Below are 1,124,765 nucleotides of genomic sequence, written 5' to 3' on the forward strand. Positions count from 1 at the left end.
TGATCATATCATTTTTATTTTCCACTGGAATTTGGCCACCATGGAGACTGGCCATGAAGAGCTCTTAGATTTATCCCAGGATGCCCCTGTGGTGAGCTTACCAGAAGTCCTTCCCTAACAGCCCCTCTGTAGCCCCCTCAAGTCAAGAGTCTCTTGGCCACTTGCCTTAGCCCTTTCTTTCTCCTTGGCTAGACTCTTTCATGGCTGAGAGAATCAGGAGAAAGGATGGATAGAGACACATGGTGAGATCAACACTTTGCTTAAAACGTCAATCTGAAGTGATGGTTCTCCAGGGTACCTGGCTGGCTCAGTCAGTGGAGCATGAGACTCTTGATCTCTGGGTCATAAGTTTAAGTTCAAGCCCCCAAGTTGGGCATAGAGCTTACAACAAACAAACAAATAAATAAAATAAAGTGGTGGCCCTCCAAGTATTCTCAAATCAGCAACTTGAGTATCACCTGGCACTTGTTAGAAATGCAAATTATCAGGCTCTACCCCAGACCAACTGATTCAGAAATTCTATAAGTGCAACCAAACAATCTGTGTTTTAAGAAGCCCTGCAGGTGATTCTGTTACATACTCAAGTACCAGAATCACTGATTTAAGGCATTGATTCTCAGACTTCAGCATGAACCAAAACCTCCTGGGGAGCTTGTTAACCATAATCTGGTTAAACAAGACTGGATTGGTGTCTGAGAAACTATTTTTAGCAAGGTCCCTAGGTGATTCTGATATTCATCAAAGATTGAGAATCATTGATCTAAGGAATTCATCTTATCAATTAGCTGAGTCTTTTGGGGAAGGAGCAGACAGAAGGCTGTGGAAATGTCTCTCCAAGTTCCAAATGCCACCTGCATCTGACCCTCTGAGGAGCTTGTTAGAAGAGTAGGATATAAGTATCTAATGTATTGAACCAGACTCTCTAGGCCTTAGCCCGTGGCGTTTGCATTCAGAGTTCTCTAGGTAGTTCTTATGCATGTGAAAGTTTGATAACCCTGGAGCAACATGTAGACAGGTGTTCTCAATGACAGTATGCACAGTAGAATCACTTGGGGGAACTTTAATAATGACATACCTGAGAGCCTGCTTTAATAGGTATGGGCTGGGGCTTCAACATTTTTTACGAGTCTTCCCCCTCCCCCACTCCCATCCTCACGCCACCTACCACACACAAGTGATTTTAATGTATAGTTAGGGTTAAACCAAAGGCTAATGCAGACCTGGGAAGGGTCAGGAAACAGGAGAAAGCGATGGAATGCCAAGGAAACAGTTGGTGGAAGCCTGTGGGGGGAATTAGTTATAAATGTCAAGTTGGAAATCTACAGGAGATAGAAAGGGGGAAGCAGCCTCAGGTGGAAGATTGAGTAGGTTGGCTTGAGTGGTATGGAGCTTGGTGAATGAAAAGGGTTAGCTTATGAGTTTCCTATTGCTGCTGCAACAAATCACCACAATTTAGTGATTTAAAATACCACAAGAGCACCTGGGTGGCTCACTTGGTTAAGTGTCCAACTCTTGATTTCAGCTCAGGTCATGATCTCAGTTCGTGTGGGGCTCTGTGCTGACAGTGAGGAGCCCGCTTAGGATTCTCTCTCTCCCTATCTCTCTGCCCTTCCCCTGCTTGTGTGCACACACTTGTGCTCTCTCTTTATCTCTCAAAATAAATAAACATTAACAAACATAAAATAACACAAATGTATTATTTTTATAGCTCTTGAGGTCAGAAATCCAAAATGGATCAGCAGGGCTGCATTCCTTCTGGACGCTCTGGGGAGTAGAATCCACTTCTTTGCCTTATCTAGCTTCTAGAGGCTGCCTACATTCCCTGGCTCATGAATCCACATCATCACATCTCCTTTAAGTCTGACCCTCCTGTTTCCCTCTTATAAGGATCCCCTTGTAAGAGATCCAGATCTCTTAAAAATCTAGAATAATCTCTCCATCTCAAAATCCTTAACTTAATCACATCTGTGAAGTTCCTTTTTCCGTGTAATTAACATATTCACAGATTCCAGGGATTAAGATGTGGATATATTTTTTAAAATGTTTATTTATTTATTTTGAGAGAGGGGGGTACAGACAGAGAGGGAGAGAGAGAGAATCCAAAGCCGGAACCAAGGTCAGCACAGAGCCTGATGTGGGACTCGATCTCATGTACCATGAGATCATGACCTGAGCTGAAATCAAGAGTCAGATGCTTAACCAACTGAGCTACCCAGACCCCTCAAGAGGTGGATACTCTTGAGGGTCATTATTCAGCCTACTACAGTCTGCCCTCCAGACCCCAAAGATTCACATTTATCTCATATACAAAATATACTCACATACCTATTCCAACATCCCTCAAAATCTCAACCCATTAGAGCATCGACTCAGTCTAAAATATCATCTAAATCTCATCAGCCCAAAATCCTCAAATCTCATCATCTAAATATTCTAAATAAGACATGGGTGAGACATTGGATACAATCCATCCTGAGGACAATTTTCTCTCCATCTGTGAACCTACGAAATTCAAGAAACAAGTTATCTGCTTCCCAGGATGGGCACTGAATACTAGTTATAGATATTCTCACTCAAAAAAAAAAAAAAAAAAAAAGGGAGAAAATGGAATAAAAAGGAAGTCACTGGTCCTAAGAAATTTCAAAATGTAGCTGGGCAAACTCCTTTAGGTTTCAAGGCCTGAGAATAATCCTGTGGCTTGAGACTCTGACATCTGGGCTTGCCCCTCCTCTCTCAGTTGTTCTTCCTTTTTCTTGAATAATTTTATTTTATCATCTTGTTTCTTGCCTGTAGAATGTTGAGAGTCTGGCAACCTTCTTTCATTTTGTTTTTCTCTATCCCTTTTAATCCAAGTTGACAGTGTTTCTGCCAGTATAAAATTCACAAGAAACTTGTGGGTCTCCCATACATGTCATAGGCATTCACTCCATTAGACAAAAGTCTCCTCCATAGATTTTTTCCTAGATGACCCAACCTCTATTTCTGGATTCTTTTTTTTTAATGTTTGTTTATTATTTTGAGAGAGACAGAGCATGAGTGGAGGAGAGGCAGAAGAGAGGGAGACACAGAATCCAAAGCAGGCTCCAGGCTCTGAGCTGTCAGCACAGAGCCTGATGCAGGGCTAAAACTCACGGACTGCAAGATCATGACCTGAGCCAAAATCGGATGCTTAAATGACTGAGCCACATAGGCACCCCTATTTCTGGATTCTGCTGAGATGGTTGTGGGAATACATGAGTCACATGCCTAATATTTTCTAAGAATCCACTGAGAAAATGAATACTCTGACCTTTTGATCTTTCCAAGGCATTAACAAAAGGTTATCTAGTCACACCTTTGGCTTTCTTTCCAGAGAATTCTTTCCTGACAGTGAATCTCCTAATTTTAGCATCCTTTCCAATCTGGATAGGCTGAGAATTTCCCAAATCATTACTCCTGCTTCCTTTCTTTTTCTTTCATTTTTATTTATTGGGGGGTGGGGAGAGGAGCAGAGGAGAGAGAGAGAAAGAGAGAGAGAGAGAGAGAGAGAGAGAGAGAGAGAGAGAGAGAATCCCAAGCAGGCTCCACATTCAGTGTGGAGCCTGACATGGGGCTTGATCCCACAACCCTAGGATCATGACCTGAGCTGAAATCAAGAGTCAGGCACTCAACTGACTGAGCCACCCAGGCACCTCCCTTTTTGTTTATAGTGCTTCTCTCAACTTATCTCCTTCCTCTCACATGTTACTATAAAGACAAAAATAAGCCAGGTTGCACCTTCGATACTTTGCTTGGAAATATCCTAAGCTAAATATCCAAGTTCACTCCTCACAAGTTCTGCTTTCTATATAACTAAAGGATGCAATTCAGGTAAGTTTTCCATCACTATATAACAAAGACCCCTCCCCTCCTTCCTCCAGTTTTCAATAAAATATTACTACCTTCTAACCCCTACCAGCATCACCTTTAATGTCCATATTATTACTAATATTCTGTTTATGATGATTTAGATATTCTCTAAAACTATATAGGTTTTCTCTATTGTGCTCCTCACTTAATTCTCATTCCTCATTAGCAGAATTTTCACCTTCTATAGTTCTACTAACAAGTCTGTTCAAGGGAACCTAGATTTTTTTCTATCACACTTAAAATTCTTCCATCCACTGCCTACCGCCCAATTCCAAAAGCCATTTGGCTTTTAAGGTATTTGTTACATCAGCACCCTTCTCCTAGTATCAGAATCTGTATTAGTTTCCTACTGTTGCTGTAACAGAGGACCACCAACTTAATGGCTTAAAAGAAAACAGATGTATTATTTTATTGTTCTAGAGGTCAAAAGTCCAAAATGAGCCAGCAAGACTGGAGGTTGTGGGCAGAATCTGTTTCCTTGCCTTTTCCAGCTTCTGAGGCTGACTATATTCCTTGGCTCATGGTCCCATATCACTCTGACCTCTCTTTCCATCAAGACCTCCCCCCTTTTCACTCTGGTTCCTCATTTCCCTTTTGTAAGGACCTTTGTGATGACACTGGGCCCACCTGAATAATCTAGGATAATCTCCCCATCTCAAGATCCTTAACTCAATCACATCTGCAAAGTCTCCTTTGCTATGTAAGGTAGAAATATAAGTCCTAGGGATTAGGATGTGGACATCTTTGGGAAGCCATTATTTAGCCTACTACAGTTAGTGCAGCTTAATAGGAGTGGAAATAGTTGTCAAGGCACAGTGAAAGTCATGCCAAGGTGAAGATTTCCAGTATAGAGTCCAGCTTCTCCCAGGGTTTGGTTGGTCACCTCTGGCCAGCTCCAGGAGGCCCCTGGCATGGTTGAAATGTTGGTCAGGCGCTGAGGCTACTTGTTGGGATCAGTATGCTCATTGGTGCTCCTCATGTCCTGGACTTTCTCCTCAACTCAAAGAGGAGAAGGGAAATAACATTTTTGAAGGCCCATAACGTGCCTGGGACTTACCTCTGTCCTCTCAGGGAGGTTGTGGCTTTGCCTACTAAGGTACTAGGAGCTGAAGGCCAGGTTGGCTAACCAGCCATGGGTTCCCCATGGGTGGAGGGGAATGAGAGGGAGAAAGGAAAAGGTGTTAGATAAGGAAAGGAGCCTTAATTCTCTACCCTAAGTTCGTGCCCTTGGCCTGGAACTCCAAAGTCCTTCACAGAATAGTATGGGTTCTTAGCATCTAGGGTCAGATTGGTCCCCACAACCCCCAGTAGCTAATGTCCTTCCTGGGCAAGCAGATGTGTCATATCGGACAGCACCTCCCCCTTGCTGGCACCTGTATGGTGACTCAGACCCCCAGGTAAAGCCCTACCCCATGGGAAATGACTAAGCATTGAAGTTTGCTTCCTCTTAATGGGGAGGGAGGAGGAAGCTGGAAGCTGGGCCTGACCTTCCCCCTCCCTCAGATTTCTCAAGGTAGCAAGAAAGGGGGTGGGGCTTTGCAGGCGACAGTGCTCCTGGGGATGTCCACTAGAGCGTCCAACTTCTGCTTTTATTCTGGGTATGTGTACGTATGTGTGTGCGTGTGTAGACAGTTTAGGAGACATGGAGGTGGTGACCATGCTGGGATCTACCAGATTTCTCCCTTGCTGTCATCTCTGTCATCTGCCATCTCCTGTCTTGCTGCCTTTGAAGAGGGTCAAAAGTTTGTTTCCTGTCCCATTGCATCCATTTTCTTGAATATGGAAAGTAGGATTTGCAGAATGGGGAAGACTCATGCTGGTTGCCTGGACTGGAGTCCTAACAGTGGGATAGCACTTAAGAAAGCCCAGTACTAGATTACAAAGGCTCCATTTAAAGTGCATAGTTGGACATCAATGAAAGGCTGCATGGTACTATAGTGGCCTCTAGGAAGGAAGGCTAGGTAGCTGGAGGATGGGAAAGGAAGACTTACTCTTCTCCATATCTATATATATATCTATATATCTACATCTATATCTATCTATCTTTTTAAAAAATAGGTAATACCTTTATTTTTTTAAAAGTAAGCTCTATACCCAATGTGGAACTTGAACTCATGACCCAGAGATTAAGAGCTGTATGCTGTACTGACTGGGTCAGCCAGGTGCCCCATTCTCCATATACCTTTTGATAACTCAAATTTTGTTCCATTTTCAAATATTACCTATTCAAATGAAAAGAATAGTACATGGTTATCTGGAAAGGAGGAGAAAAAGAGAGGGTTTTTTTTTTCCATATTAGTGCTGAAGCAGTTCATAAAGTTAGTTATTGATTGCGCAAACATTACAAAGTCCCTTTTGGACGTCAGGCACTGAGCTAGGTTCTGGATACTCTGCATAGGGCAACGTACTATCCCTTGCCTCATAGATTTCTGAGTCAGGGGAGCAATTCAGATATCCAGCCAATGATCATGCAAGTGTCAGAAGCATGATGACAGGTAAGTAGAGAAACCAGGGAGTGCAAAGGAGGCTCTTCTGCCCTGACTTGGGAGGTGAAGCCTTCCTGGGCTTGGGGCTGCCCACATGGAGATTTGAAGTGTATGTAGCAAGTTAGCCAGGGGAAAGGAAGAAGGTACCAGGCAAAAGGAACAACATATGTGCACAAAGACCACAGGGGCCATAAAAATCTTGGCTGCTTACCTGGAATTGCAAGGAGTCAGTAGGTCTGGAGTGTTGAGTTTGGGGTGATGTTGAAGAAATGAAGTTTGAGAGGGAAGGTCAAACATCAAGATGTTTTATAAGGCGGTTTAAGGTCAGTTAGCAGTCACTTTGAAACAGGTATAGAGCCCTGAGGGACAGGGGTAAATAATAACCCACAGGTATTGGAATGTTCTTTTGTGCCAAGCACTGTGATCTTTTTACATAAATTATCTCATTTAATCCTCCCAGCAAGCCTGTGAACTATGTATTATCATTTTTCTCTATTTTATGAGGAAATTGAGGATCAGAGAGGTTAAATTCAGCCAGAAATATTATAGGGTCCTATCGGAAATAACATAGATTCTAGGCATCCAGCTAGCCTAGGGCAGAACTGGAGTCTAACCCAGACATTCAGTTTGCCATGCTACCTCCTCATTCATATAGAGAAGTGGTTCTCAACAGAGGGAGGTGATTTTGCCCCTCTGGAAACATTTGGCAGTTTTGATTGTCACAACTGGGGGGATGCTACTGGCATCTAGTAGGTAACTAACATCTTTCAATGCATAGGACAGGTACACCCAGCAAAGAATTATCCGGCCCCAAATGTCAATAGTGCCAGGATCAAGAAATCCTGAGATTGAGAATAATCCATAGAGGGCAGGCACAGGGAGGTAGCCAGAAGGTGAGTGTGAGACTTTTGGAAGAGACATTTTTAAAAAGGCCTTGAACATACTGCACTCACAGCAGCAAGAGGCAGGGGTCAGCCACAACAAAGCCTGCAATGGATTTGGCACATCCTTTTCCCAGTGTGCTCCTGCTTACTCCCAAGCACCAGCCTTAAAGCTCAGAGAAAGCCATTAATGAGTTATCCTAGAGTTACTCACTAACTCTGAAGAGTTTCCTGACACCTAACAGACCCAGGACTGCTAAGAGGTACTAGCCAAGATGGCCATTCCTCGCTAGCATATTGTGACAGGCCAGAGTCCTAGCTCTGGCCCTATTGACACGTGGTACCTGAGCCCAATGTTTTTTTTACCAATGTGTAATTTCAACGAATGATAACATTCAGCAGCCAGAGACAGGAGATACAAGAAGTATATTGGAAGTCCTTACTGCCTGAATCTGCTATTCTTATAAACCCCTTAGTATCCCTTCCACCTGGGTCAAGAGAGGACATTAGGTGGGTTAACTGCCTATTCACTGATTTAACACACCAGCCAGGAGTTTCACTTATCTTTATACCTTTATACTTTTATACCTTTATACTTTATACTCTAGAATGGGTGAATCTTTATAGGAGGCATATAAAAACTCATAGGATGAGGCAAAAGTTGCCTTAGTTTCCAGGATGTGTGTGTGTGTGTGTGTGTGTGTGTGTGTACTTGGATTCCTGAGTGCTTTAAATTTTGCATGTGTCTTGGTATCTGATCTCTAGCTGAACTTTTACCTGTTTCCCTCCTGGTTCTTGTCTGGTTCTCTGGTTTGACTCTTGACATAGGTGTTTCTCCTAATTGGGTTTTCTAGCAGGCCCTGTCCCTGTCCCAGGCCCACATGAGTCATCAGAGTCTTGCCTCAGTCTTCCTTATTCTAGTTTTTTGTCTTGCCCATAGTGTTATCCCTGAGAATAAGGAAAAACTATCCCTAGGACCTAGGCTCTAAAAGCTTTCAGGAAGATCCACCTTTTCCTATGTCTGAGAATCCACTGTTAGAGAGTTAAATTCTTATGAATATCCCATGTTTCCTAGTGTCCACATGGAAATTCTTTGAGGTATTAATAGATATCAAGTGGAACAAAGAGTTTTGTAGCCAAACATGTTTTGGGAGTACTCTTTATGGTTCGTTTCTTGTCTACAATCTTTCCAGAGCCTTGAAATGCTATAGATAGGATAAATTAGGGGATTTATACAGTTCACAATCCAGGACCCAAAACCCTTGGGGCCAGATGTATTCAGAATTCAGAATTGTGCATATTTTAATAAGATATTATAATGAATGTACTACTTATTCCATAGCATCCCCAGCAGAGTGGATCACATACTTATCACCTATAATCACATACTTCTGCAGATAGTCACACTAAGTAGGTTAAATAAAGAATCTGAAAAGAATCAGGACTTTGTTTTTACTTTAACATTGTGGATAAAGGATTGTAGATCTGTATATGATGTCCCCTAAACATATTTGACCACGAACCCCATTTTCCTGGAGCATCCAACAGAACTAGTGTTGCAGAGGCTCTTTAGGATACCCCGAGCTATTAGTCTATAATATAACCTTCTCAGGAGAGGGAGCAAACTGGGGGCCTTGCCGGTCATTCACATTTGCCTTATCATCTCCCATGACAACCAGAGAAGATGGGGATTCTGACAGCTGAACAAGGAGGAAGAGGTTGAAAATGTTGAGCACCAGAGCAGAAACCACAGATCTTGGGGAGATGGGGAGGGGGGTCCATGGTGCTCAGCCTCCAGGTCCCAAGTGAGAAAAGAGACATGAAGACAAGCAGCATTGTGGAAATATGGGTTGTTATTTTCTCTTCATTGGCAAGAAGTTGTTGTTCTGACTGTTGCTGAGGAGAAGGTGCCCAGGGCACTCGGAGGGCAAGTGCTAGGTCCCTGGGAAGATAATTTCCTGTTGTTTGGGCCTCTTGGCCCAGCCCAGAGAGGAGGTGGGGTGGGCGGGGTGGGCTGCACGCCTGAGGCTAGTGTCCCCTGGGTAAGGAGGAGGATGTTGGATTCCTGGAGAATTTCCAGGAAGATTTCCTGCTCTGAGAAAAACAGCACAACCACAGGAAAAGGCTCTGGGACCTATGGGGTGGGAGTAATGGCCCAGGGTAGAGACTTGTACAGAAAACAGCTGGGAGCAGAGAAGCTTCACTCTTGCCATCCATCTATGTTTCTCAAGCCTGCTGGGTGCATTTTTCCACCTAAGGGTGACGGATTGGGAGCTGGAAGAGGGGGACCAGTAACTTTCACAGCTCCCTCTTCTCCATTCTGTACTTAGTGTAATATTTCACTGTGGCCTGGTCCATGGAGGGTAGGGATGGATAGTAGGCAGTGGACTAGAAGGGCCATTTGGCTAGGGTCTCACATTTATGATGGGCCTTAAGTACGGATCTGAAATGTGGGGGTTATGTACGCATCACAGAGCTGCACTCAGTCTCACTCACTGGATGCAGAAAACATGCATCCCAAACCTGTCCCATTACCAGATCATGCCAACTGTAGTGTGCTATAAAGTATTTTCATACAGATTGTGAATTGTACTATTATGTTGCAGTGTGTATGGGTGGGGGAGGATATCATGAAGTTTAATTTTCTAAGTATAAACTTTTTAAATAAACCACAATTTTAGTAATTTTGGGGGGGGGTTAAAAATATATCAGGAGCCATACAAATGGAAATACTAAACATATTTCTTAAAATAATAAAATGGAAGTACTCTGGCCCTGTCTTCACTTCTGAGAGGGATGAGGGGAGCTCTGAGCAGGAGGCTCAGAGTGCCTGTCCCAGCTAGGTGCTTGGACTGAGAGCTTCTGAAGTATAGGCTATTATGCCAGCCCCTGGGCCCTGTTGGCAGCCCTTCTTTTACCATTCCCGCCAACTCTGGCTCCATCTGCATTACTCTAGCGGCCTCTGCTGGGCTGGGGGTGAAAGCGACCAAGGATGGGGAGGCGCCCAGAACTCTGGCTGTGAAGAAAGGCTGGGAGGGATGGTCTGACGGGCAGCGTGTGGACCTTGCTGTCAAAGGAGGCTCAGAGAAAATAAACTCTGACTACCTCAAGGTTGTTTATGCCATGCTCTGGGTTTTAGAAATTGTTCTGATATTGGGGCTGAGGAAAGAGGCAAGTCTAGGTCTGAGGGCAAGATGGCTTAGCCCAGGGAGACAAATGGTCTGTTGCTGCATGGGGATTAATGACTCCATTTTTTTCTCTTCCGATTCCTGCCTCCATATGGACCATAAAGGGCCTGGCCTCTCTGAGAAGGGCAGACATCCTCTGTGCAGCTGGTTGGGTCATGAACTCTCTGATTCAGACAAAGGGAACAGGAAGGCTTGCTGAGGCCTTTTGGTTACAGCTGAGTTCTCTGACCCAGCTTTTACTAAAGAACCTTGTTCCAAGGGCATGCAGAAGCCTTACCCAGCCAGTTACTAAAAATGCTTCTTCTTGCCATGGGGCATTCATCCCTGTGAGGTAGATGGAAGCATTCAGGCTCCCAAACACTTCTGTGCACATACTGGTGACCAAGTGGGTACTAGTGAGTATTTGGGTTAAAAATAACACATGGGAGCCCACAGCTTAGTGCAGCTGCTGTGGCGTGTGACAGAAGCTGGTATCAAGTTATTGAGAAAATAGACCCTTTTAGGTTTAGCAAAGGTTCACTTCAAACAGACAGAGGTTTTAGTCATCATGAATAAAGCAGTTTATGCCACCTCAGCTTGCTTTCCCCCCTTCACCCTGTTTCTCATCCAATATTGCAGATGGAAACTTTAAAGAAAAAATAGCTTAGTTTCATATGGATTAAGAACACTTATGTGTGAAGTTTGGGGCCATTAGGTTGCTAGTGGTAGAAGCCTCCCCCAATTCTGTCCTCCTTCTCATTTTGTGTATATTTTTAAAGTTTTTTTAATATCCATTTTTGAAAGAGAAAGAGTGCAAGTAAGGGAGGTGCAGAGAGAGAGGGGGACAGAAGATCTGAAGCAGTCTGACTTCAGGAATCAAATTTGCTCAGACTCAGGATTAGTATCTGGAATATGCAGAAAACTCCTGCAGATAAACACGAAAAAGACCAGAAACCCAATGGAAAAGTGAATGATAGATAGATCAGGAAATCACAGAAGGGAAATCAGAATGGCTTGCCAGTGTGTGAAGAGATGCTCAACCTTAGAAGCGTTCTAAGCAATGCAAATTAAAACTTGTTATCACTTTGTGTTAATTAGACTGGCAAAAGTTAGACAAGTCATCTATTACCTAACAAGTGTTGGCAAGGATGTGGGAAAGAGGGAACCATGGGTAGAAGTATAAACTTATAGAACCATTCTAGAAGCCACCTGACTCTATTTCACGAATTTAAATATACTCTACCCAAAGAGCCAGCAACCCCACATCTGGGTATACTGCCCTGGAAAAAACTCAAACAGGTCCCTAATGGAACATAAACAAGCATATTTGTCAGAAGATTGTGTGCAGAGGTAACTTAGGTGTTCATCACTAGAGAAATGATGAAATGAAATGTGTGGATGCATGCTTTGCAGTACTGTGCAGAAGTCAGACGCAATGAACCAGATGTACTTAGAGCCACACAACAATATTAAATTATATGTCATGTAAGGAAGAAATACACTAAAAGTTTTGGTATAATACCATTGATGGAGGCTAACATCACATCTATCCACAAAAGAACACTATGTATACCGAAGGATATGTATTAAATGCATTATAGAGATTTCCCCTTATGAGGTGGGAAGAAAGATGAATGAGTAGGGAGATGAAGCGGGGGTGGGGGGGGATAAAAGAAGGCACCTACCTATTGATGATGAAATAATGTACCATGAACTGAAGAGATTTGTCCAACTTTCTGTACCAGAGACAAAAAAAAAAAAAAAAAAAAAAAAAAGCTACCACCCCAAAGTTGGTCAACAATAAGGGCATCTGGAGCTTAATGATTAGAATAGTTGGTGGCTATATAAAATTTAGATAGACATTTTAAAGGAAGACCCATTACATTACAAAATGTTTCAGGCATCTTGGAGGCATTTTAAAGTGACATAGGGATTGTACGAGTGAGAAAGCAGGTAAAGGCTTAGGCTCCCAGGTGACATACTCAGGGAAGTCATGGGGTGGGAATTACAATGGAAGGCATAGGGAAGATGCACACTGAGAGAAGCCAGAACACAGTGGATCCAGGCCAGTCCTGGGTGAGATGCCTCCTAACAGGCAAACCTCCTGGCTGGACTTACCCTACTCAGAGAAAAGGCAGTGAGCAGGATTAGTCCGACCAAAGGAGTCTTCAGAGAGACGTTATAACTATGGGGTCCTCCAAAGGCAGTCTATGGAGAAGCACATGAGAAAAGTAAATAACCTGAAAGCAAGGAGATAAAAAAAATGAAGGAAGGCACTCTGACCTGATGTTAGTACTACATGTAGTAGTAAAAGAAGAGGAGTAATTTAAGAAGCAGGTGGAATTTATGAAAACTTATTTGTCTCAATGCATTGTGGTACCCTGGAACACAAAAAGGACATAAGTGGAAAAACTGGTAAAATCGGAACAATGTCTAAATTTAGGTTAATAGTACTATACTGGCATTAATTTCTTAGTTTTGACCATGGACCACCTTTATTTTTTTTAATGTTTTTATTTATTTATTTATTTATTTATTTATTTATTTATTTATTTATTTATTTTTGAGAGAGAGAGAGACAGAGCATGAGCTGGGAAGGGTCAGAGAGAGAAGGAGACACAGAATCCGAAGCAAGCTGAAGGCTCTGAAATGTCAGCACAGAGCCTGACATGGGGCTCAAACCCACAAACAATGAGATCACGACCTGAGCCAAAGTCGGACACTTAACTGACTGAGCCACCCAGGCACCCCGACCGTGGACCACCTTTAGGTGTATGTAAGGTGTTAATATTAGGGCAAGCTGGGTGAAGGTTATACAGGAATTCTCTGACTCTCTTTGCAACTTTTCTGTAAATCTAAAATTATTCCAGGGGCACCTAGAGGGCTCAGTCAGTTAAGCATCTGACTCTTGACTTTGGTTCAGGTCATGACCTCACAGTTTGTGAGTTCAAGCCCCACATCAGGCTCTGTGCTGACAGTGTAGAGAATGCTTGGGATTCTCTCTCTCTCTTCTGTCTCTCTCTCTCTGCTCCTCCCCACTCTCAAAATAAATAAATAAACTTAAAAAAATTATTCCAAAATGAAATGTTTCTTTGAAAAAATGAAAGTCAGTTCCAGTCCAAAGGCATATAAAAAGAAACAAAAATAGGTAAATATATCAATCAAATATGTATTGTATATATTTGCATACATATGTGTTTATAGATGTGCAAATTATAAAGTTTAGAAAAATGTATACCAGAATGTTATCTCTATACCATATTATTACAAAGATGTGAGCTATAGGTTATTGGTTCATTTCTTTGTACCTTTTTGTATTGTCTAAATTTTACAATAAAAATATGTAAATGTTATAATTATGAGAAAAAAAACCTTGTTTGGGCCTCCCTAAGAGAACAGGGTGCCAGGCTCACAGGACACCCTCCCTGGATGTCTTACACAGATTCCAACCTTCACTGGGTCCCAGGTTCATCCTCTCCCAGGGTCAGGTTTGAGTAAATCTCCTAGAGATGAACAGCGTTCTTCTCCCTCTGCAAGGTCCACCCTGAATGAAAATGTGTGGCCCTGTGGATGTTCAGGAGAAAGCGTGGATACTATTATTGGTGGTTAGAGAGCTCCGAGCATGTTTGCATGCCTGGTTGTTACTGTGCATGTATGCAATTGCACAGTATGGACTGTATATATAGACTGACAGTATTTATTCTTCCTTTCTTTTTTATCTTTAGTATTTCTCAATTACCAAGATGGTTAATATATACGTGCAGTGTAAAAAATTTGGAAAACATAAATGTGTAAATAAAAAGTTAGAAATCCTTCATATATGGCTCAAGGACGTTTTTTAAAATAGGCTTTTAAAAAGAATATTTTTAAGCTCACAGCAAAACTGAATGGAAGGTACAAAGATTTCCCATATACTCCCTACACCCATCCATATACAGCCTCCCCCACTATCAACATGCCCTGCCAGAGTGGTATATTTGTTACAATTAATGAATCTACATTGATACACCATTGTCACCTAAAGCCCATAGTTTATGTTAAGGTTGACTCTTGGTGTTGTACATTTTATGGGTTTCAACAAATATGTAATGGCATGTGTCCATCATTTTTGTGTCATATAGAGTAATTTCATTGCCCTAAAAATCCTTTGTGCTTCATTTAGTCATCCCTCCCTTTACATTTTTCATATCAGTAATAGATACATATTTGTTATTCCTTTGAATGGTTACATAATATTCCATTGAATGATGTACCACATCAGGCATTTTCTAAACCTCTGCAATACAAATGATGCATCCACAGACACACTTTGCACCTATGTCTTAGTGCAGTTTTGCTATTTCTGTAGGATAGACTCTTTCAGTAGGATGGCTGAGTCACACAGTATCACATTTACAATTTTTATAGAGACTCTAAAAGCATTCACTTATTCAACACATATATATATTGGGTGCAATTTTGTGTCAGACATTTATGAGACCCTAGGAACTCGGTTATGAACAAAATGACACAGATTCATCCTATGTCACTGAATGGACATTATCACTAAACAAATAATTACATGAATTAATATATTACTGCGATTAGGGTTACTTCTTTGAAGAAAAAGAACAGGGTTGTCAGAGAATGTAGACAGGGGAACCTAATTTATACTAGGGGTTTAGAGACAGCCTCCCTGAAACTGAGAATTAACAGATGAATAGGAAGATTAGAGAGACTGAGGGTCAGGAGAATGCCTGGGGAAGAAGGATCTTTCCAGACAAGGTAGACCTGTGTAGAGGTCCTCAGGTGGACAGTAGGCTGAGCTGGAGGAATACCAGGGCCAGTGCCAGGGAGAAAATCTGGAGTTGAGGCTAAAGAGGAAGGCTGGGCCAGGCCACACTTGGCCCTCTAGGCTGCCTGATTTACAGTCTCCCCAGCAGAGCATGAAGGGTTCCATTTCCTGCACCTCTGATACCAGCAATACTTTGAAGTGTTCTCTTCCCTCCATTCTATTACTGTATGAACATTCCCTGATTGCTGTCCTTGCTTGATTTTCAGTAAAAGTCTTTTTGAGAAGTGAGGAACAGCTCACGTTGAGATTGTCAGATTCAAAATGCACATCAAATTTACTTCACAATGTTAACCAAGTCCCCTGATTCCCTGTGCATCCCAGCATATTTCTTCTATTTTAGGACTTGAAGTATGAGAGAAATTTCCTGTGTCTGCAAAATCAATTTGTTCATCTAACGCAAACTCTGCTTGCTCTATTCAGCTCATGTTCTGGAAGCTCCCTCTGGGGGTCCTGGATCCTGCCTTGTTCTAGCCAATGAGATGCAAGGCCTGGGTGGGAGGGAGAGTGCTGGGAAGCTGAGCTTTTAGATTCATACTTGCTAGTAAATCCTTGATGCTACTAGGTGCAGTCAAATACGTGCCTCCCAGCCTATGCATCTCCTCTAGGCTCTCGCAGCATCCTGGGATAAACCTGCCATTGTGAGCTCAACACTGCTATTTATTTTTTCCTATTAGTGCTCAGTAAGTATTTTTTCAATGGATATATTGTATCAATAAAGGGTTAGGAAACATCTAAATCATGGCACACCATTCAATGGAATACTATGCAAGCATAAAAAGAATGAGGTTGGGGCTCCTGGGTGGCTCAGTGAGTTAAGGGGCCGACTTCAGTTCAGGTCATGATCTCACAGTCTGTGAGTTCGAGCCCCGCATCGGGCTCTGTGTTGACAGCTCAGAGCCTGGACCCTGCTTTGGATTCTGTGTCTCCCTCTCTCTCTCTGCCCCTCCCCCACTCACACTCTGTCTCTCTCAAAAATTAATAAACATTCAAAAAGAATGAGGCTGATATATACTTATTGATCAAGTTGTCCATGAGCTACTAAGTGAAAAAACCAACACTTTTTTGTGTAGCTATGGATGTACAGTACAGTCTTCTTTTTCTTCCTAAAAATTGTGAATACACATACACACATACATATGTGGAAGATATCTACCTATTTATTTATACATTTCTGTATTGTATGAATTTGTTACAGTGCACATGTGTTACTTTTGTAATTAAAAGAACACAGGAATGAATGAATAAAGGACTTTTTAGGTTTCCCAGAAGGGTGGATGGAGAAGGAAACTCTGTCCTTAAGTTTCTATCCCTGACCTATTTACTGAGTCTGAGACTTGTGCTTCCAACTTATATTTCAATAATAATGGGAAAAAAGAGATATTTCTAAAGGGTGTTCACGATGTAATAAATAAAAAACAGGTTCTGAACTACATGACCCCATTTTTGGGAAAAGAAATTGTATACATATAGAAAAAGGTCTGAAAGCAAATTGCTGATAGGGCTGTCCCTGGGTGTGTCATAGACTGGGGGAAACTTCTGCGTCTGTTGCTTGAATAGTTCATCATATGCATGTATTTCTTTAACTAATGGAGACAGTGCTGAAGGTTTGCTTTCCTTTTTGTTTTTTACTATTAACGTATTTCCTTTTCTTTCAAGATTTATTCATTAATTCAGTATATGTTTATTGAGCAACTGCTATCCCATGACTGCCTGACACAGTGCTAAGAGGTTTTCTCCTTAAGGAACCCACAGTCTGATGGGGAAGACTCACAAGAAAACAATGTGATGTGAGTGGATGTATAACACCAAGTGTTATGAGGCCATCCATCTGGCTAGGAGAGTCAAGGAATGATCAGAGAAGACTTCACAAAGGAGGTGTTGCTCATGCTGAGTGTCAGAGAATGAAGAGAAGTCTGCTAGTTGGACTAGGTGAGAAAGGGTATTCTAGAGAAAAGGAATACCTACATAAAAGCACCTTGTATAAAAATGTGGAGGAGTAAAAGAAGACATCCTGCTCATGAACTTCAAATAGGTCAGTGTGGTGGAAGCATAGGGGTCATGGGGGAAAGATGAGCTGGAAAAAGAGACACTCTAAGAACAGTAGGAAGCCTTTGAAGAACCCTGTGCAAGATAGAGTGCAGGCATTGCTGCCCCATTAAATAGTTTACAAGACTGAGTCACAGAAGGTTAAATAACCTGCTCAAAGGCCACATTAGGGGATGAAGTCAAACTACAAAATAGTTCTAAGATTTTTATGCTTCGGGCTACAGTGCTTCCTGGGCCAGGACATCCTTGAGAGCCTTCTGATGTTCTGGCTTGAACCACTCCAAGTTGTTAGCAGCAATGAACAGGCCCAGCCTCACAGTAGGCTCTGACCACATTGGCCACACACTTGGCACACCCTTGTACCAGAAGCCACAGGAGAGCTTTCTCTAAAGGAGCTTTTCCTAGAAAATGGCATGTGCACACTCAATCTTGACTTTGATGGGCACACCTCAGAAATGATGGAGGAGGCAGATGTCCTGGCACGTAGCTGTCCTGGAAAGCCACTTTCCATTCTTGCTGCCAGCATGTAAGTGGTACTTAAGTGGCTTTTTCCTACCCAAGACCGAGAGCTATGGATGTAGCAGGAGCTCTATGATACTGCATAGGCTTTGGGGTAGGAAAGGGCTGATTCTCACACTCATTTTAATGGCTAAAATGAAGACCAACAATTCCATGTATTAGCAAGGATGTGGAACAACTCAACTGTTTGGAAGTATTTAATACTGTATTAAACATTGGCAGTATTTAATAAAGTTAAACTCACTACTACCTAAGAAAAATGTTCATGGCAGTGTTATTCGAAAGGGCCTAAAACTGGAAACGACCTAAATATTCAGCAACAAGAGGATAGATAAAAGTAAATTGGGTGGTATATTCATAAAATCAAATACTGTTCAGCAGTAAGGAAAGGAAAAAACTGCTGATACATACAACAAGGTAGACAAACCCTAGACACACTCTACTGGGCAAAAGAAGCCAGATATGAATATGATTTCATTCATATGAAGTTCAAATGAATCTGTGAGGATAGAAGTCAGAACATTGGTTACCTTGGAAGTTAGGGGGAATGGGCATGGGGGAACTTTTACAAGTTATGTAAATGTTCTAATTTTGATCTGAGTGGTGGCCACATGGCTATATACATATTAAGTGTATGTAAGTGACAGTTCAATAAAGTACTGAGAGAGAGAGAGAGAGAGAGAGAGAGAGAGAGAGAGAAGCAAGTCTTGATTCTAATTCCCAGTTCTACCACTGTGACCCCTGGGCAAATTAACATTTATGATCCCCTTACCTCATCTATAAAATGGGGATAATAATAGTACTGTTCTCAAAGGGTGGTTTTTATTTTTTTATTAAAAGTTTTTTTTAATGTTTATTTTTGAGAGAGAGAGACAGAGCATGAGCGGGGGAGGAGCAGAGAGAGTGGGAGACACAGAATTTGAAGCAGGCTCCAGGCTCTGAGCTGTCAGCACAGAGCCCAAAGCTGGCTCAAACCCGCTGACCCCAGGATCATGACCTGAGTCGAAGTCAGATGCTTAACCAATTGAGCCACCCTGGTGCCCCTCAAAGTGTGGTTTTTAAATTTTTTATTTTATTTTATTTTTGAGACAGAGAGAGACAGAGCATGAGCAGGGGAGGGGCAGAGAGAGAGGGAGACACAGAGTCTGAAGTAGGCTCCAGGCTCTGAGCTGTCAGCACAAAGCCCGATGCGGGGCTTGAACTCAGAGCGTGAGATCATGACCTGAGCTGAAGTTGGATGCTCATCCGACTGAGCCACCCAGGCACCCCTAAAGTGTGGTTTTTAAATTAAATTTGTATTTTTGTTTTACTGTAGTAATAACACTTAACATGATATCTATTCTTAACAGATTAAATAATTTTTTAATGTTTATTTTTGAAGGAGAGAGAGAGAGAGAGAGAGAGACAGAGCATGAGCGGGGGAGGGGCAGAGAGAGAGGGAGACACAGAATCCAAAGCAGGCTCCAGGTTCCATGCTGTCAGCACAGAGCCCAATGTGGGGCTCAAACTCATGAACCATGAGATCATGACCTGAACCGAAATCAGACACTTAACCGACTGAGCTATCCAAGCGTCCCTAAAAAATTTTTTAACGTTTATTTATTTTTTGAGAGACAGAGTGAAGCAGGGGAGGGGCAGAGAGAGGGAGACACAGAATCTAAAGCAGGCTCCAGGGTCTAAGCTGTCAGCACAGAGCGCGACGTGGGGCTTGAACCCACAAACCATGAGATCATGACCTGAGCTGAAATCGGATGCTTAACCGACTGAGTCACCCAGGCGCCCCTGTACTTAACAGATTTCTGTGTACAACACAGTATTGTAAGTTATAGACACAATGTTGTACAGCAGATCTCTAGAACTTATTCCTTTTGCATGACTGAAACTTTAAACCTATTGATTAGCAACTCCCCAGGCTTCTCCTGGCAACCACTATTCTATTTTCTGCTTCTATGAGTTTGACTGTTTTTGATACCCCATATAAGTACAATCATATAGTATTTGTCCTGTGACTGGTTTCTTTCACTTAGCATAATGTCCTAATGTCCTCAAGACTCAATCATGCTGTCACATATTTTTAAGGTTTCCTTCTTTTTAAAGGCTGAATAATATTTCATTGTATGTATCTATACATTTTCTTTATCCATTCATCCTTCAATTGACATTTAGGTTGTTTTTACATCTTGACTATTGTGAAACGTGTTGCAGTAGACATAGAAGTTCCAATATTGATTTGTGATCCTGACTTCAATTATTTTGGATCAATACCCAGAAGTGGGTTTGCTCGATGACACAACACTTCTATTTTCAATTATTAAAAATTTTTTATATAAATTCCAGGGGTGCCTGGGTGGCTCAGTCAGTTAAGTGTCTGACTTTGGCTCAGGTCATGATCTCACAGTTCGTGGGTTTGAGCTCTGCATGAGGGTCTGTGCTGACAGCTCAGAGCCTGGAGCTTGCTTTGGTTTCTGTGTCTCCCTGTCTCTCAACCCCTCTCTGACTTGCACTGTCTCTGTCTCTCAAAAAATAAAAAAATTAAAATAAATAAATAAATTCCAGTTAGTTAACATACAGTGTAATGCTAGTTTCAGGTGTACAGTATAGTTATTCAACACTTCCATACAACACCTGGTGTGGTCACAACAAGCACACTCCTCAGTCTCCATCACCTATGTGACCCATCTTCCCACGCCTTCTCCTCTGCTAACCGTCAGTTGTTCTCTATAGTTAAGAGTCTGTTTCTTGGTTTCTCTCTCTTTTCCCCCTTTGTTTGTTTCATTCTTAAATTCTACATATGAGTGGAATCATATGGTGTTTGTCTTTCTCTGGCCGATTTATTTTGGTTAGTATAATTCTCTCTAGCTTCGTGGCCAAAATGAACAAATCAGGAGACTATAGATGCTGGAGAGGATGTGGAGAAACGGGAACCCTCTTGCACTGTTGGTGGGAATGCAAACTGGTGCAGCCACTCTGGAAAACAGTGTGGAGGTTCCTCAAAAAATTAAAAATAGACCTACCCTATGACCCAGCAATAGCACTGCTAGGAATTTACCCAAGGGATACAGGAGTACTTATGCATAGGGGCACTTGTACCCCAATGTTCATAGCAGCACTCTCAACAATAGCCAAATTATGGAAAGAGCCTAAATGTCCATCAACTGATGAATGGATAAAGAAATTGTGGTTTATATACACAATGGAGTACTACAGGGCAATGAGAAAGAACGAAATATGGCCCTTTGTAGCAACGTGGATGGAACTGGAGAGTGTGATGCTAAGTGAAATAAGCCATACAGAGAAAGACAGATACCATATGGTTTCACTCTTATGTGGATCCTGAGAAACTTAACAGAAACCCATGGGGGAGGGGAAGGGAAAAAAAAAAAAGAGGTTAGAGTGGGAGAGAGTCAAAGCATAAGAGACTCTTAAAAACTGAGAACAAACTGAGGGTTGATGAGGGGTGGGAGGGAGGGGAGGGTGGGTGATGGGTATTGAGGAGGGCACCTGTTGGGATGAGCACTGGGTGTTGTATGGAAACCAATTTGACAATAAATTTCATATATTGAAAAAATAAATAAATAAATAAATTCTCTCTAGCTTCATTCACATCATTGTAAATGGCAAGATTTTTCTTTTTTATCGCTGAGTAATATTCCATTATATATATATATATATATGCACATACATATACATATAATATATACATACCATGTCTTCTTTATCCATTCGTCAGTTGATGGACACTTTTCTGCATTCCCACCAACAGTGTACAAGGGTTCCAGTTTCTCCACATCCTCACTATCACTTGTCTTTTGCATAGCACTTGTTTTAAGAGTCAAATAAGATAGTGCACAAAAATCGTAGTCTAAAAGCCTGAAAAATACCAAGAGTCTGGCAAAAATTATTCTCACTCATGGTTCCTCACTCACCACCTACAAGGAACAGGCCCCTGAAGACTCACCCCCGCCTCCCAAAAAACAGTTCCACCTCTGGTTAGCAGCACTTCCAAGCCCCACATCACAAAATGCTGTCATGCTTGCAGAATCCATGAGGCTCCAGTGACTAGAAAGAAGTTGCATTGAATTCTGAACAGGAAGTAGCAATGGCAGCTGATAATCTGTGACCTGAACATAGCTATCCATTATCTCACTGTGGTTTCTTGTTTCTCTGACAGAGGAAACACCCACGACTTTCTTGAAGTTATTCTAAACACTCAGTTCCTTGTTTAGCTCTGGCAGGATAATGTTACCCCTGGGCACTCCTGTGCTTTGGGCTGTGGCCTCCCTGCCAGCCTGCGGCTCCCAGCTCAGCAACCAACCTGTAGAGTAACTATCCCCTCTACTTGGGGGGCAGTGATAGGAACAAACCAGGAATGAGGCCAACAGTATCTATAGCTGTTGGAAGGGGAAAACAAACAAAGCAAGAAACCTTAACTACAACATCCACTTTTTTTCTTTTTCAAGAAGCCAGTCAGGCATAACTGACATGCTGGAAGAGTATGTGTTACCAGCTTCTTCTCATCATCACTAGTTTCTAGAGCAGATTTTTTTTTTTTAATCTTTTAATGTATTTTGCTTTTTAAATGTATGTTAAGTAGGCTCCATGCCCTACTTGGACTTGGGGTTTGAACTCATGACTGTGAGATTGAGAGTCACATGCTCTACTGACTGAGCCAGCCAGGCACTCCAAAGGTCATTAGTTTCTAAATTGCTCTCCATCTCTGGATGCTTCTCTCTGGTTCTGTTCTCAGGGAAGCGAATCTGTCCTAGAGGGTCCACCCTCTTGGCGAGGAGCAGAGCTCAAGCCCAAGTCTCAGGTTTGAGCAGAAAAGTGTTGTTGACTCTTGGTTTTATAAAACTCAGAGTCCTGGAGACTCTTGGTCAAATCGTATAGTAGGGAGTTTGTCTTTGACATCACCTCCTTCTGTCTCCTGTCCAGCCTGCTCTCTTACCAAAGCTTTTGTCACTTACTACTACATCTGGGAAATCATTCATTCTGAAGAATTATGTCATGTGTTGCCTCTCTCAAGAGTACTTCTATTTTAAAAAAGAACTCTCAAGACAGTAATGCTTAAATCAAAGTACTTCATCTCTAGACTTCAGGGGAGCAGTGTTTGGCAGGGCAGGGAAGACCTTAGGACTCTCTTTGGCCCCCTGGTGGCCATCACTTCTTAGACAGTTCTCCGGATGTAGATGACACAGCATGACTCTCATTTTAAAAGACTTTTCTTTTTCTGAAGAGGAACAGAAAGGTGGAACTCCTGTAATTTGGTCAGAACAGAATGGGGAAGCTGTAAAAGCAGGTGGCTGAAAAGCCCAGGAAAATGTGTTCAAAAGCTGTTCTCACAGGCCCAGAGCTCATGCTCAGAGTTGGAGGGCCCCCAGAAAGCTGGAGGAGTAAAGGGTCACTCAGGGATTCTGAGACACAGTGGAAGCAACACCACACTGGCGTGAATGAAACCAGATTTCTGATGGCTGGGCTCTGCCACCTACCAGTTGAGCCCTGAGCAGTCCTTAACCTCACCAGAACTCATTCTCTTCAATGAAAATACTCCAGGCAGGAAAAATACAGACTGAGATGTTGACAGTGGTCCACTCGGGGTGTGGGATTACAGGTGAAGTCTGTTTCTTCTTATTGCCTGTATCAGAGTTTAATTAGAGATGCATAACTACTAAGAATGACCTAGAATCAGTGGTTTATTATAAGGGATTTGAAGTTATGTAATTGTGGGCGCTGGTTAAATAGCTTATGTGCACTTGCTGCTTATGTTTCTCACACTGGGCCTGAAGTCAGGAGGGTAGCAGCTAGGAAGAATGAAGAGACATGAAGTATGGGAGAATGAGGGCAAACTGGAACTTGCAAGAAAAATGTGGCACCCTGAAGGGTGAAGTGGAACCTGCATCTGTCTCCCACTGCCTCCACAACCTCCAACCTCAGTGATGTCAGTGACCTGCAAAAGGAGCTGGGACCTTTGGCATGGAGCTAAACACACATTTGGACCAGGAGTTGAACAAGTTGAAGGACAAGATGTGGTGGGAACTATGAGTCCAGTTGCCTTCCCATGCCAACAGGTAAACCAGCAGATCTGAGACATGTATGAGTTGCAATGGTGCCTGCCTTTATGCAGACCTTCTGAACATAAACATGGCTGCTTCACTTCTGCAAGTCTTATGCAAACTTACTTTTTTTTAAAGTTTACTTATTTATTTTGAGAGAGAAAGAGAGAAAAGAGAGAGACAGCATGAATGGGGGAGGGTCAGAGAAAGAGGGAGATAGAGACTCTCAAGCAGGCTCTGCACTGCCAGCACAGTGGGGCTCCAACTCATGAAACCACTAGATCATGACCTGAGCCCAAACCAAGAGTCAGTCGCTTAATGGACTCAGCCACCCAGGCACCCTTTATGCAAATTTTCTTGTGGCTAAATCTAGCCTGGAATCAGATAGGGAAAAAAAATTCTGAAAAACGTAGTTCCAATTTAACTAAATTGACGTGTACAAAGCCACCACGATTCCTTTCTGTATTTGACATACCTTCTTCAATTAGCATGTATTACTTTAATAACCAGGAAAGCAAAACCTTAAAAAAATTCCTAGAATATCCAAATGGTTAATAAATATATGAAAAATACTCCATTCACTAATCAACAGGAAAATGCAAATTAAGAGCACAACAGGATGTCTGTTCACATCACACCAGAATGGCTAAAATAAAGAAGACAGACAACACCAAGTGTTGGTGAGGATATGGAGCAAACAGAACTCTCACACATTGCTTGTGGGAGTGTAAATTGGTTACAACCACCTTGGAAAAATGTCTGACAATATCTATCCAAGCTGAACATGTGCATACCCTATGACAGCAATTGCATTTCTAGAAAAACATGTTCACTAAAACATATATACAAGAATGCTCATGGTGACACTATTTGTAATAGCTAAAAACCAGAAACAATTCAAATGTCCACCAACAATAGAATGGATAAATAAATCATGGTGAATTCATATAAAGGAGTATTAGATAACAATGGGAATAAATAGTCTATAACTCTATACAATAGTAAAGATGAATATCATAAATATAATGTTAAGTGGAAGAAGCCAGACAAAAAAAGAATATATACTTACAATTCCATTTATGTCAAGTTCAAAAACAGGAGAAGTTAATATATGTTTTTAATTTATGAATAGGAATTACCCTTGAGAAACTAGTGACTGGAAGGTGTGCTAGTGACATTCTGTTTCTTCATTTAGGTTTTGGTTATATGAAGGTGTTTGCCATTTGAAAATTTATAGAACTGTATATTTATGATTTGTGCACTTTTCAGTGTATATGTTATACTTCCACAAAAAGCAGAAAGAAAAAGAAAAAATTAGTAATCCCTCATTTAGGAAACTCACAAATTATATCACAAATTGAGGTGATTCAAATGCAATAATGTGGATTACAGTGCTTGGATTACAGTTCTGAGGAATACATAGACATAGGAATAAGGACAGAGAATAGAATATTTAACCTAGGTTGGCTAAATATGATTCTTTTTAATCATAGTAAAATACGTATAACATAAAATTTACCCCTTTATGCCTTGGGGTATTTTTTAAGAGAATATGTGTGGTTGTATGTGTGGCAGGGGGAGGTAGTGGTTAGTGAGAAGTAAGAAGGAAAGACAGGTTTCCTGAGTCCCTGATTAGCTTCTGTCATACTTGCCTCAATTTGTTCTGCTTGCTCAGCTGAGGTCTCATGACCAAGCAGGGTAATTCACCGCCCCTTGAAGTCAGTCCCTTCATTGGCTGTGGGGGATTCTCCAGCCCCCTGAAGTCAGGCTAGAACTGATGACAGGAGCTCCTATGAACTCCAGAAGAGCCACTGAATCCCACTCTGTTCTCCTCACTACCCCCAACACACACATTCACCTCACCTGTGACTATCTCTACCCCTGAAGCTCTTCTCTTCATCAGCAGTCATGAGAAAGACCAGGAGTACAAATTCAGCAAAGGTTTTAAAGGGCAGTCCCAGAACAGTAGTCATGGTGTCAATTTTGCTCTCCAGAGAGATGACATGTATGTATTTCCAGGCTCACTTGGGCAGTTGGTTCTTTATCTGGCTCCAGCACCAGCACCAGCACCATCTAGAGAGGGAAGGAATTCACAGCTCTTTTTTTTTTTTTTTAAGAGGTGGGGAGGGTCAGAGAGAGAGAGAGAGAGAGGAAGAGAGAGAATCCCAAGCAATCTCTGCACTGTCGTCGCAGAGCCCAAAGTGGGGCTTGATCTCATGAACTGCAAGATCATGACCTGAGCTGAAATCAAGTGCCAGATGCTTAACTAACCGAGCCATCCAGGTGCCCTGAAACTCACAGCTCTAAAATGCTTACACTGGAGTAGAGGCCAAGAATAACAGAAAATCCTGTTCCTGATAATACCACTGGAGAGAAACAACTGAGTGCCTACTGTGTGCTTGGCATGATGCTTCCAGCAAGATACCCATGCCTCTTGGAAACCAGCAGAGGGCTCAGGACTCATCCAAGTGCAGGTTGTTTGAGCTAGAGCTTTTTAAGGGGAAGAGAAATCTGGATAAATTACAGTGGGTGACTCATTCTCCCTCTTCCTGGAAGCCCAATCAACCCAGATTTTATTCTACTAAAATCAGATTAAAATAAACACCACACACACTTATGTAAAGAGAGGTCTGGAAAGATAACACAGTAGTTACCTTTGAGTGGTGGACGAGGGTTGATATTTCCCTCTTCCTTGTACTTTTAAGGAAGCCTGTGCAATATTTAAGCACATGGCCTTAGGACAGAAAGCACTTGGGTTCAAATCTCAGCCATGTGACTTTGGGCAAGTTACTTCACCTGTATGAACTTTAATCTTATTATCTGTAAATGGGGATGATAATAAACCTACCTGAATAAAATGATGCACATTAAGTGTTTTTGTATAGTGTCTTACACAAAGAAAACACTCCATAAATGGGAGCTGTTATTGTTATATTTCCATATTTTTTGACATTTTTTTATCAAACACATTTTAAAAATTAAAAAAATAAAGATTTTTTTTTTTTTTTAAAGAAGAACAAGGACAGTCCTGAAAAGGAAGAGAGTTTGTAAGAAGACATGTGGAGACTTAGGAGGTGTGGGCAAAAGGAGGGAGTGGCTCAGCCATGGAGTGGGGGGTAGGGGTTGAATTGGACTATGAGCCTTTCTTTTTTGGCTTCCAGCTGAGGATCTATGTCTTTCTGCCCTGGGTTACTGCTCCCTGCACCCTAAGCTCAGACACAAGAGCAATTGCCCCAGTTAGCTCTACTCTGGAAACATCTCTGATACTAGAGAATCCTGGGGCACACTGGCTACTAGAGAGTTTCTTGCCATGATCTGGATACAGAGTGACCTGACCAGCTCAGCACAAGGCTCCTATCATTTCATTTCTTGTTCTCACATGCTGTGTCTGTGAGTACTGCTTTAAAAACCTCTAAAGGTTAGCCCTTTGAAATCACACCTCTTAGTCCCTGAGGCTGGCAAGGATTTTACTGGTTTTTAAGTGCTTATTTATTTATTTTGAGAGAGAAAGAGAGATAGTGAGTGCGACAGCACAGGTGAGTGCACGAGAAGGGAGGAGGGGAGGGGAGAGAGAGAGAGAGAGAGAGAGAGAGAGAGAGAGAGAGAGAGGAGAGAGACAATCACAAGCAGACTCCTCAAGGTCAGCGTGGGCTCAAACTCACGAACTGTGAGATAATGACCTGAGCTGAAATCAAGAGTTGGACGCATAACTGACTGAGCCACCTAGGCACTCCTACTTTACTTTTGATAAGACATTCACTGCTATGACATCATCAAAATAACTCTAGGAAAGGGACACAGTCCTTAGAGGAGGCATCCTCCCACCACTTTTCTGGGGTTGTTCCTTTTCCTTTAAGTGAATACTTGCTCTGCCTCTCCACGCCTGGCCTGGCATTCAGCACACACTGTGGGTTTTGCCTTTTGTCACACTGAGCATGCCTCCTGCAACCGTGGCTGGGGCACACATTCTCCCATATTTGGGAGTAAGCTGGAGACTTGGCGGCATGTGGGTTTCTGTTTAAAATTCCAAAGCCAGCGGGGCGTATATTATCCATTTCCTCAAATCCAACATGCTGTAAAGCATGAGTCAGAGTCGGATAAGCTTCTTCCCAGGGGAAGTTGTGTCAGTTGGTTAGTGAATGTAATTAAACAAGGATAATGTTCACTGGCATTAGCTGCAGATTAATGCAGAGAAAAACAAAATCTCCATCTTGAGTTTACAATCTTCCTGCCAAGATAGGACAACTTCCCCAAGTGTCACTGATCAGGGAAGGCAATCCAATCTTAATGTAATTTCAGGGGCATAGGAAGACCCCTCCATCAATGGTCTCCTTCCACATAAATAAATAATGTAGATATTAGGAACTTTTGGGCACTTGGGTGGCTCAGTCGGGTGAGCGTCTGACTCTTGATTTTGGCTCAGGTCATGGTCTCATGGTCATGGGATCAGGCCCACTTGGGGCACTGCAATAACATCTCAGAGGCTGCTTGGGATTCTCTCTCTCTCTCTCTCTCTCTCTCTCTCTCTTCCCTCCCCTGCTTGTGCGCTTGCATGTGCATGTGCACGCTCTCTCTCTCCCTTTCTCTCTCAAAGTAAATAAACTAAAAAAAAGATATGAGGAACTTTGGAAGAGGGATGTATATTCGGATTATTTTTAAGTTATTTTGTGAGGAGGGTTACATGTTAGGAAATCTCAGTGAGGGTTATTTTATCTGATTTAATCCATCATCACGCAGAGCCAGGTGGTTGAAAGCAGACTCTGAGAGAATGGAATATAGGACAGATAAAATTTGATAAGCACTGGGAATGATATTCAGCTTATTGTGCTTTGCATACTAATGGGTCTTCTGGGAGGTCCCTCCAGGAAGCCAGGAAGCAACACCAAGGCCCTGGGCTCCAGAAGGGCTGAGGGTTTAAAGGTACCAGGAGGGAAGTTAGGGAACGAGGGGTGTGTCTAGAGGTCATTGGAAACCCATGGTTTCTGTTGCACGCTTTAGCCTCGACAAGCCCTTTCCACAATCATGGAAATCACAAAACAGAAAGTCAATTCTGGAAAGGTTATTGGAGGTCATTTAGTCCAACTCCTCTTCAAAGAAGAGCAAAATGAGGTCCACCCAGAGAGGTTAAGTAATTTGCCCAAGTTCACCCAGCAGCAGGGTTGAGACTTTAGTCTCCTCTTTTCATCTTTCTACCAAGCTGCTCCAGGAACAGCAAGAGCTAACACTCAGGCCGACCTCATTGGCCCATCCTGAAAATATCCACTTAGTCCCACCTTTTCAAATATAACCTCTGCGTAGGAGAGAAGCAATGCTAAACCCCATCTGAGAAACTATAGTCTCCTGCCATTCAGCTCCCTCCTGGCTTCAACAGCAGTTTCAAAATGTATTTTTTCTTCATTCCAGTAAAAAGTGTGCTAAATTTCATATAACTGAGATACAAAGCTTATTGCTAACTAGAAGAGCTTCTGGGGTTAAAGCAAAAGGGTTTTGTGAATGTTCTTTCTTTTAACTATCTGATGAAGCATTCCCCACCCCATCCACATTCCCCCACCTTCCACTTGAGCAAAGTATTTAGAAATATACTTGATCTTTTTGTCATTTCTCTGTGTTTTAGTGTTTTCAAGTGCCCCTTCTGATGTAGGTCAAAGCATTTTGTTTTTTTTTAAATGTGAGATTGTATTCTTTCTGCCCAGATAGGATGGAAAGGACTTTTCCAAATAAGGAAGTTTTGCTGGAGTGTGTGGCTCAGGCAGCAGCAGTTGTTACCATCCTAACTTAGTCAGATACAGTAGGTCCTCTAAGCCAGGAAGACGGAGCATTTAAGGACTCATTAGCATTTTTGCACCATTGGGGGTCAGGGGGTGCTGCCAGCAGGTGGTTGTGGCAACCGGGGACGTGAAAAAAATTTGTAGAGAAGGCAAAGTTTGGTTTCGGCACACCTCTACTCTCCACATTCCCTACTTCCCAGCCCCAGAGTTCTGCAAGTATTTGTTCTCTCTTCAGGACAGAGAGTGGATGCTCTGGTTTTTTGGAATCAGATAGATATGAGTTAAAGTTCTCACATATAATTTGTGTGATTTTCAGTAAGTTACTTAACTTTTTTTTTTTTTAGCCCTTTTCCTTTCTTTTAAAGTAAAAATGGGGGCAACTGGGTAGCTCAGTCGGTTAACCGTCTGACTTCGGCTCAGGTCATGATCTCCTGGTTCCTGAGTTCGAGCCCCGTGTCGGTCTCTGTGTTGATGGCTTGGAGTCTGGAGCCTGTTTGGGATTTTGTGTCTCCCTCTCTCTCTGCCCTTCTCCCACTCATGCTCTTACTCTCTCTCTCTCTCAAAAGTAAATAAACATTAAAAATTTTTAAAGGAAAATGATAGTACTTATCTCATGGCATTTTTATGAGCAGTAAATAACCTACTAAATGTAATATATGTAGTGTGTCCCAATTCCCCTTTTTAGGCTCTAAAATTACTTGTTTTCTACCTTTTTTAAAGTACCTCCTCTACTACCAGAACATCTTAGTCTGTACTTAACCAGGGGTTAAGAGGAAAGTGTGATTATTAAAGTAATTTGTGCTAAGGTGTGAGTGACTACAATAAAAAATTTATTAGCCCATATGAATTTCTGACTTCCGAAACAAGATATGTTGTTGTAAGCGAAATGAAGAATTTCCTTGCAATAATGAAGACATATTTTCTTTTGTAATGCTCCTGAATTTATGCAACTATGCCTTGCTCCACGTGCCCCTAAAGTCTACTCAGCCTTTTAGGGTGAGAAGAGTCAAGTGCTCCTTAAGAGTCTATATGGTTCTGGAAACTTCATAAACAGGATCTTTTTTTTTTTCCCTAGAGAGAAGAATGCTAATCATCGTATTTTCAAAAATGTTGAAAAGCACATACTTTTTTAGATTGTTAAGTTCAGATCATAATGTAGTGAAAGTCTTTGACAGAAGTTTCTTATCTGAACAGCAAGGGCCTGTTTCCAGGACCATACCCAAATGGAACAACAATTAACCCAAGACCAAGTAGATCTTAAGAGAGCCTTGATGTAAATCTGGCAGTTTCTCAAAAGGTTAAACACATGGACCAGTAATTCCACTCTTACGCATACACCCAAGAGAAATGAAGACATATGTTTACACTAAAACTTGCACATGAATGTGCATAGCAACATTATTCATGATAGCTAAGAAGTAGAAACAACTCAAATGCTCATTAATTAATGAATGGATAAAGAAAACGTGGCACATCCATACAATGGAGTATTATTCAGCCATTAAAAGAAAGGAAGTACTGATACACACTGCAACATGAACTTTGAAAACATTATGATAAATGAAAAAGTCTGACACAAAAGGCCACATATTATATGCTGCCATTTATGTGAAATTTCCAGAATAGGCAAATTCAAGGTGACAGAAAGTAGATTAGTAGTTGCCTAGGGCTGGGGTGAATAGGGGAATGTTTGTTTGTTTGTTTTGTTTCTGTGATTCTTTTAATTATTTTAACAGTTTTAATGTTTATTTATTTTTGAGAGAGACCTAGAGACAGAGCATTAGCAGGGGAAGCAGAGCGGTAGAGAGAGAGGAAGACAGAGAATCCAAAGCAGGCTCCAGGCTCTGAGCTGTCAACACAGAGCCCAACGCGGGGCTTGAACTCATGAACCACGAGATCATGACCTGAGCTGAAGTAGATGCCTAACCGACTGAGCCACCCAGGCACCCCAATTTTCACGATTTTAGATGCTGGAAAATTCTATATCTTCTCAATTTCAATCCTTTTTGTTATAAAATATAAATTTCCCAAATTAAAAAATAGGAGTCCTTAAAAATATTCTTTGCACAATTTGAGATAGGACAAAACACAATTATAGAATTTAAAAATTAGAACACTGCACAGTTTGAGCTTTCCTTTTAATCTGTCCTTTTTGCTTTAGTAGGATAAATTTAAATACTTTTTTTGGTGAGCTTTGTTGTCACTATGTGGAAAGGGGAGTTTTGTTACTGGGCATGGGGTTTATATTTGGGGTGATGAAAGTGTTCTAAAATTCATTTTGGTGATAATTGCACAACTCTGTGAATATATTAAAAATCAATGAGGGGTGCTGGGTGGCTCAGTTGGTTAAGCATTGACTCTTGATTTCGGGTCAGGTCATGATCTCAGGGTCATGAGATCAAGCCCCACGTTGGGCTCTGCACTGGGTGTGGAGTCTGCTTAAGATTCTCTCTGTTCCTTTCCCTCTCACAAGCCCCTCCCCAGCTTATGCACACACACACACACACACTCAAAAAACCCAAAACAAACCAATAAGTTTTACACTTTAAATGGGTAAATTGTGTAGTATATAAACTATACCTCAATAAAGCTGTTACACACACACACACACACACACACACACACACACACACACACAGAAAGATAGCCTTGAGAAAAGTACTTGTTATCTTGTAGGTACTTACAGCTTGGCTGGTGAAAGGCTATAGGACTCCTGAGGTCTGGAAAATGGCTCTGGTATCCATTTGGATATGCTAGTGAGTGGCCACTTGTTTGAATCCAAGCATGGGTGGGAGGAGCCAGGGTGAGAACCTCATAAGCTCCTCATTCTGCATTCCAGTTCTTCTGACCAGAAACACAAATAAAGCAATAAAAAACAGGACAGAAAATGGCTTCTAGAATACATTTTAACAGTTATTTGTAGTATTGCTGCTGTTTTCTCTTAAAAATCAAATTTCTCTTTAAGGCCTATAAATAGAACAAAGCTTATTAAAGGGATATCATTATTTAAGATTGGAGTCACAAGAGAAATCATATAATTACTAATTCCACAGGCAATGAATTAAAATGGAATGCTCCAATCTACCAAAGGGAGATGAGACAGGATCTTGGAAAAGATGCTAGATTATTAACAGAGTTCTTTCACTCTAAAACAAAAAGCCTTAGGGGTCAACATGAAATTTAGTTGGAATTGCTTTGCTTCAAAGATCCGAATGACCAATAGAATACTAAGGAACTCCTTGTAGATTAGGAAATTCAATGTCATTAGTAGTTGTTTTAGGAACAATTTTGGTAAAAAAGGTACCACAACTTCATGAATTTTTGTGCCCGGGAAAGTGCCCCTCCTTGATTTATAGAATGGAAAAGAATAACTAAAGCACAATTCAGACCTTAAGTGAGCAGTCTCCGTTTCCTCTGAAACACCAAGAAAGCAGGGCAAAATTCCTATTTTGCAGCTTAACGCATGACTTGATAATTTAAGAATGCATTTGTATTAGTAAACGCTCAAAATTAAGGTTGACTTCACACATTTAAAAATTGTTTTTACAATTTCAAAAATGGGGTTGTTCTGTTGGTTAAGTGTCTGACTTCAGCTCAGGTCATGATCTCACGGTTCGTGAATTTGAGCCCCACGTTGGGCTTTGCGCTGACAGCTCAGAGCCTAGAGCCTGCTTCGGATTCTGGGTCTCCTTCTCTCTCTGCCCCTCCCCCGTTCCTTCATGCTGTCTCTCTCTCTCAAAAATAAATAAATATTTTAAGAAGTTAAAAATAAATAAATAAAAAATTTCAAAAGCAATGCATTTTCACTATAAAAATGTAACTATGCAGGGTTGCCTGGGTGGCTCAGTTGGTTAAGCATCCCACTTTTGGTTTCAGGTCATGACTTATTGGTTGGTGGGTTGGAGCCCTGTGTCTGATGCCACAGCACAGAACCTGCTTGGGATTCTCCCTCCCTCTCTCTGCCCCTCTGTTGCTTGCCCACACACCCGTGCACATACACACACACAAGCACACGGGTGCACTCTCTCTCTCTCTCTCTGTCTCAAAATAAATAAATAAATAAATTTTAAAGGTAATAATGCAGCAGTATATAAATTATTATTAATAATTACTAACAATTAATACATATTTACAAAGTGTCTAGCGTTAGGTTTGGAGGCATCTGATTTAATCATCACAATCATCTAATAAGATAGTTATTATTATATTTTCCTCCACTTTGCAGATAAAAAAGCTGAAGCTCACAGAAGTTAAGTAACTTGCCTAAGGTCATACATCTTGTGAATGGTAGAATCAGGATTTTAAACAACGCAGTTACGTTTCAACATCTAAGCTCTTAAATGGGTGGCTCAGTTGGTTGAGCATCTGACTCTTTTTTTTTTTTCCTTAACGTTTATTTATTTTTGAGACAGAGAGAGACAGAGCATGAACGGAGGAGGGTCAGAGAGAGAGGGAGATACGGAATCTGAAACAGGCTCCAGGCTCTGAGCTGTCAGTGCAGAGCCCGACACGGGGCTCCAACTCACAGACTGCGAGATCATGACCGAGCTAAAGTAGGACTCCCAACCGACTGAGCCACCTAGGTGCCCCGAGCATCTGACTTGATTTGGGCTCAGGTCATGATCCCAGGATTGTGGGATCATGTGTTACATGCTCAGTGTGGAGCTTGTTGAAGATTTTCCTTTTCCCTCTGCCACTCTCCCCCACTGGTGCACACAAGTGCTCTCTCTTGCTCGCTCTCTCTCTCTCAAAAACAAACAGAAAAATCAAATTCATTTACCCTTTTTTTATTTCTAAAATAGTTTTTTATTTATTTTATTTTTTAAATTTAAGTTAATATTTATTTATTTACTTATTTTCGTATTTATTTATTTAATTAATTTACATCCAAGTTAGTTAGCATATAGTGCAACAATGATTTCAGGAGTAGATTCCTTAATGTCCCTTACCCATTTAGCCCATCTCCCCTCCCACAACCCCTCCAGCAACCCTCAGTTTATTCTCCATGTTTAAGAGTCTCATATTTTGTCCCCCTTCTTGTTTTGTATTATTTTTGCTTCCCTTCCCTTATGTTCATCTGTTTCATCTCTTAAAGTCCTCATATGAGTGAAGTCATATGATTTTTGTCTTTCTCTGACTCATTAATTTCACTTAGTATAACACCCTCCAGTTCCATCCACGTAGTTGCAAATGGCAAGATTTCATTCTTTTTGATTGCTGAGTAATACTCCATTGTATATACACACCACATCTTCTTTATCCATTCATCCATTGGTGGACATTTGGGCTCTTTCCATACTTTGGCTATTGTGGATAGTGCTGCCATAAACATGGGGGTGCATGTGTCCCTTCGAAACAGCACACCTGTATCCCTTGTATAAATACCTAGTAGTGCAATTGCTGGGTCGTAAGGTAGTTCTATTTTTAGTTTTTTGAGGAACCTCCATACTGTTTTCCAGAGTGGCTGCACCAGTTTGCATTCCCACAAGCAGCGCAAAAGGGTTCCTCTTTTTCCGCATCCTCACCAACATCTGTTGTTGCCTTAGTTGTTAATGTTAGCCATTCTGACATGTGTGAGGTGGTATCTCATTGTGGTTTTGATTTGTATTTCCCTGATAATGAGTGATGTTGAGCATTTTTTCATGTGTTGGTTGGCCATCTGGATGTCTTCTTTGGAGAGGTGTCTATTCATGTCTTTTGCCCATTTCTTCACTGGATTGTTTTTTGGGTGTTGTGTTTGCTAAGTTCCTCATAGATTTTGGATACTAACCCTTTATCTGATATGTTGTTTGCAAATATCTTCTCCCATTCCGTCAGTTGGCTTTTAGTTTTACTGATTGTTTCCTTCACTCTGCAGAAGATTTTTATTTTGTTGAGGTCCCAATAGTTCATTTTTGCTTTTATTTCCCTTGCCTCCAGGGATGTGTTGAGTAAGAAGTTACTTAGGCCGAGGTCAAAGAGGTTTTTGTCTGCTTTCTCCTTGAGGATTTTGATGGCTTCCTGTCTTATGTTTAGGTCTTTCATCCATTTTGAGTTTTTTTTTATTTAAAAAAATTTTTTTTAAACGTTTTATTTATTTTTGAGACAGGGAGAGACAGAGCATGAACAGGGGAGGATCAGAGAGAGGGAGACACAGAATCTGAAACAGGCTCCAGGCTCTGAGCTGTCAGCACAGAGCCCAACGCGGGGCTCAAACTCACGGACCGAGAGATCATGACCTGAGCTGAAGTTGGCCGCTTAACCCACTGAGCCACCCAGGCGCCCCATTTTGAGTTTATTTTTGTGCATGGTGTGAGAAAGTGGTCCAGGTTCATTTTTCTGCATGTCTCTGTCCAGTTTTCCCAACAGCATTTGCTGAAGAGACTGTCTTTGTTTCATTGGATATTCTTTCCTGCTTTGTCAAAGATTAGTTGGCCATTATGTTTGTAGGTCCATTTCAGGGTTTTCTATTCTGTTCCATTGATCTATGTGTCTGTTTTTGTGCCAGTACCATACTGTCTAGATGATTACAGCTTTGTAATACATCTTGAAGTCCAGAATTGTGATGCTTCCATATTTGGTTTTCTTTTTCAAGATTTCTTTGACTATTTGGGGGTCTTTTGGGGTTCCATACAAATTTTAGGATTGTTTGTTCTAGCTCTCTGAAGAATGCTGGTGATATTTTGACAGGGATTGCAAATTCCTTTACCCTTAAAGTAAAGGTCCCATCAACTTCTCTAATCATCTTCTTCCAAATTAACTATTATTTACTGTTAACTGGGGATTAGAAAGATAAAGTTTAATAACTGGAAAATAACCTTTAGCTTTCTCATAAAAATATCAATGAATCAGATATATTATAGAATACATAAAATTAATTAAATGTAGAAATGTAATTAAATATAATTAATTATACAAAATTAATAAATATATAGAATTAATATATTATAAAATATATTTAAATATTCATGGACCAGATATCAACCCAAGAGAAATGAATACTCATGTCCATATAAAAGCATGTATTTGAAGGGCGCTTGCCACTTTTAGTCAACTAACTTGAACAATGGAAACCTGAGTATGGTAGAAGGGCCCACAGAGACTCCCTACTGAATACAAACAGGACCATTAGGCCACCCACCTCACAATATCCATAAGGCCTAGCTGACCAATGAGTTACTTATACCTGGACATAGGTTCCAAAAAAGGAAAATTCCCATACCTTCTCACCTTCCCCCTTAAATACAGCTTCCCCACCCCCCACCTGCTGCCTCCTGGCAGGCATCTCTCCTTTGCTGTCCTGCCCATTGCTCCCTTGTGGTATAGTCAATAAACTTCTCTCTCTTTTGTTCTGCATTGGGGGAATTCTTTCACCGGCCTCTGATCAGGTCATCCCACAGAGATCATATGGAGAAGTGACTTAGAGACCAGGTAGAAAGGGAGAGACCCTGAGACTGCATGGGCAAAGAGGCCCCAGCCATCTCAGTGGCCTATTTCAGCCCTCTCCCTCTTCTAACCAACCTCAGCAAAGTTCCAAACATGTGAGTGTGCCATCTTGGATGTTCAGCCTAGGGGACACCCAAATGACTGCAGCTTCATCTGCCATCACAAGGAGCAGAACTCCCAACTGAGGCCAATCAATCCACAGAATCATGACAGATAATACAATAAAGCCACTGAATTTTGGAGTGGTTTTATTATGCAGCCATAAATAATTGAAATGAAACATTTTGTTTTCTATTCCTCCAATCTTTTGGAGGTGTTGATGGGCTTTGCTATTCTTAGAGTTATTTGGGGGAAGAAAATGCCATTGTCTGTTTTTCTTTCTTTCTTTCTTTCTTTCTTTCTTTCTTTCTTTCTTTCTTTCAAAGCATGCGTGCAAGTGGAGGGGGGGGGCAGAGAGAGAGAGAGAATCCCAAGCAGGCTCTGCACTGTCACCACGGAGCCTGATGTGGGGCCTGAACTCACGAACCTTGAGGTCATGACCCGAGCCGAAATCAAGAGTTGGGTGCTTAACCAACTGAGTCACCCAGGTGTCCCTATTGTTTTTCATTTTTAATTTTTTTAAGTTTATCTATTTATTTTGAGAGAGAGAGAGAGAGCAGGGAGGGGCAGAGAGAGAGAGAGAGAGAGAGAGAGAATCCCAAGCAGACTCTGCACCATCACCACAGAGCCTGATGTGGGGCTTGAACTCATGAACCTTCAGGTCATGACCTGAGCTGAAATCAAGAGTCGGACGCTTAACCAACTGAGCCACCCAGGTGCCCTTTGTTTTTAATTTTTAAAACTTTATTTGGCAATAATTTCAAATCTACAAAAAAAGTTGCAAAGTAGTACACAGAGCTTCCGTATACCTTCCATCTTGATCCTCTACTTATTTCTCAATTATTTGAGAGTAAGTTGTAGACACAATGCCCCATTACCTTTAATATTCTAATTTGTATTTCTTGAGTGCAAGGATTCAGTATAACAATCAAAATCAGGAAATTAATGTTGATCCAATAATATCCAATCTATATACCCTACTCAAATCTTATGGTCTCAATAATGTCCCTTTTAGGTTCAGGATTCAGTTTACAATCATATATTGCATTTAGTTGTGTCTCTTTAGTCTTCTTCAGTCTGGAACAGTTTCTCAATGTTTAATGATCTTTCATGATCTTGATAGTTTTGGAGAGCCCAAACCAATTGCTTTTGAGAATGTTTCTCAATTATGGGGAGTTGTCTGATGTTTCTTTATAATTTATGCATTTTGGCAGGAATCTTACAGAAGTGATGCTGTGCTAGTCTCCAGGAATCATACGAGGAGGCACATGATGTCAATTTGTTCCATTAATGATAATGTCAACTTTTATTACTTAGTTAAGATTATGTCTGCCAAGTTCTCTATTATAACATAATAAATTATTATTTTGTAGCAAGACTCTTTGAGATCATTTGACTATCTTGTTTCTTAGCAAATTTTTACCAGTTTACCATCAGTTAATGATTCTAGCTTGAATAAATTATTATTCTGATGATTATGAAATGGGAGTTTTCTAATCTTGTCATTCATTCTAGATTAGGTAGGATAGAGCTTTCCTTTCTCTCCAATTAATTAATCAATTAATTAATGTCAGTATGAACTTAGGATTTGTCTTTTACTCACAGGGTTACAATCTGTTATTATTATTTATTTTGATACTCAATTTGTCCCAGACTTACCAGCGGAAGCCACCTCAAGCTGGTTACTGTGTATTATACACATGCCCCCATAATTTTTCAAGCATTTGTTTTTAACCTTCTGGTGTCATAAAATGTTCCAAATACATACATCTTATATTTTCCTTGCTCTAGTCCTAGAGTCATATTGTGGCAAGGAGACCTGGTTCTTTTTAGCAGATAATGTTATCTAGAAAAAAAAAGATCTAAATCGGTTCATTGTTATCAGAATGCCATTGCTTCTAGACCCTCTTAGTGAACAGAGCTAGAACACACACACACACACACACACACACGCTTATATTTGTCTATCTAATCAGGCCATAAGACTGATATCTCCAGTTCCTTTGCAGCACTCCAGGATATATTCTGGACTTCCTAACTTCCATAGTTGTAACTCCTTTCTCTGATAGTGAGAAATCTGTATTTATTTATTTGTCTAACCCTGGACATGCCAACTTCCATCCTTTACTGGGTACCAGTGGAAAGCTCAGCCCTAATGAAGGGAAAGAGGAAGAGAAAAGAAAAGTCCTTTTTTTTTTTTTTCTATGTGTCAGAAACTTGAGCAACATATAGCAGACATTTATGTATATTTAACTTTTGACCAAGCAGTACACAGACCATTCACGTTTTTAAATAACACAAAGGACAAGCAGGTTTGCTTAAAGATCCATATATTATCATTAGCAAAGATTTTGGCAAACTAGATTTTCAGTGGCATCTCAAAAAGCAACAAAAGATACTAGATTGTGAACCAGAAGGAACTTGGTTTAATTTCTGTCTATAAGAGTCAGTGAAGCAACCGTTGGTAAATTTCTTAATTTCTCTGAAATGCAGTTTCCTCTTCTTAAAATGGAGATAAATGAAAGACATTATTCTGTTTAGGATAAATGAGATAAAATATATGCAGTGGCTTGCCTTGGTAGAAACTGGATCTTGAGCTTTTTTTTTTTAAGCCAAATAAAAACTGTTACTTAAAAATTATAAGCAGTTCCTTCTTGCTAACAAGTGAAGATTTGGATACATATTGAAAGTTGGCCCCCCCCTCTGTTCTGGAAAAGCCGTGACTGATTTAAAATTATGCAAACAAGTACACAGTATCCACCCTTTGTTCTTAGGAGAATATTGAATAAAATGTAGTGGTTTTCAATCAGGAAGTTATGTGTTTGATCATGTAAATTGGGTGTATCTTTAGTGTCCTTGAAGGGGAAACTGTTCTTTCTTCCATGAATCTAGGCTGCCCTATGCCTATAAGTGTTACTCATTCTTGGGTAGTAGTGTAAAACTTTTTATTTGTTTGTTTGTTTTTTAGGAAGGAACGCTGAGGACTGCAGGAGAGACCACAGACATGAACTTCACCTCACGTTGGAGGAATGACTGTACACAATGATAGCTCTGGGCTATTATTGCCCTTCACATTATAATTTTTAAGACTGAATAAACCAGAATATATTGATACTGATCTGTTAGTTCAGGTCCATTGAAAAGCAAATCAAGATGCTATTAAATGTGCAACAAATTTATTAGGGAAAATGCTTGTGAGACAAATGGAGAGACAACAAAGAGAGTTTGGACAGTTATTTTCCAGACTATGGATGAAAAAGTAAAGTAATTCAGACTACAGAGGGTGGAGAATGAAGCAGATGCCCAGGAGACCAAGGGGCTCCAGAAGAAGGCACAGAGAAGATACCTGCTATTGTACTTGACTACTCCTGGATCCCTTTTGTTCTGTGTCTTATGAGGCTGGGCTGCACATCTTATCCTTGGATTGTGTCAGATACTCTACTATCTATGCAAAACATGGCTTTTTTGTTCAAGTCTTTTAAAAATATTTTTAAAGTTTATTTATTTTGAGAGAGGGAGAGAGCACAAGTGGGGGGGGGGTAGAGAGATTAGAGAGAGAGAATCACAAGCAGGATTCACACTGTCAGCGTAGAGCTGGGCACAGGGCTTGAATTCACGACCATGAGATCATGACCTGAGACGAAATGAGGAGTCAGCCACTTAACCGACTGAGCCACCCAGGCATCCCTGTTCAAGTTTTGATTCACACTGACCTGCCTGTACTCCTAGCAAAACTTTTCCAACTCTGGGACACTATGGATTCTGGGTTCCTCCTCCCTGGCAATGAGCCAGAGCAATTGTAAAGCTCCCACTGCTTGTTTCTCTTCTTTCAGGTGTTACTACCATGCACTGCCTATTGGCTAATGTTTGAAAATGATTGTTTCAAATGTTTTGTGTGGTTTTTCTTTAGTTTTTAGGTAAGAGGGTAAATCTGGTCCCTGTTACTCTGTCTTGGTCAAACTTGGAAGTTAACTTCCTATTTGTTTATGCCAGTCTTAGGGTTCTATTATTTGTAGCTAAAAGCATTCTTAATGGATACATGCCTCATTGAAATCATTCAGGTGACTAATTTATATTCTGACGAAAATATAATCTTTACTGTATATCAAACAAAGAGTAAAATGATATTAAGTGGTGACATACTAAGGTAATTATCATTAAAAAAGAGATGACTATCAACATCACTAAATTGATATATTGAAGGTTGTAGCTAATGCAATAAGATAAGAAAATAAGATGGAAATGCAAGCTGGTGCAGCCACTCTGGAAAACAGTATGGAGGTTCCTCAAAAAACTAAAAATAGAACTACCTTACGACCCAGCAATTGCACTACTAGGTATTTATCCAAGGGATACAGGCGTGCTGTTTCGAAGGGACACTTTCACCCCCATGTTTATGGCAGCACTATCAACAATAGCCAAAGTATGGAAAGAGCCCAAATGTCCATCGATGGATGAATGGATAAAGGAGATGTGGTGTGTATATATACAATGAAGTATTACTTGGCAATCAAAAAGAATGAAATCTTGCCATTTGCACCTATGTGGATAGAACTAGAGGGTATTATGCTAAGTGAAATTAGCCAGTCAGAGATAGACAAATAGCATATGACTTCACTCATATGAGGAATTTAAGAGACAAAACAGATGAACATAAGGGAAGGGAAGCAAAAATCATATAAAAACAAGGACGGGGACAAAACATAAGAGACTCATAAATATGGAAAACAAACAGAGGGTTACTGGAGGGGGTGTGGAAGGGGGGATGGGCTAAATGGGTAAGGGGCGTTAAGGAATATACTCCTGAAATCATTGTTGCACTATATGCTAACTAATTCGGATGTAAATTTAAAAAAACATAAAATTTTTAAAAAGATAAGAAAATAAGATATACAGGAATAAATATTGCAAATAAAGTGGCAACATGAATTTGATTTTTCAGATGACATGATTACATAACAGGAAAACCCAAGAGACTATCAAAAATACATCTTATTCACAGCCAATAAGAGAATTTATCTTATGGTAAATTTAAAAATAGCCTTTCTTTAAATTATAAATAATTTCCTAGAAAGGGTAATTTCAAAAGCTGTTCCAGTTATCAACATACTACGAATACCTAGAAATAAATTTAGTAAGATAATACCTCTTTGTGTGAAAAAAGCAATACATTTTATTGAAGGAATACAACACAAAACTTTCATAATTATCATATACAAAATCCTTATTTGCAAATACCATTTCCAAACATTTCTGAGGGTGGGGACTTGAAGATTTTCTCTCAAAGTCTTCCCTACCATTTTAGATCAGCTAAAGTTTGATAATGATCAAATAATTAGAAACTTCTGCCTGAGTTTCCTAGATTTTGCTTTGGTGCCCAGCCTAATGGTGTTCAAGCTGCTGTCCTTATTAGTGGCTTTTTGCACGTTTGAATGATGTCTGTTATTGATTGGCAAAATGCTGAATTGCCAAATACTGTACAGTGTTATATATTATGTGTGTATGTTAATACATACAGTTAACAGCTTAGTTGGTAAAGATGTGGATAAGATAGAAATTTGAAGAAGATAGCAAAGAACTCTTAAATGGTCTTAGCTGAAAGGGGATGGGAAGTGCATGGGTGCCATGCTTTGTGTGAATATTTTACCTAATTTATAAATTCCAGGATTTCTCTTAAGTGAATTTCTGAAAATCATGGCATTCCTGTACTAGCCAAAGAAGTTTTATTTATAGAAGCATAGAAATCCATACTGTATATTGTTCTTACAGATGGAATCGATAGTTTTCTAGATTAGTGTTTATCAAATGCCAGATCTTGTACTGATTGTGTCAGAATCACCAAGGGACCTTACTAATAATACATATTCTTTGGCTCCATCAACTGAGTCAGAGTATTTTGGGCAGGGTCTAGAAGTTTGTATTTTGAAAAAGCTCCCTTAGTTGATTCTGAGGTGTACCCACATTTTAGAAATAAATATCTGGAAGACTCCATACCACCTAAATGTTTTGCCTGTTGTCCTACCACAATGTCTGAAATTCTCATGTTATATTTAAATGTTGAAGGCTGTGATTGATGCATAAATGTTATCAATGTGTATTAAGCAGTGTTCCTTCACTTGTCAGGGACAAAGACCAAACTTTAGCAAACTGGCTAACACAACTGAGAAGAGGGAGGAGAGATTTTTTCAGTCCTGGCTTGTTCCAATAATTCAAATGATGTCATCAGGGATTGGGGCTTTTCATTTCTTAGAAGGCTGCCTCCACTTAATGGGGAAGAAAGTTGTTTTTAGGCTTTCCTAAAACATGATTTGCAACCTGGAGGTAGAGAGGGAAGACAGGGAGTGAGTGACAGAAAGAGAGAGACAGGGGGAGAGAGAGAGAGAGAGGGAGAGAAATAATTTTCTAATAGCTCAGCATGAGAGTTCCCAAGAAGCTCTAGGCAATCATGCATCACATGCATATCACTGGGTGAGAAAGGGGTGTGGTCAACTTCATCTCAACCATCTTGAATAGGTTCTCTTTAGGAAATAAGGGTTTTGTCACCAAATAAAGATGAATGTGATGCTGAGAAGTCAAAATAAAAGATGGTTTATACAAAGTGATATGATAGGGGCAAAGAATGCATCAGCACAGACCAGTGGTTCTCGTAGCATAGTCCAGGGACTGCTTTGAGTGTCTGAGATACTTTCAGGAGGTCCACATTATTTTTCATAAAAATATATTATTCTGGGGTGCCTGGGTGGCTTAGTTGGTTGAGTGACTGACTCTTGATTTTGGCTCAGGTCATGATCCTAGGGTCATGGAATCAAGTCCCACATTGGGCTCCATGCTGAGTATGGAACCTGCCTGGGGTTCTTTCACTCCCTCTGTCCCTTTACCCTGCTTGCAGCTCTCTCTCTCTCTCAAATAAAAACAATTAAAATATGTTATTTATGTTAATGCATGATGGGTTTATCATTATTTTAAAAAATTAATTAATAAATATATAAAAGTTTTATCAATTTCTTTAAAGCAGTAAATACTGATAAGTATAATCACATAAACAAAAGATATTTGGAGTCCTCAATAATTTTTAGAAATATACAGAGGTCCTAGAGATGCCTGGAAGGCTCAGTCGGTTAAGCATCCAACTTCAGCTCAGGTCATGATCTCGTGGTCGGTGAGTCTGAGCCCCGCGACGGGCTCTGTGCTGACAGCTTGGAGCCTGAAGCCTGCCTCAGATTCTGTGTCTCCCTCTCTCTCTGCTCCTCCTCTGCTCGTGCTCTATCTCTCTCTGTCTCTCAAAAATAAATAAACAACAACAACAAAAAGAAATATACAGAGATCTTAAAAAAGAAAAAAGTATATGGAGATCCTGAGACCAAAAAGTTTGAGAATTGCTGGCATATGCAAAAATTAGCCATTCATCAATTTTGTTATGTAGTAGTTTTACTCACAGCGCAATTCTTGGATCTGCAAAAATATTGCTGAAAGAAGTTCTCTGTACATAAGAATCTAGGAGGACTGAAAGTTCTTTTTTGATGGATTACAAAAACCCATGGGAATGAGGGAGATAGGAGGAACCCTTTCTCCACACAGCTAAGAAAACAATGTCCTCTGATTATTCCTTTGCCATTATAAGTAGTTAAAATTTACAAATTAAATGTTGTTTGGAGGGGCATCTGGATGGCTCAGTTGATTGAACATCTGACTCTTGGTTTCAGCTCAGGTCATGATCTCAAGGTTCATGGATTTAGGCCCCATGTTGGGCTCTGCACTGATAGCATGGAGCCTGCTTGGGATTCTCTCTTTCTGCCCCTCCTGTGCTTGTGTGCACACGTGTGCTCTTTCTCTCTCTCTCAAAATAAATAAATAAACTTAAAAAAAAATAAAGATTGTTTGGAAATGTTTAAAAGATAAGGTTGAGTTTTCAGTCATTTTCAAAAGAACAGCAGGAGAGGCTAATAAGTAAAATATCAGAGTAAGCAGTAGTATAGGAAAGTTGGAAGCAAGAAATATTACTTTAAAAAAATTTTTAAAACATTTATTTATTTTTGAAAGAGACACACACACACACACACACACACACACACACACACACACAGAGTGTGAGTGGGGGAGGGGCAGAGAGAGAGGGAGACACAATCTGAAGCAGGCTCCAGGCTCTGAGCTGTCAGCACAGAGTCCAATATGGGGCTCTTGGATGCTTAACCGACTGAGCCACCCAGGCATCCCAGAAATGTTACATTTTAAAAATGGCTTCCACGGGGCACCTGGGTAGCTAAGTGGGTTAAGCATCCAACTTTGACTCAGGTCATGATCTCATGGTTCCTGAGTTCGAGCCCCACATGGGGTTCTCGGCTGTTACCACAGAGCTTGCTCCAATCCTCTGTTCCCCCCTCTCTCTCTGCCCCTCCCTCACTTGCATGTGCTGGCGCTTTCTTTCTCTCTCAAAAATAAACATTAAAACAGTTTTTCAAGTGGCTTTCAAGAAAAATGAGTATATATGTGTCCAACCAAAAGACATATATGATTGTTCATAGAAGTTTTATTTATATAGTCAAAATGTGGGAAAAAATTAAATTTCCACTAACAGTAGAAAAGATATATTTTGGTATATTTATGAAATAAAATACTATACAACAATAACAAAGAACAGACTATTTCTAGATGTAAGCATATGGTGAATCTCACAGATATAACAGTGAGTGGAAGAAGCCAGGAACAAATGAGTGTATCCTGTATGAATTCAATTACATAAATTTCAAGAACAGGTAAAGCTAACTTATGATGATGATAAAGGTCAGATTAGTGGATATGTTTGTGGAAGGGGCCTAGTACACATCTATTCCTGTGTAAAAAAATACCTGAAATCTTAATGCTGTGAAACAACAAAAATGGTTACTATATCAGATAAATATCTGTGGGTCAAGGACTTAGGAGTAGCTTATCCAGGTAGTTCTGGTTCAGGGTCTCTCCTCTTATGAGGTTGTAGTCAAGATGTCAACCAACTTGGCGGTCATCCGAATGTTATCTTTTAATACCATTTTTACAAAAAAACACAACGGTTTGGAGGCAATTGGCTGGGTTAGTCGGTGGAATGTGTGACTCTTGATCTCAGGGTTGTGTGAGTTTGAGCCCCACTTTTGGCATAAAGATTACTTAAAGAAATTTAAAAAAAGCAGTGGTCTTCCTACATATGTTGCTAGACTGGAAGGTCTGTCTTGCTGTTTTGGTGAACTTGGCACAGTCTGGCACAGAGTAGATTCCCTATATCAATGTAGCCTTTTTGGTTGCAAGTGAAAGAAAACCCAAATCAAACTGTTTTAAACCACAAGAGGGATTAATTTGCTCAGTGTGCTGGTTAAATTGGTGTCAACTAGCCTGGGCCATGGGGTGCCTGGATATTTGGTCAAATGTTATTCAGAGTGTTTCTGTGAGAGTATTCTTGGATGAAACTAACATTTAAATTGGTAGACTCGGTAAAGCAGATTGCCCTCTAATGTGAGTGGGCCTCATCCAATCAATTGAAGGCCTGAATGAAGCAAAAAGAGTGACCCTCCCCCAAGTAAGAGAGAATTCTTTCTTTCCTCACTAATTCCAACAGGGACATTAGCTTGTTTCCTGCCTTTGGACTAAAAGTGAAACAGGTTTTTTTTTCTGGGCCTTGAGCCTGTCACCCTTTGACAGGAATTACACCATCAACCCTCCTGGTTCTCAGCCCTTCAGACTTAGACTAGAACTAAAACATTCCTCTCCTGGGTCTCCAGATTGCCAATCATCCTGCAGATCTTAGGACTTGTCTTCCTCTATAATGGCATGAGCCAATTCCTTATAATAAATCTCTTTGGTTCCTACTTGCTCTGTTTCTCAAGAGAACCCTGACCAATATATTCGGTAAATGAAAAATCCTGAGGTCAGTCTGGCTTTAGGTGAGGATTGAGTCCAAAATAAAAATTTCACTGAAGACAAATTTCTCTGTCTCTCTCTCACTTCTTGGTGTTGCCTTCAAATTCAAGCTCCTGTGGTGTTCCCCAGAGCTCCAAACTTTTTCCTAATGAAATAAAAATGATGCAGATGCTTCCTGCTTTCATATCATGCCTTGAAGGAAAAAGAAAGCATGTCTTTGGTAGCTCCTACACCTGAGACCTGAGAGTCACTCTTTCTCATGTTGGGCCAAATTGAGTCAAATACTTATTCCTGAACCAAACACTACGAGCAGGTGGATAGACAGTATTGATTGGCCCATGCCTGTCAAGAACTATCCCTGGAGCTATATTCTTGTGTATCAGAAAGGGGCAAGGACTTACATTAGGAAAATGGAAGCTTTACTAGATCTCTTAGCTTCGTTTCATTAAGGCAGAATTTATCACTTGGCTATCCTAGCTGCAGGAAAGCTTGGGTAATTTAGTATGTTTAGCTGGGTTCTGATAGGAGGAAGGATAAATACATTTTAGGTGGACAGCTAGCAGTGTCTTTTATACTAACAATAAAGAGTGGGATTACCATAATTGGTTTAGACAAAGCATAGTTCATCCCTTAGGTTTGGGTAGGGTTCCACCTTCTCTGAGCATTTTTGCTTTTCTGGCAGGTTAGATTTTCCAAATGTCTCCTTAAATGTGACTGATACTTTTACATCAAGGAAGAAATGAGGTCCATGTTCCCTTTCTGAAATCTGGGTGGGCCTATCTATGTATGATTCAGGTGGGAGATGATATTTGTGATTTGCACGACTAAGTTAGAAAAGGTGATACAGCTTCTGCCTAGCTCTTGATCTCTTGAGAGATGTGCTTTTTGAAGTACTGAGTCCTATATAAGAAGTCTGGCTACCCTGAAGTAAGCGTGTTTGAGAGATAATGGTGAGGGGACCACATAGATATAGAAAGAGATTCTCTCTCTTTTCTTTCTTTCTTTCTTTCTTTTTTTAATTTAATTTTGTCTTAAATTTATTTTTGAAGGAGAGAGAAAGACAGAGCATGAGCGGGGGAGGAGCAGAGAGAGAGGGAGACACAGAATTCGAAGCAGGCTCCAGGCTCTAAGCTGTCAGCACAGAGCCCGTTGCAGGGCTCGACCTCACAAACTGTGAGATCATGACCTGAGCCGAAGTCGGAAGTCGGACGCTCAACTGACTGAGCCACCCAGGCACCCCTCTTTTCTTTCTTTCTTTCTTTCTTTCTTTCTTTCTTTCTTTCTTTCTTTCTTTCTTTCTTTCTTTCTTTCTTTCTTTTTTTGAGAGAGAAGATAGAGCATGAGTGGGAGATGGGTCTAGGGAGGCAGAGAGAGAGAATCTTAAGCAGGCTCTACACCCAGCACAGAGCTTGATGCGGGGCTTGATCTCATGATGAGATCATGACCTGAGCCAAAATGAAGAATCCTATGCTTAACCAACTAAGCCACCCAGGTGCCTCGAAATAGAAAGGGATTTTTGAAAGGCTCTACCATGTAAGACCCCAGTTTTTCTAATCTTCCCAGTCCAGGCATCAAACGTGTGACTGAAGGAGCTTGGAGATGACCCCAGCTGACTGCAACATTATGAGAGACTCTAAGCTAGAACTTCCCAGCCAAGCCACTTCCAAATTCCTGAGCCATAGAAAACATGAGAGAGAATAAAGGATTATTTTGGAGTAATTTATAATGTTTATTTCTTTTTGAAGGAGAGAAAGACAGAGCATGACTGGGGGAGGGGCAGAGAGAGAGGGAGACACCGAATCTGAAATAGGCTTCAGGCTCTCAGCTGTCAGCACAGAGCCCAACATGGGGCTGGAACTCATGAGCCATGAGATCATGACTTGAGCCAAAGCCCGACTCTTAACTGACTGAGCCACCCAGGTGCTCCTGTTTCGGAGTAGTTTATAGACAGCAATAGATAACTAATACACCTCTCCAAACTATGAGATTCTACAAACTAAGGATGAAGGAGAGAATGTCTATTGGGTAGGCAAACAGTAGCATTTGCCCCTCTCATAAGTAAAAATGTGTTAAAACAATAATTCTATGTCTATAAAAATAAAAATACAAGACTATTTTTCAAAGGATTATTTACAATAATGAAAAGTTGGAGACAACTTAAATGTCCAATAAGATGTTTAAATAAATTATGATTCTTGCATACTTTAAAATGGCTATAAACTCTAAAAAATAAAGTTTTGGAGAATATTCAATGTCATGAGCACATGTTCTTGATATAATAATGTTGAGGTGAAAATAGCAGGAATAAAAATTGAACACTATACTTTAAAAGGGTAAATTTTATGGTGTGTAAATTATCTCAGTAAAAAATTTGTGTGAGAAAAAAATGAACACACACATAAAAATATATATGGGCAGAGAAAAGCCTGAAAGGTAATATATTAAAATGTTATTAGTAGCTATCTCTGGGAGCCGAAATTTTACGTAATTTTTAATAACCTTCTTTGTAGCTTTCTCACAGAGTAGAAGGTTGAAGTGCAATAAAAAAGTGAGAACACTGGAAAAATGTGAAGCTGAAAATGATTTAAATCCATACTGAATTTTTAAAAAATTGGTGAATAAAGGAAAAGATCAGGATAAGATAGTTCTATTTTTTATTTTTTGAAGAGCCTCCCTCCTGTTTTCCATAATGCCTGTACCAATTTACATTTCCAACAGGGAATAAAGATTCACTTTTCTCCACATCCTTGCCAACACTTACTATTTTTTGGCTTTTTGATAATAAACATCCTAACAGATGTGAAGTGATATTTCAACGTGGTTTTGATTTGCATTTCCCTGATGATTAGTGATGTTGAGTGCCTTTCCATATACCTGTTGTCCGCTTAGATATCTTCTTTGGATAATGCAATCCCACTTCTGGTTATAAATCCAAAAGACATGAAATCTACATCTTGAAGAGATATTTGTACTCCAATTTTTTAAAAAAAGTAAAAAAAAAAAAAGAAAAAGAAAAGAAAGAAGCGTGATTACCAGGGGGTGGGGGGTAGTGGGAGAAATGGGGAGATGTTTGTCAAGGGTACAAACTTCCAGTTATAAAATGAATAAGTTTTAGAGATCTAACATACAGCATGATAACTATAGTTAATAATAATGTATTGTATATTTATAAAGGGTAGATTTTAAGTATTCTCACAAGAAAAAATGTTAACTATGTGAATGTGTGAAATAGCTTGATTGTAGTAATCATTTCACAGTATGAATATATATCAAAACACTACATTGTATAGCATATATATGTGTGTGTGTGTGTGTGTGTGTGTGTGTGTGTGTGTATGTGTGTATGTTTTGTTAATTATACCTCAATAAAGTTAAGGGTAACAAAGAAGAAAAGAGAAGAGCCCTGCTGTTTTCAAAGTGATGGGGGAAGTGGTTGTGGTTTTGGGTGGGGGTGGAGGGAGGAGTGTGGTGTACATGTAGCATTTGGGGAAGAAAGAAAGAACTACTGATTGAGCCACTGTGTGGTTCTGATGTGGGGACAGTGTGGGGAAGAGGTTGGTGAGATGGTATAAACAGAGAAGGTACATCTGTGTGAGTTGGGGGATGCAGTGTGTGTGTGTAAATTGTAGATTTACCAAAGTGGGCGTGAAGTATACTAGAGAGTATTGAGAAGGTATAAGCCAATCCTCAGGCCCATAACTGACATAGAGCAGTCCGAAAACTAATTAGGAGAGCATAGAAACTAAACTAAACAACTAAATACAGAAGACTTAGATTTTATACCCAGCTCTCTCCCTGATTAAAATTTCCACATATTGTATTCATACTGACAGTTGCTACTATGTCTCAATTTCCCAGTCTGTGTAATAAAAGAGAGCTGTATTTCCTGTTTTTCACGTAACCTGGAGAACTGCTACGGACTTAGAAGAATTTAAAGCTTCCCATGCTATGGGGCACTGTGTGAAATAATTGCCATCATCAAAAACTCTTCCCCTGGGGCACCAGGATGGCTCAGTTAAGCGTCCGAGTCTTGATTTTGGCTCAGGTCATGATCTCACAATTCGTGAGTTCAAGCCTCGTGTCCAGCTCTGCACTGACAGTGTGAAGCCTGCTTATGATTCTCTGTCACCCTGTCTCTGCCTCTCCCCCACCCTCTCTTTCAAGATAAATAAATAAACATTAAAAATAAAACTCTTCCTCAATTATTTTTTACCGAGAAATGCTAAATTTTTACATATCTTACAATGTACCCTGTCATTAGTGGCCTTCAGACTAATTATATGGCAGAGCGATGTTGAGCCAGCTGCAACCACGAGCAAATGTCACACAGTCCTTAACCTCTGCAGGTTATAATCTTGTGGAAATTTATCTTTTCATTCTTATCTTTGAGCCATGTGAACATTCACTTTAGTCTGATGACACTAGTCCCCCTCATCCAAAGCTTCAACTTGGGGGCTTTCAGTGACCTACAGTCCACCGTGGCCCCGAAGCAGCTGCTCTTCCTTCTGACAGACATCAGAAGGGCAATAGCAGCCTACACTTCCTCACAGCACCTATGTCCTTCACCTCATTTGTCCCATCATGCAGGCATTTTATCATCTTAGAGCATCACAAGAAGAAAGGTGAATATCGCATGGCAAGATATTTTGAGAGAAAGACCATAGTCACCAACTTTTATTATAGTATATTGTTGTAATTGTCCTCTTTTATTATTAGTTATTGTTGTTAATCTCGTACTGTGCTTAATTTATAAATCAAACTTTATCATAGGAAAAAAACCAGTGTATATAGGGTTCGATACCATCTGCAGTTTCAGATATCCACTGAGGGTCTTAGAATGTACTCTCCTGTGCATAAGGGTAGACTACTATAATTTAATCATGTCCCAGAACATGCTGCCACCTCTAGGTGCCTTCCTAACCAAACATTCTTCCTTTGCAGCTACACTGATTTCACTGTCCCATCAACTCTTTTTTATCCTTGGGTCCTTATCGTGATCTCTTCCTGCTTGGTACATGACAACATGGTCTTCACCACATTATTTGTGACTTAGTTTCTTAGTCTAGTGTAGGCTGTGAATTGACCTTTGTTAATGTTTTCCTCGTGCTGACTTTGTGCTAAGCCCTTTCCATTAAAAAAGGTCCAAAAGATTACTATCCCTATTTTAGAGATGAGAAAACCAAAGCTTTGTAACTTGCCATGTGTCAAATTGGAACAGTGTGGCTAAGTGCCCAGCTATAAATCTGGGGTTCTATTACTGTGGAGAAAGAGCAGAACAAGTATGGGGGACATTTAGCAGTCTCTGTAATAGGAGAGAAATGTAAAGTGGTCATGTAATAAAAGGGCAATTGTGATAAGTTTTAAGAAGGAAAAAGGGTTTGTATAAATAGTTCATGCCAGGGTTTTGTGGTAGGAAGTCATATAGAAAGGACTAGTAGACCTTGGGGGCGCCTGGGTGGCTCAGTCGGTTGAGTGTCCTACTTTGGCTCAGGTCATGATCTCGCAGTTCATGGGTTCGAGCCCTGTGTTGGGCTCTGTGCTGACAGTTCAGAGCCTGGAGCCTGCTTCAGATTCTGTGTCTCCCTCTCTCTCAGCCCCTCCCCTGCTCACATTCTGTCTCTCTCTCTCTCTCTCTCAAAAATAAACATTAAAAAAAAAAAAAAAAGAAGTAGACCTTGAAGGTAGGTGCATTAGTATTCTATTGCTATGTAACAAGTTACCTCACAACACTCATGTTCATCTCACAGTTGTAAAGGTCAGATGTTTGTCCTTTATGGTGTGGCTGGGTTCAGTGTTCATTATCACATTCTGAAATCAAGGTATCCAATGGACTGAGTTCTCATCTGGGGGCTCTGTGGGAAAATCTGTTTCCGAGATCACTCTTCTCCTTCTCCTCCTCCTCCTCCTCCTCCTCCTCCTCCTCCTCCTCCTTCTCCTTCTCCTTCTCCAGAGAGAGAAAGAGCATGAGCACGTGAACAGGGCAGGGGCAGAGAGAGAGAGAGAGAGAGAGAGAGAGAGAGAGAAAGAGAGAGAGAAAGAGAGAATCTTAATCTTAAACAGGCTTCACACTGGGTGTGGAGGAGGGGCTCAATCCCATGAGCCTGGGATCACGACCTGAGCTGAAGTCAACACTTGGATGCTCAACCAGCTGAGCCACCCAGGCACTCCCCCAAGATCATTCTACCTGTCAGAATTTAGTTCCTTGTAGCTGTGGGAATGAGGTCTACGTTTTCCTGTTGTCAGCCAGGGTCTACTTGCAGTTCCTAGAGGCAGCCTGCATTCCTTGACATGTGACTTCCTGCATCTTTAATCTATCGACAGCTTGTTAAATCCTTCCTGTGGTTCTAATCTTTAACTACCTCATGACCAGCTGAAGAAAACTCTTTGCTTTAAAGAGGCTAATATAGGCACCTGGGAGGATCAGTTGGTTAAGCGTCCAACCCTTTTTTTTTTAATGTTTATTTATTTATTTATTTTTTTTTAAATTTTTTTTTTTTCAACGTTTTTTATTTATTTTTGGGACAGAGAGAGACAGAGCATGAACGGGGGAGGGGCAGAGAGAGAGGGAGACACAGAATCGGAAACAGGCTCCAGGCTCCGAGCCATCAGCCCAGAGCCTGACGCGGGGCTCGAACTCACGGACCGCAAGATCGTGACCTGGCTGAAGTCGGACGCTTAACCGACTGCGCCACCCAGGCGCCCCAATGTTTATTTATTTTTGAGACAGAGAGAGACAGAGCATGAACGGGGGAGGAGCAGAGAGAGAGGGAGACACAGAATCGGAAGCAGGCTCCAGGCTCTGAGCTGTCAGCACAGAGCCCGACGCGGAGCTTGAACTCACGGACCGAGAGATCATGACCTGAGCTGAAGTCGGACGCTTAACTGACTGAGCCACCCAGGCGCCCCAAGCGTCCAACTCTTGATTTCAGCTCAGGTCATGATCATGGTTTGTGGGATCAAGCCCCAAATTGGGCTCTGCACTGACAGAGCAGAACCTGCTTGGCATTCTCTCTCTTTCCCTCTCTCTGCCCCTCCCCTTCTCGTTTTCTCTCTCTCTCTCAAAATAAATAAATAAACTTAGAAAAAAAGGACTGATGTGATTAGGCCAGACTTGCCTGGATAATCTCCTTATTTTAAGGTCAACTGTGCTATATAACATCACCATGTGTAGATAAAGTCCATTACATTTGCAGTTCTGAGGATTATACCAGGGATAGGAAATCTAGACAGACATCTTAGAATTTTACCTACCACAGTAGATAAGACTTAGACAACCAGAGAGAGGTTTTAGTTGGAAAAGAAATATAGGCAAAAGCTGAAAAGAAAAATTCCACCGGCAATTTTGTGACTGTTGTGACTGCTGTAATCATAGTAACAGCTCCCTTTTCCTGAGGGTCTCCTAGGTGCTTTACACAAATTCATTTAACAATCCTTACATCAGCTCTATAAGGGTGGTATCATTCTACTTTTACAAAGACAGAAATTCAGGGAGAGAGAAGAAAAGCTACTTGTCAGAGTTCTATCCCAATCGAATTGTGAAGCTGGGATTATGGCTTGAACTCTAGATGACTCCAGCTCTTTGCACTATTTAACCCACCTTTCTGTGGGTCTGGATGAGGAAGGAGAAGGCAAGGAGGTTGGTCTGAACACAGACTGTGGAGGACGTTGACGTTAACATAGGTTAAAAGTTGCCATGGAAGATTTTGGATGGTGTGCATGAGTGTGGGGGAGGAGGTGGACAGACGTGGACACGGATGTGGATGGAGGGGAGCATGTGGCTTGGACATCCCATGTGGTATTTTAGGGAGGTTAATATGGTTAGTCTGGAGTAGCCGGGAGTATAAAATTGGAGGCAGGGATGATATATTACAGTTAGAAGTCTATTGCATGATTAAGTCTCTGAGTCTTGCTGCTGATTTGCAGGAAATACATGGGCCAGAAGAAAGTGTTAAACTACACTTAAGTATATAATTATTAAAGTGGGGGCAGAGTAAGGATTACAGAAAAAAGATCATATGTAATTCCATTGCCCATATATTACTATTACTACGTGAGATAAGCAGAGAAAACAGCTTTGGTAGCTGTGGTAGACTAGACAAAAATGTTATTAGTTTTGAAGAGAGGATCCATCAGGCAAGGGATTTCCTGCGAGCTGTTTAGTAATCAAGAGTTAGTCATGGTCAGACTAACATGGTTACTAGCTGTGTAACTAGGGTGAGGTTCACAGGCCGGGGTGGTTGCACAGGGCCCTGCACTCATAAGAGCTTCACATTTGAGGTGTAATGCTCGTGGGTTATTGTCTTAGTTTTTATAGTTTTATCTTTGAGGGGCCTCTGGGTGGCTCAGTCAGTTAAGAGTCTGACTTCGGCTCAGGTCATGATCTCATGGTTCGTGAATTCAAGCCCCATATCGGTCGTCAGCACAGAGCCCGCTTCTGATCCTCTTTCCTCTTCTTTCTCTGCCCCTCCCCCACTCGTTCTCTCTTTCTTTCTCTCTCTTTCTCAAAAAATAAAAAAAAATAAAAAAAAAACCCCAACTTTATCTTTGAGTTTGTATTTTAGAAGTCCAATGAGACAATGGAGCATACATCGGGGGTTTGGAATCTCCACTTTTGCACGGTCCTGTCTCTCACCACCTCCTGTGGATGGGTTTTAGGTAGCCTGCTCCCCCAGCCTCTTGGTCCCCTGCCCCCACTAACCTTTTCTTTCCCACTCCTGTCCAGTGACCACAGCTGGTTTCTGTTCTGCCTTCTGCCTTAGGCAGGATTCCATGTGGGCTCCTCATAGCATCTAGAGGTGAGGGATTATGGTGGCCATTCCCAACTCAAGCTATCAGGGCCACAGCATGTTTGAGAGCTGTTAGGTGGCCATGGGTCTCTTTCCCTCCCTTGATGCAGTTACTTAGTGAGTCTCAGTGTTCAGGTAAGCATGTCTTTTGAGGTCACCCATCTGCTGAGGGTTGTGGAAGAAGGCCTATTGGAAGGGAAGATGCCTGGCTTGGTTTCCTTACCTTTAGCCGGTCCTAGGTGAAACTTTAGATGAACGACAGAGCTTCAGTTTCCTTATCTGTAAAATGGGGGAGAATAAAGTAGTATAAACTGCATATACCTCAGTTTGAATAAGGGTTTACACAGTGCCTAGAACTTATAAAGTATAAATAAATGTTAGCTTAAAATAGATATAGAATTCTGTTACCTATAAGGATATGGAAGTAGTAGCCAAACAGTGACGATATTATGAGAAGAAAAAAATGCAGGATTTGGCAACATGCAGAGTAGAAATAGGGGATATATATTACCAGACAAAAATAGCTTCAAAAATTGCACAGGAAAACACACATAGTTTAGCCTCTTGGAAAATGTGGGACCTTGAGAAATAGTTTCATTTGACTTGAGGAATGTCAGCTTGGTGGTATTAGTGAAAGTGTTACCTTGGAATGGGAAAGTTTGGGTGAAAGAGAATCAGAGATATATTCACAAGATGTCTTTAATATAAAGTGTGCTGTGAGAGGAATAGGTAATTTGGTTGTATCAAAATGTAAAACTTTTGATAAAACCTTTTCATTTTTACTTCCTTTCTAGGTTTCTGTCCTAGATATTTACACACGTGCACAACACAATGCTGGTCATGCAGAATTGTTTTTTGATACTGACAAACAGAATTTAATCTAAATGTCCACTAGTAGGAAATTGGTTATATAAATTGTTTGATTTAATGCAATGGAATACCATGCAGCCATTAAAAAAGAATGAAGTTAGACCTATATTTATCAATGATGAAAGATAACCAGGGGGTTTTAATTAAGGGGGAAAATATCAAATTCCAGGAAAATGTTTAATCCCACTTACTTAGAAAATATACATGTACAAGAAAATGAATACCCAAAAGTCTAGAAGGCTACACATTAAACTATTAACAGTGAAAATCTCTGAGGAAGGGAGTGGGTGGAGTGTGTGTGTGTGAATGAATGGGACACTCATGTTACATGTGCATTCCTGTTATATGAATGTTTTACCAAAAATATTTCCACGTATTACTGAGAGGAAATGGAAAGAGTATTTTGAGGGAATTGTGCGAAGGGAAAAGTTGAGGAGGGGGCGGGGAGACCCTGATCTCTTGAGACTCCCGAGCCGCGGGAGGTGAGGAGACCCCGCCCCGCTGAGGTGATTCTGCAGAGGGGCGGAGCTCTGCAGAGCCCTGGCGGGAGGTGGCTCCTGGGGGCGGGGCTGCTGATTCCAGCCGCACGCTCCGCTCCCACCATGCCCTTATAAGGAGCGCCCCGCGTTAGGTCTCCGGAATCCGGTCGCAATCCCTGCGGCGCAGCCCCAATCCCAGGCCCCTCCCTTGGGAATGGGGGCGGGGCGGGTTCTTGGCGGCGCGGTAGCGAGGGCGGAGCATCTTGAAGTGGGACCAATAGGAGTGGCGGACCCGGTCTAAATGGTGCTGCCATTGGGCGCGGCTACATGAGAGGGCGGGGCGCCCGCGGGGCTGGTTACGCCGAGGGAAGCCCCGACTCCGTAGTTGCTGCTCGCAGTCGGTCTTTTTGCCGGTTCCCGGCCCAGCCGTTCCCAATTCTCTGTAGCCAGCGGTTCGCCGCCTCCTGCTTGCCGCCGCGATGCCGGTGTTTCATACGCGCACGATCGAGAGCATTTTGGAGCCGGTGGCGCAGCAAATCTCCCACCTGGTGATCATGCACGAGGAAGGCGAGGTGGACGGCAAAGCCATCCCTGACCTCACCGCGCCGGTGGCCGCTGTGCAGGCGGCAGTCAGCAACCTTGTCCGGGTGAGCGCGCTAGGCCTGGAGTGGGGAGCGGGGTGAGGAGACATTCCAATGGCTCCCCTTTGCCGGCTTGATGCCTGTGGCTTTGCGCGTGGGTTCTGCAGCCAGATGGCCGTGGGTTCGAATCCCAATTCCCCCCACTCTGTGACCTTGAGCGAGCCCCTATGCTTCTCTGGGCCTCAGTTTCTTCATCCATAAAATGGGGGCAATCATAATAATGCCTGCCTTGCGGGTTTGTTGTGAAGATTCAGCGAGGTGGTATTTGTAAAGTGCCTAGCGCAGCTTGTGACCCACAGTAGGCGCTCAGTAAAGGATAGTTGTTAGGGTGTCTGATGGCCCCTTTCACTCAGCAGGCTGTCGCCCCTCGCGTTGACAGTCTTGCTCTCAGTTCCTTCTTAGGCCTCCCCAGTCTGGCCTATGTGCGGGCGCGCTCCCCTGCCTTTCCTTCGAGGGATTCTTATTTGAGCGGCCTTGTTCACCTTTCTAATACTTTTGCCCCTCACCCGGAGACCTCCCTCACCCACCACCCTTCCCCCCCGCGCTCCCCGAGTCGGGCTCTTTTGTCTACTTGTCTTACTTGCCACTCGTCTCTCGGTCTCCTCCTTCCTTCCTAGGCATTTCTACTTCTGCTCACACCTCTGGCACTCTCAAACACCGGGTAATTTCTTTATATTTCTTTATGCAATAATTCATGACCCCGAGTCCCTTTTCCACTTTTGCTTCACCCTGCGGCCTTTCATTTTATTCCCTCCCGTGGAGATTTCCACCTGGCTTTACCTGCTGTCAAACGGGTTCCTCCTTCTGGGGCCTTTCTAGACTTGGGGGCCCTCCTCCTCCGCCCCTCCTCCGGGCAGGAAGCAAGATGGAGTGTTGGGAGAGGCCTGTGGAATCTGGGATCTGCGGCCCCTGCCGGAGAGAGGCCCCTGCCGGAGAGGAGAACGGGGCGTCTCCTCCCCAACCCACAACTTTGCTGGGTGGCTGAGTGGCTCTGCAGACCTCTGTAGCCCACAGCTGTGACTAATAACAGAGGTGGTTCTTAGGGGAGGCGGAGCTCACTTCTGAAATGGGAAAAGAGGTGCTGTGACCAGTCTCCTAACACTTCCCTGACTAATATCACACTTCTTTCCCACCCTGGGTGGGTGACTCACTCAGACCCCTGCTGCCTCTAAGGGACAACTTTGGAAAAAGTTCATACTGTTCCCCCACTGAGCTGTGTAAATAGTGTATGTCAGGGTAGTTGGCAGCTTGGGAGGCAACTGTGGGTCTGGGTGGGGCTTGGTTTACTTGTCTGATTAGAGCACTGTAATGCACTAGTGGCACTTTAGCAGCTGAAAGTCTACCTCAGTCTTTAGGGGTCCTTCTCAGCCAGTTCAAGAGACTGATAATTAGGAAGGGGGGGGGGGACCCCACCGACTAAATTCCTCAATTTCGTTCTGTATAGATTTAGTAAGAATCTATTCAGTAAGAATGCAGTATTCATTCAGAATATCTAGTTCTATATTGTTCTTGTTCTTTTTGTAACTAATTTTAATCTAAGACTCCAGAGTACATTCTTAAGTAGTGTTGTCTAACATGGCTGCATTCCAGACCTCCATTTTTCAACAAATAGGAAACAATGTAAAGAGGCAGAGTAATAGTGTCCCCCCATGGAATACTTCAGGAAATGAAATCTTAAAACCACATGTTGCACTTGGAACAGAGCTAGTTTAGTCTAGGGGTTGATATCTGGTTAGGCTATTTAGAGAAAAGTTATTTATGAGCTTCATTGCATGAATTAATAAGAAGTGAATGCTGCCTAGGGAGCATTGTAATAAATCAGTGGTTCTCAGGTTGGTGTGCATCAGAATCACCAGAGGGGTTTTTAGGAATAAAGTTGTCCAGCTCCCATCTCAGACTTAACTGAGGAGCCTTTCATGGGGTAGTCTCAAGGCCTTTGTATTTTTCAGAAGCTTCATAGGTGGTTGTGATACACCCTTAGTTAGGAAACACTGCAAAAGTATCGTGAGACAAATACAAAAGAAATAAGGCCAGTCATGAGCTGAAAAAAAAAAAACAACAAAACATATAGTTGCATCCCAATACATACAAAGAAAGGGACTTGAGGTTGGTGGTACATCTGAATTAGCGAAGAGAAAGTTGGGAGGATTGTGCTGATAGTTAAAATGAACAAAGGTACTGGTAAGTCATTTCCAGGTTACAACAAGCATATTGTCTGGACTAGCTCAGGAAGTAAGTTGGAGAGAAATTAGAGACGAAGTCAGTGTATGACATATGGCAGTTAAACAGAAGGCCTTATCCAATCATCTTATCCAAGATGAACAAAGACAGTGGGAGGGAGGAGTGGATGAGAATAGTTTTTGAGGGAGACTGTATAGGTTGTGTTCTCTGGAGGCCAGGGGACCTACCCATTGCGTGGAATTCTCAATGCCAACTGTGGCCCTTATATATATGCTACTGAGTGTTGTGATGAATCGTGTACATGTGTCAAGTTCTCAACTAGGTTGTGTCTGGAGAATAGGCCTCACAGGATGGCCCAATAAGTATTGCTGTGAAGGAAAGAAGGAACTGTAGGAGAGGAGATAAATTAGGAGAACTTTTAAGTTGGCTGGTCATGAAAAAATTGAGGACCTGGACTTTGAGTGTGGCAGCGAAAATGGAGAAGGAGTTAACTAGAAATACAGTAGAGGAAAGTTAGTGGAACTTGATACTAGTGCCCTCAGGTTTTGCTAGGAAAAAACGTTGTGTTATTATAAAATAATGAAACTGATTTTTGAACAAATATTCTGGAATCGATATAATTCAGGCTTCTTTCAGTTACCTTGGGAAGTTATATCTTTATTCCAGTGCTTCTGTTTGAGAATTTCTCTCAGATTATTTACATATATGTGTCAAATTAGTCCAGAAAATTTTATCTGTGGTGGGCATTCCTTAGCCCTACTATTTTATGTGTCGTTCTTGAGTCCAAGTGCCTTTTGGACATTTCCACAATGAAAGTTTACCAGATGAAGATGAACTTCTTGATTGTTAAGCATAGTCACTCACTTATCAAACAGGTGTTTATGGAGACTCCCTTTTAATGTCAAAGCAGTAAGTATGATTCTGGGCAGAATAAGTATAATACTAGATTGAAAGTCCCAAGTGACACTAAGGAAGTGAAGTACTGTGGAAGTTCAGAGGAAGGTGAGGTTACTTTCGGTGGGAGAATCGGGAAGGCTTCAAGGAGGATGTAGCATTTGAGACAGCTGGAATTTGAACATTTAAACATGTGGTAAGAAAGCATCCTAAGTGGAAAGAATGACCCAAACAGAGGCATAGAATTATTGAGAATCTGAGGACCAAGTTTAGACTTAGGGCATCATTAAGGTGACTACTTTTGGAGGGGTAAGACTCATTTGGAGTTGTAATTTCAAGTATATTTGTTAAACAGAAGTAGTCCGGTCACTTTTTATACATATCTTATTGCAACTGAGTTATCATTTTTACTCCACACTTAGGGAGGGGTAAGATGGGAGTATTTATTTGCATGTCCTTTTTTTCAGGATCCTGAGGAGGACCATGTTTTAAAAACAGTTTTGTTGAGATGTAATTCACATACCATACAATTCCCCCATTTAAAGTGTACAATTAGGTGTTTTTTAAATATATTGGCAGAGTTGTGTAACCATCACTGCAATCTAATTTTAGAAAGTTTCTATCCCGTCAAAAAGAAACCTCGTACCCATCAGCAGTCACTCATTCTCTCGATCCCCCACTTTCTCAGGCCTAGACAACCACCAGTCTACTTTCTGTCTCTGTGGATTTGCCTATTTGGACATTTTGTGTTAACGGAATCATAAAATATATAGTCTTTTGTCTTTGACTTCTTTGACTTTGCATAATGTTTTCAAGGTTCATCCACAGTGTAGCATAGTATGTATCAGAACTTCATTCCTTTTTGCTGCTGAATAATATTCCATTGTATAGAATAAGGCCATTTTAAACATAGAGAGTGATTCTAATGTAATAAACAAAACAAGGAAGAGGTGCTGAGACAAAGAAGGGTGGGAAACGAAAAACAGAGGAGGGGTAAGAATTTCCAAGGGTGGGATTCAATGAGCAGTGTGAAAAAGTCAGAAGTCTTAGACTGCCTGTTTTGTAGCATGGCATATAAATTTTTCTTTTTTTCCCACTGAAGTGGCCCATAGAAATCTGTCAGTCTTTGTGATCATACGGTCATGGTAGTTTTATTAATGGGACTTCAGACACTTTGCCTTCTCCATTGCATCTGAGGGCATGTGTTGTAACTCCTCCTTGGGCTCATGAAATATTTATTTTGGGAGTTTTTGTGGCCTTGACTTTTATGAGCCTCACCCATATATTATACCCTGTTGAGACCAGCTGTGGTACAAATAGCAGGATTGTCTTTACTTTAAACTGATACATGGGAAAGGCCGTTCTGCTCTTAAAAAAAGATCAGCAATTAATTTTGTCATTTATAAATTATCATTAACATCCGAAATTATTTTTGCTCTAATTTTTTTTTGGTTGATGTTAGATTTATTTCAGTTAAGATAAATAACGGGGGTGCCTAGCTGGCTCAGTTGGAAGAACATGCAACTCTTGATCTCAAGGTTGTGAGTTTGAGCCCCACATTAGGTGTAGAGATTACTTGAAAAAAACAAAATCTTAAAAAACAACAACAATAATGGTGATAGGCCTGTGGGTGATTTTTTTCTTCTTCATATTTTCCTGTATTTTCCAATTTTTAAAATGAGCATATAATTCCTATATTAAGGAAAAAATAAAGTGAATAATAACATTTGTGTAATCCTTCATAGTTAATAAAATACTTTTTTTTTAATGTTTATTTATTTATTTATTTTAATTTTTTTAACGTTTATCTATTTCTGAGACAGAGAGAGACAGAGCATGAACAGGGGAGGGGCAGAGAGAGAGGGAGACACAGAATCTGAAACAGGCTCCAGGCTCTGAGCTGTCAGCACAGAGCCCGATGCGGGGCTCAAACTCACGGACCGCGAGATCATGACCTGAGCCGAAGTCAGAAGCTCAACCCACCGAGCCACGCAGGCGCCCCTTAATGTTTATTTTTGAGAGAGAGTGAGTGGGGGAGTGGCAGAGAGAGGGGGAGACAGAGGCTCTGAAGTGGGCTCCGCGCTGACAACAGAGTGCCTGATGTGGGGCTCGAACTTACAAACTGCAAGATCATGACCTGAGCTGAAGTTGGACGCTTAACCGACTGAGCCACTCAGGTGCCCCAATAAAATACTTTCATATGCGGTATCATAGTAAATCCATTAAGGTAGGTATTGCGATGGTCCTGGTTTTATAGATGAGGATACTATATAGATCAGAGAAATTAAGTAACCTGCCCACAGTGGCACAGCTAGTTAGTGGTATAGCTTGAACCCAAACTCTATTTTTCTTCCTCTGTATCCTTTGCTTTCTCTACTCCACTATTCTGTGTCCACTTAGAGCAAAGTTGTTAAATATCAGTGGAAGTTTTCCACCTAGAGTCTGAAACAATGAGAATGCTGTTAGTCATAGAGTTTCCGTTTGTCCTGGGCCTGGCAAGGTTATCTGTTTAAAACCTTTCTTTGGCATGGCCTGCATGACGGGCCTATGTGGAAAGAATGATGTGAAGGTATGGTTCTGTTTCACAGTAACATTTGATTTTGTAGCATTTCTTTAAAAAAAAAAAAAAAAAAGAGTAGATATAGATCAGCACAGAAGTATTTATGCCTGCAAAACAGATAAAGGCTTTTTATAGTATATATGCCTGCTCAGATTGAAAGCCTATTACAACTAATAGTATTTAAAGTAGTTTTGTAGGATTTCTGTATTTAAATAGTATTTGAAGTAGTTTGTGGACTCTTTGGGGAATCATGAACTTTCATTTGAAAAATGAAGGGGCGTCTGGGTGACCTAGTCAGTTAAGCGACTGACTCTTGATTTTGGCTCAGATCATGATGTCACAGTTCATGAGTCTGCACTGGGCATGGAGCCTGCTTAAGATTCTGTTTCCCTCTATTGCTCATACTTTCTCTCTCTCTTTCTGGAAAAAAAAAAAAAAGAAAAATGAAAAACTATGGATCAAAAGAGATAAATGGATGGGACAGGTTGTGAACTTGGTTCCAATAATACTTTTTTTTTTTTTTTAATTTTTTTTTTCAACGTTTTTTATTTATTTTTGGGACAGAGAGAGACAGAGCATGAACGGGAGAGGGGCAGAGAGAGAGGGAGACACAGAATCGGAAACAGGCTCCAGGCTCCGAGCCATCAGCCCAGAGCCTGACGCGGGGCTCGAACTCACGGACCGCGAGATCGTGACCTGGCTGAAGTCGGACGCTTAACCGACTGCGCCACCCAGGCGCCCCTGTTCCAATAATACTTAACATTTACTCATGTGATTGAGAGAACTGGAGAGTTTTGAAGATTATAATGTTTCTACAACTATGGTTTTAATTTTAATAGGGCCTGAATTTAAATATTTGTGTATCTATGTAGTAGAAAGTTGGGCCTTTTTTTTTTTTTTTTTAAGTTTATTTGTTTATTTTGAGGGAAAGAGAGAACATGAGCAGGGGAGGGGCAGAGAGAGAGAGAGAGAGAGAGAGAGAGAGAGAGAGAGAATCCCAAGCAGGCTCCACTGTCAGCGCAGAGCCCCTTGCGGGCTCCATCTCACAAACCACGAGATCATGACCTGAGGCAAAATCAAGAGTCTGCCGCTTAACCAATTGAGCCACCCAGGTGCCCTGAAAGTTGGGTTTTTCTAAAGCTTTTGTATAAATAGCACTGGTATAACTCTAAGTGGACAGAATAAAGGTTAGAGTAAAAGTCCTATGGTATTAACCACAGTGTCTTAAGTTGGCTTCTTCTGTTACAGACCAGGAATAAGGGCAGCATTAAGGCAACTACTTTAATGGGGATGGGACTTATTTGGATTTTAATATTTCTTGTATATTTGTTAAAAAAGTGGTTTCATCATTTTATATACTTATTTAATTATTAGCCACTTATACACATATAAAATGCTTATGCTTCATATGTATCAAAACTGAGAAGGTCATTTTTATTCCTGGTCTTCTCCAGTTCAGCATGGCATGTGTATACTCTCCTGTGACATTCATCATACTTAGTCAGTGTTTGTTTTCTCCACTAGATTATAGGTTCTCCAATGGCAGGGACCATGTCTGTTGTGTTCATTACTTTATTTCTAGTGTCAAGCTGTGACATAGGTGTGCAATATAATTTTCTTTTAACTAAGTGAACATGTACATAGCATTTCTTTTTTATGTGAAAAATATTGTAATAAAAATTTTGTGCAATGTATATTTTTCATCCCCAGCTTTGAAGCATCTGATGTAGCCAAATTTGAACAGTTGCAGTGAATTTATAGTGGGCTTTGTCTGAAACAAGTAGAATATGTATAAGAGGAAGGAACGAATGGCTAGCTGCCCATTGGTTGAGATAACAAAAGTGTTCAGGCTATTTTGGGTTGTGGTTCTCTGTTTCAGAGTCATTTCAAGTACGCAGGCCACTTATTAAATTCATAATGTGAGAACATGTTCCTAACTGAAAATGGCATTGGGATCTTGCATTCTTTTTAAACTGCAATGTCTTTTTAAAATTTAACAATTTAGACCAGGTATTGATATATTATTTGGAGGCCTGCAGGTTACAGCATAGTATCATACTATGAGTCATGAATTCCTCTGTCTTTTCTCTCTACTTCAAACCAATTTGCGTTTCCCTGGATATAAATACAAATTAAACTATATATAGATGCACCAGTTCTTATTGTTTTTCACCATTAAAAGACAAACAAACAAACAATACCTCAACTCCTTTAATTCACTTTCCTGTTTAAGAATTTGCGAGGAAAGGGGTGCCTGGGTGGCTCAGTCGGTTAAGCGTCCACCTTTGGCTCAGGTCATGATCTCACAGTTCATGGGTTCCAGCCTTGCATTGGGCTCTGTGCTGACAGCTTAGAGCCTGGAGCCTACTTCAGATTCTATGTCTTCCTCTCTCTGCCCATTTCCCGCTCATGATCTATCTCTCAAAAATAAATAAATGTTTAAAAAAACTTTGCAAAGAAAAGTGAGGAGACCTAGTCTGTTACAATATCCCAAGACTTTGTCATGTACCATTGAAGAGCCATGATGTACTTTACTGCTTGTTTCAGTAAGTGTGGAATGAGATGACTTTAAAATAATGGGCTAGATCCTGAAAGAACTAATCTTGACATACTATTTAAAGATATGGGGGCTTTAGTCTGATTAAATCTATTTAGGTATGAGCAATATGTGCAGACAAAGAGATAGGTAGGGTATGAGAGAGTAATGGATAAAAGGGAACTTGTATAATTAGACATAGGAAATTGGGGATTTGTTGCTTTCTTTCCAGTCGCTTGGTAGATTTTGTGTCCTTGTATATTGGGTCATCAGTCTGATGATTGATTTGTGGTTTTTCTTATCCCTCCCACCTGCCCCGCCCCTTCCCTTAGGGTATTTCCTTTAGATTGTTGGTTTCTGGAGGGCAAGAATGGGGCTATATTCTTGGTATTTCTGGTGCTGTTCTTATCCTAGTCCCTTGCTCATGGCATTCCTTCCACAAGTGTGTTGTGCTTTGATAGTTGCTATCCCAGCTAGTCATTCTAATGAGGATAGCTCACTATCTTTTGCCTCCCTTGGAAGGCATGGTGATCCTCTTTTCTTGCCTTCAAATGTTGCTATGTACAAATGGCTATGTAATCAAAGAGAAAAACAAAGGTTCATAAATGATATTATATTCTGTTGTTACGTATTTGGACTTTTAGATTTCAAAAAATTTTGTTACTTCTACTAGAAGTCAGCTTATTGGATTGGTATGAGTGTGGGATTTTTATGTGTATAGAGGATGAGAGGTAGTGAATCTTAGAACTAAAAATGTTTTACAAATATTGTCAAGTTGCAGAAAATAGAATCTTTGGCCCCTAGAGAATTTCCCACCGATAAGATTTCCAGTCAAATGACTTTTAAGAGGAGAGTGGCTGAATTTCATTGCAGCTGGCCACAATCCAAGTAAAAGTCATTCCTTCTTTTGAAATAAGTTTACCTTATTCCCACAAGTAAGCTTTCTGTGAAGAAAGAGAAATAGCACATTTGTTCTTAGAGTTGAGAGGTGAGGGACCTCTATTACCTAGCTCCCTATATTTTAAGCCCTCTTTCTTTGTTCAATGCATCTCTGAAGAATTGGTTTTATCTGTAAGGTAGACAACCTGTTTTTATTCATACAGTTAAAGTGGATAAGGATATATGAATGGCGGCATAATTCTTACACAGAAAAAAATCAAGACTACTAACACTTAAATATCTTATCTTTGCTCTTCTCCCCAAAGAGCAAAATTATTTATCAGACCCTTGCTATGCACCTTGCTAGGTGTTCTGAGTGATAGTAGGATATGTAAGATATGGTCTCTGGCTTCAAGTTGTTGAAATACAGATGAAATTTATAATCTTAGAAAATATTTATCTTATCCATGTCCTCTCCACCAGTAAAATTGTTTGCAGAATTTAAGTTACCCATTTTAAGGGGTTGTGCTCTAGTACTGTAAATGCTTTATTTCTTGGAGCCACAGAGAAAATATGAGTGGACCAGCAGCAGAGTGAGCAGGTGGTGGGCCTCATAGTGAGGAAAAGACCTTTGAGCATTGGCCTCAGCTGTTGTCTTCTTGTGGTACTCCGGACACACTGGGTTTTCATTTCCTCCAAAGCACAGTGCTGTTCCTCTGCTTGAACTACTTTTCAGTGCTTCTTTATTTGGGCAATTTCTACCAATCCTCAACTTCCATATTAAATGTCAGTGTTTTAGGGACACCCTCCCTGACTTTATCTCCAGAACTAAGTTAGGTCTGTCTATCATATGATTTCTATACTTTTTTCCTTATTTTGCTTATCACAATTGTAAGTAATTATCTGTGTGATGCTTAACATCTTTCTCCCCACTAGAGCCTTAAGGAGCAAATACTGGTTCTACTGTGTTTGCCCCAGAATTTTCAGCACCCATCATAGTGCTTGCACATAGTAGAGTCTTGAAGAATACTTGTGGAATGAACAAATGGGAAGACCATGTGCTGCTTCCCTACCAAAACTGTTTTATGTTTTTTTGGAAAAATATATATCATGCTGTGGGTGAATCTTGGTGAGGTTTAGCTGCCAATTAGGGAAGTAGCTGTAAATTTCTGCTTAGCACACAGCATTGTATGTAGTAGGACCATCTAATTCCTGTTTCCTGAATGAATCAATTCCAGGCATAAAGTCCTGGGGTGAGGTGGGAATAATCCTGTCCAACATAGGAAGATGCAGAATTTGTTAAGTGTAAATAAAACTATAACATGGATTTGAAATTCTCTATTAGTTTTGATGCTTTGCAAATAAACAGAATAGACAAGTTTGGCAAAATGCATCTAGTATGAGTTAGCAAATACCAAAGTCAGACTTTAGATAAAGATACAAGGTAAATCAGGATACAAACTTGACAAGAATCTTGGAAAGCAGTAGGGTATAATGGTTAAGAGTAAAGACTCCAGAGCTAAACTCCTTGGTTCAAATCCCACTATTGATCGATACCTCTGAGGTATGTAAATTGGGGAAATTATTTAATCTCTATTTCTCATGGTCCTCCTCTGTAAAATAAAGCTAATCATAATACTACCTGACTCATCATGTGTTATTGTGAGGATTAATGAATTCATAAAAATGTTTAGAACTATGCCTGTCATATAGTTAAGAGCTCAATGAGTGTTAGATATATTAAGATATTTTCCATAATTTTTAAGTCATATTTTAAAATGTTAGTCTAATGAAAAGGCAGTGTTGATTCTTTTTTTTTAATGTCTAAGCATAACTTCTAACTTTTGCTTAACAAGGCAAAGTGCCAGTGAAAGCTTTCAGTAGAATTCCATATGTTGTGGAATATACAGTTTTACCAACTGTGGGGAAAATATCACTCACAGTTTAGGTGCCTGAGCTTTGATTGCCATTTCCTCATGATTGAATCAAACATCTAAATTTTTGATTGATAACTCCTTTGGAGCAATAGCGAAGGGAAAAGTAAAGTATCCCCCCCTCTATATTTGTCCCCCCAATTTAGAATCAAGAAATGGAGCTTAGGATTTGGGATTTTATCCCAAGCATTCATTGTCCCATTTTCTAAAAAAGAAAAAAGATGAAGGGATAGTCAGGCCACTCACTAAAATAAGTAAGATGGGATCAGCCTTCCAGGTAGAGTTGAGAAGTGTAATGCATTTGTAAAATAGAATTCATTTTATTCTGGAACAGCCAAATTAATGTAACAAATATATAATGACTACATACTATGGTAGGTACTGGGTGGGCTTAGTATCTCTTATCTGAAAGGAGGGCTAGAATCTCTTTCAGATGTCCTATCAACATGGGGGTAATAGAGTCAAAGAATATGATGGCCACACTACTAGTTTAGAAGGTATACTGTTATTTCTAGTCTTATGGTGGTTTTCTGGAAATTTTTTTAACATGTGTATTTAATGTCAATGTCTTAAATTAGATAGCATTTTTACTATCTTCCTGAGTAATATAAAGATTGTAAAATACTTCTAGTTCCATGATCCCTTTACTTATGGTTGTGTAAAATTTTGTTTCTGTCTTCTTTTTTCACCCCATAAGTTAGATAGTATTGTTGTCTTATACTGTTGCTTTTTTTCCCCATTTACCCACATTTATTATTTTTTTGAGATGTAAGAGAAGTGATGAACAGACCTTCCTTCTAGGTATATTTCTCTACTTCCTGAAGTACACCCTACACTAGTATCTTTTTTTTTAAATGTTTATTTTTATTTTTGACAGAGAGAGAGAGAAAAAACACACACGTGGGGGAGAGGCAGAGAGCGAGAGGGAGAGCCACAATCTGAAACAGGCTCCAGACTCTGAGCTGTCAGCACAGAGCCCAACGTAGGGCTCAAACTCACGAACTGTGAAATCATGACTTGAGCTGAAGTCAGACGCTCAACCAACTGAGCTACCCAGGGGCCCCTATGCTAGTATTATCTTTAATGGGGTCTTTGGGCAGTATACATTCTAAGTTTTTATTTGGCTGAAAATGTCTTTCTTTTGTCTTCTTTTTTGGAAGATAATTTCATTAGATATGCTAATCAGGGCTGATAGTAATTTTTTTCCAGCACTTTGAAAATATTATTCCAGTGTTTCTGTATTCACATCAGCCAATTGTTGTTTTGCTGCAGGTTACGACTTTTCTCCCAGGGGTTTTTAAGACCTTGTTTATCTTTCTTGAGATTTTTTTTGGGCTCCCTGATTTTTGAGGATTGATTTCTTTTATCAATCCTAGATAATTCTTAGCCATTATCTTTTTGAATTTTTACCTCTTTCCTCATTTTATTTTGTCCCTTGGGAACTCTAATTAGAAAAATGTTGTACTTTATCACTCTGTGCTTCATATTTCTTAGTAGTTTGTGTTTTACCTTTAGTAATTTCTTCATTTCTTCCAGTTTGCTAATTCTCATGCAGCTGTGTCTGTCATTTAGTTCATCTACTGAGTTTTTAATTTAAATGACAGTATTTTTTACTTCTAGAATTCTGTTTGTATCTTTTTCAAAATCTGCCTGTCAGTTTTTTTTTTTTTTTTTTTTTAATTTTTTTTTTTTCAACGTTTTTTTTTTTTTTTTATTTATTTTTGGGACAGAGAGAGACAGAGCATGAACGGGGGAGGGGCAGAGAGAGAGGGAGACACAGAATCGGAAACAGGCTCCAGGCTCCGAGCCATCAGCCCAGAGCCCGACGCGGGGCTCGAACTCACGGACCGCGAGATCGTGACCTGGCCGAAGTCGGCCGCCCAACCGACTGCGCCACCCAGGCGCCCCTGCCTGTCAGTTTTAATAGTCTCTTGTTCTTTCATCAGACCTTTTAAAAAAGATTATATTCTCTCTCTCCCTTTCTTTTTTTTTTTTTTGGTTTGATAAAAAACATCTTGGAGTGTAGAAACTATAAGAGCTTAATACCAGGATGAGAATAGAAAGGTACTTTTGAAATCTGAAGGAATTCTAGGATAATATTACTGTCATGAGACCGTGGAAGTCTCTGATTCTTTTCTTTCTTTCTTTAAAAAAAATTTTTTTTTATTATTGCAGGAAGATACATGTAACATAAAAGCTACCATTGTAGAGGCCCCTGGGTGGCTCAGCTGAGCGTCTGACTCTTGATTTTGGTTCAGGTCATGATCCCAGGATTGTGGGATTGAGCCCTGTGAAGGGCTCTGTGCTGAGTGTGGAGCCTACTTAGGATTCTCTCTCTCTCCCTTTGTCCTTTTTAAATTTTTTTTTTTTTAACGTTTATTTATTTTTGAGACAGAGAGAGACAGAGCATGAACGGGGGAGGGTCGGAGAGAGGGAGACAAAGAATCTGAAACAGGTTCCAGGCTCTGAGCTGTCAGCACAGAGCCCGACGCAGGGCTCGAACTCACGGACCGCGAGATCATGACCTGAGCCGAAGTCGGCTGCCCAACCGACTGAGCCACCCAGGTGCCCCACCCTTTGTCCTTTTTACCCCACTTGCACTCTCTGTCTTCAAAAAATAAAAAATAAAAATAATAATAAAAAGGTGTCATTTTAACTATTTTTTTTTTAATTTTTTTTTTTTAATGTTTATTTATTTTTGAGACAGAGACAGAGCATGAACGGGGGAGGGTCAGAGAGAGAGGGAGACACAGAATCGGAAGCAGGCTCCAGGCTCTGAGCCATCAGCCCAGAGCCCGACGCGGGGCTCGAACTCACGGACTGCTAGATCGTGACCTGAGCCGAAGTCGGACGCTTAACCGACTGAGCCACCTAGGCGCCCCAATTTTAACTATTTTTAAGTGTACAATTCTGTGACAATAAGTACATTCACATTGTTGTGTTACCATGATCACCTTCTACCTCTAGAACCTTTTCATTGCCCCTAGCTGAAACTCTGTACCCATTACACACAACTTCCCATTTCTTATTCCACTGAGTTCCTGACAGCTATAATTCTACTCTCTGTCTCTTTGAGTTTGACTTCTCTAGGCAACTCATATAAAGTAGAATCATATAGTATTTTTCCTTTGGTGACTGGCTTATTTTACGTAACATAATGTCTTCAAGGTTCATCCATGTATCTTATGTCAGAATTTCCTTCCTTTTTAAGGCTAATAATAATACTCCATTGCGAGTATGTACTGCATTTTGTTTATTCATCTATTGATAGCCACTTAGGTTCCTTCCTTTTGGCTCGTGTGAATAGTGCTGCTGTGTCATCACTCTTTTTATTGCCTTCTGAGGTCTGGACTTTGCATCTGAGGGGTAGAAGCTTCTGATGGATTCAGGTAGGACTGTGAACCCAGCCATGTTTGCCAGGGATCAAACATGTAATCAAATTAGGCCAAAGGCCCTTTTGCAGAATATGGCAGGAAGACAGGAGGGGAAGTTCATTCCATCCCAGGGAGCCAGTATTTGAAGCACAAGCAAGTTTGTCAGCCAGAGAAAAATGGAAAAGCCTTCTGTGCAAATGCAAAGATACAAGAGTGTAAATGTGCAGTTAGGGAGTAGGGAAGCTTTAGTAATGAGACTACCAAGGTAGATTGTGCTAGTTTGGGAAGGGACTTATATGCCATATTAACCAATCAAAAAAACCCAACCAAAAAATATTATATGCCATATTAACCAATCAAAAAATCCTTTAATTTTTGAATAAGTAAAAAATTCACCTGGTTTGAAATTTGAAAGGTTTGGGATTTAGTAAACAGTCTCAATCCCACCCTTGAACATCAGTCACAGTTTCAATAGGAAACCAATAGGGTTCCTCCTCATAGGAAACCAATGGACACAGGAAACCCAATGTCTTGGGTATGCTTCTAGAGATAGTTTATGCATATTCAGGCAATATATGTTCACCTTTTATATAAGTGGTTACCTATCATTACTGTCCTGTTCCTCGATTTTTTTCCCTTGAAATACTTTGAGAACATTTCTTAATACATATTGAACCTTTTGACAGTTACATAGTAATCCATTGATGACTGTAACATAGTTTATGTAACTAGGCCCTTATGGAGGGACCTCAGGTTATTTGTGATCTTTTGCTATTTCAGACTGTGGCAATGAATGACACAGTTAAGTCATTTTATGCCTGTGCAAGTACATTTATAGGATAATTTCTAGAAGGGGACCATTCTAAGCACTGGATGTGAGGCAGTGGAAGGATTTTAAACTGAGGTATAACATGGACAGTTTTGGGTTTGGGTAGGATAACCCTGGTAGTGGTGAGGAACATAGACTGGAGAGTGAGACACACATTGTTGGAAAGCCATCCATCCAAGAGACAGGGAAGGCTGCCTTCAAGCACTGGGGGAGTGCAGATAGAGAAAGATGGGGCAAATTCTAGAGAGTTCTTTATTACTTCATTTACATTTGGAGTCACAGTATTCTCAATTTCAGAAATGCACCAGTGAAACAAAGTGGTTTTAAAAATTACTAATTATTTTATTTATCCTTAGGGCAACACTATGTGGTTGTTACTCCTATTTTATAGATGAGGAAATTAAGGCTCATAGAGCCCGGGGCTAATAAGTGGCAGGGCCAGAACTTCAGTATTTTATTTATGCAAATGAGCTCACTTTGAAATGCAGGACCAAAAACCTAAAAGGTGTCAACAATGGCTATATTGAAGTTGTATGTTAAATAAGTCATACCATACATACCTTTTTGATTTCATGTGGAAAAAAGAAAAATTAAATACAGTGGCTAGTAGCATGGATCTACCTATAGAGATCTTGGAAGGAAAGAGAAAAGAACAAGTTGAAGTGGGAGCTCTAAGGAAAGAGCTATACTTGGCCTTCAAGTCAGGTAGGCCTGTGGTTTTTAATCACTCCAGTAAGATGTTATGCAAAAACCAGTAGGGAGATATGTTTAGAATGATCCCGTTTTATATTATCCTATATGTGGAAGAGCATAGACTAAAATGTGGTGGGATTGAGTGGTGGGATTTCAGGTTAAACTTTTTTTTTCTTACCAAAATTCATGTTTTTCTCCTAAAAATGAAAATGTACCACTTTCGAAGTAAAAAAGATACATCCAGTATTTTCTCATATATTTTTCTTGTTATTGTTTGTGCTATTTTCAATGCTTGGAATCACCCTTCCAAGAGTTAAAATGGGCCCGATGTTGATCTCACTTTCTCCCTGAAGCTTCTTTCCAGGCGGCTCAGTTGAAATTAATCTTTCCATAAGGCTTGCCTATGTTTCTTAGAAGATACTGTCATGAATTAGAGCTACTTGAGTATACGTGTTTGTACTCTGTCCTCCGACCTCACCCACCTTACAAGTTTGAGTTCTGGAAGGCTTGTAGTGCTCTCGTAGAGTGGGATTGCTTGCACTTGGTAGATACTGTAATGCTGAATCAGTTGTATTTGCAGCACTGCAGTTTTCTCTCTGTCAGAGGAAGAAGAAATAGAGATAAATTCCAAGTCACAGTCAGCAGAGTGATTTTAAAATTCTAAGCGCAATGATATTATCTGTGTACACCAGATGAATACTCTTTCCTAATTTGCGAAGGCTGCTGAAAAGTCCCTGGAGAAAAAGGAGCCGTAAATAAATAAACATCGTCTCTAAAACTGCCATATCTATTGCGTCTCTAACACCTAAACACGAATGCTACATTTTACCTAATATACCAGGAAACTATTATCTTTGAACTGGAAGCTCCAAATTGGCTGCTTGTTCTAGAGTTTCCAGAAACAGGCAAATTCCTCAGTCTCCTGTAGTCGTATACTGATGGCACTGAGGAATGGGAGTGCAGAATCCCCTTCTTCCCCCTTCTTGTCCAGAAATTGACCCCTTTTATTATGTTTGCCAGATAAACCTTTTCCTCTTCTTTTTTTTAAGTAGTGTTCTGTTGATCTTTCCTTCCATATCTTTTTTCTTCTTCTCCTTCTTCAAAGCTACCAGTCTAGATTTAGACTTTAATAATGTCCCTCCTTGGGGCGCCTGGGTGGCTCAGTCGGTTAAGTGTCCATCTTGGCTCTAGTCATGAACTCACCATTGGTGCGTTGAGCCCCACATCGGGCTCTATGCTGGCAGCTTGGAGCATGGAGCCTGCTTTGGATTCTGTGTCTCCCTCTCTGCCCCTCCCCTGCTCACGCTCTGGCTCTCAAAAATGAATAAACATTAAAAAAATTAAAAAAAAAAGAATAATGTCCCTCCTTGATAGTTACCTATTAGCCTCTCACTCCCATCCATTACTGCCAATTTACTTATTAGTAAATCTAAGTACAGTTCTGATCTCAACACTTGTCTTGCTCAGAAGTCTGTACCTCCTCCTATTGTCTTTTAAATTAATCTAAACTCCTTATTTTAGCTCTTGAGGGCTATTACACTTCACGCCCCCCCCCCCTTTGTTTTTATTTCTCTATGGAGTGGAGAAGTCAGCAAACTATATATATAGCCTGTGGGCCAAAATTTATACTGCCCAGGAGCTGAAATAGTGTTTATATTTTTAAATGTTTGAAAAAAAAATCAAAAGAAGATTCCATGGTGCATGAAGTTATATAAAATTGAAGTTTCAATATCCATAAATACAGCTTTCTTGGAACAGCCCTGCCCACTCATTAACATATTTTCTATGACTGCTTTCAGCTTACAACAGTGTTGAGAAGTTGTGACAGAGGCTATATGGTCCATAAAGCCTAAAATATTTACTATCTGGCCCTTTATAGAAAAAGTTTGCCAATCCCTGACCCAGAGTCTTAAGATTTATAAAGTTGGGAATAGACCTCAGAGATGTTCTAATCCAACTCTCATTTTTTTTTTTTTTTTTTTTTTTTTTTAAGTAAACTGTATGCCCAATGTAGGGCTCAAACTCACAACCCCAAGATCAAGAGTCGCATGCTTTACTGACTGAGCCAGCCAGATGGCCCCAACTCTCTCATTTTAAAAATGAGAAAGTGGGGGCACCTGGGTGGCTCGGTTGAGGGTCCGACTCTTGATTCGGCTCAGGTCATGATCTCATAGTTTGCAGGATCAAGCCCTGCGCTATCAGCACAGAGCCTGCTTGGGATCTCTCTTCTCTGCCCCTTCCCTGCTTGCACATGCTCTCTCTCAAAATAAATAAACTTAAAAAATAAATAAATAAAAATGAGAAAATGTATTCTCAGACATGATCAATAGAGTCTCTGAGGCAGGTACCTTTGACAGTGGAAAAGCCAAAATCAGAATCTACTGCTGGTCCTACCCCAGAGTAGGGCCCCTCCCTCAAAGCCTGCACTTAGACCCCATGAGACTGCTTGGCATTTCATGAACACATTCCAGTCCTTCTCAGTTCTGTTTCTTTGCATATGCTGTATTTCCTTCCATCTAAGATACCTTCTTCCCTCCAGAAATTATATCCATGCTTTAAGGCTTAGCTCAAATACTGAAGACTGTCTTAATCTCAACAGCTGGTTGCACTCTGTGTCCACCTACCCCCAGTAGTGCTAAGTTCTACTTCCCTGTTGGCCTATACACAGCAGGCATTTATGTAGTTCTGATCTTTTCCAAGCCTAACTAACTATAAACTGCCTAATTGCATCTTTGTATCACTTGCACACTGCCTTACAAATGGAATTCCTAGGACATAATTTAAAGAATAAATTAACTAAAAACATCAGGATACAAAAGATACCTTCAACATCTCTAGTTTATGTCTTATTAAAAAAAGGGGGTGCCTGGGTGGCTCAATCGGTTAAGTGTCCAACTCTTGATTTGGCTCAGGTAATGAGCTCACCATTGTGAGATTGAGCCCGTGTCGGGCGGGCAGGCTCTACTCCCAGCGTCCTCAAGATTCTCTCTCACCCTTTCCCTCTGCTCCTCCCCCACTCGTGCTCGTACTCCCTCTCTCTCTCAAAAAAAAAAAAAAAAAAAAAAAAAGACAGAAAGAAAGAAAAAAGAAACTACAACACCACTGAATAATATTTTTGATGGTATTAGCTATATAGAAGAATCTACCTCACAGTCGATGAAGTGTGTATACCCTAGGGAGAACTTGGATATGTCCCAAGGAGGATCATCTAATTATGTGATTATTATTTAAGACTTGAGTATATTTATTGATTACTAGGCTTATAGAAACTTCCCTGCTAAGGTAGGAATTCACACTCTAAATTCAAATTCAACAGTGATAATCTTATACATTCTCTATCTACAGGGATTCTCTGTTGTTATATCTTCCATGTAAATTCAATTCGGGAAGGTTTCCATTTATGAACCAAATACAGACTTGTGTTGTTCTGTAATGAATCATTAGGAGTGAACTTGATATTTAGGGCTGACTGAAGATAAAAGGATTGTAGTTTAGTGTATAGGTGCTTTGCCAGCATTGACTTTTGATACTTTGCTTGAAACAACGTCAACAATTAAAAAAAAAACAACAAAAAAACTAGATAGATGAATAGACCCTCATGATAATGTAATCCTCTCAGTTCTAATTCTCTTTCTTTTCCCCAACTGGGAATAAGTTGTGTAAGATGGTAGAGCCAGAACTTAACTGATGGGTTTGGTTATCTGTGGCAGCTCTTCAACATCTAGGCTTGTGGTACTTTGTAGTAGTAAGCAGGTGAAACAAAAGGAAATAATGTCCCTGTGAAAGTCTTCTAATTAAACCAAGGTTGTGTCTGATCTATTAATGTTACATGAAGAGCAGTGATGAAATATAATCGGCAAAAGGCACAAACACAAATAGTATAGCTGGGGATGGTTGACAACAGCTTTTTTTCTGTCTGTACATCTCGGCCAGTTTGGTCTGGATGTGCTGCAGCTGTTCTCTTATTTCACTTTTCAGCAAGTTTAGAATTGAGTCTTGCTTAGCCCATGTGTAGTCGCACTAAATATGTTTGTAGTCATTAAGAAGAAAAGGTAAAAACGTTAAAAACAAAAGCCTAAAGGTAAAACTTGGGGGTTTTATTTAGTTTAGGTACCATTAAACAAATCTTTTTTATGGGCGTTTGAAGTGAGCAGCCTTAACCATTTGTCATATTAGTATTCCCAAACATTGGATTTCTGGTTCTGGCTGTTTATAAGAAATGTGTTTGTAGCTTGAGCTGAAATAGAGTAATTCTGCTTCTGGCCCTAATTTAATGGGTCAGAGTGTCTGTTACAGCCTGGAGCCAAATTTAATTACTAAACTGTAAAAGTGACTCTGAATGATCTCCAGTTAGCAAGCAGGATGATTCCCAACATTAGTAAAGACACTCAAAGACATTTGTCTTTGGGTTACTATTTCAAATTTTGACCACACCTGTAATTAAAAAAAAAAAAAAAAAGTAAAAGGCTACATTATTGGTCAATCCTGGTTCAATTTTAAAAGCTAATTGAGGCCAGGTTGACTCAGCTGATCATTCCTAAGCAAGTAACAGTTATGGAGCTGAAGCAGCTTTATCCCTAGTGAGCCTGACCTGTCCTGGCTGTGGAAACCTTCCAGCTTCTGGGAAGGAAAATCAGAACAATTGGATATGAGTTGATTAGACTGCAGCCTGGTGGTTTATATATACCCATTGTGGGCTTGAAGTCTTTCTTATCCTTGCCGTCTGATAGCTCCATAGAATTATAGAATCATGTGATGTAACAGCAGAAAACAATCCATATCATTGAATCCTTTTCCCTCATTACACACACACATACACGCATGCACACACACACCCACACACACATACACACACAAACACAGTAGAGTGGCTTATTTTATTTGTATTTTTTAAGATTTTGTTTTTAGGCAATCTCTACACCCAACATGGAGGTTCAAACTTACAACCCCTAAGTCAAGAGTCACATTCTCTACTGACTGAGCCAGCCAGGCACCCCTGGGAGTGGTTTAGAATTAGAGCATGGGTGTGCTGAAGTCAACACCAGTATCTGAGTAATTTTAGGCAGATCAAGGAACCTATCTTTGCCTCTGTCATCTGTAAAATGAGATTGTAATGGTACCTACCTCATAGGTATATTGTTATAAAGATTTAATGAAGTAATAAAGAGCTCCTGATTTACAGCATGTGCGCAGTTAACAAAAAAAAAAAAAAAAAACTTTTTTAAAAGGAGAAAACAGAAGTCACAGATGAATACCACAATGGCAGAGGGAAAGAAAAAAGGACTAATGTTTATTTAGCACCTGTTATCTTCCAGGCCCTGGAAGATACAGATGTATTAGGTGATTTACATATGTATTACATTCTTTAGCCTTGAGAGAGATTTTACTTTTCCCATTTTGCTGGTTAGAAGAGTGAGAAAGAGATTAAGTTACTTGCCCAAGGACACGGTATTAATAATAGCAGAGTGGAAGGAGAGATTCATTCCAAAGCCCCAGTTCTTTTCCACTACCCTGTTACCTTCCATGAGGTCCCCAGTTTTCCCCACATAAAAATGGGTTGCATTTCAAAAATTCATTTACAAATTCATTTGAAGTTATTTTTCCATAAGGACAAAGTTACAAATGGTGGTTATAGACCCAGACTTATCTGCAAGAGCTGCATTGTTACTGAAATTATGCACATTTGTGAACTAAAACTGTCAGGAAAAAAATGCATTTGCAATTTTGGCTATTAAACAGAAAAAGTGTATTTTAAATTCTGTGGAATAATAGTTCTTTGAGAAAAGCAGATTGGTTAGAGAACAGTAAGAAGATGGAGACTGTTTTGATGCTGGTGGGGCCTTTGGAATACTTTAAGGGACTTAACATTTATAGCACGGAAACAGTCTATGTTTGATGACACTTTGATGATGTACAAAGCACATTCTTATTCATTACAATCATGTATGAGACACGTAGGATAGGTAGTAGAGTTGACCTAATTTTCCTTGGCAATAGTTAGCTTTTTTTCCCCCATCATTTCATCCATGATTTTTGTTTTTTAAAGGAGCCCAGCTAGTCACTTTAATACTGAAAGGATTAGTTTATAGGTATATTGAAGAATGAATGAAAATAAAAGAATGAAGGTCTTTGATGTAGAAATGTTGGGGCTTGGAGCAAGCGGTCAAGAAAGAATTCTTGAGGCCTCTTTGGTGCAAAAAGGTGGCTTTATTAAAGCATGAAGACTGGACCCATGGTCAGAAAGGGCTGCACTGGGATTGTGAGAACAATTGATTACATACTTTCAAGTTGGGAGGGGTTAGGGATAGTATAAGTCTCTAAGGAATTTGGAAGCAAAGTTTCCAGGACCTTGAGGGGCTAGCTGTTGTTAGGATAGGTCATTTACTACTGTCTAGTAAAACCTTAGTCATAAGACCCTTCAGATGTATATCAGTGGGCCATATGCTTGGAGGATGATTGCTAACATATATCTTGCGCGGGGCGGGGCGGGGCGGGCGGGTAGAGATAAAGGAAGTTTCCAAAGGAATTTTTATATGTTAATGGAGACTTAACAGGGCCCTGGAGGTTGGGATGTTAAGCCCTTAGCAAAGTATTAACATCCAGGCAGTTGAGTTCCTAGAGGAAGGTCACTCTGCCTGTTTCAAGGACTTGTCACTGGGCTCTAAGTTGTAAGGAAATTTAATTTTTTTCTGTTGCTTTTGTTCCCCATGTCAGTCTTCCTGAGTTAATTGTGCCGAAATAGAAGGAATTAGAATGGAGTAAAGGGTATATGTGGGCAGATAAGAAAATGGTAGAATTAAATGTTAACTGTTTTTTTTTTTACTGTCTTTAATATTTTCTTATTTTAGTTGGCACTGTTTTCTGAGCACATTATCAGTCATTGTGTGTCAAACCTGACCCCAGTGGAATCTGTTCTTTACTTGAAGCATCTGCTAAAGATTATATTCAGATCATGCAATGATCTTTTCCTCCCCATCAGTATTTATGAATATGCGATAGTTATTTAATTATAAGACTAGTGGGACTAGTACGGAGTTCCTGTTTAAGTAATCTTTTTAATAACTAAAAAAAATTAGAAAAAGTAAAGCAGATTGAATGAAAAACCATCCTTTTATTTTCCTGTAATTATTGCTTGTTCTCCTCTTACTAAAGACAGGACTAAAGGGTGAGAATTGGGGGAACTTAATGTGATGTAGTATTTGCTTATGCATGTTTCAAAACAAAAGGGAAATCCCTTTAAGTAGGATTTGATATGCTGTAAACGAGTGTAGGAATATTTGTCACTTAATGTCTGGCTTGCAAGTTAGGAAGTATACCTGAAAACACAGGAAATGGAGCCAAGATGCTTGGATTTACATTCATGTTCTGCAACTTCTTTAGAGAAATTACCTCCCTGACCCTCCTTTTTAAAGTGATGCATTTAGGGTAGATTGCCAAAGTCTTTTTTACTCTGAAATTCTCTGTGAAATGGAAGGAGAATATTTTGTGTTTATTTGAGACGGCTGGGAGAAAGTGGGTGGTGGCGAGAAGTTCACTGTGCTGGAGACCTGCTTTGTTGTTAAATTAGTGGCCATCCAGAGTGCAAGTGTAAGTATTTGTGACATGTACAGAAGAGTACTGAGTTGAGGGAGGGAATCTAGTATTTGCCAATTGGAAGCCTGCCCACAGCATCTTCATAAATATGAATCTGGTGAGCAGGCTGCTCTGTTAACATTTATCTAACCTTAACCGATACAGTCAATCTTAAATTGGGTTAGAATAAAAGGCTGCTGCCGAGGCAGCTTAACACTAGTTCTAAGGAACGTATGTTGCATCAAATAAGCCTGCTTGACGTTAGAACTTGCCACTGACATGGTTCATCTACTATTTATCCCATGTGATTGTGTTATCATTGGTGTACATTTAAATTCAATTTTCGGCAGTTGGTCAAAATATGAACCTTTTAGGCACTGGTGGTTTCTCATTACTTTATGGATTATTACTTGCCAGGAATATTTTTTTAAATTTTATTTATTTATTTTTAGAGAGAGAGTGTGCGGGCAGGGGAAGAATAGAGAAAGAGAGAGAGAGAATCACAACCAGGCTCCACAATGTCAGCACAGAGCCTGATGCAGGGCTCCACCTCACAAATGGCGAGATTATGACCTGAGCCAAAATCTAGACATGGATGCTTAACTGACTGAGCCACCCAGGCGCCCCCTTACCAAGAATATTGTTGACACTTTTCATTTTATTTTTAAATGTTTTATTTATTTTTGAGAGAGAGAGTGCAAGCGGGGGAGGGGAAGAGAGAGAGGGGGACAGAGGATCCGAAGTGGGCTCTGCACTGACAGCAGTTAGCCCAATGGGTGCTTGAACTCATGAACTGTGAGATCATGACCTGAGCTGCAGGTGGATGCTCAACTAACTGAGCCACCCAGGTGCCCCTGTTGACACATTTTAGAAATTTAGTTTGTTTTTCTGATTATAGAGGTAATGCATAGTCATTTTTTAAAAATCTGAAAAGTACAGGAAAAGATTAAGAAGAAAAGAGAAATCACCTGAAATTCTACTTTCCATGCTGTTTCCTTCTAGTCATTTTTTTCTTTTTTTTTGAGGTAGCTATGTGTTTGGGGGAGAGGGGGATATTTCTTTAGTGAAACAGCTGAGGCATAAGTAGAATTTCCCATGACACTCATGATGTTGGGAATCTTGCCTTGTGTACTGTGCTAATTAAGAACTGAATGATTTTGTCTGGGGCACCTGGGTGGCTCGGTCAGTTGAGCATCCTGACTTTGGCTGTGGTCATAATCTCACAGTTTGTGAGTTCAAGCCCTCTCCTGTCAGCGCAGATCCTGCTTCAGATCCTCTGTCCCCCCGCCCCACCCCCATCCCTCCCTCACCGATACTTTCTCTCAAAAATAAATAAATACTAAAAAAATACAAGAACTGAATGATTTTATTAAACCAGGTGGCACAAACTCAGATGCCTGCACAACCAAATGTGTAAATGTGTGAATCAGACCAGTTAGAGGACACTGGGGAGTGGTAGGGACTGTGGTAAATTGAAAAATGTAGGACCTGATTGAAGAAGACTGCTACTATCTCCAGCTTATTGTTGCCATATGGAAACAGAGTCTTGTGTTACCAGATCTTCCTGATATCCAATAAAATCTGGACATCTGTATTTCTTTTTAATGTGAAGTTTTCCGTTTTAAAAAAATACCGTGCCTGTCAAATAGGTCTGTAGATTACACCTGGCCCATACACTGCCGTTTTGTCATTCCTGACATAAATACTTCCCTCAGTCTTTCTCACAGCTCTCATAAGAAGAGCACTTTTATAACAAAATATTTAGAGGGGACTTGCATAAGGAATTTCTAAGAGTGGCTTCAGGAATTTTCACTCTGTGTAGACACTGAGAGGGTTGCCTAATGTGGGAATGATAAACCTAGATATCCACAGAGACCAGGAACTGACATAAATGAGTGAAATGGTCTGGATATTAAGATTATAGGGAATGGTACAGAGAGTATATTCCCTGTATAGGATATTTGGGTTCTAGCAAATTGTTTCTTTGCTGAAATGCAGATCTGATGTGGCCAATCTTCTAGTATGTCAAGAGTTTCATAAATTTGTATCTTTATGAAATTTCTTGACTTAAAAACAATGTGGATGAAACATAAATTACCGTTGGTCCAAATCTGCACAAAGAGTTACTAATTTGTAACTCGTGGCCTAGATGACTGTTTTCCTAAGTATATCCTACAAATCCCAATTCCATCATAGGTTGGTAGGTATTAAGAAATTGGAAAGTGGTGGATTAAATTAAATTAAACAGATTTCCTGACTGAAAGTTATCTTAGATCCTTAAATAAACTGTTTGTAAATTCCTAAGAAGATATAGGTCATAGGCCCCACAGTTACAGTTAATGTCTCTGTCTTCACTCACCATCCGTCTTGTCTCTGAGGAAGAGATGATTTCCTCCTGGTAAATGTTAGTGTCTCTACCTGTTCTCCAGATTCTGTCCCTGCCTCTTTAGAGACCTTGCTTTATAATCAACGTCTTGTTTCCTGCCTCCTTTCCTTCAGCCTATCAACATGCTTGGTTTCTTTAAAGAAAATAATAACCATTTTCTTAGCATACACAAAAATTAACTTCAAATGGATTGTGGACCTAAAATGTAAGAGCTAAAACTATAAAATTCTTAGAATAAAACATAGGAATAAATCCTCATGACCTTGGTCATGCAAAGCCTTCTTAGATACTATACTAAAAGCACAAGCCACAAAAGAACAAATAGATAACTTGAATTTCATCAGAATTAAAAACTTTTGTGCTACAAAGGACACCATCAAAAAAGTAAAAACAAGTCACAGACTGGGAGAAAATATGTGGTATAACCATATAATGGAATATTATTTGACAATAAAAAGCAATGAAATACCGCTATATGCTCCAACAGGAAAGAAGCCAGTCACTAAAGGTTGTATCCTGGGGCGCCTGGGTGGCTCAGTCAGTTAAGTGTCCGACTTCGGCTCAGGTCATGATCTCATGGTTCGTGGATTCGAGCCCTGCATCGGGCTCTGTGCTGACAGCTCAGAGCCTGGAGCCTGCTTCAGATTCTGTGTCTCCCTCTCTCTCTGCCCCTCCCCCACTCGTGCTCTGTCTCCCTCTGTCTCAAAAATAAATAAACATTAAAAATTTTTTTTTAAATGTTGTACACTGTGTGATTCCATTTGTATCAAATATAGGCAAATCTGTAGAGACAGGAAGTAAATTACTGATTGCCTATGGCTGGACGGGGTGGAGAAGGTTTGGGGATAAATACAAGGAGTGACTGCAGATGGTTTCTGTATGGGATGATGATGATGTTCAGAAAATGATTATGGTGATGGTTGCACAACTCTCTGAATATACTGAAGCCATTAACTATGGCAGTAGACACTATTGATTCTTCTTTCACATTCTTGGAACTCTGTATTTCTTTAGCTTTCATGGCATAGTTCTACCATTCCACACATCCTGTTTTCAGACATTTCCTTCTCAGCTCTTTTCACCAGCTTGCTTTTCTACCAGCTCTGCTCTGTTTCTTCAGCCTAGGCATGTAAACTGAGGAACCATCTCTTCAGTTGCTTATTGAGCAAGTGCTTATCTCCATCTCAACATCCCATAGGTAGTCATGATTTTCTTTCTCAGATCTGGTTTTCTCTTCCTATATTACCTATACTACCAAGTCCATTTGAGTCAGGAGCCTGAGAGTCATTCCAGACTTCTCCCTTACCCTCCACATGGAATGTCACATAGATGCACCTCTTAAATCTGCCTTCATAGCCATATCCATACTGCTGCTGCTTTTAGTTTATCTTTACTTTCACTAAGACTCTAAGCTCTGTGTGATTAGGGGCCACATGTGTTTTCTTCATTACTGTCTATAATACCTGGCACATGGTATGTTATATAAATATTTGATTGAGTAAATGAACTAACAAATGAACTGATCATTCTAGTTTTTTTGTTTTGTTTTATTTTATTTTATTTTTTTTACCTTTGTTTTATTTTTGCTGCTGAATTTTTCTTACTGAAATGCAAACCTAATAATGTCTTTTGCTTAGGACCATTAAATAATTTCCCATTGGTTAGAGAATAAAGTCTAAGTCCACTGCACACAAGGCCCTCCCTAATGTGGTCCCTTTCTGCTTCTCCAATTTCCTATCTTCTTTATATCTCCTCCTTGTGGACCTTAAACTGGCCATACCTTCACATAGCTGCTCCACTGCTGGAAAGCTCTTTCTTCCCCAAATCCCATTACTCCTGGAGAAGAGCTCTTATCAGCCTTTCTAGAGTTTCTTTTCCTCTGTGAAACCTCTCCTACATCACTGATGCAGAGCTGAAGCTTGGATGTGACTCCGTTAGAGCATGCATTACACTGTGTAACAATGATTAGTTTAAGCATTTGTCTTGTCTTTCTGTGAAGGGCAAGGACTGAATCCCACTTATTTTTATATTGCCATCGCACACAATGTTGTGCACAGTGCCTACCACATAGGAAGTACTCAATGAGTGGTTGATTAAATGAGTGAGTTGGAAATCAGAGTAGGTTAGAGAGTCCTTGTTTTTCTGGATATATGGCTTTTTAAACACCTGACTCTAGTATATCATCTGTGAATAATGCAAAAGGTACAGTGAGGGGTGGGTGGATCATAAATCCATCACCACTGCAGGAAAATAAGCAAAAGTGTTGCTGATGGTGGGCATATACATTATTATTGTTTTATGACATAGACATGGTACTGGACACAGCTGCATATCAGAATGGCCCTTCAGTATAATGGATTGATCAGCCTAATAGCTATACTACAGAAACAGAGATTTGAGCCAAACTAAGTACAGGCAGAATTGTGCACATTCCCTTGTCTGGTCACAATCAGTTGGTTTCCATCAGTTGGCTCCATGGCTGGCCTACTGTAGCTTTAAGTGTACATTTGGCTTACATTTTCATTGCATTTTCTTGTCTAAATACATTAGGGGAGCATCTGGGTAGCTCAGTCGGTGAAGCATCTGACACGATTTCAGCTCAGGTCATGGATCTCACGGTTTGTGGGTTTGAGCCCCGATCCAGCTCTGCGCTGACAAGGTGGAGCCTGCTTGGGATTCTCTGTCCCTCTCTCTCTCTGCCCCTCCCTCTTAGCTCTCTCTCAAATAAAAAAAATAAATAAAATAAAAATAAAAATAAAATACATTAAGGACTTCTGTTGATTACCATCTCCCTGCACCCTTTAAATCTGATGTTCTATGGCTACCACTTATACTGTGTAAATCTCTAACACAAATTCTCTTATGTGTTTTGTCTTTCTGTTTTCTTATATTTAGGCTAGCTAAGGGAGACCTCTACATTAACATACTTTTAGTCTGGGTAATGACTTGAACCAGCCAAGTTGTTTTTTTTTTTTCTTTTTCCCTTTCTTTCTTTCTTTCTTTCTTTCTTTCTTTCTTTCTTTCTTTCTTTCTTTCTTTCGCTGGAAAGAAACCAAATCTCTGTACATTACTGAACCAAATTGAGTGGGTCGTGATGAAAGGAGTAATAATAACAACAGCAGAAGACAAAAGGCCTCTCACATAGAATTTTGAACTAAAGTCACATATTGAACAAAAGATATTTAAATTAACTACTGAACAAAGTAAGAGCTCTTCAAAAGAAACAGGGCTTCCCGCCAAGCCCCCTGAAAATGCCCCCAGGCCTCTTACTCATTCACTACCCTTATTTCATTTTATCTAAGGATGCTTTATTTCTTATCTCATTCTCTTCCTACCACCTAGCGGACACATAGTTGGCACTTACTGCCTGTTTATTGAATTGAGGGAATTGGGCCTCAAGAGTTAGAGGCAATTCTCTGAAGAAGAAAATAAAAGAGAAATAGTTTTAGCAGTGAATAGAACCAACAAGTCTGAATTTCAGCAATGGAACAAAGCTTGGAAGTAATAAAATGTATTTACTATAAAGTTAGATTACTTTGAAAGGGTTGTTTTTAAATGCTCACCTGGAAAACCTCAGAACTTATAATTAAGACCTATTTGGCATTCTGGCATTCTTTTCTCTGCTTTTTTTTTTTTTTTTTTTTAAGTACCCTTCATGCCCAGCATGAGGCCTGAACTCACGGCCCTGAGATCAAGACCCAAGATGAGATCAAGAGTCCGATGCTCAACTGACTGAGCATCCAGGTGCCCGTCCCCCGCTTTGTACCCTTTAACTATGGGCATTTATTTTTCAGAGAGAATATGATTTATTTTAAGGTTAAAAAATCAGACATCAACTTTAACCTCACAATCATAAAATGTATAGATAAAATATACAGGAAGTGAGAGCTTTTAAATTTTGCATTTATTAATCATTTCATACCTTGCCTTGTTCCTAAAAAGAATTTGAAGTGGTAAATGAAGACTGAAGGTAGAAAAGATAAACTTAAAGGTAAATTTCCTTTATCAGAGAGCTAAAAGGTAATTGGGTCAACTACAGTAGACAAGGAAGGAAAGAGATCACATAGTTGAGAAGAAATATTTGAGTAATTATATGATTCATTTCAGGTCACATACATGACCATATATTTATTTATTTGTTTATTTTTAATGTTTATTTTTGAGAGGGAGAGAGACAGAGTACAAGCAGGGGAGGGGCAGAGAGAGAGGGAGACAGAATCCAAAGCAGGCTCCAGGCTCCAAGCTGTCAGCATGGAGCCCAACGCGGGTCTTGAAGTCACGAACCCTGAGATGACCCGAGCTGAAGTCGAACCCTTAACAGACTGAGCCACCCAGGTGCCCCCATACATGGCTATTTATTAGCTAAGCTGTAACTAGAAACCAAGTCACTAAATTCCTGTGCATGTGCTCTTAACATGTATGTAGTAAAAACATTTGGCTTAACTAAAGTAGTTAAGTGTTTTGATGACTGGTGCTGCACAGGTTCGAGAAGCATTTGTCCAAATTATTACTGACCTGCTTGTTTGTAAAGTGTAGCTTGTATTAGGAATCATGTGCTTCCCCACAGTAAGGCTGAGGCCTCCAGGAGAAATGTTTTCCACAAGCCATGAAGATTCCTGCTAGTTAACAAAGAGCATTTTGTGAATTAATCCCTTTCTTAATTGTTCTACTCTTTTTGTTTGGAAAAGATGGATGCTAAAAAAGCTGTTTTGTTTTGATAGTGTGGGGAAAGAGAAGGAAAGTACATTTCCTGGTTGATGGCCTAAAAAATGTGAAGCTTTATCTTGGCTCTCCTAGATAGACTTTGCCAGCTGTTCACAAATAGAAGATGCTTTTCTGATCCTGCATATCTTTAGAAACTGGCTTCTTTGGAACTTCTTGACTTGATACTTCAGTGATACAACACTGAATTGGAAAGATCTAGAACAGAGGATGACAACCTTTGAATAAATGGGCAAGTTAAGTTACATAATCTTCTCTGTCTTTGCTTGGCATACAAAGCCCTTCCCAAGGTGACTGGAGCTTCCCTTTCTAGCCTCATTTCTTTTGCTGAGGCCACACCAACCTGTTTTTCTTGTCTACTCAACCATATGCTCAAACACATCGGAGCCTTTGCCTGTTCTTTCCTTTCTGCTTGGACTGTCTGATCCTTCTCTTCTCCATCTAGCAACTGTCTTTGCAGACCCAGCTCCTTTGTTTTGTGAAGAAGACCATGCAGCAAAGGCAAAAATGAAGGTTAATCTAGCAGCTGTGTGAAGAGTGAATTAGAAGATGGAAGTCTAGAGTCAGGAAGACCAGTTTTAGGAGACAGTGAAAGTCCCATAGACCTGAGCTGTGCAATATAGTAGCCACTAGCCACATGTGGCAATTACAATTAAAATTAATTGAAAGAAGCCAATCGATAAAGGTTACATACAGGATGATTCTGTACGACATTTTAGAAAAGGTAAAACTATGGAGACAGTGACATGATTAGTGGTTGCCAGGAGTGAGTTGTCATGTTGACTATGAGTTTTGGGTGATTATGATGTAGTCAATGGTAGGTTTATGGGTAGTAACAAATGTACTCTCTGGTGTGGGTTGTTGATAATGGGGGAGGCTGTTGTATGGAGCGGGGAGTGTATGGGAAATCTCTGTTATCTTCCCCTTAGTTTTGCTGTGAACTTAAAATGCTATAAATGAAAAATAAAATCTTAATTAAAAAAATTAAGATTAATTAAAATTAAATAAAAAGTAATAAGTTACTTCTTCAGTTGCACAAGCCATACTGCTCAATAGGCATATGTGGCTCTTGGCTACTGTATTGGGTAGGACAGTTCAAAAAGAACATTTCTATCATAACAGAAAGTTCTATTGGACAGGATTGCTAAAAATCAATTCCTCAAGTGAAAATGACATTTATTCTACACAGTCATGCTTTATGTGTTTTGCCTTAAAAATGGGAGCATTTATTTATTGTACCTAATTTAATTCTGGATTGAGTATATTGAAGATTGGAGTGACTGTGGATACTGTCACCACAAGTATGAATGCAGCTTAGAATAGTAAATTAAGGGGTGCTTGGGTGACTCAGTCAGTTGAGTATCTGACTATTTCAGCTCAGGTAATGATCTCAGGGTGGTGGGATTGAGCCCCGCATTGGACTCTGTGCTGGGTGTGGAGCCTGCTTAAGATTCTCTCTCTCCCTCTGCCCTTCCACGCCATCTCCCTGCCACCAAAAAAGAAGAGCACAGGCTCTGGAACCACATGCCTTTTTTTAAAAAAAAAATAGCTTCTGGATAAGTAGGCTTTGAGTATATTTTTATTATCTACTTTTCTTTCCCCACTTACCCCTACCCTTAGAAAAGAGAAATAAAATATTTAAGTAAAATTCATTCATTCTTTAGTAATTACCTTCACCAGGGTCAGATTATTGGCTGTTCGTAAAACTGTTTTAATGGTTTTGCTGGGTGTACTCATGATTGCTTTATTTTTAATTTTAAGTTTTATTTATTTTTTTAAAAACAGATTATCTTAATTTTTAAAAAAAAATTTTTTTTTTCAACGTTTTTTATTTATTTTTGGGACAGAGAGAGACAGAGCATGAACGGGGGAGGGGCAGAGAGAGAGAGGGAGACACAGAATCGGAAACAGGCTCCAGGCTCCGAGCCATCAGCCCGGAGCCTGACGCGGGGCTCGATCTCACGGACCGCGAGATCGTGACCTGGCTGAAGTCGGACGCTTAACCGACTGGGCCACCCAGGCGCCCCCAGATTATCTTAATTTTTAAATTTAATTTTTTTTGAGAGAGACAGAGAAAGCATGAGTGGGGGAGGGGCAGAGAGAGAGAGGGAGAGAGAGGATCCCAAGCAGGCTCCCTGCTGCGTGGGGCTCAAACTCCCGAAACTGTGAGATCATGACCTGAGCCAGAACGAAGAGTTGGACAATTAACTGACTGAGCCATCTGGGTGCCCCATGATTGTTTTATTTTTTGAGGGTAAATCTTTGCCATATATCAGCCTTCCAGCATTGCTGCCTTCAAAGACCTCTCACCTAATTGATCAGAAGTCATTTCTGATTTTTCCCCCCCTCGGTCTACTCCCCATCCCCCACTCCTTGCAGTCCAAGAGCAAGTCCTATTAGTTCTTCCTCCAAAAGAGCTAATTCGCCATTTCCACTTTCATGTCTTATTTTAAGTTACTGTCTTCTCTCTGCTGGATGACTGCAGTAGCCTCCTAACTGGTCAGCCTGCTTCCCCTTACCCACTAAGATCACTTGGCCACATCACAGACAAAAATGTCTTTTTAAAAAGAAAATCAGGTCATTTCAATCTCCTGTTTAGCAGTCCTTCTTCTTACTGTATTTAGAAAAGATTCCACACATCTTAACCTAGCCTAAAAGGCTCTTTGCCATCTGGCCCTTGCCTTCTTATCCAGCCCTATCACCACCACACCTTCTCCCCTCACTGAACTTCAGCCACTCTGGCCTCCTTAAGCTTCCTTGGATATACTCAAATTTTCCTGCCATAGGGTCTTTGTCTTGTTTCTCCCTATGGAGTGTTCTTTCCCAGTTCTTCCATGAGGCTTCCTTCTCAGCTTCAGAGTCTCAACTCCAGTGTTACTTCCTCAGGGAAGTCTTCTTTATCCACTCTTTAAAGTAGGAACCCTCTACTCCTACCCTATAGTCTATATAGTATCATCCTTACCATTATCTGGGGTGATTTTGTTTGTGTATTTATGTACTTGTGCACTTTCTGTCTACTCCTACTAGAATATAAGTTCCATGAGGGCAGGAGGCTTATTTTTACTCTCTGCTCTAGCCCCAATACCTAGAACAGTGCCTGGCTTATGTAGTTGTACTCAATAAATGTTTCATAATGCTGAATAACAGCTGAATAACTGAATGTTTTCTAAAGGAGATATAAGAGGAACTCACTCCTCTTCTTCCCTTGCTGTGTCTCTGTGTGTGTAAAATAAAAGAAATCTCCATGTGTCTAAATATGAATATCCTTCTAGGCCCTTATACTCAGTATGAACTAGTGACTTTGTTGCTGAACTTCATTTTTTATTTCATGAAATCATGGCCCACAGCTTTTTGAATGGTTGATTTTAGTTGGAAAATATAGTGAACAATACATCTGGAAATATTCTGTCATGTTTTGATCTGAGAAACTCTAGAGAACCAGCTGCTGATTTGAAAGGCTTTTATTATGATACAGGCAGTCTATTGTCTACAAAAGCACTGGCTATTACACAGTGGTATATGTGTTTTTGCTTTTTTCTGAGCTATTAACTTGAGAGAAAAAACTTGTATTCATTAACTTATGCATGACTTGTATTCCCTGAGAATAGTTTATTGTATTATTTTCTTTAGCTGATTTACTGTGCACTAAGGGATTTTTCTTACTTGTTTTTTTTCTTTAAACTCAATCAAAAGTTAAACAGTTAAATGGTAGGATTGAGATACTTTCCATTCTGGATTTAAAAAAAAATTACAGATTTCTGCATTAAACTGTGGTTTATATTTATGATTTAGCACTTTTATGTAGCTTTATATTGGTAAAATGGGTGGGTTTCACCATTTACTATATTCAAGTTTACCTTTCTTTAGAGTACTTTAGAGTATGTGATATAGCTGTAGTGAAAGAAAAATTGACATCCAAGCCCTACAGAGGAATAATTTTGAAGAAAGTGAGTATGTGTACCATTTGTGATATAATAAATATGTGTGCACATAATCTGGTTAGTGTGGCTTTTAATATTTTGATATATTTTGATATTTTTAGATATTACTATTTGGAAGATTTATATGAAATGACATAATTACTACAGTTATTAGGTAGGAAATAATTGCATCTAAATAACCCAGAATAACATTTTAATATTACTTTTTAAATTATAAAAATTGTATATTCACATTTCAGAAGATTAGAAAAGAGGAAATACAGATACAGAATTTCCTAAGCATCATTATAATCACTGTTAACATTTTGTTTTGTATTCTTTCAGTGTTTTGCTTCATACATATGGATTTTTCTGGTTTGTTGTAATCATAGTGTATTTATTATTTTTATTCTTCCTTTTAAATGAAATATAATGTCAGAAAAATTTTTATGTAGTGCTGAGTCTTTATAACCATTGTTTTAATGGCTCTGTAGTACTCTATCTTTATCCTAATTTACTTAGCTGTTCCTTGTTGTTGGATAAGTTATTTAAAAAATGTTTTGGCTTTTATAACTACCATGATAGTGAATATTTTTGTGAATCTTGTTATTACTACATTTGGTATTATTGCTTATAGTGTATATTCTCTTTAAGTGGAATTCCTAGATATGACTTTTCATATCTCTTAACACATACTAGTAAATGCTTTTCCAAATGGAGTATGCCAGTTTACATTGCCATTAGAAGGGTATAAAACTATTCTATTGTAGCATTAAGCATTATATATTATTTTTTAAAAAGTTGATCTATAATTAGGGGAAAAATCGTGTTGCTTTAGTTTGAATTTATTTATTTATTTTTAATTAAAAAAATTTTTTTTTTAGTTTAGAGAGAGCATGAGCAAGGGAGAGGGGCAGGCTCCATGCCCAATGCAGAGCCCGAGATGGTGCTTGATCCCAGGACGCTGGGATCGTGACCTGAGTGAGCTGACATCAAGAGTCAGATGCTCAACTGACTAAGCCACCCAGGCACCCCTGGTGTGAATTTATTTGATTAATGGTGAAGTTGTGTATTTTCATATGTTTGGTTTCTAGTTTCAGCATCATAATTGCTTTATACTTTTTTTCAGTTCCAGTAATATGTTCCCCCCCCCCCCCCCCCCCCCGTATAGACATTTAGCTTACTTATCTTGATTCATTGTACTTCATGTACTGTATTAGAGATATAGGGGTACGTGACTAGCTCCGTTGGTGGAGCATGTGACTCTTGATCTTGGGGCTGTGGGTTTGAGCTCCACATTGGGTATAGAGATTACTTAAATATAAAATCTTAAAAAAAAAGATAAAGTAGTTTGTCAATTAAACATATATACATATATCTCAGAGATGAGTTTATCTCTTTTTTTTACTGTGCTCCGCGGTGCCTTCAAATGAATTACTCTGAACAAGGGGTGGTACATTGTTTGTATCCCATATTGTTATCCAAGTATATTGTGGAAGGATATATGGGAACTGTCTTGATAATTTCAAAAATCCAGAAATTTTCTTTGAATCCAGAAACTTCAATGATAAAGTATGTGTTTCAATATGTTTAAGTATAAGTTTTTAAAAGTCTGAGAATTTATTATTGAATTGTGAATCTTTTTCTCCTGTAGGTTGGAAAAGAGACTGTTCAAACCACTGAAGATCAGATTTTGAAGAGAGATATGCCACCAGCATTTATTAAGTGAGTAAAACATTCTTCTCTTGCTAAGCAGAATAATCCTCTTGGTAGGAAAGAAAATTGATTCCAGGAGCAACTTTTTTTTTTTTTTTTTTTAATATAAAAGTGTTTACAATTGAGATTTTGACTTTTCATCTTATAACACTGTAGTTCCTACTGTTGATTGTATTCATTGCTATTAAGCATTTTTGACATAGTGATTTTTAATGAAAGTTTGACTTCTGAGTTTCATTATTTGGAATGGAAAAGATTCAGAAACATTCTGACCTTAGCAGGCATGAATCTGAGTTATATGCTAAACACCTTTGCTTGGAGATGAGGGAATAACAGTAGATACAAACTTAAAAATTTATTGCAGTGTTTTTTCAGTAACATTTTAAATTTAAATTATATTTACTTATCACCCAAATTCCTACAAATAATTTGCAGGTGTTTTGGCCTATCCTGAGTAAAAGCGGAGATATTAACTTTTGATTAGTTAAAACTTTGTCAAGTTTGTCTTTGCTCAGTGATTTTGTTCTATGGCAGTCAAGACCTAAGTAAATGTAAAGGTTGGTGCATAGGACAGAAAAAAAGTGGAATCTTTACTTTTCAAAAGTCAAAAGTAAGGTAAGGCTATTCAGTTACAAAAAAAAAGTGGCAAAGGATTTGAATAGTCACCTCAAAAGAGGAAATCTAAATGGCCAATAAATTATGAACAGGTACTCTATCTCATTACTCATCAGAGCTGTGCAAATTACTCCATTATAAACCCTAAATTAAGAAGTGTGATAATATTAGTTGTTGATAAAGATGTGGAGCAATTGGAACTCTCATACACTCCTACTGGGAATGTAAATTGGTGCGGCCACTTTGGAAAACAGTTTGGTGTTAGTAAAGTAGAGGACAGACAATTCTCAGAGAAACTTATGCCCATGTACACTAGGATCCATATATGAAAACATTGATATCAACATTGTTCATGATGACTCCACTGGTCTGTTTATTGTAGAATGGATAAAAACAATTATGGTATAGTCATAAATTGGAATACCAATCAATAATGAAAGAGAATTTTTCACTTCAAAATGGTTGATTTTATATTATGTGAATTTTACTTCAATTAAAAAAATGAATGAATCTCAAAAATAAATGAGAGAAATGAATGATAGATACATAGGTAGTCTCCATTTATTTAAACTTCAGAAACATGTAGAAGTAAACTGCCTTAAAAAGATGAAGATAAGTAAGGAAATAATGATTACAAAAGTCAGGGTAATGGTACCTCTGGGAGGAAGGAAGAGGGTTATACTCAGGGTGAGGCCACACAGGGGCTTCTGAAATGGTAATAATATCAAAATAAACAAATAAACGGTAATGTATTTCTTGATGTAAGTGTTGAGTTATATGGGTGATTGTTTTATAACTATTCATTATATGTATGTTTTATACAAATTTCTCTATGTATGTTATATATCACAATTTTAAATAAAGTGAGAAGTATTCTTTTATTTTTAACCTCCTTATGTTCTATTTTCATTGAACAGATGCAAAATTTCACCCATGTTGATGTCTTTTTATTTCTAACTTGAGTGGGTGCTTCTACATAATGGTGTTTCTGTTAATTCTGCAAAATGTTCATGTGTCAGGAAGTAAGGGGCCAGAAGCATCTGTTTTTTGTAGAGCCTGTTTTGTGGGAGTATCTTTTCTGATTTGCCTCACTGGACTTGATAACCTCCAAGGTTTCTTCCAGCTCTAACCAATATGAGCCTACTTTGTTTATGTGCCATTTCATCAGCATGGTAATATTAAGAGGAGTCCTATGCTGTCAGTTAAACATTATAATTAAACTTATATTTACCTTACATTAAAAACACAGATCTTGGGAATGCAAGCTGGTGCAGCCACTCTGGAAAACAGTATGGAGATTCCTCAAAAAACTAAAAATAGAACTACCCTACGACCCAGCAATTGCACTACTAGGGATTTATCCACGGTGTGCTGTTTCGAAGGGACACGTGCACCCCCATGTTTATAGCAGCACTATCCACAATAGCCAAAGTATGGAAAGAGCCCAAATGTCCATCGATGGATGAATGGATAAAGAAGATGTGGTGTGTATATACAATGGAGTATTACTCGGCAATCAAAAAGAATGAAATCTTGCCATTTGCAACTACGTGGATGGAACTGGAGGATGTTATGCTAAGTGAAATTAGTCAGAGAAAGACAAAAATCGTATGACTTCACTCATATGAGGACTTTAAGAGACAAAACAGATGAACATAAGGGAAGGGAAACAAAAATAATATAAAAACAGGGAAGGGGACAAAACAGAAGAGACTCAAATATGGAGAACAAACTGAAGGTTACGGGAAGGGGTGTGTGGGGGGGATGGGCTAAATGGGTAAGGGGCACTAAGGAATCTACTCCTGAAATCATTGTTGGACTATATGCTAACCAATTTGGATGTAAATTAAAAAAAATAAAAAATAAAACAAGTTAATACAAAAAGACATTAAAAAATCATTTATAGATTCACAAAACAGATTGGTAGTTGCTAGAGATGAGGCAGAGTGGAGTGGGGGGCCAAAATGGTGTAGTGGGTCAAACGTACAAGCTTCAGTTACAAAATAAATGAGTCTTGGGGGTTTAATATAAAATTGTTAAGAACATGAATTTTAAAAGTTATCATATGAAAAAATTAAAACTATGGATGGCAACTAGTCTTAATTTGGTGATTCTTTCACAATATATACACATTTAAAATCATTTATACATCTGAAACTAATATAATGTTATATGTCCATTATACCTCAATAAAAAATAAAAAGAGAAAAAAAACCACATAGATCTAGCTCATACCTGTTTGCCCCTCACTCCCTGGAAAGTATAGAGCATGGTGAGATAATGCACAAGGGGTTTTCAACATCAGGTGGGTATTTGAACTAGGTGACCCTACAGAAATTTCCTTTCAACCCTGACATTCAAGTCTATGAAGATCATTTGACTGATTAATGATTTTTTTTTCAGGAAACTAATTTCTGCTCATCCCCAGAAATATATCCTTGAAGTATGCTATGTGCTCTCACAGGCTTCCTTGGGGACTTAGACAAATTAAGGAGTGTGTCCTAGTGATATTTTCCAAAAAAATAGGTAACTTTAAACCAAAACAAAACTTTAGGGGTACCTGTGTGGCTCAGTGGGTTAAGCATCTGACTCTTGATTTCAGCTCAGGTCATGATCTCACTTTTGTGAGTCTGAGCCCTGCGTTGGGCTCCATTGGGCTTCTTCTCCCTGAGTGTGGAGCCTGCTTGGAATTCTCTCTCTTCTTCTTTCTCTGCCCCTCCCCTGCATGCTTATATGCTCTCTCACTCAAAATAAATAAAATAAACCTTAAAAAAAAAAACACCAAAACAAAACTTCATTGATTATCCTTAGTGGTAAGTAGTACACCAGTTCCCTACTCTAGTAGGTTATTTATTTGTTTATTTATTTATTGGTAATTGGCGATTTAAAGAAAAAAATTAAGATTTACCTTGCCTTTCCAGAGGTTCTTCAAAAAAATTAAAAGTAGAACTACCCTATGATCCACAGTTCCACTTCTGGGTATTTATACAAAGGAAACAAAATCACTACCTCGGAAAGGTATCTGCACACCCATATTCTCTGCAACCTTACTTACAAAAGCCAAGACACGGAAACAACCTAAGTGTCCATCAGAGAATGAATGGATAAAGAAAATGTGGTCTGTTTGTATGTGTGTATGTATACAGACACACACACACTGGAATATGGGGGAAATGAGTGAAGGTGGTTGAAAGGTACAAACTTGCAGTTATAAGGTACATAAGTCCTAGAGATGTAATGTACAGCATGGTGGCTATAGTTAACAATATTGTATATTTGAAAATTGCTAAGAGAATAGATCTTAAATGTTGTCTTCACCCACACACAAAAAATTGTAACTATCTTGCCTTCCCTGTACAGACTTTATCTCCGAGTAACCGAATAGTCCTAGTTGATGAGGGGAATTTTAGCCAACAAATGTGAAATTAATGACAGAATTAGGAAGTCGTAATTATGCAATTTTAATTAGGAAGCAATTGATTTAGGTAAAGATCATTAATGGATTTAGGTAAACCATTCATAGGTTTTAACCTTTATTGCATCATGGGGAAAAATCCTGGTCTCCATGGGGAATAAAGGAAAAACACTACGTTATGATCAACTGAAAAACTTACTGAACAGTGTTTTTTTTTTCTTAATGTTTGTTAATTTTTGAGAGAGCGAGCAAGCGCATGAGTGCGGGAGGGGCAGAGAGAGGGAGACACAGAATCTGAAGCAGGCTCCAGGTTCTGAGCTGTCAGCATAGAGCCTGACCCGGGGCTCGAACTCACAAACTGTGAGATCATGACCTGATCTCAAGATCAGGAGTCAGTCACTTAGCCAATTGAGCCACCCAGGTGCCCCCTGGGTGGCAGTTTTTTATTGGGACATTGTTTAGGCCAGTAGCCAGGCTTACCAGAAGTGTGACAAGCTCTTGGAGGGGGCTTGGAGAATGTTTAGGTTGAGCCAGCAGGGTAAGACTGAATAGCTCCAGTAAGGGCAGTAGCCTAGTAAGCATGAGATCGTTTTTGATCTCTTTGTCTCATTTCCTCTTTGATTCCTCCTGTCTGTTGTTAAAGACCCTGAAGGCCAGGTCCAGTAGTTCATATTGAGGGGTTTGAGGGCCTTTATCCAACTTTTGAGGTTTCTTTCTAATGTCTGAGGCTGACTGGGAGATGAAATGCATAGATAGGCAGGATCGATTTTCCTTTGTGAAAGAGAGAGAGAGGGTGCAAGTAAGTGAGGGGCAGAGAGAGAGAGAGAGAGAGAGAGAGAGAGAGAGAATATCCCAGGGAGGCAGAGAGAGACAGAGACAGAGAAGCAGAGCTCACCTGATGTGGGGCTCGAGGTCATGAGTTTGTGAATTTTTAAAGAGCTTCAGTGAGGTGGGTGAGAAAAAGGGCAGAGTTTTCATCTGATCTGTGCATGCTTTTTCTTAACCTTTCATAATTGACCTGTGTAGAAGCTGCCCGCTACATGCCTCTTATGAAGCCGGTGGTCCTGTGGTTGCATTTGGCTTTGTCTCCAGAGGAGGGCTGGTAATTCCATTTGGGCTCAGCTAAGGGAACTGCTGCATTGCTGGGATCATGTTGTACAGGCTCTCTGCAGTTTAGATCATCGGCATATTCAGTAGCCTTGGACCAAATTCTGTTTTTCTCTTCTGGGGTGGTACAGGTGGAGAGAATAACATATAGGTCCCTCCACAATAAATCACAGGAAAGAGTGAGATATTCAAATTCTTTAGTGAACCTGGAAGAATCAGTTGAGAAAGAGCTAAGCTTAAATTCCATATGAGAAAGATCTGGCATGAAGGGAACGTGGACCCAAACAATGCCCCCTGCTGTAGCCACTTTGCGAAGAGGGAATTGGGTGGTGAGAGCATCAGGAGGTTGTTAAGAGTGATCAGAGCGAGAGTGGGCAGGAGAAGGATTGAGAAGTGGAGGCAAGGGCTTAAGGGGGGAAGGAGGGTGCTGGAGGGCCTTGAGGGGAAGGAGGGTACTGGGGTGTGTGTGGAGGTGCCAGAGGATCAACTATGGGTAAGTGGAAAGGTGGAGGTTGGTCAGCAGGGTCAAATCCAAGTTGGTAGAACTGGGGAGATAGAAGGAGCATACGACAGGCAGTGCGAAAGTCAGGATGACCAGCGAGTTCAAAGAAAGCTTGGACATAAGGAACCTCACCTCATTTACCCAGGCCATGACAATATAAACTCAATTGGAGGAGAGAATTGTGGTTAAGAGAGCTGTTCTCTGGCCAGCCCTTCTGGTCATCTAATTAATATTGGGGCCAGGCTGCATTACAGTAGAAAATTAAGACGTTTGGGCCAAATACCTTGTTTCAATTGGAGGTTTTTGAGATTTTTGTAAAAATGGTTTTTATCTATTTATTTTGAGAGAAAGAGCACGTGAGCAGGGGAGTGGTGGAGAGAGAGGAAGAGAGAGTCCCCAGCAGGCTGCAGAGCCAGACATAGGGCTTGATCTCACGAATGGAACTGTGAGATCATGACTTGAGCCGAGATCAAGAGTCATATGCTTAACTGACTGAGCCACCCACGCACCTGGAGGTTTTTGATATTTTTTTAAGGAGGCATCCCAGAGGGGAGTCCTTGGGAGGGGTGGACAAGGTATTGCCCATCTGGAAATCTAGGAGGAGAAAGGAGATTTTGAGGACCAGGAACAAAGGGAAAAACTGTGAAGGGAGACATCTTGACTCAGCGTTCCAGGAAGATGAAACCCTGACCAGTGTGGAGCCTGAGAAAGGGGCATCCCCCCAAACTCAAGGGTCTGTGTGAAGGGAAGGGATTGAGGATCCCAAGACTGCAGAAAGACCCAGAGGAGGTGTCGCTCCAGTGGTGAACTGTTGATTGTTGACTGAGCCCAGTACTGGGGCTTGAACCTTGCCGTGGGGGAATTGGCCAACACCTGGTGGGTGATTGCTGTCAGTGCTCAAGATCTCAAAGCGCCCTCCTGAAAATGAAAATTTGACTCACCTGAGATAAGTTGAGAAGGCGATCTGGTTGAGATGGATTCTGGTCAGTAGGTAATGGCCAGTCTTCTTACGGGCCACCAAAGCTGTTAGGGAATTGCACAAAGCATGTCCAGACAAGCAGGACAGAGTTTATTCACTCTCTAAGGGAGGAGAGGGGCCAGACATCAAGAGAGATGTCGGCCACAAGTTTCTGTCAGGCTGAGCCTTGTAAGGAGTTTTAAAGGATGTTGAGAGGGGACACAGTGTGTGGAGAGAGGGTCGACTCTCGGCCAGGTAGAGTAGAAGATGGTGTGTTTTTCAAGCTGCTCTGTCTGGGGCTCCTCCAGGATGTGGGTTGTGGTCCGACTAGAGAAGAGTATGTTCTGTAGTTGGGGTCTGTTTTCTGAGAATATAGGCCCTGTGACCTAAAAAAGCAGAGTTAGGACCAAGTGCAGACACCTGTGAGTTTTACCTGTAAGCTTGGCTGGGAGGTTGGGGGGACTTTGAATAGATTCCTTTCAATTAACTTAATATGTTACTTGAAAATAGCACAGGGTACAAACAACAATATGGCTGTGGCTGTCAAACAGATTTGGGGGGGCAAATATTCCACAGTTTAAAACATTATAGCTCTTTATGCTTTTCTTGCTTTTCTTTAGAATGCAAATGCAAAATGAAGCAGAAAATTTTTGTAGATGCCTTGACTTGAAGGGGGAGGGGACAGAGAGAAGCAGATGGAAGCAATTAATGACATCCTTGGAACTGTTGAGTAGGACATTCTTTTGGGCTGTTTGGTTGATGTTTGGAGGTTTCCAGGGCATGACAGAGCTTCCTCTGTCATCTACTTTTACAAGCACTTCTAATAGTGTCTGCTTAGGCAATACTAAAGAATAAAAGTTTCAAAAATTTATTCTTGGATCTATTTCTACTCCTAGAATGGTAGAATGTCAGTACTAGAGAAAACAGAATGCTCTTGGTCTGTAGATAGATTTATATCTAAGCAGTCTGAAATATGTTTAGAGATTTTTTTCGGGGCAAGATACGATATTTTCAGGATTTTTGGCATTTTTAGGATTTGGGGGTGTCAAAATCAAATCATGGTCTTATTTGTGTGACTGGCAATTAAGAGCATGTTGACATGTTGGAGAAAATATTTCATATCAGTTAAAATTATATGTCTGAGTTATAATTCTCAGTGAGGGACTTCCATTGCTTGAGCAATTCCTTACTGTAAAAGCAAGAACATTTTAATACGGAGCAAGATTTGCATTGTTACAGGAAGTCTTTCTCTTGGGTGGAGTAAGAGTTATCTGATCTTTAACTGCACTAGCAGAGTTTACAGTTTACTAATTTTACCCAAGATTGAAGTAATAGCCACACTGTTGCACAGGACGTGTGGGATTGCACGAGGATTGCCATAGAAACTGTCTCAATCTTCATAACTTCAGGGGTATAATGTCCCTGCTGTACTGTTATAATATTGGTTAGATTTGCCCTGTAAGAAGTCATGTGTTCCTGTAGAGACTGTCAGGAGAAGAGTATTTTGCATCATCGTCAATCATCATCCTTATCAGGCAGCAGCAGCAGTAATATTTATGTGTAATTGATTGATTAATGGGCTGGACACACTAATTGGTTAATTAAGTATTTATTGATCACCTTCTATTATGTGTAGCACACTAATCACTTGTATGATGTATTGTAAGTTATTTCTTAGTAGTAATAAAATAGCCACATTTGCAAATGCTTTACTTGGGGGTATGTCATACATGTGGGTTTTATTCTTCTGTGTTATCATGGAGGAACAAAGGTGGAAAGCTGCTGCAGAGAAATTTTTAAAAAATGCTTTAAGAAGGGGGCACCTGGCTGGCTCAATTTGTGGAGCATGTGACTCTTGATCTTGGGGTTGTGAGTTTAAGCCCCATGCTGGGTGTAGAGATTGCTTGAAAACAATCTTAAAAAAAAAAAAAAAAAAAAAAAAAAAGAAGTAAAAAGATGCTTTAAAAAGTTTGAAATTAAAGAGCTGTAATGCAGACTGACTTTCACTATATAATAGGAATTCAGAGAAAGTGCTATTGTTGTAAGTAGGAATAGTAGAAAGAAGCTTCCTGTGGGAAATGGAACTTGGTAGGATGGATGTGGGGAAAAGGAAAATACTCTGGGTGGAATGAATTGCATGAGCAAGTCATGGGGCCTGTGAGGAGAGGGACAGTCATGTTGGGAGTAGTAGGGGCTGAGCTAAGTTCTGCCAGGTGATAAAGGCCCTTGAAAGCCAGGCAGAGGAACTTGGAATTGAGTAGCAGAGAAGCTTTCCAGTTCTTGAGCAGTAAGATGACAAGCTGGAAGTGGTTTTCCAGAGTTCATAGCCAAACACTGGATGAATAATAGGTGCTAGTGGAGGAAAGAAAGTAAGCTATGTGAACCTACCAGATCCATTTTCTGTCAGTGTGGATTTACTTCAGATGGATTCCTTATAGGTAAATGTTTATGGCAAACTATTTTATTTGCCTTGGAAAAATTGCTGTTGTAGTGTGCATGGAATTTCATTCTTATTTCTGCAATGGAACAGAAATGAAAAGGAGGGGCGCCTGGGTGGCTTAGTCGGTTAAGCGTCCGACTTCGGCTCAGGTCATGAACTCGCAGTTTGTGAGTTCAAGCCCTGCGTCAGGCTCTGTGCAGAGCCTGGAGCCTACTTTGGATTCTGTGTCTCCCTGTCTGTCTGCCCCTCCTCTGCTCGTGCTCTATCTCTCTGTGTGTCTCAATAATAAATAAATGTTAAAAAAATAAAAAATAAATAAATGAAAAGGAAGGCAGTTTATGGACCCTGTATAAGAGTGTTCAGTATCTGAATGTATCAAAATGTGTCACTTGTGAGGTGGTCTAGTGCTATGAACTCCTTAAAAAGGGCATCAGTGGCTTTGTTTGTTGGCAGGCAAATGATAGTTTCATGTAGAACTGTAAAGTGTTGCCAGTTTCTGTCTCAGTGCTGCTCTGAACAGTCTGCTTGAAATCATTCACCAGCTTGGATTATTTTTGAAACATATTGTGATGTCTAGGCCTATTGAATAAAAGAATGTTTCTAAAATACTGTGTGAAAGGGCTTATGTACTGTTGACAATCTGCATGATTAGCATTAATCATATTTCCTAGAAAATTGCCTTGTTTTAACTCTTAAAAACTTTATTAGTTAAGCACAATTTTACCTTGGTTGATACTCATGTCCTACAAAGAAGACGTTTGAAAAGGATTGAAACATGCTTACATTTAATTTAGATCTCTTTGACCTAAAGTAGTAGTGTCATATTTTTAGATCACCAGCCTGTATATTTAGCTTTTTCTTTGCTTATGATCTTGAACACTCAAAATAATCTGTGATGAAATTTGTATTTTTAAACGTTCTTCTCAATGAACGTGCCCTGAATATCTCTTTTTAGAATTAATTCTTTGATTATACCACTCAATGCACTTTGCTTATCTGGGCCTAATGTGCGATTCTAATGCTTTATTTTTTTAACTTGAGTTTTTGTGTGTGTGTGTGTGTGTGATTATTTCCATTGCTATTTAAGAGAAGATTTGTGTTTCAACATAGATGACCAAAGTTCTGTGAGACTATTCACATCTGCCAGCTGACTTGCTTCATTTTTGACCTAGAGCAAACACCCAAACTTTAAATAGTTCACCTTTGAACTTGCCATATTAAACATATTTGGGTACTACTGTTTTTCAGGGACTTTTTTTAAAAAAAATGTTTTTTAATGTTTATTTATTTTTGAGACAGAGACAGAGCATGAACAGGGGAGGGGCAGAGAGAGAAGGAGACATAGAATCTGAAGCAGGCTCCAGGCCCTGAGCTGTCAGCACAGAGCCTGACATGGGGCTCGAACTCATCAACTGATGAGATCATGACCTGAGCTGAAGTCAGATGCTCAACTGACTGAGCCCACCCAGGTGCCCCTTCAGGGACCTTCTTAAACAAAAATGGTTTAACTTTTGAGTCTTGTCAATGATGAACTCTGAGTCAGTATTATTGATTTGCAGAAGAGTTCTAAACAGTTTGGCAAAGATTTGATCCTTGGTTTACTTTGTATACCCTTTATGATTAAGAAATCATACACAATTTTAATGTGTAATTCTTTGACTTCGATTTCTAGAGAGTAATCAAAATCATATGATTGAAAGGAACTCAAGGGACCAAGGGAACTCACCTTTTTGAAAAGCATATTATTGGGCCAGGTACTTATGTATTTTCATTTTCTTATGTAATTCTGAGAACATCAACTTCAGGATATTAATAAAATAATTCTACAGGTAAAAAACTGAGGCTTGACGAACTTTAACTCACCCAAGGTTGGCTCAGCTTGTATGTGGCAGGACATGTTTCCTATTGGTGGTTTCATGGCTTCTTCTGAATCCACGGTCTTTCCACAATCTGACCTTCCATGAGGGTCATGTAGTCCATCGTCCTCTCCAAGGCAGTGCTACTTTTATGCCACTCTTAGAAGATAACAGTTTACACTTTTCCTAAGTATTTCCAGAGAAGGAATATTACACGTGTAATTTGTGATGTATTGTGATGTCTTGCAACTCTTAAGCTATAAAGAAGTTAAATTCATAACATTTTAAAGTTAAAAGGAATCCTAGAGATTATTTAATCCAGCTGCTTTATTTTATAGATGAATTGAGGTCATTGTCTATGTCAGCCCTACTGCCCCAAGCCAAACAAACACTATAAATAATTAGACACAGATATTCCCTTAATTATTACCTTGACTGTCCATATATAGGTCAAGTCCCAAATCAAGAAGTTCTCAAGATTGAAAATTTTTTTCCCACATCTGTTTAAAATCTTTATTGCTCTTTCCTTAGTACAGCAAAATAACCTTATAAAAATAGCTCCATTTCTTGAGCACCTTTTGTGAACTGGATACTTTAAGTTGTACTATTATGATTTTTTAATGTTTATTTTTGAGAGAGAGAGAGTGAGGGAGAGAGTGCATGTTCATGTGGAAGGGGAGGGGGGAACAGCAGAGAGAGGGAGAGAGAGAATCCCAAGCAGGCTACAGAGCTTGACCTGAGCTGAAATCAAGAGTCAGATGCTTACTGACTGAGCCATCTAGGTGGCCCTAAGTTGTATTATTTAATTCATCTCATCTTGCAGTTGAGGAAGCTACGACTCGGAGAAGCTCAGTAACTTGTTGCAAAGTCACTCAATACATCAATGTCAGAGGTAGGATTCAAACCCTGGACTGACTCCCAGGCTGTGCTCATTCCGATATGCTAAGACTCTTTTTCTGTCTTTATTATAAGAACTTCTTATAACATAATTACTGTGATGCTTAAATGTATGAGATAATGAATGTGAAAATACGTGGGGGAGGGGGGAAAGACATTAATGATTATTACCCTCCTTCCTTGGCTTCTCAATCTTTTTTTCTTACTCATTTTCTTCAAATAAAGTTAGTTGCTTTTTAAACTTTACTCAGAGAAAAATTTCCCCTCATTTATTGTTGCCTGTAGTAAGGTCTTTTAAAAAAAACCCAAAAAACTAAAAACATGATTGCTTGTTTTTATTTAAAGTTTTTTCTGTATCTATTGAGATGATAATGCAATTTTTATCCATTACTTGATAAGATAGTCTCTGGTCTACTGCATGAATATCAATTTTCTGCGATAAACCCTGCTTGGTTGTGATTTAAAAAAGAAAATGCAGTGCTAAATTCAATTTGCTAATATTTTTGAAAGATATTGCTTCTTTGTTCATGGGGTGTCTTGATCTATAATTTTCTTGTTCTGTTCTTATCTGGTTCTGGTGTCAAGGTTATTTTAACTTCATGATATAAGAGCTTTTTCTAGTCTTTGAAACAGTTTACAGAAAATAAAGATTATCTGTTTTTTGAAAGTTTGGCCAAACTTACATGCAAAACTCTGGGTCTAGTGTCTTTGAGAGAAAGAAACTTGATTATTCATTGTCTCTTTTTTTTTTTTTTTTTTTTTTGTAACTCAGGTTTTAAATTCATTTTGAGTCAACTTTGGGCTTTTTTTTGTTTTGAGTCAACTTTGATAATCTGATACTTTTCTAAGAAATTATCCATTCACCTAAGCTCACAAGTTTATTAGTATGAAGTTCATAATAACCTATTATTATTTTTCATCTGAGTTACATCTCTAGTTATATCACTTTTTTTGTTCAATATTATTTAGTTCTGCCTTTTTTCTTTATTTATCACTCATTTAGAAATTTATGTTTTATTATATCCCCCCAGAATTCTTCTTTCATGTTTATTATTTACTTTAAGATTATTTTTTATTTTTTATTTAATTGAAGTATAGTTGACATATGATGTTATATTAGTTTCAGGTGTACAACATAGAGATTTGACAAGTTTATCCTTTGTGCTTGCTCATAAGTGTAGGTGCCATTTGTCACCATACAACACCATTGACTTTATTTCTTATACTATAACTTTTATTCCTGTGACTTATTCATTCCATATTGTTTATTATTTAAATGCCTTATTTTCAATATTTCAGTCTTTATGTTCAGTCTTCTTGTTTTTAAATAAATATAGTTTAGATTCTTAATTTTGTTCTAAGTTCTACTACAAGTTTGGAAGCAGCTATAGGTACTTTTTGTTATTCAATGTATTTAAACTAAAGAAAAAGATAAAAGCAGTTCACCCATTTCTCTCACTCCCAAACCCTGCCTCTGGCAACCACCAATCTCTTCTCTGTATCTATGAGCTTGGCCGGTCAGTCGGTTGGTTGGTTGGTTGGTTGGTTGGTTGGTTATTCCTCCGTCCATCCATCCGTCCATCCATCCGTCCATCTATTTGATTTATTGCTTTCACATGTAAGAGAGGTGATGTGGTATTTGTCTTTGTCTGACTTATTTCACTTACCATAATTCTCTCAAGGTCCATCCATGTTGTTGCAAATAGCAAGATTTCACTCTTCATGTATATTTCATTTCATATCTATATTTCACTCACACACACACCACAGTTTCTTTATCCATTCATCCATCAATGGATACTTAAGTTGTTTCCATATCTTGGCTATTGTAATAAGTAATACTGCAGTGAACATGGTGCATATATCTTTTCAAGTTAGTGTTTTCATTTTCTTTGGGTAAATACCCAGAAGAAGAGTTGCTGGATCATATGATAGTTATATTTTTAATTTTTTGAGAAACCTCCATAATGTTTTCCAGAGTGGCTGCACCTGTTTACATTCCCACCAACAATGTACAAGAGTTCCCTTTTCTTTACATCTTTGCCAGCATTTGTTATTTCTAGTTTTTTTGATAATAGCCGTTCTGTCTAGGTGAGGTGATCTCTCCTTGTGGTTTTGATTTGCATTTTCTTAATGATCATTGATACAGAGCATCCTTTCATGTGCCTGTTCGCCATTTGTATGGCTTCTTTGGAAAAATGTCCATTCATATTTTCTGCTCATTTTTATTTGATTTTATTTTTTATTTTTTTCTTCAGCCCATTAAAAAATTTTTTTTAATGTTTATTTATTTTTGAGAGAGATAGCACGCATGGGGGAGGGGCAGAGAGAGAGACACACAGAATCTGCAGCAGGCTCCAGGCTCTGAGCTGTCAGCACAGAGCCCGATGCGGGGCTTGAACCTCACAGGCTGTGAGATTATGACCTGAGCCAAAGTTGAACACTTAACCAACTGAGCCACTCAGGTGCCCCTCTTCTGCCCATTTTTAAATTGGATTGTTCGTTTTTTTGTTCTTGAGTTGTAGGAGTTCTTCATGTATTTTGGATATTAGCCCCTTATCAGATATATGATTTGCAGATATTTTCTCCTGTTCAGTAGGTTGCCTTTTCATTTGGCTGATGGCTTCCTTTGCTGTGCAGATTTTTAGTATGATGTAGTTCCACTTATTTTTGGTTTTGTTGCTTTTGCATTTGTTGTTCAGATTAGAAAAATCATTGCCAAGACCAGTGTCAAGGAGCTTTACCACTTATGTTATCTGCTAGGAGTTTCATGGTTTCAGGTTTTATATACAAGTCTTTGATCCATTTTGAGTTAATTTTTGTGAGTGATAGAAGATAGAGGTCCAGTTTTGTTCTTTGGCCTGTGGCTGTCCAATTTTACCAACACCATTTATTGAAGAGACTGTCCTTTCACCACTGTATATTCTTTACTTCTTTGTCATATTGACCATATATGTGTGGGTTTATTCTGGGCTCTCCTGTTGCATTGATCTGTGTGTGTGTTTTTATGCCAGTGCCATACTGTTTTAATTACTGTAGCTTTGTAACATAGTTTGAAACCAGGGAGCGTGATGCCTCCAGCATTGTTCTTCTTTCTCAAGATAGCTTTGTGTACTTGGGGTCTTTTATGGTTCCATACAAAGTTTAGGATTGTTTGTTCTATTTCTGTGAAAAATGCCACTGGAATTTTGAGAGGGATTGCATTGAATCTGTAATTGGTTTGGGTAGGATGGACATTTTAACAATAATAGTTCTTTTAATCCATGAGCATGGAACACCTTTCTGTTTGTGTCTTCTGTTTATTTCATTGATGTCTTGTTTTCAATATATATATAGGTCGTTCACCTTCTTGGTTAACTTAATTACTAGGTATGTTATTCTTTTTGATGCATTTGTAAATGGGATTGTGAATTTTCCAGCTATAGACATTTAATAGTTGTAATTTTGGTTGTGAATTCATCCTTCATAATATGCTTTATTCAGGAGTATATTTAAAAAATTTCAAAAGTCTTTTTACTATCTTTTTATTGTTCTATTTCTAATTTAAATTGCATTTGCCCAAAACATGAATGACATAATATCAATTCTTGGAAATTCTCTTGTGATATAATATGCGGTCAGTTTTGTGTGCTATGTGTGCTTGAAAAGAAAGTATATTCTCAGGGAGCCTGGGTGGCTCAGTCGGTTAAGCATCCGGCTTTGACTCAGGTCAATATCTCACAGTTTGTGCATTCAACCCCCATGTCCAGTGTTGTGCTGGCAGCTCAGAGCCTGGAGTCTGCTTCAGATTCTATATCTCCGTCGCGCTGTCTCTCTCTCTCTCTCTCTCAAAAATAAACAAACATTAAAAATTTTTAAAAAAGAAAGTATATTCTCTTTTGCTTGGGTTAGGGTTTTCTTTATATCAGTTAGGTCAGTGTATAAAATATTATTATTATTTTAAGGTTTTATTTTTAAGTAATCACTACACCCGAAGTGGGGTTTGAACCCACAACCCTGAGATCAAGAGTCGTGTGCTCTACTGACTGAGCCAGCCAGTCACCCCTAAATATTATTGATCAAACTGTTTATAGCCTTACTATTTTGTTTGTCTGAATTATCAGCTTATGATGATGTATCTTGAAATCTATAGTAATTGTGGGTTTGTCAGTTTTTCTCATAATTGTCAGTTTTAGCTTTATATATTTCAAAGCAATAGAAGTAAGTGGTTATAGGTTATAAGGTTATATGTAGTAAGTGGTTATAAGGTTATGATTCTCCTGGGTCCTAAATTCTGTCAATTATTTTGTTATTTATAGTCCTTTTTTGAGAATGACTTTTGGCTGATGTTAGTCTACTGTTGACTTGTTATCTCAAGATTTTTAAAGACCATATCTTAGTATTTGGCAGTTTTTTTCATAAGTAAAAATATTCTCTTATTGTGTCTATTCCACCTCATTTTGTGTTTAGGCATTTATACCTCTAACTCATTCATTACATTGTGCTGTAGAACAGTGACTGTCAACTTTTTCAGTGTAAGGACCATCAAATAATAATAGACTTTTGTTATTATTTGATAAGGAGTGAATAAGAACAAAAGGTGAAGTGATTTTATAATGTTTTCTGTATTTATTTTCCCCCAAACTCCAGCTGTTTAATAACAAATGCTTCCCCACCCTCACCCCATCACAGCAGCAGGAAAATCACCCATCCAGTTGTGGGGGGGGAGGGGTGCACTGCAGAAAGCAGGGAACAGGGAGCAGCTGGTGAAGGGCTGGTCAGGCTCCTGCCCCCCATGTCACTGACTCTTGGGAGCATCAAGTTGGGCTGGCACAGAAGCCTTTCCTCTGCCCAGCCACCAGCAGGGAGCTCCATCTAAGGGAGGCTGGGTCTCCAGCCAGAGAGCTTGAGAGGAAGCCAGGGCCGGCAGCGGGAGCAAGGGGATGAAAAGGGAAGAGACTCTGGTCTGCCACCAAGTCTGGGTCTTCTGGCTTGCCTGTGCCAAGTCCAGCTGCCAGGGGCGGGCCTTGCCCATCAAGAGGCTGCTGCCACTCACATGGACCTGGCCTCCCTGGCCTTCCTCTGAGACCTCACAGCCTCGTTGTGGGCTTTATGCTTCTCTGCCAATTTGGTGTCCTCTTGGATTTTGTGCCTCTTGCCAAATATGATCTTGTTATAAAGGTACTTCTCCTGCTTCATCATCCTGATGGCCAGGCACTTGGCTTAATTCTCCTCCTCTTGGGCCAGCCGCTGCCTGTCCTCCAGCTTCACAGTGCGTGCCATCACTCTGGGCTTCTTCCCCTCCATCCTCTGCTCCTCCAGGGCTATCAGTCAGGCCTCTAATGTTTTAAAATAAAGTTTTGTTTTAGTCATCACAACAGCCTTAAGATACATTAAAAATCTACTGGTATCTGTAAGACACGCTTACTTCTATGTTCATCTGTTTCTGCTGTAATCCTAACATGAGAGAGAGGAAGAGCCATAGGAGCCAAAGGACCTACAGGTAGCAGATTTCTTGCCTGAACTTTGCAGGCTTGGAATCTCCTCTCCCTTATCAGATGTCAGATTTGAACAGGGGGTGAAGGCAGTGGGGAGAAAGACTATGACTAGTCATTCAGGCTTTAAAGGATTCAGAGGGTATGACTCATACTCTACCTTTCAAATAAGTGGCCTACCAAAACTTGAAGAGCATGTGGCTTGGACAGAGGTGACACTTCTCATCCGCCTTGCCCACGTGCCACTTCCTTTTCAGTTATCTGTTGGCTCTGGCAGAATCTGTTTTGTTTGAAGGCGAAGTGAAAACTGGTCGCATACTCTCCTACTCTCATCTGAAATAAAAGAATTTAGTGAGCCTGTGGTGTTGGTATCTCAATGTACATATTCTAGCAAAAAGAGGTTGGTGTGGCCCTTGAAAGGCTTTGAATGTTTTAAGTATGATTCACTGTGGTTTTTAATTTTAGTTTTGGGTGTATACATGCAGTGTCCTGTGCTATCACTGAGTTAGGAAAGGGATAGGAATAATTCATGGATGAGGCCTGTAGGATCTTTAAATCTGGGAGCACAGGGTTGGAACAGCCTGTTTTAGTGTTATCACACAGTGTACACGTGGGTGAGTGGCTGCTGTGTACTTGCTACATGAACTAGATTAAAGTTTGTCATTGTACTCTGTGTTCCTGACTCCCTCCTAAAAACCGTAACTATTCTTGTGGCCTTCACTCAGGTTTCTAGATGACTAATGGCTGAGGATCCTTGACCTTTCTCAAAATGGTAACACTGGGACCAAAGCATATTGGCTAGTCCTAGCTCTGGGATGCCACAGGATGAATCTACTTTTGCTATTTCAAAGTAAAATTTATGCCAAATGGCCAGTATATAAAAGAAAAGTTTATTTTCACACAACTCCCTGAGTCTTTTGTGATCTTCACATTATTTTTATTATTACTTTTTAATCCTATGTATATAAGATCTGAGGATGAAATGAATGGATTATAGAGGCAGTACTTCCTATTGGAGGGATACTAGAAAGGCTTGAACTGCCAGTTGCTGATGCCTGGAATTTCACTGGAGCTTGTTCCTCAGGTTAACAATTTAAACCCTTAAATGCCTGGTGAAGGGAGAATTTTTGACGCCTCAGCAGTCATTTTCACTCATCATACTTGTGGCTGAGACTACGCTCTAAATATGGGAAAGCAGAGAGAGTTTGAGAGCCTGACCCTTACCCTACCCCCTGGCATCTCTCTCAGGCCTGGACTTTAATATTCCTTTCAAATGAGACCATATATATAGTCATAGAGAAAAAGGAGCCTTAAAAGGTGTTTTTCATGCAATTAAAATTATTAAATGTAAACACTTAAGTCTATGCCAACCATTTTTATGACCCTGTTTTGGCATTTCTTCATTTTTAAATATGATGGACTTCTCAAACTTGGAAGTGATCTGGGCCTTTCTTGACCTCTGAGAGACACTACCTAGATGGCAAGGAAAGGAAAGCCTCAACAGGGATTAAGATGAGAGAAGGAATAGTCTTGACAGGCCGTTTTGCCTGCCAAATACTTATGTCAAGGCTAACCTGGTTGGTAATGGCAGTGATGGAGGTGCTGGGCGCAGTGGCCACAGTAGGGAAAGCCTCACTGACCAGTTGATTGTGTTTTCTTTCTTTTGTCTGTTACCTTCCCATTTTCCAAATGTTGTTTTGTGCGATTGGACATGCTTGTGGCCTAACCATCTCTCTCTCTTGAAAGGATAAGACCCAAAATGTATGCTTCTTTGGGTGTGCTCCAGGGTAATCCGACTTCCATGAAATCAAATTTTCAGGTGTTCTTCTCCATAGCACTTCAGTCTTTGGCAAACAGAATGCATTTGTGTGTGTGTGTGTGTATGTGTGTGTGTGTGATAGTATGTATAACCTAAACCTAAATGGCTGTACTTACTAAGTTCAGATTAAAAAATTTTATTTTAAATATTTATTTATTTTGGCGGGGGGGGGACAGAGAGAGAGGGAGACACAGAATTCGAAGCAAGCTCCAAGCTCTGAGCTGTCAGCACAGAGCCCGACGCGGGGCTCAAAGTCATGGACCGCGAGATTATGACCTGAGCTGTAGTCGGACACCTAACCCACTGAGACACCCAGGCACCCCAGTTCAGATTTTATCAGTGGATTTGATATAGGATTGTTCCCCCCCACACCTGACCACCCCAACATGTTTTTTTGAGGTGAGGTATAGTTTCACTTGTTGAATGTTTCAGAGAGGTTTTCAGTTAAAAAAATTTTTTTTAATGTTTATTTATTTTTGAAGGAGAGAGAGACAGAGTGTGAATGGGGGCGGGGCAGAGCGAGAGGGAGACACAGAATCCAAAGCAGGCTCCAGGCTCCGAGCTGTCAACACAGAGCCCAAGGCAGGGCTTGAACTCATGAGCTGTGAGATCAGGACCTGAGCCAAAGACGGACACCCAACTGACTGAGCCACCCAGGCACCCCATTTAGTTTTATATTATGGAGCGGTATATGTCTAAATAGGCCTATCAGACTGTCTCCCTGACATTATTTTGTTCCAGGGCACTCTCTTTTTCCCTCTGCTGAATCAATGAGCTGGGATTTGCTGGTTGATTTTTTTTTTTTTTTTTTTTTTACAGAAGCAGATGGGAGATTGTTTGGTTTCAGAGTGAATGAGTTACTTGTACTTAGTGATAGTAGGCTGCCCTCTCTGGTCAAACCACACTTATGGCAAATGCATGGTATTTTTCACAGAAAGAACTGTGTGTGTGTGTGTGTGTGTGTGTGTGTGTGTGTGTGTGAGAGAGAGAGAGAGAGAGAGAGAGAGAGAGAGAGAGAGAGAGAGAAAGAGAGAGAGAGAGGAAGGGAGGGTAAGAGAGAGAGGGAATATTATCCCATTGGAAAAACAACTCCCAAGATGCTGTGAAGAGGATCATCTTTATAAGTAGTGCTGAGCTTCTGAGGCAGGAGCAATGTTGTCTCCACCTTCTCTATCACCACTTTCCTAATTTCCCAAGTAAAAAGGACTACTTCTACTTTTATGTCCCCTTATCCTCTGCTGGAGGTACTTCTAAATACTAATTTATATTTGTTTGTTTACATGTATGTCTCCTCCTACCAAAGTTGTAACCCCTTAAAAGCAGGGACTTAAAAATACTTTCTTTTTTAAAAAAAATTTTTTTTTAATGTTTATTTTTGAGAAGAGAGAGACAGAGCATGAGTTGGGGAAGAGAGAGAAGAAAGAGGGAGACACAGAGTCTGAAACTGGCTCCAGGCTCTGAGCTGTCAGCACAGAGCCCGACGCCCGAACTAACGGACTGCAAGATCATGACCTGAGTTGAAGTCAGACGCTCAACCGACTGAGCCACCCAGGCACCCCTTAAAAATACTTTCTATTCCTGGGTATCTTATAGCATGTAGTAGGTCCTCAATATGTTAGATGAACAGATGGATGAAGAATTAAATTCAAGTAATTTAAGAGTGGATGCATTCTGGTAGAAGCTTTAAAAATGACTTAAGGTAATCTTTATAATTTCTGGATCTGTTTTTCTCATATTTCTTAAATTAAAAATTCAGCATAAACTTAAGCTTGATAAAGTGATCACTGAAATCACATGGAACTGAGTAGTTTGGGATCTTTATATATCTTAAATTGTATCAAGTTATATCATGTGTAATTCTGGAGAGAATGGATTTAGTAGGTTATGAGTGAACATATTTTGGGTCCTGTGAGGCTGTCATTAGTCCATTGATCTAAAGCATAAGAATTTTCTATGCTTTAATTTTCTTTCAATTTATGTTGAAGACTCAAAGGCAGAGAGAAGTTTTAACTTGTGATACACTTGATTGATTTAAAGTATCTAAGTCAATATTATTAGGATAGAGTCAAGAAATATAATTATTTAGGAAACAGACCTTTTTCCTATTGTCATTCTCTGAAATGCTTTTTAAAAATTTTGGATTTGTGTTAAAAAGGAGATTGGGGCACCTGGGTGGCTCAGTCGGTTGAGCATCCGACTTCAGCTCAGGTCATGATCTTGTGTTTTGTGAGGTCAAGCTCTACGTGGAGTTTTGTGCTGACTGCTTTGGAGCCTGAAGCCTGCTTCCTAATTCTGTGTCTCCCTCTTTCTCGGCCCCTCCCCCACTTGCTCTCTGTCTCTCAAAAATAAAGAAACATTTTTTAAAAATTAAAAATAAAAGACTTAAAAAAAGTAGGAGATCACTTTAAGAAGTGAGGCAGCTTGAATGTTTAAAATCTCATTTTCCGCAGACGAAACAGACTTCTGTCTGTTTCTGACTACTGGTTAGTCATGGTGGGATTTGTTTGGCTTTTATGAATGCCATTAAATTTTAATGTACAGATCAGATGTCTTATTGTAGAAAAATGGTACAGTGTCTGTTTTAGACCTATCAGTTTACCACACAAGGGAACCATTAGTGGAGAATCAAATTGATTCCTGCAAAGCCTTTTGATTTCATCATCTTTTTTCTGTTTCTTTTCTCCATGATGGTTATTCCTTTCATTTATTTATTTTTCTTTTATTTTTTTCCAAATTTGAAACACTTAGGCAGTAATCGAATCCTTGCAAGTAGGCGTAGTACAACAGTTGCATTCTGTGATTCTTGTTTGTTTGCTTTAATTTCATCAGGGTTCATGTCACCTGGGAACAAAACCAAGTTTTGTGACTTTTTAAAGTTAATGATCTCTATGGGTGAAAATTCCTGACTGCCTATACTGGGTGAAAATTCATTTATTTACTCATTCAGCAAATATTTACTGAACATTTGTTATGTGTTGGGCATTCTCTGAAGACATTAATGAACAAGATAGACAAGGTTCTTAGCCTTGTTGAACTTAAAGTCTTGTGGGAAATAGAGAAAACTAAACTGAGAGGGTGTGAGCAGTCTCATGGGAGCACATAGGAGGTGTACTTGTAGATTTGGGATGGTTTCCTGATAGAAGAGTCATTTAAAGGCAGGGTCTAAGAGAGTAAGTAGTGGTTAGGGGGAGAGAGGGGGGAGAGAGAGGTGTTTGAATTCGAGGGAATGGATATGAAATATCTTGAAGCAAGATGCCAGTGCTCTTTAACTAAATGTCTTCAATGAGTGGTTGGCTGTCCTTAAAGGTCTTTTGAAATATTTCTCTTGAATATTTTAAAGTTTTCATTGAAACATTTTTATTTATTTTAATTCCAGTGTAAACATACAGTGCTATGTTAGTTTCAGGTGTGCAATGTAATAATTCAACACTTCCATACATTACCCAGTGCTCCTCATCACAAGTGCACTCCTTAATCCCCATCACTTATTTCACCCATCCCCCAACCCACTTCCCCTCTGGTAATCATCAGTTTGTACTTAACAGTTAAGAGTCTGTTTCTTGGCTTCTCTCTCTCACTCTTTTTCCCCTTGCTCGTTAGTTTTGTTTCTTAAATTCCATAAACATTTAAAAATAAGTGTAACTAGTTTTACAGCATGTATTTTCTGCCATATTGTGTATTATATACCTGTCTTAAATGTTTCCATGTAATTTGGCTCATTTGATTTATGGAAAGCATCTGCCGTTAATCATTGGCAAAGCCAGTTCTCACTGTCTATCTAGCCAGCTGGATCAAATTTACCTTTTTCAACTTCACTTTTAAAATAGTTCTTGCTTTAGTCAATTGTCTTTTAAACATATTTAAATAATACAATTTTTAATATTTACTCAGTACTTAACATTTTGTTATTTATAACCTCTTGTCTTTTGTTAGTTGTCATTTTTTTCTGTGAGTCCAAATTTCCATCTGGTATAATTTTCCTTCTTCCTGAAGGATTTCCTTTAACATATCCTATAGTTCAGGTTTGCTGATGATGAGTTCTTTCAGCTTTTATATACCTGAAAAAATCTTTATTTCACCTTAATTTTTGAAATGTGTTTTTTTTGGGGTGTAGATTTTTAGATTGATGGTTTTTTTTTTCTTTCAGTACTTTGCTTCACTGTCTTATGGCTTGCATTGTTTCTAGCAAGAAGTCTGTTGTTATTCTTTGTCTTTTTGTATATAAAGTGTCATTTTTCTCTGACTACTTTAAATATTTTCTTTTCAACCTTGGTTTTGAGCAATTTCCTTATGATGTGTGTAGTTCTCTTCATGCTTTTTGTGTTTGGCCTTTATTGAGCTTCTTGGACCTGCAGCTTTATAGTGTTCATTAAAAAAATTTTTTTTATGTCATCCTCTCTTCAAATACTGTTTTCTCTTTCCCCCTTTTCTCTCCTTTGGAGACTCAAATTGCACATGTATTAGGCTGCTTTGAGTTGTACCACATCTCACTGATGATCTGTTAATTTTTTCAAGTCTTTTTTTTCTGTTTAATTTTGGGTAATTTTACTTGCTATGACTTGAATTTCACTGATCTTTTTTTCATGCAATATCTTATCTGTTAGTAATTTATAAAGTCTGTTTTTGTATCTGAGACACATCTCCAGTTATTGAGTCTTGTTCTTATATCTTTTATTTATCTATTTAATGTACTCAATCTTTCCTTTAGCTTTTGAGCATATGGAATACTGTTATAATAATGGTTTTAACGTTCTTGTCTATTAATTTTGTCATATGTGTCATTTCTGGGTTGTTTTTGAATGATTTCTTTTCATTGTGGGTGGTGTTTTCATGCCTATTTGTATGCCTGGTAAATTTCAGTTGGAGGACAGTGTCATATTACTGTTGTAACAGACACAACATTATCTTCCAGTTCTGGAGGTCAGAAGTCCAAAATGGGTTAATAGAGTTGTGTTGCTTCTGAAGATTCTAGGAAATAATCCATTTCTTTGCCTTTTCCAGCTTCTGGAAGCTGCCCCAATTTTTTGGCTTATAGCCCTGCATCTCTCTTACTTCTTCTGTCATTATATCTTTCTGCTTCTGCTGTTACATCATTGTGAAATAATACCTTCAATGTGCGATAAAATAGCTGTCAACCTAGAAATCTGTACTACAGAAATAGTCTTTGAAGTAGGAGGACAAAATAGATATTTTCAAACAAACAAAAATGGATACATATTGTTATCAGCATTCTCTTAGTAGAGAAAATTCTAAAGAATGCAATTCAGACAAAGTCAGATGATTCTAGATGTAAGGCCTGAGATATAAGAGGGAATGATTAACCAAAATATGGGACAATTTGTTGGTAAATATAAACAAACTTTGACTTACATAGTATAACAATGTAATATCTAATGAGATATAAAGGTTAAGATGAAAGATAGGACATATTATACATGAAAACAACATAAACATAAAACAAAACTTGGAAACAGTAGCATAAAGGTCAGAAAGGGATGATTGGGAATTAAACATGCTAAGATCATTCTTTGGGAAGGAGGTAGAAATATTGACTCATTTTAGATTTTCACGAGACTGATGCACTGCCAACTGTGCTAAGAGGACAGCTTTTATTTTAGGTTAAAAAAAATATTTTGGGGGGGCACCTGGGTGGCTCAGTCGGTTGAGCGTCCAACTTTGGCTCAGGTCATGATCTCATGGTCTGTGAGTTCGAGCCCCGCGTCGGGCTGTGTGTCGACAGCTTGGAGCCTGGAGCCTGTTTCGGATTCTGTGTCTCCCTCTCTCTCTGACCCACCCCCGTTCATGCTCTGTCTCTGTCTCGAAAAAATAAATAAACATTAAAAAAAAAAATTAAAAAAAAAATTTTTTTAACGTTTATTTTTTGAGAGACAGAGTGTGAGTGGGAAAGGGAGAGAGAGAGAGAGAGAGAGAGAGAGAGAGAGAGAGAGTCACAGATTCTGAAGCAAGCTCCAGGCTCTGAGCTGTCAGCACAGAGCCCGAGGCAGGGCTTGAACTCATTAACCGCGAGATCATGACCTGAGCCGAAGTTGGATGCTTAACCAACTGAGCCACCCAGGCGCCCCTGTTTTAGATTTTTAATGTGCCAAGTATGCATGCTAAAATATTTAAGGTGACCACAAAAAGGACAGAGTATATAACCTTTAAGGGAATAAGAAAAAGATAGAAATAGCTAGCAACCCCCCCCACCCCCGCCAACAAAAGATAAAATAAGGAAAAAAGAAAAAAAATGAATTAAAATTACAGGCCATATAGAAAATAAGTAATAAGATATGAAAATAATCCTAAGTTATCAGTAATATTAATGAATTTAAGTGGGCTGAATTACTAAGTTAAAAGTTCCTAGCTGGATAAAAAATCTGTAGCTATATGATATTTATAAAAGACATCTAAAACATAATGACAGTGGGGTGCCTGTGTGGCTCAGCTGGTTGAGTGTCCGACTCTTGATTTTGGCTCAGGTCATGATCCCAGGGTCATGGGATCGAGCCCTGAGTGGGGCTCCATGTTGGGTATGGAGCCTGCTTGTGATTCTTTCTCTCTTTCCCTCTGCCCCTGCCCCGCTTGCACTCCTTTTCTCAAAAAAAGAAAAAAAAGAAAAAAGAAATTTGTACATGAATGTTAGCATTATTCATAATTCCCAAAAGATGGAAACAACCCAGATGTCCATCAACACATGGATGGATAATCAGATTTTCAAAGCTGAATAAAATAGTATTCAGCTATGAAAAAGAGCAGACTAGTAACGCATATACTATGACCTGGGTGAACTTTGAAAACATTTATGCTAAGTGAAAGAAGCCAGACACAGAAGGTCGCATAGTACATGATTCTTTTTATATATCCAGAATAGGTAAATTCATGGAGATAGAAGGCAGATTAGGGGTTACCAGGGGATGGGGAAAGAGGGAAATGGGGAGTGATTACATAATGAGTTCAGGCTGCATTTCTGAGGTGATAAAAGTTTTGACCCAAGAGAGGGGTGGTAGTTGCTCGGCATTGTGAATATACTAAATGCCATTGAATGGTACTGTTTAGAGTGACTGATTGTATGTTATGTGACTTACACCTTAATAAAAAACTATGTTGTGATCTAATTTTGGTCTTTCATATTGATGAAGATAAACTTAAGTTTGATTATATACCAAGTTGTTGAGACTGTGAGGAAATAGGTACTCTCATCTATTGTGTTAGGAATGTAAGTAACTTCTGTGATTGGCAATATGGCAACATTTGTCAAAATTTTAAGTGTCTGTACCTTTGACTCAGCAATTCCATTTCTGGATTGTGTCTTACAGATACATACATTTTAAAATGATATTTTTCAAGGTGATTTATTGTAGCAGGCTAATGAATTATGGACTAGTTGTATAGTTATATTAAAGAATGAGGAGGCTCTTTATGTACTTTTATTAGAACATTTCTCAGGTAAATTAGGTGGAAAAAGCAGAATGCAGAGAGTATGAATAGTATGATCCTATTTGTATAAAAAAGTAGAAGCCTGTCTTTGTTTCTAGATGCATAAATGTTTTATTTTAAAGAATACAGAGGAAACTTGTAACATTAATTGCAAGTAGATGGAATTTGAATGTCTGGGAGATAGTGGAAAGAAGGTGATTTTTCACTGTCTTTCATATATAGGACTATACATATTCTATATAACTTAAAGTTAAATTAAAGATTTAATTTAAAAGTTAAAAAGGAACAGTAAACAACCAGGCCTCTAAGAGTGATCCAAAGCCACATCAATGAGGCTCTGTTCTTTATTGATTTCATTCATTCATTCATTCATTCATTCATTTATTCTGTATGATCAGGTTGTCTATGTTATTGAACTGTTTTAATATTAAACTATCAATAAATGGTTCGGTTATTAATGCTAGTGGCCTTTTAATTAACAACATAGTGTTAGAGGGCTCTTTTCAAACAGTCCAGTGGATTTGTCAAATCCTTTTAGCTAGATGAATGAGAATTTATGCATTACTTCATACTTTTTGTTTCCTCCTAATCCTTTGTGTTATCTGATTATTAAATTTCATTTAACACAGTGCTTTGGCATTTTAATTTACTTTCAGATATTAAATCTGAAACTGTTGTTAAGGATTTTCGTTCTTTGTGTGGTGTCTTTTAACGGCAGTGTCTATGGGGCGAGGAAGAAGGAAACAAAGGAGTTGCAGAGATATATAGCAACCTAAACTGAAAGGTCTAAAACATTTTGTCATCATTTTTTGTTGCCAGGAAATAACAAAGAACAAGGGCTTAGTGAAGTGAATGAGTGAATGTGTGAATGAATGAATGGATGGATGGATGTACCCCCTTAATTGTAGATTTTAAAAGTTAAAATCTTAAAATCCTATTGTAAATTGGTCTTGGCAATTTTCCATGCAGTAAAAAAATGTGGATATGTCCCTTCATTCTTTGCATTCCACGTGATATTCTTCTGTTTGGTTCTGCCAGTGAATTAACTCCAAGTTCCTCCCCGCAGGGTGGAGAATGCTTGTACCAAGCTTGTTCAGGCAGCCCAGATGCTTCAATCAGATCCTTACTCGGTGCCTGCTCGAGATTATCTTATCGATGGGTCAAGGGGCATCCTTTCAGGCACATCAGACCTGCTCCTCACCTTCGATGAGGCTGAGGTAGGCAATCTGAGGCCCATGCAGACCTCTTCCAGGCAAAAGTCTTAAAGATAGTCTTAAAGGTAATAATGGAGGATTGATGATTGTTGAGGATGGGAAGATGTCGAAGAGCTGCACATCTGAATTAGCATGTTTTCTACTTATTGTTCACTCATTTGACTAAAATATGAAATCTATTTTCAGGTTCGTAAAATTATTAGAGTTTGCAAAGGAATTTTGGAATATCTTACAGTGGCAGAGGTGGTGGAAACTATGGAAGATTTGGTCACTTACACAAAGAATCTTGGACCAGGTTAGTCATGTCCAGTTTTTATAATAAAGAGTTTTGAGAGATTGTCCAGTTTGATCAAGGTGAAAGGAGTACTCCCTCCTGCTTTTTGCCCAAGATTAGTCATGACACGTTGGGTTTTGAGGTATCTGTACTCTGCTGATGGAGCTGACACTGTGTTTCTACTGAGGAGATATCATTGTCTCTGAAAGCTGAATCTGCTTTCTACAAATCCTGGCCCTGCCTAATGAATTAAACTAGACATTGTAAATGTTGCTGGAGAATATAGGAAATACTTTTCTATTACTGTAATGCTTAAGGCCACCCTGAATTCTGACCCCTCCATTCCATATTATACAGCATTCCTTCACTGTCTGCCAGCTGGCCTGTAGCTCTTAATGACCTCGTATCTTGTTAATTAGCCTGCCTACTATTATGGATTCATGCCCTAGCCCGAGGCTGCATAATATAATCAGACCTGGAAGAAGAGAAGAGCTACTGTGACTAAGTCTCATTTTGAAATGATTGTTTAGTCACCTGAGAATTGAATATTCAAAATACATGAACAGATACCAGCTTTTTCTGTTATAGGCATATAACATGAAGTTGAGGGTCCTTAAAGTATGATTGAGACCAATGACAGGACAACCTCAGATGTTCAACTTATCAGTAGTAAAGATCACATACCACCTCATAAGAGTCTTTTGCCTTAGGTGAAATGATTTTTAATTCACAGTGTGTTCATGAGGTTCCGATATAGTCATTCTGTAAACTTATGGCAGTTAAGACTTTCTCTGAGCCATCTTTGAAGATCACCAGGAAATGCCTTTAGAGCAGTATTCTTTAAACTTTCCCATAGCACTGGGAAAATAAAGTTTATTTCTTCAAATAAAATATTACATGGAATCCCAACATATAAAAGACAAAAATGGAACTATTCTGAATGAGGCAGGGGCAACCCCTCCTTTCCTACCCCTCTTTGGTATCCTTTGATGATCTGTGAAACTACTTAAGAAATCTTAAGAGCAGTTTGAAAACCAAAGCTTGAGAGAATCACATAGCACCTTTGAATAATAACCAAAGTAAACAAAAAGTGCTAGCAGGCCAGTTCCAAAACACCAGATGCTTTTGATTGCTGTCCTTAGTATAATTATTTTTATAATATTTCTATTTGTTTCTAATTATAAAAATAGTACATGCTTATTTTGGACAAATCGGAAAGTACAGAAAATATAAAGATGAAAACAAAACACATTATTGTAATTCTTAAGATTTTTTCAGCCACTAGATTCTCAGTACTAAGCTCGCGTGAGATTTTTTTTTTTTTTACTATTTTTTTTTTTTTTTAATGTTTTTACTTTTGAGAGAGAGAGAGAGAGAGCATGAGCAGGGGAGGGGCAGAGAGAGGGAGAATCCAGAAGCAGGCTCCAGACCTTGAGCTGTCAGCACAGAGCCTGATGTGGGGCTCGAACTCACTAACTGCGGGGTCATGACCTGAGCCAAAGTCATACGCTCAGCTGACTGAGCCACCCAGGTGCCTCAGCTTGCATGTCATTCTTACATACGTGCAGTGGCCAGATACATTATGTGAACCTGGTATGTGTAGTAACCAGGCAAAATATTTTTATTCATTTTTTGCAAATACATATTTGTTTTTCACAAATACGTTTTTATATTTTATATACATATAATATATTATTTATGTTATAATTATACATTATATTATATATTATTTATATTATTTATAATATATATTATTTATATTATTTATAATATATAGATATAATATATTTTATATGTCAACCATGTGAAAATTATGTCATAGTTTGGATTTACATTTAACAAATTACTTTTAATGAAATGAATAAAGTTGCATTGTTACAGCTGCCCTGAAAAATTTTTATCAAAAATGCTACAGTTCAGTGACAGTATCTGTTGTTTAAATAAGCCGACAATCAGTTTGGACTTTTGTAGTCATTCGTAATGGATCTAGGCTCAGAAAGTGAATCTGGATCGTTTCATGACTCACCCTGCACAATTTATTCCTTATGCCCCAGGAATGACAAAGATGGCCAAGATGATTGATGAAAGGCAGCAGGAACTGACTCACCAGGAGCACCGAGTGATGTTGGTGAACTCCATGAACACTGTGAAAGAGTTGCTGCCAGTTCTCATTTCAGGTATTTTCTGCCTATACATTATCTTACAGGAAAAAAAAGTCACTATATTCTAAACTCCTGAAGCTCATTTTCTTTTGCTGCTTGGTTGCATGTCCTTCAGGCTGGGTAAAAATGAGACCTGATAGATTGGGTGTTACTTGATGGCTGTAGCTGATTGGCTAAGAACCAGTATTCATCTTCTGTAATGTCCTCCTTCTTCTACTCTTTGTTTGAAGCTGCCTTTCCTGTTGCCCAGCTCTGTTCTCATAGTTCTACTAGGCTCCTTTTCTAGGAGGTAGAATGTCTAGAAACTATAGTTATGGGCATATGAATATTGACACTTTTATTTGTGTTATGAAAAAAGAATTAGCTGGAATGGATATTATAGAGTACTATATGACAAAGAAGTGAACCCAAAGTCCACAGTTTTTCCTAAAATAAATTGAACTGTACAGAGCTAGTGTACCAGATGGGACTTCTTTTCCACTGGGTAGAGCCCAGAAATGCAAACATGGTGGCTGCTGTCTCAGCTAGCAAGAGGGAGCTACACTCATTGGGTGTGTAGTATGTACCAGATACCTCATGGTTCACATAAGTTATCTTAGTCAAGTTAAGGGTTAGTTTAACTGTCAGAGGGCAGCTCTATAGTCTGTCTTTTTTTTTTGTTTGTTTTGTTTCCTATTTTCAAAATCTTGTAGGGCATGTCCTGGCACCCCCAGATCCTGCCTTCCTGCTTTGGCATTTCAGGTAGTAGCTAAAAAAGGAGAGGTGAATGTAAGAGCTCAGAAAGCCCTTATATGAACCAGAAAACAAAACATTTGTGAGTAGAGTCTTACTATCTCCATGGGAAATGTTTTTGAGGCCAGCTGTTCCATGTGATAGAAGAGTTTTGGGAGCAAGATTTCTTTCTGATCTGGGTAACTCAGTAAAGTGTTGGTTAGTCTTTGTCTTCACAATTTTAGTTATTTTATGGGAAGATATTCTCTTTCTCTAGTGCTTCAAATTATCAGTACTTTCTTGTACTTTCGGGGGTTAAAAGGTTCCTACTACATGTTGAGAGAAACTCTGAAAGATAAACTCAGTATTTTGGGATCTTCATTAGGATTGGGTGCAGGAGCATACTCCAGTTACAGTTGTACTGACTGTTTTTGTCTTGTCCTATTGGGTGTGCATTAGATGGGGCACAGTGTTAGGGCTGTGATGATAACTGATTTAGAAGGATATTGGACATTTTGGGATTATAGGTCATCTATATATGCATGTCAGATTAGCTCCCTGATCATTTGTAGTGATGTCTTGTACCTTAAGGTTGCTGATCTTGGAACTTCATTGGCAGCCTTCAGTGTTTTGTTTGTTTTGTTTTGTTTTGTTTTTAATGTATTCTTTTTTTTAAGATTTTATTTTTTTAAGGTATGTCTACGCCTAATGTAAGCCTCAAACACACAACCCGAGATCAAGAGTCTCACGTTCCATCAACTGAGCCAAACTAATATATTCTTTTTAAGATCTTAGAAACCCAAAACATGTACTAAAATATGGAATATCTTGTGTGAATGTTGTCATACAGCAAGATTAAATTCTAAGCTTAGTTTCTGATCATTTATTTTTACAGCTATGAAGATTTTTGTAACAACTAAAAATTCAAAAAACCAAGGAATAGAAGAAGCTTTGAAAAATCGCAATTTTACTGTAGAAAAGATGAGTGCTGAAATTAATGAGATCATCCGTGTATTACAACTCACTTCTTGGGATGAAGATGCCTGGGCCAGCAAGGTGTGTGTTCTCAGAGGGGAAATAAGAAAACTCCTGAATTCTCCCCTCACATTTTATCTTGTAATTGTGGGTGGCGTAAGAGTACTCAGATTTTATGAAATAATTTCTACTTCACTCTTCATGGGTTTCATGGGTTACTTGCTGCTTTTGCAAATTTACTTTGCCCCAGACTAGAACAAAGAAATGGGTATGTGGGGTGAATGGCCAGTTGAAGGCTCAGATGTGTAGCTTTTTCTTTAAGCTGGACCCTCGCTGGTCTGGTGGAGGAATTCTGATGTGGTGTCTACTCCCCTGGGTGGGAACCCTCCCTTTTTATGTGGGTGGTTGTTGCTAGGTGACTAAGTAAGATACAGAATATGCCTGTGACTGAATTTTATGGAAACTTTTCCTTAACCAACCTTTGAACTAAGAAATCTACAGAGGAAACTGTTGGCATTTCTAGGTGTGTCCCTTCAGCATACCATTTTCCTTAAGGAAAGCTTAATTAAAATATTAGTTTGCACATTCGTGAAAACCTCTTTTGAGGGTCCTATTCACCCTTTATCTAGAATTTCTTCCTGGACTCCAAAAGAGTTGGTGGATTTCTTCTAGAGCCTAGTCGCGGTGGTCTTGTGTTGCTGCTACTGTGGTCTGCTTCTCCCTGTCTAGTGACTCTCTGGGAGAATAGGGGCACTTGGGTTTACGCTTTCCTGGGTAGAGCCCAAGATACAAGCAGTGGAGGAAACACACTCCAGGATCCAGTTTCCCCACGTGTGACTCAGATGGTGTTTCCAGAGCCCCCAGCAGGCTAGTAGCAAAGAGGGGATTTGTAATATGACTTCCACTGGGTGTGCAGTAGGGCTGTGTTTATCCTCCAGGACACCTATAAGGTAAGGTCAAAGCTGCGGTCTTAAAATCACCAGCCCTCTCTCTTGTTGCCCAGAAAGTGAATCTAAATATGCAGAAGGAAATTAGCTTATCTTAACTATGGATTTGTTTACAGAGGCACAAAGCTCTTGAACAAGTTCTAAGACTGTATTTTAAATCTATATGGTGAAATCATTTTAAGTCTTTGATATTTTACTTAATTTTGCTTTTGCATATTTGACAACTTTCACTTCCCTGTTATGACTTCTTTATGCATCTTTTTTTTTGTTCTCTTGTTTGTTTTATTCTTTTTCTCACATTTAGAAGGTAAGCTTTCTCTTGCCCTCTAGTTTCTTTTTCGCTTAAAAAGAGAAAAAGCATGTCTGTGAGGTTTTCTCGTGCTGTGTGCCGTGCCTTATTCCGTGTGCCGGTGTGTAACACTGTGTCCGAATGTGCGTCAGAATGTGGTTTAATCTGGGACTTGGGGCTGTGTCTGGCAGACTGACTCTGGCTCGTATTGAGCTATTTCTTTGGGGAAGGCAAAAGAAAATACATTACTATGGGATATCAGACTTTCTGTGTTTGGTGGGTGCTTTCATCTTTTTGAACAGGCTCCTGAGAACTGTTTTGGCCTGGTCATTCCTACTGACTTCATTTGAGGGGCAAGTTTCTCCAAGTAGCCGGGTGACCTCCAAGTTACCTGTGGACCCTGCTCTTAGGAAAGGAAACTTCTAGCAGATGCCATCACTGTATTTGCATTTGCTACCAGTCTTCTTTGCAGGCTCCGGAATTTTGCTTTAGGAGATGTGTCGCTGAGATTTTAACCATAATGGAAATGGGTAGGCTAAGGAGTTTAGATGGGGCACCTGCCCTTCACAATAATCCTAGCCTTCAAAATCTAAAGGGAAAAAGTTAAGTGTATCTAAAGTTTTTCCTAACTTCAGTTCGTGGTTCACTGCATGTCCTGCTAAGCTGTGAATCAGCCATAGTTCTCCATCACCTCATGGTCCCCTAATCTAATCTCTTTCCTTATTCTCTCTCCTTTGCTTCTAGCAGATGAGAAATAGCAAAAAAGAGGAGCAGGCATTACGACTTTAATGGTTTTCTATTTTTGGAAGGGAAAAGTTATCCATCATTTAGTTAATAAGTGTTATTAAGCTTTATTTTGTGCAAGTTCCATTGAGAGATGCTTCTTTTTTTTTTTTTAAATGTGGTCAGTGGAGTTTTTCAGGACAAGGATTAGGCACTTGGGGAAATATACAAGGGAAACAGACCTGGTCCCCACTGTGTACATTCTTGTAGATGTTTTAGTCTTATGCTGATCTGGAAGGAACCAGACTGTTAGGGTACTATACAACTATCAGAATGAAAGAAAGTAAATAAAATTAGTTCACCTGAAAGAAGCTCAAGTATATAATCACATCAGAATGAACAAGAAATGTTTATTTTTAAATCTCATTTTGCTTTTGTTATACATTTACCTGGTTCAAAAATCAAAATGCTATAAAAAGATGTACATGACAAATCTTACTTCCAACCCCATCCCCATTCACTCTACTTCACCCTACCCCTTAAGTTTGATTGTTTCTATTAGTTGCAAGAACGCTTAGAAAAAAAAATTTCACCTTGAGAATGGAAATTGGTAACTAGGATTTTGGTTATTTTTTTAGTTTGGTAGCATTATGCATCTTTCATTGCTCAGCTGTAAGCAGTGAGTTAATCAGACCTTATGTCTGTCTTTGACCACTGGCTCCTCATTCTATTTACATATATCTTTTACCTCCTCTCGACCCTGCCAATAAAGAATTAACTTTGTCTTACCATACTTGTTTCATGCTTCCCCATTGGTGCAGTTTTCTCCTGGAAAGTGATGGTTCCTCTAGAAAAGTGGGGGAAGAAAGTAAGTGGAAAAAATTCTTGGTAAAAGTGCGTCTTGCCAAATAAGTTTTTAAAGAGGCAATGCGATAGCTAATTATTTTACCTTTTATACCTACCTTCAAATTACAGATTTACAAATTTAAAAGTACTTTCACTTTAAACACTTTATTTTATTTTGAAAGTAAAAATTTTCCCCTCCTGAAATCAACAGTCATAGTGATCATTAAAAATTAATTTAGTATACATTGTGAAGCAAAAGAATTTGTGAATTAAACACAATCATAATCCTACCCTTTGTAAATTTAGCAGTTTATACCTAATCTCTTTTTTTTTTTTGTATTTATGTTACTTGTTTGTTGATGCATGCTGAGAATCAAAAGGAAGTGAGAAAAATTTTAAAAGCTAAGAGTTTTTGAGCCCTACATAGGCACTCCCACAACTGCTCCTTGAGTCATTAGATGCTATTATTCAGAACTAGTTCTTGTAGTGGATCTCCTTCTGTGGGTCTAGGCTGGTCGTGAGTAAATGTAGTGACTGACTCAGATGTCTTACACCGAAGATTACTTTATCCTACCAAAGAAGGAAATAGTGGTTAGAACATGTGATCCTATAATACTTGCTGTTAAATACAGACCATTGAGATTTAAGGGTTGATTTTTATATCATTTTTGAAAAAATAAGGTTGTATGTGAGGATTTTTTATATTATTATTAGAATGTCTACTATGAAAATGAAACATGATTTAAGATTGAATCAGTTAATTAAAATGATTCCATTATAGGTGTTTTATTTTTATTACTGAGATATAGTTGACATATAATGGTATATTAGTTTCAGGTGTACAATATGATGGAGCTTCTTAAGGAATCTTAGAGTGTTTTATGTTAGCAGCAAATACAATAAAAGACTTATCTCTTGGAGTTTGAGATAAATAGTTAATTAGGCATTTATGATATTTTAGCCCCTCCCCTCTAAAAGGAGAAAAGCCCAAAATGTTAAAGCAATTGAGATTTCCCTTCTGATCCAAGTGATCTTGTAGTTGCTACCTCTGATTGTGTGCACATAGGGTGGCATAGAATTTTAGAGCTGGGAAGCTATTCTTTTTTATTTTGGTGATAGGGAGGTATTCTCAAAGATGGGGAACTGAAGTCTGGGAGAGTAACTTCTCTGAAATTTCAGGGGTAGACAACTTTCTCCCACCACTTAAATGTAGTTTGTAAAATTTTGTTCTGCTCAGTCTATGCTTTCCAGAAACATCTTTGTTTAAAACACTAATTTAAGGGTGGGGGAGGGGAATGCCACCAGGAATGGAACAGAGTGGGAAGGGAAAGGTGGGGAGGGAAAGTGTCAGTGGGAAAAGGGAGAGTAGGTTGGGCAGTGAACAAGAGGGGGTCCTTAGTCCCATACTGCAAATTTTCTGGAACATGGCATTGTAGGACCTCCCTTTTTCTACTACAGTTCCTCTTGATTATTTGTAGGAGGAGCTCTGGTTCTCAGTTCTAGTCAGTGTTCTTTAGATCTCACTTTGTATTACATTTCAGGAGCGTTTCAGTTCCTGGGAGGGTGTGTAGAAAGGAGTTCTTTTAAGGTTGTCCCTCTGCTTTCTGGTGTGTGACAGTGCCCAGCCACCGTGGTTTTTTCATTTAAAAGTTGAACTCAGAAGAGTTTTACTGTAGAAGGGACCATAGCGGGAGGTGACATGCCAGCTGTCCCCAGAGTTGCACACTTAGATCTGGTCTTTTTAAAAAACAGTCACTCTTTAAAAAAAGAGAGAGAGAGAACAGGGGACCTGCGTGGATCAGTTAGTTGAGCTTCTGACTTTGGCTCAGGTCATGATCTTAACAGCCCAATGTCATGATCTTGCAGTTCGTGAGTTTGAGCCCCACGTTAGGCTTTGTGCTGACAGCTCAGAGCCTGGAGCCTGCTTTGGGTTCTGTGTTTTCCTCTCTCTTTGCCCCTCCTGCTCACGCTCTGTCTCTCTCTCTCTCTCTCTCTCAAAAATAAACAAACATTAAAAAAAAAAGAACAACAAAAAAAACAGAGAAGAAATTGGTGGAGACTTCTCTCTTTCCCAAATTTGAGATTTTGCAGAGAAAATATTCAAATGAGGTGTGTTTTTTTTGTTTGTTTTTGTTTTTGTTTTCCCTTCTATTTAATATCCAGATTGTACTTGGTATTTAGGCTTCACATGGCTTAATGAAAACTCTGTGGTACATAGTACGGTTGACCACAGGGTTATGGTTATTTTCCCCCTTTATAAATATATCTCAAAATTGACTTCTGGTCCTAGTTGTTCAGTCACTTGGTTTATATCATATTTGATATTAATATACTTCTTATGTTGCTTATGACAATTCTTTTAATTCCATAATAAATACTGCCCTTCAAAAGAAATATATATGGGTTTCTTAGAAGACCAAAATATTTGTTCCCATGGACATTTTTTATTTTAATAGATGTGACATTAAAATGTAATATGTTTAAATGTTTATTCAAAACTTGCTCTGTTCCAGAAAGAATTTAAGGTGGTCCTTTCAGTTATTGTCTTAAACACCAAAATTATCTAAAATTCAGGCTATTAAAAACTTTGGTAACTAATTGAAATTCCCAGTTTAAAATTGCAGCTTCATTTCAACTTTGCTGTAGATGCTTTTTAGGGGAAAACCAGCACCTCTGAATTTTAATTTATTGATGCCACATCATCTTCCACTCAGGAGTCAATTACTCACTTCCTGAGAATTAGATTCTCTCCTTCAAGAGTGGTGGTCATTGATGCTTTATTAGGGAGGAAAAAAACAATTAGTTTTGAGGGTACTGAGTAGAGCAAAGCCACTTTTTTGTCATTATGTTTCAAATCTTTTTTGGGCAATGGGGAATAAAATAACTCCTTTAGGTTAGTGAGGATTATGATTTTGATTTCTAGAGCTTATTTTCTGGGCACTATTAACCCAAGCCAACATCAACAAGGCAAGGACCTGCATAACATAAGATTAGTAGAATCTTTGGCAGCTCTTTTTGGTAAAAGGAAAAAGTTCATGGGTTTGATGTCAGCAAACCTGAGATCAGTTGGGTTTGTAGGACTGAGCCCTTGTTTCTTAATTTGTAAAATTAAATTATATTTATTTATTTTTTAAATGTTTATTTATTTTTGACAGAAAGACACACGCAGAGTGTGAGTGGGGGAGGGTCAGAAAGCGAGGGAGACACAGAATCTGAAGCAGGCTTCAGGCTCTGAGCTGTCAGCACAGAGTCTGACACGGGGCTTGAACCTACCAGTGGTGAGATCAGACCTGAGCCAAAGTTGGACGCTTAACTGCCTGAGCCACACAGGCGCCTCATGTAAAATTAAATTATATTTAAATTTGAGGTTCAATAAAGAAATGAAGGGAAGAAATACCTAAAACAACTTGACTTGCAAGAAATCCTCAAAGTTAGTTTCCAAATTAATCTTTTTAATCTTTTGTTTTTTAATCTTTTTTTAAGTAGTCTTCATTCCCAACGTGGGCTCAAACTCACAACCCTGAGATCAAGAGTTGCATGCTCTACTGACTGAGCCAGCCAGGGAGCCCCAAACTAGTAGCCATTAATGCTAGAGTAGACACACACAAAATGTGATCTTTGTTCCTGTGAATTTAGGTTTTTGAAATGCAATAAATCTCTGATTTTATTTCACTAAAAACATAGTGTGTTAGGGAAATGGTTATGAAGTATTTTTACGTGGATATGATTTCTCTTCAGAGTGTGTGCATATTGCCTCGGTCAGAGATCGTGATTTTTTTTTTCTGTATCCAGATGAAGTCCTATAACTTATATTAGACACTAACGGCTATCTAATTCTCTGAGGTTGGGAGTTGCCCGAGCCTCTCTAAACAGGTATTGATTTGGGCCTTGCTAATTTGGAATCATGCTAATGCTGACTTTTAAAGGCAGGCTTTGCCGTAGAACAAGATGGAGGAGGAGCAGATATTTAAGCCATTGAGAACGAAAGCACTTAAAAAATGCCATTTGTCTGCTTGTACTAATTACAAATGGATTTCGAAATACTGTCATGACACTCTCTGCCTTCTGTTGATAGATAGCCCCATAATTCCAAATAACTTAGAAATAGAAAATATTTTCTTTACATTTTTTCAGTAATTTAGTTCACTTCTCATTCATTGCTGTGGCTGAGAATTTGCTATTCAGAGTCTTTGATAGCCAGGGTTAAAACGGAGAGCAGTCATTATCTGTTTAAATGGGGAAGGAAGAAATCCTAAAGCCGAGAGTCCTTATAATGTGAGTAGGTACTTTGGAAAAACTGTGGTCAGGCTGCTGACCTTAGGCCTGTGAGCGTTGTCAGCACTTACTCTGTATTAGTATACTGTACTAATTCTTGTTTGAATTAAAAGTTGGGGGGGGGGGGGAATGCTCCTTGTGCCCCCGTGTGGAAACATGGTGATACAACACTTTTAAGAACCCCAGTTTTGCAGGATTGGAAAGTGAAAAAAAGTTAAGGATTCAGGGCATTGCCCAGAGCTTCAGAGGTTAAATCCATGCTTTGATGGATGAACTCTCTAAGAGCCAGTTCCCTAGAGTAAAACTTTGATGAAATTTTAAAAACTTCATCAAACTATAGGTATAGTTTTAGTCTGTTTCAGCTTCTCATGCCATATCCTGGGAGATTTTATGGTAGTTTCATGCTAGCCATTTTGAATCCTGATTGTAAGCAATAAATTGAGACACGCTTTATTTTATTCTGCCTCTCCTTCCAGGTTAGGATGGTAAAGGAACGAAGAATGAGGAGGGTGAGGAGGATGGCAGGGAAGGCCAGAAAAACACTTTTTTCTTACATTACATTCAGTGGTTTATTTGTGGAATTAAAACTAAATTGCTAGATTAAAATTTTCAGTTTTTTTCCAACCAGTAATTCCAAGTTTTTCAGATTAATTAAGTATAGTGAAGCATCATCCAGTGTTTGTGTATTTCAAAATAAGATGTAAAAGAACTGTGATTTGTGGCGCTACATGCTAATGAGGCTTCCCTGATGCAGGGAGGGCTTTGCCAGGGTTGCGCTAGATGAGTGGAAAGGCTGATAATGAGGCATGTGACAACAGGGCTTTTTCCTGCTGCAGACATTAAGCATCTTTTGGCTTGAGTGATTTTACCAGTTTTCACAGTCTAGCAATAGAGAAACCAGAAAACAAAATAGAATTAACTGAAGATTTGCATGCACAATGCTGCATTTTGACAGAAATAAGCACTCTGGTGTGATGAGAGTATTTTTAAGGCTGTTTTAGGACTACATTAGCTATTGTATGTTAAGTGCTGTAACTTTTTCTCTGTCTTACTTTGTATCATAGTATCTCAGTTTTTGCAAAGAAAATAATTGTGGTGTTTCTCTTCAAAAGGACACTGAAGCCATGAAGAGAGCATTGGCCTCCATAGACTCCAAACTGAACCAGGCCAAGGGTTGGCTCCGTGATCCCAGTGCCTCTCCAGGTAACCCACTGGTTCTACTTTTCTGACAGATACAGTAAAAAGCGAAAAGTCAAGCAAACAAACAAATAAAGAAAGAGGGTCTTTCCATAATCTCATAATTCTGAGATAACTACTGCAACATTTAGGGGCATACTCCATTCTCTGATAGTTTTGACTAATTGAAGCATTACTGGTCCTTAAAAAGATGAACGGCATAGACTAATCACCTCTCATCATGGAGGAATAAACCAAGCTGAAGTGGGCATTCTCTGCCAGAATACTGGCTCACTTCTTCCCTGAATCAGAAAGGTAATTATTCTGAATAAAAACTCTTGTCTTGGGGCATCTGGGTAGCTCAGTTGGTTAAGTGCCCAAATCTTGGTCTCAGCTCAGGTCATGATCTCATGGATCGTGAGATTGAGCCCCAGATTGGGCTCTGTGCTGACAGTGCAGAGTGTGCTTGGGATTCTCTCTCTCCTTCTCTCTCTGCCCCTCCCCCATTTGCTTTGTCTTTCTCAAAATAAATAAACTTAAAAAAATTATTTAAAAAAAAAACACCTGTTGTCTTTAGGGGAGTCTGGGTGGCTCAGTCGGTTAAGCACCCAACTACAGCTTGGGTCAGGATCTCGTGGTCCGTGAGTTCAAACCCCACGTCAGGCTCTGTGCTGACAGCTCAGAGCCTGGAGCCTGCTTCGATTTGGTGTCTCCCTCTCTCTCTGCCCCTCCCCCACTCATGCTTGCTCTCTGTCTCTCAAAAATGAATAAATATTAAAAAAAAAAAAACCCAAACTCTTCTCTTTCTAGTTCCCATTGGGCAGATTTCCATTTATGTCAAAAAAGTATTTAATTAAGCAGATTAAATGATGCCAATAAGAATTGGAAAGAAAATTTGACTTACGTAAAGACCCAAATGGGTTATTGAGCTGGGTTTTATGGATTTTCTAATCTAATATTCAGTTTTAGATTAATATTTGAATGAATGTGAAAAGCCTAATGGAGGTTAGAGGTGCTAAGTAGTATTAAATTAGTAGAGCTTATTTTCATCATCTGTATTCTTACCACAAGCTGCTTATCATCTCCAGATGGATATGGTTCCAAGTATTTTTTTTTAGAAGTATCTGTGGTTAAAACCTCACCCTCTGCTTATAAGGGCACTGCTTGGCTGTTAGCTATCGGATGTATTGCCTTCTATTCACTTGTCTTCAAAAAATCACCCATTCCTTCATGAATGAAATGACTTGTAAAGTATCCTTTCTAAATAATTAATATGTCAACAGTGAGGATATTGAGTATCTCTTTATTTTAGGGGATGCTGGTGAGCAGGCCATCAGACAGATCTTAGATGAAGCTGGAAAAGTTGGTGAACTCTGTGCAGGCAAAGAACGCAGAGAGATCCTGGGAACCTGTAAAATGCTGGGGCAGATGACTGATCAAGTGGCTGAACTCCGAGCCCGGTAAAATTGCTCTACTCTTACCCAAGTTAGGTAACAGATCGTATCTCACTCCTGACAAAGTAATTCAGAGACCAAGTCTCTGCTAATTTCCCTGTGTTATTTTTGACTAATGGACAACACAGATTTTATACTCTATTAATTCTTTCAAGATTGAAGTGAACTTCTCCTTTGATAAACTTTCAAAGTAGCAGATGCTTTGTAGCAAGGTTGAAATAGAAATAGAAATATGGTATCTTAGTTTCTAGCCATAGGCTTAGAAAGAATAAGGGACAGTGGTGAAGTCTGGCATGGGTAGCCATATCTTTTATGAAGGATGGGTAAAAAGAAACAAAGAGTGAAAACACTAGAATTATTTCATGTTATTCTAAAATCCAGTTAAATAGGTTATCCTGTAAGTTGGTTATTTGTAGACTTTTGAGTCTCTATTTCGTCATTATTCATTTGGTTTCATAATTCTTTTACTTCCTTTAAGACTTGACTGTTAGAACTTTTCCCCCTGTAAACTAAATCTATATAGTTTACTGTTAAGAAAACTCAGTATAATATAGGCTTCTTTGAAACTCAGCCATAGAGTTAATGCAGCTCTAAAAGATTATCCTCATTTTTATGGACTTTTATAATATCAGCATTGAGGAAAAATTGAAATATGAAATACTAGTGTAGATGAAGTTTAATTTGGCTTCAAGAAAGTCATGAAACATCTTGAGATAATTGGAATATATAGGGTCTCCATACAAACAGGCCTCAGAAATAACCCCTTGACATGTTGTACACCATTACACTTGGTTTCAAATGTATTAACAGAATAAACTTAAGAATACAGTTTTTTGGGGGTGCCTGTGTGGCTCAGTAGGTTAAGCAGCCGATTTCGGCCCAGGTCATGATCTCACTGTAAATTCAAGCCCCACGTCGGGCTCTGTGCTGACAGCTCAGAGCCTAGAGCCCGTCTTGGATTCTGTGTCTCCCTCTCTCTCTGCCACTCCCTCACTCATACTCTGTCTCTGTCTGCCTCTCAAAAATAAACATTAAAAAAAATTAAAAAAAAAAGAATACAGTTTTTTTAAAGTTTATTTATTTTTTGTAATCTCTGCACGCACGCAACATGAGACTTGAACCTGTGACCCTGAGTTGAAGAGTCACACCCTTTTCCGACTGAGCTAGCCAGGTGCCCCAAGAATACAGCTCTTAAAGGAGTGCTTCTTAACCTTTTTTGGATCAAAATAATTTTTATAATCTCATGAGAGCCATTAATCTTTATGTAAAAAGTTGCACATAAACTTGCCCCTATAGTATTATGTATAATTTCCCGAGGATCGTGGATTCACTGCAGTCCTGGGAACTCCAGAGGTTTCAGGTTTAGGATCTCTACCTTGTAGGGGAGAAGGAACTGCATAAATAAATGTGATCTCATTGAACCCAGTGAGCCTTTTTCTTCTGCTGTGGAGCAGTCTCCCCTGTCATGAGCATGACAGGAACTTTACAGAAAGGACAAAAAGAAGTTCTGTTCCCATTCGGAGAAATGCCAATGCAGTTTGACAAGATTCTTGGCTCTTCTAATTTCTCACTGCTGGCTCTTTTGTCTGCAGCCTTTTCACAGTGTGGTAGACAGTTTTCACTTGGAATTCTCAAATACACAGTTGTATGTGTTCAGAGAAAGATGAATTTGAGCAAGAGAACAAGGTGGCTGCTGTATGGGATCGGCCATAAATCTGTAAAGAGAAAAGGCTAGAACAGGGAAGGGAGCTCTGGGCCTTCTTCACACTGGAGTCTGCAATATCCTTTCCTGATGAAAGATTAGAAAGCTATCCCCCTGTTAGCTTTTCTTAAATATGCCTAGCTATTTAACATTTTAGTGGCTGAAACTCAGTAACAATTTCCTCATTGATACTCTTCTTTTCACCTAGGGTTTCTAGGTTGTAAGGATATATTTTTCCTCTCATGGGGCTCAGTAAACTTTTTATTTTGAATGAAAAATTATGTAGCCCATCAATATTTTTACATTTTCACAATTGGACTTTTATACTAACATGGTTTCTCATCATGAATTACTAGATATGAAGGAAAAAAGCAAATTAAATCCCCAAAGTCTTCCACTCCTCTGCACATAAAAGGGAAGCCTCAAGTACAAATAAAAGGTATATATATCTTTTATATACCTGGCAATAAATAGTATTTGAGTTCATTACTTCACATATTGGTTTAGATGAAAAATAAGGATGAATTTATTTTTTTAAGTTTATTTTATTTATTTTGAGAGAGAGAGTGTGTGTGAGTGGGGTGGGGCAGAGGGAGGGAGAGAGAGAGAGAGAGAGAGAGAGAGAGAGAGAGAGAGAGAGAGAGAGAGAGAGAATCCCAAGCGGGCTTTGCACTATCAGTGGGGCTTGATCTCACGAATCATAAGAACATGACCTGAGTCGAAATCAAGAGTTGGGCACTTAACTGACTGAGCCACCCAGGTGCCCCAATAAGGATGAATTTGAAAAGATAGATAAATGAATGACAGATCCATGCTACTTTAAAGGGGAGCAAAGATGTTTTGGAGTTCATCCTAAAATCAGAAGCTCAGGTTAAGAGGATAAGCCATGCCATTATACCAACTGATAAAGTTGCCACCCCATCATTGAGTTTACCAGACCGAGTGGATTAAAAATACCTGAGGGGTGACTGGGTGGCTCAGTCGGTTAAGTGCCCAACTCTTGATTTTGGCTCAGGTCATGATCTCACGGTTTGTGGGTTCGAGCCCTGTGTCGGGCTCTGTGCTGACAGACAGAGCCTGCTTTGGATTCTGTGTCTCCCTCTCTCTCTCTCTGCCCCTCCCTTGCTTGGGCTCTCTGTGTCTCTCTCAAAACTAAAAAAACATTAAAAAATTTAAAAAATATATGAGCTTATAAAAATGTGGCAAATCGTATTTTGTTATGACTTGGAAAGTCTCTTACAAAAAGAAAACAAGTTTCTAATAATGCTCATCATTTTTAGAAGTGTATCACTTTTGGGAGAGGAAAATAGTAAAATTAGTTCTTTAAGAATGTGATGGAAAACAACAGTTTCTTGTCACCTCAGTGACAACTGGTTTTGATATTTATAGATTGCATAGGAGTAGAAGGTAGACTTGAAGATTATTATTAGGTTCATTTTAATAATCATGACAATTTAATAACAGTAGTAATTATATGTTCGTACTTTATTGACATAGTGTTTTCAAGGTTTTTTTTTTTTTTTTTTTTTTTTTTTGCTTGAAGCCACTCTGTTAGGTAAGCAGGGCAAGTATTGTTACCTGCACACCCCTCATTTTATAAGTTACAAAGCTGAAGCCCATTGTAAACAAGGTTCACAGGTCCCAGGAGCCAGGATTTGAACACAGATCTACTTGGTCCTAGTGTCATGTGCTTTCAGTAATACTGTGCTTGCTGCTTCCTGAAACATTTTCAATGTATACTTGCCCATAAATAAGACAATCTAATGGGATTTTTTTTTCTAAAGCACACATTACTATGGTAACAAAACCCTTGTAGCAAGAAGATCACAAGCACATTTTCCCCCTGAAGTTCAGACTTGATTATGTAATCACCATCAAAAGGAGAATCATTATTATTGAAATTTGCAGGCTGGTCTCTAAAGTGGTTATGCTGTTCCAGGAAGCTAATGCATATTTTTAAAAGCCAAAGGAGAAAGTGGATGGTTTGGGTGTTTTGCTTTATCTCTTCTGTTTTCTTGTGCTATCCCAGATGTAGTAGGGGAAAGGAAAAAGACAAGCATGTTAACAAAAATGACATATTAGTGCTTCTCATGATATTTTGCCAGTAAGTATTTGAGAGAGTACAATGACAACATCTGTTTTGAGCAGAGGACAAGGAGCCTCGCCAGTGGCCATGCAGAAGGCCCAGCAGGTATCTCAGGGTCTGGATGTGCTAACAGCCAAAGTGGAAAATGCAGCTCGCAAGCTGGAAGCTATGACCAACTCAAAGCAGAGCATTGCCAAGAAGATCGATGCTGCTCAGGTAGTAATGATGGTTTTAAGGAGGGATGGGAAATAAAAGAGAAATGTTCCATAATTATTCTGCATCTCTCTCTCTCCCTCCCCCCCCCCCCATATATATAGATGGGTAGATAATGGGTGTTTCTAAGTGATGACTGATTCCCAGCAATTACCAATGTTAACACTTCCTCTACTACCACAGGTTTAGACTCATGTTAACTCTATTTTGAAATAGAGATCTTAATTTTGAATACTTTGATTAAAGGAAGTACTCTGGGGGGACCTGGGGGGCTCAGTCGGTTGAGTGTCTGACTCTTGATTTTGGCTCAGGTGATGATCCCAGGGGTGTGGGATTGAGCCCTGTATTGGGCTCTGCGCTGAGTGTGGAGCCCGCCTGGGTTTCTTTCTCTCTCTCTCTCTCTCTCTCTCTCTTCCTCCCTCTGCCCCTGTACCCTGCTTGTGCATGTGTGCTCTCTCTCTCTCTAAAATGAAAGAATTAAAAAAAAAAAAAAAAAGAGAAAGTACTCTGAGCACTAAGAAAATTCTAGTTCCTGGTATATATCACAGTATATAAAAGCTTTTCTTCATCTTAGAATTCACAACTGTATTTGGTCATAGCAATGTTAAAGGGTTAAAGTTTTCTGATGCCACTCTCCTGTAAAATGATTTTCAAGCAGTTCACAGAGAAACAAATGTTTGAGAAATTGAAGAATTAGTAAGGTGTGATTAAAGCAAAGATACGCTTGTGAAGATTCTCTTTTTTAAAATTTATTTTTATTAAAAATTTTAACGTTTATTTTTGAGAGACAGAGACAGAGTGAGAGAGAGGGAGGGGCAGAGAGAGAGAGGGAGACACAGAATCTGAAGCAGGTTCCAGGCCCTGAGCTTTCAGCACAAAGCTGAAATGTGGGGCTCAAACCCATGAACCATGAGATCATGACCTGAGCCAAAGTTGGATGCTTAACTGACTGAGCCACCCAGTCGCCGCTGAAGATACTTATTCTGATGGGGAAGGAAAAAAATCACTTTTAAGAAGATGGAGGATTGATTTGATTTTGCCCAAGCTAAGAACCTGTTTAAAACAGTAAGAATCAACATTGTAAAAGCGATCACTGGTGTGCCTTGTGATTACTTTTGAAATATTTCTGATGGCCTTGTCAGTTGAATGAAATGTGGTTTATGAGGAGATCACAGTGTGCTTTTTTTCCATTTTTATGTGTTTAGAATTGGCTTGCAGATCCAAATGGTGGACCAGAAGGAGAAGAACAGATTCGAGGGGCTTTGGCTGAAGCTCGGAAAATAGCAGAATTATGTGATGATCCTAAAGAGAGAGATGACATTCTACGTTCTCTTGGGGAAATATCTGCTCTGACTTCTAAATTAGCAGATCTACGAAGACAGTATGTATTTAACTTCTGACATTGCCTTTTAATCTCTGTCTTTTTTCCCCCAAGTGCATATATAGTTGAATGCTATAGGTTAAATGCACATGTGATGCTCTTTCACTGTATTCTTGTTGATTCTGTGTGACATGGCTAGGTCAGGTATTACTTCTGTTTTATTATTTACATAACTGAGGTTTAATGATTTATTGCTGATCGCATGGTTTTAAATTAATGTATTTAGGATGCTAAGAACTCCTTTTTTGAGATCCACTTTTTATTTCTAAGCTAGGACTTTTCCTGCTATATCATGTTTGTGGCATAACTGTTTCCCAGGCACAAGAGGGAAATATTTGTGGCTATCTAAGAAAAGATACTGTGGACTGTGGACAGGGGGGAGGGGGAGGAGGCATAAGAAGATGCTTTCTTCTCTCCCCAGCAATGTTATTTCTTATGTAACAGTTATAAAACATCCTTAAATACAATGTCCTCACCACAGCGACTGCTTTTAAAGGCTTTCATGGCTTCTACTTTGATTATATAAAGAGGTGTTGCTTTGTTCCTTTGATCAGTATTTTTCTCTCTTAAATAAACTGCTAAAAGAACATTAAAAAAGAGGACAAAAGTCGCTTCTTCTCCACCTCAGGCCTCCAGCCACTTCTTCAGGGATAACCATAGTCAAGTATCTTGTGAGGTTTGGCTTTTCATTTAACTTGCATGTTTCATTTCCTGTTCTTCCGTGGGAGAGTACCTAACCTTGTCTCAGTGACTTGTACTTTAGAATTCTTTCAACTCTTGTATTGACCAAGAGGACAATACTGGCTAAGAAAGCACACTCCTGCCTACCATGAATAGGAGATGGGTGGGAGCAGGGTAAACATACTTTAGGCAGGAGGTTGTGATAGAGACCAACTTAGCAGCTCAAGTTTGATTATATATCAAGGTTGATCATTTGGGAATCACTGTTTTATACCCCAAATCTTGAGTTGTTTAGGTAGAGAAAATAATTTCATCATTGTAAAATATAATGTCTATACAGTTAGGTCTATGTTTGTTAATATTAACCCATTAATATAATCTGTTTACATTATCACTAGTTTAAAATACTCAAAGGAGAAACTGTTTTAAGGACCAGAACACGATTCCATATACATATCAGGCACTCATTAATGTTTCTTAATGATGAAGAGAGAATTGATGCTAATGGTGAGAACAGCAAACCTTCCTGTGTGGTCATATGCCATCATTACTTATTAGTATAACATATACATATCCATAGCTTCCTGACAGTGGGAGTAGCCACGATCAGAACCAAAGTAAATACCTTCTTTGTCCAGCTTTGTAATGGAGAAGGTACTGAAATTTAAAATCACAAAGAAGTTCTTCAGAGAATATCTAAATTAGTTGTTCTGGCTGGTAGGCTAACATTTTCATTTTTACAGGTGAGGCAGATAAGATTAACCTGAAGTTTTCTCTAGGTGGACTTGAGAAATAAAATGTGTCATATTTTTTATATGTTCATAATGGTTAGAATCTGAAGTCTTTGGAGTAGGGTTTTGGGGGCAGAAATCTCCCTTTGTGATACATAATTGTGATTCTGTTTTTATTTCTGTATTTGGTTACAAGAAACTCAAGAAAAAGTGGAGGTCAGAAATGTGTAGTGGCATCTAATGTCTAATGGAACTTAATAGTTTGAAGTATGGCCAGGTCTGGTGGCAACTGGAAACTACTCCCTCTGTTTATTAGTAGCTGTATGGCATGCTGTCTGCTTCAGTCTGTGTGTTGATTTTGTTTATTTGGGTTCTTTGTCTAGCTTTGCCCTACCATGGCCCAGGCTTTCTAGTTCCAGACCCACCACTAGTTGACTATGCAGTGTTTTTGAAGCATGGGCCAAGGACAACATACCTCAGAACCAGCTGGGAATCTTGTGAAAAATGTATAGCCTGGACCCCACTGTGTTTGCAGTGGGGTGTACTTAATCATAATCTCTTCTGGTGGTGCATTTAAAACTAAGATCCCAGATGACTTTTATGCACACTGGAATTAGGTTCCTTGCTTGACTGTGTTCATGTTGTCTTTGAGTTAGATAACCAGTTCAATCGGTTATGGCAAGAATTGGAGAATTATTTTGATACCAATGTAAGTAGCTAAGAGTGAGGACTCTGAAGTCATAGTGCCTGGGTTTGAATCCCTAGTCCACCAAAGTAAGTGATAGGATCTTGGGTAAGTTATCCAACCTTTTGGTACCTCACTTTTGCTTTTTGAATAATGGGGATAATACTGGTATCTACCTCTTAGGTTTGTCATGAGGATTAAATAACATGAGAGTGCTATTTACTATCAGAGTTGGGACTCAAAAAATTGTACTACTTACTACTAGTTCTATAACTAGTACTGTAACTGCTTCAACTACTGCTATACAACATACATGGCTACTTGGGCCCACCTAATCCCTGAGGGAACTAGTGTTTTCCTTGATGGTCAACTGAGGGGTCAGCCAATGTAGTGATTTTTTTTTTTTAATGTTTATTTTTGAGAGAGAGAACGAGCGTGCGCGCGTGCGTGAGCACGAGTGGGGAGGGGCAGAGGGAGAGAGAGACACACAGAATTCAAAGCAGGCTCCAGGCTCTGAGCTGTCAGCACAGAGCCTGACACAGGGCTTGAACTCACAGACCATGAGATCATGACCCGAGCCGAAGTCGGATCCTCAACCTACTGAGCCATCCAGGTGCCCCACCCCCCCAACTTAGTGATGTTTGATTGAGCTCAGCTAACCAAATGGTTGAGCTTGATTGAGGTAGATTGACTCAAACTCATATTTAATGTTTTAACTGGGATAATGCAATCTGAATTTAAATGATCAATTTCTTACTTTAGTGCCAAATAAATAAACCACTCTCCTTCCAAACTAAGCTAATAATAATCATTAGCAATTTGGCATCTCATTAGCATTTGTGTAGCAATTAAAATCCTCTCACTGTAAATAGTGTCTATGACAGGATGGCTTTTTTTTTTTTTTCCTTTTCAGGGGGAAAGGAGATTCCCCAGAGGCTCGAGCATTGGCCAAACAGGTGGCCACGGCCCTACAGAACTTGCAGACCAAAACCAATAGGGCTGTGGCCAACAGCAGACCCGCCAAGGCAGCTGTCCACCTGGAGGGCAAGATTGAACAAGCACAGCGGTGGATTGATAATCCCACAGTGGATGACCGGGGCGTTGGTAAGGCCATGAGTGCACTTAACCCTCCATAAACTGGTCTTAGTGAAAATAAGCAAGTTGTTGGTAGAGATCCTGTTCATCTGAAATTAGGTGCAGAAGGGGTTCTTCAGCTACTGGTGAGTAAATCATCCTACAGTGTGACTCCATTTCCAAATATAGCCCATAAATGATACCTGTGGCTTATTCAAAAAGAATTTGTGAGTAAATGATTTTGCTGTGGGCAAATAGAAAGGTCCTCAGGTTGGAATCGAAACTTTGAACTAATTATTTCCAGTCTATGTGTACTTCCATTCTGTTGTATTTCTATTACACTCATTGGAAAATACCCAGCTAAATGTAGTTTTTGAAAATAAGTAAGAAGCACTTAGCTACCAAGGTTATTTTCATTTTTGAGGGCTCCTGCATTACACAGTCACCAGTAGAACTGAAAACCTAAAATTTTGATTTTGGGGAGTTTTTAGGGATGAATCTATAAGAAGTTAGGTCATATTATGATAGCAAATCTGCTGAAGCTGAAAGATCTGTTTACTTCATTTACTATTTTTGTTGAATAAAAAGATTAATTTTTAAATTGGTGATTCCCAGTTTTGGGAAGTCAGACAGATGTATAATTTACTGCGGGAGGAATAAACTGGTATAAACGTTCTGAATGGCAATTGAGTATTACATATTAAAAGCTTTAAAAAAGTTCATACTCATTGACTTAGCAATTTGACTTAGAGGAATTTATTATAAGAAATAATTAGACATGTTTCTATACAGAGTTACATATGAGAATGTATATAAACAGTATAAATGTTTAATAATAAATGATCAATAATTATGGTTAATATGATAAAATATTACATAGATGTGTAGATCATGATTTTTTAAGAATACTCAATGATGCGGAAAAATGCTCCCATTAAATAAAAAGAGGCAAGGAATAAAAGTTAATGTAAAGTACGATTTCAGTTTTGTAAAAGAGAAATGTGTATTTGTATAGGGACATGTAGTGCATTAAAAAAACACTGAAAGATTTGCAATAACATGGATGGATCTAGAGGGTATAATGCTAAGCAAAATATGTCAGTCAGAGAAAGAGAAATTCATATTTAGAATTTAAGAAATAAAACAAATGGGCAAAGAAAATAAGAAAAAACAAAAAAATAGAGAACTTAGAGAACAAATTATGGTTGCCAGAGGGGAGAGGGGTGGGAGATGGCTGAAACAGGTGAAGGGGATTAAGAGTACACTTATGGTGATGAGCACTGAGTAATGTATAGAACTATGGAATCACTACATTGTACACCTGAAGCTAATATAACACTGTGAACTATACTGGAACTAAAATAAATAAATAAATAAATAAATAAATAAATAAATAAATATTAGTAGAATAATTTTTAAAAAGACTGGTAGGAAATGTTCAACTGTATCAGTCTCTGAGGATTATGGGTGGATTATCTATTCTTATTTATACTTTCCTGTATTTCCTAATTTTTTTTCTATTGTTAGGGGAAAAAAACCCCACTAAATGTTTTTATTTAAAAAAAACAACAGGCATAGCTGGGTGGCTCAGTCACTTAAGTGTCAGACTCTTGGTTTCAGCTTGGGTCGTGATCCCAGGGTCAATGGGATCGAGCCCCGAGTTGGGGCTGACTTGTACGGAGCCTGCTTGGGATTCTCTTTCTCTTTCCCTCTCCTCTCCTCCCCTCCCTTCCCCTCCCCTCCCCTCCCCTCCCCTCCCCTCTCCTCTCCTCTCTCTTTCCCTGTCTCTCTGCTTCTCCCCTATGCATGCGCACATGTGTCTCTCTCTCTCTTTCAAAAATAAGTAAACTTTAAAATAAAACAAACAACAACAACAGCACAATAGTTTACCACAATGGTACTGCAGTTGCCTTCTCTGGGTCTCTGTAAGTTACAGTGCTTTCCTCTTGATCCAGGTCAGGCTGCCATCCGGGGTCTTGTGGCCGAAGGGCATCGTCTGGCTAATGTCATGATGGGGCCGTATCGCCAAGATCTTCTTGCAAAGTGTGACCGTGTGGACCAGCTGACAGCCCAGCTGGCTGACCTTGCTGCCAGAGGGGAAGGAGAGAGTCCTCAGGCGAGAGCACTTGCATCTCAGCTCCAAGACTCCTTAAAGGTAGAACTTTGGAGCACACATTATTACATTTCTATGCTTACTATTATTGAAAAATGGGAGGGGAGAGATTTTTAAAATATACAATTTCTTGAATCCAGGGAAAGTGAAGAGTGTGATCAAGGAGCATATAATGAAGTCTAGAACTTACTAGGAAAAAGCTCACCTGTGTTTGACTGCAGCTGAAGTTGTTTTCCAAGTCTCAGTCAAGCAAGACCTCTTTTGTGATATTTGTTCTACCATATGTCCTCTGTGTTTATTTATTTGGTCAATATTTTTCTTAAAATGGACTCCCTTTTTAAATTTAGGTGGATTTATTTAAAAGACAACTTTATAATAATCATGAAAGCATGAGCTTGATGTGCTAGTTACATTTTTCCTAATATTCTTTAGAAGAAAACACATAATTATCAAAATGAAAACACTGTTCTATCTAACACCTAACATCATTTCAGGTATCGTGAGTGTCACCCACTTTGAGAAGCAGTGGGAGTGACTGAGACTTCTTTCTATAAATCCAGAAAACTTAGATTGGACTAAGTGTGATAACTATGAAAAGGAACCTTTTCCGTGACTTATAAGAATCGTCTTTAGATTATGTTAAGAAATGGGTACATATATTGGTTATCAAGTTTTTCTAGAAACTTAACTGAAAAAACATGTGTCAGAAAAATTTCCCGTTCTTAATTTCTTTACTCTTAATGTAAGAAAATGCTTAGAAATATGGCACTGCATCTGCCAAACAATCCTTACAGCTTCTGTGGCCATGATTAGGCTCCTCCAACATTGGGAGTGGCGAGGAACTCTGTTTACATTTCAGGGTCTTCTATTCTACCCCATGAACCTCAGTACCATTTCTTAGAAGCCACCAAGAAAGGAAGTAAGATTTCTTGTTTGGGTGGAGAATGTGGGTGCTGTCTTACCTCTCCTACTAGACATGAATCTCTTAGAGGGTAGGATTCATATCTTAGACCTGTTCCATGCTGGTTCAGTGCTTTGTACATAGTTATAGTAAATACTTAATGAAAGATTAAATGAAGGAATGAATGAATGTGTCACTAAAGTAAGGATATTGGCAGATGTACCTTTTGGACATTTTTGGTAATTTTTATTTGTGAACAATGTTTTTAAGGATCTGAAAGCCCGGATGCAGGAGGCGATGACTCAGGAAGTATCAGATGTTTTCAGCGACACCACAACTCCCATCAAGCTGTTGGCGGTGGCGGCCACTGCACCTCCTGATGCTCCCAGTAGGGAAGAAGTGGGTATCTGGAGTCTTCCTTTTCTTCTGTTGGCCAGCCACACACACACACACACACACACACACACACACACACACACACGCATGCATATTTATATATATTTGGATATTTGTAAAGGTAAAATTTGATTTCAGTGTGCATCAGAGGCAGTGGTTGGGAAATTGTGGGTGAAGGGTGGAAGGGCAGAAGAGGAAAGGCCTTGCTAACTCTTCTTTTAGTTATCAGGTGTGTCAGTTAGTAATGTCTTTAGGACATTTCTTGAGTTGTAAGCTGTAGAAGACCTGACTATCAGAGAAGAAAACAAGTGGGTTTTGTTTTTATGGTGTAACAAGAAACACGGACATAGGTAGCCCTGGCATTGGTTCAGCAGCTTGACACTGTGACAGCTGGCATTTCTGTGATTTTTTTTTGGTCTTTTCCTAATGGTGTGAGATGGCTCTTGTAACCCTATGCATCATGTTCAAGGCAGGAAGAAATGAGGGAAAGGGCACTCCAGTCACAACTGTCCCTTTTATTAGGGCATTTTATTCTCAACGCAAAAGTCAAGGTAGTCCTTTTAAATGATTTGGTGTCATTCTTCTACTCACCCCCTTCCGATGACTCCCTCCTGTCCCAGAGGGAAGCCAGGATCCTTACAATAACAGTAAGACCAGTGATGTGCTGGTAGACTGGCACTCTAGGAAAGAAAGCCTAAAAACCAAAAAGCCCTGATTTGTAATGTTTGTTTGTTTCCATGATGTAAATATTCCCGTTGTGGCTGTTTCGGTGTGGAGTCACTGAAAGCGGTTGGGAAGAAATGGGTGCATTTGCCTCTTATGAGCTGGTGTGAGTGGTTACGGTGACTTCACACCACTGCATCTGGTTCCCCTCTACCTCTCTGACATCATGTTGTACCACTCTTACCCTGCAGGCTGCTCTGTCTACACTGACTTCCTTGTGTTGTGTTCCCAGCATGCCATGTTTATATTTTCCATGTTTGAACCTTGGGGCTGTTGCACTTGTTCTCTCTGTTCCTCCCATAGATAATTACATGTATTATTTATTCTCTTCCTTGAGCTTCTACTGAAATACCACTTTTGGGTCACTGCCCAAGATAGCATCCCTACCCCGCCCCCAGTGATTTCCTAATCTCCATATCCTATTTTTCTCCTCAGCATTTATCAACATTTGACATGTTTGCCTCATTTTTTGTTTGTCTGTCTCCCTCACATTAGCATGAAAGGCCGTGTAGGCAAGGAATTTGTTTTGTCATACTTTATTCCCAGTTCTTAAAACAATGCCTGGGACATTGTTGGTATTGAATGAATGAAAGTAAAGGTTTTCCCAGAAATCCTCCAGGTGGCTTGCTTATGTTTCATTGACTCCATCATATGGCTGCTCCAGCTGTAGAGGCATCTAGGAAAGCAAATATTGGCAGCAAAGAAGAAGGGGTTATTGGGTCAGGCACCCAAGACCAGGTAGCATTGGTGGGTTGGAGGTGTGTGTTATTCTTACTTGCTGATGACCCCCATTTTCTTTCTCTGGCCTGGGTGTAGTTCGTTCATGGTCCCCTTAGGCTAAGATGATTTGCTATGTTTTTCAGTCCAGACTTCTCTGAGTTTTGACGAGTAGATCAAGTCTCTCCTGGTTATCCCCAATTTGATGCTTCGTTGGGACATCAGCATGTGTTGTCCTTTTCCTATTCTCTCTCTCTTGGAAATTTGGGAGTTGCCATTGACTCTTCTCATACCAATAAATAACTTAAGGCAAGCTAATTTGATCTCACAAATATTTCTTGAATCCTTTACGTTTTCCATTCACACATTGCTGCAGCTCTAGCTCTGATCCTTGTCCCCTGCTGCCTAAATGACTGCACAGCTGTGACTCGTCTTCTTTGAACCTGTCACCAGGCCACCAATAAAATAAAAACAGAGATTTGACCTTCTTATCCTACCCCTTCAGTGAGTCTTTCCTTTCACATAGGATAAAGTAGCACTGGGATCTACTTCTAATACTCTCTCTAAACCTGTTTCCCACAAACCTCTGCCTCTCAGTTCATGCCCCAGCAGTACTTAATTTCTTATGGTTTTCGGCATACTCTCCCCGTTCTCCATTCTATGTCTTTGTTCTTTTTGTCTCTGCCTAATTATCTTCCCCTTTTTCTTTTTTGGCTAATTCCTATATATCTTTTATCCTTTAATCTTTTACTTCCTGGATAAGGTTAAGTGCCTTTCCTTTTGCTTGCATGGTATCTGCTTAGTTTTATGATTGTACATAGCACACTCTATATAAGTATCTGTTTACGGGCCCTTTTTACATCTGAAGGATTTGAGCTTCTGAGATGCAGAAATTGTGTCTTAATCATTTTTGTATCTTTAGCACCTACTCCAGGGTCTGGCACATAGTAGGTGCTTAGTAAATTTTGATTGAGTGATACAAAAAGCAGGCTAAGTGGCCAGTTAAGTCAGAGGGAGCAGCAGACAAGGCTGGAATTGAAATGACTGACTAGGGTAAGCAAAAGCCCTGTAGATCCAGATTATGGGAGACCAGCCAAGATAAAAGGACTGAGGCCAGGAGAAGGGGACTAGGAAATCAGAGATTTAGACAAAGATTCTGAGCATTAAATGGCAAGAACCAGGTGGCTGAACCCACAAGAGGCCATTATGGGGAAGAGACTTGTGTGGGTCAAGACAGCACCCTGGCAAGGAGACTGGAGTCTGCTGTTGAACCAGGAGGGCTTGAGGGCTTTACAGGTGGTCTGCCCTGGTCCCTGTGTATGGGCAAGTAGACCCTCAGGAGGAGGCAAAGGAGAGGATGGATTCTGTCAGGCAGTTTCTGATATGCTCTGTGTGGAGTGTAAACCTGACCCAGCACTGCTTGGTATGCCTTGCTTCTTCTCAAAGCATTGTTATCTAAGCAAGTGACAGAAGAGCTTTTGTTATTTTATCTAAGTTAAATAGTCTACTTCATTGTATGCAACTTTGCATAATATCCATGTCAACAGAAAAGCTAACTTTTTTCAAATTTGAGAGCTGAATGGACAATTCAGTAGATAGGTTTTTTATTTGGGATAATAAAAATCAACCTTCCCTGCCCTAGTGTTAGGCCCCATTGTGAGCACCAGCTATCATTTTTCTCATGGAGGTCAGGGGCAGAGTTTTTACAACATTAATGGTAATGGATATGTGAGCGAATCTGCCTTGAGGAGGCTGGAGTTCGGGTTAGGACTGTGGATATTCTTGGCTCTTAATGCACCCAGCCACCTGCACTGGAGCCTCGAGTGGGTTTGTCTCTCTTCTTCAAACTCCAGGATAAGACTTTTGGGAACAGGGATTTTTGGTCTTCACCTTCTGTGAAGTCCTTGTTGTAGACTTCACAGTGCTGTGTGTTCTGTCTGCACTTGGTAAGCATTGGTTGAGCTGAAATTCAAGGGTGTGTGGGTGTGCGGGTGTGCGCATGCACGCACATGATGCCTGTGGCCAAACCTCTGAGGAGATAGAGCAAGGCCAAGACCTGGCGATTGATTGTTGTCTTATTAACTAGGGTTTGATGTCATCTGTGAAGTCTTTGCTTGAGTGGTTGCTGCCTCTGCTTAAAGTGAGAATTTTTCTTAGGCTTCCTGACCCATTTGATTGAAATAAAGTTTCCTAATGTTTTTGTTTTTTTCTCAAGGTATTTGATGAGAGGGCGGCAAACTTTGAGCACCATTCGGGAAGGCTTGGTGCCACGGCGGAGAAGGCGGCTGCTGTTGGAACTGCTAATAAATCCACAGTGGAAGGCATTCAGGCATCAGTAAAGACAGCTCGAGAACTCACACCCCAGGTAAAATTATGCTTGCTTTTTATTGTTTCAATATTCACCCTACAGTGTTCAGTAAAGGTCAATTATAGAACAGTTTCTATACATTTTTGAACACTTATTGTAAATTGTCGTGAAAGAAACACACTCATAGTCTCAAAATCATTTTTATATTGTTGTAGTTTTCTGTAATGATCATAGATTACTTCTGAAAGTAGAAAACTAATAAAGTGACCCCTCACCCACACTCATAATTAGGGAAATATTTGGATAATCTTCAGAGGTTAGTCTTTGAATTTTAGAGCTTTTGCCTTTCCCTGCATCTCTTTGAGGATATTTTTTAAAAATTCGGTTGTGTTCATAACTTGTTTTCTTTTTTCTACTTCATTATATAACCAAGTTATAGCCAGTATGCTGTGAATAATATAGTAATCAAATTATAGGAAACTCATCTTTTTAAAATTGATTTATTCAGCAGATATTTATTGTGTACCTGTAGTATATTAGGAACCATGCTAGGCTTTACACATCTGTGATACTGGCTTTGGTGGGAACATGCAGGGAGAGATTTAAAAAAAAAAAGCACACCTTTATATTGTTTATCTTTTGCCCACATGGCATGTTAACAAGTTAGATTCTCTTGAAAATCATACATGTCCAACTTCTAAAAAACACTTCCATAAAATATGAACATGAGTAACTTTCTTTAAAAACTTCCATAAAACATGGAACATAAAACAGGATTTCTGCATAAAAGTGAGATTTCTAAAAAAGAGAAACAGAAAACTAAAGATACCAATGATGGAAAGAGTAAGGATTTTGGAGACAGATCTGGACTTGAATCTTCTGTGACCTTGAGTTTCCTCATCTGTAAAATGGGGAGAATTCCTTCCTAGTGTATCATTTGGAGGATTAAAAGGATATGCGTACAGCCTGTAACTAACCAAATACTCAGGAAATGTTAGTTCCTTCCCCAACTGCTATACCTGATTAACTGGGAGCTCTTGAGCAAGTCATTTACATTTTGCATCTGTAAAGTGGAGAAATTACCTGACCTGTCTCATAGGGTTGTTGTGAGGATTCAGTAAGATAATAGATGTGAAAGTACTTCTTTAACTGTATATAGTTACTTTTTAAAAAAAAAAAAAAAAAAAAAAAAAATTTTAACGTTTTTTTTTTTAAATTTATTTTTGAGACAGAGAGAGACAGAGCATGAATGGGGGAGGGTCAGAGAGAGAGGGAGACACAGAATCTGAAACAGGCTCCAGGCTCTGAGCTGTCAGCACAGAGCCCGACGCGGGGCTCGAACTCACAGACCGTGAGATCATGACCTGAGCCGAAGTCGGACGCTTAACCGACTGAGCCACCCAGGCGCCCCTATAGTTACTTTTTTAAAAATAAATATTCATAATCAGTTTTAAGTAATTTTTAGTATCTTTCTTGGTGATGATTTTTAAGGTGGAAGAGTCTTCCCAAGGGCTTAAACATAGGTCAGTTTGGTATATGTTTGGAAGTACCAAGTGAATGCCATTTACTTTGTCATTTTATTACCTTCCCCACATCAGGCTGTGACTGTAAAATCTTCTGCAGGGGCCCATTTGGGTGAGATGTTTATGAGACCAAATCTAATGTGTTCAGCCTGAAAAGAGACTTACCCATTTTTGGCTTTCTAGCGCCATCTGTAGGTAGAGAGGGGAAAGCTTTGCTGAAAGTTTGTATTCCAGCGGGAGGGTGCCCTGAGGTTTAAAGGTTGTTTTGTCATTGACAGGTCGTCTCAGCTGCTCGCATCTTACTTAGAAATCCTGGAAATCAAGCTGCTTATGAACATTTTGAGACCATGAAGAACCAGTGGATTGATAATGTAGAAAAAATGACAGGTAGAGCTGTGTGCAGAGTTCTTACTGTCTAATCCTTGAGGAATGAGTTCTGAGAAACTCGAGTAGGACTGGTTATATTACTTAGCTGTAATTGGATGAAGGGACGGTCATGTGCCCGACAGTGTACTTGGCCCTGATTAAGGCTGCTGAGCAGCGGCGGCTTCTCATTCAAGCCTTGCAATTTTGTTTGAAGAGAGGCTCTTTGAGTCTATTTTAATGCTGCCCTCCCTGTGTGATGTTTATTGTTACAGCTCCTATCTTCTCTTTGAATAGTGCCTTTGCTCAGTCTGAACCAGAGTTTGGTTTCAGAGGCTGGGAGGCAGTGTTTGTGGATACAGTAAGTGTCCCTGTCATTTTCAGTGGGTTCACATTTCAAGGAACCACAATAGCTACCATTTAATTCAACTTGTCTCAGAGTTTCCTCCAACTTATCAAGTACGTAGTTTTAAAAAAAGGAGAAACCAACCGCCAACAAACCTGTGTCTGTGCAATTGAAGTGGCACCTCTGAATCTTCATTCTCTGTGGAGGGAGGGATGGGAGAGGAGGGAAGAAATGAGGAAGGCAGGCTCTTCGGCTTCCCTGCAGAACTTGCTGGGACAGGGTCCGTAGCAGCCAGAGATGAAAGTGGAGCTCCTGAGGTATCGTAAGAGAGGCAACGGAAACAAGAAACAGGTGGTTAAGGTTATTAGACTCCTCTGAGTGGCTCATCTTGGGCACTACAAGCTGCCAACAAGCAACAGATGGCTGGGGAGTGAGGCAGAAAGGGAGAAAATGTTATTAACACAACGTGGAGATGCGGTAAAGGCTTGGGACGCAATCCTTGTTTCCTCCTGATGTCGTTGCAATTCTGGTTGTCTGTTGTAGCCACAGGAAGGCCAGTGACCACGGTGGTACGAATGCTATGACTCTATATGGCCCTCCCGGTCTCCATCTTCACTTTTTTTTTTTGAACTAAGGTATTCACCTGGAAGCTTCTGATTGTAGAGGAAGGGCTTAGAGCTGAAGGAGAGAATTCTGGGTGTTAGACTTTCACGTGAGAAACTTGAGTGGACAACAGGGTTTTTGAGTCTCTCTTCTAAAATAGAAACTAAATTACATTCCTTTTCTCCTGACAGGGCTGGTGGACGAAGCTATTGATACCAAATCTCTGTTGGATGCTTCTGAAGAAGCAATTAAAAAAGATCTGGACAAGTGTAAAGTGGCCATGGCCAATATTCAGCCACAGATGTTGGTCGCTGGGGCAACCAGCATTGCTCGCCGGGCCAACCGTATCCTGCTGGTGGCTAAGAGGGAGGTGGAGAACTCTGAGGATCCCAAGTTCCGTGAGGCTGTGAAAGCCGCCTCTGATGAATTGAGCAAAACCATCTCTCCAATGGTGATGGATGCAAAGGCTGTGGCCGGAAACATTTCTGACCCTGGTAAGCAATTCATGGTGTGGTTCACCTCACTTGAGAGGTTAACTCAGGAAGCCAACAGAGTGGTAAGACGATATGCACCCACCCGCAACCACCGCATACAATATCTGGGAGCCGAAACTGCAGATACTTAGTTTGAGAGTGCTAGATTAATCTTTTCATGTCCAAAAAAAAAATATTGCACAGACTAATTTCTGCAATATTGCAGGTTTGTTGCAAGTTAGTTTCTCTGGACCAACTTTTCTGTGCTTGTCTGATTAGATACCCCCTGGTCCTGTTTACTTGTTGTTTTGGAAATTGCCCAAAAGATGCATGATAACCAATGCATAACTTCTTTTCTGCTTTTCTTAAAATGCTTTTACTCTGTTAAACATTTTCTGTTTCTGTCAAATTGGGAGGGCTTAAGTTGACGTGTAGATCTCCTAGGTGAGTGTCCTCATCCTCTACCAAAGAGTCTGGACTTTCTTTAGCTGAACTTTGAGCACGTTTTCAGTATTACTGAAGATGTTACCACTCCTTTGGTTAGAAACATCGAATTCCTTCCTGTTCTGAGCATCCAGTGTGTCTAGCCTTGTCTGTGAGTAGAATGCAGTCAGTGTAAGGGAGTGGGTAGGAAGGGCTGCCCTATTCATCCCTAGCCCAGGCAGGATCTTTCTGGTATCTCGAACCCACCATCACTAAGGACACGCTCAGGTTCCTAATTGGAGTTTCTAGTAGTTTGAGGAGAATTCTTGAATTCCCGGTGACTGGACACTGTAGCAGCAGCAGCTCAACAGAGAGGGTTAATACACTTAATGCCAAGGTGAGCAAAGGAGTAGTGAGAAAGATGAGACAGACTCCAGGGAATGTATGCCCAATCTGAAACTGACATCTCCCCTGTTCTGAGTTAGGCAGGCATATCTCTTGACTGGTTCATCATAAAAGAGGTGATGAGCACCACCTGAGCCCAAAGTGATCACGCCCAGGAGTGTCTTGAGTACTTGTTAATTGTACAGGCAAGAAGGCACCCTGCACCACTGGGAATAGCTGGCTGTGACCCTTCTGACTCTTTGTATGCCTCGCGGCTTCTGCCCTGCCCTTACCTCCTTTCCCCTTCAATCACTGCCTGTGATGCTTCCTGGCAGCTTCACATCCAGCTTTTGTTAATAGAAACCAGTTCTTCTGCTGGACAGACAGTGCTCCAGGGTGCTGACCTGCCCAGCTGAAAGTGAGGGCTTCTTATGTTTAGGCCTGCAAAAGAGCTTCCTGGACTCAGGATATCGGATCCTGGGAGCTGTGGCCAAGGTCAGAGAAGCCTTCCAACCTCAGGAGCCTGACTTCCCGCCTCCTCCGCCAGACCTTGAACAGCTCCGTGTAAGTAAATTCAGAGTGATGGGGAGAATTGAGCAGAGGGTGTTGGGACTCTAACAAGGGGGAGGTTGGCTGTGTTCTGGAGCCTCAGTTGCCAGCGGTCTTTTTTTAACTTCTGCTTAAAGCCTAGTTGGATGCACAAGTTGACTTTCATCTTTCATTCTGAAATTAGTGGAGTCCTAACCCCATGGTTCTGCATGGGGCGTGCTGGGTAGGTGGGGGTCTGTGGGGTTGGCCTGCTGTGTTGGGGACTGATTGGAGCAGAGGAACTGGCTTTGGTAAGTGTGCATGTGATGAGTGATGAGGTAGTAGTAAGTTAATGAAGAGTGGGAAAATAATCTTGCGGTGAGATTTTCTTGTGTTCCCAGTTGACAATGGCAAACTGAAGTGGGTACACTCTTGTGTGCATTCTTTGTTCCTTTACTTGACTTTTTTTTTTAGTAACAAAGTAATACAGTCTCTTTGTTTTCAAGTTTATTTTCCCCCCAACTATCATGTAAACTCTTTTGACGCACCCCAAAGTACCATAAATTTATTCTTCCATAAATCAGTGGTTTAGAAAGAGGCTTAGCTGGGCAATATCTTATAGATACAAATCCTAGAATAGGAAATAGTGATTATTCTAACCAAGTATTAGAAATAGCTGGACTTTGGGAATAGTTTATCAAGGCAATACTTTGATTTACTCTCCTTGACTTACTTTGCCATGTTTAATGTCGATAAAAGATGTAAATTTCTAAGTTGTTTGAGGATACAACTGGGTCATTTTGCCCAAACTAAGACACAGTGCTTCCCTAGCCTCCAGTGCCTCAGCCTCATTTGATTCTTTATAGCTGGACTGTTGGTGGGTTGTTAGGGCCAGGGTGGGTGGGGGCTATTCTGGCAAATGGCTTTTTATGGGATCAACAGATTTATGACACGCAGAATCAAGATCTTCGAGGCTTGTCTAGCTACCCCTTATTGACAGAGGAGGAACCTGAGGCCCAGGGGAGAAATTATTTGCCTGTGCACCTTCCCTTCAACATAGTCAGGGCCACAAATTAGATCTTCTTTGGGAATCCTTGGTCCAGTAGTGCGTGCGTGCCTCCCTGGAATATGTCCAAAACTGTAGCTGCTGGCTTTTTGTGGAGAACAAGGAAGAAAATATGCATCTGTTGAGATTGAAGCAGGTGGTCCTTGTGCTCAGTGTGGGTGGTCTTATATGGAATGAATGTGGGTGGCTTTTCTGGGGATGCTTTTTAGAGGAAAGGAAAGAATTCTAGAGGGGAGTAGTTCCTAGGGTTTTACTTACAACCCAGTAATTCTTTCTTAGCTGACAGATGAGCTTGCTCCTCCCAAACCACCGCTGCCTGAGGGTGAGGTCCCTCCACCCAGGCCCCCACCACCAGAGGAGAAGGATGAAGAGTTCCCTGAGCAGAAAGCCGGGGAGGTGATTAACCAGCCAATGATGATGGCTGCCAGGCAGCTCCATGATGAAGCTCGCAAGTGGTCCAGCAAGGTAAGTAATGAAGCTTTTCTTGTGGAAAAAGGATGAAGAACTGTACACACAGCCCAGGAAGAAGAGTCTGTTTGGAAAGTTACCCTCTGTCTGCTTTGGTTCCTGTTGTTGTCAATAGCATGTTCCTCTTCTTACTTGTGGTTTAGTAAGATGCTTCTGGCGCCTGATGGCTTCTCCTTCTATTGTCATCTAGGCTGCCTGTGATTTAAGAGGAGGGTTCCTGTCCTCTGTCCATGCAAGGGTCAGCTGCTGTGACCCTGGACATTTGGGGTCTTTGAGAAACTGCTTCTCTTTCTTAAGATTGCTGAATGTTTTTAGATGCTTTCTTGCTAATTATCAGCACTCCAAACATGAAATAGTCTTCTGTGGGCTCTGCTAGAGCTAGGTGAAGTGTTTGCATTTTCCTTCTGTTTTGCATAAAGGCAGTTAGATTGGTGTCTTAAAAGCCATGTGCTTTGTCCTTTCCTTAGAATCATCTTACGCCTTGGTTCAAGACAGCTCCAGGCTAACTCCACCTCGACAAATCTGAAAGTGTAACTATTAGTGTGGTTGGTGAAAATTTAGATGCTGGCAGCAGTCATGCCCTGGGAATAACTTTTGCCTATTTTCCCCTAAATGATGGAAAGTGAGTGGAAGCTTTTCTAGATATAAGCTAAATGTTATTGCTAACCTTGCAATGAAATATAGTTCTAAACTGTTCGTGATATGACCCTTTCTTCTAGATCTTTATTCCCACCATTTATTTGCCTTTTTACACCCTCAACTGTCTCAAGCTCTTGTATTAAATGTAGTTCCCCAGGGACCTTCTGCACGCAGCTGATCTTGGGTTTTTCCAGCCTGGGAAATTGACCTTGGGTTTTTAATTCTGTATTTTTCTGTGCTGTTAGCTGTGAGCCTAGGTTCTAAGAAGGAATGAATAGTGTGACCTTGCTGGTGTTGGGCCTGACCATGGAATTATTTATAATTGTATCTTTCTAACTAGGGCATGCACACCTCCAGGACCTTAGCAGAGTCCCACTGCATGTGGAGAGTGGGATGGAGGTGACGATGAAGGTTGGTTTTACTTAAAGATTTTAAAGGAAATTTAAGCTTTATTACAGTAAACCCAGATATACTGTGCAGCAGGACACAAAACATACATGAATTATAAACAAACTTAAGGGGCAGAGAGCATCAGCCTACATATTTTTCCGACTCTGCCATTTGTGGCCAGAAGTCTTTAGGTCTGACTATCCCGGGAGATTTGGAACATTAGGAGATTGCCAACTTTGAGCTGTGTGAAGTCAGGAGCTGTTTGAACCGTGTGTATCTGGGGGATGGGTGTGTTATGTGTTTGTGTATCTGTCAGTCTGTTTTTGTACATTTTGAGACTCTGAACCCCAGTAGCAGTGAGCTGGCTTCTCTTCTAAGGAATGGGGATGAGTCCTACTTGAGACAGAGTTTAGGGAAAGAGTTTAGAATGTACCTGAACCCCTTGTTTTCCCTGAATTCTCCAACTCTGTCATCAACATTTGGAGACATGTTTCCTGTACAGGATAAGAATTTTAGGAGTGATAGCAACCTCAGTTAAACTTCCATGTAAACTCTTACTTCCTCTTGGTTAGCAATTTTTTTTTTTTTTTTTTTAAGTAGGCCCCATGACCAGTGTGGAGTCCAATGGAGCTTGAATTCATGACCCTGAGATCAAGACCTAAGCTGAGGTCAAGAGTCGGACACTTAACTGACTGAGCCACTCAGGTGCCCCACTGATGTTTGATATAAAAAAACCCGTGTTCAGGAGCACCTGGCTGGCTCAGTTGGTAGAGCATGTGACTCTGTATCTTGGGGTTGTGATTTCGAGCCCCACAAAATTCTTAAAAACAAAACAAAACAAAAAAACCTGTGTTCACCATTCTTCATATACATGGTTTGCCTTCCTTGAGGCAGTTCCTTTTATTTTCTTTCCCCTCAACCTATTTCAGCATCTGATCACACTGCTTCTTGCCCTGGCCTTTCAGAATCCCCATCCCTGTTATTAAATTCATTCTTTCCCCTCATGGGGCCTGTTCTCTCGTGGGCCCACATTTGGGCTTCTCTGAACCCAGCCTTGATCAGTTGCCACGTTCATGTGTTATCTGTGAAGTATGTAAATTAAGCTTGGGATGAGAACCCTAGTTTGCAACAGGAGAGATTTAGTTTGTACCCAAGGAACAGCTTTCTGAGTCAGTACTAGCAAGGGATGCAATATGAGATTGTAGAAGTGTTGGCCCTGAAGATCTTGAGAGAGAGAGAGAGAGAGAGAGAGAGAGAGAGAGAGAGGTGGTCTGAAGTGTGGGTTTTCCCTAAGATGGGAAGCTGGATGAGGCATCTTCTGGAGACTTCTTTCAGCTGGGTGGTTGTGGGGTATTTGATAAGTCCTCTTCAATCACCATTGTGTTTGGTTTTTTTGCCTCTTTCCTGGTTTCATTATCAGTTGCCTCTGATGTATCATTTTAAACTCTGGGACTTTTTAATTCCTGAAGGAAATAATGATCTGTGTCTGGTTACTGCAGAGCTGACCCAACTCACTTCCTGTGTCCAGGAAGATATAGAATAGTGTCCTTATGAGCCAGCAGGGAGTACTCACTTTCTTCTGTTCAAAGCAAGTTGTGTGGCTGAATTTACTTTTTCCCTCTGGATTCCTTTTAAAGGTAATCAGCTACTATTGTTTGGTTGTTTGGCTCCTCAAAACTATTCTGAGAATTACTCTTGGCAGGTTTACCTTTGGTGGTGAGTGTATGTAAAAGGAATTGCACTTGCTTCCTTGGTATGACTTTTTCTCTGGAAACCCTTCGCCACTGGAGTGAGGCTCTTTCTTTTACTCACTATGAACAGGGCGGCTGGGATTGGTGCTGGAGGCTGAGAATTCCCTTTCTGTGAGTTTGGTTCATCTGGCTTCTGGAGAGTCTGCCGTTTTCTTTCCCATCCTAGGCAAGCTTTGGTTACTAAACCAGCTGATGCTCAGCTTCCCCAGTCCTACTGCTCTTACTAACACTGTCCCTGTTTCTCATCCTTCCTGCCATCGACAAAGCGGGGTAACCCAGCCGCTGAGGTGGGTATAGGTGTTGTAGCTGAGGCAGATGCGGCCGATGCTGTTGGGTTCCCTGTCCCCCCTGACATGGAAGACGATTACGAACCTGAGCTGCTGTTAATGCCATCCAGTCAGCCGGTCAACCAGCCCATTCTGGCCGCGGCTCAGTCATTGCATCGGGAAGCTACCAAGTGGTCTAGTAAGGTACTGATTAGCACCCCCGGTTGGGGCTGCTCCATATGCATCCGGCCATGTGCAGCCTTGACACATTGCATCACTCATGATCTGTGCGAGTCCTGTGAGTCTGAGCAGGGCGGGCATCTGTCTGTCTGCACCTTGTTGTTAGGACTGGCTTCACAAGTTTGATAGGTCTGCTAATGCCAGATTAATTGGATTGCATTTATGTTTGGGGGTAGAGATGGGGTCACTTTTTGAAAGGATTTCTTTTCTTACCTCGGGGCCACAATTGGAACCTTAAAGCCCTTGGGAAGCCGTGGATATGTCTCTCAATGACTTGCAGGTCTGGAACCACTGTAGACCATTAAGAGGTCACCTGGCCTGACCATTGAGCTTTGCCTGCCACCCCCTTCTCTGCTGACCTGTCACTGATGGCTCAGGCAGAGTTGATCAGGGTGAGAAGCAGCTTTATACGGCAGGGTCTCTGGGGCGGACTGCTTGTGGCCCTGCACTTGGCTGCCTGGCAGATGCTGGCTTCAATGGGAACCCACAGGGAAGGGGGCTTTACTGACTGCTTGTCCAGGTATTTCAGTGGGAGGGGCTGGGAGTGGGGAACAGTGGGTGCTTCAAGGCTGTAGGACAGGCAGCCACAGAGCTTTGACCTTGGGACTGAACCAACGCTAGTTTGGGGAGTAGGGAAGAGGGTGATTATTCTTTTTTCCTTTTGAAGGTAGCATGTTGCAAGAAGAAAGGGTTTGAAGACTGATGGGTAATAACTAACCCTGGCACTACACTGTCTTCTAATCAAGGTCATAAAATCCTGGAATGATACCAGGTCTACACTGGAAGAGATGGGCCCAGACAGCCTTGTCTAACATGCCCCTATTCTCCTGACTACTTCCCATACCTGCATTCTCTCTGGCCTCAATTACTGCCTGAGATGTTCCACGCCTCCCCCCATAGTGATCAGCCACTTCGTGATGCCTGTGGGGGTGTCTCACATGGTGCCCTGCAGTGGCATGGTTTGTGTATGCTTCACTGCCTTGTATAGAAATTGAAAAGCATGAGGGGAAAAATGAGTAGGGCCTGACCTTTTAGGTAGTTTTGAACATTGCAGTTGTTATTTTTGGTTTTTATCAGTCAAAAGAGAAACCTTTTGAAGGCATAAATTACTTGTACATTTCTTTATTGTGACCCATGGGGTTTTAATGAACCCAGATGCCAAATCTCAGATAAACTGCTATTTGTTGGAGTGGGGGTTCCATTTATAGCTTTGACTCATGATTTTTATTTTTCTGGTGCCTCCGCGGCATCCTCTTAGCTGAAGGTTTCTTTAATTGAAGCCACTTAGCTGAGGGGACAGAAAAATTGATTCTTGGCCTTTTAAAAAGTGATAAATTAAAATACCGTGTTCCTTTAGGCTGACAGGACAAATAAGAGGCAGTAGAGGGAGGGCAGGAGCAGTCTAGGTGAGAAAATACATCTTGTCTCACCAATGCTGATAACAGTTACTTGGTTTAAATTCCAGTTCAGCAGCAATGGTCCTTGGCTGCTATTTGTAACAAGGGTTAGGATGAAGAGGATTTCAGCATCTGGAAAGGCTCCTCTGTATTTTTCCCCTCAGGCCAGCTTACTGCTTTCCCCCTATGGAAAGGAAAATGCCTGTTTAACTAACTTCTTGACCTCATCCTCATTTTTATTGCCATGATTAACTTGGAGATGCTGAAGTGCTGTGTTCAGTGCTATGCCAGGGGTGCACATGTTGCCCTTCCAGACTAATATTTTACCTGGTCTTCCTTTTTTTCAGTTGGATAATCTCTTTCCCTCTCTGTCTCTCTCATTCAGTCCTGGGAGGAGTGCCTTGGATCACTCTTCTCTCTGTTCTCCTGTACCATCCATGTCACTCAAGAGTAGTCCTTTTATCTTCTTCCCACCCTTCCAGAGGGCCACTGGAGCAGCAGGCTCCCTCCTTTCTTCTCTGTGCTTCTCCTTCCTTCCCTAACTTGGCCAGAGTTGGGGCTGAGCTCACATTATGTCTTTGCTTCTCTCTAGGGCAATGACATCATTGCAGCAGCCAAGCGCATGGCCCTGCTGATGGCTGAGATGTCTCGGCTGGTAAGAGGGGGCAGTGGTACCAAGCGGGCACTGATTCAGTGTGCCAAGGACATTGCCAAGGCCTCAGATGAGGTAACGCGGTTGGCCAAGGAGGTTGCCAAGCAGTGCACCGATAAGCGGATCAGAACCAACCTCTTACAGGTATTCAAGAAAAGTGTGCGTGTGTGTTGGAGTGGGGAGGATGGGAGGGAGAAAGCAAGAGAGAGAAAACTGGATGAGCAAGGAGGAGGAGGAGCTTTCGGAGTGGAAAGAAATGGCAGAAAGGGAAATACTTATATGTACATTTGGGAAAGGCAGAGTCAGGAAAATTTATTCCCTGATCAAATGAAAAATGTTAATGCTTCCTTTCTGAACAAAGGGACTATATTGGTCCTAGGGAGAAAGCAAGTGGAATCCTGCTGGTAATTTATTGAATGCCTTCTGTATTCCAGCCCCTAGGAATACAGAGGTGGACAAGTCTTGCCCTCAAGGAACTCGTGGGTAAGAAAAACATTAGAAACATACTAAATTTTCTTTATAGGTATGTGAGCGAATCCCAACCATAAGCACCCAGCTCAAGATCCTGTCCACCGTGAAGGCTACCATGCTGGGTCGGACCAACATCAGTGATGAAGAATCTGAGCAGGTATGTGTCTGCTGCTGCTGATGTCGTGCCAGCAGCTTCTTTGCCAATTATAGCAACTTAATTCAGCTTTGGGTAAGTTTTACCCATGATTTGAGTATTCAGTATGTGGAATGGAGTTTCTCCGAAGGGCATCTGGTTGGAGAGATGCATCAAAAACTTCGAAGGGGAAGTAAAAGTCTTATGCAACTTTGGTCACTTTACAGATGGGAAGTTGAGGCCTAGGGTTAAGCGTTGGTAGCAGTTGGGACTCTGCTCAGTTCTTCATGGAATAGGTTTGGCGATCTTGAGGCCTCTAGTCTGTTCACTCCTGCCCATTTTGACCTTTTTGACTGGAGAGACTTTCTCCTTCCTAGCTCACTGGGTGATAAGTACCCTGGGGAGGTTGAATAATGTAGGCTTTTCAGGGGCGTGTGATGAGGCTGAAATGACAGCTCAAAGGAGGTGCTTCTCTCAGTTTCTTTGACAGCAATTGAAATAAGGATGATGGGAGGAGGGTTCTCTTAAGCGATGGCAACCACTTTTTGGAGTTTGTCCTCTTTCACTGCCTCCTGGAAATGTGGCCCACGACTATTCACAAAGTCTTCATCTGAGCACCTGTTTCTCTCCTTACCTCCTCTCTAGTAGGCCCTGCTGTAAGCCAGACTTCCAGTGTCATCTTACAGTAGGTAGCACAGCTTTTGTTGAACTGCTCAGACAGGCTCATCGTACATGGGCATGCATGTGGCACTCACTGTATTAGGCACTATGAAGGGGGTTTGAAAAAGTCAGACACAGTCCCTCTCCTTGGGGAACTCCGTCCTTGATCTCTGGGCCAGGAGACAGAGAACCTACTCCCCTAGTGCCAGTGGTGCTTTCACTACCATATTTCAATCCAACAGCTCTCACCCTGGCCTTCCTTGTGCACCAGAGGAATTGGATCTTCTCCCCTAACTTCCATGTAATCTGGGCAGGGTTTGGGTACTGGGTTGTTTCCTGTCATGTGATCTCATCTGCCCCCAAGAAAAGGAAGTAAAGAAAACAGGGAAGGAAGAATAGGACTCATAGTTTCAGACCATATCATTTAACCAACAAAAACATATTCTGGGAATATCTACTATGTTCCACCTAATATCCCAAATAAAAAAGGTAGAAAGTGACAGGGTGGTAGAATGAAAAAAAACACAGGACTGCCAGGTTAGAAGTTTTGAGTCCTCATCCTGATTATTGTGTGAGTTTGGTTGGCAAATCTCTGAGCCTCTCTGGGCCTTGGCCTCTTTGTTGACAGGCATGAAAAGATCAGCTGACCAGGAATTTAAGCCCATAGTTCTGCCTCTCAGAGCCGATGAACCCTCAGAAATTGCATGCACAAATTTTATACACACGGGCATTTTTCGGGGAAAAATCTTTAGACTTCATGAACTCCTCAAAGGGTCTGTGGCTCAAAAATAGTTTTGTGGTTTTGTGTGTGTGTGTGTGTGTGTGTGTGTGTGTGTGTGTGTGTGTGTCTCAAATAACAATTAAGAAGTAAATTACTGAGCTAATAGATTGTTAGTTCTCTGAGTTTCTATGGTGGAGTACTAGTGTTATCCCAGTCCTGTAAGTTTGTGTTTAGATTTACTGATTTAGATTTTCATCGATTTATATGATGATGGGTTTGTTCATTTGGTTTTTTCACTCCTTATTAGAATTAAATATTTATGAAATATCTCTTGTGCCAGGCACTGTCCTGAGACATAGCAGCGAACAAAACTGAAAAATATCACGGTCCTTATGGAACTTAAATTTTAAATCAGGGAAAATATCAGATAAAATGAACAACTTAGGTAAAACATACAGTTTATCAGTTAGTAATGATGGGTTCTGTGGAGAAAAATGAAGAATTGGAGGATGAAATGCTGTCAGTGGGAAGGTCTTTGTGATTTAAAGTAAAGTGAGCAGGGAATGCCTTACCAAAGATCAGAGCAAAGATCTGGAGGTGAGGGGTGAACCATGAGGGAAAAGCATTCCAGGTAGAGGGAACAGCAGGAGCATGAGGCAGGAGCTTGTTTGAAGACCAGGAAAAGAGTATGTGCTAGAATCTATCTGCTGGTATAGTACACAGTGATGGCCTTTTTTGGGTTGTTTTTGGTGATTCCCCTACACCACCAGTGATATGACAAGTGGGGGGACGCCAGCTGCAGGCGGGGTAAACTGCAGTCCACTCCTAGCTTAAGCCAGTCTTGGAGGTTGGACTGCGTCAGGGACTGTGAGTAATGGAGAATTCTTGCTTTCCTTGCAGGCCACCGAGATGCTGGTTCACAATGCCCAGAACCTCATGCAGTCAGTGAAGGAGACTGTTAGAGAAGCTGAAGCTGCTTCAATCAAAATTCGAACAGATGCTGGATTTACATTGCGCTGGGTTAGAAAGACTCCCTGGTACCAGTAGGCACTTGGTCAAACTTGGCTGGCACAGAAACCCCTACTAAACAGAATGAAATGATTGGAGTCCCAGAAGATGATGAAAATTGCTTAGGGGTTAAAAGCCACATCCTGGCCTGACGTAACAGAAAGGAATGAGGCCTCTTCACTTTAGAAATCATTTATACTCTTGTCATGGACACTTTGAAATATGTCTCCGTATAAAGCCTGTATTCTCAAACACAGTTAATACTTGTGCACACTCTATCCCAATAGGAAGACTGGGTTTATAGCCCATGGACTTCACATAAGCTCAGAATCCAAGACTGAACACTAGCCAGACACCTGCTCTGCCCTCATTCCCTAGGGGACAGTTCCTTCTTTGCTTCATTCTCCTTGTTCCCCTACCCCCTTCTACCTGCTAGGCTCCCAAGACCCAGGGCCCAGACAGCTTAGTTAAGAAGGAAATCACTGTGCCTCCAAAATTTGTTTTGGGCTTTCTATATTGCTCCTGACCCTGGCTGTGTACTATCTGGGTCCTTTTCAGAGTGAGCTTCGCTGCTACAAGGGAAGATGGCCTCTGGGAAGCCCCAGTAGGTGGAGCCTGGATTTACTTCTTGCCCTTCCCCAATTTAATCCTTCTAATTTCCCACAGTACAAAACCAAATTTCACTCTCAGGAGGAAATCACAGAATCACATGATTCTGTCTTTACCTTGCCCCTGAGCAGTGTCTGTGCTAGGGAAAATTCCTGTCCTATATCCGGCCTCGGCCTGTCAAGGTAGCCACCCCACAAACACACTGTGTGTCCTGGTGCTTTCTGCTACTGGAGGGGCAGAGTAGCCGGGGTGTGGCCCTGCCCATCTTCCCAGCAGGGTCACTCCCAGGAGCTTCATGCTTTGTCACTGCCTGCAGAGGTCTGTGCTGAGGCCTTATCATTCATTCGTATCTCTTGTTCTGAGCTGAAATGCTGCATTTAATTTTTAACCAAATCATGTCTCCTGTCCTGGCTTTTGTATTCTACCCTCACCCCCTTCCTAAACAGGATTTTAAAGATATGTGTTTGTTCATTGTAATTTTGAAAGAGCCTTTTTATCCTTTTGAAATTGTCCTAAGAATTGGTGCTTGCCTCCGGGATTGTTTAAGAGAAAGGCAGTCCTGTCTGAAGGGCACTTCCTAAGGGAGATTGGTACTTGCAGACTGGAATTCTGGCACTGTTGGGAATGAATCAATGAGAAATAGTCCTCAGTATGTTCCTACCTCCCGTAACCAAGACCCTGTATCCTCTCCTCCCTCCCAAGTATGAGTGTCCAAGAGAAAAATGGGTATAATATTTAATTATCACCATAAATTTCCTATTAGCAAAGTGAGAGAAGAACTTTTCCTTTTTTGCACTTATCACTGCTGTCTAAGCATTGCCCAGCACATGAAATCTTATTTCTTCCCAAAGCCAGAACTGGATGAGTAAAGGAGTAAGAACCCTTGCCTGAATGTCCTTTCTTCTCACCTCCAATATATGTTAAATCTCAACATCGAATGTGTAAAACTTAAGTTGGTACTGTACACTCAGGCTTCCTCTATTTTCTTTTAACTGATGAATATTATTTTTAAGGCCCTCAGCATATTTGTAGTTGCTTACCTGATATAAATGCAATATTAATGCCTTTAAAGTATGAATCTATGCCAAAGATCACCTTTTGTTTTACGAAAGATTACTTAGAGGAAATAAGAAAAATTATGTTTGCTCTCCAAGTTCTTCCAGTGTTTTGAGACACTGGTTTACACTTTACGCCAATGTGCTTTTCTCTTAATATCAGCGCTCAAGACACAGTGAAGCAAGTTAAAAAAAAAAAAAAAAAAATCCCTGAAGACTGATTAGAGACATCACCACTAAAAAACTACATTTATAAGCTAGGATTTGTTATATGCAAATATTTTCTGCCTCTTCTTTTGTTCTGTTTAAAACAATAAAGTGCATTTGTATAAATAATGATTTAAATGATGGATATATTATTTTAGCAAAAACGTTTAGACCAGCTTTCTCCTTTGTTTTGAAAAATAGCCAATGAAACTAATCTTCAGGATTTGGCAACTAAAGACTTTTATTTAATCCAAATGTACTGGATGAACAACATACTACTGTATAGCAGTAGTATATTTACTTAAAGATCTGCATAATAAAGGGCAGGTTTGGGATTATACACTAGGAGGTGACAAAGGTTAACAATAGAAAGAAAGCAGCCAGTTGATGTGGATCATCCTATAGTCTGTCTTCATCTAGCAAGCTGTGGAGACCATTGCCTCTAAGAAGCTGAAGCTTTTACATGTGCAGGAATATCACATGCCTATTTTTTGAATTTCAAAGCCCAATACAGAACAACAGGGCTGTCAGGGATCCACCAGGGCTATAAGGCAGATAGCTAGCTTTTGGGGACATTCTCCTTTTGTTTGAGGAAGCACTGACTAAAAGTAGGAACAGGTACTTGGGAGCAGAGTGGGCACATCACTGTTTTTGCCTGGTTTTCTAGATCTGAAAGGGGAGTGTGAAAGGGGGATAGTGCTGCAGACTACACCTATTGCCGATTTAGAAGTGTTGCTGACTAGGGAGGCAGATTCCAGACTCCTGGAGTTGAAGAGAAATATCCAAGGCTACAGAATTAGCTCAGCATCTGAAAACAGTATTCATGGTCTAATTTTTGTTACTCACCATATGTTCACTGGTGCTGCCTTCCTGCTGCATCATATTTTAGTTGTTTTCTCAAATCAGAGGACTCTAAGGACAGTAAGACCAGCATCTTCCAAAGGTTCTTCTGTAGCACCACTTTAGGAATGAACCCATCACGTGAATACTCTTTGAATAAATGATAGTAACTTCCTTATACAGAGAATGAGCATCTAACTTCATTTGCTCTTAGGATGGCTCCTTTAAGAATTTATAAAATGGGGCAATTCTGGGATTAGCTGGATTTCTGTATTTGAAAAATATTCCACTAAGTATTCATGGATCTTTGTTATTTATTAGTAGTTGGTGCTGGTGGTGGTGGTAGGGAGAGTAGCTTTGATCACTTACTGCTCAGTCTCTGGCCATAGGGTGATGCTTAGAGAAAGTACACACATGGCTGTTAACATACTGAGGTTAAGAGACGAGCACCTGGAAGTGCTCTGCAGCAACCCTTACACCTTATGTGATGATACAGAACAAAATCTGATCATGTTTAGCCTCCTCTGATACTGAGGCATGCCCATCTGAGAATGCTCAATCAACAGTCAAGTTAAAAAAAAATCAATTTGTTGCTTCGTCTTTTTATTGACAGTAAAGCCAGGTTAGATAAAGGACTTACTGGATTCAAATTAATAAATACAATAATTTAATTATAAAAGGAAACTGTCTACTTGGAAGTTTTAGCAGAAATTGCTAAAGACAAGGGACTCTTGGCATATAATCTGTTTATATATGAGAAGATAGCACAGAAAGAAAACTGGACATTCGCGATATGGATGGTTGAGATTAGGGATTCTGCAGAAAGAAAAGCCAAGGTACTGACTGCTCTTTTAAGATAGGGCATTAAAAGACATTAAAAATGAAAAGCAACTGAACTGGGTAATTAACCTCAGGCAAAGGGAATAAATATTTGGCAACGCCCTGATTTTAGCTGCCAAACTGATATCGGTTACCCAGGAAATTCCAAATTTGCAAAAAGTGCCATTTCCTATTAGATGAAAGGCAGGCTGGGTACCCTAGGCAGGCAAAGGTAAGAATGCTGCTGTATGGTGGGCTCTGTGTACCAGCATCAACCACTAGCCCTTGATAGCACAATGTGATGAATTTAAGGGTCATTCTTAGCATGATACAGAAAAGGGAGTTATAAGCAGAGACGAATGAAGAGAATGGAGTCACAAGGAGAAGAAAACTAATACCATAAGCAAGAACATGTGGGAACCATGATGAACAAGCACTTACATCTTTCAGCCTATCTCCATTCTTCGTATCTCATGAGGCAAAACAACTGGGCAAGGACTTCAAAGCCAATGAAGTTGAGTGAAGTGATACAACTACAGACTGACTTGCCAACCATGAGGATCAATATGGTTTCATCAGTGTTGGTGAAGGTTTTGTTTCTGCCTCAATATAATGCACATCCAAGTATTTTGTCAGTACAGTAGACACATTCAAGTAATAATTCTGAACAGCTTCAGGAAGGAACCTACTACCATAACCTTGGGAAGCACACAATATGAAAAGGGGGTTCCCCTTGAAGACAAGGGATGCAGGTAAATTCAAGACCTTAAGAACAATAAAAAAGATAAAAGGTTTAAAAGACTGACGATAGTGAAGCAGGCACATTTTCTTCCTTTTGCTGAACTAGGGCTTGAGGCCTTTAGGCTAACTATGGTTTAAGTGGTGTTGACAAGTTTTATAGAACACGAAGGTGGCAAAAGTTCACTGAAGTTTCTCTTTTACTGCTTAAATTTGCTTCAAATCTCAAATGCTTGTGCTTGCAATAACTTCCTAAAAGCAGAAGTAGTGTTCCCTTTTATGACCTTAATAAAGCATTTGCCCCTTTGATACAAATCATTTTTACTATGCTATCTAAATGGCTGAACCAGTGGCACAAAACTGAGATGGTACATACTGCAGCAAGGTCCCTGTAAATCAAAATCTGAGCTTTACATAAAAATCTTATTTATAAAAAATACAATACCAAGTATAGTGAGAATGAAGCATGGAGCAGTAGTGCCCCCTGCCAGGGCCATGTGGAAGTGGCTTCTGCTACAGTGCTTGCTTAATGGCACAAGTGAAAAGCTGAATAAGGCAAACACTTGAAGAGGCAGTTTTCTGTAAACTTCTTGGGGGTGGGGAGATTTCCTCTGTTGGGACAGTTGCTGATTTGGGATGGCTAAAATCAGGTGTGACATTTGGCTGCACTTGATGCATCACATTACAGATTAAGACAGCTCCTGCTGGCTGAGACCAGTTCACTTGTTTTAGGAAACAGGTGATCACTGTAGACTTTTGCCTTTACTGTTACAACGTGCAGCCTCCAGCTGATGCCCCCCATGAAGGAAATCACCTCCAGAATCTTCCTAACTGAAACGATACAAAATAAGCTAAGTAATTCAAAGTTTCCTTAGCTTAAAGCTCCTTAAGAACCCTACATTGATTACTAAGCAACTTCGTTAGCGGTGTGTAGCTCAACAGGGATGCTTTAACTAGAATATGTATTCCCACCCACTTGGTACCTAACAGTAATAAACTATAATGACACTAGGAAAACAAACAGATCTTGAGGAATTTTGGCTTCTTCTCATGTCCTCACTTGGAACTTTCCAGCTTTCGTGACATATTTGACTCCTTTAAATGGCTTGTATTTCTCCCCATACATGTCCAAACGGTTTACTTTTAAGCCTGTGTCAAAAAGAATAGGTAAGGAAAGGAACAAATTATTATCCTGGTCACACCAACCAACAATATTTGTTTAGCAATGAATACTACACAGTAAATCTGACATTAACCAAGAGTCCCTTTTATCATTTGGAAGCAATCTCCTTTCTACTGCTCATAAATTATAGCACTGTGGAAGGATGGTTTTAGTTTAGATTCCCATGTGGGCAAGGGATGTCTTTTCAAGATGATTCTTTCTGTGAGTATGAATGACTCCTTCTTTTGTGCTGGGAAGGGGGTCTGGTGAAGGAAGTTAAAGTGCTCTCCAAAATCACTGTACCTGAGAGGAGGCCCCATAGCACAGTGTGAAAGGCAGGCTGGAGTTAGTTCTTTTTAAAGAGGGAATGTTAGTAGCCTTCTAAGCAAAATTCAGTTAACCCTTAAACACAAAACTTATCCTTACCAGAAATAGCAAGCTGCTGGATCTTGAATTGTATGTTGAGACTTGGATTCTCTTCTGGCTTGGGTGCTCCAGACTGTAAATTTACCAGTCCTTTAAGACTTGGGAGCTTTTGTGGAGTAATTTTTCCCACATCCCATGTTAGTACCTTAAAAGACATAACAACCAAATACAACCTGAACTATTTACTAAAGACAAATGTTTAGAGACAAGGTTCAAAGACACCATAAATTTCTGTACAGAATGGAGCACAGTGTCTTGGAAACAAGAGACCTGGGATCTTCGGTGACTCTGAATGGTGAGCACAGAGAACCAACATTTGTAGACCATCTACTTTTGGATACAGTATTGTGCTTAGCACTATTCACACATTATCTCAAAGAAGCCTGGGGGCGCCTGGGTGGTTCAGGTGGTTAAGCATCCAACTTCAGCTCAGGTCATGATCTCATGGTTTGTGGGTTTGAGCCTTGTGTAGGGCTCTGTGCTGACAGCTCAGAGCCTGGAGCCTACTTCCAATTCTGTGTCTCCCTCTCTCTCTATCCCTCCCCCACTGGCTCTTGCTCTCAAAAATAAACATTAAAAAAAAAAAGCCTGTGATGCAGATTTTATCTTCTTTTTATCAATAAGGAAACTGAGGCTCAGGGGTCAAATGACTCGCTCAGGGTCACATAGCTAGTTTAGAGGCAAAATTGGGATTTGAAGGGGCGCCTGGGTGGCTCAGTCGGTTGAGCGGCTGACTTCGGCTCAGGTCATGATCTCACGGTCCGTGAGTTCGAGCCCCGCGTCGGGCTCTGCTGACAGCTCAGAGCCTGGAGCCTGTTTCAGATTCTGTGTCTCCCTCCCTCCCTCTCTCTCTGACCCTCCCCCGTTCATGCTCTGTGTCTCTCTGTCTCAAAAATAAATGTTTAAAAAAAAAAATTGGGATTTGAACCTAAGACTGATTTCAAATGTTGTTTCTACTATATTGCCTTCACTGTGTCTCTGGGCCTCAGTTTACTTTTCTTGTAAAATGAGAAAATGGACCTAAACTGGTGTTTTTTAAACTTTTAGCTTTCTTTGTTCAAATGAAATCTTTTTTTTTGGGATTTTTTTTTTATTTTTTATTTTTTTAATATATGAAATTTACTGTCAAATTGGTTTCCATACAACACCCAGTGCTCATCCCAAAAGGTGCCCTCCTCAATACCCATCACCCACCCTGCCCTCCCTCCCACCCCCCATCAACCCTCAGTTTGTTCTCAGTTTTTTAACAGTCTCTTATGCTTTGGCTCTCTCCCACTCTAACTTTTTTTTTTTTCCTTCCCCTCCCCCATGGGTTTCTGTTATGTTTCTCAGGATCCACATAAGAGTGAAACCATATGGTATCTGTCTTTCTCTGTATGGCTTATTTCACTTAGCATCACACTCTCCAGTTCCATCCACGTTGCTACAAAAGGCCATATTTCATTTTTTCTCATTGCCACGTAGTATTCCATTGTGTATATAAACCACAATTTCTTTATCCATTCATCAGTTGATGGACATTTAGGCTCTTTCCATAATTTGGCTATTGTTGAGAGTGCCGCTATAAACATTGGGGTACAGGTGCCCCTATGCATCAGTACTCCTGTATCCCTTGGATAAATTCCTAGCAGTGCTATTGCTGGGTCATAGGGTAGGTCTATTTTTAATTTTCTGAGGAACCTCCACACTGCTTTCCAGAGCGGCTGCACCAATTTGCATTCCCACCAACAGTGCAAGAGGGTTCCTGTTTCTCCACATCCTCTCCAGCATCTATAGTCTCCTGATTTCTTCATTTTGGCCACTCTGACTGGCGTGAGGTGGTATCTGAGTGTGGTTTTGATTTGTATTTCCCTGATAAGGAGCGACGTTGAACATCTTTTCATGTGCCTGTTGGCCATCCGGATGTCTTCTTTAGAGAAGTGTCTATTCATGTTTTCTGCCCATTTCTTCACTGGGTTATTTGTTTTTCGGGTGTGGAGTTTGATGAGCTCTTTATAGATTTTGGATACTAGCCCTTTGTCCGATGTGTCATTTGCAAATATCTTTTCCCATTCCGTTGGTTGCCTTTTAGTTTTGTTGGTTGTTTCCTTTGCTGTGCAGAAGCTTTTTATCTTCATCAGGTCCCAGTAATTCACTTTTGCTTTTAATTCCCTTGCCTTTGGGGATGTGCCGAGTAAGAGATTGCTACGGCTGAGGTCAGAGAGGTCTTTTCCTGCTTTCTCCTCTAAGGTTTTGATGGTTTCCTGTCTCACATTCAGGTCCTTTATCCATTTTGAGTTTATTTTTGTGAATGGTGTGAGAAAGTGGTCTAGTCAACCTTCTGCATGTTGCTGTCCAGTTCTCCCAGCACCATTTGTTAAAGAGACTGCCTTTTTTCCATTGGATGTTCTTTCCTGCTTTGTCAAAGATGAGTTGGCCATACGTTTGTGGGTCTAGTTCTGGGGTTTCTATTCTATTCCATTGGTCTATGTGTCTGTTTTTATGCCAATACCATGCTGTCTTGATGATGACAGCTTTGTAGTAGAGGCTAAAGTCTGGGATTGTGATGCCTCCTGCTTTGGTCTTCTTCTTCAAAATTACTTTGGCTATTCGGGGCCTTTTGTGGTTCCATATGAATTTTAGGATTGCTTGTTCTAGTTTCGAGAAGAATGCTGGTGCAATTTTGATTGGGATTGCATTGAATGTGTAGATAGCTTTGGGTAGTATTGACATTTTGACAATATTTATTCTTCCAATCCATGAGCAGGGAATGTCTTTCCATTTCTTTATATCTTCTTCAATTACCTGCATAAGCTTTCTATAGTTTTCAGCATACAGATCTTTTACATCTTTGGTTAGATTTATTCCTAGGTATTTTATGCTTCTTGGTGCAATTGTGAATGGGATCAGTTTCTTCATTTGTCTTTCTGTTGCTTCATTGTTAGTGTATAAGAATGCAACTGATTTCTGCACATTGATTTTGTATCCTGCAACTTTGCTGAATTCATGTATCAGTTCTAGCAGACTTTTGGTGGAGTCTATCGGATTTTCAAATGAAATCTTTAGTGTGGAAGCTCAGTAACAGTCAAGAAAGTGAAGCTGTTACGACTGAAGCCAAGGTGAAGGGCCAGGGATCTGGAGCTCCCCCTTCATTGCTCAGCCCTGTGTAGTATCCGGGGAGGTTCTTCAAATCCTTAGGACTGGATTGGATGATGATTTCATTCAAAAATATGCCTTTTCACTTATCAGGCAGTACAATAACTGCCACTGAAAAGAATCATATTTTTTACCCAAGAAGGAAGCTGACAGAAAATCATCTTTTATAGTTTCTCTGAAAACCCTCTGCTAGAGGCACATTTACGTATAGTGAGGAAGCAGCTTTCCTAGCCAGTACCCACTGTGGAAAAGTGTGAAACAGTGCTTTTAAATGAAAAAGAAAGGTCTTACTGATCAATTTCTACAGAAAATTTAACAATAGACTACAATACTATCTTCTTATATCCAGGTAATGCTTCTCTCTTTTTAAAAAGCTTTTTATATCTTCTTCCTCATTAGCGAGTGGGTCTCTAGATGATCAGTGGATGAGAAAAAGACACACTCTGAGGGAGAACAGAATGAGTCTCAGTTTTCTGTTCATCTCCTCAGCAGCAGATGTGGGTTCCCTCCACAGCCAGGGGCAGGCGCATAGCACAGTATGCTCTCTAGGTTTTGTTAGGAACTTTAGTTTTAACCAAGACATTAAACCCTTCCTTCTGCCCTCCCTGCCATCACAAAATAAAGACTGCAGAAACACTTGCTTACTCTTGATGAGAGGTGGCCATACCTTGGTAACTGGATCAAATGTATAGCTGCCTTGTGTTGGTGTCAGGTTCATATTCAGTACAACTTTTGGCATGTGAACTGTTACTGTGATTCCTTCAATAGTTTTCCCCATATTCTGCTTTGGTCCAATTGTAATATCGAATCTTCCACAAGAACTGTTCTCCTTAAAGCTGATGCAATGTTTCACATACACTGGTATTGCCACTAGACTGAAAAGAGAAAGACAGACTCAACCACAAACATGATTAATAGTGTGAGACAGTTCTAGAGGTAGCCTAAAAACCTCAGTCCAGAGTGTCCTACCCTGCCTTTGACTCCACTGTGGGACCATATACCCCCAGAAGTGGAGATTCAGCATCTGTACCAGGGGGTTTGAGTACATCAGGGTTCCAGCATCACTGCACTAAGACTCATACAATTTCTGAGCAATACATATACAAGTCAAGATAGTATAAACAATTGGGGCAAATAGCCCTAGTTTAAAGAAATGAATTAAGATACCATAGAAAAGATAATTTAAAATTATACTAAATAAAATAGTCTCTATGTGGTAAGAGCCAAGAAACAACTCCTCTGCTTTTAAGTCCCGTCTAATATTACCCGAATACCTTCTGACATTTTCCAGGGACAAACCAGGTACAACCCATAATGCTAATTCATTCATTTGAACCTCAGTACACAAAAGAGTGTCCTGAAGCCAGTTAGTTGGGAGATACCCTGGGAAGCTGGAGATATGTGTGTCCTTTAGTTATGAAGCCTAAAGACCACAGTAAAATTATGGCATGGATTCAAGGTTTTGCCCAGGTTACACAATTCCAAAATGCTTGTTCTCAGGTATATATCTTACTACTCTCATTTACTACTATTTTATACTTTCAGATTCAAGGTACACTGATTATATTAGATACATATTTTCACCAGTTCTTCCTGAGTCTCCTGCTGGGCCATGGCTAAAGGGAGCAGTGATGAATTCAAGTATTCAACTGTCAAAATGGAAAAGGTAAAGCGAATTCTACCCATCACACTGATCTACGATGGTAGATTTCTGGTTGATGCACCGACATACTTTTGTGAGCTGACACGATATGATATGAGTCGGAAATTTCCATCTGGAGGAATAAATGACAAAACTCTTTCAGATTCCCAACGCTTGAACCGGATGCAGGGGTGGAAGCTGACATCATCTAGAAGCCGTGGGTTCTGCCAGGAAAACAAGATAGCAATACTCATAGAGTGCAGTGAATATGGCAACTCTACTCAGATATGAGAAATTAATAGACTCCCTAAAGATAAGAGAGTCATGTTAAGAGTTGGTTACTATGACCACATTAACACAATCTTAATGGATATTATTTTATTTGAATTTCAATAACTATTAAGTAGAAAATACAAGTAGTATCATGTCCATTTTATAAATGAAAAAACTGAGGTTTGAAGAAGTCAAGGTCAGGACAAGACAGCATCAGAACTCTGTTCTCTTGATTTTCTTAGTAGTGTATCATGCTGAGTCTAAAATGATGAAAAAGATCAATGCCCTTTCATCAGCAAAACAAATAATTCGGTTAAGTGAGACTACACATTTGCAGAAGGCAGCCAGCCACTTAAGCCACTTCTGGCAAACTCAGGAAAAGACCTCAGCCTTTTCATAAAGGCCATGCTCATCAAAACACTGTCTTGGGAAGCTGTACTAAGATATTACTGAGATAATCCTTATAATCTAAGATACAAACGTCTCTCAGTATTTATCATTTCATTTAGTACTTCATATGTATTAGGCATGCAAAGAACTACAGGGCAGGAGAACTTACCATGAAAGAAAGAGAAAGGTCAGGCATTCCAGATAGCTTAATGCAAGCATCAATGACCCCCTGAATTTCTGCAAAGACTGTAGATCCTGAGGAAAGAAATAAAGTGATAACATCACTGGAATCTTAGTCTTTACTAGAGCTATCACTGTATCTGAAGTAATGGAGACACCTCCTGAGTGTCAGACATAATGAAACTTGCACATCTTCTAACAAGTTTAGTGGACAAAGGATCTATTACACCAGTTACAACAGCTTCTTCACTAAGTGCCATGGCCCACATCTAACTCTGGTAGGTAATTCTAAGGAATATCAAACCTGACTCTATCTTGATAGTGAACCTTGAAAGACTGCTGGATATGAAGTTAAAAATTAAAAAAAAATTTTTTTTCACGTTTATTCATTTTTGAGAGACAGAGCACGAGTGGGGGAGGGGCAGAGAGAGAGAGGGAGACACAGGATCTGAAGCAGACTCTAGGCTCCGAGCTGTCAGCACAGAGCCCAATGTGGGGCTCGAATCAACGAACCGCGAGATCATGACCTGAGCGAAGTCGGATGCTTAACCAACTAAGCCATTCAGGTGCCCCTGAAATTAAATATTTTTAATGGAATTTACAAATGAGGCAAGTTTCTCATGAAATGGACTAAACTGTTAACTTTAAGAAATAGGCATTATTCTGTAATAATACAGTTATTATTCTGTAGGATAGAATTTTATAATGAAAAAGAGCACTCACTAAAGAAAAGATATTGGTTGTAATTCGTAATAACTCATTTTCACACGGCAACTAGCTGTGTGACCTTAAGCAGATTACTAAGCTCTTCTGAGCCTCAGTCTCCGTATGTATAAAATGTGAGGGTTGGACTAGATGTTTTAAATAAAACTTTATGATTCTAAGACAGTACTGCTGTTTTTTGGGGGGTTGTTATTAGAAGTACTGCATATAGGGGCAGCTGGGTGGCTTAGTCAGTTAAGTGTTTGCCTTTGGCCCAGGTCATGATCTCACGGCTCAAGAGTTCAAGCCCCGTGTTGGGCTCTGTGCTGACAGCTCAGAGCCTGAACCTGCTACGGATTCTGTGTCTCTCTTTCTCTCTGCCCCTCCCCGGCTGGTGCTCTGTTGCTCCCTCTCAAAAATGAATAAACATTAAAAAAAATTCTACATAAAAAAAAGAAGTACTGCATATTAAAGTGGTAGCAAAAGTATGATGTATGGTAGATATACAATAAATGTTTAAATGAATAAACGGCAAAAGGCAGAGGCATACAGGGTAATAACTGGCTTAACAAGGCAGCATGAGATCTGATTTATAAGGTTTGGCAGACCTAAACTAGTGGTTATGAAAATTATATGTAACCTCTGGGCAAAATAAACAGATTTTTAAGCTATTAGAAAGTGAATGCCTTTCCACTGAAGCCATACTGCCAAAGGGTTTCAATTTTCTGTTCAGCTTATGTCAGCTCAACTGTTACTTCCCAAATAAGATTACATGCACACAATTACCTGATTTATCTATAATTGCATCTATTTCTTCAACGACATCAAAATAGGCTTCATTGTTTGTGTACTTTACCCCTGCCCGTCGCCATGGGATGTTGGACAGCTGCCCAGTGGGGAGTGTGTCCCCAACATTACTGCTGCCTAGAAACCGGAAAAGGAGAAAGCAAAGGTAATGCATTAAATAGTCATCAGAAAAGCTATTTACAAGGGCACCTGGCTGGCTCAGTTGGTAGAGTGTGCGACTCTTGACCTTGGGGTTGTGAGTTCAAGCTCCAAGTTGGGTGTACAGCTAACTTGAAAGGAAGGAAGAAAGAAAGAAAGAAAGGAGAGAAAGAAAGAAAAGAGAAAAAGAAAAAAGAAAGAGAGAGAAAGAAAAGAGAGAAAGAAAAAGAGAGAAAGAAAGAAAGAAAGAAAGAAAGAAAGAAAGAAAGAAAGAAAGAAGAAGCTATTAACCAACAAAACAAAACCAAAAAACAAAAGAATGCTTTATTTGCTTCTTTACTGTTTGGGTTTTACTTCATTGAAGTATTTGAAGAACCACTTGTGGATGGTTTCCAGAATTGTCGGAGATATATTCATACCAACATGATCAAATTTCTAGAAGACAGAAGTAGACCATGTGGTCCTCTATGTGCCAAACCAGGTTAAATTCACTTACTTATCTTTTGCTTTCTTCATGTTAACAGTAACCTAACCTGATTCCAGTGGCTCAACAACGGAATCTCATCCTGCTGCCACTGATGAAGAAAAGAGGCTAGTTGTTTTAAAACCTTCTGCTGATAAAATGTCTCCACTGAGAATACAAAGTGATTAGTAGGCCCTTTGGTATTCAGCTTAAATTCTACATGAGATGCTGCCAAGCAGGCCTCAGTGGAGTAACTGGATGAAGAACACACTCTAGCCTTCTCCCATTTTAAGGTCAGACACCCATATGGCTGCAATATCGCTCATGTTTAATGTTTGGCTTTTTTACTGATAAACTGACATATGTCTGAAGAAAGTCTGGTTGTCCAAAACATATCCTTGAGCTGTGACATATTTAACATTTTGGTTAATTTACATTTCCAACATACAAGTAGTACATGCTTAATAACAACAACAACACATGTGAAGTTCAGAAAAGTGGCTAAAAATATCTATCTTCCTTTTACCAAAATACAACTACCATTAACATTTTGGTATATTTCTTTAAACATTTCCCTCATAAGTAGGTTCCACTTATTATTATTTTTTTTTTGTATTTTTATAATTTTGTTTTTTTTACATATAATTTTACAGTCTCATTTGATTGGTGTTAGTGTCTCCAAACTTTTGCCTTCCAAAATTTTTGAAAAACACTGCCTTAATCTTCCTGTTCAAAACTTTCAATGTTTCCACACTGGCTTTGTGGGGAAAAAAAAAAAAAAACCCAAAAAACCCCCCAAAACAAATTTAGCCTAGCATTCAAGAATTTCCTCAACTTAACTCTTTAATTTTATCTCTCACTACTCAGCTAAAAAACAGCTCTGCTTCTGCTAAACAAATTAATACAATTCAAGGCTTTTCACTTTGTGTGTGTTTTCTCATATCATTGCATCTATAGAATGCTCTTATTCTTCCCTCTCTCCCTAAATTCTGTTGCTTCTCTAGGGCTCTGCCCTAGGGCCAACCAGTATAATTCAGGAGGAATTATTTCATCCACTGAACCATTCTCTTGAATTTTATAAAGCACTGCCTTAATAGCCTATATACTGTCATTCTATTATTTTAGTAATTATAAAATACATGTTCATTTTGGAAATTAGAAAGTATAAGGCAAAAATAAGGATAGTATGTAGTTCCTTAGTTGGAGATGGTCATTGAAAACATTTTAGAGCTTTTTTGTCTGTATGAATGTTTATGTATAATTAAGATAATTAAATAATTTTTATGGTTTTGTGTTTTTTTTTCCATTTAATATTATATCCTGTGTACCTTCCAGTGTCACTGCATTATCTATAAAGTATGGAATTGCCTTTTACAATCTTACTATTATTTATGTACTTTATTTTTTTTTTCCCAATCTCTCATCCAGAGTTTAAATTTTAGGCACACAGACACTCCATCTTATCTTTCCTTGAATTTCTCCTAACACTCAGCCTTGTATAGAGGATGAATAAAGCTTTCTTGCAAGCCTCCCTTGCCCCATTTTTTAGGTCAGTACATTTGGAGAGGGGTTTATAATGGTAGACATTATAGCTGGTGTGGCATGTAACATTTCACAGAAATCTTTCTCTAGAAGACTTCAATGCTCTCAAAAAAAAAAAAAAAAAAAAAAAAAGCCATCATCTGGATGTACCTAATTTCTAGCTACACTCAAGAAATAAACCAAAATTAGAAACTTACAAAACAAGTACAAGGCCCACATTGCATGAGATCTCACAAATAGACTAATTTCCTATCTTTTTGTTTTAATAAATCTTCTGCATGTATAAAACAAAGACTTGGAAGAGACAATATGTACTCTGTGGTGAGGATCTTAAATTTTCTATAGTCTAGTAATTTGGGTTTTATATATTTTATATATAACATAATGCCAGTTTTATAATGCTATTTTTGCCAGCTTTTATTGAGATACAATTGACATATAATATTGTGTTAAGTTTAAGTGTATAACATGGTTTGATATACTTATACACTACAAAATGACTATGAGTATAGTATTAGTTTATATATTCATCACATCACATAAAATAATGCTATTTTAAATACTACAATGCCAGTCTGTACATAGATTGAATGCTCTTCTACGTAGCCTTCCCTTTTCTATTGGCTTCTTTAGGATTAACTGGGAAGTTATTCAGTCTTATTATTTAGTGTTAAGTAACAGTAATAATGTTATTGTGGTCTTACAGAAAAATCTATAATAAAAGAATAAAAACCAAAAGTTTTCTTTTTCATTTAAGACCTAGCCTCTTCCCATGAAAAGAAATACACATCTATTTTCGCAACAGCACTAACTTTAACTCTGGGCAAGCTGTACTACCTTTATAATCTGTCAGATCATAAACAAGATTATAAACAACTTGTTTACAAAGTTTTATTTGCTCAGTTCCTACGTTTTCACCTTACCTGTAATAGAGTTGACGACAGAACGTAGAATTGTTGGTGGTTTAATCAGTTCTTTCAAAATATTAGATTCAGTAGCCAGTGGAAATCCATTGTCTAACATTTCTTCCAAGAGCTCATATACAATGACCACATTATCCTTAATTGCAGCTTCCGAACACTCACCAAAGTAGTCCTTAACAAAATGTACATAATATTGCACAATGGAAGACATGAAGAAAGGCTTGCTAGATACTCTTTGTTCAGCAGGATAAACTTATAGTAGCATAATTCATTGTTTAATATGTTGAAAATACATAAATCAGAAGGAAAAAAACCCTTTGTAGTTCTCTACATTATTCTTGAATAATTTTCTTAATATTTTTAGATTGAACTGAATTCCTATTACATATTAAGCCAGAGAGTACACTGAAACATTAAACTAGAATGTGAACTATAAACTTCACTTGCCTACCTCCAAAACACAGGTAAGTTTTCAATTATTTGGTACATTTAGCAAGATAATAAAATGTAAATATTAGAAGACTGCATAACCAATAAAAATCCTGGGACCATTCAGAGAACTGTATGTAGAGGACATTACTGTTTCCTGATGACATAATTTGTAATACATATAAAAAAATAACCTTCTTAAGTGATATTGTTTTTTGGGGGTGCCTGGGTGGCTTCCATGACCATGAGATTACTGTGTTCTACTGAAACAATGAATACAACAGCCATGTATACTGCTACACAGCCTACAAAAAAGGGTTTATGAATTTATTCTTAGTTGAAAAGGAGAGAGAGAGATAGAATACACATACAAAGCTGGATAATTAAAGAATATCATCATGTGTCCTACCCCTAACTTGAGTAATTTAAGTTCAAAAGATTTGATGAATAACCAACCTGAAAAGTGTCAGCAACTCGATGTAGAAACTCAATTACAAATAGAGGTGGCACTTCAGTCTGTATGACAGACACAAAGAAGAGCTTATCCCGGTAGATACTGATGAGGTAGTGATGAGGTGTTGAAATGACAGGTGGTACATTTTCAACATCAGCAGCTTTCTCTTGAGCTTCAAAGAAATAATCACAGACAGACTGGCTCACAACACTCTTCCAGTGCTTCTCTAGAAATATGTCACCGGAACAGTTTATGAGAAATAGACTGTGAATCATTTTCTGGAGGGAAAAAAGTTTAAACAATTTAGTGTACATCAAAAAGTACCCTTGTATTATCCTGACAAAACCAGACAAAGGCAATACAAGAAAATACAGACCAATATCACTTAAGAATAGATGTAAAAATCCTCAACAAAATGCTAGCAAATTGAATCTAGCAATATATACAGAAGATTATACACCTCAGCCAATAGGATTTATTCCAAGAATGGAAGATTGGTTCAACATATGAAAATCAATCAATGTAACACACAACATACATAAAATAAAAGACAATAAAACCATATAATCATTTCAAAACGTGCAGGAAAATAATTTGACAAAATCTAGCACCTGTTTATAATAAAAACACTTAAAATAGAAAAAGAAACTTCCTAACATTGATGGGGCATCTATGAAAATCCCATAGCTAACATTATATTTAATGATTACAGATTAAAACCTTTTTCCTTAATATCAAGAATAAACAATGATGTCCACTCTCACCATTTTTTTAAAATATATTTTTTAATGTTTTTATTTTTGAGACAGAGAGAGACAGAGCATGAGCAGGGGAGGGGCAGAGAGAGAGGGAGACACAGAATCCAAAGCAGGCTCCAGGCTCTGAGCTGTCAGCACAGAGCCCGACGCAGGGCTCGAACTCACGGACCGTGAGATCATGACCTGAGCTGAAGTCGGATGCTTAACTGACTGAGCCACCCAGGCGCCCCAACTCTCACCATTTTTATTCAGTATGTACTGGAGATTCTAGCCAGGGCAATTAGAAAAATGAAACCAAAGGCCTCCAAAGTGGAAAGGAAGAAAAAAACTACCTCTATTTGCAGATGACACAATTTTATATATGTAAAGTCCTAAGGAACACAGACGTACACACACACAAAATCATAGTTCAGCAAGCTCGCAGAATACAAGATTAATATAAAAAATTATATTTCCTTTTTATTAAAAAATTTGTTTTAATGTTTATTTTTGAGAGAGACAGACAGAGTGCGAGCAGGGGAGGGGCAGAGAGAGAGCAAGACACAGAATCTGAAGCAGGCTCCAGGCTCTGAGTTGTCAGCACAGAGCCCAATGTGGGGCTCGAACTCACAAACCATGAGATCATGACCAGAGCCAAAGTCGGACGCTTTAACCAACTGAGCCACACAGGCACCCCTAGAAAACACTTCTATTTTTACACATTAGCATTGAATAACCTGAAAATGAAATTGAGAAAACAATCCATTTACAAGAGCATCAAGAAGATCAAAATACTTAGGACTAAATTTAACAAAAGTACAAGACTTGTACATTGAATAGTACAGAACATCACTGAAAGAAATTAGAAATTAAAAATATCTAAAACTTGGGAAGGTATTTCATGTTCATGGATTAGAAAACTTAATATTGTTAAGATAGCAATACTCGCCAAATTGGCCTAAGATTCAAAGCAATCTCTACTATAATGCCAGCTGTCTTTTTTGTGGATACTGACAGGATCATCCTAAAATTCATACAGAAATGAAAGAGAGATAAGGATAGCCAAAACAATCTTGAAAAAGAAGAACAAATTTGGAGGACTCACACTTCCTGATTTTAAAAACCTACTACAAATGTACCATGCGGTACTGGCAAAGGGATAGACATATAGATCAATGGAATAGAACTGAGAGTTTTGAAATTAACCCTTACATATACAGTCAATTGATTTCTGATAAGAATGCCAAAACCATTCACTGGGAGAGAGAAGAGTCATTTCAACAAATGGTGCTGGGACAACTAGATTTCCACATGCAAAAGAATGAATATGGACCTCTACCTCATGTCATATACAAAAATCAACTCAAAATGTATCAAAGACCTAAATCTAAGAGCTAAAACTATTTAAAAACTCTTATAAAAAACCATATATGCATTAAGTTGTCAGTACCCTGGGTTAGATAATTTTTTTAGATATGACACCAAAAGCACAAGCAACAAAAGAAAAAACAGATAATCTGGACTTATATCAGAATTAAGAATTTTTGTACTTTGAAGGACATTATCAAGAAAGTAAAAAGAGAACTCACAGAATGAGAGAATAATTGCAAACCATATATTTTATAAGGGACTACTATCCAGAATATATGAACACTTAGCAACTCAATAATAAAAGGACAACACAATAAAAAAAATGGGTAAAGAATTTGAAGACATTACTCCAAAGAAGACAGACATACAAATGGCAAATAAGCGGAGGTAAATGTGCTCAATGCCTTCTCAGAATGTAAATCAAAATCACAATGATGTATTATTTCATATCCATTATAGTAGATATAATCAAAATGCAGACAATAACAAGTATTGACAAGAAAGTGGAGAAACTGGAACCCTCATCAATTGCTGATAGGGATTTAAAATGGTATAGCTGCTGTGGAAAACAGTGTGAATTCTTGCAAAAGTTAAAGACAGAGTTATCAAATGACTCAGAAATTCTACTCCTAGGTATACAACCAAGAAAACTAGGAATGGATGTCCATACAAAAATTTGCATACAAATGTTCCTAGCAGCATTATTCATAATATTCAAAAAGTGGAGACAACTCAAATGTCTATCAACTGATGAATGGGTAAATAACAAATTTTCAAACAATGGAATATTATTCAGCCATAAAAAGGAATGAAGTGATACATGCTATTAAATGGCTGACCATGAAAACATTATGCTTAGAAGCCAGACACAAAGGTCACATATTGTATGATTCCATTTGTATAAAATGTCCAGAATAGGCAAATCTACACAGACTGAAAGTAGATTAGTGGTTGCCAGAGGCTGGGTGGAAGGGGAAGAATGTGGAGTTAGTGGTTATGGGCTTCTCATGTCTTAAGGTGATAAAAACCATCTGGGATTAGAGATAATGATTGTACAACTTTGTGAATATACTAAAACCTACTAACTTGTATACTTTAAAATGTGAATTTTATAGTATGTGAATTATATTTCATTTAAAAAATATTCTTAATAACTGTGACACACAAATCTCCTTCCAGGTGGATTAAAATGTGTACAAATGTGCATCCAAAATATGTATAAAAATATATTGTTATGGTGAAAACCTGCAACAACTCAAATGTTTATTAATAGTGGAATGGAAAAATAAATTACACAATATTACTAAAATGAAAAATTGCACAGCAATGAAAATAAACTTGTTACACGAAGCAAAATCTTAAAATCTGTTTGTAAGATTTGTTTGTTTATTGAACAAAGCCAGAAGCAAAAGGATACATACAGTATGATTCTATTTATGTGAAGTTCTAGAACAGACCAAAATAATCTATGGTTTGATAAAAATGCTTTTATGGAGGAGAGTGAGGGTAGTGACTAAGAGGAGCATGGGGGTGGTTTAGGGTACTTGTAACATTTTATTTTTTGATATAGTTACAAGTTGTATTCATTTTGTGATAATTCATTGGGCTTTATGACATATAATTTTCTGAGTGTTAATTATGCTTCAAATAAAAACTGTATTATCCTTGCAAATAGGGGATGGTGGAAAAATATCTAATTACCTTAACATGTTCCCTTCTTTTATATGGATAACATCAGTTATCAGGTGTTTAGTCTGGTGGTCCATTAATTCAAAATTATACTACTGTAGAAGTGTAGCCCAACTGTAAAAAATTTAAAATGAATAGTTTCTCTGCATGAAGATAAATCCCAAAGAGGAAAGGAAAACTTTCCAGAATGGATACATTCATTCAATTCTGTTGACACACAAAACAATGACATAAACCTGAGCAGTTCTTTTAAGATTAAGTAATTAATTTTATGAAAGCATCTGACATTTAAGGACTAATTGGTAATGATTTCCCCTTCCCGTCTGGCACGTTTAGAAGTTTTTAAGTAAATTACTAATTACTAAGATGTGTTTTAATAATTACTGTATTAATTATTATGCATAAAATAAATACTGTTAACAGTTCCTGTATTAGAAACAAATACGTTTCTTTGTTCAAAGCCATCTCTACTTAGCAAGCAACCAACAGGACAATAAACCCTGACACTTCAGGCATTGGACCTACTAAATTTTTCTAGATTAATAATACTGCAACCTGCTCATTTTTATACTTTATCTAATCAGATGCTTTAATAGGTTTGTTTCATGTCAGCTTTATATTTCTATTTGGGTGTTAAATAGTGTCATTAGGGGCACCTGGGTGGCTCAGTCGGTTAAGCATCTGACTTTTCGTTTTGGCTCAGGTCATAATCTCATGGTTTGTGAGTTCGAGCCCCACGTTGGGCTCTGCACTGACTGTGAAGCATGCTTGGGATTCTCTCTCTCTGCCCCTCACCTGTTCCCACTCTTTCACTCAAAACAAATAAACTTAAAAAAAAAAAAATTAGTGTCATTGGAATACAGACTTGCTATATAGAACCTACTGACTTTTAACTATCATCTGGGCTAATACACTTAAAAAAAACCAAACAAACAGGAATATCCAATGAGAAGATCTGCAACTAAACTTGTATTATGATACATTTCTTGGAATAAAATCTTCATCTGAAATATAAAATGTAGCTTAAAGGAGAACACTGTAATTCCCTCAATGAAGACTCCAATTTGAGCACTTCAACCGAGCCAACTTTGGAAAATGGTACCCTTTGCAAAACTAAATTTTCAGCTCCAATTTTTCAGCTCCATTTTTCAAATTTTATTTGAAAAAATAAATTTTCAAAGCGTTTTATTCATTAAGGGTAAATAAACTAATAATACCTAAAATGTATTCAGTTACTAACTGTGGGCCAGGCACTATGCTAGGCACTTATCTACATTATCTCACTGAATCTTCACAACTCAATGTTATAAATATCGTGCTTATCCCCTTTTTACAGATGATAAAGTCTTAGAAATGTTAAGTCAGATCCTACAATAAGTATAAGAGCTAAGATTCAAACCCAGGTCCATGAATCTTGGGCTCCCTTTCTCACCTGGCTCCTAGAGACTAGTTATTAGGAACATTCTCTAAGGCAGCACTGTCCAATAGGATTTCTTGCAATGATGGACTAGTATCCATTGGTCACACGTGGCCATTGAGTACTTGAAATACAGCTAATGTAACTGATGTACTGAAGTTTTAATTTTAACTTAATTTAAATTCATATAACTACATGTAGTTAGTGGTTGCCATACTGGACTAGGCAGCAAATGGATAGCAAATGTGCTCTTTGAGCTTATAATTTAAGAAAAAGAACTGAAGGATGTGCTTCTTACTTAGAAGCCAAAATGTGTTCTAATAAATTATTTTGAGCAAAAATTATATTTAAAAGATCTGACAGTAAGTTATATTCTTAAACCAGTCACCCTATAGAAGGTATAGGTCTGTGGCACTTTGTTGTCACAGTACACCCCAGAAGAGCTGCTTGTTCTCAAAGCAAGTGACTTCATAGTTCCTTTATTTTAGAGGCCACATTCCTATTCATTCTCTTAAACTGGTGAAAAATTCTTTCCAGGAAAAGTTTCCACCAAAGTTGTTTTCACTGGCAATAGTTCAAATCTCTGGAGAATACTGTAAGTTAAACCAGCCATCTGGATTTATTGTTATCTTTAATGCTGAGATGAAAGCATAACACTTGTGGCTCTCATCAGTGCTTAGCTTTAAAACCCACCTTACCCTTCTATTATAAAAGAAGAGAGCTTATTTCTTCTATTCATATTATGAACAAAAGCCTAATACATATAACAATTAAATAAATGCCACACATAGCAGTGTAAGTTGTCTCTTTAAAAAATTTTTTTAAATGTTTATTTTTGAGAGAGACAGACAGAGACAGAGAGAGACAGAGAGAGACAGAGAGAGAGAGAGAGAGAGAAACAGAGCATGAACCGGGGAGGGACAGAGAGAGAGAGCAGACACAGAATCCGAAGTAGGCTCCAGGCTGTCAGCACAGAGCCCGACATGGGGCTCGAACTCACGAACTGTGAGATCATGACCTGAGCCGAAGTGGGACCCTTAATGGACTGAGCCACCCAGGCGCCCCTAGCCTGTTTCTTTAGCTACTTATTCTTTTAGCAGCTGCAGTTACTTCTTTCATCATTTTAACAAACTTTCTGGGAAATTTATACACGTACCGCAACTATAGCCATCTTTTTGTTATTAGTGACTTTTGAATCAGAAAACAGAATGCTACCAGCTTATTTTAAAGCCACATGAGAAACTGTTCAGAAACAGTTCTATCAGAGCTTTGACTGCAGCTTACATACTTCATAAATCCTCTTTACCAAATGAACACTCAACCTGATGAGTCACAAACAATGCAAATATAAAACACACAGTTCCTGACTTAGGATGGTTTGACTTAAGATTTTTCTAATTTACAATCATGCAAAAGTGATATGTATCCATTAGAATCCGTATTTTGAATTTTGATCTTTTTCCAGTAGAGTGATACCATACTCTTGTGGGATGCTGGCCAGAGGCAGTGAGCCACAGCTCCCAATCATCCACATGATCACCAAAGTAAACAAGAAATACACTTACTACTATTCTGTTCTTCACTTCAGTATTCAATAAATTACATGAGATAGTCAACACTTAATTATAAAATACGCTTTGTTTAGATAGTTTTGCCTAACTGTGGGCTACTGTTGAGTGTTCTAAGCACATTTAAGGTTGGCTAGGCTAAGCTATGATGTTCAGTAAATTTAGGTATATTAAATGCATCTTTGACTTAAAATATTTTCAACTTACAATGGGTTTATCAGGACATAACCTCATCATAAATAAGTCAGATGTGGTGACTTAAATAAGTCATAAATAAGGAAGATGTGTAGCCAAATTTCTATTCTTGGAATAGTGTCTAAAAAAGAAAATGTATTCCTTCTACATATAACAGAATGGGGGCATAGAAGGGCCTATATGCAAGGTAAGAGAGTGAGATCAGAAAAGAATCTAGCTCCTCTGATTCTCAGATAATACTTAGACCATTTATTCATTCAACAGATAGTTCGGAATATGTTTTATATACAGCATGCAATGGAGATAAAAGGGTGAACTAAATAAGTCCTTGAACTTAAGAGTGTTTAGACTTCAGCAAAGAAGGCAAACAAAACAGTAAGATGTAATTTCTATGACAGAAGTCCTTCAGAATTTCACCAATCTTTAAGGTGACAGAGAACACAAGTAAAGAAAACCAGCACAGATTTAGCAACTTTAGGAGGTGAGGTGATGTGGTGAGATGTGACGGGGAAGGAGATAAGCAGAGACTGGTTCACTTAGTTTTTAGTGCAATGTAAAGTCATTTTTTATGGTTTTAAGCAGGGAATTCATGAAATCCAATTTATAGTTTTAAGAAAAACCACACTGTGGAAACTTAGGCAACTGGATATTGTGACACCGGCTGAGAGATGAATTATGGTGGTGGCCTGGACTAACAGAGTTGACAGCAGGGACAGAGTATAATGAAAAGATAGGAGAAATGCTTAGGCTTGAGCAAAGATTAGGTGGATTTGGGGGGTGGAGATGAGAGGAAAAATGAGGCAGTTAGCCCTGGTCCTGTATACTGACCCAATTCTGGATATATTTGACCTAAATGGATATATTCACAAGACCACTGCGTGTGTAGGTTTGGTGCTTCAGCGAGAAGCTGAGTTGGAGACATGCTTATGAGTAAACACGACTTTTTGTTAATGGGGATTATAGCTATAAGAAGAAAAAACAACAACAACAAAGAGAGAATGTGCATAGTAAGAAAGAACCTATGGATAGAACTCCAACATCTGAGTAGGGCCAAGGAAATGGGCCTAAAAGAAGACTGAGAAGATGTGGCTGGAGAGCAGTGTGTAAAAAAAGTAGGAGGGAGGGTAACAATTTTTAGTAAATAGAGTGTTAGTGTGTATCCAGAAGAATATATATAGTACAACTATATAAAGTATAATATATAAAGTATATATAAAGTATTATGGTTTTTTTTGTCCCTATTGAGAATTTATGATTTAACACATAGAGGGCATTGGTGACTTTAGTAAAAGTAGTTTTTGTGGTAGTTCAGTGGAATGCTGGAAACAAGACACGATGAAATAGGCTGAGAAATAGCTCAAAGTGGAAAAAACAGAGAAAGGAAAGTAGATGATATACTCAAGAACTCTAGCTGTGAGGATGAAAAGACACAAAAATAAATGGGACTATATCAAAATACAGTTAAGGAAGAATATTTCTAAATGCTTAAGGGAAGGTATGAGTAGAAGGCAAAAGGCAGATGATGTAGGAGAGAGGAAATAACTGGGGGAAAAAAAAAAAAGAGGATCCTGATTAGGAAGGAGAGGATGGTACTGGGAGACTTCAGAGATTTGTTTTCCTTAAGGGACACTTTTCCAAAAATCACATGACTTCACTCATATGAGGACTTTAAGAAACAAAACAGATGAACATGGGAAACAAAAATCATATAAAAACAGGGAGGGGAACAAAACGGAAGAGACTCATAAATATGGAGAACAAACTGAGGGTTGCTGGAGGGGTTGTGGGAGGGGGGATGGGCTAAATGGGTAAGGCGCACTAAGGAATCTACTCCTGAAATCATTGTTGCACTATATGCTAATTTGGATGTAAATTTTAAAAAATAAAAAAGAAAATTTAAAAAAAAAAGAAAAAAGAAGGGACACTTTGTCTCTTTAAACAAAAGGGAAGAAGGTTTGTACCTTTGGTTGTAGCAACATGATCGCTTCTGTTTTCTGTGTAACAGAAGAGATCATTTGTTGAGGGAGAGAGAATTCTTCTCTACAAATGTCATTTGCTACTCAAGCATTTACATATTACTGAGCTACTTAAACATATCTAATCTAGAGGGAACTCCAACAGTATAGTATGTTGAATGTTTAGAAATACCATAAAAATCCTAAGATTCAGGTAAGAAAAACTAACCTTACTGCAGAGAACTTTCCTACCAAAGATATGTAAATTTCAGGTAATTCCTCACTCAACTCATTCCCCCACTTTTCCTATATTCTTAAAGAGTCCTCCTTTCTCTCCATAACTGATCGTTCCATTTGTAATTTTGAACCCATTTCCTTCTCTCTTTTCTTAGATTTGTATCATACACATTGGTTACTTGCTTTCTGCCCCAAAATATGATGTGTCTTGTATTTTTTAAATCAACCCCCAGAGGCGCCTGGGTGGTTCAGTGGTTAAACGACCAACTCTTGATTTTTGGCTCAGGCCGTGATCTCACAGTTTTGTGAATTCCAGCCCCAGGTCGGGCTCTGTACAGAGCTTGCTTGGGATTCTCTCTCTCTCTCTCTCTCTCTCTCTCTCTCTCTGCCCCTCCCCTGCTCGCGCTCTGTCTCTCTCAAAATAAATAAACTTAAAAAAAAATTTTTTTTAATAAAATAAAAATAAACCCCAATCCTTACAGGGACTGACACCCGCTCAATAAACTTTTGCTTCATGCTCCAAACGATGAAGGTTTGATTAGTCTACACTTGCAATCTCTCCTCTCAGTAATTGACTGTATTCAAGCAGATCTTTTAACTGGTCTAATGACTTCCTAATCATCAAATCCAGCTACCTAGTCTCAGACTTCAAATTCCTCCTTTGAACCTTGCAGCATTTCATGTCATTGATAACTTTCTCCAAACCAAAACAAAGACTTCTTATTACATGAAACTTCACCTGTTTGGTTATCACCTTGAAAGTTTCTTTTCGGCTTACTTCCCAGCCTTTTCTTTTTCCCCCTTTTAATCTTTCTACCATCCACACCTAAGCCCCTGTTTCAAACTCGGTATATCCCAAGCTCCACAAAATTCCTTCTCCTCACGTATGGGCTCCTAATTTTAGTGGCACCACCTTCATAATCATACAGGTTATAAACTTTAGCTTTAGGTACAAGCCAAACCCAACAAATCCAACCAGCCACAGTGCTCATCACTTTTCCATACTCAGTTTAGATTCCCGTCACCTCTCTCCTGAAGAACTGCAACACCTTCCTCACTGTATTCGCCACCCCAGGTTCATCCAGGCGCCACCCTCTAACAGGACGTCCGTTCAGGTTAGTCAGGGGGATTGCCTTCCAAAGCAGAAGGCTACGGCTGAGGTCCGAGTTGTTGCTACTTCAGCTCACCGTGGGTGACAAAATCTTTTTCCCGCGCTGAAGCACGGAGAGGGACCCCAATGAGCCTGAACCTCTTGGGCGTGGGACCCGAGAAGGCCGGGCTGCAGGTGCACCTCTCCCTTCCGGCCCTGCCGGCAAGAAAGCCTGGAAGGCCGAGAGGGAGGCCTGGTCAGCATCAGAAATTCTCCCGAAGCCCAGGCTGGAGTCCGGACCCCCAGCTATTCAGCCTGCCCCCCAGTTTTCGAGCTGTTCCCTGTCCGCAGACTCCCCGCCCCTCACACTCACCCCGACACCTGGGCCAGCCAGTGATTCGGCGCCAGGTCCACTCCGGACCTAGGCTGTGGCAGCTGAGAAGGCCCCGAGGACCCCGCAGGTGGGGTGCCCAATAGATTGCCTGACTAACAGCTTCAAAGAAACCAACTGGGTCTACAGTATTGAGAAGATTAAATAAGAAGAAAGACGTTGAATGAGAAGAAGGACGTCTCTTGGGGTTTAGGATCTAAATCTTCTAGATCACCCAGAACCTAGAAGAAAGTGGGTTTCACACCATGTGGACTCAGGCGCTCATACGCAGCCCAACTCAGTCTGGGGTCCCCCTACAACCGGGGGGCGGGACCAGAAGGGAGCTGAGCCAATGGCTGTGGAAGGAAGAGACACCGAGTGGAAAGAGTCAGGAGAGGCGGGGTTCGGGGAGAAAGGGGCGGTGATGAGATAAGGGAGGTGGGGCCAGAGAGCAGAAGGGGTGGGAGTTCGAAGATGGCTGCGACCGAGGAGGAGCCGAAGCCCAAAAAGCTGAAGGTGGAGGCGCCGCGAGCGCTGAGGTGAGCGCTCCTCGACATAGGGTGGAGGGTGACGGCGTCTGCAGCTAACCAGGGCCCACGTAGGGTTTCACGGCCCTGGAGCCGAATGGTGTCCTCGCTGTCGGCTTGGGGCCAAAGCACACGATCGGCAGTTTACGGAGCTGCCCGCCAGGCTGCGACCCTTTGCCCCGCGCCCGCCCAGTTTGGCCGAGTCGCCGCCTGCTCCGGAGCGGCTCCGGCTGCTCTTGGCCAATCAGGACACTGGCCGAGGAGAACCTATCTGGCGAGGTGCACGCTGCGGGCGCCACGTGGGAGCTCCCCCCGGCTGGGCTAGTGGGACTTTGGATGACCTGACTCGTCCAGAGCAGAGTCCAACCCTGCCACCTCCTATTTTCTGGGTGATAACGAGGAGGAGGTCCAGCGACTGCTCTACCCTTGGGCAAAGACAGAATTCTTAGGGATTTTTAGTAGTGTCGCGGAAGGGCGCCTTGACCTTTCTTTTTTGTGCGCACTCTGAAAGTTGACATCTTTGAAGACCTTTTGCAGGCTTGGCGGGACGGTATTGGGCTGAATAGATAGGAAATACTGATTTTTCTTTTTACTTTTTGGCAGCAGTGGAGATAGTTTTGCCCCTAACACCTGCCTCACATGATGTTGTAATTTACTTGTAAAATGTTGTTTGTTAAAATATTCCTTCCTGATAAGTATAAAGTGTAACATGCACAGTCCTTGATGATTTTGAAATGTTTATTGGAAGACATTGATTTTTATATGTAAGTATAGACAAATTGTTTTAAAACTATTGGGATATTCCTTGATTATACAAGACAAGTCTCATTTTTTCCAAAATCATCCTTCACCTCCAAAAGAATGAAGCATTTGTAAATGAAAGGAGAAGGTCAGTTAGAGGCCTGATACTGTTTTCACGCTGTTTTGGATGGATGGTGGCCATATCTCTGCCAGTGCTTTAAAAAAAATTTTTTTTTAATGTTTATTTTTGAGACAGAGAGAGACAGAATGCGAGCAGGGGAGGGGCAGAGAGAGGGAGACACAGAATCTGAAACAGGCTCCAGGCTCTGAGCTGTCAGCCCAGAGCCGGACACCGCGGGGCTCGAACCCAAAAACGGCGAGATCATGACCTGAGTGGAAGTCTGATGTTTAACCCAGTGAGCTACCCACGCATCCCTCTGCCAGTGCTTTTAATGTATTCCTACTACCCCCAAAGGATTAGTTTGCAAAGAAATAAACTTATTTTTTCTTTTGACAACTCAGGATGTTCTCAATTAAAAAAAAAAAAAATGTTTATTTATTTTGAGAGAGAGAGAGAGTGAGAGACAATCCCAAGCAGGCTCTGCGCTAATAGCACAGAGCCTGACCCCTGAGTGATCCCACTAACAGTGAGATCATGATCTGAGTGGAAAGCAAGAGTCGGATGCCCAATTTACTAAGTTACCCAGGTGCCCTAGGATGTTCTCTTTTTATGTTAAGCTTTCAATCCATAGATTGAAAAAAGCATCGGCTTTTTGAATCAGACCTACCTGGGTTCAAGGGCATGTGCTTTCCCTACTCTATCCATTACTAGAGTATTTTTTTAAAAGGTACCTCCTTCACAAAGTTTCCTCTACCAAATTGGAAGACAGATGCAACTTTTCCTTTCTATCCTACTAAACATATGGTCCTTAGATTTTTCTGTTATGCTGACACATTTTCAAGGCATTTGCCTATTTTGCAGGTGAGGAGATTGAAGCCCAAATGAAATAATTAGTTAAGGAACTGAAATATGAATCCAGAGCATCTGGATGCAAGTCCATTGTTTGATTCCATTGTCAACTTTTTTTTTAATTAATTTTTTAAAATATTTGAGAGAGAGAGAGAGAGCAAGAGTGAGTGGGGCAGGGGCAGAGAGAGAGGGAGTCACAGAATCTGAAGCAGGCTTCATGCTCTGAGCTGTCAGCACAGAGCTGATGTGGGGCTCGAACTTATAAACAGTGAGATCATGACATGAGCCAAAGTCAGATGCTTAACAGACTGAGCCACCCAGGCGCCCCCAGTGTCAACTTTTATATAGCCACCCAAGAAACACTACTGTCTGCTATGCAGCCTTAAAAACAATGATAAATAATAATATTTAACATTTAGTATATATGTATCAGGCACTGTTTCAGTAGTTTACCTGTTTTAACTCATTCAATCCCACAACAGCCTTACAGGGTAGATACTATAATTCCTTTACTGAGGAAGAAACAGGCCTAGAGAAATTAAGTAAGTTGATCAAGGTCACCTATCTAATAAGAGATGGGGTTGGGATTTTAATCCAGGTAGTCTGATTCCAGGCTTGTGCTCTTAATTACCATGCTGTATACTTATAACTTCAAGCAATTATCCAAAAACCCTTGAGAACTGTTAACTCAGTTTTTGTTTCTCTATTTTTGCTTATTTTTTTTTTGTTAATGTACATAACTTTTTATGTTGTTGCAATATATAGGTGTCTCCTACTTAATTCTTTTTTTTTTAATTTTTAAAAAAAATTTTACATGCAAGTTAGTTAGCATATAGTGCAATAATGATTTCAGGAGTAGAATCCAGTGATTCATCCCCTACATATAACACCCAGTCCTCAACCCCACAAGTATCTTCCTTAATGCCTCTTGCCCACTTAGCCCATCCCCCCCATCCTACTTAATTCTTAAATATATTGAATGTATCTTATATGTCATTGTGTTTATTTAAAACTTGTGAAAGTACTTGGGCTCCTAGCTGGCTTAGTTGGTACAGCATGTGACTTTTGATCTCAGCGTCATGAGTACAAACCCCATGTTGGGCATAGTGCTTACTTTAAAAAACAAACAAACAAAAAAACCCACCCCCAAATTGTACAAGTCCTTAGGCAACTAAAAACTCACTTTATATAATAACCTATTTAGTGCCACTTGTAGACATGAAGTTAAAAGATTAGACACTTGAGTACTTGGATAAATCTCTTAATTTTGTGTGAAGACCTTTGGGGATTGGCTATTCCTACTTATATTAATTTGGTTTTAAGGGTTGCAGTGTGATAATGCACTGATTGGTTGGATTGCATGCATTATCTATGATGACTGGTTTGACAGTTAAGAGGCTAGCTACCCATTTTGGTTAATTTTTCAGGAGAGTGGCTTATAAAGCCTAAGCACAATTTAATGTGTGGAATTAGTGAGGAACGAATGTATGATATATGTTTGTAGGTGTCAGGGAGAAGAGTTAGAACTTTGAGAATTTCAGTTAGCTCTGGGGTAGTAGTTCTCAACCAGGGGAAATTTTGCCTCTTAGGGACATTTGGCAATGTCTGGAAACATTTTTGGTATGGAGTGCTACTGACACCTAGTTAAGTAGAGTTCAAGGATGCTGCTAAACATCCTACAATGTACATGAAGCCCCCTACAACAAAAAAGAATTATCTAGATAACATTAACAATAGTGTTGAGACTGAAAAGACTACTCTAAGGGAGAGTATTTGACAAGTCTAGCCTCACTTTTTCAAATATCCATTATTTTTCTAGGTTGGATTGCTTGTCAGGTTGTAGCAGTTACTAAAGCTGCAGAGAAATAAGCAGGCTTTAACATGTTTTCATGTGGGGTTGGGGAACAGAAGGGAATATTAATTGAGTGCCAGATATTATACTGGGTGCTTTATGTATGCTATCTCCTTTAATCTTCCCAGCAGCCTGTGAGGTAGGTAATACTCCTTGTGTCACCGATGAGGTATTTGGGGCTGAAGGAAGTTGAGAACCATTTTTGGGAACTGATCCCTAGTTGAATATATTCCACGATGAATACCTATATTTAGGACCACTCATTTTCTTTCCTCTCCTTTGGAAATCTCATCCAAGTTCATTTCTTTAGTGGTCATCTCTAAGAGGATCCTGTTATTTTGAAAGCTTATTGAACATGTGCCAAGTCTGGTTTTTTCCAATCAGTCTTTAAGTGGCTGCTATTTTAGGAATGGTACTAAATATTAGGTGCTAATATGTAGAGAGGTAAGACGCAGGCACCATCCTCCTGGTGGGAAATGAGTAAGGGTTGGGAAAATGATACCTGAGCATTCTGAAAGATGACAAGGAGTTAACCAGGTATGAAGTAGGCTTGGCTTTATAGGAAGGTTTGTTTGGAGGTAGAGATGGGAGAGAGCTGCCTCTGTAGGGGAACTACAGATGGTTTGGTCTGACTGGAGCAGAAGGTAGAGGGCATCCATACTTTGTAGTGGACAGGTACTGGATCATATTGCTATTGCTAAGTCCTTAAGTTGTCAGACCCTAATTTTAACTATCTGCTGAATATCTTCTGAGTGTCTTGCTGGCTCTTCAAAGTCATGTATATCAAGCTAAATCTGTGTCTTGTCCTAAATGTGCACCTTCTTAACATGGCTCCTACATCTGTTAATGGCATTACTAATTCTTTCTCCACAGTTTGGAACCTAGGTATTTGCTTCATTTTCCATCCACATATGATTATCAAAGTTGATCTTTTCTTCTTCAGTAATGTCTCATAAACACCTTTCCTTTTCCATTCCTGCTGCCACAACTCAAGTGTAGACTTTATCTTGCTTACATTTGTTGGCTTCCTAACTAGTCTCTCCACCTCCGGTGTCAAGTTCTTCCTAATCTTCTTGAGACATAGCTGTACTTATTCATCATAGCAAATATTTGTAATTTCTGAAGTTGATGTTAGGAAGGGTTGAATCCTAAGAGCCAACATCATAATTCGCTGACATTAGCAATTAAAGATTGTTCCAGGTCATGACTTTTAGTAACATTAAAAAGAAAACAAACTGCAATTCTCCAATCAGCAAATATTGAGCTTTTCTCAAATAATTGCTTCCTAACCATTTCACTTCCATGGATTCCTTTTATTCTTTCCCTCTGTGTCCTGCCTTACTAAGGACCCTGTGTTTTAAAAATTGGATAGTAAATATAGGGAGAAAAGGCTAAGTATCTTAGGTGACCAAGTAATAGTTTTAATAACCCTTCTTCTAAAACACATTTTTTTCTCTTTCAGAAAATTCTCTGGAAGATTAGTTTACAAACTGAGCACACTGTTCTAGGAGCGTTCTGTTGTGAGGATTAAATGAGGAAAATATATGCAGACTGGCAAAGAGAAAGGGTGATTTGTACGTCCTTAGTGTGTTGCACAGTGCCTAGTCCTTAGGAGTGATTCAATTAATGTTTGTTGAATGAATTATTAGCACAGTATAGAGTGGCACTGATAACCTTCACTTTTTTAGACTTTATATTTTTAATAATGCAGCCTAAAATTGAAGATGGCTCTTTTTTGGATTATACTGCATGCTGTTCACTTATATTCACAAATGTAATCCTTTAAGATTAAGGCTTTGGGCTATGAAGGAAAATGGAAAACAAATGTCTTCTGAGGTACTTTGTATGAATGTCCTAATAAGGTGCTTTCCTGGGCATTATATACTAGGACAGAGTGAGGGAGGTGGAGAGAGAGCAGGGGCAAGCCTGCATGGATGGTCCTGGCTGTCTAGGGGCAGGTACATGGGAAATGCTTAGAGCTCAGGGAAAGTGGGAAGGGCTCTATGAAAAAAGATAGGCATTGAAAACCGTGTTTCTGATTTTAGGTATAGGCCTAGACTGAATAACACTAAATAAAATATAAGGCTGATATACTACTTTCTACCTGGAATACAGCTCCACTTCCCTTCCGTCACTTAAGATGCTGCCTGTGTGCAAAATGTTCACAGTTAGGTGGAATGAGAGAGGGAGAGAGAGAGAGAGAAAGAGAGAATCAGAATTATAAAGTGCATTTTGATCGGGATGGAAGGCAGTATAGTGATTAAGAGCATGGTCTCTGGAATCTGATATCTGGTTTGACTCTTGGTCCTTATTAGCTGGTGATCTTGGAACAGTTGCTAACTGGCCTTGTGCCTGTTTTCTCACCTATGAAATGGGTATAATAATAGTACCTACTTCAAAACATTGTTAAGAGGATTATATGAGAAAATAAATATAAAATTGGCAGTCCATAAGTATACAATAAATGTTAGCTGTTATGGTATTGTTTATCCTACTGTTGACTCTCTGCTCCAAATGCAGCAATTACAAAATTTAAAAAGAAAACAGATACAGCTATATTCAAGAGCAAGATAAACATATGCAGGGACTAAAATGGGAAGGAAGTATACAATTAGACTCTGGGTTCATGAGCTGGTGGAAATAATTGTGTAGGGGAAGTGGTGTCATAAAGTGGATGAAACTGGGAGCTGGGCTGGGCCTGGACGAAAAGAAGGCTGAGTGCCTTTACTCCTGGCTGTTGCTTTAAAAAGCTGTGGACCTAAAGTGGCGGCACAGAGACGGCTGAGCTGCCAGATGGCTCAGAATTGGGAATTGTAATTTCCCCACTATCAAAAACATGTTATGAGTCAAAAATTAATAGATATGAAATAAATAGCTATGTAAAAGAATAAATGGAGTTATTGAAGTTAAAACAAAAAATAGGTTGATCAAACTCTAGACCAAACATATTTGAAGGGAAAATTAGTGAATTGGAAGATAGTACTGAGTAATTCACTCAGATGTAAAATAGAGAAATAAAAAGGAATTAAGAGATACAAATATCAATTGAGAGGCAACAACTTAACATCTAACTGGGTTTTCCAGAAAGAGGAAATAGTGTGAATGGTGGAGAAGATATATTAGAAGAAATGATGGCTGACAATTTTCCAGACTTTAGGACCAGCATCCTCAGGTTGAAAGGGTATTCCAGGTCCATAGTAAGATAAAAACAAAAATCCGCACTAAAATTATGGGGATTTGATCCTAATTATTAATGTGTATAGAAAGAATCAGACAATTTAGACAACATCCCCAATTTTTTTTAATGTTCATTTATTTTTGAGAGTGAGAGAGACAGAGCTCGAGTGGGGGAGGGGCAGAGAGAGAGAGGGAGACACAGAATCTGAAGCAGGCTCCAGGCTCAGAGCTGTCAGCACAGAGCCCGAAATGGGGTTTGAACTCATGAACTGCAAGATCATGACCTGAGCTGAAGTTGGACACTCAACCAAACTGAGTCACCCAGGCACCCCAACAACATCTAAAATTTAATAGCTGTTATCTCTGTGGAAACATTGTGGGTTATTTTCGTGTATTTATTTATTTTTTTTGTATTTCCAACTTTTTTACACTGCACGTGTATATTAGGACTCTGCATTTTAAGCTGGAGAAACTTGATGTGCACTGAATACATATTTTGGGTGGGTGCTGAGTAGCTAGATATCCCCATTACAGAATGGAACTCTGAGATACTAAGTAAATCTGAAACTTTATAAAATAAGTAGTATAATGGTTTTATTACAGGTTGTAATCTTTTTGTCTATATTTCTGAAATCCCAAAAGCTCTGAAAACTGGAAGTTTTAACTTTTTTTAAAAAGTTAATTTTTTTAAAAGTTAATTTGGCAGCACAACTTGTTATGAGGCTCTCTGTAATATTTATCTGCCTTATACAACTGTATATGTTTTGTTGTAGAAATATTAAGTTTGTTAATGACATGCTTGATGAAACTGTGGGTGGTTTACAAAGTACATAGTACATACAGTATATTATCTTCCTAAAAGCCGTAAAATTTAGAATCTCATAAAATTGTGGCCCCAAAACATATCTTGCCCAAAAAATTCAACAAAAGGATTGTGGACCTTTATTAAAATTTTAAATTGGTTTTAAAACTTTGCTATTGTGCAGAAACATGAATTTCTTATCAGTTGCTGCATTTTTCCTGAGGTTCCCATTCAACACATCTATGACTTTAAGTATTTCAAAGATCTCTTTTGTTTAGCCCTACCACAATACTGGTCATGTATGTCATGGGGCGCCTGGGTGGCTCAGTCGGTTGAGCGTCTGACTCCAGCTCAGGTCATGATCTTGCAGTTCGTGAGTTGGAGCCCGGCGTCGAGCTCTGTGCTGACTGTTCAGAGCCTGGAGCCTGCTTCGGATTCTGTGTCTCCCTCTCTCTCTGCCCCTTCCCTGCTCATGCTCTGTCTCTCTCTGTCTCTCAAAAATGAATAAACGTTATAAAAAAAAAAAATACTGGTCATGTCATTAAGTTATTAGTCTTTTCTTCCTGTAAAATACTGACTAAAGTAAAGATTTTTCTTCAACTTTTGGATCTCAAGATTTAGAAGGCTTATTTCACTGAAGTGGTCTTTACACACCGAAGTTTCACATGCCACTTGAAAAGATACTTTTTGAATATTTTCCAAAGCAGATTTAAAGTTGTTACTTTCGCTTACATGTTTTATTTCTGATGTTTTTGCTTGAATTGTTTGTACTTGTGGCCTCCTATGATTTGTGTTCATTTAGAAAGCAATGTAATTAGCTTTCAGCATAAGAACATCTGAACATGTGAGTTTCCATTTGCATTTTGGCTTTCATTGCATGCATGCTGATTTCAGTGTCTTTTCTAGAATAGAATAAGAAAATATGTACAGCATTTGTCTATGGGGAAAATTCCTTCAGAAGTAAATATACTTCTACGTAAACATTTTATTAAGGCCCTGTGGTCAGTGTTTTCTTTTTTATTAAAAAAAAATTTTTTTTTTTTTAACGTTTATTCATTTTTGAGACAGAGAGAGACAGAGCATGAACAGGGGAGGAGCAGAGAGAGAGGGAGACACAGAATCTGAAACAGGCTCCAGGCTCTGAGCTGTCAGCACAGAGCCTGACGCGGGGCTTGGACTCACGGACCGTGAGATCATGACCTGAGCCGAAGTTGGACGCTTAACCGACCAAGCCGCCCAGGCGCCCCCAGTGTTTTGTTTTTTAAATATAAAATTGCTTATCTGGTGGAGGAATACATTTTCTGAAAGAGTGCATTTACAAAAAAGATCTCAGTGACCTATCAGAATGATTAATCTTTTTCCTGTGGGTTAGCAAGTCCTTAATTAGTGACCCTATTTGCAATGTAATTAGACCTCTAAAAACATTGAGGATTAGCAATACTGTTCTTAATTTTGTAGGGTACTGTGTAACATAATATGCTGTGTAACCAATGGATAATACCACAAAATGGTCTTTTAAAGGAATCTGTCTCTGTTGACTCATCCAAGAGGGGTCACTTGGAAACAAAATATAGCTGAAGAATCAAATTCAGATGTCTTGGTTTTCTCAAATTCCTTTAGGCTTGATATAGCAATAAACTGTTTTACTCTTTGAGCCCTAGAGCTGAAGTCTGAAAAACCATGTAAGTTTTTGAGTAAACAAGTTGAAATACAAGAAAATTATTTCCTTTAAAAATAAACAGTTCAAATGTGTTGTCTTTGAAGTTAATCACATGAGAAATTTGAACATTTTCTTGTTTTGTAGGCGTGACTGAGGGTAGTCTTAGGTTCCTCCTAAAATAGAGTTTTTCAGAAATTGTTTTTCCTAAATGGAGATGAAACCATAGTTATCATTTTTAGTTTAGTTTTGTTGAAGATTAAAGCTGTTAAGCTGTAGAAGTGATGCAGGCTTACACCCTGGGTTATGTCTCTGTTCTTACACACTCAAGATGAAGTGACTCTAGTACAGATGGCTTGTTGATGCACATGAAAGTATACTGACAAAATTCTACTTGTTTGTTTTACTTAGCCGTTGCTTACCCAAATGTATAGAACTGGGTGGTTTAGATTTGAAATAGTACAATAAAAACAATTACAATTACATTATTTAAAGTTTTTTAATTTTTTACTTTTTGTGTTTTGAGAGAGTGATCAGAGGAAGTGCGGAGAGAGAGGGGAGAGAGGGAGGATCCCAAGCAGGCTCTGCACTGTCAGCTCAGAGCCGACTATGGGTCTAGAACTCCAGAACTGCAAAATCATTATCTGAGCTGAAATCAAGAGTCTGATTGAGACTGACTGAGCCACCCAGCTGCCCCCATAGTTACATTGTTTTATTCAGTAAGTAATATTCAATGTTTAGTATTAAAAATAGTATTTTAGTAAAAAAAGAAAGGAAAAGATTTGTCTTTTTTTGGGGTGGGGAATACAAACCTGTGTTTGAATGTTGTAAGGGTGCTGTATAGAGAAATACATACATTTCTAGACTTAAACTCACACATCTTTAGTTATCTTGGTCTACCCTCCTCCATTAGGCAGCAATTCCTTCTTTAGCACCCATTTCCCCTGTGTGTGCACCATTCCTCCCCTAGGTTCAGCACAAATAAGGGAAGAGGAGTACATTTTTCTACTAATGGAAACACTCGCGGGCGCGCGCGCGCGCACACACACACACACACACACACACACACACACACACAGACGAGACCTTTGACTTATGTGAAGCTTGAATAAACTACATTCCTGAGAAGATTTGTTAATATCCGGTAGATATCAAGTCCAAGCCAGAGCTCCTTAAATGATTTGTTGGCCTAGATGTTGAATCTTTACACTTATAAAACAGATCTGTATACTCATAAGCAAGCTGTCTAGCCATTCCTTTTGAGCAGTTTTTCCAAAGACTGCCGGGAAATGCTGGCGGGAGTGGGGGTAGGAACAGGGGTGGGAGGAGATGACTGGGTGTGAATTCTCTGGTGGGGTGGGACCTCACAGAGCTGAGGTTTTCTGCAAATTGTGGAGTTGGGGTGTGAAAACAATAGCATATTTCAGCCAAGATGTGCCTTTGAAATTGTAATTTACAATTTCATGTGATTTTTAGAAACTTTTGAACATATTTTAGAACCGTTAGATTGTTAGTGCCTTAAAATCAGTCTAATATTTACATAGTAGAGGAGAGAATTGAAGCCCAAAGAGATTAAGTGGTATCAGTCAGGTAACACAGCTAGTTACTTAAAGCAATTAAGTATTTGAGTTGAGATTTGATCCCAAGTCCTATAACTTCCCATTGTATTTACCCTCCGGAACAAGAAACGAAGTGCCTGTTTTCTTTGAAGTTTGTTCCTTTTGAGATAAAATAACATATTTAAGGATTATATCATGTGCTCTCACTTACCTTTTCTTACAGATCCTCACAGGAAGGGCACCAGATAATTGACTTCAACTGAGGAAATAGACCCAGAGAGGTTAAGACTCCCTAATTAGTGAGCTCTCAGTTCACACCCAGGACCTACAACTCACATTTCCTGCTGTTTATATTACATTTATGAAGATACAAATTGAGAACTTGTCAAAGTGAATTCTGTGTGTCCTAGATAATCACACTATTTAAAGAAATTCGGTGGCACTGTGTTTAGTAATCTTGTTTAATTTTTGTCTTTCAAGTTCTCTTATTAACAAAACATGTAGCCCTTCCCCCCAAGCCCCAAGAGTAAATAATACTGTATTCCCTTGTGGAATATACTTCAGTTGGTTAACTCATTGAACTTGACTTTTGAGCAGATTTCCAATTAAAAAGCCTTGAGCAAACCCAATTTTGCTTATGTTTAAGAATTAAACTGTTCCAGGGGCGCCTGGGTGGCGCAGTCGGTTAAGCGTCCGACTTCAGCCAGGTCACAATCTCGCGGTCCGTGAGTTCGAGCCCCGCGTCAGGCTCTGGGCTGATGACTCGGAGCCTGGAGCCTGTTTCCGATCCTGTGTCTCCCTCTCTCTCTGCCCCTCCCCCGTTCACGCTCTGTCTCTCTCTGTCCCAAAAATAAATAAAAAAAAACGTTGAAAAAAAAAAAAAAAAAAAGAATTAAACTGTTCCAGTTAAGAGAACAATTTCTAGTAAGTTTTAATTTACTTTGCAGATTTTAGACTTTCCCCTGATATTAATAATTTGAATCTTATGTCCCAAATGTTATTAATTATTATAATAATATGAAGTAACTTATTGTTTAGAAAGTGTAATATATGCCCAAGATTACACAGTGAGTGTCAGAGATAGGATTCAAACCTGAATCTGTCTTATTAAAGATTTTTAATAATTAGCTATAATATTCAGATACTATATAAACAACAACAACAGGAATCAACAGTGATTTGTATGACTAAAAAATTAAGCACACCCTTTGTTTCAAAAAGTATTCCTATATTATAAATGAAACAATTACTAGTAATCGTCTGAAAAGCTGTTAATCTTTTAATACTATTAGTAATTTCAAATCCTGTGAAAATGTTCTACCAGATCTGAGATGGCAATGATGAGAATTTTTTTTCATTAAATATCACCTATAGTCATAATTAGCCTTGGATCTCATACAAATAATAATAATAAAAAGCAACCTTTTAATAGAAATGATGAAATGTTCAGTTAACCTACTTTTAAGAATAGGACTACAACATTTCATTAAATTCATATAATATTTAAAACCTCAATTCCATAATGCTTGATAATCATAGAAAAAAGTGGGGGAGGGAAATAATAGCTCTGTGAATAGGAAGGGGGAGGTAAAAGGAAGTGATAAAAAAGAGAAAGGCTCAATTCCTCTTAGCTATTTCTGATTTCTGTATAATCTCCAGCCTCAGACACCTCATCTTTTCAGCTTTTCACTCAGCCCTGAACTGTGTGAGTTTGTGAGAAACTTCTTGTTATGAACTGGGTCCTAATAAGGTTTTTGTTTAGCTTTGTGTATGTACCTGTGAAGCTAGAAGTATAAATTAAAAATGCTTTTCAAACTACATCATGAATCAATTTAGTTGTAGCATAACTGGTATTTTATAAAAGGAAAACAGAATAGAAAGTATCAGTGCATTGAATATGGTAAGTGTTAAGTATTGCTTTGTGAAACATTGTTCATTTAGGTATAAGTATAGTATATTAGGTTGCAATGCAAAATGTATTTTTCACAGTGAGTGTGGCTTTCTATCCCAAAATTTAGTGGCTTAAAATAACAACCATTTTATGAGTTCATGATTTTGTGGGTTGGGAATTCAGACGTGGTTTGACTGGTTGACTCTTCTGCTCCATGTGGTACTGACTAGGATCACTTGGAGGTATTTAGCTGACCACAGGTCTGGTCTGGAGTGTTCAGTTTGTCCTTACATGCTTGATGCTTCATTGAAGATGGCTGGAAAGCTTGGCTCAACTTGCTTCTCTACCTCTCTGTGTAGTTTGTGATCCTCTCCATGTGGTTTCTTCAACCTCTTTGTTGGGCTTCTTACCTGGCAGTTCAGGGCTTTAAGAGACCAAGACAGGAACTGGCAGTCCTCTTAAGGCTAGTCTGGAATCTGTTATAGCATCACTTCATATACCCTATTGGTCAAAAAGTTCTAGGGTAAAATTCAAGGGGAGGGGGCATAGACTTTTGTCTCCAAGAAATTGAGGCCATTTTTAATCTGCTACAATTATGGTAAAGTAATTTTGAAAAACATGACTGAATTATATTTCCAAGCTTTTAATCTGTTATTGCCCTTTGAAAGATGATTACTCTAATAGTCTTCTCCTCCCCATTGGGAAATATTATGTCTATTTTTGTTTCAAAGTTCAGAATTTATGTATATTATTTTTCCACGGAATACTGATTATTTTAGGTTTTTGGAGAAATGATTTAGGGGCGCCTGGGTGGCTCAGTCGGTTAAGTGTCCGACTTTGACTCAGGTCGTGATCTCATGGTTTGTGAGTTCGAGTCCCACATTGGGCTCTGTGCTGACAGCTTGGAGCCTGGAGCCTGGAGCCTGGAGCCTGGAGCCTGCTTCAGATTCTGTGTCTCCTCCTCCCTCTGCCCCTCCCCTGCTCACTCGCTCTCTCTGTCTCTCAATAATAAACATTAAAAAAATTAAAAAAAAAAAAAGAAATGATTTAAGGTTCAAAAATTTCTGTGAAGTCTTAATTTTGCTACCTAATACTTCCTAAAATGTCTGTTTGGCATGCAAAAGGAGCTGCCTTCTTACAATGCCTAAAGATTACATTTGGATTTAATAACTCCCTTCACATACAGGCAGTTTGAGGTTCTTATGTTTTTGTTGAAACCAGAATGAGTGAGAAATCTGCTTCTGTTTCCCACCCCCCTTCAGTAAAGAAAACAAAAACGTTGAATAAAAGAAAAGGTTAGAGGGGCACCTGGGTGACTCAGTCAGTTAAGCGTTAGACTTCAGCTCAAGTCATGATCTCACGCTTAGTGAGTTCGAGTCCCACGCTGGGCTCTGTGCTGACAGCTCAGAGCCTGGAGCCTGCTTCAGATTCTGTGTCTCCCTTTCTCTCTGCCCCTCCCATGCTCACGTTCTCTCTCTCTCTCTCTCTCTCTCAAAACTAAATAAACAAACAAACAAACAAAAACTTAAAAAGAAAACATTACAAATTCGTTCCATTATTTATAAAACAACCAAATAGAAATGATTATTTCTTAGGATATTTTTCAGATAAAACTGCATATTCAATTTGAGACTACATTTATTTTTACTGTTGTAAAGAAAATGGTAGGGACTAGGACTTAGAAAAAGAATGTACTAAGGGCTATCTAAGTTAATTTATTTTTACATTGGAACCTTTTGTGAACATTTGTGTTTTCAACTCCTGAGTCTTGAAAGATTTTGATAAGCAAGGCCTCAATAAGGCCTAAATTAGATTCATACAGCTGAATGTCTAGGATGGGGGATTTACTTAGCTTGGTAGTAAATTTAGCCACTTGCTACTCCTTGTGTACCCCTAAGTTCTTGCAGAGTGGTTAAAAATGTTTTTGTCAAAAACCACTCTTGTGATTTTGACAGAAATGAAATTTTGAAAAATGAAGAGGTCTAAGAAATGATTCTTGGCTTTAATTAGTCTTGGTTAAATTAAAGATTAAAATGGCAATTCATTGGCTGCTCAATCTATTTAAGCATATATAGGAACAAAGGAAGCAATTTCTGAAAATATTTCATATGGTGCTCTAGCTAATCAGAAAACTCACTGAATCACTGCATCTTGTGGGTGAAATCATGGTGTGGTGTTCTAAAATTTGGATATTTGTAAAAGTCTCAGACTTTTGGGTTTACTCTAGTGACACTGTGTATAGTGGTAATGAGCCCCAGTTCTGCAGTCAAACTACTAGAATTTTGATTTCTGTTTTGTAATGTGTGACTTTGGGCAAGTTATTTAACTCTTTGAGCTTCAATTTCTTATCTGTAAAATGACAATAATAAAATATCTCCTGCTATTTGAGAGGTAAAATGGGATAGTACTTGAAAGATAGATAGCATGGTGTCTGCCACTAACTATGCACTCAGGAAGTTTTACTTCTTATTCTACTTATGTGTATACCTATGGCTGCTAGCATTTGACTCCAAGGATGGTTTCTTGTGGTGGTGTTCAAATGAAACTGCATATACAATTCTGGACATTTATTTTTAGTCTATCAATAGAAAACAGTAGGCACCATGGAGTAAGAAAGACTAGAAGGAAAAATATGTTTCACAAGTCTCTATCTCCAACCCTGACCTCTCCAAGAGCTCCAGTCTTCTGAGCTTATCTTGTGCTTTCTCCATTTATCTCAATAAACAGCACCATTTACCCAGTTTAGTCCAAATTTGCCCAATGTGATCTAAAATCTAGGAGTTGCTCTAGATTCCTTCTTTTTCCTTAGTCTCTCATGTCTAGTCCACCAGCAAGCCCTGTCATTCTGTCTTGAAAATGCCCATCTTCTTTTATGTCCGCCACTATTGTTTGTCATCTATATTACTATAATAGGCTTCTAATTTGGTCTTTCTGCTTTCATGTAATCCATTCTCTACACAATAACCAAGGGTGATTTTTGAAAACAAAATCAGATCATGTTATTCATCCATTTAAAACTTAATTACTCCTCCTGTAGTCCATTCTCTACACAATAACCAAGGGTGATTTTTGAAAACAAAATCAGATCATGTTACTCATCTATTTGAAACTTAATTATAGTGGTTTCCTGTCATGCTTATAACAAAATCAAAACTTCTTAGGCTCATAAAAGCTAAGATGATCTGCTTCTTGCTCTGACCACAAACATTTCTTCTCTCCCTTGCCTTTTTTCACACTGGTCTAGGCATCATTTTACTGCTATCAGTAATGGCCTGCCTCCACCTGTCTTTGTCTTGTCATTCATTTCTCTCCTGCTGGAAGCTTTCCCTGACCATCTAAAGGAGCCTGTCTCTACATTGAACTGCTGGTTTTAATTCTCTGCATAGCACTTATGATCATTTGATGTTCTTACTTGTTTGATTATTCATCCATATCCCCTCGCTGGAATATAAGGGCAGTTCACGTTCTTAATTGTGGCTGAATTTCTAGTGTCTTGAGCAGTTGAGTAGGTACTCAGTAGATATTTGTTGAGTTAATGATGAATAATTCCGAGGCACTTGGCTGGCTCAGTCAGTGGAGCATAGGACTCTTGGTCTCAGGGTTGTGAGTTCAAGCCCTATGTTGTGCAGAGAGATTACTTAAAAATAAAATCTTTTTAAAAAAATGTTTATTTATTTTTGAGAGAGACTGAGGGACAGAGAGAGGGAGACACAGAATCAGAAGCAGACTCCAGGCTTAGACTCCAGGCTCTGAGTGCTCAGCACAGAGCCCGACGTGGGGCTTGAACTCATGAACCGTGAGATCTGACCCGAGCTGGAGTTGGACGCTTAACTGACTGAGCCACTCAAGCGCCCCAAAAGTAAAATCTTAAAAAAAAAAAAAAAAAAGCTTGTTTGTAAGTACCGTATACCAGATCTATAGTGAAATAAAAATGAGAAAAATTTGGTGTTTTTTGTTTTTTTGTTTTTTTGAGAAATAGAGCACGAATGGGGAGGGGCAGGGGGGAGAGCGAGAGAGAGAATCTTAAGCAGGTTCCACACTCAGCGCATATCCAGACAGACAGACTTGGGGCTGTGTCTCACAACCCTGAGATCATGACCTGAGCTGAAACCAAGAGTCAGTTTCTTAACTGCCTGAGCCACCCAGGTGCCTGAGACTAATCTATTCTATAGAAACTATACTGTATAAGATTCTAACAGTACTTTGGGAAGAGCTGTTCTTTATTTTGTGATGTGTTTCATAATTTTTATGTTAAGATGCCCTTTCTTTAATGAAATGATAGTGATACTCAATTGCATAATTTAAAAATGTGTTCTTGTCAGCATAAATAATTGGGTAGCACTGTTGCCCTCTACCTTTAGATTGGAAGTTTTCTTTGAGTTTCAGAGATTTGTAGTTCACTGGAAATAAAGAAGCACTGTGTAGGTGTTCCTGGGAGGGAGGTTTGCTAAGAATTCTTACTAAATAAAGTTCAGTCAATCAAATGTTATTATATTCTTCAAATTCTCTTGGGAAATAAATCATCAGGTTCCATTTAAAGATTATATTGTTTGAATATGTAATGTTAAAGTGAAATGTGACATGATGTACAGATAGTCATTAAAAGAAAATAAAAATAATAGGCCTTTTTTATATAATGTCTTTTGGGGAAAAGAGTAAATACATTTAGCAGTGTTTCTGGGAATAATCTTGTCCATAATGAAAGATGACTAAAATTGCCTTAAATTGATCAACTCTTTAAAAAACAACCGAAGTTGTATTGAGACACAAGTGAACTTTTTTTTGTTTGTTGATCAATAAAAACTGAAAGGGATTTGAGATGTCACCTATAACAACCTCCCTTGTGTTTCAGGTAAGAAAACTGATAGGGTTATACTGTTTTTTGTTAGGTCCAGGATTAGAATTCCCATCTCTTTTTTCCCAGGCTCCTGAAACTTAGGCTATAGCATACTACTTATTTTTAGGAGAAAGTCTTTGGAGTAGGATATAGATTGTTTTAGAAATATTACTTTATTAGCATTTTCATTTATATTAAATGAAGAGATGTGTTTTTAAGTAATATGCAGGGAAGGCATTCCACATTCAGTGTTGTGATAGCTGGCCTCATAAGGGCTATGTAGAACTCTAAAAGTGGTATTAATGCTTTTAACTTTTGTCAAGGTAAGATTTAAAATTAACCAAGAAAATCACACAGACATTTTTGTTATTCCTGTTTTAAAGAATAAAAATGAGAATAAAATAAGCCCAGTTCCTCTAAAAATAAGGGTATTTTTGATGAGTTGTGATTTAAAAAATACATTTTAAAAAATGGAAAGAATAAGTTGTGAATTTTTAAACCATTTCAGAAAGATAATTAAAATTTAACAATAATTACAAAAATTTTACTTTAGTAAAACCAATATATAATAGAAAGTTTATAATCAGATCAGTATGAAAAAGAAAGATTACACATAATCCCACTCTCCAGAGAAACCCATAATGACATATTGGTATTTCTTTCCAATCTTTTTTCTTTGCATAATGGCATGTATTTTTTTTTTTTTTAACATGGTCAAGATCACACTTGACATTCCTTTTTTTATTTTGCTTTTTCATTTAATATATGATAAATATTTTCGTACATCCTTAAAAAGCCTGTGAGGGGCGCCTTGGTGGCTCATTCGGTTGTGTCTGACTCTCGATTTTAGCTCAGGTCACGATCTCCATGGTTTGTGAGTTCGAGCCCCACGTCAGGCTCTGCACTCATAGCATGGAGCCTGCTTGGGATTCTCTTCCTCTCTCTCTGCTCCTGTTTCGCTTAAGGGTGTGCACACACACACTCTTTCTGTCTCTCAAATAAATTATAAAAGTGTCTGAAAACATTTTGCAATAGCTCTATAACATTCTTCTGTAATTTATTTAACCATTACCCTATTTTTTGTTATTTAGAATATCATAAATTTTTTTCTATTAATGCTGAAATGAATAACTGGGTGTACAAATCTTTGTTCACATTGTTCTATTTTATTTATGGTAGTTGCCTAAAAAAGGAATTGGTGACATATACTGCCAAAAAGCTTTCTAGAAATGTATTAATTTATACTCCCACTAACAATGTATGAAAGTGCTTGTTTTATTGCACCCTCAACAACAAACTGGTTGTGTTTGACGAGAACTTTGCTATTATTTTGAGGTTTGAAGCATTTGTTGAAAAAATTTCGGAGGGTGGGTCTACATACTGTATTTGTTTTTACAGTGGCTGACTAACCACATGGTTAAATAAAATAGAGTATTTACTTACCTATCTTTCCAAAAGCAAACTATTCTGACCCACTTATCTTGATGCAACTATTTATTTATTGATGCAACAATTTAAATTGTAAGGTTAGTGAAGGTTAGAAATTTCAGTTGGCCATTTTTTTCCCTAAAGTGAAAAGAATACAGTTGAAATAAGTTACTTAAAAAATTGATCAGGGGGCACCTGGGTGGCTCAGTCAGCTAAGTATCTGACTCTTGATCTCGTCTAGGGTCTCCATCTCAGGGTTGTGAGTTCAAGCCCTGCATTGGGCTGCATGCTGGGCTTGAAGCCTACTTAAAAAAAAAATTAATCAAAGAAGTTTAAATAATAGTTACTCAGTAGCTGCATGTAAAGTGTGTGTGTGTGGGGGGGGGTGCCGGGGGGTGTGGGGAGATGGGGGGAGAGATGGGGGTGGGGGAGATCGGAAAGGTTGGGTGGAAGGGAGGGTAGGGAAAGATTAGAAAAAGAGTGAAAGAAAGGCCTAGGAGAGAAAGAATAAAGAGAACTTCTGCTTTTGCCTGGAAAAACTTGTCTTTACTTTTGTCCCTACCTTTTTGACTCAATCACACAGGAGCCCTTTTGCTCTAATAACATTTTTATGCCTATACCTGCTGAAATGAACTGGTACCTAAATATGTTTCAAAAGAAATTTTTTGAAAGTTGTGTAGACTGATTATGAGTAAAAAACATTTAAAGTTTTGATTGTTAGATGAGAATGTGATGTAGCTTTATTTTGGTGAAAGATTTGGATAGCACAGACCCTTATCTTTCCTTAATGGCACAGAATTTAGTATATTTTTGTTAAGTAAAATTTCGAATCTAGAAGCTTAAGAAAATTAATATTTTAAAAAACTTTATTGTTAAAAATCAAGAGCGGGAATCACTGAGTATTTTAGGCATGAGGAAAAGTGCATTTTGTTTTTCACAGGGCTACGTTCATGTTAGCTTTCATATAATGCTTCCCAGAGATGTAATTTTAACCAGTGTGATTATAACAAAGTAGTACTTACCCATGTACCAAGGACTCTAATAGATACTTTACTAGAATTAAGTTTTAATTTTCACAATGCCCTGAAAAACATGAGTGGGTAAACTGAGGGACCGATAGGTTAAGAACCAGTCCAAGGTCATGCAGCTAGTAGGGAGTCAAGCAGGGGCTCCAAATCTTAACTGTCTTGCTACCTTTACAACCTTACTACTTAACATGGCCCACAGACCACAAGCACTTGATGAAATCTGAATGCATAAAGAACTGGCAAAATGTTGGCCACAAGACCTATTGAGTCAAACTCTTTATTTTAATAAGATCTGTCAAGTGATGTGTATGCATAATAAAGTAGCACTATACTACATCCCATATAAAAATTACATTGAGGTTTTGAAATCCTTTCCAAGGATTATTCCTGATTTAACTTTAGTTCATGTGGGCTGTCAACATTTTCCACTTCAAATTGCTATTCTGTTGCCTCTTTGATTCAGATCTTGTTTAATCCAGAGGAACAATTGATTTGTTCTGCTTGTGGACATTTGGTCAAAGTCTGAATCAGCCAAGCATAGTTCTGGTTTTAACAGCCTTTAGTCCTGGACTGAACGCACCAGATTTATAGTCCATGGGTTCATTCTGGATATGCATTTCCCAAATTAAAGAGAACAATGCTTTAAAAAAGCATTTTAGAATGAACCTTGAAGTCTTTTGAAATATTTGATGTTTTAGATGGTTACCAAGGAACCACAGATCTGAATAAACTGGTCTGCCTACTAATTTCATTTTGTGAACGTAATTATTCTGTCAGAGGGGCAATGATAGGTAAGAGAAGAAGGAAGCCTAACTTAGAATATCAACGTCCAGTAGAAATATAATGCAAGACGCATGTAATTTTAAGTTTTCTAGTTGCCACGTTAAGAACGTGAAAAGAAACAGCTGGTATTAATCTTAATATATTTTAGCTCAGTAAAGCAAAATATTAATGCAACATGCAATCAGTATAAAAATTATTACTGAAATATTTAATATATTTCTTTGTACCAAGTCTTGAAAAATTTGGTATGTATTTTATATTTACAGTGTCGCGATTTGGGTGCTAAATTTTCAACAGTTAAAAAGTGAAATGTAGTCCAATGAAAACAAAATTGTGTTTAATGGAAAATATTTTACATTGCTCTGCTTTTAAAATTTAAGCTAATTAAAATTAAATAAAATTAAAAATTCAGTTCTTTCGGATACATTAGGCACATTTCAGTATCACATGTTGGGTTGTGTTTCTAATATAACTAATTTCAGACCTATGGCATTGATCACACCCTGTATGGTCAGTAGTGAATGCCACACTGGAGGCTGTAGTGAGTTAATATAAATATTACTTTACAGAGAATAAAGAGGGAATAAAGAAATGCTGTTTAGGTCATAAAGCCTGTATTGATATTACTCCCTCCTATCCTTACCGCAGTTGAAATTTACCTTTTATTAGTGGTTCAGAATCAGTTTCTTAACCCTTTAGCCCCACTAAATTGTAAGGTTAGGGCCCTGAGTTAGGGTCCTTCCAATTCCCGCCCTCCCCACCCCCCCCACCCCCCCCGCCTCGTGGCATTAGTTGCTTGCTTCATAGCTCTGAATACTTTTCAGAAAATTGTGGTAATCCGACAGTTAAGTGTGGCAAGCAGTATAGTATGAGTAGGTTAATTTGACCAGAGGCTTTATAACTATATATGTACCTGGATTACCTGCGACTTGCTAAAAATACTAGTATCTGGACTCCACCCTTCTAGATTCTGATGCACAAAGTTTAAAGTGGGCCCTGGAAACTTCTATATTAAATAAGTTCTAAGTGTTTCTGAAGTCCGAGAACGTTTGGGGACTGCTGGACTCAGCAAATGATTCTTAAAGGCTGCGAGTTCGAATTTAACACATCATGCTGCTGTTGCCACACATTCGAGTTGCCACGCATTCGATTTTCCCCGGGCTGAGGTTTCCCAGGAGGTTGCTGCTTTTCTTCTGCACATGGGTTTTCCAGGCTGTTAAATCCCATCCCCGAAGATTGCCCTGACAGCGTCCGTGTCCCAAGTCCTGTTAAAGCGACCTGAGCTTGTAGAGGTAGACCGGGGCCATGTGACTGACAAACCAGTTGCCAGTTTCGGGCGGCCATTTTTGAGGCGGGCACCCAACCTCATGCCCCATAAACCGGGTATAGGGGGAACGCTGTTACCAAGACTCAAGATGGCCACCGCTCCCACTAGCCACTCGGCTAGCCAGTGGGCCAGGCAGCCGGCACGAGACGGCGCGGGCGGCTCGCCTTGGCCGGAGGCGCCCCCGGCTCATCTCCGGCCACCGGCCGTGGGCGGAGTGCCCGCCTCCTCCCGGCGCGGCCAATCAGCGCGTGGGGCCGTCTCGGCTGGGGCCGCCGGCGTGCGGGGTGTGTGAGGACGCGCTCCCGGTCGCCGAGTGCCTGAGCAGAGGAGCAGTTGCCGTGGTACCTGCTGCTGCTGCTGCTGCTGCTGCCGCCGCTGCTGCCGCCGGTGCGGACACAGAGCTTCGGACGCGAGCGCTGGTGCGTGGGGCAGGAAGGTGAAGCCATGACGTCCGTCAGGTAATGAAAGAGGGCGGCAGTCTAAAGTGCTCGCCTGCTGGGCATTAGCCTCCCGACTGCCGAGAAGTGTCTCCCCTTCTCTTGAGTGGTCTGGAGCCTCCCCGTGGCACGGGTCTCCCACACGTTGCAGCTTCTCTGCACTTTTCAATTTGGTCATTTCTGCTCTCAGAAGTTTTTGGGTTTTTGGCACATGGAGGAGCCCTGTAACTAGCCGCACCGCTGAGGTGACCCTCGTCCAGATGCCGGGGTCTGAAGCTTGCTTATGTGTGTAGGATTTCTCATGAAAAAAATGTAGCTATCTTTCCCCCCTAGGGGTGACCCAGCGCCTGAGGAAGTGTGACGTGCACGGTGTGTAGCTATGCCTGCATGTCATGCATTCTGACAACTTCGTTTGTGGCCATGAGCAGACCTGTATATTTGGCCCTTCTCTGATGCAATTAGATCGCCTCCCGGGCTGTGAAATTGTGTGCCCCTAAAATGTTTGCTTATGACTGGAATTAGTACTCTGGCCAGGTACCATATGTTTACTTACTTTTTTCCGAAATTCACAAGTGAAATGACTTTTGTGAGATAGTAGATATATAATGAGAGCGCTGAACAGATTAACCCCCAGTTGCTCTTCCAAAGTTGTGATGGTTTCTTGCTTTCCCTTCTTCTTCTTCTTCTTCTTCTTTTTTTTTTTTGGTTAATGGTGACGGATTAATGGGCCACTCCACTTTCTGCAAGTAGCATTCTCTGAATGTTTAACTATGCTAATGCGACTACTTATAAAAAGAGATAAATTGCCGTATTTACCCAGTGTTCTGAACTGCCTCTTTTAAAGTAGACCTTGGCAAAAAAACCCAAAAAACATCAAAAAAACAATAAACAAAAAACCTTGGCGATCGTTGTCCCAGAGAAAGGGAGGCCCTAGCACAAATATGAAGAGAATAAAATAAATTAATGTTTGGTCTTTGAGCTTCCGGCAGCCTAAGCCCTGGTGATTTAACGGTTTCTCAGTGATAATTTTGAACTACACGATATTTAAGAGATGACTTGAGAACCTCCTTCAGGTAAGATAAGGTAAGATGCAACTGTGCTGAACTCGGATACAGTTTCTTTAATTGTATAATTTTATACCAACATAGACAAAGAGTAATTACCTCATTACGCAGAAGAGGAAATTCAGGTGCTAAAACTTGGAGACCCACATGGGAAGGTTTCACAGTAAGTTATACTGTGACATGAGAATCTAGCTTTTAATGTTAGTATTTTAGGATGTATTAACATTATGCTGTCAAACCAAGTTAGTCCCCCCCTCACCCACTTCCTTTCCCATCCTGGCAGCCTGCTGCTAATTAGGAGTGTGGGTCAGATACTTTTATGTTAAGCATCAGTTCTTATGTGGACTTAATTTTAATTGACCGTTGTCTTCTGGCTACTCTTGAGTGGAGAAACACAAATCTAAAGCTTCTGTTGGCAAGTGACAACAGGATGCATGTTTTAATGTAGAGGTTGAAAGGTTGTTCTGTTCACAAGACTGAATTAAAGGTTGACATCAGCCTTATTTGACTTATGGAAGGATTGATAACTGCTAATAGTTAAATTTATGCTTGTTTCTTCAGATGTTAGTTGCATTTTATATAGCCTTGAATTATAGTGGTGACGCAAAAAAAATTTTTTTTAGGTGTTATCTAAACCAGATACCACATTTACACCTGAGGAAACAGACCAAGAAAAGTCGAGTGCCTTGTACCAAATCATTTAGTGGCAGTTAGGAATTGAATCCAGACATCCATGATCTAGTGCACTGCGTGATGCTTTTATAGGAACAATATACTACTTAAATTTCCCGAAAAAGCTGCTTCTGTGAACAAAAATTGTCAAGTATTATGAGAGACAATTATAGCAACTCTTGCTCTGCTCTAGTCCTTTGAGGAACTTGATAACTTAGAATGTAGGTTTAGAAGTAGGCAGGGAGCCTACTGAAGTTGAAGCAAGTCTGTGTAAGTGATGGCAGTTTTACATGAGTTGGTAATCCTACAGATGCCAGCCACTTTCCACTGAGGACTGCATTCAGTGCAATTTTGTCAGCCTTAGTTTTCACAAACATGGTATTAGGCTTGTTCCCATTTTGTGCCTAGTCTAACAGTAGCCCAAAGGATAGGTGTTACTGACTGGCTTTTACTGGTGAGGAGAGTGATTGAGATCACAAATTATCTAAATCTGAGTTTATGTCCAATGTTGTTTTTTATACCACACTTAAAATGATCAATGCTAAATGTAGTAATATGTAGCTTTTTGCAATGACAGAATACAAGATTAGAAACCAATGAGGACCAATGATCAACATACCTGGGTTCCGGGAGTCATTTTTTTTTTTTTTAGTTAACTGATTTCCCTCTTTTCTTCTCTGAATGTTTGTTTAATGAAATACTCAGTGACGACGATACTAATAGGTATCCCACAGTGTTGTTGGGTAGGTATGAAAGTGCTTTTAAATTTTATGGCATTTTATAAATGCAGTGTTCTCTCATTAAAGCAATTTGAACCCCCTAGAGAATAGTGTTATCTGAGAATAATTGTTTAAACTTTAAAAATTTTAAATAGAAAGCAAACTAACCTATTTAATTCCCTCATTTTACATTTCAAGAAACGAAAGCTAAGAGATGTTGGGATTTGTGTAAGCTCACACAAATAGTTGCAGATCTTGAACTAGAATCCAGATCTCTAGACACTTGGTTCAATGCCCTTTATAGTGTAGCATTCAACTATTAGGAATTCATAAACAGTGATTTAAATTAAAAAAAAATTATTTATGAGAGAGAGACAGAGTGCGAGTAGGGGAGGGGCAGAGAGAGAGGAAGGCACAGAATCTGAAGCAGGTTTCAGGCTCTGAACTCTCAGCACGGAGCCTGATGAGGGGCTCGAACTCATGAACTGCGAAATCATGACCTGAGCTGAAGTTGGACACTCAACTGACTGAGTTGGCAAGTGACAACAGGATGCGCGCCAACAATGATTTAAATTAAAAGCATTTTTAAAGTTTATTTATTTTGAGAGAGAAAGACAATGTGAGTGGGGGTTGGGCAGAGAGAGAGGGAGATAGAGAATCCCAAGCAGGCTCCGTGAGGTCAGCATGGAGCCCGATGTGGGGCTTGATCCCATAAACCGTGAGATTATGACCTGAGCTGAAATCAAGAGTCAGTCGCTCAATTTACTGAGCAACCCAGGAACCCCAAATTAAAAGCATTTTTTAAAAAAACCTTAGATCTTTGAATGAATTTGGTGGAGATACTGTTTCTTTGGCTTACCATTTGCATTCTGCTCTGCTACATCATTACTGATGGAGAGTCTAAATTTATAGCCTCTAAAACCAGTTATCCTTGAAGAATAATGTTTGTCTTTTGTTATATATATCAGATTCCAGCTGGGCTTTATTTGGAAAATGATAGAACATATCTGATAAATTGATGCTTTTGTCATTTTTAATTGGCCCAATAGGAAAGTTGATGCTTGAGTTAAATTCAGGAGACAGGAAAATGTGCAGTGTCAGGACTAGATGAGAATCTTAGAGGGCATTTTACCTTTTCCTTTCTCTATACTGGACCTTGAGGCCCAAAGTGAAGGGTATGTCCTAGTTAGACAGTGGTAGAGCTTAGGATCGAACTTAGGTTTTCTGACTCCCACTTTATGTACTTTTCACTGAGCAATACTGTTTCGAAATACTGCTATGAATATTGCTTTGTTTTCCTAACATCAGTGTCTAGTCTGGTTTTGGGCATTGCTTAGAGCTGGATTTTGTCCCAGGGAAGACTAGGAAAATGAGGTAGGGAGATAGGGAGAGTGTTTGCTGTAGAGCTGAGGAACCCTATTCTTTGGCCTGCCCAGACAGGTCAGATTTGGTTTATTCTGGGACTTGACATGACTGTGCCCTACATGATGATTATGGAACCACTTTTGTGGGTTAGGCCTACATTGGAAAATTTATGTGGGTTGTGGGTTGGGTCCTATGGTGTTTTTCTCCTAACACTCAAGTCTTTTGAGATGCGTCCAGTAATATCTGCCAAGCCACTCAGATGGCGAACATTCATTTGGAGACTAAAATCTGGCTAAGAATGAAACTGCCTTACTTTGTTGAGTTGGTTTCTTTGGAGCCTTTAAATAGAATTTTCAAACTCATTGCAGGACTTGTGTCTTTTATAAGAATTATAAATTTCAGATTTACATAAACTTTTTTATGCTATGGGACTTCTTAGTGAGACAAGTGAGCTTTTAAATTAAAATGAAATTGTTTCATTTATGAAATATTCTGAAGAACTAAAACAGAAACCCTTCTGTTACAGAACTGTGCAGTGTTGTCAGTTGTTAATGCTCATATTTGTAAATAGGTCATCTTTCCTTGAAAAAGCATACAAGGTTTTCTAACTACAAATCTTTCCAGCCACAGTATTGCTACATTAAGAAATGTCAAAGATAAAAGGGAACCAAAATGATTGCCTAGACTGTTTGAATGTTAACCCTTTCCTGTAACATTGTTAACATTCATATTTCTTTATCTCTTCATACCTACTCAGTTTTAAATTATTTCAAAAACGTTATAATAAAACATAAGTATGGATTTTTATTTTCAAAAAGCAAAGCTAACTTATAAATAGGGTGACCATATGTTCCAGTTTGCCCAGGACATTCCTGGATCATACAGTTATCCTGGCATAATTATTAATAGCTCTTCCTTTATTCTCAAAGGTGTCCTGTTTGGGTGATAAATTATCTGGTCACCTACTTATACACTGTAATAATTTTGTTGTAGTAGATTTTGGTCATTGAAGTGTTACTTGAAATAGGACCATACAAGAATGGAATATTAGCCTTTGGGGGGGGGGTATATTTGGATGTTTTTCATTGGTCAGGTATTTTTATTGTGCTGAGAGTTCTGGATGTCTAAATCTAGTATTTTAAACATGAAAGCATATGATTTGAAGTTGGGAATCATTTATTTGTTGTCTGACTTTTGGCAGGTTTTAAAACGTTTTAAACCTTGTGTTCTTGTTAAACAGAGGTAATTGCAATACCTATCCTATGGGGTTATTGTGAAGATTTAAAGACAGTAACATAAAAAAATAAAGACAACATATAAAAATGCTCAAGCTCTAAATAACTGTGTTAGCCTTGTCACATATGTGCTTCTGAAAACTGAATTTAAAACGAACAATTTTGGGGTGCCTGGCTGCCTTACTTGGAAGAGCATGCCGCTCTTGATCTTGCGGTTGTGAGTTCAAGACTCACATTAGGTGTAGAGATTACTAAAAAAATAAATAAAATGAACAATTTTATCTAGATTAAGGGAATTTACTATTTAATAGAGCACTTCTGTAGAAGTGTTTTACTGTAACAGGAACAGGGACTTAATAGCAGTTGAAGATATATGTGTGGGTTTTTTGGAAGGAAAGGGCTGAAATTTCAACATATTTGTATGCTGAAAAGAATGATGCCATAGGAAGCAAAAACACAGATGATGCTGGAAAGAGGGAATAGATCATTTCTTTCTTTTTTTTTTTTTTTGTCAAAAAGAGATTTATGAAATAAGTGTATCATTAGGGAAGTCTATAAACTTTATTTTTTATTTTTTTTGTCAAAAAGGAAGAGCTTTATTAAATAAGTTACTGTATCAGAGATCATTTTCTTGAGAATGCAAGGAAGTGTATTCAAAATACAAATGCAAGGATTGGCCTTACAGAGCCCAAGGGACACAAATATTTCCTTATTTGTCTATTCACTTGGCTAGTGAAAAAAAAAATGCCAACAAAATAATTTATATACAGTAAAATCAATGATCATAAGTTCACTGAATTTTGAATATGAATGTCTATATTCATATTCATATTCATATAAATACAACTCAGGTCAATATATAAAACATCTTCATCTCCCCTGCCTCTTTTCAGTCAATCCTGTTATTTCCTGTTGCATCCAGGCAACCATTTTCTATCAGTAGTTACTGGTTTGCCTGTTGTAGAACTTCATATAAATGGAATTATACAGTAAGTACTATTTGTGTCTCTTTACTTTTATCTGTTTACTTTTGTTCAATAATAATTTTGAGATTTATCCATTTTGATGTGTATATCAGTAGTTTGTTCCTTTTCATTGCTGAGTAATATTCCATTATATGGAACTGTTGGTGGACTTTGGGTTGTTTCTAGTTTTTGATTACTCTAAATAAAGTTGCTGTGAACATTTTTGTTTAAGCCTTTGTCTAGACTTGTGTAAATACCTGGGTGTGGAATTGCTGTGTCCTAGGATAAATGTCTATTTAACTTCAGAAACCACCAAACCACTTTTAAACCACTTTTTTAAAATGGAAAGCTAAACACATTTGACATTCCCACCAGTGGTGTTATAAGACTTCCAGTTATTCTATATTCTTAACAATGTTTGGCATTTTTTATTTTAGTCATTCTGGTGGGTGTGTAGTTACATTTCATTGTGGTTTTAGTTTGCAGTTCCTTGATGGCTAATGGTGTTGTGATTATACACTGTTTGCTTATCTTTTGTTTTGAACTGCCAGTCATTTCAAGTCTTTTACCTATATTTTGACTCAGTTGTCTTTTTATTGCTGATTTGTAGTTTTTATATTCTGGATACAAGTTATTTGTCAGATTATATATACACACACTCTTAAACACACTTTGATATGTAGCAGATGTTTTCTCCCCATTTTGAGCCATGCCTTTCCATCTTTTGGGAGCAGAAGTTTTAAATTTTGATGAAGTCAAATTAATTGATTTGATTTATTTGTTAGTTATTACCTATTGTGTTCTTAGAAATCTTTCCTTATCCCTGTCACAAAATTGTGAAACTATTCTGTTATGTTTTCTTCTAGAAGCTTTATAGTTTTAGTTTTCACATTTAGGTCTATGATCCATCTAAAACTAAATTCTTGCTATGGTGTAAGAGTTTCTCAAAAAAGTCCTCAGTCAATTGATTAAATTGGTGTATGTTTTTCCTAGGACTTACTATTCTGATCCATTGAACTATTTGTATATTGCTCTGCTGGTGCCCCCTGTCTTAATTATTGTAATTTTGTAAGATTGATATGGTTTCTTTAAATTTTTTTATTGAATTCAGTAATGAAGCTATCTGGGTCTGAAATATTTTTTTGGGTAAAACAGAAAATTTTAAATTACAAATTCACTTTCTTTAACTGATACATAATTAGTCAGATTTTCAATTTTTTCCTGTGTCAGTTTTGGAAAGTTGCATTTTTAAGGAAATCTGTTCTAATTTATTGAGTTATTACACAGTTGCTCATAATATTTCCCTAGTATTCTTTTTTTTTTTTTAATGTTTTATTTATTTTTGAGACAGAAAGAGACAGAGCACGAGCAGGGGAGGGGCAGAGAGAGAGGGAGACACAGATTCTGAAGCAGGCTTCAGGCTCTGAGCTGTCAGCACAGAGCCCAACGTGGGGCTTGAACCCACAAACCGTGAGATCATGACCTGAGCCGAAGTTGGACGCTTAACCACCTGAGCCACCCAGGCACCCCCCTAATATTCTATTATTGCGTGTAGTGGGGGAGATCAGTCTTATAAGGGTTTACCAATCATATTAATCTTTTTAAAGACCCAGATTTTGGTTTTGTTAAATTTAAATTTCTGTTTTGGTAATATGCTTTCTATTTCATTTATCTTTGGTCTCATCTTTTCCCTTCTACTCTTTTGGAGTTAATTTGCTCTTTTGCTAGGTTTTTTTTGTTTTGTTTTGAGTCAGAAGTTTAGATTATTGATTTTAAACCTTTCCTGTTTTCTAATATATGTACTTCATATATGAAATTTCTCCCACTAAGTACTTCTTTGATTACATCATACAAATTTTTTTTTTTTTAACATTTATTTATTTTTGAGACAGAGAGAGACAGAGCATGAACGGGGGAGGGGCAGAGAGAGAGGGAGACACAGAATCCGAAACCGGCTCCAGGCTCTGAGCCATCAGCCCAAAGCCTGACGCGGGGCTCGAACTCACGGACCCTGAGATCGTGACCTGAGCTGAAGTCGGACGCTTAACCAACTGAGCCACCCAGGCGCCCCAACATCATACAGATTTTTATATGTGTGTTCAATTCAAATTATTTTCTAATTTTTATTGAGATTTCTTGAATCCATGGGTCATTTAGAAGTTAGTTTCATGGCCTAGCTTATAGTCTGTTTTGCTGAATGTTACATGTGTTTTCAGTCTTTAATTTCAGTCAGCAGTATTTTGAGGTTTTCAGTGTAGATGTTGTGCACATTTTTCATTAAGTAAATAAATATTATGGTAACTGGGTATAGTGTCCTATAAATACCAGTTAGGTCAAGTTTAATTCGTTTACTTAATTGTTATTAACTGTTATTTAATTGAGATATAATTCACATACCATAAAATCTACCATTTTAAACTAACTGTACAGCTCTTCGGGGTGCCTGCGTGGCTCAGTCGGTTGAGAGTCTGACTTCAGCTCAGGTCATGATCTCACAGTTTGTGGGTTCGAGCCCCGCATCAGGCTCTGTGCTGACTGCTTGCTCACAGCTTGGAGCCTGCTTCAGATTCTGTGTCTCCTTGTCTCTCTGCCCCTCCCACCTCACGCTTTGTCTCACTCTGTTTCTCAAAAATAAATAAATGTAAACTGTACAGCTCAGTGTTTTTTAATATATTTACAAGGTTGTATGACTATTACCACTATCTAATTCCAGAACATTGTCATCACCCCAAAACTAAACCTCATACTTGTTAGCAGTCACTCACCATTTTTTCTGTCCATCCCCTGGCAATTCACTAATCTACTTTGTCTTTGTGGTTTGCCATATTCTGGACATTTCGTAAGTGAAATCATAATATTTGGCCTTTTGTGTCTGGCTTCTTTCATTGAGTATAATGTTTTCAAAGTTCATTTATGTTGTTGCATGTATCAGTATTTCATTCCTTCTTGTGGCTGAGTAATCGATAGTATGTATATCCTACATTTTATCCATCTTTTGATGGATATTTGTATTTCCACTTGAGTATTACGAATAACGTTGCTATAACCATTCATGTATAAGTTTTTGTATTGTCACATGTTTTTATTTCCCATACTTAGAAGTGGAATTGCTGGGTCATATGCTAAGTTAATGTTTACTTTTTCAAGAAACTGTCCAACTCTTTTTCAAGCTAGCTGCTCATTTCCAACAACAATGCACGAGGATTCCGCTTTCTCCACTTGTTGCCAATACTTGTTATTGTCTCCCAATCTTTGCTGAGAGGCTCTGTGTGCTTGTTGAGGCATACCTTTTAACATTCAGGCAGGCTTACAACTCTGCCATAATCTTTATTTCCTGCTTGTGCAGAGACTCATGGCTCAGAGATGATTGCTTAGGACCTTTTCAGGTCTTGAGCACGCCACAGCTCTGGGCACATGTGCATAGCTTTCTAGGTCCTCAGGAATATTCAGAACTTTTCAGAGCCTTTTGTGGATGTCTCCTGCCTCCATTTTTCCTTTTAAGTTTTTTGGTTAGCTTCTTGTGTGTGCCAACTGCTTCAGACAGCTGGGAGGTTAAACAATTGCAGCTGATTGTTTTTGACAAATGCTCCTGGGGAAAAGGGTGTTAGAGCTGGGCAAGCTCGGAGTCAGGTCAAATAATGAGAAGCCTCAGGAGTGGGGTTTTTCAGGGAACTGCCAGTAAGCTTAAATAATAGCAGTTCTCTGAAGATAGGGCTTTGAAAGAGCTCCAGTCCTGTTTGGACCTGTCTAGCAGCTGCTAGGCTCCTGGTTTTCACTGTGTGTGTGGGCTTTTGCTTTTTAAGGCTACCATGGAGCTGGGAAGAGGGGAATGGGAATAGAGCAAGTTAAAATGGCACAAAACTTGCTGTTTAAAAAAAATTTTTTTTAAATGTTTTATTTATTCTTGAGAGAGAGAGACAGACAGACAGACAGAGACAGAGCATGAGTGGGGGTGGAGCAGAGCAAGAAAGGGACACAGAATCTGAAGCAGGCTCCAGGCTCCGAGCTGTCAGCACAGAGCCCGACGCGAGGCTAAAACTCACAAGCCGTGAGATCATGACCTGAGCTGAAGTCGGATGCTCAACTGACTGAGCCACCCAGGCGCCCCCAAAACTTGCTGTTTTAAATGAGATTTGGCCTTTTTTAGAAAATGCCCCCCAGATTATTGTAAGCCTTTGGTTAGTATTTAAGATTCTGATGAAAAAGTTGATTTTGACATTTTTTTTTTGCCAGTGTTCTTGTTGCTTTTATGGAGAGACAATTTTTGGAGGCTCTTATTTTGCTATTCCTCATGATGTCATGATGAGGACATTTTAAGCTTTTTTGTTATTGTAACTTTTTAAATATACTTTTCCTTTTTGTTATTTTAAACTTTTTAAACATACTTTTTCTTTCTTTTGAAATACTTTAAAACTCGCAAGAAGTTACAAAAATAGTACAGAGAGATCCTGTGCACTCTTCACCCAACTTCCCTTAATGATACAGGATAAGTTGACCACAGATATTACTAGAATGTTATCAGTTTTCACACATACTGTTTTTTTATTGGTGTGGTGGTGGTGGTGTATAGATCTGCGAAGTTTTATCATGTCCAGATTAGTGTAACCATTAACATAGTTAAGGTACTAAACTGTTGTATCATCACAAAAAACCTGTTTTGTGTTATCCCTTTATGGTCACCTCCCCTCAACCTTAGCCCCGGCAGCTACGAATCTATTCTTTAACAATGTAATTTTTCTCACTTTGAGAGTGTTATATAAATGGAATCATACAGTATGTAACACATAAATAAGGCTTTTATATTCACTCAGCATATGTCTTCGAAATCCATCCAAATTGTATCCTAGTTCATTTCTTTTTATTACTGAGTGTTAGTCCATTGTATGGGTGTACCACAGTTTACCTGCTCACTTGTTTGAAGGACATTTGGTTGTTTCTAATTTTTTTTTACTATTACAGATAAAGCTGTTATGAACATTTGTGTACAGGTTTCTGTGTGAACTAAGTTCTCATTTTTCTAGGATAAATATCTCATAGTGTGATTCCTTTCTTATTTTTGTGTTTTACCAATTACTGAAAGAGGGGTGTTAAGATTGTGTATTTATCTAATTTGTTTCTGTCAAGTTCCCCCCCCCCCCCCGCCAAGTATTTGAAGCCATTTCTTTTCTTGATGAAATGATTTATTTATTTGAAATCCTTTTTATATGGTGATACTCCTTGTTTTAAAGTCTACCTAGTCTATACAGCATAGGGAGTAAAGTTAATGGTATTGTAGTAGCATTGTATGTAGACAGATGGTAGCTACACTTGTGAACATAACGTACAGAGTTGTCAAATCATTATGTTGTACACCTGAAACTAATGTAATGTTGCATGTCTACTATACTTTAATAAAAAAATAAAATCTACCTTTGCTGATATTAATATAGCCACTGAAGTTTTCTTATAGTGTTTGCATAGTATATCTTTCTATTCAGTCTTTAATTTTCAAACTCTCTGTGCCTTTATATTTAAAGTGTATCTCTAGTAAATAACATTTAATTTGCTTTTAATCCAGTGTGATTATCTTTTAGTTGGAGTATTTGATCCATTGACATTTAATATAATTACTAATATGGTTGGTATTAATAATGTTTTCCAATTATCCTTTATGTTGTTTTGTCTTTCATGCCTTTTTTTTCTAAGTTGAGTATTTTATAGTTTTTCATTTTATATCCTCTATTGGATTTTGTTGTATTATCATTTAGCGATTGCTCTAGGGAACACAACATTCCTTTTTAACTTATTAAACCTATCTTGAATTAATGATCTGTCATTTCACCTTTAAAATCTAAATTTACTCTAGACTCAGTCTTGATCTTTGGGAGCCTGAGAAAAGCAGCAGTCTATTGATAGAAAAGGTCAGAACGTAGAATTGCAAAATTGCTCAAAGCCCTTGTGATTATCATACACTAGCCGTTGAGAAGACAAATATAATTAAGATTTAAAAAATTATTTCACCTTTTATGTCTCGCTGATTGGGATCAATTAAGATAAAATACAAAGTAACCCCTAAAATCAGTTAAAAGTTTATCAAAGAACTTATAGAACCTAGGGGGAGAGAATGAATAAAACTTTGGGAGGAAGGGCAGCAGTACTTAACACAGAACTCCAGAAGCTCTCATCCATACTGTGAACATCAACTTGTGCAGCTTTCCATGAGAACCTTTTGGTAGGAGTTAGGTAGAGAAGATTTTCTAAAAGGTTGCATATGAGAAAATTTTAAAAAGATGAATGGGAATTTGCTAGGCAAAAGAAGTAGGGGAAGGACTTTTAGTCTTTCTTGGGGAACAAGGGAAGTGTTATGATCAGCAAATAGATTGTGTGTATTAGAATGGTAAGTGATAAAGTGAAAGACGCACTGTATTTCAGTGCTTTTTTTTAAATTTTAATTTATTTTTTTATTAGAGAACACATGTGAGCAGGGGAGGGACAGAGGGAGAGGAAGAGAGAGAATCCCAAGTAGGCTCCATACTGAGACAATGTGGGGCTCCATCCTGTGACCCTGGGATCACAACCTGAGCCAAAACCAGAAGTTGTGTTTCTATTTAAGAAACTAGCCATTTTAAAGAATTAGTGTTTTTAGCAAAGTTTTAATTTGTCATATTGGAATGAAGTCATATTAGTTATATGATGATGGAGAGTAGTTTAAATTATTTGCTTTTGGAAATAACTGTATAATTTTTGTTAAGTAATCTCTATTCCAAACATGGGGCTCAGACTTACAACCCAAGATCAACAGTTGCATGCCTTGCTGACTTGAGCCAGACCAGGTGCCCCAAGAAATAATTGTTTAATTTTAACTTACTCTATGAAGACTTCTCTTTTTTTTTTTTTTTTTTTGAGGGTTTTCTAGCTCTTATGAAGACTTCTCTTATGTACTATTTTAAATTTTGTTGCTACCTCTTACACTAGCCACTGTTGCAGCAACAGGTTCCACGTGGGTTTCGGACAATTACAACCTAATAGCATTTCTCATCAGGGCCATGCTGCATACTTTTTTTAAGGGGAGATAGTAGTCACCATATAAATTCTCTCTCTTTTGTCCTTTAGACAGGGATCTCTGAGTTACATTTCAACTTTTCCTGAAAAGTTTGAGCCACAATCACCTATAGTGATGGGATTGAGTGATATCATCTGTAATCATGGCCAGCTCAGTAACACATCTTCATAGGCTTTTCCTCCTTTCCTGTTTCAGTCTCTCATCTCTTGCCTCTGCTTCCTGGAATCACTTTTCAAATAAGTGCCCTGTTTATAAGTCTTTGTTTCAGACTTGCTTTTGGGAGAACCTATCCCAAGACACCATCTTTTTTTTTTTTTTTTTTTTTAATGTTTGCCTATTTATTGTATTTTTAATGTTTACCTGTGAATGTATACTTGTTTATCGTTACCTGTTTATCATAAAGCATACAGACAAATGGAAAAGATGCATAGGGCAAGTGCTATGTGTGGGTTTTCCAACACCACCAAGCAATTAACTCAATTCTGACACTATCTACATGGAGATAGTGTTAGATGCCACAAGTTAAGAGCTCAGTTCCACAAGATTGTCCCTTCCCACACTTCAGATTCTGGATTCCATCTGTACTTTTTTTTTTTTTTTTAATGTTTATTTATTTTTGAGAGAGAGACACAGCATGAGTGGGGGAGGAGCAGAGAGTGAAGGAGACAGAATCCAAAGCAGGCTCCAGGCTCTGAGCTGTCAGCACAGAGCCCGATGCGGGGCTCGAACCCATGAATCGTGAGATCATGACCTGAGCCAAAGTCGGATGCTTAACTGACTGAGCCACCCAGGTGCCCCTCCACCTGTACTTCTGACCAACCAGTTCGAGATCAGAGATTCCCATGACCCCCTACTTGGGTTCATTTAATTTTTTGGAGTGGTTCATAGAACTCAGAGAAGCATTTTACTTACTAGATTATGGTTTATAATTGTCAGATGACAAAACAAACAATTTAGTGATGAGTTTCATGTCCTTTATTCAAGGGAAAAACTGTGTGGATTTGGGGTGTACAGTGCCTTAGAAGCAGTGGAATACTCCTCCCAAGGGATTTTGGGCAAGCATGTATTTTGTAGAGTGTTAGAAGGGGCAACGTGGAAATGGCATGATTGGCTAGGATTGCATATCTGACTTTATTTAGAGACATCAAGGAACAAGCAAATAAGTATAGAGTTGTCTGGTGTTAGGGGAGTAGCTGACTGGATATACCACATTTCTGGTCATTCTGACCATTTACAGGAACACAAAAGTTAAAAAAAATTTTTTTTAATGTTTATTTATTTTTGAGACAGAGACAGAGCATGAAAGGGGGAGGGTCAGAGAGAGAGGGAGACATAGAATCCGAAGCAGGCTCCAGGCTCTCAACTGTCAGCACAGAGCCTGACGCGGGGCTTGACTCACGACTTGACTCACGACTCATGGACTGTGAGATCATGACCTGAGTGGAAGTTGGATGCTTAACCGACTGGGCCACCCAGACGCCCCGGAACACAAAAGTTTAGTTTGCTGATGATGCACCCTGGGCTGGAGATGGCTCCATCTTAGGCTTAGAAATTTATTTTAACGTTATAAAAGGATATAACTGAGGAACAGCTGGAAGGAAGAGATGCATAAGCCAAGGTATGTGAGAAAGGACAGGAACTTCATGCTCTGTGAGCCCCTTTCCCCAAATCTCCAGATATGTTCACCAGTCTGGAAGCTCTCTGAAACTCATCCTTTTGGATTTATATGGAGGCTTCATTACATAGGCATAGTTGATTAAATCACTCCCTGGAGGTGGGGGGACTACTAATCCTCTAGTCCCCTGAGGTTCCCCTTGGAATCACCCCCATCCTTAGGTTACCTAGGAGTTTTCCAAAAGTAACCTCATTAATATAACAAAAGATACCTTTATCCCACTCCTCAGAAATGCCAAGGTTTTTAGGAGCTCTTTGCCAGGGATCCAGAAGAAGGCCAAACGTGCATTTCTTATTCTAAATCACAATATCACAGAAAGGTATGGGAGTGGGGGGATTGAACTTCTGTGCACTCTGGGCGGTACCACCTTCCCAGCAGTTGTGTTCACCAACCCAGAAGCTTCTACACCATCTTAATTTATTATGTTTTTAAGATTTATGTTAAAATTTTGATTGGTATCTGCTAGTATATTTATTGAGTTACTCTTGGGGAGGTAGTTTAGGTGTATAGTTCGAGAATTAGAAATAACTTAATAAGACACGAGGCAGCCTATATATGTGAATAAGTGGAATTTGTTTAAATGCATAAATCTATTACCGTCTGTTGGAGATATACAAAGAAAATCTCAAATCTTGGTTGAACATATTTTTTCAAGCTCCATGTTTCTGTGACAGTAAAAGTAAAATCCATATAACCTGTCTCACAAAGGCAAGGGAAAGAAATCCAAGAGATCTGCTGAGAATTAATTAAGACTTTAGCCTCAGAGGAACTTAAATTAATGAACATGGATTCATAATGCCAATACTAACAATCTTGTCTATATTACAGCTTTATAATAAAAATGAATTATAAAATATAACAAGTTTACAAAATGAAATATGACAATTTATGTCTATTAGTAACAGAAAATGAGTCTGAAATTGTAATCAACAAAATAATTAACTTACATGTAATCAAAAGTCCAAAGAGGATATAGGTTTCAAGCGAAGCTTAATAGGTCCAACAATTTCATCAAATGACCCAGTTTCTCTGTGTCATGACTTAGTTTCCATTCTGCCCTCTGTGATGTCAGATTTACCTCAAGGCAGCCACCTGGGAACCTTGAGGTACTTAAATCTTCCAACACCTTCTGCATTTATACTCTGGAGGAAGATGTTTTATATATGAGCATTCCTAGAAAGGAAACCTTGGCGTCCTTTTTGATTTGACTGGTTTAGGTTACATGCCTATCTCTCAACTGATAAGTATGGGTAGAGAAATGCATTGTGCTGATTGGTTTAGACTTTGCTGTTCCTCCAGGTTAAGCCAGTCAGACTCACTCTCTCCATGAACTGGAGTAGGTCAGTTCCACCCAGATCTCTTTAGCATGTACCTTTGGAGTGAAAGTAGGAGGATGACAAGGAACAGATGACAAGCACACAATTCTGGTTTGTTAGAGAATGTCTTCAAATGACCTTAACTGAATTGTAATATTATTTGGCAATAACAAGGCAAATATTATGGTTATCTAGTTTATTAACAATAAATAATAAAAGAAAAAATTTCCAGTTAAATTTTTTCCTGATCACATTTCCCCTCCTCCTCCTCCTCCTTCTTCTTCTTTTTAAATTTTATAGAGAAGAGAGAGAGCAAGAGTGCAAGTGGGGGAAGAGGGCAGAGAGAGAGAGAGAGAGAGAGAGAGAGAGAGAGAATCTTAAGCAGGCTCCATGCTCAGCATGGATTCCAACTTGGGGCTCGATCCCACGACACTGGAATCATGACCTGAGCCATAATCAAAGTCAGATGCTAAACCAACTGAGCCACCCAGGCGCCCCAACAATCATCATTAATGATATATAAAAAATTTCTTCCAGTATTACATTTGACCAATTCAGTTCCAGTATATTCTTGCTCTGTGTGTAAATGTATTCGTGTCCATTTGCATTCAGGAAAAAAAAGTCTTGCTAGACAGATAAGTTTAGGAATATAAGTTTAAACAGGGTTCTGTGATTCATTCTGCTCATCTTTTTCCCCATATTTCTTAGAGTATAGAAACCTTAGGCCCAGAGAGGGTGCATTGGTTTATTAATACTATACTAAGTTTTCAAATGGAGTGCAATGAACTGTTTTGGGAATGCATGAGATGTTCAAAGCTTTGGCTTCTGAAAAAGAAATATCACAATTATTGTCCTAAAACTAAGAGGGGACAAGTTGGGGTGGAGCAATTGATACGAGGGTAGCAGAATATTTTGTGGTGTTAGAAATGTTACATATTTTGATTCTGGTGGTGGATTCATGACTGTATGCATTAAACCAAACACTAAAAAAGGGTGAGTAAAAAGAAACAGCTAAGCAGCCCAGTAACATCCCATGCTTTTTTTTTTTTTTTTTTTTTTTTTAAAAGCAAGTTCTAGGAGTTTTTATTGTTTGAATAACAATACAAAAATCAGGCAGAGAAGTTTCTAATAAAATGATGGCCAAGTTTTAATGTATCTGCCTGTTGATCCTTTATCTTCTAAGTACTTAAGATATTTTCTTTTTATATTAGATTTTTTTTTCTGATTATAAATGCAACTTAAGTCTGAATAGATAATTGTATTTTCTTTTAACTCTCCCTCGTTCAGCTTTCTTTAAACAGAAAAAAGGGGGGGCTGGCGCCCGTGTGACTCAGTCAGTTAAGTGTCTGACTTCATCTCAGGTAATGATCTTGCGATCTGTGGTTTTGAGCCCTGCATTGGGCTCTGTGCTGAGAGCCTGGAGCCTGCTTTGGATTCTGTGTCTCCTTCTCTCTCTGCCCCTCCTCTGCTCATGCTCTCTCTCTCTCAAAAATGAATAAACGTTAAAAAAAATTAAATTTATAAAATAAAAAGAGAAAGGGGAGAGAAAAAAGAACAAAGGGACAAATACCTCTTTGTTACGTATTCAGCCATAGTTGCCCGAACTGTGGTTTTAATGTGATACTGCAATTCAGTCTTCTAAATCATTATAGATTATAAGTGTAGGCTATATTTCATTCTCTTAAAGAAACTCTGGGGTACCAGTAGTATTGATATTACTGATAGTCTCCGTGTGATGAAGATAGAAACTGGTTTGGAGGCAACTGGAAGAGGTCTTCAGCAAACTGGAGACCAACGGGAGATTACACAGAGGCAAATTTCATTGAAAAACCTAGAAGAATGCTTCCCACTGAGGCTGACCCAACCATGGCCACTGGTCCATTTCTTGCTGTTAGTTGGGCTTCTGTTTAAGGCATCTCTTGTGGTGGAGTTGTAGCTTTCTCTTGGTTTTGAGCTACACTGGGATCATTGTGGAACATAGACTTCTTTGAAGTCTGTTAAACGTAATTGAAAATTTCACTATCTGTGATACTCATTGTGTGGGTCTCACCACATTCAGTTTGTCCAAGGTGGGGCTTTTGGCTGGACTCCTGGAGGACTTGCTGTAACCTCCCTAATCACTTTTGGTAGTTGGGTATTTTACTAGCTAGATAAAGTTAATTATCTGTCATGTTTGTTGGGTATAGAACTTTTGTTATGATAGAACTTAAAAAAACAGTCTAATTAGCTTTGGTCATTAGCTGTTGAATATTATGAAAAAAGATCACATGATCTGGTTTCTTCTATTTGATCCAATTTGAAAGTCATCCTCCTTTCTAAATAGCTTATGCTACCTCTAAAATGTTGTCTGAAATGTAAAAAGCAAATCAAAGGTTTAATAAACTAGCATGTTAGGTTTATTTTTGAGGTAAAGTGAAGATACATATTTTTATATTTGTGTGCATTTTATACATCAGCTTACTTTTAGAAGTATTTCTAACTTGTGCTTGCATTTTTGTGTGTTTTTTTCTAGTGAAAATATTCTCTTTGGGATGGGAAATCCTCTTCTTGACATCACTGCTGTAGTGGATAAGGATTTCCTTGATAAGTGAGTATTAAATTCTTCGTATGTACTATGTGAAACTTATATCAAAAGAAAAACTGTTGAAGACTTTGGACTCTAATACTTTCAATTGGAGGAAAACTCAGGAAATTTAATGTCATTAATAGTAAGTTGCATTATAATTATTTATGAATTGACCACAGTTTTCTCTGGGAAAACTTTAGGTACATTTGTTCAATCCTGTTGCTAGTTTCACTTGAAATTAATTAATTAATTCAAGTTTATTTTTGAGAGAGAGAGAGAGAGAGAAACTGCATGCACGTGCATGGGTGCGGGGCAGAGAGAGAGGGGGTGGCTAGAGGATCCGAAGCGGGCTCTGTGCTGACAGCAGAGAGCCTGATGTCTGGCTTGAACTCACGAACTGTGAGATCATGACCTGAGCCGAAGTCACACACTTAACTTGATTGGGCAACGCAGGTGTCCCTGAAATTTATTTTTTATTCTGTGCAAGGAAGAAGTATATATGATTTACCTAATGATTTAGTTCCTAAATTTTTAAATTGTTATCAGTGAACTACATCTGTCATGGTGCTATAACATAAATGGGAGAAGAAATAGGATTAGAGAGGACAAGAAGAATATGCAGGACATAATTCAGAGGTGATCATTCTATATTAATTCTCCCTTAATAGTAACTTCTGATGTTTTAAATTTAGCTGAGAAATCAGTTTGTGTTTATTTTTCTGGCTGTTTGACACCATTTGGTACAAAGAAAAAATTAAGTAGTAAAAAAGGGATTTATAATGAGGAAGCAAGTTCTGTCTGTGCCCAAGGGCAGCCACTTTTTTTTTTAACTGAGGTAAAGTTCACTTAAAATTTATAATTTTAACACTTGTAAAGTGTGTAATTCAATGACTGCCAATACATTTTTAGGGTTGTACAACCATCACTGCTATCTAATTCCAGAACATTTTCATCACCCTAAAAACAAAACTGTACCCAATGGGTAATCATTTCACTATCCCTGCCTGCCCTTTCCCCACCTCTGCTCCATGCTCTGATCTCTTGGGACCTACCATTCTGCTTTCTGTTTCTATGGATTTGCTTATTTTGGCCATTGTATTTCATATAAATGGAAACAGTTTGTGGCCTTTTGTGTCTGTCTTATTTCACTTAGCATGATGTTTTTCAAGGTTCATCCAAGTTGTAGCATGTATTAGTAACTCATTCCTTTTTGTGGCAAAATAATATTCCATTGTGTACACACACACACACACACACACACACAACACACACTGTATTGGTTGATGAGCACTTAGGTTGTTTCCTTTTTTGGCTGTTGTGAATCAAGCTACTATGAACATTTGTGTACGAGTTTTTGTGTGGACATGTATTTTCATTAATCTATGGTATTGGTATCTATTGGAGTGGGATTACTGAGTCATGGTAATTCTGTGTTTAACTTTTTGAGGAACTACCTAACTTTTCTACATGGTTGCACCCTTTGATATTCCTACCAGTAATGTATGAGGATTCCATTTTCTTGCCAAAACTTGTTCTTTTCCCTTATTAATTAATTAATTAATACTTATAATTTTTTTTATTTTTGATAGAGAGAGACAGCATAAGCAGAGGAGAGTGGCAGAGGGCGGGGGCGGGGGGAGAGAGAGAGAGAGAGAAAGAAAGAAAGAAGAAAGAAAGAAAGAAAGAAAGAAAGAAAGAAAGAAAGAAAGAAAGAATCTTAAGCAGGCTCCATGCTCAGCATAGAGCTGGATGCATTACTCAGTCCCACGACCCTTGCATCATTACCTGAGCCAAAGTCAAGAGTCAGATGCTCAACCAACTGAGCCACCCAGGCACCCCATTTTATTATTTTTAAATATTTTATTTTTTAAGTAATCTCTGCACCCAACATGGGGCTTGAACTCATAATACCGAGATTAAGAGTCACATGTTCCACTGACTGAGCCAGCCAGGCACCCCTTCCTTTGTTTAAATTATAGCCATCTTAGTGGGTGTAAAGTGATATTTCATTGTGGGTTTTGATTTGCATTTTTCTAATGACTAAAGATGTTAAACATCTTTTTCATGTGCTATTCATGTATATTAAAGTCCTTCACCCATTAAAGTCCTTCACCCATTTCTGAATTTAGTTGTTTGTCTTTTGTTGTTGAATTGTAAGTGCTCTTTATATATTCTGGATAATAGACCCCCTTATCAGATAAATGATTTGTAAACATTTTCTCCCTTTCTTTGGGTTATTTTTGCTTTCTTTATAGTTTCCTTTGATGCACAAAGATATTTAATTTTGATGAAGTTCAGTTTATCTATTTTTTCATTTGTTGCTTGTGCTCTTGCTGTCGTATCTGAGAATTCATTGCTAAATCCAGAATCACAATGTGTATGTGTTCTTTTAAGATTTGTTTTAGCACTTAAATTTAGGTGTTTGATTTGTTTTTAGTTAATTGTTTTATTAGTTATGTGTTAAGGGTTTAGTTCATTCTTTTGCATGTGGAAATCTGGTTATTTCAGCATCATTTATTGAAAAGACTATTCTTTTTCCCATTGAATGCTCTTGGTACTTCTTATGAAAATCAATTGCTTATAGACTTGAGGTTTAATTTCTGGATTCTCAATTCTTTCCACTGATCTTTATGTCTGTCCTTTTGCCATTACCACACTGTTTTGATTATTGCAGCTGATTATTTCAGTAGTAAGTTTTGAAGTAATGTGAGGAAGTGTGAGTCCTCCAACTTTGTTGTTTTCTAATTTAAGCTTGTTTTGTCTATTTAGGGGGTGCCTGGGTAGCTTACTCGGTTAAGTGTCCCACTTTGGCTTAGGTCATGATCTTGTGCTTTGTGATTTCGAGCCCCTCATTCGGCTCTTTGCTGACAGCTCAGAGCCTGAAGCCTGCTTCAGATTCTGTGTCTCCTCTCTCTTTGCCCCTCTCTGCTCATACTCTGTCTCTTTCTCTCAAAAATAAACATTAAAAAAAAAAAAGATGTCCATTTGGAATCTTTTGAAATTCCATATGAATTTTAGAATCAGCTTATCTATTTCTGCAAAAACGGCACTTGGCATTTTGTATGGGACTGTACTGAATTTGTAGATCAGTTTTGTAAGTACTGCCATTTTAACAATACTAAGTCTTTCAGTTCATGAACAGGGGATGTCTTTCCCTTTATTTAGGTTGTCTTTAAGTTGTTTCAAAAGTGTTTAGTAGTTCTCAGTGTGTAAGTCATATTTTCTTGGTTAAGTTTAATCCTAAGTATTTCATTATTTTTGATGTTACTGTAAATAGAATTGTTTTATTAAGTTTATTTTTCCTTGTTTGTTTTTTTCCACAGTACTTGTTAGTTGTTTATTTATCAAGAGAAACTATTCCATAGTCCAATATTCATGTTTCATAGTTCAGGAATACAGGTCAGTGACCAACTTCCGTGGAACCAACCGAAAGAAAGTCACTTTGCTCTCTGAAAGATACCATCCTTCATCATTTCCTCAAAATCTTTTCCGGGAATCATAATTTCTGTAGAAATCTATATAAACCTTCTTTCTGGTTTGTCCACAGCAAACTTTTAGGAAGCTGGAACCCCCAGGGTTATAATGAATGTTGCAACAATACGAAATTACAGATGCTTGGCCAGAAGGCCTTGCATCTGAAGTTTTAGCAAAGCACTGGAAGTCACGGTATTTATTCTCCTCAACACCATCTTCAAACCCAAACTTAATTTTACTTTTGGATTATTCATTGCTAGTACATAAAAATACAACTGATTTGGTGGGGGGACAACCATTGTTAACAAATTGTATTTTTTAATGCCCTGGAAACTACCCCTATAACTCTTTTAGGTAAACTTGTATGTCAAAGGATCAGGCAAGAATTTATAAATGTGTAAATTTGGCCTATTGTAATATAATAAGAAATGGCTCAGATCATGATCCCAGGGTCATGGGATCCAGCCCTGTGAAGGACTCTGTGCTGAGCATGGAGCCTGCTTAAAATTCTCTCTTTCCCCTGCTTGCTCTCTCTCTCTGTCTCTCTCTCTCACATTCAAATTTATTTATTTATTTTTAAATGTTTATTTTTGAGAGAGAGAGAACACGTGCAAGCAGGGGAATGGCAGAGAGAGAGGGAGATAGAAGATACAAAGTGGGCTCTGCGCTGACAACAGAGAGCCTGATGTACGGCCCAAACTCATATTTATGTCTCTATATAGACTGATGTCTTGCCTATAGACTTGTGGGTTAATTTCTGGATTCTCAATTCTTTCCCATTGATCTTTATGTCTTTCCTTTTGCCACTACCACACTGTTTTGATATTGCAGCTGATTATTGCAGAAGTAAGTTTTGAAGTAATGTGACAGAGTGTGAGCCCTCTAACTTTGTTGTCTTTTAAGATTGTTTTGTCTATTTAGGGGGTGCCTGGGTAGCTCAGTCGGTTGAGTCCCACTTTGGTTGTGAGATCATGACCTGAGCCGAAATCAAGAGTCACATGCTCAACTGACTAGGCTACCCAGGAGCCGCTAAGATTTTTTATTTTTTAGGTAATCTCTACACCCAACATATGATTAGAACTCACTACCCTGAGATCACACGCTCCACTGACTGAGCCAGCCAGGCCACCCTGCATTTATTTATTAAAAAAATTTTTTTTAATGTTTATTTATTTTTGAGAGACAGAGAGACCAAACATGAGCAGGGGAGGGGCAGGGAGAGAGGGAGACACAGAATCCGAAGCACCCTCCAGGCTCTGAGCTGTCAGCGCAGAGCCTGACGCAGGGCTCGAACTCACAAACCGTGAAATCATGACCTGAGCCCAAGTTGGAAGCTTAACTGACTGAGCCACCCAGGCGCCCCAGGATATTTGTTTTTAAAAGTTCATGCAAATGTGATCAGAATGGTTGTGATCTGACAGCTGTGTGCTGATACTACAGAGAGCTCAAGTCACTTCTTTGTTTCATTAGCAGCTCATCCTAAATAAGCTGAAACTTAGTATTTTTGTTTTGAGTTTTAATTTTTAAACTTGATTTTTGACGTCAGTACTTGGAGATAAAAAGCAAGGTTTTGGATCCTAATCGTAAATGTAGAGACTTTCCTATTCTTATGTTCCAGAACATTTTTTTCCAAAATACACTTTGAAAGCATTCCTTATTATTTCACTAGACTGTGTTTAATTTACATTTCAGACCATATTTAGTTAAGTGTTTTTTATATTTGAACTGTGTAAAAATAAATTTTCTGGGAATAGTTGGGTACTAACCAAATGAATAAATATATATTTATTAGTCTCTTACACTGTGAAAACGAGTTAACTATCAAAATTTTTTGGATAGAATTTGTTTTCTGATTCTGATTTTTTAAAAAAATATCTGGCCTTGGGGCATCTGGGTGGCTTAGTCAGTTAAGTGTCCTGCTCTTGATTTCGGCTCAGGTCATGATCTCATGGTTTGGGAGTTTGATCCCCAAGTAGGTCTCTGCGCTGACAGTGTGGAGCCTGCTTGGAATTCTCTGTCTCTCTCTGCTCTTCCCTTGTGCTCTCTTTCTCTCAAAATAAATAAATAAACTTAAAAAAAGGTATCTGGGGGGTGCCTGGGTAGCTCAGTTGGTTGAGCATCCAACTTTGGCTCAGGTCATCATCTCACAGTTTGTGAGTTGGAGCCCCACGTCAGGCTGTGTGCTGATGGCTCAGAGCCTGGAGCCCACTTTGTGTCTCCCTGTCTCTCTGCCCTTCCCCTGCTCATGCTCTGTATCTCTCTCTTACAAAAATAAGTAAACATTAAAAAGAGAAAAAGTATCTGGCCTTTTGAATAAAAAATACTTATCAATGTACAACTACTGCTAGTTAAAAAGTAAACTAGTCTAAAGGTTTATTGTTTTTAAGTTCATTTATTTATTTTGAGAGAGAGAGAGAGAGAGAGAGAGAGAGAGAGTGCAAGCAGAGGAGGGACGGAGAGGGAGGGAGAGAGAGAATCCCAAGCAGGTTCTGTGCTTTCAGCATGGAGCCCAACGAGGGACTTGGTCCCATGAACTGAGACCATGACCCAAGCCCAAATCCAGAGTTGGACACTCAACCGACTGAGCCACCCAAATGCCCTAGTACTGAAAATTTTTAAGGAATAATGTTAGTCCTTTGCTGCATCTTCCACCTCTCCCCTTGCTTTTACCCTATATCCCAAAAGTGCTATTTTTCCAAAAGAAACCATTTCTAATTCTTAGCTGTTCTTTCCTGGTATCCAATTGTTTCTAAATAATACACTAATATTGCTGTATGTGATTTTTATAAGGCTGGTTGATTGGAGAGGCAAAGAATAAATGTTCCTTTAGTGTAGGGAAAGGATACAAGAACACGATTGCATTAGGAGGGTTTCCTGAACAGAGGACACAACACTCCGTGTGGAGGGGCACATTTGATCTTCAAGTTCCTGTGGGAGGATATAACCTAATCATGTTCATGAATGTTAGTGGAAAGGATTTCCTCTGGCCTTCTGAGAACTTTGCTTTTGCCATTTTTTACCAGGAATTTTTATAATTTCTTGGTGTTTAATTGTTGAAGAGTCTCTGGTTACTTATCTCATTGTTGTCCAGGTTCTAGTAACTGTTAAAAACTGCTGTACATTCCTGAATGTTTACTGTGAGAGTAGGCGAATTGAAGGTTAATTTCTCATGCATACAATCTGACTAGCAATCCCAAGCTTAGGGTCTGTTTGAGGTCTGTATTACTAGGTATTTCTTAGGTTTCTCAGTTTTTATTTATTTATTAAAAATTTTTTTTAAAATTTTATTTATTCTTAAGCACTACCCCCCACCGTAGGCTTGAACTCATGACCGCAAGATCAAGATTCACATGCTCCATCTACCAGCAGAGTCAGCCAGGAGCTCTTTGGGTTTGCCAGTTTTAGATATGTATTGACTCCCTATTGTGATAGCTAAGGATTTAGCTCCTTTCACCTGTTACCGTTTCCTCTTCATCTTCCCCATGTTATTAAATTATGTTAAAAGCCAATAATCATTGTGAACAAAATTGTGGACTATGGTTACTTATAAAACTTTTTGTTTTTCTTCCAGTGACTTATTATATCCTGTATTCATTTGTACCATTTTCTATACACTTACTGAAAATTTCAAACCACTGTTAGATTTAAATCTGTCATATGCCTACTAACCTCTTCCCTTCTCCTCCCCCTCTGCCTCCTCATTTCTTAAAAATCAGTAAGGGGATGCCTAGGTGGCTCAGTCAGTTAAGTGTCTGACTTCAGCTCAGGTCATGATCTCATGGCTTGTGAGTTTGAGCCCCGTGTCGGGCTCTGTCTCTCTCTCTCTCAAAAAATAAATAAACATTAAAAAAAAATTAAAAAAAAAATCTAAGTCTGTCAACATCTTTTTCTCTGGTGACCTCCTTTCTAGAGTTCTCCATCTTTGTGCTCAAAATGAACAGGTTGTGCTATTAGACTTTTTTTTGTTTTTAAGTTTATTTATTTATTTTCAGAGAGAGGGAGAAAGCGAGAATGAGCAGGGGAGGGGCAGAGAGAGACAGAGGGAGAAAGCGAGAATGAGCAGGGGAGGGGCAGAGAGAGACAGAGGGAGAGAGAGAATCCCAAGTAGGCTCCATGCTGTCATGCCAGATCCTGATGCGGGGCTCAACCTCAGGAACCTTGAGATTAGCTCAGGAACCTGAGCTGAAACCAAGAGTTTCCATTTACTCAGAGTCAGGCACTCCACTGACTGAGCCATTCAGGCGTGCCCCCACCCTTTAAAACAGCAGTTTGCCTTGAACTTCCCTCTGACTTTCTCCTGTTTCAGATTTCTTGTTTCCCATACCTTATATATGCTTAGTTGGTTTTGTGTGTGTTTGTGTGTGTGTGTGTGTATATAGCATAGCCTCAGTAGCTTCCTAAGAGAAAGAGTGCATGAGTACATGTAATTTTAATCCTTGCATATGTGTGACGATCTTTAAAAATTTTTTTCCTTTGCACCTATTGGTTGGTTAATAGGGTGTTTTTGTTTTTTTTTTTTTTTTGCAAATTTGAAGGCATGTGCCATTGTCTGCCATACATCAAATGCATCTCCTTCCTTTGTAGATCACTAGTCTTTTTCTCTGTGAAAGCTTTTAGTGTTTTTGTTGTTGTTGTTCCTGCTGTTAGTAAATTATTATTATGTAACATTCTGTTGTGTTATGGATGTAGTCTTTTTCTCCTGTCTAAACATATTAATTAGAGATGGTTTTGTTTGTTTTATGAAGGTTTCTCTTCTGTTTCCTGCTTTATCTCTGTTTTCTGTGGATTACTCTTATTGTTTACTGTGGCCTTCACAATGGAGACTTTCTTTCAATATTAGTTGATTTTTGGCTCTCTGTTCATATTAAATGGTAAGACATTAAAAACCTCATTCCATTGATTTGTATAGGAAGAAGAAAAAATACAAAAGGATATGTTCTAAGCTCTAACAGTTGTGGGAGGGTAGGTTGGCTAGGGTAGGTACCTTTTTTTCAACATTCTATACAGTTTAAGATTTTTATAACAATTTTGAATTGCTTTTATAATTTTTTAAAAAAGCTTTGATAAAATTATCTATTGCTATGTAACATGTTACCCCCAAACTTGGTTGCTTAAAGTAACAAACAAGTTTAGCATCTATCATGGTTTATGAGGGTCAGGAATTTGAGAGTGTGGCATAGCTGAGTCATTCTAGCTTAGGGTCTCTGGTCAAGTTGTAGTCAGTCTCTTGGCCATGGTGGTATTCATTTCAGAGCTCAACTATGGCTGGAAGATTTGATTCCCAGATGACTCATTATTGGCTGTCCTCACTTTCTTAAAACCTTTTTTTTTCTTAAAGTTTATTTATTTTGACAGAGAGAGAGAGAGAGAGTTAGTGAGTGAGCATGAGTGGAGGAGGGGGTTGGTGCAGAGAGAGAGGGAGAGAGAATATCAAGCAGGTCCCATGCTATTAGCAAGGAGCCAGTGTGGAGTCCTACCTGGGCTCGAACCCATGAACTGTGAGATTGTGACCTGAGCTGAAACCAAGAATTGGATGCTCAACCAACTGAGCCACCCAGATGGCCCTCTTAAAAGCTTTTGAACTGAGGATATCAGTTTCTCATCTCATGGACCAACACATGGTAGCTGTTTGCTCTCTTACTAGTGATTTGAGAGAGGCAATCATTTTCCCTAGATGGAAACTGTAGTCTTTTTTTATAACTTAATCTTAGAAAGTGACATGCTATCATTTTTGCCATATACTGTTGATCATACACACCAAGCCTGGTATAATGAGGGAGGGCACTACACGTGGATGTAAAAAACAGGAGGCAGGGATTACTGGTGGGGGACCAGAGTGTACACTTTGGTAGCTTCCAAGATGGCTCCCAGTGATCCCTTCCTCCTGGTATTCCATTGAGTAGTCTCATCCCAACTGTACTAGGACTGATCTATATAAGGAATGGCATACAGTAGGAGTGTTGGTATGCTACAGATTAGGTTGTAAAAGACTGTGGTTTCCATATTGAGTGTTCTCTCACTTGTTTGTACACACACCTCTTTCTTTCTTTTGGATTACTAATTCTGGGGGGGAGCTAGCTGCCATCTCTTGATATTCAGGCACCCTATGGAGTGGGAGATAAGAGGCCTCTGCTCTACAGCCTTTGAGGAACCGAGACTTGCCAGCAACCATGTACATGAGCTTAGAAGTGGATTCTCCATCCTCTGTTGAACCCTGAGTTTACTGCAGCTTTGGCTGACAGCTTGATTGTAACCTCATGAGAGACCTTGAGCCAGAATCAGTTAGCTAAGCCACTCCTGGGTTCCTGACCCTTAAAACCTGTGTGGGATAATGAGTGTTGTTTTAATCTGACAAGTTTTGGGTGAATTTGTTACATAGCTGAAGAACACTAATAAGTTAAGCAAAAAAAAATTTTTCACACACACACACACACACACACACACACACACACACACCATACACATTCAAAACCTCATTGGAAGGTTGGTATGCATAGGTTGGGCTTGTTGAGTAATGGAACTTTATTGTGGCTTGATTATATTAAAAGCCTGTTTTTATGGGCTGACTCCTAATATTGGTATCTGGAAGTCTATTCTCTGAGTCTGTTTAGTTTCTTTACAGAAAAGTCTTTGAAGCCTGGTTGCTTTATTCTTAGAGCTGGACAGGGTAAGGGGGCTAAAGTTACCATAATTAAGTAGGTGGTTTGATCTGTCCCTTCCTATTTGTCCTGTTTTGCCTGTTGTCTCTCATTTCAGAGATGCTTCTGTTTGGTTTCTTCAGACAATAAATCTCTAATTTATTTTAGGAATTGTAACTTGTCATGGTGAGATGGTAGTCAGTTTCCCTACTTTTAGCTCCATGCCTTATCCATTTCCTCTGAGACTTAGGGCTTCTGCTAGTAGCCTTGGCTTGCTTATCATAATGTAGCCTTTTTCTGTTGCAGTTGAGATTTGTTTTTCCAGCTCTGGTAAGTTCTTCATTTGCTCTTCTTTCTTTCTTTCTTTCTTTCTTTCTCTTTCTTTCTTTCTTTCTCTTTCTTTCCTTCCTTCTTTCTTTCTTTCTTTCTTTCTTTCTTTCTTTCTTTCTTTCTTTCTTTCTTTCTTTCTTTCTGATTTTATTTTTTTAAGTAATCTCTATAACCAACCTGGGGCTTGAACTCACAGCCCTGAGATCGAGTTACATGCTCTATTTACTGAGCCAGCCAGGTGTCTCTCCCTCTCCTTTAAAAAAAAAAAAAATTATCATTTTTTTTTTAAGATTTTAATTTTATTTATTTATTTTTAAAGTTTATTTTGAGAGAAAAAGAGAGTACTTGTGCACAAATGGGAAAGGGGCAGAAAGAGAGGTAGAGAGGGAATCCCAAGCAGGCTCTGTGCTGTTAGTGCAGAGCTCCAACTCAGCGCTCAGACTCTCTACCTGTCAGATCATGACCTGAGCCCAAATCAATATTTGGATGCTTAACCAGTTGAGCCACCCAGCAATTGGTGGGTAAATAAATGATTATCTTACTTTTTTCTAGGTTCAAATCTTTTGTTGATTCCTGGCTTTATTTTTTAAGTATTTAATAATTTATATAATTTATGTGATGATCTTATAATTTCTCAAACAAGCAGTGTTTAGAATAAAAGAGAGGGTTTTTTTTCTTTAATTTATAATTTCCTTTGATTTTCTTGGCTCTCATTTATTTATTCTCTTCCGCTTTTTAATCTCTTACTTGAAAGGATGCTAATTTTTTTTTTTTTTTGTACTAGGTTTATAATTAAATATACATAGTATAAACCTTGCATGCAGGGTTTATAAACATTGATGGAGAGAGACAATTCGGAAAAGTATCTTTGTAAATCTGTTATATATACAGTAAACTCTTTGTATAAAGGAACTACATTATGTTTTTGCTATATGATAGTATAGCGATGGATACATGTTAGGTACTTGGGAGATAGCATCTGACTGAAAAATTTTTTTTTATGGAAAGTCCTTTTTAAAGTGGGATTTTAGGGGCCCCTGGATAGCTCAGTTGGTTGAGCATCTGCCTCTTGATTTCGGCTCATGTTATGATCCCAGGGTCATAGGATTGTGCTCTGAGTTGGGCTCCACAGCTGAGCATGGAGCCTGCTTAAGATTCTCTCTCTATATATAAAATAAAAAAATTGAATTAAATTAAAAAATAAAGTGAGATTTTAAGTGTTCAGTGTTTAAAATGTGAGAATTGATACTTTCCTTTTTTGTCTTTAGATACATATTTTTTCTTTTTTTTTAAGTTTATTTATTTATTTTGGGGGGGGTTAGGGGCAGAGAGAGAGAGAGAGAGAGAGAGAGAATCTTTGGGGGGGGGGTTAGGGGCAGAGAGAGAGAGAGAGAGAGAGAGAGAGAGAGAGAGAATCCCAAGCAGGCTCCTTGCTGTCAGCACAGAGCCCAATGTGGGGATTGATCTCACGAATTGTGAGATCATGACCTAAGTCAAAATCAAGTCTTTTGCTCAAACAACTGAGTCGCCACTGAGACGACTGGGTGCCACTCAGAACAGGTTTTTAAAGAATCAGAGCCATCATATGCTAATAGTCTTGACACACTGGACTGATGCACCACAAAGAGTGGAATGTAAAGAAGGGCCATGGAAGATCCATCTGAAAAACATTCAAGAATATATGAGAAAAAAGAATATAATAAATTTTAAGAATTGTTATCTGATAAAGATAACATTTATTCAGCATGTATTAGATGTATACAGTATCAGTTTAGTCCTCTTGGCAACTTTATGAGGTAGGTATCTCATAAAGAATAAGTTAGATCTTAAGAAATTTGTTGATGTCCAAAAAGCATCAATCATTGAGCAGAGATTTGAAATACAGATTTGTTTTAATTGTAACATTTGTATTATTTATTTTCTGCGAACTTACTATGGAAGTATTAATTTGAAATTAATTATATGTCCAGACTTTGGCGTAAATTATGGTAGATATGTAAAGGTTTATAAACTTAGTGAAATTGTGTTTTCCTTCAATTATAGGTATAGTGTAGGTGAGAAAAAAATGTGTGTAATTTGCTCTAAAAATTGTTAATATTTAGTTTTAATTGGTACATTAGTAGATGAATAAATCCTGTATGAGAGATTGAAACACTCAACAGTTCTTCTTGACTAAGTTTTCAAAACAATACACTTCTTGTATTGACAGTTTCCAGGATAGAACAAGCATTGCCACTATTCAGAAGTGTCAATTAGATAATTATTTGATATTTAAAAATTAAACTTCTTCTAGAATATACTAGTTTGTTTAAAGATTGTGAAAGCCAGGGGCGCCTGGGTGGCTCAGTTGGTTAAGTGGCCGACTTCGGCTCAGGTCATGATCTCACGGTCCGCGAGTTCGAGCCCCGCGTCGGGCTCTGTGCTGACAGCTCAGAGCCTGGAGCCCGTTTCAGATTCTGTGTCTCCCTCTCTCTCTGCCCCTCCCCTGTTCATGCTCTCTCTATGTCTCAAACATAAATAAACATTAAAAAAAAAAAAAAAAAGATTGTGAAAGCCAGTTTTTTCCTGGAGTAAGAAAAATGTAGGATCTTTATCTAATTGAAAGAATTAAGTTAGTCAATTTTGATGTGTCCAATTTGTCAAAATGTAGTAACTGAAAATACGTAGGAAAACTTGAAACAAAGTAGGCTGTTGAAAATAATCTTTTCTAGCATATTGAAGAGTTACAGTGGGTATGAGGAGAGATAAAATGTGGAATGTATAATAACTGCCAGATGAGTGTTGATCTAATTATGGAGAGTAAAGGAAGAGGTTTATACAAAACAAAGTGGAGGAATATATGACAGGTTTGTTTTGATTTTTCCTGACATTAGGTAAATACTATAGAAGTAAAGGTATGAAGAGAATTAATGTCATGGTAATTGGGAAGTAAAAATCCTCATTAGAAATGAAAATAGTTTTAAGAAAGGAAGCTAGAGTAGTTGAGGAAATATATTTTTCTTATGAATCCAAATCTATAATAATGTAATCATACAAACCTTAGGTAAGTCTTGATTAACGTAAGCATGCATGAAAGACATTACTTAATGTTTACTCCAAAAATTCTCAAAGTAATAATAGTTGGTTGTAAATTTCAGTGCTGATTATTCAATGCCAAAAATTTACAGCTGGATTATTTGTATAAATCAAGATGAATTATTTCTGTAAATAAATATATATTAGTTTGAAGTAAAACAATATTTGGAGTATCAAGTGATACTCCATATATAAGGTTAAAAGGCTATAATTGTTTTGTTTCATTATTAATTTTTTAAAAAAATTTTAAAAATGTTTATTTTTGAGAGAGAGAGAGAGAGAGGGAAACACAGAATCTGAAACAGACTCCAGCTGAAATTGCACACTAAACTGACTGAACCACCCAGGTGCCCCTATAGTTAATTCTTTATAAAGCTATTTTTCAATATTTTCTTCTCCATGTTTTAATATTATGGTTTGTATATTTAGGTCTTCAATTGACTTGAATAGATTTCTGTATATGATGTGAAGTGGGGATCCAGTTAAATTTTTTTTTTTCCTCAAGTGAAATCAAGTATTCTATCACTGTATTGTGATAGTCCCAATCTTTACCCATTGATCTGCAATGCCAATTTTTATTTGTCTGTAGCTTGGTTTCTAGGTTTTCCATCCTTTTCTGCTTGTCTGTTTGTCCTTGAACTAATGCAGCTTTATTTTTATTTTGTTACAAAACTTTATAATAAATCTTGATGTTTGATAGGACAAGTCCCTACACTTTGTTCTTATTCAAGAATTTTCTTAATCTTGGCTCTTTCCTTTTGTGCATAAATTTTAGAATGAGTTTGTCAAGTACTTAAAAAATTCTTTTTGGGGTTTTTGTTTAGGATTGCATTGCATTTTTAGATTAATTTGGAAAAATGAGATCTTTACCATATAAGTTTTTCTATTTATGCATATATATTTCTATTTTTCTTCTAGCTATTTTGTATATTTTAGTAACATGTAGTCTGTAAGTACATTAAATACAGGATTGCAAAATGGTTAGGTTTTTTTTTGTTTTGTTTAAAAATTTTTTTTTTAATTTTTTAAATGTTTTTATTTATTTTTGAGACAGAGAGAGGACACAGAACATGAGCAGGAGAGAGAGGGAGACACAGAATCCGAAGCAGGCTCCAGGCTCTGAGCTGTCAGCACAGAGCCTGATGCGGGGCTTGAACTCACAGACTGTGAGATCATGACCTGAATTGAAGTCGGTTGCTTAACCAACTGAGCTACCCAGGTGCCCCTGTTTTGTTTTAGACTTCCACATCTTATGGTAGTGATCATTGCTAAGTTTGTTAGGTTCAAAAATTATAAAAATAATTGTGTTTGGGGAAAAATGCAAACCATGCAGAAGTGATTAAAAGAAAAATCTGGGGCAAATTATTATCTCTAGAGCAATACTGTCCATTAGAATTTTCTGTGATGATGGAAATGTTGTATGTCTGTACTGTTCAATATGGTAACCATTAGTCACATTTAGTTTTGAACATTTGAAGTGTGGTTAGTGCAACTGATGAATTGAATTTTAAAATTTTATTTGATTTTAACTAAGTTTTTAAAAATTTATTTGTTGTTTTTAGTAATCTGTACACCCAACGTGGGAGTCGAGCCCACGATCCCGAGATCAAGAGTCATACTCTCTTCTGATATAGTCAGCCAGGCACCTCTAATTAATTAAATTCAAATAGTGATATGTGGTTAGTTGTTACAATATTAGTGCAGCTTAGGTCTTACTGCAGTATTGTACGGTTTTCTTCTAGGTGTACATTTTTGGTGAGGTTTATCCTGGGTATTTTATTTTATTTTATTTTTATTAAAAAAAATTTTTTTTAACATTTATTTATTTTTGAGAGGGTGGGAGACACAATCCGAAGCAGGCTCCAGGCTCTGAGCTGTCAGCACAGAGCCTGACTCAGGGCTCGAACTCACGGACTGTGAGATCATGACCTGAGCCGAAGTCAGACTCTTAACTGACTGAGCCACCCGGGTGACTCCCTAGGTATTTTAAAAGTAAAGTTATTGCTATTGTGAGTAGAATATTTTTTCAGTAACATTTTTTCGATTATTGCTGGTATTTGGAAATGCTCCTGAATTTTGTGTATTTTCTTTAACTTGGTTACCTTGTTACCTGCATTAAAAGAAAGATGGTCCTTGGCTCTTCTGATTCTCTCTTTCAGAATTCCAGATTCTTAGATTTTGGGATAAAGCAGCATTAGGGATGTTGTTGAGGGATGGTGGTGTTGAGGGATGGTGACTTGATTATGCAGTTTGGAGAAAGTTCAATAATATTTTACTGTTATAAAAGGTAAGTTTAATGATTGATTAATGAAGGGGGCAAAGGAGTCAGGGATGACATTCCAACTTTTGGTTTTGGTGGTATTTACGATTGAGTTAGGGAGTATGAGAGAATGACATGTTAGAGGGAGTGGATAGATTGAGTTCAGTTTTGTTCATGCATGAGATGCATATGTGATATTCAGGTGGATTCGATTTATGTTTCTGGTGGGTAGAGGATTCATGGCTGGAGGGAAGTATAATAAATAAGCATTATACTTAATTTTACCTTGATATAATGCCATTCAATGAAGGTTAGCTGTTATTATACTATTATCAACATCATCATCATCATCATCATCACCACCAAAATTATTAAATAGGTGGTATTTAAAGCAACCAATGGGGCACCTGGCTGGCTCAGTCAAAAGAGTGTATGACTCTTGATTTGGGGGTCATGAGTTTGAGTCCCACATTGGGCATAGAGATTATATATGTATGTAGGTACATACATATGTATAAATAAAAAATAAAAGCAACCAATAGATAAGCCTTTCAGAGAAAGGGTAAAAGTGAAGGCAGCGGGTTGGAAGATAGAACACTGAATAAATGGATAATGAAGAAGAATTGATTATGGAAGGGGCTGAAGAAGAAATAGTGAGTTTTTAGCAGAACTAAAACAGGGTCTCATGAAGTACAGTGAGTTTGTATGACAGAGTGGTTAATAGTATCACACGTAAGAGAGATGCCTAGTAACATAAAACCTACAAGAATTTAGTGGATTTGATAATAGGATGTCAGCAGTGACCTCAGGTAGGTAAATCACGGTGGAATGATAAGGGCCAGAAGTCAAATCGAAGAGTGTAAGAAATAAATGACAGGTGTGATGTAAAGTGGCCCAATTTTGTTGATATGGCCCAGTGGCCAGGCAGTAACATCTTCCAAGTCAAATTTTAAATTTCCTTTAATGAAAATACGTGGCTAGTCATTTTGAATAATTATCAGTGATTTTTAAAAATAAAAACATAAGTGGGGTGCCTAGGTGGCTCAGTCAGTTAAGTGTCTGACTTTGGCTCAGGTCGTGATCTCATGGCTGGTGAGTTCGAGTCCCGTGTTAGGCTCTGTGCTGGCAGCTGCTTTAGATTCTGTCTCCTTCTCTCTCTGCCCCTTGCTGCTGTACTCACTCTCTCTCTCTTTCTCTCTTTCAAAAATAAACAAACATTAAACAAAATTAAAAATAAATAAAAATAAAAACTTAAGCAAAGAAAATTTAATAATATAAAGAGTGTAGTTCTATTTAAGTGTAAATCTAGTTTCTTTTTCTTCAGCCTTCTGTAATTGAGTTTTAATCCTCATTTAGTTTACTAGTGAGAATTTAAAATGTTATTTTCATAAATCTTGTAACTTTTTGCTATTATTTTCATTCTAATCCAGTGGTTTACTTTTTAATCTGTTTCTTGGTAAGCCTCTTAAAACATTGCTGTGGTGATTAACACTTTTGGCCTCTCTTTTTCCTTTCCAACATGTTTTGATATGTTTATTTTTTAATTGCTAGGGGTAATTAAACATGTTTAAAATCTTACCATACCCATACTATCTGATTGATTCTACCAATTCTATAAAATTTTGCATACTACTATTAGGATTCTTTGGACCATGTGGTAGTATTTATAGATTTCTTCAAATTTTACTTAATTCTTAGAAGGCAATCTTAGTTGCAGGCATTTATGGAATATTTTATTGTTATACTGCTGTGTAAGCAAGTCTTAGTTTGGTGTTACCTATTTGTGTGATATTGAGTTGGCCATTTCATTTATGACTGGGCTGTCTCTGGACTTGACAGTGTTTTTAAGGACCTTTGTAGGTCTGAAATTTTATGTTATGCTTATCTTCAGGGAAAGCACATTTGAATAAACAATGTTTGTTTCAATCTTAAGGCCCTACCTGTGTTTCATTACTGTTAGTTGCACACTGCTGCTGATCTAGCATATCTTAATAGTTATCTATCATGTATTAATACATTTTATTTATGTGTTCTGATATTTAATTATAAACCTAAATAACAGTGCCATTTTCCCATTGCCCATGATGGGAATGCCATGATGGGATTTTATTCTTTTGTGCTTCCTTTAATAGCTCGGATAGGGTTGAAGGAAAGTACTCCCCCTTGTCCTCTCCTACTTCTTGCCCTCCTCCCTTCTTTCTCTCTTTTCCCTCTTCCTCCTTTCCTTCCTTCTCTCTTTTTTCCTATCCACTTGTCACCTGTTGCTGTCAATATTTATACAATACAAATATTTAAAACAAATTTATTTTAAAAATTTTACACAAGAAAAGTTTGAACTAATCTTCGGAGGCTTAAATGTTCATTGGTTGAAAAATTTAAGTGAAAACTACATCCAGAAGAATATTATGACCCCATTCTAAAGTATTATATCTATTTGTTTTTAATGTGATTTTTCTAGTTTCAAAAGTAAAACATGCTAATTATTTACATTTCGAAAAAGCACAAAGAAGAGAATAAAAATAATCTGTAATGCTATATAACATTTTGGTGTTATGTTTCCAATTCTTTTTGGGAGTATATTGCCATTTTTCCTTTTTTTTCAACTTAATGCTGACCTGCTCCCAGTGGTGTTATAACTTACTCATTATAAATCTACTTTCTGGATAATATTTGCTTACACTTTTCCTTAAATAATGCTCGCATTGACATCCTTGTACCCAACTGTCTGATGTCTTAATGGAAATTTGTAGTTATGCAACTGTTTCAAAATGTGAACAGTTTCAACTGCTTTCCTTCTCTATTTAAGCTAGATGAATTAGTCATTTTATTGAGGGTGCAAGCATTACAGGAAAGGGAAGAGAGGTGAGTATTGCATGTAAATGTGTCGGCACCTCTCATGTATTATCTTATTTGATCCACATAGCAACATGAGATAGGTAGTTTTATCCTTCTTAGAGAAATTAAATGGCTTGTGTACTTCCAAAAGCTAATTAATGGCTGAATCAGGACAGTAACACAGGTCTTAGACTTGCAATCTAATGTTCTTTCACTTAGAGGTTCTCTGCAGAGGCTAGAGGCAGGATAAAGTCTGTGCTTGCGTGTATTGTCTCCACCTTCCTTATCTTCTGATAGGAGTAGGCACTTGTCTTTATCCTCTGGCAAATTCAGACAGAAAAAAGGTTGAGAACTACCAGTATACCATTTTGCTGTCTCTGACTTTCTAGGGACCATGTTTATGTTTGAATTTAAGAAATGAATATAAAAACAGAACATCTATCTAATCATGTCTTTTGGAAACAAAATCCAACTAAAAAATAGGCTGTACTTAGTATCATTTTAGGAAAGATATGGTAGAAAGTAGAGGTATGTACATTTTAGTGAGAACTAGCTCTATTTCATTAGTAGGGGTTATGGTCCTGATGGTATATTTACCTTTATATTTATAATTTATACTTTGCCTACTTTCAAAATGAATGTGAGGCATTTGTTAGTTAACACATAATTTTTACAATTATAGGTTTGTACTATTTTTTTGTGTACATTTTAAAGGTGTTTTGGAAAGTTTTTGTTTCCTTAAAAATAACCATCTATATAGAGTTTGGTTGTAGTTTATGAGCTTTGGAAATATATTTAAATTGCGTGGAGGAACAAATAATCTTTATTAGTGCCTTTTTTCTAATTTGCAAATTAAATCAGTGTTCCATTTTAAAAATTAGAATAATTTTCAACATAATTATATATGTATATATATATATATATATTTACTGTTTATTTATTTTTGAGAGAGAGGGAGAGAGACAGACAGAGTGCAAGTGATGGAGGAGCAGAGAGAAAGAGAGACACAGAATCCGAAGCAGGCTCCAGGCTCTGAGCTGTCAGCACAGAGCCCGATGTGGGGCTCGAACTTAGGAACCATGAGATCATGACCTGAGTCGAAGTTGGTTGCTTAACCAACTAAGCCACCCAGGCGCCACATAAAATTAGAATAATTTTCTTTTGGGCGGGTAGATAATTAATAACAATAGGTTATTCTGGTGACTTTTCATATAGTTTATTAACCTAACTAAAATTAGGTAAAGTGAGTATAAGGGAGAGTTCTATGAAAAATGCAGATCTAGATGGAAGTTTATGAATATACACATCAGTATATTTATGGACATATGTAAATAAATAAACACATACATAGGCATATGCGTAGTAAAGAATTTGGCCTTGTCCAAAGAGATGTCTGACCTTTGGCCCCAGCTTCTGAGAGGTAATCTACATCATACCTGATAGAAGTGTCATTTTGTTTAGGACAGGGCTGGCCACACCCTACAGAGTGACCAGTTACGTGATTTAGGGTTAAACTTTGGGTCATATGATATCAGTTGACCTGAAGACTGAGTTAACCATTGAGGCAGTCAGTTGATCAATCATGCCTATGTAGTGAAGCCCCAATAAAAAATATGGATATTGAAGCTTGGGTGAGCTTCCCTTGTTGGCAGTACTGCATACCTTATAGTCACATATCAACAATGGTCTATATGGTCAACATACCGATATCAGGACAGACTTTCCATTTGGAACCCTCCCAGACACTGCTCTATATGTCTTTTCCCTTGGACTTTGACCTGTATCCTTTTCTTATAATCCATAACTGTGAGTGTAATAGTTTTCAGGGTGTTCTGTGAATCCTTCTAGTGAATTATTGAGCCAGAGGGTGGTTTTGGGAACTTCTAGAACTTGCAGTTGGTGTCAGAAGTGATGATAGCCTTTTTTTTTTTTTTTTTAATATTATTTTGAGAGAGTGAAAGCAGGGGAGGGACAGAGAAGATCCCATGCAGGCTCCATGCTCAGTGTGGAGACCTCCACAGGGCTTGATCTCATGACTATGAGATCATGACCTGAGCCAAAATCAAGAGTTGATTGCTCAACTGACTGAACCACCTGGGAACCCCAGAAGTGAGGATGATCTTGGGTACTGTTTCCTCAAACCTTGCATTTTGGCTAACTCTAAAATGCAGTGTGTAAGAGTCAAGGAAGAGATAAGGAAGAGAAAATTGAATTAAAAAAAACCTAGCCTGGGTGGCTCTCTTGTTTAAGCATCTGACTTTTGATTTTGGCTTAGGTCATGATCTCACAGTCATGAGATCGAGCCCCATGCTGGGCTCCATGCTGAAGCTGAAAAATTAAGGCTTTTGAGATATGATAAAAGTTACCTGGTTTGGGGTAGGAAGGAAATCAGATGAGAGAAAGAAATGATACGGGAAGAGTAACTACTTTGAAGTTTGTTTGGAATTAGAGAACTCATTTGCTTGGAGAATAGTTCAAAATGAATCTTGTACATTTATTCTTGAGGATCTGGAGATGTACTCAGTCCATTGAGAGAGTAAAATTTTGTTTGCTGATTTAATCAAAATCAGGTCTATCCTTCCTTGCCTGCTTCTTGCCTATTTGGACTCCATTTTTTTTTTTTTTTTTTTCTGGCCTCCACCATTTCCTTTAAATTCTTATCCTGAGACTTTAGAAGAGAAGGTTTTGTTGTTTTGTTTTGTTTTTTAATAGGAAAGGAACAGAGAAGAGAGATGAAATGGGGAAGGAAGAGAAAACAGATAAAAGCTCTCCCTTTTTTTTGACTTTCTTAGGAAGGAGACTTTCTACTATTTTGTTTGAACACTGTACATAGCTTTATCATAACCTTATCACACCACATTTATTTTTATTCTTACTCATTTACTGCATTGTGAGGTCCTTAAGTGCAAAAAATATTTGTTATTCTCTATCACTAGCCAGCTGGAGAAGGAAAATAACATTAATTGATTTGCTATTATCTATGTACAAAACACTTTGTTGAGACATAGATATCATCAAATCCACTAGTTTCAAACTTTTTAACTTTCATAAAAATGTTTTAATAAACATTAATAAGTTTCCTTACTCATTAAGTTAATATTTATGATTTATAATGCTAAATAAAACTGATAAATCACTCTTAGTGGACTCTAAATACCATACGGCTTTGATACCTACCATAATCCATTTATTTAAAAAAATTTTTTTACCATCATTCATTTATAAAAAGACACAAACAAGCTCTTTTATTTTTTTTTTAAACATTTATTCAGCTTTTGAGAGACAGAAAGAGACAGAGAGTGAGTGGGAGAGGGGCAGAGGAAGAGGGAGACACAGAATCCAAAGCAGGCTCCTCTGAGCTGTCAGCACAGAGCCTGATGTGGGGCTCAAACTCACAAACTGTGACATCATGACCTGAGGTGAAGTTGGCTGCTTAACGGACTGAGCCACCCAGGTGCCCCCAAACTGTTTTCTTAACATTGAAAAATTTTATATTCCTTTCTCTATTTAAATTTATATTTGTATTATACTTTTTCCTGCCAGATTTTATCCTTATGTAATGTATTTTTGTGCATGAATTATATTTTTATGTAATATGCATATATTAGGAAGGTAATACATTTTTATACATTAAAGTCTTTTGTGCATATTAATCATCCTATCAGGTCTCTGCCACAAATATATGCCTGTAAATTGAATTTAAAGATATCTCCTAGGGGGCTCCTGAGTGATTGAATTGGTTAAGCGTCCTACTCTTGATTTCTGCTCAGGTTGTGATCTTGCCATTTATGAGATGGAACCCTGTGTTGGTCTCCATACTGACATTGCGGAGCCTGCTTGGGAGTCCCTCTCTCCTTCTCTCTATGCCCCTCTCCTGCTCACGTGCATGTGTACACTCCTTCTCAAAAAATAAATTAAAAAACTTAAAAAAAAAATCTATTCATTAAATTGTAATTAACATATAGTTAGTAAAATAACGTAAATGTATTAAAATGTTGAGTAATTATTAAACAAGAAAAAATCTTATTGGAAATGCATCTTTTAATGAGGTGGATGAAGCTAATCTAATTTTTTTCTTTTAGTTCAGCCTTTCTTGGATAAATAATGCTCATTGCTGCAGTTAGACAATGTTCAGCATCAATTTTATTTTCCTTTTTTCTTTTAGAGATGTGAAGAGGTTCAGGATAGGCCCCCCTCAGAATGTGCCACTTTGGCATGTGGATTATTTTGAGCTGAAGACACTTAAAACCCAGTGGGCTCAAGAGGAAGTAGTGTCCTTCCCTAACCACATGGAAGAATCTACACTGAGAGTCTTTCCAAGAATAAGGGTTATTAACAGAGATAAATTTTATCTAAGTGACCCATCTATATGGTAGGGCACACATCTAATTACCAAACATCTCTTATCACCCTTTGAAGTACATTCCTTTCCTTAAAATCCCAGACCCTTACTCCCTCTCCTTAGTTCAGAATGACAGGTATACCTCATTTTGTCTGACCGACTTTGGAATTTCCATGTCTGTGTGGATTCCCCGTACATATACCTATTAAAGTTGATATTCTCCTGTTAATCTGTCAATTTGATTCTTAGTCTGGCTAGAAGGACCTTCAAGGGCACACAGGTTCTTGCTCCCTGAGAAGGGAATGAGGAATTTTTGCTTCCTGACAGGTAGAAGTGCTGAGAAATGTGTTCACATAATTAATTGGATGGAAGTAGACAGAGCTTTGTTTCACCAGCATCACTTAATTGTTTGAGCATCTCTGTCATCAAATGGTCTATCATCAAAAATTATTTTTATTTGTCTATCAGCTGATAATTTGATTAGGTCCTTCAGTTTTTTTGAAAGCAAAGAATTAGAAACCACCTGACTTCCAGTTATTAGAGTCACTAGAGACATGCAGTTCTGGGAAATGCACCAAAAAAGACTTTAGTACGTCTTCTTAAATAGCTAGTAATCATATCTATTAGTGTTTTACTTATAGGTGTATGTTTACCTAAACAGTTTAGGACATGCTGGGGAAAGTTAAATATTGTTAATTTCAATATACCTATGTCAAAAGGATTTAAAAATATTTTTTTAATGTTTATTTATTTTTGAAGGAGAGAGAGTGTGAGTGGGGGGGGGGCAGAGAGAGAGGGAGACACAGAATCTGAAGCAGGTTCCAGGCTCTGAGCTGTCAGCACAGAGCCTGACGTGGGGCTTGAACCCACAAATCGCAAGGTCATGACCTGAGGCCGAAGTTGGATGCTCAACCGACTGAGACACCTAGGTGCCCCAAAAGGATTTTTTTTTTTTAATAGAATGTTTTTATTGAGTGCTTTAAACATGTTTTAGTCAAAATCATTCATTCAGTTGAAGGCCACTGTCTGCCGTGGAACGATTGGTAAAACTGTTCTTCATTGTCAAACAAATCAGATTTGCTTTCATGATAGAAAAAGTCTGGCTTCAGTTTTCAGTTCGAATAAATGATTTGATTTTTGTTTCTTTGACAACCATGTTCTGATAGTTAATCCTCAGTAGATAAATGGAAGGCAAGGAACCTTGTTTAAAATTATTGCTTGGAAGAAGTAAGTTGACTCTTGTTTGTTTTTTTTTTAAATTTATTTTAATGTTTATTCGTGTGTGTGTGTGTGTGTGCGCGTGCGCGCGCGTGTGTGTGTGTATGTGTGAGAGAGAGAGAGAGAGAGCATGGGGGGTGGGGGGAATGAGTGGGGGAGGGGCAGAGCGAAAGAAAGACACAGAATCCGAAGGAGGCTCCAGGCTCCAAGCTGTCAGCACAGAGCCCAATGCAGGGCTCGAACCCACAAGTCGTGAGATCATGACTTGAGCCTAAGTTGGATGCTTAACTGACTGAGCCACCCAGGCGCCCGAAAAGATAAACTTTTTAAAGAAAACTGTAATCAACTTGTGTCCTATTCTATAATATACCTGAAAATAGAACATCCTACGACAGATAGTTCCCCATTGATAATTTGTGGCTTCATTCTTTACAGAAATAATGTATAAAACAGGAATTCCTGTGGGCAGTTTATGGTACTTTACTTACAGAGGCTTTGAAGATAAAAATATTATGAACCATTTCTTGTTTAGCACTTCAGAGGTTTTTATACCCCAGCCAATGTAGTACAGTTCTATTTAGGATGTGTGAGAGGTTTGCCATTCTTTTCATAAAGTGGGTAAAGGGACTTGTGAAAGGGGAGGCAAGAAAGGAGACTCTACATGCATGACCTTTCCACTTAAACCCCTGACCCATTGTCAGGCAGCTTAGTTTTAGGAAAGAATTGAACGCAAGTGGGAATTGAAGACCTGGGAAATGCCATCCAATGTTTATTTTTTTCTGTATACTCCTCAGAAACAGTTACCTTTAGCAGTACAAATTATATGGTAATTTGAAAGATAAATGTTCTAATATTTATCGCAACTTCTGTTTTATAGACAGGGAAAGTGAGACTTAAATAAATGAAATGATTGCCTATGGTCATTAAGCTAATAAATAACAATTTATTTTTCCTCCTGTGTCATGCCACCTAGGACATAGTCTGGTGCATAGATGTTTACTGTATATTTAATGAATGAATAACTGCTTATTGTTTTGTGAACTTCTAAATACTTATTGTAGTAATTTCTTGAATTTTGAACTACTAGAGGCATGTAACATTGCAGATTATTCACTACAGAAGAATATTGAAGATACCTTGTGTTGTCAAAGGTCAGGTTGATCCTACTTCAGTTCTTTGGATGGTGTCTGTGGCAGTGACTGATAGAACAACAAAGAACTTAGGTATTTTTCAATGTTTTATCAATGAAGACAGAGGACTGTAACAGTGTAGTAGTGCTTATTTGATAGGAGTTAACTCATTGTATGTTGATACCACAGTCAGATGTCCATGAGGCAAAGGTACTTATATGTTTATATGGTGTATTTTTTTGTTTCTGTGTTACAGGTATTCTCTTAAACCAAATGACCAAATCTTGGCTGAAGACAAACACAAGGAATTGTAAGTACATTAAACCCTAGGTGGTACATAGTTTATTCCTCTATGGAGGTGTATGTAAACAATCTGAGTTTTCAAATGATATAAAATATAAAGATGTAATTAACACTATTACCTTAATACTAGTAAGATTAGGATAATTTACATTACATAAGATTAACATAGGAAATAATTGTTTCTGCATGCGTGTTAAAACATGTAGTATTGCATCATCTAGACTAAGGGCATATTGGGAAATATATAATTTCATTTTCTTTCCCCAGATAAAATATTAAAGTGTTGTAAATTTTACTCAATTGACTTCCCCAACCTCATTATTAAGATGACAAAATGTAATTTTGTTTCTTTTGTTTCCTTATGAAAAGGTAAGTGGCTAGTATTGATTGGCATAAGGAAAAACACTTTAAAGTTTGGTATATGAACAAAATTTTGTTCCTTTTTAAAATTTTAATGTTCTTAGGGTTCTTTCAGGTAAAAATAACTTGAACATATGATTCTGGGATATCTCCATTGCTATTTTTCTGCTCTGTTATAGTATAGTATAGTATAGTATAGTATAGTATAGTATAGAATAGTATAGTATAGTATAGTATAGTTCCTCACAGGAACTTTGAGGTTTTTAGTTAAAAATGATAGGTTTGGGAATTTTAAAATTTCATCTTAATCTTTTTAGTGTCATTGTCCAAAGGAGACAGCTATAAAATAATTTATATGCTTCTATTTTCTACTTAGTCTACTTTATTTTTCCCATTGTACCATAAGAAAGTTCTGGTAGCCTTAATTATTATGCAAACACTTAATGTCAAATAATACTGTGGAATTAAAAATTCGAGGAATCTGTGGCTGGCTATACACCTTCAGGTCGGACTACACTTATTCTAGATATCCTTATTAAGGTTCTATCCTTTAATAAATATACTCATGAATTTTACAAACTTCCATCAGGATTTTCCTGATGTTTGACACTCCCTAATGTTAAAGATATTTTAACTTCTAACTCAGGTCCCTTATGGTTTAATTTAATGCAATCTTCAATTTGTATATATCTGTATGAGGAATAATTTTTTGTAGATAGAGTCCTTCAAGACTATTATTTTTAGACTCAGCATCAGGAATATATTGATACTGTAATAGCTTTATGTGGTGACAGATGGTAGTTACACTTGTGAGCATAGCATAGCATGTAGAGATACCATAGCTATACTATGTCGTATAGCTGAAACTAATGTGAAGCTTTGTGTCACCTATATGCAGATAAAAAGTACACACACAAAATATTTTTTTCTCAAGGTTATATAGTGATTTTTCAAAACAATTTTATTGTATTTTTTAATGTTTGTTTTTGAGAGACAGAGACACAGAGTATGAGTGGAGAAGGGGCAGAGAGAGAGAGAGGGAGACACAGAATCCAAAGCAGTCTCCAGGCTCTGAGCTGTCAGCACAGAGGCTGATTCGGGCCTGACTCACCAACTGACTGAGCCCCCCAACCACCCCAAGGTATAGCATTTTAAATATCATGGGTATTTTTATGGCCCCTTAATCAGGGGCCATTTTCTTTCATGTCTTTGAAATTATAGAACTTTGATTCTAGAAATGAGCCCTAGAACTAATATCCATTTTTTTTTTATAATGAATTAGGAGGGATTTATATGATAAATGACTTGCTGATAAATGACTTATACTGCTACTTACTGACAATACTGGACCAGAATCTGTTTCCTGATTCCCATTTAGGTGCTTTTTCTGTGCACCAAGCCATTCCCTAAGTATATAGTGATTTTTTTAAAACAGTGATTTTTTTTTTTAAATTAAAAGGGTCAATATCCATTGCAGTACTCAATAACTGTTTATAATGACTGTTTAATTTTATAGTATTATATTATGGTTTTAGAAACCAGCTCAGACCAATAGCCACTTATTGAGTGTGTTAAAGAAAACTTAGTCAAATATTATGTATGCCTGATTCAAAATGCAAAGCTCTTCTCATTCTTCCAAGGAAAGGGTGTAATACAAAGCTTTTGATCAACTTGGTCCTAAAAGTTTTGAGAGATGTTTATGAAATAAGTCAATTTTATAGTTATATATAATTTAGTTTATTTACACCATACATTTACAACCATATACTATGTGAAGTAATTAATTTTTTTTCTTTTTTACTTCTCAGTTCTTTGAACATTCACAATCTAACTACATTTTATGTGAAATAATTTTAAAGTACTTTTTTCTTTTTTTACTCTTTCTTTGAACATTCAGCATCTTTGTCATCGACATCTTTGTCACCACTAGAACCTTTTTCTCTAGAACACATTAGTCTTCTTTGACCTAAATTGTTTGATTCCATGTATGATACTTTCATTGGGCATTTCATCCTAAGGTATAAATGCCTCTTACATGAGAAAAGTATTTTTTTTTAATTGATTTTGATATGTGGTCATTATCTTTATAAGCTGTTTACTATATTGATTTTTAATTAATTAATTTTTAAAATTTAAATCCAAGTTAGTTACATATACTGTAATAATGATTTCAGTAATAGAATTTTGTGATTCATCACTTACATATAACACTCAGTGTTCCTCCCAACAAGTGCCCTCCTTAATGTCCATTGCCCCTTTAGTTCATCCCTCCACCTGACACCCTGTCAGTAACCCCCAGTTTGTTCTCTGTATTTAAGAGTCTCTTATGGTTTGTCACCCTCCCTGTTTTTATATTATTTTTGTTTCCCTTCCCCTGTTCATCTGTTTTGTTTCTTAAATTCCACATATGAGTAAATCTTACGATATTTGTCTTTCTCTGACTGACTTATTTAGTATAATACACTTCAGTTCCATCCATATTGTAAATGGCAAGATTTCATTCTTTTTGATTGCCGAGTATTATTCCATCATATGTATATATATATATATATATATATATATATATATATATATATATATTCCATCACATATATATATACACACATACACACACACACACACACACACACACACATACACATACACATACATATACAGACACACACCACATCTTCTTTATCCATTCATCAGTCGATGGACGTTTGGGCTCTTTCCATACTTTGGCTATTGTTGATAGTATTGCTATAAACATGGGGTTCATGTGCCACTTAGAATTAGCATTTTTGTATTCTTTGGATAAATACCTAGTAGTACAACTGCTGGGTCATAGGATAGTTCTATTTTTAATTTTTTGAGGAACCTCCATACTGTTTTCCAGAGGGGCTACACCAGTTTGCATTCCCAGCAACAGTGCAAAAGGGTTCCCCTTTGTCTGCATCCTTGCTAACATCTGTTGTCTGGGTTGTTAATTTTAGCCATTCATCATGATGGGTGTGAGTTGGTATCTCCTTGTGGTTTTGATTTGTATTTTCCAGATGATGAGTGATGTTGAGCATCTTTCTGTGTGTCTTTTAGCTATCTGGATGTCTTCTTTGGAAAAATGTCTATTCATGTCTTCTGCCCATTTCTTCACTAGATTATTTGTTTTTTGGCTGTTGAGTTTGATAAGTTCTTTATAGATTTTTGATACTAAGTTTTTATCTGATATATCATTTGCGAACATCTCCCATTCCATTGGTTGCCTTTTAGTTTTGCTGATTATTTCCTTTGCTGTGCAGTAGTTTTTTATCTTGATGAGGTTCCAATAGTTCATTTTTGCTTTTGTTTCCCTTGGTTCTGGAGATATGTCAAATAAGAAGTTGCTGCAGCTGAGGTCAGAGAGATTGTGGCCTGTTTTCTTCTCCAGAATTTTGATGGCTTTCTGTCTTACATTTAGGTCTTTGATCCATTTTGAGTTTATTTTTTATGTATGGTGTAAGAAAGTGATCCAGGTTCATTCTTCTGCATGTTGCTGTCCAGTTTTCCCAGCACCACTTGCTGAAGAGACTGTCTTTATTCCATTGGATATTCTTTCCTGCTTTGTCAAAGATTAGTTGGCCATATGTTTGTGGGTCCATTTCTGGGTTCTCTATTCTGTTCCATTTTTCTGTGTACTTGTTTTTTTTTTTTTGCCAGTACCATATTGTCTTGATGATTACAGCTTTGTAATACATCTTGAAGGCCAGAAATGTGATGCCTCCAGCTTTGGATTTTCTTTCAACATTACTTTGACTATTCGGGGCCTTTTCTGGTTCCATACAAATTTTGGAATTGTTTGTTATTTTGTTAGGATTGCACTGGATATGTAGATTTTTTTGGGTAGTATCGACATTTTAACAATATTTGTTTTTCCAACCCAAGAGCATGGAACGTTTTTCCATTTTTTTGTGTCATCTTCAAAAAGCTTTTTTTTTTTCATAAGCCTTCTATAGTTTTCAGTGTATAGATTTTTCACTACTTTGGTTAGGTTTATTATTAGGTATTTTATGGTTTGGTGCAATTGTAAATGAGATCAATTCCTTGATTTCTCTTTCTGCTGCTTCATTATTGGTGTATAGAAATGTGACCAATTTCTGTACATTGATTTTATATCCTGCGACTTTGCTGAATTCATGTATCAGTTCTAGCAGTTTTTTGGTAGAGTCTTTTGGGTTTTCCACACAGGAGTATCATGTCGTCTACAAAGAGTGAAGGTTTGACTTCCTTCTTGCTGATTTGGATGCCTTTTATTTCTTTCTGTTGTCTGATTGCTGAGGCTAGGACTTTAAATCCTATGTTGAATAACAGTGGAGAGAGTGGACATCCCTGTCATGTTCCTGACCTTAGGGAGAAAGTTCTCAGTTTTTCCCCATTGAGGAGGATATTAGCTGTGAGTCTTTTGTATATGGCCTTTATATGAGGTCTAAAATGAGTCTCTTGTAAGCAGCATGTAGATGGGTCTTATTTTCTTATCCATGCTGATACACCCTGTGTCTTTTGATTGGAGCGTTTAGTCCATTGACATTTAGAGTGAGTACTGAAGGATATGAATTTAACACCATGTTGCCTGTTGAATTGGTGTTTCTGGTGATGTTCTCTGGTCCTTTCTATTCTTTGTTGTTTTTGGTCTTTTTATTTTTGTTTTGTCTTTTCTCTGCTCAAAGAATTTAAGAATTTAAGTATCCTCCTTAAAATTTCTTGCAGAGCTGGTTTAGTTTTTGTTTGGGAAACTGTCTTTCCCTTCTATTTTGAATGACAGCCTTGTTGGATAAAGAATTCTTGGCTATGTATTTTTCTGATTCAGCACATTGAATATATCCTGCCACTCCTTTCTGGCCTGCCAAGTTCTGTGGATAGGTCTACTGTGAACCTGATCTGTCTTCCATTATAGGTTAAGGACTTTTTTCCTTTGCTGCTTTCCTAATTTTTTCCTTTTCTGTGTATTTTGTGAATTTTACTATGGTATGCCTTGGTGATGGTCAGTTTTTGTTGAATCTAATGGGGTTCTCTGTAATTCTTGGATTTTGATATCTGTGCCATTCCCCAGATTAGTAAAGTTTTCCACTAAAATTTGCTCACATAAACCTTCTGCGCCTTTTTATTTCTCTTCATATTCTGGGGCTTCTATGATTCAGATGTTATTCCTTTTTAATAAGTCTCTGAGTTCTCTAAGTCTTGTATCATGATCTTTTGCCTTTATTTCCCTCTTTTTTTCTGCTTTGTTATTCTCCATAATTTTATCTTCTGTATTGCTGACTCGCTGGTCTGCTTTGTCCATCCTTGCTGTCATGGCATGCGTTTGAGATTGCATCTTGGTTATAGCATTTTTAATTTCAGCCTAAATTTTATTTCTTTTATCTCTGCAAAAAGGGGTTCTCTGGTTTCTTCTATGCCTTTTTCAAGTCCACCTGGTATTCTTATTATCGTGTTTCTAAATTCTGGTTCAGACATCTTACTTATATCTGTGTTAAGTCCCTGGCTTTCATTTTTTCCTATTCTTCTTTTGGGGTGAATTCCTTTGTTTGTCATTTTGGAGGAAGAAAAAAATTAATAACATTAAAAATAAAAATTAAAAACAAAACAAAAAATCAAATAAAGGAAGCTAGATTCTAGGTATGTTTTGGTCTGCTTGTTGAAAGAAGCTTGATAGAGAAATAAGGGAAAGGTAGGAAAAAATTTAAAACTTAAAAAAATTATATAATAAAATAGAAAAATTAAATAAACAAAATAAAATAGAATAAAGAAGTAAAGAAATAAAAAATAAAGTAAAAAATAAATTTTTCCTATTCTGTATCCAAGAAAGGAAAAAAAAGAAAGATAAAAGAAAACAATTTAAGCAAAAACAGAAGCAAAGAAAATGAACAAATAAATGAACCAGAAAACAGAATGAAACTCAAATGAAGTTACCTCCAGTTTCCCCTAGAACTCAAGCTATGAAGCACTCTATAGTTTGAACACTAAGCAGATGGAGTGACTTGTGCTGGTATTCCTGTAGGATGTGCTTGGAGGGTGGAGTTGGGCAGGGCTTGGTGTAATGGCTCTGTTCTCCATTAGGTGGCGCTGTTTAGCTTACTGGGGTGGATCAGTGTGCATGCATGCATTCATGGGAGATGTGGAAATGAATGGCTTCACCCAGCTCTGTAGTCTGGCGCAGAAACTTCATACTCTCACCGACCTACGATCAAGCTCCTTTGTCTGAGCCCTCCATCCACTCCCTGCCTGTATCCTGCCTGTGTCCAAGCTGTCTGTCTGCCAGGCAGCACTTCCTTCCAGAATTTTATCTCAGATGGTGTTGTTTGAAAACCCCACACTTCAGGGGCGCCTAGGTGACTCAGTCGGTTAAGCGTCTGACTTCAGCTCAGGTCATGATCTCCCGGTTCATGAGTTTGAGCCCTGCATTGGGCTCTGTGCTGACAGCTCAGAGCCTGGAGCCTGCTTCAGATTCTGTGTCTCCCTCTCTCTCTGCCCCTCCCCTGCTCACACTCTGTCTCTCTCTCTCAAAAATGAATAAACTTGGGGCGCCTGGGTGGCTCAGTCGGCTCAGGCTCAGGTCATGATCTCACAGTCTGTGGGTTCGAGCCCTGCGTCAGGCCCTGTGCTGACAGCTCAGATCCTGGAGCCTGTTTCCAATCCTGTGTCTCCCTCTCTCTCTGCCCCTCCCCCAGTCTCACTTTGTCTCACTCTGTCTCTCAAAAATAAATAAATATTTAAAAAAAAAATGAATAAACTTAAAAAAAAAAAAAAAAAAGCAAACCCCACACTTCAGAGACCCATGCCAGCTCTCTTGGGGAGGGTCTTGCTGAGCAATGGCTGGGTGCTAGTTTGCCCCAGATAACGTTTGTGTGATTGCGCAGTGGCAGAGGTTCAGAGATTATGGCAAATCACAACACACATCTGGCACCAGGTTTTGCTGAACTGTGGTGTCTTTGTTCCCGAACCAGTAAATGTGGCTGCTTTCTGGGGTCTGCTGGGACCTTTGCCTGTGGGGAGGCCATATGGTCTCTACCAAATGCATTCCAAGCAGGGAAACCACTTCTCCCAATGTAGCACACAGACCCCTCATACCGTGCTGCCTGCTCCTGGGGATTTGACCTACTTCCTCACCAGAACACTATCGGGCACTAAGCTCTGAAACTTCGGACTCTGTGCTCCACTGTTTATAGAATCCTGGTGGTACTGAAACCCTCTCCTTTCTCGCTGTCAATGGTTTTGGGGAACAGATTTCTTGTTCAGTTCCGTGCAACTGTTTTCACTTTCTCTTTCTCCAGTTGCTTTGAGGGGGAGTGCTTTTCTTGCACGATCCGGATGTGCAGTTCTCTTCCCCTTCCTTTTTCTCTCTGTCCTCCCTCTATGAAAATGGCTCCCTACCCTCCACGGCTTTTCTCTCCCCTGTTCACCTCTCCACACCACGTACCTGCTGAGTTCTCTGGCTCAAGTTAATGCAGATCATTGTGTTGTTCCTCAGATCAATTTCTTTATGTGTTCAAAATGGTTTTGTGCAGATCTAGCTGCGTTTCAGGGATGAGACAAGCTCAGGACTCCATGTTGCTCTGCCATCTTAACTCTTCCCCCTACACTATTGCTTTTTAAAATTGATCTTTAAAAAAGCTGTAACATATACCATTTGTGCTTGCAAAGCTGTGCCTCCAGGAGTACCTTGTAAATGTATGTTAGATTTATTTTGCTCATTTTTTAAACCAATACCATCAGGTGACTTCTGTGAGAATCTCAAATGAACATTGATCGAATTTATTTCAGGCAACCACAAATGGTTCTCACCTTCTCTGTGACCAGAGTTTATCCTGTTTGGTGAACTTTTGACTGTGCTCTCACTTTAAAATTCTAGGATTTCATAGTTTCTTCACATCTGTTGTTATACCTGGATCATGAAACTTCTGGAATATTTGCTTAAATATTTTACTATTTCAAAGAAAATTATTAACCCTGACATAAAGAAGAACTCATTACAAGAGATAATTTTGGGATTAAACTTGGATTTATATTCATGTATGTATGATGGATGAATGAAAAATATATGTCATTATTGGTAAAATCTTAAAACCTTTAAAGGATTAATCCTGGGCTCCTGGGTGGCTCAGTCGGTTAAGTGTCTGACTTCAGCTCAGGTCATGATCTCCTGGTCCTCACGGTCCATGGGTTCAAGTCCTGCACCAGGCTCTGTGCTGACAGTTCAGAGCCTGGAGCTGCTTCAGATTCTGTGTTTCCTTCTGTCTCTCTGCCCCTCCCCCTGCTCGTGCTCTCTCCCTCTCTCTCAAAAATAAATAAACATTAAAAAGAAAATTAAACTAACTTGCAATTTTCTGCTTTTGAAGAAATGTGTACTGCCTTGGACTTAGCATTAGAAGAAATTTATGTATGAATTTTGTCATAGATTACAACCTTGGTGTATCAGTTCCACTATGAGTGTTAAGAAATAAAGGAATTTACTGTAGGAATTAAACCTTGTTCAGTTGTGGAAGAAACTAGGGAAGTAAAGGCTCACAAAGAATCAGAGAAAAGTCCAGTCCTGGTTCAGTTTCATGAGTTGAAGCTTTCAAAAATCCACCGCTGGAGTAAACTGTAAAGGAGGCTGGTAGGTTGTTGGCTCTTTGCAGCTACCACCTCTCAAGTTTCAGTGGAGCATCTGGTTTTAGTGCTGGTACTGTTTGGGAGGGTGAGCTGGGGTGGTATGGGGATAAATAAGGGCAAATTGGAATTCTACCCATACTTCTCTGTCTTTCACTACCTGTGACCAATAACTACCTTTGGAATAAAATGGCTGCTGCTTCGCTTGCACCCTCCACATTGTACACAGAATTGTTTTGTGGTTCGTCCTAATCTGAAACCATATAGGAAAGGAAATTCTGGGAAATATAGTTCTAGTTAGCACAAGTATAAAACCTATCACACTTGGATTAATCATTTAATCTTCTGAATTTAATGTCTTTATAAAATGGTGAAAATTTCATGTTTGAATAAGTTTAAGGATGGTTAAATGAAATTATGTGAAAAAGTTTCGAGCTATGGAAAGGTTATATAAAAGTTACTTGTGATGTAGGTTTTTGTGAGTCTGATGATGTTTATGAAAACTCTCTCAACTGGCTTCTGCTCTTGGAGTAGTTGTCTCTCAAATATCCTTGTGGGATTAGATCAGTACTCTGCTATTTTATAATTATCCATTAAGCAAATGATTTGTTTAGTTACCTACTTCTCTTTTAGTCTATTCAGTAATCCTATTGGGTATAGTTTCTAAGTTTCTAGCCTGAAATTCTTCAGGCAAAAAATGCTAATGGACTTCTTTGTTCTCTCTTTGTTGTTTTAAATTGACTATTATTATTATTAGTAGTAGTAGTATATTGTTATTATTATTTTGCTTTCTCTCTCTTTGATTTTTCACCCTGGGTGGAAGGGTGAGGTGTTTTCTGAAGTTTTATTCAGTGCTTTTCAGTCCCAGTGTAGTTCATCAATCCTTTGTTACAAATTTACTTGACAGTATTGCAGTATGTGCTATCAATGGGAATATTCATCAGGGTCAACATGGAATAAAGAGAGCAGAAACTTCTGATTGTTGAATTCTTTTTTCCCTTGGCCTACAACAAACAGGAATATTTTGAGAATGAAGCTATGACAGATTTCTGCCTGAAAAACACTGTAAGGGTTATGCCAACACTATCTATATCCCCTTGAGGACTGAGTCGGAAATTTTGGGAGTAATATGGATTTGGGAGTTTTGGGGAACTTTTAGCATCTATTAGCAACTAATCTAATCCTTGAAAACATGTTCTTTACTAACTGTAATTATTGATTTTTTTAAAAATTTATTGAAATTTTTTTAGAAAAAAAATTTATTAAAGAATTAAATAATACTTATGTATTAAAAAACAAGGAAGGAGATCTTTATGTCAGTTACTTTTGTGCTCTAATTTAATTCTCATAGCAACACTAGAATGTAAAAATTATAATCATTCCCATTTTATGGGAAATAGGCTTGGAGCGATTACATAACTTATCTTCTATTAGAAAAGAAATAGATTGTGATTTGATTTCAGATTTCTATTTATTGCTTTGTACTTTTCCTAAATTCAGTGACTTACAGAAAGACTATGTTTTACTTTTTTTGGGAGGGATAATAATATTTATTTATTTTATTTATTTTTTTTCCTATAGTTTTTTAAAATCTTTATTTATTTATTTTTAGAGAAACAGGGATAGAGAGCGAGCAGGGGAGTGGCAGAGAGGGAGAGAGGGAGAGAGAGAATCCTATGCAGGCTCTGTGCTTGAACCCACCAACTGTGAGATCATGACCTCAGCCAAAATCAAGAGTTGGATGCTTAACTGACTGACTGAGCCACCCAGGTACCCCAGGAGAAATAATATTTAAAATGAATGTACCTACTTCACAAACTGTTTAAAGGTACTCATGGTAGATATTACCTTTAATAAGTTTTAACATGGTTTAATAGAAATATGCCATAATATGTAGGTAATACTGTATTTTTGGGGGATTGTTAATATCTAGGGTAAAATCTTAGAAGATAAACTGAACTCATGTTGGTGAATGGAAATCCAATTATTTCTAATAGACTAGGTCGTTTCTTGAAGTCCAGTGTAGTATAAATTTGTTCTTTGTGATGCTAGCTCCCTCTGTGGAACTTCATTGAGATTACAACTTGACTTTTTCGATTATTTAGCTAAACGATTGAACATTTAGACTAGATTTTGAAATTTTCTGTAAATTTTACTTTGTATGCTAATAATTTCAATTGTTTTTCTTGTGAAAATGTTATTTTATAAAAATGTCTCACTTTGTAGATACTGAATTTTAATAGCTTGTGTGAAATGAAACCCACTTCCTCAAACATTGCAACAACTTTTATGCTTTTTTGTTTGGGAAGGCCAGAGATACCAATTCCTAGGTCTGCAACACTGTGTTAGGTTAGACATAAGGAGATAGATAAAGCCTAATGGAAGATTTGGGGGGAAAAAAAAGGTTTTGGAATTATGGTGTTTTTTTTTTTTTTTGAGTTTTTTAATGTTGAATTGGGTGGGAAAATGTTCATTGAAGGATTTTTTTTGTTTGTTTTATTGAAACAGACAAAATTTCTGCTTGACAGAAAGAGGAGAGAGAAATATCTTAGCAGGATCCCAAAATTCAACAAAGAAATGTAGAAAATGTCTTTTACACGTATAATTTCCATAAATTTATGCTCTTGTAAAGAAAATTCTTTGTTATCAAATCCTACTACTGATTTCCCTTTTACAGAATGTGTATATTTTTTTCACCCCCACTTTTTTTCTCCTTTGTCTCCCAAACTAGTTTATATTTAAATATTAAATTGTGTAATTAGTTTTTAAAAATATTTTCCATTCTAGAATGAGGGCAGAGGGAACGTGACTGGCTTCCACGATAGAATTTAGCAAAATGTGCAAACCGATGTCAACCATAAAGCTAGGGACTAAAACATAAAAGATGAAGATAGGAAAGAGCTAAAGTGTATATGCTCTTTGAATTTATAAAAATTTGATTTTAGTAGGTCATTGTTAAGATCATACATGAATAAGCTTTTAAACAATTTTGTAAGATAATTATTTTGAGCCCTTTGTTAATACTAAACATATATTATTCCCTTAAAATATAATTTACACAAATACAGGCATGCATTATGGTGGCACAAAGAAATTTGTTTTAATATTTTTTAACCTTGACTAAATTTAGATTAGGTAATTCTTTAAAAGAATAGAATTGAACTAGTTTTATTTATGTAACAATCCTATTCTTTGTTATCTTTAAAACATATTATATCCTTGATATAGTAATAATGTTTTCTTATATGAGTAAAAACTTTGAATCAATATATAAATATTTTCCTGGGGTTCTTATAGTTTTTATCTTTTAGTCAGTTATTTTCTCACAATCTTTAAGGATAATTAACCCATCTCCCATTAGTCTTTGAAGAAATCTAGAGTGGACTTCCTTTATATTATTGGCTACTTAAGTTCATGTCATTTTGAATTTGATTTAACCTATGTGTCACATGTATAGTAGTGCTTTCCAATGTTAGTACTTCATGTATTATTTAAAGTTTTCTCAAAAACTGTGGAACCTCTTTTATTCTCCTTGACTAACTCCTCTTCACCTTTTGAGGCTTAACTCAGATATTCTTTCTGGTAGTCTTCTCTATTGTACACTCTTCCTGTACTCTGGGGTTAGTTTGGTACAAACCAACAGGCAGACCAGAATTAAAATCCTGGTTTTGATAATTCCTACTTGTGAGACTTGGGGTTACTTATCCTTTTAAATATTTCCTCATCTAAATTATGAGAGTGATAATCCTTAACGTTACAGGATTATTATGAGCATTACGTATATTTAATGTACATGTAGAGAATTCCATGATGCCTGGCATGCAAATAACTACTTCTGCTTTTATTTATTTATTTATTTTTTGTTAATATTCTTTCTAGACTCAGTACTTTGAGCACAAGGTTCATATTTTATTCATCTTTGTATCCCCAGTGGCTGGCACATGGTAGAAACTTAGTAAATATTTGTGAATACTTAAAGACTGCTTTAGTCCGCAGAGTATCTATGATGGTTTCAGTTCATATGTTTATTCGTGTATTTTATCATTAAGTGGGTTTATTCACAATAATTTTGGTTATTCTTGGTTTCACTACAAGGTTGATGATTAATTAAACAGCTTTGTTATCCAAGTTTTGTTTTCATGAATGTAATCAATTTTAACAGCAGGCTCCTTATGAAAATCAGAATCCTGAGTTAAAATTAAGTGCCTCTCTCATTATTCCTCAAATATTATCAACCTAAGTTTCCTTAGTAGAGAGCAAACAAGCTTTCTTTTTTCTTCAACATTTGGATTGACTTTGTATATAAGTGCCTCTAATTCTAGTAGGCAGCTGGTGTTGGTGATTAAGTTTGGAATGATTTGTGTGACTGCCCCCTTAGGTTTGGATTCTGAGAGAATTTTTTTAATGCCAAATTTAGTTTTTTTTAATTAGAATTTTTTTCTTTAAATATGTGACAGATGAGAGTATAAACTTTTCCAGAACTAATTGTCTCCAAAGTCAGGATATTTGCATACTATTTGTAGGTATACAGACACCCAAACAAAGTAACAGACACCCAAAACAAAATGACTTAATCTATAAATACGATAAATTTGGAGGTAAAGACTGGTTAATTCAGTGCTTCAGGAACATCATCAGAAGCCCTTTCTGGATGTAATTTGCAGACTTTTTCTCAATTTGATCCTCAGCAACCCAGCAGGACAACTTTAAAAATAAACAAAACAATTTACTGTCTCTAAACCAGAGAAGGTAGAAAAATGTATTCAGAAGAATGGTATACAGTATAAGCTGTTGCTTTGGTGAGTGCTTTATATTTGAAAAGAGATGCTGCATATTTTTAAAGGATCACAGTGGGGAAGCTGATCACATTTCTGCTGCCTCCTGAAAACCTGATTTATGGTATAGTTTTTCGGTGGGGGGGCAGAGTTTAAAGTCTTAGTACTTTGGGGGATTTTATTCTAGACTAGTATAAATCATTACTTAGTAACTTGTTTAGAATTGTTTTACTGAGTCATTTAACAAAGGTAGGATTAGATCTTCTCCATAAGAATATTAACTCACATGCAAAGAGGTATAGATTAGTCATTGATGAAAGCAATGACTTTGGGTTCAGTCCACCTTGAAGAAAGAATAAAAGTAGAATCAAATCTCTGGAAAAAGCAAGATGGTCTGTCATATTCTAGTACTTACTATATGTAAGAATGTTTAATATTAGTAGGTGATTGTATAATTAAAATATTCTAATTTATGTATCTTTAAATCAGTTTGTAATAGCCAAACCACAAAAATTCAATTTCCCTTGCATGTGAAGAACTTTTTAAGTAGAAAGCTCTGCCTTAATTTTCATGTCTGTATATATTTATGCTTTTCATTTCTCTGCAATGCTTTTTTTTTTGTTAAAGTGAGACTTGGAAAATAACAGTAATAATGTTTCAATTCCTGAGATGTGGGTAATTTTCATCCCCTCTTCAAGACTTTCATATTATCTTTATAATGTTTTTATTTTTATTTTTTTATTTTTGAGAGAGAGAGAGAGACAGAGTGCGAGCAGGGGAGGGACACAGAGAGAGAGGGAGAGCGAGAATCCCACGCAGGCTCCAAGCTCAGCGCAGAGCTTGATGCAGGGCTCAGTCTCACGATGGTGAGATCACAACCTGAGCCAAAATCAAGAGTTGTACGCTTAAGTGACTGAGCCACCCAGGTGCCCAAGACTTTCAGGTTATTTTTAAGTGTATTGTTATCATTTGCATGTTTCTTATTTCCTTTGTTGATTCTAATTATGCCCTCAGGAGTTATCATAGTATAAATTTATTTATTTATTTAGAGTATAGCTGGCACACAATGTTACATTAGTTTCAGGTGTATAACATAGTAATTGGACAACTCTATATGTTATACTGTGCTCACCACTAGTGCCACGGCCATCTGTCACCATATAACATTATTATGGTACCATTGAGTATATTCCCTCTGCTGTACCTTTTATTCCCATGACTTATTTATTCCAAAACTGGAAGCCTGCAAGCATATTATAAATTTATTATGTTTTCTATATGACATGTCATCAGATATTTAAAAGTGATTAAATATTTTTTAGGGGTAGAAACTTTCATTTGTGTTTCCAAGACTCAATAAGCCATTATATTTGTTGACTGACCTGACTGAGAACTTAATGTTTATCAATATTTCATTGTGTTCCAACAGTTTGTGTAATGAGAGAATTTTTTTTTGTTCTTACCTTAGATTTGTAGTCCATAAAGTATACTCTAATAAAGTTACGTATTTATTTTCATAATTATTTTACCTGGGCCTGCATAAATGAAATATTTTTTTAATTGTAATCATTTAACCTTGTAAATCCATTGTTAAGGATTTGGAAAAACCAATATTGTATGAGATGAAACACTTTTTTTTTTCAAAGATTAGTAGAGGAAGCACTTCTTTTTTTGTTCATTTCAGATTACACTGGGAAACCCCTATGTGAAAGTTCTAATAACTATCCCATTCTCTTTGGAATGAGTTATTGATATTTGTAAAACAAAATTTATCAGTAAGACTGTAAGATTCTGTTGGATTCTGGGGATCATGTCATTGACTTTGTTACTGGTATTGTTGACAGCATTATCATTGTTATTAGCCATTAGCCATTGATGTCCACATTTGTATGGCAGAGTAAATAAAGCTATTATGTAGGTTGATTACAGGAATGACTTAGCATACAGTTTACTGTCAATCTTTAGGAATTTTATTTAGAAATTTAAAAAAAAATTTTTTTTTTAATGTTTATTTATTTTTGAGACAGAGAGAGAGCATGAACAGGGGAGGAGCAGAGAGAGAGGGAGACACAGAATCTGAAACAGGCTCCAGACTCTGAGCTGTCAGCACAGAGCCCGACACGGGACTCGAACTCACGGACCGTGAGATCATGACCTGAGCTGAAGTCGGACGATTAACCGACCAAGCCACCCAGGCGCCCCTAGAAATTTTTTTGTTAAAGACTTAGGGTGTTATGGCTCTAAGCCTCTCTGCTTATGGCCATTTTTATGTACAAAAAACTTTAGGGTGGTAAAATTGTGTTTTATCATGAATGATTGATTTAAAATGAATGATTCCATTTCCCACCCACAAAGTTTTTCATAAGGTATTACTTAATGTTTAAGTTATGCCATTCTCTTACAGCAGTAATGAAAATGTCCTCAGGTTCTTGAATATTTTCAGCTATAGAAAACATTTAGTGTACGATTCCTTTATTTTTGGTAAAGAATAAACTGAGGCATAGAAATCATAATTGGTAGGGAAGACTGGTACTCAGGTCTTCTTTTTTAGTCCATTGTTCTTAGCATTTTACCAAATTGTAGTCAATTTTCCAGTATATACATATGGAAACATTGGGTGTTGAATTGATGCCCTTTCAGAAAGCAGCAGATTTGTTCTTTATTTTTGGACTGTTGATTTTTAGTTTGAATACAGGTTACATAGTTCCATAGTTATTAAGTGATGTATCCCTTATTGTTATGACCTCTTTTGAAGTTATGGTAGTATTTCATCCTATGAAGAATAGGCGACTAGAAATTTTTTTTTTAATTTTTTTTTTAACGTTTATTTATTTTTGAGACAGAGACAGAGCATGAATGGGGGAGGGTCAGAGAGAGGGAGACACAGAATCTGAAACAGGCTCCAGGCTCTGAACTGTCAGCACAGAGTCTGACGCAGGGCTCGAACTCACAGACCGCGAGATCATGACCTGAGCCGAAGTCGGCCACTTAACCCACTGAGCCACCCAGGCACCCCTAGGCGACAAGAAATTTAACATACTTCTTCAAGGTCACAGTGTAAGTGTTGAATCAAGAGTACTCTGAAATCAATTGTAGCTCTTTGGCTTTTTTGTCACCCTTACTTTGTATTGTTAATTTAAGATAATTCGTGTGAATCATCTAACTCTTTCTCGTGTGTGGGGACACTCAAATATGCACATTATTTATATTTGGCCTATTATAATTTTTATAAATGGAAATCTGATCTTGTTTCTTCCAGGTTTAAAACCTTTCAATGACTTCTCTTTGCATGATGAAACCTAAAGAACTTTCTTTGCTTTTTAATCCCTAATTCTAGCATCTGTTTGCAATTCATTGAACATGTCCCTCTTGTCCATATAATTGCACATGCTGCTCCCTCTAAAAACCTCCTCCTTGTAGGTCTCCTCTCACTACCTCAAATCCTTTTCAAGATTCAGAATTTTATCTGGGAAACTTTGATCTCTGTTAAAAAGCAAAATTGATCTAAGTAAATTTGAAGATCAAATTAGCTTTGTTTGCTCATTTATGAATCTGGTAGCATTCCATCTGATGAAGGCTGGCTGGGTCCAAGGACTCAGAGGAGGGCCTGTAGGACCACCCAAGAGAGTCCTTGGCTTTGTGCAAGGTAGAGATCAAAGGTGAGCCAAGAGGAAGTGAGAGCAGAGTTTATTGAAGATATAGAGTGTAGATATGAACAGAGCATCAGGGAGATTCAGAAAAGAAAGAAGAGTGATTCTTGTCTTTGCTGGGGTCATGGGGTTTTTACTGAGGAAGGTTGTTGGGTGGTCTCCATAATCCAGGAATAAAGAGTGTTTAGGTGTCTTGATGAGTCCATGGTCTTGGAAAGTTCATGACAACCCTGCCTGGTCACTCCTTAGATTATCTGTTGTGTTTGTTGGGAGACTCCAAAGAAATCATTGTCCTCTCCAAGGAGGACATACATTGTCTGTTCTATAACATGTGTGTATGTCCTAGCAAAAGTAGAGGTGGGAAAGAAGTGGGAAAAAGAAACAAAGGAACAAACAAACAGCTGTTCATGGTGTTCCTTTAGTTCCCCTATCTCATATGTGACAATAGAAGGGTGTCCCGTTGAGCTGCAGGAAAGGAAAGGTTTTTAAGGATAGATAGGGAATGGAAAGAAGGAAATTATTAGCAAAGAATCCTGATCAGCACTACAAGGTAATCCAGTGATAGACCTTCTGTTCCCCTTACAAGTGTTGCTGGATCGTGGAGTGCAACAGCCAAGAAAGAACTCTTGAGAAGTTGTATGGTGCAACTTAGTTTAGTTTATTTAAGTAGCACAGGGACAGGACTTGTGGGCAAAGGCTGCACTTTTGCTTTATGAAGCTTGTGGTTATATGCTTAGAGTTTCAGGGGGGAGGGACACGCAGGGAGTATTAGATTATAAATGTTTTCTTCGAATTTCTACTTGTAAAACTATTTTTGTAAGATTTCTCTGGTGCTTATCATTCAGTTCCGTATTAACTATTGATGAAATGTACAGGCAGTCATGAGACCCTTTAAGAATGTAGCAACCAGCACTTATTTGATCCTTATCAAAATTATGCAGGCTATAGGTCAGCCTTCTGGGTTAAAGGTGAACATTTTTCTGCTTCTATCCTTCATCAGGAGGACAACTTTGCCTAAAACAATGCAAACTACAGGTTAGCTGGCTAAAGGTCACATTCTTGGCCTGGTGGAGGGGGCAAGGAAGGATGTTGTTAAAACTCTAGTTAGGTTCTGTATTAAGTCTTGGTTTGCTAATGTGGTGGCTTAACATAAGTGACTCCATTTTGGGCTCATGGTTTTGTTTTTAGCATTTCAGTGATTCATGAACTGGATAGCATCCAGTCTAACAGATGGAAAGAAGATTCGAAGGGCACCTGGGTGGCTCTGTCAGTGGAGTGTCCGACTCTTGATTTTAGCTCAGGTCATGATCGCAGGGTTGTGGGATCAAACCTCACATTGGGCTCCATTTTGAGCATGGAGCCTGCTTGGGATTCTCTCTCCTTCTGCCCTTTTACCCTCCTTGTGCATGCACAGTCTCCCTCTCTCTGTCTTAAAAAAAACAAAAGGCTATCCAAGGAGCTGTACAAAATGAAAGATTTTTATAGGCAGGAGGGAGTAGGAACAAGACAATTTTACTAGGCAAAAAGACAGGTTGGTTTTTGCAACCAATGGCAGGGGTCTAATCAGGCAGATTTGCTAAACTACTGCTGATCAGGCTGTTCCTGATGGGGTTAAATATTTCATTTCTGGGAAAGCTAAAACTGTAATTAAATCTTGCTTTGGTGATGTCACTTAACATAAGTGACTCCAGGTTAGGCTTGTTGTCTGTTTTTAACACCTAAATCTAGGTTTTCTGCAGATTTTATGTCAGAGGAATTATTAGATCATTTTGTAATTCCCTGTTTTCTTTTGTCTTTTCTAGATTATGAGCTAAAGGCAAGCGTACTTTTATCTCTCTATCAGGGCTTGGCACTATACCAAACGTATTCTAGAAACTCAGTACATTTTAATGAATATATATTATGTTTAAATGTCTCCAATTCTAGGGGCACCTGGGTGGCTTATTCAGTTGAGCATCCAATTTTGGCTCAGGTCGTGATCTCACAGTTTGTGAGTTCAGGCTCCGCATCAGGCTCTGTGCTGACAGCTCAGAGCCTGGAGCCTGCTTCAGATTCTGTGTCTCCCCTTCTCTCTGCCCCTCCCCTGCTCTCGCTCTCAAAAATAAATAAACATTAAAAAAATGTATCTCTCTCTCTTAAATGAATATTAAAAAAAATATTTTTTTAAATATCTCCAACTCTATCTGTTCTTTTTTTTTTCATAGTTCTCGCCCGGGATGTTACAGTAGCACCTCATATAACTGTGCCTCCAGTCTCACCCCTTCTCCTGTCCTTACTTTACATTCTTCTTTTAATGCTTTTTGTACTTTTGTTTGTTTCTGTCCTACTGATTGTCCATCTTTCTAAAACACTAATTTGTCCCATCACTTGACCATGTTATTAAAACACTTTAATAGGGGCACCTGAGTGGCTCAGTCGGTTAAGTGTCTGACTTCGGCTCAGGTCACGATCTCGCGGTGCGTGAGTTCGAGCCCCGCGTCGGGCTCTGGGCTGATGGCTCAGAGCCTGGAGCCTGCTTCCGATTCTGTGTCTCCCTCTCTCTCTGCCCCTCCCCTGTTCATGCTCTGTCTCTCTCTGTCTCAAAAATAATAAAAAACATTAAAAAAAAATTAAAAAAAAAACAACAAAAAAAACAAAAAACACTTTAATAGTTCTCCCATTGCCTACAGGATGAATTTTAAGTTATTAAGCATGACTTTGGAAGCAGATCTGAATCTTGCTTTCCCCTTTGGCACTATTCCTACCAATAGCCTTCTACCTTTAGCCCTAGTAAGAATTAATTGCTTATTTTTGTATCTGTGCTTTTGCACGTGCTGGTCTACCCTTCTCGAGTATTAGCTGCCTGATAATTTCAAAACTTAGCTGCTTCCTCTTCACCTCTGATAAATTTGTTTCTGTTATACTATAATTTGTCTGTGTTATCTTTTGTATTAGACTAAACTTCTTGAGGCCTGTGGCTATTTCATATTCAGTTCTTCTTGTGTGTAGTACATAGAACACTGCTTGTTGAATGCTGTTGAAGTGAATTAAATGCCTGTGGATTATAGAATAAGTATTACTTGAATTAAGAAGGTGGTGCTTCATGGGGTGCCTGGGTGGCTCAGTCGGTTGAGCATCCGACTTTGGCTCAGGTCATGATCTCTCTGTCCGTGAGTTCAAGCCCCGCATCGGGCTCTGTGCTGATGGCTCAGAGCCTGGAGCCTGTTTCAGATTCTGTGTCTCCCTCTCTCACTGCCCCTCCCTGGCTTACACTCTGTTTCTGTCTCTCTCTCTCTCTCAAAAATAAACAAACAAAAAAAATTACCAAAATTAAAAACACAACCTTTTTTCTGATTTTGTCTTCTGTTTGTTTGTATTCCTTTCCATAGTTGTTACATGTTTATTTGGCTCACTAAAATTGGGAGTTAATTTATGTTTTGACACTTATCCAGCATATTGTTAGTACTCAGAAAGCTGTTATTGTTAATAAACCTTTAGATCAGCCTTATTAATTTCAGCTGATAATTTAGACACACCCACACTTTTGAGGATGAGCACTGGGTGTCATATGTAAAAGATGAATCACTGGGTTTTACTCCTGAAGCCAAGACACTGCATGTTAACTAACTTGAATATAAATAAAAACAAAATTAACCCTAAAAATAAACAAATAACAGACAATTCTACTTTTTGTGAGGATTATTATGTTCGCATCTCATCCTTTTCTTTGAATAGTATAGATGTATTATATGAAAAATATAAATTATTTTTATATTAAAAATGTCTTTTTTATATTAGTCTTTTTTAAACTAAGACCACAAGGTTAAGTTCTGAGGAGATTTTATCCTAAATGGCATCATAGAAAGTTAACTTCTTAATAATTAAGAAACAGTGCTGCAAAGTTGGCTCGATTTTAAAGTGTACTTTTGATTGCTAATTAAGCTACTTTTCATCATTAATTCATAGTACTTTAAAATGATTCCCTATTGTTATGCAGTTTTTTCAAAGAAGCGTTAGTAAGGTAAATGTAGAAAATTATTTTAAAACTAAAGTGATACCCACCAGATGGTGCTATTTTGCCTGTTTTGTTTGTGCAGATCAGAGGATGAATGAATACAGAACTTTTAAAAAGAGTATGGGAGATCTTCTAATATTTTTAGGGCATAATATTTTGGGGGTGGAGGAGCTCAGTGGAAAATATTCAAATGTAAACTTATATTCAGTACTGAATTTTATCTTAAAGGTAGAAACTATTGCTGGTTACATGCCAGAGAAACTTCTATATAGTCTAAAATTCAGTAGATATTTTTAAGTTTGACATAATGTAAATCCTATTGACTGTCATAATTCCACATGCATGAAAAATGTAGTTATTTCTAAAAGGAATTGTGTATTACTAAAATTTATGTTTTAGTTTTCTTTACATTTTCAAGTAAACAATATTACTGAGTTACATACTTATAAATTAAGGGAAACATTTTAATTATTTTATGTGTTCTTGAATATTTCCCAAATAAAGGAGAGAAAATTAGGCTTAAATTCATTATTTTTACAAATGAAAAGGATGCTCATTCTAAATTAATTTATGTATTAAATTAATTACATAATTAAATTAATTATGTATTAGAAAGTAGTATGTGGTGCACTGTTCGTTTAGATGCTGAAATTGAATGTTCATTATAGTTAAAAATGGCTAGCTAATGAAATACATTTTTCAGTGAAGTATGAAAGATTCAGCCAGTATTTCTAGGATTTTAATTTACTTAAAAATTTATTTATTTATTTTGAGAGAGAGAGAGAGAGTGCATGCACACACGTGAGTGGGATGGGGCAGAGAGAGAGGAAGAGAGAAAATCCCAAGCAGGCTCCATGCTGATACAGGGCTTGATCTCATGACTCTGAGATCATGACCTAAGCTGAAATCAGGAGTCCAATGCTTAACTGACTGAGCCACCCAGGTACCCCTTACTTTATTTACTTTTTCTGATCTTATTATCACTTGTTTTTATTTGTGTCTGGCCATGAGATTGAAGCATGAAAGTATGTAGGTGTCATTGTAACTATTTCCCAAAGTCATTGTTGATTATACCAACAATTACTTTTTTGCGATGTGTGAAATTAGAGATTGAAGTTGCTTTTATTTCTTTTTAATTTTTTTCATGTGTATTTATTTTTGAGAGAGAGAGACAGAGTGTGAGTGGGGCAGGTTCAGAGAGAGAGAGGGGGAAACACAGAATCCAAAGCAGGCTCCAGGCTCCAAGCTGTCAGCACAGAACTGTGCTGTTCTGTCCATGAAGACAGAACTGTTTTCAAAGTGATACTTAGACATTGTTTGCCCTTTCCATTCTCATTTTCTCACTAATGTAAGTATTTTTCCAGAGGTTCCATGATATGTGATATTGATCAAATGCATAAGAGAATCTAGCTATCTTCTATTAAGCCAGACATTAATTATAAAACAATATTACTCTTCTCACTCAATTTTTAAAATTTGGAAATAGTTATTTTTCATAACATGTTATGTATGTTAACATTTAATGGTTCTGTTTAAAAAAATTAATAAACATTTAGAAATTTTGTTTTAATTTTAATATGGTCACCAGGGATAGATATAAAAGCTCTTTGAAGTACTCAATACTTTTTTTAAGTATAAAGAGGTCCTGAGATCAAAGCATATGAGATCTTCTGATCCTAATTCTTTATCTTCATTTTACCAGTGAGGGTACTCTGAGACTCAGAGGGGGTTAAATGGTTTAATCATGTATATTCAACCATTTTTGGCTTAGCTGATAACTTCCATCACTGACTTCTGACTCCTTTGATTTAACTGTTTCACGATTTAGATATTTCCAACCTTGCACCAACTCTGAGCTCCTTCAACTATTTTTTTCGTGTGATATTTTAACTAACTTTATTAAGTGCATGAGCAAGTTGGGAACATTCACCTGATTCTTCAGCTACAATAAAATGGTGTCTTTTTTTTTTAACGCATAAAATATCTAGTATAACTTTGCTATAAAGTGTGAACTTTCTAGCAGGAAAAGGGAATTGATACATGAAATAGTGTAGCCTTAGTGTCAAAAAAAAAAAATAAAGTTGAGGGCAAAGAGGTAGCCTCTCATATTTTAGAGACTCTTTTATTATCTTCTTTACTTCCCTCCTACACTGGCCCCCCATCAACAATAAAACATTGGATACAAGCTTCCCTGGACATTTATGGCAGTCCACTCATAGAAGAACAAAGTATTCTATCCTTAGGTTTCAAACAGTAAGAGGATAATAATTCTATATTGCTCTTTTGTTAGCCGTATATTATTTCCCATGTTGAAACTCATGATTGAGAGGATAGATTCTAAAACCATCCCCCCTTTTTTTAATTGTTGAAGGAATTTAAAATCATGTCATGAAAATGGATTGAAAACCATTGGTAGTTTTAACTTAGAAGAAAGAAAACCAGGATATATATGATAAGCCTCCTTCTTCATTTGAAGCACCTTCTTTATGTGCAAATGAGATTAGATCTATTGATTTATTTGTGAAACCTCAAGGATAGAACAACTAATGAGTGGATGGTATAGACTGAATCATTTTAGCTCAATAAAAGAAAACTTTCTAGTAGTAAAGAAATGCAAAAATTGAATAAACTTGTTTTGGAGGTAATGAATTCCCTTTCTCAGGAGGTGTTATAGACTGGATTACTTGGTAGGAATTACTTGGTTGTCACACGAATCAAGAAGGTATAGTTAATTGGATTAAATGACCTTTTAAGATTCTTTGTTTTTATATGCTTGGTATATTTGTTGAAAATAACTTTTAATTATAAGAATTTTATTTACTTTTTAAATAAGAGTTAATTTTAAAAGGACAATTGGTTTAGTAGATATATTCCACCCTTATATCAACTAGTCAATAGACCTGAAGACTTTATGGATCTGTGGTCTTGCCATGAGCATTAAAATTGATTTTCTTGAGTGTGTGTTTTATTTATTCCTTTCATTGCAAGCCATTTGAAGAGATGATTGATTGGTAGCAAAAATTTGGAAGAGGAAAGGATGATAAGCATTAGAAAGGAAAATAAAAGCCATTTTGAAGATGTACATTGATTTGATATTTTGGGGTTTATTTTCTAATTTGCTTATGATCATAAATATTTTCTGCCTCTTATTACCACTCTTTTCTGTTTCTTTTCCATATATTCCAAACTATCCATAACCAATATTTGTGTGAAATTGTCCTTAATTGTAGGTGGTTTTATAAGTAGTAGAGTCCGTTGTAATATAATCACTAAAATGACGACTGCATTAAAACATGTTGTATAACTTCCTAATTTAGCAGAGTATTTTGGGAGAAGAGGAGAAATGGGTCTACCCTAATGTTTCTAACTCTTTTTTTCTTGGGGTACTAGAGGGAAATACATACTCTTACTATTACTAGAAATAAATGGATAATCACAAAATATTTGGCTTTATTTTCATTTGGGAGTAGGTATTTGTATTTCTGTATATAAGCATGTATCTTTATATATCACATATATTTTTAATACTTCCAAAAAGAATTTGAGATCTTATAATGTGTTATTTTGTACACACACACACACACATGTGCACACTGAGTTTTATTTGTTCATCAGAGAAGGCCTGGCATAGGATTTAAGTTAAATTAGCTATAGGGTTCAGGTATCAAGTGAGTGAGTAAAATGAGCCAGTTTGAAGCAATAGATATTGATTGATTGATACATTATAACCTCTTTTCAAAGGAAGATCCATGGCACTGTAGAATCTTGCCTTCAGTTATACAGTGTAAATAAGATTGCCCTATGTGATATTTAAATAGTTAAGAAATTAGACCAGAACTGAAAGAAAGGGTTTCCTGTATAATCTGCTGTCATTAGACAAATTAAGTGATTGTTCCATTCTGCAGGTATAGTAAGGTTGTGTTTAATTAATTAATTAATTTAATATTTATTCATCTTAACTATGTGTAAAGCTTGACTTTAGACATTGGATACAGAGCATCAGACAGTTTTCCTTCACTTATAGAGTTCACAGTCTAAGACAGATTTGAATATTAAATTTCTTATTCAGTAAGTATTTCTAGTAAAAAGCTTATAATATGGAGTCTAATGACTTAAGTTCTTATTCTGCTACTTTTTATTTATTCATTCAGTTAACATTAGTTATAAATGCTTATTATATATCCCAGAAATGTAGAGATTAGTAAGATATAACCTTGCCTTAAAAATTCATTCTCGGGGCGCCTGGGTGGCGCAGTCGGTTAAGCGTCCGACTTCAGCCAGGTCACGATCTCGCGGTCCCTGAGTTCGAGCCCCGCGTCAGGCTCTGGGCTGATGGCTCGGAGCCTGGAGCCTGTTTCCGATTCTGTGTCTCCCTCTCTCTCTGCCCCTCCCCCGTTCATGCTCTGTCTCTCTCTGTCCCAAAAATAAATAAAAAACGTTGAAAAAAAAATTAAAAAAAAAAAAAATTCATTCTCTTCAGGGGTGCCTGAGAAGCTCAGTTGGTTGAGTGTCCGACTTCGGCTTAGGTCATGATCTTGCAGTTTGTGGGTTTGAGCCCCACGTTGGGCTCTGTGCTGGAGAACTCAGAGCCTGGAGCCTGCTTCAGTGTCTCCCTCTCTATCTGCCCCTCCCTCGCTTGCTCTCTCTCTCTCTCTCTCTCTTTCAAAATAATAAACATTAAAAAAATTCATTCTCTTCAGGAGTATTAAACAGGCAATAACTAGCTATCATACAGTGTGATAGATAACTGCTATGATTAAATTATGTGTCAAATCCTATAAGAGAAGTAGATTCCTCTAGCTGTGCAGGATGCAAGAAGCTATCTCAAAGAGCTGATATTTGAGCTGGGACTTGAAGAATGAGTAGAAATTAGTTGGGAACAGAGGAATCAACATGAACAGAGGATTAGTTAATCTATGTTAATAGGTTCTGCATGAACCCACAGTATAGAGTGATCTGCATGAAAACACAGAAACATGAGTGAGTAGTGTATTTGGAGAATGATGAAGTATTTTTTAGTTTGGTTAAAACACTAGGTATGTTGTGGAAGGAGTGGAAAGAGAAAAAGCTACACATGTAGGTTGGGGCAGATTGTGAGAGGTCTTATATACTGGGCAAAGGTTTTAGGTTTATATATGAGAGGTATTTGGGACCTGTGGAAGGTTTTTAAGCAAGCAAACATGCTTAATTTGCATTTTACAAAGACAGTTGATAGAAAATAGGATGAGGTAGAAATTGAGGCTGGAGGTGCGTATACTAATTTGAAAACTGTTCGTAATAGAAATGAGTAAGATAATGAGGATCTGTTATAGGGAGGTAGTAGTGACTTTAGAACAACACAGGGGATGGATTCAAAATATAGTTCAGAGGTTTGACTCTTGATTTTGGCTCAGGTTGTGATGTCACAGTTCATGAGATCGAGCCTTGCATCAGACTCTGCGCTGACACTGCAGAGTCTGCTTGGGATTTTTCTCTCTCCCTCTCTTTGCCTCTCTCTCTCTCTGTCTCAAAATAAATCAAATAAACATTAAAAAATGCCAGTCTTTCTTGAATTTATGATGTTTGTGGTATTTTGTTACCTTTTAAAAATTTGTAATTTATATTTGCAAACTGAATCTAACAATACATTGAAAGAATTACCGCCACAATCAAGTGGGATTTATTCCTGGGCCGCAGGGGTGGTTCAATATCCAAAAATCAATGTGACTGATCACATTAATAAAAGAAAGGATAAGAGCCACATGATCCTCTCAATTAGATGTAGAAAAAGCATTTGACAAAATACAGCATGTTTTCTTGATAAAAATTCTTGGGAAAGTAGAGATAGAAGGAACATACCTCAAGATCATAGAGGCCATATATGAAAGACCCAGAGCTAATATCCTCAATGGGGAAAAACTGAGACCTTTCCCCCTAAGATCAGGAGCATGGCAAGGATGTCCACTCTCACCACTGTTGCTCAACGTAGTATTGGAAGTCCTAGCCTCAGCAGTCAGACAACAGAAAGGAATAGAAGGCATCCGAATTATCAAGGAAGAAGTCAAACTTTCACTCTTTGCAGGCAACATGATACTCTACGTGGAAAATGCAAAAGACTCCAACAAAAAACTACTAAAACTGATACATGAATTCAGCAAAGTCACAACATATATAATCAACATACAGAAATCAGTTGCATTTCTATACACCAATAATGAAGCAGCAGAGAAATCAAGGAATTGATCCCACTTACAATCATAGTGAAAACCATAAGATACCCAGGAATAAACCTAACCAAAGAGGTAAAAGATCTGTATGCTGAAAACTATAGAAAGCTTATGAAAGAAATGGAAGAAGACACAAAGAAATGGAAAAACATTCCATACTCATGGATTGGAAGAACAAATATTGTTAAAATGTCAATACTACCCAAAACAATCTACACATTCAATGCAATCCCTATCAAAATAACACCAGCATTCCTCACAGAACTAGAACAAACATTTCTAAAATTTGTATGGAACCAGAAAAAAACCCTGAGTAGCCAAGTAATGTTGAAAAAGAAAACCAAAACTGGAGGCATCACAATTCGGGACTTCTGGCTGTATTACAAAGCTGTAATGATCAAGACGGTATGGTACTGGCAGAAAAACAGGTACATAGATCAATAGAACAGATTAGAGAACCCAGAAATGGACCCACAAATATATGGCCAACTAATCTTCAACAAAGCAGGAAAGAATATCCAATGGAAAAAAGACAGTCTCTTCAGCACATGGTGTTGGGAAAACTGGACAGCGACATGCAGAAGAATGAACCTGGACCACTTTATTACACCATACACAAAAATAAACTCAAAATGGATGAGAGGCCTAAATGTAAGACAGGAAACCATCAAATCCTGGAGGAAAAAACAGGCAATAACCTCTTTGACCTCGGCTGCAGCAACTTCTTGACATGTCTCCAAAGGCAGAGGAAACAAAAGCAAGAATGAACTATTAGGACCTCATCAATATAAAAAGCTACTGCACAGCAAAGGAAACAGTCAACAAAACTAAAAGACAACCAACGGAATGGGAGAAGATGTTTGCAAATGACGTATCAGATAAAGGGTTAGTATCCAAAATCTATAAACTTATCAAACTCAGCAACCTAAAACAAATAATCCAGCAAAGAAATGGGCAGAAGATATGAACAGACATTTTTCCAAAGAAGACATCCAGGTGGCTAACAGACACAAGGAAAGATGCTCAACATCATTCATCATCTGGGAAATACAAATCAAAACCACAATGAGATACCACCTCACACCCATCAGAATGGCTAAAATTAACAACTCAGGCAACAATAGATGTTGGCGAGGATGCAGAGAAAGGGGAACCCTTTTGCACTGTTGTTGGGAATGCAAACTGGTGCAGCCACTCTGGAAAACAGTATGGAGGTTCCTCGAGAAATTAAAAATAGAACTATCCTATGACCCAGCAATTGCCCTACTAGGTATTTATCCAAAGAATACAAAAATGCTGATTCAGAGAGGCACATGTACTCCGGTGTTTATAGCAGTGCTATCAGCAATAGCCAAAGTATGGGAACAGCCCAAATGTCCATCAATTGATGAATGGATAAAGAAGATGTGGTATATATATATATACAATGGAATATTACTTGATGATCAAAATGACTTAAATCCTGTTTGCAACAAAATGGATGGATGGAACTAGAGTGTATTATGGTAAGAGAAATAAATCCACAAAAGTTAAATATTGTATGATTTACTCATGTGGAATTTAAGAAACAAAACAGATGAACCTAGGGGAAGGGAAGGAAAAATAAAATAAAAACAGAGAGAGGCAAACCATAGGAGACTTTTAAATACAGAGAACAAATTGAGGGTTGCTGGTGGGTTGTTGGGTGAGAGGATGGGCTGAATGGGTGATGGGCATTAAAGAGGGCACTTGTTGGGATGAGCACTGAATGTTATATGTAAGTAGTGAATCACTAAATTCTACTCCTGAAACCTTTATTACACTATATGTTAACTAACTTGGATCTAAATAGAATAAAAAAAATTTAAATAGAAATTTGTAATTTAACGAGGCTTATTTTCATATTTTAAATACATATTTCACATCTAATTTGTGTCCTTTTCCTTAAAAAGAGTTCCCCAAGTTGTAGAAGTTACTGGTCCATAAAACCTGGATCCACTCTTCAAAGGAAACACAAGCTAAGATTTATTTTGTGGGGGGCACCTTGGTGGCTCAAAGTCGGTTAAGCATCTTACTCTTGATATTGGCTCAAGTCATGATCTCACAGTTTGTGAGATTGAGCCCTGCATAGAGTTTTGCACTGGTAGTGCAGAGCCTGCTTGGGATTCTCTCTCCCCTCTCTTTCTCTGCCCCTCCCCTGTTCATGCAACCTCTCTCTCTGTCTGTCTCTCTCTCTGTCTCAAAATAAGATTTGTTTTGTGTAAGTGTTGAAATAGGTACTTCAAGTGACAGTTAAGGGAGTCTCATGTTTTAGTATTATGATAGATAATAAAGGTAAAAATTTTGAAAGATTTGGGGTAGAATGGAATGTAGCTGTTTAAACATCTACAGTGGGTTAGAGTGATAATATCTTCCCTTAAGTTTTGTCAGATTTTTCTAGTACATGGTTATGGCAGCTTTGATGATATTTTCTTCATTAATATTTTTCAGAAATTAGAATGGGGGAGATTTGATGAGGGGAAAGAAGGCCTTTACTGTGTGCCAGCTAATGAAAACAGACAGAATCACTCCCTGTTGTATAATAAAGAATTTGGTTTTTACCCTGGGTTCCTGGTACAGAGCAACTAAAACCCATGGAATATCCCAAGTGACAGAGTGTCTTTGCTATTTATGAGCTACTAGGATTGCTGTGCTATCACTGTCATTATTCTAATGAAGTGACTCATGGTGGGCCCCTAGCTCACTTCTGGAGGGGGGCTGATCAACCAGGAAGATCAAATCATGTGATTATTTAGAGGGTTTGGACTTAGAGCTAGCCCACCTCTGGGAAGGGGGTTTGGAGATTGAATTCATTCATGTGGCCAATGATCCAATCATTGTAATGACATCCCAGTAAAAACTCTGGACAGTGAAGCTCAGTGAAACTTCCTTCTTAAAGAACAAAATACTTTGCAGAAATGTGTTGCGCTCTGATTCCATGAGGCGAGGGCATGGAAGGTCTGTGTTTGGGACTCTTCTAGACCTCGCCTTATTTGTCTCTTCATTTGGTTGTTCTTGAGTTGTATTATTTACAATAAAACTGTAATTGTAAATACAATTGACCCATGAACAATATGAGGATTTAGGGGTGCCGATTGCCCATGCAATTTAAAATCCATATATAACTTTTGATTACCCCAAAACTTAACTACTAATAGCCAACTATTGTTGATTTACACATATTTTGTATGCTATACGTAATATATACTATATTCTTACAATAAAGTAAGCCAGAGAAAAGAAAATGCTGTTAAAACTATATGGAGGAGAAAATACGGTACTGTAAAAAATCTACTTGTAAGCGGACCTGCACAATTCAAACCTGTGTTTTCAAAGGTCAAACTGTATAGCACTTTCCTCAGTTATGTGAGTCATTCTAGTAAATTATTGAACCTGTGGGAGGGTAATAGAAAACTCCAAATTTGTATGTAGTCAGAAGTGTGGGTGGTCTGATGTGAGGGAAACATGCTGTGAACTGTGTCCATTAACTTGTGGGATCTGTGCTAACTCTGGGTGATTAGTACCAGAATTGAATTGCAGTACACTAGTTGAGGTTGAAAGAGAATACCTACAGGAAGACAGATTCTAAAATTAATTGCCAAAATACTGAATCCAATTTAGGACTTGGTAGTGTGTAGCACTAAACAAAATACATGAACAAATTTCATATGAAGATGTTCAACTTCATTCATAGAAGGTAGAACATTTTAATTTTTGGCCTCTACTGTGTTCCAGTGTTTCATTGTCATGTTAATTCACATGTTGTATCAATTAGGATTGAATTTGCATATGAGAAAGTCCAAAATTACAGCAACAGAAGCAAGATAGAATTTAATTTTTCTTTCATGTAATAGAAGTCTAAGTTGGTAGCCCAGGTTGGCTTGACAGCTTTACAGTCAACAGGAACTGAAGCCCTATCTTTACTATGCTGGCTTCCATTTTTAGGGTCCTCTTATAGTGACTATTACTTTAAGACATGTTAGGTATTATACTAGGTGTTGTCCTTAGTCTATAAAACAGACCCAGTCCCCAACCTCATGGAGTTTTTAATGTGTGAAGAAGCATCCTGTAAAACAATGTGTAGTAGGCTTCAAATAGTAGCTTCTCCTTGGGAAGGATAGAGGTGATTTCCGAATAGGATAGATTAGTAGCAAAAATAACAATTATGATGATATAATCAGAAAACTGTGAGTGAATCTGTTAACCTTAAAAATAAAACTGCCAGTTATTTTATCAGCAAAAGTGGGTTTGTTTGGGAATAGTAGAGAATTGCAATTAGGGACAAGCAAGCTGTGGCAAAACCATAGACAAGTCCAGCAAATAAAGAAAGTTATGCTCTTTTATAGGGGAAAGTGGAAATTAGGAAGACTTTTATAAACAAAAAATCCATTGGAGTAAAGTGGGAGTTCAAGTACAGTGACTTTCATTGGGTGAGTTGTGACAGTCTCTCATTGGCTAGGCTGTTGCCTGGGGACGAGGAGAACCTTTCTTCCTTCTGCTGAGTTAGTAAAGCAGTAGCTAAAATAGTATGGATTTGCAAGATTCATCTCTTCTGCTGGGTCTGCATTTGACCACCAGTGGTAGGGTGCTCCCCATCTGTACTCCTGGCTCCATTTTAATGAGGTTTCTCTTTGTGAATTTTTACAAAATAAGTGGTAAGATAATCATATAGTATGCTAAAGGAAATAATAAAAGAATCTGTATAAGATACAGAGGTAGGTGCGCCTGGGTGGCTTAGTTGGTTAAGTGTCTGGCTCTTGATTTCGGCTCAGGTTATGATCTCACACGGTTTGTGGGTTTGAGCCCTGCATTGGGTTCCCACAAACCACGCCCCCCAGCCACCCAACCGCACCACCCCTGCTCCACAACAGCTCAGAGCCTGCTTGGGATTTTCTCTCCCTCTCTCTCTGCCTCTTCCCTGATTGCACTCTCTCCCTCTCTCAAAATAGATAATAAAATAAACTTTTAAAAAACCTTAATAAAAAAAAGATACAGAGCTAGAGGTAATGATTAACTTCCAGTAGTATCAGTATTGAAAATCAACAGGATAGTCTTTCAAATGAGTTGAAAACCCCTATCTGGTTTCCCTCTGAGCCTCCTTTTTATTCACACTTTAGTTTTCTGGTTAGCCCCAGAATTTCTTGGTTGTGTCCTGCCTTCAGTGCTTACATAATTTTCTCTCTGGAAGTTTTTGCTCTCCACAAGAAGCTAACTTTGGTTTGCTTTGAAAATTCAAGATTCCTTAAAAGGTTATCTGAGAGCCTTCTTGATCTCCATCATGCTAATCTTTCCGTTGCTCACATTAGTACTTTTTGCACTTTACTGAAATTATTTTTGGTTTGCCATTTCCTTTAAATTGTATATTATTTGAAGATAGAAACTGTGTTTTAATTCTTTCAGCGCTAATGAAAATAAAATATTTACATGAAAAAATTTTTTTAGTGTAGTGTGCTTAACCGCATATGTGTTGTGGGATTGTTGAGTGTAATGGTCAAGAAAGAATTCTTGAGACATTTTATGGTGCAACTTAGTAAGTTTATTTAAGTAGCATGGGGTCAGGACCTGTGGGCAGAAAGGGCTGCACTTTTGCTGTATGAAGCTGGTGTTATATGCTTAGTGCTCAGGGGAGCTGAGGACATGCAAGGAGTATTAGATCATAAATGTTTTGAGTTTCTACTTGTAAAACTACTTTCACAAGATTTTTCTGGTGTTTATTATTCAGTTTGATATTAACTATTGATGAGATATACAGGCAGTCATGAGACCCTTTCAGAATGTAGCAACCAGTGGGTGGTGCTGCCCTCCTGCCCCACAGCCACCTGCTGCTTGGCCACATCCGCACCTGCGCAGTGCTCAGAATGGCTGGCAAAGCACAGAGGCTAAGTGATGAGGAGAGGAACCAGCTGCTGCCAAACCTGAGAGCTCTAGGGTGGAACGAGCTGGAAGGCAGAGATGCTATCTTCAAGCAGTTCCATTTCAAAGACTTCATTTGGGCCTTTGGCTTCATGATGAGGGTGGCCCTGCAGGCTCAGAAACTAGACCACCATCCCGAATGGCTTAACATGTACAGTAAGGCCCACATCACCCTGAGCACCCGTGAATGTGCAGGCCTTTTAGAATGGGACATAAACCTGGCCAGCTTCATTGAACAATTAGCAGTGTCCATGACATAGGCTCTGCCCTTCTTCTTTGAAATCTTTGGGGGAAGTGGAGGGACTGATTTGGGAATCCAGGGAGGGAACTGGGGAGCCCTGAGATGTTCTACAGCCAGAATTGCCAAGTGGACTCCGCTGCCTCTGTTTAGGGGAGAGTCCTTGCTGTGGTAAGAGGAGATGCCAGCCTCACTGCTGACCACTCTTTATCCCCAGCGCTCTGGCACATGTATGCTAATCGAGTACTATCTTCCCCTTCTGTGGGACTTCCCAACAACAGTAATGGTCTTCTTGCCAGGCTGTGTCTTGCTCCTTTTCTAATTCATTTCCCAAGAAGCTGTGTCTAAGATGCACAGTCTTATCTTAGAAACCAGGACCCTAAAGTCAACCCCCTGGTATGTGACAGAAACACGTGTGCTTTTATGTCTCAAATAAAACTATTGTTTCAATTGGGGGAAAAAAAAAGAATGTAGCAACCAGTGCTTACTTGATCCTTATCTAAACCATGCAGGCCTTCTGGGTTAAAAGTGAATGTTTTTCTTTTCTGTTTCTATCACTATCACTCTTTGGGCCTAAATATATAAAAAACTGTAATTTTTAAATGTTTGGAAGCATTATTTTCCTTTAAAAATCTGGGGTTTGGGTCATTTGTTCCACTTAACTCTGTTATATACTTTTATAAATTTTATTTTTTAAGGATCTTATTTTTAAGTAATTTCTATACCCAACATGGGGCTTGAACTCACAACCCCAAGATTCAGAGTTGCATGCTCTACTGACTGAGCCAGCCTGGCACAGCACCCCCACACGCCTTTTTTTCTCCAAAATTTATTTTAAGTGCATTTGTACTGAACATGTACGTGAAAGTTTTGTTATATCTTTGAAAAATACTAATATAACTAATAAAGTTACTAATACAGGGGTGTCTGGGTGGCTCAGTTGGTTAAGCAAACGACTCTTGATCTCAGCTCAGACCTTGATCTCAGGGTTGTGAATTCAAGCTCCACATTGGGCTCCACCCTGGATGTGAAGCCTACTTAGAAAATGAATGAGTGAATGAATGAATAAGTGAATGAATGAATGAATGAATAAATAAATAATAAGATAACTAATATAAACTCTTAACAGCTTTTTTTCCTGGAGGCTGTAACTTTAGTAAACTCTTAGTCTATTTCCTATTTTTTAGTTACTATAAATTATAATTTCAAAATTATAAAATTCACCCTTTTTTGGTTCCATGTTCCTTTTTGGTTCATGGTCCTTATGAAAGACCAAAGTGACTTATAAATATATAGAAAGCAAAAGTTCCCCACATATGTTTTCCAACATTTTCTTTAAAGAGTATTTGATATAGACAAAAGAATATGTATCATGTTTTGAAGCATACCAATGAAACTAAACCTCATGAACCTATCACCCAATTGAAGAAATGTGATATTATTAATAGCTTCAAGACTCCTTTCATACTCTGCCTAGAGTCATTCTCCCAAATCCTCCACAGAAGTAACCATACTCTTGAATATAGGTTTGGTATTTTTTTTTTTAACATAATTCATTTTCTTTATAATTTAATTGTGATTATGTATTCCTGAACAGTATGTTTTTTAGTTTTGTTTTTAAACTGTATAAAATTAATACATTTTTGTATATATCTGTGATTTATCCTTGTTGATACATATAGCTATAGTTCATTGATTTTCATTATTCAATAACTAGTATTCCACTGCATGAATATGTATCATTTTATTTGTTTATTTTATTCATTTATTTTTTTAACATTTATTTTTGAGAGACAGAGCATGAGTGGGGGAGGGGCAGGAGCAGAGGGGGGACACAGAATCTGAAGCAGGCTCCAGGCTCTGAGCTGTCAGCAGAGCCCGACACAGGGCTCGATATCACGGACCGCGAGATCATGACCTGAGCCAAAGTTGGACGCTTAACCAACTGAGCCACCTAAGCGCCCCTGTTTGTTTGTTTGTTTATAATTTATTTATTTTGAGAGAGAGAGAGAGAAAGGCAGACAGAGAGGGAGAAAGAGAACTCCAAGCAGGTCCCACACTGTCAGCGCAGAGCCCGATGTGCAGCTCATTCTCATTGAACTGAGAGATCGTGACCTGAGCTGAAATCAAGAGTTGGATGCTTAACCGACAGAGCCACCCAGCCCCCCTCATTTTATTTTTCCATTCACCTGTTGATGGACATTTATGTCATTTCCAGTTGTTTTGTGACTATGAACATTCTTATATTTGCCTCTTGTACATACGCAAGAATTTATTTAAGGTAGTAGTTATCAAAATACTGTCAACTGAAACTAACAGCAAGACTTCATTTACATTGAAGTGGGCATATAGACACACACACATATACATACACATGCTCCTCTGATTGAAACATTTCAGGAAATAGTCCTTTTACTAAACATTATATAAATGTAAGAAAGTTAATAACAAATACAGTTCAACAATCTCTAAAATGAGCAATACAGACATGAATATTTAGAAATGTTTTGGAAATATTTATACAGTTTTGGAAATTTTTATGAAGTGTATTCTTGTCTACTCATAAATTCATTTTAGTTCACAGCATACAAGAATAATGCCGTATGTTTATTTGGTACACTGTTGAGCCTGTTGCTTTTCTGTTTTTCATTAATCACAGTTAAAATCCAGTTTATACTAGTAGGTTGTTGCCTATAGTAATATACTCTTTCTATTTAGCAATAGAAAGTTTTAAACCTTAAATAATTCATTATGTTTGGGCACCAAATTTAATATTATTATTAATTCATGGTCTAAAAACTGGATCTTTTATCCAAATATTTTTCTTTAATGTTTCACATTTGTCTTTCAGAAATTGTGAAATGTTTTGCAAAGGGAAGTTAGAAGTTACATATTGTATTTATCATTTAGTTCAAAACTATATTTATTAATAATGTTCTCTTCATTAAGCTTGGGAACATAGAGTAGAGTTTTTAATTTTAAGTCTTACTGACTATAATGATGTTTTTTGGTATCCTTGGGTATCTCTGATGTATTAAAATAAATCATTATTGCCTGTAGTTTCACATTTATTTCTTTTAGAGTGTTTAAAATAATCAGTTAAATATGCCTATTTTATCCCCCAATTTTTCAATATTTGCCAGTTGAGATTTTTATTCACTTGAATACAAAAGTATCCTATTCCTGCATTTCATACCATCTCTGCTTAGCATTCTTTTTCCTCAACAACCAATAAATGTACTTCAATATTGTATTATAAATGAGTATGGTTAGTTCCAGTGTCTGAACAAAATACTTTAGAAAGTCAGCTATTCAGTGAGCTTCCTTTCATTACATTAACAGTTTTTATTACATTTTACCCATGAGATCTGGTAGAATTTCTATGCTAAAGCTTTATTATATAAAACAATGATTCTAACCAACTTTAGTAATCTCCTAATTTTTAAGAATGATTCTGCTCTTTCCCAATCATATTTGCTGCTCTATAACTTATAATTCTTGTAAATTTTTAGTTGAATTTATATTGATCAGCAGTGTACTTCATAATTCTATAAATAAATGTAAGCCAGTTATATGAGAGGTTAAAATTTCTACAATCAGAAAATCTTATATTAAATGGTCTTCCCACATGTATCTGACATAAATTGTAAAGTTCCTATCAAGTTAGGTTATGAAATTTATACCAGGCTACAATGAGAAATAAATATTTTCTTGTTATTTCTGCAGTAGTACAGATTTTATGTAATAGTATATCACCAAAAGATACAGCTTTTAATTTATTAGTTCTTTTATTAAAACAAATGTGCTCTTAAAAAATACATTCTCTGCACAATGCTAAACACAAAAAAATGTTCAGTGGCTATGTGAGTCACTTTGTTTTGCCAGTGTGTTAGGCAACTAAATGGTGATAACAAGAATGACTAAGTATTAGGCTGATAACTTTGCCTTTTTTGTTTCTCTGAAAATATTTCAGGAATGTAGAGCATGCTGTTTTTCCAAGTGTCTTGTTACTTTTAAAGATTCTCATCTTTCATTTATAAGGTATCATTACAAATAATACTTGGTTTATAATTTTTATTAATGTTTTTGTGCAGCATTTTCATTATTTACGCTTTCAGATCCAGCAACTAAATTTGAGCATGCCTTCATATTTTTTACTTACTCATTTTGCTTCTAAAAGTAAAGTCATCTATTTTAATGTCAATTTGCTCTTGTTTAAGTAAAGTCTTTAATATGAACTTGAATGACATTCTTCTATAATATACTTCAAAAAAAGATTTTTAAGCTAAACATAGTTGATACTCTTGTGATCAGTGGATGATATTTGTTCCAAACATTTTTTTTTTTAATGTTTATTTATTTTTGAGACAGAGAGAGACAGAGCATGAACGGGGGAGGGTCAGAGACAGGGAGACACAGAATCCGAAACAGGCTCCAGGCTCTGAGCTGTCAGCACAGAGCCCGACGCGGGGCTCGAACTCACGGACCGTGAGATCATGACCTGAGCCGAAGTCAGACGCTTAACCGACCAAGCCACCCAGGCACCCCTGTTCCAAACATTTTCATAACTATAGTGAATTTTGTTAATATAAAATTACATTGTGAAGTCTTAACCCTCCTCGTACAGTGATGGTGAAGTGAACTGTCAAAAAATTAGATGAGACATCAGTGAGCAAAATATTGAACTGACCTATTTAAAAAAATTTTTTTTAATCTTTATTTTGAGAGAAAGAGAGAGAGACTCAGTGCGAGCAGGGGAGGGGCAGAAAGAGAGGGAGACACAGAATCCGAAGCAGGCTCCAGGTTCTGAGCTGTCCTCACAGAGCCTGACGCAGGGCTTGTACTCATGAAAGCAAATTCATGACATGAGCCGAAGTCAGATATTTAACCAGCTGAGCCACCCAGGCGCCCCTGAACTGACCTGTTTTTGTCTGATATTGATGACAGTGTCTCAGCTGACCCTTAATTAATGCCATCTCTAGAACCTCTACAGTTGGCATTCAGTAAATACTAGTTGAATAAAGTAAAGACTGGGGAACGATGAAGGAAAAATGAACTGAGTGTCACGCAGCTTTAGGTTAATTTTATCAGAATTGCCCCCAACAAACTGACTCTGTGTACTAAAAGGAACTCATTGAGCAAACTTATTTTCGTAATTATATCTTCATGAACTGATAGGACAGTTATTCTTCATCAAAGCAGGTTGCTTTCCTTTAAGATCATTCATTTGAGACTATGGGCTTTTAGGTATTTTTCTAGACATTTATTTGTTGATTAGCCAGTAAATGTCAGGTGCTGGGGATTCAGAGGTAAATACAATAGTGTCTGTTTTCAAGGAGTTCATAATCTAGTGTGTAGCCAATGAACAATCATAGTGGAGATGTGGAATCAGTGTTAGAGTACAGTACTGGGTGTTGGGATCAGACTCAGGTGAAGCTTCACTGTGGAGATGGCCTAAGCTTAGTTAGAGGAAAAGTAAGATTTCATCAAGTGGAGGTGGCAGAGAAAGCATTCTCACATGGGCAGCATGTAAAAAGATTTAGTACAGTATATTTATTAGATTTGTCTTCCTGGAGCATTCTGTACATTGTATTGAATATTCTGAGAAGACAGAAAAACAGGCCAGGATCATTTCATGGAGGGTGATGGTAAGAAGGTCAGAGGATGTTAGGTAGGTGGTCTGTTCAAATGCAGTTTTGAAAGTGTGCTTGATATTAGCCTGGTTATACTTTTGGCAGATTTGGCAAGAACAGATTGTTGTGATATGGTAGCAAAGTAATACAAAAAGGAATTTGATATGCTATTTGTATTCAGAGTCCTTTATGAACATTATCTAACCTATCTTCATAACTGACTTTGTGAAGTTGATGTCTTTGAAAAATTTTTTTTTCAAGTTTTTATTTAAATTCCAGTCAACACACAATGTAATATTAGTTTCAGGTGTAGAATTGAGTGATTTGTCACTTATATACAACACCCAGTGCTCATCCCAAGAGAAGTTGTTTTTTTGTTTTTTTTTAATTTTAGAGGCATGTGCCTGGCATAGTTGGTAGAACATGTGACTCTTGATCTCAGTGTTGTAAATTGGAGCCCTGCAGTGGGTATAGAGATTACCTAAAAATAAAATATTAAAAAATTTTTCAATATTTAAACTTTTTCAGGGTTTTACTTTCCCAGATAGTTAATTGGGTAATGAATTATGAGAAGTGAAATTGTTTTTCTGGGTTGGAGCGTTTAATGACCAGTGCAAGACTGTCCAGAGCTCTCTTTCCATCTGCTATGATGACTGGTAGAATTTGAGGTGATGACTGCTCCATTATCTTGGGTATTGAAATGAAAAGACATGGAGTAGAACCCTTAGATGATGCCCATGGGCATCTAGTGTAAATGAGAAAAAGACCTTATTGTTTAAGCCACTGAGATTTTGTAGTTGTTACGTGATAAATATTGCCTGAACTATACCTGACCTGTCTTCATTGATACGACTTGCATGTTAAAAGTCTTAGCTTAGAAATCAAGTTATTTTAGAAGGAATCAATGTATAAGTATAAAAATTATAGAAAAATTTTTACCTAATTTGATTTTGAGATATTGAAACCACAATAGTTCATGTATATAGTACCAAAATGAGTAAGTTATTGCAAGTATCTATAAGAAGGTCATTTTGAAAGAGATTAAAATTACCTTTAATTTGTTGACATAAATACAGCAAGTGTGATATGAATCCATTCCCAAACTGGGTAAAAATTGAAGACAATTGCAATTGTATAGGTCCCTGAATTTAATCTTACACTTGATATTATTTTACAGTAAGTATTTACATGGTAAGAAACCTAAGTGGTTCATTTGCACTTTGATATTCACACTCTAAAATAATCTATATGTACATTTTTTATAAGGAATGTGGTGATAATACTGTTTATTTGAAAATATGAATTACTAAAGTAATTTAAAATTTATTGACATCAGCTAAGTGTTTTGGGCAATCATCATTATCCAATATCATTAGAATAATCATCTATATAGATACAAGTACCTTAATCTTTCTATAAGATATTCTTTTGATGTTTTGATTATTATCTTAACTAATTACGAATAATGAGTAAGAAATCACACTACAAATATACAAACCAATGTATGCTTAAGATTGTTACCGTTTACTGATAGTAAATTAGATTTCCATACTAAATGATTCCTGTTTATCTAGGCAATAAATTTAAACTATAGAAAAAATGCAGTGTAACTTGTACTGTAAATAAACTATTAGCGATGAGCATCGCAGTGAGAGCTGGTAGTATATGAATTATTCACTGCAAACTTATTATCTCTGTGTCATTAGCATGTAAGATAATGAACCTAATTACCATGGCTTTAAACTCGGGGGAGTTAGCAATTTATGTGTGGAACTTTCTGGGTTGCAGTTACCACCCACAAGGGTATTGAGAGAACTGCACACATTATTTCTGTGTTTTGTTGCTGAGATGCTCTTTCTCCTTACTTGCTTCTTTGTTGGTAAATTAGTTTTTATTTATTTTTAGGGTAAGACTTATAGGATTTTTCTCTTGCTTGAATACCTTTTAAAGGAGTTATGGGAAATATTCAAGTATTTTAGTATGTGTTCTTTTTAGTCTATTTTAGTGTTGTAGGTAGACAAAATATTATTCGTATGCTTTTATTCACTCACATAAATTAGCATCACCTGTTATAATAGATTACCATAAATAGTGTAATACCTTGAAAAATCTAAGCTAAAAGGTTAATAATCAATTTTCCTCTGTTAAAGGATTTTGGACTAAAATGATTTACTTTCAAAGTGCTTGGTATTAGCATATTGCCCTTTCTAATCTATAATATTGTATCTCTGATCTTAATTTAAGGTTTTGATGAACTTCTTCATTCTATTTTCTCTCTTAGAGTGTAAATTATCTGTAATAAGCCATCCTAATTAAAGTTGGTAAATCTACAACTGCTTCAATTATACACTAATCAATTATACACTAATTTAATTCTACTTATCCGGATGCAGTGCGTCATTAATTGGTTTCAGCCTTAATACAACAGATTTAGAAGTGATCAAAATTTGAAGCATTTTATTTAGCTGGGAAGAGTATAGGATCAAAATGTCAAGTAATTCTTAAATCAACTCTGATAAACTAAGAAATTCATTTTTTTTAAAAATGAAGTTGTGTGTCTGCCATTTATGTTCATTGTTGAGTGCTGTGGGATGAGGTGGTGATTGTACAATATCTTTAGATATTAATAATATAATTTTTATTCTACCTTTTCCCTAAATTTTTACTTTTTAAAAAAAATGTTACCGGGGCACCTGGGTGGCTCAGTCGGTTAAGCATCCGACTTCAGCTCAGGTCACGATCTCGCGGTCCGTGAGTTCGAGCCCCGCGTCGGGCTCTGGGCTTGATGGCTCAGGGCCTGGAGCCTGCTTCCAATTCTGTGTCTCCCTCTCTCTCTGCCCCTCCCCTGTTCATGCTCTGTCTCTCTCTGTCCCAAAAATAAATAAACGTTAAAAAAAAAAGTAAAAAAAAAATGTTACCAAATATATTTTCTAAAGCATGGTTGTATATATAATATCATATGGATATATACCTTCATTCATTGCTTTTCAGCCTTTTCCTTGTCATGGCTCATGCAGAATATTAGTAGTTTGTTTTGAACATGTAAACACGTGCTCAGGTGTATTTTTTTCAGAATTATAAAAGGTGATTAGATACAATTAACTTAAAAATCTTTAGCAAAGTGATCTGTTGTTAAAGTTTTATTCTTGTTGAGATGTGGTGACTTAAGTGTGTTTCAGAATTCTTAGGAATGAGTTACGAACTCAATGTGACAATATTTCTGCAGTAACTGCTCATTGAATTAAATGGTTCAGATTAAATTTCATTACTCATTCTTTCTCTGCACATTCATATTATTGGGAATACTCCTTGCCTTGCCGAGCTTTCTTCCCAATAAAATAGTATTCCTTTGTTAACCTGTCTTATATTTTTTTTCAGAAGGAATTTCTTTTTAAGTTTATTTATCTATTTTTCACACACACACACACACACACACACACACACGGAGTGCACAGGGGAGGGGCAGAGAAAGACTGACAGCATGGAGCCTGACATGGGGCTTGATCCCACAAATGCAATATCATGACCTGAGCCAAAATCAAGAGTCGGACACTTAACCGACTGAACAACACAGGTGCCCCTTGTATTTCTTTATAAGAATATTCTATATAGAGTTTTTCTAGATTGTGTGAAGACTATGTTAAATGCATTTCACCCTTTTGAGAAAGTTATTCTTGATAATAAGTTTTGGGGAACCCCATGGACTTTTGATCCATTATATCTCAGGGCCACTTTTTAAAAACTCAAAGGTGATATATGTATATCATTAGAAATCAAATAGAATAGATGTATAATAAAAAACAAAAGAAATCCTGTTCCATGTTCCCCTGCCACTCCCCTAAGGCAGCCACTTTTAACTAACTCTGTTTTGAGTGCTTATTGTGGTTATTTCTACGTATAGTAGGATTATATAATACTTCTTGATATTTCTTCTTTGTTGTGTTCCTTTTTGATTAGGTGCATCTTCATCTCACACCATTTTTACCTTTTCTTTACCTTGCTTCCATCATTGTTTCAGTTCCTAAGTTGGTTATTTTACATGTCCAAATAATATATTTCATGTTTTATTAACTGTTTTGCCTGTTTTCTGTCTCTCAGAGTCTTTTAATTTTAACATCATCAAAGTTGATTATACTAGGAACATTTTTTTTTCCATGCAGCCCCAAAGGGGCACAAGAATTTTTTTAGTTAAAGTAATTCTTGCATATGGGTAAAAATTTGATTATTGCCAAAAAGTTTACAACAAAATATAGCAGTCTCCTGCCCTTTTGTTAGTGAGCCCTCTTATTCAACAATAGACCTCAACAGCTAAAACCAGAAATAGATAAGACTGCTTAACTCATGCTCCAACTAAAACCTTTTGTTCTTATTTCTTACCTCATTTTCTTGAGGCACTGATGAAGATGTTTTGCAATGACTGGAACATTCCAACCACCAGAAAAGCCCCAATAGTAACAGAATGTCTAGAAGACCACACCTGCATATCCCCTGCCCTGCCCATAGTCTTGGGCTGAACAAATACCAACCCCCACCCAGGATCATGTGCCCTCTGCCTGCTTTCTTGCATGTAACCCTCAACGTCTCCTCATAAAACTCTGGGTGTCCATCTTGCCAGCAGAGAGGTTGGTTGGTAAGGCTTGAGCCTGCTGGCACCTGAACTAAATTTCTCCCTTTCTCTCTTACAAACTTTTGTCTCTTGAGTTATTGGCTTTTCTTGAAATGAGTTTATCCTTTGTTTGGCAACAGTGTTGGCAGACCCAGCCAGGAGCTGTGCTTTCAATGTGTCCATCCCCCTTGAGATTCCCCAGGATGGAGCAGTTGGCCATGCCAGCATTCTAGGGCTTTATCTGGCTTTACCTGAGTTAGGGGCTGTCATGGATCGTTCAGTAACACTCTCAGTTCTCTAGAAACAACCACTTTTAATCCTATTAGGTTATTCTTTCTGATACTACCTTATGTCTAATAATATGCTTATTCAGCTTTCCTTGAACCAATTTTAGATGTTATCTATTGACCTTTTTATGGCGATTTGGGATTTAGATCATATTGTATACCTACTCCTGCTAAAATTTTGGGAAGTTATATGATAATTTTGCTTAAATCTATAAACAACCTATACTCAATATTTACATTATAATGACCATGTAAGTATTGAATAACATAATGCATTATATTACACTTACTTACTTAAATACATTTTTTTGTCCTTTTCCCCATCCCATATTATTTGTCTTGCTTATTCAGTTGCTTAGTTTCCTATGGGCTAAATTACTGCTTTCCCTCTTTGTTTCAGCAACTCTCTCAGGCATCGCTCATTAATTTTTTTTTCAAATGCTTAAATATAGGTCCCAAAGTTCCATTAATATTTTTATGTCAACTTCTTTCCTCACCTTCAATTCTGCTTCAGTCAGGTTTTATTTTGTTTTGTTTTATGTTTGTTTTTTACTCTCCACAGTTTCCCTTTGTTGCTCTTGTGTTGGAGAAATTGCTTTTTTTCCCCCCTCTTAGTAGTTTATTCCCTCGTTTTGCTGAAGCATAGCATCCTCCAGATATTGCTGAAAAAAGAAAGGGTGGAAAATAAAACTTTTGAGTACTTGCAAGCCTACAAAATGTCTTTATTCTACCTTCACATTAGATTGGTATTTCAACGAGGTATAGAATTGTAGGTTGCAAATGATTTTCTCTTAGAAATTTAAAGGTCTTTCTCCATTAGTAGCCAGCAGTGCCCATGAGAAGACTAATTTCTGAACTTTTATATGTGATGTTTTTTGTCTTTGGAATCTCTTAGACAGAATCTTTTTTTCCCTTGGTATTTTAAGATACCTTTATGTGATTTTTCTTAGTATGGCTCTTCTTTTTTTCACTGTGCTGAGCATGTGATTGGCCCTTACAATCTGGAAACTTGATTGTCCTTCCTGCCATTTTTGTTACTCATTTTAGATAATTTCCACTTCACCATTTTCTCTGTTCTTTCTCTCTAGAACTGTGAATTATTTTTATTAATTAGTCCCGACTAATGAATACTTTGGGTTTTTCTAGTTTTTCACTACCAAAAACTACTCACATTTATAATCTTTTTGTATATACTTTTACAAAATTCTGCCAGTTTTGTGGGGGGGGGGGTTTCTGCTAGTGTTTTTAATAAGATATAACTAAAAGGAGTATACATTTAACTTTTGAGAGATACCAAATTTCATAAAAGTTGTATCAATTACTTATGATAGAGTACAATAGTATTTATTTATTCCTGCTACCAATGTGATAGGTGCAAATGTGACATTTAATAGTTCTAGTAAGCTTTGTTTTCTCTGATTATTGGTGAGGTTGAAAGCATTTTATTGGCCGTTTGTAATATATTTTGCAAAGATCCTTTTGTATTCATTCTGCAAACAGAACTATTTGGCCATTTTCTCCTACATTCATATCCTGATACTCGTTTTTCTAATCTGAGCATTCTAATGGGGAAGACATAGCATGAGAGAATCAATTCAAGGAATAATGTGTCAAGAAAAAGATCTCTTTTCCTTTAGGCTGACAGTGATTGGCTTAAACTATGCACTCCACACCTTTTTCCTGGCTTTGTCATTTTGTAGACAGAGCCAGCCAAATGGAACACTGAGAGAAGGCCTTGCCATAAGACACCAGGTTTTAAACTTAAAATTGGGATTTAGCCTTCATCCCGTTTATCAGTATTTCCTCTGAGAGATGGAAAGTGGAATTGCATTTAAGGCAGAGGGAGAGAGAAGCTTTGAGGTTTTCCTGCCTGAACTTCAAATTCTGGTGTGAAGCTCCAACATTTAGAATTGCTTTTTTATGCAAGTTTATTTCCAGTTTTTCATTTTACTTTGTCTTACTAAGTCATGATGTACAACAAACCAACATGGAACATATTCGATACTGATGATAAATGTAAATAGGTGGTTTTATTCATTGATTCTTCACTTATTCATCCATATGATGTTAATCTTTGAGGATATGGTGTATACTATACTTGCTCTCATGGAACTTACAGTCCCAGGGATTGGTAGAAGTCTAATTGATAAAACATATTTTTTGTACTTCTCAACAACAGGATTGAGTAATTCAAGAAAACTTTTGAATCCAGAGACAGGCTTTCTTTAAAGGGAATGCAATGTTTATTTTTGTTTTCATGAACACGTTTATTAGCTTTTGATTTTTAAAACTAGAAGAGAGCAGAATGTTTTGGCAGAAGGACCTAATATGTGATCCTTATGAGTTCTTCAATTGTTGCAAAACATAAACTTTCAATAAGGGGTTGAGCAAAGTAGATTAAATGTTATTTAAAACATATGTTCTAGTTGACCTCATGGCTAAATGGCCTGGTTCAGGAATCCATGAATTATCCCAAGGGTATTTCTTATATAGCAAAGTTTTTTGTTTTGCTTTTTGCTTTTTGTTTTTTCATGCTTAAATACTTGATTTCCACAAATACTACACAAGGGAATTGAATAAGAAGTCAAAAAGTCAAGGAAAAGAGAAACCTTGCATTTTTTCTGCTTTTACTACTAGGAAGCAGAAAACATTTCTGGTGACAAGCTATGCTTCATCATGAAAATACAGTTGGGTATTTTAGGCCTTCACAAATTTGATTTCATTGTGTTTAGTAGTGGATCTTAGTTAACTGAGATGGGGAGAAATTAAAGAATAAACTGGAACTCTAAAACTTCAGGTGGTTGTGTTCTACAGTTTGGAGCATGGATTTTCTTGTTTTTAGTCTTTCCTTATGAAATATTTTAAGTATACAGTAAAATTTAACAATACCAAGACACTCACTTACCCAAAGTTTTAACACTGTGCTATAGTTGAAGGTTTGAGTGTGGTTCTGGGAGGGAATAAAACATTACAGATACAGTTAGGGCCCTCCAGATTCTTCTTTGCAGTCTGCAATCCCATTCTCCTTCCTGTCCCAAAGGTGACTGTTATTTTTAGCTGTTTTTGATGTTTTTAACTATAATACTTTTATTAGTGCTTAAACTGTATTTATGTGTATCTATAAACAATATGAGGGATTGATTTGTAGGTTATGTATGTTATGTAAATGCTTTTTACTCTGTCTATCCTTCACGTTTTTTATGCAGTATTGTATTTTTGAGATTTATGTATGTTAACAAATTATTTGTGTATATAATTTATTTTTCCCATATATTACTTATGAGTATACCAATTTATTCTGTTGAGGACTTACAAGTATTTCAGTATTAGGAACACTGTTGCAATTAAGATACTTGTATTTATTTCTGTATGCATATGTGAATGATTTTCTAGGGCTGTATTGTCCAATATAGTAGCCACTAGCCACATGTGGGTTTTTTTAACTTAAGTTAATTAAAATGTAATACAATTAATTTTGTTTCTTGGTTGCACTAGTCACATTTGCAGTGCTTAATAACCACATGTAACTAACAGCTAATGTATTGGGTATTGTATAGATAAAGGACATTTCTGTTATTCCAGAAAGCTCTATAGGACATTGCTGCCTGGGATTTTTATGTGCCTATGGAATTGTTTGCCCCACATCTCTTACATCACTAGATTGCTAAATTGTTCTTGCCAGCAATATCTGGGCATTCCCTTTCTCAATTGTTTTGCTAAGAATTGGTATCAGTAGAAATTTTAATTTATTTCTAATTTGGTACATGTGAAATGTATCTCACTGTTTAACTTGCACTTTAAAAATGTGATGTTGAGGGGCACCTGGGTGGCTCAGTCGGTTGGGTGACCAACTTCAGCTTGGGTCATGAACTCACTGTTGGTGAGTTCGAGCCCCACCCCCCACCTCAGGCTCTGTACTGACAACTTCAGAGCCTGGAGTCTGCTTCAGATTCTTTGTCTCCCTCTCTCTCTCTGCTCCTCCCCCACTTGCACACTCTGTCTCTCAAAAATAAATAAGCGTTAAAAAAATTCTTTTTAAATGTGAGGTTGAGCATATTTCCTATGTTTGCCTAAAGGTTCCTGCCTCATGTCTTTGCTAAAATTTTTTTCTGTTGGAATATTTAAAATAACTAATTTATAGAAGTTCTTTATATTTTATGGATACTAATTATTTGATTGTGTTTGTTACATGTATCTATGCCCTCTGTGTGACTTGCCTTTAACTTTGTGGTATCTTTTGTTTCAAGTTTTACAATTTGATGTAATAAAATTTATCAATCTTTTTCTTTTATGCTTTTTATGCTTTTATGCCTTAGAAATTCCTTCCTACCCCTAGAGTCAAGGAATTTTTCTGTATGTGCTCTGCAGAGTTTGATCTTTCATTCAGCTGAGTATAATTTTTGTGTAGAGATAGAGTTTTGAGACTGAAATTCTTTGCATATGGATAACCAAATATCCTGGCATTTTTTTTGAACAGTCCACTGTGATATGTTGAGATTTCTATATGTGTATGAGTCTGCTTCTGGGCTGTAATTCTGTTCCATTGGTCTATTTACCACTATTCCATTATTTCATTTGAATTTTCTTAGAAGGAACAGTAGTGGTTAGGTCTAAGTCCTCCCCCCCAGATTGATTTAACTGACGATAAGCTGGAAGATGAAAATTCATAATACAACATATTACAAAATGATATTAGTGTAACTAGCAGATGTGAACAAGAACATTGATGGTATTTGAGGAAAGCTTGGCTTAACTTTGAAAGAGTGAAAAAAATGGATATTTACTTTTTAAAACCAGGGCTTTTAATTTTATTTTACTTTATTTTTGTCTGTGCCCAAGGACAGAGGAATTTGTTCCTGGTCCCTCAGGACCATCCTTCCCCACTGCTGTTTGCAGCATTGGGTATGGGGGTTCCTGGAGACTGTGTCTCCATCTCTCTTGCTGTTCTCTTGCCATTCTATCTTTGGTTGTTGAGAAGCTGTTCAATCTGGTCTCATTTTTTCTTCCTGAGAAATTATTCTATAAACAGATGTAATTTCATATGTTCCTTGAGGGAGATGAGTTAATGGTCTTCCTATGTCACCATATTGGACCAGAATTGAATGATTACTTTTTGGGAAAAAAAAAAAAAAGTGTTTTGGCCACAGTAAAAAATGAAGAACTAAGAAAAAGCAGCATGAGCCTTATGAGTAGTAATTAAGAAAATGAGTTTTATTTTTTTATTTTTTTTTTTTAAATTGTATGAAACTTTATTTGGTCCATGAGTCAAAGAATTTTTTTTTTTCAACATTTATTTATTTTTTTGGGACAGAGAGAGACAGAGCATGAACGGGGGAGGGGCAGAGAGAGAGGGAGACACAGAATCGGAAACAGGCTCCAGGCTCTGAGCCATCAGTCCAGAGCCTGACGCGGGGCTCGAACTCACGGACCGCGAGATCGTGACCTGGCTGAAGTTGGACGCCCAACCGACTGCGCCACCCAGGCGCCCCAAGAAAATGAGTTTTAAAATCACATTGCCTATCCAGTGATCTGTGAGCTTTTGTATGTGAATGGGATACTACTTATAGTAGTAACTTCAGAAAGTGCTTGTAATAACTTACGTTAAGCACCAATTATCTGGCAAAGATCAAGGCCAGACTAATGAGTTGTTTCTAAAGTAACTGGACAGTTGAGAGAGGCATTAGAGGAGACAGGACAGTGTGTATGTACAAATGAATAAGAAAGACATGGATTTGGGGGAAGAATTATTCATGAGAACAACAGTGAGAGACTAGCTTGTGTTCCTTCACCAGTCAGTAAAAGGAAGTGGAAGACAGTGAGTCTGATAGTGACCAGTACAGGACACTAGGTGGTGCCATTAGCTTAGGCTGCTTATTTGATATGGCTGAATAGCCTCAGGGTAGATAGAAAGGCAGTCAGAAATTACGGGGTTAGTCAAGAATTGCTGATACATTAAAGATGTGAATTGTATTATTATTTCAAAATAATATGATAGTTTTTCATATTTTCCTCTCCAGTGATCATTTTGAAAAATTTCCTGTCTTAAAGCAGTTTATCCATCAAATAAAACAGTATTTTAAAATAACAATGTTTCTAATTTAAAAATAAAGATTATGTATAAAAAACGATTTCTATTTAGAACTTATTAAAACAAGATAACTGAAGTTTTCATATTGAAAAATGATTGAAATGATGTAGTCAGAAAGAACTTAGTGTTTTATTAAGCTTTAGAGGCTTTATTCCAGGTCTGTGTACAACTCCATTAAACTTGTGAAATACTGAAAATAGTTCCTTGATTCCTGTTAAAAATGTTTTTCAGGTTCTAGATTGAGAGTAATTAAGTACAGCATTTGATTTCTGCAGATGATTTATACCATTAAATTTTTATTAATAGGTACATTGAACAAGTGACAGAAATCCTCCAAATAAGCAAATGGAAATTTATTGGGGCACGTAATTTAAAAGATCATGATATGGCCAATTTCAGGTGAAGCTTGATCCAGTGGCTCAAATAATGTTTTTGGACCCTCTTCAACTGTTCGCTCAGTTTATCTTGGTTTGGCTCCTTTTGCAAATAGGCTGTCCTTTTCTGGACATAGGGTAGCTGCCAGCAGCTATAGGTTTACATCCTTCTTACTTTTTTTGTATTTGTTCTAGTGGCTTCAAGAAAAGTTGTGGTATTAGATCATGTATTAGGTCTGTTTAGCTTGGCTTGAGCTACATACTCACTTCTGCAGTTGGAGATAGAATTAGCACTGCTGGAAATATATGGATCAAGAATGTTGGACAGAAAATCTCTTAACAGAAGGAAAAAAAAGAATGTTGGAGAGATGGTTCCCTAAAAACAAATTTGGAGTCTTGCTTTGGGAATAAAGAATGGTTGTAAAATGACAACCAGTTATTTAAGAAAGTTATCTTAAAACTATTTTCATTCTTTTGATTTTATGTCACTAGAATTTATGTTTACTTTGATCCCATTCCTACTACTTACTAGTTATTTGACTTCTCATAGTCTACTTCATTATTGACTAATTGGGGCTATAGTTATTGTGACGATGAAATAAGATAATGTATGTGAAATACCTAGCCTAGTGCCTGGCACCTATTAGATCTTCTAGAAATGTTAATTTACTTCTGAGCATGATTATGAGCCAGCTGTTTTTGGGTTTTTATCGACACTGCTATGTTGTATATTTGTCTATAATCTGTCAATATTTCAAATGTAGTTTTTTTAATAATTAAAATAATTTTTGATTCCCTTTCAGTGCTTAAATGATAGTTGAAAGATACTGTTCTATTCATGACTTACTTGTATTTTTTACTTATATTGAATGTGTAGATTTCATTCATACAAGATTTTTGTAATAAATCTATGTTGAGAAATATAAATTGTCTTTAAAAACAGCAATAAATACAGTGAAATTATGATAAATGGTTTTATTGTTTGGGGAAATAATATAAACAGCTTCATGTATTTGAGGAATAGAAGGAAGTTGGCAGCAAGAGAGAAAGATGAATGATTAAATATTGTTTAAATTTGTTTTTTAATTAAGGTACTTCATTGCTGTGTACATATTCAGAAATATATTTTAAATGTAACATTAATTTTTCACTTACCATTTATCTTTATTAGAAAATACTGCTTATATTTATCATAATTTTTTCACCAATTATAAAGCTTTTATAATCCATTTAAGTTAACTGGTATGAAGTCTCAAGGAAAGAACCCCTATAATGGTTTTTAAACTATTTGAATGTTAGATATTTGGTAACCCACATCTCCAATAACTAGCAATACACATGAAACTGTTGATAGTGATGGAATAGAACTATTAATTTTACTTATAAAATAACATAGTACATCATTATTTGACTTACAGCATATTTAAATGTGTTTAGCTACAAGCTGTGTTATACTGGTATCTTTCATTTATAATTGATAAATGTAAATGTAAAGTGTAAAAAGTTCTTTTTACCAGATTTCTTTTTTTAAATTTTTTTTTTTTCAACTTTTTAAATTTATTTTTGGGACACAGAGAGACAGAGCATGAACGGGGGAGGGGCAGAGAGAGAGGGAGACACAGAATCGGAAACAGGCTCCAGGCTCCGAGCCATCAGCCCAGAGCCTGACGCGGGGCTCGAACTCACAGACCGCGAGATCGTGACCTGGCTGAAGTCGGACGCTTAACCGACTGCACCACCCAGGCGCCCCTCCAGATTTCAACATATAAACATTTGTAAACAAAATAAAGCCACATCAGACCAAAGGATGTCATAAACAGCTGTGGCCCTGTGATTTTATTGTTGGTTATTGTGTTTTTTATTTTGTACTATGTTTGCTTTGTGTTTTAATTGCAATTTATTTTTAATTTTTTTTAACGTTTATTCATTTTTTGAGAGACAGAGCAAGGGTGGGGAAGGGGCAAAGAGAGAGGGAGACACAGAATCCAAAGCAAGCTCCAGGCTCTGAACTGACAGCACAGAGCCCGACGCAGGGCCCAAACTCACAATCCATGAGATCATGACCTGAGCTGAAGTTGGATGCTGACTGAGCTGACCGACTGAGCCACCCAGGCACCCTAATTGCAGTTTATTTTTACTAATATTGTATTTGTGGGAAAGCAGTAGGAATATGAAATATTAATAAGGAGAGAGGTATCAATCTGATGGTAATTAAAAGCAGAAATTTTTTTAAAAATTGCAAATGGTGAATAATTGGCTTATGCAATAACAGGAATTATTTTGAAGACAAAACCAATGATTAAAACATGTGTAAAGTAGTGTGCCTATGCTCCAGAGGTATTGCTTAATGGCTTATATATTTTGATATTTACCATATCAGAAATTTAAAAAGGGGTGCCTGGCCGTTTCAGTTGGTGACGACTCTTGATCTCACGGTCATGAGTTCAAAATCCATGTTGGATGTAGAGTTTAGGATGTAGACTTTACTTAAAAATCTAAAAAAATTTAAACATTTAAATGGAGACATTTGAAAATATTTATTAATACATTTAAATATAATTGTAATAAACCCATTATATGTTAACATAAGTAACATTTTTGTGAAAAATATCTATATTTTCCAAAACTAAAAATATTGTAAGAAGAGTGGTATTGTTTTACATTTTTGTAAATTTTTTTAATGCCTGACTTAATTGAAAGCAGATGGAGTCTCATTTGCTTCTGCATTCAGTCTGTTGCAATATATTGATTGAAAGATATGATATAAACGTATATGTTGAAATATATGAATGAAATATTTCCTCACACAGATACTTATGTATTTTTTTATTAAAATTTTTTTTCTTAATGTTTATTTTTGAGACAGAGAGAGAGCATGAGCCAGGGAGGGGCAGAGAGAGAGGGAGACACAGAATCCGAAACAAGCTCCAGGCTCTGAGCTGTCAGCACAGAGCCCGACACGGGGTTCAAACTCATGGACCATGAGATCATGACCTGACCTGAGCCACCCAGGTGCCCCAGATACTTATATTATAGCACATATAGCTAGTAAGAGGACAGTAGAAGTTCAGAGAACAAATTTAATTAATCTCTGAAAACACTCATATTAATACCCTAGATATATTGCCTGAAAAATTTTTCAAAACAGAACAAAAAAATACACAAGAATCCATTCCATTAGCCACCAGAATGTTGTTATTATGTTACGTAGCTTCTGGAAAACTTCACTGGAGAGTAGTACAAGAATGACATTGAAAAAAAGGCAGTTTTAACCTGTGGATTCCCTGCAAGAAATTTAGAGACCCATGTGATTTATGGACCATGCTCTGAGAGCTGCTAGTCTGTGCAATTGAAAATAATCAGTAAGAAACATTGGTAGAAATTCTTTTGAATTTACAGGAGAGTCTGAGAATCATTGTCAGATGTCTATTGACTTTATGTTAAAAGACAAAGCATTTGAGAGTTTAAAGTTTAAAGCAGTGTGTAGATGCTGGTGATCAAACTTATCACAGCCAGAGATAGTTCTATGGGGCTAAGGCCCTTCAAATCCATCAATAACCAAGTAAGTGTCAGGGGAGCAACTGCGGATATGATAGCTGCTAAAATTTTCTTATGACACTTCTGCAGAGATCATCAAGAAGAGAGATTATCTCTCACTGTCAATTTTTAGTGTAGACAAAACTTTAATATTTTGGAGAAAGAAGCCTGGAAGACACATGTACATTCAAGTTAGAAGAGAGGATAACGTTGTAATCTTCCATTTGATAGGACTATAGGTAGGGACTGGTTATGTTAGGTTAAGGAACAAATGAGACTTATTAGCATACTTATAAATAGGGCTTCTGTATTGGGAATTTTTCATAGTATAACATCTATTCACCCTGACATCAAGTTGTGGGTTTTCTTGGTACCTCCACCCTGGCAGTTGTTAATAAGAAGCATGGAGACAGTATACAGTATCTTGTAGTAATTGTCCTTTCTCATGCTGGAAATTTTAGGTCTTACACTATTGATATCATACTTGAGCCATTTACGTTTTCATGTTTAGAGATTAAAAAGTGTTTGTTTTAGGTGCGCCTGGGTGGCTCAGTCGGTTAGGCGTCCGACTTCGGCTCAGGTCGTGATCTCGCAGTCCGTGAGTTCGAGCCCCGCGTCAGGCTCTGTGCTGACAGCTCAGAGCCTGGAGCCTGTTTCAGATTCTGTGTCTCCCTCTCTCTGACCCTCCCTCATTCATGCTCTGTCTCTTTCTGTCTCAAAAATAAATAAAGGTTAAAAAAATTTTTTTAAAAAGTGTTTTATACTTTCATTCAGGTATATTTGAAGACAGTTTTGTTTTAAATATATCATTTATTTGTTCTGATAGTGTTTATCAAAATTGTAATTATTTGGTATGACAGAGCCACTTGGTATTGTCATATTTAGCTTAACCTTCTCTTTGATAAGTCCAGCAAACAAATAAACAAATGCTTGTTTTATTTTTTTTGTGTAGAAACCAGTGAGACTGCAAATCCATTGATATTACATTATTTGCAGAGATTTAACTTGTAGGTAAAGCTTAATTATTCAGAATATACTTATGCTATGTAAATGTTTACTGTTTTTAATGTGACTCGATCAAAATCTATGTAGATAATTTGCATCAGGGGGAAGTGTTGCTAATATCTTTTGCATTATTGAATGTTACATGTGAAGGTACTTTTCCTTGTAAGGGATATATGATATTTTTCATTCTTTCATTCCGTTTCTTCAATTTCTGTGAAAATGTAGACTTATCTTTTTATAATATAAGGGAGTAGAACAAATGATTGGAAGCAAGATCTGAAAGTGTTTGCTTATAAGCTCTCAGTCACAAGCATTTTCATAATTCCCTAACGATAAACAGCAATAAACAGATTAGGTAGGAAGAAGGGTTATTGATGCTGACATTGAAATTTTGAGTAGAACTCTTACCTCCTGTAAGAGTACCCTTGTTCAAAATGTTTCAGTGACACCAATCTTTGTTTTGTTACTTCCTTCAACAGATACTCATTCCTACCTTGAGACCTTTGCATATGTTGTTTCCTCTTTTTGGAATGCTCTTCATTATGGTTCTTTTGGACTTCTTTTAGTTCTCAGTTTAAATGACACATCTCATAGCACTTACTCATATATGAAATGACTTTATTTCCTTGTTTTAAATATCCATGCTGTCATCACAGAATCGGATGTGGGGCTCAATCTCACGAACTGTGATATCATGACCGGAGATGAAATCAAGAGTCTGATGCTCAATCGACTGAGCCACCCAGGTGCCCCTGTTTCCTTGTTATTATCAGACTCCTCTAACTAGAATGTAGATGCTCCTTGAAGGCAGGAGCTTTGTCCTGTTGACTTCTGTATCTCACTCCTAAGAAGCAGTTGTCTCACAGTATGAACTTAAATGTTGTATGAAGGAAGGTTGTGATTAAATGCAATGTATGATGAAAACATTAAAAATGTGCCTTATTTTCTAATTCTGATTATAATTAAAAAGATAGTATTATAAATGCTTAATTTTATAGCCCCCAAATAGTGATCTTTTACTGCTCCTTATTGTGATGGGTAAATTACAAGCCATCCCATGTTTAATTCCAGTTTGGTTTGGTGGAAAAGTCATCTACTTTGTTTGCTGTTGGACCATTTTGTGAGTTACTCCTATCTAATTATTTCATTAGCAGCCTTAGTCAGCAATTTACAAATAAACTCAGAGTTCCTCAGAGTAGGGCCTAAATCTATATCCAGCTCAGTATGACCATGGTTTGTAGTATACCTCTCGGCGAGGTCTTTGCAGTGCACATACTTAGCTACAAATGCTTGGGTTTCTGCCTTACCAAAGCACACTGGTATAATAAGAAGTAGAAAAGAGTAGAAGTAGAAAGTACAAGAGAGGAGAGGATTTTTAAAATGGAGAAAACAGGTTCCTATGTAAAAGTGTGGTAGACATGGAATTGCACAGCCCCGATCCTCCTTCAAAGAGGAATTGCAGCCCGGCTGTGGGGAGGAAAGTAATCACAAAGCTTTCATCTGTCAGCTTCTTCAAGGTCTGCCTCTGCTACAGAAAGCCTCCTTGCCTAAACCCCAGCCTTCCCAGGGCAGCTCTTGTCCTGCAGCTGATCAAGATGGAGTTATAAGGGCCCAGCCATTTTGTTCATACCTGAGACAACTCTGACAAGTAATATATTTCCAGAGATCCCTGCCAGGTTGCCTGAGGCTTTGTGAGGTACTGTAATTTGACTTCCTGCTTTCCAAACCTACCCCCCCCCTTCTTTTCACAGGGGTTGATCCTTAATAAATATTTTGCACCCCAAACTATCTCAGTGTCTGTTGTTAGACAATCCAGATTGCAATAGGGGAGTATATGGGCTACATGTTTTTCTTGAAACTTTTGTAAAATTCTGTGCAATTTTTTTTTCTTTCCTGTGGATGTGCATTATTCTGAGAAGGTCTATAGCTTTCACAATATTCTTAAGGATAGATTGAAAATGACAGGTCTTTCTCATCAAGGACTTAAAGAAGGAAAGGCTTTTGATTTTTTGTTTTGATGCAGGGTCAAACTAAATATTGTAAAATTTTGATTTTGGTTAGCATTCAAGCCAAAGCTCTGTTGATATGGGAGCATTCTTCAATGACACAGCAATTAACTTCCTGGCAAAGGCCACTGGAGCTGGTTCTAATATGCTGCTGTGATGGCTCTTGGAAGTTTGGAAAAAGTGATGGCCCATATATATTAAATGAAGTACAGGTATCAAGGCTGCTTGGCAGATAGTAGAGCAAGGGATCAAAAGGCTCAAAGAAGTGAGCATGCCCGGAATGGATCTAGTATATTAAGATGAGAAAGACACTTTGTTTGTCAATAATGCAATAAGGAAATGCAGAGCGAAGGGAGCACCAGCATCATAGAGAAGCCTCAAGAGTGGCTGTTTACTGTAGACGGAGGCTGATGGTAGAAGATGCCTTTACAGAACTAGAGTCTCTAAATAGTGGTGTTTCAGCCTATGTCTAATTTGTATTTTTTAACAAGTGAAGTTGAAGATCTTATTTAAAAACCATTTGCTTTTCTCTTTTTATGAAATGTTTGTTCATATCTCCTGCACTGCATTGACTTTTTTAGGGGAATTGTTGGTCTTTTTAGTGTTTCTGGGAGCTTTTTGTATGTTAGGAATGTAAGTCCTTTTGTGATATGAGTTGCAAACATTTTTATGTGATTATAATTTGGATTTTCTTTTGCTAATTTCATTTTTATTATATAATGGAATTTATTAATTATTTTAAGACTTCTTTACTCTTAATTATTTGATCCATCTATAATTTGTCTTCACACACAGTATGGGGTATGGATCCTGTTTTAATTTATTAAAAAAATTTTTTTTAACTTTATTTATTTTTGAGAGAGAGAGAGCGTGAGCGGGGAAGGGACAGAGAGAGAGGGAGACACAGAATCCAAAGCAGGTTCCAGGTTCTGAGCTGTCAGCACTGAGCCCGATGTAGGGCTCAAACTCACAGACCCCGTGAGATTGTGCCCTGAGTTGAATGAAGTCAGACACTCAACCAACTGAGCCACCCAGGCGCCCCTTGTTTTATTTTATTTTGAAGATTTAATTTTTTAAGTTTATTCGTTTATTTCTGAGAGAGAGAGAGAGAGCGAGAGAGCGAGAGCAGGCACACAAGCGGGAGGGGCAGAAAGAGAAAGGGAGACACAGAATACGAAGGAGGCTCTAGGCTCTTGAGTTGTCAGCACAGAGCCTCACACAGGGCTTGAACTCACAAACTGAGATTGTGACCTGAGCTGAAGTCAGATGCTTAACCTACTGAGCCACCGAGGCACCTCCAAAAGATTTAATTTTTAAGTAACTATCTAACATGGGGCTCAGACTTAACAACCCTGAGATCAAGAGCCACATGCTCTACCAACTGAGCCAGTCATGTGCCCCTATTTTATCTTTTATTGTAGGTAATTTGGTTGTCCCATACTGTTTATTGACTACTCCATCTCTTTCTCATTATTTTGAGATATCACTTTAAGTATATGTTACTGTTATATCTCAATTTACATGTTTATAGAGTTTGTTTACTTTTTCTCATGTTCCATGGATATGGCTCATTATTGTGTGCCAGTTTAATTGTTGAAACATGAAAGTTTTGTTCTCAATTGGGCTATTGTCTCTCACTTCATTATTTTTTTAGAGCATCCTTATTTATACTTACTTTATCAACATTTTATCACGTCTCATATGTACCATTCTTCACACAAAACCAAATAAAAACCCCCAAAAACCTGAAACCTGTTGCTCTTGATATGGTTATTATGTTAAAATTAGAAATTATGTTGGCATCTTAATATTGAGTCTTCCTAAGCCAGAGCATGGTTTGTACTTTTATTGCTTCAGGTCTTCTGTTAATGACTTCAGGAGTGTTTTAAATTTATTTTCTTACATGCATTATATATCTTTAAAGTTTATCTCATTGTTTTTGTGAATCAAGATCTTTTTAAAGTGGTTTTGGTTTATATAAATGAAAGTTACTGACTTTTTTGCATTATTTTTCTTACCCATATACCTTACCCAACTTCTCTTACTGTTTGTAAGTTTTCTGTTCATTTTTATTGAGAATTTTTTAAGGTGTGTAACAATAACAGTTTTAAGTAGTAATAGATTTATTTCTTGATTCCCAGTATTTATACCTTTAATTTCTTTCATTTTGTTTAATAGTGTTCACTAGTATTCCAGTAGGATAATAAATGGTGGTGATAGTGGAGGTTCTTGTCTTATTTCTAACTTGGCAAATTAGTGGTATAGTTATTCATTTCATGGTAGTCCCCTCACTTTCAAAAAGTATGATTTCATAGGCTCTTTTTAGTGAATTTCTACCACTGGACCGTCGTGCCACTTTTTACTTTACTTGCTACTGCATGGCAGCACTTTTGACAAGCCATCATTGATTATTCCATCTTTCCCTCATTAATTTGCAATACCTCCTAACTATGTCTCCTAATTTTACTGAAAATAAAGTGCTATTTTAATTTTCCTTGATTTTACATGATTTCCAGTACAAGGAAATATTCCATGAACATATTAGATGTTCTCAGAAATTTCAAACTTAAAGTTGGAGCATCCTGAATTGAACTACGACTCCATTTTTCTTTTTCTCTGTGTACAAATGAAATATTTAGAGTTGCTCAGATTTGAGTGATCATATTCCTCTCTTAGGGTTCTGACTACTGTAAAACCAACTTATTTATTACTTAAAGCAGACATTTTTTGTGCAAGCCTATTTTAAGTCTCAGTAGTTAGTTTCATTTTTGCTTTATTGTCAAAATTGTGTTTGTATTTCAAGGCAGTGCTCCATTATCTGCTAGCTTTCAGTGTTGCTGTGGTGAAATCTGATGCCCTTCTGTTTCTTGATCCTTTGTTTGAAACATTTGTTTTATTCTACAAAAAGCCTTTAGGCTCTTTGTACTGATAATGTCTTTGTAGGGGTTTCTTTTCATCCATTTTGCTGGACACTTTGGTGATGAATTCTTTTGACATGGATCATGTCCATTAATTCAGAGAAATTTTCTTGAATTATTTATTTGATTTCTTCTTCTTTTCTTTGTCCTCTCTCTCTCTCCTGTTTTTTGAACTCTAATTATTTGGTTTTTGGACATCTTGGACTGGTCCTCTAAATTAATCTTTTCTAATTTTATATTGATTTTTGAGAAATTTTGATTTTTACTGTCATTTTTATTTCAAAGTGTTATTTATTTTAATAGTTTTTTTTTTTTTTTTTTTAGTAGCATCTGTTCTTGTCTCATGGATGCAGTATCTCCTGGCATCTCTCTGAGGATATTAATAATAAGATAACATTTTTCTCAAGCTTTTCCCCTATCATATGTATCCCTTTCCTCCAAGCTGTCATTTACAATTTTTGTTTATTTTGGCTTCAATCTTTCACAGTAGAGATTTTCTTTTTCTTTCTTTCTTTCTTTTTTTAAATGTTTTATTTATTTTTGAGAGAGAGAGAGAGAGAGACACACACACACACAGAGTGTAATCTGGGAAGGGGCAGGGAGAGAAAGAGACATAGAATCTAAAGCCGGCTCCAGGCTCTGAGCTGTCAACACAGAGCCCGATGCGGGGCTCAACCACAAGCCATGAGATCATGACCTGAGCTGAATTAGGACACTTAACCAACTGAGCCATTCAAGTGCCCCATAGAGTAGTTTTCTAGTGAGATATGCAATTGATCAGTATTGAGATATTAATGGTTACAAAAAGAATTTGCCACATTGGTATATATAATGTTCATTTGAAGCATGTAAAAGAAATGATTATTATGTATTATTATAAACAGTGTATGAAAATAACATTGATTTGATTCTTCACTTTTAATACAGTTAATTTGAAATTTCAGCTTTTACCACTCACCAGATACCAATATGCTTTATGGGAAGCTGGTTCTTCTTTACCCTCAGGGGCTGAATCTGAATTAATCTAAGCCAATCATGGTTATTTCGTTCCCTTTGTGCCAGTGATTGATTTAGTAACAAGTGGGCAGCAACAGTTGAGAAGTTTAATGGGAAAGTTTTCCTTTTATTTATTTATTTTTTTGCTAGACATACAGAAGGGGCAGTCTTTCTTCAGAACTTTGGACATTAGGTAAAGTGATACTTGGAACTATGGTAGCTGTTTTTGAACCATTAAGGAAGAAAAGCCATCACACTAAGGATGACACAGGGAAAACATGATAGAACTGAGGCCTCAAGTGATATTGAGTTGTAAATTAATCCCAGAGCTGTTGTAGCCCTGCATGTTTTGTTATATGAGGTAATAATTCCTCTGATTGTCTTTAAAAAAACAATGAAAATAAGTATTACTTATATCTAGCTAAAAAATATTCCTAGTAAACATTCTAAAGTTCAAATTATATAAATATTAAAGCTTAAAACTGCAGTTTTCTGAGAAGTTAGTGATTATTGTTTTTGCTAAAATAAGCTGAATTGGATATTTATATCATGTTCTTTCATTATTGTTATCTTTGTCCATAACTTATGTGGATCTGACATTTTAGCTGTTTGGTAAAGCTGATGATTTTAATCTTTTGTTTTGGTATGATTCAGGTTGACCTGACATTTTAATAAGTCTGGCCCTTAGGACTGATTAAAGAAACATCTTATTTGTTGAAGTATGTACATTTTCTTCATGAAATTGGTTTTTCTTTTTATCTGTGACTTGTCTTGCCAAAACTTTGAAGCATATGTTTTTGATACTGGCATTACATTTTTAATTAATATTTTAGATGCAAAAGGTGACAGTTTAAAAGATTGTTTTGTTAGTGGTTTATCCTTAAAAGCAAGTGGCATTTGGTTTTATTTTACAATAGAATTTAATCTTATATGTTTTTTGTTAAAGTAATGTTAACCAAAAAATCTCTTATTGAACTATTTGTGGTGAGCTTTTTAAGGATGTTTAAGATTTCACATGGAGTTTAACTGATCACAGATGAAGTTGTAAATTAATACCTCATGAGCGTATTTGACTGCAGGGCATTGTTTGTGAATCAAAACTGCTTTGTTCCTGTAAACTGTGAAAGAGGTTTAAGCATATGGATTAAAATTGCATGGTGATTCCAGTGTACTTATGAAAAGACACTGTAGTTGGATCATATAAAATGTACTAAAATATTATCAGTGGCTATAAATTGTAATAATTCCCTTAAGCTTTTAAGGGTTTTAAGATTTAGTTTTATTCCTTTGTTGGATTTAACCACCTTAATAAGAAATTGTTTTGTTGTTTTAAAGCTGTACATAGCAATAAGAGTAATCATTAATGTATAATTGTAACACAGTGAAGTTTCCCAGAAAACATGTATTTTTATGTAAGTGTTCACAACTATATCAAATATATACATGGTTTTTTTCTTGTTTTCATTTAAATCATTCTCTTACCAGAAACTGTGGAATGAATAATTGTTCATTGATAGCTTCTATTATAAGATTATTAATGTGTTGTTTAGTGTCAAATCAGACTTCTTTTGCTGTTATTTTTGTTTTACAATATATGAAAGTCACTGTATTGTAGAAAGTACTCTCTGGCCATGACAAATTGAAGTTTCTATTGAAAAAAATAGCAGAAAAGTAGGGAAGCCTTGTTCTGGAAGACAGTGATAAGTTAGAGGAAATAGGATTGTGCTTTAATTAACTTCTTAGGTCAATAAGGCAAACACTAGATCATACTTAGCAAAGGTTTGAGTGTCATCCTTTTAGACCTCTTCACATTCTTTGAGAACTTTGGTACCTGTTTTACAAATACTCTTTTTTCTTGTATCTTCTTAACTTTCCTGTGGATATTTCCAGCACCAGTTATCACACTTCCTTAAACTCCTCTATTATAACTACCCTTATCTCCATTCCACTTGAGCAACCCTCTTTCCACATTCTGAACCTATTCCCTGCCTCAACTGCTTTAAAAAATTTTGTATCAGCTTCCTGTTTAGTTCCTTTGTATTTTTACTTTATTCTCTTTATTTAGCCTGAGTGGCATGGTCAGTTGCTTCAACTACATTTTGCCATTGCCTTCAATTCTCTCTCCCTTTTGACCTTGTCAGTTTCTAAACCTGGGTCAGTTTAATTGCGTGCCTTGCTTCTTGACTTTTTGTCACAATTTATTTTGCCATACTAGAGGCTTTCAGTCATCTTTGATCCTATTCCCTAAACAAGCGGATTGTTTGCTAGCTCTTATTTACCATTTGAAATGTCTTTCAAATCTCACCCCTTTTTGCTACTCTCCTGTTTATTGCCCCTGTCACCATCTCTTGCATTGAATCTTGTAGCCCTTTCTTCTCTGGCTGCATTTCTCCAGTATTTCTTTCTTTTTTGCCTTTTCTGTCCCATCAACACATGAGAGATTGGATTCCCATCCAACCACTTCATCCCCATCTTAATTAAGAGAAGCTTCTTTAAGTAGTAATTCTCAGTTGAAGCACCAAATATTGTGAGTCTCTGTGTAGTGTGTATTTATTTAATTTTCAGAATACCTTAAAAGTGATTTTCTTCCTTCTTCCTGAGGTCCTGAAGGATCTGTTGCGGGACTTCTCAATTCCACCTTCTATAGTGCTACAGGAGTCATCCTTCTGAAATGTGGATTTGTTCACTTTACAAATGTATAGCAACTTACTTTTTGCCAAGTACTGGAATAGCTGCTAGAGTACAGAAGATGAATGCTAAGGTGTTTGCCTTTGAGAAAAGTATTAATGACATAGTACATCTGTCATTTACTAGAACTTTTATTAAGTGTTAGGCACTTCCTAGATATGTTCCCCCCTCCCCTTGGATTTATTCTTATAAAAGTCCTTCAGTGTAGATAATATTAGTAACTGTACAGGTGAGTGAACTGAATCACATAGAATTCTGAGCAATCACACAGCAAGTAATTCTATAAACAAGTGATAAGTGTTATGACAATTACTTGAAAAGGGACCTTTGAGAACATATAGGAGAGATACCTAGTTTAGGGTTGGAATATTAACAAGGTAGGCTTCACAGAGAAGATGATGCCTTAAGCTGAGTCTTTGAAGACAAGTATGATGCTTATGAGAAGAAAATGATACACAGATAGGAAGGTATGTATGTGGCATGGTTGTGCTTGTGAACAGGCTTTGCAAAAGACATGCAGACATGAGAAAGCATTTTGTGGGAACACCTCAATATGACTGAATCATAGTGCCTGAGTTGGGGAACTGAGAGTGGTTTTAGCAGATGTAAACACATTAAACCAGGTTGTATTACGTGTATGCACTGATAAGAAGTTTAGATTTGTTTTTAGTGGGTGATAGGGATGATGTTAAATAGGAGAGTTAACTGATTAGACATTGTGAAAAATGGATTAGAGCAAAGCCTTTCTGGAATCATAAAGGCCTATCTATTAGTCTGTTGGAATAGCCCAATAAGAAATAGGAGGTTCTGAAATGTGTCAGTAAAACTGAAAACAACAACAACAACAACAACAACAACAACACAGGTGCAACACAGGCTCTTTGGGAGGTAGAATCAACAGACTTAGTGGTGTAAAAAGTGAGTGAGAGGAATGATTTCTCAGGGTATCCTCAGCTTGGGAGAGTAGTTATGCCAATCCAAGATATTTTATGCTTGTATGTATGTATGTATTTAGAAATATGTTCTTTAAACACCTTGGCCAACTGTGAGCTTTGAGACCTTTTCATTTATCAAGGCTTCCTTAAAAGCCCAACAGCTCAGTTATATCCTGCGTCCTGGGAGGGGGCACAGTGGAAGTTCTAGGACTTGCCCATCTAGTAGAATCTCTTGAGTTTAAATAGTTTTCAAACTTTCAGTTTCCATATTTTCCAGTACAGAAAACAAACTTTGCTAGGGGTCATGTAAATCAGTATTGTGGTTTAAAAAACAAGTGACCATAGTATATGGAAGTAAACTTTAAAAACTTGGCTATAGAATTCTTCACCTAAATATCATTGTTTTTTGTTTTTTGTTTTTTGCCTATTTATCAACTATTAAAATATTATAGTGAGTTTGAGTTACTGGAGGTATCTCTTTACATACCTTTGGTATGGAACCTTGATAACTAATACAGTGGAAAATGAGATCAAAACAGGGTAACATTGTCATCTCACTTTTCTTTCTTAATATCCATGGAAGTTATTTTTTCTTAAATTATTTAAGAACTTATTTATATGAAAAGTAAGTAATGTTTTTTAACCCTGTATTGTAGTTGAATGGGGGGAGGATGGTTAGTTTGAAAATTATGTCATCTAGGAAATGAAAATATCATAATGAAATAGTTTATACTTCTTTGTTGAATTGAACCATGATGTTGTGTAATAAAGCCTGGATTAAACTTTATTGCAACTTAAAAGATATAAAAAATAATAAAAATAGAATAAACTTTATTGCAGCTCCGACACCCCTCACACACACACACACACACACACACACACACACGCTCAAATACACACATACCTATACTATATAAAGACTGAAGTTTGTGGCTTCTTTCATGAACTGCGTATCATTTTGTTATGATACTTAGCTTTACACATAGTAGATATTTGATAAATATTTGTTGAAGTGGACTGAATAAACATTTCACTCTCAAAACTATGTGAAGATGAAGCCTAAGTAAATATGTGCTTTGAGCCATAATGAGAGTTAAAATTACTTAAAATGTAGTCTTATTACAAAATAGCATATTTCTTTCTGATTGGTAAGAATTTGGAAAACATGTAAAATAGAATGAAAAATATGAAGATCATCAGTAATTCTAATGAGAATAAAATACTCCTATTGCCTATTCCTTTGTAACTAATTTTTCTATCAAAAACAGTACTGCATTTTTTAGAGAGGGGAGTACTTCAGGAAAGTTGCTATCAGTTTACTTTCTTAAATTGGTGCTTTTCAAAAAAATTGGCTCTAAAGCGGTCTCCTGTAGTGAATCTTCTCTTGATGATTTTTAAAAGACCTTCACCTCCTAAAATAAAGGGGAAAAAATTCTCCTTTATGGAAAAAGGAGAGAAGATGAAATGTATGGTGTCATAATACACCTGAAAATTGATATATTTCTGTAGATACGTGGACAATTAGTAGTTTACTTGTTCTTAAAATAATATTTCTAAACTCTATTAGGATTCTTGGCTACATGTGACAAGAAACCTAACTAGCACTAGCTTTGGCTAACAAAGGAATTTAGTAACTCAAGTCACTGAGGTGCACTCACACAAAAATATGGTTACAGTTGGGCCTTAGGGATGACTAAACTTCTAAGGACTCAAAAGCTGTCAGATTTTTCTTTCTTCAGTTCTTCTTCCCTTTGTCTGTCTCAGAGTTATCTTCAATTTGTCAGACTGCCTTTTTTTACTTCCATCTTTTTTTTTTTTTTTTTTTTTTACTTACTGTGTTTTCTTGGTTTTGTGCTAGGTTTTTTTTTTATTGCTTTTTTGAAAAATTAAACAGTAGTATTTATTAGTAATTTCAGATACCGTTTTCACATTTTAAACTTATATGCAAGATAAATATCTAGAAAAAATAGTTTGGTTTAATATTTTTGTAAGATTTACAATGTATATCACTGTTCTTTGTCAAAAGAGTAATCTCAAATGAAATATCTATGATAGGATTCTCATTTGTTTAATGGCTGAAAAAGCCTTTCAGTTTACACTAGGGACGAGTAGATACATTTTAATATTTGTGACCAGTGGTCATATTCTAAGGTATTAAATGCTTTTATGATAGAAATGTGTTTTTACTTATAGTAGGAGAAAAAATTCATTTTTTTGTGATTTACAAAGTTTTCCCCATTTTTGCTGAATGCTTTTTTTAAAAAAAATTATACATCATTCCAGGCTTTTCTTCTTGCTGATCACCTAAAGTGCTAAATGTGTTTTGTTAAGGTGACCCTTGAAGATTGCTCTTATAGACTAAAGAGAGGCACTGCATTTTCTAATGTTGTGAAAGAGGTTATATTTAGCTATTGGTATTTCAAGTTGGAACACTTCATTCTACTGTGACTTTTGTTAATGAGTCATCTGGAGAAAATGGGCTGCCTCTTGCTTTTAGGAAGAGTCTGCAGCAAATAATAATAATAAGTTAAACACTGTGGGAGATTTTCTGCCAAATAACGAACTTAAAATGGAAACTGTTTTGTAATACATTTTATTGCCCGTATGTAAAATATATGCTCAAGGATATAGAAATATTTTGCTCATTATTATCTTCAGCTGATAAAAACAAATAATAATCCTGACATCACATATAACAAAAAGAAAGCATTTTCTACCAAAGCATTGTGTAGGTTGTTATGAGTTATAGGCAAGTGGGAAGCTAGCATATTTTTTTAAATTAATTTATTTAAAAATTTTAATTCCAGTATAGTTAACATACAGTGTTTTATTAGTTGCAGGTGTACAATATAGTGATTCAACAATTCTATACATTATTCACTGCTCATCAGTTTAATAACTGTACTCCTAATCCCCTTCATCTATTTTACCTACCCATCCACTCATTACCCCCTGGTAACCATCAGTTTGTTCTCTACATTTAAGAGTCCATTGTTTTTTTTGGTTTGTCTCTTTTTTTCTTTGTTCATTTGTTTTGTTTCTTAAATTCCACATATAAGTGAAATCATATGGTATTTCTCTTTCTCTGACTGACTTATTATTCACTTAGCATTATACCCACTAGATCCATCCACGTTGTTACCAATGGCAAGATTTCATTCTTTTTATCACTGAACAATATTCCATTATATATAATCACATCTTCTGTGGTCGTTCATCTGTCAGTGGACATTGGGTTGCTTCCATAATTTGGCTATTGTAGACAATGCTACAATAAACATAAGGGTGCATATATCTTTTCAAATTAGTGTTTTTGTGTTCTTTGGATAAATACCCAGTAGTGGAATTACTGGATTATATGATAATTCTATTTTTTATTTTTTGAAGAACCTAGCAATGGTCAAATCTTAATGATAATTTTTAGTAACTGGGGAAAGTATTGCGATTATTAAAGTATTGATTTTTTAAAAACGTATTTTTATATTTGTTTAACTTTTCCCATTTTTTAATTTTGGTAAAATACACATAACATAAAATTTACCATCTTAACTATTTTAAGTGTAGGTTTAGTGGTATTAAATACATTCATACTCTTGTGCAGCTATTACCACCACCCATCTCATAACTCTTTTAAATAGCTGAATCTCCATACCCATTAAATTATCTCTCTTCTTCCCCTCTTTCCTCTATCCCCTGGCAACCACCATTCTACTTGCTTTTTCTATGATTTCGACTATAAATGGGATTATATAGTATTTGTCTTTTTGGTGCCTGGTTTAGTTTACTTAGTATAATATTCTTAAAGTTCATCCCTGTTGTAGCCTATGTCAGCATTTCCTTCCTTTTTAAGGCTGAATAATATTGCATTGTACATAAACACCATATTTTGCTTATCTGTTTATCCATCAGTGAACACCTGAGTGGCTTCCATGTTTTAGCTTTTGTGAATAATACTGCTATGAATGTGGATGTACAAATATCTCTTTGAGACCTTGCTTTCAGTTTTTTGGTGTATATACCCAAAAGTGAAATTGCTGGATCATATGATAATTCTATTTTTAATTTTTGAGGGAACCACTGTACCTTTTTTCACAGTGGCTATACCAGTTTACATTCCCACCAACTGTGCATAAGGGTTCTAATGTCTCCATTTCCTTGCCAACACTTGTTATTTCTAGTTTTTCAATAGTAGGCTTCCTAATGGGTGTGAGGTACTATCTAATAATTTTGATTTGCATTTTCCTGATGATTAGTGATGTTGAACATCTATCCTTGTGCTTATTGGCTATTTGTATATGTTCTTTGGAGACATGTTTATTCAAGTCCTTTGCCCAATTTTGAATCAGGCTGTTTGTTTATTGTTGTTGAATTTTAGGAGTTCTCTATATATTCTGGATATTATTTCCTTATTAGATAAATGATTCATAAAGATTTTTTCCCATCCTGTGGGTTGCCTTTTTATTCTGTTGATGCTGTCTTTGATATACAAAGGTTTTTAATTTTCATGAAGTCCAATTTGTCTATTTTTGTTATTGCCTATGCTTTTGGTGTCATATCCAAGAAATCATTGCCAAATCCAAAAAGCTTTTTGCCTTACGTTTTTTTTTCTAAGAGTTTCATCGTTTTAGCTCTTAAAATTTAGATTTTTAATCCATTTTGAATTAATTTTTTCTATATGGTGTTAGATATGGATCCACTTTCATTCTTTTGCATGTAAATATCCAGTTTTCCCAGCACCAATTGTTGAAAAACCCTATTTTCCCACTGAATGGTCTTTGCATTGTTGTCAAAAATCATTTAACCATGTATGTGAGGGTTTATTTCTGGATTCTCTGTACCATCCCATTGGTCTATATGTCTTTTTGCCAGTACACACTGTTTTGATTATTGTAGCTTTATAGTAAGTTTTGAAATCAGGACGTGTGAGTCCTCTCACTTTGTTCTTCTTTTTGAAGCTTATTTTGGCTATTTGGGGGTCCCTTGAGATTCCGTATGCATTTTAAGGTGGCTATTTCTTGAGATTCCATATGAATTTTAAGGTAGATTTTTCTTTTCTGCAGAACAGATCACTGGGATTTTGATAATGTGCTAAATTTTTCATAGGTTTTGTTGTTGTTACCACCTCACATTTAATTTAGTATTACACCTTTACAAAATTAGAAATTCTTTGCGAGTGGATAGTTGGCAAGGGGTATGAGAGATACGAGTTCTAATATTAGCTACCTTTATACATGTCACACTGATTGCATACTTCATTTTTCTTATCTATACAATAGTTTTTTCCTCATGACTTTTCTTGCAGGAATGAAAGGAGACAGTGTGGAATAATTAAAAATATATCATACTGATACTCTGTTTTTTCTTCAGATCATATAAATGTTTTGCCTTTTACTAAAGATTTCCTTGGAGAGGAACGATTCTTAGTGTTTACCCAATTTTTTGAGGCCTTGCGCTTGCAGGGCTTACTAATAATAATAATAAGAGATATATATATATATATATATATATATATATCATACTGAAAAATATGAAGATCTTAGAATTTGTATTTTTGATGCAAGTTGTCTTTTTTGAGGTGAATTTGCCAAGTCTTTCTTAGGCACTGAATGACTATATCACTAGTCATGAACTATAATAGCACCATGAACTATGGGATTTTTTTTTCCTTTTTCTCAGATTTATTTATTTATTAAATATTTATTTATTTATTTATTTAACATTTAACATCTATCTGTCTGTCTGCCTCTCTCTCTGCACTTTCTTTGTCTCTGTCTAGAACTCTTATGAGCTTAGTGTTGCCTGCTATACCAAGAATACCAGTTCTTTACTCTTTTTTTTTTTTTTTTAACAAAGATCATGTGTAATATACTGGAGGGGAATTTGGGCCTTTGGTTCTGCCTTAGGAAAGCCTGCATTTTCGTTCTTTTTATACATGGCAGTCAGGCTATATAGGCCAGTTCCTGCCATGGAAGGATAGTTTCTTTTGTGAAGTTTTTCCTTTTTGTGGGTCTCACAGAATCATTTCTTTGTAGTGAAGTAGAGTGTATGTTATGGCATAATTCTTTGTGTCCTTACTCATCGCAGTTTTGGAGTATTGGGGAATCAGTAGTGTTTGAAAGATTGACTGATTTGTTCTTCCAGCATTTATTTAATGAATGCACTTGGATTTTTTATAGTCTAAACTCAACAAATCCAAGCTGAACTCCTAATTTTCCCCACTGCCCCAAACCTGTTCCACCTACAGCCTTCTCTGTTTCACTTAATGGCAACTCTGTCCTGGTTGTTTAGACTAAAAACCTTAAAGGTATTCTTGGTACTTCTCTTTTTCTTATAGCACATATCCTGTCCTTCACACATTTTACTGAACCACCTTTGAACTATATCGTGAATCTAATCATTTCTTACCATCTACACTGCTGTAGTCATCTGTCCTATGCTTTGTGCCACCATTATCCTTTGCCTGAATTATTACAATGGCCTCTTAACCTAGTTTCTCTCCTTCCACCCTTGGCTGCTTTCCTCATATTCTCAGCCCAGCAGACAAGGTTGACTTTTTAAAAACAAAAGTCAGACCATAATACTCTGATAAAAATACGTTAGGTATAAAAATGGTAAAGAAAGGAAATGCTATTTGCAGATGAAAGTACTGTATTTTTGTAAAACGAAGAAGTGAAAAATAATTAGAAACCAACATTTACTTGGTGGGTAATTACAAAATTAATACACAAACATACATTTTTAATACTTTACCAGATACAAAGAGCCACAAATGATAAATTAAGAGCAATATAAACTAAATACAGTGATATATCAAGAGACTAGTAGTACAAGTAGGGTTTATTCCAAAATGAAAGGATAATTCAGAATTAGGGAATCTATTAATATGATTTTACCCTGCTCTCCAACTGCTTCTCAGAGGGTTTCTGTTGTTTGCTTAGTAACCCCAGACCAACTAAACCAATGAACTCTACTATCTGGTGGCTGACCCACACTTTCTCAAAAGAGGTCTGATCCTTCATAAATTTTTCCTTCCTTGGGTACTTTTCATTCAGCCCTAGAATACCATATGGACCTTTCTTTTTTTATCATAGTTAATAATTCTTTATGTTAAAATTCCGTTTAACTTACTATGTGGTTTTAATCTTTTGATTGGACCCAGATTTGATTTTACCATTTAATTTTTAGAGAGATTTTAAATGATTATTTTCATAGATGCTAAAAATGCATTTGCAAAACTCAACATTCATTCTTCTTTTATTAACTTTTTATGAATTGAAGTATAACACACGTAAAAGAAGTATACAAATCATAAGTGTACAGCTGAAAGAATTACCTCAAAGTAAACATACTTGTTTAACTACCAACCAGTTCTAGAAATAGAACTTGGCCAGAAGCCCAGAAGCACCCTTGGCCCCTCTCCTTCCCCAAAGGTATCCACTCTCTTGACTTACAACACCAGAGATTAGCTTTGCTGTTTTGAACTTTAAATAAATGAAATCATATAGTGTATATTTTTTTGTTTATGGCTTCTCTGGCTCATCTTGGTTTGTGTGATTTATCCACATTGTTGCATATAGTAGTGCTTTCTTCATTTTCTTTTCTCTATCCAATTCCACTGTACAAATCTGTCTCAATTTAATTTTATACTCTACTGTTGATGGGTATTTGGGTTGTTTTGGGTTTGGCTTTGTTACAAACAATGCTAGTAATGAACATTTTTGTATGTGTCTTTTGGTGTTCATGTACACACATTTCTGTTGGAATTATAAATAGGAATGGAAATATTGGGTCACTGGGTGTGCTTGTCTTAAACTTTACTAGATACTACCAAAAGAGATTTCCAAAGTTTTATATTCCCATCAACAGGACTGAAGTTTCCATTTGTTCCACTGGTATTTTCAGTCTTTAAAATTTTTGTTTTAGCCACACTGGTTGGTGAGTGACTAGAGGTATCTTATTATAGTTTTAATTGTATTTCCTTGACCAGACCACTAATAAGGTTAAGCATATTCTTATTTGTATATTGACTATTTAGATACACTTGCTTTGTGAATTGCAAGTTTAAGTTCTTTTTTCCAGTTTTCTATTAATAATTTTTAGCAGTTAATAGAAATTCTCTGTATATTCAGGTTATGACTTATTTTAGTTGGTAAATGCCAGCTCTGACTTGGCCTTTTCACTATCCTCATGATATCATTTCATGAATAGATATCTTCATTTTAATGGGGATACTCTTTGGTGTTCCTGTCCTTTTTTACTCTTTGTACAATTGTGCCTATGGTTTGCCTATGCCTTAAATATTTGGCACAACTCACTGATAATGTGATTGAGACCTTGAGTTTTCTTTGTTGGGAATATTGCATTAAAAAAGTGAAAGACTGGGGCGATTGGGTGGTTCATTCAGTTAAGAGTCTGACTCTTGATTTTGGCTCAGGTCATGATCTCATGATGCTGATACTGAGTCCTACATTGGACTCTGCGCTGAGCATGGAGCCTGCTTAAGATTCTCTCTCTCTACCCCCCTGCCCCCCTCCCACACTCGTGCTCTCTCTCTTCCTGTCTCTCCTCTTTAAAAAAAAAAAAAAAGATTCTCTCCTTCTCTCCTTGCCCCTCCCCTGCTCGCATGCACCTTCTCTCTTTTCTCTAAATAAACAAAGTGAAGGACTTTTTAGATTTTTTCACTTATTCTTATGTCAGCCTTGATTAAGTATTTGTACATTTTTGTCTGAATGTTAAAATGCATTGGCATACTCTTGTTCATAATATCTTTCTATGACCTTTTAATATTTATATAGTCTATGGAGAAAAGTATCCTTTTGCATTTCTGTAATGGTTATTTGTTCCTTCTTTGCAAGGGGAGTGGCTCATTAATTTTGTTAGCCTTTTCAAAGAACCAACTTTGGCTTTGTTGTTTCCCTATAGAGCATGTTTGTTTTCTCTTTCTACATATTCAGCTCTTTCTTATTTTCTTCTTTCTACAGTCTTTAGGTTTAATTTCCAATTCCTTTTTGGTTTTACATTCTTGCAGTGGATGAATGCCTATATTAAAAATATTTTTTAATACATGGCAAAAAGTTTGCATAAAGTCAGAAGCCAGTTTACCAACTGATAAAAATAATTGCCAACTACATCACAGTCCAAGATATTTCTATGTAAAGAGCTTCTAGAAATCCATGAGAACAACAATTATATATTAATAATGAGCAATGTCTGTGAACTGTTGCTGGGTAGAAAAGTTAATAAAATGGTGTGTAAACATATGAAAGTATGTTCACCCTCAATCATAGGAGGAATGAAAATAAACCTGTTATGATAATTCTTACATGGCAAGGATTATAGGGAATAAGCAGTTTCATATTATGGTGGGACTATAAGTCACCACAGCCTTTTTGAAGGAATCATTTTATTTATCAAATTTATCAAATCGTATCAATATTTATCAAATCAATATTATTTATCAAAATCTTATGTCTTAAATGCTCTTGGATCTATGAACTGTATATGTGTAAGGATGTTTGTTTTTAATTTTTTTTCTTTTATTCATTATTGTTGAGAGAGAGAGACCAGGCTTGAATGAGGGAAGAGCAGAGAGAGAGGGAGACACAAAATCCAAAGCAGGCTCTAGGTTCTGAACTGTCGGCACAGAGCCCGACACGGGGCTCGAACCCACAAACTATGAGATCATGACCTAAACTGAAGTCAGACGCTTAACCGACTGAGCCACTCAGGCACCCCTGTTTTTATATTACCTGTAAAAGCAAACAAAATTAGACAAAACCTAAATGTTTATTGTAGAGATTAAGTTGTAGCTATACAATGGAAAACTATGAAGCTACCAAAAAGAGATAGAATGTACTTGCTGGCTGTATGGAGGAAGTCCCAAATAAGCTGGTTGCTGAAATAAAACATTAAAAGAGTTTGTGGGTAAAGTGTTTTTTTTTGTATCCATAGTGACTTTCTGAAGTGCTTGTTTGTTTTGCAGGTAAATGCTTAGTGTTTGTTTTTTATCTTTATGGAATTGGATTGACTGCCTGCATAAGTACATTGAATGTTGTGCAATCAATGTTTTGTGAATGCAAAATAGAATTAGTTGATACTCATTGTTTTATAGTTTTAGAACCTGTTCACGTATGTTTGATGATCCTTTTCATTTTCCTCTGTGGTAGATAGGTACAACAATCATATTATTTGCATGTGACAGAAGAGTGAGCTGAGCCCAAGAGAATAAGTAACTTATTTAAAGCAGGGATGGGCCAGATTTGTCCCACCACTTGTTTTTGTGGTCTGTAAGCTAAGAATGGTTTTTATATATTTTTAATGACTGGTAAAAAGAAGAATAATATTTTATGATGTGAAAGTTATATGAAATTTAAATTTCACTGTCCATAATTAAAGTTATATCTTACTAGAAGATACTCATGCTCATTCATTTATGTATTGTCTATGGCTGCTTTCCCACCCCTACGGCAGGGATGAATAGTTACAGCAAAGATTTGATGTGGCATTCTCATTGTTTCACACTGCTGCTTGGCATACTAACATCCCAGTGATAAAGTAATTCAACACTGTTTTAAGTGTCACATTTGTTACTGTGGCATAACACTTTATTTTTTATTCCTAGTACATACCTATCATGTCAAAACAAGAAAAAGAGAAAAGGGGACTTTGAATCCCATTTTTACAGGATAGTGAACTATGGGTTATTTTATTAAATTAGATGATGAGACATTGTGTTTATTAAGCTCTATTAAAAGACTATTGTATACATTGCCATTATCAGGCTAAGCACTTACAGTATTCCAAACTCAAGGAAAGCAATTCTTATACAAGTTAGAATATTTAAAGTATAATAGCTTATCACAGCAGAGGTTTTTCACACATACAAACAAAAAATCAAAATGAGGTTGCACCCAAAGTAAGGTTTGGGAGTATATAATTTCTTAGCTAAACAGTGAGAGCCATTTACCAGTGTTGAGTGAATTAAACTGTGTTTTGTTGTATTAGCCAAAGAAATGTGTTTAGAGAAAATAAATTTAAGACTGTCAGTTTTTTGGTGGCAATAGTTGCTTTAACAGTTGAGGACATTGGTAGCAACATCAGTAGTCAATTAAAGAAAAAGAATGATTTTGAGTGGTTTTCCTTAGTTTTTGGTGAGTCATCAGATATTTACTGACAGTAATCAGTTGTTTTTTTTTTTAATTCACAGAAGTGATACTGAGTTTCAAGTGACTGGACAATTAATTAGCCTTCATGAAAAGTCTATCAAACAACTGTAGGCAAGAATATTTTCAAAAAAATTAAGAAAACACTATTTCAGTATGTCTGAAAGTATAATCTGTTAAGATGTGTGACATATGAAACAAAATACGTATGGAACAAAAAAAAAGAGTTAAGATATTTATAAAGTTTGTGAAAATGTAAGGTTTTTAAAGCCTGTGGTTATTCATTATATTATTGTAATCACAAAATTTTGTAAAATATTTGAATCTCTCATTTATTATTGAACTAGTAGTATTAACAGTGAACTTCATTTGATCTCATGAAGAGATAGTTCCATAAATTTCTGCCTGAAATTTGAGCTATTTGACTTGCCCTGCCATTTGATTACTACAGTTATTTTGAGTTAAGAATATAGATTCATAGTTTTCTAGATAAGACGCTCCATTAACTAATTATTGTAGCACATGGAATGGCTTTGAAAATTAACTTTTATTTCAGTCTTTATATTGTTTCTTAATGATACTGATATTGTTTCTTAATTGTGAGGCCTATATAGCACTTACATTTGAAACTTAACCATGGTAGTCATTTGACAGCAACTACTGTAGTTTGAATTGTGACAAATGTCAAGCTACTTTATGTATGTCTCATTCTGTCAGAAGTTAAAACAAGAAGTAGTATCTCTATTCTTACACCCTTTATAGCAGATATATTTTTCAGGCTGAAACAATAGTTCCAGGAGTATTTTTCAGACCTTGATGGCAGTGCAACGGATGCTTCCTTATTTTAAATCCTTTAACAACGCAGTTGACGACCCTTCGTCTAATTTTGAGTTGGAAGTGATTAATCTATAAGGTAGTGACATTCTAAAAGACAAATATCAAGAGACTCCTGCAATAGAATTTTATAAATGCCTTCTATGTGATGAATATATTCAATAAAAATCATATGCTTGTGGATTGGTATCAATATTTGGCAGAATCTATTTATGTGAAAAGACTTCTTCAAAGTTGAAATATGTAAAATCTCATAATAGATCAATGTTAACAGATGAACATTTGCAGTCATTTTTGATGATAGGGAACAGTAACTTTGAACACCAATTAAATGAAATGTTATTCTCCCCAAAAGAATTATATTCTTTTTATTAGTAGACTGAATTACAAAACAAACTGACAAGCAAAAAACAAAACACTACTCAATTATATTTTTAATTTTATTAGCAAACGTACTTTTGGAAATTTGCTAATCTCTTGTTTTCCAACCACCTAAAAAATATCCTTGAGTTTTTCTTTTTACCCACAAAGTCTAAAATATTTACTACCTGGCCTTTTATAGAGAAAGCTTTCTGACCTCCCCTCTTGTCCAGAAAGAATATTATGTCTAATTAGATATCAGTTCTACATTAGATTAATTGTCCTTTATTTTCATTTTAGAGTTCTTGCATTTATAAAATACTAAAAATGTTCAAATCTGGTTTATTATCAATATAATATATATTTAAATTGCATACTTTGAAATTGGGAAACAGATTTACCTATAAATTATATATCAGTATAGCCTGTAGGATATACTGTAACACTCTTTCTGTAGTAGCTAAATAACTGTGGAACCCAGGGCTTTGTCATTTCACCTTGCTTTTGTTTGCTTTTGCTTCCAAATTGGTGGATGTTCGAAGTTTTTACTTTTGAAATTCAGTATGTACTGAAAAGAATATATTCCACATTGTATTGAGTCCAGTGTTAGTGGTTGTTTTAAAAATAGTCTGAATACCCTCTTCAGTTAATAAGCTTTATGGACAGTTTTATTGTAAATTCTGTAAAAAAAATTATGAGTTTTAGGGGCACCTGACTGGCTTAGTTGGTAGAACATACAACTCTTGATCTTGGGGTCACGAGTTCAAGTCCCATGGTGGGTGTAGAGCTTACTTTAAAAAAAATATATATGAGTTTTAGGATCTCATGTATCATGTCTTGATACATTCTATATCGTGTATTTGTAAATGCAAAGTTTATGAAATAACTTTTGCATTAATATTAACTTGATGTAAAAGAAAGATACATCTTCAGTTTTTAAAAATATAAATTATCCCATTTATTTCTTACATTAGCTTTCTGAGAGTTTATTGTTATCATATGAGAATTCATAGCTGGAGAAACATCTTTACAAAAGAATGTTTGTAATCTGAACCCATCACCCAGTATTCTTCAGTTAGCAATTACAAAGGTTTATTGACAGTTACTTTCTGGTTGCTAATATCCTAAAATCATTATATTCTCAAGATTATTTAATAATTAAGTTCTTTTTGTTTTATAATTGAGCTCTAGTGTTTATTTTTAAAGTTTCCTTTTATGGAGCATTTTTGTCTCTTGGCACATTGCTTTAGAATTAGAGTTCTTTTTTCTTTTTCTTTTTTTTTAAGAGTCTGTTTATATTCAGTGGGATTAAAAACACACTTCCACTTTTAGAGCAGATTTATCATCTACCCTTCAGGCTGTTCTTTAACATGGAGCTCTTAAGAATGAATATCTCAAGATACTCCCCAGATGTTTTAAACTTCAGCAAAGTTGTGGTTTTCTTTATTGGAATCTCTGTTTGTAGTGTTCGAAGATGAAAGAAAACATCTCTTTAGTATCTAAACACTTTTCATATTGGTTTTAATGTCTTTTGCTACAAAGGCATGCATAAGATAAAACTTCTATATTGATAAATTTTCAAAACTTTACTTTTAAAAAGTAATACCAAATTGAGAATTTCATTTACAGTAATGTAAAAAGTAGTATTGTGTGCTTTATGTGCTTTTGAAACAACATTGATGTTATGTGGTTAGTATGTAAACTTTGGATATGCAATAGATTTTATTTTTCATTATTTAATGAAGTAGGGATTGAGACTGTTATGCATCAGATATTTTCCAGGATGTTGAGAAGTTTGAATTTAAAATTGTAAAGATGTCAATTATTTGTGTTTTTTAGATGGTATCCAAATTGAACATTCTCTTCAAAATCAGCAAGTTATTCCTCCCCAGTTACATAGATAGTTGGTATCATTTATTAACTGTTTACTATGTTTAAGGCACTGATATAGTCTTCACAACAGAGTGGTAATGTTTTATATTAATTGAAAGAAAGATAAGGAGTTATTAAATGACATGAAAGAGTGAAATAGTACACTGCACGTGCATACACAGACACACACATGGACACACACACTTTTTTTTCATTCTGAGCCTGGTGTAGCAGGAGCAACTCAGAACACCCTAATCTAATCTCAGTTCAGAAATAATTTGATTTTGTTTTTTCTCACTAGATAACATAATGTCTACTTATTAATCTAAAATCTGTCTTATAGTTAAATGTTTCCCTAATAACAATTTTCTACATTCTTATTTTTTTTAAGTTCTTTTGCCATAAGTTTTTATTTAGTGTCCAGTAGGTATCTGAGATAGAGGGAAAATTCAAATCAATGTCAAAGTTTTTTAAAAATGCTCAAGAAAAACTTAATTTTGTTAAAATGTGTACAGATTGATCGTCTGTACTTTCATAAAAATCCAATAGCAACAGCAATAGTAAGAAGACGGTCATTTAATCCTTCCGTAGTTCTTCTATCCAGCCAAACATTCTTTTGTTTATCAACTTTTTTGGCATGTATGTACCTAATATCTGTTAGGTACTATACTTAAATATGGTAGAATGCAAAGACAGATATGGTCTTCAATACCATGTTTTACAAATGAGGAAACCTAATCTCAGGGAATTTAGGTTACTTGTGCTATGTCATAATTAGATGAACATGAAATTAAAGCCAGGTCTGTCTGACACCAGAACCTTTGCTCTAAACCAGTAAGGAATGCTGCCTACCCTGATGACTTGAAATATGAAATCCTTTTTTGGATCATATTGTTATCAGATTTGCCTTTAATGTTCTTTAGTAAGGAATTTGACTCTGCTGGATACTTCTTCCTTCCTTCTAGATATCTTTCTCTCTCTGGGCACTCCCTCTGCCCCCTTTGGTAGGTCAGTGCTTCCCTTCCTCTCTGTTGGTCCTTTTCCTCTTAAATATTGATATTCCACCCAGTTCCACTCTGGATTCTTCTCATTTGTCTGGGCATGGATTTCCATGAGTTTATACTGTTTGGGCTTTCTGAACTTTTTGAGCCTGTAGGAGTGTTTCTTTAATCAAATTTGGAAAGTTGTAGACTCTTATATTTTTGAAAATTTTCTTCTACACTGTATTTTTTTCTCTTCATCTGGTACTCTGCTGACATAAACTTTAGATGTTTTAATAATATCTCATAGATGTCTGGGTCTTTAATCATTTTTTAAAAATAAATTTTCTCTCTGTTGTTCAGACTGGAATATGTTTATTAATCTGTCTTCAAGTGTACTGAGTCTTAATTCTGTCTTCTTCATTTTGCTATTGAGCCCATCTAGTGAGCTTTAAAATTTCAATTACTGAAATTTTCCTTAGTTTTTTTTTTTATATCTTCTATTTCTTTGATTAGTCTTTTGTATTTTCCAGATGTGTTAAGAGCCCTAGTTCTTCGTGGTTCCCTGGAATTCTCATTTTGGTTCTCTAGCCAGAGAACCGGGGCTTTATTTTCCCAGTTGTTCCACATCCTTCTGTGACTGATAACATGTCTGTGGCTAAGTAGGAGGAAGATTCAGAGAGAATAGTTTAAATTTAAACTTATTCATGAATTCTGTCTTTTTAAAGTTTTAATTACAGTTAACATGCAGTGTTATATTAGTTTCAGGTCTACAATATACTGTTTCAACAATTCCATACATCACCCAGTGCTCATTATGACAAGTGCATTCCTTAATCCCTATCATCTGTTTCACCCATCCCCCCTTACCCACGCCCTTGTGGTAACCATCAGTTTGTTCTCTATAATTAAGAGTCTGTTTCTTGGTTTGTTTCTCTCCCTTTCCCCTTTGCTCATTTGTTTTGTTTCTTAAATTCCACATATGAGTGAAATCGTAAGAATTTGTCTTTCTCTGATTTATTTGTTTAGCATTATACTCTTTAGCTCCATTCATGTCATTGCAAATGTCAAGATTTCATTCTTTTTTATAACTCAATAATATTCCATTGAATACGTATGTGTGTGTGTACACACACACATACATAGATATGTACCACATCTTTATCCATTCATCAATTGATGGACCTGTGGACTGCCGCCATGATTTGGCTGTTGTAGATAATGCTGCTATAAACATAGGGGTGCATGTCTCATTTGGAATTAATGTCTTTGTATTCTTTGGGTAGTGCATTTTCTGGATCATATGGTAGTTCTATTTTTAATTTTTTGAGGAATTTCCATACTGTTTTCCAGAGTGGCTGCATCAGTTTGCATTCCCACCAGCAGTACAAGAGGGTTCCTTTCTCTCCACATCCTTGCCAACACCTGTTGTTTCTTGTGTTTTTGATTTTAGCCATTCTCACAGGTGTGAGGTGATACCTCATTGTAGTTTTGATTTGCACTTTCCTGATGGTGACAGTGAGCGTCTTTTCACGTGTCTGTTGGCCATTTGTATATCTTCTTTGGAGAAATCTCTGTTCATGTCTTCTGCCCATTTTTTCATTGGATTAATCGTTTTTTGGGTGTTGAGTTTTTCTTTTTTAATTTTTATTTCTGAGAGAGAGCGTGTGTGCATCAGTGCAAGTGGGAGAGAAGGAGAGAGAGAGAGAGAGAGAGAGAGAGAGAGAGAGAGAGAGAGAGATTTCCCAAGCAGGCTCCATGCTGTCAGCACAGTGCCCAACATGGAGACCTGACCCCACAAACTGTGAGATATGATCTGAGCCAAAAACAAGAATCGGATGTTCAACCAACTGAGCCACCCAGTGCCTTGGGTGTTGAGTTTTATAAGTTCTTTATGTATGTTAGATATTATTGGATAAGTCATTTGCAAATATCTTCTCCCATTCTGTAGGTTGCCTTTTAGTTTTGTTGATTGTTTCCTTTGCTGTGAAGAATATTTTTATTTTGATATAGTCTCAATAGTTTATTTTTGCTTTTATTTCCCTTGCTTCAGGAGACATATCTAAAAAGAAGTTGCTACAGCTGATGTCAAAAGAGATTATTGCCTGTGTTCTCCTCTAGGATTTTTATGGATTCAGATCTCACATTTCGGTCTTTCACCCATTTTGAATTTATTTTTGTATTTGGTGTAAGAAAGTGGTCCAGCTTCATTCTTTTGCATGTTGCTGTACAGTTTCCCAACACCAGTTGTTGAAGAGAATGTCTTTTTTTCATTGGTTATTCTTTCCTGCTTTGTCAAATATTAATTGACCATATAGTTGTGGGTTCATTTCTGGGTTTTCTATTGTTTCTTTGCCCTGTGTGTCTATTTTTGTGCCAATACCATATAGTTTTGATTACTACAGCTTTGTAATACAGCTTGAAGTCCAGAATTGTGATGCCTCCAGATTTGGTTTTCTTTTTCAAGATTGCTTTGGCTATTCAGGGTCTTTTGTGGTTCCATACAAATTTTAAGATTGTTTATTCTAGTTCTGTGAAAAATGCTGTTTGGTATTTTGATAGGGATTGCATTAAATGTTAAACTTATTCAATGAATTTTTAAACTATATCAAATTAAGTTCTAGATGTTTATTGTATTGTTTTCTTTATATATTTAATTCTCTGTTGTAATTCTCTATTCTTTTATCTAGTTTATCAAGTTTTATCAAGTTCTTTCCTTGTTTCCTTGAAAGTACTAATCATAGTTATTTTGAAGTCCTTTTATTTCCAGTGTCTGTATTATTTCTGAAACTTTTCTCTTGCTGTTTCCTTTTGTTTTTAGGCAAATTATTTTGCCTCTTTGCATAACTATTAGTTGTTTATTATTTATGTAAGAAATGTAGATCCTTTAGATTGTATTATCTACCAGTGTTTGCCCTTTCCTCTTTGGGACTGATATGGAGTGATGGGAGAGCTGATTGCCTTAACAAAATCAAGGATTAAGCTAGATCAAAGTTGATTTTCAGTTTTGATAGGGTTCAGTCTACCTTGTTTACCTCTGTTTCTAGAGCTTGATCCTCTTGGACTTTTAATTGAGGCCACTGGGTCTTTGTCTCATCAGCTCTGAAACATAGCATCAGAAGTGCTCTCAGAGATTTCCAGCTTCTTTATCCTCCAGCCTGATCCACTTCAGTGTTTGGCAAATATCTCAAGTGGCAAGCTGACCTTTTATTTTAGGTCCTCAATTTCCAATTTTATCACTTTAGTACTAATAGTGTCTGAAATCCCTATCTTTTTTTACTCCCTTGCTCTCCACCCCCATCCTAGTGTTCTGTTAAGCCCACAGTCTGAATTTTCAGCCTTTAGATATAACCAGTATAGATAGATGTCCTCTCCCAGTCCCGAGGGAAAAAGTGTCTGTGTTATCTTTAGATTTTATTCTCCATGCCTTCTAGGATTTCATTTTTGCCTGTTATGTTTTTAGTTCCTTTTCTGTTCCTGTCTTTGTTTTTTAAGCCCTGCCAGGCTGAGAGATCTTTCTGCTTTTCAAGTGATTTTGGTTAACCTTCTTAGCTTACCATTCAGTTTCAGAATTCAGCAAATGTGTTATGGGACAAACCAGCTGTGTGTTTGAGGTCCCCAAAATGTCAAATTTTCTCTCTCTAGCCCCATGCTACTGACTACAAATTTAGCCAGGTCGGATAATCATCTGCCAGTTCTAGCCTACCCTCTGAACAGTCCCCACTTCCTTGGAAATTTATTCATTTGATCCTTCTATAGCTCTTTGGTACCTTTAATGATTTATAATTTATATGACTTTTCAGATTGTTGTCAGTCTGAATGTTGGCTGTGACCTGCTATATGCTATTCAGAATCAGAAGTTCCATATGTTCTGTTTTGATAAGAGATTTAAGTGTTTGAGTGTTCCTGATGAGTGATATTTTTCTAAAGTTTGATAGAGAAAAATGATTAATTATTGCTTGAATACTTTCCCTTTGTATCTGTTACATATGTTTCTAGAATTTTTCTATGATCAGCGAAACTAAGGCCCCCTTATAAACCATGGATTCTGTGATAGAAATAACAGATGAACCAAACCAATACAGGAGGTAAAAAGTATAATTTGTATTTTGGAACTGCCTGTGGGCATATGGCTGGCACTATAGGTTTACCAGGAAGCTGCATGTTTCGTTTTGAGAACCACTGTCCTGCACTATTTCTCATTTTCTCATATGGCTTTTTTTGGTATGGTTTAAAACTGTCAAACAGTTTTACTATTTAATGGAAATTGTAAATTGGTTTAGTCAAATTTTGTTGTGTTTTTATAATGGGTAGAAACCAAATACACATATCATGCATCTGAATTTAGGAATAATTCATTTTATTGTAATTATACAAAGTGCTTTCAAAGGTATATTTGATTATCTTACATGCAAAAAAAAACCTTTCAGACCTATAAATGAACAGAATTAAACCTTTAAACCTTTAAACTTTTTAGTATTGAATAAAGGTTTACCTAAGCAACACATGGTTAAAAGTGTTTTCTTATCAAAGAAAATAAAATTAGAGCTTGGAGAAATACCTTTATTTTTTTATTTTTTTTTATTTTTTTATTTTTATTTTTGGGACAGAGAGAGACAGAGCATGAACGGGGGAGGGGCAGAGAGAGAGGGAGACACAGAATCGGAAACAGGCTCCAGGCTCCGAGCCATCAGCCCAGAGCCTGACGCGGGGCTCGAACTCACGGACCGCAAGATCGTGACCTGGCTGAAGTCGGACGCTTAACCGACTGCGCCACCCAGGCGCCCCGGAGAAATACCTTTAAATTACAATTCATATGAACTAATAGCTTAACCCTAGTTTTGAATGACTGTTATTTTTCCATCTTTAAAAATATGGTTAAATATAAACACATGTGGGAAATGTCCCTTTGGCTTTTATCAAACTGACATTTAAGCAAATTTTTTTCAACCTTACTAAACATTTGTGGTAAAAGGTTTCAAAGCTTTGAATCTTACAGTTTGCCTATGGATTTCCCTCCTTGCATTATTCTATTAACATTTGGTCTTAATAAGTATAATCTGTTTAGAATTACTGATTTTTTTTTCATTTATTATTTGTTTAGATGAGAAGTTTAGGAAAGAACATCAAAAACCCTAGTTGGAAGTTATGAATGCTTTCTTAAGGAAGTTAAACTTTTTTGAGTTTTGCCGTAAAGATTTTACTTGTCTTACTTTACTTTCTCTATGAAATGTTCAAAACTGTTGATGTTTGTTTCTATGCAATGGTGATACTAACACATTGTGAGATCTTTACCTCCTGATGTATGCCGATTTCTCTTTTTTTTTCTCCCAGGGGAAGGTAAAAAGAAGCTTTAGTTACTGTGAAAGTGGGAAGCAGTTACACTAAGTTAGAACTAGAAGTTGTAAAGGGTGCTTTTGTGAACATTTTCTTACCATATCTTATCATATCTTACCAATTCTTACTATATCTTATTTATAAGGACAGTTTTTTCCATATAAGAATGACTGGTACAAGTTACAGGGTATAGTAATGAATTCTTTCACATTTCACCTTCATATCAGATAGCTAGAAAACAATTGCACATCAAAATTTAAAGAGCTATTTCTGTTAATTTCTCTCTCCCTTTTTCCTTTGTCATCATTTTCATTTTCTTTTGTTTTTCTGGCTTTATAGAATGCTTCTTTTGGATGCATCTTAAAAATAATTAAACCATGGGCACTTGGGTGACTCATTTGTTTAGGTGTCTAACTCTTGATTTTGGCTAAGGTCATCATCTCACTGTTGGTAAGTTCAAGCCCTGCCTTGTGCTCTGTGCTGACAGCACAGAGCCTGCTAGGGATTCTTACTCTCAAAATAAATAAATAAACAAACATTTTTTTAAAAGGAAAAAAGTAAGCCACAGCTACCTTTAATTAAAAAGAAATTCATTCAGTTTTGGGCCATAAGGAGTTTTATTCTAAATATTCTTATTTTTATCGTATGTGATTGTATTATTTTCTTAATTATATTGGATGGATCTCCTAATCCTGCATGCACCACTTAACAATTGTGAGAAATCCATCAAAAGCCACTTAAAATAGGCTTGGAGGATAATGACTCTGAATTTCTTCATCCTTAAAAGAAAGGATACAAATAGAATCACATATAACCTGCACCTTCAGAATTGCTGAGAGACAGAATATACTAGAAATCTAATTTCTTATAAGTAGAGGAAGAAACATCATATTTCAGTAGAGCTCTTATTGCTTCTATAGGTGTGCACCTTTGGAGAGCAGGGATTTGGGGAGGGGGTGCTTAAGAGACTGTGAAACAGAAGAGAGGGATGTGGAGAATGTAGTTCAAAACAGACACAATCACTCCTGAAAAGAAAAAGCCCAGACACAGGTCCCAGACTGTTGTTGCTTTGGACTTAGAGCGGCATCAAGCAGGCCCTCTTACCAGTGCACCATCCCCAGTCCTTTCCAGTTAGATTTCTCTTTTTAATTTTTAATGCTTATTTTTGAGAGAGAGACACAGAGTGTGAGTTGGGGAGGGGCAGAGAGAGAAGGAGACACAGAATCTGAAGCATGCTCCAGGCTCTGAGCTGTCAGCACAGAGCCTGATGCAATGTTTGAACCCACAGACCACGAGATCATGACCTGAGCCTAAGATGGACGCTGAACCAACTGAGCCACCCAGGTGCTTCTAGATTTCTATTTTTTGCCCTTTAAGGGGCTTGTCCAGTATAAGTACTGAATTCTATCCTGGACCTCAGAGCCAAGGATCTAACTGGAGAAGAAGAGAGATACATAATGAGAAAAAGATAACAAAGAATGGGAGAAGACCATGGCTTTGAACTGTGTTAGATTGGAATTGGAGATATCCATATGAACGCATAAAATCAAATGATTTCACAGATACAAACTTCAACTTCTTAGGAGGTTTTCACTGAGATATTATAAATAATAAAAGTGCATTTTATACAATCTTTTTAAATGATTTGTGAAAACTAAATATGTATCTATAGAGAAAAAGAAAAATGTTAAAAATGTTAAAAATTGATGAATCTTGGTAAAAGGTATATAGGTATTCTCTGTATTATGCTTTAGTGTTTCCATAGTTTGAAGTTATTTCCAAATCAAAAGTTTAAAAAGCAAGTCACTAAGAGTCTAAATCTGAGTCTTAGAAAATTGGGATATTTGAATTCATCTTACTTGTCTCATAGGCTTGTTTTGAGTTTCAGATGTGTTTCACATGTATCTATGAGTGTCCCTGTGTATGTCTTTCTGTGTAGGTATGTGATATGTATATATGCGTATACATACATGCAGAAAGAGAGAGACTTTTGGAATTTCCTCTTTCTTTTTTTCTAGATAGTATATTTTTCTTATTTAAATTGCCTATATATTTGCCATATCCAGAATGTCAAATAAATGGAATCATACTGTATTGTAGCCCTTTTATGCCTGGCTTCTTTCACATAGCATATTTTGAGATTCATCTATGTTCTTGAATGTATTATTTGTTTTTATTACTTGATGAGCTTGCCTTACATGGATATACCACAATTTGTCCATTCACTACTTGATAGGCATTTGGGTTGTTTTAAGTGTTTGGTGATTATAAATAAATAAAGCTATTCTAAATAGTCATGTATCTGAGTTGTCTGGTGACTGTATGTGTAATTTCCTAAGAAATTTCCAAATTGTTTCCTAAGGAGGGTGTGTCGTTTTTTATTTCCATCAGCAATTTATGAAAGTTTCAGTTGCTGTACATCCTCATCAGCATTTAATATTGCCACTTTTTTTTAAGTCATTCTAATAGATGTATTTCCTTATGGTTTTAAGTTGGATTTTCTTTAGTGACCAATGATATTAAAATCTATGCTTATTTGTCATCTGTATCTTTTCTTTGGAAATGTTGCTATTAATTTTTTGCCATTTTATTGGATTTTTTTCCTCATTAATGAGTTTTGAAAGTTTTTAATATATATTTGGGATATTATATCCTTTGGAAAGTTAATATTTATAATAAATATTGAAAAGTCTTCTATAACAATAAGTATATTTTGAAATATTGGTCAATCATATTTAAGTCAGAAATTATGAACAATGCTTTGGTACCCTTATTTGCTAGACTCACTATGCAAGACTCACTATTCAGACTAAACTAGGTTGTCAGACTTGTCAGGAATTAATGTTATATAATATGAAGAATATAATAGCTTAGTAACAAAAGTCACCTTTTCAGGAATGTCAGAAAATAAAAAATTTATATTTCAAAAATTTCCTATTAAGTTTCTCACATTTATATAATTTTGCCATTGTTCTTGCCAACTTACAGTATTGTCTGGGTTATTTGATTAGGCTTAAAAAAAAGTTATTTGAAAGAAGTTTCTTAACCTAAAAACTGAATGAAGAAGATAGGAATTCAAAATACCCTAGATTTTGAAGCTTTTTTTGAATCTTCCAAATTGAACTGGAGCATTTTGATCCTTAGGTTACGGGAGTAAGGCTTTTTCATTAGATTTTTTTTTTTTTAACATTTAATTTTGAGAGAGAGAGACAGAGTGCAAGTGGGGGAGGGGCAGAGAGAGAAAGGGAGGCACAGAATCCAAAGCAGGCTCGTTTCTGAGCTGTCGGCACAGAGCCTGACGCGGGGCTTGAACTCACGAAAGAGAATTCATGACCTGAACCAAAGTCAGATACTTAAGCAACTGAGCCACCCATGCGCCCCTCATTAGATTTTAAATGTATGGATCATAGTGGTATTAAGAGTCCTGGGATTGTTTTTCTAAGGTATAGTGAATATACACTGTTTCATTATCACCTTCTAAAAAAGATTGTCCTCCTTACCTTTCACACCCCTGATTTTCTTTACTCTTGTGTAGTGGGTATTCTTTAGTTGTGAGCGCTAAATTTTCTAAGCAGAGCGGGGTTATTGCATTGTATATATTGTGTGAGACTTTGTATGTATTTATGCTGTTATTAATCTACCTCTTAAAATGCATTGAAACATCAGTTACTGTTTGTTCCTCATTTTACAAAGTGGAAACTAGTTGGGGTGCCTGGGTGGTTCAGTCAGTTAAATGTCAGACTTCGGCTTAGGTCATGATATCACGGTTCATGAATTCGAGCCCTGCATCAGGCTCTGTTGTCCAGCTCAGAACCTGGAGCCTGCTTCAGATTCTATGTCTCTCTCTGTCTCTGCCCCTCCCCCGTTTGCACTCTGTCTTTCTCTGTCTCAAAAATGAGTAAACATTAAAAAACTTTTTAAAAAAGTGCAAACTAGTTGGAAGTCTTAGGAAACAATGAGTACACGTTAATAATCAGCAAAACTAGCTGCTCTCTTTTCAGTTATAGCATCAGTTAATTTTGTTCCACTAAAATTTTCAGTTACTGACCTTCCCGTAACTTATCTGCTCATGTTGTACTTAGTACAATTACTGTTTCTGAAAAGGTGAATCTCTTTGTAATATACCTTCCCACATTTATTTCTATTAATAGTTGTACCTTGATACCAGTGCTAAAGGGATTTATTCTAATGGCAGATTATGTTACTTTGTTTAAGTTAGTCATTGAGTCACTTCCCAGCTTTCTACATTTACAAGCTGTTTTCTGCTGCTAGTAGCACGCTTATGATCTTCAATATTATTTTTATTTTTACAGGAAGTCAGTGCTATCTTTTAGTAGACTTTAAATTCCATATGTGATCATTTCTTTTAATTTTTTTTTTTCTTTTGGGCAGAGAGAGTGATCATGATCGGGGGAGAGGGGCACAGGGAGGAAGGGAGAGAGAGAGAGACAGAGAGACAGAGAGAATCTTAAGCAGGCTCCTCACTGAGTGTGGAGCAGGGCTCTATCCCACAACCCTGGGATCATGGCTTGAGCCAACACCAAAAGTTGGATGCTCAACCAATTCAGCCATCCAAGTGCCCCACCATATATGATTGTATCATTTGATATCTTTTCTTGTGTATAGTACCATGCTGAGGTGGTCTTGTATCTCAGAAGATTTAGTATTAAACCCAGCATCAGAAGACTAGTGGTCACAGCTTTGCCTACCAAACATTAGTGTTTGAAAGTTTCTCCACTTCCTTGTATGTTACTTTTCTTCTCAAATAGCAAAACATATAGATAGCTATCGTATTAATTGTCAGGAATTATCAGAGTTTATAAAGTAATAATATGTGATATGAGAGTGGAAAGCATTATTTAGAATTTCAGTTCTATTCATTATCAGAACAAGTACAAAAACTTCTTTAGGAGTATATGGCATATTGCTTTTTTTTTTTTTTCTTGAGGTTAGTCCACAAGAAATTCTGAATTACATTCCAGTGACATTAATTTATATTTAAAAGTTTTCTTTAATAAAACCACTTTCATTATAAAATGAATATAAGCACATGAGTAAATGGTAGGAAATATAAAAAAGGAGAAAGCTTATATAAAAAATACCTTTGGCATGTTAATGTATTTTCTTGTCATTTTTGTTAATAATTTCATTAAAAAATAATGAACATATGAAATGCATCTCTGATTGTTCTGAACATCCATTCTTTTGTTTTTTGTTAATTTGTCCATTTATCTGAGCCTTAATATTTTCATTTCTCTTCCCTATGAGAGTATTAAATTAACATTTTAAAAATTGAATTAATTTATTAAATTAATACCAAAATACATAATAATATCTTAAGATATTTTTTAAATTATATAAAGTAAATGTAATAACCATTTTTCATATTGTAAAATTTCTTTATATTTAATTTGCTTGGATTTGTTTAATTTTGCTTTTATAGAGAAAAATTTTAAATATTTTTACATTATCAAATTTGTTTTTATTCATTTTTTACTTCCATTGTATAGAAACTCTCATCTAGAAGTTGGAGAAGCACTGAATCCAGTTTTTCTGTAGCATTTTATTTAAGTAACATTCTCTCTGGAAGTTTTAAACATTATGAAAGCTGTATATATTTTATTAATTTGGGTTTCACAAATAGGCTGCTAGTAGGAAAATGGATCAGCTATTGTTCTTTCACTTCTGTCAGTCATTTGATTGAAGTGTTAGATATGCCCACTCCATTTAGACAAAGAAGCTTAACCAAAAGGAGAAAGTAAGAATGAATCTATCATGTACTAAAATTGCCACTTTACTCCCTGTAGAAAAAAATCACATAATAGAAATATGTTGAAGTTTCCCATAAAATATAAAGCTTTTAAACAATTTCATCTCTAAACAACATAGGAAATACTTAATATTTTCACATAATTGATTAGATTATTTACCTATCAAATTATAATCATAGTTTGAAGTTCATTAATGTTTCAGCCTGAATTTATGGTTTTATTCATTAAAGATACATAGTCCTTCATCTTTTCATGGTATTTTCCATTGACTACATTGATAGTTTTGACACAAAGTAGACCATTTACTGACAGACAAAATTTTGTGTCAGCTAGAAAAGTATAGAGAGAAAATCTGGTTGTAATTTATGTTCCTAATCCCTGCAAGAGATAAAAAGAAACAAATCTTGCCTCCTTAGAATCACTTCCCTAAATAGAAATGTTTCTTGGTTTGTTTGTTACTATATAGGAATTCCCTTTGTTCCATACAATTTATTTTCTCTCTTGTATTTACCTTCTCAACATCATCCACTTGGTCATCCAAACTAGAAATCTCAGAATTGTCATCCCTCTACCACATCTTCTGCTTCCAGCTATTTATCACGTGTTATGTCTTCAACTTCAGAAATGCTTCCTTAGTTTAATAATTTCTCTCTAGCATCTTAGCTCAACATCTGATCTTTGGTATGAACTATTTGAAAAGTGGCAATCTGCCTGTCTTTATTCTACACTGTCCTCCAAACAGCGCTGACTTCATTAAACAACAACAAAACAAGTCTGTTTTTCACACTGTTGGCAAACAGAGTTTAGTAATTTCTCCTTGCGTACTGAATAATGTCTACATTTATTAGCGTGGCAGAGAGAGTTATGTTTGTCAGTTTTTACTACTTTGATTTTGACCTATATTTTAGTCTGTGTTTAAATTGTTTCCTGAATATGTCATATTTTTGTTTTACCCTCAGTCCTGAATATTTTTTCTCCCTTATCTGTCAAATTCAGTTCAAGTGTTAAATTTTTCCTGCCTCTTTCATTCAGAATCACTCACTTCTCTGCTCTATGTTTTATTCTGCTTTGTCCTATATGTAGTTCTTTTTAGATACTTATGTAGAAAATTGTTATGTTCTTCCACTATAAAATGAAGTAGAGTAAAAAGTGTCTTCATTACAAAGCAGTTTATTATGCTTATTACACAGTCGAAATAAATGTATACAAGATCCATAATTCCTCCTACTTTGGAGCTAACCAGTGTTAACCCCTTGGTTGTACTTTTCTAGATCCTTTATATATATTACATATTATTATTATAATCATATATTTTATATATTATTTATATATGTATATATACACACATATGTATATATTGGGTAATTTTGTTTGTAATATACACAGGTATATTTTAATTCTATTGGGTTGTGTTATACATTTGAAATATATGGAAAATATCAGTAGATAGAGGTCTAACATTTTAAAATATTTAACTCTTTAGTAGAAGCAGTGCATACATACAGTAAAAATGAAGTGAAAGATTAAATACTTCCCTCTAAGACTTAGCCATTCACCAGGATTCATTAGGATTTATTAGGTCAAAGTTTGGAATAAGCCTAAGTTTGCCCATTACTATCCACTGTTATCTGTGCATGTTATGCTGGAGGTCCTCAGTCTTTGCACTAAGGCAAGAAAAATAGAGAAAAAATTGTCACTGTTCACAAAAGTTATGTCCGGCAAAAACAGATAATTATTGGAATTAGAGATATTAGCAACTTGGGTAGGTAAAAATTGTTATATAAAGAATTATATTTCTGAACACCAGCAACAAATAAAAACTAGGTTTAAACAAATATTACTTCTAGTAGTATTAAAGCAGGAAATAATAGTGACTTGAATAGAAGATGCACAAGACTTATGGCAAAAATTATGAAACTAATTGAGAAGTACTAAAGACCTAAATAAATATATTGTGATACACACTGTGATCAGGTATTAGTCAGTTTAATATTAGAAAGGTTATAACTTCCATATATATCTTTAATACAGTCCTAGTCAAAATCACTACAAGTTGTTATTTGGAAATTGACATCTAGTTGTACATTTATATAGAAGTACAAAGGACCAAGAATAATATTCAATGCTCTCATGACGAAGAACAAGATGAAGGTACTTGCTTTTCATTAAGACTTACAAGGCAATAGTAATTAAGACAAAATGCAGATTGTGCAGGGGTAGAAATGTACATCAGTGAATCAATTAAGAGCCCAGAGATGGTCAAGCGTACATATATCATTATGTCTGCCTGCCTTTCGATCTTCTATTTATTTATGGTGATGATGCCTCTGGCCATCACACAAAAAGCCCAACAATGTAACTTCCCTTCTTCTGCACTCCAGAGCTACAAATACTAACAGTTAATGTTTTTAGTTTATCATTATAAAATTTATATAATGTAGTTATATTCCTTAATTAACAAATTTACATGTCTATGGACTCTTCCTCTGGAAGATGAACAATATAGTGCACTTATACTATTTTTCTCTTTTTCCTTCCTCATTGCTTTCTTTATGCTATTTCATACATTTTAATCTTCCTACTGATTGATTTTATGACTTTAAACAGTGTACTTAAAATCCTTTTTGAAAATTTGATTATGAACATTTGAGATACTTATGAACTCTAACTGAAGGAGAGAAAATGAGAAAACTTTTTCTTTCATCTTTCCCTTCTTCCATTCAAAATGTCCATGTATATACAATGTTTTTATATTTTGTAAATGTTATTAAGTATTACAAATGTTTGCAATTGTAATTAAATGTTACATGTTTTATCTCAGCATAGTTTCTAAAATTGAAAACCAGACAAAAGGCCTTCATAACCAAATAACTAGGTAACTATTATTCTTTGTAGAACCACGTACTGTAGTGTATGTATGGATTCATAGAAGAGAAATACATTACTTTGTTATTAAAATATTTGCTACTTAAGGAAGAATTTTACATGTAATAAAATTTATTACATGTAATAATTTTACATGTAATGGTTCCTCCTTTAATTTCTTTTTGGACTCCTTTACTTTTTCAAAGTTATACACAGTTATCACTTTTTTCCCTTTTTTTTTGTTGTTGTTGTAAACCCATGCTATCTCCTTTCTTATGTTTTGTTTTGATTGTTACACCTCCTCCTTAGTAACTTTTCTCTTCATAATTGCCAGTACTTACATGTGAAGCTTGTATTTTCCCTTATCATGAGTTGATAATCTGAGTGGATATTGAATTCTATTTTGAAAATCTTTTTTTTTCTTCTAGCATAGAATATAATGTGGGTTTTTTTTGTTTGTTTGTTTTTTTGCTTTTTTTTAGCATCCTCTGTTCTTTAAGAAATCTGATGTACTCTGATTCTTACTCCTTTTCAGATAATCTGTTATTTTTCACTCTAGAAGTTCTTAAGGTTTTCTCTTGATATGAAGAATTCTGAAATTGAATAAGGTATTGTCCAAATATGGATCCTAGTCCCCTCCCTAATGGAATTGCTTCACATTTGAACAAATCTGAAGATTATATATTTTTTCTCTTTCGAAAACATTTTTTTCTAGAATTTCTTTCTTACCCTTCATTATCTCTAGTCTCCCCATCATTCTTCTTAAATGGATCTTGGGCTACCTGATCCATTCTCTGTGCTTCTTAATTTTTCTTTCATACTCTTCATCTCTTATATTTCCTACGGATTTTGGGTATTTTCCTGGGTATTTTCAGCTTTCTTACCTTCATCTTATTTTTTATCCAAAGCCGTTTTTATCGCTCAGGTCCTTCACTCAACTATTGATATTTTTTAAAATTCAGAAGTGGTAAAACTAATTTATAGAAACTCTGTTATTTTTTAGTTGCTTCTTTTTCATATAATTAGGCAGGCAGGTTTTTCTGCATTTTCTCTGAGAAAAAAATTAAAAAGGAATGGAAAATAGTGCAGCAGTTCTTCAAAAAGTTCAAAAGTTAAAGTTAATAGTTAAAAGTTAAATTGACCTAGTAGTTCCACTCCTAGGCATATGCCCAAGAGAAATGAAAATATTATGTCCACACAAAACCTTGTATGTGAATGTTTATTATGGTATTATCCATAACAAATCAAAAGATGAAAGCAATCTAAGTATCTGGGATGGATGAATGGATAAACAAAATGTGGTATATCCATATAACACAATGTTATTCAGCTAAAAAAAGGAATAAAGTACTAATAGATGCTGCAGCATGTATGAACACTGATAACATTATTCTAAGTGAAAGAACCCAGTCAACAAAATCATTCACATATTTATATGAAATGGCTAGAATAGACAAAAATACAGACATAGAAAGTGGAATAGCAGTTATTTAGGGTGGGGAAGGATGATGGGGATATTCGGTTTTGGTAACTAAAGGTTTGTGTGTTTCTTTATGAGTTAATGAATATATTCTTGATAGTGGTGATGGTTGCACAATTATGGATATATTTAAAATGATTGGATTGTAGACTTCAAATGAGTGAATTGTATCTCAATAAAGCTGCTACCAAAAAAAAGTTAAAAAAAAATTTTTTTAACATTTATTTATTTTTGAGACAGAGAGAGAGCATGAACAGGGAGGGTCAGAGAAAGAGGGAGACACAGAATCTGAAACAGGCTTCAGGCTCTGAGCTGTCAGCACAGAGCCTGACGCGGGGCTCGAACCTACAGACCGCGAGATCATGACCTGAGCCGAAGTCAGACGCTCAACTGAGCCACCCAGGCACCCCAAAAAAAGTTTTTTAAAGAAAAAAAAATTTTCAGGTAGGCTAGGAAGCTACACAATTATTTGGGATATGGAGGACTTTCAACAACAAATTGGAACACGTAAACAAATTGTACTCTTGTGGGTAAGGTAGGAGAGGCTGGACAGTGTTCCAAATGGAGTGTTTAAAGGAATTACTTTTTTATGTCTCCTATCACTGCTTTGTCAATTCTATTACGTTTTCTTTCTGTAAAGTTAGTATTTATTATTTCTTCAATTTGTGGTCTGTGTTTGGCCTCTTTGCTTGCTTTGTGGTATTGTTATACGTTTTTTCATATATAGGTAAATATATAAATATATATGTATAAATATATATAAAACATGTTTTTTGACATCTGGTAAGTCTTGGGAAAGTATGCAAACATATGCATCATCATCCATCTTGAAATACGAGGTCCTATAATTTTTATACTTGAACTAATTCCAAAAGTAATATTAATAAACAAAATTTTGGTTTTTATAGAAAACTCTCTTTACTGACTGAAATGATAAAAAATATACCCTGATTTGTGTGTATTTGTAATTAATTAACAAGTAATTTTGACACTGCAGTTCTGATTTTGACTCACCAGTGTGCCATATGTGACCTCTGGCAATCTACTCAAACTTTATGTCTAACTTTTCCCATTTTTTTTAAATTTTTTATCTTTTGAGAGAGGGAGAGAGAGAGAGAGCGAGGGAGACAGACAGAGACAGGCAGACAGAGAGAGAAGGAGATGATCCCAAGCAGGTTTGACACTGTGAGCACAGAGTCCGATATGGGGCTTGAACTCATGAACTGCGAGATCATGACCTGAAATGAAATCAAGACTCTGACGCTTAGCCAACTGAGCCACCCAGGTGCCCCATTTCCCATTTCTTAAATGAAGGTGTTCTTTTAGGTCCATTTCAGCTCTAGAATTGATTATGTTTACTCTGTTTATTTTGTTATTGAACTTTTCCAGCACCTCCAACAGTACTTTTTTGTAATAAAGGGATATTCTTTATTTGTGTATGACTTTGATAGCCACTATTCACACGTGGCTGCTGAGCACTTGAAGTATGGCTAGTGTGCCTGAAGAACTGAATTTTAATGAGTTAGTTTTTTAATTTAATTTTTTTTTCTTTTATTATTATTATTTTTAATGTTTATTCATTTTTGAGAGACAAAGAGAGACAGAGTGCAAGCAGGGGTGGGGCAGAGAGAGAGGAAGACACAGAATCTAAAGCAGGTTCCAGGCTCTGAGCTGTCAGCCCAGAGCCCGACACAGGGCTCAAACCCACAAACTGTGAGATAGATCGTGACCTGAGCTGAAGTCAGACTCCTAGCTGACTGAACCACCCAGGTGCCCCAAGTTAGTTTTTTATTTTAGAGAGCATGCAAGTAGGGCAGAGGGAGAGAGAGAGAGAGAGAATATCTTAAGCAGGTTCCACACTCAGTGCGAGCCCAATGCTGGGCTCTGTCCACAACCCTGGGATCATGACCTGAGCCAAAATCAAGAGTCAGGTACTCAACCAACTGAGCCACCCAGGAGCCCCTGAAGAACTGAATTTTAAATTTTATTTAACTTTATTAGTTTAAATTTGAATGTCTGTAGCCTTCCTTGCCTCTTCCAGCTTTTGGTGGGTGTTGGCGTTCCTTGGCTCCTTATCACTCTAGTCTTTGCCTCCATCTTCACATGGTCTTCTCCTTTGTGTCTTTTCTTCTGTCCATTATGAGAAGACTTCTTACTGAACTTAGGCCCCTCCTGGGTAATGTAGGAGGGAAGATCTTATCTCAAGCTCCTTAACTTACTTGTATCTCCAAAGCCTTCTTTTCTAAATAAGGTTACATTCACTGGTTATGGGGGAACATATCTTTATGGAGGCCACAATTCAACCCACTACAAATACGATCCAAAACCTTTGGAGGAATTGGCTTTTGACAGTGGAGGGACCTCAAATGAACCTAGCAATTGATCACTGTATATTTACTTTATCCATTCACTCTCCCTTTCTTCTCCAATCTCTAACATCACGCTTAGCTGATATCTGTCTAGTTCAGAAAGTAAGTAGAAGAGGGGCACCTGGGTGGTCAGTTGGTTCAGCATCGACTTCAGCTCAGGTCATGATCTCATGGTTTGTGGATTCGGGCCCTGTATCAGCCTCTGTGCAGACAGTGTGGAGCCTGCAGCCTGCTTCAGATTCTGTGTCTCCCTCTCTCTCTGCTGTCCTCTGCTCGTGCTCTTTCTCTTTCTCTCTCTCAAAAATAAATAAGCATTAAAAAAAAAAAAGTACCTAAGTAGAAGGGAACTTCCCTTGAGCTACTGCAGCTACCTACCTCTGCATCTGTGCCTATATATTTTGCCTTTTCTTCTGTTATTATTACATTGGTATTATTAGTGTCATACGAATTCTGCTGTCAAAATTCTGGGCAGGTTTGCTAGTTGTGTTTATTGTCATCTCAGTGTTTTACAGATGGAATCCCAAGGTAGTTGGATGTATGGGAGTGGGTATAACTCCATTTTTCCTATTCCTAATATAACCATATCTGTATTTGTCTTTTTGGTATTTTGAGGTTCTGTGAAATGTTTCATTTTAGTGAAAGGATCTACTTCTGTATTTGGTTTTTAAAGTTTTGAAAATACTTGTCAATACTGAAACCTTCCTTGAATATTCTATTCATATCCCAATCTCCCTTTTTTGACCAACCTCCTCTAGCACTTGCTGTCTACATTGCATATATTCTGTTTTTTGATAATTTGGTGGTTTCTAATTTTCTGTATTTTCTCATGTGTATTCATCCTTGTCTCCCTCCAAATCTTCTTAGTCCTTTGAAATTAAAGTACATACTTACGCCCCTTGGATATCTCTAACATGCTAAAGACATGCAGTAAGGAATATTGATTTGAAATCCAGATTAATAAAGGCCATCTAATTTGAGATTTATTCAAATCAGTGTCCGTAGTTTTTTGCCTGGTACATGAAAGTTTCATGTATAGTGGATGTATGTATTTTCCTGGAGAGAAGTTCTATAGCTTTTATCAGATGCCAAAATAATGGCTTTAGATATTTAGATATTTAGATAAAGCTTTAGATCACTACTGTCTGTGTCTTTATATGGCAGATACAGAAATTATGTCACCAAGCAGCTTGCCTAGAATCATACCCCAATGTGTGGTTTCCCAGTTCTTTACATTTTAAACTAATTGTCTTTATGATATCTAAAACTTTTTAAACTTACTAGAATTTACATTTGTAAGGATTCTAGAGGTCAACATTTAATATGGGAAAATATGCATTGCTTATAAGTAATAATTTATGAATTTGTATTTTTACCTTTTTAGTATAGTGGTTAATTATGGACAGTTTATATATTTTAAATTCTTATTATTGTACATTTGTAGAAAAATTTTCATAAGTACAAATTCAGCATGCTTGTTTTTCATATATATTTTAATTCATTTACTCAACATAATTATATAATTGAAAATATTTTACTAATGGTGATTCAGTGTGCTTCTAATCAGAAAAATTTGCATTGTGACAACTGACAGATGCTAACTTACTTTTTTCTACTATGATTTTCTTGTAGGTTTGATGAACTTGTAAAAAAATTCAAAGTCGAATATCATGCTGGTGGTTCTACCCAGAATTCTATTAAAGTGGCACAGGTTGGTTAATTATTTTAAAAGTTACAAAGAAATGGATTCGAAATGATTCTAGATTTATGGTCATTGTACATAATTGTTCCAATCTATATTTTATTGCTACAGAATAGTTTTGTTGGTTTTGAGTTGGAATTTTAGCAATCATTGTCCATCTAATCAGCAAAAATTATCTTACTTTAATTGGGATTCCTTTGATTATTGGTAAGCTTAAACATGCTTTAATATGTTTATTGTTCACTTATATTTCTTCTTAATTACTTATTGAATTAATTCACTGTTTATTTTATAATTTTTAATGTGTTAATGACTTATGGAAATACTTTATATTTTATGGAAATTATCTGTTGAAAGTAATTATTATTCATACTTAAAATCTGCTTGTGGTGTATTTTACTGTGCCAAAGTTCTTAGTTTTTTAAATATAATTAAACTTTATGGCTTTTCTGAATTTTCCTTATCTTAACAAAACTTAAATTTACCCATTTATGGACAGGAATTGTGGCTCTCCTCTACTTAAAAATACTAATTTCAATCTAGCCCTCAGTTGAAGATTTTGTTTACTTTTCAGTTCCCCTAATATTTTGAGAGTACTTTTTCTTTCCATCTGACTGATAATCCAAATACATAATTACCAAATTATAATTTGTGTCTAGGATAACCACAGTTTTCAAAAACAGCACTTTAGAAGTACTTGCCTTTAGAAGGACAATTTCTCAGATTTTCCTTGGAAGTCAGTAATAGGAGGAACTGATTCATTTGTACATAAAGCACACATTTATTGAGCTTCTGGTATATGTGCTAGTCATTGTGCTAGGTAACTTAAGTTCTCTTGTCTAAATTTTAAGAAAAATCTGAAAATACATTTAGAACCTTAGAGTGGCTGATCCTGATATGGTCTTAGTTATATCTAATTCTGATATGGTCTTGTTGAATGAGGACATTGAGGTTTAGTTTAGAGTGGTCTAAAAAGTATAGGCAAATACACTAGAAAGGAGTTGACAGGGATACCCACCAGGGAAAGTACTGGGTTTTGGTTTGTATTAATGTGTTTGATTGGTTGGTTCGGGATTTTTCTTTCCATTCGAGTTCTCCTTCACCCACAAAACAACTTGATTATTGATTTCCATTTTTTCTATCACTCTACATTATTAAAGAAGCATGTACTGGGCAGCAACTATAAGCCCCATAGACCTATGCTCACAATGTCTGCCAGATTCTGTGAACTGGAGATCTAAAATAGGATAAAATATATGATATGGTAAGAATTCAGGGATCATCTATTCACAGACCACTTAATTCTACATATTTTTTGATGGTATATACCATGTGAAATATATATTTTCTGTATCTATGTGTTTTATATAATACATATTTTGAAATATTCAGTTTTTCCATTGAAATAAGAAAAACAGGGTGGATAGGATTCATAGATAATAAACTGGTAGCTTATAAGATTGAGACAAAAGTCATGGGATTTTTTTTTAAGTATAGATAGTAAATAATCAAGTAGTTTGGGAAATAGGTGAACATTCAGCTAGTTGAGGTCCTTTATAACTTGATTGCATCCTAAGGTGTTATACCGTGAGTGTTAACTTAACCCCAGCTTTTCCCCTTGCTTCCTGCTGTTTGTTTTAAATGAATAAATGTGTAACGTAAGCATCATGATTTAGTTGGTAGGCCCTTTTTGTTCTTTGCCCTCTGGAATAGCTGGCGTATTTATGTACGTGGAGGTACATAGTGCTTCAAGGTAACTTCCCCACACAATACCAAGGTTAGGTGAATTTCTCCTTGTTCTGTGGTTTAATAATACTTTACATGGTAGCTGTGGAAAAATATGTCAAAGGGAAATATAATGAAAGGGAGCATTAATTTGCAAAGATCAAAACTCCTATGAAAGAAGAACTAAAAGTCATACAGGGAATAAAGTTTAACATTTCACAATCAATATAGAGCTCATTTTGATGGATCTAAGCAACAACCACACTTCGACATATCCATCGATATGGCAAATCATATCAACAAGAAAATGTTCCGTTTAGTTCTTAGATACTTTGATTTGTTAAGTCCATTAAATCATATTCTTAAAGATTTTAGTGAAACCACAGGCAACATAAAACAAGATTGTTGAGATGTCCAAATATAATTCTAGACTTTACTCATCTGTGTATTTGACAGACAGTGCAAATTTAAATTTTGGACAATTTCATTCAGTGTAATTTTTTTAAGAAATAAAATAAAAGATCTTATCTGCAAAGTGTTTTGCGCCCTTTGTATATAGCACTGCTAAAATGTGATGTGATTTGCTTACTTCTGATATTGAAGCTTTCATAGTGAACATTTTAGGGCACTTTTCAATGTTCTCAATATGTACAGGTACACTTAATGTGATTTTTGACTTTAAAGAAATGGAAGGAGATAGCCTCCTTGGACATGTGCCTAAAGAATGGCTATAATTATTGTTGGACTTAGAAAAGATATCCTGCAGTAAAATATTTTTAAAGTGTGAGACAGGAAGAATGTCCTTGTCTAATTTGGCAATACATTGAGGATGAGAACGGAGAAAAAGATTATACTAAAACAGAAATTTTTATGCCATTTCTCCAAAAATGTTTGATGATATTTGAAGAAGCCATAAGGAGACTAGAAAAAACTTATACAACAAACAAATGTCTCATTTTTTGTGTAACATGACTGCTTCCTAACTCAAGGTGGAGAAAAAAAGTCACCACAAAAGGACAGCCAAGTTAAATAAGATCCTCTCAATGTCTTTACTAAAACTGTAACTCATTTGGAATGCAACTTTGATAGCATAAATTGAAATTACTAGTGTGCTTCTGAAATGATATTTATTTTACACATGGAAAGCAAAGATAATTAATCTATCAATGCAAAAGACATGATTGATTAACAGTTGGAATACCAAAACAAGCATTTAGATTCAAAATAGATGGATGTTTTGCGGAGTTTGAAACAATTTCTTACATATCTAAGTACCTGCCATTACTAGTAATTATAATCCTAAGTATTCTGTGCTTATTGAGAGGGTATTTAGCTTGATATCATCACAGGACTGACACCAAGAATATGGACTTGATACAAGCAGAGTGGTCAAAGTGAAATTTACATTTAACGATACTCAATTTTACCACACTAAAAAGAAGGGTTCTACTCGGTACAGGGAAGTGTTATTATTGGAAAGGAGACACAAAGCATAAAACTATTTTATTTCATGGGACAAAAAGAAACATGTCGTTGTTATTTTTTCTAAATACTGGTAATATTTGTTTAATCCCACTTTTTTTTCTCTTCTTTTAAAAAATCTTAGGGGGCACCTGGGTGGCCTCAGTCGGTTAAGCGTCCGACTTCGGCTCAGGTCATGATCTCGCAGTCCGTGAGTTTGAGCCCCATGTTGGGCTCTGTGCTGACAGCTCAGAGCCGGGAGCCTGTTTCAGATTCAGTGTCTCCCTCTCTCTCTCTGACCCTCCTCTGTTCATGCTCTGTCTCTCTCTGTCTCAAAAGTAAATAAACGTTAAAAAAAATTTTTTTTAATCTTAGTTACATTTATATATATTAAGAATATAAAATGTGGCCTATAAAATTTAAATTCCAATAGAGTTAAAAAAAATAAGTTGCTGAATTTATCAAAAGAAACATAATAATGATTATTATATTTTCTCACACATATTTTTTGATTAGTCCTACTTTTAATTTTTACTGATTGCCACTGTTAATTGTTCCTGTTGTTTCATTTAAATAGCACTCATGTTACAGAAAAGTAAATAATGCAGAATAATATGTTCTTTCAAATAGGTACTGTATTGGTTTACTCAGGCTGCCATAACAGTACCACAGACTGAGTGGTTATCCAAGAGATATTTATTTTCTAATAGTTCTGGAGGTGAGAAGTCCAAGACTGAGATGTCAGCAGCTTTAATTTCTTCTGACTCCTCTCTCCTGTTGCTACCTCTTCACATAATTGTAATTCTGTGCATACCCCTGGTGTCTATTTGTTTGTATCTAACTTTATAAGGACAATGGTCAAATTGGATTAGGATCCATCATAAGGGCCACATGTTAACTTTTTTATCACTTTAAAGGCCCTTTCTCTAAATACAGTGCATTCTTAAATTCTGGGGCTTAGGGCTTCAACATATGAATTTGGGGAGGACACAATTCAGTCCATGTCAAGTACTCATTTGTATGTTTTTTATTTTTGGTAGTGTACCATTTTGACTTTCTTATTTTCTTTTGTGTATGTGTTTTAGTTATTTTCTTAGTGGCTACTTTGGGGATTGCAATTAACATACTAAACTTATAACAACCTAGTTTAATTACTACCAACTTAGTTTCAGTGGCATACAAACAGTCCCTTCCTTTGAAAAGTCCCTTTCCATCCTCCCCCTTTATATTGTTATTGTCAGTAATTACATCTTTATACATTGCCCATTAATATAGATTTATAATTATTTTATTCATTTGCCTTTTAATTCCTACAGGAATAAAACAGGAGTTGCAAACCAAAAGTGTGGTAATACTGGCTTTTATATTTACCTATACAGTTACCTTTACCAGTGTTCTTTATCTTTTGTTATGTCTTCAGTTTACTATCTAGTGTCCTTTCATTTCAGTCTCAAGGACTCCTTTTAAGCATTTCTTGCAAGACAAGTCTACTATTAACAAACTCCTTTAGCTTTGTTTATCTGGGAATGTCTCAATTTCTCCTTTATTCTTAAAGAATAGTTTTGCTGGATATAGAATTGTTGGTTTACATTTCTTTTAGCATTTTAAATATCATCTCACTGCTTTCTGGCCTCCGTGGTTACCGATAGTCAGCTTTTAATCTTATTTATCCACTTCTGTCTCTGTTTTTAAGATTCTTTCTTTGTCTTTGATAGTTTGGTCAAGTCTTAGTATGGATCTCTTTGAATTCATATTCCTTGGAGTTCATTGGGCTTCTGGATGTGTAAATTCATGTATTTCCTCAAAATTGGGAAGTTTTAGGCCATTTTATTTTTAAATATTTTGTATTTGCCTGTCTCTTTCTCCTTGGATTTCCATAATACGTATGCTGGTCTGCTTGATGGTGGTGGTTGTCGTCTTCTTCTTCTTCTTCTTCTTCTTCTTCTTCTTCTTCTTGATGTTTCTGTAGAACAGGTTTTGAGCTGTCTACCAGTTTCTTCCACAGTTATTTATCATATTAAAAATTTTTTTTTGTCTGGTATGTTCATTCTTGGATTAGCATTCTAAAAACTTGCTTACTCTACCTTAAGACCAGTGGCTTATTGTTTCATATTCCCACACTGGAGCTATTGGTTTTCTTAAACCTGGACTACTTACCTCTTTGCAATCCTTATTTTATGCTACTGTGTACTCTCTCAAAACCTAGATCCTCACAACAACTTAGGTGATAGACCAGATGATGTCTTCGTTTTAGTGATAAGGAAGGATTCTGATTAAATAAGATAGACAAAAATATGCCACGATAAGTAACTAGGTAAAGCAGAATTTAAAACCAGGTGTTTTAACTGGAACTTCTGATTTCTCTCCTTACTGGAGATTTTTCTCTCTTCCTTAGAAGACTTCAGTTTTGACTCGTCTATATGTGTGAGGTTTTGAGTGTTTTCATAAACCCTCTCCACTTCTTCCAGTCAGCTTTAATTTTGAAAGAATTGGAGGTTGTCAGGGAAAATCAAGTATCCATCATTTTAAATGTAGTTCTGAGTAAACCAACTTGTTCTTTCATGCTTCTTAGAGACAGCAATTTTTCTTGATGTTTAGATACCTTTTTGATCCTTGGACATTTATGCTTTTTTCTGAATAATTAAATTTTTTAGAAGCCTGATGACCAGGTATATGAGGTATTCCAAAGTATTTCTATGTTGTTTTAAGTTATGTAGGTTCACTTGTTTTTATGTTTCTTGGAAGTTAATTTACTGATTTTTCTAATGTTCTGTAGTCGTTAAAAGTTTGTTATTGTTCTGGGCATCTAATCAAATATTTTAAGTTTCTTCTTATCCTTTGTTAACTGAACTATAAGCAGATCATCATTAGAATTGTTGAACAACAAAACTCAACCAAGTAAATTTGAAGCTCTAATTGGCTTCTTTAAATGATTTGTGAGTTAGGCAGCATCCTATCTCACAAGTAGAGGAGAGCTCTGTTGAGCTGCAGGAAAGGAACAGTTTTTATTTTATTTTAATTTTATTTTATTTCATTTAATTTTTTAATTTTTTTAATGTTTATTTTTGAGAAACAATGCAAGTGGGGGGGTGGGCAGAGAGAGAGGGGGACAGAAGATCTGAAGCAGTCTCTGTGTTGACAGCAAAGAGCCAGATGCAAGGCTTAAATTCCTGAGTTGTGAGATCATGGCCTGAGCTGAAGTCGGATGCTTAACCAACTGAGCCACCCAGGTTCCCCAGGATCAGTTTTTAAAGGCAGAAAAGGAATAGAAAAAAAGGAAACTATTAGGAAAGAATGTTGCCCTCCTAAGGGGAATGAAAAGGGTCTATCAGTACATTTCCCAGTGCTGACCAGGAAATTTCATATTGACTGGTTAAATGTTACATTTTTGGGGGTACGGAAACTGCAGTTAGGTTAGGTATTAAGTCTTGATTTGCTCACGTGGGGCTCTTAACATAAGTGACTTCATTTGGGCTTGTGGTTTTTCTTTTTAACAGAGTAAATTATTGTTTCTCTCTGTTATCCCCCAAAATGTTGAGGCTATATGAATTTTTATGACTCTATTCAATAATTAAGAGTAACCATTTTTCTATTATTTTAGTACCTGCCATCTTTGTAAATAAAGCATATTTTTCTCTCATTTGAAGCAGAGATCTTTGGGATGAGTGTAATGCCCCTGATTTCAAATCCGAGAGACCACCAAGGAGCCGATACCGATGCAAACGCACGAGGGTTTATTTGCAAGCTCGAGCTTGGGCCCAAGTATACCCGACACAGCGGAGCAGGGACTTGGTCCCCTAGGTTATGAGGTGTAGCAGTTTTATGGGGGCCAGTGGCCAATGAGATTGTAACACACACAGAAAGTTGTACGTTCATGTCAGTCCACACGCAGGTGGCCAACTGAATTACAATTTACCCTATAGTAACTGTTTGAACTAGCCTATCACTCTGGTCAGAATTGGCGCGCAAGTTTGGTGAGCAAAAGGCGGGGTTTACATTCTTTGGCGGTTAGAGGTTCTGCATTCCTAAATGAGCCAGTTTCCAGTAAGGGTGTGCTCAGCGGCTTGACTAGGGTGGGGGAGTGTCTTAAGCAATAAGTAGGTCATGTGGGGGTTATACATGAGATGGTGGGTGTAGCACAAAATGGAGTTAGTCTTGCTCTGCTTGTCCAGGGGCAGGGGATTTTTGTAAAATTCCTTGGGTCCCACATGAGATAATACTTCTTTATTTTCTGTAGTCTAAATCATTTCATGGAAACTACTAAAATTGTATATGTTCCTTACCCCTCTTTCTATTTGTCTTTAGTTAGTAGCAATGACACCTCTCGTTACAGATGTTGTTCCTTGATCACATGTATAAAACTATCAGTAATAAATCTGAATTTTTTCTTCACATAAGCATTAAACATTTAACTTGGTCTCTTCTTGAATTCTTATATCCTTACCTCTGTCTTTTAAGTCCTAACCTGGTTCTCTGATCATCAACTTTCTGGTTTTCCAGTTTCTCCTCTCGTTCCCAGTTAGATAAGCTTCCGTATTTTTATTTAGCTACTAATGAAAATTTCACCAAGTTTTGTTTAACCAAGTTTTTGTTTGTTTTTAATTAAATTTTGAGAGAACTAAGTACCAGGATGTTTATATTTTTATACAGGATTTTACCTGGAGGAGAGAGGAGGAGTGCTTTGTTTTTTTTTCTTTGATGCAATGTCATGTAATGAACCAGCTTTCAGAATTATGTTTTAAAGCCCAGACTACGTACATTGAGTTCCTAAAAACATTTTTTTTAAGTTTCAAAAATTACATTTGAATAAACAGAAACATGTTGGGCCAAAAATTGTAGAGCTGGTATTTCAAGAACCGTGTCGCATCTCCAACTAAGTCCCATAGTATTTAGAAATTAAAAGTGATGAAAATCAAGAGCTTCATACTTCTCTTCTTCTTAAAAAAAAGCAGTTAATCTGTGTGTTTTTTTGTTTTAATATATATTTCTGATTATCTCTTTTTCTTGTGACCTATTTCACCTGAACAAACCAGTTAGAGATTAAAAGGCTTTTTACTAGACATACCTCTGGGAACCTGAGAACAGTCCAGACTGCTTGTATTTAAAAAGAAGAAATGACTTTGGAGTGATCAAAGAGAATTCTCTATTCTAATGTCTTACACCTGGAACAGTTGTAGAACCATCAATAGCACAACTGTATTTATAAATATCAGAGCAGGATGTGGCAGATGGTGATGCAACACAGAGGCTTGTCAAGCCTTATGTCATTAAAAAGGAGGTTTTTGTTGGTGCCAATTTTAAGATAAATGAATAATTTTAAGTAATTTGGTTCTTACAAAGTAAAGTTGACTATGCAAAGCGTGATTTCTCCTTGCAGTTGAAAAAACTTGAAATGTGAATTAACACCTTTTGTTGTTGAATTAGATTGTGAGAGACTTTAGTAGCTAAAATAAAGTGAAGAAAGCAGTGTTTTGTTTTCTGAAATGATATTTTTAATGGGTTTGTGACATTTTTCTAAGTTACGTGAGGTTATTTATTTATCTATTTTTAATTTTTTTAAAATTTATTTAGCAAAAATTTGTTTATTGGGATAGTTTCCCACTCATCTTGATTCAGGGTGGTTTTAGTGCTGCTTCCGTCTGAAGGAGCATCCTTCTGTAAGCCTTGCTTTTCCTCCTGTAGGCTGGCAGAGGACAGTGGAGCAGCCAACACACAAAACTACCGTTTGTGCATAGCTAAAGATGGTGGTGATTTTGTAGAGTCCTGGGCACCTCACGTCCATGAAGTAGGAGGTGGGGATCTGCAGCAGTCGCTGCTTCTTATGCTTCCTCTTTTCTTCCAGGAATGGGTACAGGAGGTCCTTTTTGAGGGGCACGTTCTCTTGGGGAGGTGGTTACCACAAGAAAAGATGTCAGGTTTTTTTAATGTGAAGCAAAACGTGTACATCTTCTTCCTTCCTCTCTTCCGTACCCACTCAATCCTTCCCTTTCTTCTTTATTCTTCCTTTCTTCCTTTTTTTCTTTCAGATTTTTTTGTCCCTTAATTATACCTTCTATTAAGAGATTCTGTTACCACTATATACCTTATAACCTTTAATGTGGTACATTATTCTATGGTATGACATTAAACATGGGTACAATTTGAGATTGTGTTTCTGCTGCTGCCTAAGAGCAAAACAGAGAGAACTTCAGTAAGAAATACTACAAATGACAGTATCTAATTTCATCTAGGGGATAAAACTCTTGCCTTGGTTTCATTCCTTTTCATTCTTTTTTTGGAATTAGAATTCAGAAACTATTAAAATAAATGTCTTATGGATAATGTATTCATTTATTTGAACTGAAAAATAAAGTCAGAGCTCTCTGGGGAGAAAAAAGTCTCATTTGTTTAGTTGGTTGGACAATCAGGATGGTCTTTGCCAATTAAATTATCTAGTGGAAATGTCAACTGCCATCTTTTTTAAAGAACAGGTTTTCTAGGGGGCGCCTGGGTGGTTCAGTCAGTTAAGCGTCTGACTTCGGCTCAGGTCACAATCTCACAGCTTGTGGGTTCGAGCCCCGCATCAGGCTCTGTGCTGACAGCTCAGAGCCTGGAGCCTGCTTTGGATTCTGTGTCTTCCTCTCTCTTTGCCCCTCCCCTGCTCACACTCTGTCTCTCTCTCTCAAAAAATAAATGAACATTAAAAAAAAATTAAAGAACAGCTTTTCTAGAGTATTTCTTTGATCTTTGGTACTTTTGATGGTGAGATACTTGAGATAATGAAGTAAAAAGCAAAATAGTCTAAATTTTAGCAAGGCATAGTAATTAGGGGTGTTGAGGATGTGCTGTGGAGTTAAGCAAAGCTGGGCAAGCAAAAACTTGGACAAGTCAGCTAACTTCTTCAAGTTTCAGTTTTTTTGTTTGTTTGTTTGTTTTGAAAAATGGGAATAATACTAGTAATTTACAGCCTAAAAATTTTAAAAGAATAAAATTATGACTCTCATAGAAAATGAACAACTGTCAACAATTTTAACTCATAATTAATGAGTGAACAGGTAAGTATAGTTGACTTAAAAGAAAATTCAAAGTCCAGAGACATGTTTGGTCTGTGAAATCAAACTACAAGTATTACAAAACTGACTTTTTGTTGGGGTGGCAGGTTTCACTTCTCTCTGTAGGATCACATTTTATTTACTGATTTAGAGACAAGAGTTATTACTAAGTAATATATAATTTATGTACTTATAAAATAGCTCAAAGGTGATAAAATGTATCAACCCCATAGAATCAGATAATCTAGAAGGCTATGCTCTAAAAAAAAAAAAAAAAAAAAAAATGCATAGGCTTCTATTAATACCTGCAATCTTTTTGATCCATTTCAAAATCTTTCACAATTTTTTTCTTTGGTGGTGCTTAACTCAATATAGTGTGTTGTTAGAATTAAATTATAAAATATGAACAATATAACTCAGTACTTATACATAATGAGAGCTCAATAAATTGTAGTTATTATTACATTCTGAAAAATGTATATGGTGGGCATTTTCCATTAATTGAATTAAACTTAAGCTGTAATTCCAGCAATTTGATAAGACTGTATTTAAAGCAATAAAATATACCAGATATTCATTCCTTCACACCTATTTATCTCACAACAACTTATTTCAAAAATAGAAAATAATGCAATGGGGCCTAAAACTGGTTAGTGGATTGGTTCTTACAAGGATTAAGAAGTTGAATAAAATTTGAACTTGTTCTAAGCTCCTGAATGTTTACTTGGTTAGCTAGATTGTTTTGGTTACTGACTTGGAAATTCTTTGTTTACAGCTTGGAAGATTTGTTGGTTGATTAAAATTGATATAAGGATTGTTAATCGATAGTTAATTGAATGCAAAAGAAAAGAAATGTTAGTCTCTTGGTATTTGAGCATGGTACTTAAATAAAGACGTAGTTTAAATTCATTTTATGTTAAATATAAACACTCTAAGTTTTTATTTAAGGAAATTAATAATAAATCCCTTTGTAAAACAATTTTTTAAAGAATGAGATAATAGTCTCTAATTATTGCACCTAAGTCAGTTTCATAAATGTTTATCTTCCATACCACATTCCTAATTCCACAGTCTTTATTCAGTAATTTTCCTCACATTTTCTTAGGTTTCCATGTCTGTATTTAAGCTAAGTAAACATCACAGAAAGCTCAGAGCATGTTGTCAAAACCAGTTTTTTATTACAATCAGCCCTTTTTGTCCCATGGCCTAGGCCACTACACTCTTTATATACATAAAGAGTGCCTTGATGCTTCTGGATGCCAGTGAATCAAGAATCACTGCAAACACCACTTTTTATCAAGTCCTGTGAACCTGTTTGTTCTGTTTAGTCTTAGATATTTGTTAGTCTTCACCTTCCCATGTGTACTTTCCTTTGCCTAAAATGCTTTTTACCATGCCATTTTTTCTCTCATCCCTTCTAAATATACCTGTCATTTCCAGAAATAAATGCTTTTTCTGACTTTTCATTTCCCTATGTTAGAAGTTCTTATAGGAACATATATATCTCTTTATATAGCTTAACCCAGCTAAGTCTGTACATTTGCTTGTGATATCCTGTCATTAATTTCATCTTTCCCTTTAACACCATGCAAATCATTGGTCATGGTTTTTCCCCCATTTATTCATTAATGGAATAATATAACCCAATCAGTACTTACCATATAATGGGGCAAATGAATGAATCTCTGTTCCCTTTTGTGTTATTTATTTGACCTTCTGATCATGAACACTTACACCTCTAGTCAAGTAGATCCTAGATTATCCTTACTTTTACACTTTATTGTCTAAATCAGAATTAGAAGTGGCACCTGGGTGCTCAGTTGGTTAAGCGCCTGACGTCGGCTCAGATTATGATCTCATGGTTCATGAGTACAAGCCTTGCATCAGTCTCTGTGCTGACAGCTCAGAGCCTGGAGCCTGCTTCAGATTCTGTGTCTCCCTCTTTCTCTGCCCCTGCCCTGCTATTGCTAAATCAGAATTAGAGCCTTTTGCTAAATAAAAACAAATCCAGAATCCTGTAAAGGAAGAGTTTATTCATAAGGATTATTTCAAGAATGGAGAAAGGAACCTTTGCAATAGGGGAATGGGAACTATTCCAATAAGGAAAATGCTACCATTGTAAGAATCTGTAAGTGTCTTAAAAGTCAGGTAGAAAAGGGGTGCTTGGGTGGCGCAGTTGGTTAAGCATCTGACTTCAGCTCAGATCGTGATCTCTAGGTCCATGGGTTCATCCCTACTTGGGACTCTGTGCTGACAGCTTGGAGCCTAGAATCTCCTTTGGATACTGTGTCTCCCTCTCTCTCTCTGCCCCTGCCCTGCTACTGCTAAATCAGAATTAGAGCCTTTTGCTAAATAAAAACCAGATCCAGAATCCTGTTAAGGAAGAGTTTATTCACAAAGGTTATTGTAAGAATGGGGAAATGGACCTTTGCAATAGCGGAATGGGGACTATTGCAATAAGGAAAATGCTACCATTCTGAGAATCTCTAAGTGTCTTAAAAGTCAGGTGGAAAAGGGGCACCTGGGTGGCTCAGTTGGTTAAGTGTCTGACTTCAGCTCAGGTCGTGATCTCTAGGTCCATGGGTTTGGCCCCACTTCAGGCTCTGTGCTGAGAGCTAGGAGCCTAGACCCTGCTTTGGATGCTGTGTCTTTCTCTCTCTCTCTCTGCCCCTCCAGCTCCCATTCTCTCTCTGTCTCTCTCAAAAATAAATGAGCACTGAAAAAATTTAAAAAAGAAAGGCAGAAAAGGTTTTTCTTGTAGAAGGAAGAGGGAATATTTAGAAAGAACCTGTTGTATGGAAGTGGAATGAATAGATATAGGTGGGTAGAGGTGGAGTGATTGGATAGTACAGAGAATGTTTTACTTTGAGATCAGTCTGTTCTTAGGAGGGGCTGTTAGGTTGTATGCTGGTTAAGAGTGGGGGTGGGTCAAAGTTCAGGGGTCTCAGGGAAGTAGAGAAGCTTTGTAACTAACCTTTGGTTAAGTCCCAGTAACAGATATTTTGTTGAGATCATTGGGTACAAATAGTTCAAGTAATCATTTTTGAGCAAAGAATGGGAATTTGGAACGTCTGTGTCTAGCCTTGTCATAAGGGAAACAAGGGAGTTATCTGTGAATCTTTTCTAGTCACATGAGGAAGAATGATTCCTTATAGTAAACTATTTCAGGAACACAAAGGGGTGGGGGATTTCTTTAACTGTCTCTGGTTACTAGGATTGTAGGGCTTGAGGTAATTAACATTGAGAGAGGAAATTGGAAACATGTTTTTAATACAGTTATCTTGGTCACTTCCTCCTCCTCTTTATCTTCAGCCCTGCGCCCCCCCCCCCCCCCGCGCCTTGCCCCCCCAGGGAAGAATTAGTAATCCGTATCTCTCAGATTCAGAAACCTTTAAATTATTGCTAAAATATTTAGTCCACGTAGTTGTACATTATCTTTTCCACAAAATTTTATTTTCTATTTTTAGTCTTTCCTCAGAATGATCTTTAGAATAATTTTATCTGTATTTTGAAAAAATCCTCCTGTGGTTTGATGGGAATTTTGTACATGTTCTAAATTAATTTGGGGGTAACAGACATTTTTATGTTGTGTTTTGATCTAGTCAAATGACATTAGAATGACGTATCTCTACTCAGTCAAATGTTTTTTTAATCACCCAATAGTTTTATAATTTTTTAAAAAGATCCTCGTACGTTCATATATGTTGTAAATATCATGCAGTGTGATATCATTCTTATTCTTGTTGTTATTCCTACAACTTTAAAATGACATCCTTTTTTTTTTTTTTTTTTTTTTACCATGCTTTCCAGGTGATTATTGCTGGTATAGGAAGAGATATAGTTATTTTATACTCAGATACAACATTCCTTTACTGATTCTGTTACTTTTTTGGCTAATATCTTCCTTTGAGTTTCTAGATAATTATTCATGTTCCCTGAAAATTGCGTTTGTTTTTTCTTCCTTTCTTTTGTTTATCCCTTTTTCATATGCTATTGCAGTAACAAGAATTTGAAAACTCTTTGGAGAATTGTAATTTTGATTTCTGAAGGTATGTGCTCTGTGTCAGGGAAGAATTATTCTAATCCTGGTATTTTTACAACTTAGATTAAATGGCTGTTGAGGGGCACCTGGGTGGCTCAGTTGGTTAAGTGTCTGACTTTAGCTCAGGTCATGATCTTGCTGTTGTCAAGTTCCAGTCCTGCGTTGGGTTCTGTGCTGACAGTTCAGAGCCTGGAACCTGTTTCAGATTCTGTGACTCCTTTCTCTCTCTGTGTCCCTCCCCTACTCACACTCTGTCTCTCTCTCTCAAAAATAAATAAACATTTTAAAAAAAGTGACTGTTAAGTTGATTACATAATTTATTTTTAGTTTTAGCTTATTGTTAAAATATAAGCATTATGATGTCAGGCGCTTTGTCAGTTTTGTTCTCTGTTGTTTACCCTCAGCATTTCCAACAATCTCTGTCACTTAGAAGACATTCATTGAACATTTTTTGAGTGATTTAGTGAATTAATAGACATAACCCTGTATAAACAAGCTGTATTTTTCTTTACTGTTTGATTATGTGGTTTGTATTAATTTTATTTAATTTTTTGACGAGTCGAAACATAGCTTTTTGTTTAAACATGAATATTTCCTTTAATCTACTTATTGATATTTTTTATTTGAATGCCATGCATTATACATTTTGACAGGCAGTATAAACAAAGCAATAAAGAGTATAGACTTTAGAAGCAAAGACCTGGATTCCAGTCCTGGTTCTTCACTTACATACTGAGTGATCTGAAACTCTTTGACTAATAGTTTATTCACAAGTAAAATGAGAGAACTCATAACAAAGCCAGCTGTGTAGTTTAAGGGAGTTAAATATGATAATACCATAGATTACTTAGAATAGTACCTGGCACATAGTCAATGATCAAAAAAGCTTAGCTGCGTTGTTGTGCTATCATTGCTTTAGTTGTGTTTGATTTTGGTTGTGTTGTATCATAGAGTTGTAAAATCTTATTTTCTTTATGTAAAAGCAGTTGTTTCAATGATATCTAAAAAATGTGTGTGAAATCATCATTTCTGAGTTGTTAGACTCATCCCTAATTAATAGATATGTAAAGTAAAATGTTGGGCTGTCATGAATACCCTTTTATAAGTTGGTATTTGAGATGTTCACAGAACAGAAAATCAGTATACAAAAATCTGTTGCATTTCTATACACTAATAATGAACAATCAACAAGAGAAGTTAAAACAATCTCTTTTACAATTGCATCAACAAGAATAAAATACTGAGGCACCTGGGTGGCTCAGTCAGTTGAGCATCATGTCATGAGTTCGGCTCAGGTCATGATCTCATGGTTTGTGAGTTCGAGTCCCGCATCAGGCTCATTGCTGTCAGCTTTGGAGCCCACTTCGGATCCTCTATCCCCACCTCTCTGCGCCCCTCCCCCAACTCTCAAAAATAAGTAAACATTAAAAAAAATTTTTTTTAAGAATAAAATAGCTAGGAATAAACTTAACCAAGGAGGTGAAAGACCTATATACTGAAAAATATAAGACATTAATGAAAAAAATTGAAGAAGACACAAATGAAAGATATTCTGTGATCATGGATTGGAAAAATGAGTATTATTAACATGTCCAAACTACCTAAAGGGATCCACAGATTCAGTGCAATCCCTATCAAAATCTCAATGACATTTTTTACAGAAATAGAACAAATCATCCTGAAATTTATATGGAATCACAGAGACTCTAGGTACCCAAAGCAGTCTTGAAAACGAAAAATGAAGTTGGAGTCACCATACTCCCTGATTTCAAACTAAAATTACAAAGCTATGAAATCATAACAATATGCTGACGAAAACAGACACATAGGTAAATGAAACAGGATAAGAGCCCAGAAGAAGTTTATGCATATATGGTCAGTTAGTTTACAACAAAGAAGCCAATATACAATGAGGAAAGGACAGTCTCTTCAGTAAATAGTGCTGGGAAAACTTGACAGGCACATGCAAAAGAATAAAACTTGATGAGTATTTCATACCATACACAAAAATCAACTCAAAGTGTGTTAAAGACTTGAACATAGGATTTGTAACCACAAAACTCCTAGAGGAGAATATAGGCAGTAAGCTCCTTGACTTTAGTCTTGATAATGATTTTTTGAATCTGACAGCAAAAGCAACAAAAGCAAAAATGAATGAGTGGGACTATATCAAGCCAAAAATCTTTTGCAAAGTGAAGATAGTTATTAAAATGAAAAGCAACCTACTGAATGGGAAAAAATACTTGGAAATCATATATCTGATAAGACGTTAATATCCAGAGCACATAAAGAACCCATACAACTCGGTAGCAAAAATAAAAACAAAACAACAACAAAAAAAACCCAGTTTGATTTAAAAAGGGTAGAAGATTGCAGGAGACATTTTTCCAAAGTAGATATACAAATGTCCAATAAATGCATGAAAAGGTACTTAACACCACTAATCTGAGGGAAATGCAAATCAAAACCACGCTTCGCATATCACCTCCCACCTGTTAAGAGTGGCTATTATCAAAAATACTAGAAATAACAAGTGTTGGTGAGGATGTAGAGAAAAGGGAACGTTGTGCACTGTTGGCAGAAATGTAAAATAGTGCCCCCTATGAAAAACAGTATGGAGATTATCCCAAAAATAAAAAATAGAACTAGCTACATGATCCACCAATTCCACTTCTGGATATTTATCCAAAGAAGATGAAAACACTCCTTTGAAAAGTTACATAGAACCTTCATGTTCTTTGCAGCATTATTTATAAAATAGCTAAGATGTGTATACAACCTAAGTGTCCACTGATGGATGAATGGATAAATTAGACCTGTTGTATTATTCAGCCATAAAAAAGAATGAATGTTGCTTTGTGAACAACACTGATGGACTTCCAGGGCATTATGCTAAGTGAAGTAAGTCAGAGGGAGAAAGACAAATAATATGTTCTCATGTGTGGAGTCTAAAACATACACATACACAAAACCAAGCTCAATAGATACAGTAAACAAATTGGTGGTTGCCAGAGGCTGGTTAGGGGAAATGCATAAAGGGGATCAAAGTATGGAAGTCTTATGACAGACTTCCAGTCATAAAATAAGTCATAGGGATGTAAAATACAGCTTGGTAAGTATAGGTAATAATAATATATTGCGTATTTGAAATCACTGAGTCAATTTTAAAAGTTCTAATCACAAGAAAAAATTTTGTAACTATGTATACTTATAGACATATACTGATAGATACTAGACTTACCGTGATGATCATTTCCCAATATATACAAATTTTGAATCATTATGTTATGCAGTTAAAGCTAATAATAGTGTTGTATGTCAATGATACCTCAGTTGAAAAAAAATTCTGCCTCTTACAACTTGCACTATGTCTTACTATTTCATATTTTAAATACAAAAACTCCAAATGGTCACACAAACAAAAAAAGATTTTTATGTTTTATTGATCATGTGCTATCATAAGATATTCACCATACCTAGGAAAATAATGTCCTGAATTATTTTGTTACCTAGGACAGTGGACAAATTAGCTCATTTCTGAGGTTTAAGCCAAAGGTTTGAATTTTGCTTAACACATTCTGTGATAATGAAGTAGAAATTTAAAAACATTTCTAGGATATACTCACTTAAGGTCATCATTAAGCCATAGAATTCACATGATAGTATCCATGACAAACTGTATAGGAAAATTGCAAAATTTTCCTGTGATTCCACTGAAGGAGAAATTCTAAGTATATATTTTAACAAGTCCTTACAGCAGAGCTTTTTTTTTTTTTTGTAACTGTACTTTTGATTAGGTTTGAATGTAATAGCTTATTGATAAAAATCTTGACTAGTGAATGAATTGTGCATCTTTTAAAGTATTTAGGGTTTGTCTTAAATGTTGGGAAATTGCTCTTCATTCTTCATCGATACAGCCTGGGTTTTATAGTATAATATCAAATTTTGTAATCTATAATAATGAATTATCTTATTCAGAGTGTGTGATATTACTTTTCCAAGTTCTAGTATTTGCCTTGCACTCATCTTTAACTGTGAGAAGGTGAGGTAAAATATTAGCTTCCTATCCACTACCCTGTGCATTGCTGCCCAGAGGTGACCAAATACTCAAAACCCCCATCTCCCTTTTCTTGTCTCTCCTTTTCCCCCTCAGAGGCATTGTTGCCTTCTATTAGAGTCAGTGACTTCCTATTTTCTAGTTTTACTCCTTTAGCAGTCAAGAGTCCCATTCCATCATTGGCATGTTTAAGAGAATGTATTCACATTGATTTTTAAACTTATTTAAATATGTACCTGTTTAATATTTATATTATTATGAAATGAAAGGCCTGGTTGTTAATAGAATTTGAAATAATTGCAAATGTAAAGTAGGCTAAGATACTTATCTCTGGTTTTGAAATTAAACTCTGGGCATGTTTGGACCTAAAGATAAATATGTGCACATGTACATATAGTACGTTGTAAGGCGAAGTGAAGAATTGGCCTAAGGAACCCTATTACATTCTTTGCTTCTTTTTGAATCCCTCACATAAAAAGCAATATGCATATTTACAATATGTATATAGTGATATAATTTTTGGCCCATTTTCATAGGTTTTACCTGGTAGTAATTGTTTTTCATTCCATCATGGACCAGAATTTTCTTCTTTCTTTAGAAGTCTCTACATGAAAATTAGCAGCTATGCAGCAGACTTGAAATAAGGGAAAGGAGATTGGCTGAATGGGTGGATGTTAGCTAACCATTGAGAAACTCTATTCTTGGTAGGAGTAGCAGGTGGGTTGTAGATGGTGTGTAGTTAAGTTAAAAAAACTTTGCCATTTACTATTTCTGTATTTAGAAGTGATTTAACAACATGTAATAGAAACTGAAAATATTGAGAATTTTAGAAATTAGAGGTCTGACAAAATAAGAGAAACTTAGATTTGATTTTATAAAAGCAATGACAATTCAGTCATTTATGAATATGGCATACCATTTATGCAGATATGAAGAATTACAATAATATATTTTATTAAATAGATCAGATTACTTTTCAGTTCTGTTAAAAATAGTAATTATTCATATTTATTGACCACTAGGGGTTTGTGCTTTGTGTAATAGTTGTTACCTATTCTATATTAAAAATCAAATGAAATATTCTTTAGGTAGATTAGCATAAGTAACATAGGAAACTAATATTTGAAATGTGTGAGTTATTTAAAAATACTGGGGAAATGAAAAGTAATATCTCTGTGAAGCATTTATATAAATGTGTCATGTGCCTTAAATGATGAAAAATTTTAACTTTAAATATGTAGAGCACTTCTTTAAATTATTTAAAATGGGTCATTTTCCCATCCCAAAACTTACAGATTTAATCCTAGCCTGAGGAAAATTTTACTAAATGTGAAAGATCATAGTCAGTAATAATGTAGTTAGTGTTGCAATTTTTTTAAAGCAGGAACTGTCAATTCTTAACCATCTCCTTTAGGTCCGTGAGAGATGAATCTTAATTTTGTAGTCATATTGGCTGTGAGTAATGTATAGAACTTGGGACATGTACAAAGCTTCTGACTTCATGGGACTTTTATATTTTAGAGAAGCTGTGTAGTAGGAAGCTGTTGGGCTCATTTATAGGAAATTAAACCTGGCATCTCAGAAGTTGTGGCAAAAAAAAAAAAAAAAAAGAAGAAGTTGTGGCAGATTTGCATTTTATCCTTACACCATCATATATGTAGGAGTTCTTAAATTTTTAACTGGTTTTAATTGTTAAACTTATAACATGTTAGAACATTGAAAGTAAAGAAAGGAAAAAATGGCAATAATCACTTTTTTTGTTTTCTTCAGTTGTATCTGAGACAGTGTGTGTATTTGTGTAGTTCCACAATTTTATATTTGGCGGAGAAAACATGTTGCTTTTTTTTTTTTTTTTAAGTAAATTTAATTCACGGCATATAGTTTTACAGAGCCATCAAAACACAATCTTAGGGAAAATAATGTAAAGACTAAGTACAATATATTTCTTGACTCTGGTGCTTAGTTCTGGGAAGCATATAATTAAAATATATGACAGATTTCTTACTTGCTACATATGACCTTGGACAAGTTTACATAGCCTTCCTGTGCTTCACTTTGCTCATTTGTACACTGTAAAATGTATACTGTACATTTGGGGCAGTGTGGGTAAAGTATAAAATAAGGGTATGAATAGTAGGTACTTGTAGGTAAAGTACTAGCACATAAAAACTTTGTCATGATAGATGTTGATGTTATTAGATTTCAGTGTTGTCATCATCAAAGATTATATGATTTAATTCCTGAATATTTTCACAAAATATTTATATGAAGTAGGTAGTGTATATTGATAAATTGTACTGGACAAAGCCAGTTTCAAAATAGTCCTGTATTCATATTTCCAGAGACTTCTAAAGTTATTTTTAGTTGTATATTTATTAAATTGCTGCTCTGCCTACTGTGACTTCTCAGAAGCACATATTATGGGTTGAATTTTAGATGTCAACATATGTTCATCTTGGATTGAAATGTGTGTTATCATTTCTTAAAAGTCAAAATTCTCAGTCCTCTCCATCATCCTTTTAATTAGTGGTAAAAGCTTGTCTTCAAGAATATTAAGTAAATATTTTTACTTAATTTCATAAAACTATTGTATTTGTATTTTCCAAAATGTGATATATACGTTTTGGTTATTTAAACTATGTTCACACATTCTTCTACATTCTTTCATTTAGAAGGTGGAGCCTAATTTCCCTTCTTTTGAATATGGGCCAGATTTAGTGACTTGCTTCTAACAGATAGAAAGTGTAGCTATGATGGTGTGCTATTTCTGAGGTTGGATCATGAAGGGCATTGTTACTTTCATAGTATTTTCTTTTGGAACGCCCATAGAGTCAACCACCATGTTATGAAGCCTATGGAAAGGCCCATGGAGGGAGGAGCTAAAGTTTCCCACCTCCAACCAGCACCAAATGCTAGTCCTATGAAAGAGCCAACCCTAGTCAAATTTTCAGATGATTGGAATTCTGTCCAATTTATTCACTGCAGCCTAATGAGATACACTGAGCCAGCACTGCTCTGCTAAACCACTCTCAAAATCCTGAGCCATAAAAGCTATGTAAGATTATATATCTACTATGTTTGGCAGCAACAGATAGCTAATAGGCACAAAATGCAAAATTTTAAGTGAGTGTATAGTGAAAAGTAGAGGTTTTTTCCTTTGTCCATACTCTACTTGCCCAGTTCATTTCATAATACATGATTCCTGTAACAAGCTTTTTGTATATGCTTCCAAAAATATTCTGTTCCTTTACATCTATGTGTGTCTCTATTAATGTGTGTTTTATGCATATATTAAGCTACATAAATAGTTTTATATCTTGTGGGGTTTTTTCTTACTATGTATTAGAGATTGCTCCATATCAGTACAAAATAGATCTGGCTAATTCTTTTTAATGGCTATAATGGTCCATTCTGTGACAGCATTATCATTTGTTTAATGAATCCCCTATGTTTGGACATTTAGATGGCTTACAAAGATGCTTCAGTGAGTACTTTAATACACATGTCATTTTCCATTTGTGTAAGTATAGCTTTATCATCAATTCTTAGAAATAGAATGGAAATAGAATTACTGCCTGAAGTTGCTAACTTTATCCATGTAAAAATTTTACCAATTACTATTCCACTAGAACTAAATGAAAAAAAAAAAAAAACATTTAATACATCCTTACAAATTCAGAATATTTTTCAGAATGTTCTTTATCAGTGATATGTGAAAAATAATATCCCATTGAAACTTTACATTTACATTTCTATGGATGAAATGAAGTACTTGGATGGAGTGAACTATTGTCCAAGAGAAATAAATTGCCAAAACCAACTCTAAAAAGAGATGAAAAATCTGAATGGAATATACCCATACAAGAAACAGAGCAGGCTATAAAAGAACTTTCTCTCTACAAGAGTTATAGTCCTAGTTAGTTTCATTGGAAAAAATTCTGACAGATAATTCTGAGACAATTCTAAATAATTTGAATTATTAAATAAATGAATAGAAAGAAAAATAAGTGAGCATAAAATTAAAAGTATGGATTAATTCTATTTGTGAGTATTGTAAAAATTTCAAAATATTTGGAAAGGGAATCTAGTACTGCATTAACAATAGTGACCCATTTGGGAAGTAGGGCTAATTCTGGAATGCAAGGATGGTTCAGTAATACAAAATCTATTATTTTGGCCATATATCAATAAACATAGGACAAATGGAATCTTAGGATGCTAAAATAGCATCTGTTGATGATAGTAGATCTAGGATTCTTTAACATGATAGAATTTATCTCTCTTAATTCCAATGCCAGCATTATATTTTACAAATAAAATGGGGAAATAAATTAATACTATCTTTGTTGATTCTTTGGTGGAAAACCCCAGTGGAATGAAATGAAAAGTTATAAACAGAGAATCAATAAGTTAGTTGGATTTAAAATTAAAGTATTGAGGCACTGAAGTTAATAGATTGTATATACAAACTGTAAACCTCATTCACAATAGCAAACAAAAGATAAAATACCTTTTGGATAGCTATTATTATTTTTATCCCTGTTGTCTGCAATCTCTGCCCACCCCCTCCCACTTAAATTTCCTATTTAAACTTAATTGTTCTTGCCTTTTGTTTTATTTCTTTGTTTTTTCTATGTAATTTTATATATTTGTTGTTTTGAGCTATAAGAATAATTTAATACCAGAAACATCACAGATTATATAGTACAGCGAATATAGAAAATACAGCTTATATTGTACATTAGTAGTGTAGCTTAAATCAACAAGTACAAATTAACTAACTTTTGGCTCTATGGCTAACTTTATTTTTTTACAGATGCATGGAAGTGCCTAAAATTTAATTCTATATACCACAATGTGTTTTAAAATTTTTGAATCATACTTCTAGTTTTGCAAACAACTATTGGTTTTTATTTCTCACAAACATTGTATTCTTAAATAACTGGACTGATAACTGATTATACAAGATGTTTTACTTCAATTGAAATAGCATGGGCAGAGTAATTTAATTAAGTTTTCCAGAAGAATAACAAAATAAAAGTCAATGATAATTCTATATTAACATTAGCTTATATATGTATTTCTATTTCTTTAACTTCAAATCATTTGTTGCTGTTAGCTGGATCATATTTCTTGAGTTTAACTTTAATAGTAATTTTGCTAATGTAAATATCATATAATAATGTGTTAGTAATATCATAACTCTCTCAAGCTGATGCTTTCTTAAAAATTGTTGATGATAACAATGTAAGATGAGGGGCATATAGTTATGAAAGACCCTAACATGATTGTATATCTTTTTATTTAAGTACAAAGTATAGTCATATTGTTTCTATCACCAGTATTTTTTTTTAATGACATTGCACAAAGAACTGTATTATGGTGGGGAGACTATGAAAAGGTAAATTTATGGTTAGCTTCCAGATCTGCTCTAGAGTTTATTACCATCTGGTCTCTTTGGAGACTATTATAATTATTCATGGGAATGTTTTCAACACAAAAAAAAAGCATGATTTGTGTATTGGCAGAAAGTAAAAAATACCAGTGGTTTAAACCATATGTAGTTTTCTTAGAGTTAGGCAAGGGAAATGAACTGAAGAACTAATTGAGAATCATCAGTAGTGATGTGGTTTGCCTCAATTTTGTCAGAATCTATTCATAGTCAACAAAATATTGCAAAACAAGAAAAGCTAATGGTACTGTAAATACAATAATAACTCCATTTGGTCTATTATTTTTCCTTCATTTTAATCAGTGAAATGTAAGATAGACTCCAATAAATCTTTGTGTAAATCTTAGAAACAAAATGAGGAATATATACTAAATTTTGAGAACTTTTAAAAATGAAAACAAAAACATTCAAGTTAAAATAATTTTAGGGTTGAACACTGGAACAATGCTTCTGTGAAAGGTATTTGTTATAAATTTAATGCAAACATTATTTTAAATAATTTTACATGTGTCATGGACTAGTTTAAAATTTTTCTGAAGCTTAAGTTGATTTAATAGTAAAAGCATAAAAACAAATATCTTTTCACTTTTGCATTCTGAGAGTTGGAGAGAGGTCTATAAAAAATGAGATGACAAATCAAAAAATAGAAATCATCTATTTTTATTCAGCTGTTTTAAAACAAAATGCCTGGTGGGCTGGGAATATACAGGAAATTTAAATTTGTGATTGAGAATAAGAAACGCATTTGTGGTTTAAAAAAGAAATACCAGCATGTCACATTAAAGTTATGATATCCATGGTATTGTGCAGTTAGCAGGAAAATGTATTACATCAGGGGGTATGTTGCACTTTAGAGAGCTAGTGTGGGGCTGCTGAATGAAGAGAATAACTCCATAGAAAGCATGAACATTAATAATCCAGTCAGAGAGGAAGAATTTTGCTGTCTCTCATGTAACATAAAACAGATGTTACATTCTATTAAAAACCTTCTTAACTAAAATGAATGTTTAGATCATTGGTCAATAGGAGAAACATGAACAATGGCAATTTAATGATTTTCAAATTTATTCTGTTTGTCAGTTAATATTGGTGGTAGGAAGGATGAAGGGAAGCTTGCCAAATGTTACTGTATTTTGTATATCTTCATTTAAAAAGTTGAAAGGCAACAGTAAACTATATTACTACTTTATTTTGTTTTACAAATCTAAGCTATTTTCTTTGTCACGAATTGTTGTAAAAACAAGAGATTTAGAAACTGTGTCCTGATTCAATAAGTTTGAATAGGTGGTTTAACTATATCTAAAAGTATATAATTAACTTTAAATGAACATTGGAAACATTAAGCAGTTGGCAATTAAAAGACATACAGAAAGGGCTGCTTGAGGATGTTAACACAAGTTATTAAGTATCTTTTCCTTTTTTAATTTTTTTATATTTACTTTTTTTGTATTTTTTCCATGTAAAAACTTAGGTATAATTTACATACAGTTAAATTGACCTTTTTAATGCACAGTTCCATAATGTTATGATACATGCACGCAGTCATGTAGCCACTACCAGAAATAAGATACAGATTAGTTCCATCACCACAGAATTTCAACATGCCCCTTTGTAGTCAACCTTTCCCCCACCTCAGCTCCTAGCAATCACTACTCTGTTTTTGTTGATAGAGATAGTGCTCCTTGGTTGGTGTGCCAAGACTAAGGCTCTAAGTGTTCTTTTTCCTGGAGGATTTCTGAGCATTGTTGATACAGCTGGTGGACTTAAGATATGGGGTAACAGACTTCATTACTGTTTGCTGTTAAATTGGTGGATTCCCCAAGCTTGATGTTCCTCACCTGCCAGTGCAGACCTACTGCATACATAACATCTATCTGAACCTTATCATCTCACCCCCAAAGGACTTAGGGGAAGCGTAATTGGTGCAAATATGCTTATGTTCTTATGCATTGCCATGAGTAGTAATGTCTTTTGTGTTTGACTCAGGAGTCTCGTGTCTTTTGCCTTCATCTATGAATTTAGTAACAGACTTTTTTGTTAGCTTTTAAACAGGGTCAAATCAAATCCCGTATCTCATATGTTTTTGTCCCTATGGTTCTGCCTTTTTCAGTGTTTCATACTGAGGAATCTAGCTCCTGGCCAAAAACCTTTGTGTGATTTTTCAGGTCCAATTATAGGCATTTACAAAGGTTTCACCTAGCCTTTTTTTATTTTTTAATTTACATCCAAATTAGTTAGCATATAGTGCAACAATGATTTCAGGAGTAGATTCCTTAGTGCCCCTTACCCATTTAGCCCATTCCCCCTCCCACAACCCCTCCAGTAACCCTCAGTTTGTTCTCCATGTTTATGAGTCCTTTCTGTTTTGTCCCCCTCCCTGTTTTTATATTATTTTTGTTTCCCTTACCTAGCCGGTTTTAATCGGAAAGCTTGGTATAAAGCCAGTGCTTTGCAGTTTCTGAAGGTAGTTTCAGTCAAGGACTAATCTTCCCTGGCCAGCTATGTTCTTGCATATATCTGCACTCCTAGCCCATGCATCTTCGTTTGGGGGCCTTTTTTATCTGGGACTTTCAGTGAGGCTTGCCTCTGTCAACACCTTCTCATTGGGGAAGTGTGGGGGACTTTGAAGACACTTTTCTCTGGTGACTCTGTACTCAGGACTTCCTCTCCTAGCTTTTCCCTCTCTATCTTCCATGGGATCTAGTATCAAAAAATTGCAGGAGCCTTTTATTGGGGTCTCCCTGGACAAAGAGGCAACCCTTATATCTGTGCTGGTCCTTGAGGGAAAAATGGAACAGTGGAGAGTTGGCACTTCTTCTGGGTTATCTTGTTGTTGTATCACAGTAAGTGATACATTTTGTCTTGTCTAAATTGACTACTACAGAATCTGGCAGCTCAGCTCTCTCCAGCTCACCTGAGTTCCTAACGCATATAAATGGAGTCATACAGTGTATAGTTTTTGAATCTGGCTTCTTTCACTTTGCGTAAGTGCATCTGAGATTCATCCATTTGTTATGTGTCAGTAGTTTGTTTCTTTTATAGCTAACTAGTATTCTATCATATAGATGTGCTGCAGGTTGTATATTCATCTCCAGTAGAGGAATATTTGGAATGTTTTCCAGTTTCGGTGATTGTGAATAAAGCTCCTATAAAAGTGTTAACACTGTGTTATTTTCATTATTACTGAGTTCTCAGAGTTCTTTATGTATTCTGAATACAAGTCTTTCATTAGATATGTGATTTGCAAATACTTTCTCCCATCTGTTCTTACTTTTTCATTTTCTAAACAGTGTCATTTAATGAGCAAAATTTCTTAACAATTATCAGTTTGGTTTTTATTAATTATGCTTTTATGTGATAGTTAAGAACTCTTTGCCTAATCCGGGGTCAGAAAGATTTTCTTCTATATTTTCTAATAAAAAATTTATAGTTATACTTTTTATATTTATGTCTCTGATCAATTTTGAGTTAATTTTTGTGTGTGTAAGATGAGATATGGAACAAGGCTCCTCTTTTTCTCACACTTTGGCATATAGATATCCAATTGTTCTGATCCATTCCCTTTCCTGAAGTTTTTAAAAATTGTTTTAATTGCCTTTGTGCTTTTTCTCAAAAATCAATTATATGGTTGTATTTCTGTACTCTGTATTCTGTTCCATTGATCTGTATGTTTATTCTTTCTCCAATATCATGCTGTACTGATTTCTGCAGCTTTATAGTAACCTTTGATGTGTTTGGTTTTGTGTTTGGTCTCTATAATCATGTTAAAATGAGCCTGAAAGTTGAAATTAATACATTTTAAAAGTTGAAAATATATTTATAGTTATCTATAATTTTTCACTTTGGATTTTGATGTAATATGCATGTTAGAAAATATGTCTTCAATATGCATAGGAAAGTAATGTCAACTTAGTTGACGGGAGCTTTGAAATAATAGGACTAATAAGAAAAGGTAAATAAGGAATAAAAATACTAATAAAAAGGTAAAAGGAGAGCTTATACACCTTAATTGTCACTACCTTTTATAGTGACAAACCTACCTTTTATACACCTTAATTGTCACTACCTTTTTGTTTTAGGTATTTATCTTAAAAGGAGACGTATTTTGTTCTGGTGAGTTGTTTGAGTTTTATAGGTATTTCCAGCAACAGAACCTTGGACACAGATTTTAGAACAAAGGGTCTATATGAGAGATGTAGGTAACACTGGCAGGGGTGGCAGGAAGACAATGTAACTAATAAAAAGCAATTAAGCCAGATACCATGATAGGTTGCTGGAGCTTTATTCTGTGTGGAAATTTGGAGGACAACCAGTGTCAAAATTGCTTTCGGAATTAACTGACAGAAAGTGTGAGTGTATCTCCTATTAATAGCTGTTGAGTGCAGTCCAGAGAATTGTTCACCTGCCTAGCACTCAGCTTTCACCAGTTCAAGAGAAAAGCCCTTAGGCATAGAGAGGAAGATACTAACTGTTACCTGGAGCAAGGGCAAGTGTTTAGGTCCAAAGGATATGAGATGGTTATTGACAGCATTAGGTGCATATCCTTATGACTTTTAAGTGGCTTTCCTGGATTATTATAATAAATAATGTTATTCACATTATCCTTGTAATGGTATTTTGTAAATAAATTAGATTATTTTTTCTATACTTATGCTTGTCTCCCCCTTTTATTCATACAGCTTCATTAACTTTTTGTATAGTTATCCCTGTTGTCATACTATTTAATTACCTAGAAGAGCTTCCTAACTGCACATTTAGAGATACTAAGACATAGTCCCTCTTCAGATCATGTATTTTAAAATGTTAAATGATAAGAGGATATATAACATCGCAGATAAGCATATAAAATGTTTTCAATATCTTCAGCCATCAGAAAAGTATAAGTTAAAACTACAAGGGGTGCCCAGGTGGCTCAGTTGGTTAAGTGTCCAACTCTTGGTTTCGGCTCAGATCTTGATTTCATGGTTCATGAGTTCAAGCCCTGCATTGGGCTCCACACTGACAGCATGGAGCCTGCTTGGGATTCTCTCTCTCCCCCTCCCCCTCTGTCCTCTACCTTTCGCTCTCTTTCTGTTTCTCTCAAAATAAATAAACTTACAAAAATATTTTAAAAACTATAAGAAATCCTTGCATATATATTTGAATAACTAAAAATTTAAAATGCTGACAATAAGACATCCTGGTGAGCATGTAGAATGACTGAATCTCTCATACATTGCTGGTGGGAATGTAAAATGACATAGCTACTCTGGGAAACAGTTTGGCACTTCTTATAAAATTAAACATACATTCCATATGACTCAGAATTCTTGAGTATTTATCAGAGGGAAATGAAAACTTATGTTCACACAAAAAACTTGGTACACAAATATTTATATCAGCTTTATATGTAATTGCTCCAAATTAGAAACAATGCAAATAACCTTCAACAGGTGAGTGGATAAACAAACTGATACATCTATACGATAAAATACTACTCCGTTTTAAAAAGAAAGAAAGTGCTGATACAGGCAATAATTTGCATGGATATTAAGGGCATCACTAAGTAAAAAAAAAAAAAGCTGAAAGGGTTGCACTCTATATGATTTAAATTATAAGTGTTCTTAAAATTTTTTTAATATGTATACAGTTTCGGAAAACAGAACAATGATTACCAGAGACTAAGTATGAAAGGGAAAGGAGGTTAGTGTGACTATAAAGTAGTTGTATGAGAACAGTTCTGTATCTTGATTGTGATAGTGATTTCACAAATCTATATGGCTGATAAGATTTCATGGACTGTGAACACACACAAGCAAGAATGCATATAAAATCTAGTAAAATCTGAATGCATTCAGTAATTGAGTATTGTACCAATCCAGGCTTCTGCATTTGAAAATGGGCAATGGTCATATGTATGTTATTAGGGCAAGTTGGGAGAAGGTGAGATGGGAGCTCTCTGTATTATTTTTGCAACTTCTTGTGAATCTGAAATAATTGAGTAAGTCCTATTTATTCATATCCTTTGCATCTTATATCTAAGCTAATTCTTTTTTTAAAAAATTTTTTAATGTTTATTTATTTTTGAGTGAGAGAGAGTAAAAGAGTGCAAGTGGGGGAGGGACAGAGGGAGAGAGGAAGACATAATCTGAAGCAGGCTCCAAGCTCTGAGTTGTCAGCACAGAGCCCGACATGGGACTCAAACTCACAAACTGTGAGATCATGATCTGATCCAAAGTGAGACGCTTAACCAACTGAGCCACCCAGGTGCCCCTAAGCTAATTCTCTCTCTCTCCATGACAGAATAACTACATGATGTGTGTATTTAAAACAAAACAAAACAAAACAAAACAACAACAGCAAGGGCTTGAAAGACTACAAAACTAACTGCATGAAAATAAATTTTGTAAACTGTTTTTCCTTTGTATATTTCTTGACTTCCTTCATAGAATTCCAGAGTTACAAATGTAAAGAAAATGATCTACTTTATATACTAATCTAGAAGACCTCCCGATTTCTAAGGAATTCTACACTTAGATAAATTGAAACTTTTGGTGGTCACCTATCTCATTGGCATAAACATAAAATCTCCTCTGCTTATAAAATTATTTTCCTTCATTTGACCAATTTGTACCCATTTAATATGTCTCAAGCTTAAACATCACTTTCTTGTGGAGGTCTTACCATTGACACTCCTCTTTCCTTCAAATCTATGTTTAGTGTCACTCATGCTCTTATACAAGGCTGGATTCATTTTACAGATGTACAAAAATGACTAAATAATGGGCAAGTTAATCACCCAACTGAAACAGTGGCATTCAGTGTAAAACTTGAGAGTACATCCTAAATCTTAAATATACAAATAAATTATTCAAAACATGAGGCCACCCAACCCATTCTAGTGATATTTAACAGAGATATATTTGTAACTGGTAGAAGAAGAATCACTCCCTAGGTACAAGATCAATTGCTGTTCATTTTATTCACCTGAATATAAATCACTTTCACAGATTTTGCAGACTTCTCCTTTTCCTGAAAAAAATGATTTATTAAAGTGGAGGTTTCCTTCTTATATCAATGCTGGCTTACCCTTCCCTTTATAATACTTCTGTATTGACGGAAGCCAGAGGCCAATAGTAGTCTTCTCTGTTCTGATCTTTATTTCATTGTTATTTAAAAACTCATTGATGAAACTCTTTTCCATTTTGAAGGGCTATTTTTCTCCTACAAATGAGAGAATTTTAAATATTTGAGCTGATATTAATGTATTCTACTACTATAAATTGTGTTTAGTTTGATTTTGAAAATACCTACTGATTTATATTCATTTAGCATAATTTTAGGATTCAACTCTTTTGACCAGAAAAATAGTGCTTTTTGGGTGAGTGTGAGGGGAAGGAAAAGGTATAGAATACTGGTTAAAAGTCTAAGGAAATGTTTTCAGTGTTTCATCATGTATCTACATTTTGCATTGTTTATATTTTTATATGAGAAGAACTCACTTGTTTCCCTGTATTCCCATATACTGTTTGACAGTTTGGGTAATGTAACAGTTTTCATTTTTGCACCTAGTGACTTTTCATTCTTTTTTTTTTTTTTTTTAATGTTTATTTGTCAGAGAGAGAGAGAGAGAGAGAGAGAGAGACAAAGCTCAAACAGGGGAGGGGCAGAGAGAGAGGGTGACAAAGAATCCGAAGCAGGCTCCAGGCTCTGAGCTGTCAGCACAGAGCCCTTTGGGGGGCTCAAACCCATGAACTGTGAGATCATGACCTGAGCCGAAGTCGGATGCTTAACCGACTGAGCCACCCAGGCGCCCAATGACTTTTCATTCTTAAAATATTTTCTAAACTAGATTTCAGATCATATACTTTGATTTCTAGTTTGGGAAATTTTTTTTAAGTTTATTTATTTATTTATTTATTGAGATAGAGAGGGAGGGAGAGAGAGAGAGAGAGAGAGAGAGAGAGAGAGAGAAAACAAGTCTGGAGAGAGAGAAAACAAGTCTGGAGAGAGAGGCAGAGAGAGAATCGCACCAGGCTTCATACTGACACTGTGGAGCCTGATGTGGGACTTGAACTCACAAGCTATGAGATCATAACCTCAGTAGAAACCAAGAGTCAGATGCTTAACCAGCTGAGCCACCCAGGCGCCCCTCTAGTTTGGGAACTCTTAATGTTACTATTCAAAATCAGAAACCAGTAGATGTTTTGTGAAAATGGGGGGATAGTACTGTATGCTTTGATAAAGTGAATAGAAGTTTGGACTGTTCTGGAACATTTAGGATATGTTTTAATGTGTATATATCATCTGGGCATACAGATTGACAGATTAGGGGATCATAGTAGAGTCAGGAAATAAACATGAATAGAAATGGAAATTCAGTAAGAATATACGAAAACTGGCAACCGGTGTACAAAAACTGAGGAAATGCTATTTGTAGGAAAATTATTTTCTACTCAATGTGCTTTCTTACTGTTTTAATCATTTTTATAACATGCTGTGTATTATCAATTTAAATAAATACATGATTTTGAAAAATTGAAATGGCTGATATATTTATACAGGAGCAGTTTGTTTAATCAATCTTTAATCATTGTCAATTTGCAAAATGTACTGGTAATCATACAATAGTAGAACATTGGGTAGTGCCTTTTAAATACTTTTAAAGAAAAAACCATAGACTTCTTCCCTAACAAATATTTTTGAAAATTTTTTTTAAAAGTTTGTTTATTTTGAGAGAGAGGGAGGGGAGGAAAGGGAGAGAGAGAGAATTCCAAGCAGGCACAGAGCCTGATGTGGGGCTTGAACTCACAGACCATGAGGTCATGATCTGAGCCAAAAACCAAGAGTCTGACGCTTAACCAACTGAGCCACCCAATTATACCCTTAACAAATATTTCTTAGTTGATTAACATTAACTCTTGGTCATTCAGCAAGTCCTATCTTTCACACTCTTTGCATCATATAACTAAGTTAATTCAGACATACACCATTTTCCTTTATGTCAGAAATTTAGAGCAAGACAAATTTTATGCTTGCCCTTATTTATGAACACTTGTCATTTTCTTGTGCTATATATAGCCTTGTGATATCAAAACTTAGTTTCCTATTTAGAGTTATATTTCTTCTCCTTGATATGCACTACCACAAGTATATCCAGTGATGTCCTGGATTTGTTCCTTTCACCTTTAAATTCATTTTTACTATGATTTCACTAAAATTTCTTATACTTACCAAGATATATTGTATACATTGAATGGACTTTTATAATCATTACCCTTGTTTCTTGCTGTCTCTGTTTCGTTTTCCTTTGCTATCTACTGAATAGCTTCTTCAAAGGTTTTTGTTTTTGTTTTGTTTGGTGTGTGAGAGCAGGAGGGGCAGCGAGGTGAGAGAGAGAATTCCAAGCAGGCTCTGCAGTTTTAGTCCATCACAGAGCCTGATGCAGGGCTCGATCTCACAAACTGTGAGATTGTGATCTGAGCCAAGATCAAGAGTCAGACGCTTAACCGACTGAGCCACCCAGGCATCACTTCAAAGTTTTTTATGTTTGGATGACTTCAATCTAAAATCCACCATGTGCTGGCTCTCATGTAGTTGCTTACATAATACAAATAACTATTTTTGGAGTTTGTATATTTATTTGGCTGTCTTTGTACTGAAAATTGTTTTGACAGTTGTTCATTTTTTAACTTTCTTAGTGCAGAAATATGCAATGCAAGAGCAGCATGCGCAGGCTTGTGCTGTTGTGGTTAATTGTTGCTATATGTGTATTTTCAAATTTTTAAAGATTTTAAAAATGTAAAGCATATACTTAGCAGAAATGTCACCACTCCTTGGTACCTTCTATAAATGTCCTTCCCCTACAGGAGATTAAACTGCTGTTTCAGTTAGCAGAAACACTTTCTAAAATAGGTCTTTCATAAAAGTGAAGTGGTGTAACACAAACTTATATATCTTTTTCTATCCTTTTACTTTCCATCTATTTGTAACTTTTTAATCTAAAGTATGTCTTCTGTAGACAAACATGTATGTCTTTTAGGTATAATTATCATAGCTATTAATATCTTCTGGCATGGAGATATAAGTATTAAATATAACATTTTAGTTAAATTTATGTGCCATTAGATTTATCTCTGTTAGATTAAATTCTTGTATTGATAGTTTATTGCCAATTTATCAACTGTAAATTGTTACATATTAGAACTGTATGCTGCTAATGATATTGATAAGTGCTTTACAGTTATAATGTAATTATAATATGGGTGGGCCTCATCCACTTTAGTAATTAATTAGCATATAGTTAATGCAAACTCGTCTAAATTTATACTGATTTCTAGTTTCTAATCAATCTGACTTGAAGTAATATTTTTTTTTATTTTTGAAAGAGGGCGCTTGAGCAGGGAAGGGGCCGAGAGAGCAGGAGGGGGCAGGGGATACGAAGCAGGATCCCCACTGACAGCAGAGAGCCTGATGCGAGGCTTAAACTCACAAACTGTGAGATCATGACCTGAGCCAAAGTCAGACACTCAACTAAGTCACCCAGGTACCCCATGAAGTAATATCTTTTGTATTTTGTTTTCCCTTTAAAAAATCTCTTAAAAGTAGAAAAGAAAATACTAAAATTATTCAAATGAAAAGTTAAAAGTATTCCATAATGTAAAAAAAAAAGTAATCATATTTTTGAAATGTTCAGTTTATTTGATTTTGTGTATAAGAGTTCCTTAGGGATTAAAAAAAAATACTTTTCTGAATTTAGAAAAAAAAAGGGAAGAACAGAAATAAAGCTTTACAAATGCTCTAAATTCTCTTGCATTAAAAAAGGTTTTCATATTTTAAAAAAGCATCACTTTAAAACAGCACTTAAAAATATGTATTCAACAAATTGGTGTATGGATTATAATATAGGCAACTAAATCTCTGGCTTTAGTTTCTCTGCTGATTACTGCTGTTGAGTAGAAGTTTCATATGGGAATAGGAAAAAGTGAACTCATCATTCCCTTGAGCATCTGGAATAAGTTTCTGCCAGAGGCAAGATAGTAATTTTTATCTTCTTATCAGTATAGCAAACCCTGTGTTGCCCTGAAATGAATTACATGCACAGACTCATTGACTCTGAAATATTTCAGTGTTTGTATGATTACTTTTGCATGTCTTGACTCCTACACAATTCCTTTATAAATAGTAAAAATTTCCCCATGACACAGTTTTTTCAATTTTAACATTCTTTGATAATTATTCATGAAGTCCTTCAATATTATTATTATGTTACTATTATTAAAACATTTATTGTTTTGAATTAAAATTACCTCTAGAATTCTTATAATGTAAAAACATGAAGTTTACTTCAACTCTTTTGTGGCTATTTAGATGAAGACATCTTTTTTGCATAGTCTTAACGAAACCTTTATAAGCCTAAATGATAGAAGCAGTCATAGCAAGTGACAGGTATGGTGGGAGCTCACAAGGTAGAAGGTCTTCTCCATGCTCTGACATCAGGTAGGTGAGTGATCTTGTGCAAGCTTTTCAACTTCTTAATCTAGTCACTGATTATTATAGTCTTTTATAACGACTAAGGCTCATGATAGTTCCAAAATTTCATGGCATCTCTCCATTTTTAATTACACTGTTTTATTATCTAAGTAAAAAAATGCATATTGGATTCAAAGGGAAAGTTCTTTTTTTTTTAATTTTTTTTTTTTAACGTTTATTTATTTTTGAGACAGAGAGAGACAGAGCATGAACAGGGGAGGGGCAGAGAGAGAGGGAGACACAGAATCCGAAACAGGCTCCAGGCTCCGAGCTGTCAGCACAGAGCCCAATGCGGGGCTCAAACTCACGGACCGTGAGATCATGACCTGAGCCGAAGTCGGACGCTCAACCGACCAAGCCACCCAGGCTCCCAGGGAAAGTTCTATTAGTACTTAAATTAAATTTGAGTTGTGAGATAATCTTACTGCATCTCACTTTTCACTCACTGCTTCCACTATGTGTGATTATGATTATTTAAGCCATATGCACTTTATAGTGCATTAAATCCAAGCAGAGGACTGTAGTAAATCACTAAAACTTCATTACAAATCTTTATTCATTCTGTGGATTTGGTTGTACTGCGGTCAGACTTTTTTCTAATTTTATATGCATATCTTAAGAGTTTGTTACTTGGCTGAGCTCACATGGCTAGTTACTGTGATAAGTAAGGCTACTTGTTCAAGCTCAGCTTTCCTGACTAAACTTATTCTTACAGGTTAAACCACCTATTAGTTAAGGTAGTTGCTTTTTCATCATTTTGCTTCTTAGAATTGTTAACAAAGTATGTATATGTCAGCTTTTTAAAAACTGTGTCACCTGAAGTAATAGCAAAATGACCTAAAGGAAAGAAGAAAAACATTTCAATAATATATGAAGTATATACTCAGTCCTGTGCAATCGAGAATTAATGATATAATGTCTATGAACTAGGCTTAATTTGTTTTATTATAAGCCCCTTCATGGTAGTGGTTGTTTAATACGGCTTTTATTTTATTTTATTTTATTTTATTTTATTTTTTTAGTGTTTATTTATTTATTTTGAGAGAGACAGAGGGAGCACGAGTGGGGGAGAGGCAGAGAGAAAGAAAGGGACAAAGAATCCCAAGCAAGAAGGCTCCATGCTTAGCATGAAGCCAAATGCAAGGCTCAGTCTCACAACCTTGAGATATGTCCTGAACAGAAATCTAGAGTCAGATGCTTAACCAACTGAGCCATCCAGGCACCCCGGCTTTTTGTTTGTTTGTTTGTTTGTTCATCTATCCATCTATCTATTTATTGCTTGCTTCCTTGCTAGAAATGTAGGGTGTGGGGCCAGTTGAGTTGGGGAAGATTTTTAGATAGAACCTTCAGAAGCTGAACAGAAAAGCATATTGTCCTTAGAATTATTAGAATTAATGTTATTCAAAATTTTCAGTAAGATATTTAGCTCTTCTCACTCAAGACCATCTAATTTTTTTTTCTTTTGCAAGTTAGTTCCTTTTATCTTGTCCTCAGTTCAAATTGGACAATTGGCCTTTAGCCTTTCTAATTTTCATTATGTTTAAAACTGAGATTTCCTCAATTTTATTTTCTTAAGCATTTATTTGTTGGTAATGTGAAGCACTATTTATAAATTCCCAATTCTTGATTATAGTGCTACTTATTTAGCTTACCATATAACTAAATACATATGTCTGCCAGTCCACACTAAAATATCCAGTTTTCATCACTTGTAAGGATGCCTGTGTGTATATATTTAATTGAAATTTTTCATTAAATAATTTTACCCTTAATACCTTCCAGGCACTTTGATTTTTATTTCGTTCTGTTCTGTTAGATATAGAAATGATGACTGGGACCAATTACAATTATCATCATCTATTAATGCATCACAGACCACTGCTTGAAAAATCACTGAAAGAGGTTGATTAGTATAAAGGGAGGTATCTTCTCCTTGTTTGCATAGTAGATACTAGTGGGTTATTTTATAAAATACTCATTTCATAGGATGGTTTGTTATCTTATTGTAAATACTAGGGTTTTTCCATTTTTTCATTTTGTATCAAGTGAATCAAGAACCCTACTGTTCAGTATATCTTTAGCAAGGCTATTTCAAGTCTTTCTGTCTCAAATACTTACTCTATATGCTGGTCACTTTATTAGGCACCTTACGTCTAAACCTTATAATACGTCAGGGGCTCCTGGGTTGCTCAGTTGGTTAAGTGTTGACTCTTGATTTCATCACGATCTCAGGGTTTGTGGCAGTGCAGATCCTGCTTGAGATCCTCTCTCTCCCTCTCTCTCTGCTCCTCCTCCGCTCTGTGAAAAATAAATATATAGGGGCACCTGGGTGGCTCACTCGGTTGAGCATCCAGCTTCAGCTCTGGTCATCATCTCGGATTCGTGGGTTCGAGCCGAACATCAGGCTCTTTTCTGACAGTGCAGAGCCTGGAGCCTGCTTCAGATTCTGCGTTTCCCTCTCTCTCTGCTCCTCCCCTGCTTGCTTACATTCTCTCTCTCTCTCTCTCTCAAAAATAAACATTAAAAACAAATAAATAAACTGAAAAAATACCTTATAATACTTCAATATAACTTCATTGTATCTGTTATTATCCCCATTTAGAGATGGGAAACTGAGTGTTGGGAGATAGTTCATGGATTTTCCACGTGCCTGCACAGTCTCAGCCTTCTAAACAAAGACATTTACTGTGCCAGTGTTTTCTATAAGGGAAATTCCTGGATAGTTAAACTAGTAACATGTCCCTCCTTGGAGACATCCCAAAATTTAAAAGCCCTCATCTTTCCCTTCCTGTAGGAGATATGCTTATCTACTAGCGTAATGTGTAATCTTTCTTTCTGGAGCAGAGCAGAAACCCATAGAAGATCAGAATTTCTTAGTTTTGGGATTACTCTCCTTTGCTGTTCTCCACTGCATGTGCCAGTAAAATCTAGCCTTCACTGCATTGCCCCATGAGGATTGGAACTCAGGGAAATAGCACTAAGTTACTGCTCTGGCTGCTGTATTTGCCATGAGCAATAAATTGTCTTTGTCTCTGAGCCAGAGGTCTCATGTCCTCCTGTCACTGCCTGTGTGCATGTGTGTGCACATGTGCATGTAGGGAAAAAAGAGAAAAGAGACAGGTAGACATTGGCTAATTTGCTAATGTAAGTAGGATTAAGTATCAGACCCTTGATGGTTTCTGAATTAATACTTATTTATAGGATATGCAGGGCTACACAGTAAGTAGCAGAACTGCAGTTTGGCTTTAAGCTTTACTTCGGTGGATAACATAACTAGAAAATAATAGTCCTAATGACTAGAATTTGGCATAAGCAGATAACATATTCCTATCACATTTGCATGTTTATGATCTATGACTCTGAATATTTTTCTCTCTACCCCTATATGTTAAACTAAAGAAGTAGTGGTGAGATTAGAATATCTATTCATGAAATTCTATTTACATGGATAAATTTTGTATAAATATGTACCTATATTTCATAATATATTGAAAAACAAAAGTATAATCACCTTTAATACTAAAATAAATTATTCATTAAAATAATCTACTTAATGCCCAGAGAATAAAAATACTTCTAGAATTTTTTAAATTAACATTTTTCTCAGTAGTTAGAATTAAAATGTAAACTAAAACCTAGACTTAATTTACCATTTATTAATAATAAAAGAATCGTGATAACTAATTTATCACAATTGTGACAGATGCAAAATTAGAATATATCTTTATACTTGTTATGGAATTGCCTCATATCCATAAATATTGACTTCAAGTGACAGTACTTATATAATATTTTGGTATTGTTAATACTGTGTTTTAAGGAGTAATCATAATGTAAGTTAACCTTGTGGAACATTTAAAAGAAAGTCCTTCAGAATTCATCACCACTAAACCAGCCCTACTAGAGATCCTAAGGGGGATCTTGTGAGACAAAGTACCAGAGACATCGCTACAAGCATGAAACCTACAGACATCACAATGACTCTAAACTCATATCTTTTTATAATAACACTGAATGTAAATGGACTAAATGCGCCAACCAAAAGACATAGGGTATCAGAATGGATAAAAAAACAAGACCCATCTATTTGCTGTCTACAAGAGACTCATTTTAGACCTGAGGACACCTTCAGATTGAAAGTGAGAGGATGGAGAACTATTCATCATGCTACTGGAAGTCAAAAGAGAGCTGGAGTAGCCATACTTATATCAGACAAAGTAGACTTTAAATTAAAGGCTGTAACAAGAGATGAAGGAGGGCATTATATAATAATTACAGGGTCTATCCATCAGGAAGAGCTAACAATTATAAATGTCTATGTGCCGAATACGGGAGCCCCCAAATATATAAAACAATTACTCACAAACATAAGCAACCTTACTGATAAGAATGTGGTAATTGCAGGGGACTTTAACACCCCACTCACAGCAATGGGTAGATCACCTAGACACACGGTCAATAAAGAAACAAGGGCCCTGAATGATACATTGGATCAGATGGACTTGACAGATATATTTAGAACTCTGCATCCCAAAGCAACAGAATATACTTTCTTCTTGAGTGCACATGGAACATTCTCCAAGATAGATCACATACCGGATCACAAAACAGCCCTTCATAAGTATACAAGAATTGAAATCATACCATGCATACTTTCAGACCACAATGCTATGAAGCTTGAAATCAACCACAGGAAAAAGTCTGGAAAACCCCTAAAAGCATGGAGGTTAAAGAACACCCTACTAACGAATGAGTGGGTCAACCAGGCAATTAGAGAAGAAATTAAAAAATACATGGAGGGGCGCCTGGGTGGCGCAGTCGGTTAAGCGTCCGACTTCAGCCAGGTCACGATCTCGCGGTCCGTGAGTTCGAGCCCCGCATCAGGCTCTGGGCTGATGGCTCGGAGCCTGGAGCCTGTTTCCGATTCTGTGTCTCCCTCTCTCTCTGCCCCTCCCCTGTTCATGCTCTGTCTCTCTCTGTCCCAAAAATAAATAAAAAACGTTTAAAAAAAATTTTAATAAAAAATACATGGAAATAAACGAAAATGAAAATACAACAATCTAAACAATTTGGGATGCAGTGAAGGTGGTCCTGAGAGGAAAATACATTGCAATCCAGGCCTATCTCAAGAAACAAGAAAAATCACAAATACAAAATCTAACAGCACACCTAAAGGAAATAGAAGCAGAACAGCAAAGACACCCCAAAGCCAGCAGAAGAAGAGAAATAATAAAGATCAGAGCAGAAATAAACAATATAGAGTCTTAAAAAACTGTAGAGCAGATCAATGAAACCAAGAGTTGGTTTTTTGAAAAAATAAACAAAATTGATAAACCTCTAGCCAGGGTTCTCAAAAAGAAAAGGGAGATGACCCAAATAGATAAAATCATGAATGAAAATGGAATTATTACAACCAATCCCTCAGAGATACAAGCAACTATCAGGAAATACTATGAAAAATTATATGCCAACAAACTGGACAACCTGGAAGAAATGGAGAAATTCCTAAACACCAACACACTTCTAAAACTCAATCAGGAGGAAATAGAAAGCTTGAACAGACCCATAACCAGTGAAGAAATTGAATCAGTTATCAAAAATCTCCCAACAAATAAGAGTCCAGGACCAGATGGCTTCCCAGGGGGGTTCTACCAGACGTTTAAAGCAGAGATAATACCTATCCTTCTCAAGCTATTCCAAAAAATAGAAAGGTAAGGAAAACTTCCAGACTCATTCTATGAAGCCAGTATTACTTTGATTCCTAAACCAGACAGAGACCCAGTAAAAAAAGAGAACTACAGGCCAATATCCCTGATGAATATGGATGCAAAAATTCTCAGTAAGATACTAGCAAATCGAATTCAACAGCATATAAAAAGAATTATTCACCATGATCAAGTGTGATTCATTCCTGGGATGCAGGGCTGGTTCAATATTCTCAAATCAATCAACGTGATACATCACATTAATAAAAGAAAAGGTAAGAGCCATATGATCCTGTAAGTTGATGCAGAAAAAGCATTTGACAAAATTCAGCATAAGCTCACCAAACTCCACACCAGAAAAACAAATAATCCAGTGAAGAAATGGGCAGAAAACATGAACAGACACTTCTCTGAAGAAGACATCTGGATGACCAACAGGCACATGAACAGATGCTCAATGTCGCTCTTCATCAGGGAAATACAAATCAAAACCACACTCAGATATCACTTCACACTACTCAGAGTGGCCAAAATGAACAAACCAGGAGACTATAGATGCTGGAGAGGATGTGGAGAAACAGGAACCCTCTTGCACTGTTGGTGGGAATGCAAACTGGTGCAGCCACTCTGGAAAACATGTGGAGGTTCCTCAAAAAAATTAAAAATAGACCTACCCTATGACCCAGCAATAGCACTGCTAGGAATTTACCCAAGGGATACAGGAGTACTGATGCATAGGGGCACTTGTACCCCAATGTTTATAGCAGCACTCTCAACAATAGCCAAATTATGGAAAGAGCCTAAATGTCCATCAGTGGATGAATGGATAAAGAAATTGTGGTTATATACACAATGGAGTACTATGTGGCAATGAGAAAGAATGAAATATGGCCCTTTGTAGCAATGTGGACCGAACTGGAGAGTGTTATGCTAAGTGAAATAAGCCATACAGAGAAAGACAGATAACCATATGTTTTCACTCTTATGTGGATCCTGAGAAACTTAACAGAACCCATGGGGGAGGGGAAGGAAAAAAAAAAAAGAGAGAGGTTAGAGTGGGAGAGAGCCAAAGCATAAGAGACTCTTAAAAAATGAGAACAAACTGAGGGCTGATGGGGGTGGGAGGGAGGGGAGAGTGGGTGATGGGTATTGAAGAGGGGATCTTTTGGGATGATCACTGGGTGTTGTATGGAAACCAATTTGACAATAAATTTCATATATTTAAAAAAATAAAAGAAAGCCCTTCATTCAGTATTAACATAGGTTTCAAAGTGATGTATAGAACGATTGATTTAATATTAACATTTGTGTCTAATAAAAACCTATTGTGCATTTACTTCAGATTTATATATATACATAGAATATAAAATGGTTTATTTAAAAGCATATGAATTACTTCTTTATTAACATAATTTTATATTAAAAACCCCTTCACACTCACTTAAATGTATATATAATTTTTGTTATATATTTTTCATAGTAGGAGACAAAAAACAAGACTAAACTTTCTATTCTCAGACTTAGGAATTCTTTATCCTATGTTTGACTACATGGGGAAGATGATGGTATTTTTGTTTTGCATAAGCAATCATCAGCAAACACATTACAGATATATCAACAGATACTTATGACATCTCTACAGATTCATTCATAAATATAGCCACATTTCCTGAAGTATAGCTAGAACTGTCTAACATGGTTAATTATGAAAAAATTTAGCAACATACATAAATATTGACTAGTTACTTATGATATTTTGAATCATAGTTATTCTAAATTGCATATCATGCCAGAAGAAATCCAGATGATAACGGAATAAGTGGTTGGTACAGACTTGCATAAAATCATGCTGTTCATACAGAGGCAAAGTAACGCGGTTTTCCAGACTGAGTTGGGCCCTCGACCTTTTTTTTCAATTCTTTTTACTTTCAGTCATCTTTCTCATTTCCTTCAGAACTTGCTTGAATGACTTATTCCTGTCCCCAAATTGCTGCCCAATTTCCTATCCTTTTATCAGGAGGCAACTTCTCATCTTCCACTAACAATTATTTTAGCCATTAAGAAATGTTCTCAATGTCTGAACCCTCTGTTCTTTAAATGCAGTTAGTTTTTAATCTTTGTACTAAATATCCAGTACCTTTTGAAATTTTTCGTATAGAACATTTCGCTTAGCAGTTTGTCATACCCTAATATGTAATTATAGAAAGGGTGTAATTTCCTTTGTCGATTAACTAATAACTGTTATTGGTTAATGCTGAAGTAATGATGAAAACAAGTTTCTCTGTAGTTGTTCTCTTTTTAAAAAATACCACTCACTTTCTTGTTAGTACTTTACAAACATTTACCAAGTTAATGTGTCAGTTGTAAAACAGACATAAAATAGTTTTTGAAAAAAAGAAAAAGAAGACAATGTTAAATGAAAGTTTTTGGCAGTCAAACTTTTTCTTTGAGAGTAAAGGGATACTAGATTACAATCAACATTTTTAGATATTTCATATGTAGAGAACCAAAGAAATTTAAAAAGTTGATATAAATATCAATGTGCTATGAAACTTCACACTTTATATGTTCACGCCCCCAAGTTCGAGTGTTTTAAGAAACATGAAGCCTCTCCAATTTAGTTTATGTATTGCTTTTCTGGTTATGCTTTATAGATTTTTAAAAATAATAACTCTGCAACAAAGGCAAGGAGAATTTGCTTTGAAAGAGTGAAAACTGCAAATGCATTTTGTACTCTGACACTGTTTATTATATCTAGCTGGTGAGCTGTAATCATTGTTGTACTAGGCCTTCAGAAAATGTAAGCCAATAGGTACAGCGATGGCTTTTTGTAAATATGAAGACTTAAACATTAGTTGAAATCTAAAATAGTTATCAACAGATGCCTTAAAAATTTGCCTATAGCCTTTAAAGCTGGTGTTTACAAAATTTTTTCTTTACATTTATTTGTTTTTGAGAGACAGAGCACAAGCGGGGAGTAGCAGAGAGAGACACACACACACACAGAATCCAAAGCAGGCTCCGGGCTCTGAGCTGTCAGCACAGAGCCCGACATGGGGCTCTAACCCACGAACCGTGAGATCGTGACCTGAGCCGAAGTCGGATGCTTACCCGACTGAGCCACCCAGGCACCTCATAAAGCTGGTTCATGGATTATGAGTTGGAACAAATATCTGTTTATGGACCTATAGAAGGTCCATACATCCACTAAAATTATAATTTTTATTTTATTTTTTATTTTCAATAGAGAGCACACAAGCGAGAGAGAGGAGCAGAGGAAGAGAGAGAGAATCTTTTTTTTTTTCTAAGTTTATTTATTTTTGAGAGAGAGAGCATGTGACAGAGAGAGAAGGAGACAGAGAATCCCAAGCAGGCTCCACACTGACTTCATCTCAGGCTGGTAAATCCTCAGCCTGATAGCATCTATGAAGAACCAGTGGTAACATTTTATTTGTTGTTGAAAGACTGAATGCTTTCCCACTAAGATTAGGAACAATACAAGAATGTGTGCTTTCATCACTTCTATTTAACATTGTAGTGGAGGTTCTAGCCAGAGTCATTAGGCAATAAAAAGAAAAGCATCTAGATTAGGAAAGCAGAAGTAAATCTGTCATTATTCATCAATGATATGATCATCTATGTACATTACCCTATAGAATCTACAAAAAGGTCCTAGAGGTAATAATTGAGTTACGCACATTTATAGGATTGAAGATCAGTGTTTTCAATTGAGTATATTTTTCTCTGGCAATAAAAATTTGAAATTTAACAAAAAGCAGTGTTTACCATAACATCAATAATATAAAATAGGGACAAATCTGGCAAAAAAAATGTATAAGACTTGTATTCTTAAAACTATAAAACTTTACTTAATGAAATTAAGTGGACAGATTTCTGAGATATGTCAACAGTAGAAGGATCCAAAAAGAAAAAAATTGATTAATTGTACATTGGGTATATACCTGGCTCAAAACTTACATTATTTTGTATCTTAAATTTGCACAAATAATTTTGCATCATCTAAATGTCTGTAAAGCTATTAAAACAAATCTACAAATAGAAAAACTAAAAGAACTTGAGACTACATAACACTAAATGAGTTGTCTAAAATCAACTCAAATTTTTAATCACAAAATGATCTCTAAAAATGACTGAACATCATGGAACAAAAATTATGAGTGTGATATAGATTATTAGATATCAGTTAACATTATTTCTTTGAAAACCAGAACTAGCTTAAGTATTCATAGGCTTGACCAATTTGCTTACTTGTTGACTATATTTGCCTACCACAATGTTTGGATTAGCACTCCAAAATCTGAGCAACATCTTTTGAACTATATTCTACAATTTCTTCTGATAAATAATCAGTCCAGTAGATCATGGTTACAAGTGAGTATGGGTTATGTGTGTTTAGGGTAGAAAATATTTAAGAATTATTTATTATTAAGAATCTTTTATTAATATTTATAAAAGTCATGTAGAGTAATTTTGAGGTATTACTAAATATTCTTGTAATTTTTATTGGCGAGCTGAGTTAAACTGTTAGTTTCAGGGTAGCATTACTGATCATCTAGTACATTTTTAATCATAATGTTTCCTTTTCAAATAATATATGATGATAAATAATAAATTCACAGTGAAATGTATGTATTAGCAGTTGCAAATTTGGGGTTTGGAAAAAAAAGTAAAAACAGCCATGTTTACATATTAGAAAAATTATAATCTAAATGTTGATGCCCTACCCACACCAAAAGATAAAGTCAGTTCCCCTCAATTTTCTGAAATTGTTTAGATTTCTAACGTATGTATTTTGAAAGGATGTATATTTATTTTTTACTTATATTCAGGAAATACTGGGAGTTTTAGCCATAATACTAGCCTATCCATTGGTAATCAATGTATGAAAGAGATTGTTTTTTTGCAAGAGAGAATTTATACATTCGATTATATGTTTTAATTATGTACACCTCTTGGCTATCAGGGAATTTCTATTGTGTAGCAATTATTTCCTAGAAATGAGTAGTTATCCTGGAATTGAAATATTCCATTTTTTTTAAGTTTATGTATTTTGAGAGAGAGAGTCAGAGAGAGAGAGCACAAGTGGGGAAGGGACAGAGAGAGAGAGGATTCCAAGCAGGCTCCACGCTGTCAGTACAGAGCCTGATGCAGGGCTCTATCCCACAAATTGTGAGATCATGACCTGAGCCAAAATCAAGAGCTTGACCAACTGAGTCACCCAGGCATCCCTGAAATATTCTAGTTTTTTGTCTGTCTTACAAAGTAGTAGTTTCTCTCAATAATAGACTTTTTGTGTCTCTGTTTTTTTTTTTTTCCCCCCAATGTTACTTATTTTTGAGAGAGAGAGAGAGAGAGAGAGCGAGCAGGGGAGGAGCAGAGAGAGAGGGAGACATAGAATCAGAAGCAGGCTCCAGGATCTGAGCTGTCAGCACAGAGCCCAATGCGGGGTTCAAAACCATGAAGCAGGAGACCATGACCTGAGCTGAAGTTGGATGCTTAACTGAGTGAACCACCCAGGCTCCCTTTTGTGTATCTATTAATAACTTGTAACTTTTGGGGTGCTTGGGTGGCTCAGTCAGTTAGGCTTCTGACTTCAGCTCAGGTCATGATCTTATGGTTCATGGATTCAAGCCCCACGTCAGGCTCTGTGCTGACAGCTCAGAGCCTGGAGCCTGTTTCAGATTCTGTGTGTGTGTCTCTCTCTGCCCCTTCCCCGCTTGCACTCTGTCTCTCTCAAAAATAAATAAACATTAAAAAAATAAAAATAACTTCTAACTTTTGATACCAGTTGACTCCTGGAGGTCCATATATTGTTTACAGCTCTAAAAGTGAACCAAATGAGGGGCTTCTGGGTGGCTCAGTCGGTTAAGCTTCAAATCTTGATTTTCTCATAATAAGTCAACTTAAAAAAAAGTGAACCTACAAACAGTGGACAGTGAACAAAACTAAAAGGCAACTGATGGAATGGGAAAAGATATTTGCAAATGACGTATTGGAAACAGGGCTAGTATCCAAAATCTATGAAGAACTTATTGAACTCAACACCCGAAAAAACACAATGAAGAAATGGGCAGAGTTCATAAATACACATTTTCCAAAGAAGACATCCTGATCTCCAACAGACACATGAAAAGATGCTCAATGTCATTCTTCATCAGGGAAATACAAATCAAAGCCACACTGAGATACCACCTCACACCAGTCAGAGTTGCTAAAATGAACAAATCAGGAAACTACAGATGCTGGCAAGGATGTGGAGAAACGGGAACCCTCTTGCATTGCTGGTGGGAATGCAGACTGGTGCAGCCTCCCTGGAAAACAGTGTGAAGGTTCCTCAAAAAATTCAAAATAGAGCAACCCTATGACCCAGCAATAGCACTACTAGGAATTTACCCAAGGGATACAGGAGTGCTGATGCATAGGGGCACTTGTGCCAAGTTTATAACAGAGCTTTCAACAATAGCCAAATTATGGCAAGAGCCCAGATGTTCATCAACTGACGAATGGATAAAGAAGACGTGGTTTATATATTCGATGGAATACTACTTGGCAATGAGAAAGAATGAAATCATGCCATTTGCAGCAACGTGAATGGAACTGGAAGGTATTATGCTAAGTGAAATAAGTCAGTCAGAGAAAGACAGATATCTTATGTTTTCACTCATATGTGGTTCTTGAGAAATGTAACATAAGATCATAGGGGGAGGGGAAAGGGGAAAAATTTTACATGGAGAGAGAGAGAGAGAGAGAGAGAGAGAGAGAGAGAGAGGCAAACCATAAGAGACTCTTAAATACTGAGAACAAAATGAAGGTTGATAGGGGGTAGGGGAGAGGGGAAAGTGGGTGATGGGCATTGAGGAGGGCAGTTGTTGGGATGAGCACTGGGTGTTGTATGGAAACCAATCTGACAATAAATCATAATAAATAAGTAAATAAATAAGTCAAACTTAAAGGATAAAAATAATCTTTATTTCCTATATCATCTTACCCTACTCTCTCAGAAAAAGACTTCATATCCTAATCTATAAATATAGTAGAAATCATTAGGTTTCAACTTCTTCACCTTCTCTTCCCATTATCTTCAAACTTGTTTATATACTTTTGTCTTGTTAACTCTCTTCTGTTGTCTTTTTCATTCTCTAGAACCTCAAAATGTTATCCTCTTATCTCCCATTTCCTGGAATTTTTTTATAGTTTTAGATTTCACATTTAGATTTTGATCCATCTTGAGGTATTTTCATTTATATTATGAAGAATGGGTTGAATATTTTTTTTTGTATATGACTATCCAGTAATTCTAGCATCATCTGTTGGAAAAGTGATTCTTTCTCCAGTGAATTAGTTTTGTTCCTTTGTCAAATTTAGTTGTCATAGATTTAAGGGTCTAGAAATTCATCCATTCATGGTCAGTTGATTTTTGACAAGGATATCAAGACAGTTCAATAAGGAAAAAAAATGGGCTTTTCAACAAATGATACTGAGAAAACGAGGTATTTACATACAAAAGAGGTGAGTTATACCCCTCTCACCATACACAAAAATTTTGGTGAGAATGTAAAAAATTGTGCCGGTAGGATTTAAAATAGTGCAACTGCTTTGGGATATAGTCTGGCAATTCTTCAAAAGGCTAAATAAAGATACAGTTACTATAAGACTCAGTAATTCTGGTATATACCCAAGAGAAATGAAACATGTGTACATAAAATCTTACACATGAATGTCAATAGCATTATTTGTCATGATAGCAAAAAAGTAGAAACAACCCAAATGCCCATTAACTGATGAATGGATAAATAGAATGTCAAGTATCTATCTGATAGAATAGTGGCTGTAAAAGAAATGAAGCCCTGATTCATGCCACAATATGGATGAACCCTGAAAACATTATACTAAGTGAAAGAAGCCATTCATAAAAGTTCACATATTTTATGATTCCATCTCTGTGAAATGTCCTGAATATGCATATTTTATGCATATACTGACAAAAAATACATTAGTGGTTGCCCAGGGCTTCTGGGGACAGGGGTTTGGGTGTGATGACTAAATGATAAGGGGTTCTTTTGAGAGTGTTGAAAATATTCTGAAATTAATTTAGTGATGCTTGAACAACTTTGAATATACTAAACGCCGTTGACTTGTATGCTTTACATATGAATTATGTTGTATGTGGACTGTATCTCAACAAATCTGTATGTTGAAAAAAATCTTTTAGTCTATATTTAACTCTTTTGTCCATACATAACTTTTGCTGCGATGCCTTTGGTCATTTGCGAAGTTTTTGTCTATTATGCAGATCTTACAAACGTTGTAAAATGTCTCATTTGTCAATATCACTACCAATCTCAAGAAAATGGTCTTTTTTGTATTGGGAATTGGTGTATGTGAGTTTTCCACAATTATAATTTTTAGTTGAAAGCTCAAATTTTATTATTAGCAGTATTCCTGACAGTTATTTTTTTAAGTGACAGTCTTGCTTTTTTTCATTTTCAAGAAAATGTCTGCCAAATACCCAAGTCTGAATAACTATCATTTGCCTGTCAATCATTGTTTCAAATAAAGAGTTTTTTTTATAAAAAGAGCAGTTCATGTAGAAAGTCAACTGCACAAGTGCTTTTCCTCAAGAAATCATTGTACTTCGTTCATACTAACCATTTCCATACATAGAGAATTAGAAAGATGAGTACTTAAGTCATTGTTTAATAAAATTTAGTGATTTTTTTCTGCTTCCTCAAAAAAATTCTTAAAATCAATTGGTATCTTTTTAATATGAACACAGGGTTGTGATAAACTCAGTGACTACTAGTACAAGTTGGTTCTATTGCCATTTTTTGTTCTTAGGTACCAGCAGTTTCATACACCATTGAATTTGTGGTATAAAAGCAAATGTCAACATTGTAAAAATGCAAATAACATCTCAATATTTTGAAAATTTACAAAAATTTAAATTAAAAAAGTTGACTTTGTGGATACCCTGACAAGTTCTCAGGGCTACCAGGGGTCTGCTGACCCTTTTTTGGTAGCTGATTCTCAATGATTTTTCTCCATTCCTGACCTCTTTCTGGAACTACAAACCTAATTTGCAATAATCCAGTAGGTATCTCTACACTAATATACTTTTAATTCTATATGTTCAAACTTTATTCACAGCTCTCTGGCTTTTAACATTGCACTTGCTCCTTTGTTCTTATATTTTCTTTTCCTGTTAATGACATAACCATTCATCAGTCATCCAGTGAGAGACATTATAGTCATACTCAACCTATATTCTTCCACACCTCCCACATTTAGTCAGTCCCAAGTCTTTTCATTTTTGCCTCTAAAAAATGTTTCTTGCATCTTTTCCTTCTTTCCTTATAATTCTTAAAGTTGAAATCTTTGTTTCTTTTCCTGATACCGTATGACTTGTTAATTGGTCTTCCTATGTCCTGCTCTGGTCTCCTCTTGTTTGTCTACAACAGTGAAATGTCTTAGTTTTTACCCTGTTTGCAAGCTAACAAATTAGTCTTCCACAGTTTCATAGATGTTGACAGAAGACAAGAGCCTACTGTGTCAGAGACAAATGAATTTTTCTCAAGGCACAGCAGGCAGCATGAGTTTCAGATTCCCATTGGTTCTGCTTGTCTCCCCAGTCACTCAGGGGCAGTGTGGAGACTCCCCAGTCACTCAGGGGCAGTGTGGAGACTGACCCAGGTGGAAGCTGTATTCACCGTTTATATCACAGTTGAGTAATCTTGAATTTAGGAAACCTCAATCTTTAAAGGTGCTTTTTGGAAACTTGCCCTACCTTTACCCTGTGACAAAGTCACTATCTTTATCTTTTAAGGCTGTTTGCTATTTAAAAAAAAAAAAAAAGCAAAATTTGATAAAGACCTATAGAGACATGATAGACCCATGGAGAATGTCTCCCAGCATTTTTTTGGTTAGTTCTCTGAACACTGTTACAAAAATTATCTACCTGAAATACATTTTTATTATGTAACTCTGATCCCAGCCTGCTTTTCAGTGTTATGGATAACTAGTCTATCATAAAATATGCTATTAATGCACCCTGTGTTTTACTAATTCCCTGAGTAAGCTTTGAACATAGTATCCCTCTTTTTTTACACATATTTTTTTCTGTGTGTAATTTACTTTTCTTTTACTTGTTCTCAGCCTGGTCAGATCTTCAACCTTCAGCAACCAGCTTGTTATTTTCTCTTTGACGTTTTCATTACTCTCAAACTTCTTGGTGCTCACAGAATATTTTGTGCATGTCTCTCTTGTAATGCTTATTGTATTTTAATTGTTTCCATGCTGCCTCTTCCAATAGACTGTGAACTCCTCAAGGTCTTATTTGAGCTTGTATTCCCTCATAGAGTACTTTAGATATAATAAGAGCTTAATAGAAGTTTATTGGATAATAAGTATGTAATTCCATGGTGTGTGCCCAGTAACATTTTTATTCTGATGATGTTATAATTGAGCTACTGATACGATTCTCCTTGAATTCTTCACATGTAAATCTTTTTCCTAAAAGAACTCTATACATTTTAATTGTCTGATGTTACGTGTAATTATCTGATATTACCGTGCAAAAAAATACATATGAGTATTGTCCATTGCTTTTTGTTTTATTGTAAGAATAGATATAGGCAGGCTGAAGTGTGGGCCCACCAGAGATATTGTCCTTTGATTCATCTGGCCTCACAAATTAACACTTGGCATTATGGTTATTACCACTTATTTACTCTTGGTGGCCAGGCAGGCTCAAAACTAAAGTCTCTTAGATTCAATCAGGACAGGACAGAATGGCATAGACACCTTAGCAGTTAGATGAGAAAGGCAAAGGGAGCTTCTTGAGAGACCTATGGCATCCTCACTCTGAACGGGAGGAAAACACATCGACAAATCCTTAATACACATTTGAAAGCCAGTGACTTGGCTTTTGTATTTGTAAAGTGCTGCAGTTTTTCTATGTATAGCTCTTTCTCGGTATTTTAAATGCTTCTATTCTTTACCTAAATTAAAGGAGTATGTATATTATTGCCTGTGTCTATGGTCTGTACTTTCCCAAGCACTGCCATCCTTGTGACAAACTTCTGGATCTTTTTCTTAATGATTTCTCAGAGTGTTCCATACATTAAGGATACTGACCTCTTCCTTTGCTCCCCATACTCCCTGCCACATACACAACCTTCTTTTTCCTGAGCAGTGATCTTAAGTCTATATCTAGTCATAACTGACAGTATTTTCCTTTATATTATTTGGCACACATTTCTGTTTTTTTTACATTTTTGTTTAACAGGTGACGGGGAAGGATTTCCCCCCCTCCAAATGACTGTATACTTATCCTAGCTCGATGTATTAAATAATTTGCTCTTTTACCATCTCTTTGAAATGTTATTTGTATCCTATACTGTATTGCCATAGGTAATTGCCATTGGGTCTGTGTTTGAATTCTGTTTTTTCTTATTGTTTTCTTTCTCTGTCAGTACTAAATTCTTTTAATTATAGTTGCCAAATAATACATTTTATTTTTATTTATTTATTTTTTTAGCACAGCAGGGATTTATTATGCATGAACCAATTCCATTTTTTCAAATAATACATTTTAATACCTGGTAGTAAATTCTTCCCTGCCCTCTCTACTATATATTTTTTTTTTTTTTTTTTGTAAAGTAAACTCTACACCCAACGTGGGGCTTGAACTCCCAACCTCAAGATCAAGACTCACATGTTCTACTGACTGAGCCAGCCAGGTGCCCCTCCAATAGAATTTTTACTTATTCTTTCCAGAATGTACTTTCTTATTATCCCCTCAGGTGAATTTAAGGATCATATTGATGTTTTCAAAATATCACATTGGTATTTATAGGTTCAATGGAGAGAAATAACATTTTTATAATAAACTTTTTAGAGTAAATGTTTGTCTTTTTTTTTGTACTACATCAAGATTTTCATGTTAATTTCCTACTTTGTCTATATATATAATACATATATATAATCTTCCTCTATGTATATATTACTTTGTATTATAGAAAATTTCAAACCTACTCAGTAGTAGAATAGTATAATGAACGCCATGTACCCATTATGTAGCTACAATAAGTATCAGCATTTGGCCAAACTTATTTTTTCTCATATGAGGTAAATCCCAGTTATCTTGTCATTTCATCTATAAGGTTTCAGATTGCCTTTCCAAAAATGACACTTTAAAGAAACCATTTTACCTTAAAATGTTAACTTCTTAATGTTATTTAATACTCATTTCAGATTCAAATTTTCATAATTGTTTCAAAAATATACATTTGTGATAGGTTTATTTGAATCAGGATCTAAATAAGATTTCAAACATTGCATTTATACTTTGTATAATTCAGTTAGTAATCCTGCTTCCCCCATAAAAAAAATTTTTTTTAATGTTTATTTTTGAGATAGAGAGAGAGACAGAGCATGAGCAGGGGACGGGCAGAGAGAGAGGGAGACACAGAACTCGAAGTGGACTCCAGGCTCTGCACTGTCAGCAGAGTCCCAACGCGGGGATTGAACCCAGAAACTGGTATCATGACTTGAGCCAAAGTCAGATGCTTAACCAACTGAGCCACCCAGGTGCCCCTTTTCAATTTTTTTAAAGAGAAACTGGGTTATTTGTAAAATATCTCACTCTTTGGATTGCATCAGTTGTTTCATATTTAGTATTTGCTTATAGTTAGAGTTGCAGGTTTGTTTAGATGCACCTTTGTTTCTTTAGGCAAAAATCTTAAAACTTGTACTCTATTATTTTTATTATATCTCATTTGTAACACATCACATCTTTTTGTTCTGCTTTTAGTGATAGAGTAATATTGATCAGTGGGTTCAGTGTGGTTTCCAATAGGTCATTAATGGTATGTGAGAAGGTTTTCAAATATACATTTTAGTAACTAAACATCTTACTAAACTCTCTTCGCTATTTCTAATAATTTTTTAGTGGATCCTATTCAGGGGTTATTATAGAATAGGGGTTTAAACTTGGGCTTTGTTTGTAAAATGTCTGGATTCAGTCCTCAGGAGGTTATTTACACTTTCTGTGCCTGTTTCTTCATCTGTAAAAGGGAGGTTATAAGTTTACTTACCTCATATGGTTTATAATGAAGAGTGGGTTTGTTTTCCATAATATACAGAAATTAAGTGGTTTGTAAATTTTCCTTTTCTTTTGCAGATTGTGACATTACCCTTTACCTTTTCAGTGTTTTTATTGCTTTATTTAATTTTATGATATAATCATAGTGGTTATAAACCTTAAATAATTGCAGTGATAACATGCATCCTTCAATAATATTAATAGGTGATGTTTTTGGAAGCATTATTTTATTCTTGTTTTAAATATGCTGTTGATCTCTCTTTTGCTATCTCTTGATTTGTTATTAAGATCCAGTTCATCAAATCCTATTGAGTATCTACTGGGAATGCATTGGTGAGCAAAACATGAAAATTGCTGCCTTCATGGAGCTTATATTCTAGTGGAAGGGAGAAATATAATGTATGTAATACATAAAGAAATTAGAAGGTGATAATGAATAGGGATAAAAAGTAGAATGTGGTATTGGGAATGTTGGAACAAAAGAAGCATTTTACAATATTAAATGGGGTGTGTGGGAACAGTTTCCTTTAGAAGATGAGATTTGACTATAGACTTTCAAGATGAGGGAAGAGCCATCTGGCTAGCTAGGGATATCCAGTCTATTAGAGATGTCAGCAGTTGCTAAGGGAGAGCATGCTTGGCATGTTTCAAAATCCTCAGGAATTGAGTTTGTTTGGAGCAAATATGACAAGTGCAGGGAGTTGAGCTTAAAGAGGCAGCAGGAGATAAAAGAGAGTGACTTGATCCTATAGGGCCTCATAGACTAAGAATTTTTGCTTTTTTTTGTTTGTTTATTTTGAGAGAGAGAGAGAGAGAGAGAGAGCGAGCACAAGCAGGGAGGGCAGAGAGAGAAGGAGCAAGAGAGAATCCCAAGCAGGCTCCACAATCTGCGCTGAGCCCAATGTAGGGCTTGATCTCACAACCATGAAATCATGACCTGAGCCAAAATCAAGAGTCAGATGCTTAACCGACTGAACACCCAGGAACCTTATTTTTGCTTCTTAATGGGTGATATGGAGGGTATGGCAGGATTTGAGCAAAGAAATGGCATTCACTGACATTTTAAAAGGAAAATGTCAAGGATGGAAGCAAGGAGATTAGGAAACTATTGAAACAATCCAGACAGGAGACTATGATAACTTAGATGGTTGGTAGCAGTAGAATTAATGAAAAGTGGTTGGAAAAAAAGTAGTTAAAAACTGGAAATAATACAAGGATAGAACCAATAAGCTCTTTAAAAGGACTGGATGTGGGATGTGAATAATACCTTTCCTTTACTTTTATATGTAATATAAAATCCTTCTGTATATAGTAGCAAAAGTGATCCTTAAATTAAAAATTTTGCTTTTTTGTTTAAAACCCTTCAATGACATCCTGTTGCACCCTGAATAAAATTTATTCTCCTCCCCATAGCCAATAAGGTGTGCATGATCTAAGCCTGCATATTTTTCCAAACTTAGCTACTCTCCATCTCCCTCACTGAGCTTTAGCCACACTGCTTTTCAATTTTTTGAATATGCCAACCTCTTTCTTGCCTCAGAAGATTTTGCACTTGTTATTTCTGTTTGAAAAATTCTTCAGCCCCTAAGCTCACTTTATCTGATTAACTCATTTGCATATTTTATGTCTCAATTTAAATGTCCTTAGACAGGTCTATTTAAAGTAGATACCTTCCCTTGCTTCTCTCTCTCACCCATTGTACTTCTCAGTCATTTGTTTTTTCCTTCATAGCATTTCTTACAATTATTTTTCTGTTTAATGTTTTTGTTTTACGTTTTGCTTTGTGTGGAATCTCCATGACAGGGACATGTCTGACTTGTTTAATTTTGTGTTCTAGTGCCCGAATGGTGCCTGGCCCATAGACCCATTCAAAATAGCTTTAGATCTATTAACTGATGGCATTAATGAACAAATGAATAAAGAATATATTTACATTATATGCTAGGGTAGCAGCCCTTGACATTACACCTAACATTTCAGTTCAGTCTTGTTATTTTGATATTGTCCATCTTTAATAAGCAATAAGCAATACTGCTTATTGTAAGGTTTCTTTATCGCTAGAATGTTTCCTTATTGAAATTCATTTGGTTATTTTCTATGTAAATTCTTGTATTTCAGAAGACAACTCTACTCAGACAGTTATGCTACTTGTGAGGGAGATGTATCAAAGGAAATCTGAAACAGTAGCTTCAAAGATGTCCCCTACCCTCACCCTGTTTTTTCCTTATCCTAAAGTAAGAAAGGGAAAAAGAGAAATCTATGGTGTGAGTTCAGGTTTACTACCATAAGTGTTTAAGAAAGGGCCCTGTTACCATGACAACAAATGCATGAATTTCAAGAGGAAAATTTTCAGCATATGGTACTGACAAAATTGTAGCATTCCTATTCTCTTAGTATAGAATTGCTCTTTGTCAAGTTAAAAAATATATTCTGAAAACCCCTATTAAAATTTTTAAATGTTTCTGATACTGTTTTCAAGTCATGTATTGTGTACTTAAAATTATACCAAAAGAACATACTTTCATAGTTCTGCCATGCAGAAGATTAAGTATATGATTTGACATTAAAAATTATTTTTTAATCTGTACTAGATCTTTGCTTAAATGATAAATAAAATGGTAAACAGTTTAATGTATTGAGACTTTTTGACAATAGAAAATGACCTGCCACTTTATAGATTCCTTTGCCTTAAATGCTTTCTAACTCCAGTGGAGGAAAGCTGTTAAGCTTTAAGTGCTCTGTCATATTTGCAGGCTTTTATAGTAGAAGAGAACAGCAGTGAGCAATGATGATGGAAAACGATGGCAGGTAGACTTAAAACACCATAAAGCACAGACGATTGTGTGTAATGCCTTGAATTGAATCCTTTTTGAATGAAATGATCAGCCATATGTGCCACCCTTATGGACCCTGTAAGAAGAGGAGAAGAAATGTGCCCTAATGCTAACTGTGCATGAAATTGCAGTGTTAGGAGATATTGACCAGATGTTTCAATCTCAACAAATAGCTTGTTATGTGACTGAGTGAAAATATCTTTGCTGCTTTGATCACATACACCTTGAAGGAAGGGGTAATTTAATAGAGGCTGTCATAGTTCATCATTGTCAATAAACTTTGACTTGACCTTTGCCTTATGTTTTTGATGTTGCTGCTGATAGGTGTTGATGGGCAGATGTTTACTGCCTTGAGGGATTTTGCTTTTTACAACGTGTATGTTAGAAAATAAAGGAAAAGGATTTTTCTCAATTCTCTTTTTGCTCTTTGGTTGTTGGCATGCTTCTCTGTGGATTTTGTAGAATTTCTGGGCAAATATATCTCATTGACATTCTTACTTCTAAAGACCACTGTGCTTTCTCTCTACAGGTTTCTTACTCTCCTCACCTCTCTGTTCCAGTTTTAATTGGCCATGATAAAGTTCTGTTTAGATTTTTTCTTGATGTATATACAATATATTCTTCAGTTCTTTTCATAGCTTAATGTGATGGATCTTTTAGAGGATCACTATAATTTTCTGACTTTTACAATTAAGGACAATAATAATCAGACCTTCTGCAAGGTCATGCAGTTAACTCTTTTTCAACCCGGTTCTCTGTCTGAGGTCTGATGACAACACCCATTCCATGATTTTCTTCTCTTTCCTTTCTTTCCTCATATCTAAAACCATGCAGACTTGAGTTTTGCCACTGACCTATCATCTCTGCTTCCTCACCTGTGAATTGGAATAGTATTTACTTCATGTGTGTTCGTTAAGATTAACTGAGAGATAACTTAGTAAGTAAAGAAGTAGCTTAATGGCAGAAATTAGTAAGTACTCGCTAATTTAGCTCTTGACTATATTGTTTTTTCTAATTCACCTTTGGCTAACTATAGTTTTTTAAATTAATTTTTGGGTTATATTTGGTTTCAGTGCAGTTTTTCCTAAGTTGCTGGGGGAAATATTTGGAATATATGCAAGAAATTATAATATGATTTTAGAAATTAATTTTAAGTTATAATAAATATATGGGTGAAAAAAATGTCCTTTAAACTCCACAGCACCTACTCTTACAGTCTCCTTTAATTTGAAGTTGCTTCAGGGTTAAGGGAGGAAAATGTATTCCTGGACCCTTTTAGGGTCCCTGGCTGGGTCTGAAAATTAAACTAATAAAGGATACAGATTTATTTAATATAAGTTTGATGTGACACAGAGCCTTCATTAGGAAATGAAGAACCGAGGAAACACTTTGACCTGAGTGTTTTTATGCTACGCTTGATGAATAATGGGAAATTTTGTAGAAATATGATAGGTCAGAGAGAATGAGGCGAATGTAGTAAAACTGGGACAAATTTAGCAAGGCCTTTTTGTTGAGAATCTTCTGGTATCTTTGTATTTGGAGATGAAGATGTTCTTTTCCTGCAGGTATAGGGAGAGCATCTCTCACGTGAGGGTTTTATGACTTGTTTCAGGGAAGAAGGAGAGGAAAGTCAGAGTGACCGTCCTGCTTCTGCTATTTTTTTAAATTCCTTCAACCAGAGTGCCATAGCTTGGAGTAGTGTGTCCTAAACCCCATCATCATATTGCCATATACATTTACAATATCATTTCATTATATAAGGGTATTTAGTAATTTCACTTAATGTTGTGGAAGTGCTATATTGAGTTCTGTTTTTAAAGACATTTTCCAGGTTTTTTTTTTAAAGATCTGATTATTCCTTAAGAGATCTCTTTATTCTTATATAAAAGAAAGATATTATTGTGTATAAGCAAGAATTCAAAGGAAAAATACACATGATTTGTAAAATCTTAGGAGAACATAGGTTAGAATGTATACTATCCATTTGTTAGAAATCTTGTTGCTTAAAGGCTTTTGGTGAAGGTCAGATTGAATAAAAACCTGAAGCCTTTTATAACATCATATTGCAGGCACTGTTATTTTTTTATCACCTAGTTTTGAAGACCTTTGGAAATAAATCTAGGCTACTTATTTTTGATTGTTAAATTAAATGAGTTACAGTTTCAGGTAATATGTTATTTTTAAAAAAATCATAATGTATACAGTATTTTTTATTCTAGATTAATAGCTTTGGATTAAATGGTTTTCTTGGTTAATTTGGTACAATTTTATAAATGTGTTACTCTTCTGCTTAAAAAGAAAAAGACTTCCTCTCTGTAGTTGTGTTTTCCCTGTATCTTCCCCCCATACCCTCCCTGTTAGCGTGAGTGGCCTCGTCCCTTTTCGGAATCTTATGAAATCTGTGAATCCTTTCCTCTGAAAAATACATCAAAGTTTCCTTACAGTTTCTGGAAGTTCATAGATTACCCCTTCCTCCCACACATGCCTTCACCTGATAGGGGCCCATGAACCTCAGGGAGGCTGCAAATCTCTTTAAAAAGTAAAATTCAAACTCCTTAGTATTCTAAATATTTAACAATTTGTCTTAGAAATAACCGTAACAATAGTGTTATGTCAATATAATAATTTCAATAGTAGTTATTGTAATAATAGTCAAAATTCATTCTGTGCCAAATTTGTCAGGCCCTATGCTGAACCTTTAACCTAGATTAATGGTTATATTAGTAATGATATCTCTGTGGAATCTATTAAGTATGCATTTATTACGTGGTTTAGAAAATACTGTATCTTTAGAATACAGATTTAAGGAGGAGATTATATGCATTTTGATTCTAAGATCTTTTTTTATTCATCTTCATTCATTTTATAAGGTACCCAAATCTTTTTGGAAAACTGAATTTACTTTCAGTTCTCTACTGCCAACAGTCTCCTTTTTGCTTCTGTCATATTTATTTTTGTAAAAATTAGCTAATCTTCCCCAAGACCTACCACATCCCTTAATTCGTACAAGTTTCAGCCTGGACATAGTTTCTTGTATTTCCCTTAGGAAATCTTTGGCCACTTCCCAAAGTCAAAGTAGGTGCTACTTCCATGTGCTAAGTAGCGTCCACGCACACTCTATCATATTAAATAGTGATATAGTTTTCTTATTGAAGTATAATTGACATAGAATATTGTATTAGTTTCAGGTATACAACATACTGATTCAACAATTCTGTATACGGCTCGGTGCTTACCACAAGAAGTGTGATCACCATCTGTCACCATACAGTGTTGTATCAATATTATTGCCTCTTTTCCTTTTTCTGTACTTTTCATCTCCATGACTTCTTTATTTTTATACTGGAAATTTGTACTTCTTAATTACTTTTATCCATTTCACTCATCCCTTCACCCTCCTCACCTCTGGCAACCACCAGTTCTCTGTATTTAAGAGTTTTGTTTTTTGGAGCACCTGGGTGGCTCAGTCCAGTTGAGCTTCTAACTCTTGGTTTCAGCTCAGGTCATGATCTCATGGTTTGTGAGATCTAGCACCGTGTCAGGCTCTGCGCTGACAGTGTGGAGCCTACTTGGGATTCTCTTTCCTCCTCTCTCTCTTGGTCCCTCCCCTGCTTGCTCTCTCCCTCTCTCTCTCTCAAAATAAATTAATTAAAAAAAAAAAGAGTTTTGTTTTTTCCTTTGTCCATTCATTTGTTTTGCTTTTTAGATTCTACATATAAGTGAAATCATATGGTATTTGTCTTACCCTGTCTGACTTACTCACTTAGCATAATACTCTCTGGATCTATTCATGTTACTGCAAATGGCATGATCTCATTTGTTTTATGGCTGATTAATACTCCATTCTGTGTATTTATATCCATTCATCTATTGATGGGCATTGGGTTACTTCCATATCTTGGCTATTGTAAATAATGCTGCAATAAACCTAGGAGTGTATATATATTTTTGAATTAATCTTTGGATAAATACCCAGTAGTGGAATTACTGGGTCATATGATATTTCTATTTTCAACATTTTTAGGAACTGCCATACTGGTTTTCACAGTGGTTGCACCAGCTTACATTCCCTTTTCTCCACATCCTTGCATGAGGATTCCCTTTTCTCCACATCCTTGCCAATTCTTCTTGTCTTTTTAATACCAGCCATTCTGACTTGTGTGAGGTGTTACCTCATGTGGTTTTGATTTGCATTTCCCTACTTAGTGATGTTGCACATCTTTTTGTGTGTCTGTTGGCCATCTGTGTATGTCTTCCTTGGGAAAATGTCTGTTCAGGTCCTCTGCCCATGTTTTAATTGGATTGTCTAGGTTTTTTTGGTGTTGAGTTGTATAAATTCCTTATATATTTTATATATTTTACATACATCATCAGATATATCATGTGTAGATATATTCTGCCATTCAGTAGGTTGTTCTTCTTGTTTTGTTGATGGTTTCTTTTGTTGTGCAGAAGCTTTTTATTTTGGCATAGTCCCAAGAGTTTGTTTTTCCTTTTGTTTTTCTTGCCTGAGGAGCCATATCCATAAATATGTTGCTAAGGCAAATGTACAAGAAATTACTGCACTGTAGGGCAGGGCTTGCTCCCTGTACATAGGCTAATAGGCTCAGTTGCAGAAAGTGTGGGTGCAGTGTTGTGTGGGCTTATCTTTTCCCCTCTTCAGGCCAGGAGACACTTTGGAGTGGGGCCTATCCTTGCTGGGGTGTCCTGCAGTGTGTCGTGGGGCAAGAGCCACCCTGGAAGGACTAGCTCCACAGGAGCATGCTGGATTGGGCACCAAGGCTAGTCAGGTAGATGGAGGGTGTTGGCTCTGGCTTCTCTGGGCACCCAGCCATCCAGGCTGAGGGGAGGAGATGAGACATGGTGCCTGGGAGAAACCTGCAGATCCCTATCTCTGAGGCACACATTCTAACATTAGTCAATGTATCTCCTTCAAGGTGCTTTTTAGACTGCTTCTTCTGTGCTGTGTCTTGGGCTGAGTTATTCAATATACTGGCTCTTCAAGGGTGCGGACTCAGTTTCCTATTGCCCTCTAACTTTCCTGGAGTTAAGGCCCACTGGTTTTCAAAGCCAGGCGTTATGAGGAGTTGTCTTCCCAGTATAAGTCCCCAGTGCCAGGGGTGCCTGGTGTGAGGTTTGATTCGCTTACCTTTCTGTGTTTGTAATGTCCCTCTCATTTATGGCTAGTCACACAGGAGATTTGGTAACCAACATGTCTCCACCTCTCCTGCCCTTTTCAGTGTGGCCTTCTCTCTGGTATCCTTAGGATCTTCCTATTCCACCATCTTCCCCCAAACTCCTCAATGATAATGTACTTTTTTGGGTAATTTTTGTATAACCCTAAACTATAAGCTAGAAGAAGACGGATTATACCTTCATTCCTTTGTTTATGTGACAGATATTTAAGTATACAGAATGTGGAGGCACTCTTCTGGATGTAGAAATGTACTCTATAGGCCTTTCAAAGAAGGCAGGGAAACAAATGTGTTGAACAGGAAATTATTATTAAGTGGCATTGATTTTATGATGGGATTGATACACTTTACTGTAACAACATAAAACATGGGCTTACCCAAGAAAGTGAGACTTGTAACCTAAGCTAGAAAGAACAAGAAACAAAATATGAATGGGATGAGAATATGAATGGAGTGGTACTGGAACATTGCATTCCAGAGAGTGAATACCATTACATGAACCTGGAGAGGCAGTTGATGGTTCATTCATAAAATTGTTTATGCTTGAACTCTGTTCAAGAGAAATGGGTAACTATTGAAGGACATTTTTGAAAGAGAACTCAAAATGTAGTGAATTGGAGGGAAGCAGTACTGAAGGCACTTATATTTTACCCATGAAACTAACATTAACACTATTAACTGAAATTAAAATAAAACGTAAAAGAAATAATAAAATAAATATAAACACACACACAAAAGAACTGAAGGCAGGGAGATGAGTTAAGGAGCTTTTGCAAATGGTTGTGAGAGTTGGGGTGGGGAGAAGAATGAGGCATGATTGCTAATGGAAATAGGTTTTCTTTTGGATTGATGAAATGTCCTGGAGTTAGATAGTGGTGGTGGTTGCACAAACTTGTGAATATATAGGAAACAACTGAACTATACTCTTTAAAGTGGTAGCTTTTATGGTATGTGAATGTATTTCAACAACAAAAAAATTTTTAGAGAAGTTTTCACAGTAGTCTAATTGACTTTAGACGATGGGCTTGCACTAAGGTGGTGGTAATGGAGATAGAAGTAGAAATGTGTAGATTTAGTGGCATAGACATTTGGATATTCAGGTCAGTAATCTGAAGACAGGTCTAAACTAAAAATAGAGGTGAGGAGTCTCAGCATATAGATGGAACTTTAAACCGTGGGGATAGATTAGATCAAATTCAGAAAAAGTGTACGGTGGACAGAGCAGGTAATCCTTGGATCCAGCCCTGCAGAACACCAAGGGTTAGGGAGAAGAAAAGAAGCCTATAAAAGAGAGAGAAATGCTGCTTTATCCATTATTTACTATAATAATGTCCAACAACTGGTAGGTGATCACAAATATTTATGGAATGAGTTGTATGAAAGTAGACTAAGAGTTTTTTTGTTTTTTTGTTTTTTTGTTTTATCATTCTCAGTGCCTGCCCTGTTATTACCATCATCATCAATACTGCTTAACAGGCACTACTGTACGCAGTTTGCTTACATTATCTTATTCAATTCTCACAATAATTCTGTAAAAAATAAAATCTCTGATAGAGTATGTAATTTACTGTCACACAACTGGATGAATTTATATGTATCTGAGTCTAAAGTTTATGCTTTTTTCTTATGTAGGCCAAAGTTTCCTAAAATCTCTTCTGAGAAATAAATGTTAACAGGTATTTAACGAGAAAAACAACTAAATATTGTGGGGGATAATAGTAGGACTCTCGTGAATCAATTTTTATTAATAGAACACCTACCAACAAAGGAAATGGCACAGTTTTGTCAGGGAAGGTGTATAACATACTAGTTATTGAGGGAGAATGGATTCTTTAATAATATTTATGAAAATTTTGAGGCACCTGGGTGCCTTAGTCAGTTAAGTGTCCAACTTCAGCTCAAGTCATGATCTCGCAGTTCGTGAGTTCAAGCCCCACGTCAGGCTCTGTGCTGAAAGCTTGGAACCTGGAGCCTGCTTCGGATTCTGTGTCTCTCTGCCCCTAACCCACTTGCATTCTGTCTCTGTGTCTCTCAAAAATAAATAAATATTTAAAAAAATTTTTTTAATATTTATGAAAGTTTTGTGTATCACTGTGTCACTTGGTAGCATGCCAGTGATCTGAGACAGTCAATCCTTTAAGCTCTGTGACATATGCTGTGTTCCTAACCAACTACTTCAATTTTGATTTCCTCATAAACTTTGCAATCTACTTGTTAACAGTTCCTTCCCAGTTTGACATTTAAATTCTTTTCGTTTCCTGAAATTCCTCATTGGGTTTTCTGATATAAAATTGCTTATCTTTGGTTTGTCCTGCAACTATTTTAGTATCATTATTTGAGTGTCAGTCTTCATTATTCTGTTATGAATTGAATTAAAGTGTATAGCATTATCTTAGACTGACCCTTGAACATCATTGTCAGTTATATTGTCCTAAATACTGCATTAGGTGGCAAAGAGGAAATTCATCTGGAAGGTGACATTAACAATACTAGAAATCTTTCTATATGTTGTTAAAGACACTTGATATGAAACTTAATGCATCATTTTTCAGCACCTATTTAAATTCAGTTGTAAATTTTCTCCTCCTGCTTCCTTACCTTAATGAGACATCATCTCTTATCATCTCATTCCTTTGTTTAAAAACCCTCATGTGCACCCTTCTACCTATAGAATGCTGCCTCAACTTCTTAAAGTGACATTTAATGATCTGGCCTGGATCATCATTTCTCATTAGTCTTCCCTCCCACATAGCACTCTGTCATTATACTCCTAATAGTCCTTCATTTCTCTTTTTCATTGTTTTTGTTAACACTGTACTCTTGTTTCCCCATCTGTGTGCTAAGGCCTCTTGGGTGCTTTAACAAACCCACATTGGGTCCAGAAGATATTTTAAATTTTCTAGCAAAACAGTGACATCTATCAGAACATGAACTGCTAGCTTCAGATATTTCTGTTTTAACATCAGATTGCTGCATTTCTTTGGTGGTATCATATACTTTATAACACTGGGTTTTTGATGGTGAAAAAAACAAAAACAAAACAAAAACAAAACAAAAAAACCTAAGTACTGCACAAGAATCAGTGTGAAACAAGAAATGGGGTTGGTGGCAATCAGTCTGATTCCATGGTTTGAGAATTTTATAGTGCATGACATGTGCTAAATTGTTAGGAAATAAATAACTTACTAAGTTTTTTGGAATGAACTACTTAATAAACAGAATTTCTTTTGCCTTAGGGACACCATGATAAAATTCCTAAGATAGGAAAGGAGGCATGTGGTCTATGTCTCTACTTTCTTTCCAGTTTATAATCATTTTTGAATAATATACCCATTCTTCACAGACTAATTGATTATGTCACCTGATTCTAGATGCCTTTTCTGATCCCCTCATCTACAATTAATCTCCCTCCTGGGTCTTTTCTGTTGACATTCTGCCTTTACTATTGCTTTTAAAATTGAACTCAACTAATTCACATATTTATTTAAAGTTACCAAATAGGGGGGCGCCGGGGTGGCTCAGTCGGTTAAGTGTCCATCTTCGGCTCAGGTCATGATCTCACCATCCGTGAATTTGAGCCCTGCATCGGGCTCTGTGCTGTCAGTCCCGAGCCTGGAGCTTGCTTCGGATTCTGTCTCCCTCGCTCTCTGCCCCTCCTCCACTCATACTCTGTCTCTGTCTCTCAAAATAAATGAATAAACGTTTAAAAAAATATTTATTTATTTTTATTTTTGAGACAGAGAGAGACCTAGCATGAACAGGGAGGGGCAGAGAGAGAGGGAGACACAGAATCGGAAACAGGCTCCAGGCTCTGAGCCATCAGCCCAGAGCCCGACGCGGGGCTCCAACTCACGGACCGCGAGATCATGACCTGAGCTGAAGTCGGACGCTTAACCGACTGAGCCACCCAGGCGCCCCCCAAAAAATTTAAAGTTACCAATTAGGGCCATGTCTTTCTTTACTTTTGAGAGAGAGACAGAGACAAGAGTGCAAGTGGGGGAGGTGCAGAGAGAGAGGGAGACAAAGAATCTGAAGCAGGCTCCAGGCTCCGAGCTATCAGCACAGAGCCCAACCCGGGGCTTGAATCCACAGACTGCAAGACCATGACCTAAGCCAAATTCAGACACCCAACCAACTGAGCCACCCAGGTGCCCCAGGGCCACGGCTTTCTTGATCTCCAATTAAGTGTACTTATTTAGAGCATAGTGTGAGCCCTTTCATTCTTTGTATAAAAGAGATCTAACTGGGGCGCCTGGGTGGCTCAGTCGGTTGGGCGGCCGACTTCGGCTCAGGTCATGATCTCGCGGTCCGTGAGTTCGAGCCCCGCGTCAGGCTCTGACAGCTCGGAGCCCGGAGCCTGTTTCAGATTCTGTGTCTCCCTCTCTCTGACCCTCCCCCGTTCATGCTCTGTCTCTCTCTGTCTCAAAAATAAATAAACGTTAAAATTAAAAAAAAAAAAAAAGATCTAACTATAATAGTATCAATTACTGAACTAAATTGCATGTTTTGTTAGTCTGTTTCTAATTCTTGAAATATACTTACAAGATCATAGATTATATTATCTACATTTTAGATTTGAAAAAATTGGGATTTAGCAATGTTGGCTTACTTCACACTGACATACCTCCCAACCATTGGCTATTCTTGTTCCCTTTCCTTTACTGCTGATTTATAGAATTAGCTTTTTGTTATCTTTCAGAAATCCTATTGAGATACTGGTTGGAGTTGCAACAAATCTAAGAATCAGTTTGGGGAGAATTGCTATTTTAAGAATATTACGTTTTGTAATCCATGCATATAGTAAAGTTCTCCATTTATATAGGTTTTCTTCCCTCCCTCAGCAAACTTTATGGTGTTTTATGTATAGGTCTTGCACACATTTTCTTAAATTTTGTCCCAGTATTGTTTCATTTTTTGATTCAATTGTAAGTGACAGTGTTTTCCTAACTTTAATTTTCAACTGTTCCTTGATAGTATGTAGAATTACATTAGATTTTTGTATATTGATACTGAAGCCTGAGACCTTGATAAACTCACTTTTTAAATCTAATGCATTTATGTAGGTTCCGTGTGATCTCATATATTCCTTAAACATGCACAGATTGGAATTCAGCCAGAGCCTCAAGAGTTAACGACTTTAGCACAGTACTCTGAAACTCTTTTTCACAGTTTCTAATCTCTAGGCTTTCCTTGAACACTTATCTCTGTACCCTCATTTCACTGAGAATACCTTGCTCTGTTTGGTTTCTTTCTCCCTGCTCCACAGTCTAGAAATTGCCTACTGGCAGAGAACCTACATGATGTAAGGGCTCACCTTGTTTCTTTTCTATCAGAGATCACAGTCCTGCTCTGCCTGTTGTCCAGTGTCTGTAAATTCTGTAGTTGTTTCCTTCTGGTTTTGTTTTGTAGTTATTCACAACACACACGTAATTCTAGACCCTGTTACTCTTTCAGGGAGGTAAAGATAGGTGTTTAAGGATGTACTATACATACGTAAACAAAGAGAAGCTGGGCAATTTGTTTTAGCTAAAAGGAACAGCATAATAAGAGGTTATAAAAAGGGTTGAATGTCTTTTCTGGAGAATCTGAAAATGTAGTGGTTGTGACTATTAGGGACACTATAATTTTCATCTTATCCTCTAGTAGATATGCATTAAATGTTTTTGACTGGATGTCAGAATGGTAAGAAACCGTTTGGTTAGGTATTGGTAATACATTGTATTTGAGATAAAGTTAGAGAAGTACTAAAATATTAACAAAACTCTTAACAAATTAAAACTTTTAAAAATTATTTTTTATCTATTTCAGCTTTCTGATGATAGCATCTTTAATTACTCAGCTAGGTTATTAAGTGCTTTGAAACAGTGAACCTGGCTTCTATTTGTTCTGTGTGTCTACTTCAGCCTAGTAAACTCTCACTTTGGATTGATGGGTTTAAATGGAAATCACTGATCAAGAGTAAAGCTCTCACATTTTGTCAGTATCCTGATATACTAATATCATAAATAGTCAAATGTCCGCTAGTTTCCTGTGATGAAATATTCAGTAATAGAACTATACCAAAATTGCTGAATATTTTATTATTTTTCATTTTTGTCTTGCAGGTTTAAGTAATATTGATTGGTAATGGAGACATTTCAATTCTTCTAAGTCCTGATTATGAAAGAATTATAAGTCAGATTTAAGCCTGGTCGTTAGTTGATTTTACCCCTTTTTCAGACTATAGTTTGAACATGTAAACTTTGATTTAATTAGGCTTAATTACATTATAATGGTTTCATTTTCAATGAATGAAGTTTGCTATTATTTTGATGGCACATCAAGTTATTTAATCTTACTAAAATTTGTTATTGGCTTTGTTTTTGTATTTTACTGCATAAAAGAGGCATCGTTGACTATTTAACCGTGCTTTCTACATGAATGAAAGTAATGTATATATCAATTCAACCACTAATGGTTGCTTCTATATATTAGCTATTGTAAATAATCCTGCTATGAACATGACACTGCAGATATCTTTTAGAGTTACTGTTTTCATTTCTGCTGGATATGTTCCCAGAATAGAATTGCTAGATCATAAGGTAGTTATATTTTTAATATTTTTTTTACTTTCCTTTTTTTTTTTTCTTTTTTTTTAAAGTAATCTCTACACCCAATGTAGACCTGGAACTCATGAGAAATCAAGAGTCGCATGTTCTCCCAACTAAGCCAGCCAGGTGCCCCCTATTTTTAATTTTTTGAAGAACTCTGAACTGTTTTCCGTAGTAACTGTACCAATTTACATTCCCACCATTGGTGCATAAGGGTTTCCTTTTCTCCACATCCATACCATTATTGTTTTATCTTGTCTTTTTGATGGTGGCCATTCTAACAGGCATGAGGTGATATCTCATTTTGGTTTTAATTTGCATTTCTTTAATGATTAATGATGTTGAGCATTATTTCATGTACCTATTGACCATTCATATATTTTCTTCTGAAAAATATCTATTTAGGTTCTTTGCCCATTTTATTTTTTTTTTTAAGATTTTTTTTTTTAAAGTTTATTTTTGAGAGAGAGAGCAAGCGCACAAGTGAGGCATGGGCAGAGACAGAAGGAGAGAGGGAATCCCAAGCAGACTCCATGCTGTAAGCACAGAGCCTGACGTGGGGCTCAATCCTGCAACTGTGAGTGAGATCATGACTTGAGCCAAAATCAAGAGTTGGATGCTCAACCCACTGAGCCACCCAGGTGCCCATGTCCTTTACCCATTTTAAATTTGATTATTTGAGGGCACCTGGGTGGCTCAGTCAGTTAAGCGTCTGACTTCGGCTCAGGTCATGATCTCACAGTTCATGGGTTTGAGCCCCTCATTGAGCTCTGTGCTGACAGCTCAGAGCATGGAGCCTACTTGGAATTCTGTGTCCCTCTCTCTCTCTTTCTGCCCCGCCCCCACTCACATTCTGTCTCTCTCTGTCTCTCAAAAATATTTTTAAAAAATTTTTAATAAATAAAAAATAAATTTGATTATTTGTTTTTCTGCTGTTTTGTGGGTTCTTTATATAGTTTAGATGTTAAGCCCTTATCAGATATATGGTTTGCAGATATTCTTTTCCTATTCCATAGGTTGTTTTTTCATTTTGTTGATTGTTTCTTTGCAATGCACAAAATTTTTAGTTTGATGCACTCCCACTTGTTTGTGTTTGATTTTGTTGCTTGTGCTTTAGTTGTGATTTAAAAAAAAAATTACCAAGACCTATGTCAAGGAGGTTTTTTCCTATGTTTTCTTCAGAGTTTCATGATTTCAGGTCATACATTTAAGTGTTTAATCCATTTCAAGTTAATTTTTTGAATCTTGTAAGATAGGGGTCAAGTTTCATTCTTTTTACATGTGAGTATCGTATTTTCCCAGTACCATGTATTGAAGACACTTTTTTTCCCTTGAGTGTTTTAGCTTCCTTGTCAAATATTAGTTGGCCATGTATGCTTGGGTTTATTCCTGGGTTCTTGATTCTGTTCCATTGGTCTGTGTCTGTTTTCATGCCAGTACCATGCTGTTTTAGTCCATATAACATGAAATCAGAAAATGTGATGCCTCCTGCTTTGACCTTCTTTCTCAGGATATCTTTGGATCATTTGTTCCGTATATATTTTAGGATTGTTTATTTCTGTAGAAAAGGACATTGGAATCTTGATAGGGATTACACTGAATCTATAGATGGCTTTGGTAGTATAGACGTTTTAACAATATTAATTGTCCCAATCCATGAACATAGGATATGTTTCCATTTATTTGTGTCATGTTGATTTCTTTCATGAATGTCTTGTAGTTTTAAGAGTAGAGATCTTTAACCTCCTGGATTAACTTTATTCCTAAGTATTTTATTGTTTATTTGATACTGTTATAAATGGAATTCAGTTTTTTTAAATTTTTTTTAATGTTTATTTATTTTTGAGAGAGACAGAGCATGAGCGGGGGGGCGGGGCAGAGAGAGAGAGAGAGAGAGACAGAATATGAAGCAGGCTTCAGGCTCTGAGCTGCCAGCACAGAGCCCAACGCAGGGCTTGAACCCACAGACCGCAAGATCATGACCTGAGCCGAAATTGGTCACCTAACCGACTGAGCCACCCAGGCACCCCTGGAATTCAGTTTTAAAATTCTTTTCCAGGAAATTTGTTGGTTGTTAGTGTATAAAAATTTTACTGATATTCTATCTTGTATCTTGCAACTTTACTGAATTGATTGATTAGTTCTAGCTTTTTTTTCTTTGGTTATTATTTTCTATATGTACAAAATCACATCATTTACAAATAGAGATGATTCTACTTCTTCCTTTCCAAATATGATGCCTTTATTTTTCTTGCTTGACTGCTCTAGCTAGGATTTTCAGTACTGTGTTAAAAGGAGTGGTAAGACTGGGCACTCTTGTGTTGTTCCTGATCATAGAGAAAAGCTTTCAGTCTTTCACTGTTGAGTGTATTGTTAGCTTTGGGCTTGTTATATATGGCCTTTATATTGTTGAGATGTTTTTTTATGTTTAATTTTTTAAGTGCTTTTATCATGCACAGATGTTGAATTTTGTCAAATGCTTTTTCTGTGTCTATAAAGATGATCATGGGGCGCTTGGGTGGCGCAGTCGGTTAAGCGTCCGACTTCAGCCAGGTCACGATCTCGCGGTCCGTGAGTTCGAGCCCCGCGTCAGGCTCTGGGCTGATGGCTCAGAGCCTGGAGCCTGTTTCCGATTCTGTGTCTCCCTCTCTCTCTGCCCCTCCCCCGTTCATGCTCTGTCTCTCTCTGTCCCAAAAATAAATTAAAAAAACGTTGAAAAAAAAATTAAAAAAAAAAAAAAGATGATCATGATTTGTTTCTTTCATTTTGTTACTGTGATGTATCACATTGATTCACTTGTGTATGTTGAACCCTCCTTGCATCTCACTTGATCATGATGAATGATTCTTTAAACGAGGTGCTGAATTTGATTTTTTAGTATTGGTTGAGAATTTTTGCATCTGCATTCATCAGGGATATTGGCCTGCCATTTTTTGTTTTGTTCTGTTTTGGTCTTTTTTTTTCCTAGTAGATTCCTTATTTGGCTTTGTATCAGGATAATGCTTGCCTCATAAGAATAATTTGGAAGTGTTCCCTCCTCTTCAAAGTTTTGGAAGAGTTTGAGGGGGATTAATGTTAATTTTTACTTAAATCTTTGGTAAAATTCATCATTGAAATCATCTGGCCCTGGGCTTTTCTTTATTTAGATAGTTATTGTTACTGATCAGTCTCCTGGTACCTGGTGGAATTGATTTATTCAGATTTTTTATTTCTTTCCAATTCAGTCTTGGTAGGTTTTATGTTTATAAGAATTTTTTCCATTTCTTTTAGGTTGTCCAGTTGGCATATAATTGTTCATAGTAGCCTTTTATGATTCTTTTTATTTCTGTGGTATCAGTTGTAACGCCCTCTTTTTTGTTTATAATTTTGATGATTTGTGTTCTCTCTTTTTCTCCCCCCTTTGGTTAGTCTGGCTAAGAATTGTGAATTTTCCTTATCTTTTCAAAGAATCAGCTTTAGTGTGGTTAATCTTTTCTATTATTTTCTGTTCTGTATTTCATTTATGTTAGTTCTAATCTGTGTTATTTCCTTCATCTACCTTTGGGATGTTTGTTCTTTTTCTAGTTTCATAAGGTGTAGTATTAGATTGTTTATTTAGGATCTTTCTTATTCATTAATACAAGCAGTTATTAGTATAAACTTACCTGTTAGAATTGCTTTGCTGCATCCCCTAAGTTCTGGTATGTTGTTTTTCCATTTTCATTTGGCTCAAGAAAAAATTTTTTTATTCCCCCTTTAATTTCTTCTTTTATCCATTGTATTTTCAAGAGAGTGTCATTTAATTTCCAGATATTCATGAATTTCCAGATTTCCTCTTGTTATTGATTTCTAGTTTCATGCCATTTTGGTCAAAGAAGATACTTGGTATGATTTCAGTCTTGTTGAATTTGCTAAGACTTGTTTTGTGGTCTAACATATGAACTATCCTAGAAAACACTGTATATACCCTTGAAAAGCATGTGTATTCTGCTGTTTCTTCAATATAATGTTCTATATATGTCTGTTAGATCCATTTGTTCTATGGTTTTATTGTAATCTGCTGCTTCCTTATTGATTCTCTGGATGGTCTATCCATTGTTGAAAGTGGGGTATTAAAATCCCCAACTATTATTGTATTGCTTGTCATTTCTCCATTTAGCTGTTGTTGTTTTTTTCTCATATATTTAGGTGCTGCAATGTTGGGTCCATAAATATTTACAATTGTTAAAACTTATGGATGGATTGACTACTTTTTTATTATATAATGACTTTCTTTGCCTTTTTTTTTTTTTTACGATTGCTAGTTTAAAATCTGTTTTGTCTGATATCAGCATAGCTACCCCTGCTTTACCGTTTCCTTGAATGTCTTTTTCCATCCCTTCACTCACTATAGGAAGTGAGTCTCCCATAGTCAGCATCTTAGATGGATCTTTTTTTTTTTTTTTTTTTCAGACATCCTGTGTCCTTAGATGGGAGAATTTAATCTGTTTATGTTTAAAGTACATTAGTATTCCCCTCACCCCTAGTCCACAGTTTCAGTTACCTGTGGTCAACCATGTTCTGGAAGCAAATAATCCTCCTCCTGTCATATCATCAAGATATCAACAGTAACATAATTCCATGTGTCACAGTGCCTGTTATTCACCTTACTTAATCTCATGTAGGCATTTTATCATCTTTCATCATCCCAAGAAGAAGAATGAGTAAAATGCAATAATATATTTTGAGAGAGAGATATTCACATAACTATTGCTACAGTATATTGTTATAATTTTTCTATTTCATTGTTAGTTACTGTTAATCTCTTGCTGAGTCTAATTTATAAATTAGTGTTTATCATGGATATGTATGTATAGGAAAAATCATAATATATGTAGGGATCAGTACTATCTGCAGTTTTGGGCATCCACCAGGGATCTGGGAACATACACTCTGCAGATAAGGGGAGACTACTATAATTATTTATAGTTAAGGACTTACTGTTGGCATTTTTGTTCATTGTTCCTTGATTGTTTTGTAGATATGTTGTCCCTTATTTCTTACCCTGCTGTCTTTTTTCATGTTTTGATGTCTTTCGGTAACAGTATACTTTTGCTTTTTTATCATGTTATTTTGTGTAGTTGCTACAAGTTTTCCCCTTGTGGTTACAAAGAGGCTTATATAAAATATGTTAAAATTATAATGCCCTATTTTAAGCTGATAACAACTTCACTTCATTAGAATTGCTAAATTGTACACTTCTCCTCCCTGCACACTTTAGGTTATTGCTACACAATTTACATATCTTTATATTGTGTAAGTAATAACAGATTATTGTGTTTATGGTTATTTTTACTACATTCATTTTTTTAAACTTAAACTGAAGTTGAAGTTGTAAGTAAATTATGCACCACAATTACCATATTACAGAATCTAACTTTGATGGCATAGCTACCATTTCCAGTGAGTTTTATGCTACCTCCTTATGTTATTATGATGTTAATTAGCATCCTTTCCACTCAATGAACTCCATTTAGCATTTCTTATAAGCTAGGTCTAGTGGTAATGAACTTCTTCAGCTTTTGTTTCTTTGGGGGAAAAGTCTTTATCCCTCCATTTCTGATGCACAGCTTTGCTGGATACAGAAATCTTGGTCAACAGGTTTTTTTTTTCTTTTAATATTTTGGAGGTTTCATCTCATTTTCTCCTGGCCTGCAAAGTTTCTGTTGAGAAATCCACCCATAATCATATGCGTTTTTTCTTGTATATAACTTGTCTCTTTTGCAGCTTTTAAAATTCTTTATTTGTCTTTTGACAACTTAATTATAACTTAATTATAATGTGTCTCAGTATAGCCCTATTTGGATTCAGCCTGTTTGGGTCTTTTTGGGCCTCGTGGATCTGAATATCTATTTCTATATCTAGGGTCAGGAAGTTTTCAGCCATTTATTGCTTGAAGTATACTTTCTGTCCTTTTCCTGTTCTCCTTCTGGAATTCCCATAATTCAAATATTTTTTTTTCATTGTGTCCCATAAGTTCTGTAAGCTCTCTTCACTCTTTTTCATTCTTTTTTTTTCTTTTTGCTCCTCTGAGTGAATAATTTCAAATGGTCTGTTCTCCAATATTTTTGGTTTTTGTTCCTTTATATTAGTACATTGAAAAGTAATAGTATGTTGAAAGTTATTTGCGTTTTTCCTATGGGGTTATGTTACAATTTGATATTTTCTTTAATTTCTTTGATTCTGTTGTATTCAACTTTATCATTTTTTTCCAAATGAATTTCAAATTCAAATTGAATTACATTTTCAAGAATGTATAATTTTAACATTTCAAAAGGCCACTCTATGTATAGTGTCACATTCAGAAGAGTCTTTCTTCTGTTTCTATTTCTTTTTTCCATTCCCACTCACCCTGATAGAAAACCATTTTCTTTAGTTTATGGTTTGTTCTTCCTGGTTTTCTTTTTCACAAAATAAGCAAACTTAAAATTATATGTAAATTCTAAAAGAGTATGTGTATATACTAAAAGGATATGCAGTAAAATCTTGGTTTTAGAGCATAATTCATTCTGGAAATATGCTTGTAATCCAAAGCACTTGTATATCAAAGGAAGTTTCCCCATAGGAAATAATGGAAACTCAGATGATTCGTTCCACAACCCCAAAATATTCATATAAAAATGATTACAGTACTGTAATATAATACAAAATGATAGAATACATAACGTAAAAAATAAACAAATTAACTTGCCCTTACTTTTGAAAACCTTCGTGGCTGGTGTGAGGGAGACAAGAGAGAGGAGGGTTATCGTGCAGGATGACTTTCACTATCGCTAACAGAATCACTGCTGTCTATTGGCTCAATGGAATCGATTTCTTTTCATGCAACTTTAACAAGGAACCTATCCAATGACACTTGCTTTTGCCTCCTTTTAAGGATTTCATGGAAATGTGACATTGCATTGTTGTTAAACAGATTCATTGCTTGCACTGCTACAGCTTTATTCAGGTGGTTCTTTCCTACAAAATTTTGCAGTTTCCCACATTTTACACATCTCCCTAATCTCATTTGAAGTAAGGGATTCCTCTGCCTTTTTCTCCTCTTCCTCTGTAGATGAGATCTCCTCCATAACCTCTTGCTGTTCTTTGCGATTCAGATCCGTCAGTTCGTACTTCTCAATGATTTCCTTCTTAATTTCCACCATAATCATCTCCTTCTTCTTACTGCCTTTCTTTTCAACCTTCTTGTGCATGGGGGCCATTGTATACATTTGCACGGATGTTGACTACAGTACAGTATCAATAGACTCTTGTGATATCCTATATTTAGTGTAACTAGCAATAAGGCAGCAGAGGAAAGCATTCCTAAGCATTCAAAGCATTCCTAAGCTTAGTCTTGTATGGAAAAGCAAAGGACTGTCTGTAGGTGCTTTGAAGTGACAAAAAGAGTGTGAGTTGCGAGCACCTTCCATCGTCCTGAAAGGTCACTGATTTCTGCCACACTCCATGGCCTGAAACTGAGCATCCGAATCTGGGAGACAGTCACCCACAATCCCACAGTGAAGGAGAGAGAGAGAGAGAGAGAGAGAGAGAGAGAGAGAGAGAGAGAGGGAAAAGAACCATTGGCTCAGTTGTGATCATGTGAGGTTTGGCATCACATACTGTTCATCTTGCAGAACACTCACAGAACAAGTTATTCACAATCCAAGGTTTTCACTGTATATGATTTTAGTTCTCACTGTCTCTTAAAACATACATATACACATACAGACCCACACTTTTGAACTCTGCTCTTTTTTTTTTAATGTTTATTTTCAAGAGAGAGAGAATGTGTGTGAATGGGGGGTGGGGGGGAGGGGTAGAGACAGAGAATGACAACCGCAAACAGGCTCTGCATTGTCAGCACAGAGCCTGGCATGGGGCTGGAACTCATGAACCATGAGATTATGACCTGTGTTGAAGTTGGGCACTTAACTGACTGAGCCACCTAGCTGCCCCTGAACTCTGCTCTTTTTTTTTTAAATATTTACAAAATATCCTGGCAGTTACTCCATATAGATGGATTACTCTGCATAGCTTTTCCTTGTCTGGTTATTTTTTAAGTTGCTGTATGGTGTTCCATTGAGAGGATTTATCAGTTTATTTAACCAGTTTTGTATGGATGGGCATTTAGCTTATTTCTCACATCTTGGCATTACAAGTGATGTCTGAAAGAGTACTTATGCGTATGTTGTTTCATATTATACATGCATTTGTTTTATACTTCAAATATTTGGCAATGTGTAAAATTTTACTGTCTTGACTTTGTACATGGGATTTTTTGTTTATATTGGTGTTAGAAACAAAATAGATGGCAGTGTTAAAATAGATACTATAAGTATTAGAAAAATCAGGAATTTGAGCTAATTATGAAAGATGACAGTTCATATCAGTGGAAAACATATATTTTAAAAGCAATCCATTGTCATTTTATGGCAAGGAAATTAAAGTTAGAGACTACTGAAACTGAGATATTAGAATTTTTAACACTAGTTTTGAATTTTTAAAACAATTAGACTTAATCATAGTTTAGCTTAATTTATATATGAATTAAGTATGAAAATAATAGTGACCGCAGCTAATATATATCTTTTACTATGTACTGGGTAATGTGCTCAACAATGCATAAACTTAAGTTGTTTATTTGTCATGAGGTGTACCTATAATTATTTTTCCATTTATAGGTGAGGAAAATGAGGTAAAGAAATGCTAAGTGACGTGCTCTTACTTAGACAGGTAGTAAATAGCAGAAGCAAGATTTGAATCCAGATAGTCTTCATTATAGGGCCTGGGCTTTTAATGACAATGCTACTATACTTCTATTGGGACTCACTATTACTTTTCTATATCAAGTTAGCACTGACCGAAAATCTTTATGACTTTAGATTCTGAGTTCTTAACTACTGTGTTCTATTTTTTCCCTAAAAGTAGTATAAGATATTATGTGGTTGTTACATCACATTTATCATAAGCATTAGTACAGGATTGGAATTCCATTCATAACAGCCACAGCATCTAACAGAGCATCCCTTCTATGCCACCATTCTATGTGTACCATATTTTTGAGCCATTAAAATTATTTATGTTCCTGTTTTTCAGTGGATGATTCAGCAGCCACACAAAGCAGCAACATTTTTTGGATGCATTGGGATAGATAGATTTGGAGAGATCTTGAAGAAGAAAGCTGCTGAAGCCCATGTGGATGCTCATTACTATGAGCAAAATGAGCAAACAACAGGAACTTGTGCTGTGTGCATCACTGGTGACAACAGGTCAGTGTAATTCCAAGGGAAGGTTTGTACTAATTAGATATTTAAACAATAGTAAAATCTGAATTCCAATCTGAATTTGGAATTTAGATCTCATGAAACTTGAATGTTTTAATAACTCTTCTTCCTTGGGGCACCTGGGTGGCTCAGTCGGTTAAGCCTCCAACTTCAGCTCAGGTCATGATCTTGCGGTTTGTGAGTTTGAGCCCCGCATTGGGTTCTGTGCTGACAGGTCAGAGCCTGGAGCCTGCTTCACTTTTGTCTCCCTCTCTCTCTCTGCCCTTCCCCCGCTCACGCTCTGACTCTCTCTCAAAAATAAATAAACATTAAAAAAAAAAAACAACTGTTCTTCCTTATATCATTTTCTTTAAAAAAAAATGATCCTTATTGTACCTGCTTTTGTATTCACGAGGAATATAGAATGAAAAATTTTTTAAGTTTATTTATTTATTTTGAAAGAGAGAGCATGAGCAGGGGAGGGGCAGAGAGGGAGGAGCAGAGAGAGAGAGAACCCCAAGCAGGCCATACACTGCCAGCATAGAGCCTAATGCAGGGCTTGAACCCACAAACTGTGAGATCATGACCTGAGTGGAAGTCAAGAGTCTGAAGCTCAACCCAGTGAGCCACCCAGGCACCCCCGGAATGAAATTTTTGAGACTATCAATTTCAGTCTCTAATTTTTATAATTAAGATCAGAAAAGGAAAATAAGGAAAACATTTCATTTAATGTCTTGTAGCTAGTTTCTTGCTGAAACTGGGATGAAAAGAATGAATGATCTTTTCACCATATCCTTAGATTGGAATATTCAGATACATAGACATATAGACACATGTATTTTGCAACATATATAAAATACTCCATTATATCCAGTGTCCTACGAACTAGGTCATCTAAAGCATTTCTGGCAAACAGTCATCTATCCATATCAAACAACTTCAGTCATGGATAACGCACCACTCAGAAAACAATCCATTACATTTTTATGCAACTTTTTAGAAAATTCTTCTTTCTATGAACTTGAAATAGATCTCTCAGGAACTTCCCATACATTAGTTGTATTCCTGCCTTTTGCAGCTACACAGAGGCTTTTCTTCAGTATATCCTTGCATTATTACCATATTGCTCATCAGCATCTTTTCTCTCCTTTGCAAGGGAAAAGCAAAATAACTTCTCTAGCTGTTATATTCTTAAAATCAGCAACAATGATCTCTTTTTAAATAATGATTTACTAGAAATTTTACTTTCCTTATACCTAGAAATATTTAGTGTGTCCTCCTACATTCCCTGTCTCCTTTCCTACCCTTCTTTCCCTCCTTTCTTATTTGCTGCCTGTCTTCCTATATTTCCTCCCTTCTCTCTTCTCTTTGCTCCCTTCTTCCACTTTCTTACCTTTGGTTGTTTTCTGTTTGTTTGTTTGTTTGTTTGTTGTTTGTGTATTCCTTGATCTTTAGCAAATGTATGTGAAGGACCTGGCAGTTTTATGTCCAGTAGTTATTGAATAACTAAAAATATAACTTTTTAAAAACAATTAGGGTCCCAAAGCCATGTTTAAACTTTTCCTATAATTTTATTTTTTGTGTGTAGGAGAACTTGATCATTTTAAGGTTTTAAGAAATAAAACCATTTATTGTTCAAACATTGAAATATACTTATTTATACTTTTTCCCTTTTCAGTTTTCCTAAAGACAACTTTAATATGCAGATACAGTTTTCTCATTAGTGAAAAATAGGTCATATTTTGCCTTTGATACCACTTGGGGTAGTATAAAATTGCTGAATTGTTTTTGTATGCTAAATTGGTATTTTAAAGAGCAGTTATGATCATATTAGCTCTCCCAGATGTCAAAAGCTTAATTAATATACTAATATTATGGTTATGGTGATCAGTAATGTTCAGATGATGTTAGAAGTGAAAAACTAGGGGGAAACTCTCACTATCAAACTTATTATCAACTAAATTGTAGAACCTAATATGTTTAGATAAATTGTTTTAGATAGGGCTGGTCACTCTTAATATCACTATCCAAAACCCAGGAACCAAAGAATTTGGATAATGCAATATTCTTCTTTATTCATGTTCTCATTCTCCAAACTCTGAACCATAGTCACTTGGATAGTGAGAGTACTTATATTTTAGAGAAATAGTGTAGTTTACTATCAAAGAGTAATTTTATTATCAAAATAGAAGTTAGTAACTGGTACCACAAGTGTTTGCTTTTTATTTTTATGTATAATTATTTCTGTCAAAATTTTGCTAAAGTCATGACTACTAGAATATGTTTTAGGAGTGCCTGGGTGGTTAGTTAAGCAGTCAGTTAAGTGTCCGACCCTTGGCTTCAACTCAGGTAATGATCTCACAGTTTGTGAGATCAAGCCTGGTGTTAGACTCTGCATTGACAGTACAGAACCTGCTTGGGATTCTCTTTCTCCCTCTCTCTCTGCCCTCCTGCTTATGTGAGTGCATGCTCTCTCCCTGTTGAATAAACTTAAAAAAATAAGTTTATTATTTTAGAGAGAGAGTGAGAGAGAGACAATGCAAGCAGGGAAGAGGCAGAGAGAGAGGGAGAGAGAGAGGATACCAAGCAGGCTTCACACTGTCAGCGCAGAGCCTGACATGGGCTCGAACCCATGAACCGTAAGATCATGACCTGAGCCGAAACCAAGAGTCAGATGCTTAACTGACTGAGCCACCCAGGTGCCTCTAAAATAAAATATTTTTTATAAATTGGGCCTAATTATTCTTAACTTTGTAATATAGTAATATTTGCATATAAATATATTGATTCATACTGTTATTGTTTTTAATCATTTAATCGGGCATAAATTAGAATTGTGTATCCTGAAGTAGTCAATTGGCATATGGATGAGTAGAAATATGTTTTGGATGGGAATTAGTTTTTTTTTCCTTAGCAGAAGAACCAACCATTTTATAAAAATCTCAAGTGATGAAATGATATGTCTATTTTTTTTAACCATAACTGTTCCCTTGTGAGAGTGAAAAAAATGGCAAGTTATTTTCTAATTCCAGAGTCAGAATGAGGAAGAAAATATTTTTATTGATTTGTATTTAACATAAATAATTATTTTATTAACTGTATTTGTTGTACAATAACCAAAATTACTCTCTGGCACTTGTAGCAAGATTTTAAATGCAGTGTCCTGCTTAGATTCTTCAGCTGCAAAACTGGACCAGTATAGGGAGTTTTCGTCTAGAGAAATTAATTTGAATTTACTCCAATCTTTAAAATGTATTGGTTTGCAAATTAATATGTCATAGTAAATAGGGCCTACATTTATATGTGTGTTTTGTGAAATTAATCCCATACCTGGCTTTTAAAGCATTAGGTTAAACAATGTATATAACATGTTGATAGTTAAAAACTGAAGTTTTTGTATATATGTACATATGTTCATATGTCTTTTTTTGCATAACAACATAGTTTAATTTCCTAACTGCATTTTAAACCATTAAAATATAGGAAATGGATAATGTTATCATTTCAGTACCAAAGGAAACAAATTCCAGTTTTTCAAAATAGGTGGTATTAAAACAAGGATCAGTATCTCTATTTATCTCAAAGGTAACAGAGAAGTCTCAAAAAGTGCTCAAAACTAATTTTATTTACATTTATAAAATCAATGTGTAGCAATTAAAAAATTAAGAATTATGGGAATGCAAGCTGGTGCAGCCACTCTTGAAAGCAGTATGGAGGTTCCTCAAAAAACTAAAAACAGAACTACCCTACGACCCAGCAATTGCACTACTAGGCATTTGTCCAAGGGATACAGGTGTGCTGTTTCAAAGGGACACATGCACCCCAATGTTTATAGCAGCACTATCTACAATAGCCAAAGTATGGAAAGAGCCCAAATGTCCATCGATGGATGAATGGATAAAGAAGATGTGGCGTATATTTATATACACACACACACACACAATGGAGTATTACTCAGCAATCAAAAACAATGAAATCTTGCCATTTGCAACTACGTGGATGGAGCTGGAAGGTATTATGCTGAGTGAAATTAGGCAGAGAAAGACAAAAATCATATGACTTCATTCATATGAGGACCTTTAAGAGACAAAACAGATGAACATAAGGGAAGGGAAACAAAAATAATATAAAAACGGAGGGGGACAAAACAGAAAGGACTCATAAACATGGAGAACAAACTGAGGGTTACTGGGACGGTTGTGGGAGGGGGGATGAGCTAAATGGATAAGGGGCACTAAGGAATCTACTCCTGAAATCATTGTTGCACTATATGCTAGCTAATTTGGGATGTAAATTAAAAAAAAAAATTTAAAAAAAATTAAAAAAATTAACAATTAAAATGTAAACCAAAATTTGCAAAATGTGTTGTTAATTAATTTTATAGAAGTACATGACAACTTTAACTATCGTATTACAGCCTAATTGCTTTTTGTTGTTGTCTTAGGTCCCTTGTAGCTAATCTTGCTGCTGCCAATTGTTATAAAAAGGAAAAACATCTTGATATGGAGAAAAACTGGACATTGGTACAAAAAGCAAGAGTTTATTATATAGCAGTAAGTATTTACCTAATTCAAATTTCTGGTACATATTTACACTGTTAAGTATAGTTTTTTAGTGGATATACGTTTTTAAATAATTGTCTTTTACTTATCCTGCAAATTATTAGCCCATGTCAATGCATATATCGGAATCATTACTATAAATACAGAATAGAAACATGATCATTCCATGGTAACATTATTTGTATTACTTACATTCAAGTCTACCTCCTTTTGGATACATTATACATAGATGTGTCTTAGGTAAGTATCAAATTCCATATTAAATCAGTTTCTTAAGATCTTTTGAAGTAATTCTAAAAATTTACATTTTATATTTTCAGGCTGCTTGTTGCGAACGATGCATGCATTGTGTGGGAAAATAGTAGTAGTATAAATATTCACTGCAAACAGCTTATTTGCCTAAAAAAATCTTAATTGCTGTTTATTCCATAGTAATTACTATGACATGTTTTAATTTAATATTTCAGAAACATTGATCGTGACAAATCTCTTAAATCTGGGAATAAGGGCAGCATGTAATTGGAATTATTAAATATTCTGACATAAAAATAATTGGTTAAGAGTTCATTTCTAAAATAAGATGGTACTAAAATTTCCCTGAATTAATCACCCCATGAATACCTTGTTTTTATTTAATATGAGTTAAATGTGCCTGATCACAAATAAGTAGATACCTACGAGAAATTAGAAGTACCTCATATGCATATAATATATGGTTTTGGTATAACAGCTGCTGCCATTCACTACCTGAGCTGTGAAACAGCTGCAAAGACGTGTAAAAAATTGATTATCCAGTAGTAACATGTTTATTGAAAATATAATTATTTCTTTCAGTCTAGTGTTAATGTCTCCTACAACATGTTTATGTTCACTGCTTTAGGCTTTACAAGGTTATTATTGATTCCTCTATAAGGCAAATCGTACCCCTTTATAATGTCAAGTAAATTCTTACATTGAGAGGATTATATACAGGATGTTAGCTCTTTTGACAGTGTGTGAGAAAACATTTCAAAAATTAAGAAATTTTCCCTCTTCATTATCTTCTATTTTATTTTTCTAAAGGGCCTCATTTTTTTGTTACTATCTTGGGTGCCTGTTTTGTAGTGTGGTTCTTTAAGGGGAATTTATATGCTATTTCAAACCATCATGCATTTGAAAATCTGATTTTCATAGAACACCTGGTTTAAAATTTGGCATTATTTATGTTATTTATATTGGCTATTAAGTATGATAATACATTATGGTGGAAAACTACATTTAGCAAATAATTATAATTCTATTTTGATATAAGCAATTGGACTCCAAATTATGAGTGGAAACACTCAGTCTTAAACAGTTATGTATATTTAACATAGGCCAAGCTTGGATGAATGGAATTTTTATGGTAGTATAGACCCAACTTGCAAACAACTTAGAGTTTTTAATAATTATGTACCATAGTGCATGTAGCCAACTTTGGGCAAATTCAAATTTTTATAATATTAACAATTTATATAAGTCCAAGTTTATATAAAATGTAGGGCGCTCAGTTTGGGTCAAATTAATAAAGAAGATTGAATTATTTTTAAAACTTGTTAAAAATAAACAGCCAGAAACAAATACCAAAAATGGATTCCGGTTGATATCTCTGAGCTGTTAGCCCTTAGTTTCTATTTCAGCAATTTTGTAAAAGGAATGCTGTTTTACATTGCCAGGCAAGTTGATAGTTTGCTGAGAGTTTGGCTATTTTAAAATAGTTCTGAAAATATAAGAGTCATAAGGGATACCTGGGATGCTGTATATTCTACAACTATTTTGTTTTTTACTGTTTGTTTATAAATGTTTATTTTTAAGAAAGATAGCATGAGTGGGGGAGGAGCAGAGAGAGAAGGGGCACAAAGGATCCAAAGCAGGCTCCACGCTGACAGCAGAGAGCCCGATGTGGGGCTTGAATTCACAAACCGTGAGATCATGACCCAAGCCAAAGTCAGATGCTTGACTGAGCCATCCAGGTGCCCCTGTTTATTTATTTTTGAGGGGGTGGCAGAGAGGGAGACAGAATCCCAAGCCTGCTCCATGCCGCTATTGCAGAGCCCGACACAGGGCTTGAACTCCCAAATGGTGAGGTCATGACCTGAGCTGAAACCAAGAGTCAGACACTGAACCTACAGAGCCATCCAGGCGCCCCTCTACAACTATTTATTTTGATATTAACTAAGTACATAATGCTTATTCATTAAAATCTGTGAAATCTCTTCTGAAATGTAATGTTATGTGTACAAAGACATTCTGCATTTCTTTTATTATTTTTTAAATTAATTAATTTTTTAAGTTTCAGTTATTATTTAAATCCTAGTTAGTTAACATACGGTGTAATATTAGTTTCAGGAGTAGAATTTAGTGATTCATCACTTAAATATAACACCTCTGCAGTTCTTTTAATCCTTTAGTTTCCTTCAAGGTCCAGACATCCAGGATAGTCTTTTCCTAGCATATCCTCAAACCACAAGTTTAGATTGAGTAGATACATCTATACTTATTTCAACAAATTAGGTGGGCTCCTCCATATTGGTTCTGTAGGGTCAGCAGTCTTCTCACATTGTCATTATAAATAGCTGAGGTTTAACAAGTTGAAATTCTGGGAACTCTTTCATTTCAAAATTTCTTGGCCTGAGGAAGCAGCTCAGTGTATCTATTCAACAAATTTCCATAATTAAGACATCTATGTGCATTATGTAAAATAAACCAGATCTACATACTCGGCTCTTCTTTCCACTATTCCATAAATAAATAATGCTCATGAGCATTAAGAAAACCCAAAACCTTGATTGTCTTTTTTGTCACATAATTCAGTGAACTTAACAATGCAGAGTTCACATCAGAAACTTCACTGATAAAAGCTAAAATGGAATACGCATATACCAACATTTTCTTTTGGTTTAAGTAAGTGTTTACATCTTTTTTTTTAACCTTCGTAGGAAGTGTTCCATTTATGGCATGTAAACTCAGTTTTTCCATGTTTAAACCAAATTCCTCAGTTCTTTCCTAGTATGTGATAAGGGATTACAGTTATGGTGACAGTTAATTATATTTTTGAAAATGTAAATTCCAGGTGCTGTTCACCTTAACATCATATTCTCTTGCAAGAAATACTTCTTACAATAGCCTTTTTAAGGCTATGATATTTAGGAAAGATTTATGAAAAAAATTAGGAAATTGGAGCTATTCATTTTTCTAAACTATGGATTTCCTTTTTAAAACAATATTAATGTTATGAAAAATGAGAAAATTAGCCCACAGCATTTTATCCTGTTCTTGATTTTTTATACTTATATTTTTATTTTATTTTTGCATTTTTAGTGTTTTAATATTTGCATTCTATTCTATAGCCATAATACTTACAGTCTTGTTTCTATATTTAAATGAGTTAAATGCTCAACCACCACCAAGTATTTTACTCCATCCTCCTATTTCTTTATTGTTTATTTTGATATCCCTCATTTGGCTGCATTTTGTCATTTTTATCCCAAGGAAGGACTCAGAGCTTCTCTCTCTCCTTGAGATTTTATTTACTTCTTACTGCTTTATATAAAAATGACAACTTATTTGGTGTAATACAAAGTACTTCTTTGTAGATATTGCTTTATTTCCTAGCACTTTCTATGGGAAACCTGAGTCCAGGTTGGTTTTTATTTCTGTTCTTTATTATTTCCTTATTTTTGCTTACTTTAGATTTAATTTGCTCCTCTTCTACTCTTCATCCTTCATCCTCACCCCCCATTCGTACTCCATCTTTGCTTTCTTTCTCAAGGTGGAAGCATAATTTATTGATTTGAGACTTTTTGCTTTAGACCTTTAGTGCTATAAAATTTCTCTGTGAGTATTGATTTGGCTGCCTCCCACAAATTTTGATATGTCATGTTTTCATTTTCATTCAGCTTGTAAAACTTTCTACTTTCTCTTTTACTTTCTTCCTTGACTTGAATTATTTAGAAGCATATTGTTTATTTTCTAAATATGGATATTTCCCAGAGATCTTCCTTTTACTACTATTATGGATTTGTATATTCCTCTTTGCATTTCTATCAGATTTTTCTTCAATGTGTTTGAAGCTCTGTTATTAGGTCCATAAGGATGTAGGGTTAATTATATAACCCATTTATTATTTGAAACATTTAATCCTGGTATTATACTTTGTCCCCACTAATTATTCTGTCTGATACTCTGATATTAATATAGCCAATTCAACTTTTTTTTTACTATTAATATCTTGGTATATCTTTTTCTACCCTTTTGCTAATAATCTATTTTGTGTCTTTATTTTTTAAGTGCATCTTTTGCGGTGCCTGGGTGGCTCAATTGGTTAAATGCCCGGCTCTTCATCTTGGTTCAGGTTATGATCTCACAGTTCCTGAGTTCAAGCCCCATGTCGAATTCTCTTTCCCTCTCTCTCTACCCCTCCCCTGCTCACACCCTCTCTTACTCTCTCTCAAAATAAATAAATAAACTTAAAAAAAATAAAGTGCATCTCTTGTAGACAAGATTTTGTTGGATCCTATTTTTTTATCCAGCCTAAAAATGTCTGTCTTTTAATTGGGATGTTTATACCATTCCCATGTAATATGATTATTGATATGATTAGATTTAAGTTCATCATCTTGGTGTTTGTCTTCTGTTTGTCTACTTTGTCCTTCATTCTATTTTTTTTCTGTCCTGCTTTCTTTTAGGTTAATCCAGTAGTTTTATTTCCATCATTGGGTTAATATCTCTTACTCTTTATTTATTTATTTTTTATTTTAGTGACTGCATTAGGGCTGATAGTATACATCTTCAACTCATTACTATCTGTGTTCATTTTTTTTTTTTTTTAATTAAGTAAGCTTTGTGTCCAGTGTGGGGCTTGCACTCACGACACTGGGATCAAGAGTCAAATGCTCTCCTGACTGAGCCGTGTCTTCCTTCAAATAATACTATATCCTGTCACATATAGTATAAAAACCTTACAATAGTAGACTTCAGTTTCACCTCTCCAAGTCTTTATGTTATCACTGTCATGCATTTTCCTTTTTTAATATTTTAATTGTTTTTTTAACATAGCTTTACTAATATATAATTGACATACCATGAACAGACAAATTTATTTTTATTCATGTTATAAACAGTGTAACATTATTTTTGTTTAAATTGTCAAATATCTTTTAAAGAGATTTCAATAATTTAAAAAACCTATTTATTCATTTAATTACCACTTCCAGTTCTCTTTATTCTTTTGCTTAGAATTAGATTTCCATCTGGTATAATTTTCCTTCTGCCTAAAGAACATTTTTAGCATTTCATATATTTGGGTCTGTTGGTGATGAATGTTTTCAGTTTTTGTATGTTTGAAAACTTCTTTTTTTCACCTTTATTTTTAAAAGAGATTTTTGCCAATTCTACTTTGACAGTTTTTTTGTCTTTCAGTACTTGAAAAATGTTGCTTTACTATCTTCTCTCTGAATTGTTTTTTTTAATAAGAAATCTGACATCCATACCTTTGTTCCTTTGGATGTAACATTCCACATACCCACAACCTTGGCTGCTGTTAAGATATTTTATTTATTACTGGGTTTGATCAGCTTGATTATATTGTGCCTTAGTGTATTCTTTTTTATATTTCTTGTGCATGGGGTTTGTTTAACTTCTTGCAGCTGTGGATTTATAATTTTTATTATTTTTGGAATGTTTTCAGCCATTATTTTAAATATATTTTCTGCCCAGCTGCCTTCACCTTTGGGTCTCAAATTACCCATGAAGTTGTCTCCGTAGCTCAGTGATGCGACCCTTTTCGTTTTTTTGGATACTTTTTTTTCACTGTGTGTTTCACTTTGGATTGTTTCTTTTGCTATGCCTTCTAGTTCACTAATATTATCTCCTATATCTGAATTGTCATTAATCCCATCCAGAGTATTTTTCATCTTATTTGTTGTTTTCATATCTAGAAGATTGAATTGAGTCTTTTATCTCTTCTTCGCCTCTACTTTGGACACATAAAATACAGTTAAAAGAACTATTTTGATATCTTTCTCTATTAGTCTTTACATCTTTGTCAATTCTGGGATAGTTTTGAGTGGTTAGTTATCCTCCTTATTAAGAATTGTGTTTTCCTTTCTCTTTATGTGTTTAGTTATCATTAGTTTTCATTGGTAAATTTTATTGAGGTTTATTCTGGGATGCAGTTATGTTACTTGGAGCAAATTCCCAATATATATACTTGGACCCAATATATTTGGGTCTTGCTTTTATGATTGGTTAGGTGAGTCCGGAGTAGTACTCTTTTAATGGCAATGGTTTCTTAACCAGGGACAATTTTCCCCCTTCAGGACATTTGGTAAAATTTGGACATATTTATTATTGTGATGAGTGAATGTTCCTACTAGTAAATATAAGACAGGAATGTTGCCAAGCATCCTGTACTGTATGAGACAGCACTCCACAATAAAGGATTATCCATTTCTAAATATCAGTACAGCCAAGGTTAAGAGACCCTGGTCTAAAGCTAAACATTCCCTACTCATGAAGTGAGACCTTCCTGTGCTCTATGCAGTGCCACATTAATTATGTTGTAGATGGTGGAAACAGGCACTATTCCCAGAATTATGTGTGCCCCAAGTACTGTTTCCTCTAATCCTTTTCCCTCTAATTCTTTTGAATGACTCATTCCCAGGCTCTGATCTGATGAATGTTGATAGAGGAATCCACTGTAGGTTTCCAGTATTCTCCGTCAAGTTTTCTCTTCTCTGCTATTCTTGCCTCTGAACTCTAACTACCCAGTTCTTCCCACCCTCCACTCTATCTCCTTAACTCCCTGGGCTCTCTGTCCTTTCCAGTTTCTGCTTATTGTGCTGTAGCCTGGGAACTCTCTCAAGGCAGTAAGCCCATTCTGTGTTAGGGCTTGCCTAGATTGTTTTGCAACTCTCAAAGATCACTGTTTTTCATCCTTGATGTTCATGGTCTTAAAAACTATTGTTGAATGCATCATGTTTGTTTTTGTTGTTGTTTCATGCTTGAGGATATATCCAGTTCCTGTTTCTCCACTGTCTTCTGCCTTGAATTTTTTTTTTTAGAAAGGAAGTCATTCTTACCATTGTTTCTCCTTATCTATCTTTTTTCTTCTAACTGCTTTTAAGATTTTCTCTCTATCACTGGTTTAAGCAATTTTATTATGATGTACCTTGGTATAGTTTTCTTTATGTTTCTTGTGAATGTGGTTTGTTCAATTTAGAAAATTTTCTGTAAATATTTTCTCTTCCCACCTCCATCCACTTTTGGAAAGTCCATTTAATATTAAGCCACTTGAAATGTCCCTTACCTTAGTGATACTCATTTCATTTTTTCTCTCTATTCTTCATTTTATATAATTACTATTGCTATGTCTTAAAATCATTTCTGTTACAATATGCCATGAATCACATCCAGTGCATTTTTTATCTCAGGCATGATAGTTTTCATCCCTGGAAGTTTGATTTGGACCTTCTTCACTCCTGCCATGAGTATATTACATACTCATGTTGCCATCTGTCATTTTTAACTTAGGTAATGTAGTTATAACAACTGTTTTAAAATCCTTGTCTATTGGGGTGCCTGGGTGGCTCAGTTGGTTGAGTGTCTGACTCTTGATTTAGGTTCATGTCATGATCTCACTGTTTGTGGGTTCAAGCCCTGTGTGGGAATTTCTCTCCCTTTCTCTCTGCCTGTCCTCTGCTCGTGTTCTATCGCTCTCAAAATCAATAAATAAACATTAAAAAAAAAAAACTGCGGAACACCTGAATGACTCTGTTGGTTGAGCTTCCAACTTCAGCTCAGGTCATGATCTCATGGTTCATGAGTTCGATCCCCGTGTTGGGCTCTCTGCTGACAGTTCAGAGCATGGAGTTTGCTTCAGATTCTGTGTCTCTGTCTCTCTTTGCCCCTCCCCTGCTTGCTCTCTCTCTCTCTCTCTCTCTCTCTCTCAAAAATGAACATTAAAAAAAATATTCTTGTCTATTAATTTTATTGCATGTGTTTTTTTTTTTCTGGTTCTTACTTTGATATTGGGTTGTTTCCTTATGCACATGGGAAACCCCTACAGATCTCCAGAGTTCTCATTTCATACCTATTCCTTCTAGCAGCTCTGGTCTGTCCAGTATCTGTCCTTGCATTTGCTGGCCACCTTGGCCTCCCCAAATGGAGACGAATGACTCTCCATAAGGCTCTCTCTGTCTGAATTGCAGTTTGGAAACTCTCTTCAGGGAGTAAGTTTGAACAGTTGTAGAAGTCACGTGATTTTTGTCCCCTTTTTGATTATTATTCAGTGTCTGAAAATTGTTTCATATGTTTTTTTTTAAACCATTTTTATAATTGTTTAAGATAGGAGTATAAATCTGTTCCCCCATTTCTCCATCTTGGTTGGAAGCTGCAATTCCCAGGATGATTTTTCTTTTACCTTTTTTAGATTACTCTTTTTTTCTATAAGAAGCCCTAACTTTCTCTTTGAATTTGAACTTGTTAATAACTTAACCAGGATTTATCTCTGTGTCCATTGTTATATACTGACTTTTGTGGAACATGTTATTTATTTCAAACTGCAGATTTAGTTCTCAGTTAACCCATTAATTTTTTTCTTTCCCTGTCTCCTAATTTCATTTTTCCTTCCTTGAACTATTTGAAAGCCAGAATGACAAAGCCATCATTATAAGGAGTAATCAAGTAACAGCAAAAATTTCAAGTTTTGCTGAGAAATAAGTTTTAAATTGGGTTTGAGGTTGATTCAGCCTAATAAGCTTCTCAGACTATTATTCTAGATTCTATAAAATTCTTCAGTTATCATTTTATCAATTAAAAATAATTTTTAAAGTTCTCAGCTAATAAAATAAAGCTGTTCAACTGTGTATAATTACTAATGTTGTAGTAATTTTTTTCTATTTTCAGTCAGCCCTTTATAGTGTTTTAAACTATATTGTTAATACAGTGTGATTTTGCATAGAAATCATGCATTATTTCTAATAACATTTTTTTTTTGAGGAAAGGTTCCAAGTTTCAGATACTAATCAGCTTGCAAATTTAGGCTTATCATGGGAAAACTTTTAAATTCAGAGATTAACAGATATTTAAGAAATAGGTTTAACAAAAGGTTTCAGTACCTTTTCTAACTTACTCTATATAAATTTAGCTAGATGTGTGCCCCTTTTTACTGACTGAAAATTAAGCACTTTAAATGAAAGAATAGTGAATCATACTTTGTCAATCATTAAGAATATAGAACTTGTAGTTTCAATTTTCTTTTGGCAACTATGTTTATTTCCTTCTTTCTGTGATTTTTCCACTTCCCATGGCTGATTACAAATCTTTCTTTTTTCCTCTTTATGTTTATTTTATAACTCTGTCTTGACCACTTGTATCTCTTTTCAGCCTAGAATCATACCATTTTGGGAAACAGGGTTTTTGTGAGAGTAGGGTGTTAAAAGGAAGTGTTACTAATGTTTGCTTCTGGAATAAAAGGAGGTCTGATTAGAGATGAGTGGAAGAATCCTGGTTTGGAGAAGTGTACAACCATGGAAGAAAGAGAGTTCATATTTGGAAAGAAATAGGAGTATTTGTATATAAAATACAAATAATAATCAGTAACAGTTATTTGGGTTTTATGTCTCTCATTTTGTTTGGCCTGATTCAATTTTTTACTAAAATTTTTAGTGATGCCATGAGTAATAATTTATCTTAGTGGAACTGTAATTTAGACTCAGTTACAATTAAATATCTTTGTCAGTTACTTGAAAGCAATAACTAATGTTCTTAAAATGAGTTATTGTGATAATTTGTAAAAAATCTAGTCGAAGAGATCATATATTTGCAATTTTTCATATTAGAAGTATTTCTATGAATGTTGGTTGACAAATTAGAATGAATGTATAATAAAACATAATTGTTATTTTTTTAAGATTTTGTTATCCTTTGGTAATATTTACCAAAAGATATGCTTACAAGTCAAAATTGGTTGAAATTTTTAAATTTATTTTGATTATGCTCAAAATGTAGTGTGTATCATCTGATATTCATAGCTCTGTTGTGAAAAGATTTGAAAAAAGTTCTAGTGAAAGTGAATGAATTTTTCTTATAATGGTAACCTAATAGAAACTGGAGTAATGTAAAAAGAAATGAAAGATAACTATTACTTTAAATATATGTTTGAGATTTATACTCTCCCAACCCCCCCCCCCCCCCACCACCAAAAAATCTGGACAGTTGAAGATAGAAAAGTTTTACTAACTTATGGACAGTAACTTAAACTCATTGCCTTAAATCTTACTATACCATGGAAAAAGGCTTTGTAATGTTATCTTTTGAAAGTTGTACTGTTATAATGAATATATTTTGGCAGAGTAAGTAAACTAATGGAATTAAAAAAAAATTGAAGCTATTTTGTAAATGACAACTGATTTAATAAGTCACAATTCTTAACGAAACACTTAGAATTTAAAACACTTTTTTGGAATTTATTAATCTTTACAATATTCTTCTGAGATTATTACATAAGAAGATAGGATGGTTGAACTACCATAGACTTTTCATTTTATCTGTGTTCTAAATGCAGTTTTTCAACTCTTATGTATTGGAATTCTCATTATATTGGTCAAGTCAGTGATCATCATTTGGATTTGTTCCTGTATTTTTAACCATCCTGTTCTGTACTTCTTCATTAACTTCATTAGAGGTTACTATGAATTGTTAAGTCTTTATTTGAAAACAGCTTTGCAGGTGACCTAAAGTATTATATTTATAAATTCAAAAATAAAGCAAAGAAATATGTGGAGGTTTATTTTCCCTCTTTTGAGCATTTCATGTTTGTGTATAATTCCCTGACATTTAGTATACCCAAATCTTTATCATTACGTGGTTTAAAATTTTATGTGCCAAATTGTATACTTTCGAGTAAAGTCCAAAACTGTGTGGTAAATAAACACATTTTTCTTTAGCTCAGATATAGTGTAGAGAGATGCAAGAAAAAGACTTATGTTGCTTCTTAGGTGTTAGCATTAGAATTTAGTTTTTAACTTTATAAAGAATTCTTCATATATCTATTGTTCAGGGAGCTGCCCAAATGATTAATGTTTTTACTTCTTCCTTAATAGGGATAGTCTTTGATTCTTGATAGAAAATTTTTCAAATGAGAGTGTGATTATAGAAATTCTATTTGTATTCATTTCTGATTTCTCTAGAATTTTTTTGAGGGGGTATGTTAAATGCTAAAAACAGTATGAGATTTTTAGACTAATGCTTTGTGATTTTTATAGATAACTATATTCTCCAAGTTGTACGATTTACTCTTTTATTCCTGTTATTTTTGTCAAGTCTTATTTTGGCAAGTTATCAAATGTAAAACTCAAGGAAAGGGAATCTATAGGATATTAAACTAAGATTATTTTGGGGGCTTCTGGGTGGCTCAATCAGTTAAGCATCTGACTCTTGTTTTTGGCTCAAGTCATGATCCTGTGGTTAGTGAGTTTGAGCCCTTCATCAGGCTCCATGCTGCACACCTGTGCAGAGCCTGCTTGGGATTCTCTGTCTCTCTGCCCCTCCCCCACACTTGCTCCCCGCTCCCCAAAATAAATAAACTTAAAAAAAATTAAAGTAAGATTAATTTTAGTGAAGTAGAATAATCTTTTCACTTTGTAGAACTAAGATAGTATTGGTTAAAGAAGTTTTGAGCTCTAAAGATAAATATTAGACATTTTTGTGTTTTGGACTTGTGGTGTTATAATGAAGCCCTGGAGTTTTATGTGAAGTTGGAAACCACACTATGTGCTAATTGCCTTAGAATGGTAAGAAAATAAACATGTGTATAGCACTTAGTTGTTAAGACAGTAGACCCTTACACAGAGCCCCAAATGAATTAACAAACCATCTACTGAAATGTTTCCACTTCCATTTACTTTATTTATATATTTCAGACCAGTCAGCAATTGCTTGGGAAGATGGAATATTTACTAAATCTCTTTAATAAACATGATTAAGAGAGGGAAAATTTATAGACATTATGATGGCAGTGTACATTTTTATGTGTTGTCATACCATTGGAATTGTGTATAACCTGGACATAAACAGTCTAGTATCTGTATGTATAAGTGTAAATGTTTTTCAACATACTTTCTGTACACATAGAGGCTTTATAGCTTATATGACTTAACCCATATGTTCTGTTGTCACTATTCTAGATAAATAAAATTGGCCTTAATCTTTTTATAATAACTTTATGAGATATTTATATACCATAAAGTTCATCTGTTTAAAATGTACAATTTGATGATTGTTAGTATATTTACAGAATTCTGCAACCATCACCATAATCTAATTTTAGAGCATTCACATCACCACAGAAAGAAAGAAACTTTGTACCCATTAACAGTTATTCTCCATGGCCCTTGGATTCTGTCTTATTTCTACATCTGTCATAATAATTTCAATGATATTCAGGTATTATGATTATAAATGATACAGTTGTTCCTAATTAGACAAATAATTTAGGTCTTTGTTTTTTGATATATGTAATGGAAGTCATAATAAGTCTATTTTGATTTCTTGCTGCTACCTATTTCTCTTTTGCAGACACTTTAAAGAGGGTCTTTCAAGCTTTTGTTCTTACTTATTTGTTCTAGATACAATATAACTATGTTTTGGGGCCAGTTCTTTAAAATACCAATTTTTTGTTTGAGTGGATGACATATAGTAGATGAAGTTTTTTAAAAACTTAAAAATGTGGTAAAGTGGGATGAAAAAGAAAAAAACAGTTTTCTTCCTTCCAGTACTTATTCAGGAAGGCAAGTTCATATATAAATTTATATTGCTGTTACTCAAGTTCAGACCATACAGGTTTCACAGCTCTTTAATATGGCTCATTTTACTCTAACATCTTGTGTCCATCATGTGTTTTCTCTCTACCCCTTGGAAATAGCTTCTAGAAGCTGGAGGGAATCCTCTAGACTTCTAGGATATATCCAGACTGTCTTTTTCTCTGACATTGTCCTGACAGTAGCAAATCCCAGATAGTTGAAGATGTTATGAATGATAGATTGCTGCTTTTCCAAATTGCATTCTTCTTCTCTATACAGATGAATGGCACAAATTTTTCTAGTCATTTTTTATATTCCTTTTTGAAAGTATTTCTTTCTTCATTCTATAAAGAATTTAAGACCACACTGTATTATTATAGTATTGTTAAGTTTAAAGGATATGAAGAAAGTCACAATCAAATAAAATATAAAATGTAAAATAACACACCAAAAATTTCCTGGTTCAACTTTTCCAGGAAAATACACATATAGTAAAGTAAAAGAATGCCATATATTTCATTATTCATTCCTCAAAAATATTTTTACACATACATGGTTTCTTACAAGGTTAACATTTATTTTATTTGACAGCTATAATAAACTAAATTCAAATTTAAAACAATATTTTACTTGTGAATATAGCTAGCATTTCTCTGGTGGCTTGATATTCTTAGAGTAGTGGTTTTTAATCTTTTCTTAGTTTTGAACTCTCCCAGAAAAAATTATTTACTCACAAATCTTTCATTTAATTTTTGAAAGTTTATAGATTTCAAAAGACTTTTTGCTAATTCTTGGAGCCCAAGTCAAGAAACTCTGTCATAGTAAATAGTGAATTAAATTGATATTTATTCTAGTTACAGTTCCATAATTTAAAATGTCCACTCTGAATTTCTAAAACTTTTCTGATTGTGAATATATATTTACTTTCTTATTTCAACTAAGAATTGATTTTTGTAAAAATATATTAAAGTGGAGAGTCAGACTCAGTAGTGAGATGATGTGGTTTCAGGCCAGTAATAAACAGAATTCTGTAACATCATTTAAATATCTGTAATTTGTTTTCTGTCTTCTAAAAATGTGTGTATATTTTAACTACCTTAATATAACAAAGACCTTTTAATTTTATTGCTCCTTTATAAATATTCCCTACTGTCATTTTTATTTTAGTCTGTCATGGTGGTCAGTGTGATATTTTCATGTAGACTAGCATTTTCTCTTCCTCATGTGAGCTGAATTGGGACTGTACTTTGTGGGAAGTTTTTTATAAAGTGTGTAGACATTGGTAAGAATCGGAATGTCCACTGACTTATTAGTTTCACAGATGCTTCCATAATACTTAGTGTACTCTTGGGTATATTAAATTATCATATCCTGACAGCAATCCTGAAACATGCCATTCTTATATAGCCATTTTTCTGAGAACTAAAGCAAGGTATCAGCGAACCATATCTGACATGCCATGTTAATTTCCATAACTATTATTACTGCAGTTGGTAGTATTTCTAAGGCATAAAAAAATCTTAATAAACCTACCAAGTAAAAAATGGTAAAATACCTACCTTATCATTAGGTTTCCAATTATGACTTCCTTCAAGCTCAATTGACTCATTTCAAACATAATTGTAAATATCTATATCCTGCTATCATTTTTCTAAAATAGTTATTTAGGTATACAGTATATCAAAACACAGTGTTTTGAATATTCTGTTTTATGTGTAGTGTTCATATTGTGAATGAAAACTTCATTCTGCCATCTCATATTTACATATACACATGATTTTTGCCTTAAGTAGAAAAGAAACAGCTGACAGATACATAGGTTAATTTGCTTTTTAAAATTACAGCAAGTTGTTCTGTGATTCTTTTGTGTGTTTGGGGCTATTTTGTAAAGAAAGAATTTGTCAAGTAACATTTAAGGGATGTTAGCCTTTTCCACCCCTTTCTAAATAAACTTAAACAGAAATCTGTCAACTCAAGAATAAAATATTTCTTTATAAATTCTCACCTGTAAATTATTGATAATGCAAGGAGCACCTTTTTAATCCTTATATCCCCCTTCCCCTCAACACAGCCTTTAGATTGTAGATAAACTTCCCAGCTCAGTAATTAACTGAGCTCAGTCATTGCACCCCATATCATGTGATTTTTTTTTTTCCAGTGGAATACATTATTAGAGCACTTACACAGCCAGTCTAGCTGCAGCAGCCCAGGCGGCAACAGCAGTGCCATTTTTCACAAAGAAAATGTTGAACAGGAGCCAAATGTTTGGTGGCAGTCTGTTGCTAGGAAATCAAGGTCCTGAGGCGATTAATGACAAAGCAAGCAATAACAAGAAGGCAGAATTACAGATTTAAAAGAGAAAAAAGTGGTTGGTGTTATAATTACCCAAAGAAATCCGCACTCATTAAATTGGCTGTTTTTATGATTGACTTTAATTGGAGGTTAGCTCAGATATTTAGCTCCTTTCCCACCCCTTTAAACACACACAGGCACATAATCTGTAGAACTGCAGACTTGTTTTTCTAAGCATTGAGAGGAGCTTGCCCTGTAATTTGATCCCCACTGACAGATGCATTTTCTATGCTGCCATTTTGAATTAACCTATTGTAGAACAATTTTCTTCAGCCCTGTTGAATAAAACATCCAGTCTGATTACCTCCGATGGATTTGATAGAGTAAAAGAATGTACTTCTCATTGAAGTAGATTGTTTTCATGGACTCTACTGATTTTGAACTTTGCCAATAAGCACAATCATTTGTAATAAATTTTCAAAGAAATTTGTGGGGAAAAGGTAATGAGAGTCACCGTTTTATAGTTTAATGTTTGGGCACCTGCATTAAAACAATACTTTTTTTTTACAAGATTGTTTTTTTTCCAATAAGATGTTCAGAGGCACTGAAAATTTTTTTCTGAATCTCCATTTAAACTGTTGATATTTTTAGGAATAGAATCTTCTATTTATGTGCTCTAAAATGATCATTTCCTCCCCACCAACAGTATTTTAATTACAGGACTCAATGTGATTCAAAGCACTCAATTGTAAAAATATTTTTCTTACATAAAATATTTAAAATGATATTAAGATCTGCCTATTTCAGTCAGTCTTTGATTTGTTAAAAAAAATAATTCCTTTATTTAAATTTTCTGGGATTTGATAAAGCATATTACCAGAAAAGCATGATTCGTTTTCATGTACAATACCAGAAGAAGCATCACAATTTATTTACCTTTCAGAAGCCTTAAGAATAGTTACATGATGCCACTGCTTTCCAGATTTCTAATCAAACCCTGGAACAAAAGAGCCAAGCACATTCTATCTGACAATACACACACTGCTAATCAGATGCCAATGCCAAGCTGTCTGCTTTGTTAAATACTTAGCTTCCTAGAGGCAGGAAGACAGCTGCTATAAGTATGATGAAATTTGGTAGTTCAATCTATTTTTACTACCCTTGGGCTACTAAGATAGTGTTAATTTAGACCACCCCAATTGGTACACTTTAGGGAGTTTTTTAAAGAGTTTGTAATTAAAATGATAAAACATCATTATTACATTGAAGACCTTCTGTAAGTTTTACATTTGGCAGTTACCTACTGAGATAACCCCAGCATGTAATTTACAATGATGTAATGGTTGTAATTGCATTTTGGAAAAAAAGGGAACTATAGGAGACAAGTACTTCCTTCAGAAGTGTTTTGATATGGGATTCGATTTCATTTAAATCTACTTCTGTCCCAAAATTGCTTACCTATAATTGGCTGGAGCAGCCATAAACATTAAGGTACTATACAAATATTTTTTTTAATGTTATCAACACAGACACTACCACCAGGGGGAGAAAGCTAAACTTAAAGTCCTTAACTGATGTTACTGCTAGCAAGTAGATTGTGCTGCTTAGACCTATATAGTTAACCATCTTACCAGATGACACTGCCTTTGGGGACATGATTCTAAAATTGGACATGAAATCTATACAAACTTACCACACTCTGTAAGTGTAAATAAGATGGAAACTTTCATACCTCGTGTTTTTGTTTGTTTTTTTACCAGAGAGAGTACAAATAAGCAGTCTGAAGATTTTTATTGTTCTTGTATTATCTGTCAATCTATTTGAGGAAATGCCTTTCTGAAATTGAATGCTTTAGATCTGTGATACTGGGCAGCTATCAGAGCATATCTATTAAGATAAAATAATCACAGAACTGATATATCACCACTGAATAGGTGGTAACATAGTTTTCTAGTTTATTATCATTTCCATATAATTTTGCATTTTAATATTTCTCTAGTAAACCATTTAACATTTCAATCCTAAACATATGAACATACGTGTGAACAAACATTATGGCTTTTTCCCTTAGAGAACATTTTATAAATGCAGAAAATACTTGCTTGGGATTAGAACCCAAGTCTCAGCCATGAACAATGTCAAAATTGATCTCATAGTCTTACATGTTATAGCAACAGCATGAAAAAGCTAATTAAAGAACTTAGGTGACAAATGACTACCTCTATTGCAAATACATGACATTACCTCCCTGAAAGGATGGGAGGAAAAAAAGGAGCTGACCTGAGTAACTTTGGAAAATGGTGTTCTGACTGGAAAATGTTAAGCTGAAGATAAAAGAATGTTACAGAAGCACTATATTTTAGTTGGCAAATTTGTTTCTTGTAAGGATGTGGATTAATAATTTTGAACCTGTTTTGCATGTATACTAGGGTTGAACAAATATCTAAAAATGATGAATATTATTATTTAGGTTTCTGTCAGAGAGGGAAATTACAGATAAACAAGATAAGCAAAAGGGAGAGCTAGAATAAAACCCTGTGGTACTGGATTAGAGTTGGAGTACTCTTAGGAACTTATGTATAAAATGGGTAAATGCAGATATAATTACAGATATATGTTTATACATGGATTATGTACATAAACATATTTCCTAGTTCTGTCCACTGAGAAGGCTTGGAAGCAGTGATTCCCCAGTAGTGACAAACATACACCCAGATCTGGGTTGTTAATTCCATTCTCCAGTAAAAGGATCTAGGGTTCTTTAGAGAAATGTCTAATTCTAGGCCTGGGGTAGGGAAAATGCAACATGAACATGGAGTATTCTTCCCCCAAACCCATCGCCCTAATCAGACAAATCCAAGCAGATGGACATTGTACAAAATACCTAAAGAATATTCCTCAAAACTGTCAAGATCATAAAAAAACAAGGAAAGACTAAGAACTTATCACTGACAATAGAAGACTAAGGAGACATGACAGCTAAATACAAAGAGGTTTTCATGGATTGGATCCAGAAAAACAAAAGGGATATTAAAGTAAAAACTAGTGAAATCTGAGTTGTCTAGACTTCAGCTAGTAGTAACTCAACAAAGTTGTTTTCTTAGTTTAGACAAATGTACCATGGTCATATAAGGTGTTAATGTAGGGCAAACTGGTGTATGGGATCTCTGTTTATTATGTTTGGAGTTTTTCTGTAAATCTAAAATTACTCCCAAATAAAACTTTATTTTTTTTTTAAGTTTATTTTTTGAGAGAAGGAGAGAGAGCGTGAGCAGGGGAGAGGCAGAGAGAGAGAGAGAGAGAGAGAGAGGGAGAGAGAATTCTAAACAGGCTCCACACTACAGTGTGAGTCAGACTGTCATCGAGAGTAGGACACTTAACCCAGTGAACCACCTAGGCACCACAAAACTTTTATTTTAAATATATTTTAAAACATATTAAACATATGTTTTAAACATTTAAAACATATTAAAAAACATATATTTTAAAATGAAAAATATATGAGGGGTGTTTGGGTGGCTGATTCACTAAGCTTCCAACTTTGGCTCAGGTCATGATAATTGGGTTCATGAGTTGGAGTGCCACATTGGGCTGTCTGCTATCAGCATAGAGCCTGCTTCCGATCCTCTGTCCCCCTCTATCTGCCCCTTTCCCACTCGCGAAATTGCACACACATGCACTTTCTGTCTCAAAAATAAACAGTAAAAAAATTAAAATAAATGAAAAATATGTCTACCTACCACCTGTCTTAAGAAACAGAACATTTATTGGTATCTTTGATCTCAGTGTGTTCCTTGTGATCCCATCTGTTTCTCCACCCCAAAGATAACCATTATCTTGAATTTTATGATTCTTATTCCCATACATTTCTTTATAGCTTAACCACATATGTATCCCTAATCATTCTGTCACTTCACCTCTTCACCTCTTACATAGTTACCATATCTTTGTCACATTCTTGATACTTCCTCCAGATCTACTTTATCATGTTTCTGTCTGTCTTTAGTGGTGTCTAATGTTCTGTTTTATCTGCCCATTGAGTTTTAATATACATTTCTTTTTTTTTTCATTTTCATTTCTTTCTCTCAAACCTGCTTCTTTCATTTTGATAAACTCTTCATTGCTTTCTCCCATTTATAATCCTTTTGTTTTTTTAAGTATATTAAACATTTTCTATTTTGTGCCTAACCTTATGCTTAAAACTTTTGCAGCTCTGATTTTGTTGTCGTTTCTGCTACCTCATATTCAAGCTGCCTGTTTTGTGTGTGTGTGTGTGTGTGTGTGTGTGTGTGTGTGTGTGTGTGAGCTCACGTTCATTATTTGTGGTAATTTCCGAGGCTGACATGAAGATATGTTTCCAAAGAGAGGATTTGCATTTGAATCTGCCAAAAGCCTGGGGATACTGTCAACCTGGGAACACGCTGAAATAAATTTCAAGCTTAAAGTTTTGTGGGCTGCATGGGTAGCATGAGTTCCAGATCCATAAACTTTCATGAGGGTGGGCTTCTGGTTAAATTTTCAGGGAAGATATTTTTACCTCCACCCAGCAGCAAGTTTGAAACAGGCAAATTTCCTTGCTGATTCTTTCTGTGGGGTAAACATTGTTCTACTAAGTTCTACTAAGCATGCAGCTTTATATGGAGATCTCCAATTAGACTCTCTATGTTCAGTATACCTAGGATTTCTTTCCTCAACCTTGGGCTCAGTAGATGCTGATAAATATTTTAAAACTAGTTCTCCAGAGGAAAAAAAATCCTGATTTGTTATATTTTTCAATTTTATATCATGGCTGATTTCAAGCTACCAGTGTGAAGCCACTGAACATGAATTTGGGGAAAAATATGTATACTTAGCTTCACAAGCTGGCTCCAGCATACCACTGCCAGCTCTCTGTACATGGCTGTGAAAACTGAAGCTCAGTTCATGGGTTTGGCATATCCTCTGAATGAAAGACATTAGAGTGTTTGCTTACCTCCCTGGATTTCCATTTTTACTTTGTTTTAGCTTTCTGAGTATTCTGTGTCAACCAAGCAATATATTTAAAACAAGAAAGATTCTTTTGTTTTCTATTTTAACTTATCATTTGTTGTTGTTTTTAGCAAAAGGGCTGTGTTATACTACCTAAGTCAGCTTTACTGTCAGAAATAGAATTCCTCCTTCTTGTTTACAAGTACAATTTATTATTTTTATTTTTTAATTGTAAACATAATACATGATGATTACATTAAGCTTGAAAAATATAAAAAAAGAATATTAAAATCCCTCACATCCCATCATACATGTTTATATTTTGCAAATACATGTGTCTTTTTGAGTTTTTACACAATTTGCATTATACTATATCTATTTCATAATACGATTTTCTTTTCTTAATATTTAATGAATATTGGCTCATGTCATTAAATATTCCTCCACAATATCCCCCACACCAATTACACAGGACAGTAAAAACAAGTCTGCACAGATGAGAATTAATTTAATCCAGGAGTCCAATCTTTTCAGAATATAAAAATAATTTTCCTAAGATTATATATTGTAGCATATTAATAATTGCAAAACACTAGAAACTATATAAGTGACCAATCATAGGAGACTGGTTGAATAAACTATGGTACTACATACAATAAAGTACTGTGGAGTGGTTTCCAGGAAATACTACATGCAGAGGAAAGCACAAAAGAGTATATATAGCATATACCTTTTGTGTAAGAAAAAGGAAAAATAAAACATGCATATATGCAGGAAGGATAAAGCAGAAAACAATAAAATCAGTAATTTCATGTGGTGGAAAAGAAAGTGTAGTGACAGAGATACAGGAGGGCATGACACTTCCTAGAGTATATTTTTTGGTAATTTTGGTAGCATATTAATAACCTACCTATTCAAAGGTTAAATAAAAATGTTATCAGTAAGATATGGGACCTAAAAGTGTAAGCAGACTGAAACAAATGAACTTAATTAGCAAAAGTGAAATGAATACTATACTCATAATGAAGATAAAAAAGACAGGAAGGAAGAAGGGAAGACTAATGCAAATAATTTATGAGCACGGTATTGAACTACATATATCTTCAGTTTGGGGCAGAGTAGCAGAAGAGGAAAGTATTACAAAAAAAAAATCCTGAACTCTTTTTAGTACATTTGTTTATTTTAGTGGTATGGCCAAACTAATTCTGAAACTATTTTGAGCACATGAGTAGATGAGTTAATATCATTAGGAACTTGTGTTCTCACTATGGAAAAGGAAAAAAAAAAGGCATGCAATGTGGAGTGGGAGAAGACAGGGAAGAACCCTGGGAATGGATTATATTAGGGTATCTGTGTAAATATATACATTCATGTTTATATGTGTGCATATTTGTATCCGTATGTATGTGTGTATATGTAAATAAATTTACATATACATACATACATTTCCTGACTCTATTGTCAAGTGAACCAAGTAGCAAAGTCACTCAAGTATTAATGATACAGCTAGCACCATTCCACTCTGTTAGTTTTCTAGGGCTGCCATAACAAATTGCCACAAACCTAGAAAAACAGAAAATTTTTCTCACAGTTCAAGAGTCCAGAAGTTCAAAATCAAGGTATTGATAGAGTTGGTTAATTCTTGGAAGGGCAGAGGGAGAGTCTGTCCCATTCCTCTTTTCTAACATCTGGTTGTTGCCTACAGTCTTTGGTATTGCTTGGCTTGTGGCAGCAAAACTCTGGTCTCTGCTTCCATTGACACATGGCATTCTCTGTGTGTTTCTGTGTCTACATTTTCTTTTTCTTATAAGGATGCTAGTCATTGGATTAGTACCACCCCAATGCAGTCTTGATTATATCTGCAAAAGCCTCATTTCCAAATAAGCCTACATTCACAGTTATCTTGAGTTAGGCCTTAAACATACCTTTTTTGTGGGACACAATCAACACACAACACCAGAACTCCTCATTGAAATGGCTGGCTCCAGGTCTAAGGCCAACTAGATAGAAGATGAACATCTTGAAATAATAATTCAAAAAGATATGCAGCCCTATGTTTATTGCAGCAGCATTTACAATAACCAAATTATGGAAACGGCCCAACTGTCTATTGATAGATGAATGGGTAAAGAAAACGTGGTATATATACATGGGAATATTATTCAGCCATAAAAAAGAATCAAATCCATTTGCAGCACAATGTATGGATCTAGAGAATATAACGCTAAGTGAAATACGTCAGTCAAAGACAAATAGCTTATGATTTCACTTATATGTGTAATTTAAGAAACAAAACCAACAAACAAAGGAAAAAAGAGACAAACCAAAAAACACTCAACTATAGAGAAAACAGAAAGATAAACATCTTGTGTACAAAGAGAAGTGCTTAAAACAATGATGGGAAGTTTATCGTAACTATATGGGAGCTACCTTGAAGAATCTCCCACTGGCCAAATCTGGGACAATTTGAGCATGAAAATAATTGAAAAAGTAATGAAATATAGACCACTGGGAAAAAAAAGTTATATGCGGCTGTAACAATGATAGATGGGAGAAGAAAGGAAGGGGAAGGAAGATATCTTGCTCACAATAGAATGCTGATGTTTAATTGGCAAATGTGGAGTGTGTGCTTGAGTTGGAAAAACAAAACAAAATATTATTTTGGAGTCATTAGGGTGAAGATTAAATCAGGCAAAAATCATTAATGGATGCAATTTTTAAGAGGACATGTTGATGAAAAGCAAGATATTTGTATAGCCTTAAAATATCTTTCTATAAAATGTTTATTACTTGTAAGGGAGCAGAAAAAACAGCAATAATGCAGTGGAGAAGTCAGGAAACACTGACCTGGTGATCAAAATTAACATCACCAGTGAGAGTGAGATGGCCCAGGTGTGCCTCCTGATAAGGTTTCCTGAGAAGGATACATCACCCATACAGTATTCCGACTCAGAATGCATAATCTCAACCTAATAAAAATATTGGAATACACATATATATAAAGAAAGAATGCTAGCAAACACAAATAATAAAGCAAGTGAGGTAAAAAAATATTGTGTTCCCTGTACTATTTTTATTTTTTGAAACATTTTCTACATTTGAAATAATTTCCAATTCGAAATTTAGATAAATTGTCCTTTAGTTGCAGAGGAGAAATTGAGAAAAATAGGTTAAAGTGGACTCAAAATGGAGAGTCCCAAATGACATCTAGCCAGTCTTTTGAGGAGAGAATAGGGGGCAGAATTACTCCTTTAAATGCTTTCCAGTAACTAGAATTTTAATGGCATTTTTATTTTGCCTCCTATTCCATTATTTTTTTTTTCTTGAGGTACAGTTGACATACATTATGTTAGTTTCAGGTGTACAATGTAATGATTTGAGACTTGTATGCACTGAAGTGATCACCTTGATAACTCTAGTCACCATCTGCCACCGTAAAAAGTAACAAAAATACATCTTTCCTTGCATAAGAACATCCAAGATCCAATCTCCTGGCAACCTTCAGATACGTGCCTTAATACCATTGACTTTAGTCACTATGCTGCACACTATATCCCCATGACCTAGTCACAATTGAAAGACTTTATCCCTGCCATCTTTTCATTTATTTGTGTCTTCAGTTTCTTTCATCAGTGTTGTCTTAGTAGTTCAAGTGTACAGGCATTTCATCTCCTTGGTTTAATTTATTCCTAGGTATTTTAGTGTTCTTGATGCAATTGTAAATAAGATTGTTTTCTTAATTTTTCTTTTTCATAGTTTGTTATCATTGTATAGAAATGAAACAGATTTTTGTATGTTGATATTCTATCCTCCAACTTTACTGAATTTTCCTTAGAGTTTTTTTAGTAGAATCTTTAGGGTTTCAATATATAATACCATGTTACCTGTAAATAGTAACAGTTTTACTTCTTACTTTTGGATTTGGATGCCTTTTATTTCTTTTTCTTCCTAATATCTCTGGCTAGGATTTTCAACACTGTTGAACAAAAGTGTTGAGAGTGGATATCCTTGTTTTGTTTCTGATCTTAGAGGAAAAGCTTTCAGCTGTTATATATGGCCTTTATTGTGTAGATGTACATTCTCTCTATACCCACTGTTGTGAGAGTTTTTATCATAACTGGATGTTGAGTCATGTCACATGTTTTTTCTGCATCTATTGAGGTGATCATGTGATTTTTAACCTTCATTTTATTAATATGTGTCATGTTAAATGATTTGTAGATGTTGAATCATATTTGCATCCCCAGAATAAAACCCACTTAATCATGATGTATGATCCTTTGAATGCCATGTGGAATTTCATTTGCTAATATTTCAGTGAGGATTTTTGCATCTATGTTCATCAAGAATATTGGCCCATAATTCTTTTTTTGTGGTGTTCTTGTCTGGGTTTGGTGTCAGGGTAATGCTTGCCCCATAAAATGAGTTTTGAAGCATTTCCTTCCCTTTAATTTTCTTTCTTTCATTTTTTTAAGTTTGAGAAGGTTAGGTATTAAATCTTCCTTAAATGTTTGGTAAAAGTTACCATTGAAGTCATCTGGCTATAGACTTTTATTTGATTGATTGCTGATTCAATCTCCTTACTAGTAATTGGTCTATTTATATGTTCCATTTCTTCATGACTCAGTCTTGTAAAATTATATATTCTAAGAATTTATCTGTTTTTTTCTAGGTCCAGTTTGTTATCTTATAATTGTTCATAGTAGTTTTTCATAATCCTTTTGATAACCTATGGTTTCAGTTGGAATCTCTTTAATTTCTGCTTTTATTTATTACAGTCCTATAGCTAAAGGTTAGTCAGTCTTTTTTATATTTTCCAAAAACTAGCTCTTAGTTTCATTGATATTTTCTATTATCTTTTTCATCCATTTCATTATTTTTAAGTAATCTCTATGCCTAACATGGGGCTCAAGCCTACGACCCCAAGATCAAGAGTCACATGCTCTACCAACTGAGCAAGCCAGCCAGACACCCCTCATCTGTTTCATTTATTTCCACTTTGATCTTTGTTATTTCCTTCCTTCTATGAACTTTGAGCTCATTTGTCTTTTTCTATTTTTTTGAGTGTGAAGTTAGATTATGTGATGTTTTTGTTGATCAAGAGGTAGGCCTGTATTGCTATGAAGTTTCCTCTAAGAACTGCTTTTCCTTCATCCCATAGATTTTGGAAGTTGTATTTCTATTTTCATTTGTCTGAAGGTATTTTTTTTAATTTATCCTTTGATTTCTTTGTTGACCTATTGTTTATTCAGTAGTGTATTATTTAATCTCCATGTATTTGTGATTTTTTTCAATTTTTTTCTTGTAACTGATTTCTCCTCTCACATCATGGTGATCAAAAAGATGCATGATATGATATCAGTGTTCTTAAATTTATTTTTTTTAATTTTGTTTAATGTTTGTTTATTTTTGAGACAGAGAGAGACAGAGCATGAACGGGAGAGGGTCAGAGAGAGAGGGAAACACAGGCTCCAGGCTCTGAGCTGTCAGCACAGAGCCCGACGTGGGGCTTGAACTCATGGACCACGAAATCATGACCTGAGCCAAAGTCGGACGTTTAACCGACTGAGCCTCCCAGGCACCCCAGTGTTCTTAAATTTATTGAGACTTGTATGGTGGCCTAACATATGATCTATCCTGGAGAATGTTGCATGTGCACTTGAGAGAAATGTGTATGCTACTTTTGGATGAAATGTTCTGTGTATACCTGTTATGCCCTTCTGGTGTTATGTGTCATTTAAAGCCGATGTTTCCTTATTGATTTTTTGTCTGAAAGATCTATCCATTGATTTAAGTGAAGTGTTGAAGTTCCTCATTATAGTATCCCTGCCAATTTCTACCTATAGGTTGTTAATATTTGCTTTTTATATTCAGGTTCTCCTATATTGGGTGCATAAATATTTAAAAATGTTAAAAATGAGTCACTGGGTGACTCAGTCAGTTAAGGGTCTGACTTCAGCTCAGGTCATGATCTCATGGCTCATGTGTTTGAGCCCTGCATCAGGCTCTGTACTGACAGCTCAGCCTGCTTCGGATTCTCTCTCTCTCTCTCTCTCTCTGTCTCTCTCTCTGCCCCACCCCCACTCATGCTCTGTCTCTCTCTCTCTCCCCCTCAAAAATAAACACTAAAAAAATAAATAAAAATGTTATATCCTCTTTATAGTTATGTAATGCCCTTCTTTGTCTTTTATTATAGTCTTTGTTTTAAAGCCTATTTTGTCTGATATAAGTATATATAGCTACTCTAGCTATCTTTTGGTTTCCATTGACATGGAACACCTGTTTCCATCCCTTTACTTTCAGTTTGTGTGTGTTCTTACATTTTAAGTAAGTGTCTTGTAGGCACCAAAAAATGGAGTTTTATTAATCCATTCAGCCACTCGTTGTCTTCTAATTAGTGTATTTAGTCCATTTACCTTTAAAGGTATATTCTTACTGCCATTTTGTTTATTGTTTTCTGGGTGTTTTATCATTCCTCTGTGTTCCTTTCTTCTCTTGCTATCTTCCATTCTAGTGATGACTTTCTTCAGTGTTATGCTTAGATTCCATTATATTATGCTTTGTGTCTCCACTGTAGGTTTTTGCTTTGTGGTTACCATGAGGCTCACCTATAACAGCCTATATACATAATAAGTTATTTTAATTTGATAGCAGGTTAAGTTTGAATGTATTCTCAAACTCTACATTTTTATTTTATGATTCTGGTGTCATGTTTTACGTATCTTTATTTTGTGTATCCTTTAACTGATTATTATAGTTATGGTTATTTTTACTGCTTTTGTATTTTTACCTTCATAATAGCTTTATAAATGATTAATCCCCTACCTTACTATGTATTTACACTTACCAGTTAGATTTATACTTTTATATATTTTCTTATTACTAATTAATGCTTTTCATTCACCTTAAGAAAGTCCTTTTATCATTTCTTGTAACGCCAGTTTAGGGGTAATGAACTCTTTTAGCTTTTGCTTGTTTGGAAAACTCTTTATCTTACCTTTAATTCTGAGTGATAACCTTGCAGGGTAAAGTATTCTGGGTTGGAAACTTTTTCCCTTCAGCACTATGAATATATCTTGCCACTCGCCCTAGTCTGCAGTATTTCTGCTGAAAAATTTGCATATAGTCTTCTGGGGGTTTCCTTGTATGTAACAAGTTATTTTTCTCTTGTTGTTTTTTAGATTCTCTCTTTATCTGTAAATTTTGACATTTCAATTACAAAGTGTCTTGGCATGGGTTTCTTTGGGTTCTTATTTGGACTTCTCTGGACTTCCTGGGTCTGGACATCTGTTTCCTGCCCTGGTTAGGGAAGTTTTCAACTATTATTTTTTCAAATAAGTTTTCTGCTCCTTTTTCTCTCTTCTCCTTCTGGGACCTCTATAATGCAAATGTTACTCCACTTGATATTTTCCTTAAACTTTCCTCACTTTTTTAAAATTCTGTTTTCTTTTTGATATTCTGAGTAAGTTCTACTGCCATGTCTTCTAGATCACTGATCTTTTCTTTTGTTCCATATAGTTGATTTTTCAGCTCAATTATTGTATTCTTCAGCTCTGGTGAATTCTATTTGGTACTTTCTTATATTTTCTGTCTCTTTGTTGAAGTGCTTACTCTGTCCATTCATGCTTCTCCCAAGTTCACCGAGCATCTTTAAGACCATTACTTTCAACTCTTTGTTGGTAAATTACTTATCTCCATATCATTAGGGGTTTTTTTTTGTTTTGTCTTGTTTTTTGGTGTTTGTTTTTTTTTTTTCTCTAAAGTTTTATGTATTTCTGTTGTGTGGAACATAGTGCTTTGTTTCCTCACTTACTTGACTTTCTGTGTTTGTTTTTATGTATTAGCTAAAATAAGCTACCTCTCCCAGTCTTGGAGGAGTGACTTTGTATAGGAAATAAAACTTATCTTTGAACCTTTCCGTAGCTCATAGTTGTCTCTCCAGCCTCTATGATGGTGTAAGCAACCTGATTTATTCTTGATAAGTTCCACTTGTTGAGGATGTGCCAAGACCTGTCAGTGTTCAGAAGGGAGGATCTCAGTCAGGTCCTAGACTGGAAGCCAAACCCTCAGGCAGCAGCTGTGAATGTATGCAATTAAATACAGTCCTTTGGGACCACAGTTATAAACTCTGTTGGCCTCCAAAACAGGGTCATCTAGAGGTGTCCCCTGGGTGACAGTTGCAAAAACTGTGGCTTTAGACAAGTGTATAAATTCCTTTTGGTGAGATACCAGCAAGCCAAGGGAGAGTGAAAAGATGGGGACCCCTGGCCTGTATTCTCTGAGAGTACCTCCATAACATCTAGATGTGTGGCAAACCTGAAGCCTGCCCCTCAGGCTAAAACTCCATGGCAAGTAAATAAGCCTGTTTCACAGAAAGATTGTGGATGTGTTTCAGTCTGTGTAGTGCCTGTGTGTGGTAGCCTGCCAAGAACTGTCTCTCTGATTGTTATAGTCCTGTGGAACCCAGGAATACAGGTGCCCACCCTCCCACCCCTGCCCCAACCACAAGACCAGGTGTTCAAGGAGTGTTCTGTGTGGTCTGCTCGTGCCTGCTAGTTTTAGTGAGACAGCAGTAAAGTGCAGGGCTTAGACTCACCTGCTGGCTTTCTCAGTGCTGCAGGAGAATGCAGGGCCAGGATGCACTTGCTGATGCTATCTTATAGAAGAGCACAAAAATGGCACCTGCCAGAGCCTCCATCCCAGAGAGAATCCCAACAGGCCCCTGCCCTTCCAACAGACACTCTGAGATTAGCAAATGAATCTCCTTTATATATAATCTACTTACTTTGAAACTAGTGCTTTGCAGTGGTCACAGGAGCAGGTCAGTCTGTAGGAGAGCCCATTAAGAGAAGTATCTAAGTTCCTTATAGCCCTTCCTTATATGTCTCCTGGACATGAATACCATTGGTTTTCAAGGCAGGTATTTTGGAGACTCACCTCTCCTTTGTAGGTTGCAGGCATTGGGATACCTGATATGGGGCACAAATCCATAGATCCTCACAAAAAATCTATATTTTTGATACTCCTCTCAATAATTGGTTGCCACACCAGGGGTAGGATTTTTGGTGAGACTGCATCTCTCCCTTTCCTACCTGTCCCAATGTGTCCCTTTACCATTTGTCGCAAAGAAGTTATACAGCTAGTTTTCAGGTCTTTTTCACGGGATTGTCTATATGCAGCACCACATGCACATTCCATATGTAGTTCCATATGTAGATTCAGTGTGTCCATAGAAAAAGGTGAGTTTAGAATCTAATTATGCCACCATTTTGGTACACTCCCCTCCAGCCACTTCTCTAAGAGAATATTATTCGTGCTGTTCAGTTAGGAAACTGATAATTGTGAAATGTCTTTTTATATTGACTATATGTTTCTTATAGTACCAAATTATGTTACCTAGAATTACCTTCAGAATTAAAACATGGTAGTAGTTTAATATGTGGTTGTATATATAGTTCATATGCATATTATATATGTATGTGTTTGTGTATGTATATATATGTTCATATGTGTGTGTGTGTATATATATATATGGTTACATAGTGGTTTATACATAGTTTTATTTATATAATTGTATCTTCCAATAAAATATGCGTTTTCTTTACATTAATTCTGAACTCTTTTTTATATGGATGCAAAATAATGTTAGAATTACTTGAAGTTACCAGCAAATTCTTCAGACAAGTTGCTTGATTAGCATAATTCATATCTGTAGGTAGAAGTAGGGAAGGAAAAGATTAAAAGTATATCTGTCAGCTCTTTTAGTCATGTTGAGTTTAATACTAATGTATTTTAAGCCAAGAAAGTTTTCATGAGAAGGGAGGAAAGAAGGAAGAACTCTTTAATACAGAGGGAAATTTTTGTTTTCAACTATAATCAATTTTACAAATATAAAAAATTTTATCTATAGGTGTTCTTAAACTTGGAGATTAAGAAGAGTGATTTTGTCAATATACTAAAGGCAAATACGTCTCAAGAGCATTCATTTGTTTGTTCCACAAATATTTATCAAGTGCTTATTATGTACCAGGTAGTTTTAGGCAGTAAGAATACAGCTGTGAATAAAGATCATATATTTTAATGGACAATATAACAGACATCATTTTCTAAAGAATTGTTAATAGTAGATATTTATATAACACCTACTCTGTGCTACATACAATTCTAATATTTTTAAATATATTGATTTACTTCAAAATAACCTTATTAAGGTAGGAAATACTATTGCCTCCATTTTATAGATGAATAAACAGAGCCATAGAGATGTTCATTAACTCGTTCCAGATCTCACAGCTGGTAAGCTGCCAACCCAAGATTTGAACCCATTCAGTTGGCTCCTGTGTTCAATCTTTTTTTTTTAACTAAATTTTTATTTTGAGATAATTGAAGATTCACATGCAATTGTAACAAATAATACAGAAAAATATCATATGCCCTTTACACAGGTTTTCCCAAAGGTAACCTGTACAAAACTATAGTACACTATCACAACTCTTATATTGACATTGATATAATCCAAATACCAAACATATCCCTTACAAGGATCCCTCATTGTCTTAGTTCAGGCTACTGTAACAAAATACTGTAAGTTATGTGGCTTAAACAATAGAAGTTTGTTTCTAACAGTTCTCAAGTTTGCAAAGTCCCAAGATCAGGGTGACAGTGTGGTTGAGTTCTGATAAGGGTTTTCTTCCTCACTTGCCAAGGAGTATCTTTTTACTATAGCCCTACATGGTAGAGAGAAAGTATCATCTCTCTTGTCTTTTCTTACAAGGGCACTAATCCCATTCATGAGGGCTCTATTCTTAGGACCTGATTACTTTCAAAGACCCCTCCTTAAAAAACATAATGTTGGAGATTGGGACTTCACTATATGAATTTGGAGAGACACAAATATTCAGTCCATAATACTCATGTTGTCCCTTTATACCCACTTCCCTTCTGCCCCAGTCCTCCCGCCCCCCAACTTAATCCCTGGCAACCTCTAATCCTGGCACTTCTCATCCTATTTTGTTGTTTTATGGTTGACTAAAAGACAGTATTAATCTCCCTTATTTCCATTTTTTTGAGGGATGTCTCACATTGCATCCTTGTACTGGCAATAGTAATAAATACCTATAGACAATTTTTTTTAATTGGGGTAAATTTAACACTGCTATTAGTGTTATTGAAACATTGTTTAGTGATATTCATTCCGAATTGTCAAGGACATTAGTGAATCTTAAACAAAATATTGAGTGGAACCTTCTCTACATTCTGTTCTTTTGGATATAGATGTAGCTGTAAATGTTTCAAATTCATTGTCTTCTTTCATCAATTCTGTGAATATAATCAGTTTTATTCATGTCTAAAGATCATCATTTACAGTATCTGTTATTTATTGGGCATTTATATGGTCTATTCTATGGTACATTTCTTTCCTTTTATTTTAGTTGACTCCAAACTGCTCTGTCTTTTGAATGCATATAGATATTTTGTAATAATTTTACCACTTCTAGAGCTGGTATGTATCATCACTAACAACCTTCTTTTTTTATTATTTCTAATTGTGTAGGATATGAAAAATCTTATTAGATAGGTATCATTTTTAGAAAAGAGTAAGTAAGTCAAGTACTAAATATTTAAGTGTTTGACTACCCTGCAACCTTTTCTGCTTCCTGAGCCTCATTTGTTCTCTGCCTTCCTGAGGTTTCCTTTCATTAACTGTAAGGCTTTATTCAACAAGGTGACGACTCATCAGCAGTTGTTCCATGTATTTTTTACTTGGAAGTCCTTTGGTTCAATGCAAGCAAACACTGCCCATTAATTAGCAATCCAACATAGAATTATTCTGTTGATGAGAAAATTAGCAAAATAGATCATCCATAAGTGTTTATACTGCAAACAGTGAATCGAAATGTCATAATCTCATTTCATTAAGAAATTTACATACACATCAGATTTTTGAGTGCTCATTCATGATGAAAGTCTACTTCCACACTGTTTGTGTTTGGAAACATTCAATAGCCAGTCTTGAATTTAAAAATTTAATTGAATGCTTAAAGAATTACAAGTGTTCCTTTCCTTAGCTCTAATGCTAACCAGAGTGCTTTTCTAAACTGCTGAGAATGGACTGAAGATTCTGCTGAGGGCTGTAGATACTTATCTGCCTAATTGAGCCATCATTTGTTGACATGAGAAAAACCACGTGACCTGCTTTAATGCATTTCTCAGTAACAGCAGGAGGCTAGAATGTAGTTCATCCAAAAGTAAAACCAGCAGCAATATTATTAGACATGTGAAACTAGCATTGATTATGGATGGTTTTAGTAAAAGAATAGTAATATAAAAGCATATAGTTATATAAACGGTATAGAGAGTGATTTTTATTCTCAATTATTTTGAATCTAAATATTTTAATCATTTAAGTTAGTCATTTATTCAATAACTATGTACTAATGTTTATAGTTGCTTGATATATTAAGGAAATTTTTGGCTTGTCAAAATTAATTTGTATAAGTTAGTGATAAAACTTGAAATTAGTGATGTGTCATGGAGTACTAAAGCAATGAAGTATTTTTTAAAGTTTTTGAGTAGGTAGGGAAATAATAAAATCAAAATTGTGCTGGCTACATTAACCTGTCCTGGGATGAGACAGATTATTTACAGGAACGTTATTACAGTAACACTAAAGTGCTTTAATCTACTTAAAGGTAAGAGAGAGAAGGATCTTAACTAAGATACCAGTAAAAAAGGAAACAATGCAAGAGCTTTTGGAAAGGAATGTGTGTGGCAGACTAAAATAAGTTAAAAGTTATGGTCTTGGATAAGTTGAGAAAATATGACTCCATTAGTAACTCCAGAGGAAGAAATGATTATCTAGATATATGAGTTTGGTTTAGGATATGTTGAAATAGAAATGCCAATCAGGGGTGCCCCGGTGACTCAGTTAAACATCCAACTTTGGCTCAGGTCTTGATTTGGCAATTCACGAGTTTGAGCCACCCATCAGGCTCTGTGCCGATAGCTCAGAACCTGGAGCCTGCTTCAGATTCTGTTTCTCCCCTCTCTCTCTCTGCCCCTCCTCTGCTCATGCTCTCTCTCTCTCTCAAAAAAATAAATAAACATTAAAAAAAAGAAAAAAGAAAGAAAGAAATGCCAGTGAGATACCCAGAGGTAATCTAAAATGTAACCCTTGGGTTCTTGGGAAAGGAGTCAGAGTTAAAGGCTCAGATTTGGAAATGTGCTATAATGATGGATTTTGTAAAGCTTTGAAAGTATTGAGATTATCAAGAGAAAGAAAATAGAAAGAAAAATACCAAGAGCAACACCTTGAGGGATGTTTTCTAAATGGCGAAGAAAGAAATTAAAACCAACAGAGGAGGTAGAGAAGGATGGCTATGAAAGAGAAGTTAATTACTCAGTGGTAATTACTCAGTGGTTAATTACTAAGTAGTAGACCTTGCTTATACCAGTATTGACAGTTAAAAAAAAAAAAATCACTAGACCAAAGTGCACTCTGGGAAAGATTTGATCCCAGTCTACAGTGAGTTAAATACAGAAATTGGGAGTAGTTAGAAACTTTTTAGCAAGTTGACATTGCCCCCACATCCAGGTGCATGATCACTGGATTCTTTATTGAACAGGAAATGGACAACTTCAAATGATAGATAACACCTGTGATGAGCTTCTTGCGGTATAATCTATAAATGAGTCATGAACAGAAGCACCATATATGGGTCCAGGTTGGACTGAGTTAAAATAACCAAATTGTCCTTCACCACAGAGAAGCACTACATCAGAGAGATGACCATAGTAGACAGATTACATAGAGCTAATTACTGTTGGTGAGAGGGAAGTTTTGCTTAAAGACATAAGAGATTGGAGTTTGTATATTGGCTGAAAAAGATATGATAGAACAGAGGAGTATGATGATACAATATAGAATGTGATGATTAATGGATGAAAGTAGACCAAAGGCATATAGGTAAAGGTTTCATCCTTGAGGGAAAAAAATGTGCACTTATTCAACATTTTGTGTGTTATAGATATCATTTAGTTTGATCTTCACAGGAATCCAGTGAATTACATGAAGTATAATTGGTATAATTTATCCCCCTTTGCATGTAAAGCAATTAAAACAACAAATTGTAAGTGTTTTATCCATGATCACATGGTTAGAGGATGGAAATATTTTATGCATAGTTCTATACTGTATCTACTATGATGTCTGGTAATAAGGACAGAAAAATATTTGAGGAAATAATGACTGAAGACTTCTCAAACTTATTGAAAAACATTAATCTACACATCTCAGAAGCTCAATGAATGCCAAGTAGGATAAGTACAAAGGCATATAATAATCAAATTTTTGAAAGACAACAGAGGGAATCATGAAAGCAGAAAGGAAAAAAAGCCATCACATTAAAGGGAACACCAGTAAGATTTTTAGCTGACATCTCATCAGAATCAATGCAGACTAGAAGGCAGTGAGATGACATATTTAAAGTGCAAAAAGAAAAAAAATCATCAACAAATAACCTTCTGTCCAGCAGAAAGATCTAAAAACTGAAGACAAAATACTTCCCTTGATAAGCAAATCCAAGAGCATTTGTTACTAGCAGATCTGCCTTACAAGAAATGCTGGAGAGTTTTTCAAGCTGAAAGGGAAAATAGCGATTCACATTTATACACAGTAAAACAAAGAGTACCGACAAAGGTAATTATGTAAATAATTATAAAAGATAGTTTCATGCATATTTTTTCTCTTAACTCATTTAAAAGCAAGTCATACAAATATATATTTATAAATTAAAATATATAAACATAAAATTGTCTTCTTATCTCTATAATATATCAGAATGTAATATATATAACAATAACAGCACAAAGGGGGTAGGTGGCAACAAAGCTGTATTGAAGTAAGAAAATGACATTAGATGGTAACTTAAATCCATAGGAAGAAATGAAGAGAACCAGAATGATAAATAAGAAGGTTGGTGTAACAAACTCTGTAAATACATATTTACAGAGCCCTCTTTTCTTCTCTAAAAGACATAAAATTATATAAAATAATTTAAAAGGAGTCTGCACATACACTTTTTTTAATTAAGGTTTTAAATATTAATTCCAGTGTAGTTAACCTGCAGTGTTCTATTAGTTTCAGGTGTACCATCTTGTGATTCAACAATTCTGTATGTTACTCAGTGCCCATCATGATTAGCATACTCTTTAATCCCCATCACCTATTATTTTACCCATCCCCCCACCACCTTCTCTCTGTTAACCATCAGTTTGTTCACTATAGTTAAAAGTCTGTTTCTTGGTTTGCCTCTCTTTTTTCCCTTTACTCATTTGTTTTGTTTCTTAAATTCCACATGTGTGTGAAATCATATGGTATTTGTCTTTGATTAATGTATTTCATTTAGCATTATACTCTCTAGCTGTGTCCATGTTATTGCAAAAGACAAGATTTCATTCTTTTGTAGGGCTGAATAACATTCCATTATATATATGTATATATATAATGTGTATTATTATTATTATTATGTATAATGTGCATAATGTGCATATGCTGAGTAACATTCCATTATATATATCATATGCATATATATGAATATATATAATGTACATAATTTGCCTATTGTAAATAACGCGGCAATAAACATTCGGGTGCATGTATCCCTTTGAATTAGAGTTTTCGTATTTTGGGGGGTAAAGGCCCAGTAGTGTGATTATTGGGCCGTATGGGAGTTCTATTTTTTATTTTTTGGGGAACCTCCATGCTGTTTTTCATAGTGGCTGCAGCCGTTTGCATTCCCAGCAACAGTGCAAGAGGGTTTCTTTTCTCCACATCCTCATCAACACTTGTTTCTTGTGCTTTTGATTTTAGCCATTCTGACAGGAGTGAGATGATATCTCATTGTAGTTTTGATTTGCAATTCCCTGATGATGACTGATGGTGAGCATCTTTTCATGTGTCTGTTGGCCATCTGTATGTCTTTGGATAAATGTCTGTTCATGACTTCTTACTTTTTAATGGAATTGTTTGGGGGTTTTTTTTGGTGTTGAGTTGTATCAGTTCTTTATATATTTTGGATACTAACCCCTTATTAGATATGTCATTTGCAAATATCTTCTCCCATTCAGTACATTCCCTTTTAATTTTGTTAATGGTTTCCTTTGCTATGCAGAAGCTTTTAATTTTGATATAGCCCAAATAATCTATTTTTGCTTTTATTCCCTTGCCTCAGGAGACATATCTACAAAGATGTTGCTATGGCCAGTGTCAGAGAAATTACTTATTGTGCTCTCTTCTAGGATTTTATGGTTTCCTGTTTCACATTTATGTCTTTAATCCATTTTATTTTTGTGTATGATGCAGGAAAGTAGTCCAGTTTCATTCTTTTGCATGTTGCTGTCCAGTTTTCCCAACACCATTTGTTGAAGAGACTTTTTCCCATTGCATATTCTTGCATTCTTTCTTGATGATCAATAGACCGTGTAATTGTGGCTTTATTTCTGGGTTTTGTATTCTGTCCTATTAATCTGTGTGTCTGTTTTTATGCCAATCCCATACTGTTTTGATCAGTACAGCTTTGTAATATAACTTGAAGTCTGGAATTTGATACCTCTAGTTTTCTTTTTCTTCTTTTTCATGATTGCTTTGGCTGTTCAGGGTCTTTTGTGGCTCTACACAAATTTTAGAATTGTTTGTTTTACTTCTGTGAAAAATGTTGGTAATTGCATAGGGATCACATTAAATCTGTAGATTGCTTTGGGTAAAATAGATGTTTTAACAATATTTGTTTTTCCAGTCCGTGAGCATGGAATGTCTTTCAATTCTTTGTATCATCTTCAATTTCTTTCATCAGTGTTTTATAGTTTTCAGAGTACAGGTCTTTCACCTCTTTGTTTATTTCTAGGGATTTTGTTATTTTTTGGTGCAATTGTAAATGGGATTGTTTTCTTAATTTCTCCTTCTGTTGCTTCATTATTAGTGTTTAAAAATGCAACATATTGCTGTACATTGATTTTGTATCCTGCAAGTTTACTGAATTCATTTATTCCAGTAGTTTTTGGGTAGAGTCTTTTGGGTTTTCTATATGTGGTATCATGTCATCTGCAAATAGTGCAAGTTTTACTTTTTCCTCACCAATTTGGATGTTTTTTTTTTTCTTTTTGTTGTCTGATTACTGTGGCTAGTACTGTGTTGAATAAAGGTAGTGAGAGTTGACATCCTTGTCTTGTTCCTGACATTAGGGGGAACGCTCTCAGTTTTCCTCCCATCAAGTATGATGTTCGCTGTGAGTTTTTTATATAAGGCCTTTATTATGTTAGTTATGTTCCCTCTAACCCTACTTTGTTGAGGATTTTTATCATGAATACTGTACTTTGTAAAATGCTTTTTCTGCATCTATGAAATGATAATATGGTTTTTATCTTTCTCTTATTGATGTGATGTATCGCGTTGACTGATTTGTGAATATTAAACTACCTTGCATCCTGGAAATAAATCCCACTTTATCTTGTTGAATGATTTTTTTAAATGTATAGATGGGTTCAGTTTGGTAGTATTTTGATAAGGATTTTTGCATCTATATTCATCAGAGATATTAGCCTGTGGTTCTCCTTTTTAGTGGAATCTATCTGGTTTTGATGTAGAATAAATTTGGAAGTTTTCCTTCCTCTTCTGTTTTTTGGAACAGTTTTACACAAATATGAATTAAATCTTCTCTAAATGTTTGGTAGCATTTATCCATGAAGCTGTCTGGTCCTGGACTTTTGTTTGTTGGGAGTTTTTTGATTACTGATTCAATTCCATTGGTAATCAATCTGTTCAAATTTTCTATTCCTTCCTGCTTCAGTTGTGGTAAGTTATATGTTTCTCAGAATTTATCCAATTCACCTAGGTTTTCTGATTTGTTGGCATATAATTTTTCATAATATTCTTTTACAATTGCTTGTATTTCTGTGGTATTTGTTTTTATTTCTCACTTTCATTTGTGATTTTGTTTGCGTTTTCCTTTTTTTTTTTTATTTTATAAGTCTGGTTAGAGATTTGTCAATTTTGTTGATCTTTTCAAAGGACTTAGTTCCTGGTTTCAGTGATTTGTTCTATTATTTTTTTTTTAGTTTCTATATCCTGTATTTCTGCTCTAATATTATTATTTCCTTTCTTTGGTTAGTTTTGAGTTTTGTTTGTTCTTCTTTTTCTAAATCCTTTAGGTGAAGGTTAGGTTGTTTATTTGAGTTTTTTCTTGATTCTTGAAGTAGACCTGTATTGCTATAAACTTAAGTCTTAGAATTACTTTTGCTGCATCCCAAAGATTTTTGAACTGTTGTGTTTTCATTTTCATTTGTTTCCATTGTAACATTTTATTTCTTCTTTGATTTCTTGGTTGACCCATTCATTGTTTAGTAGCATATTATTGTGATGTTCACTCTTGATGCTGGTTCTGTTTCATATCTAATACATCTCTGTCTATGGTATCACTGTAGGGCTTGGGGCTCTCTGGTCAAACCCTAGTAGTCCTTCTTGATTATTCTTTTTCCTTCAGGAAGTCTTGATCTTTAAAGTATATCTGGAATGTATTTTTTCTTTTTTTTAAATCAACAATTATTATTCTATTATGAGACATTACTATTTTATTCCTGGCCTACTGAATTAACTGGTCTCCTTTCTTCTATTTTTTAACTCTTCCATACCATTCTCTGCAGAATAATTGGAGTGATGTTTTAAAAATGCAAATCACCATAAGATACTTTGGTGTTAAAATCTCTTGCATAGCTACCAGTTGCTCACAGAATAAAGTCTATGTTTCATGCAATGATGTATAAGACCCTAAATGTCTTAGGTCTTTTTCTTACAAGTCATATCATCTTATTTCGCTACTTCTGTCATTGACAGTTCTTAAATATCCAAGATCTTTTCCTACTTAAGTCCTTCACTCTTATTCCTTCTTCCTAGAATGAACTTGAACCAAGTTTTCTAAGGGATGACTCATTGAAACCCTTAGGCTTTCAACTCAAATATCCTCTCAGCAAGACTTTTTCTGGTCACCTATCTAAAATTGCTTATCCTGCTTTCTGTGAACTGTTGTCATTGTTCACTTTAAACCCACACCACCTATCACATAATCATGCAAGTTGCCATTATTGAGTTATCTCATTTGGTATTACTTTGTCTAGTCCTTCCTCAAATACTAGCTAGATGAGAAGGTAAAGTAAGTCCTTTCCTGTCTTAAAGACCACATAGCCTGTAGCACTTACTATAGTGCCCAGTATTTAAAGTACATTCAATATGCATCTGTAGATGCTTTTCTTTTTGTATACTCCACAGTGCTGAATGTATATATGCTCATGTTCAGGTACATACCAATAGCCAGTATTCTTTTCTCCCTAATTGTATGTCTTCTATATAAAATTTTCCTCTTCATATCACAATCACTTCTTTAAAAGCCATTTTATATGTTCCACATAATGCCCCCCTTTTTTTTTATGTTAAGTTAGACTGCCCAATAAGTGTTGACTGGATTTGCTACCTTTGATACATGTTCTAAACCAAAATTTAATTCTAGACCTTGGGGGTCAGCATTTTTCCAAGTGTGTTGAACTGTAATCCTTTATAAAATGTTGTATGTAAAATAGTGAGCAATTTTTTATGTACTAAAAGCTGAGAAAGTTATTACTTCAGCTTTCACCATGATGACTTTAAGAAAGTTTATCAAAAGGATTATAGAAAGAACAGATTTATAACAACTGTCTGATATATAACCAGAATCCCCATGTTCAACTAAAACAGACTTGCCCTAGGCTTTCTAGAGCATAATGCCTTTAGCAAGTAGCTTTCAACAGCTTTTTCAGGAAGCAATATTTTCCTTCAGTAAAAGGGTCACTGTACTGTTTTTCTTTTTCCTTCTCCTGTCTTATCTTTTGAATTCAGGAAGTACTTTAAATTTACAGGCAGCTTTGAAGGCATGAAGCAAGTTCAGCCCCAGAAGTATTTCCTGTTATGGCATTAATCTAATTCCATGAAAGTAGAGCTGATTTTTCATCTGTAAAGTAGATAAAGTGCCTAGAGCAGCCGACCATTATTCTGGGTTATCATGATAAAGAGGCTTAGTTTTGACATGAAAGAGTTTATCAGCCTAACCAGTGGAAGATTTCATCCTTTTTGTTGAAAGATATATTAATGGATTATAATCTATCTTGGCTTCCAAAAGAAAGTTTGTCTTTATTTTAAAAATGTTTACTTAAATCAGTAAATGTGGTTTTCATGTTTATAAAATGTGTAACATACAATGAATCAAACAAACATACTAAGGGCATCATATAAAATTAAATCTCTAATGTTGAACCATTTTATGTTCATTTAACATTCAAATTAATGTCCCAATTTGAAATAATCACAAATATGCTTTACAAATCAACATGGCTAAATTTCAATATATAGACACATGTTATTTTCTATAAGCATATATGTTTGGTATTAGTGACCCATGTTATTAGGTCATATAATATACAAATAGCTTTTTCATAACATGATATTTCTTTTAATAATTAAAGCTGGGGTGCCTGGGTGGCTCAGTTGGTTAAGCGTCTTACTTTGGCTCAGGTCATGATCTTACCATCCATGAGTTTAAGCCCTGCATCAGGCTCTGTGCTGACAGCTCAGAGCCTGGAGCCTGTTCAGATTCTGTGTCTTCCCCTCTCTCTGCCCCTCCCCTGCTCATTCTCTGCCTCAAAAATGAACAAAAACATTAAGCAAAAAATTTTAATAATTAATTAAACCTATTTGTTTTGTTGACTAACTTCAATATATAATATATGCAAATAATATGTAATTGAAATAGTAGGGCTTTATCTCTTTCCCATATCTGTCACCTAGTTCACCACCAAGCTAAGATATTTAGATTAACCCTACTGACTTAGTATAGGTTAAAGAATTTTTTAATTTGGAAATGGATTCCATATTCGACATATAGACACTATTTTCTTGATTAATAACAGTTTATTTCAGTACATGCTTACTATATACTAGTACATTACATATTTAGTCCCTTCAGTAGCCCTCTGAGTTAAATTCTGTTTTCCAGTTTAAAAATGCAGAAACTAAAGTTCAGAGAGGTTAAATAATTTGCTCAAGGTCACTCAACTCATAAGTTATAGGTTTGGGACTAAAATTCAGGTCCTCATTATAGGTTCACTGAAGTAAACCAGAATTCCCCAATTTTGCCTTTATACTTGCAAGGAACAAAAGACTCTATTGATCACTTATTTCACAATAATAAGAAAATTAAGTTTATCATATTTTAATGAGATGGTATTTTTCATTTTTTTAATATATCTGAACTACTGATTCATGTTCGTAAACCAAGATAAAGACATTGCTGTATCATAGATATGAATATTTTAAAAGTTAGATCATCTGAACATGGAGAGTCTCTTGCCTAATCAAAAGCATATGGAGTACTAAATTTAGGATTAGGAAATTTGGAGTTTTATAATGGTCTCACTAGTTGAAAGCATAATCATTTATGATCATTATTTTCTAAAGGGGATAGACTACTACCAGTCCATTCTATCATAGGGATTTATAAAAATAATATGAGATCAGATATTAAATGTATTAGTTTAAACATCATTCATTGAGTCTGCCTACTCTGTGTATCCTGTTAGGTAATGTGGCAGATGCAAACATTAAGGAAACATGGGTTCTGTCTGTATTGAGCTACCAGTTTTTTTAGGAAGGATAAGCTCTATTACAATATAAATTAGAATGGTAAGTGCTTACTTAGTATATGTGAGGGTCTCTAAGCTAAGCTGTCACAGGTGACAACTATAATTTCATCACCTTTGTACTAATTTTATAGCCTTAGAAACTCAAGACCTTACATCTGCTTTCTGAAACACACATGTATACACACATATAAAACAGAAGTGTTAGTAAGCACATGAGAAGATGCTCAAAATCATTAGTTATCAGAGAAAAGCAAATCAAAACTGGAATGTGATTCAAGTTCACCCTTACGGATGGCTATAAACAAAAAGATAATAACAGGTGCTGACAAGGATGTAGAGAAAGTAGAACCCTCATGTACTGCTGGTAGGAATGTTTACAGTTCCTCAAAAGGCTAAATATAGAGTTACCATATGACCCAGCAATTTCACTCCTAGGTGAAATGAAAGCCTGTACCTACACAAAAAATTTGTACATGAATGTTCATAACAGCATTATTCATAATATCCGAAAAATAGAAATGTAAAAGGATGACTGCACATTTCTGTGAATATACTAAAAACCACTGAATTGAGCACTTCAAATGTGTGTGTTGTATGGTATATGAATTAGATCTCAATTAAGTTGTTATTTCAAAAAAAGGTGGTATTACAGAACTTTTAGACTACTTAGACTGCTTGGCATCCATAAAAACAAAGCATTCTAGAATTTAATATTCTGATATTTATCTGTAGTCTTATAATGCATGAGTTTAGAGAGGGATACCTTGATGATATTTATAGTGTAAAAGTATTATACGGCTGTTCTGTTATCTTTATCAAACATCATGGAGTTAACTTATTCATGTCACCATGGTCCTTATTGGTTAAATATATTCTAATAGTTAGGATGAAACTCAAATGTTGGTAATCCAGTGAAGAAGAACTGATATTAGAAATTTATACATCCTCTATCACTTGCCTCTCCATTTCAGGTATATGCAACTGACCTAACAGTTAACATGATTATTTCTTTAGCACTTCATCAGACCATCCAGTGTGAACAAATGAGCAACATGCCCAAATTAATTTGTAATCTAGTTATCTGAGCTTAAAATTCATTTCCCCACAGAAATTAACCCCATGTACAAATGTGGGTTAATTTCCCACAATACTCTGTAAACGCTTAACACTTAAACGTAGCTAAATTGATGCATTAATTAGGTAGGAAGCAGTGGATCTGTAGTCAAAGCAGAGAAGGAGAAGTCTCTTTCTTGATGGTAAATCCCGGTCTAAGGTTTTGCACTTTTAATGGGGCGTATTTGTCCATTTTGTGATAAACACATATTTGGGAGTTAGTAGACTCACTAATCTTCTCTTTGATCATGATCATATAACTGATAGGAACATTTAAGGAGTAAAGATCTTTAAGTTATTCTTTACCCTTCCCTGGTAAAAATAAAGAGGTTCTTACTTTCTGGAGTAGTTTGAAGTGTTTATTAAAGTGAGTAGACATGGAAAGCAGTGAGGGATGGAGGGAGTATCTTTTAGGCAGCTTCTCCTCTGGCAACATCTCTCCTATGACTATAATGTAAACATATAATTTATAACGTAGGAAAATGAAGATTTTTGTCTTTTAAAGAACCATTCCTTTTTAATTCAGCCTTAAGGCTGAAGGGGTTTAGATTCTTTTTCTTCAGCATCCAGCAATGAGTTTAGGGGTGGTGGTCATTAATATCTTGATCTATTACTTTCTGTAAAAAATACAATTTTTTCCTCTAGTGGTTCATTTGTCTGATTGCTTTATTTCTTGCGAGAAATCACAAAATCCATTTCCTGTGACAGTATAATAATTTTCTCAACATCTGATTATACTGCACATACACTCAGAAGATTAAAGATTTAGGCTAGAAAAGGATAAGAAGACACTGAGAGTAAACATTCTGGTAGAATTTATATTTTAATGTCATAATCACTAATTTAGAAAAATAAATATAAATAATGGACCATAGTTTGTTCAATATTTTCATAAAGAATTAATTCATTATATGCACAATTAGTTTTTATACACATTACCAGTAATTTTTTTCAAAAAATTCTTTTCTCTCCCTATTCTCACATGAAATTTACTGATGGTTATACACAGCCTCTGTTGAAAAGATACGCTGTTAAAATCAGCTACCCCTAGACTGACAAATCTTGAGTACTTAGTTGGTTAACATGTTAATAACAGGTGTGACTGTCATTAATGTAGATACAATTTCATTATTAACACCTTATGTTTCTTTAATGTTTATTTATTTTTTAGAGAGAGAGAGAGTGTGAGGTGGGGGCAGGGCGGGGTGGTGGAGGGCAGAGACACAGAATCCGAAGCAGGCTCCAGGCTCTTAGCTGTCAGCACAAAGCCTGATGCAGGGCTCAGACTCATGGACCGTGAGATCATGACCTGAGCCAAAATCAGAGCTTAACGGACTGAGCCATCCAGGCGCCCCAGGGAAATGCATTTTAAACTTTATTTATTTTTGAGAGAGACAGAAACAGTGTGAGTGGAGGAGGGGCAGAGTGAGAGAATCCCAAGCAGGCTCTGCACTGTGAGCACAGAGCCCCATGTGGGGCTCAAACTCATGAAACTGTGAGATCATGACCTGAGTCGAAACCAAGAGTTGGTGGCTTAACTGACTGAGCCACATAGGCGCCCCAACACCTTAAAGTTTCTTATTCTTTCCTTAATGGAGAATTTTCTAGTTAACTAAGCAATTATTATGTAATTTTTATTTAATAAAGAATAAAGTGCTGCTGACAGTAATAATAATTCCTATATTTGTTTATAACTTGCTTTCATATCTATTCTTTTATATATTTTTCTATTATTAATACAACACTTTTTAAGTGCCTTTGAGTGAAAGAAAGTGGTTGAAATGTAAAAGAAGCTTCTTGGAATGTCAGTAGTATCACATGTCTTAGTATGTTTACACCTGCTTGAAGGAAAGAGTAAATTATTTCCTGAGAACCCCACAGCTATATAGCTAGTTCCACCTCTGATCTGCTCTGAGGCATTTAACCTCTCTTAACCCTGGTTTCCTTATTTAGAGGAAGTGGCTGTTGAGCCTTACCTAAATCATAAAGTGAGTGCAAGTAATTGTTTACTGAGAATTCTAAGAAAGGGTAATGGAAAATGTCAAGTATAAATGAAAGAGTTATAACTGCTCTTGTCTATCAAAGGAATTGCAATTCACTCAATGAACTTTTATCATTTTTAAAACTTATACCTTTTTAAAAAAAGAACTGTTTAAATATGAATACATAAATGAATAAATATAGGATTTTGGTTTGTTGCTTCAGTAGTGACTTTAAATTAATTAAAGCATACATCTTAAGTGTATTTTTTATTACAGTTTAAATAGTAAGTTATCCAAAACTCAGTAAATAATTTGGCAATAGATCTGCCAGGTGAATGCTAAAATAGTTGGTATGTACTTTAAAGGGCTTTAACTTTTTCTTTTGTGCTGAATTAAGACTGATAATTTACCTCCTAGTAATTGCTTGAACTTTGGCAGGGGGAGGGGGTGGTCTGCCACTAATTGTATAACCCTTGTGTAATTTACTTATTTTCTCAGAAATCCTTCCAACCTGCCCCCTCCCCTTAATAGGCTGATGTTCATTTTTAATTTCCCAGAAAGAGATATGATATGCAGTTTTAAAAATCTATTTGCCACTCAAGTTTTTTTTTCAGAGAACTTATGGAACAGATTGTGAAATACTAAGGCTAGGTTGCATGTGGAAAAATGGTAGCAGATGGTGGTAGAAAAGTAAAAAAGTCAGAATGACCTTATACTCCATGCTTAGAAGTATAAACTCTATACTTTAAGCAGTTGGGAACCATAAAATCCTCTTAAGAAAGAGTGTGATGTGAGACTGTAATTTGGAAGAATAGGAGTGAGAGGATGGGTAATTGTACATTTGCATTTAATCCTTTATGCCAGTGGTTCCCAGGTGAATGAAATATGGAAGACTAAGATCTTCATATAATCTTCAGTTTTTTGTTACTTTTGGTATTTTGAAATATGTTGAGACAATTGTAAACTTGTTTCATCAACTGTATTTGCTCTAGTTTACAAATTACACTGATTTTAAGCAAATGTCTACATTGATTTTTGAAAGTCAAAATATATATGATTAGTCTTAAAGTAACCCATGTTCCTCACTCACTGATTTTTATTGAGGAAGCTTTGGGTTTTGGGTTTTGTTTCTATAATGGTTTACTGAAAGACTTCAAAGTCTTCTACCATTCCATTCATAATTTCAAACATCTTTTATTATGTTCATACTGATTGTTAAATTAGCAGCTATAATATTTGCTATAGTTACTTAAATATCCTTCCACTATCCTATTCCCCCAGAAGAAGGTAAATTGGCTATGGCCTACTCTCAGATACCAGGGCACTGAATTGAGATAACTCTTAAGTTTTGGCTAATATCCTACAATTCTGTGTCAATTTCCTACCTCAGTTCCCTCATCTATAAAAAATAGAGGTTATGATAGTATTTGCCCCAAAAGGTTGTAAAATGTCAACAAAAAGTGCAACTTAAATGCTTAATAAAATGGTCTAACATCATCAGTGCTCAAGGAATGATTCCTTATATTGTTAGGGAATCATTTCCTTCTAAGAGTCTATGATGCAGATGAAAAAATTGGAGCTTTGGAGTTAGATAGGCTTGTATTCAAGTGCTGACTTGGCTACCTATTAGCTATGTGACCCTGGACAACTCTAAGCCTCAGCTTTCCCAGCTAGAAATAGAAATAATGTTTGCTTCACTTAATTATGAGGATTAAATAAGGCAGCGTATATATAGTACCTGGCATATAATAAGTATTACTTATATGTCACCTCCTCCTCCATATAGACTTGCTTGCCCTCTTGCCTTGGCCCAGGAGGTTAAACAACTTTTACATAAAACCATGTCCTCTTTGTTTTTGACACCAGCACAAAGATCTTGAAGATCACCAGCAGGCTTGAACTCCATAGGCAGAGGCCAAAACTGTCTTATGTGGGTAGAATATATTCTAACAGGGAAACCTTGGCTATGATTTTAAGGCCTTCCAACTGATCAGTTTGTCCTTCCAGATTATGAAGGATACTCCTTTACTAGATGTCAACTAATTAGGGGTTTTAACTACAGCTGAAAAATACATTCAGAGTAACTGCTAGATTAGAGTTTGATTGAATAACTGGAAGTTTGTAGCCTAGCCAAGATACAACATCAAAAACATCATTACAGAGGATAAATTTCTGCGAAATAAAGTAGTAAGTTCAGTGTATTTGGTCTTTATTTTTATGTATTATGCATGTTACATCATGTTGGATTTTTTTCTAACTCCTAATTTTTTAAGAATCTAGAAAACTATATAGCAAGTTTTTTGCTAAAAGTTTAAAAGGAAACAGAAGGCATCTTAAGTTTTTTCCAAATCTTAAATCTTAGTTCATTCAAACACTGCCAAAATCATTGTAAGGATTGATAGAAGAGGTAAAACTTGAATCATAAATATAGTTGGATTGACAGAAATGGAGTGATCTGTTCCAGTGTGTGATTAAGCATACATTGAGGCGGGGAATATGTTGGTGACTAAGAGGATAAAAAGATGATAATATCAAGACTACAACTAGAAAGCTGGTGTTGTGTGTTTTTTATCTTTGTATTCCCCTCACTTGGCACAGTACCCAGAAAAGAGTGTACAACAATTGTTTGTTGTTTAAGTGGATTAAATAAAGAATAAAAGCATAACTTAAAACCTGTCTGTGTTATAATGTGAACCATCATATGCATTCAGAGGTGATTGTACTTGAAATCAAAGCCCCGTATTTAAGTTAGTTAAGAATCAATACAGTCCCATTTCCTAAATTGGAGAAAGCCATTTTCTAGCGTATCCTCCCTCACAAGAATGTGAACCATCTGAGGACAAGAATTATTATGCTGTTTGGGATCTCTTCTTAGTGCTTTATTGCTTTGCATTTAAAAGATACTTAATAAATATTGCTTGTTGAATTCACTAAAAATTACATACAGAAGAAATCCAAACTTAGTTTTGTAATACATCTCCTTTGAGCTGAGAGAAACCAGAATATTTGAAATGTATCATGTAATCGAATAAAGAATAGTAAGCTGATTTTTTAGTGTTCCTGTTTTTATATATTTAAAGTTTATGTTCAATTATTTTGCCTTAAAGAATTATAAAATTTCTCTGAAATTTTCCACAGTCTTTCTGTGGAACAAGACAAAGAATATAAAGGAAAGTTGTAGTTTTATCCTGCTGAGTACAAATATTTGTTTGGGGATTAAAGGCTTATGAGATAAATGGTGTAAAGATTAATTAACTGTGCTATCTTTTTACCTTCCTGTCTTATTTGTAGGTCAGTGGTCTGTTAATACACATAAATTGCTTTATTTCCCATTGTGTTTCCACTTCTAAGTATTAGAAAAATGTCAAGGAACAACTGGATATCCTTTCTCTTTTTTTGTGCTTTTAAAATTTGTAAGAATTATGGCTCTACTGCTTTTTTCCCTAGTTAAATTAATTTTTCCTGGTATTTTATCAAAAAGTTAAAATAATAGTTCTACTTGTTTTATGATTTTTTTTCAATTGATCCTAATTTTGTAATACCAGCCCAGTAATGTACAGACATTTCCTTGTGTGGAATGGGAGGGAGCAAAGAATATCTTACTCTGATGGCTTCTTAGTGATTTTATTACTAGAAAGATAAACACTGCTTTATTGTCTATTTTCACCAGTAAAGTTATCTGCAAACTAGGTAACAAAATGCAGAGCAGTGTATATACTTTCTCACTTTTTCCCAAAGAGACGATAAAAGCAGTGTTCCTGTGGAACAATTGGGTAACTGTACTTTTTCTTGGTGAGTACTGGTAGCTTTTATCACATGGTTATAGATAGAGTGAAAAATGCTAATGATGAAAGATGAGTATAATATCTATTCCTTGAAATGTGACTAAAAATTTAGAAGTGAAATCTATTTTTCTGAGGTGACATCTAGATTAGCAGTTCATTTTCATTAGATGCCCTGATTCATTTTTCCCAGCATTTCAGTAAAAAAGATGGGGGCGGGGGGTAGAAGGGCTAATGTATAGCAAAGCTACTAAAGTGACTATTTGGGTATTTTATTCCATCTGTCATTAGCTTCACTGGGAATAAGAATTTGGCACAAACGGATGTAATTCATTCTCTTTTTATAAAGAAGCGAATGATAAAACAAAACTATCCTAAAATGAAGGAGTAAAATGAGAGAAAGAGTGAAAGGAAAAAAAATACAGGATTCTTTGGAAAAATATTAACATAATTCTTAATGTAAAATAATGATTATATTAATGATTATTTACTTTTTTCTGTATTTGGTATTTAGGGGAAAGAGACATGAAAGAACTTGATCAGAGCCAGTATGTTGATTAAATATCTCAATTGCCTGTTTTGCTTGTTCATGATGGACCAGCCATAATTAATTTTTCATAGTGTAGACATGGTGTGTTCCACAAAAATTAAGTTACATATAATCATGTGTGATTAAAAAATGATATACCTTATTTGAACAAAAATATTTTAGTGAGTTTGCAACTAAGACAATAGATTTGGTTGACAAGAAAACATGATAGATACATTTTAGATACATGAATTTAAAATTTTGAGATTAACCTTTTATCTGCATTTGGATTATCTCATTAGCTAGAATATAGAAATAGACATTCTTTCTACTTATAGACTGCATCTGAAGTACTTACTTATGGTAAAAAGCTTTGTGGTTCTGCCTTCTTTAGAACTGTTAATGATTTGCTATTTCTTACAGAATTTTTAAAATCAGTTTGTAATTGATCAATACACATGAATGTGGGAAGAAATGAAATTAGATATACAAGCTTTGTATTTAAAACCATGTTATAAAACCATGAATTTATAAATATAGAAACACAATCCTTTGATATTTATCAGGAAATTTATAAATGAGAGCTTCATATTACCATGGAACAGAAATAAGAATTTTATTCTGGTGTTTTTGAGAACAGTCTTTCATGGCAAGTTGATTCTGGTTGAACATTTTCCTTCTAGTTTATGTCATGATTGACCACAAATTCTTAATATAGATATTTGATTTTAACTGCCTTATATGCATAGTGGTTATAATTAGAATAGCTCTTAAATGAAGAAATTCATTTGGAACAAGTAATAGACAAATTTCTGGTTTGCCTCTTGCCATAGACTGTTAAGAATTTTTTCTCTTTTTTGGGTTATGATAACCACTGAAATTTTCAACAGTGATAGTGGTAATATACTCATAAAAAAAGAAATGTCTAGGTTTTATTATAATAAAAATTAGAAAAACTTACATCAGCTTCATAACTTTATAGGTGCTTATACACAGACACTTAATCAGATGTATTAATTTTAAATTGTCTTCATTTTGCTGTTATTTTACTTTCTGGTTATTTACACAAATCATGGCTTAACATATGGGCAAGTCATTAGTCTCATGGTAACAGAGATAAAATTCCAGCAGATCTTATAAATCTTTCTGAAAATCACCCAAACAAGATGATTTCTTAAAAGGTCAAGAAGTTATTAAATTTTAAAAGTATGAACACCTGGTACCATGCAGATGTTTTATTGAAATTTTTTAAAAGAAAAATCCAACTGGTGAACAGCTAATTTGCTCATTTAGGATGCATTTCTTAGGAGCAAGAACATGCATCCCATCCCCTTGACTATGGCTCTAATTACCTCAGCTTGGGCTGATCAATATTTGATCTTTTTCCCACCGTGCAAACATGTTACTTTGACTGTCTCTTTCTCTTCCTTTTGGATAATTTGCAGCCATGTGAGAATGGTTCGTTTTGTTTGTTCTCTCTGGCTAGAGGCCAGGGGTCTCTTATTAGTATAATGCAGTTCATTGATGTGAATTTGTTGATCTCCTGGGTAGTTTTTCACAAATTTAAGGCAATTAAAAGCTTTTATATGGCATTTTACTTGAAGTTATTAGTGGTCTTTCAGTGATTTTGCTTTTAAAAATTACTTCATCATTTTATGATTATTTCCTTTCCTTCTCATTTCTCTCCCCTCCCCAGCCTATAAAATTCTAGAAAAAAGGACTGAAACAACCATTTCATTGATTGATTTCATAAAAAGTAACAACTCATGAACTTGTAATTTAATAACTTAATAATATTTTAATTAACACAGTTTTAAAATAACTAATGAAATTTTTGGCTTTGTTTTATAAGACCTGTTATATTCATGATAGAAGCCATAATGAATTTGGAAAACAATGACAAGAATTGAATCTAAAAATTATTTAGTAACTGCCAAAAAACTTTAAAATCATATATATATATATCATGTATATATATGATTATATATATATACACATATATATGTATATAATTTTTCTTTTAGTGAGGCAGAACACTTTGGAGGCAGAAAAATTGGAGTTTTACTAAAATCTTAAAATTTTCTCATAGGTAGCAGATGTCCATGTTTCTTTCCTTAACTTTTGCAGTGAATGGACCTTTCTTTAGCACATCAGAAGTAAGAATGTTAAATGAAGACCACCTAAGTCTTTGGGGCTGCTGCAACACTGATTAGATAAAAATTGTTTGGCTTTATTTATACATAGTAAGAATCATTGGTGCCATTTCTTTATTTTTTCCCTATAAAAAATTGATTATTACAATTGTTTTCTTGGTGTTTGTTAATGGCATAGGTTCAATTACAGTACTTGATTCAGTTTGTTTCATTAGTATACTTGATTATTTTGAAAAAACCATCAGTAGAGTACATTTGAAATAACTCGGTAAAATTTTTAAGTTATTACAATGAGTATATGAAATGTAAATTACTTATGGAAATATTCTTGATCTTTAAGATATATGTCAATATAATAAATATTTATTAGGATTTATTAATATTTATTTATGCTATATTAAGATAATATTGTATTGGTTAAGAGGGTATACCTTGGAGTTAAACTATCAGGATATAAAATCAAGTTTCAGTATACTACCTGTATAACTGGGAAATTAACTTCTGAACCTCACTTTTTTCATCTGAATAAAGAAGATAATAATACCTACCTTGTAACGATAAAATGAGATAACATGTTCATATTGTCAGAACAGTGCATGGCCTACAAGAAACACCAAATGTTTTCTATGAAGATATTTTTGTTATTTGCCAGACTCTGTGTTAAATTTTATATATATTTATTCCAAAGTTAAGTAAAAGGAATGCCAAAGAGAAAAGTTGGATCCCAATAAAAAGAAAATCTATATATAAAAGAAATAACACATTTGAGTAGTAACTTTTTTGGTATAATAAAGACAGTTCTTTATAGTTCACTGGAACAGAACAATGTACAAAGCAACCTCACAGTTTAGAAGAGGTGGTTAACTTTTGCATTTATGGTTAGAGTTCTATTGAGTAAATAGCATCTGTCAATTCCTTGGCTGTTTAGGAATACCTTAGAGAACTAACATTCTCATTTATACCAGAAGTAGAGTGATTTATTAATTCAAGTGATATGATCAGAAGCTCTAGTTTTGATTTTGTGATTCTTAAGTGACTTTTGTTTGTGTAATATAGGGAATATTTAACTTTCTTTTCGAAAAACATTGCTTCATCTAAATTATGTGAATATTTCTGTAATGATTTTTATTATCATACATTGCAATGGCGTGGCTTTAGGACATGCAAAACTATTCGCTGCCTCTTCCTCTAAGCACACCTTTAAGGGAGAATTTAATTTAAAATATTTTGGGCGTTCAATGGGTTAAGCAGTTAAGCATACGACTTAAGCTCAGGTCGTGATCTCAAGTTCGTGGGTTCGAGCCAGCATCGGGCTGTGCTGATGGCTCAGAGGCTGGATCCTGCTTCAGATTCTTTCTCCCTCTCTCTACCCTTCCCCCACTCACACTCTGTCTCTCAAAAATAAATAAATGTTAAAATAAATAAAATAAAATCTTTTGACTTCCAAAAAAAACCTTTCTTTGTCTGGTTTCTACCTGCCTGCCTTCATACAGTGTTCTCCCAGCTCTAGTCACACTGGACTTCTAGATTTCATTCTTCTCTGCTAGAACAACTCTCATATTCCCACCTTCCTTTACCTAGTTAACTCTACAGTTCCCTCAGATTTTGTCTCAATCATCACTTCCATACTGGCTCACTTCCATTTAATACACTCTCTCTCCAAATCCATGTGGCATTCACAGTTTCAACAACAAATATTAAGTGAGTCCATATTACTTGTGGATACCAAGTATACTGCAGAAACAAAAATCCTTGCTTCCAGGGACCTTTCATTCTAGAGAGGCAGAGGAAAGGAAAGGAGTAGGGTGTAACAAATAATTATATAGTATATATTTAGGTGGTAGTAAGTATTTTGTAGAAGAATAAACCAGGGAAATTAGAACTAAATTTTTTTTAATGTTTATTTTTGAGAGAGAGAGAGAGCACACGAGTGAACATGGGGGAGGGGCAGAGAGAGAGGGAGACACAGAATCAGAAGCAGGCTACAGGCTCTGAGCTGCCAGCACAGAGCCTGACGTAGGGCTCAAACTCATGAACTGTGAGATCATGACCTGAGCTGAAGTCGGATGCCCAACCAACTAATCCACCCAGGCACCCCATAAATCAGCTAGAATTTAAGTGGCAGGGAATAGGGGTGCTCTCTTCTAAACAATGTTCTTGGAAGATCTCTTCAAAGAAAGGACTTCTGGCAGAGATAGAAGTTATTTGAGGGGCAAGGCATGTGTGTGTCTAAAATACCAATATTCACCCAGGCAAATGTAACAGAAAGTAAACAATGTTTGATATTTTTGAGGACCAAGAACTGTTTGTGATGAGAGGAGAGAGAATGTTTTGTGGCCCTAAAAACAATGGTTAACATATAACATGTGATCAAGTACATTTTTATTGAATGACAGACTGATAACTTGAAATATTGGCCCAGATCGTTGTTATTCTCTTGGCAGAACAAACAAACTGTTTATTTTTTAACCATTTTCTTAATCGGCCTAAACCCCTGCCTTTCAAACCGGCTGGAAAAATATCAGGGGTATACCACATTTTCTTGAATATAAAATAAAAGTAAGTAATTTTTAAATTTTGCATGAAAACATTTTAATGCAGTATTTCCATGACTTTTAAAAATTAAAATTTATTCCTCAGATCCATCATGTTCCCACCACAGCCCAATTTGAAGTTACTGCTCTTTTCCGTCATCCAGATGTGGGTACTCTGAGACTATTCCAAAGAAAAATTGTATATTCTCATTCGGTTTGGCTTTGGAAATCTTTTTATTGCTCCATACTTCTAGTAAGGTGGAGACCCAGTTTGGTATAGACATTGTATACATGACCACCTGTACTACCAGCTCCCACTTGTCTCAGTTCCCCAAACAAGTAATAATAAATAGCTTTCTTTGCCATACTGCTTTTGGAAATACTCCTCTATCTTACCTTTAGGACCATTTAGTGGTTCTTCCCTAACCATAGGGTTCTTTTTTTTTTTAATTAATTTTTTTTGAAGTTTATTTCTTTCTTTTGGGGAGGTGGCGGGGGGAGAGAGAGTCCCAGGCAGGCTCCATGCTGTCAGCACAGAACCCGGTGCAGGGCTGAATCCCATGAACCATGAGATCATGACCTGAGCCGAAATCAAGAGTCAAACACTTAACCAACTGAACCACCCAGGCACCCCTAACCACAGAGTTAGAGTCTTTTGATCAGATAAAGTTTAATATGGGATAGAATGAGAAATTATTAAAACTTGATTATTTTCTTTAAATATATACATGTATATACTCTACCTTAACATATGGTTTAAAGTAATTTTTTTCCATATAAAGTAATATATTCCATGAGAAAAGAATTTCATTTCCAAATTAGCTGGCAAATACAAGGTCAAAAATTGAACAGATTTCTTTACTGGAGGACAAAACCCTTTTTTTCATAGAATATCTTTTTGCATCTCAGGGGAGACTAGAGGTTAGCAGGACACCATTTGGAACATACTCATACAAAAAGTCAGCTTTTGTAGTCAGGAGTCAAACATTTTCACTGCTAAAAAATAAGGCCGCTATATTTTTTTTCTCCTTGCTTAATTGCTATGCCAACCTTTATTGGTTATTTCTTGTCTCCCAGTGATTTAAAAAGAAAAAAATATCTAAATATGTTCCCACCCCCAACACCACCCCCATGATCATTTTTTTTGGTTATAGCATCCCTCTAAGAATATTTCTCCTCATAATTACACCTAACACTTTAAGAAATACAAGACAGTCTGTTTTGTTTTTAAATTTCAAATTAGAAAGAGATTTGGGTTTGGAAGCTTGTTTCTCTCTATGGCTACCTAACTGTTCCTCTACTCCAAGGGGAAAATACTGTGAAAGAACACCTGCTATTGAGCACTCTTTGAACATTATTCTCTCAAACTTACCCCAGATAAAGCAGTTTTTGATAGAAAAACAAAAAAGTCCTTGTGATACCTCTATGTACCAAAAGGTCCTTTTGACATAAGCTATGTGATACTAACACACACACACACACACACACACACACACACACACACACACACACACCAAACTCATTTCGGTTGCTGGGGGTAGTGGGGAGGTGGTGCTTATTTCATTTATTGTGCTTATGCGTCTGCTGTTTTGCAATTGTGAAATTCCAGACATCAGTATATCCAATTTGTCAGTTGTATTTTTATTTCTTGTCTCACATGTATAGTATTTTTGCTTTAAAAAAATTACATGAATATAAAAAGATTGTAGTTGTTTCATATGTTTGTTAATTACATTTGATTTTTTATAATACAAATAATGGAGAGATTCCTGTTCAAAGTTGCTTAGTTTTTCCTGAAATTTCAGTTAGGATTTTATGTTCATGTAACGGTTTCCATCTTACACAGAGTGCCAGGTTATCCTGTTTCTCTTATCCGTACTATGTACAATTTATATACTTTGTTGCAAACACTATAGGATAAGCGCAATTGTCCCTAAAAACATGAAATCTGCAGAATTTTTGTTTATTGTGCCTTTTCCTCTGTGAAGTTATTCCTTCAGGGTGACATGATGTGACGTAGATCTTCTAGTGAAGTGTTCCTTTTATTCCATTAATTACAAACAGCTTAAGATAATATTTAAAATAAAACTATAATGATTAGTCGTTGTAGTCTCTATTTTATGAGAATGCCTTTGTCAGAAATTATGTCATCACAATGGACTGTTAGCCAGGAAGTTCTGTCTAGCAGATGAATGAATTAGGAGTACTGAGTTTCTAATAAAAGACACTATTGTAATATTGAAATACTGCTGATGTGGGTTGCCAATTTTCTGTCTTTAAATTTACAGAACATCTTCTGTGATTAAACTGAGGAATACTTAGAGTAAGTCCTTAGAGTAAACCAACTATAAACTTGAGAAGCCAGAAATAGAAAATGATATTTCCTTTTAACAATGCCATTTAAGTTCCTAACTTTTCTTGGTTCAGCTGCCAGACACTTGTTCCTTTGTCTCAAAAACTGTTAGCAAAAACCCGTAAATATACTTCTTCCTTTACCCAGTTAATATCTGATTTTATCTGCACATTGATTATATTTTAAAACTTCTCACCTTCCTAATCTGAATGGCTTATATAGCCCTCTGTTGTCATAATTGTCAGAAAAAAGACTTTGATTCTTTATTTTGGAAAAGAGAAAAGTCCTAACAATACTGTTTGCACTTGTTTTAATTATTTCCTTCCAATTTAAAATGTGGAAAATTTAAATATCTCTCTAAAATCTATTCTGTATGTCAATGCTAATTTTTTTCGTAATTACCACTGCAGTGGTCTTACAAATATGCATTCCCTTTATGACTGACATAGAGCTTTACATATAGTAGGTATTCGGTATAATGGATGATGTATGGAACACATACATTTTCAAGGCAAATATAACTCTGCTGTTGTTTCATCAACTTTCTTAGCTGGATTTATTTTAACAGTGCCTAGACTTCATGACTTTTTACAATTAATGGTAAATTCAGTATGCATTATCTGTAGTAAACATAGAAAAATGTTTCTGAAACATTGCTCCCCAAGTCTTAGCTTCCTTACTAATAAAATATCTTATCTGTACTAGGGTTTTATTGTACAATAATTATAGTATTTTCATGTGCTGTATCATAACCTGTTAACTAAAAATAAATGGGTACTTAAAATGGAAAATGAAATTATCCTGTTGCTTGAAATATCTTAACTCAGGTTTTATTACAGGTTGCATATGGTATCTGTTAGAACTTTGAACCTATCTTGGTTGTTGAATTATTATGTGGATTAACTGTTGTATTTGAGAGTTCTTGACTTTAAAAACATGTCTGTTTTAAATCTTATACAAATGCCTTACAGGTTTTGAGAACAGTCTAATCTCTTTGTTGTGTGTCTTTTTTGTTTGTTTGTTTTGTTTTTATACCAGAACTCCAAATTCTAAGCACCAGCCAATTTGTAACATTACTTTGGATAGTTTTATGATATCATTAATATATTTTTAAAATTAGATAAAATCTATCTAAGTTATTGACCTATTGTAAGGAACATGAAAATGTTTTTAACAATTTGGAAAACTTAGAAGCATATTAAGAAAAAACTCACTTATTATGGTACTCCCACAAAGAATACAACCCTTTTTGAAGAGTACATTTGAAGAGCTTTTCTAAAATTCTGTAGATCAATCTGTAAGAAAAAAATATAGGAAGAAAAGTTTTAAAAAATGTAGAGAGACCACGTTTTCTCCTAAAACCAACTATTGAAGTTTGGGGAAATAATTCAATAACTAATGTATGTTTCATATCTAATTTTAAAAATCCACATAAATTTTGTGTTTTCACCATCAGGTAGAGTCTTACAATTTAGCCTTAGCTGAGTCATCCACTTCAAAATGAAAGAACAAGATAGTTCATTGCCATTCACAAATTTAACTTTTCATAGCTTGGCTCACATTTGCCATGATCTTAAGTAATGAATGAATCTAATCAACTGTTTAGCATCCAGTGTGATGCTTATCAAATAACCATAGCTCTTCTGAAATGTTAAGAACTTGGATTCTTCCTGAAAAATAACCTTTGAATAAGAAGAGAAAGTTGTAGGGGGGATTAAAAAAAACTGAATAGCTTTATATATAAAGGAAAGAGGACTCTCACATAGGATAAAAACAGAAGTTTTAATTAGCATATCCACAATTCATGGATGTAAAGTTGTGATATTTCTCAAAGCTTTCTTCTGGAATTCCAAGATAGTGATGACTCAGATATCATCAGTAAACGTGGGAAGAAAAAAAAATTAAACAACTAAACAACAATGAAAGTTCTTGAGGAATTTCTAGCTAATGCAATTATTTTATCTTTGTATATTTTTTAAGCAAAGAACCTCCATGTACTGTTTTACTCTTTACCCAAATGCCAGTCTTTCGTACATTTTCAGTTGTATCTCTGTGTTTTTCCTTTTTCCCACAGTTAATAGAAGGCTAAAATAAAATCTCTGTTGTGTAGCTTATGGCACGCATTTAAGGTTTTATTCTGTTTTCTTCTTTAACTTTTAGTCATGGTGTTATCTTTTTTACATCCTTCTAAATCAACTTTATCCTCAAGGAATTAGGCAAACTGTAAATAAAATACTAGTAAAACTCAAGGAAATGTTCCTAGATTGTTATTTGAGAACACATAGATCCTAAATGTATTATAAGAGAAAAATCATAAGTGAACTTCATAAAGTGGTGTTTACTGAATTAGAAAGGACTGTTGCTTTTATGATTGATCTGAATTGTGTATTCTTGGACACCCAAGGATTCCTGTACATATGTGTTACTTATGCTTCCAAATTTCTACACATAAAGCATTTGTATTCTTGAACAAGACTATGAAGAAAAACTTTGGGAATATACATAAGATATGTTTTATACACAGCAATCAACTTTTCCTCTCTCTGGAAATTTTTACCTTTATGAAAAAGGGTAAGAGTGTGCTGTTAGTTAAAATAAGAATCTATAAATACATGAAATAATGATATTTACTGTATATTTGTTTCTGTCATACCCTGAAAGAATATTTCATGAGTTTTTAATCACTTTTACTTAAGAGATACAGATGAAGAATTCAAAAGATAACCTTTAGAAATGTACTTAAATTTAAATGTTGTTTTGTATGCCTAATTGATTTCTGTTAAAGGTTTACTATGTGCCTTGTGCTTTTCTAGATGCTGAAAATATAGGAGTAACCAAAAACATTACAAATTGCTACCCCCAAGGAACTAACATTTTAGTGGGTAAAGACTTTAAATAAAATATCTAGTATATTATATGATAGTAAGAACTATGGAGAAAAATGAAACAGAAAAGGAGGCTAAGGAGTCCTGGGGCTTGGAGAGAGGGGTTGCGCTTCTGAATATGACTGTGAGGGGAAAAATCTCACCCAAAAAGCTAACATTCAAATAAAAATTTGAAGAAGTACAGGGTGCCTGGGGCTCATTCAGTTAAGCGACCGACTCTTGGTTTCAGCTCAGGTCATGATCTTATGGTTTGTGGGTTCCAGCACCACATCTGCCGGTGCAGAGCCTGCTTGCAGGCTCTTTCCCTCCCCTGCCCATGCTTCCTCTCTCTCTTTCTCTCAAAATAAATAAAACTGAGAAAAAAAATTTTTGAAGAAGTTAAAGGAACCAGTCATGGACATATGAGGGAGAAAAACAATCTAGACACAGAGAATAAAATAGCAAGTACAAAGGCTCTATGCCAGAAGCATAACATATTTAAAAAACAAGGAGGCTTCCTAAAGCCATTAATACACTATATGTTAACTAACTGGAATTTAAATAAAAACCTTGAAACAAACCAAACAAACAGACAAAAAGAAACAAGGAGGCTAATATGGCTAGAGTGGAGAGAGCAATGGGAAAAGTAGCAGGAGATGTAGTTATGGAGGGAAAGAGTTGAGGGGCATGTTGAATAAGACTTTATAGGTCATTGTAAAGACTTTATTTTTTTTATTCTGAATGAAATAAAAAGCCTTTAGAGGGTTTTGTGTAGAGAAGAAACATAACCTGACTTATATTTTAGTAGGGTGATTCTGGCTTCTTTGTGGACAAGGGATTGAATGGGGAAAATATAGAAATAGGGGGATCAATTTGGAAGCCATTGCAATAATCCAAGTGAGAGAGATGGTGGATGGATTAGGTCATTAGCAATAGAAGTGGTGAGAAAGAGTGATTAGGTTCTGAATATAGTTTGCAGCTAGGTATAAAAGAATATCTTATTGGATTGGAAGTAAGGTATTCGAGAAAGAAAGAAGTAAAGATGGGACTTCCATGAACTGAAATGAGGGAAATGGGGAGAATTTGGTCTAGTTTTATATAAATTATGGAAACTTTTAGTCTCATAACCCAGTATCCTGTGGCTAATGTATACTCCCTGTCCATAGTGAGTGATAGGTTTGACTAATTTAATATTTCTCTTTGCCTCAGACTTGATTTGGACTTATACATTGATACACTTCTATGTTTATGATGAGTGAATTGATTTTTTTAAATTCACTGATTTCATTATTTATATTTTATAATGGATTATGAAGCACATTAATGGGAATACAGCTTGAAGTTCTTTTCTTTCCTTGCTAACATTTTTAAAAAGCATATATAATGTTTTTGTCTCACTAGCATATTTATACACCCTCCCCCTTCTTGGCAAACTTGTTTGAAAGTATAGTGTTACACGTTATGTCATGGGTATACTGGAGCACATGTGTTCAATGCAGTTCATAAATGGAAGCAGCTGGTTTCCTGTGCAGTTAAGAGAAGGCATGCACACAGCTGAGATCCTCAAACTTCAGAATTCATTGGATTCAGTTTCTATCCTGTGTAATCATGCTGTGATTTCAATTAATACAAATGTGTAACAAGCTACCTTAATGGCTTAAAAAAATTATTTTGTTTCAATAGTTGAACTGCTAAACCTGGTTAATGTTCTTTCCCTCTGCCTTGTCTGGACTCACCCATCCTACCTCTTAAAAGAACATTACACCTATAGTCTTAGTTTTATACTCAATTCTGAAAAGACCTTGGCAAGGGAAAAAAAAAGAAAGTTATCATCTCAAAGGGAAAAGCTGAATTCATACACAGGAACTGCAGGATTACTTTGGCGTTTTACTAGTCCCTTGTAACACTAGCAAGTCCCATAAATACCTAATGGAAAAACAGCAGAAAATGAGATCTGCAGCAGCCTTTTGAGATCGAATTTATGTTACTGAACATTTTTTTTGAGGTTGAGTGTAAAGGTCAGAAGAAAGTGGATAGATTAAAGTTGCTGATTTTTGCAAACTTAAGGCCACATTTAAAGGTTTCTCTTTCCATAGCAAGAAAATTTCAAGATAAATGGCTTTGCTTCATTAGCTGAAATGTCATATCTTCATTTAATATGTTACATGAGACATTTAGTGATTTAGTAGTATTTACATGCAACAAATAAAATCCTCAATCCAATTTAACAAATCTAGATAAAAAAATTAATTTATGAAATTGCAGATCTTTCCAAGAAGAGTAAAATAATAAATGAATATATATGGTTGTATTACTCTGTATGTATGCATTTTAAGATAATTAATTTTAGATACTTTTGGAAAATATAGAAGGAAATATATAGATCGAAATTTTGTCTTTGTAAGTATGGATTATTGATTGATCCAGCAATGTAATTACCCACCTCTTTTTTTTTCATTTGTCTTATCTATTAAACTATTTCAGTGAATGTAAATGACCTCAAAGAAGGAACAATGGCTATCTTTTAGCATTAAAGTGAAATTCATGGGTACTTTTATTGGTGCCTTTCCCTTCTGAATAACTCAGCACTATATCAAAGAAACTGAGTCACTAGGGTGCTTGAGACTTGCACTGTGATAAACAATGAACTGCCATTTCAGGACACCTGTATCTTGAGTTGATAGTACATAAAATCATAGCAAGTGTTAACCTGAAGTTATAGATTATTTATATCTCAGGGCTTTCCTTGTGTCTTTGATTTCACAGTCCAGATTGCCAGTTAGTACTACTTAGAATCCAAAAGAATGAGGTAGTCTTTTTTACTTACTACATTCAGTGCTGCACTAAAGTAAATGGAAATTATCCAGATAATTTCATAGTAGAATAATAATATACTAAATCTTTTCTTTTATATGATACTTAACAGTCAGTAGTAAAACTATTCATTTTTATCTCTAGGAATTAGGCTTATAGATAACTCTTCATTTTGTTTTTCTCTATTTGAATTTTTCATAACAATTGTTTCATAAGGACAATGTTAATTTTCATTATTCATTTTTTGTTTACAACTGTTAAACATTTTCTCTTATAGTGCCTCAGAATCATAATTTATATGAAAAGTTATTTTTGCATGATAGGTGAGTTTGCAATATCAGTTTATTTCAATTAAATAAGGTAACTGTCTCTTTATGAAACTAGACAGAGGTCATGTACCTCATTAGTCTCTGACAGCCAGTTTCAAGCTCAGGTACTACCCCATCTTTTTCCCCATATACCACATTTCCTCATTAGTTCTCACTACACTGTATAGGCAATTTCCTCCTCTTAACTTTTTGTATTTTATTACACTGTTAAAGTACAACTATACTTCTCTTCTCAAGTGCCCTTTTCCATTCAGTACTGTTTCTATTCAAGGGTCCCAGGTGGTCAATGATTCTGACTGGGGAGAGGGAGAAGGTGGTATTATAGCTAGTGGTATTAAAAGGCCCTTAGGAAAGTAGATGGATGTACAGTTATGACTCTTAAAGAGAGCCTCCCCTCACCTTCTCAGACTAAGGCTGTGCCTTAACTGGCCTATTGCCATTCTTATTTTTGAGGCCACCCAATAGTGATGTCTTTGGAGTATTTTTTATTTTATTAAGGTGAGGAACTCAAAAATGAACCAAAAGATCCTTTAGTTGTTTTCTTCTTTATTGACGGCCTTAATTTACTTTTATTTTTAGTTTTTTAGTTTTTTAGTTTTTATTTAAATTCCAGTTAACATACATATAATATTTTTTTTAAGTTTCTTTGTTTTGAGAGAGAAAGAGAGAGAGAGAGAGCAAGCGGGGGAGGGACAGGACAGAGGGGGAGAGAGAGAGAGAGAGAGAGAGAGAGAGAGAGAATCCCAAGCAGACCCCATGCCATCAGTGCAGAGCCTGATATGGGCTTGAACTCACTAACCATGAGATCATGACCTGAACTGATCATGATGCTTAAATTGTCTGAGCCACCCAGGCACCCCAACATACAGTGTTATATTAGTTTCAGGTGTACAGTATAGTAATTCATCACGATTTTAATAAACTTATGTTTCCCAAACCTTCATAAGTAGTAATATCTAGTGATTCTTTCAAATCTGACATTGCTGTCATGTGATTTTTAATGATAATTGTTAACGGGATGGTTTTTAATATTTAGCTATAGAGGCAGTCAGTAAAATTTATGATATGTATTCTATGTTCATTGATAGAGCTTTCATGAGGAGTCTGTATTATGTATTAGAGCACTAGATAGGAAGTAAGGTTTCAAATATTAATTATAGTTTTGCTGCTAATGTTCAAATTTAATAAACTTTCTGGACTTACATGTCTCCTCCTAAAATTGGAAGATGAATAAGGTTATTTTTATTATTTTTTAATTAATTAATTAATTTTAAAATTTACAACCAAGTTATCATATAGTGCAACAATGATTTCAGGAGTAGATTCCAGTGAGAATAAGATTATTTTTAAAGTCTCTTCCAACTCTAGGGGCACCTGGGTGGCTCAGTCAGTTAAGCGTCCAACTTTGGCTCAGGTCATAATCTCATGGCTCATGAGTTTGAGCCCGCCATCAGGCTCTGTGCTGACAGCTCAGAGCCTGGAGCCTGATTCAGAGTCTATGTCTCCTTCTCTCTCTGCCCCTGCCCCACTCACACTCTGTCTCTCTCTCAAAAATAAACATTAAAAAAAATTAAAGTTTCTTCCATCTCTAAAAATCTGTAATTTTTTGAACAATTATGGAAAATATGAAATAATAAAAATACATAGAATAGCATATTGAACCCCTGTGTACCCATTACCCACCTTTATATATATTACCACATTAAAAACAGGTAACTGTGAGGTGACATATATATTAACTAACTTTATAGTAATCATTTCATAATATATATGTAAAATCACATCATGCACCTTAAACTTCCCCAATGTTATATATCAATTATATCTCAATAAAGCTGGAAAAATTATTTATATCAATATGGATAATAGATATTTATCTCGTTTGGGAGTTAAAATCCAATACTCCATTAATTTTATTGCTCAGATATTGGCTTTGACTATTAGGAGCTTTTTCAGGCCAGCTTCTGTATCCTTCTGACAGACCTCCTACCTTTTTTACCTTCTGGTGCTTCTTTACCTTCTGGTACTTGCCGTACCCCAGCCTATTTATTTCTCCAATGAACTCTGGTTCCATTTATTGAAGAATGGTATTTAAAAACCGACATCTGGACATTAGATGTGCTCATTGCTACTAGCTGTCATTGCTTCTGGGGTCCCTTAGCAAATATAGCTAGGAAATATATATGTACTGGCTCATGCATTCACACACAGAATATTTATTCCTGTGTGTGTGTGTGTGTGTGTGTGTGTGTGTGTGTGTGTGTGGCATTTCTTTCTGTTTATTTGTGACTTTTTTCTTTGATAGTGAAAAAGCTGGTACTCATTATTTGACATGCATTTACTTACTTGCTCAACCCTGGTGTACCTGCAAAGTAGTTTCAAAATTGCTAAATCATACTCCCCTGATAAACAAATTTACAAAAAGTACACTGTTTATATATAGTTCTTTTTGTCTTTAGCCAGATGGTATCTAAACAAAGTACTTTTTTGTACAATTTAACTCCTTTCTTCCCTACCACCTTCAGTAAGATTGTATCATACAAATGTAATATGGTTGGACTAATTTGTCACAGTTGGCATTCCAGCCTAGGTTTTCCCAGCATCATAACTGATATTTTAACATTTGCATTCCCTAAAAGTAACTCATTTTGGCATACATTTCTCTACATTTTAATAAATAGTTATGGATGCACCAGTGCAGAACCATACAAAGTAATTCTTCTATCACCCTAAAAATTCAAGGGTATGGCTCTTTTATAAATAAAGTCTACCCGCATCCACAGTCCCTGGGAAACAATTAGTTTTTCATCCCTATAGTTTTGTATTCTCTAGAATGTCATTTAAATGGAATCATCATACGATATAGCCTATTGGATCTGTCTTCTTTCACTTAGAAAAATGCATTTAAGGGGCGCCTGGGTGGCTCGGTCGGTTAAGCGCCGACTTCGGCTCAGGTCATGATCTCGCGGTCCGTGAGTTCGAGCCCCGCGTCGGGCTCCGTGCTGAAAGCTCAGAGCCTGGAGCCCGTTTCAGATTCTGTGTCTCCCTCTCTCTGACCCTCCCCCGTTCATGCTCTGTCTCTCTCTGTCTCAAAAACAAATAAATGTCAAAAAAAAAATTAAAAAAAAAAGAAAAAGAAAAATGCATTTAAGATTCATGGTGTACAAATCAAGAGTTCATGTTTATTATGTGAAATATATATTTCGGGGCTGAATTCTGTCATTTTTTATTATGTTTTCTGTTTTATAAGGGATTTCTGTTTCTGTCTTTCACAGTGCTCTCCCTTTGGTTTATGTATGTGTTTCTTCCAGTAATTTATAAGGCTTGCATTTTTATTCTAATGACTACCTTTAGATCTGTAACTTTATATAAAATAAAGTTATTTTTAAGATAATAACTAATGATTCTTGCGAGGAATTCTTCATTCCTTTTTCTTGCAAAATATTTCTTTCCGTTTGTACTTTTGAGTATACTTAGACTGCAATTATATGATTTATCACCTTTTCAGAATCTCTTTGACCCCTGGCTATAAAAGATAAATCTCATACTCTCTCACCTTCCTCTCTCAGCTACTGTATTTTATATATGTCTTTATTGCCCTGGTTTATAACATTTACACTCTATTCTATAACCATAGCACTCTCATCTACCCACACTTTTTTATCTAATTCCTAACAGTTAAAAACCTTGATTGCCAAGCTTTTTATGATAATTAAGTCACTTCATCTCTGTTTTGCTAAAGTTTATTCTCAATGATTTCTTCAGAAAGCCACATAAAAACTGTATACCCCAAGTTCTTTTATGTCCAAAAGTTTTATTTAATTTATACTTCTATGATACTTTAGTCAGATATAAAATTCTTAGCTAGACTTCCTTGAGATGACCAACTGCTTCATTGTCTTGTGGCTTTACGTGATGCTTTGAATAGTCTGAGTACTCACGTATGTTTCTTCTCTCCTCGTTAGTAACTCTGTTCTCTTATCTAGCTTTACTTTTCTACCATGTGATATATATATTCCTTGTTTTATTTCTTTGTTATCTGTTTCTGTCTAGCCAAATGTCAAATCAATAATAATAAAGGGATTTGGTCTGATTTGTTTACTGCTGAATCCCAAGAGTCTGGGTTAGCGCTCAAACTTCTACAAAGTTTTCTCAAAGTGTATCTTTACATCAGGATTTCAACTTCTGGGTGGTTTTTTTTGTTTGTTTGTTTGTTTGCTTGCTTGCTTGCTTGTTTGTTTTTTGTTTTTACCATTGGCCTGGTTTATCTTAATCCATTTTAGCTACTTTGAGTCATTCTGTTTCAATGTGTCTTTGCTATATAGCAGAAAGCTGAGTTTATCTTTCTGAGGCAATTTGAAAATTGTTTTCTTTTAATAGGCCACTGATGTGCTTAGCCTCAACTCTGTCAAGTTGGGTTTTTTTAAATTTTTTTAATGTATATTTTTGAGAGAGAGAGAGAGAGAGTGCACGAGCAGGGGAGGGGCAGAAAGAGAGGGAGACAGTCTGAAGCAGGCTTCAGGCTCTGAGCTGTCAGCACAGAGCCCGATGCAGGGTTCAAACTCACAAACTGTGAGATCATGACCTGAGCCAAATTCAGACACTTAACCAACTGAGCCACCCAGGCATCCCTCAATTCTCTCATGTTACTCTGTGTGATAATTACTGAACGTTTGATGTGTACTGTTTTTCTATGTGGTGTGTTGTCTTTGCTGTTTTTATTTTGTAAGGTTTGTGTATCTTTTCTAGTGTGAACTTTTATTTATACATTTTATAGTACCCTTATTCCTCTTTTTTCATAACATTTTACTATCTAGTCTACCTGTTTTAAATGGTATCCCTTGATCACCTATACAGTAATCATTGATGTAATTTGACTTCTTTCCCCCTTCTCTCATCTTTTAAATTACATTATTTCTACTTTATCAGAGTATATAAAACTTATAGTCAATTCTTCCTTCCATCCTTTTAATTTGTAATTATAGTTCTGTAATTACATATAGTGAATCCTTATCAACAGTCCTTAGAGTTTTCCCCAGTTGTCTCTTGCCTGATTGAAGCTTATCTTTTAATAGATTACTCAGGAAGGGGCACATCTATATACTACATATTCCTATTTTTTTTTTCTATAACTTTTATATTTGAAGGACAGCTTGGCTGGATACAGAATCTTTGACTTTATCTCTTCAAAGTATTATTCTTGAGAAGTCTAATACCAGTCTAATTTATGAATCATTTTATATTTTTGCTTGGAAACTCTGCAAATATTTTATCATTAAAATCTAGTCATTTTACCACGATATGTCTTACATTTTATTTTTTGTGGTCAGTTTTCCCAGGTGCACAGTAAGTCTTTTAAATATGTAGATAATTGTCTTTAACTTTGGAAATTATTCTCATATTTGAAATGTTATTTTTATCCAGTTGTTTTATATTTCTTGGGGCTATAATTGTGCATATGTTGGATCATCTTTTCCTGTCTTCCATTTCATCCACTTATCTCTGGTCCTTTTTCTTTCTTATCTTATTTTTATTCTCTTTGTTGTTTGCTTTAATTTCTTCAGTGTTCCATATTATATTTTTCATTTGAATGTAATCTCTCTTGGACATTTTGTAATTTATTTCTAGAATAGTTTTATCCTTTTTTTTTTTTCATGTCTTCCCAGAATTCTTCACCTTACTAAAGCTGAAGAAATGGTCATATGTTGTTTTATTTGCTCTCCTCATTGTTATTGTTGCTTATTGGAAGGATATGAATAGAAATTTAGGTGAATGCTGTTATCTCCAAATACATTTTTGACTATTTTTATGTTTTATTTTATTACTCTAAGAATATCATTACGTTACCAAGGATTTACTTGGTTTTTGTATCCATAGTTTTTCATAAATTCTGCACTTATTTATTTGGAAGATTTTTCTTTTTTTAAAGCAGTTTTAGGGGTGCCTGAGTGGCTCAGTTGGTTAAGTGTCCAACATTTGATTTCAATTCAGGTCACAATCTCACAGTTTATGGGACTGATCCCCACCATGGGCTCCACATTGACAGCACAGAGCCTGCTTGGAATTCTCTTCTCTCTCTCTGTCCCTCTTCCCTCTCACACTCTTTCTCTCAAAATAAATAAATAGACATTTTAAAAAATACAAAATGAATGCAGTTTTAGGTTCACAGAAAATTGAGAGGAAACTACAGAGATTTTCTATAACCCCTTGCCTTCACACCCGTATAGTCTTCTTTTATCCACATCTCCTAGCAGAATGGTTCATTTGTCACAATTGATGCACCTACATTGACAAATCATAATAACCAAAATTCCATACTTTACATTAGGGTTCACTCTTGGCGTTATATATTCAGCGGATTTGGACAAATGTATAATGGCATGCATTCATCATTATAGATCATACATAGTATTTTCACTGCCCTAAATATCCTCTTTGTTTTCTGTCATTTTCTTAGTAACTTATTTTATTACTTTCATTAATTCCCAAATCATTTTGCTTACTCTACCCAATCCTGCCTCTATTTCATTTATCACATTGTTGCCAATGTCTTTTGTCTGTTTCTATTCTGTCTTTATTTCTTTTACATATCTCTTTGAACACTTGTTAATATCTTTAATTATGTCTTTTGCATGCTTTCCTTTCTCTGATTAATAGGGATCTTTGCTTCATGAAATTTATCTATATGTATTCAGTTATGAATTCTTATATGTTCCATTGCTATATATATCTGTTAAATGCTTTCATGTGTCATTTATTTGGAGAGTTTACTTTTTCTTTTATCTGTGTACAGGCTGGTCGGCTTTTGATTTTTCTATATTTGGAGAAGGTATGTTTTTCTAAGCCATTTTACAGGAAGTTCATATAAGGAAGGAGTTAGGAATATGTTCCATTCTAGCAGGAATTTTCCTTATCATACATATGCATCAGTTTACTTAATGGCCTGAATGCAATAGCATACAAATACAAAGTACCTTTATGTTTTCTTGTCACTATCCTCAACCACATTATATCACATTTCCTTTTCATTAAGCTTTGGTGACATCTAAGGAAAATTTGCCATAGTTTCTAGTGACTTTCAGCTATTAATGACATGCTGTTATTTTTGTTTATTAAGTTTTAGTTCCAATATCAAAAATATCATTCTTATCACATTCATAAAGTGAAAATTACAATGTCATTAAAAGTGTCAATTCTCCCTACACTTAGCCATAAAGTGGCATTGGAATGCCATTCCAATGAACATGCAAAATAAGATTCTTGGGAACTTTACCATAAGTTTCCATGGAATGGCAAAAAGTCAAATAATTAAGATACTCCTGAAGAAGTACAATAAGGGGAGGTAGGACATATCCTACCATATGTGCAAATATTTTACAATTGTGTTATTTAGACAATGTGCTTTTGACACAGTGGTAGACTACTGGAGTAGATAGGACAAAGAGACACCCCTTATACATAGTAACTTGGTTTATGAAAGAGCTAGTATTGCAAGCTCAGTGGTACTGTATAATTATTTTTTTTATAAAGAAATAAAACAAAACTGAATTCCTGTTGTTATATCATACATAAATCGCAATTTCAAGTGGACTGTAGATCTAAATCTTAAAAGTAGCAGAGCTTCTAGAAGGTAGCAGTAAGGAAAAGACTGTTTTAAGGCTTAACACTTCCAAATCCTGCCCAGGATTAAGTTTAGTAACTCTTATATACTTTGGAAAACACTATTTGATTATTTGTTAAAGTTGAAGATATGAATTCCCTACAGCCCAGTGAATTTTGTTACTTTTGGACACTAATTGTATCTGATATCTGGAACTTTATCTCATGAGTCATATACAAGAGCTCTGTACAAAAAATTATATACATAATGAAAAATTTTAAACGCAAAACTTAAAGAAAACTTAAATAAACAAAGGTACATTTTTAAGATGTTCGTGGATTAGAAATCCCAATCTTGTAAAGATTCAGTATGGGGCGCCTGGGTGGCGCAGTCGGTTAAGCCTCCGACTTCAGCCAGGTCACGATCTCGCGGTCTGTGAGTTCGAGCCCCGCGTCAGGCTCCGGGCTGATGGCTCGGAGCCTGGAGCCTGTTTCCAATTCTGTGTCTCCCTCTCTCTCTGCCCCTCCCCCGTTCATACTCTGTCTCTCTCTGTCCCAAAAATAAATAAAAAACGTTGAAAAAAAAAAAAAAAAAAAAAAAAAAGATTCAGTATCAGTTCTCAAAGTGATCTGCAGATTCAATGGAATTCTGATAAAAACCCTGACAAGTAGCACTGTGTATATGTAAATTGACAAATGGATTCTTAAATATTTTTGGAAATTCAAAGGATCAGTAGTATCCAAGACCCTCTTAAAGACAAACAAAATGGAAGAAGTTAATTTCCTGTATCTAAATAGTAATAAAATTCAAGTAATAAAGTAATAATAAAAGTAATAAAGATATTGTGATAATGGTGCTACAGTAAATAGTGGAAAAGAGTAGAGAATCAGAAACATACCCACACATAATTGTCTTCCATTTTGATTAGTGTGTTGAAGCTAATGATACACATTTTAAACATAGCTGCTTTCAATAAATTTTTCAAACTTTATCATAAATATATATATATATATATGTATATACATATATATGTATATATATATGTATATACGTATATATGTATATACGTATATACATATATATATATATATAGTTTTTTTTTAATCAAAATCTATTGCCTTGAGAGACAAAGTGATATGGATTATGGCCTTTGAAGGTTAGATCTGAGTTTAGGTCCCAGTTCAGTCATGCACTTACTAGCTACAGAAGGCAGTTATTTAACCACACTGGTTCTTAGTTTATCTGTAACATGAAATAATAAATTTTCCTCTCAGGACTTTGATGACAATTAGAAGTAACAAATGTAATCCTGCCAGCACATGCTATGCCCTTGTTAATGCATACTTGTTAATATGTTTCTCAGGAAAAATAAACACTTTTTATTCCTGATAAGAATTCACATTTCATAAATCTGTGATACATTATTATATATAAGCTTATCAAATTGTGTCTTATGTCATGGTTGCCATTGGTACTTTTTTGTTTTATTATTATTACGTGGAACTCTTTGTTCAGAATGCTTCCTTATCAGGAATAGTTTTTGCAGTTTTAGAAGAGCCCTACTTTTGCCTTGTATTCTTTTTTTTATACTTTTTAAATTAATTTTTTTTTTAGTATTGTTGACCTACAATGTTGTATTAATTTCAGGTGTACAACATAGTGACTTAACAACTTTATATTGTGTAATGCCCAAGTGTAGCTACCGTCTGTCATCACACAACACTATGACAGTCTCACTGACTATATTCTTTGTGCTGAGCCTTTTATTCCCATGACTTATCCAGTCCATAACTGGAAGCCTGTATCTCCCACTCCTCTTCACCCATTTGGCCCATCACCCCAAGCCCCTCCTCTCTGGCAACCATTAGTTCACTGTATTTACAGATCTGATTCTACTTTTTGTTTGTTTATTCATTTGTTTTTGTTTTTTTTTTTATAGATTTCACATATGAGTGAAATCATACAGTATTTGTCTTTCTCAGTCTAACATATTTCTTCAGCATAATATCCTGCAGGTCCATCCATGTGTCCCAAAGTTTTGCCTTGTATTCTTGAAGTGGTTTTGTAAACATCACTTATCATAGCATGATGAAAAATTAAAAGCCCTCAAAATTATTAATATTCTTTAAAATAATTCAGTTAAGTGTAGAAAAGGGCTAGGTATAAATATTTATAGTAAGCCTCTTTTTTATAGTATTTTATATTAATTAAACTGGAACTTAATTTTTGGACATGCTAAAGGTATATTTGCTATTAAGAATTTTTTCTTGTGTGAATTATGCTTCAGTTTAGGAATGAATAACTGCTAGAAAAATAACAATGTGACTAATCTTATAGGCTGAGATTGTCCAGATTTATACCCTGATCCCACCACTTAGCAACTGTGTGATTTTGGATGAGTCATTTGACATATCTGAGCCTTACTCCCTAAATATCAAATGGTTTATTCTTCTAGGAGTGTTATGGTTTTAAGCCTCACATTTAGGTCTTTAATTTTATTCTGAGTTTATTTTTATGTATGGTACAAGAAAATGTTCCAGTTTCATTCTTTTGCATGTAGCTGTCAAGTTTTCTGAGCACCATTTGTAAACTGTCTTTTCCCATTGTATTTTCTTGTCTCTTGTTGTGGATGAATTGACCATGTAAGCAGGGGTTTATTGATGGGCTCTCTATTCTGTTCTGTTGATCTATATATCATTTTTGTGCTGGTACCATACTGTTTTGATTACTGTAGCTTTGTATTACATATTGAAATCTGAGATTGTGCTACCTTCAGCTTTGTTCTTCTTTCTCAAGATTGCTTTGGCTATTCAGGGTCTTTTGTGGTTCCATACAAATTTTTGTATTATTTGTTCTAGTTCTGTGAAAAATATTGTTGGGATTTTGATAGGGTTTGCATTAAGTCTGTAGATTGCTTTGAGTATTATGGTCATTGCAACAATACTGGTTCTTCTAATCCACGATCATGGAATTATCTTTCCATTTGTTTGTGTCATCTTCAATTTCTTGCATCAGTATTTTATAGTTTTTGGAATATAGGCCTTTCACCACCTTGGTCAAGTTTATTACTAGATATTTTATTAATTTTGGTGTAATTGTAAACAAGATTATTTTCTTAACTTCTCTTTCTACTGCTTCATTATTAGGGTATAGAAATGCAACACATTTGTGTATATTAATTTTCTATCTCGTGACTTTACTAAATTCACTTATGAGTTCTAGTAGTTTTTTTGGTGGAGTCTTTTAGGTTTTTCTATATAAAGTATTATGTCATCTTCAAATAGTGAAAATTTTACTTCTTCCTTACCAATCGTATGTCTGTTGTTTCTTTTTCTTGTCTGATTGCTGTGGCTAGGACTTCCAGTACTGTTTTGAATAAAAGTAGTGAGAGTGGACATCCCTATCTTGTTCCTAATCTTATATGAAAAGTTCTCTGTTATTCACCATTTAGTATGATTTTAGTTGTGAGTTTTTCTTATATGGACTTTATTGTGTTGGGGTATGTTCCCTCTAAACCTACTTGATTAAGAGTTTTTATGATGAATGGCTGTATTTTGTCAAATGCTTTTTCTGCATCTATTGAAGTGATCATATGGTTTTTATCCTTTCTTTTGTTAATGTGACATACCACATTGATTGATTTGCAAATATTGAATCACAGTTGTATTCATGGAATAAATCCAACTTGATATTCGTGAATGATTTCTTTTTTCAGTTTATTTATTTTGAGAATGGGAGAGAGAGAGAGAGAGAGAGAGAGAGAGAGAGAGAGAATCCCAAGCAGGCTTTGTGCTGTCAGCAGAACCTGATGTGGGGCTCAAACTCAGGAACCATGAGATCATGACCTGAGCTGAAACCAAGAGTCAGACGTTTAACCAACTGAGCCACCCAGGTGCCTGGTCAGTGATTTTTTTAATGTACTTTTGAGTTCAGTTTGCTAACATTTTTGACGATTTTTGTATCCGTGTTCATCAGAGATGTTGGCCTGTAATTTTCTTTTTTTGTAGTGTCTTTATCTGGTTTTGGTATAGGGTAATGCTGGCCTTATAGAATGAATTTGGAGTTTTCCTTACTCTTCTATGTTTTGAAATAGTTTGACACAAATAGGTATTAACTCTTCTTTAAATGTTTTGTAGAATTCACCTGTGAAGCCATTTGGTCCTGGACTTTTGTTTGTTGGGAGTTTTTTGATTACCAATTCAATGTCATTGCTAATAATTGTTCTGTTCAAATTTTCTATTTCTTCCTGATCCAGTTTTGGAATGTTATAGGTTTCTAGGAATTTATCTATTTCTTCTAGGTTGCCCAATTGGCATATAATTGTTTATAATATTCTCTTATAATCCTTTGTATTTCTGTGGTGTTGGTTGTTATTTCTCCTTCACTTCTTTTTTTTGTTTGTTTTCAAGTTTTTTTTTTTTTAATTTTTTTTTTTTTTACGTTTATTTATTTTTGAGACAGAGAGAGACAGAGCATGAATGGGGGAGGGGCAGAGAGAGAGGGAGACACAGAATCGGAAACAGGCTCCAGGCTCCGAGCCATCAGCCCAGAGCCTGACGCGGGGCTCGAACTCACGGAGTGCGAGATCGTGACCTGAGCTGAAGTCGGACGCTCAACCGACTGAGCCACCCAGGCGCCCCTCAAGTTTATTTTTGAGAGAGAGAGAGAGAGAAGGGGAGAGGCCAAGAAAGAGGGGGAGAGAGAATACCAAGCAGGATCCATGCTCAGTGTAGAGCCCAACACAGGGCTCAATCCCACAAACCATGAGACTACCACCTAAGCTGAAATCAAGAGTCAGACACTGAAACCAATCGAGCCACCCAGGTGCCACTCTCCTCCTAAATTTCTGATTTTATTTACTTGAGTTCTCTTTCTCTCTCTCTCTCTCTCTCTCTCTGTCTCTCTCAATCTCTCAGTCTCTCAATGAGACTGGCTAAAGTTTATCAATTTTGTTGATTTTTTTTTTTCAAAGAACCAGTTCCTGGTTTCACTGATTTGTTCTGTTGTGGTTTTGGTCTCTGTTTCATTTATTTCCACTCTAAACGTTATTTTTTTCTTCCTTCCAGTGAAGCTTGGGGCTTTATTTATTCTTTTTCTATCCTTTAGGTGTAAGGTTAGGTTGTTTGAAATTTTTCTTGTTTCTTGAGGTAGGACTGTATTGCTATAATCTTCACTCTTTGAACATTCTTTGCTGCATCCCAAAGATTTTGGAACATTGTGTTTTCATACTCATTTGTCTCCATGTATGTATTTCGTCTTTGATTTCTTCATTGACCCATTCATTGTTTAGTAATATGTTATTTAACCTCCAGGTATTTGTGTTTTTTCCAGATATTTCCTTGTGATTGATTTCTGATTTCATACCATTGTGGTCGTAAAATATGTATAATATGATTTCAGTCTTTTTTAAAATTTATTGAGACTCATTTTGTGATCTAACATTTGATCTGTTCTAGAGAAGGTTCCATATGCACTAGAAAAGAATGTGTATTCTGCTGGTTTTGGATGAAATTTTCTGAAACTATCTATTAGGTTAGAAAATAAGCAGTGATTTCTTTGACATCAGCTGTAGAAACATTTTTCTAGATAGGTCTCTTCAGGTGAGGGAAACAAAAGCAAAATTAAACTATTGTGACTATACCAAAAGAAAAAGCTTTTGCACAGCAAAGGAAACCATCAAAACAACAAGAAGATAACCTACTGAATAGAAGATATTTATAAATGATGTGTTTAGTAAGAGGTTAATGTCCAAATTTTTTTTCTTTTCAAATTGATTTTATTTTTTTTTTTGATATATGAAATTTATTGTCAGATTGGTTTCCATACAATACCCAGTGCTCATCCCAAAAGATGCCCTCTTCAATACCCATCACCCACCCACCCCCTCTCTCCACCCCCCCCCCCCATCAGCCCTCAGTTTGTTCTCATTTTTTAAGAGTCTCTTATGCTTTGGCTCTCTCCCACTCTAACCTCTCTTTTTTTTTTCTTACCCTCCCCCATGGGTTCCCAAAATATTTAAGAACTTACACAACTCAACTCCAAAATGGGCAGAGGACCTAAATAGGCACTTTTTCAAAAGAAGATATACAGATGTCCAACAGACACATGAAAAGATGCTCAACATCACACATCATCAGAGAAATGCAAATCAAAACTACAATGAGATATCCTTTCACACCTGTCAGAATGGCTAAAATCAAAAACACAAGAAACAATAAGTGTTGACAAGGATATGGAGAGAAGTTGCACTGTTGCACTGTTGCACTGTTGGTGGGAATGCAAACTGGTGCAGCCACTGTGGAAAACAGTATGGAAGTTCCTCAAAAAATTAAAAACAGAACCACTGTATAATCCAATAATTTCACTACTGGATATTTACCCAAAGAATACAAAAATACTAATTCAAAACTATATATGCACCCCTGTGTTTATCACATTATTTACAGTAGTTGAGATATGGAAACAACCCAAGTATCCATCCATAGATGAATGGATAAAGAAGATGTGGTGTGTATATATACAATGGGATATTACTTGACTACAAAAAAGAATGAGATATTGCCATTTGCAACAACATGAACAGACCTAGAGGTATAATGTTAAGTGAAATAAGTAAGTGAAAGATATATCCTATATGTATTCACTTGTGGAATTTAAGAAACAAAGAAAAAAGAGAAACAAAAAAACACTCAAATACAAAGAACAAAACTGATGGATGCTAAATGGGAGGTGGGTATCAAGAATATACTAACCTTAATGAATACTTTGTAATATATAGAATTTTGTAATATATAGAATAATATATATAGAGAGAGAGAATTTCATAATATATAGAATAAAGGGTATCTAGAGTATACTAATCTTAATGACTATTTTGTAATATATAGAATTGGTGAATCATTATACTGTCCACCTGAAACTAATAAGTACTGTATGTTAATCATACTTTAATTTTAAAATTATCAAATAGGGTAATAATAGTACCTATCTCTTAGAGTTTTAGTAATGATTAAATGAGGTAATATATTTGGAACACTTAAGAAAGAGCCTGGCACATATAATATTCTAAAAAGCATAACTGCTGCTATTGTTATAGTTCTCGTTCTTGTTCTTGTTACCTGGATCTTTGCTAAGTGAGTAACAATGTAAGACTGAAATGCCTCTTGAGTTCACAACATAATAGTTTGACTCACAGAGAATGTAATGACACATTTTATAATAAAAGAGTTCACATAGAACACCTTGCTTACATGCTTAGTCATCTTTTCAATCAGATATTGAGTTCTACAATATAAAAGGTTGGGGCACCTGGGTAGCTCAGTCGGTTGAGCATCAGACTTTGGCTCAGGTCATGATCTCATGGTTCATGGGTTCGAGCCCCACACCGGGCTCTCTGATGTCAGCAAAGCCTGCTTCAGATCCTCTGTTTCCCTCTCTCTGCCCTCCTACTGCTCATGCATGCACTCTCTCACTCTAAAAAATAAACATTAAAAAATTTTTAAGGTAGATTTGAAGTCAAAAGATACATTAGCATATACTTAGCAGAAAGTTTATATGATAAGCATCAAAAGAAAATACTACTCAGATAAATTCAGCAAATTTGTATCAGTAAAAGAAGGTCATCAATTTTGGGAAGAGATTAGAGAAATGAGGAAAGGAGACTTATTCCCAGTTGGGACAATGACTTGAGGAGGGGTACAGATACCTTTAGTGTACATGTAGTATATAGACTAAACTGTGTGTTTGTACATATATGAAAAAATCTTTGGCACGTTTAAATTTTAATTAAATTGTGATTTTAAGAAACCATTTTCCCTCTGCACCCTGTTTTTGACAGTATTCTTTGAAACAGGGATATATCTGGTTCTAAAAATACTGCCCTTATTGTGCCAGACTCAGAGCAGGATGGGATAATTTTCTGATTATTTTTCAATTGGATCACAGTGTGATGGCTCACCCTGAGTTCTGTGCATAACTACTAAAGGCTAACTCACAGAGTTAAACCAATTTCCATTTTATCCAGTTAAAATGGAATGCACAGAACTTTTTTAGACCTAAGATACAATATTATATCTAATTTACTGAAACCATTAAAATCAGGTAGAGAAAAGTCTTGTGTAAGTAGGAATAAAATAGTAGGGTTTGAAATGCTCTTTTAAGAAATTCTTTAAAATCATATAAAATGATTTCAGCTTTATAACTTTGTTAAATCACAAATAGCCCACATCAATTTTAGCTTAATGTAATAATATTTGAACCCATATTTTAACTGGTAATTCTGAAAATAAATCATTTTTCCAATCCTAATCTATATACTTAAAAAAATTCCTTCCCTTTATTCTTTCTTTTCATATCTATTCTTTTTTCTGAATTTGGAAAATATTTCAGCAAATAAAAAAATAAACATGTTTTAGAAAAGACTTTCCAAATTAGATAAAAATGTTTGAGGAAATAAAAACCTCTTTATGCATTCATTACAATATTGATTTTATCAGTATGTTTCTTTAAAGATATTTATATACTAACTCTGCATAGGTTCAACATATGGTATATATTATGTAATTAATGATAACATAGAACTATGGTAGCCCACAAAATATTGCCAGGGATTTACCAACAGCCACAAATTCAATTATACAAAAGAAAATTGCAGTTGAAAATGTAGTCTTTTGTCTTTTTATATTCTCTCTTTATAACTAGATGGTACCATATTATATCCCAAGGTAGCATATGATACCCAGAATGCATTGCCATAATTAAAACAAAGCTTCAGAACCTAACTTAAGCCTTCATGGTTACAGTAATTTCCATAATGCTAGAGAAAAATAAATCTTTGATCTAGTGTCCTACCTTCAATCTCCTATTTCAAATGGGAAGTTTTGATCCAAAGGCTAAAGATTTCAATACCTTTCATCTCTGTCTTATCACAAAGTTCTTTGTTTTTGTTTTTGATCCTTGGGCAAGTCAGTTGGTTGATGTTTGTCTTAGTTTTCTCCTGGTAGGATTCAAGAAGATGATCCCAAAAGTTTCTTCTAGCTTGAAACTTCTGTTGATTTTTCTCTTAGTAACTTACAGATTGTGCCTCAGGGTGGAAATAGTGTTGTACACACTCCGGCATTAGACATTAGATTAGGTTTTTATCCATATATCTGTGATTATTTTAATTTTTATTTTTTTATTTATAAGAAGAATTATATATATTTCTCAGTGGAGAAATGTGGATGGAATGTGGTCTTTTTATTTCAAAAATGTGATACATTGAGTCACCTAAAATAATGACCCTATGAAATTCTAATAGTAAAAATTTGATAATGTATAAGTATTTCTCAATTAAATATTAAATACTGTATCAGCTCAAAATGGACACAAGAAAAATCTGTTACTACTTAAGCTATTTATAAAAGTCTTGTTGGTTTTAATTTAAGATAAAAATCATACAGTGCCTTTTTTCACTATCATCCTGAAATTTGCTTCATCTCTGATCTGTGTTGACTACTTGTTTCCAGAATCCCATGGATTCTTCCCTAGTTAAATTCTTGTTTTGAAGATACACATCCTCTGTTAACTTTCTGAGAGAGAATACAAGAGAGATAAATGTTTAGAGACCTAAATTTTCAGAATATCACCGTCATTTTCTCTCATTCTAGATGAATAGTTTGGCTGCATAGGGAATTCTAGGAAGAAAAATTCATTTAGAATTGGGGAATGGCTCAGTCGGTTAGGCTCCCGACTTCAGCCCCGGTCATGATCTCGCGGTTCGTGAGTTTGAGCCCCGCATTGGGCTCTGTGCTGACAGTTCAGAGCCTGGGGCCTGCTTTGGATTCTGTGTCTGCCTCTTTCTCTGCCCTCTCCCCACTCACACTCTGTCTCTCTCTCAAAAATAAATAAACATTCAAAAAATTTAAAAAAGTTGGTGAATGATTGTTGTATTATATTGTAACCTCAAATGTTGCTTTTGAAAAGTCTCTTTTTTTCCTAAGCCTTTGTATGTGATCTGATTTTTTTCTGAACTCATTTTATAATCTTTATCTCTGATTTTCTAAATTTTCCTTACCAATAATGTCTTTTCATTTGTTGCATTAACTACCAGTTCCTATAAATCTAGACAATAAGGAAGTTCTGGAGGATTTTTAAACGTTTCTTTTCTAATTTCTGTCCTACAACTTTTCTGTTCTTTCTTTTTATAACTTTTGTTAGTAATTTGATTTCTTGGATCAATCCTCTACTTATATTTCTTTTCATCATTTTCTCTGTTTTCTGTCTCATTGGGATTCCTTTTCTGTATCTTCACTTTTTGTTAGACACTCTTCTTAAATACATGGTAATGCTAGTTGTCTGTTTATATTTTGGAGTGATGCACTGAATACCTGGTTAGACCAGGCACAGCTTGAGACATTTGGACCTCCTTGGAGTATTCAAGTAAAAGACAGCTTTTTCATAGGAGAGATAACTTGATTTTCTTCTTCAGGACTAGTTTCTCCAGAGAAGATTGGATTCTCCAGTACTCTACTCAACTGAACTTAAGCCAGAGTGCTAGTCAGGAAAAGGGGTGGGCTGACTCTTGGCATCAGAAATGCCATCTTAAAACCAGCTCTACATCTTTTAATTATTTCTCATTAAAATCTATCAATAGTTTAATAAGTTTTCCTTAATATCTGACTTTTAAATAATTGAATGCATTTAAATAAATATTGAAGAATCAATAATATTTTATGGTATGAGATAGGTCCTATTCTATTTGATTAGAGCAAAAGTGTGGCATTTCTTTGAGCAGCATTTCTAAATAAAAATAGGATACTGGCAGCATCTGGCCAGAAATAAAGATTCATCTCATTTCATATACATTTTTTAGTCACCTACTATTTGCCAGAAACAATAATACTTGTTGCTCATTGAGCATCTATAGTCCTTAAAGAGAAATGACTTTTTGAGTGTTACCACTCAGTTCACTCATCAAGTTTGCTTGTGAAAAACACAGTTTTGGTTTTAAATTTTAAAAAAGTGTTTTGTTTATGTTTATTGAGGACAGTTTATATTTTTGTTTTAGTGGTTACCATTATGCTTACACTTTTTAAAATGATCTTTTCTAAGTCCCCTGTTATTTTATTTAACCTTTTACCATCTGGTTTTTCTGTTTGGGTTAGTATACTTTAACTCTCATCTGTTGTGTATATAACAGCCCTTCATCTTACTCTGTTTCCTTCTCTGTCCATCATTTTTAGTTTTGTTTACGTACATTATTTCTGCTTTTCCCAACATGTAAAATTTGTACGTTACTGTTTTACCCTTGTCTCTATTTTTATTTTAGCAATAGATGTACATGTATATATTTTTAAATGTTTACCATCATATCAAAACTCCTCCTCTAATAGACTCTTCAAAACAATTCATGGGGACAGAATTACCTAAAATCTATGTATTAATATTTAAAGGAAAGTTCATCTGGATATAAAAATAATTGGTTTACTCTTTCAGTGAATTTTTAAAATTTTGCTGCTCATTTGTTGCCTTGTTTTGTATGTTGGTTTTGGAAAAGTCTGATACCAGTCAAATTATTTTGACTTTATAAAATATTTGGTTGTTGGACCTGGAGGTCTAGAGGATTTTGTTTTTATTCTTGAAATATAATAGTTTCACCCTGATACATCTACAGGTTGCTCATTTGGGGATTATTTCCCTAGGTACCCAGTGGGCCATTTCATTGTCAGGCTTATTCTTATTGTTAAAAAGTTTTCTGGGATATTAGTTTTAAATATTAACTTTGTTCCCTTGTATTTTGGGAGAAGAGAGGGATTCAAACAAATATTATTCCTCCCTTCTCTGTCTACTGTTTCCATTATTCTTCTCTGACTTTTTACCTCCTAATTATTTTCATTTTCATTCTCTTTTAGTTTCCTGCCTTTATTCAGTGTCCCTTATTACATTTGAATTTCTCCTTCCCTGAGCACCCTATAGTTTATTCTTCATTTCTGAGTTGATTTTATCTTTGTCTTCCTTTCTTGTTGCTGAATTCAGACCATTCAGTTTTTGTGGTTTTCGTTTATTTCTGTTCTTGGTTTTGGAATTTTAGATTCATGATGGGTTTTCATATCTTCAAATGTTTGTTTGAATATTTTGAATTCCATTTGTGGCATTGCCTTGTTACTTTCTTTTGTATTGGGTTGATTTTCCTTTGGAGTTTTCCTCAGTTAATATGTATTAATTCTCATTTCTGATGTTTGTTAGCTATCTGCTACTCTTTCTCTTGTTCGGTGTGGGAGGGCGTGTGTGTGTGTGTGTGTGTGTGTGTGTGTGTGTGTGTGTGGAGGGGGGTGGTATTATATTGTTTTAAATGATTCCTAGTAAAAACAACATGCTCTCCCATCAGTGAATCAAAATGCAGATTTGTAAAAAAAAAATTTAAGTTTATTTATTTTTGTGTGAGAGAGAGAGAGAGAGAGAGAGAGCAAGTGGTGGGAGATGGGCAGAGAGCTAGGAAGAGAGAGATCCCAAGCAGGCTTCCCACTGTCAACTCAGAGCCCACTGTGGGGTTCAAATTAACAAACCACGAGATCATGACCTAAGCCGAAACCAAGAGTCAGACACTTAATTGAGCCACCCAAGTGCCCCTCAAAGTGCAGATTCTTCAGTGGATTTGTTTTGTGGAGAGGGATAGGAATTGTTTTCAGTATATTTTTCTTCTGGGATAGGTTAAGGATTGTGAGTTCTCCAACTTTGTGCTCTCTTTCAAAACGCAAAAATTGCCCCTTTGCTTTTTTTATCTTCATTTCCTTCTTTTTTATCTTCAAGCCAAAGGGGCTGCTTTTGTACCTTTTTACTCTCCCTCGGGAAATGTACATTTCAAAGAATGCTCCTTTAAATTTGTGTACTTTTAATGTCTTCCTCTGATCTGCTTGGATACTTGTTTCATATTTTTCATGTTTAGGATGGATATCATCTTTCTGACAGTAGTTGTAGATTATTTTAGGCCCAGTTACCAACTTCTCTTTACCCAACAGATTTTCTTAAACTACCTTTGCTCTCCACAGGGCCTTAGGATAGAGTCAGGGTGAGGCATGAATGTAAGAGATCTAACTATGGACGTTGATGGTTTTTCTCTTTTTAATTATAGGTATTTTGCTCTTGGGCATTCTTTTTATCACCAGGTTATGCTGAGGACATGGTGTTCGTATTATTTTTCCATCCTTGTTCTGTATTGTCTTGGAGAGAGATAAGACTTAGGTGGCAACCATTGCTTCAGCTACCTGGTATTTTTATTAATGTGTTTTAACATTATACCATCTCTTTTTCTGCTCCTCTGTCCAGTCTAAGTAAATTCATTCATTCAAAAAATATTTAAAATTTTTTTCTAACTACATGCCAGACTTTGCTCTGGGGATGCAATAATGAATAAAACAGATGTTCTTGCCCTGCTAGATATTAAATTCCAATAGTACAGAGAATAAATAAAATAAATATGTGAATGTATAATATAGTATTAGGTAGTGATGAATGCTATGTTTAAAAATAAATAAAGCCAAATCAAAATGACAAGTACACTGAGTACTTGAGTACACTGTAGTACTACCTAGAATTGTTGGTGAAGATCTCTTTGAGCAAGTGCTTTTTGAGCAAATTGTGTTATAGAATAGTGATGTAATTTCTTATAGTAAATCATAAAGATTTTACCACTGAGCAGATTTCCATGACAAATAAATTGATTATTCTTCATGTAATAGAGTGGGTGGCATGGTATTATGGAACATGTACCAAATAAGAAAACTCTTAGAGAGTACAACCTCAAATTGTACTCTCTGTAAATATTTTCTCATCCTGTTTTAGAGAATTGATAATGATAGAGGATTATTTGAGGAACAGATAGTCTATCCTTTTCTCTAAAAACTCCCAAGTTTTATGTTTGGATATCAGAGAACTATTTACTTGGCTTTTTACTCCCACTTGCATTGCTTTCACTGAGTTGTTTTGATATCAGGGCCATAGTCTTTCACTGAAGAATGGCACAATAAAGACTGAACTTGCTAATGAGAAGTTGTTAGAGATAACATAATCTTCTGTATCAATCAGTGTTCAATATGTCAAGCATAATATGAGAAGTATGTTTTAGAACCAAATGTTCCTCATACAAAAGTGTTACTTTCTCTTCAAGAATGAAAGTCAGGTAACTGGATGTTTTACTTTTTGCTTTGACAGTCAAGAAACTTAGAACCAGATTCAGAGTTAATCCAAGACCCCTGTGCTATGTATTTCATTTTATCCCCTAAATTAACCTAATCTGAGTTATATTCTCCCTGGTAGTTTTTTGTTTTTTTAAGTTGTCTTATTATTTATGGAACATGGCAGGGGTGTATATAAACAAGTAAGCAGATATATGAGACAGTAGATTGGAATTCTAGTGCCTCCTCAAATCATTAGTTGCGTGACCTTGGACAAGTAGAGCAACCGCTCTGAGGTTTTTTGTTTTTTGTTTTTTAATTTTATTTGTTTGTTTGTTTGTTTTTAAGTAGGCTTCATGCCCAGTGCAAAGCCCAACACAGGATTTGATCTCACGACTGTGAGATCAAAACCTGTGCTGAGATTAAGAGTCAGTGGCTTAACAGACTAAGCGACCCAGGCGCCCCCTGAGGTTCAATTTTAAATATTTTAACTGCAGAACCCTTGTTTCACGGGAGATAACTTGGATGCCCATATATGAACCAAATAATAGCAGAATGGCTGTGTTCAGGCCAATGTCATAGTTACAGGCAAACTAATCCTATTTTTTAAAAATTTTTTAAATTTGTACTTTAATTACAGTATAGTTAACATAGAGTGTTATATTAGTTTCAAGGTGTACAATACAGTGATCCCAGAATTCTATATATTACTCAATGCTCATCAAGATAACTGTACTCCTAATCCCCTTCACCTGTTTCACCCATTTCCTACCTCCTCCCCTCTGGTGACCATCTGTTTGTTCTCTATAATTAAGAGTCTGAGGTTTGTTTTTTTTTTGGGGGGGGGGGGGTTGTCTCTTTTTTTTCCCCATTGTTTGTTTGTTTTGTTTCTGAAATTTCACATATGAGTAAAATCGTATGGTATTTGTCTTTGTCCGACTGACTTCTTTTGCTTAGCATTATACTCTTTACGTCCATCCATGTTGTTGCAAATGGCAAGATTTCAGTCTTTTTAATGGCTGAATAATATTCCATTGTGTATATGTACAACATCTTCTTTATCCATTCATCTATCAATAGACACTTGGGCTGCTTCCATAATTTGCCTATTTTAAATAATGCTGGTATAAACATAAGAGTGCATGTATCATTTTGAATTAGTTTTTTCATATTTGGGGGGCAAATACCCAGTACTGTGATTATTGGATCATACAGTAGTTCTATTTTTAATTTTTTGAGGGACCCCCATACTCTTTTCCACAGTGGCCACACAAGTTTGCATTCCCACCAAGAGTGCATGAGGGTTCCCTTTTCTCCACATCCTTGTCAACACTTGTTGTTTCTTGTCTTTTTGATTTTAGCTATGCTGACAGGTGTGAGGTGATATCTCACTGTGGTTTTGATTTGTATTTTCCTGATGATGAGTGATGTTGAGCATCTTTTCATGTGTCTCTTGGCCATCTGTATGTCTTCTTTGGAGAAATGTCTGTTCGTATCTTCTGCCTATTTTTGAATGGCATCATTTGTTTGTTTTTTTGGTGTTGAGTTGTATCAGTTCTTTATATATTTTAGATTCTAACCTTTTATTAGATACGGCACTTGCAAATATCTTCTCCTATTAAGTAGGCTGCCTTTTAGTTTTATTAATTATTTTCATTGCTGTGCAGAAGTTTTTTATTTTTATGTTGTCCCCAGTAGTTTATTTTTGTTTTTGCTTCCCTTGCTACAGGAGACATATCTAGAATTAATTCTAATTTTTTATCTAGATAATGTTAGAGCTACTTCTTGGAACAAAAAGTCACAGTCTGTTTTTCCTTCACTACAGACAGTTTTTATATTTTGTAGTGGGTCTCTTTTTTGCCATCTTCATGAAGATTTTTAGTTTCTCTATGCTGGATAGGGTCTTAAGGATAATGAATGGATCTTTCATTATTATAGACCAGTGGTTTTCATACTTCTAACATATGTCAAAATCACCTGGAGGGCTTGTGAAAACAAATTGCTATGTCTCACCCACAGTTTCTGATTCATTAGGTCTGGGGTGGGACCTAAATTTTTCATTTTTACCAAGTTACCAGTGATACTATAGCTGCTGATTCAGGAGTTACACTTTTAGAACCACTGTCCTAATATCAGTAATAAAAATACATGTTAGTCATTCTTATCTTAAAAATTATATCAAATCGTATAACTTACTAATAGCCAGAAGACAATGTCTAAGTAATATATGGTCTGAAAAATAATATTTCATTTAACATGCAAACTTTCAGTGTCATACGGTTTTCATAGCTAGTGTCTCAAGATAACTCTTGAGTGCAAGATAACTCAAGGTAACTCTTTAGCTCTTGCCTGTGTTTAAAGTGCACTTTTGACATGTACATGTGTATTATTTATTGCTTCTAAAAATATTATGGGGGCGCCTGGGTGGCTCAGTCAATTAAGCAGCCGACTTCGGCTAAGGTCATGATCTCGCGGTCTGTGAGTTCGAGCCCCGCGTCGGGCTCTGTGCTGACAGCTCAGAGCCTGGAGCCTGTTTCAGATTCTGTGTCTCCCTCTCTCTGACCCTCCCCCATTCATGCTCTGTCTCTCTCTGTCTCAAAAATAAATAAACGTTAAAAAAAATTTAAAAAAAAATAATAATATTATGAAAAAAATGAATTATGGAAATAAGCTAAATATCCCTAACCAGATAGATGGATAAACACATTGTGAGATGTGTTTGGAATGGAATATTTCTCAGCCATAAAAAGGAATAAATATACAACATACTACAACATGAATGAACTTGAGAAGTTTTATGCTAAGTGAAAGAAGCCAGACATAAAAGATCATATAATGCATGATTCCGTTTATTTGAAATACCCATAATAGGTAAATTCATAGAAACAAAAAACAGATTAGTGTTGCCAATGGCTAGGAGCAAATTTTTAATGAGTAGAGGGTTTCTTTTTTGGCGTGATGAAAATGTTTTGAAACTAGAGGTGATGGTTGTACAACATTCTTAATGTACTAAATTACACTGTATTCTTCACTTTAAAATGGTTAATTTTATGTTCTATGAATTTCACCTCAATTAACAGTTAATTTTAAACCTGTGTTCTACTTTTGTTAATGCCTCCTTCATTTATTTTTTCAAGTAAGCTCTTTACCCAATGTGGGGCTCAAACTCACAACCCCAAGATCAATAAATAGTTATATATTCTATCAACTGAGACAGCCAGGCATCCCTGAATTCTATTATTTTTGAGATGGAGGGCCTCTGAATATTATCCACCCAATCTTTTGTCTATTTTTTGTAAATGAAAAAACCAAAGCTCATCAAGATTAAATATATTTATCAAATGTTTGAAAGTAGCCTGTCTAAAACTTAGACCAGAATTTCTAGTCCAGTTGCTTCTTTAACTATCACATGCTACTCTATTATCTGTTACTATTTTTTGTATTTTAAGGGGACATACTACTCCAGTTTTTACTTCTACGTAAAAATAAAGACAAAAAAAACATAGCTCATTTGTGCCACTCGCTTTTTTAAAATGTGGGAATAGCAGTGTTTATTTCAGTAATTTGCCAAAAAGTAGGCCAAAGTTTGAATTAGAAGAGCACTTCTCTCTGTAATACCTTGACAATCAAAGAAGCCACCATATATTTTAATTGTAGTCTACAGTTGCCTGGTTTGTAAACCTCAAACTTCTATCATGATTATGATTTTTTTAAAAGCAACCTCTGTGCTCATTGTGGGACTTAAACTCACAACCCCAAGATCAAGAGTCACTTGCTCTACTACCTGAGCCAGCCAGGCACCCCAATTATCATTTGTTTTTAAAAATTCAAAACTTGTCATTGCAAACATTTGTTAGCTTGATTAACACATTCCACCACTTCCTCTACTAGGGAGAAGCACTGAGGGGGATTGAGGGGTAGGGATGGGGAGCAACAACAACTAAAATAAGATAAAACAGTATCCTATGGAAATTGGATGTGATAGTCAAATGTAAGTGAATTGTGTTGTCTTGGTGCTAGCTAGAAAATAGATGTTCTCATTTCAAGATAGGACGTTAGGAAATGTAATTATAGTTTTATTCTCTCTCTAAATACACCTTCAATTTCTTCATGCTCTTTATTATTAAGAGGAAGCTAACTCTCATTACTGCCCTACATTGGATTTCCTGTCAATGTTCTCTTCAACATTCTTTTTATCTGAGTAGTTGTTTTCATTTCCACTTAGTAGTGTATATTTCTTTTTTTTCCTTTAGTTCAGGAGTAAGCAAAGTATGTCTCTTGGGCTGGATTTTGCCCACTGCCTATTCTTGTGAATAAAGTTTTATTCAAACACAGCCATGCTCATTCTTTTATGTATTGTCTATAACTGCATTCGTGCTACAACAGCAGAGTTTAACAGTTGCAATAGAAATCATCCGACCCACAAACCTAAAATATTTTCTTTTGGGCCTTCAACAGAAAACACTTACAAACCTTGCTTTTGTTGACCAAGTGGAAGGTAAAGAACAGATTCTAGTGAGTGAATAAATATCACCAGCAAATGAAAGTATATAGGAAAGTATAGGATTTCTACTTAGGCTAGCTGGAAGACCTATGTGGTCAGATATTATATATCCATAATATAGGTAATACCTCTATATTAATCATCAGAGGTAATGTAGGAAAGATAGATTACTTTAGAGGATTTTTAATGCCATGTCAAGAGCTTAAATGTCTTGTTAGGAAATGAGCCATTTAAGGTCTTGGAGCAAAGAAAGGAAACTGTTCCAGTAGTGTTTACAAAGTAATGAGGGCATATTAATGGGAAATTCATACTAATGTTGTATTAATGAGAAAGATGGCATAGTTGGAAGAGTTACTAAAGAGTTAAAAATTGATAGGGCATTAAACATTGGATTTGGGGACAAAGATAATAATAATTCTTAAATTTACACTTTATTGAGCATAAAAATGAAAAATTATTTACACATATTTGGAAGGTGAAGAGCTAATTTTTATAGAAGGGTTAGGTTAGGACAGAGGGATTATAACATTACATAGGATAGAAAACAAATGAAAATTGATGACTAGGTATCACCATTACCAAAGTTATTGGGGCATCCCAGCCACAGGCAAGTTTTCATTGGCTGTGTTGTACTTTCAGGATATCCCGCTGCCATCATCTAGTCAGGGGCCATCTCCGTAAAATCCTCTTAGCTCTGCTCCCCAGAATGCCACCTGTACTCAGATTTACTTCTATTGTCTCATGCATAGTAAATTATTTCCATTTTCTAAATACTCTGAATCATACCCAAGAAGGACTTTAGCTCGTTCAAGTAAAAATGTTTATCACATTATTTTCTTCAACTAGAGCCATAGTTCCCAAGCTGTACACTGAGAGACCCTAGGGTACTGCAGCAAATTCACAAGAGTTCTGTACTATATTTATCTCAGAGTAATGCACAGTTTCAACATTAGATAGCGATACATTCCTTTGGGATGATATCCTATCTTTGGGATTGGTTACCATGATTAAAAAACAGCAAGTACCTCCTGAAAATCAGTGCAGAACAGGAAATGAGGATTACACTATTCAATTCAAATCCAAGGCTTAAAGAGTTGTGCAATGCCCATAAGCACCATATCATATCCCATTAATAAGTCTTACGGTTTTTTTGAAGTAAAAAGTATTTTTTAAATTTATATGTATGATTTTCTCAAGCCAGCTATTAAGTTGTTTCTTCTCAGTACTTATTAGGTTATTTGGACCTGTTTAAAAAAAAAAAAAAAAAAAAAAAAAACCAAAATAAATAAAAATAGAAACTAGAACTGTTAGGCATGTCTTAGAGCACCATAGGGAAAAAAAAATCACTTATAACTTAAGGGTGCTGGGAGCTGAGGAAGTTTCAGATCCTCTGAACTAGAGAGTTGTCCAACTCTAAAATGAATATAATCTTCTCTTAGGATATGAAAATGCAGCTGTCCTTTTTCCTTTTCTTTTTTTCAAAATAGCATCTCAGTTACATGGGAATCTAGGTAGAGTCTCAGTAAAAATTTAATCACATATTTTTAAATTATTTGTACACCATACACACTGCTTTGTACTGGAGCCAATATTTTAAAGTATACTTGCACTTAAGGTTACAGTCGGGCAAGGGAGGCTAGGCAAATGTAAGTTGTTTAAAGATAAACAAAATAAAATTGTCTTATTTATTTCATAATATTACATATTATGGACGTTCAAAGAGGAATGACTACATCTGTTGTTGAACAAAGACTTTGGGATGAAATTTAGATTTACACAGACCTTGATGAAGGAGTAAAATTCAAACAGGTAGAGGTAGTGGATATTTCAGATAGAGGGAACAACATAAAGATTCAGAAGACTTATTTCAGGAGAAGGAAATCATTCTGTATGATTGAAGCAAGGACATATGTTGTGGAGTAATAGAGGTTACAGCTGGTTTACTGTGTAAGTTGGAGTATTTTGTGGAGAGTTTTGAATGCTGGGGTGTGAGGCATTTGGATTTAATTTGCTAGGAAAAGAAGAGTGATTAGGGTGATTAGTCTGTCAGCAGGATATAGGATGATTAAATCAAGGAAAGAGAGGAGGCAGACAGAGCTTTTGGAAAGGCAGTGATGGATTTTGTTTTATGTATTTGTATTTCAAAGGAAATACCAAACTGTATAAGGATGTTTAAGAGCATACTTCTTGTTTAGCATTGTAACTAACAGCTATAAGGTAGAATTCACCATTTGTGCAAAAACAAAATAAAACTTTCTAATGTTCTTCATAGTACTACAGAAATAATAATAATAAAATGGAAATATATGTGAAACACATACAACATGCCGAACATTGTATTAAACATTCATTTAATTCTTACAACGACCTTGATAGGTGTTACTATTCCCATTTTTCAGATGAGAACAGTGAGGCCTCAGGAAGTTAGATAACCCCAAATCACAGTTAAATAATAGTCTGATGGACAAAACTGTTAAAAATAAGTATACTGTTGGGGTGTCTGGCCAGCCTAGCCTGTAGAGCACACAACTCTTGTTGATCTCAGGATCGTGAGTTCAAGCCCCATGTTGAGTGTAGAGTTAGTATACTGGTTTGTTTAAACTCGCTCGTGCTGAGAATTGAGTGGATCCTGTCAGATTATTTTCATTTGGCTTAGACATGTCTCCTCTCTTATTATTTTATTTTTCATATTATTCCTTATCCCTAATCCCATTCCTCTTCTCACCATGGGATCTCTAACGTGTTTGATATGAACTTTATATCCTTGAAAATGTATCATTTTTTAGATGCATGTTTACAATATACACAATATATAAAAGTATGAACTATATAGCTTGTTCAATCTGATGTATATATTTCTAGTTTATTGCTTTTAATCTCTATATAATAGCGTGCATTTACCACATTTTCCTTATCTTTTCCCCTAGAAATGGACTTGCAGGATGCCTAACACTGCCTTTCACTTTCAGCAAAGCTGTGATTAATATCCTATGTATGTCCCCCTAAAACCTATCTTCTTTCCACTATGTCTTGCTGCCTCCTATTACATGCTTTTTCAGGGGATTATTTCAGATAGAAGAAAAGCTAACTTCTAGGCTCATGGAATAGTTAAGATTGCAGGTATTCTAATCCCTAAAAAGATTAAAATATATGTGGAATGAGTGATCTCATTGATGCTTCCAAAAGGAACCACATAGGCAGGAAGACCTAGGTAAATTATTTTGTTCCTTGGAAGCATTACATTGTCAGTGCTAACAAGTATTTGCTAGTGTATTTGTTCTGTCTTTTTCTTTTACTGATTCCACTGCTGTCATTGGTAGGAAGTAGTATACATCATAACTCTGTAATTGTAAACAATTTACACATTGTCTTAATGGTTGTCAAAGTCAACATTTTCCTTAAAAGCACATAGGAACTGTGCTTTGTCATAATTCATATTTGATCTTCCCACCCCTATAAGGAGATACATTTTACACTCTGGGAGATTGATAAAACATGTAGATCCTTTGAAGAAGAAGAAAACATACTATGTGGTTGGGGTGTGTGTGTGTGTGTGTGTGTGTGTGTGTACACTTTTTTTTTTTTTTTTACTTCTCATTTATTCATTCTTTCAACCTCATTCTCTGACAAGTGTTACTATGGCACCTCCATCCTGCTATGGAAAACAGACTAAATATGTTCTTTAGAACAGACAACAGTTATATGTCTTGAGAAACAGCATCTGGACTCTGAGCCCTCTCTTATCATTGGTAGTCTAGGTTGGGGGCACTCTTTTGGTTGTCTAAATATTTTTCTGTTACCACACATCCTTCTTACTTTCTCTTTTGCTGTTATGAATAGTGATTTATATTTACCAAAGTCACTAATCTCATATTTAGTTTTTTTTTCCTTTTTCCAGCCATCTACTTGAAGAAATAAAATGGACTTACTTCTAGCTATTTATCTGCACTCATTCTTATTTATTGAATTAAGCTTCTCACCATCTATAAACAACTCTTGTTTGTGTAGCAATTTACTTCAAATGACAAAATATTTTGTATTTTAAGTAGTTTTTATCAGAAGAGAATTGAACAGCATCACCAAAATTTGAAAAATAAAAAAGTATTAAAATTATCCATAATTTTTTCTGCTCACATTTAACCATTTTTACTGTGGGTGTATTCTCTTCTAGTTTTGTCCTTTTGATTTAGTGTAGTTTATAACCATATTTTGTACACACTATTTGTATGTCTTATGTTTCATTTAACATTTATCTGATGTAAACATTTTCCACTTTTCTACTTAGTTTTCATAATCATAATTTAAAAATTTTTTCATATTATTCTCTGGAGGAGCATTGTCCAATGGAAATAGAACAAGTCACATATAGTTGAAAATTTTCTAGGAGCAAATCGAAAATGTAGAAAGAAACAGGTAAAAATAACATTAATAATGTATTTTATTTAACTTAACATATCTAAAATATCTTTCATTTCAACATGCAATTATATAAAATTATTATATTTTTGACATTCTTTTGTTCATGCTAAGCCTTTGAAATTGTTGTCTATCTTAAATTTACAGCAATCAATTCAGTCACTAAATTGTCAATAATCAAAATGAAATGTAGCCCTACCAAAACAATAAAATTGCTTAGCAGAAAAATATTTTCCACTGCTTCTATTTCTAAACTTCAATATATTAAATTAAAATTTAATTTCCACAGTTGGACTAGCCACATTGCATATGCTCATTAGCTACATGTGGCTTCTTACATTTAAATTAAAATTGAATAAAATTTGAAATTCAGGTCTCCAATTTTACTAGCCACATTTTTTCCTGAACTAGCCACATTCTAAATGATTAACAGCCAGGTTTAACATAGGTATATATGCCAATTCTTTCTTGGCTATTTGTTCCTCTATCATTAAGCATTTACATTATTTCCAGGTTTTCAGTAAAATAAATAGTATGCTGATACGTTCATAAATGTGTATTTTCCCATATTTTGGATTGTTTCCATAATGTAGACTCTCATAAATAAAATTATTGGGTCAAAAAGTATGAATTTGTTTATGGTTCCTCATGTGTATTCAAATTATTTTCTGAAAAACAGTGTCAGTTGTCCTTCCACCAGCAGTATTAGTACATTAATTTCACCAACCTTTCTTCATCATTGAAGAACCTTTTTTCACCATGTTATTTCTTTAATTGCTAGCGAGGAATACTTGTCTATGTATTTATTTACTAGCATATTTATTTTAATGGAATGCTTTTTGATGTTCTTGGCTCATATTTATTGGTGTCCTAATGTTTGTTTAATTTTTAATCTATTTTTAAACTTCTTTATGGACTAAAGATATTAACTCTTTGTCATACTTACTCTAGACATTTTTCCTGGTCTTTTGTCTGATTTTTTTTTTAACCCCTCCAAGGATTGGAAGAGAATCAACTGAAAGTCTTAATTTTTCTCTAGCAAATCTTTAGATAATCTTCTCTTTTTAGGCTCAAAAGTCAGTCGTTCCCACTCCAGAAGTTTGATATTTACTTCTGTTTTATTGTAGATTGTCTATGTTTTTTAAGAAAGTAAAAGAAAACTCTTTGATCAAACTAGAATTTATATAGTTCTGTATTTGCAAGAAAGGAAACTAAATTACACGTTTTTAACCTTTAGTCAAAATCCAGTGTTTACTCATTATTTATAGATCAAACTCTGACCTACATCTACTACTACTACTACTACTGTGTTTGAAATTTTATGCATATATATATGTAGATAGGTTCGAATAGATTGTTTTGAGTGTTTCAAAATAATATGATCTATTTCTGCCCTGTTCTATTCTAATTAGAGTATTTTTCTAAACAAAGGGTCTTTTTTTCTCCCTGTATTCACAATTGATAATTATAAGGCATGGTTACTCTGTGTAACTTTAGTCCATTTTTAATCAATATTTTTGTATTTCCAAGAGTTACACATCCTTAAATTTTACAATGTACATGCATACGTGTGCACACACACACACACACACACACACACATCTATTCCTCAGGTAATTGTTAATGGAAATAATAAAAATAAATTTGTGCACTTAGGTAAGGACAATTAAAAAGAGCCCCAAATGATTGTCCTGAATTAAGGTATGTACTGGCAAAGAGCAAGAAGAGCAATTCCTTTCCTTATCTTTTAGTATATTAAACAGCTTAATTTCTTACGCTCTCTTTTGTAGTAGTTAAACTACACAGAGAAATTCTTAAGAGTAGTTGGATGACAAATTTATGTACAAATGATTCTTGAAGAACGCAGGAGCTGGGGGGTGTCAACCCCCGATACAGTCAAAAATTTGTGTATGATTTTGACTCACCTAAAACTTAAGAACTAATAGTAGTTAACTACTGTTGACTAAAAGCCTTACTTATAACATAAACAGTCTATTAATATATATTACAATAAAGTAAGCTAAGAAAAGAAAATGCATTAAGAAAATTATACTGGGCACTTGGGGGGCTCAGAACATCTGACTCTTGACTTTGGTTCGGGTCATGATGTCACGATTTGTGAGTTTGAGCCCCAATTCAGGCTCTGTGTTGACAGCATGGAGCCTGCTTTGGATTCCCCCTCTCTCCCTCTGTCTCTCCCCCTCCTCTGCTGGCTCTCTCTCTCTCTCTCTCTCTCTCTCTCAAAATAAATAAATAAACTTAAAAAAAAAGAAAATTATAAGGAAGAGAAACTACATTTATAGGACTATACTGTATTTATCAAAAAAATCCACGCGTTAGTGGACCCACACTGTTCAGTCACACGTATTTGAGATTTCTAAGCATTAAGTTTGGCTATGCTAAAATGATTCTTTGGCTCCACCTTTGTCTTTTGCCATCCCTCTCACTCCTGCCTGTTTGTTCTGTTTTCTTTTCCATTTTAATGGATAAAATCATCTTGCTTCACTCTCAATACTGATTAATATTATCAGATTTCTTAAGTGTTATAATCTGCTTTGCTTTTGGTTGCTCATAGGGACAAAGAGTAATAGGATTAACTTGTATAAACTGAAATGCCTAATTAGAAAAATCATAAGATTTTATTGATTATACAGAGTATTTTTCTAAACTCTAGCCATATAAACTATTGGCCTGTTTTTATTACAAATCTGACACCTGAAAAAAAATTTTTTATAATGGCACTGTTTTTATATTTGGTGATAATACAGTCTAGAACATATGGCCTAGCAAAGGATATAAATCAAGGAAGAAAAATTATGGTTGGCATCAGTTTTAAGTCTTTGCACTATAACAGAACACAAATCCTAAATTGTTTAAATACTAAATATTTACTTAAAGTAAAACAAGAGACTATTCAAAAATGGAATTAATTTAAATTGTGAATTTTCCTCACTTACAAACTGATAGTTTTTTGTATATTCTTTATAAAATTAACAAAATGTAAGTTATATTGTCCACATCACAATAATCTTGTGTTGCATTTTAAAGTAAAACACACATACAACATACACACTTTTGGAATGAGGCCAAATTTAGACTCCAGGGACATACTGTTCAGTACCTTAAATTACAATCAGATGTATTTTAGCACAGATCAAATTTTCAGTCTGAAGTTGGTGAGAAGCCTAATTATTTGACCAGGTTACTATTTGTGTAGACCATTCTATGGCTGTCTGTGGTTAATCCACAGCTGGCAGAATGCTAGCTCTGGGAGGTTTTTATTTCATGCTGGAACAGTTTGGGGAGAAATGGGAGGGGGGTTAGCTTTAAACATTCCTCATTAAATGAAAGACTAAAAAGCAAGTACATACATATTACTATGGAGACAAGATGCTATATAAACTGTTCATTTTAATTCTCCAAGTGACAAAAATAGCAAAGGAAACAGCTTGGATGTTCATAGATTGCAAGTGACATGGTGGTTGGTTAAAAAAGTAAAGTGAAAACATTCAAAAAACAATGTTACCTAAGACTAAGATTTGTTATCTTTTAGAATAGTTGAATATTGGTAAAGAATTAATGAAATGGGATTTTTAAATAATATAAAAATATGTTATAATAGGGAAACATTTTTATTAGAATTTCATTAGCAATACTTTAATAACAGACAATTATACTATAAAATTCTCTCAATACCTCTGAGTTTATCAGGGCAATAAACCCTTCAAATTCAAGTATACATGACTCCTGCCTCAAAATTAATTTTTTAATATTCTTTTAAAATTCTAATTTTTAATTAATAGAAAAGTGTTTTTTTCGTTTTAAAGTATTTAAAGTTTGCATGATGGAAATGGTTAGTCCTTCAGTTGTAGTTGAGTATTTCAGTAGCCTTTTTGTAAGTTTGCATGATGGAAATGGTTAGTCCTTCAGTTGTAGTTGAGTATTTCAGTAGCCTTTTTGTAATTTTAAAAGAAGTTTCCGTTACATTTTCAAGGTTATTTCTTCCATTTACAAGCTAGCTCTTCTTTCCTTCTTGTTCCCATTGCCCTTACTTCCTCTGGTTTCTTGTTCCTTTTAATCATCCTCCCTATCTTGCTTCTTCATCCTTCTGTTTCTCCCATAGATCCTTCTTGTTGAAGAGCAAAAATGCTCAAACTTTCCCTATTCTTAAGAGCAACTCTTCCAGTCTTCTTCCCCCCACTAAAATGTCTTTCTGCTCTTTTCTTTTCTATTACCTATTCAAACTAGGGATATTATCTCTGGTCATTTGAATCTAAGTACCATCAAATATAAGCTGTCCTGGGGGACATTAATTTTGCTTACCTATTTTGCCTGTGTTTCAGATGAATCTATTATTTTTCATTGATAAACCTTCCAAAATAATTTATAGCCTTAACCCCTGCTTTCTTATCATTCTTTCTTTAATAGCTTTTTTTTTTTTACACCATAAGCACTTAATCATCAAATCCAGTGACTTTTGCTCATACTTTCTTTCTCTACCCACTGATAGCTTTAGCTACCTTAAAGTATCTTCTTGAAATTTTCCTTGTTGGATTTCTCTGTCATCACTTCTGCTGACCTCATTTGCCTTCCTCTTGTTCTCTCCTTTACGATTTTCTGTTTGTCTTAACTGTTGTTGTCCAGATTAACTTTCCTTTAAATTTTTGTACAGGCTTGTTATTCCTTTCTTTCAAGGAAAACATCATTACCCATCATCTGTCCCCATGCCATCTAATAGACTCCTGACCTGCCACTGAAGGCCTTTTGTGTTCTTAACTCAGCTGGCCTTTCCGACTTTATCTTCTGTTGCTCTTTGTGTATTCCTTCACTCAGTTGTGCATCATTCAAACCAATTTCCTATGTAAGCATCCATGTCTGTGCTTATACTTCCTTTTATGTAGAAAGCATGACTGTATTTTTTAATTAAAATATTTTTCTGTTATTACTGAATTATTTTCTCATTACTTGAAAATTCTAATTCAGAATCTTCCTAAAAAAAAAAACCCTGTAGGTGTTTCATAAGCTAACAAGCTATGATCTTAGGAAACTAATTTTATTTTTTAATAAATATAATGTCACTTATAAGAATCCAAATTGTTTCTAAGAAGCTACAAGGATCCAGTCTGCCTTCATTACTATTTTTCTATTTTAAATGTAATTATTATATTGAATAAGGGCTTTGAAATATTTTTTTCTTATGTGGATTCCCAGGATTCTTTCCATATTTAGTATACAAATCTAGTATGCAATAAGTTATGTGTTATACTCTGACATAATGGCACATATTAAGCATATTGTACTCATATGATAGTTTTTTTTCTTCTAATCAGATGTTGCTGTTTTCTGCCTTGCATTTTATAACTGCAGTTTAAAGTTTGTATTATGTAGACTTTTGCATTTTTTATAGATTTCTATTATTCTGACTGAGAATGACTCTGGAGATGACATTTTTAATTTCCCCTCCTTTTTTTCTTTATCCAGGGCTTTTTTCTTACAGTTTCCCCAGAGTCGGTATTAAAAGTGGCTAACCACGCTTCTGAAAACAACAGAATTTTTACTTTGAATCTGTCTGCACCATTTATTAGTCAGTTCTACAAGGAATCATTGATGAAAGTTATGCCTTACGTTGACATACTTTTTGGAAATGAGACGGTGAGTTACTTTTTTAAAAAAAGAAGTACCTGGTGGTTTTTCGGGGTTTTTGTGCAGGTGGTTTTTTTCTCTTTTTTTTCTCTTTTTGGTTTGTGTATAAGTTTAGAAATATATCAATAAAAACTGAAGTATTTGCATAAATAGAATTGAAAATTGCACACCAAAATGTCTTGAGTTTGTAATTCAGGATTTTTAGTATTTCCTCTGGTATATATTAATTTCTATCATAATAAAAAATTGTCTCTTAATGGGTTAGATTATTGAGGTTTATAATTTACATATAGTAAAATTAAATTTTACTGTACATTTGTATGAGCTTTTGAAATGCATGCCTGACATGTAGCCATGACCACAATCCAGATAAAAATCATTTTCATCACTCCTTTCGGTCATCAACTTACTTGTTTCTGACCAGTAAAATAATGTTTTCCTCTGAAATTTTCATGGATTAAGGTAAGGGGCATTTGGCCTAAAATTAATATTTTATGAATTTAAGTATTTATTCAAAGTGTGAGTCTATTTAATAGATTATGGGTAAATGTTGGTATAATTTGTATTAAATTTTTATTAATAATATTATTTTTGCTAATATTTGTATGTTGTATTTGAAGGTAATAAAATGGGGTTTAATTTAAACTTTTACAGCTCTTTTGTTTACTAAAATTATACTTTCTTTCATTCTAAATTAGTAGAAAATAGGTTTTTTTGCTCATTTAGTACTTACAGATTTTGTTTAACCTGTAGACTTTAAACATCCATAAAACAGGGGGGAAAAAAGAGAGAGAGAGACCTTCAGTATATCTTCTTGTGACCTGGGCAGTATCACTTAACTTTCATGAACCTCAGGTTTTTATGTGTAAAGTGAACATGTTGTACTAACTAGTCCATTTGGATTTGAATTCTATAGTTGTAATGTAGTTTGATTATATTCACTGATTTTGTACCTAAATAAGATAACTGTTGTCTGTGTAGAATAAAATAAATTTGATGTGGAAATAATTTATGAGATCCCCTTGGTGGTTTACAGAAAATGATATGGTATGAATATCTTCAAAGACACTTTGAAGGGAACTACTGCATTCTTTTTTTTTTTTTTTAATGTTTATTTATTTTTGAGACAGAGAGAGACAGAGCATGAACGGGGGAGGGTCAGAGAGAGAGGGAGATACAGAATCTGAAACAGGCTCCAGGCTCTGAGCCATCAGCACAGAGCCCGACGAGGGGCTCGAACTCACGGACCATGAGATCATGACCTGAGCCGAAGTCGGCCGCTTAACCGACTGAGCCACCCAGGCGCCCCTGGAAACTACTACATTCTTGATGATTCACAAACTGATATAATGGCAAGAAATAGTGGTAATAGCCTTGAATGGTGTATCTGCTAGAAGTTTCACTTGGTTAAAATCTACATTTCACATTTCCTTTATGGCTGATTTTATTTTCTGAAGGATTAAAGGAAGTAATTAGGAAAAGTGTTAATCTGGCCTTTTAAATTAACATGGAAGAATTGGTCATCAGTATGGTTGAGAATCCTTGGGAGAAATTGATATTTGAACTCAGAGTTCTTTGTAGTCAGAAAGATGAGACTGGCAATTTTTAAATATATGCTCTGTATTTTAAGAAGAAAAATTTCTTAAACTTTTTAAAAAAATAAATATCATTGCAAAGAATGAGATTTTAGAATCAAAGACAACCTGAGATGATTGAATACCATCAAAAATTCAGTTCTGATTTTATAATATCAAATGACCATAATTAGGAAGAAAATGGGGAGGAGCCTTAAAAACAAACATTGCAGAGCACAGAAAATTCTTTAATAAGAGCTCACATTTGTTAAACACGTGTAAAAAAGATGGAAAGCATTTATAGAACCAGAGAACAATGCCAAACGTTTGGCATAGACATAGAAGAATAGAAAAGAACAGAGGCCCAAGATTATTAGGTTTGCAGAAAATGCTGATGATATCAAAATGGCCTTCACTTAAAAAAAGAAAAGTCTCCAAATGTTCAGCAAGAACAAGACAAAATAATTGGACTTCATCAAAATTAAAAACTTTTGTGCATCAAAGGACAGTATCAAGAAAGTGAAGTCTAAAGCCAGCAAAAGGAAGGAAATAATAAAGATTAGAGCAGAAATAAATGATACAGAAACTAAAACAAAATAATAATAGAACAGATCAACGATCTGGTTCTTTGAAAAAATAACTAAAATTGATAAACCTCTAGCCAGACTTATCAAAAAGAAAATAAAAAGGACCCAAATAAATAAAATCACAGACAACAGAGGAGAAATAACAACCAATACCACAGAAATACAAACAATTAGAGTATGATGAAAAACTATATGCCAATAATAATTGGACAACCTGCAAGAAATGGATAAATTCCTGGAAATGTACAAACTACCAAAACTGAAACAGGAAGAAAGAGAAAACTTGAACAGACCGGTAACCAGCAAAGAAATTGCATCAGTAATATAAATAAATAAATAAATAAATAAATAAATAAATAAATAAATAACCAACCAACCAACCAACCAACCAACCAACCAACCAAAATCCAGGGCCACATAAAATGGAATACTATTCAGCCTTAAAAAGAAATGAAACTCTGATACGTGATACAACATGAATAGATCTTGAAAATGTTATGTCAAGGGAAATAAGCCATACATAGACAACTGGATTTTCCTATAAAGACTCCACTTATATGAGGTACTTAGTCAAATTCTAGAGACAGTAGAATATTGGTTGCCAGGCACTGGAGGAAAGGGGGAATTGGGAGGGGTTTTTTAAATTTTTTTTAATGTTTATTTTTTAGAGAGAGAGGGAAACAGAGTGCAAGCAGGGGAGGGGCAGAGAGCAAGAGAGAGAGAGAGACAGAATCCAAAGCAGGCTCCAGGCTCCTAGCTGTCAGCACAGAGCCCGATGCAGGGCTTGAACTCACGAACCGTGAGATCACAACCTGAGCTGAAGTTGGACACTCAACCGACTAAGCCATCCAGGCGCCCCAAGGGAGTTATTTTTAATGGTTGCAAAGCTTCTATGTGAAATAACAAAAAAGGTCTGGAAATGGATAAATGGTAATGGTTGCACAGCATTATGAATGTACTTAAGGTCACTGAATTGAACACTTAAAATAGAATGGTGAAATTTTATCTTACATATATTTTCCCACCTTGTTTAAATAATTAATGCTACCAACTAGTAAAGTTAGACTAGGACTTATAGACTAGTAGAGACATTATACTGTTATAATCTATATATAGTATAGATTATTAAAAGAATCATTTTTCCCTACCTAGAAGAGGAAGTTGTAAAATGACAAGCTACAAGTCGTGTCTGGATAAATTTTTACTTTTTTTTTATGTTTATTTTTGAGAGAGAGAGTGTATGCATGTGCACAGGGGAGGAGCAGAGAGAGGAAGACAGAGTATCTGCAGCAGGCTCTGCACTGACAGCAGAGAGCCTGATGCGGGGCTCAAATTCACAAACCATGAGATCACGACCTGAGCCGAAATGCTTAAGCAACTGAGCCACCGAGGAAAATAAATATTGGATATGAGGCAATTAGACATATTTGGTGTTTTCTTGAACCAGTCTCAAAAAGTCTGCTGATAAATAAATAGATTTCTGGTGATAACACTTCAGTGTTTACTCTGAGCTTTGCTCAGCTATCAACTATTCAGATAAAGCTGTATTTGCAGAGAATGCAAATGCAGAGAATGCAGATAATGCAATACTTTAACAAATATCAAGTAAGTTGAATGTCAAAATGAGACTTTTGAAAACTTTAATAAACTGGAGATACCAGTTGAGTGATGAAAGTTAAGGATAAGATTCCATATTTGATTATAAAAAACAAGTGTGGCATTGTTTGTTTTTTCCTTTAATCTCATCTCTCTTTTTTCTCCTTGAATACTTTAGTAATAAACTCTCTTTAAGTTTCCAGGGGAAAAAAGGGACATTGTATTTCTATTTTTTTTTAATGTTATTTTTGAGAGGTGGGGGGAGGGGCAGGGGGAGAGAAAGGATCCAAAGCAGGCTCCACGCTGTCTGTGCAGAGCCTGATGCAGGGCTTGAACTCATGAACCGCAAGATCTTGATCTGAGCCAAAGTCGAAAGTTTAACTGACTGAACCATCGAGGTGCCCCAGGACAAAATGCAATGAAGTGTAAAATAGATTTCTCAGGGCATGCAAGTAGGTTTGTTTTATCTTTCTTTCTCCCTCTTACCCCAGAAACAACAATCAAATCTGTGCTTACTGTAAATTTTCAAAATGTCAACTGTTAGTGGCAATCAAAAGAATGAAATCTTGCCGTTTGCAACAATGTGGATATAACTAGAATGTATTATGCTAACCGAAATTAGTCAGAGAAAGACAAATATCATGAGTTCACTCATATGTGAAATTTAAGGTACAAAACAGGTGAACATAAGGGAAGGGAAGCAAAAATAATATAAAAACAGGGAGGGGGGACAAAACAAGACACTCTTAAACACAGAGAACAATCTGAGGGTTGCTGGAGTGGCTGTGGGGGGGATGGGCTAAATGGGTAAGGAACATTAAGGAAGACACTTGTTGGGATGAGCACTTGGTGTTATACAAAGGGGATGAATCACTGGATTCTAGTCCTGAAATTATGATTGCACTATATGCTAAGTAACTTGGATGTATATTAAAAAAAAAAAAAATTAAAAATAAATAAATAAGTTCTAGTTCTTGAGTAAGTAAAAAAAAAAAACGTCAACAGCAAAAACAAAACACGCTTGGCTCTCATTTTCAGAAGGTTATACACTATTAATGATGCTTTAAAGCTTTTCTGATAACTTTAGTATTAAAAATTTTTAAATGCCTTGTCCACCAAGGTTCTCTCTTCACATTGATCCTTGTGAGACCAGAAATAAATGAGGTGATCCCTATGATTACTTAAGCTTACTGCTTGGGGAGAATTTCCAGGCCACTATATGACCTAGCTATTCCACTCATAGGTATTTGCCCAAGAGAAATGAAAGGATATGTTCATATAAAGAATACACAGGGGAGACTGGGTGGCTCAGTCGGTTGGACATCTGACTCAGGTCACGATGTCACGGTTTGTGACTTGGAGCCCTGTGTCAGGCTCTGTGCTGACAGCTCAAAGCCTGGAGCCTGCTTCAAATTCTATGCCTCCCTCTCTCTGTGCTCCTCTCCTACTCAGACTTTGTCTGTCTGTCTGTCAAAAATAAACATTAAAAATTAAAAGAAAAAGAAGACGTACGCAAATGCTTATAGCCATTTTATCTGTAATACCCAAAGTCAGGAAACAACCCAAATGTCCATCAGCTGGTGACTGGATAAACAAATTATTATCTATCCATACTGTAAAATACTACTCACCGTTAGAGGTGAATTATTTATACATGCACCAACATGGATAAATCTCAGAATATATATGCTGAGTGAAAGAGGAGATGCCAGACAAAAGTACACTATATATGATTCAATCTAAATTAAATTCTAGCAAATTCAAAGTAATTTGTAGTGACAGAGTAGATCCATGGTTGCTAGGGATAGAGATGTACTGTGAGGCAAAGATCACAAACGGATGTGAGGAAACTGTTGGAAATAATGGATGTGTTCATTATCTTGATTGTAGTTATAATTTCAGGACTTGATACATGTGTCAACACTTACCTAATTATTAACTTTTTGTTTGTACAGATTATTAAATGACAATTATATCTCATAAAGCTATTTTAAAATAATGTATACTGTGTGATTCCATTTATAGAAATTTAAAAATAGGAAAAATTAATCTAGAGTCACTCAAATAAAAGTCACTCCAAAGAACCAATGTTAAAATGAATAAATATCAACTTATTTTTTTAACTATGTATCAAATTTCTATTATTTCCATGAAAGATTTCCTTATATTTCAATAGTATTATCAAGCCAAAGGAGGAGTACTTGATAGTCCTGCATTTTAATCCTGACAGACTATTAAATATTATCATACACCACCATTAAATAATGCTTTAGAATTAAAAGTGTTTTACACAAAAACCATTTCATCTACACAATCTGCGGCTGATTTTCTAATGCATGTACGGTTTCAGCTTTACTCATAGAGATTACTCCATTTTTGTTAGGTGGCATTGGTAGTGTTACTAGGACTGTTGATCCTATTCCTCTCTTAATTAAGTTTTACTTAACTAACTTGCTTAGATAACATGCAATCCTCATTCTTTTGAAAAAACTTAACAAGCAGTCTATGAAAACGAAAAAACAAAACAAAACTTAACAAGTAGTTCCAAGTAAATGAGGGAGAATTCGTGGATATTAGGCTCTTCTCTGGTATACCACCTTACTTCTTTCCCCACAAACTTCTTTGTTTACCAGGACTCACTTTATTTGTTCCTAAACCTTTTTAATGCAGTTTATCTTCATCATATAATTATTATATAATCTCACAAAATGAGAATGCAAATAGAATAAGAATTAGCTTAATGAATTAAAAAGTTGCTCTTGAATTAAATGTGGGCATGAAAATGATAAAATATTAAAAGAAGCAAAAGCTATAAATATCTACACTCAGGAATGGCTTGATAAATGTCTATGAGTTTTCATTCTGCTTTAAAGAACTGAAACTGAAATCATAAACTATGAATTATGGATCTGGTTCTATAAGAAAGACTCTAGAATATCAGCAGACACACACTCAAAATTTTGACCCTACTTTAAATATTAGCAAATGATATATATTTATATATTAATAAAATGCTTAGATTTTTTTCTTAATATAATCAATTTGCTGATTTATTAGGCAACTACTATTCCTTTAATTTCCTCATTTTAAAGTGATGGATTTGTGTGGAAATACTAAAGGATCCTTTAAATTTTTTCTTACAGCTTAAAATTTAAAAAAAACAACTAAGGATTCATTTTCTCACACATTCTAATATTCAGTAAAACTGACCTAATTTATTCTAAACCAGCAAAGTCTTTGTTCTGAAATCTAAAATAAAATGCCTACCGTATTTTAAATAGTTATTCTTTTTCATTATTCATTTCACAGACTCGACTGTAGCACCTTTTAAACTAGACTTTTCCCATTTCTCATCCCCACTATTTCTTTTCTCAGATTTGCCCAGGGAAAACAATATTCTTCTCCAAGGAATATTTGCAAATATTTGGTTGGGCAAATCCAGATACAAAATAGAAGTGTCCACAGGAATAACATTGCTGCATTAATGTGTTAAAAACAAGGTATAATTATTAAGTGATATAATTTACTTTTTTCTATTTTTTCTTTTATTGTGGTAAAAAAAAAACAACAGAAAATTTACCATTTTGAAGTGTACAATTCAGTGGCATTAAATAAGCCCTCAATATTGTGCAGCCATCACCACTGTCCACTTACAGAACGTTTCCATCATCCAAACAGAAGCTGTATACACATTAAACAATAACTCCCCATATCTCTAATTACCACTATTCTATGAATTTGCCTATTCTAATTTCCTCATCTAAGTAGGATCACCAAATAGTTGTCTGCGTATGACTTATTTCGCTTAACGTAATGTTTTCAAGGTTTATCCATGTATCAGAGTTTTGTCTTTATTTAGTCATCTGTTGATGGACATTCAATTTGGTTTTGCCTTTTGGTTTTTGTGGATAATGCTGCTATGAACGGGTACAAGTATCTGTTTGAATACCTGTTTTCAGGACCTTTATTCTATACCTAGAAGGGGAATTTGCTGGATTGTCTGATAACAATTTTATGTTTAACTTTTTGAGGAACCATCAAATGGTTTTCCATAGCAGCTGCACTATTTATATTCCCTCCAGCAAAACTCGGTAGTTAACAATTTCTCTATATCCTTACTAACATTTATTTCCCCTTTTTTTGACAGTAGCCATCTTAATGGATGTGAAGTAACATCTTTTTGTGATTTTGATTTGCATGGCTTTTAACAGATTCAGAAATGCACAGAATCAAATTTCTCTGTTACCTCAAAATTTTTGGTGTCCTGTTACAGTGCATGTTGTACTTTTAAACCTCACATCTGAATTTGGCAATTTCTTCTTAGGGTAGTTTTGAAACTACTCTAATATATAAGGCCTTTAAATATGACATTGTATTTTTTTGTTTCTGACATCCTCAAAGTTTAAAATACTTCCCGTCAGCAACAACCATTTGTTAGCTGGAATCACGTGTAATCAGCTCAATAAAGGACATTTTCCATGCAGGTAATTATATCCATTGATGCCTGCTAATGCTAGCTGCTTTGTGGTCATTATCTAGCAATACATGACTAAAGAATTTGATTATTCTTCTTGTTTTTCATTTTTATTAAATTAAGAAGTTTTTTTGAATAGTGTCATTTTTGCAAATGGTTCTTAGGAGTAATACCTTTCAAGGCTCCATAATCACTAGATAATTAACCTGCCAGGATTAAGTACACTCAACTTTGCCTCAGGATGCTTAACTCTCAAATAAGGTCAGTTATCTCATGATAATAACTGCTTTGTCAATAATTAACACTTAATTCCACAGTAAAACATCACATCACCCATAGAATGCACTTTAAGATAGTTTAAATAATAAAATACAGCTTGAAAATTGGGCAGAAGATTTCAGTTTAATTATTTCAGACAGATTAAGGATGATAATGTTTTAGATAAAACTCCCTCACATACCTAGTGTTTTGAATCTCACAGATGATTTCTATTTAAAGGTTATTTGCTACTCTGTTTCATCATTTTGTTGGCAGTATGCACATACTGTACATTATCTTGCAGGGAGATCTATTTTAAACCTCTTGACCCTACAGAGAGGATTCACTATATTAAAAATCTCTAGTATAGATCAGGAAAACTGAAATTACGCTTTCCTGAGTGATGGTTTAACTTTTTAAAAATGTATCTATTTTGTCAATGAGTGAGTTACAAAACAGTGAATGAAATTCCACAGTTTGTTGATGTGGTTGTTTGTTATTGCTGAGTAGCTCTTCAATCATGTTTAGCACAGTGATATGCAGCCGAACACAGGAATCTATTTGCAAGAATACATCAGGACATTTTTAAGGAAATGTAAAATTGGCTTTAGGTATTTGAATCCATGTTTTCTAAACCTGAATAATGGCTGCATCTCCTTATATATAAACCCTTATAATCTTTTTACCAAACCAGATGGAATAAGTTAGGTTTTTCTTCTCTGTCTACCTATTGAAGGGTGGAGGCAGGGAGGTGATTTTATTGGTATTTATTGTTTACATGGTTAAATCCATTTTAATAGCCATTGATTTTTTTTTAATGACAAAAATCATTTGAAAACAATGGTGCTTTTAAGTATAAATAAACTTTGATTAACTCTATCTTATCTGAAGTATTTTGTCAGGTTTTGTATATCTGTAAAATGGAACTTATTTGCTATTTCAATATGAAAATCTGTATAAATATAAATTAGATGTGCCACATATGGTAAGTGGTATACATGAATATATCTTCATTCAGATGATTTCTTTGTTTAGGAAAACTTCTGTTCTTTGTAAAGGTATTATTTTTAATTTTTGGAAGTTCTGTGTCTCTTCAGTCTATGCATATTTTATTCTAAGAGGATTTTTTTAAATTTTTATATCTTTTTGTCAAATTGAAGTCCTGAAGATACATGATTTCCAAACATTTTCAGAGAGCCAGCCTGTCACCAGATCCATATTCTGACAGAAGAGATGGGTTTTTCTTTTCCTCATATCAAGGTATTCCCATCATGTATGTGGGTAATAGGACTGTATCTAAAAGTAGAATTCTTCCTTGTTGAAGAATTGCCTTGTTTCTTTCAAGAAAAAATGGTCATTACCTTCTTGAGACTGTTCATACAGATCTTTCCATTCCTCTTTCTTTGCTATAAGCAGTGAGAGGAGCCTTTGATATAGACAAAATCTAAGGTTATTATAAGATCAGTCAAGGGGCACCTGGTTGGCTGAGTCCATTAAGTGTCCCACTCTTGGTTTCAGCTCAGGTCATGATCTCAAGGTTTCATGCATTCAAGACCCCCATCGGGCTCTGCTCTGGCAGCAGGGAGCCTGCTTGGGATTCTCTCTCTCTCCCTCTCTCTCTGTCCCTCTCCCACTTGTGCTGTCTGTATCTCTCTCAAAATAAATGAATAAACTTAATGCAAATTTTTTTTAATGTAAAAAGTAAATGTTTAAAAAAAACAAAAGATCAGTCAAGGAAGGTGGAAAGAGCGTCCAACTTCAGCTCAGGTCATGATCTCACAGTTTGTGAGTTTGACCCTCACATCAGGCTTGGGGCTGTCAGCACAGACCCACTTTGGATCCTCTGTACCCCCTCTCTCTGCCCTTCCCCTGCTTGTGTGCACTCTCTCTCTCTCTCTCAAAAATAAATAAACATTAAAATAAATAAATAAATACTTATGGTGCTCTTATAAAATTCTGACATATTTACATTTCCTGCTAAGGATAATGAAGTTTCAATTAAGACAAGGGTATGGCACCATAAGATTGCTATTTAGCTTCTGGATTTGACTTTCTCCTTAGGGTCTTTCTAATAAATATATCTGGTCTGGGAAAAAAAAAAAAATGAGATTCACTGTAGCACAAGGGAGGTTCCTAACATCAGTGGTATGTTGTAAAGATGTGCTATGGGAAGGATTCAGAAAGAGCCAAAGGCTATGTAACTATGTGATTTGCATCTCTCTTCCTTCCTTTCTACTTAACTCCTTTACTCCTTTTCTGTTTGGATCCCCACCGATATATCCTTCCTTTCTTACCCTCTTTCTCTCCCTCCCTTACCAACTACATTGCCTATCCAAAGAGGAAGTTTTTTAAATCCTTCCCAGACTACCATCCATTATTGATAAAAAAGCCCAATAACTTGAGAGAGCTTGAATTGCTTTGGAGACAATCATATTTTATGCAATAATGCCATACATACCATGTTACTTAGTATTTCAATTAATCTTTTTATTTGCTTGTTTCAGTTACTGTACTACAAATTTGTGACTCTTATAATATTACCTATCTAGTATGACATGATATAAAAGTAATGAGTTACTATTTAAAGTTCTTATTTAATACATTTTAAATGTCATATTAAAATTATTAAATAAAATCGACGTATCCCTGTACATAAAAACTGTAGATTTAGGGATGCCTGGGTGGCTCAGTCAGTTAACCATCTGACTCTTGGTTTCGGCTCAGGTCACGATCTCATGGTTTCATGGGTTCGAGCCCTGTGTTGGGCTCTGCACTAGCAGCACAGAGCTTGCTTGCGATTCTTTCTCTCTCCCTCTACCTCTCCCCCATCTGTGCTGTCTCTGTCTCTCTCAAATAAATAAATAAACTTAAAAAATATTTTTAAAAATTTAACAAACAACTAAATTTATATGACAGTGGAAGGAACACTGGACTTTATTCAGAAAATCTGGTTTTTGGCTCAGCTTGAATTTTTTCTGTGCCTTTCTTCTTTGACATTAGGAGCCTGATTAGCAAAATTTAAATAGGTTCTGTAGATTAGTAATAGTGTTTTATCAACAGTTATTTCTGAACTTTGATGATTCTATAATGGTTATGTAAAATCTTCACCTTTGGAAAATTCCTAATATCTTTTGTCTGATTCACACCCAAGCTAGGTTCCTACATTGCATTCAGTTTTCATGTTTCCGTAGTCTCTTTAATCTGGAACAACTTCTCGGTTTTTCTTTGACTTTTAGGAATGTGACTCTTTTGAAGAGTACTGGCCTGTTATTTTGTAGGATGTCCTACAGTGTAGGATGGGCTAATAGTTCCTCTAATTAGTGAAAATTTTGGCTAGAATACCTCAGAAATGCTGTTTTGTCTTTTTGCATACTGTATATCAAGATTTCAACATTTCTCATTACTGGTCATATTAATTTTGATCACTTGGTTAAAGAGATATTGACCCAGTTTATGCACTTTAAACTTTTGTAATTTAACTAGTAAGTATCTGGTGGGGAAATACAAGAGACTATGTAAATATTTTGTTCTTTCATTATATTTTCACTCACTACTTTTAGCATCTATTTGATGGTTCTTGCTTCCAGTAATTATTGTGGTATTTGCCAAATGATGATTTTTTTTCATGTAAGGTAATTTTTTTGTGCTTCATCTTCTCCTCCAATTATTAATTTATTAACTTCTTTTCTTCAGTATAATTTATGGATATTTATTTTATTCCATGAGTTCCAATCCATTGCAGTCATTGTGTTGTTTTTCCAATTGTCCTGACTTTGGTCATCCAGAACTTCTTCATGTTGGCTCCTTTGTTCTTTTGATGTGCCCTCATTAATTTTGAGCCCTCTACTTTCTGGTGCCACAAGTTGTTCCAAGTTCATCTTATATTTTCTTTCTCTTAACACTGGCGTCATCCTATCTGCCTATATCTCTATTTATATTTAAAAATGTGACACCAGGGGCTCCTGAGTGGCTGTCAGTTAAGCACCTGACTCTTGATTTCAGCTCAGGTTGTAGTCTCACGATTAGTGAGATTGAGTCCTGTGTTGGGCTTCACCCTGACAGCCCAGACCCTGCTTAGGATTCTCTATCTCCCTTTCTCTCTGTCCCTCTCCTGCTCATGTGCATTCTCTCTCTCTCTCATAATAAGTAAATAAATTTATAATAAAAAACATGACACCGTAATAATACCTCAGATTGCAATCCAACACCACAGGGTTAAAGCTAACCTTCCTTTTTTCCTTATTCATATTTCCTTTCTTCAGTAAGAAACCTGGCTTTCATTATCTGCAATTTAATGACTTATTTGCTCACATCTAAAGTATATATAAAGTAGTTTCAGAATTGCAAACCCACCCTTAGGAGAAGGTGAGCATTATTTGCAGGTAGGAGGGATATGAATTGTGGGCTAGAAGACAGACTGTGATAGGCAGTCTATAAAATGTCCCTCATTGATTCCCTTCCTTCCTCCTAGTGTTCACTATCTTATGTAGTCCCCTCTCCTTGACTGCGGAGCTGGGTATAGTGACTTGTAACAAAATGACTATGACAAAAGTGATAAAAGTCATTTCCAAAATTACATTACAAGAGTACTGTGATTTCTGTCTCACTTTCCCTCTCTTGTTCTCTCCCTGGGAGCCCTCACTTTGGGGAAAGCAAGCTGCCATGTTTTGAGTAACCCTAAAGAGAGACTCACATAGCAAGGAACTCTGGTCAGTAGCCAAAGAGGGCCTGAGGGCTACCAACAGCCATATGAATGAGCTCCCTTAAACATGAGATAACTGCAGCCCTGGCCTATATTGTGGTTGCAGCCTTTGGAAAGACCATGATTAAGAGACACCTAGCAGGGCGCCGGGGTGGCTCATTCAGTTGAGAGTCCAACTCTGGATTTTGGCTCAGGTCATGATTTGATAGTTCTTGAGATCCAACCCCATGTGGGGCTCTGCACTGACAGTGCCTAGCCAGCTTGGGATTCTCTCTCTTCCTCTCTCATTCTCCCTCTCTCTCTCTCTCTCTCTCTCTGCTCCTCCCCAACTAGTGCTCTCTCTTTCTTAAAATAAATCAAATAAACTTTAAAAAAAAAAAATAGAGGCACCTAGCTAAGCCATCCCTGGATTCCTTACCTATAGAATCTATGCGATAAGTGTTTGTTGTTTTAAGCCACTAAATTTTGGACTAATTTCTCATGCCATAATGGATATCTAATGCTTGCTATGCAAAAGAGATTTATGAACTAGATATTACTATTTGTGTAAAGTTTTCTTGTCTTTAGCTTTCATTACTCAATACTTTTTTTTGAGGTGACTTAGATTAGTTCTTTTTTTTTTTTCCACAGTCCCTCAGGGTGGTTATGTCATTTAATTACAGTTGTATCATTTATTGCTATTTGCATTCTATTAAGATTTCCCAACATTTTGAATTACTTTAATTTTTTTTAAGTATGTGAAACATTTACATGGTTTTAAATGCCAGAACTACGCAAAAGAAGCTTACTTATAAGTGTCGTTCCCAAGACCTCATTTCTCATCTGCTTCTTTCCTCCTTCTCTCATTCTTCCTACTGTGTTTCTTCCCACCTACCCTCTGTCCTGTAGGTAATTTTTAATTAGTTTCTGGCTCACATCCTAAATTTCTTTTAGCATAAATTAGTGGCAACATGTATATTTTCTTATTTTCACATATCCCTTTTTTGTTACATGAAATGTATTACACTGCAGGTTCTCTGCATTTAGCTTTTATTTGCTGTTGTTAATTTTATCTTGGAAATCATTCCATAAAAGCTCAGAGAGATCTTCCTCACTTTTTTTAATAGCTGCATTGTACCTCATTGTGTGAATGTACCAGAGTTTATTCAATCACTCTCTTTTATGTGGGCATTTAGGTTGTTTCCAGTATCTCGCAGTTAAAAGCAATCTTTAATGAATAACTTTATGCACTCATATTTTTATGTTGTTAGAGATATTTTTTCATGGTAAATTCCTACAAGTGGGATTGTTGGGTCAAAGGGTAAGTGCATATGTGGTTTTGTTAGATGTTACCAAATTGCTCTCCAAAAGAGTTATAACTGCTTTCATTCCCAATAGCAATGCATGTGAATGCCTGTTTCTCATGTAGTTATTTTAATGTTTGGTTATCAGCTGTTTGTAAGACTTAGCCATCAAATAGAATTCACTAAAAGGGTAAAATTCTAGTCTTATGTCAAAGGGGCACTTGGCTCGCTCAGTCGGTAGAGCATGTGACCCTTTATCTCAGGGTTATGAGTTCAAGTCCATGTTGGGCACAAAGCTTACTTAAAAAAATTATTTTTAGTTGCTGCAAGAATTAAACTGAGCTAAGACTAGTATGATTTAGCCCTACTAGCCAATTCATTTTAGCACCGTAAAAATAATCCAAGAATTAAAAAGTGAGCATCCTTTAAGGTACAGACTTTAAAGACTTATTCATTCATTTTTGCTTGTTTGTTTAAAAACATTAAATGAATATGAATGAATCCCTATTATACAGTTTAGTTTCATTTTCTGGCCCTTTATCTATATGTATCCCTTAAGCTCCTCTTTTCTCCTGTACTATTTAACTATTTTCCAGAATGCACTGTGGTCACTTTTGTTTTCATGTCCTTTCATCTTTTTTTAATGTTTGTTTATTTTTGAGAGAGAGAAAGAGAAAGAGAGAGCATGAGTGGGGGAACGGCAGAGAGAAAGGGGGACAGAGGACCTGAAGCAGGCACCTTGCTGACAGGAGAGAGCCTGGTGCAGGGCTGGAACTCACAAACCTTGTGATCATGACCTGAGCTGAAGTCGGGTGCTTAACCTACTGAGCCATCTAAGTGCCCCTTCATGTCCTTTCATATGCCACTCCTTTTGTCATTATCCTCACTCCTTTCCAATTCTCTCTGGTAAACTTCTACTTATCCATTAACACTCAGTTCATATATTGGACCGTCTGGCTGACTCAGTCACTAAAGCATGTGACTCTTGATCTTGGGGTTGTGAGTTCAAGCTCCCCATTGGGTATAGCGATTACTTAAAAATAAAATCTTGAAAAAAAGAAAAAAAGAAAGAAAGAAAAAAACTCAGTTCAGTTATTGAGCCCCACGTCTTAGAATTCTCTCTCTCTCCCTCTATCTGTCCCTCCCCTGCACACACACTCTCTCAAATAAATACTACCTCACTCACACCTTCCCCCTCCTTCTCTACCCCCTCCACTACTGCTCACCTAGTCATTTTTAAAATGTGATCTGTAATATTTTGTTTGTCATTATAATACTTGCATTGTTTAGTAACAATATGTTAATTGGTTTTTTTACACAAGAATGTGTTCCTTCACAGCAAATTTTCATTCTTCATTACAGCCCTCCTGCCTAACAAATATGTATTTATTAAATATTTAGTAAATGAGTGAATGAATTTTTTCCTTTGTAGGGAGAGTTTGAATCTTTGCAAATTATAGACAATAGTTATCTTTATAAATATTTATACTCCAGGGGCACCTGGGTGGGTGGCTCAGTCAGTTGAACTTCCAATTCTTGATTTCAGCTCAGGTCATGATCCCAGGGTTGTGGGATTGAGCCCCGCATCAAGCTCCATGCTGAGCGTAAGATTCATTCTTTCTGAAGATTAAGATTCTTTCTTAAGATTCTTTCTTTCTCTCCCTCTGCCCTTCTGTGCTTGTGTGTGCATTCTCTCTCTCTCTCTCTAAAATAATAAAAAAAAAGTATATTCCTATTTAATCACTACTTTCAATCTTAGATCTAAGATTGATCTTACCAAAGTGAAATTTATAACTACTTTATATTATATTTGACAACAGTTAAAATATTTTCAGAATAAAATATTGACCTTAGTTTTTGATAGTTTTATGTATGCTACGTAACATAATAATGCAAAATTCAAATTAACCAGTACCTAAATAAACCAAATGTTCTCTTCACTGCTGACTCATACTTTTCTTTTCCCTTCATAAGATATAAAGTTGTACATTACATGGACTATTTGGTTGGCTCTTGAATTTGAATGACAACCCTAAAATTTATAACTCTTGGAACAGTGTGAAGAAATATTTTGTAGATATGTATAAAGTAAAACTGAAAAATACTGAGCCCTATTATTTCTATAGTTTAATAATGCATAAGGATGCCTGGGTGGCTCAGTCAGTTAAGTGTCCAACTTTGGTTCGGGTCATGATCTCACGTTTCGTGAGTTCAATCCCCCCATCAGGCTCTCCGCCCCTCCCCTGCTTGCTCTCTCTCTCTTTCTCTTTCTCTCTCTCAAAAATAAACATTAAAAAATAAATAAAATTTTTAAAGATAAAAATGCATAAATTTTTCTTGCCCTCTAGGCACTAGCACTGGGTGACAACATGCGCAATGTATACTTGCATACTTTGCTTTTCCTTGATCATTACTCTTTACCTTAGTTTTGTTTCCACAGCAACTGGGTAGAAGGCAGTTGAATTCTGACAGTAACTACCCAGATTTAGCATCAGACTGTACAGGTTTAAGGGTTCAATTCTCTAAGTCTGCCCTTACTTAAGGCTCCAGCTGAACTTCGGCCACCTACATTTCTGACTAACTTGGCTACGAGTTCAGGGATTCCCAAAACCCTCTCAGGTTTGATAATTAATCTAGATGACTCACAGAACCCAAGAAAGCACCATACCTACAATTACAGCTTTATTATAAAGATACAACCCAGGAATAGCTAAATGCAAAGGTACTTAGGGAAGGGTATGGGAGGATTTTAGATGCAGAGCTTCCATGACTCTCCCCTTAGACTCCAAGCCTAGCACCCTCTTACCACATCAATGTATTTTGCCCACCAGGAAGCTCCACTAAGCTTCAGTGCCCAGAATTTTTATGACGGCTTCGTTATATAGGTATGGTTGATTACCTCATTTGCCATGTGATTTAACTCAGTCTCAAGTCCCCCATCTTTGGGGGATGGGTGGACCCAAAGTTACAACCCAATCTTGAAGCTGTCTATGGACCCACAATGTGTCACTTTATAAGAAAGACACTCCTATCAGCCAGAAAATTCCAAGGTTTTCTGAAGCTCTGTGCCAGGAACCTAGGACAAGGACCAGATACATTCCTTATTATACAACATTAAGGGTATGATGAATAGATTATTATTTGCACAAGCTTTATAACTGGGGTAGGGGAGTACAGGATCATATGATCTAATCAATAAAAAATGAGATAAAGTACAAATACACAAAATTTGAAATGACAGAGGGAAATAATGAAAACTGAGAAATTTCTAAGAAAGTTTATTTTGAGACCACAACCTTGGTGCTAGGGATGCTCATTGCTACAAGATTGCTTCTTTATTGAAATAAGAAAACAATCTCATTTATAATTGCACCAGAAATAATAAAATACCTAGGAATAAACCTAATCAAAGAGGTGAAAGACTTGGACTCTGAAAAGTATAAAACATTGATGAAAGAAATTGAAGATGACACAAAGAAATGGAAGGATATTCCATACTCATAGATTGGGAGAACAAATATTGCTCAAATGTTCATACTACCCAAAGCAATCTACAGACTTAATGCAATCCCTGTCAGATTACCAACAACATTTTTCATAGGACTAGAACAAATGATCCTAAAATTTGTATGGAACCACAAAAGACTCCAAATAGCCAAAGCAGTCTTGAAAAAGAAGAACAATGGGGCACCTGGGTGGCTCAGTCAGTTAAGCATCTGACTTTGGCTCAAGTCATGATCTCATGGTTTGTGGATTTGAGCCCAATGTTGGGCTCTGCGCTGACAGTGTGGATCTTGCTTGGGATTCTCTCTCTCTCTCTCCTTCTCTCTGCCCTTCCCCAACTCGCACTTTCTTTCTCTCTCAAAATAAATAAATAAACTGGAAAAAAGAAAAAAAGGACAAAACTAGAGGTATCACAATCCCTAATTTCAAGATATACTACAAAGCTGTAATAATCAAAACAATATGGAACTGACACAAAAATAGACACATAGATCAATGAAACAGAATAGAAAGCCCAAAAATAAATCCACAATTATGTGGTCAATTAATCTACAGTAAAGGATACAAAAATATGCAGTGAGAAAAAGTCTCTTCAACAAATGGTGTTGGGGAAACTGGACAGCTACATGCAAGAGTGAAAGTGACCACATTTATACAAAAATAAACTCAAAATGGATTAAAGACCTAAATAGGAGATCTGAAACTGTAAAAATCCCAGAAAAGAACAGAGGCATTAATTCCTTTGACATTGGCTGTGGCAACATTGTTCTAGATATGTCTTCTGTGGCAAGGGAAACAAAAGCAAAAATAAAACTGTTGGGACTACATCAAAATAAAAATCTTCTGCATAGAAGAAGACACAATGAACAAAACTAAAAGGCAGCCTATGGAATGGGAGAAGAAATTTGCAAATGACATACCCAGTAAGGGGTTAATATCCAAAATATGGAAAGAACTGATACAAAAACCAAAAAAGAAAACAAATAATGTGATTAATAAATGGGCAGAAGACATGAGTAGACATTTCTCTAGAGAAGATATACAGATGACCAACAGACACATGAAAAGATGCTCAACATCACTCATCATCAGAAAAATGCAAATCAAAACTACAATGAGATATCACCTCACACCTGTTGGAATAGATAAATCAAAAACACAAGAAACAAGTGTTGGCAAAGATGTAGAGAAAAAGGAACCCTCTTGCACTGTTGGTGGGAATGCAAACTGGTGTAGCCACTCTGGAAAAAAAGTATGGATGTTCCTCAAAAAATTAAAATAGAACTACTAGGGCACCTGGATGGCTCAGTTGGTTAAGCATCTGATTCTTGGTTTCATATCAGGTCATGATCTCACAGTTCATGGGATCAAGCCCTGTATGGGACTGTGTGCCGAGAGCATGGAGCCTGCTTGGGATTCTCTCTCTCCCTCTCTCTCTGCCCCTCCCTTGCTCTCTAGCTCTCTTGCTCTCTCGCTCTCTTGCTCTCTCTCAAAATAAATAAACTTTTTAAAAAATAAAGGGGCTAATGTGATTGGGTCAGACTTGCCTAGATAATCTAAATTCTCAGGAACATAGTATGCACACTTTTTCAGTACATAGTTCTAAATCTTTTTTCCCCAGGAATATTTTCTTAAAATGTAGCTTTTGTTATTTGTTGTTTTCTTGGCTTCAGTTTTCTTTTTTCAGGCACTCTTTTTATCCACATGCTGGATCTTCTTTGCCTGCTTCAATATTTGTTTCTTTAACTCAGTTTTTATGTGCTTCATATATTTTTGTTTTTAAATTTCCTCTTTTTGTCTTCTTTTTCCGTTAAGACAAAAATTGTTGTATTTAATTCTGTCCATTCTAGTTTACTCTTCATTTCTGAAAATTTTTTAATTGTAATTCTTTCCTAAATTCTGTTACTTTATTTCTGCATTTTTATCATTCTAAAACATTTTTGTTTTATGGTTTATATAATTTTCTTAATCTCATTTAGCTTGTTTTGAAATAGCAAATTACAATTTTACTCTATTTTGTGAAGTCTTTATGGCATGCTTTCTGTATACATAGAGATTCTATTCTATTCAGTCATGATGCATCTTCTGATGAAATTATACTACCACTTATGTAAGTCTTGGGATAAACAAAAACAGACTTGAACCTTGATCTATAAATTCACCAACTCTAACTACCATGGTAAATATAAGAGGCAGAGAAGCATGTTAAATGAGCACACAGAGGTGTATTCAACACAGTTTAGACAGAGACATTCTACAGGACAAATAACTCATTTTAAAAGAGAAAATGTGTAGGTTATAAGAAAACTAACAGATATATCAACCAATGACAAGGCATAGACTTTGTGTCCTGATTCCAGTTGAAGCAAACTGAAAAAAACACACAAACATACAATACAATGAGGGAAGTATTTGTATTATTTGTTGTTACTAAGGAAATATTGTTAAATTTTTTAGGTGGGTAGTGGTATTGGTTTTAAGTAACCTTTATTTTAGACACGAAAAATGTATCTAAAAACATATATTTATATGTGTAGGATGATCAAAGCACATCTCACTGAAAAAGTAATGTTTGAGCAGAGATCTGGAGGACATATATCTGAGGGAAGAGCATTCCAGGCAAATGGAATCAGTGAAACCAGAGTGGCTTGAAAGGGAAAGTAGTACGAGATGAGGTCAGACTGTATGGGGTGCTAGAGTATTCAGGGTCATGGAAGCCATTTAAAGGCCTTTAACTTTGGGGCACCTGGGTGGCTCAGTAGGTTAAGTGTCCAACTCTTGGTTTTGGCTCAGGTCATGATACCATGGTTCGTGAGTTCGAGCCCCGCATTGGGCTTTGCACTGACAGCATGGAGCCTACTTGGAATTCTCTCTCTCTCCCTCTCTCTGCCCCTCCCTCACTTGTGCTGTCTCTGTCTCTCAAAGTAAATAAATAAATTTTAAAAAGGACTTCAACTTTTATCTAGATAGGAGGGAAATGGGTATGGTTTTAAACAAAGGAGTGAAATGGTAAGATTTACCTTTTTTTTTTTTAACTTCAAATTAGGTACCATAAACTGTAATAATGGTTTCAGGAGTAGTATTTAGTGATTCATCACTTACATATATCACCCAGTGCTCATCCCAACAAGTGCCCTCCTTAATGTCCATCACCCATTTAGCCCATCCCCACCCAGCACCCCTCCAGCCACCCTGAGTTTGTTCTCTGTAATTAAGAGCTTCTTATGGTTTGCCTCCTTCTCTTTTTATCTTATTTTTCCTTCCCTTCTATGTTTATCTGTTTTGTTTCTTAAATTCCACACATGAGTGAAATCATATGATATTTGTCTTTGGCTGATTTATTTCACTTGGCATAATACATTCTAGTTCCATCCACGTTGTTGCATATGACAAGATTTCATTCTTTTGATTGCTGAATAATATTCTGGGGTGTGTGTGTGTGTGTGTGTGTGTGTGTGTGTGTGTACACACCACGTCTTCTTTATCCATTCATCAGTCAATGGACATTTGGGCTCTTTGCATAATTTGGCTATTGTTGATAGTGCTGCTATAAACATTGGGGTTTGCTATAAACATTGCATGTGCCACTTTAAATGAGCATTCTTTTTTTTTTTTTTTTTTTGTATCCTTTGGATACAAAGTTTTTTATCCTTTATATAAATACCTAGTAGTGTGATTGCTGGTGGTAGGGTAGTTCTATTTTTAATTTTTTGAGGACCCTCCATACTGTTTTCCAGAGTAGCTGCACCAGTTTGCATTCCTATTAGCAGTGCCAAAGTGTTCCCCTTTCTCTGTATCCTCACCAACATCTGTTGTTAGCTGAGTTGTTAATTTCTGGCCATTCTGACAGGTGTGAGGTGGTATCTCATTGTGGTTTTGATTTGTATTTCCCTGATGATGAGTGATGTTGAGCAGGTAAGATTTACTGCTTAAAGGGATTACTCTGGCTGCTGTGTTTATTAATTAAACAAATACTTTTTTGAATGACTATTAGTAAGTGCTAAATTCTGAGAATCAAAACACAAAAATATTCACCTTCCTACACTGATACTTCAGTAAGAAAGAATATACTAGAAAGGCGGCAAAAGCAAAGAGACTCATTATTATTAGGCTATACCACTAATCTAAGCAAAAAGGATGGAGGTTTAGACCAAGATAGTCGTGGCAACAGTAATGAGAAGTGTTTAAGTCTGGATATATTTTGAAGATGGAACCAACAGGATTTACTAATAGATTGAAAGTGAGATTGGAAGAAAAAAGTTAAAGATGACTACATTTTCTTATTAAAATGTCATATAAGGTAATTAATATCTGTGACTAGGATTTTTATATTATTTTCAGTTGTCACCTTTTCAAAGTTAGAAGGATATCATGAAGTATGGTATGGGGCTTGCTCATCTGCATTGGACTTGAGTTCAACTACAGACAATAGATTTTCCAGTTTTTATCATTTTCATTTACCCTCTTCCTCAAGAGCTAATGGTATAGATGCACATACTGATGCTTTATCTCTTTGCTAGATGTACTCTCCAGTACGATAGGGTTAGTAGAGTGCTTACCTGGGAGTCATGGAATCTCTAATCTGTTAGCAGAGTAAGCTGTCTGGCAATGACAAGTCCATGTAACTTTTCTAGGCCTTTATTTTCTCACCTGAAAAATGGTAATAAGCATACTCCAGTTTTGTCAGTATTAAGCATACTACAGTTTTGTCAGTAAAATGTTAATATGATTTCAGAAATACATGAGGAAATACACATTTTCTTTCTCTCAGCCTGGTATTAATTAAAAAATGACCTCTTCAGAGGCGCCTGGGTGACTCAGTTGGTTAAGCATCCAGCTCTTGACTTCAACTCAGATCATAATCTTAAGTTCATGGGTTCGAGTCCCAAATTGGGCTCTGCGCTGGCAGTGCAGAGTCTGCTTGGGATTCTCTCTCTGCCCTTCCCCTGCTCGTGAGTTCTGTTTGTCTCTTAAAAACAAAACAAAGGGGCGCCTGGGTGGCGCAGTCGGTTAAGCGTCCGACTTCAGCCAGGTCACGATCTCGCGGTCTGTGAGTTCGAGCCCCGCGTCAGGCTCTGAGCTGATGGCTCGGAGCCTGGAGCCTGTTTCCGATTCTGTGTCTCCATCTCTCTCTGCCCCTCCCCCGTTCATGCTCTGTCTCTCTCTGTCCCAAAAATAAATAAAAAATGTTGAAAAAAAAAAAATTAAAAAAAAAAAAACAAAACAAAAAAATTTTTTTTTTAATTAAAAAAAAATTGAACTCTTCTAGGAGGAAAATTCTGCTTACTTCCTTCATAATCAAACCACCTTTGTTATGCTAAAATCAGAGTTTATATTTCTTGTTATATAGATATAGAAATGCACCACAAGGAATACTGCAAAATAAATTAGCAGAATTTTTGCTTATTGTTGAAGACATATCAACAACTATAAAATGGGTTTTAAAAAAGCTGTAAATTCACCAAACAACATTTTCACAACTGAATGGTACTTAGTACTATTTTTCAAATAACAAATAGAAGAAATTGAAGATTTATGAGATCTTTAAACATGTGATTTTATGGGGCACCTGGGTGGCTCAGTCGGCTAAGTGTCCAACTTCGGCTCAGGTCATGATCTAAGTTTGTGGGTTCAAGCCCCATGTCAGGTTATGTGCTGACAGCTCAGAGCCTGCAGCTTGCTCCAGATTCTGTGTCTCCCTCTCTCTCTACCCCTCCCCCCCCTCAAAAATAAACATTAAACAAAAACATTTTTTAATGTGATTTTATGCATTAATTCCTATCTGGCAAGGGCATAAGAGAGGTAGGCCTTTTCTAAAAATATTCTCATCTCCATTTTTTGTGTATACTCTCAGATTCATATTAACTGACCTCAGGATTTTTTTTTTTTCTAAGCAATCAGGAAAATATTCCCAGGACATTGCTGCTTTTAGTTACCAGATTTACTGTGTCTCTGTGTAAGATTAGTAAAATGAGTACAGGGAATATTTTGGGGAAGGTTGCTTATACCTAGACCAATTTCAAGTTAGAGCCTTTTAAAATTGCCTGTATTGTAAGACAGTAGAATGTTCTGGATACTGGGGTAGGAGACTTATTTCAGTAGATGGACAAGCTTTTGACACTTACTTTTTGGTACCTCTAGTTCTTAGGAAAGCAATTGAAAATACATTCAATCTTCTAATGTAATTTATGTTATCATTCATTTGGGTTTTTTTATTTTTTTAATGTTTACTTATATTTGAGAGAGAGAAAGAGAGCATGAGTGGGGTGGGGGCAGGGAGAGAGGGAGACACAGTATCTGAAGCAGGCTTCAGGCTCTGAGCTGTTAGCACAGAGGCTGACACGGGGCTCGAACTCGTGAACTGCAAGGTCATAACCTGAGCCAAAGTCAAGAGTTGGGCACTTAACCAACGGAACCACCCAGGCGCCCAGCATTTTTTAGTATCCTTAATTGTTCTTTCAAGTGTCATCTTGGGTGGCTATGTATTATTTATTTTCATTAGTTTTGTATTGGGCATTTTTACAGTTTCTGACTTTTTTTTAGCATTACAAATACAGTTAGGAAGAATGTCTTATAAATAAATCATTGTAATTTAAATTTCTGAATACATCTATCAAGTGTTTGTTAAGTGCTTACAACATGGAGCAACAAAACAAAAATCCTACAGAAGACAATAATTAAATGTTAATCTCTATGATTCTGAATATAATTAGAATGGAAATTTGGAAACGGGGGAAATTACCAGCTAATGAGGTTGCCTGATTTAGCAAATAGAAATACAGGATATCCATTTAATTTTGAATTTCAGATGGGACACACAATATTTGGGACATCCACTAAAAAATTATTCGTTGCATATCTGAAATTCAAATTTAGCTAACTAAGCATTTTATATTTTATCTGTCAACCCTACTGGAGGATTGACTTTCAGAAAAACTTCATGGTAGAGGTGATGGAGGGGAGTAAAGACAATGTTTCATAGAATGAATGGCTTGATATTGCCACTGAAGCAAGAGTGAGTGTAGTTTATATGAAGTATAGTCTATAAGGATAAAGACTTTGTGTCTCATTCACTGCCATATCCCCAACCCTTTAAACAGTGCCTGCACACGTAAATATTTTCTGAATGAATAAATGAATTTGTATTCTGAATAAAACCAGGCCTTTTGGAACAAAAGTTACCTTTGTTGCAACTAAGTTGTGAAGAATCAAGTTTCCTTGAGTCTAGAATACCTAGCAGAAGAATTTGGACTTCCTACCTTCCTTTATTCATCTGAAATAGAAATGTGAAATATAATGATTTTTTTAAAAAGAAATATAATTTATTAAGTGTCTACTATGTATCAGATGCTGGGGATACTTCCATGAATAAGAATAGACATGACTTCTACCCTCATGGAGTTTACCGTCTAGTGGAAATGACAGACATTATTTAAATAAACCAATCATTAATTTATAATTACAAACAGATGCATGTTCTGAAATCACATAAAATGAGAGTGTATTCTTAAAAACCTAAGTTGAGGTTGGGGGTTGTGTTGCGTCCTTAAGAATAAATCCAGTTTCCTATGAAATTTTCATTCATTCGCTGATTTTCCCCCCTGAGTTTATAGAATACTCTTTAGGCTATCACACTTGGTTCTCATACAGCTTTGGTTTTTTATCTTAATAGATGGGTGATTTAGTAGATTATATATTTTTTGAGAAAGGACAGGTTAGCATAGGCAAAAAGGTGGTTAGATTTATCTTTATCACCTGTAGTTTTATGTATATGATAGGGTAAGTTATTTGTATATTGACTCATTAGAATTGTGTTCGAGCTTTTGATAGCTGTAGATATGCCATGTACATCTAAGAGATTATTTCTTGATTCTTTGAGCATCTCAAAGCAATTTATGGTGTCTAAATGTCATTCTTAGTTTATAGTCCCTCAGTGGCAATTTTAATTCAGGGATAGATGTCCAGTAATTTGCAGTCAGGGAACTCGGACAACCATTTTCACATATTAACTTTAATCAAAGCGGTTGCTTTTGAATCTACCTACCTTCAATATATATTGAAAATCTGACTTCTTACCACCTCTGTTGCCTTTCTTCTGGCTCCTGACGCTGTTACCACTTACCTGGATTATTGCAGTATACTCATAATTGCTCTGCCCCAGTCTTGTCCCCCTTGTAGCAACAAAAGGAGGTTTTTAAGCAGTGGTGGTAGCATTACAAGCTCTGTGCTTTGACATAGGCACATTGTGTTTAATAGATTGGAATAGAAGCATGGTAAATGTGTGTTGATTTGCTGTACCAGTAGGAATCAGGATAGTATGTATAATCAATTCTTAAAGACTTCATGTTCTTGCTACTGCTTATCGGTATAAGTACAGTAGACCCTTGAACAACATGGGGTTACAGGCACTAACCTCCCTCATACTGTACTTTTGTAAAATGTAAATAATACCTTAATAAAGCTACTTTTTTTTAAAGGACAGTATTGACATAACAAATAAGATTAAGAGAAAACATTTACAGTCCATGTATCTGACAAAGGACTGTATATAGAATATATAAAGAACTCCTACAAATCAGTAAAACAACAAACAACACGATAAAAAAATTGGGGAAGGGGTGCCTGGGTGGCTCAGTCAGTAAAGTATCTGACTCTTGATTTGGGCTCAGGTCATTATCTCAAGCCTGTCGTCAGGCTCTATATTGACAGCACGGAGCCTGCTTGGGATTCTCTCTCTCCCTCTCTCGCGGCCCCTCCCCTGCTTGCTTGTTCTCTCTCTCAAAATAAGTAAATAAATTTTATTTTAAAAATTGGGTAAAATATTTGGACATGTCACAAAGAGAACTAATATAATGTCCAATGAGCACATGAAAGGAGGCTCAACATCATTAAGCATGAGGGAAATACAAATTAACACCACAGTGAAGATACCATTGCCTACCCACTTCAATCATTAAAGTAAATAGGGCTACCAAGTGTTGGCAAGGGTATGGAACAACTGGAGTTCTCTCTTTGCTGATGGGATCACAAATTTGGAAAACTATTGGGAGTTATTTTGTTTGTTTTATAAAGTTAACCATACATCTGCCTTATGACTCAGCAAGTCATTTACCCAAGAGGAGCAAAAACATGTCCACAACATGTGTCCACAAAGACGTACATAAAAATGTTCATAGCAGGAAACAGGATTGTCCATCAACAGGACAATTTTTCAGCAAATTATAGTATATTCATATTATAGTACACTAGACAATAAAAAGAAATGAACTACTGATAGCCCAACCACAATGATAGATCTCAAAGACATTATGTTGAGCAAAAAAAGAGTCAGACGCAAAAGAATCTTTGTGTTCTGGGGTGCCTGGTTTGCTCAGTCAGTTTGGCATTTGACTCTTGGTTTCAGCTCAGGTCGTGATCTCACAGTTTCGTGAGTTCAAGCCCCACATCAGGCTCTGTGCTGGCAGCACAGAGCTTGCTTAGATTCTCTCTCTCTCTCCCTCTGTCTCTGCCCCTCCCTAACTTGCACTGTCTGTTTCTCTCTCAAGATAAATAAACTTAAAAAAGAAAAGAATATCTGTGTTCTATATTTCATTTAAACATATGAAACAATCTATGATGGAAGTCAGAAAGTAGTTTCTTCTTTGTTAAGGAGGAATAGAGATTGACTGGTGATGAATAGTGGAGAACTTTCTGGAATGATAGAAATATCCTGTATCTTGTCTGGATGAACATTTAAGGTCTCTGCATCATATTGTACATATATTATACCTCAATAATAAGAAGATACAAAATATTATAAATAATAGCTAGTTGCAAGCCAACCAAGCATCTCTGTTCATGTCTCACCATTTTTTGTAAGAAAAATAAATCCTGCTTCTCTGTTTCCAGAAAAAGAAAAGAGAGTTTTATTTAATGCTATTTTTATATACTTCTATGTAGCATACAAATTATGAAAAGATTATCTAAACAGACTAACTAAAGATCACCTGTGGAAAAGGGTGAATATTTTGCCTTACTGCATACGCGTTTATATTGAGGAAAAAAGGTGATTTCCCATGATAGGCTGTTGTACTCTATTCTCTTGCCATTTCTTTTGGTAAGATGTGAACTATGATGTTCTGACCATGGAAAACACTATACAGTGATGAACTCTTTTTCTTTTCTCTTGTATTTTTTCTTTTTATAATGAAATATTTATATGGAAGAATATATGTAACGCTTACATGTTACAAAGCAGATGCCTTTGCCTCCCTCTTCATTTGAAGTATTTAAAGCTCTTACCAATCCATTGCAGAGCTAATGCCTATTCTGACTTTTGTATTTTCATTTCCTTGTGTATGTATGTGTATCCCTTGCATATGTACATATATTTATGTGTGTCTACATGTATGTGTATATATATACATATATATTCTATACAATATATTATGTGCTTCTTTTTTAGCTTTATAGAAATGGTGTATTATGGTATTGCTCTTTTTATTCAATAATAGGTTTTGGTGATTCACCCGTGTTGCTGTATGTAGCTGAATTTACATTGCTATATAATTTTCTATTGTTGAAATATTTTTTGGTCCCATTTCCTTTCTCATCCTTTGACCCCACCGGTTGCAGTAGTTAACTCAGCAAAATCATCAGTGACTTCACAAGTATGGAATGTTTCTAACAAAGAGTTGTAATTATGACTTTGAAATATAGATACCATTAGAAATTCCTTCTATTCCTACAAGCATAGTAAGCTATATGATTTGCATTTTTATAGTGGGGTATGAATTATATAGTTATAATGACAGCTGCAGGATAGAAAGTTTTAACACACTGGAATAAAATGTATCTTGGAGACATTTTTGGTATCTGAAGATCAACATGCCCCATATGGTGCCACTGAACCAATGAGTTTCAAGAAAATATTCTTACTGCTGAAACAGCACAAAGTACGAATTACTCTTTTTTTGTACAATTTTATTGTCTTTCCAGCTGAATGTCTGTATGAATAATTATATGTATAAGATATATTGATTGTAATTATAATGTGCTTTATTTAACATGTGATTTTCCTCCACATTTCCAATAAAATAATACTATATTTTCTAAATTCAAAAGCTGTAACAAAAAAAAAGTTGCAGGTCAAAGTTGATATCAAGTTATAAGATATGGTAAAGCTTAGAACATTGTCATTCACTATAAAGAATAACCATAATTCTGATGGGTTTTTAAATAAAACAGTTTTATTTAAAAACTGTTGTAGTAAAACAGTGTTTTATTTCTCACAGAATATGGTCCTTTATAAAAAAAACCTCAAAGTATTTATGTAAAAAACATAATTTTGTGTACATGCAGATATAGCTTATTTTATACATAACCATAGTGTTATAGTCATTGTGGTAAGCCATTTTATTAATGTGACCACCGGCTTAAGATAATATGAAATTTGGTATAAATTTAACTTCTAATATAATTTGTTTTAAGGGCTGACTTTTCATTACATTTTTAACACTTTGTTTTAAGTCATTGATGTGAAATCCCTTTAGCTATTCCACAGATCAGAATCCTGGATCAAAAGAGAGGGAACAGTGGGCGGGATTGGAAGAGAGAGAGAGTATTGTCAGAGAAACTTGTTATGATTTCTGTTCCTAAATGGCAGCATACAAAAAGTTTAAAATTAAATATATAGTATTATAAGTATCTCATTAAAATGCAGTACAATCAGAGACTGATCTAAAAGTAATCAAAGATAATCAAGTCTTAGGAGGATCTTCTTTCTAGATTGCGCTGGTGAGCAAGCACATAGAAGTGAAATAACTCTGATGCCAAATTAGAGACTTTTCCCCCCTAAATCAACTTAAAAACCTGACTGAGTTGGTCCAAACAATAGACTCAAACCCCTAGAGAAGATAGAGCATTTTTCCTGTTGACCAAAGCTGAGACTCCATTCATCGTTATATAGTACATTGCACATACATTTTTGGAAGCCTAGATCTCCACTAACAATAACAATAGTTTCCTATGAAGCAATTGAAACCCTGTATGAAAGACATCATGTATTTATTTTTTTAATGGGGAAGGCGTTATAGGGAGTGAAGGCTTATTAACCTCATTAAAAAAAATAGAAGGGGTAGAATTTTATTTTAATAAGTCATACAACAAGGAAATTTAAGTTATTGCAGCTCTGGGGTGGCAATTACTTATATATTGACAACTTATACATGTTTTACATGCCCGTTTGCTCTCCTGTTCACTACTGAAATGTAGTTACCATAGCAATGAACACATCACATGGTTCCTGTGCTAGTTCTAAAATAGAGAACAGCAATACGCCATATGAGCCATGCTTATTTTCTACATAAGGACTGCATATACAACTTGAGGCTATTCCATACCCTTCTCAGTACAGATAGCTTGTCATTGATTTAGAAAGCTTTTAAAGTAAAAAGCAATTGGCAAGAGTACATATCAAGTCTCCAACCTTTCTTCTACTATATGATATATATTCTTTGCTACTGAGCTAAAAGAACAGCTTTACTAGCTTTGACCAGCAGGGACTCTACTATTATATATTTAACCAGTATCTTCTACTAGAATATCAGTACCACTCAGGAGATTAGAAGGGAGGGGCATATATAGCATTCATGGAAACATTTTCTCAGTCTTATTGACCAATCCTTAACCAATCTTAGCTTTTCCCCTACTGTTTCCTTTTATGTATCAAGTTTTAAAAAATAGGATTCTTTTGAGAATTTGAGGAAAGGAGGATGCCAGGCACAGTTGGAGACATGCTATTAGTTCCCTTTTAGGACCATTATTGCGCTGTAAGATTTTAAGCATAGGTTACACAGCAGTGTATCTATAGAAAAGGACTTCAGATTTCTCTGAGTGGTGTGTGGGTCCCCACTTCTGCCTTACTGTTACATTCTTTCAGAGTATGTAGTAGACTGTCAGACCTCAAGAAATACAACAGGAGCATACCCCTATTACTGTGGATCTTACATATTTACTTGAAATTGTCCAAATGCTATGACATATTAGACAATGATGCTACTCTGTAGCTATTTCTAGCATGTATAAAATAAGGAAAATAAATTTCAATTTGAACTGCCAGTTATACTATACCAATTGTCACTAGAACTACAAAATAAAAATTTTAAATATTGTTTATTGAAACTACTAGAAACAGCTATGCTATAGATAGTGGAGGACTCCGGTGCTTTATTTCCTCATTACCTTCTATTCTTGACTGAATTTTGTAAGAGGTGAATCACAGGTCTTCAAACACAAATCAGTAAATTTAAGAAACTAAATAGGCATATATATTTGACTACTACTGATGAGGGATATATGTTGATTGTTTAATATTTGTGTTTGCTTTTTTACCCCCTTTATAATTTAAAAAACATATGATTTAGTATTACATGAACTATGTAAGATGCATACTTTTATACCCAGATAATTTACAACAAAGATCAAATGAACAGAGATGTCATTATAATCTTGTACTGGAAGCTTATTTTTTTCTTGGTCATTGTTTAAAAATTGTACACTACAGGGACGCCTGGGTGGCTCCGTCAGTTAAGCGTCTGACTTTGGCTCAGGTCATGATCTCACGGCTTGTGGGTTCCAGCCCCGCATTGAGCTCTGTGCTGGCAACTCAGAGCCTGGAGCCTGCTTTGGATTCTGTCTCCCTCTCTCTCTACCCCTCTCCTGCTCACATTCTCTCTCTCTCTCTCTCTCTCTCTCTCTCTCTCTCTCTCTCTCAAAAATAAACACTAAAAAAAAATTTTTTTAAGTTGTACACTACAGAGGGACACCTGGGTGGTTCAGTTGGTTGAGCATCTGACTCTTGGTTTTGGCTCAGTTCATGATCCCAGAGTCATGGGATCGAGCCCCATGTCAGGCTTTGTGCTGAGTGTGGAGCCTGTTTAAGATTCTCTCTCTTTCTCTCTCCCTCCCTCCCTCTCCCCCACTCATGTTTGTGCTCTCTCTCTAAAAAATAAAAATAAAAAATAAAAGCTCCTTAAAAAATTGTAGACTACAGAAATAGGTAATGCAGAAAGGAAACTTGTAATCCCACATCTCATAGTGAGATAATCTCTATTATCACTTTTGGTTGCGCCCTTCCAGATTATTTTGTATTGTAAAAAGTATTGAAAACATTTATTTTAATGAGAGCATATTATACTTATGCTTTGCAACTTTTTTTCCCCAAAGTTTATTTATTTTATTTTGAGAGAGAGTGAGGGAGAGAGAGTGTGAGTGGGGAAGGGACAGAGAGAGAAAGGGAGAGAGAATCCCAGGCAGGCTCCACCCTGTCAGCACAGGGCCCTGCTCAAGGCTGGAGCCCACGAACCATGAGATCAACTGACTGAGCCACCCAGGCGTCCCTACAGCTTTTTTCCAAATAAAATACCTAGATCACTTTTCTTGTTAAAATAGACTTTGTCTTCCTTATTTTTATAATAGTCATATGATTATACCATATACTATTATATGATTGTACCATATAGTTTGTTCTCCTATTGAAGGCTGTTGGGATGTTTTCTGGGTTTTGTTATTGTAAAATAGTGCTGTGTTCTTTGTATAATTTTTCTATAGGCTCAGTCTCTAGAAGTATAACTGCTGATTCTTAGGAAATGAATATTGTAAATTTGATAAATTTTGCCTATTGTCCTGAGAGTTTCTACCAAATTTATCTCCAATATAAATGTGTTTTTAAGCTTTGCTAAAATTTTAAATTTTGAATGACATCTCATTGTTTTAATTTGCACTTCTAGAGTTGTTGAAGTTCCACATCTTTTCATATTTCCAAGCCATTTGTATTTTCATCTTCTGTTATCTCCTTAATTCTTCATCCATCTTTCTTTTGGATGGTTTGTTTTTTTTCCTAACTTTTTTCTTGTGTGTTTCCTTTTCTTTGTTCATTAGAAAAAATTCCTAGTTGACTTGTAAATATTTTTCCCAGTTGTCTTTTCTCTTTATTTTTGGTGCTTTTTGGTATGTGAAAGTTTTATATATTTATATATACATTCCTTATATATTTTATATATATATATATGTATTTATATATATATATATATATAATTTACATATAGTCAGATTTGTTAGTCTTGTTTTTTTAGCTTCTAACTTTCATGTATTAATATTGAATTGTACACTTCTTATGAGTCTCATTTACATATTCATTCACGTGTTACAGAATCTAACCATCTGAGTCCTATAGTATATCAGATGTCTCTTAGATGATGGGTCACTATTGCACATACAATCTAAGGATGTAATCCTGTTTGCAACACTGTTTTGCATAGCAACAGATCAAATTCTCTAGAATGGTTAGCAAATACTTCTGAATATTACTATAAAGCAAATTAACATAGAATATGACCAAATTCTCTAGAATTATTAACATCTACCTCTGAATATTACTATAAAGTAAAAGTAACATGTAACATATAAGGCAAAAGTAAAAAGCTACATATGACAAACAGGTAGTCCTTTTTTGAAATTTACTCTTTTATGTGTCTTAATATTTACTGTAAGTTTTATGGCTAATATGTCTACACCTTCCCTAGTATTATTATAAAAGGCATGGCCACTGGCATTTCACACAGAACAGAAAAAAAATTCCTTTACATAAAAGCCAATAATCCTCATTCTACATACTTTTCTCCATATTATTAAATCAATAAATATTTATTCGGTGCCTGTTTTATTGGGTGCTCTTACAAGAAAAAGAGGTGGTGGAACTTTTTTTTTTTTTTATGTAATCTCTATCCCAAATGTGGGGCTTGAACTCACAACCCTGAGATCAAGAATCATATGCTCCACTGACTGAGCCAGCCAGGTGCCCTGGAAGTTTATTATTATTATTTTTTTAATTGTTAATTTGTTTATCTTAGAGTTCAAGCTGGAGAGGGGCAATGAGAGAGGGAGACAGAGACTCCAAAGCAGGCTCCACTACTGTCAGTGCCAAGCCCGACATAGGGCTCAAACTCACAAAACGTGAAATCATGACCTAAGCCAAAGTCAGACACTCAACCAACTGAGCCACCCAGACACCACCCCCCCCCTTTTTTTAATGTATTAGTTATGAACCTATCTTCAAAGAGCTCATGATCTAGTTTGGAATACATAGATAAGTATTTTAATTCTTTTTTTATTTGAGAGAAAGCGTGAGTAAAGGAAAGGGGGAGGGAGAGAGCAAGAGAATCTTTTTTTTTATGGTATTATGTATTTTTATTTTTTTAATATAATTTATTGTCAAATTGGCTTACATATAATACCCAGTGCTCATCCCAACAAGTGCCCTCCTCAATGCCCATCACCTACTTTCCCCTCTCCGCCACCCCAATAAACCCTCAGTTTGTTCTCCATATTTATGAGAGAACCCTCATATTGTTCTCTTATGGTTTGCCTTCCTCCCTCTTTGTTTGTAACTATTTTTTTCCCCTTCCCTTCGAGAGAGAGAGAATCTTAAGCAGACCCCCACATCAGCTCAAGTTCAACATGGGGCTCAATCCCACAACCCTGGGATCATGACCTGAGTCGAAATCAAGAGTGGACACTCAACCAACTGAGCCACCCAGGCGCTCCCATAGCATAAGTATTTTAAAAGTTAAATGATAAAATAAATTATAATTACCCAATGATGTATAAAGACCCTTTCCCAAAGCCAAAATAAAACAACAACAACAAAAATGTCTCTCCTGGAGCAGTATTATCTGTTAAGAAAAAGTTACTGGTGTGGAAGATTTGGCTATAGTCATTTCCAGAATGTAAAATGAAGAAATCCTAGGGGCACCTGGGTGACTCAGTTGGTTAAGCCTTGGACTTCGGCTCAGGTTATGAGCTCATGGTTTGTGGGTTCAAGCCCTGCGTTAGGCTCTGTGCTGACAGCTGAGAGTCTGGAGCCTGCTTCGGATTCTGTGTCTCCTTCTCTCTCTGCTTCTCTCTCTCTCTCTCTCTCTCTCTCTCTCTCTCTGTCAAAAATAAACATTAACAAAAATTTTTTTAAATGAAGGAATCCTAAAAAGCCTGTATCTCCCACTCCCCTTAACCCATTTTGCTCATCCCTACCCCTCTCCCCTCTGGCAACCATCACTTCTCTATATTTATGGGTCTGTTTCTGCTTTTTGTTTTTTCATTTGTTTTGTTTTTAGATTCCACAAATAAGTGAAATATGGAATAAAAGGTACAGCATAGGGAATGTAATCAATGATATTATGATAGCATTGTGTGGTAACAGATGGTAGGTCCACTTGTAGTAAGCATAGCATAAAGTATAGACTTGTTGAATCACTGTGTTGTACATGTGAAACTAGCGTAACATTGTGTGTCAACCAGCACACGGTACTTATACTTTCATTTTAATAAAATGGTATTTTAAAAGAAGAAATCATAAAAAAAACTGAACATGGCCAATTTACAAGGAGACAGAATATGTGGTCACCTGAGAGTTTGTGAATTTAAGTCGCTAATTCTACCACTTTCAGTTACTCTTTTGTGTTAAAGCTTCTTTTTTTTTTTAAATGTTTGTTTATTTGAGAGAGAGAGAGAGAGAGAGCTTGAGCAGGGGAGGGACAGAGAGAGAGAGGGAGACAGAGACTCTCAAGCAGGTTCCATGCCATCGTCAGGGAGCCCAACACAGGGCTCAAACCCATAAACCGTGAGATCATGACCTGAGCCAAAGTCAAGAGTTGGACACTCAACCAACTGAACTAGCCAGGCACCCCAGAGCTTCTGCCTTTACTGAAGTAGAAGTACCTTCTGGAAATTTTAGCATACTAAATGTTGTCAAGTATTAATACCACAGTGTAAATAACTTTAAGATCCTTTCCTTATCTCAATTTTGGATAGGGAAGGAAAGAGACAATGAGAAGACTAGTAGTCTGAGGTAAGGGGAGAAAATGAACAGTGTGAATCTGGGGATAGGGCATCAAAGGTAACCTTTGAATACCTCAAAGTTGCCTCTGAACATAGACTTCATCTGCCCAGTATACATGTGTCCACTCCTCAGATCCATTCATTTTATTGAATTTGACTGAATTGTTAAAATATTTTAAGATGTCCCTTGTCTATAGTTTATATAGCATCAATATATGAGTCAGAGTTAAAACAGAGAAGCAGAACCAGTAGACATAGATATAGAAATTTGTTACTAGGAATTGGCCTGTACAGTTTTGGAGACTAGCAAAGCAAACCCAAAATCCAGTCAGGAAGGGAAAATCATAAATAAGTGGAAACCCAATGGGCATACACTGGTTGGTCTCTCAGCTCGGGGAAAGCCTAAGTTCTCTATAGCAGGGCTCACCTAATTAAGTTAGGCCCACCTGGGATAATCTCCCTTTGATTAACTTACAGTCAACTGATTAGGGATTATAATTACATTTGCAAAATTCCATCACAGCAGCAATTAGATTAGTGCTTGATTGAATAACTGGGGAAGATAGTTCAGCCTAACCAAGTTGACACATTTTTTAAAAGCCATCATAATCTTTTAGACATCATTTAAACAATAATTCTTTTCTTGATAATTCACAAAATTATGATCCCTACAACTTCCCCTACAAGTAGTAACCCCACAGATCATTTTCATTTAATATAATCATACTGTAGCAATCCCAGTCACACTCAGAAAATAAGCTTTGTCACTGACCATAAAACAAGGCTTAGAATTAGAACAGTTCCCTTAAGAGGCCATCCAAATCTATCCCTTCATTTTACAGTTATAAAATCTAAAGCCCATAAAGGCTGTCAAATTTATTTTTGTTTTTTAATGCCATAAAAGGAAATACCTCATTCCAGAATATATTTTAGCTGCCTTAGTCTTTCATTGAGGCCCTATAAAAATTACATGAGAAAAACAGGTGGAACACTGAAAGTACTCCATTTTCAGTTCATTTACATTAGTTGCCACTTTTTTTTCATGTTTATTTCTATTTTTGAGACAGAGAGTGAGAGAGAGAGGGAACGAGCGAGGGAGGGGCAGAGAGAGAGGGAGACACAGAATCCAAAGCAGGCTCCAGTCTCTGAGCTGTCAGCACAAAGCCCGACGCGAGGCTCCAACCCTCGAGCTGTGAGATCATAATCTGAGCCAAAGTCAGATGTTTAACCCACTGAGACAACTAGGCACCCTGCCACTTTTTTTCAATGTTTATTTATTTATTTTTGAGAGAGAGAGAATGCAAGTGGAGGAAGGGCAGAGAGAGAGGGAGACAGAATCCCAATCAGGCTCCGTGCTTTCAGCACAGAGCCCGACATGGGGCTGAAACTCATGAACCATGAGATCATGGCCCGAGCTGAAATCAAGAGTCGGACACTTAAACGACTCACCCACCCAGACGCCCCAAACCAGTTGCCACTTTAAATGGCTGTTATATATGAGAAATCTCGGTATGTAGAAATATGTCTCTTAGGTACAAAACTGAAAATCCAGATATTTAATGAATTTTGTAGAGATGGCTTTTATTAGAATGAATTTTGTACCCTTTGGAGGGTTCAAAGCATGTTCTGTGAGATCTCGTAAGGATTAGTGACACAGTTTTAGTATTTTTCCATTGCCTTGCTTCTGAACTTTACCTTATAATTTTTTACAATGGATCCCTAAAGTTTGCCCTTTGATACTGTAGTCTAAAGTTAAGTTCAGCTGACATTTGGAGGTGAGGTTTTTTTGGTGCTTAGTCGTTTATATCTGGTGTTCTTGAGCACTTGCACAAACTTCTCGCTACTAAAGGTCCCTAAAAACCATTTATTAATTCAAAAAATATTTAAATGCCTGCTATGTGCCAAGAATTTCTCCTGATAAAACAGTGAGCAAGATAGTCTAGTAGGAAATTGAGACAGGGAAACACCAACATTAATTGTGGAAAATATTACAGAAGTATAAGGATATGATTCATGTTTCTTCTTTATGGCCCACTGCCTGACACATAGCACATACTTAATAAGTGCTTTTTTAATAAATAAGGCCTATATGACATTTTTAAAGGAATATATACTTTTAAAAAATATGTCTATAGGGTACTTTATACAGAACTAGGTTAACTTGAGCAGGTAGAAAAGCAATGAAAAGTTCTGATTTGGGGATGGATTTGGGGATGATTTGGGGATGGATTTGGGGACTAGAGTATATCTCAATGGGTGCAAATACATCTCTACTGATTAACAATTTGTTTCATTTTCTTTAGAGATAGTCTTATTCTCCTTGTTCCTGACCTTTAACCTTTGTTTGAAATTAGTGCATCAGTTTGTACTAATTGGAATCGCCAGTGACCAAGTGAATATGACATATCTATAAAAGAGAAGAGAAAATTAGGTCCTTATTATGTTACTGCATCACTAATCCAGGCTTCCAGAGAAATGCCAGAATATAAATTAGATCCCTTATCAAATGTGGCACATAAAAATTTAGGATCCTTTTTAGTGTAGTACATGTGCTTTCAATAAATGCCTGCTTTGGCAAGAAATTAAATCAGTGTTCTTTGTGTCAAGTATACTTGCATTATGTTTTATGCTCTATAACTTTAAAACTGTCCTTGCAAACCAGGTCAAGGGCACAATTAAATTTGATTTCTGGATTTAGTTTTACATTCAACCAATACCATTTTTTCTTTGGTTATATTGTGTTATGGGTATTTGCTTTATTTTGTTTTTTTCACTTAGAAGAAAATCAGAATCCATAACACTGTGTCTCCACTAACTAGTCTCCTGCCACACTGGCCTAATTTCAGTTTTAAAAACCATTGAACTCTTTTTTCTGTCCTTTCAGACTCTTTGCAAATGCTCCTCTTCTGCCTTGACCTATTTTTACTCCATTATTCAGTATTATTCACCCAGTTAACTCTTACTCATTCTTTAAGCCTCAACTATCTTCTCTTAGAGATTCCTTCTTCATCTATACCATCTATCAGTTAGATCCCCTTTAATAGTCCCTCTATATTACTAGTCCTTAACAGTCCCTGGCACATAGTGGGTGCCTGTTAAGTGAAAGGATAGATTAATATATTGAGTACTTACTATGTTCTAGTCACTATAAAATCTCTTCAAGGAACTTTCTGAAGTCTGAGTTCCAAAAGCCCATGTTATTTTGTAAATGATATACTTACTTAGTTTCACTTTAGGGGACTAAATTAACAATTCTGAATGAAAGATCTAAGGATATACATTTATGTAAGTGCATGTGTACCTGTTTGTGTGTAGCAAGTTGCAAAGTAAAGTGAATATTCTATGTGGTTACTGTCAGGAAACCTTAAATACTATTACTTTAGTGAATATTATTGTATAATAATTTCCTTACAAGTATGTCTAGAAAAACAACCTGTTTCACATAACAGCTTCTCCAAGCATCTCTCTGCTGTCTACATCTTTGACTTCTTACAATTCATTGCTTAGGGTCAAAAGTCAGAATCTCGACATCTCCCAGAAAAAACCATTTAAATTAAATGAGTCCATCAAGATTTTGGAGGAAGGCCACTTGAAAAAAAAGAAAATATATTACATTTTACTTTTAATTTTCGAAACCTGAAAACTAATGGTATTTCATCTATTCTTTTTGATGGCCCATGTGCTCCAGTCCTGTGATTTCCTTAGCATTCTGTAATAGTTTTTACTTTTATGCTTTCTACTTTTATGTATTTCTTCCCAAGATGCTCTTTGAAGCTCCAACACAGAATTCCTTTTTCTCTAACAAACTTTTCCTGACTAACCCTATTCCATTTTTTCTGAACTCTGAATTTTTTCACCATGTTAGTATATATATATTTCTCAACTTTTATACACTGTACTATCATGTACTTGGTCATATGTACATTAGGTTTTCATTGTGAATAGCCTGTGTGTGTGTGTGTGTGTGTGTGTGTGTGTGTGTGTGCGCTGTGTTCTTGCTCCTTGATTTCACATGACCCCCACACACAGCCCAGGTCACTTTCATCTTATTTTCCTTGAATTAAGTGAAATACGGTTTTAAATCCCTTACCTGGAAAATGAAATATAAGTCATTACAGGGGTACTTTCCTTCACCTCCTCAGGGTTCTCACACAAACTAAAATATTCAGGGAATTATGCCCCCCACACCCCATCTTCTGTCCCCATTGGTTCTACTGAGACACCACTGTTCATCCTTAAAGTCCAGTGGCTCTGCCTCTTATTAGGGCATAAGAATCTTGGCCAAAGCTGGTAGCTGTAGTAGCTTAGATCTAACTTCCTATGTTGGGTATTTTCTGTTGGCCCTTCAAGACTGACATTTTACTCTTCCTTTCCTATTCTGCCCTTGAGCGCCCGAAGAAATCTTCTTAGTAGCATGGAGAAAAAAGGTATATAGACCTTTTGGGGCCCTAAATTATTTAAAATACGGTTTTAAAGCCCTGGAAGCCTGAAGGTTGGGTGAAAGTAAAAGGATTAAGAAAGGGGGAGTTAGAGCCTGGAAAGTCAAGTCACAGGTCTTAGAATTCATCCTCTCCCCAATCATGCTCCAGGAAAATTACTGTACCTTAACACGTGCTTGTTGAGTTGATGAAACAATATTTGCATAACTATTCCCTAACAACTGAATTAAAAGAGTTAAAGACTTTAACAATTCAAGATTGCTGCCTGTACTGCTGGGAATTTTTTAAACAAGTGGTCATATCAAAAATAAAACATAAACCTTGCTTTTAGTAAGAGGAACAATAGTATAAGAACCCACTTGCCGTTCTAGTTTTCAAATCAATGAATATGATAAAACTAAGATGGGATAAAAATTTTAGAAGACAGTTAAATAAAATCCAAATTGGATGTGGAATAAAGGCCAAATTGTTATTTTCAGTCATGTGGTACATATTTCCATATGTTCTGAAAATCCTTAAGAACTTGGCACAAAGTTCTGCTGAAATAATTTCTGTTTCTTAAATGACAGGTGCCTCATTTTTTATTGTAGTATTAATTCAGAATCCCAACAAGTAAGAAAATGCATAACATAAAAGATAAATTTATAAGCATTTGCCTAACTTTAGCCATGGAATCATTACTTTCATTCACTTTCAGTGTATTTCTGTTTCCTTCCTCTCTTTCACCTTCTGGCCTCCTTATGTCTTCATTTTCTCCTTTTCATTTTAACCACAATCATTTGTTTATCAGATGGTTCTTGTTTCTACTTCTGAATACACTTAAATGCCATTTATAAAATCATAAATACTTATTGAATTTGTTTAAAAACCTAATGGGATTCAACAATAGTTTGAAACTGCAACATAATTATTAAATGTGGGTTTTAACACCAGTGATGATTCACATTTTCCAGGCTCTATGTTTTACAATTTGTTTTTCTTGGCAAGGGTTTAAGTATCCATGAATAAGGCAAAAGGTTTCTTGAATTTTGGCTTTTAAAGAAGGAATACATCTTTTCCTGTCTTCTAAAAAGTTACTTTACCTTTTACCAAAAGACATCAGCCGTAGAAATGATAGATATTTAAATCTACTCACTGATTTAGGCTAGTCATTTCTTGATAAAGTCACTGGGTTTTTTGTTTATGAAACCTTCCCTAATAGGAGACTGTCTGTGGTTGTTAGGGACCTTCCAAAAAATCATTTTTATGGTCACTGAATTTTATAATTAGAAGGACTTCAGGAAAGGGTTAGAAACCTCTCATTTTTGAGATGAGGAATCTGAGAAAGAGAGTTTGTGTCTTGCCCAAAGTCACATGATAGGTAAAGTAAGAGGCAAAGTACGAGTCAGAATACAAGTTTCTTGATTCCAAGTCTAGGACCATTTTTATACCATTGTTTCATGAGCATGGAAAGCAAGCTGATTGTTCACCTAAAATTCATTATATTGTGTGTACCTTAGAACTTGTCGTTTCTATACTTTATTCTTTGAGTTAAAATATTTTGTATTTATCATCTGTTTTCTGATTTGCCATCTAAGAATCTTCATTTGTCTTCCCTTTTATATCCAGTCTGCATAATGCTACTAGGTAAGCTAGTCTTTTAAAATGCAGTTCTAATTATGCCACCTACTTGCTCAAAAACCTTAATATCTCTCACCTTCTCCATCTACCTACCACATAGTTAAATGAACTAAATCCACTGTCCTAACTCATGAAAGACTAACTCTACCTTTCAAATCTTAGTGCTTTCTGCTTCTCTACTCATCCCTTATGATCCAGCCAAATTGAACCATGTGCTATTTTCAGGATACACATTTCATTGTCCATACCTCTGTGTCCTTCCTTATTATATCTTCACCTAAATTTTTACCTATCTTTCTAGATTTATATCAAATTCTGGGACACCTGGCTGCTCAGTTGGTAGAGCATGCTTGATCTTGGGGTTGTGAGTTCAAGCCCCACATTGGGGATAAGGTTTACTTTAAAATTTTTTTTTAATTATTCTTATTTTTGGTTAATCAGATGAGTTTAGCAGAATGCCATATAACTATGGAAATAAGTGATCTCTAATATGTTCTTTGGTTGCTAAAATTCTTGAAACAGATGGAAGATAGTTATTACCTTTTATTCCTACAACAGATAATAAAAAATCTGCCCAGGCCATCACAACCAAGAGATGCCCTACAACTACCATGCCTATCTAGCACTCAATGGTATCTGAGTAACATTATCACAGTAGTTACATGGAATCATTAGAATTCAACTAGATCTATTAAATGCCTGCTCTGAATCTATTACGGTTACCATATCTTTCAATTTAGTCAGTACCTGTAGATTATACAATGTATATTTTTTACTTTGGGGCTACTAATGAAAGTGCATATTTTTTTAAACAAGTACACAGAAAATTATGCCATTTTTAGATGTTGCACCTGATAACACACTCAATAATTTAGGATGCTTTTGAAAAATCTTGGATAGACCTTGACACTGTTGGCATTTTTTCATATACACAATTTATATAGCTTTCTTCTCAAGAATGCGCCATTGCTTTCTTGACCCTTCACTTTCCTCGCCATCCTTTCAAAATAAGAAAGTAAATTACCATCACCTGTTGATTAGTGATGAGGGCTAATGTGAAAGTAGCAGAGCAGAAAGAAAAGTTACTGATAATTGAAAATCTCTATAATAACAAAACCACTGCCAAGAGTTGATTGTCCATGGTAAAGTTATAGTGACTTACTCTGTTTGAAGTAGAGTTGGAAGACAAAGTGCCCTCCCCACAGCAATCCATTCCTAAATCCAGGCTCCTTGCCTTCACCTCTGCTACTGCTAATCCAATACTGACTAATTACCAAGCTCTACTGAGTTGGTGAATACATCTCCGGCCCCTGTTGTGTCTAAACCATCTCTAATCTACTCTAGCTAGTCAAGAATTGACTTTCCTTGTTTGTGGGGTGCAGTGCACGTTAAGTAGAGATGTAACTCACATCATTCCTTTCACCCCAAGGTTTTTAGGATTGTTATCATTGCTCCTGGCTTCTATTTCCAAGGGGTTCGCTCTGAATCAGATCTCATTATTGAAATACTTGACATAAGATCAACTTCTTATATATAATATTTTCTTTTGAAAGAAGAAAATTTAGCAGTGGGTCTTGAGCTACACATGTGGTAGTGTCTATAATGATATGTGCATTGGCAGTGAAAAAAAAATGACATAGATTACACTGGGTATGTATTAGCATTTATTTGCTAGAGGGAAAAAAAGGCTTCATTTTAAAGTTGTGAAGGGTACCATTCACTTCAACCAGTGACTTATTGCTGGTTATAAGTTCATTTAGACTTCTGTTTTTATCCCACATGCTATAAATCTTTTAATTTATCTTGCATGTCAGCAAAGCAAAATAGTTGCTTGTCATAAAATTGCTTAGTTGGTAACTTACCAAGTACTCAAACTGAATTCGGTTTACTCTTTACCCCTGTTATTTAATCTGTATGTAAGGTGTTTTGTGATTTTTGTTTAGTTAATCTGTTGGTTTGTTTTTTGCTATTCTTGCTACTTCTATCGTAAATATTTTGGCACTTATTCTTATATTGTATTCTTTGATACCCAGTTTCTGCCAGTGATGTCTGGACGCTATATCCTTGAAAATATAATTTTACAATTCAGAATAAAATATTCTTTTAGGAAAAACTATCACCCTGATTATTTGTGTAATATTTGGAAATGAGGCAAATGCCAATATCTTTTATGGTAACTTTCCAGGGCAGGACAGCTGCAGATTTGGCCAAGGTATAGATTGCATAAATACTCTCACAGAACACAGCAGACCAGCAGTTTATTAAATATTTAGACAAATCTTAGATCTCATTCTTGAAAATCTCAATACAGATGGGTACAAGGATCTTTTGCCTTTTTTAATAACATTCTTTTAATCAGTTTAACGCATTCAGTGCACATTTATGTATGAGGCACAGTTCTAGGATAAGATATAAAAACCAGGTCTCAAGAAGTTCATAAACTAGGGAAGAAAATAGGCCACGTAAATAAATTATAATGCAATGCAAGAAATAGTGTAATAGAGGCATATACACAGCACTAAGTCAGTGAACTCTGATCCAAAAAATAAAGTATAAACCGCAAGAAATCAAGTCAATATAAATCTCCCAAGGAAGTATTTCTTCTTTGCTTAATGTTGGCAAGTGCTTTGTCTTTATCATTTGGTAAATCAACAAGGATTTATAATCTATTCTGTGCAGAGGAATATGTTAGATGCTTTGAGGATACAAAGTGAGAAAGAGTTTCTGCACTAAGAATTTATAATCTAGTAGGAGAGATAAACTGTCTGTACAAATAAACTGTGTTTCCAGTCTGCACATAATTGTCATAAGAGAAACCTTTATAAATTGAGCAAAACTCTTCTGCAATGCACAAAGCCACTTCTGGAGATAGGGAAAAGAGAGACCATGAACAATTCAAGAAGGCTTCCATTAAGCAGAAGATGGCTGAACTAACCCTGGAGGGATTAGTAAGATTTTGACAAGGGTGGTTGAAGGGTATTCTAATTCATTTAGTGCCTACATGTGCAAGGTAGCATGAAGGCAAAAGAGCCTGGGGCATGTTCAGAGAATAGCAAGTATTCTAGTTTGAGTGGCATCTGGTACATGTATAAGGGAATAGTAAAAGATCAGGCTAGAAAGGAAAAGTAGAGGCACTTTATGGAGGACCTTTGAAAGTCAGGCTATGGAACTAGGACTTTTATCAGGAAGCAGTAGGTAGTTTTTTGAGCAAAGACTAATTGAAGTTGATATTTAGGAAGGTGACTCTAATGGTCACGTGCAAGGATGGATTCAAGCTGAGTGTGATTGTTACCAAAGACTGGTTAGGTGACTATATAGGCAATAGGTAGTACAGGCCTGACCTAGGGTTGTGTTGGTAGGAATGGGAACAAGGTTACAGATATTACAGGCCTCATGTTTATAAAAGGTACTTGGCAGAACTTGGAAGCTGTCTGATGCAAAGGGAAAGTGTCAAAGGGACTCTGGAAGTGAGGCAGGATATCTGGTGATGATATCAAATAAAAGGAGTATAGGAAACTACCCCCAAAAAAATGTAAAGAGAAAACAGATCAGAAAATTGGAAACTGAATTCTAGAGAAAGACTGTCCTTAGAGAATTTAACAAATGAGAAAGAAGCTAAGCAACAGAAAAGTGGGAGAGAGAGGGAAAGAAGATACTCAACACAAAAGTAGGGAGGGGAGTTTCTAGGAGAGGTGAGAACATTCAAACTCAAAGTATCAGTTAAGTCTCACTTATTAAATTATCCATTGGAATTGGGAAATCCAAACAAAGGAGCTTGAATGTACAGGGAGTTGAATGTACAACTTTGGGGGAAATTGCCCAAAGGCCCAAAGGAGGGAAAATATTTACTCAAGAAATGAAGAGTAATTTACGATGCAAAGAAATTTGGAGAGAGATTGAACCTAAACCTCTAAAAGAATAGAAGGAAATGAGTACTCATTTTATTTCTTAAAATAATTATTCCTAAATTTTATACTATGCAGAAATCCTTCTTCCCTCAAGAAAAGCAATTAAGTCCTATTCAAAAAAGTCAAGAGGAAAGGCTAAGATTGGTGAGAACACACTCTCTGAGATGGATGTAGGTAGACTCCAACTTGTAATACAATGTACAATAAGTCAAAATTGCTGTTAACGAAATCCCATCTGTTAGCCCAGTCACATTATACTGTTCAGTAGAATAAAAATGCCAGTATTTTTGCTACTAGCTCTCTGCTGTATTACCTTCGGTTACCAATGTGCTGTTGATATCTAATGAAAATTCATCCTTTGTCATGGAGACTCCAAAACTCCACAGGTAAGCACTAGGATTGGATAATGTGTTCAATCCGATTCTGATTCAAGGTTTGTGAGGTAGAAAGATAGACATTTCTTTAATTCTAGTTTTTAGACTAAAATGATTGGCTCCCTGGCTCCCATTTCATTGTCAAATGCAATATGAACTTCTCAGAAATAGTATCTTTTCAAACCTGTTTCTTCTTCATACAGCAAGGGTAGGTGAAATCACACTTTCCATCTAACATTTATTGAGTACCCTACTACATGCTCTGTTGGGTGTTTTCTACTATTTTTCTGTTATTTTTTTAATAGCCTGACTTGTTCATTTGGCTAATTTCTTTTTTTTTTTTTAATATAATTTATTGAGCTAATTTCTTTATCATGCATGTCGGATTTTTTTTCTTTGACTTCTTTGTAGTTTTGTTTTTTGCCTGAAGAGACCTGTGTTGATCATTACTTTCATGGCTATTCTTGCTACTTCCCACTGGCCATTGTGAAAATTTTAAGTTTGTTTCTATAATGAGACTTGTTTCTAAAAGCAGCATTATAGGAGCACCTGGGTGGCTCAGCCAGTTCAGGCTTTTGATCAAATGCCATGTCAGGCTCTATGCTGACAGTGTGGAGCCTGCTTGGGATTCTCTCTCTTCCTCTGTCTCTGCCCCTCCCCTGCTCACTCACACATGCTCTCTCTCTAAAAATAAATAAATAGGGGCACCTGGGTGGCTCAGTTGGTTAAGTGGCCAACTTCGGCTCAGGTCATGATCTCCCAGTTTGTGAGTTTGAGTCCTGCATCGGGCCCTGTGCTCATAGCTCAGAACTTGAAGCCTACTTCAGATTCTGTGTCTCCCTGTCTCTCTGCCCCTCCCCAGCTCACACTCTGTCTCTGTCTCTGTCTCTCTCAAAAATAAACGTTAAAAAAATTTTTAAATAAATATAAATAAATAAACTTAAAAAAATAAAAGCAGCATTACAATACACTCTGTACATAATTATTATTAACCAGCTAGTAAGAAGGAAGGAAATAATACAGGTTATTGGTGATATTTGAATGTGATGTGTTATATACATATCTATAGGTTAAAATTCACACCTGGGGAGAAATTACCTTTTTATTGTTTGGGTTTTTTTCTACTAGAGATAGGAGACTAGATGCTTTTCTGTTTTTACTACATTTTGTTATGTTATTAAATCACAATGTCCTATAAATTCTTTTCTTTATTTAGTACAGTAATATTTTAGACTGAATATTACTGGGATTTCCAATTCTATTTCCTCTTCTCCCTCAGAAGACCAAGAGATCTAAAGAATAGGGGAGCTTTTGTGAAAGGTCTGAAGTTAAAAGTCAAAACAGCTAGAAATTGGTGATCTCTGTAACATCCACTTTCCTCTGCCATATTTCACACCTTACCCTTCTCCCTTTGCTCACAGGTAGAGTTGTGCTCTTGTCCATCTCTGAATTTTATATACAGTTTTCATTTTATTTTTATCTTATTTTTTAAAAGTTAATTTTGTAAAACTTCCAGGCTAGAATAGGGTCATTAGAGTGGCCCTAAGGGGCAGGCTTCATATTGGCAGTAGTATCACACATTGACAACTTGGGAAGGATCATGCATGAATATGGAAAATATAAAGGACATTGGTGTACCTTTGAACTGAGAGAAAGGAATCATTAGGTAGTTAATAAGAATCTCTCTCCATCTGAGATCTTCCCTTTCTCTAATGCTTAGCAGTGGTCCATAATGCCTTTCTGGTTGTCCTGCATACAAATGGATCTAAATTCATAAGAATTGGTTATTTATCTTTACTGTCTTTTTTTTTTAATATAAGTGATTTGGTTTTTAGATTTTTTTTTTTTATTTGTGTGTGTGTGTATGTGTGTACGCTCCAGTGAATGAAAGAAATAAGATCTGTCAAAAGATACACATTTTACCTATCTTAAGGCTAACAGGCTGGAGCCTGCTCTCCATAAGGGCTTCAGAAAACAATCTGTTTTAAAATTTATAAATATCCTACTAATATCATACTTCAGGGGTTGGCAAACTTTTTCTGTACAAGTACAGTTAGTATAATCTCTGTTGAGCTAGTTAACTCTGCTGTGGTAACATGAGCAACGATAGGCAGTATGTAAATGAGTGAGCATTGCTATGTTCCAGTTAAACTTTATTTATAAAAACAGGCAGTGGGCTAAATTTGTCTTGCAAGCCACTGACCCTGGGCATAATGTATTGATCATACATTGTAGTAGAGCCCTCTGTTGGTTGAAAGAGATGCCCAGGGAAAATTTTTTATCTAAAAAGGAAAGGTGTTACTACTTATCTGGAGGTTTCTAGTTGGTAGGACAAAAAGCAAGAAAATGACAAGTATATAGGATATGCAAAGTAAAAAAGGGTTTAGAACTAATTAGAGTTATTCTTCATAGGGTTTCAAATGTAATTATTGATAGAGTGTTTATGATTTAGTGCATCAGCTACAGGAATAGGAACTGTATCCATTGTATAATAAAATGTAAAAAGCAGTGTATGAGATGCTTAAGATAAACGATCAATCTGTTTTGTCTTTGGCTTGATCATAAATGTTTTTAACCAATAAATAGGGAACTACAGAATTGTTGAATGTGCCAGGATATTTTAGGATCTGTACTTCATGATGGACCCACATTGAACTTCTGCTGGAAGTAATGAAGTAAAAGAGACCAGATTTATCTTCCCTCCTTAAACAATATAAAACCAGAGAAAATATATAAAACAATAGTCTCCAGGCATTAAACAACAGGCAGTACAGGATGGTGATCCCTGAGAGAAGATGAACAAATGAGAGAATCCCTGCAACTGCCATAGCACTCTGTTTAAACAAAGTTTCCAGTCTACATTGTAGGAAGGGGAGTCCCAGACCCCTTTCATTAACTGAAACAGAGTTAAGAACTGAAGAAGGCCAAGATAGGTAGACTTTACAAGAGGGGGTACCAGAGAAGAAAGAGCTGCACAGAGACAAAGTGCACATACTAAATATCTGCAGGGGGTTCCCTGGAGTCTTCAGCTTTTCAATACTGACCAGCATATGTGTATGAGGAAAGTATTCAAGGTAAAGGATGAAACTATTGTAAAGACGCAAACACAACATTCCCCAACTTCACACAGGTTGATAGCAGTTTATGTCCCCAATAGCCAGAGTGGAGAAACGTATAATAAAAAGGCTTTTTTATTTAGTACTCAAAAAGATAATTACATCAGTAGGATTCCATATTTGCTCTAGATTAAAGGCTGCTCTTATTTCACCTACCAAAGCTTAAAAATAAGCCTAGAAAAGATCAAAATGTTTCCTGGTAACCTAACTGAATTTCAGAATAAACCTCAAAAATGTGTAAAGTAATACAAAAAAATCCAGCACCTAAAACATACAATTCATAATATCTGGCATCCAGTCAAAATTATTGAGCATGCAATGATGCAGGAAAATACAACCCAAAAAAGAGGGGGAAAAAATCAGTCAGTAGAAATGGATTTAGAAATGGCACAGATGTTAGAATTATTTGACAAGGATTAACATTTCTAAATATATTCTGTATTTCAAGAAGGTAGAGGAAAGCTTAAGCCTGTTAAGAAGAGATATAAAAAATATAAAAAAGATTGAACTTCTAGAGAGGAAAAATGTACTGGATGAGAACAGACATTGCAGAAGAAAAAATAAGAATTAGTGATCTTTAAGACACAGCAGCAGAGGCTATTCAAAATTAAACACTGAGAGGAAAAAATAGACTTTGAAAAACAATAAACCGTGCATCAGTGAGCTTTGGGACAATGTCAGGTGATCTAACATACATATTTGGAGTACTGGGGAAGAGGAGAGGAAATGGAAAATATTTGAAATAATAATGGTTGGAAATGTTCCAAATCTGATGAAAACTATAAACCCACAAATCCAAGAAGCTCAACAAATCACTAGTAGAAGAAACAAGGGGAAAAAAAACAAACCAAGAAGCATCATAATGAAAATGCATAAAATCAGTGATAAAAATCTTGAAAGCAGCCAGGTTTTTTTTTTAAAGCCACATTATATACAGAGGAACAAAGATTAGAATGACAGCAGTCTTAGCATCTGAAACAATGCAAGCTAGTCCATAGAGCACTGAAAGAAAAAAAATCATCAATCTAGAATTCTATACCCAGCAAAAGTATCTTTCAAAACACCCAAAAATGAAACAAAGATTTTTCAGACATAAAAACTGAAAGTTTATCAGTAGGAGACCAGCACAAACCATTTAGGAAGACTCAGGTCCAAATGCTACCTATATCAATTACTGCTATGTGCTCTTGGTCATACTTTAATCTCTTTGAACCTTCAGATACTCATCTGTGAAATGAGAAACCTATTTTATGGGATTTTTATGAGGATCAAATGAGATAAGGAAAATAATAGACATTTGTTGAGTGTTTCCTTTGTGCCAAGCATATGTTATCTCATTAAAAATGAAATAAAATACCCAATAAGATGCACTGGTCTGAGAATTTTCTTATGCTACCATCTCTCCTCTTTCTTCACTAACTGAAAACCTCAGGTTATTCTAGAAGTTAGCCCACATAGCTAATCAGTCAAATTTTGTTGAAATACTTTTCCTAACTTTGTTTTCTTTTAGTTACCACCATTAAATATGCTCAAAGGTGGGAATGAACAACTCTCCTTGCTATAATAGATTCATTAGCTAATAAATCACTTTTGTGAAAGGATTAGATATGTCCTAAGCTAAACCTAATATTTTGGCTTGTGTTTTCTCTGCCTAATGTTTTTTTCAGTCCAGTTTATTGAGGTCTAATTTATATACTGTCTATGTAACTTTTATTATAAACCTATTGGATAGGGGCCACAAATATCTTTATAGCTTATACTTTGCCCCACTGAGTTTTTGGCACTCAATAAACATTAAATAATATTTCTATTCAGCATTCTGCAGACAGGAAGCATATGGTAATAAATGTCAGAGCACAGGTTGAAAGTCCCCAAAAAGTTATGTGTTATACTCCTTGGAAAAGCCAGTACAGATATTTTTTCTGAATAAAATCTATTTTAAAAAGCAGTTCCCAGGCACATATTTTACCTAATGATTTTTCTCTACCCTTCCTTCACTTTATTTTCAAATTAAAGCTTTTCCTCAGGGACACCTGGGTGGCTCAGTCAGTTAAGCATCCAACTCTTGATTTTGGCTCAGGTCACTCACAGTTTGTGAGTTTGAGCCCCACAGCATCAGGCTCTGCACTGACAGCACAGAACCTGCTTAGGATCTTCTCTCTCTGCCCTGCTCTGCTCATGCTCACCCTCCCTCTCTCCCTTTCAAAATAGACAAAGTTAAAAAAAATTTCCTCATAAGAACTAATATAATATTAAAAATAATATTAATACAGTGTCATAAAAACTATATAAGTGATCTTTTTAAATAGCATAAAGAAATTCTTAGTCTGAAGGACAGCATGAGGAAATATTTAGAAGCTTAAGCAACATAAGTTTATGATGTATTGTATGAAAGGAAATAAACAGCAGTTAGTTCTTTATCATTAAATATCAGTATGACTTAGAAGTGTATCACTGCTATAGCTGCCGCAGACCTTATAATGGTATTAGACTTTGGCTCAATAATATTTTTCTCATCTGAGGATTCTGGCACTACTTAAATATCTTACTCTATTCTCAGTAAGGTAATCATTACTTCCAAATAATGAAAGACATTTTAAATTGAAGCTAGATGCCAAAAACAAATTTTATGCAAAAGATAATATATCCCAGTTTATCTGTATTGAAGAAATGGTTAACCATAATCAGTTAAACAAAACCATTTAGATAGCATGTATCTAAATTATCTTTCCATAATTTGCTCACCCTGTGATTGACCTGTTGACCACACTTAATTTGATTTGATTTTTGTGAGGATTTTTCTAAAGATTAACATAATCTGAGTGAGAAAATATCTTAATTGGGCCATGTTACATAACCTAAGGCTTAGGATTCTCATATATAAAATGTGGATAAGGATTCCAGACACAGCTTAACGTGATGCCTCTAACTCAGAGTCTCTCAAAAGGCTGTAATCAAGATGTCAGCCATGGCTGTAATCATATTACTACTGGGGGAGAATCTACTTGCAAAATCACTCATATATCTGTTGCCAAACCTCAGATCCTCACCAGTTGTTAGCCATGGGCCTCTCCATAAGTGTACTTGTAACATGGCAGCTTTCCTCTAGGGCAGGAGCTGAGAGCATGTGAGCAAGAGAATAAACAAGGCATCCCTTCACTTTTGTCATATATTTTTAGAAGCAAATCACTAGGTCCAGCACACACTCAAGGAGAGAGAATTATACAAAAATTTGAATACCAGCAGTCAAGGATCATTGGAAGCCAGTTTGGAGGCTGTCTACTACACATATGATCCACAGATAGGACAAATCATTGAATCCTCTGGAGGCTCTGGAACTTGTTTAAACTATCCTAAGATCTAATTAAGAACCTGAATTCAATAGGCAAAATGATTTTAATTTCACATTAAATATTCCATTGATTCCTAGCAACAGTCTAATGAAACAGGTATTATTGGCATCAATTTTATTGATATAAACTGATACACTGAGTGTCTTGCTCAAAATTACATAGCAAATGAACTATAAAATTGCACCCTTAGTGTAGGTCTTATGATTCTAAGCCCTGTACTCTTTCCATTTAGCTGTAACTGCTTCCTGACCAGTACTACCTTGCACTTAAAGCCATTCAAAAAGAACATTATGCATCTAAATGTATACATAAATATGTGAATTTTTTATATACAGAGAAAAATATATAACATTCTTAGACTCTCTACACCATAGCATTTAAGATTCACAGTATTGTTTCAAATATTATTGAGTCCAAGTCCAATACCATCTAAGGTTTGCAACAGCTATAGCAGTGATACATCTCTAGGTTAATAGTATCTGTTAGTCTGAAAGTACACATGGGAGGACAGGGCGCCTGGGTGGTTCAGTCAGTTAAGCGTTTGACTCTGGATTTCAGCTCAGGTCATGATCTCATGGTTTGTAAGATCAAGACCTGTGTCGGGCTCTGTACTGACACAGTGTGGAGCCTGCTTAGGATTCTTTCTCTCTCCTTCTTTCTGCCCTTTCACCTCTCTCCTTTCTTTCTGCCCTTTCACCACTTACACACGTGTGAGCACTCTCTCGCTCAAATAAACATTATAAAACTATATATAGGCAGTAAATACTTATTGAATGGAGAGATGAACAAAGTAAAAACAACAACTGGTTTGGTGGCTCCATTCACCCTTGGCTTTTCTAAAAGCTCTAGACTCCTGTGACTTGAGTGAGGACCATGGGGGAAAGCTTCAGTGAATTTTCTTCTTCCTCCTTGCACTGGAGCAACAAAGTAGTTTGTTTTGGATGGATAAGCAGCTTTCTGTGGATAGTGAGAAATTACCTTTCTTTGGTCCTGAGTTTGATATTCTTCCTTTTTGTTTCATTCCATGAAGTTTCAGCCTATACCACGACCCCTCATATCCGAGATCAAAAATAGAGTGGTAACATTAGCAAGCAGTTAATAGTTCTAACTGGGTTTGCAGCCTTCAAGTGCAGAGCAGGAAGTGTGAGGGCAAGGGTTATGAACTCTGGTGGGGGTGGTAGTCATACCCTTCAGATCACCCTGGAGAAAAGAGAGGTGAATTTTGTTTTTAAAGGTCTTTGCCCACTTCTCAAAATAACTTTGTGGTATGTTTAATAAGAATGTAGAAAATTACCTTTCTTGGGGCACCTGGGTGGCTCAGTCGGTTGAGCATCTGACTTCGGCTCAGGTCATGATCTTGCAGTTTGTGAGTTCGAGTCCCGCGTCCAGCTCTGTGCTGACAGCTCAGAGCCTGGAACCTGCCCCATATTCTGGGTCTCCCTCTCTCTCTGCCCCACCCCCAGTAACTCTCTCTCTCTCTCTTTCTCTCTCTCTCTCCTTCAAAAATAAATAAACATTTTTTAAAAAATTTTTAATGAAAATTACCTTTCTTTATAGAAGCAAAACAATAGTTCTTACAACAAAGAAGTAAATTTCACAAATCAGAGGATACAAGGTCAATATACAGAAATCATTTGCATTTCCTATATAGCTAGTAACCAATAACTTCAATAACCATAATTGAAATAAGAATATGGACAAGTTACCATTTTAATTTAATATTGATTACAGGTCATTCTACTTTATAAATTAAAACTGGGGTGTTATCAAACTATAAAGAAAACAGTTTTTTTCCTCAATTGAATAAAAAGGAAATAACTCTTTGATACACACAAACATGCTCTTGAGTTTCTTCTTCCTTTCCTGTATAATCTGAGGATTGTGCTTTTTAATAGTGGCTTGCTAATCCTTTTTAATAGCTCATAAAGTAAGTATTCCATAGTTTTCATTAACCTTGAATTTCAGCCTCTTTTTTTCTTAAACCTCAAAACCTACATATTTGGTTGCTGTTTGACTAGCACCCTTTTAGCCTGGTCGATGAAGCAGCAAGCCTACTGCAAATCCTAAATAACGTGGTGTAGATGAGAGCCTGAGACTTTAATTACATGTCATTTTACTCACAACACTCAATTCCAGGAAGGAAAAAATGACTTTGCTGTTGTAAAAGACATATTATGTGAGTATCATTCATTGTAAACCAAAAATGATACTGTATTAGAGCATAGACAACAATGGGAACTAATTCTGAAAATGTGACCTGTCTGGGAAACTGAATAATAGTGAAAGTTATCAAAATGGAAAGAAGTGTTAATGTGAAATCCAGCCTTCTCAGAAATACTCTTTCCTGGCCTGTTTGGTTTTGCTTTTGTTGCTTGTCATGCATGAATGAAAGTGCTACATACACTCTCAGGGGAGTAGGAAAGCCTCTGTCGGTTGTTTATTTCCTTAATCCCTCCTCCTTTGTGATTTTTGATGTCAGATCTAAAATGGAAAGCCTGTAAATATAATGATTATCACATGGATAATCACCTGCATTAGGAACCGCCCTGCTTCTCTATTCTAACCCTAGCTGTTCTCCACACGTCACATCCACTCTGCGGTTGGATTTTAACCTGACTGCTTCATTAGATTTGTGAAACTCAGTGCGTGGCGCCCTGGGGCAGCACAGATGGGGACATGCTTGTTTTCTTTTCTCACTTTCACTGCAAAGACACACTAAAAAGTCCTTTTCAATTTAGTGTGATCAGTTCACTTGGAATTAACCCTGATATTTGGAACCTGCCTTACTCTTCTGCCCACTGTCTATACCCCTTTTTCCTTCCCTACTTTCAGACCTACTGCCTTTTCTTTTTGTCCTTCCATGCAGTGAATCTGAGGACTAAAATTCTGGTTAAATTCTGACTGGGTCAAACTGTTCCCCTGTGTTGTTTTATTTGTTTTGCTGGGAGGGAAAAATAAATGTTGTTCCATCATTGTATCTGCAAACACCTTCAAATCAGAGGTTAGCTGTGGGAAAAGTCTGCAGTGATGTGAGCCAGCTGCCTTCTCTAATGGACTGACTGGGGGCACCAGCTCAAGATCAAAAGAAGGTGGGAGGAAGTCAGGAGATAAGATCTTTTTAAGCCATAGAACAAGTGCTTAGCTTTTCAGTGATAGGGCACAGCTCTGCAAACCTGTATGAGGGGGTGCTAAGATAAAAAATTGAGTTGACTTTTTTTCAGCATGTCCTTCCTCAATCAGAATATGTTGGCGCTTTGAATAGTTTACAGATGTGGAAGTGTCCTAGGGCCTTGTTTCCTTAAAGAATAATGATCTGACATTTATATATGTGTCTTCTTGCAATTAGTTCTACTATACCATAACAGATCATAGTTAATTTCTTCTTATATCTGTGTGAGCAAAACTGGACATTAAAAAAGCAATTTAACTACTATATGTTGAATTTTGAGTTTTATGCCTTAGTGCAGTTTTAGTCATACGGATCCTTTTATTATTATTTTAGAGAAAGAGAGCACGCACACACATGAGCTGAGGAGAAAAGCAGAGGGAGAGAGAGAATCTCAAGCAGGCTCCACACTCAGCACAGAGCCCAACGTGGGTCTCAATCCCACGACCCTGGGATCATGACCTGAGCTGAAATCAAGAGTCAAATGCACAACTGACTGAGCTACCTAAGCACCCCCATACAGATTCTTCATATTAATTTTGTCTTATAGTTCTCTGGGCTTCTTTCATGCCTCTGATGAAGATCTATATAAATGAGTCGTTGTAGCAGAGCTTTCAGTTGTCTTTTTGATAAAAGAATTATCTTGGTTAATTCTTGGATTGGACAGCTTGGAAAAATATTACGTTGATATCATTTGAAACTTCTCCTTTTCCTTGACAGGCCAGCAAATATTATCGACTGTGTGGTGTATAAGTACTATTATAAGTAAATTGTCAAAGAGGCTTGCTTGGACCAATTGTTAAGTTCATAATTCAGTTTTTTTAATCTACCTCACTAAGGCTAACTCAATCAGCTTTATGCTTCCCTAGCGAACAGCCTAAGGAATTGTACTTTCAGCCTATCACTTTCTGTTAACTTAAGTGTTTAGCTTGTAGTCATCTATTTCAACCTTTTCAAACCCTCAAAATGGGTCTTCAAATCTATATGTCATTAGTACCTCGGACCATAAGAGTGCATACATACTTCTTTTCCCAGTGTTTTCCTTAACATGTAGATAGTACCCAGATTTGTGCTAGAGACACTGACTTACTTTCTGCCTTACATGGTTTGGTGCGGCAGTCGCTTCAGTTGAGTTGGATCTGCTCACTACTCAGGCTCAAATCCCATCCTTCTATTAATATCTTTTGGCAAAGATAATTTTGGAGGAATGTAAGTTAAGATGTAGAGGCTCTTGACAGTTGTCTGCAGTTTTTTTTTTTTTTTTTCATTTTCAAGAGGGAAGTTAAGTTGAAAAGTAATATTGCTTCTATTTTCTGTATCAGTCCTAAAATTAAAATATATGCAGAGTACAGAAAGAGAAAGGGTTTGGTTACACAGATGTGTTTTTGTAATTTGATAGCCTGTTTTAAGAGCATTAGTGGTTATAGTAATGTTCATCAGATTATGCCCTTAAGATATTCAGGAATCAAGAAAAACATTGTGAATTTAAAATTTTTAACTATTTTTTTTAATGTTCAACTTCTGTCACCCTGTCATCTATATAAAAGAGAAATTGGGGAGGAGGTAGACTGTTTGCTATAAAAGTTTTTAAACAGACAAAGTAAAAATACTGAATACATCTAGATTTAATCATTGTTAACATTTTGCCATTTTTACTTCACTTTAATTTTTTAAAGTGTTATTAAGTAAATTACACATATCATGTCATTTTATTTCTAAATGCTTCAGAATAAACCTCTAAAATTAAGGACATTTACCTTATCAAATTAATAATTCCTATCATTATCGCCATCCTGTTTCATTATCAAATTTCTCTAATTGTCCCCAAAATGCCTTTCCTGGATGGTTTGTTCAAAACAGGATTCAGTTAAGGTCTGTACATTGCTCTTGGTCATTTTTCCCCTCCCCAGGTTATCATAAGATTGATTTATTGAAGAGACCAAGCTATTTGTCTTATAGAATGTCCTACTTTATGGATTTTTCCATTTGCTTTCTCATTGTATCATTTAACTTGTTCTCCTATCCTCTGTATTTTCTGTAGACTGCTAGTTATTGAATTAAAGTTTTGAGTAATTAATGTCACAAATGAGGTCAGAAAACTTTATAGGTGATGCTGTGTCCTTTATACTGCATCGTAACAGAAGGCACAGAATATTTGGTGATTCCACTATTAATGGCAAAAACTGATAGGATTGATCACTGGGATAAAGTGATGACAGCTTGATCCTCTCATTATAAAGTTATACTTTGCTCCCCGTGACCAGCATATAATCTGTGATATTTTGGTTGCATGAAACACCCAGCTTCCTGTCATCCTTTCACCTAATGAATTTAGCATCTATTGATGATCCTTGCCTGAATAAATTTCATTAGGGATTGCAAAAAGATGATTTTATGAATCTATACATTTATTAGTAGACATTCTTCTCTACAGAAGAGCTTTCTGAAAGGTATTGTTTCAATTAAAAACACAACCACCAGTATGTTCCTTAGGTTTCAAATGATTGTCTTTCTTTGCTGGGGTCAAAACACCTGAACTCACTGTGACAGCTACAGTAAAAACACGCACTACATCTTCTTTATTCCAACTTGTGAAGTGTGTTGACATTATGCTGCCTTTTTTTTTTTTCATGCCAAGGGAAAAAGAAATCTTTTTTGGCGTAAGAATAAAAATTGAACTATGTGGGTATATTGAGATAATTGTGTAAAAAGAAGACTGTATGAATGAGTTTCAAAATGGATTATTTCTTCATTACCTAGCACTTTATAATTAACTGTTCTTTTTTTTTTTATTTCAGGAAGCTGCCACTTTTGCTAGAGAGCAAGGCTTTGAGGTGAGTTAACCCACAATTGCACACTAAACAGATCCTAAAGGTTTTTTCTAGCTGATAATGAAGTTCTTTTGGACAGTGATTGATGTGCTATTATACTCTCAGAGCCTCGCAGCAGTTGCCATGGAAACTTGGCAGTCGTCATGGTTTCTTTGTTCTGCCAGCACAGTGTTATGACGCACTCTGCTAGGTCTGCACCCAACATCGCCTACAGATGTTATTTATTGAATTTTGAAAAGCCTCTTGGGAAGCCAAGAGGTTGGGCACGGTTTCAAGCTGCCTCTGCAGATATGGGGCCTGTCAGTTTGTTCAGTTAAAAAGCTACCTCATTAGCTGTATTACATTTCATAAGGATTCACTGCTAAAGCAGTGGTGGAGCAAGACTAAATAGTGAAATATAATGTCATTTAAATAATTTCACCCCTACCACATGTAGATTATCATTATGCAAATTAATTTCCAAAGGTTGTACTTAACAGTTGTTAGGGACTGATTAATTTAAATCCCACTCATATAAACTTCCTGTTTTAATCTTTTTTCTTCTCTCACTCTCTCTCTCTTTTTTTCTTGCATAAATGTATATAAATTTTCTGAAACCAAATATCAATAATTGGTTTTAATTTCTAGGTCCTAATTTTGTTTTCCTAGTAGAAGTATTAGCTGTCAAGATTCAAAACTCCATGTGGTTGTTGTTGGCAAAATTAAGACAGATAACACCATGTTTTTATCTATATAATATCTATCTTCCAGTTGATTATTAGAAAACATTGACTTTAATCTGAACCCAGGTTAACTGACAGAGAATTAATAAACTGAGTTTATAAGTTTTATGACTCTCCTATGTATTGAGCCAGAACTATGTAGAATGCTGTGTTCTGTACAGCAACTTGGAATGTTGCATGGTAGTAATTTTAAAAAATTAAACTAACTATTTACATGCTCAGTATTGTTGACCATCTAGAAAACCTGTGAGCATTGATTGGATGTATCAGTAATCTCACTTTGGACTGTTCAGAGAAAAATGTTGTATGAATTTGTGATGGAACAGTTACTTAAATGTACTAAAGGAAGATTCATTATCGAGCAACAGAGTAATACACATGCATGTTATCCATGTCATACATAGGACTTGACAGCCAGACATAAAGCTTCCTCTTCTTGGAGGAAGACATTGAATTTGTGGTATAAGTATTCTATGAAAAAACTAGATCCTATGCAAACTAACTTTTTCTGTTTTCTACTAACTGGCATCATATTAACCTTTGCATTAATTCTTATTTACTGATTCTAGAATTGTTTCTTTTTCCCATAAATCTGCCATAATTGATTACAGCATATAAACCAAGTGATGATGTTTATAATAGTATATCTTACTACCTTCTAACATAGCAAAACTGCTCTGTTGGTAATGTTGACAGTAATATGTTAGATTAGATAAAGCACACCATGTCTTGATGTGTCCCTTCATGAGTTTCCTAAAATACTCCAAGCATTGTAGAATATATAAGAGCCATGAGTAGAATATTTTTGTTAATAAATATAACCCATATATGGAATCCTATCTAGAGGAATTCAGTGATTTTAAAATGTCATTAAATTTTCCTTAGTCCATTAGACAGTAATAGGAAAGCATAAGTTTGAAGCTTGGTGTTTTTAAAGAATCAAAAAAGAATAAATCACTTTATCTTAACACTTTAATATCTATAGAATTGCTTCTCAGCCTTTTGGCTAAGATCAAGTGTAATACCTATAGAAATGTGTCAGTGCTCTCAGGTCTACTGTGACAAACTAGACAAAATCTGCATTTTATCCCTCTCAACTTTAATTTTACCTCTAAACTGGGGCACGAGTGAGGAAAGAAATGAAAAGATTAAAAAGAAAGGTGAGCATTTTTTTTTCTACTGGCTCTGCTGTTCTACCATCATTTCTATTATAAATCCCAATCAGTTCCCAAAGCCACTGAATATTGCGACTAGTGATATGTCTGTTAACAGACCAGTCCAAAAGCCTCTAAAAATAACCAGTATTTATTCATCAGGAAATATCTTCTGTAGCATTGTTTATGATATTCTGGTTAGCTTCTCTGCAAATTTTAGATAATCTTTCTTTTTTAAAAAATCTTTAATCTTTAAAATGAATTGGGCAATTTTCAGTAAGAAGAGGCAGCTTAGGAGGGCACTGGAGAATGAGATAAAAACTGGAGCTGGGCAAAGCACAAAGCAGAAGAGAGAGAATATATATATATATATATATATATATATATATATATATATATGATGGAAAATTGCATAGTGCCTGATTCAAATGACAGACCTGCTAAGAATTTAAAATGACAATTCTTGAGGTAAAAAGTTTCATGAGGCCTTTTATTATTCTGGGAAATCAGTTCAGACTGCAATGTGTTTTTAAATCTACTTTATCTTGAACTGAACCAATTAAAGGTTTATATTTTTAGAACCCAAATAAAAATAAGATACTTAAAAATATGTTTCATTATCAAACCTTTTAAAAGCAGTATTGAAAATTGATTTAAATTAAATAAAGAAAATATCTCCAAAACTTAAATATAATATTCTTTGTATTTTCATCCTTTGTGCAATAGACTATGTGCCAAATGATGAAAATAATACATACCTTCTCTGCTGAGTCATTTATTCAGTTTTACTCCAAGCAATGAATTTTAGTTTTATTTTAGATCTCTAAGATACATTACTTCTGACCATAGAGAAAACAAAGCAATCGTTTTCCCTTTTCCAACTTCCCTACAGCCCCTGACTCTATCCAGAGGATCCTAGGCTTGTAATCTGTATCTGACCATTGATGACTGTATGATCTTATACCACTGAGACAGGAAAGTTTTGAATTGTGCTATCCAATACAGCATCTGTTAGCCACAAAATTAATTAAAATTAACTAAAATTTAAAATTCAGTTCCTAAATCTCAGTAGACAGATTTCAAGTGCTCTCTATAGCCTTTGTAGCTTGGGACTGCCATATTAGTACAGATATAGATCATATCTACCATCACAGAAAATTCCATTGATCGGCATTGGATAGAAAGTCCATAGAGTATTCAGGAGGTATTGATTCCCAAAGAATTCTCCAAAATTTTTCTGAGGTTCTTGTGTTTCTCACAAATGCAAAGGATACAATGAATGATCACCTAGAGTTTCTGAAAATAAGACACTAAGTTAGGTCCTGCTGGCTAAGAGAGTACAATGCAGTTTTTCTAGGTGACTAAGTCCCCAAAGAGGACAGTTTTTTTTTATTATTAAATATATTTTATTGTCAAATTGGGTTCCATACAACACCCAGTGCTCATCCCAACAGGTGCCCTCAAAGAGGACAGTTTTATTTTTTTTTTAATTTTTTTTTAACGTTTTTATTTATTTTTGAGACAGAGAGAGAGCATGAACAGGAGAGAGGCAGAGACAGAGGGAGACACAGAATCAGAAGCAGGCTCCAGGCTCTGAGCCATCAGCCCAGAGCCCGATGCGGGGCTCGAACTCACGGACTGTGAGATCGTGACCTGAGCTGAAGTCGGACGCTTAACCGACTGAGCCACCCAGGCGCCCCAAAGAGGACAGTTTTAAAACAGTAGATTAACAGAAAGAGATAAGATAGTCTTTTAATTATCTTCATTTAATCATTTATTCATTCAGTAAATAGTTACTGAGCACTAACTCTGGGCCTAACACTCCGATAGACCCTAAACACAAGATAGAAGTGACCAGAGAGTATACTGTGAAGGAGAACATGGGAGGGGTTCTTATTTTAGATATGATAGACATAGAATGACTCTCTGAGGAAAGTAAAACTTGAAAAATATGAATATCTAGCATTGACAGAAAAAAAACAAAACAAAGAAACAACAGGGAAACAAATTTCAAACAGAGGGAACAAGAGTACACAGGCCCCCAAAGGAGAAGGAGCATAATGTACTGTGTAGTCCAAGAGCTGAGAGAAGGCCAATGTGCCTGGAATGAAGAGAGGAGAAAGAGGTAGTAGGAGATAAGACTGGACACTGACACATCATGTGAGCACCATAATTATTATAGGAGTTTCTATTTGGAAAACAAAAGAATGTGATATGGTTAAGTGAGGCACTGTGGGAACCCCACAATTGGTATTCTCTAGGAGTAGGTAGATTGTGACAGTATTAACATGTGTATCATCAGCTTGTTAAAAATGGAATGAAGAGGGTATATTCTTTAATTTGGAAGACAATGATAAATTTAAGGTGTGCGATCACCAGTGACAATAAAAGCATAATTTAGCATTTATAAAATGCTTCACAGTTTATGAAACCTTTTCCAACATATAATTAATACATTTAATATTCACACAAGCCTTTTGGGGTTAAGTGGGGCATGTATTGCCCTATCAGTTCAACAGATGGAAAATAGGTTACATGATTTGTGCAGGATCACACATAGCTAATATATAATGGAGCCAGAACCAGAGCCAGCTCTTTAAGTCTTGTACTCTTTACTGTACAAACTACACTTCTTTCTTTCTCACATCCTAACATATTGGAGGAGGAGATTAGATTTCCAAATGACCTTAGAAAATGAAAAGTGTCTTGAAAGTTAAAAACTGAAAATCACTAGGGTAAAATACAAGCCAGGATAATTAAGAGGAAAAAAAATAGCAAACTTAAATACAGGATCATCAGTGACTTGTGCATGTGACAGAAAAATGATTTCAATTGAACATGCTATCATTTTGTGATAACAACAGAAAACACATTGCCAGAATTCAAAGAAGCAGTATAATCTGTGGAGCATGGAATCTTGGTTAAGGGTATAATTTCTGGAGTCAGGCTTTGTAGGTGCTAGCCCTGGTTGTACCACTTAGAATATTTATGACCTTAAGAAGCTTCTTAACTTCCCCATGACTCAATTTCTTCACCTACAAAATGAGGATATAGTAATAATACCTACTGCCATAGAAGTTAAGATTTAATGAGCACTTTAGAGCTACATACATGGCTCATAACTAAATTGTATGAGCTTTCTTCTACTCTTCCCCCTTTTTCCTTTTTCTCCTCCCTTATTAGATACTGTAATTGAATTCCCAATACTCAAAACTCTTGAGGTCCTTTCTAGAGATTTTGGGGCAACCGCAGGATATGAGTTTTGGAGAGTATTAAAGATGGTTATTAGAGGAAAGAAATGAACATTTATTAAGTACTTAGCACTTGTTAAATATGGCATTAAGCTCTTTCACTTACCTTCTTTCATCCTCACAACAATTATTTTCAACTTTTTATTTTGAAATAATTCTAGAAATAATTATAGACTTAGAAAATTTGCAAAACTAGTACACTCAGCTTTCCCTAATGTAACATCTTACACAGGTGAAGGTATATTGATCAAAACCAGAAAATTAACATTAGTGTGATACTGGTAACTGAACTACAGTCCTTATTCTGATTTCACCAGTTTCTTCTTAATTTCTTTTCTCTGTTCAAGAATCTAATCCAGGAAAACAAATTGCATTTGTCATGTCTCCTTTGTCTCTTCCTATCTGTGACAGTTTCTCATTCTTTTCTTGTTCATGATCTTGATCCTTTTGAAGAATACTTGTCAATCATTTTATAGAATATCCCTCAATTTGAGTTTCTCTGATATTTTCTGTTAATTAAGATGAGGGTATGCAATTTTGCCAGAAATACCACAGAGGTGATTTGCCCTTCTCAGTGCATCATTATCAGGAATATGTGATGTCCCCTTGTCTTACTTATTTGTCTTACTTATTGTTGGTGACATTAACTTTCGTCACTGGGTTAAGGTGGTATTTGTCAGTTTATTTTTTGTAAAGTTACTATTTTATCACTGTATTTAATAAACATCTTGATGATATTTGGGGACTGTACAAAAATCTTGTTTCACCTACTAATGAAAATTTGTAATAAGTATCTTAGGGGAAATACTTTGAGACTATGCACATATCCTGATTCTCTTCAAATTTTTGCCCACTAATTCTAAGCATATTTCTTTCTTTTTTAAAATGTTTATTTATTTATTTTGAGAGAGAAAGAGCAAAGGAGAGACAGAGAGAGAAGGAGAGAGAGAGAATCCCAAGCACTCTGCATGGTATCAGCACAGATATCAGAACTCGAACCCACAAACTGCAAGATGAGCTGGAACCAGGAATTGGACACTTAACTGTCTGAGCCACCCAGGCACCCCACTTCCCAACATCTTTTAGCATAAATATTTTCTTAGTTTTATAGATGAGGAAGTGCAGCCTCACAGAGGTTTATTTACCTACTCAAAGTACACAGATCTAGGTGTGTCACACTCTCAAGTCCTTGTAATTTCATAATTCTGTTAAGATGCTAGCGCAAGTATAAAAGAGAAGAATCTATGGGGAGGTGGGGGTGGCTGCAGAACTAGGAATATATAACTTTAAGAAAACAAAATTGAGGTTTTAAGAAAAGTTTCCATCCTAGATTGGGCTCAACTATGGAAGCCAAAGCAGTGGCTCTTCGAGGCACAGTAAGAAATTTAGATCTGGTATTACTGACAGTGATTCCAGAGTGACAGAAGGATTTTGTATGAACCGTGGACATGGATACAATTAGAATAAAGTTTAACCATTCTGTAAAGATTTGTGTTTTATATATGGGAAATTTATTTCAATCTTGAATTGCCAGTTTTATAAAATTTAATTTGAGACATAAGAAAGGTTTCTTTGATTAAGTTACTCAAACTCCCATAAAATATATATATCTTCCCATTGGCCAGAAGACAACTGTGGAATCTCATTCTTAATTTATTCCTTATACCACATTGAAGAAAGACCTCTATTTAAAAAACATCTACTACATACATCGGATTCTGATGATGATTGATTGATTGAATGTGGCTCTGGGCTTTGCCCCTTTATCTTTATTAAATATGAACTGTACCCAATCAAGCAAAAATCCGACAGTAGTAAAACTTAAGTGTGCTAAGGAGATTGGGAAAATATATGTCAGTCATTTTAATTAATGTATACATTTATTTGAGAGAGTGAAAATGTCATTATGTGGCTTTTGTTTTTCTTTTTTTAGTCCTTTCAGCTGTTACTAGTCATTTCTGATAGTCTTTCCCTAAAACTGAGGGAATTCCTTTTCTCAGATATCAGAGTTCAGGCTTAGTTTTGTTCTAAAATAAGCAACCCAAAGTGAAACAGTCAGCATGTTTGAAAGGTCAGCAGCATTGTCTTACCATACGTGGCTGTTCTTTTCAAAGACAGCAGTCGTCCGGAATCGTCATGTTAGGTGCAGGAGAAGCTTGGATTCATGTATTATCTGGAATTTCTTAAGTATGTAGTGAACAAACAACATAGAATATTTCACTAAAGATTTTCATACCTTTAAAAATGTCATAGTTGCTGATGTTCTTTGTAACCATTATGACTTGTCTACCTTGATTACCTAAATTTTTCTGTCCTGTATATTCTAATTCACTTCCTTGATACCACTCATATATTTCTCCTCTAGTATGTGTTTCTCTCTCCATAACTGTTTGAAACTACACACAAGAGAGTACCAAAAAGGCCAAACCATGCATGGTTTAGAGGGCCACTGAATTTAGACATGGATTTTTTAATTATTTTAAAATTGCTGAAAACATGATTCTAAGAATCCTACTGATAATAGCTCAAGAGTTAGATTTCAAGTCAAAACAGTTAAGATGTAAAACTTCATGGCCTATGTGATGTGAAAAATAGCATCAGTTTTCTAGAATTAATTTGTTATTTTTTTAACTTTATCTTCTTTAAATAAAATTAAGTCTATAGGAAATAGCATCTCTTTCATTTTTCTTTGAAAATGTTGGCATTTTAGCAACATTATTTCCAGAGTCAGCATAATTCTGTAAACCTCTAAAATAATTCAATATTCCTTTTTTATTTTTTACAAATCTCTCTTTAATTTGAAATTTGAATATTGGCTATTTGCTGCTATTAAGAAATTATTAATTTAAAAAAATATACTAGTATGTGGTTATGTTTAAATCATTACCTCTCAGGGATACATAATAAAACATTTATGGATAACATTGTTTTGTATCTGGGATTTGCTTGAGAATAATATGAAAGGCAAGTGGGTAAAACTATAGATAAAAATTATCACAAATTTAAAATTGTTGGGGCCACCTGGGTGGCTAGGTTGTTTAAGGGGCTGACTCTTGATTTCAGCTCAGGTCATGATCTCACAGTTTGTAGAATTGGGCCTAGCATCAGCTTGGGATTCTCTCTCTCCCTGTCTCTCTGCCCCTCCCCTGCTCATGGTCACGCTCTTTCTTTCTTTCAAAATAAATGAATAAACTTTTTAAAAAAATAAATAAAATGTTTTCAACTTGATGGTAGGTTCCTTGGAGGTTATTGTACTATTCTATTTACTTTTGTATGTAGTTAAAATTCTTATAGTAGGGGTACATATCTCTCCTATTTTGAGCATGAGAAGCTAAATCCTTAAACTACTAGTAAGTTTTGCTTTATTGTACTGGTTATGAGAACTTTTTCCTCTTCTCTATTAATAGACTGAAGACATTAAAGAAATAGCCAAAAAGACACAAGCTCTGCCAAAGGTGAATCCGAAGAGGCAGCGAATCGTGATTTTCACCCAAGGAAGAGAGGATACTATAATGGCTACAGGTACATGTGGAAATTGTATGAGAAACCCAGTATTATGAAGATTAATTGTAACAAAATTCTATATTCTTGATATTATAATTTATTTGAAAATAGCATACTTTCTTTTCTGTTTTTTTACCACCTTCATGCATTTCACTGACCCCATCCCCACCCCTGCCTTTGGCAAACACCTATCTGTTCTCTGTATTTATGAGTTCAGTTTTGGGGTTTTTTTATTTTTTGTTTGTTTCTTTGTTTTAGATTCCACATACAAGTGAGGTAATACAGTATTTTCTTTCTTTCTCTGAGTGATTTCGCTTTGTATAATGCCCTCAAGGTTCATTCATATTGTTTAAATGGCAGGATTTTCTTCTTTTTTTTTATGGCTGACTGATATTCCATTGTGTCTGTGTCCATTGGATACTTAGCTATTGTCTTAGCTATTATAAATAATGCTGCAATGAACATGGGGGCATAGATTTCTTTTTGAGTTAGTGTTTTTGTTTCTTTTGGATAAATACCCAGAAATGGAATTGCAGATCATATGGTAGTTCTATTTTTAATTTTTTGAGGAACGTTCATACTGTTTTTCTATGGCGACTGCACCAATTTACAGTCCCACCAACAGTACATAAGTGTTTCTTTTTCTCCGTGTCCTCACCAACATTTATTTCTTATCTTTTTGATAATAAGCATCCTAATAGGATGAGGTGATATCTCATTGTGGTTTTGATTTGCATTTCCCTGATGATTGCTGATGTTGAGCATCTTTTTGTGTACCTGTTGGCCATCAATAATAATGATCTAGTTTCATTCTTTTGCATGTGGCTGTACAATTTTCCCAGCACCATCCATTGAAGACTGTCCCTTGCCCATTGTATATTTTTTACTTTTTTGTCATAAATTAATTAATCATTTAGGGATGGGTTTATTTCTGGACTCTCTGTTATGTTCCATTGATACATGTGTCTGTCTGTTTTTATGTAAGTACCATACTGATTTGATTACTAGATCTAATATAGTTTGAAATCAGGAAGTGTGATGCCTCCAGCCTTGTTCTTCTTTCTCAAGATTGCTTTGACTATATAGGGTCTTTTGTATTTCTTTTGATGGTTAGTTGGTTGGGGTTCTTTTTTACTATTTTTACCCTCCCCTCCCCCCGCCCAGACTCTTTTTGTGGTTCTGTATAAATTTTAAGGTTGTTTGTTCTATTTCTGTGAAAATGTACCTTTTGTAGTGTTTTTATTTTAATTTATTTTAAGTTTACTTATTTATTTTGAGAGAGAGAGAAAGCAGGAGAGGGGCAGAGAAAGAGAGGGAGAGAGAGAATCTCAAGCAGGCTCTACACCATCAGCATGGAGCACATGCGGGGCTTGAACTCACAAACTGTAATATCATGACCTGAGCCGAAGTTGGACACTTAACCTACTGAGCCACCCAGATGCCTCTGTTCTTATTTTAATAAGTAAACCTACCTTCTATCTCAGTAGAAAAGATTTCATTTTCAAGAAGGTAATTTATTAAAATTCAGTTGAGTAAATCCACTTTGATTTAGTTTATTTACTTTAATATTTTGGGAATATTGTCAGTCTAATAATGTCTTTCCTAAAAAAAAAGTTTTACTTAGTAAATTCCTGTGCTTGCTTAAATGAATTTATCCAATTATGAACAAATAAAATCCACAGATAAGTTACTTCCTCAGTTTTAAACTTCAAGAAGAAAACCTCACTTATCTTACAGATATAGGAGTTTCATCTAGTAAACAAATATTTTATTGGTTAAAATGATTAATATCATCAGTGTGATGAAAACTATTAAAGCCAAATATAAACCTGTTAATTCTGTGTGAACCAGTAAGATTAAAACTTGTCAGTTAACTAATAATTATTATAAACAGTAGCAATTATTACCTTTGTGTTTTTTCAATATACTGCTAAACAGAAATTCAAGATATAAGCCTTAAACATCTAACTAGGAAATAAAATTAATACACATAAAAATATAAATACAAAGAAGTAAAATCACACTTATTCATTATTGGTACAGACTATATGGGTTGTATTGACTCAGAAAGGAGACTGATCAATAAAGCCAAAAGAAAGATGTTATAGTGAATTTTTCTTGAATTTAATATTTAAGCCTGAAAAGGGTCAAAAAAAGAAATGAGTGTCAATTTTGGGTAAGAAGGGGCCTTAGAATTAATTCATTCCAACTTTCTTACTTTAGAATTGTCAAAAACAAGATTCAAACACTTACTTAAAAAATATTTATTTCAGGGGTGCCTGGGTGGCTTAGTCAGTTGAGCATCCAACTCTGATCTCGGCTCAGGTCATGATCTCACAGTTCATGAGTTCAAGACCCACGTGGAGGTTTGTGCTGACAGCACGGAGCCTGCTTGGGATTCTGTCTCACTCTCTCTGCTCCTCCCCTGTTCACACATGCTCTTTCTCTAAAATAAATAAATAAACAAACAAACTTAAAAAATATATTTATTTCAAAATAATCCAGTGAGTGACAAATAGTGGAGTTATAAATGAAATGGTGATGGGTATATGTGGGGTGGTCATTATGTTATATTACTTCCACTTGTGTATATATTTACAATTTTTCCGTGATTAAAAGTATAAAAAACAGAAAGACAGAAAAATAAAAACTAATTTTCAATCAAGATCAAAGATACTAAGTAATTTTCCTAAGATACATTGATATCCTTGCTAAGCCTTGAATTCTAGGAAGGATTTAAAGCAAGGAGAGCAATCTAGTCATATGAGTGAAGAGGACCATATGAGCAAAGGCATCAGGTACCATATAATCTTTAATTGTTGTGACAGAAAAAGCCACGCTGTTAATTTGTGCAAGAGAGAAAAGAAATAAATCATGAAAAGATACCCCTGCATTGATAATAACCATCTGGATTGTCTTCATGTAGTAGGTGGCCTGTTCCTGTCTTAGCAATGAACACTGCTTGGAAAAGTGAAAAACATGGAGACTTCTTATCTTACAGGACTGTAGTACTGCCTTCAGATTCATAAAATGCTACTTGGTTGCTCTTTCTGGAGATATTTATTTTAAGGCTTTATATATTCTAGATATACATAGTGTACAAGTGTCTTCCTCATTGTGAATTTATACAATTTCCCCAAAACTGAAATCTTTAAAATTAGTCCCCCCTTCCTGTGACTCAATTTCTTTGTCAACTCATTTTGTTCTTTATGAAATCTATTAAACCATTCTTAGGAATACTTACTGGCAAGAATTTATTTGAGGAAAGACATTGGCTAATCTTTACTCTTCATACTATATGAAAATGAACTTAAATTAGAGGATGCACTATATCTGCAATGCATGATAAATACAAGATGGATAGAGAATCTGTTCAGCGGTGTCAGCTACAAAAGCAAACATGATAAATGTTAATGCAGTTTTGAGCCCTGGGATAAGCTATTCAGTGCACAAGCATAGCTGAATCTCTTTGCTATGTTGTTATTCATGGCAGCCAAATAAATGTCAATAATAAAAGAGAATTAAAGATTTTCATTTCCCAGAGGCAATCCTCTAATACGGCTTGATCTTTCATTTCATTTGTAATTCGTTCTCATGTCAGGATGCAATCATTCGCCAGGCTCTGGGTGTCATGTTAAGTCATTTAATAATGATTAAGAACATAAAAATGCTTGGCCTGTGGGGCAATTCACAGAAGAGATGCCAATTTGTTATTGTTTTTCCTCCTTTGCTCTTGAATATGGATCAGCTTTTTCCCACCTCCTAGCATTAAAATACTAATGGAGAATGGGGAGGGAAAGTATCCCTTAATTTACCATAAGTGACATTCCAGAATGGCACAAGGCAGTGCTAACACACTTATTAAAACACTAATTAGGAATCATTGTTCCTTAAACCTCACAATGTGGAGTATTTTTAAATGATCACTGCTAAGTTTGTGTCATTTAGCAATTATGTAACAAAGTCAGTTTTCTTGGTATTTAATTCTAGAGACGTTTTCTCCTTTTGAGATATATATGGTGTCTATAAGCCACTTCTGTTATTTTATACATGTAGTTCTTTGAATTCCTCTTTGCTAAATTGTCTGTGAATCTAAAGTCTTTAACATCCTGTTTGGTCACCTCTATTTCAGTTGAGTCTCCATTTTGTATATCCATCTGCCGAGAAGTTTTGTCGCATATCAACCATTGTATCATTGCTTGCAGGCTAATTGAGTTCCAACCTTTTTTGGGGGAGTGCTGGGGTGGGGGTGGCAGGGAGCACTGGAAAGTAATAAGAGTAAGAAGCCAGGAATGACAGGCAGAAAAGAAAATATGATTCTATACACTTTGAACCTTTTAATAAATGTTGAATGAACCTGTTAGGTAGCACAAAAGTCAGGTCAAGGAAGTCATTCCTGTGTCTATAAACTGTAGAAAAACTAAGACTATAGATTTTTATTTCCTACTGGACAGCAATTACTAACGAGATCTTCATATATCAATACCTTATTATATTAACAATTGTAGTAAAAATAAATATTTTATATACATGCATATATACAGAATACATACACATATACAGACATATATTTCTCCAGGTTTCTGTACTACATATATCACTAAAAATTGGAAAAAGCAATAGGATTTTTATTCTAAATTGAAAATAATGCATTTCACACTTTTGCTCTTATGTGACACAATGAAATAGGTCCACTCCAGAATAAATTGTAGACTTTTCTGAATACTTTCAGAATTCTTTCTGGTCTGTTTGAATTTTGATTTTTGCCAAATGGAAGAAAATAGATTAGGTCAAAAGTTTCATGTGGAAGACAGGGGCTGCCATGTCAGAATGACCTGGTGGGCTTTTGATAAATATAGCCCTGCCTTCATAGAAGTATGTTCACTTCAACTTGATACATCCGTATGAAGAGTAGTAGAATATACATCCTTGAGAAGATGTATGAGAATGGGGTTTGTAGAGTGTGAGGGAAGTGGAGTATAGGGTTGTGTATTGTTGTAAAGATCCTTTAGGTAATACAGCAATGCTGTCTGTCCTTCATCTCTCACTTTGAAACCTTTGGATTAGGTGATTTGATAATGTTGCCCAAGTTTATGATTTTGTAGGATGATAGAAACAGAACCTTTTAGTAGCTAAACATCTAGTATTTGAATAAGTCAAGCCTTGGTGAATGCTTCTTTCTCTTGATAATTCACAAAGTGTCATGTACTCATCTACTATTACTAGCAATCTACATATATTATTTTAAATAGCCAAATTCATTTGATTAGTTTATAATTTAAGGTAGTCTCATCATAGTGCCCTTTGTCATTTCCTTATAAGTAAGTGAGGTTACTGAAGCTGCTTGTCTTCATGTTCCTGAGACCTTAAAGAAGCTTGTCACCCCATTTGCTAGTTAAGTTTTCATGTTCTTTAAAAATACTCAGTGCTATACATTATAAGAAAAGGTCAATGTGTTTTACAATTCTTGTAGACATAAAGTACAGAAAGTGTGCAATAGAAAATGCAGACTCTAAAGAAAACAACTTTAGCAGCTGGAAGGATAATAATGTCAGCACATCATCACAACTCCTACTCCTACAAAATATTGTCATAAATCATTTTGGAAATGTTATCTATACTACAGCCAAACCAGTTTTAAATGATGATCTTGTTGGCATACATTGCTGATGTTGTGAATAGAACAAATTAAGTGGCATTCTTTCAGAGTGTCTATATGTGATATTCATGAAAAAAAAAGTTCTTTATTTTTAAGAATATCCTTTTTTGAGCATTATATTACTTTTTGACAACATAAGATGCTCTAGTTTCTTGTATTTTCCCTGGTTCCGTCCTGGAATCAACTACTTTTTCAAGTATCCCTCTTTCCTTTAATTAGCAAATGATATTTAGAAACCCAGATCTGGATGCAAGATATGCTCATTGCTAATTGAGAATCATTGCTTTGGGACCCTTTTAGCAAACAGATTGGCAATATATGTATGTGTATTAACTCATGCATACATATCCTTCTATATTTATTTCTATATTTATCTACTTAAATTACATGGTTTGAACCTGCTGGTAACTTTGATTCCAGTCTAACAACAGAATTCATTCTAGCCTTCACCCTTTCATTCCTTTTAACTTCCTCTGACATTGGAAGTTCTGGCTCTTATTATCCAAAATATATTTACTTATTGTTCCATCCTAAAGTACTTTCAAATTACCCATACCCTTGTGAGAAAAGAACATATTTACTTCCTAAAGTGTTTGTTTACAGTTCTTTTTATCTGTAGCCCTCTACAGTCTAGTCAAAATACTGTTATCTAAAGTCACTTTGGGTTAGTTCTTTTATTCCATCTACTTCAATGTGGTTACATTACTTATTTGTAATACAATTAGGTTTATTTCTAAGAGTTTGTATTCCACCTTGGTTTCCTTTCATATCTAGGCTGGTTTTTTTAATAAGTACAATTCATTCCTCATGGTGTCAAGGTTCTGTGTGTGCTTTGACAAATGCATACGATCATGCAACCACTTCTATGGTTATAATACAGAAGAGTTCCATTTTTCACTTCTAGTTTTCTAAAATGGTGTTACCAATTTATATGCCCACCACCAGTATATAGAATGGCTTTTATTTTTCTGTATTTTCATCAGTATATTCTACTGTCCATTTTTTATTTTAGCCATTCTGGTGAGTGTGCTCTAGTTTCTCATTGTGTTTTTTATTGGAATTTCCTTAATTTAGTGAGGTGGGGCACCTCTTCGTTTGCTTATTAGTATTTAGATATCTTCTTTTGTAAAGTTGCTATTGGAGTCTTTCGCCCACATTAGATTGTCTTATTGATTTATAATTCCTTTTGCAGTCTGCATACAAGTCTTTTGTTAGATAAATGTATTGTAAATATATTCTCCCACTTTGTGACTTGCCTTTTTATTCTCTTCATGGTATCTTTTGATAAGTAAAGCTCTTAATTTTAATTTAGTCCAGTTAATAATGTTTTCCCCTTATGGGTAGTATTTTTCATATTCTTTTAAAGAAAATCTTTGTGTATCCCTAGCTCATTTTTATTTGTTACTCTTTATTTGTCACAGTCTGTCTAGAATTAGAATTAATTTTTATATATGATATGGGTTAGAGGAAAAATTCATGTCTTTTGCCTATATGAATAACCAGTTGGCCCACCATCATTTATTAAAAGAAACATCCTTTCCCTTACTGCAATAAATTAACACCTTTGTCACATTTCATATTACCTGATATCTGTGAGTCTTCTTCTAGACTATTCTATTCCATTGTTTTCTTTATCCTTGTAACCAGTTTACACTCTCTTGATTACTTATAATTAGTCTTTTTATTTCATAATGTCAGAATTCCAACTTTGTTCTTCAAGCTTGTCCTGGTGTTTCTTGACCCTTTGCATTTCCACACAAATTTTAGAATCAAATTGTTAACCCCCTGAAATTTTTAATTCTTACTAGAATTTTTTTGAATTGAATTATATATTGGATCCAGAAATCAATTTGGAAAGAATTAACATATTTACAATATTGTGTTTTCTAATCCATAAGAGTATCTGTCTCTATTAATTTAGGTGGTCTTTAATTTTTCTCAAACTGTTAGTTTTTTCAGTGTAATGGTCTCACATATATAACTTTTATAAGATACCTAGATTTTATAAGATTCCTATTATTTGTTTTTTGTATTTTTTTTAAGTAAGCTCTACACTCAACATGGGGCTTGAACTCACAACCCCAAGATCAAGAGTCACATGCTCTCCTGACTGAGCCAGCCTGGCACCCCTCTTATTATTTTTGATGCTATCCTTTTTTTTAATTAATTCTGAGCTGAGATCAAGTGTAAAAACACTCATAATTATAGAAGTCAGTAGTAAAACCTTTTCATCATTGCTGAGAACTGACTAGTCTTTCATACACACACATATCTACTTCCAATCTCATTCCTCCATCAATAAGTCCTCAGTTATCCACTGTCACTTTTTTTTTTTAATTTACTTTGAGAGAGACAGAGACTGTGTGAGTAGGGGAAGGACAGAGAGAGAGAGAGAGAGAGAGAGAGAGAATTCTAAGCAGGCTCTGCACTGTCAGCACAGAGCCCAATGCAGAGCTCAAACTCACAAAACCGTGAGATCATGACCTGAGCCAAAACCTAGAGTCGGAAGCTTAACCAACTGAGCCACCCAGGAGCCCCTCTACTGTTCATCTTTATACACACAGATCCACACACACCCTCACAACTCCAGACACAAGCCCTTATTGTTTTAAATTACTTTTGCTCCTCAGAACTACAGAGATCAGGGGCACCTGGGTGGCTCAGTAGGTTAAGCATCCAACTTTTGATTTCAGCTCAGGTAGCACAGAGCCTGCTTGGGATTCTCCCTCTCCCTCTCTCTCTGCCCTTTCCCCTCTTGCGAGCACTCTTTCTCAAACATAAATAAACTTAAAAAAAGAGAGAGAAATACAGAGATCACGCATCAGAGACACTGGAAAGTCTTCTGATGCTTCGATTTATCTATTCTCATCATTGATCCATTTCGGTAAAGAGCAGATCTCGGAATGATGCTATCCATTTGTAAATGGCATCTTTTTAGATTTCAGTTTCTGTTTGTATTTTACTGGTATATAAATTTTTTATAATGACGTTTTCATTTATTAATTGTAATAATAAGTCTGTTGATTCTTTTGGATTTTCTATGTATATAATGATATCATTTGTGAATAATGACAATTTCACTTCTTTCCCAATCTTGGTATTTATTTTATTAATTTTTCTTACTGCACTATCAGCACAGTGAAGCACAATGAATATGAGTACAGTTGAAATGGTTGTAGTGAGTACCTTTGTCTTATTCCAGTCTCCTGTGGGAAGCCTTCAGTATTTCATCAAAAAGGATGCAGTTTGTGGTAGTCTCTTTACAAATACTCTTTAACAGATTAAGGAAGTTTCCTTTCATTAATAGTTTGCAAAGAGTTTTGTTTTTGATGATGGTAAGATATTTTTAGTCATGAAAGGATGTTGAATTTTATCAAATAACTTTTCTGCATCTCTTAAATATTACTGTATAATTTTTCTTCCCCTCCCACCCCCTTTTTAATGTGTGAATCATAGCTTGATTTTGGAATGGTAAACCATCTTTGCATTCTTGGGATAATCCCAATATAGTCATGGTGTTCCTTTAATATATCATCAGATTTGATCTGATTATATTTTTCTTAGATTTTTGCAGTGTTGTTATGAAAGAGTTTGTTTCATATTTTCCTTTCTTGTAACATCATTGTTAGTTTAGGTATGAACATTATGATGACCTTATTAAGTGAATTAGGAAGTACCCTTTTTCTGTTCTGGGAGAGTTTTATAAGCTTGAGGTTGTTTTTATGTAAAAATTTAAACAAGCTCACCCATCAAAATATCAGGGAATATCAAGAGAATAGTTCATTGGATGGTTTTTCATTACAGATTCTTTTAATTGAATAGGAATGTTCATTTTTTTTCTTTTTCTTTCTATGTCAGGTTTTTTAAAAAAAAATTTTTTTTTAATGTTTTTATTTATTTTTGAGAGAGAGACAGGACATGAGTGGGAGAGAGGGAGACACAGAATCTGAAACAGGCTCTGGGCTCTGAGTTGTCAGCACAGAGCCCCATGCAGGGCTCAAACTTGTTCAACGCAAGATCATGATCTGAGCCAAAGTCAGACGCTTAACAGACTGAGCCACCCAGTCATCCTATGTTAGTTTTGTAAAGTTGTATTTTTCTTGGAATTTGTCTCTTTCATCCAACATAAAATTATTTATAATATTCTCTCATCTTCTTAAATACTGGCAGATCTATAGTGATATTCCCTTTTTAATTCTTAATCTTGGAATTAAATTTATGCTCTTTCTCTTTTCCTTGATCACTCTCCCTAGAAGTTTATTTTAATTTTAATTTTCAAAGAAGTTAATGCCTAGATGATGTTAGATTATCAAGAGATTTATTGAAGGAAACACCTGTAAGGCAAGATAAGTTATGGGCCAGAGGAAGCAGGGAGACCTGTCAAATTGTGGTACAGGTCTGACCCCTGTGTTGCAGTGAAGGAAGGTTGGGCAGGAAGAGGCATAGATTACAATATGGTTAAGTTTTGACAAGGCCAGAGAGGAGTCCTCAAACCAAAGTTGCCCCATAAGCAAAGTTGCCCAAAGGAGTCCCACATATCTCCAGAATAGGTCTCCATACTGTTTCGGTTGTGCTCCTGGCGAATGTGGCCTCAGTATGAATGCAGTGGTGAATTTCAGAGCATAGCTCCACCTGGCACATCTGAGAGGCAAATTTTCATGGCCATGACAAGGTTTATCAATTTAATAGTCTTATAAAGAACCAACTCTAGGGGTGCGTGGGTGGCTCAGTTGGTTAAACCTCCAATTTTGGCTCAGGTCATGATCTCATAGTTCATGGGTTCAAGCCCCGCGTTGAACTCTGTGCTGACAACTCAGAGCCTGGAGCCTGCTAAGGATTTTGTATCTCCCTCTGTCTCTGCCCTTCTCCTGCTCATGCTGTCTGTCTCAAAAATAAGTAAAACATTAAAAAAAATTTGTTTAATAAAAAATAACCAGCTCTGCCTTTGTTGATTTTTTTCTACTGAATATTTGTTTTTTACTTTTTAAATTTTCAGATACTTTTTTTCTTCTATTTTCTCCATGTTTTATTTACAAATTTTGGTATGTCTGTTTTCATTATATTCAGTTCAAATTATTTCCCATTTCCTATTGTGATTTCTTCTTTAATCCATATGTTATTTAGGAAGTTTTATTTAATTTTTAAATATCTAGAATATATTTGGAGATTTTCTAATTATCTTCTTGTTTCTGATTTTTGGTTTAATTCCATTGTGGTCAGACATGCAGAATGATTTTAGTTCTTCAAAATGTATTGAAATTTTGTCTTACTGCACATCATATGGTCAATTTTATCCATCTTCTTTGTGCATTTGAAAACAATGTATATGCTGACATTCTTTAATATAGTCTTTGTATATACAATAAGGTCAAGTTTGGTAAGTTTGTGGTCCAGATCATTTATATTTTTATTTAGTTTTTGTCTACTTGTTTTATCAGTTACTGAGAGACATTAATTAAAGTGTCCTGCTATGATTGAGATTTGTATCTATTATTAGTATAACTATACAGGCTTTATGTTGTTTTAGTATTTGCATGGTTTTTCCATCCCTTTACTTTCAAACTTTCTATGTTCCTAAATATAAGATTTTTTTTGTAATCAAAATGCACTTTTTATTATCTTTTAAATTCATTCTGGCAACTTTTTAATTGGAATCTGTTGATATTTAATATAAGTTACTCATATAATTGGATTAATATCTCACATATTACTCTTTTTTTTTTCTATTTGTCTCACAAGTTTATCTTCTTTTTTTTTCTTCTTTCCTGCTTCGTTTGGATTGATCAAGTATTTTTTATTCTCATTTCCTTTTTTATTTGCTTGGTAGTTGTATATCCTTTTGATGTTCACCCTAAAAATTACAAAATGTATGCTTGACATATTGGAGTCAAATATAAACTATAAGGCTTGCCACTTCTCATACAATGGTAGGTCCTAGAACATTTCAATTCCATTTAAGACTTCCAACCTTTTGTATTATTGTCAGTCACATTAATTATTAATGCCTTGTAGTGACAAAATATTTGTGCAATTGAATTTTACTTTTTCCATTGTTTTTCTTCTCTTCCTACATTTCCATGTTTTTATCTGAATAATTATGAATTATTTTATCATTTTTCTTTTGCCTACACAAATGTATGGTTGATGACTCTTATTAGTTTGGGAGATTTTATCTCTTTAGATACTGCATTCCTCTCCTTCCAGTTGGGACACCAGTTACACAAATCTTAGGCCTTTTTTATTGTGTCCCATATGTCATTTATGATCTTTTTTTGTATTTTTATCATTTTTCCTCCAGTTTCAGCATATATATTTGTGGGGTTTTTTGTTTTTTTTGTTTTTTTGTGTGTGGGGAGGGTTTTGTTTTGTTTTGTTTTTGGTGCAAAAAGGTGATTCTTATTAAAGCACGGGGACAGGACCCATGGACAGAAAGAGCGAGCTGCACTGGGGTTGTGAAGAATGGCTGGTTATATACTGTGGACTTGGGGGAGGTAAAATCAAAAGGGAGGTTGCTAAAGAGATTTTCATATGCTAAAGACTCACAGATTACTGGAGGCCTACCTATTGTCAAGCTAAGGTTGTTTTTCCCTCTAGCAAAGCATTAACATTAAGATGTAGGGAGTTCCTGGACTTCGGGCTATTGATGGGATTGCCTTTTTCTTGTAAACTGGTGTAGACTCTTATCAGTTTAACCATTTGTTTTTTGTACTTTCTTGGGTTTTTTTGGGTACCTGAGAGGGTCCGAGGAATATCACACATATCCCACCTGGAAAGGAGGGGTGCTAGCTTGTACTTTGCCCTCAGCCTGCCTATGCTCCCTCATCATAACGCTCCTAAACAATTTTGACCCTTAAATCTTTAAGGTTGTTGAAGGTTAAAGATCTCATCTTCTGTAGCATCTTCCTGCTGAGTAAGGACATAGAGACGTCCCTGCCTATATGGGTTAATATTGGTCAGTTTGGGAAGGCATAGGGGAGTTACAAAAGGTGGAGGCAGCTAAATCCAAGGTGGGCAACATACATACACCTCCTTGAGTTCATTAGTATCATTAGTTGGTTTGAAGTTGTAGTGATGGAGTCTTGGTACCAGGCGGAGATACGAGGGAGAAAACAGCAAAACATAATGAGAATAAAGAAACCCCAATAAAAGTCCTTTGGTATTTGACAATAATCCTCCAGTCCAGGAGTTAAACCACTCACTAAAGGACGGAGAGGGATTGTTTAAAGCACCAATTCGAGTATTCATGTCAGTTAGAAATCTGGAAATATTGTTGTGGTAATCTGGAATGTATACACAGCATTATTTTTATGAGAACACAGGTTCTGCCTTGTGCAGCAGTTGAAACATTTAATGCCATTTTATTTTGTAGAACTGTTCTATGCATTTGACTTTTTTTTAGTATTTAGTAATGTAATGTTATTGACAGTCACTGAAGGTATTAACAGTATAACAGGTGGTGTATAGCTATCATATAGACTCTGTTCAGTAAGCAATCAAGTAATTAATAAGAGGTACTTTTATGGAAATAAGAAAAATATAGGTTAATGGTTAGAGCAAATTACAAACCCAGTGTCTGTCAGTGCTGCCAGTGAGAAGATTTTTAGATGTCAGGCTTGAAGCATCCTCAGATGGAATAGGAACAGGCAGCAGGAATCAGATGGATTTTTCTGGTTTATAATTTAAATGTCTGTGGTGATCCTTTTGAATGACCCATTTTAAGAAGGAATTGTCAGTATAAATTGAGGAAAGGAGAATGAAAAAGAAAGGTACAACCATAATGAGAGGAGTTTGAGGTCCTCCACAGGTTCACAGGAATAAGAAAGACACATTAGTTTGCTTCTTGGTTTCCCGCGAAGGAGGTATGGGTTTTACTTTAGATATAGAAGCCCATGAAGAGTGCCTCTATAACTTTACTGCTGTGGGAGTACATAATATGACTAGGGGCCCTTGCATTTTGGATTAAATCCCCTGGTATATTAGACTTTAACTCCTTTAAATAAACCAGGTCTTTTGGGTTTATATGGGGTGGGTTTTTAGGAACTGTCAGTTCAAGTTTAGGAAGGATATGGTTTGAATATTTAGAGATTTATGAATTAACCCAGCCTTAATTGAATAATTTAATAAAGCACTATAGTCTTTATCTATTGATAAGTCTACAGTGAAAAAAGACTCTTCATATACAATTGTTGGGGGAATCCATCCCATTTTCCAGTTGTTTAAATAATCATATGTCCATGGGGTCCTGTTATTATTGCCACAGAATAACAAGCAAGAAGATTGTCCATACCTATGCTACGGTGACAATTTTTCTAAAATTTACCTCAAGTTCTTCAGCTTACACAAACAACAAACATTTAAAGACAATCAGAACTAGGATTTAGTATCCATAAAGGTGTGTTACTAAAGCATAGTTTTTCTCTCTGGAATCACCTCTGTTTTTGAGGTAGCCAAATCAAGACTAATTCATTTGTAAAACAACTACAATTTTTACCTTGACCTAATTATTTACATAAGTACAGCAAGAACAGCTATTGGTCATATAGATCTTTTATAATTGCTTTGCTGGCACTTTTTGTAAGGAATCTCTAGATTGACTTTTAGTAGCCTCTGTAGGCCAGAAGCCAAGCCATGTCTGCAATACCTACAGATTTGGGAGAATTCCTCTTCTCCAGGTCCCCAAGATATCCTGAGGTTTCTTAAGAAGTGACATTCTTTACTCACCTGGTAAGGATGCTGGGAACTCTATAAGCAAGGTATCAGGCCAACATTTCCAAGGGGCTTGATTGGCTCCATGTTTCATAAAGTCAACCTTAGTTCCTTAAAGCTGTATAGTCATATCTGAGTCTATGCATGTTGCTCTCAAATATGACATTCCAGTCAAAGTTTTGTTAAAATAACCAGTATTTCCATTGAACTTATGCAAGTAACTGTAATTGGCATGAAAGAAAGAACACTTGTTGAGAGTTTGTGAATTTCAGAGGGTTCAGGTAGAAAAGTTAAATGCTTTAGTTTGTTTACAGAGGAATACTTTATCCTATTATTGTATATCATGGGTATCTTAAGAGAATGTTTCCTTAATCTGGAAGGGCAAACATTAGAGAACCAGCAATACTTCAAAACAAAAGTCACAGAACTATAACCATCTTCTTCAGTTCATTTAGTCCCATGTTACTAATTCTTGTTCAATCTGAATGCAGCTTTTTAGTTATGGAAATTTCTAGCCATTTTAGTATTAATCATAAAGATGTCAAATACCTATATTTGTCCTTAAAGCCCTTAAAGATGAAACATGTTTTGCTAAAGCATCAGAACAATTAATTATAAATGATAGAACTCAAAAATGGACATGGTTAACAATGTGATATGAGTTGTCGTGATGCAATTGACAAGGTAATCCAGTTATTTCTGTGACACAGAACACTTAAATACTTAGAATGTTAAGTGAAAACCTTATACCAGAACATATTAAAATTTTAGGAATTGCATATAATCCCTAGAATAGTTATGGCATTTACCCAAGCAGTACAGCCTAAGGTTTATCATTATTTGTTTGACAGGGCTTACAGAGTAACATAACATACCAAATAAGCAAGCCTTAATTGGTCAAAGACTTCATTACAATTTAAATCCTGGGAAGTTAAAACCTTAGAAAGTTATAAAGGACATCCTAAATAGGATTACAAATCTTATTTATTTAACCAAGGTGGCAATAGGAAATTCCAAAGGCAAATATGTAGGGTTATATAGTTGTTACCAAAACTTAGCTCCTTTGACATTGAGAAGTTTTAACCAAGAAACCAAAGACCAAATAAAAGCATAAACTTAAATATTTAAAACATAAAGCTTTGGTTTTCCTGGCAGACAAGAGAAAAAAATACCTTTGCTTATTATTATTATTGTTATTGTCGTTGTTGTTTTTATAACTTTTTTTAATGTTTGTTTATTTTGAGAGAGAGACAGACAGAATCCAAAGCAGGCTCCAGGCTCTGAGCTGTCAGCACAGAGCCCAATCTGAGCTGTCAGCACAGAGCCCAATGCAGGGCTCAAACCCATGAACTGTGAGACCATGACCTGAACCAAAGTCAGCCGCTTAACCAACTGAGCCACCCAGGCACCCCCTATTATTATTTTTTTTAATCAAGAGCAGAATAATCCAAGAAAACTTTATCTTTTGAACAGAGAGAAAAGCAGAATTTTAACCTCATACCAGTGTACTTTTATTTATTTTTTTATTTTTATTTTAATATGAAATTTATTGTCAAATTGGTTTCCATACAACAGCCAGTGCTCATCCCAACAGGTGCCCTCCTCAATGCCCATCACCCACCCTTCTCTCCCTACTAACCCCCATCAACCCTCAGATTATTCTCAGTCTTTAAAAGTCTCTTATGGTTTGGCTCCCTCCCTCTCTTTTTTTTTTCCTTCCCCTCCCCCATGGTCTTCTGTTAAGTTTCTCAGGATCCACATAAGAGTGAAAACATTTGGTATCTTTCTCTGTATGACATTTCACTTAGCGTAACACTGCAGTTCCATCCACATTGCTACAAAAGGCCATATTTCATTCTTTCTCATTGCCACTTGGTATTCCATTGTGTATATAAACCACAATTTCTTTATCCATTCATCAGTTAATGGACATTTAGGCTCTTTCCATAATTTGGCTATTGTTGAGAGTGCTGCTATAAACATTGGGGTACAAGTGCCCCTGTGCATCAGTACTCCTGTATCCCTTGGGTAAATTCCTAGCAGTGCTATTGCTGGGTCATAGGGTAGGTCTATTTTTAATTTTCTGAGGAACCTCCACACTGTTTTCCAGAGCGGCTGCACCAGTTTGCATTCCCACCAGTGTACTTTTAAAATCCATTCATTGCAACCTTAGTCTGTCCTAACCACACAACCTAACCTTTCCAAAGATTTCCCTTCAAGAATTTCTACAACTTTACTTTGCCTTCACATTTTGTCCCAAGCCATTTTTCTTCAAACAACCAGTCTCATTTAGGACAAAATTACTTTCTTTTTCTTTTACCTTCCACAGAAATCTATTTCCATTCCTTATATCTTTCTTACACATCTCCTACTTTTTTACATACAGAGTTGCTTTTCTTATTTCCATCAGTCTTAATTATATTTAGCAGAATTTTAACTCTTAGAAACCTTAGTCTCCAGTGAAAACTTAGTAGTAACCAATTGTGAACTGTTACACCAGAATTCTTTAGGTGGCAAACTTATGAACCACTTAAGCACAAAGCATGTTTACCAACAGACCAAAATAGCCTTAGTTTCTCTGCAATAAGAAGTCAAAAGCAAAATCTGTTTTCATTAATTAATGTTTTAGCATTCCATTCTATTTGAAAAAGACCTAGATGTTCAATGAATTCAATCCCATTTATCATGCACGCAAAACTTTTAAGTTTCAGGTTACCAAAGACTGAAAGCTATCTTAACAATTACCCTTGAAAACTTTGAGACAGACAAAATTAACCATTATTTTAAGTCATTTTTTTGGTAACAAGTTGCAACAGAGAAAACATGAGCTTATTTGACCTTTACAAACCTAGGTAGAATAAAAGTTTCATATTTAATGCTGATAACCCAAAGACATGTCTATCTTAATTAAACCAACAAACTTAAATTAGCTTAAACACCAAATATGTTCCACCTGAATCCCCTTAAAAGTCAATCAGTTGTTCCCCATTGTCAGTTTTTACCTGGGACAACAGTGGGAAAATCAGCAGCATATATATTTGTACTGATTTGTAACTTAACTGTCCTCTCTCTTCTACTTTGTCCAATCTGCATTTCAACACATCTATTGAGTTCTTTATTTCAATAGTCAAATTTCTTATTTTTTTATGTTACTTGATTCTTTTTTATTGCTGCCAGTTCTATACGATGTTAATCTACCTTGTCATTTTTTTTGAACCTGTTAATCACACGTTCAAAAAAATAATAAATTTCATGTCCAAAAACTATGATATCTCAGTCGTCTGTGAGTCTAGTTTTTTGTCTTCTTGGGGGGGGGGGGCTTATATTTTTGTTTGCCTGATAATTTTTCATTAAATGCTAAATATTGTCTGTAATAAATTATAGCATTTCTGTTGATGGTATTATCTTTTTATACAAAACAGCTAGAGTAGATATATCAAGGATTGAGCTGACTCAAGGTTGGGTTACAGTTTTTGTAAGGCTTCTAATTTGCCTCCATTCCTATACTATAGCTCTCCTGAAATCTCAACTGAAATCCTACAGTATTTACTAGGGTCCACACTCCTTGATAGGTTGTTGTTGGCACCATACAACTGCTAAAATTACTACTCTACCTTGTAGAGGTCTTTTGCTTAGTGTCTTACATTCTTGTTCTGTAACATTACAAATTTGGCAAATATCTCAAAGGAGAAGACCCCTGAGTGTCAGACTTAATCCATATGTTCCCTTCTCTTCACGAATGTGGCACCTCATTTCTTACTGCCTTGGCAGCCCCAATCTCCAATTTTGTCTCAGCAACGCTGGAGATTGTCAAAAGCTCTATTGGCTTCTCTGCCTCTTCTTAAGAGCCCTTTACCTAGATTCTCAACCTCTAACCCAGCCAAGAATTTGCAAATGTCCTGAAGGGAAAATCAACTTTTAAAATACCAGCCTAGCTCTTTAAGGTTTTCTACGTCAGGAATTTTATCTCAAGTCTTGGCTACTTTGACAGCTCTCTCATACCTTCATCTGTTTATTTATTTTGCAACTTTTCTGACTGTTATAGTATAGGAATTGGTTTATCATAAGCTATGGCATTAGAGTCTAAATTAAAGCCCCTAGTCAATATTTTTTATTATAAAATAGAAAGGGGCTCCTGGGTGGCTTAGTCGGTTGAGCGTCCAATTCTTGATTTCGGCTCAGATCATGATCCCAGGGTCATGGGATCAGGTCCTGCGTTGGGCTCTGCACTGAACGTGGAGCCTGCTTGGGATTCTCTCTCTCCCTCTGCCCCTCTGTCCCTCTCATGCTCTCTCTCTCTCTCAAATAAAAAAAAAATTAGAGGTGCTTGGGTTGCTCAGTCAGTTGAGATGCCGAGTCTTGATTTCAGTTCACCTCATGATCTCCCAGTTCATGGCCTAAGAAAGTTAAGTGGATTCATCTGTCATATAAGGCTCTTAGATGATTTAGCAATACTGCCATCCATAACCTACTTTGAGAATGGCTGGATTCAGTAATTTACCCAAGATCCCAAAATCAGAGCCAAAAAGCCTGGATCAGAACCTCTTAAATCCCAGTCTAGTCTAATCTGTTTTATATTACATTGCCTCATTTATTTATAGCAGTGATTGTCAACTAGAAGCATTTTTTCCCCTCACTTTTGGTTGTCGCCACTGGGTGGACAGTAGAGAATGGGGGGATTCAACTGGTATCTAGTAGATAGAGAACAATCCTATAATGCATAAGACAGCCATCCATGACAAAGAATTATCTGGCACAAAATACCAGTAATGCCAAGGTTGGGAAAAACCTGGCTTATAGTGTATCTCAGAATGTGTGTATTTAAAGGATTACTTTCTGCTCCTTCATTATACTTAACCATTAGATCAATACCAATAGATGTTAGTAAGATAAATCTTCTTATAGGAATACATCCAGAGACCTTTTGGCTCAAGAAAAATCCATGTATGATCTAGTAGATATTTGGTTAACTGTGTTTCTCAGAGCTTCAGCCAAATAATTTCCAATTTTAAGACTTTTCGTTAGAATTTTTTAGAGCTGGATAAAACATTCTCATGTGGAAGTATGTATATGTATATTATAAATGCATTATGTATATGTGAATGGATATCTAGATGATATAGCTACATTTACCTACACATTTATAGATGTATATGTATGCATTAACTTAAATGGTTCTTAGAGAATGTATCCATCTTCTTACAAAACTCCAAATAATCAATTTCTATAATTTAAAGCACTTGAAAATATATTATAAATGGATATTCATCTAGGAAGTATATTACCAAATGTTTTTCAGAATAATTATTGTTTGTACCCAGTGAGTGATTCTTCTGAAATTCAATTAGACTCCAAAATTTATTTTTCAGAGCATTACAGCTTGGCGGCAGAATTTTATTTTGGCTGAAGCACGGCATGCATGTTTCTGGCTCAGATAAAAATCTTTGGAGGTGTAGCAGAAAAAATCTGATTCAGATAACTGAAAAGTTAGAATTTTCTTTGGTTAAAAAGAATAAAACAGTTGCTCATTGGATATTGAAAACTGTACTTAAATGAAGACTTAATTCTCGCCTTATTCCTTTAAGCCTTAGCCAAGACAGTTTATCCTAATTAAACTTCTTTAGAAACTTACATCATTTTTGATGCTTATTGACCCTTGAAGTAGCACAAATAGAAGCCACTATTCTTGAGGATTTCCCCCTATTGTTTTATCTTGGCCCTTCAAGTTTATTTAGCTTTTCTCGGCTTCTATTGAGGCAATGTGGTCTTGGCTTCAGGAGTAGAACCCCAGTGATTTATCTCTTACATATGACACCCAGTGCTCATCCCAAAAAGTGTTCTCCTTAATGCCCATCTCCCATTTAACCCATCCCCACACTCCCCTCCCCTCCAGCAGCCTTCAGTTGGTTCTCCATATTTAAGAATCTCTTATAGTTTGCCTCCCTTTCTATTTTTATCTTATTTTTCCTTCCCTTCCCCTATATTCATCTGTGAGAGAAACTATTAAGCTATTTTAAGTTCTTATATTCAGTGCCTTTCTGTTTTAATAAGCAATCTAAAATCTCAAGAAAATGTCCTAGTTTTTTGTCAAATTAATCATTTTGCACTTAGCCACCTATTCAATTTATTTATATTAAATTTTCCCTGTACTGTTTTTTTAAAATGCAGTCTTTCTATTTTTAAACATTTATTTTTATTTCTTTGAGAGTGAGAGACAGTGCAAGCAGGAAGGGGCAGAGAGAGAGAGAGAGAGAGAGAGAGAGAGAGAGAGAGAGAGAATCCCAAGCAGGTTCTGCACTGTCAGCACAGAGCCCAATGTGGGGCTCGAACCCACAAACTGCGAGATCATGACCTGAGCTGATATCAGAAGTCAGACGCTTAACCAGCTGAGCCACCCAGGCACCCCTAAATTTTCCTTGTACTCTTAACTATTTCATTTAGTCCTAGAACTCTATTCTCATCTACCTTACAAAGGAGAAATTTGTTTTTAATGTTCTGTGAATAGGCAGTACATCCACATGGTTCAGAATTCAAAGGATACAATAATTAGGATTGTTCAGCTATCCAGTACTTGTGAGAAAGTACATCAAGATGACCATTATTAAGATGACCATAACATTTATCAACAAAACTTCAATACTTTTGAGAGTGAGAGTGAAAGTGGGTGCCATTATTTATTCTTGGGCTATCGGGAGCAAACCAGTCCATATTGTCATGCCTATTATTATAGACAGTTAAGCAAAGGTATTTAGTAAAATGAATTCTGTATTGGCTGAGTTTTTGGACTGTACTATTTCTAACATTTCTTCTAACTCAAAGATTCTTGATCATATGCTAAGAATATGCTGGGTAATATAGAACTTAAAGAAATCTGAGAATCGCTAATAGGACAAGTCAGAGAGGCAAGATACAAAGAGATAAAACAGTAAAGTAACAGTACAAATGAACTCAAATCAGTATGGTTTTACTGAGTGCCTACTATGTGTCAAGAATTGTAGTTTTAAAGATAAATAAGGCAAAAACTCTATTCCTTGAAATCTAGGAGAGACATAATCCACTAACACAATTTGAAAAGTAGTATACGACTTTTATGAACTGTTTATAGAACAAAAGGCTCAAGAAATTGGGAAAAGTTTCACAAAGGAAGTGATATCTTAACTAGGCTTTGAAGAATATAGTTCATATTTGGCAAGTTGAGATTACAAAGGAATATAAATTAATGGAATAAGAAGATCAATAAGCAAAGAGACCATAAAAGGTATGATGTATCACAGAGAATATCAAATACTGGGGAGAGAGTTGTGGGTAGGCATGAATGGTAAGTTGTGATAGGCCTTTGAATGCTATGCTGGGCAGTACATGATTAAGTGCTTAGAGTACATACAGAGAGAGAAGCAATCATTTGGGCTGAGAAACATCTTGTGGTCAGTTTATCATAATGCACTTCTATTTGTTTATAAAGCCCTGTTTCTGAGGGATCAGCAGATACTAAACATGAAGATTTTTTTTTTTATTAAATGCCAGGAATAAAAGCTGCAATAATCCCTCTAAAAGGTATTAGTGATGAACAAACCCATGGGGTTAGAGTGAGACAAATTTGATAGGGTTTGGAAAATTGTAGATAGAGAAAAAGAGCCATATATAAATCATGGTAAGAGCACTAGGGAAAATGCCTTAGAAAATTAATAAAGATTGGGTTGGTTTAAAGATGATAAACAAAGACTAATGCAAAAGGGTAATGAATTCAGTCATGGAGACATTTCATACTAACGTGCTTTCTAAAAGAATTGCTGCTGGACTGGCTTTATTAAGCTTTTTTTCCCCCTTAAATTAAGGAAAAAGAGTAAGTAACCCATTAATAAAATTTGCAGTTGGCACTAAATTAAGAGATAGTATAGCTGTTAATAAAATTACACAAATATTGATAGTAAACACTGGAAGCTAGGAATAGAAGTTCAAAATAATGTTTAAAATAAAATAAACTATATTCACTCCATTTAAAAATCTATATAGAATCAGCAGATAACAGAGAAATGTCTCCATTTCCAGGAGATATTCCTGGTTTAGGGTTTAATAAGTAAATGATAAAATAGGAGCAGTAACAATATGTCTTCACTAAAGAGTCTACATTTATAAGCTGTATAATGTGATTATATTCTATGATTCAAGGTGAATTTTTTGTAAAATTTTTCTTATACATCTTTGTCATTGAATTTTCTATTGAACAGTGTTCTTTCTGTGACTAATATTTTAATGAAACTGTTTTAAAATGGTCTTATGCCTTCTAGGTGTAGCTTAAATATCTAGAATGTATCTAGGTCTTAAGGAAGATTGGATGAGGAACAATGAGTGGAGGCCTAGACTAAAAGATGTAGTTCCCTGAAACAGTTACACAGATCCCAAGCAAGGTTCATATTTCTGTCTAAACTGCTGGTTAATCTGAATATGCCCATGAGTTCTAGGAAGTAAACCATGGCCTTGACTTTCTGTGTCTTGCAGTAGGATTAACCATTATATTTCCACCATAAATTACAGATCGTAGCATGGTTATTGTGAAAGATCAACAGTGTTCTTTGTTATGAGCAAATAAATAGTTTTACAGTCAGCTGTTCTGGAATCTGCTAAAGCATTTAAAGCATAAACCATTATAGCAAATCCGTATAGATTTAAAGAGCCTCGGCTCTAGCTACTTTGAGAATTTGACACAAAAGGTAATCAAAAAAGCTTTATTTTGAAATAGCCTTAGACTTTATCCATTTGTATCTTCACATTCCTCTATAAAAGATATCTACATTTAGATTTTTTTTATTGGATGTTTTATAAGTACAAAGAACCATTTAGGGGAAAAAATGTTATTATATATAATAACATATTTATTAAATATATTAATATGGTAAATCTATATTATATATTAAATGGATATATTAGTATATGTTCAATAAATATATTAAACCTTAACTGAACATTCAGCTGCAGTAAACTTTTAGAAACCTGCTTGTTGGTATGTCAGCATAAGTAGATCATAATGGGGGTCATTAGGTTTCTTTCACACGTGATAACAACAGCCCAACCCACCGTCCTACTTGTAAGCTTATCTATAAAGCATAAAAGCATTTGTCACCATTGACAGTACTGACATTTAATCTGGGATCTCTTTACAGCTCCATTTTCCATGTGTTACTATGTATTTGGTGGTTTCTTTTTTTTTTTTTTTAATGTTTTATTTATTTTTGAGAGAGAGAGAGAGAGCGAGCAGGGGAAGAGCAGAGAGAGAGGGAGACACAGAATCTGAAGCAGGCTCCAGGCTCCAAGCTGACAGCACAGAACCCGACACAGGGCTTGAACTCACGAACCGTGAGATCATGACCTGAGCTGAAGTTGATGCTTAACTGACTGAGCCGTCCAGGCGCTCCCGTATTTGGTGGTTTCAATTCAGCTTCAAAGCATACCTAACTTTTCCCTTCCAGTTATTCTGAATTTTACCTAAACAGAGGAGAATGGAAATATTAAGTAGATATTATTAGGGTGATAATTTTTCTCTAGATGAATCATGCCAGTCAAAAAAGTTCTGGGTGTTGACCTTTTGTGCTGTTTCTATAGTTTACAAGCTTTGATAAGGTAGATTATATAGTAAGTTAGATTAATGTCCAGGAAGGAAGCATAGCAGATCAGTTAAATAGGAAACTCGGGAAAGCAGAGCCATCAGGGACTGGGAAAAACTTAACTCAGGTGCGACAGATATTGCGACAAAGTGTGTGGACACAGGAGTTGGTAGGAAATCTGGCACTAAGTGATTTTAAGTACAATCTCTGAGGGTACAGCAGTCTCGGCAATTCTGGTATGAACATACCAAGGTATTACATGAGCTAGAAGTGGTGGTGGGAAGAGGAAAAAAGCTGTTTTTCAGGAGGCAATCAGTATCATTCAAAGAAGTCTATTCTTTTTTTTTTTATGTTTATTTATTTTTGAGATACAGAGTATGAGCAGTAGAGGGGCAGAGAGAGAGAGGGAGGCACAGACTCCGAAGCAGGCTCCAGGCTGTGAGCTGTCAGCACAGAATGCAGGGCTCGAACTCACGAACTGGGAGATCATGACCTGAGCCGAAGTCGAATGCTTAACCAACTGAGCCACCCAGGCGCCCCCACAGAAGTCTGTTCTTATATAAAAGGAGCTATATTGGTCTTCTGAAAGGAAAGATTGCCAGGAGCAAGCAAACACTAAAATCCTTAGTAAATGCATTGGAGTTAGAGCAATCTAGTTTTTAGAAGGTGGACTCTAGAATGTTAGGAAGAATAATCACTCAGGGCTAAAAATAGACTATCTAGACTGATAAGGCAGAAGACAACTTACTAAGGTAAAACAAATCTTTGCCTTGGATGGACCATGATAGCTTACATTTGGAGGTCTAAAGTAATTCCATGCCCTACTCTTGATTCATATCCTGCCCTTGTTAGGACTAGCTTAGAGTTGGTACCCAACTCTGCTAGTACATCCTGAACTATAAAGACCCAGGAAAGATATAAGGAGGGCAAAATGAAGAAGGAGCTCATCCAGACAATATAGGACTTGAAGTATCAACCAATAAGGTATCTGAATATGTCTATGGTAAGAAGCAAGTAGCCACTCGACTCCTGCAGTGCTGAATTGAACCACTGCTACATATAACATATACTGTGGTGGGGTAACATTGGAAGCAAAGATATATGGCCCTTCCTTCAAAGAGTTTATACTTAAATAAAACAGGTGAGATATACACTAGAAAATCATATATAGAAAACATTATGTGAATTTTACCAAGAAATGGGCTATAGAAATAATGCAAACATGAGTTCACTTTACACTAGTAATCAGGAAGACAGTATATTTTTTAAGTGACATATAAACTGATTTATGCACTATATGTGAGATTTTGATGCAAATAAGAACTAGAAATGACATTAGAGGTCATCTGGTACCCCTTGGAAATTTGAAAAGTAATTGAGACCCAGTACTGATGGGAGAAATTTTGTACAGCTTTCCTGGGTGACAGCCTGAGAATATGTATCAAAAGCCTTTAAAATATGCATATCCTTTGACTCAATAATTTTCATTACAGGAATTAATCCTATGGAATAATTTAGCATATGCACAAAGATTTACATACAAGGATACTCCTAACATCATTGATCTTAAAATTTTAATATTCTTATCTTCTCATTTTGTAGCAAAGAGGCTGCAAAAATAGTAGAGATCTTCCATATATCCTTCACCCAGCTTTCCTAAATACTAACATTTTATATAACCATAGTATAATTATCAAAACCAGGAAATTAATATTAAAAAATACTATTAATAAACTACAAACCTTATTCAGATGTCGCCAGTTATCCCACTAAATGTTCTTATTCTGGTCTAGAATACAATCCAAGACCCCACATTGCATTAGCAGTTAGTCAATTTCTCTTATTCTCTTGCATTCTTGTATAATTCTTCAGTCTTGCCTTTATCTTTCATAACTTTGACACTTTTGACGAGTACTGTACAGTTACTTTGTATAGTTTCTTTTTGGGTTTGACTAATGTTTCCTCATGATTAAATTCAAGTTATACATTTTAGGTACAAAAATGAAATTATGCTCTTAGTGTATCATATCAGGAGGCATATGATACCAGTAGTGGTGATACTAATTTTGATCACTTAGTTAAGGTGGCGCCTCTCATAATTCTCCATTGTAAAATTAGTATTTCTCCTTTCTTAATGAATAAATACCTTGTGGGAAAATACTTTAAGGTTATGTGTCTTTCTTTCATTTTTCTTTATCTCATCATACTTTTGCTCTAATTTTAACATCTATTGATCAGTAATAATTATTACTGTGGCATTAGCCAAATAATGATTATCCATTTTTATTATTCCTTATATGTTTATTAGAATTCTGTCAGGAGAGCTTTCTTTTCTGCCCATTTGTTTAGTCATTTACTTATTTCTATCCTATGGAATTGTGGGTATTTATATATTCTATGATTAAAATTCATTACTATTATTTTTTTATTTTTTGCTCAGATTGTCCTAGATTTGGCTATTGAAAGTGCCTTCAAGTTGGCTGCTTTACTCTTCTGACATATTGGCATCATTTTTTGACTTATTTATATTCTGGCATGAGATGCTCCAAGTTTTTCTGCCCTATGAATGGAATCAGCCATTTCTCAGAATTCTGGTTCCTTTTGGAGTGCCTGGCTGGCTCAGTCAGTAGAGCATCTGACTCTTGATCTCAGGGTTGCTCTTGATCTCAGGGTTCTGAGTTGGAGTCCCACATTGGGCTTGGGACCTACTTTAAAAAGAAAAGAGTTCTGGGGGCGCCTGGGTGGCTCAGTCGGTTGGGCGGCCGACTTCGGCTCAGGTCATGATCTTGCGGTCCGTGAGTTCTAGCCCCGCGTCGGGCTCTGTGCTGACAGCTCAGAGCCTGGAGCCTGCTTCACATTCTGTGTCTCCCTCTCTCTGACCCTCCCCTGTTCATGCTCTGTCTCTCCCTGTCTCAAAAATAAATAAACGTTAAAAAAAAAAAATTAAAAAAAAAAAAAAAAGAGCGGACTAGTTTAAAAAAAAAAAGAAAAAAAAAAAAGAAAAGAGTTCTGGTTCCTTTTCTTGTCAGTAGCTGTTCTCATTGCTACTGGCTTGTCTTTACTCTTAGGTTTCTCTGTGGGTAGAGTTAGGAAATATATGAATATGTGCACACACCTGTGTGTGTGTGTGTGTGTGTGTGTGTGTGTGTGTGTGTGTAAAATATGGGTTCATACTGACATTGCCTGCTCCAGTGCAACACAAAAGAGTTTACCCCCACATCCTAGTTAATTTTAATTTTTTTAATGGTATATAGAAAGTTACCATGGTTCTGTAGATACCATAGTATCTATTTATAAAGATATACTCAGTGAAGTATCACTCTCCCCACATCCCTACTTCTCCTTTGCCATTTTCCTATTCTTTCATCCTTTTCCACCTATTTCTTGGAGGCAGCAGAACTCATTAGTTACTGATTTATCCTTCTTGTATTTCTTTTTTTTTTCTTTTTTATAATTCTCATACCCACTGCTCATCACAAGTGCCCTTCTTAATACTCATCACCCATTTGGCCCATCCCCCTGCCCACCTCCCCTCCAGCAACCCTCAGTTTGTTCTCTATAGTTAGGAGTCTGTTTTAAGGTTGGCTCTATGTTCCTATATTTCATCTTTTTTTCCCCCAAACAGCTTTATTGAGATATAATTCTCATACCATACAGTTTACTCATTTAAAATGTATAATGCAATTTTTTGGTATATTCACAGAGTTGTACAACCATTACCACAATCAATTTAGAACATTTTTATGTTCTAAAAGAAACTCTCTCCTCAGATTCTCTAACTTCTCCCAGTCCTTTCCAACCACTAGTCTGTCTCTGTACATATGCCTATTCTGGAAAATCACAAAAATGGAAACTTACAATACATGGTCTTTTGTATAAGCTTCTTTCATTTAGTATACTGTTTTCAAGGTTCATCCATATTATAGCATGTATCGATAACTTATTCCTTTTTATTGCCATGTAATATTCCATTGCATGGCATAATAACAACTTACTACAAACAGGGGGCCTTAAAACAACATAAATTTATTCTCTCAACAGTTCTGCAGGCTAACAGTCTCCATAGATCAGCATGTAGAGTGATCAGCAGGGCCATGTTCCCTCTGAAGTCTATAGAGAAGAATCCTTCTTTATATCTTCCTAGCTTCTGGTGGTTCTTGGCAGTCAATCCTTGGCATTTCTTATAAGTCTTTGGCTTATAGATGTATCACTCCAATTTCTGCCTCTGTCTTCACATAGCCTTCTTCCCTATATCTATATTCTCTCTCACTTCTTATTATAAGGACACTCTTTTTTTTTAGTATTTATTTATTTTGAGAGAGAGAAAAAGTACGAGTGGGGGAGGAGCAGAGAGAGAGGGAGAAAGAGAGAATCCCAGGCAGATTCTACACTGTCGGCACAGAGCCCAATGCAGAGCTCAGACTCAAAAACCATGAGATCATGACCTGAGCCAAAGTCAGACACTTAACCAACTGAGCCACACTGGCACCCAGGACACTCTTAATTAATTCCATGTGCAATTACATCTACCTTATTTTCATTTTTATTTTTTTGAATTTTTTTTAAATTTTTTTAATATATGAAATTTATTGTCACATTGGTTTCCATACAACACCCAGTGCTACATCTAGCTTATTTTTAAATAAGGTCACATTTTGAGATTCCAGGAAGGGCATGAATTTTAGAGGGACATTATTCTACCTACTACATATAAATATTCTATTTATCCATCAACAGTTCATAGACATTTCATTTCTAAATTTGTTTATGCCCAAATGAGCAGATATGTGAATATTTTTCTATTTACCCTTTCTTTTTATTTGAAAGATGGCACACTGTTGGTACTCTTTTGTACTTTGCTTTTTTCACTTTGTAACATATCCAGGGACTCTCTCCATATTACTTTGCAGAGACTTTATTCATTCTAGTCTACATATTCAACCACAGAGAATTTATTAATATATCCGTAAGATGGAAATTGATTAGTCAGAAAAGTGTTTTATTAGCATGGGAAGATATACATAATATATTCATATGTGTTTTTCTATGAATTTGTTTTTAATATACATTTACAAAGTATGAAATTTTTCTTCCTAATCTTACTCCTCATCTGTTCAGTTCTTTTCCCCAGCATCAATCAGTGCTTCTTTTGGAAGTCAGCAATGCATATTTTTCCACACCTTTTTCACTTAATATATCTTAGAGATCATTCCATATTTTTATGACTGCATAGTATTCCATTTCATTAATGCACAACTTAGTTTACTAATCTTCTGATGTACATTTGGTTATTTGGTTTATTTCTAGTCTTTTGCTATAACAAATATAGCAGTACTATTTGTAATGACCAAAATAATTAGAAACAATACAATGTCTATAAACAGTAAAATGGATACATTAGTGATATATTAATACAGTGGAATATGGAATGAAAAGAGAATGAATGAAGGAATATAACATAATTTTGAGCAAAATCAAACCTGAAAGAGTGAATCCTGACTTCCAACTTAACAGTAAAAATAGGTCCTATCAGCCCATTCTTTCCTCAGGTAGCAATTGAAATGCTATACAAAATATCATAAAAGCAACTACCTGGGAACATTAAAAAAACAATGAAAATTAGGCGGAAACTGAAGGGGCATCTATATTTGAAGGAAGGGAATGGTCTTAAGTTTCCTCTCATGGCTTTTATCTCTAGGGCAAGCCTAAGTTGGCATTAAGTGGCATGCCTAAAACTTGATAGAAAGCATGTAGTCTGACTGACAGGCTAGAATTTGAGTCTAGCCAAGTTTAACTGCCTATTTGATTAAAAAAAAAAAATTAACCCTCTTTGTGGAAACATAGTTGACTGGTGTCTACAATAGGGTTAGCAAACTTCTTAAAGGATTAAAGATTAAATATTTTAGACCTTATAGGCCAAGTGGTTTCTGTTGCAACTACTCAACCATGCCATTGTAATGCAAAAGCCTTTACAGAAAGTTCATAAACAAATGGGCATGACTGTGTTCCGCTGAAACTTTATTTACAAATCAGGTGACCTGCCCACTGGCTGTAGTTTGCCAACCCCTACTCCGCATCTCATGTACAATACTCAGAATACAATCTAAAATTATAAGACATACAAAGAAACATGTATACTGAAGAACAAAAGAAATCACTGGAACTGGGTATCTACCCAAAGAAAACAAAAACACTAATTTAAAAAGATTTATGCAGACCTGTATTCATTGTAGCTTTGGCATTATTTACAATAGCCAAGATGTGGAGGCAGCCTAAGTGTCCATTGATAGACAAGTGGATAAGTAAGATGTGGTAGACAGACAGACAAACAGACAGACATACACACACACACACACACACACACACACACACACACACACACACAGTGGAATATTGCATAGCATAAAAAAGGATGGGATTGAGGCACCTGGGTGGCTCTGTTGGTTGAACGTCCGACTTCAGCTCAGGTCTGATCTCACCATTCATGGGTTCGAGCCCCACATTGGGTTCTGTGCTGACAGCTCAGAGCCTGGAGCCTGCTTCTGATTCTGTCTCCCTGCGCCCCACCCCCCCGCTTGCTCTCTCTCTCTCTCAAAAATGAATAAACATTTTTAAAAATGTAAAAAGAGAAAAAAGGATGGGATTGTGTCATTTGTGACAACATGGAAAGATCTGGAGGATATTATGCTATGTGAAATAAGTCAGACTGAGAAATACAATACTATATAATTTTATTCATATATAGAATCTAAAAAACAAAACAAATGAATGAACAACAAAAAAAGCAGAATCGGGTAAAAAGCTGAATCAGATCTATTAATACAAAGAACAAACTAATGGCTGCCAGAGGGGAAGAAGGTGGAGGATGGGCAACATGGGTGAAAAGGAGTGGGAGATACAGGCTTCAAGTTATGAAATGAGTGCATCACAGTAATAAAAGGTATAGCATAGACAATATAGTCAATGATATTATAATAGTGTTGTGTGATGACAGATGTAGCTATACTTCTGGTGAGCATAACATAACATATAGAGAAGTTGAATCACTATGTTATACACTTGAAACTAGTATAACATTGTGTGTCAACTATACTCAAATAAAAAAGCTCAAAAGGTAAAAAATTTTAAAAAAGGATATCAGTAGAGACCAACTCTGAAATGACTCTGATGTTGGAATTAGCACACAATTTTAAGACAATTATTTTAACTGTACTCCAAGATGTAAAGGGAAATTTGCTCATATGAATGAACATTTAGAAAATCTCAGCAGAGAAATGGAAACTTTAAAAAGTGGAAATTGTAGAAATGAAAAATACAATCTCTGAAATAAAAAATTCAATAGATGTTCTTTCAGCAATTTAGAGATGACAGGAGAGCCAGCAAACTTAAATACAGAGCTATAGGAATTATCAGGTGTGAAGAATGGAGGGGAAAAAAGATTGAAAAAGAATGAACAGAGCTTCTGTAACCTGTGGGACAATATCAAAGGGCTCTGTAATTGGAGTCCCAGAAGGTAAGGAGAGAGAGAATGAGTCAGGAGAAATATTTGATGAAATAATGACTGAAATTTTTCCAGTTCTTATCAAAGACCTGAACTTTTAGATTCAGGATGCTCAGTGAGCCACAAACAGAATACATACAAAGAAAACCAAAACTAAACATATTATAATCAAACTACCAAACCAAAAAATAAAAAGAAGATATTGAAAGTTGCTAGAGCAAAATAGCACATCACATACAAGGGGAAAACTATATGAACAATTACAGATTTCTTATCAGAAACAATGGAGGTTAAAAGAGAGTGGAACAACATCTCTAGAGTGCTAAAAGTGGGGGCATCTGGTTGGCACAGTCTGTAGAGCATGCAACTCTTGATCTTAGGGTTGTAAGTTCCAGCCCTACATTGAGTGTAGAGATAACTTAAAATAAAATCTTTAAAGTGCTGAAAGAAATCTACCAATCCAGAATTGTGTATCCAACAAAATTTTTCTCCGAGGATGAAGGTAAAATAAAGACATTGCACATTATGTGAATTTGTTTATATAAACTCAGTGGAAATAGAAGTCAGGTTACCCTTGAAGGGGATTGGTAATTGCAAAGAAGGGAGTATTTCAATGTAACCAACCACCCCACAAATTAGTGGCTTAAAACAAAAGCAGTTTTATATTCTCACAATTCTGTAATCAAAGCTAGACTCAGGCAGGCAGTTCTTCTAATGGTGTTCATAGTGGTCACTAGTATGGCTGTAGTTAGCTAGGTGTTGGCTGCAGGCTGAACTCATTAGGCATGACTAGAACCTTCTCTGTCTCTCCATTTAGTCTGAGTCAATACTTCAGGGTCAGGCTTCCAATTTGTACACTTTTCTGTATATGTGTTATACCTCAATAAAAAGTCTACTTTGAAAATAGAGAACCTATTTTTTAAAGAATAATGTAGCAAAAATAAAGACTACAAGGTGGGGCGCTTGGGTGGCTCAGTCGGTTAAACGTCCGACTTCGGCTCAGGTCATGATCTCGCGGTTTGTGAGTTCAAGCCCCGCATCGGGCTCTGTGCTGACAGCTCAGAGCCTGGAGCCTGTTTCCGATTCTGTGTCTCCCTCTCTCTCTCTGACTCTCCCGCATTAATGCTCTGTCTCTCTCTGTCTCAAAAATAAATAAATGTTTAAAAAATAAAAAAAATTAAAAAAAAAACTACAAGATGTTCCAGAAAATGTAAGTACTTCTATATGACTAGTATAGAGTTTGTGTAAGGAAAATTAATAGATGATAAAGTAAATAAAATAAAATAAGATAAAACAACAACTTAGGGTTAGATTGCAGTGATACTTGAATGCTTGATTAAAGAGTTGGGTCTGAATTTAAAGAAGTGGGAAGTTATTAAAGGGTTTTGAGCAGAGAAATTATATGATCCAAAATAGCAGTTTAGGAATATAATTCTGTGCTAATATACAAAATCAACTGGAAGAGGCAGAGGTTACAGTCAAGCAGACCTATTTGGAAGCAAAAATTTGGATAATGCACCAATAGGGATTTGAATTAGAATGGTGGAAAACTCACAGAAAAGAAGAATTTATTTAACCCATATATAGGGACTGAGGGCCTACTGTGTTCCACGCTCTAGTAATGTATAGGATATGTGGTGGTGTCTATATTCAGGGAACTCAAGAGTATATGAAATAGAGATGTGTGAAGAAATAATCACAATTTCTTATAATAAGAGCTGTAGTAGATGAATGCTTAAAGTGTTAAAGACCTAAGAACAGGGAACAGTTAATTGCACGGAGGAGTCTAAGTGATTTATACAAGAGTTAACATTGGATGGGTAGTTGAGGTTTGCCAAGAAAAGACAAAAAAAAAAAATCTATGCAAAAGAAACAGCATGGGCAAAGAAAAGTCAAACATCATGCACTGGGGGACATGTTTCATATGACTATAGCGCAAGCTAAGCATAAGTACCTGGAAAGATAAAGGATCACATTACTAAAGGCAAAAAGACATCACGGAAGAAGGTTTAATAGGATTTAGCAACTAAGAAGACAAAAGTGACCAAAGATTTTGAATTGAAGTGACTAGAAGCATGATAATACAAAAAAGTGGGAACTCAGTATTAAGAATTACATACCCTAGATATTTTTCATCTGAATCGACAAAAAAATACCTAGGAGGTCTTTTTTAAGTATGTGTGAAGAGTAACAGTAAATCAATGAAATTCTGAATATCAGATATTCACACAGGTTCTTAAAAAAGTCAACCAACAACCTAGAATTGATCATTGTGCCAGTTGACCATTGGAATAATCACTAACTATAAAAGAAAAGAAAAATTACCTGAATGTATGTTTTTCTTAACTCAGAAGAAGAAGAAATCTTCAAATACATATAGGATAACTGAAGAAGAAACAGAATTGCTATGAATGTTTCAAAGGTTTCATTCTAAATAATCAAATTAATTCCTCTTTCATTTGTTTTAAAATACTGTTGTTTCAAGAACCACCAATTATCAGCTAATGCTGGAAGTCTGTAATTATGTGGTAATATATGACGAGGCTGGCAATCTCCACAGAAGACTGGCACTTAGCAGAATGCTTAAAGCTGCTGTTGGTTCAATGAATCTGTAGCTCCGAAATTTTCCTAGAAAGTAACCTCTGTTGTTCAAATAACATATCCATTTATGGAGAAAAAACCCACTGAGTACAGGCAGTGTTACCTGAATCATTACAGAGTAACTGATTAGAAACCCAAATCAAACTTTGATACTGTGGATCCAGATGAGTGATAGCTTGGGCCGTAGAGGATAAGAAGAGGTAGCAGCTTACTGAGAAGCACAAAGAAATTTTTTGAAGTGATGGATATGTTCATTATCTTGGTGGTGGTGATGGCTTCATGGATGTATACATATTCAAACTTATCAAATTGTACACTTTAAATATGTGCAGTTTATAGTATGTCAACCATACGTCAATAAAGCTGTTAAAGAATTTTAGAATAGTCAGATATAATATTTTTTTAGTCCTGCACTGTTATCCATATAAAAAAAGTTAGCCATTTTTAAATATATATACACAACTTAAAGAGATCTAGGCTACCTGAGTTATGATGAATTGAGTGTAGTGATTTTTAACTAGAGTCTTAAAGTATTACACTTCATTAAGCTGTAGATTTGTGTATATATGTTTGTGAACCTGTGCTGATTCTGGGTGATTAATTTTCTTGAGTTCATATCTATGGACTGGATGTTAGACTGGCTTTTAAGGAGCTTTTAGAATACATCAATATCACATTAGTTCAGATATTTTTTCCTTGTGAGAGATGCAGAGCGATCAATGTTTTAGGTGCCCCAGAACATAATAAACACTTTTAATAAAGCTTTTCTTTTAGAATCAGACTATTAGTGCCTTTCTCACAATGTCATCCTGGCTCTGATTGAGACCAGTATGAACTTGTTGTTAAAGATTAATTTTGTGGGGGCGCCTGGGTGGCTCAGTCGGTTAAGCGTCCAGCTTTGGCTTAGATCATGATCTCACGGTTTGTGGGTTCAAGCCCCATGTCAGGGTCTGTGCTGACAGCTCAGAGTCTAGAGCCTGCTTTGGATTCTGTGTCTCCCTCTCCCTGCCCCTCCCCTGCTCCCTCTCTGTCTCTCTCTCTCTCTCTGTCTCTCGCTCTCTCTCAAAAATAAACATTAAAATTGTAGGTAGAACCTAGATATGTTAGAAAATATAAGGACTTTAATAAAGAAGTTCAAATTGGGATATGTGATATAAGAGAAACTTTCAAAAGAATTGTTATTTGATGCTTGGAGTGTGGTCAATCAGATGCCCTTATAATATTGCTAGAGTATAAATAGTGAAAGTATTTATACCCTTTTATACAATAACTTCAGTTCATGGAATTTAAATAGCTAAAAATATGAGCGCAACTACATGTGAAGATATTCCTGTCATTTTTGCATATAATAGTAAAAACTTAAAGAAACTGTAATATAATGGGTAAACTGTTATTTATTCATGCTACCATTAAAAATAATGCAGCAATTTGAGACTGTATGTACATTAGATGAAAAATAAACCAAAACAATGGGTTCATTCATTTTGTGAAATTTAGTTACTTGAAATTTGAGAACTTTTCTGTAAATATAAAAAAATCAGAATATAAAATCCATTACAATCAAAATAGCAACAGTGATTATGGTAGGGAGTAAGATGATAAATACTGTGTGTTTTCCATATCTTGCTTTTATTTTTTAAATTATCAGTCCTTTTTAAAAGAACATACTCCTTTTAATTAACAAATTTAGCTACCCTAAAGTAACATAGACAACTAGTGGCTGAAGCTCTGGGGTTTCATTACTACAGTGATGACTTAATTAACAAATCCTCTATGAACAAAACCTCTTTCCCAAGACTGGCCTTGGTGCAGCAGGCATGAGGGAAGGATCAATTTTCTCTGAGCTAGATTGGTGGCAGCAGGGACTAATGAGGCAGGGCCTTGAAAGTGGCTCTCTCTCAGATCTAACTCCTCAGGGGTTGGTTAGAACTGATGCTGAGGGCACTGCTGCACTCCTGGGACCTACACAGCCTGGTTACCCAGGTGTTGAAAAAACAATTTCTGTGCCAAGACCATATGTGGCTTTTAAGAGACTCTGCAGGACTCTTGCTTTAGGCAGAGCATTCCTAGTGTGGAATGAGTAGGCTAGAAAATAGCAAAGACAAAATCCCATGTGCTAGGATGCTTCCACTTGTCTTCTGTGTGCTCACTGTACTGCTTTTTCAATTGTCTAGGCTTCATTTTATTCTACTGTAAAATGAAAAGACTGACACCAAACTATTGTGTTAAATTCTCTGCAATAGAGGAACCCTAAGCTTTCTTGATTAAGGAAGGAAATGGTGTCTACAACACTTATGATTTGATTCTTTTTAAGTCTTCAAAATTCTTTGAACCTACTAGGTCAGAATTTCAATGCCTGTTAATTTTGTTTCTGATAAAATCAGCTAAATCAGTCCTTTCCCGATAATGTGGGCTGCAGACCCTGTGTGTATATCTGTGTGTATGTATGTGTATGTGTGCTTCAGAAAGGGGCAACTGCCATGCTTGGCAGACTTCAGATCTCCATCTGTCTTGCTTGGGTTTTTATCTTAGTCTTAAGCTACCAGGATTCTAATGCAGAAATTGGTCCGTCTTCACTTTTGAGACCTATATTAGTTCTCCCACATCAGTCCTCAGCTAATCTACTTTGTCTAGTGTATTTATATCAAATTTTACTTCTGTTTGGTGTAACAACAAAGCAACCATAGGTTGAGATAATTAATTCAGGCCTATTATTACACGAATGGATCAGCATGGTGACATTTTATCTGCCTAGAGAAGTCTAAAATATTGTTTGCCAGCTTGCTTTCATCTAAGCAAGGATCTTTACTTTTTAAGCTGCAGAGCATTAATTCCTTACTGGCCTATCCCACTAAACACAGATGTAAAAGCACAACAGAACTGACATATTCTTGTACTTACAGTTTATCCAGAGTAGGCAGGTCTACCATTTCAGCATGGTGACAACTATAACCTTACTTTAATGCAGCAGTTTGCAAAGTATAGACCCATTGGAGGTCTCTGAGACTCCTTCGGGTTGTCTCTTCCGTTAAATCAAAGCTATTTCACAATAGTATTAAAATATTATTTGCTTTTTTGACTCTCAATTTTGGTAGAGTTTTCCAGTCTACATAATGTGTGATATAGTAACAAATTGAATACTGAAACAAATATGAAAACTCAGGTGTCTTTTATTATAAGACGTTGAAGAGATTAGCAAAAATGTAAATGCTATTCTTTTCACATTTTTGTTTGGAATATTGTTATTTTTCAAAGAAATATGTTAATGTGTAGTTGGTTCACAAATACATCTTTTTAAATTTCTGTTTTAATTTCTAATATAGTAAATATTGATAAATATAACTCACATAAACAAAAGCTATTTGAGGTTCTCAATTTATATGAGTGTAACAGGAGTCCTGGAACCAAAAAGTTTGAGAATCCCTAGTCTAATGTATTACTCTTATTTGCAATTCTCTGATCTCAGGGCTACCAATACCATCCGCAGCATATGACCGTAAATAAAATATCCACTGACGTATTCCCAGAGGTAACAAATGTTAAAAATTTAGTGATTATCCTTCCAGACCTCTTTCTATTGAGTGCTTCCGTGCACAAATTACATAATTTTAAATACTGTACTATACTTTTCAAAACTTTATCTCATGAGACACTTCTATTTAATAAATAAGTCTCTGAATTCTTACAAAACCCTAAGGTCTTGAAAAGGGAATAGAGATCATCTTATCTTATCACCAAATCAATTCAAGAATCCTCTTTAAAACACTCACTACATGGGGCGCCTGCGTGGCGCAGTCGGTTAAGCGTCCGACTTCAGCCAGGTCACGATCTCGCGGTCCGTGAGTTCGAGCCCCGCGTCGGGCTCTGGGCTGATGGCTCGGGAGCCTGGAGCCTGTTTCCAATTCTGTGTCTCCCTCTCTCTCTGCCCCTCCCCCGTTCATGCTATGTCTCTCTCTGTCCCAAAAATAAATTAAAAAAAAAAAAAAAAAAAAAAACGTTGAAAAAAAAATAAAACACTCACTACCCAGCAGATTTATTCATTTCAGTTTTATAAACCCCAAATTGTTAGAAACTGTTTCCTTCTGTTGAACAGAAATTTTTCTTCTTATAACTTCAGTCCATTGGTTCTAGTTCCACTTTCAGAACCCTGTAGGATATATCTCACCTATCTTGGCTGTGCTGCATTCTGGATATTTTCTTCTGATCTATCTTCCAGTTAACTAATTCTTTTCTAAGCTGTATCTAAGTCTATTGTACCTGTCCACTGAATTCTTATATTCAATTTCAATTTAAGCCTATCAAGTTCTTAATTTCAATTTCAGTTTTTTATACTTTAGAGTCCTCTGCTGAAGTTCTCAGTTTTAACATTTGATCAGTAAGCATAGTTATTTCAAAGTTTCTGTTTGGTAAGTTCAATACCTTAAACTGTTTTGGGTATTTTCTGTTATATAATTTATGCTGGTTTTAATTTCCTTCCATCCTTATATTACTGTTTATTTACTGTTTATTTTTTATTGAGCAAGACTGTGTACTTGGAAAATTCTTTGCAGAAACAATTTGAGGTATAGGATAATTCATATTTACTTTTGGCAGGTACAGAAACACTGGCACACTAGAGTCATCCTAAGTTTAGGATTTAGAATTGGAAACTAAGCTATAGTCCATTGCCTAGGCCTGTCTACTTCCTATTCACCTTTAATGAAGCCCTTTGGGTTCCCTTCCATAAGGAGGTTTTACCAGGGGCATTTCTCTTGACAGGCTCTAGATTCCAAATCTTGTCTTTGTAGCAGTATCAAACACCAGACTCATCTCCCTGGGCTCTATCATCCTTGATATCCCATTCTGGTAAGTCTTCACTCTTTGTTTAGGCTGTCAATGCCTTCAAGCACATTTTTAAAATACATTTTGCCCAGATGTTCTCATTGTTCTTCTTGAGATACTTGTTTAAATTATGTAATCTGCCATTATCAAAAACCTCTAGAACCTACTTAATATTAATACTTCTCTATTCTTCTGGGATACTTAGGAAACAGGGTTAGGATGTCTTACCAGAGCATCCTCTTATGCACATCTTATCATCTGTACCACATTCATAAGTGCACTTCTTGAATGTTTAGTCTGATATTATACTTGTTTCAAAGTGAAAACATTATCAAATTCAAATAAGCAGTTACTCTGTTGCCTCATAATTTCCATTTGTTTGGATTAAAAATCACAGTGCTATCTTTTTTTATATGTTTATTAACCAGATTAGGCTAAGGTAGTAGCCTAACAAATAACCCTCAAAATCTTAATGACTCTTTTTTTATGTTTTTAAGTTTATTTATTTTGAAACAGAGAGTACACACATGAGCAGGGACAGAACAAAGAGAGAGAGAGAGAGAGAGAGAGGGAGAATCCCAAACTGACAGCATGGAGCCCAACACGGGGTTCAATCTCACAAACCATGAGATCATGACCTGAGCTAAAATCAAGAGTTAGACGCTTAACCAACTGAGCCACCCAGGCACCCCTCAAAATCTTAATGACTTTCAATAATAGATATTTATTTTTCTGTTACATTCTTGTTCTATACTGAGTTAGCTGAGGCACTATCCGTGTTTTATTTATTCTAGGACTAAAACTGAGGGGAAGCCCCAATCCAGAACATGCTAGTTGTATTAGAGGTGAAAGGACTTGATGAAAGAACTACAGAGTAGTTCTTAGAGCTCTTGTATCACTTCCCCTCACATTTCATTAGCTGAAGCAAGTCACATGGCCAAGGCTGATATTGATCAGGTAGGAAGTACAATTTTTAACAGATCACAGTTCTCTCACAGGGATAATCCCAGTAGGGGGACAGTGAATACAGTGTACATTGGCTCCATTTTCGTTTACAGGGTTATATGTATTCTTGTCTTCTCATTTTAAAACTAATGCTTAGAATGAAAGGTCTTGTTGTAATTTAGAATTTAAACCAACTGAAAACAAAACATCAAAACAAACTATTGTTTAAACCTTGAATTAAGCTAAAGAATTAGATTTGTTTTAGAAACCACTCTAGACTCTTTAAAATATTAATTCTGTGTGTGCAGTTTCTTTCATCTGGTATTTCTCTAAATTCTTTTATACCATCTCTTATCCCACCAATCATATGGGAATTTGCTCTTTGGGGATTTCAATCTTCAGCATTGACCTCTAGGTATTACTGAATGTCCCAGTTGTGTTTTCCTTTCTGTATTACACTTTCCTGAGCACTAAATTTTCCATATTAGTTTTTCTAGGACTTTTTAAAAATAATTTTGTTTGTTTTAACTTTAAATTACATTATTCCCACTTATTTGCAATTCTTCTCTCTTCTCCTAATTGTTTAATTGCTCACCCACCAAAAGTACATTTACTGTCTCTTATCCTTTCATTCATTATATATGCCCATAAATTCTAAACTCAGAGTTCTCTCTTATAATTGTGGTATTTTTCTAGCTGCTCTCCTATTACTTGTTTAATATGTTTTTAGGATGTATTAGGATTTTCTTCAGTGTTTGAGGTTTTCTAATGTGTCATTTTTATGGATCAGAGCAATTCTTACTATTCTTATATGGAGTGTCCTATATAATGATTTTTTTTTCATGAGTAAAGTACAATATTAAGTAAAGTACAATATTTCATGAGTAAAGTGCAATATGGAGCTTGTTAAGATTTTATTATTTCTTGATCTAAAATATAACTTATTTATTTAATAATGAGATGAAAGAATAGGTTTTGTGAAATGGAGAGAGGTATGCTCCAAATAGAATTCCTGTGTCAAAAAGCAGCAAATGCTACCACTGTTTTGTGACCCCTGAGTGATGCTGCCTTCTTTGTACTAAATCTAAAAGTAATTGATCCCAGAGAAGATCACAGAATTCCCCATTGTTGGCTTTAGAAATGCATTGATGAGTAACCTTGTTTGATGGGATAAAAGCTTCAATAAGTGATGCCCCCACCTGAGTGGTTAATTTCAAAATATTGTTTGTCTAACATATTGTTGTCAGTGACAACTGAACAAGAACTTGTAGGAGCAGTTGGCTGTCCAATAATAGCAAATTTCAAGGCTATGCAAATTGTGCCAGTTCAGCCCCGCTCTTTTCTCTATTATCATATCAATTGAGTCAGTTCATAGTAGACAAAGCAAGGTTATGGGAACCACCTAGAGCATCATGCACCATTTAACATCAATGCAGCATACATGAACATCTGCAACTTCAGTCTTATTAACAGAGGATAGAATAGAAGGCAATAAACAGCTTTCTTCATCATTTAATTGCAAAATAGTATTTCCTAATGTGTGCATTGTTTATCAACAGGAACTTCATCAATAATTGTATAATTATGGTTGCCTAGATTGCAGTGCTCTCATGCATCTTGTCATTTTTTACAGAAGTCTAAATTTGAACACATGATTTAAGACTAATAATATAAGTCCTTTGAAATGTGACTTACATAATACAGATATTTTGTATAGCGGGAGAATGGCAGTTTATGATTCCTCAGTCACTTTGAGGATTAAGTTAACACAGAGAAAAGAAAGAAAGGCAGCAAAAAATGAGAGGAAGCCACTAGTTAGATTCAAACACAGACCCATTGAGCACAAGAGTAGGTTATGTTCTTTAGAATTAATCACAAGTAATTAGATGTTTGCTTTAGGCCAAAACTGGGCTGAATTAAAACACGATTATTATGCTGAAGTCTTCTCCTCAATCTCTCTATTTAAAGAGAGAAAATGGCAGAAAATTACGAGTATAGTAAGGTATGGTGGCCAAAGTTAGAAATTCCAAATGCAAAGGAAAGTCTTGACATACCTGTTCATTCAGCCTTTACCTCTGTTGCTTTTTTAAAGCCTCATAATGCCATTACTCCTTACTAGAAAAATGTTAGCATTTACAGTAAACAGCCATGTACATTCTTCAAGCTCTGTGGCAGCAGAGTTCCTTTTCAGCCTACAGTGCAAAATATCCAAGAAAAATGAAGGAAACTAATATAAGCTCAGTAACAGTTATTGGTATGATCAGTGGGAGTTGTCTCACAGTAGATCAGGAATAGGAAAATATGAAAAACAATGGGTACATCTAAAAAAAGTAAAGCAAGAGGGCTGTTCTGAAAAGCTTATCTCATTTAAACATGAAGATCTCATATTTTTATTTAAATTCATTTTATAAATTATATACATAATATGCATATGTACATATACATATGTATGTATGTGTGTATGTATAGTAAAACCTTGGATTGCAGGTAACTTGTTCTACATGTGTTCTGCAAGATGAGCAAACATTTCTATTAAATCTTAACTTGATAAACAAGCAGTGTCTTGCAATATAAGTAGTACATGACACCAAACATCACATGATCACAACTGAGCCAATGGGTCTTGAAATTCGCTTTGATATACAAGTGCTTTAGATTACAAGCATGTTTCTGGAATGAATTATGCTTACAAACCAAGGTTTGCATCTATATATATACACACAAACACACACACACACACACACACACACACACACATTTTTTTTTTAGAGAGAAAGAGTGCGAGCCAGGGAAAGGGACAGAGGGAGATAGAAAATCTTAAGCAGGCTCCATGTTCAGCGTGGAGCCCAACATAGGGCTCAATCCCACAACCCTGAGATCATGACCTGAGCCAAAATCAAGAGTCAGACACTCAACTGCCTGAGCCACCCAGGCACCCTAAATTTATTTTATATTTAAGGAAAATCTGAGGCCTGTTCATGAAATCGTATTTGAAATACTTTTTTTAGGATTTTATTTTTAAGTAATCTCTACACCCAACATGGGGCTTGAACTTAGAACCCCAAGATCAAGAGTCACATGCTCCACTGACTGTGGCAGCCAGGCAACCCCCGAAATACTTTTAATTGGTGATTAAGATTCTTCTACCTCACAGAAAATTAAGTCTTAAATTGAGTGAGCCCCATTTGAACTGAGCTGTTTCTTCCCAAATGATCAATATAGTTATTTCCTGGGGGGGGGGGGGGGAACAACTCTGGAATTAGAATATTTTCTCCCCCCCCCCCCCCGATTAGTCTGTATTTATGCCTTTAATAATTCTCCATTGATTTTTCTTGTAGGAAATTTTTCTTCCCTTCTCAGATTTTTTTAAAGATGACAGAAGGAAGTGGGGGGAAAGCTGCTATATAGTAAAGTATCAAAGAGTAGGGGAACATAGTTTTTGCCCCCTTTTTTGTGTTTTTTGGTTATGATGAAACAGAAGCTTTTTTAACGTGATAGTTAACCTATCATTTCCTCTGTCTGAGGGATGCTAAGAACTGGTTTGTTAGAGGAAATAGTTTGACATGTAATTACTTAATATGGTGCTAAAAGACTTTTAAAGTAGTTGCAGCCTTTACTATAAACTTGAAAAAGTTCTTGCACTGTGAAGAATGAGGGTAGAGATTTTATATACATACATATACATATATATGCCTCTCACCTGAATATCTCAGAGAACACATTTCTATAGGTTGGGGCTTTCCTTGCAGTAAATATCTGCAGTACCAATTCTGACACATATATACCTTTACTTTAAAGAACTTATATGCAAACATTATTCAGGAACCCTTTCTAGGAGCTATGTATCAAAACTGCTATGATAATAACTTTGTCCTAATGAGTCCCAGTCTCTGTTTAGGGAGTAATCGATAAACTACAGATTAATGTTCCATAATTCACATTACAATGCACATGTAATTATTTTGAGGTGATGCAAACTCTGTGCATTTAATTTACAGCTGTAATTAAGTACACTCATTTGACACTAATTAGGTGAGCCTAGAAGGATCATAGGTTTGTATATTTAATTATCGAAGTATAATCAGCAACCAGTTTTTGAAAAGCTTTCCTAACTTGAGCTCAACACCGAGCTTTGACCACAACTTTATCTTATCTTCTTGGACCTTCAGCATACTAAAATGCGTTATGAATTGTGGAGCATCTATTTGGTAAGTTAGTTTTTTGGTAATTATATTTGTAATTTACCACCTGAAAAAAAAAGGGCTTTAAGAATGCAGAAGTTCTAGATCTGACAAAACTGCCCATCAGAAGTGAAAGTAAAAATTAAGACATTTCCAGTTAAACAAAAGCTAAAGGAGTTCAGTACTAGTAGACCTGCCCCATGAGAAATTAATGAAGAGAACCCTTCAGGCTGAAATGAAAGAATGCTAAACAGTCACTCATAACTATATGAAGAAATAAAGAACTCCACTAAAGGAAACTACCCTGGTAAATGTAATAGCCAGTGTTAATGTATTTTTGGTTTATAACTCCTCTTTTTTTTTTCAAGTTTATTTATTTATTTTGCAAGAGAATAAACATGAACACAAGCAGGGGAGGGGCAGAAAGAGAGGGAGTGAGAAAGAATCCCAAGCTGGGTCTGTCATGCATGGAGCCCAGTGCAGGGCTCGATCCTACAAGCCATGAGATCATGACCTGAACCAACATCAAGAGATGGACACTTAACCAACCAAGCCACTCAGGTGCCCCTGTAACTCCTCTTTTATTTCATACATGATTTAAAAGATAAATACATTAAATAGTAATTATAAATATATGTTAATTGGCACATCTGTATAGAGATATAATTTATAACAACATAAGTGGGGAAGGAGCTATAAAGGAAAAAAACATTTTGTATGCTGTTGGAGCTAAGTTGGTATCAATTCAAAGTAGACTGTTAGATACTTAGGATGTTAGTTTTAATCCCATAGTATTCACTAAGAAAATAACGAATACAGAAGTTTTCTCTGTTTTGTTAAAATAGTATATGAATAGAATACAGTTTATTAGAAAATGTACTTGAATGCTGCCTTAGAATTAAATTCTACTGTCAGTCAATCACCGAGTATTTTTTGAGTACTTAAAAGAATGGGCTTTCTTCTAGCTTTTAATAATTGTCCCCATTTCTTCCCACTATATGTATAAATGTAAACAAGAACGAAGAGTTATCTGCTATCTCGAGTAACTTCCTAGTGTTGGGATATGCTAGATTAAGTGTTCACATTGTCATATTTTCCAGCCACATGTATGCTGTAAGGAACATGAAAGCTTGTGCTCATGATTCCCTGAAGGGATAAAAGATGTTTCTCTCTCCTTTAAAACCAAGACACCTGGCTGTAAAAGAAATAGAAGCCACCTGTGTGGTCAAGTATATGTTTCCTTCACTCTCAAAAATATTTAGGGTACTACCATCACTATCAGAAAATGTGAACCTTACCCTCAGACTCTCAAATTCTGGGCTTTGGGAATGAGCTAACCATAACATGGTTGTTGTTTTTTTTCCCCCTTTCCTTAGCAGCCACTATAGTAAAATAAAAAGTAGTTACAGATACTTTCATTGTGCATTACAGCTCACATAGAATATTTACCTGTATTATCTAAAATGAGGGGGAGGGGCGCCTGGGTGGCTCAGTCGGTTAAGCGTCCGACTTCGGCTCAGGTCACGATCTCGCGGTCCGTGAGTTCGAGCCCCGCGTCAGGCTCTGGGCTGATGGCTCAGAGCCTGGAGCCTGCTTCCGATTCTGTGCCTCCCTCTCTCTCTCTGCCCCTCCCCCGTTCATGCTCTGTCTCTCTCTGTCTCAAAAATAAATAAACATTAAAAAAATTAAAAATAAATAAAAAATAAAAAAAAAATAAAATGAGGGGGAGAGGAGAAAATGGGTGATAGACATTGAGGAGGGCACTTGTTGGGATGAGCACTGGGTGTTATATGTAACCGATGAATCATGGGAATTTACTCCCAAAACCAAGAGCACACTGTATACACTGTATGTTAGCCAACTTAACAATAAATTATATTCAAAAAAAAACAAAAAGAAAGAAAGAAAGAAAAGAAAAGAGAAAATGAGGTAGTAAAACAGATGAGCAAATTGGTATCTGACCTGTGAGGCTGTTATTGCTTCTTTTACTTCTTTGGGGCTACTAGACTTTGTTCTTTTCAAAGAATTAACTAGCACAGCACAGATTTCTTCTGCCCAGATGTAATCAACATCAAAACTTCATATACCACACAATTAACGACACCAGCCTTGCTGCACTGACTTCTGCCTGACCAATTTGTACATTGTCTCTGGGTCATCTAAGAAAGTATAAATAGTATTTGTCATCTATGAACAGGCCAAATCTAGCAGGTGCCACTTACTAGAGTATAATCAGCTATGTGTTATAATAGCTATATTTGTATAATGTGGTGTTACTAAATTGAATTGTCTGCCACTTTCTCCCAGTCTGAGAAACAAAGATACTGATTCTTGTATTTGATGGAAGAACTCTTAGTAGTTCAGTATAACTAGCAAAGTGTAAAGACTTGACACCTAATGGCTTCTCTTCTCTCTGAGGGTGAGAATTATTTGGTGACTTGAGAAGACATTTAAAATAATACTTTCGGGAGGGAAATGGAAGCACCAGCTAAGGATCATTAGTAGGACCAATTCTGAGGAATTAGCAGTAATTGGCACAGTGTTTGCATGACAAATACTGTCTTGCTTTGACACGGGGTCTTTATAATTTTTTAAATAGGGTTATGCAATTCGTCCTAATCTCCTGACGGCCATGTGTATGACCCTTAAACTATTCCTGCAACTTTTTAAAAATCTGATGCTGAAACTTCTATTCATAAAAAACGATGAGGAAGGAACACAACCAACCTTTAAAAGCATTGTAAAATATGGTACTTGAGAGGGTTTTTTTAAAAACAGGTAATTAACCATACGTTTACACATTTTAATCTACTTTTAAGTGCAAGAGAGATTGGCAAATGACTCAATAAAGGAAAGTATTCTGTTTAAATTGGGTAAAATGGTTGTTTACTGGTGTTTATCTCTATACTGCAAGTAGTCAAGTTATCTGTGATTCCAATTTAGTTTATTGGACAATAGTACTCATCACTTTTATCTGTGTTTGTCAGGGCACCCATTGAAATTGACTCCATACTTTGGGAAACTTTAACTTAATTGTACAGTATAGAATATTTTAAAAATCTCTTTCTTTCGGCATAAACCTATGACATTACCTTGAAGCATTATCATCCCTGCAAACCAGATTGCACTAAACATCAGCATTGCTTTCTTGCTCTAAGATTTCTTGCTCTAAGATTTTTTTCTAAGATAAAAAGGCAACAGTGGTCCCCTCATATCCGATGCACCTTTTCCTTTGTAAACTTCATAAAATAATTGCCATTGTGATTATCAACAATTCAAACAGAAATCTTACTGATGGGAAGTCCATAATTAGAAGTAGTGGCATCAATAGCTTTTCCTTTAATAACAGAGAACAACTTTGCATATGCATATTGTTTTGAAAATCTTTAGTTTTGTATTCTGAGAGAAATGCATGACATTAAAGAGTACATTTAGAATATCAATAATGTTCTATATCTTCCTACTGCAATGATTAGGACTAAACCCCCCCCCCCACACACACACACACACACACAATAAGAAAGCCGTTGATGTTTGGTCACTCAGTTTTTTTCATAACCATGATACCTTGGTTCAATTATGTAACATATGCTTATTCCTGTTCTTCTAGTTTTAAGAGCCTATGGTTTCTTTATAAGGAAGGATCACATATATATAGATGTTGGTTGGTAGCTTCATGAGGTGAACCCCACCCATGTCACTGTGATCCATTTGATTGCCCAGGTTTGTTCCCATCTAAGAGTTAACTCCCAAGTCCCTATATCAGAACCTTCTATATTTAGAGAGGATCTGAACCTAGGTTTATTGAATAATAAAAGCATCTTCATTTCAGAATGATGAGAAGCAACTTGCTTGAAGGTGCCAATCATATATTTTTATTATTTCTCCTAGGATATCTTCAGCACAATTAGATCTGGAAAGGTTTTTAGAACAAGTTGTGCCGTGTTGAATTTTTGTACTATTAAAATAGCATATTACCTCTGATTTTCAAGTAGTTGTTTGACTTCCTTTCATACAAGCATTTAGAATGCTAGATTAAATCCTTATAACTCTAGAAAGCAGGGTCATGGACAACTAGAACCCTTAGTTTACTTGGTTCACTAAACTAACCTAGAGAAGTATGTTATAATTATATGACACTTATTCAGAATCATTCAGAAAAAAATATAGTGTGTTCATACCCTACTACATGAAAAAGAAACCAGTCTTAAGGAAGTTAAAATCTAGTAGAAATTTGTTCAGTAATAAATGCTTATTGAACACCTGTGCACTAGGTATAGAACTAAGAGCTGGACTATGATTAAGTCATGATTCCTACCCACAAAGAGCTCATAGTTTCGTAGAGAAAATGCTTCCAAATAAGTAAAACTATAAATGTGATAAGTCTTTTCTTAGAGGTATGTGAAGCTTATAAGTGATGGCATAAAAGAGGAAGGAGTCAGGGGCACCTGGGTGGCTCAGTCGGTTAAGCGGCCGACTTCAGCTCAGGTCATGATCTCGCGGTCCGTGAGTTCGAGCCCCGGGTCAGGCTCTGTGCTGACAGCTCAGAGCCTGGAGCCTGTTTCAGATTCTGTGTCTCCCTCTCTGTAACCCTCCCCTGTTCATGCTCTGTCTCTCCCTGTCTCAAAAATAAATAAAACATTAAAAAAAAATTAAAAAAAAAAAAAAAAAAAGAGGAAGGAGTCAGCTCTGCTTCTAAGCAGAACCCTCAGAAGGCAGGGACTACATCCAAGAAGACAGTCTTATCTAGTATTTGGGCTGATAGTAAAAGACAATCTGTGCAATAAACCTGGTATGTACACAGGTATAAAAAAAAAAAAGCATGACACACTTAAAAAATATGAGTATGACAGAGGAGCAATCACAGCTCAGGAAATGGCAAAAGATGAGGTTTAAACAGTAGGCTCAATTCATTCATGTCCTAGAGTTAAGACTTCAATAAAGAACCATCAAAGTGTTTTTAACACAGTAACATGATCAGATTTGTACCCATGAAAAATCAATCAATCTGAACAGATATTTACTGAGCACCTATTACGTGCAAAGCATAGTTCCAGGTGCTAGCAATCGTCAAAGTGACTTTCCTGTATCCCTTTTTACCTAAGTTAGCCAAGGTTTGTGCCAGGAACCCTAGCTTCTTCCCTGGGTATTACTGATTGAATCAAGGCTAGGAACCTCAACAAGGTTAGACAATCTATAGATAGCCAGTGACCTATGAGCTAAGCCAGCAGAGGAAACCAGTTTTTATAGATACAGAGAATGGAGCAAATGCATAGAAAGAAGCAGAGAGAGAACAGGTTGAAATGAACTGCTTTATGTAAGGTTAAAGAGATATGCTTTACTAAAGTGCCTGGGTGGCTCAGTCAGTTAAGCATCTGACTTCGGCTCAGGTCATGATCTCACAGTTCATGGATTCGAGTCCAGTGTCAGGCTCTGTGCTGACAGCTCGGAGCCTGGAGCCTGCTTCAGATTCTGTGTCTCCCTGTCTCTCTCTGCCCCTCCCCTGCTCGTACTCTCTCTCGCTCAAAAATAAATAAACATTAAAAAAAAAATTTTTAAGGGATATGCTTCGTGTAGTGAACCTGTTAAAGGTATCAGAAACCTCTTAAAGAAAAAAAGTATATGTATATACACATATGTATATACATTAATATACACACATATGTCAAACATAAAATTTTAAAGCACTAATTTCATTTATCATTGTTTTCTCCATTACTTTTCTATGGAAAACTATGTTCATATTCAAAGCAAACACTCCTGTACTCTCTTACCTATCTATATTCAGCACTGAAGATTTTAACAGGCATTTAATTGAAACGTTTGTAGAAAATTCAAAGAAAACTTGAACAAACTGAGAGGCTTTACTGCAAATAATGATAGTAGTGCTCCATGTCAAAACCAGGCTTTCAGTAGCAGCAATTTTAAGTGTAATCTGCATCTCCTGTACCCAAAAGTCTTATTTTAAGATTAATAATATTCTTGTCCATGTATTCATTAGATGCTTACTATGTGCCAGCTTTTGCTTTAAGTGCTTTGCATGTGTTAACTGAGTTAGCCTCATAAAAACCCTATGAGAAAGGTACCTGGGTGGCTCAGTTGGTTAAGCATCTCAGCTCAGATCTTGATCTCAGGGTTGTGAGTTCGAGCTCCACGTTCAGCTCTGCACTAGGCATGAAGCCTACATCAAAACAAAACAAAACAAAACAAAACAAAACAAAACAAAACAAAACAAAAAACTATGAGATAATTACTGTTATTGTCCCTATTTTACACATGAGAAAATTGAGGCATAGAGAGTTTGACTTGGTTATAAGCTAGTAAATGGGACTTTACTAGTAATTGAGAATATGAACCCCAGCAGTCTGATTTATATTCTTAATACAATATTATACTGCCTCTGTTCTCTGTGGAGTATTTATCTACTTAATTTGGTAAAATTCAGTTATCAGTACAAGGCTTAGAAAGGGAATTTAAATGTCAGTTAACTGCTGTATAATGTGTAATCAAAATGTGGGTGTTTTTTTTTTTTCCATGATCAGCTTTTTTTCAGAAAAAATGATAGCAACATTGCTCAAATGGCAACTTTGGAATCACGTTTTACTTCTTTCTCTTTTTTTTTTTTTTTTTTTTTTTGCCCAAAGTCCTGCTTTGCCAGAGGACCCTGAGCAGTTGACAACCTCTGTGAGGGTCAATGTCTTCATTTATAAAATCAGGTCAATAATACCTAACTCCTAAGCTTACAGTGAGAAATACATGATACAAAGTATATAAAGCACTTGCTGTAGTACTTGATGAATGTCACTTTGTTTACTCAAAAACCTCAATTGCATCCCATTGTTTGATGTATAAAATCCAAAGGTTTGTCTCCTTAAAGAGGGCTGGACCCCACCCATCTTGCATTATTTCTTTTCCTTATGTAACATACAAACTTCTTTCTTTCTTTCTCTATGTCTTCTGGAATATGTATATCTTTATTTCCTCTCCTCTTCACTATCTACATCTTCAAGACCTAGCTTAAGTTCAGTCTTCTCCATGAATCTTCTCACATTGTTTCTTTCCTTCTTTGAACCCTTGTTTCAGTTATAATAAATATTACATTATATGATACTTCACAAATTCTTTCACATGTGGTAGATTTCTCTTTCCATCTAGATTGTAAGTTCTTTCAGAAGACAGATCATGTCTTAGTATTTTTCCTATATCTCCCCCAAAGGATCTAGCAGAGTATGAGGAGCTCATGGCAAGTGTTCAACAAATAATTGTTACCTGATTGAGGAAAATAAGCTCCTAAGAACACCTTATAAAATTGTGTAGCAATATATAGTGATATGTATTACCTTTACACATATAAACACATAAATAAGAAGGTGAAAACTTAGCGTTTGCATTCTCTATAGCCTCCACAGAGAGATCATAAGCAGTGAAATCTTGGTGTTGTGGTATACAGAAATGAAGAGTATTAAACCATATTTAAGAACAAAAAAAATTTATAGGGCTTTATATTTGACAGGATGCTTTCATAACATTGTTAATACTTAATCCATGTAAGAATCACAGAAAATAGCTAGCACAAGTATTATTCTCATTTTCTAAGTATAGTAAAACTAAGATTAAGTCACGTTATGACTTGTGCAAGGTCTTGAAAAGTAGTGTCATTGAATCTACTCCCAACCTCCACCATTCTGTCCATTCTCTTTTTTTAAATTTTTTTAACGTTTTATTTATTTTTGAGACAGAGAGAGACAGAGCATGAACGGGGGAGGGGCAGAGAGAGAGGGAGACACAGAATCGGAAGCAGGCTCCAGGCTCTGAGCCATCAGCCCAGAGCCCAACACGGAGCTCGAACTCACGGACTGCGAGATCGTGACCTGAGCTGAAGTCGGACGCTTAACTGACTGAGCCACCCAGGTGTCCCAATTCTGTCCATTCTCTATAAGGCTGCCAGAATAATCATTTTTTAATAATTTTTTTTAAAGTTTATTTATTTATTTTGAGAGCAGGGAGGGGCAGGAGAGGAGAGGAGAGGAGAGGAGAGAGAGAGAGAGAGAGAGAGAGAGAGAAAATCCCAAGTAGGCTCTTCACTGTCAATGCAGAGCCCAAAGTGGGGCTTGAACTCACAGACCACAAGATCATGACTGGAGCAGAAACCAAGAGTTGGTCACTTAACCAGGTTGGACTGAGCCACCCAGGCGCCCCCAGAATAATCTTTTTAAAACAAAGATGGGCGGGGCGCCTGGGTGGCTCAGTCGGTTAAGCGTCCGACTTCAGCTCAGGTCACGATCTCACGGTCCGTGGGTTCGAGCCCCGCATCGGGCTCTGTGCTGACAGCTCAGAGCCTGGAGCCTGTTTCCGATTCTGTGTCACCCTCTCTCTGACCCTCCCTCGTTCATGCTCTGTCTCTCTGTGTCTCAAAAATAAATAAACGTTAAAAAAAAAAAAAATTTTAAAAAAAAACAAAGATGGGATCATGTCACTCCCCTGTTTAAAACCTTCCAGTGTTTTCCCATTTTACATAGAATGATATTCTACCAACCCCCACCACACACACTCACATGCACACATATACACAGCCACACAATCTTGATACCCTCACTATAGTCTGGTTACAGTGGTCTTCTTAACTTTAAACAGGCTTAGCTCACCAAGCTTGTTGCTAGCCCAGAGCCTCTGCTCTTGAATATCTTGCACCTGTATCTTCACAAGGCTGACTCCATCTTGGTATTGAAGCCTCATTTCAAACATCCCCTCTGCAGTGAAGTAACACCCATCTAGATTAATTTGCCCCTCTAGTCATACTTTATCACATCATCCTGTTTTATTTTCTTTATGGCACTTATTATTATCTCAAATTATCTTGTTCATTTTTTTGTTACTTGTATATTGTCTATCCTCACTAGAATGTAGGTCCCATGAGAGCAGGGTTTTTGTCTGACCTATTCACATCTGTATTCCCAGTCTCTGACCGCCTGACACATGATAAGCTCTTAATAAGCATTTGTTGAATAAAGTAGCTGAACCAACACCAGACCAAAACCATGGGTCTTTTGAGACCTAATCCAGTGTTCCTCCAACTATTCCATTTATCCTGCCTTTCGTGAAAGCACTTACACCTTTGGAACTACAATAAGAATTGATATTCAGAATAATGACATTAACATGTGCTGTAGGATTCTCTATTATCAAAGAAAATTTTCATTCAGTTCACTAAACTAAACTAATTAAAGCAGGGATGTCATGGTATATTATTATATTAATACATATAGAAAGATTTCTAACTAAAAATTAGACTTTGTGCTTTTTCTTTAGTTAACCAGGAAATTAAATTAACCCAGCTCTCTTCATTCCCCAAAACTCCTTGTTAATTAGGATTGTTCTATAAATCTCTATTATTAGTAGAATTTGTCATCTGTTTCATTACCCTGTTTATTAGGGCAGTCTGAGCAGGGTGTCTTTGCTCATATCCTGGTATGTGTATCCTAATGAAAAACAAAAGCATTTCCTGGATTCTCACTTTTTTTCCTATTCTTTGACACAGGCATATTTCATGTTCTTTGTATAACAACTTAGTTTTCTTATGTCAGCCCCCTGTAAAAGAAGGAATGAAATTATAGACTTGGCTTTTAAGTACAATAATTAAATTTAGGGTCTGCCTAAAATAAAAGCATTAGTGTTTTGCAACATTGTATGTAATAACAGAAGACTTGAAAAAAAACAACCTAAAAGTCCATCAATAGAGGACTGCTTAAAAAAGTTATAGTATATCCATTCAGTGGACTATTATGCAGCAATTTAAAAAAGAAGACATTCTCTGCTTACCAACATAGAAAGATCTCCAAGTGAAAAAACATGATCCAGAGCAGCCTGCATAGTATGATACGTTTTTGTTTAAGAAGAAAAAAAGAAGAATATGTTTGCTTGTGTATGCATAGAGAAATTCTGGGAGGATATACAGAAAAACAATAACAGTGATAACCAGATTGAAAAGCAATACAATTAGAAACTGGATACATAGGAGATAAGAGGTGAGAAAGAGTTTAATAGCATACCTTTTCATAAATTTATATTTTTTAACTATATGTGTGCATTACCTATTCAAAAGTTTAAATTAAAAAAGGAAGGAAGGAAGGAAGGAAGGAAGGAAGGAAGGAAGGAAGGAAGGAAGGAAGGAAGGAAGAAACACAACTAGAAGTAATATGTGATTCTAGACTGGATCCTGTAGTGGATGAAAAAAATTGGTGTAAAGGACACTAGGACAATTAATAAAATTGGAATATGGAATACAGATTAGATAAAATAACAAGTTTTTTAATTTATTAATTATACTGTGGTTACTTAAAAGAGTATCTTTGTTTTTAGAAATAAACACTGCATTATTAAGAAGTAAAGGGCCTTATATATGCAATTTATGCTCAAATGGCTTGAAAGCATAAATAATATATATATATATATATATATATATATATATATATATATATATATATGGAAGGATTGATAAAGAAATTTTGGCAAAATCTTAAAAACTGGTGAACCTGGATAAATGTTCCATGGGAGTTCTCTTTCTCATCAAACTTTTCTGTAAGTTTAAAATTATGTCCAAATGAAAGGTTAATTAAAAACAAGCAAACAAAAATATTAATATTCTCAAAATTACCTCATTATAAGGAATGACCAAGGTAGAGGAACCTCTTTTAAGAATCTTAAGAGTTTTAGTTTCTAACCTAGTTAAACTTTTCACTTCATGGTGAAGATTTTGCCATCACTCTTCTGTTTTTTCCATACCTGGTGATGCTTAGAGACAGTGGCAGAGGTGGTGACTATAGTCCACCTTGAGACTGAAAACACCTCATCCTGCTATATATCTTCAACAGTTACATCTTGCTCACAATTTAGATGTGACATCAAAAAATGTATAACAAAACATGACATTTTAAAATACCTTGAACAAAATTTTCAAAGGATATTATCATGAGGTTGTATGTATACAATGGTAAAAATATATAGTTAATTTACTAGTGGTAAAGCTACAAAAACATGTAATCTAATTGTTTGGCATTGAGTGCCTGAAGTTTTTATTATTTTTTCAGTTAGATATTGTGGCATTTGTATGAACTTGCCATCTCTACTATAATTGACTTAGCATTACAAACATGTGGAGATGTTTTGATTCTAACCAGAGTGTGTTCCTAAATGATTAGGTAGTGAAGTTTATGTCAAAGTAAAGTGAAAAGTAAATTATTTGTTTATATAAACTGTCCAGAGAATGTTTGAATTTTATTATTTTATATTTTAAGTAAGCTAAATTTCATCGTTCTTAATGAAGGTACCCTGAGGCTCTTATCTAATAAATGACACCAAACAAATCTGATATCAACTGACTTGTTCTTTTCTGTTTCCTGTCTGCTTGGAGAAGCTCATGATTTTGTGGTTTTATAGAAGGAAATCTGGAAAATAGAAATAATAATTATTACATATTAGTAATAATTAATCCTTTTCCTTCTCACTTTAAAAAAGTTTGGAAAGATTTGAGGAGCAATGGCTCTGACTTACCTTTTTTTTTTTTTTTTTAAGATATAAAAAAATGTTGGAGCACCTGAATGGCTCAGTCAGTTGAGCATCCAACTTTGGCTCAGGTCACGATTTCACCGCTTCTGAGTTCAAGCCCTGCATAGGGCTCTCTGCTGACAGCTCAGAGCCTGGAGCCTGCTTCAGATTCTGTCTCCCCCTCTCTCTCTGCCCCTCCCCCACTCACACTGTGTCCCTCTCTCTCTCAAAAATAAGTAAAAACATTTTTAAAAGATATAAAAAAATCTTTTGGGGCACTTGGCTGACTCAGTTAGTACAGCATGCAACTCTTTTTCTTGGGGTTGTAAGTTCGAGCCCCCCAAAAGGGCTTTGTTAAAGATTTATTAAAATCTAGATCTATAACTTAGATCATTTCATTTCAAAAAATCAGAATGTACCAACAATATAATTGAACTTAAATATTATTAAACATTGTTTAATCCTTCTTCAGTAATTTCGAACACATTTCAAGGTCTTATACATTTTCAGGGTCATTATTTTGAAAGGAGCTCTCATAATGTAACTCTAGATACAGAAGATAATAGAGACTGGACTATATCCGTACCAGTTTATGATAGTTCTTTTACGGTCTTGATATTCTTACATATTTATTTCCATTAATAAGTAGAAAAGGTGAAAAATTCTTTATATTACAAGAAATGAACTCTATGACATCTAAAGATAAAGCATCTCAAGGATCTACACATATATCCTGAAAATAGTTTTCATTTAGAATTTTCAATACTTTAGGGGCACCTGGGTGGCTCAGTCAGTTAAGCATCCAACTTTGGCTCAGGTCATGATCTCATGGTTCATAAGTTCAAGCCCCGCATTGGGCTGTCAGCACAGAGCCCACTTTGGATCCTCTGTTCCCTTCTCTCTCTGCCCCTCTCCCACTTGTGCTGTCTCTCTCAAAAACAAATAAACATCTAAAAAAATTATTTTTCAGTAGTTTAGATCAAGAAGTCATGATTCTTTTTTTTTGTTTTTTTTTTTTAATGTTTTATTTTATTTTTGAGAGAGAGAGAGACATAGCACGAGCAGGGGAGGGGTAGAGAGGGAAGGTTACACAGAATCTGAAGCAGGCTCCAGCTCTGAGCTGTCAGTACAGAGCCCAATGCAGGGTTTGAACCCATGGACCGTGAGATCATGACCTGAGACTGAGTCAGATCCTAACCAACTGAACTACCAGGCACCTCAGAAGTCATGATTCTTAAGAACAGAGGTCAAAATCTCTCCCATCTTGAGTTAGGTTCTATTCATAATAAAGATTTATCCAACCAAAAATCAATGACTTTTTCAAACAAAGAACTCAAGGAATTATATCTAATTATGGCTTACTTACCATTTGTATGTAATTATTTTAAAATCTATACTCCAGTAATTAATTCTTATATTAATACTTGCATTACCTTAAGTGTTTTATAGACATATTTTATTATTACACAATGTAACCCTATTATAAATGGTAATGGCATCATTAACTTAGCCAATTTTACTTATTTAGTGGCTGTTTGTTCTTACTTTACAGTTGTTAATTCTCTTTATAGTATGACTTGTACTTGGAAGTAATAAAATCAGATTTCTTTATAAATATTTATGGTATAGTCCTTTTGCCTAAATCAGATTGTAGCCCTTTCCTAATTATTTCTAGTAAAGTCTGCTTACTTTTTTTTTCTGCCTTTGTAGCAATATATACTACACACTCCCTAGAAAATTTAATCCTGGATATTTATGCCTTAACTTCTAATTAATCAAAATGTTGTTAACTACCATGTTGTCCTGGTGTTACAAAATGTGGAAAGTTAGTTACTTAAAGAGTTTAAGTAGATGCTTCTGATATGGAGTGTTAGCATCTACAGTCATATGGTCAAAGGGATCACTAAGCGAAGAATCTTCATCTTGAAGATTATCATATCTGAGCTTATCTCTTGTTGAAAGTAACATTAGTACCAGGTAAGAGAAGGCAGACAAAATATGCTTTTTTATTTTTAATGTTTATTTATTTTTGAGAGAGAAACAGAGCATGAGCGGGGAGGGGCAGAAAGAGATGGAGACACAGAATCCTAAGCAGCATCCAAGCTCTGAGCTATCAGCGCAGAGCCTGATGCAGGGCTCAAACTCAAACCAGGAGATCATGACGTGAGCCAAAGTCAGATATTTAACCAACTAAGCTACCCAGGTGCCCCCAGAACATGCTTTTTGAGATTCTTAGGTTCTTTATTAAGACCCTAAGGTGTTCAATATCTCTTTTTCCTCTCTTAGGTGAGAGTGAAGTGTACAAGTTTTGGCCATATTTGTCCCCATAAGGGATGCAAATTTTGTGATTTCAGAAGTTCAAGCCACCAATAAAAAGCACTATCCAATTTTTTACAGATGTCCTCTGGGCCAAATTTCATCACAAGTAACTCCATTCCACTGTTAAGGGCCAAGTTTAAAGTATTAGGTTACGTTATAGTCAAAACAACCAAGCCCTGGTTCAGACTGCTGTAAGACAAGAACCCATTGCACTGTCCCTTTTGTCCTACCCAAGCACTCAGTGGTAGCTTTCCCTTTTGCTAGTTGACATATAGTTTAAAAGAAATAGGAACTCCTTTGTAAAAAGTAACCAGATTAGGTTATTTGTAATGAGCCCACTAAAATCAGAAATTCTTAACATTGGCATGAAGTATCATAACGGAATAGTACTTACATTTTTTATTATACCATTGTGATTATCTGTAGAGAAACACCCAAGACTCATTATTTATATATTTTAAATTTACAGCTCTTCAACTGTATCCAAGATTTCACTGCCAAGAATGCAGTCAGGCTTGAAGCTTTATTAGAGATCCATGATCCAATCCTTACAAACACTTTCTTTTGCTCGTAGTTTCTGTTCAAGTATTTATACTGTCCAGAAAGGTACTGCTATGATATACAGTCATTCCCAAAATATGTGAACTACCCAGATATAACACATACAGCATGTATATGCTGAAAAGTACCCCAGAAAAGCATTGTTTACAGATGACTTTGCACCTTGGTTCCCAAGTACTCATGTACAGAATATGGAACTCAGGTTCTGTCTCTCTGTTTGATAATGAATGGTCAAGGAGCTTCAAACTTTACTAGGTGAGTTTGTATATTGAGTGTTATAAAGAGAAGTCAGTCTGCCTTTCTTTGGCTCTACTTGCAGAAAATGAAGTCACCGCGTTTGCTGTCTTGGATCAAAACCAGGAAGAAATTGTTGATACCAATGGAGCTGGAGATGCATTTGTTGGAGGTACAGACTCATTTATTTCATACTTACAAGTTAAACATTTCCTTTAACCCTTGCCTCTACCACTTAGCCAAGATTTATGAATTTAATAACTTAATTTCTTCTTGTAAATAATTAACTCCTAATGTTCTTTCCATATGCTACTATCACTGTGAATATTATAAGGTATTTTACAACAGGAAAAATACTTATTTTTGGCTTAAAGATAATTTTCTATTATGCTGTACCCCAGTCATTTGTGTGTGAGAATATTGCTTAAACAAGCTGCATCAAGTATAGTATATAGTATATTCATAGTCCTTCAGGCTTAAATGTCAACACATTGTTGTTCTTCTAAACAAGTTGTGGTGAATTTTAAACAGTATTCTAATAACTAAGGATGGTGTCTTTAGATTGTATCATTTGGTTAAAACATCTGTTTTTAACACAGTAGTTAAATGTTTATGATATACTAGGAAGGGTTAAATTTTTGTCTGATTCAGGCTTAGTAAGAACTGGCACAGGGCACCTGGGTGGCACAATTTGTAAGGACTAAATCATTTTTAGAATGAATACTCAAAAATAAGTCGAAGACAGTTGGAAGATCCTTTGCTTGATGACTTAGATTGATCTAAAATCTGTTTCAAAGGTTCTTTTCCTATGTCTAAACCCCTTCTAGTTAAGTGTAGTTAAGCTAGACTGTGGTCTCTAGAAAGCTTTACATTCCTGACTGATAATCCAGAAGAGTCCCTCCTGATCTCTGTTTATAACATCAGGCTTGAACAGGGACAAAAAAGGCAAATAGAGTTGACCATTGTCCTCCTTTCCTTGGAAGATAATTTGAATCATGGGAAACTTATCTCAAATTATGTAGTATTGTTTAAAATATAGATATTCTTTTAATGATCTTTTTCACCAACATAAATTTCTCATGTTTCCTTCTTTGAAAATATTCATGCCTACTCTTAAATGAGCTGTTAACCAATAGACTCATACATGCCCCAATGCATGTCCTTTTCTTTGGAAAGAGTACATACCACACATAACATTCTATTTTACTGCCATGCTTGTATCTTTTGTGTCTATGCTCTGAGAGTCTTTATCATTGATTAGAGTATTTTGCAGCTATTTTTTCTATGCCTTATTTCTTCAGAGCTGTAAATCCATGTAGGCTAAAAATATCTTATCCAAAATTGGGCTAAATTCTGTAATACATTAAAGAAGCACCATGGATTTCTCACTTAAAATTGGTTAAACCGGAATATTCGTACATAACTTTTTTTTTTTTTTTTAAATTTTAGAGAGTGTGCACATGAGTGGGGAGAAGGGCGAAGGGAGAGGGAGAGAGAGAGAATCTCAAGCACATTCCATACTAAGCGCAGAGCCCAACACAGGGCTCGATGCAGGCCTCGATCCCACAACCTCAGGATCATGACCTCAGCCTAAATCAAGAGTTGGATGCTTAACTGACTGAGCCACCCAGGCACCCCAGTACATAACTTTTAAACTTATACCTTGTGTGTGCATTATTTAAGTACTTTAAATACTTAAAACATTAAGTGTTCTATTTTTTTTAATATTTAGTAAGGTACCATCATATTTAATAGTGACCTAATTAGTCACTACCTTCAGTCCTGGGCTGCCCTGCAAAAACAAACTCCTTTACAAATACCTACCTATAAGTTCCCAGTACTGGGTAAAAACATAGGGACTTTCTGAGGGTGAGAGAAGTCATTCTTAGGGTACTGAAGCTACCCATTTGTATCATGGTAAGGGTAATAAATGAACTACCTCAGGGTGCCTGGTTGGCTCAGTCGGTTAAGCGTGCGACTTCGGCTCAGGTCATGATCTCGCAGTTTCTGAGTTCAAGCCCTGCGTTGGGCTCTGTGCGACAGCTCGGAGCCTGGAGCCTGCTTTGGATTCTGTGTCTCCCTCTCTCTCTGCCCCTCCCTGCTCATGCTGTCTCTCTCTGTCTCTCAAAAATAAATAAATGTTAAAAAAAAATTTTTTTTTAAATAAATAAACTACCTCACCAAGACACTTGGGCTCTCTGTTATAGGATTTTCAGCCTCTTTTTTATTTCACTCTACCTACCTATGATTTATTGTTGGGGTACAGTGAGGTAAGTGGTAAGGGAAGTATGTTGAACAGGGATCCACAAACTTTTTTTATAAAGGGGCAGAAAGTGAATATTTTAGGTTTGCAAGTCACATGCAAGCTGTATTACATATTCCAGTTTTATTTGCTTGTGTATTTGCTTTTTGTTTTGGTTTAGGTTTTTTACAACACTCTAAAAATGTAAAAACCTTTTGTATCTCTCCAGTTACACAAAAACAGGCCACAGGCTGAAATTGGCCCTCAGGCTCTAATTTGTCAACCCCTTGTGTAATATGTTGGCAGCTTCCTCACTTTTTTCACTTTCATCATACCCTGGATCCAAACAGTGGATTTCACTACATGCTGTTGAAATCACTATAGAGAAGGTGGAAGGCAGGCTGACAGTAGGCAGGACTTTACTGGTACTACCTCAATGAGGTAGCCATGTTTCTCACTTTAACCCTACTCTGATCAATTTCCAGGATAATCAGATCCTGACAGATTGAGTCATGCAATGACATGAACACTCCAATGTCATTTTAGAACTGAAATACTTATCTGGGCATGTTTAGCACATTCTGTGTATGTCAAACTATACAGTATAACAATAGGTAACATTTATACAGCACCTACTAGCCAATCAGCATCTTAAGCATTTTACAAATATTAATTCATTTAATGTTCATAAAATCTCACTGAGGTCGGTTATTTTTAACCCCATTTTACTGATGAGAAAACTGAGATACAGAGGGGTTAGGTAACTTGCTCAAAGTCTCATAGCTAGAAAGTAATAGGGACAAAATTCTCATCCAGGCAGACTGGCTCCAGAGTCAGTGTCCTTACTGCACTCTTGCTTCTCTAAACTTTTAGAGGAATCTCATCATTAGGACTGAAAGCCACAGACCAGCCTTACTAACCAAAGCTGTTTTTTTGCCAAAGAGAATCTTTCTGTTATCTGAATAGATGATTTCGTGTATTGAACAGGAGCTTTTGTTATCTGATAGGAATCATGAGGACTCTAGGGTAAGATTGTTGCAGAAAAGAAAGAGAAAGTGAAAGGGAAAATAATCGAAGGACTATAGTCCCTGGTGAGTTTGAACCAGGAGCTTTTTGCTAAGCAGTAGAATCGATTGCACTACAGAGATACAGAAAGACAGATCGTAAACTTGCTGGGTCAGCATGGAATCTGAATACAAGGAGTTATATGAATCAACCATTTAATAGCACCAAGCTAATGCTTTCCATTTTACAATAGAGATGGTCTTGTTAGTTGGAAATACTAAAACAAAAATCTCATTGGTTAAAAACCCCTACTTCCATCTCTACACTAGGGAAAGGCTTTCTACTGGGATCGGAAATACTCCAGCTGTTGAAGCTTACTTCTCTACCTTGAATATGAATGGAGAGGCAATAGCAGCTTTTACATTTACTATGTAGTTTCTTCTTCTTTGCTCTATTTTATTGCCTGATTAACATATCTCCTCTGACTGACACACTCTATCCTTAGATAGTTAATATATTCCTCCTATTACTTTTGAGTTTTGTTGGCTTAAGAGTATTTCTGTCTTTTGTGACTTTGCATTACTATATTCCAGTCCCAGTTTCTTAGATGAAGCATCACTTCATCTACCATGTGCTAATTACATATCCCAGTCCCAGAGTGCCATGTGTTCTTATTAGCCACATAAGAGATATATAACTATAGTACATCATAGATTTTCATGTATAATTTTAAAATGAGTACCCCAAATGTATATAAATTAAATTCATAGTTCCATCTCAAGTGTTCAGTAACAGTGACAATTCCCTCTAGCCTCTACAAGCATGCTTCCTTGTTCTATTTGGAGATCTTAAGAACTCTGTAACATTTGCCCTTTATTTGTCCATAGCCAGGCCTGATGGAACTACCCTTTTCACATTCTCCCTCAAAAGCCCAAGTGCTACGATTGTACCCTTGGAAATGGAGACAATTCTATAATCTCTAAGTGTGATTTCCTAATTTCCCAGGTCAGGAGAAAATTTCTTCCTGTTGTCCTGCTGTGCTTTGTCACAGCAGGTCTGCCTTTTCATTTGGAACCCTCTTTGTCACTGCCATAGTAACAAATGGAAACATTGAGAACATTTTGTGACAGGCACTGTCATTGTTCCTGGTGAAATCTCTTCCCCTGTGTCATCCCGGTAAATGAAACTGAGAAGAAAAATCATAACAAATAACATGAAAGGGGACCTAATCAATATGTTCCCAGTGGGCTGTCAATACCAGCCTGTGTTAATCTAATATGATTTAGTTGTAAGTTTTATGGCAGCTGTAGGAATATGGACTAGACCTACAAATCACTAAAAGTGAGTACACCTTTGACAGATTATACCCAAGAACATATATATATATAGCTCTCAGATAAAAGACTGGAGACCTCACCCAAGGACCAACATTCTTAGGATTAAAAAAGCTTCGTTAAATGTAGTTAAGAGCCATATATAGCTTAGAACAGTTTCTTTTGAATGACAGTAAAGTAACTGTGCTAACCTCTAATACTTTTTATTTTTAAGTTTCTCATGACAGCTTTAGCAGAGAAAATATATCACCCTAAAAGATATTACCTATAGTATACAAATGACTATTAAATGCACTTAGCAATCACAATGTAAATAATTACCCTATTTCCCATCTAATAAGAAGAAACATCAATTTTACTTTATAATTCATTTTCAAAAAGAATTTTGGTTAAGAGAAAAAGGTCTAAGTTTCTCAAACAAGGATGCTACTTCCTTCTCAAGTAACACGTGTCTATACGTCTGAGAGTCATGGGGATTTTCTAAATTATCTTCGTATTTTCTATTCTCACCTTGTTTATTTGTTCCCAAACGTGTAACTTGCTCTCCTGTTCTTAATTGCTGCTAAATTGTGCTATGCAAAGAAGTGGCACAGAATTCTTGTGATATTTTTTCTGCACTACCTCTTTTCTTAGCTGTCCAACTCAGAAAATTAGAAAATAACTTAAATATGTCATTTCTCACAACAATTCACTCAAGAATCAAAACTTTCATATAGCACTCATTGTATGCAGAGGATTTATTGGATGATGACCAAGATACGAGTTGCATACTCCTACTCACCCCCACACCCACACCCAAGGAAACAATAATACCTTTCCCTGTCTTGTAACTTCAGTAGGACATCTTTGGTATTTTATTTCTTTTTCTTTTTTTTTTTTAATGTTTATTTATTTTTGAGAGAGAGAGACAGAGCGTGAGCAAGGCAGGGGCGGAAAGAGAGGGAGACACAGAATCCAAAGCAGGCTCCAGGCTCTGAGCTGTCAGCACAGAACCCGATAACGGAGCTCGAACTCATGAGCTGTGAGATCATAACATGAGCCAAAGTCGGATGCACAACCAACTGAGCCACCCAGGAATTTATTTCTTAGGCAGCGGTTTTCCTTAAAACCATCAAATGCAGTATGAAATTGACTTCATCATTCAGAATAAGAAATTCACCATGGACAGCAGCCCAAGTTCACAGTGGGGGAGGGGGGATTCATACCTTGCACAGTCATAGGACACTCTGCGATGCACAGTCATAGGACACTTCACGACATGCTATTCTAGTGCTGATGTGGGACCAGGAACAAGTTTCAAGAACAATTGCCTAAAGTTATTTAAGCCTTTGTTGGCTTAAAGAGGTAGATGATTCTGAAGCCATGACAAAAAAAATAGAAATAACTAGTTCACATGGAATACTGGATAATTTTAGGTTGTAAAGTCTGGGGGCGCCTGAGTGGCTCAGTTGGTTAAGAATTCGACTTCGGCTCGGGTCATGATCTCACAGTTCATGGATTCGAGTCCAGTGTTGGGCTCTGTGCTGACAGCTCAGAGCCTGGAGCCTACTTTGGATTCTGTGTCTCCCTCTCTCTGTGCCCCTCCCCTGCTCACACTCTGTCTCTCTCTCTCTCTCTCAAAAATGAATAAACGTTTAAAAAAAATAATTAAGTTGTAAAGTCTAGAATTTCTCACAAACATGAATGCTTCCTCAAAGAACTAGTATCCTGGATGTCCTCCACCTAGAACAATTATAAATAGATAATGGAATTCAAAGGACTTTGTCTTCTGGGAGATTTCAATAAGACAGATAGTCTGAGCCATGTAGATTATCAGACCCTGAAGCTCAAATATGAACCTAAGTTTTCTAAATTTGAAGGTTATTGAGAAATATTTATTCTAAGAAAACAATGTTGATATTTATAAGATTGTATTTAGTGACAGAGGGCCAGAGGAAATGTCATAAGCAACATTTCTGAAGTTAATTTTCTTAGATAGAATTGTGAAATGGCAAAATATATGCGTATCACTTTCCTGGTCTTGAATATTTACTAGTCAAATGGAACTAATTTGAATTCATTAGTGGACCCAACTGCTATTACATGGACTTGATCAATCTTACCTACCATATCTGTCTGGTTCATATAACATGTATTAGTTGTATACATAACAAACCACCCCCAAAACTTTGTGACCTAAAACAACAACCATTTATTTAGCTCCACAAGTCTGTTGATTGGCAGCTAGGCCAAGGCTCAGCTGGGCAGTTCCTCTGTCTCAGAGGTGGAAAAGATCAAGTATGCCCAAAGTCACAGTGAAAACCAGGATTCAAACTCAAAGTTTGACCCCAGAGTTCTTAGCACTAATTATTTTGTTATACTCTGTTCCATTAGTATATCATCTTATCTTCCCCTCCAAAGGAGGAGAAATAGCCAAAATGGTTTTCTAAACACTAGTCTATAGACTGATGCCTGTCTATGACCTAACAGATTTTATCAATCAATAAATACCAAGATTAAAAAAAGTAGGAGCAATATAATAAGTTTTCATGAAGCTAAATGTATTCAGTTTTAGATCTTGTCTTAATTGTGTTTGAATTTGTTACAGTGTACCTTCATTGGCTTTGTAATTTATATAAATAAAATAATTAAAGTCATGTTAGTAGTGCTGATGCATAGCCTGGCTAATCTTGGGACCTAGCAGAAGTCTTAGTCATGGTAAAAAAGTGATTAAAAACAACTTTCCAAACTACTTATATGAAAATTTGTATGAAACAGAACCTCTGATGTTGTAAAGCTGCTTACTATCAATAGTCTGAATAAAACATAAATTACACAATTACTAAATTCACAACTGTTCTCACTTCAGATATATGAATTCCCAAACCTGGGGTATGAACACTGGCTCTTAATTTTTTTTTTCATTTAATTATCCAGCTAACATTGACCTTTTATAGAGATGAGATATGTTTGGTTTTTTTGAAGAAATTTTTTTAATGTTTATTTTTGAGAGAGAGAAAGACAAAGCATGAGTGGGGGAGGGGCAGAGAGAGAGGGAGACACAGAATCTAAAGCAGGCTCCAGGCTCTGAGCTGTCAGCACAGAGCCCGACACAGGGCTTGAACTCATGAACTGAGAGATCATGACCTGAGCTGAAGTCGGATGCTTAGCCAACTGAGCCACCCAGGCGCCCCGAGATATGTTTGTTTTATTTCTAGTCCATGAAATAGATGGCAAATTAAAAACCAGTTTCTATCATCAAACACTCTTAAAATTTTAGAATCACCCTTTGGTAAGAATTGTCAGCTGAGCAAATGAAGGTTTTTCAGTTGAGTTAAATAACAATATTAGTTGTCTTGCTTATGAATTCGGGCATAAATATGCTCACATAAATAAGTTTTCTATCATCTTCTTATTCTGGCAGCTGTGACCTTCCTTGTCCTGATGAGCCTTTTTGTTTTTTAACTATATTATATGTTAGTGCTGAAAGGGAATACTTTTAAAAATCACATTTCCTGGTTTTCAGGTTTTCAAACTGTTTACAGTCACCAAAGTATGTTCAAATGAGGTCTTATCTGAATCAGAATGAAATGAGATTAAACAAATCCTCATTTGGTCTTATTCACATTTTATTTGGTGGCTCATAAACAACGCCCTGGAACGAGTCGATGTTAGGTATGAAAGCCATGGTCTGTTCAGAAGTCCCCATTTGATGGATGAGGAAAGTGAATCCCATAGAAAGGGACTTAATTGCAAATATGTAGTACTAGGAGACAGATCTCCTGACTCATTAATTCATGGTTCAATAATTACACATGTTAATAACCCAGATGAAAGTTTTTCATTAAGCAGTCTGTTATATAGGCCTCTTAGAAATATATAGGTCAAGACAAGAGTCAATATCCCAAATAGATAGAAGTCTTTGATGTACATTTTCTTGGCATATGGATATCCAAGATGTTTGACTTTAACTATAAACAAAAGCATATGCTAAAACTCTTATTTTGGGAAGAACCACAACAGAGATCACGCATTAGGTTTAAAATTCAAATTCTAACCTAATCTTGCACATTTTTGATTCATAAGGAGGAATGATCTTTAAAGCAGTATTTTGAAAGGGGTTGGGGCAGAAGAGCAACTTAACTATACAAGTAAAACATATGGTTTAGTGGTCCTCTTCAGGATCTTGCCTGAATTGGGGGCATTTAAAAGGTTTTTGGTTTGAGTTTTGTTTTGTTTTTTAATTCAAATGCAGTATCCCATGCCATATTAATAGAATTTGACAGGTTTCCATTTTCAGTCACCAGAAAGAGGAAATAAGTTATCCTCATAGTTACAGCACTGGCCACTTGCCCATATATTATACCATGCTGCTCAGTTGCTCATTTTGTGTGGGAGGATGTGTGGTGCTAAGCTATTATAAAGAAACCTTTGCTCTGAATTGACTTCCTGTCCATGTCAGTCACTTGCCCATCTGACACTACTTAGGCTTTGGTTTTCATTATACAAATACCTGCTAAGTCAGACCTTTCCCTGGCAGGCAAAGTAGCTTTTTAGGTTGTTTCAAAATTTAATGTTTGTTGATTTTCTTTTTCCAGAAAACTATGTATTTTCTAGCATATATATGGATCATAACTTGTTACTTGAGTTCATGACTAGTTGGTAGTCAATATGAAATCAAAACATAAGAAAACAAAATTTTACTAACTAGACTACATAGAAAATGAAAGAAAAAGAGTTCACATCTGAGCACTTTTCCCTTGAGGGAAACCATTACTTTGTCACATCTGGGTAGTCTAAGCTAGCCAAATTGAAGTGGGAATTTCCTGCCAGATGTTAGTCCTTTGAGCAACCTGTGAAACTCTAAAAGAGGGTATATGAGATCTTATTTGGTAGGGCTATAGCCACTGTGGAAGCTCACTCCTAATAGGTAGCAGACATTTTTATGTACTACCACTAGTTAGGAGGTTGTGTGGCCTATCTAAAGCTAACACTGTTTGGTCTTGTTAAATACATAAATATGGAAGGCCTAATTTGGGAAGTACAACATCAGGTCTCACAGATATTCTAGCAAGAGTAAGTACTGCATTGCAATGACCTCCCAAATGTACATGACGAAAGTTCTCTTTCATTAAGAAAAAGAAGGTAAGACTGAGCCATCCAGGTACTCCATATAACTTGAATAAGGTCATTTTACAAAGGCACTGAACCAAAATAAGCCTCTAAATATGAAGGAAATTAAGAATCTGAAATGGCAGGGAAAATACCAAGTATTTACATCAGCTTCCTGTTCCACATGCACATGGGAATTAGGAAGCAAAAATTTCATTCAGAAGAGTTGTGCACAAGAAGTAGAAATGCTTTTATCCAGTTGAAACAAGAAACATTTTTAAGGGGGGGACAAAGACTTTCCACATGATCTCACTGTTTTTGTCATCCTCTTAAAGGAAAATATTGACATTTACCAGACTGTTTGCTCCAGCTTTCTGATCTCCTGCAGTTTATTTTTATAACAACCTTATCGATGGGCCTCTTACCCAGCTCTCTAGGTTTAACTGAGTTGAGTCGATTTGTTACCACAGCTTCAAGTAGCTGTTACAGAACAAGCAAGACATCCTAATAAAGCTGTAAATGTGTTTACTCAAACAGAGTATTGATTTAACTTGGAGAGGGAGAAACCGGTGCTTAGCACAGTGTCAGGGTGGATGAATTTCACTGCAGCTTTTCATTGTCATCTGTCATGGTTGTGAAACACTAAGTAAAGCCATCAGAGGATAATTAGAAGTACCAGAAATTTAGCCCCTAAAATCAGTTAACCACTTGGGAGTTTTGTAGCTTAATTAGCTTTTATTAAAAATTTCCTCCAGTAATAATAGTCAAGCACTTTTAATGGTGTTTTCAGATAGAGCAAGATTTCCAGGTTGTGACTTGTTAAGTATATGAATTTAACAGGTAAAGGTTTTCCAGAGTTTTTCTCACTAATTAGGCTAACACCAGAACACAATGTAAAGACACCGTGATCTGTACTCAAACCAGCAAAAGTACATGATTTTTCTGGAAAATCCATTTCAAAGGAGTAGTAAAACAATTATAAAATATTTAAAACACATGTTGTTGTAGAAAAAATACCCTGTTAACATCTTTATTAAATGTAAATGTTTAATACATAAAACTACAAACATAAATGTTTAATACATAAAACTGTCAATACCACCCTTGTTTCTAGATACCTTTTTTTTTTTTTTTTTCAGAGAGAGAGCACAGGAGCTGGGGAGAGGGGCATAGGGGGAGGGAGGGAGGGAGAGAGAGAGAGAGAGAGAGAGAGAGAGAGAGAGAGAGAGGAGAGAGAATCTTAAGCAGTTCCATGCTCAGCATAGAGCCCAACAGGGGGCTTGATCTCAAGACCCTGGGATCATGACCCAAGCCCATATCAAGAGTTGGATGCCAAACCACCTGAGCCACCCAGGCACCCCTAGATACCATTCTTCATTTTTTAAATGCTTATTTATTTATCTGGGGGGAGAGCAGAAAGAGAGGAAGAGAGAGAATCCCAAGCAGGCTGTGCATTGTCAGCACAGAGCCCAGCATGGAGCTTGATCTCACAACTGTGAGATCATGACCTGAGCTAAAATCAAGAGTCAGACACTTAACTGACTGAGCCACCCAGATGCCCCACCATTCTTCATTAAAAAAGAATCTAAAATATTCTGGTTTGGGGCGACTGGGTGACTCAGTGGGATAAGCATCCGACTTCATCTCAGGTCACGTTTGTGAGTTCAAGCCCTGCATCAGGCTCTGTGCTAACAGCTCAGAGCCTGGAGCCTGCTTCGGTTTCTGTGTCTCCCACTATCTCCACCCCTCCTCTGCCCTCTCTCTCTCTCTCAAAAAATGAATTAAAACATTAAAAAAATTTTTTTAAATAAAGTAAAATATTCTGGCTTGCTATAAGTTAGTCATCATCTTAAAGATTAAAAAAGTTGATGTGGGGCACCTGGGTGGCTCAGTTGGTTAAGCATCCAACTTCAGCTCAGGTCATGATCTCACGGCTAGTGGGTTCAAGCACCCTATGAAGCTCTGTGCTCCAGCTCAGCTGGAGCCTGCTTAGGATTGCTTCCTTCTCTGTCTGCCCCTCCCCCACTTGTGCTCTGCCTCTCTCTACCTCAAATATAAATAAATATTAAAAATGATTTTTTTCAAGTTGTACACCTGTGTAAAGAAAAGTTCAGACTGAGGAGTTGCTTACCTTCTATAGAAATTGAATTAGCTATTAAATTTGATAAAAGGTATTCATATAAACACTCTACCCGCCCTCTTGCAAATGGCTTCAAAAATGTCATCGTCAAAAAAAATCACCTAGGATGATGAACACAAAACTGAAAACTTATTTAAAATAAGTTTGGGATGCCTGGGTAGCTCAGTTGAGCATCCAATTCTTGATATCAGCTCAGGTTATGATCCCAGAGTCATGGGATTGAGCCCAGTGTCAGGCTCCACATTCAGCATGGAGTCTGCTTAAGATTCTCTCTCTCCCTCTGCTCCTCTCCCCTGCTCATGCTGTCTCTATAAAATAAATAAAATAAGGGGTGCCTGAGTGGCTCAGTTGGTTAAGCATCCGACTTCGGCTCAAGTCATGATCTCACAGTTCATGAGTTCGAGCCCTGCGTCAGTCTCTGGGCTGACAGCTCAGAGCCTGGAGCCCACTTCAGATTCTGTGTCTCCCTCTGTCTGCCCCTCCGCTGCTTGTACTCTGTCTCTCGCATTGTCTCAAAAATAAATAAACATTAAAAAAATAAATAAAATAAAATAATCATTAGATTTAAAATTAGTCTTCCTCTCTTACGTATAGTCATTTATTTACTACACTATGGTTGAACTTCTCATGCCTTCTGGTACTACTGCTCACCTGCCTAAATGACTTATAAAAATGATGATAATCTGAGGGATGACCTCTTCTGAAGCCTGGAAGCAACTGTCAAAAAGGACAGTGAAAGATTTTGGGAGAGCGTTCTTTGCCTTTGAAATGCTATGTAATGATAAGCTAAATTCTACCCTGAGTTAAGTCATTAAGCCATGAAATAGCAGATTATAAAGTTTTGTTACATAAGAGGGCACCACCAGAGCTCTTTCTTTCAATTTTTCAGGAGATAGAGGAAATTGGTTTTCTACAGTTATGTATGTATGTATGTATGTATGTATGTATGTATGTATTGAAGTAAGCTCTAGGCCCAACATGGAGCTTGAATTCACAACCCCAAGATCAAGAGTTGCATGCTCTACCAACTGAGCCAGCCAGGTGCCCCTTCACGTTTTATTTAAATCTTTATTCTATATTAAAGTATTCAAAAGCAGAGGGAAAAGAAAAGATATGGATTTATAATTAGCACCCTATTTTTACATGTACATTTTAAAATCCCTACAGTACAGCTATGTATTTTGTTCTATTCAATCTTCTTAAGAATGACACTATGTGAGGGACCTTGTTGGCATGGAAGGGAGGGTAAGATATAGTAGGTAGCCATACTTTGGGTTTAAGCCTCTTTGAACAAAAGGAACAGAAATCCATTTTGTTTAGCTAAGGATAAGGAATTTTTTTTTAAGGAAGCACACAAGCATTAAGGAAGACATTGTAACAGAGTGGTTAAGACAATGGGTCTCAAGACATAGGTGTGAATCCTGGTACTGCCATTAACTAGTTGTGGGACTACGGACGAGTTACTTAACATTTCTAAGCCTTAGTTTCCTCATCTATAAAAATGAGGATAATGAGTGCCTCTATCACTTGGGTTATCATGAAAGTTAAATGAAATAATGTTTGTAAAACACAGTGCCTGACACATCATAAGGTATTACTACGTGTTAATCTGTTATCAAATGAATCTCATAAAAGAGCCCAAACTGGACAGGTTTTCACTTAAAGTGGAGCCAGATCGTAATTCTAGATTCAAATCAGTTCCAGGGACCTGAATAGCAGATATTCATGGATCTTCACTCCAGTACTCACGCATTAATGTTGGTCAGCTGTCATTGCCTATGTGCATCTTCCTACCTCACAATCAACTTCCTGGTCTCTCTTGGCTTCCCATTCTGGCTCCTTAAAGAGAACATTAGGTTAGCTCAATTTTGTGCCATTCATCCGTAGCACACTGGCAGAACCATAAGTTGTTTGCTCTTGGGTCAGATCCCCTCCCCTGGGTTTGGTTAGTAGTAAGAGTTGATTTACATGCACAAAGTGTATCAACCAACCCCCTAACCAATGCTAGAGGGGAGGTGACTTTTCTTAAAAGGATAATGGATGGATAAGCTCTGAATGTGTATGTTGGTGTGCCTGTCTACACCCTTTTTCTCATACTCATGGTTCTTAAAATGTTCCCTACAGCACAATCCATCTATAACACAACACACGGAACATCAAATACCCTGAATCTCAAGCTGGAAACCTAGGAGTCATTTTTTTAATTAAGTTTTTATTTTAATTCCAGTTAGCTAACATATAGTGTTATAGTGGTTTTAGGTGTACAGTGTAATGATTCAACAATTCCATACATGACCTGGGGTGCTCTTCACAAGTGCCCTCCTTAATCCCCATCACCTATTTCACCTGTCTCACTCACCCACCTCCCCTCTGATAACCATCAGTTTGTTCTCTATAGTTAAGAATCTGTTTCTTTGTTTGTCTGGGTTTTTTTCCCCTTTGCTTGTTTGTTTTGTTTCTTAAACTGCACATGAGTGAAATCGGATGGTACTTCTCTTTCTCTGACTGACTTATTTCACTTAACTTTACACTTTCTAGCTCTGTCTACATTCTTGCAAATGGCAAGATGTCATTCTTTTTATGGCTGAGTAATATTTCACTGTATATGTATATATACCACATCTTTTTTTTTAAGTTTATTTATTTATTTTGAGAAAACAGAGAGAGTGCAAGCAGAGGAGAGACAGAGAAAGAGGGAAATCTTAAGCAGGCTCCGTGCTGTCAGCTCAGAGCCCATTCAGGGCTCAAACTCACGAAACTGAGATTATGACCTGTGCTAAAATCAAGGCTTGGATGTTCCACTGACTGAGCCACCCAGGAGCCCCAATACTACATCTTCTTTATCCATGCATCTATTGATGGACACTTGGGCTGCTTGCACAATTTGGGTATTATAAATAATGCTGCTATAAATATAGGAGTATATGTATCCCTTTGAATTGGTGTTTATGTATTTGGGAGTAGTACAATTGCTGGGTCTTAGGATAGTTCTATTTGTAACTTTTTGAGGAAACTCCATACTGTTTTCCACAGTGACTGCACCAGTTTGCATGCCTACCAGCAATGCATAAGTGATGCATTTCTTTCCATGTGTCCATACCTTCAGTGAGTTCTTTTGAGTCAATTTTTAGAATAGATCTCATATCATCTTTCCTCACCTTCATCCGCTTTTCTCCCATGACCTTAGCTTAGGCCTGTTTTCTACTTACTACAGCGGCTCCTAACTTATTTTCGTACTTTCAGTCTTTCTTGCTCTCCTTTCCATTTTCTAAACCCTAACCAAAATAATCCTTCTAGGAAGAGACTTAATTACTTCACTTCCTTGCTTCAGTGGCTTCTAGTTGCACTTAGACGAAAAATCTAAACTCCTAAAAGATCTGCCCTAAAAGATCTATACCATCCGCTATCTGTGAATCTGTATTTCATGCTGCTCTCTTTCTCAGCTTTGCTTCAGCCCTCTGATTATATTGGCCTTCTTCTTTTAGGCCTTGGACACATGGAGCTCCCTTGGCCTAGAATTGTCTTTCCCTGCTCTTTACATGGCTATCTCTTTCTCATCCTCAGTTTCAACTTAAAGGTCACCTCTTCTCTAATTATCCTATCTACTGTGGGTCCCTTCACTACTATTCTCTACTGCTACACATAGTTATTTTCCTTAATAGCACTTAACATAGTCTGGAATTATCTTTTTTTTTTATATATATATATTTTTTAATGTTTACTTATTTTTGAGAGAGAGAGAGACAGAATGCGAGCGGGGAGGGGCAGAGAGAGAAGGAAACACAGAATCTGAAGCAGGCTCCAGGCTCTGAGCTGTCAGCACAGAGCCCGACTTGGGGCTCAAACCCACAAACTGTGAGATCATGACCTGAGCCAAAGTCAGACACTTAACCAATGGAGCCACCCAGGCGCCCCTCTCTGGAATTAATTTATTTACTTATTTATTATCTTAGTTATCTTAATTACTAACTTATTACTTCGGATTTTTTTTTTTGTATCTTCCTCATTAGAATATAAGCTTCAAGAGAACCAGGGACTCTGTGTGTCTTATTCACCAAAGTATCCCTAGGAACCAAAAAAGTCCCTGGCATAGAGTAAATACTCAGTAAATATTTTTTATGTGAATGAATTAATCAGTCACATGGCCAGCTGAAAGCAAACTTGCACCCTTCCGTCAAATAAAAACCATTCTAGTGAAGAAACTTGTTATCACAGGATTTTGTCAGAAGGTATGGAATGAGTCAGGAAATAGTAAAGTAGGCCATACTTTAGTATAGGGTCGCCTTGATTTAAGATACACCTATGCTAAGGGTGTCTGGGTAGCTCAGTTAGCTGAGCATCCAACTCTTGATTTCGGCTCAGGTCATGATACCAGGGTCATGGGATCAAGCCCAGCATCAGGCTCCACACCGAGATTGGAGCCTGCTGAGGATTCTTTTTCTCTCCCTCTGCCCCTCTCCCTACTCATGTTCTCTCTCTCTTTCTCAAATAATTTAAAAAAAAAAAAAAGATTAGCCCATGTTAAAAAAAATTTTTTTTAATTTTTTTAAAAAATTAAAAAAAAATTAACCCATGCTGAGGCACCAGGGTGGCTCATTTGGTTAAACATCTGACTTTAGCTCAGGTCATGATCTCACGGTTCATGGGTTCAAGCCCTACATCGGGCTCTGTGTTAACAGCTTGGTGCCTGGAGCCTGCTTCAAATTCTGTATCTCCCTCTCTCTCTCTGTGCCCCTCCCCTGCTCATGCTCTGTCTCCCTCTCTCTCAAATATTGATAATAAAACATTAAAAATTAAAGAAAAAAGATTAACTCATGCTAGTATGTATATGTAACTAAGCCAATGACAGAGAGACCGATCACAGATCTCTTTTTCCTACTGTTACTTAAAATAGAGGTAAGTTTAAAAAAAAAAAAAAAAGAGGTAAATATGGAGGGATGCCTGGCTGGTTCAGTTGGTAGAGCATGTGACTTGATCTCAGGGTCATGAGTTCAAGCCCCTTGTTACACATAAGATGACTTTTTAAAAAATAGAGGTAAATCTGGAGAGAATGCATGTGTTGAGAAAGAAGGCAACATCTAATATCAATTGTCCTGAGTATTTATAATACAAATAAGAAAACTAATTGTCAAGATCATAAATCTGTACATCAGTTCCTGTTGTAACAGGCAATGGCATACAGATCAGAGGCTCCAGTCAGGATTTCACAGAATATGTTGAAGTTTTCCTGTAGTTATTTAAATTTGGTTTGCCAGAATGCCCAGTGAATGTCCAGCGCATTAAATAACAGCACACCTGTACTGTCCTACCTAGGACCTTTGCTGGTATTCCCTCCACTGACAGGTGGGAGTGGAGTAAAGGGTAGGTCCTCCCCAGAGAAAGCAATGATCATCTCTAGTGAAGAGCACTCGACGTGAACTGAGCCTGGTACATAACCCATGTTTCATTGTCCACTCAGCTTCCTAAGCTTTAGCCACAGAATGGTCCTTAACTGTTTACATTTTCATCAGCACTCACATCAGATCACTAAACCTATTTTTTCTACTTCCTGACCTTATTATCTATCACCTAGGATAGTGTTTCTCAAACTTGAGCATGTATAAGGACCACCTGGAAGACTCATTAAAAGACAGTTTCTGGGCCCTATCCAGGTTTTGATTTGGTAGGTCTAGGATAAGACTTAGGTGATCTAGAGACCACAGTTTGCAAACCACTCCTAAAGTACTACAGTAGATTCACATTTGATCTCTCTGCCAACAGTCTCTTTCCTAGTAAGTTCATGCTTCACACTTCTGCCGGGATTATTTTTAAAGTATTTACATAGCTTTCTCTCCTAAAACTATAAAATTCTCAAAGACAAGCACTATGTTTTATCCATCTTTGAGTCATGATGTCTAGTAATGGTATAGGCATTCAATAGCTTTTGGTTGACTGGATAAATCAAAATATTTTTTATAGCATTCTGGGTTTTTACTTTCTTTTCATTTGCTTCTTATAATAAAAAATCAAGTATAGGAGTGGTAGTAGCATGGGTCCAATAAATTGAGGATTATACTAGTCAAAGTTTTAGTATATATCTTATTCTCTAAAGCAACTACATGTAATAAAAATACAGCCTTAAAGTTGACTGTCTCATATGCCATGTGGCAACATGTATCTGGTAACTATTGGTATAGAGAGTATAGCAGGCCAGTTTAAGAAAGCATATAAATCATTACCAAAGTGTAGATATTTAAGAAAGGTGGAAAACAAAGAATTGAAAGATCAAATTGACCCAGAAATGACTGAGAGCACATTTTTTACATGGAAGACGGGGAATATAGAATTCAGCACTGTTAGTTGCTGTAAAATATTGCATCAGGTTTGCTTTAATTACACAGTAATGTCTCAAAGAACAAAGGTAAATTACATGATAACTTATGTTACTACTCCCACATTATCTCTTAATAACTATGTAATTAACTTGTCACTATATAAAGTGTGTAGTTTGATATTACTCATGTATAAAGAACATTGATAACTTAAATGAAGGAGCTGGGGTCGGGCGAGGAATGGAGGCAGTAGGAAAATCATAATATTATAACAACCAGGAATTTAAATGATTCATTAGATCATTGACCCAGTCCTCAATAATCTGAGCCAAAACCCTGGAAAGTAACAGTGGAATCTTAGGTGAACCATGTAGCTTTCTAAGACAAAAAGCATATAATAAACTAAGTAAATTTACCAAACAGTGAAATAGATAAGTGAGGTTGGTATAATGCGTATACTTTTAAACAGTCCATTTTGTTTAGAGAGGTTCTTCTTTTTAAGTAAACGTTTATTTTTTTCATGGAAAAACCATTCTTTCACTCATATCATTTTACCAACTTCTTGAATTTATGTATATGGCCCATGTGGTGAGAATGTGCAGAACCAGGAACTCTCTTTCATTGCTGATGGGAATGCAAAATGGCACAGCCACTTTGGAAAACCGTTTGGCAATTTCTCACAAAACACACTTTTACCATATGACCCAGTAATCATGTTCCTTGGTATTTACTCAAATAAATTGAAAACTTATGTCCATGTTACAACAGATGCACATGGATGTTGACAGCAGCCTTCATTTTAATTGACAAAACTTGGAAGCAACCAACATGTCCTTCAGTGGGTGACTAGATAAACTGTGATACATCCATGCAATGGAATATTATTCAACCACAAAAAGAAGTGAGCTATCAGACCATGAAAAGACACAAAGGAAACTTAAACACATAGTATTTAATTAGAGAGGCCACTCTGAAAAGGCTGTATACTGTATGATTCCAACTATATGGTATTTGGGGAAAGGCAAAACTATGGACACAGTAAAAATATCAGTTGTAGTCAAGGGCTTGGGTGGGGAGTAGGGAGGGATAAGTTGATAAAGTACAAGAGTTTTTTTAAGGCAATAAAACTATTCTGTATGATACTGTAATGGTGGAAAACAGATCATTATATATTTTTCAACTCTTAAAGAGTGAATAGCACAAAAAGTGAGCCCTAATGTAAACCATGGACTTTAGTTGTTAATAATGAATCAATATTGGCTCAGCAGTTGTAACAAATGTACCACACCAGTGCAAGATATTAGTGATAGGGGAAACTGAGGGATGGTGGGGGGGGGGGGAGGTCGGGGATGAGAGGGTATAAAGGAACTCTGTACTTTCCATTCAGTTTTTCTGTAAATTTTAAAATGCTCCAAAGAATAGAGTTTATTAATTTTTTTTAAATACCAAAGTGTTTGAAAAACTTTTCTTCTACCTATCTCATTTTACCAGTATCTTCAGTATATGTGTGAACCCTATGTTTCCCAGCTTCATCAGCGTCCTGTGGTGCTGAGTGTCTTATGGCCAGTTACCTCACAGTTTTTACCAAAAAGCTTGTTTTCATTGATATCACATAATAGCCACTCTATCCAAGTACAGTGATCCTTTCTGCTTAATTCTGTCAGGAATTTTCCCAGCAATCCCTGCTAAGGAAGCATTGGCCCTTGAATTTCCATTTCAAAAGATGCAGACTGATTTACTTGGCATATAGTTTCTATAGATGAAGACTTCATTCGAGAAAGAAAGACTGTGCTTAAGTCTACTCAGAAATTTTGTAAGATGTTCCCTCTCACATTACCTATGTTTCCCTAAGTATAAAATACAGAAAGTAGTGAAGATCTTTATGTCCTTGAGGAATCTTCTAAGAAGAGTGACCAATTTCATTGTACTTACACTGATTTACTTTGTGGAAAGCTGTATTCCCAAGTGACTACAATTATTAATGAACTCTAAAGAAATAAGTGGAAAACTGTTAGAACAAAACATCACTTAGCTGAAATTTTTGAATGAGTTATTCATAACTATCTATCTGAATAGTTAAACATCCCAGTGTTATTGTTTAAAATAATATTTGTTGGGTTTTTTTATTATAAAAGTAATACTTCTTATTATAAAAGTAATATTTCTTATTATAGAACATTTACGAAATGAGAAAAGCAAACAGAAAATAAAAAATCATCTTTGAAATTAGGAAATGATGATGTCTTTTTAAACACACATAAAATTTGCTTTTTTATTGTTTTGAATAAAAATGTTTCTAAAGTATATTGCATTGATATGACCAAAAAGTAAAAATGAAAGGAAACACATATAGAAATTTAATAAAGTCAGGATGGGTAAAATAGCACTCTGTAATATCCTTGCAGTTCTTCTGTAAATGTAAAATTATTTCCAAATAAAATGTTTAAAAACACTTGGAACAGGATGGATTACTTAAGGCATAATGGTGGAACAAAAATATAGCTTTTTGGGAAAAACAAAGGTTAATTACTACCAATCACCATACTCAAAGAATTTCCAGATGGAATAAAGAGTTAAACGACCACAAATGAACTAAAAGAAAATATAGCCTGATGTTTATTCAATCTCATGCTGTGGAAAACCTCACTCAGCCTAAATTCAGTGGAAAATTTATTAAAGAAAGATTAATATATCTACATAACAATAAAAATAAAAGGCAAATGACAAAGTAAGGAAAAGTGTTTGCAACATATATAATAGATAAACTGGGACTGTCTCTTAAAAATCAGTAAAAGAAGTATTCCAATAGAAAAATAGATAAAAGTTGTCTTCAGTTTATAAAAAGAAATACAAATGACTAGGAGGCATATGAAAAGTGTTCAACCTCCCTAAACGAATAACTGTAAATTAAAACAAGATTCTGCCTTTTACTTTTCAAATTATCAAACAGAACTTTTTAATAGCAAGAATGCTATTGGGAATGTACATTAATGAGATCTTTTTGAAAAGAAATTTGGCAGTATGTGTATAGAGCCTGAAAAATTATTAATTACCCTTAAAGAAACTTATCCTAAGGAAATTAAAAATATGCACAATGATTAATGTCATAAGAATGTTATAAAGATATTCATTGTGGTGTTATTTATATTTAAAAAAATAGAAACAGCCTAAATATCCAATAATGGGATTAAGTCAATTATGCTATATCCACATTTAAAAAGCATGATTTCTAGGAGTATTTAAAGATATGGCAAAATGATCCTAATAAACTTTTATTGCAGGAATAATAGGAAGTAGAAAATACAATAGTACATAAAGGATATATACATATATAATAGAAGTAATAGATACAATGAAAAGTAAGCATTTCTCCTACCCCAATCCTCTAATTCCCCTCCCTGAGGCAGCTTTACTTGCTAGTGTTTGTAAATCCTTCCAGAAGTAACCTGCACATATACAAGTTTGTGTATGTACACATATCCCAGTTTTTATCAAATGTGAATAATATATACTGTGTTTACTGTTCTGTACCATTGATTTTTCATTTTCTCATATCTTAGAGATTGTTTCATAGCAGCATATAAAGATCTACCTCATTGTGGCTGTTTTGTATTATTCCATTCCATGGATTTAATCTCTCTCCTTTACAAATTGATGGATTTTACTAAGCATAAATCATATAACTTTTTAAAGAAGAAACATGGTAGACATTACCTTAATCAAGTGATGAAACTTAACATCACCGAGGATGGAACAAACCAACACCATGTACCCTCAGTGAAATACCCTAAGAAGGATACAGCATCATTTCTGTGATACTCCTGCCAAACTTGTTAAACCTGAATGAATCTAATCATGAGGAAACATCAGACAAACCCAAATTGAGAGATAGTGTGCAAAACAGCTTAGCTGGACTTTTCAAAAATGCCAGTTTTGAAATGTTGAATGAGAGGGGATTCTTTTCTAGATTAAAAGAGACTAAAAGGAACATGACAACAAAATGGAACTATGATCCTGGATTAGATTCTGAAGCAGACAAAAAAATCTATAAAGGATATTACTGTGACAAATGAGGATACTTTAATATAGACTGTATATTAGATACAGTATAGTATTAATATTAAATTGGTCATTTTTATTACAAACAATGCTGTAGTAGATGTCCTTGTACTTACGCTTTTGTACACATATATGCATATATATAGCTTAGAGGCCACTTCGAATTTTTAGAAGTAGAATTGCTGAGCTTGAAGGCTTTGTACACTTAAAGTTGTTGTTTGTTTATTTGTTTGTTTTTTAAGTTTGTCTTATTTAAGTAATCTCTACACCCAACATGGGGCTCAAATTCACGACCCCAAGATCAAAAGTTGCATGCTCTTTCAACTGAAGCCAGCCAAGGCACCCCTGTGCACTTGTAGTTTTGATAGACACTGCCTAAGTGCCCTTCAAAAAGAGTGCTCATTTACACTCCAGTATATAATTATGTTCACTCTCTTTGATAATACAATGTATTAACTATTTTTATCTTTACTAATCTCTTAAGTGAAAAATGGTATCACGTCTAGATAACATATTTTTAGTGAAAAAAGGCTACATGACAATATCTAATAGTATGATATCAAGATACATATGTATGTATATATACACTATATATACACACAGGGACACATATATATGCATACATGTGTATACGTATGTTTATACATCTTGGCAGATATACAGAGAAATGTTAAATGTTGTTATTTACTAATTTTTTTAAGTTTTGAAGTGGCACATTTTATAAAGTAATAGATAAAATGTATAATCAAATACAAATAATAATAATATGAAGAGGCCTCTACCTACAACCCAGCTGAGAAAGAGAACATTTACTAATACCTTTGCCTCTTTACTGCTAATATCTTTAAAGCCCCTGTATACCTCACCCCAATTTGGTTCCCCTGCACCAGAAATAAGTATTTACTTATTTTTTTCTTTTATTTTATTTTTTTTTCTTTTATTTTATTTCTTTTATTTTCTTTTATTTTAAATTTATGATATATTAATATATTCCTAAACAATGTGAGAACTTACCTATGTTCGCATACATACTTTATTGAATTCCATCATAGGAATATGCTATGATGAATTCAGTTTGTAGTTAATGGACACTTTAGTTGTTTCTAGCTTTTAGCTATTATTACCAATGCAGCTATGAATACTCTGATACATGTGTCCTACCTAACGCAAGAGTTTCTCTAGGATGTATACGTAGTTGTGAAAATGGCTTGGTCACCTTTACTAGGTAATGCCAAATCATTTACCCAACTCACTCCTCCCAATTTTAACTCCTATCAGCTTTGTACAAAGATTACAAGGCATCATCATCAAGTGGTATAGTCAAACTTTTAAGTTTTTGCTAATCCAGTGGATGTATAGTAGAATCTTTTTGTTGTTTTAATTTGCATTTTCCCTCATTACTAATAAGGTTGAGCATCTTATGTTTCCTCTAGAAAAGCTTAAAGTTTATTTATTTCGAGAGAGAGAGAGACAGAAAACATGAGAGGAACATACAGAGAGGGAGAGAGAAAGAGAGAGAGAGAATCCCAAACAGGCTCCAGACTGTCAGCGCAGAGCATGATGCAGGGCTCGAATTCACGAACTGTGAGATCATGACCTGAGCCAGAATCCAGAGTGCTTAGCTGGCTAAGCCATGCAGGCACCCCTTTCATACAGATTTTAGAATCAACTTGTCAGTTCCTCAAAACCTTGTTGAGACTGTGAATTTACATTAATCAGCAGCGCCTGTGTGGCTCAGTCGATTTAACGTCCTACTTCGACTCAAGTCATGGTCTCAGGTTCATGAATTCTAACCCCGCGTTGGGCTCAGTGCTGACAGCTCAGAGCCTGGAGTCTGCTTCATGGATTCTGTGTCTCCTTCTCTCTCTTCCCTTCCCCCACTCGTATTCTGTCTCTCCCCCTCTATCTCAAAAATAAATAAAACATTAAAAAAAAACAAAAAATTGAATTTGCATTGATCAATCTTCTAATCCAAGAACCTGGCATATCTCTCTATTTATTTAGGTCATTATAATGTTTTTTGATAAGGGCTTATAATTTTCTTCATTTGAGACTGGCATAATTTGTGTTGCTTTTGTATCTTTTTTCAAATTTCTTTTGTCTTTGTGTTACTGATATATTTTTCTCATAGCCAGCAATCTTCCCAAAGTCTCTTAAGTCCAATAATTTATAGACTATTTGGGGTTTTCTATATACAATATTCTTAACTGAAAATAATGACAAGTTTATTTTGATTTTTACACTTTTTAATTTTTTTTCTTAGTCTTATTACTCTTGTTAGGCTCTCCATGCTATATTAAATAGCAATGATTATTCTTTATAATGGGACTATGTGTGTGTTTTATTTACTTCTTAATTCTGCTGGGGTTTTTTTTCTACTTTTTCTACATCTGTTGGTTATTACTTTTACAATCAGGAAAAAAAATCTTTTTCCTTGCTTTATTAAACTAAATAGGCTCGTAGTGAAGTCATGAGGGGTGGTCATTGTACATGTAATATGCATGACCATGGCAGCTGCTATTGCTTGAAGTCTTGTGCCTGAGATAATACTCTGTTTCACATGGTTAGTGAATTACATGGCTTAAAAACTACTTCAAACACATATACATTTGTATATATTGTCAGGTAAACAAAGTACTGTCTAAATGTATAAGAATTTAAACTTAGCATAAAATGTGATTTTTAAAGAAAATTATATATATTCTACAAATGCTTTAAAATGTTTTACTCTCAGGGCATCTGCGTGACTCATTCAGTTAAGTGTCTTACTCTTGATTTCGGCTCAAGTCATGATCTCACAGTTCATGAGATCAAGCCCTGCATCAGGCTCTATGCTTTCAGCACAGAGCCTGCTTGGGATTCTCTCTCTCCTTCTTTCTCTGCCCCTCACATCACACCCCTCTCAAAATAAATAAACTTAAAAAGAAAATGTTTTACTCTCCAGGGTGCCTTGGTGGCTCAGTCAATTAAGTATTCGACTCTTGATTTTGGCTCAGGTCATGATCTCAAGGTTTGTGGGTTCAAGCCCCCATGTCAGGCTCAGGGATGACAATGCAGAGCCTGCGTGGGATTCTCTCTCTCTCCCCCTCTGTCTCTGCCTTTCTCCCATTCACATGTGCATGCTCTCTCTTTCTCTCTCTCTCAAGATAACTAAACTTTTTTTTTTAATGTTTATTTATTATTAAAAGAGAGTGAGCAGGGGAGGGGCAGAGAGAGAGGGAGACACAGAATCTGAAGCAGGTTCCAGGCTCTAAGCTGTCAGCACAGAGCCTGACGCAGGGCTCGAACTCACAAACCGCGAGATCATGACCTGAGCCAAAGTCGGACGCTTAATCGACTGAGCCACCCAGGCGCCCCAAGATAATTAAACTTTAAAAAAATGTTTTACTCTCCATACACATATTGTGGTCTACTATATATTAAAAGTCTTTGGGGACTGTGCAAGAAGTAAAGAGATAATCACTGATATGTACTTATGCAGTATCATTGGAGAAGCAATTTGAGAATAATATAAGATGCTAACACTTGTAAAAGATGAATTATTAAAAGTTCATTTTTCCATCATAGTCAGAAAAGGTGCATGATAAGATTTTATTCTTTTTGTATTTATTGAGACTTGTTTTGTGCCCAAACATGTGATCTGTCCTGGAGAATGTTTCATGTGCACTTGAAAAGAGTGTGTATTCTGGTGTTTTTGGATGAAATATTCTGTATATACATTAGGTCCATCTGGTCCAATGTGCCATTCAAAGCCACTGTTTCCTTGTTGGTTTTTGTCTGGATCTATCCACTGATGTAAGTAGAGTGTTAACGTCTCCTACTGTTACTGTATTATTGTCACTTTCTTCCTTTGCATCTGTTTTTTTTTTTTTTTTTTTTTCCCCTCTTTGTGTCTGTTAATAGTTGCTTTATGTATAGATGCTTCTGTGTTGGGTGCATAGGTATTTACAGTTGTTATATTTTATTCTTGGATTGTTTCCTTTATCATTATGTAGTGTCCTCCTCTGTCTCTTGTTACTGTCTTTGTTTTAAAGTCTATTTTGTCCAATATAAGCATTGCTACCCTGGCTTTTTTTTTTTTTTTTTTTTTTTTTTTTGCTTCCATTTGCATGGTAATTGTTTTTCCATCCTTTCCCTTCCAATCTGCATGTGTTTTTAGGTTTGAAGTGAATCTCTTCTAGGCAGCATATAGATGGGTCTTGTTTATTTATCCATTCAGTCACCCTATGCCTTTTGACTGGAGCCTTTAGTCCCTTTACATTTAAAGTAATTATTGGTAGGTATGTACTTATTGCATTTTGATACTTGTTTTCTGATTGTTTTTTGTAGTTCTTCTCTATTCTCTTCTTCTTCTCTTGCTCTCTTCCTTGTAGTTTGATGCCTTTTTTTTAGTATTATGTTTGGATTCCTTTCTGTTTATTTATCTTTTCTTTATTAAACATAAGAAAAAATCCATAAAGAGCACAAATACATACAGGCTAAATAACATGCTACTAAACAGTGAATGGGTCAACCAGGAAATCAAAGAGGAAATGAAAAAATACATGGAGACAAATGAAAACAAAACCACAATTGTCCAAAATCTTTGGGATGCAGCAAAATCTGTTCTAAGAGGGAAGACTATAACAATACAGGTCTACCTCAAGGACTGAGAAAAATCTCAAGTAAACAACCTAACCTTACACCTAAAGAAACTAGAAAAGAAAGAACAAATAAAGCCCAAAACCAGTAGAAGGAAGGAAATAATAAAGATTAGAGCAGAAATAAGTGAAATAGAGACTTAAAAAACAATAGAACAGATCAATGAAATCAGAAGCTCCATCTTTGAAAAGATCAACAAAATTCATAAGCTTTTAGTTAAACTCATCAAGAAGAAAAGAGAGGGGACTCAAATAAATAAGACCAGAAATGAAGGAGAAACAAAGCCAGCACCACAGAAATACAAAGGATTTTAAAAGAATATTATAAAGAATTATATGCCAACTGGACAACCTAGAAGAAATGGATAAATTCCTAGAAACATATAAACTTCCCAAACTGAATCAGGAAGAAATAGAAATTTTGAACAGAGTGATTACTAGCAATGAAATTAAATCAGTAATCAATCAACAGGGACGTCTGGGTGGCTCAGTCAGCTAAGCGTCCAACTTCAGCTCAGGTCATGATGTCACAATTCATGGGTTCAAGCCCCACATCGGGCTCTGTGCTGACACCTCCGAGCCTAGAGCCTGCTTCGGATTCGGTGTCTTCCTCTCTTTTCCTCCCCCACTTATGCTCTGTCTCTATCTCTTAAAAATAAATAAACATTAAAAAATTTTTTTCTTAAACAAAAGAAAAAAAAAAAAACAAACTTTAATTCTTCCAAGTTCATAAAGTCTGTGTACAGCTTTCTTATTTGATGACAACCAGAAAAAGCTAAGTCATTCTTTTTGTTGTGAATGAACAATATTGTTCAACATTGTTGAACATTGTTGAACATTGAATATTGTTCAACATTGAACACAATTCAACATTATTGTTGAATGAACAATAATGGAGTCTACTGGGCTTTTAGTTTTACCCACCATGACAACTATTGGTGAAGGAACTATATATGAAAAAGAAAAAATTGATTTACAGACTTTGTTCATTTCTTTCTAAAATATCCCTAGCTCTTAAGTCTCTTGATTAAAGCTTTCTTACCTACTGACAATATTTATCACTTTTCTGTAAAGACACTGAGAAAATTCTAGGTATTATATCTCTTCTACAGTAACTACATGAAATGGACAAATTAAGGTAGGAAATTATATTGCCTTTTGCCCATACCAGCCATCCCACCTCTCTGTGCTTTGACGAAACTAGCTTAGCGCCTCCTCTCTGCACAGTTTAAGCCCATGTTGTGGGTCTCATCTCAGACACTACATTCATTTATGCTAAAATGGATTGTTCTCCTTAACATCAGGAAAGAAAAATCCAAATGAAAGTAACCAGAAGGTAATAAGCATTATTAATTGCTAATGGACAGAGGTTTATTCTGATAGCTCTGGATCTGTGATTGTTGCAAGATTCAGAGCCAGCCAACACTAGTCCTAGGAACCAAATTCATTGTCAGTGAGAAACCTTCACCTACCATATGCCTCAACAGCTGGAGACCTAAGGTCCACGAAATAACCCAAATTTCAGAAAAGTCCAGAGGTCATGGAATAAGCCTTCTAATCCATAAAAGGATTAGAAAGGAGTTATACAGATCCCAGAGAGAAGGAACCAAAGTAGAAAGGCAAGAACAACTGGCTCAGCATATGAGTTCCTGGTTGGAAATCTATGTTGATATTTCTTATTCTTCAGTGTTATACCTCCTGTTTCTGTTCTCTTGACTATGTTGGAAGGCATATATACAGAGCCTTACCCTTCATTATCAACATAATGTACTGATAAGGACCATAAGAACCAGAAAAAGGCACCAGGAAAAAGGGCTCCTAGGGGACTTTTCATGTGGAGCATACATGCCAAGTCAGCTATTTAAGATTTTCTTGTTGAATTCCTGATAGGCCCAAAGTCTTTACTAAAAGAGAGGAAACTTCTTTTTTGATGTATATCTGCAAGCCATATTTATCTGCTATAGTGTGTGCCAACCACACTCTAAAATTCACCACATTCAGTGAATAAGATATGAATAAGCGGGGCGCCTGGGTGGCGCAGTCGGGTAGGCGTCCGACTTCATCCAGGTCACGATCTCACGGTCCGTGAGTTCGAGCCCCGTGTCAGGCTCTGGGCTGATGGCTCGGAGCCTGGAGCCTGTTTCCGATTCTGTGTCTCCCTCTCTCTCTGCTCCTCCCCCGTTCATGCTCTGTCTCTCTCTGTCCCAAAAATAAATAAACGTTGAAAAAAAAAAATTTAAAAAAAAAGATATGAATAAGCATTTTAGTTTCCTTGCTGACACAGTATTTGTATATATTAATAGCATACTGTTATTGTTGATATTTTTCCCTTCCTAAGAAAATACTTTATTAGAATAATATCCCCAAAATGTAAATAACTTTTAAAAGTAACAGAAGACCAAAAGTCCTTTAGAAGAATAGGAAAACAACAAACAATTCAGAGAAAGGGATTTGTTCTTTAGACGTGTAAAAAGATGTTCAGGCGTGCTTGGGTGGCTCAGTCACTTAAGCATCCAACTCTTGATTGCGGCTCAGGTTATGATCTCACGATTTGTGAGTTTGAGCCCCATGTTGGGCTGTGTGCTGATGACGCAGAGCCTGTTTGGGATTCTTTCTCTGCCCCTCCCCACTTGTGTGCACGAGCTCACTCTCAAAATAAATATTTTTAGATAAGTAAGTAAATGAATAAGTAAATACGTGGATGTTCAGCCTCACTCATAATAAGAGAAATGCAAATTAAAATTACACTGAGATATCATTTCTAACCCACTGGCAAAAATTCAAAAGCTTGACAGCACACTCTGTTGGTGAGGTTGTGGGGAAACAAGCACTCTTAAACACTGCTAGTGGAAATATAAAATGGAGGATTTGGCTGTATCTAACAAAACTGCTTCCATATTTACTCTTCTACCCAGAAATTCCACTTCTAGAAATTTATCCTGAAGATACACCCCCCTACACCAACACAAAAATATCTACACAAAAAAATACTGTGGCATTCTTTGTCATTGCAAAGCATTGGAAAGTATATGAACATCCAGGTGATCAAAATTAACATCACCAGTGACTAGCAACTGGACATAATGTGCTTCAAAATATAATACCCTGAGAAGGACACAACATAATTTTGTAATATTCTGACCAGAAATGAATATGCTAAATTAAATCATGAGGAAATATCAGATAAACCCCAAATGAGAATATATGCTTCAAAAATGTCCCTGTCTCATAAGTCAAAGAAAGACTGAGGAAATGTTTGAGATTAAAGAAGACCAAAAGCACAAGAAACCCTATACTAGATTATATGCTGGAAGGAAGTACAGTGCTATGAAGAACATTATTGGGGGGCACCTGGCTGACTTAAGCAGTAGAGCATGCTGCTCTTAATTTCAAGATTGTGAGTTCAGTCCCCACCGTGAGTGTAGAGATTACTTAAGAATAAAAAAAAATCTTTAAAAAAGAATATTATTGAGTCTTTGACAAAACTGGAATATGGAGAGTAAGATTAGATAACAGTATTCTAACTGTGTTACTGAAGTTGATAACCGTAGTTGTATTATGAGAATAGCCATATTCTCAGGAAAGAAACACTGATGTATTTAAAGGTAAAGAGCCATGATAAATGCAACTTGCTCTCGAATGGAGAAAGTTTATATAGGAAAAACCTATATAAAGAGAGGGTATATATCCACAAAGGAGCAAAATGTTAACACTAAGTGCATCTGGGTAAAGGATATATAGGTGCTATTCACATTATTTTTATTCTTGCAATTTTCCTGTGAATTTGAAATTATTTCCAAATAAAGGTTTTTATTCAGAATATACTTTAGGTTAAGTAATAATTAAAAATTCTAACTTAGAGGGGCGCCTGGGTGGCTTAGTCAGTTGAGCATCTGACTTTGGCTCAAGTCATGATCTCACGGTTGGTGGGTTCGAGCCTTGCATCAGGCTCTGTGCTGACCGCTCAGAGCCTGGAACCTGCTTCAGATTCTGTGTCTCCTTCTCTCTCTGCCCCTCCCCTGCTCACTCTCTGTCTCACTCTGTCTCTCCAAAATAAATAAATGCAAAAAAAATAATAAATTCTAACTTAGGGGCACCTGGGTGGCTCAGTTGATTGGGCATCCAACTTTGGCTCAGGTAACGATGTTGTGGTTTGTGAGTTCGAGCCCCGCGTCAGGCTCTGTGCTGACAGCTCAGAGCCTGGAGCCTGCTTTGGATTCTGTGTCTCCCCCCCTCTCTCTGTCCCTCCCATGCTCATGCTCTGTCTCTCTCTGTCTGTCAATAATAAATAAACATTAAAAAAAATTTTTTTTAATTCTAACTTAAAAAATTATATTCAGTGGAAATGCAAACTGGTGCAGCCACTCTGGAAAACAGTATGGAGGTTCCTCAAAAAACTAAGAATAGAACTACCCTACAACCCAGCAATTGCACTACTAGGCATTTATCCAAGGGATACAGGTGTACTGTTTCAAAGGGGCACATGCACCCCAATGTTTATAGCAGCACTATCCACAATAGCCAAAGTATGGAAAGAGCCCAAATGTCCATCGATGGATGAATAGATAAAGAAGTTGGGATATATATATACAATGGAGTATTACTCGGCAATCAAAAAGAATGAAATCTTGCCATTTGCAACAACATGGATGGAACTAGAGGGTATTATGCTAAGTGAAATTAGTCAGAGAAAGACAAATATCATATGACTTCACTCAAATGAGGACTTTAAGAGACAAAACAGATGAACATAAGGGAAGGGAAACAAAAATAATGTAAAAACAGGGAGGGGGGCAAAACATAATAGTCTCTTGAATATGGAGAACAAACTGAGGGTTACTGGAGGGAGTGTGGGAGGGGGGATGGGCTGAATGGGTAAGGGGCACTAAGGAATCTACTCCTGAAATCATTGTTGCACTATATACTAACTTGGATGTAAACTAAAAAATAAAATTAAATAAAAATTAAAAATTAAAAAAAAAAAAAAATAGAACTACACTATGACCCAGCAATTGCACTGCTAGGTATTTATCCAAAGGACACAAAAATGCTAATTCAAAGGAGCACATGCACCTCTATGTTTATAGCAGCAGCACTATCGACAATAGCCAAAGTATGGAAAGAGCCCAAATGTCCATCAACTCATGAATGGAAAAAGAAGACGTAGTATATATATTCTGTGGAATGTTACTCAGCCATGAAAAAGAAATGGAGTCTTGCCATTTGCAACAATGTTGTTGTAACTAGAGTGTATTATGCTAAGCAAAATAAGTCAGAGAGAGACAAATACATGATTTCACTCATATGTGGAATTTAAGCTACAAAACATGGGGCACTTGAGTGGCTCAGTTGGTTAAGCGTCCAACTTCAGCTCAGGTCATGATCTTGCAGTTCACGAGTTCAAGCCCCAAGTCAGGCTATGCACTGATAGCTCAGAGCCTGGAGCCTGCTTCAACTTCTGTGTCTCCCTCTCTCTCTCTCTCTGCCCCTCCCCCACTCGCACTCTGTCTCTTTCTCTCTCTCTCTCTCTCTCTCAAAAATAAATAAACATTAAAAAATTTTAAGATACATGGGAATGCAAGCTGGTGCAGCTACTCTGGAAAACAGTATTGAGGTTCCTCAAAAAACTAAAAATAGGGGCGCCTGCGTGGCTCAGTCCGTTCAGGTCATGATCTCACGGTCCGTGAGTTCGAGCCCCACGTCGGGCTCTGTGCTGACAGCTCAGAGCCTGGAGCCTGCTTCGGATTCTGTGTCTCCCTCTCTCTCTGACCCTCCCCTGTTCATGCTCTGTCTCTCTCTGTCTACTCCTGAAATCTACTCCTGAAATCACTGTTGCACTATATGCTAACTAATTTGGATGTAAATTATTTTAAAAAATTAAATTAAAAATTTTTTTAAAAAGAAAAAAAAGCAAAAAAAATGTTAAGATACAAAACAGAGGGACATAAGGCAAGGGAAGCAAAAATAAAGTAAAAACAGAGGAAGACAAACCATAAGAGACTCCTAAATACAAAGAACAAACAGGGTTACTGGTGGGGTGTTGGGTTGGGGGGGGGAAGGGCTAACGGGGTGAGGGGCAATAAGGAGGACACTGGTTGGGATGAGCACTGGGTGTTATAAGTAAGTGCTGAATCACCAAATTCTATTTCTAAAAAAATAAATATATTTTGATTAAAAAAAAAATTCTATTGAGAAACATTACAGTAAGTCAAATAAGCCAGACACAAAAGAACAAATATTGTGTGATCCTATTCATATGAGGTACCTAAAATAGGCAAATTCATAGAGACAGACAGTAGGGGAGCAGTTGCCAGAGGCCAGAAGTAGAGAATTATTGTTTAAAGAATATAGAGTTTCTGGTGAAGTGATAAAAAAGTTCTGAAAATCGATAGAAGTGATAGTTACACAACATTGCAAAATAATCTTAATGCCATGAATTGCACACTTCAAAATAGTTAAAATGTTAAATTTTAGGTTATGTATGTTGTACACAATAAAAAACTATCTTAGAATATTTATCCATGTGATAAAATGATTCCCTATGATTCATAAAACCGAAGTTCTCTTTATTTAAACCATTCTACATAACTTTTAAGATTCACACACACAAAAAAAGATTCACATCAGCTACTTTATGAAGGGTCCACTTATAATTGATTATATAACATCTGTAGTTCACCTCAGTTGGTTTTTCTAAATAGATTATTGAAAACTGTTATTCACCCAGGGCAAAGGTCTTAGCTTTTTTCTGCATCCTGGCTTTCCACTTGTCAAAGCAAATGTCTCTTCAGAGTACTTCACTTCAGTCATCAACTAGCTATTCTCTTAGAAGGAGGATGCTGGTGCTTATGCTTTACAAAAATATTTCATAAACATAAGCTTTCCTTTTTCTCACAAAGATCATACCAGAAGGAATGAGGAAAACAGATGTTGCTTATAAGGCTTCTAATAGACGTGTTTCCATTGTAAGCTGATCTGACTCTGAATTTGGCGTCTGCTCCATTCACTGTGTGGGCTGAGCATTTTAGCCTCGCAGCTTGGCGGAAAGTTAATATTGACCTTTGACTGTTACCTGAAAACTCAATGATAAAATACTCTTACTAAACCTCTTGAGGGAGTGACTTCACATTCTAAGCAAATGTCTTCAAAATATATCACTCCATTAACCAAATTAACTTTATTATTTGGTTGGGAATACTTATTTTACTAGATACAGAGCATTCCCCACATCTAACAGGAAAAAAGCTTGTGTGGTCAGAAAGGTAGAGAAGAAAGGACGTAAATCTCTTATAATGCTCTCTACAGGTCTTTATACCACAGCTTCTCAATTAATCTTCACCCCCACCAGGCTGCCAGGGCCTAGGGAACAGCCTGGAAGTCTGGCTACAGAACAGTTTCTCATTATCATCCATTCTTCTGAGTATTTGAGTCTGCTACAACAGTTCAGGTTTCCTCTGGAGGGAAAGTAGCCCCAGATTCTTCTGTTCTTGACCTATCTTATTTGTAACTACAACACTTTCTCTTTTTTTTTTCATCTTTTATAGTTTTATTGTACTATGGTATACAGTAAACTGCACATATTTAAAGTGTACATTTTTGCAAATGTTAACAGAGGCATACACCCATGAAACCATCACTATAGACATATCTACTACCCCCATGCTGTTTTGTAATCCTGCCTTCCTGCTTCTTCTCATCCACATCTGGATCATTTCCAGTTTGGGGAGATTACAAACAAAGCTTTTGTGAACATTCACTACACATCTTTAGTGTGAATATATGCTTTCACTGACCTTGGGTTAAATACTTAGAAATAAAATGACTAGGTCAAATGGTAAATGTATGTTTAACTTTTTAAGACACTGACAAATGGTTTTCAAAGTGGTCTTATAATTTTATGTTCCCACCATCAGTATATGAGGATTCCAATTCACCCACACCATTGATAACACTTGTTATGGTCAGTCTTTAATTTTAGCCATTCTAGCAGGTTGGCAGTAATATATTATTTGGCATTTGTTCATCTTCTTTGCTAAAATGTTAGTTCAACACTTTTGCTCATTCTTTATTGTGTTGTTTCTTGTTATTGAAGTGTAAAGTGTTCAATTTGACAAAGCGCAGTTATTTTTTCCTTTATAAAATTTTGTACTTTTTATGTCTTACTTAAGAGATTTTTGGCAAATTCCAAATCACTAAGATTTTCTATGTTTTCCTCTCAGAATTTAATGGTTTTACCTCTTACATTTAGATCTGTGACCCATTTCAAATTAATTTTTGTAGATGATGTTAAGTAAGGGTTGAAGTGGTTTGTTTGTTTGTTTGTTTTTTCAAATATGCCATCCAGCTGTTCTAAGAACATTTGTTTAAAAGATTATCTTTTCGGGGCGCCTGGGTGGCTCAGTCGGTTGAGTGTCCCTTCTTAGGTTCAGGTCATGATCTTGCGGTCCAGAGTTCGAGCTCCGCATCAGGCTCTGTGCTGACAGCTTGGAGCCTAGAGTCTGCTTCAGATTCTGTGTCTCCCTTCTCTCTTTGCACCTCCCTCACTCATGCTCTCAATCTCTCTCTCTCTCTCTCTCTCTCTCTCTCTCTCTCTCTCTGTGTGTGTCAAAAATAAATAAATTTTTTTTTTAATGTTTAAAAAAATGTTTAAAAAAGATTATCTTTTCTCCACTGGATTGTTTTGATAGTTTCATCAAAAATCAGTTGATGATATAGAAGTAGGTTTATTTCTGGACTCTGTGCAGGTGCATTGATCTGTTTGTTTATCCTTATGCCAATAGCATAGTGTCTTGATTATTTTGGTTCTGTGATAAGTTGTAACTAAAGGAATCTTGTTTTTCAAAGGTGTGTTTTGACTAATCTTAGTCCTTTGCATTTCCACATAAATATTGGAATCAGCTAACAGTTTCTATAAGAAAGGCCTGCTGGAGGGGCGCCTGGGTGGCCCAGTCATGTAAGCACCTGACACTTGATTTCAGCTCAGGTCATGGTCTCACAGTTCCTGAGATCAAGCCCCACGTTGGGTTCTGTGCTGACAGCATGGAGCCTGCTTAGGATTCTCTCCCTCTATCTCTGCCCTCCCCTGCTCACATCCACATGCTCTCTCTCTCTCTCTCAAAATAAGTAAACTTAACAAAAAAACTTAAAAAAAAAAAAAACGAAAGATAGGTCTGCTAGAATTTTTATTGGTATTACATTAAATCCATAGAAAAATTTCTTAGAGCTGTTAACAATATTGAATCTTCTGATCTACAGACACTTTATATCTCTCCATTTATGTAGGTTTCTTTCCTTTTTCTTGGCATTGTTTTGTCATTTACAGTGTGCAGGTCTTACACTTTGATCAGGTATTACACATATTTGATAGTATGTTAAAAGGGATTTTTACTATCAATTTCTAATTGTTCATTGCTGGTATATCTTGCTATATATACACACACAGTATGGTGTGTATATAGTATGGAAATTCAGTTGATTTTTGTATAGTGATCTTGTACCCTGCAGCCTTACTAAACTCACTTAGTAGTTCCAGTAATTTTTTTCTAGATTCTATAAGATATTCTACAAAGGCCAGGAATTTCTCAATCTCAGCATTATAGACGCAGTAAGATATTTAACAGCATCCCTCTTTCTACTTATTCGATACCAGCAGCACCCTCTACCCTAGCTGTGACAACCAGAAATTGCCAGACCTTACCAAATGTCCTCTGGTGGGGGGCAAAATTACCCCCATTGAGAACCATAGACATAGACAAACATGCCTTTGTCTGCAAACAAAGACAACTTCCCTTCTTTTTCCATCTTAATGCTTTTTTTTTTTTAATATGGAACACTTCACGAATTTGCTTGTTGTCCTTGTTCAGAGGCTATGCTAAGCTTCTCTGTATCGTTGCAGTTTTAGTATATGTGCTGCCAAAGCAAGCACTTGATACCTTTTATTTATTTATTTATTTTTCTAAAATGTCTGTTTAGGGACACCTGGGTGGCTCAGTTGGTTCAGCGTCCGACTTCGGCTCAGGTCATGATCTCGCAGTCTGTGAGTTCGAGCCCCATGTCAGGCTCTGTGCTGACAGCTCAGAGCCTGGAGCCTGCTTCGGATTCTGTGTCTCCCTCTCTCTCTGCCTCTCCCCCGCTCATGCTCTATCTCTCTCTCTGTCAAAAAAAAAATAAACATTAAAAAAAATAAAATGTCTAAAATGTCTGTTTATTTATTTTGGAAAGAGAGAGCAAGGGAGGGACAGAGAGAGAAAGAGAATCCCAAGCTGGCTCCATGCTGCCCGCTCAGAGCCCGACACGGAGCTTGATCCCACAAATCATGAGATCATTACCTGAGCCAAAATCAAAAGTCCAACACTTAACCAACTGAGCCACCAGGCGCCCCAACTTTTATTTATTTCTTTTGTTTGCCTTAGTGTACTGGCTAAAGTGTTCAGTACAGTACACTGTTTAAGAGCAAACATTTTTGTCTTGTTCTTGATCCTAAGGGGAAAACATTCCACCATCCACCATTAAGAATGATTTTAACTGTAAGTTTTTCCTAAGTGCCCTTTATCAGGTTGAGGAAGTTCCTTTGTATTCCTAGGTTGCTGAAAGTTGTTATTAGGAATGTATTTGGATTTTGCCAACTGCTTTTTCTTCTTCTATTAGATGATCTTATGGTTTTCTTAGTTATGGTAAATTACATTGATTGATTTTTGAATGTTACACCAACCTTGCATTCCTAAGATAATAATAATTTATTATCTTTTTTAATATACTATTGGATTTGCTTTGCTAAAATTTTCTTTAAAATATTTGCATCTTTTTTTTCTTTTTTTTTTTTTTTATTTCTTTTTTTGGTATCAGAGTGATGCTAGCCTCAAGGAATAAGTTGGGAAGTATTTTCAGTTTTCTAAAGAGGTTATTGTATAGCATTGATACTATTTTTATTCCCTAAATATTTGGTAGAATTCACCGGCGACAACATCTGGACCTGGAATTCTCTTTATTGGAAGCTTTTTAACTATAAAATCAATATGTTTAGTAAGTACAAGACTAGTCAGGCTATCTATTTCTTCCTGAACTTTGATAACTTGTGTCTTTCCACAAATTTGTCCAGTTCATCTAATTTACCAAATCTATTGGCATAACGTTGTTAATGTTTCTTTGTTATTCTTTTAGTGTATGTAGATTCTATAGTGACATCACATCTCTTATCCTCAATAATGTCAACTTACATCTTCTCTCTCTTTTTTTCCCTGATCAGTTTGCCTATTAATTTTGTCCTACTTAGACTCCCAAATCCATCCTGTCAACTCAATGAGACTGTTGAACTCTCCCTAGGTTGTTGTTTCTTGTGTTGTGGCCTGGTAACTCTCTCTAGGTGGTAAGCTAGAGCAATTTTATAGTTTACCCCATTTGTTTCCCTCCCTTCATGAATCTTTTACGGTATTTGAAAAACTTTCCTTCATATACTTTGTCTTTAATGTTAGTAGTTTCTGGAAAAGGATAAATCTGGTTGCTTTTATTTTATTTCTTTGTGGTCAGAAACAGAAGTCCTTAACACTATTTTCTACTTTATCACATTTATTTTAATGTCAACTAGTCCATGGCACTTGACTATAGAAATTATTTCACAGTTGCTTCTGGGAGTAAAAGGGAGATGTAAGGTCCTTTCTTTTCAACTCTTAAATTTGTATTGGAGAGATATCCATACGATAGAGTTTTGTGCAAAAGCATATGCTAGGAATAACAACACAGAAGGAATCCAGAGAGATGGAGTGAGGGAATAACTAATACCTTCTCAGCTGTAAAGACCCAAGATAATATTATTTGGCCGGTATTTCTTACTCACAACCTCTTAATCTCAAAACTAAAGGAAAGTGTGATTATACTTTTGGCTTACAAAGACTAGAATGACTTGATGGTGAATTGTCATGTCCCAACTTGAGCTCTTTAAAAGAAATGTTGAGGAGGGGCGCCTGGGTGGCTTGGTCGGTTGAGCGTCCGACTTCGGCTCAGGTCATGATCTCACGGTCCGTGGGTTCGAGCCCCACGTCAGGCTCTGTGCTGACAGCTCAGAGCCTGGAGCCTGTTTCGGATTCTGTGTCTCCCTCTCTGTCTGCTCCTCCCCTGTTCATGCTCTGTCTCTCTCTGTCTCAAAAATAAATAAACGTTAAAAAAATTTTTTAAAAAATGTTGAGGAAAACCTATGATGTTTGGGGGAAGAATTCTTCCACATGGACTCTAACACTTGGAGTTTAACACTTACTATCAAGACTGAAGAAAGAGATAGGTACATAGACCACTTTTTGGCCTGACCCAATATGACATTTCTGACGCTATTAGACAATACTCATGTTCTTCCCTTTTGTCTGTGTTCCAGGTTTTCTGTCTCAGCTGGTCTCTGACAAGCCCCTGACTGAATGCATCCGTGCTGGTCACTACGCAGCAAGCGTCATAATTAGGCGGACTGGCTGCACTTTTCCTGAGAAGCCAGATTTCCACTGATAGAAATGCAGGAAATCCAAGCCCAGTGGAACAGATACTGCCCTGATTGCTTCCTGAGAATTCCCATATTAATAAAGAAGAAAATTATCTGCCATCTTTTCCTACTATAATAATATTCATTCTTAATTTGGAGGGTACAGTAATTCTCAGTAGAATCTTTATTCTCTCAACAACCTAAAAAAATAATGTCTATTTCCATAGTTTGATAGTGCCACTTAAATGTTGATTAAACAGGAATATAACATTTCAATGGAAATTTTTATTTCATTTTCAATTACTTTGTAAATTCATGTGTATTTAGCAAATTGATCAGTTTTTTTACATTTCTGCTTTGAATGCAGATGTGATTTAATATAATAGATTTTTAAACAGGACTTAATTCTAAAACATCAATCTTCAGCTTTTTATACGAGTATACTTAATTTAGGAGTATGTGTATGTATATATGTATGTGTGTATGTGCATACATACATATATGTGTACCACATATATAAATGATAAGTGGTCAAATAAGGTACAGAAGAATTTATCTTGCCAAGTTATGCCAAATAACCTCTTTAGTGCATACTCAAACATGTAATAAACTTTGGATAATTAAATAATTTGCCAAATTATAAGTTACAGTATTCAAATTATAATCTTATATTTACCTATGGTACTCTGTAATTTGATACAAATAAAAACTTGTCATATAGGAATTTCCTTATGTCTTTGCCCTGTTCTCAACAAGATAAGGAGGTTAAGATCATTATTTAATACTGGGTCCTGAAATGATATCTAATTCATTGATGGTGATAGAAAGAAAAACAACATAATACATTGAAAAATAACTTAGTACTTGAGACCAATAAGTCACTGTTTTAAGGAAGACAAAATTGCATAATAGAACCTCTGGAGTCAAACTTAATTGCCTTTATATAACCTGGGGCAAATTACTGAGCCTCTTTTACCTTCATTTTCCTTTCTATAAAATGGGATAATAACTCCATGTACAAGATCATTGAGATGATTTGAGAGAAAATACCAAGTATAAAATGCTTGCTTGCTGCCTGCCTAGTAAGTGCTTAATAAGTATCTGCTATTTTTATCATTATGATTATTATTGTTGAAGAAGAAAAAGGTAATATTGATAACATTGAATTCAAGCCATAAAAAAGGGTTCAAGTTTTTGTTTGTTTTATGTTTAGGAAAACTTTAAGGTATGCTATGCTTGCTTGTCTTTTTCTTTTTTTAATTGAGATATAATTCACATACCATAAAACTTCCATTTTAAAATGTACAATTCATTTCATTTTAGTGTATTCACAAAATTATACAACCATTACCATTTTTATCATCCCAAAAAGAAACACTGTATCTCCTGATTCACCATACTCCCCATCCCTTGGCAACTACTAATCTATTTTCTGGCTCTATAAAATTTGCCTGTTCTGGACATTCATAAAAATGGAGTCAGTATAATGTGTGTTCTTTTGTGTCTGGCTTCTTTCACTTAGCATGTTTTCATGGTTCACCCATCTTATAACATGTATCAGTTATTTTTTTATTTGCCAAATAATATTTTATTATATAGATATACCATATTCTGTTTAGCCATTCATCAGTTGATGGACATTGGGTTATTAGCACTGTTTAGCTATTATGAATAGTGTTGCTATGAACATTCATATACAAGTCTTTTGTGTTTTTGGTCCTTTGGGATATGTACCTAGGAGTGGAATTGTTGGGTCACATGGTAACCCTATGTTTAACTTTTTGAGACGCTGCCAAACTTTTTCCAAAGGGACTGCACCATTTTACATTCTCACCAAGGTTTGAGGGTTCAGTTTCTCCACACCATGGAATATGAAGGGATATTTCATTGTGGTTTTGATTTGCATTTCCCTAATGACTGATACTAAGCATCTTTTATATGCTTATTGACCATTTATATTTTTTTCTGTGGAAAAATGTCTATTCATATTCCTTGCCCATTTTTTAATTGAGTGATTTGTACTTTTATTATTGAATTATAAGAGTTCTTTGTCTATTCTAGCTGTGTCTCATCAGATATATGATTTACAAATATTTTCTTCCATTCTTGTGGGTTTTTACTTTCTTGATGTGTCCTTTGAAGCACAGATGTTTTCAATTTGTATGAAGTCCAGTTTGTCTATTTGTTCTTTTGTCATTTGTGCTTTTGGTTTCATGTCTAAGAAGCCATTTGCCTAATCCAAGATCACAAAGACTAACACCTGTGTTTTTGTCTAAGTTTTATAGTTTTTGCTCTTAGATTTAAGTCTTTGATCCATTTTGAGTTTATTTTTGTATATATGTAAGGTAGAGGGCCTAAATTTTCTTGCATGTAAATATTCAATTGTCCCAGCACCTTGTTGAAAAGACTGTTTTCTCCACTACTGAACTGGCTAGGCACACTAGTCAAAAATCAATTGGCCATAAATGTAAGGTTTTGTTTCTGGACTCTCAGTTCCATATGTCTATCCTTGTGCCAGTCCAGACTGTTTCAATTATGGAGCTTTGAGTAAGTTTTGAAGTCAGGAAGTGTAAATCTTCCAACTTTGTCTCTCAAGAACAATTAGTTTAAGTGCTAAGGTATCTTTATCATATTAAAACTACTACAGAATGTCTTTCTCTTAGGAAGGACACTGATAAGCTTTCTCTACTCTTTTTGATGAGAAACTTTCTTATCCCAAGACTATTGATCAGGTACCACTCACTAGCTAGGCCTCTGACAGGCACTAAAGGAGGTTACAAAGTATGCTATTTGGTAGCACTTAACGTGCACACAGAGCACATAACTTTCTTATAATAAAAAATAGTCATTGGGATATGTGTATTTTGTCCTTGAGTTGATGACACTTTTTTTTTTAGTTCTCTGTTTTGATAAAGGGCAAAGGAGAAATAATGGCTAGCCTAACAGACTTGGTCTCAGGAAATCTCTGACTGGTTGTTAACACATTCCCCACTGTGACCTAAGTTTTTGCATCTTGGAGTGGGGAATAGTTAACCTACTCTCACTTTATAGTATCTTGGTTTAATAGATATTTGGGGGAGGACATGCAGTATGGGAGAAGAATAATGAAGTTATCAAGAAGACATGAGCCCTGGCCCCAGGTTGGCTTCAAATAGCTGTGTGACCCTCTTATCCGAAGTTATTCACCAGATATAGATACTTTACTTGTGACATCTCTAAGTATAATTATATTGTGGACCAGTGTTTTTAATAAAGTTGCCTCCCTATACGTGGGGAAAGGCAGTTCTTACGGAGTAGTGATCCAAAAAGATAGGCCATTTATTTGTGAGTCACAGTTGGGCAAGTGAGGTGGGAACAGAAGACTGATCATTTGGTGGGGGAGAGGAGACGAAGCTTGGTGATCTGGAGAACTAGAAAATTCAGGTCGTCCTAGTCTCAGCAAGTGATCAAGGTTGCCAGAAAACTGCTTTCATAAGATTGGAAAAGAAGATGGTACAAGCATTTAAAGATAGGCTGGGTGCTCAAGTATATAACAGAGTAGGAGAAAGAGAAAAAAAAGAATAAGAGTAGCTACAAGAGTAGTTGATAATTTTAAATCTGTCTTCATTATATGTACCTTTACTGCTTTATTTCTCTGAAAAAATCAGAGAAAAAAATTTTTTTTTTTTTTTTTAGATCAGGGTGAGGGAAATACATTCTTAAAGTTCAAGCAACTTTGGCTAAAAGCTATTATTCTTACCAACAAGCAACTTTGGCTAAAAGTTATTATTCTTACCAAATTTTGCAAAGCAATTATTATAATTTTTTACTCTTTCAAACCAAAGATACATAATATAGAGATTGCTTTAGACATACATAAGCCTACAAAGGAAGCATGTGTTTAGCAGGCAGTCTAAAAATACCACCAGTATTAAAATATTAAAAAATTCATGATTCACTTCTCTCACTACATCACCTTCAGAAAAAGTGTCCATTTAATAATATTTTCATGGGATGAAATAGGCTTAAAATAAACAATTTTTTTTATGATTCAGTTGTAGTTCTATGGTCTAGTCCCCAGCTTTTGTCTCGGACAAGTTCTTGAACGGCTGTGAGCCTTGGTTTTCTCAACTGTAAAATAAGGAAAACATATCCACCACCACCACCTCCAGTGAAAGAATGTTAAGAGAAGGTAAAAGGAAAACATAAAGATTAAATAAATTTAAACATGAAGTAGTTTGATATTTTACAGAAGTACCAAAGCAACTCAGTGGGAAAGGAAAGTCTTTTCAACAGACAATGCTATACCAATTTGACATCTATAAGAGAAAAAATGAACCTTACCTCACACCATACATAGAAGTTAGAGATGGATCATAGCCATAACATAAAAGCCAAAGCTATTACACTTTTAGAAGAAGACATATGAGAATATTCTCACAGCTTGGGGGTAGGGAAAGTTTCTTAGGGTTTTGAAAGCACTAACCATGAAAGAAAAATATTGATAAATTGAACTCCCAAAAAATTTTGAACTTTTTTTCATCAAGACACCATTAAGACTATGTATAAACCACCAGCCAGGATAAAATATTCACAGTACATGTATCTTGATAAAAACTTGTATTTAGAATATATTAAAAACTCAACAATGGAAAGGCAGATAACCTTACAAATATATATATATATATGAATGGCCAATAAGCACATGATAAAGTAGTCAGCATCATTATTCAGAGTGAAATGAACATTAAAATTTCAATGAGTTAGCTCTGTACCAGAATGACTAAAATTTAAATGACCACACCAAATGTCAGGGAGGATGTGAAGCAACATTGCTAGTGGAAGTGTAAAATGGAAGAACCATTTTGGAAAAGGGCCTGGAAGTTTCTTATAAAATTAAACACACCTATTCTTTGAGCCAGCCATCCCACTCCTGGTATTTACCCAAGAGAAATGAAAGCATATGTCCACAAAAAGACTTGTATTAGACGATTTATAGCAGTTTTTATTCATTGTTGCCAAAAACTGGAAACAGGATCGTTGTCCAACAGCAGGAGAACAGATAAAAACTGGTATGTTCAAACAATGGAATAATACTCAGCAAAAGAAAGACATTAACTACTGATGAAACAACAGGAATCAATCTCAAAAACATTTTACTGAGTGAAAGAAGCTAGATATGAAAGAGCACAAACTGTAAGATTCCATATATATGAATTTCCAGAATAGGCAAAGCCAACCTATAGTGAAAACAAAAAACAAAAAACAGAGATTGGCTTTGTGGAAGAGAGAAGTGGAAACTAGGAAAGGAGATGAGGGGAACTTCTAAGCTCACAGTGTGATCCATGTCATAGTAGGGGATACACAGGCATATGCATCTGTCAAAACTCCGAGAATGTCCTATTTATGTTCCATGATTATTTAACAACACAAAGAACCCTAAGCAAATAATGAACTCTATTAATGAAATACATACCAATAGAGATGAAGTGTGTTGATGTCTTCAGCTTACAGTGAAGGGCATCAAAAAATAAGATGAATGGAAAGAGGGATGAATAGATAAGTGGTAAGGCAAATATGGCAAAATGCTAATTGTAGAATCTAGGATGTTTGCTATATAATACTTTTCAACGTTTCTATATGGTTGAAATTTTTCCTAATGCTGAGGAAAATATAAATTTTATATTTTTATCTAAATAGGAAAACCTATTAAACTTGATCAATAGCAGCATCTGATGAAGAAGATAAAACAATACATACAATACATAATCATACAGAGATCTTCCAACAAACCCACTGTAAGTTGAAAATATTTTAAGTCAAAAATGCATTTAATACATTTAACCTATTGAACCTCATGCCTTAGCCTAACTTACCTTAAATGTACTCAGAACATTTACATTAGCCTACAGTTGGACAAAATCATCTAACAAACCATATTTTGTAATAGAATTGAATATCTCTTGTAACGTATTGAATACTGAAAGTGGAGAATGGTTGTATGGGTCCAGAATGGTTGTAAATATTTCAATTGTTTACCCTAGTGCTCGGGAGGCTGACTGGGAGCTGCAGCTTGCTGCCTCTGCCCAACATCACGAGAGAGTATTGTACCACATACCACTAGCCCAGGAAAAGATCAAAATTCAAAATCTGAGGTACAGTTTTCTACTGAATGTGTATCACTTTCACACTATTATAAAGTCAAAATCATAAGTCAAACCATGATAAGTTGGGGACCATCTGTATATTATTTACTACAAAGTGTAATTTTTACATGAATTCCATGACAAAATTAGCCCATGTTGGGCTACTGCAGGGTTTCTTGGGGCTACCAAGCTCCTCTTCTGAATATGGAATACCCTCTCCTCATCCCCCAGCCCACCTGACAATTGGATATTTGCTGAAACACCCTTGCAAACATCAACCAGACATATTCCCACCCTGACTCCTGAACCCATTGCTTTCTGCTTCTGCCTCCTCTGAAGCATCCCTTCTCCTGATCACCAGAACATTTCTAATTGTCCAATCCAATGGCTAATTTAATTTCTTAATCTACTTCGTCTTTTCTCAGCACCTGACTCAGAGGCCACACTCTCTTGAAACTTCTTATTCCTTGGCTTTTACACAACCACTTTTTCCTCATTATCTTGCCTTCTTTATAGCCTCTTACTATGCTTTAGGAAGACATCTCTGTTCAGTGTCAAGAAGCCTCCACCCCAACAAGCCTTTTGTCATTCTCTAAACTCCAAGGTGACCAATTTGACTCCCACAATTTCATCTATCACCTAATTACTCTCAAATCTCTATTTCTTTTTGTTCGTTTGCTTAATTTTTTTATTCAATGTTTATTCTTGAGAGAGAGACAGAACACGAGCAGGGAAGGGGCAGAGAAAGATGGAGACACAGAATCCGAAGCAGGCTCCAGGATCTGAGCTGTCAGCACAGAGCCTGACACGGGGCTCGAACTCACGAACTGTGAGATCATGACCTGAGCCTAAGTCAGAGGCTTAACTGACTGAGCCATCCAGGCGCCCCTCAAATCTCTATTTCTAACCTTGATCCCCCTCCAAGCTTTAGGCTTGAAACCTACAGGTCAGCCCCTTGGGATGTTCTGTAGACACACTGATTATCAAAACAGCACTCACCTTCTCTTGAACACCCAGGCCCAGTTCATTCCTCCTACTGTTTAAACTCCTTGACCATCCACCACTTAACCACTTCAACAGCCTTCCTACTGCCATCCCTCCTTATAACCCCTTCATGCCAGCCCAAACATACACCTATGCTCATGCCTCTATCTGGATTACTATTTTCCTTCTATAACAACTCAGTTGTAGATCCAGTCCAAAAGTCAGGTCCTTTAAAAAGTTTTCTCTACACCTCCCAGGTTAGTTGCTGCTCCATTCTTTTTTTCTCTTAAAGTACATTGCATATTTCCTTACTGTAGCTTATACAATTATAACTTATCATGTAATTGTTTACTGATGTATATGACTTCTAAGGTTGGATCATCCACTGCCACATAGTGGATGCTGAATAAATGTTCACTCAGTGAAGGCCTCTCTCACTTCTCCAGATCCCCGCGGTGAGTTGGAGACTTTGGGATGGCAAAGTCACCAAGGATTTTAGCTGCCAGGACAGCCATAATTGCTCATATTATCTGGCTATACTTCTGATCACATTGTCCACACTGGTACCCTCATTTCTTCCCTATTTCTCTTCATTCTTAGAGGTCTGTTACCAAAGTGGTCAAGAGAAAAGGGAACCCAGGGTGCCACAGCTGAACCACCTTCTCTCCCCAACCCAACCACATAATCTACATGCACATAAATGAAGCATGATCATGTGATATAGTGTAAGCTTTTATCCTTTGTGACTTCTTGATCATTTCCCATGTGACTTCTTGATCATTCCCATTTCAAATTCTGTGTCTCCCTCTCTTTCTCTGCCCCTCCCCTGCTTGTGCTCTGTCTCTATCTCTCAAGAATGAATAAACATTAAAAACAAATTTAATAAATTTTTTTTTTAAATCTGACTCTTGATTTCAGCTCAGGTCATGATCTCACAGTCGTGACATCAAGTCCCACTTCAGGCTACACACTGAGCGTGGAGCTTGCTTGGGATTCTTTCTCTCCCTATCCCTCTGGCCCTGTCCCCCTTCAAAATAAATAAATAAATAAATAAAAGTAATAAAATGATTTTTTATGAGACATTTGTAAAGACCTAGCACAATGTATAAAGATGCAGGAGTCATTCATTCATTCCACAAACATTCACTGTTTTTTAAGTGTCAAGTAATGTGCTAGGTGCAGGTATATAGCACTCAATAGAATGTGAGGTTCTTTTCTTGCAAGTTTTGGACTTTCTTATGTTTCTAATATTCTGTATAGTGCTGTTTCTTCCCCACCCTGTTCTCCTTTGGTCAAAATAATTTTTCTCTGAATTCCTTCTTTAAGGCCTGCTAAGTAGCATTGAGTGGTGGTTAACAGCATGGGCTTAAGCCAGACTTACAAGGTTTGAATCCTGGCTCTGCCACTTTTTAGCTGTGAGACATTGGGTAAGTTGCTTAATTTATTGGTGTTTGCTTTCTGCATCTTTATTTTATTTTATTTTATTTTATTTTATTTTTTTTTTTTTTTTGCTTTCTGCATCTTTAAAGCGCAATAATACCTACCCCCATTAGGTTGTTGTAAAGAATAAAAACATTAATATATGTAAGTCTTCAAATGTTACCTGCATTAAGTAAAGTGGTAGTTATTATCATTTGCTACCTATGGTTCATTGAGTACTTACCTTGCCATGAGATCAATTCTGTCCCAGGTATGAGAAAGCAGTTAGATTAAAGACCTTGTTTCTTATTTATATTTTTTAAATAATTTTAATAAAAATATTCTTATAGACCGACACTGTCCAGTATGGTAGCTACTAGCCCTATGTAGCTATTGAACACTTGAAATGTAGCTAATTAGAAGAGTAGTGTTGCAAGTATAAAATAACTCAGATTTTAAAGATTTAGAAGAAAGGCATCAGTGAAAATAATAAAGAATGTCAAAAGTCCTTCTGCCTGTAAGAGCAACTAAAAACTCTCAAAACTTGTGAGAATCAACTTTTTCAGAATTCTGGACAGTAATAAAAACCTTGAAGCAACTTGGGGAGTATTTTTTTTTTTTTTTTAAGAAAAATGGCTGCATCCATCAACTATACTCAATTTTTTTTTTTAATTTTTACATGGCTCCATCTTGATAATGATGCACTTTGTGGCATTTTACTATGCCCTAGTGACATCCCCCACACTCAAATGAATGCAAAAAGAAGAAAGTATTGCCTATACGTAAGGGAAAAAAGCAATCAATATAAAACTGCTCTGAGGAAGCCCAGACATTGGACTTACTGGACAAAGACTTTAAATCAGCCATTTTAACTACGTTCAAACAGCTAAAAGAAAGCACGCCTAAAAGAAAGCATAATATCTCACCAAATAGAGAATATCAATAAGGAGACAGAAAATATAAAAAGAAATCAAATAGGGGCACTGGCTGGCTCAGTTAGTAGAGCCTGTGACTCTTGATCTTGGGGTTGTGAGTTCAAGCCCCATGTTGAGTGTAGAGATTACTTAAAAATAAAATCTTTAAAAAAAAAAAAAAAGAAAGAAAGGAATTGGGGCACCTGGGTGGCTCAGTCAGTTGAGCATCTGACTCTTGGTTTTGGCTCAGGTCATGGTCTCACAGTTCATGGGTTCAAGCCCCGTGTCAGGCTCTGCACTTAGAGCACAGGGACTGCTTAGGATTCTCTCTCCTGCTCTCTCTGCCCCTCCCCTGCTTGCATATGCATGCATCTTCTCTCTCTCACACACACAAAATAAATAAACTTAAAAAATATAAAAATTAAATTAAAAAAAATTTTTTTTAACGTTTATTTATTTTTGAGACAGAGAGAGACAGAGCATGAACGGGGGAGGGTCAGAGAGAGGGAGACACAGAATCCAAAGCAGGCTTCAGGCTCTGAGCTGTCAGCACAGAGCCCGACGCGGGGCTCGAACTCACAAACCGCGAGATCATGACCTGAGCCAAAGTCGACCACTTAACCGACTAAGCCACCCAGGCGCCCCAAAATTTAAACAAAGGAATCAAATAGATACTCTGACATTGAAAATTATAATAACTCAAGTGAAAATTCACTACAGGGCTTCAACAACAGATTTGACTATGCAGAAGAATCAGAGACCTTGAAGGTAGATCAACTGAGATTTTTCTAATCTGAGGAACAGAAAGAATAAGAAGACAAATGAAAACTCATGGTACACCATCAAGCATACCAACATATGCATAGTAAGAATCCCAGAAGGGGAAAAGAGAGAAAAAGAATATATGAAAAAATAATAGCTGAAATCTCTGCAAATTTGATGGCAAACGTTAATCTACATATCCAGTAAATCAACAGACTCCAAGTAGGATAAACTCAAAGAGATTCACAATAAAACACATTAAATCAAACTGTGTTTGATCAGACAAAAACAAAGGGGCGCCTGGGTGGCTCATTCAGTTAAGTGTCCAACTCTTAAGTTCAGCTCAGGTCATGATCTCACAGTTTGTCAGATCAAGCCCCATGTTGGGCTCTACGCTGACAGCATGAGCCAACTTGGAATTCTCCTCTACCTCTCTCTCTGCTGCTCCCTTGCTGGTGCGCTCTCTTTCTCACTCTCTCTCAAAATAAATAAATAAACTGTAAAAAAAAAAAAAAAAAATAGACAAAGACAAAGAGTCCTGAAATCAGCAAAGAAGAGGTGACTCTCACATACCAGGAATCCTCAATAAGATTAACAACTGATTTCTCATCAGAAATCTGGAAAGCCAAAAGATAATCGGTCAAGAAAATGAGAAAACAAGCCACAGACTGGGAGAAAATATTTGCAAAAAACATGTTTGGTAAAGGACTGTTATCCAAAAATATACAAAGAACTCTTAAAATTCAACAGAAAGAAAATAAACAACTTGATTAAAAAATGGGCCAAAGACGTGATCTCACCAAAGAAGTTATACAAATGAAAATTAATTATATTAAAAGATGTTCAACATCACATGTCATAAGGGAATTTCAAATTAGTACACTTCATGCCTTTTATAAAGGCCAAAACCCAGATACTGACAACACAAAATGCTATTGAGGATGTGGAGTAACAGGAACTCTCATTCATTGATAGAATGCAAAATAGTACAGCCACTATTGAAGATAGTTTGGCTGTTTCTTACAAAACTAAACATACTCCCATCATATGATCCAGCAATCACACTCTTTGGTATCAATCCAAAAGAGTTGAAAACTTACATCCACACTGAAACTTACACACAGATGTTCATAGCAGCTTTAGTCATACTTGCCAAAAGTCAGAAGCAACCAAAGATGTCCTTCAATAGGTGAATGCATAAACAAACTGTGGTACATCCAGACAATGGGATAATATTCAGTTCTAAAAAGAAAGAAACTATCAAGCCATGAAAAAATATGCAAGAAACTTAGATGTGTATTTCTAAATGAAAGAAGCCAATCTGAAAAGGCTACCTACTATATAATTCCAATTATATAACATTTTGGAAAAGGCAGAACTATGGTAACAATAAAAAAGTCAGTGGCTGCCAGAGGTTGAAGGGAGGTGGGATGAATAAGCACAGCACTGAGAATTTTCAGGGCTGTGAAACTATTCTGTATGATACCAACAGTGAGCCCTAACGTAAAATATGGACTTTTGGTGATATGATATATATCACTGTAGGTTCATCAGTTGCAACAAATGTACCACTCTGGTGTGGAATATTCAGAGTGGGGGAGGGTGTGCATGGAAGGGAGGCAGGGAGTGTATGGTGATTCCCTGTACTTTGTATTCAATTTTATGTGAACCTAAAACTGCTCTAAAAAAAATACAGTAAAAATTTAAAAAGCTGCAGGATAACATATGCAAAGTGCCAACAGAAAAAAAACTATTAGCCAAGAATCCAGCAAAAATATCCTTCAGAACTGAAGGTGAAATTGAGATATTCCCAGCTAAACAAAAGTTTAGGTGTTCATTGCTGGCTGACCTGCCCTGAAAGATATGCTATGTCCTTCAGACTGAAATGAAAGGACACTAGCCAGTAGCTCAAATCCATGCAAAGAAATAAAGAATGCTGATTAAGGGTGACTATATGGATAGATCTTTTTTAAATAATGTATTTTTATTGTAACTCTTATCTGATTTAAAAGATAATTGGATAAAGCAATAATTATAAATATATGTTGATGGGCATACAATGTGTAAGGATATAATTTGTGAGAGTAACAACATATGATACAGCAATAGAGAAGGTAGGACAAAGCCCTATAGGAGCAAAAATTTTGTATATTATTGAAATTAAATTGGAATAATTTGAATCACAAAGACAAAAGGTGGATTAGTGGTTGCCAGGGACTGGGAGAATAGGAGGAACAGAGAGTGACAGCTCCTGGTTATCAGGAATTTCTTCTTGGGGTGATGGGAATACTCTGGAATTAGATAACAGGAATGGTTGCACAGACTGAATGTATTAAAAATCACTGAACGTTACGCTTTAAAAGGTGACTTTTATGATATATGAATGATATCTCACTAAAAATTACTTTGAAACAAATAAAAAGATAACATGAATTGCCATCTATATGGTAAAGAAATGGAATTTGTAGTCTAAAAAGGCTTCCCACAAAGAAAACTCTAGGTCTGTATGGCTTCGCTCATGAATTTTATCAAACATGTAAAGAAGAAAGAATACAATTCTGCATATACTCTTCCTAAAAAAATTGAAGACACAGAATTCTTCCCAACTCATTCAATGAGGCCAGTGCCAAAAGCAGATAAAGACATTACAAAAAAAAAAAAAAAAAAAAAAAAAAAAAAAAAAAAAAAAAAATATATATATATATATATATATATATATATATATATATATATATATATCTCATGAACATTGATGAAAAAATTCCAAAAAAGAATGTTTTCAGGGGTGCCTGGGTGGTTCAGTTGGTTAAGCGTCTGACTTTGGCTCAGGTCATGATCTCACAGTTAGTGGGTTCAAGCCCATGTCAGGCTCTCTGCTGACAGCTCAGAGCCTGGAGCCTGCTTCAGATTCTGTGTCTCCCTTTCTCTCTGCTCCTCTCCCACTCATGCTCTCTTTCTCTCTCTCTCTCAAAAATAAATAAACATTAAAAAAAAATTTTTAATGTTTTCAGCAAATTGAATCCAACAAAATATTAAAAGATTAATACATTATAACCAAGTAAGGTTTATCACAGGAATACAAAGTTTGGTTTAACATTCAAAATCAATCAATGTAATTCACCATATTAACAAACAGAAAAAATATGATCATCTAAATAGATATAGAAAAAGCATTTGACAAAATCCAGTATCCATTCCTGATAAACACTCTCAGCAAATTTAGAATAGAAAGGAACTTTCTCAACAGAAAAGGGAATCCACTGTGGCGCCTGGGTGACTCAGGCAGTTGAGCATCCAACTCTTGCTTTTGGCTCAAGTCATGATCTCACAGTTTGGTTTGTGAAATCGAGCTGAGCCCTGCTTCGGGCTCTGCGCCTGCTTGGGACTCCCTGTCTCCCTTTCTCTCTGCCCCTCCCCTCCTCACTCTAGAGCAGTTTCTCTCTCTCTCTCTCTCCCTCTCTCTCTGAATAAAGAAATAAACTTAAAAAAAGAAAAGAAAAGGGAATCTACTAAAATCCTACAGCTAGCATCATACTTAATGGCAAAAATCTGAGTAATTTCCCCAGATGGGGAACAAGACAAGGATATCGGCTCTCCCCATTTCTATTCAACATTGTACTGGAGGTTCTGGCAACTGTTATGAGACAAGGAAAAGGAAACAAGCAGCCATTGAAGAAATAAAACTCTATTTTCAGATAACACAATTGTCTGTGTAGAAATCCAATTGAATCTAGAAAACAGAAATGAGAACTAGTGAGTTTAGTAAGGTTGAGAGATACAGGATCAACATACAAAAATTAATTGTATTTCACAATTCTAACAGTGAAAATCAGAAATTAAAATTAATAAAATGTTATTTATAATAGCATCAAAAGTATGAAATACTTAGGAATAAATCTGATAAAATATGATTTTGGTTAAGCATCCAACTCTTGATTTCAGCTCAGGTCATGATCTCACAGCTCCTGGGATCAAGCCTCACATCGGCATGGAGCCTGCTTGGGATTCTCTCTCAACCTCTCTCTTTCTGCCCCTCCCCCACTTGTGTGTGATCTTTCTCTCAAAATAAATAAATAAACATTAAAAACAAATAAAAAGGGCGCCTGGGTGGCTCAGTCGGTTAAGCATCCGACTTCAGCTCAGGTCATGATCTCACAGTTCATGAGTTCGAGCCCTGCGTCAGGCTCTGTGCTGACATCTCAGAGCCTGCAGCCTGCTTCAGATTCTGTGTCTCCCTCTCTCTGCCCCTCCCCCACTCATGTTCTCTCTCTCTCTCTCTCTCTCTCTCTCTCTCTCAAAAATAAATAAACATTAAAAAAATTTAAAACAGGGTCACCTGGGTGGCTCAGTCGGTTAAGCATCCGACTTCAGCTCAGGTCATGATCTCGCAGTTTGTGAGTTCCAGCCCTGTGTTGGGCTCTGTGCTGACAGCTCAGAGCCTGTAGCCTGCTTCAGATTCTGTGTCTCCCTCTCTCTCTGCCTCTCCCCTGCTCACGCTCTGTCTCTCTCTGTCTCAAAAATAAATAAAACATTAAAAAAATTTTTTTAATTAAAAAGACATCAGTTGTCCCCAAATTGATCTATAGATGCTATGCAATCAAAATAAAAATTCCTTGCAGGCTTTTTTTGTGAAAATTGACAAGCTGATTCTAAAATTCATATGGAAGCACACAGCCTACAACAGCCAAAACAACTTTGAAAAAAGAAGAGCAAAGTTAGAGGATTTACATTACCTGATTCCAGATATATTATAAAGCCACAGTAATCAAAACAGTGTGGCATTTGCATAAAGAGAGACAAAGTAGAACAGAATAGAGTTCAGAAATATAAATGACACATATAAATGACAACTTTAATAGCTTTATAAGACATAATTTCCAAACCATACCATTTACCCATTCCAAATGTAAATTCAATGTTTTTTAATAAGTTCACAGGGTTGTGCCACAATCACTACAATCTACAGATCATTTTTGTCCACCCAAAAAGAAACCTCGTACTTATTAGCAGCCACTCTCCATTCCCCTATTACCCTTCCTCAGCCCTAAGCAAACCTAATCTACTTTCTTTCTCTCCAGATTTGCTTATTCTAGACATGTGGTATAAACAGAATTATACATGACTTGGCCTCCTATGACTGGCTTCTTTCACTTAGCATAACTTTTTCAAGGTTCATCTATATTGTGGCATGCCTCAGCCCTCCATTCCTTCCAGTTGCCAAATAATATTACATCATAAGGATATAGCACATTCTGTTTATTCATTCATGAGTTGATACACACCAGGGTTTTTCCCACTTTTTGGCTACTATGAATAATGTCACTATGGATATTTATGTAAAAATTTTTATGTGGACATGTTTTCATTTCTCTTGGATAGATATACAGGAGTGGAATTGTTGAATCATATTAAACTCTGTGTTTTACTTTTTAAGGAACTGAGAAACTATTTTCCAAAACAGTTTTACATTCCCACCAGAAGCGTATGAAGTGTCCAATTTCTCCACATCCTTGCTAATACTTGTAATTCCTTGTCTGTTTGATTATATCCATTCTAGTGAATGTGAAGATCTCATTATAGTTTGTTTTTTTGGGGGGGAGGGGGTGGTAAAATACATGTAACATAAAAGATGCCATTTTAAGTATGCAATTTAGTGACACTAATTACATTCACAATGTTGTGCAACCATTGCACAACCACCACTATCTAGTTCCAAAACTTTCCATCACTCCAAGTAGAAACTCTGTACCAGATAAACACTAAAGTTCCATCCCCCTCACTCCCAGACCGTGGTAACCTCTAATCTACTTTCTATACCCATTCTAAATATCTTGTGTAAGTAGAATCATATACTATTCATCTTGTTGTTTCTGGCTTTTTTCACTTAGCATAATGTTTTCAAAATTTATCCGTGGTATATATAGCCTGTATTGGAATGTCCTTCCTTTCTATGGCCGAATACTATTCCACTGTGTTTATATACCACATTTTGTTTATCCATTCATCTGTTGATGGACACTTGATTGTTCCACTTTTTGGCAATTGTGAAAATGCTACTGTGATTATTATGATACAAGTATCTGTCCCCTGTTTTCAGTTCTTTCAGGTATATACTTAGGAGTGGAATTGTGGGGTCATCTGGTAATTATATTTTTTAACTTTTTTGGAAACCACCACTGTTTTCCAGAGTAGCTGAACAATTTACATTCCCACCAGCAAATGTACAATATTTCTAATCTCTCCACATCCTCAACAACATTTTTGTAAAATTTCTGGCTATTGTTATTTTGGGCTTTGTTGTTGTTGCTGGTGTTGTTATGGTCATTCTAGTAGGTGTGAAAAGGTATCTCATTATGGTTTTGATTTGTATTTCCCTAATGACTAATGATGTTGAGTTTCTTTTTATGTACTTTTAGTCATTTTTATATATTCTTTGGATGAATTTATTTTCATAAATTTCATAAATTTTCCTATTTTTTATTTAAATTCTAGTTAGTTAATGGGGCACCTGAGTGGCACAGTTGATTAAGTGGCCAACTCTTGATTTTAGCTCAGGTCATGATCTCATGGTTCATGAGGCTGAGCCCCGCATCAGCCTCTTTGCTAACAAGGAGGAGCCTGCTTGGGATTCTCTCTCTCACTCTCTCTCTCTGCCCCTCCCCCGCCTCAAAATAAGTAAATAAACTTTTTTTAAAAAAATAAATTCTAGTTAGTTAACATAGAGTGTAATATTGATTTCAGGAGTAGAATTGGGGTGCCTGGGTGGCTCAGTCGATTAAGTGTCGAGCTCTTGATTTCAATTCAGGGCATGATGCCACAGTTTGTGAGCTCAAGCCCCACACCAGGCTCTGCACTTACAGAGCAGAGTCTGCTTGGGATTGTCTTTCTCCGTCTCTCTCTGCTCCTCTCCTACTCTCTCTTTCTCTCTCTCAAAATAAACTTTTTTTAAAAGAAAAAAAATAAATGTATAAAAAAGGGGTAGAATTTAGTGATTTATCACTTACATATAACACCCAGTGCTCATCACAAGTGACCTCCTTAATTCCCATCACCCATTTAGCCCACCCCTCTCCCACCTCCCCTCCAGCAACCCTCAATTTGTTTGCTATAGTTCAGAGTCTCTTACGGTTTGCTTCCCCCTCTCTCTCTTTTTTTCCCCTTACCCTATGTTAATCTGTTTTGTTTCTTAAATTTTACATATGAGTGAAATCATATGGTATTTGTCTTTCTCTGAATGACTTACTTTGCTTAGCATAATACACTCTAGCTCCATCCATATCACTGCAAATGGCAAGATCTCATTCTGTTTGATGGCTGAGTAATATTCCATTGTATACATATACCACATCTTCTTTATCCATTCATGACTTGACCGACATTTGGGCTCTTTCCATAATTTGGCTATTGTTGATGATGCTGCTATAAACATCAGGGTCATATGCCCCTTAGAATCAGAATTTTTGTATCCTTAGGGTAAATGCCTACTAGTGCAATTGCTGGGTCATAGGGTAGTTCTCTTTGTAACTTTTTGAAGAAACTTTATACTGTTTTCCAGAGTGGCTGCACCAGTTTACATTCCCCAACCAACAGTATAAAATTCCCCTTTCTCCACATCGTCACCAACATCTATTGTTTCCTATGTTGTTAATTTTAGCCATTTTGACAGGTGTGAGGTATTACCCTGATGCTGAGTGATATTGAGCATCTTTTCATGTGTCCGTTGCCTATCCAGATATCTTCTTTGGAAAAATGTCTATTCATGTTTTAGTTTATTTTTTTAAGCTTATTTATTTACATAACTTCTACACACAATGGGGGGCTCAAACCCATGACCCCAAGATCCAAAGCCACATCCTCTTCTGACTGAGCCAGCCAGGCATGCCGTTAGTTCATTTTTTTTTTTATTTTTTTAATGTTTATTTATTTTTGAGAGAGAGACAGACAGACAGAGCACGAATTGGGGGGGTGGGGGGAGCATGGAGAGAGGGAAACACAGAATCTGAAGCAGGCTTCAGGCTTCAAGCTGTGAGGACAGAGCCCAATGCAGAACTCGAACCCACAAGCCGTGAGATCATGACCTGAGCCAAAATTGGATGCCTAACCCAAGCACCCCTTTAGTTCATTTTTTAATTGGGTTGTCTTGTTACTGTTAAGTTGTGTTTTTATATATTCTGAATGGAATTCCTTCACAGATATATGATGTGCAAATATCTTCTCCCATTCTTTAGGTTGTCTTTTTACTTCCTTGGTGGTATCACTTACAGTACAAAAGTTTTCTAATTTTGATGTAGTCTAGTTTATCTATTTTTTTCTTTTTGTGACTAGTGCTTTTGGTATTATATCCAGGAAACCATTGCCTAACCCAAGGTCACAGATATTTACTTCTTAATTTTCTTCTAAGTGTTTTATAGTTCTACCTCTTATGTTTAGGTACACAAGTTATTTGAATTAGTTTTTTGGTATGGTAGTGAAGTAAGGGTCCAACTTCATTCTTTGGCATAACAGTCTAGTTGTTTTAGCACTATTTGTTGAAAAGACTACTTTCTCCTGACTGAATTGTCTTGGTACTCTTGTCAAAAACAATTGATCATAACCATATGGATTTATTTCTGAAATTTTAATTCTCCAGCAGGTGACTTTCATTAAAAATCCAAAACTAATTTGGTGGAGAAAGGATAGTTTTTCAACAAATGGTGCTGTAACAAGTGGATAGTCTTATGTAAAAACAAAACAAAACCAACAAAAACTTCAATCTTTATCTTACTATCTATATCCTGCATATCTCATATTAAAAAATTGTCTCAAAATGGATCATACACCTAAATATGAGCCCTAAAACTATAAAATTTCTACAAAATAAAGAGGACAAATCTTCGTAGTAAATTAGACAAAAAAATTTGAGATATGACACCAAAAGCACCATCCCAAAAAGGAAAATTGATAATTTGGATTTCATCAAAATTAAATGCTCTGCTCTTCAAAAGATGCTGTTTTTTTAATGTATTTTAATTTAGTTTATTTTTAAAGTTTATTTTGAGAGAGGGAGAGAGTGGGGGAGGAGCAGAGAGAGAGGGAGAGAGAGAGAGAATCCCAAGCAGGCTCCACACTGTCAGTGCAGAGCCTGATGCGGGGCTTGAACCCATAAACTGTGAGAACATGACCTGAGCTGAAACCAAGAGTCGGGCGTTTAACCAACTTAGCCACCCAGGTGCCCCCTTGAAAAGGCACTGTTAAGAGAATGTAAAGATAATCCCCAGAATGGGAAAATATATTTGCAAAACATAAATCTGATAAAAAAGAACTTGTATCAAGAATATATAATGGGGGCGCCTGGGTGGCTCAGTCGGTTAAGCATCTGACTTCAGCTCAAGTCATGATCTCGCAGTTCATGAGTTTGAGCCCTCCATCAGGCTCTGTGCTGACAGCTTAGAGCCTGGAGCCTACTTCAAATTCTGTGTCTCCCTCTGTCTGTCTGCCCCTCCCCCCACTCATACTCTGTCTCTCTCTCAAAAATAAATAAATGGTTAAAAATTTTTTTAAAAAAGAATATATAATGAACTCTGAATACTCTATTTTTAAAATCCAGTTTTATAAATAGATTTGAACACATACTTAACCAAACAAATACATGAAAAAGATGCCCAGTATTATAGGTCATTAAGAAAATGCAAGGTACATTATTCACAATAGCCAAGATATGGAAACAACCCAATGCTCATCAACAGATGAGCAATTAAAAAGATGTGGTACATATACACAATGAAATATTACTCACCCATAAGAAGGGAGAATATCTGTCCATTTGTGACAGCATAGATGGAACTTGAGCATGTTATGCTAAGTGAGATAAATCAGACAGAGAAAGACAAATACTGTATGGTATCACTAGTATATGAAATCTAAAAAAGGTAAACCTGTACAAAAGAGAGTAAAATGGTGATTACCAGGGTATGAAGTAGGGGAAAGATAAGAGTGATGGTGTTTAAGGGCACAAATTTGTAATGAGTAGTAAATAAGCCATAGAGAGCTAATACACAGTATAACAAATATAGGCATAATTACCATAACTATGTAATGTGATAATTATCACCACACCGACAATCATATATAAATGTATGAAGTAACATGTTGTACACCTTAAACTTAAACAACATTACATGTCAAATTTATTCAATAAGAAAATACAAATTAAAACCACAAAGTATCTTTTCACACTGATTGGAATCAATGCAATTAAGTTAAGTTAAATTAAATCAAATCCAATTAAAACTGACCATATCAAGTGTTGGTGAGGATCTGGAGGAAATGGAACTCTCTTACACTGCTAGCAGGTTATAAAATGGTAAGACCACTTTAGAAAGAAGTTTGGAAGTTTCTTAAAATATTAAATATATACCTATAACATAATCCAAATACTCCATTCAGGTATTTAACCAAGAAAAATGAAAGCATACATTCATACAGAGACTTTTGCATGAATGTTTACAGCATCTTTATTTATAATAGTCCTAAACTGGAAACAACCCAAATGTCCATCAACAGGTGAATGAATAAATAAATTGAAGTATACATGTACAACAGAATACCACTCATCAACAAAAATAAATAAACTACTGATATATTCAATAACAAGGATGCATCTTAAAATGATTATGCTCAATAAAAAAAGCCAGATGAAAAGGAGTACATGCTGTGTGATTTCATTTATGTAGAATTCTAGAAAATCAAACTAAACTTTAGTGACAGCAGTTCAGTGGTTGCTTGGGAACAATGGGGTGTTAGAGAGGGGAGAGGTGGGAAGAATGGATTTTAAAGAGGCACAAGGAAATTTTGGAGTGATGGATATGCTCATTGTCTTGATTGTGGTGATGGCTTCACAGGTATATACATATGTCAAAACTTACCAAATCATATACTTTATATATGTACATTTCATTATATGTCAGTTATGCCTCAATAAAACTATTTTTAACATTACATATATTAGTAATATAAAATAGTACAGCTTTTATAACAAAAGCTGGGCCTTTCCTCAAAAAACTAAACATGAGGGCACATGGGTGGCTCAGTCAGTTAAATGTCCAACTCTTGATTTCAGCTCAGGCCATGATCTCGCAATTCCTTGATTCAAGCCCCATATCAGGCTCTGTGCTGGCAGCACAGAGTCTGCTTGGGATTCTCTCAATCTCTCTCTCTCTCTCTCTCTCTCTTTCCCTCTCCCTCCCCCTCCCCCACTTTTGTGCACTCTTTCTCTCTCAAAAATAAATAAACTTAAGGGGCGCCTGGGTGGCTCAGTCAGTTGAACATCCAGCTTTGGCTCAGGTCATGAACTCATGGTTCATGAGTTCCAGCCCCACATCAGGCTCTGCACTGACAGTGCAGAGCCTGCTTGAGATTCTCCCTCTCTCTCCCTCTCTATGCCCCTCCCCCACTTGCACACTTTCTCTATTTCAGAATAAATAACCTTAAAAATAACAATAATAAAAATAAATAAATAAACCTTAAAAAAACTAAACATGGAATTATAAATAAATTTTTATAAATTTTATAAACTTTTATAAATAAATAAATATTTATAAATAATCCTAAAAAAAAGAAAAACTAAACATGGGTTATCATCAGACCCAGCAATTCTCCTTCTACATATCTACCCAAGAGAAATGAAAACACATGTCCACACAAAGAAACTTGTACATGAATCACCATAGCAGTATTACACATAATAGCCAAAAATCAGAAGCAATTCAAATGTCCATCAGCTGATGAATGGATAAACAATTATGCTATGTCTATATAATGGAATGTTACATTCAGACATAAAAGAAATCAAGTACTGATACATGGTACAATATGAATGAACTTCAAAAATGTTATGCTGAGGTGAAACAGCCATCACAGAACACCACATGTTATATGATCCCATTTAATTTTTTTTTAATGTTTATTTATTTTTTGAGAGAGAGAGAGACACACACACAGAGCGCAAGTAGGGGAGGGGCAGAGAGTGAGAGGGAGACACAGAATCCAAAGCAGGCTCCAAGCTTTGAGCTGACAGCACAGAGCCCAACGCAGGGCACCAACTCACAAACCATGAGATCATGACCTGAGCCAAAGTCAGATGCTTAATCCACTGAACCACCCAGGTGCCCATATATGATCCCATTTATATGAAAAGTCCAGAATAGTAAAGTCTATAGAAACAGAAAGTAGATTAGTGGTTGCCTAAGCCTAAGGGTAGGGGAGAATTGGAAGTGGCCGCTAATGGATACAAGCTTTCTTTTGAAAATGTTCTAAAATTAGATTATGGTGATGGTTGCCCAACTCTATAAATATACTAAAAACCATTGAATCATATGCTTTAAACAAGTAAACTTAATGGCATGTAAATTATATGTCAAAAAGCTGTTAAAAATTACATATATGGTTGGAATTATATTTTTATTTTATACTACTGTTTCAGAGAAACACAGCTTGGTGAAAAATATGGGCCAGAGTAAGTAGGACATAGTCGTGCTCATTATATGCCTCCCTTGCACATAATAAGCACTCCATGGAAATTTGCTCATTATTAACATAAGACAAATGTTGCAGCCAATAAAAATTATTAGAGGTAATTTTTTGACCCCAGGATTTATAAAAATTATCATGTGTAAAAGATTTTAAATAACCCGTTTACATTTGCTAAATAATAATTAAGCTCTAAAGTTAGCTTGAGTGTACAAATTACTTTCAAGTCTTAAATAGGTTTTGTCTTTAATGATTTTCATTCAATCACTAAGGATGCCATCCCCCACTCTGCTCCATTTACATCAAAGCTTTCTTTCCATCTTGTCAGATTGCTTCCTTGGGAAAGTTCAGGCAGAAGCAAGTTTTCTAATCAAATGCCACCTAATGGTGTGTCAATATTTGGCTGTCTCAAATCTTTAAATCCACCAAATGAATTTTACTGAGTTTGATTCCAGAATCAAATAACTTCATGGTCATAAACTGAAAGCATGATGTCTGTGTGAGTTTTGGGCATGATGATGTCTGGCAGTTTATTTTTTCTAAAAGGATGGAACTGTCTTCCTCTTCAAAGGAAAAGATTATCCTAAAATATCCCGGACGGAAAATAAAGAAATGAAAGCTTTGATAAGCATAACAGTCCCACAAAGATGTCCATGCCATCATCCCTGAAAACTGTGAGTATATTATGTAACATGACAAAAGGGACCTTTGGAGACGTAATTAAGGTTACAGACTTTAAAATAAGGGGATTATTCTGGACGATCTGGGTAAGCCCAGTCTAATCACATGAACCTTTAAAAGAAGAGAAACTTCTCCATCAGAAAGCAGGAGAGATGAGCCAGTAGAAGTCAGACAGATTTGAAGCATGGGATGGACTCCATGAACCATTGCTGCTTGGAAGATGTAGAAGCAATGTGAGAAAGAATATAGGAAACCTCAAGGAGCTGAGAGGGGCTCCAGGGCTTCAGGCTGACAGGCAAAAATGAAACGGGACCTCAGCCCTACAACCACAGGGAATTGAATCTGACCAACTACCAGAGTGAGCTGGTTTGAGGATTCTTCCCCAGAGCCTCCAGTAAGAAGCAAAGCCCTGAAGATAATCTCGATTTGTATATTGTTTTGAAATCTGAAGGGAAGTACCATCACACTTGTGACTACAGAACTGAGAGATAGTGAATGGGTATTGTTTTAAGCTTCTAAATTATGCCAATTTGTTACATGGCAATAGAAAGCTAATACAAGAGTTCTCAGGAAAAGATTTCGGAACCCCATGTGCATAAAAATTCTCTGTCAGGGAAGTTAAGGGGAGTGGGGCTTACATTTTAAAACTGGGAGGCACATTCAGGGATATGAATAAAAGTATTATAAGAGGGATTATATTATATCACAACAACCAGGGCTTTGGGCTCACAAGTTGGCTCTGACATTGGACTCTTCGGCAGACATAGGAACTGGCCTGATAGATTTAGCTACAGTTGTACAAATTCAGAAAGATGCAGAGGATAAAGACAAGAAGTGGGAGATACTGAACTTTTATTTGTGTCCGACGTCTGCAGGTTCTGTGAGACAGGAACAGCACTGTGCTGCTTTTTGCCACCCTGCTTGCCATCTCTGGAGTTTTCTACTCACCTCATACAAAGCCAGTTGGTCACCTCAAGTCATCAGTCCAGTCTTATGCCAGCCAAGAATATTGAAAAGCTCTAGAATGGGGGCATACTTGGTGTCCTCACTGGGAAAAAAAAAAAAAAAAAACCCAGTCCTTTCAAGAAGTGAACACACAAGGCCGCTATTCCCCAGAGAAAGGGCAGGACCAAACCATGAAATACATTTCTTGTCTTCTGGCTTGTTGTTTAAATCTTCATTTTGTCTCATTTCCATAAATTCTTTCGAAGGTCTGAGACTCAGGAAACCTGGGACCTTTTCCCAATTTTAGTCTTCTAGCTTGAATGTAATGATTTAATGTGATTGTCCAGGAATAAGAATGAAACAGTTCCAATTCTATATACACTATAGAAATAATGGTGAGGTTTCCAATTTATTTTATAAAGTTAACATAAACAAATATACACACACATACACACATACACACATGCACAGACGTACACACACACACCCCACAGGCTAGACCGGATTAGTTTGACTTAAGTTATTTATATGGAATTTATAAACTTACATCCTAAATGGAATACGACTAAATCTAACCTATCAGTACAATATATTAATAATATTCCATTACCAAGAAGGGTTTGGCCCAGAAATGCAAGGATGATCAATATTTTAGAATCTATTAATACTATATGCAATGTCTGTTTGGTACATAGTATAGTCCTAGTATCTAACACAATGACTAGCATGCAGTAGATAATAAGTATTTGTTGAATGACTAAATGAATATTCATTATCCACTATCAATAATCCGTTTGAAAATAAAATGAGAAGATCCCATTCAAGTAGCAATTATAGCAATTCTATGTAATTATATAAAAATGCATATGTGTGTGTGTGTGTAGGTACATGTATATGTATCACCCAGGAATAAACCTAACAAAATGTATTTAAGATCTACTTGAAGGAAAGAGCAAAATTTTACCAAGGTACGTGAAAGGAGATAAATGCATGTACAACAATGTGACTATAGTTAAAAATACTATATTGTATACCTGAAATTTGCTAAGAGAGTAGATCTAAATGTTCTTATACAAAAAGAAAAGAAAAGAAAATGTTGACTATGTGAAGTGATGCATATGTTAACTACCTTCATTTGATGATAATTTCACAATGGATATGTATATCAAATCATCAAGCTATACACCTTAAATATATACAGTTTTAAATGGTCAATTCTACTTGAGTAAAGATGGAAAAAGAAAAGAAAATATCTCCAAAATGATCCTGAAAACAAAAAATAAAACATGTAATGTTTTTTTCTTTTAATTCTTTTTTTTAAATTTATTTATTTTGAGAGAGAGAGAGAGAGAGAGAGAGAATCCCAAGTAGGCTGGGCACTGTCAGAGCAGACCCCTATGCAGGCCTCAGTCTCATTAACCATGAGATCATGACCTGAGCTGAAATCAAGAGTCAGACACTTAACCAACTGAGCCACCCAGGCACCCCAAAACATATAGTATTAAAAAAAAAGATAAATACATGAGAGACATATACAATATTATAAAGATGTCACTTTTTCTCAAACTAATTTATAAATGTAATACAGTTCCCATTAAAATCCAAAAGAGATTTTGGGAAAGGTGAGTCAGTGAAATTTTTTGTTGTGGGGGTTGGGGGGGGTGGGCAGAAATAAGAGGGGATATTTGCATAATTAGGTATTAAAACCTATTATAAAGCCAGAGTAATTAAAACATCAAGATTTGGCATAAATCAATAAAATACAATTTAAAACCTTCCAACAGACCCAAATATATACAAGTATTTAGTATATGATAAAAGTAGCATTTACTTTTTTTAGAAGAACCTCAAACCTTATTTTTGAGAGAGACAAAGAGACAGAACATGAGTGGGGGAAGGGCAGAGAGCGAGGGAGACAGAATCAGAGCAGGATCCAGGCTCTCCAGCACAGAGCCCAATGTGAGACTCAAACCCACAAACCGTAAGATCATGACCTGAGCCAAAGTCAGGCACTCAACCGACTGAGCCACCCAGGCACCCCTAAAGTATCATTTAAAATCAGAGGGTGAAATGGGTGAAGGAGGTCAAAAGGTACAAACTTCCAGTTATAAAATAAGTAAGTCATAGGATAAAATGTACAGCATGATGACTATAATTGAGAATGCTATATTGCACATTTGAAAGTTGCTGAAAGAGTAGATCTTAAAAGTTTTCATCACACACTATATGCTAACTAATTTGGATGTAAATTACTTTTAAAATTTTTAAATAAAAGAAAAAAAGTTTTTATCACAAGAAAAATAATTTGTAACTAGGTGACAGATGTTAACTAGACGTATTGTGGTGATCATTTCACAATATATACAAATATCAAAGCATTATGTTGTACACCTGAAATTAATATAATGTTATATGCCAATTATAACTGAATAAAAAAAATCAGAGGGGGAAAATATTCTAGCAAATAGTGCTAGGATATTTGGTTTCTGCTTGGAAAAATTAAACTTGAGTTCCTACTACATGCCAATCATCAAGGTAAAGTTCCAAATAGATGAGTTATTTTTTAAAATACCTTAAAATAACTGGCCAATACACAAAGTGTTTATATAATCATGAGTCATAAGTGTTTTTCAGAGCATAATACCTAAAGCAAAAATCATAAAAGGGGGCACCTGGCTGGCTCAGTCAGTAAAGCATGCAACTCTTGATCTCAGAGTTGTAAGTTCAAGCCCTACATTGGGTGTAGAGATTACTTACAAATAATTTTTAAATCTTTTTACAAATCATAAAAGATGCATAGATTTGTCCATATAAAATTTTAAAACTTACATTTAATTTTTTAAAAATGAAAAGGCAAACCACAAGCAAGGGTAAAATATTGGCAATATGAAAGACAGTTTTTATCTTTAATTTGAAAAACACTCTTGCAAGCAGAAGGAAAAAGAAATACAAACTAGATATTAGAATAAAATGAACAAAAGACAATTCACAAAAGAAGAACACAAATAAAAAAAGAAATGTTTATCCTCACTAATAAACACGAAAATACAAATCAAAAGAAGGTATCTTTTTATACCTCCCAGACTGGCAATGATTTAAATAATGATAATATAACTACCAGGAAGCAAGGACTTCATATACTGTAGAAGGTGGTTAAAAGCCATTAATATATGACCCAAAAATGCTAGAATCTAGAATTTTTTCTGAAAAGATCAAGCAACTTATGTGAAAATTTGTCTTCAGGGACATTCATCATAGAATTCCTTAAAATATGTTTAATGGAAATAATTGAAACATTCTGCAATAGAAAGCTTCTTTGGTAAGTTTTGGTCAGGAATATGATGGAATAACACAGACCCTTAAAAATCATGTTGAGGGGCACCTAGGTGGCTCAGTTGGTTAAGCGTCCAACTTTGGCTTAGGTCATGATCACGCAGTTCATGAGTTCGAGCCCCACATCAGGCACTGTGCTGACAGCTCAGAGCCTGAAGCCTACTTCAGATTCTGTGTCTCCCTTTCTCTTTGCCTCTCCCCTGCTCATAGTCTGTCTCTCTCTCAAAAATAAACATTAAAAAAGTCATTTTGAAGAGGGGTACCTGGCTGACTCAGTCGGTAGGACACACAACTTTTATCTTAGGGTCCTGAGTTTAAGACCCACATTGGGCTGAGAGCTTACTTTAAAAGAAAAAATCATCTTGAAGAGTATATTCTGACTTGATAAATATCAGAATGTTCAGGCCATTGGGCTCTGGAGTCAGACTTGTATTCAAAACCATCTCTTCCCAATTTTGTGTCATGAGGCAATCTGTTTAACCTGTCTCAACTTCAATTTCCATACCTACCTTTTAAAGTTGTTGTGGGGATTAAATAAATCATTTTCTCTGAAGTGCTTATAAACACAGTCCCTGGCATTCAATGAGTAGTCACTGCTCATAAATATAGTGTGATTGGATTCTAAATCTTGAAGTCATACAAAAGACATTTGATAAACATCTTTTAAAAATAAAATATGATGGGGGTGCCTGGGTAGCACAGTCTGTTGGGCATCCGACTTTAGCTCAGGTCATGATCTCATGGTTCGTGAGTTCGAGCCCTGCATCAGGCTCTGTGCTGACAGCTCAGAGCCTGGAGACTACTTCGGATTCTGTGTCTCCCTCTTTCTGTGTCCCTCCCCCACTCACACTCTGTCTCTCTCTCTCAAAAATAAAGATTAAAAAATTTTTTTTAATAAAATATGAATATGATAGGGGGTTGACTGAGAAAGCTATCCTTAGGTTTTAAAAAAAGATGTGACTATAAAGTAATGACACGGGTTTTATTTTATCTTATTTAAGTATTCTCCACACCCAACATGGGGCTTGAACTCACATCCCTAAGACCAAGAATCACATGCTCTACCAACCAAACCAACCAGGTGCCCTCTCCCCCACTTTTTTTTTTGGACACTGGTTTTATATGACTTAATTAAAGAACTCAGGAGGAAATGCTAAAAAGAGAGCTTTCAAAAGTTTTGAACAGTAGCAGGATATTGAAATGAATATATATAGCCTCAAAAGGTGAATTCTTTAGGAGACAAGATTCATTTCGATATCAAAGTTCTGTTAAAGTGTATGTTGTTTTTTTAATACTGTGACTTCAGAGCCTTTTCTACATGGTCCACATCAAAATACCTTTAGTAGTTGATTCATTCAATGAATACTTTCTGAGCACCTAGTGTGTGCTAAGCACTGCCATAGGTTCAAGGTCTTTGCCTTTGGAGAGTGTTTTGTTGTGGTTAGATTACATATTCTCACTGCCCTATAGGCACTAAAGTAGGTTAACAGTGCCCAGGAGAGCCTGGTGCTGGGTCACCCAAGAAAACCCCAGGCTTACCTCCTGGGGAATAAGGAGGCCCTGGCTCTGCCTGCCACACACCCAACTGTGTAACCTTGAACTGCCTTGTAAGTCTGGACCTCAACTTCTCATCTATAAATGAGAGTGTTAGAAGGATGACTTTTGATTTTTTTCTTTATGCTACAAGCAGAAAGAAACTACTCATGGCCCAGTACACACACATGCACACACACACACACACACCTGAAAGCCATTTCATAGATGCCAAGGCCACATCTAGCTCTGTTTTTCTAGTGGAAAAAGGTCTGGTAGGGAAGCAAGTGCCCCGGTTGTTGGTGGCTGCCAGCCTTATTGGTTCTTAGGCAAATTCTCTCACCTCCTCAGTGAAATGGGGTTCTTGGCCTAGATGATCTCTGATATCCATTTGCATTTCTGAAATTGTTTTGTGATCACTCAATTCTATTCAACAATCATTGAGTACTCTGTGCCAGACACTTTCTAGGCCCAGGGGAATGACTCATAGTCTCCAACACTTAATGACTCACTATCGTATTGAGTGAGACAGGGAGGGTAGCACAGAGATGGAGGTATGTGTATGTTTGTCCCAGAGTTGGTTTACAACATGCTTTAAAGTCCTGAACAAAAGGCCATGATCTCTGCCTATCTCCTATTGGCCTCGTCCATTTTTTATGGGCGTTGAATATATTAGGAGTCATTACTTATACTTTCACTGCATTTCTGTCCCCTACTTTGAAGGAAAGGTGGGAGCCTCTGCCCATTCTCTGTGACCAGAACCAGCTTATGGCAAGCTCTGATGACGAGGGCAAATGCTCCTTATGCTGCACGTGCTGCGTATTATGAAGGACAAATACAGAATACAAAATACAGCTAAATGCTGAATTAATTATCTAAGTAAAATCTAAATGTTGTTCGGCAGCCCACACTCCCCCACTCTGTGAGTTGTTTACTTTTATCAGTTAGATTTTTTAAATCGATATCATGCAAAACATAATTATATTGGTAGAAATCCAAAAACGTTTCCTTATTTGAGATCCACCGTCATCCATCTGACCACTTTCTATCCGAAGACACTCTTTGAACCATCAGCTCAAAAGTTCCCACAGCCCAACAAGGCCAAATGCTAACACACACACAAAACCCCTCCAAGCCAATTGACTTTATTTCTAATGCCAAACACAGCTTTGAAATACTGGTTTAGACAGCACGTGAACTGCTAGTGAATAATTGCTTCAACAGGATCAGCTCTTTAAGAGCCAAAGGAGTAAACATGATCTTCCGTGTGAATAAAATGCAATGGCTGTATACAGATGAGATATATTAAGGGTTTACCTTCAGCTGCGCAATCAGAAGTAGACTCTTTCCTTGCTCAAGTGTGAAAGCCCGTCTATAAACAGCTTTAACAGCTCTGTGGTGCCAGACAATTGGACCATTGAAAGACAGGACTGGTAAGTGCTACCCATTTCCAGGGATTATTCTGCACGGCTCCATAGAAATAGGGCGCTTTGTCCTGCTTTGCCTTTATGTGAGTAAGCGTCTCATTCTTCCAGGAGCCCCTGCTCCTGCTCTGTCTCTTGCTGTCATTGTTTAACATTAGCAGCAGCAAGGAGGCAAAAGGTAGAGGAGCCAATTGCAAAACAGGCCCATTCCGGTGCCGGAGGCGTAACCTTCTCTTCCTAGGAATTGCTGTTTGGCCACAGACCCATTACTCAGAGTGGAGCCTCAAAATGGCTTAGGGTATACTTTTTCTGGGAAGCAATAAAGCCACCCAGAAAGCCATAGTAAACTACCCAACCCAAAAATGTTCATTGAGACCTAACATACACCAACAATTTCCAGGCCTTGGGGAAAGAGCTCTATTTATGACCAAGTCCCTGCTGTCATGGAGCACCCATTCAGTGAGGCAACAGAGATAATAAATAATTACATCATATGTCAGGTGGTATTCAGGGCAAGAGAGATAAATCAGGACAAGGGGAAAGATGCTATTCTAGATATGCTGCTCAGGGAAGTTTCCTCCAACAAGGCAATATTTGAATGAAGAAACAGACTGAGTCATGCCCTTATCTGAGTCAAGAGAGTTTCAGGCAGAAGAAAACAGTAAGCAAGAAGTCTCTGGTCAGGGTGTGCTTGGCATCTTGAGGACCCGCAGGTGGCACTTGGAGGAGCTGGTGACAGAAATTCCTCCCGCACAGCCTCTTACAGGAGATACTGATGTAGATGGAAAATAAGGAGCTTCCTTTTATTTTTTTACTTTTTGAAGTTTTTGTTTTGAAATATGTTTTTAAGTAAGCTCTACCCCCAATGTGGGACTTGAACTCATGACCCTGAGATCAACAGTCGCAAGCAAGATCAACCAATTCAGCCAGCCAGGCACCCCAGGAGGATCCTTTTAAAATTGCTTGTGATGGTGTCTCCATGTGAACAGCGGGTTGATCCTGCCCATAACTGGAGCTCATGTGTTCTAATTCCTTCATCCAGTCTCCTCAACACGTGTTGAGGGGCCACAGCTGCTGAAATCCAAGCAGTCTTGTGAGACTGAACAAGAAAAATAGGCCAGTCTTAAAATATTCATAAAGAGGGGCTCCTGGGTGGCTCAGTCAGTTGAGCATCTGACTTCAGTTCAGGTCACGATCTCATTGTTCGTGGGTTCAAGCCCTGCACTGGGCTCACTGCTGTCAGCGCAGAGCCCATTTCAGATCCTCTGTCCCCCTCTCTCTCTGCCCCTACCCCACTCTCATGAGCATGTGCACATGTGCACACGTGTGTGCTCTCTCGCTCTCTCTCTCAAAAATAAATAACCATTAAGAAAATATTCATGGGGTGGCTGGGTGGCTCAGTCGGTTGGGCATCCAACTTCGGCTCAGGTCATGATCTCTAAGTTCGTGGGTTCGAGACCTACGTCGGGCTCTGTGCTAACAGCTCTGAGCTTGTAGCCTGCTTCGGATTCCGTGTCTCCCTCTCTCTCTGCCCCTCCCCTGCTCACACTCTGTCTCTTTCAAAAATAAACAAACATTAAAAATATATATTCATAAAGAAAAAATAAGTCTGATTAACTTCTGTTGATCATTTACTAAGTTACAAACACTTTATATAATACCCTGTATGTAAGTGTGGTTATCGACATTTTACATACAAGTCCCCTAGATCAGGATTTGAACCCAGGCTGTCTGACTCCAGAACCCGTGTTCTTTCCTGCTGCACAGCATCTTCTCCTGTGTACTGCAATCATGTGCATTGGATACAACAGACCCCTGGCTATCCCACTGGCTACAAAGTGTTGTCAGGGAGCAAACTTCCAGATTTGGTTTGAGACTGCACAGGGACCCCTGATAACTAGCAAGTTTTTGTATACAGTGGCTGTGACTTAATTTCTTACCACCTATGTTTCTCCCAGATGTATACCATGTCTTCATTGCAAGTTTGGCCATTTCACAAACTGAAGGGATAGCAAAATGCCATCTTCAACCCAACTCACATCCGAAGGACCACAATGGGCCCTCGAGTGATGAGCCTGAGGCAGGGAGGCCTAAGCTTTCAGAGATTTGCCAAATGCTTTCACAGTTAACCAGTGCTTTCTTCCAAAAGAGTACCATATGTGTATCTGTCACACATGAAATGCCACAAAGAGGTTAATATTCATTTCCCTTTCTCCAAAGAGACATCTATCATGTGGAATCATGGAAAGTGAGGGTCAGAATGGACCTGAAGTTCTTTGAGACCAATCGTCCTCTGATCGTTCCTGTCTACTACTCCATATTTTTGCCAACTGCTCATCCTGTTCATGTTGGAACACTCTAGTTTCCAGGGAACACACCATGTCCTGAGCAGTTTTCTGTCTCTGGGCAGCTCTGGGAAGCTTCCTTACACTGTGTCAATATCTGGCCTCCCTCAGTCTCCACCCTGTGAAATTAATGTGTACTCTTCCCGGGAGGCTATGCAGTACACCTCTAATCCCTGTTAGGAGGAAGCCAAACATTTGCTATATACTTCTGTTAATATAGCCTATAGTCACAGCTTTTTTGACACTTACATCATACTGTTGACTCACATTGGGTTTTTCATCAACTAAAACTTGTGGGGTTTTTTTTTTTAGGTTATTGCTGTTAAGCCATATCCCTGTGTCCCCACTAGTACCCTTGATTTAATGAACAGTTATAAGACTTTATATTTATCTCTATTAAACTTTCACTAGATGGACATCTGTTGATTAAATCTTTCTGGATCTTGATGTTATCCATTTTCTTCTATTCCTCCCACTTTCACTTTACCTATGATTATTTAGGAAAGCATCTGCCAACAGGCTTTCAAAATCAAATATCTATAGAGACCAAGGAGGTGACATGAATAGATCAATGAGGTGTAAGTGCACACTCTGTGTGAGTGATGTGGGCTCTGTGAACAGGGGAGTAAAGCCCCTGGGCATGGGCAAGGGTCAGGGGACAGCTGCTGCTTTACTCCAGTAGACTATTGCCCTGCAGAAATGCAAATGTACTCTTGCCAGTTTTCCAAATTCCATAAGAGAATTTAGAATGAATTTTTTTCACATCACTTGATTTTTTTCAAATCACATTGACCCTATGTTTTTTATAATAGCATGTGGGACAAAAATATCTGTAGAACAGATATTCTATGGACCACCAGTTAGCAATCCATTCATTCATTCACTCATTCATTCATCACTAAGCAAATTGAACTGTAAGGATGGTGGTCAAAACCTGTAACATGCACTAGAAACCACCTTCCAAGGCAATCTGAATTCATTCCCCATCACCCTCTGGATGTGGTCCTTCAACCACTTACTAAACCACCTGCTTGGGTGGAAATCCAGCATTCCATTTACAATCTTGCCCAGATATCCTGGAACTGCTCCATAGAGAAAGCAATTCATCTCAGAAGAGAATATATACAGAGTAGGAGGGCAGAGTTCAAGCCCTGGAGTCACACAGTACTGGGTTCTCATCTTCCCACTGCCATGTCCTGTCTGTGTGACCCCAGGCAAATGCCTTCACTTCTCTGTGCTTTAGTTTTTCTTATCTGTAAAAAGGGAGATACTAATAGTATCTACTTCAGACAGTTAATGTAAATATTTTACAAAACCATGCATGTAGAGCACTTAGTTGAGGATCTAACACATAGAAACTAATCAATAAATTTAACCTATTCTTATTTTTTATGGCTATCATTATTATGAATCACATTGTTATCTCTGACATCTACTGAAGATGGTAACTGGATGAGAACAGCCCAGTGAGCACAGAAGAGATGCTCTTGGAAACCCAGCATTTTTCCTTCACTCAGGACCCCCTTATCCTGGCAACCTCAGAACACTGCTAAAGCTCCTCTTAGAGAAAATACCTCCAACAGTGAGAGCAGAAATCCCAGTTTGGACTTCATTTGACACAGACCAGATCATGCCACTCCTCTCCTTAAAACTTTCAGTGAGGGCTTCTGTTTCTTATTGAATGGAGTTCAAACTCCTTTGCCCATCATTCGAGGTCCTCTCCCATGTGGCCTCTGCCCACATCTTCAGTTCTTCTCTCCAGAGAACTTTCCCAGGAGCCCCAACCTTAGGAATTCCATGCCTGTGGGTAGCCACTCTGTGGACAGGCCCTGGATCCTTCCATACCCATCCTGTGCCCTCTTCTCCCAGGTGAGGTGCCCTCACCTTGCTCTTCACTGACTGAATCCTATCCATCCTTGAAACCCTGTGAAGGCCACCAGGAAAAATGTTTCCTTTGAAATTCTTCAGCATTTTCTGTTTCTACTACTTATTTGGTATTTAGCATATTCTTTTTTAAAAAAAGAAAGAAATATCTTTATATTTTGTTTTTTTATTTTTTTAACTTTTTAAAAATGCTTTATTCATTTTTGAGAGAGAGAGACAGAGTATGAGTGGGATAAGGGCAGAGAGAGAGGGAGACAGAATCCGCAAATCAGGCTCTAGGCTCTGAGCTGTCAGCACAGAGCCTGATGTGGGGCTCAAACCCGTGAGCCATGAGATCATGACCTGAGCCAAAGTTGGATGCTCAACTGACTGAGCCACCCAGGCGCCCCTTTATATTTTATTTTTTAAAACATTTTATTTTTAAGTAATCTCCACACTCAATGTGCGGCTCAAACTCACAACTCTGAGAACAAGAGTTGCACACTCCACCACTGGGCCAGTCAGGCACCCCTACATTTAGCATAGTCTACTTTCTATTGTTGTTCAACTGGTAAATCACAGAAGAGAGATTTGTTCTTGGCCTTTTTTGTGACTCTCCTCTCAACACACACACACACACACACACACACACACACACACACGCTTCACATAGCACAAGGCTGAGAACACTGAGAATGCTCAATAAAGAAACATTTTTGGCCTGAATGAATGGCCTGAAGGACTATTCCTTTCAACAATTATGGCCCAATAAATTATACTGGCATTGCCTCCTGGAGGGAAAGGCCACACCAAGGCTCCCGCAGATGGAGAAACTGCTCTGTCTGCCAAAACCCAGATGCAGGGCAGCCTTGGCCCTGTTTGGCTGTCTACCTGAATCTGGGTTTAACAACTTGGCCTGCGATTTTACAGCCTGAGTCACCAGGATCAGCACAACAGCATGAGTTCTTTGTCCACATGCTGGTACCAGGTGCTAAAGGAGCTGGATATGGTGGGTCACCCAGCTCAACGAGACTTGCAGGCAGAGGAGGGGGTAGCTGTACCCCAAGCCCTGAGGCCACAGGACTTATCTGCAAAAGGAGCCTTTATCTGAACCCTAAACAGGAAAAAAATAAATGAGAAAAGTTTATAGCATGAGGATTCTAGTCTGGATACTGCTGGAGGATGTGCACTAAGTTGGAGGTTGAGATGGGGGGGGCGGGATATAGAATCATCTTTAAGGTCAAATGAACTGGAAAAACCTGAGAAAAAGGGCCTAGGCTCAGATTTTATTTCCATATTGTAAGAGCTGTGCTCCTAAGAAGGTAAAAAGATGCAGGAATCTATCAAATGTATCCAGTTGTTTTTAAGTTTATTTATTTATTTTTAGTAATCTCTATACCCAACATGGAGCTTGAACTTATAACCCTGATATCAAGAGTCACATGCTCTACCAACTGAGACAGCCAGGCACCGAAGGAATCCTTCAGATTTAAATTTTTAGACTTAAAAAAAATAAAAAAATAAATTTTTAGACTTGAAGTTTCATATCTTAAGGGCCAAAGAAATGCAGTATCTGAACAAGCAATATAAGGGTTGCAAACTTCTGTGAGTAGAGGTTAGAAGGCCTCTGGCTTTGGGAGCATTCCCTTTTTGGGTTATAGAGTCAATGGTACAGCAACTATAAATAGGGTTCATGGCAGTGGTATGTTGGTTAGGATTTAACAACCAGTTCTCCAAAAAAGTCCTGATTTGTAGCATTTGCAGATTTCCATGGTGTTAATACACCCACCATGGCCAATTTCAAATTACTAACACAAGGCCCAGAATGTAAGGTTGGGAAGAGACTGTACAGCCAGCTCTTGTGATCCTGGGTAAGTGGCTCTGACACACACGGATTCCCCACATCCTTGAATCCTGTCAAGGTCACCAACAAGAATCTCATCAGCAGCCCACTTCTCTTTTGCAACCTTAAGTAAGTCAGTGCAAAATTATATGAGAAAATAACTCCAAAAATTTTGTGAGATAATATAATTCCCTTAGTGGATAATTAACTTGGAATTAAGTATGGAAATGTTGAAAAGAAGAAAACTCATAGCATTAATATGTTCAAGTTAAGATGTTTGTACTTATTCAGTTTTTTATGTACTTATCAGGCTTAAAGGAATTTGGCCTGTTAGTGTAACAGTTTTCAGCCTTGTGACTGTAATTTCAAATATGCAGTCAATCTCCTCCTCTTCCTTCCCTTCCCTTTCCTTCCCTTGTCTGTCTGAAAACCATTAGGAAGGCAGAGCAAAATAGATTTGTAGTTGACGCTCATTATTTGTGGATCTCATATTTGCAAATTCACCTACTGACTAAAATGCATTTGTAACCTCAAAATCAATACTCATGGTACTTCTGTAGTCATTCACGGATGTGCACAGAGCAGCAAAAAATCTGAGACACCCCAGGAACACCTTCCTGGCTGAGGTTGAACAAGGTGATGCCCTGCCTTGTTTCGGCTCTCATACGTAAACAATATTTTCCTTTTCTTGGTCTACATGGTGCTGTGTCTTTCTATTTTTTTCTCTATTTGTTGTTCCATTTATTGCTGATTTCACTGTTTAAGATGGGCTCCAAATGTAGCCCTGAAGTCCTGTCTACTTTTCCCAAATGTAAGAAGGCTGTGATGTGCCTTACAGAGAACATATGTGTATTAGATAAGCCGTGTTCAGGCATGGGTTACAGTGCTGTTGGCTGTGAGTTGAATACTAATGAATCAACAATATCTATTAAATGAGGTGCCTTAAACAGAAATACACATAAAACAAAAATGTGGCCAGAGGCTCTCAGGAACCTAGCCCTGTATTTCCCTTAGGAGCAAAGATTTGGTATTCACAAATTCAGTGTTCGTGACAACTTTATAGAATAAAACTTCCTTGAATGAGAATCATCTTCAGAAAGAGTGAGGAACTGTAGTGGACCAGGGCAGAGTGTCAGATCTCAGGCAGGATGAGGAGAGGATCCATGCAAAGGGAAGCTCAGAATAGAGATAATCCAAGCAGGGAAAAGAGGGTGACTGTCCAGGTGGGAGAATAATTTACTAATTAATATATAGCAATTGATCAAATAAGTAAATATATGAAAGGTAATGGAAGTCAATTTTCTCTCTGTTTCCTGTCCACTGGAAGGACCTGGAGCAGCATTACCCCAATGGCAATGAGCATACCTTAAGGGAAGGTCCTGGCTTCTAAATAGTATTCTTCATGGCTCCTTGAAGTAATGGATGATTCTAGGGCTAGAGCAGGGAAGATGCAATATAAACCTGAAACATCGTATTTTGCCATGAAGCAAAAGAATGCCCAAAAAATTAGAGTCATATCAAATGGAAAAAGCCAGTTTGATTACAGGTAATATGAGAACCAAAATAAAGAATAGTACTAACAGCTGGGGTGCCTGAGTGGCTCAGTTGGTTGAGCCTCTGACTCTTGGTTTCAGCTCAGGCCATGATCTCATGGTTGGAGCCCCACGTCAGGCTCTGTGCTGACAGCATGGAGCCTGCTTGGAACTCTCTCTCTTCCTCTCTACCTGCTCCACCCCCACCCAGGCATGCTGTCTCTCTAAATAAATAAATAAGCAAACTTAAAAAAAAAAAGAATGGTAATAATGGATTATAAACCATTGAACAAAATGGGAAACATACAGACATAAACAAACAAATAGTTTTATAAAAGCTTTTACAAAACTGGGATATTTACATAGCTTCAAAATACTGTTAAGTTACAAAGACCAAAAATAAGTTTACAGTGAAGACTAGAAGACACCACCTTAATCAGATCAAAGTGAATATGATAAAGGAATGAGAAAAGCTGAAATCACACACCAATTGGTAGAATGCAATAAGAAGAACACAACATTGCTTCTGTAATATTCCTGCCCAAGATACATAGTCTAAACCTACTCATGTGGATCAAACATCCCCAAACCAGGGGGATGTTCTGCAAAATAATTGGCCTACAACCTTCAAAAATATCAAGTACAAGAAAGTCAAAGAAAGGCTAAGGAACTGTTCCAGACTGAAGGAGAATAAATAAACATGACAAATAAATGAACATGTGACGCTGAATTGTATCCTTTTGCTTATAAAGTTCATTGTTGAGACTAGAGACAAAACTTGAATGGATCTGAGAGTTAATAGTAGTATCAGTGTTAATTTACTGATTTTAACGGCTGTGTTGTGGTTCTATAAGAGAATGTCCTTATCTATAGGAAAGCACACACTAAAATATTTAGAGGTGATGGGGCATCAGATTGGCAACTTACTCTCAGATGGTTTAGGAAAAGGTCTTTGTAGTGTACTCTCAACGTTTATATAAGTAAAAGAATTGCTAAAATTTTCTAGACTTGGGGCATCTGGGTGACTCAGTTAGATAAGCATCCAACTCTTGCTTTCAGCTCAGGTCATGATCTCATGGTTCATGAGATTGAGCCCCGGGTCAGGCTCTGAGCTGACAATGAGGAGCCTGCTTGGGATTCTCTCTCTCTCTCCCCCTTTCTCTCTGCCCATCCCCCACTCATATGCATGCTCTCTCTCAAAAATAAATAAATAAACATTTAACAAATAATAATAAATAAATAAAAATTTCTAGATTTATAAATACAACAGGGTCCCCAAATGAACTTAAAAGTCTAATGGATAGTAACTTGTAAAAACCAGAATAAATACAAATAGTTTTTTTGTGGGTATTATATATTTAGCAGTTAACAAGCAGGGCTTCCACACCAGTTTTGTGCCTAGATATGCTAGGATAAAGAAGAAATCCAAAACATAATCTATGACCTGCTAAGAAGATGATAACTATTCGGTGCCATGAGATAAACAAATAGGAGAAAAACACAAATAAAACAAGATAGCAGGTGTCAGAAACTGACATGTGGCATATCCTTTCCTCGAAGGCAAAATTCCAATCAAGAGGAAAATGAAGGCAATTATAATATTCAGTTTTAGGGTGCCTGGGCGGCTCTGTTGGTAAAGCCTCTGACTCTTGATTTCAGGTCAGGTGATGATCTCATGGTTCTTGAGTTTGAGCCCCACATCAGGCTCTGTGCTGACAGTGCAGAGCCTGCTTGGGATTCTTTGTCTCTCTCTCTCTCTCTCTCTCTCTCTCTCCACCTCTCCTGTTCTCTCTCTCTCTCTCTCTCTCTCTCTCTCTCAAAAATAAAAAAAAAAAATTTTAACATTTTTAAAAAGGTTTATTATTCAGTTTTACTACTCAGGATGGGATAATCTACACTACAAGAACAAACAAACCTTAAATTCTCAGAGACTTAACACATAAGCGTTTGTGTCTTGCCCATGCAAATTAAATGCAGGCCAGTAAGGATCCAGGAATGTTTCATGTCATAGCTCCATTATCTCATTGCTTCCAGGGTTGCTGCAACAGGGAAAAAAGAAAGTGGAGAACTCACACCTGCTCTTAAATACCTCACCCTAGAAGTTCCAGGCTAGAAATAGTAATATAGTCCCACCTAATCAAAAAAGTTCTGAGAGGGTGTCTGGGTGGCTCAGTAGGTTAACTATCTGACTTCAGCTCAGGTCATGATCTTGCAGTTTGTGGGTTTGAGCCTGACATTTGGCTCTCCACTGACAGCTCAGAGGCTGGTTCGGATCATCTCTCTCCATCTCTCTCTGCCCTTCCTCCACTTGCTCTCTCTTTCTCTCTCTCTCTCTGTCTGTCTCAAAAGTAAATAAACATTAAAAAAAAAAAAAAAAGGTCTGGGAAATGTAGTCCTTCTGTGTGCCCAGAAAGGGAAGAAGACCTCAAATCTATTTTCTACCACAACCACGTATTTGGAAACGGAATATACTTAGGAACACAGGTTTTGCAGTCGGACCTGGTTTGAACCCAGATCTGCACCGTTAAAATAACAGTGTGACTTTGAGCAAGTAAGTTCTCTGTAAAATGGACTTATAATAACTATCTCAGATGGTTGTTGTAAGAATGGAAAGGAGACGGTATATCCTATCTCGATGTAAAAGCTCAAAAAATAATGGTTTTTGGGGTGCCTGGGTGGCTCAGTCCGGTTAAGTGTCCGACTTCGGCTCAGGTCATGATCTCGCTGTTTGTGAGTTCGAACCCTGCATCAAGCTCTGTGCTGACAGCTCAGAGCCTGGAGCCTGCTTCAGATTGTCTGTCTTCCCCTCTCTCTGCCCCTCTCATGCTCATGCTCTATCTGTCTCTCAATAATAAACAAATGTTAAAAAAAAAAATAATGGTTGCTGGTGTCACCATTATTACCAAGTCATCCACTAACTGAACTTACTACTTAAAAAGCAATGACTTTCTGGGGCACCTGGGTGGCTCAGTCAGTTAAGCGTCTGACTTCGGTCAGGTCATGATTTCATGGTTTGTGAGTTCGAGCCCCACGTCTAGCTCTGTCCTGACAGCTCAGAGCCTGGAACCTGCTTTCGAATCTGTGTCTCCCTCTCTCTCTGCCCCTCCCCCAGTCATGCTCTGTCTCCCTCTCTCAATAATAAATAAACATTTAAAAAAATTAAAAAAAAAAAAGCAATGACTTTCCTTTTACCTTGAATGTATCCAAAGAAAGACAGGCCTGCAATTTCTTCAGAATCCTGTGGGAAAGATTCAAGCTTCAGAGAAGGGGCCAGTCTAAACCTGGAAGGATCTTTCACAGAGATCCTGTTCTATTTAAATGCTCTAGAAAATGAAGGAAATTGGGGCGCCTGGGTGGCTCAGTCAGTTAAGCGGCCGACTTTGGCTCGGGTCATGATCTCGCGGTCCGTGAGTTCGAGCCCCGTGTCGGGCTCTGTGCTGACAGCTCAGAGCCTGGAGCCTGTTTCAGATTCTGTGTCTCCCTCTCTCTGACCCTCCCCCGTTCATGCTCTGTCTCTCTCTGTCTCAAAAATAAATAAACGTTAAAAAAAATTAAATAAAAAGAAAAGAAAATGAAGGAAATTGGTATGAAGTGGAGGAGCCATGGCCACCATCAGAACTTGCCTGAAGAGTGACTCCTGATCAAGTGGGCTCAAAGGAAAGGGAAACATGGAGTCAGAAGGTCTGACTTGAAATGGAACATTATTAAGAACCTGTGTGCAGGGGTGCCTGGGTGGCTCAGTCAATTGAGCATCAACTTAGGCTCAGGTCATGATCTCACAGTTCATGAGTTCGAGCCCTGCATTGGGCTCACTGCTCTCAGTACAGAGCCTGCTTTGGATCCTCTGTCCCCCTCTCTCTCTGACCCTTCCCCACTTGCGCTCTCTCTCTCAAAAATAAAATGTTAAAAACAAACAAACAAAAAACCTGTGTGCAGAGTCCCTGGCTCAGTCGGTAAAGCATGTGGCTCTTTTTTTTTTTTTTTTAATTTTTTTTTTTAACTTATCATTTGAGAGATATGCTTTTTTCCAAGCAGGCTGCACACTATCAGCACAGAGCCCAGTGTGGGGCTCAAATTCATGAACCATGGGATCATGATCTGAGCTGAAACCAAGAGTAGGATGCTCAACCAACCGAGCCACCCAGGCACCTCTAGCATGTGACTCTTGATCTTGGGGTCATGAGTTCAAGTCCCATATTGGGGGTAGAGATTACTTTAAAAAAAAAAAAAAAGAATCTGTGTGCTGTGGTTTGTTTGTTTTTTTTTTAATATTTATTTAGTTTTGAGAGAGAGAGCATGAGCAGAAAGGGGCAGAGAGAGAGGGGGACAGAGTATTCAAAGTGGGCACTGAGCTGTCAGTACACAGCCCAATTCTGGGCTCAAACTCATGAACTGCAGGATCATGACCTAAGCCAAAGTTGGGTGCTTAACCTACTAAGCCATCCAGGTGTCCCTGTGTGCTGTTATTTCAACGAATGATGCTGGGATTACTGGATATCCACACACAAAAGAATGAAGTTAGACCCCTTCCTCACATGCACCATATACAAAAATTAACTCAAAATGGACCAAAGACCTAAATGTAAGAACTGAAACTATACAACTTTTATGTTTTTATTTTATTTTATTTTTTTTAGAGAGAGATAGAGTGAGCAGAGGTAGGAGTCAGAGGGGGGGAGAGAGAGAGAGAGAGAGAGAGAGAGAGAGAGAGAGAGAGAGAGAGAGACTTTCAAGCAGGTTCCACGCTCAGCTCAGAGCCTGATGTGGGGCTGGATCACAAGACCCTGGGATCATGACCTGAACCCAAATCACAAGTCAAACATTCAACCAACAGAGCCATCCAGGTTCCCCTGAATCTATAGAACTTTTAGAAGGAAATGGAAGTGTAAATTCTTTGTGATCTTGGGTTAGGAAGTAGTTTCTTAGATATAACACTAAAGGCACAAGAAGCAAAAAGAAAACTGACAAACTAGACTTCTTCAAAACTCAAAACTTTTGTGCTCCAAAGGACACTATCAAGAAAGTGAAAAGATAACCCCCTGAATGGAAGGATATGTTTCCAAATTATATATCTGATAAGGGTCTAGTATTCAGAATATATAAAGAGCTCTTAAAACTAAATAACAAAAAGAAAAACAACTCAATTTAAAAATGGATCAGAAGAGTCATTTCTCCAAAGAAGACACGAATGGTGAATAAGCACATGAAAGCGACATCATTAGTCATTAGGAAAATGCAAACCCAAACCACTGTGAGATGCCACTTCACACTTACGAAGATAACCATATTAAAAAAGATGGACGGGGCAGCTGGGTGGCTCAGTTGGTTGAGCATCTGACCTTGGTTCAGGTCACAAGCTCAGGTAGTGAGTTTGAGCCCTGAGTCGGACTCTGTGCTGACAGCGCAGAGCCTGGAGCCTGCTTCGGATTCTGTCTCCTCTCTCTGCCTCTCTTTCTCTCTCTCTTTCTCTCTCTCTCTCTCTCTCTCAAAAATAAATAAACATTAAGAAACATTTTTTTACATAAGAGACTCTTAAATATAGAGACCAAACAGAGGGTTGCTGGAGGGGTTGTGGGAGGGGGGATGAGCTAAATGGGTAAGGGGCATTAAGGAATCTACTCCCGAAATCATTGTTGCACCATATACTAACTAACTTCGATGTAAATTTAAAAATATTTATTTTTAAATAAATAAAAATACTTTATTTAAAGTATTAATAAAAAATAAAATAAAATAAAGAACTATATTTCATTACCAAAAATCCCACATTTTTGTAGTTAAAAAAAAAAAATCACAGATGCCTGGGGCACCTGGCTGGCTCAGTCAGTAAAGCACACAACTCTTGGTCTTGGTCTCAGGTTTTAAGTTCAAGCTCCATGTTGGGTGTGGAGATTACTTAAAAATAAAAAATCTTTAAAAAGAAAAATCACAGATGCCTGACCCCACCCTGTTCATTCATTCAGCAGATATTTATTAAGCATCTTTTTTTGTGCCAGGTACCCTTCTGTTTACTTGGGATACAAGACTGACCAAAAAAAAAAAAGACAAAATTTCCTGCTTATGTGAGGCTTGTGCTCTAGTGGAGAAAGAAAGAAACAACAAACACAATAACCTAGTAAATGATGTGGATGATACAGGGAGGTAAGTGCTGTGGAGGAAAAGACATAAGGCCAGGGACATGAAGAGCCTTAAAGAAGGTGAGGGGAACTGGTTGCAATTTTAAACCTAGGGGTCAGGATTGGCCTCGTTGCAAGGACTACATTTGAGCAGAGGCCTGAAGACAAGGGAGTTAGCACACCAGCTTCAGGCAGAGGGAGCAGCCTTTGAAGCTGAGGGGATTAATTCTATTGTAGGATATGCAAGGACTGGCCTTGCCTGGATCCCAGGTGTCTATCCTCTGCCACTTAGAGGTGTTCCCACCTGGTTCCCATTTCTCCATCCTGAGGTTTGAGAAGTGGGTATGTGACCACAAGGGGCACTTCTAACTTGAAACTCTGGTGGCAGGTTAGAACAGGGAGGAGAAAGACTGGAGGGGTCGACCCCAGTGGAAATACCACTTCTGTCTTGTCAAAGTGAGTGACAATGGAAATGAAGGAGCCTGAGGCAGCCACCACTTGCTGGGTCCTGTGGACGGAGGAGAGTCAGCATTGAGCAGCAGAGCAGGTGTGGTGTGACGGCAGAGGCACCGTGGTTAAGGCGAGTTCAGCAGTAAGTGTTGTCCCAGCCTAACTTATTTGCTCATTAAATGTGCTCTATAGTCTGATTTTACCCAGTGTACGTTTGGATAAATATGCGATATTAATGTGTATATATTTTCAACCATTTATTTAAAGAGAAACTTATTGCTTTAGGGTATTTTATCTACAAAGTTCGTGGAAATTGATATGTCAGCTATTTACTTATAAAAATCAGAGGATGCATGTTTGAAATATAAAAGGTGCTAAATATGGCTTCATTTCACACTGGTAGGATGCTGGTCAAGAGAAGATACATTACCAGCAACCTAAACCTCTGTGGTTCATAACAAAGGTTCATTTCTCACTTGAGCTATGTGTCTATCATAAGCTGGCTGGACCACTGCTCCACATCTCCTCATTGCAGGGCCCAGGCTGGGGAAGCAGCTGCCATTGCAAACATTGCCAGTCCCCATGCAAAGGGAGGGATCTCAGAAGGGTCTTGCATTCACAATTAAATGCTTCAGCCCAGGCACAGCACTCACACTCAGGACTCAAGAGCTACAACGAGCTACATGGCCCCACCAAGCACTGGAGGGCTGAGAAATGCAATTCTACCATGCCCCATGTTCCAGAGAGCTAGAAGTATTTGGTGAATAGCAGGAATGACCACCCTAAACTGTCATCACTGACTGGTATTCAGACAACTGGCCACAACTGAACAACCAATGGGAGCTCAGCCCACAGTACCCCCTTGGGGTTGTTGTGCCACATCTGAGAAGTGAGTATTAGCGGAGGCTTCTTGATGTAGCACAGTAGAAACACTTAACTGTGAATAGAGAAAAATAATCAAATGGCATGGTTGTACTTGTCACAAAAGAATGTCTAATTGGGAGAGAACATGACAAGGGTAGACTTTGTATCGGTTATGTGTAAAAAGATAAAAGCAAGTGGCATCCTGCCTCCTACAAGGTTCCAGCCTAAAACCTTTAAAGAATAACCATGATCACTTAAATGTCTTAGGAGCAGTTACTCAGAAGAAAAATACCACGTTCTGTTCTGGATGTGCCAGGATTTGAGGATACAGCATAATGTCTGTAGAAGGCTGGACCCAGAATGCAGGTAGCAATGTATTTCAGGTGAGAAAACAGGGCTTAGAGACACACATTGAGAAGTCATCTGCATCCAGATGAAGGCCCAACCAGGAAGAAAGGGGAAAAGGTCAGGAAGAAAACCTTGCCAATGCTGTCGGACCCTGAGAAAAAAAGAGCAGAATGTCAGAGGACCAAGAGGGCAGCCATCTTGAAAACTGAAAGAGGAGACCACCTCGAGGAGGAGGGTTTGGAAGGGATGGAACCATATGGATTTGCTCTCAGGGGTTGAAGAGAGTACCTCCAAGCAGAGGGAATACACAAGCAAATGCCAGGGGACTCAGCTTAGACATGGTAGCCCTGGAAACCCTCCCTGACTTCCCTAAACTGCCTCAGTGGTTTTCTCTTGCAGTGTGCCCTTCCCCCTCTCCAATCCCTCCCCTTAGACTGGGGCTTCTTGGCACCTGGGACAATGTTTTGCTCACTGTGACCTCCCCAGTGCCCAGCCCAGTGCCTGATACTTGAAAGGCACACACAAATGATCAATGAATGAAGAGTTGGATGATTAGAAAGAGAAGGTATATCCAGAAACTAGTAAAGACTGAAGCTAAGGGCTCACATGGGGGGAAAAATAGAAAATAAAGAAGCAAAGATAGATGCAATTTGACGTAATTCAATGAATAACATACTCAGCCTCTCTGTGTGGTAGGAGTGGATATAAGATGTGAGATGACATAGGTCCTGTTTTCAAGGTTCACACAGCCCAGATGGCAGGAAGAGTGAGGAAGCTCTAGGAGAAACACACAAAGTGCTATGGATGTTGAAAGTAGGGAGAGATGGAAAAGCAACCTGGATGGTTTGGCATTTGAGATGGGCAGTTAAAAGCACAGATGATTTTCCAGGTAGATGAAACAGAATGATGAAGGGGACCAGCCCAGGAAACTGCAGCCTCCCCGACATATAAGATGTTAACATCTAGAGTTAGAAGCAGGAATCGCTGGTATGTGAACAGTGGAGAGTGAATTCTTCTTCATAGGAATGATTCTGTGTGAACATGAAAATGTGAGCACATGGGAATGACTCAGACTGAAGGCAGAGTGTCTGCTGTTTGTGTGGTCACTGAGCTGCTGTCACAGAGGAACAAAAATGTTCAAAAGAACAAATGCAAACAGAAGGTGTCAAAATGCACCTTCCTTCCCCTTCACACCCACTTAAGAAGACCTATGCAAAGGAAGTAAAAAACCACTTTACCATTGACCTCAATGGAGCCCTACAAGAAAAACTTCTAGCTAATATTCTTTCAGAGAGTTTGGATGCAATTTTTAGACTTTATATTTTGAAATTAGTGGCTGTGATTTATTTGCCAGTCACCTGTCAGTTGGGGATACTGGGGAATGAACCAGTCACTTGGATTGGCCAGAGGACCTGTCCCTCTCACAAGAACCCCTAAAATTCTTCTAATCAAATTTTGCAGGAGGCTGGGACCCAAGATATGGGAGTCAGGCCTGCCAACTCTTGTGGCTACTTCATGTCAGGGCTGAACAGTTGTGATCACAGCCACGGAACAGGAACAGAGCTAGGAGTGGGACATTAGGGGGCCTCACCGGCAGGTGGGAGACACACCTGCATACAGGCTCTGGTTGTCCCCTAGTAGAGCACAGAACTGGTTCCCAGCTCCCTGTCACCTGGCAGTTCTGTCCCTCAGCATCCAAGAAGGAAAAGGGCCTTCTAGTTTTCAGCATTGCTTTACAAGGCAAACCTCCCCAGTTTCTCCTTATAAAACAGCCTTCTATAGCTGTGGGAAGTGGCAGGATCAAAAAGTATCTGTACCTTCTCCAAAAATAAATCAAAATCCCTCCTTGATCTAAATAAAGTGACTTAACAAGTTTTCACTTAATTTAGAGAGAGGATTTGCATCCAATTCAACAATCTACCTGCCAAAAAGGCGCTTTATGGAAACTAAAGCAGAGTTATGAACCTCTCAGCAAACTTGTTTATAATGGAAATTACATATCAGTGGCAATGATATAATTATGAAGGCTGTTTTACAAAAAAATAATTCTCCTAGCATGTTCACAGATACTTTATGTTCCATTGCATAAAAACCAATCCTGGGCCATTTGGAAACCATGACATGGTATGTGATAATGACTTGTCTTTTTCCTGGTGGGTCTAAGTATTCATGTGGGCCCTTATCTTGATCTTCTAAGGGAATCAGATTTACAAATCATTAAAATCTAATGCCTTGTACTCAACAGCAGGTCATGGCAGTCTTACCCTAGAGAGGGCACCACAGGGACGCAATGAATAGGAACAACGAAGGGCAGCAGAGTGCAAACTGGGGCACCAAAGCCTGGTGGTCTCTGCTGGTCATCCTGAGATGACCCCAAATAAGTTAAAATTAAACCAAATAAATTTATGTTTTCCATAGGACTGCATCTCAGCCCTTGGGAAGGCAAAGGACAGGGAGAAATCAAATTCCCACATGCCAAGTAAATGGACAGCATATTGGGTGGGAAGGGTGCCGAATGAGAAGTGGTATTTCCCAAAGCATGGTACCCAAGATCACTTTAGGAGATACACAAAGGAATCTTTTTGACGTTAATAAACATTAACATGTATATCTTAATGAATAAAGGCAAGTGATACTGGCTTTTCTACTTAGGATATTGATATAAAATTTCTGTTTTGACTCCATTTAAGTAAAATAGCAGTTCATTTAAATAAAACTTTTTCACAAATAATAGTACAGCTCAGCCAATGATAAGACAGTAATACCCCATTGTAAAGTCTGGGAAACACTGAACAGAGATAAGAGTCCTGGGCTGACTGGGCACTTTTTTCTGTCCCAGGGTGTGAAGAGGTTCATTCATTGATTCCTTCATTTGACTATTAGCAAATATTTGTTGGGTCTCTCTAATGTGCCAGACACTGTCCAAGGCCCTGGCATTGACATGGTTTGTGCTCTTGAAAAGCTACATGTTAGGAGGCAATACAAACAGAGACAGAGAACATAGGCCATGGTAAGTGGAAAAAAAAAAAGGATCAGGACATGAAGTAAAAAAAGTAATAGATACTTTGAGGGGTGCCTGGATGACTGAGTTGGTTAAGTGTCTGACTCTTGATTTCAGCTCAGGTCATGATCTCATGGTTCATGAGATCAAGCCCTATGTTGAGCTCTGCACTGACATCATGGAGCCTGCTTGGGATTCTCTCTCTCTCTTTGCCCCTTCTCTCCCATCAAAATAAATAAATAAACATTTTTTTAAAAAATAGATGCTTTGAAACATTGGATGGTAAATTATACAAATATTTAATCTTCTGAGAAAAGGAAACAAGGGGTGCCTGGCTGGCTCAGCGAAAGAGCATGCAACTCATTTTTCTTTAATGTTTACTTATTTATTTTGAGAGAGAGAGAGAGAGTGAGAGTGGGAGAGGGACAGAGAGAGAAGGAGACAGAGATTCCCAAGCAGGCTCCATGCTAAGAACAGAATTCCATGCAGGGTTTGATCTCATGACCTTGAGATCACAATCTGAGCCAATATCGAGAGTCAGACACTTAACCAACTGAGCCACCCAGGTACCCTGAGCATGCAACTCTTGATCTCAGGATTGTGAGTTTGAGTCCCATGTTGGGTACTGAGATTACTTAAAATCAATCAATCAATCAATAACTTTAAAAAAGGAAACAAAGTTGATAATATAGTCATAAGAGAAATGATGTATAATATTATTTTTTAAAAGATTTGATTTTTAAGTAATCTCTATACCCAGTGGGGGACTCAAACTCACAATCCTGAGATCAAGAGTTGCATGTTCCACTAAGTGAGTTAGCCAGGCACCTCAATATTATTTTATTAATGAATAATAGCTTTCAATGATTAGCATTTTCCATGTGCCAATCTTTGTATATATTATTTCATTTAAATCTTCACCATAACATTGCAAGTTAATTCTTATTCAATCTATTTTACAGGTGAGCAAAAAGAAAGTCTTGTCCAAATGCACACATTGGTGGTGGGTTTCAAATCAGATCTTCTTGGGGCCAAAACTTGAGCATATTCACTAAGTAGCCACATTAGAGCAAATGTCAGAAGAGCAAGGGAGAGAATGGGGAAGTGGAAAGAAAGTGTAGAGCAAAGAGTGGAAAATAGGGAAAAGAGGAAAAGAAGTAAGGGGATGGATGAGGGAATAAGGAAGCAAATGAGGAAGGAGAAGAAGGGAGATGAAGGAAGTCTATGTCTCTGAGATGGGGGAGGGAAGAAGAATAACCTGATTACATTTAGGCAGTGAGTGGCCTGGATACAGTGATCAGGCCAAATGCATTCTAGAAACACTTAAATTGAAAATATGGAACATTCACAACAGATAATTATATAAAGAAAGAGAATTGGGGTGCCTGGGTAGCTCAGTTGGTTAAGAGTTTGACTCATGATTTTTGACTCAGGTCATGATCTCACAGTTCATGGGTTCAAGCCCTGCATTGGGCTCTGTGCTGAGAGTGCAGAGCCTGCTTGGGAATTCTCTGCCCAATCTCTCAGCCTCTCCTCCACACACATGCTCTTTCTCTCTCAAAAATAAATTAAATAAACATTAAAAGAGAGAGAGAGAGAGAGAGAGAGAGAGAGAATAGATTTGTGGTTGCCCATGGCTGGGGTTTTGGAATAAATGGGAGGTGACTGCTAATGGATACAGGGCTTATTTTCCAGTGATAAAAATATTCTAAAATTAATTGTGATTGTTGCACAACTCAGTAAATACACTAAAACCATTGAATTGTATACTTTGAGTGGGTGAATTATATGGTATATAAATTATATCTGAATACATTTGTTATAAGAAATAATTTTTAAACTTGAAGATAAATCAATTGAGTTATCCGGTTTGAGAAACAGAAAGAAGAGATTGAAGAAAAAGAATAGAACCTCAGAGACCTGTGGAAAACTTTCAAGTATACCATCGTATGCATAATGAGAGTCCCAGAAGGAAAGGAGAGAGAAGGAGCCAGAAAGAATATCTGAAGAAATAATGGCCAAAAACTTACAAATTTTAAGGGAATAAAAAACAATCTACATATCTAAGAACCTCAACAAAATCAAGGTAGGATATATGCAAAGAGACCAAAAACTGGACACATCATAAACAAACTGTTGAAATATAAAGATAAAAAGAAAATCTGGGGGGCACCTGGGTGGCTCAGTTGGTTAAGCAACCGACTTCAGCTCAGGTCATGATCTCATGGTTTGTGAGTTCGAGCCCCACATCAGGCCCTGTGCTGACAGCTCAGAGCCTGGATCCTGCTTCGGATTCTGTGTCTCCCTCTCTCTCTGCCCTTCCCTCATTCACGCTCTGTCTTTCTGTGTCTCTCAAAATGAAAAAACATTAAAAAAAAAAAAAAAGAATCTGGAAAACAGCAAGACAGAAGCAACACATCACATACAAGAGACCCTCAATAAAATTAGCAGCTGACTTTTTATCAAAAATCATGGAGGCCAAAAGGCAGGGGGATGACATATTCATAGTCCTGGGGTGGGGGTGGGGGGAGGGGGACCTGTCAACTAAGAATTCTATATCCAGTAAAACTACTCTTCAAAAACGGAGAACTCAAAAGATATTTGTATGCCAATATTCATAGCAGCATTATTCACAATAGACAAAAGGTGGAAACAACTTAACTGTTCATTGACAGGTGAATGGATAAACAAAATGCGTTGTATACATGCAAAGGAACATTATTCAGCCTTGGAAAGGAATGCAATTCTGATACATGCTACATGGATGAAAAGTAAAGACGTTATGCTAAGTAAAATAAACTAGACACAAAAGAACAAATTGTATGATTTCACTTATATGAGGCACCTAAAATTGGGCAAATTCATAGAGACATAAGGTTGAATGGTAGTGCTTACCAGGTGCTCACTAGAAGGATATGGGGAGTTGGTATTTAATAGGTACAGAGTTTTAATTGGGGAAGATGAAAAAATTTTGGAGATGGATGGTGGTGATGGTTGCACAACAATTTGAATGTTCTTACTGCCATAAACTTGTACACGCAAAAGCAGTTAAAATGTACTTTTATGTTCTGTACATTTTACCACAATAAGAAAAAATACAATATTAGATAAGAATAGCAAAAGAAAAGGAGAAATTAAGAGATTCCCAGGTAAACAAAAACTGAGAGAATTTGTCAATAGCAAACCTATATACTACAAGAAGTTTAAAGGGAGTTCTTCAAGCTAAAATGAAAGAACATTAGGCAGTAACTCAAATCCACATGAAGAAATAAAGAACATTGGAAGAGCTAACTAAATAGGTAAATACAAACTATAGTACAAAAGAAAGGGTAAAGGAATTGAACTATTTTTGTCTATTTTTTGTGAACTAAGTTTTGTCTATTTTTTGAAATGTCTTTTATAATTTTTTTAATGTTTATTTATTTTTGAGGGAGAGAGACAGAGCATGAGCAGGAGAGAGGTGGAGAGAGACAAACACAGAATCTGAAGCAGGCTCCAGGCTCCAGGCTCCGAGCTGTCAGCACAGAAACTGACCTGGGGCTCCATTTCACAAACCATGAGATCATGACCTGAGCCAAAGTCGGACACTTAACTGACTGAACCACCCAGGTGTCCCAAAAATTTTGTATATTTTTGAAATTAAGTTGACATCACTCCTAACTGGATTTTTTAAAGTTAATTAATTAATTAATTTGTTTGTTTGTTTGTTTTAAGTAATCTTGATACCCAGTGTGGGACTCAAACTCACCACCCTGAGATCAAGAGTCATATGCTATACTGACTGAGCTAGGAAGGCGCCCCACCAAACTGGATTGTTTTAAGATGTGAATTGCAATCCCCAGGGGACCACAATGACTTATACATAAAACAATGACTCAAAACACAGTAAAAGAAGAAATGACAATGAAATTAGAATGCTACACTAGAAAACATCTACTTAAAAGAAAGTGGCAATGGAGGAATACAGAAATAAAAAAGACTTAAGACACAGAGCAAACAAATAGCAAAATGACAGATGTAAATTCTATGTTATCAGTAATTAAATTAAATGTAAATAGATTGAACGCTCCAATCAATAGGCAAACATTTTGGAAAAGATAAAAAATAATCCAATTATATTTTGTCTACAAGAAACACTTTTTTTTAATTAAAAAAATATATTTTTTTAACGTTTATTTATTTTTGAGACAGAGAGAGACAGAGCATGAATGGGGGAGGGTCAGACAGAGGGAGACACAGAATCCGAAACAGGCTCCAGGCTCTGAGCTGTCAGCACAGAGCCCGATGCGGGACTTGAACTCATGGACCGCGAGATCATGACCTGAGCCGAAGTTGGCCGCCCAACCGACTGAGCCACCCAGGCGCCCCTAAAGAAAATATTTTTTAATTTAAGTAATGTCTACATTCAACATGGGGCTCAAACTCGGCCCTGAGATTGAGTCACATGCTGTTAGGGGCGCCTGGGTGGCTCAGTCAGTAAAGCGTTCAACTCTTGGTTTCAGCTCAGGTCATGATCTCATGGTTCGTGAGTCCAAGCCCCTCATCAAGCTCTGTGCTGACAGCTTGAAGTCTGGAGCCTTGAAGCCTCCGTGTCTCCCTCTCTCTCTGTCCTTTCCCTGCTCATGCTGTCTCTCTCTCAAAAATAAACATTTAAAAAAAAAAAAAGAGTCACATGTTGTTCCAACTGAGCCAGCCAGTTGCCCTTATAACAGACATATTTGAGATTCAAAGACACAGATTGGCTTAAAGAAAAGATATGAAAAAATATATACCATGCAAACAGTAACTGAAAGAGAGCTGGAATGTCTATAGAAGTATCAGACAAAATGTACTTTGAAATAAAAATAGCTACTACAAAATGATGATATAATTATAGAATGGCCAATATATTAAGAAGACAAAACAATTATAAAAAGTATCTATGAAGAGATAGATATAGATGACATAGATAATAGGAATAGATATATAACAAAGCCTCAAAATATATGAAGCAAAGACAGTCAGAATTGAAGGGAGAAATAGACAATTCACTAACAATAGTTGAAGACTTAATATCCTATTTCAATAACGGGTGGCATAACAAGATGGAAGATCAACAAGGAAAAAGAAAAATTGAACAGCACTATAAACTAACAGACATCTATAGAATACACTAACAACAGCAGAATATACTTTTGTCTCAAGTGCACAGGGAATATTTTCCAGAGTAGACCATATGTCAGGCCATACAACTTTTTCAATAAATTTAAAAGGATTGAAGTCATACAAAAATGCCTCTGATCACAGTGAAAAGAAAGTACAAATCTATAACAGAAGGCAATTTGGGAAATTCACAAATATGTTGAAATTATACAATATACTCTTAAACAATGAGTGGGTCAAAGAAGTCACAGGGGAAATTACAAAATACTTTGAAATGAATGAAAATGAAAACCCAACATACCAAATATTTTGGAATGCAATGAAAGCAATGCTTAGGAGGAAATATATGGCTTTAAGTATTTATATTAAAAAAAGAAAGATCTCAACTTAATAACTTAAACTTTCATCTTAAGAAATGAGAAAAAGAAGAACAAACTAAACTCTAAGCAAACAGAAGAAAAGAAATAATAAAATTCAGAGCAGAAGTAAGTGAAATAGGGAATAGAAAGACAAATAGAGAATATTAATCCAAAAGTTGGTTCTTTGAAAAGATCAACAAAAATTGACAAAATTATAATGAAATTAGCTAGACTGAGAGTGGGAAAAAAAACAATATTCAAATTATTAAAGTCAAGAATGAATTACTAGTTGTACCCCCCAAAAAAGTATTCTATGAACAGTTGTATGCTTACAAATCCGACAAACTAGGTGAAATCAACCAATTCCTAGGAAGAATAAACTACTGAAACTGATGTAAGAAGAAATAGAAAATCTGAATAAATCTATAATAAGTAAAGATACAAAATTAGTCATCAAAAAGTTTCCAATAAAGAAAAGCCCAGGACCAGATGGCTTCACTGGTAAATTCTACCATATCTTTAAGTAATTAACACCAATCCTTCACAAAGTCTTCCAAGAAATAGAAGAGGAGAGATTACTTCCTAACTCATTCTGTAAGACCACTATTACCCCCAGACCAAAACCAACATAAAGAAAACTATAGACCAAAATCCCATAAGAATATAGATACAAAATCCTCAACAACACACTGGAAAACTAAATTTAGTGACATATCAGAATTATCCTCCAAACCAAGTAGGAATTATCCCAGGAATCCAAGGTTGGTTTAACATACAAAACTCAAAGTAACTCACAATATTTATAGAATAAAAGACCAAAACAAATGATGGTCTCAGTAGATGCAGAAAAGTTTTGACAACATCCACCATTCTTTCATGATACAAACACTCACCAAACTGGGAACTTCTCACTCTGATGAAAGGCATCTATGAAAAACTCACAGCTAACATAATACTTAATGGTGACAGATTGAAAGCTTTCCCTCTTATACTAGGAACAAGACAAAGATGTCCATTCTTGCCACTTGTATTCAGCATTGTAATGGAGGTTTTAGCCAAGGCAATTAGGCAAGAAAGAAAATAAAAGGTATCCAGATTTGGAAAAAAAGAAATAAAACTATCTCTTTCATAGGTGATATAATCTTGTATATAGAAAATCCTATGGAATCCACAAAAAAAATTATTATTATTGATAAACAAGCTCAGAAAGATTGCAGGATACAAGATCAATATACCAGAATCGATTATGTTTCTATACACTGGCATTGACCAACCCAAAAATGAAATTAAGGAAACGGATTTGCAACTTAAAATCTTATTCAAAAAAACAAAATACTTAGGATTAAATTTAACAAAGAAGTACAGCATGGTACATTGAAACTATAAAATATTGTTAATTTAATAATAAAAAATAACGTAGTTAAAATGAGCAAAGGTCTGAATAGATATTTCTCCAAAAAAAGATACACAAATGGATGATTAAGCACATATAAAGATGCTTCACATCATTAGCTACCATGGAAATGTGAATCAAAACTACAATGAGATATCACTTCACAGCCAGTATAATGGCTATAATAAAACAAATGAACAAACAAACAAAAACAGATACTAACAAATGTTGGCGAGAATGTGGAGAAGTTAGAACTCTTGTACATTGTTGATGGGAAATGTAAATGATACAGCCACTTTACAAAACAGTCTGGCAGATCACCCAAAGGTTAATCATAGAGCTACCATAAGATACAGATATTCTTAGGAAGAAAGCAAGAAAAATGGGAATATATGTTCACACAAAAAAACTTGCACAGAAACTTTATAAAGTATTCTTCATCATACCTAAAAGCCAGTTTATGTATTTAGTGTAGAAAAATAGTGCTCTTTATGTGAATGTTTCATTAGCATTGCCTATAGCATGAGTCTGTAAGCCCCACAAATGCAAGTACCACATCTGATTTTGTTCATCATTGTATGTCATCCATTTAGCAGAGGGCTCAATTCAAGAGAGGCAGTCTTACAAATAGTTGTTGAATTAGTGAATGAATAACTTGCACAGAGGGGTCCTGGCTGGCTCAGGGTATAGAGTGTAGTGATTCTTGACCTCAGGGGTCATGAGTTCAAGCCCCATGCTGTGTGTGGAACCTACTTAAAAAAAGTCAGTCAGAGAAAGACAAATACCATATGATTTCACTCATATGTGGAATTTATGAAACAAAGCAGATGAACATAGGGGAAGGGGAAAACAGAGAGAAGGAAGCAAACCATAAGACACTCTTAACTATAGAGAACAAACTGAGGGTTGGTGAAGGGGAGGTGGGCAGGGGATGGGCTAAATGGGTGATGTGTATTAAGGAGGGTCTCAACACAGGGCTTGATCTCATGAACCATGATATCATGTCCTGAGCTGAAATCAGGAGTCCAACACTTAAATGACCGAACTACCCAGGAGCCCCTGTATCTGGCTTTTTTGGGTCAACATTTACCTATGGTGCTGTATGTAGTTGTAATTAATCTTCATTGTTGTATAGTACTCCAGTAGGAATACACTGCAGTTTATGTATCTGTTCTCTTGATGGGCATTTGGGTTGTTTCCAGTTTGCAGCTATTATGAATAACGCTGCTATGAATATTGTTGTCTTTTGCGGTCTTGGATATGTATTTCTGTTCATTATATCCTTGAGAGTGAAATTGCTGCATCATAGGACATGATCTGTTCAGTTTTAATGACACTGACAGTTTTCCAGTGGGTATGCAAGTGCCAATCACTCCACGTTGCCAGCAGTCAGTAGCCTTTAATGGCTCAATATTTCATAGCTGATAGCTTCCTTTCAGAATAGGATGGTCTTAGCTAAAGGAGCTTCAATGATTTCCTGGTGGGACAGCTTCTCTCCAAGCTCTTGTCCTTGTATAGATTAGTTGAGCTAACTTAACTTTTTAAAAATTCATTTATTATTTTTTCCTCTAATGTTATGGAATATTTCAAGGCTATACAAAGAAGAGAAAACACTAGGAACTATTTCCTCAGCCTTGCCAAGTCTCAAGATTTTGTCATATTTGTTTCAGATCAATTTTTTAAGATAAAATATTACAAATCAATTGCAATCCATGCCCCTCGCTCTCAAAATGAGAGATGATCACAATCCTAAATTTATCATTCCCTTAAGCTTTTATACTTTTACTATAGGTACACATATATATGAGTAGTATTGTTTTACATATCTTAAAACTTTATATAGTATGATATCATACCATAAATATCCTTTTGCATCATGATTTTATTGCTTAATATGATTTTGAGATTTAGCCATGTTCATTCATTCTTGGTGTTTGGGCTATAGCAGTAAACAAAGCTGACAAAGATCTCTGCCCTCATGCAACTTACATTCTACCAAGGGAAGACTTAAAGTAAATATTAAATATTATATGTGAATTATATTTTATATTTGAAAGGAGATCATGCTAGAGAGAAAGGAAAAGCTGAACAGAGCAGGTGGGCTTCAGCACCCAAGGGAGAGGCATTTTTTTACTGTAATTTGTAATTGTAGGTTGTTAAGTTGAGTGGTTGGGGTGTTCCTCACATTAAAGGTGACATCTGAGCCAAGACTTGACAGCAGGAAGGAGGGAGCTATGGAACACATTCCAGGTAACGCCAGAAAAATGGGATAGCATGGAGGATGCCAATCATGGAGAACCTTGTAGGCCATTGTGGGGATTTTCCTTTTCTTATGATGTGGGGAGGCACTGAAGTGTCTGGAGCAGAGGAGGGATGTGATCTGACTTACATTTTATTAATAATGTATTTTTTTAACATTTATTCATTTTTGAGATACATAGCATGAGTGGGGGAGGGGCAGAGAGAGAGAAGGAGACACAGAATCTGAAGCAGGCTCTGGGCTCTGAGCTGTCAGCACAGAGCTCGAAATCAGGGACCGTGAGATCATGACCTGAGCCAAAGTCAGAAGCTTAACTGACTGAGCCACCCAGGTGCCCCATCTGACTTACATTTTAAAATGTTGACTCATAGGGGCACCTGGGTGGTTAAATTAGCTCAGGTTACGATCTCAAGGTTTGTGGGTTTGAGACCTGAATTGGCTCTCTGCTGTATGCATGGAGCCTGCTTTGGACCCTCTGTCACCTCCTCTCCCTGTGCCTCCACCCTGCCACGCGCATACGTTCACGCATGCTCACTCTCTCTCTCTCCCTCTCAAAAATAAATAAATAAAAATAAATAAAATGTTGACTAATATATTTGATATTTATTGTTACACCTGGTTCATCTTAATTTTTGCATGGTGTTCTACTGTAGGATATACTTATTTATTCACTCTCCTACTAGGTTAAATTGTCTCCATTTTTATTATACACAATGCTACAGTGGACATTTTTTTTTAATTTGTCCCTTGGAACACATGTGGGAGAATTTTTCTAGAAGAAATTAGTGGATTGTGGGGTATTTGCCTCTTAAATGTTATTAGCTCTTGCCAAATTGCTCTGCAAAGAGCATGTCCCACTTTACATGGCCATCAGTGTATGTGAAGTTTCATTTGCTGCCTAGCCTCCCCAGCCCTTAAAATATCTCTCTGTGGTTTTAATTTGCATTTCTCTATCCTCGGTAAAATTGAACACCTTTTCACACATTTATTTGTGGTTTGGGCTTTTCTTCTAATCACCTGATCATGTCCTTTGATCAATATTCTAAGAAGATATTTCTCCCTTTTTTAAAAAATTGATTTTTAAAAGATCAATATCTAGAATATATATACTAGTATTGATCTTTTGTCAATGATACACAATCTGTTGTTGATTATATGTAATGTAAATATCTTCTCCCCTCTCTGTCATCACTTTTTTTAAGACATCTTTTGTTGTACAGAAGTTTTTAATTTGTATACAGTTGAATATTTGAATCCTTTTCTTTTAAGGTTTGTACTTTTTGTGACTATGCCAAAGTCATAATATTTTCTCCTATCTGTCCATCCCTTATATTTGTTAATACAATCAATCTGATTAGTATTAAGAGGGGAGGGGAAGACTGATCTGTCCCTTTAGAGGTGACTCTGTATCTTGCCTGGATTCTTTAATGCTGATTTCATGGTTTAACTCTCGGTGGGCAATTCCCCTCATTTCTAGGCTCCAGGGAAAGCTTTACTGAAATATCCAAATCCTAGGTGGATTTTTATTTAGTGGGCCGAAGGTGGGTGTCCTGGGGTCTGTGTTTTGATATGCAACCCAGGTGATTCTGATGCAAGAGGTCTCCTGTTAAGCCATTAGATAGTGTTTAATCACCCTTCCAGGTGTCTGGCAACTGGGGAATAAACCCACTTTTTCCTAGCTGATGATTTAGATTCTCTCTGCCTCTGGTTCCTCTTTGGTGAAAGTCCCTCCCTTAAGAATTCTTCCACGAATGATGAGCCCCATGATGAATCCCATGTGTCAAGGCTTAGTCTAGGCCTGGCTTGTAGAAAGGCTCAGTAAAAGGCGGATATTCATTAACCCGAAGGTCTCAAGCTCTGGGGTGAGCTGGCCCTGCCTCCCTCCTAAACTTATCTCCTACCATGCTCCCCATCTTGAGCAAGTCACTTAACCCCACAGAGTCTAGATTTCATCATCTGTGCACTGGTATTAATCTCTGCTTTAGAAGGTTATGGTAAGGATTAGAAATGGAATGTAAAGTGCCCAGGACAATGCCCAGCACGTGCTGTTCTTACAGAGTCTGTGCAAGCTGAACATTCGTGCTTTTAGTTCAGGGGAAGCTGAACTTGAAGTTCAGAAGCTGTTCTCATTGGCGTGCCACAGACCCTGAGCGGTGCTGGGCCATCTCCTGTATCCCCTTCCAGTGCCTCTAACAATCCTGGACATACAGGCTTTCAGTAAAGCTTTGGTAAATGAATGTTTCTTTCCAGTGTAACACACAATTCTTACATTCTATCAATACCTCCAGAGAAGCCACAAAACTGGAAAAACATTTTTATTATTTTAACAGGTGCTTATACAGAATTTATGCTAGGTTAGGCCCTATTCTAAGTGCTTTATATGAATTAACTTATTTAAACTTAAACTGATCTAAAGGGCAGTACTCTATGGAGTGCGTTGACTCCCCACCCCCGCAGTGTGCTGCATTCAGTGTGGTGGGGTCAGGCACCTGGAAAGAAGGTGACTCAATTGCTGGTCCTTTCCCCAAGCTTTCTGCCTCTGATTGAGGTGCTTTATTACAAGGGGAAAGAACCTTTTGAATTGAAAATCATATATCCTTGAGCAATATTAGTTGTAAATCAGATGTTATATTTTAAAATCTATCCTGCCACTTCACACCCTCTAGGATGGCTGCTATAAAAACAAACAAGCCAACAACATAGGAAGTGTGTCAGGCTTTGGAGAAATTAGAACCCTTGTGGTTCACTGTCAGTGAGAATGTAAAATAGTGCTGTTCCTATAGAAAACAGTACGGTGGTTCCAAAAAAAAAAAAAAAAAAAAAAGAATTCCCATATGATCCAGCAATTCCACCTCTGGGTATGTACCTGAAGACTTGAAAGCAGAGATTCAAAGAAATATTTGTACACCCATGTTCATAGAAGCATTATCACAACACCCAAAAGGTGGAAGCAAGCTAAGAAAATATGGTATATGCCTACAACAGAATGTTCATTCAGCCTGAAAAACGGAAAGAATTCTGACTCGTGCTAAAACATGGATGAATCTAAAGGACCATATGCTAAGTGAAGACACAAAGACAAATACCATATAACTTATCTGAGGTACCTATCTTATCAGAGACAGAAATAGAATAGAGACAGAAAGTAGACTGGTGGTTGCCGGGGGCAGGAAGGACTGGAATAGGAAGTTATTATTGAACAGGTACAGAGTTTTAGTCTTGTGAAGAATGAATGTAAGGAATACCTAATGTATACTTAAAAATGGTTAGGATGGTAAATTTTATATGTATTTTACCACAACAACAATAACTTTTTCTAAAGAGAAAAACAAAACTAATTATGTGATGGTGGGAAAATGGATGGTAGTCTCTAGAAGAGCAGTGACTTGTCTATTCTATTCATCATTGTGGGTACTCAAACAATGTCTGGGCTTCTTGTGGGCATTTAAAGACACTAGATGAACAGGGGAACTTGGGTGGCTCAGTCAGCTGAGCATCTGACTTTGGCTCAGGTCAGGATCTCACAGTTCATGAGTTTGAGCCCGGCATCGGGCTCTGTGCTGACAGTTCAGAGCCTGGAGCCTGCTTCGGATTCTGTGTCTCCCTCTCTCTCTGCCCCTCCCCTGCTCATGCTCTGCTTCTCTCTCTTTCCCTCTCAAAAATAAACATTAAAAAATTAAAGAAAAAAGACACTAGATGAATAAATGAATATTAAAACACAAGACAACACACACACACACACACACACACACACACACACACACACACACACACACACACACATAACTCTCTGGCTAACTCCTATAGCCAAATAGGGAATCCTACAAAAAATGAAAAATGGTGCTGGGAGGAATATAGAAGAAAAAGTGGAATGAAGGTAGTGGTCAGGTGTTCAAGCTCCACTTAATCCAGGTAAGAGCCAGCTGAAAGGTAGCTGGAGATGCTGGGACGTTTTCCTGGGTGGGTGATGAGGGGAAAGTGGATGGAACATGGCATTAAAAAAACTTATGTGTATCTGGGTCCGTTGATGGCCCCACCAGCCTCCCAGGTCCTTTGGAGTAGGACTGAGATGTTACTTGGGACTCCTCTCTCACCTCACTGTCCCCCAACAGTCACCATGACTTTTTTTTTAGTTGTTTTGTTTTTTTTTTTAACTAATTTCTGCACCCAACATGGGCCTTGAACTCACAACCCCAAGTCATGGTCACATGCTCTTCTGACTTAGCCAGCCAGGAGCCATGGCTTTTCCATGTGACTCCATCCTACCTCTGACTGACCCTTCCTTTCTAACCTTTTTGCCTATAGCAGACTGATTTATAGTCAGCCTCCTCACCCCTAATCCTTCTCTTCAACCTGAAGTAACTCTTAAAAGTAGACTTTCTAAAAATCAGTTTTCATACTTTTAAAAAGTCAGTAATAAACCTCATTCTCTACCTACTAAAATCTAAACTTAGATGTTTAAAGAACTCTGTAGAACTCTGCCCTTTTGCAGCTGACATATAGGCTGTGCTTGCTCTTCTCCCACCAGCCCCAGGTTTTATTGTGTGTGGGCTTTTATTTATTTATTTTTTTACTTTTTATTATGAAATATTCCAACATATATAAAATTAGAGAATACAAGGAATGTCTATGTACCTACCCCTCCCATAGCTTTAGTAGTTGTCAGCATATGCCAGTCTTGGTGCGTCTGGAACCTCACCAATTCCCTGACCCCATGCACTACCATTTTTTTTTCACTCATGGGTGTTTTCTCCCCTGGTTTTCAAATAATATTTCTTTTCTTCCTTCCTTCCTTCCTTCCTTCCTTCCTTCCTTCCTTCCTTCCTTTTCCTTTCTTTCTTTCTTTCTTTCTTTCTTTCTTTCTTTCTTTCTTTCTTTCTTTCTTTTAATCTCTATCCCCATTGTGGGGCTTTAGCTCACGACCCCGAGATCAAGAGTTGCATGCTTTAGTGACTGAGCCAGATAGGCGCCCCTCAAATAATATTTCTTTTTTTTTCAAGTTTTTTTTAATGTTTATTTATTTTTGAGAGAGAGACACACACACAGTACAAGCTGGGGAGAGGCAGAGAGAGAGGGAGGCACAGAATCCAAAGCAGGCTCCAGGCTCAGCACAGAGCCTGACGTGGGGCTCAAACTCACTGAATACAAGATCATGATCTGAGCCAGAGTTGGACACCCAACTGACTGAGCCACCCAAGCACCCCTCAAATAATGTTTCTTATAAAAGTTTTAAACATCACAAATGTGCAGAACAAAGACTGTGAAAGCCTCCCATAATCCCACATTCCTGAGATAATCATTGTTTGTAATTTAATGTAGGTTTTCCAGATTTTTTTGCTATGCATATATTAAAATATAAACTAATGAATATTCTCACAATATTAATAACCATATCTAATCTGTTTTGCAAATTTTTTTTCCATTTAACAATATATATTGGACATGTTCCATACATATTAGATCATGCAGATCTACCTCATTCTTTCAAAGCCAATTGACAACCAATTGTATCATCCTATATGGTGTGCCATAGCCTGTTTAATCAGCCCTTATTGGTGAACAGTTGAGTGAGCAGTTTCCATCTTTTCATTATTACAAAAAAGTTACAGAAAGCATGTTTTTTTCTGCACTCGTGCAAGTATTTTTTATAGGAAAGAGACCCAGTGTGGAATTGCTTGGTCCACAGGTAAAGACATCTTAAATCTATTTATTTATTTTTTTAATGTTTACTTACTTATTTTGAGAGAGAGAGAGTGAGAGAGAGAGAGAGGGCATGCAGAGAGAAAATCCCAAGCAGGCTCTGTGCTGTCAACACAGAGCCCAATGCAGAGCTCAATCTCATGACTGTGAGATCATGATCTGAGCCAAAATCAAGAGTCAGACACTTAACCCACTAAGCCATCCAGGTGCCCCAAAGACATCTTAAGTTTAAACAGATGCCATAAATGTGTATGAAAGTGTATAAAAGTATTTTTTGCCACATTCCTGGGATATAATTAATCTATCTAATCTTTGCAGGTCTGATCAATTTAAACTGATATTTCATTATAGTTTAAATTTGTTTAATTTTCTGTGAATTTGAGCCTCTTTTCATCTATGAATCAAACATCAGAACTTGAGGGAGGAGTGGAGAAAAGGAATAATGGAAACAGGCTGGGCTTGGAGAGGTAGACCAACTCTAGCAGGCTAAGTGCCTTGAGCTTTAGGCAGACGTGACTATGAACCATACTACAAGTTAGAAGGTTCAAACTAAGGAGTGACTGAGGTCACATTCTCTGCATTCAGATTTGGTGTCTTTCAGTAGAGCCTGAAAGCCTCCAGCCTGTCTCTGCCTGTATTTCTGGTTTCCTCAGAGAAACTCTGCTGCTGACCAGCCAACTCCCCACCCCCATCAGCAGCCTTCCCTTTTCAAATACACTAGTGCTTAAGTAGGGTTTCAGTCAAAGATGGTGGGCTTTGGGCTCATTGGAAGATTGAAATACTTAAATCGTTAGTAGAAGAAATTTTTGTAAAATTGTAATACATGAATTCCTATATTTCTCCATGTGTACAGTTAATAGACAAAACCATTTCCTGCTTGGGACCTGAATTCAGAAAATTCAGTGTTTAGCCTCAGAATTAATTCACTGAGTCAACCAGTGTTTCCAAAAGGCTTCCTGAGTGTTACCAGGTATTGTTGCTAGACACAGGGATGCAAAGGAGAACAAAAGAGACCTGGTCTGGGGAAAACAACTTTTTTATTTTAATATAAACTGTCAATATCCAAATATTATAAACAGATGCAAAAAATGACTGACAAAAAAAGAGTGAGCTAGCAAGAGAGACACCCTGACATGTGTTTAAATGAATAAACACAAGGATCACAAGGATCACCTGGCTGACTCAGTTGGTGGAACATGTGACTCTTGATCATGGGGTGGTGAGTTCAAGCCCCACGTTGAGCATAAAGGTTACTAAAAAAAAACAAATCCAAAACCAACAAGAAAGAATACACACTAAGTGAAAAAAATTTATTTTACCGTGTTTATTTTTTTTAATTTTTAAAAATGTTTATTTATTTTTGAGAGGAAGAGAGTGTGAGCAGAGAAGGGGCAGAGAGAGGAGACACAGAACCCGAAGCAGGATCCAGGCTCTGAACTGTCAGCACAGAGCCCAATGTGGGGCTCGAACTCACTGTGAGATCATGATCTGAGCAGAAGACAGATGCTTAACGAACTGAGCTACCCAGGAACCCCTATCATGTTTAAAATTTACCAAGTTTGGGGTGCCTGGGTGGCTCAGTCAGGTGAGCAGCCGACTCTTGGTTTCGACTCAGGTCATGATCTCACGGTTTGTGGGTTCGAGCCCTGCAATGGGCTCTGCATTGACAGTGTGGAGCCTGCTTGGAATTCTCTCTCTCCCATGCTCTCTGCCCCTCCCCCACTCTCTCTCTCTCTAAATAAATAAACTTAAAAAAATAAAATTTGCAAGATAGTACAAATATATAGAAAATAGTGTATTAGAAAGTTGCAAGTGAATATGAACTATAATGAAAAAATTCATTTCAAAATGTGACTCACTTGATTTTGGTTACAAATGCATGCTGGGTGCCTAGATGGCTCAGTAGATTAAGCATTCAACTCTTGATTTCAGCTCAGGTCATGATCTCACGGTCGTGAGATAGAGCCCTGAGTGGAGCCCTGCAATGACAGTGCAGAGCCTGCTTGGGATTCTTTCTCTCTCCCTCTCTCTCTGTTCCTCCCCTGCTCGCGCTCTTGCTCTCTAAGTAAATAAATAAACCTTTATAAAAACAAAAAGAAGAAGAAGCATGAGCAATCAAAGGTATGTTTATCAAAAATGCATAATCTGAATCTAATCATGGGAAAACATCAGAAAACCCAAACTAAAGGAAATTCTACATAACAACTGGCCAGTAACCTTTAAAAACATCAAGATCATAAAGACTAAATTGAGGAACTCTTCCAGTTTAAAGGAAATTAAGAAGACAAAACAACTAAATGCAGCCACGATTAGATCCTGGTCTGGGAACAAAAAAAACTATTAAGGGCTTTATTGGGACAATTAGTGAAATTTGAATACGAACTGTAATTTAACAATGTTAGATTTTCTGAATTTGATAATTGTACTATAATTATTTAAAAGGCTGTCCTTAATGTTAGCAGCAAAGATAGAACTATTTAGGGGTAAAAGTCCAAATTTGCTCTCATAGTTCATTAAAAGGATCAATAGTATATATTGCATATACAGAGACAAAGCAAATGTAGCAAAAATAATGGGTGAATCTAGGTGAGGAGTGTATTTGTTGAATTGTTTTTGCAACTTTTCTGTAAATTTGACATACTTTTCAAAAGAAAAACCTTGAAATAAGGCTTTAATATGTGCAAAAATATAAAAATAATCTCTGATATCTCTGGTCTGGTTGGAGTCATAGTTTAGAGGGGTTCTTTCTGGGAAGAGGGGGCTAAACCACGTGAGTAGAGCAGATTGGACGCCTGAACACAGCCCTCCTTGTGTCACATGGGTGTCCCTTGCTCATGAAATGTGGGTCTTACAAAAACGGTACTGATGGCTAAGCTCCAAAATTCAGTCAGCTGCGAGGACAAGTTTTAATTTCGTACGTCTGCCCAATTTTGCTCCTGATCAGCAAGCAATATATGAGACCTTGGCAGCAATACCTAGCCTGGCTCACCTCTGCTAAAGCCTGAAAATTGTTCTGTACTCTCTTCCTCTTCCTTTTTTTAAGTTTGAATTTTCTTAGTTCTTCCTGGTGGGGCCAGGAATGCTCCAAAATCTCCATAGATTAGGGTTAATCATTTGCATGACACAATCTGAGCCACCCTGTTCTCAGTTGTTTTAGAAAGGGACTTTCCTTTTTCTCCCAGGCCTCTGAGAAGACAAGTTGAAGAAGGTCTTCTGAAGCTCACCCAGGCTCTGTGGGTGGGAGTGTGCCTGTCAGCCTGCTCAGTGGGGACCCAGAGCACAGTGAGTCTACAAGGGGCTGAGCTGGGGGTGAGGTGGGTGGGAGGCTGGGGGTGGATTTGTCAACTCATGTGTCCTTGAATGTTGAGTCTGCTGACTCTCTGAGGCTGGGATAATACTGTGAAAATTCGCTACATTTTGGTCACAATTTTGTCACGTGATTATTTCATGGCAGTGGCAGAAGTTGATAAAAATCGAGAATGTTTTCTTTGTGTTCTATGTAAATTTACCTGCAAGACCACAAGTTCTTGGCACTTAACTCAAGGTGGGACTAGTGTCACTGAACAAGTATCTTGTGGGTGCCCACTGGGGCTTCACAGGGTGAACTAGATGGTAGTTATTGTCCCTGCCCTGAAGGAGCTCCGAGAGAAGTCAGTGGGTGCGGTCAGTCGAGAGTGTTACAGCACAGAAAAAGCAATTGTTTAGAACCTAGACAATGTGCATTTTTAAAAAACAAGGTGAATGGCAAAATCGCCAAAAAAAGTTTTAAAATAAATGATTTTTAAACTGGAGGAAAATCACATTTGTTTAAGTGTCAGCCAAAGTGGTAAAACAATGCAAAATAAATAAATAAATAAGACCCACTACCCGCTAGAAACTGAGGCCAATGGTACTTGAGCCAACAATTCAGTGAAAAGGAAATACAAATGGCTCTTAAACATATGAAAAGGTGTTCAACTTCACTCATGATAAGAGAAATGCAAATTGAAATTTCAATAGGATGCCACTTTCACCTTGACCAAGAATCAAAGGTTGATAATATTGTTGTGGAGAGCTGGGGAAATACCGAGAGTGTGCATTGGAGCCCCCTCCCTGTGGGGCAAGTTGGCCATAGCTTTCGAAATTTAAAATGTACATCCTTTGACCCAACAATTCCAATGCTAGACACTTACCCTGCAGACACGCTTAAAACTTGCAAAATGTCATACTATTAAGTGAAAAAAAAAGCAAGATACAGAACAGTGCATATCATATGCTATCAACAGAGTTTATATATAAAACCATGTAGCTATACCATAATTTTCTTAACTTTTCCCCTAATGCTAGGTACATGGTTGGTTTCCATGATCTTATGATTATAAGCAATGCTAGATAGACATCTTTTGTGCATGAATCTTTCTTACATCTCATATTATTTCCTTGGGACAGTCCAGATTACTGGGCTAAAGAGAATTTATAACAACCATTGCAGCAACCATCACTATTTGTTAAGCAGCCTTTATTTTTCTCTTCATCCTGACGACAGCCCTGTGAGGTAGGGAGGAGCAGCCCCACTTTCCTCATATTTGAGGAAAGGGATTTAAAAGAGGCAAAGTGACTTGTCCTAGAGCACACAGCAGTAAGGGTGGGTGGTGAGAACTCATATCTTGCTTGACTCCCAAGCCCCTGACTTAGAGCCCACTCCTCTGAGTGGAGTATTTTTAAGGCTCTCGATAAACATTGTCAAATTACTTTCCGGAAGTCTCACACCAGCTCCCAACTATCACTCCCAACTGAGTGCTAAATTTTGTCACACTTGGGCCAGTGTTAGGGATTCCATATTTTCATTTTGCTATTTTGGAAGGAAAAAAATATCGTCTCACAGGTCTTCGATAACTAGTGAATCTGAACATTTTTCATATATTTATTAGCTATTTGTGCCTTTTCTCTTTTGTTAAGTGTACACAGCTGACTATATATATTTTTAAATATATAAAACTTTATTACAAATGTAACATGTCAATGGGGCACCTGGGTGACTCAACTCTTGCTTTCAGCTGAGCTCATGGTTTCACGGTTTGTGAGTTTGAGCCCAGGGTCCAGCTCTGCGCTGACAGTGTAGGGCCTGCTCGGCATTTGGTCTCTCTCTGCTCCTCCCGTGCTAGTTCTCTCTGTCTCTCAAAATAAATAAATAAACTTAAAAAAATGTAACATGTCAATTCTTATCTAGTCTCAGTTAAGACACCTGCTCAAATGGGCAAAAGCAGCAGGGAAGGCAACCAGATGGGTTCTGGCTCTGGAGATTCAAGTCCAGGAGGCTTGCGGCCACTGTGGGAGAAATCGGGCACATTCAGATTGAGACAGGTGGCAGCAAGGACTTGGGTGTGGTGTTTAAATAAACCCAACACTAGGATGTACCATCTATGTATTGCTTTCTGCTAAAGCAACAGATGATGGTGGTCTGGGGCCATCATCCCTGGAACGGCCTTTCTTTCTGATTGTTGATGTCAGGCTGGTGATGGCCTCACGACCCGCTGGCTGGAGCGTCCGGAAACAGACGCACATTTTCAGCGCAGAGTAAGCTCTTCCAGGAGCCAAACTGTCAGTTTCCAGAACCTTCTGCCTGATTTCCCCAGCCACTAGGGTCATGACCGGCCAGGAGAAGGAAGGCTGCCTGAGGGCTCCAGGACTGTGGAGGGTGCAGAGGCCACGCCAGGCTCAGACTCAGGCTCTGGTTCACTCTTTGCGCCAGGAAGGGAGCAGGTGCTTTGCTCAGGGAGGCAGGGGAGACGGTGGCCTGGAGGTGCGGGGTTCCGGGAGGCAGGCCCGCGGGGAAGTGAGGCCAAGACACCAGAAGTGGGGAGGGCTAGCAGGAGGCTTCTGTCAAAGCCCGCTTCTCACTGTGAGTTTTGTGCGCCTGACAGCGGCCCTTCAGCAAGGTGAATTCTTTCGGAAAGGGTCTCATTCACACACTGCCAAGACAGCCGCGACCTATTCTTGAATTCACACAAAAATTAAAAGCAAGACAACAGCCCGGCTAATTTAGCAACTTGCGGGATGCAGCTGGTGCTCCTTTGCAAGCCGAAAAGGCTCGGCCTTCCAGCCCCCACCCCTGCCCCGGGGAGGTCTTGCTGGAGTTATTTCGTATCCTGCAGTTCCAGGCCGGATTGTGACAGCTGAGTGACTTAGCTGGCACCGTGGGATGCGGAATGACAAAGGCTCAGAGCATCGCCCGGTGGCGGGGGCTGGTGAGGGCTGGCGGGGGAGGGCACGGCGGGCACCCGGCTCTCGATGCTGCCTGGGGGAAGCCTTGGTGTCTTCCCCCCTTCCATCTGTCTCTGTAAAATGATTCTTGTAGGAATTAAGTGAGAGACTTTTCCAAACCAAAAAGTGGTTACTACGGTGTCCTTACAGCCTGGAAGTGGTTGGGCCTTAGGCTTCTTGAAGGCTTGGCCTTGGACGGTTCTTTTCTCTGCAGCTGCCAGCAGCGCCTCCCCTTTCTCTTTTCCATCCAGTGCCAGGGTTCCTTCCTTCTGCCCCAGAGACCATATTGCTCTCCCTGGCCTCCCTCCGTCGTGCCTGGAGGTCTGGCCAGTCTGGCCAAGGGCCTCGGGCCTAGGTGACTGGGAGAGGGCGTGGGTTCTCAGGGTTGCTCCTGGTCCACAGGCGCCCCCTGGACAGTATGAGGAGGGCAGGTTGCTCAGTACTTCCCCGGATCCTGAACAGCCCCAAGCACCCTCATGGGGCAGTGGCCTCAGGGGGCCAGGCTGAGTGTAAGGTTGAGCCAGGTGGGAATTCTGATCTCTTGCCAACTGCTGACTCAACACCTGGGGAGCCACAGTTTCTTTGTTTGTAAAATAGAAGTTAATAGTATTTGAAAAGGAATTTTGTGATGATGAAATGAGCCAATTCAGGGAAATCAGTGCTCTAAGTACTGCCCAAGTGCTAGCTATTATTAATAATATAGTTACACTGAGCACCCTAAAACCATGTTCAGCAAACATGCTCTGTCAGTCCACTTGAACATCCTAAGTTCCCACACTGTTTATCCTTAGAGGTTTCGCGTGGAACCACAGAATTATACAACCCAACAACCAACATGAGCCCCCTTACTCCTTTAATTAACAGGAATAGCATGTGCTTCTAGCCACATTGCAAATCAGCTCCTAGGTCATTTGTCATTTTTTAGAGCTCCAAGACTAGGTTGAAGGGCTACAAAAAGGGTACTGAATGGATTGGGACAGAATTTCTTTCTCTTAATGTTTTATTTATTTTGGGGAGATAGAGAGACAGAGTGGGGGAGGGGCAGAGAGAGAGGGAGGCACAGAATCTGAAGCAGGCTCCAGATTCTGAGCTGTCAGCTCAGAGCCCAATGTGGGACTCGAACCCACAAAGCGCAGGATCATGACCTGGGCCGAAGTCAGACACTCAACCGATTGAGCCACCCAGGTCCCGCTTTTAATAACTTTTTTAATGTTTTATTCATTTTGGGGGGCAGAATTTCTTTCTCTTAAGAAGCAGCTGTATTCCCAAGGAATGTCCGTATTTCCAAAATCTCAACTTAAACCCTGGTAAGAAAGTTAATTATTTGGAAGCCAACAAAGTCACACTGAAGAGCTAAGGTTATTCTGACTTGCTTTTCTCCCCTGTTGGGGCAAAGCAGTAGATTCTAGCCTGAGAATGACATCATTGCTTCAGGCTTCTTCAGCTTTTATTCAGATGGAGAAACAAATCCACTTTTTAATTCTTTTGGTCTCAGCAATAGTTTTGCTAACTTACTATAGGGAGGTTCCAACATAACTTGATATATCTGGTGTTTCTGTCACAACCGTGGCTGGTGGGCAGTCAGCTGGGGTGTTTGGAGGAAAGGATAATTAGTGGGAAGGGAAGTGTTTTTACCTCGATGGCACAGTCACTGAGATGTATGTAAGAAAGGTATTTGTAAAGTATTGTGTTTTACGAATATATTAATTTAGGTTATGCAACCCTACTACCTGCTGTGGTAGACAAACTTCAACATCTCTTTGGCTTCACACAACAAAATTTGTTTCTCCTATTACATGTCAAAGCAAGTGGTGTGGGTAGGAAGAAGATTGGGGAGAATCTGCTCCATTCAGTCACTCAAGGGTCCAGGCTAATAGTGGCTCTGTCAGCTTGTAGCTCCTTATCTGGGACACATGACTTCTCGGATGCTTTGGAAGGGAAAGAGGGAGATGGAGAATTAACACCCTGATTCTTAACTTTCTTGACCCAGAAGAAATGCATACCACTTCTGCTCATTATCCATTGGCCGAAACTAGCCACATGGTTCTAACCTAATTGAAAGGAAGGCTGTGAAATGTAGGGGAGCACAGGGAATATCTGGTGAACATTAATCTCTCTGCCAGAGACTGGGATACTACAAACTACAAATCAACTGAACATGGAGTTACTTCAGGTCATTTGCTATGATTCAGGAAACAAAATCAGGAGCCGTTATAGACTGTTTACTAAAGGTTATCACTCAGTGTGTGGCATTACAATTGAAAGAAAACAAGAACTCAGTCCCAGCCAATAGATATGTGTCAAGTGACATCAGCCACTGAAGTGAGGCACATAAAGCGGATTAATAGGCCACAAACTCTAGAAGGGGGCAGTTAAAACTTTTGTGGGAATAGAGAGGAGTGCCTCAAAGTATGGAACTCTTGATCTTAGAAAATTAGAAGGAACTGGTTTCAATCTATGTATGTATGTATATATACAGTAGCAAAAAAAAATTAGCAAATGTAGTATATGATAAATAAAACACACCCATTGGTCAAATGCTAAAATGTTAAAATGTTCAAAGATATTCCTCAACAAACATACATAAACTTAGAAAAAGTGGTTTTAGATTTGGTAACAGAAAGTACTGTTTTACAGTGGTTAGGAAATTATCCAAACTTCATATATTTAATGAATGTGTAAAACACTGTATAAGAAATCTTTAAGCTTATGAAGTATATAGCCCAATTTATGAATTTTAGAAGACAGGCTTTAGATAAGCAGATAGATAACAGATTATTTTTTTAATGTTTATTTATTTAATTTTTTAAGGTTTATTCATTTTTCAGAGACAGAGACAGAGTGTGAGTGGGAAGGGGCAGAGAGAGAGGGAGACACAGAATCTGGAGTAGGCTCCAGGCTCTGAGCTGTCAGCCACAGAGCCCGATGTGGGACTCACAGACCTTGAGATCATGACCTGAGCTAAAGTTGGACACTTAACCAACTGAGCCACTCACGCATCCCAATGTTTATTTATTTTTGAGAGAGAGAGACAGGATGAGTGGGGAAGAGACAGAGAGAGAAGGGGACAGTTTCCAAAGTAGGCTCTGCTGCTGATAGCAGAGAGCCCAACGAGGGGCTGAAGTCTGATGCTTAACTGACTGAGCCACCCAGGAGCCCCAGATAACAGATTCTTAACCTCTATTTTACTCAGTATCATTTATTACCACCATGTTCAAGGCCAGTTGGGGAATATAAAGGTGAACCAAACCCAATCCCAACCTTTAAGGAGTTTATGGCTAAGTTTGTTATGATCAAGCTCAATCATGTTCTCCCACAAGCGGTTTGTTACTAATACCAGGAAGGGCATCAAGCTGGTAAAATGGCTCACCAGACTGATCTCCTTAGCCTTTTTTGGGGTGTTTTATGTTTGTTAACTGGAATGAGGGGAGGTTGACTGCTGGAAAGACTATGTTAGGCTCTTTGTAATTCCATTGAAAATTGGAATTTTTCTAGACATGGAATTATTATGATATATGCCTACCATCTGATAGTCTCAACATTCTAGTATGTTCTAGTAAGTTACTTTTTACTACTCTAGTTTCCTTAGCGGAAAAAAAAATTTTTTAACGTTTATTTATTTATTTATTTATTTATTTATTTAGAGAGGGTGGGGGAAGAGAGAAGGAAAGAGAACTGCAAGTAAGCAGGCTCTGCACTGTCAGTGAAGAACCTGATGCAGGGCTTAATCTCAAGAACCTGTTGAGATTCTTAATCTCAAGAACTAACAGAGTTGCCAGTTTCCCCCAAATTTCAAAATTGAAACAACTGGAGATCATTAAATTAACAGTTGGGTAGTTCAAATTTTCTTTGGGATAGCCTGATGCTAAAAACTGAATCCTTATTAAGACTCTCTTATGATTAGTGAAAAAAGGCCACCACACCTTTGAGTCTCAACAAAAAAAGATCCCTGAGAACTCTGTCCTCTCTAAAATTAGCAACATTTAGCTAATTTTGATATCTTTTACCACCCTCATTTCTTCAGAATTTCTCACTTGATGTTGAGGCATCCTGCTGGTTTGTATAAATCAATGGTTTTTTACTCTGATGGCACAGGGTACTTAAAAAAAACCTGAGGGGTGCTTGGCTGACTCAGTAGAGCAGGTGACTCTTAATCTCCAAGTCATGAGTTCAAGCCCCATGTTGGGTGTGGAGCCTGGAGTCATGAGTTCAAGCTCTATGTTGGGCGTGGAGCCTAATGCAACAAAAACAACACATATGAAAGAGACACCCCCCCCCCCCCCATGAATGGGCCACACCTCCAGGTATATTTATTTAAGCAGCCTCAGGTGGTTAAGGCTGCTTAAGGTGGTTAAGCGCTAGGCTGGTTGAAAAATTCCTCAGGTGATTCTAATGTACACCCAGTCCTGGGAACCACAGGTATGTATGGATGGTGTTTCTTTATTAAGTACCGTTTATTGTCAGGTACAGGGCAGTTACACAAATGATCAAGCTGGTCTATGAAGTAGAAAAGCTAATTGAGGAAAACAGGAAGGCAAAATGTGACAAGAGAGTGTGATAAGCACTTTTATTTATTCCGTAGTTCAACAAATAATAACAGTGTACTTAACAAATGCCAGGGCTGGAGTAAAGGGTATGCTCAAAGTCCTATGGGCTACCTGCAAAGACCAGGAAAACTTCATAGAAGAGGCAGTAGCCAAGGAGGGATTGGGAGTAATCCTTCTTCAAGGTTTCCATCAGGTAAAGTAGGGAGGGCGGGTATGGCTGTAGAGGGAACAGTGTGTGCTGTGTATGGAGGAGTGTGTTGGGCTGGGAGAAGCTAGAGATGAGTGATAGGTTGTGTGCAGATGTACAAGCCTTAGAGGCAGATTAAAGAGTTTAGACCCAATCCAGAATGCATTTTAAAGACATTAAAGGCTTTTAAAGGATGCACAAATGGGGTATAGATACAGAACATCAGTATTTAGGCTATTCATACACAAAACTGTAGATTGAATTTGTTAGCCTATTTAAAACGATGATGTGACCTATCATCCCCAACCCCCTCTGCCCTTGACTGATATAGACATTGTGACCTTGTGGGGACAGTTTCTGGTCAATGATGAGAGAGGATTCCATGTGGCAGTGGGAAGTGGGATGCAGACCAATGCTTTTTAAGTGACTTACTGAAGTAAGTAGAATTCGCCATGTACTGAAGTCTGGACAAATCAGTTCGGGTTCCCTGTTTGCTGCTTGCTTACCTAATTTCCTTCAGAAGGACTTGTTAGTACATCTGTAGATGTGATACCTCTTATCAGGCTGTTTGTCTGACTTGCCTCAGAGCTAGTAAACAAACCCAATAGATCAAACCCTCCAGGTTTCCTTCAGCTCCTGAAGCTCTTCTGCATTCTTTTTTTACCCTTACTTAGGACTCAAGGACAAATAGGCCAAACCATGGAATCATCCCAGTACTAGAGATATACTTAACCTGGTTAAGACATTCACGGAATAAACATTCCTTTTCAGCTGGGGAAGAAGAGGATTCAGCCTAGCCAGTGGTTCTCCAATTCAGTGATCATAAGCTTGAAGTCAAGTCATGGGCTAAAAATGTAGAGCTGGGAACCCCACTTGACACCTACTGAATCAGAATCTCTGGGTAGGCCAAGGAAACTGTGTTTTAAGCACTCATTCCCAGATCATTTTGGTGCCAGTGATCTGTGAACCACACTGAGCAGTATAAATGTAGTTGTCAGTAATTCTGGCCTGAGGTGGCCACTGGCAGCTGTTTTGGGGGAGGGAATAGTGGTTAAATGAGCCCCTGGATTCATAATCGTCCAGCACAGTCAGCTTGCGAATTTTGCAGGATGCTTGGTTTTCAGTTCAAGTTATTTCTAGGTTAACTTCTTAATTGAGCTGTTTAGCTCAGCAGAGGACTTGAGATACCACAGATAAGAGACAGGTTTAGGAGTAAGCATTAAGTATCTCTGGCTGTGTTTCTGTTATCCTTTCCAGTCCCACTTAACTGAAGAGCCAGGATTTCTCAAAGGACAAGTAACTTTAGAGGGAAGTATCAAGGGGAAAGCAACACATTCCCTTTCCTTGCCATGCCCGTTAGAGAATTATGTTTGTTAAGAAAAGAATCTCAAAAAACACATCAAGATGTTGGCTAAAGATGTTTCTTCTGTGTTTGCCAGCTCCTGGGGTTACAGGAGTACAAGTTTAGGCAAATAAGGCCCATTTCTCTCTAAAGGTGTCTCTTCTTGATGCACTGGAAATCCATGTGGCTAACTCATTAGTGATAGCAAGTGTTAGATGCTCATAAATCTCCCACAATTCATTGGCTGAAGACATCTTAAATGTGGACTTTTTGGCTTTTAGTGTCTTTGGTTGCTTCTTTAGCGAACTTCAGTTTGAGTGTACAGATTTGGGGTCTTGAAACTTGTTTTCAATTAAGACATGGTTTATTTTTATTGCTTGAGATAAAATGCAGTCTGGGGGACTCAAATCTAAGTTACAAAATAATGTGCATCTGGGCAGACCATAGGGGGAAAAAAAAGAACATAAAGGCTAACTTGTCTGCCAGGATTCTTAAGTTTACTTAGTAACTTCATGGAGAATAAAAACCCCAGCACCTGCATTATAAAAAGAGCACACCTTATAAATGTCCTACTCTTTGAAATACCTAAATGAACTAGGCTGAATTATGAACTAATGGCTTGTAAAAAATTCACCTTGAGCCAGCTACTGAAGATACTAAATAAGAGATAAAGGCTGAGGAAACCCAACACGCTGTTTGTTTGTTTTATCAGTAATGTAGCTCAAAAGTAGCCAAGCCAGTGGTGGATGGGGAACTTTCCCTGTGTTTTGTTTCCCTGAGCTGAGCCTGCAAATGCCAAGATTTAATCTAAAGAGGTTTGTGTTTTAAAAACTAACAACCAAGTAATAAAACACCTATAAAAGGGGTTTATAATGGAACTGGTGACAGTTTTGAGTGTAGTATTACAACTCTTCTGCTCCCCTCTCCCTTTTTCTATTCTTTCATCCAACTCCGTGCCCTTTGTCTTAGCTCCTTTCTCACCTTGTTGTCAAGAAGCATGTAAGTAGGGGCAGCTCACACCCCAGAGGTGCAAGCATCTTTAAAAAGTGAAGTCTGTATTGTGCTCTGCATTTGATGACAGGGTTGTGCTGCTTGTTTTGTCTGAGATAAGTTGCTCTAACAAAGTACCTACCTAGTTTGCACAGTGGTTTTGAATGGGAAGTTGGAGATGCTGCTGCGGTGTCAGTGGCATGAGGATGTTGGGAGTCAACCAGGGCAGGAGGCCCGGGGCCTCTCCCTGGCACCCTGCCTCACCCTGCCAGAGCCCAAGATCTGCCTGACTCAAGGGACAGACTTCAGTCAACAGGTGGTTTTCCACCCAGGCCATCAAGCCTGAAACTTGGTTCTTTTACAAAGCCAAAGTTCTCCCCCTCCGGAAGAAATGGCGCCTCAGAAGGGAAACTTCATACTCAAACTCTGTAGGAGCCATTTCTCGAGGCTACTTTTCCTATTTTCCGAAGTCGCCCCTGCCAGCATCCCATCCATCCTCAGGAATAGCGAGGGACGGTCTTTTCAGTCTGGAGGGCGCTGGGAGGCACGAGGGCAGCGTGAGAGTGGCCTCGCCTGGGCGGCCAGAGGAGCCCCGGCCTCCCTCGTGTGGGCCTCAGGAACTCGGGGGGCCCAGGGGAAGCCTGGAAAACCGAACTTAGCCATCAGCCTTCGTTCGAACGCTGGCTAGAGGGGGAAGGGCCCCCCAGCGGTCTTTCCCCGACTCCCCCCCGCCCCCAGCACCTCTGCCATCCCTCTGCACCGCCTAAGAAAGCACTCAAAACGCAGCTGAGCTCCACAGCTCATCTCAGGCTGGGAGAGGGCATCTTGAGGGGGCAGTTTCCCCCTCCAGCCCACGTCTGACATCCCCACTCCCACCCAAGGATGCTGCCGCCGTGCCCTGTCCGCGGTCGCTGAATGTCACTGCTCCCTCTTCCTCCTGATCAGGGTAGACACAGCTCCCGAGGCATCTCCCACCCCAAAACTGCCGCGATCACCCGAGGGTGTAAGGCCCGGGCGGAGGACGAAGTTTGGGGCCCACAGCAGCGGGAGGGGGGACGCGTTGGCGAGGACCGCACCTCTTAGTCCCAGCCCTGGCGGGCACACTCCCCGCCCCAAACGGCCCAGGCTTCCCCATCCTCCCGCGGACACCGGCATCCCCGCCCTCCCCCGAGGGAGGCGAGCGGAGCCCCCCAGGGCGGAGGCAGGTACCCCCGGGGCGGGGACTGGGGCGGGCGGGGTCCAGGCTGCGCCCCCGGCCGGGCCGGGCGGGCTAGCTGGCGGCGCGGGGGGAGCGGGGCTGGGCGGCGCTGCCTCGGGCTCTGTGCGCTGCAGCCCGGAGCCGAGGAGGAGGAGGCGGAGGAGGAGAAGGAGGCGGCGGCGGTGGGTCCCGGGCGGGGGGAGCGCGGCGCTGCGGACCCGGGCGGCTGGCAAAGGACGAGGCGGAGGCTGAGGAAGGCAGCGGGGAGACCCGGGCTGCAGCAACAAAGGGCAGCAAGCGATTGGCCGGGCTGCAGGCGAGGTTAGCCGGGGACCGGGGTGGCTGGAGGCAGCGGCGAACGGTGCACGTGCTTGCAGACACGGGCTAGTGTGGAGCCGGGGGGTGCACGGCCGGCGGGTAGGGGCTTGCTCCCCCTCGGCATGGGATGGCGAGTAGGCTGCAGCGACATCGCTCTGCCTGCACCCGGCCTTGGGCTTGCAGGGTAGGGGTGTGTGGGGGGTAAGGATGCGAGCCAGGGGGCGGGCGAGTAGTCGCCCGGGACGGGACGGGAGAGGGTGGAGGAGGGGGCGGGATGGAACGCTCCGGGCGGCGCGCCCGTCCGCGCGCTCCACCGCGGGAGCTGGTGACTGAGAACCTCGAATTTTAACTTCGCGTGCCCGCCCGCGCGCGCCCGCCCGCTCCCACCCCTAAATCCTGCGGCCGCCGCCAGCGATCAGCTCTCACACAAACTTTAGCTGCGGGCTAGGGGATTTGGGGTTGAGTGGGGGAGGGGAGAGGGAAAAGGCCCTCTGATTGGCGTTGTATGCAGCCAATAAGGCCAAGCGCCTCTTCTGCCAGTAGACCCAATCCATTTCTAGAGGTTGAGGGGGTGGGTAGGTGGAAGTAGAGGTGGCGCGGTGTCTGGGAGAGAGAAAAAGGGCTAGACCAATAGGTGCCCAGAAGAGGCGGGCCCAGCAGTCTGTTGATTGGTACTGGCAGTGGACCCACCCCCGGGGTGGTTCCGGAGGGGGGGGAATGATGGGTCGAGGGGTGTGTCTATGCGGAGGCGAGATGACCGGCAGGAACCTGCCCCAATGGGCTGCAGGGTGGTTAGTGTGTGGGTGACGGACAGACCCGCAGGCCAACGGGTGGCCATAAGTGTCTGTGGTCTCCTCCAATGGAGCAGCGCCGGGGCGGGGCCGCGGCTCGGGTTTAATGAGACTCCATTGGGCTGTAATCAGTGTCATGTCGGATTCATGTCAACGACAACAACAGGGGGACACAAAATGGCGGCGGCTTAGCTCCTACCCCTGGCGGCGGAGGCAACGGTGGCGGAGGCGACGGCACCTCCTCCAGGCGGCAGCCGCGGCTTCTTTCTCAGGCAGCGGCAGCGCCCCCGGCAGGCGCGGTGGCGGTGGCGCGCGGCCAGGTCTGTCACCCACCCCGCGCATTCCCAGGGGGAGGAGACTGGGCGGGAGGGGGGGCGGAAGGTGGGGGAGATCGGGAGCTTGTGACGCCCCTCCCACAGGCCTCTGCGCGAGGGTCACCGCGGGGCCGCTCGGGGTCAGGCTGCCCCTGAGCGTGACGGTAGGGGGCGGGGGGAAAAGGGAGGAGGGACAGGCCCCGCCCCTCAGCGGGGCCTCCAGGGCAATGGGCGGGGCTCGAGGGTGGAGGGGGCGGGGTCATATCTGGGTGGGGGCGGGGCTCGGGTGGTCGGAAGGCGGGGGTTTGGAGGGGTTTTCTGAGTGGGAGTGACCTGGTAGGAATGGGGGGTGGGGGGGGCAGTGAGTGTCTGGGCAGGACTGGTGAGGGGGGTGGCGGGTGGGAGGAGAAACTGGAGGTGTGCAAGCAGGTGTAAAGTGAGAGTAGGGAGTGGTGCAACATTGGAGATGTGGAAGGGGGACCGAGGGCTATGTGAGGGCAGGTGAAATGATGCAAAAGGATGGGATTGCAGTTATCTGAGGACAGTAAGAATAGATTTGGGTGTGGTGGATGTGGAGTGGAGTTGAGAGAGCAGTAAAGAGTAGATATCGGATTGGGGGAAATATTGGGGAAAAGTGAGGAGCAAGTACAGTCGCTGTAGTGAAGCAGGTATCTGGGTATATTGGCATATTGGAATTGTAAAGGAGGTTTGGGGTCTATGAAGCATTAAAAAACATGGAAGAATGGTATGGATATGCTTGTGAGAGTCTTGAACGATAAGACAGCAGAGCAGAACTTGCATAATATATCTGTAGTAGATCTTAGGAAGATGGGGGGATTCAGGGGGTTGAGAAAACGCGGCAGGTGTGAAAAAAAATGGGTGGGGCTGGGCAGTGGATCTAGGTGAATGTGATTTGGTGGACTAAACCAGGATTGGAGATAGGGCAAAGAAAGGTGTTAGTTTGGGAGACCAGGTTGTTGACAGGCTGAATTTCTTGGGTGAAACTTGAGCTGGAGTCTTGAGGTAGGGCAGGGTGTCTATTTCAGGGGGACACCTTAGTACTACCTTGGGAAAGACATTGTGTCTTTTGAATGTACAAGTACTAAAGTACTTGGTATGGCAAGAGTATGGGCAGAGTGCAGGAAATTAGTTGTGGGAGACAAGGGGCAAAGGCAGAGGGACTAGATTGTAAGTGGTTTCCTATGCTCCATGAAGGTGTTTAAGCTCTGCAATCGGGAGAAGGTGTTAGGATGTGATAGAGTATTGCACAGAAGTTGTGAGAGAATAGTGATAAAGAATGAAAGATGTGGAAAATAGGTAACGAGAACCAGTGAACCAAGTATTAAGTATGTTTGGGGTGGAGGTACTAAGAAATTCAAAGTAAAGAGTATAGAAAGACTCTTCGGAATATGGACAGGAGGTGAAAGTAGCAAATGGGAATTAATTATGCTAGGATAATGTTAGTTTTGTGGTGCTCCAAAAAAGTTATCATTATTGTTTTGGTATAAATGTGAGTAAAGTACATTCTTCCTGTCTTACTTGTGTACCCTAGATTTTCTGGGATAGCCCTGAAATAACACACTCCCATTTTTACATAAATTCTTCACACATGTATCAAAATGAATTGGGGCAATCTTTTTATGTTTTTAAGAAGGATAGGAAAATATTGCATATTTCAGTAAGCGATAAGATTTTTACCTGAGAACTTCTACTTAGGGTTGAAGGTTGGGGAGCTGAAATGATGATTTAAAAAAAAAAAAAGGGAAGATAAAGGAAGGTTGTAACGTTAAAGGAGGAACTTAAGGGAATGACTGGTCAGTGCTGATGACATGGTCAGTTGAAGTTTTGCCTACGAGCTATACTCAGGCCTCTGAGTAAAGTGGGTGTTATGTCATTGCCGTTATGCCAGATGTTTATCTCATGTACTTTTTGTGAAGATAAGATGGAAACTGTCAGATGTAAGGCATAATGTGAATGAAAAGTAAAATAGGGTGAGTGTTGGAAGGTAGCTGAGGAATTTTAATAAGTAATTTTAATGGACTTCAAAAAACTTCATGGGTTTTTACATACCAGTTAGAAGAATCCTTAACCAACTGGTCTGGCTTTATTAAATGCCAGGATTCTTAACAGGTGACTTTTCAGTCTCTTAGATCGTTTTCCTCAAAATACCTTCAGTTTTCCACATGCGTATAATTGCTTGTATTTGTATAAAGTGAGCAGGAAGGAAATTGTTTTATGAAAGTGGGGATGTGTGAGCTATAGTGATCAGTCTTTGGTTGCAGAATGGTAATGATGCATGGATGGGAGAAGTGTGATGAAGGGATGTTTTTCTTCTCTTATAATGCTTGAATCTGCATTTCCAAAGCACCTTACAGCACCTTTTTGTAGGACTCACAATCTTGCACAATTTGTTTTTTTTTTTTTTTTAATCATCCATTCTACTGTTGCTGGATATTTGAGTTTTTTTTAAAAATGTAGTTTATTGTCAAATTGGTTTCATATGACACCCAGTGCTCACTCCAACAAGTGCCCTTCTCAATGCCCATCACCCACTTTCCCCTCTCCCCCGCCTCCCATCAACCCTCAGTTTGTTCTCAGTATTTAAGAGTCTCTTATGGTTTGCCTCCCTGCCTCTCTGTAACTTTTTCCCCCTTCCCCTCCCCCATGGTCTTATGTTAAGTTTCTCAAGATCCACATATGAGTGAAAACAATATGGTATCTGTCTTTCTCTGACTGACTTATTTCACTTAGCATAATACCCTCCAGTTCCATCCACATTGTTGCAAATGGCAAGATTTCATTCTTTCTCATTGTCAAGTAGTATTCCATTGTATATATAAACCACATTTTCTTTATCCGTTCATCAGTTGATGGACTTTAGGCTCTTTCCATAATTTGGCTATTGTTGAAAGTGCTGCTATAAACATTGGGGTACATGGGTCCCTATGCATTAGCACTCCTGTATCCCTTGGGTAAATTCCTAGCAATGCTATTGCTGGGTCATAGGGTAGTTCTATTTTTAATTTTTTGAGGAACCTCCATACTGTTTTCCAGAGCGGCTGCACCAGTTTGCATTCCCACCAACAGTGCAAGAGGGTTCCCGTTTTTCCACATCCTCATCAGCATCTATAGTCTCCTGACTTGTTCATGTTAGCCACTCTGACTGGCGTGAGGTGGACTGGCGTCAGAGTGGACTCACAATCTTGCACAATTTTTTTTTTTTTTTAATCATCCATTCTGTTGCTGGGTATTTGAGTTTTTTCCACTTTGGGGAAATTGTGTACAAAGCTGCTATGAGTGTTCTTGTACTGTCACGTGGGTACACGTGTGCATATGTTTCTCTAAGGTGTACACCTGGGAATGGAATTGCTGGTACATAGACAGGGTGACCATTTATCCTAGCTTATGCCTGTTGTCACAGTGTATAACCCGTTTAATTCACAAAAGTGTCTGGATGATGAGTTGTATGATCACTCTAGTCATGAGGTATGCTTGTCTTCAACTTGACTAGGTACCAGACTGTTTTACAAAGTGGTGTACCAGACCACAGTCCTTCCTATGGTATGTGAGAATTCCCATTGCTTCTTGTCCTCTCCAGAACTCCAATTCATAGCTTTTCAAATTAGCCAATCTGAATTGCATTTGACTGGTTAGTAATCAGGTTGAGTGGCTTTTCATATATTTATTGGCTACTTGGATTTCCTTGTTTGTAAAATTCCTGTTCAGTTCTGCCCCGTATTTATTTATTTTTTAAACTGGACCTTGTGTCTTTTACTGGTATTTCAAAGTTCTTTATTTACTCTAGATACCGATCCTTTGCATATGTATGTTGCAAACGTCTACTTCCATATTGTGGTTTGCCTTTTCACTCTCTTTATGGTGTCTTTTAATGAACAGAAGTTCTTCATTTTAATGGAGTCAAATTTATTGGTGTTTTCTTTATGGTTAGTGCTTTTTGTGTCCTGTTTTAAGACTCTTTTCCCACACTTAGGTCAAGAAGATATTCTTGTATTATTTTCTAAGATCTTGATTGACCTTAAAAGATCTATGATTATGAGTAAAATACACTGTTCTTGACCCCATCCTTGCCATTACAAATCTATTCTTGGTTTGGCCACTTTCTTCTGCTCTGTCTTGAATTTTTACTTGTGCTGACTTCCCCTGTCTCTTAGGAGAAAATGGTCATATAGACAGAAATTCAGCTAGATTAGATTTCACAGGTCTCCAGCTGACTTGTATTGCCCTTTTTCCTTTTATGAGCTTGCATTTTATTGTGTTCCTACTATATGTCTGCCACCATCCTTGGTTCTTTCATATTTGTTATCTCAACTATTCCTCTTAACAGTTCTGCAAAACAGAGATGTATAATCTTTTTCATGGAGGAGAAAACGGAGACTTAGATTGATTGACATGTCCGATATCCCACAGTTTAGGTAGCTGGCAAAGTGGGGACTTGATCCCTGAACTCTCTAGGTATGTCTCATCCCAGCATACCTCCTTGTTGAATAAGATTTCAGATGCCTATTTGATAATATCCAAAATCAAGGAGAGTAACTTTCTTACCTATAATGTAACATGTCCCAATTAAAGCACATGTAGTTACTGTGAAACTCAATAAAATTATTGACAATAAAATTATTGACTCTCTGTGTATATTAAAGTAAGTAAAGTTAGGGGCACCTGGGTGGCTCAGTTGGTTGAATGTCCGACTTCAGCTCAGGTCATGATCTCCTGGTTTGTGGGTTTGAGCCCCATGTTGGGCTTTGCACTAACAGCGCAGAGCCTGTTTTCAATTCTCTCTGTCCCTCTCTCTCTGCCCCTCCCCTGCCCATGCTCGTGCACGCACGCGCTCTCTCTCTCTCTCAAAAATAAATAAATGTTAAAACAAATTTTTAGAAAGTAAGTAAAGCTAGAGTAGTCAGTGAACCTTAGGGGGTCCTGGGATAGGTGATAGAGGTCCTGTAAACCCTTGAAATTGTATGCAAATGTCTGTATGTATATGGGTTCATTTTTAAAAATAGATCTTTAATTTTCTTGAGGTTCTCAAGGGGGAACCCTAATTTGTTTTCAGGCTGTACAGGATATCCTGTTTGAAGACATTTGTAATAAAGTTAATGCAGTGTTCTCCAATGATCTGTATTTTCAAAATAATCTTTTAAAAATTCAGAGTTTTTTTCCCCCAATACATTATTCTTAGTCTTTGTCATTAAAACCTGGTTAAAGCTAATTTACAATTAGGAAGAAATCCAGGATTGAATAGGAATTTTTAAATGCCAAAAAAAGACCTTCTAAATTTAGTTGATTATTTCTTAAATGAGAGTGCTTAGTTATAATATCATCATTACTAATCAGTGTACCCTGGCTCCAAAGGCCTGATGACTTCAAATGACTTTTCATCTTGTCTCTAAAATCCTCTGTTTTACAAGGGATCAAATTTCCTGTGAGGTTCCTAACAGTGTGATTAAAGTTTAGAGACTGAAACTATTGAGCGCTTAAATGTAGGAATGACTATGCAAGCCTAATTTTTGGGCTTCACCAGGAGATTTGGGGCATGTCTCTACTAATTTGTGATGATGATGCTGAAACTAATCTTTGCTAGGGATTAAGGAAGCCATAATAGTTTATTGATGGTTCAGTTATTGTTTGTTGAAGCAGATATACACAATTATAGTTTAATGACATAACAAGGATATTGTCAACTAGGAGAGCATGACATGAAAAATTAAACTTCCAATTAATATAATATGTATTAGTTGAAATGATAATTTTCATGGTGATTTAGCCTCTTAGAAATCCTTGGAAAACATTATTAGCTTGTGAATTGGAAACTCTCTATGTTAATGAGTAGTGAGAAAGAATTTAGTATTATTCCAAAAAAAAGGGGGGAATTTAATATTCATTTCAATTAACAGTTATTGAGTGCCTACTCTGGGCTTGCTGCTGAGTTAGACTCTTAAGTTGAACAAGATTGTTGTTGGGAGAGATGAAATACTGGTTGCTTTTGTTTGTTTAGTCATCCTTCACTCCAGTCTATACTGGATGGATATTATTGCCAGAGTGATTCAAACATTCAACAAATTTGTGCATGTGTGGGTGCACTTCACTATGCTGTACTGTGTCACTACTCCTGCGTTAGCTTCCTATTACTTCATATGTCATGTTCACACACCTCAGCCTGGCTTTTGTTACATCCAGCTTTATTTCTTCTCTTCAACACATACTGGCTCTAGGCATGCATATGGGCTCAGCGTCCCTTTTATTAGGCAGTTCATTCTTAGCTCCTGTGCCTTCTGCTAGATTCCCTTCATTCATTCACTGATGCATTCCTTTAACAAATAGGCACTGAACCCCTCTTATGTTCAAGTTGTGGTCCTGGGAAATCTAGGGGCATACAAAGGTGAAATCAAACATGAATCCTATTTTTTTTTTTTTTTTTTGATGTTTATTTATTTGGGGGAGAGAGACAGAGACAGAGAGGGAGAGAGAGAGAGAGGCAGAGAGGGGAGGACAGAGAATCTGATGTGGAACTTGAACTCACAAACCTTGAGATCATGACCTGAGCCAAAGTCAGATGCTTAACTGACTGAGCCACCCAGACGCCCCAAACACGAATCCTGTTCTTAAGAATTTCCCAATTCTGGTAAGGGAGAGGAGGTAAGCACATAAATGAGCACAGTACAAAGTAGAAAATGAATGCTAAAATACTAAGATAGCTAAAAGCTTCCTGTTAGACAAAGACATGTAGGGCTTCTGAGAAGGTGTTCATTTTTACTGGACCATGAAGGATTTGAATTTTTACTTCATTTGGGTGAAGAAACTGGGCGGTTATCCAAGTTCCACCTGGTCTTTCAGGGTCCAGTTTATGTCCCATCCATCCAAGGGGTGTTTTACCCACTCAGCAAGGTAAAGTTACAGTTGTTTCCAGACTTTTTCCCTTTTGTAATCAGAGGAACCCTTTCTGTGAAGCAAATCTTATGGAGAGACCTATTATAAATGGGACAGTTAAAGTAGAGCTGCTTAGTTGGGTGCAAGGAGTTATGTGACCTTAGTGTTTAAGCCACAGGGGTACCTGCAGGTGATGTCCAAGACACTTACTCACAAGAGATCCAAGGAGTCTAGTTTGAAAGCCAGTGGAGAGACAGGAAAGAGTTTAGGTTTTAGCATTTGGATTAAAATCCTTCATGATTTAGTGGTCTGAAGTCTTGACCAAGTCATGTCTCCGTTTTCCTTTTGCAAAATGGGGCAACAATGCTACCTTACAGGGTTGTTTTAATGTTTACTGATAATCTGTGTAAAGTGCCTGTTCCACAGTACTATAATGGTTAGCATTATAGTTTAGTGCTTTCTTTTTTTTAAGTGATATATTGAGGTGAAATTTACATAATATAAATGTAACCATTTAAAGTGAACAATTCATTGGCACCTGGGTGGCTTAGTTGGTTAAGCCTCCTACTCTTGATTTTGACTCAAGTCATGAGATCTAGTCCCATATCCAACTTGGGATTCTCTTTCTCCCGCACTTTCTCTCTCTTTTAAAAGAAAGAAATTGAACAATTCAGTGACACTTAGTACATTCACAGTGTTGTGTGACCACCACCTTTGTCTCGTTCCAAAATATTTTTATCAATCTAAAATAAAATCCCTTACCCATTAAGCAATTTCTCCTCATTCCTTCACTCCCCGGGCCCTACCAATCTATGTTCTATGTATGGGTTTACCTATTCTGGATGTTCCATATAAATGGAATTATACTATATGACTTTTTGTGTCTGGCTTCTTTTCTAACAAATATCACCATATGGATGCTGTTCGATGTTGTCAGACAGCAGATATTTGTTAACTGAGGACACTATTTTGAGCAACTGTGCCAATAGTCTGTGCTGGATGGTTATAGAAGAAAAGAATTAAGGTCTCTTTAAGCAGTGTATGTTCTGTTTCAGAAGATACTGTTAAGATTTTTGGGTCCTCACTCAGTTACATAACAGCCTATGAAAAAATCCAGGAGCATATAAAAGTGAGAGAGCTAAAAATAACTTAACAAGTAAGACCCAGGATGACAAAAGAGTAAACTCTATTGTTAATCTTTACTTTAAGCACTGTTTTTGGCTCATCTGTAATCTCATGACTCAAGTATTATGACATTGATTTTGAAACAACACACAGCTTTATTGAAAGCTGTGAGGAGGTTTCACATAATATTTATGATCCAGGGTATTTTGACTCTTCTTATGCTGACATGAATATTTCTGAATAGTGTTGATATTTATATGATACTAATGAAGCCAAAAGCTCGTGTTGGACTAAGCATTTCTCTAGATCTGTTTAGAATAGTTTGTAATGAATGATGTAAATACATCCATACAACCATATAATTTACTGATATTATTTTCTAGTTAAAAATAAAGTGATTGAAGCCCTTAGAAAATAGAATAATTTAATTTGATGTAGCGTGAGTCCTCAGAATTAATTTGGAATAATTCACTCCCTTTTTGGTAGCCTTTTAGTCCAACTTTCATTTTATAGAAAAAAATGAAAAGAGAATAATGATTTTTTAGGGTTGTTCTTGTGATAGAATGTCCTATCTACATGTGAAACAAATCTGGGTGCTCTGAAAAAGAGAAGTGGTGTGGATAATTGCAAATTGGGGAAAAAAGCATTTCTGTTGGACTTTTGAATGAATTATGCTTTTTTTTTTTTTTTTTTTGCTATAGATTTGTCTTTCTAGTTAGATACTGCTTAGACTAAAATTAGTTTTCAATCTATTCTCTTAGTGTATACCAATTTACAGCGTGGCCATTGGGATGTCAGAAACAAACTTGCCTAAGATTAAAAAATTTGCTGTGGATAATATACAAAGTGGATGTGTTTAGTTGACAATTGGCTACAGATAAGAGACTACTGATTCTGTTCCTCTCCTAGCTGTGTGTGTGTGTGTGTATGCTTTAACACAGATTCCGCTTGTAGCATAGAGCTGCTGAGTTACATCTGCTTCTGCCTAATTAACTCTGTTGGTTGGTGTCAGATGAGAGCTAATTTTAAGATTAAATTGAAGAGTGTGGTGTGTGTCTAGTTGGGGGAGGGGAGAAGGAGGATGTAAGGTTGCTTGGTTGTTTTGTATAAGATAAAAATGAAATTATTCACGGTATTGCTTTAAATTTATTTTTTGCCTTTGAAGTGAACATGATCACTGTTGTCCACTGTTGTCCTAAAGTATGATCTGTGTTAATACATATTTAGTATCGTGAAAGCTGGTACATCCTTCTCTTAGGTACAATTATTGGCCATATCTTGATTATCCAGTCAGTACATTGATGCCAGGTGACCTTTGGGTGAAATAGTGAAAGTTTCCTGGGAAAGTTAATACTGAGCTTCAAACAATAATTAACTTTTTTTCCCAGACAAAATGTTATACCTGCCTGGCTATTTGAGTAATACCATTTTTTTTTCCCTCATGATGAGATTCTTGCTTAGACTCTATCACAATCTGGAGGACAGATCTGGTTATCTTAAAGAAAAACAAAATTTCTTTCTTTTTTTTTGAGAGAAAGAGAGAGAGAGAGAGAGAGTGTGTGTGTGTGTGTGTGTGTGTGCGCGCGCGCGCGTGTGTAAATGAGCAGGGGAGGGGCAGAGAGAGGAGAGAGAATTTAAGCAGGCTCTGCTGAGCACAGAGCCCTATGCAGGGCTTGATTTCACAACTCTGAGATCATGACCTGAGCCAAAATCAGAGTTAGACGCTTAACTGACTGAGCCACCCTGGCACCCCCCAATTTTTTTTTTTTTAAGTTTGTTTATTTTGAGAGAGAGAGAATGTGCACATGCAAGCAGAGGAGAGCAGAGAGAGAGAATCCCAAGCAGGCTCTGTGCTGTCAGTGCAAAGCACCGCACAGGGCTTGATCTCACTAACCTGGAGATCACGACCTGAGCCGAAATCAAGAGTTGGACGTTTAACCAACTGAGCCACCCAGACACCCCCAAAATTTCTTTTTTTTTTTTTTAACGTTTATTTATTATTGAGAGACAGACATAGAGCGTGAGCAGGGGAGGGGTAGAGAGAGGGGGAGACACAGAATCTGAAGTAGCTCCAGGCTCTGAGCTGTCAGCACAGAGCCCGATGTGGGGCTTGAACTCACAAACTACAAGATCATGACCTGAGTCGAGGTCGGTTGCCTAACCAACTGAGCCACCTAGGCACCCCCAAAATTTATTTCTTTAAGCACTGCTTTGGGGCTTCCATTTCCTGTTCTGAATTCCATGTTCTTAAAAACCCTTTAGTGGTAGGAAAGAGTTAATACAACACCAAAAGTAAAGTGCTAATAAACTCATAGTAGTTGTTTGTATTGGATAGTTGTGAAGATCCATAGATGGTTCCTGAATTTGAGGGATGTCCTTATGCCCAAATTAACATTTACTTTTTTTTCCTTTGGCAGATTTGCTTGAAGATCTGGACAATCTTCTTTTTTGTCATGGACTGTTAAAACATTTGGAGTTCCAATTCTGGTATTTTCCTTTATTTTATTATATTTTTAAGATATAAAATGTCAGTCTTATTGAAATGTGTTGATAATGGATATAAACAATTCTTTTGATTGTATGTAAAGATTGTGGTATTAGCTTGTCATGAAGGTATATTATGCGTATTTATTAGTTTTTGTTTTAATGTGTGTTCATTTACCTGTGTAACCAGAGTGCCTGAGAGCACTGTTGGATACTTTTCTGTGACCTCTTCTTCTGCTTCCTGCAGTTGTATTTTGTGCAATCAAATTAAATTAGTTGATTTATCCTAAATAATTACTTGGACATAGTGAAATGTCTTCTAATGAAATTTTGCCCCAAACCATTTTACTTTGGAAAGATGTGTCCTATTCTAAACTTACTAACACAGAATGATTCCATGTTCCATCTTGAAAGTAGCTGCACAATGAAAGCCAGTGATTTCATTCCTAAACACACCATATTCCAAGTCTAACATTTTTTCAATGATTTATATAATGACACAAGGGGAGCGTTTATTAGATTTGCAGATGACATAGATGACAGAACCAGGATCCAAAATGATCTAACAAGTTGGAAGATAGACCCAAACCAACAAAATGAACTTGAACTGTAATAAATTTTAAATCCCGGCATTTATATTTGCACAAGGAAGGGAATGGAAGGAGTCAGCTTGACAGCATTTTTGAAAGAAGATCTGGGATTTTTTGTTGGACTGCATGCTTAGCATGAGTCAATTGTGTGGCAAGGCTGTTAAGAAAGTTCATGTAACCTTGAGTTCCATTTATACTTGGATAATGCCCGGACTGCCAGATTTTAGGATGGACGTTAGCCAAACTAGTGAGCCAACCAAAAGAAGGAGGTGCTTGGAAACCATGTGGTAGGAAGTGTTAAGGGTGGATATGAGTGGTCTAAATAAAGTAGGTAGAATGGAGTTGACTTTTAGTGATTTTTTTTAAACAGTTCTTATTTTCAAATATTTGAAGGCTTGTCATATTTAGAATTAATAAGAGTTTCTTGAGATTGTTCTATGGAAGCCAGGACTAGAGGGTAGAAGTTAGGGGAGGACAGATTTTGGCTTTTGTGAACAAGAAATATATTATTACAGTTAGAGCTCTCCAACAGTGGAGAGAACTCCCTCAAAAAGCGACAAATTCTCCATCACTGGAAGTATTTTGAGACTTGATGGCCCATCTGTTGAGGTTATTGAACAAGGGATCTTTTACTGGATAACTAGGGATTAGATGGGATGACCTGTACAGTCCCTTTAGCCACACATTTCTGAATCTGAAAAAATGGAGTGAACCTACAGTTTACTGATTGCAAAGAGGACAATCCTTTTTAAACTGCCTCTTTCAAGCTGACTGAACAAGTACGGTTCAGTGGCCCAGTTTTTCAGCAGCAGAGGAAATGTTATGTTTTTCATTATATCTGGCTAAAGTTTTGTGTTTTTTTTTAAATTTTTTTAAAGTTTATTTTTGAGAGTGAGAGAGACATTGCAAGTGGGGGAGGGGCAGAGAGAGAGAAACATAGAATCTGAAGCCAGGTCCAGGCTCTGAGCTGTCAGCACAGAGCCCGACGTGGGCTCAAACCCACAAGCCATGAGAATCATGACCTGAGCTGAAGTTGGACGCTTAACTGACTGAGCCACCCAGGCACCCCGTATCTGGCTAAAGTTTTGAAGAAAGACACTTATTTTCCCTTTTAGATACATTAAATAAATAACCAGAGATAAATTTAATTTTGTATTTTATGAGACATGTTTCAAAGCATGTAGATATTCTATTAATGGAAGTGATGATAACTACTGTATATTGTATATTAGATATCATATTCACTTAATTCTCTTAATACTCCTGTGAGGGACATATTATTACCCTACAGGTAAGGTGACTGACACTCATCCAGGGTTTCTCCACTAGATGTTGGTAGAGCTGGTATTCATACCATTAGTCCGATTGCAGAGGCAGATCTAGCTGGAACAGACAGTTGTGGCTCAGGTGAAGATAGCACTGGACTTCGATTTTAGAATAATGGCATTTGAGCCTTAAGTTTTACTATTGACTGTAACCTTGAGTTCTGTCTTTTCCTGAACCTTAGCTGACCCACAGAATTGACTTGCAGATTAAATGACAAGTTAGGTGTGTGCATACTCTGTAAACTTTAAACTCTAAAAAGAGTTAAGATGTGTATATTACTAGTGGAAGGCAAGATTAGAACCCAGATCTGATCCATCTCCCAGGCGAGGTCACTTTCTTCTGGTGTTCTTTGCAAGTGTACCCAATATATAGATTGGCGATATAAGGTGGTTTTGTTGTACGCCAGAGGCTCTCAGAGAGCAATACCACTGTTTACCTGGAATCAGATTTGCATGAACCTTCCTTGTATTGAGCCAGGTATTAAGATACCTAGAATGGTATATTATTTAAAAGGCGAAGGGTTAAAGGGGTGCCTGGGTGGCTCAGTCGGTTGAGTGTCTGACTTCAGCTCAGGTCATGATCTCGCAGTTGACAAGTTCGAGCCCTGCGTCGGGCTCTGTGCTGACAGCCCAGAGCCTGGAGCCTGCTTCAGATTCTGTGTCTCCTTCTCTCTCTGCCCCTTCTCTGCTCATGCTCTGTCTCTCTCTGTCTCAAAAATAAATAAACATTAAAAACAAAAAATTAAAAAAAAAGGTGAAGGGTTATGTTACCGTATTAGTTTCAGTTTTCCAACCTGTGGGTTAGAGAGTGTCACAGACCCTTTGCAAAGGGATGGGAGGATATGATTCCATAGAAGTGGCTAGATGACAAATTTTCTTATGTGTGACTTGGGTAATATCTAGCTGAAATAGAAGAATCAGGATTATTGGATTATTGCCTGTTTTAAGTTGAAGATTTTTTTTTTTAAGTATTTATTTTGAACAAGCATGCATGTCAGCAGGGGAGGAGCAGAGACAGAGAGAATCCCAAGTAGGTTCAGTGCTGTCAGCACAGAGCCTGACATGGGGCTCAATCCCACAAACTGTGAGATCATGATCTGAGCTGAAATCAAGAGTCAGACACTTAACTGACTGAGCCACCCAAGCACCCCTCTCATCCTTATGATTTTCTTAATAACATTTTCTTTTCTCTAGCTAACTTTATTTTAAAAATACAGTATGTAATAAATATAACTTACAAAATGTGTTAATCAACTGTTTATGTTATTGGAAAGGCTTCCAGTTAACAGTAGGCTATTAGTAGTTAAGTTTTTGGGGGGTCAAAAGTTATAGGTAGATTTTTGACTATGTGAGGGTTGATGCCCCAATCCCTCATATTGTTCGAGTCAGCTATACTTTCATCAGATTTTTTGTGTCATAGACTTACTCTTTGAGGTTGGTTTTATGTTTAGAATAGACATATATCTTGAGCTACTCATGTAATGTTATTAATTTCAATAAAGGTTAATCCATTAAATAAGTACGTAGGTGTTATCTTTTCAGTGCCCCATAATGACTTCATAATAAATAACAAGTGAGAGTCCTAAAAAAATTCCCTTCTCAGACCGTGACCCAATTTCTGGTTAGGAAATATAGTCACTGTGGCTTTGTTACATAACACTTGCCTGTCATTACTTCTGTGGGCCTTTTGCATCTGAAAAGTAATACTAAAGAGTCTTTTATTTTTCAAAGTTCCGTTATTAAGGACCTTTTCCCCCTTTTTATCCTTTAAGGTCTTGATTTCCTTGTTAAAGATGTTCTTCACCCGAATGCAGTCTTTCCCGTTGGTCAAATAAGACAACTATCAACATTGCCTGTGTGTCCTGTTTTTAATCTCTTAAGGATGGATGTTTGTGAGGTTTTGTTTAGTACGGTCTGGAATATTTTGCCCATTTGTTGAATTGTAAATGACTTTTAAATGTTCAAGTTCTGTTAAATACAAGGAGAACCTCTATGGGTAACTTTGGTATTGAAGAAGTCATTTGTCAACCATGGTAAAACTTGCAAACCCACTTTATACAGAGTGGATTCTTGAAGCTATACAGAAAATAAAAAAGCAAAAGCAAAGGCCCTCTGAAGAGAGAATCTGCCATGCAGTCAGCACTTCCCATGGGTTGGATAAGAAGACAGTCTCTGAACAGCTGGAACTCAGTGTTCAGGATGGCTCAGTTCTTAAAGTCACCAACAAAGGCCTTGCCTCCTATAAGGACCCAGACAACCCTGGGCGCTTTTCATCAGTTAAACCAGGCACTTTTCCTAAGTCAACCAAGGGGTCTAGGGGATCATGTAATGATCTCCGCAATGTGGATTGGAATAAACTTTTAAGGAGAGCAATTGAAGGACTCGAGGAGCCAAATGGCTCCTCCCTGAAGAACATCGAGAAGTATCTCAGAAGTCAAAGTGATCTCATAAGCACCACTAACAACCCAGCCTTTCAGCAGCGGCTGCGACTAGGGGCCAAACGTGCAGTGAACAATGGGAGGTTACTGAAAGATGGACCGCAGTACAGGGTCAATTATGGAAGCTTAGACTGCAAAGGGGCTCCCAAGTATCCCAGTGCTTTTCCATCCTCGCTACCACCTGTCAGCCTTCTACCCCATGAGAAAGATCAGGTAAGTAAAGACAATATATTCTAAGTATTGCCCATCTGCCTTGTACAGTTTCAGTTAAATTCTATATGTACAAAAGTTCTGAGTGAAGTTGAAGAAAATCAAATCTTTTGCTTTAGAGCAGGCTTTTGTATTTTAAAATGTATATATTGTTTTTTAATATAAATTGTTCTATACTGTTTTACTATGTATTAGGGGTTTCCTTATTAGGAAGAATTTAATGTGATGATTATGCAATTTGTTTTTTAAACACTAGTTGCTAATTGGTGAGTGCTTGAAGGGACCTGGATAGTAACTTTAATCCTCCTTCATCAAGGCAGGACCATATATATTTCAAAAGTCTAAGAAAGGCCATTGTATATTTTTCTCTTTAAAAAATATTAAATTATTTGTAATTTATCTTTTCAGCTTTATTGAGGTATAATTGATACATTTTTCTCTTTATTATTTTCAGAGAAGACAGCTCTATAGACTAGTTAATTATATTAATACTGATAACCTGTGCATTCCTGGAATTGTTTTAATGTGTGACCTAAATCCTGCGTATTTCAATTTGAAGTAATTTATTATTGTCTGATTCTCAGTGGGTGAAAGTGAATGTTTATTTTATGTCATGCCATATCTTTTACTGTTTAGTTTCTCTGGGTCTTATGTTATTTCTGGAGTATTTATACATATATGACAGTTTTCTCACTTATACATATAAATGACTTCTGCAATTTAAATCTTTGATCGAGTAGGATTTTTCTTTCATTTCAAAGCTACTGAAGGTGTCTCCCAAACTAAAACCTAAGTAGAGCAATAGCAAATTGTTTATAATAATTTAGGCCTTTCATTGTTGGCAGAAAGAGTAGTTGTAGGCATTGACTACATTTCTAGGAGTGATGGAAACACAAGTGTTAAGGAAAGTTGTGCACCTGATAGCTTGTTTTTCTTCTTTGGGTACTGCCAGCTCTTGAGATGGACTCTACTTCCCTCAGTGGTTTAAGCTGATAGAGACCCAGCTCTAGAAACTGGGTAGGACCAGGTGATTTGCCTTTCTAGCACTCCTTCCTTCCTTCCCTCCCTCCCTCCGTCTTTCTTTTTCTCTTTTCTTTCTTTCTTTTTCTTCTTTCTTTCTTTCTTGAATTTATTTATTTATTTATTTAGAGAAAGCATGAGTTGGGGAGGGGGCAAGAGGGTGAGAGAGAGAATCTTAAGCAGGCTCCATGCTCAGAGCCGAGCCCAATGCGGGGCTTGATTCCACAACTCTGGGATCATGACCTGTACTGAAATCAAGAGTGCTCACCGACTGAACCAACAAAGAGCCTAAATCATGATGATCAACAGACTGAACCACCTAGGTTTAATTTTTTTTAAGTACTCTCCATACCCAAAGTGGGGCTTGAACCTACAAACTCTAGGTTGAGGGTTGCATGCTGTACTGACTGAGCCAGCCAGGTACCCCCTAGTATTTCTTCCTTTCTTTTTTTTTTTAACATTTGTTTATTTTAGAGAGGGAGAGAGAGAGAGAGGGAAAGCATACATGAGTGCAAACAGAGGAGAGGCAGAGAGAGAGAGGGGACAAAGTATCTGAAGTGGGCTCTGTGCTGACAGCATTGAGCCCCACCCAGGGCTCGAACGCATGAACTGTGAGATCATGACCTGAGCTGAAGTCGGATGTTCAACCAACTGAGCCACCCAGGCACCCCTGCATTTATTTCTTAATTTTATTTTTATTAGTTTTCCTCACATTTATTTTATCTTTTGGTGGTATTTGTGTTAACAACCCTCAATTCTTTGTGAGAAAATGTGTTCTTAAAGAAGTAAGTTACCTATAAAAAATTTTATTTTAATAATATTTGTTTCAAAAAAGTGTACTCAGTGACTCAAATCCTAATTCTTATGTCTGACAAAGCCACGTTAAGCACTTAGGTTTCTCATTAAATATTTTTTTATAAAAGCTTATATGTACCATGAGGAAATTCCTTAAAGGAATGTAGATCCATTTCTTGATGGATTTGGGTATCTTTGTTTTCAAAACCTGTACATTACCCTGAGGTATATTAAGATTTTATAATTACCAGGTACCTGGACTAATTCAGGCAGCTTTAGGTAATTTAATTGTATTTTTCAATAAATTTGTGATCCAGGTAGAAGTCACTACAAATTCCCCAGTCCCTTTTTTATCCTTTCTTTAACCTTGCCCATCATTTCTTGCTAACCTTATCATTTTTTTTTTTCATGCGGCATCTCTTTAGAAGTATTTTTAGTCTAAAGGAAAATTCATGTCTGGAAGTGTCTAGGATTGAGAACAGAGTAATTTATTGCTTAGCATGCAATTGTTACTGCTCCTTCTATGATGCTGATCTTTTCATATTGTCCAATTAGCATCATCATAGAACAAGGAAAACAGAGGAAATGAGTCCTAGAATTTTTACTTTATGATTTTACCTGATCTAATTCTTAAAAAAGAACAAATAAAAATAAAAATCTTATCAAGTCAGTTTGGCCACAAGGTATTGGATTGTTTGTGTGGTATATTTGCAATAGTATTTTACCTTGGTGAAAATATAATATTGCCCTTTGAGATTACAAGTGGTAAATAGTTTAAAACCATGTAAAATTGGTAAGTAATTGTAATAGAAATTCTTAACCTGGGTCTATGAATGAGCTTGGGAAAGATAGGTCACAAATCCCCAGAAATCTAATATAAAGTTATCAGTATCCATGCGTTTTTCTAGGGTTAGGGCCTATTGCTTTTTGTTGTTGTTTTTGTTTTAATCAGATTCTCAAAGGGATCCAAAATGTCAAATAGCCAATGTAAGTATGTTAGTACTGTAGAAAATATTTGTTGTTTCTTATACTAAAACCATAATGTATTAATGGTTGGTTTTTTATTTTTCTTACTTTAGCTTCTGTACTTGGATCTGAATGTAGACTGGTTGTACTATGGTTTCGTGTATATAGGACTTTCTCTAATATATTCGAAGGGCAGATTATCATTGTTCTTGATGTGCTAGAAATTTATAGATTTTGCATTGTGGGAAGACATTTATTATATAAAAGACAACTGTACAGAGATGGAGTTATCTCACAATTTAGTCAACTAATGTCTCAGAGAAGTGTTTTTGCTGTGCAGTTCCATTTAATTGTGAAAATGAAACAAAAATAGTAAAAATAATAACTAACATTTCTTAAGTGTTAAATGCTGGCAGTATTCCAAGTGCTTTTACATTTATTATCTCCTTGACTTGTCACAATAACTGTGAGGGCCATAAGATTATTATCCTTGTTTTGCACATGAAAAAGTGGGACTCAAAGCCTAAGTAATTTGTCATATCACTTATAGAGCTAGTGAGTGGTGAAGCCAACATTCTAAGAAGATAGTGTGACTCCAGACCTCTTTACTGCTGGGCTGTATACTGGTTAACATTGCTGGCTTTTCATTAATAGTAAAAGTATTTCTTACATTTCCTCAACTGTTTAGAAGCTGTTTTCCCCCAACAAATAGATTTCTGGTATTTTAAATTTGATAGTTGCAGTGAGCTTATTACAGTTTTTAAAGCAGGTGCTATTTATAATATTAGCAATATGGAAAAATAGTAGGGAAAGTAGTAAATCTGTGTCTAATTAGATTTAACATCATCATCATTCCTATGCATGGCTGCTAGGAAGAATACAATGCAAGTTAAAATAGAAGGGCTTCTTCCTTTCTGAAATGTAATTGCACATCTTCTGATAGTCTAGAATTCAAATTGGATATTACCACACTGGCTCCTTAGCATAACTTCTTTGTATTTATTTAAGAAAGCTCTCTTTGGTGAGGTGATATGGAAATGAATTAAACCACTGAAGATAAAACTTTATCTTTGACTTGGTGAGGGAACTCCTAAAGGATAGTATTAGTGTTTCTCATTAAAAGTGGTAAAGCTCAATTAGGTCAGATTATGAGGACTTTGGAAAGTCAAATATTCTAAGAGAGACTTCAGTTATCACCACACACTTTGTAGCATTAAGATTCCATTTGAATATTTGAGCTTTAGCATTTTTATGAAATCAGTTCAATTTTAAACAGAGTCCTTGGTATTTCACTTTATTGGGAGTATTTTGCTATAATTTATTAAGTATCAAATATTGGTATGTTTCCAGTACAGTACAAAATAGGGGAATTCTCATTTTAGGTTGCTATAGTTGGAAAGGGAGATGCTTCTAATATCAGGTAGGTCTTTTGATGTTTTTTGTTGGAGAAATGAAATTTTACAGAAGCCTTCAAACAGAATTACAAAAACAATGATACTGTCCCTAAGAAAAAAAGTGAAGATGAGTTTATGGTCCAAAATGGGGCTGAGAGACAAAATTGTGTTAAAAATCACTTGTGGTCTTGGCTTGTTCAGTTTGTTATTCTGTTTGTCCCCCACTCCCTTCTAGGGAGAAATTTTATTAGGGCTTTGGCAATGTTATTAGTATGAAATATTTCCATAAATATAATATTAACGTGTGTCCTACATCACTTTTGTGTAAATGTCATAAATAAAAGAACTTTACTTTTAGATTCCTTTCTTTGGTTTTCACCACTTTGTCTTCGCCACTCCAGTCCCATTATCCCTGCCCTAGAGAGACCCTCCTTGTCTTTTTCTGGGACTTTTCCAATTGCCTGTACTTTGTGAAGGACCATTCACTAGTCCATATTGTTCTTTGATGTGGCAGGCTTCCAGAAGTCTCTCGGCCCTAGGGGAATCGTTCATAGTCTCAGACTCTGGATCTTTTTGGCAGAAATGTGTGTATTTTTTTTATCTGCTAATTATAGAGAGTCCAAGTGTCCTCCTCTCTGTTGACCTTCTTAGTTTTCCTTTGAATTGGTGTCCTTTGTATTGCAGATGTCACATTTCTCAAAGAGTGCTTAGCTATGTGTATTCAGCTGAAAGTTGGATAAAGCCCTAAACATTGCAAAATACACTCTTTGTATATATAACCTGAATTTTGGAATTGGTATGGATGAAAGTCAGTTTTAGAATGACTAAAGTCAGACAGAAACCTATTACAATGTGGAAGACTAGATAGATCAAATACCTGCTGTTTCAGGGTCAGGAAAGAAAAAAATATTGTAGTTTATGTTGTTCCTATAATTAAGCTTCAGTAGTTCTTCCAAATAGCAGACTATCTAAGCACTGCTTTTGTGAGCAGATAATACCAGTTGTTGAGACATTATTGAGAGAGCACTTGGATTGTCTCAAACTAGTTAGTTGGGTCAAGGGAAAGATAAAATGAGGAGTGAATGAGTCTTTTCTGTTGTACTCAGAGGCATGACAGCTTGTTCCACTTTTGAGCTTTTATCAAGATGAGACTTGTCTAGACTTCTAATGAAATAGGCTTCAGGTAAAGTAGCAACATTAGGTCAGGATTTTTGACTGTGAAAATGAGTCTTAAACATTCTTTTTAACTCTTTGGATCTTAAACAGTTTTGATACTTGCAGCTGCCTTTTCGGCAACACGTCATCTTGTCCTGAATGACACACACACACACACACACACACACACACACACACACACACAGATACATGCATATACACACACATACATATGTATACATACACACATATGTATACACACACACACACACACACATATATAGTCTATTTTCTTATTTCCTAATGGTATTTTCCAAGCATTAGGGATGCCAAGGGTGTGGTGTTTTGACTAATTCTGGATATTTTCAGCAGCTTTCAGGGACTTACTGTTGTATTCCATATACCTGTTTGGCTTACATAACAGCTACATTTGTTATACTCACAGTGCCAAGAAAATCAATGTTTTATCGCTTTGAAGTTACTTAACAGGTGATGTTTGCTAATTTATTATGATGGTATCTGGGATGGCAAAGGTTTTTATTCATTCTTTCTCTTCAAACCTTATGTAGTAAGTAGTATATTTTAATGTTTCTCAGAATGAAGGTCTATATTTTATGTATTTTCTTTGTACCTTAATGTACAAAGGGTACATGAGAAAATGCCATTGTTTTATCTTTGCAATGGCAAATTTTGATTGTAAATCCATGACTTCTTGTTTTGTTTACAAACAATTTTCTTGGCTGGTACATTAAACCACAGTAGATTTGATGAAACTGTTCATCTTTAGTTATGCCAACATTCAAATGTGAATCTGCATCTTAGGTACTTTGATCTTTCTGATCTATTAATATTTCTTAGTACATAAACATCAATTAGCTTACTAAATTAAAGTTAGCAAATGAGTCAGCCATGTAATTTGTTTGTGACATTTTGAGTTAGCAGGGCCATGAGAAAAAAATATTTTTATTTGTGTGGAGGTGCTCTTATCTCCCTGTCTTCAGGTGGTGATGGGAGTTTATACATGTAAGAAATGGAGGTATGGTGGTGCACTTTGTGAAATGCTAATCCCTATTATTGGGCTTCTGCTTGGGGCTGGACTGCTTTCCCTGAGATGTCTTCAGGAGTTGCAAACTGCATACTGTTGTTTTCCTTTTATAAATGAGCCTTTTAATTAGCAGAATATTAATGTAGAGTCTAACTTTTTTGTTTTATGAAAGGTAGTATTTTGAAAAATCTGCAAAATGAACTATGTGGGCAAAAGTTCTAGAGTGGATGGTATTAGATTTAAACTGTGAATCTGGCCTTTACAAAGCTACAAAATAAATACTAATCAGTGGTGTAAGTAAAATCCAGGAAGGATTTGTGTTAATTTGACAAGTAGGTTTAGAGTTCTTTAGCCATTATTTTTTAGAAACCAGCTTTGTTCATACATCCTTTCTCTAATTTGCTTCACTTTTGATCTTTGATAAAACCAGCTGCAATTTTGTTTCATTAACAAACTTAACTGTTTAACAGATGTTTGTTTTGGCTTGATTGTGTCCTTTCTATTAGAAACAGCATAACATACATAGAAACCATGCTGAGCCTTTTCCTGTCTGTAGCTAGACAGGCGTTTCAGAAGAACAACTTAATTTTATTTACAAGTTCAATTTTTGTTCTTCTGTACTATTATTGTAGGTATACAAACATTTTAGCTCTTGTTCCCCCTGTCAGGGAGGTCTTTTGTTCTTAATCCTCCATCTGTTAGTCTGGTACCCTCCCCCTCCCCCTTTTTTTAGCTTTACAAAATCTTAGCATGCAGGGAAAAAGGTATTGCAGAAGAGGTAATTGAGATATCAATGACTCTTCTACAGTTCAAGGGAGGGAATGGGACTAGCCTGGTGAATTTAGATAATTTCTTCCATCTTCTTTGATGTCAGTAAGCTGCCATATGGACAGCAATGAGGCCTACAGGAAGGAGGTGAGCTTTGGTCTGGGCTGCCTGTGATACTCAAAGAGATGTGGGCTGGGAGCCAGAGGCAGGCAGTCCTTGAATGTTTCTGTAGTTGTTTCTTTTTTTTTTTTTTTTTTAATTTTTTTTTCAACGTTTTTAATTTATTTTTGGGACAGAGAGAGACAGAGCATGAATGGGGGAGGGGCAGAGAGAGAGGGAGACACAGAATCGGAAACAGGCTCCAGGCTCCGAGCCATCAGCCCAGAGCCTGACGCGGGGCTCGAACTCACGGGCCGCGAGATCGTGACCTGGCTGAAGTCGGACGCTTAACCGACTGCGCCACCCAGGCGCCCCTTTGTAGTTGTTTCTGATGCGGCCAGTCCTGATTTTTGTCTGTGGTTTATTGCCATGCTTGTGACTCTCTTAGATCATACATGGGAATGATAAAATTCAAGAGAGGTAAAGTTTACATGCAGTAAGAGAAGTAATAATAAGAGAAGCAAGGAATACTCAAACTAAAATAAAGTATTAAAGGACATCAAATGATGATTCCTATTTGATATTTGATCTTGTTTCCAAAACTGGTATTTTAATAATCATATAGGAGCTTCTACCTTCTATCAAAACCCAACCCTAGGAGCATCTGGGTGACTGGCTTAGTCAAGAGTGTCCCACTCTTGATTTCTGCTCAGGTCATGATCTTGGGGTTGTGAGATTGAGGCCCCCCCCCCCCCCGCATCCCCCTTGGGCTCTGCACTGGGTGGGGGGGCCTTCTTGAGATTCTCTTTCTCTCTCTCTCCTTCCCTCCCTCTTGCTCTCCCTCTCCCCCTCTCTTCCTCCCTCTGCCCCTCCCCTGTTTATGTGCACACAAGCTTGCCAGCCTCTCTCACAAACAACCCAACCCAGAGCCTTGAGATGTGAGTAATGCTGCAGAAAACAGGATCGGCTAGTGGAAGAATGTGGGATCTTTGAAGAACATTAGCTATTCCAGTTAGATTGCTGGCAGGTTGTGAGGAAACTAGAAAAGATAGGCAGTGGAGGGAACCAGAAAGGTATTTCCCCCTTAACTTTGTAATTTGTGAAATTGCAATATTTCAGAAAAGTTGAAAGAGTAATACAGTAAGTGCTGTATTTCTTTTACTTGGATTTACCGATTGTTAAGCATTTTGTTACATTTGTTCTTTCTCCCTCTTTTAAGTGTGTATGTATACACAAATACGTACACTTACTCATAATTTTTGGTTGAACTGAAAATAAGTGGTAGACACTATGATACTAAGATGTTATGACATTAAGTCATAATAATTATATACTGAGGAACATTTTCCTATTACTATTTTATGTAAGAAATTTAGTAGTGGAACAAGAGTGTTATCCAATAGACAGTCCATATTTTCCCAAATGGCTTCTTTTGTTTTTAATGTTTATTTATTTTTGAGAGAGAGAGTGAGCGAGCTTGAGAGGAGGAGGTGCAGAGAAAGATGGAGACACAGAATCCAAAGCAGGCTCCAGGTTCTGAGCTGTCATCACAGAGCCTCATGTGGGGCTCAAACTCATGGACCATGAGATTGTGACCTGAGCTGAAGTTGGGCACTTAACCACTGAGCCACCTAGGTGCCTCATAACTTTTGTTTTTAATCTGGGATCCAGTTAAGGATTGTACATTGCATTTGGTTGTTAAATCTTTTTTTTTGTTTTATTTTAACTTTATTTATTTATTTTGAGAGCGATAAACTGTGCAGAGAGGGAGAAAAGAATTCTAAGCAGGCTCCACAGTGTCAGCACAGAGCCTGATGCGGGCTTGAACTCACGATCTGCGAGAACATGACCTGAGCAGAAACCAAGAGTCAGATGCTTAACCAACTGAACTACCCAGGCGCCCTTCTTTTTTTTTTTTTTTTTTTTTTAAAGACAGTGAGAGAGTAAGCATGAGTGGGGAAGAGAAGGGGGGGGGGGTGGAGAGAGAGAGAGAGAACGAGAGAGAGAACATGAATCCCAAGCAGGCTCCATGCTTAGCATGGAGCTTGACATGACACTTGGGCTTGATCTCATATGACTGAGATCATGACCTAGGCTGAAATCAAGAGTCAGCTAAGCCACCCAGGCACCCTGATTATTGTATCTTTAGTAGAGAACAGTTTTCCCTCTTTTTTTTGCTTTTCACATCAGTGACTTTTTTTGTTGTTTATTTTTAAATTATTTTTTAAGATTATTTTAAAAAATATACTTTTGAGTATAGTTGACAATAATACATCAGTGACATTTTTGACAAGTCTAGGCCATTGTCTTACAGGATGTCCCACAGTTAGTGTTTATCTGATTGTGTTCTCATGATCAAAATCAAGTAAACATTTTTGGCAAGAATATTGTGGGAGTGATGTGTATTTCCTCTTGTCCTGTCAGGAGATAATATCCTTTTAGGTTGTGTCATTACTGGTGGTGCTTATTTGGCCATTTGGTTAAGGTGCTTATCTGTTAGATCTATGTTTATAATGGCATGTTTTCTTTTTTGTAGTTAGTAAGTAAGTAATTTGTAGAGTGATACTTAGACCATGTGAATAACTTTTCATTTGTGCGTATTATTTCCTATTAGTGCTACAACAAATTACCACAGACTTAGTGTCTTAAAACAATGCAGATTTATTGTCTTATGGTTCTATAGGTCAGAAATCCAACATGGGTCCCATTGGGTTAAAATCAAAGTGTGGGCAGGGGAGTCTCTAGGAGAAGAATGTGTTTTATCACCTTTTCCAGCTTCTGTGTGCTGCCTAAATTCCTTGGCTCTGGCTCCCTCCCGCATCTTTAAAACCAGCAGTACTGCATCTCTCAGACCATTTTTCCGTAATCACATCTGACTCTGACCACAGCCTGGACAGCTTTTAAAGGATTCATGTGATTAGATTGGAGCCACTTAGATAATCCTGGATAATCTCCCCATCTCAAAGTCCTTAACTTAATCACACCTATAGGGTCACTTTGCCATATAAGGTGACAGATTCACAGGTTCTTAGCATTAGGAAGTGGACACTGGTGGTGTTGGTGGGGATGCATTATTCTGCCTGTCACACAGTGGTTTCAGTATCCTCACCTCAATTAGTTTTTACAGTGGAGGTTGCAAATCTTGGAAGGTTTGGGGGCTATGATATAACACGGTCTAAGTCTGCTTAGCAAAGAATGAATCACAGTTTATGAGGGTAATGCTAGCTGAAGGCTGGGAGTCAAGAGACCTGAGCTCTAGGTCTGACGGTACATCCTAAATCATTTCCATGAGAGCAGGAACAGGGACTTGCCTCCTGCTTCCACTTAGCGTTTCTTTACTCACAAGTTGAATTGAAGGATGGATTTGGCACTAATAGCTTGAGAGTTTTTAACAATAGGAGTTTGGATATCCAAATGTTCCCTGAGAAGTGCATTTAAAGTTGTAGAGAGAAAGGTCTGTCTTTAAATGCCCACAGAATGCATAGGACAACTTAATAAGATAGGCTCTTTTGTGACATTTTAAATACTAAGTAACAACTGAAGAATTTTATGTCTATTATTTAAATTTGAATCCTCGATTAGAAAAATCTAAATAGGCTGAAAAAGAAACTAACTTATTTTATTTTTTTAAATTTTTTTTTTTCAACGTTTTTTATTTATTTTTGGGATAGAGAGAGACAGAGCATGAACGGGGGAGGGGCAGAGAGAGAGGGAGACACAGAATCGGAAACAGGCTCCAGGCTCCGAGCCATCAGCCCAGAGCCTGATGCGGGGCTCGAACTCACGGACTGCGAGATCGTGACCTGGCTGAAGTCGGACGCTTAACCGACTGCGCCACCCAGGCGCCCCGAAACTGACTTATTTTAAAATGAATGATTATCATGCTTACAATGTTATGTCAATTATATCTCAATAAAGGTGGAAAAAAAGAAAAATATGCAGGTAGATGGATGTTGTATTTTCAGTTCTTAGCAAAAACTCAGGAAAGATAAATATCAAATCAAGATTCACAAAGGCAGTTAACCCCAAGGATTCTTTTCCTTTCATTTCATAGTGTTTTAGTAGAATCTTCTGCAGTAGCTGTACTTAGTTGGAATGTTTTAGAAATACTGTTCCAACTGTTAAAGAATAACAGTTTAGTTATCAGCCTATAAATGTGCTTTCTAGAGCTGATAAAAAAAAGATGATCTTCTCATCTAATGAGCTCTGACCCTCTGTAAACCTTCCAACTTACCTCATTTTCCACCAGCTATTGAAATATAACAAGATGCCAACAATTACATCCTCACAAAGCATTTATACCAACTTATAAAATTACCTCCTTATTGGAAAATTGTGTAATATCTTGATTTCAATTTAGCATGGCATGTTGGTTAGCAATAAATCTTACTGGGGTATGAACACAATCCTGCAGGCAGTTCACAGAGCATTGATCAGGTGCAAATTGTGTGTATTTTTCTAGCTTCTGAAAATTTCAGAGCAAAATGAAATAAATAGGCATCACTGAGACCAATGCTTTTTAGGTCCTATTTTAATCTGACATAGAAGAACATCGCCATGTATCTTGCAAGAAATGCCTTGACTCTCCTGAAATTCATTATTTGTGTTTTTGACTTTTGCATTTCCCCATTTTGTCTGTGATATACAACAGAAACAAAAGAATATGGTTAAAACATGTACCTTGTAAAGTGTGCATAATAAACAGTTCATACTAGATTTGAAGCCTCTATATAGAGTACATAAGAAGATGTTAATATTAAACTCTTACTGCTTACTATGGACCAGGCAAAGTTCTAAATATTTATTATATACAAAATACTATTCTATGGACTCTGAGAAATAAGTACTGTTATTAACGGAATTTTACAGATGAAGAAACAGACCAGAGAAATCAGTGATGAGGGTGGGAGCTAGACATTAGAAGTTCTTGAAAAGCTGGGTAATGTCAGTGTGCAGCAGAAGTTTGGGAATCACTGCCCAAGGCTAACTTTCCTTTATAGATGTGCAATAGAGTCTACTCAGGTGGTTGAGGAAATAGTCTAGATGTGTTCATTGGACAAGGCCCTTGTTCCTCCTGAAAGGGATTTTGAGATGATTCTAAAGAAGGAGGCTCTGGAGCCAGAATGCTTAGTTCAAATCCTGACTTTTTCCATTGCCCAAGTCAAGTCTCTCTCAGTTTCCTCAGCTGACAACTGGAGATAGTAATAGCCCAGACGGGATAGGGATAGTTTGCTCCAACTGCCTAGCCCTCAGATAGCGAGGTAGTGAGCTTTTCCTGGGCCATGCTAGAAAGGGCACCTGAGCAGGGTCCAGGGTGTGGAAGGGGCAGTGGCCCTTCTGCTCTTGAGGGAAAAGTGTAAATTGATGTCCTTATCATCTTCTAAAGAAGATCTCCTTTCCTACTGGACACTTGCTCTAGTCACACAGGCCATGAGTGGCTAAAATCCACATTTCTGTGTTGTTGTTTCCCTACTTCTTGTTATTTAAAAATCAGAAAAAGCATATGTTTTTAGAGGAATACATGCTCATTGTACAAAACTTTGAAAAATACAGAAAGGTTCAAGGGATGATGCACCATGACTGCAAATTTATTCCAAATGTAATTACTGATAAAAACTGTTTTTTCTTCCACTCTTTTTTCCCCTACATGTATATATTTGTTATATTTAAATAAAAAGAGGAATATATTAACTATATATATTTATATGTTCCTTTCTACATTTAAAATCTATTGTGAGCCTTTCCCCATATTCCTTATTTTTTGCAGTGTGACTTTTTTTTTTAAGTTTATTTATTTATTTTGAGAGAAGAGAGTGCGAGCAGGGGACGGAGAAAGAGAGAATCCCAAGCAGGTCCCCCACAGCACAGAGCCCCATAGTAACAGTGGAACCCAGAGCCTGCTGAATCTCACAAAGTATACCTGAGCTGAAATCAAGAGTTGGTTGCTTAACTGACTGAGCCAAGCCAAGTGCCTCACAGTGTGACTTTAAATGGCTGGTAGTGTTTCCTATGTCTTTGTGTTTTAACATTTTTTAAAATGTTTTTTATTTTATTTTTGACAGAGAGAGAGAGATACAGAGCACGAGCGGGGAGGGGCAGAGCGAGAGAGGGGGAGACACAGGATCCGAAGCAGGCTTCAGGCTCTGAGCTGTCAACACAGAGCCTGACAAGGGGCTCGAACTCATGAACTCTGAGATTATGACCTGGGCCAAAGTCAGTGCTGAACTGACTGAGCCACCCAGGTGTCCCTGTGTTTCAACATCTAGGACATTCCTAACTGTTTTGCTATTACAGATAATACTGCTACTAAAAATTTGCATATACATAGGTAATTATTTCCCATAGGATAGATTATCGAAGGGCATATACTGGGGCATAAACATGAATTCTTTTTCTAAGGCTTTTGGAACATATTGTCAAAAAGTAAGCCGAGCATGAGAGGCCTTAGGCATCTACTTGCTTCCTAGCCCTTTTTATCTTGCTAATGTGGTAGAGGGAAGAGTGGATTCCTGTTACTTTCCTTTGCAGTTCTTTGATTATGAATAACTTGAACATGTTTTATGTTTAATGGTCATTGTTCAATAACTGTAGTGTGATTCTCTCCTCATCCTTCATCCTGTACCCCAGAGGCAACTGTCTTCAACACTTTCCCCCCCATCTTCAACTCTTTATGCCACATTTAGTCATTTCTTCTGGAAGTTAGAGTTCTGTATTTTTTTTTTTTTAATTTTTTTTTTTTTTAAGTTTTTATTTATTTTTGAGACAGAGAGAGACAGAGCATGAACAGGGGAGGGTCAGAGAGAGAGGGAGACACAGAATTGGAAGCAGGCTCCAGGCTCTGAGCCATCAGCCCAGAGCCCGACGCGGGGCTCGAACCCACAGACCGTGAGATCGTGACCTGAGCTGAAGTCGGATGCTTAACCGACTGAGCCACCCAGGCGCCCCTAGAGTTATGTATTTTTAAATAACATTCTTATAATGCTGTTTCTTGAATTTCAACTTTAGCCATTTTCTATTGACCTCTTGCCGAGGGAAAATAAGGATAAAGTTCTCTTATATGCATATTCCCTTCCCATTGTCTTTCATCTCAGTGTTAAGCCTTCATTTTTGCCTAGGTCATTATTTGTATTCCGTGTTTATATTTTTATGAGATTTTTATGAGTATGCAAATAGTATTCTATTGGAGCCGTGGAATATACTACATACTATTATCAATTTTTGTGATTTTTTTATTGGTTATTTTTAGAATACTCTTCCCCATCCTGAATTCAGAGAAGTCATTTACTAATATTTCCTTCTAGTTTTTTGTTGTCTTTAGTGGTGTCATACTTAAGTCATTAAAATCATCTATATTTTTATTTTGGTAAATGGTGTAAGGATCTGCTTTTTGTTTGCTTGCTTTAATAGCAAACTGATTGTTTCAGTAGAATCTATTACAATTCTTACTTTCCCCACTAATTTATGATGCCTTTAGGAAATTATATAGCAACTTTATATCAATCAGAAATCTAGATCTCTCTTAAACAGTTTCACTTTTTGCCTTTGAAAATTTTAATTAAATTAACTTTCCAACTTTTATTTCACTTAACCTCATTTAACCTGTGGTGCTGTCTGTCTCCAGTTTTACTTTGGAATGTAGGGGAGGAGGTGGGGGGAGCAAAATGCAATTGGCCTCCTTGGTGCAGTATTCCCATTTCCAAGGATTGCTGGAATACATAGATTCCTTGAAATCACTTGCCCCTTAAATTGTGCCGGACTCCAGAGGGTCTTAGCTGTGTCAGCCAGCCTGTGTTTCACTAACTTCCTGTCATCATTTTGTGAAACTGAGTGTTCCAAAAAAGGTTTATTTTAGCTGATTAGCTGTTGGCTTTAATGATGTAAATGCGTTTGTCAGAGATCCTTGCTGTATTAAATCTGACACAGTTGGAAGAGAGTGGGTTTCTTTTTGGGCACGCCTTGAGCTGTTGCTTATCAGACTCTGGCCCCTACCCTGCCGCCTGACTTTTCCAGCCACCTCATCCTCATTTACCATTGTTCAAAGGTTTACACTGGGCTGTAAATTTCCTAAACTTACCTTTTTTTTTTTTTTTTTAAACTGGTTTCTAATTTCATTCCATTGTGGTCAGAGAACGTAGTTTGTGTGATTTCAACCCTTTTTCATTTATTGAGGCTTGCTTTATGGCTTAACCTATGTTGTATCCTGAAAAATGTTCCATGTGCACTTAAGAAGGTGTACTCTGCTGTTGCTGGTTGGAGACATCTATAGATGTGTATTAGATCTAGTTGATTTGTAGTGCTGTTCAAGACTTCTGTTTCTTTGTTGATCTTATGTTTGATTATTCTGTTATTTAAAGTATAATATTCAAGAGTCAATAATTGTTAGATTGTCTGTGTTTTCAATACTGTCATTTTTTTCTTAAACTATTTTGAGGCCTGTTGTCAGGTGCATATATATTTGTTATTGCTATATTTTTGATTTATTGACCCTTTCATCATTATACAATGTCCTTTTTTTCTTCTAGTAAGGACTTTTATCTTGTCCTTTTTCTGTTATTAATGTAGCCAATTCACTTTTCTTTGGTTACTGTTTGCATGGTATGACTTTTTCCATGATGTTAATGAATACTAGTGATAGTGAATATGTTTTGGGGGTAATACTTCAATATGTCCCCTAAAACTTGATGCTGGTTTATGTACTTATTATGTTAATGAGGTTTTATCAGGTGTGGATTTTAAATTTTATTAAATGTCTTTTCAGGATTTGTGGAGATGATTTTTCTCCTTTAATCTTTTTTTAAAATTATTATTTTTTTTGATGTTTATTTATTATTGAGAGACAGAGAGACACAGAGTGTGAGTAGGGGAGAGGCAGAGAGGGGGGAGACACAGAATCTGAAGCAGGCTTCAGGCTCTGAGCTGTCAGCACAGAGCCTGGCACAGGGCTTGAACCCAGAAACTGCAAGATCATGACCTGACCTGAAGTCGGATGCTTAACCAACTGAGCCACCCAGGCCCCCCTTCTCTTTTAATCTTTAATATCATTAATTATACTAACCAGTTTCTTAATATTTAACATCCCACATGTTCACGGTATGTTCTTTGTTTAATGAGTGACAAGTGCTTTGAATACTACATTTTCCTGGCATATTTTAAAATTTCAGTCTTGGGATGCCTGGGTGGCTCAGTCGGTTGAGTGTCCAACTTTGGCTCAGGTCATGATCTCACAGTTTGTAAGTTTGAGCCCCACATCGTGCTCTGTGCTGACAGCTTCAGATTCTGTGTCTCCCTCTGTCTCTGCCCTTCCCCTGCTTACACTCCTTCTCTCTCTCAAAAATAAATAAACATTAAAAACATTTTTTTAATTTCAGTCTTAGTAAATATACCCCCAATATTTTATAAACATGTCTGTTTAGTAAAGAAATGTTCTTATTAGTAAGCTTATTCCCTATTGCCAGTCCTTTTGTTATGCTTATATTAGGGGACCAGATTTTGTGTGTGTGTGTGTGCGCGCGCGCGCGCGCGCACACGAGAGGGGCAGAGAAGGACGGGGAGAGAGCCCTGCATGTTCTTCCCCTAAAACAGCTTTCCAAAGACAGCCACAATTAGTGATTTGTATGTATTCTTCCAAGCCTCCTTTTGTGAATTAAAAAAAATTTTTTTAATTGCTTTGGAGATAGTTTTCTTAAAAAAAATTTTTTAGTGGTCGTTTATTTTTGAGAGAGAGAGAGAGAGAGAGAGAGAGAGACAGAGCATGAGTGGGGGAGGGGGCAGAGAGCAACAGAGACAGAATTCAAAGTAGGCTCCAGACTCTGAGGTGTCAGCACAGAGCCTGATGCTGGGCTCGAACTCATGAACTGCAAGATCATGACCTGAGCCAAAGTCAGACACTTAACCTACTGAGCCACCCAGGTGCACCCCCACTTTTTAAAAATTTTTCCTGAAGCCCTTTTAAAGCAGTTGTAAATAAATATTTTGTGTGTGTGTATAACAAAAAATAGATCCATACTTTGGTGTTTTTTTGTTATTTTTAAATTTTTTTTTTAAGATACATAAGAAATGTATGAGGGGCACCTGGCTGGCAATAGAGCATGTGACTCTTGATCTTGGGGTTGTGAGTTGGGTGTAGAGATTACTTATAAATAAAATCTTAAAAAGGTTTTTTTTTTTTAATTAAAATAGTATGAGTGCATTCTTCTTGGGAAAGTTCTAATGCTAGAAAGAAAACAATGGCCCATACAAACTCCCTGAATTTCAGTCATCTTATCTGTAACATAGGAATAAAAAAATATTCTTCATGGGACCATCAATTAGGATTTGATGAGATAATGTGTTTAAGCACGTAGCACAGTGTTCAATAAAAGAGACGAGTTAGTTATTTTGAACACGTATCAGCTCTGGAGTTTCTAATGAAACGCATTTTGGCACGTAACTGTATGACCTGACAGTGATCTTTTGACTTTTGTCTTTGTTCAAGATCCTCTAAAAAAGAGAAGGTCTTAAAATATTTTCCTTCATAGCTTTGTGTGCTATAAATATAAGTTTAGTTTAATAGCAGAGGTCTTTTTTTTCTTCTTTATTAATTATTTACATTATTTTCCCCCTCATTCCCCTCCAGCCATTACTCAATTCATTGTTTTTGAAGTAAAATGTGCCTCCTTCACAATTTTTGCCAGTTTTATATATTGTCCGTATTAATGATTTTCTTAGTATTTTCTTTTAGATTACCCCACTAAGAGAGCTATAACAAACCAAATGCCTTGAGTAACTTTGGTTTCTGGACCAGATATTGGGGGATAATTAGATAATTTGAATTTGCATCAGATATTAGAGGAAATTAAAGCATTAATGGGGCTCCTGGCTGGCTCAGTCAGTAGGGCATGTGACTCTTGATCTCGAGTTTGTAAGTTTGAGCCCCACATTAGGTGTAGAGATTACTTAAAAATAAAATCCTAAAAAAAAAAGACATTAATGTTAATGTGCTTCATGTGCTAATGGCATTTGGTTCTCTATGATCATGTCTTTGTAAGTTAGGATGCGCTTTCTGAAATATTAACGGTGAAGTGTTATGCTGCTGCAACTTGCTTTTAAATGGTTCAACAACAATTATAACAAAAGTGTGTGTGTGTGTAAATACGTGTGTATAAGTATAGATACAGGTGTAAATAAAAATATGAGGCAAAAATGTTAATTGGTGACTCTTGGTGAAGGGAATATAAGCATTGAGTGTACTACTTTAGTTTTTCTGTAGGCTTGAAATTTTTTAAAAATGTAAACTTGGAAAAAGAAATGTAATTAGAATACTAATTAAAAATTAAATCACCTCACTTTCTTTAATAGATCTGCTGAAAAAGGAAATTTTATTATTACCATAAGTGGAAAACAAGCATCCGTTGTCATAAATAGAAGGTAACCGTAAAAGTTACTTTCAAAGTTTTATTAAAATGTGGCTGGATCTTTTTATCTGCCAGGACTCTGAGCCTGAGGCTTGCTCTCTCAAAGGAACACTAGCAAACATTACAGAGGTGTTAAAGACATATTAGCACCAAACTGAAACTTTCTCCTTGACTTAATGAGAGAATATGAAAGAAAATTAAAAAGGGAATAGTTTTATGATTTTGTGTGATTCAGGTCACCTCAAAGCGTCACCATACTTGGGAAACACTGACTCCATTGATGTAAGTGTTAGAAAGAAAATAAACTTCTGTACTGAATTCTGCTTATAATGCTCTTCTATGTTGAATTGCCATCTTTATTATTTGGTAGTTTTGATCACTACAGATGCATGTAGAGCTGAATGGTATCCTGGCCTAAGGCAGATGTCAGATTTCGCAGTCTAAATTGTTGCTGGGTTTTTGCTCTGATGTTGCTCTTGTGGTTGAGGTTTTGCTGAGGTTTTGTTTTTTTTTTTTTTTTCTTTCTTTTCTTTCCTGCTATATTGTTCCTGCTGTTATTTGGAAGCCACTAGGTTGCTTTGCCTCTTGAACAATGAAAGGATCCAGATCGAGTCTGCCTCACATTTTGTTATCCCAGTACAAGACTCAATTGAATAAAACATATTACCCATCTGGCCTGGAAATCTCAGTGGCACTCAAAATAACTTACTAACAAGTTGTTGGATCATGATATCTTGATTTTCTGAAAGTTCAGCTTCTTTTTAGCTGTTGCTAAGAGAGAAATTTCATTGACATGAGGGACACGAGGACATGTCTGCACGCTGCCAGTTGTTTTATAGGCATTTGGCTCTGCCGCCTTGCAGATGGTTAGACTCTGGGTGGTGGGTAAATGAAATGTGTGCTGATTATCTTATTGAATTAAGGTAACCTTTTGTCGTTCATTGAATTCTGTAGACCAGTTGGTCAGTGAGCAGCTGCTCTGTGTGGCTTGGTTTGAGTTTTGAAGCACACAAAGACTATCTTAAAGGGTGGTCAGTCTAATCCAGGTATTCAACAAAGCAATAGTGAAAGCCTTCTTCTCTTTTGACACTGTTTTCTGTTCTGATGGAAATGATTGAACAAAAACGTTTTTGCTTTTTGCTCAATTAACTAAGTGATTAAAGCAATGGTTTTTTGAGTGTTTGGCTGAATGCTTCAGAATTTTTTTGACCTAATGTTTTAAGTGGAAGAAAATATCTTATCCCAACATTTGATGTTAGAAGCGTTCTAATTTAATGGCAGAGTCTATGTTTGAAGATGCGTGATAGACTAATGGAATTGTTTTTTAAGATTATCTTCACAAATATTCTGGAAATTAAAGCATGCTTCAGTGGTGCTGTTTCTTGGCAAATTCTAGCTGTGAAAGTCTACCATATTTAAAATTTTTTTCTTAATGTTTATTTATTTTTGACAGAGAGAGAGACAGAGCATGAGCAGGGGAGGGGCAGAGAGAGAGGGAGACACAGAATCTGAAGCAGGCTCCAGGCTCTGAGCTGTCAGCACAGAGCCCGACACGGGGCTTGAACAGACTGTGAGATCATGACCTGAGGCAAAGTTGGACGCTCAACCGACTGAGCCACACAGGCGCCCCTAAAATCTACCATATTTTTATATGGATTCTATCTCAATGTCTGCAAACTGTTTCAGGTGGCTTCTTCTTCTTCTTCTTCTTTTTTTTTTTTTTTTTTTTTTTGAGTAAACTCTACCTCCGTTGGGGGGCTTGAGCTCACAACCCCAAGATCAAGAGTCACCTGCTCTACCAGTTGATCTAGCTGGGCGCCCCAGGACTGCGAGTGGGGGCAGAGGGGGAGAGAGAGAGAGAGAGAGAGAAAGAATCTTAAGCAGACTGTACACTTAGCCCATGACCCTGGGATCATGATCCAAACTGAAATCAAGAGTTGGATACTCAACCAGTTGAGCCACCCAGGTGCCCCAAATATTTTCCATTCTAAAAGTAATTCTTTAAAAAGGCTTTTCCAGAACTCTTTGAACTTCCCATCTAAATGAAGTCCATTTAGTAATTCCAATGAAATGCTCTATACTTTTTCTTATTAGCCCTTCTTATAGTCTATATATTTATTGGTCTGGTTACTTTTTAACTTCAGTTGTCCCCTCCAGTTGGGAAAGCTTCACAAACACAGAGACCTTACTTCTTTGCTCACCTCTGTTGAATGAGTGAATGTGAATCATGTTTTCTGATCCTGTGTTAAAGGTAACATAAAGACATTTTATTTTATTTTATTTGTTTTGTTTTGTTTTTTAAATGTTTTATTTATTTTTGAGAGAGAGAGAGCAGGAGTGGGGGAGGGACAGAGAGGGGAACAGAAGATCTGAAGCAGGCTTTGTGCTGACAGTAGGGAGCCTGATGCTGGGCTCCAACTCACAAACCTTGAGATCATGACCTGAGCTGAAGTCGGACGCTTAACCAACTGAGCCACCCAGGCACCCCAACATATAGACATTTTAAATGTGAGATTGAAATGGAAAGTCCTAAGGGCATGTTAGTTAATTGGAGACTTTGGTTTGCATTTTACACTTGAAAGCTGCTCACTTGGGCTACTCTGTATCTTGATCTAGGATGAGGGAAGTCAAGAATCTATTTAATGATGACCAGTGAGTCTCCCAATCAGATACCTGCTAATTTCAAATAGATCCATTTTATCTCTTCATTTTCATTTTACTTGTTTGAACTTTAAATTGTCTATTGAAAGAGATTATTTTAGTTGCTTCTTTTCTCCTGTGAAACACTTTTATGAGCTAATGAAGCAAATTAAACAATATGAATGTTTGTAGTATAAAAGACATTAGGATTTATAACTATTTGAGACTTGAATTTGGTTGAAAGAAGAGATTGTATTATACCTAACCCTGTGGGATATACAGTGATTATTAGGAAGGTCTAAAATAAATCAGATACTTCAGGTGTGTAAGAAAGCCAACTGCCTGATACTATAACAATCTTACTAGGATAATCTGTAGATATCTGCAGATGGAAAAAAAAATAGAGTCAAATAGAAACAAAAGTCTTTTTTTTTTTAAGTTTATTTATTTTGAGATGGAGATAGCATGAGTTGGGGAGGGGCAGAGAGAGGGAGAATCCGAAGGAGGCTTCATGCTGTCAGTGCAGAGCCCAAACCCATGAAATGTTAGATCATGACCTGAGCCGATACCAGGAGTCAGAGGCTTAACTGACTGAGCCACCCAGGTGCCCCCAAAAGTCATTTTTAATGTCTGACATTCTAAAAACTGGTTTTGAACTTAGGGGTGAAGATCAGCCTTTGAGTCATTGGAAAGCAAATGGAAACAGGAGTTCATCTCAAACACCCTTCTCTTTAATTCTTCAGGCTTTGTCCATGTATCCTCTGCTGCCAGAGCCTGCTTGTTTCTTCTGTAAGCTCATCCTTCTCATGTTCCTGTGGATTCTTCCACAGCCCTTCCTCTCTCCTTTGTACTGTCCTATGTCATGATCCATGTAGCAGAGTGTTTGCTAAGTAACCACATACTCCAGAACTTGTGCTGCACATTCAACTGGAAGTTAGATGTGCCTCCTGTACTGGCAGTGTCGGTGCATGGATGTGCGTGTCAGGCCGAGACTAGAACCAGCAGCACTAGAAGAAAACTACCACTAGTATTAATTAGCAGAGATACACCCCTCATGTGGCCACATGTTACACGGCCATAACATTCTAGCAGCCTTTTTGCTTCTTCTGCTGCTTTTTTTCTTTTAACAGAGGTGTAATTGACATACAACATTATATTAGTTTCAGGAGTACAACATAATGGTGCGATATTTGTGTATATTGTGAAATGGTCACCCCAGCAAGTCTGGTTAACATTTGTTACCGTATGTAGTTACGGAATTTTTTTTTCCTGTTGTGAGAACTTGTTCACTTCTTCTTTGACAGCCTCCTCACCTCTAGTAATTTCTCCTCTGAACTATTGTAGCATTACTGTTTGTCTGTCTCATTGGTGCTACCTATAACTCCTCAGTTCTGTGGGCCTTGACATTATGGGCAATAGAGATGGAGACTATGTCGTTTTTAAAATTTAAATTAAAGTTTTTTTAAGTTTTATTTTAATTACCTGGTGCTCGTCGTCGTGACAAGTGGCACTCCTTAATCCCTATCACTTATTTCACCACCCCCTCCTCTGGTAACCAGCAATTTGTTTTCTGTAGTTAAGAGTCTGTTTCTTGGTTTCTTCATCTCTCTCTTTTTTCCTCCTTTGCTCATCTGTTTTGTTTCTGAAATTCCACATGAGTGAAATTATGTGGTATGTGTCCTGCTCTGACTTATTTCACTTAGAATTATATTCTCCAGCTCCATCCATGTTGTTGCAAATGGCAAGATATCATTCTTTTTACAGATGAATAATATTTTATTTGTGTGTGTGTGTGTGTGTGTGTGTACACACCACTTCTTTATTTATCAGTCCCTGGACATTTGGGCTGCTTCCATATCTTGCCTATTGTAATAATGCTGCTGTGAACATAAGGGTGCATACATTCCTTTGAAATAGTGTTTTTGTATTCTTTGGATAAATACCCAGTAGTGTGATTGCTGGGTGATAGGGTATTTCTATTTTTAACTTTTTGAGGAACCTCCATACTGTTTTCCATAGTGGCTATACCAATTTGCATTCCCACCAACAGTGCAAGAAGATTCCTTTTTCTCCACATCCTTGCCAACACTTTTTGTTTCTTGAGTTTTTTATTTTAGCTGTTCTGACAGGTGTGAGGTGATAATCTCACTGTAGCTTTGATTTGCATTCCTTGATAAGTGATGATGAGCATCTTTTCATGTGTCTGCTGGCCATTCATGTGTCTTTTTTGGAGAAATGTCTGTTCATGTCTTCTGCCCATTTTTTTTTTAAATTGGATTATTTGGTTTTTGGGTGTTGAGGTGTATCAGTTCTTCATATGTTTTGGATACTCTTTATCAAATATGTCATTTGTAAATATCTTCTCCCATTTTGCAAGTTGCCTTTTAGTTTTGTTGATTGTTTCCTTCAATGTGCAGAACCTTTTTATTTTGATGTAGTTCCAGTGTAATTTTGTGTTTATTTCCCTTGTCTCAGGGGACCTATCTAGAAAAAAGTTGCTATGGCCCGTGTCAGAGCAGGTACTGCCTATATTCTCTTCTAGGATTTTTATGGTTTTATGTCTCACATTTAGATCTTTAATCATTTGGCTTTGGCTATTTGGGGTCTTTTGTGGTTCCATACAAATTTTAGGATTTTTTTTGTTCTAGTTCTGTGAAAAAATACTGTTGGTATTTTGATAGGGATTGCAATAAATTTACATTTTGCTTTGGTTAGTATGGACATTTTAACCATATTTGTTCTTCCAGTCCATGAGCATGGGATGTGTTTCCATTTGTGTTGTCTTCAATTTCTTTCATTAGTGTTTTATAGTTTTCAGAGTATAAGTCTTATACCCATTTGGTTAGATTTATTCCTAGGTATCTTATTATTTTTGTGCAGTTGTCAATGGGATTGTTTTGTTAATTTTTCTTTCCACTGCTTCATTATTGGTAGAGAGAAATGCAGCAGATTTCTGTAGATTGATTTTGTGTCCTGTGACTTTACTGAATTTGTTTATCAGCTCTAGCAGTTTTTTGGTGGAGTCTTTTGGGTTTTCTGTATCATGGTATCTGTAAATAGAGGAAGTTTTACTTCTTCCTTACTGGTTTGGGTGCCTTGTATTTCTTTTCATCGTCTGATTGCTGGGGCTAGAATTTCCAGTGCTCTGTTGAATAAATGTGTTGAGAGTAGACATTCTTGTCTTATTCTTGACCTTAAGGGAAAAGGTCTCAGTTTTTCCCCATTAAGGATGATGTTAGCTGTGAGTTTTTCATATATGGCCTTTATTATGTTGAAATATGTTCCTTCTAAACCTACTTTGTTGAGGGTTTTTATCATGAATGGATGTTTTACTTTGTCAAATGGTTTTTCTGAGGATAGAGAATATGTCTTAACCTTATTTTTATCATCCGCTCTGTGGTCTCTCTCTGCCTCTCCCCCCTTTTCTCCTCCCCCCCCCCCATAAACAAACAAATTTTAATAAAGGATAATTTACTGTTGCCCAGTTGTGTGCCATAGTTTACGTCCTCCTCATTTCTGTTCAGGAGCCTATTTTCCTTTTAGGTTTAAAGGGCCTGCACTCACTCTCTTGTTTCCCTGTTCTCTCAGATGGGCTAAGGAATAGACATTATCCTCACTAAACAGGAAATTGAGGCCCAGAGAGGTAGGGTCACACATACAGGAGTCAGACCCCATCTTCTGACTCCAAAACCAGTCCTTTTTTTTTTGTTTTTAAATTATTATTATAATTTTTTTATACCACTGCAGGCTTCCCTTTCAGGCTAAGGATGTGTATCTTTTCAGCACTATAAACCACCCGGTTCTGGTGCGTGTTCTTGGGCTTTTTTTTTTTTTTTTTTTTTTTTAATGTTTGTTTATTTTTGAGACAGAGGATGTGCGAGTGTGAGCGGGGCAGAGAGAGACGGGGACAGAGGATCCAAAGTGGGCTCTGTGCTGTGACAGCAGCAAGCCTGATGCAGGCAGGGCTCGAACTCATGAACTGTGGGGTCATGTCCTGAGCCGAAGTCAGATGCTCAACCAACTGAGCCATCCAGATGCCCCTAATCCATCTTGGTCTTATTCACCTTGGTAACCTTCACAGTGCTCACCTTCGGGCAATTGTTAATGTTGAATCCCTCCCAGTTGTGACTATATACTATCTACTGTCCTTCCTGTGGAAGAGAAGGGGTCTTATTGACTTTTATCTATCAGTGTGCAGTCTTACCCAGGGATGTCATTGACATGACCACTTTGGTTTTTTAGCAGTTTATTTATTAATTCTTTCATTTAGTCATTCAAAAATATTTATTGAGTGCATACTCTGAGCCAAGCATTGTTCTCAGAGTTCTCACCCTGCTTTCATGGAATTTAGATTTTCCTTGGACAGTTGATGATAAACAAATAAACCAACAAGGTAATTATAGACTGTAAGTGACATGAAAGAAATCAAGAGCAAAGTGAGAGAGAAATACCAAGGAGTGAGGCTGTAGACATCATGCTCTGGAAAGTTCCTGAGGAGAGATGAAAGGATGAGAAGGGGTCACCTGTGGGGAGAGCTTAAGGAGGGAACGCTTCAGTGCTTGTGTTTGAGGAAGAAAAAGGCATCTCATGTGGCTATAGCAGAGAGACCCAGAGAAGGGCAGCAGAGTTTAAAGCTGGGGAACAATATAGTCCGATTTGTGTTTTTAACATCACTGAGAGACATGATAATTAAATGAAATGTGTGTCCCTGGACTGGATTTTTTTTTTTTTTTTTTTTTTTTTTTTTTGGCTTCCAAGGACGTTATGAAGACAAATGGCAGAATTTGACTATACATCAAATATTAGATAACAGTGTTATATCAATGTTAAGTGTCCTGAATTTGATAATCCAGTGTCTTTATGAGGAGAATGTCCTTGTTCTTAAGAGGGGTGAAGGGTTGTGATCTTTACAGCTTATTCTCAAATTGTTCAATAAAAAAAGAGGGATCAGAGATGGCAAATTGTTAAGAGGATATGTGTCTTTATTGTAATATTCTTGTAACTTTACTGTAGAGTTGAAAAATTTTCAAAATAAAACTTTAAAGGTCACTGAGGCTGAGGTATGGAAGAAGTTATGGAGGGGAAAGAGGCAGGCGGGCTCACAGGAGGCTGTTGGGATGATGGCTGCACACACTGGGGTGTAACTGGAGAGGGAGAGAGGGGGACAGATCAGGAAATATGTTTTGGAGATGGAACAGACAGCTTGTTAATGGATTGGATGTGGTGGCCAAGGGGACAAGCAGGAGGTAGAAGTTGTTCCCTGGGGCTCCTTGATAGTTATGGACTGAATTCCAATAGAATCTTACCCTTCCTAAGGTGTGTTCACTCCCAGTCTGCCTTACTCAAGTCAGCCCCTCTATGGGTAGTTACCACAAGAATTTATTTCACAGGTGAGGGGAGGCCCAGGGAGGTGAAGTGACTAATTCGAAGTTAGCACATATAGGCAGAAAATTTATTTTCTTTCTCCCTTTCTTCCTCCCTTCTTCCCTCCCTCCCTCCCTCTTCTTGCTTTCTCTTTCTTTTCTTTTCTTTTCTTTTCTTTTCTTTTCTTTTCTTTTCTTTTCTTTCTTTCTTTCTTTCTTTCTTTCTTTCTTTCTTTCTTTCTTTCTTTCTTTCAGAAAATTTACTTTCTTTACCCAGAAAACCAAAATGCAGGCATGGGATTAGTGCTCTTCAAACTGAATTCTCTCCCATTAGATTGTTGTGTAATCAATGAAATAAAGGGCTACTATCATCAAACAAACAAACAAACTGAATAAATAGCATGTACTTACCCATGTAGAAAGGGTAAATAATGTCTCATGGAACTTCTGTTTCAGTTAAATAGGTATATACTAGGTCATGATATAAAACATATTTTTTACTTTGAATTACAATCAAAAGTTGGAAAGCCATGCAGAGGATTGTTGTAAACAGAAATCTTGCAGTTCCCATGGGAGTAAGAAAGCAAAAGACAAACTCACTTGGGTGGCTACTGTTGGCTGTCTTGTGTTGTTTATTTCTTTAATGATTGATGGGCTATAAGTCAGTGTTTTCTTAGTTGACTTCATAGTCATCCCCTACTTTCAGTCTTAAAGTGCTTGCTTTGTGCCAGGCATTGTTCTAGGCAGTAGGAGTGAGGAGGACAGACATGACTCTCAAGCAGCTTACATTAAATGTGTTACCAAGTACAAACATAAGATTCCTTCAGTATTAAGTGATAGGTGCTCCAAAGATCCAGTAGGACTGGTCTGGGAAGGTGATGTTTGAGTTCAGACCAGGGTGAAACTGAAGATGCAGCTTTGCCTCAGGGAAGAGTGTCGCAAGCAGAAGCAGTAGCTGTGGCAAAAGCCATGAGTTGAAGACAAGCTAAGGGTGTCAGAGGGACAGAAAGATGGCCCTTGAAACTGTAGTGTGGGGATCCAGGCAGAGTGGAAGGAGAGGAGATCAGATTTAATATATTTTTTGAAGATAAAACCAACAGGACTTAATAATGAATTGGATGTAGGATGTAGAGGGAGGATGCATCTGGGTGGATAATGATGCTGTTTACTGGTAGGGAAGGCTGGAAGCTGATGCAGAAATGTGACTTGGGAGCCAAAGAAATCTATAGTTCTGTATCTGGCCATGAAGTTGAGAGGCCTGTTGGACATCCAGATAGAGACCCACGGTGGTCAGTTTGATAGTCAGGATCTTGGGTAGGAGGTCTGAACTAGAGATAGAAGTTTGAGACCCATGAGTGTATAGCTGGAATGGGGCTGATAAGCTTATCTGGGCAAGGATGTAGATCGGAAGAGCAGAGGTCTGAGGCCAGATTCCCAGGACAGGTAAGAGAAAGGAGCATCAGTGACAAAGGAGGAAAGCCATGTAGGAGCTTAGAGGAGAGGGGAGGACTTACTACCAATTTATGTAGCATTGACTCCCCACTTTTGAGCCCTGGACTTATTAGCAGTAAGGGAAGTTACTTATCTTGAGAACTTAATCCTCTGTGTGAGATATATATGCTTTAAACTTCTAAAATGTTTTATTTAATACATTGGTGATAATAGTACTCATTTCACAGAGCTGTTTGGTAAATTAAATTAGTTAATACACACAGAGTGCTTCAAACAGTCTCTGGCACATAGTAAGAACTTAATAACTGTGAGTTGTTTGTGGCAGTGGTGCTTATTATAAGAAATCAATTTGGGCTTAAGGTCTAGATTCCAGATTAGTAAAGAAGAAAGAGAATAGTAGTGTTGGCTTTTCATCTGAATGTGTTATGTGATTATCAATTTTGTTTAGCTGGTTCCCTGAGTTGCATATTAAAGCAGTCTTGAACAATGAGGGGCCTTGTTACTAGAGTGCCATTAAATGGTGATATCAAGTGACCCTAAAAATCAAAGTAATGGAAAATTGTCTTTTTTTTCTCCTAAAATATTTAATTTGCTGTTTTTTCATAACATCTCAACCTTCCTTTCAAGGTCAGGAGGAGATACTAATTTTTACTATACTGCTACATCTTCACACAAATTATCATCTGAAGGAGCTTCTTAGAATTGACAAATGAACTTTGTTTTCCTTCCCAGGAGGAACTTGTTAAACCAATAAAGTTCAAAATTCTAATTCCCATTCCTTACTAGTGTGTACCATTTTATTCATCTCGAATAAACATACAACCTCAAGCACCCTACTAGGCAAATAGATTCCTTTTTAATTAGTGGTTCTATATACAGAATTTTATCATAGTGAAATTTATAAACCAAAAGGGAACAAATATTTACACTTGCAACTTCATGTCAACATTGCCCTGAAAATGTAAATGTATCTCCCATGTTTCTACTACAGCAGTAGAAAAATAAGCTTCAACTTCTTAGGAGCATGTCTGCTCTGTTATGTAGGGAATGTGGAAGATACATAGAAGTGTTCTTTCTTCGTGACTGGCATTAGTTTTTTTCACACAAAGACTTGTTTTATTAAAAGCTAATCTATATTTCTTTTTCTTTCTTTCTTTCTTTCTTTCTTTCTTTCTTTCTTTCTTTCTTTCTTTCTTTTTGTAGTACTATTTCTTAGGCATCTTTAAGTACCAAGGCAGAGTTTTATTTTGAGGAGTTATTGCTTTTGTAGTTACCATAAAGAATTATTTCTCAATTTAAGTAGACCTTTTTTATTCCAAGGCAAAATTAAGCCAACCACAAGGGTTTCTGGGAACAGAATAATGCCGAGGTTTCGTGTGTCAATATGAGCAGCCTAATACTTTACAAAGGAAGATTTTATTTATTTACTTAGTTATTTATGTTTTTTATTTTGAGAGAGAGAGCGCGCGTGCATGAACTGGGGAGGGGTGGAGAGAGAGAATCCCAAGCAGGCTCCGCACTGTCAGCATGGGGCTCCATCTCATGAACCACAAGATTATGACCTGAGCTAAAATCAGGAGTTGGATGCTTTACCGACTGAATTACCCAGGCACCCCTACAAAGGAACATTTTAAGTGATGCTTAAATAATAATGGTTTAAAGATCTCAACTGAAATGAAAAAGCTTATTAAAATGTATTGAAATAATTTAGAAAAGGGGGGATGATTTTGCCAAGATTTCGGAGAGGACTAATTTTTTTTCAAGGTTTTACTACAGTTTTGATTGAGCTGCATTAAATGATTCAGTCTAATTTCATCTATTACATGTAGTTATACTATTCCTGCATCCCAAAATGATTTTAGGTCACTTAGGTCATTAAAATATTTTTTATATAATAATCTGTTTTTCAGAGCATCAAAAATAATTAAGATGAAAGAACAAGATCAACCCTGTGTCTAGAATGAATAATTTAGTTCTAAATATCCTAGAAGCTAAGGAGAAAGTTGGGGTTTTTAAGATTTTCATTGTCAGATAGGGAAGCATAGAAGTTTGAGAAGAAAGAATTTTTTCCCTGCTTTTTCTGAATTTAAGGACAATTTATTTTGGATTCTAATCCTATATAGTCAACAATGAGTAATACCATTGACAGTCTTTCTTCCCACTCCTCTCTCCTCTTCCCCCAAAGGGAAACACCTGATTGTAAAAATAATGCATGCATACTGTTTATATTAAAAGAAAAATTTCAGACAAGTCAGAAATACATGTATTGAAATTTTCTTGAATGATACTATTTCTCAATTCACAGAAATGGGTGGCATTACATCATAACTAAATGGAGATGCTTTGTGTGTGTGTGTGTGTGTTTTTAAGACTTTTTAATATTTATTTTTTGAGAGAGAGAGCATGAACCGAGCATGAGCCGGGGAGGGGCAGAGAGAGTGCGAGAGAGAGGGAGACATAGGATCTGAGGCAGGCTCCAGGCTCTGAGCTGTCAGTAGAGAGCCTGACGCGGGGCTCGAACTCACAGGCCATGAGATCATAACCTGAGCCAAAGTTGGACACTAAACTAAGTGAACCACTCAGGTGCCCGTGTTTTTTGTTTTTAATTTTAACTAGGCCCCACACCCAACATGGAGCTCAACTCATACCCTTAAATGAAGAGTCCCATGCTCTACTGACTAAGCCAGCCAGGTGCCCTGGTGGAAACATTCTTGTGAGGCACTTTGATGATAATAAGTTTAGCATTTATTGGGCATCTCAGATTTGCCTGTACTAGGAATATAGAAATGAGTAAGACACCACTCTTTACCTTAAGAAACTCCAGGATTAGTGGGGTTCACTTAACTCATCAGGTAAGTGACTCATCAGATATTTCATATTCGCTGAGTACCTAATATGGATATAGTACATAGTGGTCAACAGGGTCTAGTAAGGTTTATCAGTAACTAACCATACAACTTATGCTAATGTTGTGTCTTGGGTGCCTGGGTTTGTAGGGAACAAATTACCTTGAGAGCAGAAAAAGAATTTTGTTTTGTTGGGGAAGACTTTCCCCAGAGGGAGGAACTTTTAGGTTGCAAGTTAGTATCACAGGGTACCAGATAGCCCAGAAATGGGGAGGGCGTTCTAGGCAGAGGGAATAGCAAGCCGAGTTTTGGAGGTGTGATCAGACCGTGTCTATGACCAGTGCTAAGTAGCAGATGGCCAAACACAGTGTATGGCTCAGGAAGTGTGTTGGGAAATGAAGCTGTGAAAAGATGGTAGAGTTGTGTCCAGCAAAAAGAAAAAAAATTGGATCTTAATTTGTAAATAGACTTAAAAAAATTTTTTGTGTGTGTATTTATTTTTGAGAGAGAGACACACACAGAGTATGAGCAGGTGAAGGGCAGAGAGAGAGAGAGGGAGACACAGAGTCTAAAGCGGGCTCCAGGCTCTGTCAGCACCGGATTCCTATGTGGGGCTGGAATTCACTAACCATGAGATCATGACCTGAGCCCAAGTTGGATGGAGACTTAACCGACTGAGCCACCCAGGCACCCCTGTAAATAGGCTTTTAAGGCAGAGGAGGAAGGATTTATATTTTAGGTACAACACAGGTGGAAGAGCGGAACATTGATTGTGGGGTGGAACGATTAGAGGCATGGATTGAGATGCTAAGTGAGGTAAGAACAGCATCTGTGTGGGTTGAGAGGATGAATCAAAATGCAGAGACATTTCTAATCTAAGTCGTGTGCTCTGAGAGCCAGGAGTCTGTGAAGGATGATGGTTGCAGAGGAGAGAACAGGGAATACAGACCTTCAAGGATTAGCCTAGGAAGTGGGCCTGTTCATTATTACTGTGTATTCTGAGCAGTTTTACTTTTCATTTTGTTTCCTTTAAGTAATAATTGTATGAGTAAATATCTTTTTTTTTTTTTTTAATACAAAAACTGCTCCCTCTTAGCTTATTCTGGGGATCGAGCCCACGATGTTGGTGTTCCTGCCACATCCTACCTAACTGAGCTAACTAGCCACCAAGCATCTAGCCCTCTATATTAGTAAGTATCTTTTTTTAAAATTTTTTAAATGTTTATTTATTTTTGAGAGAGAGAATGGAGAGAGAGGAAGACACAGAATCTGAAGCAGGCTCCAGGCTCTGGTCTGTCTCCACAGACCCCGACATGGGGCTCAAACCCACGAACTGTGAGATTATGACCTGAGCCAAAGTTGGATACCCAACTGACTGGGCCACCCAGGCGCCCCTATATTAGTAAATATATTAACAGAAAGGTTACCTTTTGGGGGTACCTGGGTGGCTCTGTCGGTTAAGTGTCTGTCTCTTGGTTTCAGCTCAGGTCATGATCTCACAACTCGAGTTTGAGTCCTGCGTGGGGCTGTGTGATATCAGCACAGAGCCTGCCTGGGATTCTCTGTCTCCCTTTCTCTCTGCCCCTCCCCTGTTCACATTCTCTCTCTAAATAAAATAAATAAATAAATATTTAAAAAATAAAATAATTAACATTAAGAAATTTCACTTTTATCCACAGGATACCTGATTATCTAATACATATAAATTTTTAAGTCTTTAAGAGTAAAGCCTCTTTATAATAAAATCAAACTTGTTTGAAAAATATTTTTTTAAAAGAAACCATCATAAAGATGCATGTGCCACTGTGTGGCCTCGAATTACCCTCTCCTCATTTAGGCAGATGTTGCAAGTTTTAGGACATCCTAGCCCATTCCCCATAGCCCTGGGGCAGAGGCAGGGGCAGTCTTCAGGCTGATACTGGATTTGGATACTGGCTCCTCCACCTTCAAACTACGTGACTTTGGGTCTTTCACTTTATCTTGGAGCCATAGTCTTCTCATCTGCCAAGTGGAAAGATTAGTATCTTTTGAAGCTTTAAAAGAAAAAGCATTTGTTGGTTCAAATTGGAACATATCTAAGAAAACTGGCTGACACTTTGAAGAGGCCAGTTTGAGGTTGTAGACTTGACATTCACACCTATTTCATGACCATGGAAAACAAACTATTCACATTTCAGCTTTTTAAAAATGACCCAGCTGTATACCCAGCAAACACCCCTAACCCATGTCTGGCCCAAGCCTTATTCATCCCTGAGCTCTTTTTTTTTTTTAAACCTCCTTGGTAAAATATACATACCTGCTGTAAAAAAAAAAAAAAAAAAAAAAGAGAGAGAGAGAGAACTGTTTGCTCTTTTAAGTTCTTTTCCATGACTATCTTTAGGTCTGGAATAGCCAGACCTCTTAAGAGGTAGCTGCCTCTTAAGAAGTCTCACAGATAATGTAAGTTAGGGATATGCCCACCTCAAATAATGGAGAGCTTCAGTGGAGACTGAACATGTGGGAGTTCTTTGTCTCTTGCAGCAGTCGTGGGGAGTAACTCCGAGGCTGGCACAGCCAGCTGCCTGTACTGCCACAGTGTCATCCAGACCCAGGGCCCGTGCATGTCTCCCCTTCACCATCTTTAGCATAGAGGTTTTCCTCATGTTCTTAGAAGTAATTTCGTGTCTAGGCATCACTTCTCTATTCTAGCAGGAAACAGAGGGAATGGGCCAAGGGTAACAGCAAAAGATTTCTCTTGGTGAGGCTTTTCCTTCTTATCAGGAAATGAGGGAACCCCTTTCCCACCAGGGGCTTCTGCTTATATTCCATTAACCTGAGCTGAGTCACATGGCTATCCGTAGTGCAGGTAGTCACGGAGGTCAAGAAGTTAGCTTTCCAGTCTTCTTGGTTAGAAATGCAAAGGAGAAGGTGGTGGGAATGGGTTTGTTTGTATCAGTCTACACAGTAGCTGCTCTTCTTAGGGCAACATTATCTTACAGTTACCCATGTCTGGGTCTTATCTAGGATGACCAGTGTCCTGGTTTGCCTGGGACTGAGATTTCCTGGAATGCAGGACTTTGTGTGCTATAACCTGGACAGTCCTAGGAAAACCAGGATGATTGTTACCCTAGTCCTTTCATATTCTCTTTGGCAAATGTATCATCTCTTGAGGATGGAGCCACCTTGACTAGGCTTACAAAGACTGAAAAGCAGCTTAATAATTTAATTTAAAAAAATTTAATAACATAGGATAGTAACTTAATTATAAATTATACAAAATAATGACTAAACTATTAAATAATAATTCACAATGAGAAATAAGTGATATTGAATCAGTGGAGCATATTGGAAGAAGAACTTCATGGAGCTGCCTAATGCATGTGAGATTTTGACCAGGTATCTTAGAGCTGCAGTGTTGCCCAACTCTAGCGGGGCTCTGATCACAGCAGCCTGGGATTAATTCTGTAATATTTTTTAGTAATTGACAGATTACACCAAAAAGAATTGTATGTTATCTCAGGCAGGGTGTATGTGTGAAACTCTGTTACAGGCATGCACTAGCTAGCACACATGTAGGGGTGGAGTATTAGACATCAGAGGGTCTCCTGACACTGAGCTTTCTGCTGAGGTTGACCTTGAAAGCAGTCTTAATGGGGCACATGGGTGGCTCACTCAGTTAAGCATCTGACTTCGGCTCAGGTCATGATCTCATGGTTCGTGGGTTCAAGTCCCACATCGGGCTCTATCCTGACAGCTCAGAGCCTGGAGCCTGCTTTGGATTCTGTTCTCCCTCTCTCTCTGCCCCTCTCCTGCTTGCACTCTGTCTCTCGCTCTCAAAAATAAATATTAAAAAAAAAAAAAAAGAGAAAAAAGCAGTCTTAATGTAGACCCTTGGTGGGTGACACGGTTGGGAGAATAGGATCAGAAAGAACCTTTTTTCCCCCTCCTCTACCCCTCTGCCTGAAGCTGAGATCTGGTCTGGATGGATGTATCTGCCGGCTGCAGGAATCCGGATCCTCCTCCTCTTCACTTCATTTAGAATTGGAGCCCTGCCCCTTCTTCAAGATTTCCTCTGCTCTCCTCCCTTCCCTGTTTGAACAGATTCCTCTTATTTCTCCTCTTACTAGGAGAAATAGGAATCTGGCTCACTGCCTCTTTTCCTTCACTTCATTATAAAACTGTGTGATGCATATTTTATATTTTCTTGCATGTTTGACTTTCAGTTAATATTTAACGATAATTTCATTCTGTAGACATCCTCTTATCTGATATCTTGGAACTCGTCCCTGTACCTCTTAATTCTAGCCTCTGATGATAAAGTTTTGTGGGGGTTGGGGGGGGGGGGAGTGTGCTATTTAGACATATTCTCTTATTAGTGAGGTATTACTTAGTATGTGACTAATGCTATGCGTCTGTAACCAGTTGTTGTTCCACCCCGTGAGTCCTGACGTAATTTAGAAAGAATTCTTTCTTTGTTAAAGACCTTTTCTACGTGGGCCACATGTTTACAGACCTATTTCGTAGTAATTTGTGGTTTTTTAGGTATGTCAATAGAGATGCTGTAGCAGTATGCCTGGATTCTGTTAGATAAACATTTTGTAAGATTGCTTACTTTAAAAAACTGTCTTTGTTTAAAAAGTTAATTTCTTCTCTAATGTCTTAGTAAAGAAATTTTTTAGTAAATCTGATAAATTCTAGTTAAAACATTTTGTTTTTAGTATTTTAAGCCTTTTAACATTTTGTTTTTTAATATTGTAAACCTTGAAACCTCTTGAAGGTTGATATATTACTACTTTTTTTTGTCTGCATACTTTCTTTTGAATTTTAAGAAATCTGTACTAGAATGTGTAACATGCTTAAAATATACTTTTGATGATCATATGGGTTTTTATTACAAACAGCTAAATAAAATTTTCAATGAATGATAGTGTACATATGGTAATATATTTCTCATAATTTATATGCTATTGGGAGAGTGACTCACGAACTGTTTTCTCTTGAGTTCCTGAGAGTTTATAAAAAGATTACAAACAATTGGCGACGGAATTGAAATAGTGAATGTGTAAGGTGGAAGGGAAAAATATTTCTCATTTGTTCCTCTCTTACCTTGATGAAATTTTTACCACTTAAAATTTTCCAGTAAATTCAAGGTCAGTACATGAGTCTAATATGGTTGTACCCATCATGGTCTAAGGATTTCCTGTCTTGTCACACGACATGTGTGTTCCCAGAGGAGAAAATACAGTTTGATTCCATGATGATAAATAGCAGTTCAAGGACACTGGAGTCAGGTAGAAAAGGATGATCACTGTTTGAGGACTATGAGGTAGTATGAAGGGGAAAGGAAGGGATGAAAGGGATGACATCACTAAGCTCCCAATTGTTGGTCACCGCTAATAACTCTAGCTGCCCTTCTGGCAATATTTGAGGCATATATTTCCTTTGACCTTTACATTAGTAGGATGTCATAGGCCTTAGGATCCAGCATAAACCTGAGCTGAAAACAAATTGGAGTTGTTTGTGACTTGCTAGAGTTGTCCTTAAGGTAGAGCACATCTCTGTGAGAACTAGCGAATGACCCTGGCCAATTAAAGCTCAGTTTATTAGACAGTGTCATGGACAACCCAATGAGAACACACAAATACTTAGAAACATGTGTAAAATTCAGACTCCTAATGCACTGTTTTATACCTTGACACTCCTGGATAAGTTATCTTGGTTTTTACCCCCAGGCTTCCCCTTCTGTACATCGTTATCCACCTGGGTTTTGATTTATTTTTCATTGTGCACTTATTATCCCTCTCATTGCCTCACTCTGGGGGAGAAACTTTTTCATTGCAGTGTGATGTAACTTTGCTGCCTGGGACTTTTAACTTGAAAGTCTTAATGTCCTAGAAGTCTACAAAAGAAATAGATCCTTTTTCTTTTACTCCCTATATGTGTGTTTTATCTTTTAAGGAATGTTGGCATTTACTGAGGAGTGGGGTGGGGGATGCCCCAGGTAGAGGCTTTGTTTTCATTCACAGTTTCTTAACATACTCATGGCAACCTTGCTCCTAACTTCAGATTTTGAGTTCTTAGAGGACTTGGATGTTTTGGGTTTGTATGCATACATTTTGAAATCCCTGGGTTGAAAATTTCCTAGATGTTTGCACCCTCTACTCAACCTAGGACATTAAGGGTTATATACAAATTAGCCCCCTAAATGACCATTAACTAGAAATGTTATCTGTCCAAAGAAAGGATTCATGTGACTCCAAGTATGCGTTACCCTCTACATAGCATATTAATTTTGGCAACAGAGATAGATGAGAATTTTGCTGCGTTTAAATTTTTCATTGTGATGAGACAAATCTATTATAATAAAAGCTCTACTCATCAGTGAGAGTGTTTCCTTCTGTTGTTTTAATTAAAGGAGCAGTGTATTTTTAAATTTAATTATGGCACTTTGATGATCTGATACTGGCTTCAAGCTAAGAGTTCTTTAGGTTTCCAAGATTTATGATGCATCTAGAGCAGAGCTGATCAAAAGAATGACAGAAATCTTCAATGTCTACACTGTTCAACAAGATAGCCACATGTGGCTGTTGGGCACTTAAAATGTGGCTAGTGAGACTGAGGAATTAAATTTCAAATTTTCTTTAAAATTAGAATTTAAGGGGTGCCTGGGTGGCTCAGTCAGTTAAGTTTCTGGCTCTTGATTTCCACTCAGGTCATGATCTCACAGTTGTGAGATCGAGCCCTGTGTTGGGCTCTGTGCTGACAGGGCAGAGCCTGCTTCAGAGTCTCTCTCTGCCCCTTTTCCTGCTATCTCTCTCTCTCAAAATAAATAAACACTAAAAAATAAAATTAGAATTTAGTCACACATGGTTAGTGGTTACCATATTAGATAGCACAGATCTAGAGCATGTAGAAAATGTCCATTTAGTATAATGGCATCTTGGGCTTTCAAGTTTCCTTATTTTTGGTTGGGAAGTTGAGGCAGGTTAAATTTGAAATTGATAATGGATAGTATTGCTCTTAGCCATAGGGAAAGACTTCTTTAATGAAGATGTGAGTTTATCAGACTTAAATATATTAGAAGTGAACTTTTTTAAGAAGGTAAATATTCATTCCAAAAATAATTCCAGTATAATTAATTGAACAAATATTTCCTGTGTATAAAGAATCATACTAACTCTGGAGGTCAGAGGTGAGTGGAACTTAGGTGGTCCCCTCAAGGAGCTTTCTATTTGAGTTTCCGAGAGGCTTTGATAGGCCAAAGGGTGAGCTCTATCCTTGAGCACAGAATGCCTCGTGGGGCATTATCATCAGGATTTGTCCTCAGTGCTTTGCAGGAGGACAGGATCCATAACAGTACGAAGAGGAACTGTTTATATCTGGGAATATAGAGTTTCGTATCAACTCTGACATACAAGATTAATTTTGGTTGAGAGAGGGTTGAGGTAGGATTGGGATTTCTTCAGGTGTGCAAGAAGTCCTGCTGAGTTCCAGATGTGTTTGAGCAGGCCCTTCGGGTCTTCTCCACTTCTGGGAGATGGACTTTCCCAGGACTCTGGAATGCTGGAGGAAGGGACATTGGACATGGACCCTTCCCCACCCATGCGCCCCCTTACCTAGGTGAGGAGGAATTCTTGATAATGCTGAGTTTGGCTCAACAACCAAGAGTGTCTAATGGAGGTAAATATTCCCTTAAACAGAAATACAGAGATTGTTAGACAAGCCAGATTTTTAAAAGTCACAGTAAGAATCCAGTTTTTTTCCCCCTCCCAACTGGCAAGACCCTACTTGAGTTCACTTTGCTGTGCTCTTAGTTGCAAACCCAAGGGCGAAGGAAAAGCCACAGAAAAACAGGTTGCATCTACTGCTACTGAACAGCCACCTTACATGCTCTGTGTTTTTAGCTAAATAAATCATGAACTTATAGCAGAGAAGTGTATGTTCCCATCAGTCTATGACCCATCTACAACCCTGTGCTTCCCACTGAGCCACTAACCAGAGCTCACTGAACACTGCTTGGAGTCAGGGAACTCGGAACCCAACTGTCCTGGGCCCTCTTTCTGGCAGTTGGGTGAGTTGTGAGGGCCTGAAGGGTGAAGCTCAGACAGGCTGGAGCAGTAGGTTATAGATTAAGAAAGGGAGACTGTGTAAACAGTGGTGAGCTGGACACAGAGGAATTATTGATCTGATCTTATGGTGCAGATGGAGAAGGAGAAGAGCCCTCCTTTTCCCCTCTGCTCCCTGGAACAGGGGACTTGTGTCACGTGGACTGTGTCTTGGCGGCTGGGCCTGTCAGGATCAAGTCAGCAGAGTTACCCAATGCTCTGGGGTTTGTTTTTGCCAGGTCAGGGATACAGTAGTTCTGCAGGCAGTCTCTTATATCTGAGACTGAGAGAAAATGGGGAGATGGGTTAACAGTCTTCACACGAGTGACCAGACACTATTGGCTCAGGATCTCAGCCATGAATAGTGGGATGCTTGCCTCTCTGTGTGCTTGGTCCTTGGTGTCTGGCCTTGAGCCATGATGTCAGCCTGGCTAGGCTGGCACATGTAGCCTGGAATGGGTTGGCGCACATTGCCTGGAATGGGTTAGGCTTCTGCTTCAGACAGTAAAGAAGGGAACTGGCTAGTCCTTCCTGAAATAGTGCCCACAGGCTGGCAGAGCACTGACTGGCACCTGCCCCTTTCAGAGGTGGGCTGGGGATAATTGTAGAAATTTTCCAGTGTATGGGTTGTGAGAGTACCCCAAGCACTGTCAGGCCAGAACATCAGTGGAGCTTGCAAAGAATGGGTTAACTATTAGAAGAAAATATTTTCAAAAGTAAGGTAATCCCGAGTACAGATGAGAAAAGATGGGTAAATTTGACTTTTTAAAGATTTGAAATGTCTGTATCACTAAAGACAAAAATGCAAATATAATTAAAAGATAAATGGGAGACTGGGAGAAAATAGGCCATGTGTAATAGACAAAGGATAAATACAGAGAATATAAGGAGCCTTCTGCAAAACAATGCGATATTATTTTCTCCCATTAGATTGGCAGAAATTAAAAAGATTAATAATCTGTTTTGATAACTGAGGAAAATGGGTATCATTTATATATGGTGAATGTATTTGTTCAGACCTTTTTGGGAGGGCAGCTTGGCACTATTTATGTAAATAAGGCCAGGTATCTTTGATTCAGTAATTCTGTGTCTAGCAATATACACATGTGTACACTCTCATCCCATCATTGTTAGTAATAGTTAAAATATGGAATAATTAAATACATGGTGGTATAGCCAGCATATGGAATATTATGCAACACCTAAAAAAAATGTAGATTGGTAGGCAGCTGATGTGGGAAACTCCCCCTGATATATTTTTACTGAGAAAAATAAATTATAGAAATACCACATTCATGTAAAAAAAAAACTTGCAAAACTAGATATATTTCTATATGTATTGTATTTTATAGATTCTGTATGTGTTGTGCATATGAAATCTCTGTATAAAATCATTTCAATTCAATCCATGCTTTTCATGGATTCTAAAGCATGTTTTTCACATGTCAACATTTCTAAAATCAGTATATCTAACAAGTGGTGGCATGGTTTAATAGTTAACTTTTTTTCTTTCTTGGTGAAGCATAATGTATATTCTAAGTGATAAGATTAGATTTAGTGGCCAACGATACATAAATGCATTGATAAAGGACTCTTAGGAAGGACTGAGATGGGATTGAGGAGATGTCAATAGACACTTGACTTCACCTGTATCATATGTATTATTTGAAAAAAAATTTTTTAACAGTGAAAATGAATTCCCTTCTCTGAGCCATATCTCTCTACCTCTGACCTTATACTTGATACTGAGCTTCCTCTGAGAACTTTAAGGCCCAGACAGCTAAGAGATTGTTCAGCTCCATTAAAAAGCTAAGTAGCTTTAAGATTCAATGAGAGAGAATTGTGTGCTGAGGTCCAAGGGGGAACAAGACTCTAGAGCCCAGGGCCAGTGCTCCATCTTAACCTGCACTGTCTATGTGAAGAGGCTGAAGGTTTCAATCTACAAGGTGGTGCCTGGTTAGCCAGGGGTAATTACTGCAGGGTTCCCCATCTACCTATTGGGGCTTCCCTCTGGCAAACCCAGTCGGTGGTATCCCATCCACTGTTTGGATGAGGAAATTGTATGGTGAGGCAGAAGATAGGCCAAACGAAGGAGCATTACCAACGACATTGAAAGGAGAATGGATTGTCTTGGTAGAGAACTGAACCTTAGTGGGGAAGAGCCAAAGTAGTTAAATGGGTTTTTATATCTGAGAGGTGTAACAAAGCAGGTAGAAGATGACCTGCCATAGGTGAGGGGTTTGGTGTGTTGTGCCCTGAAGGCTGGACCCTGGGATCCTTCTGTGTAAACAGGGTATTGTATGGGTGTCTCCCCATAAGTGAGAGCTGTGTTGTGAAGATACACACTGAAAGTTTAGTAGTGATGTTATAAACAAAGATGCCTATTAAAAAGGTACAGAGTGTAGTCTATTATAAGAGAACAGCCAGAGCTGTGGGAGCCAGAGGAAGGAAAGAGCAGTCGCTGGAAAATCCAGGAAGACTTCTTGGCCAAGGTGTCATTTGGGGTAGTAGAATTTGGATTTTTAAGGAGGGATGCAAAGGAAAGGAAGGAGGGCTCACCACTGTGAACGGAGGCACAAAGGAGAATATGAGCAACTGTGTGAGCAGTACAGTTTCCTTGGTACAGGCACACAAACGGGCATATAGAACAGGTATATAAAAGGGAAGCAGTAGGAAGTAAGATTTAAACAGGTAGCTTATGACCAGATCACAGAGAGCTGAGAATGTCAGGTTTAGGAGTTTGACCTTGACTCAGTAGGCTCATGTTTTACATTTAATCTTTGGGTTACCAGGTATTTTTGTAACATCACTGGTTTAGCTTTTATTTAATTCAGTCACTTCAAGTTCATTTTCTAAGGGTTTATGATATAGGTTTGAATTTTATGTTAACAGTATATGGAACATAGGAGTTTCTTGCACGTACTACAAACTTTGGTTTTTCTCTCTGCCTGCCTGCATTTGCAAATAACCACTTCACTTTCAAAGGAGATGCTAGTATTTACCCCTGCCTAAATGAAAGTGAAGAACGGACTCCTGCATGAAGAGGTGACATTGAACATGAAAGATGTACAGAGTAAAGTTAGTGAGAGATAAAAATGGGTGAACATTGTTTAAGCAAAGCTGTGATCCATATTCCCTTTGCTCTACCATGATCTGGAAAATCTTTTGTCCTGGCAATTCCTTACAGCCTTCTTTTAAACCCGGCTACCTTTCCATTGCCAGCTCAACCTCCATGTTAGCTGATGCTACTACTTCAAGCGCTGCTTTGGGTAGGGAGCCTCCTTTCTGGATTCTGGCTTGGGCTCCCCAGGTGCCTTGCTGAGCTGAGCTGACCTTAGGAATCTGAAATGTAGAGGGTCAGTTTGCAGTAGGGAAATGTGGTAGCAACTTGCTTTTTTTTGCCATGATGTAACTTAATCAGATCCTCTTGTTTTTCCCTGAATGGTATGAGCAGTTGCACTGAAATGCTTACTCATCTGTGCCTGTGATGCTTTAAAAAATAGTAATTTTACTAATATGTTACAACATGCATTATTTATTATTTTAACAAATGGATTTTTAAACAAGCAACAATTTACAAATTTAAACATGACAATTAACATGATATGACATAAAAAATTAAATAATCTCCTCGCGTCTTTGTTATCAGGATTGCATTAATGATCTTAGCCCTTCTGGGAGCTTTCATTTTTTAACTCTGACTGATGATGGCAGACTGTGGTGGTAATATGCTTTTATAAATTATTTTTTAGACAAAATGATATTGGCATGTAATGTGGACTGCCAGAAATAACATTGTTTATCATTGCCAGTATTGTTTTGTTTTGACTTATATTCTGAGTTCTTTAAAGATGTCCACTATAGGTTGCATACTGGTGGGCTGTGGTAGGGTTTACCTTCTGCTTGGAAGCCGGTGTAAGTCAAATTGATGGGGCTTTGGGGTGATGGTGGGGTTTGGATCTGACAGCCAAGAAAGAATTCTTGAAGACATCTTTGGTGCAAAAGTGATTTTATTAAAGCACGGGGACAGGACCCACGGGCAGAAAGACCTGCACTGGGGTTGTGAAGAGGGGCTGCTTATATACCTTAAGGTTGGGGGGGGCGGTGGTTAAGGGCAGCATAAGTCTCTAAGGAATTTTGGAAGCAAGGTTTCCAGGACCTTGAGAGACTAGCTGTTGTTAGAAAAACACCATTTATTACTGTTTAGTAAAACCTCAGTCATGAGACCCTTCAGATGTATTACCAGGCCATATGCTTGGAGTATAATTACCAACATATAATTGGGGGTTAAAGATAAAGGAGGCTTGCAAAGGAATTTTTATGTGTTTAAGGAGACTCACAGGATCCTGGGGGGTCAGGATAATGTTAAGCCAAGATCCCCTTTTGCCCCTAGCAAAAGCGAAGTGTCATCATTGAGGCAGCTGAGCTCCTAGAGGAAGGTCACTGCCTGTTTCAAGGACTTGTCGATGAGCTGTAGGCAGTAAGGGAATTTAATTTTTCATTTGCCTGTGTTTCCCACATAAGCACTTAAACCCCCTTACATCTTGATGAGGGTGATATTAGGGCTCCAGGAAACAGAGTCTATAGGTTTTTGGAGATTAGGCTATGGATAAGATTGCCTTTTTGTTGCCGTTTACTAAGTTATGTTTACTAAGTTATCCGTAAACTGAAGGAGACTCCTGTCTTGCATGACTGTGATCTCTATCAGTCAACCATCTGCTTTCTTCCCTTTCCCCTACTCTTGGGCAGCCAGCCAGGAGTGTCCGAGGAATATCACACATATCCCGCCTGGGCGGGGGGAGGTGCTGTTACCCTGTACTTCGCCCTCAGCTTGTCCCGCACTACCTCATTAAAATGAGGGTTTCCTGTTCTCGCCTCCTAGGAGTTATGGCGTGGGTTCACTACTTAGGCCCAGCCCTCTGACTGCTCTTACCCTGGAGTTTGAATCGGGAGAGAAAGTTCTAAAATGCAGAGACAGTTAGTGGCAGAGTTATTAGTAAAATTACCAAGATTTCCTTCCTGCATAGTCTTACTTGAACATGGGCCTAGCCTTTACTTTTGTATATTTTGCACTGATACCTCTAACCACCTTTGTGCACATAATCAGAACTTTTCAGCATTGGGTGGCAGACAGTCCAAGCTTTTGCGTGGTGACACAGCCTTCCAATCAATGGTTTGTGTTCAGTAGTGTTGATATCTTCTTCTGTGCTTGTTTGTGCTGTTATTTGACTTTAATAGAGTTGAATTTCACATTGTCCTCTGAGGAATTTTAGGCCTCATGGAGGTACCTTGGGCACCTGATAACAAAGTACCTCAGTTTGATGGAGTCCTTATGGTTTTTCTCTCCTATTATTATACAGATATATTACAGCAGGTTAAATGGGAGTTTTCCTGTTGTCTAAAATTTTGATCCAGGTCCCAAAGCTGTTGCCAGTAGGTGTTAAGTACGCACATTGTCTGAAGAGAGACTCTAGAATCATCCATTGCAGGGTTTGTCAAGCGGTGGCCAAATGGGTTTAACAACTATTATGCCCTCCACCCTATAACCCAGGCTGTGTCAGGGAGACTAGAAATGGATTCCATGCAAGGAACTCCTAGGAGTAGAGAGTGTTCTTCCCTGGGGGAAGTGAGAGTCCCCTCTCTCTATCCTCCTCCCAGTCATTTGAGAGAGGCCTGAGCTGGTATGTATGGGATTAAAATGGAATCCTACGGAAGAGTTGTTGAGACTGTAGTGTGTCTCTCCTGGAGTTTGGAGATGTTTGTGAGCACAGATACTGAAAGCAACGTTGTGGCTGGAGCTACCCTGGGGGGTGGGAGGTTAGTGTGTGGAGAGGGGACAGCAAATGCTTGACATTTCCTGCTGGCCAGGAGGTCTGCCTGGAGGGCAGCTGTGAATCATCTTGAAAGACTTTACCTGGTACAAAGACAGCCTGCCGGGCCAGCTGTGTAGGACCCCAGCAGAAAGAAGCTGTGGGTGAACTACAGGGGCAGGAGCTGAGAGGAGGTGGTGAGAGATAAGCCAAGGGCCCCCATTGCCTGCATTTGAACTCCTGCAACTGGCAGCTGTTTTACAGGCCAGGGGACCACAGACGATTGGATAGACTTCTCTGTTTCCTTTTCTTCACACTTGCCTCCTGTCACTCTGACCCCTGCCCTGTCCTTACACTGGTATCAGGGGAAAAGCTTCACATTGGATGAAATTGGTTTTGATTTAGACTAGATTGGACCTGAAAGTTTGGCTATATTCATTTAAGGTCATGATTTCTTTTTTAAACTCTAGCTAACCCTCAGTAGTTCTAGGTTACTGAACCCTGAAAACTCCATCCATGATGGAACAATCAACAATCTCAGCACCAGTAGACTAGAGCTGTATTTTGTAATTCTGTGCAGTTTCATTTATTTTGTGCCCTGCAGATTTCAGGCATTCAGCTTACCAGTAATTACTGTGTCATCAGAAAAAGTTGAAACTTCACTCTAAACAGAACACTGTAAATTTGGTAACTCACTGTACAGCTAATACGTGTTGTTTTCCCATATTGACATTAGGAACTCTTTATGAATTAGCCTGGAACTTTGTAACCTTTAATTGTAACTTTTTGTTTTTGTTATTGGTTTGTTTGTTTTATTGTGAAAAAGATAACATAAAATTTACCATTCTAACCATTTTTAAAGTGTAAAACATATAGTACAGTATGTTAAAAAAAGTATAGGATAGTAGTGTTATGTGTGTATTGTTGTGTAACAGTTCTCTACAACTTTTTTATCTTGTAAAACTGAAACTCATTACCCATTAAACACTAATCCCTTCTCCCCCAACCCTCCTCCACACCCTTAACTACCATTCTACTTTTAAAAAAGTTTTTTTTTTTAGTTTATTTTTTTATTTTGGGAGAGAGCACAAGTGGGGGAGGGTCAGAGAGAGACAGAGAGAGAGAGAGGCCAAGAAAGAGAGAATCCCAGGCAGGTTCTGCACTGACAGTGGGGGCTGGAACTCATGAGCTGTGAGATCATGACTTGAGCTGAAGTCAGATGCTTAATCAACTGAGCCACCTGGGCACCTCTAAATATTTTTAATATTTTATTTAAGTAAAGGGATTTAAGTGTAAAGACACCAAATGTGGGGCTTGAATTTATAATCCTGAGATTAAGATTATGCTCTGCCAACTGAGCCAGCCAGGCGCCCCTAACTATTCTACTTTTATGGGTTTGATTACCATAGATACAGTAAAGCCTTGGTTTGTGAGCGTAATTCATTCCAGAAATATGCTTGTAATCCAAAGCACTTGTATATCAAAGCGAATTTCCCCATAAGAAATAATGGAAACTCAGATGATTTGTTCCACAACCCAAAAATATTCATATAAAAATGATTACAATACTGTAATGTAATACAAAATAATAAAGAAAATACAATAGATAAAAAAATAAATTAACCAACCCTTACCTTTGAAAGCCTTTGTGGCTGGTGTGAGGGAGAAAAGAGAGAGGAGGGTTATTCTGTAGGACGACTTTCACTATCACTAACCAAATCACTGCTATCTCTTGGCTCAATGGAATCTTCTTCTGCATGGGGGCCATTGTATACTCTCACATGGGTGTTGACTACAGTACAGTATTAAACTCTTGTCAAATATTGTATTTAATGTAACTGGCAATAAGGCAGCAGTGGAAAGGGTCTATATCTGTAGACACCCTGGTCTTGAATGAAGCAAAGCATTTCTCAGCTTACTCTTGTAGGGAAAAGCAAAGGACTGTCCATAGGGGCTTTGAAGTGACAAAACATACACTAGTGCCAGTTGTGGGCACCTCCCAACATTCTGAAAAATCACTGATTTCTGCCAAGCACCACTGCTTGAGACTGAGCATCTGAGCATGGGAGACGATCACCCACAGTCCCACAGCGAGTGAGTGAGTGAGAGAGAGAGAGAGAGAGAGAGAGAGAGAGAGAAGAACCTTTGGCTCAGTTGTGATCATGTGACATTTGGCGTCATATACTACTCATATTGCAATTCATTGCTTGTTTGTCAAGTTAAAATTTATTAGAAATGTATGCTCATCTTGGGCAACAGTCACAGAACAAGTTACCTGCAATCCAAGGTTTTACTGTATTTCACATAAGTGGAATCATGCAATATTTGTTTTTTTTGTGACTGGCTTATTTAAGTTAGCATAATATCCCCAAAGTTTATCCATATTGTAGCATATGACAGGATTTCCTTCTTCTTTTAAGGCTGAGTAATATTCCAGTGTGTGTATATATGACAGTTTCTTTACTCATTCATCTGTTGATGGGCATTTGGGTTGCTTCCACCTCTTGGCTATTGTGAATAATGCTGCAATGAACATGTTGCGAATACCTCTTTAGGATACTGTTTTCATTTCTTTTGGATATATTCCCAGAAGTAGGATTGCTAGATCATATGGTGATTCTATTTTTAATTGTTTGAGAAGCCTCTATATTGTTTTCCATAATGGCCACAGGAAATTACATTCCCAGCAATAACACGCAAGGGTTCGAATTTCTCCACATCCTCACTAACACTTGTAATTTTCTGTTCTTTTGATAGAGGCCATCCTGATGAATGTGAGGGCTTCTCTCATTGTGGTTTTGGTTTGCGTTATTATTATGATTAGTGATGTCGAATTACTTTTCATGTACATGCTGGCCATTTTCAAGTCTTTTGCCCATTTTAAAAATCGTATTTTTGGTTGTTGAGTTGTAGCAGTTCTTTTTATATTCTGGATATTAACTCTTATCAGATACATGGTTTGAAAATATTTTCTTCCATTTCTTAAGTTGCCTTTTCATTTTGTCTTTTAATCATATACACACACACACACACACACACACACACATACACACACACACGTGTGTGTGTGTGTGTGTGTATTGCAGTTAAAACAGTATAATTGTTAAATACTTTGGAATACTGAAAAGTTTAGGAGATAATAGGACAGATTTTGATCAGGTCTTAAGTATCTTCCCAGCAAGCCCCGTTGAGTAAGGCATAAAGCTTGAACTAATTCCATAGTTTGACTGAAAGAAATACTCTTCCATAATCCTGTTCCCATCAATTTCTCCAGCTTTGTGCATCCCATCTTCATGCCTCCTTATTATCCCCCACTCCTCCTCTGCCCAAAGATTCCCTAAAATAGTTGTTTCTTTTACTTGGACTATGGAATGCCTTCCTTCCCCTCTTGTTTCTTCCTTCCCCTCTTGTTTTACCTTGTTTTTCAGACTCCTTCTCCTTCTGTAAGACATGGCTCAAAGGCATCCTGGGTAGCTCAGTCGGTTGAGCATCTGACTCTTGGTTTTGGCTCAGGATGAGATCATCATCTCACAGTTTGTGGGTTCAAGCTCCCCATCGGGCTCTGCAGCTGGCAGCATGGAACCTGCTTGGGATTCTCTCTCTCTCTCTCTCTCTCTCTCTCTCTCTCTCTGTTCCTCCCCCACTTGAGCTATCTCTGTCTCTCTCAAAATAAATGAATGTAAACAAACAAAACAAAACATGGCTCAAATGTGGAGATTCTCCACTCAACCAGTCAGTCACAGCTTCCTTCTCTCCATAACTTCTTAGATGTCGCTTGTGTTAGAACACTTGTCTGGAGGTAATATGAGGATCTTTATAACCCTCTTCCCTTCTTCCCCAGCACTATAAGCTTCTGGAGCATCCAGCTTGGTATTCTCTTATTTTTCCTTCATTCCTGAGGATCTACCATAATATCTGGCACATGATGTATCTCTACTTTTAATGATTATGGGTGGAAAGAAAGGGCAAGTGCTTTTTTTTAAAGAAACAACAGAACTTTTACCAATTGTGCTTCTAAATATCCTTTCTCTTTTAATTTTATCTGGTAAGATTTTGGCAGCTAATTGTGGATTTTATGAACTTACACTGGGTTGCTTTTGTCCTCTGTTATAAAAGCAATAATTAGAGGAAATGATCCTTTTGAGAGGTTGCTTAATGAATTCTGCTTCATTTAAATGTGCTGCTTTAAATCTTATTTCAAATAAACTGTACTAATGCCCAAATTATTTCACTGTAGCTCAGTATTGAACTAAAGTATTATGATGATTAATTTCCTTCTGTTAAATTCCTCGTAGTCTTCTCTGGTGGTTGTGGTGGGGCTGAACAATCAAAAAAGAATTTATTGACTTTACATTTAGTATGGTTTACTCTGCTTGATTATATCGTTCCAAGTATGAATTTGTGTGTGGTATAAGATTTTGCTGTATTGGAGTTCTGTTAAACAAATTACTTTGTATTTTATTAACTTGGTGTTTAATGGTTTAAGATTTCAAAAAGCCTTTTCCTAAGTATTTGAATGCTTTTATTACAATACCATGGCCTAACCTGGTCTCACTGCATCCTTCTCCACCCTTGAAACAAGCCCAGGCACAGACAACACACTCAGGCACACATCCCAGGGAGCCCTTCCTGCTCCCCTCCTCCTCACCTTAGCATGACATGAAATGTCTGTTCCGGAAATAATCTGATTGTATACCTAGAGCAGTGCACATAGAGTGGTGGCCCATGTCTAGTAGCCATTGTTTTGCAGCTCCCCTCCCCGCTGTGGCAGCCCGCGGGCATGTGTAGCTTCCTGTTGGTCCATTAGGTTGATTAGTTCCTTTAACTTCCATTAAGCCTTGTGGGCAGGGGACGTCCAGTAAGGCACAACTACCTGGAGACTTTCTTTTTTTCTGTTACCTTGTAACAAGGCATGTTGCTTGCATCCTGCAGAATATAAAAGATGTACTGAGCATCTATTTTATGTGGTAGCAGTGAGCTTCATCTGAGATGGACTTGATTTTTAAATGATTTCAACTTGCGTCATGATTTAAATCACTAGTCAGGAAATGTCAGCTTTTCTATAAAAAATACATCTTATTAAAAATTTAAATGTATTCATCACAGTTCACTTTCAGTAAATGAACACTATGAACCTAAAAGTAGGAATCTATGTTGCTTTTTTGATTCCAAAAATTGAAAATTTATGAACTATTCTGTTTCTTAGTACTTGAAAATTTCATAGGAAGTTAGCTAGAATTCAGTTGCAGATATTTTTGCTGTGTTAAATTAGCTTTTTAACCGTTATACCAAGCCTAGCATAGACATTTAAAATTTTTTTATTCTACAAAACACAATAGGCCCTTATATATATTTGCTGGACATTTTCTTTGTCAATAATAAACTGTTTAATAAAAACAGACAATAATAATACCTACTATACAACTTTTTTCAGTACGTGTGAAATGTATTTGTAAACCAGGCAGAGTGACCTAGAATTTGGAGCCTCATGAGTTGAGGTGTGTAGCTTCCTTGTTTTGTAGTCACTGGAGGCAGGGCTTTGATGGGGAACTCTGTAGGCCATAAAAGGACCTGTCTCTTGTACCGGCCCTGTGACTTTGTACAAGTTGGGATTAATCTCTTTGAGCTTCATTTTCTCATAAAATTGGAAGAGGATTAGGATCATAGCACATGATATTAACTACTTTATTTTTTCTAGATTCTAGATTTTTCTACTTCTATTTGTATATTGTTTTTATTTTTGAAACGATGTTTTATTTATTTTGAGAGAGAGAGCAAGAGCACGTGTACAAGTGGGGGAGGGACAGAGAAAGAGGGAGAGAGAATCCCAAGCAGGCTCCGTGCTGTCAGCACAGAGTCTGACATGGGGCTTGATCTCACGTGAAATGTGAGATCACGACCTAAGCAGAAATCAAGTGTGGGATGCTTAACCGACTGAGCCACCCAGGCGTCCCTGTGTGTTGCTTTTAGATGTTGAAATTCAGTGGATTTCATCTCAGTGGGCCTTCTGCCCACTTATATAGTGGGTAAGGTGGGTATTACTCTTGTGAAGCTAAGAAAACAGGGTCAAGAGAAATTTTGTGTATTGTCTGTTTTATCTTCACATGGTCAGTCAGTGGCAGAGCAAGAACTCCTGCTTGGGTCTCCTGACTTCATATCCCGTAGTCTTTCCATTGAAATGCTATTTAATATGCTGTGGCAGAAAAAAAGAAGCAATTCTCTACTAATAGTCACCTTCATTTTCCAATGTAATTATACCTTCGGGGAGAAAAATGAACCTTTGATTTTTCATCTCCCAAATTATTCCTTAAATTAGACAATATATCACCATTCTAAGTGGATTTTAAAAATTCCACGATCCAACAAATGGCTCTTGAATAATTTTTCCTTAGCTTCAAGTTGGATTGTAGAGGTTTTAATGCTAGGAATCTGTACACTGTAACCACTTCTTTGGGGATGAAGTTGATCTCTACTCCTGAAGAGTGATCGTCTGTTTTCTTGTAAAGAAACCTGAACACATGATGTTTGGCAATATTGTAGTGAAACAGAGTCCACAAGTAACACATCAATACCAGCTTCTTTATTTTTGGTCAGTTCTTACATAGCTGGAATGTATAATCCTTGTTCTAGTCTATATTGAACTAACTACCTACATTATTTAAAACACCTTAGGTTTAGGAAGCCTTCATATTTCTTTTTTCTTTTTTTTTTTTTAATGTTTATTTCTGAGAGATAGAGACAGAGTACAAGTGGGGGAGGGGCAGAGAGAGAGGGAGACATAGAATCTGAAGCAGGCTCCAGGCTTGGAACTGTCAGCACAGAGCCTGACAAGGAGCTCGAACCCACAAATCATGAGATCATGACCTGAGCAAAAGCTGGATGCTTAACTGACTGAGCCACTTAAGGCGCCGCCTTTATATTCTTTTTAATATACAGCAATAAGAAATTTAAAACTTTAAATCAATTACACATATGAAACAGTAAGAAAGCAGTGCAAAATAAGAATCTCTGGGTAATGTAGAAGCTGAAGTTCTATAGAACTTAAGAGAGAGATCAGTAGGATTTCGTACAGCAAGCATGTGATTTAACTGTGCCTTGGGTCAGAATAGCATGTTAATAGTTACCTAGAGACATCTAATATTCAAAACAGAAAGTGGAGGTGGACTAGACTCAATTGGCTCCTGTTGTCCAGAGGATGTGGTCAGGGCTGTTTCTCTGCATCTTGAGGTCTGCTCCCTCCCTACACGCATTTTGCATTTTGGCTCTCTTCTTGGGATGGGAAAATGGCTGCCCATATGTCCTGCCAGGTGAGCAATTCCAGCCCCCAAAGACTTTTCTATCCTGGCATGCATATAGAAACACCCTGCCTGAGGCATGTGCCCAACCATTAGACCAGCCACCGTCCCCAGAAGCCTGGGGACAAGGGAGTAGGGGTGGGGAGGGCACCGTGAGTGACACCTCTCCAGGACCAGTAATGGAAGTGGCGCTCCCCAGAAGAAAGGGGGTTGTGTATCAATAGAAGGGAAGATAGGAAATGTGCATAGCAGCCACAAATTATAGCAGTTACAGTCTATGGCATATGCAGTTTTTAAATTGTTCACTGGGTTCAGTTATAGGGGACACATACCTGTCACCTGTCAGGTGTGGGAGACACCAAAAATACTCTTAAGTAATTCTAGACTGTTTGTCTGGTGTCATTCCCTGTTATAGGAGTTTTTAAAGTAGCAAGTCTTCAACTACTATTTTAACCAATGCACCATGAAAGTTTATACTCTTAGTGTCCCAAATGTTTGTGCTTTAAAATATTTATATGTGCCTTTTATAGTCATGCTTTTGTAAGTTAAAAAAATGTAGTCACCATGGTCATCTATTTGGATGTGGCAACCCTCCATTTTATAAAATAATTACTGTTGAATCAAAATTTTTGCTCAACGTGTGCTATCAAGTTACCTATCAAAGCCAACTGAATGAATGATTAAAAGGTTCAGATCAAAAGCAACTGGCTTAACTTCGTGGAGGTTTTCATCCTTTAATTTAAAATGTGTCTGTGTCTAACTGATTATCTCTTACATTTTGTAAAGAAATATTGACGTCCTGTAAAGTGTGCGGTGACCTCACTTCTGGCTGTGTGGGCAGGTTTCACTGCAGGCCTCCAAAGCATTGATATTCCTGTAACCTTTGAGGCAAGATGTGTGTATAGTGTATTAATGAGCTGGTTGAAGTGATGTACAGTAATTTCATCCTTGGGTAAAAACAGATGTGAAAGATTCTGTTTTAATATTTAATCAGGCTCCAAGCCTCTGTTGGCTTGTTTAAGTTGACCTGACAGCATTATACCTGGAAACACTTTGAATTAAACTCTGAGTGCTTGACCTTGTTCAAACAGTTGTAATTTAATAAGGCTGCTGTCTTGGTGGAGATAGCGTGGCTAATAGGCAAATCCTTTTCTGGCTGGGATTGCTCTGTTTGTGAGTGCTGGGGGTGGGGAGATTCAGAGATTCCCATGTTCCCACCAGCTTTTGGGAGGAACTAGACAAGAAGTAAAAAAAAGAAAAAAAAAAAGAAGGAAGAAAGAGAATAAAAGCAAAATTAAGAAATTGTCTTTTAGAGCACCTTTAAACACTTGTCTTTTATTTTAATTTTTAGCCTTATAGAAATAATATTTTTAATGTCATTTTACTTGGACTCATTTTGGTCAAAAGGAATGAAAAATCGTTTATTAAAAAGTGGGGGCTGGAAAATTCTCAGAAATCAAAGGAAGAGCCTTAAGATGCTAACTCTGGCCGAAGGTCCACCTGTCCATCCATCCCTCTGTCTGCCCATCTGTCTGCCATCCACCCATCCATTCTCCTCTAGTCCCATCTGCTTTCTGTCTTTGCCTTCCTTTGCACAGGGCTTGCTCTATTCCCTGCTCTCCTGTGTTGCTTCCTCCTTCACTCTGTAGCTTTTCTTCTACCTCATAGCATCTGTTTATTCATCATTTCTGTTCCCCATGCTGTCAGTTTGTTGTGGCCCTTATTAGTTTCATCTCTCTTATATCCTTTCAGCTCTAGTTTCTGCTATTAACAAGTTTTTCTTGTTCAGATTTCAGATAATGGGGTCTCTACTAACATGTTGTGTTATATAAAAACTGCCTGTGTTTTCTAGATCAGGGGGCTGTGGCTATGCACAGGACAGGTTTTGGCTTAAAGGAAACATCCGTTGGACTAAATGCCATGACTTCCCCAATATAAATGTGTGTGTGTGTGTGTGTGTGTGTGTGTGTGTATACTATATGTCTATATGTATTTTTTTCCCCTGGTTATAAAAGTGCTACATGCTTATTGAAAAAAATGAGAACATTTAAAAAATTAATAAAAATGTAATTTAATTAAAACCTGCTATAATCCCACTATTGAGCTAGCTAACAACTTTGGTATATTTCTTCTTATATTTTTTCTTGTTTACACATGAAAATTTGTGTATGCATTAAATACTCCCCAAATTAAGATCATATTGGTAATTTTTTCATATTGGTAATATTTTAAAGGTCTACATATATATTAGGCACCAGTGACATTTGTAGGAATACTTCTGGCTATGAGCATTGTGTTAAAAGTCCTGCAGTTTGGTGTGAATATTAATTCTTGTACTTCTGACTATATTAAGTGTGGCATCGTTAGTCATTTTATATTATCTTCTCTTCAAGTTGCATTACTTATCAGTCCCTTTGAGAGGGCTTAACTTGTGTGTATCTTCATTTTGTATGTATTTCCATGCTTAACGTAGCGCCTCATAGTAAGTGGTTGTTCAGTGTTTGGTCTATGCTTTTTGCTTAGTTCTTTTTAAATGTTATTTCTGCGTGTGCTCAAAGTATGTTGATAAAGGAAATACCCTAACTGCTTTAAGATGAATTCAATTTTTGACAGTCCATGTGTTATATGAGATATCTTCTGTAGGGAGCTGACTGGTTCTTCTCTTTCAGGAATGCTCCCAGGGCTAACCTTCATTATCTTACTAGATTTGCCGTGGTCTGGGGTCCCTGGGTGGCTCTGTTGGTTGAGCATCTGACTCTTGATTTTGGCTCAGGTCATGATCCTAGGGTCGTGGGATTGAGCCCTGCGTTGGGTTACACACTGAGTGGGGAGCCTGCTTAAGATTCCCACCCTCTTCTCCCCCTTTCTCCCTCAGCACCTCTCCACATCTCCCAGTCTCTCTCTCTCTCTCTCTCTGTCTCTGTCTCTAAAAAGATTTGCCATGGTCTGGTGTGGTAGGCAGAATTCTAAGAATGACCTCTTTAATGACCCTTGCCTTTTGTGTAACCCTTTGAGTTTGAGTGGAACCTGTGAATGTGTTGAGGTAGCACTCCCATGATTACATTACTTCGTATGGCAAAAGTATCCAGGTTGGCTAAACTAATCACACAAAGCCCATTGAAAACAGTTTGTTCTGGTTACTGGGAAGAAAGAGGTTAGAAGCATGAGTAGGATTCAATTAAGTGTGTTGTTGCTGGCTTTGAACATGGCGGGGACATGTACCAAAGAATGTGGTTAGCTTCTAGAAGCTGAATGTGACTCCCCCAGCTGACAACCAGGAAAGAAACAGGGACCTCAGTTCTATAACCACTGGGAACTGAATTCTGTCAAAAACCAAAATTATCTTGGAAGTGGATTCTTCCCAAGAGGCTCCAGATAAGAGCCCATCCTAGCCAGAACCTTTATTTTGGCCCTTTGAGACCTTAAGCAGAGAACCTAGTCAAGGCTGCCTGGACTTGTTTTAAGCCACTGTGCCAGTAGAAAACGAATATATTTCTGGGTCTGGCTGATTCTAAGCTTTGTGAGATTATTCCTGACTTTCTCAGGATATCAAGGGTAGAGCTTTCTTTTAGGGACAGACTTGCATTAGCCTAGCCAAAGAAATAGATATATGAAGTCAGGGGACCAGTAAATTTATTTGTTTGCCTGAGGAGTAATTGTCCCAAGGACCAAGATAGTCAGTTTGTATGGTCAATATATTATCTCCCTGAGGGGAGACCTGTGTAGGAAGCCAAGCTTCTATTAGTGAGCATGGCATTTAACCAGAACAGTTAGATGATTGGAGTTTTTCTGTCTCACAACAGGGATGCCTTACCTCTGTCCTGGACAATTTTTAGATGGTCACTGCCAACTTATCTGGAGACTTGCTGTATTAGTTTTCAGTTGCTGTGTTAACAAGTCACCACAGTTGGCAGCTAAAACCAACACATTTAACATCTGACTCCTCATAGGTCAGGAGTCCAGGCATGGATTAGTTGGGTCCTCTGCTCTGGGTCTCACCAAGCTGAGATCAAAATGTCAGCCCAGGGCTGTGATCTCATCTGAGGGTTAGGGTCTTTTTCCAAGCTCACTGACTATGGGCAGAGATCAGTTCCTTGTGGTTGTAAGACTGAGGCCCTGTGCTCCTAGAGGGTGTCTTGCTACATGGCCCACTCTACTGCATAGCTTTTTGTTTCTTCAAGGTCATTTTGACCATCTCTTATATGCTTCCCATCTTTCTATTCTGTGGTCCTCTAAAAAACCTCGGTTGGATTAAGGCAAGCCCATCCTGGATGATCTCCCTCCTGATGGGCTCAAAATAAGTGGATGTGGGATCTTAATTACATCAGCAACCCACCCCCCCCCCCCCCCCCCCGCCTTGGTCATATAACATAACCTAATCATGGGAGTGAAATCCGTCATACTCCTGGTCCTGCTCACACTCACGGGAAGTTGTACATTCTAGAAGGCCATCTTAGAATCCTGCCTACCACTCCATTAGTCTCTGCATCCACTGCTGACTGACCACCTTGCTGTCTGACACTTTCTTTCTATAGCTGCGTTAATGTATCCAGCGCTTAGTGGTCCAGGCTTGGAAACTATTTCGCGTCCCCAAAGTTACTACATAGTTCTACTCTTCTTCAGAATGTGTTGATCTTAAAGTTTATATTTGTGAAGGTAATTTTATTTCTCTTCTCTTTCTCCCTTACTAATTGAGGGATGGGATGACGCATAATGTCTACTGTAATTTCCAAGGTCCTGACAGCAGTGGCCTCTCTTTGTAATTTTATGGTCTAAGGATTTTAGATTGTTAAACAGATTCTACCCTCACTGAACTTTTGAGGATTATAACTTAACTTTCTACTTACTAGATAGAGAAATTGAGAAGAAATGAGTTGCTTGCACAGTTAAATTTTTAACCGTTGAAGAAATGCAAATACATTTTTACTTATTTATTTCCTGCATTCTCTCAATGTGATGACTTCCAGTAAAAGGCATAGTCTAAAACTGAAGCAATTAAGAAAAAAATTTTCTATTATGGGGATTTTGACAGTACATAAACATAGATGTCTTTGCTCATTAAAATGAATGCTAAGGAGTCTAGAATGTTTTCATGAGGTAGATTTTTGCCCATCTGTTGTGAGAGATCATTGCCTCAGGCCACAGTGGCCAGGAATATGGCAGAATTAAACCTGCCTCACTCTCTAGGGAAACTGTCAAGAAATGGGCAATGAATTAATAAGTAAAAAGTGTTCTGTGAGCTATAGGCAGTCAGTTGTTGATTGATAGAAAAGGTAGGAGGAAGGCTAATGGAAGATGACATTCAAACTCAGCTGTTGACTCTCAAGTTGAGTAGAACTTGGGGTATCTGCTGTCTTTTGCTCATTTTTCCTGAGTGGTAGTAGCTTGTAGGTTAAACCTGCAGACCTGGAAATCGTGCTGCACAGAGTAAATCCTCATTCTCCCATTTACCCCAGTCTCCTGAGCCTCTCTTTCCCTATCTGTGAAATGAAGGTTAAAAGAGACATGCTGTAAGACACTTTTACTGGATGCTGAGTGCTGGTACTAATGGTGGACCAAGGAGAGGTGGCTATGTGGGAGCCATCAGCCCCAGCAGAGAGAAGTTAGAATTGTTTAGCATTGCCAGTGCAAAGTGATAATAAAAAGCAGACTGACTTTTAGTCAGTTTATTAACTGTTTTTAAATTCTCTACAGACAAGGTATCCCCTTATTCCCTGCACCATGGGTAGACTACTCCTTCTGTCCTCTTGAAATGCCATTCACTGCCTTGCATGTAAGTGTCCAAAATGTATGCTATTACTGCTCTTCTCGCATTTGAACTCAGCTCAAATGTTTTCATTAATATCTTTTCATTAGAGAGGAAATGCTTGGTAAACATGGTCTAATAGAAGTATGTACAAAAATTGATGGAATAAAAATAATGAGGCATTTTTAGTATAGTTTGTAAACGATTAAGGTTAAAATACAGCAAATCTGACCTGAAAAATAGAAAAATCAAATAACTGATTAATCAAAACATATTTTTGCTTTTTCTCTGTCTGAATCCTAAATTTTGTGATATTTATATTTCAGACATGTACACGAATACATGAAATGTATCTTTTGGTCTTCCATTTTTGTCTATAAACCATGCTTAAAAGACTTTAGTGAACAAACTTATAGTGTAAGCCTGTGCTTGGCAATCAAATGATTTCCAGTCTTGGCCTCAGCCCACTTTCCCTGACTCATTACCCCAGACTCTCTGTTCAGCTAAATTTATTGTCTCTCTGCTCTGCTACTTCTGGAGCTTCAGCCCCTGGAACACTTGCTCTCCACTCCACCTGTCCCAAACTACCCATCCGCACCCAGCTGCACAAACCTGCCCGGTCCCAGTTCTGCAATTTTTTTTTAAGTTTATTTATTTTTGAGAGAGAGAAAGAGAGAGAGAGAGAGAGAGCATGCAGGAAGAGCAGAGAGATGGGGAGAATCTCAAGCAGGTTCCCCACTGTCAGCATGGAGCCAAATGCAGGGCTTGAACTCATGAACCATGAGATTTCATGACCTAAGTCGAAATCAAAAGTTGGACACTTAGTCAAATGAACCACCCAGGCGCCCCCACAGTTCTGCAATTTTAAGTCCCTTTAGCTCAGGGAAACCTCTCATTCCAGACCCCTTTACTGCACTTTAGTGGTGCTAAATCCTTACTGTACTTACAGGGCTCATTCTTCCTGCCTACAGATGCTGGTTGAATTTTCTCATGACATTCAAGACTGGGTGGTCTTTAGGTACTGCAGAGGGTGGGCTAAAGCTGGTGGAAATGGTCACTCCTTTACTTGCCTTCCTCAATTTCTCTTGTCCCATTCTCTTTTCAGGACACATTCTTCTCACATCTACCTCTCCTCTCCACTCTCACTACAGACAGCCAAACCCACCAGAATTTGCTTAGACTAAGTAGGCGAGAACCTTCAGAATAATTCAGAAGGGATCTTAGAGATCACTCACTGCAGAAGTCTCTTGAGAAGGGTTATCCTGTTCTGTTTGCACACCTCCAGTTTCCAGGTTGGCTGCCCTGTTTGTCAGGTACAACCTTCATATGGAGCCTAAAACTTCTCTTCCCTCTGGTGCTCTCCAGTGCAGTTGTATCAGATAAGCCTTTCACAGTGTGAAATGTGTTAAAATATTAAGTTATTCATTTGAATCTTGTGAAATTGGTGATGTTGGACTGTTTTTGACCTATAAAAATGGCAACTTTATATGGGTCAACCTAATATATTCTTCTTGATTTTCTGCTTTTCCAGTTTTATATTCTTCTAGTTAAATAATATTCTATCCTTTAAGTCTTTAATAGAAGTTCTTGGTTCCTTTTTACTTTCTATATTTTTTTTTTATTATTTTGTGTTTATCCTTACCCCTGTAGACCCCAAGGATTTGACCCACTGCAGCTCAGATTCTACCTTGGCTTCTCTTCCCCGGATGAACTAGAGGAACTGTGAATTGTTCCCCAGATTCTCAGAATTTTAGACTCTGAACCAAGGTTTTCTTTCTTTCTTTCTTTCTTTCTTTCTTTCTTTCTTTCTTTCTTTCTTTCTTTCTTTCTTTCTTTCTTTCTTTTTTTTTTTTAAATTAGGCTCCACACTCAGCATGGAGCCCAACACAGAGCTTGAACTCACCACCCTGAGATCAAGACCTGAGCTGAGATCAAGAGTCAGACACTTGGGGCGCCTGGGTGGCTCAGTCAGTTAAGTGTCTGACTCTTGATCTCGGCTCAGGTCATGATCTCAGGGTCGTGAGTTCAAGCCCCACATTAGGCTCTTCGCTGGCAGCTTGGTGCCTGCTTGGGATTCTGTCTCTCCCTTTTGCCCCTCCCCCACTGGTGCTCCCTCTCTTTCTGTCTCTTCCCTGCTCACTGTCTCTCGCTTTCTCTCTCTAAATAAATAAATAAACTTAAAAAAAAAAAAAAAGAGTTGGACAGTTAACTGACTGAGCCACCCAGGTGTCCCTGAACCCAGGTTTCTTAATCATAATATCCACAAATATAAAAAATATGATGAGGTTAAGGGTGGTGGGAAGTAAATAATGAGGACATGAAAAACCCGAAAAGTAATGGTAAAACATGGTTATCTCAGCCTTACTGAAGTGTAAATGGGGCCGGGCCTGTTCCCTAAAATCAATTGCAAAATTTATCCTCTTGATTGTGTAGAAGGATGGTTTCTTGTCCAGTTCTTTATTGGCTAGATATTAGTTCTTTACCTTTTCTTTTTCAGATGAACTTTTGTGGAGCAGTTGTAGTATTTATGTGATAAGCAGAGTGCCTAGCTTCCAAGCCCCACCCCTAACAACTTAGATCCCAAACCATTTTCAGGGAGGAAGTTAATATACTTTTGTATTCAGCTGTCTCTTTCCCCTAATGTTCTCACTGGTTTACTCTCCTGCTTTATTGAAGTCGTGGACCTACTGAGTAGGATGGGACATAGGAAAGACCTTCCATTGCCCTTGCTCTATTAATCAGTCTTCGGTTTTCCAATAAATTTGTGAATTCGCCTGTCTTTAAGCTCATGTTTGTCTTTAAACCATTTTTCTCATTTCTCCATAATTATAGCATGAAAAGAATGTATTACTTGGTTTTGTGGGTGGCATTTTCTGTCACTAAGTTCCAACAACCTTAATCAAAGTTGCAGTTTAGTGCTTAGTGACTCTCATGTTGGCTTCATTCATTCATTCATTCATTTAAAGTTTTTGCAGAGAGTAAGTGCAGTGTTTTCCTGTCATTTTCTGAATTTTTGTCCTATGTGTGTGCGTGTGCGTGCAGGCATACATGTGCCATTTGCTCACGTTCAGATTTCTGGCATCTCAGCCACTCCCCTCGACTTTTCAGACTTACTGGACTACAAGTCTGCAACCTCCTTGTATATAAGAGGAAGTTTGTCTAGGCCTGGAAACTTGAACTTCTATAGAGCAGATAGCATCACTCATCTTTTATGGACGAAGGCAAGGAGTATAAATGTATATATATACATATATATATATGTTTATATATACATACATACATACACATACATGCACAGAAGCCATGTCCTCTCTTACCATTTCTTCTCCCATCTTGGGCTTGAGTTGTTTATCTTGTCTAGCCTACTCCTTGCCATTTTCAAGATCCTTTCCTTTGACTCTTGAGAGAGGATTTTGTGTGTTTTTCTTCATTCTTGGAAGAACATATTTTTAATATATTTTGAGATTGGGTACTTTATTTTGTAAAAGATCTTCCTTCTGAAATCTTCACAGTAATATTTTTCTTTGATTTCTGTGAGTAGCCTAGCAAAATGTGGTATGTGTGAGAATATTTGGTAAACACTATTTGGATTCCTCTGAGATTCATGCTCTTATGTATACGTGGCTCTATGTGGGAACATTTTTTTTTTAATCAGTTGAACATAATTTTTAACTGTCTTCACTCACTTTAGGTCTTGGTCTACCTGCTATTCATGCCATGCTTATAGAACAATGTCATTGGTTTCTCTTGATGCCTTTTCTTCTCATTATGATTTATTATTATTCTTTTGTAATATTTGAGATTCTTGCATCCATTGCAAATTATCTTTCTTTTAAAATTTTTTGATACATTTTCTAGAATGACTGTGTTATGTCCATAATCTGGAGGAAGAACATAGTGTTTGTGACTATATATATATTTTTATTTTTAAGTAATCTCTGCACCCAACGTGGGGCTCAAACTCAGCCTTGAGATCAAGAGTTGCATGTTCCACCGACTGAGCCAGCCAGGTGCCACTGGGATTACTTTTTAAAAAGCAAATTGTTTTCCAGAATTATATTTCCTTTTATATTACAAAGGATTTCTAGACTGGTTTCCTTCTAAGCATATCTTTAGTAACTATTGAGTTCAGTGTACAAATAATCCTAATTTCTAGGCTGCCTGGGCATGTTCCTCGAATGTCTTGTATATATATGTGTGATAAACGTTGAAGGAGAGAGGGTTGGAAGAAGAATCCCAACTTGTAGTAGATTTTCTCAGCTATATAACTTCCTATATTGTGAATCTGTTTATGCAGAAGTTCAGCCATGTGTCTTGGATTTAGCTCTCTGTATGTATTGTAGAAAGGTTATTTATTCTGTGGGCACTTTGCTTTCCCCTTTTTCTCCATTTCTCCCTTTTTAACATCAATTATAACACTTGTGAATGCAGTTTGCAATATGGGCAGCCATATTCAATTTTTAGGCTTTCAAAATTGCAAGTGCAAAGGAAGCTATGATGTACTATCCTGTATTTTTTAAAAATTATTTTTAGAGAGAGAGTGTACTAGCGGGGGGAGAGAGGTAGAGAGAGAGAAAGAATCTTAAGCAGGCCCCACACTTAGCAGGGAGCTTGACACGTGGCTCGATACTGTGACCCTGGGATCATGATCTGAGCTGAAATCAGGAGTTGGACACTCAATCAATCAAGCCACTCAGGTGTCCCTGTCCTGTATTTTTACACATATTGGGGCACTTTCCCTCATTTCTTGCTACGTGGTATTGCCTAGTTATGGCCAAGTTCATTATTGACTCATGTAATTTAGTGCTCTCCCTGATGTCCACGTCTCTGTGATGGAGCAAGCAGAGTGATCGTGTCGCAGTGTGCCTGCTTGGCAGGGGCTCTTTAACATGGCTCCCCAACATCGACCCCAGGGGAGTCTGCACCTGGAGCAGCTGTCTGCCCCTGACAGTAGAGTGTCCTTGTTGCTATTGATTGGGTTGTTCAGTCAAGTACAAAAAAGGATCTAACCATAAATGGTAGTTATATGGTGATCCTGAAGATAAATAAGTGTCATGTGAAGTATTACTTGAATTTGGGATATAAAGAGAGGAAAAAGAGTAGGTAGAGTAGTTAGAGGGTTGGTGTAACAAGCTATTCAGTGTAGTTATTTTGTATGTTGGGAAAGTCTGCAGATATCTTTTATTAGGGAAATCTGTAGTTAAGCACCCGCCTGGTAAAACTTTCAAATAGATTTGTAAATACTGTCATAATGTTAATTGCTTCTAGAATTCACAAAGATTGAATTAGACTTGGGTCGTTGTAAAGAAGTGCATTCCCTGACATTGGTAGAGCAAAAACGTGTATTTTAGTAATTTGCCCTTTTGAGAGAGTGCACAATGGTGAAAGAAAACTTGTATGCCCAAGGCCTGCTAATAGATCTGCTTCTGGAGACATGAAAAACCTGACCTGTGGGCATCACCTAGGGCTTCCCTAGCAGACAGCTGTGCCTAGCACCTGTGCCTCCTGCTTCTCCAGCTCTCGCAGGCCTGTACAGCAGACCCGGCCTCTAGCCTAGCATGAGCTCTGTTATTTATTTAGCAAGACTGGTAGCATTTTCTTCTGACAGTGTATCACTGTGCTTTCTCAAAGTATAATTAGTTAATCCAGAAATTAAAAATCCTAGGACAGAAAACAGATGCTGTTCTCACACACACATACAAAAAAATGAGAAATAAAATTCAATCAAATTTATTATTTAAATGAATTCTTTTTAAATTGAATTGTTATGTGGGTAGCCTTCAGCATAATTTTCCTGATATTAGATGCTTAAAACTAATTTGGATTTAGTTAATTCAGTATTTATCATGTTTAATTCTTATTTACTGCAAAGATTAAAGCAATTTATTTCTTCTGGAAAATTTTAGGATCTTATGAGTAAGGGACTTCAGCCAAAATTGGTAACTTTTTCAAGCAGCTGGCTCAAGAAATTAGGAATTTCTTTAATTATAAGCCATCTTTTTTAGAATTCAGCAATTTAAAAGTCCTTCATAGCTATGTTATGATTCCAATGTGCACTCATTACAAATTGATTTGTTTTTCTGTTGACACATTCTACTTTGTATTCAAAGCCCAATTTTATACAGTTTCTTTAAAAGCAAAGAAAACATCTTTGAAAATACAGCTTTTCATTAAAACATTCTCACTTTGGCAAAAGTAGTGGTAAACATAATGATAAATTATTGCTATGTGTAGCTTAAGAGATCCAGCTGTTTAAAGCATCAGCGCAAGTCTGTATGTGTTTTTGAGAGTCATGCTATAGGCTGATAAATACATACCTCATCCATACATTCCATTGTAAGCATTCTGATTTTTCCTTGCTTCCTGGAATAGACTATGCTCCATGTACTTCCACTTCTCTTCATATAAGGTGCCTCATCTGCCAAGAACCCTACCTCACACCTCTACTCCCTTTGTCTAGCTAACTTGTGCCCACCCGTTAGATCCCCGGTGTAAATATGCCTGAATTCTGGGAGGCCTTCCCTGCCTAGATCCTGAGCTTCCATTGCCTCCTGTTTTTCACTAACAGGACACAATCACATTTATTAGTATTGTCTCATTGTAAACCCCAGTAAAGCCAGGGCTTTATCTTTCTGTATCCTCCACTCTACCACAATGCCTGACGCATAATAAATTTCAGGGAATATCTGTAGAATGAAAGAGTGTTTCCTTTCTTCATCCTAGGTCTTTCAGACAAAGAATTATCTAGTTACCTTTGTCTGAAATCGAAACGGTTTCAAAAGATTACATGTGCTGGTGGATCAGTTCAAATCCACCACTCCAACATTGCCCATTGCCACTGTTACCGGTGTTCCAAAGATGATTTAAAATTCAGTTATATTCCTTGTGATTGGAGCACTTATAATTTTTTTTATACCTATGTTGCCATTGTCGTGACTCTGTGAGACATCATAATGCCTTAATGGTATTGTAGATCACTTTTGCATGTTCACTTCCATCTATAGTTCTAAATGTTTTATTGAATTGGTGCTTTCCTTGATAATCGATATTTTTCCATAAGTTAAACTGACCTCACATTTATATTTTTACAATCTAAACAATTTTACCAGTGACATAGTTTTCTATTCTATTTTGTAGCATGGTGCAGTGCTTTTTCTATAGATCTTAGTTTTATGTCAAGTGATGTGTCAGAATGAAATACCTACCCAGTAGTGCTGCATTTCATGTATTATGATCTACATATTCTTCTGTGTATCACCGAATTTCATATTATCTACAGAGTGCTTATGGTGATGGCTCAGAGCCATGTATCTTTATTGACTATATTGGCGGTAGGCATATTTGCAGCTGTATTAAATTCGCTTTGTACTTCTTACATAATTTATTTGCTTGGCCTTGTTTTTTAATTATACTTAATGCATGTGTTCATGAATTTATTCTTGGTGAAAATTCAGACTGTATACATATGGCAGTGGTTTCTTTGACCTGACCCATTATTTATTTACATTGTGCATCTGAGTACTTTGTATGAAACTGAACATTTCCTTGTGACATTTCTATAATTTTGATGAAATAATCCAATTCTTCAAGCATTTTTAAAAAATTATTTTGAAAATAATACAGAAAAGTTACAAAAATAGTAGATTGGTATATACCCCTTACCCAGCTTCCCCCAAAGTTAACTACTTACATAACCATAATACTGTTATTAACCAGAAATTCACCCGTATAATGCTATTACAACTATTTTTTAAAGTTTATTTATTTATTTTGAGAGAGAGCACATATGAGCACATGATGTGAATGAGGGAGGGGCAGAGAGAGGGAGAGAGAGAATCCCAAGCAGATTCATTATTGGTATAATGCTATTAAGTAAACTACAGTCCTTAGTTGAATTTCACCAGTTTTTCACCCACTCTATTTTTTCTGTCCCAGGATCCAGTTCAGGATCCCACATTGCCTTTAGTTGTTGTTTCTTCTTTATCTCTTCCAGCCTGCCACGCTTCCTTGTTCTTTTCATTTTCTTTCATCCCCTTAGCCAATAGTGTGGAATGCTTACTATGGCCTCATCACTAAGATTGGTCTTGGAAGCAGGGAGATAAAAGAATGGGAAAGACATGACCCTCACCTTCTTGCTCCAATGACATAGACAGCATATATACAATGGCAACACAATACTTTAGTACCTTCTATAGAAGGCATTTGTACCATATGAATAGAGAGAAGAGAGTTATAGAGGTAGGTTTTCCAGAAGAAATGACATCTGGTAGAGGTCTTACAGAATGAGAGAACTTTTGTTTTTGGAGAACTGGCATGAAAGAGGAAGACATTGTGAGCAGGCAACAATATTTGGCATGGGTGCATGAATGACTGTGGTGACTTTGCAAACTGGCAAATACTGAAAAGGAATGGAGCATAGGATATATGGCAAGCATAGTGAGAGATGAAACTAGAAATATAGTTAGGAACCACACATTTCATTGTTTTTAAATGATAGATAAATATATTTATTCTCATACTTCTGAGTCAAGTTTTGGCTTTTTTTTTCTTTTTCTTTTTCTTTTTTTTTTTCTTTTTTTAAGAGAGAAGGAGAAAGGGTGGGGTAGGGCAGAGAGGAAGACTGGGGATCTCTCCCATGTGAGGAGACGATGACATTAGCCGAAGTCTCAGCGATGACCTGATGCCCAATCACTCAATCAGTTGAGCTACTCGGGTGCCCTTTGGCTTTTTTTCTTTTTCTTTTTTCTTTTTTTTTTTTTAATTTCAAGTTAGCCATACTTGAACTTTTAATTTGTGATTCGTGTTTCTAATTCTAGAAGGCACATTAAGATTTTATTGTCTTTTTGGAGAAACAGAAAACAAATAATTATTTTTAAGTCTTTCAGTAGCACCTAATATTTTAAAAGTTCTCATAATAATGATAATATGAATTCATTGTATAATATCTATTGAGCAGCTATTATGTGATAGGCACTGTCTTAGGTGAGGGACATAGCAGCAAAGAAAACTGAAAAATTCCTGCACATTCCAGTGGTTCTGGTTGTAATATAATTTTACCTTTATTTCACATTCTTGGATTATTTTTGCCAGATATAGATTCTGGGTGGTCAATTTCTTTGGACATATTGAAGATGTTCCATTGTCTTATGACTTTGTTTGTCAGTCTAAGGCAGGTGCCTTTTCTGTTTTTTAAGCTATTTTCTTTGGTTTTTATCTTTAAAGTTTAGCTATGATATGCCTAGATACAGATAAATTTCACTTTGCTGTGGCTCTGAGGATTGGTATCTTTCATTAGTTCAGGAAAATACTCAGCCATTATTTATTTACATATTGTTTCTGCTTCATCCTTTTTCTTCTCTTTCTGGGTTTTCAATTAAACATGTTATAATTTCTCACTATATGCCTTGTGCCTTTTACCCCCTCTTCTGTATTTTTCATTTTTTATCTCTCTGAGCTATAGTCAGAATAATTTCTTCTCAATTGCAATTTACTAATCCTCCCTACAGTCTAATCTGCCATTAAACTCATTCATTGATTTCCTAACTTCAATTATTACATATTTGTATATTTTAGTAACATGATTTTTAATTTTTAAAAAATGTTTATTTATTTTTGAAGGAGAGAGAGAGTGTGTGAGCAGGGGAGGGGCAGAGAGAGAGAGAGAGACAGAATCTGATGCAGGCTCCAGGCCCTGAGCTGTCAGCACAGAGCCAGATGCAGGGCTTGAACTCATAAGCTGTGAGATCATAAGCTGTGACCTGAGCCAAAGTTGGATGCTTAACTGACTGAGCCACCCAGGAGCCCCTATATGATTTTTATTTAGTTATTTTTCTTTAAAAAATTTTTTTTAAATGTTTATTTATTTTTTGAGAGAGACAGAGGACAAGCTGGGGAGGGGCAGGGAGAGAAGGGGACAGGATCCTAAGCAGGCTCTGCGCTGACAGCAGAGAGCCCCATGTGGGGCTCAAACCCATGAACCATGAAATCATGACCTGAGCCAAAGACAGATGCTTAACCAACTGAGCCACCTGGGCACCCCAGTTATTTTTCAAACTTGTCACATTTTATAGTTGACAGTTGCCGAATTTTTGAGCTTGGTTTTTATTTCTTTGAATATAGTAAGGGTGATTGTATTTTAATCTTTGCTTGTATTTTCAATATCTGATATTTCTGTGGGTCTGATGCTGTTGTTTATTGTTTCTGCTAGTTCTGACTCATGGCATCTTTACTTTTCATGTACTTGATTATATGTTGGATTTTTTTTTTTTTTTTTTTTTGGAAAAAATACTTATAATTTGAGGTCTAGAATTTCCATGTGCTTCTGCCTTATGCCTGTGTTGAGCAATTCAAGGCCTCAGTCCAGGTTCACAATTCAGGTATTGTGATTTAGGCTGCAAATCCATGTGTAGGCTCATTATGTATAGTTCATGCCCCTGCTCCCCGCTCCCCCCCCCCCCCCATCTTATGTGTGGCTCAGCTCACATTAGGGGTTAGCCTGCTGGAGACCCCCAACATTTTAGCCATAGAGGCCACCACAATTTCATCTCAGGTTCTCTTCTAGATTGGTAGATAACCTCAGGACCAAAGTGTCTCCGAGGGTTGGGATTATTGCCCCAGCTTCCTTTCCTCACCAATCTTGGACAGATAATTTAACCCTATCTCAGCTCTTTTGGTGCTTATGTGAAGTTATATTTTTCTTCAGCTTTTTACATGTCTTTTTAGCAGGAGGATTGGTGTGAATTGCCTATTCTGCCATCAGCAGAACAATGTCTCCAGCATTTACTGCCTAAACTCTATCAATGTTTTAGTTGGATTTTTTTTTTAACATTTGTTAATCTTAGCTTTTCAACCAGATCATAAGCTTTGTGGGTGAGGGCTTTGTTTTATATTTCTTATCTGTATCACATAGCATTTATTATAATGGTAACTGGAAATTGGTTTTTTATAACTATCTCTTGGTTGATTGATTAGATTAAAGCAGCAGTTTTCCAACCTCTGGTGTTTTCCCCTCTTTGTTCTTAAAGCTGCTTTTGTCCCTCAAAAAGAGATTTGTTATAACTTAAAAATAGCATGTCCATTTTTTTCCTTTCCTTTAACTGTTTCACCCCAGGGTGAGAAAACCCAAATTAAACTAACCACTAAAAGCCTTACATAAAGTGGTGTGGTACACAGGGAGCTTTTCTGAATATTAATTTGTGTGTGTTCTAAAAGGAAAGATTATTTAGATGTTTGGGAATCTAAGATTTTGGTAATGAAAAATTTATATAATGATTTCTTTTGAGCTTGATTTGCTGTTGATTTTTTTTTGTTTCTTCCATTTCGCCTTAAATGGTTTCCTAATGTAAATGGATTATTATAATCTAAGTATTTTTAAAGTTTTACTCAGTACAAAGTTTCTTCTTTTTTGTGTGTCTACCCAAGTATGTTCTAACCATAGAGTAAGAAGCTGTAGATGTGCTTCTCTTATTATCTTACATTAACATGCACCGAATACTTGGTATATTAAAATTGAACTTGCCTATTATATTCTTGATCCCCTTCCAAATTTATCCTTGCTTTGGTGGGCAGCGGGGAGATCCCAAAACCAGGACTGCAAGACCCTTATAATTCTTCCTCACCATTGGTTCTTCAGTACTTTTGGCAATTCTCTAATGGCTGCTTGAACTATTGGTTGTCAGACTAACCTGATTTGTTTCACTTGTAGACGAAATGGCTTAAGCCACTGTTGATTTTTGTGGCAGCTCAGTTGCTTGGAGCAAGGTGCTAATGAGACATGGGTCATAGGTCCAGGCTCTGAGTGGGTTGGTAAGCTTTGCTCTGGCCCATGGCCACAGACCCTGACTCCCCCTTGCCAGCTGTCTTGCACATGTATGCCATGGCTCATTATGGGGACAGAGCAGGGGGTGTAGATAAGACAAGGCAAATCTATCATCTCTGCCAGAAAAGACAACTCCTACTGATAGGTCAGTAACCTTTTCGTTGGAAGAACAGCACATTAGTGTTAGCTTCCATAGACATGTCCATCTGAGGCTTTTTCTTAAAATAACTTTTGTGATTGTATGGGCTGTCTGAAGCAAATCTAGAATAGTGCTCAATTAAAAAAAACAAACCTGAGTATAAGGATGCCACTTTAGTTTGTAAAAGATCTTTGTTCTCAAATCAGAGATTTTTTTTTTTAAGTGTCTCACCCATTATATTATATACCACGGGGAGAGCTTTTAATTTTTTTTTTTTTACGTTTATTTATTTTTGATAGAGACAGAGCACAAGTAGGGGAGGGGCAGAGAGAGAAGGAGACACAGAATCCAAAGCAGGCTCCAGGCTCCAGGCTCCGAGCTGTCAGCACAGAGCCTGATGTGGGGCTCGAACCCACAAACCGCGAGATCATGACCTGAGCCAAAGTCGGACGCCCAACCGACTGAGCCATCCAGGCGCCCTGCAAATCAGAGATTCTTAAGTCAAATTTGATAACGCACTAGAAATGAACTACAAAATTGCTATTATGAAGAAACCTATCAAATTTAGGAACCATCTTCCAGGCAACTTTACCTCCACCCTAAACCAAAAAAAGGCCCTTTTGATCCTCCAAAGAGAAATAAAGGAAGTAGGGAGGAAGGAAAGAAGATAGATACATATATAGATAGATGGAATGGTGCTCAAAGATGGAACTTTTCTAGAAAAGCATCAGAGTTTGGTCTTTTAGAGCATTTTAGCAGGTAATATCTTGAAGGGCCCAACAGATAGTTGAACAGATTTTCCCTTTGGGGACTTAGTTTTTGTGGTCTAAATTAATCTGTCTAGGGGCACCTGGGTGGCTCAGTTGGTTAAGTGGCCAACTTCGGCTCAGGTCATGATCTCACGGTCTGTGAGTTTGAGTCCCGCGTCGGGCTCTGTGCTGACAGCTCAGAGCCTGGAGCCTGTTTCAGATTCTGTGTCTCCCTCTCTCTGACCCTCCCCCGTTCATGCTCTGTCTCTCTCTGTCTCAAAAATAAATAAACGTTAAAAAAAATTTTTTTTAAATAAATTAATTAATCTGTCTAGGGATTTAGACATTTCTCCATGATATATTTCGAGTTCATAGATGATCTGATTCTGTTGCGACTTGAATTCTTACTTGGTATAAAACAAAGGAAGAGGGGAGAGTGTGTGCACACGTGCTTGTGTGTGTGACTTCCTAAAGGTATTGCAGGCTCCATGGTAAACTTTTTGGCTTACGTCAGTGAATCCTAGAGTATGGTGTTGTACCACTGGTGGTGGACTGTGGACAAACACCTCCTTTCTATAGTCCTACTTTTAATACATATTAGAGGTGGGGTGGGGGAATGCTTGCTTCAAACCTGTCATTTCATGGATATTATTGCTTAAGATGAGTTTCTTTTTATATACATTTTTTAAAAGAGCAAAAGTGAGTCAAGTTAAAAAGTTAGAAGATAGTAGCACAGGTGATATGTGGATGAAGCAAAATCACTGAGGGTAGTCTAGGAATGACAGAATTGGGAAACACTGAATTGTACCTTGTGGCAGAAGAAACAACAGGCCTTCAGAAGCAGGCAGAGGTTATTGGAAAGATTCAAGTCCTGATATTAACTAGAAGGTAACTAAGTTGGTTTCTTAAGTTCCTGTTTACTGCATGCAGGCTCAAGATCTTAAGAGTTATATTTAATACAGATCTTTGAGAAATAAACTCAAGACAATTTTACTGAGGAATTATGGGCAAACAATCCTATTGTTAGAAGTAATGTGGAGTGCGAGAAGTCTCACATTCATTCATTCACTTATTCATTAATTCAACCAATATTTCCTGAGCACTTACTGTATGTCAGGCACTCTTGTAGGCACTGGGTATATAGTAAGGAACAAAACATGCCTCTGCCCTCACGGAATTCATTTACATTCTAATGGAAGAGACAGATAATAAACCAGTAAATGTATAGTATGTCACCTGGTGATAATTACTATGGAGATAAGTAAAGAAGGGTTAGTGAGTGACAGGGTTGGGGAGACAAGATGGCTATTTTAATTAGTTTGATTAGAAAGGCCTCCCTGAGAAAATGATATTTGATTCTGAAAGAAGTGAAGGAGCATGCATGCTTGGGGAAGGAGTATTCTAGAAGGAGGGAAAAGCCACCCCAAAGTACCATGATAATGAAAGTGTGTTCTGACATGTTTGAGAAATAGGAAGGAGGCCAGTGTAGCTGGGTTAAGTGAGAAGGGCCAGTAGTAAGGGATGAGGGTAGAGACAGGAAGGAAGGGCTCCAGCCAAGCCTTGGGATCCAGCATAAGGCCTCTGGCTTGGTTTGGGAGCAAGTTGGGAAGCCTTTGCAAGGTTTTGAGCAGATGAGGAAGATAATCTGACTGACTTGTTTTAACAAGGCTGCTGTGTTGAGAATGAATTAACTGTAGGGTAGCACCGAGGAGGCCAGCTTAGGAGGGTATTGCTGTAAATCAAGCAAGAGATATGATGGCTTAGACTAGTGTTGACGGTGGAGATGGAGGTCAGATTCTGTATATATTTTGAAGTAGAGCCAACAGAATTTATAGATAGACTTCAGTGTACAGTATTATAAAAAGAGAAGACTTCAAGGTTATTGGCCTGAGTAGTTGGAAGGATGAAATTATCATTTACTGAGATGAACAGAGGTAGTAGTGAGAGTAAAGGGAAAAGACTGCATGTGGTAGAAGGTGGGCTGTACCTTTAAATTTTTTTAAACTTATCTTTATTTAAAATAGTCCCACTGCTTGCTCCAGTACACACAAAGGACCTGTACTTGCTTTTATTCCGAATTTGTTACTGTAGATTTCCTGGAATACTTCTTTAAAAACTATAAATAACATTGTCATAATATAGTTCATTTTGCTCAGAATTTTTTTTTAACTTCCTTCATAAGCTCTTGGCTTCCAAATAGCAATGTATTCTGCCAATTTGGTGACTAATTGGGTTAGAGGTTAAGAGCAAGACATTCTTATAAACATCAATGGGAGTGGTGTATCCAAATGAAAGCTTTTATTAGGCAAAGATTCAAAGAATGGGAATGACTAAAAAATATGTTCCAAGTGAAGTGAATATTAAGAGTTTTAACTTTGAAAGGAAGGTACATTACCCTTGGAAATACCTTAGGTTGGATGTTTCTGACTTAATTCTTCTGGTCAGGTTTCAAAAATGAAGAGGTATTCATTACCAATGAACATCACTTTTTAATCATGAAATTGACATTTAAAACTTGGAAATTCTACTACTTGCTTCTCACTGTGCTGATTGGACATTCCAGTCCTTTTGCCAAAAAAATAGAATGTTGGGTTGCGTGTCTCGCAGCCAAGAGAGCCACTCTTCTGTCTCTCCATAGGCCAGTTAAATGTTTCCTACTGCTCTGTGATGAAATCAGATGATGGAATCTGTCAGTTTGCTCTATTGAATTATTTTTTTTCAACTTTGTTTTAATTGAGCCTTTGGGACATAAACTATTTCTTAACATTTGAAAGCTGAAGGTCTAATACTGGAATTTATGGGATGTTAGAAGAGATCTTTTAGCCTCTATATCCAAACCAAAATGTAAAATCTCTTTTTTTCATTGTGGGATAATCATTCTATACTTCCCTCCCCCTAGGCCTCACCCCTACTCCCCCCCCCCCCCCAACCCACAAAATTTTCAATGAAGAGGATTTCCTAAGTAGGTCTAGGGTTAGTCTGTTCCAGTCTTTCCTTATAATAGCATTTCTTTTTGATAATCCTCACAAAGGCACTGGTAATCACAGTGGTTGGCAGAGAATAAAGCATTCTGTGAAACCTATACCTGGAAATTGAGTCACTTTTATTGCTAAATTTCTTTCACAGAATAACATAGGTTCTGCTGGACAAGTATTTGTTATAAAAGCAAATTATTAAGGGGCAGAAACTGTCTGTATAGGGTTATGTGTAGGAGGATAGCTGAACTGGATTATTTGTTCCTTTATCTGTGTTTTCAAAGCTCTTTAACAGTAACTTTTATAACACTCATTACATAGTGTTATCATTAGTTTTTAGGTGTCATTCTATTTTGTAGAGTGGGAATTCTTTTATAACACAGTGCCTGATAGACCTTTATTCATTCACTGAAAGAATGTATTGAGTGCTCGTTATGTGCCAGACATGGATATGCCATGTGTGCAGGAGATAGAGCAGTAAGCAGAACAGATGCAGTTTGTACCACAGTGGAGCTTACAACCCATGGCGGGGCGGAGGGCAGGGCAGCCAGGACACAAATCATCACACAGATAGATAACCATGCAGTTGCGATGGCAGTAGGTGCAAGGCACAGTGGCTGTGTAACTGGGTATCCAATATGGATACTAATAGGTACATTGTGAACGCAATAAATAATTGTTGAATTTGATCTTGGAATTGGATGGACACTTGAAGTTTTAGACTACTCAGAAATGAACTGTGTTTTTAAAAACAAGACCCCACTGTATGTATATTGCTTAGGAGAGAAGATATAAATGATTTATTTTATGTAGTTTTAAAAATAACCTGACCCAGGTCCTTTCTTGGGCTCATCCTCTGAACATGTTGTACATGCTCTGGTCTTCTTCACCTACCCATGTACACAGCCTACACCTTTCAAGACCCAGCCTACACGCCACCTTCTTCCTTCCATGTCATCTCACAACCACTTTAGGACAAGGACCACTTTATATTTACCTGGAAAATCCTAGAGGTTGGTCCTCCACTTCACATGGAGGCAGACAGAAGTTCAATGAATCAGTGAATCTGTTTCCATACCTTCCTTGGTATATATTGGAGACCTCTGCTTGGCTCTCCCAGGAAGGAGTGACCTCTAGTCAAGTCCCCTGTGTGTCTCATTTGGGGATAGCCATCCTTCCTCTTCTTATACAGGGTTGTGAGGATTAAATGTAATAGTGAAGTGAGAGTTTAGCGTATTCAGTAAATGTAACAAGGCGGTGGAGTCATCATAATCAACATTAATTATTACTACACTACTGTTGTTCTTCAGAATGCACATTCCAGAAATATAATTGAAAATCTTACTGAGGGCACCAGTGTTCTAGGTTTGACCTGGATGTAGACGTAATGAACAGTTCTCTACCAATTAGTGTGTTGGCCCAGCATAGGTGCTTGACAAGGCCCCTTTCAGACTTCTGTACATCACTTCAACCCTCCACCCCGATAGTACAGACTGCTAATGAATTAGGAGTCCTATCTGTCAACTGGCAAGGGACTGCCTAGAGCAGATTCCTGTGGAGTGAGACCTCACTGTTTCTGTGAATATAAAGAAACCTCTCAGGAAAGCCTGAATGATTCAGGAAATCTGAACTGAGGAGCCAGCGGCTCGGCAGGGGGCACCTCTCTTTGGCTGACTGGAGCCTGCTGTAAGAAACATTTTTTTTGACCCTGACAGACTTGTTGAGGAAATTGAAAATCTCCTTAAAAAAAAAAAAAAAAAAAAAAAGTTCATTTAAAATCCTTTCTGGCTTGGAATATCAGGAAGTCATGATGGGCTAGATTGTTCCCTGGGCGGCCAGGGGATAAGGAAGCCTCAGGAAGCCCTGGGTTCTCTCAGGCACCCATTTCCGCAGCCCCTCACCCCTCACCCTTCCTCAGGTGTCTTTCTCAGGCAGGCTTGCAGCGGAGAACGCTGTTTTTCCTATCCACTTGCCTTTGTGGATACCCCCTGGCCATTTGCAAGCATCCAGTACCACTGCAGTGCATCTGGAGACTGGCAGCTTTACAGTGATCTTTGCCCTTGGACCCTGTGCTCTCAGCCTAGGGACTATGCAGATCACAGTGGTCATAGTGCTGCTTTCCAGCGCTTGTAGATAGAGAAGAGGAGGCTTATGCCAGCTGACCCAGGTCATGAGTCAGATGTCTGAACTCATCAACAAAGAGTGCTCCAGGGGAAAGAAATGGTATATACCAGGCATTTGATTATTTGGAAATTTCTTTTAACTGGAGCTCCTGTATTTCATCAAGGGTAATAATGGATGGGTGTACAATGCAAAACTCGAGGAGAATAAATTGTGTTTTGTATACCTGGTAATATCCTATTCTTTACTCTGCTCAAAACGGGTGAAATTGTTAATCCTACCCTATTAACCAGGATATTGGAATCAAGCAAGTATCCCTTGCCTGTGCCAGATGCAAGAGTTGGTTTTCTCTTTGCCTGGTTAAATTATCACTTAATAGGTAAGCAATATTTTGAAAGTCTGTTATATCCTGATGGTGCATTAGGCCCTGAAGAGGATGTAAAACGTTTAAGACCCTCTTCCAAGAAACTAGTGGTGTGATTGAGGGGATAAGACTTACGCATGTGAAACAGAGAATGCTAGATGGTTTCAGTAGGAATCATTGTGTAATAGTGTATGATTTCAGTTTTAAGTACTATGCGGGAAGGAAAAAAAGATGAAAAGTAAATATTATTTAGTAAAATCTTCCAGTACAGGAGAAATAAATGTTTGCAATATTTTCTATTCTCTCAGTAAGAAAAACTTGAATTACTGATTTAATCACCATGGAGAGCCTGGATTTTATTCTGTACCTTAAAATCCTTAGCTTAACCTTTTTGGAGAAAGACATCTTTAGTTTTCTTACATAATTCTTCAAAAGATTTCATAGTCCTTTTCTTGAAAAATTAAGACATCAAGTCGGCAAGTATTTACTGAGCACTGACCTTGGGCCAATGCATGTACATTTTTTAGTTGTTAGACCACAGTAGAGTAACCCTAGAATAATGCCTTGTATGATGACTTTGATAAGTGCAAGATGGTGAGTTGAGCTTTAAGCCAAGAACCTTGGTTTTCTCTTACTGAATGTTTTTCTCTTCTGTTGTATGGTAGGACTTAGAAAATGTTTGGACTGTTTTTGTCGAAGGTGTGTTCTCACCCTTGTCAGGGTTTGTTTAGTGATTTATAATTAGATAAAAATTTGCAAAGTTTTTCAGCTCTATGATGGGAAATGCTATGTAATATGAGGTAGTGGTGATTTGGGCCTCGTCACAGATCTGCTATGATTCTATGCCTATCTCTACCAGAGATTCTTTCCTCTTAATGGAATTTGAAAGTAATCATTTATCTTGAATGAAATTGGTTTCTTCTACCTAATGCTGGGGAATTTAGTTTTCTAACTGGAATGTCTGATCTATTTTATGTGCCTGCCAAAAAAAATCCCCAAATACTGGCCGCTTGAGCTCTGGCTAATGTTTCCAGGCTCTCTGTTTTGAAAACATTCCGTTTCCACCCTGTGTTACAGATGCTCTTGCATACAGTGAAATCCTGTGATAAATATTTTTCAGTGAACATAAAGTATTTGAAAAATAAACGAATGGCAGTGTTATCATTAGTCATACATTGACTGAGTGCCACCAGTGTGTTCATCGTCATGTGTCGGACATAGTCCAAGACACAGTGCCTGCATTTAGTGGTTTTAGAGTCTAATTATCTGTGAAATGGTCATGTTGAAAAAAACCAAGGAACCATCGGTTGAACAATTTGTTTGCAATTATGATTAATAACCTGCTCTGGGTAATTAATGGGAAAATATATGTGGCTCTTACTGGGCTGCTAGTTTCAGATATATAAGCAGTAAGTGTGTACTCAGAGTAATTCATAGTAAATAAAATAATTTTTTTATACATCCTAGATCTCTTTCTTAACTGTGTTTTAACCCACTCAAGAAAAAAGTGAGTGCAAACAGGTGGTTCTGCCATTCTTTATGGTAATGTTGTTTAGGGCTCAAAAATCCATCAATAACAAATTATATTATTTGAAAAATGATTGCTTTTCACAGACTCATTATCCTTACAATATTTCTCCTTTCGAGATTATTTCATGATACTGTGAAAATACTTAATATCTATTTAGGCTTCTTTTGTCCTGCACATACAGTATTTATTTTGCATTAGATAAAATGAAAATATATGAAGAATAGGTCTACAGAATGTAAATATCTATTTGCTTTCATTATTCAGATGGGAGTTTTGTGGGCAAAGTATTTAACAATGTTTGTGTAAATTTACCTGTAAATTTGACTCACATAGACTTAGCTGAAATGAGATGGTGAGTATAGATATAAAAATTTATGGGGGCACCTAGGTGGCTCAGTTGGTTAAGCATCAGACTCTTGATTTGAGCTCAGGTCGTGATCTCATGGTCATGAGATCAAGCCCCATATTGGGCTCTGTGGTGACAGTGCAGAGCCTGCTTGGGAGTCTCTCTCCCCCCTCTCTCTCTGCCCCTCCTGTGCGTGCGCGCACACACACACACACACACACACACACAGTCTCTCTCTCTCTCTCTCTCTCTCTCTTTCTTTCTCTAAATAAACATTAAAAAATTTTTATGTATTTGAGTAGGATTTCCCCCACTTGTATATAGGTGAAGTTTTTGGTAATTTTTTTTCCCAAGAATGATTATATATGGTCCACTTGATTCCATTATAGAAACTTTTTTTATTGGATGTGATAAGAATTGATTGGTTAATTAAAAAAATTGGTTAAAAGTAAGGAATAGAAAGGAGCGCCTGGGTGGCTCAGTTGGTTCGGCGTCCAACTTCAGTTCAGGTCATGATCTCACGGTTCTTGAGTTTGAGCCCCACATCGGGCTCTGTGCTAACAGCTCAGAGCCTGGAGCCTACTTTAGATTCTGTGTCTCCCTCTCTCTCTGTTCCTCCCCTGCTTGCACTCTGTTTCTCTTTCTCAAAAATAAATAAAGATTTAAAAAAAATTTTTTTAAACTAAGGAATAGAAAATGATATATAAAAACATTTAGTTAATATTTTAACTTAATAAGATACATATATTTGCCAGTTATATAATGGAGGCTCCAGGCTTTTCTTTGAGCATGGGTTGGATTTCCCCATCTTTTTTGTCAAGAATTTTCAGTCTCAGTTTCCTTAGAGGTACTTGTGAAGCAGTCTGAATACAGAGTTCTTCTAGATTATGATTTTCTCCAAATCTTATAATAATTTTTTTCACTGTTATTCACACTGATCTAAAAACATTCAACTAAATGTCTATAGAGACTATAACTCTTTTTGTATGCATAGGTTATTGGATGTTGGAGAACAGTGTTGGTGAAGGTATTTAATTACAGTAACAGGCATAACTCACATAAACAGATTTGAAAACACACAATTAAGGACAGAACTCAACAGGTGGAAGCAGAAGTGCACAGGTGTCCTGGACAATAGTTTATTAGCCAATAGCGTTGAGCATTTTGTGGGGAAATAAAGAACTCTGTATTGCTGAGGCTGTCACATGGTGGACAGAGAGCTTTGGGCTTTTTGTTTGTTTTTTTATTTTGAGAGAGTGAGAGCAAGCAGGGGAGGGGCAGAGAGAGAAGGAAGGAGAGAATCTCAAGCAGGCTCCTTGCTGAGCATGGAGCCGGAAGTGGGACTTGATCTTATGACTATGAGATCCTGACCTGGGCCAAAATCAAGAGTAAGACGTTAAACCAACTGAACCACCCAGGCTCCCCTGCTTGTTTGTTTTTTAATTTGAGGCTTTTGCCAGTTTGGTTCTCCATCTGAAGGATCTCCCTTTTTTCCCTGTTCCTGCCTGGATCCTTGCTCAAGTCCAAGTCCATATATTTTAATTGCAATAGCCACCACCCCTCCCTTTGTATCCATGTCCTTAACCTCTGCTGTTTGTTTCCAACTAAAATCTCTCCCACCTTCCATTTAAAAATTTGCATCAATGGGGTGCCTGGGTGGCTCAGTCGGTTAAGCGGCTGACTTCAGCTCAGGTCATGATCTCGCGGTCCGTGAGTTCAAGCCCCGCGTCGGGCTCTGTGCTGACAGCTCAGAGCCTGGAGCCTGTTTCAGATTCTGTGTCTCCCTCTCTCTGATCCTCCCCCGTTCATGCTTTGTCTCTCTCTGTCTCAAAAATAAATAAACGTTAAAAAATAATTAAAAAAAATAAATAAAATAAAAATTTGCATCAAAATTCACCTCTTTATAGAAGCCCTATGTATTGACTCAACTCAACTTTATACTTCCATTGATAATTTATGTTCTATCTGTACAACTTTAATGAGACAAACTTCAAAAACCTGAATTTTAGTATCAAGTAAGTCCTGTATGTAAAAAGTGTGCAAATATTTCTTTGGCCATATGAACTTCTAAAAGAAAATAGGACAAGTTTTCTTCCCTAGTTTTATTGAGATACAATAGAATGTAACAATTTTTGGGATGTTTAATTGTCAAAACTGTTCCCACTACCTTCATTAAAAGAAATTTTTTTTAATGTTTATTTATTTTTTGAGAGAGAGAGAGAGAGAGAGAGTGAGCAGAGGAGAGGCAGAGAGAGAGGGAGACACAGACTCCGAAGCAGGCTACAGGCTCTCAGCTCTCCGCACAGAGCCTGACATGGGGCTTGAACTCATGAACAGAGCTCAAACTCATGAACGGCAATATCATGACCTGAGCTGAAGTTGGATGCTCACCCCACCCTGCCTTCATTTTAAAAGGGATAGAGGTAGGGAAAAAACTGTGACCAAGGAACTGGCCTTTGAGAATGTGACTTGCTAACTTTCCACAGTATATACTATTGAAGAATGCAAGAAACATGTGTTTGTGGGATTTTGTTGTCTGACAGCATGTCCTTGAATTGCATATGTATATTCATTCCCCATGTAATTTGTAAGCTCTTAAAGGCACGGGTCATATGTTCTCAGTCTTTGAGTTTTCTATGGCATAATGGGTAGAGAGTCGGTGCTCTTGTAGCATGTGAAATAAGTAGCAGGTACTGAAAAAAATGTTGGCCCAAAAAAAAAAATCTATATTAAATACAAAACAGCTCATAGCTGCTAACATTTTTTAAATTTAATTAACACATGCTATACACTGTCTAAAGTACTTTATATATGTGATCTCGTGTAATTTACACAACTGTTGTTACTCCCATTTTACAGATACAGAAACTAAAGGAAGAGTCAAATACTTGGCTGAGGTCATACTAGAAAATAGTAAAGCTAGGAATCAAACCTTAATAAGTCTGATTTCAGATTCTATGCCCTTAATTCCTTTCCTACACAACCTTTCAGAAACTTTCTTTAAGAAGTTCTGAAAACTTAGATGAAATATAAATTTTCTCTTAACCAGACTAAATGAAAAGCTAAAAAGTAATCCTTAGTAGAAGTAGATTTATGCTAAATAGGAAGCCTTGGAAAGACCTCATTAGCAAATGAGAGACTGGGAGACCAATCATGGTATTGTCTGCTACCCAATGAGAACAATATCTGCTTATGCTGTGAACCCTTTCATTTATACATACAACACCTGAATGAGGAATGTATATTTATCAGCTCTCACATCTCATTGCTGGGCGACATCAGGGAGCTCTTTTTTTAGGATAGCTGTCCATCTGTTCTCCTCTAGGAACTCCTGGATCTGTGCCACTGCCACTTGGCTGCTGGCTTCAAGAGAGCCTAAATCAGTGAGTTGCTCACACCAGGGAGAACAAACAGGCTCTTCTCCTTAAAGTGTCTGTAATTATATGACCATAATTAGAAATAAAACCTTCTTTATATAATTTGCAGCTCATGAGGAAAGACTTTCTGCTTACACACCATTTTCCCCTCTATTGTCTCACATGCAGATCAGGAAATAGGTTACTTGGCCTAACAATAGACCATTGAATCTAGTGGAGAGATCCAGATTCCCTACACCCCCTCATTTTGCCTTGTGGCCTTGGGGTTATCCCTGGCCCTTCCTCAGCCTTTGGTGTGTAGTGTTACAGGATTTGCTAATATAGCAATATAGGAGGTATTGCATGTGGTAACCTTAATTTCTTGCTCTTAGTTCTTTGGGAAAAAAGAGATAACCCAAAAATAAATAATTCATGAGTAAAGATACTAGTTTTGTTGCTTGTTTTTGCGGGTTGAGTTTGTTGTCATTATTGTAAACATTAACATTGTTGGGGTGGTTCTACAGTGTTCAAAGAGATTTAGGTCACTGTTGATTTTTGCCTGATGCTTTGGGATTGAGTAGATGCTGATTAATTCATGAGCCCCAACTGCAAGGTAGATGTTCAGTATCGATTAGATATGCCCCTGGTTGTATGCTGTTAAAAAGGAGGACTCAGTTGTGAAATACTCCTAAAGCTAAATCAATAAGCTACTAAAGTTGTTTCTCTCCATAAATGTTTATATTTTATCCCTTCAATGAAATGAGAAAGACTGGTAGGAATTCTGTGATCTGGACTGTTAAGAAAACTGGTCATATCTTAGGAACAGTATGCTTGTATGTTAACCATTCCAGATGAGTATAAATTATTCATATGCACATCTTAGCTGAGGATAACTGACTTAATGGAGGAGACAACATAACAGTTTTCTTTGGAAAATTATCATCTTTATTCTGGTGACATGGGTAGAGAACTTTGCTCAGAGCATGCCCAAATACCACTAAAAATTTCAAGGGATTTGAGATATAGTTCCTCATAGTGTAAGAGTTTTAAAATGTCTATGACTTCTGTTATGATCATGGCCAGTAACTGCTAAGCAATTAGCTGTACCAGCAAAGGCATTAGGAAATTTTCTGCCTTGGCAATATTTTCTGAAGACTATTGAATTTAGAGCAATTTCTTGCTTTTGCCCCTCAACATACAGACTTGTCCAGAATAACAGCAGTCTTTAGAAATCATCATGAAATCCACTAAATTCAGTAGTTTCTAGGCCTGTCCATCTCCTCTCCTTGCCTTGTCTTCCAAGTTCCTAGAGTGGGAGATTACTCCCGCTGTGAGGACTTCCTGACCATGCCTACCCCTTCCTTGAATCTTTACAGTGGTTTCTCATTTCCTTTTGGATCTACTATAGCTGTTCACCCCATGCATCAAAGCCAGTCACCAGCAGGCTCTGGATTATCTCATTACTCTCATCTGCTGCTTAGGTCCCCAGCTTTCTCTCTCCCTCTCCTGTCTCTCTCTCTCTCTCTCTCTCTCTCTCTCTCTCTCTCTCTCTCTCTCTCCCTCCCTCCCTCCCTCCCTCCCTCCGTGTCTCTCTCTCTCTCCCTCTCTCTCCCTCCCTCCCTCCGCCTCCGTCTATCTCTCTCTCTCCCTCTGTGTGTGTCTCTCTCTCTTTCCCTCCATCTCCCCCCCCCCCCACACACACACACTCATTTCAAGTTGCTCTAGAGAGCACCATGCTTGTGGAACTCATTACATTAGTCTTTTGAGCCATCTCCCAAGCATTGTCATTTTCTTAGACTCTTGTTCTTTTTTCTTCTGGTCTAAATAACTCCTGAAATCCCATCTTCTGTAAAAGTCAGTTTGAATTAAGTGGAGAATTGCTGATGGTCTCCTCTTCATCTCCTTTCACAATAATAGACATCCCATAGCTTCGTCCTCTAATATTCACTCCCATTATAAACTCCCCTCCTCTTCCCACTTCCCAAATGACCCTTGCCCTTGACTTATGTGTAATAACAGTGTATCCCATTCCTGTTCCGGTTACTGTTCTTCATTTAGAGACTCACATGGGGGTGAACTAAGCAGGTTCTAAGGTCAACTGCCTGACTTGGAATCTGAGCTCTACCATTTGCAGCTGTGCTCTTTTGGGCCCATTATGTGAGCTGTCTGTGCCACAGTTTCCTCTTAATAAAAGTGGGACAATAATAACACCCACCTGAGATTTTGAAATAATTGAAGCACTTCATACAGTACCTGGTGCAAAATAAGTATGCAATAAATATTAGCTGTTATTATTATTATTATTAACAGGGTGGAGATAATGAAGGGCACACCGCCATATTTTATATACACACACATCTACACATACACATTCATAGTTACATAGTTTGGAAAAACATTCAGAATTGCGATATAACTTTTTTTAAAAAAAGAAATGAAAAAATACATATTTGTAAACACAAAACACACAAAGTAAAGTTGAACAAAATCCTGGCTGAGGCAAGGGTTCAGGAAGCACTGTACCAGTTGTTTCTGCACATCCACTAAAGATCTGACATTAGTGGTTTGGTCTTTGCTTAAAAGCACCAGAGCCCCGCGTCCAACTTTTGATTTTGGCTTAGGTCATGATCTCACGGTTCGTGGGTTTGAGCCCTGTGTCAGGCTCTGCGCTGTGCAGAGCCTGCTTGGAATTCTCTCTCTCTCTCTCTCTCTCTCTCTCTCTCTCTCTCTCTCTCTCCCTCCCTCCCTCCCTCTCTCTCTCTTTCTCTGCCCCTCCCCCATGCACTCTCTCTCAAAATAAATAAATAAATATTAAAAAAAATAACTAAAAACTAAAAGCACCAGAGCCCCCATATGTATGTATGGGCACTTGCGTGCTGTTGTGTGTAATGATTAGGGTGACAGGGTTTCTTTAAGAAAATATCAAAAGCAGACACTAGTCTACCTAATTCAAGTAAACAAAAGAGGAATTACTTAAAATTTAAAAAGGGGATAGTGTAAGGGACAATACCTTCTTTAAAAATGACTTGGGGCGGGAACTGTTCACATAAATCTGGATCTTTTTATGCATACCCCTTTAAAGTCAGATATATCTTCAGTGCAGCTTGTATTTGGCATGAGAATAATGAATTGCTTTTGTTTTCCTGATTTTGTTGCTTGTAAATATTCTGTTAAGGAATTTTATAAACATGGTGAAGGTAATCCCGGGCTGATGTGTATATTTTCTTTCTTTCCTTTTTTTTCTTTCTTTCTTTCTTTCTTTGGTGTATTTTCTAAGTAGAAAACCTACAAGCTTATATTGATTACTTACATTTAAAATATTGACTAGATATTAGTGGATTGCTTTTAAATTAATGTGTTATTCCTGATTTACCAGGAGTGTATCAGTGAAACATTTATTTAGAAAACAGAAATAATTTTAAGTAGGAAAATGGAATCTTCTAAAAATAACAATAAATGATTTAATGTACTGATGTTGTTTGTGTGATATTGGTGGACCCAGAAGTATGAAGTGTGCATATGACTAGTAAAGCCATAATAAATATATATGTTTTTATTGACATTACTCATATCTGAGAGGTTGCTACTCTTGTTGGTATAAAAATTTCTTGGATTTCCTTATTTTTATTTATTTAGGTCATTTCACAACTTCTATCATTTTAGGTTTATTAATGCCTGTTTTGTAAAATTATTAGAGAAATTATGAGGGAGTGTAACATGAAAGAGGTGACCAGAGCTACCCTATTTCATGTTTATAATTTTCATTTCTTTTCAAATGTAGATTTATTCCTAGTGATACAAATTGCTGTTTTCTTTGGCAGGCACTAGAAGCAAGTCTATGTGAAATTATGTAATGTCTGAAAAGTTATATTCATGATTAATTGGCCTATCCGAGAATGGTATTTGTGTGGAATAAGGCGATCATGCTTTTTATTTGGCATTGAGTTAAAGCGCCCCTGTTCAGATCAGGTTACTCTACAGGGCTTTTTGACTGAGAACTGTATGTTTAGCTTGATCTCTAAAAAGCATAAAATGTAGCTTCGAAGCCAAATATGCTGGAATTCATATTGTAACCAAAGTTAGTCTTCGGATAACTTCAAAAGCAACCTCTTTCACTCTGTCACACTTTAGTTAACAAATAAAGCCAAGAGATTTAAAAGCAACATTATCAACTCTGTGGCCTTTGAACACATAGCCAGTCTTGATTATCCTGGGATGGATTAGTCATAGTGTCAAATAATAGTTTAAAATTCCTCCTGACCTTGATCCAAACTGATCAGTTAAAACGAACTATTTATTTATCTGAACTGGGCTTTACAGGAACTAGAAAGTAAGGCCTGGAAATAATTGTCTTCTCCTATGTGTCAACTTGAGAAATGATGACATCCATTACTACAGAGTGATGTTCAACTTGATAACCGGAGACAGGGCTCTGCAGTGGTCCTGGAGCCTAATTGTCTTGGGAAAATCAACTTCATTTTTCTCATCTATAATGTGGAAATAATAGTATTTACCTTCTGATACTTTAATGATTAATTAAGTGCTTACACAAATATCTGTTCAGAGTGAGTACTCTTCAAATGTTTGCCGCTACCAATCCCTGTCACTACCACTGCTGCTGCCACTACTGCTACTAACTACAAGTGCTCCCCTATCAGCTACTACTGTGACTATTATAATAGCTCCTCCTTCAAGGCCTTAATGCCAGGGTTTTGCTCTTTGGTGAATCCTCATCCTGAAATGGGAAATCCTATCCCAAAGTTGAATATTAGTAATTTGGAGGTTACTGTTTAAAAGCGTCTTTATTCTTACTACTTAAAGGTATGGACCACAGATCAGCAGCATCAGGATCACCAGGGAGCTTGTTAGAAATGTAGAATCCTTGGCCCCATCCCAGAACTGCTGGATCAGAATCTGCATTTTACCAAGATCTCTAGGTGTTTTGTTTGCATTTTAAGGTTTGAAAAGTACTAATCTACGTAATTTCCCGTCAGCCCCCTCCTCCTAAACTATCCTCAAAATCATCTGAATAATTTAGAGATCACTACCACCAGTGGACTACCAACAGTATCACGTGAGCCAGGCCTTCACAGTAGACATATGGCAGGTAATTGGAAAGAGAAGGAGGTAGGGAGAGAGGAATAAAAACCATGCCTGACAATACTAATGTTATAATTCTCTAGATGGGTCTGTGCTTGCTGACTTCAGATTGTTCTTTGTTGGGACACTGATTATGGAGAAGAATACTGGAATTTTATGAGTTGATGTCTGTCAAATTTACTTTGGAGAGTTTCCTTTTAACTCACAGTCTCAGCAATTATTACACACTCCCCCCTTTTTTTTCTCTTATACACACACACACACACAGCAGTTCTCTTATGATCATACTTTAATTAACTCTTTGGTTTAAAGATGTCCTTTATGTGCTGATCCTGCAAGATCATTGAATAAGAGAGTAGCAGTTCATTTACTGTTCTTCTCTCTGTTGTTTGGCTAGTGTTTTTACCACTGTGTGGCTTGTTTCCTTCAATGTAAATGTTGTGAGGATATACAAAAACATTGATGAACCGCGAATTATGAATGGTTGTGGAAGCAGAGCTTTATTTGTATTATCATATAATAGGGGAGAAGGAAAAGTACTCATTTTTGTTTTAAAATATGAACTTTGAATCCATTGTTTGTGAATTGATTAGAAAAATTTAAGTTAAATTGACAAGAAAAAATTGATAAAATGTTAGCAATATACAATAGCACAACTTCATGCAGTTACAAATGTCTGTGTTGTGTGACTTGGCAATCTCACATCTAGGAATTTATCCTACAGGTATATTTGCACATTCAAATGCACACATGTACATTTTTGTAGAAGCAAGAGAGGTAATAACCCCAATATCTATTAGAATGAGAGTGGTTTAGTTGTACCTCACTTTTGTTTTTTCCTTTTTAAAGATGTTACATGTTTGTATATGCTAGGCCTGTCAACAAAACTTTGGAAAGGGGATTTGAGTGCCCAGGGATTAGACATAACAGGGAGACTTCTTTTCTACTCTGTATATCTTTGTACTTTTTTTTGTAACCAGGTATATATGTAATTTTTAAAACAACAAAATAACCCTAGCATTGAAGATATTTAAGCCATGTCTTTTTAAGTAAACTCTCAATGTAGGTCTCAAACTTGTGACCCCAATATCCAGAGTAGTATGTTCCACTGACCGAGACGGCCAGGTGCCCCTTAAGCCATATCTTTTAACACTTAAGTATTTTTTTGTTGTTGTTACTTTTAAAGCGTGTTCACGTATATAAACTCATGTCTCTGGGGCTCTTAGACCTACAGTTATTAAGAGTAGGCAATGAATCTCAGTAGTCTCATTGCTTTGTACTTAGTGTCCCACTCTTTAGACTCTCCTGAGCATAAACTGCTAGATATCCTAATCACTGGGAGCAGTGATTCTTAACCTGGGGTACCATTGGAATCTTCTTGAAGCTTTTAAAAAATTAAGATTCCTAATCCAACCCTAGATATATAAATATAAATTATAAATATTAATATTAATATTAATATTAATATGTGTGTGTATGTATATGTATATATGTTAGGGGAGGGGCAGGAAGAGAATCTCAAGTAGACCCCACACTCAGTGCAGAACCACACAGAGCCCGACCTGGGGCTCGATCTCAGGACTGCAAGATCATGACCTGAGCCAAAATGAAGAGTCAGATGCTTAACTAACTGAGCCACCCAGGTGCCCCTAGGCACACATATTTTTAAAAAGCTACATAGGTGATTCTGCTGTTCACACCTGGTTAAGAACCACTGTCTAGAGAACAATTCCTGGTAGGATTACTCTTGTACTAAAATACTAGCTGATATCCCCTCCCTCCCAAAGCCTCCAAGGAGTGAATGAGTGAATACTCTACATCCAAGGGAAAGGGAGTCTCACTCTGAATAGCCACATGGCTCTCTCTGTTGTATTAGGATAATTATGAAAATGACAGTGATGATAACAAACCAGGTTTCTGCATTGGAATCAACATTTTCTGCGAATTAAGAACATTGACAGTAAATACGGTAGATCAAAAGCTGGTTCTTTGAAAATCTCCAGATAGATTGATCCAAAAAAGGAGGAAAACACAAATTAACAGTATCAGAATAGAAGAGGGGACATCACTAAAGATGTAAAAAAGAATAATAAAGCAATATTATGAGCAATTTTATGCCAGTAAATAAACTTGGATGAAATGGGAAAATTCCTTGAATGTTCAAATCACCACAACAAACCCACAAATGTGCCAGTGCACGCATGTGCGCGTGCACACACACACACACAAATCTGAATAGCTCTATATTTATTAAAGATATTGAGTTCATAATTTAAAACTGGGCTACAAAGAAAACTCCAGGTGCAGACAACAGAGGTAAATCGTGAAGTCTATCATACATTCAATAAGGCAAATATTAGAGAATTCTTTCAGAAAGTAGGGGGAAACACATTCCAATTCATTTTATGAGACCAGCATTACTTGGATACCAAAACTAACAAAAGACATTGCAAAAAAGAGAAAATACGGAACAGTATTCCTCATGACATAAACACAAATCTTTCAAAAAAATATATATTGGCAAGTTAACCAGAAACATATAAAAACGATAATATATTGAGGTTTATCCAGAATGGGATTTATCCAGAAATGCAAGGATGGTTTAATACTTTAAAATGAAGACAACATTTGATTATCTCAATAGACACAGGAAAAGCAATTGACAAAACTAAAAATCTATTTATGACTAAAAAAAAAAAAAAAACCTCTCAGCCAACAAGGAATAGAAGGAACTTCATCAGCCTGATACAAAGCATCTTAAAACAAAGCACATAGCTAACATCATTACTAATGGTAAAAGACCAACCACTTTCTTCCTAAAGTGAGGAATAAGACAAGTATGCCTCCTTTCATCATTCCTATTTGGCAGTGTACTGGGGTTCCTAGCCAATGAAATAAGACACGATAAAGAAATGAGAAGCATACAGATTGGGAGAAAGAACTAAACTTGTCTCTAGATTTAGATCATAATTGTCTATACAGAAGATCTTTTTTTTTTTTTTAATGTTTACTTTTGAGAGAGAGAAAGAGACAGAGTATGAGCAAGGGAGGGGCAGAAGGAGAGGGAGACACAGAATCCAAAGCAGGCTCCAGGCTCTGAGCTGTCAGCACAACTGACAGTCGGACACTCAACCAAGTGAGCCTCCCAGGTGCCCTATGTCTACATAGAAGACCTTAAGGAATCTTCTATAGTGGAAAGCTACTAAAACCAGGGTGAACTTAAGTAAAGATATAAGATTAATATACGAAACCTGGTTGTATTTCTATATAGTAGCAACAAACATTCAAAAATTGAAATATCATTTACAATAGCATCAAATAATATGAAAGGATATAGGGATAAATTTAGCAAAATATAAACAAAAGTTTAAAACTAAAAACTGTAAAGCATTTTTGAAAGAAATTAAAGAAGATGTAAGTAAATGGAGAAATATCCATGTTCATCAATTGGAAAACTCAGTAAAGTTTCAAAGTCAATACTCCCCAAACTTATCTACATAGTCAACACAATCCCAGTAAAGATCCCAGCAGACTTTTTTCTAGACAAGCCAATTTTAAAAGTTATATGGTGATGCAAAGAACCTAGAATAGCTAAAACAAATTTGTAAACAAAAGAGGAAAGTTGAAGAAGTAATACAGTGGAAAGAAGAAAATTCTCTCAATAAGTAATTCTGGAATAACTGGATATATATATATATATATATATATATATATATATATATATATACAGAAAAAAGTGAATTTTGATTCTTATCTGACTCCATATGCAAAAATTAATTAACCAAAAATGGGTCATAGACAATATAAGAACTAAAACCACACAATCAGAAGAAAATACAGGACAAAGCCCTTGTACTTGGGAATAGACAAAGATTTCTTAGGTTTGACATAAAGATTAGAATTGATAAATGGGATCAAAATTAAAAACTGATATTTTTCAAAAGAAATTGTTAGGGAAATGAAGAGACAAGCCATAGTATGAGAGAAAATATTCACAATACATGTATTTTATTATATGTATACATATGTACAAAGGACTTGTATTCAGTAGACATATCTGAGAGACTCTTACAACTCAGTAAGACAACCCAATTTAAAAAATCGGTGTTGTTGGGGCACCTGGGTGGCTCAATCCAACTCTTGGTTGTTCAACTCTTGGTTTTGGCTCAGCTCATGGTCCTAGGGTCGTGGGATTGAGCTCTGTGTCCAGCTCCACCCTGAGCCCACGCCCAAGCCTGCTTGAGATATTCATTCTCTCTCTCTCTCTCTCTCTCTGCCCCTCTCCCCCACTTGTGCCCTCTCTCAAATTAAAAATTAAACATTTTTTTTTTAGAAAAGGTGTTACAGGTTGTGTTCTTCAGCAAGCAGTTTCTGAGAGAAAAGTTTTGTGTGTAGGATATTTATTAAGGGATGCCCTTAGTATTATCACCTGCAGTGAGAGGAAGGGCAACAAAGCTGCATCAGGTAGAGAGAGGAGTTGAGCAGTGATACAGCTTCATAATAACCTTGGCTGACTTCATATGTAGTTCTGGAGCTAGATTGGTTCTTCAGAGTTGGGAGAGAATCTAGACAAGAGTTGGGTCACGTTGAGCATGCCTTTATATTACTTTATCAGTCAGTAATGAGGACTTGTACTACTTGGATGTGGGCCACCCCAGAAAGGGGCATGTCCCATGACCTTGGGTGACATGACTCTACAGCTGAAGCAATCCCTGAAGAGAGTGACAACTGAAAACTACCGGTAGCATTCTCACTAGCTGGGGCAACAGATTTTTCACCATAAAAGGGTCTGGCAGTATGTTGCAGTAGACCTTGATGACAAGCTGAAGAGTCTAACAGAAAATGCACAAAAGAAGGTATATGAATGGCCATTAAGCACATGAAAACATATCCAACATCATTAGCTATCAAGGATATACCAGTTGATAAGCACAATGAGACAGGCCTATGCACTGTCTAGAATGGTTAAATTAAAAAGACTGGCAATGCCAAGTGCAAGTACTGGGAGTATAGAATGGTACTATCACTATGGAAAAACTGACACTTTCTATAAAGTCCAACATGTACTTACCATTATGACCCAGGAATTCCACTCCTGAGTATTTACCAAAGAGAAATGAAAACATACATACAGAAAGGCTTTGACACAAATGTTCATATAAGCTTTATTCCTACAGCACAAAACTGTAGGGTGCGAGGTGCTTGGGTGGCTCATTCTGTGGAGCAGCCAGCTCTTGTTTTCAGCTCAGGTCATGATTCCAGGGTTGTGGGATCAAGCCCCACATTGGGCTCCCTGTTGAGCATGGAGCCCGCTTAAGATTCTCTCTCTTCCTCTGCCCCTCTTCCATGATCGCTCTCTATCTAAAATAAATTTAAAAAACACAACACTACAGTGTGCAAATGTCCATCAATAGGTGAATGGATAAACTAATTTAGATATATGGATACATTGAAGAATAAACTATTCACATGCAACAATATGGATCGATATAAAAGAACATGCTGTGTATAAGGATATAACAAAATTGAGTACATACTGTATGATTTCATATATAAAATTCTAGAACAGCCAAAGTAACATAGTGTTAGAAAGCAGATCAACAGTTGCCTGCGTCTACAGAGGAATGGGACTGCAGAAAGGTTTAAGAGAACTTTTTTTATTTTTAATTCCAGTATAGTTAACATACAGTGTTATATTAGTGTCAGATGTACAATAAAGTGATTCATCAATTCTGTGCATTACCCAGTGCTCATCATAAGTGTACTTTTAATCCCCTTCACCTATTTCACTCCTGAGGCAACTTTCTGAGGTGATAAAAGGGTTTTATTTCTTAATTGTTGTGATAATTATATGACTATATGTATTTGTCCAAACTTTAAAAGGGTGCATTTTGTTATATTTTTTTATACCTTAGTAAAGTTGATTGTTTTTTTTAAGTAAAATTTAAGAAGAAAAACAAATGAGGGTTTACGTTAATGAGGGATATTAGTTGTTCTTTTAACTTTGTTTTCTGGTAATGTTTTCATCTGATTTGGTATCAGAATTATGCTGTCCTAGTAAAATTAGTTGAGAAATATTTCCTCTTTCTCTGTTTTTTGAAATAGATCATGTAAGATTGGTATTGTATTCTTTTTTAAGTTTATTTATTTATTTTGTGTGTGAGAGAGAGAGAGAGAGAGAGAGAGTGTGTGTGTGTGTGTGAGAGAGAGAGAGAGAGAGAGAGAGAGAGAGAGAACAGGAGGAGGAGGGGCAGAGAGAGAGGGACAGAGAGAATCCCAAGCAGGCTTCACACTGTCAGCATAGAACCTGACGTGGAGCTTGATCCCACAAACCTTGAGATCATGACCTGAGCCAAGATCAAGAGCTTAACCAACTGAGCCATTCAGGTGCACCTGGTATCTCATTCTTAAATCTTTGAAAGATTTAGCCAGCAAAGCTGTCTGGACCTGGAGTTCTTCATAGGGGTTTTTAAGTTATGAATCCTTTTTTTTAATGGATTTAGAGTTATTCAGAGGTTCTATTTCCTCTTGTGTTGGTTTTGTTAATTCAGTCTGTCAATAAAGTTATCATTTTATCTCCGTTGTCTAATTTATTGGCATAAAGCTGTTCACAATATTTCCCATCATTTTAATATCTTCAAGATCTGTAGTGATATCTCCTTCTTATTTTGGTAATTAACTTTTTTCCTTTTCTTGATTAATCTAGTTACAGGATTTTAATAAAGTTAAGCATCTTCTTACCTTATGACACAGCAGTTCCATTCCTAGGTATTTACTCAAGAGATGAAAACACAGGTCCACAAAAGTACTTATGTAAGAATGTTCATAATAGTTTTATTCATTTTAACTCTAAGCTGAAAACAAATGCTGGTCAACCAAAGAGAGAATACACAAGTTTTTGTGTATTTTATAATAAAATACTAGTCAGTAGTAAATAGAAATGTATTATTGATATGTAGCAGTATGAATGAATATGATAATACAGTGAGTTGAAAGAAATCCCACTAAAAGAATTTGGTCTTTGGCTCCATTTACATGCAGTTCTAGAGCAGACCAAATCACACTATGGTGGGAGAAATCAGAGCAGTAGCTGCTTGGGAAGGAGAGTAGAAAGGAATTGACTGGGAGGAGTCAGGAGAGAACTTCTGGGGTTACGGAGTGTTCTGTATCTTGATAGAGATGTATGGGTTACAAGTGTATGCGTTTATTCAAAACTCCGATCTGTCCATTTCATTATATGTGAAATACACATTAACTTGGTTGTACAATAATGTGAATGTACTTAGTGCCACTGAACTTTACAGTTAAAAATAGGTGAAGTGGTACATATTATGTATCTTTTACAATTAAAAAAATGTAAGAGGGTCATTGTGAAGGTTGTAAATGGGCAAACAATTAAAAATTCTTTATTGTCCCCCATAACCTTGTGCTGTTATATTCTTATTTCTTTATTTACCATTTATATACTAAAGTAAAAATGTAGTTTAGAAGATGATGAGAAAGTACCAAGTATGAGAAGTAATGTTATATTTATATATTCAACACATTTATCAAATATCTACAGTGTGTATAATTCTTCATTACGTGTGGCAATTTAGATAAACAAACCAGGATCTCCTTCAAAGAGCTCACTGTGTACTAAGTTTTGACTTAAAATATTTTTAAAAAAGATTTCACAGAAATAAAGAGCTTTCCTCTACCTAATGAATACCCTTTAGTAGATTTTTGTAAGACTCGAAAAATTCTAGGAAATTGAGCTTAAAAATCTTTGCCCCACGGGAAAAGCCTATGACATCTGGTGTTTCTCTTCCTGGCCTTGCTGTAACTTGCATTGGTAGGGGTGAGGCTTATGTTTTGTGCAATGATGTGCAGCCTGCAGTGATGCTGGAGCACCAAAGAGCAGAGTGTCACCAATAATGTTCATATAAGTGCTTGGGTGGTGCCTGACCTAAAGCATTAGTAGATCTAGAATCCCCACCACAAAAAGGTTTAGGGCAGACTCCAAAAAAACAAGGTCAGAGCTCTTGACATTCAGATAGTGATTATCCAAACAATCCTCATTTCCTACCGCTTATGACTCCTGTAATTGAAAGGGTCAAAGATAGTCTGAAAGTGAGGAAAAAACAAAAGCAGGAAAGTCAAGGGCATGGAAATTCTGTACACCAGATGGTTTATGTGCCCACAGGGCAATTGAGAATTAAGTATGTTAAAGGAACTACACTACTTCTGTTGGTTCTGTGACAACAAGCACTTGGAGTACCAATTATATTCTGTTTGGCATAGTTGGATGCCGAGTAAACATTAGTAACTTATTGAATAGTACATAGCATCTCAGCTGACATATAAAACTCTGTGAATGCAGAACATTGCCAGGGGCGGTGGTGGTGGTGGTGATGGTGATAATATTGACAAAGTGACTAACGTGGTTTTTCTAGCTTGTTAATATCCACCTACCTGTGTCTCCTCTCTTCACTCTACTTCCCTATTTGGATCTAATTACAATATATTCAGTAGCTTGTGTGTCCCCTGAGCAGTTAATGTAGCAATTCTTGGTGGAATTGGTAATGAGAATGGCTGTGATTCACATTGTGCCTAGGTGGACTAGTAGGCACTACATCTAGATTAAAATGGATGCCTTGGGGCAACTGAGGAAGCCAGCTATAGGATTCAAACTATAAGACATTCTGGAAAAAGTAAAACAATGGATACAGTAAAGAAAGATAAGAAAGGGAGACAAAGGATCCAAAGCAGCCTCCATTCTTATAGCAGAGAGCCCGATGTGGGGCTCAAACTCACAAGGTCATGACCTGAGCTAAAATCCAGAGTTGGATGCTTGGGGTGTCTGGGTGGCTCAGTTGGTTAAGTGTCCGACTCTTGGTTTTGGCTCAGGTCATGATCTCACGGTTCATGAGTTCTAGTCCCACATCAGGCTCTGTGCTGGCAGTGCAGATCCTGCTTGGGATTCTCAATCTCTCTCTCTCAATAAATAAACTTAAAAAAAAAAATGAGTTGGATGCTTAATGTACTAAGCCACCCAGGTGTCCAGAATAGGCAGATTTTTTAGGGCAGTGAAAATACTCTGTATGGTACCATGATGGTAGGTACATGTCATCATAAATTTGTCCAAACCCATAGAATGTACAACACCAAGAGAGAACCCTGATGTAGTCTGTGGGCGATAATGATGTGTCAGTGTAGGTTCTTCACTTATAACAAAGGTACCACTCTGGTGGAAAATGTTAATAATAGCGGGGGGTGGGGGGCGGGGGGGGTCTATGCATGTGTGGGGCAGGGGAATATGGGAAATTTCTGTACCTTCAATTTTGCTGTGAACCTAAAACTGCTCTAAAAAATAATGAAGTTTGAAAAAATACATTAAAGATTTGTGACACTTGAATATGAATTGATTTTAAAATTCCATTTTTCAAAACCTAGAATAGAGTTTATATTATATTGCTAATATTGTGACATGCTTGCCAAACAGAATAGTTTGTAAATCCTAAACAGACTTCCTGTAACCATGTGTTGAATTTCCAGCTGTGTTGAATCAGACTTTGATCCCTCTTAAGAAGATAAATGCAGTATCTGCAGTTTCTAATGGTAAGGGTGGAGGAGAGATGTTCAGATGAAATCTTAAAAGCCAAGTCCCTGTCCAGATAAGAAATTAAAGATGCTGGGTAAGCCAATATTATTTCATTGGCTTCCCCACCCCCATTCAAATTTGTAGGCTTTACCCCCAAAAGCAAAAACAAACAAATAACAACAACAACAACAAAATATGAGATGTTATTGTTAAATGCAGTGTACCAGATTAGATTTGATTCCTTCCAATAGAATCACTTTCCTTAATCAGCACTCTTATAAATGGCATACCTGCCTAATTAGAACAAGTTCTAGACTACAGATACAGTGTGAGCATTTCAATTAGCTCCACACAATTGATAACTGTTGGGGCTGAGGTTCTTAGAAAGTCTTCCCCTCCTTCCTTTTCTTATTTCTTTTTGGCCATGCTTTTAATGTTTTATACTTTTGAATCAGCCTTTTGATTGTGTGCATTTCCCAGTATTGGTCATTGATACTGTTTTTGTTTCTAAGTGATTCTTTAAATGAAAAAGGAAGTGACATATTTATGGATATGTATAGTGATGCTTTTAAATATTTTTATTTTATTAGATTTAATTTACTTGTCACTCTTAAAATACAGAGAACCCTCTTCATGGTGACAAGAAGGTAAAATACAGCAGTCACATTTAAGATCTCCATACATTAGCAATAATAAATCCTTTTGCCCAGAGTAATGCAGAAACTCAATCCAGAGCCAGTGGGATAATGTAGTGCTCCTTCACAGAACCAATTACCCACAGAGAAGTATAATAAGTAGGGGAGGCGATATAATAAAAATCTATATGGTAAGTGTAAAATTATGGTAAAATTGTTGCCTGTGAAAAGTCTTACACTAAGTATATCTCCAATTATCTTCTGGAAAAAATTATTTAGACATATATTGAGGTCAAAATTCATAATAGAACTTCAAGAACAGCCTTAGAGTAAAACAAAAGGGTCCATTTGTGTAGAGAAAATGGCAATAGACATGTTACAAACAAGGTTCTGTTGTGACGCTGAAGGATCTGAAGTAGTCCTGATACTGCCATGAAAGTGAGCTGGTCACCAAACCTTCCTGCAGAGGCATGGCTGTACTGACCACAGTGTAACACATGCCGATGGGAACAAGATAATCCTCTTAAAATTCAAGACATTTTAGATCATCACAGGAAGTCTCTACTTTTAGAGTTAGTGTATTTCCATAGACTACATCTTACGGCAGATTGCCCTAGAGGGAAATCCTGAGTGTTCATGATCTATATCCTAATTAGAAGTGGGCTTGATCAGTTGAATAAGTGGGTTAAGTGGCAGGAAATGAAATCTAGTTCTTTATTTGGTAGGTATCAAGCAGAGTACCTAAGTGGCCAAAAAAAAGAAAGAAAAAAAAAGAGTTACCCTAAAAACAATGTAAACATTTTTCAACCTCTCTTGTCCCACTGCTATCAGTTGTGAAGTTTGTGGGAAATTATTCACTACCAATAATAAAGCACCAGAGTTTGTAAAATACTAGGGTGGCTCAATTGGTTAAGTGGCCACCCATTGATTTTGGCTCAGGTCATGATCTCATAGCTGTGGGATCGAGCCCTGCATCAGCCTCCATGCTTAGCGTGGAGCCTGCTTGGGATTCTCTCTCTCCCCCTCTCTCTGCCCCTCCCCCAGTTGCTCTCTCTCTTTCTCTCTCTCAAAATAGATAAACGTTAAAAAATCTAAAAAAAAATTGTAAAATGTTTTTAATAAATTGAACAGATTTAATGCTCTTGTTATAATTTTGTTATTCTCACTGCAATGTATTCATCTTCCTTGACTATTACTACTTTTTTTTGTATTCTTTCTTTTCTTTTTTTTTTAATGTTTATTTATTTTTGAGAGACAGAGCACAAGTTGGGGAGGGGCAGAGAGCCAGGGAGACACAGAATCCAAAGCAGGCTCCAGGTTCCCAGCTGTCAGCGGAGAGCCTGACGCGGGGCTCCAACCCACAAACTGTGAGATCATGACCTGAGCGGAAGAGGGTCGCTTAACCGACTGAGCCAACCAGGCACCCCTTTTGTATTCTTTCTTAAGAGGGAACAAAGGCAAGGAGGCTCACAATTAGGTACTGGCACGGCCTCAGATCTATTTTATATATAACCTATAGTGAGTGACTTATCGCTGAGCAAGCCCCAACCCATTGTGGTGAGATAATTTCCTTCCAGCTGATATTTAAATTTTGGTTCTGTCTTGTCAGGTTATACCCAGAAAAGTACAATTGTGCCCGAATGGTCATTCATTATAAATGATGAGAGTAGAAAAAAAACCTTCAGATTAGACAGTGATGGAAGCCATCTTGCCACTGATGACTGCTTTACATGTCATATTATAGTTATTAAGGATATATGTTAAAGGACAATACTCTTTGGAACCTGTTGAACCAGAGGATCCACTTCCTAACCTAGAAGCAGTTTGTTCATCTATTCAACAAATGTACTTTGAAGCTGGAGCTACATCCGTGAACAAGGTCTCTGGCCTCAGAATGGAGCTTTGATAGTTCAGTAAGTGAAACAAAATAGGCAAATGATAGAATTTGTCAATATGTCTAGCAGTAAGGAATGCTATGAAGAAAAATAAAGCAAGGCCTGGGGGATCCAGAGTGGTGCTGGTGGAAAGCATTTTCAGAGAGAGAATGGGCAGGGATCAGCCTTTCCAATAAGGTGATATCTGAATCAAGCTCCAAAGGAAATGAGGGACCAGCCTCGGGAAAGTGGAAGAGCAAAGGGCTTGCAGTCAGCCGAATGGGTCTTTCTGTCTTGATAGTTATGTGACCTTAGGGAGGCCTTGAATTTACCACAGCCCTGTCTCACAGGCTGTGTTTGTCACTAGTGAGACACTTGAGGAAAGCATTTTGGTAAACAGCAAAGCATTACCTAAACATCAGGTTTCAGTACAAGATGATAAAAGGGTGCAATTTAAAGACATGCATATGGAAGAGCCTTTTTATACAACTCATTCTGAGTTACTGAATTAAGTTGTCTGAGCTAAAGTGTTGAGAACACTCTCCAAAGATGAACTGCTTGACACTTAGGTATAAAGGATTTATGTTCGTCTTTGTTTACTGTTGTGGTAGTATTCATTTACAATTTTGTATTTGTGCCTTACTTCCTTTGGCATCTTTTTCTTTTCTCTTTCTTTGAGCTTTCCTTTTATTAGATCAGGCCTCTTGGCTCTCAGTTGAGACATTTTCTATCCTATTCTTTTATTCCCTGATTAATTCATTTAAAAAAAACACACATAACAACCCTCTAAAATTAATATTTATCATGGAGACTCACAGAGTCAAAGTCTATTATATAATAATTCTAAACTCCACAACAATTCATTTGTGCTGATATTTATTAAGGACTTGAAGTTGTTTGTTCTTTTTATTTTTATCAACAAAGTGAATTTTGCAGTAATCATAATATTTGAATAGAGCTTTATAGTTTACAAAGTACTTTCACACATTCACATTTGGACTTTAGTGACCCCAGAGCCAGACAACGCAGACACTATTGTGCTGCCCTATTTTACCGATGAGGAAACCTGAGGTTCAAAGATCAATATTTAAATCCAGGTTTTATAATGATGTAAGTATGAATAGATGAATGAAAAATGCTGAGTTTTTAACATTTGGAACTACTTAAACAGTGTGTATTATAAGTAGATTTAAGAAGGTTCTAGAAGACTCGAGATGAATCATTCCATAGGGGATGATGGAAAGAGAGAGCTGTGTCCCTGATCGTTGTGATCGGACGTCATGGAGACAGAGCCTCTTTTTGTGTCATTGTCAAAGAGGATGTGTACCTGGCTCCAATCTAGCATGAACTTTTATTTTTCTTTACTTACTTAGACTGATGTGATTTACAAACATGTTGTTTCCTTTAGGGCAGAAACAAAAGTAGCCATAAGCAAATATAAAGCTAAAAATTATCTGAATTAATTAATCCAATTATTTAATTGGAATTAAACCCTGTTTTCTCAGAAAAGGTTATTTTATTTTGTGGTCAAGGGTGCTGAGGACTTTTAAAATATCTTTTTAAGTAAAATAGAATCAATAAAAAAAATTAGAGCAGAGCTGGGAAGAGCCTTAGATATTATCCATTCATGGAACCATTTAAATATCTGATCTCGAAGGGACCTTTGAAAAGTCCCAGATCTCCAATTGGTGTGAGGTTGCTTTGTCTACTGTGGTACCCTCACTGTCCTGATGGAGCCCATCCAGCCTCTCCATGGTCTCTACAGATTACAGGGGCCATCCCAAAATAATCCATTCCATGAAGACTGTATGATACCACTTGTATGAGGTACCTAGAATAGTCAAACCCATGGAGACAGAAAGTAGAAGGGGGGAAATAGGGAGTTAGAATCTAATGGGGACAGTTTTATTTAGTTTGGGAAGATGAAAAACTTCTGGTGATGGGTGTGGTATTGGTTGCATGAATATACTTAATGCCACTGAACAGTATACTTAAAAATGGTTAATGTGCCGGGGCGCCTGGGTGGCTCAGTCGGTTAAGCGGCCAACTTCAGCTCAGGTCACGATCTCACCATCCATGGGTTCGAGCCCCGCGTCAGGCTCTGGGCTGACGGCTCAGAGCCTGGAGCCTGCTTCCAATTCTGTGTCTCCCTCTCTCTCTGCCCCTCCCCCGTTCATGCTGTGTCTCTCTCTGTCTCAAAAATAAATAAGTGTTAAAAAAAAATTTTTTTTTAAATGGTTAATGTGCTAAATTTTGTGTTGTGTATAATTTACCAAAATTTTTAAAAATAAAGAAAGAAAGCAATTAAAAACAATCCATTTGATTTCTGGACATTTCTGTTGGAAAGTTTAACTCCTTCTACCAGAAGCCCTGTTCAAGTTTATATTCCGGAGCCATGGCAAGTTTCCCTGGATGAAGACTTCTAGCTTGTCCCTTCCGAGCAATCTGTTCGAGGCTGACTAGCCCCAGTTCCTTCAAAAGGTCATCCTATTTTGTTTTATTTTATAATTTACCTGAATCATTATCAGGATAATCTTTTGGTTCTTATTCCATATGTATTGCTCTCTTTTCCTTGCTTGTTCAGTGTGTCTCCCTTTTAATTTATTTGTTGAAGGAAACTGGGTCATTTGTCCTCGAGAGTGTTGGTACTTGCACCAACACTATAATGAGTTGACAGTTCCTCTGTCCTCTATACTGCCTGTGAATCATTAATTGGATTGAGATTCTTTATTTTATAAATGCTTGTAATCCAATTACATAAGAATCCATTGTTGATCTTTTTTTAATAGTGGAAGGGGTACTGTTTTAGCCCCTACCCCCATCCTCAGTAATTTGTTTGGAAAATTGTACACATGCAGAAAAATTGAAAGAACAATATGTTGAACACCCATGTACCCTTTACATAGACTCACCAACCTTTATCACCTTTAATACATGTACAAATACACAATTTCCCCCCCTGCATCTTTTGAGCCAAAGTTATCAGGACACTTTACTCCAAAATATTTTAGCACATGATTGCTAAGAATAAGGACATTCTCCCATAGAAACACAATTGTATTGATGTAGGAAATTTATGTTCTACCTAATTTATATATTGTCTATGCTTTATGTATTTCCCACATTATCCAAATAATGTCCTTAATGGCTGTGGGTATTATTATTATTTTTAATCCAGAATCTATGCAAGGATCACAAACTGTTTTTAGTTTTCAGGCCATCTTAGTCGCCTAAATTGGTTCTGTGCTTTATTGGGTCTTATGTGACATTGACATTTCCCAAAGATTCCAGGCCAGTTGTTTTACAGAATGTCTCTAAATTTGGATTTGCCTGATTGGTTCCTTATGATTAGATTCAGGGTAAATAATTCCAGCAAAAATACTACGTAGGCTGTGCTGAATCCTTTAGTGCAACACTTGGGAGGCACATGATGTTAGTTTGTCATGTACTGGTGATAGTGTTGATCACTTGGTTAAGCAGGTATCTCTATTGTAAAGCTACCTTTTTGCTTTGGTGAACACAGAGTTGTGTTTCAATTCCAGTTCCACAGTTGAACTCATGCAATTTTAGAAAAGCTACCTAACTTCTCAGATCCTCAATTGCCTGCCTAAAATGGGTGTTGTATAAATATTTCTGGCAGAAGTGTTAAGATAATTAAATGAGATAGTGTATAAAGTGACCTCTAATCTATCAGCTACACCAGGACCTTTGCACGGGAGATGAGGAGGAATTGCTTCCTGAGCAGGTTGCAGAGTCAGAACCTATCCATGGATGTTAATTCTCCAGATTAGTTTGAAATTTTCAGTAATGTTGGTAAGAAAATGTGATCAACACGTTAGGTACCTTTAGGAAATTTCAAAGAAAGTGATTAAGAATTAGGAGATGTTTGGTTTCATTTTCAGACCTCTTAAATATGATTTGTCTGCAGTGGTCTTACGTAGAATCGAATTGCCATTTATTCAGACCTCTTTCTGACTGCAATCCATTTTAATCTATTACCAGGGATTATTTTTTGAAACAGTTTATATGAAGTCTGATTGAGAATAGTGAATCATAATAATTTTGTGACCCATTTACATGCATTACTGTAAAAGTTTCATTTCTTACAAGTGACAATTTTTTAAAGTTAATTAGACTCGGCTACACTGAGGTTAGCAAAAAGTGCTTTGAATTATCAATAATTCAGCAGGGCAGACATTTCTGTATAATGCAGTGGTTTTATAGAGTATTGTGAGATAGTTATCCCTAAAATAAATGGTTGTGAGCATACATCAGCGTGGTGGGGTTCACTTGAATGTAGCGTGAAGTGATAGCATCTATGCTTTCTATTATTGGGCAGAGTGTGGGACATCAGTCTTTCTGGCCATGAACTACTAGCAACCTTTGTCCTTTGTGTTACCTTTAGTTAAAAACGAAAAATGAGCACGAGTGCTGGCTGATGGCCATGTCTTTCTCACAGCTAAAAATTCATCAGGGAAAGAAAAATGGGATTGCAGATTTGGATTTGTTTCATTGCATGAATGATATGTGACATTTTGTAAATTATTTATCACCGCAAGGATGGCAGCAATGGCTTGAGCATTGTTATATCAAATGAAAGCAGGAATCCCATTAGTACAAGGACTGGGTTTTAGCTAGAATCTATCAGGGGAATGTTGTCACTTTAAAACCAGATTGTTCTTTTAATTGCTATTTAAAGGAACAAAAGTGTTCCCAAGGTACTACAGTTGAGCAGTTGCAAGTAATAACTATGGATCCATAATTATGCAGTGCTGATTATCTGGCATTTAAAAAATTGTGGCTGGAGTCAGTGACCAATTTGTTGTTGCTTGTCTTTTTTGGTTTTTCTGGTACAAAGTGTTTTATACTCTGCTTTTTAACTGTGGCTACAAAAATACATTTGCATAGCTACTTCAGAAATTAAAGCCTGTGCATATTAAGAGAACAAATTAAACTGAAAATAAGGGCAAGATAACGAATACTCACATTGTAGGATGAAATTAATAATCATATTGAACAATTTTGCACATCCTCAGTCATAAGATGAATTGTGTTTTTTGATGACATGTTTTCACAGTGAACCAAGACATTTGTTGGAATCATTATAACCATTTGAAATCGTATCTTAGAGATGAGGGTTTCTTCTTTTAACTAGCATATGTTCCTTCCGTTTATTCAGCTAACATATATTTTGAGTGCCTACTATGTATCAGGCAATGTATTAATTAGGCATTTGGGACAGAGTAGCTGAACAACTAAGGGTTTATTTTGTGCTGATACATACTTAAAAAGTTAGACCTTGCAAAATCTTATTCTTAATTTACATTAAAAAGATTTATGATTATGCTAACTTTTCTTGCCCTGAATTTTTGATTCTTGAGATTCAAATATAAATACATATAGCTACATTCAGATGGCTAGAGACAACATGTGTGAAGCCTTGGAATATGCAATAAAATTTTAATTTTCATACAGTTTTGGCTGTTCAAAATAAATGTGACCAGATCTGTAGACACATTCAACTTATTCATATGAATGGGAATATTAGCATCACTGGTAGTCATAAATAACAATGCAGACACTGAGATGTATATGCAGACTTATACATTGTTAAAAGCAGTTTCCTCAGAGGCAAGGGGTACTAGGGGATTAGACAAATGTTTTGTTTTTTATTTTATTAATGTGGGGATGTCAGAGATTGAGACTTTATCTCCTTTGTGTGGCATGGTGTGGTTTACTTTGGAAGACCTTGGTGCCAGAAAGACCTTGTTAGTGATCCTTTGAGCTTCCCAAGTGATCTCACAGCATTTTAAAGTTCTTGTTTATTATGTCACCTAACAACATGCCAATATTGTATATCAAAAATTTAAGAGATGAATAATAGTGGCTTGCACTAGAACATTTGACAAAGTTTAGTTAAACAATCTGAACTAATTAGATGGTATTCATAAATTATAATGCTGAATAGATGAATCAATTTATTATAAGCGTATGGATTATGGGAACAATTGATATTTCAAGTGAATCTGTTTGTTTAATCTCTGTACCCAATGTGGGACTTGAACTCATGACCCCAAAATCAAGAGTCACATCCTCTACCGACTGAGCCAGCCAGGCACCCCTGAAAAGAGTCTTTAATAATATTCATTTCAGGAAGGTTATATAATATATAAAGGTCTTAGATTTCATTGGCTTAATATAAATTACTTCTGAATCTTACTATTAGACTTCAATGCATTATTCAGGTAATACTTTAGCATCAAATGACTGAAGAGATTTTTTTTTAATTAGGAAATGTTGTTTTGTATCCCTTACTCAGCATTTTCTCTTTGTTAAGGAAATACATAAGAAGCTTTGAGTTTAATATTTTGTCGTTAATTTTGAGATGGAAAACTGAGTATTTTTTCATTTTAATTTTGTCACAGCCCCGTGCCGACCCCATTCCGATATGTAGCTTCTGTTTGGGGACTAAAGAATCAAATCGTGAAAAGAAACCAGAAGAACTCCTCTCTTGTGCAGATTGTGGCAGTAGTGGTAAGTTGGTATTTTTTTGTATAGTTGCTCCTCTATAACTTGTATGCTATTTATATCTCTATCAAAACTGCATTTGTTTTTTAAAGCAATTATTTGGTAATAGCATAGGCTTTAAATTTAATAAGTAAGTGCAACTAGAGAGGAAACGTGTGTTTATATTAGCACTGACATAAAGGTACCATGTATGTTTATATAGTAGTAGTAGTAGTATTAATATTTATAATTAAGCTTTGATTTCATACCAGCATTGGTAACTCAGTGTGGAGTATTTTGCAGGAAAATTCAGTGTAGAGAATTCTATGTTTTCAGGCTGAATACAACTAGAATCGCTTGTTTTATATAATAGGCAGTCTCAACTTAAGAGATCCTGGAGTTGGAATATATAGTGTTTCAGGTCATGACACCTACTGGTGAGATACAATATTACAACCCAGCTCTGTGTGACTCTGAATGAAAGGGACAGTGTTCTGGAAACTGCAGGACAGAGTCAAGAAATCATCAGGCATGAAAAAATTCAGATTGCCTAGAATAAGATAGGAAAAGAGTGGTCTATAAAGAAGGCGATGTTGAAATCAAGGAATTGCTGGGTAAGGACACTGGACCAATCGTTGGCAAATTGTAGTATTCAGGATGCTGTCAAGTAGCTGTCACCTGTGCTTTTTTCCTCAATCTGAGTTTTTAAGACCACATCTCCAGTTCTAAAATGGAAAATAAAAGTCAAATTGTGCTTACCAAGCCGGTCTTCCTTCTTGCTAATTAGATGATAGTTGCCTACATTCTCTCTTTCTCTCTCTCTCTCTCTCTCTCTCTCTCTCTCTCTCTCTCTCTCTCTCTAGTTGTATGTATGCATATACACACACAGACCCTCCAGCCGACTGAGTGGCAGTTAATTGGATTAAAAAAATAATCTCTGTTAATCTTTAAATTTCCTTCTCTCTGTTCTTCTCTCTTCTATCACTTTTCCCCCACAGTGTTATTTTAACATTCATAAGCAAGTATTTCTGTAGTTATAATTATCTTTAAGAACAACAACAAGACTGCAAAAAGCCACAGAATACCGTCATTTAGGAAATCAGTATAGTGTAGTGGTTAAGAACAAACTCAAGAGCCAGCCTTGCCCCAGTTCCTGTACATTGAGTTAGTTACTTAACTATTTTGTGCCTTGATTTCATCACTAGAAAATTAGATATTGGTAGCACCTACCTCTTGGATTTTGTGGGAGTTCAATGAAAGAACACAGGTAAATAGCCTAGCACAGGGTCTACAGTAACTATGGTAAGTGTGCTGTAAATGTCAGCCATTGTCATTATTTGCCATGTTTGCTGTTGTCCTTGATTGCTCCAAGTAATTTCAAATCTTATCACCATTTTTGACAGCTGTTTGATGGTTGGATAGAGGAAATGTTTCATGCTGAGGAATGACAGTGTTGTGTAATGATTCTCCCTCCTCCTATAAAGGTTTAACTTGGTAGGCTGTATGTGGTTCTGCAGTTTTCAGGACCCTTCTAGGAAGGGAGAGCCTTGGAAATAAGACATTTCAAACTCTGCCTGAGAAATGCATTCTGACAGTCTTTTTGATGGGCTTTACAGATTCATTAAAATTCTTTACCTGCCCATGGTATCATGGATAGTGACAAAAGGGCATGGAAACATTATCTGTATGTTCAGTTTAATAAATTTCAACCCTCCAATCTCCCTGTTTTATCCTGGTAAAGTAGTCCCTCACTCATCACTTCTGACTCTGGAGTTATCTTTTGGGTTTTCTCACGAGGCTCATTCTGAATGAATTATTCTTTTGTTTAACTGCCTGATCAGTTTAGTGGTGTTCACTTGTCTAGGGTTTACCCTTTGTTATTTTTAAGGTGGTACTTTAAAAACTACCTTCACTGGTTTTGTTTTTTTTTTTAGTGTATCTATTTGTCTGGATGCCGAGACAGATTAAAAGTGCACTTAAATGTGGGAAGAAAAGTTCCCTTCATATATTTCCTTACCTCTGCTGATACACTTACTTGAGTTGATAAGGAATTTGAGATCATTATCTACCAGATCATAACTTCAAGGCCTCCTTCACAAGGTATAAAGGTGTAATTCTAAACAGGTAGATCTTAGATTTTCTGATGTAATCAATCTCCTTCGTCTTTCCCAGATTGAAGACCTGCCAAAGGAGAGGTTTGATCTCCTTTATACTTTGAGGTCACCGAAATTTTTTCCCCCTAAAGTTTCTTATTTTACCAGGGTATGTAGGTGTAATGTTAGGTTTTCTCTTCAAAAACACTTTTGTTTTCTCTTTTAACAAATGGAGAATGGACTAAGGATACTGTCTGGAAGGCTTATATAACTAGGGTCATTTTGTGAGCCGGCCTTTCCTCCTCCTTTCAGGTAGAAAAAGCCAGAGGCTTTGGAGTCAAGGTATGGGTCATGGCAGAAATTCAAGCCCTTGGGGGCATCGTGTCCCTTTGTTTAGGATAGAGGATCTCCAAGAGCTGCTCTGGACTCCACCATGGGGACTGGCTCAGTGTTGAGGTTCACCTAATATTCCCTTCAATGTGCTTTGCCAGTCTGGATTTAGCTACTTTAGTCAAAACAACAACAACAACACTGTTCCTAGCTCAGGGCGATGCATTGTAGACATTTACTTCATCTGGTACATCAGAGGAGTAGACTTTGTTATTTGCTACTCTTTAAATAGAAGAATCAAAATAAAATATGGGTCTTCTTTGGAGAGCTTGGGGGGATTCTTGTAGTTATAATGTTCTGTTGTGACACTTGATAATTATAGAGGAAAAAACAATAACATAGGCTGGCATGGCTCAACAGTACCCTCTAATAATGGTAGAAACCCCATTGTCACAGTCCAGTCCAGTTTCTCCAATGGGAATTACAGAGTGGTTGGTACCCCTAGTTGGCCTTATGGAAATGGCCACTATCTCACACTCAGAAGAGTCCCCTGGTTCTAGGATTGAATTGAAACTGTTTGTAATGATCAAAGGACTCCCTAATGTAAAATGCGCATGTGAAAAAAATACCCAAAGCAGTATAAAACCAGAAAAAGGAAATATAGATGGCAGCCTATAAGGAGGATCATTCTTAAATGTGTTTCCCATATGTGCCTTTTGGTTTGTAGTGCCTCTGTCTGAAGTACCATTTGTATGATGTCACACTTAAGCTCTGCTTAGATTTCATAGATGAGAGTAATAAATGTTTCCTTCTCCTTACATCATAAAGTAAGCCAATTAGAAATGTCTCTATTTTTAAAGTGGCTTAGTGCTGCAAATGGGCAGTACTTTATTTAACTATGTTTTTCCTGCTGAAAGTTCCTTTGAGAAAATAATTCAGGTTTACAGACAGTAAAAATAAGAGGTGAGGTGCCGAGTGCACGGAGCCCCAAATGTGGTTTTCCAGTTTTCTGCTTGCTGGCTGTGTAAGTGCAGTTTTCATATCTGTAAAATGTGGAGGGTGATGTCTGCAGCCCTGCACCCATAGCGCTGTTGTGAGCATCCAGTGAGATAATGATATGAAGATTATCGGTAACTATAAAACATTACACAAGCATGAAGGATTATTCTAACCACTAATACGAATGAGGGAATCATCAGATAGTCTTCAGGTCTTTAGAAATGTTGGGACTAGGAAGTGATTTTACTTGACTTTCATGGATCAGCCTACTTTGAAATTAACACTGTTATATTCTCTTTGCCTCATTAAGACCAAATTATCTTTAATTAGCTTCACATAAGTATTAGATATTATACCAAATGAAATTTTGTGTCTGCTGCTCAGATTGCTGGGTGGTTAAATCTTACTTACAGATGAGTTGTGTGCATGTGTGTTTTCAAATTAGCAAATCTAAGATAAGTGTACAGTTCCAAATTACAGCTTTATTCTAAGTGGAAGCTCATGGAAACTGGAGACAGAGGCCGCTGTGATGCAGCTGGGAAGGCAAGAACCACACCTTTGTACAGTAAAGGGAGCACAAGCTGTGGCATCAGATGTCATTCTGCCCTCAGACCTGAAGTCTCTGCTGGGTTTCTTTAATTGTGTGTTAACCCTGAACAAAACTTGCCTGCCTTCTTCTCCCAGACTGAACTGGTAGGTGCAGTATGCAGATAAGTAGGTATATAAAGAAAGATCACTCGTTTCTTTGGGTCACTGTGAGAAAATTCCCAGGGATTGGTTGGTTAGTTATCCAGTTTCACACCAAGTCGATACTGATTGAATGATTAGGTTGGGAAGGAGACCCTTGACTACAGAGAAACCTAAAGATGGACTCCAAAGAGGAATACATAGATTGGAGGAGGAAGGACTGATGAACCCCACCTTCTCCAAGCCCGCAGCTGGATTGATTATCTAAGTGCAGAAACTTTGCTCATGGCCTTTTATTTCACTGAAATTGTGCTTGTTAGGATTAACAGTGACTTCCATGTAGCAAAATCTGAAGGTCACGTTTCAATCTGTATCAGATTCTAGTGCACATCTCTCAGTTGACACCAAGTAGTCCTCAGCCCCGTGTGGCCCGTTGAGAATCTTTTTCCTTAAGTGTTCTTTTCCTTTGGCTTCTGTGATCTCATATTCTCTGTGTTTTCTGTCACCACTTCCTTCTCTCTATATTTTTTGTTAGCTTCTTTGTCTCTATCCATCCCCTAAATGTTTCTTCAGGCTTCTGTCCTTAGCCCTGTGCTTCTTTGCTTCATAGCTTCAGATACTTAGATATAAATGCCTCCAGAATTTCTCCACTTGGATGCCCTGTAGGCTTTGCAGAGTTAAGTATCCCAAACAGGCTATCAACCTTGCAGTGCCCCTGCCACCCCAAAACAATAAACACTACGATAACAACAGAAATCTCAGCAAACTGACTTCTTTCTTCTCCTCAGGGATTTCCCATTTCAGCGAATGGCTATTCAGTCAGTTCCACAAGCCATCCTGTGTTCTATTCTCACACGAAGGAATCGCTGAAAATACATGGATTCTGTGTCCTAATTTATATTACACATCCTCAGTAAATCCACACACTCCCACCAAACCCGCTCAGATCTGCTATTATAATAACCTAAATATAATCTTGACTCTCTTTCCCCTCCTCATCTATTTTCCATGCTGCAAGGCTAAGTGAAAGTTTTAAACTTTAAATCTATTCACAGATTTAGTGGCTACCAATTACCCTTAGGAAAAATCCAAATTCTTTAATATAGTCCCCAAATCCTCTTCAGATTGGGCTCCTGTTCGACCTATTTTGCATCACTACCCCCACCCCGTATATTGTGCACACTAGTTCTGTTGAACCTTTCTTGTGTGAGTGTGCCGTGTTCCCCTGTCCCTCAGCACATTCTGGCTTCTCCCACCTTGCCCCTCAACTGGTCCCATCTAATCCCATTCATCCTATGGGTCTCTTCTGTAGGAAGGTGTTCTTCTAACCTGCTAGATTCGCCCATATCTCTGAGCTGCCCATTGTCACATATTAGTTCTAATTCTTATTTAATGTGTCTCTTTCCTGCTAGACTATGCCTGTCTTGTCCTCACCCTGTCTCAGATGGACAGATGGTTGATCAGATAGCCAGTCCGAGGGTCCCAGTGTCAGAGTGTTTATTAGTTTTCCATTGGTGCTGTAACAAATTACCACAAAGTTGTTGACGGAATTCATTTCCTTGGGTTTGTTTCTAGGACCAAGACCCCCATTTTCTTTTTCTTCCTTCCTTCCTTTCTTTCTTTTTAAATTTTTTTAACGTTTATTTATTTTTGAGAGAAAGAGACAGTGTGAGGGGGAGAGGGACAGAGAAAGAGGAAGACACACAATTAGAAGCAGGCTCCAGGCTCTGAGCTGTCAGCACAGAACCCGATGCGGGGCTTAAACCCCTGAACCGTGAGATCATGACCTGAAGCTGAAGTCGGATGCTCAACCAACTGAGCCACCCAGGCGCCCCGTCTGTCTGTTCGTTTTCTTTCTTTCTTTCTTTCTTTTTCTTTCTTTCTTTCTTTCTTTCTTTCTTTCTTTCTTTCTTTCTTTCTTTCTTTCTTTTTCTTTCTTTCTTTCTTTCTTTCTTTCTTTCTTTCTTTCTTTCTTTCTTTCTTTTTCTTCCTTCCTTCCTTCCTTCCTTCCTTCCTCTCCCTCCCTCCCTCCCTTTCTTTTCTTTTCTTTTCTTTTCTTTTCTTTTCTTTTCTTTTCTTTTCTTTTCTTTCCCTTCCCTTTCTTTCTTTCTTTCAACAAATACTTGTCTATATGTGTGTATATGTGTGTGTGTGCATATATATAATATATTATTTTAATTCCAGTTTAGTTAATGTACAGTGTTATTAGTTTCAGGTGTACAATATAGTGATTCAACAACTTTAAATATTACTCAGTGCTCTATCAAGGTAAGTGTACTCTTAATCCCCTTCACCCATCCCCCCACTCACCTCCCTTCTGATAACCTTCTGTTTGTTCTCTAGATAGTTAAGAGTCTGATTCTTGGTTTGTCTTTTTTCCCCCTTTGTTTTGTTTCTTAAATTCCACATATGAATGAAATCATAGTATTTGTCTTTCTCCGACTGACTTATTTCACTTAACATTATAATCTCTAGATTCATTCATGTCATTGCAAATGCCAAGATTTAATTCTTTTTTATGGCTGAATAATATTCTCTCATACACACACACACACACACACACACACACACCACATCTTTATCCATTCATCTATCAATGGTCGCTTGGGCTGCCTCCATAATTTGGCTATTGTAAATAATGCTGCTATAAACATTGGGGTGCATATATCCTTTCAAATTAGTGTTTTTGATTCTTTGGGTAAATACCCAGTATTGCGATGACTGGATCATATGATAATTCTATTTTTAACTTTTTTGGGAACCTCCATAATGTTTTCCACAGTGGCTGCACCAGTTTGCATTCCCACCAACAATGCACAAGAATTCCTTTTTGTCCACATCTTTGCCAACATTTGTTGTTTCTTGTGTTTTTCATTTTAGCCATTCTGACAGGTGTGAAGTGGTAACTCATCATAGTTTAGATTTGCATTTCTCTGATAAGTGATGATGAGCATTTTTTCATGTGTCTGCTGACCATCTCTATGTCTTCTTTAGAGAATTGTCTATTGGTGTCTTCTGCCCATTTTTTATTGGATTATCTGTTTGTTGAGTGTTCAGTTGTATCAGCTCTTTATATATTTTGGACACTAACCCTTAATCGGTTATGTCATTTGCAAATATCTTTTTCCATTCAGTAAGTTGCCTTTTAGTTTTATTGATTATTTCCTTCACTATGCAGAATCTTTTTATTTTGATGTAGTTCCACTAGTTTAATTTTGCAATTATTTTCCTTGCCTCAGGACACATATCTAGAAAAATATTGCTACAGACAGTGTCAGAGAAAGTACTGTCTGTGCTTTATTCTAGGATTTTTATGATTTCAGGTCTCACATTTAGGTCCTTAGTCCATTTTGAGTTTATTTTTGTCAATGATGTAATAGAAAGTGGTTCAGCTACATTCTTTTGCATGTAGCTGTCTAGTTTTCCCAGCACCATTTGTTGAAGAGACTATCTTTTTTCCTATTGCATGTTCTTGCCTTCTTTGTCAAAGATTAATTGACCATATAATCATGAGTTTGTTTCAGGCTTTTTATTCTGTTCCATTGATCTATGTCCATTTTTGTGCCAGTACCATATTGTTTTGATTACTACAGCTTTGTAGTATAATGTGAAATCTGAAATTTTCATACCTCCTGCTTTGTTTTTCTTTTTCAAGATTGCTTTCACTATTCAGAGTCTTTTTTGTTTTCATACAAATTTTAGGGTTGTTTATTCTAGTTCTGTGAAAAATACTACTGGTATTTTGTTAGGGATTAGGATTAGGTTAAATCTGTAGATTACTTAGGGGAGTATGGACATTTTAACAATATTTGTTCATCCAACCTGTGGGCATGAACGTCTTTCCATTTCTCTGCATCATCTTAAATTTCTTTCATCAGTGTTTTATAGTATGCAGTGTAAAGTCTTTCACTTTTCTTGGTTAAGTTTATTCCTAGGTATTTTATTATTTTTGATGCAATTGTAAATGAGATTGTTTTCTCAGTTTCTCTTTATTCTGCTTCATTATTAGTGGATAGAAATGCAGCAGATTTCGGGGGCACCTGGGTGGCTCAGTTGGTGAAGTGTTCGACTCTTGATTTCCGTTCAGGTCATGATCTCATGGTTTGTGGGTTCAAGCCCCACATGTCTGCACTGACCGTGTGGAGACAGCTTGGGATTCTGTCTGTCTGTCTATCTCTCTCAAAATAAGTAAATAAACATTAACAAAAAAAGAAATGCAACGGATTTCTGTACACTGATTTTGTATCTTTCGACCTTACTGAATTCATTTATCAGGACTAGTTGTTTTTTCATAGAATCTTTTGAGGCTTCTATATACAGTACCATGTCATCTACAAATAGTGAAAGTTTTACTGTTTCCTTACCAATTTGGATGCCTTTTATTCCTTTTTCTTATCTGATTGCTATGGCTAGGACTTCAAGGACTCTGTTGAATAAAAGGGGTGAGAGTGGACATTCTTGGCTTCTTCCTGACCTTCGGGGGGAAAGCTCTCAGGGTTTTCTTGTTGTTTTGTTTTGTTTTGTTTTGTTTTAAGATTTTATTATTTTTTTAGTAAACTTTCTGTCCAACATGGGGCTTGAACTCACAACCCCATGACCTAGAGTCATATACTCTATCAACTGAGCTAACCAGGCACACTCAAAACTCTGTTTTTCACCATTGTGTACGTTAGCTGTACCAAGATCCCCATTTTGTTGTTGGCTGTTAGGTGAATGACATTCCCTGCTTCAAAAGGCCACCCATATTTCTTGGCTTCTGGTCTCCCCTTTCTTCCATCTTCAAAGCTAGCAAAACTGGGTGGAGTCTTTCACATCTTCCTTTTATCATCTCATTTTACTAACCCGTCTGGGTTAGTCTGGAAAAGATGCTTCTGTTTTTAAGTACTTCTTATTAGATTGGGCCTACACATATAACCCAGAATAATTTCCTCATCTCCAGACCTGTACCCTTAGTCATATCTGCAAAGTCCTGTTTACTGTGTCAGGGAATATAGTTACAGGTTATATAGGGATTACAGCATAGACATCTTTGGGGGGCATTATTCTGTCTACTACAAAGCCCATAGTTTTTTTTCTCCCACAGAGAAAAAGTTTTTACTTCCTCCAAAAATTATTTTTACTGGTTTGCGGTTTCATTGGTATTTTTTTAATTTTAAACAGTATTCCTTTGGTTTTGCTAGATAAAACTGCTGTAAGCGACTATGCTTCATATGTATTCATAATAAGAAGGAATGAGTGAATAAATACACATTATTCTTTCAAATCTGGTTGACTGCACATCACAAAACAAACTCCAAAAAGACAAACAACTATGAATTGTGTGAGCAGAGGGAACTTACATTTTAGAGGGAATTGTTGAGTTTTTGGAATGGGTAAATAGGAGGTAAGGAATTTCATTATCAATAGCATTTTTTGTCCTTTATCTAATTACTATAATTGTGTAGTGGTGTTTCAAGCTCAGTTACAGTCTTTTGTGTTAATTTAAAGTGGCCGTGAGAAAATAAAATGGAAATGTTTCTTCATCCCTCAGCATCCTTTACAGAATCATAGAAATTTAGAGCTGGAAGGGATCTATGGCCAATTCTCTTGAGCTAAATAAAGGTAAGATTGCTGCCTAAAGGGAAGATAGGCTGAAGATTTTAGAATTTGACAGGGTAGCTTAAATGGTAGTTTTGAGATATAATAGTGCTTAAAGTGAGAGAAAGCAATAAGAGGAGGAATATTCCTTGCTCTTGATTGACAGTGGCTGAAATCCTTTAATTTTTAAAATGTGTAATTATTAAAAAGTATTTTCCATAGGATCTTGGTGAGAATAAGTAGTAAACTAAAATAAGATGTGAATTACCTTAGTTACTGGATATTAAGCTAAGGTACAAAAGCAGATTTAAATGTAGAGAAATTCAGTGCATGAAATTGAGGTCATATGTGCTGGTGATGTATGACTTACAGGAAGTAATAAAAAGGGGGGGAAAAGAAGTAAATGGTATACTTTTAAGCTGATGGGACCCATTTTAAGCGTGGAATTTAAATTGCTGTTCTTTAAAACTTGAGTTCTTACCCCCATAACTATATGGGGGGGGGGGTGAGGGAGAACCCTGATCAAAGTAGATCTCTCCCCTCTCCTTTCAGAGTACACTTCTTAAAGTAGGCAAGCAAGCTGTCTTTGTTTGCTATTCCTGAGCAGAAAGAGGTGATTGATACCATTTTTATATATTTAAACTTCCTCCCCCTGTACTCATTTGAATGAGAGGAACCCTTCTAAAAGAATGGTGTCATAGGTTAAATGCATCTGCCTGGGTGTCTCTGAAGCCTGAGTTTGTAATCCTATGACAACATTTTATTTGCTCAACATCTTAAATACAGATGTTTAGAATTTTTTTTTTTTTTTTTTAGCTCAGGAATAGTGTGCTTTTATTAACGGTATTGATGATTGATTTTGAATGTTTTTACTTCAAAAAGCCAAATCTCCTAGTGGGTGGAATTTTATGAAGCACCTGTTAAGCTTTAGGGAGGAGGACCTTTTTGGCAGCAACCCAAAAAACATATTTAAACAATGAGCCTGCCAAAGTCAGGAAATTATAAAACAGTTTTGAAATTGCAGAATCTGCTTTTTTTATTACCCTCAGGTTTCTTTTGCAGCTTGGTTATAAGTTCTTTCACATGGGATTTACTAATGTTCTTACTATTTTAAGACCAGATTTAGAAAAAATAAAATCAGGTTTAGGGATCTCAGGTTTATGTGATAAAAGACCATCACATTTTAAACTGAACTGCCTTCCAAAGAGACTAGGCTCACACTCCCAAGCCTTTTGGAGGAATCTATTACTCAGTGTAGGTTGGGTGGCTTCCTCGAATGGTGTTGCTGCTTAGGGTCTCGAGTTTTGCTCTGTGAAGTGAGTGCTGCTAGATAAAGTGTGCCCAAAACTGTGTGGAAAAGGTGAGCACTCAGAAAAATGGGGGAAACCTGCTGAGGGTGTTCTTCTTGGCATATTCCATTTGACGTGGATCTTCCAACTTCTTAACTCTCAGATTCACAATTTCTGCTTCTACTTTCAGAATTTAAGTTCAAGGACCAGGGGCAAGATGGCAATAGTATCTTCTTTCCATATCCCAGCAATGGGGTATTCTCTGTATACTGTTGGTTTATTATTATTATTATTTTTTTTTTTTTGCATTTATAGTTGTATTATTAAGCTGCCCATTTTACTTAGCTGTCATTTTAAGTTTTATGATTCCAGTATGCAGAGCAGGAATTATTTGAACTTCCGTAACTCCTCTCACCATCCAGCACACCAGCAAACTTTGGGTCATTGGTGGCTGATGAGGAGGGCCAGGGCAAGAGGTTAACAGAAGGCACGGGAATGAGAACATGATTTGAGCATGTTATCTTCAAGTTCTCCAAGACTTTTGATTGGAACCTGGTATAAATTTGCCAAATTTCTCTTAAGGAATCATTTGTATAATCACTCAGTTACATACAGGGGAAAAAAGGCAGAGAGGGAAGTATCATTTGGATTCTCTGATCTTTTTGTATTTTCCAGTTCTTTAGGTCTTTAACTGGCATTATCACTATCTATGAACAATGAGGGAATGGGAGTTTAAAAAAATCTAAAGCACCATTCCCATAAAGCAATTTGCTTTTTATTCTTGTAGGACACCCATCCTGTTTGAAATTTTGTCCTGAATTAACAACAAATGTAAAGGCCTTAAGGTGGCAGTGCATCGAGTGCAAGACATGCAGTGCATGTAGAATCCAAGGCAAAAATGCAGTAAGTATGGCTTTCAGTAGTCCATCTCCAGGTAAATTGCTAGCTCTCAGTGTTAAGGTTTGTCATTCTTGTAGACAGTTGCTATTTTCTATTTGAAGATTTAAATACACGTGATTTCAAGTTTCAGCAGGGATCATGGTACCCCTTCGTTATATTTAATTACTGTTAAGCAGATAATAAGAGAATTTGTGGCCTTTTACAGTTAGTTGGTTTCAGTCTCAACGACTCTCTAATATGTTATCTTACAGGATAATATGCTTTTTTGTGACTCCTGTGATAGAGGATTCCATATGGAGTGCTGTGACCCCCCACTTTCCAGAATGCCAAAAGGTGAACTTTTAAAACATAGTAAAAATGTGTTTTATTACATACTCATTAGCCTTGTCCAGCTCAGAGGGATACAGATTCCTTAAGCACTTTTTCATCCCTTCCACCTTCTTATACTTGTGGGTTTGGCACATGTTGTGAGCAGAGAAGTGTAAAAGCATTTAGTTTATGGGTAATGTAATAAAGACTCTAATTCAAGCACAAGGGTAAGAAAGAGACCATTCCTTTCCCAAAACCATTCCCTTATTAGGATCAATTTAGATTAGGTAGGTCAGAAGTTTCGAACACTCTCCATGTTATTCAGTACCATGCTCAGAGGTGAGAAATCACCTATTTTCCATAATGGTTGTAATGATGTCTCCAAATTCCTACGAAATGAGCTACCCCCATTTTCTTGGCCATTAGTTGATAATTTGAACATGAGCATCGGAACTATTTTATATGGGTATATCCATATGGAATATGGACTTTTGTCTCTGTCTCAGTCTCCTTTCATCATTTTATAATATATTAAACATTAAAAATAACTGCCATATTACAAAATTTATTCATTTTTATTGTGAAAGATTTAGTAAATACAGAGTGGCAGAGCAGAATAAAAAGAACAGTCCATTAGGAATTCCCTCTCAGCTCGCTACACACCTTTAAAAAGAAACAGAACATTTTATACATGTTTTTGTAATCTTTTGTTTTTTACATCTTTATAAGATTCTAACATCCTGACATCATTAAATGTTCTCCTAAACACAGTTTTTAATGAGTGCATAGAACTCCATAGTATAGATCTGGGGTAGCAAACCTGTTGACTATGGGCCACAGTTATACTTTGTTGGTACATATACATATACATATACATATACATATACATATACATATACATATACGTATATTTTGAAGTCTTCTTTAAAGGCATTACAGGTGAGCTGATACAATATTTTTAAAATTTTGAATTTGCTTCCTTTAGGTGGAGTATGCATGTTGCCCCAATCTCACTACTCCCTCTTGTCTTGAATTCCAGCTTGCTTCAGTTGGGTGGCTCCTGAACATATTTGATTTTGCAACACCATGTATAAACAAATCATAAGTTACTTAACCCCCAATGGTGGATATTACAAATGTTTTCAATTTTTTCTATCCACAATTATTTCCTTAAGATAAATTCCTAGGGGAGGAATTGCTGGATCAAAAGCTGTGTACATGAAAGGTTCTATCAGTTTTCAGACAGACCAGTGTGTGAGAATATCTGTTTCCCTGTATTGTAACCAACACTTACCATTACTCTATTTCATTGAGTCTGAGACACATTTTATAAAAAATCAGATGCATTTTATAGTCCATAGTGTCTCATTCTTGATGAAATACAGTGGTATTATTTACAATTTGTACCAATTTGATACAATAGAAAAAAGGTCTGATTCTTTTTTTAAGTAATGACATTGAACATATTTTATGTTTGATTATTAGCTATTTGTATATCATTGTAAAATGCTTGTTTTTACCCATTAATCATTTTTCTGTTGGGGTTTTAACCTTTTCTTACTGATTTGTAGAAGTTCTTTATATTTTTATATAGTCCAGTCCATGAATCTTTTTCTTTATGGCTTCAGTCTTAAACGCCAGTCATGCTTAAATTAAATAAATAACCACATATTTTTCCTGGTACTTGGTAACATTTAATTTTGTCATAATATTCATCTGCCTAGAATTTATTTTTATAAAGGATAAGAAATAATTCTTTTCCTTCCATATAGATGGTTATTTGTTCTGTCACCACTTCACTGAGTCATTTCATCCTTTCCTCACTGACTTGAAATATGACCTTTTTGATAGGCTAAACTTCTATAGGTTTCAGTTGTTTTGGTATAAAAATTCTTATCCAGTGACCTGTTTCTCTATACCAGATGTATAGTTTTAATTCTTGTAGCTTCAGAGTCCTTAAAAATTTTGTTTTAATTAAAAGTTATATTTTATACTGATTTTTTTTTAAGCGTGGAAGATTTCCAGAAAGAAATAAAATAAATTCCTTTTTCCCAGAGATTCTAAAAACCAATTAACTTAAAAACATCTCCCTCTAATCAAAAGATATCTAATATCCGGCAGGATCGGGTTTTCATGTGTGTTTATGTGGTGGAGGGAGGTTTGGTGACATGTTGCAGAAAGCCTCATAGAAGGGTTCTGAGATAGGGACAGCCCTCTGTTCTCACCACCTTGACCCTGGTTGGGGCAGGGGCGGGGGTGGGGGGAGTGGGGTGGGGGGAGTGACCTTTAATGAAGGCTTCCTGAGGAGAATGACAAAAGGGAATATCTACGTTCTAGAGTAAAGTTCTGCATACAGGCATATATCCTTGGACAGCTTATTTCCACTGCAGTTTATATTTAATATCTCTCCTAAAATGAAACATTAAAATACTTTTCTCATATATATATTAATTCAGGGATGTGGATTTGCCAAGTCTGCAGACCAAAGAAAAAGGGAAGAAAACTACTTCATGAGAAAGCTGCACAAATAAAACGACGATATGCAAAACCCATTGGACGACCGAAAAATAAATTAAAGCAACGATTGTTGTAGGTTGAGATCTTATCAAAAGAAATCTTTTATCTTATGCTTTAAAATACAGGCGATTGTAACCCCCTTAGATTCTATTATCTTTTTAGCATCGTTTTAGAAACTCAAGGGACAAGGAATAGGGCTCTTTTTGCATAGCTGTGGAAATTTTTTGAAAATAACATTTTTAATTACAATTGGCATTTGGGGATCTTCTGTTGGCAGTATCTGTGATGATAAGTGACATTTTTCAAGCAGCAAGATGGAAGCAGAATGTAAGAATTGGAAAGAATCATTCTGCCTACTTTATTACTGGCTGAGCATTAGAAGAGCTTAATCACATAAATATTTTTGTGGGGATTTTAAAACAAGAGAGGGATTTGTTCACATCTATAGTGAATCTCTTGTCACTCCAGATAGCATTTTAGAAACACGACTTCTCTTTTCTGGTGCTAATTTAGTATTACAACATTTAAGATCCCTTGTATGAAATAGGAGTTTCCAAGAAACCTATAAATGACTCTCCTCGTGTTTGCACACAAAGAGTTAGAACCATTCAGTATGTGCACATGTGTTCAGATATACAGATGAAATAATATGTTCGCAGTGGCCTGCACATCTACTATGATAATCTACTAACCTGTTGCCATGTAGTTGCCATTAAAGCCCAGTGGAACATTCAACCAGAGTTACTTAGAGAAGTAGAGAAAAGATAAGGGGAGAAGTGGATGTGTTTTTTTAACCTTCGAATATAGAATTGGCTTTCAACATCAAATAAGGTGTTAATAAATGAAATCAGCAGAGTTGTATATCTGAAGTAGTTCTATCAATAAGACCTTCTCCAGTCTCTTTAGGCTTTAGTGAAAGGGTCATTGTGATGTAGAAATGAATAGATGCTCTGCACACACTGTGAGCAAACACCAGTTATCTTACTTGTTACTCTTCCCCCTAATTTGATCTGAAGCACTTCACTACCTTACCTGCTCTCAGAAAAACAATATTCTCCTGCACCTCTGTCTCCCAGAGGAGAAATAGAACAATGAATAGAGTTTTCTGTGAAAGCCCTTTTAACTGGTGGACATATTTAAATGGAATTTTTGTTAATTTCTAGAGGCACACATGAAACATTTATGAATAAAATCTTTCATATTAGCATCATTTGAAGTAGAATTTATATGTTTTTGCATTCATCCTGTGTAAGCATTGTTCTCAAAATGGGACTGTATCCTTAGGGCCCAATTAAAAAAACCAAATTAGGATATAAACTTTCTAAACAAAGGACACAGCTGAAAATTGCATCTGGCACCAGTCCTAACTTTTTGTTTGTCCAAAATTGTCCTTTGAGCTTAGGAATTTTTAAGACAGTCTAGGGAGTTTTCCTTTTTACATGCTTTATAAGCATATTATCCTTTCTGGGCAATCGATTCCAGATACAGTCCAAATGCGGTATTGTAATGTGAAACATTTTAGCTTGGATGACTGTTTATTGGTAACCCTTCCTGTGACACAAGATCTCCAGTGAGATCTCCAGCGTTAACCCGATTTGGCTCTATCAATGGTGTCGGGCAAAGCTCCTGGCCGCAGAGCTGCCTCAGATGAGCCCGGTGGCTCACCCTGTCGTTCTGCACCAGAATCCACTTGAGCCGACTGCTGAAATTCATCATTAATGTGCAAGATGACCACTAAAATGTGCTCTTCTGTTTGTAATTAAGATATTTTTATAATTTGATATCATATCATTTTCAGGCTTCCATTTCTTCATTATGAGCCTTCAGCTAAATTGATAATTTTGAAAGTGCATTCTTGGGCCCCAGCACTACCATAATTCACATGCAAATGTTTCTATTGTATAAAATTCTGCTGCAAAATGGGTAGCTTTCCAAGCCCTAGCCTGAGGTGAAGGCAGGCAGCTGCTGTTCCTCTAAGCAGCTGTGGTAGTGGAGTGACCTCTGGTCCATGTTGACCACACAGCTGTATGGCAGAACCAGCGTCAAATGAACTGAAATAGCGTACAGAGATTCTGATGCCAAGTATCTGATAATGACCATGGTAAATGTGCTGCTTCTTCACCAGACTTTCCATGCCATGTCTGACCCGCTGTAGCTTTTCTTTAATCATTTCTTCAGTTTTTGCTATTGTTGTCCTTTTCTCAGCAATATTTTATGCTGTAATTAATCGTCTCCTCTACTTAGAGAGTATTATTGGTTATGTTATCATCCTAAGCATAAACTGCCCAGAGGAAGAAGCTTTCTTTAACATTTTCTTAAAAAAAAAAAAAGTTACTAATTTATAGACCTACCCAAATTCTATTTATATATAAATTTTCCAATTGAGTTAAAATTGCTTCTGATTAGATAAGCTTATTCTTTCACTTCTAGATAATACGACTTATTAAAAGACGTAGGAAACCATAATTATTTGTGACTACACAAGGGGTAACTTTTTTATTTAAGTATAATGAAGGCATTTGTGTTATTTTAGTCTCTTCAAAACTTTTCTTACTCCTATTGCCCTTGGGTCCACATGGCTTCTTCCAGTGCCTCTTGGATGGGTCCTGGGAGAATCATGACATGCAAATGTGGCGGCCGCTACTTGTTTCTACAAACATCTCGGTGGAGGCACACACACAAAAATAGTTCTTAGGGTTGCAGTCCAGCTTCTTAAAGTTTAAGCACAATGAATGCATCTAGTTGCTATAAATTTGTTTTCGATACCTTTATAATTCTATTATTAAATGCTGATACTATTCTCTAAATTTTTGCCTAGGTCTGTAACCAGTGATGAAGGATCCATGAATGCATTCACAGGAAGGGGGTCACCTGGTAGGGGTCAAAAGACTAAAGTCTGTACCACACCTTCATCTGGTCATGCTGCATCTGGGAAGGACTCAAGCAGCAGATTGGCTGTTACAGACCTCACTCGGCCTGGTGCCACCACCAAAATCACCACCACCTCCACCTACATTTCTGCCTCTACACTTAAAGTTAACAAGAAAACCAAAGGGCTCATTGATGGCCTTACTAAGTTTTTTACACCATCACCTGATGGTCGCAGATCACGAGGTGAAATAATAGACTTTTCAAAGCACTACCGTCCAAGGAAAAAGGTCTCTCAGAAACAGTCATGCACTTCTCATGTGTTGGCTACAGGTACCACACAAAAGCTAAAACCTCCACCTTCTTCACTTCCACCCCCAACCCCCATCTCCGGTCAGAGCCCCAGTTCACAAAAGTCCAGCACTTCCGCCTCTTCTACCTCTCCCCAGAGTTCTTCCAGCCAGTCCAGTGTGCCCTCCTTTAGCAGTCTTACTAATAACAGCCAGCTGAAGGCACTCTTTGATGGACTTTCTCATATCTATACCACTCAGGGACAGTCTCGAAAAAAGGGACACCCAAGTTATGCACCACCCAAACGTATGCGTCGTAAATCTGAATTATCTTCCACGGCAAAATCTAAAGCCCATTTCTTTGGAAAACGAGATATTAGAAGTAGGTTTCTTGCTCACTCCTCCTCCTCTAGCTGGGGGATGGCTAGAGGACGTATTTTTAAAGCAATTGCTCACTTCAAGCGAACAACTTTCCTTAAAAAGCACAGGATGCTAGGCAGATTAAAATATAAAGTGACCCCTCAGATGGGGACCCCCTCACCAGGGAAGGGGAGCTTGACAGACGGAAGGATTAAACCTGATCAGGATGATGGTAAGCAAAAGGTCAAAGCTCCAACCAAACCTGCGTCCCGTCCCTTTCTCCCCAACCCCGAAAACAATAAATCAATCAATTCCTATTTGTCACATAGGTCTTAGCTATTTCTCTTGTTCTCACTTCACTTTCATACAGAAGCAGTGAAACTTTGACCTTTTTCTAATGCTGACTAAACCTCCAAAATCTTGGTTTTTTTCCAACTAATACTCTCCCACCTTTTATTATTTATTTCCATCTGTAGTGACACTAGGACCCCCAGATGCCTTCATAGTGTTGCTTATGGCTTTGTAGTCCCGCATGAGTAGCCACTGTCATGCTTCTGCCACGCACTTTGCTATGCCCACCTCCTCAGCCCCAGTGCTGCCTGCACACGCTGTCAGCGCTTCCCACGGCAGGGGGGTGGGGGGGGTGGGGTGGGTTCAGCTGCTCATTTCAGCTCCCTCTGCTCCATTGCTTTCTCATGACAAAGTTCATCCTGCTTCCTTCTCAACAACGCCTGATCTGTGATCCTGTGAAGTGTGCTTTTGGGTGAGAGTGTGTCTGTGTGTGTAGTCACAGTAGGGAGAAAACTGATTTCATGATTTCCTTGAACAAATTGGCCCGTTACATTTGCTACCCTTTATAAAACAAAAAACAAAAATGTGTCATTTCGACAACGTGGTTGATATATTTTTTTTTTTAATCTCAAAAGGGGTAATGGGAATTCTATAATGAGACATTGATGTAATTTCTGATCTCAGTTGAAAAATATGATTTTGCTTTGTGTTACTTTTACTTTCCCTCATTTATTTATTGAAACTATAAACAGATGACAGTGGTAATTCAGATAAAAATTTGGGTCCAGCAGGGAAAGGGCACTGCTGGGTCTTTGAGCAGTGCTTGGATATGAAAGCTTCTAAAGCTTAAAAACAATCCCTATTTGCCCGCTATGCTAATTTGGTGCCATTTTGGTAATATATGGTGGTTATTCATGATTCAAGTCAGTGAATACGCTTTCTGCTGGTTTTACATGACAGATACTGAAATCAAAATAAGCATCAAACAAGAAAGTACAGATATAAATGTGCTTGGAAACAAGGATACCGTTACTGAAGAGGACTTGGATGTTTTTAAGCAGGCCCAGGAACTTTCTTGGGAGGTAAGGCCAGGATACCACATTATAGCAACAAGGATAATATGTGAGTTTTACATAGATGACCATTATGAAATTACTGCTTTGATTTGATAGAAAATCCCCCTCAAAATCCTTTGTGGTCCTTTAACTATTATCATGATGGTTTTTGTGGAAGAAGATATAGGTTCAAAAGCAGTGGCTCTGTAGAGTTTTCTGTACTCTCAAAAGTTGATAAGGGCTCAGCTGGTCTCACAAAAGGTAACAGCAGCTGAGGCAGATTTGGGAAGGTGCTTCTGGGTGTGAAGGACTAGATTTCTGATTATTTTTGCTGAAATTTAGAAAATAGTTTTAAATGGTTAAAAAGAAGAACATCACGTTTAAATTTACCAGTCCATCTTCCAACACAGATGGTCAGCCATATGAAAAATGTCTTGTAATTTTAACACTTTGGCATTGATTAAGGCAATATTTTGTTGCATGATCAGCTATAATCACTTTTAGTTTCATTGTCCAGTAATTTATTTAAATGTTCCCACTTAAATGAGTAACTCTAGTTAGTTTATTGTCACCAAAACATTGAAAGGTAAGGCTTTGGGACTTCCCAAAAACAGATTTATAATGAAGTATGAATTTTTTATGTCAGTAGACCACATTTAGTTTCTTTGGCAAACTATTCACAAAGCGACTCCCTATCCTACCTAACCCACCTCACTTTCTTTTTTCTGGGGGGAGGGGGATAGCAGTAGTCTCTTAAGCTTTATTTTTCATAGCAGCCACTTGGGCTAAATACTTCTGATGGTTTCTTATTTAAGGGGCTATTGGATACTTCCATTCCTCATTCTGCTCCTTCAGTATGCTTTGTAATTGTTTTCATTTGGCTAGGATAAATGTCAAAAATTCTCCCAGTCTTTGAGATGTGAAGTCCTTAAATATTATCAAATTTCCAGCCTACTCCTGGCATTCATAGGTAGACATGATGAACAACAACAGGCCATTATCTGAAACATGTAAACATTTAAGCCCTTCCTTTCTTTCCAACACAGTAACACCGGCATTTCATTCAAGAACATTTCTTGTCTGTATCAGGCACTGTGCTAGACACTGGGAATAACACAGTGAATCAGGAAGGCAAAGTTCTTAACCTCGTGCTTGGAGTGAGGGGAGTAAAGGAGATGGATATTAAAATGCAGACTTTCACAATCTTAGGATTGTGATTTCACAATTTTGGGATCACTGGTAGTTCATGGAGGAACAGTGCTCATGGAGGAACTGTAAGAGTGTGTAACAGCCATGTCATCTTATAATTTACTCAGTTATAATACATTGTACCAGATCATGAAATTCAGTTCAATAGACATTTTTATGTATTTACCTTTGTACTCATTTCCTGTCTTGGTAATACTGTTTCTTAGGGTATTTGTTTGTTTGTATATGAATCTTACACTGAATTTATTATTTTACAAGGCCCTATGATGTGTTTTCAACAACCTGAAAATTCACAATTAAGATTAGTGTTCTGTTCTTGATAGGTTTTCATATCCACTAGTGAAAGAATCAAAATGTAAGTGAATAAATTCTCTTCTAATACATGTATTTTATTTCCTTCCTTTTCTTTTTCTCTGACAGAAAATAGAGTGTGAAAGTGGGGTGGAAGACTGTGGCCGGTACCCTTCTGTAATAGAATTCGGGAAATATGAAATCCAAACCTGGTACTCCTCGCCTTACCCACAGGAATATGCAAGGTAATGGAATATCCTGGAAGGTCTATAACTTTAATGTCATGTATGTGAGGAATGGGAATACTCAGTTCTAAAGCAAGAATTAGATGATTTTTTTAGGACATAAATTTAGATCGTCGAATCCAAGTGCTTCCAAGTCCAAGACTATTACTTTGTGCCAGCATCGTTTTATACTAGTATTCACTGTTCTATGTAAACTCCTTCCACTCCTTTGTTACACAGGCATTGTAAATTTTTCCTTTTAGCTTTTAAGACCATGCTTTCTCTCTGGTTAATTGGACAACTGTTCTTTGTGTTTGAAACCAAATAAGGAGGAAAAAACCTAGCCATTGTAAAATACTTGGTAGTTTCTTCTCAGTTGCCCTTTTCATTTTCCTAATTAGGCTTGTTAGTTTTCTCTCTGATTTCTGACATTTTGTTTTCAAGTTTTTTACAGAAATGTAGCAGAAGAATGAAAAATCAAAGAAAGTAGGTGGTCGTGGGTAGCCTTAAGAGACCTTTCCCCAGATCTTTTAGAACTATTTGTGACTAACTTGTTAAAAATGAAGAGAAAATAGTGATATTAGAGTCTTCTTTTGTCTTGATTTAAGATTAGCTGTGAAATTGTCTTGAACTAATATATCTAAAAGTGGGTATCTTGTGAACAGATTTCTTCCTTCTGATACATCAGGATACACTTTAATAGTATCAAATGTTTTAGCCTGCAAAGTTTCTGGTAATCTCAAACTTGCTTTTCTTCTAGAATAGATCTTGTCCTTTTCTCTACCTGATGGGTGGCTAACCCGTCATCTACTAGAGAAAATGAGGAGGGTGTTTTTAGAAGTTCAGTGGCAGAGTAAGATTCAGGAGTCTTGGTTTCTCTTTCCAGCTTATATCACTTGCCTAGGTGTTCTTGAACAATTTTTTTAAAAAATACTTAGGAGCTTTAATTTCTATGGATAATCATAAGTCATATGTTCTGAGAGCTTTGAGTAAAATTTGTATATAACTCCAAGATTTGAAGTTACTATTATCTGAGTCTGTAGCTAATTTTCCCCCAAATCATTCTATCCTTTCCTATACCCCAAAGACCTAGAAAGTGCTTCTAAACATTTTCTTACAATACTAGCAATGTGTTTAAATGTGATCGGGCACACATTAAAAATGTTACAATTTTAAAGGTGGAGAAAAAGTCATCATGGGTGAGAAATCTGTGTAATGTTATTCAGAGTCAGTGGAATTGGTAGAAACTAAAATCTTTTTTATTTTTCTACATTTATTGTCATATATATTTATGATAATAACTATATCCATAAATGGAAATTTTAACAATTAAATTCCAGGACTTCTCTGCCTTATAAATCATTTTTTAAAATAATGAATTCACTTTCCTCCGGGTAAAAGACTATTACAGTTACACCACTGACCATATATACTGTTGAAACTATGACATGAAATCTGAAATTTGAAAAATGTGCATGGTTATGTGACAAGAGGCCATCTTTATTGTCACTTTTCCGAGTAGTGGTTCCAAGTCTAAAAACCTGTCTGTTTGTATGACATTTCTAAGGAAACAAATTATTTGTTCACAAAATAATGGCAGCAAATATTATTTTACTGAAAAAAAATGTAAGGTTTGTACATTCTCTTTACTACTGGCTTTCTTTTTTTTTTTCTTCTTTTGAAACGATTTCTTTCAAATACTGTTGTAGAGTCTTATTATGATTTGGAGAAAATTGAACGATGTTTAATATTTTTTTCCCTGAACAGTATAATCAACCTGATAGATTCTTTGATTTTAAAATTTTAACAGATTACCAAAGCTTTACCTGTGTGAATTCTGTCTTAAATATATGAAAAGTAAAAATATTTTGTTAAGACACTCAAAGAAATGTGGATGGTTTCATCCTCCAGCAAATGAAATTTACCGAAGGAAAGACCTTTCAGTATTTGAGGTAAGCATGTGTAAATAAAAAACTCAGCTTGTGAAACCTAGTACTTACAGTTGTTGATTATGTACTGATTTGTTTCTAGAAGGTACACAGTATATTCGATTTCAGCATTCAAATTCAGACTGCTCTGTAAAATATCTCCATGTTTTGGAATGTTTAACCATATTGAGTAACCATTTAGATTGATGATGAATTCCTACTTCATCACATTAACTTTTTTGTCTTCTCCCAAATCCCTGTCTGCACCAGATATATTCACCAGTGAATTTATGATCTTCTCAGCTCTTTGTAAATTCTACTTTCTTTGGCAGGAGAAATTAGCTTTGTTCAGCAGCTCCAGCCAATGTCTGGCAGGTGCTCACTCTTCTAGGGAATTGAGCAGCTGTACATATCTCCTCAGTACACAACCACCTGTGTTTCCATCCATTTCTTGGCAGAGTGGATAATCCTTTTGGTGAGACCCCAGCAGATGTTGGGACTGCCCCCCTCATCTGGAGAGATGGCCACCCCTGGAGAAATCTGCTGTTCACAGGAACCCCTTGTGGCCACGTGTCTGTCATTGTGGGTTCTTAAAGACATTTTGTGTTTTCAGAATTGATTTAGTAGCAAAGGTCTTTGCCTGTATACCGTTTCATTGTTTAATCATATTCTGTTGTCAGTTTCAAGAATCCAGTTGAGCTGTGTCACTTGTGCCTTGAGGAGACCATGCCTCTCTTTTGTGTTATTACCTGTTCTCAGGGATCCTTAATTCTCTCCTTTATTCTCGTTACTCCAGTTGAGCACTTCCATTGCCCTGTCTTATTTTCTTCTGTTACCCATCTTGGTGCATTGTTTTCATGCATGGGTGCTCAGAACAAGCCTTCCTTACATAGACGTGATGTCTTTTTTTTCTCTGAAATACACTTTTTCCTTAGGTTTCTCTATTTTTGAGTTGTTCCGACTGAAATTTATTATCCTGCCCCACATTTCACTTTAGTTCTGGTCTGTAATGTCTTGCATATATTTAATATTGGGAAGAGTCACACATAGGTTTCTCTTATTGTCTAAACTACCTCTCGCAGACAAGACAGGGCCCACTACTTGTTCCAAAGGCTGATCAGAGAACACAGTAACTCGAGCTGCACCTTAGCGTTTTTTAAAGACCCTCTTCCTTGTTATATCAGGCTCTTTTGATAAGCCTAAAGGAAGGAAGGGTATTGTTGCTGGGAAGATTTAATAATATAGTAGTTCTTAATAAAGGGTAGGCAGAGGGTTTCTCAGCCTGGGCACAATACACTTTTCAGCCTAAATAATTCTTTGATGTAGGGGCACCCTGTGCATTGTTGGGTGTTTAGTAGCATCCCTGGCCTCTATACTAAATGCCAGTAGCAGCACATTGCTTCCAGTTGTAACAAGCAAAATTTCCTCCAGACATAGCCACTGTCCCTTGGGAGTCAAAATCACTCCCATTGAGGACCCCTGGGCTAGAGGGAGATCTGAATGCAAGTTGCGTAGTCTTGGGATGCTACTTAGTCAGCCCCACCTAATTGAGTCAACAGAGCTATGTTCATTTTAAGTAACTGTTAAGTAAATTAGTATGAATCTGCTTGTGGGGTTGAAGCTCTCATAAATCCTAGGAGAGTCTTCCAGTCTCATTAGGCTGTTAAGAATGGTCTGCTATTTCAGGGCAGGTGCTTTTGAACCATAGCCAAGATGAGAGGGGAAAAATGAAAAGCCAATTAGTAAAATTTATACATAAAAATATTTGAAGGAATTGGATTATCTGTGCCAAGATCCCTAGTCTAGAATCTGAGTTAATACTTAGAGAACAGCATGTAGGAAACTTTTCTCTTAGCAGTTTCCTAAGTAACTTATAAAATAAATGAAGAGTAATCATAAATTCCTATTTTCTTGTCTTTATCCCTCTTTAAAGCATGGATATTAGACCTTACACAGCTGATAAGAAGAATTTGCTTCAGCATCGTCCTCTCTCTGTTTTTCTGCTTCATGGACACATACATCTCTGTCTTTCCTTTTTGTAATGTCCTATCATTTCCAAAAGGACCATACTCTCAAATACATAAAAACTTCCTTTAATTAAAGAGAGAATTGTATCCTCTGTATCTGTTGCCCATATTTGATTATGTTGCTATGTGTGGGACCTAGGTTTCATCCAAGGGAAATAGTTATATGAAGTCTAAAAATAATTTGTGCAATATGAGAACCTGTATGGTCCACAGGAGACTGGAGAATGGTCAAGTTCATTGTTACAGAGCTCTGGTTAGCAAATATCCATTTCCCCTAAGAATAGTGCTAGGGAAATTCTTGAATCTGCTGTGCTTTTGGTTTTCAACATGTAACTACATTTGATCAAAGAAATTGGCATCTGTGCCTAGCCTCCTGTCTATAACTATCAGTATCACAGCTTGATTCTTTTATTTTGAAGACAAGTAGACTGTAATCATGGTACTTATTGTAGGTTGAAATTCATCTCACTTTCTCAGTAAGTATTCCCAACATAGAAATTTGATCTCTTCCAATTATATTTAAAATGATGCTTGGGATAAAACCAAAATGGAATCCTCTTTTGCTAATCTACACTTCTGAGGAATCAGAATAATACTGTTCATTTATTTCATTTTTACATGAAGTCCTTTTGAAAACAATGTAAAGTTTAACTTCCTTGAGCAGTATTTTGATGTGTTGACATTTCTTTAATTCAGATTTACTTCTTTCAAACAGAGAAGACATGCCTGATCATTTTTTACTTGCAATACATTACAGTTAAAAATGACTCTTTCACTGGTGCTTTTGGCTCTCTTCAGGTAGCTTAAAGAGAAATTTAAGCTAACTTAAATTAAATTAAAGCTAACTTAAATTCACCCTAATTTAAGAGAAAAAATGGAATTTTTATTTGCCAAGTGACAGCTGTTTTCTGGTTGACTTTATATGTGCTTAATGGAGTATTTTAATCTCTCAGTTTGGGATTTGGAAATAAAATTATATACTTTCCCAAATATCATATAAAAATGATTTTATATTGAGCAATATTTTTATGTTAAATAATGTTGTCTGTTTCTCTTTGCTAGGTTGATGGGAATATGAGCAAAATTTATTGCCAAAACCTTTGCTTGTTAGCCAAGCTCTTCCTGGACCACAAAACGTTGTATTATGATGTCGAGCCATTCCTTTTTTATGTCCTTACAAAAAATGATGAAAAGGGCTGTCATCTGGTTGGATACTTCTCTAAGGTAAAACAAGAGCCAGTATGACCTTCATTTTCGTATTCAAAATGTTTTTGGGAGAGCCCAGTTCTTTGAACAAGGCCTTTTTTTATGACTATAATTTGAATAAGTGACACATTCTGCAAAGCTCGGGTTCTTGTTCAGAGCTTATTAAGACAAACAAACAGTAAAAGTTGTGCCTAGAAAGTGTGTAGAGGACCTCAGCACAGTTTGCTGCTGTCTTGACTGTCAGCAACCATGTAATGTTATAATTGCTGCCTTGCAGACCACCTAGCATCTTTGATTTTTTTTTTTTTTTTTTTTTAATGTTAAGCTTATTTTCCTTTCCCTCCCTAAGTGGTGTCAACCTGAAGGTTTCAGAGTAGTGTAGCATTTAAGAGATTGTTCTCATTTCTCCTCACTGTATTCCCTCTGTGGTCATCAGTATCGCAGTGAGTTGGAACGTTGGCATTTGGACAGTCAAGGTGATATAATGACTGGGTTTACTCATTTGTCTTTTACACTCTATGCTATTGTTTTAAGATCTAAAGCAGCCTCGCCTTTAGAAAGCCTGAGTATCTCCAGCTGTTAATACAGGGAAGCCCTTGACATATTGAGTGGTTACAGTTTGTCTTTTTTACTCACATTCCTCTGTTCAAAGGCTTCTGAAAATAACTCATAGGCAATAAGGAAAAACTGAGTCAGGTAATAAGCTTAACTTTTCTTAGGCACCTACAAGATAGTTTAATGTGCCAGGGTGGTAAATTATAAGATTTCTATGCACACGGTAAATGATCTGAACCCTGTATTTTATTTATTTTATGATACATTTTTGCATGTTGAGTAATAAATGAATTTTAATGAATCTTACATAATGTAAATGGAATGCTTTACGGAAGTGTCATTTTCATGGACTATCAAAAGATAGAATATATATGAAGGTCCTTTACAAACTGCAATTCTTCTAAATTTGAGATTCAATCCAGAAGTCGTAAATGAAACTGTGAATGAGTGACAGCATTCATGAGAAATAGCCTCAGTATTTTAATCCACACATTTGGTAAAGCTCCAAAACAACAAAAAAGACAAAGTTAATTTGCACATAACAGATTCCAAAGATGACAGAGCATTAACACAAGATAAAACAATAAATAGGAAATCTGCTTATATAATGTGTAAAATATCTTACCTTTGTATAGGTTTATAAAAATCGTTTTCTCCAATCACTCAAAAAGAATAGTGGTTATGGGGTGCCTGGCTGCCTCAGTCAGTGGAACATGTGACTCTTGGTCTTGGGGTTTACATTCAAGCCCCACATGGGGTGTAGAGATTACTTAAAAATAAAATCTTAAAAAAAAGGAGACAAGAATAGTGGTCATGATTTTCCTTCCTGTTAGAAAATGGCATTTCTTTAAATGTGTCTGTATTTTAATGTAGATGCTTAATGGTGCCTGCTGTTTTTGGTCCTGCCTTGTCTCAAGTTGGCCTCTGGGTCTAGAGTTGATGGTGTCTGTTAAGGTTTTAGTCTCTGCCTCTCTTCTCCCAGGGGACCCACCATCATACTTAGAACAAGCTAAACTTTTCTCATTTTGTCACAGCTTCTTTTACAGCATGGCAGCAACTACTGTTATCTCTTACTGTACATGGAAAACTCATTCTTTGGCAGTGATGTAAAACAAAAATCTAAAAAACAAGCATTTAAAAAGTCTAGGTGCATGCACATTAAACCATATTGTAATGTGCCATTTGGAGTGTGAAGGACTATGGCCCTTTGGGGTTATACTTAAACCAAATTCTAGAGGTTATAGCCAGAGGAATGTCCAAGATGTCCTAGAAGAGTTCAGTGTAAATCATTCCATGCTTTTGACTTCCCAAACAGATAGTAGTAGATGATTTTAAGCAGGAGAGAAAGAAGAAACAGTTATTTTATCCATAGATTAGAATTTAGCTATAGTAACACGTGTTAAAGGGTGGGGTGGGGTGGAGGGGAGGGTTGGACTGTATTACAATGTCTAAAGGAAGGAATGGTTTGGGACCAAAAAAAATGACATAAAGGAGGAATCCTTTCAATCCACAATACTTGTCTTTTTAGATAGAGTGACTCATTTGTCTGACTTTGCAAAGAATACTAATTACTTGAACCCTTGGCACAATGTGCACATCCAGTGATGGACAGTCCAGTTTCTTAGGGAAACTGACACATGATTTCTTCCTCCTCATTTCTTAGAGACTCCCAAGGACAGCTACAAATGTGCAAGTGTTGGGAGCACATCTTTTTCACAAAGAAGTCTCTAATTCTGCCCTGTAGGGTTTTTTCCACAACAATTTCCTGTGATCTTTCAAATAGGTTCATTAAAGATCTGGGTGTTCTGAAGTTATTCTTTCATGTGGTTAGTACCATTTGTGGTCAGTCTTATTTGTGGTTTATATTTGGCCAGAGCGTTCACAACCTCAAAAGCCTTTTCCAGATCTTCTCGGTGCAGGCTCTGGCTGCTTCTGTGTACTCTCAGTTAAATATTGCTGCTCTGATGCCACATCCTATGAAGATTGCAAATTTTTCCTTAACTATAAGAACTGCTTCCCTCCATATTCTTCTCATTCTTCCTCCTGGTTTTATACTGTTGGTAACATTTTGGCCTCATTTTTGTGTGGAGGCTTTGGGGTTTCTTGTTGCTCTTGTCTTTTTTGTTTTGATTTGTTTTCCTGGTTTGAAACGCAGATTGATTATTTCTCGAGCTTTTTACTTTGAATGTTTATCCATGAGACAGATGTATTTGTGCCGCTCTACCTACACATACACTATTTTAGTTTTCACTGGTCAAGGCAGAAGACAGATGTTACAAATTTGTAAGTTATTTAGCAAGGTAGCCAGCTAAATCCTACCTTAACCCCGTGGGTGACTCTCTGGATGGTTTGTTGTTGTTGTTGTTGTTGTTGTTGTTGTTGTTGTTGTCGTGGTCATTGTTTCCCCACCTCCCAAATTGTCTGAGCAAAGAAGTCATTTCTTGCATAATGTCTGTGTTCGGTTTCATTTGGCTCATATTTACTTGGATTCTTTATTCATATTTTATGGTACCAACTTTCAAGTATAAAAATGCAAATTGAGAGGCATGCCTGGAGTTGATGGTTTGTTGTTAGCTGATAGTTTGATTGATCAACACAGTAGGATTATTCTGCTTGATCCTGACCTAACACATTGGCTCACCTTAGTGGTCTATTGTACAAGGACACTGGCAGGTGCAGGGAATTGCCCACTTCAGCAGAGCTCTGACATACTTGATCTGTTTCTCCTTCCCTCAGGAAAAGCTTTGCCAGCAGAAGTATAATGTCTCCTGCATAATGATCATGCCCCAGCACCAAAGGCAAGGATTTGGACGGTTTCTCATTGATTTCAGTAAGTGAAGTGCTTTACTCACTTTCATGATCCAGGGAACTGATGGCTGTTAAAGGAAAGAGTAACACATAAAACTTTATTTAACATACTTTGTTGTTTTTATCAACAGATAACAGGTTTTCTTTTTATATTTGCATAGGTTAGAAAATCTTCCTCAAGTGAAAAATGTACTGCTGCTCACTTATTGTGCTCTAGGAAATTGAGACTAGATTTCTCAGCAGTGTCACTAGCTCACAAAGCCATTACCCTGAATGAACCGGCAGAATTACATTCCAGTCCATGGTGCTCATGCTCATTAGCACCAGAAGAGGCAATTATTTGTGATTAAAGCTAAAGGAAGTATTATTTAAAAGGATTTTCAGCTTTCTAAAATTTTACCTATAATCTTATCAGTACAGAGCAAGAAAGGGATATCTGTATTTAGAAAAACAATTCTTTAGGTGGCTTATCCGATGAGCCTTTGTACTAGAAATAACTACCTTGTTTTGTTAATTTCCCTTTTTTATTATAGAAATTATTACAATGTTTTATCTAGAGGTTGCCCAAGAAATTATTTTTTATACACAATTGTATCTTCAGAGTCTCTTCAATTAAAATTGGAATCCTCTATAAAAATATGCACAGGATAATGTAAAAAATATTGGTAGTTTTTCCTCCTTGTTTATATTATGTAGGGTATGTAAATGTAGTGCTAAGGCGACGTATGAAGAATTGATTCAAAATATCCAAGTAACACAAATGCCAGGTATCTCATGATAATAGTAATTTCTGACCATGTAAAAATCTGTCACTAGGAACGGTGCGCTCCTTCATTAGCAGATTGTAGTTTATCTGATTTTAAACGGAAAGAAGGAAAATGTAGGAAATGACTTCATCTTCATAAGGTGCATATCACATGCAAAAACCACAGTGTAAATATGCTCGAGGAAAATCATCAAGAAGTAATGTTGAGTTCAAATCTATATTATAAGATACTGAAATATTAAAGCTGGGGTATGAAATGACCATGTAGTAGTTTTGGACTGATTTGCACACTTTATTGACATTGAAGGATATTGTTCTTTTTTTTTTAAGTATTTTTTATTGACTATTTTTATATATTCAGATAACATTTCTAGTTATTAATTAATTATCTTAGTCTTATTTTTTGTTTCCTGATCTAGTTATCCTATGGAGGGCCATCTTACTAGGAGTTTACCATTTTTATCTTACAGAGTTCTAGGTGCAATCACTTCTATGGGCAAGTCCCTTTTTTTGTGTGGCCACAATTTAGAAGCTGTTCATCAACATTATAGTTTCTAATGTGCATAGCAACCATCTGAGCCTTAACCTTTTGATACTTTGAGTATCTGCATGCCCACAGAATAAGGCAAGCTCCTTGGCTCAGTGTTCAAGGTCTCCCAACACCTAGTTCCAGCCAGTTTTTTGAAGTGTTTTCATGGGCTAATCTCTTTTTCTGTAGATTTTCTGAGCATGTTTCCATATTTCCGTTCTCTGTGCAATCCCTTCCCTGAAATGACCACTTTTTCCTTCTCCAGCCTCAGTCTGTTCAGAATCCTACCCATTATTAAGAGCCACCTCAAGAGCCTCTTCTGCTTGATCCCACCTCTTGGAGATTCATCTCATTCCCTTCTTGGCTCCATATCTCTCTGGCATAGCACTTAGACTCAATTCCTGCTTTTGTGGTGATAACTGATGTTGAATGTCATATTTCCAACTCACTGTAAACTCCTTGGGTAACTTCTTTGCTTTCAGTAGGACAGTACAGTCAATAATCTGCATTGGATGTATTTTTTTCTTGTTTTGAATCGAATCTCCAACGTGATATATGGTCACTGCCCACAATAACTTTCCACCTAAAATTAAAAAGGCACTAGTACTGACTGGATAAAAGTGCAAGTCTCTAAATATGGTAGCATCTTATTTGTACAACACAATCTGGTAATGAGGCGTTTTATTTTACATAAGAGAATAACCCAAGAACAAAGACATTCCCTTCAAGTACTAAATCTTTATGTTAGCCACTTTAGTGAAAACTGTATTTGAATCTGCCCTGTAATTTTAAACAGGAACTATGGAGCCCATTGGAACTTTTCTGGATTGCTCAGGGCCATCATGACAAATGCCATCCATTAGGGTGTGCCCGGGTAGTATAGTGCGGAGGGTATATTTTTAGATTTTCTCTTTCCTGTACCCTTGACATTGCCCCTAACATGAGATTGGGTTAAGGAGTGTGGGTGAATGATTTGAATGAAGTTGGAAAGGAGTTGGTGTTATTCCTTCAGAGGAATGGAAACTAGGGGACGGATTTTATAATACTCAAAAAATGGGAACTGGTGTAAGCCCAATAGAAATTAAATTTAAAGCCAAAAAAATTCCTTGGTCACAAAGGTTTTAAAAAAGATAGAGTAGGCTGCTGAAAAAATTGCGTCTCCTTCTTTGGAGTTACTTAAAATAATGGTAGATAAATATCTTCCCAGAATGATTTAGATCCAATCTTACAGAGTAAGGAGATAAACCCCATGACCTCTCATAATCCTTGTCAACCTCATAATTAATTCAGAACTCAGGGCAAAACAGATAACCAAGGTTACTGCTTTTCTAAAATGTGCTATGTTTTTAAGTTCCTTTGAATGGTTAGATTTATTTTATTTCTATTTTGTACGTGAGCCTGAGGGACTTTTGGTCAGGGGATATATTTTCAGTAATTCAAATAAAGTTGTAAGGCAGGAAAATGTTTTGTCTATAGTAACTGCTAGTTTAGGAAGCCAAAACGAGATAGCAGTAGGAAGAAAGCTGTCGCTGCCCACTTACGCAAAGGATTAGAGATACAGGTGCAATGCATTGTATAGTGTGTATGTAAAGAACTGCAAATCCAGAGCTTTGAACACTATTCTCCAGGATAGTCCAAATAGGAGGAATGGTCATGTATGGGATCAGATGCTGCCCTTGGAATAAGTTGTTTTCTCACTCTTCCCGGGACAGCCTGTCTCCAGTTTGTCAGAGCATGGCTCCCCAGTACGTCATTTGCAGAACTTGGCCAGAGTGATTTAAGGGTACCAGCTCCCAGCCTGCTTATAAACCACCTCATGGGTTTTGTGACTCTTTGCTCAGAACTTAAGTGGGAAGTGAAAGGAGTGACAAGGTTGAAGCTGGTAGCACATCTCTTTCTCCTGGAATCTGAGATTCCTTCTCTTAGTCAGGAAATTTTTAAGTCCTCCCCATCTCTGTCCACACGCACATACACACACACCTCAATCATGAGTTCATACTGTAACCTTGCATTCCAGATCAACACCACCACACGGTTTTATTCTATCTTTCCACATTTCCATATTTGTAAGTCTCTTCTCTGACAGTGAGAAACTGGACTTGCAATTATCCACAACATATTTCCTTATGTGCTCAGCCCTAGACTACACATTAAGTAGTTGCAGAATTGCTTACTCATACCATCTAGAAATCCAAACCTCCTAACTAGAGGTCAATATTTGTATATGGGTTTTTCTTTTTTTTTCAACTTTATGTTGAGTGTATTTAGTCAAAATACTGTGTTCAAATGTTACTTGACTTCATTCTTTTTAATTTTTCCACCTTTAGTGTATTCATTTGAAATATAGTTAGGCTTATTTGTTTGTTATCCACATTTCAGTTTTTTTTCTCTGTCTTTGTTGCCTTTTGTTTTGAAAACATAAAACATGATTTTCAAAGTTAAAACTGTATTAAAGGGTACACTCAGAGAAGTGTCACTTCCCTTCTTCATTCCCTCTACCCACCCCCAGCCCTCAGTTCTTTCCTGCAAAACACCAGCCTCATTGGTTTCTCTTTTATCCTTCCCATGTTTCTTTTTGTACAAATGAGAAGATGTGTGTTTTCTAATTTCTCCTCCTTTCTTACACAAAAGTGATCATACTATAGATAGTCTTTTACAGTTTGCTTTTTTCCACTTAACTGAAAACCCTGGCTCACTCCATTACTACTTCCTAGGGATTTTCTTTCTGTCTTCTGTAGCTGCATGGTACTCCAATCATGTGGATGTCCATAGTTTATGCACCTGCTCCCCTGAGCATGGGCATAGAGGGTGTTTCCAGTATTTCACAGTTTTAAAAGGGTGCAATGAGTAGCCTTGGGCACATCCTAATGTAGCAGTTTTAGTTTGTTATGTATACTGTTGTTTAGGACTCTGCTTGGCTGGGCAGTAGATAAGCTGATAATGAGTTGTCTTTTACTCAGGCCTGCAGAGCCAGAACCCTGCCTGGGGAGCAGGATGCAAAACCCGTCCTCCTCAACTGACCCAGTGAAAGCAAACTGATTCAGCAGTAGGTTGCAGAATGTTGTGCCAGGTAGTGGTGAAAGAAGTTGGCATCATTAACTTACTGGTGTGTTTGTTGTAAATGCACTTATCTGATTCTAAACTGGATAATGGAGGAGAACGAAAAGAGTGACTTCATTTATTTTTTACCTCTTCGTGAAACGTTTGGTGACTAGGGGCACCCTGGTCTACACTCTACTAAACACCAGTGACAAAAATGAAGAAGACATAGTTCTTTCTGGGTGGTCAAGTTCACTAACAAGTCAACAGTTGCTGGATAGTATGTTCGTATAGTATATATTGGGAGCTCATAAGAAGTTGAATGAAAACATTCCTGACTAAGGGGATCTAAATCATGACCGTGTGAGGAAACACATCAGATGTTTGGGCAACTACGAAAGAAACTCCAGGTAGATGAAATACTTAGATAATTAACAAAAAATGAAAACACAAAAACTTTTAAAAAGTGAAAAAAGGATATAAAATTATATGGTCTTTGGATGGTCAAAGACATCCTAAGCAATAAGCATTAAACCAATGAAAGAAATCACAAAAGAATATACACATGGGATTGACTATATAAAATGGTAAAATGTATTAATATTTAAAAGCAACCATAATGGGAAAGACGTTGGCAACGCACATGCCAAACAACTCTTTGATGGCTATAGTATTTAAACAAATATTTAAAAGGAAAGGTTTGATAGTGTTAAAGCATAAACCTTAATAGAAAAACGAGCAGACAACATAGAGGACATGAATGCAGAACGCGCAGAAAAGGAGCATCCTTGGTGACAGCCACACTGCTGACATGTACTGAGAGTCTCCTATGTGCCAGCCACTTTCCTAAGATTCCTGACCCATCCAACCCTCACAACGCCAATTGAGACATTTTATTCTTGGTATATGTGTAAGGAAACCAAGGCACAGTTAACACAAACAATAAATAGCGCACCTGCAATTTAAGTCCGAGCACTTGGACTCTTAGCCTCTTTGCTCCAAAGTCTGTCAAGTACAAATGGCGAATTAAAATGTGGGGGGAAATGGTTGGTGATTTAAAAATATAAATTCAAATAACTGAAAGATTATAATTTTTTGCCTACCAAATTAGCAAAGCCTTTAAAATATACCCATATTTAAGTTGACATAGATGGACACTGTTACATTTACACTGGAAAAAGTATAAATTGTTAGACATTTTCCAGAACTTTGACAGTATATATCAAAAACATCTGAAAGGGATTTATTCTAAGAAAATCAACATACTTTAATCAGTATGCATTAATTTCATATTTAATGTAACAACATGTTTTGTGTTATTTTTTTAAATACTGGACATCCCTCCTCACTTCACCCTCTTCCCCAATTATAGCAATATAAACTCATAGTAGAAAGTTAGAAAAACATAGATAAATTACCAAGAGAAAATTAAACCCCTCAGACTTGTGGTACTCAGAGAGTTAATGTTTTAGTATATTGTCTGTCACAGTGTCATTATTTATTAATAGAAACAAAAACTGAAATAGCCTTGATAATTCAAAGATAAGAGAGAACCATTCCCCTGAGAAAATTGTGGTACATCCATATAATGGAGTATTATTAGCTACTTAGAATTAAGAATTATGTTCTAAAGAATTGTTAATAAAATAACAAGATGCTTATAATAAGCAAATTTCAAAATTGTGTGTGTGCACACACACGCACACATATATATATGTTCTCAATTGTGTAAAAAGTATACGCAAAGAAAGTAAAGAAACACAGTTCTAGATCATCTCTAGAATTAGAATTACAGGCAATTTTTCTTTTCTTACTCATACTTTTTACTGTAACTAAAAAGAAAACTAAGAAAAATCTGTGAAGGCCTGACCTAGGGGAGTGTGGCAATGAGGCTACATGGAAACAAGGCAGGTATTTTCCTGTTTATTCTGCAGCAGGTAGATCATGTTGCCTTCACTTTGATTTTGAAGATTCACATGCAGCTTTCCTTGGAGTTTGGAGCTCAGTAGGGGTATGCATTAAAAGGAGCTACTGGCATACTGGCATAGTGGGCATACTGTGGTAGTTGAAACCATAGTTGCGGGTGAGGACAACCCGGGGAGAGTGTAGGGAAACAGCGCTGAGGGTGGAGTGCTTGAAGTTCCAACATTTTAGGGACTAGAAAGGGTTTTGAGGATGAGGAGGTTATCAAGGAAATTGAGAAGGGTCCAGAAGTAGGAAGAGGATTGAAGAGAATGGTTTCAGGGAAGCCAAGAGGTCAGCCTTGCAACAACAGTAGTCAAAATCATAGCTGATCTTTGTGGACCACTTAAGTGTGTCAGGCACTTGTCACCTACCTGAATTACACAGGTTAATTTGCTCAATCCTTGCAGAGACCTAAGGAGGTTGGTTACTGTTATCATCTCTCTTTTGGAGGCACAGGGACACTAAGAAACTTGTCCAAGATCACTCCCCAGCCAGTGTTTAGTGCCCCAGAGAAGATTAATACACAGTGTAAGAAATATACTTTCGAGGACTGTGGTTTGAGTGGAATTTTAAAAAGTGAATTCAGAAAGCTTGACCATCAAGGGCTGGGGGCACAGGAGCCTGGCTTTTGTTTTTAAACTCCAGAGATTGGAGCACTGGTGGAAAGAAGACCGGGGAGTAGTGACGGGAAAAAACAAAAAGTGATATCTAGATGGGTTGTTTAATACAGATTCAGAAGATGGGGCGCCTGGGTGGCTCAGTCAGTTAAGTGTCCAACTTCAGCTCAGGTCATGATATCACGGGCCCTGAGTTCGAGCCCTGCATCGGGCTCTGTGCTGACAGCTCAGAGCCTGGAGCCTGCTTCGGCTTCTGTGTCTCCCTCTCTCTCTGACCCTCCCCCGTTCATGCTCTGTCTCTCTCTGTCTCAAAAATAAATGAACATTAAAAAAAATTTTTTTTTAAATACAGATTCAGAAGAGGCATTTGACGAAATTCAATCTTCTTTCCTTATTTTAAATAATCATACATACTAACTAGAATTATAAGAATTCTAAATCTTATTATTAACTCTTTTTCTTGTTTGTTTTAGCCTTGGCATAATCTTGGGGAAGCTATAAAGGGTAGATGATAGTGGGTCCAAAAGTCTACAAACTTACACCTTTGGTTTTTTTGAGACTAGTATATAGGCAACATGTTTATCAGTTACATGAATTATCTGCTAACTGTACATTTAGGCTTTTTTTTTTTTTAATTAGTGTCTGTTTATTTGTAGACTAATCATGTAAGTTTATAAGCAGATTCAATTCTTGGCTTTCTTTATCCAATATTAAAATATCCTGTAATGTCTCAGGGTTTATCCTTCATGGAATAGGACTCAAGAGGAAGTAGGAGTGATTGAATTAGGTACTCATTTCAGAAGTCTCCTTTACTGACCTTTTCTGTGATTTAAATAGAGGGGTTTCACTGTGGGTTTCATGAGGAGTATCTACTATTTAAAAACTAAGTCTGTATTTAGTGAGTGCTGCTGGAAGGTGGGTGCAGATGACCCAGTTTTGTGCCTACAAATAATGACTTCGGTCACATTTTAAGTATAGTTAGCAATGTTCTATGTACTTCTCTTTTCTTAAAAATGGCGCACGCACACATGCGCATAAGAAAATAAAAATGTAAGAAAAATAAAAAATATAAGAAACCTTGAGTACAGCTTAATATCTAGTTTTTTTTCTCACTGAGAATTAGCAGGTTAATCTTCTACACCTTATTCTTTAGCCCTTTTGGTTCTAATGACAGGCATCTATCTCTTAGTTAGGTACCTAGAAAGTCCCAGGCTTATCTTTTCTTAGTCTCCTTTTTAAAACTCTTGGCTGGTTTCCTAAGGAAGTGCTCCTTAGAAAAAGAAAGCATTTTCTACCTGGTTTCCTGCTTCCTACTTCTCTGCCCTTCTAGGTCCATCAAGGAGAATTAGAAAGAAAGCTACATACCTCATCTCTACCTAGTGATCTTGAGAGGGTAACCATATCCTCTCTCAAAGAGAAAACTTCTTCCTCCACATCTTAGATCCTACTGGCTTAAATGTTGTAATGTACGATACCTAAATTCAGGAATACATGTCATAGTAGTTGAGATTGTCAGCTAGCAACTTCCAGTTTTAACAGTCTGCCTTCTAAATACAATTTGAGTTAAACTTAAGAATACTTTTATTTTTTAAAAAATAGAACTACCCTACGACCCAGCAATTGCACTACTAGGTATTTATCAAAGGGATACAGGTATGCCGTTTCAAAGGGACACATGCACCCCAGTGTTTAGAGCAGCACTATTAACAATAGCCAAAATATGGAAAGAGCCCAAATGACCATCGATGGATGAATGAATAAAGAAGATGTGATACACACACACACACACACACACACACACACACACACACAATGGAGTATTACTTGGCAATCAAAAAGAATGAAATCTTGCTATTCGCAACTATGTGGATGGAACTAGAGGGTATTATGCCAAAGGAAATTAGTCAGAGAAAGACAAATATCATATGACTTCACCCATAAGAGGACTTTAAGACACAGAACAGATGAACACAGGGAAGGGAAGCAAAAATAACTTAAAAACAGGGAGGGGGACAAAATAGAAGAGACTCTTAAATATGGAGAACAAACAGGGTTACTAGAGGGGTTCTTTGAGGGGGGATACTAAATGGGTAAGGTGCATCAAGGAATCTACCCCTGAAATCATTGTTGCACTATATGCTAACTAACTTGGATGTAAGTGTAAAAAAAAAAAAAAAAGAATACTTTTATTCTTTTATTTTTTATTTTTTAAGAAATTAAGTTGAATACAAACCAAGCTATGACAAACTTTGATTTTGTTTGTTTGTTTTATTTTGAGAGAGAGAGAGCATGAGCATGAGCCAGTAGGAGCAGAGAAGGAGAGAAAGAGAATCCCAAGCAGGCTGTGCACTGTTAGTGCAGAGCCCGGTGCAGGGCTCAAACTCACAAACCATGAGATCATGAACTTAGATCAAGAGATGGATGCTCAACTGACTGAGCCACCCAGGCACCCCTAAGTAGGAGTGTTAATTTAGGAATCCAGTTGGTTGGATTCTAGTAAGCCATGTTTTACCTGACTGTTGGTAAACTCTAAGGAGCTGAGACTGTATATACAGAGGTCACTAACTTCTCTCTGAAGACAAGTCAAGTATAATTTCAGGATAGGCAGGTTCTTCCCAGAAACTGGGTCCTAGCCTGACAAGCCCTGGTGACATATCCCATTTCTCTAGCAAGAGTTTCTGGGCGTCACTGCACTTTCCTTTAGGTGATCCAAGAATGGTTATAGGTAAGCTCAGATCGTAATACCTTCAGCCCCATGGTGGCCAGAACTCAGATGCCTCTCACCTCATCCTTAGCAGCCTTTTCCTTTTACCCCAGCGAGACATGTGAATTTTGTCTCATCCATGATGGGGTAGAGGTCATGAAGCACACAATTGGGGCATCGTTTCTCCCTTTAGGTTGCAATATAAATATTTCACTCTCCCCCATTTCTGAGCCCCATAAGCCAAGCATCAAAGGTGCGTTTGAGGGACTGTAACAATGGCTCTTGGGGACATGTTATATGACTTAAACCCTCTTATTCCCTGTAAACAAATTGAATAAAGGAGCTATAAATTTGACATGTGGTATTTATTTGCTTATGCAACTTTTGCTTAATCGTTTTGTCTTTTTTCAGTGGCACTGACCATAAAAAATGCTAAAGGCTGAGCAAGTGCAAAGTCATTTAGAAAGTTGCATGGGTCTTTCATATATTTGTTGTTTATTGCCCATTTCCTTCACCAAAAGTAAGATTCCCAGGGGTAGAGACTGTTCTCTAGTCCCACCTCCTAGAAGAGCCTGACACGTAGTAGGTCCTTACTATTTGTTTAACTAAATGTTAAATGAATTACCATGAGGGGAGTTTTCTTGATATGCTTTCTCTCCCCATATGTGATTCTTATGAAGAAGAATTTTGTTTTATTAGAACATCATCAGTCAGCTGTTGGTTCACTTCCTTCCAAATGCTGTCCGGTGTGCCCTGCTCCTTTCGAGGTCTGGTGCTTTTGTTTCAGTGCAGCCTCTTCAAAAGAAAGAAGATTGCCATTATCCACTATAAACCTCAGGCAGAGATGAGGGCTATGACAGAATTCACAGTTACACACAGTTGGTTGGAGAAAAACTTCTTTTTTCCTGACTTTTATCAGATAATTCATTTCTTTATGCATTTATTTTGGAAGGAAAACTCCAACTTTACTGTTCAGGAACTGTCAGGAAAGCTTTTTGCTTTGCGTAACTTTCCCCAGCAGCTCACCTCCCCGGGTGAGCGCAGTCAAAGTGATCACTAATGAATAGTAAGTTAGGCTTTTGAAATGGGGCTCAAGTCTTTTCCAGCCTTTTCTGAGAGAGTAACCCGTCTCCACACCTCCACCACGACACTTGATCAGACCAGCAGCTGTGTCTTCAGAGTTTTGCTGGCTTTTGTTAGACATGTTTTGACTTCTAGAATCAAGTATAATTTTATATTATAATATTTTAATAGGATTCTAGTTTATAATATGATAAGGAAAATGACTACTTTTCCTTATTTTCTCATTATGTCGCGCTAAAAGCCTTTGCCATGACTGTTTATTACACTGGGCTGAAATGCAATATATTTTAATATGTTAAAGATAACATCAAGGTTGAAAATTGAGCTCTCCGTGATTTATTCAGAGGTTGACTGTTACCGAATGCATTGAAATGAGTTGCATGAGGCAGTGTAGCTAACGATTTATTTATGTATCTTTTTTTTTAACAAAGCTTGTCATAAATAAGAGCAAATAAATATAGCTCTTATGCAATAGTTTGTATTCATTGTTTCAATGAAAACATTGTAAATATGAAGCATACAGTCTGTAGCTACAATTTTGCCTTACATAGTTCCGAATTTTTTCAAGATTTGGCACGCAGGTGGATTTTTACTAATCTTTTGTCTGTTTGGATTTCTAACATTGACTGGCATTTGTAGTGAGTCATTTCGAAATGCTGCTACCAGGGAAATTCTGTTCACATAATTAATATCGACAAACCTGTGTTCAACAGTAAATGGAACCTTAACAGCACCATCACGAGAGCCAGGCTGATTCACTGCTGAACTCCAAGCCATGAGCACAGTGGGATACACATAGTAGGCGTGCCAAAGAAAAATTTGTTGTGGGAGTGAGTGAATAAAGGCATGCCCAGATCTTGTCCGTGCTCTTCTCTGTGTCCCTGACAACACCTGCCTCATTCACCTGGCTGCCTTATGGCAATTGGTGCTTAACCTGAGATCTCTACCCAGTCTCTGTGTTTTCCACTTCTTTATACCCTCCTCACTTCCTTCAGTAAACATGCTTTACGTGGGCTGTACCAGGGTTGGCCTAGGTGATAAGGATAAAGGATAAAGGTGAGGATGAAGGATGCCAGCCTTGCCCACAGAGCCATGGGTGGTCAGACACACAGGATTCATCCCAGGTGTGTGATGCTCCGTGTTTGGGTGGCTCACGGGGTTGTGCCAGTACTGAAGGGGAAATGCCTCCAACTCCCTTTTCATTTTCCCAGTTAAGCAAATGCATCATCAAAACAAGATCAAGAAAGATTTTGTTCTGATTGGTTGAGATTAGTACTATACCTGGTTTTAGTTTCGAGGGAACCATTCCCCTTGAACGTATTTTCCAGCTTGTAGAATTATGTTTGAAACACAATATTCTAAGGTAAGAGTTGGATGATGTCCTCTCATAATGGTATTTCTATCCAGCACATCTATAATTTCAGCTGCCTGTAGGGTAGTATTTTTTTTTTCCACATCAATTTGTTTTGGGTGAAGCAAAAGATTTTCTCTCATTTGTTTAGAATTCTGGTAGGAAAATACGAGTTAGGAATCTGAGTTTTTTCCTCCACCATCAATTTGTGGTTAGTTTGTTTTTACTGTAGTATTAGTCCTACATTTTTACATGTACTAATACAAAAACCTCTGTTTTGTAATTTTTTTCTATGGAGTCCTGCTTTGGGTTAACATCGTAGAGGAGCTCCTTTTTTCAACAAAATTGTTTTAAATTAAAATTTTAAATGGTTTCAAATAGCTGAGTGGATTAAGAGCAATTCAGTTATGCATGTAACTATTTGTCCACATTGAAAAATATATATATAATGTGATTATATAGCAGAAGGAATTGAGAAAGTGTTGGTGACATCTTGAGAAAATATAGGCAGACCTTACTGTATACAGTATATTTGCATATATCCTTTTTGGGGGGCAAACTGAATCATTTAAAGTGAAGTAGAGTTCTTAATGTAAAAAGGAGCATTTCTTCATTCATACTAGACAACAAGGAAGAAAAAATTACTAGGGTCTTGTCAAAAGGATTCAGGATTTAACTTGAAGAGGTTCCCACTGGACAACGAATATAACAGTAAGGACAACAATTGCGATTAAAACTCATTAAACTCACACATTTGTAATGACATTTAAAAACAAATTAAGGGGCTCCTTGGGTGGCTTAGTTGGTTAAGTGTCCAACTTCGGCTCAGGTCATGATCTCACGGTTCGTGAGTTCGAGCCCCACATGGGGCTCTCTCCTGTCAGTGCAGAGCCCGCTTTGGGCCTCTGTCCCCCTTCTCTCTGACCCTCCCCCATTTGCTGTCTCTCTCTCTCTCTTCCTCTCTCTCAGAAATAAACATTAAAAAAAAAATTAGAGGATGATAAGAATCAGTTAATTATCTTAAAAACTGGCAAAAAAGCATTGAACTTGCCTTTCCTATATGAATGATACCACTGAGTAACCAAATAGTAAATGAGGGAAGACATCTTTTTTTTTTAATAAAAAAAAAAAAAAATGATTACTATTTTTTTTTTGAGAGAGAAAGAGACAGAGTACAAGTGGGGGAAGGGCAGAGACAAGGAGACACAGAATCCAAAGCAGGCTCCAGGCTCTGAGCTGTCAGCACACAGTGCACAGTCCAATGCAGGGCTCAAACTCACAAACCACGAGATCGTGACCTGAGCCAAAGTCGGACACTTAACAGATTGAGCCACCCAGGCGCCCAAAGGGAAAACATCTTTTTATAAACATATTCCAACTAACAAGTGAAATGACAGAATTAAGATATGACCATTTTGCAATTCTGTCAATGAATTAACTGATCTACCTAGACATCGAACTTCAACAGCAGCACACATTGTGAAAAGGGGGACAACCAGAAATTACGTGTCTCCTGATCAAGGGACATACCGTCACCTATAGTTTTGCCAGAGGATCAAGCCTAAAGTCTGATCAAGCCTCTGGCATTTTTCAGAACACAGAGGAAAGAGAAATAAATTGAACCGCATCACGTGAATGCAATCAGCAAAAACCAGACTGTGGAAACTCTGTAGGTCAAATGGCCCTAGTTCATCAATAGATTAATAATAAGGAAAAGAAAGGGAGTGGTGAGGGGAACCCATAGACTAAAAGAGACTTGAAAGATATGTTTTTTTTAATGGACAATACTATATTGTAGTACCTGGGGACATTTGAGTGATAAAAGTATAAAGAAACACAAAGGATTGTTATGAAAGTTGGGATAGTGGTTACTTGTGAGGGGAAAAGGAGGGATGATTGGGATGGGACAAATGAAACGGTTTTCAGGACGGCTGGCAAACTTCTATTTCTTGGTCCTGGGTGATGATTACAAAGGTAATCAGTAAATGTTATTTGTCTAATGGCATTTTCTAGACCTGTGTTTTATTTTTGCCTTTTTTGTTTTTTAACAAAAGTGAAGGTCTTAAAATGGGAGTTCACACCCAATGGTATCTATTTTGGAGCTTAGATTTTTGTAACTCTTAAAATGAAAACTTTGGTTTATTGGTGGCATTATGTTAATGATGTTTTTAAAAGAGATACAGTTTTTCATCTTTACTGCTTTAAAATCAAAATGCAAGTACATGGGTATTTGGATATTGGGATCTTCTCCACTTCAGACTTTGCAGAGCCAGGTTTTTTTTGAAGGAAATGTACTGAAATTTACCAGAATCATATCCTCTGAAGTGCTGAGTTGAGTCCATTAGAAAACTGCATTCCTGTAAATTGTGCTTCCACTCTTAAACCTGGAGAAGCATAATTCAAGGGTGGTGTGTTAACAGATAGTGATAAAATGGTGTATTTAGACAAAGAATGGCCGGGCAGGTGTGGATGGGGGAGAAAATAGGGAACAGAGAGGCCATAGAGATGGAGAACAGACACTGTAGCATTCGAACATCTCTTGTTGCCTTTCTCTCCATCCCTCCATCTGTCTCTCCCCTTTTGCCCTCCCCTCTCTCACCCTGTCTCACTTCCTTTCTCTCTCTTTTTTTCTTTTTTTGATATAAAATGAGGGAAAGCAACACTGGCAGACACCATAACTATATAAAATTGCCCTTCCTTCCTCCTAGAATGCTGGGTGTTCAGCAGTTCCGATGTTTGGGACAGATCTTGAAGCACCAGGAACCATGCTTTACAAAAGAGAAAAGATGTTAAAATTTAGATTTTAAGAAAGGGAAGGTAAAAGCCTGGAATGTCTTAAAATATGCTGAGATGAAGTTTTGTGCTGATTATTTATTGCAAAACAGGCTTCCTTCTTAAGATGATGGTTCTCTGTTCATAGATTAGAAGCTCTGCCCTGTGGTTTGCCCAGTGTTGGAGCTATTCCCCATGAATTTCAGGAAGTTAATGAGATTTTTTTCCTACCAAAGCAGAAGATATGTCTGAGGACTCTGACAGCCTTCTACCCCTGCAGCTTTTCCCTTGCATCCTGTTAAAAACTTGGAAACCATAATGAATGTTTTTAGAGAGAAAATAAAATGAATGACGCCTGTGAATTTGTTTTAAATGTTGTTTATTTTAACAAATAATTTAGATAAGTCTTTCCTGAAAAGGAAGAGAAATCATCAAGTTTCATCAATAATCTGGAGCTTTTCAGAGGATTACTTTGAAATATCTTCCTGCCAACTTTTCATAAATTGAGTATAACCTTTCTTTGACCTTATCACACATAATTAAATAGCTGTTGAAGGGTTAAAACCAACTAAAAAGCAATTCTGTATCTTGATCTCTATTCTCCTGCAAAATTATACAGGAAGTTTCTTTTGGTTCTCAAGCGGGGTAATTACAAGAGACAGTTACATAATTTACAGTTTCAATCTGCTCGTCCATAATCACACACTTCCACCTAGTTGTATATACCCCCATGAGTATCTGCCTTGTACTTTGATTTGTAAATGATGATTGCAGTGTGATTGATTGCTTGCCTGTAGCATATTGAATTGATTCTTAAAAATGAACTTTAGCTGTTAACATGTCTATTTGAGTTCCTGTTATTTATGTAGTTTGTGGTTTTTGCGTTCAAGCAGATGCATAGTAGTTAAGAAATTAAACTCCCAGAGCTTTTTTCCTTATTAAATTTAGAAAAGGGAGTGTCTGTATACAACCTAACTAGAAGAGTGCCCGGAACACAGTAGGCACTCAACTGTGGAACACACTACTAAACCATTCCAGTCCTTTGAAAGTTGAATGGAGATTCTTTGATTGACAGTGACCCCACAGTAAAAGGCTTACAGGGATAATATTGGTATATCGTGGCCAAAGCTGGGCTAATATTAATACATTGTTACTGAAATCTCAACTCTTAAGTGCTGCTGGCACTTAAGGGAGGCAATCTCAACAGTGGACTTGGAGAAAGCTATCGCCTACTAACTGAAGGGGTAGTAACTGACGTCTTTAAGTATTGCTGGTGATGATATTTCATATGGTTTTGTGTTTCCCAACAGCTAACGTCTAATTTAGCCCATTTGGACTTTAAGATTCCTGTAGGATCAAAGGCTAGATGCCTACATGACACCAAATCTGCTGGCAAACCAGCCAGTCTCTTGGTTGAACACCTCATGCCACCCCAGCTTCCACCCTACCCTGTATGTGCCGCATGTGTGTCAGAATGGGCTCGGTGGTAAGCCTGTGGGGACACCACCATTTATTGCCAGAGGCTTTTTACCTCAAATCCTGTTTGAAAGAGAAGGGGAGATAAATAAAAAATCAGCTTAAAAGAGAAGTTTTCGATTTCTGTAGACCAGTGGGATAGGACTGTTTGTCTGGATGACCTGAGGAGAACCGAAGATAGTTTCTCTACCTTTACATTTTCAGCATTAATTGATCGATCAGATTGGGTGATGGTCTGTGCTTTGATTTTAGAATGTTATCTCAAAAACTGACAGATTCCCTTTGAAATGTAATTCAAAAACAAAGAAAACTTGTAGAGAGATTTGTATTCTCTACTTTTTCCTTTCTTCAATCTTGCTGTATATCGGTGTTTGCTGTGTGAAAGCTTATCACTTAGAATTACAACATTCTTCTGTTTTAGAAAATTATAGCTGGTACACACACACACACACACACACACACACACACACACGATTTGGGGCGGGTTGTGGGAGAACAAATGGAAAGGAGAGTCGCTTAGGGCTTGGTTCTGAAATCACTGGCAGTGTCCACGCTTCCCCCTTAGTCTACGGGTAGGATTAGACCTTACAACGAGATGTGAACTTTCACAGCTACACCCACAGAACCTCAGACCTATAATAGTGAGCAAAAGAAACTCTAGTTTTTGCTTTTATTAGCTTACTTAAGGAACATTTCCATTGTAATGTTTTAGCAACAGGAGAATGGTTTTACAGGTGAAGCATTACAAGTTATATGCAATTATTCTCTTGGAGCAGTTGTGTTTTTTGAAGTATGCATGTTTTTAATGCAGTGTTTAAAAACTTACAATTTCTCAGTGGTAAATTTTTGTTAGCAGGATTTTGTTTCTTAGAAATTGTGAAAATTTTAACTGAGTTTTAACTTGGAAAAATTAATTTCTGAAACAGTTTTTCAGAATGAATCTCTCACGTGGACTTTTACCTATTTATAAGAATGGAAATAATTTTAAAATGCCAAATAGTTTCATCTTAAGAATTTTGTGTGTGTGTGTAAATTTGTTTTTCCTAAAATGTGCCAGGATTTAAAAGTGATTTGAGCTGCGGAAAATCAAAAGAGGTCAAAGAGGAGGGCATTATTCTGACATGTCTTTCAAATTTGTATTCAAAGGCCATGATAGTGCTTTATCATTACCTATCTAGATGTGCCTCTGGGGGTGAATCAGAGCTTTAGTTAGATTTGTAATAGGCAGTGGGCTTCATGAAGAATGTGGTTACTTCCCAGTTATATTTAAAGTTATTTTTAAAAATTCCTCCCCAAACAGTTTAGTTTGGGAATAAGTGATATTGACGAGACCTCTTGTTCTCTTATCATTTAAACCTTTGTCAGCGATGCAAGGAAATTGAGAGACTGAATCTATTTCATATATGGTCATTTTCTTGGAACAGAAAATTATATTCTCCTAATCCACGAGGCCAGAACCTTGCTGGTGTGGTGACTCAATGCCATATATAAACAAATATTCCTTAAACGTCTAAATAAATAAAACTCCTGTGAAGTCTGTCACAGAGCTTTCTTTCCCCAGTGACCATCTCCTCCCTAGCCTCAACTCTTAGATGTGTCCATTTCCCCCAGGATTCACCATCTACTTGGATTTGTCATTAGTCACCACTGCTACTAGCATAGCCCTTTGGGGTGGCAGAGGTGGAGAAGGGGGATTGGTGTTTACCATTCTGGCCATGGTGTCATCCTCAGGACCCTTTGCTTAATATAACCCGTAATGCATCTGTGACCAGACTGGCCTGAAAGAAGCAAGAGTTGAGATTGGGGTAAGGCACAGACATCTGTAGTTTGTAAAAGCCCCTACGAGATCCTAATGTACAGTCAGGGTTGAGAACCATTGGGCTAGCCTAGAGGATAAAGAAAGGAGAAATAGAGACATTCTTGGTGATTTAGATTATCAGTTACACAATTACCATTAATTCACTTTTGGCCTCTGACTGTGTCATAGAGGTCTGTCTCTGGCCCTGGTCATCCTCAATTCAGAAGCGTGTTCACAGGTGTTTCACCCTCCTCAAAGGGCACCACAGAGGGAGGAGCATCCTCTTTCCTGCTGCCTGATGCCCTATTTGTGAGTTCATATAATAGGTGAGTTCCTATATTCCCTGGGTGACTGACACACAGAATGACCACCTCCTTCAAGGGAATCCACACCCGGTCACAGAATCATGGAACTCATCTGTTAAGTTCCAGCATGATCTGTAGGTTGTGCACAAACACACAGCGGCAGGGGAGTCATGCCCCTACCATACACACCTTCCACTGGGTAGGGTTGAAGAAGCATCATTCCTCTTGCAGTGGACTTGGCCAGGAAGCCGGGGAGGTGGGGGTAGTACTCAATTCAATAAGAAAGTCTAGAGGTACCTCCACATAACTGAGCCAGAGCCCAGTATCCTAAGCAGTCTATGAGGAGCTTGTGAGAAGAGAGATCTTAAAAGGGCACTTAGAGAGACAGTCTAGTTTGTGACCCAGAGTAACCAGCCTTTCTTCCCCAGAGACCCGCTGTCTCCTTCCTCTGGGTTTCACAGGCTCAGACCATTTTCCCAGGGACACACTTGGGTCTTCGAGAACATTTGGGTCTTTGTTTCATCTGTCCTGGGACTGTCTCAGGGTTCTTCTGACGCCCTCAAGCAGTCATTGTTATTGTGGTTTGAAGGGCTTGCTGTTTCCTAAGGATAGTCCTTGAAGTTAAGGACTTAAGGGCCAAAGGGAATTTGGGGGGCACAGAACTATTCTTGCTGTGAACTGCAGTCGCCACTTTCTTAAGATCATTACTGAGGCAGAATATGTGGGGTTTTTTTCATGGCTTCTTTCTTTAATTAAATTTATATTTGGGTGGTTAGCTGGGGGGTAGGGGGAGGAGAACTTTTGTCTGAGGCACTGGAGTAAATGGAATGATTTTCAGATGCCTAAGGGAAAAGTAAGAAAAGCTCTTCTTAATCTGACCCTATAGAGCAGTCGGTCTTCTTCTTTTCGTCCACATTTCCTTTCCCCTACATGAAGTATACCTGGTCACCCAAACGATCACCTTGAAATTTCATTCATTTACTATGTTGAACAATGATAATAGCTAACACCTATGTTGTGTTTCAGTAACATGCCAAGCATGGTTCTGCATCCTTTGTGCTTATTCATTTAATTCTTACTACAACCCTAAGAGATAGGTATGATTATTCTCCAAATTTTATTGGTGAGGGACCTGAAACACAGAGAGATTAAATAACTTGCCCAGCCAACATCACGTAGTTGGTACATAGTAGACCCTGGATTCCATTCCAGGCAGTCTGGCTCTAGCACCCTTGCTCTTAACCAACCTGTAGTGCCTCTTATGACCTGCCATACTTTATTTAGTAAATGCCATATTGTTTTAAAATACCTGTGGCCTTGGTGCCCAACTTTTAAAAATTCTTGTCAGTTTTTATGTAAAGCGGATAGTCTCAAAGTATGATCCAGGGACTCCTGGGGATCCCTAAGGCCGTTTTAGGGACTCTACAAGGTCAAAACTATTTTCAAAGTAATACTAAAGTACTACTTGTCCATTTCACTCTTATGAATGTACATTGGCATTTTCAAGAACTTTCATGACCTGTGATAATCACAACAGATTGAGTACCAAAGCAGATATGAGAATGTAGCTTCTCTCTTAAGCCAGACATTGAAGAGATTTGGAAAAATATGAAACAGTGCCAGTCTCCTCACTATTTTTTTTAATTTTAGACAATATTTTTTCGTAAAAAATATGTTAACCCTTAATGGGTTTATTGGTTCTTAATTAATAAGTATTTGTCAAATTTCTCTAAAAAATTAATAGATAATGGCTCTTATAAACAGAAGCTCTTAAATAATTTTTTTTTTTTTTTTTTTAATGTAAAGAGGTCTAGAAACCAAAAACTTTGAGAACCACTGATTTAACGTATAAACCCTTGGAATGCAAGTGTGGCCCATAGTATAGGAACTTGTTAGAAATGTAGGGTCTCTGGCCTACTGAATCAGAATCGAGTTGTAATGAGAGGTGACTGTATAATGAAGGTTGAGAAGCACAGGCATAGAATTTATGAAAAAAGCCACTCAGCAACTCAGTGATCTCTTGCTAAATATCAGTCTGGTGGGGCTTTGGAGATTCCTGGACCCACTTCTCTACCACCAAGTTGCTGGGTGAGGGAGGTCTCCTCGCCAAGCTGAGATTGTTTAGTCCTCCTATCCAGTGGCTCTCCTATTGCATACGATGGTTTTAACATCCTCATCAAAACCAGCAGTTCCATAGCAGAATTTATAGCAGTGGTCCTCAAATTTGTGTGCATCATAACCACCTGGAGGGCTTATTGAAACAGAAGTGCTGGGGCCTTCCCACAGTGTTTCTGGTTCATAGGTCTAAGAATTTGTGATTTTAACAAGTTACCAGGTGATGCTGATACTGCCAGTCTGGGGGACTTCTATAAGAAGTAGACTGAGAAGTCTGTGGAAAAGTCAAGCAATATTTACTCTAAGTTGTTACGTAATTAATTACTTCAAGCCCATAGAATTGTGAGAGAAATGTCTTAAACATTCACATTTTCTTTTTAAAAAAAAAAAAATTTTTTTTAACGTTTATTCATTTTTGAGACAGAGAGAGACAGAGCATGAATGGGGGAAGGTCAGAGAGCGAGGGAGACACAGAATCTGAAACAGGCTCTAGGCTCTGAGCTGTCAGCACAGAGCCCGACGCGGGGCTCGAACTCACGGACCGCGAGATCATGACCTGAGCCGAAGTCGGACGCCCAACCGACTGAGCCACCCAGGCGCCCCAAACATTCACATTTTCAAAACCAACCTCTTCAAGTATAAAATATCTCAAAAATTCAAAATTTCCATTTTTGCTAGGGAGGCATCTATATCTTTTAATAAATGGATGGGGTGCCTGGGTGGCTCAGTCGGTTAAGCAGCCAACTTCGGCTCAGGTCATGATCTCACGGTCCGTGAGTTCGAGCCCCGCGTCGGGCTCTGTGCTGACAGCTCAGAGCCTGGAGCCTGTTTCAGATTCTGTGTCTCCCTCTCTCTGACCCTCCCCCGTTCATGCTCTGTCTCTCTCTGTCTCAAAAATAAATAAACGTTAAAAAAAAAAAATTTTTTTAACTGATAACACGCCGATCATCCACTTGGTCACAGGGCTGCTTAACCCTAGAAACCAGTAACAGATGACACAGACCAGTGAATTTCCATCCTTAATCATGAGATACATGGTTAGAGCCATCTGATTTCCTCTGCTCAAGACCTGCCATAAATCCCTGGCCTGGTGTCAGTTCCCAGGCTTGCAAACCCAGTGCTGTCTACTGATAATGAACCTTTCAGCAAGGTTTGCTGAGCTAAACAGGTGTCTGATGAAAGGTGTGTAATCCTTGAAGATTATCTTCTCCTAAAAGCAGCCAGTAACCCCAGACTCACACAATCCAGACAGATGGGAATTGGGAGTAGCTTGCCAGAGTTCACACTTTGTATTTGAGGAGGTTCATATGGTTTGGTTCCAGATGGTAGAAGATGAAGGTGTGCAGGAGTGAAGAGTGGCTGCCTTTGTGGGGGGAAATCCTTATCCATGAAAATTATTCCACTTCTGGTCCAGCCTACAATCTTGAAATATTACTAGTTTAAAAGGAAGGAATGTTTCACATTAAACAAGGGTTAGCCTTGCAGTTAATACGCTGGGAGCTCAATTAATTTGGGAATTTAGGTCTGCAAAAACAAATCTTGACCTTGTCCAGATAGTTCCTTCCTTATCCTAAAAGATCTGTTTACACAAAGGCAACTTTCTACCACTTTAACCATTTCAAACACAAGCAATCATGATTCTCTTACTACAAGTAGGTCAGCCTGAACAGAGGTGAGGTAAATTTGGGTCCTACGTAATCAGTACAGCTTAGACATGCTTACCTTTTGCAGACACAACATTGGTCTTAACTTTCCCTTTAAGCAAACACCTTGATAATCTTTTGAATTAGTGTGTGGTCCATACACCAAAACTGAGACCTCACCTTCCATTGGGTAAGTAGTTCCAGTGAAGCAAAAGAGAAAGCCACCTTTCTGTAGTATCAAGATAGTTGATGTGGGTGAAGAGTTGATGGGCCATTTTCCAATTACAAGTCTCCTGATCACAGAATAAGTGCTGTTCACCTGCACCTCTAGCTCACAGACAATTTAAAGGTAATAATTTCACCAGCAATTAATTATACTGCAGCTACTGGGATTTGTCCTCCAAACACCACTTTGTTTTTAGTCTGAACAGCCAGGTTTCCCCAGAGATAGTTCTGGTTTTCTGATTCAGAGTGTCCTCCGTTAAGGAAAGGTGTGAGAGGGGCACCTGGCTGGCTCAGTCATTTGAGCGTCTGACTTCGGCTCAGGTTATGATCTCACGGCTCATGAGTTCGAGCTGCGTATCGGACTCTGTGCTGACAGCTCAGAGCCTGGGGCCTGCCTTGGATTCTGTGTCTCCCTCTCTCTGCCCCTCCCCTGCTTGTGCTCTGTCTCTCTCTCAAAATAAATAGACGTTAAAAAGAAAAGGAAAGGTGTGAGAGCACCATGGGAATCTGTTCACCAGGGGTGTAGTGTACTTGTTTCAGATCTTCAGGATAATACACCAGCTTCCAAGATAAGTGCTTTTTATTTCCCTGCATCTTACATCAATTATTTGGAATCTTTTTGGTAAGTTAAATTTAAGAGCTGTAACATTAAATCACCACATCACTATAATTACTCAACAACGAAATGAACTAAATGTTCTTACCAAAAATTGTTCTGTCAATTGGCTATATAGTAATTCTGATTTGAGGAGCCTAAAAAAAGTAGAAGGAAACAAAAGATGGCTAGAAATTCATTATTTAAATCATTCCGTGTTAAAAGGTCAGAGTAGTGAAGTGCTACCAGCTACAGCTTTTTTTTTTTTTTTAATGTTTATTTATTTATTTTTGAGGGAGAGGGAGAGAGAAAGAGACAGCATGAGCAAGCAAGGGGCAGAGAGACGGGGAGAGAGAGAATCCCATGCAGGCTCCACACTATGATTGCAGAGCCTGATGCAGGGCTCAGACTCACACACTGTGAGATCGTGACCTGAGCCAAAATCAAGAGTCGGATGCTTAAACGACTGAGCAACCCAGACGCCTTCCCAGTTACAACTTTTTTGAGGGAAAGTGCTGCAGGTAAAATTTAAATTCTGTATTACAGCAACCTAGTCCACCTATGGAGTAGACGTGGACATTTTTTCTTCTAAGCTATCCATTTTAACACATTACAAGTGATTTCACTTAACTGGTAAGGAATCAGAAATTTACCTTTGGTCATTCTTATTTTGGAGATGAATTGCATTTAATCTAAACATTTCTCCTTTCGGAGGAGACTTCATGGACTCATAAATGGCTCTCAGCTTAATGCAAGTTCTTTCCATTGCTATAAGCCCCTCGAGGGTCTCATGAGTCAGAGAAGGAAAAACTAACATCAGGCAATGCAGTGATGCCTTTGGACCATGGCATTGTGTGGTCTGAAATGCTGGTGCACATCATCCCTGAAGACCTACTTGATGTTTTCTAGTTGGAGTTTTGGTTTGCAGTTTTTCTTCCCCAGCACCCAGGAAATTACCACTTGCTGGCAGGTGTTGGTTACCTTCCTGCTTTTTTTTTTTTTTTAATTTTTTTTTTTTTAACGTTTATTTATTTTTGAGACAGAGAGAGACAGAGCATGAATGGGGGAGGGGCAGAGAGAGAGGGAGACACAGAATCAGAAGCAGGCTCCAGGCTCTGAGCCATCAGCCCAGAGCCTGATGCAGGGCTCGAACTCACGGACCGTGAGATCTTGACCTGAGCTGAAGTCGGAGGCTTAACCGACTGAGCCACCCAGGCGCCCCAACCTTCCTGCTTTGTAGCCTTCACTAGTGCCATACAGAGGTGTTTGCTGTGAAAATCCGGTGGGCTTCCCGGGCTCAGTGTACACATGCTCCCTGCCACCACCTCCCCAACCCCCTTCAAGTCCCAGGACTCTCCCGTGGCAGTGTCAGTCACAGACTGCGGATTGTGTCCGAGAGTGTCCCAAGAGACAGCCACTTAGCGAGGTGGGAATTGCAGGTGCTGAAAAGTTTATGCCTAAAGGCTCTCCACAGACCCCAGGTTGCCTGAGAGTTCCAGTGGCCTGACCAATTTAGGCTGAGGCCATGATAAGCTATATTTGTACTGCCTCGGGGTGTGAAAACATGAGCAGCTGTATAAAGTATGTTTTGGGGGCATTTTGGCTGAGCCCAGGGTAGAGACTGAGGGAAGAGAAGACAGAACAAAGAAATCCATGTGCTTCCTGGGTAAGACTGCTCATAGTAGAACCTAAGGTAGGAAGGGCACATACCGCCTTCTGACCACTTAAGTTGTATAGAAAGCTTTCTGTTGAGCTGAGAGACTGAGGCTTTCTGTCCCTAACTGGGAGGTTCAGATAAGAACCAGTGAGGGACTGGGGATCAAGAGGATAGTTCCACAGCCATGATACTATGGTCCTCTCCTCTCGCAGTAGTACAGAGCCGGGTCCTCCAGCCAACTGAGTAGATTTCTCAGCATGTGCCAAGCACTTAGGAGGCAGGTGATGGATGTGCCAATTATCTGTGCTCTGGGGTTTGGGCACCCTTTGTACTTGAGCGACAGAGAGCTCTTCTCCATATTGACAGGGCATGGTCTGGGCTGGATTCAGCACCGTGGTCATCACTGTTAGCATTCCGGACACACTGCTCTTGAAAGCCTCTGGATGCAGCTGAATGACGTGTCGACAGTGGTTTGACTGTAAAATTTTGTGGTGCTTGTTTACATTCAATCAAATACATTACTCTTAAGCATGAGTTAAAGAGACAAATAAGTCAAAAGACTGCAGGAAAGCCTAAAGTTAAATGTATGCTTATTCTTTATCATGGCATTCAGATTAAAACCATCAAAATGCAAAATGCTGTGGTTACACCCCTATAGGGTGTAGGTCAGTTTGGGTTTCTTGTTCTATATTTCTGCATTATTTACAGTGATTTTGAGAGGCAGGAAAATGCATCAGAGGCTTGATTTTGTCCTTCTAAGAAAAAATCCAAAATTGAGAAAATTCTTGAGAATGCAGCCATTTTGGAAATGTAGATAAAGAAGAAAAATGCTGAAGATTTGGGTGGTTTACAGAGCAGCATGATTTTGTAATTGCTGCCACCTACTGTATGTGGTTGATGTTTGTTTAAATTTAGGAAGTTCATGAAGGTGAGGCTATTGAAATTGATAATTAGAGCAAGGTAGACATCATTAGTTTACAGCATTCCTTCTCTACTCCATAAGTGGCTCTTAATTACCAAGACAGCCGCCAGCTTTCATTCATTACCTTCAAGTGGATTTAAAGTTTTAAATCATTTAAAAAATCCCTTTGCCAAGAACCTTCACAGTAATGCTGCAGAACGCATATTCAGAAGCTTACCATGCTCGGGGATTTCCTGAGTATACATAAAACAGTTTGTTTTAAGGAGGTTGTTTTGTTTTAATTTGTGGGAGCAACATTCTGGGGTTGGATTATAAATTAATTTACATGAAAGAGGTGAAAATAGAGCTAGTAGAGCTGATGTGAGTTGCAGCAGTCGACTTAAAAGACATTCTTTTATTAGTCCTAAAACAAAGCTTCAGATCAGCCGGCTAGTTAAATGTAACAAGCAATATAGAATCTGAGTCAACAGAGACCCTTCTCTTTTATTAAGATCCAGCTGTCAAAGGGTCATTAGGTCCTTCCTGTGGAAAACAACTTGCCCATTAATGTTTAGGGTGGTCCCTTGACAGGATTTCTAAGTGCCTGACATTTCGATTTTGAGAAAATCTAAAGCTGGTGGGAAACTTGGATGTTGAAATTTATCAGAAGTAACGTCCTCAACCTTAGCTTTGTTAAATATGCCATGACGTATATTTGAAATGCAGCCTCTAGCAATGTGAATTGACTTACAGTGCTACTGTAAAGGATTCATAAGCATAAACTTCATGGAGATCAAATCACTATAACTGGGAAGAGACTGCATACATAAAGTTTGATGTGATGTTTTTACCTTATTGCTACTTATATTATTTTGAGGGGCCCCTATCCCAATGTCTAAAAACACCACAGTGAAGTCATCTTTGGCTTTTTCTGCCCTAGGCTATTTGCTTTCTAGAAGAGAAGGCCAAGCAGGGTCTCCTGAAAAGCCACTCTCCGATCTGGGCCGTCTCTCCTACCTGGCCTATTGGAAAAGTGTCATCTTAGAATATCTCTACCACCACCAGGAGAGGCACATCAGCATCAAGGCGATCAGCAGAGCTACAGGCATGTGCCCACATGACATCGCCACCACTCTGCAGCACCTCCATATGATTGACAAGAGGGATGGCAGGTGAGTACCGATGCCGGGGCATCACTGGCTGCCTCTCAAGCATCTTATACCAGAAAGTGTTCCAGGAGTTAGGTGGCCTCATTCCAGTTTAAGATAAGAGGTTCCCCCAAAGGTGTTATCAAAACCTTTCTCCTAAATAGAAAACAGGAAATGATACTGTTTGCTGGTCAGATTTCAATTTGCTATATTTTTTCATTGATGAGCTCTCTGATTTTTCCTAACCTAGTAGCATTTGTCAACGTGTGTAGGTGAAATGAAATTTCAGCTTTTGATTGCACTTTGTTCTGCCTCATCACATTACAGATTTGTCATCATTAGAAGGGAAAAGTTGATACTGGGCCACATGGAAAAGCTGAAAACCTGTTCCCGGACCAATGAACTTGATCCAGAGAGTCTAAGATGGACCCCAATTTTAATTTCTAATGCTGCAGTTTCTGAAGAAGAGCGAGAAGCTGAGAAAGAGGTAATGATTGACTTCATCTGCCTAAGTTGTGTGACTTCACTCCTGCAGCATTCTTAGGCTGAGAAAGTCATTAACATCGTTGTCAAAGGCTTGGTTATGTAGAAAGAGCTTGTGAAATGATATGGCACTAATTTATCCTAACTGAGGTTGCATGGTAAGACATGATAATTTTATTGAATTGAGTATGAAAAATGAAACATTTATCATTGATCACAAAGCAGCATTTTTCACTACTGACAGCATGTAATCAGATCACATTTGGTGCTGAGCTCCAAGGCTGCAATGTCAATCGATTCTTTGTGTTTATGAACTTGCTTAAAGTGCTCCATGCCAGTGAGCATGTAATGTAGTGATAAAGGACTCAAATCAATTCGCTGCATCATTAATACTGCTAAATATCCCATGAAACCCAATCTTCTTTGATTTGTTATCCTAACTGATGCAAAAGAGTCCTGAGATGATGCAGCTGGAATGTTGCTTGGCTGGCTGACTGTTCTGTTCAGAAACAACTTAAGAGATCCTTTGCCTTTGATCCTTAGAGGCTGTGTCTTAACTGCCCTTTCACTGGCCCACCATTTTTACCACCCCCCCCCCCCCCTTAGGCCGAGCGGCTAATGGAACAAGCTAGCTGCTGGGAAAAGGAGGAGCAAGAAATCCTGTCCTCTAGAGCGAACAGTAGGCAATCACCTGCAAAAGTACAATCGAAAAATAAATATTTGCATTCCCCGGAGAGCCGGCCAGTGGCAGGGGAGCGAGGGCAGCTTATGGAGCTGTCTAAAGAGAGCAGTGAAGAGGAAGAGGAGGAGGAGGAGGAGGAGGAGGAGGAGGAAGAGGAGGAAGAGGAGGAAGAGGAGGAAGAGGAAGAGGAGGAGGAAGAGGAAGAGGAGGAGGAAGAAGAGGAAGAGGAGGAAGAGGAGGAGGAAGAAGAAAATATTCAGAGTTCTCCTCCAAGATTGACTAAACCACAATCAGTTGCTATAAAGAGAAAGGTATGTGTGTTTAGATTTTCAGTGAGTCAGTTTCAATCAAATCTTATTTGTCATTGCAAACATTCTATTAGTATTTGTTTCACTCTCTATTCTTTAGAAGTAGTCTGTTTGTATTCAGTCCTGCTGATCATATATCATCATCCTTTATCTTACAGTCATGATTGTGTTTACTTTTTGAGGTTAGTGCTGTTTTGTTAAAGTGGGGACAGGCGGGCTTCCTAGTCTAGTAGTTACTGCCACCTGCTGGTTTGTGGGACTAGAGAAGTCAGGCTATGCGAACAGAAAAGGACCCTGGAGAGCACTTCAACCACCCTTCAGTGTGTTTTGATGAAAACACCAAAGCCAAAAAAAAAAAAAAAAAGAAAAAAAAAAAAAAGAAAACACCAAAGCCTAGGAAGGCTAGGAGACTTGTCCAAGGTCATACAGCTCCACAGAGATGGAGCTAGGACCAGTTGAGTGCTCAGACTCCAACCCCAGCACTCCTGATAATATTATTTATCGTAATATTCTATATTATATAGATTATATTATTTTATATTATATAGATGTAAATAAATTTATTCTATATTATGTAGATAAATAACATTATATTATAATATTCTAACAATTCTATGCGAAGAACAAGAAAAATATTATCAGAAAAATATTAATATTTTTCTTGTTTTTCGCATAGAATTGTTAGAAGGTACTTCAGGCTCTCCATACTGATGCTGATGTTTTGCATTGGTGGCCAAGTACACAATTTCTCATAGCCTGGTGGTCACTGTAGATATACCTTGTGCACAAGGTAAAAAATTGATCTTGTCTTTAGGTGATTGTTTAACCCAGATCTGATATTTTTGTCTTCAGTATCTATCTGTGACATAGTAAGGAACCAGATATTATTAGTATAGCTAAGACTTACAGAAATAACACAAGTGGCAGCTCCGCCCCAAGGCCATCCTATGTACTGTGCGTCAAAGAACCTGCTGTTGTAAATCCCAGCTTAGTGCGCTTTCTTCTAAGCCTGATAGCCTTTTAATGGAAGGGCAGCTGTGGGGAAGGGGTAGAAAAGAGCTCTCCATAAAGTAAACTTTAGACTTGTGAGTAATCTTGGATTTCTTACCAGACAAATGTATTCAGGTATTATGTATACTACAAAAGAAATCTGTTTTAAAAACAACAAAACCAGGATTATCCAAGGTACGATATGGACTCCCATGATATAAATTGATTCAATTTAAAGAAAAGTAGTTCTTTGGGGTGCCTGGGTGGCTCAGTCAGTTAAGCGTCTGACTTTTCGGCTTGGGTCATGATCTTGCAGTTCATGTGTTCAAGCCCCGCATCAGGCTCTGTGCTGACAGCTCAGAGCCTGGAGCCAGCTTCAGATTCTGTGTCTCCCTGTCTCTCTCTGTCCCTCCCCTGCTCACGCTCTGTGTCTGTCTCAAAAATAAACAAACATTAAAAAACTAAATAAAACTAGTTCTTTACATTGGTTGTACTCACGTTTGGGAAAATTAGTGAGTTAGGGAGGGCAGGCCAACTGGGAGTGTTAATAACCATAAATGTTAATTACAGAATATGATTATCAGGTTTATGTGTGAACATTCAGAGAGTTAATGTGAGCAACAGTAATTCTTGGATACAGTTTACTTAGACTTTGAGTTTTTGTTGTTGTTGTTGTTGTTGTTGTTGTTCTTTAGAGAGAAAGAGAGAGACAGAATATGTGAGCAAGGGAGGGGCATAGAGAGAAGGAAAGAATCTCAAGTAGGCTCCATGCCCAGTGCATGGGGCTCAATCTCATGAACCTTGCGTGAGATTATGACCTGAGCCGAAATCAAGAGTCGGGACACTTAACTGACTGAGCCACCCAGGCACCGTAAGAGTTTGAGTTTTAACCAAGCATATTGAACCTTCTTTGCAATATATTTTAAATAATTTTTCAGGCTCACTATTGACACATTCCATTTAAGCAGCAAATCTGTTATTCCTATATTTTAATTTTGTTTCATTAAATGCTTTTTTGCATGGGCAAAAGTATTTTATAATTGCTACCAACCTGTAGTACAATCAGAAAAAAATTTTTCGTATCTTCTATAAATAGGACAGATTTCACATGTCTTTTAATTTTTTAGATGCCTTGTATAATAAAATACTTTATAAAGTTGTCAGTTGCTGACATCCCTGTAGTCACCAATACATGACTCTCTTAACATTTTAAACATTAAATAATCCTTTCTTCTAGTACCCTATCTTCTTCCCTTTTCATTGTTCCTGAAGTCTTATGAAATAGGGAACAATTAGGTTAACCTTGTATGCCATCAAACTTCCTGTAGCATTTTGCATAGAGAAGGTGCTCCTTGAACAGTTATCAAGTATTAAATGAGTGACCCAGTGGCTAGTTGGTTATTGCAACATTTATGGAAACATCTGTGTCCATGAGGACTTAATAGCTATAATGTAGAATATTGAAGTCTGCAAGTACCATAGGAAAATATATTCTAGAAAAGCAAACCTTAGCTTTTTCAAGTCTACAGTTCAGCTGCAGTGATGTTCCCTCTCAAAGCATCTTCTTGAGTAAACAACTGTTTTATTTGGAAAACACTTGCCTGTGTAGTTGGAGCCCGAGAGGGATGTTAAACATCAAATGGAAGGTTAAGTACAAAGGCATTACAGAAGTCTTTACGTGTAAGATTCTGAGACATGCCTTCAGTACATGTTTGCTGCATATCAACTCAACCATTTAATTTCTCATGAGCTCTTATGTATTGTTTGGAATTAATTTCAGCGGCCTTTTGTACTAAAGAAGAAAAGGGGTCGTAAACGCAGGAGGATCAACAGTAGTGTAACAACCGAGACCATTTCCGAGACGACAGAAGTACTGAATGAGCCCTTTGACAACTCAGATGAAGAGAGGCCAATGCCGCACCTGGAGCCTACCTGTGAGATTGAAGTGGAGGAAGATGGAGGGAAGCCAGTCCTGAGAAAAGCATTCCAACATCAGCCTGGGAAGAAAAGAAAAACAGAGGAAGAGGAAGAAAAAGACAATCATTGTTTTAAGAATGCTGACCCCTGTAGAAGTAAGTGGAAGAATTATAAAAATCTTATCCTTGTGAATATCTTGTGTGTTACTGCCAAAAGGCAGGCACCTGAAGTTACACCCAAAGGCATCTCTGAGGTTGTGTCGACCCACCAGGAATAAGTGCTCATCTGTCTATTCTCATTCATAAAAGGTTCTATCCCTTCTTCCTGGAATTGAATTTTATTTTAAACAACTTCTAAGGCCAGAACATTCCTCTAGGTGGGTTCATCTTAGAAATTGGCTTGTCCTCAAAAACTTTGAAGTCTCTCAGTAAGAAATACACTGCGTCTCCTTGATTCTACTAAGTACTTTTTTTCACATTAAATATTTCCAGAATCAGGGTTTATATTACTGTGAGCACTGAATACAATAATTTCTTTTTTCCTATAAAAAATCGATGGCACATCTTATAATTAGTGGTGTCTTAGGATATATTATTATCAAGAATCATTTCAACTCACCCACACCATCAGTATTAGCTTTGATAATATAGGATAATGTAGAAATCAGGAAATTGTCCTTCCTTTTAAATTACTAATTCAAAATTTGCTGTTGGCAGAGATACCCCACCCCATCCTCTAAAAACAAATACTAACACCAGTGAATCAACTTTGATATCCAGTTTAAAAGCAACCATTCCTTGCCTTTTGGGCTGGGAACTTAAGCTCCCAGCTGAATCATGAGGATTTGTGGGGCAATTTATCCACTCTACAGCTGAAATGACTGTATTTAAAAACTTATTCCAACATCTCTTCCATCTAGGAAGAGGCCATCTCATTTCTTTGGGAACTGCAGGTATCTCTCTTGCTTTTGAAAAGTCACAACTTTAAGGGCATGAGCAAGCATCTTCCTGACTTTTATAATTGATAGGTATACTATTACTACATACAGTAGTGTCCTGAGGGAATAACATCTTGCCCGGGGTATAAAGAATCTCAAGCCTTCCCCCCCGCCACCCATTTCTTTAAACAAACAAACAACAACAACAACAAACTATAGCAAGGCACCATTTTTTGTGTGAACATTGAGCCTTATTTCCAGTTCTTAACTCCCTTCTCAGGAGCCTGTAAATGAATCATCACTACCTTTTATTCTCCACTTTGTGCCATTTGTCTTTAAAATCCTAAGTGGCCATATTACTTCTGATTCCTTTCAAGATCTTCTTTCTTAAAAAATTAATCATCAGAAAACTCATCTTCTGATTTAGAGAGGTGTTCCTACAAAAGCTGTAGGTCCAGTAACATGTGGACTCCAGGGGCAGTGGCATGGTTATTACTGTGAATAGAAATGAAATCATTTGAGCATCTTGCGGTGACTGTTAATTGGGTGTTGTACTTTGAACTTCTGAAGGAATCCCTCTACATCACTTACGTGTTCTCAGCTAGCCAATTTGAATGTAGTACTTACAGGTAAGTTTATGGGTAATCCTTTTATTACCTAAATGAGCTAAGGCTTACCCTGCTCTGCACTGACTGGATTAGAAATCCCTCCATTCTGACAAAAAAAGATCTCTGTTCCATATTGAATGTAAAATCTTCTGTTTGTTCTCCACAGTAATGTTTGTAATAAGGCTGTTTTTCTTTGTAAAGCTTTTCCTTTACATTGACTCCTCCAGGAGATGAGTTTGAGCTTTAACTTTCTAAAGGTCTCATGAAGACTTAGGTATTTTATATTTGCATTTATTCATCTATTTATTTGTTTGCTTGCTTATATTTCTACAAATATACTTACAAATTGGTTTATATTCATATGTGTGTAAAGGTACAGTAAAAATAATATTAGCTGAGTTAAAATGAACATGACAGTTTTGGTTTGTTTCTTATTTACTTTAATATTCAAATCTTACATTTGAGCAACAAATTGATCAAAATACAATGTGGACAGAATTAGTGATAAAAAGAATGCCAGTTGTTTAAATATCCAATTGTTTCATGGTAACTACATCATAGTTTGTATCATGCAAAAATGATGATCCTCTAGTATAGATAACAGATGCATTTGTATTTTGGAGTTATGTCTTCATTTGTTTCGGAGGTACACAGTTTATTATGTCAGAGAGAACATTCAAATCAAAGTAAATAATGTCATCCGAGATCATTTAAATCTAGTAAATGTCCACAAACAGAAATTTACTTTCTCAGGACAGATATGTGAGTTAGGCTTCTATTCATTTTACATTGTGGAATGAATTCCAGGCTTTTACATCAGAGAATGTCTTATTTGTTAAACTCAAATAAGAGTATTATAGTTGTCTGTATCCGTGTGCTTTCTATAAAAAGCACAACTTTCTGTCGGAGGTCAGGAGGGAAGGGGAGAGAGGGAATATACAAGACATATTACTTTCCCAGACCTGGACTGTTTACTCGGTTTATAGCACAATATGATTCTGTATTCGTTTTGATTATGTCTTTATTATCAACTCTTGAAATCAAAAGCAGTGTTTACTGATTAATTGAAAAGAATGAATTCAAGTTGTTCAAGGTTATGCTTTCTAAGACTTTGTTTTTCTTCCTCTCGTTTCTCTCTGTCTCCTCGCTAAGACAATATGGATGATGATACAGATAACTTGAAAGAAGGCAGTAGAGACAATCTTGAACCTCTAAAGTGCAAACAAGTGTGGCCAAAAGGAACAAAACGTAGTCTATCTAAGTGGAGGCCAAACAAAGAGAGGAAGACCGGATTTAAACTGAACTTGTACACCCCGCCAGAAACACCCATGGAACCTGATGACCAGATAACAGTAGAAGAACAGAAGGAGACTCCAGAAGGCAAAACCAGCCCCACTCCCACCAGGATTGAGGAGGAAGTCAAGGAAGCCGTGGAACCCCTGCTGCCTCGGGATGAAAACACAAGGGATGAAACATGTGCACCGATAAGTCCAAATAAATCACCAGGTGAAAAACCAGAAGATGATCTAATCAAACCCGAGGAGGAAGAAGAGGAGGAGGAAGAAGAGGAAGAGGAGGAGGAAGAAGAAAATGTAGAAAAAGACCCAGGTGGTGCTAAAAATCAGGAAAAAGAGGAACCAGAAGTCTTCACGGACAAAGAAGACCCTGTTCCTCTGGATGATCATGAAGAGGAGGAGGAAGAGGATGAAGAGCCATCTCACAATGAGGGTCATGATGCAGATGATGAAGATGACAGTCACATGGAGTGTGGAGAAGCAGAGAAGGAAGAACGCCCAAGAGAATCCTTTAAAGAAGTACTAGAAAACCAGGAGGCTTTTTTAGACCTTAGTGTCCAGCCTAGTCATTCGAACTCAGAGGTCCTAATGGAGTGTGGCGTTGACCTTGCAGCTGCGTGTAACAGTGAACCTAAGGAGCTTTCTGGAGACACTGAAGCTGCACCTGAATCTGATGAGGAACCCCCAGAAGAACAGGCACAGAAGCAGGACCAAAAGAGTGGCGAAGAAGTGGATTCTGAGTTCAAAGAGAGAAACACGACGGCCATGGAAATTGACTCTGAGACCGTTCAGGCAGTTCAATCTTTGACCCAGGAGAATAGTGAACAGGACGACACTTTTCAGGATTGTGCTGAGACTCAAGAGGCCTGCAGAAGCCTACAAAACTACACCCATGCAGACCAAAGCCCACAGATAGCCGCCACTCTAGATGATTGCCAGCAGTCAGACCACAGTAGCCCAGTTTCATCCGTCCATTCCCATCCTGGCCAGTCAGTACGTTCTGTCAACAGCCCAAGTGTCCCTGCCCTGGAAAACAGCTATGCCCAAATCAGCCCGGATCAAAGTGCCATCTCCGTGCCGTCTTTGCAAAACATGGAAACCAGTCCGATGATGGATGTCCCGTCAGTTTCAGATCATTCCCAGCAAGTCGTGGACAGTGGATTTAGTGACCTGGGCAGTATCGAGAGCACAACCGAGAACTACGAGAACCCTAGTAGCTATGATTCTACTATGGGCGGCAGCATTTGCGGAAATGGCTCTTCACAGAACAGCTGCTCCTATAGCAACCTCACCTCTAGCAATCTGACACAGAGCAGCTGTGCTGTCACCCAGCAGATGTCCAACATCAGCGGGAGCTGCAGCATGCTGCAGCAAACCAGCATCAGTTCTCCCCCAACCTGCAGCGTCAAGTCTCCTCAAGGCTGTGTGGTGGAGAGGCCTCCGAGCAGCAGCCAGCAGCTGGCTCAGTGTAGCATGGCCGCTAACTTCACCCCACCGATGCAGCTGGCCGACATCCCTGAGACTGGCAACGCCAACATTGGCTTATATGAACGAATGGGTCAGAGTGATTTTGGGGCTGGGCATTACCCACAGCCATCAGCCACCTTCAGCCTTGCCAAACTACAGCAGTTAACTAATACACTTATTGATCATTCATTGCCTTACAGCCATTCCGCTGCTGTAACTTCCTATGCAAACAGTGCCTCTTTGTCCACACCATTAAGTAACACAGGGCTTGTCCAGCTTTCTCAGTCTCCGCACTCTGTCCCTGGGGGACCCCAAGCACAAGCTACAATGACCCCACCCCCCAACCTGACTCCTCCTCCGATGAATCTGCCACCGCCTCTTTTGCAACGGAACATGGCTGCATCAAACATTGGCATCTCTCACAGCCAAAGACTGCAAACCCAGATTGCCAGCAAGGGCCACGTCTCCATGAGAACCAAATCGGCATCTCTGTCACCAGCCGCTGCCACCCATCAGTCTCAGATCTATGGGCGCTCCCAGACTGTAGCCATGCAGGGTCCTGCACGGACTTTAACGATGCAGAGAGGCATGAACATGAGTGTGAACCTGATGCCAGCCCCAGCCTACAATGTCAACTCTGTGAACATGAACATGAATACTCTCAATGCCATGAATGGGTACAGCATGTCCCAGCCGATGATGAACAGCGGCTACCACAGCAATCATGGCTACATGAATCAAACACCCCAATACCCTATGCAGATGCAGATGGGCATGATGGGAACCCAGCCATATGCCCAGCAGCCAATGCAGACCCCGCCCCATGGTAACATGATGTACACGGCCCCCGGACATCACGGCTACATGAACACGGGCATGTCCAAACAGTCTCTCAATGGGTCCTACATGAGAAGGTAGGCAACATGGGCAGTCACAAGATCCCCCTGGGCATCACTATTGGATTGAATCTGCACAAATACCTTCGAAGAGTACGATTTCAAAACCAGCAATTGGTGTGAATGCAAAAACATTTGTTGGCACCATTTATTTAAAAAAAAAAAAAAAAGCTGTATGCAGCAGAAAGCCTTATACAAGTTGTTTTTCTTTTTTTCCTTTTTCTTTTTTTGGTATCTTTGTTTCTGTTACTTTTATATGAAATTCTCTGCAAAGGAAGGCCTCTCTGGACTACAATTTGAAGGCAGCCACTTGTTGTGCCTGCTTCCATGAAATGATGTGGATATCAAGCCCCGCCCCACCAAATTACCTGTTTTAATACTGAACCTAGAACTTTTTTTTTTTCTTCCCTGTCCACTCCATGTAAATGCCTTTAGCATTTCAGTTATTGTATATTTTGTTTAAGGTGACACTTCAGCATGCCGCTAATGTCTTTGTTAGTGACAGTGCATTTTGTAGTACTGTACAAGTGTTGTGCTAACAGTAAGCCATTTCTTAAGTTTTTTGCCTTGATTAGGGTGCCCTAATTTGAGGGTTTAAAAAAAATTATATTTTTGTTAATTATAAAACTGTAAAGAGCTATAAAAGCTATTCCCATTTGGTTAGTCAAAAGGGGTTTTATTGCTAAATGTTTGGTGTAAAGTTGAGACCCTTTTCCATTTTGGTGACAGATTTCTTTGGGGAAAAAAGGCAGCTTTCTGTTTTATAAATGCAGACTTCTGTTTATTGAATGAAGCATATCTCAGTGTTTATCTGTCAGGTTTTGAAACATTTCATATATGTCCAAATACTTGGCAGGATTTAAAAAAAAATAGTGAATTTGGTGTAAAGTTGCTATTTTATGGAAATGCCTCTAACTTTACATTTTCATTCCATCTGTAGATTTTTCTATCTTTATAAAATATTGGAGTTATTTTTTAAGGAAAAATAGAGAAGTAGCTTGTGAATAGCTCAAACTAAGCTTACAAATCGCATGTAAAAAAGCAAAAAAAAGTTATTTGTGTCTGTTTATATTGCTTCCTTTTTTGTAGCCTTTGTACCTGTACAGGGTGACTGTAAGGGCCAAGCAGGAGAGGCGTAATCCTTGTATAAAATAGGAGCCAGCGACACTCTTGTATTTATCTGTTCTCTTTTTAGTCAGTCACTTCAAAAAAAAGAAGAAAAAAAACAAACAAAAAAAAGCTGTACATTTTAACATAAAATAAATTATGATGAGCCATTTTTAGCCTCTTGTGTCCTGTCATATTATGATTGATAGAGAATGACCAATGGAACTGTATCATGTGTCACATCTCAGAACACATACACATTTTGGGAAAATAAATTATTTAGTGTAAATTGGAGTTATGAGATTTTCTGATTTGTTTTGACTTTGGGGGAGGGGGTTGGCAATAAATAAGAGTAATATCTAATAAAACCATCACATATACCAAATACCTATTTAATAAATTAATTTATAATGGATTTTAATGCTTTTCATGAAAGTTTATTTTATGCTGGTGCATACCTTCTGTATGCCAATCATTGTCTTTAAAATAAAGTGAATTTGTTTTTTTCTTTTTGACTTTGATCTTCATTTGCAAAGGGATCCTATACAAATATTCAGTTGCCTCATCTGTACAGTCTGTGTAAACACCCCTCAGGGCCTTAGCACAGTGGTAGCAAACTTCATTTTTATAAAAGTTAATACCAAAACACCCCATTTGGGATTGTACGTTTGAAAAATCATCTCAAAAAAAAAAAAAGGTGTGAAAGTTTTGCTCTTGTGAATGAATGATTGGATGTTTTCTTTAGAGTCTAAAGTTTAGACCAAAACCAAAAAGTCATTAACTGACTGTTAAAACAGTTTATTATTTGAGCTTCTAGCCTAGAAATAAATGCCTCACTTGGCATCCATGGGAACTGGCCCATTAAGCTCCCAATGTGTCTAAATGTGGGTGCTCACGACTCTCCCGTCACTTCTTTTATATCGCGCAGAGGGAGAACGTTTTTCCATCAGTGGTTCAACACAGATCAAGTGTTGTACTGACATAGACACAAACTTTCAGGTAGACTCAGAATAAAACCGAAAAGGCAGGCTAGTGCACATGCCCCAGGATCACAGGACACTGTAGAGGGAGGAGGCCCGATGGGGTTTTGCTTTGCGCTCTCACCCTTACTAGGTTTCCTTCACAGTTACAAAGCGTTCTGGGTTTAGCGTCTGGCAAGACGTTGTCTTTAGGTCCTTTCTTTCCACAAATGCCCAGTCCATGAGGGAATTCTCTGTAGTGGCTGAGGGAGAGCTCATGAAAAGACACTTCTGCAAGGGCTTTAGTCACAAAGGGAAGAAGTGAAACTAATGGGAAGGAAAACCTAATCCAGCTTCAGAGAGAGAGGTGATGGTGTGCTGCTAGTTCGGGAGTAGCCATGAATCTTAGCAGCCCAGTGGGTGCACCTGTCAGGCAAGAGGCTGCCTGAGCCTAAGAGCTGGGGTGGAGGCCTGCTAACAATCTCATATGGAAGCTTCCACAGGCCCCATCTTGAAACCTTCACGTATGTAGTCTCTTTCCTCTTCTGTTGAGGTCCTTTGGGACTGAGATTCCCTTGTGTTTTCCTTTTGCCATGGCCTGCTAATCACACCCTGTGGTTTGTGTGAAACTGGGGTTCCATCACCCCCACACCCTGCCTTCCTCACAGTCCTCCAGGGAGCTTGTGGGCAAGTTCTAGTCACTGCCCCAGACCTATCAGATCAGAATCCAAGAACACTACTGGGGACTCCTTGTGTCATAGGCTCCCAAGGGACTGCAGCATATCCAGGTACAGGACCCCCTCTGCTGGCCCCTATCTCCAGCATTCATGGGCAGAACAGAAAGGCTTGGGGGAGAGAAACTGCTGATCTGAGGTGGCCTCAGAACACTGCACACTCTTCCTTACTCACCCATTCTCACTAGAGAAAGCAATTCAGACCAAAATGTGACACCAAGGATCCTGGAAAACAGGAACTTGGATTCATCAGAACTGAAATGGAGTCACCATTAGGTTGAGATTCATTAACAAGCCATGTTTTTTAAGCCCAGTAATCTGTTCTTTCATTTACCTTATAAGAGTCTTGAGTGGTCATCAGCTGTTGACCTTTTCTTTTGAATCGCTCAAGCGGTGCCTACCCAGGTGTGAAGGCATCGGCCTTCCTTGCCGACACTCTGTTTCAGAAATGATGACTCACAATACTGTTACCAAGCTTTCATAAACAGCCTTCCCACGTGATCCACATGCCTACCCTGTGCAGGAAATGGGGCCATTGTCTCTGGTGTCGATGAGGAGATTGGGCTCAAAGAACCTATCTTAATTGCCCAAACTCACTCAGCTAACATTTGGAAGCTGAAACAAACCCGGTTCTCCAAATGGCAGCTCTTCTTCCTACACGTAACTCTGAAAAGACCGTAAGTTGTCATCTCTCTGATTTCAAGGCTCAGCTAAAAAATTCACGATGCTACTGGAACTATTAAGTGCCATACAAATAAACTTTACTTTGTTTTAAGCAAGCATTGTCTCCAGCGTACAGTCAACATTCAGACTACCAGTACTGTTAAATTATGAAACTGTGCCCAGGTGTCCATAATTCCACACTCCTGGTTTTTCTTCTTCCTTCTCTGTACTCTTTCCTGGTTTTCCCTCTGCCACCCAGGCCCAGCTCTAAACACTGATGTTGAAGCACTCAGGCCGGGGACTTCCTTTTCTCATTATCTCACCCAGGGTAATGAGTTCCAACACCACCTACGCACAGATAACACCCAGAATTACACCTCCAGTTGTGAACATTCCTCTGAGCTCCTAGATTCAAGGTGCAATGACACGGGATACTTTATGTATGTCTTACAGACGTAACTGGTGATCTCCAGCCCTCTCCCCCCATTTCTGCCCTGGTCAACCTCATCTCCATACTCAGGCAAGAAACCGAATCAATAGCTTTCATTTTTCTTTGCCCTCTCATCAGGTTCTGTCGACTCTCCAGGATAATTCCAAAATAATCTTGAGTAGTAGTCCCCTGGGGCTGTCTCAGTCCAGGCCACCATCCTCTCCTGTCTAGGGTTCCAACAGCTTCCTGTCTGGTCTTCTTGCCTCCCTTCTTAATTCCCAACAATCCATTCTCCATACTTCAGCCAGAGTGATCTCCTTAAAACATAGGTCATGCCATTCCCCTGCTTAAAACCATTCGGTGGCTTTTCTCTGCACTTGAAATAGAATCTAGCTTCTATAACCCACGTCTTCCAATTTCCCCCTACCTATGGGCTCCAGCTTCACTGAGGGGCGTTTCCTCAAAGATATACCTCTTTACCACCCTGGGGCTTTCACCAGGGCTGTTCTGTTCCTCAGCCTAGAATGACTCCCCCTTTGGAGGGTGTGCTCCTTCAAGTCTCAGCTCACCCCATCTCCTCAGGTCTTCGCCCCATCCCCAATTGTCCTTCACCTCAGTACCTGTTTGCCTCATTGCACTTTATCACAACATGCCTTTTTGTTTTTACTTTTGGCTTCCTAACCCAATTTTTGGCATGCGGTAGGTTCTCAATGAATACTTATTGGCCAAATAAATAATTTACTTCTGAAGACTTGAAATGCTTTTGCAAAAATTTCTGTTCCTCCTTTCTCCCACCTCTGGCCCCCAGGAGCCATCTTGCAGAGACCAGAATTCCAACTTTAAAGTTCTCTGCTCCTGCTGTCCTCAGTAAGACTCACAGCCCCACAAAGAGATGGGCCCATGTAGGAAAGTATAGAGAAGCTCAAGAGAACACCAGCATTTCATCCTACTGTACATCCCACAATGGATTCATTTAAATGTAAGTATGTCATTATGATGTATTAAATGTAATATTTCATTAAAATGGAAATACTAATTTCTTTCTAGACAAGGAATATATTAGACCTAGGAGATAAATGAGTTTTGAGTGGGTTATTGGAATCCTGTGATGGGAAAGTCCAGGTAGGTGCCTCTGGGACCCTAGAGCTCCTTTTGGTCTATATCTCTTTCCCATAAGCCTGTGTATGGCTCCCCTCACACTCAGATCCAAGTCCTTATGAGGACCTGACTACTCTTGGACCACGATGACTCTCTCAGAGCAGTCCCAGGAAGCCAGGCCCAGCCACCAAGGGCCCAGGCCACAAGTCCTCTCCTGTGGCACAAAATCAGGGCAGCCCACCTAAACTCACAGGGAAGTTTTACAAGGCTGCTGGGCCCCCCGACACTATCCTTCCTCCATCAAGAACTTCCTCTTTCATTCTGCTGAAAACCATAACCAAATCGAAGGACCAAGCCCCTTTTCATATTTTCTTCCACAGGCATTTATCACACTCTTTTTGCTTTCTCCAGGCAGTTTTCGTTTCTGGTCCTTGACCTCTGGCATCTCCATCAGCATTTCTCTTTGGGTTCTGTCTAGTTTAGGGTTCCTGGTTCCAGAAGCCATCTCTATCTGCTTGATGTCTCCTGCTGTTTTCTCCTCGAGAATGAAAATCACACAGGCAGGGCGCCTGGCTTAGCTCTCAGGGGCAGGGAAATTCCACACCTGAGCTCACCTGGCTGCCTTGTTCTCCCATTCCACAGCAAACACATTTGCAAATGCTTTCTGGTATGACTGAAAACAAGCCTGTGTTGCTTTGACTAGAATCAAAATGAAAGGAGTTTCTCCAAGTGCCAGTTCCCTAAAGAATATCCCCCTTCTTTTTTCCAAAATTGTAAAGTTAAACTTGTCCACAATTCGTTGAATTTTTCTGGGTGGTGGCAGCTCTGGCTAGGATTCTGCGAGCCCTGGCTCCCGAGGAAGGTAGAAGAGCACAAGGCAGGGGCCAGTGTACGGGACTCAGGACAGCACCACCGCCCCCCCCTCCCCCCCCCCCCCCCCGCCCTATCCCTAATAAATGAGTTGCTCTCTGCAGGTTGCAGACAGCGGCATCTATGAGTGGTGATCCAAGCCTGGGGATTCCGTGGAAAAGAGGATGCAGGAGATGGTAAGGAAATACAGATGCCCCAGAGAAGGGGCCTGCTAATAAGCTATGCAGACTCTTCTGTAACACAGCTCTCCCGGGCACTTTTCTGCAGCTAAAAAATAAATTTATATTTTATAATTATTTTTTAAGAATGTGACTTTCGGGGGCACCTGAATGACTCAGTTGGTTAAGCGTCTGACTCTTGATTTTGGCTCAGGTCATGGTCTCACGGTTCATGGGATTGAGCCCTGTGTCAGGCTCTGTGTTGAAAGCCTGAAGGCTGCTTGGGATTCTCTCTCTCCCTCTCTCTCTCTCTCTCTGCCACTCCCCTGCATGTGTGAACTGTCTCTCTCTCTCTCTCAAAATAAATAAACATAAAAAAAAAAAAAAGAATGTGACTTTCAGACAAAGCCAAACATTTAATCACAGCACAATGCCTACGTATTTTCCAATCCTTTTCTGCTTCCATCTTACCAGAAAATAATAATAATAATGACAATAATAATAATAATAAAATACAGGCACCTTTGTGCAGAACTGTGTGCTCATCTGTAACCAATTCTGCTGAGAAGGCAGTCTGCCCCATTCTGCTATGAAGCCAAGTCCTCATCCAGGAGGCAGATTTGAATCCCCCCCCCCATTCATCAGCATACACCTGAGAAGTTTAAGATTGAAGGAAGTCAAGCTTTGGTTCACTGTCCCAGGTCACAGGGCAGGGCTATTTCAGCCTCCCTCTCCGTTCCCGAGTCTCTCTGTGTGCCCTGCTAGGGGTGCTATGGCTCCTTCTCACCAGCCTTCTCACTGTTGTCACTGTGCTTGGCCTGTCGCCTCTGCTGCACCAGCTGCTTGTCCAGTTCCCGGAGCTGCTTCAGAAAGCCCCGGTTGGGTAGGACACAGCGGTTCTTGGCCACTTGTTGAATGGCGTCCACCAGGGTCATGTTCTTGTGAATCATCAGGTAGGCCAGGACCAGGGTTGCTGAACGGCTGCGGCCCATGACACAGTGAACCAGGATCTTACCTGAAATGCAGTGGGAAGAAGAGGTACCACACTATACTGGTAATCATTGCATTCTTCACCACCGTGTGCTCTCGGGGGGAGGGGGGGAACACAGATTTCCCTTAAGAATATCATTGATGAAGCAATACAAATTAATTTTTATCAAATTTCAGCCTTTGGTTACACTTCTGCTTAATATTTTGCGTGATGAAATGGTATGTACACTTAAAGCACTTGGGCTGAGTGCCAAAGTAAGATGGTTATCTCAAGAACAAGCACATAGGAGGTAGAGTTGCAAGCTGAATTAGCCACTGTTTCATGAAACACTGTTTTTACTTAAAAGAGCAAATGACAGAAAAACCATGATAATTCACACTTGGATATTTGGCAGACTTTGTCTCAGAAGTGAACAAAGTAGGGAGCCTGGCTGGCTCAGTTGGAAGAGCATGCAACTCTTGATCTCAGGGTTGTGAGTTTGAGCCCCACGTTGAGCGTACTGATTGCTCAAAAATAAAATCTTAAAAAAAAAAAAAAAGTGAACAAAATAGGCCTTTCATGTCAAAGGAAATAACCAATGGTGTTTGTTGCCAGTGAAAAAATTCAGGCTTTTGAGGAAAATAGAATTTTGGAAAACTTGTATCTATTACTGTGGGGTTGACAGTTTCCCAATACTTTTAGATTTTTCTGTTAAGATTGGTGGTGATATTAACAAATGTGTTCTTTTGATAACATACAATGAAAAGTGTCAACATTTGGAAGATCTACATAACTTAGTGAACCAATATTTTCCAAATGACCAATGTGGGATATTACAAAGTCATGCGTGAGCAAAAAAAATCCATTCAAAGTGCAAGACAGACCAATGGATTTTCATATAACAGAGTACGTATGAAGTTTATGTATATGGTTTCCGATTGCAAGGCATCATAGCTAGCCTTTAAGAAACTATTACTTGACAAGTTTTGGTGTAGTATTAAAGAAAAATATCCATAATTACCAGAAAAGGCTATTAAAATATCCTTCCCTTCTCCATCTACATGTCTGAATGAAGCTGGATTTTCTTTATATACTTCAACCAAAACAACACCACCATGGCATCAGCTAGGCCTGGCTTCACAGTGTGAAGCAGTCTCTGCACCCTTCAGGTCTGCATTTGGTAGTGCTCTCGAGCTCACACAGTAGTACATCAATGTGCGTTATCTCATTTTATCCTTAACAGAAACTTCAAGGTTTCATTATCATCATTCCTGCCTCACAGATGGGAAACAGGCTCAGAGTGGTGAAATGACATGCCAGAGGTCACCCAAAAAGCAGGTGCCATGGCTAGAAATAGTTAAAAGCAACTTGTTACTGAGGCCCTTCTGTGTGCTAGCCGCTGGCCACTGTGCTCAGGGGACAGAGAAAGTAATGAGATTAGGCTCTCCGGCTGTCCCCACCAATGCCATCCCAGTGGCTGCCCTCTCCTGTGTTTGTGGGATAGGGGCAGCTTGAGCTATGTGACTTGTGACCCCAGTGATGTCTCTTCCTGAGTCTCAGGCCTGTGGCTCAGAAGGATGACCAAAAAGACACTTATGAACATCACTGAGCTTATGGAACATCAGGATATGAGAACAGCTTGTTGAAGAATACTTCTGAACAGACATGGCTCCCCCGTGTCCTTCTCACCGCCACCCCCTCACCTGTGCCAGGGGACCATGCCCAGGACCATGCCCAGGCAGAGTGAGAAATCCAAGAGGGCCTGACCATCAGGCACAGGATTCTCTCTCCCCTCCTCCCAGCTGGCAAGGCCTGCACATCTTGCCCATCAGGAAGAACTCCATGATGGCCTCTCCACACACACAGGGCTGGCGCAGAAAGGTGCTTCATAAGGAACTGTTCATTTTGTCACAATTCATTTTCACGAATCTCCACAAGCTTACCAGGCGGCCCTGCAATCCCACCTGCCATGATGCTGAGCTACAAGAGTGTGACCGCACCACATTTCCCTTGGGCACATTTGCTAGAAAGGAAGGCAAGAAGCAGGGCCTGCTTCTTTTTTGCTGGGTCGGATTTGGAGGAGGCTGGCCCTGGCTCTTGCATGGCATGGTTGTGCTCCTGGACTGGAATGTCTACCTCTGGCATTCTAATCCCCACAGACTGTTCCAGAGGCTGGCTGGCTTCTTGCCAGCTGTGCTGATAACTAAAGCGTTTCTTCCTCTCCTGGCAAAAAGGGTAATTCTTTCTGTCACGACTAAATGCTTGAAACAGACGAAAGCTGTAGTTCATTAAGTCTTTTGGGAGCCTGAAGTCTGTTAAGTGGGAGGAGGGGAGGGGAGAAAAATGGCAAAGGGAGATGGAGGGGGTTGGAAGAGAAAGGGGGAAGGGAGAGAAGGGCGTGCTCAGCTCCAGCAGAAGCTCCTGGAGCTGAATTTTGGTTTTACAAAAGCGGCGTGAATGCCCTCAGCCGTGTGAGCTTGGTAGGTAGGTCTTCCTCCCTTGGTAAAGGGCCTGTCTCAGCACCCTCCAGGCGCTGCTGTCTCTTTGCTCTGTGGCTCTGCTAAGCACCACCCTTTGGGGCCCAGCATTGGGTGGTAAGAAAGCTCTCAGAGGGTTCAGGAGACAAGGGCAAGGAGACCTGCACGGGGCCTGCTCCCGGCATGGCCCATACTGGAGAAACTAGGAGGCTCTCTGTTAGACACCAGCCAGAGTTAGGGCCCTAAGTGAAGGCAGCTTTGTCAGGGCACACATTTCCTAGATCAGTGGCTTTCACTTCTTTGTGTGCCCCCTGAATACACAACACACAGTTCACAGTTTACGTGTACATAGCCCTACCTCGCCCCCAGATCATCCAAGTACATTTTTACATAGCTTACCATACTCGATCAGCACGACAGACTGATGATGAAATTATCATCTCCATTTTACAGAAGAGATAATGTGCAAAGAAGTGAGCGGCCCTGTTTGCACAGCTGGGAAGTGACAGAACCATGCATGATTTGAGACCAGGCTCCCTGACACCAGATTCAGAGCTCTGTGTGATATCACAAGTGTGTGTGTATCAGACAAAAGTTCCACAAGGTAATATGAACTTTTACTACGTGCAATGCATGCTGCTATATTCAATTATTGTCTAATCAATTCATTTTTTTTAAGGCAATGCTGGGTGCACTCACTAATCTCATTTTATGACACACCAATAGGTCACAATCTATGTTTGAGAAATGGTGATTTCAATTTAATAATTCCCCTTAGCCTTTACCAAAAGGTGAATTCCCACAGTCTTATAAAGAAAACCCACATCCAGAATCTCTGCTGCTCCCCAATTGCGTATTTTCAACTGGTGACCAAAAGATAGGCCTCTGTCACTCAAATCGTATATACAGGCCAAGCCTGTTACCCACCGACCCCACCAACCCCCACCCTCAACTCAACCCCACCCCTGCCAGCTGTGCCCTCTCATAAACAGCCTCCTTCCTTGGTTTTGGGGGATGCTCTTTGCCTGTCTCTTGCTCACTCACCTCCCTCAGCAGCCTGCAAAGGCAGCATTCATACTTCTCCCAAAACACTTCTGGGGGTGTGGAAGTCATCAGAAGAAGGGTCCACGTTGTGTTTTGAACTGCTGGGGGCCAGGCCTGTGTGTGCTGCGGTAGGGCAGGGGATCCTTAAAATACCCTGAATATCTTGTCTGGTTAAAGCTTGGAGGCACCAGAGGACCACGCTCCTGCTCAAAAGCAGACTCGCTTTGTTTATTCATACCTGCCTTAGCCATAATAGATTTTAAGATGCCTTCAGAAGCAGGCTGTGGACTGTTTAAGAAAAAGAAAGAAAGAACAAACAGAGAGTGGTGATACTAAAATCTGATCTTTAGAGCCTTACAGTATCTGCCCTGGGATTTCCTAGAAGATTTCATTAAATTAAGCCCACACTACTTCACCTCTGAGGATGCCATGGCAGGAGGAGTGTAGGCAGTCCAAATGGGGTTCCCATGGCAGTATTTTGTCAGTACTTCTTTCTCTGCTGAAGAATGACAAGTTGTTTCAGATGTCATAACCAGCAGGAGTGCCTCACCTTTCATGATTTTTGGTGACCTCTTATACAGTTAGGTCACCGAGTGCTCAAAATAAGAGCAAAGGACTCTCCTGAGAGGTCCGAATGACAGAAGGAATTCCCGCTGGCCTCTGATCAGCTCTGTGACCCTGGGCACATCACTTGGCTTCTCCAGGCCTCTGTTTCCCCAGCTCTTGGGGAAAAACACTGGACTAGATTATTTCTGAGATTTTCCAAGAGTGACTGTGGTTGCCTGGGGAGTTCTTTCGGAAGAGATGCGTCAGGGTAGGATAGGGGTGGGAGTGGGCCCCATGGGGCTCACTACAAGCCCTGGGCACAGCTCTACAGCACCACGAGAAAGGTTTTTTCAACAAGAATAAACAAGACTGGATGTGAGGGGCAGCAGTGAGAAACAGTGTACGCTTGGCTGAAACTAGCCAAGGAAGAACAGGAAAGACAAGAGAGGGGAGAGAGAGAGAGATGCCTTGCCTTTGGGCCAGACTGTCCATCAACACCTCTTACATCAAGAGTATAATAAGAAACATACGAGTGATCCTGGCTCTAAAATGCTACAGTAGTGTCCCCTAGATCTCCAATGAACGACTAGACACACCACATGGCATGAAGGCTGAGCACATGCCATCCCCACTGGATGGAGTCTATGACAATGTCATTGCTGGGCTAATGAGTATTTTTATTTTGTTACTCTGACTACTTAGCACAGGTTACAAACTGACAGTCACTGGATATCTTTTGTTTGGCCTTTGCAGTATTGTAAGAAGTTTTCAATTTGTTGCCAACACTTAAAAATTGGGCAATTTCACATTAAAATCCAGATTGGAAACTTTTCCTGAAAAATCAGATCTACCACATTTGCACTGATTCTCACAAGATGCTGCCTGAGACTGAATAGCAGCTGCCCCCTTTGGAAAATGTATGGGGCTCTCCACTTAGCTACAAGCACCCTCTACCCACACTCCTCTGCTTTCCACACAGCTAGCTTCATTTTTTTTTTTTACATTCCCTGCCAGACTCTGCAGAGTTCACATTTGATTTGAGCCCCAGACTTGAGGATATTCAATTGTGAAGGGCACTGAGAAGGGACCCCAGCCTCCCTCCTGGCAATGAGGTCATGTCCTGCTCGCTTCACTAGCCAACTATTCTAGTCCCACACTCCTGCCCACTGATTCTAATCCCTGCATGTTCTCTGATCTGGGCATATACTTTTCTCTCTTGACCCTTTCTTTGCTAGGTGCTTTTGACCATATGGTCCATTAGGACCCACACGGGCCTGACATTGCCACATCAATGTTCTGTGATCTGCCCAGGCCTAAGTATGACTTGAGAGCCCCATTCTTTCCTAATTTAGCAGGGTGGGGGGTGGGGGGTGAAAGACTCTAAAATGTTGTGCCAGGAACTGAAAACAAGCTGTCATACGAGTCTATTGTACTAGTTCAAAGTTGGAATGTCTTTTTTCCTTTTGGGATTGGAAACTTTATTATTATGATGCACACATGCTAGTGTGGTTATGTGCTTCATGGTGCACAACCTCTCTTTATCAAACACATCTGAGAACCTGCTGTGCACCAGGTTCTCTGCTAAGTGTTCTATGTGGGTTACTCCTGATCCTCATTATAACCTTTCAGGGTAAATATTTTCATCACCAGATTGAGAAACCAAGGCTTAGAGAAATCACATTGTTAGTAAGTTGTGAATTTGATCCCCCCACCCCCGTCTTCTCTAAAGCCTGCCAGACCCCTTCCATTAAGAGAAAGTTTGAAGATACAGTAATGGCAAAAGAGTACATTAAACAGAAACTGAAGGATTGGGTTGTTGTAGCTTTTTGTTTTTTCTTGTCAAATATGTTTTCAGTTAACTTCAAATAATCTGAGGCAAATTTTACCTCATGTTGATGAGTCAGAGTCCAGTTGCTTTTTGATACTGCTTGGAAACCCAGAATGTGCATAATACAAAAGATGGTCCATAAATAGACTCATAAAAGCAAGACTTTGAAATGAAGCATCCTTTAATATAAGCACTTAGGCTCTGTAGGTTTTTCTTCTTTTCATTGTGACATTGCTTTCTGAACCAAAATAATGGCAAATCCTTGGTGCCTATGGCTACCTGTGGGGCCAGGACCACTTTGGGATGGCCATCAAGGTCTGGGACTTGGCCTGCGCCCAACCTGCAGATTGCAAATTCCTGAAGCAGGCCAGCTGGTCAGGCAGTGAGCCTCATAATCCCAGACTCTTGTGGCAAGAAAGGGTTTCAGTAGCTGGATATCCTGAATTATGTGATGGTCCTATAAAGGAGTATGACGCGTGTGTCTGAAATCAGAGCACAGAGGAGGGAGTTGAAGTCCCTCTGGCCTCTATAAAATGCCCTGAGTTACACCCTGCAGCAATAACTGCATATTATTTTACCCCCAATGCATACCTAAGCCATGCCTTTCTCTCTAAAATAGCCTTGTAGACTTAACCTGGATTAGACCAGCTAAAACTGTATTTTGAGTGCAAGGACTAGCACTGTGATTTTAAAAAATGGATAATTGGGGCACCTGAGTGGCTCAGTCAGTTGAGCAACCGAGTTTTGGTTTCAGCTCAGGCCATGATCTCCCAGTTCATGGAATCTGAGCTGAAATCAAGAGTCGGACACCTGACGGACTGAGCCACCCAGGCACCTCCACATGGTTTGTGGGATTGAGCCCCTGCACTGGAGTCTATGCTGACAGCTTAGAGACTCCTCGGGATTCTCTCTCCCCCTCACTCTTTGTCCTTTCCCTGCTCTCTCTCTCTCTCTCTCTCTCGCAAAATAAATAAACTTAAAAAAAAAAAAAAAAAGAATGGATAATTAACCTTGGGAAACTTGGACACCATGAGTGCAAAACTCAGATTCTCAAATATATTTTGCCATATATAAAGGCTAGATTGTCAGCTTTCTATAGGAGGCCTAACTAGACGGAGTATGTGGGAAGGAGGGGATTGGGGGAGGCTGCCAGCTTGGTTGGTTGGCAGGAAAATCTGAAGTCTCTCCATAGATTCCCAGTCAAGTCAGCTTCCTGAAGGTTTTCTGGCATTGAAGCCCCTAGCTATTAGTCAGGTTTGGGCGCAGGCACAATTAGTGTCTGGGCTGTAGTCCCAGGTTTGAGGGCATCCAGACGTCCCTGCTGCTCCAAGGATTGCTGATGAGCCTTAGGGGATTGGGATTCAGGCCAAAGGCCTTTCCTCTGAACCCTCCCGATCCCGATTCCCCACAGAGGCGATCAAGGCCCAAACCCCACCAGCCGCATGCTCAGTGTGGTTCTTGTGTTCCTGGGCCTCAGACATTCCCAGCTTAATCACACACAACCCCCGCAGAACCGGCTTCAACAGTGTGCAGATCCCGCCTCCAGCCAAGGTGAGGGGCGGGGCTCGTGGGGCGGGGCTTCGTGGGGCGGGGCTTCGTGGGGGCGGGGCGGGGCGGGGCCTCGGGCGGGTTTGTTGGGGTTGGACCACCAAGGGTCACAGGTCTCTTACTGTGGTCGTGGCTGAGCGCTGCGTCGATGAAAGCGGCCGCCGGGTAGAAGAAGACGCTAAGGTCGAAGGTGGGCAGGTCGTCCGCCTCAACACCGTGGTATTCGATGGCCATGTCGCTGTAGTAGTCGGGCCCAGTGTCCACGTTCCAGCGGCCGTGGGCTGCATTCAGCACGTGCGTGAAGCCCGCCTTCTGCAGCCCGTAGCGGTCCAGTGCCGTAGCTCTGGGCACGAGGGGAGAGGCTGGTTGGCTAAGTGGTGTCGTAGCCTGGATCTAGGGTGAAACTCGGGGCCCGCCAATGGGTTTATGCCATCAGTTCCAAAATAAAACCTAGTCACTGCAGTGAAGGACTTCCCTGGTCCAAAACCCTGATTACTGACCCCTTGACCGCTTGTTTCTGGATAGGCTGGTTCGAGAAGGGAGAGAGTGGAGGGTGGGGTAGGTGAGCTAATCGATTGTCCATTCATTTTTTCATCATTCACCATAAACAGAAGAGCTTAGTGCTAGACACTATGGTGGTTGCAGGAGTGCACTTGTTACCTGCCAACTCCCCTAGAAGACCGCCAGAATAATCTGTTCATCCAGCAAAGCTGAATGTAAGGGAGGGGGTCACCTTCACAGAGCCTCAGGAAACCCTTTAAAGCAGGTCGCTCCTCTGAACCTTCCAGACGTTTATAGGGTTTGGTGGGCTGGGGCTGGAACGACTGATTTAAGATGGTGTTACAGTGCAAAGATTTTATTGAGATTGGGCAAAATTCTTGACATTGATGTTCACAGGGTTGGTGAACACGGTGCAGAACCCTTGCTTTGATAAGTGAATCATTGCCTAGTTTGGCAAAGCGTTTTTCTAAGGAGAGGTATTTGAGCTGTCTATTGTTTGAGTTGATTTCAGGAGCCAACAGTGAAGTTATTTTCTGATTTATAGCCTTACCTTTCTAGACAGGAATTTCCAGGAAGAAAGAATAAAGTCATGTTGAAGTAGGTGGCCTTGGAATATGCGGCAGAGGTAGGTTGTCAGAGGAACCAGGAGTTATTTCTGTCTAGAAGGGCCAAGGGAGGCTTTATGGGAGAGGGCTGTTTGAGTTTGTCTTACTACAAATGTTAACATGGTGATGGAGGGGAAGAGGGAAGCAAGGGCAGGGAATTAGCACTACTTACAGTGTGGAGGCTGGAGATAATGAAGCCCTTTTAGGAAATGCTTATTATTTCCTGCAGTCAGTCATTTATCACAAATAATGATTTAAAATCTATTGTGTGCCTGTCACTGTCCTGGGTGCCGATGGTGCAACAGTGAACAGGTTAGTCAAGGTCTCTCGGGACCTCACTCTCAGACACTGCACTCCCTTCTACCTCAAACCCACTATGACTGAAGGATGAAATAGCAAAAAAGTGGGGCAACTGGGTGGCTCAGTCTGTTGAGCATCCGACTTCGGCTCAGGTCATGATCTCACGATTTGTGGGTTCAAGCCCTGCATCAGGCTCTGTGCTGCCAGCTCAGAGTCTGGAGCCTGCTTCAGATTCTGTGTCTCCCTCTCTGCCCCTCCCCTGCTCATGCCCTGTCTCTCTCTGTCTCTCAAAAATAAATAAATGTTAAAAAAAAAATTTTTAAGTTCAGATGGCAGTAAAAGCTGTGCTGATGACTGTGGTCCTGCTTTATGTAAGGTGATCAGGCAAGGCCTTGCCAGGAGGTAGTATTTGAGCTAAGACTGAGGGATAAGAAGGAGTTAGGCAGGGGTAGAGTTGGAGGAAAAGTGTTTCATCCAGGCCTAGGGAACAGCAAGTGCCAAGAACAGAATGGAAACAAGCATGGCTGCAGTAGCAAGGGGGATAGTGGTACAAGAGGAAGTTGGAGAGATAGGCAGGGGCTGGGTCATGGTAGACCTTGTAGGCCAAGGAAAGAGTTTGCATTTTACTCTAAGTGTGGTGGAACATCACATGCTACAGAGGGTTTAAGGAAGAGGTGAACATTGTTTACTTTTTTAAAGACCAGTCTGGGGATGTGTGGAGATGGATTGGAGAGGGGGAAAATGGAAGCAGGGAACTCTGTTGGAGACTGTTGCAGTTGTACAGCCAGGAGAGGAAGGTGGTTGGACCAAGGTGGGATCACAGCAGGGCTTGCTGAGGGACTGGGAGAGGGGCAGGGAGGAGGAGGCTGGTATGGCCAGAGCATAGGATGTGAGAGGAGAGGAGAGGAAAGTCTGGAGGAGTGTGAGGTTGGAACACGGAAGTGCTTGGATCTGTATTTGGGGCGGGGGGGGGGGGGGGGGGGCGGGTAGGGGCGGGGGTCAAGGAGAGTGGTTGAGGAGGGGTGATCCCAGCTAGAATTTAACAGCACAAAGAGCAGTCTACAGCTCAGGAAAGATGACAAGGGCCTGGAACCATAATAATAAGAGGCCAGAAGTGACATTTTGCTCCAGCTGAGGACTCATCTCAAGGTCACTGGTAAAAGGTAGACAGAAGGGACCATATTGGGTACCAACAGTGATCAATACCCTGGGCCAAGAGGAGCCTTGCAGCAGGAAACATGCCACGGCCCCTTGGCCAAGGGCCCCCCATCTGTTGCTGGTTTCCTGGAGCTTTTTCTTGGTCGTGAGAGGAACCATGATGGAGTCCAGTGTTTGGGAAAGAGAGATCCAAACACAGGCATTGAGCTTTTAAAAACATTTGCAAACAGCCCATTGGAATTGAGCTGTGGAATGGTGGAGAGTTCCACCAACCCCCTCAGCTAGACTTTGGTGCTGCCATCCTGACTATGGACTACATTCTGCTTTCAGTTTTTCCTCAGAAAGACCTGTTTTTCATTTTTCTTCTTGTCCCAAAGTATGCATACAACAAACGTTATGCTTTTGGGACATAGATCTGTGCTCAATTAATGCCTCCACTAATGCAGTCCATCTTGCTGAGCAGCAATCCACCTCACTTTGAGGTTGAGCTCAGTGGAAAAATTAAAATGAACTGTCCTTGACAGGAAGTTCCTACCCACCATAAAGACTGTTATCTCTGGGTTCAGCAGCTGGGTTTCAACATAATCAAATAGTAGTTTGAATAAATAGCAATTTGCACTTTGTCGCTTTTGGGGTCAAGGATCAGGGTAAATATGTGACAAGACTCGTTGCATGACACCTCCACAGTCAGACCACAGAGCTGGTTTTAGCTGTCCAAGGGAGAGAAAAGGGCTCCTGGGGAGGATCAGACCTGGTGGGTGTCTGAGGCCCACTGCAGGTTTTGGAGCGTCATATGGCTACGTGAGCCAGGAAGGGAGGCGGTGTCCTTACACACCACTCTGGGATTTCCCCCAGTTTCCTCATTCAGAGTCCTCCTCTCCTTTCCTCCTTATTTACTCAGAGTCGAGTTGAGAGCTCAGAAGAGTATCCATGGCAAAATGAGGATCTGCAAAGAGCAAGTCTTAGTAGTCTTGGTATATAGTGGCTGTGATGGAGGCAGATCCCCAATTGGTCCAAATGCCTGGCTCAGCAATTATTGGGAGTAGGATGGGTCAGAGGGTTCTCCCTAGCACTGTATTGTTGTTTTCTTAAATTTTAGGGCCATCTGCTTATGTATGTTATGTGGGGAAGAGACTAAGAAATATGCTTCTGCTTTGGAGAAAAGCTCAGGAGAAAAACAGACTTGCCAACTTACCTCTAGAATCTAGATGATGCAGGAGCCTTAGTTTCTGGTTGAGTTAAAAATCCTTATGTAAGCAATTTGTTTATTTAAGAAATTATGTCATAAAAATGTGTCATCTGATTACAAAAATAACACTTGCTCAGTGCAGATTATGAAAAACAGGGGCGCCTGGGTGGCTCAGTCAGTTAAGCATCCAACTTTGGCTCAGGTCATGATCTCACAGTTTGTGGGTTCGAGCCCTGTGTCGGGCTCTGCTCTGACAGCGTGGAGCCTGGAGCCTGGAGCCTGCTTCCTATTCTGTGTCTCCCTCTTTCTCTCTCTCTCTGCCCCTCCCTGCTCATGGTCTCTCTCTCTCTCTCTCTCTCTCTCTCTCAAAAATAAGTAAACATTAAAAATTTTTTTAAAAATATGAAAAACATATTCCTTCCCACATGCAAAAAAATCACCTGCATTTCTACCACCTAGAAATAAAGTCTCTTTGCTTTTTGATATAAGATTCCTCAGTTGCTTTTCTATGCATAGATTTAGATATTTTATATAGAGATTTGTTTGGGGGGTACAATACTACATGTAAGTTTCAAAACCTTTGACATGGTGATAAATTGTAAACATCTGCCTCTGTCGACATACAGCCTTCAATAGCGGCCTGCTGTTCCATTCTGTAGGGCAATCTCAATTTTACCTCACCAAGCCCCTACCTCTGGATATTTGTCTCCTCTCTCCCCCTCTTGCTCTTGCTCTCTCTCTATCTTTATCTCTTTCATGAAGAGGGAGTGGCAGGCATTATAAGAAACACTATAAATGAACAACTTTGCTTTATTTCTTTGGGCACATCTCTGATTATGTCCTTAGAAGAAATTTTAAGTAGAATTTTGGGGTCAATGGGTATGAGCATTTTTAACACATGTGCTGTGTTGCTAAATTATCCTCCTTAAAGCTTGCTCATTTTGCATTCTTTGCTAATTTCACTGGCAAAAAAAAAAAAAAAAGGAAGAAGAAGAGGAAAAGATATCTCATTTTCATTCATTGTAGCAATAAGGCCGGACATTTTATCACACATTTGTTGGACTCATGCAGTTTACTTTTGAAGAACATTGCCGTATCTCTGTTTCTGACCCAATTCCCTTTATCTCCTCTCACTGTGAACCTCTGGCCTGGCCCTGGATTCTTACTGCAGATTGGAGGGCCAGAGAAGTGACTCCCCTCTTGCATGGCCCAGTTTCCTCATTCGGAGTCCTCCCCTCCTTCCTCCTTATCTGGCCTGACCCAGCCTCCTTTCAGCTCCTCTGAAGTTCCTTCAGGAAGCTTGTTTCAACCCACTACCCTTGAGGAATGGCGAATAAGAGCACTCTTGGTGAAGCAGTCTCCTTGGGCAGCACTCCTGACATTCCACTTTTCCAGGCCTCTTGCCGCCCTGCTGATCCCCAGCCGAAATACCTCAGCATCCACCCCAAAGCCCATTCCGTCCCACTCCCCGGGGTGTATGCTCTGCCGCAGAGGGGAGGAGGGACATGCATGTATACATCTATTCAAGCCCTCCCTCAGCTCCCTTGTGGTGGGAAACCAGCTGCTCCCACATTGTCAGGATTCTACATTGGGCACTGAAGAAAGTCCACCAGTGACTGGGCGTTCTCCATATCCTTGTGTCTGTGAGGACCCACCTATTTCCTGCACCTGACTGTGGACTCTTGTTTGCCAATAGCCCGTATCCTGTACTCTGGCACCCTGTTCATTCTGGTGCATATGACACTTTGGTGTTCGCGTGTTATTTCATGGGCATGACCCTGATGGAGACCTTCTCCTTTGGAGTCTCGACCACACCTACTGCTTACAGGTGGATTTTAAAAGCAGGCATATTTCTAGCTTTTGATCTCCATCAATTCTCCATCAATTTCATCAATGAAAGTGAAATTCCCTGGCTTTCTAGTTTCTTGGGTGTTCTTGTTACTTGCTGACGATGAAACTGTTTGGTTTTGAGGCCCTTCAGAACACACAGGGCTGGCAGGTGCAGTTTATACACTTACACTGCTGCACGAGCTAAAACAACTGAACCTCTGGGACCTTCAGCTTTCTTTCTTTGTCAAACTGAACCAATTACACTGGCAGTACTTTTCCTTACAGGATTCTTGTAAATTGAATGATGCCATACTCGAGTTTCTTTGAAAGGTTAAAAGATAAATTTAAGAGAAGAAAGCAGTAGAAAGATGTACAGCAAAATGTTATCAGTGGCTATCTCTGGGTAAAGGGATTATAGAGAATTTTAATTTTCTTCTTTTTGTCTGTGTTTTGTAAATATCCGTGATGAGTAGGTCATATATTCACTTAACATGCAAGTGTTTACCATGATTTTTATTGATGTTTTCTTAGTTCTTGGGAGACACTGGCTATTCAAAGATATAAGGTGACTCCAGCATTTTTAATTCTTGTTAGATATCCCTTCATCATCTGCCCCAAGAAGGGAGGCTAAGAGGGGAAAGAGAATACTCGGAGGCTTGGATTTGAGAAGTGATATTGTATTAATAATTACACTAGGCATTTTGCTAACCATGAAAGTTGATGTTGCTTCAGGCCTTCACTGAGAAGCCCACTGGAAAAGCCCAGCCACGTCTCCCCATTCACTTTGCCCATGACTGGTGCCCAGTTGTATCTAAGTCACCTTTGGTACTTGGAGGTTCAGAATCCAGGCTTTCCAACTCTTTCCACTAACATTCAGCACGTTAAATTGGCAACCGTGGCTGTTTTCACTGCATCCTAAACCACAGTCCACCCTGGAGAAGCAGGTCAAGTTTGAGCTCTGCTTGGTGCCTGAAGGCTGAGTTAATTCCTTCTTTTTGTGGGGAAAGGTTGCAGCTGTCCAGGTGTCCGGGAAGCCCTCTCAAAGGCTGAGGGCCAGCTAAGCTGACTGACTTGCTTTCTCCTCACTTTCCAGCCTCCTCAACTACAGGCCAGGCCTGGAGATGCCTCTGCTTTCAAGGCTGTTGGTCTGGTTGGGAGGAGAAAAGCAGAAAGGGCAAGATAGCAAGACCACTTGAAAGTGAGCTCAGGCTGAGTAGGGCTGACCACAGGGAGGAATCAGGCTTTAAGGGGAAGGGCAGCTGTCTGTTGATGACCTCGAAAGCCAGACCTTGGAGGCAACTATAGTTTTAATAAAAATGGAGAGCTGCTCAGCACCCCTGCCATTCAAGCAGCAGAGCAAGTTAGCGCCGTGGCGTTGGCTCACGGGGATGCTGACATCAGGAGGGAGAAGAGAGATTTCTCAATTTTCCTGTTCCAGCCAAGCCTATGGGAGGCTGTCCTGCCTGGGAATTTGCAATCACTTTGACAGTAACCAGGATATTTCCCCTCCTGCTGACTACAAGGGAAAAAAAGAAAAATGAAAAAAGATTTCTCTAAGCAAATGAAAAATGTGAATGAGATTAAAGAGAGAATATTTAAATTACAGAAACTCAGTGCTTTCAAGCATACTCAAGCACTTTTGAAGCACCCATTTAGGGACTGCTGATTGATAAGAGGCGATGAATTATTCTTATCTCATCATTGACGCAAGTCCCTGGCTCTCTGGAGGGCAACACTTGGTTAACCTAATTTGAATCTAATTTGAATGACTTAAAAGTAATAAAACAAGTATGTGCTTGAACCTAATGAAGCCTAATTTATTTAATAGCACATTTCTTAAGGAATTTTATTTTAGAGCTGGAAGAGACCTTTGAAATCATCCTTGTATTTTACAAATAAAGAAACTGAGTCCCAGAACAGTAAAATGTTTTGCCAAAGGCCACACATAATGACCACCAGCACGGGGGCTTGAACTCTGTGCCCTGAATCCCATTTGAGGCCTTTTGCCCTACTCCATCCATGCTGACCCTACAATTCCCACTTGTAGCAGATTCAGACCCCCTACCTAGCTGTGGGAAATGGGTGGGAAGAGGGTGGCTGTGCCTGGAGCCAGGATGACATTCTGGTGAAAATCTCTGATCATCGGCCCGTTTTCTTGTCCCAGTGCCTCCACTGATCCAGCACACTCGACACCACCCAGATCCTCACAGGGCTGCAGTGGTGGTGTCAACTCTGCCCTCCCCGGGCTGGTAAGCAATAGGGACTTCGAGTCATCAGGCACTCCACGTGGTGAATCCTCTCGGGATAATCTTGGCTTGAGAAAATGCTGTAGAAGTTCTGAAATCCACAGGCCCATTGGGTTTTGGTGTGGCACTGCCTCCTTAGGCCTCAGGCCACCTGGGTTCCTGGAAGGCCAGGACAGTATCTGTGGGGGCAATTGAGGCACGAGCCTGAAAAAGCCCATTAGGAGGTAACTTCCTTGCAGCCTGAACTTGAGTTCATGATAGCATCTCATGGGAGAAATTTGACCAGGAGTGTTTCCCGTTTCAAGGCTGCCCTTAACACAGAAGGACCTTAATGGCAAAGCACAATGACAGTTCTTTATCTTTTACACTGTGAGCTGAGTTTCCAGAACCTGCCTGATCTGTAATAGTTCACACTTATTGGGTGTGCCACACACGGTGCTAAGTGGCATATGTATTAACTCATTGAATCCACATCTTATAGGTAAAGAAATTGAATCTCAGAAAGCATGAGGGACTTGCCCAAGGCCACATGGAGACCAGTGTTTGACTAGGCACTGTGGCTTCGGAGCAGATGCTCAGCCCTTCTGCCTCTCTCCATGAAGAAGCCCTTGAGGGAAGAGGAGGGAGAAAAAGTGACCTGCTTCTTTGGGCTAAGTCTGGTCCCCAGAGGGTCCCAGGCATCACCAGCTACCCCAGGACATCCATCCTCACTCCTGGATCCTAACCACCCTCACTTCCAGAGCCTTGATACTTACCTTTCAAAAATTGTAGGTGCTTTTAAGGAAAGGAAGAAAAAATCAAGCTAAATGCAACTTTCAAATTAAAACTGAGACTTTGTGCATGAGGAGCCAGCCGTGAGCTTTTTGCTGCTTTGGGCAACACCTACAGAGAGACCAAGAAACAAAGGCAACCTTGCCTGCTCTCAGCAGGGTTTTAACCTCCATGTGGCTGCATTGGCAGTGGAATTAATTGCTCTCTCAATAAGCATTTGTGAGTCTCATTAGCCTTGTAAGCTGGTGTCTAGGAGGGACCCTGAGCAGAGATGAGGACAAGCACCATGAAGCATCATGCCATGCTGACTTGTGCCCCCCCGTCCCCACTGTGCACGCAGGTCACACACACTGACCGTGGAGCCTGCCTAGACTGTATATGTGTGTGTTTGTTTTGGGGCTCTACCAGGCAGAGCTGGAATGAATCGAAAAGGCAGTAACATTTTCTTGGTTGAAGGAACAAGGTTGCGGTCAGATGTCAAGGAGGCAAGCATATCTTACTGCATCACACCCTGTTGTCTGGCACTCTGTTAACTAGAACTTGACTGTTTTGCTCAGACACTCAGTGGCTTCCTGAAGAGAGTCGCTCAGTGGGCATTCAGTCTTCCACAAGCTGGCCCTGACCTACCTTCCCGTGTTTCTTTCTCACTAGGTAACAATAATGATAACATTTGTATTTGTCTTACAAAACGTTCTCATATTCCATATTTCTTTGAATCTTCATACTGATCATTTTTGGAGATGAGGGCATAGGCCCAGAAAGGTAAAAGGACCCGCCCAAAGCCACTACACCTGCAGTAGATTGTGGCTGTGGTCGATTATGCATTACCACTTGGAATATTTGACAGGTTACACTTTCCTGTCCTATTAACATGAGGGTTTGGCTTGAACTTGCTTTAGCCACTAAAACGTGGGCAAAAGTGGCATGTGTCACTTCTGAGTCAGCTCGTGACTTTCCATGGCCCTTCTCTCCAAGAAACTGGCAATATCCCAGATAGGGGCTGCTCCGTCAGCCTGGGTCCTGAGGCCTAGAGTGACGTGGATGTGGAGCAGTAAGAATTGGCCCCCCATGGACGTGGCATGTGCATGAGAAATAACCCTCTGCTGTGGTAAGCCACCAAGACGTTGGGGTCATCTGTTACTGCAGCACAGCTAAGTCTGAGCTGACCACATGGCGGTCAAACATAGCTCAGTTCTAGACACCCTGAAAGTGTACATCTACCACATCTATCCCTGGTGTTCTAGACACACCATCCTGCTTATTCTCACCTCCGTGCATTTCTTCATCTTGCTCCCTCTGCCCAGAACTCTGTTGAAATCCTACCCATCTTCCAGAGTCATGCTTGGAATTCACCTCTTCTGTGACACTTTCTCAGAATCATAATAGTACCAAACACTTAGTGGCATTTACTTACTATGTGCCAAGCACTTTACTTGTTTTAATTCATTTCATATTCACCCCACGGAATGAGCCCTATCTCTGTTGCCACATAAAGTGAAGAGAGGTAAAATAAGTTGTCCAAGATCACATAAGTGGTGGCTGGCAGAGCCAAGACTCGAACCCCACACTCCTTCTATTCCACTACCCCTTCTCCTTCTGTTCCCTGTTACATTTCTACACATCTCTTCTCCGTAGCTATAAAACAGCTTCTTTATCTGATTGACCACATTTCTTTTTCTTTTCTTTTTTTTTTTTTAAGTGTTTTATTTATATTTGAGAGAGAGAGAGAGAGAGAGAGACAGAGTTCGAGCAGGGGAGGGGCAGAGAGGGAGGGAGACAGAATCCGAAGCAGGCTCCAGGCTCCCGAGCTGTCAGCACAGAGCCTGACGTGGCGCTTGAACCCGTGAACTGTGAGATCATGACCTGAGCCAGTCAGACGCTTAACTGACTGAGCCACCCAGGCACCCCTTTTCTTTTCTTTTTTTAAAGGTTTTAAGTAATCTATCACTTCTCGGCCTTTTGGCAAAGATCAAGTGACGATTTTAAATAATCTCTACACCCACATGCAGGGCTTGAACTCAGAACCCCGAGATCAAGAGTCACATGCCCCACCGTCTGAGCAAGCCAGGTGCCCCTTGACCACATTTTCTTGATCTGAGTTTAGGTATAAGTTATACCACTTACTGGTGGTATGACCTTGGGCTGGTCACTTAATTTCTCTGAGCCTCAGTTTCCTCTTTGTATTCCCCACAGCTCCTAGCAAGGTTCCCAGTAAATACTAACTGAGCAAATGGATAAACTTTCTGAGCCCTGGTTTGCCCATTTGTAGAATAAGAGTAATAATGGTACTTCCTTCATAGGAAGGCAGGTTGTTGAGTTTAAATGATGCCTAGCAACAGGGCACAACACACAGTAAGATATATACAATACGACAAGCTATTGTTATTAATTATTATAAGCTATAGGAAATGTAAATATAGTGTATCAAATACAGAGAAAAAACTTACTTCTCACTATGCAGATTGAGGAAAGCTAGCTTTATGGCAGAAGTGACTTGAGTGCTTTTTGCAGAATGTATAGAATCTGGACACTGAAAGGAGGTAGGGGGCAGGGCATTTTAGGCAAAGAGAACGGCATAGATAAAGAGCCAGAGACAGTGTAGATCTTAAAATCGTAATCTCTCTTCCCTCAGGTATACCACTATTAGGGTCATATCTAAGGAAATAATCCTAAATATGAAAAGATTTTATGCATAAAGATGTCCATTGCAGCATTAATTATAAAAGTGAGAACATAGAAATAGTGATATGTCCAACAATAGGGAAGTGGTTAAATAAATGACCTTACATCCACCTGATATATTATTATCTGATAGATAATATATTATAATTAAAAGTATGAGAAATATGTCATAAGGGAAAAGTTTATGAATGATGCTATGTGGGGAAAAAAAGATAAAATGAATAATCAATATGATTACAACTACATAAAAATAAGTTTTAAAACCAAAATAATACACAAATTCCAGCTGGAAATCCTGTCCCTTGATTTCTTATCCTTAAGAGTAAGGAGTAGCTTCAGAGTAATGGGGTTTGGTGATTGCTCTAAGAAATTTAAGTTTTCTTCCTTACATTAATCACTACTTTATTATTAGAGCTAACCTTTATTGAGTGCTCACTACGTACTAGGCACTGCACAGATACTTTACATAATTATCTCACTTAATCCATACAACCCAATGAGGAAGATTCTCTTGTTAACCTACTACAAATAGAGAAATTAAGACATATATTTATACAATAAACATATATTACTTTTATAATAGGAAAACCATATATTTACTGAATTTAATATTTTATAATTAAAAGATAAGAGATTCAGATCCTCGCCCCCCCCCCATTTTGCTACTTCAATGATAAAATACACATTGTTGTGCATATTTCCTTACATATTGATACTATTATTTCTAGAAATCACATTTCTTAAAGTGATATTTGGGGTCAAAATGTATGTGTACCTTTTTAAATTTTGAACTAATTTTGGAGTTAATCTTAGGGAAGTTGCAAAACCAGTACAGAGATTGTTTGGCAATAAAAAAGAATAAAATACTCGTCCATGCTATAACTTGGATGAACCTTGAAAACATTATGCTAAGTGAAAGAAACCAGACACAAAAAGTCATATATTATGATTCCATTTATATAGGAAATGCCCAGAATAGGTAAATCTATAGAAACAGAAAGCAGATGGGTGGTTGCCTAAGACTGAAAAGATGTAGAATGGACAGTTTTCAGGTGGTTTCCTTTGGAGGAGATGAAAATGCTTTGAAATGAGTGGTGCTGGTTGTACAACTTTTTAACTATAATAAAAAAAAAATCACTGAATCTGCACTTTAAAAGGGTGATTTTATGGAATGTGAGCTATATCTGAATTAAGCTGTTATTTAAAAAAAAGAAAACAGGGGTGCCTGGCTGGCTCAGTTGATTAAGTGTCCAACTTTGGCTCAGGTCATTATCTCATGGCTTTGTTGGTTCGAGCCCCGCATCAGGCTCTATGCTGACAGTGTGGGGTCTGCTTAGGATTCTCTGTCTCCTTCTGTCTGTGACCCTCCTCTACTCCCTCTCTCTCTCTATCTCTCTCAAAAATAAACTTTTAAAAAATTAAAAAAAAAAAAAACAGTACAGAGAGTCCCATAAACCCCTCACTGATGTTCCCCTAATGTTCACAACTGGGAAACGATTGGATAAATCAGAGTACAGCTCTCCTATGAGACAGTAAAAGTACCCATAGCATGATTCCTTTTTTTCTCCTAAAAATTATTTGAAAGAAGCAAAAACCCTTTATATGTGTGTGTGTGTTACCTTACATTTGCAGCAGCACACATAAAGTAGTGGGAGTATGAAAGTGAGCTTAATACTGGTTACTTGGTGGCAGAATTAAGGCGGACAGAGGGAGATTAGCAGTTTGTTTTTATAACCCTCTATTTAGTTTAATTTAGTATAAAAAGACATGTAATTTTTCTAACTTTTTCAATTTAGAAATATTAAGGAGGGGCACCTGAGTGGCTCAGTGGGTTAAGCATCTGACTTCAGCTCAGGTCATGACCTCGTGGTTCGTGAGCTCAAGGCCCACCTGGGCTCTCTGCTGTCAGCATGGAGCCAGCTTTGGATCCTCTGTCTCCCTCTCACTGCCCCTCCCCCACTCGTGCATGCAATCCCTCTCTCTTAAAAATAAACAAACATTGAAAACACTTTTAAATATTAAGGGGAAAAAAAGGCAAGGGATGCTGCCCCTGGATTTCCCATGACTAGGCAGTCATCTCCAGGTTTTATGCAGCATGGTGTTTATTAACATCACACACGCAGGGGTCCTACACCATCAGCTCCTGGGAGAGATGGAACCTGAGCAGGAATCCTGGGGAATAGATGGAGGAGTAGGAGTACTGGTTAAGATAAAAGCTTCTGGGTTAGTCAGAACTGCGTTTGAATCCCAGATTCTGCCACCTACTGAGCTGTGGACCTTGGACCAGTTGCTTAACTGCCCTGTCCCTTGATTTCTTATCCTTAAAATGGGAGTAATTGGATGACTTTCATTGGGCTATAATGAAAACAAAATGAGCTCACTCATGCAAGATGCTTAACACTGTGACTAGAACATGGTATTCAGTAAGTGAAAGGAATTATTATTATTAATATTATTTATAGTAGACATTTTCCAGTTGTTGGAGGAATGGGAAATGGTGGCTATAAAAATCTACAGGAGGGGACGGTGACCTCAACTTTGCTCGACCTACCATGTTCCCAACACATAAGTTGATGTGCTCCTGTGTCATCAATCTGAGAACTGACTTTGTTCTTGCCACTCTTATACCCAGCTAAAACAAAAGGCTCCGGTTCCCAGCCTCCCTTGCAGCTAGAGGCAGGGGAGGTCTTGGGAGACACTTTCTTCTGGAAAGATGCACTTACTTTCTCTTTATGTTTCTGTGGCCTGGATCCCACAGATGGTGGCTGGAGCTCTATCAGCACTATTGGCTCATGCAACAGCTTTGAGGAGGGAAACCATACCCTTGAGATGGTGGAGCAGAGCACAGGAGCCTGAGACGCTGATGACCCTGGAGTCACCATGCCAGCCCCAGCTTACCTTCCTCTGCACCTCTTTTATATAAAAGAGAAATAAACCTCTATGTTGCATAAGCCCTTTCTCTGGGTTTTCTATAATGTGAAGATAAACCCAGCCCTAATTGAGTTCTCACAATACAACTAACCCAAAAAGCAAAAGCTCATCTAGGAGGGAGTGAGGGGTGTGAGCTGGGGAGGGGCTGGCTGCCTTCTCCTGGGTGAGGCCAGAGGTGAGGCTTGGCCTGCACACTTACTCATCGCCGATGTAGAGCTGGGGCCAGACTTCGTTGACATGAGTGTACTGGGGACTGCCCTTCCAGAAGAGACGCTCCAGCTCAAAGGCTCCGGGGGTACAGTAGTCCTCTGCTTCTACCTCCCCCTCCACCTTCGGCAGCAGCCTCTTGGCAGATGGGTAGGCATTTTTGAGACTTGTCTTTGGTTCTCTGGATGTCATTCTGAAGCCAAGGGATTTTCTTTCGTTTCTGCAATTGGTCATGAGAGAGGGTCAGGATTTGAGTTAGCAGGAGGCAGAGGTAGGGAAAGGCCTTTACAAAAAGAGGTGGGAATAAACTGATCTTAAGATTCAACAGGCATTTCCCCTGCCTGCTGTGCTTCTGCTTCCTTTTCTCAGGCCACAGAAGTAACCAAGGAGGGCCATGATGGCAGTTAAACACTTCACCAACATTCCATTCTCCTTCAGCGCAGTAGTGCTGGGGGCCCTCTGACGTGGGCCGAGGAGGATTTGCAGCAGAGTCAAGACAGGCTTCAAGCCTCAGAAATCCCTGTGGGCAGCCAGTCCCTTGCCTCCTTTCTTTTAGCTTTTACCCCTTCTTTGTTCCTAGTTTTTCCTTTATCTGACTAAAATCTGCTGGTTCTGACCATTTTGAATCCTAATAGGAAGGGCCAGAAGATTCCTACCATTCCAGGCCTGGGATACTCAACACCTGCAGGGAGCCATTAGCCACGGGACAGGGCACACCTGTAAATCCAGAGCCCATTTGAGCCAAGCAGCCATGCACATTCTGGAATCTCCAGGAGCCCTCGGGTAGAAGGAGGCTTGGCTGCATGAGGGTTCCTCAATGCATTAGGACAGTTGAAGGCAATGTTGTTGGCTGCTCTCACGCTAGGGGCTGGCAGTTGTGCTAACTTACCAGGGGTCAGAAGAGATGTTCCAAGCTGTAAAGCTGTGTTTGCAGATTGAAATGCATATTTGGAGACCTTGTCAGGCTCTGCAAATGGAATGTGGGAGAAGAGTTTCCACTGTCCCCAAAGAAAGGAATTTGCTGTGGAATTGGGCAGTGTTTGTTCCCTGAGCTGAGTGACTGATGCATCTACACTCAGACAGCCTGAGGGGAGGTTATGCTCTGAGACTAGAGGCAAGGAGAAAAAAGGCAGAGTGACTGAGAAACGTGCAGGTGAGTGATGGGGAGTGAGTGTTATTCATTTAACAAATACTTAGCTGGCACTTACTTTGCACCAGGCACTGTTCCAGTGCTTTACAATTACTAACTCATTTAATCTTCTTAACAACCCTATGAGGTAGGCATTATTGTTATCTCTATTTTACAGATGAGGAACATTGTAAATTGAGGCTGTTTATAACACATGGTCTTAGTCTTCTGAGAAGCAAATAACTGCTGAGAGGGTGGGGTGAGGGTAGGGATGCATTGTGAGGGGGGAGGACTAGGGATTTGAAGAATGTAAAAAAAAGTTTGCTAGCTTCAAAGACCGCTAGGATCATGCCAGGGACTGAGAACACAACACAGAGAGGCTCCCGCTTGTCAAAAACAGGACAATTTGAGCATGATTAATAAAAATAACTGCAATGGGTTAAAACAAATCAGACATTTAAATCGTAACGACACTTAAAACAATTACTCACTGTTGGAAGATGTGAGGGACTAGCTCATTATTTTGAAGACAGACAAGTAAAGGGAAAGAATCTAGCATTTACTGTTCCTTTCTGATACAAACTGTACTACTGGGTAGATGAGGAAGATTTGCTCTTTTATATAAGTATCCCAGATAATAAAGATGGAAGAAAGCCCCTTTTTATAACACTTGATGAACTAATGGATATAGGCATTCAACTCTGACCGCTACAGAAGAGACAATCAGACATTATGGGTCTTCTGTCGGGAGGACATGCCATCACCAGAAGAGTCTTCTCTTCTGGAAAGAAAAACCTGTCTTAGCAGAGTCCTCAGAGTCTGAACCTAACAATTAATTTGCAGGAGATTCAAAGAACAGCTAAATTATACCATAGGTTTTTACCTTTTATTTTTTTATTTTTTTTAATTAATTTATTTTTTTTGTTTTGTTAAGGTAACTTTTTTCATTTCTAAATTTTTTTAAATTATTTTTTAATTGTGTGCACACTGTGTACAGTGTGCTAGGTTTTTACCTTTTAGAATTATGTATTGAAATATTCACAGATGAAATGATATGATATCTGGGATCTGCTTCAAAAATAATATACTTGGGGGGTGCCTGGGTGACTCAGTCGGTTAAGCATCCAACTTAGGCTCAAGTCATGATCTTGCGGTTCATGAGTTTGAGCCCTGCATTGGGCTCAGTGCTGCCAGCTCAGAGCCTGGAGCCTACTTCCGATTCTGTGTCTCCCTCTCTCTCTGCCCCTCTCCCACTCGTGGTCTGTCTCTCTCAAAAATAAGTAAAAAACATTAAAAAATGATAATAATATACCTGGAAAATTCTAACAATATATTGTGTATGGGGTGGGGGGTAAAATGGAGGTATGTATGATAGGCAGGATTGGCCATGGATGGTGGTGGTTGGGGTTGGATGATGGTTGCAAGGTAGAGTTACTGTTTTTCTCTTTGTGTGTCTTTGAAATTTTTCATTAAAAAATGTTAAGAAGAGGGGCGCCTGGGTGGCGCAGTCGGTTAAGCGTCCGACTTCAGCCAGGTCACGATCTCGCGGTCCGTGAGTTCGAGCCCCGCGTCAGGCTCTGGGCTGATGGCTCGGAGCCTGGAGGCTGTTTCCGATTCTGTGTCTCCCTCTCTCTCTGCCCCTCCCCCGTTCATGCTCTGTCTCTCTCTGTCCCAAAAATAAATAAAAAACGTTGAAAAAAAAAAAATTTAAAAAAAAAAAATGTTAAGAAGAGGGGTACCTGGGTGCCTCAGTCAGTTGAGTGTCTGACTTTGGCTCAGGTCATGATCTTGTGGTTTGTGAGTTGGAGCCCTACATCGGGCTCTGTGCTGACAGCTCAGAGCCTGGAGCCTGCTTTGGATTCTGTGTCTCCCTCTGTCTCTTTATCCCTCCCCTGCTCACACTCTGTCTCTCTCTCTCTCTCTCAAAAATAAATAAACATTAAAAGAATGTTTTTTTAAATGTTAGGAAGAAAAGGAGAGAGCTGAAACTGCTCTGGGGAACTGGATTCTCCCAAGTTTACAGCAGATGAATTAAAGGATCACTAGCCAGCAGTGTGTCTTTGGGGATCCTGGGAAGCCAGGATCCGTGACTTTCTCCTGCAGTGTCCTGAGTTGGGGGTTGGGGCAACAGAGGTGGTCCTTCTGTGGATTCTCTCAAAGTGTGATCTAAAGACCACCTCTGTCTGAATAATCTGGCACTTGCTAGAAATACAGATTCCTGGGTGGCACCCTCGACCAGAGCCAAGGACCTAGGAGTCTGTAGTTTTTTTTTTTTCAAAAATTTTTTACATTCATTTATTTTTGAGAGGCAGAGCACAAGTGGGAAGGGGCAGAGAGAGAAGGAGACAGAATCCAAAGCAGGCTCCAGGCCCTGAGCTGTCAGCATAGAGCCTGACGCAGGGCTCAAACTCACAACCCATGAGATCATGACCTGAGCCAAAGTCGGATGCTTAACCAACCAAGGCACCCAGGTGCCCCTAGGAGTCTGTATTTTAACAAGCTCCCAAGTAAGTCTGATGCTCATTGAGGACTGATAATGATTGCCCAAGCATGTGGCTAGAGAGTCAAGGAGCTGGTGAGTCAAGAGAAGGATAGCAAGGGTGTTCAAAATATGTTCTATCTTCTCATTGAAGTAGAGGCCATATCTTTAGCCCAGAATAAGGTGCAGGGCTGGGAGGAGGGAAGAGTTGGATGACCTTACCTGGAGATTCCCTGCCCTGTGTTGATTTCTCTAGGCCCAGTGTCTGACGTGTAGTGAATGAATGGAGGGTGTGAATGAATGACTGAAGGGTGGATGAATGAGGGATTGCGAGGCCTGTGCTAGGGACTCAGCCAGAGCTGATGAGGCAGGACTGAGCCTTTTAGCCAATGGAGGAGGGACAAAGGTGAGCAAAGTGCACAATGCAGGACGGATAGTCTCCTGTGGTTGCTTAGGCCCAAACTCTGCTCTAGGGCCTGGCTGCTGGTGTTTCCAGTCACAAAGGGAGGAGTTGTTTTCAGGGATGGCCAGAAACTTCTGCTGCAGGAAACAGCCCACAAAACCCTGTCTGCCACTAAGGAGGCCTCAGAAGAGGTGATTTTAGGGTGATGCTGGAGTAAACTGCATTCTGAAACCTCTGCCTGCCTCCTTTGATCACTGAAGCTGACCTCACCCTTGCTGAGGCTGTTGCTCCTTCATTACACTGTGGAAGGAGCCATCCCCAACCCCATCTCCGTGCTGAAAGCCTCGGCTGGATTTCCAGACAGAAGAGGAAGTGGTGCGGTCTACCCAGAGCGGCTTGGCACGCAGAGGGAGCTCTGGGATCCATTATCCTCCAGTGTGCAGATTTGATGGGGGAAGAGAACAAAGCGCAGAACAGTCCAGAAACCACAGACCTGTAATCTTTCCAAATCCTGAAGACGGCTTGTGTGCATCCCTCTCTGCATGGCTCCCAAATTTCTGAATCTCAGAGAAGCCGAGAGCGTCTGTTTCCCAGACCACAGCCAAAATGGAAGGGGAAGACAAATCTGTTCTGTTTGGTTTCCATAGATTCGACCCAGAGATTAACTGCCAAGGTCTTGATGACACACACAATATCAATCACGGGCTAAATGTCATAATGAGAACTGGGCAGGTTGTCAAGAGAGGCCTCCAGGTTTCTGTTACAGCTTCATATTTAAAGGTTCGGTCCCAGGAAACCAAATGCCAACTTGAAGGCTACTCGGCGTATGTATGGCATCAGCCTGTCTCCTCCTCAAAGGATAGCAGACTCAGGCTCCTTCCTGGAGGGGCCAGGAAGGTAACATAGAAGGGAGGTAGGGTGCATGTTAAAGAATAAAACAAACAAAAAAACCCTAACAGTTGGCCTCAGGTAGGAGACAACAGGGAGTGGTAGGGACTGTGGTAGTATAGAAAACAAATGCTCCCCTGAAGGGTGCGGCTGCTTGCCCTTCCCTGTGGGAATGTAAGCCAGATTGTCTGATATTTTTATAAGAAGTCAGAAAGCCAGAATTTTGTGAGAAATCCACTGGTTTTTAAATGTAGGCAGCTGAAGGAGATGCTGTTCTTGCCCTGTTCCATTCCTCAGCTCAGATTGCTGGGGTAGAAGTGGGCAGTTCCCTCCTACAAAAAAGGCATCCTCCCTCAAGCCCCTGTATTTCCTTGCTCGAGGGTATTTTCTGGTCTTTGTGCTGGTCGGGCCTAAAATAAGAGGAGTTACCCTCAGAAAGTTATTTGCAAATGAGGGGCAGGAGTTGGTGGAGGAGTACCCCAGCTTCACCGCCCCCCACCCCTTGCTCAGTGGGATCTCAGTGGGAAGTCTGTTCTCCACGGTCTCCTGGAGGCTCCGCCCTGTGCTCCAGCCCCAGTTGCCCTGATTGGTGACCTCACGCAAGTCCCATGCTGGCTCTCTTCCCTCAGACTTGCTTCACTCTGCGCCACACTCCTGGAGCACCTTGCAAATAAACAACTTGAACCCAAATCCTCGTCTCAGGGTCAGCTGTTGAGGGAAACTAACCTAAGATACTTACTGCTAATTTTAAAACATTTGAAGATACTTTGATGACAGAGAATTCAGGGGCCAAGTGACACTTGACCACTAAGGCCTAGAGTGGCATTTCTCTCTGTGAAATGGTGGCCCTGACTTTCAGGTACTATTTCCAGGAATAATTAACACAGGGACCCCTTTTTAATTCTGACTCCGTTTCAGAATTTTCAATGGTACAGCTTAACGTTTGGTTAAAGATTTCCCCTGCCCAATGAGGGAAGGCTTTGAATGAATTCAAAACTATAATTGCAACACCATGATTTGACTTTATGTAAAAACAAAACAAAACACCTTATATAGTTTTGTTTTGTTTTTTAAACTGGAAGAAAAACATCAAAATGTCAATGCTGTGAGCAAGTGGCAAGACTCAGAGATTTTTTTTTCTGTTTTCTATTTTGGGAGTCTTTGAATAAATAATCATATTTTATAATAAATAACCATGTCTATATTTTTAAACTGTGCTGACCAAACAGAACAGCTGGGCAGGAAGCTGCCTGTGACTTCTAATTTGTGATTTCCACTCTATCTTACTTGCTCCCAGGACCTGGCCCTTTCCTGGGGCCCCTCTCCCTCCCTGTCCCTCTCTCCCTGTATTCACTGGCTTGAGGCCCTTCTCTGTTCTCACAGCTCCAACAATTACTCAAGACTCTCAGATCTACATAATTCATGTTCCCTAAGCTTCACTTTCTTCTTTGATAACATAGAGTTATAGGGGCGCCTGAGTGGCTCAGTCCATTAAGTGACTGACTCTTGGTTTCAGCTGAGCTCATGATCTCATAGTTTGTGAGATCGAGCCCGTGTCAGGCTCTGTGCTGACAGCATGTAGCCTGCTTGGGATTCTCTCCCACCCTGTCTCTCTCTGCCCCTCTCCCTGCTCCTCGGAGTATGCTCTCACTCTCAAAATAAATACACATTTTGGGGCGCCTGGGTGGCTCAGTCGGTTAAGTGTCCGACTTCAGCTCAGGTCACGATCTCACGGTCCATGAGTTCGAGCCCCGTGTCGGGCTCTGGGCTGATGGCTCAGAGCCTGGAGCCTGCTTCTCATTCCGTGTCTCCCTCTCTCTCTGCCCCTCCCCCATTCATGCTCTGTCTCTCTCTGTCTCAAAAATAAATAAACTTTAAAAAATAAATAAATAAATAAATAAATACACATTTTAAAAAAAGGAGCTGTAACAAGAAGGGAAAGACGGTTTTAAAAACAAACAAAAGGGGCACCTGGGTGGCTCAGTCTGTTGAGCATCTGACTTCGGCTCAGGTCATGATCTCACGGTTCATGAGTTCGAGCCCCGCATTGGGCTCTGTGCTGACAGCTCAGAGCCTGGAACCTGCTTCATATTCTGGGTATCCCTCTCTCTCTCTCTGCCCCTCCCCTGCTCATGCTGTTTCTGTCTCTTAAAAATAAATAAACATTTAAAAAAACAAGCAAACAAACAAAAAACCTAACCTAAACTCTTTCTAAGGTGGAGGATGGGAGAAGCCAGGTAGAGAGATTCATTACTTATTTCAGTGGGAAAATGAAATCTCTATGCCTACAAAGACTGGCCAGGTAACCATGGAATGTGAGCCACAGAGCAGGCCTCCTGCTCAACAAAAATTACCATTTGAGGACCCTTTGGATGAGAAAAAGTTAAGTCCCGAAGCATGATTGGGAAGATGGTGATGCCAAACAAAGAGAGCTAAATTGTTCTGTACAGGGGGGAGGGGGGGGTTCTGAGCCTCCTAGAACATTCCAGAAGAGGTGAGGGGCCCTGCTGGTGGGAAGGGCGGGAGGGTCGCAGACAGCCATGTGTGTAGTGTCCAGGGCGTACGGTTCTGGGGAGAGCAAGGATTCCCAGTGCTTCACTGGGCAGTGCCCCAAAGCCATGTCAGCCCTCTTTTTTGTCACCCTAAACCTTGAAACTGTCAGATGCAACAGGCAGCTGTGTTGGTGGTGGTTTTGAGAAATCAAAGGGAAAGAGGCTTGAGCAGGTAGAGAGAAGAGACCAGAAGTATGTTCAGTGTTCACCAAAATAATTAACACTGGTTATATATTTATTTTAGGATGATGAAATTATATGTGATTTTTCTTCTTTTTTCTTTTAAGAAACAATCTATCCTAAAATTTCTGTGTTGAACATGTATTACTTGAGTATATGAAGGGATGGGGGAAGTCTGTGCAAGTTCTATTTTAGGATTGTTCTGGACAAATATGATGCTCACCCTAACCTGTGGATTAGGCACAGGAAGGTGACCTTCAGGACAAGGCCTAGCCAGGTGTTCCTTACATCTTGCATGGCACCGAGTGCCCTCCCAGTCAGTGTGAGCTCCCCAAAGGCAGAGCCGTGTCCTGCTTGAGGCCTCTGGTAGCAGAGTAGGTCATGTCAGAAAATCATTCTAATCCCTCAGTGCTTCCTGAGAAACCAGGGGAAAAATTAAGTTTTGTGTGTCCTGAAGCTTATACAATTTGTATAAGAAAAGGAAAACCGGGGTGCCTGGGTGGCTCAGTTGGTTGAGTGTCCAACTTCAGCTCAGGTCATGATCTTGAAGTTTGTGAGTTCAAGCCTGCGTCGGGCTCTGTGCTGACAGCTCAGAGCCTGGAGCCTGCTTCAGATTTTGTTGCCCTGTCTCTTTGTCCTTCCCTGACTTGCTCTCTGTCTTTCGCTCTCTCAAAAACAAATAAACATTTAAAAAAGAAAAGAAAAGAAAAAGGAAAACCAAAGGGCATGTGGGTGGCTCTGTGGGTTAAGCATCTGACTTCAGCTCAGGTCATGATTTCGCAGTTCATGAGTTCGGACCCCGCATCAGGTGGGCACAAAGCCACACTTCTGGTAAAACACAAGTCCCGCTTCAGGTGAGCCCCACTTCTCTCTCTCTTTCCCTCTCTGCTCACTTGTGCCCTCTCCCCCCACCAAAAAATAGAAAAGGAAAACCAAATAGGTGCAGGGCTTGGAAGAGGGCTATTTAAGTGTGGGGTTCTGAAGCTTTGGGGTAAATCTACCTCTGAAACTTCCTTCCCCTCTGACTGTGGACAGACCTCAGGCGAAGAGGGCAGCACCGTTTCCTTGTCCCATGGCGTCAGAGCCAGCATCCTTGACTTGCCTTACCTAGTCTCGGTTTAGTCTGAGTCAGCCAACATTAGCTCTGGTGGGTCAAAAATGAGCATGAGTGGCTTTGTTTTCTTTTTGACTTCACCTCATCCGTTAGACCTGGCCCTGCCCTCCACCTCCAGGCTTTCCTCACACATCCCTCTGTTATGCACCAGGTATGGGCTGGCCCAGAGAGGTCTCTGCCTTCTAGAGGCTTTTGGCCTAATGGAGCAATTTATAAACTAATCTTCAGACAGTCTCCTCTCCCTTTGAAGTCATTCTGTATCTGTGCATGTGTGTACATTCCGTATTTACCTTCCTGATGCACTGGGATCATGGGGGAAAGTTAGTCTGTATTTAAATACACGCACACCACACTTCTTCCATGACACTACCCAAGTGGGGCTTGGAATGTGCCTTGAAAGAAGAGGGAGAGTAAAAATGTTACTGTGGTTGGATAAATTTCTCTATTAGGAGAGTGATACCTTCTGCTGAGGTATGTGAAGGGATGGAATTTGGCAGCGATGTATGTATATAAATAAACATTTATAATTTACTGCAAGTCAGTGCTTGTCTTTACGCATCTTAAATCTATAAAAATGATCCCAACTAGAAAATAAAAGTTGTGGATTCTAAAAAAATTAAAACTTGGACGTGAAAACCCAGGAATTTTTTGTTGCCTATAATTTAATTCTTAACATATCTGACACAATCCAAGTTTAACAGATTTTTTTTTTCTTTTGGATTCTGGCAAGTATGTTAACAGGAGGCAATTATGTGAATTAATATAAAGTCCTTTTATTAAAAAAACAGAAATGCTTTCATTTAAAGAGGTAATTTAATATTCCTTCTGTGATGGTGTTGATGTCATAACTTGTTTGATTAACTCTTCAAATGGTTTCAAAGCGCTTCAGGGTGGTAATTTATGAACTCCTAATTGATTTCCCCAATCTTGGTTTGGCAGAGTTGAGCCTCCCGGAAACCATGAGGAGGCTGGACGCCCATACTCTACTTCCTTTTCAGACACGGGAGCAGGCTGGGATGGACTACCTCTGCAGCCTGGCCCCGGATGAGGAAGAGGAGGCTCTAGTACAGGGACAAGAGACCATGACGTTGTTGTTCCTGACTCCTAAGCGGCTCAGCTTTTTGCCTCCTCTGAAGATGTGTGGAAATACTGTAGGCAGTTTCACAGCTCGTGAATTCAGGAATAGATGGCCTTTTAGACCACAACTTACAAAAGCTATCTCCCACTGTGCATCACCTCAGAACATGAGGCTTCCTTGAGGCCAGAAAAGACGAGGTGGGGTGGACTACGGAAGTGTGGCCCTCACCATGGGCCCGCCACCTTTTCATTTCCCCATCTAGGCCACTATTACTCGTTAGGCCTGTCTCTGAGTACTGTACAGAGGAGGCTCTGGGCCTTGGGAAGGTTTTTGGCCAAGTACTCACATTTGAAGCTGCCATGAAAGTTCACTGAGAAATCAAGGCCTGGCAGGACCCAGGGAAATGATCATACAGTTATTACTTTTATTTGTTTTTATATGTTTTAATGTTTATTTCTTTATTTTGAGAGAGTGAGAGGAAGCGAGCACAAGAGGGGAAGGGGCAGAGAGAGGGAGAGAGAGAATCCCAAGCAGGGTCCGTGCTGATCAGTAAAGACCACGAGATCATGACCTGAGCTGAAATCAAGAGTTGGACACTTAACGACTGAGCCACCCAGGTGCCCCCGTTGTTACTTTTATTGTGTGCCCAGTGATAATCTGCTCTCAAAACCTCCTAGACAGAGAATGACTGTCCTTACTTTACAGATGAGCAAAATGAGGGTCAGAGATTAGTAACATGACACCAGGTGGTAAGACTTGGGCTCCACCCAGGCAGCCACGTATCCCAACCCATGTCAGTAGACAGTCATTATATTCTTGGCCACAACGTTTACGCTCCTGAGGGTGGGCTTGGGCCTTTCAGTTTTGTGCTGCCATCCCCAGTGTGTGTCCCAAAGTGTGTGCAATTGTGGAGAGAGCTCTCTCTGGCCTTGGAGTCTCAATACCTGGGCTTCAGCTTCCTCATCTGAGGATAGTGATAGTATCCACCTAACTGGTTCCTGGATTAAATGAGATGATATAACTCTTTGGTACATTGACACGGGCCCAGAAAATGTTCCACGAAAGGGGACAAGGAAGCAGTGGGGAGGCTGGATAGAGAATTCCCAACTGTGTTGGAAGCTAAGTTCTGAGCCAAAAGTAGGGACTATAGGTAGAACAGTTTGGCCAGGGCCAAGCATCTTTGTGGTATTGTTATGGTAGATGGGATGGGGCATAAATAAGCCTGAACATTTTCCTATGGGTGATGGGGCTCATTTGCTCGTGTGCAAAGTATAAGAAGGCTTTGGGGAGGAGGAGAAAGGACTCTCTCCATCTTGTTGATGTCTGGTGGCCATGCCAGACTGCTCTGAGACTTGACCTCCTATTTACTGTGGACTTGGTAGACCCACTTCCAGTGATCAAGGGTCACTGGAAGCAAAAATTCAAACACCGTCTGCTCTGGAGGCAGACTGCAAAGGACAAATGGAGCTGTGACCCCTGGCCCCACTATCTGGAGTGGCTGTTCCCTGGGACCAGACCCAGGTTGGAGTTCAGGCATCAAGGGAAGCGGGAGAGTGAGATGTCACCCCTGCTCCCACCCCACCAAGGGGCCCCAGAGCACAGTGCCTGTGCCATCAGACTCTAAGATACACTGGATTCTGGCCTTGACTACTGTCTGGGATGTACGATGTGGGCAAACCACTTCACTTCTTTGTGTCTCAGCTTCCTCGTCTGAAAATGGAGATGATGAGGCACCTCCCTCATAGGGCTGTTGCAGTTCTGTGGAGTAAGTGAGTTAATACTTATAAGAAAAGCTTTTAGAACCATGCCTGACACATCAGCACCAGGAAACATTCAGATTCACAAGGGTTGTGCAGAGCCAACCTCTGGCTCTATGGAGGGCAGGCTGCCCCCTCCCCAAGTGGACTCAGCCTGGCCTCAGCAGGGTTACAGGAAATGCTAACAGCCAAGCCTCCAGCCTCAGTGCCCCTGCTCTGCTCCTCACCCCTTGTGGGATAGACAGTAGCCACAGGAACCCCACCCTCAGAGAGGACTCAGAGTCCCCTCCAGCACAATCCATCCTAGGACAGAAATGTTCCCAGTGAGGGCTTCCAGCTTATCACATGGTGGAGAACCATTGCCTCCCTTGTCACCCTGCACACACATTTGCCCCCTAAAGAGGCCTCTAAGTCTTCAGACCCTCTCCCACGTCCCAATCCCCAACCCCAGGCCCAAGGCTCATTTCCCTGTACAAGACTCAGCTCAGAAGCCCTTCAACTGTTGTTTATAAATGTCCCTTGGTGGGACCAAAGTGATTTTCTCATAAATAGAACAAGGAGGGGCTACAAGCCATAGGTCAGGGCAACTGAACAAATACCAAGTACCAGGGACACTCCGGTGCTGGGGCCATAAGTGAGGAGGCCTCTTTAGACATGCATCTCATGCCCCCTCCCTTCTGACTTGGTAGCTTTTTCCCTTGAACATTTTCAGGCTTTCCTGAACAGTCAGAGCTCGCAATCCCCACAGCTCTCAGGTTCCAGGCTCACAAGGAGCAGTTGGGCCACAGGAAAAGGGCACCAGAGTCTACGAGGTGAACCCTGCTCTGAGACACAGTATGACTTCCCACCTTCTTATCTACACACGCTGCCGTCTTGGTCAAGTGACTCTGTCCCTCCGTGACCCAATCTCCCCACCTACCAGGGCGGTCATCCCCATCCTTATCCTCCCACCAGGACTGGGAAAAGCTTTAAAAATGGCCACTCACTCTTTCCAAATGATGCTTAGCATTATCCAGAACACAGAAAGAATTCTCACCCCTGGGATTTTGAGTGCCGTGTTTGTAATTTGTGCTGCCCTGCACATGATGTGAGTCACTACAGTGTTTCTATCACCCTTCCTGCTGAGATTTTTTTTTCCTCTCCACTAGCTAAGTGGACAAATGTAGAACTTTGCTGGAAACGATACGTGATACAATCCATCCAGTGCCTCACAAGGGCCCAATGAGCTTTAACCCACCCTATTATCCTTTAGAAATGGTCACTGAACTAGAACCTCAGATTTAGAGGGAGGGAAGTGGAGAAAATTCCATGGAGTCCCTAGAGAAAGATGGGGCAACAAGAAGCCTATCATACTAAAAGAATGTCAGCTCTTCTCTGCCACTCTAGAAACAGAGTAGAAAGGGGTCTTCTAAGCCCCACACCCAGACCCCCAAAGAACACTTGACTGGACCCAAGAGGAGTCAGCCTCCCCACCAAAAGTCCTTACCTGTGTGCGCTGGGGCCTGGCCGGGTCAGGAGGTGCTGGTCTGTGGGGTGTGTGGCAGCTGCACACCCGGCCACCTCGACTGGCATCCAAGAGCCTATTTTTAGGGTCAGATCTGCTGACGCTGACCTTGCGTGCTGCCCAGTCCGAGAAGAGACCCATGGCATCTGTTTGCAAAATGATGTGCCAGTGTGACCTGAAACCCTTGACTTTGGGAGACCTGTACCTGGAGCCCACACGCTTGTTCCTGGCCCAGCCACAGAGGCAGGACACATGGCTGTCCAGGGCGGGGACAGACAGGGGGATTTCCCAGCTTTGTGTTCTTGGGATGGACGAGGCCAGGTGTCTGTGGGGCCCTGCCCTGGACTCTGTTCCAGAACAACTGGAACAGGGGAGGTTTGCCAGCTAATGTGGAGCCTGTGGGAAGGTTGGGAGCACCCAGACTGGAGACGGACTCTCCACTGCCATTTTTTCCGGGAGTTTGGGCAGCCATCTCTGGGGGGTCGATGGAATAGATGCTGCAGTATGGGTGGGTTGTGATCAGTGAAACACAGCAGATAGAGACTCTGTAAGCTTGGGTTCATTTGCATTGTGTCATTTCATGTGAGACCTCCAACGAGTGTCCAACCTTCCTGGGCTTCAGTGGGGAAAATAATCATAATGCTGTCCTCTTGTGGTTATGAGGATTAAGTGAGATGAAGTATGGAAAATACTTAGCACAGTGCCTGGTACGTGGTAAACACTTTTAAAATGCTAGATGATAGGGGGCACCTGCATGGCTTAGTCAGTTAAGCATCTAATTCTTGGTTTTGGCTCAGGTCATGATCTCACGGTTTATGGGTTTAAGCCCCACATCAGGCTCTGCGCTGATGGCGAGGAACCTGCTTGGGATTCTCTCTCTCCCTCTCTCTCTCTGCCCCACTCCCACTCTCTCTCACACATGCACTTTCTCAAAAATAAATAAATGGTTTTTTATTAATACTCTATGATATTAGGATGCCCAAAATATTTCCAATCCAACACTTACTCCCAGGTCTTTCTTCCTGGTGGTGCCTTCTGTCAACCCCGCCTCCTTGGCTCTAGGTTTCTTTGCTCCAGGAGCCCCCTACCATGCCCTACTACTATGACTCTCCTTTTAAGTGCTGAGGGCCATAGTCCTGTCAAGGCTTCTCTAATATTCTATTAAAATCTTACCAGGGCTGCGGCACCTGGGTGGCTCAGTCGGTTGAGTGCCTGACTTCAGCTCAGTTCACGATCTCAGGGTTCATGAGTTTGAGCCCCGCATCAGGCTCACTGCTATCAGTGCACAGCCTGCTTGGGATTCTCTGTCTTCCTCTCTCCCTGCCCCTCCTCCACTGGCATTCTCTATCTCAAAAATAAATAAGCATAAGAAAAAAATCTTTCCAGGGCTTCCTACAGTTCCTTATAATGAATGAGGTGTTTTTCCATCCTTCCCCATCCTTGTCACCACCCCCCACCCCAACTTTGAGCATACTTTAATGTGTGAAAGATTGGGGGCGAGGGGTCACCAGTCTCCCCATATACTTCACTTAACAGAGTCTTCTTGTGTTGGGGTCATTATATTGTCCTCTGCAACTCTGTATTCTGCAAACCAAAAATCCTCCCCACAATTTGCACGTTTAGCTACTGCCAGTGTTATTTAGGGGGATTATTTCTACTAGTATGTTTCATTGTGAAAGACTGCTTTTACTGATTTCTTGGTGCAAAGAATATTCACAAGGCAGAGACTCAGGACCTGAGTGTAAAAAGGTCAAAATGTCAGGGCCCAAATGTCCTTGCTGTCAAGTGCTGAAGTCAGAGCAGCAGGGTCAAAAGGCCCTTCTGCAATTACCCCAGGAACTAAAGGAGTCAGAGATTCTGGAACTGACAACGGGTGAAGAACGATTTCTGTCTAGCTAGGAGCCCAGGGGGTGGTCCCAGCCCCTGCCCTAACCCCAGCCCAAGTCAAGGTTAAGGAAGCAAAAGGGACCTCTGAAGATGTAGGTTCAGCAGGGGGCAAAAATCAAATATCTAAAGACATCTGAGATAGATGATTAATAAGTGTGGGAGATAATATTTCACACTGTCTAGAGGGATATTGAAATAAAGCCAAGAAAAAAGTGGGGTGAGTTGCTGGATTATCATCTGCATTACAGCAGACCCTACATGTAGTTGATGAGAAGACTGGTGCCCCTCTCCCCACACCCCTCATGCCCCCAATCCTTCACACATTAACATATGCCCAGGGGTGCCTGGGTGGCTCAGTCGGTTCAGTATCCGACTCTTGATTTTGGGTCAGGTCGTGATCTCACAGTTCGTGAGATCAAGCCTGGCAATGGGCTCTGTGCTGGCAGCTTGGAGCCTGCTTGGGATTCTCTCTCTCCCCTCTCTCTGCTCCTCCCCCACTCACACTCTTTCTCTTTCTCTCAAAATAAACACTTAAAAAATTATAAAGTATGCCTCAAAAAGTGTGACAAGAATAGGGAAGGGTGGGAAGCCACATCATTAATTATGAGGAATTATAGGAAACCCTGGGAAGATTTTATTAGGAAAGAGTGGTGGTGGTGTCAGGAGACATGCAGCCTGTCTTCTAGCAGCTGGAGGGCTGACCTGTGATGGAAACAATAGCATTCTCTGCACAACTCTCAGAGCAGAACTCAGGCAATGGGTAGTTCCCCCAGGTGCTGTCTTATGTGGACTCAGCAGACACACCATTATGCCAGGACGGGAGTGAGCCAGGTAACCGGCCGGACTTGGAGATGTGTCTGTCTGTTCCAAACTCCAAGGATAGTCTGCCAGGGTTCTGTGCAACAGCAAACTGCACTAGCGCAGGTAAAGTATGATCTGTAGAAACAGCTTTTATTTTCATTGTAGCTTCTTGGGAATTTACCTATGGCAGCATTTGACAAGGGTTTCTCCCTATGCCATTTCTCTGACCCACGTTATTTTCATTAGCAAACTTCTTTTCCCCAGAATCTCCCTGTGCTTTTCTCCACCACTCTTTGCCCCAACTTCTGTGGATCAGAATCCCACTTAGGCCCAGTGGTAAGTGTGGTAGGCAGAATGAACTCCCCAGCCAAAGATGTCCACATCCTAATCCGTGGGATGTATGTATATGTCATGTTACAAGGCAAAGGGGAATTAAAGTTGCAGATGAAATTAAGGTTGCTAATCATTTGACCTTAATATGGGGAGAGTGTCCTGGATCATTCAGGTGGGTCCAGTGTAATTACAAAGGTTCTTAAATGGGGAAGAGAGAGGGACACCTGGCAGGCTCAGTACGAAGAACATGTGACCCTTGATCTTGGGGTCGTGAGTTCGAGCCCCATGCGGAGTGTAGCGGTTAAATAAATAAAACTTTAAAAAGTGGAAGAGAGAAGCAGCAGAGGAAGTTGGCGTGATGCAGTGTAAGATAGACTCAACTCCTCTTATTGGTTTGGAAGATGGAAGGAGGGGCCACAGCCAGGTTGGGAAAGGCAAGGAAACAGATTCTCCCCTAGAACTTGCAGAAAGAGTGCTGTCCTGCCAATACCTTGATTTTAGCCCAGTGAAACTCATGTCAGAATTCTACCCTACAGAACTGTAAGATCATAAATGTGTTATTTTAAGCCACTAAGTTTGAGATAATTTGTTACAGCAGCAGTAGGAAACTAATATGTGATATTTGATTAATACATGACTTTTCTGAGTCCAAAACATCCAGAGGGATCATAGTGCTCTGTGGACACCTGAGTTTATGTGGATGTTGAATCCAGCTAGAGTCCAGGGGTGAGGACCCCCACCCAGAGGGCAGAGGGCATGTTTCCATAGCAGATGTGTGTATTCTGATGACCATAAGTCCTCTGCTCTCCCAGAGGTCTCTCTCTTCTTTCATATTAAAAAAAACAAAACAGGGATGCTTGGGTGGCTCAGTTGGTTAAGCGTCCGACTTCTGCTCAGGTCATGATCTTACAGCTCATGAGTTCAAGCCCCGCGTCGGGCTCTTTGCTGACAGCTCAGAGCCTAGAGCCTGCTTTGGATTCTGTGTCTTCATCTCTCTCTCTGCCCCTCCCCTGCTTGTGCTCTTTCTCTCTGTCTCAAAAACAAATAAACATTAAAAAAAATTAAAAAAAAAAAAAAAAGCAGGGGCTCCTGGCTGGCTCAGTCAGTAGAGCACACAACTCAATCTTGGGATTGTGAATTCGAGCCCCACACTGGATGTAGAAATTACACAAAAATAAAAGCTTAAAAACAAAAACAAAAACAACAAAACAAAGCAAACAACCCACCCAATGCCATTCTGTGTGGCAGAAGGGACCATGGCACAGAACAGGAGACAACTCCAAATTCAATGTCTGGCCTCCTATTATTAAAAGGTTGTTGGCTGGGCCCCTGCCCCAGGGATTTCTCCCTGGGGACTTCTGTCCACAAACTTCCGTCCCTGTCCCTGACCTGTTCGTAAGGCTCCTCTCTATGTGCTACCACAGGTTTCCTTTTTTTCCATTCTTGGTCTCTCACCTTCCTCTCTAGAACTGACTCTTTTAGGGGGGCTCCAGATCCCTCTTCCCTTATGATCACACAGAGCAGGTGCTCCCTCTCAGTCTCAGTTTCCCAAGCACGCTAAGCCTGGGGCCTCCCGCTGTCATCAAAAAGCCCCCTATAAGGCATTTTCCTAGATATGTCATCAGTCCAAAAGGGGAATTTTTTGACTCCTCTAGATAATAACATTCATAGACCCCAGAAACAGGAGGCCCTGCCCTAAGCTTGGTTCTTAGAGGTCCCTGCATATCGCAGATCTACGGTGGTTGGGACACTGCTACATACCTTTTAGAATGGCTAAAAACAAATAAACAAAAACCCAACAATACCAAACTCTGGTAAGAATGTTGGGGGGTGCTGGAACTGTTCTGTATCTTGGTCATGGTGATGGTTACACACGTCCGTAAAAGCAAGAGGAGTGAATGTTGCTATATATAAATTTAGAAACAAAAAGGATACACGGGTACCTCTTTCACTTGGGATCTGGCTTTTGACACTGGAAGAACGTGACCCGAAGCTGTATCCACTTTTGTGACAAACACCATTCTTGCTCTGTGTCCTCAAAACAAAAGGTAACTGAGTCTGAATTCCATGCAGGTTGGTGGGTTGTGTTGCTGCTAACCTTGGAGTACAGGGAGGATTCAAGGTGTGGAAGTGCTGAGGTGAGACAGAAGATGTCTTATTCAGCTTACCCAGTTGTCCACTCTGTACAAAAAGCTGAGCGCCCTTGGTGTCTCTGTGTTCAGCTTCAGGGTTTTGGGTAGGATCCAGAATTCGTGTGATATTCACAACTGTTCCACAACAGCTGAAGAATAAGTATGTTGGTGTATTGATTCATAATAGTCTTTCATGTATACATAGGTAGGTCCAGATATAATGAGTGTGAAGCATAATGCCAATTCTTTACATTGGCTAATAGAATTGTCAATGATTTTATTTTTATAACAATATTCTACAAGAACCTTCAAAGAAGTCAGTTAATATTTTCATGTTCATATAGATAATTTTGATTTAAAACCTTGATATTCAATAATTACATATCCCCTTTTATTTTTTAAAGTTTATTTATTTTGAGAGAGAGAGAGAGAGCACACGTGGAGGAAGAGCAGAGAGAGAGAGAATGAGAATCCCAAGCAGGATCCACACTGTCAGCATCAAGCCTGACATGGGGTTCAAACCCAAGAATTGTGAGAACATGACCTGAGCTGAAGTTGGACACTTAACCAACTGAGCCCCCAGGCGCCCCACCCCCCCACTACCTTTTATTTTTAATAGAAACTTTGAATGATTTAGAAAAATAACTCTTCTGAAAATATGCATGGAAATCATTTTAGTTTTTTTATTGTTTTCATTTAATTTACATTTTGATTAAAATAATATTTACCTGTGTTCACTTTGAATTCGAGTACATTTTATTTTTGATCCTTCAGATCAGCACTGTCCAACAAAAAGATAATGCAGACCATGTATGCAATTCAACATTTTCTAGTAGCCACATTAAAGAGTAAAAAGAAACAGGTGAAATTAATTTTAATAAAATAATTTATTTAACTGACTCTACCCCAAATATTATCATTTCAGCACGTAATCAATATGAAGAATTATTGAGATATTTGACATTCTTTTCTTCCAGATGAAGTCTTTGAAATCTGTCAGTACTTCACACTTAACAGCACACCTCAACTTGGACTAGCCACATTTAAAGTGGTCAATAGCCCCACGGTGCTGATAGCTTGCATACTGGACAGCCCGGGTCTAGGTCACTGAGGATGAGACTAGTGAGTGGGGATGGGAATATAGAATGGGGACTTGCATTTGTCCTTCTGTCCAGGCCCGGCCTACCTCATGACCATAGACCATCCCTCCTCCTAGCCTGAGTTGTGCCCAGTCCCTGAAGCCTGTTGTGTAGGTGCCTTAGGAGTTTCTGTGCCCCCACCCCACCCCCCAGGAATTTGCTGGCACCTGGCTGTGCCATGTCTGTTGTGAAGCTGTCACTCTTGACTCTGATAGCCAAGCAACGTGAGAACATTGTGTTTGGAGAGAATGTCTAAGGGCCAAGGATGTTTCTCTGAAATTGATACCTCTGTTTATCTCTCTGGCTATCAAAATACTGGGAGTGCCTGCTGCCAGCCTCCTGCTGGGGGGCTCTGGAGCCCTTAGGACTGAGGGCATGGGCAGTGGGGCAGTGGCCCCCTGAACTCCTCCCTTTCCCAGGAGGTTAAATGCCACTTGAGCCCTGTTCAAGTCTGTCAGTGATTTTGGCAAGTGGGTAAATTGTGTCTCTATTAGCACCTCTGTCTTCATGCCAGAACTAGTTTATTTTACAGATAGATGGCTGTTTCCTCTTCATGGCCTGTTAGTGCATCAAAATGACATTGATGAGCCTTGACAGTGTGTGATTATTCATGTGTGGGAGGCAGGAAAGCAGAGGAGTGAAGGGCATGTGCTTTTGAAACATAAGGACTTGGGTTCAAATCCTGTCCCTGCCACTTGGCTCTGAGCTAGTGCAAGCCCCTTAACTTCTCTGAGCCTGTCCATTGGAAATAATAATAGGATCTTACCTACAGGGTTATTTTGCAGATTAAATAAGATAATGCATGTGAAGCTCTTGGCTTGGAAGAAGCAACCAATATATGCTAGTCATTGCTATTCTTTTTCTCATTCTCCTTTGACTCTGGTTAACTGTGTTAGTGCTCACTGGATGGATTAAGAAGTCCCTATAAAGATTTAAATTAACAAACTATTTGTTAGGAGCCAAAATCTCCCTGTGGATTTAACAGACATATACTGAGGTAACACCCTACTCTGTGTCCAGGTTTTGTTCTGGAAGCAGGTGGCAGAACAGGGAGGCTGGAAATCAGGCCCTGTCTTGGGTAAACTCACTGTCCAGTAGGGAAGCAGAGCTCCCAGTGAACACTAGCAGCTCAGTGAGTGAAGGCTGTGATGGGTTGCACAAGGGCCAAGGGTTGCCCAGAAGAGCCGAGAGACTCAGTAAAAATGCTCAGAGAAGGCCAACTTTAGCACTGGGAGAAGAAGGCTGGATGGAAGTGTCATATGATAATATGTTGGTCATCCATGAACCCAGTAGGCACTCAGTCAATACTTGTTGCCGTGAGAGTGATATTACCTCAAACTGTCATGGACATTTGTGTTCAATGATAGGCATTAGCCAACCTATAATAGTTTAGTCATGACAGGTACCTTGAGCTAATCCTACCAGCCAGAGTGAGTTCAACTTTTTAAAAAAATGTTTTAATTTAAATCCAAATTAGTTAACATATAGTGTAGTAATGGTTTCAGGAGTAGAACCCAGTGATTCATCACTTACATACACAAGCCAGTGCTCATCCCAAGTGCCCTCCTTAATGCCCATCACCCATTTATCCCATCCCCCATCCAACTCTTCTAGCAACCCTCAGTTTGTTCTCTGTATTTAAGAATCTCTTAAACTTTGCTTCTCTCTCCGTTTTTATCTTATTTTTCCTTCCTTCCCCTATGTTCATCTGTTTTGTTTCTTAAATTCCACATATGAGTGAAATCATGATATCTGTCTTTCTCTGACTGACTTATTTCACTTAGCATAATATACTCTAGTTCCATCCATGTTGTTGCAAATGGCAACAGTTTATTCTTTTTGATCACTGAGTAATATTCCAGTGTGTGTGTGTGTGTGTGTGTGTGTGTGTGTGTGTGTGTGTGTGTATACCACATCTTCTTTATCCATTCATCAGTCAGTGGACATTTGGGCTCTTTCCATAATTTGGCTGTTGTCTATAGTGCTGCTATAAACATTGGGGTGCATTGCCTCTTCAAATCATCATTTTTGTATCCTTTGGATAAATACCTAGTAGTGCAATACTGGGTCATAGGGTAGTTCTATTTTTAATTTTTTGAGGAACCGCCATACTGTTTTCCAGAGTGGCTGCACCAGTTTGCATTCCCACCAACAGTCCAAAAGGATTCCCCTTTCTCTGCATCCTCACCAACATCTGTTGTTGCCTGAGTTGTTAATTTTAGCCATTCTGACAGGTGTGAGGTGATATCTCATCGTGGTTTTGATTTGTATTTCCCTGATGATGAGTGATGTTGAGCATCTTTTCATGAATCTGTTAGCCATCTGGATGTCTTCTATGGAAAAGTGTCTGTTCATGTCTTTTGCCCACTTCTTCACTGGATTATTTGATTTTGAGGTATTGAGTTTGATAAGTTCTTTATAGATTTTGGATACTAACCCTTTATCTGATATGTCATTTGCAAATATCTTCTCCCATTTTGTAGGCTGCCCTTTCATTTTCTTGATTGTTTCCTTCACTGTGCATAAGGTTTTTATCTTGATGAGGTCCCAATAGTTCATTTTTGCTTTTGTTTCCCTTGCTTCCGGAGACATATCAAGTAAGAAGTTGCTGCAGCTGAGGTCAAGAGGTTGTTTCCTGTTTTCTCTTATAGGATTTTAATGGTTTCCTGTCTTACATTTAGGTCTTTCATCCATTTTGAATTTGTTTTTGTGTATGGTATAAGAAAGTGATTCAGGTTCATTCTTCTGCATGTCATTGTCCAATTTTTGGAATGTGCTCAATATTAGGAAGGGATTGACTTTGACACATTGCACCTGATCAGTCAGGGTCCAGCAAAGGACAGAATTCACCAGAGATGGTTTACATGAAAAGATGTTAGGGGCATCTCAGTGGCTCAGTCAGTTAAGTGTCTGGCTTTGGCCCACGTCATGATCTCACGGTCTGTTGGTTCAAACCACACACTGGGCTTTCTGCTGTCAGCTTCGGATTCTCTATCCTCTTCTCTGTCTGCCCCTTCCCCACTTATGTGCACACACTCTCTCTCAAAAATAATAAAAAATAAAAAATAAGTTAAAAAAAGAAAATATGTTAATGAAGGGATTACATACAGAGTATGAGCAGAGTTAAGGGAACAAATAAGTAATGTTGAAGCACCTAGGAGGTAGCAACAGTGGAAAGCCATAGAATACAGATGTGTTCAACCCAGCAGATGAGGACAACACTTTCAGGGATGGCAGAACAATGAGGTGGAAGAAACGTGGGTTCCTACATGACCTCTTGAAGCCAAGTCCTATCTGGACTGCCCATCTATCTCTGTACAGCAATGTGAGAGAGAAATAAACATTTGTCCATTTAAGCCATTGTATTTTTAAGTGTCTGTTATAGTAACCTAACCGAAAGCATTCAAAGGCCATTGTGGTTGCAATACAGAGAGTGAGGGAGAGAACATTAGCAGATGAGAACCTATAACCACAGGGCCTTGTAGCCTTGGGAAGGAGTTTGGATTTTATTCTATGGAGGATGCTTACATGATCTAATTTGCATTTTTAACATTTTTAAGTTTATTTAGTTGAGAGAGAGCACGCGCACATACACGAGAGGGGGAGGAGCAGAGAGGAAGAGATAGAATCCCAAGCAGGCTCAGTACTGTTAGTGAAGAACCCAATGCAGGGCTTGATCCCACAAACTGTGTGAGACCATGATCTGAGCCAAAGTCAAGAGTCAGATGCTTAACTGACTGAACCACCCAGCACCCCCTTCGCATTTGTAAGAACATTTTGACTGGTATGTGGAGAATGAAATGTGGTAAACAAAAGGTGAGTCAGTGAGGGGATTATTCTGGTTGTTCAGGAAAGAGATGCTAGTGGCTTCATTAAGGATAGTAGTGGCAGTTTGTGAGAAGTGGCTTCGATTCTGAGTATGTTTTGGTGGTAGATGATAAAGAATCACCTGATAACTTTGACTTTGAGGGGTTTGCATGTTCAGGAATAAATGAACAACATAACAATAGAACTATTATTGTTGTTGTTTTAATACAGTCTTTCTGACCCTGATGATATAACTTTTCCCTGCACAAGGTGCTGATGGATTGAGTTAGGAAAGAAATTCATGTTTTATTAAGCAACTTACTACTTTGGTGTCTGTGCTCACGGTCTCAGATTGCCCCTGAGGCCAGTCTTGGGGAGAGAGTACAGCCCAGACCCAAAGAGGCCCTCATCACTGCGATCAGTTTGGCTTGCAGTGGGTTGAAAATTCACTCAGTCTGTATACCCCCATATAACACCTACTATGTATGAGGCAGTATTCTAGAAACTGAGGGAAAAGTCACAGCAAGACATATTATGTCACTCCCCTTATGTTGTTGCTCTTCTTTTCACTGAGATGTATAAAGAAAGTGAGGCATCTTTGTTTTCCTTTAGCTCATCTATCTTCCCCACAATCCTGCTGGGAATTCAGGACACTTAATTTGCTAAATAATAATACCACTATCTCTTCCCAGTTAAAAGCTCAAGCTCTCAGGATTCTGCCTTCCCGAGATGGATTATGGATGTACCTCCTGGTTTACTGCAAGAGGCAAGGTGGGGAGGAGGTATTGATGTTATGGGGTCCCTTGAGCCTGGCTGCTGCTGCTCTTGGACAAAATGATTTCCCTCCAGATGCCTAAGTGGGGAAAGAGTAAAGTGCCCCACTTTTCACTTTGTCTTTGGGACACTGTCCTAGACAATGGAGGTCACCATCTGTAGACCTCTCTGCCAGCTCTCCTTCCTCCTTCTTCCTCAACCATCCATTTGCTTTTCCTTTCTTACCAGAACATCCTCTGGGCCTCCTCCTTTCCCATTTGGCCTTCCTTTCCCATTTCTCTGGGGCCATAAGGGAAGAATGACTTCCAGGTAGATGTGACTGATGTACAAGTAAATTTTTAGTGTAAGTATGTTCTCTGCAATATTTAGGACATGTTTATACTAAAAAATCATTTGTTGCTTACCTGAAATTCAAATCTAATTTCTCCAGTAAATCTACTTCTAGGGAACTAAGTTATGGCAAAGAGCAATGAAAAACACTGCTGTACAATATTTTCAAAGTACTCTATTATGCCCCAAATAAGGCTTACCCCCTGCTGGCCTCTTGGCTGGACAGACTTAGAGGAGCTTCAGAAAGGTTTTCTTCTACCTCCTCCCTAGCAAAGGCTGTTCCAGTTCCTTAGAGGAACTCATCATGTGTGTGTATGACATGTGTGTATGAGATGGAGGGTGGAGGGATGGTGAAGGAAACCACCTTTGGCTTCCTGCCCTTCACCCCTCAATCTCACCAGGCAGCCCTCCTTGGGATGTGGGTAGCCCTATTCTGCTAGCAAAGTGATTGCTTACCTAGAATTTTTATGAGGACATTTTTATTGAGCTGTAATTGAAAAGAAAAAAATTCCAAGACATTCCAGATTTTTCTCATAAGCCTCCTTCAGAAATGTGTGTGTGTGCATGCATGTGTGTGCATGTGTGTGTGTGGTGTGTGAGTGTGTGTGTATGTGTGTATGTGTGACATTTAATTTTTCTCTCTTCTTCTCTAAATTATGGACCAGAATGAAGATGAGCTGGGAGTCTGGAGAGCCTGTAAAACTCTTTTCATTAAGCAAATATTCTACTGTTTGGAGAATTGGGGTTTTATGTAAGAGGGCTGCATTTGTCATTACAGCCTAATATCCTAATGTAAGTTTACAACCCTACTTAAGAAACCTGTAATAGAATGCAGAGCCTGTTATGTATGTAAAACTGCTTGGTAAAAGTTTATAAATCATACAGATTTATTTTAAAGAATGCGAAACTAAATCCAGATGATGGCCTTTTAGAAACAGACTGGTTTTGAATACCACATTGTGCCCCACTGCTGTCCTGAGAAGCTGCAGGAAAAGACTACATCTGTCCTGGGGTCTCTGTGACCAGCCCTCTCACCCTCCCCATTCAGGAAAGATAGAGATCCAGATCTTCTTTCCCAACACCCTGGTTGTTTCAGCAGGAAGGAAAGAAACTCAAGCTTTTTTTGAGCACCTACTATGTGCTAAGTGCTGGGCTCCTTCTCTGTCTTCATCCTCACAACAGACCTATGCAATGCTATTATCCTCTCCATTTTTACTCTTGGGGAATGTAAGGTTCAGAGGGGTCAGCTATCTTTTCAGGCTCACACAGGTTGTTAAAGGATGGAGTCTGAGTGAAAACCTAAGTCCACGTATATCCAAGGCTCCTGTTCTTCCCATCTGTTCTTCCCATTATTCCACTCCTACCCCAGGCAGCTCCACATGGTGGTGGTCATGGTGTATGTTATAGTCTCCTTGGCTAGACACATACTGCCACTTCTCAGGAGGGACAAAGCTGGATTGGGGGTGAGAGAGGGCAGGCCGGGCACCTCTGTGCAGTGGCCATTTCTGGAACAGTCCTGAATTCACTGACCCACTGTCCTGCCAGATGGACTCATTCTTGTCAGACCATGGCTGTGGTCTTATTGAAGTTCATGAAATGAATAGATGAGGTTCTTTGGGGCCAAAAGGTAGACTCAGAATCAAGTGACCTCAGAGATTCATTGGAAGAACACACTTGAAAACAAGGATCTCCTGGAGAATGGGAATGTCTCCCAGGATATACCGTGACTCTGGTGCCCAGGTTAACATGGGGTCTCCTCAAGTTCAGGCTGCTCCTCACCCTGTGGCTCTGGCTTTCTTTAGACTCGGCTCTTCTCTGCTTGGCTTCTGCCTTCTGACTCCATCTGCTCCTCGACCATCTGACTTCCTCTCTTCCTCTGCCATCTGACTCCCTCTGTTTCTCTACTTTGAGACTTCTGCTGCCTTACAGCTCCTGCTTCCCGACTTCTCTCGGGGTACCTCTCCACTCATCCTGCTACCGTCTCCCACTCAAATTCTCCAAAAGAGAGGACCTTATTGGGTCAGCAGTCTTGTCTGGGAAAGAGCACCCATCAGTGGCAGCCTCTCATATCAGACCACCCCACAGGCCTCTCACTACCTGTGGGTCAGGAGACTTAACAGTTAAGGCCTGATTTGGCTACAAGTAACAGAGACTTGAAAAATAGTGGCCTAAACAGGATAAGCCTTTCTTTCTTTAGTAAAGGAAGTGTGGAGGCAGAGGCAGTCAGGACGAGCAGGGAACCCAGCCAGTGCTATTCACATTTAAGGCAGCACTGTGGAGAGGAGAAATCCAAGGACACTCTCCTTCACCCATTAAAGAGACATATCAGAAGTTCCACACAATAATTCCACTTATATCTTATTGGCCAGAATATAGTCATTTGGCCACACTTACCAGCAAGGGAAGTTGGGAGAGGTTCTATGTTAGCTGGGTACATTTCCAGCCAGCTAATAACTGAGGTTCTTTACCAAAAGGGGAGGATATTAGAAGCAAGTAGAAGTCTGTGCCCAGGTGCCCATCCTGATTTAACTACTTATAGCTAGGACAGCAGATCTTTATTGTAGACAGTATGTGATGCCAGGAATACCTGAGAAAGGACTACATGCCAGTATTGGCATGATGGGGCCCTTGCACGGCTGGTACAGGGTGCATATCTTTATTTGTGTGGTGTGGTCTAAACGGAACTAGAAGCATCCCCTCATTTCTTCTCCCAAGTTTCCCCTTAGTTGTCCTGTCTGCAAGTTCACCATTCAAGTAAAACAATGTCTTCCCCCAACATCCCTTTTAAAGCCTGCACATGATCCTGGGAAAATCAACCTGTACTCAATTATTTATGTATTTTTTTCATGTCTGCCTAAGCAGCAACCCTCATCCCCAGTCACTGCCAAAGTCAGGATAGCCCTAGGAGGCAACAGCACTAAGCCAGAATCCTGGAAAGCTTGATAGCTAGTCTTTTGGGGTCCCACTTGTAGGTCCCAAGAGTCCCATTTTAGGCCCAGAGGATATAGGAACCAAAGCCCAAATACCTGTAAAGGGATGTGAAAAGGGAAGGGTTTGGAGGGAGGACACACATATGGGCTTATGAAAGGTTCTGAAGTGGCAGCTGAGGTGCAGGAAATCTCAGAGTAGGGGAAATTCTAACAGCCCTCAAGGAGAGAGGACCAGGCGGACCAGATATCAAATGGCTCAGGAAGCATGGATAAGGAAGTTAATGCAGAAGTCTGGGGGAATGAGCTGGGAAGAACAGAGTGATCTGAGGAAAGTGAGAATACTGATAGCTGGTTCCTCTTGCCTGCCAGAGAGGGCAGTACCTGTGGAGGTGGGGGTGGGGTATTATTTTCCTTTGAGTTTTCCTCAAACCAGATTTCCCCAAGACCCCGATGGCTGCAGAGTCCATACTGTGGCTGCCCCCCTCACCCTCCGTGTGGTTGGAAATGGAGGAGGCAGCTGTCTAGATGAGGCTGAGAGGTAGAGGCCAGTAGATCCACAGGGACCCCTGTTAGCCTGGAAATCCTGGGCTCCTCAGCAGGAGTCTGTTGGCCTGGTAGGTAGGGTGAGTGGAGCTTAGGACAGAGCTTGGGAGAGAGGTGCCCACCCTGCCCATCTCAAGGCCTTTGCCACCAGTATTCCCCTTGAGCCCCTAACTATCTTCCAATCTTGAGCGGGGCTCTGAGCAGATGTAAGAGAAGTCTCTTGTCATCTGTCTTCCCCTGTAGATATGGGAGCTCATCTTCATGAACTCTGCAGCAGTGGAATGGAATAATGTGGCTGTTCTGTCCCTCCCTCATTCACCCCATTCCTCCAGAGGCTAATTTGGTGTTCAAAAGCCAGGGCTTTTGGTCATAGGTTCTGCTGCTGTGCCGGTTATGTGTTCATGCATAATCAACTATCCCAAAACTTAGTGACTTAAAACAAGAGCATTTTCTTATATCTCATGATTTTATGGGTCCTTAATTCGGGAAGGCTTGGATAGACTATTCTTCTGTTCCATGTGACATTGATGGAGGCCACTCAGTGGTATATAATAGCTGACAGACATGCTGGTCTGGAGAGTCCAAGATGGATTCATTTAAATATCTAGTGCCTTCATGAAAAGATGCTCAACGTCGCTCCTTATCAGGGAAATACAAATCAAAACCACACTCAGACCACCTCACGCCAGTCAGAGTGGCTAAAATGAACAAGTCAGGAGACTATAGATGCTGATGAGGATGTGGAAAAACGGGAACCCTCTTGCACTGTTGGTGGGAATGCAAATTGGTGCAGCCACTCTGGAAAACAGTGTGGAGGTTCCTCAAAAAATTAAAAATAGACCTACCCTATGACCCAGCAATAGCACTGCTAGGAATTTACCCAAGGGATACAGGAGTACTGATGCATAGGGGCACTTGTACCCCAATGTTTATAGCAGCACTCTCAACAATAGCCAAATTATGGAAAGAGCCTAAATGTCCATCAATCGATGAATGGATAAAGAAATTGTGGTTTATATACACAATGGAGTACTACAGGGCAATGAGAAAGAATGAAATATGGCCCTTTGTAGCAACGTGGATGGAACTGGAGAGTGTGATGCTAAGTGAAATAAGCCATACAGAGAAAGACAGATACCATATGTTTTTACTCTTATGTGGATCCTGAGAAACTGAACAGAAACCCATGGGGGAGGGGAAGGAAAAAAAAAAAAAAAGAGGTTAGAGTGGGAGAGAGCCAGCATAAGAGACTTTAAAAACTGAGAACAAACTGAGGGTTGATGGGGGGTGGGAGGGAGGGGAGGGTGGGTGATGGGTATTGAGGAGGGCACCTTTTGGGATGAGCACTGGGTATTGTATGGAAACCAATTTGACAATAAATTTCATATATTGAAATAAATAAATAAATAAATATCTAGTGCCTTGAAAGGGAGGCTGGAAGGCTAGACTCAACTGAGACTGTTGACCTGTTTGACTACACATGGACTCTCTAGCATGGTAGTCTTAGAGCAGTATGACTTCTTGTATAGTGATTCAGGGCTCCTAGGGTGTTCTCAGAGACCCAGGCAGAGGTTATAAGGCATCTTATGACCCAGCTTCAGCAGTCCCAGAATGCTACTTCTCAAAATTCTATTGGCAGGCAAGTCACTAAGGCCAACCCAGAATAAAAGTTCAGGAAGTATAGTATGACCACTGTCAGCTGAGTGACCTTGAGAAAGGTTACTTAAACCCTTTGAGCCTCAGTTTTCACATCTATAAAATAGGAATACTGTAATAGTATCTACCTCTTATGGTCTATGAGAATTAAATAATTATATGTCTAATCAACAACTGCTGTCTAAAAGCCTGCTTATGATCACCAGCATCTGCAGTTTCCTCTTCTTGGGCACCCTGCTGGACTACATTTCTCAGCCTCCCTTGTAGTTGGATGTGACCATGTGACTGAGTTCTGCTCATGGAACTAGAGGGGACAAGATATATCTGGCCTCTACATCCTCCATGCTTGCTCCCCCTACCCTCCATGCCCCCATTAGCCTGTGTTGCAAGGAAGAAATAAAGTTTTGCTTGTCAGAGCCGTTAGCCTACCCTGACTAGTGCAATGATACATACTAGGCTCTCAATTAAAATTAGGGGTCCTCCTGGGGCACCTGGTGGCTCAGTAGGTTAAGCATCCTACTCTTGATTTCAGCTCAGGTCATGATCTCATGGTTCATGAGATAGAGCCCCACGTCCAGCTCTGCGCTAATAGCCCAGAGCCTGCTGGAGATTCTCTCTCTCCTTATCTCTCTGCCCCTTGCCCACTCATTTGTGTGTGCTTGTGCATGCACTCTCTCTCTCTCAAAATAAATAAATAAACATTGAAAAAAAAATAAAGTTAGGGACTCGCAGGCCTAACCTCTATACACCTGTATTCTCATCTGTACAATGGGGGTGATGTTAGGAACCTACCCCATAGGGTGGTGAGGATTGGATGAAATAATATATAGTTTGACTTAATGGCTTAGCTCCTCTTTGATCACAATGAAACGTCATCATTACCTTTCTCTTGAAACAAAATTATGTGAGTTTGCAGTATTTTAGGTCAGAAGCCAATAAAAATGATACCATTTTAATTCAGAATACGTCCTAAAATCCATTTGATATGGGTTTCAGAACCTAAATATATAGAATAGGATGTTTCTAAGTTTAAAAGTTAATTTATTTTTGATGTTTTAAATTAGGAAATATTTTAAGAATACAAAAGAAAAGATGTAATAAGCACCTACATTTCCACAACTCAATATGGTCAAATCTTAACATTTTGTTATATTTGATATGTGTTTTTTTTTTCATAAAGAAATAAAACCCTATGGATGAAACTGGAAAAATAAATGATGTCTCATTTATTTAGCATAGTGCTTGACATATGCAAAGCAGTCCATAACAGTCAGCAAGTTTTTTTAACTTTTTATTTTGAAATAATTTTACATGTATAGAGTTATAAAGATAATGGAGATGTTTCTTGTATACCCACCACCCAGCTTCCTCTGTTAACCTCTTACATAACCATGACATATTTATCAAAAAGATTAAAATTGTCATAACACTATTAACTGCAAACTTTTTCCAGATTCTACCAGTTTTCTTACTTATGTCCTTTTGTTCCAAAATACTATGTGGCATTTAGGTCAGCTAATTTTTATTTTTCATTTAAGTTTATTTATTTATTTTGAGAGAGTGTATGTGTGCACGAGTGGGAGAGGGGCAGAGAGAGAAGGAGAGAGAGAGAATCCCAAGCAAGCTTTGCACTGTCAGTGCAGAGCCCAACGTGGGGCTCGATCCCACAATCTGTGAGATCACGACCTGAGCCAAGATCAAGAGCTTAACCAGCTAAGCCACCCAGGCGTCCCTGTTAGCTAATTTTTAATCATTCATTCAACACTGAGAGCACTGCCAACTTTTAGTCCAACATGCTGTTCTGTGTAGCAGATGATGCCAGGGGCCCATGTACTATGTACTGTGGCTCTCATTTTGGGGAGCTATCATTTTGGGGAGCATTCCACCTGTTGCACAAAGCACTTTCTATATTCCCCATGTGATCCTTACAATAATCCTGTATGTTGGCTATTATTACTCTTACATCACAGGTGAGGAAAATGAGGTATGGAGAGATTAACTGAGGTCAGACACCTCAGGTAAAGGGCGAAGTAGGATTTGAACCCAGCTCCAAAGTCATGCTCTTAACAAGACCCCCACTGCCCTAGAGAAGAAGGGGAGCAGATGCATCATCATAGACTTCCCAGGGCAAGTGTGGCAGGCAGGAAGTCTTCCTGATGGAGGTGCCAGTCTGGAGCTCCGCCTCTGTTTCCTCAGATGCTCTGGGGAATGTTTGGCCTTCCTACCACATGCCTCGTCAGGGCTTCCCTCCCTCTTTTCCCTGCAGCCCCATTTTCTGAGCCCAAGCCTCAGAGCTCCAAGATGACCTGCTGTAACTCAAGCCCCAGGGTGTGGTTCTGTCCTAGATTCTGGGCACCCCAGCCTAGTTAGCAGGGACAGGCTGCCCACACTCATAGACCCGGATGTTGATTTAGAGACTGACTTCTGGAACCACTATTTTGGGTCCCGCTGACAGTGCATTAGCAAGAAATAGCAACAAGGGCTGAGTTGTCAGGCAGAGGGGGGATCCACGGGAATTGGGGGTGGGCAGGCTGGTCTACTGAGCAGGGACTAGCTTTGTCTACTCTGGAGAATTATAGGCCCCACCAACCTGAGAATGAATCGAGAAGTTTTCCATCCCCAGATTGGAGAGGTGCCCTGCCTGGTTGGGCACAGCAGCAGCAGCCCTTCTGCAATCCTCCAGCTGGGATGTATGTTTACCCTTTGGAAAAGGCTCAGAGAGCACCTGAGGTAGCCAACCACCAGCCATTAATGGGACCAAGTGCTGTAGGGAGGAGAGCAGGGAGCTGGCAGGGCAGTTCCTGCCCTTTGAGGCCAGAGCCCAGAGGTCCCACATCCCTGCGGCAACATTCCAACCGCGTTTCATCTTCTCTGAGCCTTGGGTTGTTCAATTTTAAAATGGTGGTGTTAATCCCTATGTCTCAGACAAGGCAGCATAGGTTTGCTCAGTTTATGATTTGCAGGAGGAGGAGCAGGGGCTAAAACACAGTCTGTGCTCAGCTCACTCAGATGGGCACCCTGACCTGGAGCTACGTCTGCTTGGGAGAAAGGGACACCTTTTCCTCAACCAAGCCCAGGAGCAATTATGCCTGAAAGGTTGGTTTGCTCCCAAGGGGGCACCTTGCCTGATTTGTACAGAGGAAAAGCACTTGCCATCTGGAAATAGGCAAGATGGCAGAGAAGGGCAAGGACCCCTCTGCCCAGAAGGCAGAGCTGGCCCCAGAGAGTGTTGGTAGGGAGTAAGGAGGCAGGGTCAAGGTGACCAAAGAAGAACAAGATGTGCTGGGAAGAAGGTGTCAGGGTGCCCAAGTGGTGAGCATGCGGGCAGAGCTGGGGGAAGCAAAGGTACCCTCTGGAGGCAGGCCTGCTCCTGGGGCTGGCTGAGACCCACTCCCCCTGGTGACCTCCATAGAGAAGACCTGGTGCCAGCGGTGCCAACCTGTAGTTGTGGTCCACGCAAGCACAGAGCTATGCCTGAGGGCAGGGTCATAACCAGGGTGTGGGAGCCATGGGAGCTTTGAGACCATGGGAAGAAGCCTGGTCAGAAACAGCCAGTTGGAAGAGAATGATAAGGCACCAGTAAATTATGATTCAGAGTGACAGGTGATGTCACAGAAGGTGGGTGGACATTTTGGTGGTTCGAAGAGGAGCACTTCTCTCAGGTTTGGAGGGTCCAGGAGGGTTTCCCAAAAGTAACTGCTAAACTGAGACCTCATAGAGACCCCAGTGAAAGTGGGGGAGGGTGGTACACTCAGGTGGTACAACCTGAAGGATGTTTCAAAGTGCCAGAGGTAAGAGAATGTGGTGCATTCTGGAAACTGCAAGTGGATCTACCATTTCTTAATTACACAGTGTGTATAGAAACAGAATTACAAGAGATAAGGCTAGAGATACAAGAAGGTTCTCAGATAATGAAGCATCTTTATACTTTGTCAAGGTGTTTGTACTTAGGGGGTTGTAAGCAGAGTGGCAATGTGATCAGATTTCCATTTTAGTAAGATTGTGTATGGAGATTGGAGGGGCAGGGCTTGAGGCAGAGAGACCAATAGTAGGCTGCTGCAAGGATCCAGTGAGAGGTGAGGCTGGCTTGAACTTGGATCCTCACAACAAAGATGAAGCTAAGTGAGCGGGTCCCAAAGGTATTGAGGAAGTAGAATCAATAGGCTAATTGTAGGAGGGGACATGATACCCATCACTGACTTGAGCAATGGTGGCTGTCAGAACTCTTCACGAAAATGAAGAACTAGGAAGAGTTCAGCTGGTGGGGTGAGGCTGTGGAAAAGCTCAGCTGAGTTTGAAATTCAAGTGCAGCATTCAAATAGAGGTGGGCAGTGGGATACAGAGGTTTGAAGCTCAGGAGAGCAAACCGGGCTGACTCAGAGTAGTCATCAGCCTAGAGATGTGAACTGAGGCTGGGGGTGGGGGCAAAGGGACCCCCCCCAGCAGAGTGAGAACTGTGAGGAAGAGAAGAGGCAGTAGCCAGAACCATGAGAAACCTTGAGGCTTAAGGGTCAGCTGGAAGAGACAAGGGCTAAATAGGAGCAGCCTGAGAGGTGGGAGGAGAGCAGCCCGTGACACTTTGCTCCAGTTGAGGAACCTGGGGCTTTTCGTATTGTGCTATTAGGGCACAAAATGAAGAATCTTGGAACTAAATGTTTTGCTGCTTCATAAAACCATCCTTCACCCAGGACTCTTGGGCTGTCTCTTCCCTAGACCCTCTTCTCTCAGTTGGTGCTTGTTTTAGTCTGTCCTTTTGAAAGTACGCATAAGTGAAAAGATTCAAGAGATGTTATTTGTACAGCAAGTTTTGATGATCGCTTTTTGATGGGGTGGGCATGGAGGAGGATGGTGACGGACTGAACCTTGGTCTTTATTCAGACAACCTCACTCTTGGGTGATGATATGAGGAGGACAAGATGAGGAAAGGCCAGCTAATTCTCAGCGCTCGTACTCCCACTCCTCCCTTTTGTACCCAAGGCAGATACTACTAATTCCTCATGTGCCCTCTTTCTTCACGAAGACTCAACATGGACTCAGACTCTCTCTGTAGGCTGCCAACATGCTGACTCAGAGCTGGCAAGCCTTCTGGACTCTCGTGGCCATCCTGAAAGTAAGCCACCACCCCCACAAACCACCAGAAGATCTCCTGTCTTTATTATGATGAACATTTTATTATAGAGACAGACTGAACTCTCTTTTGTATAAAGAATCTTTGGATTGGGTCAGGGAAATCCACCTGCTAAAGGTCACCACTCAATTCTCCCTGCTTCTGCCTCAGCTAAGCCCCCACTTGCTATTTATACCTCAAGGTCACTGGAAACAGCAGAGGCTGCTGTCCCCAGGGCCAGGCTGGTTGGGTTGGGCCATGCTGGCCAGAAGGTCAGGGCTTCTGGCTGCTCACCAAGTCAGAGCCGCCCCGTCTCCCACCCCAGTCGGTTGTCCAGAACCTGGAGCTGCTGGAGGAAGCCCGAGTTGGGGCAGATATCACGGTGGGCCTGCACCGTCTGGATGGCCTCCACCAGCGTCATGTTCTCGCAGATCATGAGGAAGGCCAGGACAACTGTAGCAGAGCGGCTCACCCCCATAGCACAGTGTACCAGCACACGGCCTGTTGGAAAGACCCAACCTAGCGTCAGCTACCTGCCCTCACACTGACCACCCACCCCAGCGGGAATTGGAGATGCTTCTGGCCATCCTTCAGCCCACCTATCACAGCACCCTGGAATACTGACAATGTTCTTACAGTCAGATGGGGCAGCTGAGGCCCAGAGAGGGAAAGGGACTGGCTTAAGGTCACGGAGCAAGTTAGTGGCCCAGCTAAGGTTAACAGCTGGGATTCCCTTCTCCAGGTCCAAGGTGCTTCTTCTGGCATCCTTTCCAACTCTGCCATCCTGTTGTAAAGGGTGGGAGAGGGGACAGTATCCCTGGAGTCCCCTGGATTTGTGGTTGATTAGAGGGAGTGTCCCTTACTCCCTTAGTTCTGCCCTCTCCTCTATCCCTGCAGCCCTATGCCAAGGCCTCATCTTAGAGGGGTCTGTTTAGCCTTTGCTAGGTTGTGTACCTTCTGCCCAACGCCAGACCTCTTACTGAGGGATGGTTACCCTGAACCACATCAGACCTTAGCTATGTCTGTGATTGTTGGTCCCCTGAAGGGGACACTCACTAAATGGTAGTAGCTATTTGCTCCATGGGGTGGGAGGGTTGTTGAAGATGTTTGTAGCTCTGGACACCCCACCCACCAGTGCTACTGGGAAAAGTGCCCCAGATCCCATCCCCTCACCACCATCCCTACCCCCACCTCCACCCCAGTGTCTTCCCCAGCAGTTCACCTTTAGGAACACTGAGGGCAGTCCGGATGTATCGAGCAACAGGCAGAAAGTAGACACTGAGGTCGAAGAAGGGGTTGTCATCAGCCTCAATGCCATAGTACTCCAAGGGCATTCCGCGGTAAAACTTGGCACCTGTGTCCACTTGAAACTTGCCCGCAGCAACATTCACGACATGGGTGATGCCCAGCTGGGTCAGCTTGTTCTTGTCCCGGGCTGCGTACCTGCAGGGAGGGCATGGGGACGTTGAGAGGTGGGGCAGGTCTCATTGGGTCACCTCTGGCTGGGCTGGAACTTGTCCCCTTCCCTCCTCTGCCACCCCTCCTCCAAGTGTGAGACTAGAAACAGTGAACAGGCCCAGATGATCAAGACTCTGTTTCATGCAGCCCAACTCTTCTAGAGGGCAGTTTGGCCACATGCATCAGAAGCCTTAAAAATATGCATAATATATTGGGGCACCTGGGTGCCTCAGTCGGTTGGGCGGCTGACTACAGCTCAGGTCATGATCTCGCGGTCTGTGAGTTCGAGCTCTGCATCGGGCTCTGTCCTGAGCGCTCAGAGTCTGGAGCCTGCTTCCGATTCTGTGTCTCCCTCTCTCTCTGCCCCTTCCCTGCTTGCTCTCAGTCTCTCTCTCTCTCTCTCTCAAAAATAATAAACAAAAAAAAATTAAAAAATATATGCATAATATATACATCCTTTGCCTCAGCAAGTCCCCTTCTAGGAACTTGAAAAAAACCCAAAATGTGCCCACAGACATATATAAATTGGACCTAATGATATTCAAGATAGTGAAAAATTGGAAAAAATCACTATCTTGTAATAGGAGACTGAGTATGGTATATCTAAATGAAATACTATGCAACCACTAAAATGTTGTAGATTGTTGCAGGTAAACAAGGAAAGGTGTTTGTGCTATATTGAGCATCTGTGAAAAATGCAGGTTACATTGGGGCACCTGGATGGCTCAGTCAGTTAAGCGTCTGACTCTTGGTTTCAGCTCAGGTCATGATCTCACAGTTTTGTGAGTTCTGGCCCCACATTGGGCTCTTCCCTGGCAGCTCAGAGCTTGCTTAGGATTCTCTCTCTCTCCCTGTGTCTCTGCTCTTCCCTCACTAGCACTGTCTGTGTCTTTCTCAAATAAATAAATAAACTTAAAAAGAATGCAGGGTACAGAACTTTGTTTAAAAATGTTTTCAAAGGATGTGTGGTTCCATTCAAAAAGCTTTAAAAAAAAATCTTTCTACATAAAGGAGATTACAAAATGGGACTAGAAAGAGGTATCATTTCTGTAAAAAAAAAATGTGACAAAGCGTTTATGTCTGTATATTTTTATTTTTAACGTTTATTTATTTTTGAGAGAGAGAGAGAGACAGAGCACAAGCGGAGGAGGGGCAGAGAGAGGGAGACACAGAATCTGAAGCAGGCTCCAGGCTCTGAGCGCTCAGCATAGAGCCCGATGCGGGGCTTGAAATCACAGACTGCGAGATCATGACCTGAGCAAGTAGGATGCTTAACTGACTGAGCCACCTACATGCCCCATGTGTGTGTATTTTTAAAAAGTCAACAAGGATTTTATAACTGGTTATCTGGTGCGGGGAAAGCATACTTGCCATATTATTTATAAGATATTGAACCATATTTTCTAAATATTAAGGAAAATGTCTGAAATCCACGTATATTCATCCATATATTCCAAATTTTAGGAAAACTTTTGGGGAAATGACTCACAATTCTACTTTCTTTATACATATACACCCTATAGAAACTTGGTGTGTGTATTCCCAGGAACCATGTACTAGACTGTTCCTAGGATCACTGTTCATAATAGCCAAAAAGTGAAAACAACTCAAATGCCCACGTACAATAGAATGGATGAACTATGGGATAGTCATACAAACAAATAGTATGCAGCAATGAAAAATGACTGAGCTTCAGCTTCATATAATGCAAGTGAATTTTACAACACCGAGCAAAGGATGCCAGGCACAAAGAATCCACAATAGGATTCCATTCATATGACTTTAAAAGACAAGCAAAACTAACTACATTGTCAGGTATATAGGTGTTAAAACCATAAAGAAAAGCAAGGAAATAATTATTTCAATACTTAGTAGTTATCTACAAGGAAAGGGATTATGATGACTGGGACTTCTAGGGCATAAGTAATGTCCTATTTCTTGTCCTGGATGGCTAAATGGTTCATATGTGCTCTATACACTTCTCTTTTTTTCTTTTTTCTTTTCTTTTTTTCTTTTTCTTTTCTTTCTCTCTCTCTTTTTTTTTTTTTTTAATTTTAGAGGGGGAGAGAGAGAGTGCATGTGTGTGAGTGGGGGAGGGGGCAGAAGGAGAGAGAGAGCAGAGCCAGATATAGGGCTCGATCCCAAGACTCTGAGATCGTGATCTGAGCTGAAATCAAGAGTCGGACACTCAACTGAATGAGCCCCTCTATGCACTTTTCTTATGTGTATTCTGTTTCCACAGCTAAAATTAATAGTAATACAGAAGGAAAGGAACACGTGGAAAGAAATGGTGGGAGGCAAAGAGGGTGCCACCTCTGCCCCTGGAGGACTCTCGGAGAGGCTCTCCTTCTGTCCCCTCTACCTCCCACTGTGGGTAGTACTTACGCATCTCCTAGGAAGAGGTTGGGCCAGACCTCATTGATGTGGCTCAGCATGGCAGCCCGACGGACCCACAGCAAGCGCTGTAGGGAGGCCAGTGTGGGTGGCTGGTAGGGGGACACCCGGACTGCCCCATGGATCTTGGGCCTCCGGAGGTCCTGCTTCTGCAGCGAGTTCATTCTGAAACACAGTGGACACTGTGGTGGTTGGGGGCAGGATCCCTACCTGTGGGTCAAGCTGATGGAAAGGCCCAGGCATGGTGCAGTGCCCAGGTGCCACTGGGATGCTGCAAAAAGGGCCTCAGTTATTTTGGATGAGGTTATTAACCAGCTCAGGTGGGGCTGAGGCCTAGACCCTTTCCCCAGGGAACAAGGGAATCAATCCCTTGTCACCCCTGTGAAGCTGAGAAGCTCTCTCCTGCACTTTCCAGAGGTCCCTGATGGTGGAAGATTTGGCTTCCGAGACAAGGCCCTCGGAGTTCCCTGTTTGTAGCAACTAGTCAGTGAAGACCCTGTCCCTTAAGTCACAGGTACTTGGGACTTTATAGGGATGAGGACTTCAGATGACTATGGCTCTCAGAGGGCACCTACGGAGGCCCCCACATCCTGGCAGCTCATCTCAAGCTCCCTCCTCTGCTACTTCCCCAGGTCCCCATTCCCTCTCAGTTTCAGGTGCTTGAAGGGCAGAGCCCATCTCAGGAATAAGGGGGCCTGGGCCATGAACAGACATTTGTTGGTATTTCTGTGCTAAGTAAACTGATGCTTTTATAGGCCTGAGGCCTCACTTGGGGTAGTTCCCTATTTTACATAGGAGGAAGCTGAAAGTCAGAGAGAATTTTTAAGTGATGCCCAAAGCCATATGGGTGATAAGTAGCAAGGCTGGGTTTTCCATCCAGTTGTGTTCCTTCAGTTCTGTCTCTAAGCCTTCCACTTGCCATCATTGGGGACTCCAGAGAATGGTCACTACTAATTCGTCTGTCTCTACATGAGAGCCTAGTGTTGGGGTCACACATCTGCCTATAGGCCCTGGGATTTTCCTCCTTACCCCCATGACTCAGGCCAGTGCTGAAGATCAGGCCTCACCCAGGGAGGGTGAGTTGTGTCAGGAGTCATCTGGCTGAGGGTGTCCGGGACCCTGCAGAGCTGGGTTATCTGTGGCACCAGAACCTGGGTCTGGTGCTGTGCTGGGAAGGAGTGCCTATCTTGGCTAATTGTCCCTGGCCCCCTCAACCAGTAACTAGGGAAGGTACAAACTGGGAAGAACATCTTTTCTCTTTGGTAGGCAGTTCCAGGACCAGGAAGAGAAATGGGCACCCAGGAGGCCACTGGCTTGGCCAAGCTCACCCAGCGGGTAGCCAGTGGGCAGGGTGGAAGTGAAGACCCAGCTTTCCCCTTCATCCCCCACTGTGACCTCTCAGGGCAGGCTGAATGGCCTGCCACCTACCTAGGGCATGGTCTGGGGCCAGGAATGGGGGAGTGGGTACAGGGACAGGACTCAGCACATGAGCGGAACTGGGCTGGGGCAGGTTCCGCCCAGAACACAAACGCTGTGAAGCGGCTAGAATTCCAGGTCCTTCCCTTGGAGCCTGTGGGGGTGGGGTCTGAGAGCAGATCTAGGCTGCTGTAGACTGAAGCACAGTACTTTCAAACCCTCTCTGCTTGGCATCTCTTTGGGATGAAAGGCTTTTGGCCCTGAGCTTCCCATGTCCAATGGAAGCTACCTGAAGTGCTGGAAAGAGAACTTTGGAGGGAGGGAGGACAGCATGGCCATAACTCATTTGGTGGCCTCCCGCAAGTCTTTGCTCCTGTCTGGCCGATGGTCTGTCTAATGTTTAAAATCCTGGCCTTGCCTGACTTTAGGATTCCCTGGGGGTGTGACCTGAGAATGAGAGCAGTGGCTGGGTTTGCGGTAGCTACAGGGTAGGGAGTGGCATAGTGTGTTGGGGTGGAGAAAGCCCCAGGCCCCAGGGTTGTCCAACAGCCACACTGGTCTGCCGCCAGCAGCTGGAGCTACAGGAGATGGAGCTCTGGGAAGCCTGGCAGACCCACACTGGCCTCTGAGCTTGGCATGGGGTACTTCCGCCACCTTGTGGCCATTGGGTGCATCGCAGTCCAGCTGTGCCAGGGAGCAGGCAGCCAGGCTCTGGCTGACACAGAGCTGGTCCCAAGGGGGCTCCTGGGAAGAGGAGGAACCAGCAGAGGGATCAGGAATTGGGGGCTGTTAGGCCACAGCCCATGTTTCAATCTCCTAGGGGCCTTAGACCCAAGTCTGGAGAATGGGGGCCTTTTCCTTGGACTTTGGGGTACTCCTTGTCTGGTCCCACCTAGGTTCTCATACCTGATGCTCACAGATGTACCCCACATTTGTCCACTCTATCCTACTGGGGGTCCAGCCCCCTGCGCAAGAACTCATCCTTCAAGCTCCAGGCACATCCAAGGAAGGGAAGTCAGTGGCTACAGCAGCTCCTCTGGTTTCTGCTGCCCCCGGACCTGGACTGACTCCTCCTCCCACATCTCCTTGGCCACCACAGAGTGAAGCATGCGCCCAACATTTAGTAGGGACAGGTCAGGCCTGGCTCTTCTCCTCATTCACTCTGGCCCTCATTCTGCCTCCTCCTTGTGTCTTCTCCCTAAGCTGAATACCTGCCTCTGTGGGCAGTGGTTTCTCTGCTCTTGTGCTGCTCTGTGGGCAGTGGTTTCTCTGCTCTTGTGCTGCCGCTGTTGACAAGTTTAGGTATTTGTTTTCTGTCTTTGTGTGTGTCCCTCCTCCTGTCTATGCTGCTCTCCCCAGCCTCTCGTAGGAGCTCATGCTCCTCCACAGCCCCCGACACACCACTCTGCCTGCTGGCAGGCCAAGGCACAGGCCTCCTCGGGGCGGGGGGCAGCTCTTGCCATCCACCTCCTCAGCTGAAGCTCCAGACGTCCCCCTGGCCTTCCCTCCTCCCCAGGCTCTCTGCTTCCCCCTCCTCCTCCCCAAGCAGACCAGATGGGACTGTGGCCACAGGAGAGTTGAGGCCAGAGATCTCAGGGCAAGACGAATGAGGAGTCTGGTAAAGGAAGCCTCGGGGCGGGTGGCAGGCGGGCAGCCAGCATGAGCTGCCAGTGGGGCTCTGCACTCAGCACGCAGGCCCTGGAGGAGGACAGATCTGGGCAGTTCTCAGGTCAGGTGTTTGTATGGTCTTCTTCGAGCCAGTTTTTTCATGGGGCTGCTGTGAGAATTTCATGAAATACTAAATGTAAGGCACCTCCCACAGGGTCTGCCTTATGGTAGATGCCTCCAGAATGGTGAATCTTACTATTATTATCATTACTACTATTATTACTCTTACCCTTTCAAGCCTCAGCCATATCCTGGGTAGAGGGTAACCTCCCCCAGGACAGTGAGGCTTAGTCTCTGTTTCTTTGTGTCTCTTAAGGTTTTTTTTCTCTGTCCAGCAATAATTGTTATTATATTCACCACCTACTAAGGATGGACTGTGTACCAGACAGAGCTAAATGCTTACATTTTCTCATTGGATCATCACGGTACCCTTATAAAGCAGATAACGTTATCATCCCCATTTTACAGATGAGGAAACTGAGGCTCAGAGAGATTAAGCGATGTGTTCAAGGTCACGCGGCCAGTAAGCATGGGATCCAGGATTCGAGCCCACATCTTTCTGACTATTCTGCTCTTGTCTGTGCCTGTATCTCTAGCCCACTCTGTCCTCCAATCTAACCCAGTCCCTCCACAACACACATAGACACAGGTGCCCTGACCCTCATGACTCAGCATGCTCTGTGGCCCCCCTGAAATAGGGGCACTCACCCACCTGTGGGGATATCTGGCCCAGGCTGTGGTCTTCTCTGACGGCCACTTTGTGCTGCCGGCTTCCAGCTGCCTGTCTCCGCACACTTGATGCTGTTTCTATTTTTTGATTTGAGTTTAATTATAAAGCATGATGTGCTGCTCCCCTCTTCTGGCCTCCCCCTGACACTCCCAACTCACCCACTGGGTCCCTGGCATGGTCAGTGCCAAGCCCAGCCAGGCATCTGGCCTTGCTGGGAGTGGAGGCAGCTCGCAGGGGTCTGCTATGGTGTGTATGCATATGTGGAGCAGGGAGAAAGAAGATCCAATAAGCCATTTTAAAAGCTCCCTTGGCCTTCGAGGGTGGTATGAAGGATGGAAAGAAGGTTAGAGCTAGAAGGATCTTCCATGGAGGAGGACAGAAAAGAGACTAGCCAAAACCAGACACAAACTGGCAGTGATGTCAACATCAGAACTCAGGTCCAGGGGTGCTTAGTTGGGAGCTGAGGATTATAGGACTGGCCCAGGATTAAGATCTAGAAGACCCAGGCTGAGGGAAGTGTGGGTACACTTAACAAAGCTGTAAGTGGGGTTCAGAGCAGGCCTTTAGACCTGCGCTGGCCTGCCATCAGAGGCTGTGTGTCCAGAAGCCACTCTGCCCTCTGCCAGGCTCCTCTTTCCTCCAGAAAGTATTCCTAACCCAGGTCTCACTGTCCCTTGAGGTCAGCAAGATGGTGTTTTAGGTCCTTCCAAGGCCACTGTGGTCAGTTAAGGACCTTGGATTTAGGCCTGTTAAGAGTCCTTCCTGCTCTCCAGATACCCTTCTCATATATACTTCAGGACTCCTCCACACACACTCCCAGATGACAGACACACACAGAGACATATGCACACCTGCTGCCACACCTACAGGGTGACTCTGAAGTCCGAACTCCAGGGAGCTAGGGCTCAACCCCTGCTGGGGTCCCTTGAGCCCTGGGGAGAGCTGGTGGAGGCAGCTATGGCTAAGGGCAATCATGAACACTTAGAGTCCCCTCCCGCTCTCCTCCCATCCTCCCACCCCAGGAAACTTGGAGCCCCTGCCTAAGGAGCCTCAGGATTGGCTGAGAAGGCAGACCATTCCCACCTGCAGGGACTGAAGACAGTGGCTGGCAGGGAGTGCAGGCAGCGGGAGGAAGCAGATGGAGTAGCAGGCTCTAGGGCGGACTCCACACTGGGTTCTTACCATCTTCTTGGAATCCACCTGGGCCAGAGCCTCCAGCAGCACCAACAGGACCAGTGCCAGGGCAGCAAAGTGGCACAGCCCTGCGGCAGGGAGTAATGACGAGCTCTGGGGAAGAGATGAGCTCCATGTTATAGGCAGGCAACCCAAGTCCCAGAATGTCTGGGACTTGTCAGGGCAGAGGCAAGAACTGCCATCTAAACCTGCCTCTGCCTTGAGTCCTCTATGTAAGGTCAAGTGGGTACAGGTGCTGGGAGAAATAAGGCAGGTCTGGGGCCTAGGGCTCATGGAGAGAAATGACCTTTCCCCAAGGCCCCCTCATCTTTCGGAGTCCCTAGGTCTGCTGTGTATGGCCATATAGGCTGCACACTGCACAACTCCTGGGGACTCCAGTAGCACAGGCTGTCTGGTGGGTGGCACCTCAAGGAAGTGTGCAGTGCTGCAGCCCAACTGATTTCCCCCAAGCCGCCTGATGGAGAGATACTGAAGTTGGAGGTCAGGGCATTTAAGGGTTCCAAGCCAAGGAAGTGGGGCAGTTGGGCATAATCAGAGATCTGCTTTCCACCAGTTTCCTGAACCTGTTTAGAGGAGAGAGCAGGATGGGAACGTGCCATTCTTGTCTCCCTCTTGGCTCCGCATACCCACAGAGCTCCGCACAGTGGTTTCCCACCCAGCTCAGCCCTAGGCCTAATCCCAACCACGGCTATAACCCTAATTTTCTTCCATTACACTCACCCCCAAACTCTAAACCTATCTCTCTGTCCTGCTCTGATCCCCATCCCCAAGATGCTCATCCTTCTGAAAGTATCAGGAAAAGGTCAGTGTTGCTACATGGCTCCCTGGCAGTGGTGCCAGTTAACAATTCAGAAACAAGAACAGCTTTTAGTGGGGGGCAGGGCAATTCAGTCCACATCCTGGGAAGCTCTTGGTAGGAGAAAGCTACCACTTTTCCAACTCCCAAGAGAGCCCAGGCCCATCACCCACCCCTAGCTGGCAACCCCTCTGAGCCAGTGGGCACTGAGGCACAGAGCCCAAGTCAGGGTTGAGGAGAGATGAGGGAAGGCACAGCATGGGTAGGAGGCTTAGCTCCCTGGCTGATGGCCCTCAAGGGGGATGTGAATGTGAGGCAGGTGGGCTACTGGGGACAGACAAAACAGACCCAGCCTCAGCATGGTGAGAGAAGAAGGGCAGGTGACACCGCAGCTCCCTCACAATGCTGGTGCCAGCACAGCCACCCCACCACAGGAAGAGACGTCCCTGTGGTCTCCCAGCTGAGCTGGAGGAAAACAGGGCTGATGCCAAAGAAATTGAAGTAGCACCTCGGTGACCGTTTGTGGGCCGGGAGCCTGAGAAGCAGTGTTGCTGTTGGGAGCAGCCAACTCCTTCTACTAGGCAGCTGGGGATACAGGAGGCCCCCATCAGGAGTGGGGAGACCTGGGGGAGGAAGTGTTGAGGATCTGTTCCTCTTCTGTAACTTAAGGACCATCTGTTAATGCTCTGAATGCACTGCACATGGGGCCGCAGGACGGAGGGTAAACGGAAGTAGAAAGGAGCTGGATAGACCTTTAATGTCCTACAGGGGTCCTCAGAACCTGAGAGGGAATGAAGTTAGGGAGGCTGCTTCTGTGGATCTCTGAGATCAGATTGACTGGGGGAGGACAGGTAGGGAGTGGGGTACTGGGTCTGAGGCAAGGAATGGAATGGCATGATGGCAAGAGAACTTTATATCAAGCTGGGCTCAGGTAAGGAGGCCATGGCTGGTGGCAGGAGTACCTGTACTCCTCCATTGTGAGAAGGGTGAGGCAGGGCTGATGTGAAAATTAGCTAAGCCTGGAGTGACAGTTGTAGCCCCATTTTCCCCCCAGAGCTGGAGCTGGGATCTGGACCTGGGAAGGAGGTATGCAGAGGTGTGGGAATGTCCAGACAGCCCACAGGTGTCAGGACTGGCTGTGTTGCTGCCTCAGTGGAGTTCAGGTGAACCCCCACTGGCTTTTGGCCAAGGAAGCAGGGCAGGCCACATCAGAACCAGGTAAGAAGGCCTCACCTCTTCCATTATATGTTTTCCACCTCTTTCCTTCCTAACATTTCCATCCCCTCAGGGGTCTGAAGAACATGAGTAGGCTGCAGGAGAAAGGCTCCTTCTGGAAGGTTGCCTTAGCCAGGCCCCTTCAACCCTCCCTCTGGCTACACATTAGCCCTGACAACCCACTTCTGAACTGGTCCCATTCCATGTCCCCTGCCAGCCCTCATGGGCCTTCCCTTTCCTGGTTCCCCATCCAGCCCTGACCTGACCTCTCACTTCTTAACTGCACCCAGTCTTGCCCCTCACCCCCTCATTCCCTGCCCAGCCCTCACCTGGCCCCTCAGCTCCGGCCTGCACCCCGCAGCTGCTGGTCCAGCTGGCAGAGCTGGTGGAGGAAGCCTCGGTTGGGGAAGACCCATCGGTGTTGCCTCACGGTGATCACTGCCTCGCGCAGGGACAGCTGCTGGTGTAGCATGAGGTAGGCCAGCACCAGTGTGGCAGAGCGGCTCACCCCTACCACACAGTGCACCAGGACCTTGGCTGAGGAAGACATCCTGGTGAAAGACCCTTTCCACCAGCTGGCCCACCCAAGGGCAGGGGTAGGGACCCAAGTTCCTTTCCCCGCTCTGCCTTGGGTGTACTATGTAACCCTGGGCAAACCATTCAGCCTTTAGGGTTCCCAGTTTCCTGATCAGTCAAACGGGCATATCAACACCCTTTGCCTCCCCTTGGGATAGGGTCCAAACTCCTCAACACACGGCTTACAAGACCCTCCGTGAGCTGGCCCCTGCTAACCTTACAGCTTCATCTCAGGCTGTCTCACCCCAACCTTCAGATCTAAGAACACTGGGTAACTTTGAGTTCCTTAAAGCTCTTATGGTCTCTGGCCTCCAGCCCTAGAACATGCTATTCCAACTACCTATAGCTTCTCTAGCTCATGGTCTGACTAATGTTTAGTACTCATCTGTCAGGTTTCAGCTAAGACATGATTTCCTTGTCCAGGCTTTCCTGACCACTCATGGTATCACTTGAATCACAGAGCAGCTCATCCTTTTTGCATGTGGCCCAGTGAATACTGCTGTAGAGGGAAGTCTCCTCACTTCCTGGTCCTCTGGACTGAGCACCCTTGCCCTGTCCCTGGTCTCCCACGTCTCTTCACATTTACCCATTCAAAGGAATAGTACCCACAATACTCCACATTTTGACCATCTTTCCACAAAACATATAAGTTTTGATTATGCAAGTTCCATTAGAGCAGGGATCCTGCTTTGTCTAAGTGTGGATTTAGTACCTAGCTCAGTGCCTGGCACAGAAAAAATAATAAATAGCTGGTAAATGAATGCTTGTAAAACGAATGTCAAAGTGCTCTAGATGTTAAAGAGTGCTGTGAGCCATAGTCTTGTCTTTCCTGTCACATAGATGAGAAACTGAAGTCCAGAGAGGGACACTGGCTTGCCCAGGGTCAGGTAAGAAGGGACATGGCCCTTACCCAGGATAAACACAGAGTGCGGGCTCCAGTTTCCCCAGCCTCCTTTGTTCTACCCTGGGTATTAGAAGTTTGTTGGTTTTTTAGGGACATATGGGTGGCTTAGTCAGTTAAGTGTCCGACTTCAGCTCAGGTCATGATCTCACAGTTTGTGGATTTGAACCCCGCATTGGGCTCTGTGCTGACAGCTCAGAGCCTGGAGCCTGCCTTGGGTTCTGTGTCTCCCTCTCTCTATGCCCCTCCCCCAGTCATGCTCTGTCTCTGTCTCTCATAAATGAATAAACGTTAAAAAAAAATTTTTTTTAAGTTTGCTTTCTTTTCCGTTTGAAAATACTTTAGAAACCAGACATCTAGTTACTAAATGGCAATTTCTCAAAGCCGAATGATGCAGAGAAAGAACTGTTCTGCTATTTGTGAAACTTGGCTTTCAGTCCCAGGACTGCTCCTAACTCGTGACATGACCTTGTATTCTAGGCCTCAGTTTCCCTGTCTATGAAGCAATGAAGTTGGATAAATTGTAGTAGCACTGAGCAGAGGATTTTTAAAAACCTGAAGGCTTTTGAAAAACTAGAAATGGGAGGGCACCCATATTTGAGGGGAAACTTGATATCTCGCCCCCCAATGACTGAGCAGGTTGGAATATGAGTTCAGACCCAACTCCTACCCCCGGGCGTGCTGAGGGCACGGTGGATGAAGTCAGCTGCTGAGGAGAAGTAGGCACTGATGTCGAAATTGGGGAGGTCGTGGGCTGGCACCCCCAGGTAGCTCACACTGCTGCCGTAGAAGTCAGGGCTGCCCTGACAGTAGAGTCCGCCGTGGGCTGCATTCAGCACATGGGTGATGCCCAGCTTCCATAGCTCAAAGCGGTTATTTGCCGTGGCCCTAGGAAAGGGAGGAATGGGACTGGTTGCTGGCTAAGCCATGGGGTCCAGAAGAGAGGTTTTGTCTGGCTCCCTGCTTCAGGGGGACAGAGCCATCAATATCCAAAGGGTACCAAGAAGGAACCCAGTAAACTTGAGCCCCGGCCTCAGAGCTTTCTGGTGGAAGGGTGGGTGGTATAGGGAGTTATCTTCAGACCCTCTTTGCTACCTGAGATGATCTGCTCCTGCCTTAGCCAAGACAGGAAGGAAAGAATTGCTTCAGCTCTGGAATCCAGCTGCCCCTCCTTTCCTGCCCCATGCCCTCCCACGGACATCTGGCCTCTTGTGGCCACCACCTCGTACCTGTTTCTAATTTGCAAATGTTTAATGACACCTTCCCTGATTCACCTTCCTCACCCACTCTGTGTCCAGAGGAGGCTGGACTCAGGAAGGGGAGCTTTCTGTCCATCCCATGTCATACCAGAAAGCACCATTCCCCAGGCCTCTGTCCCTGAGACTCGCCAATTGTCCAGGATATATCAGAAGATTTCAGAATCCTCTGGGAGCTCCAATCATCCAGGCAGGCAAAAGCTTTCCTCCCCCTGGTGGTCACATCTGATCACTGCACTCACCCCCGCACACAGGAGTCCTAGAGTCAGTCAGTCCCTGGCCTGAGATGTGCAGCGCAGAACTATTTCTCCTTGTGCCACCCAACCCCTCATCTCTGGTAAAGAGCCCAAGAACTGTCTCTCCTTGTCCCCTTCCCCACACCCTTTCCGATGAGCTATCACTCACGCATCTCCTATGTAAAGGTTGGGCCAAACTTCGTCCACGTGGCTGCAAGAAACTTTCCCTGCCCTCAGGAGCTCCTCCAGTTCCAGAACGCTGGGGCAAGGCGTGGCTTCGGCATCTCCCCTCAGCACTGGGACTGAGGCTTCAGCCATGGGCCAGCCCACCCAGCCCTCTGTCTCTGCGGTCACTCCTCTTCTGCCTCTCCAGTGTCATTTCTCCTTCCTGGAGATTGGCAGGGACAGGTGGGACAGAAGCAAGTGACTCAGCAAGTCGTGGGGCCTCCAGAGAGAACAGGACATTTTTCCCCCCAAGTTACTCCCCTAACTCCAAACTCCATGACAACATAGAATCCATCGTATCTTTGCAAGTTATTTTACTTCTCCACCTGGGTTTCTTCATCTGTAAAGTAAGGATAATTGCAATTACTTCAAAGAATTGTGAGGATTAAATGGAACAAAGGATATTCTGTATCTAACACATCGTAATGCCTAAGAAACATTTGTTGAACTAAGAGGCTTTGGGCCCTGAGGAAGGCTATTTAGTTCTGAGGACTGAGTTAAAGTGGAGATCCAGGGTGGAGAGGGGGTGATTGATTCCAAGGATGAGTGATTAAAAAAAAGCACCGCAGGTCTGGGTGGGCTACCAATTGGGTGGGAACCATATGGCTGCTGAGTGAGCCTCTGGATTATGCAGCCCAGGGAAAGTTTCGAGGGTTGTGGAGTCAGAGTAATGTGGAGAGGAGGCAAGGAGGACTTCATCTCAGGGATGCCATGGGGTTTGTGGGGGAAGGTTTGAACAATGGTTCTGTACTGAAGATGGCTGATTTCTCAAAAGAGAAAGCTGAAATGGGCTGTGTATATCAAAGGGGGGAGAAGGGAAGTGAATGTTGCCCTAGACTTCTGAAGAGCCAAAAGGACTGTCATCAGAAACATTTTGGGGGCGCCTGGGTGGCTCAGTCGGTTTAGCGTCCGACTCCGGCTCAGGGCGTGATCTCGCGGTCTGTGAGTTCGAGCCCTGCGTCAGGCTCTGTGCTGACATCTCAGAGCCTGGAGCCTACTTCAGATTCCGTGTCTCCCTCTCTCTCTCTGCCCTCCCCCGCTCATACTCTGTCTCTCTGTCAAAAATAAATAAACATTAAAAAAAAAAATTAGAAACATTTTGGGGATGGGAGGGAGATTCCCCTGCTTACAAGGGCTTTTGTCCCCACAACAGAAACTAAGAAAGCTCTATATCTGCCCTCCTGTCAGAGGCAGTTATGGGCAAAAGAGGTAAGATGTCTTGCCCGCTCTCAGGTGAGTTCGTGAAGGCCCTGATGGGTTGGGAGGAATATGATTTGCTGTGGTGATGGGGTTTTGAGGTGGTGGGAGTTTGGAGCTGACAGCCAAGAAAGAATCCTTGAAGACATCTTTGGTGCAAAAAGGTGATTTTATTAAAGCCTGGGGACAGGACCCTGGGCAGAAAGAGCTGTGAAGAGTGACTGGTTATATACTATGGAGTTGGGGGAGGTAAAATCCAGAGGAAGTTTCTTAAAGAGATTTCCATGTGCTAAAACTCACAGATTACTGAAGGCCTAGCTATTGTCAAACTAAAGTTGTTTTTCCCTCTAGCAAAGCATTATCTTTAAGACAGTAGGGAGTTCCTGGAGATAAAACTATTGATAAATTGCCTTTTTCTTGTAATTTGTAAAATGATGGAGAGTCTCAGATTAACCATTTGTTTTCTTTTTTTTTAATGTTTATTTTTGAGAGAGAGAAACAGAGAGTAAGTGGGGGAGGGGCAGAAAGAGAGGGAGACACACAATCCGAAGCAGGCTCCAGGCTCTGAGCTGTCAGCAGAGAGCCGGTGGTGGGGCTCAAATCTACAAACCATGAGATCATGACCTGAGTTGAAGTCAGAAACTCAAGTGACTGAGCCACCTAGGTGCCCCTTGACCATTTGTTTACGTTCCTTTATTTTGTTCTCAGACAGCCTGAAAGTGCCTGAGGAATGTCACATATATCCCACGGGGGTGGGGGGTGGGGGGTGTTGTTAGCTTGTGCTTTGCCCTCAGCTTGCCTTATGCTTCCTCATCAGTGGGAAGGCTCCCAACTGCCTCTGGCCTTGAGTCCAGCCTGAGGGTAAAGGCTACAGCAGGGCATCCCACGGGAGCAGTAGGCACTCTTGTCCCCTCCCCCCCCAACCTGTCTCCATCCCATCAGAGCCTCCGAAGTCTGCCCTGCACTTGATGGGGAAGCAAGATCAAGGAGGGTTTGGAGCTCAGGTCACAGGTGGTTTTGGAGTTGGTTTATGCCAATTCTAGGCCAGGTTAGGTACTTTCTGGTAATGGAATGAGAAGAGTACAGAATCTTGTTAGATTTAAGAATACTGGCTTCGGCATGTATTAACTGCGGTACCTCAGGTAGGTTTCTGGGCAGTTCTGTGTTATAACACCCTGAGAGTTGGCACAAGGATTAAGTGAGATATTTATATAACATTTGGCATAAGCGCTGTCAGAAAGTAAAGGCAATAAATGGTAATAATGATCCCTGGATATTGGCTCTTGCAGAGGAGCTGGCTCCTTCCAAAGGAATTAGGTAATTTCTTGTTCCCAAACCCTACTTACCAATCCCATAGGCCCCACCCCAACTTCACCAGCCTTTTATTTTCTCCCACTTTGGCGTTGGGCCTGACGCATGCGCTCTCAGACTTCCTTGCTGCGGTTTTCCTTCCCCCAGCCCAGCTTGAGTCCCGCGAACCTTCCGGTTTGGGCCCCACCCCCGCCCGTAGGCTCCGCCTCCCTCCGGTACGGCCCCTCCTTCCGAAGCAGTTCCGGTTCGGATTCAAGTGGCTCCCGGCGCGACAGAGACAGGCCGAAGCGATGCCTGCGCGCAGCCGCCACCGCCCCCGTCTCCACTCGGGCTCTCCTCCCCGGGCTCCGCCCCCGCCGCTCGAGGAGCTTCACTCCGGCGAGGCCCGGAGGGCCCGGGATTCCGACAGCGGCTCGGACGCCGACTCGGAGTTGGGTCGGGGGAGCCCGACCCGGACCGCAGAGGTGAGCGGCAGCTGAGCCTGACGAGAGGGGGGGTTTGGGGTCGCCTGCAGCCGAGGATGAGTTGGGAGTCAGGGGCGGAGCCGGGGCTCCCAAGGACTGGGGTCTGGAGGGGCCACAGGAGACGGTTGAGGGAGCCTGGAGAGTCGGCTTTAGAATGGAATCTGTGGGAAATGGAGGCTGTTGAGCCGAGAGCCTGAGGTGAGGTGGGAGAGTGGGAGACTGAGGGAGGGATGGCTTTGAAGAGACAAGGGCTTGGAAGGTTTTGAGAGCCGAATAGTGAGGGAAGCAGATCGAAGGGGTCCCGCGTGAATGCGGGACTGGAGAAAGAGATGCTCCAGGATTTGGCAGTGGGGGCGAGGCACCGTAGGAGCCGGGAACGCGGTCAGTGTTGTTGCCTGGCGAGCGACGGAACCCGGCTGTGAATGATGAGGTAGCTGACCAGAGTCGGGGGGGTGGGGGGTGGTAATTAGGGGAAGGATTTAGGTTTGATTGGAAAAGGGAGGGGCTGTCCGCTAGGAAGCCGTCTGACCTAAAGGGCCTTAAAAAGAGAAACGGGGTCAAGAAAGAAAAAGAGCCCTGGGGGATCTAATTTAGGGCTTTGGCGTTTTCACAGGTGTCTTTGAAAACGTCGAAGATCGCTAGGGTAATGTGCTTGGATAATGGGGCTTTCTCATTTGTGAATAGGGGATCGTTTTAATAATCTGGGGCGGTGTTGAACATTGATTTGCCGTAAAGACTGGGGGGAAGTAGTAAAAAGGAAGTGATGTTTGGAAAAGATAGTGAAGGGGTGATTCTGAACATAAAGGTATCATTTTGGGTTTTTACTAACAGTAATAGCGTGTTTTTGTCTTTGTATTTTTTTCTTCAAGTTTACTGTAAATACCAGACAAGTTTAGATCTTTAAAAAAGAAGAGGTTTAATACGTTACCATTAAATTAAAAAAAAAAAAAAAAAAAACCTCAAAACAAGAATTTGGACGCTTAGGTTTTACAGAGACTCAGTATTGACTGGTTCCGCTTTGACAGTTTGAGTTGACACATTATTTTGACCACAGGGTAAAAATATGATCAATGCAGGTTAAAAGGGTTATAAAACTGCAGTTCACCCTTGAACACCAGGAGGTTGGAAGCATGCAGTCATAATCCCCTATAACTCTTGACTCTACAAAAACTTAGCTAATAGCCTGTTGACCAGGAGCCTTACTGATAACATAAACGATTGATTAACACATTTTGTATGTTATGTGTGTTATATACTGTATCCTTATAGTAAAGTAAGCTAGAGAAAAGAAAATGTTAAAGTCATAAGGAGGAGAAAATAAATACATTTACAGTACCGTATTTATCGGGAAACAAGTCTGCATATAAGTGGACCTGTGCAATTCAAACCCATGTTGTTCAAGGGCCAACTGTCTACGTGAAATCACTGCAGCCCAGGAGTACCAGCTCTTTCTCTCACCCGTAACTCCAGGATTGGAGTCACCTCTTGAAAATTGGAGAAGTTCTTTTGATACATTTGCAGGACCAGTATTAATGCAATTTTGTATATATTGTATAAATAATATTTTTAGGAGAGTAATCTAGAAGAATAAGAATAGAGGATGCTTGTAGTTGTCAGTAAACAGAACTGGGATAGGTGGGTACACAAATGCTTTTTATAGAAGACAGTACCAAAACAATAATTGTGCCAGAAAAATAATGATTGCAATACTTATGTTCACTTTAGTATAAGTAAGTTAATTTCCTTTTGTAATTGTTAAATTATAACATGGCTTCAAGAAGTCTTTGACTTTAGCTATGTTTCATATGTTGTTTTACTTTTGCAACTTTTTATTTGACTGTATGTTTTGCACATTTGTTGGCCATTTCAAAACAAACTTTAGATCAAGTGTTTCTTCTCTAAACAGGTATCTACTATTTAATCTTCATGCAGTGAAAATGTACTTTATTGCAAAAACTTTTCAATTAGCTTATGTATATAGACTGTCATCTTCAAATGCTTAGCGGACTAGTAATTATTTCTTCAAAGGAAAGATGAATTCTTTGCTTTAACTGTTGTCAAAAGATTAACTCCCTTTTAACTTAATACAAAAGATATTTAGTTGGAAGTTACGTAGTATTACTATTGCTTATATCTCTGTTTACCCTCACCAGACAGATTTCTCTAAAGACCTTGCCTTTATACTTAGCTCTAAATAAAAGTCTTGGCATTTAAAAATTTACTGAATGGAACTGAAATAGAACTCTCTATTAAGGTTACATCTTAATATTACTATAACATTAAAGAAACTATTAAATGGAATTGTATAATTTTTAATGTTTATTTATCTTTGAGGGACAGGGGCAGAGAGAGAGGGGAAACAAAGAATCCAAAGTAGGCTCCAGGCTCTGAACTGTCAGCACAGAGCCCGATGTGGGGCTCCAACTCACAAACTGCGAGATCAGGACCCCTGCCAAAGTCAGACTAACTGACTGAGCCACCCAGGCACCCCTGGAGTTGTATAATTAACATATTAAATGCCTAATGGTTACTTTTGTTTCCCTTTGACAGTTCTCACTGTCCCTTAGTTGTAAAGAAAATCAGTTTTGTGGTAGAGCATTTTCCCTAAAACAAGAAGAAGCCATCATGACCACAGTGGCAGAACTTGCAGATATACTTAGATAAATCCATTTTTGTTTATTTTTTAAAACATTTTATTTTTACTGTTTATTTGTTTATCACAGATAAATCAGTTTTGATTTCAGTAGTACTCTCTGCATTCTGTAAAAACTCTCACATTGCACAACTACTTATAAAAATGTATTTTGCTAACCACTAAATCCTCAATGCATTTTCAAAACTTTGCCATAGTTGATTTGGAAGCATTTTCATGGCTTTTCTCAGAATTGAAATTTAAACACTGTTTTTGAGAAATTGTTGAATCACAGATGTTCTAATGAATATTATTATTTTGTCTTATAAGAATGACCATATTAAGTGGACATTCTTTGAAAATTCCTACCTTCTGGCCTGATGTAATATATGGTGTTACGTAGTGTGAATCTAACACAGCCATTGATCATGACAGTAATTCTTACTTTAGGTTTTACTGTCCTCTTACCTTTGAGAAATCCAGAAGTTAACAAAAATTGGAGAGCATGGACCAGGCACGCTTGGAGAACAATTCAGTGTTTACATGCTGCCTCTGTCACTGGTTGGTAATTTGTCACATGAGTATTGGATATGAATTTGTGACAGACTTGTGTGAATATTCCTAGGCTCCCCCCCCCCCCCCCCCCCCCCATATACACAGCATTGTCATCACTGGATCTTAAGCTTAACCTTCTAGTTGAGTCTAGACTTCATGTCTCCATATTGAAGTGTTCTGTTACTTCCCTACACATTGGGTCTTCCTGGTAATAAAATCACTTCAGTACAGAATGTAACATAATATGAGCTTATCTTTGCTCTTGCTTAGGATAGTAGAAACTAGGAAAACTTGGTTACAATAGTTTCATCACAGTCTTTCACCATAAAATAGTTTTTATCATGTGTACCTCAAAAGAGTGTTGTGGAGTCAGTGACCTATATTTATATTTGTCTTAAATTTTTATTGTGGGCTTAGGTGAGTAATTGTCTCAGTGGACAAGAGAGGTAGTATCTAATATCTTGATCCTTTGTTCTCTTAAAATTCTTGACAGGTAAGACATTCTATCTAGTAGGAGGTGAGAACCACGAATTCTGCTAATTTCAAATCTTGTAAGTTACGCCGTATCACTGAGTTATTGAAAATGTCTGCAAATTGGTTTTAATTTGGAACTTCGAGACTAAATTAAATCAATGTCAGTTTTATTAATGTAATATTGTCATGAAAGTCAAAGATTGCCAAAACTATACATTAAATTTTGAGTCCAAATTCAGTATATTTTCACAATATTGTGATGGGTTTTGAAATCTTGAGCCAGTTTCTCATTTTCCATCATGTCGATTTGATTTGGAGGTGTAGCATATTTAGAAATAAAGATTTTACCAATCAATATATCAAACTACTAGTCTTTCCAAATATCATTTTAGTGATTAGAATAAGAATTAGAATTTATATACTTCTTTGCTGGTATATTTCTTTGTACTGGCATGCAGCCAGATCAAGAACCCCTCATCAAATTTACTACTAAATTATCATCATTGTGTAAAACATTTTACTGCAACTGAGGGTTTAAACTGAGCAATATTGTCTAATTAGATTCTTACTCATTGAGCTGTGATGGTTCTGGATGTGGTATAGAATTAGATGCATCCTGCCAGTGGGAGTCTTAGTTTAAAGGCAAGTTGGAGCCAGGAAAAGTGTGGGTTCTTTGGTATACATGACAATTTTTTTTTTAATAGCATATGAGATTGCATGATCTGGACAGAAAAAAACGTCCCTGAACTGAAGTGCAGCCAAAAGAATGATGATGTAACTAAGAAGGCAATTTAATTTCTTCAAATGTGCTGCATCAAACTCTACTGCTCAGAAGTAGGACATAACAAAATAGTAAAGAATCACTGCTGGAGTTTCAAAAATGGTTGGTAGAAATTGGTTCAGGGTCTTTGTAACTTTTGAAATTATACCAGAATTCATAGATGTTTTGGAAACAATGCTCTGTGCTTAAGAAGGTAAATGGGGCGGGGCGCCTGGGTGGCTCAGGTCATGATCTCGCCGTCCATGAGTTCGAGCCCCGCGTCAGGCTCTGTGCTGACAGCTCAGAGCCTGGAGCCTGTTTCAGATTCTGTGTCTCCCTCTCTCTGACCCTCCCCCGTTCATGCTTTGTCTCTCTCTGTCTCAAAAATAAAAATAAACGTTAAAAAAAAAATTAAATTAAAAAAAAAAAAAAGAAGGTAAACGGGGCATCTGGGTGGCTCAGACGGTTAAGTATCCGATTCTTTATCTCAAGCATGATCTCACTGTGAGTTTGAGCCCCACATGGGGCTCTCTGTCAGCACAAAGCCTGCTTCAGATCCTTTGTCCCCCTCTCTCTCTGCCCCTCCTCCACTCATGCTCTCTCTAAACAATAAACAAACGTTTAGAAAAAGAAAGAAAATTTGATGAAAAGATTTAAAAATAGGATTAAAAAATAAAAATGGGATTAGAAAAAAAGCTGCATAGTTCTAAATACTACAAACTGCAGAGCTAAATGCCCAAAGTAAACTTCATTCTTCTACATTATAGTTTAGTCTTCTTACTTTCATAAAAGTTAATTTTATGCTCTGGCTTATGGATTTGCAAACTGATAGAATTTGTCTGTATTAAATGTATAATAAGTAAGCTTTATTATGTACAATTGGATTTAATGTTATTTTAGCTTGAGTTCACTATAATGTTTAATTGTTTTAAGGAGAATATATTTACTATATAATTTTTAAAAATCTCTTCCCCTCTTTTTTAAAAAAAATTTTTAATGATTTGTTTATTTTTGAGAGAGAGCATGCACAAGCTGGAGTGGAGGGTGGGCAGAGAGAGGGAGACACAAAAACCGAAGCAAGCTTCAGATTCCATGCTGTCAGCACAGAGCCTGACACAGGGCTCAAACGCACGAACTGGGAGATGATGGCCTGAGCTGATGAAGTCCAACGTTTAACCAACTGAGCCACCCAGTCACCCTTCTTCCCCCTCTTTTTTGTCTTGGGATATGGTCACTTGGAAATTATAATTTAAAAAAATTTTACTGTATGCCAAATCAGTAATAACTTTCAAAAACAGCACATTTTGTGTTCATGAATCAAGTTTAATCAGTTCTAAATTCCTTTAGAGACATTCGAATGTATGGTTTTTAAAGACAATATATGGTTTTTAAATAAGACAATTACTTCAGGTTATACTCTAGTATTTTAGATTACACATGATCGAGTGAAACTACAAGAAAAATCCAGCATATTTAAATTACTGTCATCATAGGAACCTCAACATTGGTTCTGAAAACACAGAAGTAGTTTTTAGGGCACCTGGGTAGCTCAGTCAGTTAAGCATCAGACTCTTGGTCTCAGCTTAGGTCTTGATATTAGGGTCGTGAGTTTGAGCCCTGCATTGGGTTCTGTGCTGGGCACGAAGCCCACTTAAAAAAAAAAAAAAAAGTAAAGTTTTCATTTTGTTCATATATCCTTTGTATTCTAAAGATTGTATAATGATAACTTGAAAGTCATTTTGGTCTCTTATGTGTTTGTATAATTAAGACCACCAGGATGGTTTGTCTATTTCCAGTTATTGGTACCTCTCACTTTTTTTTTTTTAAGTTTACTTATTTTTTTAGAGAGAGAAAAGGAGAGAGAGAATCCCAAGTAGGAGATTCTCAGGGATTCGCCATGCCGACAGCAGAGAGCCTGACTTGGGGCTCAGTCTCACAAACTGTAAGATCATGACCTGAGCCGACATCAAGTGTCAGAAGCTTATCCAACTGAGCCACCCAGGCGCCCTGTGCCTGTTACTTTAGGAAAATTTCCCAAGTTAATTGTTAAGGTATAGAAGTACTTTTTTTTTTTTTTTTTTTTTTTTAAGATTTTATTTTTAAGTAACCTCTACACCCAGCGTGGGACTTGAACCTACATTCCTGGGATGAAGATTCTCATGCTCCACTGACAGCCAACCAGGCACCCCTAGAAGTACTTTTAGATGTCAACAATAATCAATTATCATCAACCTATAACATATTTTTTAAAATATTCATATGTTCCTGTTGAAATATATTTTTATTTAAACTTGATATTAAGTAAGTCTTTATATGAGAAACTCAGGTTGAGTTGAAGTCTACACCGATTAATTGGAATCACTATTGTTATTTTACTTTTCAGTTTGTTCTTTGATTACATTGTTGTTTCCCTGAAAGGTAATTCCATCTTGAGCAAAACCTTATTAAGATTTTACAGCTGTTTTCAAATATTCATAATTATTTCATATTAACCCAAAGGTTGAGTTAAGAGTGGATTTGGGGGTACCTGGGTGGCTCAGTTGGTTAAGTGTCTGATTCTTGATTTCAGCTCAGGTCACCATCTCACAGTTTGTGAGATCCAGTCTCATGTCAAGCTGAGCTCTGCGCTGAGCATGGAGTCTGGTTTGGATACTCTCTCTCCCTGCCTTTCCCTTGCTCGCTTGCTCTCTCTCTCTCAAAATAAATAAATATACATTAAAAAAAAAAAGAGTGGGTTTAACTATTAGTTGATAGGTGACTGTCCTAATGATTTAATTTCAGGCCTAGCGCAATACTGGCAGAAAGAGGAGTTAGTGAGGATGGCAGTATTAGTTTATATTTACTGAGCAGTTTGTATTTGCCAAGCATTATTACAAAAGCATTACATGTTTCAGTCCATGTAATCTTAACAATAAGCCTGTGGAGTAAGAGCTAGTATTCTCTCCATTTTGCAGATAAAAATAATGAGGCCCAAGGAGATTAAGTAACTAATGCAGGGTCACATAGCTGTGAGTTGTAAATCCCTGATTTGAATCTAGGCAGTTTGATTCCAGAGCCAGCATTCTTAACTGCTATGCATTCTGGGTTATTTGTTGAATTCTGTTGCAGAATAGCTTTCTGAAATTTATTTAACTCTCAACCCTTTGTTTCTTAAGCTGTCAGTTGAGGAATTGTACTAAATCTTCCATTCAAGTCATTTCCAATTCTACCATTTTAAGAATTCTGTCATCCTGATTTACAAAACATTGTATGTTTAATATTTCTGATTAGGTTCTGTTCGTAATCTCTTGATCTCTTAAAGTACAAAGGTTAAGTCATTTTCCAAAGTCACACTGGTAATGGGTGATGGTGCTGGATCTGCAATTAGATATTTTTTTGGACCTCTTGGACTTGTTAGTTGCCTCACTATTTCTTTTATTTAGTGTATATATGCATACGTAGATTAATAATTGAGTTTAATTGATTTTCTTTCTTAATTTTCTATTCATATCTTATTTGTGTGATATGCTTCAAACAGGGAGAAATAATATTGTTTTCATTTTCTTTAAAGAGTCTTTTCTCTTTGGTTATCAAGTATTATATGCTTATTGTATAAAATTTAGAAATTTTAGAAATGTTTAATGTAGGTAGTGAAGGAGTCCACTGGAGGAGAACTCTTAATAGTTTGACATTTTACTTATTTAAAGATACATACATATGATGCATCTGCTATTTTTTAGGACATTTTGCTCCTTTAAATTTTTTTTTAACTTTTATTTTGAAATAATTAAAGATTCACAGTATGTTGTGTAGATAGTACAGAGAGATCCCACATACCTTTCACTGGTTATATCTTACATATTTATAGTACAATATCAAGGTCAGGAAATTGACACTGGTTCAAAATGTGTGTGTAGTTGTGTGTTACTTTAGCATGAGTAGATTTGTGTAACCATTGCACTGATTAAGATATAGAGGGGCACCTGGCTGGCTCAGAAGAGTATGCAACTCTTAATATCTGGGTCATGAGTTCAAGCCCCACATTGGGTGTAGCGATTACTTAAATAAATAAATTTTAAAAGTTAAAAAAAATTTTTTTTTTAAATATAGAATTATTCCATCACTATAAGGATCTCCCTTGGGTTACCCTCCACCCTCAATACATACTCTTTCCTGTGTTCCACCTGTATAATTTTGATATTTTGAGGATATTACAGAGGGAATCATACTGTATATGACCATTTGAGATTGGATTTTTTCCAAATAGCACAATGCCCTTGAGATCCATCTACTTATTGTATGTATCCATAGTTTATTAATTTTTATTGTTAAATAGTATTCCATGGTATAGATGTACCACAGTTAAACTATTCACATATTATGGGATATTTTGTTTTTATACACCTTTCAGCTATTAAAAGTAATAAAGCTGGGGACATTTGTATACAGGTTTTTGTGTGAACCTTAGTTTTCATTTTTCTTGGATAAATGCCCAGAAGTACAGTTGCTCGGTTGTATGGTAAGCGTATGCTCAGATTTTAAAGAAATTAGCCAAACTATTATCCAGCATGGCTGTACAATTTTACTTTCCCCCAGCAGTGTGTGAGAGGTCCAGTTTCTCTGCATCCTTGACAGCATTCCATATTGTGACATTTTATACCTCATCATGGTCTTAATTTGCATTTCCCTAGCAGCTGGTGATGTTGAACATCTTTTCATGTGCTTTTTTGCCATTCATACATCTTTTTTTTTTTTTAATATTTTTTTTAAATTTTTTTTCAACGTTTTTTATTTATTTTTGGGACAGAGAGAGACATAGCATGAACGGGGGAGGGGCGGAGAGAGAGGGAGACACAAAATCGGAAACAGGCTCCAGGCTCCGAGCCATCAGCCCAGAGCCTGACGCGGGGCTCGAACTCACGGACCGCGAGATCGTGACCTGGCTGAAGTCGGAAGCTTAACCGACTGCGCCACCCAGGCGCCCCCATACATCTTTTTTGATGACATGCCTGTTCATGTCTTTCACCGATTTTAATTAGATTTTTAGTTTCTTACTGTTGAATTTTAGGAATTCTTTGTATGTTCTAGATTTGAGTTTATCCAGGGAGTAATAGTGAAAAGTATGTCTACTGCATCTTCCCACAAGCAGAAGTCCACATATGCTCTTTTTAAAAATGTACTTGTCAGAGGGGTGCCTGGGTGGCTCAGTTAGTTAAGCGTCCGCCTTTGGCTCAGGTTGTGGGTTCGAGCCCTGTGTCTGACTCTGCACTGCTGGTGCAGAGCCTGCTTGGAATTCTTTCTCTCTCTCTCTCTCTCTCTCTCTCTCTCTCTCTCTGCCCTTTCCCCGCTTGCACTCTGTCTCTTTCAAAATAAACTTAAAAAAAAAGTATTTATCAGAAAGAATGCTGTTACCGCCATTTTTTCATCTGCTGTCGTATTTCCTTCATCTCTTGCCTCTATTTTTTAAATTTTCTTTCAGTTTTTTAATGTTTATTTATTTCTGAGAGAGACACACAGTTTGAGTGGAGGAGGGGCAGAGTGAGAGTGAGACACAGAATCTGAAGCGGGCTCCAGGCTCAGAGCTGTCAGCACAGAGCCTGACACAGGGCTCAAACCCACGAACTGTGAAGCCTCTATTTTTAGAAGCTATTTCCTTCATTTAGTCTGTTAAATACTTTTATGCTAGCTTCATCCCTCACAGTCTGTTTTACACTTTCTGACAGCTATTCTCCTTAGAGCACACTTATTATGTCATCTTCTTATTCAAAAATCTCTAGTGGTTCCCCACTGTCTATAGAATACCCTTAACTTGATGGGGCACCTGGGTGGCTCAGTCAGTTAAAGCCTCTGACTTTCGCTCAGGTCATGATCTCACGGTTTGTTGAGTTCAAGCCCCACACTCTCTGCTGTCCGTGGAGCCCGCTTCAGATTCTCTGTCCCCCTTTCTGCCTCTCTCTTTCTTTTTCTTTCTCTCTCTCTCAAAAGTAAATAAACATTAAAAAATTTTTTAAAGAATATCATTAACTTGACAAAGGTTTCCATGATCTAGCCCCAATTTATATTTTCAGCTTAATATCCCAGTAGTCCTTTGTGCCCTGTGAACACTAATAGTTCTCCATTGTTTTCTGTCTTCATACCTTTGCTCATACAATTTTCCTCTATTAGTGTACTTTTTTTTTAACTTTTTTTTTTTTTAACGTTTATTTTTGAGAGACTGAGAGAGACAGAGCACAAGCAAGGGAAGGGCAGAGAGAAAGGGAGACAAAGAATCTGAAGCAGGCTCCAGGCTCTGAGCTGTCAGCACAGAGCCCGACGCGGAGCTTGAACCCACGAACCATGAGATCATGACCTGAGCTGAAGTCAGACGCTTAACCGACTGAGCCACTCAGCTGCCCCTTTGTTAGTGTACCTTTATTTTTCCGTCTCTGTTCACAGCTTCACCCTTCCTTAAAGGCTCAGCTCAGATGTCACTTCCAAGAACTCTTCTGATCTCACCAACTGGAAATAACCTCTCTTTCCCTTAACTTCCTAATTTTTTAAACAAGTTTCATAAGTAACCACTTTATTGGTGTTGTTTTAAGGATTAAGTGAGCTAATGTATATAAATAGCAGCTGTAATTTTACCTTTTTTTCATAATGACTTTCTTTAATATCCCTTTCTAGACTAAAAATCATTGAGGCCAGGATCTGTTTCATATTTATCTAGGTAAGTGCTACATTGCCTAGTGAGATACTCTTCACGTAGTATGTGCACAGTAAATATTTAATAGGTGAACAAACATAACATGAGGGCATTTTAATACTGTCTATATCCCCAGTGCCTTATTACCTGACATCTGGATATAGCAGACAGTAAATGTTTGAGCCTGTACAGTGCAAATTTGTGATTCAAAAAGCTTCCATCATTAAGCAGTCTCATTGATGTAATCTTTATGTAATGTAACTGAAAACCTTTGATAAATTCCTCTGCTGATAACTAGAAAATATTTAATGTTTATGAGATTCAATCCCTACAGAAGTACAAGAACCCTCAGCTTATGTGAGGTGGTGTGGTGTAGTGAGAAAGAACATGGACTTTGAAATGAGATTGCCTGGGTTGGAAACCTGTCTGTACTAGTTACTAGTACAAGTTTATCTTGGGCAAGTTATTTAACCCATCTGTTTCAGTTATCTCATCTGTAAACTGAGGAAGATGATAATGCCTACTTTATGTGGTTGTGAGAATTATATGAACATACAAGTAAAACACTTAGAGCACTTTCTGGCCCTTCATAAATGTCTTAAGGTGGTAGCTAATCTAATTATTGCCTGTTGTTACTTCCTAAAAATGTACTGAACACAGTTCAGAAATCAAAGAGTGTGTGAGTTAGGACATACATTCTTTTAAAGAACAACACTCTGCAGAGATGGAATATCTTGTACCTGCACATCCTGCCCACTGTATTCCTCTTCCAGTAGGTGTTGATTGGGTAACTGATAATCCTGTTCACCTCATTGTACTAATCATACAAAAGTCAAAGAAACAAGTCTTCCAGGGACTTTTTACTGAAAAAGGATTTTGAGTTCATATCAAGGAACAGTACATACTTTTGTCTTCTTCCTTTGAAGAATATGATAACTGAGTTTTTTTGGTTCTGGTTGAATATGCTTCCCTATTTTGTGCAGTTAATTCTTCTGAGGTGATATACCATTAATTTTGTCTTCATGGACAAATTAAAATGGCTATTTAACATTTCCTATATGACTTTGAATCTTGAGTCTGTTTTTATCAATTTAGCAGTCCTCTAAACTTTTTCCAAAATTACTGTCATTCAAATTTTTTTTAAACAGGTGAATGCTACAATCTACTTTTGTATAATACTTGAATGCATACAGTGTGATTCAATTCATATAAAAGAGAAAAACAAGCAAAACTAAACTATATTGTTTATGAATATATGCTTAGGTACTGAAACTATAAAGAAAAACAAGGGATTATCACAAAGATAGGTTTGTAGTTCCCCTGGGAGAAAGAACAGAGTTATTCATTGGGATACTGGGCTGGTGACATGGTGGTTATAAAATAAGGGAAATTAATAGTTGCCTGAAATGAAAAGATTTTTTGAAATCCAGCTATTTGTTTGTATTATTAATACGTGTATGTACCTGATTTTGGTACCTAAATAGTTAACCTAGATTTCCCAACAAATAATGAGGAAAATGTATTATTTCTATCTGTAAAAGGGTCTCTTAACAAAAGTTGAAAGTTTTATAATGAAGAAGCTGTGTTACAAATCACCTCCAAATCATCTGGATCTTATTTCTAGTATGTATTTTTTTATTCTGAAGATATTTTGGCCTTGAGAATGATTAGTCTCATTTGACATCTTCAGTTTTTGGGGGTTTTATTAAGTGTTATTTTGAGAGAGAGAATCCCAAGCAGGCTCCACATTATCAGCACAGCTTGATGCAGGGCTTGAACCCACCAACTGCCAGATCATGATGTGATCTGAATGAATTTGGACACTTAACCAGTTGAGCCACCCAGGCGCCCCTTGGGATTTTAAATTCAAGCCCTACGTTGGGTGTAGAGATTACTTAAAAATAAAATCCTAGGGGCTCCTGGGTGGCCAGTCGGTTGAATGACTGACCTCAGCTCAAGTCATAATCTCACAGTCCGTGGGTTCAAGCCCTATGTCAGGCTCTGTGCTGACAGCTCAGAGCCTGGAGCCTGCTTTGGATTCTGTGTCTCCCTCTCTCTCTCTGCCCCTTCCCTGATATCACTCTGTCTCTCTCTCTCTAAAAAATAAATAAACATAAAAAAGGAGAAATAATATATATTCTTAAAAATAAATAAATATAAAAAAATAAAATCTTAAAAAGATAATGAATAAAATAAAACATAAAACAGGTCCAGTCAGAGTCCCCAAAGCAACTAGGCAAAGATGAAGCAGGAATTATTATTATAATTATTGCTATTAATATTATTATTAAATCACATGTGAAATCATCCTGGACAGTGTCTGATCTATAATAGATGTTCATAAATATTAGTTTCCTTCTATTAGCTCTTTCTTTGCCTCCTCATTTTATAGATAAGGTATTGAGATGCCAAGAAGTTTAGATTGTTTTAAATCACCTAAAAGGGTAATTAATGTTGTTGAAATTGAGCTCCAAGAATTTTGACAACCAATTCACTGCTCTTCACTATATCATGCTACTTTTCTTTTAAGTTAAAGGACAGGTTGAAAATAAAGCTCTTAAATCCTACCAGGGATTTATAGACTTAATATTTATTATAGATTTTTTTTTTAAGCTTTCTTACTATGTTTTTAAGACTTTTTTCCTTATAATTATCAGAAATATATAAATTGTGGGGACACCTGGGTAGCGCATTCAGTTAAGTGTCCGACTTCAACTCAGGTCATGATCTCATGGTCTGTGAGTTCTAGTCCTGCGTCAGGCCCTGTGCTGACAGCTCAGAGCCTAGAGCTTGCTTCAGATTCTGTGTCTCCCTCTCTCTCTGCCCCTCCCCCACTCATGCTCTATCAAAAACATGAATAAACATTAAAAAAAATTTTAATATATAGATTGTGGGTAAATTTATTTAAGTTTATTTATTTTTGAGAGAGAGAGAAAGTGTGCACATGTGTGAGCACATGTGGAGGAGGGGCATAGAGAATTCCAAGCAGTCTCCACACTGTCAAGCAGATTGCAACACAGCTCTGAACCCACGGAACATAAGATCACGCCTGAGCCAAAATCAAGAGTCAGATGCTCAACCGACTGAGCCACCCAGGCACCCCAAATTGTGGGTACATTTGATCAGTTATTTAAAATAATAAAAAGTTTCTGTTTCCTGGGTGCTAGGGTATTATAAACAGACTCTGAAAGATTATTTTTAGTATAAACTAAATGCAGTTTTTCTTAATATATATCAGTAGTCAACCCTAGAGTGTGATATGTCTTTACCTGCAGTTCTGTGTATAGGTATAGTTTATTCAGTTGTATCATGAAGATTTTTATATAGGAGAAACAGCTGCTCAACACAGAATCAACATATAATGGATGAAATAAGATATGTGTGAAGGAACTTGAAAGATTAAATGTTAGCCAAGCCAGAAGTAGAAGAACAAGCAGAGTTAGATTGGATGGTCTGGTGTAGTGCTTCAGAATCACTTGGGGAGCTTTTAAAAAATGCAGATGTCAAGCTTCTCAGATTCTGATCCAGTAAGAAAGTTAAAAAAAAAGCATGGGAAGTAGAACGGGCATGTTTGTTTGTTTGTTTTATTTCAGATTATTCTAATGTGTAGCCAGGTTGAAAACCATTGTTTATATTGATTCCATGGAGCATAGGCAAAGGAGGAGTCAAAGGTTTTTTATATCTACCCTGTGTGGAAAAGAGAGATAAACTGAGAGATGTAAACAACTTTTTCTAGACAGATACTCTGTGAGGCACAGACGTTATACATTAAGTCTCATAAAAATGTTGCTTAAAATCATCTGCTTTTCTATGCTCTGATTACTTACTCTGTAAGTAACATTCTGCTTATTAAGTCAGCCTTCTAGATACTTCAGAGTTGTGAACAAATCTGCCTGGGACAAGATTCTTGAGTATTCTTTCTAGACACTTATGTGCCTAGTATTGGCATTCTAGTTTATCCATCAGTACCTTATATAAGTTCGCTTGTAGTTTCACTCAATTTGATCAACTCTGGGGTAATGACAAAAGATCAAGTTTTGAATCATTGAGGCTGATTACCAGATCCTGATTCCTATGGGTTTATCAAATTAGTGACCAGGGGTTGTCTCTTGGCAGTTAGACATTCTAAATTTGTTGATGTAAAACTGAAGCCCTGAAGAATTTGTAATAAAATTTTATTATTAAAAATGTGCATAAATAAAGGGAAAATGTAAAATCTTTTTAAGACTATACTCTTAAGAATGAAATAGCCAGTGTAAAACAAGGCGTTTTGTTTTTAATAATCCTGTTTGGAAGGGCATTGGGGCAGTTATTTTGATTGCTACTTTGTTTTTGCACATTTATTTAATAATGCTTGTTGAGAACCTATTATGTGCTCATCATACAGGTCTTTGTAATATTCTTAGTAATCCCTACCATAGTCTCTAAAAATAAAAATAATCTAACGTAAAAAATCTCTTAAGCTCTCCTGCTGCCCTAGGTGCTAGATAACTTTTTTTGCTAGACATATTCATGTTTTACTTTTTCTCCCCCTTTCTTTAATTTGTCGTGCTATTTGCCTCCTTTATTTTCTCCCCTGTGGGCTTCACAGTAGGCAGTCTGGTGCACCCAAGCCCACAGCCTCCTCACTTTTCCTGTACTCCCAGGAGACCTACGGCTGGCTAGAAGCCGTGGGGCACCTGTCTACTTTCTTATTCTTAATAGATAGAGTTGAACCTATTTAATAGATGAAATGACCAGATCAGAGCCTTTGTTGTGTTTAAATTATCAATGGGACATTTTACTGCTTCATCTTTTTCCATTGGCACAGTGTGCTTGGTTGAGAAAAAAATATGTTGTACAGCTTATTAAAATAAAACAAGTCATTCATTCCAAAGATAATGCAAGAGTATGTGCATTTAATGGGGGGGAAAAACAGATGAAACCATATCCTGCTTAATTAATTTCCCAGGAAGTTGAAATAGCATAAATTTATTTGCCTTACCTAGAATTGAACTAGAATGTGGACCTTGTGAGCAAGCTTGAAGCCTTTAACCTTAGGTACTTCACTTGCTTTGAAAGATGACAGTTTGGAGCACCTGGGTGACTCAGTTGGTTGAGTGTCCCAACTCTTGATTTCGGCTCAGGTCATGATCTCATGGTTGGTGGGATCAGGCCCCATGTCAGGCCTCTGTGCTAAGAGTGCAGAGCCTGCTTGGGATTCTCTCTTTCTTTCTGTCTCTGCCCCTCCCCTGCTCCCACATGCCTGCCCTTTCTCAAAATAAATAAGTAAACATTTAAAGAAGAAAAGAAAAGAAAGTTAACAACTGGGAAGATTGAATGGCCTGGCCTATACTGACATATTCAGGCGAGGTTCAGTTACAAAAGATAGAAACTACTCTAGGCTCTGGCCTGGGCTGCTAGGAATGACTTCTATAACAAGATTTGAACTTGTGTGCCAAAGAAGTGCTACCTTTGCCACAGTCATCAAAGGTATTAGAGGGCCGGCGTGGAACAATTTTAAGAATGTACCATTTCAGAGCACCTGGGTGGCTCAGTCGGTTAAGCATCCTACTTCAGCTCAGGTCATGATCTTGTGGTCCGTGAGTTCAAGTTCCACATCAGGCTCCGTACTGACAGCTCAGAGCCTGGAGCCCGCTTCAGACTCTGTGTCTCCCTCTGTCTCTTGCCCCTCCCCGCTCATGCTCTGTCTCTCTGTCTCTGTGTCTCTGTCTCTCTCTCACAAAGAAATAAAAACATTAAAAAAATTAAAAAGAATAAACCATTTCAACAACCAAACCAACTTGATTCAAAAATAGGCAAAGGACTTGAACAAACATTTCCCTAAAGAAAATATACAAATGTCCAGTAAGCACATGAAAAGATTCTCAACATCACTAATCATTATGGAAATCAAATAAAAACTACTTTACACTTTACATCCACTAGGATGACTATTGTTAAAAAAAAAAAAACAGAAACAAAAAACATAAAATAACAAGTGTTGGCAAGAGTATGGAAAAATTGGAACACTTGTACATTGCTGGTGGAAATGTAAAATAGTATAGCTACTTTGAAAAATGGTATGGTGGGCTCCTGGGTGGCTCAGTTGGTTAAGCAGCTGGCTTTGACTCAGTCATGATCTCACAGTTTGTGAGTTTGAGTCCTGCTTTGGGTGAGCCCTGCTTCTCTCTCCCCTCACAGTACTCTCTCAGTCCCTCATGAGATTTTTCTCTTTTTCTCTCTCTTTCTCTGCCCCTTCTCACTTGCGCCATCTCTCTCTCTCTCTCTCTCTCTCTCTCTCTCTCTCTCTCTCTCTCTAAAAAAAACAAAAGAAAAGAAAAAGAGAAATGGTGTGGTGATTCCTGAAAATAAAAAAAATTACCAAAGACTCAGCAATTCTACTTCTGAGTTTATACACCAAAGAAGCGAAAATAGGACTTGAACAGTTATTGTACAGCCGTGTTTATAGGAGCATTATTCACAATAGCCAAAAGTTGAAAGCAACTCATGTCTGTTGATGGATGAATGGGTAAACAAAATGTGATATATGTATATAATGAAATATTTTTTAAATGTTCGTTTATTTTTGAGATAGAGAGAGAATTCCAAGCAGGCTCTATGCTGTCAGCAGAGAGCCCAATGTGGGGCTCAAACTCATGAACCATGATGTGATCTGAAATCAAGGTTCAGGTTCAACCCACTGAGCCACCCAGGCACCCCCATGCAACAAAATATTATTCAGCCTTAAAAAGGAAGGAAATTCTGATAACGTGCTACAACATGGACTAACTTTGAAGACATTATGCTAAGGAAAATAAGCCAGACACAGAAAGACAAATATTGTATGATTCCACTTATATGAGGTACCTAGTGTCCAATTTATAGAGACAGAAAGTAGAATGTTGATTGTTGTGGGGTGAGGAAGTAGGGTATAATGGGGGGGGGTGTTATTTAATGGATACAAAGTTTTCATTTGGGATGAAGAAAAAGTTCTGAAAGTGGACGGTGGTGATGGTTGCACATCCATGTGAATATACTTAATACTACTGTTCTGTACACTTAAAAAATTGTTAAAATAGTAAGTTTTGTGTATGGTTTAACAAACATACACAAACAAAACAACGTATCATCGTGTCTGATGCAGGCATTAGAAAGGCAGCATTGCTGCTCCACAATTGCAACTTCTTCCTTATACTCAACACTTAGTGACTGAAAACTGGAGAATTGTGCGCGCATGCACACACACACACACATATAACACACACCCAACATTTACATAGTCTGTCTTGTGGACAGCCAGAACTTCAGGAAAATGGCCCCTACTTCACTTACTGTTTTCCGTATCTCTTGTCAGAGAATCCACTTGGCCGAACCTAATTCACATTTAGAACTCTAGTTGCAAGGGATCCTGGGTAATAATTTTTTAGCTTTCAACCTCTGTAGTAGCAGAAAACAACTAGAGGGAGATTGGAAAAGATGCCAATTCATCAGTGCCAAATTCATTGTATCTGTCACAGACACTGAGTCAGTGTGATTCACGAAGGTAATGCTCCTTTCAGTTCAGTCATTTTCATTGGGGGCCAGATTGTTCTGCAACTGGTCATACAGAGGTAGGGTGGAGCACACAAATAGTTTCAACAAGGAGGAGTAGGGAAAGAGTTCATTGATAATCATTATCTGCTTTTGCAGTTCTGGACTGGTTGTACTTTGTCAAGCCTAACAACATACAGTCCTTGCAGTTTGAATAGAGAAGAACACAACTGAGTTATTTATATTATTGTGAAGAGATTTGGGTCATTCTAATGGGATGCATTAAAGGCTTGTTGATTGAGGAATAGCTATGCTACTGTTAAGAAATACCAAACTAAAGTTCTTATGATAAGGTTTTTTCATTTTATTAAGTATGGAGATAAAGTCATCTTTACAGTATATAGGCAATATACTGTAAGCTCTTTTGCTCTCAGGCTGGTGAAATCTCTAATTAGTATGAACTAAATTTGGAAAGAAAAGAAATATGCTTGTAAATTAAAGAGTTGATGTGCCGAAAATTGCATTTTCTATAGTTTTCAAAAATTTCTAACTGGAGTCCATCCATAAGATACTTTTGTTCCCCTTTGTACAGAACAGTCAGCTCCTTTTGTTTATCTGTTGTCTAGCACTTGGAACTCTGACTAATGCCTGTTGATAATGAGATTCTGCAGGAGTTGAATATTCTCTCAGTGCCTTTGATAATTAAATTCTTAATTGTTCATGATTTCAGAGTAAACCTCTTTAGAATTTTATCTCAAATGGGGATGTTTCCTTTATACATACCAATTAATGTTTTAGACAAGTACAAGCTTTTCATGCAGTGTTTTTTAATTGTGAATTAAGCTTTAATGACGTTAGTGGGGAAACACTTGAGGTTTTTTTTGATAGTTACTTGACTCCTAGAAATCTTAAGTAAGGCACTACAGTACTATTTATAATAGTAATAATATTGTGAACAATTGCCAACAATGGAGAGATGGACAAACTATTGTATAACCATTAATGGACTGTCCTTTTCAAAGGATAATTTAATAATATTAGACAGGATTCATGTAATAATGTTAAGGAAAATGAGACAGAATTATCTATGGTATGATTTCTTTTCGTAGAAAATTCTGTGAGAGTTATAACAAATTACAAGCAGTAGTCTCAAAGGTAATTTTAAAATTTTATTTCTTCAATGAATATATATTACTTTTATGTATTTTCTGTCTTTTTAGTATAGAAATACATTGCTATAAAAGATTCAAACAATGCAGAAATTTACAGGCTAAAAACTATAAAGGTCCTTCAGTCTCCTACCTAGACAAATGAAATCCAGTTTATCAGTTTATTCTTTTATGCATTTTGCTTTTGGTGTCATATCTAAAAAATCTTGACCTAACCTAAGGTAAGAAAGATTTTCTCTTGTGTTTTCTTCTAGATGATTTATAGTTTTAGACTTCACATTTGGTCTGTGATGCATTTGGGGTTAATTTTTATATGTGGTGAGAGATATCGATTGATTTTTTTGCATATGGATATCCATTTGTTCCAATACTATTTGATGAAGACTATCCTTTCTTCATTAAATTGCCTTTACATGTTTGTAGAAAAACAGGTATCTATCGATCTATCTATCTAGGTCTATTTCCAGATTCCCTGTTCTGTTCCATTGCTTTATTTATCATCATGCCACTACCACTTTGTCTTGATTTGGGGTAGATGATAGAATTCTAAAATGGTCTCCAGTGACTGTTGTATAATAATAGAAGGGACCTGTAAATATGATGGGCGATCACTCCTGTGATTATGTTGTGTTAATGTGGCACAGTTGACTAAGAAACTAAGATTATTCTTGGTGGACCTGACTTAATCAGGCAAGCCCTTGAGAAGGAATGTGCTTTTCCAGGAGAGATTCCAGGTACAAGGGGAGTTCAACACAGGTGAAGCTGCTGCTTTTCAGAATAAGAAGAGGCAAGAACTGAGGGTGGTCACTAAGTTTATGGTAATTAGCTACATAGCGGTAGAAAATAATTGCTGTATGATAAGTCTTGAAATCAGCTAATTTGTTCTTTTTCAGAGTTGTTTTTCGTTATTTTGGATCTTCTACATTTCCATATGAGCTTTTGTGAGTTAAGTTTATCAACATCTACAAAAAATCCTGCCAGGATTTTGATTAGAATTGCACTGAATCTGTAGTTCAAATTTGGGGGAGAATTGACATCTTAACAATATTGAATCTTCTGACCCACCCATCTCTCATTGTTTATTTAGATCTTTAATTTCTCTTACAGTGTTTTATAGGTTTTAGTGTACAGGTCTTTTCCGGGTTTGGTCAGATTTATCCTTGAGTATTTGATATTTTTTGATGCTATTGTAAATGGTAGTGTTTTATAAATTTCAATTTTTTTAAGTTTATTTAATTATTTTGAGAGAGAGAGCATGAACAAGGGAGGGTCAGAGAGAGTGAGAGAGGGTATCCAAAGCAGGCTCCACACTGTCAGCACAGAGCCAATGTTCTGGAACTCAGGAACCACGAGGTCATGACCTGAGCTGAAACCAAGAGTCAGATGCTTAACCAACTGAGCCTCCCCGGTGCCCCTATAAATTTCAGTTTTTGAATTTTTATTACTAGTATGTAGAAATACAATTGATTTTTGTATATTGATCTTATATCTAGCAATCTTGCTAAACTAACTTACTAGTTGTGGTAGGTTTTTGTGTGTACGTACAGATTCCACTGAATTTCCTAAATAAACAATTATATTGCTTGCAAATTCTGCAGATTGTGAGTTTTATTTCTTACTGTCTAATCTGTATGGCTTTATTCCCTTTTCTTGCCTTATTCTACTGGCCAGAATGTCCAATGTATAGAATTGGTGAGAATGGATAGTTTTGGCTTGTTCCTGATACTATAAGAAAGCGTATAGACTTCTGTCATTAAGTATGATATTAGCTACAGGTTTTTCAAAGATGCCCTTTATAAAGTTGATGATGCTTCTGTTTTTGGTTTGCCAAGAGGTTTTATCAGGAATAAATATTGGATTTTTTCAAATGCTTTTTTTTGAGTGTCTTTTTAAAAAACTTTTTTCTTAACATTTATTTTTAAGAGACAGAGACAGAGCATGAGTGGGGGAGGGGCAGAGAGAGAGGGAGACACAGAATCCAAAGCAGGCTCTAGGCTCTGAGCTGTCAGCACAGAGCCCGACGCGGGGCTCCCACTCAGGAACCATGAGATGATGACCTGAGCCGAAGTCGGACACTTAACAGGCTGAGCCACCCAGGTGCCCCTACAGGGTTACTTTCAAAGGAAAAAAAAAAAAACTTATCTTTTCTTGTGTTTCATTTTGAGTAATTCCTATTGTTGTGTCTTCAGGTTTATTATTCTTATCTTTTGTAATGTCTAATCAGCTGTTAATCCAATCCAGTGTATTTTTCATTCTGTGTATTGTAATTTCATCTTTAGAAGTTTCCATTGGAGCTTGTTTATGGCCCATGTCTATAACTTCTTGAATATGTAATAGAGTTATCATAACTTCATTGATTTTCTAGTCTGCTAATTCTGTTTAATCTGTATTAGTTCTGGGTCAATTTTGATTGATTTGTTTTCTATTAATTATAGGTAATTTTTCCTACTCTGGATAGAGAGTAGGCATCTTTGATTGGATGCCAGACATAATGGATTTTATCTGTTGAGTGCTAAATACTCCTAGTAATCTTGAACTTTGTTGTAGGATGTAGTTAAGTTACTGGAAAATAATTTGATTCTTTTGGATCTTGATTTTAACATTTGTTTGGCGGGGGGTGCCTGTGTGGCTCAGTCGGCTAAGTGTCCAATTCTTGATTGCGGCTCAAGTCATGATCTCACAATTCATGAGATCGAGCCCCACGTTGGACTCTGATGACAGTATGGAGCCTGGGGATAATCTCTCTCTCTTTCTCTGTCTCTGTCTCTCTCTCTTTATCTCGCTCGCTCTCTCTCTCAAAAATAAATAAATTTCAAGAAAAAAAAGATTTATTTGACTGGACCAGAGACCTGTTCATTGTAGGGCAGGGTTTTTCAATATCAGCACTCAATATCAACATCTTGAATCAGTTATTTCTTTGTTGTGAAGGGCTATGCTGTGCTTTGTAGAATGTTTAACAGCATCTGTAGCCTCTGCCCTTTAAGTGACTCCCTACTTGTAACAACCAAAAATGTCTCCAGAAATTGCCAAATGTTGGGCGGGGGGGGGGGGGGGGGGGGGTAGCAAATTGCCCCCAGCCAAACAACTACTGCTTTAGGATTAATTTTGTCTTACTACTATGCAAGATCTTCCTATGCACTTTGCCTAATGCCCCATGAATTGTGAGATTCTTTTGTTTTTTTTCAGTCTGTTTGGGGTAGGCATTTGTATTGGTCTTGTGTGTGTACTGAGTGTTGTTCCCTCTAATCTTTCTGGGTGGTGCTTTTTTCAGTCCTGTTTTGTTTCCTCGTGTGTATGTGATGATCAGCATTTTAGCTGCATATTCAAAGGACAATCTCTGCAGATCTCTGGGGTTCTGTCTTAGTCTTTTCAGGCTACTATAACAAAAATACTGTAGACTGGGTGGCTTAAACAAAGCACACTTATTTCTCAGTTCTGGAGACTGAGGAGTCCAAGATCAAAGCCCAGCAGGTTTGGTATCTGGTGAGAGCCTGACTCTTGCTTCATAGTCAGTCATCTTCTAGTTATGTCTTTAGGTGGAAGGGTGATAAAATTCTCTGGAGTATCTCTTAAAAGGCAACTAATCCCATTTATGAGGGCTCTGCCCTCATGACTAGTCACCTCCTAATTGGGGGGTTAGGATTTCAATATATGAATTTTGGAGAGACAAAGCATTCAGTCTATAACAAGTTCTCTGTCTGTGCATCTTTCTCTTCTCCAGTAATCTATTTCATGAACACTAGCCACCTGGATCTCCCCAGACCCTCAGCTCTATCTCCTCAACTCAGCAAGTCCGCCAGCCCTCACCCATTTTGTGTCCTGTATCACACATGACTTGGAACCTCTCAGGGCAGTAAGCTGGGGCAGTAGGGTTCACTTTGTATTCTGTCTGGCAGCGATCTTTTTTGTCTGATACCCAGTGTCTTGATGCTGGTTTTTCTCTCCCATGTATTTTGTCTATCATTTGGTTATTTGTGGTGGGAGGGTAAATTTGGTCCCTCTCATTAAATCTTGGTCAAAAATGGAGTCCCTTTAAACCTTAATTGATTCATATTAATTATTGATTAAAGCTGAAAGTGTTCTTAAACACTAACTTAATTTCATTTTTTTGGATTTATATGAAACTCATAGCCGTCATATCTTTGTTCAAAATTTCCTGTTCCATGTAGTTTCTATGGCACAACATAAATACTAAATTGGCCCTAAAGCCTTTTATCATCTTTTTAATATACCTCTTTAGTGCAGGTTTTCATGGTGTTCCATAAATATGGGCCTCTAACTATAATGTAGTAGCATACAATTAAAGGACGTGTCCTGACCTGATGAAGCACATTAGTGGAGTGTGTCATGTTTTTAGGACATTGCCACAGCAGGCTCAAAGACTTCCAGAAGGCTTCCTTGTGTTACTCGTTTTGTAGCAGCTAAAACACCAGCATCAAACTCTGATTGTTGGCCCAATTGAGAGTATAGAGAACTGGTGATCTAAGACGGGGGAAAAAAAGAAAAAAACAAAGAGAAGATCATTTTGAACAGTGTATGAGACAAAACCGTACTGAAGGATAATGCTATAAGGATGGGAGTGACTTGGAACCCATTGGTGGTAAGCTGTTTGAGAAAGGAGAAAGGTAGCAGAATAGAGAATAAAATGACAGAAGAATCCAGCCTTGTTTTGTGGGAGATGAACTTCGCAAATTTGCTACATCGTAACTGCTGCAGAGTTTGTATGTAACAGGTGTGGTTGGATATTCAAAGATGAAGAAATTTATTCTGAGCATATCTTTGGGGAAGAGAGATGTATGTAGTGGGTGGGATGAAACCATCTGGATATATATATGAACTAAAACATACCAAAGTCATTTTAATGGAATTTTGTATATATGTGATAACTTACATAAAATGATATACATCAGTGTGTATAAATTCAATGTGGTAAACTGCATAAAACATGTTTGGGATGGCGATGATATTCTGTAGCTAAAAAGAGCTGAGTAACAGTTTATGTAGCTCTTTAGTACATAAGAATTAGGCAGCTTTTTAAAGCATACAGATCCTTATAGGCAGATGTGCTGTTAATGTTCTAAGACTGAAAAGCTATTGTGGATTGATAATATGAAAAACTCTGTTTGGAAACAAAATCTGATTAAAGGCTTCCAAAAATTAGGATTGCTTTTTAGTAATTAAGAAATAAATATTTAATAAGCATTTCTTGTTGCCTGAATATTTTTGATGGTGTAAGTGGTGGTGCTCATGTAGTTAAGTATCTGCCTTTTTCAAGTATTTATAAGTCTTCATGGCAAGAGTTTGTGTGGGTAGGGGAAGAATGTAGAACAGTAGCAGTTTTTTTACTTTTCTCAACATATGTAAGCATAGAAGATTTATCATAGCCAAAAGTGCATATTATAAGAAAATGATAAACACCAAAATCAAGAATTATTTCATCTGGGAAGGGGAGGAAGGGGACAGTATCAGGGAGGGACATTCAATTGTATTGATGTTTTGTTTTTGGCCTTTTAAAGCAAACTTTTAAAATATAGTTTAACATACGTAAAGTGTAGATCATAAGCATATAGCTTCTTGAATTTTTATAAAATGAACATAACCTGTATGACTAATACCCAGATTAAGAAACAGAACATATATTGGAATTATTTGATATTTTTTCAAACTGGGTAGTGGACATTTGGGTATTTCTTATGTCATTATTTTTTTGTTGTTGTTATGCTTTAAAGTTTGCCTACTGTGTTTTTTTAAAAAAATCGTCTCCCCTCTCTCTGTCTCTCTGTCTCTCTCTCTCTCTCTCTCTCTCTCTCTCTCTCTCTTTACCCCTCGTGGGATTCTCTCTTTCTCTGCTCCCTTGCTCACTTGCACCTTCTCTCTCAAAAAAAATTAATTAAAAAATCATCTCAGAAGGAAATAGGATCTTTAAAAATATGGAAGATGTCAGAAAACCCACATGCTTTAGTAACTGAGGAAAATACTTCAGGGAAATAAGTTTTTTCCATGTAGGCCTTTGTCTCCTGTGTTATCTTATAAACCTGATAGAGGCCCAAGTTACTGAAAGTTTTAGAATGGAAAAAGAACATAAACAGAACTATGTGGATCAAAGTAGTAAAAATAATTAGTACATTTCATTACATTATTGGCCTTTTACAATCACAATATAAAGTTTGGGTCCTCAAATATGAGTACATTGAAATGACAGTTTTCTTTTAAAAATTTTATCACTGAAATCTCAGTGATAGTTTAAGAAGGAAATTTCTTATTTAGTTCTATAATGGTATATTCAAAGTATGGAAAGAAATGAGCTAATAAGATACTTGTATCTAGTTTATAGGCTTTATATCTGTTTAGAAATCATTTGTGTAGTGGGTAGAAATATTCTTAATCTAAGGGGTTTCCTAAAACTAGTTCTCTGTCTACCTTGGTGGTGTTTCTTGTTTTTGTTTTCTCATTTTAGAGAAGTGGGAGATACTTATTCCATCAAACATGAAGATTTCTAAAATTTGATTAATTTTTATGTATCAGGTATCTTTCTGTATCTCATTTTAAGAAAAGCATTAAAATGAGATTTTTCTCAATTCTCAGCAGTAGGCTTTTTCTAATGAAGTTACACTTGCTATGGTGTGGAAAGGCCATTTGTAGAGTAATTTTTTGTAAAAATGTTTAGTCATTAGCCTTCCTTCTTCTGTGGGGGCCATATCATAAAATTATTAGAATGTTAATCTACTGAAAACCAATCATTTGGGTTTTTTTTTTTTTCCTTTTTACTCTCTTCTAGAAGCCAATAGATCAGAGTAGAAAAATTATTGTTTCTGGTATGTTTATGTGTATTTGGTCTTTAAAGGAGTTGTTAGGACACACTGAAGTTTTTGTTTTGTTTTCCTGATTTCCCTGGACAGGCAGTGGAAAAGGAAATGGCTGTTCCTAATCACCTCTGCATTCGCCGCTGGACTACCAAGCATGTAGCTGTTTGGCTGAAGGATGAAGGCTTTTTTGAATATGTGGACATTTTATGTAATAAGCACCGACTTGATGGAATCACATTGCTAACATTGACTGAATATGATCTCCGGTCTCCTCCTCTGGAAATCAAAATCTTAGGGGACATTAAAAGGTTAATGCTCTCAGTCCGAAAATTGCAGAAAATACATATTGATGTTTTAGAAGAAATGGGATACAACAGTGACAGTCCCATGGGTTCCATGACACCTTTCATCAGTGCTCTTCACAGCGCAGAGTGGCTCTGTAATGGAGAGCCTTCACATGACTGTGATGGACCGATCACTGATTTGAATTCTGATCAGTACCAGTACATGAATGGTAAAAACAAACATTCTATTCGAAGATTGGACCCAGAGTATTGGAAGACCATATTGAGTTGTATATATGTTTTTATAGTATTTGGGTTTACATCTTTCATTATGGTTATAGTCCACGAGCGAGTGCCTGATATGCAGACCTATCCACCACTCCCAGATATATTCTTAGACAGGTAAGTTTTGTTTCTAGTTGCCAAGTTTGCAGAAGGTTGGAATAACAGTAATGATAATATAGTTATGCTAATTATGTTGTTTGTTATTATTTTGGTTGATACATACTTTCTACTTATCTGGTAGCATATGAAGATATGCTTTGAAGTCGCTTTTTTTTTTTTTAAGTTTATTTATTTTTGACAGAGATAGAGTATGAGCATGAGCTGGGGGAGGGACAGAGAGAGAAAGAGGGAGACTCAGAATCTAAAGCAGGCTCCAAGCTCCAAGCTGTCAGCACAGAGCCTGATGCGGGGCTCGAACTCACAAACTGTGAGATCATGACCTGGGCCAAAGTCAGACACTTAACCGACTGAGCTACCCAGGTTCCCCTGTCTTAAAGTAAATTAGACCTTAAGCCTGTGTGAGTGGGAAAAGCCACTGCTTAATTTATTTTTTTTATAGCTATATTATAGCTCCTTGGGCAGTTCACATTTTAAAAGGGTTTCCTGGAATGGTGTCTATAATAAATGGAATTTGGTTACCTTTTCTTGATGAATGGGGTTTAAAAGCTTTTCCAAAAATATGGGGAAGGCTCCTGTATCACCAAATAAATTGGAATTATCACAAATAATACAAATTGATTCATTGATAGTATCCTCTTGTTTTTATGAAGTGTTGCATGCATAAAAAAGAATATAGTATATGCATATGAAAAATAAGAATAGAACAAAACTCAAAACTATTAGTTTTTATATTTGTGATTTTAAAAATCTGTTTCAAGTTTGTAGAACTTTCCTGATTGTTTTTATAAAATATTTACCCTTCTGAAAGTGCCTTGTAGAATGTTTTTTTTTTGTTTAGAATGTGTTTTTTTTTTAATGAAGTGAATTAAAGTATTCGTGTTGAGATGGCAAAATGATGTACATATCACATTTTTGTCCTCACAAACCCCGATTTAAAGTGTAGTAAAGAGGTTTTTGTTTAAGTCGTAAGCCTACAAGGATGCAGCAGATAAGAGAGGAGAGAGTAGCCATACATTTTTGGAAGTTTGAAAGTAGGTGGATGAGTGGCAACAAACAGACCTAAAATAATCAAATTCTAAAACAGCAATTAGGAAAAATGAGAACCAACCCAGTCTATATTGCAGATTTCTCAAAACTCTGGATATTGCAGGTGAAAGGGTGGTGCTAAAAGAAGAATCTAATGAAAACTGTTGAAGAAACTGTTAGATCCCTATATCTCCTCCCCTATTCTATACAGTTTTCCCAATTATAAACAGAAGACCCTAAGGAAGTAAGGAAGAAAGCATATGGATATCTAAGGAAAGAGTATTGGAGGCAGAGGAAAGAAACAAGTTGTTCCTTGCTCCTTGTTCTTTGTTCCAAGTTGTTTCCTTATTCCAAGTTGCAACACAAGTTGCAGAAATCCTGAATTGGTAGGGTACTTAGCAGGTTTAAAGAACAGCAAATGAGAGCTGGGAAGAACAGTTGGAGATGAAGTTTGAGAGGAAACAGGAATCCAGATTGTATAGTGACTTGTAGATTATTGTGTGGATTTTAGCTTTCATTCTGAATGAAAAGGGAAGCCATTGGAAAGTATTTTAGAGAAGGAGTGATCTAACTTCCATTTTAAAAGGTAACTCTAGTTGTTGTACTGAGAATAGCCTGAGTGTGGACGTGAGTATGGGCAAATAGGGATTAAATTATTGAATTCACCTTGACAAAAATGAGGTGCATTGGATGAGGATAGTAGTGGTAGAGATGGTGTGAAAGAGTCAAGTTCTATTTATATATTTAGAAAGCGCAGCCAACAAGATTTGCTGATGGATTTGCATGTAAGGCATAAGAAAAAGAAAAGTCAAGGATTACTCCAAGATTTTTGACCTGACCCTTTGCAAGGATGGAGTTGCCCTTTACAGAGATGGGAAGACAGCTGACTTGGAAAGAAATGTAAGGATTTGGTTTTGGACATGTCAGATTGAGATATCTTTTACACCAAATCATTATGTCAAGTAAGAGATGGAAGGATGAGTTGGAGTTCAGAAAGATGTAGGCTGAAATTTGGAAGTTACCAGCACAGGTAAAGCTGTGGTGTTAGATAAGGTCTTCTAGCGAGTGAGTTAAAAAGTGGGAAGATTAAAGATTGAACCCAAGAACATTCTTTTCTTTTTTTTTTCTTTTTTTAAACGAGTGGCCTGTTTTATATTTCCTTATTATTTTTTTAAATCTTTTAAATGTTTATTTTTGAGAGAGAGAGAGAGAGAGAGAGAGAGAGAGGGAGGGAGATGGAGCATGAGCATGGGAGGAGCAGAGAGAAGGAGAAACAGAATCCGAAGCTGTCAGCACAGAGCCCAATGTGGGGCTCCAACTCACAAACCATGAGATCATGACCTGAGCCAAAGTCAGACAGTTAACCAACTGAGCCACCCAGATGCCCCCAAGCCCAAGAACATTCTAACAGAAATCAGAGAAGTAAGGCAAAACCAATAAAGAAGACTGAGAATGTCAGGGCAGAGAGAGAAAGTAGTATCCTGGAAGCCAAGTTAAAAAAAAGTATTGTAAGAGGGCAGGAATAATTAATAATTAGCTGTTTTTAAGTGCTACTCAGGGATCAAGTAAAATGTGGATAATTGACCATCAGATATAGCAACATTGACCTTTACAAGAGTTAGTAAAAGCAGAAGCTGATTGTAATGGGTTCAAAAGAGAATATGAGACTTACTGAAATTTACCTAATGGGATATAATCCACAAATAGGAAACATATGCTCATTGTGACAGTTGCTCATTGTGACATTATTTGTAGTAATTGCAAATATTAGAAATAATATAAATGCCTATCCTTGGAAAACTGGTTGAATATAATACTCTGCATAGCAGAGTACTACTAAATCACAAAGAAGAGTGAGGAAGATTTTTAAGAACTGATATGAACTGGTTTTAAGTGTGAAGCAAGGAAAATATAAAATGAGTGAAACAGCTCTTGTTCCATAAATCAAGGAAGTGCATAAAACCAATGAAAGCATGTCAGAAGAACATATGAGCTGGTTTGAAGGGACTTGCACTGATCAAACTAGGGCAATTGAAACATCCAAAAGCATAATGATGGTAATGGATTCTAATATATTGAGTAAAAGAAAGAATTTGTGAATCCATAGTGATAAACAAAAAATGGTCTGGCAAGAGGGGAAATTCTTCAAGAATGATACCAGCAAATAAACATGGATGGCCTATTTTGCAACATCCAGCATAGTAATTGATTCAGGCAGGTCATCGGTGGATGCTAAAATCATTAGGTGAAAGATCAAGGATGTTTACATGATTTGAAAATAATCATCTCACATACTACTTAATTATAGGAAGAATAAAGTAGCTTTCCAGTGTCATGATCTGACATGCATTGTTTTAACCAAATGATCAAATGTAGCATTTCAAACTGACATGTGCATTGGATGTGATGTTCACAGTATCAACTATATAATAATCTTGCCCCTCCAAATGTAACCTAAGTCTAATCATGAGGAAATTATCAGACAAATCCAGAACAAGGAACAGTCTAATAAGACAGCTGATCTGGACTCTCCAAAAATGTAGATATTATAGCAAACGGAAGTCAGCCAGAGAGAATTGTAGGGATATTGAAGAGCTGTAACCAAGAGCAATATATGAACTCTAATTGGAACCTATATCAAGAAAAAATATATACTGTTGACATTTTGGGGACATTTAGGAAATTTTGGGTATGGACTTCATATTAAACAATGTTGTCTAACAATCAATGTTACAGTTTCCTGGGTATAATAGTGTATTGTGTTATGAAAAGGATATCCTTTTTCCTAGGGGAATCATGTTGTAGTATTTAGGAGAGAAGTGTCATAATGTCTGCAACTTACTTTGCAGGGGGTGGGTTCAAGTTCTTCCAAAACAGTATGTGTGTGTGTGTGTGTGTGTGTAGGTATGCATAGAAAGAGTGAAAAAAAAAATGTGGAAAAAATGGTAATTATTGTACGGTGGATTTTTTTTTTTTTAAACGTTTATTTATTTTTGAGACAGAGCATGAACGGGGGAGGGTCAGAGAGAGAGAGGGAGACACAGAATCCGAAACAGGCTCCAGGCTCTGAGCCGTCAGCACAGAGCCCGACACGGGGCTGGAACTCACGAACCGCGAGATCATGACCTGAGCCGAAGTCGGACGCTTAACCGACTGAGCCACCCAGGCGCCCCTGTACGGTGGATTTAAGTGAAGACCTTAAAGTATTTATTCGTTCAACTTTTCATAGCCAAGAAAAGTTAAAAAAAAAAATTGGTTAGAGTTGATAAGAGAGAAAAAGAGAATAGGAAGAGAGAAATTGGAAACAATCAAATCTTAAAAGGTTTCCTGTAAAGGTGGTAGAGAAATGGAGCTGTATCTTGGACAGAGAAGGAAAGGATAGAGAGTCACCAGGATTTTAGTTTGGGATGGGCTATATTATAGTATGTTTGTTGTATTGATGATAGGAATGACCCAATTTAGGCGGAGGGGAATGATGTTAGGAGGAAAGAGAGGGACATGATCAGAGTCATGTCCTTGAGTAAATGAAAAGTGGTGGGATCTAATGGGTAGGAGAGGTTGGTTTAGGCACATGGACTGTTCATACATAACAGAGAAGATAGAAAATACAGGAGCACATTATTAGATGTGATGGTAGAGCATGAGGAAGTGCTCTCCTGATTGTTTTTATTTTCTCTGCAAATAGAGAGTTACAATGGAGAGAAAGATGGCAGTTTGAGGAAAATGAATGGGGTGTAAAATAGTCATCTAGGAGAGTGAGTAGACTTGTGTGATGTAGTAGCAGCACTGATGGCCTCCTTGAAGTTAGTAGTCATGTTGGCATGATGTATTTTTACTACCTCACTCAAATAGGTGGATGGAATAGGTGGATAACTGGATTTAATAGGCAGGGTTGAAGGTTTGCTAGGCAGCATGATGAAGGAAGACCAGGCAAGGGAGTGATTATAATGACTGACCATGGACTCAGGTGGATAAGAAGGGACATGAGGAAATGAGATAGGTGAAGGACAGTGAAAATGTTGTAAGATCAATGGATTTTAGGTCTCAAAATTATTGAGGTTGGGAGTACTAGAAGGAATAAGCTGGAAAGCAAAGAGGTGTTGGTTAATATAGGATTCTTGAAATTAAGATTATGAAAAATAATCTTAGTAATGACAAGATCCAGGTTATAACCATGGGTGCAGGTCACTGAAGTAGAGTAAAAGACAAGGCCAAAGGAGAAGTAAAAAGATAAGTGAGAAGAACCCAAGTTACAATAGAAGTTTTAGAGAAAGTGACAGTGAACCAGAAGCTGAAGTCTTCAAGAAATGAGAGAATGGATGCTGAGGTTCGATAGATGCCTATAACCAAGGTGTAGTGGGAGAAAGGTGGAAAAATGACCTGAGAGAGAAATGAGGATTTTATTTTAAAGTGTACAATCCAGTGGGCTTTATTATATTTACAAAATTGTGCAACTATCACCACTAATTCCAGAATATTTTCATTACCCCAGAAAGAAACTCCTATCCATTATCAGTCTCATTCCATTCCCTCCTCCTTCCATTCCCTGGAAACCACTAATTTACTTTCTACACCTGTGAATTTGTCTGTTCTGGACATTTCATATAAATGGAATCATACAATATGTGGCCTTTTTTGCGTGTGATTGGCTTCTTTCATTTAGCATAATTTTTCAAGATTCATCCATATAGTAATATGTATCAGTGCTTCATTCCTTTTTATTACAGAATAATACTCCATTGTATGGATATATACTACATTTTGTTTATCATTAATCAGTTAATGAATGTTTGGGTGTGTCCACTTTTTGGCTGCCATTAATGCTGCTTATGAACATTTGTGTACAAAATTTTGTGTAAACATATATGTAATTTTCAGTTTGTAATGGGGATATGAAGCCAAATTTTGCCTAACTCCCTATAGTGCCACCCACTACAAATCTTCATGCTCTTAAGCATTGAAGCTTTATTCATAGGAGAATGGTAACAGGTGCTATCAGTGTTTTTCCTGTGTACTCTCAGATCTCTTTTTCATTTTCTTGCATGTGGACGCCCCCAACATCCAGTAAATGTATCTGTGTTGGAGAGCTGCATCTGGGCTGCTGAATACATTTTGCCTGCTTGGAAAGAGAGGCAAACATGCTTAGGAATTTACATCCCTCCAGCAACGGCCTTTAACTAATGACTGATGAGATAGGGTATAAATATTTTATTTCTCTTCACCCTAATTGGGACAACTTTTAGGTCGGACCTACACTGTCTCCCAAAGTCCCCATAGGATTGAGCCATAATTACCCTTGCCATAGTTAACCCCACAAGCCTTTATTTGATGTCTCACTTTTACCCTGCTTCCTTGCCTTCCTAATCTCATTTTCTTACTACCCTAAGGTTTTCCCTTGGGAACACTCCTAATCACTTTCACACTGATCTTTGTTTCAAAGTCTGTTTCTGAAGCTTATGTTACACAATTTCAAGACCTTCAGTACACCTTAAACAGAAAATTAGGAGATAGGGATGCCTCTATAGGCAGGCCCACTTAAAACAGTGAGAAAGGATAGCTGATAGCCATACTAGTAACAGAAGAACCAGAAGCACTATAAAAAGCAAACATAAATAATGGAAAAACTAGACTAGCCTGGAGCTTAACCTTCATTTCTCAGTAATCCTGAGGTCATTATCATATTCAGTGTAATAATCAGTGTTCATAATCATGATTATTACCAAGTAATGGTAATAATTACCAAAGTTAAATTTTTATCTAGAAAAAAAGAGGCATGTACATGTATAATGCATTTTAGATAACTTTGTATCAAAATAAATAATGAGATCTTGAAAAAACATTTCCTCACAACATTCCACTAAAATAACAGTAAAAAGGAGATGAAGGGGAACCCTATAATCCTATGAAGGCAAAAGTAGTGATAATGATGAATATTTGGAAAGTAGGAAGTTGAGGGCCTAGTATAAGATTAGGAACCGGAGCTAGCAATGTCCAAAAGGGGAGTTAGTGTTGCAGAGCTCCAGAAAAACTCTCTAAACAGATGGCACCAGGTATCTGTCACAACCAGGTACAAATAGGAGCCAAATATGGGAGAATTGGTTGAAAAGCTTTTAGACTTGCTCTATTCCAACAGAAGATAGATGGTATAGTCTCCAGAGGAGTTAAATGTGAGGGACTCTGGACTCATGAGAACAAAGGTACCTAGATGTGTTCAAGGTGATTACTATAAATTTACATACTGATCACTGAAACTTCTAGCTCCCTTCCTTAAGTAGCCAGACTTCTTATCCCCATTCCCTCCCAGCACCAGTCATCTAAGCGGGAGAACAGATCCCTCTCCTTGGAAAACCTACACAAGAGAAAAGGACTATAGATACAATGGTAGGGGAGATATCCCTATCTCATCAACCAGACCCCTTTATCACTCTACCATGAAACCCACGACATGAGAAGCTCAATCTATGCGCACAGAGCTTCAAATTATTTTTTTAGTGCTTCACTGTCAAATATGAATGGTCAAGAATGATCAGACATTTAAGGACAAAAGACCAATGCAAACAGAAAAAAGCAACATGGGAAACACAAAATAGCATAAGAACACTTCAAAAAATAAACCATATTCTCACAGATGAGATGTTATGTTGCATTTTATGAGACAGTAACAGTAGGCTATAAAAAAGGAAAATTCAGAAGGAAAAAAGCTTTTGGAAATTTAAAAATGAAAGTAGAAATTTAAAATCCAGCAGAGGGGCGCCTGGGTGGCGCAGTCGGTTAAGCGTCTGACTTCAGCTCAGGTCACGATCTCGCGGTCTGTGAGTTCGAGCCCCGCGTCAGGCTCTGGGCTGATGGCTCGGAGCCTGGAGCCTGTTTCCGATTCTGTGTCTCCCTCTCTCTCTGCCCCTCCCCCGTTCATGCTCTGTCTCTCTCTGTCCCAAAAATAAATATAAAACGTTGAAAAAAAAAAATTTTAAAAAAAAAATAAAAAATAAATAAAAAATAAAATCAAATCCAGCAGAATAATTGGGATACAGATATGATAAATTGCCCTGTATGTAGAACAAAAATGAAAAGTAGAGGAGAAAAAGTAAGATCAATCCATTTGGCCCAACAGTGAACAAATAAGGGTGTTAGAAAGAATACACAGAGAAAATGAAGGGGAAGATATTATTTAGGATATAATAAAGGAAATTTCCTGAATTCAAAGGATGTGACTTTCCAGATTGAAAGGGCCCACTGAATAAGAAATGGAAAATTTCAGAACACTGGATTTTAGGCTGAAGATCCTAAAATTTAACTTCTTTTTTTTTTTAATTTATTTTTTTTAATCTTTATTTTTGAGAGAGAGAGACAGACAGAGTGCAAGTAGGAGAGGGACACAGAGAGAGGGAGGCACAGAATCTGAAGCAGGCTCCAGGCTCCGAGCTGTCAGCACAGAGCCCGATGCAGGGCTTAAACTCACAAGCTGTGCGATCATGACCTGAGCTGAAGTCAGAAGCCCAACCTACTGAGCAACCCAGGTGCCCCCTAAAATTTAGCTTCTTAAGAGACAGAACAAGTAACATAGAAAAGATTGGAAATCTAAATAGCATCAAATTCTTTGCAACAGTGGAAGCTAGAGGGCAAGACCTTTAACTTTCTGAGACAAAATAACATCTAACTTAGAATTTTCAGTCCAAGCAAACTGCCAATTAGTTATAACCGAAGGATAGTTTTTAAATTTTTTTTTAATTTAAATTCAAGTTAGTTAACATATAGTGTAGTATTGGTTTCAGAGTAGAATTTAGTGATTCATCACTTACATGTAAAACCCAGTGCTGATCCCAACAAGTGCCCTCCTAATTAATGAGCCTCACCCATTTAGCCCATCCCCCCACCTACTCCCCTTCAGCAACCCTCACTTTGTTCTCTGTAGAGTCTCTTATGCTTTGCCTCCCTGTTTTTTATCTTATTTTCCCTTTCTTCCCCAATGTTCATCTGTTTTGTTTCTTAAATTCCACGAGTGAAATCATGCTATTTGTCTTTCTCTGACCTATTTGGTTTAGTATAATATACTCTAGTTCCATCCACATTGTTGCAAATGGCAAGATTTCATTCTTTTTGGTCACCGAGTAATATTCCATCTCACACACACACGCATGCACACACACACACCACATCATTATCCATTCATCAGTCAGTGGACATTTGGGCTCTTTCCATAATTTGACTATTGATAGCGCTGCTGTAAACATTGGGGTGCATATGCCCCTTTGAATTAGCATTTTTGTATCCTTTGGAAATACCTAGTAGTGCAATTGCTGATAGACCCAAGGATATTTTTAAGTTTTCAAGTCTCAAAATATTTACTTTCCAATCCCACAGCTACTAGAATTGCTAAAATGAAAAAAATTGATGATAACGCCTGATGAGGATTCAAAGGAACTGATAATCTCATACATTGCTGGTAGAGATGCAAAATGACAGAACTGCTTTGAAAACAGCTTGATAGTTGTGGTGTTTTTTTAATAATTTGTTTTTTATTTTAGAGAATGCAAACGGGAGAGGAGAGAGAGAGAGAGAGAGAGAGAGAGAGAGAGAGAGAATATCCTAAGCAGGCTCCATGCTCAGCATGGAACCTGACACAGGGCTTGATCCCATGACCTTGGGATCATGACCTGAGCCGAAATCAAGAGTCTGACACTAAACCGACTGAGCCACCTAGGCGCCCCCTGTTTGATAGTTTCTTAAAAAGTTAAACATATCCTTAACATAACCCTTAACAGTTTCACTTCTAAGTATTTACCTAAGAGAATTGAAAACATATATCCATGCAAAGACTTGTATGTGGTCTTTATTCAAAACCACCCAAAACTGAATATATCCAAATATCCATTACATATCCGAAATACCCATCAACCAGTGAATGGAAAGGAAATTGTAGATAAAGAAAGGGTAAAGAATTATACATGCAGTATATATGGGTAGATCTGAAATATATTATACTAAGTGAAAATAGGCAGATACAAAAGGTATCTAGATAAATACTGTGTGATTCCATTTATATGCCATTCTGAGAAAGGCAAACCTATATAGGACAGAAATCAGTTGACTTGTTGCCCCAGAGCTAGAAGTGAGAGAGGGGGTTGACTACAGAGGGGCACAAGGGAACTTTTTGGAGTAATGAAAATATTCTATATCTTTATAGTGGCGGTGGTTACATGACTGACAAATACGTTTGTCAACCTCATTGAACTACACAGCTAAAAGGGATGAATTTTTTGGGTTGTAAATTAAACCTCAATAAATCTAACATTAAAAACAAGTTTGTCCTTCAGCCTGTCTTTCTCAGAAAACGAATGGAGGAAACAAAACTAAAGAGTAAACTGAAAAAGACGAGTACTTGGATTCAGGAAACAAAGAATCTAATATAGAAAAGAGGAGTTTACAAGGTGAAAGTCGAGTTTTACTTCAAAAAAAGAGCCATACAGGCAGACTAGAAAATGCAACCGTACTGTGTGATTCCATTTATATGCCATTCTGGGAAAGGCAAACCTTGGGATCATGACCAAACCTACTAAATTTGAAAAAAAAAAAAAAAGAAGAGCTCTAAGAGAGATTTCCCCAAAAGGAAAAATTGAATCGGTAGAATAGTTTGAAGCTGAATTGATGATAGGCACATAAGAAACAGAGCAAACTAAAAAAAAGGAAAAGAAAAGAAAAGAAAGAAAGAAAGAAAGCTTTTTTAGCTCTAGAGAATTATAAGAATTTCTACAAGAAAGGGATTTAATTATTGTTCTCTACTGACTCAGCTGCAAATGGTATTTAGAAACTTAAGTAAAAGCCAAAAATTGTTTTTTAAAAAATTGTGAAACTGTAGAGAATAGGGGAGAGAAAATGGACTGTGGCAGCTAAGAGATATAATGCTAAATAAAACACAAGAGTGAAAGTGATTGCCTCTGGGAAGCAAGAATTAGGTAGGGGGTGGGGCAGAAATGTATTTTCATCCTAAACATTGTAAAATTGTTATATATATATATATATATATATATATATATATACACACACACACACACACACACACACATATATACATACACACATACATATATACATATGTATTATTTTTAAATGTTCATTTAAAAATTTATATAGTTAAAGTCTTTTAAAGGAATTTTTCTTTTATTTAAAAATTTCTGATATGTGATAACCTTTTCCCCTAGTAATGCGAGATAAATAAGGCAGCAATAGATTAAAAATACATAAGAGGAATCTTTTGAGGTAATAAATGACAAATCCCTGGCTAAAGATGATGTATTCTCTTCACTTACTCTGAATAAGGTTTGGTTGGATAAAACTATTAATACCTTCCTTTCAGATTTCATGTTTTATTTTTAAAAGATACGTTTATTTCCTTAGTTATAAAATTAATACATTGTACAAGAAATTTTAGTGGAAATGTACAAAGAATAAAAATAAGACAATCAGGGGTGCCTGGGTGGCTTAGCTGGTTAAGCGCCTGACTCTTGATTTCAGTTCAGGTCATGATCTCACAATTTGTGAGTTCAAGCCCTGCATCAGGCTCCATGCTGGCAGTGTTGAGTCTGCTTGGGATTTTATGTCTCTCTCCCTCTCCCTCTTTCCCCACCCTACCCCCTACCCCGCCATAGCTCACGCTCTCTGAATCTCTCAAAGTAAATAAATGGAAAAAAAAAAAAAAAAAAAAAAGACGATCACCTGGAGATGATATATTTGCACTAATTCATTTCCACCTTTACCTCCTTTCCCCCTCTGTCTTCTCTTTCTCCTCCTTCACTCTTTTTATTTATTTATTTTTTAAGATTGTAAGTAATCTCTATACCCAACATGGGGATCAAACTTAAACCTCAAGATCAAGAGTCACATGCTCTACTAACTGAGCCAGCCAGGTGCCCCTTTCTCTTTCTTTTTAAATTAGGAAATGTGACATGTATTTTACCAGTGAATAACCACAGGAGCTGTGGATTTGGTGAGGAAAGAGGGGTCAATGGAAACAATAGAAGAAAACAAGGATATAAAACAAAGGAGGGCAGAAAAAGGAGTAAAAACAATTTACTGCCTCTAAAACAAAACCAAATTAAAAAAAAAAAATTACTATAGGGAGAAAAGAGTCAAGTTCAAGCCCCAATTGTCTGGATTCTGCAGTTAGCACATCATGCAAGAGGCGAACCCTTTCCCATTGATGTTTGTGGGCAGTTTCGTATCCAGGTCTACCATTCTATGGGGGGGGGGGCAGGGGGAGAAAAGGATTGTCACCTCTTCACAGAGAACCATTAATTGGGAATCAAAAACAGCAAAGAAGTTTTGATAAATGAGATATTTGATGAAACAGATCTTTCCCCCAGGTTCTTTAAATATCCTCTCCTAAAAGAGGTAAAAGTTATAGAAATAAATTTTGAAGAGTATCATGTTGCAAAAGGTGTCACATACATGCACTTCTTGTCAGTATGAAATGTAATTTTTTTCTATTTCAGTGTTCCTAGAATCCCATGGGCCTTTGCCATGACAGAAGTATGTGGCATGATTTTGTGCTATATTTGGCTCCTGGTTCTTCTTCTCCACAAACACAGGTACCTCAGTTATTCCATTAAAAGACAAAATGTTTTTACTGTCTTGGATAAAGTTCATCAAACCTTGTTTCTCCCTTTGTAGTTTCCTTGTTAATTTCCTTTAGCCATTATGGAAAATGTTTTGGGTTTGATCAACAAGAAAGTCACCGTGAGGTAATACCTCCATATTTAGTTACCTTCTGAATGTATTCTGAACACAAAGATCAGAGTTGGCAATGTTTGGCCATTAGCCAATCGCTAACAGTCTAGCTTTAACTTTCTTTGGAAACAAACCGGAAATATCACTTTTTGTGGAAGGATAGAAACTCCTCCAAAGACGGTCTTTGGACAAGGATAGTGCTTGAATGGAAGACATTGTTCTCTGCTTGCAGGAGGCTCATTAGAAAAGGGATTATTTTGCACACCATGCACATCTGTCTAGCCAGTGTGGTTTGCTTAAGATGGTGTAGGAAATTGATGAATAGGGAAAGTGCTTCTTTGGCACTTCCACTAAGAAATATAAAGGAAAAAAAAAATTTTATTAAAAAAAAAAGTATAAGGGAGGCTTCTTTCCTACTTTAGTGAGAGGAAATTACTTGATTTAAGTAAAAAGACATAGTGAAGAAAAATGTTAAAGAACTCTAAAGTTTGTGGATCTGCTATCTGTTGTCTTTTGGACATTGATGAGAAATAGGGACAGTTTCTTGAATTTTTGATTGGTTCTCCTCACCAGGAAGTGCTTGAGGTAAACCGCTGATGGGCTTCAGTTCCTAAGCAGCAGTTATTGCATCGCTTTGAAGGTGAAAAGAAAGGTTGATGATTGCTATTGTTGTCACACTCTCAGGCTGTATTGTGCTTCATTCTTTCCCATTTTCCAGCAATATTTTTAACTCTGAATTGCTTAAAACCAGAGGTGATTTAAGAACATGTATATCACTGGTGCTCTCTGATTTAACTCTGACTCACAAGACCCGGTGAATTTGAATTTATCCACTCTTCAAAACAGGAAACTGGTAGATTTAGCAAAGCATAGCAGTGGCCAGTTAAATGCAAGTTTTGACGTTTAATTTGTCAAAGAAAGTGTTTCTCAAAATGTGGTCTTTGTACTACTTTCATTAGACTCACCAGGCTTCTTGTTAAGATGTAGATGCCTAAGCTCCATCCCAGGTGTACACACTAAAATTTGAGATGTCTTAACCTGTGTTCAATGCTTTTTTGAGGGTGGGAAGAGCATTTCAAAAATGTGTAAAGCATAATTCCTGTTTTTAAGAATCTTATAGTCTGTTTTGGTTTAAGGCATTTAAGAAAATAATATGACAGTACAAGTGATATTACAATGCAGTTCAAAATTTTAGGTTTACTTAATATAAAACTTGGTATTAAAAAAAACAGTATTTAAAAAATTTTTTTATGTTTATTTTTGAGAGAGAGAGACAGAGCACAAGTGGGGGACAGGCAGAGAGAGAGGGAGCCACAGATCTGAAGCAGGCTTTAGGCTCTGAGCTGTCAGCACAGAGCCGGAGGCGGGGCTTGAACTCATCAACTATGAGATCATGACCTGAGCCAAAATCAGACACTTAACCAACTGAGCCACCCAGGCACCCCAAAAGACTTAGTATTTTATACCTTACGTTTAACTTAGGAGAAGTTAGAGAATGTTTATTAAATAGCTACTATCAGTAACCAAGTTACGGTGTTATTAATCAGCAAAAAATTCCCCAGAATCATGTGTTTAGTTTTACCTCTCATAAAATAAATAATTTATGAGCGATAGATGAATAACAGGGCTAACATTAAGCTAAGAATCGGCTAGGTACTAGTTTTACTTCTTTCTCACTAGCTCCTTTACCTTCTCTTAGCCATATTTTCTTATCAATGAAATGATGCTCTTAGGTATGCACTGTCTAACATGGCAGGTACTAGCCACATCTGGCTATTTAAATTAATGAAAATGAAATAAAATTAAAATTCAGTTCCTTGGTTGTACTAGTCACATTTCAAGTACTCAGGAGCCACATGTAGATACCTTATTAGTGCGGTTATAGAGCATTTTCATCATTGCGGAAAGTTCTATTAGACAATGATGCTTTAGATTGAAGAATTCTCTAAAATTTCTGTCCTCTTCAAAGAGTCTAGTTCTAGTGGTTTTCCTGTCTGTTCTTCCTTTAAGTAAACACTTGATGCCTGGAGTTTTTTGGTTTGCCTTCTTCTGATCTTTCTCTCTTTTTTGGTCACTCTGTTCACAGGTCAATACTTCTTCGAAGGCTCTGTAGTCTGATGGGTACTGTGTTCTTGCTTCGCTGCTTTACCATGTTTGTGACCTCCCTCTCCGTGCCAGGACAGCACCTGCAGTGTACTGGAAAGGTAGCCTGCTACCTCTTCATCATTCTTTCCTTTTGTTCTTGGTGGGTTGATGGCACCATATATGTAATAGGGCTAAGATTTTGCTTTTAATAGTAAAATGTGCTTTTAAGTATTTTCAATATCTGTAAGAAATCTCTATAGATTTCTAGATCTATAGATCTCTATAGATTTCTAGAAATAATTTGGTAGTAATCTTAAGCCAAAATCTACCTCCCTGTTACATCAGTCCATTGAAACTGGTTCTGTGCCGTGAAGCTATAGAAAGCAAGTTCCTTTTGGGGCGCCTGGGTGGCTCAGTCGGTTGAGTGTCCGACTTTGGCTCAGGTCATGATCTCACGGCTCGTGGATTCAAGCCCCACATTGAGCTCTGTGCTGACAGCTCAGAGCCTGGGGCCTGGTTCGGATTCTGTGTCTCCCTCTCTCTTTGCCCCTCCTCCCCTGCTCGTACTCTCTCTCTCTCTTTCTCTCAAAAATAAACAAACACAGAAAGAAAAGAAAACAAGTTTCTTTCAATTGTCATTTTCCCTTTCCCACTATCCTGATCATCGTTAGTTCCTCATACGACATGACTCTGGTCCCTTCATTGTCCTCATCACTCCTTTTTTAAAAGTTTTGCAGTTTGACCATATTCCATTTAAAGCATTCTAAACTCTATTTTAAACTTTACTCTTTCCTGGGGTGTACTAAATAATGGCTGATTTATTGTTTTTGTTTTAAACTTTGTAGCTTGTTTTGCTATATTGTAGACATATCTTCTCTTTTGATTAAATTGAGAGAGGAGAGATTATGCAGATGGGAACAACAACAAAACCCAGATAACAAAAAATTTTAAAAACCTGAAAATCACCTATACTATACAAAATTGGCCTTTGAGACTCATTAAATTTGGACAAAAGAATTTATTATCCTACTATTATAAACTTCCATGCTTTAGTTATGTATTATCTAATATTCAAATGTATGTGTTAACAGCTTTGTTGTTATTTTAATATTCTTTGTAAAGTGTAAAAACATAATTGTCAGGTCTTCTATTGCAATGTAAATAGCTGAAATGCCAGCAAGGGAAGATTAAGCAGCCAAAGGAGATCAAGAACTAAAAATACAGCCCTGAGCTGAAGGGTAACAAAACTTTCTCTAGGTATTAGGACACTGACCAGTAAGCAAGGGGGAAAGGTTAATATGACACTTAGGATTTCGTGTAAAGGAAATGTTTTATTTTTCTAAAAATATATAAATTGAAAAGTGAAAGCTCACATGGGGCTCAATTGGTTAAAAAGACTTCAGCTCAGGTCATGATCTCACGATTCATGAGTTAAAGCCCTGCATCGGGCTCGCTCTCTCTCTCTCAAAAATAAACATTAAAAAAAAAAAAAGTAAAAGCTCACATAATTTCCTCTTTCACCCGTCCCATAAATAATACTTTTAACAGTTGGATATATAGCCACATAGACTATTTTTAAGCATGCTTACACATTCACATAAGTTTATATAATAGATACTTTTTAAATAAAAGATGAGATTATATTGCAGATATTGTTCTTTTAACTTATGTTTTATTTAATGTTAATTACTTTTTTCTAAAGAAATGCATATGGTTATACCTCATTTTTTTAATAGCTGCAGTGTCCCATTATATGATTTACCAGTTTCCAAATGATACACATTTATGTTGTTTCCAAATCTTACTCTTTATAAACAGTGCCTTTGTAAACATCCTGGTGCATTTATGTATTTTCACTTATTTAAGCATCTACTTAAAATAAATTCCTGGAAGTGGAATTATGACCTCAAAGAACATGAACATTAAAAATAGTGATGATATTGCTCAAATGTTTACCAGAAAAGACAAATTTTTCACTACTACCTACACTGTATGCATATCAGTTTTCCCACTCTCATGCCAGCACTACTTATTATCAACTTTTAGAGTCATTGTCATTCTGATTAATGAAAGATAATGATATGAGACTTCTACGGTCTTATGTTTTCTATTTAAATCTTTACTCTTCTGAATTTGTTTCTGTACATGGTATGAAATAGGGATAGAACAATTTCCCCCAAATAGTATGGTAATTGATTAGAAGAGATTTTTAAAAAGAAATATATAAGCTTATTACACTGAAAAGAGAATTTCCTGTAGCTGAGGGATTTAATTGTTGGGTCAGCCACTAAAGAGAATAATATATGTACATAGCGCTACAACATGTACTACAAAAATAAATTAGGTACCGTTCCTCTATAGTATGGATAACCCTTTTTCTGTCTCTAATGACTGTTTTTCATTATCAGTTAGTTATATGTGGACATTTCTATTCAAATTTGCCCTAAATACTGTTAATTGCTTTAAATTATAATATAACCTACTTATTGACCTGTATTATTTGTTGCAGTTGTTAAAAATAGAAGGTTAAGGTGATAGTAACTAGCAATCAAGTCCCTTACAGTGAACTCCATAGGGCATTTTCATTGAAATAAAGTAATTGCTTGAAATCTCATTCCCAGAAGTAGGAGGTTTAGGGACAGAACCAAGAACCTGCCTGTTTTTGAAATGTAGCAATGGACCCACCCTAAGGAAAGAACTACTTAAAGCAGATTTTTGTACCTTGTCTCATCAAGGCATCTTAGTCTGTTATGTTTTAATTTTTATTTTTCTGGAAGAATATTTGGGACATTTAAAATTGGAAGGGATAGGGAGACTTGAGTAACTGAGAAATAATTGCTTTCTTTTGACTGGCATCATTTTTTTCCTGTCCCTGGCTGAGATACATTTTCCTAGCAGTCTCTGTGCTTCACTGCCTAATTTCTTACTCTTACAAGAGTACTATCTCCAACGCTGTTCTTCTTAGAGGGCTTAGAGGAACCAAACCATGTGTATTTTAGTAACTTCTCTTTCCTTTTGTCTAATAATAAATTCCTCTTCTTGTCCTGCCCTGCCTTTTTTTTTTTTTTTTTTTTAATCTAACTGACTTTATTAAATGATTGATGAATTGGGCAGCACCCCATCTAGCAAGTAGAGTGGCATTCTAAGACTTAGGACTTTAGAATTGGTCTTCCTGGATTCACATGTGAACAAAGATTCACATCCTCGTTGTGTTACTTACTAACTGTGTGACCTCTGTAAGCCAGTTTCCTCATCTGCACAATTGAATCATTTCATAGGATTGTTGTGGAAATTAAATACAGTAACACATAAGGCACTTAGCAGTATACCTTACACATAGTAAATGCACACTAAATTCTAGCAATTTTTTGTACTGTTATTATGTGTTAAATGCCTTTAAAAAAAAGTGACCTTTACTCAAACTCTTCCTCAAAATGGATTGCTTTTTTAAGCTTATGTGTGGGAGTTGGGATTAGATTTGGCTTTAAATAACAGGAAATTCAAGGTGGCATGGTTTAATAAACAAATGGTTTACTCTCTCTCATAAGAGAAATCTGAAAGTAGGTCATGTGTAATTGTATGGACTTAATTAACCACAACTCATGATTCTTCTGTCTTTCTGCTCTCCTGTATAGTTGTTGTCTCCTTCCTTCATAATTAGCCTTCCCAGAAATCTTTTACAATTCCACTTACATCTTATTTGTATAAAACTTAGTCACATAACCACACCAAGCTTGTAAGGGAGGCTAGGAAATGCAGTGTTTGAACTTCTGTTACCAGTTAAGAAGGGGAAAATGAATAGACATTGAATGGTAGCCATTGTCACTGTCATAGCCTATTTCTTGTTGACAAGAACAGCCAGCAAATACTACTGTATTATTGGATTAAAACTTGGAAATATTTTGTGTAATAGTGACCTTTTCACTGTAAAGGAACTTCTAGTAGAGAAATTTGAATTACATTGATTTCATGTAATTACCAGAATATTTCTGACCACTCTTTTTTGATGTCTGGAATTAGACTGGGAGTCTGGTTGCTTTTGTTTAGATCTTATTTCTAAGTCACTCAGCATTTGAATTTCAATGGGAGTAGATGTTCAGAAGCCCCTACCTCTCTAATCTGTAGCTTTCTTTATAGGTATATGGCAGTGTATGGGAGAAACTGCGCCGGGCCTTTGCCATTTGGAGTGGCTTTGGTATGACCCTAACTGGTGTTCACACTTGCGGAGATTACATGTTCAGTGGCCACACAGTTGTCCTAACTATGCTGAATTTCTTTGTCACTGAATGTAAGTATCTCTTTAATGCTTCCATGCATATTAGATAACTGGCTGCAGAGGAGGCTGTGGGAAGGGTGTCAAGTTCTGTGAAGAATGAAAGGAACAGACTGATCTAAGAAACACATGACTTAGGAGCACTGGAAGGAATGTGGTTTTGAAACGATGTTTCTGTCCTTTTCCCAGATACACCAAGAAGCTGGAATTTCTTGCACACTTTATCCTGGGTTCTCAACCTCTTTGGAATCTTCTTCATTTTGGCTGCCCATGAACATTATTCCATTGATGTGTTTATTGCCTTTTATATCACGACAAGACTCTTTTTGTACTACCATACTCTAGCCAATACCAGAGCATATCAGCAGAGTAGGAGAGCAAGAATTTGGTTTCCCATGTTTTCTTTTTTTGAATGCAATGTTAATGGTACAGTACCTAATGAATATTGTTGGCCATTTTCAAAACCAGCAATAATGAAAAGATTAATTGGATAAAGACTACCTTTGTAATGGGTTCTTGATTAAATATATAGTAGTTGTCGAAAGTGAGTAACTTTGCTTTCTCCCCCTAGGTTGTTCCTGGATGCCTTGCTTTTGGGCTTATATGTTGACAAAGTAAAGTTCATATTCTGAGCAAGGCTATGATTATAGAAATCAAGAAAGAACAATCAAGAGTCCTTACATATCTGTTTGAATAGAAAGCTTAAGTTTAAGTAGATGTTTCCTGACCCTTCTTTTTCAACAAACTTAATGTTGTGATTGAAGTCAGATTGTTACCTTTACCTGTTGAGTACTGGCTTGTTGAACTTAAGCAATTTGCTGGTTGAAAGTGGTTTTGTTTGTTTGTTTTTTTGTTTGTAATTTCATTAGGACTCTAGTCAAGAAATAATTTTTTTTAAGCTCCTTAATATCTTCAAGGGAAAAACCCCTACCAAGTGAGCAGTATTTGTTCTTTGAACTGATCTCTGTATTCGTGAAAATTGCAACTCTAGAAAGTAATCTGTATTACTAACAAATAATTTTTGCCTCCTGAACCATCTTTAAGAAAAGTATACTGAACATACCAGGATGCCTGAAACAAGAAGAAAATGAAAGGGGCTATCCACGAGGTAACTGAGTACAAATATGGTACTGGCATTTTTCACCAAAGATAAAACACAAGATGCAGTTCCTGTTTTGTTCTGAGGACTCAGTATGACCATCAGTCAGTATTTTTGAGGGAAAAGTGGCTGCATCCATAAAAATCAAATTGGCTTAATTTTAGTGAGGTAGGTGCCTGGAACAACTTTGTGCTGTAGTTGTTAGTTAGACTTATGACAACCCAATTTTATGCTATTTAATGATGTTATTTAATGAGTAAAATAGTGGAGTGTTTTACCAAATGTTAGATAAAGTTCTGATGTCTTTAAGTAGGGAGGTTTGCATGCAAAGAATATTTTTTCTATTTCTGAAAAGAAATGATAACAGGTTGCAGGCATTATACAATTATTTGGTTTAATATTTGTCATTCTTGGCCATCAGAAGTAAACAGTCTCAAATATATTTGGATATAAAAAGGTTTTGTTGTTTTTCATTTTTAAATACAATTGTGTACATACATTCTTTCTATTTTGTCTTAATTTGGCAGTCAGGAAGTGATATAACTTAGTTACTGTTTACACTAGAAATTTAGTACCGTAAGTAATCTGAGCCCTGTGATAACATTTGTCACTTTGCTTTTAATGATTTTAATAGTTATGACAGTAGAATGGTTATGGAATTGGAATTTGAGCCCCAAGTGATTGAGCTTAGCCACTTGGAAAATTAAGTGTGTAGTTTTTACATTCCATTTTAAAACAAGGAGTTAGAAAAAGTGCTGACATATTGAGGTCTAAAATTAGGCCACTTAGCTGAAATCTGCTTGTCATGTGGGTGAAATATTTTATTTTTGCATTTTGAGTCCTATTCCCACCCCTGTATAAGGTACAGAGGAGCTTGAAGGGAGTGAGCAGGAAAGGAATATTACGCAAACAAGTTTCAGCCAGTGCTGAATTACCCCAATTTGAGTCTACTCTGAACATTATATCTTATTTCTCACCTGAGAAATGACACAAGGCAATTCAAATTTTATTATGATTTTAAAACTCACACTTTAGAATCTTATATCTTAAATTGTTGATTGTTTTACATGCTAGGGACAAAAATGCCAACATTTCATGTAAGGAAACTGCATAATCATGAAAGGTGAAGGATGTTTCCTATGACTCGAGGTCAAATTATGTGTAACTAGCATTCTTTCCAAGTGACAGAGCAAGACTGTATTTTAACTAGGGAGGGACTTAATGTTAGCTTTTGGAAAAATGTTTGAAGAAAATCTGTGGCAACATTAATTCAAGAATGTTAGATAGCTACTTAATGATAAATTTCCTAACATCAGTCTTCTTTCCTTTATATGGATTCTATTCTAGAACAAAATAGAAGAAAAAAAAAAATTGTAACTAACTTTGCAGAGTGCCTAACAGCAGACTGCAATGAGGATTGTAAAATAAGTTTTCAGCTTTGCATTTATCATATCTGATTTGAGGAAAAGGTAAGCTAGATTTATAATTTATAACTAATACAAGGCAGTGTTTACATAAATTCATCATCTCCAAGTCTCTTTCTTGGAAAACTTGGACACAAAATTCTTTTCCATTTCTTTTTTTAATATGAAACCTATATTACAGTTGTGTTTTTTGTTTTGTTTTGTTTTGTCCAGAAACTCTCCAGATTTTGTCTTTGTATTTTTTTTTTTTTCTTGTTAAAATCTAAACCATTGGAAAGGTGGTATTTATATTCACATTTTGGGTATGAATGTGGCTAGGTGGAGAAGCTACATGCCTTAGATCTATATATTTTTTTGCCCTGACTTCAGTTGCAGGCTTGTGAAAGCTTATAAAATACTGAAAGTTCAGTATAGAAGGAACCAAGATGGTTTTGGTTTGGGGAATGCAAACTGGAGGTTATATTGAAAGTCCTCAATGCATTTCTCTATGTTCCTGAGGACAGTGTAGCCTTTTTTGTCTTTTTTTCTTTTTTGAAGTCCATGCAGGACATTGTTAACTGAAGGGTAATTGAAGTTAGTAGAGAGTAGGAGATTTTGAAGAAGGCACATTTATTGTTATTACTGAATAATTTGGGAGAAACCTTTTTTGGCTTTGCTGCAAAATTCTCAAATGCCTATCCTTTCCATAACTCTCTGTGGTCAGAATTGCTGGGGTAAAAATACAACTTCCATATCTGATTAAGTATTTTTTTCGTAATCAGAAAGCAATGAACGTAATCTTAGAACCAGTCAGCTGAAGAAATGTGGACTGTTCACAACAAAACACCTGTTGACTAAAAGACCTGCTGATTGTGTAATGATTTACACACACCACAAGTGGCTCTTTCTTACCCTGTACCTGCCTGAGTGTTGTTACTTAGAATTTCAAAAATCTTACAATTTGTAAATGGAGAACTGAGGAGCCAAATCCTTTTATAGCTTATATGAAAGTCTGTTTTAGAGACATCTGTTTGGAAAGTGTTATTTATATTTCAAAGTCATATTCAGAACACTAACCTGCTTTCAGTGTATTCAGCAAAAGGCAATTTCATCATTAGTTTTATAGTAAACATTTTTTAAGGATTCTTGTTCTAAAATGCTTGAGAACGTTAACCATATTCTTGTTTTAAACTCTGTGATCTAATAAATTTACTTCTTTGATAGTCTTTGTAGACCTAAGTTATCCCTTAAAAAAAGTAATTATAGTAATAGTCATGTGTCAGTTCTTTAAGGTATTCAGGCATTTGAGACAAGTTCTCTTTTAGAATAGTCCAATAGCTTTCTTAAGCAGGATTGGTTTCATTTAGATAGTTTCAAAGCCAACAAAGCATGTCAGTTTTAATGCCATCTTTACTTGGTGGTTAAGATGGTGTACACTTGTAAAAGTGTAGCCTGAATTACCCCCTTACCTCTGTAGAGGTGACTTGTTAGTAACATCAAAAGTCAGACTGCTTCACATGACAAGTGAGAAAGGAAAGAGGTTGAGGATTTTTCCCTCTCTGTGTTTGAGAAGCTCTGAATGACTGAAATTACTATGAAAGTAGGTTTTGGTCTCCCCTCTCACCTACCCCTCACACCCAGTGAATGCCACCAATTTCAAGTAACTTAAATGTGGCCTATTATTTTGCATCAAGTTCAATAAAAATATCTATGAAATCTATAAGCCATAATTCAGCTACTGGTAAGGTTGGTTTTTAGAATATGTTCTACCCTAAATTAGCCAATGGACTTTTTATTCAGTGTACTCCATGTTTAAGCATAAGGATGTTTTGTGCCTGATGTGGAGGGAGAAGGAATACTATGATAATTTTGTTGTTATTTCAGGTCTGTTTCAGTATAAACTACTGGCTTATTAGTTAGTCATCTTAAAAATGCTTAATTTTAATAATTTTTTTGAGAGAATCTATGGATTATTAGGACAATTGAAGTATTCCTGAAATGGAACAAAGGAAGTGGAAACTGGTACTGAGCGGGGGAAGCAAAATTAGTTTGCTAAACTAAAGTGGGCTAAAGTGGGCATGTTTTGTTTTAAGAACACTACCTAAATGTCACTCTATCCACAGAGAAACTAGTATTACTTGAAGATGTGAACGTTCCTGTGGTAGCCATACCTTGAAGCACAGTATTGTATATAAGTAAATATCTTGATTCTAAATTAAATCCAGATTTAACTAATATATATTATTTTATATCTTTGTTGTATTAAAATGTTTAAAAACACTAAAAATAAAACATTTGAAAGTTGGATTGCAGTCATTTCTTTGAGTGTCTTGCATTCCTAATGCAGCTGGTCTATTTTTTATACAGTAAGTTTTTATTTTTGTGAATGATTGGGCCCAGCAACTTTAAATCTTAATATGGTATCTAGTCCCGGGCATTTACTGATTCCTAATTGTCTTTTAGATAAGCCATTTGCTCTTTCCCCTTTCTTTTGTGTAAACTAGAGAAGAAAAGTGATCTTCCTGAAGGTATAGAATAATTGTAGGTTAAGTTGAGAGGGAGAAAAGAGAAGCAAATTGCTAATTATTCGTGGACAGATTAAAGCTTTTGTCTGGTTGGTTTTGGTTTAATTGTAGATTATGTTAGGAAGATGCCATCATCTTGGCAGGTCAGCTTTGGAAATAATGATTAACAGGAAAAGAAGGGAAGACAGCTGTTGGGGGTAGCTCAGTAGCTTAGAACCATGGTGTCATTAGAACACTAAGCATTGTCATAGACCATATGAACTTGATCCATGACTGAACTTGTCTTCATGATTACTACTAATTGTAGCCTCTCTAGTGGTGGCCCCAGCTAGTCTCTTGAGAACTCTGGGAAGGAATAATCCAGGACAGACCCTAGAGGCTGCTTGATGGAATAGAAAAGGTACTGGATTTAGACTCTGAGGGCCTGGGCATGAGTTGCATCTCTGCTGCTGTTTAAGTTAGGTCTTTTCTTCCAGCTCCTCTTAACTTTATGTGTAAAATGGAGACCAAAAAAATGCCTATCTCCTAGGTTGTATCAAAGGCCAGATATGAAAGTATTCTACCCTTGCTGGTTCAGTAACTGGTACATAATGCTGAAATACTAGTTGAATTTAGGTCAATAAAACAGGATCTGTGCCCATAGGAAATTAATAATCTATCTGGGAAGCTGACATGAAAAGGTAGCCAACAACATTTGTTGGTGGAATAAACCTGTAGTTTTGAAACTGGCAGGTTGAACTTCTTCAGTGGTAGGGGAAAGGGAATTGGAGTTTGTACCATTCTTTTCCTTTTTTTTTTCTTTTAAAGAAAAAATCCAGCACATTCTATTGGGACGCCTGGGTGGCTCAGTTGGTTAAGCAGCAACTCTTGATTTTGGCTCAAGTCATGATCTCTCGGTTCATGAGTTCCAGCCCCACGTGAAGCTCTGCACTGATGGTGTGGATCCTGTGTGGGATTCTCTCTTCCTCTCTTTCTGCCCCTCCCCTGCTCTCTCTCTCTCTCATATATATAAACCTAAAATATATATATATATATATTTATTAAAGAGAGAGCACAAGTGGGGGAGAGGGGCAGAGAGGGAAAGAGAATCTTAAACAGAATCTTAAATCTTAAAAAAACAAAATCTTAAAAATCTTAAACCTCTCAGCGCTCAATCCCATGACCCTGGGATCATGACCTGAGCTGAAATCAAGACTCGGGTGCTCAACCAACTGAGCCACCCAGGCGCCCCAGTTATTTTTAAGTTTATTTATTTATTTTGAGAGACAGAGAGTGGGGGACAGAGGGAGAGAGAATCCCAAGCAGGCTCCATGCTCACCTCATTGTGGAGCCTGACGTGAGGATGCATCCTATGACCATGAGCTCATGACCTGAGCCGAAATCATCAGTCAGTCACTTAACTGACTGAGCCGCCCAGGCACCCTGAGTTTGTGCTGTTGTCATCCAGAGCTGGTATTCCACAGATTTGGCTTTCCCTTTGAAAAAAGAGTTGAGGATAGGGGAAGGAAATGTTTAGAAACCCCTGAGTCAACAGACAAATTTACTGTCTTCATTTGGTAACTTGAGAGAGGAAGGGCTCACTGGGGTCTGAGGGTCCAAGCAGAATTTACTAAGCATGTGAAACTTGAACTGACCCCTCCCTGAAGGAAAAATTCATAAAGATACGATGAAAGGTTTACAGGACTCTAATTCTCATGCAAAAAAAAAAAAAAATGGATTTATTTGTGTATGAGAGAGCTGTTGACAGAGTATGTGTTTTCAATGGAAGCACTGGGATGCCTATTGCCAGGGTCTATATTGTTGGGACAGATATAAGTAGCTTTATAAAACAGGAGTTAATCGAGGGCAAAGAGAGAGAGGGTAGGATGGTGGAAAGTACACAACAGGTCAAACTAGAGATGAAGGAAATGCTACAGACCCCAAGATAGTAGGTCAAGGAACCAGGCCTGGGCACAGCTATAGGAAGGTTTTGCCCCCAGCCAAGGAAGATCAAGACACCCCAAAAATGAGCTGTCAACTGCTACTGGCTTGTGAAATATGACTGTAGAATATAATATACCCTGTATCCAAAATTGTCTGTTTTATGGTCAACAGCTCATCCACCCATTGGAGTGCTAGACTGCCGGCTACCACGTGGAGTGGGAGCCGGCTCTAGCAGAGACTTGAGAAAAGTGCCGGGTCAAGAGAATGCCTCAGAGACGCTCGGTTACCACCGTCAGCTGTAACTGTGAAGAAGACTACTTGATGGCTGTAAGGCATCTGCTAGAGGAGCATAATATTTAAATGCTGTATGTTCTCAGCTCACAGGGCCCCCCTATGAGAACTGGAAGTATAAAACCACCACGACCTGTTCATATCCCAGCCTTAAGAGTCTTGGATCCCACTCTAAACACCTATACCTGATGGTTTTTCATTAGAGATCATCGATCAGCAGCCTTCGTCAATACGATGTCCAAGTACATGAAATTTGATCCTGTTTTTCCCCAAAGCTCATTTTGGAGTAGTTGGCAGTGGTGATGTGATTTTTGAAGGACTGCAACATGGTGGAAATCATACCTGCAGAAATTTGATAATCCTAACTGTCCAGGCAAGATTCTGAATTTTCTTCACTATTGCATTCCACAGTGGTACCTGTGATTTTGCTATCTTTTTAAAAAGTTATTGTGAGTAAGTAATGAACTTGGTAACAAACTATATATACTGAAAACTTTTCCTCCCACTCCTGTGCCCCAGCATATAGTTCCCTTTCCAAGAGGCAACCATTTTTTTAATGTTTATTTATTTTTAAGGACGAGAGCATGAGCAGGGAGGTGCAGAGAGAGAGGGCAACAGAGAATCCGAAGCGGGCTCCATGCTGACAGCAGACAGCCCAGTGTGGGGCTCGAACTCACAAACTGAGAGATCATAATCTGAGCCAAAGTGGAATGCTCAACTGACCAAGCCACCTAGGCATCTCAAGGCAACCATTTTTTTAAGTTTAATTTATTTTTTTTAATTTACATCCCAGTTAGTTAGCATATAGTGCAACAATGATTTCAGGAGTAGATTCCTTAATGCCCCCTAATCCATGTAGCCCACAACCCCTCCAGTAACCCTGTGTTTGTTCTCCATATTTAAAAGTCTCTTACATTTTGTCCCCCTCCCTGTTTTTATATTATTTTTGCTTCCCTTCCCTTGTGTTCATCTGTTGTGTGTCTTAAAGTCCTCATGTGAGTGAAGTCATGTGATATTTGTCTTTCTCTAATTTCACTTAGCATAATACCCTCTAGTTCTATCCACGTAGTTGCGAATGGCAAGATTTCATTCTTTTTGATTGCCGAGTAATACTCCATTGTATATACATACCACATCTTCTTTATCCATTCATCCATTGATGGACATTTGGGTTCTTTCCATACTTTGGCTATTGTTGATAGTGCTGCTATAAACGTTGGGGTGCATGTGCCCCTTTGAAACAGCATACCTGTATCCCTTGGATAAATACCTAGTAGTGCAATCGCTGCGTTGTAGGGTAGTTCTATTTTTAATTTTTTGAGGAACCTCCATACTGTTTTCCAGAGTGGCTGCACCAGTTTGTATTCCTACCAGCAGTACAAAAGAGCTCCTTTTTCTCCACATCCTCACCAACATCTGTTGTTGCCTGAGTTGTTAATGTTAGCCATTCTGACATGCGAGGTGGTATCTCGTGGTTTTGATTTGTATTTCCCTGATGATGAGTGATGTTGAGCATCTTTTCATGTGTTGGTTGGCCATCTGGATGTCTTCTTTGGAGAAGTATCTATTCATGTCTTCCGTCCATTTCTTCACTGGATTATTTGTTTTTTGAACATATGTGTTCATATGTGTTTTTGGGTGTTCTTTGAACATATGTATTCATATGTGGTTTTGGGTGTTGAGTTTGATAAGTTCCGTATAGATTTTGGATACTAACCCTTTATCTGATATGTTGTTTGCAAATATCTTCTCCCATTATGTCGGTTGCCTTTTAGTTTTGCTGATTGTTTCCTTCGCTATGCAGAAGCTTTTTATGTTGATGAGGTCCCAGTCGTACATTTTTGCTTTTGTTTCTCTTGCCTCCAGAGATGTGTTGAGTAAGAAGTTGCTGCGGCCAAGATCAAAGAGGTTTTTGCTTGCTTTCTCCTCGGGGATTTTGATGGCTTCCTGCCTTACGTTTAGGTCTTTCATCCATTTTGAGTTTATTTTTGTGTATGGTGTAAGAAAGTGGTCCAGGTTCATTCTTCTGCATGTCGCTGTCCAGTTTTCCCAGCACCCTTGCTGAAGACACTGTCTTTATTCCATTGGGTATTCTTTCCTGCTTTGTCAAAGATTAGTTGGCCATGTTTTTGGGTCCATTTCTGAGTTCTCTATTCTGTTCCATCGATCTGAGTGTCTGTTCTTGTGCCGGTACCATACTGTCTTGGTGATTACAGCTTTGTAATACAGCTTGAAGTCCGTCAGGACAACCATTTTTAACTAGTATGTTTTCCCAGAGGCATTCCATGCATATTCAAACAAATACATATTTTTTCATTTATTTTTATATTAATTTTAAACAAACTGTAGCATATACATGTATATGCACATGCATACATGGTTTCATACCTTATTTATTTCACTTAACATATGCCAATGCCTTCCCCTCCAAGGACACACCTTAGTTGAATAAGGTTTATTGCTCATTACAATGAGGGAGAACATATAACATGGGAAATTATAGGCCATCTCAGCCGGAGGGTGTTGGAAAGGACTTATTTTAGGATTTGGGTGGTTATTTAGGTCGTTTAGGGGGAAAGTTTTAAGGAAGCATGGATTTGCTCTGGATTGGATGCTTTCGGGATGTTGGGGCAATCCAATGATTGAGTATCTTAATAAATCTGAAGACAGGAAGAATGGATCGAAGCTAATGTTACAATTGGTAAGGAAACAACAGTCACATATTAGGATAGAGGGATACTTGGTCATTTTTGTCGTTTCAGTAATGTTTATGTTTTTATCTGTGTTCAGACATAATTATTGACTAGTCTTGTTTTTATCCTTTTTTTTTTTTTGAGAGAGAGAGAGAGACAGACAGACAGAGTGCAAGCAGGGGCGGGGGGGGGGGGGGGGGGCAGAGAGAGAGGGAGATAGAGAATCTGAAGCAGGCTCCAGGCTTCTAACTGTCATCACAGAGCCCAGTGTGGGGCTCGAACTCGTGAACCACGAGATCATGACCTGAACTGAAGTCAGCCACTTAACCAACTGAGCCACCCAAGCGCCCCTGTTTTTATCTTGCTCTATCATGGTCACTGGTCTCCTTGTCATACATTGGTGTTTGGTGAAATTTTTTTTTATGTTCAACAGGAAAACAATAAGGCCTAGCTGTGGGTCCTGGGCCAGCTTCTGGCAACACCCAAGTTCTAGCTGATGGTACCAGGCCAGCTCCCCAGTGTCAAGAGCTGCTTTTCTCTTTCCCACATGATATATTGGTGTTCTTTCCATATAAGTACATAAAGAATGCAATTTGCTTCATTCTTTTTTTTTCTAATGCTTATTTATTTTGAGAGAGAGAGAGAGAAAGAACAAGAGTAAGGGGAGGAGGAGCAGAGAGAGAGGGAGAGAGATAATCTGAAACAGGCTCCACACTGTCAACGCAGAGCCCAATGTGGGGCTCAATTCCACAACCATGAGATCATGACCTGAGCTGAAATCAAGAGTCAGAGCTCAACCAACTGAGCCACCCAGGCTGCCCTGTTTCATTCTTGTTAATGGCAACATGATACTCCATTGTATAGATGTCATTTATTACTCATTCCCAGAAAGATGGACATTTAGATTATTTACTATTCAAACAATGCTATAGTAAATAATATATTACTTTGCATGTGTGCAAGTTTATCTGTAGAATAAATTGCTAAAACTGATGGTATTGGGTCAAAGGGTTTGTGCATTTTAAATTTTGTTAGATATTGTCACATGATTGACCTTAATAGAAGTTGTACAGTTTTTTCTTCCACTAGCAGTGTATGAGTTTGCCAGTTAATCCATACCATTGCCAAAATAATGTATTACTGAACTTTATCATTTTTGGCAATCTGATAGGTTTAAAAATGATATCTTAATTCCCTTTCAACTTAAGTAAGTTGCAGAAGTATTTTTTAAATTTTTTTTAACGTTTATTTATTATTGAGAGACAGAGAGACACAGAGTGTGAGCAGGGGAGGGGTAGACACAGAATCCGAAGTAGGATCCAGGCTCTGAGCTGTCAGCACAGAGCCCGATGCGGGGCTCGAACTCACAAACCGCGAGATCATGACCCAAGCCGAAGTCAGTCGCCCAACCAACTGAGCCACCCAGGCGCCCCTGCAGAATTATTTTTTTAAATAAAAATTTTTAATGTTTATTTTTGAGAAAGAGACAGAGTGAGCGGGGGAGGGGCAGAGAGAGAAGGAGACACAGAATCTGTGCTATCAGCACAGAGCCCAATGTGGGGCTCAAACTCATGAACCATGACATCATGACTGAGTCGAAGTTGGATGCTTAACCAACTGAGCCACCCAGGCACCCCAGAAGTATTTTTAAATAGTAATATAGTAAGGGAAGGTGACAGCTTTATTGGAATACAAATCTTTATGGAGGACTAACTGCATTGCAGACTATGTCATATACTTTGTTAAAAATCCATATGACTATAAAATATTGAATGGGGAGGGGCACCTGGGTGGCTCCCTTGGATAGGCTTCCCACTTGATTTCGGCTCAGGTCATGATCTCAGGGTCAGGAGATGGAGCCCTGCATCGAGCCTTGTGCTGTCAGCACAGAGCCTGCTTGTGATCCTCTCTCTCTCTCTCTCCCACTCTGTCTCTCAAAATAGACATTTAAAAAAAACAACTCCACTCCATTTAAAATATATAAAACAGGGAAACGAAGATGATTTAACAGATTGAGGTGTGTTTCTCCCATTTTATTTATAGCATAGTCTTCAACTTGGCCATGTCTTGCCAATGCAGAGTAGTGGAGGTTTTGGATAATTGTCTTCCTAAACACCTAAAGGAAGCTAAGTGCTCCCTGGTCTAAGGGAGAGTCTGGAAGACTCAGTTGCTTTCCATTTTAAAGTTCTATAAAGGGTAAACAGGGTGCCTGTGTTACATAGTTGAGCATCTGACTCTTGATCTCAGCTCAGGTCATGATCTCGTGGTTAGGGAGATTGAGCCCCACATCGGGTTCTGCCTTGATGGTGCAGAGCCTGCTTGGGATTGTCTCTCCTTGTCTCTGCTGCTCCCCTGCTTGTGCTCTCTCTCTCTCAAAATAAGCTTTAAAAAAAAATTAAAAATTAAAAAAAATTAATAAAGGGTAAACATTAATACCTGTCTGCCCAGCAGCAACTACTTGGCTCTGCCTCTACCTATGAGACATTCTAAGGATCTGAATTTACCCTGTCCCAGATATAGGGCTCCATTGTAGATGTATAGGACTTGAGTAATCGAAGATATTTTGAAAGAATATTTATCAAGCATTTATTGAGCACGTACTATATGCCAGTTACTATTTAAGCACTGGTGCTTCACTGGTAAATAAAACAACATCCTTGCCCTCAGGAAGCTTACTTTATAGACAATAAACTAATATATGAGAAAGAAAAAGGCATCCCTAACAGTTGTCAACTAGTAACTGACAGTGGTGTTTCCTTACTGAACATGAACAATGTTATAGAATATCAACATCAACATGCATGACTGATAGACCATCTTCACTTGTAATCAGGCTAGGACAGACACCATGCAACATAAAAATAACCATTCACCCCTCTCCCGATTAATATGTACAACTAAGATCCTGAATTGCCCCAGGTTTCTGAAAATACTCAATCCAGAATAGCATCCCACCTCCTTGTTTTCATGAACCCTCTGTAATATCACCAAACACAAGCCCAAATCCTGTACAAGCCCCTCCTAACACCCTCCTACTGAGTTTGCCCATTCCTTTCAATAGTGTTTAGTTTCTCTTGCTACATGAAGTTTAATTTTAAAAACTTTGACTCATGCATGGCCCCAGCGATCTTTGGTTGGTGGGAATCGACCCTTTTGGTAGTCAAAAGTGGCCCCCCACACACACACACACACACAGTAGAAAACAGATAAAAGGATAGTGAGTGCTAGGGAGCACTTTCTGTCTGACTGCAGAGGCCTTCTGCAGAGGTGACATTTGAGCAGAGGCCTGAATGAAATGAGGGAGGAACCACATGGATATCTAGAGGTTGAGGGAATAGTGAGTACACTGACCTCTAGAATAGGCTTGGCATGTTGTACAAATAAGAGGCCAAATTAGCGTAAGAGTAAGCAAGAGAGGGGTGCCTGGGTGGCTCAGTTGGTTGAGTGCCCAACTTCAGCTCAGGTTGTGATTTCATGGTTTGTGAGTTCAAGCCCTGAATCAGGCTCTGTGCTGACAGCTCAGAGCCTGGAACCTGCTTCAGATTCTCTTTTTCCCTCTCTGTCTGCCCCTCCCCCACTCACACTCTGTGTGTGTGTGTGTGTGTGTGTGTGTGTGTGTGTGTGTGTCTCAAAAATAAACAATTTTTTTTTCTTTTAAAAAGTGAACAAGGGAAAGAATGATTGGAAGTGAACTTATAAAAAAGTAGCCAGCCTCCCAATGATGCAGGCCTCAGAGTTCCTGGTGAAGACTAGATTTTGCTTCAAGTTTCTGGAAGCCATTGAGAGACTTTGTGTTTGTGTAGGGGAGTGACTCACAGCTCCATTATAGCTAGAGTGACACAGACCTGAGGGTAAGGCAGAGAAGGCCTCATCCACCCACCTCCTGTGTGGCCTTGGAGGCCTCCAGGCCTTGCCTGGCCTTAGAGACCATTGTCTCTGAAAATTTCACCAAGTGCTTCTGGGTCCTTTATTAGGAGCCTAGAAAAAGGAAGGATGCACAAGGAAATGAAAGTGGCAGCAGAACCAGAGGAGAACACGCCATGATCTCAGAAATTCTGTGATAAAATGAGGAGGCATCAGTGTATGTAATAGGAAACAGGATTTTTCTTAACATTCCTTCAGTTGAGTAAAAAATTCACAGGCCAGCAAATTAATTTTGAGAGCTTTGTTTTGGTTCAGAGGTCGGGCTTTGCAAGTGGTCACCAGCAGAGGGTGCTATAAACCACCAGCAACCTGGGTGCCTTGGTCTTAGGCACAGAATGAAGTAGGAAGTAGCTGTTATCTTGTGCCTCAAGATCACCTGGCTTCCTCCCCTCCCTCTCCCTCCCCCCAACGGCCATTTCTAACAGGTTCCTAGGTTAGATGCAAGTGCCGGCGGTGTTAAATGCTGATGTTCCGGGTCAGACTGTTTCTCTTTCTGGAGGTGATAAGAATCCCTTGAAGAGCTTTTCAACCAACTGTCTGAGGCGCCCTCCCCTAAGGGAATTTCAGAATGGGGTGGAGTGAGAATGCAGGTGTTTGCCAAGCTCCCTAGTTCCCTCCTCCGTCCTCTTTGGTGGTTGTAAAAGTACTCTGTCTCTCTGCCCCTCCCCCGTTCATGCTCTGTCTCTCTCTGTCTCAAAAATAAATAAACATTAAAAAAAAAAATTAAAAAAAAGTACTCTGTCCACTGAAGCTCTATACAAATAGCTACTCTAAGCTACACTTAGCTTTTTTATTCACTCATTCCATCTTTTTTTTTTTTTTTAATTTTTAATGTTTATTTTTGAGAGAGAGAGACAGAGTGCCAGCAGGGGAGGGACAGAGAAAGAGGGTAACACAATCTGAAGCAGGCTCCAGGCTCTGAGCTGTCCGCTACAGAGCCTGACGAGGGGTTTGAACCCATGAACCAGAAGATCATGACCTGAGCCGAAGTCAGACACTCAATTGACTGAGCCACCCAGGTGCCCCACTCATTCCCTCTTTTCATTTTGGTTTCCAATTATACATTACTAGTATACAGAAATACAGCTAACTTTTGGATGTTTACCTTTTCCCCTGTGATGTTGCCAAACTCATGTACTATATTCTAGAAGTTCTTTTCTAGATTTCTTAGGATTTTGCACATAGTTGTAGTCCATCTGTGAATAGGGACCATTTTATCCTTCCCTCATTCCAGCTTAAATTCTTGTTTCTCTGGTGGCCAGAACTAGAGAATCTGCTGACCCCATTCTGTCATGATATTCAGTAGCAGATAACACACACACCAACTCACAAAGCAACTGACAGCATTCTGAATTGTAAGCAACCACTGAGGACGCTTAGGGGAAAAATGTTTGAAATAACGATAATGGTGTTGGCCCTGAGATGAGAGAGACCTAGCCTTGAAATAGTTCTCATTGACCAGAACTAAAGAGTAGAACCCCACCTGTATAGAGTGGAGAGGTTAGGTTCCTGCCAGGAGTGGAAAGAGTGGCCTTCAATCCTGCCACTCTGAGCTGGGAGTCCTGAGTAGGTCAGGTATCTGAGTTGTAGGACACATGGGGACTCTTGGTTAAGCCTTGGGATGGACCAGGGCTTGGCAGAGGTGAAGGGAATATATTCACCGATTTGATTCATCATGGGAATTGGTAGCTGCATTCTCATGGAGGGCTCCAAAAGGAAAGCAACAGATTGGGCTTCTAATCTAGGCAGCAGGCTAGAGGAAGTTTGTCCTTTCTTGGGTAGTAGTTGAGTGGGGATAAATATCATCTGAGAGCAATGTAATTTTGTATTCTCTCTCCCTGCACACTGCCTGGTGCCTTCATACATTGGCACTGAGAGCATGACCTTCCTTGACCCTCCTTCCCTTTGTCAAGCTCCTTTTCCTAGGGACTAGCTTCTAGGGTCAGTTCACTGAGCAGCTCCCATTTTCACAATTTCATCCTTCCTCTGCTTCTAAACTTAAAGGTAGCCATTGTCTTCTCAAGGAAAATAGCATGTCTAAAATGCATTATGTTTTCATTTCCCTAGCCTTGGGTAGCATGTTTAGGAATAGATTCAAAATTGGTGTGGTATTCAAATTTGGCCTCCCACTCTGGACTCCACCTCCCAACCCTTATAATCCTTCCTATTAGGAAAACCACTCAAAATAGAAATGGCTGATAACCTCAACTGTTACCTGTAAGAGGGTTGGCTTACAGGGGGAAAGCCTGGCTTCTGTGTCCTACATGTGATGTAATGGCACTGTGCCTAAGTTTGGTCAGGTCACCAAATCACTGCCTCAGTTTCCTTATTTGATATGATGGGATGATAGTATTTGGAAGGCAGTATAGTATGGCAGTTTAAGGGCATGAACTCTGAAGCCAGGTGCCTAGACTTAAGTCTTGGCTCCTTTACATACTAGCTCTGTAACTTTGTAAAGTTATGGAGACTTTTTGTCTCTCAGTTTTGAGTTGCTAATAGTACTTAAGTTCATAGAGTTACTATGAGGGTTAATGAATTAATACATGCAAAGGATGTAAAATAGTACCTGGAACACCATAAGTGTAAGATACCATCATCATCATCATCGTCGTCATCATCACATTATAAGGATCTGCTGAGTTCATAGTGTGAAAGTACTTTGAAACTAAAAAGTGATATCCACCCTTTGATCATTACCTTACCGCAGCTCTTTAAAACATTTTTTTAAAATGTTTATTTATTTTTGAGACAGAGAGAGACAGAGCATGAACGGGGGAGGGTCAGAGAGAGAGGGAGACACAGAATCCGAAACAGGCTCCAGGCTTTAAGCTGTCAGCACAGAGCCCGACGCGGAGCTCGAACTCACGGACCGCGAGATCGTGACCTGAGCCGAAGTCGGTCGCTTAACTGACTGAGCCACCCAGGCGCCCCACTGTAGCTCTTTAATTAGTTGTGTTTAGCCTGCGGGCTGAGGAGGACTGTTATTTGTTTTGTTTGTTTTATTGAAATATAGTTGACACATAATGTTATATAATGACTCATACGTTTCAGGTGTACAACATAGTGATTCCACAACTCTATGTGTTATGTTATACTCCCCACCAGTGTAGCTACCATCTGTCACCATACATCGCTATTATAATACCATTGGCTATATTCCCTATGCTGTACCTTTCATCTCTGTACCATTCATCTCCTAACTGGAAGCCTGTACCTCCCACTCCCCTTCACCCATTTTTCCCATCCTCCCACCCACCCTCTTCTGGCCACCATCAATTTGTTTTCTGTATTTATGGGTCTGCTTCTGATTCTTGTTTATTCCTTTGTCTTGTTTTTTAGATTTCACGTGTAAGTGAAGCCATATGGTATTTGCCTGTCTTTGTCTATCTTATTTCACTTAGCATAATACCCTTTAGAACCAACCATGCTGTCACAAATGGTAAGATCTCATCCTTTTTTATGGCCGATTGATATTCAGTTGTGTGTGTGTTTATTTATTCCCCTATCGATGGACACTTGAGTTGCCTCCATATCTTGGCTATTGTAAATAATGCTACAATAAACATAGAAGTGCATACTTCTTGGGGTGCCTGGGTGGCTCAGTCAATTGAGTGTCCGACTTCAGCTCAGGTCATGATCTCACAGTTCATGGGTTCGAGCCCTGTGTTGGGCTCTGTGCTGACAGCTCAGAGCCTGGAGTCTGCTTTGGATTCTGTGTCTCCCTCTCTCTCTGCCCCTCCTCTGCTCACATTCTCTCTCTCTCAAAAATAAATAAAATGTTTTTTTTTTAATTTTTTAAAAAGAAGTGCATTATATCGTTTTGAATTAGAGTTTTTTGTTTTCTTTGCATAAATGTGGGCTGGTTTTGCACATCACTTTCCAAAAGCCCCAGTAAGCTGCCCTTGTCTGGGCAGTTCTTCTGCCCGCAAACTGGCAATGGAGGACTTGGGTCCTAATTATTTATATGGAGCCTTAGATGCTAGTGAATTAAAAACAGAAGATATTACACCACCAGGGAAGGACTTAGCTACCCCTGCAGGAAGGAATTGAGGAGGGACGCCTCGGTAGGCATCAGGGACAAGAACAATCCATGCCCTGGCATAAGACAGAGACCCGAGAGGGGATTTTGAGAAGCCTGGCTCTCATGTCAACCTTCTGAGGGACTGGAGGATGGTCCCTCCTGGTCCTAGTTTCCTTATCTCTAGAAGAAGAAGACAAGTCCTGTTCTCACTTTACAAGGTGCTTGAAAGAAGACAGGGAGGAAATAGTCCCAGATATAAAAACAAAAGGTATTATTGGAGTAAAAGTATCACTTGGCAAATTACCAAACTTGAACCAAACCTCCCTAAAATCTGAGAGTCGAGTGTGAGGGAGAGCAGCATGCCTTCTTTGGATACAGGGCTCTCTTGCTAACTTTTATGTTTGCCCTAACTAGGCTTTGCTACCGGGTGGCTCTGGAAATTGTACTCAGTGAAGACTTTGGCTGAAGTTTGGCTACTCTGCCACTCAGCTTTTCCAGCGTTCTGTCCCTGCCATGGTCAACGAACTGGGGGAAGGATTTCTTTGCTTTTCAGCCCTTCTATACTCCCCACATCATACAGGTGTTTCTGCAGTAGGAATCAAATCCTCTGCGGTAGACTCATACTCTTTCGTAATATGACTTTACCACTCCCTCAATCAAGAGACAAAGTCTTTTTTCCCACCCCTTACAGGAGCTGTCTTTGTGACTAATAAAATGTGACGGAAGTGCTGATACATGACTCATGAGGCTACCACTTTCACCCTCTTGGGACGCTGGCCTGAAACAGCCATGCCATAAAGGAGCCTGGGATGAAAGATCTTGTAAGGAGAGCGAGGCCCAGCTGACCAAGCTATCCCAGCTGAGCCTAGCCTTTAGCTGACCCACCAGCTGAGACAGCTGCATGAGGAAGCCCAATAGAGACCAAGAGAAGAACTGTCCAGTCAATATGCAGAATCATAGACATAAATTGTTTTAAACCACGAAGTTTTGGTATATCTGTTAGTTTGCAAGAGATAACTGATATACCTAACATTTCTTTAAAAAAATTTTTTTTAATCTTTATTATTGAGAGACAGAGAGACACAGAGCGTGAGAAGGGGAGGGGTAGAGAGAGGGGGAGACACAGAATCTGAAGTAGGCTCCAGGCTCTGAGCTGTCAGCACAGAGCCCGACGCAGGGCTCAAACTCACAAACTGCGATATCATGACCTGAGCCGAAGTCGGTCGCTTAACCAACTGAGCCACCCAGGCGCCCCTCTAACATTTTATTTCTAACCCCCTTCCCACTGTTCTGTATTTTGAAAGGCCTGGCTTTCTTTAAGAGGTCAGAGTGTGTTTTTCCAGTCTTCTTGGCCAATATCCAGTTCCATATTGTCCTGAAGTCTGTTTTCACAAGGCTGGTCTTGGCTCTGAGGCTGTATATCTTAAATGCAATCTCATTGTAGGACACATTCTTACTTGGCTTTGCCTCGAATTAAATGGGCAAACACATATACTTACAAAATTTTTCTGTTAAGAAATCACAAATTTAGACTTTTGCCTGTAGCCAAGATGGAGTATAGAGACCAGATTCACCCTCTCACTTCATTATTGCCCTCCAGTGTGTCACCATTGTCCTAAATAAGATACTCCAGATGTGATGTTGGCCCAGTACTGAGGAGAGCCAGTGCATGCTCCCCTTGATCTGGCCCCCAGTGACCTCTCCAGCCTGCCCTTGTTAAGTAACCCCTCTTTCTTCTGTTTCCTCTGCTAACATCCCATCTGTTGTCCCTTTCCTGCCATATTATTTACAGTTTGTCAAACATGCCATGCTCTATCATGCCTAGGCATCTTTCTTTTGGGGCTCCCCTTTCCCTCCTAGCTGGTCACATGAACATGTCCTCCATTTCCAAGAATCCATTTAAATCTAAGGCCTCCCTGATACTCTCAAGGTGAACTGACTACTTCATAATCCCTGGTCCTCTGTTCATGTAGCAGTCCTTGCGGCTATAACACCTTACAATACTTGTTCATGTTTGTCTCCCTTTCTAGTCTATGAGATTGCTGATTTTTAATTAGTATCTGACACACACTAGTTGCTTAACAAACATTTATAGAAGGAAGTGTGAGAGGAAGGAATGTGTGTCACAAAATTTGAAAGACTAGGGTGTCCCCAGGGCAGGAAGAATAAAAGCTGACTGATACATACAGTAGCTTGATTTCATGCTTATAGAGCCATTGCAGCATTAATTGTTTCAAAGGAATAGAAAATTGGATGGTTTATTTTATACTATTTATCAAGGGGGTTATTCAACTAAAATACTGTGATATAAACAAGAGCGAGCATTTCAGGTAACCCTTTCCATAGAAACAATTGATGGACATAATTAGAAAATATTCTCATCTGTTCATTAACGCAAATTTCCCTTAAGATCTATACTGAAGAGCAATTTATTAGCTAGTTCCACTAGATTCCTGAAGACAATAAAACTGAATTTCTTTTAATATGCTTTATGATTCAGTCAAACCAACGCTAGTCAGAGGGACCTAGTTCATCTGAATTAACTATATTTGTAGTTTTGGCATTGCAGACTGAGCAGAGTGATTCATTCAAATGTTGTGTCATTGTAGCTCATCTCATAAAACTGCTGGAAACACAGAGAAAACTGATACTGTTTTGGAGGAGATGAAGGAGATGCCCCGGGTACACTTTGACTTCTAGATTTGAACTTCATGAGCTTGGTAGCTTTCTACTTGTAGGGGAGATGTAGCAGTAGCCTTGACTCTTAAGAGGCAATCCCTCCCAACTTTCCCCTCCTCCTCTTTCAAACACTTCTTGTATACACATATATACATGTATCCATAGAGCTTTTCTGTGGCATAAGGGATTTAAATGAAGAGAACGTAGGCCTATCATGGAAGGTCATTTTGTTAGAAGAGAAGGGTGTTACCTGGGGAGGGAATCTTGCTACACATGAACACCTGTTGTTTGGGAGGGCAAACAGGCCATTAATGCTGGGCTGTGCTCCACAAACAGGGCCTTAAGCATTTCTTCCAGTATGATATTTGTACTCTACTAAAAATGTCCTGGAGCTGGGGTTTCAAGGAATTAATGAGGCTTTGGGAAGAGCTGAGGTGAGTGTGAGTTCCTTGCTCCCATCAGAGAGCAATGGCTCCCAAAACAGACGATGTCCTTTCCTGAGCTTCCCCAGAGGTGGAGCCACAGCTGGGCATACAGGCAGAAGATTCCTCCTACAAAATTCCAGTAGCTTCCTCCTACAAAGGCCCAGGGCAGGTTATTCTGGGGGCCACCACTGCTGTGGTTTCCCCCTCCAAGCCAGGCTAAAATCATGGTGACCGGATACCCTGAACTGAACAAAAAACCAGTACTCTGAACTTGGATGGAAACTCCTGGTTCTGTATATTCTAATTGTGTCCCTTCATTGACACATTGTTTCCCATCCATCTTCGCAATTTCCTTCCTTTGGTTTTCTGCCACTTTTTTCTTAGTTGCATTGAGCTTAGGAAATAAGGATTTCACTGGTAAAATCGCCCTTCCAGGTTGTGCTTACAGGGCTTAGAGTACAAACCTCTGCAAAGGGACCAGGGAGCACAACTTTGGTCTCCTGGCCCTCTTCTCAGCAGTTATTTCTGAAACCATGGTTCTTTTATATATTTAAGTATAAATATACATATAACATGTATATATGTATGCACATATATAACATAAATATTTTCTATTTTATACATGTATTATATATTTTGAATATTTATATTTCTTATGTCATTGGCTAACACTCCTGATTGGCTCTTCTGCCCCTCTTCTCTGAGATGCCCCTTTCCTTCTGCATTTTTCCCCCACTTAATTTAACAGCTATTTGTTGACCCACTATGAATAACACCTGTATCTCAGGCCCTTCAGGAGAGTTAGATGAAAATCAAACTATCCACCCTCAAGTCTTTATAATCTGATAGGGGAAAGGAGAAAAAATACAAATGACTATAAATGACCATTATTCTATTTTTTGAGTACCTGCTTTATGTCTGGTGCTTTTTTTTTTTTTTGAAGAGATAAAGGCTATTTATTTATTTATTTATTTTTGAGAGAGAGGGAGAGAGAGAGAGAGAGAGAGAGAGAGAAGGAGCAGGGGAGGGGCAGAGAGAGAGACACACACAGAATCTGAAGCAGGCTCCAGGCTCCGAGCTGTGAGCACAGAGCCTGATGTGGGGTTCAAAATCGTGAACCACAAGATCATAACCTGAGCTGAAGTCAGATGCTTAACGAACTGAGCCACCCAGGTGCCCCTATGTTTGGTGCTTTAAATAGAACATTTCACTTAATCCTTGGAACCCTTGCAAAATAGTGGTGTCACCCCCACTTACTGCTTGCTGAGGAATTTCCTTAAGGTTTTACTGCTGGTAAGTGCAGAGTTGGGATTCAGACCTGGGTCACTGTCTCCAAGAGTGTCTTCCATGTGCTGCTCTACTGTATCAGGAGGCCTCTCAGTGCAGACCACAAAGGCAAATGCCATAAAAGTGACGTGTAGTTGCAAGGAGGAGCTAAATCTGGAAAGGCTTTAGAAAACATTTGAGATAGGAGTGCTAGTTTACATCTTCTGAGCAGGAGATGCTGAGGTAGAATTAAACATGCAAGAGGGGTGCATGGGTGGCTCATTTGGTTGAGCGTCTGACTCTTGGTTTTGGCTCAGGTCATGATCTCATGGTTGGTGGGATCAACCCCATGTCAGGCTCTGTGTTGGCACAGAGCCTGCTTGGGATTCTCTCTCCCTCTCTCTCTCTGCCCCTCCCCTGCTTGCTCTTGCTCTCAAAATAAGTAAATAAACTTTTAAAAAATGTGCAAGAGATTTGCTGAGGGATATACCTGTGACAAAGGAGAAAATGCATGAGAAGCTTCAGATTTCAGCACAGGAAGGAAGATTGAGTAGGAAGAGTTTCAGATGGCAATGCAGTTCTAAGAAAGCTTTGGCCAGGCCAAAGGGACATCCTTAAGCCAAAGCCATTTGTGAGAGGAGTCCCACATTGTGCGGCAATGGACCTGCATGAGGACCCCTGTTCATCATTATTCTTGGTTCCAGGCTAGAAATACCTTGTGTGACTCCACTGGATCTAGAAGGGTAGCAACTGGACCAGTGAGTCGGCTGTGCTCTGCATAGCAGCAGATCTGAACAGTGCATTTTCATGGCTGCCATGATAGGCTTAGAAGAACTGGTTACATTTCAGGGATAGCTATGTTGAGAATGATATTTGAAATAACACATTTTCTTTCTTTTTTTTTTTTCAAAGTTTATTTTTGACAGAGAAAGAGAGAGAGAGAGAGAGAGAGAGAGAGAGAAAGCATGAATGGGGAGGAGCAGGGAGAGAAGGGGACAGAGAATATGAAGCAGGCCCTGCACTGACAGCAAAGAGCCCCATGCAGGGCTTGAACTCATGAACCATGAGATCATGACTTGAGCCAAAGTCAGATGCTTAAGCACCTGAGCCACCCAGGCACCCCAGAGATAGCACACTTTCTATGGAACACTAGTCTCTTGAGATCCTTCTTGAAAAAACTGGGAACATATTGCATTCTTCTTGCAGAGACTCATCATGCACATCAATTCAAGGCTCTCAGAAGTTCCACTTAAAGAATGGGTTAACTAATCCAACAGTTCCTGAATCTATTTGATCACAGAGCTCTTTCTATATATATAAATTCTATTAATGCCCTGTGTAAATAGTGGCTAACAAAACTCTATGCTTGCTTAGAAGCTTAGGTTAGACCATATTTCAGAGGGCTGTAGCCTATGTTTAACCTGGTGCATTCATGGCTTTATGGAGGGGTCTGAAGAGGGGAGTCATGCACTCCGTTGTATTACCTGGAGGTGGTGTGTAGTGGGGATTGTAGCAAGAGGGAGGTCTTCAAAGTGAATGCCTGATTACTTACAGCCATAATGAGCTTTGGTATTTCCCCCAATCTCCAGACATAGCCTGTGAATCACTTGAAATATAATTGCTTTACTTCCAACCAAAGGTCTAAGGGAACTCAAACTGGTAGGAGGGATGTTGGGTCACCCAGTAGCAAACCGACCAAACTCCTGCAGCCAGAAATAATGGCCTATTGTGCCTCTGGCTTCCCCATCAGCTTCCCTCTGTACTGAGTGTCCAGGCGGCTGCCAGCCAAGCTGTCCTTGTGACTCTCCCAGGCCTCAGAACTCTCCCTCACCCTCCTTCCATTGCCTCCCACACTAGGCCCAGAAATACAGGGCAGCCATACAGTAGATGCAGGCAGCCGTGGGATGTGAGTCATGAGACTCACAGCAATGACCCAGTGACAAGTCTGTGGAGAAGCCAGCTTTCCTCTCCCTTAGATTATGGATTCATGCCCCTACTACAAATTTAACGGGGAAATTTTGAAGCCAACTATCTCTGTTAATGTGTCATGACAAGGATGGTCCAGAGCAGTGGACTCTTTGAATGTTCCATAAATAAAATTACTCTCCCTCAATGGGTAAGGCTTTGACAATGGGGAAGCAATGTGAATGGTGGTTAAGAACCTATGCCCTGGACTCAGAGCTGGGTTTAAATTTTGTCTCCACCCACTGGAAGATCTATGCAACCTGGGCCAGTTACCTAACCTCTCTTTATCTACAACAGATATCTTTATATTACCTGTTTCATGGGGTTGTTATAAGAATTTTAAAAAAACATATGAAGTGTTTAGAACAGCACCTGGCACAAACAAAGTGCTCAGTATGTGTTAGCCATGATTATTTTGATTATGTTTATCATTACTAGTGTCATCATTATTAGATATTGGGTGTGTGGGGTTAGAATTGAGTAATAAATGATTTTCACCATTAAAAAGTTTCATAAGGAAGGTAGGGGTGCCTGGGTGGCTCATTAGGTTAAGCTTCTGACTTCGGCTTAGGCCATGATCTCATGGTTCGTGAGTTTGAGCCCCACATCAGGCTCTGTGCTGACAGCTCAGAGTCTGGAGCCTGCTTCAGATTCTGTCTCCCTCTCTCTCTGCCCCTTCCTACTCTCTCTCTCTCTCTCTCTCAAAAATAAATATTGAAAAATTTAAAAAAAAGAGTCATAGGGAAGGCAGAGTATTTTTTTTAATGTTTATTTTTGAGAGAGAGACAGAGAGACAGAGAGAGAGAGCAGGGGAGGGGCAGAGAGAGAGAGGGAGACACATAATCCAAAGCAAGCTCCAGGCTCTGAGCTGTCAGCACAGAGCCTGACGCAGGGCTTGAACTCACAAACCATGAGATCATGACCTGAGCCGAAGCCAGATGCTTAACTGAGTGAGCCACCCAGGTGCCCCAGAGTATTTAAAAACAAACAAACAAAGCAAACAAACAAACAAACAAAAACTCCATGATATATGTGAGTAAATTTCACTTTAAAAAGCACAAATAAATATTGAACTCTAGTTAATGGTATGCATGCTGAAGTATTTACAGGTGAAGTGTACTGATGTCTGCAACTAACCCTGAAATGCATCAAAAAGGTAAGATGGATTGATGAATGGATAGATGGAGAGATATGGGATAAAAATAAATGTAACAAAATGGCAATTGTAGAATCTAGATAGTAGCATATGGCATCCATTATCCAATTCTTTCAACTTTTCTGTATGTTTGGAAATTTTCATAATAAAATACTAGAAACTATGTAATAAATGCCATAAGGTCATAAA

General features: G+C 37.7%; 10 protein-coding genes, 2 long non-coding RNA genes and 4 other non-coding genes across 36 annotated transcripts; 7 read left to right on the forward strand and 9 right to left on the reverse strand.

Moving 5' to 3' along the window:
• Positions 1–24,915: 24,915 nt before the first annotated feature.
• On the reverse strand, positions 24,916–100,915 carry LOC109264434 (uncharacterized). 2 transcript variants are annotated; one of them, XR_008424839.1, is made up of 5 exons: positions 100,607–100,915; positions 74,193–74,306; positions 56,064–56,119; positions 32,327–32,483; positions 24,916–25,947 (listed from the first exon to the last, which is right to left on the reverse strand). It is a non-coding gene; the product is annotated as an uncharacterized LOC109264434 (long non-coding RNA). The 2 variants fall into 2 exon arrangements; XR_002078722.2 differs by having other exon boundaries at positions 32,327–32,486.
• VCL (vinculin) lies at positions 57,555–167,808 on the forward strand. 3 transcript variants are annotated; one of them, XM_019444611.2, is made up of 23 exons: positions 57,555–57,836; positions 93,965–94,035; positions 121,613–121,763; positions 121,947–122,055; positions 124,089–124,211; positions 125,803–125,963; positions 134,075–134,165; positions 135,451–135,598; positions 139,443–139,596; positions 140,799–140,974; positions 143,985–144,016; positions 144,074–144,175; positions 146,101–146,300; positions 147,430–147,558; positions 151,211–151,360; positions 153,105–153,213; positions 154,330–154,632; positions 155,858–155,982; positions 157,292–157,477; positions 160,527–160,730; positions 162,756–162,959; positions 163,339–163,443; positions 165,701–167,808. In XM_019444611.2, exons 1-23 carry the CDS (start codon positions 57,669–57,671, stop codon positions 165,845–165,847), a joined length of 3,348 nt encoding a protein of 1,115 aa, XP_019300156.1. In that variant the 5' UTR covers positions 57,555–57,668; the 3' UTR covers positions 165,848–167,808. The 3 variants fall into 3 exon arrangements, with proteins under 3 accessions (XP_019300156.1, XP_019300155.1, XP_019300157.1); XM_019444610.2 differs by having other exon boundaries at positions 57,556–57,836; positions 143,985–144,175; XM_019444612.2 differs by lacking the exon at positions 160,527–160,730 and having other exon boundaries at positions 57,558–57,836; positions 143,985–144,175.
• Positions 167,809–167,895: 87 nt separating this feature from the next.
• Positions 167,896–193,495, reverse strand: AP3M1 (adaptor related protein complex 3 subunit mu 1). Of its 4 annotated transcripts, none has more exons than XM_053909581.1 (9): positions 193,375–193,495; positions 182,745–183,020; positions 181,860–182,031; positions 178,773–178,910; positions 177,274–177,359; positions 176,532–176,665; positions 175,467–175,674; positions 171,665–171,809; positions 167,896–171,225 (listed from the first exon to the last, which is right to left on the reverse strand). In XM_053909581.1, the coding sequence occupies exons 2-9, from the start codon at positions 183,015–183,017 to the stop codon at positions 171,125–171,127; spliced, it is 1,257 nt and encodes a 418-aa protein (XP_053765556.1). In that variant the 5' UTR covers positions 183,018–183,020; positions 193,375–193,495; the 3' UTR covers positions 167,896–171,124. The 4 variants fall into 4 exon arrangements, with proteins under 4 accessions (XP_053765556.1, XP_019300158.1, XP_019300161.1 ...); XM_019444613.2 differs by lacking the exon at positions 193,375–193,495 and adding an exon at positions 193,099–193,347; XM_019444616.2 differs by lacking the exon at positions 193,375–193,495 and adding an exon at positions 192,937–193,056.
• A 308-nt stretch (positions 193,496–193,803) lies between these two features.
• ADK (adenosine kinase) lies at positions 193,804–707,268 on the forward strand. Of its 4 annotated transcripts, none has more exons than XM_019444618.2 (11): positions 193,804–193,910; positions 234,953–235,027; positions 260,565–260,618; positions 360,102–360,180; positions 437,994–438,166; positions 442,605–442,713; positions 541,134–541,304; positions 599,922–599,957; positions 608,489–608,603; positions 667,345–667,431; positions 706,446–707,268. In XM_019444618.2, exons 1-11 carry the CDS (start codon positions 193,846–193,848, stop codon positions 706,568–706,570), a joined length of 1,089 nt encoding a protein of 362 aa, XP_019300163.1. In that variant the 5' UTR covers positions 193,804–193,845; the 3' UTR covers positions 706,571–707,268. The 4 variants fall into 4 exon arrangements, with proteins under 4 accessions (XP_019300163.1, XP_019300166.1, XP_019300165.1 ...); XM_019444619.2 differs by lacking the exon at positions 193,804–193,910 and adding an exon at positions 216,270–216,408; XM_019444620.2 differs by lacking the exon at positions 234,953–235,027 and having other exon boundaries at positions 193,821–193,910.
• LOC109264432 (pterin-4-alpha-carbinolamine dehydratase-like) lies at positions 293,867–294,823 on the forward strand. Its single transcript, XM_053909583.1, has one exon. It carries the CDS (start codon positions 294,077–294,079, stop codon positions 294,389–294,391), a length of 315 nt encoding a protein of 104 aa, XP_053765558.1. The 5' UTR covers positions 293,867–294,076; the 3' UTR covers positions 294,392–294,823.
• On the forward strand, positions 330,790–330,905 carry LOC128772544 (U5 spliceosomal RNA). Its single transcript, XR_008416725.1, has one exon. It is a non-coding gene; the product is annotated as a U5 spliceosomal RNA (small nuclear RNA).
• Positions 368,926–390,672, reverse strand: LOC109264234 (40S ribosomal protein S27-like). Its single transcript, XM_053910178.1, has 2 exons — positions 390,603–390,672; positions 368,926–369,237 (listed from the first exon to the last, which is right to left on the reverse strand). The coding sequence occupies exons 1-2, from the start codon at positions 390,670–390,672 to the stop codon at positions 368,981–368,983; spliced, it is 327 nt and encodes a 108-aa protein (XP_053766153.1). The 3' UTR covers positions 368,926–368,980.
• LOC128772604 (small nucleolar RNA U2-30) lies at positions 616,415–616,484 on the reverse strand. Its single transcript, XR_008416777.1, has one exon. It is a non-coding gene; the product is annotated as a small nucleolar RNA U2-30 (small nucleolar RNA).
• LOC128772605 (small nucleolar RNA U2-19) lies at positions 617,042–617,121 on the reverse strand. The gene has a single exon (XR_008416778.1). It is a non-coding gene; the product is annotated as a small nucleolar RNA U2-19 (small nucleolar RNA).
• On the reverse strand, positions 703,900–704,006 carry LOC128772565 (U6 spliceosomal RNA). Its single transcript, XR_008416744.1, has one exon. It is a non-coding gene; the product is annotated as a U6 spliceosomal RNA (small nuclear RNA).
• A 5,423-nt stretch (positions 707,269–712,691) lies between the features above and the next one.
• LOC109264436 (uncharacterized) lies at positions 712,692–732,189 on the forward strand. Its single transcript, XR_002078724.2, has 2 exons — positions 712,692–715,080; positions 730,812–732,189. It is a non-coding gene; the product is annotated as an uncharacterized LOC109264436 (long non-coding RNA).
• A 52,908-nt stretch (positions 732,190–785,097) lies between these two features.
• Positions 785,098–974,043, forward strand: KAT6B (lysine acetyltransferase 6B). Of its 4 annotated transcripts, none has more exons than XM_019444624.2 (18): positions 785,098–785,215; positions 796,745–796,814; positions 800,499–801,377; positions 906,262–906,370; positions 918,106–918,221; positions 918,470–918,551; positions 920,984–921,116; positions 923,863–924,794; positions 925,814–925,935; positions 927,538–927,653; positions 929,443–929,584; positions 932,650–932,811; positions 936,085–936,178; positions 962,638–962,869; positions 963,173–963,332; positions 963,935–964,321; positions 967,089–967,380; positions 969,923–974,043. In XM_019444624.2, the coding sequence occupies exons 3-18, from the start codon at positions 800,757–800,759 to the stop codon at positions 972,448–972,450; spliced, it is 6,228 nt and encodes a 2,075-aa protein (XP_019300169.2). In that variant the 5' UTR covers positions 785,098–785,215; positions 796,745–796,814; positions 800,499–800,756; the 3' UTR covers positions 972,451–974,043. The 4 variants fall into 4 exon arrangements, with proteins under 4 accessions (XP_019300169.2, XP_019300168.2, XP_019300170.2 ...); XM_019444623.2 differs by lacking the exon at positions 785,098–785,215 and adding an exon at positions 785,972–786,323; XM_019444625.2 differs by lacking the exon at positions 785,098–785,215 and adding an exon at positions 785,977–786,323 and having other exon boundaries at positions 923,863–924,245.
• Positions 974,044–978,843: 4,800 nt separating this feature from the next.
• DUSP29 (dual specificity phosphatase 29) lies at positions 978,844–1,014,501 on the reverse strand. 3 transcript variants are annotated; one of them, XM_019444628.2, is made up of 5 exons: positions 1,014,347–1,014,416; positions 1,002,170–1,002,247; positions 1,001,273–1,001,500; positions 986,983–987,203; positions 978,844–979,462 (listed from the first exon to the last, which is right to left on the reverse strand). In XM_019444628.2, exons 3-5 carry the CDS (start codon positions 1,001,470–1,001,472, stop codon positions 979,218–979,220), a joined length of 666 nt encoding a protein of 221 aa, XP_019300173.1. In that variant the 5' UTR covers positions 1,001,473–1,001,500; positions 1,002,170–1,002,247; positions 1,014,347–1,014,416; the 3' UTR covers positions 978,844–979,217. The 3 variants fall into 3 exon arrangements, with proteins under 3 accessions (XP_019300173.1, XP_019300175.1, XP_019300172.2); XM_019444630.2 differs by lacking the exon at positions 1,002,170–1,002,247 and adding an exon at positions 1,005,785–1,006,171 and having other exon boundaries at positions 1,014,347–1,014,405; XM_019444627.2 differs by lacking the exon at positions 1,002,170–1,002,247 and having other exon boundaries at positions 1,014,347–1,014,501.
• A 21,346-nt stretch (positions 1,014,502–1,035,847) lies between these two features.
• Positions 1,035,848–1,047,205, reverse strand: LOC109264440 (dual specificity protein phosphatase 13). Of its 3 annotated transcripts, none has more exons than XM_019444633.2 (6): positions 1,047,004–1,047,205; positions 1,044,652–1,044,756; positions 1,043,452–1,043,546; positions 1,039,647–1,039,820; positions 1,037,026–1,037,246; positions 1,035,848–1,036,304 (listed from the first exon to the last, which is right to left on the reverse strand). In XM_019444633.2, exons 1-6 carry the CDS (start codon positions 1,047,088–1,047,090, stop codon positions 1,036,102–1,036,104), a joined length of 885 nt encoding a protein of 294 aa, XP_019300178.2. In that variant the 5' UTR covers positions 1,047,091–1,047,205; the 3' UTR covers positions 1,035,848–1,036,101. The 3 variants fall into 3 exon arrangements, with proteins under 3 accessions (XP_019300178.2, XP_019300176.2, XP_019300179.2); XM_019444631.2 differs by having other exon boundaries at positions 1,044,553–1,044,756; XM_019444634.2 differs by lacking the exons at positions 1,043,452–1,043,546; positions 1,044,652–1,044,756; positions 1,047,004–1,047,205 and adding an exon at positions 1,041,084–1,041,706.
• A 1,599-nt stretch (positions 1,047,206–1,048,804) lies between these two features.
• On the reverse strand, positions 1,048,805–1,049,961 carry LOC109264247 (dual specificity protein phosphatase 13-like). Its single transcript, XM_019444205.1, has 2 exons — positions 1,049,813–1,049,961; positions 1,048,805–1,049,039 (listed from the first exon to the last, which is right to left on the reverse strand). The coding sequence occupies exons 1-2, from the start codon at positions 1,049,959–1,049,961 to the stop codon at positions 1,048,805–1,048,807; spliced, it is 384 nt and encodes a 127-aa protein (XP_019299750.1).
• A 2,632-nt stretch (positions 1,049,962–1,052,593) lies between these two features.
• Positions 1,052,594–1,104,013, forward strand: SAMD8 (sterile alpha motif domain containing 8). 5 transcript variants are annotated; one of them, XM_019444636.2, is made up of 7 exons: positions 1,052,727–1,052,840; positions 1,063,904–1,063,946; positions 1,079,503–1,080,095; positions 1,092,614–1,092,709; positions 1,094,935–1,095,052; positions 1,099,071–1,099,221; positions 1,099,396–1,104,013. In XM_019444636.2, exons 3-7 carry the CDS (start codon positions 1,079,518–1,079,520, stop codon positions 1,099,698–1,099,700), a joined length of 1,248 nt encoding a protein of 415 aa, XP_019300181.1. In that variant the 5' UTR covers positions 1,052,727–1,052,840; positions 1,063,904–1,063,946; positions 1,079,503–1,079,517; the 3' UTR covers positions 1,099,701–1,104,013. The 5 variants fall into 5 exon arrangements, with proteins under 5 accessions (XP_019300185.1, XP_019300180.1, XP_019300181.1 ...); XM_053909587.1 differs by lacking the exon at positions 1,052,727–1,052,840 and adding an exon at positions 1,057,206–1,057,384; XM_019444640.2 differs by lacking the exons at positions 1,063,904–1,063,946; positions 1,099,396–1,104,013 and adding an exon at positions 1,053,454–1,053,483 and having other exon boundaries at positions 1,052,594–1,052,840; positions 1,099,071–1,099,274.
• Positions 1,104,014–1,124,765: the final 20,752 nt, after the last annotated feature.

Source organism: Panthera pardus, unplaced genomic scaffold (assembly GCF_024362965.1).
Source record: "Panthera pardus isolate Hobbes unplaced genomic scaffold, ASM2436296v1 HiC_scaffold_22, whole genome shotgun sequence".
Taxonomy (NCBI): Eukaryota; Metazoa; Chordata; class Mammalia; order Carnivora; family Felidae; genus Panthera; species Panthera pardus.

What these genes read in the sequence shown, in the direction of transcription:
- VCL (XM_019444610.2), top strand. Translation starts at nt 57,669, where the DNA reads ATGCCGGTGTTTCATACGCGCACGATCGAGAGCATTTTGGAGCCGGTG. An exon ending in TCACCTTCGATGAGGCTGAG is followed by an intron (nt 121,764 to 121,946) that starts GTAGGCAATCTG and finishes ATCTATTTTCAG; the next exon opens with GTTCGTAAAATTATTAGAGT. An exon ending in CTACCAAGTGGTCTAGTAAG is followed by an intron (nt 160,731 to 162,755) that starts GTACTGATTAGC and finishes GCTTCTCTCTAG; the next exon opens with GGCAATGACATCATTGCAGC.
- AP3M1 (XM_053909581.1), bottom strand. Translation starts at nt 183,017, where the DNA reads ATGATTCACAGTCTATTTCTCATAAACTGTTCCGGTGACATATTTCTA. An exon ending in TATCGTGTCAGCTCACAAAA is followed by an intron (nt 175,675 to 176,531) that starts GTATGTCGGTGC and finishes TTCTCTTTTCAG; the next exon opens with TCTAGTGGCAATACCAGTGT. An exon ending in CCAGCAGCTTGCTATTTCTG is followed by an intron (nt 171,226 to 171,664) that starts GTAAGGATAAGT and finishes TTTTTGACACAG; the next exon opens with GCTTAAAAGTAAACCGTTTG.
- ADK (XM_019444618.2), top strand. Translation starts at nt 193,846, where the DNA reads ATGGCTGCGACCGAGGAGGAGCCGAAGCCCAAAAAGCTGAAGGTGGAG. An exon ending in CAAGAGTTTATTATATAGCA is followed by an intron (nt 442,714 to 541,133) that starts GTAAGTATTTAC and finishes TTCTTTATCCAG; the next exon opens with GGCTTTTTTCTTACAGTTTC. An exon ending in GGATACTATAATGGCTACAG is followed by an intron (nt 608,604 to 667,344) that starts GTACATGTGGAA and finishes CTCTACTTGCAG; the next exon opens with AAAATGAAGTCACCGCGTTT.
- LOC109264432 (XM_053909583.1), top strand. Translation starts at nt 294,077, where the DNA reads ATGGCTGGCAAAGCACAGAGGCTAAGTGATGAGGAGAGGAACCAGCTG.
- LOC109264234 (XM_053910178.1), bottom strand. Translation starts at nt 390,672, where the DNA reads ATGAATCCAGCCTTGTATAAGAGCATGAGTGACACTAAACATAGATTT. An exon ending in AGGAAAGAGGAGTGTCAATG is followed by an intron (nt 369,238 to 390,602) that starts GTAAGACCTCCA and finishes CACCTCCCCAAG; the next exon opens with AGAACGTGCCCCTCAAAAAG.
- KAT6B (XM_019444624.2), top strand. Translation starts at nt 800,757, where the DNA reads ATGGTAAAACTTGCAAACCCACTTTATACAGAGTGGATTCTTGAAGCT. An exon ending in GAATCCAAGGCAAAAATGCA is followed by an intron (nt 918,222 to 918,469) that starts GTAAGTATGGCT and finishes GTTATCTTACAG; the next exon opens with GATAATATGCTTTTTTGTGA. An exon ending in ACTTTCCAGAATGCCAAAAG is followed by an intron (nt 918,552 to 920,983) that starts GTGAACTTTTAA and finishes ATATTAATTCAG; the next exon opens with GGATGTGGATTTGCCAAGTC.
- DUSP29 (XM_019444627.2), bottom strand. Translation starts at nt 1,014,432, where the DNA reads ATGCCAGTCGAGGTGGCCGGGTGTGCAGCTGCCACACACCCCACAGAC. An exon ending in CCAGGCCCCAGCGCACACAG is followed by an intron (nt 1,001,501 to 1,014,346) that starts GTAAGGACTTTT and finishes GACCAATTGCAG; the next exon opens with AAACGAAAGAAAATCCCTTG. An exon ending in CAGCTCTACATCGGCGATGA is followed by an intron (nt 987,204 to 1,001,272) that starts GTAAGTGTGCAG and finishes CCTCGTGCCCAG; the next exon opens with AGCTACGGCACTGGACCGCT.
- LOC109264440 (XM_019444631.2), bottom strand. Translation starts at nt 1,047,090, where the DNA reads ATGGGTCTTCCCCAACCGAGGCTTCCTCCACCAGCTCTGCCAGCTGGA. An exon ending in TGGGCCAGATATCCCCACAG is followed by an intron (nt 1,039,821 to 1,043,451) that starts GTGGGTGAGTGC and finishes ACTGTGTTTCAG; the next exon opens with AATGAACTCGCTGCAGAAGC. An exon ending in TGCCCTCAGTGTTCCTAAAG is followed by an intron (nt 1,036,305 to 1,037,025) that starts GTGAACTGCTGG and finishes TCTTTCCAACAG; the next exon opens with GCCGTGTGCTGGTACACTGT.
- LOC109264247 (XM_019444205.1), bottom strand. Translation starts at nt 1,049,961, where the DNA reads ATGGCTGAAGCCTCAGTCCCAGTGCTGAGGGGAGATGCCGAAGCCACG. An exon ending in AACCTTTACATAGGAGATGC is followed by an intron (nt 1,049,040 to 1,049,812) that starts GTGAGTGATAGC and finishes TCCCTTTCCTAG; the next exon opens with GGCCACGGCAAATAACCGCT.
- SAMD8 (XM_019444635.2), top strand. Translation starts at nt 1,052,667, where the DNA reads ATGCCTGCGCGCAGCCGCCACCGCCCCCGTCTCCACTCGGGCTCTCCT. An exon ending in GCCCGACCCGGACCGCAGAG is followed by an intron (nt 1,052,841 to 1,079,502) that starts GTGAGCGGCAGC and finishes TTCCCTGGACAG; the next exon opens with GCAGTGGAAAAGGAAATGGC. An exon ending in ACCTGCAGTGTACTGGAAAG is followed by an intron (nt 1,095,053 to 1,099,070) that starts GTAGCCTGCTAC and finishes CTTTCTTTATAG; the next exon opens with GTATATGGCAGTGTATGGGA.